This window comes from Bufo bufo, chromosome 6 (genome assembly GCF_905171765.1).
Source record: "Bufo bufo chromosome 6, aBufBuf1.1, whole genome shotgun sequence".
Taxonomy (NCBI): Eukaryota; Metazoa; Chordata; class Amphibia; order Anura; family Bufonidae; genus Bufo; species Bufo bufo.
Genome location: NC_053394.1, coordinates 110,521,864 through 111,675,296, shown reverse-complemented (window position 1 = coordinate 111,675,296; position 1,153,433 = coordinate 110,521,864). Strand labels below are relative to the sequence as shown.

General features: G+C 43.5%; 1 protein-coding gene and 2 long non-coding RNA genes across 3 annotated transcripts; 2 read left to right on the top strand and 1 right to left on the bottom strand.

Moving 5' to 3' along the window:
- Positions 1-194,172: 194,172 nt before the first annotated feature.
- Positions 194,173-1,112,436, top strand: CDH4 (cadherin 4). The gene is given in 18 exon segments (XM_040435851.1): positions 194,173-194,368; positions 201,698-201,809; positions 838,674-838,754; positions 838,757-838,799; positions 838,801-838,885; positions 909,285-909,473; positions 961,783-961,938; positions 998,145-998,289; positions 1,005,529-1,005,701; positions 1,042,991-1,043,128; positions 1,053,010-1,053,195; positions 1,062,850-1,063,103; positions 1,076,488-1,076,630; positions 1,081,719-1,081,952; positions 1,083,883-1,084,116; positions 1,106,822-1,106,961; positions 1,107,291-1,107,455; positions 1,111,704-1,112,436. Coding segments are annotated over 18 exon segments (2,733 nt in total). The 5' UTR covers positions 194,173-194,320; the 3' UTR covers positions 1,111,911-1,112,436.
- LOC121003911 lies at positions 203,831-222,850 on the bottom strand. The gene is made up of 3 exons (XR_005779621.1): positions 222,650-222,850; positions 214,488-214,491; positions 203,831-203,840 (listed from the first exon to the last, which is right to left on the bottom strand). It is a non-coding gene; the product is annotated as an uncharacterized LOC121003911 (long non-coding RNA).
- LOC121003912 lies at positions 803,642-821,948 on the top strand. Its single transcript, XR_005779622.1, has 3 exons — positions 803,642-803,773; positions 805,135-805,136; positions 821,935-821,948. It is a non-coding gene; the product is annotated as an uncharacterized LOC121003912 (long non-coding RNA).
- Positions 1,112,437-1,153,433: the final 40,997 nt, after the last annotated feature.

Here is a 1,153,433-nt window from a genome sequence, read left to right as displayed (position 1 = left end):
TTTAAAAATACCAAGCAAACATGTCATAGTGCCTATAAAGAAGGTCTTACCAGTTTATCTTATCCCCATTTTCTGCCTATTCTCAAGGGAAACCAACCTAATGGTCATGCCACATTTTCCATCTACAAGGATTAGAAAGAAGTGGGCCTTTAAACTCCAGCCCACCTATCCTGTGATTGTGGTATGATCCAGGATCAGAGGGAATCTTGTATTGGATTTTGCTGTCATGCTGCCTCTACCAGCAGACAGACCAGTCAGATTCTAGCACATTCTCCAGGCATGTACAGTACAATATCATCCTTACTTACCAAAAGCTTCCATCAAGATGTTTCCTCCATTCCTCTATTAGAATATTCCAATAACACCTATTCTAACTCCTTCATCCTAAATTCATTTTGTGCTTCAAAATACAGTTTATGATTGACTTAATATAGCAAAGGTCAGATTAGAGACCCGTCTAATGATCTATTTCTGCTAGGTTATAACCATTAAGAAGCATCATCTACCTCTAGAGGAAAGAAGGTTCCACCATCACTTTAGATGAAGTATTTTACTGTAGGAGCAGATAGTTTCAAAAAGGGACTCTGGATAGTTTTCTTGAAAGATAAGATATTGCTGGATAAGTGTACTAGAAACTAGACGATAGATATGGTTGTTGATCGAGGGATGTATTCTGATAATAATGACAACAAAGATGTTTGTTTTCCCCTTAGATGGCTCATAGGGGTTATTATATCTCATTCTGACACAGCTGGATAACAGATGAAATAGATGGAGATGATATCTTCAACCTGCTTATGTTACCATCTTATGTTAGTTATACTATCCTCTGTTGAGCCCTTCCTTATTCTTTCTACATAATGGATAAGCCCTCCTGTCATGTATTTACCCGGCCCTGTTCCCACAACGAGACTCGGCCGCGATATTACTGCACCACCGCTATTACTCTTATCACTGTGGCAACCAGCATGCTCACAGTGGAGTTAGTCAGCCTATCAGGGAGCAAGGATGCCAGGACAATCAGTGTTGTCACCAGTGTCTTTTGCTTCCTGAAGGTAGGGTATTTAAACCGTCAACTGATGATCACAGTTGCCTGTGATTTGGTCTTCTAGCCTCACATGCTTAGTTTGTGTCTCATGTGGATTTTTGGACATCTGACCTTCTGCCTGTTAGTGACTTTGCCTCTGACTGTTGGTTCTGGTTCTGACATTAACTCTTGATCTTGACCGTGTTTGGTATATTACACTGAGTTTGTTTCTTCCTTGGTTCTGATAGTTTTCTCTGGCTTTGACTCAGCCTGCCTGACTTCTCCTTCTGTCTCCCCTAAGTACGCCCTGTTCATATAGCCACGTCATTGCAAGTTAAAGGCCACTGTCTAGGGCAGATCGTCCAAGTAGATAGGGACAGTGGTGAGAGTGAAGGTCCGGTCCGCACTGTTCCCTACCTGACATGACACCCTCTACTCTTAATTTGCACCATACACATATTCCTTCATTTACTTCTCTCTAAACAAACCTGATCCATTTTTAAATCAAGGTCCTGGAATCTATCCAAAGAGAAGAGTAGGAGAGCAAAGACAAGGATGTTTTTGGCATGGAGACAAACCATTTGGACACTGACTGACCATACCTATATTTCTCATGGGAAGTATAAAACTACAGAGAACTACTTTATTGACAGCAAGCACTGGGTCATCTTGCACTGGAGTGTAAAGGCATAAGAAATTACTTTGCAGTTAATCTAAGTGGTTGTTTTCTGTTTTTGACTTTAGTCACCTGGTGTGAGCCTTTCCCATGGAAATAACTGCCAAATATCTGTTCAGGGATGCAACTATATGAGTTGAATAAGTTGCATTGATACCCTGACCCATGAATGGGCCCAATGCCTACTCTGTCACCAAAGAAGACACTAGTGTGGGATAGATGTAGCTGTTATAGATTTTGAATACGGATTCAGATATAGATCTGCATCCCTTTTACTATAAAAAAAAGGTAAAATAAATCAAATTGGAATTTGTGACAGGCTGATGAGTACACAAATAGACAAACAGTTACACAGATTAATAGAAGTACAGACATAGGGGTAGGGAGTTGGACGAAAATAAATTTCTAATATCCTGGCAAGATCTCAGTCCATACCCTGAGGCTTCTGTGCGTTGAATTTCTCATACACTTCATTAGACAGGTATCTGCCAAATGTCTTCTGATGTCATGTGACAAATGAGTTAATGCCAGGCTCCTCCATCCAAAGAAGACAAGGGATGAACTTCTGATTTTTGTCATGGCTAATAATACTCCTCATTGTTTCTCCCAAAAGGAGGAGGGATAGGCTACAAATGAGCTTCAAGAATCCATTTTTTTTCCCCCAACGTTCACAGATATTATTAAGAGTTTATCCAAAGGACAGATGTAAATCGTTCACTAAGCAGCCAGGCTTCAGAAACAAACTAAGCAGCATTACGCAACATAATAGACATAAAAAAGGGGATTCCACTAAAATAAAAAAAAACAAAATCCAAAACATCATTTGTTTTGAGTAATTAATTGCAAACTCAAACACATGCAATCCATTGTACTTATCCTTTGCAAGCTTCATATAATGGGGTGACCATACTTAGAGACTTGAACTTGTTATTGGACTGCTTCTTATGTGCATTGCAAAAGACGTACAATGGTTCTAGTAAAGTCTAATATGTAACCACAGAGAAAGTGTAGCAATTCACAATATTTATATAAGATGTTTTGAATGACAGGATCAAATCTGCTGCATTGGCAAATCACAGGGCCCCAAAGCCAAATGTAATATTTCACTATCCACTACACTTTCATAATATATCTTCATATGGGGTTGAAACTACTAATTTCACACATAGAGTTCCAATCTTCTGCTCCTCTTCTCACAGACATTGTTGAATGATGAAATTATGACCACTATGGGGAAGCTAAAAAGTAAGTGAACCCTTTGAAATTACTTGGAATTTTGCATTGATTAATCCTAAAATGTGATCCGATTGTTATCTGAGTCACAAACACAAATGTAAATTAGTAACACAAAAGAGTTGTGTTAAGGGGCTTCTCAAATAGCTAACTGGCAAAAACTGTTTCAATTAAGAAGATGATATTGAAAGTGTGGTTTCACATGTGCTTTGCTCATTAAATAAAGCACACAAAGTCTGGTCACTGACAAGTCTCTTATTTTAAATAAATATGGATTAGTCTGAATGATGCCTTGATTCAAACAACTTTCAGAAGATGTGTTATTACAGATGCATAAAACTAGAAAAGGCTAAAAAAAAGCATTGCTAAGACAAGGGTGCACATCTATCCAGAGTTAGACAATTCAGGATTGCTGCTGCCCCTTCCCACATTGTGACCATCTCCAGTTTTCCAAGACCACTTGGATGTTCCAGAATGATTCTGGGAAAATGTTATATGGACAGATGAGAGAATAGAGGAGATTTTAGCACAAATGCAAAACACTATGTTTGGAGGGAAAAGGACACTGCAGACCAACACCAATGGCTTAACCCGACTAGCATGCATGGTACAAGTAGCATCCTGGTTTGGGACTGCTTTGCTGCCTTCGGGTCTGGACTCTTTGTGATCATTGATGGAACAATTCATTCTAAGCTGTATGAAAACATTTTACAGAATAATAAAATGGCATCAGTCTGTGACCTCAAGCTGAAGGGAAGATAGGTGATGCAACAAGACAATAACCCAAAGCCTACAACTAAATCAGCTAAAGAATGTTTGAAAAAGAAGACAGTTTGTAGTTTTTGAACAGTCAAGTCGGGGTCCTGACCTTAAAGGGTTTCTATCACTTCGTTTCACCTATTTAGCTTTCAGACACTAGCGATCCGCTAGTGTCTGCTTTATCTAACCATCCTAATATAAGAGCTTATTGTCCTGCCGTTTAGCTAAAAAAATAACTTATATAGATATGCAAATGAGCCTCTAGGTGCTATGGGGGCGTGATTAGCACCTAGAGGCTCCGTCTACCTTAACAAACTGCCGCCGCCCAGCGCGTCCCTCCAGCCCGCCCATCTCCAGCTGAAGCGATCCTCTCCGTGCGCGTCTCTGTTCTGCGCATGCGCAGTGAATGTCTGATCGCTTCCCTGCTCAGACATCTCCACTGCGCCTGTTCCTCGGAGCACTATGACGTCATCGGCGCAGGCGCAGTGGAGATGTCTGAGCAGGGAAGCGATCAGATATTCACTGCGCATGCGCCGAATACGAGGAGCATCGCATTCCGGAGGAGATGGGCGGGCTGGAGGGACGCGCTGGGCGGCGGCAGTTTGTTAAGGTAGACGGAGCCTCTAGGTGCTAATCACGCCCCCATAGCACCTAGAGGCTCATTTGCATATCTATATAAGTTATTTTTTTAGCTAAACGGCAGGACAATAAGCTCTTATATTAGGATGGTTAGATAAAGCAGACACTAGCTGATCGCTAGTGTCTGAAAGCTAAATAGGTGAAACGAAGTGATAGAAACCCTTTAACCCTATCGAGATCCTGTGGCATGATCTTAAGGCCCCTTTCACACGGGCGAGAATTCCGTGCGGGTGCAGTGCATGAGGTGACCGCATTGCACCCGCACTGAATCCGGACCCATTCATTTCAATGGGGCTGTGCATATGAGCGGTGATTTTCATGCATCACTTGTGCGTTGCGTGAAAATCGCAGCAAGCTCTATATTGTGCGTTTTTCACGCAACGCAGGCCCCATAGAAATGAATGGGGCTGCGTGAAAATCGCAAGCATCGGCAAGCAATTGCGGATGCGGAGCGATTGTCACGAGTGGTTGCTAGGTGACGATCGGGATGGGGAACCGATCTTTATTATTTTCCCTTATAACATGGTTATAAGGGAAAATAATAGCATTCTTAATACAGAATGCTAAGTAAATTAGGGATGGATGGCTTAAAAAATTTGAAAAAAATATTAAACTCACCTCATTCACTTGTTTGCCCTGCCCGGCTCGTCTTCTTTCTTCTTCTTTGAGGACCTGGGAGGAAAAGGTCCTTTGGTGATGTCACTGCGCTCATCACATGGTCCATCACATGGTCCATCACCATGGTGATGGACCGTGTGATCAGTGGAGTGATGTCACCAAAGGTCCTTTTCCTCCCAGATCCTCAAAGAAGAAGAAAGAAGACGAGCCGAGCAGCGCGAACAAGTGGATGAGGTGAGTTTAAATTATTTTATTTTTTTTAACCCCTTCATCCCTAATTTACTTAGCATTCTGTATTAAGAATGCTATTATTTTCCATTATAACCATGTTATAAGGGAATACAATAAAATCTACACAACACCGATCCCAAACCCGAACTTCTATGAACAAGTTCGGATTTGGGCCTGGGTACCAAACATGCCGATTTTTCTCATGCGCGTTCAAAACGCATTTAAACACTTTGCACTCGCGCTGAAAAATTGCGCATTTTCCGACAACGCACCACCATCTTTTCCATCAATGCACCCACAACGCCTGTGTGAAAGAGGCTTAAGAGGGCTGTGCATGCAAAGCATCCCAGATATTTGATGGAATGAAACATATTTGCAAGAAGGAATGGTCCAGAATTTCTCCTCAGTGTTGTGCAAATCATTTTTTGCGGCTACATGAAAAGTTTGGTGGAGGTACGAAAAAATGAAGGTAAAAATAAACTTCTATCAGCTTCAGTGCTGCTGTCTGAGAGTGAGCTGTTCAAAAGGACATCCCTGTGTGAGATATTACCAAAAAATGCATTAACCAATAGAAGCCTGGTCACACCACCTTATAAGTCAATAGAAGCTCGCAGGCCCTTATTCTCCACATACACACAGTTTTACACCAAGTTTTCATAACAACCTAGCCATTTTTCTTCACTGCTGTAGGCCAGCTTTAAAGGGGTGGGGTACTGTAGATGTCACTGTTATAGTGGATACTGTTGATATATATTTTAATGACATACACAAACATAAAATGAAATAGATGAAATATACCGGTGTGAAGCCAGCTCCTTCTGCTAGTTAAATATATAAACGGTACCACTACCAATGATTGCATGTTATTAGTTTAATTTGATTATTTTTGTCTATAACTATGACTCAGATTACAATCAGACCACATTTTATTAATAATCAATGTAGAAATCCTGGTAATTCATAAGAGTTGACATAATTTTTCTTGAAACTATATAAAACCAATATTGAACGTAAGAGGAGCTATAAAAATGTGTATGCAGTGAACTTGATTTAGTGGTGGCTGACAGTGAAAGCCGTTAAATGGGTTTTCCAAAATGTTCAATAGATAGTCTATCCTTATGTATGATCTGTGGGAGTATGTCCACCAGGGGCCTCATGATCAGCAAGACAATGGGGCCTGTGACACTCACTTATCCAGGCACAGCGACAGCCAGATGAATGTGGCTGTCACTGGGTACTGCATCTTATCCACATCTCAACTCTATTCACTTGAAGCGGGCTAGACTAATCGTATGGATGTCATGGATAAACAATTGTAGAGCAAATAGTATCCAGATGGGGCTGCAGTCCCTTCCTTTTTTCTGCTAGTAGTGGTTGGACCCCACTGATAATACATTGATGGCCAACCCCAAAGGACAGGCCACCAAAAATCTCCATAGCTGTTATGTGTTCTGCCTCTATCAAAGCTATGCCAATGCTCTGCGGTATTGCACTGTAGGATTTTGTCACATATCACATTTTAGCATTTAGCTCCTTTAAAAGAAATCATGCCAGCATTGCACCAGAAATGTTCATCTCTGTGTGCTCAGGTTTAATGCATTTTTTTATGCAATAGCTGGGGCATTATTCAACCGCACTCAACATCCAGGGTGATCTCAGCTTAATACAGATTTTATAAAGAAGTTTGCAAGTATTATTATAGTAATCTCGTTGTCAGTTGGAGGGCAAACAGGGAGTTATTGAAACACAGAAGCAAAAATATAAACTTTCCGCAGGAGAGAGAAGCACTGCCATCGTCATTCATTACCGCTTCCTCCATACGAGTTAAACAAGGCGTCTTGCAGAGATTATGGCTGTTTTAATTGTTGTTTGAAAAATCATTGCCATTTTCATCTCTTTTATAATCACGGTGACACAGCAAACTCTTGAGAGAACAGCGTTGACTATAGATTTTGCTGATATATGAAATTGATCTTGCTATTGCTGAGCTTAGAATTACACTGTATGTGGGGTATGTAAGACAGACAAGTAGTACATTGGCTCTCACTGTGTTTTTTTTAACATTGTTCTACTTTAAATGGCGTAATGCTGTGTTAAAACAGAAATATCATTATAATATCAAGATCCATGCATGTAACAGAAACCCTGGCAGGGCCCATTAAATCCCATGATATCCAGGAAAGTTTTGCTTATTCACATATGAAGCATACAGGGTTCATCTGCTGTAGAGAATGGTTTAGGAAAATGGCTAAGTACCACCATTGCCCATCGAATCAGGTAAATCTTGGATGATGTTAGGGTCCACTGGGCTAGGAAAAATGACTGGTAAATACTTTATATTCTGCACATATTTATCTAAATGTGCCCAACGTGACACTTTAAACCAAGAGCCAAATAAACATGGAGCTGGCTCTTCAAAGAATTGAAGGTGGTTAGGGGTAGAGGGATGGTAACATAAAGCTAATAAGGGGCAGAGATACATGGGACAAAGACAGGGGTTCACCACCAATGAGGCCAGGGGAGGCGATCGCTTTAGCACCACCAGGTAGGGGCAAGAGGGGGGCAGCAGAAGGCCAGTGGGCAATGAGTGCTTTTATTGTGGCAAAGGGGTTAGGTTAAGAATTGGCCATGGGGGGGGGGGCGCCATTTCAGTTTTCGCCTCAGGCAGCAGAAAGGCTAGTGCACCCCTGGACAAAGACTACCCATATATCTATATCTGTGTCTAGTAGAACTCTACTTTTTGTATTCCTCCTGGAAATGTAGGAATAAATTGACAAAGATGGCATTGCCATTCCTCTTGTGAATATGGCGTATACCTACTATCACACTCATTTGACATATGGATAAATCACACCCAGTAGACTGCTTTATTTCCAGGTCAAATAATAGAGGAATCAAGAGTTCTAACAAAAGATTCCCCAAGTCTTCTCTATAGTTTTTTTTTTTTTACTGTTCAGGTCATTAGGTAAGTAAAGTGAAAACCTCAGTGGGATCTGCAAAAGGAGGGATTTCCTATTATTAGTATCTATACTGTTTAGAGCATTAGCTTTCTGAATGCCGTAGTTTGGATTGGCTTTTGTGCAGCTCACATAGTGAATTGCGCACAGGAATTAAATAAACTGTGCAAATGTTGAGCTGTAAGTTAGCTCCTGGCTCCGGGAGGCACCAGACGTGAACAGGCCACAAGGTGCATTTAGTCGCTGGAAAGTGCCTCAGAGCATAAGGCTCAGTTAATGTGGATGTCTTTGTTTGGATGCTGTTTCTTGTTCTTGCTGTAACTGAGCCTCACACTTTATTAGAAATCATACAGAGTTCAGATATAGGTATGAGAACATATCATATCTCACACTGCGACATAACAACAAATCAGTACGGATGCCCATCAAGATGAAAATGGAAAACTTGTAAACATGTTGGGATGAAGAAGTGTCTGGACAACTCCTGTAAATGCTGTGACACAGGGAGGGGGTTGTGTCTGGCAAGGCAGGTATTTTTCCTCCCAGCATGGGCGGCTGGGCTGGTTTTCAGCCAGGTGAGGTCAAATACCGGACCAGAGTTTAAGTGCCGGTCTGGGTTTTGGCAGCACCTGGTCTTCCTTAAATAGCAGCTGGCTCAGCAGTGAGGTCTCTGTTTTTGGGATCTGGAGCAGGGGCGTAGCTAGAACTGACTGGGCCCCACAGCAAAATTTTGTATGGGGCCCCCTCCATGACTATCGTATGTGTGCATATGTAGGAGGGTTCACATCACTTTTTTGCCTTCCGTTTGATGTATACATTGGAAAAAAGGGACACAAAAGCGCAGTGTATCCTGCAGTGTTAAAAAAAACGTATACTTAACGTTATATATATTTTTTTTACAATGGGACCTCTATGGTGACGGATGCCACGTTTATGGTGTCAGTCTGGGGCATTTGTTAACATATACATTTTACGTATACATTAGACAAATAGGAAAACGTGAGGCAGAGTAGGGAGGCTGCAATGTACTGCATGCTATAGTACAGAAGGCTGGCAGAGCGCACAGTCTGGTCCTGGTGATCAGTGGTGTGGACTGTATTCTACAAGACTCACTCCACAGTATTATGTACTGGAATCTACAGTAAATACTGTAAAGATATTAGCCCTACCCCCGAATAATAATAGATTTAGTGACTATATAATCACCAAAATACAGCATATAGTAGAGACTAAATAATACCACCATATTGGATAATAGATGATACCATGACTGGATAACAAAACACTGTAATGTTATAGCTCCATATCATGACTGGATAACACCACCATACAATGACTGAATAACCGCCATACAGTGACTTGATAACTGCCATACAATGACTGAATAACACCGCCGTACTGTAACTGGATAACAGTGCCATACAATGACTGGATAACACCATCATACAGTGATTGGATAACACCGCCATACAGTGACTGGATAACACCGCCGTACAGTGACTGGATAGAACCGCCATACAGTGACTGGATAAGACCGTCATACAGTGATTGGACAATACGGCCATACAATGACTGGATAATTCCGCCATATAGTGACTGGATAGCACCGCCATACAGTGACTGGATAATGCCGCCTACAGTGACTGGATAACAGGATATAAGGGGCACAGTATAGAGTAGAAGAGGGCACAGTACATGGTATGATTAGGGGCACTTTACAGGCTATGGTAAGGGGGCACAATGCAGGGTATGAGGGCATAGTACAGGTTAGTAGGCACAATATAGGGTATAAGAGGGCATAGTAGAGGTTAGGAGGCATAGTACAGGGGTATCCCCTTATGCTCCTGTAATGTGCCTCCTACAGGGTATTATATTGGGGCATAGAGCAGGGTATGGGGCACAGTACAGGTCAGGCGGCACAGTACAGTATAAGGGGCACAGCATAGGGGGCACAGTACAGAGCAGGCTGCAGAGTACAGAATAGGGGACACAGTACAGGGCAGGGGGCACAATACAGCATAAGCGGTACAGTATAGGGCAGGGGGCACAATGCAGCTTAGGAGGTACAGTATAGGACAGGGGTCACAATATAGCATAGGGGATACAGTACAGGGCAGGGGGGGGTCACAGTGCAGCATAGGGGGACACAGTACAAGGTAGGGGCACAGTACAGCATAGCGGGCACAGTACAGGGCAGGGGGCACACACAGTGCAGCATAGGGGGCACAGTACAGGGCAGGGGGCACAATACAGCATAGGGGGTACAGTGCAGCATAGGGGGCACAGTACAGGGCAGAGGGCACAATACAGCATAGGGGGTATGGTACAGGGGTACGGTACAGGGCAGGGGGGTGCACACATTGCAGCATAGGGAGCACAGTACAGCATAGGGGGCATAATACAGCATAGGGGACATAGTACAGGGCAGGAGGCAGAATACAGCATAGGGGGCATAGTACAGGGCAGGGGGCACAGACTCACCATTGTTGGTCAGGCTGACAGTGAGTCTGAAGGTCGGCAGCATTGGCTGGCAGGCAGGCTGCAGCGATGCTCAGAGGGCTGAGCAGGAGGTCAGCTGGCACTACAAGTGAGGAGGGTGGACAGGTAAGAGAGACAGGTGAGCAGTCCAAGCCCTGCACTTACTATTATATCTGGGTGCCGCTCCGTTCGCCCGCTGTGGCCCAATTACCGTCTCCCGTGCTGTATGATAATTACTACTATCGGAGCAGGGAGGAGACTGCCTTGTTTCTCAATGGGCGTTCCTTCTCCCTGGCTGTAGCGCTGTCCAATCGCAACGCAGAGTGTCACAGCCAGCGTCATCTGCGCTGCGATTGGACAGTGCTACAGCAGGGAGAAGGAACGCCCAATTGAGAAAAAGGGCAGTCTCTTCCTCCCTGCTCTGAAGTAATTATCATACAGCGTGGGAGACGGTAACGGGGGCCACAGCAGGCAAGTGGAGCGGCGCCCCAGATATAATAGTAAGTGCAGGAAGATACCTGGGCGCCACTCTACATGTCCTGCTACTTAGTTAACAAAGTCTGAGACCCATGAAAGGTCCTAGTCTTTAAATAATCTGACTGACATGCTGCCAGGTGCCGGGCCCCTTGTCAGCCCAGGCCCCGAAGGTAGTTATGCCACTGGATCTGAGGCTTTGTGCCGTGCTGGGGGCTGAGAGCCGCACGCTGGGGAAACAGGCCCCTAAAGTCTTCTGTGGACTACTGGAAGCAGAACTGCCAGCAAGATGACTTGTGTTATATGAACTTTCTATTGTGTGTGAATTAACACCAAACCTGCAAAGTTACGTGTTGGTGGAGGATGCGAGCATAAGCAGTTAGGCTGACAGTGAACCCCCGATATTTTTGGTTTCTGCATTTTTCAGACACGGTTTTGCCATGTCGTACATTAAACCAGCTGTATTACAAACTAGTGCCCCACGACAAAATGGAGGCTGTTGTGAAGGACCTCCTAGAGGCTAATCTGCAGCAGCGAGAGACAAACCTGCAGCAACGCGATGGCTATAAAAAGCTGCAGGAGACTAGCCAGTTTCTTCAACAACACGTGATGGCTTTGCAGACAGCAGGAGTAGCCCGAGCGTCCACGATGCCCGGAAAGCAATCCGTGCCGCGATTCCTAAGATGACCCCACACGACGACATCAAACCTACCTGGCGATGTACAAGAAAGTGGCCATCAGGGTAAAGGCTACCCCGTGACCAGTGGGCATGAGGTCGTCGCTCCATTACTGGCATCCGATTCCCAGCGGGTGTATTTCGATTTGCCGGACGATCAAGCAGCCGACTACCAAAAAGTAAAGGGTGAGATTTTGGCAAGACATCAGTGGGGGTTTAATTTGGGTTTAAGCCGGCTGAGCCTGCAAGTACCCAGTATTATGACTTACTCCACCTCTTGCAAAAGTGGCTACAGCCTGATGTGCTGAGTCTACGGCTATGCTGGATAGACTGTTGGCTGATATGTTCTGGAAGGCTCTGCACCCCCCTCTCCAGCACTGGATCGTCAAGGTGTCTCCTGGCAACGCCATAGAAATGGTGGGACCTGGTGGAGCACTACGAGGCTTACTAAGACTGTTACATGGGGTGTCTTTTGGGAAGGGCAGTCAAACCCCGTAAATATCCATCCCAGACCCAGCAACTTGTATCAACCAAACCCACCCGGGGTGTACCCTCTATGGACCTGGCTCTGATAGTCTGCTGGCGGTCTCAGGAGCCTGGCCATGTAAGAGCTGACTGTCCCCATCAGGTGGAACGCATGGATACCGTCAGTAGCTATATGCAGGAAGCTGTGTGCAGCAGGTACCCCAAAAACTCTAAACACCTGTGCCAGGTGGAGGTAGGACACACTCCAGCGGAGGCTCTGCTGGATTCAGGGAGTATTGTGTCCAAGTAAGGGCTCCCCTGGTATGGTCAGTGGAGTATACTGGACGGAAAGTCGGGGTCATGTGCATCATGGAAACTTAATGGACTATCCCACCGCCTTGGTGTCTCTAACCACAGGGGCTGGCAGATGGACTCATGAAGTGGCAGTTGTCTCAAATTTACACTAAGACGTATAATTGAGACAGACTTCCCAGGCTTCCCGGCACTGTGGCCTACTATGAGAGTGACTGATACCCATGAGACAGGGGCAACCCTAGCAGAGTGGCCCAGCTCAGAGGGGAGACCAGAACCCTGGAACCTGGGACCAAAGGGCCAGCGGTAGGGGTGACCGCCACTTCAGTGGAAGAGGAGAAGACAACCCCGCTAAGTGTGATGGTGGGAGACGTGGAGGACTTGCAACCGGGTCCTGAATTGGCAGACCTCAATGTCTCCGGGGGAAAATTTTGGTACTGCCCAATGTCGGGACCCACCCTATCTCGCGCCTGGGAAACGTGTTAATAGTAGCTGGTGAACCACAACAACCTGGGGCAGAGTCAGCTTTTCCCCATTTTGTGGTTCATCAGGATATGTTGTATCGGGTAAAACAACTACGGGATGAGCCTATTGAACATTTGGTGGTCCCTAAGACTTATTGCAAGCTGGAAGGCTGAGAGCCGCAACGCTGGGGAAACAGGCCTCTAAAGCCTGTGTGGACTACTGGAGGCAGAACTCCCAGCAAGGTGACTTGTGTTATATGAACTTTCAATTGTGTGTGAGTTAACACCAAACTGAAAAGTTACGTGTTGTTTTGTGCAATTGCCTCAAGTGTGAATAAACACTGACGTTTTGAGTTAAGAACTTGTATTTTGCCTCTGTACTGCGTCTGCTTACCCTATCTACCAGAGCGAAACCCCACAATGCTGTGAGATCGTGGTTTGCTCAAACATGCTTGCACTGTAATAATAGTCTTCCATTTTCATCAGAACTTGCAACCATATACAGTGTACAGTTGCAGATTAGTGTGGCATATATTGTACTCTAAGAGAACAAGAAAAAATAAAATATACTTCTTTGAAAAATAGAGGTTGGTGTATATATTAAGGGTGCATACCCAAAATATATAGAGTGACCGGTGCCAGGGGGTGGATAGGACACCAAGTAGAAGGCCGACGTTGACAAGGATGTGATAAGGAATGTTAGAGGAAAGGCTGCCTAGTGGTCAGGGTTATATAGCAAGGCTAACCTGCAGAAATAATAGGTATATGGCATAAGATGGATATTTGGGACTCATATAAAAAAGGTTGTGACCCACTAAAATGGCGCCATTCTTGTGTCAAAATAAATAAGCTGATGACTAATATAGTGCAAGGAAGGAATAAGTAATATTAAAATTGTTAGAAAATTCTGGAAGAGAGCACTGTATGAAAAACATAAAACATAAGTAGAACTCACTTTCCTGGGGGGGGGAGTCTGTTGGATAAAGCTCAAGACACCTTCAGACAGAGCCCCCCTGGCCGGGTTCTCTATTATGGCAGCCGAGTATCCAGCGTCTGGTCAATCTTCCTATATTCAAAACTCACGGCACTCTCATACAGAGTTCAGATATAGGTAACATATCATATCTCATACTGTGACATAAGAACAAATCAGTAAGGATGCCCCATCAAGATGAAAATGGAAAAACGTGTTGGGATAAAGAAGTGTCTGGACAACTCCTGTAAATGCTGTGAGATCGTGGTTTGCTCAGACAAGCTTGCACTGTTAATAATAGTCTTCCATTTTTATCAGAACTTTTAACCATATAGAGTATACATTTGTAGATTAGTGTGGCATATATTATACTCCTTTTCTTCACCCCACCCAAATAAAGGCAAGATCTCATGGGGTCATTCACAAGGCCTTTCATGCAGGCAGAATTTGGTGGCGATTCGGTGCTGCTTAGGTTACTTTCACAGTTGTGTTGTTAATTCCGGTATTGAGATCCGGCAGAGGATTTTTTTCCGATAATGATATCCTCTGCTGAATCTCAGTACCAGAAAACAATAACATAAGTGTGAAAGTAGCCACCAGATGGCTGCACTGAATTCGCCTGCCATTGTTTTCAATGGAAAGCAGTAGTTTATGGTCCCAACTGAGCCAAATTCTGCCTGTACAAAACGGCATGTGAACGGCCCGCTTACAGTTTCATTGTATAATCAAATGTATTCTAAATTTCCAGTACTCCTTTCTATATAAAATCCTCATGAGTTTTAAGGTCTCTGTGTGCTGTCAGTGAATGTAAACCTTTATCATTTCATTAAAATCTGTCCTGGTCATAGGATACTCACATACTGTAGGTGCAGGTGTCTGGCCTTGGAGCCTGTTCTGCAGAGAAAGCACCTAAAAGCAGAGCAGTGGTGGGACTGTGGACAGGTGAGTGGGTTTGTTTATGTTCAGGGCACATGGGAGCACCCCAGGGGTTGTTGCCTCCAAGGCTGGACAAGCCTTTCAATTCCAAAGCTCCCTGGACCCTGTAAATCTTCTCTGCACTTCTTGATGCCCCTCAACACGCAGGAAATGCCCGCTACTGGTCACAATGGTGGTTTGTCTCAGTGATTGACTTCGTCCTTGCCTTTCCCATCAATAAAGAAATCTACTGTATAATAAAAATAGTATTTACTTCATACAAGATATATAAAACTAATGGAACGTATAATTACTAAAATATAGAGAATGTAGAAAAATGTTGACTCCGATAAAATCCAAAATCACATGCTGCAAGTATGTCATAAATGTATGTATTTTATGCATGTTTTATTTATCAAACCAATACATAAGTGAAAATCAACTCTAAGTGGCTTATGAATATCGGCAGGAAAACAGAAGTCAAGGACATATGATTATTATTGGGGATTTCTACAATGACTGTGCAATCCATAATCAATAATGCTCATTCTGTATAGATTTCCCTTCTAGCTGGAAAAAAAAAAGATTTGAAGATCTTATTGCAGTGAAATCCTTCAGTTTTATCTGTAGCCATACAAAGACTAGTGAAGAACCTATTAAACATCAGAATGTGGGTCTCCTCAGGAGCTGGTTCATACCAGTGCCTCTTTCTGGACAAGAAGGTCTGTGGTTCATTTGCTGCCTTGCCTTTCTAAATCCTGTAGAAATAAGCAAGAATTTTAACTGGTTTGCTCATTAACTGGTGTTCCCTCAAAAGATGAGGATCATTGTAGGCAGGTTTTATCTACCCTTAGTACCGGTATAATACACGGCTTATGGTAGGTGATTCATATAATTGATAAATGCCCTTTGTTTTATCAGTTACATGGTTATGTCTAGCCATATTTTGTCTTTGTATCCAAGTCTATGTAATTTTTGAATTGCATCACTAGTGGCACTGGGGGTGTCGATATCATTCAAGAGTTATTCTGGTTATATCAAATTATTACTATCCACAGGATGGTGAATAACTACTAGGTTGGTGGCTGTTCTAACCCACTGCCATCTCCACCAATTACGAGAAGGGGGGCCCTGTAGATGAAGTCCCCCACCCCGAAATGAATAGAACAGCTGGTGAAGCATGTGGCCTGCCACTCTTTTCATTCTCTATGGGACCGTTGATAGCCGAGTACAGTCCCATAGAGTGAATAGAGAGGCACGGCTCATGTTTGACCATCTGCTCATGTTTGACCATCTGCTCTGGATAGGGGATAAATTGATATAATTGGAATACTCCTTTAATACATGTAATGAATTTTAAACCATGTGGGGGATTCAGTCAGCACAACCCTGTATGCAGGTGCACATCGCTATGGCGAAATACACATACAAACGCAAAAACACAAATGCAATAGCACTCTGCAACCAGCACTCTGCCCTCCCTCTATGCTGGATTTTGAATGAGGCATTGGTGTACATTTTGGCCAAAGCGTAATAAGCCACATTTTTTCTTTGTAGTATACAGTACAGACCAAAAGTTTGGACACACCTTCTCATTCAAAGAGTTTTCTTTATTTTCATGACTATGAAAATTGTAGATTCACACTGAATGCATCAAAACTATGAATTAATACATGTGGAATTATATACATAACAAACAAGTGTGAAACAACTGAAAATATGTCATATTCTAGGTTCTTCAAAGTAGCCACCTGTTGCTTGGATTACTGCTTTGCACATTCTTGGCATTCTCTTGATGAGCTTCAAGAGGTAGTCCCCTGAAATGGTTTTCACTTCACAGGTGTGCCCTGTCAGGTTTAATAAGTTGGATTTCTTGCCTTATAAATGGGGTTTGGACCATCAGTTGCGTTGAGGAGAAGTCAGGTGGATACACAGCTGATAGTCCTACTGAATAGACTGTTAGAATTGGTATTATGGCAAGAAAAAAGCAGCTAAGTAAAGAAAAATTAGTGGCCATCATTACTTTAAGAAATGAAGGTCAGTCAGTCAGCCGAAAAATTGGGAAAACTTTGAAAGTAAGGGCTATTTGACCATGAAGGAGAGTGATGGGGTGCTGCGCCAGATGACCTGGCCTCCACAGTCACCGGACCTGAACCCAATCGAGATGGTTTGGGGTGAGCTGGATCGCAGAATGAAGGCAAAAGGGCCAACAAGTGCTAAGCATCTCTGGGAACTCCTTCAAGACTGTTGGAAGACCATTTCAGGGGACTACCTCTTGAAGCTCATCAAGAGAATGCCAAGAGTGTGCAAAGCAGTAATCAAAGCAAAAGGTGGCTACTTTGAAGAACCTAGAATATGACATATTTTCAGTTGTTTCACACTTGTTTGTTATGTATATAATTCCACATGTGTTAATTCATAGTTTTGATGCCTTCATAGTCATGAAAATAAAGAAAACTCTTTGAATGAGAAGGTGTGTCCAAACTTTTGGTCTGTACTGTATATTGGAGGCGTGGCGATCTCCATGCAGTCATGCACACCTGACCAGTTAGTCTGCCCTGGAGGCTGGTTTTAAAGTCAGTATAAAACTGAGTCTACTTTTACAGCGCCTACCAGTAGCCATTTGGCTCCAGGAGAAGTATATAGTGGGCTCAGCATGCATGTTGGTACTTGCATCCCTGGATCCGATGAAAGCTGTCACGGCACGAACAATAAGAGTGTATAACAGGAAGTAAAGTGCCAGGCCTCCTCAGGTCCCTGGGGAGCTGGAGCAGAGGATGGGGTGTACTTCCATCTCTCACTGGAATCCGTGCAGTGAAGGAGGGGCACCCTGTGTTCCCTCAGGGCATTCCATGTAACTGTGGGCTCCCTGCTTGATGGTAGTTTGGGGATGCCCATTGTGTTAACATCCATGTGGGTGCTAGGGAAGGCACGTCATGGAAATGCAATGGCCAGTGTGTGTTGTTATGAGAGACAGAGACCAGGCTATATTGAAAACAAAAGTCTCTCTTTACTGTGTGAACAATAGGAGTCGTAGTACATCCAGCAATTATCTATATATAGTGCCAGTTCCTCCCATATGTCCAAGCATGAGCTACTGTAGCTTTGTTGCCGTATTGGCCCTCTAGTTAATCCTTGTCTTGCTAAAATCTCTGTCACTGAGATCTCTGGCTAGCAACTACAATTTGGCAACCGTGGCTGTAATGTTCACTTGTCTGGGGTGCATATGGTGTATTAACTTGTTTCCTCTATGCAGCAGCAGTGTCTGGAATGCTTTAAGATAGGTTACCTTGCTGACTCTCGAGCTATAGCCACAGAAATCCTCTTTCAGATTTTCATCTCTTTCATCTTCAGCTCGTGAAGGTGCTGATAGCTCCATGACCTGAAGCTGGAATCTGGAGAAGAGAAGCACCCTCCTTCTCTACAGCTAGACTGCCAGAATCTAAGCTTCAGAGATCTGGCCATGTCTGACTCATGTTTAGACATACTGGATGGAAAGTGCATTAAATCAGCATTACAAAAAAACTATATAACATTGCATTACAAACCAAACATCACAGATAAAGGTCTGAGGTATGCACTCTAACTACGCGCACATGACAGATTATTTATACTGGATGTTTGCAAAGTCCTTGATATGGAAAAAAAACGGTGGGTTAAAGGGATTTTCCAGGCTACAGATATTAATGATCCAGCCACAGGGTGGATCATAGGTCATTAATATCAGAGGTCATCAATACCCTCTGGATGGATCAATAGGTCATCAATATCAGAGGTCCAACTCAAGTGAATGTCTGGTTTTCATTTTTTACATCAATCATGGCATACTTCATTCAATATATACAGCTACTAAAGGCCAAAGACCTTCACTTAGGAGACCCAAGATCCACATGATGTTTCAAAATCACTGGTTAGGAAAGAGAGTTTTTGGAGAAACAACTGGTGTTTCTCAAATATTTGTAAGCCGAGCACATTCTACTTTAAAATAAAAACTCCACCGCTAAAGACATAGAATGATCCCCGGGCATACACATACTACAGATTAAGAATCTAGAATCTATGTTACTTTCAGTTTGGGTCTCTGGCAAGAAAAAACGGTTTCCTTTGTAAGGCTACTTTCACACTGGCGTTTTGGCTTTCTGTTTGTGAGATCCGTTCAGGGCTCTCACAAGCGGTCCAAAACGGATCAGTTTTGCCCTAATGCATTCTGAATGGAAAAGGATTCGCTCAGAATGCATCAGTTTGCCTCCGTTCCGTCTCCATTTCGCTTTGGAGGCAGGCACCAAAAAGCTGCTTGCAGCGTTTTGATGTCCGTCTGACGAAACTGAGCCAAACTGATCCGTTCTGACACACAATGTAAGTCAATGAGGACGGATCCGTTTTCTCTGATACAATCTGGCGCAATAGAAAATGGATCCGTCCTCCATTGACTTTCAATAGTGTTGAAGACGGATACGTCTTGGCTATGTTAAAGATAATACAAAAGGATCCGTTCTGAACGGATGCAGATGGTTGTATTATCTGAACGGATCCGTCTGTGTAGATCCATGACGGATCCGCACCAAACGCGAGTGTGAAAGTAGCCTAAGACCCAAGCCTGCTGAATCTCAGGGGCGGACTGACCATTCGGGCACTCGGGCATGGACCGAGGGCCAGCAGCCACTAGGGGGCCCGCCAGGCTCATACAGTTAATGATTAGTGCAGGCATAGGCAGCTCCAGCGCCGCTGCCTGCCAAGTCAATAAGCACTAGTCACACACACACTTAACTTTAGCAAGTGGCGAGATAACTTGATCACCTCGCCACTTCCCTTGCTATGGCTGTCGCAGGACTGCCCAGTGCCTCCGTTCCCCTGCTCGTTTTGCTGCTTTGGGTCCACCTTCCACCATTGTGGGCCCGCCTCCTCATACGTGCCATGCCGTGCCTGGGCTCTGCTCCGCTCTAGCTGCATCCTTACGCACGCACAGGCACAGGCTATTGTTGTATGTACAGCTGCCAAGTGCCATTTTCTGCCTGAAAGTTAAAGTGCTATGATCTGTCACTCGGAGGCACCTGCAGCCCGGGCCCTGTGTACACAGAGCAGGTACCTGTGTACGTTACTGGTAATGTGCCATAAAAAGCGTCTTTTCAGCCTCTTTGATGAGGAGATGGGAGAGTAGCGACCCTGCTTCCCCCTCCTCCTGTCATCCCACTAATTCCCCTCCTCCCCCCACTAGTGAACCTGCTCCCCCCTCCTCCTGTCACCACACTAGTGACCCTGTTCCCCCTCCTCCTGTCACCCTACTAGGAACCCTGCTCCCCCCACTAGAAACCCTACTCCCCCCCCACTAGTGACCCTGCTCTGCCCTCCCCCTGTCACCCCACTAGTGACCCTGCTCCCCCTCCTCCTGTCACCCCACTAGTAACCCTGCTCCCCCCACTAGTAACCCTGCTCCCCCCCACTAGTAACCCTGCTCCCCCTCCTCCTGTACCCCACTAGTAACCCTGCTCCCCCCTCCTCCTGTCCCCCCTAGTGAGCATGTTCCCACTCCTCCTGCCACCCCACTAGTAACCCTGCCCCCCTCCTCCTGTCCCTCCCACTAGTGACCCTGCTCCCCACTCCTCCTGTCACTCCACTGGTGACCCTGCTCCCCCTCCTCCTGTCAGCCCACTAGTGACTCTGTGCCGCACTCCTCCTGTCAGCCCACTAGTGACTCTGTGCCCGACTCCTCCTGTCACCCCACTAGTAACCCTGTTCCCCTCCTCCTGTCCCCCACTAGTGACCTGCTCCTCCCTGCTTCCCCTCCTCCGATCACCCCACTAATGACCTTGCTCCCCCTCCTCCTGTCCCCCACTGGTGACTCTGCTCCCCCCACACTAGTGACCCTGTGTGTTCCTGTACGGAGAGGAGCCTGGCTGCTGTGTGTCTGTTCCTGTGTGTGTCTGCCCCTGTGTGTCTCTCCCTGTGTGTGTCACCATCACCATGCCCACAGTGTTCCTATCTCTTGACGCAGCTGCATCAGGACGTTCTGTGCGAGGCAAGAAGAAGAAGATGGAAGAGGAGGCAGCGCCACCAGCATGGAATCCGTCGGAGAGACACAGGGAGGCACAATAAGGACATAGGTAACACTACCACATGATCTACACTAGTGTTATCTGTGGTTTTACATAGTACTGCAGGTAACACTACCACATTATCAGGACTAGTGTTATCTGTGGTTTTGCATAGGACTGCAGGTAACACTACCACATTATCAGGACTAGTGTTATCTGTGGTTTTACATAGGACTGCAGGTAACACTACCACATTATCAGCACTAGTGTTATCTGTGGTTTTACATAGGACTGCAGGTAACACTACTACATTTTCTGTACTCAGCCATCACTGTGTTATCTGTGTTGTTACATAGGACTGCAGGGGACATCTACTAAATTATCTGTACTCAGAGAGTTATCACTGTGTAAGGGGGCCCACTAAGACTTTATCGCCCAAGGGTCCACATGAGCCTGGAGTCGGCGCCGTGCGATATGTGGGTGGAGCTGTGTGTGGGTGTGGCTTGAGGGTGGGCAGGGACACATGGGCCCCATAATCTCCTAATGCCCAGGGCTCCATGAGTTGTCAGTCCGCCCCTGCTGCTGATTAACTCTACTACTGGATGTAGCTCCAAAACACCTTGAGCTGCAGTAGATATAATATAGTCTATTGTTCCCCAACTGTTGCTCTCCAGGGGTTGTGAAGCTTTAACTTGCCTCAGCTGGAAGGCCATAGGTTGAAGAACACTGCCCAAGACACGCTAGTTCTGATTCAACCATGGGGTAAGAACAGCATTATTTGTCTAGTTTAGGAGGAGACTATGATGAGAAGACAATGGTGGTCTATTAGTAGGTGATGTACCCTCTACTATTAATGTTTCAGCATTAATGCAGGAGTGCAAGGAGCCAAAGTTTGACAGGGCTGAGCAAGGAGAGCCACCAGTAGCAGCCGTGAATTGTTAGGACCATGGGCATCCCTAGGTTAAAACATTCAGGGCCTGGGCCCCAGATGTTTTGTCCCAGGCCCCGAATGTACTGCCTGCTAATGAAAAAAAGTGTGACTACTAACCAGGGACGCACTGAAGGACCTGTGATGACATCACAGTCAGGTGATCTGTGGTAGAGGCAGAGCTCAGTGGTGGAGAAGGACCTTCGATGATGTCACTGTCATGTGCTAAGTGCGGGAGGGGGCGGAGATAAGCTGTGAAGAGGAGAACTAGTGGAGAAGACCCTGACTCTGATGGCTTCTGTGACTGAGGAGAGGTAAGTGAAGGGATGGATACAGTGCGAGAGCCAGAGGAATGCTGGGAGCTGTAGTTCTACTTGCTCACACCACCTCCCTGCTTGGTTGAGAGAGTGATTATTACAAGGGACTGTATGTTAGGGCTGAAGGGGGGGGGGGGTGTTATTTACATGTGGACTGTATATTGAAGGAGCTGAAGGGAGGGGAGTAATGTTATTTACATGGGACTGTATGTTGGAGGGGCTGAAGGGAAGAGAGTGATATTATTTATATGGGACTGTATCTTGGAGGAGAGTGATGTTATTTAGGTCATGTGACAGCAGTTTAAGTAGCGTCCATATATAACCAATTATAACCAATTGCAGTCTATGTGGCTGTTCACACAGCATTTATTTTTATTTTTTTTAAAGTTCTAGTAAATAGCGGCCAACAAAAAATAGGACATGTCCTATTTTTGGCTGTGAAATCAATGGGGCCATTTTTAACAGCCGTCTAGACAGAAGCGTGCCCGTTTAACAGCTGATAAAAACAGGTACAGTGGGGATAAATGATATTTTTTAATAATTTTAAAAATACTCACCTCATCCAAAGCACAAGGACACAGACTCCTCATCGGATCCAGAAAGACCTGCGCTCCCAGCGTGATGACATCACATGATCACATCAGGTTCTGCTGCATCCAGTGAGGAGCGAGTGTCCCCGCGCGTGAAAGTGGATGAGGTATGTTTTTTTGCTGTGAGCCATATTATTAATGCTGGCGGCCACTATGAGGGCCAATATTTGGGTATTATTTACAATTTGGGCCATTATCTGGGGTTGGGATAAGCCAATGAAATTCATCAATTTTTAAACAATCAGAGGGCGAGAAAATGGACGCACAAAAGGTTAGAAAATGCTTATGACAGAGCACCTGCTTCTAAGCGCCTATTTTTTTTTATTTTTTTTTTTACATTCGTGTGCATGTAGCCTTACATGGAACTGTATGATGGTGGCGGTTTGGGAGGGAGTGATGTTTTGTACATGGGACTGTATGTTGGAGGCGCTGAAGACAGGGCATTTATGTTATTTACATAGGACTGTATGTTGAAGGAGGCAGGAGAGATGGCGTGATGTTATTTACATGGGACTGTATGGTGGAGGGAGGGAAATTATGTTATTGGGTCTGTATGTTGGAATGGCTGGGTCATTATAATTTATGAGGGCACTGCAGGGAGGATTATAACTATAGGGGGCACTGCAGGGGGGCATTATAAATACAGAGGACATTGTTGGGGTCCTGATTGCTACAGGGAGCTCTATAGGAGTGTTTGTACATCGGGGCTGTAGAGAGCTTTATTACCACTGGGGGAACAATAGGGGGGGCCTTATTTCTACTGGGGGCTGTGTGAGGGCATTATTAATACTGGAGGACTCTTCTACTAATAGAGGCACTCTTGGGGAGCATTATCATTATTGGGGGCACTGTAGGGGGCAGTATTACTAATGAGGGCATTCTAGAAGGGAATTACTATTGGTGGGACTTGGAGGAGCACTATTACTATGGAGGGACTATTTGTATGGCAGTAATTTTTCTTCAGGGTAGTATTTGGGGGTATTTGGGAGCACAGCGAGCAGCAGGATAACACTGTTGGGACTCCAGGTTGTTGGGGGTGATGTGAAATGTGAGCAGGCCGCCCTAAATAAACGGCCGCTGGGCCGCCAGTCTTTAAAAAAAAATTATTTTATTTTTTATTCTTCAGGGCCGCACCGCCGATCACCACAGGCGGCGCGGCCCTGGATGTAATTGCGGCCGTGCTGTGTGCTGTGGGGCAGGGGAGGGAGAGGCGTGTCCCTCCTCTGTTCTTCTGATAGGCCGCAGGCACTAATGCCTGCAGCCTATCAGAGGCCGGCTCAGGCAGCGCGATGACGTCATTATTATCGCGACGCCTGAGCTGGGCAGCACACAGCAGGGACACAGGCCGGAAGAGGCTTGCATCGCTGCTGATGGAGGTAAGTATTAGTGGTTTTTTTTGTTTTTTTTCTTCTTTGCGGGGGGCTGGCACTATGGGGGGGGGATCTGGCACTATTGGGGGTGGGGATCTGGCACTATGGGGGGGCTTGCACTATAGGGGGAGCTGGCACTATAGGGGGGCTGGCACTATGGGGGGGATCTGGCACTAGGGGGGCTTGCACTATAGGGGGGGCTGGCACTATGGGGAGGGAGCTGGCACTATGGGGGGGATCTGGCACTATGGGGAGATCTGGCACTATGGGTGGGATCTGGCACTATGGGGGGATCTGGCACTATGGGGGAGCTAGCACTATGGGGGGGCACTATAGGGGGGGCTGGCACTATGGGGGAGCTGGCACAATAGGGGGGGCTGGCACTATGGGGGAGCTAGCACTATGGGGGGCACTATGGGGGGGCTTGCACTATAGGGGGAGCTGGCACTATAGGGGGGGCTGGCACTATGGGGGGGCTGACACTATGGGGGTGCTGGCACTATGGGGGAGCTGGCACTATGGGGGAGCTGGCACTATAGGGGGGCTGGCACTATGGGGGAGCTGGCACTATTGGGGGAGCTAGCACTATGGGGGAGCTAGCACTATGGGGGGGCACTATGGGGGGGGCTGGCACTGTGGGGGGGGAGCTGGCACTATGGGGGGGAGCTGGCACTATGGGGGGCTGACACTATGTGGGGGAGCTGGCACTATGAGGGGAGCTGGCACTATTGGAGGAGCTGGCACTAAGGGGGCATTTCTTACTGGCACATTATGGGGGGGCACCATGGGGGAGAGGAGCACTATGGGGGTATCTGGGGGCTCTAAAGGGGCTTTTTTTTTTAATTATTGGCACATTCTGGGGGGCACTATAGGGGAGAGCAGCACTATGGGGCATCTGGTGTTACTATAGGGGCATTATTTGGGGGCACTATGGGGAAGTGGGGGCTCTAAAGGGGCCTTTTGTATTGGAACATTATGGGGGGCACTATGGCATTTGGTGGCACTAAGGGGGCATTTTTTACTGGCACATTATGGGAGGCACTATAGGGGAGAACGGCACTATGGGGCATTATTTGGGGGCACTATGGGGGAGTGGAGCACTATTGGGGCATATGGTGGCACTAAGAAGGGGCATTTCTTTACTGCCACATTGTGGGGGAGAGGAGCACTATAGGGGCATCTGCTGGGGGCACTAAGGGGCATTTTTTTACTGGCATATTATGGGGGACACTATGGAGAAGGGGGAGAGGAGCAGTATGAGGGCATTTACTGGGGCACTATATAGGGGTATTTTATACTGGCATACATTATGGGGACATTAGCTCAACTGCGGGCACTAAGCGGGGGAATTTCATGTACTGTCATATTATAGGGAAAATTAGTACTACTAGGGGGTATTATGGGGAGCTTTACTACTACTGGAGGGCTATGAGGAACATGATTACTAGGGCACTATAGGGGCAATATTACTACTAAGTGTGCTCTGGCAGAGAATTATTTCTATTGGTGGGATTTTGGGGAGCACTGTTACGTTGGGGGCACCCTGGCATAGTATCAGCTTAGCACAATTATTTTTGGGGGATATTATCTTTATACTATTAGTGTCTGGGCGCAGTTATTTTTTAGAGCACTGTGTGCCAATAATTGTTTAAGGGGGCACTATCTGTGTGGTAGTAATATTCCAAGGGGTACTGTTTCTGTAGTATAGTATTGGGGGCATAGGGGGTACAGTATTGGGGGCACTATCTGTGTGGTAGTAGTATTTCCAGGGGGACTGTTTCTGCAGTATAGTATTGGGGGTGGCAGGAAACTAATGTCTGTTTCTCAATCTCTGCAGAGACGGGAGATGGCAGAAAAATCATCATGGTGTCTGGTCTGAATGGAGAAGATGAGGAAAGAGAACGTCTACATCAAAGGTGACATCACTGGATGTAAGAGTTATGGGGCGCTATGTAGGAGAGGAGATGCTCCGGCTCCTCCCCCTGCCATTTGCAGAAGGAGGATTCAGAGCTGGGTGAGGACGACGAAAGGGGGCAGCAGGCCATGGGCGGGTGACAGATGGTGGGGGGGAACCACAAGCCTTGAGCAGGATCAGGGGAGGGAGGAGAGCGGAGGAGCTTCCTGGCTGTAGCCTGCTGTTTATTGTATAATGTGAAGCAGGCAGTGCAGCCAGGACAGGCCTCCCCTCTCCGTATGATGTATAGACAGGCCTCAACTATAGAATGTCAGCTGTACAGTGTGTGTTGGGAGTGGCCTATTATATGTAGGAGGGGCTTTTAATAATGGGCGGGGCTAAAAATGGGCCACTTGACTGGATTTGCCCCCCAGGACTAAGGCTGCCAGCCCTCCCCTGAATGTGAGGAAGCTAAGATGTCTATGTGTCACACTCTGCAGAGACGAGGGCTGGCTGGGAGAAGTTGTCCTGACCTAATGTAGAAGATGATGACGTGACGTGATGTGATGTGAGAGGTATGGGCTGCTGTATACTCCTGTATGTTTGATAGTGTCTATGCTGCAAGTAAAGCAAGTAAAATGTCTTTAGTGCTAGTGCGGGCAGGGGGCATTGACTGGGGCCATATGCATTGGGGCTTGGGCCCCGAATCTTTTGAGACCCTAGCAATGCCCCTGGTTAGGACCAAGCTCCAGCTGTCTTGAACATCGTTCTTAGGAACAGACAAATTGCTAACTTGTTACAAGCGCTTTCTTTCTTATTTCATAAATGCAAATTAAAAAATGCTTATCTGCTCCATAAAGACTTGGCGTGTTTAAATAACTATTATCCCTTAAATATATTCTAGTGATGTAGGGAATCATTATTCTAACAGATAGAATAGGCATTAAATCCACAGGGGAGTCATTAAAAGATGGCTATTTCTCTCTGTTTGACCGAAGCCGCCAATGTAATGTATTTATTCAGGATTTAGCAAATGGAATTCAATTAGACCTGAAATGGTGTTAAATTGAGTAATTCCTATTGTACTTTGTCTGACAGACAGGAGTGGCATGGCCTGAAAAATTATAAGGAGTTATTAATAAGGAGGGCATCCCACAATCCTTAGCTCATACCATATTGTGATACTAAAGCTTTGTAAGTCCATCATAAAGACGCACCATCCCTTTTCTTCTAAGTATCTAAACTTTCCCAACTATGCTTCTACCAGCTATTTAAAGGGAAAAATCTTAAAAATCCTAAAAAGAATAGTTTTTGCAGTTAAAGGGATTATTCCATCGAGCTGTACTGAATCCCTAACTCGGAAACAGCATAGCTTGCTGTGCTACGCTGTTTCCGTAACTCTTATGCAGTGCTGCGGCCAATTGTTTCCTGGCCAACTGGTGATTGGAGCTTAATACCATCTCGCCTCAAGGTGCCATTTACACAGGACAATTTACAAGCAGATTGTTGAGAAGGAAGTGTTCTTTCCTGACAATCTGCTGATCGCTAGCAGGGACACTGCTGCATTTACATGCACCGATCTCCTCCAGAGTATGGGGAGAAGTGATCGCTAATGCCATCACCATTCCTTATACAGACTCGTTTCCACAGCAGATCTGCCACTGAAAAAAAATGAATTTTTTTGTGCTGCACAAAAGAATCCAATTACCTGATGCACAGGTGTTTTGTTCGTTCAACGGGTAATCGGCAGTGCATTTGCACCACCAGATCATCGCTAACACGCATTACTATAAGCAGTCGTTAGCGATGATCTATTCTATTCTCGGCCCGAGTAACAGGCCCTTTAGTACCAAGTTTTGGCTGCTGTGGGTAATGCCTTTTTGTTGCAAGGTCCCCTGACTGTTGGCAGATCACAGCTTGTCCGAATGTTGCAGTCTCCAGCAAACAGTTTTAATTTTCAGGAGGAAATGTAGGAAGTGTGCTTAATTTTCTTGCACCACCAGAGCAGAAATGTAGAATAAAAGAGCTCTGCTTTGGTTAATAGATGAGAGCCCTCCACAGAGGAGATCCTCTTGAGGAGCAATTGGAACTATGAATGTTCTGGATCCATGTGAGATACAGGGATTGTTCTACCTTTGTTAGAGATTCTTATGCACTACAGTATATGCAGTGGCTCAGAGGACCACTGAAAGGGGTTAACATTTGCAATTTGGGTTAATGTATTTTCTGTGCTTTACTCTTATTCCAAGAGCTGAAAACGGTAGCATTATTTAGTTTATTGTGCCCTACTCAAAAGGAGGAAGGCTGGACCTGCTCCCTTTGATGGAGGAGCTGGGAAGTGTAGCTTGAACTGCCAGAGAGTGAGGGATGCATGTTGCCTGTGCAGTATGTGACCTACTCCAAATAGTCTCTATCCTTGCATTTTGAGGAAAACATACCATCCTCTGAGAAGGAAAGGACAGGATATACAGACTGTTGAGGGCCCATTTGAAGGACTGGTAAAAAGGACAGACACTAAGTGTATTTGCTTTTATACAGCAACAGGCCTTACTGGTTAGTGGAAAGGGTACATCGCCTCAGGTGCCCACCACTTTTTTTTTTAACCATGGATTAGCTACCTGTTGAAGGATCTACACCCCACTGTGGGAACTGTAGTACATATTGTGAATTGTTTGGGGTTAACAGAGAGTCAGCTATCTCACAGTTTGCAATTCCTTATTCAGCCTTGGAAATATTGTGAATGTACTCTGCCAGTGTCTTTGTTTATGAACTGCCTAAACTATGTCCGTAAAGAACACTGGATTTAATACCCCTACACTGGCCCAATTGGTCCCTTGCACACCATTGCAACTCTGCCACTATCCAGCACTGCTCCTGCCGTCCTGCCTTGTACCCTGCCAACTGTTCACCATTAAGGGCACCACTACTACCACCAGACTGGAGTCCTCAAAAGGCCCAGGGTTTGTTCTGAGAAAAGATAGGGTGCACCCTCAATACTGGTTACATTTTGTGGATACAATTTTTTTTTTTATGTACTACTCATGTTAAATAGGAAATATCAGAGAGTTACAATATTTGTCACAATGAAAAATGCAATGAAAACCAAAACAACACCATTACTTCCATCTTTGACCTCAATGAGTAGTGATGATCATAAATCGCACAGAGCTCTGGGTCTCATATTTTATGTTTATGGAAATTGTTACGGCAATTCAATTATCCTGGTTCCCTCTGTTCCCTAAACCCTTCCCTTAATCTGCCTTCCCCGTGTCCTACGTTATCCTTTTATTGCTATACAGTAGATACAACTCCTAGAAGCAAAAGCTCTTACACATAAAATCTTTCTTTTCCACTTATTTATAATGACTTTGACCGTAAAGGGTAACTTTACAGAATATGCTGTTGTATGCGTGCATGGGTTATGACATTATTTCTGATGACTATATAACTTGTATTCTGCATCATTCAATAGTTTTTCCCTCTGAAGGCGACACATACAATGATCAGTTTTCCCGGAGCTCAGAGACTAGCTGCTGTCACCCATACACAACAGAGAGAAGGAGAGATCCTGCTCCCCTATATGTTACTCACAGCATGGAGGACATTATATAGCAGTAAGGAGCAGGGTATCTATAAAACCATTACTGGGGTGAGGTAGTAGAACACTTACTAGAACCAGCAGCATCCCCTCTGTGTTTGAGTCTCTCTCTCTCTCTCTCTCTCTCTGTAAGAATGTCGCATCTCCCTCTCCCCTTTGTCTCTTCATAGACTTTTTGGGCAGCAGCCATACAATGATTGATTAGAGAAGCTGAAAGTCCCTCTTCATCAGTGCACCACCAAAGAGACTTTTTACTAGTTAAGTGAATGATCAGTGCAGGAGATTGGGTAGAGAAGGAGAGTAGCCTGATAAGTGGAAAAAAATATCTTTTTTAAACTTGTATCATAAATTAGTGGAAAAATTTAAACAATGGTTACTGTGTAAAGGAGTTTTCAGAGAGTTTTTATTTTTTCTGGACATCTATCCTCTGTTTGAGAAAACAGTGTGCTCACAGTGGTACCACAGCCTTATCTCTGCTCACCCAGCACAGCGCTGTACATTGTATAGCATCTGCGCTTGGTATCGCAGTTCAGCCCCATTTACTTCAATGGGGCTGAGCTGCGCCTAGGCCATGTGACTGATGAACGTGATGTCACATGGCCTAGACAAAGCTGAAGAAGGCCGCAGCGTTACTGCGAGCGCTGCTGACTTCTCAAACAGCTGATCAACAGGTCTCCCAGGTGTCGGTCCCACACCGATCAGATACTGATGACCTATCCAGAGGATAGGTCATCAGTAAAAAAAAGCTTTAGGAAAACCCCTTTAAAGGGTATTATTATTCATTTAGCTGATATCATATAAAGCTTCTTATTGTACTTTAGGTTTTTTCTTATGTGTCTTTGTTTTGTTAAAGGGTACTTGATCATCTCAATCCCATTTATATTACAGCTGGCACAGCAATCAGCAGCTCCACAGGTCTAGCTCCAGAAACCACTGGCAATATGCAAGGGAAGATCTGGCAGAAGATAGATTACACATACAGTGGATATAGTATTACATGCTGCCCGTTCAAATGAAAGAGCCTAAAAGCGAGTGCCATTGTTTGGTTAATAGAAGGGAGTATCATGCTGGAAAACTTTTATGATGGCCATTATGTCCTAAAAGGGTATATAGAAAGGGGTGTTTTGCTGAGATAACCCCTCTAAAGCAAAAGCAAAAAGATATATTTTAAGGAGTTTTCCAAGGTATTTTTACTCATGACCTATCCTCTTGATAGGTTATCAGTATCTGATCAGTGGTGGTCGAACACCTGGGAAGTAAATCAACTAAATGAACGGCTGTGTGCTTGGTGAGCAGAGAGAAGGCCGATGCACTACTGTGAGTGAAAGTGCCTTCTCAAACAGGTGATCAGCAGGTGTCCCGGGTATCAGCTACTGATGACCTATGCAGAGGATAGGTCATTAATAAAAATATCTTGAAAAGGCCCTTTCAATTCAATATGTGCAATTGTAGAACACTGTCTCTAACAAGATAGAAGTGTCTGCATTGCACTACATATCAGTAACCATAGAGGAACATTTTATACCAAAAACATCCATTTTGACTCATGCTTGTTTCCCTTCTTTGAAGGAGTTGCCTCATGCCAAAAACCCCATGCATATGCCCTGTGAAAGCATATGGCCTTCAAAGAGGGGGACCCACCCTCCCTGCCCACAATCAGGATCCTCTTCTTTATGCATGTATGGCAAGCTGCCAGGTAAGAGTGGCTTTCACTCTGGTAGACATGGATAGCCATTCATTTGAATGGCTGGAATGTAATGAATGCTAGATTTACACTACCTAAACAGGGCATCCTTGCTGATGAAAGTAGATGTTAGAAGCTGATGAAATTATCAGCAAATTAAAGTAAACATTTTTGTTTGGCCATTTTTCTAATGACAATCAATATAGCTGCCATTACCGTTCCTACAGGCCAGACTTTGATAAAACTGGGTAACAACCACTGAGAAATGGGGTCATATTGGTGGTCATCCTTCCTCCAAAACACAGACCCTCATTGGAGTTAAATGCATGCACTTATATCTACAGATTTTTAACTGATTTTGAATTTTGGTTTAAATTTTTGTTCCCGATATTAAACTTGGTATTCCTTTCCATCTATGGCTGAAAGAGGTCCTTCACACAAAGTCTGACAGTACAGAGGGGAGGAGAAAAGCTTTTAAGCAACAATAACTCTTGAATAATGCCTCTTTAAAACGCACATTAGGAGGATGATTCTTTTATTCATAAAACAATATATATTCTAAATATCTTTACTTAACAGTCGCCATTTGTTGAGTATGTAATGTTTCGGCATAACATTCCCTTAAATTACACAAATACTGTGGCTTTAAAGCAAGCACATTGGAATGAATATTCATTGTCATCTCCTTTCTCTGCACATTGTTACCTGTGAAGCTCAATGATGCTAGCATTTTAGTTACATTAACCTCCTTATTTCTGGAGATGACTGCAATATGTTATAAAAATATATTGGATAATGAGTACCCATAATGGGAGCTGGGTGGTTAAGAATGAGAAAGAGGGGGATAGGAAGACAAGAGACTGAACAAATCTTGCTGAAAACAGCTGGGCTGGGAAGCTGGATTAGCATTCGCAATGTGCCCCGTGGCTCCAAGTGAACGGTCTGCCCTGGAAGAGATCCGCATCAAAACCACTATAAGAGTTTTTCAGACACATAGCATATGTCAGAGTACTTTCCTGACTTCACAATAATGTATGTCTCTAGTCAGCCAGCATCTCCCAGAATGCTGAACTTTAATGGATCTTTTATACTCTTATAACCAAACTACCATCCTCCCATTTCAGATGCTCATAGATCTGTCATAAACTTGCTCTCTAGCTTCACTGCTGCTTGGTAGAGGAACAGATTTCAAAGGAAAAAGGTTCTTAGCATAAGGACAGATATGAAAGCATACTCAGAAAGCTATATAAAGATATATATAGGACACATGTACAAATGAAACTACAATTACACCTAAAAAAAATTTTGATTGCATTTTACTCATTTTGGGCTAAAAATGTTTTTTGTCAGTTGGTCTTTATTAAAAATGTTCAGCTTTTTTGAGATACAAGGGTTAAAAAAATCAATCTGTTTTCAAAGTTATCACTTCTCAGTTCCATCAGCTGATTGCTCATGTGAAGCCTTATTTCTTATCTCCTGACCTCATAAACACTCATTTAAGCCATATTCTTATCAGTTTGATAACAGTTTATCTATAATGATCATTTATAAAGTATTTATGAAAAAAGTGCTTCAAAGGTGTCCAGCTTTTAAAGTCAAATTAAATTTGAAACATGCCCTTGACTACTTTTTCATGGTTCCATATTTGGTGGCAAATTGGGTCATGATACAGTTCAGCCAAGCAATCATTCGCAACCATTTTCTACCCAAAGTAGTAGGGAATTCCTTCCCATTTACCTCTGTAATGGTGGGGAATCTACCGTATCTTTCGCCCTATAAGATGCACCAGCCCATAAGAGTCACCTAGGTTTTAGAGGAGGACAATAAGAAACAAAGACCTCAGATCAGATCAGCAATCAGACTCCAAATATTAATCAGACCTCATCTGACAGCCCCAATCAGATCCCCAATGTTAATAAGACCGCAGATAAGAGCTGAATATAAAGAAGACCCCCAATCAGACCTCAGATGAGACCCCCATGCCTCATATCAGCCCCCAGCCATTTATAATCAGCCCCCAGCCATTTATAATCAGCCCCCAGCCATTTTAAAGCAGCCCCAGCCATGTATAATCAGCCCCTAGCCATGTATAATGAGCCCCCAGCCATTTATAAGCAGCCCCCAGCCATGTATAATAAGCCCCAGGTCATTTATAAGCAGTCCCCAGCCATGAGAAATCGGCCCCTAGCCATTTATAAGCAGCTCCCAGACATTTATAAGCAGCCCCCAGTCATATATCAGCCCCCAGCAATGATATTTCAGCCCCATCAGCCTCAGATCACAAAATAAAAAGCCACTTTCCTCTCCTGCTCCTGGACGCTGCCGCTCCTCTCATCCAGCGCGATCCTCATCATCTTGCCACTGGCTGTGCTGTGAAGGCTGCGCACAGTGTGAGATCACAGCAGACTTCACAGCCGACAGCCGAGGACCAGGAAGCGGTGAGTACAGAGCCTTCACCGCTTCCTGGTCCTCCGGTACTAATGAGCGCTTCCATAATGGAAGCTCATTAGTATTCGCCCCATAAGATGCAGGGGCATTTTTCTCCCACTTTTGGGGGAAAAATTGCATCTTAGAGAAAAATATGGTATATATGTTCTCTTAACTCCTTCATGACATCCGCTGTTCATTTACGGCAGATGTCCGGTCTTTAAAGGGAGTCTGTCACCACATTGATCAAATAGCGTTATATGTGCCACCCAGAACTTAAAAACTGTACCTTTGTTGTATCTAATGGAGTTTTCTTTCAGCCAAAAATGAACTTTTAAGATTCTGTAAATGCGCCCTCTCAAGTGCCCAGGGCGGCGTCTCAATCGTCCGAGCCCCAGGCAGCACCTCCTCAACGGCTCATAACCCCGCCCTCCGTGTGCCTCTGCCCGCCCATTTACTCTCCTCCTCTCTCCTTTTCCACTGCGCTACGAATTTGACCGCGCAGCCGCAGTGGAAAAGAAGAGAGGAGGAGAGTAAACGGGCGGGCAGAGGCACACGGAGGGCGGGGTTATGAGCCGTTGAGGAGGTGCTGCCTGGGGCTCGGACGGTTGAGACGCCGCCCTGGGCACTTGAGAGGGCGCATTTACAGAATCTTAAAAGTTCATTTTTGGCTGAAAGAAAACTCCATTAGATACAACAAAGGTACCGTTTTTAAGTTCTGGGTGGCACATATAACGCTATTTGATCAGTCTAATATGCTCAATTGTGGTGACAGACTCCCTTTAAATATGGCACAGCAGAGGCCTGGGGCTAATGTCTGCGATCGACGACAATGCCGATGACAGAAATTTAACCCTGTAGATGTTGTGGTCAAAAGTGACCACGGAATCTGAGAGGTGAAAATGCAGGAGCTACATGCTCCCGCATCAACATCAGCTTCCCCTGGCTGAGATCGGGGAAGCTATTACATTGCAGTGATAGGCTGGAGCCTGATGCCTATCAATAGTATATTCCAATACAAGCTTGAAGGTGGCAGCACTGCACTGGAATACACTGAATGCTGTATTCTTTAATGGATACAAATGCATTATAGCTTACAAATGGTAATCTAATCATTGCTTGTTATAGGATGACTTACAAAAAAGTAAAAAAAAGTTTTTCAATTTTTTTTTTTATATAAAAAAAAAATTATAAAGAAAAACATAGGCATTGCTGCATCCAAAAATGTCCATACAATATTATTAAAATATTTATCCAATGGTCCATTTGCTATTTTTTTCGTGACTTCACCTTTTCACAAAATTTTTATAAAAAGTGATGAAAAAGTCATACACCCCAAAATGGAATCACTGAAAAGTATGGACTGTCCTGCAAAAAATGAGCCCTAACACAGCTCCATAGACATAAATATAAAAAAATTACGGGTGTCAGAATCTGGCCAAAAAAAAATGCTTTTTCCAACGTTTTTATTTTTTCACTATTAAAACACACGGAAAACTATACAAATTGGGTATCGTTGTCATCATACTGACCCAGAGAATAAAGGGTACAGTTTCACCGCATAGGAAATGCCATAAAAACAAAAGCCAAAAAACTGTGGCCGAATTGCAGGGATTTTGGATTATTTTTCCAGCTTGCTACTATATTGCATGCAATGTTAAATGGTGCCATTAGAAACTTGTACCGCAAAAAACAAGCCCTCATATGGCTATGTGGAAGGAAAAATAAAAAAGTTATGGCTCGGGGAAAGCAGGGAATAAAAAAGGAAAATTACCTGTTCCTGAAGGTGTTAAAGGGGTTCTCCCGGAATTAAGAAAATGAAAATACTTAAATATTACTTCATTATAAATATATTCCCAAATACCTTTCATTAGTTATAACGGCTCGTTTTCTCATCAGGAGAAACAAAATGGCCGCTGTCCTATTAGTCCACACAAAACCTGTCCTAATCACACAGCAGGACAAGTTACTTCACAACACTGAGCTAAAGAGATCCTCCTCTCTGCTTGTCAGGGATTATGATCCCGAATACAGATGATAACATCTTCAGCTGACTCTCTGTAGGAATGAAGTTCATGAGTAGAGATGAGCGAACCCGAACTGTATAGTTCGGGTTCGTACCGAATTTTGGGGTGTTCGTGACACGGACACCGAACCCGAACATTTTCGTAAAAGTCCGGGTTCGGGTTCGGTGTTCGGCGCTTTCTTGGCGCTTTTTGAAAGGCTGCAAAGCAGCCAATCAACAAGCGTCATACTACTTGCCCCAAGAGGACATCACAGCCATGCCTACTATTGGCATGGCTGTGATTGGCCAGTGCAGCATGTGACACAGCCTCTATTTAAGCTGGAGTCACGTAGCGCCGCACGTCACTCTGCTCTGATCAGTGTAGGGATAGGATGCAGCTGCTGCTGTTAGGGCCAGATTAGGCAGGGATTTACTTACTGAAGTGATCGATGTACAGCTGTGTATCATACAACCTCTGCAATTCAATTGCTCACTGTTTTAAGGCTGCCCAGAGCGTTTTTCAGTCACTTTTTTCTGGGGTGATCGGCGGCCATTTTGTGTCTTGTGGTGCGCCAGCACAAGCTGCCACCAAATCCATTTTTAACCATCAATAGTGTGTTTGGTTTTTTTGCTATATCCTACAGCAGGGGCTTTGCTGTGCTTGCTATTTTATTGAGGGGTAAAATACAATTGCCAAAATAGCAGTACCCTAAATCTGGTGTTTCAACTGTGGCTAGCCAATTGTAATACTGTCTGCTGTCTGCCGAAGCACAGTTTTTGTTCTGGGTTGAATACAATTACCAACTTAGCAATTCCCTAAATAATTGTTTTCTGCTGTATCAGGCCAAGTTTAAATCTATCCATAAAAGGGTATATTAGATTGAAGGTGTGGATAGGGTCATTCTCAATAACTTCAAACGCTTCCATGCATCACCAAGTCAAATTCTGTCCGTAAACTTATACCTGTCATCCACCGCCAAAATATTAGGCCTCCAATTTATACTCAGCTAAATCTGTGGTTACTGCTGTGCCTGGCAAAGTTATTTAGTGTCTGCCAAAGCACAGTTTTTGTTCTGGGTTGAATACAATTCCCAACTTAGCAATTCCCTAAATAATTGTTTTCTGCTGTATCAGGCCAAGTTTAAATCTATCCATAAAAGGGTATATTAGATTGAAGGTGCTGATAGGGTCATTCTCAATAACTTCAAATGCTACCGTGCATTTCCAAGTCTAATTCTGTCCGTAAACGTATACCTGTCATCCACCGCCTAATTAATAGGCCTACAATTCATATTCAGCTAAATCTGTGGTTACTGCTGTGCCTGGCAAAGTTATTTAGTGTCTGACAAGGCACAGTTTTTGTTCTGGGTTGCATACAATTCCCAACTTAGCAATTCCCTTAATAATTGTTTTCTGCTGTATCATGCCAAGTTTAAATCTATCCATAAAAGGGTATTTTACATTGAAGGTGCTGATAGGGTCATTCTCAATAACTTCAAACGCTACCGTGCATCACCAAGTCTAATTCTGTCCGTAAACGTATACCTGTCATCCACCGCCAAAATACTAGGCCTACAATTTATATTCAGCTAAATCTGTGGTTACTGCTGTGCCTGGCAAAGTTATTTAGTGTCTGCCAAAGCAGTTTTTGTTCTGTTTAAATTCTTTTTTTATTCAAATTTTTAAGGTTCAAAAAAAAGTAAATTCTGCTTTACAGTAAAATGATAATGAATATCCATATCAAAAACATAAATAAGATTGGTCTACATGGCATTAAATATCATGACATGTATTACAATGGGATTGTACAACAATCAAGTGCTAATGTAGGAAAAAAATTTCAGTTCTCAAAAGTTATTGAACCTATAACCATAGACGCTGGGGTGATAGGCAATCAAATATCAAGTTACGACCGAAGTCTTTATTAACAACATGAATTGTGATTGCCATTTGTTATATGCCTATACCACTGCAGTATTCTTAATACCTTGGAGTTTAACCAACTTCTGAATTACTGATTGTGGCAGACCTAGTCGAGTCATCCCAGCTATATCTCAAAGAGAACAGTAACTTTATACCCCCTTAAAACCATCTAACACTTCCTTTAAATATTTAGGCATCAACATTAGCAGGAACTTCCGGGAATTATATACATTGAACTTCCTTCCTCTTCTAACTAAGGTAGAATCAACCTTCAAAGATTGGGAGACACTGTACATATCCTGGTTTGGACGCATAAATGCCATTAAAATGATGATACTTCCCAAAGTTTTATATATTTTACAGGCTTTGCCTATTGACATCCCTGAATATTTCTATAACACTCTTAGGAAGACGATTTTGAAATTTATTTGGAGATCAAACAGCAATAGGATACAATATAGTACCGTTTCTATGCCTAAGGCGAGCGGTGGTCTGGGAGTACCTGACTTCCTAAAATATCATCAGTCTATACACATAGCTAAATTAATGGAGTGGTTTATTAAGCCTTCCAGAAAGAGATGGACAGATATAGAAGGGGAGTCGCTGCTCCCTGAGCACCGCTTGCTATTGTGGAAAACAGTAGAAAACCTTTATCGTCATAAAACTAAAAAAACAGGAGACCCTCTGCCAAAAATCTGGCATAAAACTAATAAAAATACGCAATTTCTGACATCTAATATGGCTGTGACCCCCGTGGGAACATTGATCCCTCCACACCTCAAAGATCTAAAAAATAAGATAATGAAGGTGGAAGAATTATTTCTTGCACCAATAAGGAATTTAATACATGATAATGTCTTCATCTCATATATAGATCTTAATAGATACTTTTCAGAACTAGATCTTTCCTTCCGGGAATATTCACTGCTTAAAGACCACATAATGAAATCAGAAAGGTATAACTCTTCTGCCAGCCCCTTAACAGCTATCTCCTCTATCTACAACATTATCAATAATTCCACCTCCCCCCCTCATACCTTGAAAAATGGACATTATTGCAAATACGAGATCTAAATCAATCAGCCCCAAAATACAGGAAACCCATTTCAAAATAGTCTCACGATGGTACAGAACCCCTATTATACTTAATCGGATGCTCCCAGACGTATCCCCGTTGTGCTGGAGATGTGAGGCGGAAAAGGGTACCATATCCCATATCTGGGTTCCCTGCAAAAAACTAGAAGCCTTTTGGAAATCCATTGCAATAATAGTCAGCAAAACTTTTAACTCGACAGCTAAAATTCCCCCAAACCTGATTTTATTTAGTATATTCGATATACAAACCTCCACTATCAGGCACCATTTAACACTACATATGTTAAACAGTTTTTGTTCTGGGTTGAATACAATTCCCAACTTAGCAATTCCATAAATAATTATTTTCTGCTGTATCAGGCCAAGTTGAAATCTATCCATAAAAGGGTATATTAGATTGAAGGTGCGGATAGGGTCATTCTCAATAACTTCAAACGCTACCGTGCATCTCCAAGTCTAATTATGTCCGTAAAATTATACCTGTCATCCACCGCTTAAATAATAGGCCTACAATTCATATTCAGCTAAATCTGTGGTTACTGCTGTGCCTGTATTAATGTAATACGGTACCTAAGTAGATAGCTAGATAGTGTTAGGTGCCTGTAAAAAAGGCCTGAATTTGAATTCAATACATTGGGCCCAAATTTTTTCTTCTTCTTGTGGTGAATGGTAACAATGAGGAAAACATATAGTAAGGGACGCGGACATGGTCGTGGTGGTGTTAGTGGACCCTCTGGTGCTGGGAGAGGACGTGGGCGTTCTGCCACAGCCACACGTCCTAGTGAACCAACTACCCCAGGTCCCAGTAGCTGCCAGAATTTACAGCGATATTTGGTGGGGCCCAATGCCGTTCTAAGGATGGTAAGGCCTGAGCAGGTACAGGCATTAGTCAATTGGGTGGCCGACAGTGGATCCAGCACGTTCACATTATCTCCCACCCAGTCTTCTGCAGAAAGCGCACAGATGGCGCCTGAAAACCAAGCCCATCAGTCTGTCACATCACCCCCATGCATATCAGGGAAACTGTCTGAGCCTCAAGTTATGCAGCAGTCTCTTATGCTGTTTGAAGACTCTGCTGGTAGGGTTTCCCAAGGGCATCCACCTAGCCCTTCCCTAGCGGTGGAAGACATAGAATGCACTGACGCACAACCACTTATGTTTCCTGATGATGAGGACATGGGAATACCACCTCAGCACGTTTCTGATGATGACGAAACACAGGTGCCAACTGCTGCGTCTTTCTGCAGTGTGCAGACTGAACAACAGGTCAGGGAGGAAGACTGGGTGGAAGACGATGCAGAGGACGATGAGGTCCTAGACCCCACATGGAATGAAGGTCGTGCCATTGACTTTCAGAGTTTGGAGGAAGAGGCAGTGGTGAGACCGAGCCAACAGCGTAGCAAAAGAGGGAGCAGTGGGCAAAAGCAGAACACCCGCCGCCAAGAGAGTCCGTCTGCTACTGGCCACCGCCATCTGGGACCGAGCACCCCAAAGGCAGCTTTAAGGAGTTCCCTGGCGTGGCAGTTCTTCAAACAATGTGCTGACGACAAGACCCGAGTGGTTTGCACGCTGTGCCATCAGAGCCTGAAGCGAGGCATTAACGTTCTGAACCTTAGCACAACCTGCATGACCAGGCACCTGCATGCAAAGCATGAACTGCAGTGGAGTAAACACCTTAAAAACAAGGAACTCACTCAGGCTCCCCCTGCTACCTCTTCTGCTGCTGCCGCCTCGGCCTCTTCCTCCGCCTCTGGAGGAACGTTGGCACCTGCCGCCCAGCAAACAGAGGATGTACCACCAACACCACCTCCGTCACCAAGCATCCCAACCATGTCACACGGCAGCGTTCAGCTCTCCATCTCACAAACATTTGAGAGAAAGCGTAAATTCCCACCTAGCCACCCTCGATCCCTGGCCCTGAATGCCAGCATTTCTAAACTACTGGCCTATGAAATGCTGTCATTTAGGCTGGTGGACACAGACAGCTTCAAACAGCTCATGTCGCTTGCTGTCCCACAGTATGTTGTTCCCAGCCGCCACTACTTCTCCAAGAGAGCCGTGCCTTCCCTGCACAACCAAGTGTAAAATCAAGTGTGCACTGCGCAACGCCATCTGTGGCAAGGTCCACCTAACCACAGATACGTGGACCAGTAAGCACGGCCAGGGACGCTATATCTCCCTAACTGCACACTGGGTAAATGTAGTGGCGGCTGGGCCCCAGGCGGAGAGCTGTTTGGCGCACGTCCTTCCGCCGCCAAGGATCGCAGGGCAACATTCTTTGCCTCCTGTTGCCTCCTCCTCCTACTCGGCTTCCTCCTCCTCTTCTTCCACCTGCTCATCCAGTCAGTCACACACCTTCACCACCAACTTCAGCACAGCCCGGGGTAAACGTCAGCAGGCCATTCTGAAACTCATATGTTTGGGGGACAGGCCCCACACCGCACAGGAGTTGTGGCGGGGTATAGAACAACAGACCGGCGAGTGGTTGCTGCCGGTGAGCCTCAAGCCCGGCCTGGTGGTGTGCGATAATGGGCGAAATCTCGTTGCAGCTCTGGGACTAGCCGGTTTGACGCACATCCCTTGCCTGGCGCATGTGCTGAATTTGGTGGTGCAGAAGTTCATTCACAACTACCCCGACATGTCACAGCTGCTGCATAAAGGGCAGGCCGTCTGTGCGCGCTTCCGGCGCTCACATCCTGCCGCTGCTCGCCTGTCTGAACTACAGCGTAACTTCGGCCTTCCCGCTCACCGCCTCATATGCGACGTGCCCACCAGGTGGAACTCCACCTTGCACATGCTGGACAGACTGTGCGAGCAGCAGCAGACCATAGTGGAGTTTCAGCTGCAGCACGCACGGGTCAGTCGCACTGCGGAACAGCACCACTTCACCACCAATGACTGGGCCTCCATGCGAGACCTGTGTGCCCTGTTGCGCTGTTTCGAGTACTCCACCAACATGGCCAGTGGCGATGACGCCGTTATCAGCATTACAATACCATTTCTATGTCTCCTTGAGAAAACACTTAGGGCGATGATGGAAGAGGAGGTGGCCCAGCAGGAGGAGGAGGAAGAGGGGTCATTTTTAGCACTTTCAGGCCAGTCTCTTCAAAGTGACTCAGAGGGAGGTTTTTTGCAACAGCAGAGGCCAGGTACAAATGTGGCCAGCCAGGGCCCACTACTGGAGGACGAGGAGGACGAGGATGAGTAGGAGGTGGAGGAGGATGAGGATGAAGCATGTTCACAGCGGGGTGGCACCCAACGCAGCTCGGGCCCATCACTGGTGCGTGGCTGGGGGGAAACGCAGGATGATGACGATACGCCTCCCACAGAGGACAGCTTGTCCTTACCTCTGGGCAGCCTGGCACACATGAGCGACTACATGCTGCAGTGCCTGCGCAACGACAGCAGAGTTGCCCACATTTTAACGTGTGCAGACTACTGGGTTGCCACCCTGCTGGATCCCCGGTACAAAGACAATGTGCCCACCTTACTTCCTGCACTGGAGCGTGATAATAAGATGAGCGAGTACAAGCGCACATTGGTAGACGCGCTACTGAGAGCATTCTCAAATGTCACAGGGGAACAAGTGGAAGCCCAAGGCGAAGGCAGAGGAGGAGCAAGAGGTCGCCAACGCAGCTGTGTCACGGCCAGCTCCTCTGAGGGCAGGGTTAGCATGGCAGAGATGTGGAAAAGTTTTGTCACCACGCCACAGCTAACTGCACCACCACCTGATACGGAACGTGTTAGCAGAAGGCAACATTTCACTAACATGGTGGAACAGTATGTGTGCACACCCCTCCACGTACTGACTGATGGTTCGGCCCCATTCAACTTCTGGGTCTCCAAATTGTCCACGTGGCCAGAGCTAGTCTTTTATGCCTTGGAGGTGCTGGCCTGCCCGGCGGCCAGCGTTTTGTCTGAACGTGTATTCAGCACGGCAGGGGGCGTCATTACAGACACACGCAGCCGCCTGTCTCCAGCCATTGTGGACAAGCTGACGTTCATAAAAATGAACCAAGCATGGATCCCACAGGACCTGTCCATCCCTTGTGCAGATTAGACATTTATAACTACCTCCCCTTAACCATATATTATTGTACTCCAGGGCACTTCCTCATTCAATCCTTTTTTTATTTTCATTTTACCATTATATTGCGGGGCAACCCAAAGTTGAATGAACCTCTCCTCTGTCTGGGTGCCGGGGCCTAAAAATATCTGACAGTGGCCTGTTCCAGTGTTAGGTGACATGAAGCCTGATTCTCTGCTATGACATGAAGCCTGAATCTCTGCTATGGGACCTCTCTCCTCTGTCTGGGTGCCGGGGCCTAAAAATATCTGACAATGGCCTGTTCCAGTGTTGGGTGACATGAAGCCTGATTCTCTGCTATGACTTGAAGCCTGATTCTCTGCTATGCCATGAAGCCTGATTCTCTGCTATAGGACCTCTCTCCTCTGTCTGGGTGCCGGGGCCTAAATATCTGACAATGGCCTGTTCCAGTGGTGGGTGACGTGAAGCCTGATTCTCTGCTATGACATGAAGCCTGATTCTCTGCTATGACTTGAAGCCTGATTCTCTGCTATGACATGAAGCCTGATTCACTTCTATGGGACCTCTCTCCTCTGTCTGGGTGCCAGGGCCTAAAAATATCTGACAGTGGCCTGTTCCAGTGGTGGGTGACGTGAAGCCTGATTCTCTGCTATGCCATGAAGCCTGATTCTCTGCTATGGGACCTCTCTCCTCTGTCTGGGTGCCGGGGCCTAAATATCTGACAATGGCCTGTTCCAGTGGTGGGTGACGTGAAGCCTGATTCTCTGCTATGACATGAAGCCTGATTCTCTGCTATGACTTGAAGCCTGATTCTCTGCTATGACATGAAGCCTGATTCACTTCTATGGGACCTCTCTCCTCCGTCTGGGTGCCGGGGCCTAAAAATATCTGACAGTGGCCTGCTACAGTGGTGGGTGACGTGAAGCCTGATTCTCTGCTATGCCATGAAGCCTGATTCTCTGCTATGGAACCTCTCTCCTCTGTCTGGGTGCCGGGGCCTAAATATCTGACAATGGCCTGTTCCAGTGGTGGGTGACGTGAAGCCTGATTCTCTGCTATGACATGAAGCCTGATTCTCTGCTATGACATGAAGCCTGATTCTCTGCTATGACTTGAAGCCTGATTCTCTGCTATGACATGAAGCCTGATTCTCTGCTATGGGACCTCTCTCCTCTGTCTGGGTGCCGGGGCCTAAAAATATCTGACAGTGGCCTGTTCCAGTGGTGGGTGACGTGATGCCTGATTCTCTGCTATGCCATGAAGCCTGATTCTCTGCTATGGGACCTCTCTCCTCTGTCTGGGTGCCGGGGCCTAAATATCTGACAATGGCCTGTTCCAGTGGTGTGTGACATGAAGCCTGATTCTGTGCTATGACATGAAGCCCTGATTCTCTGCCATGAGACCTCTCTCTCCAATTGATTATTGGTTAATTTTAATTTATTTTATTTTATTTTAATTCATTTCCCTATCCACATTTGTTTGCAGGGGATTTACCTACATTTTGCTGCCTTTTGCAGCCCTCTAGCCCTTTCCTGGGCTATTTACAGCCTTTTTAGTGCCGAAAAGTTCGGGGTCCCATTGGACTTCTAGGGGGGTTCGGGTTCGAGGCGAAGTTCGGGTCGAGGTCCGGGAAGTTCGGCCGGACTTCTCGAACCCGAACATCCAGGTGTTCGCTCAACTCTATTCATGAGCAAATGTATAATAAAAATAAGCAGCAGCACTTGTATGCAGTCTCCATTACCACACTCTGTCTTCTCTGTACTTCATATGTCCTCAAGATCTCCATTCCCACAAACATTCAGCTAAATATTTTATTAAACTTTAGTCAAGATTAGTGATGGACGAACATCGGATGGGACGTTTCGCAAACGCGTGTTCGCGGTGGGCCCTAATGACTTTAATGGCAGGCGAACTTGAAAAACCTTAAGGTCATATTTGCAGCCACCAAATACTTACTAGAAGTGCACAAATAGTCCCACAACATGGACAGTGACATACCAGAGGGGGATCATTGGCAAAAATTCCCACAAAAAATATGTATTTTAATTGGGGCCATTTTTATAAATCTTAAAGGGAACCAGTCATCAACTTTATGCTGCCCATACTAACGGCAGAATAAGGTAGAAGCAGGTGAGTGTATTTCAGCGGTTTGTCATTTATAAGTTAAAAGTAAGTGGTTGCCAAGAACCAACATCACAATCATTGCAGACTGGGCCTGGAAAAGAGTCACGGCAACCTGAGAGAGTCATGGTTATTCATAAATTCCTGCTCTCCCTGGACACCTGCTGATGATTGACAAGTCCTCTACCTAGTTTTCTCCCTTTTGTCTCTAGGAGAGATACTGCCAACCATCAGCAGATGGGCAGAGAGAGCAGGAGATTATGAATAACCATGACCCTTCTCAGGTACATTTGACTCTTTTTAAGGCTTATGCTGCAATGTATATGATGCTGGTTATCGACAACCACTGACTTATTAGCTCATGAGTGACACATTGCTGAAATCAGCATTTCTGTCACTATTTTATGCTTCCCCTCATTGAGGTCAGATAAGTTGATGACAGGTTCCCTTAAAGGGAAACTCTCAAAATGTGCCCTGCTGGAGCCTAGAAAATTTTTATTTTAGGCCACGGGAGTACAGGTCCCAAATATTAGGCATTCACCTAACAAAAAAGAACTTGTGATGATGTGGCTGGAGGTACATTAGGCGGTCACTGGAAACAAATTTTCCTGTAGGCCAGTACATGCCCCAAAAATTAGGCATTCACCTGACAGAGAAGAACTTGTGATGATGTGGCTGGAAGTACATTCAGCGGTCACTGGATACAAATTTTACTGTAGGCCACTGGAGTACAGGCCCCAAAAATTAGGCATTCACCTGACAGAAAAGAACTTGTGATTATGTGGCTGGAGGTACATTAGGCGGTCACTGGAAACAAATTTTCCTGTAGGCCAGTACAGGAGCCAAAAATTAGGCATTCACCTGACAGAAAATAACTTGTGATTATGTGGTTGGATGTACATTAGTCGGTCACTGGCTAAACATTTTACTGTCAGCCAGTACAGGCCCCGAAAATTAGGCATTTACCTGACATAAAAGGCCTTTTATGCCGCTGTATATACATAGGGGAACGACCATTCTTTGTTCTGGGTGGTGGTGGATATGTGTGGGCTGGCATGAGGAAATTCAATAACACGTGGTCGTCATAGGTGTTGAATTCCTCTGAGATCCATGCCTCATCCCCCTGCTGCGCTAAAACGTCCTATCGGACAGGACACTCGACGAGGGCAAGCCAAGAGTGCCATGGCAAATTGCGCCTGCACACCCAGTAGTCCAGGGGATCCTCGCTTCTCAGAGCGTCGACATTGGCCGTTAACCCGATCGTAGTCGGACACCTGTCGGTCTAGGCCTTCCCTGAGGCTGGATCCGTAGGGCGGCTGACGATGGGTTGGCTGCAAGAATGATCTCATATCCGAAGAGACCACACATTTTCAAACCGCCCTCCTCTTGCAGGCGCTGTAGGATTGGTACCTCCACCTGTTTCGCTGTGGGTGGAAATTCCTCTGCCAGTGGCGGCAACAGCAGAATGCAGCATCTCTCGCAGCAAGGCCTGTAAATGCTGCATTCTATCAGCCCTCTGTGATGCTGGTAACATGTCCGCCATTTTCTGTTCTGTACCAGGGGTCTAAGTACGTTGCCACCCAGTACAGGTTCTTGACCTTATGCTTTTTATACGGGGGCCCCCTCTTCAAACACTGAAGCATGAAGGCCCCCATTTGCACTAAATTGGAAGTGGTGGAGCGTCCTGGCTCCTGCTCATCGTCGAGGAGAATTTCGTCCTCGGTTTCCTCCCCCCCAGCCACGGATAACAGGGATCCCCAAAAAGTTTAAAGCCTGCTCTTCTTGCTCCTCCTCCTCATCCTCCCAGGCACCATCCTCCTCTGACTACTCTTAAGACTCCTGCTGACTTTTCTCAGATGGAGTAGCCCCCCCCCCCCGGGAATTCATTCAGCATTGCGACTTCCTCATCTTCCAGTTCCTGCTCCTCGATGGCTTGATCAATGACACAATGCAATGCACGCTCCAGAAAGAAGGCATAAGGCACGATGTCACTAATGGCACCCTGGCTGCGACTGACAAGTTTGGTGATCTCATCAAATGGCCGCAGAAGTCTGCATGCATCGTGCATGAGCAGCCACTGGCGCAGTGAAAAGAAACCAAGCTCCCCAGAACCTGTCCTGCTGCAGAGTTCGTACAGGTAGTCATTAACGGCACGTTGCTGCTGGAGAAGCCTATCAAGCATATACAAGGTGGAGTTCCAGCGCGTCGGGCAGTCACAAATCAGACGTCTGACGGGCAAGTGGTGTCTCTGCTGAACGTCAGCAAGGCGACCCATGGCCGTGTAAGATCTTTTAAAATGGCCAGAGATTTTCCTGGCCTGTTGCAAAACGTCCTGGATGCCGGGGAATTTGGCAAAGAATTGCTGCACGACTAACTTCATGCACATGTGTAATTTTGCCCTGTGTTAGCTCGCTCAGCAGATATGCACCGTTGTCGCACACCAGTTTACCAACTGTCAAATTGAGCTGGGTTAGCCACTGATTGACCTGTGACCGCAGAGCTGAAAACAGTGCAGGGCCAATGTGTCTCTTGGCTTCCAGGCACAACAGCCGCAGCACTACATGGCAACGTCTCACCTGGCATGTCGAATAGGTTCTGGGGAACTTGGGGGGTGCAGCGGAAGAGGCGGTAGCAGTGGAAAAGGAGGAGTCAGTCGAGGAGGAGACGGAGGATGGAGTAGGAGGAGAAGAATAGGCAAGCCTGCATGCAATCTGTGGCGGTAACACCAAATCCACACGGGTGCCACGGGTTACATGCTTGACGGCCGTCAGAAGGTTCACCCAGTGGGTAGTAAAAGTTATGTACCTTCCCTGCCCATGTTTGCAAGACCACTTGTCTGTGGTCAGATGCATCTTGGCACCGACACTGTGTGCCAGACATATATTGACTTGCTGCTGAACGTAGCCATATAGTTCAGGGAAGCCCTTCTGGGAGAAATATTTCCTCCCGGGGACCTTCCATTGCGGTGTGCCAATGGCCACAAATTTTCTAAAGGCCTCTGAGTCCTCCCTATTATATGGCAGTAGTTGGCGGGCTAGCAGTTCCGACAAGCCAGCGGTCAGCCGTTGGGCAATAGGATTATCCGGTGTCATCATTTTTTTATGCTCGAACATTTGAGCCATGGATGCCTGCCTTGTGCCAGATGAATGCGACGACGGCGCGGTGGAAGGTGAAATGGAGGAGAAATTGGAGGTGAGAGGAGAAGGAGAAGAGTGTTGGGCTTTCCGCGACTTATGCGTTGACAGCACAGGCTGCAGATGGCAACACTATTATCAACAGCTGACACGATAAAAAAAGCCCACACTGCGGATCCATGTGCCGGCATCGACACGTCATCATCGTCACCTTCACCATCACTGACATTAGAGATCCCGGAGTAGGCAGCAACAGCTGGGACCACACTCCTTGGGCTGATTTGGGTACTGTCGTCAGACCGCTGGGTTGCTACCTCCTCCTCTTCCTCATCCAATGTCAAGAATGGCTGCGCATCAGAAAAGGTCTGGGAATGGATGCGAAAATAATTCCTCTGACTCGAGTGGAGGGGCTATGGTGGTGGTGGTGGTGTCTTTGGGGGTGCACACAGCAGAGAGTGAGGAGGGTGCAGATACAGAGGATGAGAAGGGTGCAGAAGCAAAAGGCTGAATGAGCCACTCAATCAACTCTGGTGCGTCCTTTGAAGTTATCACACGCTGCTTCTCCAACTTCCCACTTAGGCTTCGGCCTTGTGAACCTGCCCGACCTCTACCACCTCTGCGGAACGGCCTGCCTCTTACTCTGCCTGTCATTTTCAAAATGACCCTTTGCCTAAGTCCCTAGAGAAGAGCAGTATTTGTGGAAGCAGGTAAATCCCAGGCCTCAATCAATATTTTGTGGAAGCTGGTATATCAAACCCCTTAATTAGTATTTTGTGGAACCAGGTAAATCGCAGGCCTCCATCAATATTTGGTGGAAAAAGGTATATCGAACCCCTTAATCAGTATTTTGTGGAAGCAGGTATCTCGCAGGCCTCAATCAATATTTGGTGGAAGTAGGTATATCAATGCATTTAATCAATATTTTGTGGAAGCAGGTATATCGCAGCCCTCAATCAGTATTTTGTGGAAGCTGGTATATCAATCCCCTTAATCAGTATTTTGTGGAAGCAGGTATATTGCAGGCCTCAATCAATATTTTGGGAAGCAGTTATATCAAACCCCTTAATCAGTATTTTGTAGAAGCAGGTATCTCACCGAACTCAATCAATATTTGGTTGAAGCAGGTATATCAATCCCCTTAATCAGTATTTGGTGGAAACAGGTATATCGCAGGCCTCAATCAATATTTGGTGGAAACAGGTATATTAAAACCCTTTATCAGTATTTTGTGGAAGCAGGTATATCACAGGCCTCAATCAATATTTGGTGGAAGCAGGTATATCCAACCGCTTAATCAGTATTTTGTGGAAGCAGGTATCTCACAGGCCTCAATCAATATTTGGTGAAAGCAGGTATATCAATCCTATTAATCAGTATATCGCAGGCCTCAATCAATATTTTGTGAAGCAGGTATATCAAACCCCTTAATCAGTATTTTGTGGAAGCAGGTATCTTGCAGGCCTCAATCAATATTTGGTGGAAGCAGGTATACCAAACCCCTTAAACAGTATTTTGTGCAAGCAGGTATATCGCAGGCCTCAAGCAAATAGTTTAATGGAAGCAGGTATATCAAACCCCTTAATCAGTATTTTGTGGAAGAAGATATATCAAACCGCTTAATCAGTATTTTGTGGAAGCAGGTATATCGCAGGCCTCAATCAATATTTGGTGGAAACAGTTATATCGAACCTCTTAATTGGTATTTTGTGGAAGCAGTTATATCGTAGGCCTCAATCAATATTTGGTGGAAGCAGGTATATCAAACCCCTTAATCAGTACTTTGTGGAAGCAGGTAATATTAAAACTCCTTCAGTAATCAGTATTTTATGGAAGCAGGTATCCCACAGGCCTCAATCAGTATTTGGTGGAAACAGGTATATCAATCCCCTAATCAGTACAGTGGGATGCGAAAGTTTGGGCAACCTTGTTAATCGTCATGACTTTCCTGTAATAAATAGTTGGTTGTTACGATAAAAAAATGTTCAGTTAAATATATCATATAGGAGGACACACAGTGATATTTGAGAAGTGAAATGAAGTTTATTGATTTACAGAAAGTGTGCTATAATTGTTTAAACAAATTAGGCAGGTGCATACATTTGGGCACACAAAAAAGAAATTAAAATCATTATTTAGTAAGACCCTCCTTTTGCAGAAATTACAGCCTCTAAACGCTTCCTGTAGGAGTTCCAAGTCGAGAGTCTGGATTCTGGTTGAAGGTATTTTGGAGCCCATTCCTCTTTACTAAAACATCTTTAGGTTCATTCAGGTTTGATGGCTTCCGAGCATGGACAGCTCTCTTTAAGTCACACCACAGATTTTAAATTATATTCAGGTCTGGGGACTGAGATGGCCATTCCAGAACGTTGTACTTGGTCCTCTGCATAAATGCCTTAGTGGATTTTGAGCAGTGTTTAGGGTCGTTGTCTTGTTGAAAGATCCAGCCACGGCGCAGCTTCAGCTTTGTCACTGATTCCTGGACATTGGTCTCCAGAATCTGCTGATACTGAGTGGAATCCATGCGTCCCTCAACTTTGACAAGATTCCCAGTCCCTGCACTGGCCACACAGCCCCACAGCATGATGGAACCACCACCATATTTTACTGTAGGTAGCAGGTGTTTTTCTTGGAATGCTGTGTTCTTTTTCCTCCATGCAAAACGCCCCTTGTCATGGCCAAATAACTCAATTTTAGTTTCATCAGTCCACAGCACCTTATTCCAAAATGAAGCTGGCTTGTCCAAATGTGCTTTAGCACAACTCAAGCGGCACTTTTTGTGCTGTGGGCGGAGAAAAGGCTTCCTCTGCATCACTCTCGCATACAGCATCTCCTTGTGTAAAGTGCGCCGAATGGTTGAACAAAGCACAGTGACTCCATCTGCAGCAAGATGATGTTGTAGGTCTTTGGTGCTGGTCTGTGGGTTGACTCTGACTGTTCTCACCATTCGTCGCTTCTGTCTATCCGAGATTTTTCTTGGTTTTCCACTTCGAGCCTTAACTTGAACTGAGCCTGTGGTCTTCCATTTCCTCAATATGTTCCTAACTGTGGAAACAGACAGCTGAAATCTTTGAGAGAGCTTTCTGTATCCTTCCCCTAAACCATGATGGTGAACAATCTTTGTCTTCAGGTCATTTGAGAGTTGTTTTGAGGCCCCCATGTTGCTACTCTTCAGAGAAAATTAAAAGAGGAGGGAAACTTACAAATGACCCCCTTAAATACTCTTTCTCATAATTGGATTCACCTGTGTATGTAGGTCAGGGGTCACTGAGCTTACCAAGCCAATTTGAGTTCCAATAATTAGTTCTAAAGGTTTTGGAATCAATAAAATGACAGCAGTGCCCAAATTTATGCACCTGCCTAATTTTGTTTAAACAATTATAGCACACTTTCTGTAAATCCAATAAACTTCATTTCACTTCTCAAATATCACTGTGTGTGTCTCCTATATGATATATTTTTTATCGTAACAACCAACGATTTATACAGGAAAATCATGACAATTAACAAGGTTGCCCAAACTTTCGCATCCCACTGTATTTTGTTTAAGCAGGTATCTAGCAGGCCTCAATGAATATTTTGTGGAAGCAGATATATCAAACCACTTAATCAGTATTTTGTGGAAGCAGGTATATCGCAGGCCTCAATCAGTATTTTGTAGAAGCAGGTATCTCACAGAACTCAATTAATATTTGGTGGAAGCAGGTATATCAATCCCCTTAATCAGTATTTGGTGGAAGCAGGTATATCGCAGGCCTCAATCAATATTTGGTGGAAACAGGTATATGAAAGTCCTTGATCAGTATTTTGTGGAAGCAGGTATATCGCAGGCCTCAATCAGTATTTGGTGGAAGCAGGTATATCCAACCGCTTAATCAGTATTTTGTGGAAGCAGGTATATCGCAGGCCTCAATCAATATTTTGTGGAAACAGGTATATCAAACCCCTTAATCAGTACTATGTGGAAGCATATATATCGCAGGCCTCAATCAATATTTGGTGGAAACAGGTATATCGAACCCCTTAATCAATATTTTGTGGAAGCAGGTATATTAAACTCCTTAATCAGTATTTTATGGAAGCAGGTATCTCGCAGGCCTCAATCAATATTTGGTGGAAACAGGTATATCGAACCCCTTAATCAATATTTGGTGGAAGCAGGTATATCAATCCCCTTAATCAGTATTTTGTGGAAGCAGATATATCGCAGGCCTCAATCAATATTTTGCGAAGCAGGTATATCAAACCCCTCAATCAATATTTGGTGGAAGCAGGTATACCAAACCCCTTAAACAGTATTTTGTGCAAGCAGGTATATCGCAGGCCTCAACCAATAGTTAATGGAGGCAGGTATATCAAACCCCTTAATCAGTATTTTGTGGAAGCAGATATATCAAACCGCTTAATCAGTATTTTGTGGAAGCAGGTATATCGCAGGCCTCAATCAATATTTGGTGGAAACAGTTATATCGAACCTCTTAATTGGTATTTTGTGGAAGCAGATATATTGCAGGCCTCAATCAATATTTGGTAGAAACAGGTATATCGAACCCCTTAGTAACATAGTACATAACATAGTACATAAGGCCGAAAAAAGACATTTGTCCATCCAGTTCGGCCTGTCATCCTGCAAGTTGATCCAGAGGAAGGCAAAAAAAACCTGTGAGGTAGAAGCTAATTTTCCTCACTTTAGGGGAATAAAAAATTCTTTTCCGACTCCAATCAGGCAATCAGAATAACTCCCTGGATCAACGACCCCTCTCTAGTAGCTATATCCTGTAATATTATTACACTCCAGAAATACATCCAGGCCCCTCTTGAATTCCTTTATTGTACTCACCATCACCACCTCCTCGGGCAGAAAGTTCCATAGTCTCACTGCTCTTACCGTAAAGTACCCTTTTCTATGTTTGTGTACAAACCTTCTTTCCTCCAAACGCAGAGGATGTCCCCTCGTCACAGTCACAGTCCTGGGGATAAATAGATGATGGGATAGATCTCTGTACTGCCCCCTGATATATTTATACATAGTAATTAGATCTCCCCTCAGTCGTCTTTTTTCTAACGTGAATAACCCTAATTTTGATAATCTTTCAGGGTACTGTAGTTGCCCCATTCCAGTTATTACTTTAGTTGCCCTCCTCTGGACCCTCTCCAGCTCTGCTATGTCTGCCTTGTTCACTGGAGCCCAGAACTGTACACAGTACTCCATGTGTGGTCTGACTAATGATTTGTAAAGTAGTAGGAATATGTTCTCATCACGGGCATCTATGCCCCTTTTGATGCAACCCATTATCTTATTGGCCTTGGCAGCAGTATTAATCAGTATTTTGTAGAAGCAGGTATATTAAACTCCTTAATCAGTATTTTTTGGAAGCAGGTATCTCGCAGGCCTCAATCAACATCTGGTGGAAACAGGTATATTGAACCCCTCCATCAGTATTTTGTGGAAGCAGGTATATTGCAGCCCTCAATCAATATTTGGTGGAAGCAGGTATATCAAACCCCTTAATCAGTATTTTGTGGAAGCAGGTATATCACACCCCTCAATTAGTTTTTTTGCCACAACAGTTATATCACACCACCCTGTTTATTTGGGGCAACAGGTATATCGCAGCCCTCAATCAGTTTTTTGTGGAAGAAGGTATATCACACCCCTTAATCCGTTTTTTGGGGGGCAACAGGTATATCACACCCGTTGCAAATAGTTGTTCCAATAGCACTTGTCCCTCTATATAGCTGCGGTATCGCAGCAGAGTCACACACAACTGCTGCACAATGCAAATGCACTATAATATACTTTCTATGTTAGAAAGTATATTATAGGTATATCACACCCCTCAATCAGTTTTTTTGGGGGAAACAGGTACCGTATTTTCTGGTGTATAAGACGACTGGGCGCATAAGATGACCCCCAACTTTTCCATTCAAAATATAGGGTTTGGGCTATACTCGCCGTATAAGACTACCCCTGCCTGCCCAGCCCTCCCTGTCTCCAAGACAATCTTCTCCAGTCCAGGGAACTGACCATGGCAGCCAGGGCTTCAGTAGCATCCTGGCTGCCATGGTAACCTATCTTATCTTATTTTCACATTCCCAGTTTCCCACATAGGAACTACTAGGGGCTGGGAAAATATGGTGGGTCCATTGCCATTGGGGATCTGTGCATGGCACTGATATGGAGGGGATCTGTGGATGGCACTGTTATTGGGGGGGATCTGTGGATGGCACTGTTATGGGGAGGGGGATCTGTGGATGGCACTGTTATGGGAGGGGGATCTGTGGACGGCACTGTTATGGGGAGGGGGATCAGTGGATGGCACTGTTATGGGGAGGGGGATCTGTGGATGACACTGCCATGGGAGGGGGATCTGTGGATGACACTGCTAAGGGGGGGGATCTATGGATGACACTATATAGCATCTTATGCTATATGTGTCATCCACAGATCTCCCTCATAACAGTGTCCCCCCAATACACCGGCCCCGCCGCTCACAGCAGTATAATATCTAAAGACTATTCCTTAACCGGCAGTAACTTGAACTTTAAATCAGCGCTATGATCTTTATTACCTTACAATGAAGGTCCGGTAACAGGCAGAGCGGGCGGCGGCGTAACGTCACTCACTCTTGTGATGCGCCTGCTCCGCCTGCTTCATTCAGAAAGTGAGCGGAGCAGGCGCATCACATAAGTGAGTGACGTTACGCCGCCACCCACTCTGCCTGTTACCGGAGATTAATTGTAAGGTAATAATATACCATCTGATCTGAGTTTTCACGATCTCACTGAGATCGTGAAAACTCAGATCCGATGGTATATTCTAACCCCCAGGCAAGCGTCCTCGTCACCATGGGAACATCTGGGGGTAAGAATATACCATTGGATCTGAGTTTTCACGATCTCACTGAGATCGTGAAAAACTCAGATCTGATTGTATATTCTAACCCCCAGGCAAGCGTCCCCGTCACCATGGGAATGCCTGGGGGTTAGAATATACCATTGGCGTATAAGACGACCCCCGACTTTTGAAAAGAATTTCTAGTGTTAGAAAGTCGTCCTATACGCTTGAAAATACGGTATATCACACCCCTTGCAATTAGTTGTTTCAATAGCGTTTGTCCCTCTATATAGCTGCGGTATCACAGCAGAACCACACACAACTGCTGCACAATACAAATACACTGTAATATACTTTCTATGTTAGAAAGTATATTATAAGTATATCACACCCCTCAGTATATCTCACCTATCGATAGCACACCTATACCAGTCCTTAAAAGGACTTTTGTGGTCCTATTAGCTAGAGTTTGGTGTCCTTAACAGCCTTTCCCTGCTCCACACAGCAACCTCTCCCTACATTGGCAAAACACTGAATGTAAAATGGCTGCCAGATCGGGTTCTGTGATAGGGTGGGGGTGTGTCCATGGGCTGAAACGTCTCAATTGGCTGTCCTGTCCCACCTGATGGATGTTACATGGGTCAAAGTTCGTCTTAATGCAAAAGAATATGGCACTGGCGGACATCGCCATATATTCGCATGTTTGGTGAATCACAAACGCGCAAAGTTCGCCGAGAAACGACCGCTGGGCGAACCGCAAGGCCATCTCTAGTCAGTATCATAATCCCTGACAGTCAGAGCAGATAGGAGGATGAGGCAGCTCTTTCTCTCAGTGTTGTGAAGTAACTTGTCCTGCTGTGTAATTAGGACAGTCTGTGTGTGCACTAACAGGACGGCGGCCATTTTGTTTCTTCTAATCATTGCTCCCTAGACAAATCGTGCCATTATAACTAATGAAAGGTATTTGGGAATATATTTATAATAAAGTAATATTTACATATTTTCATTTTCTTAATTCCCGGAGAACCCCTATAATATATCTTGAAATCAATTGGAGCTCTTTTCTTCTAATATGGAGCTCCAAATCCCCCTTATAATCAGAGAGTTATATTTATTGTCTGCTGCAGTTGCCAAAATTTAGAGCTTTACTGAGTTCAATATACTGTATAAGAAGTAAACTCCTAAGCTCCCTCTAGCAGTGGCTGCAGGTAACCAATATTTTGTAATTTTGCTATATGTTAACACAGAAGGTTTGACGCTCTGTACCATAAAAACAGAGCTCTAACTGCCATAAAGATATTTTAGAGAAGAACTCCTACCAAAAAAATTGTATTTTCTGACTTGTTAGAAAGGTGCATGATATAATTTGTAGTGAATGTGATCTTCTCATCGGTGACTGTATTTGTGAGCTATCTCCTCCCTTCTGATCCTCAGCTGTGTCACATGACCAACTCTTTGATCTCCAAATGACACAGGACAGGAAGTCAGTTACTAATCTATTCATTTCTATGAGATTGACATTGAGGCTCCCATAGGAATACATAGAGAAACTGGCTTCCTATCCTCATATAAGATGATGTGTTATTTGTAAAGTCTGATTGCTGGTCACATGACACAGCTGAGGATCAGAAGGGAGGGGATAGCTCACAAATACAGACATTAAATTCACTACAGATTTCATCATGTGCCTTTCTAACAGGTCAGAGAATAAAAATAATTGTGGGGGTTCTTCTTTAACCAACACAGAGTTTTGCACCTAAAGAGAAAAAAAGGTGGGGATAATCACTTTAATGGTGGGTCATTGTCCTATGTAGCCAACGGCAAATCACTATTTACTCAATTTAAGAAAAAAAATATGTTTAATGAGCTCACCACCCAAAGCCCAAGTAATGCTGTCTTACCTCTCCAGCTCCAGAATCAGATGTGTTCTCCACAGTTGAGAATTCCTATCAACGCAAATCGCTATACAGCTCTTAATCTAAAGCTGAGTAAATTAAAAAAGCAATACATAAACACACCATATTTCAATGAAATGAATTTGTCTGTGACATGTTTCCTAAATCGCTATTTTCTTTTTCTTAACACTGTGACATTTAGATTTTTTTGTTAGCTGTTTTATGCCCAAGGCTGTTACCTTCCAGAGAAATAGAAAAAGCGAGCTCCACCGTATCCACAATTTGCAATAAACCTTAAATAGACATAATTAGTGTATTATCCTGAGAACAGGAGAATTATTTATGAATATTTGATGATCACCTGCCTACTGCAGTGGAGGATGAGGAGAGACGTCAGAGGGAAACTTCAGTGCTCAGTAAATGTTGACATTTAGGAAATAACATTAAAAAAAATGCAAACCGAACAGCGAAAAACAGCCTGGAAAAGTGACAGCACCAGCTTCTGAGTTTTAGTTTTATACTGTCAGTAGAAAGAAGCCCTCTAAACATTAATGTACGCAGCTGGGAAATGCGCTGATAAGGAAGTTCTCTGTCTAATAGGAAATAATTCATTCCCTAAAAAGAACACAAATCAGCTCAGTATCTCAGTGTCTGACAGGCAAAAAGGAGAACAGGATTCTGGTGTAATAATAGGTAATAGTAATAGACTATGAGCCCAGGAGCCTAGCTGTGATCTGTGTGACCAAGTGTCAATACTACTCAGTCACTGACCCCGTGGAAATATCAGCTGATTTTTTACACATTATTGCTGTTTTGTATTGATACACACAGTCAGTGGGGTAACTAGAACTGACTGGGCCCCACAGCAAATTTTTGAATGTTCCCCCTTAATGCAGACCTCAGACTCGACCAAAAAAAAAATACTCACATCTCTTCTCCTCCTACGGGCACCTCCACTCTTCGTGCAGAACTGTGTCTAGGCACGCACTACACTGTGTCCTGACATCGCACAACATCAGGTCATAGTGCGCCCTTACACACACTGCGTCCCGTCCTGAAGCTGTGCGCTGCCAGCCTCCAGGACTTAGTGCAGTGCAGGTGCCTAGACAAGAAGACCAGGGAGCTCCATGGGCCTTGAAAGTAAATTAATTTGTCCTCCTCCTGGGCCCCTTCCTGAGTTTGGATCCCATACAGTTTCCCTGCTTCCATGGTAGCTACAGTATACCCCTGTATACAGTACATACATATTGTACATAGGCACTGCATTTATGGAGATATAATTGCTTAGGCTAGGTTCAAATCTCCATTACAGTAATCCCACAGTCTGATCCAGCAGAGTAGCAGACTACAGGAATTACTGTATCCAGCATAGCCAGACACCGTTGGGGTCCGCAAGATCCCAATTCAGAAAACCAAAATAACACCAACAGGAGCATAACCCTATCACTCATGTGTGGACACATAAAAGCCTCTCTACCAAATCACATAGACCACACGTGTAATATAACAAAACATCACTTTATTGAAACACAACGTAACAATGACACTAAACACATATAAAATCATGAGGATGATTAGTGTGATAAAGACCCCACTTGGCCAGTAAGGTGCATCCAATATTAGATAAAGGGACCAGTGCAAAATGGCAAGGACCAGGAATTACTGTAGAGAAAACAACTCAGACTACCCACTGAGTAAAAGGTTGAACCCACATTAGTTGGCCCATACAGGTATCAAAATTCAAACAGTGATCAATACACTCTGCTGGTGCAGCCATAATCAATGCATAAATACAAAAATAGACATAAATTGATGCGCCATACTAACCGGGGGGGGGGCATGGAGAGAAGCAGTTTCCCTGCCAAGCAAGGTTTTGCAGCCCATAGACTTCTATTATGACGGAATGAATAACGGAATGCCTCTAAAGGCACCATAGAATTGCGTTATGGTCAGTGGTAACAGAATCCATAACGCAATTCACCTTTTACCAACAAACGAAATGTGAACAAATTTCAAATTATGAAATTCTCTCATCTCTAATAGTAAGGCCTTATTAATATTATATTATTACATATTATTTATTATAGTATAGCCTTTTAATATGGTTTTTAAGAAAAAAGAAAAAAATATATATACCTCTCCTGGGACTTGAAACAAGGATGTCTATATTCAAGGCAGACCACTATACCACTAAGCTATAGCATTACCACAACATAGAGATGTATGGTTTTCTATGCTAATAAACTCACAGCACAGATGTCTTCATAATCATATATTGTGCCTGTAAATACAGCGATGATATGTATATCAGCTTTCTGAGCAGGTCTCAGTGTGGTGAAGCTATTGTATAGAGTGTGTATAATACACATACATATAGTAGATACAGTTGCAAGAAAAAGTATGTGAACCCTTTGGAATGATATGGATTTCTGCACAAATTGGTCATAAAATGTGATCTGATCTTCATCTAAGTCACAACAATAGACAATCACAGTATGCTTAAACTAATAACACACAAAGAATTAAATGTTACCATGTTTTTATTGAACACACCATGTAAACATTCACAGTGCAGGTAGAAAGGTATGTTAACCCTTGGATTTAATAACTGGTTGAACCTCCTTTGGCAGCAATAACTTCAACCAAACGTTTCCTGTAGTTGCAGATCAGACGTGCACAACGGTCAGGAGTAATTCTTGACCATTCCTCTTTACAGAACTGTTTCAGTTCAGCAATATTCTTAGGATGTCTGGTGTGAATAGTTTTCTTGAGGTCATGCCACAGCATCTCAATCGGGTTGAGGTCAGGACTCTGACTGGGCCACTCCAGAAGGCGTATTTTCTTCTGTTTAAGTCATTCTGTTGTTGATTTACTTCTATGCTTTGGGTCATTGTGCTGTTGCAACATCCATCTTCTGTTGAGCTTCAGCTGGTGGACAGATGGCCTTAAGTTCTCCTGCAAAATGTCTTGATAAACTTTGGAATACATTTTTCCTTTGATGATAGCAATCCGTCCAGGCCCTGACGCAGCAAAGCAGCCCCAAACCATGATGCCCCCACCACCATACTTCACAGTTGGGATGAGGTTTTGATGTTGGTGTGCTGTGCCTCTTTTTCTCCACACATAGTGTTGTGTGTTTCTTCCAAACAACTCCAATTTGTTTCATCTGTCCGCAGAATATTTTTGCCAGTACCTGCTGTGGAACATCCAGGTGCTCTTGTGCAAACTGTAAATGTGCAGCAATGTTTTTTTTGGACAGCAGTGGCTTCCTCTGTGGTATCCTCCCATGAAATCCATTCTTGTTTAGTGTTTTACGTATCATAGATTAGCTAACAGGGATATTAGCATATGCCAGAGACTTTTGCAAGTCTTTAGCTGACACTCTAGGATTGTTCTTCACCTCATTGAGCAGTCTGCGCTGTGCTCTTGCAGTCATCTTTACAGGACGGACACTCCTAGGGAGAGTAGCAGCAGTGCTGAACTTTCTCCATTTATAGACAATTTGTCTTACCATGGACTGATGAACAGCAAGGCTTTTGGAGATACATTTATAACCCTTTCCAGCTTCATGCAAGTCAACAATTCTTAATTGTAAGTCTTCTGAGAGCTCTTTTGTGCGAGGCATCATTCACATCAGGCAATGCTTCTTGTGAAAGCAAACCCAGAACTGGTGTGTGTTTTTTATAGGGCAGGGCAGCTGTAACCAACACCTCCAATCTCATCTCATTGATTGGACTCCAGTTGGCTCACACCTCACTCCAATTAGCTCTTGGATATGTCATTAGTCTAGGGGTCACATACTTTTTCCACCTGCACTGTGAATGTTTACATGGTGTGTTCAATAAAAACATGGTAACATTTAATTCTTTGTGTGTTATTAGTTTAAGCAGACTGTTATTGTCTATTGTTGTGACTTAGATGACGATCAGATCACATTTTATGACCAATTTGTGCAGAAATCCATATCATCCCAAAGGGTTCACATACTTTTTCTTGCAACTGTATGTATAAGCCAGGACACAGCTCTGCCCTCAGCCTGATATGTAGCCCTGTCAGTCAATGGCAGGGGGGCATGTGCAGAGAACAGGGGGTGTTACAGAGCAGTGCTCAGAATATTCAACCCCGCATCTGCTCATTTGCATATGAATAAAACACTATCTCTGCAGCCGTTTAACGTACAGACAAAAGAAAGGTATGGTTTTATTCAGCATGATGAGCCCTACCAGCCAGTAGCCGGGTTTAATAGGGTTGATCCTGGTGACAGAGCCGCTTTAAATAATAAAATTAGGGCTACATAACGCTGCCACTAATTTGGGAATAAAGAAAGCTCCCATTTAAGACAATAGGAGCAGAGTTTTGGAACATGCTGTCTACAATAAGCAGAAGAGATAAGCTGCTAGAAATTACAGACATGGCCCAGATCCAATGCAACAACATTCTTTACTGAGATACGACAGTACAAGTGTACAGCCCCAAACTGGGTTGCACACAGTCAACATTACTTGTGGCAGTCAGGACTCTCAGGATGCAATGGCAGCGCTCCTTTCAAGAATAACTGTCTGTAAATCTTCCCTGATGCAGAGGCATACTCTATAAGACTGGCAGAGCGTCTCCAAAGACCTGCACTGCCAGCTAGCCCTGGGTACATGCTGTCTTCCTGTTCTGATTGCAGTGAGGATCCTACCTCCACCTCTTGGATTCTTTCTCTGTCTGTAGGGAGGCTCTCACGCCACGCACTGCCATTATCAGGCAGGGAGCCCACTGTTCACTCACTTAGGGCTTCTACACTCACAACCAAGCTTTTAAACATGGGCACTCAGTCACTTACAGGTATAAGCTTTTCTCACGCTGGCAGAGGTGGACTGGCCATCAACCCATTGGGCCGATACCCAGGAGGCCGCCTGATCCCTTCCCTCAGCCACAGGCTGGGTGCATAACGATCTAATGCTCTTAGCATTAATTAATACTAGAAGGATCAGGTACTTAGGCACCTGGCTGGCATTCATAGGTGCCCTCCTAAACTCAACTGAATCACCCTCCTCAGGACAGTGATACAGTTGAATATTGCTGCGCAGGCAGCAGCATTTTGTGCCTTACTGTGGAATATGGTTCTGCTGGGGCTGTATTTTGTGCTGCACTAAGATACTGCTATCTCTTGTCTCCTTTTGTTTCCCCGCCTTCTGTGAATCTGGATGCGCCTACAACAAGGGGCCAATTTTAGACTTTTTTCCAGGGCCACTTTAAGTTCTCACTCCGCCCCAGATGCAGGCAGGCAGGCAGTTCCTTTTAACCCGTCCTAACCAGCTGACTTCCACCCAGCGCTGTACATGTACATGAGCTCTGATCAGTTGGTTCAGAACTGCATCGCTCAATCAGCGGAAGGGGGTCCGGCTGTTTCTGACTAGACGCACTCGGCGCATTAACTCCCTATATGCTTCGCTCAGCGCTGACCGTGGCATGTAGGTGGTTTTCAGAGGAAGGGGACTCCTCCCCTAATTGGGTCCCCGTGCTGCAGTGACGTGGCCCCTGATGGCTGGGAAGGCAGCTTGATGACCTTCCACAAGCATCAGGGCTTGCCTTCTCTGGAAGCCAGTGAGACCCCACCCCCTGGGTATCGCAGACAAAGACTATCAGTATATTACACTGGTACACATGTATTGTAATGCATTGTAGAGGGGATCAGATCCCCAAAAGTTGAAGTCCCACAGTGGGACTAAAATAAAAAAAATTAAAAAAGTGTTTACACAAAAATATAGTTTCAAATAAAAAAAAGCCTTTTTCACATAATTAAGGGCTTGTTCACATCACAGTTATGTATTCTGTTATGGCTTTCCATTATAACATGGTTATAACGGAAAATAACGGAATCCATAAGACGGAAATCAAAACGGAAACCTTTAGAGGCATTCCGTTTGATCCGTCATAATAGAAATGTATGGGCAAGCATAACGGATCCGTCTGGTTTCCGTTATGCTGGACGGAAAACAAAGTTCTGTTCACAGAACTTTTTTAACAGAAAGCCATAACGGAATACATAACAGTGATGTGACCAAGCCGTAAGTCATATAAAATTGTAAAAAATAGGGGGGAAAAAAAGAAATGACATATTAGGGAATTCCGAGTCCGTATCGACCAACCCTATAAAAATATCACATGATCCACCCCTCAGGTGAATTGCTGTAAAAAAAAACTAAATAAAAACTGTGCCAAAACAGCCATTTTTTGGTCAGCTTGAATCACAAAAAGTGTAATACCAAGCAATCAAAAAGTCGTATGTACCCCAAAATGGTACCAATCAAACCATCAGCTCATCCCGCTAAAAAGAGCCCCCTACTTAAGACAATTGCCCCCCAAAAAAATTTATATGGCTCTATAAAAATATTCACATGATCTACTTGTCAGGTGAATGCTGTAAAAAAAATAAAAATAAAAAACTGCCAGAACAGTCATTTTTTTCACCTCACCTTACAAAATGCGTAATATTGAGTGATCAAAAAGTCATATGTACCCCAAAATGGTACCAATGAAAAACATTACCTCATCTTGCAAAAATTGACCACCCACATAAGACAGTAAACCATCCATCAAAATCTGCACTCCAAAAGCCATATGACGGCCTCTTCCCTTATGAGTCCTTCTGTGTGCCTCTACAGCAGTTTTACGATCACTTATGGGGTGTTTCTGTATTCAGGAGAAAATGGATAACACATTATGGTGTGCTTTTTCTCCTGTTACCTAAATTTTATTGAAGAATAAAATTTTATTGGAAGAAATTAAATTTTTCATTTTTCACAACCAGTGTTTCTAAATCTCTGTAAAATGCCTGTAAGGTCAAAGTTCTCGGTCTCCCCATACTAAATTCCCTGAGGGGTGTAGCTTCCAAAAATGGGGTCACTTTTTGGGGATTCCAAAGTAGGGGTACATCAGGGTCTCTTCAAATACAACATGGTGCCCAAATACCATTTCAGGTGGAAACTAGCCTGGTGTAGGCTACTTTCACACTTCCGTTGTTAATTCCGGTATTGAGATCCAGCAAAGGATCTCAATACCGGAATTAAATGGATCTGTTTCGATTTTGCACATCAGGACGCATCCATTCCATTAGGATGCAGTTGTGTGAAATAAAAATGAAAAAAAAAAAAAATCTGTCACTAAATACAAAAAATATAAGGGCCTATTTTCCATTTAACAGTGCAGTTATATGTTCTAAAGCCCTTTTGTGTAGTGTATAAGTGGAAAAAATAAATATATATTTGCAGTTTAGCGGTGCAGTTATATATTCTAAAGCCTTTTGTGTCGTGTATAAGTGAAAAAAGAAAAATATATTTGCCTTTCAGCGGTGCAGTTATATATTCTAAAGCCTTTTGTGGAGTGTATAATTGGAAAAAAGAAAAATATATTTGCTGTTCAGCTGTGCAGTTATATGTTCTAAAGCCTTCTGTAGTGTGTATAAGTTGAAAAAAATAAGGGCCTATTTGCCATTCAGTGGTGCAGTTATATGTTCTAATGCCTTTTGTGTCGTGTTTAAGTGGAAAAAAATATGGGCCTATTTGCCATTCAGAGGTGCAGTTATATGTTCTAAAGCCTTTTTTGCCATGTATAAGTGGAAAGAAATAAGGGCCTATTTGCCGTTCAGTGGTGCAGTTATATGTTCTAAAGCCTTTTTTTGAAGAGTATAACTGGAAAAAAATAAGGGTTTATTTGCCGTTCAGCAGTGCAGTTACATGTTCTAAAGCTTTTTTTTGGAGTGTATAAGTGGAAAAAAGAAAAATATATTGCCGTTCAGCGGTGCAGTTTTATGTTATAAAGCCTTTGTGGAGTGTATAAGAGGAAAAAAGAAAAATATATTTGCTATTTAGCAGTGCCGTAATATGTTCTAAAGCCCTTTCGTGTCGTGTATAATTGAAAAAAAAAAGGGTCTATTTGCCGTTCAGCAGTGCAGTTATGTTTTAAAAGCCTTTTGTGGAGTGTATAAGAGGAAAAAAGAAAAATATATTTGTCGTTCAGCGGTGTAATTATATTTTCTAAAGCCTTTTGTGGAATGTATAAGTGGAAAAAGGAAAACTATATTTGCCGTTCAGCGGTACAGAAATATGTTCTAAAGCCTTTTGTGTCATGTATAAGTGGAAAAAAATAATGGCCTATTTGCCGTTCAGCTGTGCAGTTGTATGTTCTAAAGCCCTTTTGTGGAGTGTATAACTGGAAGAAAATAAGGGCCTATTTGCTGTTCAGAGGTGCAGTTATATGTTCTAAAGCCATTTTTGTCATGTATTAGTGCAATAGAAAAATATATTTGCCGTTCAGCGGTGCAGTTATATGTTCTAATGCCTTTTATGTCGTGTATAAGTGGAAAAAAATAAGGCTCTCGGAGTATGTCGATCACTATCTCCAGAGATATGTGGTGCAAATTCCATCGTACCTGAGGGATTCTGGAGACGTGATTCGACTGCTGGAGAACTTTGGCCCCGCGAGTGAGGATGTACTGCTGGCTACTATTGATGTGGCTTAGCTATATACCGTTATCCCTAAGACGTTGGGTCTCAGGGGAGTTGAGGAGGCTCTGGAATTAGACCACGATATGAGCCTGGCCCATAGGGCATTTATCCTGGATTGCATAAACTTTTGCCTTTGTCACAATTATTTAGTATACGAAGATACGTATTACCTCCAGTGCACCGGGATGGCGATGGGGGAGAAATTTGCCCCCAGTTTCGCCAATCTTTTTATGGCCTCCTGGGAGAGAGAGAATATTATCCCGGTACTCAATAAGAAAACAGAAAAAGGAGAATTGAGGATTTGGCATCGTTATATCGACGATTGTTTATTGGTGTGGAAAGGAAGTAGGCGGGGATTAGAGGAGTTTATTGTGGGACTAAATGTGAATTAGTCGAACCTCCAATTCACTAGTAACATAAGTGATACCTCTGTAGAATTTCTCGATTTGACAATCTATATAGAGAAGGCCTTTTTCGAAACCACTGACGTAAATGCCTATATTGACACTTCAAGTTGTCATTTTAACCCATGGCTTAAGAATATCCCAAAGGGACAATTCAAAAGAATTTGCCTTAATTGTACAGATGAGAAAGTCTTTTGTGAGCAAAGTGAGACTATAAAACAACGTTTCTTGGAAAAAGGATACAATGAAGAGGCTCTGAATAAATGTCGAAAAGAGGTGACAGAGAGTACATCAGTTAAGACTGCTGGAAATATCGAAAGGAATAGGGATTTTAGATTTTAGCTTTATAACCCAGTTTAATACTAATGCGGGGAAAATTAAAAATGCGCTTAGAAAAAATTGGGTAGTTTTGAAAAATGACCCCGTTTTGGGGAGTGTTCTCCCAAAATACCTCCCAGTCATTTGGTGCATAGCACAGATTGTAACCAGATACTAAAAAAGAAGAAATAGTTTCACTTTGTATGGTTTCTGAATGATGCAAATAGTAATATTCAAAGAAAGAACAGTCCTTCATGCGAAAATACAGGTGTTATCTATGTACTGGAATGTCCTTGTGCCCTCCAGTACGTAGGAAGAATAGCTAGGCGTGGCTTGGATCAGCTGTCCGGTCATGTGATGGAGTTTGTGATGTGACAGACATATAATAGGAGGCTTGTTGTATTTTTTCAGCGTATTTTAATTAATCTATTTTATGTATGTATTTTTAATTAAGGATGAATTACATTTTAAAACTATGTCTATTGATTTGGGGTTGGTTTGTGTTATAGTTTTTGTGTTTTTATGAAAAATCAGCGCTGATACACTATAGAGGGTTAAATCTCCCTCAAGGATGATGTCACTAATGGGTGGGATTTTATGCGCTTTATAAGGCGGGATTGCATTATGTTTTGTATCGCTCCTGAAGAAGCGTGTAAGCGAAACCCGGGTCGGGCGATTTCTGTGCATGGCACGTCTGTGACTTTTATGCTTTAACAAGTTTACGCTTATAGGTACAATAAACCCTTTGAATATATGGTGGTAGTCAGTACTTCACTATGGCTGCATCTGTTTGATTATCTACAGGAGTGTCGACCAAAAGAGGGATACTATTTTGTGAAATCTGGTTATCCCTGCCTTCGTGTCTTTTCCATTTTAACCCCTTGCTAAGGAAGGAGGTGGTGGTTGAAAGCAGCGCGATCTTCTATGCTATTTATTTATCAGAAAAAAATAAGGGCCTATTTGCCGTTCAGCGGTGCAGTTATATGTTCTAAAGCTTTTTGTGTCATGTATAAGTTGAATAAAGAAAAATATATTTGCCGTTCAGCGGTGCAGTTACATGTTCTAAAGCCTTTTGTGGAGTGTATAAGTTGAAAAAAGAAAAATATATTTGTCATTCAGGGTTAAAGTTTTATGTTCTAAATCCCTTTTCTGGAGTGTATAAGAGGAAAAAAGAAAAAAATATTTGCCGTTCAGCAGTGCAGTTATATTTTCTAAAGCTTTTTGTGGAGTGTATAAGTGGAAAAAAGATAAATATATTTACCGTTTAGCAGTGCAGTTATATGTTCTTAAAGCCTTTTGTGTTCTGTATAAGTGGAAAAAAATAAGGGCCTATTTGCCATTCAGCGGTGCAATTATATGATCGAAAACCGTTTTGTGGAGTGTATAAGTTGAAAAAAGAAAAATATATTTGCCGTTCAGCAGTGCATTCATATGTTCTAAAGCCTTTTGTGGAGTGTATAAGAGGAAAAAATATAAATATTTTTCCTTCAGCTGAGCAGTTATATTTTCTAAAGTCTTTTGTGTCGTGTATAAGTGGAAAAAAATAATGGCCTATTTGCCATTCAAAGGTGCATTTGTATGTTCTAAAGCCCTTTTGTGGAGTGTATAAAAGGAAAAATGAAAAATATATTTGCCGTTCAATGGTGCAGTTATATTTTCTAAAGACTTTGGTGGAGTGTCCAAGTGAAAAAAAGAAAAATATATTTGCCGTTCAGCAGTGCAGTTATATGTACTAAAGCCTTTTGTGTTGTGTATAAGTGGAAAAAAATAAGGCCCTATTTGCCATTCAGCAGTGCAGTTATATGCTCTAAAGCCCTTTTGTGGAGTGTATAAGTGGAAAAAAATATATATATTTGCCTTTTAGCGGTGCAGTTATATGTTCTGAAGCCTTTGGTGGAGTGTATAAGTAAAAAAAAAAGAAAACTATATTCAGTGATGCAGTTATATGTTTTAAATACTTTTATGTTGTGTATAAGTGGAAAAAATAAGGGCCTATTTGCCGTTTAGCGGTGCAGTTAAATGTTTTAAAGACTTATATGTTGTGTATAATTGGAAAAAAATAAGGGCCTATTTGCCATTGAGCGGTGCAGTTATATTTTCTAAAGCACTTTTTGTCATGTATTAGTGCAAAAGAAAAAATATTTGCTGTTCAGCGGTGCAGTTATATGTTTAAAGCCCTTTTGTGGAGTGTATAAATGGAAAAAAGAAAAATATATTTGCCGTTCAGCGGTTCATTTATATGTTCTAAAGCCTTTTGTGTCATGTATAAGTGGAAAAAAATAAGGTCCTATTTGTGTTCAGCAGTACAGTTGTATGTTCTAAAGCTTTTTTGTGGAGTCTATTAGTGAAAAAAAGAAAATATATTTGCCGTTCAGCGGTGCAGTTATATGTTCTATAGCCCTTTTTTGGAGTGTATAAGTGGAAAAAATAAATATAGATTTGCCGTTCAGCAGTGCAGTTATATGTTATATAGCCTTTTTGTGGAGTGTATAAGAGGAAAAAAGAAAAATATATTTGCCGTTCAGCGGTGCAGTTATTTATGTTCTAAAGCCTTTTGTGTCGTGTATAAGTGGAAAAAAATAAGGGCCTATTTGCCATTCAGCAGTGCAGTTAAATGTTCTAAAACCTTTAGTGGAGTGTATAAGTGGAAAAATATAAAGACCTATTTGCCATTCAGCGGTGCAGTTTTATGTTCTAAAGCCCTTTTTGTGGAGTGTATAAGTTGACAAAAGAAATATATATTTGCCATTCAACAGTGCAGTTATAAGTTTTAAAGACTTTTATGTCGTGTATAATGGGACAAAATAAGGGCCTATTTGTCGTTCAGCGGTGCAGTTATATGTTCTAAAGCCCTTTTTATCATATATTAGTGCAAAAGAAAAATATATTTGCTGTTCAGCGGTGCAGTTGTATGTTCTAAAGCCTTTTGTGGAGTGTATAAGTGGAAAAAAATAAGGGCCAATATGCCATTCAGCTGTGCAGTTGCATGTTCTAAATCCCTTTTGTGCAGTGTAAAAGAGGAAAAAAGAAAAATATATTTGTCGTTCAGCAGTGCAGTTATATGTTCTAAAGCCTTTTGTGGAGTGTAAAAGAGGAAAAAAGAAAAATATATTTGCTGTTCAGCGGTGCAGTTATATGTTCTAAAGCCCTTTTGTGTTGTGTATAAGTATAAAAAAAATAAGGGCCCATTTGCTGTTCAGCGGTGCAGATGTGTTCTAAAGCCCTTTTAGGTCATGTGTAAGTGGAAAAAATAAGGGCCTATTTGCCATTCAGCGGTGCATTTATATGTTCTAAAGCCTTTTGTGGAGTGTATAAGTGAAAAAATATATATATATTTGCCTTTCAGCAGTGCAGTTATATGTTCTAAAGCTTTTTGTGGAGTGTATAAGTAAAAAAAAGAAATATATATTTGCCGTTCAGCAGTGCAGTTATATGTTCTAAAGCCTTTTGTGGAATGTAAAAGAGGAAAAAATAAAAATATATTTGCTGTTCTGCGGTGCAGTTATGTGTTCTAAAGCCCTTTTGTGTCGTGTATAAGTGGAAAAAAATAAGGGCCTATTTTCCGTTGAGCGGTGCAGTTGTATGTTCTAAAGCCCTTTTGTGGAGTCTATAAGTGAAAAAAAGAAATATATTTGCCGTTCAGCGGTGCATTTATATGTTCTAAAGCCCTTTTGTAGAGTGTATAAATGGAAAAAAGAAAAATATATTCGCCGTTCAGCGGTGCAGTTTTATGTTTTAAAGCCCTTTTGTGGAGTGTATAAGTGGAAAAAAATAAGGGTCTATTTGCCAATCAGAGGTGCAGTTGTATGTTTTAAAGCCCTTTTGTAGAGTGCATAAATGGAAAAAAGAAAAATGTATTTGCCGTTCAGCGGTGCAGTTATATTTTCTAAAACCTTTTGTGGAGTGTATAAGTGGAAAAAATAAAAATCTTAGTGTTGAACGAACCGAACTTTAGGGTTTTTTGTACTCGGATCCGAACATTTTAGTAAAGTTTGGGATTGAGTTATTTTTGAAAGCTGCAGGGCAGCCAATCAACAAGCGTTTAACTAGTGTGCTCTTAGAAGCCATCACAGCCATGCCTACTAATGGAATGGCTGTGATTGGCCAGTGCAGCATGTGACACAGCCTCTATATAAGCTGGAGTCACTTAGCGCCGCAGGTCACTCAGCTCTTACTAGTGTAGGGATAGGATGCTGCTGCTGTGAGGGAGAGAATAGGAAAGAATCTGATCAGAACATGTTGTTAACTCTGCGATCTACAGCGATTTTTATTTTTTTTGTGGGTGCAATGCAACATTTTTGTACCCTGCCCTGAGCCCAGTGACACAGAGAAATAAGTTTTATCCGTCAGTTAGGTGGGCAGCGGCGGACATTTTGTGCAAGTGCAGTGCACCAGCACTGCATATGTGCCAGTGACAATAATTTTATCCTGTTCTTTTAGTTCAGTGGGAAACATAAACCCATTTTTTAAGTGCACCTGCACTGCATATGTGCCAGGGGAATGGAAAATAATATAGATAATCCGTCTGTGAATTCAGGGAGCCAGGGGATGACATATTCAAATTTTTTTCTGTAAAGTACCCCTGTACTGCATATGTGAGTTTAATTAATTCAGTAAATCCATCTATTAGACTCTGGCGGGACAAATACATTTTTTTTTTGCTAAAAAGTACATTTGTGCCCTGCACTGCATTTGTGAATAGTGAAAGAAAATCTGTTAAATCCATCTGTTTAATTTGTGGGTGAAAAAATCATATCTTTTTTCCATAAAGTACCTTTGCGGTCTGCACTGCAAATCTGATAGTGAAATATAATCAGTAAATCCATCTGTTTCACTGTGAGTGAAAAAAATCATATTTTTTCCCCATAAAGTACCTTTGCAGCCTGCACTGCAAATCTGATAGTGAAGTGAAATATAATCAGTAAATACAACTTGGACATTGTGGGTGAGAAAAAAAACACTTTTTTTTGGCCATAAAGTACCTTTGCAGCATGCACTGCATATCTGACAGCCAGGCAAATAAATACAGTAAATCCATCTGTAGGATTGTGGGGTGACATTTCCACGGTTATCAGGCCAGTCATTCACAAGTGGCTCGGCGGGTGGGTTCCTGCACCAACATAGGCCAGGTACACAATTGTACAGCCAGGGCACATGTGCAATACACCATTTTTACACCCCGGACACAGAAAGATAATTTATCTGTCTGTTCATTCTGTGGCTGACCTGTGGCTGACCTTTCTACAGCAATTTTTTGGTGGGCGCAATGCAACATCTAAAATAAATATTAAGAATTTAACCACCTCCCGACCTCCTAACGCAGGGATGCGTCCTGCGGGCGGCCGGGTTATTCCTCTTGGACGCATATACGCGTCATATCGCGAGACGAGAGATGACGCGCATATGCGGCCCGCACATGCGCAGTGCAGGTCGGCAGAAGGCGCACAAGGAGTTGGTCGCCAGCCTGCCAGCCAATAATCAGCGCTGGCAGGTTGGTAACTTTTAAAATAACGAACCACCAGCCATATAACACATTATATTTATAAATATAATGTGTTAAATGGCTTCTGTGCTCTCTGCTGGGTCCTTTTCGTCGGTTGGTCCCAGCAGAGAGCACAGATCACTGTGAGTACACCAAGCACTACATATTTAGCCCCAGATCACCCCTCCCCCCATCACCCCAATTAACCCCTTGTTCACCCCTGTCAATCACTAGTGAAAGGGAAAAAAGTGATCAGTGTAAACTGTCACTTTTTTTTCCCCACCAGTATTGACTGTTAGGTTTAGGTTAGTTTAGGCCCCTTTGGTAGGTAGTTAGCTTCAGTTAGCGCCCAGCCCACCGCACCGCAGTCACTGATTCGCTGATTAGCGTATCGCTAATCAGCATTGGTACTTTATAGTATCTGTAAGTGATCAGAACTGAGCACAGTCAGATCTATAATAGTATTAGTGTCACCTTAGCTCGCCCTCCACCCAAAACGCAGTGTTTGCCCGATCAGGCCTGATCGGTCGCCCACGCCCGCCCCGCCGCAATGACAAATTTTTTTTAGTTTTTTTATCACTGCACAATCACTACACAAGCGCTGCGGCGATAAAAAAAAATCTGTTTTGATATTTTTTAACAATCGCAGTGGATTCCTGTACTTCGCTAGCCTCCCATTTGTAAGACAGGCTTGCTTTGTTTCTTGGGTAGTCTCAGGGAATACCCCCTAAATTTAGTTGACCAAATGGCAAGGAAGGGGTATTCTTCTGAAGAGGCCTACAGGCTTCTGACCCAGTGATGAGGAATGGGAACCCTCATCTGACGAATCCAGCGGGTCAGAATACGAACATGTAGAAAGCAGTGGCAGTCTGACCCAAAGTTCGGACGATGAGGTTGAGGTCCCTGATACCACCAGGCGTACCCAGCCCCGTGTTGCTAGACCACAGGTTGCGCAGGATCCGCTTCAAGGGCAGCAGAGTGGGGCTGGCGCTGTCGGATTACGTGGTGAGGCATACACCAGCAGCACAGCCCATCTTGGACCTAGTACCAGCACTGCCGTAGAACATGGTGAAGTGGCGAGCACCAGAAGGGCAGTTGAAGCTGGTACGGTGGCACGTGCAGTAGTTCCCCCATCGCAGCCACCGCACAGACAGGCCCGTAGAGCTCCTAGAGTCCCTGAGGTGCTGGCAAACCCTGATTGGCAGCCCCCATCTTCAGCCGCACCAGTAGTTCCCCCTTTCACCGCCCAGTCTGGAGTTCGGGTTGAGACAGCTCAGATCGGATCGGCACTGGGGTTTTTTGAGCTGTTCTTCACTGCGGAGCTCTTTGACTTAGTCGTGGCAGAAACAAACCGGTATGCCACTCAATTTATAGCCGCCAACCCAGGAAGCTTTTATGCCCAGTCTTTCCGGTCGAAACCCGTCCAAGTTTTCGAACTTAAGACTTTTCTGGGCCTTCTCCTCAACATGGGCCTGACAAAAAAGCATGAATTGCGGTCATATTGGTCCACGAACCCAATTCATCACATGCCCATGTTCTCTGCTGCCATGTCCAGGACACGATTTGAGACCATCCTGCATTTCCTGCACTTTAGTGATAACAGCACCTCTCGTCCCAGAGGCCACCCAGCTTTTGACCGGCTCCACAAAATTCGGCCCCTCATAGTCCACTTTAACACCAAATTTGCAGATTTGTATACCCCTGAGCAAAACATCTGCATAGACGAGTCCCTGATACATTTTACCGGGCGCCTTGGCTTCAAACAATACATCCCAAGCAAGCGTGCCCGGTATGGGGTCAAATTGTATAAGCTCTGTGAAAGGGCCACAGGCTATACGCACCAATTTTGTGTCTATGAGGGTAAAGATCAGACCCTGGAGCCGGTCGGTTGCCCTGACTACCTGGGGAGCAGTGGGAAGACAGTCTGGGACTTGGTGTCACCCTTATTTGGCAAGGGGTACCACCATTATGTGGACAATTTCTACACAAGTGTGCCCCTCTTCAGGCATTTGTTTCTAGAACAGATTGGCTGCTGTGGCACCGCGCTTCCCCCAACTGCTCGTTACCACCCGTCTTGCAAGGTGGGAGAGGGCTGCCTTGTGTAAGGAAGAACTGCTCACGGTGAAATGGAGAGACAAGCGTGACGTTTACATGCTCTCCTCCATTCACGCAGACACGACAATCCAAATTGAACGGGCAACCAGTGTCATTGAAAAGCCCCTCTTGGTTCACGACTATAATTTGCTCATGGGAGGGGTGGACTTCAATGACCAGATGTTGGCTCCTTATTTACTCTCCCGCAGGACCAGACGCTGGTATAAGAAGGTGTCTGTATACCTAATTCAATTGGCTATGTACAATAGTTTTGTTCTCTACAGTAAGGCTGGGAGAACAGGATCCTTCCTCAAATTTCAGGAATAGATCATCGAGAACCTCCCGTATCCAGGAGGTTCCGTGGCCCCAACCACCAGTGTAGTGAGCCGTCTACACGAGCGACATTTCCCCAATGTCGTTGCTGATACCTCAAACCAAGCGTCACCCCGAAAAAGATGTCGTGTCTGTAGCAGGAGTGGAATAAGGCGTGACACCCGCTATTTCTGTCTTGACTGCCCTGACCACCCTGCCCTATGCTTAGGGGAGTGTTTCTGGAAGTACCACACACAGGTACACTTAGTATAGGGATTGCGTGACACAGGACAGGCACACAGGGGTCTTAGGGCCCTTTCACACAGAGCTGCTGCAAACCTCTCCTTTCACCTGGGACAAAGTGCATAATGTACTTTGCCACATCTCTGGGCGATTTGCGCTTTGCACATTGTCCCATGGGGAAGGAGAGGTTTGTCCTCTAAAGGTAAAAAATTCAAATAAAATCACAGGTAAGCAAAAAAGTTAATGTTCCAAAAGTTCAATAAAGTTTATAAAAGTTAATGTTCTGTTTCAAATGTTATATAAAGCTAATGTTAATAAATTTATTGCGTTGCTGCCTGTTTTTTTTTTGTTGTTTTTTTTTTACCTTCTAGGTGGACCAAGCGATCAACCAGCTGCAGCACTGATGTGCATTATGACAGAAGCATTGCGCTGCTGTCAGATTACACAAAAGTCGGTGTATGCGGCGCTGCAAGATGAGATTTCTCCTCTGCAGTAAAAAAGATACGTTTGCCGAGGCTTATGAGCTGAGGGGCGGTGTTCATATGCTTTGGCAAACACTTTGTATATATATATAAAAAAAAAAAAATTCCGGCAATGATTTATTTATCCACATCGATTTATGTGAATGGAGAAATCGGGTTTGCCAGGGCATACGGGCTGAGTGGGTTTGGATGTTGGGCGGAGCTCCTATGTCCTGGCAGACGCCTTTCCCCTCTTTTTTTTTGCATATTTTTTGGCAGAGATTTTTTCATCCACATTGATCGATGCGAATGAAGAAATCTGTGCCGTTAATTTTTTCTTTCAGCCCCCTCTGGGCTGAACGAAAAAAAAAAATCTCATTACCCGTATGTTCAATATAAGGCGAATAACAGAAACTCCTAATGCTGGCCATACATGTAATGATTGCGGAGACCCTCAAATGCCAGGGCAGTACAAACACCCCACAAATGACCCCATTTTGGAAAGAAGACACCCCAAGATATTCGCTGAAGGGCATATTGAGTTCATGAAAGATTGAACGTTTTGTCACAAGTTAGCGGAAAGGGAGACTTTGTGAGAAAAAAAAAAAAAAAAATTTCCGCTAACTTGGGCCAAAAAAAAAAAACTTCTATGAACTCGCCATGCCCCTCACGGAATACCTTGAGGTGTCTTCTTTTCAAAATGGGGTCACATGTGGGGTATTTATACTGCCCTGGCATTTTAGGGGCCCTAAAGCGTGAGAAGAAGTCTGGAATCCAAATGCCTAAAAATGCCCTCCTAAAAGGTACTCATTTGCGCACCTAGGCTGCAAAAAAGTGTCACACATGTGGTATTGCCGTACTCAGGAGAAGTAGGGCAATGTGGTTTGGGGTGTATTTTTACATATACCCAAGCTGGGTTAGAGAAATATCTCAGTAAATTGACAACTTTGTATAAAAAAATGTACAGCAATACCACATGAGTGACACTTTTTTGCAGCCAAGATGCGTGAAGGGGCCCAAATTCCAATGAGTACCTTTAGGATTTCACAAGGCATTTTAACGCATTTGGATTCCAAACTACTTCTCACGCTTTAGGGCCCCTAAAATGCCAGGGCAGTATAAATACCCCACAAGTGACCCCATTTTAGAAAGAAGAAACCCCAAGGTATTCCGTGAGGGGTATGGTGAGTTCATAGAAGATTTTTCTTTTTGGCACAAGTTAGCGGAAATTGATTTTTTTTTTTTGTGTGCTTTTTTTTTACAAAGTCTCATATTCCACTAACTTGTGACAAAAAATAAAATTTTACATGAACTCACCATACCCCTCACGGAATACCTTGGGGTGTCTTCTTTCTAAGACGGGGTCATTTGTGAGGTATTTATACTGCCCTGGCATTTTAGGGGCCCTAAAGCGTGAGAAGTAGTTTTTTAATCCAAATGCGTAAAAATGCCCTGTGAAATCCTAAAGGTACTCATTGGAATTTGGGCCCCTTTGCGCATCTTGGCTGCAACAACACATTGCCCTACTTCTCCTGAGTACGGCGATACCACATGAGTGACACTTTTTTGCAGCCAAGATGCGGGAAGGGGCCCAAATTCCAATGAGTACCTTTAGGATTTCACAAGGCATTTTAACGCATTTGGATTCCAAACTACTTCTCACGCTTTAGGGCCCCTAAAATGCCAGGGCAGTATAAATACCCCACAAGTGACCCCATTTTAGAAAGAAGAAACCCCAAGGTATTCCGTGAGGGGTATGGCGAGTTCATAGAAGATTTTTTTTTTTGGCACAAGTTAGCGGAAATAGATTTTTTTTTTTTTGTGTGCTTTTTTTTTACAAAGTCTCATATTCCACTAACTTGTGACAAAAAATTTTTTTTTACATGAACTCACCATACCCCTCACGGAAAACCTTGGGGTGTCTTCTTTCTAAGATGGGGTCACTTGTGAGGTATTTATACTGCCCTGGCATTTTAGGGGCCCTAAAGCGTGAGAAGTAGTTTTTTAATCCAAATGCGTAAAAATGCCCTGTGAAATCCTAAAGGTACTCATTGGAATTTGGGCCCCTTTGCGCATCTTGGCTGCAACAAAGTGTCACTCATGTGGTATCGCCATACTCAGAAGAAGTAGGGCAATGTGTTTTGGGGTGTATTTTTACATATACCCATGCTGGGTGAGAGAAATATCTCTGTAAATTGACAACTTTGTATAAAAATAAAAAAAAGTTGTCATTTACAGAGATATTTTTCACACACAGTATGGATATATGTAAAAATACACCCCAAAACACATTGCCCTACTTCTTCTGAGTACGGCGATACCACATGTGTGACACTTTTTTGCAGCCTAGGTGTGCAAAGGGGCCCAAATTCCAATAAGTACTTTTAGGATTTCACAGGGCATTTTTACGCATTTGGATTCCAAACTACTTCTCACGCTTTAGGGCCCCTAAAATGCCAGGGCAGTATAAATACCCCACAAGTGACCCCATTTTAGAAATAAGACACCCCAAGGTATTCCGTGAGGGGTATGGTGAGTTCATGTAAAATTTTATTTTTTGTCACAAGTTAGTGGAATATGAGACTTTGTAAGAAAAAAAAAATCCATTTCCGTTAACTTGTGACAAAAAATAAAAACTTCCATTAACTCACTATGCCCATCAGCGAATACCTTAGGGTGCCTACTTTCCGAAATGGGGTCATTTGTGGGGTGTTTCTACTGTCTGGGCATTGTAGAACTTTAGGAAACATGACAGGTGCTCAGAAAGTCAAAGTGCGTAAATTAATTTTTTTGCACCATAGAACATAGAACATAGAATGTGTCGGCAGATAAGAACCATTTGGCCCATCTAGTCTGCCCAATATACTGAATACTATGGATAGCCCCCGGCCCTATCTTATATGAAGGATGGCCTTGTGCCTATCCCATGCATGCTTAAACCCCTTCACTGTATTTGCAGCTACCACTTCTGCAGGAAGGCTATTCCATGCATCCACTACTCTCTCAGTAAAGTAATACTTCCTTATATTACTTTTAAACCTTTGCCCCTCTAATTTAAAACTGTGTCCTCTTGTGGTAGTTTTTCTTCTTTTAAATATGCTCTCTTCCTTTACCGAGTTGATTCCCTTTATGTATTTAAAAGTTTCTATCATATCCCCTCTGTCTCTTCTTTCTTCCAAGCTATACATATTAAGGTCCCTTAACCTTTCCTGGTAAGTTTTATCCTGCAATCCATGTACTAGTTTAGTAGCTCTTCTCTGAACTCTCTCTAGAGTATCTATATCCTTCTGGAGATATGGCCTCCAGTACTGCGCACAATACTCCAAGTGAGGTCTCACCAGTGTTCTGTACAGCGGCATAAGCACTTCACTCTTTCTACTGCTTATACCTCTCCCTATACATCCAAGCATTCTGCTGGCATTTCGTGCTGCTCTATTACATTGTCTTCCCACCTTTAAGTCTTCTGAAATAATTACTCCTAAATCCCTTTCCTCAGATACTGAGGTCAGGACTGTGTCAAATATTCTATATTCTGCCCTTGGGTTTTTACGCCCCAGGTGCATTATCTTGCACTTATCCACATTAAATTTCAGTTTCCAGAGTTCTGACCATTCTTCTAGTTTTCCTAAATCCTTTTCCATTTGGCGTTTCCCTCCAGGAACATCAACCCTGTTACCTATCTTTGTGTCATCAGCAAAAAGACAAACCTTACCAGCGAGGCCTTTTGCAATATCACTTATGAAGATATTAAACAAAATCGGTCCCAGTACAGATCCCTGTGGAACCCCACTGGTAACATGACCTTGTTTTGAATGTTCTCCATTGACTACCACCCTCTGTTGTCTGTCACTCAGCCACTGCCTAATCCACTCAACAATATGGGAGTCCATGCTCAATGACTGCAGTTTATTGATAAGTCTTCTATGTGGGACAGTGTCAAAAGCCTTACTAAAATCTAGATATGCGATGTCTACTGCACCTCCACCGTCTATTATTTTATTCACCCAGTCAAAAAAATCTATAAGATTTGTTTGACATGATCTCCCTGAAGTAAACCCATGTTGTTTTTCATCTTGCAATCCATGGGATTTTAGATGTTCCACAATCCTATCCTTTAATAGGGTTTCCATTAATTTGCCTACTATTGATGTCAGACTCACTGGTCTATAGTTGCTCGATTCCTCCCTACTACCTTTCTTGTGAATGGGCACGACATTAGCCAATTTCCAATCTTCCGGGACGACTCCTGTTACTAATGATTGGTTAAATAAATCTGTTAACGGTTTTGCCAGCTCACCACTAAGCTCTTTTAATAATTTTGGGTGTATCTCATCAGGCCCCTGTGACTTATTTGTCTTCACCTTAGACAGCAAACTTAGAACATCTTCCTCTGTAAAGATACATGCATCAAACGATTTATTAGTCATTCTTTCTAGTGGAGGTCCTTCTCCTTTTTCTTTTGTAAAAACTGAACAGAAGTATTCATTAAGGCAGTCGGCTAGCCCTTTATTCTCTTCTACATACCTTCCGTCCTTTGTTTTTAATTTAGTTATTCCTTGTGTTAATTTCCTTTTTTCATTTATATATCTGAAGAATGTCTTATCCCCTTTTTTCATAGACTGAGCTAGTTTTTCTTCTGCCTGCGCTTTAGAAGTTCTTATAACTTGCTTGGCCTCTCTCTGCCTAATCTTGTAGATTTCCTTATCTTCATTGCTCTGGGGTTTTTTATAATTACAAAATGCTAGCTTTTTATTTTTAATGATTTGGGCCACTTCTGCTGAGTACCACAGTGGTCTCCTCCTTTTTTTGCTTTTACTGACAAGTCTAATGCAATTTTCTGTTGCCTTCAATAATGCACCTTTTAAGTAGTCCCATTTCTCCTGGACTCCATGTAATCCGTTCCAGTCTGATAAGGACTCATTTATGACTAATTTCATTTTTGAAAAGTCTGTTTTTCTAAAATCTAAAACTTTTGTTTTTGTGTGGTGGGACTCTTTCACAGTTCTTATATTAAACTACACTGACTGGTGATCACTAGTTCCCAAGGTTTCGCCTACAATGACATCATATACCGAATCCCCGTTTGTGAATACCAAATCCAAAATGGCCTCCCTCCGGGTTGGCTCCTCAACCACTTGTTGTAGAGATAACCCCAGTAGGGAATTTAGAATATCTGTACTCCTGGTAGAACTTGCTATTTTGGTTTTCCAGTTTATATCTGGGAGATTGAAATCTCCCATAATGATAACTTCTCCTTTCATTGTCATTTTAGCTATTTCTTCAACTAGTAGATCATCTAGTTCTTTAACTTGACCAGGTGGTCTATATATCACACCTACACGAGTTACTGCATGGTTAGCAAACTGCAACGTAACCCAAACTGACTCTATGTTGGCCTCACCAACTTGTATTAGGTTAGATTTAATGCTATCTTTCACATACAGGGCCACTCCTCCTCCTTTCTTGCCTTCTCTGTCTCTTCTGTATAAAGAATAGTTTGTAAACGCTATAACTTTTACCCAAACCAATAAATATACACTTACTGCATTTTTTTTTAATCAAAGATATGTAGAACAATAAATTTAGAGAAAAATTTATATAGAAATGTAGTTTTATTTGAAAAATTTTACAACAGAAAGTAAAAAATGTCATTTTTTTGCACAAATTTCGGTCCTTTTCTGTTACATTGTTGGGTGACATTAACCCTTTTTTGCCGTTTAAAAACCCCTGCTCTGCATAGGTGACAGGGACCGAAATTTCTATAAATCGTCTGTTCCATTGGTGGGGGACATTAACTCATTTTTGCCATTGAAAAACCCCTGCTCTGCATAGGTGACAGGGACTTAAATTTCTAAAATTCGTCTGTTTCATTGGTGGGTGACATGAACCCATTTTTGCAGTTGAAAAACCCCTGCTCTGCATAGGTGACAGGGACTTAAATTTCAAAAATTCGTCTGTTCCATGGGTGGGTGACATTAACTAATTTTTGCCGTTGAAAAACCCCTGCTCTGCATAAGTGACAGGGACCGAAATTTCTATAAATCGCCTGTTCCATTGGTGGGTGACATTAACCCATTTTGGCCGTTGAAAAACCCCTGCTCTGCATAGGTGACAGGGACTTAAATTTCTAAAATTCGTCTGTTCCATTGGTGGGCGACATTAACCCATTTTTGCCGTTGAAAAACCCCTGCTCTGCATTGCTGACAGGGAACTAAATTTAGTAAAAACGCCTGTTACTTCGGTGAGTGACCGCAAAAAATGAGGAGAGTGTCAAATAAGGGACATGGCCCTGGTTGTGGTGCTGCTGGTGTTGGTGGAGCTCCTGTTGCAGGGAGAGGACATGGTCGATCTGTGCCAGCTACACACACAAGTGAAACACCTTCCTCAGGTGCGAGTAGGCGACAGAACCTTCAGCGTTATTTGGTAGGCCCGAATGCCGCTCTACGAATGGTGAGGCCAGAACAAGTACAGGTGATAGTAGATTGTGTGGCCGACAGCGCCTCCAGTTCCTTCACATTGTCTCCCACCCAGTCCCCTGCTGAAAGATCAGAGTTGGCACCTGCAGCCCATAGCAATCAGTCTTTCACCTCACCCCCTTGCAAATCAGCCAAGCAGTTTGAGCCCTAAGTCATGCAGCAGTCTCTTCTGCTTTTTGATGACTCTGCTAGCAGGGTTTCCCAGGGCCATCCACATAGCTCTTCCCCAGAAGTGGAAGAGATTGAGTGCACCAATGCCCAACCACTTATGTTTCAGGATGAGTACATGGGAGGACCACCGCAGCACGTCTCGGATGATGACGAAACACAGGTGCCAACTGCTGTGGGTTTCTGCAGTGTGCAGACCGACAAGGAAGGCAGAGGTGAAGACTGGGTGGAAGATGATGTGGAGGACGATGATGTCCTCGACCCCACATGGAATCAAGGTCATGCGAGTGACCTGTGTAGTTCGGAGGAAGAGGCGGTGGTCGCACAGAGCCACCAGCACAGCAAAAGAGGGAGCAGGGTGCAAAAGCGGAGCTGCCATCCCCTAGACAGTACGCCTGCTACTGCCCACCGCACCAAGGGACTGAGCACACCAAAGCCAGCTACAAGGAGTTCCCTGGCGTGGCAGTTCTTCAGACAATGTGCTGACGACAAGACACGAGTGGTTTGCACGCTGTGCAATCAGAGCCTGAAGCGAGGCATACGTAAATGTTCTAAACCTGAGCACAACCTGCATGACCAGGCATCTAAGTGCAAAGCACGAACTGCAGTGGAGTAGACACCTCAAAAAGAAAGGTTTCTGGCTCCTCCAGCTTCCTCTTCTGCTGCAGTCTCGGCCTCTTCATCCCCCTCTGGAGTGACAGTGGCAACTGCCACCCGGCAAACAAAGGATGTGCCAGAAACGCCACCACCTCGGTCACCAAGCATCTCCACAATGTCCCATGGAAGCGTTCAGCTGTCTATCTCCCAAACACTAGAGCGAAAGAGGAAGTACCCACCCCCGATCCCTGGCCCTGAATGCCAGCATTTCCAAATTCCTGGCCTTTGAAATGCTGTCATTCCGTCTGGTGGACAAGGACATTTTTAAGAATCTGATGGCGGTGGCTGTCCCACAGTACGTTGTGCCCAGCCGCCACTACTTTTGTAGGCGAACCATCCATTCCCTGCACAACCAAGTGGGGGACAAAATCAGGTGTGCACTGCGCAACGCCATCTGTGGCAAGGGCGACCTAACTACGGATACGTGGACCAGTAAGCACGATCAGGGACGTTATATCTCCCTATCAGCACACTGGGTAAATGCAGTGGCGGCTGGGCCTGAGGCAGAGAGCAGTATGGCGCATGTACTTCCACCAAAGTGGATTTCAAGGCATTTCTCTTAGCCTCCTGTTGCTTCCTCCTCCTACTCCGCTTCCTCATCCTCTACCGCCTCCTCATCCGGTCAGCGTAACACCTTCACCACCAACTTCTGCACAGCAAGGGGGAAACGACAGCAGGCAGTTTTGAAACTTATCTGTTTGGGGGACAAACCCCACCCCGCGCAGGAGCTGTGAACGGCCATGGAACAACAGACCGATGGTTGGTGCCAGTGAGCCTCAAGCCCGGCCTGGTGGTGTGTGATAATGTGCAAAATCTCGTAGCAGCTCCGGGCCTAGCCGGTTTGACAAACATCCCTTGCCTGGCGCATGTGCTGAATTTAATTTAATAACTTGTCCCACATTTCCACCCAATCAGATTTCAGCCATTGACCTCCCTTGGATGTGGTATCCCTTTCTCAGGCTACCTCCCCGGCATGGAACCCTGAATCCCCCTTACCCGTGATCACCATAGTAGGCGCATAAAAGAACATCGAAAGTTTATAGGGAAGATATCCAATTGGATTGTGGACGTCACGGGGACGTGCGATCAGGCAGAAGTTATCTAGAGTCAACAAAGCGGCAGCAGGGCCTCTCCTGTATAATGTTTCCTCATCCAAAATACCGCAGTGACATTCCCTGAAATTTTTTATTACTCATTCCAATAACAGGGCATCTTAAGAGTCCTGTATTGTTATTTATCGTCAGTACCTCCCCGAGTCGGGAGTGGGTATTTGCGCGCGCACCCTCCTTTCCTTTGATTCTTCCGCTTTAATAACTTGTCCCACATTTCCACCCGATGAGATCTCAGCCATTGACCTCCCTTGGATGTGGTATTCCTTTCTCAGGCTCCCTCTCCGGCATGGAACCCTGATTCCCCGTTACCCGTGATCACCATGGTAAGCACATAAAAAACATTGAAAGTTAAAAGAGAAAATATCCAATTGGATCGTGGACGTCACGGGGACGTGCGACATAGTGGAGCAGTATGTGTGCACACGCCTACACGTACTGACTGATGGGTCTGCCCCCTTCAACTTCTGGGTCTCCAAATTGGGCACATGGCCTGAGCTTGCCCTTTACGCCTTGGAGGTGATGGCCAACCCTGCAGCCTGTGTATTGTCTGAACGTGTGTTTAGCACGGAAGGAGGGGTTATCACAGACAAGCGCAGCCGCCTGTCCACAGCCAATGTGGACAAGCTCACGTTCATTAAAATGAACAAGGCAGGGATCCCACAGGACTTGTCCGTACCTTGTGCAGAATAGACATGTATACCGACCTCACCCAGCCATTGTTGTACTCCAGCGCACTTTCTCTTTGTTTAATTTTTCATATTTCCCAATGTTTTGGGGTCTACCCAAATTTGAACAAAAAAAAACAAAAAAAAAAAAACATTGTTGGTTACCTCCTCCTCCACCGCCGCTTCCTCCTACACCGCCACTTCCACTGCCTCCTCAACCTTCTACTCCATATGCACCTCCTCCTCCTAGATCAAGATTATTATTTTTTATTTTTACGTATTTTATGTTATTTTAAGTCATTTCCCTATTCACATTTGTTTGCAGAGCACTTGTCATGCTCTTAATCACATTTTGCTAACTTTTGCAGCCCTCTAGCCCTTTCCATGACTTTTTTAGAGCAATTTTACTGCTCCAAAGTTCGGGTCCCCATTGACTTCAGTAGGGTTCGGGGTCAAGTTCGGGTACTTTTTTGCGAAGTTCAGCTGAATCCATCGAACCCGAACTTCCAGTTGTCCGCTCAACTCTAAAAAATATATATGTTCTAAAGACTTTTGTGTCGTGTATAAGTGGAAAAACAATAAGGGCCTATTTGCCATTCAGCGGTGCAGTTATATGTTCTAAAGCCCTTTTGTGTAGTCTATAAGTGGAAAAAAATTTATATATTTGCCTTTCAGCGATGCAGTTATATATTCTAAAGCCTTTTGTGGAATGCATAAGTAAAAAAAAGAAAAATATATTTGCAGTTTAGCGGTGCAGTTATATGTTTTAAAGACTTTTATGTTGTGTATAAGTGGAAAAAAATAAGGGCCTATTTGCCATTCAGCGGTGCAGTTATATGTTCTAAAGCCCTTTTGTGTAGTCTATAAGTGGAAAAAAAATTATATATTTGCCGTTCAGCGGTGCAGTTATATGCTCTAAAGCAGGGCTTGACAAATTTCCTTGGAATCTAGGAGCCAGCTAAAAAAGTTAGGAGCCAGGCGGAGCCGCGTCATAAAGCCCCCAGTAGGTGCCTCCCCCCCACTTCTCCATAGAGCCCCCCCAATAATGCTGTATACCATGTTACATATACCGCCGCTCCGTCCCCAGACCCTATTGACTATAATGGGGACGGGGGTGGAGCTCCGGCGCAGCATGGCAGTTCACGGTGAGAGGCCGCCGGACTAAAAAGTTGGACATGCAGGACTTTTACCATGCACTGCCGTGCTGCGCCAGAGCTCTGCCCCCATTATAGTCAATGGGGACAGAGCTGCGGTCCGGCGAAACAGCGGAAGGACGGATCCGACAGGGTGAACCGCCTGCCAGATCCGTCCTGCTGCAAGTGTGAAAGTAGCCTTAGTTCTATAGCTACTGAATGAGACAGAAGAAGGGATGCCTTTAATATAGATCTCCTTGAGAAGCCAATTTGACCCTAAAGGGTTAATTCACACTGTAATCTAAACTGTGTCCTGTCACTTCTCTTATCTCTGCTCCTGTCCCTTAATCTTATCACTGCTGCAAAAGCATCAGCACAGCCTCAGTGTAACCTGTTTTAAGAGTCTGACTGACTGTTCTTTTAACTCAAAGAATAGAATGAGTCTCTAACTAATCGGATCTTTAGATTCTTTTAACCTGTGACTCATTCGATTCTTTCTTACTTAGACTCCCTGTACTTTTGTGAGTGACTCGGACTCAGAGCTGCTAGTGCTTGCAGTGCCTGAGCTCTGATTGGTTGGTGGGCGGGGAGGGGAGGGGCTGGCAGAAGCAGCTTCCACTCTAGGATCAGATTACACTCCTCTCGAGCCCCTCCCCTCCATGCTGCCAGCGTCTCTGCTATTGTGTGCTGTGACGGAGCTGTTTCAAATGGTGCTGCCTCCGGACAGAACGGCAGCTCCGCACCCATCGCCCGGGCACCTTTGAAAACGGGCTGACAAATACCCAAGCGCCAGAACTAAATTCCTGGTCGCCATGGCGACCTGGCGCCTGGGATTTGTCGAGCCCTGCTCTAAAGCCCTTTTTGTCATGTATTAGTGCAAAAGAAAACTATATTTGCTGTTCATCGGTGCAGTTATATGTTCTAAAGTCTTTTGTGTCCTGTCTAAGTTGAAAAAAATATATATATTTGCCATTCAGCGGTGCAGTTATATGTTCTAAAGCCCTTTTGTGTAGTCTATAAGTGGAAAAAAATAGATATATTTTCCTTTCAGCGGTGCAGTTATACAGTGGGATGCGAAAGTTTGGGCAACCTTGTTAATCGTCATGATTTAACTGTATAAATCGTTGGTTGTTACGATAAAAAATGTCAGTTAAATATATCATATAGGAGACACACACAGTGATATTTGAGAAGTGAAATTAAGTTTATTGGATTTACAGAAAGTGTGCTATAATTGTTTAAACAAAATTAAGCAGGTGCATAAATTTGGGCACCACAAAAAATTAATTAAATCAATATTTAGTAGATCCTCCTTTTGCAGAAATTACAGCCTCTAAATGCTTCCTGTAGGTTCCAATGAGAGTCTGGATTCTGGTTGAAGGTATTTTGGACCATTCCTCTTTACAAAACATCTTTAGTTCATTCAGGTTTGATGGCTTCCAAGCATGGACAGCCTTTAAGTCACACCACAGATTTTCAATTATATTGAGGTCTGGGGACTGAGATGGCCATTCCAGAACGTTGTACTTGTTCCTCTGCATAAATGCCTTAGTGGATTTTTAGCAGTGTTTAGGGCCGTTGTCTTGTTGAAAGATCCAGCCCCGGCGCAGCTTCAGCTTTGTCACTGATTCCTGGACATTGGTCTCCAGAATCTGCTGATACTGAGTGGAATCCATGCGTCCCTCCACTTTGACAAGATTCCCAGTCCCTGCACTGGCCACACAGCCCCACATCATGATGGAACCACCACCATATTTTACTCTAGGTAGCAGGTGTTTTTCTTGGAATGCTGTGTTCTTTTTCCTCCATGCATAACGCCCCTTGTTATGGCCAAATAACTCAATTTTAGTCTAATCAGTCCACATCACCTTATTCCAAAATGAAGCTGGCTTGTCCAAATGTGCTTTAGCCCACTTCAAGTGGCACTTTTTGTGCTGTGGGCGGAGAAAAGGCTTCCTCTGCCTCACTCTCGCATACAGCATCTCCTTGTGTAAAGTGCTCCGAATGGTTGAACGATGCACAGTGACTCCATCTGCAGCAAGATGATGTTATAGGTCTTTGGTGCTGGTCTGTGGGTTGACTCTGACTGTTCTCACCATTCGTCGCTTCTGTCTATCCGAGGTTTTTCTTGGTCTGCCACTTAGAGCCTTAACTTGAACTGAGCCTGTGGTCTTCCATTTCCTCAATATGTTCCTAACTGTGGTAACAGACAGCTGAAATCTGAGACAGCTTTCTGTATCCTTCCCCTAAAACATGATGGTGAACAATCTTTGTCTTCAGGTCATTTGAGAGTTGTTTTGAGACCCCCATGTTGCTATTCTTCAGAGAAAATTAAAAGAGGAGGGAAACTTACAATTGACCCCCTTAAATACTCGTTCTCATAATTGGATTCACCTGTGTATGTAGGTCAGGGGTCACTTAGCTTACCAAGCCAATTTGAGTTCCAATAATTAGTTCTAAAGGTTTTGGAATCAATAAAATGACAACAGTGCCCAAATTTATGCACCTGCCTAATTTTGTTTAAACAATTATAGGACACTTTCTGTAAATCCATTAAACTTCATTTAACTTCTCAAATATCACTGTGTGTGTCTCCTATATGATATATTTAACTGACATTTTTTTATCGTAACAACCAACGATTTATACAGGAAAATCATGACGATTAACAAGGTTGCCCAAACTTTCGCATCCCACTGTTCTAAAGCCTTTTGTGTTGTGTATATGTGGAAAAAATAAGGGCCTATTTGCTATTCAGCTGTGAAGTTATATGTTCTAAAGCCTTTTGTGGAGTGTATAAGTGGAAAAAAATAAGGACCTACAGCAGTCAAGGTGTGCTATGTGTGCCGATAGTTAGTCAGGTAACAAGTTGATTCGTGCGCGTATCACAGCTTATGCCTGCACATGTCTAACAAGCGGACATTTGGTTGCTTGGCAAGCTGGTAGATATGGACAGATGTTTATCAACCTGATCTTCTGGTACACATTTAGTTAGTTTTCCAAGTTGATTTGTGTTCACATCACAGCACTGCCTGTGAACATCCGATCCAGTCTGCACGCACACGTTTTTGTTGGCAGATTGTCTGACGTGAACAGATGTTTATTAACTTGAGTGAGGTGGGGGATCACATGTAGTGGGGGCAGGGACGTAGTGATTTAAGTTGTCCCTGGATACCTACCATAGGTGCTTAGTACCCATCTCTCTTTTTTAGTATTAATCTGCACCACTGTGACCGCATAGCTGGGACTTACAGCGACACAGCAGACCAGCATGCGCGCGATTATTGGTCACTGAGTGGTGCAGATTCAATCTTTGAAGGGTTTGTTTTTGGGGGGTTCTTCCTTGTTTTTGTTCATCCTTAATTTTAAGGTATATTTAATAAAGATTAGTTTTAATCATAGCGTCCCTCCAGTGAATTATAGTAATAGTGGGAGGCATACACGTTCTATTCAGTGATATCTATATGTTCTAAAGGCTTTTGTGGAGTGTATAAGTGGAAAATATATATATATATTTGCCTTTCAGCAGTGCAGTTATATGTTCTAAAGGCTTTTGTGCCGTGTATACAGTCAGGTCCATAAATATTGGGACATCGATGCAATTGTAACATTTTTGGCACTATACACCACCATAATGGATTTGAAATGAAACTAACAAGATGTGCTTTAACTGCAGACTGTCAGCTTTAATTTGAGGGTATTTACATCCAAATCAGGTGAATGGCGTAGGAATTACAACAGTTTCCATATGTGCCTCCCACTTGTTCAGGAACCAAAAGTAATGGGACAATTGGCTTCTCAGCTGTTCCATGGCCAGGTGTGTGTTATTCCCTCATTATCCCAATTACAATGAGCAGATAAAAGGTCCAGAGTTCATTTCAAGTGTGCTATTTGCATTTGGAATCTGTTGCTATCAACTTTTAAGATGAGATCCAAAGAGCTGTCACTATCAGTGAAGCAAGCCATCATTAGGCTGAAAAAAACAAAACAAACCCATCAGAGAGATAGCAAAAACATTAGGCATGGCCAAAACAACTGTTTGGAACATTCTTAAAAAGAAGGAACACATCGGTGAGCTCAGCAACACCAAAATACCCGGAAGACCACGGAAAACAACTGTGGTGAATGACCGAAGAATTCTTTCCCTGGTAAAGAAAACACCATTCACAACAGTTCGCCAGATCAAGAACACTCTCCAGGAGGTAGGTGTATGTGTGTCAAAGTCAACAATCAAGAGAAGACTTCACCAGAGTGAATACAGAGGGTTCACCACAAGATGTAAACTCTTTGTTAGCCTCAAAAACAGGAAGGCCAGATTAGAGTTTGCCAAACGACATCTAAAAAAGCCTTCACAGTTCTGGAACAGCATCCTATGGACAGATGAGACCAAGATAAACTGGTACCAAAGTGATGGGAAGAGAAGAGTATGGAGAAGGAAAGCAACTGCTCATGATCCTAAGCATACCAACTTATCAGTGAAGCATGGTGGTGGTAGTGTCATGGCGTGGGCATGTATGGCTGCCAATGGAACTGGTTCTCTTGTATTTATTGATGATGTGACTGCTGACAAAAGCAGCAGGATGAATTCTGAAGTGTTTCGGGCAATATTATCTGCTCATATTCGGCCAAATGCTTCAGAACTCATTGGACGGCACTTCACAGTGCAGATGGACAATGACCCAAAGCATCCTGCTAAAGCAACCAAAGAGTTTTTTAAGGGAAAGAAGTGGAATGTTATGCAATGGCCAAGTCAATCACCTGACCTGAATCCGATTGAGCATGCATTTCACTTGCTGAAGACAAAACTGAAGGGAAAATGCCCCAAGAACAAGCAGGAACTGAAGACAGTTGCAGTAGAGGCCTGGCAGAGCATCACCAGGGATGAAACCCAGCGTCTGGTGATGTCTATATGTTGCAGACTTCAGGATGTAATTGACTGCTAAGGATTTGCAACCAAGTATTAAAAAGTGAAAGTTTTATTTATGATTATTATTCTGTCCCATTACTTTTGGTCCCTTAACAAGTGGGAGGCACATATGCAAACTGTTGTAATTCAGTTAAAGCACATCTTGTTTGTTTCATTTCAAGTCCATTGTGGTAGTGTATAGAGCCACAAATGTTAGAATTGTGTCGATGTCCCAATATTTATGGACCTGATTGTATGTCGAAAAAAATAAGGGCCTATTTTCCATTCAGTGGTGCAGTTATAAGTTCTAAAGCCCTTTTGTGGAGTGTATAAGAGGAAAAAAGATAAATATATTTATTGTTCAGCGGTGCAGTTATATGTTATATAGCCTTTTTGTGGAGTGTATAAGAGGAAAAAAGAAAAATATATTTGCCGTTCAGCTGTGCAGTTATTTATGTTCTAAAGACTTTTGGGTCGTGTGTAAGTGGAAAAAATAAGAGCCTATTTGCCATTCAGCGGTGCAGTTATATGTTTTAAAGCCTTTTGTGGAGTGTATAAGTGAAAAAAATATATACAGTCAGGTCCACAAATATTGGGACATCAACACAATTCTAACATTTTTGGCTCTATACACCACCACAATGGATTTGAAATGAAACGAACAAGATGTACTTAAACTACAGACTGTGAGCTTTAATTTGAGGGTATTTACATCCAAATCAGGTGAACGGTGTAGGAATTACAACAGTTTGCATATTTGCCTCCCACTTTTTAAGGGACCAAAAGTAATGGGACAGAATAATAATCAAAAATCAAACTTTCACTTTTTAATACTTGGTTGCAATCCTTTGGAAAAAAGAAAAATATATTTGCAGTTCAACGGTGCAGTTATATGTTCTAAAGCCTTTTTGTGGAGTGTATAAGTGAAAAAAATATATATATTTGCCGTTCAACGGTGTAGTTATATGTTCTAAAGCCTTTTGTGGAGTGTATAAGTGGAAAAAAATAAGGGCCTATTTGCCATTCAGCAGTGCAGTTATATGTTGTAAAGCCGTTTTTGGAGTGTATAAGTGGGGAAAAATAAAGACCTTTTTACTAGAGTTGAGCGAACACCTGGATGTTCGGGTTCGAGAAGTTCGGCTGAACTTCCCGGAAATGTTCGGGTTCGGGATCCGAACCCGAACCGAACTTCGTCCCGAACCCGAACCCCATTGAAGTCAATGGGGACCCGAACTTTTGGGCACTAAAAAGGCTGTAAAACAGCCCAGGAAAGAGCTAGAGGGCTGCAAAAGGCAGCAACATGTAGGTAAATCCCCTGCAAACAAATGTGGATAGGGAAATGAATTAAAATAAAAATTAAAAAAATAAAAATGACCCAATATCAATTGGACAGAGGTCCCATAGCAGAGTATCTGGCTTCACATCAGCAGAGAATCAGTCTCTTCATGCCATAGCAAAGAATCTGGCTTCATGTCAGCAGAGAATCAGTCTCTTCATGCCATAGCAGAGAATCTGGCTTCATGTCACCCACCACTGGAACAGGCCACTGTCACATATTTAGGCCCCGGCACCCAGACAGAGGAGAGCGGTCCCGTAACAGAGAATCTGGCCTTATGTCAGCGCAGAATCTGCCTTCATGTCATAGCAGAGAATCAGGCTTCACGTCACCCACCACTGGAACAGGCCACTGTCACACATTTAGGCCCAGGCACCCAGGCAGAGGAGAGAGGTCCCATAACAGAGAATCTGGCCTTATGTCAGCGCAGAATCTGTCTTCATGTCATAGCAGAGAATCAGGCTTCACGTCACCCACCACTGGAACAGGCCACTGTCACACATTTAGGCCCAGGCACCCAGGCAGAGGAGAGAGGTCCCGTAACAGAGAATCTGGCCTTATGTCAGCGCAGAATCTGTCTTCATGTCATAGCAGAGAATCAGGCTTCACGTCACCCACCACTGGAACAGGCCACTGTCACACATTTAGGCCCAGGCACCCAGGCAGAGGAGAGAGGTCCCGTAACAGAGAATCTGGCCTTATGTCAGCGCAGAATCTGTCTTCATGTCATAGCAGAGAATCAGGCTTCACGTCACCCACCACTGGAACAGGCCACTGTCACACATTTAGGCTCAGGTACCCAGGCAGAGGAGAGAGGTCCCGTAACAGAGAATCTGGCCTTATGTCAGCGCAGAATCTGTCTTCATGTCATAGCAGAGAATCAGGCTTCACGTCACCCACCACTGGAACAGGCCACTGTCACACATTTAGGCCCAGGCACCCAGGCAGAGGAGAGAGGTCCCGTAACAGAGAATCTGGCCTTATGTCAGCACAGAATTGTCACTACCAGAGTTTTGAGACGTTCTCACAGCTCTGTTTCTCCACCCCTGTGATGATGTCACTACTAGAGCTTGGAGGAGTCCTCCCAGCTGTTCCTCCTGCATTTGATTTCCCTCCCTTTAAATCACCCCTCCTCCTTTCTAGGCTGTGGATTATAGTTCTCATTTGAGTTGTAGCTCTTGCTTGAGTATCTTCACTTGTTAGCTTTCTTTTCACTGGACCTGTGTTCTGCTGCAGCAAGCACGCCGGATATTGCCAGCTGTCTTTGGATCCGTCTTCTCTGCGGCTGCAGCCCCTTCAGCTAAGTGTGCAGACATTGTTGTGTACCTGTTTATTTTCTGACTGGATCTGAGGCGGCCACGGTTCCCTCCATATACTGAGCAGGGCACAAGTAGCCGTGCCCCTTCCACTATTGTAGGGGTTACAGTGGTCATCAGTCTTAGGTACGTGGGCATGCCCCGTTCCACCATTTGGATCCGGGCATGTGCTTTAGCAGCATAGGGAGAGCTTTGAGGGTCTGACAGGGGTCACCCTTTATCCTCTCTAGTTTGGGTCCGGTCAGTAGCTCTATTTACTGTGTATGTTCTTGTTTCTCACATACAGCCGTGACACTATAATCCACAGCCTAGAAAGGAGGAGGGGTGATTTAAAGGAAGGGAAATCAAACGCAGGAGGAACAGCTGGGAGGACTCCTCCAAGCTCTAGTAGTGACATCATCACAGGGGTGGAGAAACAGAGCTGTGAGAACGTCTCAAAACTCTGGTAGTGACAAGAATCTTTCTTCATGTCATAGCAGAGAATCAGGCTTCACGTCACCCACCACTGGAACAGGCCACTGTCACACATTTAGACCCAGGCACCCAGGCAGAGGAGAGAGGTCCCGTAACAGAGAATCTGGCCTTATGTCAGCGCAGAATCTGTCTTCATGTCATAGCAGAGAATCAGGCTTCACGTCACCCACCACTGGAACAGACCACTGTCACACATTTAGGCCCAGGCACCCAGGCAGAGGAGAGAGGTCCCGTAACAGAGAATCTGGCCTTATGTCAGCGCAGAATCTGTCTTCATGTCATAGCAGAGAATAAGGCTTCACGTCACCCACCACTGGAACAGGCCACTGTCACACATTTAGGCCCAGGCACCCAGGCAGAGGAGAGAGGTCCCGTAACAGAGAATCTGGCCTTATGTCAGCGCAGAATCTGTCTTCATGTCATAGCAGAGAATCAGGCTTCACGTCACCCACCACTGGAACAGGCCACTGTCACACATTTAGGCCCAGGCACACAGGCAGAGGAGAGAGGTCCCGTAACAGAGAATCTGGCCTTATGTCAGCGCAGAATCTGTCTTCATGTCATAGCAGAGAATCAGGCTTCACATCACCCACCACTGGAACAGGCCACTGTCACACATTTAGGCCCAGGCACCCAGGCAGAGGAGAGAGGTCCCGTAACAGAGAATCTGGCCTTATGTCAGCGCAGAATCTGTCTTCATGTCATAGCAGAGAATCAGACTTCACGTCACCCACCACTAGAACAGGCCACTGTCACACATTTAGGCCCAGGCACCCAGGCAGAGGAGAGAGGTCCCGTAACAGAGAATCTGGCCTTATGTCAGCGCAGAATCTGTCTTCATGTCATAGCAGAGAATAAGGCTTCACGTCACCCACCACTGGAACAGGCCACTGTCACACATTTAGGCCCAGGCACCCAGGCAGAGGAGAGAGGTCCCGTAACAGAGAATCTGGCCTTATGTCAGCGCAGAATCTGTCTTCATGTCATAGCAGAGAATCAGGCTTCACGTCACCCACCACTGGAACAGGCCACTGTCACACATTTAGGCCCAGGCACCCAGGCAGAGGAGAGAGGTCCCGTAACAGAGAATCTGGCCTTATGTCAGCGCAGAATCTGTCTTCATGTCATAGCAGAGAATCAGGCTTCACGTCACCCACCACTGGAACAGGCCACTGTCACACATTTAGGCCCAGGCACCCAGGCAGAGGAGAGAGGTCCCGTAACAGAGAATCTGGCCTTATGTCAGCACAGAATCTGTCTTCATGTCATAGCAGAGAATCAGGCTTCACGTCACCCACCACTGGAACAGGCCACTGTCACACATTTAGGCCCAGGCACCCAGGCAGAGGAGAGAGGTCCCGTAACAGAGAATCTGGCCTTATGTCAGCGCAGAATCTGTCTTCATGTCATAGCAGAGAATCAGGCTTCACGTCACCCACCACTGGAACAGGCCACTGTCACACATTTAGGCCCCGGCACCCAGACACAGGAGAGGTTCATTCAACTTTGGGTTGCCCCGCAATATAATGGTAAAATGAAATTAAAAATAGTATTGAATGAGGAAGTGCCCTGGAGTAGAATAATATATTGTTAAGGGGAGGTAGTTAATATCTAATCTGCACAAGGGATGGACAGGTCCTGTGGGATCCATGCCTGGTTCATTTTTACGAACGTCAGCTTGTCCACATTGGCTGTAGACAGGCGGCTGCGTTTGTCTGTAATGACGCCCCCTGCCGTGCTGAATACACGTTCAGACAAAACGCTGGCCGCCGGGCAGGCCAGCACCTCCATGGCATAAAAGGCTAGCTCTGGCCACGTGGACAATTTGGAGACCCAGAAGTTGAATGGGGCCGAACCATCAGTCAGTACGTGGAGGGGTGTGCACAGGTACTGTTCCACCATGTTAGTGAAATGTTGCCTCCTGCTAACACGTTCCGTATCAGGTGGTGGTGCAGTTAGCTGTGGCGTGTTGACAAAACTTTTCCACATCTCTGCCATGCTAACCCTGCCCTCAGAGGAGCTGGCCGTGACACAGCTGCGTTGGCGACCTCTTGCTCCTCCTCTGCCTTCGCCTTGGGCTTCCACTGGTTCCCCTGTGACATTTGGGAATGCTCTCAGTAGCGCGTCTACCAACGTGCGCTTGTACTCGCGCATCTTCCTATCACGCTCCAGTGTAGGAAGTAAGGTGGGCACATTGTCTTTGTACCGGGGATCCAGCAGGGTGGCAACCCAGTAGTCCGCACACGTTAAAATGTGGGCAACTCTGCTGTCGTTGCGCAGGCACTGCAGCATGTAGTCGCTCATGTGTGCCAGGCTGCCCAGAGGTAAGGACAAGCTGTCCTCTGTGGGAGGCGTATCGTCATCGTCCTGAGTTTCCCCCCAGCCACGCACCAGTGATGGGCCCGAGCTGCTTTGGGTGCCACCCCGCTGTGAACATGCTTCATCCTCATCCTCCTCCACCTCCTCCTCATCCTCGTCCTCCTCGTCCTCCAGTAGTGGGCCCTGTCTGGCCACATTTGTACCTGGCCTTTGGTGTTGCAAAAAACCTCCCTCTGAGTCACTTCGAAGAGACTGGCCTGAAAGTGCTAAAAATGACCCCTCTTCCTCCTCTTCCTCCTGGGCCACCTCCTCTTCCATCATCGCCCTAAGTGTTTTCTCAAGGAGACATAGAAGTGGTATTGTAACGCTGATAACGGCGTCATCGCCACTGGTCATGTTGGTGGAGTACTCGAAACAACGCAACAGGGCACACAGGTCTCGCATGGAGGCCCAGTCATTGGTGGTGAAGTGTGTCTGATCCGCAGTGCGACTGACCCGTGCGTGCTGCAGCTGAAACTCCACTATGGCCTGCTGCTGCTCACACAGTCTGTCCAGCATATGCAAGGTGGAGTTCCACCTGGTGGGCACGTCGCATATGAGGCGGTGAGCGGGAAGGCCGAAGTTACGCTGTAGCGCAGACAGGCGAGCAGCGGCAGGGTGTGAACGCCGGAAGCGCGAACAGACGGCCCGCACTTTATGCAGCAGCTCTGACATGTCGGGGTAGTTGCGAATGAACTTCTGCACCACCAAATTCAGCACATGCGCCAGGCAAGGGATGTGCGTCAAACTGGCTAGTCCCAGAGCTGCAACGAGATTTCGCCCATTATCGCACACCACCAGGACGGGCTTGAGGCTCACCGGCAGCAACCACTCGTCGGTCTGTTGTTCTATACCCCGCCACAACTCCTGTGCGGTGTGGGGCCTGTCCCCCAAACATATGAGTTTCAGAATGGCCTGCTGACGTTTACACCGGGCTGTGCTGAAGTTGGTGGTGAAGGTGTGTGGCTGACTGGATGAGCAGGTGGAAGAAGAGGAGGAGGAAGCTGAGTAGGAGGAGGAGACAGGAGGCAAAGAATGTTGCCCTGCGATCCTTGGCGGCGGAAGGACGTGCGCCAAACAGCTCTCCGCCTGGGGCCCAGCCGCCACTACATTTACCCAGTGTGCAGTTAGGGAGATATAGCGTCCCTGGCCGTGCTTACTGGTCCACGTATCTGTGGTTAGGTGGACCTTGCTACAGATGGCGTTGCGCAGTGCACACTTGATTTTATCGGACACTTGTTTGTGCAGGGAAGGCACGGCTCTCTTGGAGAAGTAGTGGCGGCTGGGAACAACATACTGTGGGACAGCAAGTGACATGAGCTGTTTGAAGCTGTGTGTGTCCACCAGCCTAAATGACAGCATTTCATAGGCCAGTAGTTTAGAAATGCTGGCATTCAGGGCCAGGGATCGAGGGTGGCTAGGTGGGAATTTACGCTTTCTCTCAAATGTTTGTGAGATGGAGAGCAGAACGCTGCCGTGTGACATGGTTGAGATGCTTGGTGACGCAGGTGGTGGTGTTGGTGGTACATCCCATGTTTGCTGGGCGGCAGGTGCCAACGTTCCTCCAGAGGCAGAGGAAGAGGCCGAGGCGGCGGCAGCAGCAGCAGAAGAGGCCGAGGCGGCGGCAGCAGCAGAAGAGGCCGAGGCGGCAGCAGCAGAAGAGGTAGCAGGGGGAGCCTGAGTGACTTCCTTGTTTTTAAGGTGTTTACTCCACTGCAGTTCATGCTTTGCATGCAGGTGCCTGGTCATGCAGGTTGTGCTAAGGTTAAGAACGTTAATGCCTCGCTTCAGGCTCTGATGGCACAGCGTGCAAACCACTCGGGTCTTGTCGTCAGCACATTGTTTGAAGAAGTGCCATGCCAGGGAACTCCTTGAAGCTGCCTTTGGGGTGCTCGGTCCCAGATGGCGGCGGTCAGTAGCAGGCGGAGTCTCTTGGCGGCGGGTGTTCTGATTTTGCCCACTGCTCCCTCTTTTGCTACGCTGTTGGCTCGGTCTCACCACTGCCTCTTCCTCCGAACTGTGAAAGTCAGTGGCACGACCTTCATTCCATGTGGGGTCTAGGACCTCATCGTCCCCTGCATCGTCTTCCACCCAGTCTTGATCCCTGACCTCCTGTTCAAAAAAATCTTCTTTATTGATCAGTTACCGCATGACACGGCATAAAAATAGCAGCAACGTTTCGGCTAAGGTTAGCCTTTGTCAAGCATATCTTACAATTAAAACAACAGGTATATAACCAACATGTCAATGCCGCCCACAAAGTCGATAGTCCAATCAACAGACGTTTCACTGTGTTACTCCCACATAGTTAATATTCACAAAGCTGTTGTGTCATATTCATTAACAATACCAACATGCATGTGCAAAGAACACGCATTTACATAGTCACCTGCGTAGCCTGTCGATGTGTACACATCCTCATGGTGGCTGGCGTCTCAGGATGGAAGGTGCGCATGTCCGCGAACGTCATCAAGGGGCGACTCACTCAGAGCAGCACCGCAACTATTGATGACGAGCTTCGCAACGTGGTGGTTGGCGTCCCAATGCGCACACTGCGCATGTCCGCAAACGTCATCAGAGGGCGGCCGGCTAGCGTCACGACGCCGCACCATCGATTGACGTGACAGGCAGTGCGTCAGGGGAGGTAACCTAGTTGTGTGGCGGTAGAGGCAACGCAGCTATAGAAATCGAGCATATCAGCGTTGCCTAGAGACCGGACGACGCGCACTGCAATGGATACAATGACACATGGCATGAACACAATGCGTCACGTGTCATCGTAAACACAGAGATCGCCCCACCAGAGGATAGATACAATACCAACACGGGTGTATACATATGTAAAACGCCAGTATATAGTATGGCAAGAATACAACGCATCACGTGTCATAGCTGGGACAAAGTTCACCTAGTGGCTGGACAGACACACAACCATCGCAGGTATATACATGCGATGATGTGTATCCACACAGCAGTATATCACAGGTGTGCCTGTATGAAGTGACATATTATAGAGAGAACATACTAGTTGATAACTTGTCCGTTCAAAAACAGTGATGTGATGGTTATCGATCATTAATTATATGGTATGGCATGGTCATGTATAGATTGGTTTTCATACATAAAGTGTAAAATCAAAGCTAAATGTACAGAGAAGAGACTAACTAATTCCAGCCACATTGAACTCAAGATTGAGCCCTAGTGGCTGCAAGGACTTCAATGTAAAGATCCATTTGAGTTCCTTTTTTCTCAGTATCGCATCCTTGTCGCCACCTCTCCGAAGGGAACCCACACTATCTATAACTCTGAAGCGAAGTTGGTTAACAGAGTGCCCAGCCTCAACAAAGTGTTTGGCAACGGGCTTATCCATGTTTTTATTGCGTATAGTGCTCTTGTGCTTATTAATGCGTTCCCTAACCTCCATGGTAGTCTCTCCCACATAGGTGAGGCTACATGGGCATTGGATCGCATATACCACATCCCGTGACCTGCAGGTATAAAAACCTTTGATTTTATATTTTTTGCCACTATATGGATGGAAAAAGTGATCTCCTTTAAGCACATTACCACAATTACAGCAAGACAAACACGGATAAGTACCATTCTTGTGGCTGGAATTAGTTAGTTAGGAAGGCCGAAGTTACGCTGTAGCGCAGACAGGCGAGCAGCGGCAGGGTGTGAACGCCGGAAGCGCGAACAGACGGCCCGCACTTTATGCAGCAGCTCTGACATGTCGGGGTAGTTGCGAATGAACTTCTGCACCACCAAATTCAGCACATGCGCCAGGCAAGGGATGTGCGTCAAACTGGCTAGTCCCAGAGCTGCAACGAGATTTCGCCCATTATCGCACACCACCAGGACGGGCTTGAGGCTCACCGGCAGCAACCACTCGTCGGTCTGTTGTTCTATACCCCGCCACAACTCCTGTGCGGTGTGGGGCCTGTCCCCCAAACATATGAGTTTCAGAATGGCCTGCTGACGTTTACACCGGGCTGTGCTGAAGTTGGTGGTGAAGGTGTGTGGCTGACTGGATGAGCAGGTGGAAGAAGAGGAGGAGGAAGCTGAGTAGGAGGAGGAGGAGACAGGAGGCAAAGAATGTTGCCCTGCGATCCTTGGCGGCGGAAGGACGTGCGCCAAACAGCTCTCCGCCTGGGGCCCAGCCGCCACTACATTTACCCAGTGTGCAGTTAGGGAGATATAGCGTCCCTGGCCGTGCTTACTGGTCCACGTATCTGTGGTTAGGTGGACCTTGCTACAGATGGCGTTGCGCAGTGCACACTTGATTTTATCGGACACTTGTTTGTGCAGGGAAGGCACGGCTCTCTTGGAGAAGTAGTGGCGGCTGGGAACAACATACTGTGGGACAGCAAGTGACATGAGCTGTTTGAAGCTGTGTGTGTCCACCAGCCTAAATGACAGCATTTCATAGGCCAGTAGTTTAGAAATGCTGGCATTCAGGGCCAGGGATCGAGGGTGGCTAGGTGGGAATTTACGCTTTCTCTCAAATGTTTGTGAGATGGAGAGCAGAACGCTGCCGTGTGACATGGTTGAGATGCTTGGTGACGCAGGTGGTGGTGTTGGTGGTACATCCCATGTTTGCTGGGCGGCAGGTGCCAACGTTCCTCCAGAGGCAGAGGAAGAGGCCGAGGCGGCGGCAGCAGCAGCAGAAGAGGCCGAGGCGGCGGCAGCAGCAGAAGAGGCCGAGGCGGCAGCAGCAGAAGAGGTAGCAGGGGGAGCCTGAGTGACTTCCTTGTTTTTAAGGTGTTTACTCCACTGCAGTTCATGCTTTGCATGCAGGTGCCTGGTCATGCAGGTTGTGCTAAGGTTAAGAACGTTAATGCCTCGCTTCAGGCTCTGATGGCACAGCGTGCAAACCACTCGGGTCTTGTCGTCAGCACATTGTTTGAAGAAGTGCCATGCCAGGGAACTCCTTGAAGCTGCCTTTGGGGTGCTCGGTCCCAGATGGCGGCGGTCAGTAGCAGGCGGAGTCTCTTGGCGGCGGGTGTTCTGATTTTGCCCACTGCTCCCTCTTTTGCTACGCTGTTGGCTCGGTCTCACCACTGCCTCTTCCTCCGAACTGTGAAAGTCAGTGGCACGACCTTCATTCCATGTGGGGTCTAGGACCTCATCGTCCCCTGCATCGTCTTCCACCCAGTCTTGATCCCTGACCTCCTGTTCAAAAAAATCTTCTTTATTGATCAGTTACCGCATGACACGGCATAAAAATAGCAGCAACGTTTCGGCTAAGGTTAGCCTTTGTCAAGCATATCTTACAATTAAAACAACAGGTATATAACCAACATGTCAATGCCGCCCACAAAGTCGATAGTCCAATCAACAGACGTTTCACTGTGTTACTCCCACATAGTTAATATTCACAAAGCTGTTGTGTCATATTCATTAACAATACCAACATGCATGTGCAAAGAACACGCATTTACATAGTCACCTGCGTAGCCTGTCGATGTGTACACATCCTCATGGTGGCTGGCGTCTCAGGATGGAAGGTGCGCATGTCCGCGAACGTCATCAAGGGGCGACTCACTCAGAGCAGCACCGCAACTATTGATGACGAGCTTCGCAACGTGGTGGTTGGCGTCCCAATGCGCACACTGCGCATGTCCGCAAACGTCATCAGAGGGCGGCCGGCTAGCGTCACGACGCCGCACCATCGATTGACGTGACAGGCAGTGCGTCAGGGGAGGTAACCTAGTTGTGTGGCGGTAGAGGCAACGCAGCTATAGAAATCGAGCATATCAGCGTTGCCTAGAGACCGGACGACGCGCACTGCAATGGATACAATGACACATGGCATGAACACAATGCGTCACGTGTCATCGTAAACACAGAGATCGCCCCACCAGAGGATAGATACAATACCAACACGGGTGTATACATATGTAAAACGCCAGTATATAGTATGGCAAGAATACAACGCATCACGTGTCATAGCTGGGACAAAGTTCACCTAGTGGCTGGACAGACACACAACCATCGCAGGTATATACATGCGATGATGTGTATCCACACAGCAGTATATCACAGGTGTGCCTGTATGAAGTGACATATTATAGAGAGAACATACTAGTTGATAACTTGTCCGTTCAAAAACAGTGATGTGATGGTTATCGATCATTAATTATATGGTATGGCATGGTCATGTATAGATTGGTTTTCATACATAAAGTGTAAAATCAAAGCTAAATGTACAGAGAAGAGACTAACTAATTCCAGCCACATTGAACTCAAGATTGAGCCCTAGTGGCTGCAAGGACTTCAATGTAAAGATCCATTTGAGTTCCTTTTTTCTCAGTATCGCATCCTTGTCGCCACCTCTCCGAAGGGAACCCACACTATCTATAACTCTGAAGCGAAGTTGGTTAACAGAGTGCCCAGCCTCAACAAAGTGTTTGGCAACGGGCTTATCCATGTTTTTATTGCGTATAGTGCTCTTGTGCTTATTAATGCGTTCCCTAACCTCCATGGTAGTCTCTCCCACATAGGTGAGGCTACATGGGCATTGGATCGCATATACCACATCCCGTGACCTGCAGGTATAAAAACCTTTGATTTTATATTTTTTGCCACTATATGGATGGAAAAAGTGATCTCCTTTAAGCACATTACCACAATTACAGCAAGACAAACACGGATAAGTACCATTCTTGTGGCTGGAATTAGTTAGTCTCTTCTCTGTACATTTAGCTTTGATTTTACACTTTATGTATGAAAACCAATCTATACATGACCATGCCATACCATATAATTAATGATCGATAACCATCACATCACTGTTTTTGAACGGACAAGTTATCAACTAGTATGTTCTCTCTATAATATGTCACTTCATACAGGCACACCTGTGATATACTGCTGTGTGGATACACATCATCGCATGTATATACCTGCGATGGTTGTGTGTCTGTCCAGCCACTAGGTGAACTTTGTCCCAGCTATGACACGTGATGCGTTGTATTCTTGCCATACTATATACTGGCGTTTTACATATGTATACACCCGTGTTGGTATTGTATCTATCCTCTGGTGGGGCGATCTCTGTGTTTACGATGACACGTGACGCATTGTGTTCATGCCATGTGTCATTGTATCCATTGCAGTGCGCGTCGTCCGGTCTCTAGGCAACGCTGATATGCTCGATTTCTATAGCTGCGTTGCCTCTACCGCCACACAACTAGGTTACCTCCCCTGACGCACTGCCTGTCACGTCAATCGATGGTGCGGCGTCGTGACGCTAGCCGGCCGCCCTCTGATGACGTTTGCGGACATGCGCAGTGTGCGCATTGGGACGCCAACCACCACGTTGCGAAGCTCGTCATCAATAGTTGCGGTGCTGCTCTGAGTGAGTCGCCCCTTGATGACGTTCGCGGACATGCGCACCTTCCATCCTGAGACGCCAGCCACCATGAGGATGTGTACACATCGACAGGCTACGCAGGTGACTATGTAAATGCGTGTTCTTTGCACATGCATGTTGGTATTGTTAATGAATATGACACAACAGCTTTGTGAATATTAACTATGTGGGAGTAACACAGTGAAACGTCTGTTGATTGGACTATCGACTTTGTGGGCGGCATTGACATGTTGGTTATATACCTGTTGTTTTAATTGTAAGATATGCTTGACAAAGGCTAACCTTAGCCGAAACGTTGCTGCTATTTTTATGCCGTGTCATGCGGTAACTGATCAATAAAGAAGATTTTTTTGGATATGCTGCTGTGGCCCTCTACTTTTTCTACACGTTCTTTGGATCACCCTGGATCTGTGGTCCCTTGCCCAGCTATTCATGATTTCCATTACCGCTCTACACTAGCCGTTTGATGTGCTGCTTCTGAACCACCCTTTTTTCTACACATTTTAATCTGGGGAGCGAGCACCGGGGAGTGGACCTGCCTTTCTACACTATATGTGAACATGGACCCCCTCTCAGGCTCCGGTAAGAGCATTGATTTGCCTAATGACACGGCTTATATGTATACAGACGAGGAGATACAGAAACTTATTGGTACAGATTCCAGTGACGTTTCCTTTCTCAGCACTCCTTCTATTGACCTGCTCAGACGCAAATGTGAGCAGGAATCAAAAAGGCTGACTACCATGGAACTGCACCTCAGTACTTTGAGAGAGTACTACCGGAATCGTCGTATTCCTAGGGGATTGCGCTCTCATTTGCGGCCGAACCTGTTCCCTAATGACACTGACTTTTGTGCCAAATTTGAGGCAGTGAGTAACAAATACTCCTTTGATCTGATCCTGCTTAATATTGACTATCTGTGCAGAGAGGTCGAGAATATCAAAGGAATTGTGACTGATATGAATGTACAAATCCAAGGCCTCAGCAGCACAGAGGATTTTACAGCGCACACTGATAAAGTTGTACAACAGGTCCAACGCCATAGAAGTGAAACCGAACGGGTTAAAAGGGAGAAATGGCACAGGGACCTTGAGGACTATCAAACTGGCAAGGTGTACAACTGGCGCTCTCAACAGTCACAAGGTAGACCCAGGAAAAGACGCAACAGAAGGTTTGACCGCAGCCACTTTGGCTTTTCCACCTTTGACTCCGACTCTACGGATGAACCCTCCACGTCAGCTCCTTTTTTAGGTCAGCAAGGCGATGGGGATGCCGCCGGGGCGGAAGGAAGCATCACCGGTCACATAAAAGGGAAACCACCAACGATACAGGCGATGCCGGGAAGACCAACCAGGCGCAACCCGAGGAGATAATACAACTCGTTGTGAATATCTCGTCAACGACACTTACACCTGTACAGATCCAAGTACTCAGTCGGGGTCTCAGCTTCTCTCCCACCACTGAGAGGGACCTTTTTTCCTTAGAGCTTGATTTACAGCGTTTCTTTAGAAATTTACGTTTAAAAAGTTTTTTGCATCCAAAAATGATGATGGCAGAGTATTGTTACCTGTTAAAGCTAGCGATACTTTGCTAACATGCAATGAGCTGCAGCTCAGGAAACTTAGCAGTTTTTCACCACCCCATTCAAACCATGTGGTGGAGTCCTACATACACATAGTGCATAGACAGATTAATGCCTTGAAAACCACTTTTCCAGATAGGAATAACCTCTCTAAATCAGAACGGGATGCTATCATATCACTTGAACGTGACACCCGCATTACCATCAAACCTGCCGATAAGGGTGGGGCGGTGGTTGTTATGGACACTGCAATGTACACCTGCGAGATAGACAGACAATTGGGTGATCTTGAAGTATACAAACGGTTGCCAGGGGACCCCAAGTGGGATATTATGCGGGACATCGGGGTGATATTAGGTGAGGCAAGACTCAATTTAATCATCGATGATGGTTTACTTCAATACCTAACGGTGCCACACCCTATCACCCCGATGTTATACATACTCCCCAAAATACATAAGCGATTGGACAACCCTCCGGGTCGACCGATTGTCTCCGGTAGGGGCTCTGTATTTAACCCATTGTCTGTCTTTCTTGACAGGTTGCTGCAGGTCCGGGCGACCTCCGCCCCATCCTATATCAAGGATACAGGGCACTTTCTTTCCAAGCTAAATGAGTTGCAGTTACCCTCCCAATTTTTATTGGTAAGCTTTGATGTAGTGTCCCTGTACACATCTATTGACCATACTTATGGTTTGGGTGTCGTCGATGTGGCCCTTACCGACATGGGACTCTCCCCGGGGGTGCGCCGGTTTGTCCTCAGCCTCTTGGAGGTGGTTCTGAGGAGGAGTTACTTCCTCTTCAGGGACACCTTCTACCAGCAACAACGGGGTGTGGCCATGGGGTCCAATATGGCCCCAACTTATGCTAACATCTTTATGGCCGAGGTTGAGGACAGACTGGTGTATCGCTCCTCCTTTGCTGGGAGGGTCCTATGTTGGTGGCGCTACATCGATGACATCTTTATGATCTGGACGGGGACATGTGATGAGTTGGACAGTTTCCACTCACATCTGAATGCGGGTGTCCCAGGACTGCAATTCACAGTTACTATCTCAGCTAGTGAATTGCAGTTCCTTGATGTACGGGTTTATGTGATGGAGGGTCTTTTAGCCATGGACCTCTATCAGAAACCCACTGATAGAAACACCCTCCTTATGCATGATAGCTATCACCCACGCAAAATGCTCGATTCCATACCCTGGAGTCAACTTTTAAGGGTTAGACGCATTGTTTCTGATGAAGATGTTTGTACACGAAGGGTGGATGCCATGTGTACACGTTTTGTGGAACGTGGCTACCCTAAACATCTTCTAGACAGAACTAGACGCAGGGTGAAGTTGGTTGACAGAGGTTCCACACTCCGACAATCTACTAAGACCAGACCCAAGGCTAGGGTTCCTTTTGTCTCCATCTTCGGCCAGGACAGTGGCGATATTGCGCATGTCCTCAGGAAGGAATGGCATATACTCCAACGGGGGTTGCCAGATATAGAGGAATTTAAGTTCCCGCCAATGATGGCATACAGGAGGAACCCTAGCCTACGCGATAGGTTGGTTAAAACTGATGTTTGTGACCAAACAATGGCTACACAGAAATTACTTGCCCCACGCAAGAATGGTACTTATCCGTGTTTGTCTTGCTGTAATTGTGGTAATGTGCTTAAAGGAGATCACTTTTTCCATCCATATAGTGGCAAAAAATATAAAATCAAAGGTTTTTATACCTGCAGGTCACGGGATGTGGTATATGCGATCCAATGCCCATGTAGCCTCACCTATGTGGGAGAGACTACCATGGAGGTTAGGGAACGCATTAATAAGCACAAGAGCACTATACGCAATAAAAACATGGATAAGCCCGTTGCCAAACACTTTGTTGAGGCTGGGCACTCTGTTAACCAACTTCGCTTCAGAGTTATAGATAGTGTGGGTTCCCTTCGGAGAGGTGGCGACAAGGATGCGATACTGAGAAAAAAGGAACTCAAATGGATCTTTACATTGAAGTCCTTGCAGCCACTAGGGCTCAATCTTGAGTTCAATGTGGCTGGAATTAGTTAGTCTCTTCTCTGTACATTTAGCTTTGATTTTACACTTTATGTATGAAAACCAATCTATACATGACCATGCCATACCATATAATTAATGATCGATAACCATCACATCACTGTTTTTGAACGGACAAGTTATCAACTAGTATGTTCTCTCTATAATATGTCACTTCATACAGGCACACCTGTGATATACTGCTGTGTGGATACACATCATCGCATGTATATACCTGCGATGGTTGTGTGTCTGTCCAGCCACTAGGTGAACTTTGTCCCAGCTATGACACGTGATGCGTTGTATTCTTGCCATACTATATACTGGCGTTTTACATATGTATACACCCGTGTTGGTATTGTATCTATCCTCTGGTGGGGCGATCTCTGTGTTTACGATGACACGTGACGCATTGTGTTCATGCCATGTGTCATTGTATCCATTGCAGTGCGCGTCGTCCGGTCTCTAGGCAACGCTGATATGCTCGATTTCTATAGCTGCGTTGCCTCTACCGCCACACAACTAGGTTACCTCCCCTGACGCACTGCCTGTCACGTCAATCGATGGTGCGGCGTCGTGACGCTAGCCGGCCGCCCTCTGATGACGTTTGCGGACATGCGCAGTGTGCGCATTGGGACGCCAACCACCACGTTGCGAAGCTCGTCATCAATAGTTGCGGTGCTGCTCTGAGTGAGTCGCCCCTTGATGACGTTCGCGGACATGCGCACCTTCCATCCTGAGACGCCAGCCACCATGAGGATGTGTACACATCGACAGGCTACGCAGGTGACTATGTAAATGCGTGTTCTTTGCACATGCATGTTGGTATTGTTAATGAATATGACACAACAGCTTTGTGAATATTAACTATGTGGGAGTAACACAGTGAAACGTCTGTTGATTGGACTATCGACTTTGTGGGCGGCATTGACATGTTGGTTATATACCTGTTGTTTTAATTGTAAGATATGCTTGACAAAGGCTAACCTTAGCCGAAACGTTGCTGCTATTTTTATGCCGTGTCATGCGGTAACTGATCAATAAAGAAGATTTTTTTGGATATGCTGCTGTGGCCCTCTACTTTTTCTACACGTTCTTTGGATCACCCTGGATCTGTGGTCCCTTGCCCAGCTATTCATGATTTCCATTACCGCTCTACACTAGCCGTTTGATGTGCTGCTTCTGAACCACCCTTTTTTCTACACATTTTAATCTGGGGAGCGAGCACCGGGGAGTGGACCTGCCTTTCTACACTATATGTGAACATGGACCCCCTCTCAGGCTCCGGTAAGAGCATTGATTTGCCTAATGACACGGCTTATATGTATACAGACGAGGAGATACAGAAACTTATTGGTACAGATTCCAGTGACGTTTCCTTTCTCAGCACTCCTTCTATTGACCTGCTCAGACGCAAATGTGAGCAGGAATCAAAAAGGCTGACTACCATGGAACTGCACCTCAGTACTTTGAGAGAGTACTACCGGAATCGTCGTATTCCTAGGGGATTGCGCTCTCATTTGCGGCCGAACCTGTTCCCTAATGACACTGACTTTTGTGCCAAATTTGAGGCAGTGAGTAACAAATACTCCTTTGATCTGATCCTGCTTAATATTGACTATCTGTGCAGAGAGGTCGAGAATATCAAAGGAATTGTGACTGATATGAATGTACAAATCCAAGGCCTCAGCAGCACAGAGGATTTTACAGCGCACACTGATAAAGTTGTACAACAGGTCCAACGCCATAGAAGTGAAACCGAACGGGTTAAAAGGGAGAAATGGCACAGGGACCTTGAGGACTATCAAACTGGCAAGGTGTACAACTGGCGCTCTCAACAGTCACAAGGTAGACCCAGGAAAAGACGCAACAGAAGGTTTGACCGCAGCCACTTTGGCTTTTCCACCTTTGACTCCGACTCTACGGATGAACCCTCCACGTCAGCTCCTTTTTTAGGTCAGCAAGGCGATGGGGATGCCGCCGGGGCGGAAGGAAGCATCACCGGTCACATAAAAGGGAAACCACCAACGATACAGGCGATGCCGGGAAGACCAACCAGGCGCAACCCGAGGAGATAATACAACTCGTTGTGAATATCTCGTCAACGACACTTACACCTGTACAGATCCAAGTACTCAGTCGGGGTCTCAGCTTCTCTCCCACCACTGAGAGGGACCTTTTTTCCTTAGAGCTTGATTTACAGCGTTTCTTTAGAAATTTACGTTTAAAAAGTTTTTTGCATCCAAAAATGATGATGGCAGAGTATTGTTACCTGTTAAAGCTAGCGATACTTTGCTAACATGCAATGAGCTGCAGCTCAGGAAACTTAGCAGTTTTTCACCACCCCATTCAAACCATGTGGTGGAGTCCTACATACACATAGTGCATAGACAGATTAATGCCTTGAAAACCACTTTTCCAGATAGGAATAACCTCTCTAAATCAGAACGGGATGCTATCATATCACTTGAACGTGACACCCGCATTACCATCAAACCTGCCGATAAGGGTGGGGCGGTGGTTGTTATGGACACTGCAATGTACACCTGCGAGATAGACAGACAATTGGGTGATCTTGAAGTATACAAACGGTTGCCAGGGGACCCCAAGTGGGATATTATGCGGGACATCGGGGTGATATTAGGTGAGGCAAGACTCAATTTAATCATCGATGATGGTTTACTTCAATACCTAACGGTGCCACACCCTATCACCCCGATGTTATACATACTCCCCAAAATACATAAGCGATTGGACAACCCTCCGGGTCGACCGATTGTCTCCGGTAGGGGCTCTGTATTTAACCCATTGTCTGTCTTTCTTGACAGGTTGCTGCAGGTCCGGGCGACCTCCGCCCCATCCTATATCAAGGATACAGGGCACTTTCTTTCCAAGCTAAATGAGTTGCAGTTACCCTCCCAATTTTTATTGGTAAGCTTTGATGTAGTGTCCCTGTACACATCTATTGACCATACTTATGGTTTGGGTGTCGTCGATGTGGCCCTTACCGACATGGGACTCTCCCCGGGGGTGCGCCGGTTTGTCCTCAGCCTCTTGGAGGTGGTTCTGAGGAGGAGTTACTTCCTCTTCAGGGACACCTTCTACCAGCAACAACGGGGTGTGGCCATGGGGTCCAATATGGCCCCAACTTATGCTAACATCTTTATGGCCGAGGTTGAGGACAGACTGGTGTATCGCTCCTCCTTTGCTGGGAGGGTCCTATGTTGGTGGCGCTACATCGATGACATCTTTATGATCTGGACGGGGACATGTGATGAGTTGGACAGTTTCCACTCACATCTGAATGCGGGTGTCCCAGGACTGCAATTCACAGTTACTATCTCAGCTAGTGAATTGCAGTTCCTTGATGTACGGGTTTATGTGATGGAGGGTCTTTTAGCCATGGACCTCTATCAGAAACCCACTGATAGAAACACCCTCCTTATGCATGATAGCTATCACCCACGCAAAATGCTCGATTCCATACCCTGGAGTCAACTTTTAAGGGTTAGACGCATTGTTTCTGATGAAGATGTTTGTACACGAAGGGTGGATGCCATGTGTACACGTTTTGTGGAACGTGGCTACCCTAAACATCTTCTAGACAGAACTAGACGCAGGGTGAAGTTGGTTGACAGAGGTTCCACACTCCGACAATCTACTAAGACCAGACCCAAGGCTAGGGTTCCTTTTGTCTCCATCTTCGGCCAGGACAGTGGCGATATTGCGCATGTCCTCAGGAAGGAATGGCATATACTCCAACGGGGGTTGCCAGATATAGAGGAATTTAAGTTCCCGCCAATGATGGCATACAGGAGGAACCCTAGCCTACGCGATAGGTTGGTTAAAACTGATGTTTGTGACCAAACAATGGCTACACAGAAATTACTTGCCCCACGCAAGAATGGTACTTATCCGTGTTTGTCTTGCTGTAATTGTGGTAATGTGCTTAAAGGAGATCACTTTTTCCATCCATATAGTGGCAAAAAATATAAAATCAAAGGTTTTTATACCTGCAGGTCACGGGATGTGGTATATGCGATCCAATGCCCATGTAGCCTCACCTATGTGGGAGAGACTACCATGGAGGTTAGGGAACGCATTAATAAGCACAAGAGCACTATACGCAATAAAAACATGGATAAGCCCGTTGCCAAACACTTTGTTGAGGCTGGGCACTCTGTTAACCAACTTCGCTTCAGAGTTATAGATAGTGTGGGTTCCCTTCGGAGAGGTGGCGACAAGGATGCGATACTGAGAAAAAAGGAACTCAAATGGATCTTTACATTGAAGTCCTTGCAGCCACTAGGGCTCAATCTTGAGTTCAATGTGGCTGGAATTAGTTAGTCTCTTCTCTGTACATTTAGCTTTGATTTTACACTTTATGTATGAAAACCAATCTATACATGACCATGCCATACCATATAATTAATGATCGATAACCATCACATCACTGTTTTTGAACGGACAAGTTATCAACTAGTATGTTCTCTCTATAATATGTCACTTCATACAGGCACACCTGTGATATACTGCTGTGTGGATACACATCATCGCATGTATATACCTGCGATGGTTGTGTGTCTGTCCAGCCACTAGGTGAACTTTGTCCCAGCTATGACACGTGATGCGTTGTATTCTTGCCATACTATATACTGGCGTTTTACATATGTATACACCCGTGTTGGTATTGTATCTATCCTCTGGTGGGGCGATCTCTGTGTTTACGATGACACGTGACGCATTGTGTTCATGCCATGTGTCATTGTATCCATTGCAGTGCGCGTCGTCCGGTCTCTAGGCAACGCTGATATGCTCGATTTCTATAGCTGCGTTGCCTCTACCGCCACACAACTAGGTTACCTCCCCTGACGCACTGCCTGTCACGTCAATCGATGGTGCGGCGTCGTGACGCTAGCCGGCCGCCCTCTGATGACGTTTGCGGACATGCGCAGTGTGCGCATTGGGACGCCAACCACCACGTTGCGAAGCTCGTCATCAATAGTTGCGGTGCTGCTCTGAGTGAGTCGCCCCTTGATGACGTTCGCGGACATGCGCACCTTCCATCCTGAGACGCCAGCCACCATGAGGATGTGTACACATCGACAGGCTACGCAGGTGACTATGTAAATGCGTGTTCTTTGCACATGCATGTTGGTATTGTTAATGAATATGACACAACAGCTTTGTGAATATTAACTATGTGGGAGTAACACAGTGAAACGTCTGTTGATTGGACTATCGACTTTGTGGGCGGCATTGACATGTTGGTTATATACCTGTTGTTTTAATTGTAAGATATGCTTGACAAAGGCTAACCTTAGCCGAAACGTTGCTGCTATTTTTATGCCGTGTCATGCGGTAACTGATCAATAAAGAAGATTTTTTTGGATATGCTGCTGTGGCCCTCTACTTTTTCTACACGTTCTTTGGATCACCCTGGATCTGTGGTCCCTTGCCCAGCTATGCATGATTTCCATTACCGCTCTACACTAGCCGTTTGATGTGCTGCTTCTGAACCACCCTTTTTTCTGACCTCCTGTTCAGTCTGCACACTGCAGAAAGACGCATCAGTTGGCACCTGTGTTTTGTCATCATCAGAGACGTGCTGAGGTGGTATTCCCATGTCCTCATCATCAGGAAAAATCATCAGTGGTTGTGCGTTAGTGCATTCTATCTCTTCCACCCCTGGGGAAGGGCTAGGTGGATGCCCTTGGGAAAGTCTGGCAGCAGAGTCTTCAAACAGCATAAGAGACTGCTGCATAACTTGAGGCTCAGACAGTTTCCCTGATATGCATGGGGGTGATGTGACAGACCGATGGGCTTGGTTTTCATGCGCCATCTGTGCGCTTTCTGCAGAAGACTGGGTGGGAGATAATGTGAACGTGCTGGATCCACTGTCGGCCACCCAATTGACTAATGCCTGTACCTGCTCAGGCCTTACCATCCTTAGAACGGCATTGGGCCCCACCAAATATCGCTGTAAATTCTGCTGGCTACTGGGACCTGAGGTAGTTGGTTCACTAGGACGTGTGGCTGTGGCAGAACGGCCACGTCCTCTCCCAGCACCAGAGGGTCCACTAACACCACCACGACCATGTCCACGTCTGCGTCCGCGTCCCTTATTAGATGTTTTCCTCATTGTTCCCGTTCACCACAATTTTGAGAATGGCAAATTTAGGAATAGTTTTTCAACCCAGAACAAAAAGTGTTCTTTTACGGTCACTACAAATAACTTGACCAGCTAAAACAGTACAGATTTGGTTGAATAGAAATGTGAGGCCTGTTTTTTTTTGCACTGTGTGACAGGTATAGGTTTAATCACAGAATTAGACTTCTATTTGCACGGTAGCGTGTGTCTTAGGTTTTTCAGAATGACACTATCAAAACCTTCAATGTAAGATATCCTTTTTGGGATAGATTTCAAGTAGGCCTCAAATACCAGAAACTAGTTATTTTGAGAATGGCAAATTTGGGAATAGTTTTTCAACCCAGAACAAAAAATGTGCTTTTACGGTCACTACAAATAACTTGACCAGCTAAAACAGTACAGATTTGGTTGAATAGAAATGTGAGGCCTGTTTTTTTTTTGCGCTGTGTGACAGGTATAGGTTTAATCACAGAATCAGACTTCTATCTGCACGGTAGCGTGTGTCTTAGGTTTTTCTGAATGACACTATCAGCACCTTCAATGTAAGATATCCTTTTTGGGATAGATTTCAAGTAGGCCTCAAATACCAGAAACTAGTTATTTTGAGAATGGCAAATTTGGGAATAGTTTTTCAACCCAGAAAAAAAAAAGTGCTTTTACGGTCACTACAAATAACTTGACCAGCTAAAACAGTACAGATTTGGTTGAATAGAAATGTGAGGCCTGTTTTTTTTTGCGCTGTGTGACAGGTATAGGTTTAATCACAGAATCAGACTTCTATCTGCACGGTAGCGTGTGTCTTAGGTTTTTCTGAATGACACTATCAGCACCTTCAATGTAAGATATCCTTTTTGGGATAGATTTCAAGTAGGCCTCAAATACCAGAAACTAGTTATTTTGAGAATGGCAAATCTGGGAATAGTTTTTCAACCCAGAACAAAAAATGTGCTTTTACGGTCACTACAAATAACTTGACCAGCTAAAACAGTACAGATTTGGCTGAATAGAAATGTGAGGCCTGTTTTTTTTTGCGCTGTGTGACAGGTATAGGTTTAATCACAGAATCAGACTTCTATCTGCACGGTAGCGTGTGTCTTAGGTTTTTCTGAATGAAACTATCAGCACCTTCAATGTAAGATATCCTTTTTGGGATAGATTTCAAGTAGGCCTCAAATACCAGAAACTAGTTATTTTGAAAATGGCAAATTTGGGAATTGTTTTTCAACCCAGAAAAAAAAAAGTGCTTTTACGGTCACTACAAATAACTTGACCAGCTAAAACAGTACATATTTGGTTGAATAGAAATGTGAGGCCTGTTTTTTTTTGCGCTGTGTGACAGGTATAGGTTTAATCACAGAATCAGACTTCTATCTGCACGGTAGCGTGTGTCTTAGGTTTTTCTGAATGACACTATCAGCACCTTCAATGTAAGATATCCTTTTTGGGATAGATTTCAAGTAGGCCTCAAATACCAGAAACTAGTTATTTTGAGAATGGCAAATTTGGGAATAGTTTTTCAACCCAGAACAAAAAATGTGCTTTTACGGTCACTACAAATAACTTGACCAGCTAAAACAGTACAGATTTGGTTGAATAGAAATGTGAGGCCTGTTTTTTTTTGCGCTGTGTGACAGGTATAGGTTTAATCACAGAATCAGACTTCTATCTGCACGGTAGCATGTGTCTTAGGTTTTTCTGAATGACACTATCAGCACCTTCAATGTAAGATATCCTTTTTGGGATAGATTTCAAGTAGGCCTCAAATACCAGAAACTAGTTATTTTGAGAATGGCAAATTTGGGAATAGATTTTCAACCCAAAACAAATAATGTGATTTTACGGTCACTACAAATAACTTGACCAGCTAAAACAGTACAGATTTGGTTGAATAGAAATGTGAGGCCTGTTTTTTTTTGCGCTGTGTGACAGGTATAGGTTTAATCACAGAATCAGACTTCTATCTGCACGGTAGCGTGTGTCTTAGGTTTTTCTGAATGACACTATCAGCACCTTCAATGTAAGATATCCTTTTTGGGATAGATTTCAAGTAGGCCTCATATACCAGAAACTAGTTATTTTGAGAATGGCAAATTTGGGAATAGTTTTTCAACCCAGAACAAAAAGTGTGCTTTTACGGTCACTACAAATAACTTGACCAGCTAAAACAGTACAGATTTGGTTGAATAGAAATGTCAGGTCTATTTTTTAGGCGCTGGGTGACAGGCTCAACTTGCCCCTGATGTAGTATATGGCCAAAAAATAACCACACTGTTGATGGTTAAATGCACTTGGGTGACACAGGCTCAGCCTGCACCAGATGTAGTATATGGCCAAAAAATAACCAGACTGTTGATGGTTAAATGCACTTCGGTGACACAGGCTCAGCCTGCAGCTGATGTAGGATATAGCACAAAATAACCACACTATTGATGGTTAAATACACTTGGTGATAGCTTGTGCTGGCGCACCACAAGTTACAAAATGGCCGCCGATCACCCCAGAAAAAAAGTGATCTAAAAACGCTCTGGGCAGCCTCAAAAAAGTGAGCAAGTCAATATTAGCACTTCAATGATCCACAGCTGCAGATCGATCACAGAATGAAGTCTTTTGGAGGAGTTAATCTGCCTAATCTCGCCCTAACGTCGCAGCTGCAACCTCTCCCTATGCTTGAATCAGCAGAGTGACGTGCAGCGCAACGTGACCCAAGCTTATATAGAGGCTGGGTCACATGCTGCACTGGCCAATCACAGCCATGCCAATAGTAGGCAAGGCTGTGATGGCCTCTTGGGGCAAGTAGTATGACGCTTGTTGATTGGCTGCTTTGCAGCCTTTCAAAAAGCGCCAAGAAAGCACCGAACCCGAACCCGGACTTTTACGAAAATGTTCGGGTTCGGGTCCGTGTCACGGACACCCCAAAATTCGGTACGAACCCGAACTATACAGTTCGGGTTCGCTCATCCCTACTTTTTACCATTCAGTTGTGCAGTTATATGTTCTAAAGCCCTTTTGTGGAGTGTATAAGTTGAAAAAAGAAAGATATATTTTTCCGTTCAGCGGTGCAGTTATATGTTCTAAAGCCTTTTGTGAAGTGTATAAGAGGAAAAAAGAAAAATATATTTGTCGTTCAGCAATGCAGTTATATTTTCTAAAGCCTTTTGTGGAGTGTATAAGTGGAAATATATATATATATTTGCCGTTCAGCGGTGCAGTTATATGTTCTAAAGCCTTTTGTGTTGTGTATAAGAGGAAAAAAAAGGGCCTATTTGCAATTCAGCATTGCAGTTATATGTTCTAAAGCCCTTTTGTTGAGTGTATAAGTTGGAAAAAGTAAAATGTATTTGCCGTTTAGCGGTGCAGTTATATGTTCTAAAGCCTTTTGTGGAGTGTATAATTGGAAAAAGAAAAATATATTTGCCGTTCAGCGGTGCAGTTATATGTCCTAAAGCCTTTTGTGGAGTGTATAAGTCGAAAAAGTATATATATATATTTGCAGTTTAGCAATGCAGTTATGTCATAAAGCCTTTTGTCTTGTGTATAAGTGGAAAAAAATAAGGGCCTATTTTCCGTTCAGTGGTGCAGTTGTATGTTCTAAAGCCCTTTTTGTGGAGTCTATACGTGAAAAAATGAAAATATATTTGCCGTTCAGCGGTAAAGTTATATGTTCTAAAGCCTTTTTGTGGAGTGTGTAAGTGGAAAAAAGAAAATATATTTGCCGTTCAACGGTGCAGTTATATGTTCTAAAGCCTTTTGTGGAGTGTATAAGTGGAAAAAAATAAGGGCCTATTTGCCGTTCAGTGGTGCAGTTATATGTTCTAAAGCCCTTTTGTGGAGTGTATAAGTTGAAAAAATATATATATATTTGCCGTTCAGCGGTGCAGTTATATGTTCTAAAGCCTTTTGTGTTGTGTATAAGAGGAAAAAAAGGGCCTATTTGCAATTCAGCATTGCAGTTATATGTTCTAAAGCCCTTTTGTTGAGTGTATAAGTTGGAAAAAGTAAAATGTATTTGCCATTCAGCGGTGCAGTTATATGTTCTAAAGCCTTTTGTGGAGTGTATAATTGGAAAAAGAAAAATATATTTGCCGTTTAGCGGTGCAGTTATATGTTCTAAAGCCTTTTGTGTCATGTATGTGGGAAAAATAAGGGCCTATTTGCTATTCAGCAATGCAGTTATATGTTCTAAAGCCACTTTGTGGAGTGTATAAGAGGAAAAAGAAAAATATATTTGCCGTTCAGCGGTGCAGTTATATGTTCTAAAGCCTTTTGTGGAGTGTATAATTGGAAAAAAGAAAAATATATTTGCCGTTCAGCGGTGCAGTTATATGTTCTAAAGACTTCTGTAGCGTGTATAAGTGCATAAAAATAAGGGCCTATTTGCCATTCAGCGGTGCAGTTATATGTTCTAAAGCCCTTTTGTGGAGTGTATAAGTTGAAAAAATAAAAATATATTTATCGTTCAGCGGTGCAGTTATATGTTCTAAAGCCTTTTGTGGAGTGTATAAGTGGAAAAAAGAAAAATATATTTGCCGTTCAGTTATATGTTCTAAAGCGTATTGTGACGTGTATAAGTAGAAACAAATAAGGGCTAATTTGCTGTTCAGCGATACAGTTAAATATTCTAAAGCCTTTTGTGGAGTGTGTAAGTGTAAAAAAGAAAAATATATTTTCCGTTTAGTCGTGCAGTTATATGTTCTAAAGCCTTTTGTGGAGTGTATAAGTGGAAAAAAATAATGGCCTATTTGTCATTCAGCGGTGCAGTTATATCTTCTAAAGCCCTTTTTGTCGTGTATTAGTGGCAAAAGAAAAATTTATTTGCCGTTCAGCTGTGCAGTTATATGTTCTAAAGCCCTTTTTTGCGTGTATTTGGGGGACAAATAAAGTTGTGGTGAAGTAAGAAAATTATAGGCCCTTTTGGCGTGTTTTAGTAGAAAAATAAGGGCTTATTATCAGTTGTCTGGTGAAGTGAGAAAATAACAGACTTTTTGGGGGTGTTTTAATTTCCTTTTTATTTATTTATTTGATCTTGTTGAAGATGCCCTCAATCAGGGCTGATTATGTTTGCTTTACTGCTCCAAATTAATAATAACCCTAGGGTTTTACGTGCACAGAAGAAGATAACTGTGACACACACACTGGGGTCAAAGCAAATTCTCATTTCGTTTAGGAAGTTCAGCAGTTTATAAAGACATCAGAGGAGCATTCCCCCTGAGTTGTGTGGCATTGTTACATTGGCTAGAATATAAAAATAAGAAAAGAGATAACACTTGGCATCTTCGTATTGTGCATTGTTTTACTAACTGTGGTATGTGAACTATGTAAATATCTAGCTGTAAGCGCCATATTGTAATAGGGTCTTCACTAACAGCAAAACAGCGTATATGATGTAGTAAGGAGGCGTGTCATCTTGGGTAGGATGGAACTTTCATGCTCTGGAGAAGATAAGGCGTTGTCTGAATGCTGGAGCTTTCTTAGCTGATTTAAAGAATGATGGCCACATCTCTATCAGTCCCCCCTTGGACCTCATTCTTTTCCTAATGAAAGCCTAGCACATATGTCCCATTGCTCCGACATCCTCTTCACTAGCTTCCATGACAACCTATCCTAATGTATAGCCTCCCATGATACTGGACTTGACCAAGGGGAAGTCAGATGTCTTTCCCTATGGTTGATAATCTCCAGGTTGTGTCGTAGGCAGGGGGGGACCAACAGAACAAAGTGGACCTTGTCTCCCATCCTCCTGTAGGTCTTCCATCTCCGGGGTAGCCTCTGCTACGACTTTGAACAAAAGCCTCCTAATGCAGGGGATGACAGAGCAAACAATTAACGCAAACAACAGAATTAAAGATAAATTCAGGAATAGGAAGTAAGCCCTTTTAGGGCATTCATGACATTCATGACCTGGCCATTGATTATTGTGAACATAAGAACTATTAATGCTGAGAATCCTTGAGCAATACTATCAATGGATCACTGGGTTAGAAGTATCGGACTGTAACAACTTTTGCACAACATTTCCCCAACCCATAAACCCATTTTTTTTAACTCAATAAGAATACATATTCTTTTAGCCAGGATCAGCAGTCACACAAGGGGGAACAAGAAACATCCTTTCAAGTCTCCCCACTTTCTTGAAATGACTCGAATTAGGCTTTCCTTGGAGCTTCCCTTATGTGCTTGTGGTCAACAACACTTTGAATGGACCATCAAACCAGGATTTGAGGACTTTTCTAAAGTGTCTTTTTACTACCACCCAATTTCCAGACACAAGTGGGTAGGTTTCTGGTACTTTATCAAGATCTGGAAGTGAAGCAAAAACTCGAGAGTGTATTTTAGTAAAATGCTTGTGCAAACTGATCACATAATCTGTCAGACAACCATGTTGCATCTGGTCAACAAAACTAAAAGTCCAGGTCCACGCTTCTAAGGAGATAGAGTTGGAAAGGCCTTGTAGAAGGAAAGCGCAATCAGTTCATATCCCACGTTGAAACTACCCCACAAGAACACGCCACACTGTCGACCGAAACTTCACAGGGCAAAGGTAACCTTTCAAAAGATCAGCAACATAGTGCAGTACCCGTGATATTAATAAAGAATAAAGGCTTTATTATACTCACAAAAAGCACCGCTAGTAATCAGCATGTAAAAAACATTAGAATTGTCGCTGCCCGACCCGGGTTTCGCCCAAAGGCTTCGTCAGGGGCTCTACGTAACTATGTGCCGGTGTCTATTTATACATCCAGGTGAATGCTTCCGTGTCAGGTATTAACCCTAACACATCCGGCAAGCCTCCTTATCAGTCCTTAATATCGGCAGTGATCCCATATTTTTTTAAAACATTTTACATAAAAAACTATTATAAATACATATATATAAAAGAAACATATATATAAAAACTATATGTAAAATTTAATTCATAATACTGCATCACTTTTATAAATAACACAAAACAAAAAATCACATATCCATAATAAAAATAGAGTATCATAATAAAGCAAAACACAAAAGAAAGATCTTATAATTAATATTCACAAGCATAAGAGAAAATACCAGTATAACTTGTCTATAGATGAAGTTACCTCTACCATATATTCTAATAGAACCGCAGGAAAATATCCTAATATATTCTAATAAAAATGCAGGACCAAAAGGAAAAAACTACATCGCTGCCCTAATATCCCATTCTATATTAAGCCCCTTAGGTTGAAGACAATCAATATCAAAAATCCATTGGGCCTCTTTTTTATTTATCTGTTTAATTGGGTCGCCTCCTCTCCAAAATCTTGTCACTTTCTCTGCACCTAAAAATTTGAGACCTGTCGGATTCTTTTGGTGAACACTTTTGAAATGTGCTGAAACACTATGTGTTTCTAAGCCTTTTTTTATATTTCTAATGTGTTCACCAATCCTAGTTTTTAATTTGCGCAGGGTCCTCCCTACATAATACAAACCGCAGGGACACTCCAAGATATATATAACCCCTGCTGTCTCACAGGACATATTCCCTTTTATGCTGAATACTTTTCTATCTATCCCCACTATAACTTTATTGACATTCCTGATCTTTTTATCAGCACTACTTCTATTCTTGCACCCGCTGCAAAAACCGCACCATGTGAATCGGTCCGTCTCAGCATTGGGTTTGGACTGTTTTCCAATATAGCTGTGCACCATTTTATTCCTCAAACTAGGTGCTTTTTTAAATATAAGGGGGGGGGGGGGCGATCGGGTACAGAATCACCAATAACTGAATCATTTTTTAGTATATCCCAATTTTTTTGTATAACTTTTTTTTATTTGTGGGCAGAATGTTGAATAGGTAGTCATGAATGCAAATTTATACTTATCTTCCTTAACCTCCGTTTTTTCTCCTTTCCTACTAACACAATTATCTTTGGTACTATTATTGACCCTGACCTCTTCTCTTTGTTTATCTAATAACCCAGAACCATAGCCCTTTTCTTTAAATCTATTCAATATTATGTTAATTTGCTCTTCATAATCATTTATATTAGTACAATTACACATTATCCTTTGAAATTGGCCCTTTGGAATGTTATTAATCCATGGATCATAATGGCAGCTGCTTTTATCTATGTAGCTGTTTCTGTCAGTGGGTTTATAATATGTGATGGTTTGGATCTTCTCTTTATTCAGGGAAATTTCAAGATCTAAAAACTGGACTTTTTCCTTACTAATGTTTTCCGTAAAAACAATATTCCAGCTATTATTATTTATATAAGATAAAAAATCCCTTATTGACAACTCATCCCCTTGCCATATACTCAGGCAATCATCTATATATCTCTTCCATAAACATTAAGTGCCTTTTGCCATAGAAATGTAAGCCTGTGAATCAATATATTTATATTCCCAGTAAGCCATGAACAGGTTTGCAAAACTAGGTGCGAATTTCGCACCCATTGCAACTTCTGAAACCTGCACATAAAAATCTTCTCCATACCAGAAATAATTATGTTCCAAAGAATAGGTTATACAATCTAGAATAAAAAACTTCTGAATCTCCTGTATCTGCTCATCCTGATCCATAAAAAACCTAACACTTTGTAGACCAATTTCAATCGGTATTATTGTGTATAGGGACGTAACGTCCACTGTCATAAGGAAGGTATTATCAGTAAGTGTGCTGAAATCCCGTAACAGGTCAAGTAACTGTCCCGTATCCCTAAGGTAGGATTTGGTCTTAGGGACATACCTTTGCAAAAAATATTCAAATATCAATCGGCCTCCCTGGCGGACTTTTTTGATCCTTGTGGATCTTAGGGAGGTAGTATATAACGAGGATCTTAGGATATTGGTTGTTCAGGTAATCAAATTCTTTTTTACTTAGAAACTGCTGCTTAGTCTGCGATTTTACACATAGAACTCTTTATTCTTATTTGCCATGTTGCATCTGGAGCTGCTGTGGGAAATACAATCCTGTCCTAGGGGCTGACCCCAAAAGGACATTATAGCGACTAAGGCCTGTCTTACGGTTAGGGGTATACCTTACTGAAAAGAGGGCTACCAGCAGGCACTCTGTTCATGGCTTTTTGAATCTTTCAGTTCAGTTCCTTTTTTCCTACCCTACCGTTGCTTTGATGATGGTACGAAGCATGTAATGTCTGTTCTACACCCAAAACCTTCATCATCTACTGCATCACTTAACCTGTGAAGTGAACACCTCTGTCACTTTCAATGGTCTCAGGTACCCCATACCTGCATACAACTTCAGCCATAATCTTCTTTGCTGTGGTCTTAGTTACCGGGTATGCTTCTGGCCATCATGAAAACAAGTCATCACACACCAATACATACTCATACATGCTCACCTTGGGTAGTTGAAGGAAGTCTGCAAGCATTGAAACAGATACAAATGGCAAGACGTGTGTTTATGGGGTACCTTAACCACCTTGCCCACGTTGTTCTGTTTTAGGCCTTCCTTATTTGCAGTCCCCCATTTTTTCATCCACTAATCCCTTTTCTCCTTTCCTGCCTGGTACTGTAAGGTCTTAAGAACTTCCAGCGAGACAAGAGGAGTTATTTAAGGGACCTGAGCTAAGGCAAGGATCTGCCCAAGCAATTTGGCAGCCATTGTTGCCTCCTGATCTGCCTTGGCTTTTCCCTTTGCCTCCTCTGAGTCTATTTTACAGTAACCTTTGTTTTTATCACCACCACCAAAGTAGGCGACATGAGGGCTTCCATCAGAGACCTCACTGCTTCCCCATTTTAATGGGTTTACCTGAAATGGTCAGGAAGTCTCTGGCTTTCAAATGGGCCTATAGTCATGGGCTATACCTGGAATCAGCATAAATGTTGGCTGCTTTTCCATCTGCATATCTGCAAGCCATCTCCAGAGCCCTTAGCTCTGCTTCTTGGGCAGACATGTGTGGTGGTAAGGACTATGCTTTTTAGTGTTATGTTTAATCACCACTGCCCAACCTGTGTATCACCTGCCATCCTGTCTATACCTCGATCCATCCACAAAGAGCACATGATCTGGATTATCTAATAGCTGATTTACCAAATCCCGCTGTCCCTTGTGACATCATCTGCAAACAGTCATGAGTAGAGTTGAGCGGACACCTGGATGTTCGGGTTTGACGGGTTCAGCCGAACTTCGGAAAAAAATTTGAGTTGGAACCCGAACTTAACCCGAACTTGACCCCGAACCCGAACCTCATTGAAGTCAATAGGGGCCCAAACTTTTGAGCACTAAAATGGCTCTAAAAATGTTATGGAAAGGGCAAGAGGGCTGCAAATGTCGTTAAAATGTGGTTAAGAGCATGGCAAGTGCTCTGCAAACAAATGTGGATAGGGAATTGACTTAAAATAACATAAAATACCTAAAAATAAAAAATAATAATCTTGATCTAGGAGGACCAGGTCCATATGGAGTAGGAGGTTGAGGAGGCGGTGGATGTGGCGGTGTAGGTGGAAGCGGCGGTGGAGGAGGAGGAGGAAGCCTACACTGCTTTTTGGTTTTAAATTTTATTTTTAAAATTAGGGTACACCCCAAAACATTGGGAAATATAACCTGTGATAACCCCCTTCAGTCGTGCTAAACACACATTCAGACAATACACTGGCTGCAGGGCAGGCCAGCCCCTCCAAGGAGTAAAGGGCAAGCTCAGGCCATGTGCCCAATTTGGAGACCCAGAAGTTGCAGGGGCTGACCCCTGTCAGTCAGTTCGTGTAGGCGTGTGCACATTTAGTGCCCCACCATGTCGCACGTCCCCGTGATGTTAACGATCCAATTTGATATCTGCTCTATCAACTTTCGATGTTCATTTATGCGCCTTCCATGGTGATCACGGGTGGCGGAGAATCAGGGCTCCAGGCCAGAGAGGGAGCTTGAGAAAGAGAGACCACATCCAAGGTAGGATTCATTTTTTCAAATTTAAAATTATAGAGTTAAAATATAGGAGAAATTATTAAAGCGTAAAAGTGTGAGAACTTTTCAAAGTTTAAGCATTGAATGAAAGGATGTGGCCCGCATTAATTACTGAATAATATATTAAATTTTATTCCCTGTCACCTATGCATAGCAGGTGTTTATTCACGTCTAAAATTGTATAATGTCAACCCAAGAATGTAACAGAAAAATTATTGAAATTTATTAAGCTGTCAACTAAGTAGAGGAGGGTTATATTACACCCATAAATTGGTGAATTTCACCCAAAAATGTAACTGACAAATTTTTTATTTTTTTTCGGTCTACTAGGTATAGGAGTGGTACATCACACTCAAAAATTGGTGAATTTCACCAGAATATAGAACTGACAAGTTTTTGGTTTAACCTGTCTACTAGGTATAGCAGTGGTACTATACACCCAAAAATTTGTTAATTTCGCCAGAAAATGTAAGTGACAATTTTTTATTTTTTTTAACCGGTCTACTAGGTATAGCAGTGGTACTATACACCCACAAATTGGTGAATTTCACCCTAAAATGTAAATGACAATTTATTTATTTTTTAACCGGCCTACTAGGTATAGCAGTGGTACTATACACCCAAAAATTGGTGAATTTCACCTGAAAATGTAAATGACAAAGTAGTGAAATGATATAAAATAAAACACGTACAAAAAAAAAAAAATGGATTTATGAGGTGGAGTTCCATATGGAGTAGGAGTTTGAGGAGGCGGTGGACGTAGCGGAGTAGGTGGAAGCGGCGGTGGAGGAGGATGAGATAACCAATACAGGTTTTTGGTTTTAATTTAATTTTGTAAAATTAAGGTACACTCCAAAAGAGTGTGAAATATCCAAAATACAAAACATGAGCAATTGCGCTGCAGTATAACAATGGCTGCTTAGTGCCGGTATACATGTCTATGCTGCACAAGGTACGGACAAGTCCTGAGGGATCCATGCCTGGTTCATTTTAATAAATGTGAGCTTGTCCACATTGGCTGTGGACAGGCGGCTGCGCTTGTCTGTTATGACGCCCCCTGCCGTGCTAAACACATGTTAAGATAATACACTGGCTGCAGGGCAAGCCAGCACCTCCAAGGCGTAAAGGGCAAGCTTAGGCCATGTGCCCAATTTGGAGACACAGAAGTTGAAGGGGGCAGACCCGTCATTCAGTACATGTAGGCGTGTGCACACATACTGCTCCACCATGTTGGTGAAATGCTGCCTCCTGCTAAGACGTTCCAAATCAGCTGGTGGTGCTGGTTGTTGTGGCATGCTGACAAAGCTTTTCCACATTTCAGCCATGCTAACCCTGCCTTCTGAGGTGCTGGCGGTGCCCCAGCTACGTTGGCGACCTCTTCCTCGTCCTCTGTCTTCGCCTTGTGCTTCCACTGTGCCCCCGCTGTCAGGTTGGAATGCCACCAGCAGCGCGTCTACCAGCGTGCGCTTGTACTTGTGCATCTTAAGATCACGCTCCAGTGATGGAATTAAGGACGGTATGTTGTTCTTGTAACGGGGATCTAGCAGCGTGGCCACCCAGTAATCAGCACGAGTTAGAATGTGGGCAACTCGCCGGTCGTTGCGGAGACACTGCCGCATGTAATCGCTCATGTGTGCCAGGCTGCCCAGAGGCAACGAAAAGCTGTCCTCTGTGGGAGGTGTATCGTCTGTGTCCTCTGTATCCCCCCATCCACGCACCAGTGATGACCATGAGCTGGTCTGGGTGCCATCCAGCTGTAAACATGGTTCCTCCTCCTGCATCTCCTCCTCCTCATCCTCCACCTCCTCATCCTCCAGAACTGTGCCCTGGCTGGACAATTGTGTACCTTGGGTTTGTGGGTGCAGGAACCCACCCTCGGAGCCACTTGGGAATGACTGGCCGGATAATCCCTACGAAATGATCCCTCTTCCTCCTCCTCCTGTGCCACATCCTCTTCGATCATCGACCAGGAGCATTTTTTCAAGGAGGCATAGAAGTGGGATAGTAACGCTAAGAACGGCATTATCGGCACTGGCCATGTTGGTGGAGTATTTGAAACAGCGCAACAAGGAACACAGGTCTCGCATGGAGGCCCAGTCATTGGTGGTGAAGTGGTGCTGTTCCGCCGAGCGACTCACCCGTGTGTGCTGCAGCTGAAACTCCACTATCGCCTGCTGCTGCTCGCACAGTCTGGCCAGCATGTGCGTCAAACCGGATAGTCCTAGAGCTGCTAGAAAATTTCGCCCATTATCGCTCACCACCAGGCCGGGCTTGAGGCTGACTGGCACAAACCACTCACAGCTCCTGCGCGGTGTGGGGTTTGTCCCCCAAACAGATAAGTTTTGAAACTGCCTGCTGTCGTTTACCCCTGGCTGTGCTGAAGTTGGTGGTGAAGGTGTTACGCTGACCGGATGAGGAGCTGCTAGAGGATGAGGAAGCAGAGTAGGAGTAGGAAGCAACAGGAGGCAAACTGAAGCGCCCTGCAATCCTCGGTGGTGGAAGGACATGCGCCAAACTGCTATCCGCCTCAGGCCCAGCCGTCACTGCATTTACCCAGTGTGCTGTTATGGAGATATAATGGCCCTGACCGTGCTTACTGGTCCATGCATCCGTAGTCATGTGCACCTTGCCACAGATGGCATTGCGCAGTGCACACCTGATTTTGTCCCCTACTTGGTTGTGAGGGGAAGGGATGGCTCGCCTGGAAAAGTAGTGGCGGCTGGGCACAACGTACTGTGGGATAGCCACCGCCATAAGGCCTTTAAAACTATCCGTCTCCACCAGACAGAATGACAGCATTTCAAAGGCCAGTAATTTAGAAATACTGGCATTCAGGGCTAGGGATCGCGGGTAGGTAGCGGGGTACTTCCTCTTCCTCTCCACGTTTGGGATATGGAGAGCTGAACGCTTCCGTGGGACATTGTGGAGATGCTTGGTGACCCAGGTGTTGGTGTTGCTGGCAGATCCTCTGTTTGCGGGGTGGCAGGTGGCACTTTCACTCCAGAGGTGGATGAAGAGGCCGCGACAGCAGCAGAAGAAGCAGGAGGAGCCAGAGACCTTTCTTGGTTTTTGAGGTGTCTACTCCACTGCAGCTCGTGCTTTGCACTTAAATGCCTTGTCATGCAGGTTGTGCTCAGGTTGAGAACGTTTATGCCTCGCTTCAGGCTCTGATTGCACAGTGTGCAAACCACTCGTGTCTTGCCGTCAGCACATTGTCTGAAGAACTGCACGCCAGGGAACTCCTTGGAGCTGGCTTTGGTGTGCTCGGTACCTTGCTGTGGTGGGCAGTAGGAGGCGTACTGTCTAGAGGACGGCCGCTCCACTTTTGCATCCTGCTCCCTCTTCTGCTGTGCTGGTGGCTCTGTGCTACCACCGCCTCTTCTTCCGAACTACATAGGTCACTCGCATGACCTTGATTCCATGTGGGTCCATCTTCCACCCAGTCTTTACCCCTGCCTTCCTTGTCGGTCTGCACACTTTCGAAAGCCCCAGCAGTTGGCACCTGTGTTTTGTCATTATCCGAGACGTGCTGCGATTTTCCTCCCATGTACTCATCTTGAAAGATAAGTGGTTGGGCATCGGTGCACTCAATCTCTTCCACCTCTGGGGCAGGGCTAGGTGGATGGCCCTGGGAAACCCTGCTAACAGAGTCATCAAAAAGCAGAAAAGACTGCTGCATGACTTGGGGCTCAGACTGCTTGGCTGATTTGCAAGGGGGTGAGGTGAAAGACTGCTAGACATCGGCTGCAGGTGCCAACTGTGGTCTTTCAGCAGGAGACTGGGTGGGAGACAATGTGAAGGAACTGGATCCACTGTCAGCAACCTAATCTACTATCGCCTGTACTTGTTCAGGCTTTACCATTCGTAGAGCAGCATTAGGCCCGACCAAATACCGCTGCAGGTTTTGTCGCCTACTCGCACCTGAGGAAGGGGTTTCACTTGTGCGTGTAGCTGGCACAGATTGACCACGTCCTCTCCCTGCAACAGGAGCTCCACCAGCAGCACCACGACCTGGGCCACCTCTTTTATTTGACGCTCTCCTCAAATTTTTCAAATTTAGGATCTTGCCCTAAATGGGTGTTTAATTAATAGTAGAATAGAATGACAGTATGTAAAGGGAGTATCTCACACGGTCTGAACCAGTGTAGGCCTAAATTAAATATTTCTTTGCACAAAATGGCTGTATTTCAAATGGCTGCATTTCAAATGTCTGATTCAAACCCCTGTATGTAGAGGGGGTATCTCACACGGTCTGAACCAGTGTAGGCCTGAAGTAAATATTTCTTTGCACAAAATGGCTGTATTTCAAATGGCTGTATTTCAAATCCCTGAATCAAACCCCTGTATGTAGAGGGAGTATCTCACACGGTCTGAACCAGTGTAGGCCTGAAGTAAATATTTCTTTGCCCAAAATGGCTGTATTTCAAATGCCTGATTCAAACCCCTGTATGTAGAGGGGGTATCTCACATGGTCTGAAACAGTGTAGGCGTGAAGTAAATATTTCTTTGCCCAAAATGGCTGCATTTCAAATGGCTGTATTTCAAATCCCTGAATCAAACCCCTGTATGTAGAGGGAGTATCTCACACGGTCTTAACCAGTGTAGGCCTGAATTCAATATTTCTTTGCCCAAAATGGCTGTATTTCAAATCCCTGATTTAAACCCCTGTATGTAGAGGGAGTACCTCACAGGGCCTGAACCAGTGTAGGCCTGAATTCAATATTGGTGCACCAAATGGCGGTATTTAAAATCTCTGAATGTAACACAAATGTATTAAGGGTGTATCTCACAATGACATCTGCATCAAAGACTGCCAACTAAATGTTTTGTGCTCAAACAAGTGTTTGTTTAACAACTGAATTTGACAGCACTATATAAGCCTATAATTTCACACGTGCTGATGCTGCAAGGCCTGAAAATAGTGTTTTTTGTAAAAAAAAAATTGTTTTTCAAACCCCAGAAAATGATCGGTGTATTTCTTGCTTAAATTGCACACTGACTAATCAAGATGTTGTAGATTTACAAAAATGAGTTTTTTTGGTAACAGAAATATGAAAGATGTATATACTGTACACTGCTCAAAAAAATAAAGGGAACACAAAAATAACACATCCTAGATCTGAATTAATTAAATATTCTTCTGAAATACTTTGTTCTTCACATAGTTGAATGTGCTGACAACAAAATCACACAAAAATAAAAAAATGGAAATCAAATTTTTCAACCCATGGAGGTCTGGATTTGGAGTCACACTCAAAATTAAAGTGGAAAAACACACTACAGGCTGATCCAACTTTGATGTAATGTCCTTAAAACAAGTCAAAATGAGGCTCAGTAGTGTGTGTGACCTCCATGTGCCTGTATGACCTCCCTACAATGCCTGTGCATGCTCCTGATGAGGTGGCGGACGGTCTCCTGAGGGATCTCCTCCCAGACCTGGACTAAAGCATCTGCCAACTCCTGGACAGTCTGTGGTGCAACGTGACGTTGGCGGATAGAGAGAGACATGATGTCCCAGATGTGCTCAATTGGATTCAGGTCTGGGGAACGAGCGGGCCAATCCATAGCATCAATGCCTTCGTCTTGCAGGAACTGCTGACACTCCAGCCACATGAGGTCTAGCATTGTCTTGCATTAGGAGGAACCCAGGGCCAACCGCACCAGCATATGGTCTCACAAGGGAGCTGAGGATCTCATCTCGGTACCTAATGGCAGTCAGGCTACCTCTGGCGAGCACATGGAGGGCTGTGCGGCCCTCCAAAGGAATGCCACCCCACATCATTACTGACCCAATGCCAAACCGATCATGCTGGAGGATGTTGCAGGCAGCAAAACGTTCTCCATGGCGTCTCAAGACTCTGTCACATCTGTCACATGTGCTCAGTGTGAACCTGCTTTCATCTGTGAAGAGCACAGGGCGCCAGTGGCGAATTTGCCAATCTTGGTGTTCTCTGGCAAATGCCAAACGTCCTGCACGGTGTTGGGCTGTAAGCACAACCCCCACCTGTGGACGTCAGGCCCTCATATCACCCTCGTGGAGTCTGTTTCTGACCGTTTGAGCAGACACATGCACATTTGTGGCCTGCTGGAGGTAATTTTGCAGGGCTCTGGCAGTGCTCCTCCTGTTCCTCCTTGCACAAAGGCGGAGGTAGCGGTCCTGCTGCTGGGTTGTTGCCCTCCTACGGCCTTCTCCACGTCTCCTGATGTACTGGCCTGTGGTAGCGCCTCCACGCTCTGGAAACTACGCTGACAGACACAGGAAACCTTCTTGCCACAGCTCGCATTGATGTGCCATCCTGGATAAGCTGCACTACCTGAGCCACTTGTGTGGGTTGTAGACTCCGTCTCATGCTACCACTAGAGTGAAAGCACCGCCAGCATTCAAAAGTGACCAAAACATCAGCCAGGAAGCATAGGAACTGAGAAGTGGTCTGTGGTCACCACCTGCAGAACCACTCCTTTATTGGGGGTGTCTTGCTAATTGCCTATAATTTCCACCTGTTGTCTATCCCATTTGCACAACAGCATGTGAAATTGATTGTCACTCAGTGTTGCTTCCTAAGTGGACAGTTTGATTTCACAGAAGTGTGATTGACTTGGAGTTACATTGTGTTGTTTAAGTGTTCCTTTTATTTTTTTGAGCAGTGTATTAAACTTGAATTTAACACTTTCAGAACAGGAAAATACTGTTTTTTGAAAATAAAAAAGTGTGTTTTTCAAACCCCAGAAAATGATGGGTGTATTTCTAGCTTAACCCCTTAGGGACGCATGACGTACCGGTATGGCATGTTTTCCGAGTCCTTAAGGAACCATGACGTACACCGGGGATCAGAAACTTTAAAATGCCCAAAATTAAGATTTCCCCCCCCCCCCGCACCCCTAAATGATTTTATGTTCGCGGGTGGTGCAGGTTGGGGGGATTGCAGGCGGTGCGGGAGACGGGCGGTGCGGCAGGCGGGATCGCGATCCCCCTCCCGCCTCCTCTTGAATATTCATTGGCATCCAGTGGGTATACCAGGGGGTCAGCACATTGCTGACACTCTGGTAGAAAAAACGTCTGACATCTGTGCTGTGATGTCACCCGTTTAACCCTTTCCATACCGCGGTCCGTACGGACCGCTGTAAGGAAAAGGTTAAAGGTCAGGGATCTCCCTCCCTCTCCCATCGAGGGGCTGCTGTGCCTTTGCAGCCCCCAGACAGGATGGGGTCACAGAGGGAGGGAGCCCCCCTCCTTCCGCTTCCCCGTCTGCTCAGTTGTGGCAGACGGGGAAGGTTCCCATCGCAACAGGACGCCTTCTCAGGCATCCTGCTGTCCATGGTGCTGAACAGATCTGGGCTAAAGGCATAGATCTGTTCAGACAAAGTTTAAGTAAAATACAGTACAATACCCTATATAGTGTACTGTACTGTATTATACAGACATCAGACCCACTGGATCTTCAAGAACCAACTGGGTCTGGGTCAAAAAAATGTTTAAAAAAAGTGAAAAAAGTAAAGATAAAAAAAACACATTTATCACTGAATAAAAATTAAAAAAATAAAATAAACTACACATATTAGGTATCGCCGTGTCCGTAACAACCTGATCTATAAAACGATCATGTTACTTTCCCCACACGGTGAACGCCTTAAAAATAAAAAAATAAAAACTATGAGGAAATTGAAATTTTGCCCACCTTACTTCCCAAAAAAGGTAATAAAAGGGATCAAAAAAGTCGCATGTATGCCAAAATAGTACCTATCAAACCGTCATCATACCCTACCCAAGATAATCGCCCAAAAACTGAAAAAACTATGCTCTTTATGGAAACACTAAAACATGATTTTTTTTGTTTCAAAAATGAAATTATTGTGTAAAACTTAAATAAAAAGTATACATATTAGGTATCGCCGAATCCGTATCGACTGGCTCTATAAAAATATCACATGACCTAACCCCTCAGGTGACCACCGTAAAATAATAAAAATAAAAACGGTGTAAAAAAAGCAATTTTTTGTCCTCTTACTTCACAAAAAGTGTAATAGCAAGCGATCAAAAATTCATATGCACCCCAAAACAGTTTCAATCAAACCGTCATCTCATCTAACAAAAAATGAGACCCTACCTAAGATAATCTCCCAAAAACTGAAAAAACTATGGCTCTCAGACTATGGAGACACTAAAACATGAATTTTTTAGTTTCAAAAATAAAATCATTGTGTAAAACCTACATAAATAAAAAAAATTGTATACATATTAGGTATCGCCGCGTCCGTTACAACCTGCTCTATAAAAATACCACATGATCTAACCTGTCAGATGAATGTGTAAATAACACAAAAAAAAAACGGTGCCAAAAAAGCTATTTCTTGTTACCTTGCCTCACAAAAAGTGTAACATAGAGCAACCAAAAATCCTATGTACCCTAAACTAGTACCAACAAAACTGCCACCCTATCCCGTAGTTTCTAAAATGGGGTCACTTTTTTGGAGTTTATACTCTAGGGGTGCATCAGGGGGGCTTCAAATGGGACATGGTGTCAAAAAAAACAGTCTAGCAAAATCTGCCTTCCAAAAACCGTATGGCATTCCTTTCCTTCTGCGCCCTGCCGTGTGCCCGTACAGCAGTTTACGACCACATATGGGGTGTTTCTGTAAACTACAGAATCAGGTCCATAAATAATGAGTTTTGTTTGGCTGTTGACCCTTGTTTTGGAACTGGAAAAAAAAATATTAAAATGGAAAATCTGCCAAAAAAGTGAAATTTTGAAATTGTATCTCTATTTTCCATTAAATCTTGTGCAACACCTAAAGGGTTAACAAAGTTTGTAAAATCAGTTTTGAATACCTTGAGGGGTGTAGTTTCTTAGATGGGATAACTTTTAAGGAGTTTCTACTCTAGGGGTGCATCAGGGGGGCTTCAAATGGGACATGGTGTAAAAAAAAACAGTCCAGCAAAATCTGCCTTCCAAAAACCATACGGCGCATCTTTCCCTCTACGCCCTACTGTGTGCCCGTACAGTAGTTTACGGCCAAATATGGGGTGTTTCTGCAAACTAAAGAATCGGGGCAATAAATATAGCATTTTGTTTGGCTGTTAACCCTTGCTTTGTTACTGGAAAAAATTTATTAAAATGGAAAATTTGCCCAAAAAATTAAATTCTTAAATTTCATCTCCATTTGCCAATAACTCTTGTGCAACACCTAAAGGGTTAACAAAGTTTGCAAAATCAGTTTTGAATACCTTAAGGGGTGTAGTTTCTTAGATGGGGTCACTTTTATGGAGTTTGTACTCTAGGGGTGCATCAGGGGGGCTTCAAATGGGACATGGTGTAAATAAACCAGTCAAGCAAAATCTGCCTTCCAAAAACCATACGGTGCACCTTTCCCTCTACGCCCTACTGTGTGCCAGTACAGTAGTTTATGGCCACATATGGGGTGTTTCTGCAAACTACAGAATCAAGGCAATAAATATAGCATTTTGTTTGGCTGTTAACCCTTGCTTTGTTACTGGAAAAAATTGATTAAAATTGAAAATTTGCCAAAAAATCTCAATTCTGAAATTTTATCACCATTTGCCATTAACTCTTGTGGAACACCTAAAGGGTTAACGACGTTTTTAAAATCAGTTTTGAATACCTTGAGGGGTGTAGTTTCTAGAATGCGGTCATTTTTGGGTGGGTTCTGTAACGGCATACAAGGGAATGCTCCAAACTCCGAACGGAACCTTACGAATAGCTGCTAGCAGACTAATAGAAAACGCACCCAAGCGGCTAACACTCCTCGCAATCAGTCTCTAACAGCATACAGTGAATCCCCCCAAGAACGAGACGAGGCTCCGTGTTGAGGGTAAAGCAGTGGTCACCCAGAGCTGTGCGTTTATTGATCTTATATAACATTGTTACACACTAGTACCACCCACAGGGTTTTGTAAAAACAACCAATAAACACGTACAATACAGTAAAACACTCCCACACAAAATCCTCCCCTCTGCCTGTGATACAATTACCTTAAACAATGGGTTGATGTAATTATCACAGGCAGAAGAATACACAATGTCTTCTGTCCTGGAGACAACCAAGGAGTAATTCAATTATCTCTCAGGACAAAGGGAAATCACCAATACACACGTGGGGACAATAGGACAGACATCACTATTTAAATATACATTGTCCCAACCATTACAGTAACATAGACATTTAACATATCCCCAGATGGCTTGGATCTGAGCGCTCAAAATATCCAAACAGCGCTCAGATGCCACAAACACAGTCTAATCGCCATGGGGTTTTAGTTTAGCATGGGCCTATGAGAGGGCCCATAATCCTGGGGCAAGAGGCTGGCAACCAGGCCCCTCCAAAACCCAGTGGCGAGGTTGGTTTCGCCACATTTCTCCCCTTTTCCAAACAGACTAACAGGGTATCTGACCTTCTGCCGGTCAGTGCCCTTGTTAGTCCAGCAGCCCACCCACAAAATAGAAACAGCAGTACAGCCCACCCACAATAAATGGTTACTACACTTGAGCAAGTGATAAATTTGTCCATGTCCAGGTGCCTCACCACGGCTGTGCGGGGGACTGGTAGACTGCCTTGGTGGGTTGCTGAGTGGGCAGAGACCAGCGGTACTCTGCCCTGGTGACAGTGCTACCACGGAAGTAGCCTGGTTGGAGCCTGGTTGTTGGAGGGGGAGACGGACTATCTCCCCTTTAGATACACCGCTCTGCTGTTGTAGGGAGAGACCGACTGTCTCCCCTTTAGATAGACCACCATGCTGCTGTGGGGGGAGACCGACTGTCTCCCCTTTGGCTAAACAGCCCTGTTGCTGGGGGAGAGGACCGACTGTCCCTACCCCCTGTGCTGTGAGTGCAGAGACCATGGTCCCATCTGCACTGTTGTGGGGCTTACTGTCTCCCCCTGGTGTGTTAAACTGCCTCTGGGGGATGGAGACTGGGCTCCCAATTCCCTGCATATCACACTGCCGCTGGGAAATGGAGACTGGGCTCCCAATTCCCTGTACATCACACTGTCGTTGGGGAATGGAGACTGGGTTCCCAATTCCCTGTAGATTACACTGCCGCTGGGGAATGGAGACTGGGCTCCCAATTCCCTGCATATCACATGGCCGCTGGGGGATGGAGACTGGGCTCCCAATTCCCTGCATATTACACTGCCGCTGGGGATGGATACTGGGCTCCCAATTCCCTGCATATCACACGGCCGCTGGGGAATGGAGACTGGGCTCCCAATTCCCTGTACATCACACGGCCGCTGGGGAATGGAGACTGGGCTCCCAATTCCCTGCATATCACATTGCCGGTGGGGGACAGGACCGACTGTCTCTGCCCCCTGAAACTCAGCCTGCCGTTGGGGAATGGAGACTGGGCTCCCAATTCCCTGCAGGACCAGTGGAGAGACCTCGGTCCCATCTCCACCGGCCACCTGGGGTTCTTCCCAGTAAACATCCACAATATCCTCCCAGCTGAAGGGCTCTGGACCTGGGTCTGTCATCTTGCTGTCCTGCTGAGCCTTCCCAATGGAGTGGAAGAGATCTTGGTAGTCCTGCTCCAGTTCCCACTCCAGGGTTGCTAGGTGAGCCAGGTCTTTCTCTACCGCATGGGGGTCATCCCAATCTTGCCTAGCCTCCCTCTCTTAGAAAATGTCCTGAAGTCTGGACTGTGCAGGGCTCCCGAAAGTCAGGCTCTGCAAAGGACTCCCATAACAATCCAAGACCATCAAACTCCTCTCCCTCTGGCTTGTCATGCTCAGCTGTCCAGGGTTTTTTATCCTTTAAGTGTATATTGTTTTGTATCTTGATGCAGTTTTCCATATTTATTTTTATTTATTATTTGTTTTTCTCTGAAGTAGTGGATACAGGGTGTATTTATTAGCTATGTTCCTATAGTGGCTGAATGTTAATACAGTATTTATATTATATATAAATTTACATATAGTATAATTAGTGTAATATTGTATAATTATTTATTCCATGATCCATATGAGGTATGGTGATTTAGATATAGTGTATTGTACAGTATAATGGATATATATACTGTAGAGATAGATAGATAGATAGATAGATAGATAGATAGATAGATAGATAGATAGATAGATAGATAGATAGATAACCTCTGTATTAAAAAATAATTGTACAATATTACACTAATTATACTACATGTAAATTGATATATGATATAAATATATAAAATATATTTATATATAATAAATCAATATAGCAGCAACGCTGTATATATTGGTCTATTTTTGCCTGTAAACTTTTGGTGTATTTTAAAACTTACCCAGCGCTGCAGCTGTTTTTATTTATTTATTTTTGTTTTTCATGTAACAATATTATTTGTTTTAATGGTGTCAGTGTTAACATTATAATTCATATTAGGTTTCCATTGCGCTATTGTCGAGAAAGAGATCCAACATTAAGAATAGCAAGAATAGGTGTGGGAATTGTCCTGGCAGAAGGGGGGGGGGGGTCGGTGGGGTGCGCCGTCAAGGAGGAAATGATCAAAAGGCTTTGCTAAATACAAATGTATCCATAGTGTATTAACATTCAGCCACTATAGGAACATAGCTAATAAATGCTCTCTGTATCCACTACATTATATATCTGTATACTGTACACTGCTCCATTACATATCTGTATAAATCACTTCATTATATATCTGTACACATCGCTCTATTATATATCTGTATGCAGTAGACCGCAAAAAATCCGGTACAATGTATCACCAGGTGTTATCCAAATCTAATCTACTTGTATCACAGATCTAAAGACATAATGGAGCGGTGTATACAGATATATTATAGAGCTGCATATGCAAATATATAGTCTAATATTCTCGATGTACTGAATGATAATTGTGATCGATACATAAATATATGAATGTACAGTTAGTCCATTGTACAGTAGTTTATTATTTTATTTTTTATTTTTAACCCCTCCAGCCCTATTTTTAACCCCTCCAGCCCCTCCTCGCCCGTGTGAAAGGGGCCTTAGATCCTAATGTAGCCATACTGAGAGTGGGGGGTAGGGTGTAAAGTAACACCATATACAGTAATATATATTTGTACTGTATGTATTTTTTTTTTTTAATTAGGCGATTAGGCTATCTTTCTATGCTTATTTCTTATTTTATTTTAACATTTTTAATTAATTAGGAGTATGTTATCTCAAAGTGCTATTTGTTAAATAAACTTAGATGCAAGACCAGCAGAAGGTGTGCACACCAAAAAGTTTTACTTTTAGATCGATAAATTGATAGATAGCTTAATAATATCATACTTGGTTTGGATTGCACCAGTATGATATTAATAAGCGCTATAGCTGGGTTATATTACTGCCTGTGTAATTTTAACATATTCTTAGGCTATGGTATATTTTAACTTGAAGCATCCCCATCACCATGGGAACGCTTCTATGTTAGAATATACAATCGGATTTGAGTTAGATCGTGAAAACTCAGATCCGACAGTATATTCTAACACAGAGGCGTTCCCATAGTGATGGGGACGCTTCAAGTTAGAATATACTAAGAACTGTGTACATAACTGCCCCCTGCTGCCTGGCAGCACCCAATCTCTTACAGGGGGCTGTGATCCGCACAATTAACCCCTCAGGTGCCGCACCTGAGGGGTTAATTGTGCGGATCTCAGCCCCCTTATCGGGTGCTGCCAGGCAGCAGGGGCCAGACCCCCCTCCTTCTCCAGTATTAAAAGCATTGGTGGCCAGTGCGGCCCCCCTCTCCCTCAGATCTGAAAAAACTGTTATGCAGATGGATCATTTGCATTTATAGGTGCGGATCCGTCTGTGCAGATACCAGACTGATCCGCAACTAGCGCAGGTGTGAAAGTAGCCTTATATGTACTGAACATATTTTTTACAGGACAGGGGTACAGGACAGAACAGTCGGGTGCAGTGGGGCATAGGACAGTACAGTCGGGTGTAGTGGGGTACAGGACCTTTTTTTTTTATGATTTAATGTTGAGGTGCCATCGCCCGACTCCTGTATAGTGTCGGGATGACTAGGGGCTGTATCAGGAGCCGGATAGCAATTTTAACTTTAACTCAACACCGCCATCTACTGGCATTGGTGTGTATTGATAGACTGGAGGAGATAAATCGTGTTTAGTTAGTAACGAATTGCGAAATAAGGGAGCGGTAGCGATGACACATCTGTACATCAAAGAGACGTCACTGGATGTAAGAGGTATGGGGCGCTGTATTACCCTGTATTTCTGTAGTGATAGGAGCAGGGGCGTAATGTTCGCGGTCATAGAGGGTGCGACCGGGACTGGGGGGTGGAGGCAGAGGTTCAGACAAACTGACGCGGTCTGACTTTGTTTCTTACACCGTTCACACAATTCTTATGTACAGGATTCGTAGGATTCGAGATTCAAAAGATTCGATATATTCGAGAACCTTTTCGGATTCGGATTTGAAAAAAATTGGATTCGTCCCACCTCTACAATATATGCACTCTGGCGCCCAAGTCTGGTCCGCCAGCCGGGACTAATCCACATGCCGCCTCCTAAGGGGAGATCACATAAGATGCCCCAGTTCAGGTCCTGCAGGTCTGCCACCTCCAAAGGGGAGATCTGTAAATATGCCCCAGTCCAGGTCCAGCAGAAATTTACCGTAGTACCCCTGGGCTACTCCCTCTGCCACCTCCTAAGGAGAGATCTGTAAAGATGCCCCAGTCCAGGTCCAGCAGAAATCAACTGTAGCCCCCCTGCCAGGGGAAATCTCTTGCTCTGCTTAACCGTTAACTGTGAAGGTGCCTGTCACAAATCACACAGACAAAACGCAAAACACAACCACAGAAGAGCAAACTCAAACTTTCCTTCTAGGATTCTAGGAACTCAGGATTTTACATCAACCAAAGTTGCCACTACGTACGTAACATCAATAGCAGAACAGCACAGTGGAACACAGCAAGAGGCAGATGAGAACCAAATTTTCTCACCTGGTCTGTGAGGCTGCAGTCCTCGTCCTCAAGTGTGGTCCATCGTGCTCTTGGAACCCCAAACTTCGGCTAGCGATGTTACTTCTCCTGAGTCCCACGTATCGGGCGCCAACTGTTGAAGATGCTCTCAATCAGGGCTGATTATGTTTGCTCTAGTGCTCCAAATTAATAGTAACCCAAAGGTTTTACGTGCACGGAAGAAAATAACTGTGACACACACACACACAGGGGTCAAAGCAAATTCTCATTTATTACAGGAAGTACAGCAGTTTATAAAGACATCAGAGGGGCGTTCCCTCTGAGGCGTGTGGCATTGTTACATTGGCTAGAATATGAAAATAAGAAAATAGATAACACTTGGCATCTGCTCATTGTTTTGCTAACTGTGGTATGTGAACTATGTAAATATCTAGCTGTAAACGCCATATTGTAATGGAGTCTTTACTAACAGCAGAACAGCATATATGACATGGTAAAGAGGCGTGTCATCTTGAGTAGGATGGAACCTTCATGCTCTGGAGAAGATAAGGCGTTGTCTGGATTATATGGGAGTTTTCTTAGCTGATTCAAAGAATGATGGCCACATCTCTATCAATCTAACAGTATGTCAGACAGAAAAGTGCCAGGCCTTGCACAGGGGAGAGGCAGAGGCCTAAATGCTTCTGGCGCAGGCACAGGTCGCAGCAGAGTAAGGGGATGTGGCAACAGGAGTCGTAGCGAGAGGCCTGAGCTCCTGGTGTCATCTAGCGGTTGTGTCTTGATCAGCAACCCAGCAGTTCTTAAATGGTTGACTCGGTCATCCACTTCATCCCAAGTGACATCAGACACCCCCATCCAAAAGTCGATGGGTTCGTCAGACACAACCCTTAGTTGGCATGGTCCAGGAGCAGGCCCTGGGCCCTCACCTGTCCTCAACCTTCCTCTGTCCTTTTCTGTTCCCTCAGCCATAGAAGTATTATATGCTGTTGGCTCAGCCCCACTATATAGCAATGGTGATGATATAGCTGATCGCACTTGGGAGCCGGGTGAATTAGGGGCTTCATCATCATTGGGAGAAGAGGGTGGCAGCTTGCCCGTAAGGCAGTGGCGGAGCCAGCAAGTCGCTAGGGTGGCCGGGAGTCAGCAGGGTGGCAGCAGTGGGAGGTCAGTAGCCAAATGTGCCCAGTAGACCATCCTCTTCGCAGGAGCCTACCTGCCCAGAAAGTAGTGGTGCACGGGTTCACGAAAGCAGCGGTGGTAGCAGTCAGTCAGTGCGTAGTGTTGTGGGTAAAAGCACCTACTCAGCGGTGTGGCAGTTTTTTGTTAAGCCGCCGGAGGAGGTAAACATGGCAATATATAGAATCTGTGGCAGAAGGTGAAGTGTGAGCAGGGTGCCAAAGTTGGCACCACGGCCTTGCATCAACATGTGCAGCATCACCAAAAAGTGGCCTGGGAGAACCGTGGCTCCGATGTAGTGGTCCAGCCTGCCGCAGCAACAGCTGCATCACTCAGTGACCTGCACCTGGTTTCAGGCAGTCAAGGCTCCACCACCTCAGCTGAAGGGAGCTGTTTGTCCTTCCCATCATCTGCTGGTCCTGATGCTCCTGCTCCTCCACCTCCTACTCCTCATCAGTCATTCTGTTAGCAATCGATCACCGAAGTGATTGCCAAGAGACAACAGTATGCATGCACTCATCCAACTGTGCAGAAGCTGAATGTGCTCCTGTCCAAATTGCTGGTGCTGCAGTCCCTCCCTTTCCAAGTGGTGGACTCGGCACCTTTCAGAGAACTGATGGCTGGTGCCGAGCTGAGGTGGAGAGTCCCAAGCTATCATTTATTTTCCAAAAAGGCAGTACCAGCCCTGCACACACATGCAGAACAGAAGGTGGGCCAGTCCTTGAGCCTGTCGGTGTCTGCCAAAGTGCACGGGAGTGCCGACGTGTGGAGCTGTAACTACGGTCAGGGACAATACATGTCCTTTACGGCCCACTTGGTGAATGTGGTTCCTGCACAGCCACTTGGCCAGGTCATGCCGCTTCCGCCTCCACGTTGTCACGCCGTTGCTCTTGTGACAATGTCCGCCTCTGCCTCCTCATCCTCCACTGTGTCCTCAACCTCCACTGAAGGGACAATTCACAGAGCCCCTCCTGCATACCACATGTGCAGGGCATGGCGGTGTCATGCTGTTCTGCACCTCGTTTGCCTGGGCGAATGGAGTCACACAGGGGAGGAACTACTCTGTGTCCTTCATCAAAAAATCTAATCCTGGCTTTCTCTTCGGAACCATGGTGACCGACAATGGGAATAAAATGGTTTCGGTGCTGCGTCAAGGAGGGCTGAGCCATGTGCCCTGCTTGGCACACGTGTTCAATCTGATTGTCAAGCGGTTATTCCACCCATCTGCAAGGCATCCTAAAAATGGACAGGAAACTTTGCATGCACTTCAGCCACTTGTACACCGCAAAGCACACCATCCTTGAGCTGCAGTGGCAGAACGGCATACCCCAACATAGGCTGATATGCGACGTTTCCACCCGTTGGAATTCCACCCTCCATATGTTGGACCGACAAAACAATGATTCTGCAGTGTGGGCCCATTGTTGGCCTAGTAGGCTTTAATGATCACCTTAGATGATCACAAAGAAAATTTATGTTTTTTCTAAGCAAAAGTATCCAGCCGATCGCTTTTGGTCTGTTCACAATGAAGCAACGACCTTATCATCTGGGGTGTGCCAACATTGCCATTGCCAACACACTCATAGAGGTGGTCACTTCATTGTGATACGCAAGCCCCTTCACCACAACAAGGTAACGATCACGAAGGGGAATTGACGCATGTATGTGCCTTTTTTTTTGTTTTGTTTTTGCAGCCACAGTGCAGCACCAGAGGCCAGAAAAATTAGGCATGTACACATGCCTGAAAAATTAGGTATTGTTGCAGCCGCAGAAAATGCCCTAAAACATTGCGTCTTGAACCCTAGTTGGTGGCGGATAAGTCATGCAAGTCATCCGGCATTCAGAGATAAAATACAGCAGCGTGTGGACCATTTCTAGCCCAAGGCCGCTCATCTCATCAGGCCTTTTTTAGTCTAATGTATCGCCCACTGTCAGTCCCTTCGGGATCCATGCCTCATTCATCTTAATAAAGGTGAGGTAATCTAGACTTTTTTGACCTAGGCGACTTCTCTTCTCAGTGACAATACCTCCTGCTGCACTGAAGGTCCTTTCTGACAGGACACTTGAAGTGGGGCAGGCAAGAAGTTCTATCGCAAATTGTGATAGCTCAGGCCACAGGTCAAGCCTACACACCCAGTAGTCAAGGGGTTCATCGCTCCTCAGAGTGTCGATATCTGCAGTTAAGGCGAGGTAGTCTGCTACCTGTCGGTCGAGTCGTTCTCTGAGGGTGGACCCCGAAGGGCTGTGGCGATGCATAGGACTTAAAAAGGTCTGCATGTCCTCCATCAACAACACGTCTGTAAAGCGTCCTGTCCTTGCCGGTGTGGTCGTGGTAGGAGGAGGATTACTTTCACCTCTTCCCCTGTTAGATTCCCGTTGTGCTGTGACATCACCCTTATACGCTGTGTAAAGCATACTTTTTAATTTATTTTGGAACTGCTGCATCCTTTCCGACTTGCGGTAATTCGGTAACATTTCAGGCACTTTCTGCTTATACCGGGGGTCTAGTAGTGTGGCCACCCAGTACAGGTCGTTCTCCTTCAGCCTTTTTATACGAGGGTCCCTCAACAGGCACGACAGCATGAAAGACCCCATTTGCACAAGGTTGGATGCCGAGCTACTCATGTCCCGTTCCTCATCCTCAGTGATCTCACTGAAGGTATGTTCTTCCTCCCAGCCACGTACAACACCACGGGTACCAGATAGGTGACAACGAGCACCCTGGGATGCCTTCTGTGGTTGGTCTTCCTCCTCCTCCTCAAATCCACATTCCTCCTCTGACTCCTCTTCCTCACACTCCTCTTCCAGCGTTGCCGCAGGTCCAGTAAGCGATGCTGATAAGGCTGTTTCTGGTGGTGATGGTGACCACAACTCTTCCTCTTCCTCTTTACGCTCATCTACAGCCTGATCCAGCACTCTTCGCAGGGCACGCTCCAGGAAGAAAACAAATGGGATGATGTCACTGATGGTGCCTTTGGTGCGACTGATTAGGTTTGTCACTTCCTCAAAAGGACGCATGAGCCTACAGGCATTGCGCAAAAGCGTCCAGTAACGTGGCAAAAAAATTCCCAGCTCCGCAGAGGCTGTCCTAGCACCTCGGTCATACAAATACTCATTGACAGCTTTTTCTTGTTGGAGCAGGCGGTTGAACATTAGGAGTGTTGAATTCCAACGTGTCTGGCTGTCGCAAATCAAGCGCCTCACTGGCATGTTGTTTCGCCGCTGGATATCTGAAAAGTGTGCCATGGCCGTGTAGGAATGCCGCCAACAAATTGCTTCTGTTGTCACACACCACTTTGCCAATCTCCAGTTGGTGCGGAGTCAGCCACTGATCCACCTGTGCGTTCAGGGCGGACAGGAGTACTGGTCCGGTGTGACTCTCTGCTTTCAGGCAAGTCAACCCCAAGACGGCGTGACACTGTCGTATCCGGGATGTGGAATAGCCCCTGGGGAGCTTGGGGGGTGCCGTTGATGTGGAGCAAGACGCAGCAGCAGAAGAGGACTCAGCCGAGGAGGTTATGGAAGAGGTTGGAGTAGGAGGAGTAAAGGAGGTGGCAGCAGGCCTGCCTGCAAGTCGTGGCGGTGTCACCAACTCCTCTGTAGAGCCATGCATTCCATGCTTGGCAGCCGTCAGCAGGTTTACCCAATGCACAGTGTAGGTGATATACCTGCCCTGACCGTGCTTGCAGACCAGGTATCAGTGGTCAGATGGACCCTTGCCCCAACACTGTGTGCCAGACATGCCATTACTTCCTTTTGCACAATCGAGTACAGATTGGGGATTGCCTTTTGTGCAAAGAAATTTCGGACGGGTACCTTCCACTGCGGTGTCCCAATAGCTACAAATTTTTGGAAGGCCTCAGACTCCACCAGCTTGTATGGTAAAAGCTGGTGGGCTAAGAGTTCCGACAAGCCAGCTGTCAGACGCCGGGCAAGGGGGTGACTTTGTGACATTGGCTTCTTACGCTCAAACATGTCCTTGACAGACACCTGACTGTGGGCAGATGAGCAGGAACTGCTCAAGGCAAGAGACGGAGTGGCGGATGGTTGAGAGGGGGCAAGGAGGACAGCAGTGGTTGATGTGGCTGAAGATGCTGGACCAGGAGGAGGATGGCGGCTTTGAGTATGTGTGCTGCTTGTACTCATGTGTTGATCCCATAGGCGTTTGTGATGTGCGATCATGTGCCTTCGCAAAGCAGTTGTACCTAGGTAGGTGTTGGACTTCCCACGACTCAGTTTCTTTTGGCACAGGTTGCAAATGGCATCGCTGTTGTCAGAGGCAGACACACAAAAAAAATGCCACACTGCTGAGCTCTGCAATGATGGCATTCTGGTGGTGGCAACAGCATGCGTTGATTGGCGTGCTGTCTGGCTGACCCCAGGTGCCGATGCATGCTGTCTGACTGTGCAACTAGCTCCTTGCGACGACCTCCCCCTGTTTCCAACTCGTCTCCTCCTCCTCTCTGTCTCCCCATCTGAACTTTCCCCCTGTTCTTCTTCTCTTCGAGCGGGCACCCACGTGATATCCACGGACACATCGTCATCATCAACCACTTCACTTGTATCTGACAACTCAGCAAAGGAAGCAGCAGCGGGTACAACATCATCATCATCACACCGTACGTCCATGTGTGTAATGCTGCCTGACTGAGATATATCCCTGTTATCTACATCCTCTGGCAATAATGGTTGCGCATCACTCATTTCTTCCAACTGATGTGTAAATAACTTCTCTGACAGATCACGTGAAGCGGCTGTGGTGCTAGTGTTGGTGGTGGCGGCAGGCGGGCGAGTGGTAACTTGAGAGGTGCCCGAAGCTGAGCTGGAGGAGGATGGTACGTCAAGGTTCCGAGCGGAAGCTGTAGAAGATTGGATGTCCTGTGTTAGCCAGTCAACTATGTCCTCAGAACTTTTCGGGTTCAGGGTATGTGGCCTCTGAACACTGGGCATTATTCTAGGGAATCACAGCACCACGACGGCCCCTGCGGGGTGGCCTGCCTCTGCCTATCATTTTTTTTTAGATTAGTTTAGTTGTACTATGCAAGCAAGCTACTGTGACACCAGATATGAGTTGCGCTGGTGACACTATGCGCTTGCAGCTGGGCCTTAAACACACAAACACGTGTGTGCAACTGACTGCTATTTATTCACTGTCAAAATTGTTGTTTTTCTTTAAATGTAATCTACTGTTACACCGGATATGAGTTGCGCTGGTGACACTGACACTATGCACTTGCAGCTGGGCCTTAAACACACAAACACGTGTGTGCAACTGACTGCTATTTATTCACAGTCAAAATAGTTTTTTTTTTCTTAATGTAATCGACTGTTACACCAGATATGAGTAGAGCTGGTCACACTATGCACTTACAGCTGGGCCTTAAACACACAAACACGTGTGTGCAACTGACTGCTATTTATTCACAGTCAAAATTGTTGTTTTTCTTTAAATGTAATCGACTGTTACACCAGATATGAGTTGCGCTGGTGACACTATGCACTTGCAGCTGGGCCTTAAACACACAAACACGTGTGCAACTGACTGCTATTTATTCACAGTCAAAATTGTTGTTTTTTTAAAAATGTAATCTACTGTGACACCAGATATGAGTTGCGCTGGTGACACTATGCACTTGCAGGGCATGAAACACACGCGCGTGCCGGCAACTGACTGCTATTATATTACAGTCAAAAAAGTTTTTGTTTTTTTTTAAATGCAAGCTACTGTGACACCAGATATGAGTGGTGGCACTGGGCAAGTGGGCACAGTATACGCTGTGAGCCTGACACACACGCTGGCAGGAAACTGCAATTAGATTACACAGGAAAAAAAAAAAAAGCCTGTTGTTCTAGCCCTAAAAAGGGCTTTTTGGGGTGCTGTCCTTACAGCAGAGATCAGATGAGTCTTTCAGGACTGTAGTGGACACTGAATACACTAGCCTAGCTATCGATTTCCCTATTAAATCAGCAGCAGCTACACTGTCCCTCCTCTCACTAAGAATGCAGCTTCCAAATGAATCTAAAATGGATGCTGTCCAGGAGGTGGGAGGGTCTGGGAGGGAGGGTATGATGCTGATTGGCTAGAATGTGTCTGCTGACTGTGAGGTACAGGGTCAAAGTTTACACAATTATGACGAATAGGGGGCGGACCGAACATCGCTTATGTTCGCCCGCCGCGGCGAACGCGAACAAGCGATGTTCGCCGGGAACTATTCGCCGGCGAATAGTTCAGGACATCTCTACTTGCCACTCTGTAGTCTCCTGATGCTGCTGCTACGACCTCCACACTCTGTCATTGTGCCACTCTGTGGCGTCCTGATGCTGCCGACACCTCCACACTCTGTCATCGTGCCATTCTGTGGACTCCTGATGCTGCCAACACCTCCACACTCTGTCATTGTGCCACTCTAAAGCCTCCTGATGCTGCCGCCACCTCCACACTCTGTCACTGTGCCATCCTGTGGCCTCCTGATGCTGCCGCCACCTCTACACTGTCATTGTGCCACTCTGTGGCCTCCTCCTCATGCTGCCGCCACCTCCAGACTCTGCCATTGGGCCACTCTGTGGTGTTCTCATGCTGCTTCCACCTTACCACTATGTCATAGGGCCACTCTGTGGACTTCTCATGCTGCTCCCACCCTCTTTGCTTCATGACTGGGCCACTATTTTGCCTTTTGGCCTGGCTGACATAATTTTTTTTTACCCTTCTTCTGATCTGTCAGAAGGAAGGAAAAATTAGACGCACAATGGATCCTGTCTGTGTAGCAGCTGTAAGGCTTGTATGGTCCCATCAGAATTGGCTTGCGATTTGGTAGCCAAAAGCAGGAGTGGGTACAAAACACAGAAGACATGCAAATATTCCATTCACATGTCATCTCTGTTTTGGATCCACTCCTGTTTTTTTTAGCATTAGCAATACTGATGGATTACTGACCATGACCAAATGCTGACCGAGTGAAAGCGAATGCTCAACAGACAAGATCCGTTTTTTGGAGGTTATTGTTCTGACGGATCAGAGGAAGGGCAAAATAATCAGTGACATCAACACAAACTTACTGCTGACACCCTCTCCACTCTGTCGGGAGGCTCTACTTGTATAAGCGTTTAATAGAACAGGTTCTGTTGACATCTATGTGGAATCAGCAGGAGATGGTGTAAAAGGAATGCGCTTCTTCTTGGCGCTAACATCGACCTGTAAGGCTGAGTTCATAATTGAGTTATTTGGTCAGTTTTGGCCCTTGACTGCCCAAATAAGTGAAGTGTGCATTGATTCTAAGAGCGACGCCTGTCATCTGTATGTCATACTGACTAATAGTATTATTTCACTACCACAGCAGACTCCCTATTACTGCAAGGCACAGTGTTCTACACCACTATAAAGGCTTTCTGCAGCCAGGAAATAGCCGTCTTTTAATGCGATTCGCCGTGAATAAATTTTGATCAAAACAAATTTTTTAAAAAAATTGGCGAACCGGCCGAATCAATTTTTTTTTAAATTTGCTCATCTCTAATTATAAGGAGAGTTAAAGGAATACAAGAGGTTTTAGTGAGTTCTTCAGGAAACCATAGACACACCTTACTAATAAGTAGTGTTACTACAACAAGGGTCATTTTAAATACTGACTTCCATCTGATTCCTTGGCATAAAGCAAATGCAGAAAAAAAATTATAGTATGGGGTTACTTTCAACTCCATTATTTGCAACTGTAGTGTTTTATTATTTTATACTGCCTGTGGGTCTTTATTTCCACTGTGCATTCCATATTGTGGAGCAGAATGTACCCCACCTTATTTTCTCAATTGCAGTCTCTGTGCACTTTACAGCAGTGGTTTAATGTTTGCCCTAAGGAAACAGCCCTGCTAAGATGCCTGCGATATTTGTGCAGAGTAGTTAGAATGAGTTCCTCTCCCACACACTGCTTTGTCTCCACTCACTGTTCACATCTGCTTCCTCCTCATCGCTGCTATGGATGGGGAGGGATGTGGTGATGTGCTTGCGAAAGAAGCAGGAGACCCTTTTAAATGCACCTGATATGATATTTAAAAACCATTTGGCTCATTGCGACACAGCATCATTAGCGTGGTAATAAAATTCACCCCGTAGACGCAGGAAAGACATAATGGACTGTGATTACATTATTTTTCTACTATGTAACAACTAAATGACATGGAAGGAGATGAGATTGCAAGGAGCATCAGAGCAATGTTTACAAGCCATTTGGCCTTTACCTTACCATACCTCATTTTTTTTTACATCAACCAAATGTTATTCCTTGCAGTAAGATCTTAGTTCCTACAAATGATATACAGATATCACTTTTTGCTACTGTACCTATTTCATTTTTTGTAGAGCAACCTCTTCAAACGAGTTGCACTTATGCTTATACTTATTCTTTCCCCATACACTATGCAGTGATGTCTCCATGCAGCCTAGTCTTTGTAACTGGCCGTTTTGTACCCACTAGGACAGTAGTGTCTAACCTGAGGTCCTGCAGCTACTGAAAACTACAACCTCCAACATGCTCAGATACATACCTCCGAAATCATATCTCACGTCTTGCCCACGAACAGACCCAAAACTTTGTAATGAAATCTAAGACTGAGCAGTTGAGTTGGGTTCTTCTTCCAAAACAGATTCTTTCTAGTAGCTCCACTTTCTGGTAATTTAGTTGTGGGTTTTCTAAACCAGGCAGACTCCTTATGTGTTTCTCTTTCTAAAGCATCTCAATTTCCGTCATTTACATAGAAATATATATATTTTTAATATTAAGGAGCTCCTTTTTAATGGAGTAGTTTTTAGAGGGCTGAAACGAAGAGCATCTCCTCTTACAAAAAAAAAAAGAGCTGTATCCTTTCCGATAAGCACTGGTCCTATAGGTTACCACTGAACCTGTTGCAGTCGTCACTCCACCGAGTCAAACTGTTGGAGTAATGTAAGAATCAGGCCTGCATAATTATGGCAATATGTTACATTGCGTTTGATACACCTCGCAACACTGGAAAGTGTTGCCTATCTTGCATAAATGTTATCTATGTATTGCACTGCTGAGGAAATGCCAGCTGGGGTGTCAAAAGGGGAGGTAAAACACCCTGTGGATACACTACACAGTGATATAAATGCATTGCACTGCACTATAAATGTTTGTATTGGAAACAACACTAAAGTTATGCTGCCACCTACTAGCCAATTGTATTGTTGCTGTTTAACTGTGATTGAACAGGATCTTTTGGCCATATGATGTAATTTATCCAGGGCCTTAAAGAGCATCTGTCAGCCTGATCAGCCATATTAAACCATGCATACTGTCTGGTAGGGTTGATCATGCTGATTAAAATGATACCTTTCTCTTGTCTGTATGTTTAACAGCTGCAGAAATATCAGAGTTTTTAGTTATATGCCAATGAGCAAGTTTGAGCACTGGTGGGCTGGCCATAGCCCTTGGAGCACTGCTCTTTTAAACAGTGCACACACTTCCTCCCCCCCCCCCCCCCGGGAAAAAAAAAAAAAAAAAAGCAGTGCTCCAAGGGCTCTGGCCGATGATTTTATGCACGGGCCTGCTCATTTGCATATAATTAAAAACACAGATATCTCTGCATCTGTTCAACATACAGAGAAAGGCATTGTTTCAATCAGCATGATCAATCCTGCCAGGTAGTATGCATGGTTTAATAGGGCTGATCATGCTGACAGATGCTCTTTAAACAGTTGTGAGAGCACATGGCTGGAAGGGGATACATATAAGTGCAGCCATGCCTCAGGGCAGACACAGAGAGGAGCAGAGAGGAGACACAGGAGTGTCTGAGAGTGTTAGCTGGAAGATGATTTACATTTCTCCTTGTAGCTATCAGTGGAGATAAATAGTTCTACATCTCAGGGTACAGATAGGGCAAATATACAGCTGGGTACCACAGAAGAGTTGTGGCCAGAGCTGAGGGGTTTAGAGAAGCCACCTAGCCTGGGCATCCTGAAAGCAGCCAAGGCCTGTATAATTGTCAGACCTGTGATAAAAAAAGTTTCGGTCATAGACCTTCCTCAGCCATATGAGCCTGGATGTGAGAGCTTGAGAGTGTGCGCTGCTGGACCGCTCACACAGAGAGCACTCAAGCTATCACATCCAGGCTCATATGGCTGAGGAACGTCCTTGAATAGCCAAGTATTGTCTGATATCACTGCTTTATCTATACTGGACCCTGTTATTGGATATATATCAATAAAGTCATTCTTGGAGCATCACAACACTGAGTGCCATGGACTTTACCTATCTATGTTGTGGTGTTTGCCTTCCACTGGCACCACCAGATATGGAGTGCAGGTGCCATCTCTGTTTCTAGTGTACAGAAAGTAGTGATGATAACTGCAGTTACCACCATCTTTATTGCTGCTACTTTGAGAATGCCAAAGCCACAGTGTTGATGTCAGGGATTTGAGTGCAAACAGTCAGAGGTGGGTTGTTACCTCTTAAAGGGAATGTGTTATGCAGTATGTGACTATTGATACTTAAAGAGACACTGCACCTGTTTAACCTGTTGCCTCTAACTAAGCCTGTTCCCTCATAGATAATCTCTAACCCCTAAAACCACAAACTTGTTGCCGCATGTAAGTCAGGTAAACTTTGGTTTGTTTAAGTTAGGACTGTGTCCACCTGATTCCTTCCAGCCACACAAATCACTGAGGGCCCAAAAGATTCTGTCTGTAAGGTCTGTTCAATGCTTGACTACTGCTCCATTCAAATTCATCCTTCCTGCTGCTTCCTGATGATAAATGCAAGAAATAATGGGGTCCGACGACAGAGTTCCCCACCAATCTAATATTTCACCCTTAGTAAGTGAAAAGGTTATAGATGTTTTGGCTGGATTATCCTTTTAAAGTTCCTATAGGAATTGTAACCCCGTTTTTCTAGGTTCCTGAGTTAATAATCTCTATAATATCTGTGCATGGCATATTAGCCATATAGTATTATTCTAGTAAATCTAGTAAATGAAAACCTCTATGGGATGTAATGGCTGCCATTATCTCTCACATTTCCCAGAATCTGTTATAATGAGTGAATATAAACAGAGTTCAAGTCAATGAATGTCAGAATTTAATTTTATTTTACAAGGTTTTTGAGAATTTTTATTTTATTTTACAAGGTTTTTTGACATTTACAAATAATAGACGTTTCGTCATCACCCATGCAATTTTCCCCATAGTATTTACCATCAAGAAGTATTATTTACAGTGGTGATACTATGGCTCTCGGATGCATCGTCTGACCCTCTAATGGCCTCCAAGGATTCCTAAACAAGCAAAATCTATATTAACATTACCAGATTGCTGTACAGTGATCACTTAAGAAGTCATTTTATTTAAAGTTCATGCAATTATGTTTTAATTCTCCGATGGTTGGGAGAAGAACTGAAATTACATTCGTCCACAGCAGGACAGAAGCACGCATCAGTGGAAAAGCTGTTAATTTATGAGGCAGACATTGCTCCGCATTAACATTCTGTGTAGTAATGAGGAACCACATCAGACAAGCACGGGAGAAATTTTATGATTAAATAATTTTAAATGCCATAAAAAGTTTGTGCAGCTCTTCAGATTTTTCAATGCAGAGTTATTTCGTTTTGTAGGCCACTATTAATCAAATGAGGAGTATTATGGTTATATCATATTCTTCTGTAGATTTTTATGGCTGGCTTAAGCAGTTTATTCAGAACATAATGGCACCTAATAGGTCAGAACTCCTCTTGAGCAAAAGTTTCTGGAAATTGACTGCAAATAGTCATTGCTCAAATATTGCACATTGTGATAGACCAGAAAGAAAAATGACAGGCTTATTTCTGGCTTCAGAAATATAAAGATTTCATACCTCCACTGATGCAGATAACAACTGGTTGTCAAAAAGCAATAAGATGTAGAATTTTTGGGTGTCCAGAAGTCAGCCCCCACCAAGCACCTTTATGAAGTATTATGCCAACTAGACCCCAATCCTAGGACATGAACATAAAAAACACTACACCTCTCAACATGATCTGTCCACGGAATATAACCATAATGCAATGGTATCATATAGTGTTGAGCAAAATAAAATAAAATAAATCATACTTACCTCATCCGTTTGAGCACGAAGAGCTGGCCTCCGCCACCTTGATTGAAGATCTTGCACAAAATCCCGTGCATGGTGACGTATGACCTCAGCACACGGGGCAACGTGATGGCATCATCACGGGCCACATGAGATTTTGCGCTAGATTTTCTATCAAGATGGGGTGGCTGGCTTTTCATGATCAAATGGATAAGGTAAGTATGATTTTTTTTAAATGTTTTATGTTACACTGTAATATTGCTGTCAGATGCCTCGATCAGCTATGTACGCGGCATCTGAGGGGCACAATGACGGGGGGCGTCACAATCGCCTCTCCCTGTCATTGCACCCACTACGTACAAAGAAATGCGCTTTGTGACAAAGTAATTTGTCACTAAACAAATTATTTGTAAAATTCTGCGAAGCAGACGAATCAAATTTTTTAAAACTTCACTCATTTCTAGTATCATACTCTAGCCATAGAACACTACAACCTAAAATATAACCTGACCACTGGACATGATTCTAATACAAATCTGTTATACTCTATACCAGGGGTACTCAACTAGTTTTATTAAAGGTCCACAAACCTCGGTCTATAGTCAGGTGAAGGTCCGAGCTGAATGACAGCAGTAAAGATGAACGCCCCCATTAGTGCCCCCAGTAAGAATACTGCCGCCATTAGTGCCCCCAGTAAGAATACTGCCCCCATTAGTGCCCCTAGTAAGAATACTGCTGCCATTAGTGCCCCCAGTAAGAATACTGCCCCCATTAGAGCCCCCAGTAAGAATAATGCTCCCATTAGTGCCCCCAGTAAGAATAATGCCCCCATCTCTGCTTTTGCAGAAAAAAAAAAAGAGCTTACCTCCTCCATTTCCTCGCGCCACGGTGAACACTGCTGACTGGAAGCTCAGGACAGGACCTGCACTCCAGTGAGATGACGTCTCGCAGGTCCTGTCCTGATCTTTTAGTCAGCAGTGAGCGTTCCCTACAGCGTGAGCAAATGGAGGAGGTAAGTTCTTTTTTTTATTTTTATTAACACAAGTGGCGGTGGAGGTGGTGTTCTGTGGTGTTTCTGTCCATGCCTCCGCAAAGAAAAAAAACAAAACGTGTTCTATTTTTTTGCGGTTCAGACGGATCACGGACCCATTCAAATTGCGGTCCCCAATGCATGGAACGGCTGCACAACGGCCGTGTGCATGAGGCCTTACAGAGAGAGGCACAGGCAAGATGGAAACACACCATTGACACTGTGGAGTCCTTTCCTGCAGTCAGTGATGCATTCCCATCCTGTCTGTACCCCTCAGTCCCTTAAGTCCCACCCAGCCCCCCAGTTGATTTTATCTTGATTTTTTATAATCCCAGTTGTCTGGTCAGTGGGAGGGCGTGGCTTAACCGATCAGGGCATGGCTTATCAGAGCCGGGGGCGGGGTTTTAAAGTACCTCTTTTAACTTTGGCCTGAGTGGCCACCCTATTCATTGGTGGCAGTAGTGATGTTCACCCCCCTTCTCCAGCAGCACGTAAGTGTCCTTTGGAGCTTGAAGCTCCCTTACGTGCTGCTGCTGCTGCAGGAGAGGAGGGACTGAGCCGCTGAGAGAGACAGCTTCCTCCATGTGCAGGCGCAGGATGAAAGCGCTAAGAGAGACAAGTCCCGGTGCCTGCTTGTGGAGGAACCTGTCTTTTTCAGCGCGCTCATCCCCTTCCATCCAGCGCCTGCATGGGGAGGAGCTTGTGCCCCAGCTCTTTCCAGCTCACTGTCAGATTAGGAAGCTGCCTAAAGTGCTGCTTCCTATGGAAGGGATAGCAGGGGTTCGGACAGCTGGCGTCCACGGACCGTATTTGGACAGCGTTCCACCAGTTGAGTAAACCTGTTCTATACATAGAACACTACACTTCTCAAAATCTCATCTTCTGGCCTGGATGATAAAACAAAACTTTGATCAGTCATTTCGATACCCTATATCAGTGATGGTAAACCTTTTAGAGACCGAGTACCCAAACTGCAACTCAAAACCTACTTATTAATCGCAAAGTGCCAACACGGCAATTTACCCTGAATCCTACAGCCCAATATACACTGCGTGCAGAATTATTAGGCAAATGAGTATTTTGACCACATCATCCTCTTTATGCATGTTGTCTTACTCCAAGCTGTATAGGCTCGAAAGCCTACTACCAATTAAGCATATTAGGTGATGTGCATCTCGGTAATGAGAAGGGGTGTGGTCTAATGACATCAACACCCTATATTAGGTGTGCATAATTATTAGGCAACTTCCTTTCCTTTGGCAAAATGGGTCAAAAGAAGGACTTGACAGGCTCAGAAAAGTCAAAAATAGTGAGATATCTTGCAGAGGGATGCAGCACTCTTAAAATTGCAAAGCTTCTGAAGCGTGATCATCGAACAATCAAGCGTTTCATTCAAAATAGTCAACAGGGTCGCAAGAAGCGTGTGGAAAAACCAAGGCGCAAAATAACTGCCCATGAACTGAGAAAAGTCAAGCGTGCAGCTGCCAAGATGCCACTTGCCACCAGTTTGGCCATATTTCAGAGCTGCAACATCACTGGAGTGCCCAAAAGCACAAGGTGTGCAATACTCAGAGACATGGCCAAGGTAAGAAAGGCTGAAAGACGACCACCACTGAACAAGACACACAAGCTGAAACGTCAAGACTGGGCCAAGAAATATCTCAAGACTGATTTTTCTAAGGTTTTATGGACTGATGAAATGAGAGTGAGTCTTGATGGGCCAGATGGATGGGCCCGTGGCTGGATTGGTAAAGGGCAGAGAGCTCCAGTCCGACTCAGACGCCAGCAAGGTGGAGGTGGAGTACTGGTTTGGGCTGGTATCCTCAAAGATGAGCTTGTGGGGCCTTTTCGGGTTGAGGATGGAGTCAAGCTCAACTCCCAGTCCTACTTCCAGTTTCTGGAAGACACCTTCTTCAAGCAGTGGTACAGGAAGAAGTCTGCATCCTTCAAGAAAAACATGATTTTCATGCAGGACAATGCTCCATCACACGCGTCCAAGTACTCCACAGCGTGGCTGGCAAGAAAGGGTATAAAAGAAGAAAATCTAATGACATGGCCTCCTTGTTCACCTGATCTGAACCCCATTGAGAACCTGTGGTCCATCATCAAATGTGAGATTTACAAGGAGGGAAAACAGTACACCTCTCTGAACAGTGTCTGGGAGGCTGTGGTTGCTGCTGCACGCAATGTTGATGGTGAACAGATCAAAACACTGACAGAATCCATGGATGGCAGGCTTTTGAGTGTCCTTGCAAAGAAAGGTGGCTATATTGGTCACTGATTTGTTTTTGTTTTGTTTTTGAATGTCAGAAATGTATATTTGTGAATGTTGAGATGTTATATTGGTTTCACTGGTAAAAATAAATAATTGAAATGGGTATATATTAGTTTTTTGTTAAGTTGCCTAATAATTATGCACAGTAATAGTCACCTGCACACACAGATATCCCCCTAAAATAGCTAAAACTAAAAACAAACTAAAAACTACTTCCAAAAATATTCAGCTTTGATATTAATGAGTTTTTTGGGTTCATTGAGAACATGGTTGTTGTTCAATAATAAAATTTAATCCTCAAAAATACAACTTGCCTAATTCTGCACTCCCTGTAGTATACCATGTACTTTATCATTTAGCTATAATAGCCTGCCTGCATGCAGTGCGCTGCCTGTGCTGTTCATAGTGCGCCCTGTGCTGATGGCAGGAAAAGTCTAAGGCATATTGGTACACCATAGACTTTTTCCAGGGTGCGGGTGCCCACAGAGAGGGCTCCGAGTGCCACCTCTGGAACCCGTGACATAGGTTCACCACCACTGCCCTATATAGACACTGTAGGGGGGAAGGTGGATCAAGGTAAAAGGCCAAATGGGTTGACTATCCCAAGTGTACTGTACAGTGTATTTTGCAATGCAAAATCATATTACTTCTGTAGAACAGTAGTTGCTTTAGTGTCAATTTACATTGAGAGTGGGGTCACTCGTGATTTACCACTAAATGTAACTTCCTGCAGGACGAGAATGGCTGCACAAGGGCATGGTGAGGTAAGTGGATGGTGTTGTATGTGGGGCTCTGGGCATGTTTTTCTGTGTAAGAAGCCCACTTTAACAAGCATGTGATAGACACTAATGGATGTCTCTGTTTCTCTAGCTTTACCATCATATAACAGTTCCCAAAACTCACTGAAATTACAAAAGGCTGCTACAGCCAGACTGAGAATACAGAAAGGTGGAAGACACAATAAAACACTGTAACATAAGGATCTGTTCTATTAACTAGACATATAAATAAATGAATCACAAAACCTACAGGGAGGACAGCTGTTTGGTCTGTGTGTTGAACTGTATTCTGTGCCTGTGCGTATCACTTTCTATCCCACTGCTGAAAATAGAATGAATGCAGGATGACAGCGATACAGCCATCAAAAATAGTTCTACTCTGCACTGCCGTCAAATGCCAGATTAGGGAAGAGAGGGTGTATATGGTCCATAAAGTGGTTCAGCATGACCTTGGTCCCAAGGATAAGAAGGTCTGAGACCTGTGAGTTCATTATTGGACAACCAAAGGTATAAGGCCGCTTTCAGACGAGCGAGTGTCTGGCTGTGGACTCGCAGAGCAGCACCCATACTGAACTTCCAGCGCTGCTGGGGTCGCATAGTATTATATTGATTTATAATGCCCTGTAACCCTTACAGTTCTGGAATGTATTGGATAACAGTGACAGCATTATGTCAGTGTTATCCAGTACATTCCAGACTTCTAAGGGTTACATAGCATCATAAATTAATATAATGCAATGCGACCCTGGCAGTGCTGGAAGTTCAGGACTGTCTGAAAGTGGCCTAAAGGGATTGTAAATAGTTCCATATTCATATGCACTGATCCCAGTCAAGGGATCACCCATCTACAGTGGTCCCTCAAGATACAATGGCCTCAATACAATACAATACAATATTTTTAACTTATACTGGTTTTCCTGGCCCATCATGTTGAAACTAGATTTAACATACTATGCCACAGATTCAGATCCAACCAATTAATGTGGCTATTTTCCTGGTATATACAGTTGTGTTAAAAATAATAGCATTCCGACATCACTGAACTGTTTTTAGTAGAAATGATATTTCTACATGCAAATTTACTAGCAGATGTAGTAGAGTAAAATAAATCCAACAGACCCAAGAGTCATGACATGCATGCTGCTGATTCTGTGTAATTCAATCACTTATTGAAAGGGGCATGTTCAAAATAATAGCAGTGTGGAGTTCAATGAGTGAGGTCATTTATTCTTTGAAAAACAGGTGGCCCTTATTTAAGGAAGGAAGGCAGCAAATGTTGTACATGCTGGTTACAGTGCATTTCTCTCTGAAATTCTGAGGAAAAGGGGTCGTTCCAGACATTGTTCAGAAGAACAGCGTACCTTGATTAAAAAGCTGATTGGAGAGGGGAAAACATATAAATAAGTGCAGAAAATAATAGGCTGCTCAGCTAAAATGATCGCTAATGATTTAAAATGGCAACCAAAACCTGAAAGATGTGGAAGAAAGCGAAAAAACTACCATTTTAATGGATAGAAGAATAGCCAAAATGACAAGGACTCAGCCAACAATCATCTCCAGGAAGATCAAAGAAGGTCTGAAGTTACCTGTGAGTACTGTTACAATTAGAAGACGGCTATGTGAAGCCAAGCTATCTGCAAGAAGCCCCCGCAAAGTCCCACTGTTGAAAAAAAGACAAGTGCTGAAGAGGTTACAATTTGCCAAAGAGCACACTGACCGGCCTAAAGAGACATTTTGTGGACTGATGAAAGTAAGATTGTTCTTTTTGGGTCTAGTGGCCGGAGACAGTTTGTCAGACGACCCCCAAACACTGAATTCAAACCACAGAACACTGTGAAGACAGTGAAGCATGGTGGCGCAAGCATCATGATATGGGGATGTTTCTCATACTACTGTGTTGGGCCTATTTATCGCACACCAGGGATCATGGATCAGTTTGAATACATCAGAATACTTGAAGAGGTCATGCTGCCTTATGCTGAAGAGGAAATGCCCTTGAAATGGGTGTTCCAACAAGACAACGACCCCAAACACACCAGTAAATATGCAACATCTTGGTTCCAGACCAACAAGATTGAGGTTATGGAGTGGCCAGCCCAATCCCTGGATCTTAATCCAATAGAAAACTTGTGGGGTGACATCAAAAATGCATTTCTGAGGCAAAACCAAGAAATAGAGAAGAACTGTGGAATGTAGTCCAATCATCCTGGGCTGGAATACCTGTTCACAGGTGCCAGAAGTCGGTTGACTCCATGCAACACAGATGTACAGCAGTTCTCAGAACCAGTGGTTATACAACTAAATATTAGTTAAGTGATTCAAAGGAAAGCAAAATCTTCAAACATTTTTCAGTTTATATAGTGAATGTTTGAGTTTGTAAAGAAGAATACAAACACTGCTATTTTTTTGAACAGTCTAATATTCACTTTTCTTCAATTTGATATATTGAACAACACAAATTTGATATATTTTTCTTCCTGTTTTGATTTGGAATAGAATGTGTAGTGTTCCCAATGCATTTGTGTGTATGGAAATAAAAGCTATTAGTAGGATTTTGAGCTTTATTCACTTTTTTAAACACACTGCTATTATTTTGAACACTGTAGTAGCGCCTCTCTACAGTACAGTGTGGTACTACATCTCCTGTACTGCCTGTGCCAGGATGAACTGCTCATTTGGATGTCAGGTGATGGTGGCTCCATTTTAATTTTCTGGTACACTGTATACTATACAGGACCATGAAGAAACTCCTGTCCTCATCATAGTAAATTACAGCTTTCAGCAGCTATTCCTGTTATACGTAAGGACTTGCTTTATTTGTCTTAGTTATCTGCTTGTTTTTCTTAAACCTTCATTTTCTCTAAGCTTGGGGTGACATTTGGGACTTTGCAACCAATAACTAGTTTTTCATAGAGTTATAGACACAGGAAACAAGGGTTTCAACTTACAATGGTCATCTAGGGAACTCATTAATAGAATTTGAAGGACCACTGTATAATGATTTTGTTCGCTGAAATTTTCATTCCATTTCAGGCTGCATAGTTTTTTTTGTTCTTTTCTATTAGGGCACAGCTATGATCAATGACTGCAGCTTATCTTTATAGCCGATTGGAAATCTACAGCCCTAGTTGTTTAGATTGGCTGCCAAGTATAAGCACAAGCCCACCCCAGGCCCAGCAGAAAACCAGTGTGCCAAGAGCTGATACTGATGGAACTCAATAAGGGTAATCCTGGAGCTTCACTTTAACCCTTCTAGCCCTGGAGGGTTTTTAATTTTTGCATTTTCGTTTTTTAAATTCCTGCCTTTCTGGGACCATAAAATTTTTATTTTTCCATTTACATAGCCATATGGGGGCTTTCATTCTGGAGGACTGAACCTGCCACAAAATGCCTCCAGCTCCCCCGATCTCCGCCGGGGTGATCCGGACCACACCACTTCCAGGTTTCAGAGCATTCAGATGCTGTGGTCTTGTTAAAGTCCACGATCGGCATTACCGCTGGTCGCGGACTTTAGCTGCGAGTGTCTTCTGCATGAGACAGAAGACACCTGGCGGCTATGACGCTCATTGAACGCGGGAGTGGGCGCCATGTTTAAAGTCCCAGCCTGTGCCGTACATGTACGATGCTGGTCAGGAAAAAGTTAAGAAAAATGGACAGGAAGGAGTAAGATATTTGTTCTCAAGATCTTTACATTGCTATGTTTTTAAATTTGTTGTAAATTTTTATAAAACCCATATGGTATTAATATTAATGTTTGTATGGGACTGAAGGCTTTGGGCAAATAGAGCAACCTACAGTTCCTTGAAAAAATATTCATACCCCTTGAATTTTTACACATTTTCTCACATAACACCCAAAAACTTAAAGGCTATGTACACCTTTGGGGTCAATTTTTTTTTATTATTGTGTTGTACTCAGTTTGAGCTAAAAATAATTGTTTAAATTTGCCTGTATTAAAAAATATGGCTTCCTTTAGTAGCCTCTAGTAGCACCTTTTGGATTTTCTGTCTTTTCAGTCAGACCAGGAGCAGACGGACTCCTTCTCTCTGCCATTATAAACACTCATTATAGCTCAGTTATTATCTTACTGATAAGAATGTGGCCTAAATAAGTCTTTATGACCTCTTAGTAGATTAGAGATAAGGTTTATTAGTGAAAGTACCAGTAACAGTTCAAAATTTGTAATAGGGTGTACATAGCCTTTATATGTAATTTATTTGGATTTTATGTGATAGATCAACACATAGTAGGACGTATGTGTGATGAGAAAAGAAAATGATACATGGTTTTCTAAATTTTTAATAAATAAAAATCTGGAAAGTGCGGTGTGTATTTGTATTCAGACTCCTGAGTCAATACTTTTAGACCGTGTTCACACACCATAGGTAGTCTTGTGGTAGGACCCATGCCACACTAAGATACCTTGACAGGGCTCCGTTGTGTTCCTGACTGGAATACATTGACTAAAGTCTCAGTTTTTAACATCAGCTTGAGGGATTAGTATTGTCAGTTGCATATCATTGTGGTGCACCTTTTGCAGTGATTTATGTATTTGTATATTTTCATCCACACACTACTCCATCTTGTGTAGGATAGCTTTGTGGTGCATGTGGGGGCATGGTGGGAGTTGTAGTTTTATAACAGCTGGAGGGTCGCAGGTTGAGCATTCCTGTAATAGACCAACAAAAAGTAACAAGTATGTGTGAAATGAAATCACTAAAATAAAGCCATGTGGGGAGAGGTGGTGTCCCCTGAGCGGGGGGTGGGGGGGGGGGTAGTAGCCCCCAGAAAACAGTCTCTGCCCACAGAAAAAAGGACAGATAGGTAATTAGCGCCATTCCTACAATTTTAGAAAAGAGTACTTAAAGTATTTGTGTTTAGGGGTGGTAGAGGTAGAGGCTGGTGGAGTATGTGAGCAAGGGGCTACTACTCCCCCCCCCCCCCCAGGGGACACCACCTCTCCCCACATTTCAGTAACCACTGGTTAGTAGGTGTTCTTAAATTCATCAAACACTCTCTTTTGAGCTGCCTTCCCTCATTCCTGCCTTCTCCTTCTTCTTCACACACTATCCCACTGTCACGTGGCGGTTCGCCGTGACGTGGTTTGTGCCCCCTCTCAGGCGGTATCATCTCCCAGTGGGTATTCAGGTCTGTTGCGCCCTTGCGTTCTGGCTGCGGTGTTCCGTGGTTGCTAGGGGCAATGTCCTGTATCGCAGCTTCTTTGCTGTGGTTTCTTGTTTACCCCTGACCTGATTAGGTACCTCCCTGCTTGGTTCTGATGGGGTTAAACTCCCTCTTCGGTTCCTGTGGTGTGTCCTTTCAGGTGCGCTCGTTATGCTGCTACTTCTGTCTTTGAGCGTGGAGGTTCAGGGCTCAGTCTGCATAGCTTGTGGTCAGTACTGTTAATTCAGGCTGTCCAGTACCCTGCTATGTTTCTGCTCTTGCTTTTCATGCCACGCCATGCCATGCCTTGAGGGTGTCTGTACCCTGCTATGTCTATGTTCATGTATGTCCTTGTCCATGCCCGGTGGGTGTCATGCCCTTTTGGCTTTGTCATGTCTGTCTATATTTTGCTTTGCCAGGTTTTGACTTTGTCCGGCCACCTATGTGTCGGTATGGGTCGCCTGGTTCTGCATTGTTGTCTTCTGTTTTGTTCCATGTCCTGTACCTCGCTATGCCTGTTTATGTTTCCATGCTATGTTCATGTCATAATGGTTGCTTTCCTTGTTCATGACATGATGGCTGCGCTCCTAGACGGTTCCAGTCGGCTCCAGGTTACATGATGTTTGCGTTCCTAGTCGGCTCCAGTCGATACCAGGTCCGCCTCCGAAAGAGGGCTCCATGAATTCCCCGGAGGGGAAATTCCCGTTCCAAGCGATGCCTTGCCCACGCCTTCCTCGCAATGCGTCTCGGAGGTTCCCCCGGGACCTCCGGCACGTGACACCCACCACTGTCGGCGCCCTTTTTACTTCATTCCCTTTGGGATTTTTTTGATCCTTGAAGGATTGGATTAACTTCATTTTTTTTCTGTTTTCAATAGCATTTTCAGTTGACAGGCGGATGCGCTTATCAGTTATTATGCCCCCAGCAGCACTAAATACCTGCTCTCACAAAATGCTGGCGGCAGGGCAGGCCAGCACCTCGAAAGCGTAGAGCACCAGTTCGTGCCACGTGTCCAGCTTGGACACCCAATAGTTGTAAGGCACAGCGGGATCACTGAGAACACTGACATGGTCTGCTACGTACTCCTTCACCATCTTCGAAAACTTTTCCCTTCTTGTGACACTAGGCCGTGCATCAGGGTGAGGGTGCTGGCGGGGTGTCATAAAACTGTCCTAGGTCTAGGAGAGTGTTGCCCTGCCTCTGTTGGAACTGCTGTGTGTTCCCCTTGTTTCCCCTCCTTGGTTGCCCAAGGAACTACGTACTCTGCCACCAGCGTTGTCAGCTGGAAATTTTTGGAGCAATTTTTCCACAAGGAACTTCTGGTATTGCACCATTTTGCTAGTCCTCTCCACCCCAGGAATGAGAGATGAGAAGTTCTCTTTGTAGCGGGGGTCGAGAAGGGTGAACAACAAGTAATCGGTGTTGGCCAAAATGAGTATAACGCGAGGGTCACGGGAAAGGCAGCATAACATAAAGTCAGCCATGTGTTCCAAAGTCCCAACAGACAAGACTTCGCTGTCCTCATCATAAGGATGACTCTCAATCTCCTCATCCTCTTTGGCCCATTCACTCTGAACAGATGGAATAAACCTGCTATGGGTACTACCCTCTGTAGCGGAGGCAACCTTCTCCTGCTTCTTCTCATCATTCAATTCACGCTGAGAAGATGAACTGAGGGTGGTCTGGCTGTCACCCTGTGTACTTCCCCCGTTTCCACCTCTTCCACATGCAAAGCGTCCGCCTTCATTGTGAGCAGCGAGAGTTTCAGTAGACACAGAAGTGGGATGGTTACGCTGATAATAGCTCATCATCTGTGTAGATTTCTCAAAGTTGAGTAAAACCTCACAGAGGTCAGACATCCATGCCCACTCATCGCTTGTGAAGAGCGGAAGCTGACTGGAAAGGCGATGACCATATTGCAGCTGGTATTCCACTACTGCCCTCTGCTGCTCACAAAGCCTGGCCAACATGTGAAACGTGGAGTTCCAGCGCGTGTTCACGTTGCACAACAGTCAGTGAGCTGGCAATCGCATTCGCTTCTGCAGCGTTGACAGACCGGCGGCAGCTGTAGATGACTTTCGGAAATGGGCACACACGGGGTTTACCCTTACCAGTAGCTCAGGCAAATTGTGGTAGGTTTTGAGAAACCACTGAACCACTAAGTTGAAGATGTGGGCTAGGCATGGGATGTGTGTGAGCTTGCCAAGCTCCAAAGCCGCCACCAGGTTACGGCCATTATCAGACAGAACCATGCCTGGTTGTAGGTTGAGTGGCGAGAGCCACAGCTCAGTCTGGTCCCTTGTACCCTGCCACAGCTCTGCGGCGGTGTGCTGTTTGTCACCTAGGCAAATTAGTTTCACAGGGCCTGTTGCCGCTTCCAGCTACTGACTGATGGCTGACTGGTGCTGCAAGATGAGAATTCAGAGGTGAAAGTGCACCACTAATGTAGGTGGTGGCGGAAATCCTGATGGAAGTAGGGCCCGCAATCCTTAGCGTCGGTAGCCCCTGTGCCATCTAAGGGTACAACTCGCTCCCAGCCTCCACAACGCTCCCCCAGTGTGCCGTCAGGGAAATGTAGCGTCCCTGGCCAAAAGCACTTGTCCATGTGTCAGTCGTTAAGTGGACCTTCCCAATAACTGCGTTGGTCAGGGCACGGGTGATGTTACAGGACACATGCTGGTGTAAGGCGGGGACGGCACACAGGTAAAAATAGTGGCGGCTGGGGACTGAGTAATGAGGGATGGCCGCCGCCATCAGGCTGCGGTAAGCCTCAGTGTCAACAAGCCTAAGGCCTCTTGCACACGACCGTATGGCTTTTTCAGTATTTTGCGGCCAAAAAAAACGGATCTACAAAAAATACGGATGGCGTCCGTGAGCATTTCGTTTTTTGCGGAACGGAACAGCTGTCCCCTGATAGAACAGTACTATCCTTGTCCGTTATGCAGACAATAATAGGACATGTTCTATCTTTGAATGGAACGGAAAAACAGAAAGGGAAGGCATACGGAGTACCTTCCGTTTTTTTTGAGGATCCATTGAAATGAATGGTTTCGTATATGGAACGCAAACGTAAAAATAAAAAAACGTTTGTGTGCAAGAGGCCTAAATGGCAACATTTCCAGGGCCAGCAATTTGGAAAGGTGCGCATTTAGTGCCATGGCCTGTGGGTGGGTAGCTAGGTATTTGCGCTTTCGTTCAAAGGCCCAGGGTATGGACATCTGTACCCTGCACTGGGACACAGAAGTGGATGTGCTAGCTGATGGTGCTTGCGAAGGTCTAGATGCAGGGCGGGAGGCATGCAGGCCTGCGTCTTGGACAGGGCATTGGCCAGCACGTAACACAGGATAAGAGGAGGCAGTGGTGTGACCTGCAGACACAGATTGTGGACCCAGGCGTTCGGCCCACCTATTAGGGTGCCTTGATGCCATGTGGCGGATCATGCTGGTGGTGGTGAGGTTGCTAGTGTTCACGACCCTGCTCATTTTGGTACGGCACAGGTTGCAAATGACAATTCTTTTATCGTCCACACTTTCCTCCAAAAAGCGCCAGATTGCAGAACACCTACCTCTTGGCAAGGGAGATTGCTGCAAGGGGGTGCTCCGGGGAACAGTTTAGGGCTAACACAAGGATACTACTGGAGACCTGCATTGTTCTCCTTTTACACTTCGGATTGTATCACATACCAAGAGGATACTATCTTAATGAAATAGGCTGATGACATGAAACTGATTGACTTGATTACGGATAGGGATGACTCATGCTATTCAGCAGAGGTTCGGTGGTTGGAGATGTGGTCTAAGGAGAACAATGTGGTCTTGAACATGAAATAGACTAGGAAAATTGTCCAGCAAACATGTCAGGAGGTACAAATTCATAGGTTGAGAATAGAGTTGAGTGGACACCTGGATGTTCGGGTTCGACGGGTTCGGCCGAACTTTGGAAAAAAGTTCGAGTTCGTGACCCGAACTTGACTCCGAACCCGAACCCCATTGAAGTCAATGGGGACCCGAACTTTTGAGCACTAAAATGGCTGTAAAAATGTCATGGAAAGGGCTAGAGGGCTGCAAATGTCGTCAAAATGTGGTTAAGACAATGGCAAGTGCTCTGCAAACAAATGTGGATAGGGAAATGACTTTAAATAACATAAAATACGTAAAAATAAAAAATAATAGATGGACGGATACTTTCTAATCCGGAATCTATAGCGAACAGATTTCAAGAGTACTACAGAGATCTGTATGAATCCAGGGCTAACTATGAGATAGAAGATATCATGCAATATCTCGAGGATTTGGAATTCCCTACTCTGTCGCAGGAGGCGGTGGAGAGTCTGGAAGCTCCTATAACTGCCCTAGAGCTACAGGAATCCATAGCACAGTTAGCTAGGGGGAAAGCTTCAGGTCCTGATGGACTTCCCCTGGAAGTTTATATTAAGTATGCTTCCCATATTAATCCGTTGCTGCTGCGTATGTATAGAGATGCATTTAAGAATGGATGTTTTCCACTGTCATTATACGATGCAACTATTGTAATACTTTTGAAACCAGGGAAGGACGCGGATGAATGTGGATCATATCGTCCGATATCCTTATTGAATATAGATTATAAGATTATAGCAAAGATCTTAGCCATTACGACTTGGTAAAGTAGCCTGCACCTTGGTGCATTCAGATCAATCCGGATTCTTACCAGGCAGGTCCACCACTGATAATATTAGGAGGGTGCAAGTGGTGACCCAGATTGGGCTCCAGAGGCAGGAGGAATGGGCCTTAGCGTCTTTAGATACAGCAAAGGCATTCGACTCTGTTGAGTGGCCCTATTTATTCCAAATTCTTAAGAAATTTGGTTTCGGCCCTAGATATTTAAAGTGGGTTGAAATGCTATATAAGCATCCAAGGGCGGACATATTGGTGAATGGGATGCTCTCAGAAAAGTTTGGATTGGGGCGAGGTACCAGGCAGGGATGTCCTCTGTCACCATTATTGTTCGCCTTAGCTATAGAGCCATTGGCTATACGAATTAGGGCAGACTCACAATTCCATGGTACCCGAGTAGGGGAGCAAGAAGATAGAGTAGGTCTATACGCTGATGACATGGTGCTCTTCATGTCACAGACGGAGTCCACACTCCCTAGGGCAATTGCTATAATAGAACAATTTAGCCAGTTTTCTGGACTAAGAATAAATTGGTCCAAATCGACCCTGTGCCCACTGTACCAGATGGATGATATCGTTGCCCGAGGGGAATTACCCATTGTAAATAGCTATAAATATCTAGGTATATACATAACAAAGGATGTCACATCCTATCACGACCTAAATATTCAGCCACTTATAACATATTGTAAAGAAAAGTGCAGGGTGTGGCAGGGATTGCCTCTATCAGTCTCTGGGAGAATAAATCTGATAAAACTGATCATATTACCGAAGTGTCTGTATATTATACAGCATGCTCCATATTTAATCCCAAAAGCAATTTTTCTGAAAATTAACTCCTTGCTTTCACCCTTTATCTGGGGAGCTAACAGACCCAAGTTGTCAATAGGGAATCTAACCCGTTTTAAAAAAGAAGGAGGTATGTCCTTGCCAGACATTCACTTGTACTACCTCGCAGGGCAATTGAGGACTATCAAGTCATGGTTATATCCAGAAGGTTCTCTCTGTAGACAGGAGAAACAGTTAGCCGAGTACCTGGGTCTCACTAACCTATGGCCGGTTCTAGAACAACCGAAATTGTTCCCACGCTAATTATTACCAATTCATAGAGTGGCAGTCCAGGTATGGACAGCTTGCAAGCGGTTACATAATATGGAGACGGATCTATTGGAAACCCCGGTTTGGGATAACCCCATGTTCCCTGATTTGTTGACACTACAGGACAAGACATTCTGGATGGAGCATGGGGTCATTACACTGGGAAACCTCTATAATAATAATGTTTTCAATGATTTTGAATCCATGAGTCGTAAATATGAGCTGCCGAGACAGGCATTTTATAGATACCTACAGTTGAGACACGCCCTACAGACACATTATCGGAACACCCCAGTCCTCTTGTCCTCTTTTCCAATGATTGGTATTGTACGCTCTCAAGGACCACGAGGCTTCATATCAGCACTATACACTCCCCTCTTAGATGTCAAGCTGAAAGGTACCCCGATGCTAGCGTTAGATAAATGCAAAGCTTTGATTCCTGACTTATCCAACGAAGATATAGAGGACGTGCTGGAATCCCCCACACTAGTGTCACCGGCCATAAATAATTAATTTATTCAAGTATGTATAATACACCAAAGTTACTTAACTCCGTCCAGACTATTTAAGATAGGCAGACGTGCTCACTCCGAATGTCATAGATGCACGTCAGAGGGAGCTGATTTCTGGCACCTCATCTGGGCATGTCCAGTTTTACAATCATTCTGGGGTAAGGTTATAAATTTGCTCTCAGATCTCATAGACAACACACTCCTACTAAATCCGAAAACTTGCATATTTGGAATATTGGATGAAGTTGTATATTCTCACCACACTAGGATATTTTTGAGAGAGACATTATTTTTAGCGCGCAAGGCAATAGCCATGAGGTGGATGGGTGACAGGGCACCTACCCTAACGCAATGGAAACAACTGGTTAACACTGTCATACCATATGAAAACATAGTGTACAAGAATAGAGGCTGCTCATCCAAATTTCAAAAAGTGTGGGGGACATGGTGTGCGTCTTCTATGACTGCTTATTCTGCTAGAAGATTAACTGAGGCTCTAAATGCAGAACAAGTTGGATAGAAGTAAAAACCTTGACAGGTGAAAAACATTAGGTACAGGTGAAAGCAATAGATTCTATGAGGGGTGTAAACACTAGAAGGCTTTATTCAGACATGCAAATACCTCTTACCTAGATAAGAAAACGCAAAAGATTGGATACAGCATAAATGTTTATTGTTTAATTTTTATTTTGCAAAGTCATGTAACTTTTATGTAATTGTCAAAATTACTGATGTACATTATGCCATAGAATGTGTACAATGATTGTCATCATAATTGGCTTTGTGTGTTCAATAAAAAGAATAAAAAAAAAAATAATAATAATAATAATCTTGATCTAGGAGGACCAGGTCCATATGGAATAGGAGGTTGAGGAGGCGGTGGATGTTGAGGAGGCGGTGGATGTGGCGGTGTAGGTGGAAATGGCGGTGGAGGAGGAGGAGGTAGCATACACTGCTTTTTGTTTTAAAATTTATTTATATTTTTTTAAATTAGGGTACACCCCAGAACATTGGGAAATATAACCCTCCAGTCGTGCTAAACAAACGGTCAGACAATACACCGGCTACAGGGCAGCCCAGCACCTCCAAGGCATAAAGGGCAAGCTCAGGCCATGTGCCCAATTTGGAGACCCAGAAGTTGCAGGGGCTGACCCCCTGCTGACCCCTGTCAGTTAGTTTGTGTAGGCGTGTGCATACTTACTGCCCCACCATGTCACACGTCCCCGTGATGTTCACGATCCAATTTGATATCTGCTCTATCAACTTTCGATGTTCTTTTAAGCGCCTACCATGGTGATTACGGGTGGCGGGGAATCAGGGTTCCAGGCCGGAGAGGGAGCATGAGAAAAAGAGACCAAATTTAAGGGAGATACATTTATAAAAAAATAAAAATAGAGAAGTCAAGCGGAATTGTGGGAAAAGCTATTGAGGCGCAAATGTTGGCCAAAAGAGTATAGCGGAAATGTGGGACATAGTATTGAAGCTTAAATGTGGTACAACTTGTTTAAGTTTAAGCATTGAATCAAAGGAGGTGGCGCGCATCAATTAAAGAAGCATTTCAGAAATTTTATTCCCTGTCACCTATGCAGAGCAGGGGTTTATTTACGTCTAAAATTGTATAATGTCAACCCAAGAATGTAACAGAAAAATTACAGAAATTAATTAACCTGTCTACTTGGTCTATGACAGAAAACAATTGTTTATGTAAAATAAAAATTATTGAAATTTATTAAGCTGTCAACTAGGTAGAGGAGGGGTATATTACACCTAAAAATTGGTGAATTTGACCATAAAATGTAACTGACAATTTTTTTTTTTTTTATTACACCGGTCTAATAGGTATAGCAGTGGTACATCACACCAAAAAATTGCTGAATTTCACCAGAAAATGTAACTGTTAATTTATTCTTTATTTTTTACCGGTCTACTAGGTATAGCAGTGGTACTTCACAACAAAAAATTGCTGAATTTCACCAGAAAATGTAATTGACAAATTTTATTTTTTTTGTTAACCGGCCTACTAGGTATAGCAGTGGTACTATACACCCAAAAATTGGTTAATTTCACCCGAAAATGTAACTGACAATTGTATTTTTTTTTAACGGCCTACTAGGTATAGCAGTGGTACATCACACCCAAAAATTGGTGAATTTCACCATAAAATGTAACAGACAAATTGTTTTATTGTTTAACCTGTCTACTAGATATAGCAGTGGTACTTCACACCCAAAAATTGTTGAATTTCAACTGAAAATGTAACTGACAAATTTTATTTTTTTTGTTAACCGGCCTACTAGGTATAGCAGTGGTACTATACACCCAAAAATTTGTGAATTTCACCCGAAAATGTTAATGACAATTTATATATTTTTTTTAACCGGTCTACTAGGTATAGCAGTAGTACTATACACCCAAAAATTGGTTACATGCGCCAGGCAAGGGATGTGCGTCAAACCGGCTAGTCCCAGAGCTGCTACGAAATTTCGCCCATTATCGCACACCACCAGGCTGGGCTTGAGGCAGACTGGCACAAATCACTCATCGGTCTGTTGTTCAAGGCCCGTCCACAGCTCCTGCGCAGTGTGGGGTTTGTCCCCCAAACAGACACGTTTTAAAACTGCCTGCTGTCATTTACTCCTGGCTGTGCTGGAGTTGGTGGTGAAGGTGTTACGCTGACCGGATGAGGAGCTGGTAGAGGATGAGGAAGCAGAGTAGGAGGAGGAAGCAACAGGAGGCAAACTGAAGCGCCCTGCAATCCTCGGTGGTGGAAGGACATGCGCCAAACTGCTATCCGCCTCAGGCCCAGCCGCCACTGCATTTACCCAGTGTGCTGTCATGGAGATATAACGGCCCTGACTGTGCTTACTGGTCCATGTATCCGTAGTCAGGTGCACCTTGCCACAGATGGCGTTGCGCAGTGCACACCTGATTTTGTCCCCTACTTGGTTGTGAAGGGATGGCTCGCCTTGAAAAGTAGTGGCGGCTAGGCACGACGTACTGTGGGACAGCCACCGCCATAAGGCCTTTAAAACTATCCGTCTCCACCAGACGGAATGACAGCATTTCAAAGGCAAGTAATTTAGAAATGCTGGCATTCAGGGCTAGGAATCGCGGGTGGGTACTTCCTCTTCCTCTCCAGCGTTTGGGATATGGAGAGCTGAACGCTTCCGTGGGACATTGTGGAGATGCTTGGTGACCCAGGTGTTGGTGTTGGTGGCAGATCCTCTGTTTGCGGGTGGCAGGTGGCACTGTCACTCCAGAGGTGGATGAGGAGGCCGCGACTGCAGCAGAAGAGGAAGCAGGAGGAGCCAGAGACCTTTCTTGGTTTATGAGGTGTCTACTCCACTGCAGCTCGTGCTTTGTACTTAAATGCCTGGTCATGCAGGTTGTGCTCAGGTTGAGAACGTTTATGCCTCGCTTCAGGCTCTGATTTCACAGCGTGCAAACCACTCGTGTCTTGTCGTCAGCACATTGTCTGAATAACTGCCACGCCAGGGAACTCCTTGGAGCTGGCTTTGGTGTGCTCAGTCCCTTGCTGCGGTGGGCAGTAGGAGGCGTACTGTCTAGAGGACGGCCGCTCCACTTTTGCATCCTGCTCCCTCTTCTGCTGTGCTGGTGGCTCTGGGCGACCACCGCCTCTTCCTCCGAACTACATAGGTCACTCGCATGACCTTGATTCCATGTGGGGTCGAGGACCTCATCGTCCTCCACATCATCTTCTACCCAGTCTTCACCCCTGCCTTCCTTGTCGGTCTGCACACTTTCGAAAGCCCCAGCAGTTGGCACCTGTGTTTTGACATCATCCGAGACATGCTGTGATGATCCTCCCATGTACTCATCTTGAAAGATAAGTGGTTGGGCATCAGTGCACTCAATCTCTTCCACTTCTGGGGCAGGGATAGGTGGATGGCCCTGGGAAACCCTGCTAACAGAGTCATCAAAAAGCAGAAGAGACTGCTGCATGACTTGGGGCTCAGACTGCTTGGCTGATTTGCAAGGGGATGAGGTGAAAGATTGATGGACATCGGCTGCAGGTGCCAACTGTGGTCTTTGAGCAGGAGACTGGGTGGGAGACAATGTGAAGGAACTGGATCCACTGTCAGCAACCCAATCTACTATCGCCTGTACTTATTCAGGCCTCACCATTCGTAGAGCAGCATTAGGCCCGACCAAATACCGCTGCAGGTTTTGTCGCCTACTCGCACCTGAGGAAGGGGTTTCACTTGTGCGTGTAGCTGGCACAGATCGACCACGTCCTCTCCCTGCAACAGGAGCTCCACCAGCAGCACCATGACCGGGGCCATGTCCCTTATTTGACGCTCTCCTCATATTTTTCGAATTTAGGATCTTGCCCTAAATGGGTGTTTAATTATTAGTAGAATAGAACGACAGTGTGTAAAGGGTGTATCTCACACGGTCTGAACCAGTGTAGGCCTGAATTAAATATTTCTTTGCCCAAAATGGCTGTATTTCAAATCCCTGAATCAAACCCCTGTATGTAGAGGGGGTATCTCACACGGTCTGAACCAGTGTAGGCCTGAAGTAAATATTTCTTTGCCCAAAATGGGTGTATTTCAAATGGCTGTATTTCAAATCCCTGAATCAAACCCCTGTATGTAGAGGGAGTATCTCAACGGGGCTGAACCAGTGTAGGTGTCACGGATCAGAGTGGGGGTAACTCTAATCCGTGGGATGTCAATATGAAAGATAGCTGCTAGGCCAGGACAGGAATCAGGGAGCAGGTCACCTCCTATCACTTCCCTAATTCTGACCCTGTCTCCTAGCCGTATGAGCCGACCCTTATGGTAGGAGGGCTCATACTCATGAACCTAAGATCCCAACTAGCCTCCAGGATGGCCCTGGACTAGGAGCAGAATAAGACGACCTGTTCCTCCACATCACGGACGAACAGGAGTCTCAGTGGCCAGGCTGCAAGGAAAGGGGCACATGTACAGCATATGGCAATGGCAGGTAAGTAAACTAGTATTACACGTACCTGCCACAGACACACAGCCTGGAACCCATGCACGAGAGCTGCCCTTCCAGAACACAAACGGACACAGCCCACACCACACATCACACAGGAAGCCAGGACCATAAGCTGCAATAAAGATAAAGACACCACTAGACATATAACAATACAAGAACAATAATGTCTAACATAACTTATGACCACAAGGGTGGCCCTCACTGGCAGATGGTATATAACCAGGAGGATGACTCCAGCTAACCATGGCTGAAGTACCCCTCAGATACAGGCATCCAGCGGAAGCTAAATAGCCCAAGTAGCCACACCCACACACAGACACACCCAGTGTTCACACACTAAGAAGGGAGTTAACCCTTCCTACACCAGGCAAGGGAAGAAAGCCACTTAAAGGGGAAGTGTACAAATAACAATTAAACTGCAGCTGTTACCACCGGCAACGACATGCGTGGCAACCATGTCCTGGGAAACTGCCAGAAGGCCGAGACACTGCCACCACATGTACACAACACCACACGTTGCCACGGACAACAGCAAGTGATGAAAAGTGTCACAATGCACACATACAGAACCTCGTGCACAACAAACCGGGAAAGTGCACACATACACACACACTGTCACGGATGGTGTACAGGAAACAAGACAATAATATAAACAATGACTCACTGGATCCACAACTAAGGAACAAAAGGGGAGACCCCTGCAAGAGACCTGCCGCTCTCCCTTATTGCTCAGCCTATGCGACCACCCCAAAGGTGGATGGGCGCATATCCACGTACCTCGACTATCTTACACCTGAAGACTCTACAATAGTGAGGGGACACGACCACCGGCTCCCTACACAGACACGGAGGGAGTCAGGGTCACCTGGATCCAGAAAACAGAAAATCATAAATACATAAACAGAACTTATCTTGCAGACGACTGGGGACTGTGCACTGGGAACAAGGAACAGCATGCACACACACGCCAGCAAGTTGTATAAGCCGCACACTACTGCATTCTGGGGAGGAACTTAAAGGGCAGCAATCAGTCCAACAGCATGACAGCTGAGATAGACTAACGAGATGAGAAACTAAACCAAAACAAAGAAATTCAAGGAGGAGGATCTGAAAGGCTCCTGTCAGAGCTTCTCAACTGTCTGGCTGTGACACACACATAGCCAGAGGCAACCGCACGCATCAACAGTGAGGCACCTAGCAACCAGCTCAGGCTGCTACACTGCCAACAAACACCTGTTGTTCGCGGCAACCGCACTTGAGGCAAACTACTAACAGCCCCCAGCTGCGGTGGACAAAACACCCAGACCGCGGGCAACTGCATGCGACTCCCAAGGAGTCACGACCATGCACATGGGAGTGACAGTAGGCCTGAATTAAATATTTCTTTGCCCAAAATGGCTGTATTTCAAATGCCTGATTCAAACCCCTGTATGTAGAGGGGGTATCTCACATGGTCTGAACCATTGTAGGCCTGAAGTAAATATTTATTTGCCCAAAATGGCTGTATTTCAAATCCCTGAATCAAACTCCTGTATGTAGAGGGAGTATCTCACAGGGCCTGAACGAGTGTAGGCCTAAATTAAATATTTATTTGCCCAAAATGGCTGTATTTCAAATGGCTGTATTTCAAATCCCTGAATCAAACCCCTGTATGTAGAGGGAGTATCTCACAGGGCCCGAACCAGTGTAGGCCTAAATTAAATATTTCTTTGCCCAAAATGGCTGTATTTCAAATGGCTGTATTTCAAATCCCTGAATCAAACCCCTGTATGTAGAGGGAGTATCTCAAAGGGCCTGAACCAGTGTAGGCCTGAATTAAATATTTCTTTGCCCAAAATGGCTGTATTTCAAATGGCTGTATTTCAAATCCCTGAATCTAATCCCTGTATGTAGAGGGAGTATCTCACAGGGCCTGAACCAGTGTAGGCCTGAAGTAAATATTTCTTTGCCCAAAATGGCTGTATTTCAAATGGGTGTATTTCAAATGCCTGATTCAAACCCCTGTATGTAGAGGGGGTATCTCACACGGTCTGAACCAGTGTAGGTCTGAAGTAAATATTTCTTTGCCCAAAATGGCTGTATTTCAAATGGCTATATTTCAAATCCCTGAATCAAACCCCTGTATGTAGAAGGGGTATCTCACACGGTCTGAACCAGTGTAGACCTGAAGTAAATATTTCTTTGCCCAAAATGGCTGTATTTCAAATCCCTGAATCAAACCCCTGTATGTAGAGGCACCAAATGGCGGTATTTAAAATCTCTGAATGTAACCTAAATGTATTAAGGGTGTATCTCACAATGACATCTGCATCAAAGGCTGCCAACTAAATTTTTTGTGCCCAAACGAGTGTTTGTTTAACAACTAAATTTGACAGCAGTATATAAGCCTGTAATTTCACACGTGCTGATGCTGCAAGGCCTGAAAATAGTGTTTTTTGTCAAAAAAGTGTGTTTTTCAAACCCCAGAAAATGATGGGTGTATTTCTAGCTTAAATTGCACACTGACTAATCAAGATGTTGTAGATTTGCAAAAAAGTGTTTTTTTGGTAACAGAATATGAAAGCTGTATATATTAAACTTGAATTTAACACTTGCAGATCTGGAAAATACTGTTTTTTGGGGGGAAAAAGTGTGATTTTCAAACCCCAGAAAATGATGGATGTATATCTAGTTTAAATTGCACACTGACTAATCAAGATGTTGAAGATTGCCAAAAAAGTGTTTTTTGGTGACAGAATATGAAAGCTGTATATATTAAACTTGAATTTAACACTTGCAGATCTGGAAAATACAGTTTTTTGAAGAAAAAAAAAGGTGTGTTTTTCAAACCCGAGAAAATCATGGGTGTATTTCTAGCTTAAATTGCACACTGACTAATCCAGATGTTGTAGATTGCCAAAAAAGTATTTTATTGGTAACAGAATATGAAAGCTGTATATATTAAACTTGAATTTAACACTTGCAGATCAGGAAAATACAGTTTTTTGGCAAAAAAAATGTGTTTTTAAAACCCCAGAAAATGATGAGTGTATTTCTACCATAAATTGCACACTGACTAATCCAGGAGTTGTAGTTTGCCAAAAAAATTGTGATTTGCAATGTCCCAAAAGCTCAGATGCAGTGCTAGTGCACTGAGCTTGCATAAAATGGCCGTCGCCGCCAACTAACAGAATTATAAAAGTTTTTTTTTTTTGGTCAATGGCCTCAGGGCAGGGTAAAACAATTGTGCCCTGCACCCACACAACTATTTCTCTGTAGATCGCTGAGTTAGATTATCTCCTATTCTCTCCCTGAAATCACAAGTCCAGCAGCATCTTCTCCCTACACTTGTAACAGCAGAGTGACATGCAGCGCTATGTGACTCAAGCTTATATAGAGCCTGGGTCACATATGCTGCTCTTTCCAATCATAGCCATGCTATTAGTAGGCATGGCTGTGATTGCTTCTAAGGTCAGACAGTTAACTGCTTGATGATTGGCTGCTCTGCAGCCTTTCAAAAAGCGCCAAGAAAGCGCCGAACACCGAACCCGAACTTTTACGGAAATGTTCGGGTTCGGGGTCCAAAAACCCTAAAGTTCGGTACGAACCCGAACTTTATAGTTCGGGTTCACTGAACCCAAGTTGAGAATCAAGAAGAGATAATGAGGGATTTCATGTTTTTGGGGCTCTTTATCTTATATGATTTAAAATGGGACGTAAAGATTAATGCTATAGTCAAGAAGACCCAACACATCTTTATTTTTTACAAACAAGTGGCATGGTATTAGTGTTTTAAAAATGTTTTATCGGGCGACTAGAGAATATTTTAACTTATGGCATCATGGTATGGCTTGGTACAGCAACTATGAGAGAGAAATGTTTGCTAAGTAAGGTAGATCTATTGCAGGTTGTGATCCTTTGGAACTACTGTGGATCTTGGAGGAAACGAGTGTTTGGGGGACAATTCTCACCCTTCGCATAGTATTTCTGCATCATTACCATCAGGTAAACTCTATTGTGTGATCAGGGCAGGTTTAGGGAGAGTTTAAAAAAAAGCATTCCTTCTAATAGCTTTTATTTCCATACACACAAACGCATTCGGAACACTATACATTCTATTCCAAATCAAAACAGGAAGAAAAATATATCAAATTTGTGTTGTTCCTCTAAAAAAAAATGAAGAAAAGTGAATATTAGACTGTTCAAAAAAATAGCAGTGTTTGTATTCTTCTTTACAAACTCAAACCTTTGAATCACTTTGCTAATATTTAGTTGTATGACCACTGTTTCTGAGAACTGCTGTACATCTGTCTTGCATGGAATCAACCGACTTCTGGCACCTGTGAACAGGTATTCCAGCCCAGGATGATTGGACTACATTCCACAGTTCTTCTCTATTTCTTGGTTTTGCCTCATAAACTGCATTTTTGATGTCACCCCACAAGTTTTCAATTGGATTAAGTTCCGGGGATTGGGCTGGCCACTCCATAACGTCAATCTTGTTGGTCTGGAACCAAGATGTTGCACATTTACTGGTGTGTTTGGGGTCGTTGTCTTGTTGGAACACCCATTTCAAGGGCATTTCCTCTTCAGCATAAGGCAGCATGACCTTTTCAAGTATTCTGATGTATTCAAACTGATCCATGATCCCTGGTGTGCGATAAATAGGCCCAACACAGTAGTATGAGAACCATCCCCATATCACGATGCTTGCGCCACCATGCTTCACTGTCTTCACAGTGTACTGTGGCTTGAATTCAGTCTTTGGAGGTCATCTGACAAATTGTCTCTGGCCACTAGACCCAAAGAGAACAATCTTAGTTTCATCAGTCCACAAAATGTTGCGCCATTTCTCCTTAGGCCAGTCAATGTGCTCTTTGGCAAATTGTAAACTTTTCAGCACCCATTTTTTTCAACAGTGGGACTTTGTGGGGGCTTCTTGCAGATAGCTTAGCTTCTCATACAGTGCTGCCCATAATTATTCATACCCCAGGCAAATTTTGACTTAGTTACTTTTATTCAACCAGCAAGTAATTTTTTGACGGAAAATGACATAGGTGTCTCCCAAAAGATAATAAGACGATGTACAAGAGGCATTATTGTGGAAAAAAAACATTTCTCAGCTTTTATTTACATTTGAGCAAAAAGTGTCCAGTCCAAAATTATTCATACCCTTCACAAACTGTCACAGTCTGTGGGAAAATCAAAAGTTCTATACCATTCCAAATAGTCCAAGCTGTTCTAAATGTCATGGGGCGCCAAAGGTGCACTCGGTCTCCCATCAGCCGCAGACCTGCTACTTAGCTTCGGGAGTGAGGATCTGTGTTTGGCCTCGTTCCCAGGGCAGCTTTGCTAGCTGGGAGGCTCCCTGCTCATAGGTCTGCCTTGAGCGCCGAGCTGATCACTCGGTGCTCAACTTGTCTGTCTGTCGGTCATGTGACGCTGGCCACGTCACATGACCCTCAGACCCCACTATAAATACAAGCAGCCTGCTGGCCACAGGTTACCTGTTAATTCTAGGTTCCTGGCTATTTGTTGAACTACTGAATACTCACCTGATCCTGTTCCCTGACGATCCTTTGCCTGCTCCTCCTGTACTGCGCATCCCTCCTGGTATTGTGACCTCGGCTCCCACCTGACTACTCTTTGCGGACTCCTCTGGTAATTCTTTACTCTCCTGGTATTTGACCCCGGCTTCTCCTAACCATTCTTTGCTTAACCCTTTGTACTGCGTAGCTCTCTTGGTTCTGACCCGGTCGGTTCACGATCCGTATTTTGTCTTGTCTGTCTTCCCTGCACATATCCTAAGGAAGGGACTGTCGTCCAGTTGTCCCCTGTCATCAGGACTCGTGAGGCAAGTAGGCAGGGCCAGGGTTGAGGGTGGAGCGCAGTGGTCACTATCCTTCCCCCTGTGTGTGTGTGGATGTGACCTAATTACCCTGATTAATTAGGAACAGCTGTTTTAATTAACTCAACAGGTGAAAAACAGCAGCTCTCTGTAGTTGGTTTGTGGACAGTCATGGCTAAGACAAAGGAGCTCAGTGAGGACATGTGGCTGCGCATTGTGGCTGCTCATAAGTCAGGAAAGGGCTACAAGGCCATTTCTAATTGTTTTCAAGTGCAAAGTATTATTAAAAAATACAAGATGTTCCGCACTGTGGAAAATCTCAGAGGACGTGGTCGGAAGCCAAAAGTGACACCTGTACTGGCCAGGAGGATAGTTAGAGAGGTGAAAAAGAATCCAAGGATCACCACCAATGCCATCCTGGTGAATCTGGGCTCTGCTGGTGGCAATGTCTCAAGGCAGACAATCCAACGGACACTGCACACTGCTGGGTTCCACTGATGCAGACCAAGGAGGACGCCTTCTCCAGATAAGGCACACAAAAGCTTGCTTGGCCTTTGCAAAAGCTCATCTGGACAAAGAAGAAGACTTCTGGTCTTCTGTGTTATGGTCAGATGAAACAAAAATGTAATTGTTTGGTCACAATGATGTTTCCTTCATTTGGCGTAAAAAAGGAGAAGCCTTCAACCCAAAGAACACCATCCCCACTGTCAAACATGGTGGTGGGAACCTAATGCTTTGGGGGTGTTTTTCAGCCAATGGACCAGGGAACCTAAACACAGTAAACGGCACCATGAAAAAAGAGCAATACATGAGGATTCTCAACGACAACATCAGGCAGTCTGCAGAGAAACTTGGCCTTGGGCACCAGTGGACATTTCAGCATGACAATGACCCAAAACACACAGCAAAAAGTGGTGAAGAAATGGTTAGCAGACAACAACATTAAAGTTTTGGAGTGGCCCAGCCAGAGTCCAGACTTGAATCCAATTGAGAATCTGTGGAGGGAGCTAAAGATCAGGGTGATGGCAAGAAGACCCTCCAACCTGAAATATTTGGAGCTCATTGCTAAAGATGAATGGGCAAAAATACCTGTGGAGACATGCAAAAAGCTGGTCTGCAATTATAGGAAGTGTTTGATTGCTGTAATAGCCAATAAAGGCTTTTCTATTGATTATTGAGAAGGGTATGAATAATTTTGGACTGGGCACTTTTTGCTCAAATGTAAATAAAAGCTGAGAAATGTTTTTTTCCCACAATAATGCCTCTTGTACATCGTCTTATTATCTTTTGGGAGACACCTATGTCATTTCCCGTCAAAAAATTACTTGCTGGTTGAATATAAGTAACTTTAAGTCAAAATTTGCCAGGGGTTTGAATAATTATGAGCAGCAATGTAGGTGTCTTCTAATTGTAACAGTACTCACAGGTAACTTTAGACCTTCTTTGATCTTCCTGGAGATGATTGTTGGCTAAGTCCTTGCCATTTTGGCTATTCTTCTATCTATTCGCATGGTAGTTTTTTCACTTTCTTCCAGGTTTTGGTTGCCATTTTAAAGCATTTGCAATCATTTTAGCTGAGCAGCCTATTATTTTCTGCACTTCTTTATATGTTTTCCCCTCTCCAATCAACTTTTTAATCAAGTTACACTGTTCTTCTGAACAATGTCTGGAACGACCTATTTTCCTCTGAATTTCAGAGAGATATGCACTGTAACCAGCGTGTACAACATTTGCTGCCTTCCTTCCTTAAATAAGGGCAATAATTGCCACTTGTTTTTCAAAGAATGAGTGACCTCACTCATTGAACTTCCACACTGCTATTATTTAGAACATGCCCCTTTCAATAAGTGATTGAATTACAGAGAATCAGCAGCATGCATGGCATGACTGTTGGGTTTCTATTACTCTACTACACCTGCTAGTAAACAGTGATTGATCAGGTTAGTGATGTCTGACTGCTATTATTTTGAACACAACTGTAACTGTACTATTGTTCATTGTATGATATGTGCCAGTCTAATGTGCTTTTCCTGCACACATTCATCCGACGTGCTTTTACATTTTGCAATATGTAAACTGCAGGTATTTATCTGAAATTGTTATACTTGGTAATAAAGTTTTCAATTCATTTCTGATAGATAGGGGTCTGCAATTTTGACTTTACATTGGGATCCAGGAGCTTAATGGCGTGCCTCTGGCCATACAGTTATAGCGCAGTTGTAAATCCCATCTACCATTACCATGGTGTAACTCTACAGACCGTCTGTCTATTTCATATCTCTTTATCTGTCTAAAAAGAAGAACAAAGCAGCGCTGTCAAAACGTTACAGCGCGAATCTCATGACCTGACCTGACTTGCCCCAATAATCTCAAGCCTTGAGAAAGGTCCACCCACCTATCTCTCTGTCTATTATCTATCTATCTATTTGACTATCCATCTCTATCTATATATACATTTTATGAAGATTGAATATTGTCATGTTCTCCTTAAATGGCTAATGTTTCCAGGCCCCCTGTAGTGGCCTCTGCAGGTTACGCCAGTAAATATAATTGACATTTTGGTATTTTCTCTTTAATGAAATAAGTTACAAAGTTTAATTATATTTACTCTGGTTACACTTTATACAGCCAGACAGCAGAACAGCAGAAAATATTGATGCTTTAAAGGCAGACCCAGATTTCCATTAGCAACTTTAACAAGGAATATTATGGTTTGGGTGAGCTTGGAACCACTTTTAATATGTAAGTCCAGAAAAATAATCTATCTGTAAAAAAGAAAATGTAAAAACATGTTATATATTCTAATTATTCATCATTATGGAGATTGAATTTTCTTTGTTTTATTTTTAGGTTTTGGGCTCTTGCCTCATAACAGAGGACACAGTCAGTACGTGACTATGCAGCCTCCATGTTCTTATGGATAGAAGAGATGTCTCAGGTTTTGGCTCGTTTCGCTCGTTCATCGGGTAATCAGCGGCACCTTTACACTGCCAGACAATCGCTAATGAGCGTTCCTAAGAATGCTTGTTAGTAATTATCTGGCGGATTCTCGGCCCGTGTAAAGGGCCCTTGAAGCTACATTATATCCACCAATTGTGCTTGTTGGCATTGAATAGGTCAGAAAGTTTTTAGACTACACACTCCTGACAATAGTGTGCATATAAGGAAGAGGACAATTTGTTTTTCTTACAATAGATTACTGTACACTTCCCATAAGCCAGCTCTGTGCAGCCAATTAGGAGACTTCAGCTCTGAAGTCTGCTGAACTATAACACAGACTGTAACTCAGAATCACTGCAAAGTTAAGTAATTTATTTCATGTACACAGTGACTTTACCACAGAATAGTGAGTGCAGCTCTGGAGTATAATACAGGATGTAACTCAGGATCAGTAGATGATAAGTAAGGTATGTACACAGTGACTTCACCAGCAGAATAGTGAGTGCAGCTCTGGGGTATAAAGTGGCACAGCTTACCAGAAAAGAGCATGACTTAAGGTGCAGCATAATGTGCCAAAATTGTGCCAACATTTTGAAGCATGGTGAGCTAACCAATAGCTAGTATAAAGTGTTTTATTACAGGCTACAGTATGTGCATGGGGCAAATTTCAAGTTCTTGCTGCCTGAGTAAGGAGGGCCACCCCAAGATCGTGTTACTTCATATACAGTACTTCATATGGAATATACTTCTGGTGGATATAACAGTTGGATGACCTCCACTAAACCAGGCCCGGCTCTCAAGAGTGAACAAATACAAAACTAAAAATCTCCTTCACTCTGTAAAAATTGCTCTTCTTCATTGGAAAATCCTTAAAAACTTCTTGCACAAAGAATAAAAACCATACCTATGCATTTTGGACATAGTATGACTTATCATTAGTCAGACCATGTCCGAAACACTTAGGCGTGGTATTTAGTCATTTTTCAAAATATTTTTATGGATTTTCCAATAAAGAAGTGATGTTTTTACAGAGTGCTGGAGATTTTTCCTTTTGTATTTGTTCATTGTTGATACATCTGTTTTCGGCTCAGGACATCTCCTAGCACCTGTTATTTGGACATCCAACAGAGACAAGGGTGAACATAATTAGTCTTATTCTCAAGAGATCTTATTATATCCCCCTTTTCATTACCAAGTTAGTCCATTCTGCAGCACCTCAAGACTGAACTGACGAGGTCACATCTTGAACCTCTAGGTATCCAAGTGTCCACTACAGCTTCTTTCTTGTCTCCATTGAGTTGTTTTTTTTACAGCCACTGAGATCAGTTGCAGCTTCCCTGGCTATGGTCTCAGCACTGCTCAGACCACCCTGGCTCCCTCCAGGCTGACATCCCTTCCACATTACCAGCAGACTCTCTCAGAGTTAGGGTACTTTCACACTTGCGACAGAGAGATCCGGCAAGCAGTTCCGTCGCCGGAACTGCCTGCCGGATCAGGCAAAACGTATGCCAACTGATGGCATTAGTAAGACTAATCAGGATCCTTATCAGTCTTAAAAATGCCTGATCAGTTGAAAAAATGCATTGAAATGCCGGATCCGTCTTTCCGGTGTCATCCAGCAAAACGGATCCGGCATTTATTTTTTTCACCTTTTTTTCAGTCTGCGCATGCGCAGACCGGAAGGACGGATCCGGCATTCCGGTATTCTGAATGCCGGATCCGGCACTAATACATTCCTATGGGAAAAAATTCCGGATCCGGCATTCAGGCAAGTCTTCAGTTTTTTTCGCCGGAGATAAAAATGTAGCATGCTGTGGTTTTATCTTTTGCCTGATCAGTCAAAACGACTGAACTGAAGACATCCTGATCGGATTACTCTCCATTCAGAATGCATGGGGATAAAACTGATCAGTTCTTTTCCGTATAGAGCCCCTGTGACGGATCTCTATGCCGGAAAAGAAAAACGCTAATGTGAAAGTAGCCTTAACCTCTGACTGAGAATGAGCTCATGACCAGACTTTCCTAACCCCAGACTATCAGGCAGTCACCCAGGCTAGCTCACAATCTGCTCCCCTTGACACCTTCTAGGCCTTTCTCAGCCAAGCTGCTAAACCACACACCATAAGAAGCTCACCCAAAAAACACTAGGCGACCACCGTTACAACTTCTCCTCATGCCCTGCATCATGGCTCCTGGTCTCCCGCCCACGGCCAATTGTACAATGGGCAGACGGCTCCAGCCTCCAATCCACTACCACCATTCTCGATGATCAAGCCTTGGTTCCGAGTTTACTGCAATTTCCCAAGTGGACAGGCCTCATACTTTACTGTCTCATAGGCCCAACTTCCGGTCTACTAGGCATCACATGGGGACTTTCTGCAATGTTCCAATTGGCACCAAAGATCTCCTTATTATCTCCTCCTAATCGCTCTTCTTATCAGCACCAGTGACACCATGTACATATCTCTATCAGCATCAGGCCCTTCCCAGGCCTGTGCTGATATTGTCATTCCTGTGTCCAGGTACAGCAACGCACCTTGGCTTCATCCACATTACCTGCAACATAAAGATATTATAAGCACTGTATAAATAGACTAGTAATGAGCTCTACATAGACTTCTGTCTGAAATATGAACCGGCATTCACGTGATCACGTATATTTTTGCCGCTGATCTAAAAGACGCTTCTAGAAGTGGCAAGCACTTGTTTGAAGCTGATTTTGCCAATCCACTTGTTTGCTACTTGGTGTGCATTTTGCAGGCTTTTAAGCAGCTGGAAATCCTGCAAAAAAAAAAAAGAAATAAACCCAAAGATTTCAGAAGCTGATTTTTCCTTAAATCAGCTCTGCATTTTTCAGCTTCAAAATAATGCTGCGTGAACATAGCGTAAGGGAGAGCAGTTTAAAGGAACTAAAGCAAAGATCTGATACATAAATCACAGAAGAAAAGTGACAAAAATGTAAACATACCCTAAATTAGACAAAATCAGGACAGGTTTGTTGTCTTTTGATGCAAACAGTGTTTCCTTTCACTGTCAGCAATCAGATATCTTGCGAAAAGAAAAAGATTTAGCCTTCGTTCACCTCTCCAGTTCACCAGATCCGGCATTTGCGGATTCTACTGTTCACCGCCAGATCCCTATACATTATAATGGGGTCTGGTGGTGATCCGTTCCACTTTATGGCATAAATGTCAGGTTTTGGCCGGACAAAAGGGCTACCGCAACAGCCTAATGGATATCAAACTGCAACTGTGAGCATAGTCTTATCAATGAACTTATGCCAACCACTTTTTCTGCCATGTATAAATGTGGCAGAAAACAAGAATGGGCATCAAGGTCGAATTCCACTTATTAAAATCTCTTAAGTCCACTCCAGAACTGTGTTTTAATGTAGGGAAGAACCAGGGGTATGGTCTGTGTGCAAAAGCTCACTGTAGCAAACCCTCAGCTGTGAGAAGTATAATGACTCTGGGCTGGAGTTGTAGCCATGCTTTTGTTCAGCAATTTGCTGCCCCAGTATACCGCCAACTTCAAAAGGAAAAGGAGGCAAACTTTGTGGCGAGCATAGTGGGCCGCAGCAGGTTTTTTGTTAGCCTCTAACCCCATCTGATTTTTCTCCATAAACCCAATCCTGCAAGTCTCCTTTTGCCCTCACTCAATAATAGTGCCCCACACACTTTAACAATGCCCTCTTTGTGTGAGTAATAGAGTAATGATAGCCCCATTTTGCCCCCACTGTAGTTATGCTGCTTTAATTCCCCTAAAGTAAGAATGCCCCTTTAATTACCCCACACAGTAATTGTACCCCTTAGTACCCCCTCAATAGGAATTCCCCCACACAGTAATGATCCATTAGTGCCCCTCACAATAGTTACATCCCCTTAGTGCCCTCTAACAAGACAAATGCCCCCTTAGTGTCCCTACACAGTAGTTATGCCCCCTTAGTGCCCCCACACAATAGCTATGCCCCCTTAGTGCCCCCACACAATAGCTATGCCCCCTTAGTGCCCCCACACAGTATTTATGCCCCCTTAGTGCCCCCACACAGTAGTTATGCCCCCTTAGTGCCCCCACACAGTAGTTATGCCCCCTTAGTGCCCCCACACAGTAGTTATGCCCCCTTAGTGCCCCACTCAGTGGATTTGCTCCCTTAGTGCCCCACTCAGTAGTTATACCCTCTTAGTGAGGGGGTCACAATAACAATATGCCTTTAGTGCCACCTCACAGTAGTCATAGCTGAAATAAGAAGGTTTGTGGTAGACCCACCACTACGTGGGTAATCCTGGGTTGTTGTCATGTTACCTCACCTTAAAATAATAAAATGGTGTTTATGGTTAGACCTTCACATTACAGGATTTGTCCAGGAAAATCATGTCTCTTTTCTTTCAAAAAGTGCCACACCTTTCCTCAGATGAGTGTGGCATTGCATGTTAGTCCCATTCTCTTCAATGGAACCAGACCCAACCCATGGACAGGTATGTCACTGTTTCTGACAAAAGGCTGCCATGTTCTTTTTTTAAATTATGGACATCCTCTTTAATCTTCTCATTTTTAATGTACCGTATATACTCGAGTATAAGCCGACCCGAATATAAGCCGAGGCCCCTAATTTTACCCCCAAAAAATGGGAAAAATTATTGACTCGAGTATAAGACTAGGGTACATATAGCATCTTATGCTGGTCCCTCTCATGGCCCTATGTGTCCCCTCATGTGTCCTAAACTGTGCACATAACTGGCTTTGTGTGTAAAGTATTTTACTAGTGTGTAAAACAAGCTCTCTCCTATTGATAACATGGCCGCCTCTGTACTCACTGTCACTATGAATGCACTTCAGCGAGTGGGAGCTAGCTGGCCGGCGGGTGACTGATGTCACTTAGTAACGCTCCTCCCACTTCAGGAAGCAGGAGCGTTACTAAGTGACGCCGGGCCGCTCGCTGCAGTGCATTCATCGTGAAAGTGAGTACAGAGGCTGGACCTGTTATCAATAGGAGAGAGATTGTTTCACACACTAGTAAAATACTTTACACACAAAGCCAGTTATGTGAGCGGGGCCCCTTCATATATAATCGCGGCATTTTCGAGTCGGCCAAATCGCTCCTACTGGGAGCTTAACAGAGGTACCGCACGGACGTGCTGGGAGCTGACCGGAGCAGCTGTAAAGGTAAGTAACAGCTTCTCCGGCCCCCAACATGTCATGGTCTGTATTATGGCAATGTAAGTTGCCATAATACAGACCTAGACTCGAGTATAAGACGAGGGGGCTTTTTGAGCACAAAAATATGTGCCAAAAAACTCGTCTTATACTCGAGTATATACGGTAATTGTAATTGCAGCCAAAGATTGTGATATTTCGATGTGTCAGAGGGGTGTACCAGCTGAATCCATCCTAGCTCAATATGCTGGAAATGCCAGGAAAGGAGTGGTCAGGAAATTATATATATTCCCTTAGTGACCCATGCATTAGATTTCTTAATCGCTCTTAAAGGGGTTGTCCACAATTCAGGGGCGTAGCTAAAGGCTCATGGGCCCTGATGCAAGAGTTCAGCTTGGGCCCCCCTTCCCTCAGTGCTCTGTGGTCAGGGAAGCACATAGCCTTTGTGCTGCCTGAGGTAAATGGAGGTGTGCAGAGAAAATGGAGGTGTGGCTTAGTGGGAGCAGGCGTGGCTTCATGCCACCCACCACATTTACTATAACTTTGGCCAGAAAGTGGCAGAAGTTATAGCTGACGCCTACGCCAACCTGCAGCTGGCATAGACTTCAGCTTCTGGCGCATGACAGGGCAGAGACGCACTTGATTTGTCAAGAGGCATCAGCGTCTTAATAAATTAGGCGCATCTCACTCCAGTGCAGGGAGTATGGATGCGCCAGTCTTGATATATCTCCCCCATAGTGCTTACTGCATACTACTTAAAGGGGTTGTTTCATCTGAGACCTCTAGGACCCCCACCGATCTCCAGAACGGGACCCCAGAAGTAAGCATACATACATGGCTATCCTGTATTCATTTCTATGGAACTGACGAAAATAAGTGAATGGACCTGTGGCCATGCTTGCGTGTTCTTCTCTCCATTCATTTCTATGGGATTTCCAAAAATCACCAAGTGAACTCGCTCCACTATTTTCGAAACGCCAATAGAAATGAATAAAGAGCACGCCGTGGAGCACTTTTCTTCACTTTTGGGGGCCTAGAGTTGGGACCTGAACCTATCTGACATTGGTGACATATCTTTTAATTATTGAGGTGAATGTATAAACAGTATGCAGTAACGTCCGCAGCTCCCCCTAGTGGTGGCTGCAGACAACAAGAATTTTATCATTCAACAGGAAATTTTGGAGCTCCATATCAGAAAAACTCTCTGACCACTATACATATTTTAGGTTATTAGCAAATTACGCCATTTTGGATTTATTTCAATAAAAAAAAATATATATACTGTTTATGGTTGGACAGTCACATTAAAGGGTTTGTCCAGGAAAAACAAGCCACACCTGTCCTCAGATTGTGTGTGGTATTGTATGTTAGACCAATTCTCTTAAAGGAACCAATACTAGACACAACCCAAAGACAGGTATCTCACTGTTTCTGACAAAAGGCTGCCATGTTTTTTTTCTAATTATGGACATTCCCTTTAAAGGGCTTCTGTCATGAGGAACATGGTTATTAAACCGTCTGACTTTGGACATGTGTTTATGTCATCTGAAGCTAACAGTCTTTGTCCCTTCTTTCAGTTTATGTGAAAAATGAACTTTTATTTTATGCAAATGAGTCTCTAGGAGCAATGGGGGTGTTGCCCCTACTCCTAGAGGCTCTGTTCTCCCTCCCATCATCCAGACAGGATGATGTGAACACTACCTGGCCCTGTCAATCAGCATGATGAGGGCGTGGCCAAAAGAGGGAGAACAGAGCCTCTAGGAGTAGGGGCAACACCCCGATTGCTCCTACACTGCGTGCAGAATTATTAGGCAAATGAGTATTTTGACCACATCATCCTCTTTATGCATGTTGTCTTACTCCAAGCTGTATAGGCTCGAAAGCCTACTACCTGTATAGGCTCGAAAGCCTACTACCAATTAAGCATATTAGGTGATGTGCATCTCTGTAATGAGAAGGGGTGTGGTCTAATGACATCAACACCCTATATTAGGTGTGCATAATTATTAGGCCTTTCCTTTGGCAAAATGGGTCAAAAGAAGGACTTGACAGGCTCAGAAAAGACAAAAATAGTGAGATATCTTGCAGAGGGATGCAGCACTCTTAAAATTGCAAAGCTTCTGAAGCGTGATCATCGAACAATCAAGCGTTTCATTCAAAATAGTCAACAGGGTCGCAAGAAGCGTGTGGAAAAACCAAGGCGCAAAATAACTGCCCATGAACTGAGAAAAGTCAAGCGTGCAGCTGCCAAGATGCCACTTGCCACCAGTTTGGCCATATTTCAGAGCTGCAACATCACTGGAGTGCCCAAAAGCACAAGGTGTGCAATACTCAGAGACATGGCCAAGGTAAGAAAGGCTGAAAGACGACCACCGCTGAACAAGACACACAAGCTGAAACGTCAAGACTGGGCCAAGAAATATCTCAAGACTGATTTTTCTAAGGTTTTATGGACTGATGAAATGAGAGTGAGTCTTGATGGGCCAGATGGATGGGCCCGTGGCTGGATTGGTAAAGGGCAGAGAGCTCCAGTCCGACTCAGACGCCAGCAAGGTGGAGGTGGAGTACTGGTTTGGGCTGGTATCATCAAAGATGAGCTTGTGGGGCCTTTTCGGGTTGAGGATGGAGTCAAGCTCAACTCCCAGTCCTACTGCCAGTTTCTGGAAGACACTTTCTTCAAGCAGTGGTACAGGAAGAAGTCTGCATCCTTCAAGAAAAACATGATTTTCATGCAGGACAATGCTCCATCACACGCGTCCAAGTACTCCACAGCGTGGCTGGCAAGAAAGGGTATAAAAGAAGAAAATCTAATGACATGGCCTCCTTGTTCACCTGATATGAACCCCATTGAGAACCTGTGGTCCATCATCAAATGTGAGATTTACAAGGAGGGAAAACAGTACACCTCTCTGAACAGTGTCTGGGAGGCTGTGGTTGCTGCTGCACGCAATGTTGATGGTGAACAGATCAAAACACTGACAGAATCCATGGATGGCAGGCTTTTGAGTGTCCTTGCAAAGAAAGGTGGCTATATTGGTCACTGATTTGTTTTTGAATGTCAGAAATGTATATTTGTGAATGTTGAGATGTTATATTGGTTTCACTGGTAAAAATAAATAATTGAAATGGGTATATATTTGTTTTTTGTTAAGTTGCCTAATAATTATGCACAGTAATAGTCACCTGCACACACAGATATCCCCCTAAAATAGCTAAAACTAAAAACAAACTAAAAACTACTTCCAAAAATATTCAGCTTTGATATTAATGAGTTTTTTGGGTTCATTGAGAACATGGTTGTTGTTCAATAATAAAATTAATCCTCAAAAATACAACTTGCCTAATAATTCTGCACTCCCTGTAGAGGCTCATCTGCATAAAATAAAAGTTCATTTTTCACATAAACAGAGGCATATAGAAAGAAGGGACAAAGACTGTTAGCTTCAGATGACATTAACACATTCATAAAGTCAGCCGGTATAATATCCATGTTCTTGATGAGAGAAGCCTTTTAATCTTCTCATTTTTATGTAATTGTATGTAGTCATAAATTGTGATATTTCGATCAAATTGTGATATTTCGTGTAAAAGGGGTGTACAAGCTGAATAAAAATTAAAGGCAGTAGACGCAGAGGGGCTAAACATAAAAGGAGATTTTTTTTTTTCTGTATACGGAACCATTCATTTCAATGGTTCCGCAAAAAAAAAGGAGTGTCCTCCATATGCATTCTGTTTCCGTATTTCCTTTCCGTTGAAAGAAAGAACATGTCCTATTATTGCCCGCAAATCACGTTCCGTGGCTCCATTCAAGTCAATGGGTCCGCAAAAAAAAAACGGAACACATACGGAAATGCATCTGTATGTCTTCCGTATCCGTTCCGTTTTTGCAGAACTATCTATTGAAAATTTTATGCCCAGCCCAATTTTTTCTATGAAATTACTGTATACTGTATATGCCATACGGAAAAACGGAACGGAAACAAACAACGGATCCGTTTAAAACGGACCGCAAAACACTGAAAAAACCATACGGTCGTGTGCAGGAGGCCTTACCCTTATGGATCCCCCGCCACTGCTGTTCTGATCCTGATCCATCCTGGCTCAAAATGCTGGAAATGGCAGGAGAGGAGTGCTCAGGAAGTCATATCTTTTCCCTCAGTGCCCCAAACATTAGATTTCTATCTATTTATCATCCTTAAAGGGGTTGTCCACAACTTTATATCCCCCCACCCACCTGCTCCCCACCACTTACTTTAAGCTTTGAGGCTTCAAGGCTTTCTTCACTGCACTTCTTGCCCCGGTATTTAAACCTCTGCAATGACACCGCTGAGGACAGCCATTGGTTGCAGTGGTACATATGACCTCATCTGTGCAGGAAGTTTACAAGTGGGGACAGGAAGTGCAGTGAAAACAGCGTGAGACCCACAGAGCCAGAAGCAAGCAGTGATGGTAGGGGCAGGTAAGAATAGATCTCTTCACAGGTCCTGCTGGGTGAGGGAACATTTAAAGAAAAAATGTGGACAACCCCTTTTAAAAGGGTTTTCTGACATTCAGAGGGTAGGTCATTAATATCAGACTGGCGGGAGTCCGAGCGGGTGTCAGACCCCCACTAATCTGATATTGATGACCTATCCTGAGGATAATTAAAGGGATTTTCTGAGATCCTCTGTATAGGTCATCAGTATCTGATCGGTGGGGACCAGTGTCGGATGGTAAAATTCCTTCTGGGGGCCCACTGTATAACAACATGCAATGTCTGCCAGCGCTTGTTGTGGCAGACAGCAGCAACACACAGGACGATGTAGGTCCCTGCAGTGACCTCCAGAGGGCAGGTCCCTGATGAAAGATGATACTGGCTGGCCTGCCTGTTTACAAACATACAAGTCTTCTCAGCCACCTGATGCATGACCAGGCTCAGACTGGCCCACAGGGGAATCCCCCGGTGGGCCCCTGATGAAGGTGGGCCCCTAGTCTCCCACCCCCTGCACAAGTGGCACATAACACAGTAGACTTACTGCACTACATACTAGGGTTGTTGCGGGTATCGAAATTTCGATACCCAATCGATACTTTTGTCCCGGTATCGATACGATACCGGGATTTCCGTTTTTTCGATACTGGGCTGCGCTTCTGCGCAGTCTAGTATCTCTGAACATGAGCGCGCTGCTATCGGCGCGCTCATGTTCTCTCTCAGCAGCACGGGGAGAAGGAAGCTGTCCTCCCTCCCCCTGTGCTGCTGCCGCTGCCGCTGCCACCAATGAGAAGAGAGGGGCGGAGGAGGGGCGGCAATGAGAAGAGAGGGGCGGAGGAGGGGCGGCAATGAGAAGAGAGGGGGTGGAGGAGGGGCGGCAATGAGAAGAGAGGGGCGGAGGAGGGGCGGGCGCACTGCGCCACCAATGATAGGATTACTATCGGAGCGATGGGAGGAGACATCAGCTTCACTAGTGGGCGTTCCTTTTCCCTGCGCTGCGATTGGACAGCGCTACAGCCAGGGAGAAGGAACGCCCACTAGTGAAGCTGATGTCTCCTCCCATCGCTCCGATAGTAATCAGCAGCATGTGGAGCAGGAGAGGAGACAGTAAGGGGGCACTGCGGGCGAACGGAGCGGCGCCCAGGACTAAATGGTGAGTGCTGAGACATCGCTGGGCGCCGCTCTGTGTGGCCTAATAGTGAAAGTCTGGACTCATATACAGTAGTCAGTCTTTAACACATACAGGAGGCGGGTGCCGGCAGCAGAATCGCATTGCCGGCACCCTGCCCCTGACAGGGAGCTGCGATCAGCGGCAGTTAACTGCCGCTGATCTGCTAGTACCCGCCTCCTGTATAAAGGGGTAAAATCATTGGTGGTGCAGTGTGCCCCCCCCTCAATCCCCCCATCCCATTAAAATCATTGGTGGCACAGTGCGCCGGCCCCTCTCAACCCTCCAGTATTAAAATCATTGGTGGCAGTGGCCACAGGGACCTCTCCACTCCCCCTCATTGGTGGTGCAGTGGCAGCTTCTGATCGGAGCCCCAGCTGTGTAAGCCTGGGGCTCCGATCGGTTACCATGGCAGCCAGGACGCTACAGAAGCCCTGGTTGCCATGGTAACATCCCTGATGCTGTGTGCACAAAGCACAGAGCAGCAGGGACAGTGTGGAGTCCTATTCACCCTGATAGAGATCTATCAGGGTGAATAGGAAAAGGGATGAAAGATCCCAGGTTCTAGCCCCTAAGGGGGGAAATAGTTATTAAATAAAAAGTGAAAAAAAACAAAACACTAAAATATGAAGTATAAATCACCCCCCTTTTCCCAATTTCACATATAAAATATATAAATAAACATATTACATCGCCACGTCAGAAAAGTCCAAACTATTAAAATATAAAAAAAAAATCTAGGTGGTGAATGCCGGAACAGAAAAAATAAAATAAAAACTGCGCGATTCGCCATTTTTAAAAATGAGGAATGCACGTGGCTTTTTTTGTTTATTTTTTTCGCGTGGTATCGAATGGTATCGAGTATCGCAATACTTTTTCATGGTATCGAAACCGAATCAAAAATTTGGTATCGCAACAACTCTACTACATACACATATTCAATGTACAGCATCTCAACCAGCCGATGTTCATATAAAAAACTTGATAGATATTTATTATATTTGAATGTATCCATATGGTGGGCCCCCAAAATAAATTTTACTGGTGGGCCCTAGGTACCCCAGTCCGACACTAGATGCATCTATCCTAATAACCTACAGTACGTGTAGTGCGGTCAGTCTACTGTGCCATGTGCCGGTTTTGGGGTCTACGGGCCCTCCTTGCTCAGGGGCCCAGCGGGGGATTCACCTGTTCCCCTGTAGGCCAGTCCAAGCCTGCACTGGACCCCACCAATCAGCTGTTTAGCAAGGCACCAGCTCCCCTGTACGCGCCACTGCCTTCGCTCCACTTTTACTAGGCCGAGTGACGTGGCCTAAGAGCAGCTCAGCCCCATAGAAGTGAATGGGGCTGAATGTGATCCCGAGCACAGCCGCTGTGTAATGTACTTCACTGTGCTTTGTGAGCTGAGACAAGACACCGGCGTTCTCAAACAGCTGATTGTCGGGGGTCCCAGGTGTCAGACCCCCACCGATCAGATACTGATGACCTACTCATAAGATAGCTCATCAGTATATAAATCTCCCCCACACTGCATCCCTCGGGCATGTTCTCCCTCACTGCACCATACTTTCATTATCACATTGCCCCAATGTCGGGGACGGCCATAGACCCTACAGGGAGCCCTCCTCTTGGCCGCCAGCCAGGTAATAAAGATCTGATGCTCTCAGCATTAACGTAGGCAGTATTTTATGCTGCATTGTGGTGTCTGGTTCTGCAGGGGCGGTATTCTGTTCTGCACTACGGTATTGCTGGCTCCGCCTACTTATGTTGCCCTGTCTTCTGTCAATTTGGACCAGCCTAAGACATGGGGCAACTTTTAGTTTATTTTCCAGGGCCACTTTAAGTTCCCAGTCCGCCCCTGCTTATACATCCGGCGAGTGGCCGCAGGTCCCTCCTCAATTCCCCTGTATTGCCGCCCTCAGTATGGTGCTAGAGCGGTATTTTATGCTGCGCTGTGGTAGGGCGGTATTTTATGCTGCAGCAAGGTACTGTTGGCTCCACCTACTTGTGTTGCTTCGCCTTCCGTTAATTCACCCATTTTAGCTTTGTTTCCAGGGCCAAGTTAAGTTCCCAGTCCGCGGCTGCCCAATGTAGTTCATCTTCCATCACCCCAGGCACTGCATCTTTGAATGTACTCTCAGTGCCCCCTGTGCCTTGGCAGCAGTGCCCACTTTACACGTCTTCCTTAGGAATCTTATCCATAATTCCTTGCAGATGCCCCCGTCAGCAGCCTCCATCACCCCATGCTGCCCTCGCCCTGTCTTTCCCCCATGTGCACGCTTCACACACTGCGTATTCCCGCCGCTTCTGCACGGCAGTCCGTGTCTCTCCTGTACGATCGCCTCTCATGAACCTCCGCTTCGCCCTCGCTCGCGCTTTCAGACTGCAATATTTTAAAACTCCATCAGGGGCGCTGTCTTGCAGTACGAGCGCGCGCTCTGTCATTCCAAGTTCTTCCAGTGGGCGGGCACGGGACTGTCAATCAGAACGCTTGACGGGGCGTGGCTACTGTCAGCGTGCTCGGCCTTCCTGTCACTCAGCGCACTCTGTGAGGGCGTGGCTCTGCTGTCGGGACCGCCGTGGTGGGTGTGGCCTTAGTGTCAGTCAGCCGGAGGAGGCGGGGTTACCGCTGCGCTCAGCTGGTGCAGCCCGTTCACCTGCAGCTCAGAGCGGGGGAGAGACGGGGCGGCAAGAGGCAGCGCTTGGGGCAGCGGAGCCTCCACACCGGCATCGGGACGTATAGGACTGGAGGGAGGACTGACATTCCAGAAAATACTGGGGGGCAAGCTGGACACTTGGCTGCTAGGATCAAGCGTCCTGTCTGGGTGCAAGATGACAGGGGTTCTGCTGCTGCTGTTAGCTCTGCCAGGGGCACTGGGGGTAAGTGGGCATCTTCCTCTTGCCATGCACCCTTGGTGTATTGGAGAGTCTTCTGCAATGTTACTCTTAAATGTGTGCCTCACACACCCTGGCACCTCTGTCACATCCCTCTCTGTGGACATGTAGAATGAGTTCTCTGCATGAATGGAAAGGGTTAACTGACGGTGAGGAATTAACCGTAGCCCGGAGGAACAAGCCTGCTCATGGAAAAGATTTGGGAAAGGCGCTGAAATGGTTAACCGCCAAGCTGTACCTGTGCACATTTCCATTTGCCCATTGGCAGTGGGTAGAAGGGGTTAACTAGATCTCTGTAGATCCCTGTGGGTGCATGTAGGCAAGACTTTGCATCATTGTCCACAACGAGCTGGAAAAACGTATATATGGACGGATGTACCTGCTCCTTACAAAGGGGTTAAAAAACAAAAAAAACGCCATAAGCTAGGGATGCTTCATTAGTGTGAATGAATGGAGCTGTCCGGGGCATAGACTGCAAGGGTTAACCGCCGTGTATATGCCAAGTGGTCACTGGGAATGGATTGAAAGGGTTAGGTCTGTGGATTGTAGATTTTGTTTTCCATACCTCGTCTGCATACATACTGTCAAAGTCATATATGGTGTCTATGCCTTCAGTGAGCGTGAAGAGTTAATTTGGCAAGGCTGGCATGGGCACTGCCGTCTCTTGTGTGAATGAAACTGCCGTCTCTTGTGTGAATGAAGGGTAACTGGGCATGTGCTGATTTATATCGCGGCGTGTCTCTTGAGGTGGAAGTTCAGTGTGGGGCACACATGGCGCTCACTGAAGTCTGTGGGCACTTCACGTCCTAGTGGTAAGAGCATGTCCCCGCAACCTGTGGACGGACGGCCCGGCCACCTGGATGCGATGCCACCTTTCCTTGGCTGGAGCACAGGGCACCTGCTGATTAAAAGATTCCAGTCACATGTTGGCACTGATCTATCTGTGTGTGGGCAGGGGTGTCAGACTCAGCATCGCACATCTCTCCCATCCCCAGTAAGAGACTCTGGAGCACTGCCCTGCTTTCGGAATAGATGATGGATGTGACTTGATAGTTGCGCTGGCTAATCAGACGACTAATAAGACGTGGCATTTATCTGTGCACCTGGGCTCTGCTGTGTGAGTGCAGAGAAGGACCGGGGATAACGAAGATAGAAATCACTACACGGCAATCTGCAGAAGTTAATAGATTGACCGGTTGCACAAATGCAGGACAATGCGAGCCAATGGCAGCGGAGAAGCGTGCTGAAGATTGTCCGCTTTCACACACTGAATGCAGGAAAATAAAGCCTGGATTGGAATCCTCTGCAGATTCCTCAGCCGGCTGAATGGGATGGCAGTGATAAAGATGCCGCTGTGCCACCAGTGACACAAACATTTCTGTGCTTTACAAAGTGTCCTGTGACCTGCACCAGTGCCTGCCAAGAACTGCGGTGAGAAGTGGGCGCTCACTGTGTGCCCTGTCACTGGGGCACAATATACAATGTATAGAATTAGGCACTTTCCTGACCGATAGGAGACACAAGAGGCGCGGTGAGAAGTGGGCGCTCACTGTGTGCCCTGTCACTGGGGCACAATATATAATGTATAGAATTAGGCACTTTCCTGACCGATAGGAGACACAAGAACTGCGGTGAGAAGTGGGCGCTCACTGTGTGCCCTGTCACTGGGGCACAATATATAATGTATAGAATTAGGCACTTTCCTGACCGATAGGAAACACAAGAGGCGCGGTGAGAAGTGGGCGCTCACTGTGTGCCCTGTCACTGGGGCACAATATACAATGTATAGAATTAGGCACTTTCCTGACCGATAGGAGACACAAGAGGCGCGGTGAGAAGTGGGCGCTCACTGTGTGCCCTGTCACTGGAGCACAATATATAATGTATAGAATTAGGCACTTTGCTGACCGATAGGAGACACAAGAGGCGCGGTGAGAAGTGGGCGCTCACTGTGTGCCCTGTCACTGGGGCACACATATAATGTATAGAATTAGGCACTTTGCTGACCAATAGGAAACACAAGAGGCGCGGTGAGAAGTGGGCGCTCACTGTGTGCCCTGTCACTGGAGCACAATATATAATGTATAGAATTAGGCACTTTGCTGACCGATAGGAGACACAAGAGGCGCGGTGAGAAGTGGGCGCTCACTGTGTGCCCTGTCACTGGGGCACACATATAATGTATAGAATTAGGCACTTTCCTGACCGATAGGAGACACAAGAGGCGCGGTGAGAAGTGGGCGCTCACTGTGTGCCCTGTCACTGGAGCACAATATATAATGTATAGAATTAGGCACTTTCCTGACCGATAGGAGACACAAGAGGCGCGGTGAGAAGTGGGCGCTCACTGTGTGCCCTGTCACTGGGGCACACATATAATGTATAGAATTAGGCACTTTCCTGACCGATAGGAGACACAAGAGGCGCGGTGAGAAGTGGGCGCTCACTGTGTGCCCTGTCACTGGGGCACAATATACAATGTATAGAATTAGGCACTTTCCTGACCGATAGGAGACACAAGAGGCGCGGTGTCCCTCTCGGCAGGCTGCACAGATTTCTCCTCATTAAGGACACTTCTCCTCTTTGCTTCTCTACTGAAATCCTTTTCTTCTCTGTTCCTCTCTGGTTCAGTGACCTGAGCCGGCTGAGCTGTGGGTACTACACAGATACTGGATAACAGCCGCCGGCCTGTCCTTTCCCCAAAAAATAATAAGAAGAAGAAAATGAATGCTTTAGAATTCTCAAATAGAATATTGTGTCATCCAGACCAAAGGATGGAGCTGGCACATCCAGCTCTGGCAACCTGTAGCTTTACCGGTAGAGGGGCAGTTCGGTCCGGTCTACATGGAGTATGGCAGCAGAGAGGTTAGAAGTAAGAAGACTGGCAGTCCTTACAGATAGGTTCATGCTCATGCTTTATTACCACTTATTGTTCCAGTAGATAGCTCCTTGGTCTACAACCTGTGCACCAGATGGTCCAAAACTACAACCCTCAGCGTGGACTGGAGGCTTGTAACATTATTGGTTGCAGTGGACTCTCATATTAGTTGTCTTTACATATGGGGCACAGTGTGTTGTCAAAATCTAGAATGAAAAGCGGTGCCCGTCTTGTGCATCTTAACCCACTCCTGGCTTTGCCTTACAAATGCTGTAGCCAAACCCGAGCCAGGTACCGCCGCGTAAAAGTGCCCAAAAGGAACATTTCTCAGGTGCAATGTCCCCCCCCCAAACTAAATTATCTTCCGTCATTGCGATTGTGGCATAAATTCATAAAACAGGGACGTAGCTGTGTACCAGGAGGGTGCCAAGAAGACGCTCAGGGTATTAAAATATGGGACTAGGGCCACACGCTGAATCCTCTTCCCCCGAGTGATGGAAAGGCTAGCTAATGGCACATTACTTTGCAATACAATTAGCTCTTTTCTTACCCATCCGCCATGCTTTGGCAGCCTGCAGCAGGTAGAATCTATCTGCCCATCCAGGATGGCACCAATGGCGTGTGATTACTCAGCAGAGACACAGTATAACTCTGCCCCACAGTTTATAGTGGCGGACAGTTGGAGACCTTTATGTTTTGCGCTATCTCTCGTATTCTGATAGAGTAGTGCTTGTCTGATTTTATTACCGGCTGACAAAATAGCCGGCGTTAGCAATACCACGGTGGGAGGCAAACTGTCGGCTTTGCATTGAATCGCAGTGCGCGAATGCGGAGAGGCTTTTTAGACACCTAATAAACAGCCGGAGTTGTAGCTTTCTGCTTTTCTGCACTTAGCGGCTCCGAGATGTACTTTTCGTGATGTGATGGAGACGTTTAATGAATTACGTCCACTTAGCTCTGCGTGCCCTTATTGCAGGGTTGTAACGCATGCTACTGCTCTCGTGTCATCACGGATTGGGGGCTAGGTTTAACCCTTCATCCAGTTTCTGTAGCGTTCAGCACTGGACAGCTACCTTTCAGCACTTTGAACAGAGGAGCACACATTACTTGTTATACAAAGGCTGAACTGAGGCCTTGTCCCTCCTGAGGGCTCAGGGCAAGATTTGTGTATTCTTTTTCTTTTTGAAACTACAACTCCTAACATACCCTGACTTGAGAGTGATGCTTTCACAACAGCTGGAAAGACAACACAACTACTGATATTGAATCCACCTAATACCAGATCCTGATTCGCTGTAATGGAGCCTATTCCACTTTATAGCATCTTACTTAGGATGTATAGAGTCCTTACTTAGGACTTTTCTACAGTTCTATATAATACGTCGTCTCTTTGAGAAATCCGATTCTTTCCTCTGCCTAGGATGACATCGGCATGCACTTTGGATCCCTCATGCTATAGTGCAAGGATGCCCAACCTGCGGCCCTCCGGCAGTTGCAAAACTACAACGTCCAGCATGCCTAGACATCCTACAGCTATTAGGGCACGCTGGGAGTTGTAGTTTTGCAACAGCTGGAGGGCCGCAGGTTGAGCATGCCTGCTATAGAGCATAGTGATACGTGAGTTAAGACAATATGCGAATAGGTTTATGTCCAGCCTTACGTAAAGCCCACAAACGGCCTGGCTTTCCTACATCTGTCAGTCTTAGCTCTGCTACATCTGCGCAGGGCATCCACTGCATGCTGTTACCTGGATTGTGGATCACATAAATCATGGACTATGCTACAATTCTGTCAGGCCTATTCAGCAACAGAGACAGTTTTCACGTCTCTAATTATGATTGCGTGTAACGACTCTGCGTCCGTAAAGCTGAAATGAGGCGATTCTCAGTCCATGAAGCACACGGTGATGCACGTTCAGCTCGCCTATCCTTTGACAATTTTTAAATTGCAGTATTTTTTTCTCCCTCAATAATAGCACAAGAGAAAGATATATATATTTTTTTGTATTGCAGTATATTTTTCCCCGTAAATAAGAGTGAGGAGGCTGTTAGAGCTAATCAGGGTCATTATGCTCTTCACTCTCCACCACTACATATTCCATCCCCAAAGGCAGATTGAGAACCGCTACCAAGGAGATAGGCTCTGAACAAATACTTGAGGTCTTCGCGAATTTCACATGAAATTTGGTGAAATCAGATCTCTGATGTCTCTCTGAGATGGGCTTGTGAATTTAACTCTCCGCTTACCGAAAGCAGGCAGATAATGTACCACTAGCTTATTGTCGCTGTATGTGCCTCTGACATATTGTGGTCTACCAGTAACCCAACCTGATCATATGGGTTAAATGTGCAATCAGTAGCCACTACTGTATCGTGTTCCGAAGATCTGTCTGTATATACTGATGTAGCAGAGCTGAACTGGTTAAATATCAGTTTTTTTGTAGCAGAGTTGAATCCTATGGCAATCCACCATATCATCACGAGTCGCCAAACTTAGCACTCCTAAATCTATATATAAAATTGTATGAGTTTGTCCATGGGCCATAGACAGTCCATTCTCAATGATGCTTGGTATGCTTCATCTGCACATTAGTACCTATTTGGTACTTAGTATTTGTTTTCCAGCTAATACATTAAAAACGAGACTCCCGTTCTTCTGGGTCTCTGCTCACAACGTCTCCTATTCTTCTGCCCTTACTACCTCTGTGCACATAGCAGCACGTATAGATCGTTGCTCACCACCACGTCCCTTCTACTCTATGCCCGACATAAAATGAACGTCCCTAGAGTTCTTATTATATCGGTATGTGTGATTATATCACGTAGGGAATTTATAAGCCTGTTTGCCATAAATTGCACCCATTTTATCAAATTTGGTGCATCTTTAAGTCTAACACTTCTGCCTTGAGATGTTACTCCACTTTCTACACCACCCCTTTACTGGAGTAAGCCTGCGACAATATTGGCGACTTTTTCAAAAGTCGCATTTGATAATTCCAGCTTAAATCAGCTTGATAGGCTGCCCATGCCCACTCCCCACCGATTTTTTGAAGCTGGAGGGAGTTCTTTTTTTCGCAATGAAGGGCAAAATAATTTTTGTGACTTTTTAAAGCCAGAATTCTGGATTGCAAGGCTTGATAAATCCCCCCCCCCCCCCCCCATTGTCTTTATTGTATGAAGATATACTAAGTTCCCTGGAATACGAGAGTAGCACTTTTTCGCCCCCCCATCAAAGATCAGCATGGTACTGGTTTGTAGGGTTCCGACCCTTTTAGTAATGTGTGACTCCCATACTGTCATTGCTGGTCAGCAGCTTTTGTAGCTCACGAGATAGTGATGAGGTAAAGCAATATATAAGATGTCTCATTGGTTATTCATTTCTAAATGTATTTCTCATAGCGTGAATGGACACCATTAATTTGTATTCGCGCTCAGATCTTGGCGTAGATGTAGCAGGGCTGAATTTAACTCTTTCTTATGCGCACTATGAGAACCGACTGAGCTGCCTTCAAAGCAAAACACTTCTGTAAGGCACTTCCATAATAGAGAGATGAGCTACGGGGCTCTTCTACAATGTCCATATGCCCTAATAGGTTGTATGGACCGGTAAAGGGTTCCCCCTAAATTCCAGATAAGGCATTGGCATATAAGAGCCAGCTCTGCTATTTGTGTATATCTATATACCGTATATATATATATATTCCAGTTCTGTGCATCGGATTAAGCTAGCAATATATCACTTTATCATGCTCTGTATGCCGCAGGTTATTATTCTATATATTATACACAAACAGAGCTTTACAAAACGTAGCTTCTTGAGTAGTAAATGCAATTCTCAATGCGGCAACATATTTTCTATGCATTTATATTCAGTGATTATTCAAAATACAGTATACCATTGTTATTCCTGTTTGCTGTAACTTTTGCAGAGCTGAACACTATAAGCGTTCTTCTTTTCCGGCGTTGAGTTCCGTCCTAGGGGCTCAATACTGGAAAAGAACTGATCAGTTTTATCCTAATGCATTCTGAATAGAGAGCAATCCGTTCATGATGCATCAGGATGTCTTCAGTCCAGTCACTCTTACGGTATTTGGCCGGGAGAAAACATCGCAGCATGCTGCGGTATTTTTTCCGTCCAAAATTCCGGATCACTTGCCGGAATGCCGGCATTATTGTCCATTGAAATGCATTAATGCTGGATCCGGCACCCAAGTGTTCTGGCAAAACGGACCTTTAAAAATGCAAAAAAAATAAAAATAAAAAAATGCCGGATCCGTTTTTTCCAGATGACACCGGTGTTTCAATGTAGACATATTGCAGTAGTGTATATGGATGATCCCGGCTTACAGTTTCATTTTTGTAGAAGCCATATTTTAATGCCAAGGTGTGACTTTTCTGCTTCGTCCACTAACACACTGTTGTGTTTTCTGGCTGTAGGCATATACTGGGAATGGAACCACACAGCACAGCTGTACTCCAGGCTTTTCTGAAGCAGGTTACACAGCTCTTGTATCGCCAAGCATCAAAGAGGGGCAAAAACTGCTGAAAGGTAAGTGAAAGACAAGCAGAAAGCATTTGATGCCACCGATCTTGTTAGCGCCGGAGCCCACCTGTTTTACCTGTCTTTTCCTGAGACTATTTTTAAGCCTGATTCACGCTGTATGTCATTATTTTTTCTAGCAGAGAATGTATTTCTTATGGGAGCAATCAGAACAGTGCTGTATACAAATCTTCCATTATAAATCTCCATTGCTACAGCATCTTCTGTCTCCTCTAGCATTTCAAGGGGTTATCTCATGATTAATGTAAAAAAATCGGACATCATATAGTACATGTAACAAGGCTAGAACCAGAGAGCTCTCCCATCCATTGCTCAGATTTATTTTAAGCTTGCAGCCTATAGGCCGTGTCTGTTTTTTTTTAAGGGGGCATGTCCTTTTTCCTGCAGCATTTCTCCCTGTAACTGTCACGGAAGATACGACTGGTTGTAGGATGGAACTGAGCATGTGTGTCCATCTCAGATTGTCACTGCCAAACAAAGAAAAGAACAAACAGCAGGTGGCGCTATACATTTACATTTTATTGAATAACTCATTGGCTATACTAGATTTTTTATTATACGCAAGTACAAAAGTATTCAGATCCAAGTGCTGGTTTGCAGGATGTGGAATATTTTTCGTGGGACTACCTCTTTAATATTTTATTCCAGAGGGAAAGGCTAGAATATAAATGACTAGAAATATACCTGTCTATATTTTACATATATGGAGAGGAGGGGTTAACATAGGGTTAATTAAAGGCCAATTCAGCAGAGATAGACTTACCCACACTGTTTGCACTTCAGCTCTGGAAAAAAAACAGACTTGTCGTACAGATATCATGGGTGTTCAGAAATAGAAAAACATACATGCTGTCCTCCAGAAATAATACCGCACCTGTCTGTATGGGTTGAGTCTGGTATTGCAACTCAGCTCCACTGAAGTGAATAAGGCTGAGCTGCAAAACCACATACAACCTGTGGTCAGGTGTGGTACTGTTTATGGAAGAAGGCAGCCATGCTTTTCTAATCTTGGGCTATTCCTTTGACTTCTTTCTGATTTTTACATTGTTTTCCCAGACAGATGGCTAAGGGGAGTGGCTTGATAAGGGGTGTGGCTTGATAAGGGGTGTGGCTTAAAAAGGGGTGTGGCTTGATATTATTTGTCTCCTGTAGCAGGCAGAGTCAGGGTAGGTTTGCACTGAGTTTTTTGGAGGAGTTTGTAAAACAGATTTTCCTGCAAGTGTTTCAGCCAAAGCCAGCGAGTGAGTTCAAGTTTAAATCCTTCCTTTACAGTATATTTCCGATTCCTGGCTTATAATTCCAATTCTGACTTTCGCTGAAAAACCTCCTCCAAAAAACTCCATTACCTACCCTAAGGCCTCATGCACACAACTCTGCTTTGCTTCAGTGCACTGTCCATGTCTAAAATGGATAGCATCCATAAAAGTCAACTGAGCTGTTGACACATCAGATCATGCGCCGATCCAAAAATCTCATTACAGGTTCTATTATTTTCCGTTTTTGCAAATGAGTATAGGCTTTTCTATTGATGAAAATTAATTGCCATTGCAAGGATTCATTTTCTTGTGGTTGTGTGCGTGAGGCCTAGTAGGAAAAGGCTCCTCCTGCAGCCAGTTGCCTAAGAGATACAGAATTGTGCAAAGAAGGAGAGAAATGGCTGATCTCCTGGGACACATAAAGAGAAATGTAAGTTTTTTTCCCATTTATTTATTCTTTTGTGTATAGTCTACATATGCTTAATGTTCCTTTAAACACTTTAAGCACCACTGCCATACATGTACAACAGGAGTTTTTAAAAACAGCAGAGATGCAGGGCTGATGTCTGAGATTGGCGATAATGTCGATTGCAGACATTTAAATTCTCAGATGTCAAGGTTGATTGTGACCACAACTGCTGAGGTGGCTTTTCCTGGGAGCGCTGGGCTCCTGTGCCCTGAACGGCTTCCCTGCGCTGTGTTCACTTAAGCCGTTAGTTTGTTGTAGTAGCCTGGGTCTCTGAAGAATTCATGTGTATTACAGCTGTAGTTCTTATGGAGGCCTGCAGATTGGCAGGGCCCCATAAGAAAATAGCCAATATGCCATAGACTGCTATGCTAATTCACTGCAGTGTAAGGGAGAAACGATCTGAAGATTGCATATTCAAGTCCCCTAGGGGGGGCCTAAAAAAGTAAAAAAAAAAAAAAGTTTAAAAAATACAAATGTAACATTTTTAAGTATTAAAACACAAGAACAATATACAAACGATACAAATGTGGTATTGTTGTAATTGTATTGATCCCAAAAATAAAGGTAACAGGTTTGTTTTACCGCATAGGCAAGCCGTAAAAAGCAAAACTCCTAAAACTATGGAAGAATTGCATTTTTTTCTAATTCCACCCCATTTGGAAATTTTTCCAGCTTCCCACTAGACTGTATACAATATTAAATAGTGCCATTAAAAAATACAACTTGTTCCACAAAAAAACAAGCCCTCGCACGGCTACTTATACAAAAAAAAAAAAAAAAGTTGTGGCTCCTTGAAAGCCAGGAGTAAAAAAATGGAAATGCCTACACAGAAAAACACCCGGGGATGAAAGGTTTATAAGAGTAGATGGCACCTGTGTTTCCTTTTGGCATCACATTAACTAAAAATTAGAAATATTAACCACAATGGGACGCATTATTTGTATTATATTGCACCACTTGTCTGATGATGGCGAATCTTCTCTTGTGTAATACAGGTCGCAATGCATGAGCGGTGAGAAGGCTGGCCCCACCCCTTACATGTATATAGTTGCATGATATTCTGATGCATATTTTGCACTTCAGAGAGTCACGTGTGCCGGTTGTATGTAACTCGGATTGGCTTTTATTATTCTTCCGTCAATGCAATGGTCTGATAACTGCATAAAGTACAAGGATCAGCTCTGAAGATTAATGGGATGTTTTTTTTATTGTTTGTCTGCCGAGAGAGAGACTGAACATATGTTTTAGCAAATGGACCAATTCTCAAAGGACCCGTATGCTGAGTTCAGTTTTTAATACACTAATCTGCCAGCATTATTATTATATATATTTTTTGCAGTGCTAAGGTGCTCATGGAAACCCATTATCTACACATAGGGGGACATTTATGAAACTGGTGTAAAGTAGAATTGGCTTGGTTGCCCAGAGCAACCAATCGGATTCGACCTTTCATTTCCCAAAGGAGCTGTGAAAGATGAAAGGTAGAACTGATTGGTTGCTATGGGCAACCAAGCCAATTCTACTTTACACCAGTTTGATAAATCTCCCCTATAATATTCAGCCATTGTGTGGGCAGAGACAGTGGGGCACATTTACTATTATGAATGTGCCAGAATTCTGACTCAGATTGAGCTACAAATCTGGTGCACATGCCTCACAAAGCATTTAGAAAGGATTTAAGCCACTTTTTCCTACCATGTTCAACACAGGGGCATGGCTTTGTGAAAAGTGGGCAAGGCGCATAGCTCAAGGTGCAATAATGTGTGCCAAAATTGTGCTAGAAAAGTAAGCCAACTAATAGGTGGTATTCACTTAGACTATACAATCTAAAGGTGTCTAAGATGGCTTGTTTCACATCTACCGTGTGAAACTTCGGCATGGCTGTTCCGGCAGACAAGCAGAGAATTGGCCAGACACAAACCGCAGCATGCCAGTTCTCCGCTTGTCTGCCGGAATGTATACGGATCTCCGCCGGACCCCATTATACATAATGGGCCAGAGGACATTCCGTAAATTCCGGCAGGTTGTTCTCTGCTGAAACACCCCAGAGGTATGAAAGTAGCCTAAGCCAGTGTTAGTAAATCTGCCCCAATGTTCATCTGATAGTTTAAATTGGTAATGACTACACCACTAAGGCATAAGGTGGTTGATATCTCAGTAGTATTGCACAAGTTCTAAATTATTTTCTAAATGTCTTTTATCCTCATTAAATTTAGACTTACTGTATCTACAAGTCCATTACAATATCTATCTATCTCATATCTATCTCATATCTATCTATCTATCTATCTCATATCTATCTATCTCATATCTATCTATCTATCTATCTATCTATCTATCTCATATCTATCTCATATCTATCTATCTATCTCATATCTATCTATTATCTATCTATCTATCTATCTATCTATCTATCTATCTCATATCTATCTATCTATCTATCTATCTCATATCTATCTATCTATCTATCTATCTATCTCATATCTATCTATCTATCTATCTATCTATCTATCTCATATCTATCTATCTATCTCATATCTATCTATCTCATATCTATCTATCTATCTATCTATCTATCTATCTATCTATCTATCTCATATCTATCTATCTATCTATCTATCTATCTATCTATCTATCTATCTATCTCATATATATCTCATATCTATCTATCTATCTATCTATCTCTCTCATATCTATCTATCTATCTATCTATCTATCTATCTCATATCTATCTATCTATCTATCTCATATATATCTCATATCTATCTATCTATCTATCTATCTCTCTCATATCTATCTATCTATCTATCCATCATTTATCATCTACCTATCTCTGCCCTGTACCCTGGATTGATTTCACAATGCCTCCATGGCCTGAGCTCCCTTGGTGACATAGAAGTACAGGCAGATCCTTTTCCCATGGTGCTCAGCTAGTGGCCAGAGTTCTGAAATATGGTTCATCTATGATTTAGTGGGAACACTTGGATTAGTGCAGACTTGCAGATTCTCTCCACGGCTGGTGTTCCAGTTCATTGCGGTGCTTCTACCTCGAAGGATTTAAAACAAAATTAAAGTGTCATATGTACAAGACAAAATTCTCAGAGAGATGACATTGTAATTATTGCCAGTAAGTTGTTGTTGCTGGAATAAAGACTTGAAGACATGGGTGAATTGGGGGGCTGCAGTAAAGTGTAACAGTCTGGTAATACAGTCTTGCCTTTACGATTCACTTGAGATTTGTCTGCCATTTATTTGCTAGCCTGTTGATGGGGCAATCTTATGTGACAGACTCTTAGCTGCTAGTCCTTTCTCAGAGAACATTATCTTGTTAATTTGGATTTGCTGCACTTTAATAATAACTCCTGATAGAATTATCTGCCTGTCTAGGGTCAAACTGCATATTTTTGCTTTTTCCTAATATCACGTTCCGTTCAGTCTTTTGACCTATCCGGCACAAGGTTGGTAACATTTTGAAAATATTTTTGATGAATATTGTCCTCTGTTTTTTATCTGTTTTAAGCTACATTTATGGGGTTGTCTAGGATCAGAAGAAAAGGTCTGTTTTTTCCAGAATCTATTCCTAACAGGGGCCATTCAGTGGCATGCAGGGGCGGATTGGCCATAGACCCTACAGGGAAATTTCCCGGTGGGCCCTTACCCAGGGGGCCACACAGACCTCCTCTCTTCAGCTGGCCGGGTACATTATGAGCTCTCAACATTAATTAATGCTGTGAGAATCAGGTACTCATGGATCTGGCCAGCGAACGCACATGCCCTCCTGAATTCAACTGCTGTGTGCATCTCACCTGAGCCCCCTGCTCCATATCATAACCAAAGACAACTGGAGGAGGAGGATAGACAATGGCATCTACTGATGACCACCATAAAGGGGTAGCTTTTGGGGCAGTATATTGTGCTGCATTACGGTATTTGGTTCTTCTGGGATGGTATTTTGCACTACGGTATTGTTGACCATGGCTACTTCTGTTGCCCCTCCTGTTAAGTTGGACCGGCCTACAACATGGGGCCACTTTTAGTTTTTTTGTTTCCAGGGCCACTTTAAGTTCCCATTCTGCCTTGGCGACATGGCATTCCACACTTGTATAGCATTGAAAACCCCTAAGCCAGTACATTATGTGGCGGACATTATATGACATTACTAGTGCTGCTCCTCATCTGTACTGACATTACGTTAGTTATATACAATTGTAAAAAGAACGGGCACAGCCTACACATGAGTCGCAACCTCTGCCTGGTGACATGATGTAACAGCGCACCTCCTATTGGCTAATCCATTTGCATAAAGGATGATATAGTATTTTATACTACTGTAGTGCTCCATGTACTGTAAGGCTGTGTATTTAATTTTTGTGCTCCATATCCCACCAAATATAGTTATGGTGCCCCTCATATTACTATTGGACTATATATGAAATGACTGGGCTTCATGATGGCACTCCAAATCTGACTGTAGAACTGCACACGAGGGTTGGGGAGCGCTGTCCTAATGCTTTAAATAGGTATTCCATTATATTTTTGCATGGTCGCCATCTGCCACCAAGGTGGCTATAGCTGATGGCTTTCCGACCCAACCTACTTGTATTGGTCCCACCAGCTGCCAATTTAGACCCCACTACAATATGAGACCACTTTTAGATGTATTTGCATTTCCTGTGATGCAGTGCTGGATGCTTCTTTTTGTAAAAGAAAAAATTATTATAAAATAAAAGGGAATCATAGCTTGTTGCTACCAATCAATCCATTTTACTCCAGCGGATGCATGCTGTCATGTTTGGAGGAGCCAGATATCAAGGTTAAGGGGGTTTGCCTGGAAATACATTGATGACCCATCCTTAGGGCCTATTATATTCGTGCATTGTGGTAATGTTACATTTTTAAAGTTAGCAGCAAAACCGCTGCATTTTTTACGTAGTTTCAGAAAATCGCTGCAAACTGCCAAATGACATTTGAAAAAACCCTTAGGTTATGTTCACATTTAGTGGATACGCAGCAGATGTGCCATCACTTATTTTCATGCAGCAGATCCACAGTGTTTTACTGTTCCAACAAAGTGGGTGAGATTTTAGGAAATCTCATCCTCATGCTGCTTAATAAAACCACAGCATAAATTGACCTGCGGCGCGGATTTGAAATCGGCAGCATGCTTTTTGTGTGAAAATGGTCTGGGTGAATAGTAATACTTGTGGGTTTTTCGGGTTTTTTCCCCACGCAGTTTTTGCCATGGAACTGTGGCAAAAAAAGCAGCAGTCTTTTATGTTGTAATTTCAGCAGACCTTTGAATGTAACCTTAGGTTATCTTTTTTGGTTCCGTGGCCAAAAACCACTACACAAAACCATGACAACTCTCTCTATCTGCCCACTGCATTTTACACCATCAGCAAAGTTTAAATCTCATCCACCGGCTGCGTAAACAAATCAGCACATACCGTAAATTGACACCCCAGATTTCTCGCTTCGCAATGCATAGGGTAAAAACCGGAGCAAAATCCATAATAAATTCAGAAGGACCTCATGCAGATTTTGACGCAGATTTGTAGCTGATTTACATATTTTATCAGTGTGTGATTGGCTGAGGTCTGACCCTCAGGACCAATCATCATAGCTAAGGTCTGCGTAAGTAACTGTAGGTCAGCCTCATTCAGTCGAAGGAGCACATAATTATTGAAGGGGCAGGACCGCTAATGGGAAAGGTCTCTTCTTTCTGATTATGGGGATCCTCGAGAGCTGTACTGTTTCTCCATTTTCCTACCAAACATTGGCTGATAATATTGCAAGCATGAATAGAGCCATTAGTTCATATTTAGCCAATTGTACAAAAAAAATTGAATTTCTTATACTGAATCCCAGTAGCCTTTCATTGAGTGCAGCTATATTGGTTGTCTTGTCTGTTGTTTAGGTCCAAAAGCTTCTCATTGGTATGCTTTTGACTTCTGTGATTGATCCATCTTGATGGTTGTGGGGTAGTCTTCCCAATTAGGGATGAGCGAATTGACTTCGGATAAAAAATCCGAAGTCAATTCGCATAAAACTTTGTTTCAATACTGTATGGGGCAAGCGCTCCGTACTGTATTAGAATGTAATCAGGGGCGTACATAGAAATCATTGGGCCCCATAGCAAGAATCTTAATGGGGCCCCACTAACTCCGTCCACTGGCCCATCCCACCACCTGCCCTGGCTTCTCCCCTGCCATACCCCCAGCAGTTGCAGCCGTGTAGACATTAGGAGCTACTTTCACACTTGCGTTTCTATTTTCCGGTATTGAGATCCGTCATAGGGTCTCAATACCGGGAAAAAACCCGCTTTTGATTGTCCCCATTCATTGTCTGAGGGCACTGTCCACTATAAGCAGCACACAGGCACAGCTCATTGGGGGTGCTATGGTGGTGCTGGCATAATAGTATACCAGTGCCACCATAGCCCCCCTTGCCTTATGAACTGTCAGAACCTCCTAATGCATACCTCAGCTGCTGCAGAACATATAAAGCTTCGTTCACATCTGTGTTGGGGCCTCATTCGTGGATCAGGTCATAAATGCTGGACACAATTTTATAGCCTGGAAGATGGAAACCTGACAGATCTCATCATAGTCAGCGGGATCCGTCAGGTGTCGTCCATGAAGTGCCAGATCCGGAACTGCGGTGATTTTCGTTGTTGTGCTCCTATGACGGCAGAACAGCGAACGTCACCAGCACAGAAGTGAACAAGTAATACACACCTCAGCTGCTGCAGAACATTATAATAGTGACAAGGGAACTACAAGTCTCATCATCACCAGATTATTATTGGAAATTAGGGAGCAACACAGGGAGAGGTGAAAGTGGAGAGAACTACAATTTCCAGCATGTCCAGGCTGTTATGATCAGATACAAGTAGATATTACACAGAGTATAAGGCCGGGTTCATATCACCGTTTAGTTTTCAGTTCTTCTGATCCGTCAGATAAACAGAAAAATAAAGGAAAAGAAATGATCCTGTATTTCAAGCATCAGTTCTGCACATTTGGCATCCGTTTATACCATTTCTGTCGGAGATCCGTTATTTTAGACAGAAAAAAGTCCTGCATGCAAAACGGAAAACTAAACTGTGATGAGAATTCAGCCTAAGAAAAGAGAACTACAACTCTCAGCATGTCCAGATTATAGGACATCATCTAGTTGTACCAGGTAAGAGCTTTAAAAAGAAATAACTATAACCCCCCGTATGGCCAGACTTATTATGGGTCATCAGTATACATTCCAAAGAGAGGGTATAAGAGGAGAGAACTACAACTCCCAGCATTACCAGCCTGTACTAGGGCATACGTTTAAATTACATTGAGAAACATATAATACGACAAAACTACAACTCCCAGCTTTTCTAGGATGTTATGTTATCCCAGAACACCACTAACCTCTCCTTCAGGCACCACACAGAAGCTCCGCCCCCTCACAGTGATATGCCACAGGTCTTTCACCAGTCCTCTGCACTGGTCACATGATGATGACATCACCAAAGGTCCTTTAGACTTCTGCTGCTCTGCTATTCATTGGCTTCCTGCACTGGTCACATGGTTGATGACATCACCAAAGGTCCTTCTCCACCTCTTACTTTCTCAGGTAGCCATACAAGTGTAATTAGTGGGCGGGGCCTATCCTCCACTGCGGGCCCCCTTCCCCCAGGGGCCCCATAGCAGCTGCGTGGTCTGCCTCTATTGGAGGTACGCCACTGAATGTAATGGCTCCAATGAGCCGAAGTTATTACTTCGCAAGGTCTCACGAGACTTTGCGTAATAACTTCATAAATTGATTTCTACTGTAAAAAAACATTTCCCAAACTCGGGTTCGGTTCCAAGTTACCACTTGGAACCGAACCCGAGTTTGGGAAATGTTTTTTACAGTAGAAATCTATTTATGAAGTTATTACGAGAAGTCTCACGAGACTTTGTGAAGTAATAACTTTGGCTCATCGGAGCCAATACATTCTAATACTGTACGAAGTGTTCGCTCTGTACAGTATGGAAACAAAGTTTTATGCGAATCGACTTCAGATGTTTCATCCGAAGCCGATTCACTCATCCCTATTCCCTTTTTTAAATCAGTTTTTTTTTCTCATTGAAATAAACATTATCACATAAATATCATCAAGGAGTCCGTAGTTTTTTGTATAGTCGGTCATAAGTCAACTTACAAAAACATTGGTGTATGCAGACACCCATGACAATTTATGGTAAATCAAGATCTATATGAATATTGCAGCATTTAGGTAGTTGAACGTTGTACCTTGTATAAAATAACACAATAACATCCTTCCCCCCCACCCTAGCCCAACTTGAGCAGAGAGACATCCGTACCAGTATGTGTATGAGTAGTTATACAATTGGACGCGAAAACAGTTCTGTCTATCTACAATAGGCCAGCCTTTTGAACATTATACAGTAACTATATGTTTCCCCTGGAGAGGGAGTGTAAGGAAGACATTTGTCCCCTTATACATTCTTGAACTAATGCCTGGGACACTAACTGTGCTGACTCAACCCACCCCTGCCATAAAGATAGAAACTTATTTGGACATTTTCGTATAGCGTATACTCCCTTTTCTAATCTCAAAATTATATTCATCCTATTAATGAACTCTTGTTTTGTGGACGGGGCCTCTCGTATCCAGTGTTTAGCTATTAGTACCCTAGCCTAGAACAGGAGTCTATGAATACAAAGGGAGTTCCTGTCTCCCAATCCTGGAGAGTCCAGTATCCCCAGTATACAAACCCTAGGGTCATCGGGTAGACGTATCTGAGTGGCCATTGTTATAATATGTCTGACATCCTCCCAGTAGGATCGCAATCGTACACAGTTCCAAATCATATGGATCAATGTCGCGTCCCCTTCCCCACATCTGGGACATTTTGAGTCTGAACGCACTCCAATTCTGAAGAGAAATTGTGGGGTTCTATATACTCGATGTATGAGATACAATTGTGATAGTCGCTGAGATTCACTAACCGTCAGAGAGGGAGTGAGGGCCAAGATACCTGTCCATTGTTCCTGGGACAATGCACCAAGATCCCTCTCCCATTGGACCCTTGCCTTAATGGTAGTAGAAGAGGAGGAGACATCTATAATATGCCTATATAGCAAAGATATAAGGCCCTTAGTGGAAGAGACTTTTAATAACTGTTTAACCACTGGGGGAAGATCAAAAATTCGTACACCCCTGAGAAATTGCGTCTGAAATGCATCTCAGTTGTAAATATTGGTAGAAAAATTTGTTAGGTAAGCTAAACTCCTCCAGCAACTGTGTAAAGGATTTGAAAACTCCTTCTGATTGAAGTTGTCCCAGGAACAATAAACCTTTTCTCCCCCATGGAGAAGAACCCTCCAGGCGAAATATCTCAGGCATTTGGGGATTACGCCATGAAGGGGTAGCATCACAAAAAACACTGATACCTATCATACTTTTAAATTTAGACCATACTTTGGTCACTAAGGATAGAGTAGGGAATGTGGTCAAGCGCAAGGGTCTCATTTCCACTGTGGCAATCAGAACCCTCTGTTTTGTTATGGATGAGATAATGGCAGCCGAAGAATCCAACTCTTCAGTCCGGAGCCATCCTTTAAAGTGTTGCATCCCTATTCCCAATCCATTGACTTGGACTTTTCAGTCCAAAATAACATAGTTATCCTGTGCGATGTCATATGTGCACCACCAGTTTCTTGTATTCGAAATTGTATTTATTAAAAGTATAACAGACATCATGCTTTGTAAATGAATATTAGTATATGGTAATACACTTTTTGTATTGTAACCACTAGGGGCACTGTTGCTTTGTAGTCAGTAGCATCTATTCATTCCACTTGACTGTAAATTTGCTTTATAGTTGCTTGGTCTTGGAATCTGTATCTACATAGATCTAAATATATTACCTATCTGTCTATCTATCTATCTATCTATCTATCTATCTATCATCTCTATTTCTATATCTGTCTAGTGATCTGTCTGTCTATGCATGTATCAATGCAACTATGGAGCGACAAATCTTTCACATTTCCACACCCTAGGAGAGTGTAGCATAGGAGACTTCCTGAATGTACATCATGCTTAACTAGGGTGGCCAGATGTCAGTTTTTAGGCCGGACAGTCCAGTTTATAGACTCATGGTCCACGGTCCGGCACAAGGCCAGGATGGACGTCCAGAAGTCCTCCTTTTTTGTTCTTAACAGGGTGACGGGGACGGCGGGTCCGCTGACTCCGCTCAGGCATGGTCACTGTAAGTAATTGGCAGGCGGCAGGGCCTGGCAGCACGTCTGGATCACACTGCACGCTGGTGTCACAACGTTATCAGCGCTGCAGCTGCACTGGACAGTTTTGGGAAGTCGGGAACAGAGGAGTGATGCGTGGGACGGGACCTCACCGGTGCGGGCCATATGTAGAGAGCCGGCATGTGCAGCCAGGAGCAGAGCAGGTTTGTTCAGGAAGGCGGATGACGAGCTGCTGGGGGCTCCCTGTGAGACTGAGTGCGGCACCTGCACAGGGTAAACTTTTCCTGGGGCCCATATTTACCCATAACTGGGGGTACCACTCTGCCCCTGAGGCCATCGCCCCCCTCCCCTCCATCCACACAGCACCCCCAGTGTCCTGGACTCCCTCCTCACCTTCCTCTTCTTAATGGAGAAAACCTGGAGAACCCCTTTAATCATGAGATTTGAATATGTCATAAAGTTCAAATAAAAAGCACACAAATATTTGTAGGTGCAAAACTGTTAAAACTTAGGACATTTAAAGTTTTACAATGACAGTGTGAAACAAGTAATATGATGGTTCTTTGTAAATGAGCTTGGTTTATTTACAGGTAACAGAAAAGCACAAGTGGCGCCACAACAACATACTAGTTACATTTACCTCGGTGTCCTTATACAGATCGCTTTGTGTAGTAGCGCGAGTACTGACCTTGGTTTATTGTTTGCCGTGTGTATATTCAGATTTATGCACGAGAGGAATGCGGCCCCTTCACTGGAGAAAGTGGCAAATCCCTATGTTACGTAGAGGCATCGGCATACACAAAGAATGTAATGTAACTGCACTGTTCATACATACAATGTCATCGCAGTGTTAGTCCGCCTACTTTCTGCATTTTCTGCCGAATCTCAGGATGCTAAGTCGTAGTCGCTTCACTGAAGTCAATCTTATAAATCCACACCGTGTCTCCTCGGTGCTCCATCGTGGAACGAGCATATTTCATGGTATGGTGCCACAAGTATATCCGAGAGAATGGTGTGTACCTAGCTGTGTCATATTGTCCGTTTTAGCACATTGGGCACAAGATATAACGAACTGAGTAATCTGATGTATGCCGCTGTGCAGATAAGCTATTTTATCCCATGCCACAGTCCAGCGGAGGCTTTATTCTTCTGCATCTGAGTGACACAAATTGGAGCTAATGAGGATTGAAACCCACTTCAGTTACAGTATAGCCATATACATCCATGTGTGAAATACCAATTTTTTATCTGAATGGCTTAAATTGTGTGGGCTCTTGGTTGCCCATACTAAAGATGTCCTAGGATGAGCCAAAATGTGTTTTACCAGTTGAAGGACCCTGTAATTCCTTAGACATGGTCCTAATCCATACTGAATTAATTCTGCACCTTTCTCGTCATAGACAACCTCTTTAATATAAGAACATGGTTTAAGAAAATATGTATTCTAGTTGTATCTAGTGCTGCTGTGCCTTTAAAGGGAACCTGTCACATTGAACATGGTATCAGTAAAACTTGTCATTTTCCCACTTACCGTACATTCCTGCTCATTCTGGGCTGTGAAGTCCAGGAGGCGGTCCTATCTGTGATTGACAGCTGTCTCTGTATACACAGTCATAGGGGGAAGGTTGTCAATCACTGATAAGACCGACTCCTGGACTTCAAAGCTCAGAAAGAGCAGGAATTTAAATTAATAAATTACAAGTTTCACTGAATCTTTTCCCATAAAACGATATATCAGTCTGCTCAGCTCCTCCTGCTCTATAACCTAGTGCATCTAGCTTGCAATGTTTTTTCATGGTAACAGGTTCTCTTTAACTTACCCAGTACTTGTCTTGAATTACCTAGATGTCACTTTTCCAGCAATGCCTGCTACACTATGATGCTATTTGCATTGGTGTTTTTAAGGGAACCTGTCACATTGAACATGGTATCAGTAAAACTTGTCATTTTTCCACTTACATTCCTGCTCATTCTGGGCTGTGAAGTCCAGGAGGCGGTCCTATCAGTGATTGACAGCTGTCTCTGTATACACAGTCATAGAGGGAAGGCTGTCAATTACTGATAGGACCGACTCCTGGACTTCAAAGTCTTACTAGATCTAGTCTTACTGCAACACTATATATCAATCTGCTCAGCTCCTCCTGCTCTATAACATGCTGCCTGCAGATTACCTTGCCTTTTCATGGTGACAGGTTCCCTTTGAGGTTTTCCAGCACTTTTCTGAACTGGAACCTGGTAATGATCAGTAGCCTGCACCATATTCCCCAAATTCTGACTGGATTATGTATGGACAGTGACTGACATAGAGAAGATTCTTGGCTCCCCATTAGATTGACAGGAAAAAGTGGGTGGCATTTGTTTTAAACCCCCACACCCTCTTGCTGACCCCTGGTTCAGTTCCATACCCTTTTGTTTGCTTATAATGCAGTTCCTCTGGATAACCTACATGGGTTCTTGCCATACGGAAGCCAATGTAATCGGAACAACTAAAACCGGGCCCCTCCCTTCAAGGGCCCCAAAGCAGCTGTCTGGTTTGCAACTGTTATTTAAATTCTTGTGTGGGGAGAGATTATTACAGAGTATCTTGGTGTGATCTGAATGTTTTTGAACAGTGAATTCGAAATGTGAAAAGTTTTTTTTCCCCTGTGTTACGTGGTATACCGCTGTGATACCATATGGTACCTTGTGATTTCTAACGTGTTAGTTCAGATTTTCCAATGAGACCCCTTCCACTACCAGTCACATTCCAGAGCTTGTGTTTCTAGTGCAGGTAAGAAAATGAATGCATTTAATTAGTTGCTTCGGGTGACATCTTTTTGGTGTTAGTTTGCACAGGTTTTCATAAATCTAAAATCAGTATTTACGGTGAATGATTCTGTACAATAGATTATTATACATTATATTTCCTTAAGAAAATAAGCAATCATGTAGCGGAATAATTTTTTTTCTAAAATTGTTTTATCTCAAAGACAAGTGTTTTGACAGAATTAGATCTCAGCTAAAGAAGATTTTGAGATGCTGTTGCATCGGTGTCAATGGAAAGTAGTTGTCACCAGCGGTGGTGAAAAGTGAAGCTGCAAGTGGCAGATGTAACTATTAATTGCAATAGGAATTAACTCTGTTACACTTTTCTATTTTACAAGATTTAAATCTCTGCGTAAACTAAATACCTCACAATCCTCATCCATTTTACTACAACAACTTTAAAGGCTACGTACACCTTTCAAAGGAATTTTTTAGGTTTTTCGTATGACCAAGAGACCGAGAGTCACAAAGTTGTACTATTCTTTCCTCTGTTTGTGTCACCGAGCACGGAAGGATTTTCTCAGATACCACGATTAGGTCTTATTACTTTAACCAATTTACTGAGAGACCCCCTTTCATGTTGTCAACAGTTCAGCTCTTGCTCATGATCCCTTTTTTCTTTCTCTCCATGGTTTCTCCAAGATCCAGAAGTACTGCTCTCTCAGCATAAATATTTCACACACGAGAAAATCTCAGTTCTAATACAAGACAGTGAGAAACTTGAAACAGAGTTGATGAACGTGAGGGTGGTGTCTGTGTAAGCAAAACCTTGAGGTTTGTCAGCTGTAGTGAAAGCTTCACGTTCACATCCTGTGGGGCACCAGGTTTGGTCTTGCTTTGTGTATATCTGGCTAATCACTTTGTGATGGTCTTGCTTTGTGTATATCTGGCTAATCACACATTCATATCTAACTTAACACTGTTAACAGCCAATTTTAACTCTGCAGTTATGTGTATCAAGCTATCGTGCATTAAAATGATCTTAGACCATGGATAGTGCATAACAATGGGCATACATTCCATTAGTGTTCCACTGCTGATTAATTCGTTTTGACTATTATCCTTATCATTAGTGTGTGCTAGGCTGCTCTGGCCAAACACATCAGTATGCTCGTGTGTTCTGCCGAGCACCCGAGCACAATGGAAGAACCCCAGGCACCCCCTGCTCAGAAGAGAAGAGGGTGTCTGGTTCATAAAAAAAGGTTAGAAATTGATGGAAACCCCATCAAAATGGTTTGGAAACAGCATTAAGAGGATAGCTGGATGCATCTTAGACTCCTATTATGTACGACATACAATAGACAACCACACAAAGGCTATATATGCCAAAAGCCTATCCATGAGACAGATAACCGCCAGCATACCTTGCAATGGCAACCTTGTGCACTATGAGATATTCCAAACCAGCTCTCATCTGACTGAGAACCAGTAAACCTCAAAGTTGTTTTTCAGCTGTCATAAGACTATGAAAACCAATAGATGGCGCTATTGAGTTATGATCAGCGCCATCTATTGGTTTCACAGTCTTATGACAAGAGTAAACTAATAGTTTTGTCAGAAGACTATGAAACTAATAGATGGCGCTGTTCATAACTGAATAGCGCCATCTATTCGTTTGATAGTCTTCTCAAAAGAATATTAGACTATGAGTCTTATGACAAGCTTATTAGTGTAGCCTTTTGCATGGAAAATTCGCAATAAAAATTCACGATTAGAATATAAAATAGAATATCAAAATTTTTCCTCAGCCATGCGGGATCATATGAACATGGAACCAACACAGATGCCATCAGCTGCCAAGCGCACATGTAACAGGTCAGCCAGTTTCAAAGGTACAAATCTGCTGACAGATGCCCTTTAAGCTAAAACACACACACAAGTCTCCTGGATATAAAAATTCTGAAAAAGCCAAAAGATAGGGAGAATGCTCTGTTACCCATGTAGTAGTAACTAAGCAGGGAGAGGGAGGAGGAGCTGAGCTGTCTCCATCACTTAAAGGATAACTGTCATGTTTTTATCAAAAAAAATCAATTTTAGCATGTGTTACTGCTGCAGCAGTATTATGCATAAAGCAATCTTTAGTTTCTTCACATACCACTGTTTTCCTTGAGTTTTTCCCTTAGTTACGGCTGTTTAAACATTTACAATATGAGGATCTTCTCAAGATGGCTTCTCTGCCAGTTCTCTGCCTAAATTTCCTTCCCTCATAAAGCAGCTTACTGAGGTGAGAAGACGTTCTTAAAACAGGTAAAACATCAACTCAAGACAAAGATGTCAAGTTGGTACTAATTTTTACAGCGCCACGGTACAAGCTCATCTCCATTACTTTGCTTGATATGGCTTGTAAAATCCAAATCTCAGTACCTTGGTTCCCTGCTAGTCTTCTTTGGCAACCCACCTCAAACTGATTTTATATTTAGTGCATCTTATTAGTTATACATAATAAAGAAATTACAATTTATTGGTCTAGGTAAAATTATAGTTATACATAATAAAGAAATTACAATTTATTGGTTTAGGTAAAATTATTTAGCTTCAGTTCCTTTGGAAGTAATTATACACACATATATAAACTCATTAGAAACCTAAAAACCGACCTCTTCAGACAAGCCTACAACCCGTGACCCTGCTGCCTCTATACCGCCATGACCAGCTTCACCAGCACCTACTGTGTCCTTCTCCCATACCTTGTAGATTGTAAGCCCTCGCGGGCAGGGCCCTCTCTCCTTCTGTACCAGTCTGTAACTCGTCTTGTTCATGCTTAGTGCTATTGTCTGTATTATGTATGTAGATCCCTTATCATATGTACAGCGCTATGGAATGAATGGCGCTTTAATAATAAATAATAATCATTATTTATTGATGAGTAATGACAAAGGACCTGTCCCGAAGTGATCAAGTGATTAGACATTGGCGCTCTGAAGATGTACCTTGGGGTTTATCATATTTTCCTGAGTCAGCTCTCTAACATCCTAAAAAACATAGAGCACTCCAGGAGGAGCCATTTACTACACAGTAATTAACTTCTGTATGATGAATTAGCAGAAAGGATCCTGTGACATTCAGCTGAGAAGAAGAGGTTTATTCTAAAAGGGACCGTGTACTAACTAAGATACACAGAGGGCTTTACCTAATACGGGTGAGGAAATGTGTTATTCATGGCGTTCTGAAAATCAAGTCAATTCACTGTGCAAAAACGGTATAGAGGTTTACGTTCCACTAATAACACATATCACTGCCAAAAAGGAACGTTGAAAATAAAATACATCTTTATTAGATATCTGATTAAAATTAAAGCGAAAAACAGGCAGGATTAACCCTTAATAAATCAAAAGGTATGTATTAAAAATGCCACTCAACACTGGGGTTTCACAGGAGGTACACGATGTCACTGGTATGTGTCTCCCCACTCACATGTGCCCCCAGCAAGCACCCCCTGTTATACTGAAACTGATCCCAGTTAGAGCAGTCACCTTATCACAGTTGATGATCATGTGCCATGTACATTGTAACCAACTACAAAGTGTTTCAACACACCAGTGAGCTGTGGTGCTATTAACCTGGTGTCTATTTAGTTGCTACAATGTGGCACAGCCTCAACTGTAACTGCTGCAGGCTTATAACACTAAACTCTCGCAGTCCGTGGTGTGCTATTGCGCCTTCTATTGCAGACCACCTCCATCTAGCTATATGTGCGTCTTCTCTATCTTAAGCTCTATGCGTTTCACCAGTTATGGCTCATCAGGAGCTATTACAATATCGGATGAAGACAAACAACAACATGCAACACCCCATGCACCTCGTGTGGTGAGGTGACAGCATCGGCGCTAGGGTGGCCGTTACGCGGCCGCCAACCTATCCTGATTATAAGGAGGAAACTCCTCCCCTAATTGCGATCCAGCCCCTGGGTCAGCCAATTAGTTGGGAGAGACAGGACTACTGTCCTTCACTGCCACCTCCCAGACCGGCTTCCTCTGTGAGACGATCGAGTACGGAGTGTCAACACACTCCAGAGCCGCAGGAACTCCAAGGCAGTATAAGAAACTAATAGGCAGCAACATTGTATTACACAGGGCTCATGAGGCAAACCTTATGTAAATTAATGCAGAACTTACAGGATATTGGCAATATAATTAAATAAGGAGTGTCTATACAGACGAGGAAACTCACAATAACTTCAAAAAGGAGCATTGCGATATAGACGTGGATAGTTATAGATGTCATGCATTAAGATCTCCAAAAATATTAGGATCTCAACATAGATTCCTGAAAGTCTCCCTTCCATATATCACATATTAAAGGGGTATTCCCATCTTCAAGATCATAGTTGCAATTTGCTTTTATTATAGTTGCAATTTGCTTTTATTATTTATAATGCACCCATTTAGAAAAATTTCCTTCCCTCTTACCCAATTATTGTTATGTAGCAACCCATAGATACGGCCACCGCTCCACGGCCGCATCTATGGGCCGCGCTTGGGCAGACCGCACTTACTTTTCGTCCAGGCGGCAGGTCATTCACACAGGAACGCGCACGCTAGCTGCGCATGTGCTCATCTGGTTTCTTCTCCGCCGCGTCGGATACAGAGCCGCGCATGCTCTGTATGCAGCACGGCCTTCCAAGCAAGTGGAGGAGAGCGGACGTGCCCATACGAGCGAGCGGCAGTACAGAGGACGTGCCCTGCTACAGCATGTAGCTGGCAGGATAACATCATCCACTAATACACCAACGATTTTATTACAGCCATCATAGGGGGTTATCTATTTAGTGCAGGGACGCTGGGGACAATTTTATTTAGTCAAGGGATGCTGGGGACAGTTTTAGCAGAGCTGTATGTAGCAGAGCTGTATATGAAGCAGTTCATCCACAGTGCTAGTGAGGGATGGGAAGACAGATGTAGCAGAGCTGTATATGAGGTGGTTCACCCACAGTGTGGGGTGAAAGATAAATAGACACATGTAGCAGTGTGGGGGGAAAGATAAATAGACACATGTAGCAGAGCTTTATATAAAGTGATTCCAACACAGTGCTGGTAGTGGAGAGCAAGACAGATGTAGCAGAGCTGTAAAAGAAGAGGTTCAGGGAAGACAGGTGTAGCAGTGCTGTTTGTGAGGTGGTTTAGCCACAGTGCTGGCGGGAGAGAGAAATAGATGTAGCAGGGCTGTATGTGAGGCAGTTCAGCCACAGTGCTAGTGAGGGAGGGGAAAGACAGATGTAGCCGAGCTGTATATGAAGCAGTTCATCCACTGTGCTAGTAGGGGAGGGGAGGATAGATGTAGTAGAGCTGTATATGAGGCAGTTCAGCCACAGTGCTGGGGGAGAGATAAATAGACATGTAGCAGAGCTGTATATGAAGTGATTACAACACAGTGCTGGTAGTCGAGAGGAAGACAGATGTAGCAGGTTGTATATTAAGCGACTCAATCACAGTGCTGGTAGTGGAGAGAAAGACAGATGTAGCAGAGCTGTATATAAAGCAGTTCAGGGAAGACTGGTGTAGAAGGGCTGTATAGGAGGAGGTTCAGGCACAGTGGTGGTGGGAGAGAGAAATACATGCAGCAGAGCTGTATCTGAAGCAGTTCAGCCACATTGATAGTGGGGAAGAGAAAGACAGATGTAGCAGAGCTGTATATGAAGTGATTCAAACACAGTGCTGTTAGTGGAGAGAAAGACAGATGTAGCAGAGGTGTATATAAAGTGATTCCAACACAGTGCTGATATTGGAGAGCAAGACAGATGTAGCAGAGCTGTAAGAGAAGAGATTCAGGGAAGAGAGATGTAGTAAAGTTGTATATGCATCTATACAAGTAAAAGGTCTAAGGTTTATACACAACTGTAGTAGAGCTGTATTTGAAAAAAAATGTGCATCAGTGCTGGTCAGTGGGGGATGATCGTGTTTTATGGGAGTCAAAAGCACAGATCATATGGCTACTGGCTAACATGCTTGTGGGCTAATGTATAGTAGTGAATTATTGTTTTGAGTTTGTAAAAGATAAGACAGGTTCTGTGTGTAAAACTGTATTAGACTGCAGGACAGAACATGTTACTGTCTACTGAGGTCACTGACCATGGCTCTCTGAGTGATGATTCCCCAGCAGAGGGAGGGGCCTCACAGACACTGCAGGCTGCCAGACTGATGACTCACACTATCCACATTAATGAGCAAGCAAGGACTGAATTCTCAGTGTAATATAATAAGGAGGCGTGGCCGGCCTTCACTCAAACTGCCTAAGCCTGCCCAGCCTTAGAAGCAGGAAACCAGGAAGTGAACAGCAGAGCTGGCTGCAGGTGAGGATGAAATAGCAAGATGGGAATAACACTTTAAGATGTCGGTGTAGATACTTTGAAATATCATGCACAAATATCCTGCACCATGTGAATGAACAGGAGAATTTTTTTGGTTAGGACACTAACAAGAGGGGATATACCCCAATAATCAGATGGGAGTCTGTGATGACATACTTAGTCTATATGGTGGACAAATGCACACGTAACACTCAAATGAAGCAAACATAGGATATATGCTCAATCAAGCCATTTGGGTATACCGTGTGCAATCTAAAAATCCACTGTGCCTCCTTTTGTAGTAGTTTCTTGTCAAAGTCACCTCCCCTAGGAGACCTTCTGACCACTTAAATGTCTTGAAATTTGACCGCGTCTGTATCTTTTTCACGCATACTGGCTCCATGACGTGCGATGGGAGTGTCCGAGCCTTTCCGTATATCATTGAGATGTTCGCCAATATGCCTACGAAACTCGCGGAAGGTCTTACCCACATATTGTTTCCCGCACTTACATGTCGCCAAATAAACAACTCCCCTAGTTCTGCAATTGATAAACGATCTAATTGTAAAGCTCCGCTGTGTCACAGTACTGACGAAACTGTTTCCAGAACCTATGACATTACAGGCTACACAATTGCCACATCTGAAAGTACCCATTAAACTAGTACTAAACCAAGTGGTTGCCTTTGGAGATTGTTGAAAGCTGTAGACCAGCCTATCTCTCAGGTTACAGCCACGGCGATATGTTATCGCTGGTCTAGCCTCAAGGAGATGTCCCACGTCAGAGTCGGACTTCAAGATGCCCCAATGCCGCGTGAGAATCTTTACTGTTTTTCACTTTATTTTTACTCAGATATCTAATAAAGATGTAGTATTTTATTTTCAACATTCCTTTTTGGCAGTGATAGGTGTTCTGAAAATCATGCAAACAGCAAGCACCTTCTTTGCTGTTGTTGGTGATTGTAGATGGGGACATGCTGCTCTACAGCCCTCTACCTTGTTCACTCAGAACTGTCAATCTGATAACCATTGTAATGTTAAAAGAACAATTTTGTGTTTTTTTTTTAACATGTTTAGTATATTTTTGGGTATGATGTTTAAAAATGCAGAAATTTCCTTCATCTGGAATAATTGTAATCATTGCATACTGCATAATGGATCCCATCACTGATGTGAAGAATTGTGGTTGAATTGATTAGGCAGAATTTCTAATTTGTATGCTAAAATAAAGTACAATGAGCTAAATAGTCACTTTGTGTCTTTAATCTAATCTTACGGAATCTGTAACCTCATGTGTTTGGTTCTCACAAGTATCTGTTTGCACCTGTAGAAACCCTTAGGCCCTTTTCCCAAAGGGGCGAGTTTTCTGCGCTGGTGCAATGCACGAGGTGAACACATTGCACCTGCACTGAATCCAGACCCATTCACTTCAATGGGGCTGGGCAGATGAGTGGTGATTTTCACTCATCAATTATGCGTTGCGTGAAAATCGCAACATGCTCTATATTCTGTGTTTTTTACGCAACGCAGGCCCTATAGAAATGAATGTGTGAAAATTGCAAGCATCCGCAAGCAAGTGCGGATGCGGTGCGATTTTCACGCATTGTTGCTAGGAGATGATAGGGATGAGCAACCCCGGACCCCATTAAAGTAAATTCACTGTATTATTTTCCCTTATAACATGGTTATAAGTGAAAATAATAGCATTCTTAATACATAATGCTTACTAAAATGTCGATTGAGGGGTTAAAAAAATAAATAAAATTAACTCACCTTATCCACCTGATCGCGCAGCCGGCATCGTCTTCTTTCAGGACCTGCAAAAGGACCTTTGATGATGTAATCTCGCTCACCACGTGGTGAGCGTGGTGACATCACCGCAGGTCCTGCTGAATGAAGATACTGTAGAAGGATCTTCTATCTTCATTCAGCAGGACCTGCGCTGACATCACCGTGCTCACCACGTGGTGAGTGCGAATACGTCATCAAAGGTACTTTTGCAGGTCCTGAAAGAAGACGATGCCGGCTGCGTGATCAACTGGATAAGGTGAGTTAATTTTATTTATTTTTTTAACCCCTCAATCTACATTTTGCTAAGCATTCTGCATTAAGAATGCAATTATTTTCGCTTATAACCAACCATGTTATAAGGGAAAATAATATCAGTGAAGAAGTCCGGGTACGGGTCTGGGTACCACATTCAGTTTTTTTTATCACGCACGTGCAAAACGCATTGCACCCGCGCGATAAAAACTGAACAACGCAATCGCAGTCAAAACTGACTGAAATTGCGTGCGCACTCGCTCGGATTTCCCGCAATGCACACGCGACGCATCCGGAGCAAATCCGGGACGCCCGTGTGAAAGAGACCTAAAAGGGGTTCTCTGGTCCCATAATAATTTTATCTGCCCAGAGTACCCCAACCTCTCCATGTGTTTGCGTCATATACCAGTTTATATGTTAGCATCACTGCATGCTTTCTGTTTTATCAGCTTCCTGCTAGGTTTGCTAAACAAGACCTGCATGCTTTGGTCTGTAATGTTTCACAAAGTTTGCTCCACCTAACTAGTATGGAATAGGGACATGACTACTGCAGAGGGAACAGTATGTCAGGAGGAGCAAGCCCTGAGAAACATTACAGAACAAAGCCTGCATGTAAATATTTTCCCTGGATGACGTGATGCTCAGAACAGGAGAACGAAAGTGCTGACATAATAAAGGTATGTAGTACTAAAAAAAATTCAGTATTTGTGGTACTCTGGGCACACTATTTTTTTTTTATTATGGTACCAGAGAACTTTGACTTATTTCACTAATCAAAAGTATATAGCAAAATATATAATTTTTCTTAGCTGGTTTTATTTGTCAGTTTGTCAATTATTACTTTAGATTTTGTACATGATTATGGGCTAGCCATTATGCCTGAGCTTCTGCTGTGCTTGGTTAACAGCAGTTCAGAGATAAGACAGTTGCCACAATGACTATAGGAGCCCGTATTATTGAAAGAGAACTACTAAGGGAAGGAGGTCAGTCATCTGCAGACTGCTTAGGATCACACAGGACATACCTCTGATAGCAGAGGTAATGCTTGTTTATGGCTATGGATTTTGCTGCTTGTGGAGAAGGTATATTGCCCCCGGCGCCCACCACACTACTGTAACGGATTGGCTGTCCTTTTGAGGATCTGCACCCCGCTATGGGAACTGCAGTACATATTGTGAGAATTATGCATGTCTGTGGTCAGTTAGAAAGATTAATAGCAGCTGTAGAGAGAAACTCAGGGACTACTACTGCCATCGTTGCCATTGCCTATGCAAAGCCATTGGGAAATGAAAGCTCAGAATTGTGCTTGATATACTGTATACTGCATCACTCATCATCTGCAGCAGAAACTGTTCTTTGTATCACAAATCTGGGCCTGGCCATTGCCTTCATTATCGTCTGGCCCCTACATATAATCTCCTACATTGTACCCTGCCAACCGTTCACCATCAAAGGCACCGCTGCACATCCATGTGCCACAAATTGCTGCCATGATCTATTGTCAATAATAGATCCTGTATTAACCCTTTCATACCAGGCCACTTTTCACCACCTACGTCCTCCGAATCTCCTCCTTTCTTCACAGCTAGATTGCCGTAATCTCGCGATGCATGAGCTCGCGCATGCGCAGTGCCGGTATAGTGTTCCTTCCTTGTGCTGGCATCAGCCTCAGGGAAGGAACTGCGCATGCGCGAGCTCGCGCATCACGAGATTACGGCAATCTAACTGTACAGAAGGGAGGAGATTCGGAGGACGCAGGCGGTGCTGGGCTCCTTCAAAGGAGGGCATCATACACCCTTGAAAAATTATGATTGATGGCCTGCTGGTGACCATCAAAAACATTAGGAGCAAGGGCCTGCTGATGACCCTCTAAAACATTACGGCCGAGGTCCTGCTGCTGATCTGAGCATCGAAAAAATTATGGGCGAGTGCCTGCTGCTGAGTTGACCATGAAAAAATTATGGGCGAGTGCCTGCTGCTTAGCTAACCATTGAAAAAATTATGGGCTAGGGCCTGCAGGTGAGCTGACCCTGTAAAACATTATGCTTGAGGGCCTGCTGGTGAGCTGACCCTCTAAAACATTACATGCGAGGGTCTGCAGGTGAGCTGACCCGCTAAAAGATTATATGCAACGGCCAGCAGTTGAGCTAAACCTCTAAAAGATTGTAGGTGAGGCCCTGCTGGTGAGCTGACCATCCAAAACATTACATGCAAAGGGCCTGCAGGTAAGCTGACCCTCTAAAAGATTTTAGGTGAGGGCCTGCTGGTCAGCTGACCATCTAAAACATTATGAGCGAGGGCCTGCAGGAGAGCTGACCCTCTAAAGATTGAAGGTAAAGGCCTGCCGGTGAGCTGACCCTCTAAAGATTGTAGATGAGGGCCTGCCGGTGAACTGACCCTCTAAAACATTACATGTGAGGGCCTGCAGTTGAGATGACCTTCTAAAAGATTGTAGGTGAGTGCCTGCTGGTGAGCTGACCCTCTAAAACATTATATATGAGGGCCTGCAAGTGAGCTGACCCTCTACAACATTAGGAGCGAGGGCAGACTAATAAGCATGTTGATATGATGGAAGAGGAGGACGAGAAAAGGAAGATTGAACCATATACCCTTTTTTGTGGTGGAAGGGGTGCATGGGAATACAGTGTATTCAGTACATTATAAAAAACACATTTAAAGTGCCTTTATGTTCATCCGCTTTCCTCTGGTGGAGTAGAGAAGTCATGGGCAATCCAGGCCTTGTTCATTTTTATAAGAGTCAACCTGTCACCTTTTTTAGTTGACTGGCGGATGCACTTATCAGTTATTATGCCCCAAGCAGCACTAAATACCCGCTCTGACAAAATGCTGGCGGCAGGGCAGGCCAGCACCTCCAAGGCGTAGGGCGCCAGTTCGTGCCACTTGTCCAGCTTGGACACCCAGTAGTTTTAAGGCACAGAGGGATCATTGAGGACGCTGACACAATCTGTTACGTACTCCTTTACCATCTTCCAAAATATTTTCTTCCTTGTGACACTAGGCCACGCATCAGAGTGAGGGTGCTGGTGGGGTGTCATGAAACTGTCCCAGGCTTTGGAGAGTGTTGCCCTGCCCCTGTTGGAACTGTTGTGTGTTCCCCTCCCCTTCTCGGTTGCTCAAGGAACTACGTACTCTGCCGCCAGCGTTGTCAGCTGGAAATTTTTGGAGCAATTTTTCCACAAGGAACTTCTGGTATTGCCCCATTTTGGTCGTCCTCTCCACCACAGGAATGAGAGATGAGAAGTTCTCTTTGTAGCGGGGGTCGAGAAGGGTGACCAACCAGTAATCGGTGTTGTCCAAAATACATAAAACGCGTGGGTCACGGGAAAGGCAGCCTACCATAAAGTCACCCATGTGTGCCAGAGTCCCAACAGGCAAGACTTTGCAGTGATCATCAGGAGGATGACTCTCAATCTCCTCATCCTCTTCTGCCCATCCACGCTGAACAGATGGAATTAAACTTCCATGGGTACTAGCCTCTGTAGCAGAGGCAACCGTCTCCTGCTCCTCCTCCTCCTCATCATCCAATTTGCGCTGAGAAGACGAACTGAGGGTGGTCTTGCTATCCCCCTGTGTAATGTCTTCCCCCATTTCCACCTCTTCCACATGCAAAGCTTCGGCCTTAATTGTGAGCAGCAAGCGTTTGAGTAGACACAGAAGTGGGATGGTGACGCTGATAATAGCGTTATCGCCGCTCACCATCTGTGTTGATTCCTCAAAGTTTCTTAAAACCTCAGAGAGGTCAGACATCCATGCCCACTCCTCGCTTGTGAAGAGTGCAAGCTAACTGGAAAGGCGATGACCATGTTGCAGCAGGTATTCCACTACTGCCCTCTGCTGCTTACAAAGCCTGGCCAACATGTGGAACGTCGAGTTCCAGCACGTGCGCAAAAGTCGGTGAGCTGACAATTGTAAGCGCTGCTGCAGCGTTGACAGACCGGCGGAAGCTGTCGATGACTTGGGAAATGGGCATAGACGCGGCGCACCTTCACCAGTAGCTCAGGCAATTTGGGGTAGGTTTTGAGAAACTGATGAACCACTAAGTTGAAGACGTGGGCTAGGCATGGGATATGTGTGAACTTGCCGAACTCCAAAGCCGCCGCCAAGTTACAGCCATTATCAGACACAACTATGCCTGGTTCTAGGTTGAGTGGCAAGAGCCACAGCTCAGTCTGGTCTCTTATCCCCTGCCATAGCTCTGCGGCGGTGTGCTGTTTGTCACCTGAGCAGATCAGCTTAAGCACGGTCTGTTGACGCTTCCCCACTGCAATGCTACACTGCTTCCAGCTACCGACTGATGGCTGACTGGTGCTGCAAGAGGATAATTCTGAGGTGGAAGTGGAGGAGGAGGCGGAGGAGGAGAAGTAGGGGTTGGAGCCACTAACGTAGGTGGTGGCGGAAACCCTGATGAAATTAGGATCCGCAATCCTTGGCGTCGGGAGCACCTGTGCCATCCCAGGGTACGACTCGCTCCTGGCCTCCACAACGTTCACCCAGTTTGCTGTCAGGGAAATGTAGCGTCCCTGGCCGAAAGCACTTGTTCATGTGTCAGTGGGTAAATGGACCTTCCCAGTAACTGCGTTGGTCAGGGCACAGGTGATGTTACGGGACACATGCTGGTGTAAGGCGGGCACGGCACACCGGGAAAAATAGTGGCGGCTGGGGACTGCGTAACGAGGGATGGCCACCAACATCAGGCTGCGTAAGGCCTCAGTGTCCACAAGACTAAATGGCAACATTTCCAGGGCCAGTAATTTGAAAAGTTGCGCATTTAGTGCTATGGCCTGTGGGTGGGTGGCTGGGTATTTGCTCTTGCGTTCAAATGCCTGGGGTAAGGACATTTGTACGCTGCGCTGGGACACGGAAGTGTATGCGGCCGCTGGTGCAGGCCGGGAGGCATCCGGGCCTGCACCTTCGACAGGGGATTGGCCAGCACATAACACAAGGGAAGAGGAGGCAGTGGTGTGACCCGCAGACACAGATTGTGGACCCAGGCGTTCGGCCCACCTATTACTGTGCTTTGATGCCATGTGGCGGATCATGCTGGTGGTGGTGAGGTTGCTAGTATTCACGCCCCTGCTCATTTTTGGATGGCACAGGTTGAAAATTACAATTCTTTTGTCGTCCGCACTTCCCTCAAAAAAGCAGCAGATTGAAGATCACCTACCTCTTGGCAAGGGAGATTTCCGCAAGGGTGTGCTCCGGGCAACAGTAGCAGGTCTGTTTTGGTGTGGCCCACCTTCTCCCTTTTGCCACCCCACTGCCTCTTCCAGCCTGTTGCGGTGCTGCGGATCCCTCCCCCTCTGTACTGCTGTCCTCGCTCGGCTTGCCACCTTCCCAGGTTGGGTCAGTGACTTCATCGTCCACCACCTCTTCCACTTCCTCACTCTGCTCATCCTCCTGACTTGTTGACCTAACAACAACCTCAGTTATTGACAACTGTGTCTCATCCTCATGATCAACCTTTTGAGACACTAATTGCCGTTGACTTATTGACAACTGTGTCTCATCATCATCATTCACCTCGTGAAACACTAATTGCCGTTCCCCACCGTCATCTTCTTGTGAATGTGGATGCTTAAGAGTTTGGGAATTAGGGCACAAGATCTCATGTCCCTCTTCAAGCGGGCTTGTCGAGAGGCCCAAATGAAGGAATGGCACTGAAAAGAGTGGGATCACTTATTTGGCAAGACTCTCCATGGTTGGAGGAAGGAGGATCAGGGTGAGGATTGTGTTGACCAGACTCTTGGCTACTGAGACTGGACTTGGTGGAAGACAGGGTGGTGCTTAACTGATTGGAAGCATTATCTGCTGCAATCCAACCGACCACCTGGTCTCACTGGTCTGAGTTTGAGAGTGTTGTCCTGCGCCACCCTGCAAACTGGGACATTAAGCTAGGTATCGTGGATAATTGTTTTTCTTGTGCTCTGGCAGCAGGCACAGTTTCAACGCATGGCCTCTGTGTGCACCATCAGCATCACGGCCACTTACCTGTCCCTTACTGCTCGCCTTTTTCATATTAAATGTTATATATGCTTGAAAGTATGTCATACGTACAGTAGCGTAGGATTTGTAAGTGTATGCGCAAAAAAAATAAAAAAGGTATTTGGGATGTGGAAACGTCACACAGGAGATATACCACAGGTAATGTCACTGATGTCAGCAGCGGCTCATATAAAATTACAGGGAATGTCACAGGTATTCGGGATGTGGAAACATAACATAGGAGAAATACTGCAGATAATGTCGCTGATGTCACCAGCGGCTAATAATATATTACAGGGAATGTCACAGGTATTTGGGATGTGGAAACGTTACACAGGAGAATTACCGCAGATAATGTCACTGATGTCACCAGCGGCTAATAAAAAATTACAGGAAATGTCACAGGTATTTGGGATGTGGAAACGTTACACAGGAGAAATATCACAGATAATGTCAATGCTGTCACCAGTGGCTAATAAAAAATTACAGGGAATGTCACAGATATTTGGGATGTGGAAACGTTACACAGGCGATGTACCCCAGGTAATGTCACTGTCCACACTGGACACCGTCTACGGAAAAAGTACACTGGATGTCACTGATATTTTTGGGATGTGCACACGTTACACTGGAGATGTAGCGCAGCTAATGTCACTGTCCGCAGCGGACACTGTCTACGGAAAAAGTACACTGGATGTCACAGATATTTTTGGGATGCGCACACGTTACACAGGAGATGTAGCGCAAAATAATGTCTTGTCTGCAGTGGCCTAACTATTGCACGCTATTTAGTGGCAGGATGTGCTAAAAATAGATATTGCTGCCACACACAATAGTCCTTAAAAGGACTTTTGGGTCCGTAAAGTTTTAGCAATTTAGCGCAGGATGCGCTAAAAATATATATTGCTGCTGCTACACACAATAGTCCTTAAAAGGACTTTTGAGTCTCTAACAAGTTTTTCTACTTAAAAAAAATATTTCATTCCCTACACTATCTTTCCCTTCTTCAGCACAGCTGTCCCTGACTAACACTGAGCCGAACTATATAGCACCCGATGACGCATTCTTGCCAACAAATCACTGTAATGCCAGTAACCAACATGGCTACGGCATTATAGTGAAGGACAGTACTTACCTGCACGTTTATTGGCTGCGTAGCAGCCAACAATCGTGAGGGGAGGAGACGTGCTGAGCATCAAGATGAGCACGCCCGATAAACACTAATCATAATGTCTGTAAAGCTCTGCAGAATATGTTAGCGCTACATTAAGCCTCATGTAGACGTCCGTGGAACACGGTCGGTGAGATACCGGACTGGCATTGCAGGAGCGCATGGCGTCATTGGTTGCTATGACGCCGTGCGCTTCTGCAATGCCAGTCCGGTATCTCACAGACCATGTTCCACAGACGCGTGCATGAGGCTTAAGTGAGTAAAAATCAAGTAGCAGAAAGGCGAGGTGCACCCCTGCTTGAAAGCCTACTATGTCTGGAGATTTTTCATAAAATCCATTCTGTTTTTTAACACAGACTACATAGCATTTCACATTAGCAACAAATGCCTTGCAGTTTCAAATCACAATAAGCACCAATTGAAGGTGGGGTCTGTATTCTTCCAGTCATGTAGTATATTTTTATTGCTACAGCGCCATGAATACACACAATATTGAATTAATTTGAAGCCATAAGGGTAACTGCACAAGTTGCGGTTATTAAAATTTTTCTGTGTGGTTTATTGTGTATAAACTGCAGCACAATAAAGTACCAGCAAAGTATATGAGATTAGATAAATCTCATGTACTCTTTTCAGTTTTTATTCCATGCGGAAATTGACCTTTTATAATCCCCAGCATGTCAACTGTTTGTGCAATTTTTGTGCGGATTTCACCTTTTGCAATGCAAGGGTGAGATCTGTGGCAAAACTTCATCAAATCCCTCCCAAAAACTGCAAGTAACACATGGAGCTCTATAGCTCAGTGGTTAAGGTTCTTCCCTTTAATGTTGATAGTTGTGAGTTCAAATCCCCACAGAAGTATTTCAAGAATAGAGTTAAAATAAAAATTATATTCTCAGGGTGTCCCCCACAGTGAAACGCTTGACTTTTTTAGCTTGGAAGAAAGACGAGACAGAGGGGACATGATAGAAACTTTTAAATACATAAAGGGAATCAACAAGGTAAAAGAGGAGAGAATATTTAAAAGAAGAAAAACTGCTACAAGAGGACATAGTTTTAAATTAGAGGGGCAAAGGTTTAAAAGTAATATCAGGAAGTATTACTTTACTGAGAGAGTAGTGGATGCATGGAATAGCCTTCCTGCAGAAGTGGTAGCTGCAAATACAGTGGAGGAGTTTAAGCATGCATGGGATAGGCATAAGGCCATCCTTCATATAAGATAGGGCCAGGGGCTATCCATAGTATTCAGTATATTAGGCAGACTAGATGGGCCAAATGGTTCTTATCTGCCGACACATTCTATGTTTCTATGTAACACGTGTGATTTTTGGTGTGAACACACATAAAATTGCACAGAAATCTGTGCAGATCTTCTGTTAGTAAACCAGCTCCCGGGTGCAGGTAGCATTAAGGGTAAGGCCTCCTGCAGACGACTGTATCCATTTTGCGGTCTGCAAATTGGGCATCTGCAAAATGTGGATACTGGCCGTGTGCATCCTGCACTCTTCTCGGCACCCACTTGACCCGAATGCCTATTCTTGGCCCCAAAATGGACGAGAATAGCACACGCTCAAGATCATTTGCGTCACGGCCGTAAACAACAGGTAATCCCCCAAAAAATGTGGATCAGACACAGACCAAAAATGCGGTCATGTGCAGGAGGCCTAAGACCGAGGAAAAAAGTTTAACCCTGTTATTGCCAGCTAATAAAGGCTTCATTAACATAAGAAAAGGTAATAAAATGCAACGAATAAACTGCGCTATTTTCACAATCCACAGGATGGAAGTGGTGTCACATTTCAAAGGACTCTTCTTTCCTGCTGGGTCCCCAGGCCATAAACCCTGTGCTTGGCTGGGCCCTGATTAATTACGTTTTATAACTTGCAATTGTGCCAATCAGTCCATCACAGAAGAGAGGAGATAAAAGCCTTTTGTGAGCTGTGAACGGTAACATGTTATTTTTGGATCTGAGGATCATCCGTCAAGGTTAGTTTTAAAGGCACAGCTGTCAGCCAAGTTCAAATCACCTGCTGATTGCAGGGATTAGAGGCAGACCCATTACCTCTCCTCACCATTTCAGTAGGGCACGGGGGAAGTGCCCGTCCCTGCTCTGATTTTCTTCCTGCACTTTTATGTCTGTGAACATTTTTATTGCAAAAACACACATTTTTTATGTAGTACATACAGTTTTATTCAATTCAAAGTGAGCCTTACAGAATTTATCTGTTAGTGACTGAATTCTGGGGAGGAAGACTTTTATCTGCAATTTCAAGGAACTGAACTGTAACCAAGACAGGTCTTTTTTTAAACTATGAGAGCAATTCAGTCAGTTTTGCAGGAGTCTGCGTTGATGTAATTTGCACCACAATTATCAAGTATCAAGGGGTGTTTCATAAATTTGGTGTATCTATAAGTCTAAGGCCTCATGCACACGAACGTATTTTCTTTCCTTGTCGGTTCCGTTCATTTTGTGGACTGTATACGGAACCATTCATTTCAATGGGTCCGCTAAAAAAACTGTTACTCCGTGTGTATTCCGTTTCTGTTTGTCCGTATTTCCCTTCCGCAAAAAAATAGAACATGTCCTATTATTGTCCCCATTGCGGACCAGGATAGGACTGTTCTATCAGGGGCCAGATGTTCCGTAAAATACGGAATGCACACGGATGTCATCTGTATTTTATGCGGACCGCAAAATACATACGGTTGTGTGCATGAGGTCTAACACTTCTGCCTTGAGGTGTTACTCCACTTTCTACTTTAGATCACTACTGGAGTAAGTGGACTTAGACATTTGTGTGACTTTTTAAGTATTTGATAAACCTGGCTTAAATGATCACTGTACTTTCAGACAATTTAGCATAAATCAATATTACAGGCAAATATAAGAAACATTGTAATATATCTTATTAGAGAACAATGATTTACTCTAGAGTCATCCGCTTTTTCTTCCCTTCCCCCATTTCCTATACTTAATTTCTCACTGGAAATTATGAGTAATATTTCTTGTGAAACCAAGACTGTCTGCTTGCTCACTGAAGGATCAGATTACATCATCCCATAGAAATCTATGGAGAGGGAGGGGGAAGGATGAGGCAGCATGAGAATAAATTAGCAGATTCAATAGCAAGTAAACAGTAAGTCTTCTGTCTCACTCTGTTTTCTTCAGATCTATAATGCTCAGTAAGGTCCTATTTGCTGCTTCTGACTGGTTCTGCATAAGTAAGAAAGTATGGAAGCAGGCATGATGCACAGCTAATCTCCCAACACCAGCTCAGGGACAACTGAGAATTATATATGCAGCATACAAAGGAAAGATGAGAAGCCAGATAAAAGTCAAGTAATGGTCAGACGTAGTTCTATAACTCATGTATCATGGCAGCTAAGTCTGAAAAGTTATCTGAAAGTGTAGGTATACTTTTAAGCGGCTTGACAGGTTAACCATGCAACTTTCCCACAGTCTTTTCAAAACTGGAGTGGGTTTTGTAAAGCAATAACTGCAAATGAGTTGCAAATCCCTATTTTGAGGAATTTTGGAGTTTAGGGCTTGAGAAATCTCCCTCTCCCCCTAATTGTTTGGGAGAAAGAGTGGACATTGATATTATTGCTCATTTGATGTAACTGGATATTGTGTACTTAAAATTCAGCATCAAGGGAATCTAATTGTCATCTACCTTTCAGGATCATTTTGTAGTTTACAGGCAATTTATGCACAAGGCAAATAAACATGACGACATTTAAAAAAAACTCTAGCCCTACAGTATTAGCGTGAACGAACTTGTGAAGCCCGTGCCTGTGCCGTGGACCGCAAATTGCAGTCCGCAATGCACAGGCACAGTCCGTGGGGCAGGCGCATGGGGATCGCAGACCCATTCACTTGAATGGGTCCGCAATCCTTCCGTTCCGCAAAAAGAGCAAGTTCTATCTTTTTGCGGTGCGGAAGCACGGAACGGAACCCCAGAAAGCACTCCGTAGTGCTTCCGTAGTGTTCCGTTCTTCCGTTCCGCATCTCCGGACTTGCGGACCCATGATGCGGAATGGCCATGGAACGGTGCCCGTGTATTGCGGATCCGCAATACGGCATCGGGCATCACTAATTCGTGTGAATGAGCCCTTATTCCCAGTTTAGAACCTGAGGTTCGTCATACTGCGATTCTCTGTCAGGCACTTCCCCCTCTGAACCTGTTAATGTTTTATATGGAGTGTTCCTGTAAATTCCCACTTTGATCAGCTAGTCCGTTTTATTTAGCTACTTATTTTTGACGTTCCATCTCCTGGTATTACAGGATAGAGGATTTTGTATGTTATCTCTATTTTTAAATGGCCTGGACTTATTGAAAGTTTGCATAGACACATGGCTGTAGTTCGCCTGATTAAAACGCTGGTTTTCTTTTGTTGATCCAAGGCTCCGTTCCTTAGTCATGATACTTTTTCTTAAAAAGCAAATTAGACATTTGGTGCAATAAGGGCATCACCTTTGCTCTTTTAGCACCCAAGCTCTGCTCCTTTCTGTGGCCAGCCCCTCCCTCTCTGCTTTGATTGCCAGGGCCAGGTAGTGGCAAAGCATCCAGGGAGGGCCAAAATAATGAGTGGAGCTTGGGTGGAACAAGAGCAATGGCAACGCACTTATTGCACCAAAACACCTAACCTCCAGATTAAGAAAAAGTGGCCTAACACAATGGAGCCTCCAATCAACAAAAGAAAAATGACTTTTTTTATCAGGTGACCCCCAGTTATGGGTCTATGTAAACAGTTAGATAGGGAGGTTGCTGGGGATAGATTCCCTTGAATATCATAAGGGTCACATTTAAATCATTTGTAATAGTTTTCCTCCAACAAACATTGTACAGATTTTATGGTGTGCATGCTATATATGCACATACTGTATCTGAACATTCGTTGATATGCTCAGTAGGTGGGAAAGAACTGTGTGCGTGCCTTCAAAAAGTTTTCTAAACATCTGAGTACTGAATCTGCAATATAAGAATGTACATTAAACCTATTTAATTTACATTCTTATATTATATTCTTCAATAGGCACTACTTCTCCATGGCCTCTGTCTTTCTTCTCGGTGTGGGTGAAGGATTAATATGGTTGGACTTTCACATTAGCGTTATTCTTTTCCGGCATTGAGTTCCGTCCCAGGGGTTCTATACCGGGAAAGAACTGATCAGTTTTATCCTAATGCATTCTGAATGGAGAGCAATCCGTTCAGGATACATCAGGATTTCTTCAGTTCAGTAGTTTTGCCTTTTCAGGACGGAGATAATACCGCAGTATGCTGCAGTTTTATCTCCGTCCAAAATTCCGGAACACTTGCCGGAATGCCGGATCTGGCATTTTTTCCCATTGAAATACATTAATGCCGGATCCGTTTTTGCGGTCTGCGCATGCTCAGACCGCAAAAAATGTAAAAAAAAAAAATGACAGATCCGTTTTTCCGGATGACACTGGAGAGACGGATCCGGCATTTCAATGCATTTGTCAGACTGATCAGGATCCTGATCTGTCTGACAAATGCCATCAGTTTGCATACGTTTTGACGGATCCGGCAGGCAGTTACGGCAACGGAACTACCTGCCGGAATCCTCTGCCGCAAGTGGTACCCTTAAGAACAGTCATCTGGAAAAAAAATGAAGATTGAACGTGTGAGATGCAAAGTAGATACAGCATTGTCCTAATCGGTGCAGTGTGGAGTCACTGAATGAGTCTGAGCCCAAGGGATTACGATAATTAATTAACCTGTAAGGTAGAAGTCACTAAGTGCTCTGGGTGTTTCAGCAGCTCCACAGGAAAATCACATTTTACATCTGGCATGTGCATTTAATAACACAGAGGCGTTACATGAAATGGAATTGTTTGGAGTGCAGGGGATCCGTCATCTAGAATCAATGTTAGCTTCAAACAGGAATCAAAAAATCCTTGGAGCCGCTGTGCCTACTGTTGGCACCTAACTTTTGGGTTTTTTATTGATTTCTAAAGAAGCTGATGTTGTTCGACTTCTGAAATAAGATCAGACTGACTTCCAAAGTCTTTTGTGGGGGAACTCAGTAACAAGTGATCACTTCAAAGTATTACACAACTTCCACTGAAATAAATTGGTTGTTCATGTTATATATGATGGTGCTAAGTTTTACAGCACAGGAGACGCACTTTAAAGCTACTCTCCAAATGAATGGAAGACCATGTAATACTCTTTGCTGCATTGGACAGTCTTCTACTGTGTCCTAAAAGGGCAAATGGAATGAGGTTGTCCAAAGAGATGCTGATATACGGCAAACTGTAAATAATTTGCAACCTCTTTGTCCTCTGTGCCCATTAATCAGCCATAGGGTACGTCCGCATATGCGTTTTGAACTCTGGCAGTCTTTTCCAGCATAGAAACAGACTGATGCAGTTCACAGTATCAGGCTTATCCAGACACTTCTGCACACCACAGGATCTCCTTTGACTATATTAGGATCCAATGGGGAACCAGACAATTTCCAGCCTGAATTCTGGCTTTTGGCTGGACAAAAAGTACTGCATGCAGAATTTTTTTTCTGGACGAAAGCCATCAATTATGATGGAAAGCAGTCAGATCCCCGTAGGATCCAATTATAGTCAATGGGGATCCAGTGGTGCGCGGCAATGTCTGGCTAACCCTGATACAGTGAACTCCGACAGTCTGTTCCTTTGCCAGAAAAGACTGCAGGAGTTCACAACGCAAATGTGAACCTAGCCTAAGTGATCATTCAGACACAACTGGAGACTACTGACTTTCTCCTGCTCTCTTTGTGGCTCCTTCTGTTAGGTGTTACTGGTGTTAGGTGATACTTAAAGGGAAGCTACCATCAAAATGTTCCTCTCATCCCATATTAACTGTCTACATGTGACTGTTCTATGTATTTTTTATTTATTTTATTTAAAAAAAATTGACGTGTGGTTTTCTGGATATAACTTTTTGAAGTCACTCCATGCATTCCACTTCCTACCCTGGCTTCTTAACTTCCTCCTTTGTTTGGACTTTTAGCATGGCAAAAGCTTGACTTTTTTAGTCAGGCCATTCACTCAGATCGGAGGGGGAGGGAAGGTAAGTGAGCCAAACAGAGCACCATATATTATTACACTAATAATACATACACTGATAAGTGCACCTTTTTTTTCTGTGGGCATCTTTATCTAGGCCTATCAAGAGAACAGTAAAGCTGCCAAGCTGTTTTCCTAATTCTACATCCACTATTATCATTCCAGATGATATCTTCCCCTCACAGCAGCAGTAAACTGGCAGTGGATTATTTATCTATATCTAAAAAAATTATTGAGTTAAAAAAAACACCTTTCTGATGGATGGGCCCTTTAAGCCAATCCAGTACTGACAGCTTGTACGTAAAAAGCTAGAAAATGATAGACATTTTTTTGCAACAACACCATATAAGATCTTCCACATTATGTTTTACAATAATAACTGGAGATTTGCTCTAAGTATGATATTCCCTAAAACATGGGAATAACTCTTCGCTCTGTATACTGTAGAAGAGTCAGGCTTGATCTTGTGGCAGCAATCATTACTTTTCGCACAAGGTTAATAAATAAAATAGGTTGTATTAGATTCATTAATTTATGACTGTGTTCTGCCGGGTAATGGATTAGTGAATCTCCAATGAATACTATTTATTCCTAGAGGTTTGCATTTGGTGAATGAATTAATACTGATCAGCTTGGTGTGGACAGATTAATAGCAGTTTGCATTCGGTGAGCATAAGTGAGTGAATTCTGATTACTCATAAGAAATATATTTATTCCTATAGATGAAGAACCAATGTATAGATATTAATTGGACTGGAAAGGAATGACTAAAAACGGAAAGGTTTTTCTAATGACCAAACTTCACTTAAGCTTATATAGATTAAAAATGAATAAGATAACTTGGTAAGAGATACATAGTCATTATTGGAGGCTCTTATATGGATTTATGTTGAGGAGTAAAATGATGGTTGAAGGAAGTAAGAATTCTGTGCTGTTATTTGTTGGGTAAATGTGATCAGGCTGGTTGCTGATTACCCACCAGCTATAACATGGTTTGGTGTTTGGTAGAAGGCAGAATGTATGGAGGGTGAAATACAGTATATGAGCTCCATTTCTGCAGCAGATGAACTACAGCTGTAATCATAAAGAAGAACTCCCGCAAAAATGTATATTCTCTGGCATGGAGATAATCTTCTTACCAGTGTCCGTATTTGTGAGTTATCACCTCCCTTCTGATCCTCAGCTGTGTCATTTGACCAACACACTGATCTCCAACTGACACAGGATAGGAAGTCAGTTACTTTTCTATTCATTCCTATTCCTGACATTGAGACTCCTATAGGAATATATAGAGAAACTGGCTTCCTGTCCACACATAAGATGCTGTGTTATTTGGTAGGTCAGAGTGCTGGTCACATGACACAGCTGAGGGTCAGAAGGGAGGGGATAGCTCGCAAATACAGACACTAAGGCCTCCTGCACACAAACACGTGCTTCCAGTTGCCGTATTGCGGACCGCATTTATGGATCCGCAATACACGGGTGCCATTCCCCGCATCACGGATGCGGACCCATTCACTTTAATAGGTCCGCAAATCCGGAATGGTGCAGAACAGAAGCACGGAACGGAACCCTACAGGAGCACTACTGAGTGCTTCCGTGGGGTTTCGTCCCGTACTTCCGTTCCGCAAAAAGATAGAACATGTCCTATCTTTTTGCGGAACGGCCGGATCCGCTGCGGCTGCCCCACAGACGATGTTTAAGCATTGCGGCACGCATTTTGCGGGCCGCAGCACGACCACGGGGCGCACACGTTTGTGTGCAGGAGGCCTATTGAGAAGATTACCTTCACTACAGTTTACATCATGTGACTTTCTAGCAGGTCACAGAATAACATTTTTTTCGGGAGTACGTCTTTTACTGATGGTTGTCTGTTTCTTTAAAGGGGTTATCCCATCAGGACATTTATGGCATATACATGGGGGCCCACACCTATCCTAAGGTTACATATAACCAGCTATCTATGTTCCGAGCTATGAGACTATAGTAGAATAAGTGTGGTTGCCTATTTTCTGAAGTATTATAACAGTGAATGTCGCGCATGTATGGCCTCCTCATCATTCCTGGGCCTTATCCTGTGGATATGCCACACAAGTCCAGATGGGACAACTGACCAGTTAGCTGAGACACTGTTGGCATTTTCCTTATGTAGTAGTAATGTAAAGCATATTCTGCATCGGAGATTCATTGTCTTCAATAGGGAACACAGCTAAAATGCTTGCTTTGAAAACAGCGCATGGTCGCGTTTTTCCCATTGGAGTTAGTGGGAAGCTGTTGCATGTTTTTTGAAAGCTGATAATGCCTCAGAAAAAGGTTGTTTTCTGCTGAGGTATCTGTGGCAAATTTAAGCCATGTGAACATAGCCTTAGAAAGCGGCAGAATTTCAGAATCCATTGCCAACACTTTCAAGGGAGACAGAAGCAGCAATGATCAGCGTACATGGACGTACTAATGCATGACCATCAGCGCTCCTTCAGTGATGAATAAGGTCCATGAATAAATATTTAATACGTGTTGTGCTGAGGGTTATAATGAAGATTCCCTTGGTTAAGTGTATATGATGAACACAATCGGCTGGTAAATATAGTAGATCAATGGCCATAAACACTTAATTATCAGGGTTTCACTCTATTCTAGAACAGGAACAGAATTTAATGGATTAAATAATCGGATTTTGCACTGGATGTATCATAGATGTATTAGTAGGATTACACACTGAGCTAATGAGTTGACTGATGACATTATACACTGCATTCACTGGATTAATTAGTGGTCGCAGCCACTGGATTCATTAACGGATGAATTACTGACTGGTTACACTGGGTGAATTAGTGGATTAATCAGTGATAGCACACTCAGTGCATTAATTCTATGAGTTACTGAAAGAATCGACTAAGCAAGTGGATAATTCAGGAGTATGAACTGGACAAATAGATAATAAGGGTATGGACTGGAGAAATTAATTAGAATATGAATGGTTGTCTGCACATGGTGAATGCGTGACAGTTTGATGAAATGACTTATTAATGCACTGGGTAAATGACTGGTATTACCCAAACAAAATATGCTTATGCTAAATCAATGGATTGTATGAATAGTATGCATTTGATGATTTATTGGTGGTATTCATCTGCACTGGTTAAATTGACCCTTTTAAGCATCATATTGTACTTGGAAATTGCGCAACTTTACATCCAAAGCGTGTCGGCACACTGTGCAAAATTCATTTGCAGAAAATCCACATGAAAACAGCATGAAAAAGGCAATAAAAACCACACATAAGTCTTCACTATTTATTGCAGGATTTTGTGCATCTTTTATACGGTTTTTGGTACAGCTTTTCGGTGTATTTTAACAACCCCATTGAAGTCTATGGGGAAACCACATTACATCATCCGCAAATCCGTACAATGAATTGACAAGCTGCCGATTTTAAAAGCTACGCCACAGGTCAATTTGGCAAATCTCTATCAGTTTGTTGTGGATTTTCATGTAATCCGCACCGTGCGCAGGTACGCTTACAGTTCTTTATTCCTTAGGATGATAATATTTGTTACCTATAATGTTGTGGAGCAGCCTGGTTCACACCCTGAACTACGCTGGTCTATAGTAGGAAACCAATATTAATGTTCAAAGAAAGATTATATAATATTAAACCAGATAGTTTCATAGAAGCAGATCTTTAAGGGATTGTCCAGCCTTTATTTATTGATGGTCTATTTTCAGGATAGGCCATCTTTAGCTGATCGGCGGGACTGACACCTTGCGCCTCCACCGATCAGCTGTTCCTACGTGGGAACAGTGCTGCAGTATCAAGCTCCCTCTACTACAAGGTTGATGGAGCTGTGTAGTTCCAGAGCTGACTTCCAGTGACAGAGCTACACGTGAACAGCTGATCGGCGGGGTTTGGAGAGTCAGACCCTCACCAATCAACCAGTCATGGGCTATCTTATCTGTCCACTGTATAGTTTCTGCCGCGGAAACAGCTTATCAGAGGTGTCAGATCTCTACCGGTATATAGAGGATCTATCCTGAGGACTCGCCATCAGTATTCAAGTACCAGAAAATCCTTTCAAGGATCTGTACAACATGAATCTATAATATGGTCAAGTGCATGAGGCCTAGTCATCATCATCATCATCTCATAGACCATAGTCTTCAAGGCCAAAGCATAACTGTTTGGAAGCCTTTTATACTCATGCCAATGAATGTGCTCAAGAATATATTATGTGGCGTCCTAGACTCGACTGAGTGGCTCATTTCCATGGTCTGGCGTATGCACTAGAAGAACAAATCAGTTTATTAATTGTGATATGATTTGGGTGAGTGAATTAGTTTCAGCAGCAGTGTGATGTGGATGAATGAATTAATAATAGCCGCCGTATGTATGAATGAATTAATTCATCGATGAAAGCCTGCACTGGTTGAACGCTTTGATTTATGATTAGAAATTTTCGCTGGGTGGACAAACCTTTATTTATTCAGGAGAATATGGGCCGTAAATAAATATATTACCGGTAATCGGAATATTAATTGAAATAGGCACCTGGTTTATTTTACATATTTGCTAATAGTAAATGGGCAAATGATCAGTTTACTGACAGCAAATTGCATTGGGCGAATTAATGAATTTATTAATGGGAATGCGGACAGGGTAGACTAACAGATTTATTAATGGCGCCATGCACTTAGTAAATTTAATTTAGCCAATCAAGCATGCATTGGATGAATGGATTCATTGATTTTGCATTTAGTTAATTATGTGAATGAAAAGAAAATGAATAAATTAATCTATTTTGCATTTTCGGTAAATGCTGCAGAAGTCAAGCGCATTCACAATACTAATTATGCGGTTCGTCTGGCAGTGGAAGGGTAAATGAAGTAATCTTGATAAAGCGCTTCTATGTGCCTGCTGGAGTTTCAGCATTTAAACAATTTGCAAATGCAGGTTGTAGGGGGTAAATATTTTTCTTTCCTGGGGCTAAAAAAACGGGTCTAGGGCACAAAATGATTGTCACGGAAGCCTGGCCAGCAATCGTTACGCCAGAAAACTGTGTAAAAATTATTCTGACCTAAGGGAATAGAGATGTAGAAGTGGTCTCATGTTTAACTGTGCTGGGATCAAACTGCTTTACTGATAACCTTTTATTGATCCACGGCGTCTCTGCATTACACACTGCCTGGAGCTCCACCAAATGAGCTGGGGATGTTTTCTTAAAACGGATACTACATCACTCGAGGTTATCAAAGTTTAATATATGAGCTGAGAGCGAACGGAATTATTGTGATTTGTAAAGATGGAAATTGGAAATATGGTTCCCTCGAGTTCTATTTTTTTCTTCTTTTTTTGGGTATTGCCAGTGAAGAGTTTTCTTCTATTATTTCGCACTGATATATCTATCTTTTCTGGAATTTAAATAGGTAACGGGCCGCTGGTGAAACTGTGTGGGAATTGTTTAATTTATAGAGCGTCCTGTGAAAGAGACTTGGGAATTCAGCATTTTAATATAGTACATTTCGTTTTGCAAAAGTCTTTTACAATTGTAGAAGCTATTTGAGGATTCTAATTTGGTAAAAGCTTGGGAAGGACGCGGGAAGGAGATGCATAATCCAAAGGAAAGGAAAGTGGATAGTGTTCTGTTTCATTGGCGCAGGAAGCCATCAGTTGGGTTTAAAACCAATCTCAAAGGGCACAGTAAATAGACAATCCTTTTATTCAGGTTCATGTGCATTAAATGAAACACCACGGGCATGTTTTTGGTTTATTTTTGGTGTGTATAGCGGAAACTAGAATACTGCACATTTTTATACCATTACTATTAAGATAATATAATTTACATTTTACAACAAGCCTCAAGAGGAAGGGGTCATCGTAAAAAATACAGTACTAAAAAATTACCTATTAACTGTCCATTCTGGAAGAGAGTATTGTGCTTACTTGTCCCCCAACTTCCATACTTTCTATCACTTGTTGGAGTAAAACCGTAACTTGACCTTAAAAGGCCACTACTAGGGATGAGTGAATCGACTTCAGATGTCGATTTGCTAAAAACGTCATTCTAATACTGTATGGAGATCCCGCTCTGTGCAGTATTAGAATGTATTGGCTCAGATGAGCCGAAGTTATTACTTTGTGAAGTTGCGCGAGACTTTGTGTAATAACTTCAGGAATTAAGTATTACTGTAAAAAACCTTGGTACCGAACTCGGATTTGGTCCTGTACGGGATCTCCGTACAGTATTAGAACAAAGTTTTTAGTGAATCGACTTCGGATGTCCCATCCAAAGTCAAATGGCTCATCCCTAGTCACTACCATCAACATTGCTATGTCACACAATAACAGCCTATATGTGAATATTCTATATATTTCCTTTTTTTTCTCAAAAGCAGGTGATGGTTTTCTGGTTATCATTTTTTGAAATCACTTCATGTATTGTATTTCCTGTCCTGGCTCTTAACCGCCTCATTGTTTGTGCCGGCCGGGCCCGTGCTGCGGACCACAATTTGCACGTGTACCCGCTGCGGGGCCGCCGCATGCGGATTGCGGACCCATTCACTTGAATGGGGTCCGCTATTCACATCCGACTGTCCGCACTGCAAAAAAGTAGTGCTTTGGATCCGTGCCTCCGTTCCACACTGCATCACCTGGATTGCGGACCCATTCAAGTGAATGGGTCCACATCAATGATGCGGGGTGCACACAGCCGGTGCCCGTGTATTGCGGACCCGCTGTTTGCGGGCCGCAATACAGCCATGGCAAGGCAACGGCCGTGTGCATGAGCTCTTAGGGTGGCAAGAAGCCTCACTTGACTTTCTCAGCCAAGCCATTCATTCTGACTACAGAAGGATGGGGAATGAGAAATTCAATTAGAGCATCACACATTACATTGATAAGTGCATTGCCTTTCTGCGGTCATGTTTATCAAAAGAATATTAGAGCTGTCATAGTGTTATCCAAATTATACTAATCTACTATTTTACTAAGGCCAGGTTCACATCTGAGTTGTGAACTGCGCCACTGTCATCCAGTCACTGTATCTAGCGTACATGCCGGCTTTCAGCCTTACAAAAAATGCTACATGCAACATTTTTGTCTGGCCGAAATCGGCATATTTGCCGGACAGCAGCCGGATTGCCACTAGATCCCATTGCAGGTAATGGGGATTAAGTGGTGCACAGTGGTATCCGGCTATGCTCCAAACTCCAGCAGTCTGTTCCTCTGTGGGATGTGAACCTAGCCTAACAGATAACATGTTTCCCTCACAGCAGTGGCAAATAACAATAGGATATATATATATATATATATATATATATATATATACAGGAGTTTTATCTCTTTGTGCTGACTACTAAAGAAGAACAATATTTTCTTTTTCATTCTTAGTGGCATAATATTGCCGAAATGAACAAGATAAAAAGGCAAAAGTTCCTTAAAAAATAGCTTTACATAGTAACATAGTACATAAGGCCGAAAAAAGACATTTGTCCATCCAGTTCGGCCTGTCATCCTGCAAGTTGAGTTTTAAAAATACCCATTTTTGACAAAACTGTCCCTTTGAGGCCAGTTTTATTTCTTCCATTTTTCGCTATTTCCCAGTTCATACCCCCTTGTAAAAAAAGAAACATAGCTGGGCCGCCCCTCCTCTCTATAGACTTCATTGCTTGCTGCATAGGCAGCCTCTATAACATTGTTCAGACTCCCCTTCCGTTTCAAAGCCTTTGAAAAAAAATAAAATCAGGAAAACCGTATGACATTGTAAAGAAAATGGTGCTCTCCCATCATTGGTGTTTGACACAGAAATGCTAAATACCATGGATGTATTGTCTTGCGTGGGCACAGGCAATTCTAAAATTTACGATTTGTAGACCTTGGGCCAGTGGTATTTATTCCCAATGCTCACCCCAACATTGGGAACATGTCTTGTTGGATGTGGATCAGTGTTGTAGGATAGCGTGAGGGATCTACAGTTTCAGTTTCATTACGATATGGCAAAATCTGGTCAAAGGAAATATGTCCATCCTTATGACTTTGACAACGATTGTAGAACCTTTTTGTAAAACAGGTTACATAGAAATGTAAACATAGTCAGATTTAGCTTTTTGGTAAAGCCTCATGTTAAGACATCTAGAACTTTTCTGCTAGATGTAAATGATGCTTTCTATCTCTGCACAGAAGTCGGATACCTGAGGCTGCCTGATGTGTGATTTTTCTGTGTAAAAAAGGCTGATAATGTTTAAGAAACTCATTTACATTCTGGCTAATGAGCTGTAAAGCTGTTTTTCTCTTATAATATACATACAATGTGCTTAGGGGGAAGTGATCTTCCCTCCGCAGCAGGAGAAGAAAGACTGTGTTTAATAAAATTCCTTTTGCCATCTGATTAAAGAATGCTTGAATACTTTCCAGAATTCTAAGAAGATATTGTCGATATTTCAAGATCTGCAACCCTGTTAATTCATTATATTGCTGTCTAGACAGGTACCAAAACACTTACCTGTGCATATATAGGGATGCCGGGAGTTGAAACCCCACCGATCAGATATTGATGACCTTTCCTGAGGATAGCACACCAATATTCAAGAATAAGACTGTATACAGTAAGCTCGCTCTAGTGGTGGCTGCAGGCACTGTGAATTGTATTATTTAACTCTATATGTATGTATAGTATTTGGAGCCCTGCATCAGAAAAACAAAGCTCCGACCGCTATAGAGATATATTTATACATACAGATCTGTTCTAAAATCAGGCAATAACAGGTAGAGGGATCCCGCCATATTGGATACTTGCTGCAAGTCATCCATCTTTTTTGGAGACTTGAATAGAATTATGAATCACACTGGTGCATTTCAATTTACTATCCACAGTATGTGTGCTGTGACTAAGGCTGCGTTCAAACGGGCGAGATTTCCGCGCGGGTGCAATGCGGTAGGTGAACGCATTGCACCCGCACTGAATCTGGACCCATTCATTTCAATGGGGCTGTTCAGATGAGCGATGATTTTCACGCATCACTTATGCGTTGCGTGAAAATCGCAGCATGCTCTATATTCTGCGTTTTTCACGCAACGCAGGCCCCATAGAAGTGAATGGGGTTGCGTGAAAATCGCATGCATCCGCAAGCAAGTGCGGATGCGGTGCGATTTTCACGCACGGTTGCTAGGTGACTGTCTATACACTGTATTATTTTCCCTTATAACATGGTTATAAGGGAAAATAATAGCATTCTGAATACAGAATGCTTAGTAGGTGATCAATTGAGGGTTAAAAAATAAAAAAAATTAACTCACCTTGTCCTCTTGTTCGCGTAGTTCTCCCGGTCTTTAGTTCTTTAAAAAGATGAACTATGGGCTAAAGGACCTTTGGTGACGTCAGATCACATGCTCCAATCACAGGGTCCATCACCGCGGTGATGTACCATGTGATTGGAGCATGTGATCTGACGTCACCAAAGGTCCTTTAGCCCATAGTTCATCTTTTTAAAGAACTAAAGACCGGGAGAACTACGCGAACAAGAGGACAAGGTGAGTTAATTTTTTTTATTTTTTAACCCTCAATTGATCACCTACTAAGCATTCTGTATTCAGAATGCTATTATTTTCCCTTATAACCATGTTATAAGGGAAAATAATAACATCTACACAACACCGAACCCAAACCTGAACTTCAGTGAAGAAGTTCGGGTCTGGGTACCACAGTCGTTTTTTTATCACGCGTGTGCAAAACACATTGCACCCGCGAGATAAAAACTGAACATCGGAACGCAATCGCAGTCAAAACTGACTGCAATTGCATTCCTACTCGCGCGGGTTTGCCGCAACACACCGGGACGCATCCGGAACTAATCCGGACACGCTCGTGTGAACGCAGCCTAAAGGTGCCTTCACACATGGCAGATTTTGTGGCAGAAAATTTTGTGACTGAAAATCAGTCCCATTCATTTGAATGGGGCATCAAACACATGGATTTCTGCAAGCCCCATTAAGGTAAATGGAACTGATTTTCAGTCACAGAATGTTCTGCCACAAAATCTGCCGTGTATGAAGGCACCCTAAGGCCTCTTTCACACGGGCGTTGCGGGAAAATGTGCGGGTGCGTTGCGATTTTTCCGCGCGAGTGCAAAACATTGTAATGCGTTTAGCACTCGCGTGAGAAAAATCACGCATGTTTGGTACCCAAACCCGAACTTCTTCAAAGAAGTTCGGGCTTGGGATCGGTGTTCTGTAGATTGTATTATTTTCCCTTATAACATGGTTATAAGGGAAAATAATAGCATTCTGAATACAGAATGCATAGTAAAACAGCGCAAGAGGGGTTAAAAAAATTATAATAATTAATTCACCTTAGTCCACTTGATCGCGGCCCGGCATCTCCTTCTGTCTCCTTTGTTGAACAGGACCTGTGGTGAGCATTAATTACAGGAACAGGACCTTTGATGACGTCACTCCGGTCATCACATGATCCATCACGATGGTAAAAGATTATGTGACGTACCATGTGATGACCGGAGTGATGTCATCAAAGGTCCTGTTCCTGTAATTAATGCTCACCACAGGTCCTATTCAGCAAAGGAGACAGAAGGAGATGCCGGGCCGCGATCAAGTGGACTAAGGTGAGTTAAATTATTATTATTATTTTTTTAACCCCTCCAGCGCTGTTTTACTATGCATTCTGTGTTCAGAATGCTATTATTTTCCCTTATAACCATGTTATAAGGGAAAATAATAATGATCGGGTCTCCATCCCGATCGTCTCCTAGCAACCGTGCGTGAAAATCGCACCGCATCTGCACTTGCTAGCGGGTGCTTGCGATTTTCACGCAACCCCATTCACTTCTATGGGGCCTGCGTTGCGTGAAAAACGCAGAATATAGAGCATGCTGCGATTTTCCCGCAACGCATAAGTGATGCGTGAAAATCACCGCTCATGTGAACAGCCCCATAGAAATGAATGGGTCGGTATTCAGTGCGGGTGCAATGCGTTCACCTCACGCATCGCATCCGCGCGGAATACTCGCCCGTGTGAAAGGGGCCTAAGAGCGGACTGTTTGAAATGTATCTGTGTATTTTATGTTCTTTTACCATTGACGTTTTCAATGCAGATAGATTTTGTGCCATAGAGCAAGTGCTGGATCGAGGAATGGTTATACTCACTTTCTAGTTCGTAGTCTTAGACTGTAAGACTTCCTGCAGCCATTCAATGTGTAAGCGGTGACTACCTCTGGGCTCCTGGTGTGTAGGAAGGATGCCACTAATCAGCCAAAACCGGATTCATGCTGATCATTAAGAACATCCCGTAATTTTAATCACTTTTGTTTTAGGGCAGTCTAGAAATATATCTCATCCTTTTATTTACTCATATTAATTTATTTTGGTCTATTAGGGTTTGAACACACCGTTTCCATGATTACGGTATGTAGGAAACATGTTTCCTCCAATCCTTTCGTTAGCTAGTGGGAACATGTACTTAAAGAGTTAAAACACTTTATTCAGGCACATTTCTCACTAGTCCTCTGGAACATACAAGCTTATTTTCTTACAATGGGCGCACAGGGCCAATTTAGTCAGAAACGAATTAACCTAGCTGTATGGCAATGGACTATGAGAAAGGGGGAATTAGAATCAAATGGAAGACAACCACCTTCACTGCAGATTAGAAGAATATATATGTCCTAAAAATCCAAATACATTAATCTTAAACGTGGTAGCCAGAAATGTTCTATATAAGCAACAAAAGAGTATAGTATAATAAGTACAATAGACAGGATTTATGCTAACGAAAATTTACGGACCAGATAACCCTTACAGAAATTGTCCGCTTTGAGAGTCCTTTCCCCCCCATAAATAAAGTGATGATGGGATGTCACATTGCTGAGCCCCCAGTGATTTCCCCCCATAAATAAACTGATGATAGGACATTCCATTGCTGACCCCCCCAATGATCAGCTGTAATCTGGATGGAAACCCTGCATCAAGTATTTATTTCCTCAAAAGTGCCACCACCCGGGGAGATGAAGCGTTACATATCTCCCATTGAAATCAATCTGCTGCCCCTGTTATGTCCTCCTCCTGGCTCCTCCAATGGTGTTCTTTGTAGCTGCTCTCTACCCTAGCGGTGATTGATTAACGGTGCTTATTGTTGAAGGAGTCTCTTCTATTAATTCTCCCTAAGAAAAACCTGAAAATAGGTTTTCCGAACCAGACAACCTCTTGTTAATTCACAGATAATACAGCATAGTTGGAGATATTTGTGGATAAAAGTAGAACATCAGGTGTAGCGTTTGGAAAGTGGCACTGTCACTGAGATGAAAGACATTCAGGAAAGAATTGGAATAAGCTTTCATCCCATGTCATAGGGAAATTGCTGTCTTGTCATGCTGAAATAATATTTGCAGTCTAAGAAACAGTTCCCCGAGTCTGATACATTTGCTTTAATATAGCTAGAGTACAGAACATGTAGAGAACACTAAAACAGAGCGTATAATGGTTCGTACTACAAGACTAACGGCACTTTACAAGAGCTAGTCTCATCGAAGGACAAATTTCCCATTATGGAATAAAGACCGCTGCCCTGGGGGTGCCCTGAAGTTCGAGACATCTGGCTTTAAGCAGTAAAGAGGAAATGGAAGCATTTAAGCCGGTTTTTTTCACTACATTGCTGGGCTGCTGTGGATACGCCTGTACGAAATTTTATTTTTAAGCCAATAGTCTGACATCACTGTGACCTTAGTGATGGACCGTAGACAACAAATTCTGAATTCTCACTTGTGCACCTTTTCATATCTTTATCTTAGTGATCTTGTGCTTTTTTCTTTTCAGTGTTTTTTCACAAAGACCATTCAGCCAGGTATAATATGGTAAGGCCTCTTTCACACATCAGTGAATTGTGTACGTGTGCTGTCTGTGGTCTCCACGGACCACTCATGTATCCATTGATTCTAATGTGTGTATTCAGACATCAGTGGTTTTCCACGGATTGTGAGTCAGTGGTGATGCAACGGAGGCATGCCTTATTGTGTCCATGATTACAGATCCCTCATGCACATTATAGTCTGTGGGTCCCTGAAAACCATGGACACAAAACGGATGCCATCCATGTTTGGTCTGGTTTTCACGGACGATTAGTAGGAGATGTTCTGGAAACTAATTTTCAGCCAAGCAGTGTTCGTGGAATACAGATGACAGAGAGCGAAAACAAACACACAGAACAAACACGGATTCTTCACAGACATCTTCACAGATGAACCACTGACCATATTTTCTTCGCAGATGTCATCACAGACATGTAAATGAGATCGAACTGTGATTTCTTTGTACCATAAACTAACATTTAGGGGTCAAGAATGTGTTGGGAAGCTGTGGGAGAGCTGTTTTTATCGAATCCCTTGTTTATCATATAACCTGACAGCTATTTACACTGGTGACTTGGATCATGGTTATTACAGGATCACATATACATTTTGCCAGTGTCAACAGAAACTGGATTGAATTGAACCATGACACCAGTGTGAACAGCTTCATCAGGGCTCTCAATACACTGCACTCTTAGGGCTCATGCAGACAAACGTATGTATTTTGCGGTATAATAATGCAAAAAATATGGATGAAGTCCATGTGACATATGTATTGCATACATTCTTTTTGTTGCAAATCCATTGTAACAATGCCTATCGTGGTCTGCAAAATGGGCAAGAGTACGATATATTTTTTGCGGAACGCCCACGCGAACATACGGAAACCGAGCGCACACAGAGCCATTTGCTTTTTTTTTGGGGACCCGTTGAAGTGAATGGTTCTGCATACGGCCCACAAAAAAAAAAAGGGACGGACGCGGGAAAAAAAATACGTTCATGTGCAAGAGCCCTTTAGTGCAGAATTCTGAGAGTAGCTGTGGATGTCATTGGAATATAACGCATGACCTAACTCAATATCAGTACATAAGTAAAAATAATAACTGAAAAGTTACTCAACATTGATATGTTGTTGTTTTTTTAAATAACATTTTTCTTTGAAGCCTAGATATTGTGAAAATCTAGCCACAAACAGAAAGGCTCACACATTATTTTTGATTTGCCACCAACCTGTGTATGGTATCTCGGTAAACTTTTGAGCCTGCACGTCAAGCACTCTTGTGTTACAATAGAAAGTGCATCTTTCTCCAATTCTCCCAGAATTAATGATTTTGAAATTGCAGCCTCTGCAGAGCAGACAAAACTGTTTTGTCACTGTTTCCAGATACGAAAATGAAAGGATTACTTCACGGGATTGTAATCCAAATGTCAATGCTACAGCTCATTAGAAGATCTAGGTTCTACTGCAGCATAGAAATCACATTGTAAAGGAAAAGCTAGTTCATGAACCTAAATGTACAAGTCAAAACGAATGCAACGATGGAGTAAGGAGGTACATTATACTTCCTGAAAGTAGGCTAACTGGCATGAAGGGTGCTGCTTTAAAGAAAGATATTGAAGGAACTGTCAGGATTTTTTGCACTAGAAATGTTCTGTCCATAGCTCATTTAGGCAGGGGTCATTTGATGTTGCCGCAACAGGGCCCTGTTGCATCCTAGATCCGTATTTTGATACAGTTTTCCATTGTTACAAAAAAACCACAGCAAATACCTCACCTCACCAATACCCAAAAAAGTACTTTATCGAATGAGCTCCTTCCCCTAGACATTGTCATGGTCTCATGTAAATATTGCAGCCACAAATGCACATACGTGCCAAATCTGTACATCGTAGGGAATGCTTTTACAGAGTCTGTTCCACTATGCTGGTGGGGGTATGGTAGGTGAGTGGGCTAAAATCTTTAAATTGAGGATAATCCTTTTAATATCATGTTCAGTGAGGTGTTACCGTTTGCCATGCAAAACACATTTGTATAATTCAAAGGAATTAAAATGAATTATCTGCACCATTAGATTCTTCTCAAAGAGCCAATAATTGGTGTACCTGGGGGCATTGTTCATCTCTATGATATGCACCCAGGGATGTCCAACCAGGGATGGACAGTGTGTTTGGTTGTGAGAGGTTTGAGTATGTGGGGAAAGTATGCCTCTAGGTGTTCATTCTGGATATTGGCATGCAGGGACGTTGCTAGGGTCTCAAAAGATCCGGGGCCCAAGCCCCAATGAATATTGCCCAATTCTCTAAGTCAACCAATCGCTGCCCCCCCCCCCCCAAAACCCTCCCCTTGCAAACACTAGCACTGAAGACATTTTACTATACTTGCTATACAACACCACGTACCTTTCACATCCAGTGCCTCCCAGGTGACATCTCCTCTGATGTAGATCTTCTCTGTCATTATCTTCTCCATTCAGTCCGGACAACTTCTCTCAGCAGTGCCTCGTCTCTGCAGAGTGTGAAACACAGACATCTTAGCTTCCTGACTTCTCTACCCCCAAATACTATCCTGAAGAAAAAAAGGATAAGTGCCCCCCATAGTAATAGTACTCCTCATAGTCCCATCAATAGTAATTCCCTTCTAAAATGCCCTCATTAGTAATACTGCCCCCTACAGTGCCCCCAACAGTGCTCCCCAAGAGTGCCTCCATTAGTAGAAGAGCCCTCCGGTATTAATAATGTCCTTACAGAGTCCCTAGTAGAAATAAGGCCCTCCTATTGTTATCCCAGTGGTAATAATGCTCTCTACAGACCCCTCAGTAGTAATAAGGCCCCTCATAATGCTCTTAATAGAAATAATGTGGATCTATAAGTCCCTCCTATAGAGCCCCCAGTAGTAATAAGAACGCTTAATGTCCCCTGGATTTAAAATGTCTCCACAGTGCCCCCAGTATTTATAATACTCCTACTGTTATAATGCTCACCCTGAAGTTCCCCAAGTATTTATATCGCCCCTACTGTTATAATGCCCACACAGTGCCCCCAGTATTTATATTGCCGCCTACTGTTATAATGCTTGCCTTGAAGAGCCCCCAGTATTTATAATGCCTCCTGCAGTGCCCCCTGTAGTTATATTTCTCCATTTACTGTTCTTTAGAAATTATAATTCCTCAGCCCCTCCACCATACAGTCCCATGTAAATAACATTATTTCCCTCCTCCGCCATAGAGTCCCATGTAAATACCATCACACCATCTCTCCATCCCCCTTCAATATACAGTCCCATGTAAATAGCATCCCTCTTTATCTACAGCCCCCTGTAAAATACAGTCCCACGTAAATACCATCACCCCTCCCCAGCCACCTTCAACATACAGTCCCATGTAAATAACATCACCCCTCTATATTCAGTCCCATGTAAATAACATCACTCCACCCCACTGTCCCATTTAAATAACTTCAGCTCTAACAAACAGTCCCAGTTAAACAACTACAACTCCCAACATTGCTCTGCCTCTCACACTGAGTAATCTACCCCTTCACTTACTTCTCTTCACTGCTGAGCCGTCCTCTCCTGCACTGGTCACATGATGGTGACATCATTGCAGGTCCTTTTCAGCTACTGCATTTAGAACTGATCATATGGACTGTGATGTCATCACAGGTCCTTCAGCTCTTGCAAGGCATTAGATTCAAAAATCCTGAGGATGGCAATACAGTTGGATCTATCTGGCAGGCAGTACATTCAGGGCCTGGAACAAAACATCAGGGGCCCAGGCCCCGAATGTTTTAACCTAGCAACGCCCCTGCTGGCATGGGTGATGGTCTTCCTTCAACTGTATGGCGCACAATATCTGGAGATACTTTACAGTAGTCCTCATGCAGATGATGAAATGTTTTTTCCATAAATGGCTTCTATTTAGTAAAAGCAGTACCTTCCCCTGATTTTCTTGGTAAATATACAGGGAGTGCAGAATTATTAGGCAATTTGTATTTTTGAGGATTAATTTTATTATTGAACAACAACCATGTTCTCAATGAACCCAAAAAACTCATTAATATCAAAGCTGAATATTTATGGAAGTAGTTCTTAGTTTGTTTTTAGTTTTAGCTATTTTAGGGGGATATCTGTGTATACAGGTGACTATTACTGTGCATAATTATTAGGCAACTTAACAAAAAACAAATATATACCCATTTCAATTATTTATTTTTACCAGTGAAACCAATATAACATCTCAACATTCACAAATATGCATTTCTGACATTCAAAAACAAAACAAAAACAAATCAGTGACCAATATAGCCACCTTTCTTTGCAAGGACACTCAAAAGCCTGCCATCCATGGATTCTGTCAGTGTTTTGATCTGTTCACCATCAACATTGCGTGCAGCAGCAACCACAGCCTCCCAGACACTGTTCAGAGAGGTGTACTGTTTTCCCTCCTTGTAAATCTCACATTTGATGATGGACCACAGGTTCTCAATGGGGTTCAGATCAGGTGAACAAGGAGGCCATGTCATTAGATTTTCTTCTTTTATACCCTTTCTTGCCAGCCACGCTGTGGAGTACTTGGACGCGTGTGATGGAGCATTGTCCTGCATGAAAATCATGTTTTTCTTGAAGGATGCAGACTTCTTCCTGTACCACTGCTTGAAGAAGGTGTCTTCCAGAAACTGGCAGTAGGACTGGGAGTTGAGCTTGACTCCATCCTCAACCCGAAAAGGCCCCACAAGCTCATCTTTGATGATACCAGCCCAAACCAGTACTCCACCTCCACCTTGCTGGCGTCTGAGTCGGACTGGAGCTCTCTGCCCTTTACCAATCCAGCCACGGGCCCATCCATCTGGCCCATCAAGACTCACTCTCATTTCATCAGTCCATAAAACCTTAGAAAAATCAGTCTTGAGATATTTCTTGGCCCAGTCTTGACGTTTCAGCTTGTGTGTCTTGTTCAGTGGTGGTCGTCTTTCAGCCTTTCTTACCTTGGCCATGTCTCTGAGTATTGCACACCTTGTGCTTTTGGGCACTCCAGTGATGTTGCAGCTCTGAAATATGGCCAAACTGGTGGCAAGTGGCATCTTGGCAGCTGCACGCTTGACTTTTCTCAGTTCATGGGCAGTTATTTTGCGCCTTGGTTTTTCCACACGCTTCTTGCGACCCTGTTGACTATTTTGAATGAAACGCTTGATTGTTCGATGATCACGCTTCAGAAGCTTTGCAATTTTAAGAGTGTTGCATCCCTCTGCAAGATATCTCACTATTTTTGACTTTTCTGAGCCTGTCAAGTCCTTCTTTTGACCCATTTTGCCAAAGGAAAGGAAGTTGCCCAAAAATTATGCACACCTAATATAGGGTGTTGATGTCATTAGACCACACCCCTTCTCATTACAGAGATGCACATCACCTAATATGCTTAATTGGTAGTAGGCTTTCGAGCCTATACAGCTTGGAGTAAGACAACATGCATAAAGAGGATGATGTGGTCAAAATACTCATCTGCCTAATAATTCTGCACTCCCTGTAAAAAGAACACTCGCCAACCCTATGAATTAATACCAGCATTTGTTTACAACCAGTAATATTATAATTATGCAGACAAAAATAAATAAATATATATATATATATATATATATATATAGCATCAAGCTATACAGTTGAGGCCCGGATTTAATCCAAAACCAGATCAAAAAAGGTTAGGAATCATTGAAACGTCTAAGAATATACTTGGCAACACCTTTCTTTCTTTTCTTCAACGTCAGTTTTAGTACAGATATATGCAGAGTCAAAGGTCTATCCATGGATCATTTCAGTTGTACGTATTGCGGTATTTTTTATTTAAAAGGTTACAGTTGAGGCTTGAGGAGTATCAAACGAGAAGACAGCTTCAGAGGCACAGAATGCTTAGAGGGAAAGGTTTGATGTGTCAGAGTTGAGATAAAAGGTTCAGGTTGCAGGAATTTTTACGCAGAACCTTAGAGACACGCTCAAGTTGTACACAGGGGCCAAGTGCTATAGGGGGTGTGTATACATTTACAGTGTGTTATATTTCTACTCAGCTACGGTATGTTTCAAGATTAAAATGTGTCCTGAAATTCTAGACTTAAATAGGGTTGTACAGGATGATAAGAGTCTACTTTTTCCCCAGGAATGGTGTTACTCCTGTCATTGGGCTGTGTCTGGTAATGTTGCAACGCCCCACTCAGGCGAAGAGGACTTAGTTGCAATGGTAACACAGCCCATGGACCACAAAGAGATAATGTTTCTGAAAAAAATAACAGATAGTCTTTTCTGTATAGATATAATCTGCCCCAAAAATTTAGTGGCTTTAAAAAATACATTGCAGTACTTACTTTGTACTGATATCTCGTAGTTGTCTGTGATATAGTCCAGAATTTAGTTACAGTTCTGTTTGTTGCCATTGGAAACAGTCAACAAGCTCAATGACAGACACACCCCTAACAACTTAGTGAGGATCCTATAATACAGTGGGAGAGTTACTGTTAACTACTGTACCATGCGAGTTATAGAGACCTCACTTGCCGTTATCAAATCACCAGTGCAAATTCTATATAGCCAGCAAGGAATGATGGGAGATTTCAGGTCCGAAGCCTGTGGTTTTGTGAATGCAGATCTGGATTAGTACAAGATTTGTAATATAATTCAATGGAGACCACCAGAGGCGGATTGGCCATAGACCCTACAGGGAAATTTCCCGGTGGGCCGATGCCCAGGGGGCCGCCGAAGCTCTCTTTATGGCCGCAAGTCAGGTACATAATGATCTGATCCTCAACGGCCACAGTTACCTTCCTGAACTAATCTGTATTACCATCCTCAGGACGATGATACAGTTGAATACTGTGGAGAGGGCGGAAGTACATTGTGATGTACTGTGGTATTTGATTCTGCTGTGGCGGTACGTTGTGCTGCACTATGGTATTGCAGGAACTGTCTACTTCTGTTGTCCCTGCCTTCTAGCAATTTAGTCCCACCTACAACATGGGGCCACTTTTAGTTTTCTTTCTAGGGCCACTTTATGTTCCCAATCCGCCCCTGGGGACCACATTACTTAGGTACGACAAATCCTGTTCATAAATTAGTATTTCCTAGTTAACAGTAATTATATGCACCCATTAGGGTCTTTGTTTCTTTTTTTTGTTTTTTTTGCACACATCTGCAGAAATGCAATAGTTAATTTTGCAGCTCTTACATTCAATCCCTCATGGTGGAAATGTGCGGCAGTGTCAGCTTTCCTTGGACTTGGTGTCAGTAGATTTACTACAGTAATTGCTCCATTCATTCAATAGTATTGAAATACCTGTGAGCTGTATATAGCTGCAGGGGATCCAGGCTCTAAAGTACAGCCTAATTAATGGACCTGCGTGCACTCAGGAGCGCATTACTTCTTCTGCTCTGCTTCCTCCCATACAGATCAGATCTTTCACTCCGTCTTTCTCCTCTTTTTCTTGCCATTGACTTGGGCAATTGTGTATTCTGCAAACAAGGCATCTGACGGGCTCACGCTGGGCATTCCGTCTCATCTTCATATTACACTGCGCAGTCTCCTGGAGGTCATTTATAGAGAATATAGCAGCGCATGGTTTATCAATATTCAGCTTGTTATATGATCCACCACACATGATTTAGTGAGGGCCAGTCAGGCTGATGATAAAGAAAAAAATGGTAGAAACAAAAATCAAAATATAGGGGGAAAAAAATCAATCTTAGTTTTTTTTTTTTCTCTTAACAACAAATAATTGTTGTTTATTGGTAAACTCCATGTTCTGTCTTGCTTCCCGCCTGACTGCATCCCTATTACCAAGTGCCAGCAATTCCCAGCTGAAAGCATCAAGCGCTTGGCACTGTTGCATGTTTATACTGCTGCAAGAACAGCCATGAATCTTACGAGCTGTGCCCAGCACTATAATGTTAAGTGGCAAGTGGCATGCTATATATTACAACCTCCAGGAGAGATATGGAGATAGCAGGCTAGAATATGTGATTATCCATGACTTACCAGAACGCAAAATGGCTGCAGAGTAACTCAAAAAGAAATGAGCACCATTTACATAAAAAAAAAGCTTACCAGCATGAGTGTAGCTATGGGGTCTGCAGAGTTAGGCCATGCTGTCTAGAGTGGCCCAAAGACACCAGTATTATACAGGAGTTGGCCCATGGTGCTGTGATCCCCAAAGGAGTGGAGGATGGGAGTGGTAGTGGCTCTGGCTGCACAGCTCGGCTAGGTCTACACGACGACATTTGTCGCGCGACTTATTGGGCACAACTACAATGGATTTTCTGCAACTGTCGCAGTTGCAGCATGTTGCAGTGCGACACCATTGACTGCCATTATAAAAAATGTCGCGCGACATTGGTGCAACAAAATGTTGCGCGACAAATGTCGTTGTGTAGACCTAGCCTTATTCACAGTGGCAATCCTCACATCAATGCTTCCTAGGACCGGTGTTCTGTCAGAAAACCTTAACTTGTCAGATTCCCTTACCCCACATGACTTCCGGGGGTGTGCGCCTCCGCACAAGCTCAGTACCACGGCACGGCGTCTCGGCGCAAGCGCAGTACCAGGGCATGAGTAAGTTAAAATTACAGTGAGCGTTGTCTCATGGACGCGCGCACGGACACCGCATGTGCGCTCTCAGGGTTTAAGGAGATATGACGGTCTTTTGTCTTGTTTAATCTCCTTACCCTCACACTGCGCACGCTCGGATTCAGCCAGCAATGAATCTTAAGCGCGCTGTGGAGTGAGGGTAAGGAGATTTTACAATCCGCGCGTGCACAGTGTGAGGTTAAGGAGATTTAACAAGACAAAAGACCGTCATATCTCCTTAACCCTGAGAGGGCACGCGCGGTGTCCGTGCATGTGTCCATGAGTCAACGCTCACTGTAATTTTACCTTACCCATGCCCTGGTACTGCGCTTGTGCGGAGGCGCTGTGCCGTGGTACTGTGCTTGCGTGGAGGCGAATACCCCCGGAAGTCACGTGGTTTAAGGGAATCTGATGAGTTAAGGTTTTCTGGCAGAACACCGGCAGTGATAGGAGGATACACCCTTTCTTCCCTCGGGGGCAAAGCCTGATGTTGGGGTGCCCCTGGTATTATGAGTTTGGTACGGGTGCAAGGCAGGATGTGTAGGTGCTGTGGACAGCGAATGGTGCTGGAGTTAGTAGCTAGCTCAGTTGTAGAAAATAGATGTCTATCTTTACTAAAGTGCAAAATGAGAGTTGTAGTACAACCAACTGTATCAAACACAGTTCAAATCAATTCACTGTGTAAATATTCCCAGATAAAGGTGTATGAAAATAAGCAAGGATGGGGGTTGTAGTACTCCTTTCCTCTATTGTTTCAAAGTCTCTCTCTCTCAGCAGAGTCTTGCAAACCTGTCTGTAATTCCCAGCCGAGGAGTACAGAATTAAGATATGGCTGGCCAAGACCAAGTCAAAGGGTGGGAGTGTATATTAGCAATGTCCCTCTCACTGCAGTAAAGTCTTTATCAGCCTTAAACAGTTAATACCTTACTTATTGACACTAATGGTCGGCCATGCAGATGCTGGACCTTCTAGTCCTCCTTTTATCTCTCCAGAGTACTGTACAGCAGAGATGGTTTTCTTGAGACAAAGCTCCAAGGAGTGAGCAGATGTAGCTCCTCTCCCTCAGCTAATAGTAGACTTAGACTGAACTAGGGGTGGACTGATCTATACAGAGCTATGCTGGGTTATACAATACAAATATAAAACAAGAAATAATTTGCAAGTACTACTGCAATAGTAGGTGGGAAGCCCAGATTTTTCATTGGGGCTCAGGTACCACCAGTAATGTTTCCCTAGAAGAGTTCTGCATAAATCACCTAGTCCAGAGGCCACATTTACTAATAAAATTGTGCCTAGACCATGTAGTAAAATGTGCCAGCATTTAATTGTAGGAAAACCCACTATGCCTAGTTCACCAGGGGGTAGTATAAAGTTATACAAAATGTCTAGCCTTTCACCAGATTTATTATCAAAATGTGTTGCATTTCTGCTGCAAAATATTGCATGAAGCTTTAGACATATTTATGAAGCAAAGGCACCACAAAAAGAGTAATCCACTGTGCCTCATTTGGCAAGGTGGCATGGTGTAGCGGGAAATGTGTGTCTTAATGGAAAAGGGCTTGTGATCTAAGCCTACCTATAGCTGATATAATGTTAAACAAAAGGGTCTAGCCCAGTAATGGCTCACCTCCAGCACTCCAACTGTGGTGAAACTACAACTCCCAGCATGCTCCATTCATTTCTGTGGCGTTCTGAGAACAGCCAAGCACAAATGGAGTGCCGGAGGTTAGACATCACAGGTATAGCCATTCTCCAAATTGGTTATCCAGTCTGAGCTACTGTGATAAATTTGGCAAATCTTTAAACTTCTTATCTAAGTTTACACTGTCTGCATTTTAGATGGAATTAGTAAATCTGCTCCGTTGAGTTGCATATACACAGAGATTTTCATGCCAAGTATATCAATAAGAGCGCATGCTCACTGTCTTCTTAGGGTTCAGAGGTTGCATGGTATTTGGTTTAAAAATAAGGATCGGACTGGATTCTGTCCTTGGCCCTAAATATGCAACACCCGATATTATGGCTATACGGAAGACAAAAAAATGTTGCAAGCAAATTATGTGCAAATTTACCAGAATTTCCTATGAAATCTTTTTGTTGCGTGCATGCTATATTACAGAGGCATTCTCCCTTGCAGAAAATTCATGTGTTTGCTTGTATTCAGACACTAAACTGTGATGGGGCATAATGCATGATGCCTTTATTGGTAACGTGGAACTTTTTCCAGTCCACTCTGGAATTTCTTGGATTGGGGGGAAATTTATCAGAACTGGTGTGAAGAAATACTGATTTAGTTGCCCATAGCAAGCAATCAGCTTCCACTTTTTATTTTCCGCAAGAGCTCTGAAAAATGAAAGGTGGAATCTGATTGGTGGAATTTTGCTTTACACCAGTTTGGATAAATCTCCCCCATAGCCTCTACAGTTCCCTTTCATAAGGAAGGCAAGGTCCGGTTCAGCACTCCAGACAGGAGCTTTATGCCGCCGCAGCTTATGAGATCAGTCTATCCTGTTCACAGAATCACCCCAGTTAATTATTTTACGGGATTACAGAAGCTGTAAGTGGATTTGAAAATATTGATCATACAATTCATTAGGCAGTTTGTATAATTGGGAGAGTCGGAGATATTACTGTTTTAATGTAATTACCGGTGCCGTTTTCCCCCAGAATAAGTATTTTCTATCCCCCGGGCTTGTTTGTGTATTAAATCGCTCTTTTCATTCATTTTAAGTTGAAAGCTAAACTCATTTGTGAAGTAAAGTCTCAAATATACTGTTTACATTTTATTTAGATTAAATCCTTTTTCAAACATGCGCTAAATGATTTTAAAGCATCTGGATTTTGCATTTTCGCTGTTGGAAATAATTTTACTATGTTGTTTTGCATTGTTCTGTTGCCTTCGGCCCCGCTAATAATGTTTTTTTTTCCCCACAATGATCTTGATTTCAGCTATTGTTAGAATATTATTGTTCAGCTAGTGAGAATAAAGTTAATGCACCCTTTCTTCTACCCTCTGCACTAATGCAGGAGGAGCTATTGTATTTTATTCATTTATTCTGGTGGGATCTGATGGCACAATGCTGCTTGTTGGTGTGGGTGGAGCCGTCGTTAGAATGCTTTCTTTAATGTAGGATTGTACTGCGTGAAAATGTGCAAGAATAGATGTAGAGGGGGTGAGCTTGTTATTTGGCATATTCACTGTCATATTATGTGTTGTTCATTGGTATCCATATAACTATGGTCAGGATCTCATATTGCTTGCTAAAATGCCACCAGATCCTGCTTTGCTCTGATGGGATTTGCTTGCATCTCCAGTATAAAATATATAGCACTAGAAAGGACTGGGCCCCACAGCAACTTTTTGAATGTGACCCCCCACAGCAACTTCTTCACAGCCCTCCCCTCCCGTGCAACCCCTACTCCTGTGGCTAGTCAAGATCGCTCTCTCAGACGAGGCCCGGCAGCTGCTCTGTCAGTTTCCTTGTGTATAATGTCATTGTATAATACTGTTGAGGGGGCCCAGACAAAATCTTTTAGTCCTCCTTCTTGGTGGGCCCCAAAGCAGCCGCTTCCTCTACTTCCCCTATAGCTACGCCCCTGAAAATACTATTAAGGGGGTTGTCCGATGGAAGACAAAACTCTTTATTGTTTGACAAATGTAAAATAGATGAACTCTACATTTTGTATCTGTTCTCTTTGATGTCTCAGACTAGACCCATGGACTGACTGATGAGACTGAATGGTTAGACTGACTAGAATATTCATACTCCTTCTCTGTATATAGAGAGGGTGACACCAGCCCCATCTAGTGGTGGCTGTGAATATTGCCTATTATTACCTTGTCCACGGAAACACATGAAAAGCATACTACTATATAAAAACATGCTTGTGAACCCCTCAGTTGAGCGCTGTCTCTCCTCTTCTGAAGACAGGAAATAAAGGGAATCTGTCAGTTCCGAAACACCCCCAAACTAGAGTGAGCAGTGTATAGTGTAAGTGACGCCACGTTCGGTTACGTAATTTTTTTCTTCATGCTCACGTGCTCCGACAAACCAGCAGTAATATGCTTTCAGAGGACTCCTTCTTGAGTCCTCTCCATTAGGTGTGTTAGCACGGGAGTCCTCTTAATGTAAGTTAATCCTGGTTTGTTGGGGTACAGCGTCAGAATGCAAGTAAATATGAACATAAAAATTACATTACTGGACTCAGTATGATTGAAACTACTCTATACGCCCCTTACTCTAGTTTGGAGTCTATTTCCTAGCTGACAAATTCCCTTTAAGATAGCCTCATCGATTGTTGTTCAGAAGTGAGGAGAAAATGAAACAAAATCATATGAATATATACCCTGCCGGTTGATATGTAGTCACTTTTTTACTAATGCTTTGTTCTCATAAGTAAGGATAATATAATGCTCCATCAGTAAGTTACCTTGGCAAAAGGCGATGTCCCAGAGTTCTCCTGCTTGGTTATTCCAGGGCAAGATAATGTCACATTGTTTTATTAGCCGGTTTGTGTAGGTGGAGATAGAGTTGTAAAGTTTTATTGTGCAGTTAACAGGGCCGGAGATAGTGTTTCACCGCTGTAATGTCAGAAACGAGATATAGTGACATGAGGTCACTTGGTCATAATGCTAAAGTTAAAAGAATTTCAAAATTGTTTAAGCTTAAAAGAGCCTCACCACCCGAATAATAATCCTTCGGTTTTATTTATCAATGTTCCCCTTTTCTTCATGTGTAAAATATTTCACAGGTTAGAGCAGTCATTTTGAAGATTATGGAGATCTTGGTCACCCAGTGGCTTACGTCCTACCAGTAGACAGGCCACACACCTCCCTTATGTCAGTACGCATCTCATGAAGACGACCCCATTTTAAACCAAAGCCAGCTCAATGGTAGGACCAGACATGGCGTCCAGCAGGATGTCAGGATACAGCTGAACATTGTGCGGCAGCGGTTTTCTGTGCATTGTTAATGGTCGCTCTGTTTTGTAAGTTTGCTTGCAAAACCGCACAGCCATTAACAATAAGCAAGCAGCTGACAATCAATTTTTATTGATGTATAAAAAGAACTGCAGCTTGCATGGCTGCACAGATTGCGGCCACATCACAGACGTGTCCTGACTGCTCATTGACCATCGTACCGTTGGGTATGTCCACATATACCACATATTGTTACGGAAAAATCATTCAGATTTTGGTGCAGATTTGCTTGCTTATTGCAGATGCAGCATTAGATTGGGGCCAGAAATAAGAAAAACAATGCTTTCCTCTCCTGGTCCATCACTGGCTCCCCTTCCTGCACCCATGCCATGTCTCTGTACAACCGGGTCTACTGCAATGTTGCCTTGTCCCTGTGCAGCCTGCCATTGTATTCATGCACATCTTTTTTTTCTCTCATGTGAATTTGATACAAAAATTATGTGAAAATGTGCTTTTTTATTTTGAGGTCGAGGTACATGCAGAGTTGAGGATTCATTTGCAGCTCCAGGTTTTCAAGCAGGCCGTCCACATAAGATATTGATCTCCACAATGCAACCAATCAGCCATCCACGGGATCATTCCTACGAATCATTCCACCGCCACATAAGGGACTAAACTGTCCAAATTGGGGGTGAAAATGGAAAATAATCGTCTGATGGCATACACAGGTAGTTTCAGCTCACCATGGCCGAAATTTCTCAATCTGGTCTAATCTCATTTTCATCCGTCAGAAGTTTGTGTTGATTTGCAAATTATCTCATGTATATGGGCAACTTTAGTCCAGCTTTTGATGGGCCCAGGTATGTGCGTATACCGGTGACATGAATAACAAGTGAAATTTGTCAGCCCGTGACCGCCACTGTCCTAGCAAGTTTAACACCTGATTGGCTTGTATTAGCTAATTTACAGGTCGGTGGGATAGTGCGGGTTGTGGTCTTTGCTCTAGTGCTGTGAGTCTGAAATCTGGAGCTACTCGCAGAGCTTCTCTTGTCTGTGACCTGAGACACATGCCTTGTAAGTTAGCATCTTCGTCTGTGAAGCGGGAGATAATAGGATTCCTTAGCAAGTTTTCCTTTCTGAGAGCCGCAGAGTGTATTCATGCCCAGTGATGTTTGTGGCCATCATTACCGAGAGAGATATCAATTAGGAGCCGTGTGTATCTTGCAAGCATCAGATTGAGGAACACAAACTTTATTGACTATTTGTCTCAAATCATCAGCATCTCCCCTAGAGATATGGCGTCTGCATAAAAACAGAGATGAATTCTGTGTTTCATTCCTCTTCAGACGGCTTATGTATATCTAGGAATTAGGATATTGTTTCATGGCACGATCTATACACAAGAGACATGAAGACCGGCAGAAGGAATTCATTACATAGAGCCAATATCTTCCCTGGAATTCTAAGCAGCTTGAGCTTGGTAATGGGACCTACGGCTGCAACAATTCTCTGCCTGTAGCATTGTGCTCTGATTTTGGGTGGGCATGTAAAAAAGAGGCGTCATTGTAGAAGACTTTAGTTGCTTGCAAAATAATTAAGAACCGTTTTAGGTGCATATACATAAGAGGGGCTCCCATGTAAGACATAGATGTCACAGTCAAACAGAATTATAAAAATTCACATGGCACAACTTTTCAGTGTGGTGCTTCTCCAGGGCTGAAGATCACAACTTCAGAAGGAGTTCCCATCAGGTTAGGTTTTATCAAAGTATCTACACTGCGTGCAGAATTATTAGGCAAATGAGTATTTTGACCACATCATCCTCTTTATTCATGTTGTCTTACTCCAAGCTGTATAGGCTCGAAAGCCTACTACCAATTAAGCATATTAGGTGATGTGCATCTCTGTAATGAGAAGGGGTGTGGTCTAATGACATCAACACCCTATATTAGGTGTGCAGAATTATTAGGCAACTTCCTTTCCTTTGGCAAAATGGGTCAAAAGAAGGACTTGACAGGCTCAGAAAAGTCAAAAATAGTGAGATATCTTGCAGAGGGATGCAGCACTCTTAAAATTGCAAAGCTTCTGAAGCGTGATCATCGAACAATCAAGCGTTTCATTCAAAATAGTCAACAGGGTCGCAAGAAGCGTGTGGAAAAACCAAGGCGCAAAATAACTGCCCATGAACTGAGAAAAGTCAAGCGTGCAGCTGCCAAGATGCCACTTGCCACCAGTTTGGCCATATTTCAGAGCTGCAACATCACTGGAGTGCCCAAAAGCACAAGGTGTGCAATACTCAGAGACATGGCCAAGGTAAGAAAGGCTGAAAGACGACCACCACTGAACAAGACACACAAGCTGAAACGTCAAGACTGGGCCAAGAAATATCTCAAGACTGATTTTTCTAAGGTTTTATGGACTGATGAAATGAGAGTGAGTCTTGATGGGCCAGATGGATGGGCCCGTGGCTGGATTGGTAAAGGGCAGAGAGCTCCAGTCCGACTCAGACGCCAGCAAGGTGGAGGTGGAGTACTGGTTTGGGCTGGTATCATCAAAGATGAGCTTGTGGGGCCTTTTCGGGTTGAGGATGGATTCAAGCTCAACTCCCAGTCCTACTGCCAGTTTCTGGAAGACACCTTCTTCAAGCAGTGGTACAGGAAGAAGTCTGCATCCTTCAAGAAAAACATGATTTTCATGCAGGACAATGCTCCATCACACGCGTCCAAGTACTCCACAGCGTGGCTGGCAAGAAAGGGTATAAAAGAAGAAGATCTAATGACATGGCCTCCTTGTTCACCTGATCTGAACCCCATTGAGAACCTGTGGTCCATCATCAAATGTGAGATTTACAAGGAGGGAAAACAGTACACCTCTCTGAACAGTGTCTGGGAGGCTGTGGTTGCTGCTGCACGCAATGTTGATGGGGAACAGATCAAAACACTGACAGAATCCATGGATGGCAGGCTTTTGAGTGTCCTTGCAAAGAAAGGTGGCTATATTGGTCACTGATTTGTTTTTGTTTTGTTTTTGAATGTCAGAAATGTATATTTGTGAATGTTGAGATGTTATATTGGTTTCACTGGTAAAAATAAATAATTGAAATGGGTATATATTTGTTTTTTGTTAAGTTGCCTAATAATTATGCACAGTAATAGTCACCTGCACACACAGATATCCCCCTAAAATAGCTAAAACTAAAAACAAACTAAAAACTACTTCCAAAAATATTCAGCTTTGATATTAATGAGTTTTTTGGGTTCATTGAGAACATGGTTGTTGTTCAATAATAAAATTAATCCTCAAAAATACAACTTGCCTAATAATTCTGCACTCCCTGTATAGGCTATGCAGCCTGCCCCTGCCCTACCATGCTGCTGTAGGTCTCTGAGAGGCTACCCACAGCTTCAGCTTGCCTCGCCTATATGCCACTTGTGGGGTTGCACTAGTTGCAACATGAAAATACTGCCATGATACAAATGCTAACTCTGCCACAGATGCTAACTTACCCCTGTCCCACACCAGCCCTTTTGCCCGAGACTCCTCAAAGGAGGTTGGCCCTACAGTCCATCCCCAAGACAGATGTATCGCTATCCAAGAGGAATCCTTCTTCTACTCTGCAGAATGATATCCTCCCTGTCCATTGACCTCAGGCACAGGAGCCTCCGTCTTGTCCTCTGGCATGTTTCACTGAGGTAGGGTCAGGCCTAATATTGTTAAAGCACTTGCAGCAGGTCCCAAGGTTTCCACATATGGTCTAAGCCTCTCCCAACAATTCCTGGGTTATGCCATGATTGATGTACAAAAATAAAATGAGACATCATATAGTACATGATTATACCTTTCTAGCAAAGCTAGAACCAGCCCTGTGCCTCACATGGGTCCAGAGATCTCCCCATTCATTGCTCCATTTGCTCTGCTAGATTATCTTTAGCTGGCAACTCAGGGGACGTGCCCTTTCTGCTAGAGCTCTCTTCTTGTAACTTCCACAGCTTCCAACAGAACCTATGGCTGGTGACAGTTGAAGATTTAAACTGAGCACGTGCGACCATGTCAGTGAGACGGACAAAAAGTTTAAAATATTGTACCCCTCTAAAGGTAGATCACCTAAAGTATCCCTAAAATCTAGTTCATGGTCTGGTCGGCTGTACGGCATGTATAGAATAGGTCTGTGAGGTCTTTGGATAGGGTGCAGACTGCCTGACAGTCTTGTCTGTCCGTTTTGTCTGTCCATCTTGTCTTGTCTGTCTGTCTGTTTACCTATGTATAATTCTTCATTTCCTCTGTTAACTGTATCCTGTAGATGTAATGGACCAAGGATGTTTCAGTTTCTTTGGCAATGGATCCGGCAGGGAGGAGAATAAGTCCTTACTTTAGATTTACCATTGTTTTTGAGTCCACTCCTGACTTTGGCAAAAATAAAAATGCATCGAAAACTGCAGTGGTGTTGTTCCAAATTGTGAGTGCCCACCCTAAGGGTACAGCCACAAGTAGCGGATTTGAAGTTGACATATTCTTAAGGAGATTTGTTGGTTTTTCATGTTGGTTAAACAGGTAGAGAAGCCTAGGCAGGAACAGACAGTTGTCCATACCACACCCTGATAAAGATAGTAGCTTGCAAATCCAAAGCTCTATAGACTCCTGTTTGTGGTACATAAGTATTGCGAAAGAGTGCAAGCTCTTGAGATCACAAGGGGGGAAGTTGGTTGTAAAGCATCATATGTTGTTTCTAAACTCTGCAGCCTGACAATCTCCACACAAACACATCTTCTGGCTGCTATAAGAGAGAGGTTCCATCTGTGACCAATGTAAGCTGAAGGCACATAGCCATCAGACGGCTCCGGGTGGCTCAATGCCATGGCTGTGTAGTGGTGCGCACTGCTGTTGGGAACAGCTGGCAAAGTTTGAGCGGTAGCATTTATTGTAGTAGGAGTTAGAGCAAATAAACACATGCAAATGGTATAGGGTGTGTGGGCAGTGAAGCCGATAGTACAAAAGGTTCCTGATTCCAATTAACTTCTTCAGTTCGGCTTGTGCATATGGGGAAGAAACTGAAATGGTGCCTGTGCCGAGTTGTATTCAAATAGAGAAGATTTGGCATTTGTTTTTTGTGATTGTTTATTGCTTTTTTTGCTTTGTAATTCTGTTCCATCTGGATTGCTTCACTGATTTCTCTTATTGCTCTATTTTTCATAAAGGAAAACTCACTTCAGAATGCAGTATATATAAAGTGTTCTATATGCAGTGATTGGCATTGGTAGTTATCTGCTGTAGTGCAGAGAGTTGGTACTCGGAATTATATCAGAGAGAGTCCCGTGGATACTAAGTCTGCAGTCCCTGGGCCACGTATGTGGTTGTTTGACCACTACTAGACTTTTAAGGGCTTTTATCTGGTCACGTTTATTGAATCCCTCATGCAGCATTACAGATGGATGGTACATCAACAAGCCACTGTAAAAAACTGTGCAAAAGGGATGATTAATGACACCACAGTCTGCATGCAAAAAAAATGGATCAGATACATATTACAAAAATGAAGAAAGACTTTATAAAACGTTCACTTCAGACCTACAGATCACACGGTTCTTCCCATTCAGACTACACTGGTAAAGCATGATTTGGATAACCATGTTGAGTGCTATGATATGCTTGAATGTCAAACAGACAAGCCAGGTCACCTTCTGCTTTGAGACACAGTCAACCTGTATGGGTTCTCCGGTATGCCATTTGCAAATGTGTAATGTAGAAATCATTTTTAGTTTTACCAAGGATATGTACTTAGTACTGTACATCATACCCGCATTGGTAATGGAGTGATAAGAAGAGCTGCTGTTCTAATGCCAATACAGGTACCTGCATATTATGTATCATCACCTTGTACACTGAGCACATGCTGAGATTCCGTTTGATATAAGGTCATAGGATTTTCCTTTATATGGTTACATTTGAAAATGAAAGCAAATATATTATTAGAAAATGATCTTTAGTTTTTATTATTATTATTTTATTTTATGGGAGCTATTTTGTACTGTTAGAGGCGTAAATAAGGAGGTAGCCACACTTTACTCCATGCACACACTCAAGGCTCTGTATGCTTCTCTCCTGCCTGGTCTCTGGGGTGGGGGCTTTACTTTATCTCTTACTGGTGTCTACATTGGGGTCAATTTACATGGCTCAATGAACTGTTCATTCTTGATCATTGCCATTTGTTAAAAGGGAAAAAATGATCACAACTGCGATTGTTCATCCCCATACAGAATTATTGGGCAATTATTGGGAACGAGTGTTGGTATGAAGTTATAAAATGATATGTAGAAATATATACAGACTCATATCTAAAATGACACATACGTAAAAATAACATAAACGTCTTTCCCATAAAACATCCCCATGTAGGCTCTCCATTTTCTTACATTGAGCCCCTGACTCGTGCTCTGCAGTGTGGTCCCCAGTTATACTTGGCATCAATTTATAGTGCAGATAAATGACTGCAAACGTGAGTAGCGATTGCAGAATAAAGGACAATTTAGAAAGATTATAACAGGACTGATTTAAGCCAGTAGAAGAGGCAGCTGGTGCTACAGCTCCTTAATCTATATCTTGTTCAATTAAAATCTAAGTGTCAGGGATTTTATTATCAATCAGGGACTTTGAATTTCATGGACTGATTCATGCATTATTTCTTTTCCTAAACACAGTGGCAGAAGTGAATTCCCAGTGCAAACTTTTAGCTAGGCTTTCTTTCACAGATGGGCAATGATTTAGGGGGACATTTATCAAACCTGCTATGCCGGTTTTGTGGTGCAAAATAAAAATGTTGTGAGAAATGTTGCCCGCCAAAACCTTGTGTGAAGATTTGAGAGATTTGGTGAATTTTTGCAACTTTCTGTGAACGGCGCTGCACTCAGAATTTCTGTGAAAAGTTGGTCAAGATTACAGATTAAAACACTTTGTGATGTGCATCAAACTTGCTCAAAACTTTATAAAACGAGCACCAACTATATAACTTTGGTGCAGATGTGCAAAGCAACTCCAGTCTTAGGCCTCTTTCACACTTGCGTTGTCCGGATCCGTCGTGTACTCTATTTGCCGGAGGTGCCCGCCGGATCCGTAACACCGCAAGTGAACTGAAAGCATTTGAAGACGGATCCGTCTTCAAAATGCGTTCAGTGTTACTATGGCACCCAGGACGCTATTAAAGTCCTGGTTGCCATAGTAGTAGTGGGGAGCGGGGGAGCAGTATACTTACCGTCCGTGCGGCTCCCGGGGCGCTCCAGAATGATCTCAGGGCGCTCCATGCTCATGGATGACGTGATCCATGCGATTACGTCATCCATGCGCGTGGGGCGCCCTGATGTCACTCTGAAGCGCCCCGAGAGCCGCACGGACGGTAAGTATACTGCTCCCCCGCTCCCCACTACACTTTACCATGGCAACCAGGACTTTAGTGTCCTGGCAGCCATGGTGACCATTCAGAAAAAGCTAAACGTCGGATCCGGTAATGCGCCAAAACGACTTTTAGCTTAAGGCCGGATCCGGATTAATGCCTTTCAATGGGCATTAATTCCGGATCCGGCCTTGCGGCAAGTGTTCAGGATTTTTGACCGGAGCAAAAAGCGCAGCATGCTGCGGTATTTTCTCCGGCCAAAAAACGTTCCGTTCCGGAACTGAAGGCATCCTGATGCATCTTGAACGGATTTCTCTCCATTCAGAATGCATTGGGATAATCCTGATCAGGATTCTTCCGGCATAGAGCCCCGACGACGGAACTCTATGCCGGAACACAACAACGCAAGTGTGAAAGAGCCCTAAATAAAAGCTTCATAAACAACTACAATGATATATTGTTGCCCTAATCTCGTGTTCTAATACCCTGTATAAGACAGGGTGGATTGCACTTGCCCCACAACTAACGATTGCTACCCTGTTGAGAAAATTGAAGATTTTTTCTGTAATTCGGTAACATTGAGTAATTTCTACAACATATACTTTAACATGTTTCCTAGGGTGCAGCCACGTGTGGCCATATGTGTGCATATTTACTGCAGTGGATTTCTCTGCGCTCAATGCTTTATGCTGCTGTTTTCCGATTCAGATTTCACCTTCTGCAAATATGCCAAATCTGCTGCAGAATCCTCATGCAACTGTTCGGGTTTGCCATGGGTATTGCCATTGATCTGTGCAAAATCCACAGCAGAATTTCTGCTACAAAATACAGTACCCTTAGGCCTTGTGTAGATCTCTGGATTCAGGATTTTAAAGGCTATGTACACTTTAGGGGGCATTTTTTTCTGATTGGATTTTACTCATTTTGGGCTAAAAATCATGTTTTTCAATTGGTCTTCAATAAAACTATTCAGCTGTTCTGTCACAAAGGTTTAACTGTTTGTCTAGCTGTGTGAATCATACTTTTCACTTTGTGCAAATCATCTAATAAATCTTAGGGGTCATTTACTCAGGTATACAACTGTTTAGGCATAGAAAATGGTCTAAATATAAGCCAGCAAGGAAGTTGGCTTACATTTAAACCAGCGGTGGATATGCCGAAGTTATGTAGAGGCTGGCGCCTCTAGATAACTTCGGCGGATCCATCGCAAGTGCAAGAGGTTATTAAGACCAGCGTCTTAAACGACATTCTTAGTAGATGACCCCCCTTATCTCTAAATTACTAAAAGATCATAAACACTTATTTAAGCCATATTCTTATCAGTAATATCAGTATTGAGCTATAATGATTGTTTAGGAGGTCAGAGATAAAGAGCTGTCAGCTGCGCAGCCTGACGGAACAGAGTTAGGCTACTTTCACACTAGCGTCGGGGCTCCGCTTGTGAGCTTCATTTGCAGGGTCTCACAAGCGGCCCTGAACGCATCCGTCCAGCTACCAATGCATTCTGAGTGGATGCGGATCCGCTCAGAATGCATCAGTCTGGCAGCGTTCAGCCTCCGCTCCGCTCAGCAGGCAGACACCCGAACGCTTCTTGCAGCGTTCGGGTGTCCGCCTGGCCGTGCGGAGGCAAACGGATCCGTCCAGACTTACAATGTAAGTCAATGGGGACGGATCCGTTTGAAGTTTACACAATATGGCTCAATTTTCAAACGGATCCGTCCCCCATTGACTTTCAATGTAAAGTCTGGACGGATCCGTCTGAACAACTTTCAGACTTAGAATTTTTTCTAAACTATAATGCAGACGGATCCGTTCAGAACGGATCCAAACGTCTGCATTATAGGAGAGGATCCGTCTGTGCAGACACCAGACGGATCCTCTCTGAACGCTAGTCTGAAAGTAGCCTTAAAATACAGATCCTGCTACTAGAGAATTTGAAGGCTGTACAGAGAAAGGGGCTCAATATTTTTAATAAATACCAATTGGAAAAGTGATTTTTAGCTCATAATGAGTGCAATGCAAAAATAAATTGTCCCCAAAGGTGTACATAGACTTTAATTTCAGAATTACATGTATGTGTAAAACAGAGATTATAGACTATAGTCATAGGCCCATTTTGATTCTGTATGTGCCTCTGATGAAGTCATAACATGATAAAAGGAGGCAGAAACACCAAACTCACTGCTATTCTATAAATTTTCATAGCTAAAATTATAGCTCATCCATAGGGACATTTTTTTCTGTTGCATTAAACTATCAGTTGACATCAAGTTGGCGCTGGAGTAGGTTATAGAAGGCATTTGCTAATGGATGAACTGTCAACCACTGGCTTTGTAAGATGCAACCTTTTCAGTTGGTATGTTTGTATGTCTTGTCTAAACCTGCCTGGCTTTCTGAATTGACAGGTTTATTTCCGTGTACCTTGTACTATACCTCAGTGATTGCTGGTGTAGTGTTGGTCTGTTTCACACTGGGGTATTATGGACATATTTTAGGGTATGTATAATGGCAACAATACCTGTTCTACTTATCTACGTTTAATTCTGTATTACCACAGGGAGTCCAGGTGTTATGGCGGTAATTCAGACCTCAAATGTGGCCATATTATGTCAATGTTAAACCGGCTTTAAAATCAAACTGTATATGCTTGGGCACCATTTTTAATTGCCCGGTTTCCATCCAAACAACACCTTGTATATGTGTTCATATCTGTACACAAATGTATCTCAAGGTGCTCTTTCTGGAAAAGTCAAGTACTGTCCCTTCAATACAGAGCCCATTTCTTTAGCATTTGCTAGGTTTAAAAGCACGGGACTAAGTGTCATTTTGGCTTTTGAAATAGGTTCATAAATCGTTGCCATCTCAAGGACTTGCCTAATACTGACTAGAGCCAATTCACGAATGACGTCCTTCCAACAGATAGTGGAGGCAATAAAAGGGAATAAACCTCATGGTGCATTCGAGCCAGCCAGCTTGATCATCCTGCACTATAGCTATAACCATCCAGACCCTGATCCATTTTGCTAAATATAATTGTAAAGAACAGACACTACCTGCCCGCTTAATTGGTAATTTTCTATAATTAATGCAGCTTTTATTCCTTTGAATTCTTCTCCAGGCATAATTATGTAATAAAATCCATTGTTCTCTGCTGTGAGCTTGTTACCTGCCTGAATCCATTGTATCATGTTTGAGTTGGAGAGTATTGTTTAGACTTGTGTACAGATATTGAGCTGAATTTTCTTGATACTTCTTTTGTTCCTACGTCTTGATCAATTATGCATGGCAAGATATGGTTTTCAGCTAGCCCACCAGTTGCAAGTGGGGTTTCGGAAATTAACATACTTATTACTAGAGACATCTGTTTCGATACCAAAGCATGAAGATGCTGCCGGGTTGAGAGCATGTACTATATTTTTGCCTTCTGTTATTATGTATGCGTTGAACTAAGCTGGCCTCTGTTGGCTTATATATACAATAGCAACACGGGCAGTAACTGTCCACCCATGAATGCCATTTTGGTTCTTTCACCTACATAGGTTCAAAAGTGTAGCAATATGTTTGTTTTTTTATTATATTGTTATAGCTGAGCTGTTTATCTGATACTAAGCTCCATATTTCCTGCACATACATATATTCTGTCTGCTTCCACCTGCCAATAGAGGGTGAATAGGAGCTAAATGCATACTGTTATACGTTAAACTAAATAATAACACAACATGCCATTTGGCTCTCAAGCTCCCTCTAGTGGCAACTGCAGCCTGCAAAAATCTTATGTTTTAAAGTGTACTCTGTCACTTAATGAGGCTCTAACTGTCAGTTTTTCAGGAACTAAACTCCAGAATGGTGATAACTAGCTACTTTAAAGTCTCCCATACACAGCCACAGAAAAGACGAATCCTGCTATCACTCTGTAGCACACCTTTATAAGCAGCAATAACAATGCAGGACATTAGACAGCTGTATTGAGCAGAGTAGCTTTAAATCCAGCACCAAGGTGTGATAAAACAGCATCAGCATTGCTGTGTGTCTCTCTCTTGCTCTCTACAGCTACTCCAGACTCCTTCCCCTCCTTGTTAAAGTATGCTCCCTGTATTCAGCCTCTTAATGTTTTGCCTCTGTATTGCATTAGAACATGGAATTAATATGGATTTTTGGGGGTATTTATCATTTCATTTATATGCTTACCATTTTGAAGGTGATTTTTTTTAAATTGTGACACAAACCATAAATTAGACAAAAAACAGAGAACTTTAAACAACCCCAGTGTAGCTTTAGCAGTTTGTTTAGGGTTATTGTCCTGCTGGAAGATGAACCTCTGTCCCTGTATCAAATCTCTGGGAGACTGAAGAAGGTTTTCCTCAAGAATGTCCCTGTGTTTACTGCTATCCATCTTTCTTGTAGTCCTGATCAGTATTCTAGTCCCTGCCAATGAAATCCATTTCCATAGCATGATGCCGCCACCAACATGTTTTACTGTGGGAATGGTGTTTTTGGGGTGATGGGAAGTGTTGGGTATGCACCACAAATAATGTTTCCTATAATAGTCTGACCAGGAAACCTTCTTCCATGTGTTTTCAAATGCTGGCACATGCTGTTTGGGAAGACAGCATAGCAAATGTCAAAGTGACATATATGGCTATGGGTTAATGCAGCATTGGACTAACCTACCAGAGTACCAGAGCATCTTTTGGTGGGGCCAGTCTCTGATACCATACTGGGCTACAAAGGTCCAGGAGAAAAGAAGCATTTGGTGCTGCCTCACCACTAGGGTCAGTTTCTTTGAATCAAAACCTATTAGACTTTATTGATGACATGGAATTTAGGCCCCAATAATCATTTCCATTGGTGGGCCTAAGGAACCCCAGTCTGACCCTGGGTAAATGAATGGTAGCAGGTGGTAACAAACAGCCTGTTTAAAAACACACAGCATTGTCGGATTTTGTTTTTAAAATAAAACATTATCCCTAACTTTTTGGTGGCAGATGCCTTTTTCTGACCTATAAGATGGTGGCCGCCAGTTTGAGAGATTCATCTCATTAGATATAAGCCAGATCCATTAACGGGATTATATTGGGCCAGAAACCAGCCTAGGTTGCATGTAACATTAAACCGAGACACAGACGTATAGATTCGTGGATCGAGATAAAAGAACAACCCAAGGTTAAATTATATATTTAAATCGCCTTAAGGGCACACTAGACAACATAATCACAAAGGATATATACAATGATCAGAGATGCAAATACAGGTGGTAGTACAATCAGAATTAGCAGATAACATGGAAGTCAGTTACTGGATAGATGTGTAGGCCTTGGTGCTGCAGTCACATGGGAGGCAGTGAATGCCAGCAGGGGTTCCTGGTCTCCTCCCAACACGATACACGTTGTGACCTCCCTCCAGAAGAAAGAACCTGGCTACTGCCTCACACGGGCAATTAAACCCTTGGTCGGTCACTCGCCTTCCACCCCCTCGGAGGGTCCCATTCCTCCTCCCTTTGGGTATGGTAGCTAAAACTCCAAAAACCCAATATGGATCATGACTCCTCACTGGAAGGTCATAGGGAGGCAGTTCTGGTGCTAATGGATCCAACCGGGTCCCTGGTACATTTGGAAACCAAACACAGTGTTGCTACTTGGCTTCTACCATGAGTTCTCCATATCTCTCCTTCCCTGGGTCCTACAAGCGAGGGATGCCGAGGGGAACGTTCGGCTTGTTCCAGGGATCTCTAATAAGTAGCCCGTATATGGCTAAGATGTAGGCTAATTTCATAAATCCTTATGAACTCACGGTTCCAGTCTGTGGGGTTTCTTTGATGCAGTTGGCCAGCTTGGGCCCCCAAGCAGTGGGTTGTCCTGTCAGAGAAACTTTCTTCCAGGCCGGTTGCTGGAGGTGTGAAATTTTATCACTTTGAGGCTGGGCCACCTGTGGAGCCTATTTCCTATGCAAGATGCCCATCACCCGTGACAGAAAACTGGCAGGCATCAAATTATATTTCCCCATATTCCTCAGAGGGGGGTCTTATTCAACTAATTATGTGAGTTTACTAAAGATAATTAGTTGGACCAGACCTTATTTAATTTCTTAGCTAAAGGGGTGAATACATATACACTCACAACTTTTAAAGAAAAGGTTGTACTTCCGCAAGGCACTTTATATTTAACATTTGGCCAATTCTACATTTTTCATGAAGATATGTGATGTAGATAGCACAAATTACCATGTACTGATACCCTAGCTATAATCTATATAAATGCTAAATCCTCTGTAGAGCAGAATCCACCTCTCTGCTGATCATCTGATATCCACATTGCCATGTGAATGTTAGTGGGAAGGTGACTGTATTGTTTGCTCTTCTCCTTATAAACTGGCAGGGTTCAGAAAAACAAATGTTTGCCATTTATTCCTCTGTAGATTTTATGAATGTGGCAATTCCTGACCTTCCAGGGCCTACATAAAATATCCCAGTGATTTGTGGAAGATCAGCACAAGTTCTGAGACATTCTAGATATATGGATGTGTGTGTGCTCTCGCCACGTAATTATATCACATCAGTAGGATCAGTTTGCTGATACCTCAAATATTTTGTGACTGTGACCACTAGACCTAAACCGTAGACCTGATACATAGGTAAATAATAAAAGAAGATGATTGTTTTGGAAATGACATAAATGACTGTTGAATGCAGTTCTCTCACTCTCCTCTTTTATGATGTTATGATACATTTAGACAGAATGAATATTTTAACCTTGTGCCTGTAGGTATGGTTAAGTGATATATTTTTTATTTTTTATTTTTTCCTTAGGATTGATTTATGGTTATCACAGGCATGTTTAAAGCATATGTTCCATTTTTGTAAACCTCCTACCACTCTCCCGTCTTCCTAGACTTCTATTGGCAGCATGTAACTATCCGTCTGTGAAGCTGAAGAGCCAAATTCTATTAGCGATTTCAGACTGAGGAGGGTGCAAGAGGGAGGAGGAAAGGAGCCTGATAAGTGTTAATAAAAGAGGCTTTCTTCTTTAATAAGATATGTTACTAGGTTTCTTTACTTCACTTGTTCTATTGATTTATGAAAAGTTGTCTTGTAATTGGAGGTGCTCTTTAAATTCACTGTTGATTATACTGATCACAACTATTGGAAGATTGTTCCAGGCACCAGAACCTTTTCAGCAAAATAATATTTTCTGACATTGTGTCTGCAAACAAGTCTACAAGTAGCAGCACTCTGCTTTTTGCACAAAGACCCATGTAAATTCTGCAAACATAAATAAAAGTAGATTGCATTACTCCCATACTTTCTATGTGGAAATTTAAATTTTGTCGGGCCCATAACATAGAATATCAGATATGGGCTGTTAATATGTGAAAATTGCAATTGATAGTAGTGCCCCTTTAACTAATAATCTCTAATATATGTTCGAATTATCCTATAATGTTTACATTCATTGGAAGTAACTGCGTCCTTTTGCTGACTAAATGCATCATGAAGCCAATTTTTATGCAGTTAAATGGTTATATCGTTCTTGATTCATTTAGGTTTTATTGTCCACTAATAGCTGTATTTTATATAGAGCCTTGTGCAGCAGACCAAATGTCTCATCCAGTTTATGTGCAGGACCTCTGACTGTGTGTTCTACAGGTTGAGACCTGTAATTGATGGATGTTCATTTCTATAGATGGAGATGAGCCTGTAAATATGTCGAATCTGGTAGATAAATGCCTGAGCATTCTCATATTTATTCATTTCATGATAATTGCCGGAAACAGTAAGGGGGGGGCTTTGTCCTTTTGTAACATTTTCGTTCCACTAGCACATTTTACCAAGTCCCCCCATGGACTCTCTCTGTCTGTCTATTCCTTTGTATGTTGGTTCGTTCCGCACCTTTGCACACACATTTTGATCTGTCTGTGATTAAGAGCAGGGAACATCTGTTTTATAATAAGTGTGGATTGGGAGCAAGAGGAAAAGAAGCTGCAGATGGCGCTCCTTCGGAGGCACTGTGAATGTCACTGATGAGACGAAGATAACATCTGTCTGCCGTAACACCTGACACAAGTAACTTCTAAAGACACATCATAAAACACCACAGGCAAAGCTCCACCATCTGACTAGGTAGATACCGGGTCTTGGTGAGCTACACCTTTCATGCAGACAGGCATATGAAATACTCATCAATTGTGCACTGGAGCTAGAGGGAATTATTGGCTCCTTTACACCGACAGGCAATTATTGGGAGCCGACCATTAGTTCCCAATAATTGCCTGCTCATTAGAGGGTATGAGAGGAGTATTTACATGTAGCACTGACCTCTGGTGTTTGATGACAAGCGATCGCCATACACATTCATTGTTTTTGGGCAGCAGATCGATTTTTAGACAGCACAATCTGCTGCCCATAAAAGATGATTTAGATGACTGCACCAGCGATGCTTTTACCCGATGAACGAGCATTTGCTTATTTGTCGAGTGATCAGTGGCACCTTTACACAGGGCAATTATCAGGAATGAGTTTTTCTTGGAGCACTCCTTCTCCATAAATGCTCCAACTATTGGCACTTGTGAAAAGGGGCCTTAACATTATTATTATTTTATTTAGAAGTTTATAATCGGGAATCAATTCATGGCAGTGAAACCATATGCACAGCTGTTGCATAGAAAAAGAGTGTTACCAGATTGGTAATTTTTTCTGCTAGCTAACCACACAAATTCATTCAGGGGCCATCTAGCAAGCTCAGCAATTTAAACACATGCTTATTAGGTAGCCTGAAGGACACCTTTAAAGAATAATCCAGGCAAAACTGATCCATTGTGTTATGCCTAGTGGAGGGCCTGAGAGGGTGGAACATGATACAGAGATTCCAAAAACACAATAGACAGAATCTTGTCTGTGTTGGCGCAGTCCCCTTCATGTCCAATACTGGGTATAACAAAGCTTATTAGGTTTTCCCCGAGTGGGTAACGCTTATTACAATGGGCAACCCTGCTTCTTACAGTAGTTTCTCCATTAAAGGGGTTGCATCATCTTAGAAATAGGTGACATATTGCTAGGATATGACACCAATGTCAGATAGGTGCCTCTAAGACCTGCACCTATCTCCAGAATGGGCCCTGAAATGTGAAGCAGAGCACATTGCACATGTGCGGCGTGCTTTCTATTAATTTCTATGGAAGTTCTGAAAGTAGTGCGCCCAGAGGTGGAACCTGCATCTATCTGACATTGTTGGCATATCCTAGCAATATGCCACCAATTTCTCAGATGGACAATTACTTTAAAAGGAGCCTGTTGGCAGCATGGTAAAGAGCAGAGAAGCTGAACAGACTGATGTATGGTTTTGTGGGAAAACATTTAGTAAAACTTGTATTTTATTCATTTTATTCTCTGCTCATTCTGGTCTTATGGCGGAACTCTCTATGCAGGGAAGGCTGTAAGTCAATAAGTGAGACAGTCCACGGGACTCCTAAGACCAGAATAAATATGACATGCAGTGGGCTGCAGAGGGAGTGCGGCAACTTGCTGAGGGCCAGAGGAAGATGAGAGTGATAGTGGATGAGAGTGGTTTGAGTCCCTCATGGTGGTTAGTTCTCTCTGGGTCACACATGCAGTGAAAGGAGGGTGCACTCTTTCTTTCCTCAGTGCACACTCTGATATTGGGTATTCTGCTTGATGGTGGCTAAGGTCTTCTTGATGTTAAATTTGAGTGGTGATGGGGTGTAAATTATTTTGAATTCTGAGATTCAGGAAAAAATAGACTTAACCCAACTTAGGTGTATAAAAGTTTACTAAACTATGATAAAAGATATGTATAAATGACTAAACTATGATATATATTGTGAGATAGTGACAGATCACACACAGGTTAGAGGCAGGAAGGAGTGGATAGTGCGGCCGACACCCCTATTCCACCACAGGTGAGACCAGCTGGAGGTACTCAGGCTGGCATTACGCACCTCCCAGGGTGTCAGTAAGGGGGGAGTGTGCAAACAGAGGCCTGGTGAGGCTCGTTGAGTGTGGTCTCAGCTGGGCAAGGCTGAGAGACCACAAGGCTGGGAGATATTCTGACTGTGCTGCAGCCTGGGGATTGGTGGACTATTGGGGTGAGAAAGCCTCACCTGAAACAGTGTGTGAACTGTGATGTATACTGTAGGTGAGTCATAGAGACACGTCTTATGTTTTATTTAGTGCCCAGACGGGCAGGCTTTTATTTTGTACTGTTTATGTTTGTGCTTTTGCAACAATAAAGCAAAGTTTGAAAATGAAAATCCGTTGTCTGTGAAGATACCTGTGAGCGGGACCCCAGTGAAAAAGAGCTACCCCTCACAATATATATATATATATATATATATATATATATATATACAGTATATATATAAACAAAAAGCGAAGAGGCAGCACTCTGGAATGCGTGGAAAAAATTGGATCCCTTTATTTCACCAAATGCAACGTTTCAACTGCTCAATTCAGTCTTTTTATATATATATATATATATATAAAAGAAAAAGAAAGAAAGCAGCACACAAAAAATGAACGGGTGCAAAAAAATCCTCCCAGGAGACCTGCGACCAAGATCCCAAATGTAGATAATGTAGCAAAAGAAGGCAGCACTCCAGTTTGCAGTAAAAAAGTGGACGGTTTATTCACTCATCAGCAACGTTTCAGCTCTCACATTGGAGCCTTTTTCCAGCTGAGTAACATGTGCAAAATTACATACATATATAGTGCAAGTAATTACCAAAATACAAATTAACCCATCATATAATAAAGTGCAAATGCATAAACATAATCATCACATTACAAATATAATCAGTGTATTGTCATAATTTGATATAGCAGCAATACAGACATAACCGTAAGAAAATTCATAATATAGTGGATGTGATATAAAATCACCAAACTGTCATAATGACCAATCAAATGTGAAGGTGAACAGGTGTGTTTAAACATGATATAACAATCAAAAAAGATTAAAAACCTTTGAATGAGTCACTTGCGGCTGACAGGGCATGGTAGGAACTGTTGGCGTCCGGAAAGGAGCATGGCGCATGCGCCGCTCCAACCACTATCGCGAGATTCACTGAGGTAATGTGTGGTAAAACAACCACATCAAAGATGGCCACTTTGGAACAATGTTTAAGGGCGCATGCGCGTACCAATGCTACCGCCCATACGAGTTTGACAGACACAGATACAGTGTCCGAGCGCCGCAGTGTACAGCAGAAACAGCTGATCTATTCATCGGGGGCCGACGGGTCAACGTGGGTCACCAGTGAGATATCTGTACATGTGGGATGATGCGGTTGTCACACCGTTAGCATCCCACTGTCCAGACTGCCAGCATATCCGCTCTATGTCCCTTATAGCCATACAGTAGACGATGTCCACTTGAAATCGGCCTGAAGGACCGCAACCTCACCATCAAGTCTGCTGACAAAGGTGGTGGGGTTGTGGTCATGGACACCAGATCCTATGTAGCCGAAATCAGACAACAACTCGCAGATACTGATGTATATGAAAGAATCTATAATGATCCTAAATTTGTGCTATTGAGGGAGCTCAAGGAGATATTAATTGCAGCTAAAGAGAAAGATATAATTGATGAAAAAATCTTTGCTTTTTTATATAGTGATAAGCCTGCCACGCCAATCCTATACACTTTGCCTAAGATACACAAGTCTTTGACTTCACCCCCGGGACGTCCTATTGTCTCGGGGATGGACTCACTGTTCTGTAAAGCAGCGATTTTTCTTGATAAAATTTTGCGTCCGTTTGCTCTATCCTCAAGATCATACATCAGAGACACTAGTGACTTCTTGACCAAGATCGGTGGTCTCTCCATCCCCAAGGGGGCACTAGTGGCCTCTTTCGATGTAGTAAGCCTCTATACTTCGATTGAACACGAATTGGGCATACAAGCTATTGAACATGTTTTACAGAAAACAAACTATAGTCAGGACTGTCAACGATTTTTGAGCACTTTGTTGAGGTTCATCCTAACCAGAAATTATTTCCTGTTTCAGGATGACTTCTTTTTACAGTTACGGGGGACCGCGATGGGGTCTAACGTGGCGCCGACCTATGCAAATCTTTACATGTCACATCTTGAGGAGTCTGTCGTCTATGTGAGCCACCACTTCAGCCATGTGCTGGGGTGGTGGCGTTACATTGATGACATTTTCCTGATTTGGGTCGGCGCCACGGAGGACCTCATCGCTTTCCATAGCTTTTTAAACACCATTGATCCCAGTGTAAAGTTTACATTGACCCATTCAGAGACATCTTTGCAATTTTTGGACACACAAGTTGGCATACAAAATGACAGGTTAGTGACGGATATATATGTGAAACCCACAGATAAAAACACCCTGTTACGTTATGAGAGCCATCATCCCAAACCTATGATTAGGTCTCTCCCTTTCAGTCAGCTTCTCAGGGTCAAAAAAATTGTTCAAGATCCAGAAACAGCGGAGAATAGATTACAAGAAATGGGGTCCAAATTTCAAACACGTGGGTATCCCAAAAAATTGATTCGAGAACAACTGAATAGAATCAATTCACTTACTAGAGAAACCATCAGAGAAGGTTTAGGTGAGCACAGGTCCACACAGGCAAGAATCCCTTTTGTATCAGAATTCAGTACCAATAGTGGTAAGATTGCTGCCATAATTAAAAAACACTGGCGAATTCTCAATAGCAATTTTGAGAAAGTACAGGAGTTCAAATCGCCACCTCTATGCTCATACCGACGTAGCCCTAATTTAGGTGATAAACTGGTGAAGTCAGATATTGGATCCACAAGGGAGACATGTGAGAGCTATTTTGGTTCCACACGCAAAGGCTGTTATCCTTGTTATAACTGCATCAATTGTAAACTAATGTTGAGAGGGGATTCTTTTTTGCACCCTACCCTGGGCCACAGGGTTAAGATCAAACAATATTTAACATGTGATTCGTCTTATGTCATCTATTTGTTGGTGTGCCCGTGTGGTCTGCTTTATATTGGTGAGACCACTTGGGACGTCAAAACCCGTCTCAACCAACACAGGTATTCAATTAGAAAACAAAAAATGGATCTCCCAGTGTCCAAACACTTCACTGAAGCTAAACATACACAAGATGACCTACGGTTTAGAATTTTGGAGCAAATATCTCTGTCAAGGCGAGGTGGGGATCGGATAAAGTTATTGAAAAAGCGTGAACTTTATTGGATCTACACACTTGGCACTTTGAGGCCACAAGGTTTAAATGTGGAGTTTAGGGTTGTCTAGTCATTGAATTTATGTGTGTTCTCTCCCAATTTGATGACTCATATGGAAAACAACATGTGCTATACATTAAATATTTTTTCTTTTTTTATAGGAAATTATTCTGAAGCATAAAAGTTCGAATGTTCACGTATGGCGAAGCCTGGAGGAACATGTTGGCGATCCCCTTTTTTCATAATCTTGTAATAAGTTCTATTAATATTTATGGTCAGTACCGGTCTGTGCCATGGTGTGACTCAAGCCCCCTTTGGGACTGGGGTGACACCTATACAGACGGGTACAATTGACCTATTCTATATACATTTATATATACTATGAGCCCCGATGCAGTTCTATCTGTGTCCTTCAGGCCGATTTCAAGTGGACATCGTCTACTGTATGGCTATAAGGGACATAGAGCGGATATGCTGGCAGTCTGGACAGTGGGATGCTAACGGTGTGACAACCGCATCATCCCACATGTACAGATATCTCACTGGTGACCCACGTTGACCCGTCGGCCCCCGATGAATAGATCAGCTGTTTCTGCTGTACACTGCGGCGCTCGGACACTGTATCTGTGTCTGTCAAACTCGTATGGGCGGTAGCATTGGTACGCGCATGCGCCCTTAAACATTGTTCCAAAGTGGCCATCTTTGATGTGGTTGTTTTACCACACATTACCTCAGTGAATCTCGCGATAGTGGTTGGAGCGGCGCATGCGCCATGCTCCTTTCCGGACGCCAACAGTTCCTACCATGCCCTGTCAGCCGCAAGTGACTCATTCAAAGGTTTTTAATCTTTTTTGATTGTTATATCATGTTTAAACACACCTGTTCACCTTCACATTTGATTGGTCATTATGACAGTTTGGTGATTTTATATCACATCCACTATATTATGAATTTTCTTACGGTTATGTCTGTATTGCTGCTATATCAAATTATGACAATACACTGATTATATTTGTAATGTGATGATTATGTTTATGCATTTGCACTTTATTATATGATGGGTTAATTTGTATTTTGGTAATTACTTGCACTATATATGTATGTAATTTTGCACATGTTACTCAGCTGGAAAAAGGCTCCAATGTGAGAGCTGAAACGTTGCTGATGAGTGAATAAACCGTCCACTTTTTTACTGCAAACTGGAGTGCTGCCTTCTTTTGCTACATTATATATATATATATATATATATATATATATGAAGGATAACATACAGAGCAAAGAATGTAACAGTCACCAAAGCAATGAACAAATAAGCGAGCTCCCCATCAACCATTTCCCAACATAGCTCCTGGCCATTGATACAAAGAGAGGGAGTGGTAGCAAGACACATCTTACCCTGATGATGTCCTCAAAGTATCTAGCTTCTTTGTTATGTAGCTAGATGTTTTCTAGCCTTCTGGCCCCTCCTAGCCCACCTAAAGGTCTTCCGTGTGCAGTACGCATGTACAGTTACTTCTGACTTCATGAATGTGGCAAGGTACCACTAACCAATTACTTTACAAGGAATTGGAGGGGTTTTCCAGGATTTTGATACTGATACTCTGGATAGGTCATCACTATCTGATCGGTGGAGATCCCACACCTGGGACGCCCGCTGATCAGCTGTTTGAGAAGGTATCGGTGCCCCTGTGAGCGCTGCGGCCTTCTAGCAGCTCACCAAGCACATACATTGTATAACGGCTGTGCTTGGTATCGCCCTCAGCCCCATAGACGTGAATGAAGCTGAGCATGATAGAAACACAGCCATGTTTGGTGAGAATAAGTCATCAGTATCAAACTCCTGGAAAACCCCTTTAAAGTGGAAAGAACCACTAAAACACCTTGCTATATAGGGTGCAAGGCAGGAGGGCAGGTGCAAGGGCCAGTAGAAGGCTTATGAAGTCAGTGACCAGGCCTGTTTGGTTGCAATAAATACAATATGTCTTTACTGAGTAGATAATGAGAGTAGTAGTTCAGCAAAGGAAACAATATGGACAATCACAATACATTAGTTAGTGGCTTGTACTAACTTTCTCTACATGATAAATGCCATTTGTTGAAGTGATACAACCCCTTTAAATGCTACACGGGAGTAATAGACCTGCCGAGCATTCTTTATATGGACATTTATTACCCTGGTGGTGTACATTCTTAGGGTCCATTCACACGTCCGCAAGTGCACATGTCCGGCACTATAATAGAAAATGCCTATTCTTGTCCGCTATTGTGGACAAGAATAGGACATGTTCTATTTTTTTGCGGAGCCGCGGAACGGAAGTTCAGGGCCGCGGAACGGAAGTGCGGATGCGGACAGCACACTGTGTGCTGTCCGAATGTTTTCCGGCCCCATTGAAAATGAATGGGTTCGCACCCGTTCCGCATAATTGCGGAACTGATCCGGACCATTCGGAGCCTTATCTTAACATTCTCTGCTTTATAACATCTCCATAGTAAATGCATAGTCATGGGGATGGATCTCAAGAGTAAGTTACAGTGAACTATGACATATCTAAAATCTATTACCTTGGACCTGTGTTGTCCTCCTTTGCCTGTTAATACCAAAGCCCTGACGTAACGGAACACTGATTTGTACGATTGGTCTTGGCAAATAATAGAGCGTTCTCCTATATTCCTACACGGAAATGCTGCATATTTATGTGTCACAGTGTATAGCAGGTGTATGACTGGCATCAGCAATGCCCACCGGTGTGCTGGCTGGGGCGAGATAGGGAATATTAGTAGAGTAATTAATGCAGCAGAGTTACTAATTATCTCTTCACGCCACAGATCTCCTGGTTTTGTCCACTGGATTGTGCCAGGAGAAACACGGAATTCATTCCCTGGTTCCCTGATCACAGCCGGCGTCAGAAGGGTTCAGCTTCTGTCACAGATAAAATTCCAATTATCCTTGTGTTTGCCCCTCCCTTCATGCTCTAGAGGCCAGAAAGGTGTGTGGTTCTGTGGGTAGTCTGCTGGCATTGTTACTGCGTGCGTACTCTGTGCCTTGTGTAGAAAATGAAGATATCCAACCTAAGATGCAGTACATTTACATAGTAGATTGTTACTGCTATGTATACCTAGAACTACCTGGGTCATTTGGGCTGGTGTACATTTTAAAGTGGTCTTATCAGCTCCATGTCCATGTCATCCCTCTGTTATTCCTCCTGGAAATGTATGAATAAATTGACAACTGGGTGTTAAAAATTCTCCTTGTCAGTAGTGATAAGTGCCACTGAAACTGTCACTGTGCACTCAGACAGGATTTAAAATATACATTTTGGTATTCTTAAAAAAAAAAAGCCACTTGTGACTATTTTTTCAAACGTAGCATTTAAAAATTCACAAACACGCTCTGCTCCCACAGTGATGAGGCCAGCCGTGCTGCGCATGCGCTGTACATACTGTGGGTCAGATGCCCTTACTATGTACTGTGCTGTGCAGGCCCAGGCAGAGGGGACCTCATAGGCAAAGCGGGAGGGCATCGGTGACGTTGCACACTGGGGAGAGACTGAACAGGGGGCTTGGGCTCATTGACTAGGCCGGCTTGTTTGAAAGTTTGGAGACTCCCTTTTGGGCTCTTTGAGGGAGACTTAGCAAAACTGGTGTATAGGAAAACTGGCTTGGTTGCCCCTAGCAACCAATCAGATTCCATTTTTCAGATCTCCTTTGAAAAATGAAAGATGGAATATGGTTGCTATGGGGAACTAAGCCAGTTTTCCTTTTACGTCAGTTTTGATAAATCTCCCCCAATGTTCCCAATTTGCATATAGAACAGACGTAATTTTCTGACGACAGCAAATGCACCAAAGAATATAAACCAGGGTATAAACCATGTCTGTGTGCACAACAGCACCGTAGCCTTACTTCTATAGGCCAAATATAGGTGACGAGCTCCTTGCATGTATTACTTGCATTGCCATTTATACGTTCCACAGTTCGCTGGGTTTACACACAGTAAAATCTCAGGAAACTCTGTAAAATGGAAACTGCACTTAATGATAGTAATAAGGGACAGGGTGACAATCTCTCATTCGTAGCTGGCAATGAAAACATGGCATAATACAGTGACACGAATGTGATGGATTTCACAAATGTCAGCTACTTATTGATAATGGCTGGTGACGAATATGAGATTGTGGAAGCAATAAGAGAAAGAATTATGTATTTTAACTACATTTATCCTAAAACAGTTTGTTCAGATACTACCATTGTAACAAATATATCTATGTACTGCCCATATATTTTTCTTACCAACCACAGATATCACGGCCGTACACAAACTCATTATTTAGTAAGAGACCTTGCTGATGATTTTATGTCTGTTATTGCTGAGAAGAACAAGGTTACCTCAGAGTTGGAGCTGAATGTGTTATGTCCCTCTAAAGTGTGCAGGTCTAGATTCATGTTGCCGCTTGTGATCAGAATTCATAAGTGGTGAGAAGATAGGGAGAAAACATGTTGGGGGTCATTTACTATCAGATATACGCCCGTTTCCTGGCAAAGGTTATTTGTTCCGCAGTCTTCAACTTTTCCCCGCTCACCCTAAAAAATTGGGTGTGGCGTGGGCGGGGAAATTAGATTTGTGACGAAGAGGGTGCACTGACAGGGAATAACGATGGCGCCACCCCCTGTCATTCAACCCCTCAGATGCCACGTTCAACACTGATCGCAGCATCTGAGTCTCAAATTCAGACTTTCAGGGGTTAAGAAAAAAATTATACTGACCTCATACACTAGATCGCAGAGAGGCCGTCCGTCCCTGTCTTGATTGAAGAAAACACATTCACAGGTCCTTTGGCGGGATGACTGATGGCGTCACCGTACGCCCAGCGCGATAAAGTGGTGACGTCATCGCGCTTGCCGAAGGTTCTTCTGCGGGTTTTCTTCAATCAATACGGGAGCGGACAGCCTCTCCGCGATCACGTCAATGAGTTTTTTTTTTAGTTTTTTTTTTAGTTTTTTTTTTACTTTCAGACACTATTTTAGGAAATAAATATTCGTTACCATGAAGCGCCAGGTAATTCGAATTTTTCCTTGAATTCAGATCGAAGTCGACTTTGGATACTTTGATTCGCTCAACACTAGTGACATGTAATCCTGATGCAACACTTACACTTTTTGTCGCATGTTTGATTGATTTTACGGCTATAGTCCAAACTAGTAATCAACTCGAGTGCAGTCTTGTGCCTGCAGCTGTCACTAGATTGTTAAAGTCCATCAAAAGCGCTACAAAAAGTCTAGGTGTAGCCCCAGCCTAAAATGTTTGGTAAGTGTTAGTTTGAGTTGCAGCGCAACACCCTACACCTGGTTATAAGGAGCAAATGTCGGTGAGAAATATTACATTTTTATAATTATATAGCACTCTAGAATGCATTCAATTCTGTCTGTGGCTTTCAAACATTTCTTTCCGTGCAGATAATTTAGTCACAAATGCAAACCAAGTCTAAAAGCCTGTCCCTTCTCCTGCTCTGGAAATGTGGCATTTCAGCATATTCGACTTGTATTCTGCTCTCAAACTGCAGAAACCATTAGCCGTAATAGCATTTCATGCTACGCTTAAGCATTACAAAGAGGAATTGAAAGGTAGTCCATATGATCATTTGCTTTTAATATACTTTAAATGCAGTGAACTTAGCAGAAGGGGGGAAAAATACCCCAACACTCCCCATTTTGATTCTAAAGAGATCTCTGTGCTCTCAGCGGAGTGCCATTGAGATGGGAATATTTTTCTTACATAGTTTTCGACTCTTTATTTCAGCTACAGGCAATAGCTTTTCACATCTCCAACGGTGTAAAGTTTCCAGATATCCTGAAGGATAACAGTTATCTCAGTTTAGAATTTAATTGCTAATTATTGCTCACATTAGGGGCAACAAGTGCTTACCTTTCTGGCAACGATTGTATCAATATGGGTAAAGATGAGAAAAATTTCCCCAAATTTATTATAGGTCTGATGTATTTGATTTGCTGTAAGATTCCATTTGGGGTCAAAAAAAATTCTGTCTGAATTGATAGTGCCACAATTGCCATATGAATGACGTAATGAATGGTTCACAATTTAAGAAATTGGATTGCATAGCTGCAGCAGCAATGGCTGCCTGTGCCTGCCTAACTAACACACTGACTAACTGAGTATATGACTCCTGCCTCTCTATAAAATCTAAATTTCATGTAAATCCGTTCACTTCTACTCACTATGAAACCCACTCAATGACTCTAATCCAGTTGAGCTGTTCTATAGTGGCTTGACTAACACAACTATAGTCCATGATTGGCTGTGCCAAAGAGAGGACTACTTGCAAGTCATTATGGGGAAGCCTGCTGGGACGAATTTGTACCGAATTTGATTTGTGCCAGATCAATCCCCTTATCTCTAGTTAGGGATATCTAATAAGGACTACCCCTTTCCAAGTGTCCGACTTGGGAACATGGACATTGTATATGGGTATCCCAACCATAGGTCCCGTAATAGCTAGAGACAGCTACTGTAAAGGGTGGTTGAGTCAGCATGACCATCTGTTACATGGTTGATGCGGCAGAATTGTATAGCTTCCCTAAATTTCTCTGGTAATAGTAGGTGATCAACACAAATTTAAACTTCCAGACTGACCCATAGTAATCAGCTGATTGCCAGCAAGTCTACAGTAGGAACATTGGTAGTCCTGATCAGTGATGGCCATATGCGGGCTGCCATCTTTTTTCACAAGTCCGGCGAGGCACAGGTAAGCCCTTACCTGTGCTCGAGCCGGTCTGCAGACAAATGCGGTCACCGGGAGCAGGCAGTTCCGAGAACAGCCCGATGAAGGCCCCCGGTGGCTTTTCTCGGAACTGCCTGCTCCCGCGGACCGCACTTGTTTTCAGACCGGCTCGCGCACAGGCACAGGTAAGGGCTTACCTGTGCCTCGCTGGACTTGTGAAAAAAGATGGCAGCCCACATATGTTCGCAGGCGAACAATGCGAACTGGCCATCACTGGTCCTGATGGGACAACCTTATTAAAGTCAATCTGGTGCCTTGTAGATTTTGCTTCAGGGCTATATAAAAATGGTTCATATCCCTGTGTAATTGCATCATAATATATGCCGATATTATTACTTACGTTTTTTAGATTTGAAGCTAAATGAGGTAAAAGCTAGCAGAGTGTGAGCCACTTCACCTTCAGATGGTTCATGCTCGCCCATGCGTTGTCTGAGCCTTTTAAATAAAATGCATTTATTGGCTGTCATGATGCAATTTTTGGGCAAAGTAGATTTCTTGCTCTTTTTGGCATCCTTTTTTGGCAGCCTATGTCATCGGCAGAGATGTTTATATCATATTACTTTGGGATTAAACTCAAGTGTTCATTCCAGTTATAGAGTTAGCTGCCCATACATATTAGTGGCTTTTTGGCAGATCCCATCTTATGTTGGAATCAGTTATTGCAACTGTGTTGTCAAACTAATGTAAAATAAGAGAAGTATGCATATTTTAGATACATACAGTAGATGTCACAAAAAATGCATAGTGGCATGAAGCAAACAATTTATCAAAATGACCTGTGGGGGCGTTTTATGATGTGATGTAGTATCTATATGTCTTTTTGGTTGTAGTAAATTGGTATCTGTGTTGTCGAGAAAGCTTTAGTTCAATGCATAGACGATCATTGCTGCAGGTTCTAATATTGAAGAAGCTTCAGTACCTGTGTGGTACTATGCATTGTATAATATTTCTTTTGCTGTATAATGTATAGTGTTTTTCATGTGTTTTTATAGCCCGTGGATAGAGAAGACCTTATTGCACCCACTGGTGCGTGTAAAAGTGTGCTGTGGAGCCCTCTAGCATATGCATTATCTGTGCACCAGAGCCTTCCATGGCCGCTATAAACAATATGCTTAGAAGCAACGTGGAAAGTGAAAACGATCCGACTCCAGAAACAGCTGGCCGGATTTATTAAGGCTGTCGTTTCATACACTAGTCTAAAAAACAGTTGGATTGTACTGCGCCAAATGTATTAAAGGGTGCACACCTCTTTAAGAAAGTTGCTAAAATGTGCATCATTTTCTGTCTTTAGCATTAATAAATCTGCTGAAAAAGTGGAGACCACACCTTCCTCCATTAAACTCTGCCTACTTTTCCTCAGCACCATTTTAAAACAGGCGAGTGCTGAGAAAGGTCACAAATTAAGAAAGAAAGATATGACATATATGCCATGATTTACACATTTTTAAGTAAAAAACAAAAATTTGGAACCAAACTGATGAAAATTTTCCTCAATGTTTTCAGAGGTATTAGTAACTGTCTGCTGAGACATCCCTATTGGGGAGCTAAGGTGCAGTCACCACATGGTCTGGTCTCAGAAGGGGATCAAAGACAAAATACAATCACTGCAACATTATAAATCCCAAGTGATCGTTAAGGTAGGGGACTATTAGAGATTTTATATCTCTGCTTGTGTAAGATACAATGGCCTCAGGATACAATATTTTCAACGTATAATGGTCTTTCCTGGGTCATCATAGGTTGAAACTAGACTCAACATATAATGCTTCAGACTCAGGTCCAACAAATCAACCTGGACATTTCTCTAGTAAAATACCTATACTGGGTATAAGGTAGCGCCTCTCTCTTTATAGTACTAAATGTCCTGTACTGTGAGGCATAGTGTGCTATGCAGAAGCTCCTGTCCTTATCATAGAAAGTGATTTACAGCTTCCAGCCATTTCTAAGGCTTTGGGACTCCAGAGAACCACAGTGAGACCTATTATCCACAAATAGAGAAAACATGGAACAGTGGTAAACATTCCCAGGAGTGGCTGGCCTACCAAAATTACTCCAAGAGCACGACTGGGCGATTCATCCGAGAGGTCACAAAAGAACCCAGAACATCATCTAACTCACTGCAGGGCTCACTTACCTCAATTAAGGTCAGTGTTCATGATTCAACAATAAGAAAGAGACTAGGCAAAAATGGTATCCATTGGAGAGTTCCATTGTGAAAACCACATTTCCCAAAAACATCTTAAAAATCCCCAAGCCTTTTGAGAAGATATTCCGTAGACTGATGAGACAAAAGTGGAACATTTTGGAAGGTGTGCGTCCCCTCACATCTGGCGTAAAACTAACACAGTATTTCAGAAAAAGAACATCATATTGACAGTCAAACATGGTGGTGGTAGTGTGATGGTCCGGAGCTGCTTTGCTGCTTCAAGACCAGGATGACTTGCCGTAATTGATGGAACCATGAATTCTGCTCTCTATCAGAAAATCCTGAAGGAGAATGTCCATCAGTTTGTGACGCTAAGCTCAATTGTACTTGGGTTCTGCAGCAGATCCGAAGCACACCAAGCAACTCCACCTCTGAATAGCTGGAAAAAACAAAATGAAGGTTGTGGAGTGGCCTAGTCAGACGTAAATCTGATTGAGAAGCTGTGTCATGACCTTAAACAGGCCATTCATGCTCGAAAACCCTCCAATGTGGCTGAATTAAAACTATTCAGCAAAGAAGAGTGGGCCAAAATTATTCCATAGAGATGTGAAACATCCATTGCCAGTTTTTGCAAAAGCTTGATTGCAGTTGTTGCTGCCGAGGGTGGCACAACCTGTTTATGGGGTAATTACGTTTTCACATGGGGCCAGGTTGGTTTGGATATCAAGTGAAGGCAGCATAAAATAACAAGGGAGACTCTATGCTTATGGATATATAGTTCTTAATTATTTTATTCGGTATTTCTATGTAAAGCACTGATTAAATTCTGCCAGAACTGAAAGAGAAGCCTGTGAGTCCTGTATTCCCTGCCCACACACAGTGATTGACATACAGGAAAAGCTGTCCATGACTCTGTGTGGGCGGGGGAGCAAGACTCACAGGCTTTCTCCGTGTCCTGGCAGAGTTTAAAGAGCTTTGTGCAAGAAAATACCAAGTTGAATAAAGATATGGAAATGCTTGTATACTCAAGCTCATTAACTCCCCTTCCTTCCTATGCTGCTCACTAACATGAAAGATCCCCTTTGTGCCACTGGACACTGTCAGGTCTCCAGTAGGTTAGAGTGGTACTAGATGCTGGCATGATATTTAATGCTGCCATTAGGGGAATACATCAAGCAACACTGAATGAATGAGAATATTTTGTGTCTTTTAAAATCTTCAAAGTTATTATGAAAGTTGACTGAAAGTTTGAATAAGATCTCATGCACATGACCGTTTTGTGTCCTGGATAACATCTTAGTTGGGGCTCATACTGTACCTCTGTATTCCCTTGATGTCATAGTTGTGGCATATACAGCAAGCCCAAAAAGAGCTGGTGTAGAGGATGGCAGTAGTAGTGACTGCAGAAAGTCTATCACGGTGGCTTTTCCTCACACCATTGCTCCCCAGGGCCAGTGCAATAAAAAGAAGGCGCAGTGTAGGAGTCAGTAACAAGGCCAGATTTGACAGAATGAACAGCGATCTTTACTGTAGGGCTAAATTAGGGTTGTAGTACATAAAACGGTTCCACCAATGTACAATTCAAATCTTTATATAGGTATAGGCCAGGTTTAAAATTTCATCTCTCTCTCTCCTTCTCCAGGAGTATTTCAATGTAAAGATGGTTCTCTCTTAGTAGAACAATCAGAGAACGTTAGTCTATGTAGCTTAAGGCTGAGTACTGAGGAGTGGAGCACATGGACTTTGACTCCTATCTCCATCCCTGCTTACACTAGACTCTCTAGCCTGAGACTGAGATAGGGGTGGAGCTAACAGTCCACACCTCAGCTTCCCTAGCGGCCGTGCCAGTGTTGGTTAACTCCCTCACTCCCATACATTACTATACTGAGGTTACAAAGCATAAATGACATGACATGTATAAACAAAACAAGTAGACCCTGCTCTGGGGTACTACACATGTTCCATCACATTCCATATTTCATATCCAGTATACTGCCACACAGAACAGGGAGTTTGTGTGCCGCTGTGAAGCCTCCTGCTATGAGCCTTTTTTAATGTGGATAAAATAAGTAATTGTATATGAATCAAGGATTTATTTTGTTGTCTGAAGTGCCTTGATTGCTTAAAGGGTAAATTGTGTAATTGTGTGAGGCTCACAGACAATAAACTTCAATGCCGCTCTGTCTATGGGCCTTTAAGTAGCTTTTAATTATTTTTGTAGATATGCGACAGAGGGAATGTGTTATGTTTATTGCATTTAGTGCGGCGGAGTAGCAGTTGTTGAAATACTTTTGTTTCACTCGAAGCAGAGCAAATCAAGTTCTTATTTAATCAGCACTTGTTCTCCGAGAGGTGAGGCTCGCTGGTAATGCTTTTCCAATTAGAGCCCATGATTTTCTCAATTTCAACATTTCCTGTCAATGTATAATATATAAACTAAGCACCGGGTTAGGAAATGTGCTAAATAAACCTGAATGCAGGAAAATAATTAATATCTGGAGATCTCATCACCACCTCTGCCAAAGAAGAGGACAAGACGTTCTTCACACGGGCAAATAAGGCCTTTTTCATATGGATGATCATGTCCCGGATGGTTAACATGGACAAGTTTTTTTCCACACAGACCACAGATTTTTCCCACAGACCCAGTTTTGCGGTAAAAATTGACAAATATAGAACATGGTGTTATTTTCTCAGTACAGAGCAATAGTCTGGGAAATTGGTCATGTGAGATACCAATTCATCTGATTTGGGTCAGTGTTCTGTCCATGTTGTGCTGTCCATTCCAAACCCAGACAGCACCTGATTGGAAATATCATGCGTCTGAAACCAATCTAAGAAGTCCAATAGATTCATCCAGCCACAAAAATCATCTTACAATAACAGGCTTGATGCGAGCAAGAAAGGTACCTAAAGGGACACGTGATATAACATGGATTAAGGATATATTTACATGGAGCGGCTGAAGTGTGGTTAAAACCGCATCAATAATGCATCAGAAAAATTTGTTTCTCCTGTAAAAGCAGTGGCAAAACCACATCTCAACTGCTGTGTGTGAACATAGTCTAAAAAGGATCTGTCAGCAGTTTTATTTCCAGGTGACCAGGAAACCAGGGTAACATACCCATGTGGACATTTAAAAGTAGGAGCATGACCAAAGATCAAGGGCGGACTGGGAACTGAAAGTGGCCCAGTTTCGTAGTTGGGTCCAAATTGATGGAAGGCAGGTCCAGCAATACCATATTGTGGCCCATTATACCACCCCAACAGAGCCAAATACCACAGTCCATCACAAAATACTGCCAGCAGAACAAAATACATCCCCAAAAACTTCCACTGGCTGGCTGTGAGGAGGTCTCAGGTGGCCCCTGGGCATCGGCCCACGGGAAATTTCCCTGTAAGGTCTATGCCAATCCACCCGTGCCAAGGATGCCGCGTGTCCTCTGGAAGTTCACCACCAGTGATGTGTCATGGATTCCCTTCAGTAAATGCTCCCCAGCGTGTCCCTTTTACATTTGAGTAATGACTCTGGTGGGTACCTGTATGGAGACTCGGCCACTCCAGTAAACCATTGCAGCGAACCAGTTGTAGTCAGTGAGGTTTCAATATCTGAGCTCATGACAATCTTCACACTTTGTGACATTTTTCCAACCCCAAATCATAAGCTCATGTAATGATATGTACACATGCACCTTGTAGTGGCTATAATGCACAATATGGCATTGTGATCTGATATAATTAAAGTGCGATGACTGTAGTGAATAAAGTCTGCATGAAGACCTTGATCCTACAGACAAACTATGGAAGTCTGTAGTATTCACTGATGCTTTCTACACGGCCAGAATGCGGAAAAGCAAGGCATTAAAAAGAAACATTTACATTAAGACTGTGAACGTGGAAAATATTACGCATTGCATTACAAGACGCTTGACTGGGGCTCTCTGCCATTGCAAGGGTACGTTCAGATGTGGGGGATACGCTGCAGATTTGCAGTCAAGGATTTTATGCAGAAAATCAGCTGCATTGTGCACTACCAGAAAAGTGGAGGAGATTTTAAGAAATCCCTTCCACCTGCTGCATAAAAAATCTACAGTGAACCAAGACATGATTTATTCATTCCAAGGACTTTTACAAAGGACCCGGGGGCATTCATTTTGTGTGAATCAAACATCAATACAGGAAAGGATTCTTTACAGTTCGAGTAGTCAAACTATGGAATGCCCCAAGAGATAGTAATGGCAGATACTGTCAGCATTGAAAAACTGGATGCATTGAGGGTTTTATTTTAAACTAACAATTAATGATGTGTAATTAATCTAGAAAAGATTGAACTTGATGGACCTGTGTCTTTTTTCAACCTGTGTAAGGGCTCATGCACACGACCGTATGTATTTTGCGGTCCGCAAAAAATATGGATGACATCCGTGTGCATAACGTATTTTGCAGAACGGAACAGCTGGTCCCTGATTAAACAGCACTATCCCTGTCCGTAATGCGGACAATAATAGGACATGTTCTATTTTTTTTTGCGGAACGGAAATACGGACATACGGAAACGGAATGCACACAGAGTAACTTTCGTTTATTTTGTGGATCGATTGAAATGAATGGTTCCATATACGGTCCGCAAAAAAAAAGTAACGGACACGGAAAGAATATACGTTCGTGTGCATAAGCCCTAACTCTTTAAAGAGGACCTTTCATGGGTTTGTAGTAAGTGAGATAAATATCTGTATCTGTTTTTTTTTTAAATAGCTCTCCTGCGCCCTGGTATGGCCCCCCGCAAATTATGTGCTCAGTATGCTAATACTAAGCATCGGAGCAATAGGGAGGAGATGCAGTCTTTCTCTGTGGGCGTCTCCTTCTCCCCTGAAATAACCTCCCTGGCTGTGACGCTCTGCGCTGTGATTGGACAGACCAGGCAGGGTCGCAGCATCAGCGGGGGGTACCCCTGAGGTACAGATATTTATCTCACTTGCTACAAACCCATGAAAGGTCCTCTTTAACTATGTAAATTGACCTGCAGTCAGGATTTGAGACATGCAGCATGTTAATTTATGCTGTGAATCTGACCCTTTAAACCCACCCTACAGCCATTTCTGCGGCTAGAACTGCATGTATGTCATGCGCTTTTGTTGCACTTTTTGCCATGCTTTTTGCTGCAGATCCACAACAAAATCGAATTCACTTTTCCATTGTATTTTACGTCGCAGCCTAAGGGTTTATTCACTTGTTGCAGTCAAGTCACTACCTTCTAAGCAGTTTTCCTGCCGCAATTTTGAAAAACAATAGATGGCAGAAAACATGCCATGACCGTAACATGTTGATAAACCCTAAGAATTAAATGATGGCAGTGCTGTTGTTGATCACTATTATTGCCAACGTTTTGGCTTCTACTTTTGGATGAAGAGGGGCAGATTTAATAATGAAAATGTGCCAGAATTCTGCCTCAGATTGTGGCAGAACTGTAGCGCACATGCTATCTGCCCCATTTACTGAGTTTCTTAGACATTTTTGTGGCTCACTGGGCAATTGCACGAAAAGGGGGCATGGCTTACGGTAAGTTTCGGCACTGTCAGCCAAAATCTTTATGCTACAAATTGAAATGAAAAAATTGAAAATGAAATCAAGCGTTGCAAATGAAGCTACGCAACTTGTAGTCGTGTAACCGACAATCGCAATGTCACACATCTACATTGCACACTATGGCCCTGATTTATCATACCTTCACTCCAGAATTATGGCATTAAAAAAGTCGCAAAATAGGGCTTTTGCGACTTTACATGCACTCCAGGGTGGAGTAGGAAAACTGGAGGAGCTTCTATAGACAGAATTGTTAGGTTTAAGGGGTTTCTGTCACCTCTCATAACACAAATTCAGATTTTAAACCAGTCATGCTCCACAGCTTACCTTGAATCGGCTGTGCTGTTCTTTATTGTAATCTGTCCAGTAGTTTTGCAGAAAAACGACTTTTATAATTATGCAAATTAACCCTGAAGGTGCCCAGAGGGGCGTTATGTTCCCCTTTGTGTGCCCAGTAACGCCCCTCTTACAGTGCCCAAAACGCCTTCCTCCAGAATCCCTAACCGCCCACAGCGTCTCATCCCTCTCCTCCCCCTCCCTGACGGCCGAGCGAAGTCTCGCGCAGACGCAGTACCCACTGAGGGCTGCGCCAGTGCGATTTGCTGGAGACTGAGGGAAGAGCGAGCATCGGACGTCACTGGGCTCGGCGCATGCCCAGTGACGACGATGAAGCTCCTGCCCTCAGTCTCCAGCAAATCGCACTGGCGCAGCCCTCAGTGGGTACTGCGTCTGCGCGAGACTTCGCTGTCAGGGAGGGGGAGGAGAGGGATGAGACGCTGTGGGCGGTTAGGGATTCTGGAGGAAGGCGTTTTGGGCACTGTAAGAGGGGCGTTACTGGGCACACAAAGGGGAACATAACGCCCCTCTGGGCGCCTTCAGGGTTAATTTGCATAATTATAAAAGTCGTTTTTTCTGCAAAACTACTGGACAGATTACAATAAAGAACTGCACAGCCGATTCAAGGTAAGCTGTGGGGCATGACTGGTTTAAAATCTGAATTTGTGTTATGAGAGGTGACAGAAACCCTTTAAGGACAAGACAAATTTATCAAACAACCTGTGACATTTGATAAATGTGGCACCAAATACTCCAAATACTCCAACACAGACTCAAGCAAAACTGACTTCAGATATTCCCCTCATGATAAATTCCGTCCTATGGCCCATATATTTTGTCAAACTGGTTGGATTTCTGAACGGTCACATTCACTGTCATCAGGTGCGACTAGCCATGTGGCATTTGCTGTTTTTTTTTAAAGGGTGTGACAGATGAACGTGATGTCATATGGAAGACACTACTGAGAGCGTCGGTACCTTCTCAGACAGCTTATCGGTGGGGGTCCTGGGTGTCGGATCCCCACCAATCAGATACTGATGACCTATCCAGAGGACAGGTCATCAGTAAAAATATCTCATAAAACCCCTTTAATGTCACATTAACCTAAGCTGTATAGCAGAAACCTTTCCCAGTGTGCACTGGTATTTGGAGGAATCCCTTTGTGACTTCAGGCCTCCTGACTGGATCAATAGATCTTTACATGAGCAGATTATACAGTAAGTGACAATTCATCTCTGTCCTCAGTTCCATATAGTAATTCCATTTTCTACTTCCCTGCTAATGAGCTCAGATGGATTATTGATACAATGAAGAACCATTTTTTAGGATTGCAGGTATAATTTGCCAATTAATAAGAACCGCTAAGCCAGCTTGACTGTAAATTAGTGCACGACATAAATCATTGGTTTTTGAATTAATTTCATGGGCATAGTCTCCTTAGGTTTTGATGCATATTTGTTGCTTTGCATTTATTGTAATAACGACAGGAAATGAAATCTTAGCATTTTTCCAAGATGGGGGATGGGTGAGATGCCCTGCAGTTTCTTTTCAGGGCGCCATAAGCCAGGGGTGTAACTAGGAAAGGCTGGGCCACATAAACTTTTGAATAGCCCACCCTTCCTCCATTGAGCATTAACATTATACACCAAAATGCACTCTATTGTGTGCCAGAGTCCTAAATCTGCTTTAAAAAGTAGTGTTGTCTGACCTGTCAGCTCTGTGGTGGAGGATGTGCTGCATACACTGTAAGTAATGCCGCACATAATCCACTCTTTTTATTAATTGTGTGGCAGGCGGGGCTCCCTAACATTGCGGGCCCCATAGCAGAGTCTAAGGCCTCATGCACACGACCATATGTATTTTGCGGTCCGTAAAAAAACATATCCGCAAAAAATAGTACCTTCCGTTTTTTTGGGCAGGCCCATTGAAATGAATGGTTCCGTATACGGTCCGCAAAAAACCCAGGATGGACACGTAATGAAAATACGTTTGTGTGCAAGAGGCCTTTTTGGTGTTGCTGAGCTCACCGGTGCAGTCCTTCTTTTTTAGAATGTTCCAAACAATGTTTTGGCCACGCCTAATGTTTTTGCTATCTCTCTGATGGGTTTGTTGTGTTTTTTCAGCCTAATGATGGCTTGCTTCACTGATAGTGACAGCTCTTTGGATCTTATCTTGAGAGTTGACAGCAACAGATTCCAAATGCAAATAGCACACTTGAAATGAACTCTGGACCTTTTATCTGCTCATTGTAATTGGGGTAATGAGGGAATAACACACACCTGGCCATGGAACAGCTGAGAAGCCAATTGTCCCATTACTTTAGTCCCCTAACAAGTGGGAGGCACATATGCAAACTGCTGTAATTCCTGCACCGTTCACCTGATTTGGATGTAAATACCCTCAAATTAAAGCTGACAGTCTGCTGTTAAAGCACATCTTGTTTGTTTCATTTCAAATCCATTGTGGTGGTGTATAGAGCCAAAAATGTTACAATTGCTTCGATGTCCCAATATTTATGGACCTGGCTGTACATACGTCCTTCTTTATATATATATATATAGATACCCACTTGGTTTTCAAATGCAATAGACATGTAGATGTCCTACTGTTTTTTCATTCATCAGTCCAAAATATTCATCACCCCATTGTGAGACTTTTCCGCGGACACCATAGGAAACATAATATTATTTTGCTTTAGTGCTGTGGTAACCAAGCACACACTGATTCACTGGAGAAAAAAGAAAAAAAAAACAGGGAAAAGGTGTCTGGCATGTAGAAGAGTCTGCTTTACTAGACGAGGGATGGGAAAGGGATGAATAGGAGCAAATAGGACATTCTGTTTCAGGGTCTAGCGTCAATGTGGGAGGCATGGGCTTCTGTAAATTCTTCTTGTTCAGTATATAATGAAGCCAGTTGTGTGTAAGGGTACATTCACACTTGTGTTAAACTTTTTCGGTATTGAGCTCCGTCCTAGGGACTCAATACCGGAAAAAAAAGATCATTTTTATCCTAATGCATTCTGAATGGAGAGCAATACGTTCAGTATGCATCAGGATGTCTTCAGGTCAGTCACTTTTACAGTATTTGGCTGGAGAAAATACCGCAGCATGTGGAACACTTGCCGGCATTATTTTCCATTGAAATGCATTAATGCCGGATATGGCACCAAGTGTTCCTGTAAAACGGATCCGGTTTTCCGGTCTGCGCATGCGCAGACCTTTAAAAATGCAGAAAAATAAATAAATACCGGATCCGTTTTTCTGGATGACACCGGAGAGATGGATCCAGTGTTTCAATGCATTTGTTAGACGGATCTGCATCCGGATCCGTCTACAAATGCTAACCGTTTGCACATGGATTTCCGGATCCGGCAGGCAGTTCCAGCGACGGAACTGGCTACCGGATCTTCACAATGCAAGTGTGAAAGTACCCTAACACAGATGTACAGAACAAAAAAAAAAATCCCTGCAGATGTTATATACATATACACTCACCTAAAGAATTATTAGGAACACCTGTTCTATTTCTCATTGGTTGACTAGATAGTTGCATTAATCTCATGGCAGTTGCTTCAATGCATTTAGGGGTGTGGTCCTGGTCAAGACAATCTCCTGAACTCCAAACTGAATGTCAGAATGGGAAAGAAAGGTGATTTAAGCTATTTTGAGCGTGGCATGGTTGTTGGTGCCAGACGGGCCGGTCTGAGTATTTCACAATCTGCTCAGTTACTGGGATTTTCACGCACAACCATTTATAAGGTTTACAAAGAATGGTGTGAAAAGGGAAAAACATCCAGTATGCGGCAGTCCTGTGGGCAAAAATGCCTTGTGGATGCTAGAGGTCAGAGGAGAATGGGCCGGCTGATTCAAGCTGATAGAAGAGCAACGTTGACTGAAATAACCACTCGTTACAGCCGAGGTATGCAGCAAAGCATTTGTGAAGCCACAACACGCACAACCTTGAGGCGGATGGGCTACAACAGCAAAAGACCCCACCGGGTACCACTCATCTCCACTACAAATAGGAAAAAGAGGCTACAATTTGCACGAGCTCACCAAAATTGGACTGTTGAAGACTGGAAAAATGTTGCCTGGTCTGATGAGTCTCGATTTCTGTTGAGACATTCAAATGGTAGAGTCCGAATTTGGCGTAAACAGAATGAGAACATGTATCCATCCTCTGATGGCTACTTCCAGCAGGATAATGCACCATGTCACAAAGCTCAAATCATTTCAAATTGGTTTCTTGAACATGACAATGAGTTAACTGTACCAAAATGGCCCCCACAGTCACCAGATCTCAACCCAATAGAGCATCTTTGGGATGTGGTGGAACGGGAGCTTCGTGCCCTGGATGTGCATCCCTCAAATCTCCATCAACTGCAAGATGCTATCCTATAAATATGGGCCAACATTTCTAAAGAATGCTATCAGCACCTTGTTGAATCAATGCCACGTAGAATTAAGGCAGTTCTGAAGGCAAAAGGGGGTCCAACACCGTATTAGTATGGTGTTCCTAATAATTCTTTAGGTGAGTGTATATACAGTGGGATGCGAAAGTTTGGGCAACCTTGTTAATCGTCATGATTTAACTGTATAAATCGTTGGTTGTTACGATAAAAAATGTCAGTTAAATATATCATATAGGAGACACACACAGTGATATTTGAGAAGTGAAATTAAGTTTATTGGATTTACAGAAAGTGTGCTATAATTGTTTAAACAAAATTAAGCAGGTGCATAAATTTGGGCACCACAAAAAATTAATTAAATCAATATTTAGTAGATCCTCCTTTTGCAGAAATTACAGCCTCTAAATGCTTCCTGTAGGTTCCAATGAGAGTCTGGATTCTGGTTGAAGGTATTTTGGACCATTCCTCTTTACAAAACATCTTTAGTTCATTCAGGTTTGATGGCTTCCAAGCATGGACAGCCTTTAAGTCACACCACAGATTTTCAATTATATTGAGGTCTGGGGACTGAGATGGCCATTCCAGAACGTTGTACTTGTTCCTCTGCATAAATGCCTTAGTGGATTTTTAGCAGTGTTTAGGGCCGTTGTCTTGTTGAAAGATCCAGCCCCGGCGCAGCTTCAGCTTTGTCACTGATTCCTGGACATTGGTCTCCAGAATCTGCTGATACTGAGTGGAATCCATGCGTCCCTCCACTTTGACAAGATTCCCAGTCCCTGCACTGGCCACACAGCCCCACATCATGATGGAACCACCACCATATTTTACTGTAGGTAGCAGGTGTTTTTCTTGGAATGCTGTGTTCTTTTTCCTCCATGCATAACGCCCCTTGTTATGGCCAAATAACTCAATTTTAGTCTAATCAGTCCACATCACCTTATTCCAAAATGAAGCTGGCTTGTCCAAATGTGCTTTAGCCCACTTCAAGTGGCACTTTTTGTGCTGTGGGCGGAGAAAAGGCTTCCTCTGCCTCACTCTCGCATACAGCATCTCCTTGTGTAAAGTGCTCCGAATGGTTGAACGATGCACAGTGACTCCATCTGCAGCAAGATGATGTTATAGGTCTTTGGTGCTGGTCTGTGGGTTGACTCTGACTGTTCTCACCATTCGTCGCTTCTGTCTATCCGAGGTTTTTCTTGGTCTGCCACTTAGAGCCTTAACTTGAACTGAGCCTGTGGTCTTCCATTTCCTCAATATGTTCCTAACTGTGGTAACAGACAGCTGAAATCTGAGACAGCTTTCTGTATCCTTCCCCTAAAACATGATGGTGAACAATCTTTGTCTTCAGGTCATTTGAGAGTTGTTTTGAGACCCCCATGTTGCTATTCTTCAGAGAAAATTAAAAGAGGAGGGAAACTTACAATTGACCCCCTTAAATACTCGTTCTCATAATTGGATTCACCTGTGTATGTAGGTCAGGGGTCACTTAGCTTACCAAGCCAATTTGAGTTCCAATAATTAGTTCTAAAGGTTTTGGAATCAATAAAATGACAACAGTGCCCAAATTTATGCACCTGCCTAATTTTGTTTAAACAATTATAGGACACTTTCTGTAAATCCATTAAACTTCATTTAACTTCTCAAATATAACTGTGTGTGTCTCCTATATGATATATTTAACTGACATTTTTTTATCGTAACAACCAACGATTTATACAGGAAAATCATGACGATTAACAAGGTTGCCCAAACTTTCGCATCCCACTGTATATATATATATATATATATATATATATACAGTGGATATAAAAAGTCTACACATCCCTGTTAAGATGTTAGGTTTTTGTAATGTAAAAAAATGAGACAAAGATAAATCATTTCAGAAATAAAATTATATGGTTGCATAAGTGTGCACACCCTTAAACTAATACTTTGTTGAAGCACCTTTTGATTTTATTACAGCACTCAGTCTTTTTGGGTATGAGTCAGCATGGCTTGGCAAGATTTGCCCACTCTTCTTTGCAAAAACACTCCAAATCTGTCAGATTGTGAGGGCATCTCCTGTGCACAGCCCTCTTCAGATCACCCCACAGATTTTCAATTGGATTCAGGTCTGGGCTCTGGCCGGGCCATTCCAAAACTTTAATCTTCTTCTGGAGAAGCCATTCCTTTGTTGATTTGGATGTATGCTTGGATGTATGCTTTGGGTCGTTGTCATGCTGAAAGATGAAGTTCTTCTTCATGTTCAGCTTTCTAGCAGAAGCCTGAAGGTTTTGTGCCAATATTGACTGGTATTTGGAACTGTTCATGATTCCCTCTAGCTTAACTAAGGCCCCAGTTCCAGCTGAAGAAAACCAGCCCCAAAGCATGATGCTGCCACCACCATGCTTCACTGTGGGTATGGTGTTCTTTTGGTCATGTGCAGTGTTGTTTTTGTGACAAACATATATTTTGGAATTATGGCCAAAAAGTTCAACCTTGGTTTCATCAGACCAGAACATCTTTTCCCACATGCTTTTGGGAGACTTCAGATGTGTTTTTGCAAAATGTAGCCTGGCTTGGATGTTTTTCTTCGTAAGAAAAGGCTTTCGTCTTGCCACTCTACCCCATAGCCCAGACATATGAAGAATACGGGAGATTGTTGTTACATGTACCACACAGCCAGTACTTGCCAGATATTCCTGCAGCTACTTTAATGTTGCTGTAGGCCTCTTGGTAGCCTCCCAGACTAGTTTTCTTCTCATCTTTTCATCAATTTTGGAGGGACATCTAGTTCTTGGTAATGTCACTGTCATGCCATATTTTCTCCACTTGATGATGACTGTCTTCACTGTGTTCCATGGTATATCTAATGCCTTGGAAATTCTTTTGTACCCTTCTCCTGACTGATACCCTTTACCAATAAGATCCCTCTGATGCTTTGGAAGCTCTCTGTGGACCATGGCTTTTGCTGTGGGATGCGACTAAGAAAATTTCAGGAAAGACCAACTAGAGCAGCTGAACTTTATTTCTGGTTAATCAGAGGCACTGTAAATGATGGCAGATATATGCTGACTCCTATTTAACATGATTTTGAATGTATAAATAGATAAGATGTCGCACTAAGTGGTATCACTGAGGAAGGGGTTGGACTTCGAAACGCGTCTGGTGCTACACCCCATCTTTGTACTGAAAGACTTACCTTACCAACAAATCGACCATAACCGAACAGAGAGCCGGCTTTAACCTCCTGATTGAATATTGCTACGAACATCAAAAGGCATATCCTGGGAGTGAGTACATCTGAAGGCTCTTGTGATTATTTCGGACGAATACTCGGTCGATATAAAGGTAATGGACTATATCCGCTTGCAAGCTATTCAGTAGCGAGTTGCCGCTACCTACGTCGCCTTGGCGGGACGCCGCCGCGACTAATTGAACAACTGTAAGGTATATGACTGTGGTCTCGATATAAAAGCAAAAAACTAATAGACTTATCGACAATAAGTTTTTTCGGATGTCCACAACCACTGGACTAAAGATAAATTATATCGGACTATCGAATATCTGTTGGTCAATCGAATATTTCTTATCTGTCGAATATTTCTTATCTGTCGAATACTTTTATCTGTCGATTACTTTTTATCTGCAATTTATTCTACTGCATTCTTGATTGTTTTATTTATCAATTATATTTATATTATTAATAAAGCTCATCATTGCTTCAACTACACGGTCACAGTTATCCTTGAGTGCCCTGTTTACTTATATATGATTTTGAATGTGATTGCTTAATTCTGAACACAGCTACATCCCCAGTTATGAGCAAATATGCAACAACATTATAATATTTTTTTTTTCTTCCCTCCACCTAAAAGATTTCAGTTTGTTTTTCAATTGAGTGGTACAGTTTATAGGTCACATTAAAGGTGGAAAAAGTTCTGAAATGATTTATCTTTGTCTCATTTTTTTTACATCACAGAAACCTGACATTTTAGCAGGTGTGTGTAGACTCTTTATATCCACTGTATATATACTGTATATATATTGTGGGGTTTCGCTCTGGTAGATAGGGTAAGTAGGTGCAGTATAGAGGCAAAATACAAGTTCTTAACTCAAAACGTCAGTGTTTATTTACACGAGGCAATTGCACAAAACAGCACTTAACTTTGCAGTCTTGGTGTTTACACACAATGGAAAGTTTCCCTGTTTCCCTAGCGTGCGGATCTCAGCCCTCCAGCACGGCCCAAAGCCTAAGATACTCAGAAAACAGAGACATCTCTACTAAGCCCAGCTGCCTATTTAAGGACAGCCAGGTGCTGCCAAAACCCGGACCGGCACTTAATCTCCGGTCCGGTATTTGACCTCACCTGGCTGGAAACCAGCCCAGCCTCACATGCTGGGAGGAAAATACCTGCCTTGCCAGACACAACCCCTCACTGTGTCACATACTGCCCCCCTTCGTTCAACCCTGAGGGGGTGGACACACGCCAGAAAATGCACCTGGGACAGGGCACCCGCGTTTCCCTGCAACCGGCCTGCTCGGTGTTCTGCAGAGACAAAAACCATCTGGTGACCCGGGCATTCCTGTCTTTGGCTTCGCTCATCCACTTGAGAGGGGAGTGGTCGGTCACCAGGCGGAACTTTCTCCCCAACAAATAGTCGGGGAGAGACGCGAGTGCCCACTTCATAGCCAGGCACTCTCTCTCCACTATACTGTACCTGGTTTCGTCTGGGGTGAGCTTGCGGCTTAGGAAGACAACGGGATGCTCCTCCCCGTTGACTTCCTGAGACAGTACAGCACCGAGGCCTACATCGGAGGCATCCGTTTGTACTACAAACTCCCTCTTGATATCGGGCGTCACCGAAACCGGTGACCCAGGGCCGATTTCAAAGCAGCAAAAGCCTCTTCCGCCCGATCATCCCAGCGAACCATCACTGATTTTTGTCCCTTCAAGAGCCCTGTCAAGGGAGCGGTTAGAGTAGAAAAGTGGGGAACAAACCTCATGTAATAGCCCACCATTCCCAGGAATGACTTTATTTGCCTAGTGGTGACAGGTCGGGCCCAATTCTGTATCGCCTGTACAGTATTTTCACTTGGGGTTTGATGACTCCACGCTCAATGACATACCCCAGGTACTTAGTCTCTTCTAACCCTATCGCACTTTTTGGGGGTTAGTGGTTAGGCCAGCTTTCCGAAGGGAGTCCACTACAGCCTGCACTTTGGGTAGGTGACTTTCCCAGTTGGTACTGTGGATGACAATATCGTCCAGGTAAGCTGAAGCGTACCGACGATGTCGAAGATGCACAATGTTCATTAGTCGCTGAAAAGTGGCGGGGACACCATGCAGACCAAAGGGTAAGACCTTATATTGATACAGACCCTCCGGCGTGATGAACGCAGTTTTCTCTTTGGCAGCCTCCATTAAGGGCACCTGCCAGTACCCTTTTGTGAGGTCCAAAACAGGAAAATACCAGGCTCATCCTAACCTCTCGATGAGCTCATCCACCCGAGGCATGGGATACGCATTTGGAAACCTCGTTAAGTTTTCGAAAGTCGTTTCAACTCTGCAACGTTCCGTCCAGCTTGGGTATAAATACTATAGGACTGGCCCACTCACTTTTTGACTCCTCAATGACGTCTAGCTGCAACATTAGCTGCACCTCCTCTGATATGGCTTGTTGCCGAGCCTCAGGTACCCGGTATGGTTTTAATCAGACTTTTCTATGAGGCTCAGTGACAATCTCATGCTGGATTATGGAAATGCATCCAGGGAGGTCCGAGAACACATCCGTGTTCCGACTGACGAATCCCCTGGCCTCCTGAGTCTGTTTAGAGGAGAGGCTATCAGCAATTTTTTACTGTGGCAGCCGCCTCTCTAGCATCAGACAAAGGGGCCAGTACCTCTTCTCCTAGAAACCTGGCCACGGTCTGTCTTCTGTACAGGTTTCCCTATCTTTCCACGGTTTGAGTAAATTCACATGGTAATGACATACCCAGGGTATTTAGTCTCCTCTAACCCTATCACACATTTCTTTGGGTTAGCTGTTAGTCCTGCCTTTCGAAGGAAGTCCACTACGGCCTGTACTTTAGGCAGGTGAATTTCCCAGTCGGTACTGTGAATGATAATATCGTCCAGGTAAGCCGAGGCGTATCGTCGATGTAGACGAAGTACAATATCCATTAGACGTTGGAAAGTGGCGGGGTGCCATGCAGGCCAAAGGATAACACCTTATATTGGTACAGCCCCTCTGGTGTAACGAAGGCAGTTTTCTCTTTGGCAGCCTCCGTCAAGGTTACCTGCCATTACCCTTTGGTGAGGTCCAAAACAGAAAAATACCTGGCTTGGCCTAACCTCTTAATAAGTTTATCTACCCGAGGCATGGGATATGCATTAAACTTAGATATTTCGTTTAATTTCCGAAAATCGTTACAAAATCTTAACGTCCCATCTGGCTTGGGAATTAAGACTATAGGACTGGCCCACTCACTTTTAGACTCCTCAATGATGTCTAGCCGCAGCATGAGCTGCACTTCCTCCGAGATGGCTTTTCGCCGAGCCTCGGGCACCCCGTATGGCTTTAACCGGACTTTTGCCTGAGGCTAAGTGACAATGTCAAGTTGGATTACGGATATGCGTCCAGGGAGGTCTGAGAACACAAATCCGTGTTCCGACTAACTAACTCCCTGGTTTCCTGAGCCTGTTAAGATGAGAGGCTGTCAGCAATTTTTATTGTGGCAACTGCTTCCTTTGCATCAGAGGAGCCAGAACCTCTTGCCCTAGAAATGGCCGCGGGCTGTCTTCCGTACAGGCTTCCCTATCCTTCCAAGGTTTTAGTAAATTAACATGGTAAACCTGCTCTGGTTTTTGCCTCCCCCGGCTGGTGTACCTTGTAATTTACCTCTCCAATTTTTTCACATACCTCGTAGGGCCCCTGCCACCTGGCTAGGAACTTACAGTCCACAGTCGGCACCAGAACCAAAACCTGATTACCCGGGTTAAATATCCGAACCCGGGCCTGCCGATTATAGATCCGACTCTGGGCTCGCTGAGCAGCCTCCATATGGTCCCTGACAAGAGGCAAAACGGTCTCTATCCACTGTCTCATCTTGTTAACATATTTAAAGGATGCTTTTATCTGGAGTGGGTTGTTGTTCCCATGCCTCTTTTGCTACGTCCAACAAACCACGAGGATGTCTTCCATATAGAAATTCGGAGGGCAAGAACCTAGTAGAGGCCTGGGGCACCTCTCGCACTGCGAACATGAGATAGGGCAGAAGAAGGTCCCAATCCTTTCCTTTTTTGGATACCACCCTTTTTAACATGGTTTTTAGAGTTTTGTTAAACCTTTCAACCAGTCCGTCCGTTTGTGGATGGTACACGGACGTCCGTAACTGTTTAATACGCAGTAACTTACAGAGTTCCCTCATGACCTTGGACATAAAAGGGGTCCCCTGGTCAGTCAGGAACTCTTTAGGTAACCCCACTCGGGAGAACATTTTCATTAGCTCTTTAGCTATAAGTCTCGTCGATGTATGTCGCAGTGGCACTGCCTCCGGGTACCGAGTGGCGTAATCAAGGACAACCAAGATGTATTGATGTCCCCTAGCGGACTTCAGTACTGGGCCTACTAGGTCTATAGCGATTCGCTCAAACGGTACCTCGATGATCGGGAGAGGCACCAAGGGACTGCAAAAAAGGTGCTGGGGGCTAGTTGCCTGGCAGGTCGGACAAGACTTACAGAACTCGTCCACCTGCTTAAACACACTGGGCCAGTAAAACCGTTGTAGTATCCGGTCCTGTGTTTTCTGCATTCCCAGATGACCCCTGAGAACATGCTGGTGGGCTAACTCTAACAGGAGATTGCAATAAGCTTGGGGCACCACCAACTGTTCAATGGATTCACCTCGCAGCTGATTTACCCGATACAGCATATCCTGATGAACCACAAAACAGGGGAACACTGACTCTGCCCCTGGTTGTTGTGATTCACCATCTACTATTAATACATTTTCCCAGGCTTGGGATAGGGTTGGGTCCCGGTGCTGGGCGGTACCAAAATTATCCCCGGAGACATTGAGGTCTGGCAGCTCAGGACCCTGTGACAAGTCCTCCATGTCTCCCACAATCACACTTAGCTGGGTTGTCTCCCCCTCTTCCACCGAAATCACGGTCACCCCTACCGCTGGCCCTTCGGACTCAGGTTCCCAGGGTTCTGGTCTCCCCCCTGAGTCGGGCCATTCTGCTAGGGTTACCCCTGTCTCATGGGTATCAGTCACTCTGGTAACCGGCCACAGTGCCGGGAAGCCCGGGAAGTCTCTCCTTATTATAAGTTCATAGTGTAGGTTGGTTGCGACAGGCACCTCGTGGGTCCACCTGCCGGAAACCGCGGACAGAGACACCATAACAGTAGGGTAGTCTTTTAAGTCCCCATGTATACACATGACTCCGACCTTACGGCCGGTGTACTCACCGGAGCGTACCAGGGAAGCCCTTACCAGGGTCACCAGACTCCCTGAGTCCAACAGAGCCTCAGCTGGAGTGTCTCCCACCTCCACCTGGCACAGGTGGTTCAGAGACTCCGGAGCACCCACGGCACACAGTTTCCTGGCATATAATGATTGACATAAGCCATAGTTCGTGTCCATGAGTTCCCCCTGCTGTGGACAGTCATGGCCAGGCTCCCAACACCACCAGCAGACAATTGGAACGGGGTCCACAGGGACCACTTCCTGGGCAGGTTTGGTGGGCACCAGTCGCCAGGCCCGGGGCGGAGGTACACGGGATTTAAGTGCCCCCCTCCCAAAAGAACCCCCCTGTAATTTCCAGGTAGCCTCATAGTGCTCCACCAGGTCGACCATCTCCAGATGGAGAGACCTGGCCAATTCATTGCTGGAGAGGGGGTGGCAGAGCCCTCCAGAACCTGTCTGCTAGCAACCGGTCCAGCATAGCAGTGGGGGCTCAGCACATCAGGTTGTAGCCACTTTTGCAACAGGTTGAGCAGGTTATAATACTGGACCCTCACGGGCTCAGCCAGGTTGAACTCCCACTGATGCACCCACTGGGCCCGGACAGCGACAGCACATTCACCCCCAGTCTTGCCAAAATCTCCCCCTTTACCTTTGGGTAGTCGGCCGGCAAATCGAAATACACGCGCTGAGACTCTGATGCCAGGAAAGGAGCAATGACCCCAGCCCACTGGTCCGGGGGCAGCCTTTCCCTGGTGGCCACTTTCTCATACATCGCCAGTTATGTTTCAACGTCATCTGTGGGTGTCATCTTAGGGATCGCTGCACGGAATTTTCTGGGCATCCTGGACGCTTGGGTTTGCTCCTGCTGTTTGCAAAGCCATCACATGTTGTAGCAGCAACTGGTTGGTCTCTTGCTGCTGCTTATTAGCCTCCATGAGGGCCTTCAAAACAGCCTCCATTTTGTCACGTGACACAGGTTTAAATCTAGCAGGTTTGATAAACGACATACACCCGTGTGCAAACCAAAAATATTTTGGCGATCACGCCAGCCTCACTGAGCTTGCCCACTCCAAGCCACCAATTGTAGGGATTTTCTCTGGTAGGCAGGGTAAGCGGACGCAATATAGAGGCAAGACCACGGTTGAAAAAACAAAAGTCCAGTGTTTTTTCACACAGAAAAAGCAGAAAAGAAAAACAATGCTTTACAGGGTCCTGGTATTAGTTCACAGAGCAAGAGTTCCCAAAATAACATAAATCACCTGGCAGACCACAGCAGGCTTTAGGACGCCTGACTCCCAGCAGGCGGCTCTCATGCAGCTGTCAGCCTTGCAGTATGGAGGATCTCCTCAGCTCCCAAAAACACAGAGCTTCCACATCTCCACTATTCACTTGGAGGATCATACCACACCCAGCTGAGCTGCTGGCTGGGTTTTTAAACCCCAGCCCAAAACCTGGCCTGGACATGGGGAACAGCTACCCACCCTGCTCTTTGGCTGCTCCCAATAATAACCGGCCCAGATTGGCTTTAGAGCCACACTAAGTAAAACAGTGTCAGCGAGCACTAGCTGCCGCTGACCCACAAAATTACCGGTTCTTATCCGACCGAGGCCAGGAACCTCGGTGACACGTACCTTCCGTCAATGACGGACCCTTGCACCTTCCTACAATATATATATATATATACATACACACATATACACTGTATATATTGTGACACAGTGAGGGGAATGGTCTGGGAAAACAGGTATTTTCCTCCCAGCGTGTGCTGCTGGGCTGATTTGCAGCCAGGTGGGGTCAAATACCGGACTGGATTTTAATTGCCGGTCTGGGTTTTTGGCAGCACCTAGCTGTCCTTAAATAGGCAGCTGGGCTCAGCAGCAGGATCTCTGTGTTGGGATCTGAGGCTTGGTGCCAGGTTGGAGGGCTGAGACCCATGGGTCGAGGAAACAGGCCCCCTAAAGCCTGCCGTGGACTGCTGGAGGCAGAACTGACATCAAGGTGACTTGTCTTATATGAACTTTCCAATTTGTGTGAAGTAACACCAAAATGTACTTTCCATTGTGTGTGAAGTAAACACCAAGACTGCAAAGTAACGCATTGTTTTGTGCATTTGCCTCAAGTGTGAATAAACACTGAAGTTTTGCGTTAAGAACGTGACTTTTGCCTCTGTACTGCATCCGCTTACCCTATCTACGAGAGGGAAACCCCTGACAGCAGAGATCGCACAATTTTTTTTCCAGAAGAGTAAAAATACTCCTCTTGACAATTTTGAGGAGTATTTTTAGCTGAGGAGGAGTACAAATTTTGCGGTAATTCATATATATAATACATAGGCCCACATAACGTTATTAGGCTGATTATTTCTGCAGGGAAACCATTGCTAGTTTTCCATGCAGAAATAAATGTAGACAATTTTACATTTATCCAACATCATACACTAAACATAAGACCACTGCTGCCATACACATCACCCACCTTCCCTCTAGAGGCTCTAGGTAAACCTCAGCCCAGGGACAACCCCTAGTGGTGGTGTCTCCTGTCCTCGTGCCTGTCCTACAAGACCCTGGAATGCCCTAAATGGTTTGGATTATTAATAACAACACCCTGACGCGGATGGGTTCCTCAGGGGGTCGGTAAGAGTTAAAAATAATCCCATCTACATTGATAATATATTTAATATGGTAAGATGCACACAAAATGCGACAGGTTAGGCAGACTTAGCAATGGGTACCAGATACATCACATGTTCCTGATGGGCTTTTGGGAGAGGATACAACCTACAAATGAAAAGACCATACATGGTCCCATTTTGCCCTCTTACCATATATGCAACGCTTTAAGCCGGGGAATATTGGGAGATCAACATACAACCTCTCGCACATGCCCCCTTCTTCCCTTCCGGGTACACGCCCCCACGAGGAAAAACCAGGTAACAGAATCGCAATATGCATCATAGAAGGTCTAACTCACATGTGAAGTGCCCCATCAGTCGCCAGACTGCCTCAGGTAGGGTGCTCGAAGAAGCAGTGAGGCATATTATTCTGGGGGGATTTTAATAGGATGCCGGAGCGCACCTCACACATACCGGAAGGGGCACTTCCGGTCGGTGGAATGCATGCCGCGCCTTTACTTGTATAACGCATGCGTCACTTTCGGTTTGGTGAAACTCATGTGTTCCAGCGTGTACCCGGAAGGGAAGAAGGGGGCATGTGCGAGAGGTTGTATGTTGATCTCCCAATATTCCCCGGCTTAAAGCGTTGCATATATGGTAAGAGGGCAAAATGGGACCATGTATGGGAATATAGGCAGCCTCAAAAGAACACACAGCCCTACAGGGGTAAAAAAGCCGATGATAGCCATAATGAAATGTGGTTTAAGTTTTTAACATATGATGATACATACAAAAATAAATAAACCAATCTGCAATTAGTGGCTATACATCCCTCATGCCGTCCCTACACCCCTATTTTTTATGTCCTCCGCACCCCATCGAATGGACCAGCATGAAACTGACAAGTTGTCTAAACTGTTAACCAGATAAGAACTGTCAGGTTAATAAATGAAGTGACAATAAATATCACACTTATAAATTTATATTCGAATGCTTTCCGCATTCATGACCAGTTGGGGCTGTCAAAAATATTGGAAGAAGAGGTCTACCTGAGAAAAGGAGAAGTTAGATTTATTTAGAGAACTGCATATAATAGGAAGACTCATCGTTGCTAGATAAAACAGGTGAAGGTCAATCTCTCATTGAGACCAGAGGGTGATTGAGATTTACATCTGTATATCCACTTCCACTCTGCCTCCTTCTGGAGAATTCTCCTATCCCAATCTCCCTTTCTAGGAGAGGGAGGGACCAACTCCAGAACAGAGAACCTCAAGACTCGGGGTTACCTGCATGGTGCTCAATCACGTGATTGGGGGTGATGTTTTTCTTGCGTATATCATTGATATGCTCGCATACCCTTTTCCTCAGCTCCCTAAAGGTCTTTCCGATATAATCCTTAGGGCAAAGACACTGAGAGATGTAGACCACGCCTTTGCTTTTACAGTTGACAAAATTATGGATGGAAAAAGTTTTATCAGTAGCAGAACATGTAACCGTTTTTGATACATAGATGAAATCACACGCCTTGCATGTCCCGCATCTAAACATGCCCAAAGGTCGACGGTCAAGCCAAGTGCCAGGTACAGCCAGGGGTATATAATGGCTATGTAACAGGCGATACCTGAGGCTCCTACCCATTTGTAGGTTGTATCCTCTCCCAAAAGCCCGTCAGAAACATGTGATGTATCTGGTACCCATTACTAAGTCTGCCTAACCTGTCGCATTTTGTGTTCATCTTACCATATTAAATATATTATCAATGTAGATGGGACTATTTTTAACTCTTACCGACCCCCTGAGGAACCCATCCAGGGAAAATGCGTCAGGCGTTTGTTATTAATAATCCAAACCATTTAGGGCATTCCAGGGTCTTGTAGGACAGGCACAAGGACAGGGAGACCCCACCACTAGGTTGTCCCTGGGCTGAGGTTTACCTAGGGCTTCTACAGGGAAAGTGATCCCCACTCTTTGTTTCCTATTCACACTGTCCAATAACCATGTCCCTTTCCCTTTTATGAATTTTTGCCATTATACTTGTCATCATTTGGACACTATATGTACAAAATTTGCTGGGCCATTTTTTTGCCCATAACTATCTATTTTCTGTGGGTTTACAAGGGGATCTTAATTTAATCCTAATAAAATTGATGTTTTAAGGGTTCTTTTTTGTAAATTTAATCATTTTCTAGTTTCCGAGGATACCACTGCTATCTTTCATATTTACATTAATTTTTTGCCCTACACAGCACCCACCTGACCTGATGCTGTCATACACAGCGCCCACCTGACCTGATGCTGTCATACACAGCACCTACCTGATGCTGCCATACACAGCGCCCACCTGACCTGACGCTGCCATACACAGCATTCATCTGATGCTGCCATACACAGCGCCCACCTGACGCTGCCATACAGCGCCCACCTGACGCTGCCATACACAGCGCCCACCTGATGCTGCCATACACAGCGCCCACCTGACGCTGCCATACACAGCGACCACCTGACTACTATAAACATATTACATACACATCTCTACCACATGCCCATTACACAGATAGTTTAGTATATACACATTGCACACACAGCTCTGCTACATGTCCATTACACAGACAGAATTACTGTGTGCACATTACACAGAGAAAACTGTAGAATAGACTGGTTACACTGACATAGCCCTGCTTTATACACACCTTCCATACATAAAGTACCTCTGCATTCTCCACCAGCACAGTCCTACACAGAGCCTGTGTTCCCCTAACTCCTCCCACACACAAGGCTGATCACATGACATCACCACAGGTCCTGTAACCACAATGTAGTCTGGAGCTGCTCCTGGTGAGAGAGATATACATGAGGGGCGGGGCTTCTCAGGAGGTGGGTGGGGCTTCATGTGTGGCAGCTTCTGATACAGCGCTTCTGACTAAGGGGGGGGGGGGGGTGGGAGGAGGGAGAGGGAGACAGTGCGCGCTCCCGTGTGCCCACAGGAGGAGTTACAGAAATACAGAAAATCTGTCAGATGACGGATTCTCTGTAAACTCACTGAGAGCATAGGAAGCACAGCAGGTTGTAGAACAAAATCGAAGAAGATAGATAAATCGAACATACAAAATAAATTAAAGATAGAATAAAGATACAAAATACAAAATAAATTAATTAGTGTAAAAATTTTTTTTTTTTTTACAAAGGTGTCCATATCCTTTAATGTAAGTCGTGTGCAACATGCGACTGGCCTGTGACTTTTCTGTGACTTGGCAGCCAGTTGCAGACAAGTCACACACTTTTTTATTGCATGACTTTTGGGAGACTTGCTGTCACATGACACATGTTGTGTGTAGCCCCAGCCTATGGGCACTTTCACACTTGCGGCAGAGGATTCAGGCAGGTAGTTCAGTCGCCATTACTACCTGACGGATCCATCAAAACGTATGCAAACTGATGGCATTTGTCAGACGGATCAGGATCCTGATCCGTCTAACAAATGCATTGAAATGCCGGATCCGTCTCTCCGGTGTCATCCGGAAAAACGGATCCGGCATTTATTTTTTTCACATTTTTTGCGGCCTGAGCATGCGCAGACCGCAAAAACTGATCCGTTTTGCCGGAACACTCGGGGCCAGATCTGGCATTAATGCATGTCAATGGGAAAAAAGCGTTTCGGAATTTTGGACGGAGATAAAACCGCAGCATGCTGCGGTATTACCTCCGTCCTGAAAAGGCAAAAAGACTGAACTGAAGACATCCTGATGCATCCTGAACGGATTGCTCTCCATTCAGAATGCATTAGGATAAAACTGATCAGTTCTTTTCCGGTATTGAGCCTCTAGGACGGAACTCTATGCTGGAAAAGAATAACACTAGTGTGAAAGTACCCTAAAAATTAATAGGGTTCAACTTCAATACCACATACAACTGTGGTGCCATTTTTGTAGGAAAGCTGCCATGTTTTAAAGGTGCAGTTGTAGGAAGCTTTGCCTAGAACTGCCTTTATGGTAAGCTAAAATTGGCCCAGTATATTTCAAAAATTGCAATGCGAAAAGAAAACATACTAGAGATATCGCTTTGGATTAGATTACCTGCCACTAAAATATTACTTTTTGCGGCATGTTTATTAAGACCGGGATTTTAGATGTCAGTCTTAATAAAGCCCTAAGCCGGCAGTGGATCCACCGTAGTTATAATAAAGCGCAGGCCTCTTGCAAGGTGCCTTGCTGCCCGTATCCTTCCCTGCCCACACCACGCCCATTTATTTAGACCTGGCGTGAGTGGGGCGAATGTCGCAGATTGTGGCGCAGCTAGCTGTTGCGCCGCAATCTGTGTCTGAACTATGCCTAATTTAAGCGTATTTCAGAATGATCAATGACCCCCTTTGTGTTGTTTCATATTCATAGCTTATGCATCCTTATTGTCCTGTGTGTGTAATGACAGCATGAGAATTTAGGATGTAATAAAAGTGGTCAGGCACACGTTTTGTACAGATGGCTCGTTTTCCCTGGTGAACTCAAGGGACATATTTATTGAAGGTTTTAAGCCACAAAAGAGACATAAAAAGTTGTAAATGATGGTTCATGCCATATGTACAGTCATTTTATTTTGTGACTTTTTGCACTTCTTGCCATTTTTCAAAGGTGGCGAGAAAAGTGGTCAGGGTGTAGCGGGAGAGACGTGGTGTCCCATGACCTGATGGACTTACTTTAATTTACTCCAAGATCTAAATTCTGCAGAAATTACACGGACTTCCAAAAAATTTACCAAGTCTATGACGAGGCCTGTGCCTCTTACTAAATTTGGTGCATCTTACTCCAGCCTGCCTTCTAAGCTCCACTGTACAGATTACACTGCGTGCAGAATTATTAGGCAAATGAGTATTTTGACCACATCATCCTCTTTATGCATGTTGTCTTACTCCAAGCTGTATAGGCTCGAAAGCCTACTACCAATTAAGCATATTAGGTGATGTGCATCTCTGTAATGAGAAGGGGTGTGGTCTAATGACATCAACACCCTATATTAGGTGTGCATAATTATTAGGCAACTTCCTTTCCTTTGGCAAAATGGGTCAAAAGAAGGACTTGACAGGCTCAGAAAAGTCAAAAATAGTGAGATATCTTGCAGAGGGATGCAGCACTCTTAAAATTGCAAAGCTTCTGAAGCGTGATCATCGAACAATCAAGCGTTTCATTCAAAATAGTCAACAGGGTCGCAAGAAGCGTGTGGAAAAACCAAGGCGCAAAATAACTGCCCATGAACTGAGAAAAGTCAAGCGTGCAGCTGCCAAGATGCCACTTGCCACCAGTTTGGTCATATTTCAGAGCTGCAACATCACTGGAGTGCCCAAAAGCACAAGGTGTGCAATACTCAGAGACATGGCCAAGGTAAGAAAGGCTGAAAGACGACCACCACTGAACAAGACACACAAGCTGAAACGTCAAGACTGGGCCAAGAAATATCTCAAGACTGATTTTTCTAAGGTTTTATGGACTGATGAAATGAGAGTGAGTCTTGATGGGCCAGATGGATGGGCCCGTGGCTGGATTGGTAAAGGGCAGAGAGCTCCAGTCCGACTCAGATGCCAGCAAGGTGGAGGTGGAGTACTGGTTTGGGCTGGTATCATCAAAGATGAGCTTGTGGGGCCTTTTCGGGTTGAGGATGGAGTCAAGCTCAACTCCCAGTCCTACTGCCAGTTTCTGGAAGACACCTTCTTCAAGCAGTGGTACAGGAAGAAGTCTGCATCCTTCAAGAAAAACATGATTTTCATGCAGGACAATGCTCCATCACACGCGTCCAAGTACTCCACAGCGTGGCTGGCAAGAAAGGGTATAAAAGAAGAAAATCTAATGACATGGCCTCCTTGTTCACCTGATCTGAACCCCATTGAGAACCTGTGGTCCATCATCAAATGTGAGATTTACAAGGAGGAAAAACAGTACACCTCTCTGAACAGTGTCTGGGAGGCTGTGGTTGCTGCTGCACGCAATGTTGATGGTGAACAGATCAAAACACTGACAGAATCCATGGATGGCAGGCTTTTGAGTGTCCTTGCAAAGAAAGGTGGCTATATTGGTCACTGATTTGTTTTTGTTTTGTTTTGAATGTCAGAAATGTATATTTGTGAATGTTGAGATGTTATATTGGTTTCACTGGTAAAAATAAATAATTGAAATGGGTATATATTTGTTTTTTTGTTAAGTTGCCTAATAATTATGCACAGTAATAGTCACCTGCACACACAGATATCCCCCTAAAATAGCTAACACTAAAAACAAACTAAAAACTACTTCCAAAAATATTCAGCTTTGATATTAATGAGTTTTTTGGGTTCATTGAGAACATGGTTGTTGTTCAATAATAAAATTAATCCTCAAAAATACAACTTGCCTAATAATTCTGCACTCCCTGTAGTTGACTGGATCACAGCCAGTAATGTCACAGTAACTTAAAGTACCTCAGTCTCAATATTTATACCGGCAATGTCCAAAATATGCACGGAGCACATCAAATATGGCACACAATGTAATATATTTGCTGTGGATGAAACATGGACGAGTAGATTTCATTTTCATGGCTGACATCTCAATGTTAGCATTCTGCAATGGTTTAAACTCATGAATAATGCATTGACTTAAATCAGGGACTCCCAACCTGCGTCCCTCCAACTGGTGCAAATCTACAAATTCCATCATGCTTGGACAGCCTACAGCTATCAGGGCTTGCCGGGAGTTTTGCAACAGCTGGAGGGACGCAGGTTGGGCATCCCTGACTTAAAAGATGTGTCACCAAAAATTATATCTCCCAGTTAAAAGCAGATAGCAACACAGCAATGTCCTTTTTTTTCTAATCTGTTCTTATTTCCTGATTGCAGATTTTTCAAATTCAATTTACTGAATATGATTAAGGGGGGCGGCCATCTCACCTGAGCTGTTTTTAACAGCATTTAGAAAGCATTAAGAAAATTGCTTTATGGCAGCTCCATAGTCACATTGGTGTGGAGGGTGCCTCATTGACTTCTATGGGAGAGTTTTCTAGGCATGCTCTGTGACCTGTGCAGAGGTCATTGTACAAGGAAAGAATAGATAAGCTTTGACAACTACCTACTGGGAATGGTGAGAATCCTGTCTTATCTGCCATTGTAATCCTTCCTGTAATGATATCACCTTTGTGTATAGATAGGTAACTGCAGTTAAGTGATCAATACAGACCAAGAAGTGGGGCCTATTATTAGGCTTAGTTGGCAAACTGCAGGATTTTATTGTTTGAGGATGAGCAAACTGGTTCAGAATTCTCAAACTCTTTGTTGAGGGGGAGAGAAGAATGGGGGGGGGGGGGGAGCGAGAGAGAGAGTTCTTTCAGGACAAAATCCCTTAATCAGAAAAAAAAAAGCAGATGAGAACCACATTTCAAGTTGCAAGGCCTTAGGGGAAACCTTGGGTGGGTACTATTTCAATTATGGAGACCCAAGAAGTTGATACACATGACAACTATTGTAGGCTAGACAATGCTCCTCTGGATCTCTGGGTAAAATATATGCAAATTATCATATCTAGCATCTGCCTGTGTGAGATAGGTTTAGGAAAGCTTATTTGAATAACATTTCCAGAGGGCTATCGCCTAGCCTAAAATACTGTGCACATGTACTCGACATGCCAGGCGCATCACCTGGACTACAATACCAAGCACACGTAATAATTTGTACCATGGGCTCTCCAGAATGAAAAAGAGTTAGAGAATGCATACTGTATATATTGTTGAGAAACATACCTTTATGTACTTCTCTCTCTCTCTCTCTTACACTGAATTTTTTTTTAAATTCAGCGAACTTCAAAGAAAATGAGTCTTGTCTGGTTTGCTCACCTGTATATTTTTGTTTAAATGTATATAGTGACATGGAAAATTTAAAATAGCACCATTAAAAATTCTTTCAAAATATGTTAAACATAAAAACAATGGGTCATTTTCTGAAGACACATTTCCTTTAAATGCTATGAATTGACCTACTGACTATAAGCAGTCAGTACACAGAATGTCCCATTCCCTTCATTCCTCTGCACCCTGAAAGAGATACAGGTTGGTACTAGAAAGCACAAACTGTTATGTCAGCATTGTAATTTATTTGTTGACAACCTGCAGCTAACTTAGTCATTTGTTATATTTAGCCAGGTATAGAGTTCTGTAGCTGGAGAACATTTGTCCAATTGTGTACTAATCTGTCACTGAGACAGATATGTGGATGAGGTTGGGTTAGAAAGGGAGCTTTGACCTTCTAGACACACCACAGACACTTATAAAAGATGGAACTACTTTCAAGGTGGGACATAGACTCATGACCTTAATGAATTACCACAAAGTAACTACTAAGGGTACAACCACATGACACGGTTTTGATCTGTTCAGGTTGCAACTGGCTACGGTGGAGAACAGCGTGGCCAGTTAGGCCACAGCTGCCTTTTATTTAACTAATGAAGACTGCACTGTATAGTCGGTCTTCACTGTTAATGGCTAGGCGGCACTTTCAATAACGTGCGGCCATTAACAATGAAGAGCAGCTTTGTAACCTTAAAGGGGTTGTCCGGGTTCAGAGCTGAACCCAGACATACCTCCATTTTCCCCCAGGCAGCCACCTGACATGAGCATCGGAGCAGTTCCTGCTCCGATGCTCTCCTCTGCCCTGCACTAAATCGTGCAGGGCAAACGCATTTTTAGGAGTTCCGGTGACATACCGGGGCTGACCATGGGGCTGCCAGGAAGCCCGGTGACGTCACCGGCACTGATGGGCGGGCCTTAGCGCTGCCCTAGCCAGTAAAATGACTAGGGCAATGCTTAAGCCCGCCCATCAGAGCCAGTGACGTCACCGAACACACTGCCGGGCGGAAGCTTCCAAGCCCTGCATAATCTAGCTCAGGGCAAGGGAGTGCATCGGAGCATGAGATGCTCCGATGCTAGCCTCAGGGGGGCTGCCTGGGTGAAAATAAGGGAATGCCCGGTTTCAGCTCTGAAACCAGACAACCCCTTTAAAGAGGTTCTCCAGGCCTGTACCTAAGAAGCATCTTTCAGCTAACCTTTGGAGAGAAGACACTTTGAGCAATACTTCCCTTCCATTGTTCAACCGATTCCACAATCCTGGCTGGGATCACCTAACCGGCTGTGGGCTCTTCCTTGTTGTTACCAGATGTGGTCTTCTTTCTTCAGCTGCATAATCTAGATGTAGCTAAAGAGCAAAATAGTGGAGCACATCTGGTCCCAACATCAGAGGAAGAGCCTGCAGACAGGTAGTCACATCATCACATGATCCGAGCTAGGACTGTGGAATCGGTGGATTGAGTGAAGGGTAAGTACTGCTCCAAGTGTCTTCTCTACACAGCTCAGCTGAAAGAGAATTTTTAGGTACAGGCCCGGAAAACTCCATTAAAGCAGGGGACATAGCAGTGCTGGAGTTTTTGCCATTCTGGGGCCGCAGTCAGAGCACTGCGTGTCACGCTGCAACGTCGTTCAGTCTCAGTCGCAGAGACCGTTGGTCACACAGCCAGAGTTGCAGTGCAGCCCCAGCCTTACTGTACTTCATCTGCATAGAGAAGATGTACACACTTTTATGGCTCTCGTTCAATATCTTGTTCCTGTACACTTCATTTTCAAATGTGCAGTTTCAGGCCTCACGCAGGGTCTATTGCCTTTGTGTAGGCCATTAGTTTACTTTTTTCATAAAGATGGCTACTTTAGTCATAAGCGTGCCGTTTTAGGTTTGCTTGGGCGTTCTTAGGGAAGCATGGCAAATGGCTTGAGTTTTAGTGTAAATTGCCTTCTTACGCGAAGAAAAGATTGGGTGTCACATGCCTCAAAGTACCTGGAGAGGAAATGAATTTGTCCAAATGGCTGTAATGATTAAACAAACAATCGGCTCTTAGTAAGTGGCTATTAAATCCATCTTCTGGTCTCATTTCATTCCATTTTGGGATTAGAAGTGTGCTGTTTGCATTTTAAGGACCCATTTTTTTTAGCAATACAGTATGTATTTAAGCATACCCCCAGCAAAAACTGAAATCATCAAAGTCTTATTCTTGTCTTTGAGAAGAGGGAAGGGGCGGCGTGAAGTTTTCTTTATTTTTCTCCTTTTCTAATCTGTGGGGGTTTAATTAGTTTAGAGTATATTTAATGAAGGGCCTCTTAACTGGGCAGGATCCCAGGGTTTGCGTCTTTGGACAAGGGGGTCTGCATGGCGAGAGTTGCCACTTCCTGCGGAGAATGGAAACTGCTTTATCATAAGACAAGAAAGAATAATATAATGCAATCTGGCTGTTTTTAGTGCACTTTAGAGTTTGCAGGATAAGGAATATTGCCTTATACAACTTAATGAAGCTGCAGAAGACTCTTGTACAGAGCGCTCCAGCCACTTGAATGAAGAAGCTTTTTCCAAAATGTTCTCTTGCCAATCCGAATCGGATTTATCTTACTGCAGTGTGTGAACAAATACATGAGAGACATTTGCTCTTCAGCTGATGCTTGTTTTAAACTGTGCCAGCAAATAATCTTATTGGCCCAGATGTATCCACTCTTTTCCAGAAAAGCTGCCATATGTAAAATGTTAAAATGCAATTTAGGTTCTAAAGTAATCAGGACTCAGACGAGATTACCAAGTACCCCAATTATTTTTGTAATGAGTTCATTCATGTTTTTTGGGGACATTTTTTGTTCTGCGCTCTAGGATGTCCTGGGGTCAACACAGAGTTCTACTGAAACACCATATACTGCTGAAGTACCAAAATGTTACATATGGGCAATTTAGTTGCAAAAATTTTTTTTTAAAACATTTCAGGTGTGTGACTGTCACACTAGAGGAGCTACTGCCCGCCCACACAAACTGAAGAGACCAGAGCTGGGAAGCAGCTTTTTTTTGCATTGATATAATTAAAATAATGGTTTCCATTACTCTAGATATATTTTTTTATTTGTGGGATAACACCTTTAAGAAGCACATTATAAAAATATCATCCTTTTGGTCATTGGCTATGAAGACATTGGTAAATGTTCCTCTTCTTCTTGGCATAAGTAATTGGGGGTGGGGGGGGGGGGTATTTATCATACCCTACACTCCAATTTCTGGTTTCAAAAAGTCACAAAATAGAAATTTCCAACTTTTTGGATTTATTGGGGCATCTGCTATTAAAAAAAACTCAATTACGGTACAAACACATTTTTTTCAATGTATTTTATGCTATGTTTTTTTCATGCATTTAAAAAAGAAAAAAAAACACAAAAGCAACATAAAAACCTGGTGCTAAGATGGAAACCACCTGAATGTATTTGGAAAGCAGATGCTGTACCAGCTCATGTGAATCTGTACTAATGCATTCTCTCTAGTTCCTTACTAATGAAATGCTCTACTTGAGAGGAAAGTACAGGCAGGGTTTCTGGAACTGCAGATGCAAACTCCAAAGTGAATAATGGCATATGTATTATACTGCTCTGTGATTAATAATGTGTCACTTGTATTTTTAATGTGCATACAACATACAAATAAAGGAATGCAGAGCCTACATTGTACAATGAAATAATATCCGGAAGCATGTACTGTACAGTACTGGTGTCATTGCATCCTGCCATACTAAAGTCTACAAACTACACTGTGCAATAAATACTGTACTCTATGTTGTAGTGGTAAGCATCTAGTGGACATAAGTGGTATTGCAGACTCTACTACGGTCCATACTACAGTATTTCTTTCCCTGAGGCTAGAGTAGAGATCTATACAATCCTAGGAAATAGTCAAATACAGACAGTTCTTCTACTATATTTCATGATCCGGGTGCATTTATTTTCTTATTTCTAGAAAATAAAACTTTCCAAATAGGATATTTCTTATCCTTGAAATCTGGGTATATGTGGAGCGCTGTTCAGAGAGCACCAACTTACATGTATTTCTTATGACTCATTATATAATTGGGTTTGTAACAATACAGATCACAGGGTCACATCCCCCTGTCTGGGGGGTTTTGATCTGTGGTCAGGACTCGCCTGGTGATGTCTGGAAATGTGCACAGATAATGAGCAAAAATGGCAGATTCTGGCCTTTTTCTGAGCAGTGATTTTCCCATGGATGCCGTTTTCCTGGCTTTGTGCTTGTACAGTGGCCTCATTATGCTGCCAGAAGGAGAAGGCAACAGAACAGCGTTTACACATCAAGCCAGAGATGCTCCTTTATTTTGTCTGACTTCTTATGACAGGCTTAAGCTCACGTCTCTGCAGCTGTGATGAGAGGATGGACGAGTCGTAACGGTGTTTGAGACAGAAAGCTCTGAGGTTTTAACACTTCAGGTCCTTGAGCTGAAGGATTTCCAGATAAATCCACATATGGAGATGCTTTGGCGCTGTTCCTCTCTCTTTATTACCTTGTTTTCTTTTTCTATTCTGGTTCCGTATTTCATTCTCATAGGGGATATGTATAGTTAGCAACATATAATCCATTACTCCCAGCTTGATAAGACATTTAAAAAATGCAAAGTCAGCAGTCAGTAGAGATACATTGACAGCTGGGATTTACTTTGTATGAGGATTATGGATTACTGCCACTCATTGCTTTCTTCTGAGTTTTGAATTTGTTACAGTACATGAGATGCCAAAAGATTAGGACACAGGCGATGTAACTGTCTTCAGAGGCCTGCAATGTCTGCTGAAGCCGGTGGCATAGGGGAATGCTCAGTCACTCACAGTGGGGTTAAAGAGGACCATCACCACTCCTGACATGCCTGTTTTAATATCTTCATGCATTCCCCATGTAATAACAATTGTGGAGCATCTATTCTTATGTCTGTATGTTGTGCCATTCCTCTATTAATTCTACTAGAAGTTATGAATGAGTTGCTAGCAGTCTGCAGGTGTGTTCGCTTTGATGGGCGGGCTTTAGCGCTGCCCTAGCCGTTTTACAGGCTAGGGCAGCGCAAAAGCCCGCCCATCAGTGCCGGTGATGTCACAGAGCTCACTGCTGGGCAGAAGCCTCTGCCTGGCAGCCCCATGGAGAGCCCGGTTCGTCACCGGAACTCCATAAAAAGTCGCGCGGGGCAAAGGAGAGCATCGGAGCATGAACTGCTCCGATGCTCAAGTCAGGGGGGCTGCCTGAGTGAAAATGGGGATATGTCCGGGTTCAGCTCTGAACCCGGACAACCCCTTCAACTCTCTCCACATGATAAATGCCATTTGCTGAGATGAGACAACCCCTTTAAGATGGGCAGCTTGTTACAAAAGCCATGTGGCTTTTCCCACACCATGTGGCTTCAGCTAGTCACTGTCTGTTCCCTACTTAAAGTCTTGTAATATGCAATAGTGAAATCTAGTGATACCCATTAAATTACTTATAAAGAGTTATGGCACAGCATGGATAGGCACATTTCAACATAATCTAGAAAAGACAGAATGAATACATAAAACATGGTGGTGACTGTCATCACTAATCTCCTTCTCGTAAAGGGACTATATCCTGAAAATAAAATAATGTGCACAACAAATACAGCAAGAAACAGCAACAAACATCACATGGGTAATGCCCTGGGCATACCCCAAGTTACGTCAGCGCATGACAAAGTGAACACCACTGTGCATAACACAGTTTATCAGCTTTAGGCTTCATACACAGCCTTCATATGCCTCAGTTATCATAGAATGGGTTTTCTTCCTCTCAGATTCAAATAGAAAAGAATTATGTTGCATGCTATAATAAAGTTTGATACAAAGGCATCCTACGTCAACACACCTGTGAGTCTATAGTATGGAACACTAGTGACTTTGTGTGCTGCGGTACAGGCTCCGTGGAAATGGTAATATGCATGTGTTCCTTTATAGGGGATATCTCAACTTGACAATCCCTTTCCCATATGCCCTATTTGGACATATTATGGGCTCCCCTGTTTGGGACCCTATCAGCCAACGGGAAGAATAGGCAACCTATTGAAACTATCTCCTAGACCCAGCTGATTTTGCTGTCGGCTGTCTATTTCACCTGCAGAACCTCTACAACGAAAATGTAATATTAAATGCAGCCATTTATATGAAAAACATCCATGTAATGGTCCACCAACACCGCTGCTCTCCACCCAGGCTCCTAGAGGGTTACCCAATGCAAGGCACCCCGCAATTTGTCATCTATATGCTTGAAAAAGCAGATATGGAAAGCGATTGTCAAATCGAGACATCCCATTTAAGTTGTACCTAAAGCATTTTTTAATATAATAATGTTTGGAATGCTTAATGAATGCTACAGACGAGGTAGAATATCCATTAAAAAGAAATATCTAGAATGCTGGAGGCTTTCATTGTGATCTAGCTAATCTGTCTGCATGATAATTGTCAAATCATAGAATATGTTCATCCATTGGTATAAATGGAAGAAAAAGACCCTTATTAATGGTCCAGAATCTGCGAGACATGAATAAAACAGAACTCATTCTGCAGAAAGCTGCAATACTAACCACATAACAAAACTTATTAGAGAAGATTTCAGGGGTATAATGAGTGAGCAAATCTTTCATCTGCATTAATATACATCAAAGCCTTTATTCTACTGAAGTAAAACTATATCCTAATTGTTCACACTTACTTATCACTCACATATTACTTATTTAGCGTGTACGGTCACTTTTTTACATTACACTGTAATTATACAGAAAAATGTTAAAAAGTTCTAACAGTCTTCTTTATTTAGTTTTGTTGTTTCCATAGCTAAGACTAGGAAAAATCTCTCCACTGGTTCTTTAGCATAACATTAGAGTTGAGCGAAGCAAGCTTCAGATGCTTAATCCGAAGTCGCTTCATTCAAAACTTCAGACTAATACTGTACGGAGATTTGTCTCCGTACAGTATTAGAATGTATGGGCTATGATGAGCCAAAGTTAGTAATTGATTTTTAAAGTGGAAAACCACTTTAAAACTTGAAACCGAACTCAACTGCTGGTACCTCGTAACCGAAGTTTTGACCGAAGCGACTTCAAATTAAGCATCCGAAACTTCGCTTCGCTCAACTCTACATACCATATATCGAAGAATTTACAATCTGGCTGGTGGTGTGATATTTTGCAGGACCTGTGCTATACACAATAGTCATAGAACAGATAGCAAAATGTAAAATGTACTAGGCCTCATTAACCCTTTCCCCCTGTATTTATTCTGGACCTTAGTTAACAAACATTTTTTGAAATTTTTTTTATTTGTTGCCTTCCAAGAGCTATAACTTTTTTTTTCCTGTCGATGCAGCTGTATGAGGGCTTGTTTTTTTTGCAGGATGAGTTTTCAATGGCACATGGTGTACACATAACCTACTAATTAACTTTTATTAACTCCTTCTGGGGTGACGCCAAAAAAAGCAATACTGAAATTGAGTTTTTAGGTTATAAAATTTGAGACGTTTATTTTTCAGCATAAATATCATGATAACTTTATTCTCTGGGTCATTATTATTACAGAGATACTAAATGCATACAGTTTTTTGATATTTTACTACTTTTACACAATAAACCCCTTTTTTAAAACAGAAAATATTTTTGCATGGTCACATCACATCAAGTCCCATAACTTTTTTTTTTTTTTTTTTTTTATATGGAGCTGTGTGACAGCTTGATTTATTGCGGTACAACTTGAACTTTTCATAAGTACCATTTTGGAAAACATAACATTTTTAATCACTTTTTATTTCTTTTTTGATGGTGAATAGGCAAAAAACAGCTATTCTGGCATTGTGTTTATATATTTATTTTTTACAGCTTTCACTGTGTGGGATAAATTACATGCTTATTGTGTAGTGCGGATCATTACGGATACTACAATATCAAATATGTGGAGTAGATTTGATTATAGAAATGTTTTCCATTGTAAAGGTTTTTTCTTTTCAATGAAAAAAGGTATACTTTTTTACTTGGAATTTTTATTACTTAATAAAACTTTTAAAAGCCCCACAAGGGGACTTTCATGGGCGATCTTTTTATCGCTTTTATAATACATTGCATTGCTTATGCAATACAATGTATTATTCTGTCAGCGTTAGGCCTCCTGCACATGACTGTTTTTTTTTTTTTTCATTTACTGGCCGTTTTTTGCGGTCGGTATACGGAACCATTTATTTCAATGGTTCCTCAAAAAAAACGGAATGTACTCCGTATGCATTCCGTTTCCGTATTTCCATTTTTCCATTCCGTAGAAAGATAGAACATGTCCTATTATTGCCCGCAAATCACGTTCCGTGGCTCCATTCAAGTCAATGGGCCCGCAAAAAAAACGGAACACATGCGGAAATGCATCCGTATGTCTTCCGTATCTGTTTAGTTTTTGTGGAACCATTTATTGAAAATGTTATGCCCAGCCCAATTTTTTCTATGTAATTACTGTATACTGTATATGCCATACAGAAAAACAGAACGGAAACAAAAAACAGAACAACGGATCCGTGAAAAATGGACCGCAAAACACTGGAAAAGCCATACGGTCGTGTGCAGGAGGCCTTATACTGACATCCATCAGCAGGCTGTGCTAGAGAGGCAAAGACTGCTAGGAATACATGAAAGGCAGGCCTGGCCATTCATTAAGGCTGCCATGCTAAGACCTCAGCACACAATGATCTCAGTTGTGGGTTGCCTATGGGATTCAGAGGGAATCCGCTTCTCTGTAACCTCTTAGATGCCACGGTTGCTGTTAACCATGGCATCTAAAGGGTTAAATGACCTCGAATGCGCTGCTTCTGCCAGTCCAGGCAGTTAGAGCAGGAGCCTGATTCTCATTGTGAGCCGAGCCCCTGCTCTCCACATGGGTCTCCTGCGAAAGCCAGTGGTCCAGGAATAAAGCCCATTAATGACCACAGTAGAATTATGTATTAGCGGTCTTTAAGAGGTTAAACTGTATGTTCACTATTTTGTTTTTTTAACCAAAGTTAAAAGCTGATTAATTTCATAAAACATCTGTATAGAGAAAGAGAAGCCCTATTTTTCTGACTTGATACATTTTATAATTCTGGCTGCATGAAACCACCACTAGGGGGGGATAGTAGCATACAGACTTATTTAGCTTGCACTGAGCTGAGCTGAGCAGTACTAGGGAGTCTTGAAACATTTTATAATTATGAAATAGGATAGAATGTGAGGTAGATGGTCGTTCCTGACCTTCTCTCTAAATACTCAGTGGTCTCAATATTAAACTCTGTTAAACTAAGTGTACCTTTGTGAAAAAAGAATACGTAACTTTTATTTTTTCTAATAAAATAAGTGAGACAATATAGGTAAAATTCTTTTGTACGCACTTCCTTTGTTGAAGGAAAGGGGGATTTTTTTGCAGTTGGCCCTGTTCACCTCTCATTGGTTTGCGGGGGGATCACTTAACAGGATTCCCTTTAATGGAGTGCTTCACAAACAGCTTACTGACCCCTACCAGCTGGTCTATGAATGGGGAAGGCTAACAGGCTGTAGTCGGAGCACTCGCCCTGAAAAGAGCGACCCCCATCCACTGGAACCTCGGGCCTGGTCTAGAAATCTCTCTTTCCTGTCATCTAAAAGCACCATCCAACGCGTTTCGCCATGATTAGTGGCTCATCAGCGAACTAATTTGTGCTTAGCAGAGCGTCTGTGCAGTGGCAGCGCTTCAGTTGTTATAAAGGCAGTGGCCATTGGTGAAGCACTCCATTAAAGGGAATCCTGTTAAGTTATCTCCCCTACTCGCAAACCGATGAGAGGTGAACAGGGCTAACTGCAAAAAAAAATCCCCCCTTTCCTTCAAAGGAAGTGCGTACAAAATAATTTTGCCTATATTGTTTCACTTATTTTAATAGAAAAAATTAAAGTTACGTGTTATTTTTTCATAAAGGTACACTTAGTTTAACAGAGGTAAATTTTATAATTATGGCTACATGAAACCACCACCAGGGGGAGATAGCGGCATATAGACCTGATCTGATCTGAATTGAGCGGTATAAGGGTATGGCCACACTGTGTTTCCACGGTGGAAATTTGCAGTAGATTTGCCATGTGCTTTGCAGACTGTTGGAAATCCTCTGCAGATCAATTATATACCATTTAGAATAGTTTTTAATAAAATTGTTCATAAGGTTAGCTTCACATTACAGTCGTTGGGTACACTGTATTCACCTTCTAGGAGGAAGGTAAGCAAAATCTCATTAGTGACATAATATAATGGGTTACAATGTCCAACCATGCTAGGGCTTGTCAAGGCAGAGGAACCTATTTATCACATATGTTAATTACACTGTGTGGCTAACAGCTCACGTGTGGCTATTTGTGGCTCCAGAACACATTCATCTCCTTCTCTGCAGCTATTAATAACTGGCACCCCTGGGTTTAGCCTCCAGTGCCTTGTGTTTAGCTGTATCTGCAACTTTTTCAGCTTCGTTTCCTTGTTATTTTCTCTCTCTATATTTTGATAGTTTCACGCACATAAATCTGCTTGAAATATGTGCACCCGGCAAGATGCCCTTCTTTCACACACTGCAAAGAGGAAACTGATGCGACTTTGGAAACAGTTTCTACCTGAAGAGACTATTATCATTATTATTTAATTTGCCACGTTTGCTGTGTGAGCAGTAATTTACTTACCTAGCTGTGAACATTTCTTCTAAGGCCTCTTCCCAAATCTGTGTCCGTGATGACATCCGTGACAAGATGGTCAATAATCATATCTTTTAAATCGGTCGGCACTGTGTGGAGCGGGTGCTCGGTCAGAGGGTCGGTTACCCTAATATCGAATAGAAGCAAAAGACCGGCACTCCAAAGTTGCTGATGCTGTTAATTTATTGGTCACACATTACATTGCAAATGTACCGTAATGTGTGACCAATAATCTCACCGCATCAGCAACTTTGGAGTGCCGGTCTTTTGCTTCTATAAGATGGTCAATAAGTCATCCGTGTCATCTGGTCTGGGTGTCCGTTTTTTGCCCCCTTTGTGTCATCCATGTTCCAAGGACGCTGCAAGGCTGGAAAAGGATTTCCACTACCAATGGCAGCGGTGTTGTGACAGGAGCATCGGAACAGTTCATGCTCCGATGCTCTCCTTTGCCCTGCGCTAAATTGCACAGGGCAAAGGCATTTTTTGGAGATCCGGTGACATACCGGGGCTCTCCATGGGGCTGCCAGGAACCCCGGTGATGTCACCGGCACTGATAGGTGGGATTTAGCGCTGCCTTAGCCAGTAAAACGGCTAGGGCAGAGCTAAAGCCCGCCCATCAGAGCCGGTGACGTCACCAAACACACTGCCCGGCCGTGTGTTATTGAAAACAAAAGAGCCCGCGCCCTGCGGGATGTAGCGCTGGGCAAGGGACCGCATCGGAGCATGAGATGCTCCAATGCTAGCCTCGGGGGGGCTGCCTGGGTGAAAATAAGGGTATATCCGGGTTCAGCTCTGAACTTGGACAACCCATTTAAAGTCAAGCACACGTCTAATTCACTGGTGTGTGCAAGAGGCTTATGGATTCTTTCTCACATTCATGTCAGTGATGATGTCTATGAAAAGACGGTCAGTGTTTTATCTGTGAAGAGTCTGAGCTTGGTCCATGTGTCTGTTTTTTGCTCTCCATGTGCATCCGTAGTCCACATGTATATAAAAAAGGAATGTGCAGAGCATCTCCCACTGTCTAAATGCCATCAGTGTTCTGTCACTAACCCATAATCCTCAATGGGTGTGTTTGTACCATGGACCAGAGTAGTGCATGCCTCCATTGTTTTTCCACTGACCCAGAAAAAAACACTGATGTGTGCATAAACGCAGACAACACACGTCCACTACACACATAGAGACATATCGAAAGTTTAGATGGAGATCTCTGGAATGAGGGGAAAAGAAGCATCTGCATAGCAATCTTTCTCTCCCCTCTGCGTGAGACGGGATCCATAGAAGTCTATGGGTCCGTGACTGTGTTGATTCTGTCCTCTGCAACGAGGAGAGAGAGCTCAATATGTGCGCGCTTTGTACCCCTCACTCTAGAGATTGCTGGGGGGCTCAGCACTTTCTATGACATATCAAAAGTTTTTTTTAAAGTTAGTGACTCTGACCTAAAGTTATTTATAAATTTATTGTATTTGTATTTATTGTAATTATTTAAAGATCAGGGACAGAATGGTCATAACCAATAAGGATAAGGCTACATGCACATGACTGTATGTGTTTTGCAGTCTGCAAATTGCGGATCCGCAAAAAAAAACTGATGACATCCGTATGTCATTTGTTTTTTTTATTTTGCAGATCCATTATAACAATGCCTAAAGCGGAAAAGAATAGGACATGTTCTATTTTTTTGTCCGGGGCTACGGAACGGACATACTGATGCGGACAGCATTTTTTGCGGACCCATGGAAATTAATGGGTCCGCATCCTATCCACCAAAAAAATGGAACAGACACGGAAACAAACAACGTTCGTTTGCATGTAGCCTTAGGATTACTCTCTTCGTACTTGCTGTCTACTCTAGGTAGTAGACGAAAGTTCAAATTGGGCACCTGCCTCTATTAACTGATCCTACGGATACCTCCTATATGCATTCCATGTTTTTCAAACTCCCATCAATAGAAGGGGTACCATTTCGTGGGAGATAAAACAAGAGAAAAGGAGAAAACTGAGAAAAGAAAAAAAATGATTAGGAATAAAAAAAATATATATATATAGGGTGTCAGAAGAAGTAGTTTTAGATTTAGGGTCCATTCACACGTCCGTTGTTTCTTTCCTGATCTGTTCCGTTTTTTTGCGGAACAGATCTGGACCAGTTCTGTACCCATTCATTTTCAATGGGTCCTGAAAAAAATCGGACAGCTCAATGTCTGATTTTTTTTCAGGACCCATTGAAAATGAATGGGTACAGAACTGGTCCAGATCTGTTCCGCAAAAAACGGAACAGATCAGGAAAGAAACAACGGACGTGTGAATGGACCCTAAAAAGGTAAAGATACTCACTGAATTCAGGACAAGGTGACCAATGGAAGCACTGCCCGATATTGCATTGGTAGTCAGTGGACGATCGTCAGCAGCACTCCAGAAAATCTCCATCTCCCGAAAAAAATTGGAAATAGTGGCCATGCATCAGAAAACAGAAAACTTTACAACTAATAAAGAGCAAATCGGTTTGTCCCGCTACTGACGAACTCAATTCGTTCATCATATTATCTTTACTGTGGCCTTTACAGCAGGTCTTTATAGCACTGTTAAAATGTATTCTTTCTAATGAGGTTAGATTAAGATCCTTTATGATTGTAGCACGCATCACAAATCCAGGGTTTGGATTCGTAGTTAAGTATAATCATGAATACACTGCTATTCACAGTAACTGCGCATGCACAAGATTAAGATGGTCTTACCGGTAGCCATCTTATTATGGCCTCATTGGAAAGAATACATTTTAACAGCACTATAAAGACAGTCCCCCGGCCACAGTAAGGCCAAGATCACATCACCGTTTTCTTTTCCATTCTTCTAATCTGTCAGGATCCTTTATTTTTAGCATCCGTTGTGCTCATTTTGGATTCGTTTTTGTCAGTTTTGTCAGAGATCAGTCCTTTTAGATGGAAGAAAAAGTCCTGCATATTGCATTGAAGTCTGTGGGGAATACTAAACACATGCACAAATAGGATTCTTTTTGTAGCAGCATATTTTTTTTTAATCACAACATACTCTGGGTGTGGGGTTTTTTCAGGCTTTTTACGATAAACTTCTCTATAGGGGAAAAACATATGAAAAGGTGACAAAAAACATAGGACAAAAAAAAAAAAACATAGGACCTAAAAAAAAATTACTGAATTGTCTGGAGTTTTTTTACAAGCCAAAAAAATGCTAGTGGCCCAGACTTACTAGAGTCTCTTTTACCTTAGAATCCTTCTAAGAAATGGAACAGTCTCTCAATTTTGTTGCACTTTGGTGTAACTAGGGATTTTTACACTTTCTTCTGACTTTCTAAATAAAAAAAGGTTTATGGCTTAGCAGGAAGGAGGTGGAGCTTTGCCGGGAGCGGCCATTTTGCACAATTCGAGCATAAAATTTAATCTCAATGTAAGCTAACCAGCAGTAGGCATAGAATTAGAAGTGCCTATCCCTGCACCACATTTTGATCCAGACAAAGCCACTGTGTAAGGCCTCATGCACGCGGCCGTTGCCCGGCCGTGGCCGTATTGCGGCCAGAAAACAGGGTCGGGAGCAGCGTCCTGCAATCTGGAGCTGCGGTGTGGAACGGATGCACGGAACCCCATGGAAGCTCTCCGTAGTGTTTCTGTCCATGCCTCTGCACCACAATTTTAACTTCTTCTATTTTTTGGCGGTGCGGACGGATCACGGATCCATTCAAGTGAATGGATCTCGATCCGTCCTGGCCGCCGCACGGACATTGCAAATTGCGGTCCCCAATGCACGGAACGGCCGCACAACGGCATTTAATAAATCTGCATTTAATAAATCTGGACCTGTGTGTGGTGGCACCCTAAGGGCATGACCACAAGGCATGGTCGTGTCACAAGCTGTGCGAGCCACAACGGGCTCTAATTACACTAATTTCATTGGTCTGTATTGTTAATGGCCATGTGACAGCCGCAGTACTGCTTTGCCATAGTGCAGACAGATTAAGGTCCTAATAAGTTTAATTAGAGCCTACTATGGCTAGTATGACCACGTGGTACTCGACCGCAGTGCGACCGTGTTACAGTCGTGACATGACCACCCCCTGTGGTCGTACCCTAAGGCCTCCTTGATTGATCTCATATGTGCATCTGTTTGACAATGTACCTACATGCCAACCGTTGTACATGCCCGTTCCAAATGACTAGAGTGCATTACAATAGAATCCCTATTATTACTTCCATCTACCAAAGGAGAATTCCTTGTAATTCCCACTATTGCAATATTAACATGTAGGTCTTCGTTATAGGTCCGTATTTCGTTAGTCATGTCCCTGATCTATTTAATGCTGAAAAATAAATGGTCTATCTTGACAGGACACTACAGGACAACATGACAAACCCACAGACAGTATTACATCGGGTTTAGTTTAAAAGGCATATCATGTATGTTCATGCTGCGCCGCTACTGACCTTCTATCCTGATGACATCATTAGATAGTAAAAGTCTTTAACCACCTGTCGTTGGCAGTAATCTGCTCTTTTCACGGTGTAATTGCGCTGGCCGTGCCCTGCAGTAATAATGTTTAGTGTCCACAGACAATGGAAATGCAATATATTTTCAGGACTATTTATAGTCCTAGCAGGGAAAAGTGATCGGTGCCAGATTCAGTAGGTGGCATGCACATGCCGTGTTTCTTCCTGGCAGTGCAAAACTAACAAAGCTGTATCACACATGCAGAATTCACAGATTCATATCTCACATTTTTTTTCCATGTACGGTATATGCATGTCTCATCCGAGGCTTCATCCAAGTACATATACACTTTTTATAGGAATATTTACATCCATAATTCCATACAATTCACACACATAAAGCCATTCATTGTCCAAATAATATTGCCAGATAATGCCTACATAAGACCGACACTGTCTGACTATTGGGCCGAGTACTACATTCTCTGGGGGAGATTTATCAGACTGGTGTAAAAGAAAACTTTCTTAGTTGCCCATAGCAACCAATCAGATTTCGACTTTCCTTTATTCAAAGTAGCTCTGAAAAATAAAAAGGTGGATTTTGGGTGGTTGCTAAGGGCAACTAAGTCTTAGTGAAAAGGTGACAAAAAACATAGGACAAAAAAAAAAAAACATAGGACCTAAAAAAAAATTACTGAATTGTCTGGAGTTTTTTTACAAGCCAAAAAAATGCTAGTGGCCCAGACTTACTAGAGTCTCTTTTACCTTAGAATCCTTCTAAGAAATGGAACAGTCTCTCAATTTTGTTGCACTTTGGTGTAACTAGGGATTTTTACACTTTCTTCTGACTTTCTAAATAAAAAAAGGTTTATGGCTTAGCAGGAAGGAGGTGGAGCTTTGCCGGGAGCGGCCATTTTGCACAATTCGAGCATAAAATTTAATCTCAATGTAAGCTAACCAGCAGTAGGCATAGAATTAGAAGTGCCTATCCCTGCACCACATTTTGATCCAGACAAAGCCACTGTGTAAGGCCTCATGCACGCGGCCGTTGCCCGGCCGTGGCCGTATTGCGGCCAGAAAACAGGGTCGGGAGCAGCGTCCTGCAATCTGGAGCTGCGGTGTGGAACGGATGCACGGAACCCCATGGAAGCTCTCCGTAGTGTTTCTGTCCATGCCTCTGCACCACAATTTTAACTTCTTCTATTTTTTGGCGGTGCGGACGGATCACGGATCCATTCAAGTGAATGGATCTCGATCCGTCCTGGCCGCCGCACGGACATTGCAAATTGCGGTCCCCAATGCACGGAACGGCCGCACAACGGCATTTAATAAATCTGCATTTAATAAATCTGGACCTGTGTGTGGTGGCACCCTAAGGGCATGACCACAAGGCATGGTCGTGTCACAAGCTGTGCGAGCCACAACGGGCTCTAATTACACTAATTTCATTGGTCTGTATTGTTAATGGCCATGTGACAGCCGCAGTACTGCTTTGCCATAGTGCAGACAGATTAAGGTCCTAATAAGTTTAATTAGAGCCTACTATGGCTAGTATGACCACGTGGTACTCGACCGCAGTGCGACCGTGTTACAGTCGTGACATGACCACCCCCTGTGGTCGTACCCTAAGGCCTCCTTGATTGATCTCATATGTGCATCTGTTTGACAATGTACCTACATGCCAACCGTTGTACATGCCCGTTCCAAATGACTAGAGTGCATTACAATAGAATCCCTATTATTACTTCCATCTACCAAAGGAGAATTCCTTGTAATTCCCACTATTGCAATATTAACATGTAGGTCTTCGTTATAGGTCCGTATTTCGTTAGTCATGTCCCTGATCTATTTAATGCTGAAAAATAAATGGTCTATCTTGACAGGACACTACAGGACAACATGACAAACCCACAGACAGTATTACATCGGGTTTAGTTTAAAAGGCATATCATGTATGTTCATGCTGCGCCGCTACTGACCTTCTATCCTGATGACATCATTAGATAGTAAAAGTCTTTAACCACCTGTCGTTGGCAGTAATCTGCTCTTTTCACGGTGTAATTGCGCTGGCCGTGCCCTGCAGTAATAATGTTTAGTGTCCACAGACAATGGAAATGCAATATATTTTCAGGACTATTTATAGTCCTAGCAGGGAAAAGTGATCGGTGCCAGATTCAGTAGGTGGCATGCACATGCCGTGTTTCTTCCTGGCAGTGCAAAACTAACAAAGCTGTATCACACATGCAGAATTCACAGATTCATATCTCACATTTTTTTTCCATGTACGGTATATGCATGTCTCATCCGAGGCTTCATCCAAGTACATATACACTTTTTATAGGAATATTTACATCCATAATTCCATACAATTCACACACATAAAGCCATTCATTGTCCAAATAATATTGCCAGATAATGCCTACATAAGACCGACACTGTCTGACTATTGGGCCGAGTACTACATTCTCTGGGGGAGATTTATCAGACTGGTGTAAAAGAAAACTTTCTTAGTTGCCCATAGCAACCAATCAGATTTCGACTTTCCTTTATTCAAAGTAGCTCTGAAAAATAAAAAGGTGGATTTTGGGTGGTTGCTAAGGGCAACTAAGTCTTTTACACCATTTTTTGATTATTTTACCCCTCTGACTGCACCTGAAAGTCTGATCCTCTTAGACGCCTAAAAAACAAGGAGCCTGAGCAGCATGGCATCCTCTAAAACAGTGATCTCCAACCTGTGGCTCTCCAGCTGTGGCAAAACTGCATGCTTGCAGGCTTTTAGAGCATGATGAGAGTTGTAGTGCTGCATCAGCTGGAGAGCCATAGGTTGCGGAACACTGCCCTAAAGCAATGGGGGTAAAGTTACTATTGGAAATAAGGCAGAATTCTGGTGCAGTGACAGCGCACAACATTTATTACGTGTCGCAAATACAGTTTTTGCCTTAGCTGACAAGGGCATAGAAATGGGTTTGACGTTAGATGCCCCAGAATTCAGGTGCACTATAGTAGCACTAAGTAAGGCATCTAACAGGTGGTAAAAACTTAGACTAAGGCCTCATGAACACGGCCGTGCCATTTTTTGTGGTCTGCAAACCACGGATACGCAAAAAACAAAAGCCGTCCGTGTTGCCTTCTGCAATTTGCGGAACGGGTGCCGGCAATATAAATGCCTATTCTTGTCCGCAAAGCGCGGACAAGAATAGGACATGCTATATTTTTTTAACGGGGCCGCGGAACGGAGCCGCGGATGCGGACAGCACACGGAGTGCTGTCCGCATCTTTTGCGGCCCCATTGAAGTGAATGGGTCCGTTTCGGAGACGCCAAAACGTTGGCTCGGATGCGGACCCAAACAACGGTCATGTACATGAGGCCTAAAGGTGCGCCAGAATCAGGGGGGGATTGGAAACTTACAGTAGCCCTAGAAAAAAACTAAAAGTGGCCCCATATTGTAGGTTGGTCCAAACTGACAGAAGTAAGCGGGGCCAGTAATACTGTACTGCTGAACACCAAATACCACAATGCAGCACCAAATACTGCCGCCCTCTCCAAAGTATGAAGCTGTATCATCATCCCAAGGACCGCAATAAAGTTGAATTCAGGAGGTCTCCAGCTGATACTGATATTACCCAAGAATTCATGTGGAACCCTCACCCGCCTCCTCCCTGAGGGTGGAGGCTGAGGGTTCCACACGCATTCTTGGGTAGTTATTTGCTTATCCTTTCCACACATAGGTCTGTTTATGCCTTACTTTTGGACTTTTATGTCTGATGTCTATTGTCTTACTGGCTTGCTTGTGTGTGGCTTCTCTCTGCAATCTATATACCCTTGTGTGTTGACCCCTCAGCCTCCTCTAGGGTTGTTTTTTCCTCACTGAAGGTTTCCCCCTTCCTTGCTGCTGTTTTTATAAAGTACATTTTTATACATGTTAAATTAATGTATGTTAAATAAAGACTCTTTCATCTTTATATATACATGTGTTTGGTGCTAATTCTTGGTGTGTTCAGTACATTGAATTGTTTGGGCTGCTCTCAGCACTATATACGGTATTCATTATAACCCGGTGATCAAATCTAGTGGGTACTAGACATTATTAGTTCATCTAGCCAAGAGGTAGTTGTTTAGGCTGTGACTATGATCTTACAATAACGTGCTGGTTTCAATTCCTGGTATTTTTACTAAAGAATTACAAAAAGTGTACAGATAAAATGAAAACTAAGGGGCACATTTATTAAGACGAGCATTTTAGACGCCGGTCTTAATAACCCTTTGCGCTGACGGTGGATCCACTGAAGTTATGAAGAGGTGCAGGCCTCTCCATAACTTTGGCGCATCCAGCACCAGTCTAAATGTAAGCCAGCTTCCTTGCTGTCTTACATTTAGACCATTTTTCTATGCCTAAAACAGGTGTAGAAAAAGACGAATGAGATGGGTCTGCCCGCCCGTCCCTGCCCATTTTTTTAGACCCAGCGTCAGCAGGAAGAAGTTGCAGATTGCGGTGCAACTAACTGTTGCGCTGCAATCTGTGCCAGAAATACGTTTTAATATATGCGTATTTCAGATTAATAAATGATACCCTAATTGTCCATTTTTCCAATATATGCCCCGTGATATCATTGGATTGTGACATATCTACTGCTTCATCCCATCCTACAGGCATGAAGCCAATAATGGACGGGAGCGTAAATGCTCAGGAGCCGACAGTTGCCCCTTATGACTGTCTCCTACTGCTCGAGGTGCTGCTGTCTTCATTTACCTGGCGTTTATCACTCACTTTGAGTAACAAAATAATGAATAACTCAAAAAAAAATGACAACCACAATATTAATCTTGAAGTCATTATGGGGCATCTTAACCACACGTTTTATCCAAAAGGAGAAGATACAAAAAGTAAATGCTAAATGTCTCTGTGTTTTCTTTGCATATGCAAACAGTATTTTAAAGATTTCGTTTTTGTTTTTTTTTAAGCAGGAAACATATTGGGATAATGTAATACTCTCCTAAATTGGCTTCTGTGCCAGGCATACACAGCTGGGCGCCAAACCTGATTACACTTGTGCTTTTAGCGAAGAGAAGACAATTTCTTTTCATTCTGCCTCTCTGAAATCCCCACAGCACAAGGTACAGACATACAGCCGGTGTCTGTGAAGAGCTCTCTACTGGACATTGTAATCTGTCACAGGCTATTGTATGGGTGATTAAGCTAACGCTGTATCTTCACTGTTGCCAAAAAAAATGAAGAATACAAAATTGATTCCATTTTGTACTGTAGACATATAGTATTTTTTTGGGGTGTTTCATGCTTCCTGGTAGACTTGTGGAACAAATGAATGCCGGTTTCCAGGTGGAAGCTTCACCTATCTTCTCCGTGAACATACACATGGGAAGATGGGACTGTGCCTCTTCATACATCCATCAAATCCAAAGGAAAGACAGCACTACTCCTGGTTCCTATTCGGTCAGTCCATGTGGTGGCGGTGCTCGCAGCGTCAGGCACTAGCCTTTTGGGCCCCAGATGATCATGAAATTTTTGGCATTAACTCGTTTGGAACACAACAACTGCTGTTGGGGAGATTGATGTTCTCCTCCATGCACATTAGATCTTCAACTGGTTTAGCCGCCTTCAGTGCTTATGGCCAGTTTTACATTGCATATGGCAGACTGAAAAATTGTATAAACTTGATATAACATGCTCATGGAAGTTTTCACTTTCCTTCTCCCATGTAAGAGAAAATAAAGGTTAGCTTAGGGCTCTTTCACACTTGCGTTGTCCGGATCCGGCGTGTACTCCATTTGCCAGAATTACACGCCGGATCCGGAAAAACGCAAGTGAACTGAAAGCATTTGAAGACGGATCCGTCTTCAAAATGCGTTCAGTGTTACTATGGCAGCCAGGACGCTATTAAAGTCCTGGTTGCCATAGTAGTAGTGGGGAGCGGGGGAGCAGTATACTTACCGTCCGTGCGGCTCCCGGGGCGCTCCAGAATGATGTCAGAGCGCCCCATGCGCATGGATGACGTGATCCATGCGACACGTCATCCATGAGCGTGGGGCGCCCTGACATCACTCTGGAGCGCCCGGGGAGCCGCACGGACGGTAAGTATACTGCTCCCCCGCTCCCCACTACACTTTACCATGGCTGCCAGGACTTTAGTGTCTTGGCAGCCATGGTAACCATTCAGAAAAAGCTAAACGTCGGATCCGGCAATGCGCCGAAACAACGTTTAGTTTAAGGCCGGATCCGGATTAATACCTTTCAATGGGCATTAATTCCGGATCCGGCCTTGCGGCAAGTGTTCAGGACTTTTGTCCAAAAAGCGCAGCATGCTGCAGTATTTTCTCCGGCCAAAAAAGGTTCCGGTCCGGAACTTAAGACATCCTGATGCATCCTGAACGGATTTCTCTCTATTCAGAATGCATTAGGATAAAACTGATCAGGATTCTTCCGGCATAGAGCCCCGACGACGGAACTCTATGCCGGAAGAATAGAACGCAAGTGTGAAAGAGCCCTTAGACTTACTAAAGCTAGGATAAGTTGCTCATTGCTACAAAGTAATATGGTCCCAAATTCCAAGACCATGAAAATGCATTTAGGGGATTTTTATAGGAATCTCATTGTGTGTCCAGAGATAGCAAGCGTCCGTTTTGGCTGTATGAATCTGGAGGATTAAAGGGGTTGTCTCACTTCAGAAAATGGTATTTATTATGTAGACAAAGTTATTACAAGGCACTTACTAATGTATTATGATTGTCCATATTGCCTCCTATGCTGGCTTAATTCATTTTTCCATCGCATTTATACACGGCTTGTTTCCAGGGGTTATGACCACCCTGTAATCCAGCAGCGGTGGTTGTGCATGCGCAGCAGCTCCCTTCCTGGCCACCTTGTATCTGCGCTGCAGCAGTGGTCATAACCCCTGGAAACGAGATATATATAATGTGATGGAAAAATGAATGAAGCAAAAGAGGAAGATGGACAATCACAATACATTAGTAAGTGCCTTGTATTAACTTTATGTACATGATAAATGCCATTGTTTGAAGTGAGACAGCCCCTTTCATGAGCTAAAGATTAGGGCTCGGTTTCCATGTTTTGTTTTGTTCTTGGTGCAGTTTATGAAGCTAAAGCCAAAAGAGGATTCAAGAAATGAAGACTCATGTGTTGTGCTCCGTTCTCCATAAACTGGATTTTAAAAAGTTACAGGGATTTTACAACTATTCAAATGCCTTTCCTAATAAATTTACTTTCAGTTTGCGTTATTATTCTGCCCTTTTCAGATTCCGAAAAGAGGGGCTGACGAGGCATGGGCAGAGCCATTGGCCCTGGCACACTTATTATCATTTAAGGCAATTTTCTGACTTAATGATGAATAAAATCTACGCCATTGTGTGTCTCGTCATAAATGCATCCTGCAGCAGCGCAGTAGGATATCAAGACTGCGGTGTTGATGACTCTACTTTTCAGTCTTTCCTTTTTATGTGTCCTCCTTTTTCAGAAACCCAGCCTTAATGTCTGCATGCAGGTAGTTCAAATCTGTCCAGTATTCATTACATGATCTCCTTGTAAGCCAATAATATTTCTGTTTATTTTTAATTAAATGTTTTTGGTGAAGGCAAAAAAAAGTCTGACCTAAGAAAAGTTGTGAACAGATGGAAATTAAAAGTAAGAATTTGTGTAGTTGTTCTCCCTCATCATATTGTACATTTTTAGCTGATCTTCCTGTATATTTCTTAAGGGATCTGAGCAGACTGGAGAATCTGAGTAGAAAATCATTGCCACCTTCTTCACAGATCTTCTTGTCTTTGAGGGGTTAGAAAGTATTTTATGAAGATGGTAAAATACCTTTGGAAGATATCCATTGATTCAACTTTAAGCCACTTCTGCCTGCTGACTTGTTCTGCCTTTAACCTGTTAATAAACCATTGAGACAATGCTTTGAAACAGGGACTTAACAAAATGCAAGTTTTATCCCTTTTTCATAACATGCTTTATAAGATGTCATAAAGGAGATCAGCATTTAACCATCTAGTACAAAGAGTTATAGCACTTTATGCCAATCTTTTACATAGAAGCAGGTGGAAGCAATACATTTTCTTAGACTATGTTAAAAAACAACTCTGACCGGGAAACAAAAAGTCCACCTAGGGTTCCTCCACTTGCCGCTATAAAACCAGAACATAGACAAAAGGATTCTTAGGCTAGTTTCACATCTGCGTTTGGGCTTTTACTATTGATGACCTATCCTCAGGATAGGTCATCAATATCAGATCGGCGTATGTGTACATAAGCACCCATATAGTAAGAATAATAAGACATACAAATGTCCTACAAGTGCCCTAATGTCATCCATATTCTCCAGGCACAGTTCCAGGTTTTAGACATTTTACCATTGAAAATCCCTTTTTATGTGTATTAGATTCATTTCCTACTATCATTTCATGTTGCATTGGCTTACAAAACAGGATTATGTAAAATGAGTCTTATAATATAACTTAGTAACCATTTTATGATGATGAGAACAGTGCTGCATAGTTCAAAGCAACAAAGTGTTCCCAGGAAATGATTTCAGGTGGCTACTGGGTCAGGACACATTTTCTCGTAATAATGACAGTCACATAAATGGGATTGAAGGCGGCTGCAAAATAAAAAGTAAAAAATGAACCTGTAATAAGACAGTGGATTGGATTCAAAAGGAATGCTTATTCTTTCACATTTACCTCCATATCCTCGGACTTGAAAAAGCAGTAAACTTTTTTTTTCACCATGTTCATATTATGAACATGTCTCTCCATGTATGCACGAGCTGGCATATCTTTACATGCATGCAGTACACACTGACATTTTTGTTCTTGGTTGAATAAAGTTAAGCACATCATACATTATCCATTTGAAGATCTGATGCAATCTTTAAAAGTGGACCTTAGCCCAAAAATTGTAGCTTTATATTAACATTCAATTTATAAAGCTGTCCACAAATGCAGATTTTGTCAATTTATATATCTAAACTGGACCAAAGAAAGTGTCCTACTGTATACGGGGCTGGATTATAGGGATGGTCAATTGAGAGGACTTCAGTGTGAGGGAGTCACATTGGAGCAAGATCAGGGTTGGATCAATCAGGCTAGTGAGTTGAACTTTTTCCATTATATAATAGTTGTACAGTAGTGCATGAAAATTTGTGAACACTTCAGAATTTTCCAGATTTCTGCATAAATTAGATTTAAAACTACATCAGATTTTCACACAAGTCCTAAAAGTAGATAAAGATAAAATAAGTAAAAAAAAATTAGGCTTGGTCATTTGTTTATTGAAGAAAATGATCCAATATCACATGTCTGTGAGTGGCAAAATTATGTAAGCCTTTAGGATTAGAAGCTCATTTGAAGGTGAAAATATAGTCAAGCATTTTTAATCAATGGGATAACAATCAGATGTGAGTGGGTGATCATTTTTATTAAAAGATCTATCAAATTCTGATCTTCACGTTTGTGGACGTGTATCATGGCATGATCAATGGGGATTTCTGAGGAACTCAGTAGAAGAGTTGTTGATGCCCATCACGCTAGAAAGGGTTACAAATCCATCTTTAAAAAGAGTTTGGACTCTACTAGTCAGACAGACTGTGTGCAAATGGAGGAAATTCAAGACCATTATTACCCTCCCCAGGAGTCATTGACTAACTGTATAATAAGCTGCACAACTAGAGTTAAAATTACTTCAAGACCACTCTGCACTGTTGCCTAGGAAGGATCTTTATGTTTTTGATTGACTTTTATAAAATTCTATAACCCTATGGATTCAACCCAGATAATATGCGCTTTAAATCACAGTAATTTTATAGAATCCCTTGAGATCTAATAAGCTGGGATACAGTGACAGATTGTATCACACTTGTCAATTCCTCTGATGGATCTGGAGTAGACGTCCCAGAGGAATGATTTGTGAGGGAGAAATAAAGAAACAGAAAAGGTTCCATGCACTGGAAATTAAACTGCATACCATTTCCTTTACTTTTCCCATCTCCATTATATTCTTCTGATTGTGCAATCTAAAGATCCTCAGAAATGAACCTTCTGGGAATTCTGTGACGAATTGAATGATTTATCGGTCAGAAAGCACTAGAAGATTCAATCAATCCCATTTGCAATTTCATCAAATTAGGAGTTCATTGGACATATGAGCCAGCTTCATCAACATATGTTTTGATATTTCTATGAAGTGGCTATACATTCAATCTGTATATTTCCCAAAATGTCATTTCTGGCACCCAACAGCAGAAAAAAACGGCCTTGCAAAAAAAAAAAAAAAGCATCTGTTTCCCGCAGAAGCTGAGACGTTGCCTCATAAGATGGATTTGACAAATCTTGCAGGATTCATACACTGCCTCCTCTTGCTTGAATTAGTGCATGTAATATTAGTTTGTAGCGGAGCTTATGTCTTTTATGTCCACATAGCTTGTCATCTTGAAGACTTTTATATTGAGCAATTGCTGCTAGGAGACGCTTTTCTTAAACACAAGAAATTTATTCCTTGCCGTTTGGGCTGCAGAAACGTCCCATTCCTCCCCATCCGTCTCTCCCCTATAGAAAAGAATTACACCACTTCATGTTCTTTCCCGATTTCCACTGTACTTTTTTCTTAAGGAGTAAAATGCAAGTGGGTTAATGGAAAGAATAATTGCCAAGGCAATACATGACAAGACAAGAATCCTGCTGGGACTGTGATTTCAGCACCATGAATCATAGAATACATATTGGCTGTCAGTCAAAATCATATCCTTTCAAATGCATTCAATCTGTCTGGGCTTTGTGGGTCACAGCCACCCCCTTATTATAAGCATGTCATAATAAGTAATCAAGTACTTATTGTATTAACTTTACAGTACCTGCAGTATTGCAGCACTGAGCACATTTTGTCCAATAGTAATAGTGATTTAATGATAGATCGCATGTGAAATGTAGGACGCAAGTTCTTAGACTACAAGTTATATACAAGGACCTCAAATATTTCTTACATTAAGTGCTCATTCATACGACCGTTGATTTTGAGGAACGGGTGCGGACCCATTCATTTCAATGGGGTCGCAAAAGATGCGGATAGCACACCGTGTGCTGACCGCATCCGTTGTTCCGTTCCGCGCCTTAGCAAAAATATAGAGCATGTCCTAATCTTGTCCGCGGGCAAGAATAGGCATTTCTATAATGGGCCGCCCGTTCCGTTCTGCAAATTGCGAAATGCACACAGACGACTGCATCCGTGATTTGCGGCCCCGCTGAATGCACCCTAAAGGGGTGTTCCAGCTTTTATTAAGTGATGGTCTGTCCTAAGGATCACTAGGCCATCACTAGCTGATCGGTGGGGGTCAGACACCCTGCACCCCTGCTGATCAGCTGTTTACTTATTGCTCTGGTGTTGATTTCTGAAACTACACAGCTCCATCAGCTGCGGAGAGGACAGAGCCCATACTGCTGCGGTGGAGTAGCACAGTGGATTGTAGGAGTGGCGTTTGCCCATTTGGGAGAGGGGGGGGAAAGGTTCCTCACCTGTCCTCTCATAGAATTATACTAGTAAGCTAGGGCTCTGTGACATGGGTAGTCTCATAGTGGTCGCTCAGCAGCCCAGAGTATTTCAGGAGAGGGTTGGGTATATTTTGTGGGAGACTTGTCCACTTGTGATAATGTAGATGAGGGCGGCATTGCAAGTAGATGAAGCGGCAGGGTCATGATATAAAGAGGGAAAAGGTTATAGGTGACAGATAAAGATTGCTAATGGCATGAGAGAGTGACCTGTACGCACTGATGGACGGTCTTGTGACTCGTGATATTTTAATAGACTTGACTGCCCCTGATTTTTTTTTTTTTTTAACAGTGTTTAGTATGTGATCACCATTGCTCCCTAATCCTCTTCCATGGCAGTGTAATCCCATTAAGTGTGTAATTTGTATTAATAATCACACTGCTGCTATCTACTTTGAACCTCATCTGCATTAAGCAAAGGACCCATGCACACAACCATGTTATAAGCCCATGTGGTACCAATCCTAAATATATTGCCTGTTGAATTCTATAGGGTCATAGTGCATTTCTGCATGCCTCTGATACTACACACAGGCATAGATGTTTTTTCTTACAGAATCTGTGACATCCTTTGAGAAAAAAATCATGACATGTTCCCCTATGGTGGACGCTGGGCGGAATGGGCCATTCAGGTGAATGGCATGCCAGGTCTGTCAAAGTGATGGCCAATAACCTTTTGATGTCCATATGATCTAATAGTTGTTAAGATAACACAAACCCAGGGTAAGAAAAAAAGACCTGCCTTCTTTCCAGAAACAGCTCCAATGGTGTCCATGTTCTCTACTTGTTATTACAGCTCATTCCAATTCAGATGAATGAGACAGAGCTGCGATACCAGACACAGCCTGTGGTCAGGAGTGGCACAGTTTAAGGGGGGGGGGGGAAGCTGAATATATATGAAAGTATATATAATATATAAAAAGTCTTCCTTCCTATACAATTGTTAGATAGACAGACTTTGATAGAAAGCTGTATCCTCCACCAAACAATTGCTTCTCTGAGTTTCTATTCTTTCTTATGTCTTTGTAGATTAAGAGAAAAAACAAACTGTGTTAACCAGAATTAAAATTTTGTCTTCATATATGAATTCATTAAACTAGCACAAGGGCGCATGTAAGAATGTTCCTCTAAGATGTCAAAGCTTTTCTGCTGCTTCATCCTCAAATATTGTTCCGGACGTATATTTCCTCCTATCATTTTCTTTCAAGCGTCTTTAATTGATCTTCTCCCTGATCTTGGACTGTTTAGATAATTACACAACAGGTGCCTTTTTAAAGAATTGGCTCATAAGAGTTAAGGATCTTTTATGTCTTTTGTGTTTTTGATCTAACATCCGCATTCAAACCAACTTTTATCCAGACATAATACATTTACTTTATGTATAACATAATATATTTATTGCAACTGGCAACTGGGCAATATATATATATATATATATATATATATACACTGAAGAGCAAAATGGTGACAGTGTTCAGAAGTACGATCAGTGGACAGTAGAAGATTGGAAACAGGTAATTTGGAGCGATGAGATGAAAGTCAATAGACTGGGCTCTGATGGGTGCAAATGGGTCTAGAAGAAATAAGGGAAAAGGGGGCTAATGGATCGAGTAACTGAAGAAACTGTCAAGTTCGGTGGAGGAAGCCTGATGATATTGGGTTGTTTCAAAGCGTGTTGGACACTTGACCAGGATCAATGATGGTCTCAATTCTGAGCTATATGTGAGCATCCTACAAGATGAGTTACTTCGTACACTCAAGTACTATGGGTATGAAAAGGACAACATACTGTTCCAGCAGGACAACGATCCGAAGCATACGTCAAGATTGGTGAAGAATTTGTTCAATGACAATGAAGTAGAGGTGTTAGATTGCCCCACAGTCCCCAGACCTCAACCTAATCAAACACTTGTGGGTAGAGTTGAAGAAAAAGCTGTATTCGTACCCAAGTGAGTTGACCAGTATGCACCAACATTGGGAACGTGTAGAAGAGACTTGGGAACAGATTTTGGTCAAGACATGCTTGAATCTGATCGAGAGCATGCCCAGAAGGATTCAGGCAGTGATGAAAGCCAAAGGTGTATTTAAAAAATACTAACAAAATAATAAAAATTTAAATTTAGAATTTTAGGAGCAAAACAGTAACAATGCAGTTACATGACAAGATTGGGCATAAATAATCATATGCTAAATGGTTGCAAGTCCAATTTATGTATGAGATAGCCAAGATGATTGTCTACAAAATGATGGTAGTCTCACGTTGAAAGCTGTAGTGAATGGTGAGATATGGAGCCTGAAAGTTAAATTTTTTTTTTACCCTTTTACTCTTCAGTATATATATATATATATATATATATATATATATACACACACACTTTATAACTTTATTTTTTTCAATTTGCAGAGTAACAGGCTTTCTGTTTAAAATGAGTCCCGTCAGCTAGGAGCTCATGTGTAGCCCTTATCTCTGAATGCCTGACAGCTTATAAACACTTAGGCTGGGATCAGACCTGAGCGTATTCGATATGCGCTGTTTACAGGCGTTTTTATTGGGCGTATTTTGGGGCGTTTTTGTATTTTGGAAACGCGCGTCGTACGCGCGTTCTTGCTATTGACCGCAGAGGCGTACAATGAAAAACAGAGGTGTTACGCGCGACAATACGCCCCAAAGAAGCTCCTGTACTTCTTGAGGCGTAGGGAGTTTTACAGCGCGTTCTTACGAGCTGTAAAACGCTCAGGTGAGAACCATGCCCATAGGGAAACATTGGTTTTTGCCTGTTGAGCGTTTTACAGCGCGTAGGAACGCGCTGTAAAACGCTCAGGTGTGAACCCAGCCTTATTATAGCTCAATTCTTATCAAACTGATAAGAATTTAGCTTAAAGGGTTTTTCCCATGATTAATGTAAAAATAATATCATAATAATAACATCATATATTACATGACAACCTCTTTCTAGCAAAGCTAGAACCAGACCTGTACCTTACATGGAACCAGAGATCTCTCAATTCATTGCTCCAATTGTTCTGCTAGATTAATTTCAAGCTGACAGTTTAGGGGGTGTTCCATTTCTCAGTGTCATTTCTGCTGCAGCTGGTGGCAGATAAAGGTTGGAAATGAGCATGTGCTTCTATATCAATGAGCAGGACAGATAAATTAGAAAAAGTGCAAATATCAGATGGTGCTATACAGATAGATTTCATTTAATAACCCAGTAAGCTATATTACATTTTTAATTACGTGCAATTACAAAAGTTCCAGGTGCTGGTTTGAAAACTAGAATATTTTTTGTGGGACAACCCCTTTGAGTAAGTGTTTATGAGCTATCATGAGTTCAGAGATAAGGGCTATATATTCAGCTTTCAGGCCTTCTATCTGGCAGGACTCACTGTGAACAGAAAGAACTCTCAAATACAGAGACTGACAACTGTACAGAAACATTTTTTCAAAGAAGATCAAGTCAAAAAAAAAATTGTAGCCCAAAAGGAGTAAAATGCTATAATAAAAAAAACACCCCCAAAGTTGTCCATAGCCTTCAACATTCAAATTTTGTTTTATGTCAATGTCTGAAGTTTTTTATTTTTACTTAATTGGTAAGATAATTCCTTTAAAGATATAATTGATAAGGTTTTACCCAGTGCCAAATTAATGCTATGATTTCAAACCTAGTACCATCTCCGAGTATTGCTTTGACATCCCTGGTACCAGCAGTTTCCAACAGCTGAGATCCCACAGAGGGCCCAAAGGTCACATGGTTCTGAGCTGCTAGTTGGGGAAGACTGAGTAAGGGCTCTTGCACACAAACATATTTTCTTTCCGCTTCCGTTCCGTTTTTTTTGCGGACCGTATGCGGAACCATTTACTTCAATGGATCCACAAAAATAATAGAAGGTACTCCGTGTGCATTCCGTTTCCGTATTTCCATTACGCAAAAAAGTAGTGCATGTCCAATTATTGTCCGCAAATCACAGTCCGAGGCCCCATTCAAGTCAATGGGTCAGCAAAAAATACGGAACGCACACGGAACACATCCGTATGTCATCTGTATTTTGCGGATCCATACTGTAGAAATGCTATGCCCAGCCCATATTGCTCATGTGTTTGGTGATTAATAAGTTACTGTTTCCGTTTCCGATCCGCGAAAAACGGATCAAATACGGAAACCATACAGATATGTTTTGTGCAATAACGGAACGGAAGAGGACTTAAATCAGAGAGAAAAAAAAGATGCGGAACAACAGATCCGTGAAAAACGGAACGCAAAACAACAACGGGCGTGTGCATGAGGCCTAAGGCCGAGTTCATACTTCAGTTATTTAGTCAGTTATTTCCATCAGTGATTGTGAGCCAAAACCAAGTGCAGGTCAAAAAACACAGAGTAGGTGCAAATCTTTCCCTCACACCTGATCTCTTAGCAGGCTTTACCACTGGTTTTGGCTCACAATAACTGATGGAAATAACGAATCAAATAACTGGAGTGTGAACGTGGCCTTAGCTCTGCCTTCTCTTTCTAACTTCTTGCAAGCAATGGTTATCCTTATAGGAATTCTTAATTAGTTCTTAATTATTAAGGTACTGTTAGGCCTCTTTCACACGACCGTATGGCTTTTTCAGTGTTTTGCGGTCCGTTTTTCACGGATCCAATGTTCAGTTTTTTGTTTCCGTTGTGTTTCCATTTCCGTTCCGTTTTTCCGTATGGCATATACAGTATACAGTAATTACATAGAAATAATTGGGCTGGGCATGACATTTTCAATAAATGGTTCCGCAAAAACTGAACACATACGGAATGTACTTCCGTATCTGTTCTGTTTTTTGCGGAACCATTTATTGAAAATGGAGTATGTGTTCAGTTTTTTTTGCGGAACCATTGACTTGAATGGATCCACGGAACGTGATTTGCGGGCAAAAATAGGACATGTTCTATCTTTCAACGGAACAGAAATACGGAATGCATACGGAGTACATTCCGTTTATTTTGCGGAACCATTGAAATGAATGGTTCCGTATGCGGAATGCAAAAAACGGTCCGTAAACGGGGGGAAAAAAACGGTCGTGTGCAGGAGGCCTAAGGCCCCTTTCACACGGGCGAGTATTCCGCGCGGATGCGATGCGTGAGGTGAACGCATTGCACCTGCACTGAATACCGACCCATTCATTTCTATGGGGCTGTTCACATGAGCGGGGATTTTCACGCATCACTTGTGCGTTGCGTGAAAATCGCAGCATGCTCTATATTCTGTGTTTTTCACGCAACGCAGGCCTCATAGAAGTGAATGGGGTTGCGTTAAAATCGCTACCGGCTAGGACCTGTGGTGACGTCAGATCACATGCTCCAATCACATGGTCCATCACCACGGTGATGGACCATGTGATTGGAGCATATGATCTGACATCACTAAAGGTCCTAGCCGGTAGTTCATCATTAAAGAAGTAAAGAAGAGACCGGGAACTACGCGAACAAGAGGAGAAGGTGAGTTAATTTATTTATTGTTTTTAACCCTCAATTGATCACCTACTAAGCATTCTGTATTCAGAATGCTATTATTTTCCCTTATAACCATGTTATAAGGGAAAATAATAACATCTACACAACACCTAACCCAAACCCGAACTTCTGTGAAGAAGTTCGGGTTTGGGTACCAAACATCCGTGATTTTTCTCACGCGAGTGCAAAACGCATAACAATGTTTTGCACTCGCGCGGAAAAATCGCAGGTGTTCCCGCAACGCACCCGCACATTTTCCCGCAACGCCCGTGTGAAAGAGGCCTTACACTGACAGATCAGCCAGGCAATTGTCAGGAGGGAAGTGTTCCATCCCGTCAATCGTCTGCTCGCTGGAGGAGGAGACCACTGCTATTACATGCAGCGATCTCCTCCTCAATATAGGGATGAGCAATTGTAAATCAAATGCTTTGATTTCTGAATCTCATACAATGTGGCATTCAGTACAATTTAGCCAAAACCTTGAAAATGATATTGCTTTCAAGCAATCACAGCTTCTTTTCTATTCGGTTCCCTCTTGTCTGTTGTAGATTTTAAAAATGTTTATATATCTCGTTCATTTTTGTAAAGATATAAAACGTAAGATCTCAGCGAGGTGTACATCTAATTAATCGTGCGCCCGACTTTGTGCCGGGAACAATTGTATTGTGTAGAGGAAATAATAAGCTGTGGGTTAGTCATTCAGAGGTCTGGAATAAATATTTAACATGCCTACTCTTTGTTAATTGTTCTTAAAAAGTGTTTAATGGTAGACATTTCTTCACAATGCGAAACAAACAATGGAGCTGTTCAACCGAGGAGCATGGAAAATTCAAAAACGACACCTGACTCTATGGCTACCAGAGGCTTATTTCATGGAAGTTTACAAAAGCCTCAGGCCTCTTGCACACGAACGTGTGCGCCCCGTGGCCGTGCACGAACACCCACCGTGGGACAGCCGCAGCAGATCGAGGACCCGTTCACTTTAATAGGTCCGCGATCCGGCTGTTCCGCAAAAAGATAGGACATGTTCTATCTTTTTGCAGAACGGAAGGATGGGACGAAACCCCATGGAAGCACTCCATAGTGCTTCCGTAGGGTTCCGTGCTTCCGTTCCACACCATTCCGCATCTCCGGATTTGCAGACCCATTGAAGTGAATGGAGCGCACACATTCGTGTGCAATAAGCCTCAGGGTTAAATGCCCAGTAGTCCCTACACATGTAGGTATCGAACTGACACCAGGGGGAATGATGTGAAGATGCCATTGGACATCATTTCTACTTTGGCGTTAAATGTAAAGCTCATTCTGGCTGAGTAAATCCCAGGGAAGCGCATAAAGTTACCTTTAGGCTACATGCACCCGAATGTTGTTTGTTTCCGTGTCCTTTCATAGGATGCAAACTCATTCATTTCAATGGGTCCACAATGGGTCTAGTTTGCGGACAAGGATAGGCATTATTGCAATGGATCTGCAAAAAAACGGATCCGCAAAAAAAAAAAACGGATGCCATACGGAACGTCAATTTGCGGTCTGCAAAACACATACGGTCATGTGCATGAGACCTTAAATGAACCAGCTTGGTTCAAAGATTGAGATGATCTGTGGCCCATGAAGATGTAGCCATCTTTATTTCGACCCCAGCTGAGAGGGGTTGGTCACTTTAATGCAATTTGTTGTATTACTGTAATGCGTTTGTGTTGCATTTACATTTTTATTTATGTATTATTTTTATGTTTTATTACAGTACATTCTAAGAGACACAATAGCACAGCAACTGAAATCAGATTTTTATTTCTACAATAAATCTTCAATACCCTAAGACAGTTGTCTCATTACTACAATCTCTTTTTAAGGCCTCATGCACACGGCCGTTGTGCAATTTGCGGTCCCCAATGCATGGGCAACGTCCCTGCGGCGGCCGGGACGAATCGAGACCCATTCAACTTGAATGGGTCAGTAATCCGTCCGTCTGCAAAAAAATAGAACATGTGGAGGCACGGACAGAAAAACCACGGAAGCACTCTGTAGTGCTTCCGTGGGGTTCCGGGCCTCCGTTTAAAATGAATGGGTCGCATATTCCGGACCCGCTGTTTGTGGGCCGCAATACGGCCACGGCTGGGTATTGGCCATGTGCTTGAGGCCTAAAGCTGTTTTCCAGGAGTTTAATATAGATGTTCTATCCTCAGAATAGGTCATTATTATCTGATTGGCGGGGGTCCTACTTCCGGCACCCCTACCAATCAGCTGTATAAAGAGACCACGGTGCTCTAGTGAACACTGCGGCCTCTTCCTAGGCTAGTGATGTCACATTCATCTGTCACACGGCCTAGGTGCAGCTTGTACCCTTTCAAATGAATGGGTCTGGGATGCAATACCAGGTACAGCACTGTGATTGGTAAGCTGTACTCACCGCAGCTGATCAGGTATTGATGACCTATCCTGAGGATAGATCATCAGTTTAAAACCCCTGTAAACGGATATGGGGTCATATAGTGTATATATGCTGTAATTAATACATTGCCCATGTTTTTTTACTTTTGCTGAGTTTTTTTTTTTTTTTTTGCACATGGGGTCTTTGATTCAGATTTTGCTGAAAAAAGAGCAGCTTCAAATTTTTGCTGAAATGCTATGGGAAAAATGAAATAATGAAATAAAGGGTATACACACATTTCGTTGCTAGTGGTGTTTTTTTTTTTTTGAATTGATGTTTTGTGGCTTTAATGAAAAAAAAGCAGCATGTTGAAGCAATGGAGTTTTTTTCCAGAAGTTGTTTCATCCCTGTTTCTGTCACCCCAATTTTTGCTATTAAACAGGCTGACATCATAGATGTGAAAATTTCACCTGAATTTATTTAACTCTGCATTTCTTTTATTTAAGTATGACCCCGTTTTCGTGTAATTTTAACTTTTATTATATGCAAATAAGCTCCGTTCGCCCACCTAATTTCCACACCCTTCTGTCTTGATTGACAGGGCCAGCCCAGCGTTGGTTCTCCTGCTGGCCCCGTCTGCCATGTAAATCTCGCGCCTGTGCCGTCCCGTTCGGTATTCGGCGCAGGCGCAGTGAGAAAGCCGGCTTTCTGCGCCTGCGCCAAATACTGAATGGGTCTGCAAATGGCCATTTCAATAGGTCCGCAAAAAAAACAGGAGTTACTCCGTGTGCATTCCGTTTCCCTATGTCCGTATTTCCGTTCCGCAAAAAATAGAACATGTCCTATTATTGTCCACATAACAGACAAGGATAGTTCTGTTCTAGTAGGGACCAGCTGTTCCGATCCACAAAATACGAAATGCACACGGACTTCATCCGTATTTTTCGTGGACCGCAAAATACATACGGTTGTGTGCATGAGCCCTAACACAGTATCAGCAAAGTGTATGAGAATTCACGAATCTCGAGTACACTTTGCTTTTTTTTGCTCTGCGCAGAAATTGACCTGCTGTGTGGATTTTGAAATTTGCAGCACATCAGTTCTTTGTGTTGTTTTCACCCTTTTCAATGCAAGGATGAGATCAAAACCACATCAAACCCACACCCAAAACCCCAAGGAACACATTTCGTTTTTGGTGCGGAAATCTGCGGTAATTAGTGTAGGATTTCTGCAAGACAGCCCGCACCCGTGTGTACAAGTAGTCTTCGGCACCTGTATGCAAGTGACTGAAAATCCAGCAGAAAAAGACTGCGTTTTTTGCTACATTTCCGCAGTAAAAACAGCAACAAAGCCGCATGTACTACATGTGGTTATTGCTGTGGAAAAATCCTCAGTGCCGCAGGTTCTCCATTGCGTTTTCCTTTTACAGAGCATGTGGTTGAGAATTCAGAAACTCTCCTCCACTCTGCTGCGGATTTGCCACACTATAGAATTTCTAAGAATTTTTGCCGTAAGTGTTATTGTGCTTTTTTTTGTTATTTTTACCACCATAAAATAAAAGTATAACGGAAAGAGAAGAAATGCACTGTGTCAATGGACAGGTAAATATCCCTGTGGTATAAATGCGTGGGTCTCTTTGGTCTTTTTTTTTCTAGTTGATCCATAATTGCTTTGGATTTGAGAGAGACACACTTGTGGTTCTGTTGCCTTAAAGCCATATTGCAATATTGAAAAAATGTCAGCACACGACCCCCTCATCTTTCCCCTGCAGTGCTCATACCTCCTAATTGCCCGGCGTTCAGTGTGTGTGGATCAGCTCCAAATGAAACCCTGACAATAGTTGCTTAGGGTTATAATCAGGGTTTTGTGCTGTGGGCTTATAACTCAATTTTCCGCTGTGCAATCCAGCCATGATTGGCTCAGGTTTCTGTGTTTTTCGCTCTGCTTTTCCGAGATATCGGCAATAAAATATATTAGTGCAAGACAGCAAAGGCAACCAAGTAAAAAGGAGCTCCTAATCTCGTTTATTACATCAACTTGATACCTGCCCTGCAGGATTTTCTGCTCTGTTTTTCAAATTACAGCCAATCAATGGATAAAAGGGTGGGGGAGTAAGAAAAAAAAAAAGCTAATTGCACCCCGTTTGTCCCACTTAGGCACTTGTCTGTTGAATCCAGCGTGTTAACATTGGTCGTGATCCTGAAATTCAGTCTTTGTAAATGGAAATAATTGATTGAGCAATAACCTTTCTACTGTATGTGCCTACAGTGTTAGGAACGTTTTCATTCACAAACCACATGAAAATTTCGAAAAAAGCCTGTGTTCTGTCGGTGGTTTTCACTGAGCCTTGGTGGGAGATGCTCTGGAAATATCTCTTCCGCCTAGCAGTGCACATGGAATATGGATGACGCACGGAGGGCAAAAACGGACACATGGACCAAACGCAGACCTTTCACAGACATTATCCCTGTCATGTCGTTGTCATGGACGTGTGAATGACGTCTTATTATTTATCTTATTATTATTTGGTTCTGCTGGGGTGGTATAATGTGCCACAATATGGTATTGCTGGCCCTGCCTTCCATTAATTTGGACCTGACTACAAATTGGGGCCACTTTTAGTATTTTTTACAGGGCCACAATTTTTCTCACGCCCATCAATACAAATGCCTGTTTTTGTTTGCAAAATGGACCAGAAAAGGACATGTTCTAGAATTTGCGGAACGGCCACAGGGATCCGCAAAAACGTGGATGTGTGCATGGCCCCATAGGAAAGAATGGGCCAGTGTGCCATCCGTAAAAAATACAGATAGCATATTGAAGAAAAATATATTTGTGTGCTTGAGCCCTAAGATTGATTACATTTATATTTGACTACTTAGGGTACCTGCACACAGTGCAGATTTGTATGCTGAAAATCTGCACGAAATCGACACCAAATCTGCATAAAAAAACACACATAAATTCGCACTTCATGTTTTTGGTTTATTCTTCGATTTTCAGGTGGTTTTTGTTGAGGATTTGGATTGCCTTTTTATGTTAACAACTCCATTGAAGTCTATGGGGAAAACCACTGTACAAAGGTGCTGAATTGCACAAACAATTGACGTGCTGCGGATTAGAAAATCCATACGCAGGTAAATTTCCACACGGAAGAAAGAAGCAAAGTGCACAGGAGATTTGTCAAATCTCACTCACTTTGCTGGTACTATAATATGAAAACCTGCATGGTAAAAACATGCGTAATCCACATCATGTACAGTTACCCTTAAAGGGCTTGTGTCACAAAACATATTCTACATTTTTCAAATCAGCACCTGGATATGACTACTGTTGTAATTGCATATAAATAAAAATTTACTATAGCCACTGAGTTTTTTACTGAAATCTATCTGTATAGCGCCACCTGCTGTTTGCCCTTTACCTTATTTTTTGGACCATCTCACTGAGCTGGCCAAACGTGCTCAGTTTAAGGCCTCTTGCCCACAAACGTTAGGGCTCTGTGCCCGTGCTGTGGACCGCAAATTTGCGATCCACAATGCACGGCCACCCGCATGCGAATTGCAGACCGATTCACTTGAAAATTTCACTGGTGGATAAGGGTTCTTCCACACTTGCCAGTAGTTTTTTAGGGGCTTTTTATTTAGCTTGTAAAAAACTGCTTTTTTAGTCACACATTTTGTTCTTGCTTTTTTTTTTTTTTTACATTTATTTTTAACAGTATTTTCCTATAGAAAAGTCTATAGTAAAATGGTTACAAAAAATGCCAAACGCATACCATGCTGGGATTTAAAAAAAAACACCAAAGGAAAAAAACCTGGTCTGTCCGCAAGCCTTTTTTTTTTTTTTTAGCCAACAAAAAAAACTTTTGAGAGAAAAAATTCATAGTGTGAAACCACCCTGAGAATACGTTCATTGTGGCGGTTCAAATCCAGCAGAGACTTTCAGTAGCCTGTTCTGGCATAAATGCTGGTTGTCGGTCAGACAAAAAACGCTGCACGCCATTTATGCTGAAAATCGTCTGGATCACCACCGTCAATTACAGTCAATGCGGATCGGTGTTGACCTTGTGAATTCGGCAATGTCGGATTCGGTGAACTCCAGGAGGCTTTTCTTTGCCGTAACACCCTGCCGGGAACATTCACCAGAGATGTGAATGCAGATTAGGTTCTTCTGCAGAGACAAGCTCAGCTCTGCTACTTATGAACATGCACAGGTTGGCTACGATTGCCTGCACAGGAATATTGAGTGAAAATAGTTAAAAGAGAATCACTGTAATTTCCCTATTAATTATTACCTCGTTAGCCTTGCCAGACCCACTTTGTTTAATTTTTCTAGTGAAATCTCTTGATAGCAGCAAAATTAGATATAAAGCAGGGCCGAGAACTTTACAGGAAGTAATGGAATTTATATAAATATGGAAGGAGTGTAGCAGGTGAAATGTACCACACTACCGTCAATGGAGGACATCGTCTACAAAGTGATCAAGCATGTAGATTTCCGTCTGTCTGTCTGCCAGTCAATTTAGACAGCCTAAGGGCTCATGCACACGACAGTATTTTGCGTTCAGTATACTGGCCGTTTTTTTAGTTCAGTATGCGGTACATATACTGAACCATTCATTTCAATGGTTCAGCAAAAAAAAACTGAAGTGTCTCCGTGTGCATTCCGGTTCAGTATTTCCGTATTTCCGTACCGTAAAAAGATAGAACATGTCCTATTCTTGTCCGCAAATCACGGTGCTTGGCTCCATTCAAGTCAATGGGTCCGCCAAAAAAAACGGAACATATACGGAAATGCATCCGTATGTCTTCCGTATCCGTTCCGTTTTTGCTGAACCACCTATTGAAAATGTTATGCCCAGCCCAATTTTTTCTATGTAATTACTTTATACTGTATATGGCATATGGAAAAACAGAATGGAAAAACGGAAAGAAAACGGAAACACAACGGAAACAAAAAACGGACCGCAAAACACTTAAAAAGCCAATACGGTCGTGTGCATGAGCCTTAGGCCTCATGCACACGACCGTTGTTGTGTTCTGTTCCGCAAAATGGGGTTCCGTTGTTCCGTGATCCGTTTCCGTTTTTGTTTCCGTGTGTCTTCCTTTATTTTTAGAGGATCACCAGACATGAAGGAAAGTAAAAAAAAATCTAAGACAGGTTTGCCATGCAAATTATAGGAAAAAAAAACGGACGCGGACGCGCATGACAATCTTGTGTGCCTCCGTGTTTTTTAGAGGTCCCATTGACTTGAATGGGTCCACGGAAATAATAGGACAGGTTATATTTTTTTGATGGACTGGAACCACGAATCACAGACGCGGATGGCAAACGGTGCATTAGCCGAGTTTTCAACTAACCCATTGAAAGTCAATGGGTCGGCAGAAAATCACGAAAAACGGCACAACGGACACGGAATAAAACAACGGTCGTGTGCAGGAGGCCTATGGCTTTTTCAGTGTTTTGCGGTCCGTTTTTCACGGATCCGTTGTTCCGTTTTTTGTTTCCGTTGTGTTTCCGATTCTATTCCGTTTTTCCGTTCTGTTTTTCTGTGTGGCATATACAGTATACAGTAATTACATTACAATTGGGCTGGGCATAACATTTTCAATAGATGGTTCCCCAAAGAACAGAAACGGAAGACATACGGATGCATTTCCGTATGTGTTCTGTTTTTTTGCAGACCCATTGACCTGAATGGAGCCACGGAACGTGATTTGTGGGCAATAATAGGACATGTTCTATCTTTAAACGGAACGGAAAAACGGAAATACGGAAACAGAATGCATACAGAGTACATTCCGTTTTTATTGCGGAACCATTGAAATGAATGGTTCCGTATACGGAATGCAAAAAACGGCCTGTTAGGCTCCATTCACACGTCCATTGTGTGTTGCGGACCCGCAAATTGCGGATCCGCAACACACCCGCCCGGCACCCCCTATAGAAATGCCTATTCTTGTCCGCAAGTTGCGGACAAGAATAGGACATGTTTTATCTTTTGCGGAGCTGCGGACCTGAAGATCGGGGCCGCAGCTCCGCAAATGCGGATGCTGACAGCACACTGTGTGCTGTCCGCATCCATTTCGTCCCCATAGAAAATGAATGGGTCCGCACCCGTTCCGCAAAATTGCGGAACGGATGCGGACCCATTTGCGGACGTGTGAATGGAGCCTAAACGGGGGGGGGGGGGGGGACGGTCGTGTGCAGGAGGCCTTAAGGCCGCGTATTTGCAATCCGTATTTGGCACGTATTTGTGTACCGGAATCTGCTGCTAATGTTACTGAATAGAGCTGTTCACATGGGCGTGTAATTTCTGACAGTATTTGAAATCAGCAGCATGTCCAAGTTTTGTGCGGATTTGTTTCCACATCTGCACATTGCAGTCTATGGAAGTGCATCAAAAATGCAGGAAGAGATGAGCAAAGTTCATAAAAATTAGTTTTGGCTGCTTTGCCGAATTTTACTAACAAATTCGATTTATGACGAATTACTTTGTCACAAAGCTAATTTCTTTGTAAGTAGCGGGCCACTGATCGCGGCATCTGAGATTAATATTAAGGCCTTTGAGAGGTTAATCATTAAAAAAATGTATTTGATTTGTGCTTACCTTATCGATTTGAGCACAAAGAGACCGGCGCGGCCATCTTGCTTGAAGATCCAGCGCGAAATCTCCCGTGGTGCGTGATGATGTCATCACTCTGTCTGGCGTGGTAATGTCCTTCTTCACCGCGCAAGAGATTTTGCGCATGATCTCCAAGCAAGATGGCCGCTGTGGCCTCTTTGCGCTCAAATGGATTATTACCGGCATTTCAGGAAATTCAGCTTCATGGCGCATGACATTTTCCCCGAAATTCGGATTGAAGTCCACTTCGGATATTTTGACCTGCTCAACACTAGTCATCAGTATTAACTCAGTATTTCATCAGGATTTATATGCATATTCTTTACTTCCTGCATTTTTTATGGTCTCCCATAAACTGTAATGGGCGTATTTGGAAACAAATACCCACAAAACTCGGACATGCTGCGGATTTCAAATTCACATGGAGATTATAAGACCATGTGAATAGCTCTATTAATTAGCATTAGCTGTAGATTCCGGTACAGAAAATCCGGGCTATATATGGATTGCAAATACGCTCGCGTGAAAGAGGCCAAAGGAAAAGTAAAGTTGTCTGATAACCAATTGTTGCTACTTACATTTTTAAAGCGCTTATTAAAATTAAATGCTACCGTAATTTATCTTTGCACCAGGTTTGACACATTCCTCCTTATCTAAGGCGCTGTTCACACTGGCGGTTTTCTCTACTGTTCAATTGTTTTTGCAGAAAATGCTAAGAAATATTTCTTATGATGAGCAAAGTTTTGAAAAATTTGATTCGGCAGCTTCATTGAACTTCGTCAAGAAATTAGATTCGTTATGAATTAATTTGTCACAAATCACTTTTCATTGAAGGAAACGAGCGCAATGATGGGGAACGGCATCTGAGACTCACATTCAGGTTTTCAGGGGTTAAAAAAAACAGTACTCATCTCATCCACTTGATAACGGAGAGGCCGTCCGCTCCCTTCACTGCGCGTGGCCTGCGTGATTACGTGGCGACGTCTTCATGGTCGCCAGAGGTTTTTTGGAGGGTTTTTTTTCAATCAAGACCAGAGCGGACGGCTCTGGTGGATGAGATTTATTTATTTTTTCAGCCACCATTTTAGGAAAAATGTATTTGTTACCACGAAGCGGGAGGAAATTCAGATTTGGGGCGAATCAAATTTTTCCTAAACTTCGGATCAAATTCCACTTTCGATTCTTCGATTTTCTCAACACTACATATCATCATTGATGTCAGAAGGATTTTCTTTTCTCTTTGGCCAGCGCAATAGCAAAGCATACATGATTCTAAAAACTGATACTCCATTGCTTTGCCGGTCGTTGGCATCCATTATGATTTACATCTCAGTCCATTAACAATAGTTCCTTTAGAAAAAGAAACTCAGTGAGAATAGAGACGGTAGGTTACATTACGTGGGGTTTCTTCAGAATCCTGTTATAGCCTTTAGAGTGCCTTCACACTCAGCAGATTTCGTTGGAGAACTTTTCTGCGACTACAAATTGGTTCCATTCATCGGAACGGGGCTTGCTGAAATCCATGTGCTTCCTACCAAAAGAACCTCATTAAGATGAATGTAACTGATCTTCTGTTGCAGAAATCTGCCACATGTGAAGTCACCCTTAGAAATCACAATTTTCAGAACTTTCGTATGGACAGGAAAAGGCTCTGTTTACATTGCTACCTTTTAGGATTTATGCCATGAAAAAAAATATCTTTCTGACTTTTTGCAGGGTGCCTTGCATAGCATACAGTGTTTATAGAAAATTTTAACTATCCTATTCAGAGTCTCCCCCTAAAAGATTACAGTGAGGTACATCAATTTTTTTTATACAAAGGGATCATAAGGTCAACTTACCTCTCTGTATGCCTATACAGCACCATGTATCAGAAGTGGTGAATGGCTCAGACACAACGTGCATGGAGCCTATATCTGTCTAATGTGAAAGAATCCCTTATGACTTAGGCCTCCTGCACACGACCGTATGGCTTTTTCAGTGTTTTGCGGTCCGTTTTTCACAGATCCGTTGTTCCGTTTTTTGTTCCTGTTGTGTTTCCGTTCCATTTTTCCGTTCCGTTTTTTCGTATGGCATATACAGTATACAGTAATTACATAGAAAAAATTGGGCTGGGCATAAAATTTTCAATAGATGGTTCTGCAAAAACGGAACGGATACGGAAGACATATGGATGCATTTCCGTATGTGTTCCGTTTTTTTTTGCGGATCAATTGACTTGAATGGAGCCACGGAACGTGATTTGCGGGCAATATAAGGACATGTTCTATCTTTCAACGGAACGGAAAAACGGAAACGGAATGCATAAGGAGTACATTCCGTTTTTTTTGAGGAACCATTGAAATAAATGGTTCCGTATACGGACCGTATACGGAACGCAAAAAACGGCCAGTAAACGAAATTACTGTATACTGTACATGGCATATGGAAAAACGGAACGGAAAAACGTAAAGGAAACGGAAACACAACGGAACTCAAAAACGGAACAACGGATCCGTGAAAAACAAACCGAAAAAAACTATAAAAGCCATACGTTTGTGTGAACTAGGCCATTCATTTCTATGGGGCCGCCGAAAATAGGCGAGCGCTGGCTCGGCTATTTCCATCGGCCTCATATAAATGAATGGGAGCCTGGGCCGCGCATGTGCGGTACGCTCCCATTCACTTCTATGGGAGCAGCGCTTGGTGGTGGACGGAACCTGGGAAATCAGGGTTTCTCCAGCCACAGCTCTTTCCGCTCCAATCTCGTTTCAGGTGCGGGTCCCAGCAGTGGGACCCGCACCTATCAGACAATGGGGGCATATCCCCATTGTCTGAGATGGGAATACCCCTTTAAGGAAAATGATTATCTATTGGTGGCTAACAACCCATACCCTTTAATCTTCCCCTGACGGAGGGGTTGTAAGACACTGCAACATGTGGCGGTATATACGCCCCTCCTAATACGTTTATTCATCTTTACGCCCCATCCAGAGATATTTAATGAATGAATTGATAAAAAAAATTCCCTTTGAAAAGCACTTTAAATGTTTGTTTATTTTCCCTTTCTTCCCTGCTCTTGGAGTGAGCACAAATTGCCACTTTACCCATATCACCTGCAGTTAATACGCGGCTGGCTCCCTCTGTTTTCCAATTACAAATGGTAGAATCCGTAGGGTGATGTTTGATTAATTGACAGTTACCTGTAGCTTGAATAGCACGGTGTGTTAATTGTAAGTAACTGGTGTTCAGAAGCACTTAGAGCCACAAACAGCTTCTTTATTCACAGCCTCTCAGTGGTAAAGTGTCCTGGTAATAAACACAAGGTGCTTTTCTGTGAGCGTTCATTCATCTGACCTTCCTTCCTGCCCAGGGAATTTTACTGACTTTTTTATTTATGGTCTTGCACAGCAACCTTCCAAAGATTAGCTTTTTCTCTACTGAATGACACAGATCAGTATTGTCTTAATTTCCTCTGTATATTTGATATATACACTGAACAAAAATATAAACGCAACACTTTCGGTTTTGCTCCCATTTTGCATGAGCTGAACTCAAAGATCTGAAACATTTTCTACATACACAAAAGACCCATTACTCTGAAATATTGTTCACAAATCTGTCTAAATCTGTGTTAGTGAGAACTTCTCCTTTGCTGAGATAATCCATCCCACCTCACAGGTGTGGCATATCAAGGTACTGATTAGACAGCATGAATATTGCACAGGTGTGCCTTAGACTGCCCACAATGAAAGGCCACTCTGAAATGTGCACAGTTTTGCCTTACTGGGGAGGGGGGGTCAGAAAACCAGTCAGTATCTGGTGTGGCCACCATTTGCCTCACGCAGTGCAACACATCTCCTTCGCATAGAGTTGATCAGGTTGTTGATTGTGGCCTGTGGAATATTGGTCCACTCCTCTTCAATAGCTGTGCGAAGTTGCAGAATATTGGCAAGAACTGGAACATGCCGATCCAGAGCATCCCAAACATGCTAAATGGGTGACATGTCCGGTGAGTATGCTGGCCATGCAAAAACTGGGATGTTTTCAGCTTCCAGGAATTGTGTACAGATCCTTGCAATATGGGGCCGTGCATTATCATGCTGCAACATGAGGTGATGGTCGTGGATGAATGGCACAACAATGGGCCTCAGGATCTTGTCACAGTATCTCTGTGCATTCAAAATGCTATCAATAAAATGCATCTGTGTTCGTTGTCCATAACATAAGCCTGCCCATATCATAACCCCACCGCCACCATGGGCCACTCGAGCCACAACGTTGATGTCAGCAAACCGCTCACCCACACGACACCACACACGCTGTCTGCCATCTGCCCTGAACAGTGAAAACCGTGACTCATCCGTGAACAGAACGCCTCTCCAACGTGCCAGACGCCATCGAATGTGAGCATTTGCCCACTCAAGTTGGTTATGACGACAAAGTGCAGTCAGGTCCAGACCCCGATGAGGTCGAGGAGCATGCAGATGAGCTTCCCTGAGGTGTTTTCTGACAGTTTGTGCAGAAATTCTTTGGGTATGCAAACCGATTGTTGCTGCAGCTGTCCAGGTGGCTGGTCTCAGACGATCATGGAGGTGAACATGCTGGATGTGGAGGTCCTGGGCTGGTGTGGTTACACGTGGTCTGCGCTTGTGAGGCCGGTTGGATGTACTGCCAAATTCTCTGAAACTCCTTTGAAGACGGCTTATGGTAGAGAAATGAACATTCATTGCACAGGCAACAGCTCTGGTAGACATTCCTACAGTCAGTATGCCAATTGCATGCTCCCTCAAACGTTGCGACATCTGTGGCATTATGCTGTGTGATCAAACTGCACATTTCGGAGTGGCCTTTTTTTGTGGGTAGTCTAAGACACACCTTTGTAATATTCATGCTGTCTAATCAGCACCTTGATATGCCACACCTGTGAGGTGAGATGGATTATCTTGGCAAAGGAGAAGTGGTCACTAACACAGATTTAGACAGATTTGTGAACAATATTTGAGAGTAATGGGTCTTTTGTGTATGTAGAAAATGTTTCAGATCTTTGCGTTCAGCTCATGCAAAATGGGAGCAAAACCGAAAGTGTTGCGTTTATATTTTTGTTCAGTGTATATATGTACACTGCCCGTCAAAAAAAGTCGCCACCAAAAATATTTCTTTGGACCGCCTTTAGCTTTGATTACGGGACACATTCACTGTGGAATTGTTTCGATAAGCTACTGCAATGTCACAAGATTTATTTCCATCCAGTGTTGCATTGATGATGGTAGAGTCTGACTGCTGCGCAAAGCCTTCTCCAGCACATCCCAAAGATTCTCAATGGGGTTAAGGTCTGGACTCTGTGGTGGCCAATCCATGTGTGAAAATGATGTCTCATGCTCCCTGAACCACTCTTTCACAATTTGAGCCCGATGAAACCCGGCATTGTCATCTTGGAATATGCCCGTGCCATCAGGGAAGATAAAATCCATTGATGGAATAGCCTGGTCATTCAGTATGTTCAGGTAGTCGGCTGACCTCATTCTTGGAGCACATACTGTTGCTGAACCTAGACCTGACCAACTGCAGCAACCCCAGATCATAGCACTGCCCCCACAGGCTTGTATAGTGGGCACTAGACATGATGGGTGTATCACTTCATCTGCCTCTCTTCTTACCCTGATGCGCCCATCACTCTGGAACAGGGTAAATCTGGACTCATCAGACCACATCACCTTCTTCCATTGCTCCAGAGTCCAATCTTTATGCTCCCTAGCAAAATGAAGCTTTTTTTTCTGGTTTGCCTCACTGATTAGTGGTTTTCTTACGGCTACACAGCTGTTCAGTCCCAATCCCTTGAGTTCTCTTCGCATTGTGCGTGTGGAAATGCTTTTACTTTCACTATAAAACATAGCCCTGAGTTCTACTGTTGTTTTTCTTCGATTTGATTTCACCAAACATTTCGCCGATCACGATCATTCAGGATTTTTTTCCCGCCACATTTCTTCCTCGAATACGATGGGTCCCCACTATCCTTCCAGTTTTTAATAATGCGTTGGACAGTTCTTAACCCAATTTTAGTAGTTTCTGCAATCTCCTTTGTTTTCTCTGCTTGATGCATGCCAATGATTTGACCCTTCTCAAACAGACTAACATCTTTTCCACGACCACGAGATGTGTCTTTCGACATGGTTGTTTAAGAAATGAGAAGCAACTCATTGCACCAGTTGGGGTTAAATAACTTGTTGCCAGCTAAAAGATAATCGCCCCTGCAGTAATTATCCAATAGGAGGCTCATAACTATTTGCTTAGTTAAAAAAAAAATTTGACAGGCAGTATATATATATATATATATATATATATATATGTAGTAAGGGATCGCTCTCTCTCAGGGGTTGGCAATTACAGACTTCTCATCAAACAGGGGGTTTTCAAGCTCAAACAGTGCTTTATTTGTCACACAGCACAATTCCAAGTTTGACGTCACTTGGCACCATGAAGTCGCAGCTTCACATCACAATGTCTTACATCAACACAAAACAACAAACTCTAGCCCGGCTAGGCACTCACTATAATGAGGTCTCCCTAACTCACCTCTAGGTCAGTGTTCACACTGAGGTATTCAGCTTCGGTCAGACAGCCTCCTAGCTGTGACCAGTGCAACCCACCAGTCCTCTTGGTGGAAGCAGCAAAATACCTTAAGGAGATATGGTCTAGCAGTCCTCCTGACTCTGACCGTGCGACGCCTCTCTTCTCCAGGCGTCACTGGGTCCCTCCACACTCAGGCTTCCTCAGCCTTGTGGCCGCCCAGCCCTCCTGGCTGGGACCACACAGAGCCTCTGCAGGTCTGTTCCCTGGGGCCTCCCTCTCCTCTTAGGCTCCCTGCATACGAATGTGTGCGCCCCGTGGTCGTGCACGAACACAGTCCGTGGGACAGCCACAGCGGATCGTTGACTCATTCACTTGAATGGGTCCGCGATCCAACCATTCCGCAAAAAGATAGGACATGTTCTATCTTTTTGCGGAACGGAAGTGCGGGACGAAACCCCACGGAAGCACTCCGTAGTGCTTCCGTAGGGTTCCGTTCCGTACCATTCGCATCTCCAGATTTGTGTTATCTCAGCATTTTGGGTCTTCCTGGTTTGCTTGTTCCACTATTTGTATATTCACACACAGAACAGCAGATTTACCAGTGCTCCCACTGGGGACAGATTTGCTAACGTAAAAATCTGTCATTTATTTGAACTGTGTTACCGACATCCTAGCATCCACTATCCAGGGGTAATTATTGTTTACACACTGATGTGGATAGACATCAATTGTTAAGTAATAAAATCCTTTCTTCCTAAAGCCAACACTAGGGGGAGTGTACTGCTTACTGTATGCTGTTTTACTATGGATCTCAAATATTTAACTAGTATGCATTGAGCTCTTAAACTCCCTCTAGTGGTGGCTGCAGGCAGCCAGCGTGCTTAATGGGATTATCGTACAATTGTTACTTATCACCTATAGCATAGGTAAAAGGTGTCTGATCCATTAACAAGGTTCCCCCGTTATAATGGAGCAGGTCCATTCAATTTCTATGGGCCTGACATAGATAGCTTAGTACAGTGTTCAGTCTTGGGACAGCCCCTATGCAAGAGATTCGAAAAATATATCTCCCAGTGGCATTGTGATTACGGATGAGCAAATCGATTCAAAACAAATCATATTCCACCCAAATGCTGTAGAAATTCGATTCGCACAGAAATCCGAATTTTAGGCCAATGGTGAATCTTGGTAGAAAGAGCGAGAGGAAAAAATTATAATAAAACATTTAAATGTGGGAAACTAGAGAGAAAATGTATGAGTCCTAGGAGACCTCATAGTGTCATACACAAATTTTCAGCCCTATTGGAGCAGGTAAAATAGATTTGTACCAGAATCGAATTTGTGGACCGATTCAAATTTTGAGCGATTTGCTCATCTTTCATTGTGATTTAGATCTTCCTGTACATTTATAGGCACTGGCAAAGACGAAAACGAATTGTATGGGGATGTCACCATAATACCCAAGTCAATGCTTGTTAAAGTACAGTGAGCTGTGTCCTGTTCACTCCTCGCCACACTATAATAGCTCCCAAGGCATAAACATTAGCTGCTGGATACAAAAGCAATGACCTGACTGAGCTGAAGCATAGCCACAGTCGTTAGCAATTCCTATGTTGTGTCATTATTTGCTTGTTTTTGCTTTCATATCCTTTGGGTCTAAACTGTGCTTTGAAAGTTTTTGTCACTTTGCTTGTAAATATCCTTCGTCAGCAGCCACACAGGAGCAGTGAGGCTTAGTCTTGAACAAAGTGGAATTGTCACATGTCAAATTTAGTGTGTCAATGGCCGCAAAGTAAATGTACAGAAACAAACGTGTCCATCAATTTGTTTTATTGTTATTTATTCCCTTTGCTGTTCTAGGGGAGCAATTTTATGTTGTCTTGCATTATCTTGCTATATGACGGATAATATTTACTATAGATGCCACCACAGGAATGCACCTGTCACATGAGATAAATGCTGCATTTTTACAGTGCAGCAATTTTAGATTTCATTGATTTTTTTTTTTCCTATCGAAGAACAATGGGAGTTGCCATGTAGCCTAAGCCTAAGGGCTCGTTTACAGGAATGTTTTTTGCTTTCCAAATACGGGCCGTTTTTTGCGTTCCGTATACGGTCCGTATACTGAACCATTCATTTCAATGGTTCCGGAAAAAAAATAAACGGAATGTAATCCGTAAGCATTCCATTTCCATATTTCCGTTTTTCCATTCCGTTCAAAGATAGAACGTGTCCTATTATTGCCCGCAAATCACGTTCCGTGGCTCCATTCAAGTCAATGGGTCCGCAAAAAAAGGAACACATACGGCTTGTACTCCGTATGTCTTTCGTATCCGATCCGTTTTTGCGGAACTATCTATTAAAAATTTATGCCCATCCCAATTTTGTAATTACTGTATACTGTATATGCCATACGAAAAAAACGGAACGGAAAACGGAACGGAACCGGAAAAACTACTGAAAAAATTGATTCGTTAAAAACGACCCACAAAAAACACTGAAAAAGCCATACGGTCGTGTGAACGAGCACTAATAAATGGGCAAGATTGTGTTGTTTAGGGTTGTTTCGGGTATCGAATTTTCGACACCCAATCGATACTTTTGTCACGGTATCGATTCGATACTGGGATTTGCCTTTTATCGATACTAGGCTGTGCTACTTCACAGCCCAGTATCAGAGAACATGGATCACGCTGCTCTCAGCACAGCCATGTTCCCTCAGCAGCACGGGAAGAAGAAAGCAGTCTCTCCCTCCCCCTGTGCTGCTGCCTCCAATGGGAACGAAGAGGAGACGAGGAGGAAAGGGCGCACTGCGCCACCAATGATAACTAATGTTTAATACATTACAAATACAGGCGGCAGAAACACATTGCCAGCATCTGACCTCTGACAGTGCGTTGCGTCCGTGGAAATTAGCCCCTCAGGTGCCGCACCTGAGGGGTTAACTGCCGCTGATCGCAGCTCCCTGTCATAAAGGTCGGGTGCCGGCAAGGTGTTTCTGCCGCCGGCTGTATTTGTATTAAACGTTAATTATCATTGGTGGCGCAGTGCGCCCCCCCCAGTATTAAAAACATTGGTGGCAGTGGCCACAGTGTCCCCTCTTCATTGGTGGCAGTGGCAGCTTCTGATCGGAGCCCCAACAGTGTAATCCTAGGGCTCCGATCGGTTACCATGGCAGCCAGGACGCTACTGAAGCCCTGCCTGCCATAGTCAGCTCCCTGCTGCTGTGTGTACTATGCACAGGGCAGCAGGGAGAGTGTAAAGTCCTATTCACCCTAATAGAGCTCTATTAGGGTGAATAGGACAAGGGATTAAAAGATCCAGGTTCTAGCCCCTAAGGGGGGAAATAGTTATTAAATAAAAAGTAAAAAAAAAAAAAAAAAAAAAATTAAAAAAAAAAAAACACCAAAATATTAAGTATAAATCACTCCTTTTTCCAATTTTACATATAAAATATATAAACAATAAATAAACATATTACATATCGCCACGTCCGAAAAGACCAAACTATTAAAATATTTTAAAAAACTCCTATGCGGTGAATGCTGTAAAAGGAAAAAAATATGAAAAAACGCGCTATTCACCATTTTTTTTTGTCACCTTGTCCCCCTAAAAAATAGGATAGAACTGTTCGATTATGGGCCGGACGTTCCATAAAATGCTGAATGCACGCGGCTTTTTATGGCGTTTTATTTATTTTTTGCATGGTATCGAATGGTATAGAGTATCGCAATACTTTTTTATGGTATCGAAACCGAATCCAAATTTTGGTATCAAAACAACCCTAGTGTTGTCCAAGAATAAACTACAGGTGAAGCCTATTATTTGTATTGACATTACTCCTGCAATGTCTCCAGCAGAGGGCCCCAGTGCAGGATACTACAGTGGATTTATGTAATTTGCTTATGTAGGAAAGGCAGGGCCTTGGGTGATGCATCAAGAATGTGGCAATGAAACTGCATGTGTCCCCTTCACAGTAGTAATGCCCACATTGTGCCTCTCACAGTAGTAATGCCCACATGTGCCCCTTTCACAAAAGCTATGGCCAGATATGTGTCCCCTTTACAGTTGCTATGGCTAGATGTGCCCCCTCACAGCAGTTAAGCCCAGGCATGTACCTGCTGACAGTAGCTATGCCCAGATGTGCCCCCTTACAGTAGTTATGCCCAGATGTACGCTCTCACAGTAGCTATGCCTAGATGTGCCCCATCACAGTAGTTATGCCAAGATATGTGCCCCCCATAGTAGTTATGCCAATATATTATCCCCCCACAGTAGGTATGCCAAAATATGTGCCCCCTCACAGTAGATGTGTCAAGATATGTGCCGCTTTCACAGAAAATATGCCACGTTTAGTTTTGATCGAACTTGCGATTTGCAAGTTCGGCGTTATCTAATTTCATAATGGATTCCGCTACCATAGACCATAACGGAATTCTATGACTGCATCACCACGGAAGCCTATAAGAGGTATTCCATATTGCATTCCATAATAGAAGTCATACCATTCCATAATAGAAGTCATAGACTATAATCAGACTATATGCATTTCGCTGCCTTTTTGTGGGCAGCTGTGCCATGTAATCCCTAGTCTGATTAACAGGACAGAGTATGGATTGTATCATCATCTATCAAACCACACCTGGCAGCTCTCAAACACATCCCACTGTGTGCTGCGTGCAGAATCTCCAGTGTATTCTACGAGAAGTAGCTTCACACAGCTCAGATCTCCCTGCCACTTGCTTGTAAGAGCTGACTGGGAGAAACCTGTCACAAGCAGAAGACAGAGGAGAGCAGTGTAAAGCTACATGACAAAGAATATACCTAGACTCTGCAGAGTGAGTTAGGGAACAGATCTTCTGTGTCACTCTTCTATCAATAGCCTTAGTATGATTAAACAGGTACAGTATACACACGTCATACACAAGAGCCTTAGAACATTATTTTTTACTAATAGCCTGTGCTGCAATATATAGGCAAAGCATTGCTGGCCTGCTCGGACTGGCCCACAGAGAAACTGGTGAATCCCACTGGTAGGCCCCTGAGCAAAGTGGGCTCTTAACCCCCAACTCCATGCAGAAGGAACATGGCACAGTAGACACTGACTGCACTACATACAGATAGGCAGCATACAGCATCTCAACCAGCCTATGATCATATAAAGAACTGGGCAGCTGTCACGGGCGTTCCCGCCACAGGTGGCAGGAGATCGGTGAGACTGGCAACACGTGGTTTGATCTGACAGGTTTCCCTGTGGATTAATAGGCATCTGTATTGTTTCTGGTATGGCCACACCCCTTGTCTAAGGTGTTGTTAATGTGGTCATTTAACCTTCCTTATTTATAGTTGCTTCTCCCACAATGCTGTACAGTTTATAGCTTCAGTTTGAGTTTTGGATTGCTGCTGTGTGGATCCCGGCGGAGTTCCTGGTGCTTCCATTGCTCCGTTAAAGTAAAGTCTTTCCTTTCCCTTTTGTATTTTGTTTGGGTTCTGTGTGTTGCATTTCCCTATTGTTTGTATTAGGCCTGAGGGAGACTCCTGTTCAACCTTCCTTTTGTTGGAACAGGTAGTCTCGTCCCTGCCATTAGTACCAGGGTCATAGGGCTAGATAGGAGTCTTGAGTCATGGTGTTAGTGCCACACTGGCCTCAAAAGGTTTTAATCCCTTACCTTGATTGAAAGTCATTTTAAACATAATATATCGGTTTGAGAAAATTAAAACACAACACTTCACATTATCTCTGTTTAGCCGATGATTCATTTTCTTTCTCTCCTGTATCACAAAGCTGCTTCTTAAAAAATATATATTAAAGTGCCAAATTGACAGCATCTTCATCCATTTTAAAATTCATTAGGTAGCTTTGGGCACAATAAATATTTATATGCACATATGTAGCGTAAACAGCCCCATTTAAAGAGTTGAGGCGTTGCAAATCATTTTCCTTTCTTTGAGTTTGGCAACAGTTGACAGATTGTTTCAGACTCTGCTGTGTCCAAACTTAATAGGGAATAAATTAACCTCTTACTGCACACAGAACACCACACTGCATAGCAAGGAAACCGTTACAACCTTAATGGTTAGACTAATAAGAAATAACATCAGGAGCGTAGATTTACAATAGTATTTTTGATAATATGTCCCCATTACTGACCCACGGACTAAGCCACTATTAGTACATTAGGGTACTTTCACACTAGCGTTTTTTTTTTCCGGTATTGAGTTCCGTCACAGGGTCTCAATACCGGAAAAAAACTGATCAGTTTTATACTAATGCATTTTGAATGGGGAGTATTCCGTTCAGTATGCATCAGGATGCATCAGTTCAGTTCCTCTTACGTTTTTTGGCCGGAGAAAATACCGCAGCACGCTGCAGTTTTCTCTCCGGACAAAAATCCTGAACACTTGCCGGAATGCCGGATCCGGCATTAATTTCCATTGAAATGCATAATGCTAGATCTGTCCCCAAGTGTTCCGGAAAAACTGAACCGGTTTTGCGGTCTGCGCATGCGCAGACCTTTAAAAATGAAAAGATACTGGATCCATTTTTCCGGATGACAAACGGAAAGACGAATCCGGTATTGCAATGCATTTGTGAGACGGATCCGCATCTGGATCCGTCTCACAAATGCATCCGTTTGCGTCCAGATTGCCGGATCCGGCAGGCAATTCCAGCGACGGAACTGCCTGCTGGAATCCTCTGCCGCAAGTGTGAAAGTACCCTTAGGGAACAAACTCAATAGTCTATGTATTAAGTAAGGAAGAGGATATTGTTAATCATGAAAATCTGCAGCATTTACCAGAACTGAAAATGGATGAGATTTCAGAAATCTCGTCCATATACTGCGGAAAAAGTCTGCAGCTTAATCTGATTTCCGCTGCGGTTTTTCCATCTGCAGCATGACAATTTATGCTGCGGCAATGCAAATGTTGAAAGCAGCAGAAGATCCGCTGAGATCTCTACAGCAATGGTGATGCACAAACCAGCCCAATTTCAGAAAAACCCGCTGCTGAATTTCCGTGATGGAAAATCAGCAGCTTAGCCGTCCTGTGCTGCCATACCCACACACACCAGTTTGGCCGAAATTTCTGCCACTGAAAATCTGTTTCATGCACAGGAATGGCATTGTTTCTGCAGCAAGCATAGGGACTTCTTCAAGCCTCATTCAGATGAATGGGACAGTCATAGCAATTTCTGCAACAAATGAATATATTCCAAAGATCGCTGTGTAGTAGTGCAGCCATTGAATAAAATAAAGTCACAGCGCTACTTGAACGTTGCCAAAACGCGACCCCAGAATCACAAAATATTACAACACTGCTGGATTTCTTTTTCTATTCTGAGGACTGTGACATCTTTCAAGCAGTAAAAAATTGGGCTGAGCACTCAAATACTGTAATACTGCATGTATAGGGTCATAAATTATTTATTCTCTGCAAAGCATACACAATAGAAACACTATAAAACTGACATATATAGCAATAACGGACATAAGATAAATTCAGCATAAAATGGATCCAAATAAATGTGACGCTATAATGCAATATAATCTCAGTTGATCGTCTCACATGAAGGGGTTAAATGCATGTAGTAGTAGAATCAGCAGGTTTGGAGTGTGTATCCACCTCAGGTTATAATGGTGAGTGTGTATCCACCTCAGGTTATAATGGCGAGTGTGTATCCACCTCAGGTTATAATGGCGAGTGTGTATCCACCTCAGGTTATAATGGTGAGTGTGTATCCACCTCAGGTTATAATGGTGAGTGTGTATCCACCTCAGGTTATAATGTGTATCCACCTCAGGTTATAATGGCGAGTGTGTATCCACCTCAGGTTATAATGGTGAGTGTGTATCCACCTCAGGTTATAATGGTGAGTGTGTATCCACCTCAGGTTATAATGGTGAGTGTGTATCCACCTCAGGTTATAATGGTGGGTGTGTATCCACCTCAGGTTATAATGGTGGGTGTGTATCCACCTCAGGTTATAATGGTGGGTGTGTATCCACCTCAGGTTATAATGGTGAGTGTGTATCCACCTCAGGTTATAATGGTGAGTGTGTATCCACCTCAGGTTATAATGGTGAGTGTGTATCCACCTTAGGTTATAATGGTGAGTGTGTATCCACCTCAGGTTATAATGGCGAGTGTGTATCCACCTTTGGTTATAATGGCGGGTGTGTATCCACCTCAGGTTATAATGGCGAGTGTGTATCCACCTCAGGTTATAATGGTGGGTGTGTATCCACCTCAGGTTATAATGGTGGGTGTGTATCCACCTCAGGTTATAATGGTGAGTGTGTATCCACCTCAGGTTATAATGGTGAGTGTGTATCCACCTCAGGTTATAATGGTGAGTGTGTATCCACCTCAGGTTATAATGGTGAGTGTGTATCCACCTCAGGTTATAATGGTGAGTGTGTATCCACCTCAGGTTATAATGGTGGGTGTGTATCCACCTCAGGTTATAATGGTGAGTGTGTATCCACCTCAGGTTATAATGGTGAGTGTGTATCCACCTCACGTTATAATGGTGAGTGTGTATCCACCTCAGGTTATAATGGTGAGTGTGTATCCACCTCAAGTTCAGTTTGCCAGCGTCATTAAATAGATGAATCGGCAGGTGTGTTCCTCCATCTGCAGGAATATACCCGCTCTATTCCAAGACAGATTGGTAACAAATGAAGCGGTCATAGGTAATCTGTAAAACAATCATAAAATAGACAATATGGCAGAAAGATTTGCGGTGTATGTGTGGCGTCCCACTATACCGCACTGCCTAAAACGCCTTTTACCTTTCCGGACGGCTTCTATTGCTGTAATTGTCCTCTGTGAACGGGCCCGTTCATATGATCCTCAATTCACCAGGTTTGTGGTGAGTATTACAGGGATCTCAAGGTGTGTAATGCAGCCAGGGTCCGGCAACACCAGGGAGTCGGTGGGGTTCCAGAGGGATATCTTTCAATCTGGATTTTTCAAAGAAGACGGTGGATAAAGGCAAATATGTTGTTGTTCATCCGTACATACAAAACGCGTTTCGGGGTTTCCACTATACCCCTTCCTCAGTGGTGACTGAATACACTTATTTAAGTGGCCTAAGCATCACAGTTTGTGTAAGGGTGCCTGCATATAGGCAGACGATTCCTTCTATATATTTGGAGGCAAATGCTGCTGTTGATCTGTAGCAGCAAAAAACGGATAAATTTTTACCCTTCATATTTAGAGGTTGAATGTGCTGTGAAAATCTGCAAAACAATTGACATGTTGATTGTTTAAAACCCTGCTTTCTTATAGGAGCCCACAAGTTAAGTATTTGGCCTCAAGATGTCGGGGACTGGTGCAATTACTGCATTTACATCCTCTCTTGCTGCTCCATTGCTTTTGATTCTGCTGCTGATTTCATGTATTCACCTTTGTTAACTGCTGAAATTAGTATGCATGTACACTTTTCGGCACACATTACGCCCCATTCCCTTGATAAAGCCTCTGCAGTATAGATGGAGCATCCTTTTTATAGCAAGAATGAATAGAGCACGTGACTCTCATTTTTTGATTTACATGGATAATTTTCCTGCTGTAACGTTGGTACTTGGTATAGTCTGTTTAGTGCTGTACTTGACTGTCTTCATCAGTCTCATGGAGATTAAAGGGTTTCTGTCACCAGAATTAACCCTATTAAACTAGCTGACATAAGCGATGTGCTAATGTCAGCTGAACCTAACTAGTCTGTTCCTACTTTTATCTATGCCCCCGTTACTCCAGAAATAGAACTTTTATAATATGCTAATTAGCCTCTAGGTGCAGGGCGGGGCGTTGTGTTCTCCCACCTCTGGCCACGCCCCCTGCTACACTAGATTGACAGGACCAGGCAGCGTTGGTCTCCTACTGCCGGCTCTGTCTGCCGTGTAAATCTCGCGCCTGCGCCGTCCCGTTCAGTATTCAGCGCAGTGAGTGAAGGGTGCTCGCTGGCTGCCGGCTTCATCACTGCGCCTGCGCCGAATACTGAGTCTTCAGAACTGTAAGTAAATTATATATAAGGGGAGATTATTGTTTCGGCGGGGGGGCCAGAGAAAGTACCCGGAATAACTGAAATATATGCCAAATGTTTGGTTAATTTCTGTGACCTGATAAACAAAGAACTGTTCCTTTCGCATATTTTTTTGTTGTGAGATTTTACACACACACTTAAAATGTAACAATATAAACAACTCGCAGTTTACTGAATAAGAATATACCCGGCGAGCAAAAATGCTGTCCCCCCAGATTTTTGGGGGTTCCTACACCCATGCAGCGTCATAATGATTTATGAGGCTGTGAATTCCTTCTGCTGAACTGTAGTGATGGCATTATGTGACTACAGTTTAGCAGACTCAAGTTCAGGAAGGAATTCACAGCCTCATAAATAAGTAACATAGTTTATAAGGCCAAAAAAAGACATTTGTCCATCCAGTTTAGCCTGTTATCCTGCAAGTTGATCCAGAGGAAGGCAAAAAAAAACCTGTGAGGTAGAAGCCAATTTTCCCCACTTAAGGGGGAAAACATTCCTTCCCGACTCCAATCAGGCAATCAGATAACTCCCTGGATCAGCGACCCCTCTGTAGTAACTATAGCCTGTAATATTATTACTCCAGAAATACATCCAGGCCCCTCTTGAATTCCTTTATTGTACTCACCATCACCACCTCCTCAGGCAGAGAGTTCCATAGTCTCACTGCTCTTACCGTAAAGAATCCTCTTCTATGTTTGTGTACAAACCTTCTTTCCTCCAGACGCAGAGGATGTCCCCTCGTCACAGTCACAGTCCTGGGTATAAATAGATGATGGGATAGATCTCTGTACTGACCCTGCTATATTTATACATAGTTATTAGATCAATAAGTCAATAACCCCAATTTTGATAATCTTTCAGGGTACTGTAGTCCATCCATTCCAGTTATTACTTGTCCCCCTCTGAACCCTCTCCAGCTCTGCTATGTCTGCCTTGTTCCCAGGAGCCCAGAACTGTACACAGTACTCCATGTGTGGTCTGACTAGTGATTTATAAAGTGGTAGGACTATGTTCTCATCACGGGCATCTATGCCCCCTTTTGATGCAACCCATTATCTTATTGGCCTTGGCAGCAGCTGCCTGACACTGGTTTCTACAGCTTAGTTTGCTGTTCACCAAAATTCCTAGGTTCTTTTCCAGGTCAGTGTTACCCAGTGTTTTACCATTTAGTATGTACGGGTGATTTGCATTATTCCTTCCCATGTGCATAACCTTACATTTGTCAGTGTTAAAGAGGACCTTTCACCTATTCTTACCCTATGAACTAAGTATACAGACATGTGGAGCGGCGCCCGGGGATCTCACTGCACTTACTATTATCCCCAGGCGCCGCTCCGTTCTGCCGCTATGCCCTCCGGTATCTCCGTTCCCTAAGTTATAGTAGGCGGAGATACCAGTCCCTAAGTTATGGTAGGCGGAGTCTGCCCTAGCGCTGGCCAATCGCAGCGCAGAGCTCACAGCCTGTGAGGTTATTTTCTCCCAGGCTGTGAGCTCTGCAATGCGATTGGCCAGCGCTAGGGCAGACTCCGCCTACCATAACTTAGGGAACGGAGATACCGGAGGGCATAGCAGGAGAACGGAGCGGCGCCTGGGGATAATAGTAAGTGCAGTGAGATCCCCGGGCGCCGCTCCACATGGCTGTATACTTAGTTCATAGAGTAAGAATAGGTGAAAGGTCCTCTTTAAACCTCATCTGCCACTTCTCTGCCCAAGCCTCCAGTCTATCCAGATCCCTCTGTAGTAGTTTACTGTCCTCTTCAGTGTTAATTACTTTACACAGTTTAGTGTCATTTGCAAAAATTGATATCTTACTGTGCAAGCCTTCTACAAGGTCATTAATAAATATATTGAAGAGAATAGGGCCCAATACTGACCCCTGAGGTACCCCACTAGTGACAGTGACCCAATCTGAGTGTGTACCGTTAATAACCACCCTCTGTTTTCTATCATTGAGCCAGTTACTTACCCACATACAGACGTTTTCTCCCAGTCTGAGCATTCTCATTTTATATACTAACATTTCATGCGGTACAGGGTCAAATGCTTTGGAGAAGTCCAGATATACGACATCTATTGATTCGCTGCTGTCAAGTCTCGAACTTACCTCCTCATAGAAACTGATTAAATTAGTTTGACATGACCGATCCCTCATGAAGCCATGCTGGCATGGCGTTATTTGCTTATTTTCATTGAGGCACTCCAAGATAGCATCTCTTAGAAAACCTTCAAACAGTTTACCCACGACAGAAAAGTCATTATGATGCTTTGAGTCCTCCTTAGAGGAGCAGTGCTCATTCCTGGAAATACTGCTCTCACATGGAGCGTGTTTCCCAGGCTGAATAGGCTCATCTGAACCTAGCTTAAGAGTGTTAGGATTTTGCAATCAAATTCTTTGCATATTGTGTCTCATTGACTCATCTACAATAGGTCATAGTTTATAAAGGTTGGAACTAAATGTGATGCATAGGTAACTGCACCTTGGCGTTGGTGTCTAGGTGGGTGAGGGGGAAGACCCACAAGTATTGTAAATGGCTAATGGTAGTTGGAGGGCCCTGTTAAATATTTAGCATTGGGAACCAAGAGATTCAAGTAATGCCTGTATTTTCATGGACCACCACCACCACCAATGAAAACCTACATGTTTGTATGTTATCAGTAGGGTTGCAACTTATTTTCTTCTCTTTTGCGTGTTTTATGTTGTATAAGCGGATCATACGATGCAAGAGTGATAGGGTTGTGCTCCGCTAGGGAGAAGTAGTCACTATTCCTCTGACTAATCATATGGTATGAATACTACAGTCAAATACCCAATGTCTTTTTCTTTCCCTGTAAATATTTGTTTAAATATCAGCCCACAATTTCACTATATGAAAGAAGCAGAATGTTATAAAAGTCTCACTAGCTCTTAATTTATATTTATTGATGGTGATCCTGCACAGGTCAATTCATCAGCCACATACTGGGAGCCTTCTAGATGTTTCCAATCTCATTACCCTATTTATTCATTGTAATAAATGAGTTTAATGCCCCGCTTTAGGGCTCTTCCACTCTGCACTGTTCTCAGATCCATCTTACTGTACATATTTTAATGTTTACGGCTAAATTAATACCTTTATTACTGCATCAATGCCTGAATGGGCACTGCTTGGACATTAATCATACTTGCTCTTGGTTCATCCCACCCAACTTGGCATGCCCGGCACAGTGATCCATGCTCTGATAACGATATTCCAGCCTACCTCGACGCCTGTAACCCATGTCTTGTATTCATAATTCTGGACCATTGTTACAGAGGAAGCCTTAGCATGTTTCCCGTGGGGAATACACTGGCATGTTGTGGGTTAACAGTCAGTATCTCCCCACAGTCCTAGAAATGGACTAATTACTGTAAAGAATCCTTAATAGATTGGAAGATTGAGGATCTGTTTACAGGAAAACAGCCGGGTGGGGATTCTGCTTCTCTCTGTGCCACACCATGTTAATGTGGATTGAATGGAGAATGAGGGACTGGCTTTCATGGGAAAGGCTGACAACTAGAAATAAAAGCTTTCCGTCTCCATAATAGATTTTTTGTTCCAATTGAATTCTTTAACTCTGGGGTCACCAGTTTTTGGGCTGCACGTCTGATATCCCTCATATGTTATTGGATTTTCCAGCCCATAAAGAAAGCATTTCTGTTTATGGGGATATATTAAAGGAGTTGTCCAGCTTATTGGATATTTTTAACTATTAATAGCAGCATGCTTTACATGTTGAAATAAAATGATACTCACCTGCTACCCACCGTTCTGCATCGGCTCTCTTTGCCCCCTGGCTCCCTTCATTAGCCTTTTATCCCCTTCTTGCAAACTTTCAGATGGATGGGGTCATGTGCGCTCCTTGACTGGCCTCAACAATGACATGTCCTCAGGTGGCACCAGTGACATGCTGCTTGGGGACACGTCACTGCTGAGGAAGTCATTGGCTGCAGCTGCGCACATGACTTTGTCTGTCCAAAAGTTTACAGAATAGGACAGCAGAACGGAGCCAGGTCTCTGTTGCGGAGCAGGTGAGTGTGATTTTTTCCTTCAATTAGGTCATCATTATCTGATTGGTAGGGGTCCAACTCCCAGGACCCCTGTCGATTAGCTGTTTGTGAATGCTTCGGCACTGGCAGTAGCACAGCAGCATTCTTGCAGCTGTGCCTATGCCACGTGGCATCACATTCATCAGTCACATGGCCTATGTGCAGCTCAGCCCTGTTGAAGTGAACGGGGCTGAGCTGTGATACCAAGCACAGCCTCTGTACAATGTACAACTCTTAGTGAGCTGAGAGAAGGCCACAGCACTACTGCGAGTGCCAGTGTCTTCTCAAACAGCTAATCAGTGAGTATCCAAGAGGATAGGTCATCAGTTAAAAAATCTCGGAAAACCTCCTTAAGGAATGCCTCTACAGTGGCATGCAAAAGTTTGGGCATCCCTGGTCAAAATTACTGTTACTGTGAACTGTTAAGCAAGTAGAAGATGGAGTGATCTCCAAAAGGCATAAAGTTAAAGATGACACATTCCCTTTGTATTTTAAATAAAACCTTTTTTTATTTTTATATCTTTTGCATTCTCAAAATAACACAAAAGGAAAAGGACCAGAAGCAAAAGTTTGGGCACCCTGCTTGGTTAGTACCTAGTACCTTTGGCAAGTATCACGGCTTGTAAACACTTTTCTATGCCAGCCAAGAGTCCTTCAATTCTTGTTTCAGGGATTTTCATCCATTCTTCCTTGCAAAAGTCTTCCAGTTCTGTGAGATTTTTTTGGCCGTCTTGCATGCACTGCTCTTTTGAGGTCTATCCACAGATTTTCAATGATGCTCAGAAGATCAGGGGATTGCAAGGGCTATAGTAAACTCTTCCGATTGCGCCTTTTGAAGGAGTTTCAGGTTGCCATTTCCTTAGTTTGAAATGTAATTAAGAAGTGGCAGTTAACAAGAACAGTGGAGGTCAAGAGAAGGTCTGGAAAACTAAGAACAATTTCAAAGACGGCTGCTCGTAGAAAAGGCAGAATGGCCTTATCCTATTTTGTTATTTTGAAAATGTATAAGATGAAAAAAATATATATATTTGTTTCAAATACAAAGGGAATGTGTCATCTTTAACGTTATGCCTTTTGGAGATCATTTCATCTCCAACTTCCTTAGCTGTTCACAGTAACAGTAATTTTGACCCTGGATGCCCAAACTTTAGTTTTGTAGTTTCCTAACAAGCATCTCATCCATGGTTGTCTGGGATTAGAAGAAAATGCCTGCTTTTGATTAGATATAGCACCACCATTGTCCGTAGATTATGTTTGTTGTTGGCTCCTCTCAACCGGACCTGATTTGTATTCCATACTTTTTATAAAATTAAAATTAAGCCCTTTTTTTCCCAACCTGGACAGCCACGTAAGGTGTAGCTCCAGCTGACAGGTGAGATGTGCGCCTGTGCTCTCCACCATTATATGCAGTGTCTGGTAAGTTCAGCTGTTTGTGCTCCAGACGTTCCTGCATTCAGTTTCTGTGACGAGGATAGCTGACACCATTGTCATTCATATAACTTCTCATGGGTCTTAGTTCTCTGTCATCCAGAGGGTCAGTCACAGTGATAAAATCCTCCCCTCCTATTTCTTTTTTGAGTTACAAGCTTGAATGAAAATGTGGCTTACTGAGCAGTGATTCACAGCCTTTTGGCACCCCTGAAAATGTCCTGATGGAACCCAAACTTCCTCCCACCTGAAAGGTGCAGATGGGGGCTCAAATATGCTTAGTATGTTCTGCCTCTATATTTGTTGACTGACTTGCATGGCCCCTCTCCATATAGCTTTATAGAGGACCTGTGACCTCCCTGACATGTCTGTTTTTTTATCTACTTGCATTCCTCATGTAATACTTTTGGAGGATCAATTCTTATAACTGTATGTCGTGCCATTCCTCTATTATTCCTGGTAGACGTTTGTAACGGAACGCCTAGCACCCCGACCGGGTACCTCCGTTGATAGTTGCTCCTAGTGCTTCCAGAGGACTCCAAGCACTCCACTTGACACCGTCAGCACTGCAGACCCCACGAACCGCCGAAGCTTGGTGGAGGTCTCGCCGTCTCTTACCCACCCTGGACCTACGACAAGGCTCCAGGCTCCAGTGGGTGAACCTCTCCTAAATGCAGAGAGCAGGAACCATGAACAAGCTCTTACAAGAGCTTATACTCAGGGGAGTATTGTGATATAGCAATCCCCAAGAGTGTAGTTATCCCATTCCCCAAACATTAGCCAAAACTTCATGGAGGTATAAAAACAGGAACTCTCTTTATTTGAACACACAAGAATTGATTTATACACATCTTCCAACAAGGTTACCACCCACAGGGTTTTGTAAAAACAGCCAATCACATGCATTTCCAGTATTCAAACCTTCCCAGCAATTGTACACAAAATCCCCTTCCCTCTGTCTGTAACGCAATCAACAAAATACAATGAGCATTGTCTGAGACGCAATTAACTAACACACTGGCATTGTCTAAGACGCAATCCACAAAATACAATTACCAAACGTAATGGGCTAACTTAATCACTCACAGACAGAAAACACACATTTTTCCCAACACACAGAAAACACCTCAAAACCCCACACATCCCCATAATGTATGCATCCATGGATAGCTCTGATCTGGGTGAACAACATATCCAAAAATCACCCAGATCCGAGCAGGGGTTCCCGAATTCCATGGAAGTCACATTTGGCCGGCCGCAAGCATGGCTTTCCTGCCCAAAACAGTTCCACAGATTTAAGTTGTGCGGCCGGTCTGTCTTCTCCTTCAAAGTTAGTATGGGCCATAATCCTGGGACAGGAGGCTGGCAAACAGCCCCCTCCAAAACACCGTGGCGAGGTTGGTTTCGCCACAACGTTTTTCAATGAATTTCTACCAAGGTCCAACTGGGTGTTACCAGTTGACAGTGTGGTCCTGCACAGTCTAATACTTTTAGCACTGATTGGATAGTGTCAGACTGTACAGGGACACACCCTCAACTGGTAACACCCATCTGGACCTTTAGACTTCAGACTGCTGACAATTCATAACTTCTATCAGAAATAAAAGAGCAATGGCACAACATGCACTTATATAAAAGGTGCTCCAGAATTGTATGGAGAATGCCAGTAGTTACTAAAACAGACATGTCAGCTGAGACGTAAGGGAGGAGGTAGCTTGCTTCTTCTCCTATTTGGGGTTTAATAGAAAGCAGCATAATAACAGTCTGGAATATAACTGTGTAAAGAGAAGTATAAACCAAGGAATAATTATTTCTAATGGTTTTATTATACATCTTAAGATGTCTGACCTCATGCGATAAATCCTGGATGTATCTGTTGCCGTTGAATTTGGAACCCTGTAAGTGTATTCCAGCGCATGCTGTAATGGAATATAATGATGGAATATAATGACGCTTGATTGATTTTACAGTGTTTTTAAACATAGACAAGCAAGATTATATTACCACTCATCTCCCATTTTGCTTGTAAAACCTCAGACCCTTCTTGATGTTCATCTTCATACACCAAACAGTGATTTCTATTACCCTGGTTCTGTGGCCTCAGCAGTCCAAACTGCGCTCGTAATGCAGACTGCTGACAAGATCTTCCTGATGGTTGTAACGGCGCAGTTATTAAAAGCTGCCATCCATAATTTCATCCACTGCTATGTCTCCCACCGCTCTTAAAGCTGCAAACACTGATGATTTATTTTTGAATAATTCAGGAAGCTGTTAGATGAAACATCAGCATCAATATAACTCTTGTATCTCATTTCCACTTGATGCTCTTGGAGGCATAAGTCAATTGTGAAACCAGTGCATTCAGATGAGAGTAGAAGATGGCTTCAGCATCATGAACGCTGTGCTGCGGTCTTGTAATGACGCTAAAGGGGGTCAAGATTTAATAGAAATGCATGTATTTTTATATTAATTAGATCATTTATTAGCAGGGTATGGTAATGAAGATTTCTACTGTAAACACTGTGGTCCAGATTTACAAATGTGTCAGCGCCTAGAATCTGTCTAAAAAGCCTCTGTGAAAGGGTGTGTGTTCATGGTGAAAGGGGTAGCTCTAATATGTGACATTTCGCTCCAAAATTGCACCACAATTCTGGGATAAAATTGTCTCGCAAAGTAAGCCGACCAATACAGGTTGGTATAGAGTCATAGAAAAGTGTCTATCCCTGCACCACATCTAAGGTTACACTGCAAATTTGTATGCGGAAAATCCGCACTAGATCCGCACAGAAATTGCAAAAAAAAATGCACACAAATCTTCGCTATTTGGCTTTTTCAGTATGGATGACGGAACAGCTGGCCCCTGATAGAACAGTACTATCCTTGTCCGTTATGCGGACAATAATAGGACATGTTCTATCTTTGAACGGAAATACGGAAACGGAAGGCATACGGAGTACCTTCCATTTTTTTGAGGATCCATTGAAATGAATGGTTCCGCATACGGAATACAAAAAACGGAATGTAAACGAAAAAAAAAAAACGTTTGTCTGCAACAGGCCTAACACAAACGTATTTTCTTTCCGTGTCCTTTCCTTTTTTTTTGCATACCGTATGCGGAACCATTCACTTCAATGGGTCCGCAAATAAAACGGAAGTTACTCCATGTGCATTTCGTTTCCGTATGTCCGTATTTTCGTTCCGCAAAAAAATAGAACATGTCCTATTATTGTCCGCATTACGGACAAGGATAGTACTGTTCTTTGAAGGGCCAGCTGTTCTGTTCCGCAAAATACAGAATGCACACGGGTGTCATCCGTATTTTTTGCGGACCACAAAATACTGAAAAAGTCATACGGTCGTGTGCAAGAGCCCTAACCTTGCTATTCAGCAGAAAAGACAGACACAGTAAAACATTCCATAATCTATTTCTCATATGTAGCAATAGTGTTAGGTCTCTTGCACACAAACTTTTTTTTTCTGTTTCCATTCCGTTTTGGAAGATTCTGTTTGAGGTCCATATGCGGAACCATTCATATCAATGGTCCGAACAAAAAACGGAATGTACTCTGTATGCATTCTGTTTCCGTATTTTCGTTCCGCTGAAAGATAGAACTTGTCCTATTACTGCCCGCAAATAACGATCTGTGGCTCCATTCAAGTCTATGGGACCACAAAAAAAAAATGGAATGAATTTGGAACACATCCGTATGTCATCTGTTTTTTGCGGATCCATGCCCACTTGGCCCATGGGTATACTGTTAAAAAACATTACTATACATTACATTAATGATTAAAAATGTTATGTTTCCATTTGCGATCTGCAAACAACAGATCGCATATGGAAACCATACAAAGATTTTATGCGGAACGGAAACAACAATGGATCCGTGAAAAACGGACCGCAAAATACTGAAAAAGCCGTATGATCATGTGCAAGAGGCCTTCAGAGTGATAATGGAGAATTCACACCAGAAATAATCCAGAAATGCTTTTACTTGTTATGTTGTTGCTGCACTCACTTCAGGCATTTAAGGCTTCACAGTAACTTTTGGTCATGGTACCGCAACCATCTACTGGATGTGTAATTCAGGTAGAGATTAAGTGGGCCAAAGGCCCGGGGCTGCTTCTCATGCTTGGGCCCCACAAGAAAAAAAGAGTATACTGCACAGTATACCCCTCCCCTCAGCAATAGTGCTAAAGACATATTTAGATGGACAATAAATTCTGCACTAGCAAACATACAGGAGATTACAGTACCACATACCTATTACGTCCAGTGATGTCTCCTCTGGTGTAAACGTTCTCTTTCCTTATCTTCTTCTTTGGGAGCATACCACTAGTGATGAGCGAAGGACTGAAAAATTCTATTCTTGAAAAGGGACATGGGGAGCTCAATGCAGGCAGATTTTAACACTGGGTTCACACCTGAGCGTTTTACAGCGCGTTCCTACGCGCTGTAAAACGCTCAACAGGCAAGAATCAATGATCCCCTATGGGCATGGTTCTCACCTGAGCGTTTTACAGCGTGTACGAACGTGCTGTAAAACGCCCTACGCCCCAAGAAGTGCAGGAGCTTCTTTGGGGCGTATGGTCGCGCGTTCCCGTACATAGACTTCCGAGAGCGCGCGACAATGGGCGTTTGCTAGTTGCCGGAGCCGCGTCTGTACGCCCGATAAAATCGCGCATACAGAGCGCTCCTTCGGTACGCTCATGTGTGAACCCAGCGTAATAGCTTAAAGTTGAAAAGGTTGGCCACTTTCTATCTACTTGTGACCAGTGTGCATGTAAGGTGACTGTATGGCACTTACTAATATAGCTTTTGGTGATATTCTTTGCCATTTGCTATATTTCATAAGCCATTCCCCCTTGTTAAGCAAATCTGTGCTGTCCACACAGGAGACCTGGTCGTAATATGGCCGCTGATGGAGGCTCATGTGACCAGACACATCACTCAGCCTCCTATATTCAAACATACTACACTTGTACTAAATTCCTAAAAGTGCAATTGGTGCAAGTGTATTGCCTGGTCACATGACCCTCCATCAGTGGCCATTTTATGGACAAGACCTCTTTGTGGACAGCACAAAAGACTTAGCAAACAAGGGGGCATACCTTATGAAAATGGTGCAGATTTTCTATAAAAGCTACAGTATATTGATAAGGCCTCATGCACACGACTGTTGTGTGCATCCGTGGCCGTTGTGCCGTTTTCCTTTTTTTTCGCGGACCCATTGACTTTCAATGGGTCCGTGGAAAAATCTGAAAATGCACCGTTTTGCAGCCGCATCCGTGATCCGTGTTTCCTGTCCGTCAAAAAAATATGACCTGTCCTATTTTTTTGACGGACAACGGTTCACGAACCCATTCAAGTCAATGGGTCCAAGAAAGAACACGGATGCACACAAGATTGGCATCCGCGTCCGTGATCCGTGGCCGTAGGTTACTTTCATACAGACGGATCCGAAGATCCGTCTGCATGAAAGCTTTTTCAGAGTTGAGTTTTCACTTCGTGAAAACTCAGAACCGACAGTATATTCTAACACAGAGGCGTTCCCACAGACGCTTCTAGTTAGAATATACTACGAACTGTGTACATGACTGTCCCCTGCTGCCTGGCAGCACCCGATCTCTTACAGGGGGCTGTGATCCGCACAATTAACCCCTCAGGTGCTGCACCTGAGGGGTTAATTATGCATATCATAGCCCCCTATAAGAGATCAGGGGCTGCCAGGCAGCAGGGGGCAGACCCCCCTCCCTCCCCAGTTTTAATTGGCCAGTGCGCCCCCCCCAGCCCCCCCTCCCTCTATTGTAATATCATTGGTGGCCAGTGTGCGGCCTCCCCCGGTCCCCCCCTCCCTCCCTCTATTGTATTATCATTGGTGGCCAGTGTGCGGCCCCCTCGGTCCCCCCCTCCCTCCCTCTATTGTATTATCATTGGTGGCCAGTGTGCGGCCCCCCCCCCCGGCCCCCCCTCCCTCCCTTTATTGTATTATCATTGGTGGCCAGTGTGCGGCCCCCCCCCCCTCCCTCTATTGTAATATCATTGGTGGCCCGTGTGCGGCCTCCCCCGGCCACCCTCCCTCCCAATTAACTGGGGTTAATTGTGCGGATCACAGCCCCCTGTAAGAGATCGGGTGCTGCCAGGCAGCAGGGGGCAGTCATGTACACAGTTCGTAGTATATTCTAACTAGAAGCGTCCCCATCACTATGGGAACGCCTCTGTGTTAGAATATACTGTCGGATATGAGTTTCACGATCTAACTCATATCCGACAGTATATTCTAACATAGAGGCGTTCCCATGATGACGGGGACGCTTCAAGTTAAAATATACCATCGGATTGGAGAAAACTCCGATCCGATGGTATAATAGGGACTCCTGACTTTACATTGAAAGTCAATGGGGGACGGATCCGTTTGAAATTGCACCATATTGTGTCAACGTCAAACGGATCCGTCCCCATTGACTTGCATTGTAATTCAGGACGGATCCGTTTGGCTCCGCACGGCCAGGCGGACACCAAAACGACTTTTTTTTCATGTCCGTGGATCCTCCAAAAATCAAGGAAGACCCACGGACGAAAAAAACGGTCACGGATCACGCACCAACGCAACCCCGTTTTGCGGACCGTGAAAAAATACGGTCGTGTGCATGAGGCCTAAGTGTCATATAATCATTTTACAAACACATTGGTCAACAGTAACTAGAAAGTGTCCAACCCTTTTAATGGTAACTGTATTTATTCCTATGCACTGAGCTCCCTCTAGTGATGGCTTCAGGTAGATGGTTTTATGGTACACTGCATGTGGGCAGCCACAGACATAGAGCTGTATGGCGAGATTTATCAGTGTGTGAATGCCAGTTGTACATTGTGAAGTATGATGTTCAGAATGATGTTCACTCCAGTGGGCGCTGCGGCCTCCTCGCAACTTAGAAAGCACAGCACGCTTCATTATTGCAGCTCAGCTCCATTCACTTGAGTGAGGCTGAGCTGCGCTTTGGCCATGTGACCAATGAACGTAATGTCTAGAGGTAGAGGCCTAAGTACCCACTGGGGTGACACAGCCTCTTTAAACAGCTGTTTGGTGTGGGTACAGGGAGTCGGATCCCCACCGATCTGAGAATAGGCCATCAATGTGAAAGTCTCAGACACCCCCTTTAAAAGGGTTGATCCTGCTGAAAGGCGCCCTTTGAACGAACAGTGCCAAGAAACTTTTAATTGACTTTTTGTAATGGCTTTCAGTGGCTTCTTTGACATGATTACATTCAAGTTTAAAACTGCTCCATCTGTTTTCTCTGTGCCTCATAAAAGAGGAGCTGGAGTCTAAACTCCAGAACCCTGTGCCAAGGTCGCCCGTTTTATGTAATCAAAGGCGCCTCTTCCAGATTCTGCCAGTATACAGCCAACTATATAATGAAGATCACTTTATAGAAACGCCTATAAATTCCCTGCTCTGCACCTGAGCAGCGTCTTCATGCTCCACAATGTGTGCCGCATTACTTAGTAGACATGGTCCTGTAATTGTTGTGGCCCTGTGAACCGTGGCACAAATTGCCTGGACGCACATTTGGGCTTCAAACCCTTAAACTTGGCTGCATCCCCAGATAAAAACAGATACGGCTCTCTAGTAATTAACCTAGAGAAAGCTATCGCAGGAAGCACACGTAGGAGGGGAGAATGGCCGCCGTGTGTGGATTGCTGTTGACTCTCAGATGGCTGGTGCAGAAATAATTGGCCTACTACAGGCGACATCTTTTCAATAATTGGGGGAAAAAAAACAACGATTTTATCATCTCATGTTGGTGCAGGAAGGCCTCGTCGCCCTGCGCTCAGCTGAAGTACAGTCTGCCCATACACGGAGCTGCAGTATCTTCTATAATACTAGTCTGCTTGAATGAATGGATGTATTTGTTTAGGGAAACGTTTTCTGTGGATCATAAAGCGCTCTGATTGCCTTCTGTCTACCTACGTTCTCTTTTTTCTTCTTCTTCTTCCTCAGTAGAGATAATCTCATCCCCTAGGGCTGCATATGTAATTTTTTATTTTTTCCCCTCCACGCAATTTTAAATACGTGATTAAATCCTATTTAAAAAGAGTAATAGAATCTTTAATATGCTACAGAATAGGTATTGAAAGATTCACCTTTTATCAGCTTCATTCTGTGTTTTTTATTTTTTTATGCGAAGCCGCAGGCGGCGTCGTACAACCGTATAACAGCGTCTGATTAACCAAAAAGGTTCATATCTCTCTTGTAAAAATTGCCTTTAATACACAATGTGGGTAGAGGCTGCAGTCCTATCACGTCAGACGGAGATACCGAGGCCGCTTCTGCCAGCGTTCTCTTAACAAGCCGTCTCGCTTAGAACAATTCCTTCCCAAACTCAAACATTTGCTTGCTAAAACAAAAACAGGAAAGCCAATTAGGTAGGGAAAATAAGCAAAATAGCATTTTGATTGCAAGTCTCTCCCCTGCTTTTCTTCCTAATCACGTTATTTAGTAAATCCCCATGTTGCAGAGCGCTGGCAAAATGCATTAAAACACACAGTTGGGATGAAAATCTAAGGCTGCAAATTGAGGTGGATGGAGAGAATAGAGCCGTTAGAATACCACAATAACTCAGGGAGCTTGTTCGCTAGGTTATTAAGTGGAGCACATATACAAATACATTCATCATTTTATGTCTCCGAGTAAAGGAATATGACAGCAGAGAATTGCACACTGGTCCGTTTTGTTTGCCCCTTGTCAAGATGGAGATGCATTGTCAGTTATCATGGTGCTACTTTTCCATCTAGACAGAAAAGATGGGAGCATCTGCTCCTCTTCCTCCTTGGTCAGATGCATATACAGCAAGCCAGCCCACAAGGTAGGTGTGGTGGTCGTTGGAGAGGATGGGAGTAGTGGTGGGTGGCAAGACACGAGGACCAGAAAGAAAAACGCGGATCGGGTAGTGAGACCATTGACCAGGCTGTCTTGATTTTAATAACTGAATGGATGATGGGGGTTACAGTACAGACAACAAGCAGTCGGCACAGTTGTCAAAGGAAGTGGCTATATATAATGGTTGTCCTTCCTGAGTCTCTCTCTCCTTAGACACAAACAATCTTCCCAATTGACCAATTGCAATTCTTCAATGTTTTGCTGCAATGCCCAACTGCAGGGTGCACTCTTAGATCAGATGGCCAGTCCGCCTGCACCAGAACCAATAAAACACAAACCACGGGCAATAAGTCTAAAGCCATATGCATGCATTTCCTTTACTGACTCGTTTCAAGCACAGCAGTTACAGTATTTCCTAGTAAAGTTGCTTTTCTGGCAGCTTTTATTCACGGGAATGGTATCTTCCTGGAGAAGGATTCTCTCTTGGCCTACTTTACAGCAGCATACACCAAAAACAGGTATTCACTGTAGCTTGTTCACTAGCATATTCACTAACCAAGGGAAAATACGACCAGCCCACTGCCCGGTAGGAACTGCCAATTAATTTTTTCCTTCTTATATTCAGCCTTTTGGAATACACAGTGCAGAACAAAGTCACATTACCCACTTGTATCACAGATGGTACATAGTTAACATTTCAGTCAATATCCTAACAACTTTGACAGTGAGCTATTGGTTTAACTTTGGCTGTGAGCCATACCATTAACCCATTAGCAGTGAAACAGCGGGTCACTGCACATACACTATAAAGAGGGTCCATGGATAGTAAGGGCCTTTCACACAAGCGAGTTTTCCATGCGGGTGCAATGTGTGACGTGAACACATAGCACCTGCACTGAATCCTGACCCATTCATTTCAATGGGTCTGTGTACATGAGCATTTTTTTTTCATGCATCACTTCTGCGTTGTTTGAAAATCGCAGCATGTTCTATATTCTGCGTTTTTAACGCAGCCCTGGCCACATAGAAGTGAAAGGGGCTGCGTGAAAAACGCTTTGCATCTGCAAACAAGTGTGGGTGCGATGCGTTTTTCACTGATGGTTGCTAAGAGATGTTGTTTGTAAACCTTCAGTTTTTTATCATGCGCGTGAAAAACGCATCAAAACGCATTGCACCCGCACAAAAAAAACTTAACAACAGAACGCAATCGCCTTAGGCCTCTTTCACACGAGCGTGACGGATTGGCTCCGGATGCGTTCAGGGTGCGTTCAGTGAAACTCGCACCATTTTGCAAGCAAGTTCAATCAGTTTTGTCTGCGATTGTGTTCAGTTGTTCATTTTTTTCCGTGCAGGTGCAATGCGTTTTGATGCGTTTTTCACGCGCTTGATAAAGCACGGAAGGTTAACAAACAACATCTCTTAGCAACCATCAGTGAAAAACCCATTGCATCCACACTTGCAAAACCCATTGCAAAAACCCATTACATCCACACTTACTGAAGCCACATTCACTTCTATGGGGCCAGGGCTGCGTGAAAAACGCTGAATATAGAACATGCTGCGTTTTTCACGCAACGCAGAACTGATGCATGAAAAACAACGCTCATGTACACAGACACATTGAATTGAATGGGTCAGGATTTAGTGCGGGTGCAATGCGTTCACGTCATGCATTGCACCCGCGCGGAAAACTCGCTCGTGTAAAAGGAGCCTAAGGCTGGGTTCACACGAGCGTGTCCGGATTAGTTCCGGATGCGTCCCGGTGTGTTGCGGCAAACCCGCGCGAGTAGGAATGCAATTGCAGTCAGTTTTGACTGCGATTGCGTTCCGATGTTCAGTTTTTATCGTGCGTGTGCAATGTGTTTTGCACGCGCGTGATAAAAAACCGACTGTGGTACCCAGACCCGAACTTCTTCACAGAAGTTCAGGTTTGGGTTCGGTGTTGTGTAGATGTTATTATTTTCCCTTATAACATGGTTATAAGGGAAAATAATAGCATTCTGAATACAGAATGCTTAGTAGGTGATCAGTTGAGGGTTAAAAAAAATAAAAAAAATTAACTCACCTTCTCCGTTTGTTCGCGTAAGTCCCAGTCTCTTCTTTACTTCTCAAAAGATGAACTATGGGCTAAAGGACCTTTGATGACGTCAGATCACATGCTCCAATCACAGGGTCCATCAGCGCGGTGATGGACCATGTGATTGAAGCATGTGATCTTACGTCATCAAAGGTCCTTTAGCCCATAGTTCATCTTTTGAGAAGTAAAGAAGAGACCGGGACTTACGCGAACAAACGGAGAAGGTGAGTTAATTTTTTTTATTTTTTTTAACCCTCAACTGATCACCTACTAAGCATTCTGTATTCAGAATGCTATTATTTTCCCTTATAACCATGTTATAAGGGAAAATAATACAGTGTATAGACAGTCACCTAGCAACCGTGCGTGAAAATCGCACCGCATCCGCACTTGCTTGCGGATGCATGCGATTTTCACGCAACCCCATTCACTTCTATGGGGCCTGCGTTGCGTGAAAAACGCAGAATATAGAGCATGCTGCGATTTTCACGCAACGCATAAGTGATGCGTGAAAATCATCGCTCATCTGAACAGCCCCATTGAAATGAATGGGTCCAGATTCAGTGCGGGTGCAATGCGTTCACCTACCGCATTGCACCCGCGCGGAAATCTCGCCCGTGTGAACGCAGCCTAAAGGTCATGCTTTTCTATCTAAAAAATAACAAGCATACATGGATGGATATACCATAGAGAAAACTGCCTCAAGACCAGAGGCTGACATACCAATTGTGCCGCCAGCACAGCTGCATAGGAGCCAGTCGGTAAATGTGCCCACTGCTTCTTTCCTTCAATGGCCCCTTTTACACAGGCGAGATTTCCACGCGGGTGCAATGCATGACGTGAACTCATTGCACCCACACTGAATCCTGACCCTTTAATTTCAATGGGGCTGTGCACATGAGCAATGTTTTTCACGCATCACTTGTGCGTTTTGTGAAAATCGCAGCATGTTCTATAATATTATGTGTTTTTCACGCAACGCAGGCCCATAGAAATGAATGGTGCTGCGTGAAAACCACATTGCATCCGCAAGCAAGTGCAAATGCAATGCGATTTTCACGGATGGTTGCTAAGAAGATGATGTTAATAAATAGGGATGAGCCCCGGGACCCCATTAAAGTCCATTTACTTTATTATTTTCCATTTTAACATGGTTATAATGAAAAATAATAGCATTCTTTAATACAGAATGCTAAGTAAAATGTTCATTGAGGATTAAAAAATAATCCAAAAATTACTCACCTCATCCTCTTGATCGCGCAGCCATTATCGTCTTCTTTCTACTTCTTGCAGGACCTGCAAAAGGACCTGCGCTGACGTCGGCACAGGTCTTGCTGAATGATGATAGAAGAATCTTTTATCTTCATTCTGCAGGTCCTGCGCTGACGTCATCGCGCTCTCCACGTGGGGAGCGCGATCACGTCAGCACAGGTCCTTTTGCAGGTCCTGCAAGAAGAAGAAAGAAGACGATTTATTAAGACCCCTATAGCTGGCGGTGGATCCGCCAAATTTATAAAGAGGCGCTGGCCTCTACATAACCTCGGCACATCCAGCTCCAGTCTAATTATAAGCCAGCTTCCTTGCTGGCTTACATTTAGACCATTTTCTACGCCTAAAACAGGCATAGAAAATGATGAATGAGACGTGCCTACTGACCTGTCCCCTTCCCCTCCCACGCAACGCCTAATGCCCTCTGGCATGAGCGAGGAGAAGTCTCAGATTGCGGGGCAAAGGGCCTTTGCGCCTTAATCTGCGCAGGAAATACACCTAATTTAGGAGTATTTCTGTTTAATAAATGACCCCCTTTGTTTCCCCAGGCGTGTGCCAACTTTGCCTACATAGTTATATATAGTCTTGACTGCACCATGTCATTCTTTTAGCAATGGGCATCACCAAATGCACTGCTCGGCGTTGTGCAATTCTTTCTCCTATGAACAATCAAATATGTTCATATATTTCATTTTTTCTGTAAAACATGCAGTATCGCATTCGATGAAACTATACAGCAGTCCAGCAGTTAGCTGGTTAATGACGTTCACGGTAAACTTTTAATGTGGCTGAGACTTGCATTCATTATTTGGGTTACGTTCCTGCTTTATATTGTGATGAGCTCCATAGATAAAAGCTATGCATCTTAAGGCAGTAGGCGATATTAATGATACAGTTACCAGCAAGGAGGTGCGTGCATGAGTAATTCTATCAGAAGTATCATTGTTTTAATTAAACATGAAATTAAAATTAATTACACAAGTCCCCTCCAGCAAGAGGAGTTGCCCCTCACTCTCTGACTCTTGGGACAAGAGAGTACACTTGGAATTGTAATGCTGCGTACCTCGGGCTGGCTCATTATAATGTACAGTATGCAAGAGGTAAGGACAAATTAATATTCATCAGAATCAGACAATTCAGTCTGTGCCTACATTGTGCACATCACACAGGCACGAACACTGCCGGACAGTAACAGGATAGTCTTCGTTAAAGGCGTTGACTGAGATTAGAAAACAGAAGCAGCACCATTCTTCTCTATGGCTGTGTCTGCATCACTCTGGTGTCTCCGATATTGCAGTATTCAAGGTAAAGGGGTTATCCCCTGGATTGGTAATAAATATCAGATGCCGGGCGTCCCACCTCAGGGACCCCCTGCAATCTGACCTCTGAGTGGAGAAGAGAAGTAGTCTGCCCCTCCATTTATTTCTATGGGACTGATATAAGGACTGCATGGAGTATTGGACCGACTAGCTCATTACTACTCCACTTGGAAAAGGGAAAGGGGACCCCTTGTTCTTGAGATCAGAGAAGGTCCCAGTGGGTGGACCCCCCACAATTTGTTTAATGGGTCAAAACTGCAATATTAGACCCAGAGTGATGCTGTTCTAGCAAAGCAACTGTTCTTACACGGGGACTAAGGCTAGGTTCACATCATCCTATTTTTTACTATTTCTCTTCCGGTCTAGCAACAGCTCCATTCATTGTATAGTGGCTGTGTTTGGTATTGCAGCCAAGGTCGATTCACCTGAATGGGGCTGAGCTGAACATAGGCCGTGTCACCAATGAACAGGACATCACTGACCTAGGAGGAGGCCGCAGTGTGCAATAGATTACTGCATTATTTTCAAACAGCTGATCAGCGGGTGTGTCGCGAGTCAGACCCCCACCGATCTGATATTGTTGTGGCATTTTATTGGCAACATAGCTCAGCATTGGAGAGAGATAAGTGGTGGTGGATGACCTGAGTGATGACGTCATCATGTTATTATCCATATTCCTTCCTTTGCTGGCTGGACTCATTTTTCCATCACATTACACACTGCTAGTTTCCATAGTTATGACCACCCTGCAATCCATCAGTGGTGGTCATGCTTGCACACTATAGGAAAAAGCACTGGCCACTCAGGTGGCTGGGACCGTGGGAGCACACATAGGCCTAGTGCTTTTTCCTGATGGATTGCAGGGTGGTCATGACCATGGAAATGAGCAGTGTGTAATGTGATGGAAACATGAATCCAGCCAGCAAAGGAAGCAATATGGACAATCACAATACATTAGTAAGTGCCTTGTATTAACTTCCTCTACACAATAAATGCTATTTTCTGAAGTGAGACAGCCCTTTAACTCAGGCCTCATTCTTCAGTACTATAATTCTACTGCACCGTGACACAGCATTTCATCAGAGTCACTACCACTCCTATCCTCTGCACCAGCTCCTCAGGGGTTCGCTGCAGAGTCACAAATAACTGATAAGACCTTGAATGAAATGTCCCATGTGTTCAATGGTAACAGCCGAGATTACGCTGTATGTAATAGTGGACAGGTACATGTTTGGTATAGATGGAGTGGGCCCTCAGAATCATCTCCTCTGGTGGTTCTAATGAACCCAAGTCTGAAGCAGTATCCTTGCCTGTTGGCTATCTCTTTATCCACGTTATTTACAGTGGTGCGGCTGTTCTTGTTTTTGCTTCTATCACCCTTGTGCATTTTACAAGGACTTTTCTTGCCATTTATCTTTCAAAGAAGAAGAGAGAAAGCGCACAGTCCATCAGATAGTTAAATGTGTGCTGGACTTGTCATAGCCTTGAATATTTATTGACTCCCTTTAAAAGTTCATTAAACCAGAGAGATTAAATATTGCCGTGAGCTATGCACTATAAAAGGGGAAATATGGTTCTATTACTTGGTGAAATGTTGTGCTGCGCTGTTAATTTAGCTCCCTCGAGTTCTCATCTTTTCAGTTAAAAGACATTTTTTCCTGCTGTTAAATTTGACATTTTCAAAGACTCTCGGACTGTTTTCACCACTTGCTTGATATCGCACTTTCATTTTAGAAAGAGGAAAAAGAAGACATTTGCACCCAGCTGTTTTACTAAAATGCCATCAGCTACATCATGTGTCAGTATTAAATAATAATCAGGAGGGCAGGTTCAATCTGCCCCGAATCTGCAAGGATAATATTACACAAGTGTCCCTGCAAGTCGTACATAAGGCTGTTCTTAGTAGGGGTTGTCTATCATAAGCAACAGTCACTGAATATATACACTCACCTAAAGAATTATTAGGAACACGTGTTCTATTTCTCATTAATGCAATTATCTAGTCAACCAATCACATGGCAGTTGCTTCAATGCATTTAGGGGTGTGCTCCTGGTCAAGACAATCTCCTGAACTCCAAACTGAATGTCAGAATGGGAAAGAAAGGTGATTTAAGCAATTTTGAGCGTGGCATGGTTGTTGGTGCCAGACGGGCCGGTCTGAGTATTTCACAATCTGCTCAGTTACTGGGATTTTCACGCACAACCATTTCTAGGGTTTACAAAGAATGGTGTGAAAAGGGAAAAACATCCAGTATGCGGCAGTCCTGTGGGCAAAAATGCCTTTTGGATGCTAGAGGTCAGAGGAGAATGGGCCGACTGATTCAAGCTGATAGAAGAGCAACGTTGACTGAAATAACCACTCGTTACAACCGAGGTATGCAGCAAAGCATTTGTGAAGCCACAACATGCACAACCTTGAGGCGGATGGGCTACAACAGCAGAAGACCCCACCGGGTACCACTCATCTCCACTACAAATAGGAAAAAGAGGCTACAATTTGCACGAGCTCACCAAAATTGGACTGTTGAAGACTGGAAAAATGTTGCCTGGTCTGATGAGTCTCGATTTCTGTTGAGACATTCAAATGGTAGAGTCCGAATTTGGCGTAAACAGAATGAGAACATGTATCCATCCTCTGATGGCTACTTCCAGCAGGATAATGCACCATGTCACAAAGCTCGAATCATTTCAAATTGGTTTCTTGAACATGACAATGAGTTCACTGTACTAAAATGGCCCCCACAGTCACCAGATCTCAACCCAATAGAGCATCTTTGGGATGTGGTGGAACGGGAGCTTCGTGCCCTGGATGTGCATCCCTCAAATCTCCATCAACTGCAAGATGCTATCCTATCAATATGGGCCAACATTTCTAAAGAATGCTATCAGCACCTTGTTGAATCAATGCCACGTAGAATTAAGGCAGTTCTGAAGGCAAAAGGGGGTCCAACACGGTATTAGTATGGTGTTCCTAATAATTCTTTAGGTGAGTGTATATATATATATACACTGTTATGTTAAAAAGGTGGACAATGGGCAGATTTACTAATCCTGTCTAACATATAGACGGTGCAAACCTAGACTAGACAATCTAACATATCATAATGGCTTTTCTCTATCTCTATACTACCTTTTGATTGACTTAGTTTGCACCAAAAGTTTGCATAGCTTTAGTTAACTTTGAAACATCTTAGGCTACCCCCTATTTCACCAAACCATGCCCTTTCCAGTAAGGCACCCTTTTGTGTACAAAGTGTCTAAAACACATAATAAGTATGGTACAAGGTACCAATGGCATAGCTTGGGCTGCCAGGGCCCAGGGCAACACCTCACAATAGACAAAGACCAACATTACAAGTAATAACACTATATAAAGGCCAAATAATACTGCTACACCATGACCACATAGAATCAGAATATAGCCACCATACTGATACTGAATATAAAAACACTATGTCAAACCCAGCATTACCAACAATCACACTAAACACTGTAAGCAACAAATAATACTGCCAGGAATATGTATTACCCTCTCATAGAGACTGCATATTACGCCATACTGATACTGGGGGTCATGTTCCTCCAATCTGATGGAGAGGTCGCTCCATTCATTCTCTATGGGACTGCTGGGCTGGAGATAGCCGAATACAGTGCTTGGATACTTCTGGCAGTCCCATAGAATCCCTGGAGCAGCAAGACCTATGCCCAACCTGCCAGTCCATCAGATCGGGGGAATGAGACCCCTGTTCCTGTTCAGTGGGTGTCCCATCGGTTGAACCTCCACTGAGCAGTAAGTTATCCCGCATCCCATGTACCCCAAAATGGCGCCAAAAATAAAACTTGTGCCATAAAAACAAGCCCTCATATGGCTACACTGATGGAAAATTTTAAAAAGTTATAGCTCCTTAAATGCAACAATTTAAAAATGAAAAAAAATTGCTTGGTCACTATATCCCTCTATGACTGTGTATACAGAGACAGCTGTCAATCACTGATAGGACCGTCTCCTGGACTTCAAAGATCAGAACGAGCAATAATGTATATTCATGGAATACAAGGTATACGGAATCATTTCCTATAAAACTATATATCAATCTGCTCAGCTCCTCCTGCTCTATAGCATCCTGTGGGCATATAACACTGCATTTTCAGTGACAGTGAACTATTGTGTTATGTTGGGTGTTACATAGGACTGCATGGAACATCTACTACATTATCTGCACAAAGAAAGTTATCACTGTTATCTGGGCTGTTACATAGGACTGCAGGTGACAAATTAAAATTTTAGTTGCCAAATTTAAAATACATATGATTATGATAAAAAAAGACTTGGAGGAGAAGATGACACACAGTTCACAGTAGTGAGCCAGCTCTACATATAGGAGAATACAGCACCACATACCTGGTACATCCAGTGACTTCTCCTGTCATGTAGATCTTCTCTTTCCTCTTCTCCTCCGTTTGACCCAGAACGCCATGACAAATTCTTTCAGCCGCATCTCGTCTCCACGGAGTTTGTTACACAGACACGTTAGATTTCTCATAATTGGGGTCATTTATCAAACTGGTGTAAAGTAGAACTGGCTTAATTGCCCATAGCAACCAATCAGATGCCGCCTTTCATTTTCCAAAGGAGCTGTGAACAATGAAAGGTGAAATCTGTTGCCGTGGGCTACTAAGCCAGTTCTACTTTTCACCACTTTGATAAATTATCCCAAAGGTCCCTATAGTGTCTACAGCAGTTATAATGTCCTCTAGAGTGCCCCCAGTAATAATAACACCCTATATTTTTCTACAGGTATTAATACCTGTATAGTGTCCCCAAAAATAATGTCCCCTAATAGCAATGCCCCCACACTGCCCCATACAGTAATTTCCCCCACACTGCCCCACATAATAATTTCCCCCACACTAATATAATTTCCCCCACATTGCTCCCATATAATAATTTCCCCCACACTGCCCCCATATAGTAATTTCCCCTACACTTCCCCCATGAAGTAATTTTCCCCCACACTGCCCTCATGAAGTAATTTTCCCCCATGAAGTAATTTACCCCCACACTGCCCCCATGAAGTAATTTGCCCCCACACTGCACCCCTATGAAGTAATTTGCCCCATGTATTAATCTGCCCCCCATGAAGTGATTTGCCCCGATGTAATTAATAAACTGCCCCCATACTGTGCCCCCTGAAGTGATTTGCCCCCACACTGCCCTCATGTCCTCCTCTGCCCCCCCAAAGTTGGCACACACAGGGGGGAAAAAAAACAACTAAAAGCTAATACTTACCTGTGTCCGGGATGGTGAGGCAGGCCACAGGCGCACAATCCTCATTGTCCTGTGTCCCGGCGCAGGCGCGTGATGATGTCATCACGCATGCCTTTGCTGGGATTATACTACCACATAGGCCTCAGGCCTAGTAGGCCTGAAGCCTATGGCGTTGATTGGCGGCGGGGCAGGGAACTATGCGCTCCCGTGCCCCGCCGCAGTATATGGACGTTCTGGTCGGCGTTGGGCCCCCCAGCGATGCCGGGCACGGGGCAGCCCACCCGAACACCCCTATGTTAATCCGCCACTGCTTATGGGATCAATTGATAGTCTTTGGCGCATAGCTGTTAAATTTGTTTATTGCAAATTAAATCAGATTTCATGTCTCTGTCCAGGATCTTGTCCTCGTGGCTCTGTGCTCGGGCAGAGATTGCCTGGCGGTACAATTTACAACATTAACACATGAACATGCCCAAGGACTAAGACAGCATGAAGCGCTGAATCCAGGCCCTTATTCACCATGATACAACTAAAGAAATTACAGATTAAATGGGAACATGATACACAGTGTACCGCCAACAAGTAGACTCTGCTAAATCTAATATAAATTAGGTTTATAATGTTGGATTATCCTATTACTTATGACAGGGATGGAGCCCTGTGACTAAGCCACGTCTGCGTTGCTGCGCTCTCCATGGGCTGATGAAGCAATTTGCAGAGACCGGAGTATTGATACATGGAATACCTGGGGTGTAAAGATTCCAGGTCAACTCCATAGAGGGCTCATGACAAACACTCTAATTTGTATTGATTTGAACAATGACTCTCTTCAGTCAGAAGAACATCTTACAATTGTAGGAAAGAATATTAATTTGTGCTGGTAAAGTCTTAGTTCAAGAGACGTTACTGCTAAGGGTGAAGGCGACTGAGCCCTTACTTTTTATCTGGGTGGGTTGTCGACTATAATCAGCATTTTTCATCTTTTTGGACACCATTTGCAGAGGTATGAAGACCTTTAATAAACCTATATAAGGTTACGTTCACAGTTGCCATTGAAATCCGGCAGGCTATTCCGCTAGCCTGTTCCTGCATAAATGCATCCAGCGGTATTTCTGAAACCCAGCATTTACTCTGGAAAGTGGCCAGATCCCATTGTATAATCAATTAGTGTACTCCCGTACGTTTTCAATCCTAGGCTGACTCAGAGTCTCACTTTGACTCAGCGTTCACAATCTTCATATACAATTCAGCCATATATCACTTAGAGCATACTTTGATACAGTAGATGAAGAGAGTATTACTCACACTTCTGAAGATCCATCGGTACTTTCATAACTTTATTCTTCAAAATGAAAAATGTTGCATGGCTCACAGGCCCATATATTCAGAGAACGCCAAGTTGTAACACATTCAAGCGCGACGTTTCGAGGTTACGCCCCTTTACTCATGCGTAGTAAGTCAATGGGGATCCGGCGATGAATGATAGAGTCGGGCAGTGATGGATCTGGTAAAACCGCAAATGTGAAGGTACTCTAAGGCCCCTTTCACACGAGCGAGTATTGCGCGCGGGTGCAATGATTGATGCGAACGTATTGCGCCCGCACTGATTCCTGACCCATTCATTTCAATGGGTCTGTGTACATGAGCGTTGTTTTTCATGCATCACTTGTGCGTTGCATGAAAATTGCAGCATGTTCTATATTCTGCATTTTTCACGCAATTCTGGCCCAATAGAAATGAATGGGGCTGCGTGAAAATCGCTTGCGGATGCGATGCGTTTTTCACGGATGGTTGCTAAGAGATGTTGTTTATAAACCCTCAGTTTTTTATCACGCGCGTAAAAAACGCATCAATGCGCATTTCACCCGCATAGGCAAAACTGAACAAATGAACGCAATCGCAGCGCGCATTTTTAACCGAATGCATCCAGAACGCATCCGGACCTAATCCATATCGCTCGGCCTTAGGCCTCTTTCACACGGGCGTTGCGGGAAAAGGTGCGGGTGCGTTGCGGGAACATGCACAATTTTTCCGCGCGAGTGCAAAACATTGTAATGCGTTTTGCACTCGTGTGAGAAAAATCGCGCATGTTTGGTAACCAAACCCGAACTTCTTCACAGAAGTTCGGGCTTGGGATCGGTGTTCTGTAGATTGTATTATTTTCTCTTATAACATGGTTATAAGGGAAAATAATAGCATTCTGAATACAGAATGCATAGTACAATTAAAAAAAAAATAATAATAATTTAACTCACCTTAATCCACCATGGTAAAAGATCATGTGACGGACCATGTGATGACCGGAGTGACGTCACCACAGATCCTTTTCCTGCACACAGCAAAAAAGAAGATATGCCGGGCTGCGCGAGCAAGTGGATTAAGGTGAGTTAAAAAAATTTTTTTTTTTTTTTAACCCCTCTAGCCCTATTGTACTAGCATTCTGTATTCAGAATGCTATTATTTTCCCTGATAACCATGTTATGAGGGAAAATAATAATGATCGGGTCCCCATCCCGATCGTCTCCTAGCAACCGTGCATGAAAATCGCACCGCATCCGCACTTGCTTGCGGATGCTTGCGATTTTCACGCAACCCCATTCATTTCTATGGGGCCTGCGTTACGTGAAAAATGCACAAAGAGGAGCATGCTGAGATTTTCACGCAACGCACAAGTGATGCGTGAAAATCACTGCTCGTGTGCACAGCCCCATAGAAATGAATGGGTCAGGATTCAGTGCGGGTAAAATGCGTTCAACTCACGCATCGCATTCGCGCGGAATACTCGCCCGTGTGAAAGGGGCCTAACAGTTATGTTGGAGATACTGCTTCCAGTGCATGCATACGATAAGTACCATTTGGCAGCATAATAGCAAAATTTTAAGAAAATAACCCATTGAAAATGAGAGGTTATGTGGACAAACTGACAAACATTGCACAATGTACTTTTGGAGCTATAGTAAGGATGACACTATGTTTATGGTCCTGAAGGCTTGGACATAATTCATGTAGACAGGACACTCGATTGAAACATTTCCACAACGGAATGGAGCTTGTGACAAGGCTAGAAGGACTACATGTAAAAAACTATTACATACTCTGAACAGTTTAGCTCAAAAGTGCTAACATTACCTCACATTAAAGTAACTGTAAACCTTTCTGGATATTATCAAGTATCCATTTCATGTTTAGAGGTAAAAAAAATATTGTATATTCAGCAATAGACTGATAGAGCTAGAACACAGTAAATCTAAACCCCTCACTTTGATGTGCTTTGGGTCTTTCTCTGAAATATTGTGTCCTTATTCCATCTGTTAAAAGGGTTGTTAAAAAAAAATAATGTTAGGAACTGTATTAACTAATATATGGTTCGAGAGGACCCGCAGCCTCTTCTGACATGTGTGTTTTAGTAACTACTTGCATCCCCCTTGTAATAACAATTCTGGAGCATTTATTCTTATGACTCTATAGAGTACCATTCCTTTATTATTCCTGCTAGAATTTATGAATGAATTACTATCAGTTTGCAATGAAGGTCCAGATGGGTGTTACCAGTTGGGGGTTTGTCCTTTGCACGGTTTGACTCTGGCAGCACTGACTGGATATTGTTATAAACGGACACTGAGAGCTGCTAAGCTATAAAAATATTATTTTATTGAATACATGATTTAAAACATACAAAAGAGATGACAGACAAATGCAAAAGGTGCAGTACAATCCTGGGAGAATTTATAGAGTACAAAAGTATAATGAAGCAAGTGACCTAAACATAAGAGCCTATAAGCAAAAAAACTGCCATATAAGATATATATTTAAAAAGGTATCCACTATCCATGAGAGTGCAAAGTATCATCAGGTGTAAAGTGCAAGTGCAAGCTGCAATATAAGCAGGAAAAAAACAATGGCAACTCTCAGGTGTACCCCCAGAGGAAGGTTTCAAATCGAAACGCGCGTCGGGGTGTGCAGTCTTCCTGTGGATTTGTTACTTTTTAAGATACTGTATGTGACCTCTGTTTCTTTCCGCTTGTTTGATGTATTTCCTTGCGGTTTGGGCCTTCTGAACAAACATTTACCATACTTTTCTGTCATCCCATGTGGCTTGCACTTGCACTTTACTATGGTATTCTGTTGCATCTGATTGAACAAGATATATATATAATCTCGACTCAGACCTGAGAGTTGCCATTGGTTTTTTCCTGCTTATATTGCAACTTGAACTTGCACTTTACACCTGATGATACTTTGCACTCTCATGGATAGTGGATACCTCTTTAAATATATATCTTATATGGCAGTTTTTTCGCTTATAGGCTCTTATGTTTAGGTCACTTGCTTCATTATACTTTTGTACTCTATAAATTCTCCCAGGATTGTACTGCACCTTTTGCATTTGTCTGTCATCTCTTTTGTATGTTTTAAATCATGTATTCAATAAAATAATATTTTTATAGCTTAGCAGCTCTCAGTGTCCGTTTATAGGTTTTCTAGTTGTTTCTGAGTTAAGCTCTTGTGAGGGGCTCTTTTGGTTATATCCTTGCTTTACGCAATTCTTCTGTAACCTATTTCTGTATTTAAAGGGAACCTGTCATCAACTTTATGCTGACCTTACTGAGGGCAGCATAAAGTAGTGACAGAAATGCTGATGTCAGCGGTGTGCCACTCATGAGCTAAAAGTAAGTGGTTACCGAGAACCAGCATCATAATCATTGCAGCCCAGGCCTTGAAAAGAGTCAAATCTACCTGAGAAGAGTCCTGGTTATTCCTAATCTCCTGCTCTCCCGCCCATCTGCTGAAGATTGGCAGTTCTCTCCTAGAGAGGAAGGGAGAAAACTAGGGAGAAGTCTGTCAATCATCAGCAGATGGGCGGGGGAGCAGGAATTCATGAATAGCCATGACTCTTCTCAGGTGGCCGTGACTCTTTTCCAGGCCCAGTCTGCAATGATTGTGATGTTGGTTCTCGGCAACCGCTTACTTTTAACTTATAAATGACAAACTGCTGAAATCAACTCACCTGTCTCTACTTTATTCTGCCGTTAGTATGGGCAGCGTAAAGTTGATGACAGGTTCCCTTTAATGTTATACACTGCAGAGACATGCCCCCAACCGCAAACACCCATGTGGACTTTCATTGCAAACTGCTAGAAATTCATTCATAAGTTCTAGCAGGACTAAATTATAAAAAGAAAAGAACTGATAGCAGGAATAATAAAGGAATGGTACAACTTGGAGTCATAAGAATAGATGTTTCAGAAAGTAGTTGCTAAAATAGACATGTCCAGAGAGGTTACAGATCCAGTTTAAGAGGGGGGATTTTGGACCCGTGTCTTGTAGCCAGAGTAGAGAATATCTACAAACATTGATCCTCGGGAGGACCAAGCACATTCTCGCTTCATATAATGTGTGGACTTCTGGCTACAGCAATATTCTCCGTTTCTGACTGTAGCAGATCATGACCTCCTATTCTGTTTATCTCTTAAAATCACCCTGTCCTGCGCGGTTCCTTTCAGACTCATATATTGCAGTGTTTATCAAGGTCAGGTCATTTCGCAGAATCCAGTTATCACAAATCCAGATCTTCCATTGTTATAGACTGTATGATGAATAGTGGTTGTCTGAGGAGTGTGAGAGGATTAGAAATGTAGTACAAGACACCTCAGTAAGGGTCCTTTTACATGGGCCGTCGATTTGAAATGAACATCATTGCCCCGTGTAAACATGACGCCAATCATCCAACAAACAAGTCAATGCTCAGCTTTGAAGAACCATTAAAAATACTTGTTTGTCGGCAGAAAATCCCCTTGTGTAAATAGAGGATGTGCTGCAGACAAAAACGGTCTTACCGATCACTCCCACCACTCCCACTGGAGATAATTGGCGGCGGTGAACCGGTGCTTGTTATTTGTGCCTGTGTCAAACACGCAAGATAGCTGTTCACCCAACAGATATCACTCTAAGTCCCTTCAAACACATGCTTGTTCAGCATGGTCGATCAAGCATGTGTTCTTAGGAGGAGGAAGTGGCCAGACTCTCCTGACAGAGGCTTATCTCCCCGAGAAAATTAAAAGATTGGCCAGTTTAAGCCCAACATGCTCAGTCCTCATCCTCCCTGACATCTGCTGTCGAGGGAGAGTAGGGAGGTCCCAATACACATTAAATAGGCATATATCTACTGTATGACCAGCTTAAGGCTCAGAAATCTCAGGTAAAAGTTTTCTCCTGTCTTTCTTAATAAGCATTTACATTGTGAGGTGCCAATTCATGGCTAAACAGTTCAATAGAGGAATATCATTATTTTACAGTCTGTCACCAATCAGAACACTGTTATTAGTTTATTGTCTATCTGACATAGTAATGTTAGACTACTATTCAGACTGGTATCTCACCGAGTATGTGTTTACCTAAAAGGGTCATTTGATGATGGATACTCACACAGAAGCATAACATAGAGGAAGGTGCACTCTTTCTTCCCTTGAGGCACACCTGAGTGTTGGGGTTGCTGCTTGATGGTAGGGGTGCCCTTGGTGTTAATGTTTTTGGTGTGGGTGCCAGGCAGGAGATGTTGATGTGGTGGCTGGCAGATGGTGTTGGAGACAATAACCAGGCCAGTTGTAGCAAAATAAACACCTCTCTTTACTGAAGTGCAATATGAGGGTTGTAGTACCTGCAACAGTATCGGTAGTACCTGCAGGAGTATCAGAACACAGTTTCAACAATACACAATGCAAATCTTCCCAGATGGCTTTGAATGGGCAATAATACTTTTGATAGAATAGCTGTAATACACTACTGCGGCGTACAGCGTTTAAGATACGACTGGCAAGGTCGTGTCCCAGTGTGGATGGTGTCTTAGTAATTTTCTACTCACAGCAGTAAAGTCTATATGCTTTTAGTCTACATGCTTTTTATAAGTTATGGTCCGTGGTAGCGGAATCCATAATGGAATTCTTACATAACCCGAACCTTGTACGCCAAACTTGAGATGCAAGTTCGCTCATCCCTACTCCCTGACACTAGCTGTCATGTTACAGCAGATTACCAGATAGAAACACACTTGTGATGTTATACCAGCAATCATCTACAATTAGTGTTTAGTAAAACGAAGCATTCGAAGCGGAATTCGGTCCGAAGTTTAGGAAAACTTTGATTCTAAATTAATCAGAATTTTTATTGCACTACGTGGTAATGAATCAGTTTTCCTAAAATGACGGCTGCACGTGTTACAAAGCCGTGCAGCCAGCTAGTCCGCAGATATCCATCCCCTATAAAACCCTCATCCCGCGTGGTCTCCACCATTGTCCTGTGAGCTGAGCATAGGGAGAGATGTGGCAAGTGCTCATGCAGTGTTGCTGAAAACGATTATTAGAAGAATATTGGAGAGGGAGAGTGCAAAACTTATTCTGTATCATTTTTATACATTTATTCCTACATTTACTTATTCCTACATATGTAATTCAATACCAATCAGATGGAAGCCTTTATTATTCCACTTTGCTCACCGCTGCCTATAATCTTCCAAGATTTTGCCTGACAGAAAGAGTTTTGATATAACAGTTGCATTACCGGACTAACACTCTTATGACATCTTAGTAGCTTACCTAAGTAAAACAAGATGTGATTGTGATGTCACACAAGCAGTGTACCTGTTGCAAACCCACTTGTGATATCACAGCATGTTACTTGTCTGAAACCAACTAGTGATGTCACAACAATTCATCTAACTGAAACCTACTTATGATGTCACAGCAGCTTACGTGATGAAACACACTTGTGATGTCATGGTAACGTACCTGAATGAAAACCACTTGTGACCTCACAGCAACTTACCTGACTGAAACCCACTTGTGTCACAAGCAGTTTACTTGATGAAAACACACTTGTGATGTCACAGAAGTTACCTGGGTGCAGACACTGACCAAGGAAGTGGAGGGACACAAGCACCAAGTCTTCCTGTCCTGGTGGATAGTGATGGGTGCTACTTTGAGAGCCCCCAACCTCTATGTACACTACTGTTTCCTTCAATAATGTAAGCAGTGATCAAGCAGCTATTTACATTTTTAAGCTGAGAATGCTTATAAAAAATGTAAACAATAATCACAACAATCTTCCATTAAAATGTTTCTCGGGCCCTGGTGGTCTCTACTCCCTGTCCCTCTCAATACAGACAGCAATTGGGTGGAGCATCATATCTCTGTGCCTAGAGGGACCAGGAAGAAGAGATCAGTGGGGACCTGGAAAAAACATTTCCCCAAATCTTCTTTGGGAAACACTTTACTAATCTAACAGAACAAGATCTGATTCCATCTTTAGCTCGAAAGCCCCTGAATACACTATGCAGAACTTGGGGGTCAATGATTGACCTGCATGTATCTCATGGGAAAACAATAGGAACAGACCAGTAAATGAGCCGACTCCATATGTTTTTCCAAAGAGACCAGATACCCTCAGTTGCCCAACAGCCTCCATAGACCTTGATTGTTAGTATGTCCTACCCAAAAGCTGTAGACTTGACCAAGAATATTCTAATGTTTCTTGATATCTTAAAGTGATCCAGTTTTAGCAATCCCCTAACTTGTCCTATACACTTGTCTGGGGATTGTAGCGCTGTCAAGAATAGCTCACAGCTGAAAAATTACCGACCCCACAATGCAATCTAATGACATGTTTATGTGTGATATTAGAAGATAGATATAACTAAGGGGTCACTTCAACGTTCAGGAGACTATTAACTTGCAACATCAATAGGTTTAAAAATTCATAAATGTGTAGATATTGTTTCCTAATTTGATTGTTAATGAACATGTATCTATAACTGAGTGCCTACACAATGCAGTAATATGTAGATGCTCCAGTTGTATAGAAGGTAGAAGGCCCTTTAAATATTACTGTACTCGTAGTATTAATTGTTCACCCTGGACATCAAACAACTTGTGTAGTGCTGTTGTCCTCAGCAGTGTTTGCCATCCACTGAACTGTTCCAAATTAATATTATCTTCTCCTGATGAGCCTGTATTATGGGCATCTGCCTGCTCACTAAAATGCTTGTCAGATAGACTGGACGGAATCTGATAAAGGATAGTTTCCTATTTCTAATGAATAGCTTTCCAGCTCAGTTCTTACATAGTATTTCTCAGGAGAGCATCATCTTTCTGCTAGTAATGCCCTGTGTATCATAGCCCTTTCTGTGGTTCTGCTGACACGTGAGCAAAGTGCTTGGGTATAATGCCCGTCTGTATATGGGCTGCTTCAGAGCATAGACGGTAGAATTTAACGCATTTGTACATTTACAGTCAGGGGTGCATAGTTTGTTATTATAGTATTTTCTACACCGGTATACATGCCCATTATTGCTGGAGCACGGGAGCCTTAAAAGCCTGTCAAAGTGTTTGAAAGTCCCCCTGGCATCTGAAAGGGTTACCACAAAACCGTTTAAACACAGTTACTAACCAAACACTAACAAAACAGCAACTGCACATTGGTATTACCTACAATTATCTCTCCCATGGCTCTCATAACCACGCTGAATGCCATCTGTTTGGAGGGAGTAAGATCTGACCTTTTCAGGGGTGGAACGGGAGCAGTTTTTAAAATAATGAGCTCGCTGAAAAACTGCGCCTTATCCAAATTGAAATGTGGAACATGAATGAAAAGAATATTCATGTTTCTAGCTCAAGCAAGACATCTGCGGGGATAACCTAAAGCACTGAGATGGAGCTTTCAGAATTTGCTGTTAATGCGCCCTAGTCAACGCTAGGGGCAGCAATGAGTTGAAAGTAAAGTGTAATAAATAGTAATAACAATATCATATTGGCCGTTTTATTAAATTAATATTCATCTGCCTATTAGAAATTGCACATTTAGTTATTTATAGATCGAATTACATTTGCGTGTGTTTACAAGATGTTAGCCTATATGGCAATTAGATCGAAGTCAATGTTACAGCACCTGTTTAGATAGTGTAACATTAAAGGGGTTATCCAACCCCTGTAACGTCCCCCCTAATGCCCAGACCCCTCATACTGGTCATACTTACCTCGCTCCCCGGAACCCGCGTCACTTCTGATGCTGGAGCGTAACATACGGTGACGGGGGAGCAGCTAATAGCAGGCAGCGATGGGACCGAGCCTACCTAGCGTCACCCGCGATGCTAGGGAGGCTCATTTCCTTTGCTGCCTGATATTGCCTGCAGAATACCCCCCCCCGGACTCCCCATCCCCCACCTCCACCACCCATCAGGCATCAAAAGTGATGCGAGTGCTGTGGAGCGAGGGGTCGGGACATAAGGGGGGGACGTTCTAGGGGTTCGATAACCCCTTTAAAGCTGAGTTCACAGTTATTTGGTCAATTATTTCCATCAGTTATTGTGAACCAAAACCAGGTGAGGGTTAGTGGGACTTCAGCTTCTTGTGGAGCTGGAGTTATGCTGCCATCCTGGACCTTACCATCTGTCCAGTTTGAGGGCCACCTTGTTGGACATAGATTGTCATCCCTTATTTATCCTTCATGTTCCCTACCTTACCTGTGTTGATGTTTGGTGTGGGTTTATGTTCAGGGTGTGGTGTACGTTGTTTCATGTCTGGTCTTTTGGTATTGTTCGTCCAGCATATATGCAAGGCGTTTCCCTGTGTGTTGTGCCTCCGGTGAGGGGGCTCCTGGGTTCCTCGGAGGGGGAACCGCATTGACCACCTGCCTGCAGAAGTGGGCTCCAGGGTTTCCCGGAGAGGGAACCACTAGTTAGAAGCAGTTGCTGTTTCATCTAGTTATTGTGGCAGGTAAGTGCTGTTGTTCCAATGTGTGTTGTTTGCGCTGGGTGCTTACCTGCCAATCTGGTTTATGCTACTGTCTGTCCCTTTCCTTGTTGCTAGGCCTGCTTGAGACTCCGGTTCATCCATGTCATGGATGAACAGGTCGTCTCCTAGCCCTGACATTATTACCAGGGATCTCTAGGGTTAGTGGGGCCCAAGGTTCTGGGTATGAGCCCTCCCACCATTAGGGTTCGTGCATACAGTTAGGAGGTCAGGGCTAGGATTTAAGGATGTGTTAAAAGGTGACCTGCTCCATTTATTCCTGTTTCCAGGCCAAGTGGCATATCCTGCCAACCTACATTGTACGGTGTGGAGTTTTACACTATTGACAACTGTCTAATGAATGTTGGACCATTGGCTTCCAGGAATTTTTCATCAATTGAGATTCATGGCACTAGGCAAACTAGTGTCACTTCAGGAAACATCTGATAAAACAAAACCTGATCTGTCTCCCCAGTATTCAATAGTCCGCTGTTGCAATGCAGTGGAGCACATTTGATGCCCACATTCTTTTTCTCCAAAGCTGGGATCCCCTTGGATCCAATCCCAGGCCTTGAATAAAGAAAGCACAGCCTAGAAACGTAGCACAGTATGCCGTGTGCAAGTCCTGCCTAACAATACATACAATATAATGATGCTCCCAGTCCTCATCCTTACATACCATAGAGTGATCAAATGATTACACAAAAGCCGCATCTAAAATAGTTTCCTTGACTGTGACTGAACATATGGCTTCCTTTCAGCTTTCGCCCCTCACAGTCTGCTTAGCACTGTTTCTATACATGCCTCTTGGGCATACAGTATCTCTGTGTTGCTTAGAGGCATATGGCCATTTCAGATTAAAGAACCCATTCTTTGTATACTGTACTCTGATGATTTATGGTTCTTGTATTTGCAGGTTTATATGTGTGAGACATGAGGATGAAGTGATAACTGCCTACATGACTGAAACTATTGTTAAGTAGATCTGAAAGTAGAAGGCCCACACAACCAGCCAACAGATCCGCCCTGTCGTCTCTTGATAAATTCTAGCCTTATGATTGCAAAGTCAATTTTCTGTTCAGGTCTGAGTATTGTAATTGAACACTAATTAGACAATAATCCTTATAAAAGATACCATTAGGCAGTGCCTACTGCCCCCTAATATGAAACCATAGGAACTCGTAGAGGCTTTGTCTACACGGCTCTTCTGTGTATATGAGATCTTAGTGATCAAGGTGCTTGACCTTGTTCAGGTCTCCATCACCAATACCCTTGACCTCTCCCTTCTTCCATCTACCATGTTTGGTAATCTAGACTTTGACACTCAACCCCACTGACTGTTATAAGATCCTCACACTTGGACTGGATCCTTAGAGTGCTGCCATACAGTTTTTTTTTTTTTTTTTTACAATTCTTTTTCTTACATTTATTGAAGCTAAAACCGGGAGTGGATTAAAAATACAGGAGACGCAATACCTGCCCATTAAACTTTTTCTCCTTTTATGATCCCCACATGATTTTGGCTTCAAAAACTGCATCAAGAAACCTGAACATGTGGCAGCACCCTCACTCTGTAGCTTCCTTTCATGCTTCCAATCTTTTTTTATTGAATCTGTATGATAATTTCTGGTATAAAAACTGGCTTCTGTATAATTCTCTTTGTTCCTATCTAGGGCTTTACGCTTTCTATATTACAGCATTGTATTCTCTACTATCTCCCTGTGATTCCATCACATTTTCTATACTGCTATATTAACTCTGTCATGATCTCTAAATCATGGAGCTTTGACTGAAGGAATGGTATGTTGTCTGTCTCGCTATGCACTGCGGCATCTCCCCATTCTCCTCCAGCCGCGTAGAGGTTAAAACATTTCATCTGTTGTCAGATCCTCTCTTTCCCTGCGCGATTCATTCCGAGTTAGACAACATTTTGATTAATTTCGCTATGTGCAGCGGCAATAATGAAGTGATATCTTGTACAAAGGGCAGTGAGCTGTAGGATTGAAGTAAATATTTCATTACTTGCTGCTTTGCTTATTTGTGGCTTCTTTGTATATTGTTCTTTCTTCTCATTTAACATGCATATTTTAAGGTCAAGCTGTGGCCCGACCTGCTTATTCCCTTATTAGAGATAGAATGATATTATATTCCACAGAGGATTGGTACAATACACTGGGTAATCGCTCTCTTAATGTTACATTTGTATGATAAATCAATACATAATTTACTGCTAATGTATCTGGTGAAATTGTTACATGTCCTTTACAGAGCGGCCAATTATCAGATTTTATTATTCTTCAGTGGAATAAACTATACTTTTTCATATATTGACTTTCTCGCCTGCCTATAGCTTATGACTACAGTGGTTTCATTACTATTATTCATCTAAAGTGTGTCATATTATAAGAAATACTAGGGAATAACTACAACATAAGTACGAAAATGTGGCGGAAATTGTAGAGATTACTTTATATTTGTGTGAATATATAGTAGCTTTGTATGGGAGGAAGGTTTGTTCAAGGATTTTTTATGACCATCGCCAGCCATGATTAGTGGTCCCAGGGATGGCTTTTTTTTTTATCTTCTTCCTAAATTAAATTTCACACTGCTTTTAGACAAAAGACAAAGGATAGGGTTTGTTAAATCCAACATGCCTGATTATTTCACCTTACGGCAAGAGCTGAGTAATTGTCAGGCCCCTCTCATACACCTAAAGCATCATGCCCGCGACCGCATGTGTTTCATGGTTAGCAAACCGCAGATCCGCAAAACACTGATACTGGCCATGTGGATGTCGCCATTTTCTTTTTCCCTTCAATGGAAACATTTTATACTTGTCTGCAAAATGGACAAGAATAGGACATGTTCTATCTTTTCTGTGGGGCCGCGGAATGGACGTAGAGCTGCAGATAGCACACGGTGTGCTGTCCGCAATTTTTGCGGCCCAAGTGAAATGAATGGGTCCTCAGTAGGTTTGGTCAACAATTCTCTGACCAAGCTTAAATGAGTTTTTGAGATTTATCAATTTCCTTTCTTTACACTAGACCATCATTGTGTGATTGCTGAGGGAACGAAGAGGCCACAAGCCTGCCCCAGCAAAAGGATGAATGTAATTTTTGGGGTGATATATTACAGATATCCTAGTGTTGCCAACCAATCGTAATTTCCTTGATAGTCCTTAAAAATAGGGGACTTTTTCCAGTGTTCACACTGCTTCTGTGATTTTTTTCTATCTGCAGGAGCTTGGACTGGTTATGTGATTGTAATTATCATCATTGTACAGGTTCCAGTGAACACTGGTAATGTGTTCATACAGCACTTTAACCAGCACCGCTCATAGACTATCAACGTCCAGGCGGTCCGCACTTAACTCTGCAAGGATTTCCTGAAAAAAAGTTGCGGCATGTACTAAAAATACAGTAATGTCCATGTCTTGCACTGGTTTAGCTTCAACGCATATTACTTATAAACGTTAATGTTTTCCAATTTGTCCATAAAACTAAAAAAAAGTTGGTTGGCTGTGAATACTTTTTAGGTTGTCCAGAAAAATAGAAAAAAAATTATGGTTGGCAACCCAGATTACTTTTATCTCTTTTGATAAAAAGCATTTAACATCACAGACGGCATGCTTCTGGCAGTATTTTTCCATCCAGCATGAAGTACTAGAGAAAAGAGCTTTCCTAGCTGTTTTGCCTCTGTGTGAAAATATGTCTCTTGTGACACTAGGCCAAGAGCTAGACTGGAGACAAGAGCAGGCAATGAATTGTTACACATTAATCTGTAGCCCTTGTACATCCACATTGTTGATAGACATAAGGTCCGTTCAAGCATATAGGTCTTAGCAGGCTTGGACTGGTCCACGGGGGACAGGTGGGCCTAGTCGCCTCACCCCTGCACAAGTGGCACATGGCATAGCTTACTGACTGCATTATATACGGTTATTCATTGTACAGTATCTCCGCTAGCCTATGCCTCTATGTAAAAAACTGGGTAGATTATTGAACAAAGTACCCAGTTCATTGATTCGAGTGACTGAGATTACTTGTAGGTACGGAGACAGGGTTTCCAGGATAGAGCAATCTTAGGCACATACCAGGCGGCAAGCTACTACTGAAAATAAACACGTATTGATGCAGTTTTGGGGATTTGCAAATGGGGGGAAGGGGGGCGGCAGATAATATTTGCACATAGCTGTCCTGTAGTCCCCCAGATTATTTTTACTGGTGGTCCCTTGGAACCCCAGTCTGACACTGGGTCTCAGTGATTGAGGCTACATGATATCTTTAGCACCTAGCATCCATGCAAGCTGTATTACCAATGGATTTGTGACCCAGTCCCAGAGGGATAGAACAAACAAGTCTATGGGGGAGATTTATCAAGACCAGAACTTTCTTGATATCCCCTGCATCAATGGAGGATGTGTTTAACTTATGAGAAGGTGCACACCTCTACATAAATTAGGCACGTCCTCCTGCAGTCCTTGTGCCTAAAAGATGAGAGATGCAATTTTTTAAAAAGTAGTCGTAAACACATAGTTTGCAACTTTTTAACTACATTTTTGAGGCGCAGGGAGATAATAAATCTGCCCTATATGCGACCTAGCAGGGTACTGCACAGAGTCCATGTGCTTCCATACAGACTCCGCTGGGTATCATGGAACAATTCTTCCAGTATACACATGTGGACAACATTGTTGGAACCCTTCCATTAAAGAATGAAAAACCCACAATGGTCACTGAAATAACTCGAAACTGACAAAAGTAATAATAAATAAAAATTTACTAAAAATCAACTATTGAAAATCAGACATTGATTTTGAATTCTTCAACAGAATAATTTATAAAAAAAAAATGAAACTGGCCTGGACAAAAATGATGGCACCCTTAATATTTTGTTGCACAACCTTTTGAGGCAACAAAGCGATTTCTGTAACTCTCAATGAGACTTCTGCACCTGTCCAGGTATTTTGGCCCACTCCTCGTGAGCTAACTGTTCCAGCTGTCTCAGGTTTGGAGGGTGCCTTCTCCAGACTGCATGTTTTAGCTCCTTCTACAGATATCTGTCTTATTTGTACAGAGTACAGTAAAAAAAAAAGTATGTTCCTGCCTAAAATATAAAGCATATAGCGATAAAGGCAGAATGCACTGAGTTATACACGTGCATAAGTCCCAGTATCTTGCATCGCCTTTTCTTATCGCATAAAATTGAAATAGTATATCTGTAGCACCATGGCAAATGTAAATGAGAGAAGACTGTGTTACTGATTGTCTTTGTAATAACTCTGTAATGGCAAACCCCATTTTACTGTGGTTATATGCTTACTTTGCCGATCAAATTTTACATGTACGTCTGATGAATTGTCAGTTTATAGTGTGTTTTATAGTGATCGTAATGAATGATTAGGTGATAAATAGTCTCAATAGAGTGTTATTTTTATAGGATTGGAAATGGCTACTGTAATAAAGAGTGGGTCGTTTTTGTGATGTGTGGATTGGACATTTCTGGTCTCTGTGCTGAACATTAAAGTATTTTATAGCAAACAATATCCCCTAGTCATATTATTTTCATTTGATCAGGCGGTTGAAGGATGGAAGATTTTATCAAATGTTTTTACTAAAAAGGTGGATACAAATGGAGAGGCAGGCAGAAATGGCATACCTGGGCAGATACATGGCTTTTAGTAATCTGGTGAACCCTCGGTGCTTGCCATGCCGAGTGTGGGCTAGTCCAGGAGCCCACTGTGACCTAATGTGTGTACAGTATGTATCTGCATGCAGAGAAGGGGTTAGGGGGCCACAGACTAAAAATAATGCTAGTTAATGCCGCTACATCCTGTGGGAATTAGAGGCCCAGCACATTTTACATCACCATCCATTACGAAGAGAATGGTGACATCATTCTGACATTGGTTCCTTCCTGATCTCCACCAACAAACCAGAGCCCCCCATTCCATGCACCCTATATCTGCAACAGATATAGCATGGATGCTATTGTTGTATATATTGCAAATGTGTTATGTAGCATTTCAATATGTGCATGTATGTCTTATGTGTGTGAATGTTGCCAGTAATAGTAGAGAACATCCATCCATCAATTCAGAAAACGTTTTCCTTTCTTTAAACCCAGGATTATATAATCTGTCTCAAAAGATTACCTAATTACATTTCACAATAATTAAATGTAAATTTATCTTCAGGATTATTATAATTGCATGGTAATGAACTAATATTGTCCCATTATAAATTCAGGTCATATGTTAATGACTGTAGATCACAGGAGATAAGTTCACCTCTTGGGCTCCTCTCATCCTCTGTCACTTTGCGTGGTTGTTGTACAAATGCTCTTTGGTAGTTGGTAGCAGTGTCATTGCTGTTTATCTTTGTATATTTTGATCCTTACGATCCCAAAGTATTAAGGATAAGCAAATCAAATCTGAAAAAACATTATTCAGTCCAATTCTAACTGTATTGTAAGGGTATTTTTAAGTATTGATTGGTTCTCCCCTTTAACTCTGTTTAATACTCTGTGTAATAGTTTATAAGTGTCCCTTGTCATGAATTGAGTTAGAGATAGTACCCATTCCCCATTGTGCTGATAAGAACACATTCCTTAGTGATCTCAGAGACATGCATGCTGCACACTGGAGGAGGGGCTAACAGTTTTAAACTATGTGACACACATTCCCTCAGGAGACTCCATTAAAGACTTCATACTAGGTAGGATGTAAGTAGGGCTGCAACGATTAATCAAAGTTATCGATAATATTTGATAACGGGATTCGTTGTCAACGAATCCCGTTATCGAATAATCGGCCGATTCGTTGCTATGCGGGGCGGGAGCGTGCAGTCAGGGTCTTTAACCAGCATTAACTTTTACTTCAATTTTAAATCAGCGCATCTTTACTAACTTACAATGAAGCCCTGGGAAGAGGCAGAGTGGGCGGCGGCGTTACGTCACTTACTCACGTGACGCGCCTGCTCCGCCTGCTTCATTCATAAAGTGGGCGGAGCAGGCGAGGCACGTAAGTGAGTGACGTTACACCGCCACCTGCTCTGCCTGTTACTGGAGCTTCATTGTATTTGTAAGGTAATAAAGATCATAGAGATGATTTCAAGTTCAAGTAAAAGTTACTGCCAGTTAAGGAATAGTCTGAATACTGATGCTATATAGTGTCATCCATAGATTCCTCCCATAGCAATGTCATCCACTGATCCCCCTCCCCATAAAAGTGCCATCCACAGATCCCCCTCCCCATAACAGTACATCCACAGATCACCCTCCCCATAACAGTACCACTGCCATCCACAAATCCCCCTCCCCATAACACTGCCATCCACAGATCCCCCTCCCCATAACAGTGCCATCCACAGATCCCCCTCCCCATAGCATTGCACAGATCCTCCTCCCCATAACAGTGCCATCCATAGATCCCCTCCATAACAGTGCCATCCACAGATCCCATCCATAACAGTGCCATCCACAGATCCCCTCCATAACAGAGCCATTCACAGATCCCCCTCCCCATAGCAGTGCACAGATCCCCCTCCCCATAACAGTGCCATCCACAGATCCACTCCATAACAGTACCATCCACAGATCCCCCCCATACCAGTGCCATCCACAGATCCCCCCATACCAGTGCCATCCACAGATACCCTCCATAACAGTGCCATCCACAGATCCCCCATAACAGTGTCATCCACAGATCCCCCATAAGTGTCATCCACAGATCCCCCATAACAGTGTGTCATCCACAGATCCCCCATAACAGTGCCATCTACAGATCACCCACATAACAGCGCCATCCACAGATCCCCCATAATAGTGTCATCCACAGATCCCCATAACAGTGTCATCCACAGATACCCCATAACTTGTCTTTTTTACATTGTAATGCAAAATTGTAATAATTATGTAACGCCTAAATTTGTTTTAATATGGCCTTTCAAGTAAAATCATATAAATCCCTTCTTTTGTCATTTTGGTGTTTTTTCCCGATTAATCAATAAAATTATTGACAACTAATTGGTTATTCAAATAATCGTTAGCTGCAGCCCTAGATGTAAGTATGACTTGCTCTATCTCTTGTATACTCTGGGGTGTCGGTCATGTGTTATAACGTGGTAGACAGCCATGGGTTATAGCATGATCGACAGAGTCTCCACCCCATTTAGGCTAGTGATGTTTATTTACTTTTTATTATTCTGTATGTGATTTGTTTGTGTTATCGTATATTTAATCACACTTAGTAACTATATATTTTTAACTATGCCTGCGTAAGCTTATTCATTCTCAAATCTTTAGAATTCACGTTACGTTACACTAACAAGCCCTAATTTTTTGTTATTCCTTTGGGAGAATTGAGAGAAAGAGGGGGAGAGAATTGAGCTTGTCCAAGGTATGGGTTTAATAATGGATGGATTTATGGATCAACATGTCCTGTAAAATTTTGTCTTCAAATTAAATAGTTTGTAGAGATGAGCGAACCTTTAGGTTTGCCAAATTATTCAAAAACGGGAGGGAGAGAGAGAAAGTGAGAGAGAACAAGATAGAGCCTAATATGCTACTCTTGGTTTCACAGCAATATATATACATTGTCGAGGGGGGGGTACTCTTTTTCATTTCAGAGAGCACCTAGTATGCATAGTATTTATGCATAGTATTGTAGGCCAGGCAATGCCCCTCTATGATGGCAGCAGATGTAACATGTGCTAATGTTTATGTATTTTTCCCAGAAACCCAGGGAAATGTTGACTAGCTTACAATACTTCTCATACATTCTCAAAGAAATAGTACCCCAACCAAGGCCTCTCAGGCATCCAAACAAAGTTTCTTTGCTTAGCTCTATTAACCCTTAGTTGCCACCAATATGCCTTTTTTTGGAGGCTGCTAGGGGCTTTAGGTTGGGCTGCCACTGCTTTATTATAGCGGCCCAGTCTAACTGCTGCAAAGGCTACCTTGCAGAGGAGAGCCTCGCTCCTGCTCTAATAGCATGGACTGGTAAAAGTGTCGATCTAGGATGTTAAACCCCTTCCATGCCATGGGCAATAGTGCCTGCGGCATGTAAGCATTTACAGAGGGAGCAGTCTCCCATCGGCACCCCATGAATGAGATTGTGGGGCATCTCCAGAATGTCCGGCACTGACATTAAAATACTTTTCTCTACATGAATAGTACAGTGTATTTTAGAAGCAATCAAAAGATCGCTTATTATAGTCAAATTGTGAGACTATTAAATTGTTATAATAGTTTCATTAAATTAAAGCATTCCAGGTAAAAAAATACACATTTTTCATTGAAAAAAATGCTTTTCAATGTAAAAAAAATTGCAAAATTAAATCTCCACATATTTGTTATTGCCACATTCATAACAACCCACGTGAAATAATTATCATTTTATTTATCCTGTATGGGGATTACCGTAAAAAAATAAAATAAAAAAAAGAGATAGAATTGCTGTTTTTTCTTATTCACCACCAAAAAAATGGAATAAAAAGTAATCAAAAAGTTTATGTACCCTAAAATTATACCAATAAAAACTACAAGGCATCCCACAAAACTCAAGCCCTCACACAGCTCCATAGAAAGAAAAATAAAAAGCATGCGTCTTGGGATGTGATACTGCAAAAACATTTTCTTCTTTATAAAATAAGGATTTTTATTGTGTAAAAGCAAAACCTAAAAAAAATGTATTCGAGTGAATAGAGCGGGGACATGTATTACACTGCACTTTCGAGACAAAGTTCAGTGTAATGAAGAGGAAACGGCGCTCTCATAGAGCGCTGCCTCCTCTTCAAACAGCTGATTGGCCAGGGTCCTGGGTGTCATATTCCCGCTGATCTGATTTTGATGACCTAACCTGATGATAGGTCATCAATATAACTCGCTGCACAACCTCTTTAATAAAAGTTAATCAGCAAGTTATGTATACCCCAAAATGACACCATTGAAAACTACTTGTCCTGCAAAAAAACAAGCCCCCATACAACTAGATCGACAGACATTATGGCCCAAAACAGACTGGTCACTAAGGGGTCAAAGGGTAGTTACCCAGAAAGAGTTGGATTCCTTTTATGAGACACTCTGTTTTCCTTTCCTTTTGGAAAGGAGACTAGCTTGCATTTCTCTTTTCCAGAGAAGCATTGTGTGGACATGCGCAAATAGCAATAGATAAAATCTTTATTATGTAAAAGCACTGATTGAACTGTTTGAGGCTACCACCAAAAACTTGGTGGATAAAAATTAGGGGAAAATGTATCTCTGAAGCACAAGGAGATATGTATGAAAGACTGAGTAATGACTGAAAGGCTATGGTGAACTTGTAAAACACTCAGCTTTTTAATCCTATTTAGAAAGAAATCAATCACAATTTTTTGGAAAATTCATTATGAATTCTGTATTGATAGAATTGATTTGCCCATCTCTAGTATGTATATTTAGACATATCTCCTTGAGCTGCAGAGATAGATGTTCTATTCTGTTATCCACTAAGTTTTAATGGTAGCCTCAAACTGTTCAGTTAGTCCATTTTTATAATAACATTTTTATCTATTGCTTTGCTGGCATCTCCAAAAGGAAAGGAAACCAGAGCAACTCATGACAGGAACCCAGCTCTTTCTGGATAACAACCTGTAACAGACAAAACTTTGCTTGGTTGCCTGAGAGGCCTTTCTTCTTATTGAGGGCATATGCCTGAGGAGCAACGTTCCTCTGGGTTTCTGGGAAAAATATATGAAAACTAGAACATTCTACTAGTGTTGAGTGAGCATGCTCAGCCAAACAGTAGTTCGGCTCGAGTATCGCTATGCTCGGCACATCACAATGTTCGGCTGAATACTGTGTATGCTCGAGCACAATTGAACATAATGAAAAGGGTGTCTGGTTCACAGAAAAAGGTTAGAAATTGACGGAAACAGCATAGGAAGGATGTCTGGATGCCCACAATTATGCAAATGAGTTTACATGAGAAAACTGTATAGACAGGTTATTGAATATTGTTAGGACAATCAGAAAACATTTTGTCACCCTAATGATAATGATCTAGGTGCGCAGGTCCACCCAAGCCATCCAACAGTTATAAAGCATTTTTATAATAACATTTTTATCTATTGCTGTGCTGGCATCTCCAAAAGGAAAGGAAACCAGAGCAACTCATGACAGGAACCCAGCTCTTTCTGGATAACAACCTGTAACAGACAAAACTTTGCTTGGTTGCCTGAGAGGCCTTTCTTCTTATGGAGGGCATATGCCTGAGGAGCAACGTTCCTCTGGGTTTCTGGGAAAAATATATGAAAACTAGAACATTCTACTAGTGTTGAGTGAGCATGCTCAGCCAAACAGTAGTTCGGCTCGAGTATCGCTATGCTCGGCACATCACAATGTTCGGCTGAATACTGTGTATGCTCGAGCACAATTGAACATAATGAAAAGGGTGTCTGGTTCACAGAAAAAGGTTAGAAATTGACGGAAACAGCATGGGAAGGATGTCTGGATGCCCACAATTATGCAAATGAGTTTACATGAGAAAACTGTATAGACAGGTTATTGAATATTATGTTAGGACAATCAGAAAACATTTTGTCACCCTAATGATAATGATCTAGGTGCGCAGGTCCACCCAAGCCATCCAACAGTTATGAAGCAACTTTGAAGCTTACTGGCTTTCAGTCAGATGAGAGCTGGTTTTGATTGTCTTATAGTGCGTAAGGCTGCCATTGTAAGGTGTGCTGACTGTATCTGTCTCATGGATAGAATGTTGACTTTTGGCATATTGCCTTTGTGTGGTTGTCTATTGTATGTCATAGGTAATGAGAGTCCAAGATGCATCCAGATGTCCTCCCCATGCTGTTTCCAAACCATTTTGGTGGTGTTTCCATAAATTTCTAGCCTTTTTCTGTAAACCAGACACCTTCTGCTCTGCAGAGCAGGGCGTGCCTGGTTTAATGCTTAGGTTTTCCCATTGACTTCCATTATACTCGGGAGCTTGGTAGAGCACCCGAACATCCTGAAGTGTTCGGCCTGAGCACTTTGGTGCTCGATCAACACTACATCCTAAATCTGCTGGCATCAGATAGTGTTAGGAAAGCTAATTTGAATATCTTTCCCAGAAACCTAGAGGAACATTGCCTCTCTCTCTCCTTACCAAGCACAGTGCTATCCATTGGATAGTGGCTGTGCTTGGTATTGCAGCTCAGCTCCATGCACAAGACCATGTGACTGATTATATCACAGGCCTAGGAAGAGACTGCAATGCTCACTTGAGAGCCATGTTCTCTTCAAACAGCTGATCGTGGGTGTGCAGGGAGTCAGACCTCCAAGGATCAGATATTGATGACCTATCCTGAATCTAGCCTATAAAAATCTCTCCAATGAGTTCCCAAAGGACTTGGTTCCAACCTATGTATTGACCTCCCACTTTATTTTTTTTGTAAAATAAAAATGACTTATTTTAATATATCAGATTAGATGTTCTTTAATAATATTAATGAATGTTATTCTGTGTAACACTCAGCAGGCTGTTGCACGCCATGAATGCATTGGAGGTTCACCTTGGGGGGGGGACACACACATTAAAAGAAGAACTTTAATTCCTACAAACTGCTTGTTTTCTCATAATTCCATTTTTTTGTTCCTGGTTTGTGTACTTGTTTCTCTTGAAATATTTTGTGAAGCCAGGAACCCCACCAAGTCTTTCCAATGCAATTTTGCAATCTGTGCCTGAAAGGTGATTTATTTATGTTTTAATCTCTCACCTAAAAACACATATACGCCTTCAATGCTGAATCTCCTCCTGAGTTGATGTGTGATGTGAATTGCTGTAAGATGGAATTTAGTTTTGCTGCCAAAATCTTTACACTGGCAAAGCGGAGGCACCAATTGGCAAGTGTGATCATGGCACTTTGAAAGGACTGGTACAGTATAAGAGAGAACTGTAGGTGATATACACTGCATAATCATAGCTCTCATGGAAAAGATGGAAATCTGACATTTAGTCCATCAGATATAACAGTATTAACAAATCCCTCCCTCTGGAACTAAGGGCAATACAATATTAAATAAGATCCTTCTTTAAAGGGGTTATCCCATGATTAATGTAAAAAATGAAACTCAGACATCATATATTACATGACAGTCTATTTCTAACAGCTAGGACCAACCCTGTACCTCACATGGATCCAGAGATTTGTTGCTCCAATTGCTCTGCTAGATTTATATCAAGCTGGTAGCTCAAAGGGCATGTTGGCGCTATACAGATACATTTTATTGAATAACTCTGTGACTACACAAAATTACATTATATTAGGACATACAAAAGAGGTTGTCTTACTACATTCGCTATTCTCCATAGCTAGATTAGTAAACTAGTAAGACGGGTAATGTTTGTATATTTACTATATCAAGATTGCAATATTAGATCCTTGGTCATCATTTCTAGCCCAAGTCATAGAAAATCGCTAAAATGTGCCTGTGCCTCTTCATAACTTCGGCAGATCCACCACCAAATATAAAGGGTTATTAAGACCGGCGTCTAAAACGCCGGTCTTAATAAATGACCCCCTATATGTATCTCAAAATGGTTCAAAAACAAACTACAACTCATCCTACAAAATTGAAAGTCTCATATAGCTAAATTGAAGAAAAAAATTAAAAAGTTATGATCTCTGGAACACAGAGGGGGAAAAAATGTTATAGGGCCTTAAAGGGGTTGTCCGGGTTCAGACCTGAGCCTGGACAAACCTCCATTTTCACCCCGGCAGCCCCCCTGACTTGAGCATCGGAACAGTTCATACTCCTTTGCCCTGCGGTAAGGCTACTTTCACACTGGCGTTTTGGCTTTCTGTCTGTGAGATCCGTTCAGGGCTCTCACAAGCGGTCCAAAATGGATCAGTTTGCATTCTAATGGATTCTGAATGGAAAAGGATCCGCTCAGGATGCATCAGTTTGCCTCAGTTCAGTCTCCATTCCGCTTTGGAGACGGACACCAAAACGCTGCTTGCAGCATTTTGGTGTCCGTCTAATGAAACTGAGCCAAACGGATCCGTCCTGGCATACAATGTAAGTCAATGGGGACTTTCAATGGTCTTCAAGATGGATCCGTCTTAGCTATGTTAAAGATAATACAAACTGATCCATTCTGAACGGATGCAGACGGTTGTATTATCTGAACGGATCTGTCCATGGCGGATCCGCACAAAACGTGAGTGTGAATGTAGCCTAAGCCAGTCAACGTTCCTCTGGGTTTCTGGGAAAAATATATGAAATCGCGCAGGGGAAAGGCTCTTTTGTTTACAATAACACACGGCTTCTGCCCAGCAGTGTGTTTGTTGACGTCACCTGCTCTGATGGTCGGGCTCTATCTCTGCCCTAGCCATTTTACTGGCTAGAGCAGCGCTAAAGCTCGCCCATCAGTGCCGGTGACGTCACCGGGCTCCCTGAGCAGCTGGAAGAGGAGGCCTCAGCTCGCCTGCAAGAGACTCGGTACGTCACCGAGTATAAGAATTTCACTTCCGGCTAAGAATTTCCTATATGAAAACGGGGCTTCATAAAAATGTGGCAAAGGTAGGACATGCATGTATGTAATATGTATGTCACTCTAGTACTATTTCACCAATGTCCCCAATCCCGGACAAACCCTTTAAGGCTAATGCCTCATTCACACGTCAGTGTTTTGGTCAGTGATTTCCATCAGTGATTTCAAGCAAAAAACCAGGAGCGTCTGCACAGAACAGGTGCAGATCTTTCCCTTATACCTTATCTCTGTTGAGGCTCCAGTCCTGGTTTTGGCTTACAATCAATGATGGAAATCACTGACGTGTGAATGAGGCATAAAACTAGTTATTCCACTAAGCTGTTAAAATGCACTTTAGTCATCCGACCTGTATGCCAACTATATTTAATTTAGATATAATTTCAAAATCTACAATAAAAAAGTGACATTTTTGAGAGGGTTTTTCCAATTTTAATATGACTGTTGGGGGTTTAAAATGGCAGAGCTGATAATTGACTGAAAACCTTGTGAATAATTGTCCTACACAATGAGCCCTGCCTTATTCCCAAGTCCAATCTACCTCTTAGTTACCTTTGTTCTATGCTGAACCATGTAGTTCAGTGGAGAGCTGCAGGTTCCTTATGAATAAGTAGGCATCGGCAGATTTGCCTGTACTGATAGCCGTGTATTTGTGTACTGGGTACACTGTGAATACACTGTGATAGACAACCCTTAAAGAGGATGACTCACAAATTACCTGCAAATTGCATCGTATTTGGGAGCCTGCATACAATTTTAATCCTCTCCTGCCACACTCCCTTATTCTGTACCCTTGTTAGAGTGCATTATTTTTTTTCCACCGCTGGCAGAAAAATGACGAATCCAATGAAAAAGGTTCATTCAGAGAGATGAGTGCAGGACCTCATCTGAAAGAATCTGCGGTGCACGATTGCAGAGGCAACATGATGTACATAACAGCCAAGGTCTGAGATCTCCTAGTAATTAACTACTAACCAGCAGGAAAGTCGCTATTATTATAATGTGCTTTGTACCTCTCCAATGTAAAAGCTTTATGCTGCTTACAGTATGGTTTCTATCTACCGTATATAGCAGCTCATAGCAGATATCTCTTTATAATATTTTCTCCTGCCAGAGCAGAAAGCCATATATCAAAGTACCTATATCTCTAGTGCTTAAATGGAATATCCATCTCTACCTACAAAAAAAAAGATGTAGATGTTACCTGTAGAAAGTACATGAAAAAGAGAATATGCTCTTCCGAGATACAGGGGGAAATATAAAATGTGCTACTATAATTGGTAAATTAGAAAAGTGGCACTTGGGGGCATGTGGAAAAGCAGAGTGCGGAATGGCAATAAGAATTTGGGAGCAGTATGTCATTGGTTTAATACCGTAAGCCAGGGATGGCCAACCTGTGGCTCTCCAGCTGTTTCAAAACTACAACTCCCAGCATGCCCAGACAGCCTACAGCTATCAGCCTATAGCAGGGCATGGTGGGAGTTGTAGTTTTACAACAGCTGGAGAGCCGCAGGTTGGCCAGCCCTGCCGTAAGCATTCAGTTCGTTACCCACAGTTCCTGTGTTTCGTCCTAGGTGTATATTATGGGAATTGGAGCTTTGAATTTTCTGTTGATGTTTCACTCTGTGTCCGCGGGGTGATTCATTGGAGTCCTCAAATGAGATTTACTGTGTATATAAAATATGTGTGCTTAAATGAAACGGAGAGAATTATGTACTGCCCGAGAGGATTAACTATGGGAGCATAATGCACAACGCTTCTGGTTCTCATAGCCCAGCAATTACTGGTAGATAATTGTCAGACGTGTATTGATTGTGTCTCTTGTACGCTTATTGGAATCTCATCAATATCAGGAAGAATATACGGTATATTATCATCAGTGAAATAAAGGTAGCTCTGCTAATGGGACATAATTCAGTTTAAGAGTTCATTCACACGACTGTATGTATTTTGCGATCTACAAAAAAAAGATCCGCAAAGTATAGATACAGTCCGTGTGACAGCTGCATTTTTTTGCAGACCCATGGTCCACATTTGCAGCCAAGAATAGGGAAGGTTCTGTCTTTTTGCAGAACGGACATACGGATGTGAAAAGCACATGGATGTCTTCTGTGTGCTTTCTACATTGGTATGTCTGTTCCACAAAATATAGAACATGTCCTGTACTTGTCCACAGATGCAGACCATGGACCCATTGAAGTCAGTAGATCCGCAAAAAATGCAGATGACACACGGTCTACAGTGGTTGTGTGAATGTACCCTAAGACCTAGAAGAAAAAAAGAGACAATGCAGCAGCACTCTGCAAATCAGACAAAGTACAACAATGCTTACAAAAATTATGGGGCTAATACTACGCTTATTTATAAAAGCGAGATGCTTGGACAATGCATTTTGTACAAAACCATCTAGGTCTTTGCCATGGCAGCGTGCACCTGCGCACTGGGAGGTGCTGACTAACCCCCTTTTTTTGCAGATTTACAATGCTGGAGATGTGGCACTCCTGATTAGCTTGTCTGCCCCATAGGCTGATTTTAATTACTTTCAGTATAAAGCTGTAGCCTGCTCTCACTACATTCATTGGAAGCTGTCTAGCACCAGGAAGGGTATAGAGTGGGCTCAGCATGCATGTTGGTACCTGCATCCCTTGTAATGGAGGCCATTTTGGCACAAAAAATGGAAAAAGGCAGAGTGGATCCAACATGCATGTGGGTCCAACACTCCCTGAATTTTATGGCGGTCATTATGGCGCATAACAGGTAGTATTTAGTGTTAGGACCCGTCTAACAGAGATAGCCTTGACGTTCGGCAGACGGGCTTAGATGGTTTTGTACAAAATGCATTGTCCAAGCATCTCGCTTTTATAAATAAGCGTAGTATTAGCCCCATAATTTTTGTAAGCATTGTTGTACTTTGTCTGATTTGCAGAGTGCTGCTGCATTGTCTCTTTTTTTCCTCTAGGTCTTTGCCATGGCAGCGTGCACCTGCGCACTGGGAGGTGCTGACTAACCCCCTTTTTTTGCAGATGTAGAAGAGTCCAACTATTGTGGAGAGCATGTAATCTATTTGAAGTAGGACAACTTTTGTCTACTATCTGACCCTAACACGAAATAACCCTCTGGTCACAAAGGGGAACCCAACCCTCCATGCAGACCTTGGCCCATTTGTTAAAAACCACTAGGTGAGGTTGGACCTCAGTGGTTGAATTCAGGCAGACATATGCTGGGTGCTAGTGGGGGCATCAATAAGCCACTCTGTCTTGACCAGGGTAATTAGATTCATAGCTGGAGAGTTGGCCACACTAACATCATACATCACATTTTGAACATTATGTACCACTTATTGAATTCAATCTAGAGGATAAAAGTTGGTGCTCATTTGTGGTGTCTCAGTGCAAATTTAAAATCTTTAATAAAATGCTTTTAAATGAACTATGGGGACTTTCCAAAACATGACTAAAAAAGAAGCATTACTCACCTCACCGATCCCTCACCACTGTCATTCCAACACTGCTCTGGTCCTTACTGTTCTGCACATTCTGCTTTCAGCTTGACACCCAGGAAATGGCTTTAAATGCACGCCGCCCAGCAAATCGCTGGCAGAGATGGGGCACGGCTGCGGGCAGTGGGCATTCTAAGCAATTGCCTATATGTTGAACAAGGACCAGGAAGTGTTGGGCAGCAGGAACAGGAGCAAGGCTGAACCTTTAGAAAATAACTACAGTTCACAAAAACTTTGATATCTCATAGTGAGACATCAAATGTTTTGATTGCGAGGGCCTTAACAATGAGAGCCCCTCCAATTGTTCAAGCAAGGAGTTAGAAGTACTTAGCTGAGCGCAGTCTCTCTTTGCTGCTAAAGACGGAACTGAAGACAGCCTGAATAGAAAGGCTAACTCCTCTTTTGAGTGATCAGAGGGGTTCTCAGCTTTCGTACCCACCACTGATCAAATCCTTTGATATGTTACAATGACAAAACATAGTAAAGTGTTGTTACTCTTTAATGGGGTTCTCTGGGCTTTTTATTAAAAATGTTCTTTCTTCTAACCTGTGGAAGAACAGCGTCAGGCTATTGTAATACTTACCCATCCCTTGCTCCGCAAACGCCGATATCCCTGCTGCACTCTTTCACTACTTTTACTCCTTTACCATTATGTAGTTGAACTGAAAAGAAGGGCATAAATTCAGTCAGGACCCAGGCAAAGGAGTCTGCAGCCGGTGTGAATGCAGCGGGGACAGCAGCATCAGCAGAGCAAGAGACGGGTAAGTATTAACCTAACTTTCTTCCACGGGTTAGAAGAAAGAACAGTTTTAATAAAAATTTTAAAAAAGGCCACAGAACCCCGTTAAAGTTCGTTTGAAGACCAAATAACAGACTTTTAAATATTGAATAGAAATGCTGCTGTAGTCTAAAGAATCATACCCAACAGGCTAAGTGGGTTGAGAAGAGACCACCAACCGCTAATCATTACAGTTTAGAAGAATGATTGACAATTGGATACAGTAGTTTTTGTACTTTTTTCCCAAGAATAAGAGCAGAGGAGTGAAATGGAACATTACCTCTATCAGTAACTTCTGTCTTTCCAGGGACCCTGTGGTGACTCTCAGCAGGTTATGGGGCAAGCTGTCTGGAAAGTGCCATGTAGATCGGCCCATCCATATGCTTAATAAGACATTTATCAACACCTGCCATATCCCGAGCATCACAAAACAAAACTCTCCACTGAAATTATGAGCAGCCGGGGAAAAAAAACATCCATCCTCATCATGTTCTGAGTGAAACGGTCGTATTCCATCAATAATTGAAGACTTAAATAGAATCAGATCGTGCAGAAATATTACTACTTTTAAATATTGTTGTAGGAGGCACAAAGCACTTTTCTCTTTAGGAGCATCAGGCTTCTGACATCCGTCTTTTCCTCTCAAGAATGCAGAAAGATTTCAACAAAATGGCTCCAGTGATTCCAGCCTGAAGAGATCAGAGACATCGGTCAACTTGTGTGACCTTCAGAGGCTTTTGACATGACAGAGGTTCAATGCCATTTTCTTGCTTTTTTGTCTTTAATACCACTCACTGACTCTATACATGCAGTCAATTTTTGTACGCATAAAGGTACAGATGAAGTTGCAAGTGATCTTCACAATTCTATTATATGAAATTACGAGTTGCTTTTATGACATCGGTATCTCTTACTTGACTGTTTTCTCATAAGAGTTCCACATAAATGTATTTATGCAGAATTATGAATAGTACAGAGGGAGATGGGAGAATGAAGTGAAGTGATGTTGCCTAGATGCCTTTGCTTGTAAAGACAAGTGCTATTGTAGGTTTGAGCTGAGCATTTACAGTATGTCATTTGGGCAAAGCCCATTCTTAAGGACACATTGCCTCAGCTACAGCCTCTTAAAGGGGTTGTTTCAGCTTGAGAAGCCCTTTCGTTATGCCCTATTATGGCATATGGACATCATAGATGCAGGTGCTGCACTCATGACTTCCCTCTATGAGTGGAGAGATGCTAAGTTGCTAACACAAATTAACTCTCACAGTGGTGGACCCAGCCTGCCCTGGTCATTTTACTGACCAGCATGTAATACCACATTTCCAGAAATGTTTGTTCATTGGCATGTTCCCTGACAATAACACTTGATTGTAAGGATTTTCTACCACTACTACTGCCACTACTAAAACAGCAGGAAATCCAAATATGAATGTCATCTAGATAGGTCATCAATACAAGATCAGCGGGGATCAGACACCCAGAACCCCCAATGATCAGCTGTTTAAAGTGGTCGCGCTGCTCATGGAAGTGCTGTGTCCTCTTCAGTATTTACCTGTATGTCGTCCTCCTTGTAGTGGTGGTGCAGTGTAAGCTGCTTGTCCCATTCAAGGACATCACACAATCCATTGAATTCAATAGGTACTGTACATTCACATGTCCTTATAGACATCCAAAAGTGAGGAATGGGCAGTTTTGATCCATTTTCCCGACCAAACCCAATCATTCAAATCTGTTGGTCAGTGAAAACCACAAATCCATGTTGGGTGCGTTTTTCACGGAACATTGCTAGATGACATATGGAGAGCAAAACATAGACATTGTCATGGATGAATGGAAAACAGACATGGCCTTATTTGTATCTCAAAGCCAAATAAACAACAGGCCTCATATGAGGAAGGTATCTGACTGATTTTTTAGCAGGGAATCATGTGACAATTAGCTGTGCATCTCTAGCCTGACTTCTTCCTAAAATATTACCCTTCCACACTCAGACTTGACTGCATAGAGCCATAGGTACATTTCCAAATACAATAACAGATTTATTTCTATATCATTCGTGCATACCCTGTAGCATATATATATATATATGAATAATGCAGAGCAGAGAATTTATTCGGATGTTAGTCTTTGCTCTCCTGGTACATGACTTGTCCACAAGCGCTTACTATATTCAGCCTCAGCTCCGTAATCTCGAGCTTAGGCTGAATTCTCTCCCCATCTCACTCCTTGCATGTTTTTCTTAATAAATCAGTGAGTTTGCTGAGTCTCAGGCATGTCTTAGAAAAAAATCGATCCCATGCAGACTGAAGGCGGACATTCAATGTTGCGTTTTATGGAATTTCAATTAGAATTTATGGAAATCTGCTTCCTTGTAGTAATACTTTTAAAAGAAGCCAGTCAGCTTTTTTTCTCTGGCTAAACTTTATCTTTATGGCTTTCGAATTGTTCTCCTTGAAGGTAGACAATAAATCAATGGGACCCACTTTGCCTTCAAAGGAATATTTCTGGTGTCTTGTGCTGGCTCATGGAATTGGTTGGTTTTATGGCAATGTGCTTGAGAGATTCATAATAGAATCATCCTTTTCCCTTTTTTAAAATTTAATCTCATACAGACTGCAGGAAACTAAATGCCTAGGTTCCTCAACAAATTATAGAACTGTATAAGAGGCACAGCAAGACTGTGCACAGTCAGAGAAGGAAAGCCAGCTAAATATCCATTCCCATTATACTATAAATGATGAAATAATTTTCAGAGACACACATTTGAGCAGAGAGAGACAGGTTTTAGTGCTCCAGTTGTAACAGAGCTACAACTGGCCGTAGGGCTAATGAAACTGCATACATAGTGTTACAGACAACGGTTGTGGACCCAATGTGCCAAATAACTGTATTGGCGTAGGTCTAAACCCTAAGGGCATTTTTCTGGAGCCTACCCAGTATTCACCCATTAACCCCTGTACAGGGACATGGACTTTGCTGCAGGTTATTAACCAGACCACTACCTCCTGGGATAATCCCTGTGTAGTTGGAAGTTGACACTAATGGATCAGAGACATACTAAGTACTAATTCAGAACCAGGTATAATACAGTCACAAGGGCACAAACAATCTCTGACAAGGCCAAACAGAGTGCACAGAATGCATAGAACAGACACAAGGTAATGGTATATGACATTAGGTCAGCATTCAAACACAGACATAACCAGAATGATACAGACACAAACATTGGAAATAAACTCCAACACAGGGCACAGACTCCAAATGGATCAAAGCAAGACATGACATGACAAGTTGCACAACCAGGGCAGGTCACAGCACTGAAGAAATATGTACAGATTGACACATGAACATACAAAGCAGACTTAGGGCTCATGCGCACGGCCATTTCCCGGCTGTGGCCGTATTGCAGCCCGCATACAGTGGGTCCGCAATACACGGCATCCGCCGTGTGCACCCCACACCACGGATGGATGAATGGGTCTGCAATCCAGGAGACAAAGACATGGATCGAAAGCCCAGAGTGCTTCCGTGGGTTTTCTGTCCATGCCTCCGCACCGCAAAAAAGTAGTGCATGCACTATTTTTTTACGGTGCGGACCGTCTCGCGATCCACATGTGGCTGCCCCAAGGTCGATGCCCGTGCATTGCGGACTGCAATTTGCGGTCCCCAGCACGGGCCCGGCCAGCACACGGTCATGAACATATTCATCGGACAAACATGTACAGTACAGACCAAAAGTTTGGACACACCTTCTCATTCAAAGAGTTTTCTTTATTTTCATGACTATGAAAATTGTAGATTCACACTGAAGGCATCAAAACTATGAATTAACACATGTGGAATTATATACATAACAAACAAGTGTGAAACAACTGAAAATATGTCATATTCTAGGTTCTTCAAAGTAGCCACCTTTTGATTTGATTACTGCTTTGCACATCTTGGCATTCTCTTGATGAGCTTCAAGAGGTAGTCCCCAGAAATGGTTTTCACTTCACAGGTGTGCCCTGTCAGGTTTAATAAGTGGGATTTCTTGCCTTATAAATGGGGTTGGGACCATCAGTGGCGTTGAGGAGAAGTCAGGTGGATACACAACTGATAGTCCTACTGAATAGACTGTTAGAATTTGTATTATGGCAAGAAAAAAGCAGCTAAGTAAAGAAAAACGAGTGGCCATCATTACTTTAAGAAATGAAGGTCAGTCAGTCAGCCGAAAAATTGGGAAAACTTTGAAAGTAAGGGCTATTTGACCATGAAGGAGAGTGATGGGGTGCTGCGCCAGATGACCTGGCCTCCACAGTCACCGGACCTGAACCCAATCGAGATGGTTTGGGGTGAGCTGGACCACAGAGTGAAGGCAAAGGGCCAACAAGTGCTAAGCATCTCTGGGAACTACTTCAAGACTGTTGGAAGACCATTTCAGGGGACTACCTCTTGAAGCTCATCAAGAGAATGCCAAGAGTGTGCAAAGCAGTAATCAAAGCAAAAGGTGGCTACTTTGAAGAACCAAGAATATGACATATTTTCAGTTGTTTCACACTTGTTTGTTATGTATATAATTCCACATGTGTTAATTCATAGTTTTGATGCCTTCATAGTCATGAAAATAAAGAAAACTCTTTGAATGAGAAGGTGTGTCCAAACTTTTGGTCTGTACTGTACTTAGACACCCAGGGAATACTTGACCCTTGCAATATAGAACTGAGGATCCTAAATGTTGAAAAGTTGAAGGATGAGCACATTTGGCTTAGGATCTTACATGTTGAAAAGTTGAAGGATGAGCACATTTGGCTTTGGAGCTTACTGCATATTGCAGTTTTATCAATGAGCTCATTGTCCAAACCGTATGCAGTAAACTCCTACACTCCCCCTATTGGCAGCTTCAGGTAGAATTTTATCAGTTAACTCTATAGGAGAAATTTACTGAGAATGGTATTTCATGCACCAGTCTTAGTCCAAACTGCACTAGAGAAGGATGTGCCAAAATGTCAATAGCTGTACTAGTGTACATTTCAGCTATAATTTCATATATCCAGGCAGCTATACTTTCATGCCCAAAAGTGGTGTGTGCAGTGAGACAATTTTGCTAAAAAAGATCTTGTGAAAAACTTGCACACAACCTTGATAGATTGCTCCAAAGGAGTTAGAGCTATGTGTCAGGAAAATTGAGCTCTGAACACTATAAGGCCCTGTGCATATGACAGATTTTGACTCCATTTCTGCCGCACTCCAGTTCCTGCCGCAGGTTGTGGTTAAGACCAACTGAGTGGAGCTAAACCGCAGGCGGACACCTGCCATGGTTTTCAGCAGCATCAGAGCAGAGACCATGCCAAGAAACGACATGTCCTTTCTTGGTGTTGTCGCAGCTATAAACTGCAGCCCTATGAAGTGCAGCATGGACTGCCATCGAAAAGAATGGGAGCCAGATTCAGCTCATCTACCAGTAGCTTTTTGGCATGGAATTGGCGCTGAATTCTGCCGACAAAACAACTCAGTATGAACTCGACCTAAAGATATATTAATTAATTAATTAGCACAGAAGGATCTAAAATGACATGATATTAAAATGGAGATCCACTATAAAGCTTCATATAACTTTACGTATTCTCCCCTTCAATTACATCAGACTTTTTCCAGTTCAACAGTGCTATGCACATTCAAATCAACAATAGCTAGACATAAGGTTTATACTTTTCTGTCTAGATTGACCCATCATCATTGTACTGAATTGCTTTTTTTTTTCTTTTACGGATGCTGAGGCTCTTGAAATGGTGCCATTACCTTATTACCTTCACTGAAAGTGTGAAATATTTGTTTAAGGAGTCGGAGGGGGACCTGTCAGAACTGGAGGTTTTATCACTATGTTAAACCGTGAAAGTGTCTTAGTGAGGTGTTTGTACTGCTGAGCTTGGAAATCTGCTAATACTGCAGGTCACTGACTGCCTTATTAATCAAATTAACAGTCACCGATTCACCAACTAACACAGACATCCATTAGAAAACTCCTGCCTCAACTTTTACATGGAGCTGCCCAAACTATGGGATGGTCCTGCAAACCTGATGGAAGATTCATGGAGACCTAACAATGGACATCATGAAATATTAACCGACTCCCTCATTACAGTGAACTACATTGTAATCTGAGAATCTGGGCTATTTCAGAGGAAACATGGTTAGAAAAAGGGCACTGGGATAAGTGTCCATTGGGAGGTTCCCCTGTAGCCTCTCCCTGCCCACCTCATCTTGATTGACAGATGTATCTCTAATTGCCTTATTTGTGTATAGGTGTGGGAGAATTTGGCGTTTCTAGGGCCTCTAGTAAAGTGATGTCTGGGGTCCCCGCTATAACACTGCTAAGCTCTGTCCCCATTGCTCTACTAAGCTCTTTTCCCGTCAGTCCGCTAAGGTCTACTGTCAGTTTAGAAGTGCAGTCTGGGCACTTCTGCTGCTGCGGTAAAGTCTGCCCCTGGGTTCAGGGGGCATGAGTCTGATGACAGATTCCCTTTTCATCATGGATCAGAACTTATGGAGTCTTTGGAGGAGTTCCACCTGGACAGTCTTAAATAAATAAATGTATGAGTTGTTTTCAATATCTATATATAAAACTGCCAGGCCAGGTTATTGCTACAGTGTCAGCTCTAAGAGCTACCAGTGGCTGCAGCAAAGAACTGCAACATCCATTCCATGCCATTGCACCAACCTCTCTTTCTTACAGCTCTTGGATATTTAGATTAATGCACTAGGAATAAATAGACTGGAAACTTGGCTGGTGTCATCCTGCGGGAAAAAGCTGACCGTCCTTGGCTGTCCCATCTGCTCTTCTTTAATAAAAGTGGAAAGAGAGGATAGGGTAATACCTAACTACAGGATCATGTTACACGCAGGGTTTGTTTGTAGTCTTTACACTTGGTAACTCTTAAGTCTGCATAGGAGCTGTATACGTTTACCAGCACTATGCAATGTTGCTTTGTTAAGCAATGAAAACAAAATGGCTTTAGAAGTGTGCATACCCTTTAAACCGATGGGAAAACCATTGCTATGGTTTTCAACAGATCATGTAGTTGCTTACATCACACACATCTTCCCCATGTTTGTTCTTTTTCAATTTGGACTCTCTTGACCCATTTTCACTCTAGTTTATGCACATTCTGTACATATATTTGATCATTTGATATGATAATCTGATAATTTATTCTAAAATAGGATACATCAAGGCCTTTTATTGCCACGATAATGGGTTGGTTTTGGTTTTCCAAGGTTTTAATAATGATGACTTATTCATTTTGGCGGGGGGGTCCGACAACTGGGACCCCTGCTGATGAGCTATTTGAGTAGTCCATGGTGGTCCCGTGAGCACTGCAGCCAACTTGCAGCTTACCAAACATAGCACTTCACTTGAATGGGACTGAGCTACGCCTAGGCTGAGTGACCGATGGGAAGAGGTTACAGCTAGGGATGAGCGAATTGACTTTGGATGAAACATCCAAAGTCAATTCGCATAAAACTTTGTTTCAATACTGTACGGAGCGAGCGCTCCATACAGTATTAGAATGTATTGGCTCAGATGAGCCGAAGTTATTGCTTCCCGAAATCTTGCGCGACTTCGCATAATAATTTCTGAATTTTTTTTATACTGTAAAAAAACATTTCACGAACTTGGGTTCGGTTCCAAGGTACCACTTACCTTGGAAGTTTTATGCAAATCGACTTCGGATGTTTCATCCAAAGTCGATTCGCTCATCCCTAGTTACAGCAGTCAGCAGAGCACCGCAGTCGCTATGTAGAGATTATAAAGGCATCCATTTGTATGTATATAATTAACAGATCAACTACAGTCACCATCTGAGACTACACTCCCAAAATACATGTGAAGAATAATGAAGGGAACCAGAGATTTGTCTTTTTAAGGACATTATATAATTCTGGTTAACATAACTACACCTGTTCTACACAATGGCCTATAATCTGAACTGGTTGTACTTGTCCCCCAAGGAGTATATGCAATGTCTCTGGGATACACTTGTACTGCCCTAATGCTGTGTTTTTTAATGTGCAACATAGTGTTTGACATAGTCCAGGAGAACTGATGTAATTTATTTAGTTTAGTTAGGAAATACTTTTCTTAAAACCAGTGAGAAACACTGCACTATGGTGAACTGATAATATAGTTGCTCCACATTGTGTGTATTTTCAATTTCTGCAGTAAAGGGCTGAATGATCTTTCATACGAGTGTTTGTTCCCAATAATTAACAAGTGTAAATGTGTCACCGACTGAGACTTTGTCAGCGGTGAAAACATAAAAATATGATTGCTTTTTGGTAGCACATCCCTCAGTATAAACAGGATGTGCCGATCGCAAATTTTGAACAATCATTCATATAAATGTTTGTTCCTAATCATGCCCCAATGTAAAAGACCCGTAAACTAGCGCTGATTGACCTGTAATTTGGTCCCTGCTGCTTTAATGATAGAATCATAATTATGGCATCTTACCTTTTTTTTTTATAACCTGTCACAATACAAGGAATCTTTCTGCGCCACCCCTCTCACAATTTGATTTTTTTTGCCTAAGGCCAAGCGTTTTTTTGGTTCATTGTCTTTGTTAAAAAGTTTTAATGAAGAGTTCACTCCTTTCTCAGGATAGATGAAGAGGTTTGTGGTTACTTTTTCTGGTTACAAATGAACATCTTATGATCTGTAGTAGAATATGCTTAGTCGTTCCCTTGGAATTCACGAAAAATTGAGACATTAACCCCATAGCATGGTCCTCAGACGAAATCAAGGAGAAATTTTTCCAAGTAAGATGTCATAAAGAAGGAATTAATCAGTCACTTTTGTTACAGGTAGAAGAAGAAGCTTTTCCAGCTGTTCGGTTATTTAAAGGGTTTCTATCACTTCGTTTCACATATTTAGCTGTCAGACACTAGCGATCCGCTAGTGTCTGCCCTGCCCAACCATCCTAATATAATTGCATTTGGTGCAGCCGTTTTGCTAAAAAAAGAACTTTTATTAATATGCTAATGAGCCTCTAGGTGCTATGGGGGCGTCATTAGCACCTAGAGGCTCCGTCTACCTTCAGAAACTGCCGCCGCCCAGCGCGTCCCTCCAGCCCGCCCATCTCCTCCTGAATGCGATCCTCCTTGTGAGCGCCTGTATTCGGCGCATGCGCAGTGAATGTCTGACAGCTTCCCTGCTCAGACATCTCCACTGCGCCTGTTCCTCGGAGCACTATGACGTCATGGCGCAGGCGCAGTGGAGATGTCTGAGCAGGGAAGCGGTCAGACATTCACTGCGCATGCGCCGAATACAGGCGCTCACAGGGAGGATCGCATTCAGGAGGAGATGGGCGGGCTGGAGTGACGCGCTGGGCGGCGGCAGTTTCTGAAGGTAGACGGAGCCTCTAGGTGCTAATGACGCCCCCATAGCACCTAGAGGCTCATTAGCATATTAATAAAAGTTCTTTTTTTAGCAAAACGGCTGCCCCAAAAGCAATTATATTAGGATGGTTGGGCAGAGCAGACACTAGCGGATCGCTAGTGTCTGACAGCTAAATATGTGCAACGAAGTGATAGAAACCCTTTAAGCCATATTTGTCATTCAGACAAACGTAGACAGTACGTGTCTACCTACTGGTTGGATGATACCACTGCCCTCTGTATGGGGCCAGTATCTCCAGAGATAATGGCAATCAGGCTGCATAATGAATGCCTCAGCTATGGATAGAACTTCTGCCTAGTCTTTTTGTGGATGAGCAATGGCATTAGTGATCACTCCTCCCCATACTGTGGAGGAGATCGCTGCATGTAAATGCAGTATTATCCTCCACTAACGAGCAGGTGGTTGTCGGGAAGGAACGCTTCCACAATCATCTGCTCAATTAAGAAGAATGTATTCAGTTAGACCTTTTTTCTAATAGCTTTCAGAAATCATTTGTAATGTATACAAGAATGATGCAGAACTTTTCATTATACCACTGATGTTTCATGAAAAATCTATTTCATATTTCTCTAAGGCTACTTTCACACTAGCGTTAATATTTTCCAGTATTGAGATCCATCATAAGGTCTCAATACCGGAAAAAAACGCTTCAGTTTTGTCCCCATTCATTGTCTATGGGGACCAAACGCAACTGAACAGAACGGAATGCTCCAAAATGCATCCCGTTCCATTCTCCTACCGGAGAGCAGCATGCTGCGGTTTGCTTTCCGTCCTGGGATGCGGAGCACGACGGATCCGTCATGACCCACAATGCAAGTCAATGGGGACGGATCAGTTTTCTCTGACACAATCGAAAACGGATCCGTCCCCCATTGACTTTCAATGGAGTTAATGGCAATGTTAAAGATAATACAACCGAATCCGTTCATAACGGATGTAGATGGTTGTATTATCAGTAACGCAAGCGTTTTTGCTGAACCCTGCCGTTTCCAGCAAAAACGCTAGTGTGAAAGTAGCCTTACTCTATGTGTCAAGAGCCAGGTTTGAAATAGCTGCAGAAAGAACCAACTCTCCAAGAATGTATATTTATTTCTTCACAAAAAATGTGTTTTCATGAAACATGTGGAATAAATGACAGTATGGGAATAACAAGTCTTAAGCTGCCAACGTCTGATCTGTCACCACAAGGTGTAATGTGACAACATGTGCCACGTTTGAGTGAGTCACAATAGTATTCCAACCGTCTGGGGTGTGAGTAAACATGATTGCATTATGTAGTTTAAATATTAGTTTGCTACAATACTAGGAAAGAATATGGTAAGGTCTTCTTTGGACCTCCTCAGGCACTGGGTCCGTTTGCATATTTGTCCGCCCTTATAGCTCTTTTCTGTTGCTTCTAATCTGAACACGTACAGTTCTGGAGCCCTTGGCGAGAACATTGGGCAGGGAACTTACCCTGTTTTTTAGCCCTCAACCCATCTTTTGGAATAAAGAAAACTGAGCATATTAAGATCAATGTGTCTCGCACGATGATGGTGCTGTTTTTTTTTTACGTCTTATTTCCCAGTGTGATGATATCCTAGCCTTGTGGCACATAGTCATGGTGCAGAAGAAAGTAAATATGGGTCAAGGTGGTGCTGCACTGTGTCCATCAAGAGACAGGATGGCAAAGATAAACTCTAGGTGCTGTCTTCGGGTGATGGCTTGTTTAAATAATTTCTTTAAACAGGACACCTTGGTGGCCCCCTACAGGCCCATAGGTGATAGTGAGCTAGGGAATTTGCCGCATTTGCTTTCTTATTACCAGCCCAGATTATAATGCAGTTCTCTAATATATACGGATCTCGAAAGCTGAAACTTTACTTTTGGGTGGTGTTTCCAAAGAAATGTCTGTATATATCAGACCTAAAAAATGAGGCTGAGAAAGATATTGTATCCACCTATACGTTGAAAAATCTAATCAATACGATTTCACCTCTGCATAGTTGTGGTCCACCTCTCACCACATGTTAAAATCCACGTTCCATTTTCAAGCAAAAAATAAAGACTCTCTAGAGGTGGTAGATCGTTTTCAAGTGACATTTCCAACCCATCGCACAAAAGCTGTTTTAAAACTCCATGGCCACCCATTGTCTTTTGTACATTTTATAATGCAGAAGTGAGACTAATCAAGCCCCCTTTGATTAGCTCTTACCTTTTGTATTGCACCTAATCAAGGAGGGTAAATATAACCTATGTTATAAATGAAATGCGCATTCTTCCCCTGTATTCATCCATTGTAATTTTGGCATGGGACTGCTCAGAGACGAAGGTTTCTAAAGTAGCGGCATGATAAAGAATGTGCCCAGCTGCTCACAATATTGCAGCAAAATCAAGGTAATCACCTACACAAATTCTCTGTTGTTTTGTAACAGGTTCCACCCCCGTCTGTAAACATCTCCATCTTTATTGAAAGAGGGAATAGATCTCCACATTCTTAATTAACTTAAAAATCATAAAGTACAAAGGTACACATTGTTATTGGTGGTCATTTATCAAGACCGGCATTCACCAAACTCAAATTTCCCCCTGCTTCGCCAGAGGGTGCGCTTAACTTATGAATTGGCACATGCCATGTCATAAATGAAGAACTTCCTCTGGTAGTCCATGTGCCTAGATGGAAATGTATGCAGCTCGTAGCTGGCATAGATTTCAGTCATCATTTACACCAGAAATGCATAAATAGTGATAAAGGATCCAGGGCCAATTGCCCTTCCCACTGTCACGGCGGACGTGCACTCAGACTAACAGATAAACCACTAACCAGGCTCTAGGCGAGAGGCAGGGGAAGGGTCACCTCCTAGCTAATCCCTGACCTCTCTCCCTGCACTGCTCAGCCCACATGCAGACCTTGGTGGTAGGTATGATGTGTCCCCGTGCCTGGGCTAAAACACCCTAAATTCCCTGAGATGGTGAATAGGGGAAATAGGAGCAGCCTGCTCGCACAGAACCTTAATGGGAGAGATGTCACAAAACAATCAAACTTGAAACCACACTTATCTTTCTGAGCTGGAACAGACAACCTTCCTTCCTAGCTTCCAAGACCAAAGTGATTCCTATAATCCGCTCAGAGCACTGGGCTGGAGTGCTATTTAAACTAATGACCCCACCCAATGCACCTGATGGGAGGCGGGTCCAGCACGGCTCCAAAACAAAACACTAAACTCGTGCTGCTATTCTGGCTGACCTCCGCACATAGTCAGGGCGGAGCATGACACCCACACCCTGTCCCGCCAAGCTCTGTTTTTGGAAAGCAGGAAGGATAGCATAGAAACACCACTTGTGCCTAAATTTAGGAGATCCTCATAGGTCCTTTTTTTTAGCTTTTTCTGGGTATAGAGCACACGTTGTGGGTCCTATTATGGCGCCCATTTTTTACAGTACTCTCTGTATTTTTTTTCTCTCCTATTAGACACATGGCACAAATGTATGTTGTTTTGGCTATTAGGAGGACCTGTAGCTGTAGCATATTGCCCTTACCAAGGGCATCATCTTAACTTGATCCACTTTAAATCAGAATTCCTAAAAGAAGATTTGAATTCTTATTTTAATTCTTACACAGGCTTAGCAGAGTGTATTACTGGGGTCCAGACCCACCCAAGGACAACATCTGTATGGAGTTTTTATGTTCTCCCCATGTTTTGAGTGGGTTTTTTCCAGTTCTCTAAAAACATACTGGTTAGACCAATGTGAGTGATGACTATCTGTGTGTCCATGCTGGCTCTATATAAATAATTTCATATTTTATTTTGTTTTCTAGTTTTAAATTTTAGCTGCTTGCCCTGTACCAGCCAGTTGTTTAAAAGATAGTTCCCTCCTTTGTGTATACTTACTGTATACTGTCTATCTTGCCATTCAGCAAAGGAAGCAATGACTCTTGTAGGAGCCTCAATGGCAGCCATATTCAAATCAATTCTAGGAAAGCTAGGTGAAAAGGGGCCTACATGTTTATGCACTGATGACAACTTACATGCATAACATGATGTACGTTGTTGCTTGCTTCTGCTCCAGTCGGAAAGAGGTCTTTAGGTCTGAGGAACCAGGAGCAGACTCTGAATCCATGTAACATTTTCCAGACTGAGGCCTTGCAATCTGGCCAGTGAGTAGAAGAATCTGATGTAACAAGTCCTCCTTGTGTTTTCTGCATTAAGAAGTATATTACAAGATGATTAGGACATGCTTCTCTGCACTTCTCCATTATTTATGGCGCAGTGCAGAGAAATAGTCCTCCATAAATACATCTCCAACAATTACAGTGCATATTTAATGCACCATTACATGAAAAGACAATGATGCTTTTGCAAGACGTTGAGATAATTAGATTTGGCATTGCTCAAGCCATAATGGTGATGAAAGGGTCACAGCCGCTTCCAAAATCTAATGATACGGGATTGTGCAGGTAGTAGGGTGATGAGGGGGAGGTGCTCACCACCATTAGATTCTGTTCCCAACAGAAGCCGCAGCAAAAGATTGAGCATTTGGTATATTGTGTTATTTCTGTGTTTGTGAGGTTGTTCACTTAACCTGCTCAACGACCCGTTAATACTCCAAGCCCGTGAGACAGAGATGGGAAACTGAAGCTTGTGACTGTGATTGAACAAGGTCCACTGCGAAATCTATTTACACGTTACCGGCTAGAGGACAGCCACACTCATGTCCCCGGTGAGCTGTGTGAGAAACAAGTGCCAGACTAGGAAATAACTTCTTCCTGCACACAGACACATCAATGTGGTGACATAAAGGAAACGTGTTCCATTTCTATTCACTTCCTCTTTCTTTCTGTCTTTTAATATTATTATTTCAGAATTGAGCTGTCAGATACTGTGCAGAATACGTAAAGGGTTTGTACAGAATTACAAAAGCATGGCTGGTTTCATCCAAAAACAGTGCCGCCTCTGTCCACAGGTCATGTCTAGCATTACAGCCGAGACCCATTCACTGCCATAGAACTGAGCTGCAATACCAAACGCAAAACATAGGGAGGAATCTCTGGAAAACTGGCTTCTGCTATATTTGCGCAAAAACCTTGTGGCTTAATGTGTCACTCTCACCACTTTTGAGAAGTGTGTGGAGAAATAGCCATGGCTAATTGGGTGTAGGCCACATTTATCAACTACAAGTTTCTAGAAAGTCCCTGAAAATGTGCAATCTCACTGTACAATATGGGGATGCAGTAAAAAAAAAAAAAACTGTAGTAACATCTCTAGATATAAGTGCCAGCACTCGACGATATAAAACAGCACTTGACGATTGTCAAATTTGGAACAAATGCAGATGCAAGAAAAACTGATTTCAAATATTGCCCTAATGATATAGTCAACCCATAGACAGGTGTGGCACTGTTTCTAGTCACGTACAACCCAACCCTCTAAGACCCCCCATGTGTCCATTTTACGGAAGGGCTTCCATGTGCTTCTGGGCCTTTGCACCACAAAAGATAGGACATGACCTATCCTTGGCAGCGTCTTGCAGATCAGGGTGAATACGGCCGATGTCTGTGTTTTTCAGATCCGCTGTTCAGATCCGATGTTTGCTGTCTGAAAATGTGATTGGGGCCTAAAGGATATTTTCAAAGAAAGCTGTGCCAGGTGGAAAATAATACCGCCATATTTGCCCTGCTAAACATCCCATTTCTTATCTATCATTTCTCCATTGCTAATTCTGATAAGTCACTTCTGGACAATTACATTTACAAATAATGTATAGCCTGTTGTTTTGGGGGGCCCAAAACGTTTTGCTGAAGACGGTGGAACTTTTATAAAGTTAAAAATATGCCTCAGACTACTTTCACACTTGCGGCAGTGTGATTCGGCGGACAGTTCCGACGCTGGATCCGCCGATCTGCATGTGACTGAAAGCATTTGTGAGACGCATCCGGATGCGGATCCGTCTCACAAATGGATGGCAAGAACGGATTCGTCTCTCCGCTTGTCATGCAGACAGACGGATCCGTCTTGTATCTTTTTTCACATTTTTACCGGAAGGACGGATCTGGCATTCCGGTATTTTGAATGCCGGATTCGGCACTAATACATTCCTATGGGAAAAAATGCCAGATCTGGCATTCCGGCAAGTCTTCAGTTTTTTTCGCCGGAGATAAAACCGTAGCATGCTGCGGTTTTATCTTTTGCCTGATCAGTCAAAATGACTGAACTGAAGACATCCTGATGCATCCTGAACAGATTACTCTCCATTCAGAATGCATGGGGATATGCCTGATCAGTTCTTTTCCGGTATAGAGCCCCTGTGACGGAACTCTATGCCGGAAAAGAAAAACCCTAGTGTGAAAGTACCCTAACTCACCTGCTTAACATCCCTCCATTCTCCTTTTCAGCAATACAATGATGGCAACTACTCCTCGTGATCACTTCCCTCAGCAGTCATGTGAGGTAGTCATGTACGTCAGCAAGACTGGCACTGCTGCTGTGAGATACCTGATTACCCCAGAGACCACGGATTGACTGCAGTGGTCACGTGGACTAGTTCAGCATACCTCAGAGACCAAGCATTGGCTTCAAAGGTCACGTGTAGTAGTTTAGCATACCCCAGAGACCAAGTATTGGCTGCAGAGGTCACGTGGAGTAGTTTAGCATACCGCAGAGACCAAGGATTGGCTGAGGAGGTCACTTGGTGTAGTTCAGCATATCCCAGAGACCAAGGATTGCCTGTAGAGATCACGTGGAGTAGTTCAGCATATCCCAGAGACCAAGGATTGCCTGTAGAGATCACGTGGAGTAGTTCAGCATATCCCAGAGACCAAGGATTGGCTGAAGAGGTCACTTGGAGTAGTTTAGCATGTCATCACTTCTGCACCAGAAACATAGATCACCAGAACAGCAGGAATTAAGCATATGAGTAAAGCTTATTTTATAACATCTTTGGGGTCCCAGAAATCCCCTTTAAGTATATTTAGTAACAAAGCTTCCTGATCATATAGTTAATTTTCACTGGATTCATTCTACTTTAAAACTACAGTGTCCCTGGTGGTTAAATGGCACTATTACACCATATTCAGGCAACTACTACCAACTCTAGTTTTCAATGTATTTATTTTGCTTTACAGACATTAACATTGCTTGTTGTCTCCAATGGATCTCCCATCCATATCAGTAGATAGGAAAAATAGCCAAGTCAGCTACCAAGCCAAGCTATTTTCCATTCCACAAGGTGGCGCTAGCTAGATGTTCTCTTTTCTTGGTAGATACCTCTTTGTATATTATTTTCCCATGACGCATTGTCTACAAGTCTCCATACACAGCTGATCTCGTTAACCCTTAGGATACCAGCACCGTACATGTACGGTGCTGGAATCTGCGACAGAAATCCCAGCGCTGTACTGCTACGGCGCTCTGACCGGGCGGATGCAGGTGCTGCGTCTGCCCGATCAGTTGCAGGGGTCCGACATTCACTGATAGCCGGACCCCTGCTGTATGCGTCGGCATCGGTGAAAACACATGTCGGCGCATTAACCCTCGCACTGTCGTGGTCAGCCATTGGGTCCCCTCGCTGCTGTGAAGGGGACCTGATGGCAGAGAAGGCAGCCCGATGCCTTCCTTAGGCATCGTGGCTGCCTTCCGTGTGAGCCTGTGAGATCCAGCCCCCTGGATCTCACAGCCAGGAAGCTGTATTACACATGTATTGATGTATTGATATGCATTGTAAAGGGGATCAGACCCCCAAAGGTTGAAGTACCAGAGTGGGAAAAAAATAAAGTGAAAAAAGAAGTAAAAAAAATTAAACATTTTAAATAATAATAAAAAGCGTCCTTTTCCCCAAATAAAGTTTTAAAAAATTGTCAAAAAAGTAGGGAAAAAAAGAAAAGTAGACATAATAGGTATCGTCGCGTCCGTATCAACTGGCTCTATAAAGATATCACATGATCCACATCAGGTGAACACCGTAAAAAAAAACAACATAAAAACAGTGTCAAAAAAGCTATTTTCTGGTTACCTTGCCTCACAAAAACTGTAATACCAAGTGATCAAAAAGTCTTATGTATCCCAAAATGGTACCAATCAAACCGTCATCTCATCCCGCAAAAAATTAGCCCCTACCTAAGACAATCGCCCCAGAAAAAAAAAAATAGGGCTTTCAAAAAATGGCAACACTAAAACAAAATTTTATTCTGTTCAACAATGCTTTCACTGTGTAAAACTTTACAAACAAAAAAATTATAAGATATATTAGGTATCGCCGCGTCCATAACAACCTGCTTTATAAAATTATCACATTATATTCCCCCTCAGATGAATGCTGTAAAAAAAAATATAATTTTAAACTATGCCAAAACAGCCATTTTTTTCACCTTGCCTCACAAAAAGTGTAATACTAAGTGATCAAAAAGTCTTATGTATACTAAAATGGTACCAATCAAACCGTCACCTCATTCCTCAAAAAATGAGTCCCCACATAAGACAATAACTTAAAAAATAAAAACAAATGGTACCAATCAATTTAAAACCAATCCATCAAAATCTGCGCTGCAAAGGCCATATGACGCTCCTTCCATTCTGAATCCTGTCATGCGCCCCCAAAGCAGTTTACTACCACATATGGGGTGTTGCCATATTCAGAAAAAACTAATTTTGGGGTGCTTTTCCCCTGTTACCCCTTGTGAAAATGAAAAATTTGAGGCTAAAGCAACACCTTATTGTAAGAAACGTAACTTTTCATTTTCATAGCCAAGTGTTTTCAACTTCCGTAAAATGCTTAGGGGGTCAAAGTGCTCAGTATCCCCTTTAATATATTGTTTGATGGGTGTAGTTTCCAAAGTGGGGTAATTTTTTTAGGGTTTCCACTGTAGGGGTACGTCAGGGTCTCTTCAAATACAGAATGATGCCTAAAAGCCATTTTAGCAAAATCTGCCTCCAAAATCCATATGGCGCTCCTTTCCTTATGACCACTGCCGCCACATATGGGGCATTTCTGTAAATTGCAGAATCAGCGTAATGTATATTGAGGTTTATTTTGCTGTTAACCCTTGCTGTGTTGAAAGAAATAATAAACATAAAAAATCTACCAAAAAAGTAAAATTTAGAAATTTCCCCTCCATTTTTCTTTAATTCTTGTGGCGCACCTCAAGGGTTAACAAAGTTTGTAACATTAGTTTCAAATAATTTGAGGAGTGTAGTTTCTAAAATGGTTTCCATTGCGCAAGCTCCTCAAAATCACTTTATAACTGAATTGGTGCTTAAAAAAATTGTTTTGAAAATTTTGTTGAAAATTAGAAAAATAGCTTCTATACTTCTAAGCCTTCTAACGTCCTAAAAAAATAAAATGACATTTACAAAATTATGCCAACATAAAGCAGACATATGGGGAATATTGATTGATAACCATTTTATGAGATATTACTATCTGTCTGAAAAGTAGAGAAATTAAAATTTAGAAAATTGTGAATTTTTCAAAATTCTTGGGAAATTTGGGATTGTTTTATAAATAAAGGTGAAATATATCGACTCAAATTTACCACTGTCGTGAAGTACAATGTGTCACGAGAAAACATTCTCAGAATGTCTTGGATAAGTAAAAGCATTTACAAAGTTATTACCACATAAAGAGACGCATGTCAGATTTGCAAAAATCGGCCTGGGATTTAAGGTGAAAAGTGGCTCGGTACTGAAAAGGTTAATGACACCTAGCACACTGCCGAAGCATTATTTACATATTCAAAGGTGATAAAGATGATATTGTTATCATTATATTTTTATATTATTTCAAAAATTGCTACAGTATCCATTTTCTAATATTAGAAATCCAGTGCCACATACTTAGCGTGTCCATATTTCTTCACAAATCTCATTGTTAGCTTTGACAAATTGGTACAGTGCACCTGACTTGGGTCACATTGCACGACCCATCACCCCAGACCCAATTATCAGCCCAGAGGGCAAAGTGTGTGTCTATGTGAGTGGCATCTGGTTTGTTGATTGCTTGTGAGAGCAGTCATTAGCGGCAAAAGAAATAACTCCTACCTTTGAATCTCTGATCTTTTCCTTGTTATAATGAGTACATGGCGATCTTGCTCCAGCAGAGCTCTTCCTGTCTTGTGGTGTCTTCTGGCCTTGCATTACTAATGATTGCTTGGTTTCCATGAAATATTTCCAGCAATAACAAATAGCAGTCTGGCTATATTTGAGTGCTCCCACACTTACAAATCTACTTTTTAAATTTTTTTCTTGTCGCTCCCCCCTCCTTCCTTCTCTTCTAGTAACACAGTAATTGCCTGAAATTCCCGAACAAGGAAATATGTCTTGCTGCTACATTCTTTTTCTTTTTCTGTAAAGAGACTTTTCACATATAAAACTAGTTTTTACACTTCCGGACGTGTTTTATAGAAAATATCTCACAAATGGGTTCAACTTTAGCTGGATATTGTGCAGTGCCATCTTTTAGACCCTTGTTAAAGAACCTACCTGGTTGCTGGTCCCTTACAAGATGACAGTTGGTAGGCAGGTGGCAGGGTCTGGACAGTCCTTCACAGAGGGCCAGCTTCCAAATGGGAGCTCCGGGCCACGGATATATGCAGAGTGGCACCTTTACTGTATTAAAAATCCAGGAAACATCCAGGCCATCAGAAGGTAAAAATACTGTTGACTTACTTTATCTTCTTAAAAGAACCACTTATGTGGTAAGACACAAAAAAGAGAATCAACTTGCCTCCTACGCATTTCAAATGCAATATGCACCCTTAGTCGTAGCTGAATGGCACAAGTCCACTCACTAGTTAACTACACATGAAATCTCATAACACCTATGCAATTAACATTATAGTGTCCAAAACAGAGCAACGGAACAAGATTGCCAGTGGTGGGTGAAAAGACATAACAAATACATTACAAATTAGCAACTAAGATGACCTAGAACCATAAGTCCCATAAAAATAGAATACATTACAATAAAGACACCTATAAGGCCTCTTTCACACGAACGTGTGTCCCCCGTGGCCATGCTGTGAGCCACAAATTATGGTCCGCAATGCACGGGCACCGACTGTGGACCAACCGCATGGGGATCGCGACCCCATTCACTTGAATGGGTTCCGCGATCCCTCTATTCCACAAAAAGCATAGAACTATCTTTTTGCTGAACGGAAGAATGGAACGGAACCCTACAGAAGCACTCCGTAGTGCTTCCGTTCCGTGGTTCTGTTCCAGTCCGCATCACATCTCCGGATTTGAGGACCCATTCAAGTGAATGCGGAATGCACATGGCAGGGGCCCCGTGTATTGCGGACCCACTGTATGCGGGCCGCAATACGGCCACGGGGCACACGGTCGTGTGAAAGAGGCCTAAGGCAGATGTCTACATAAAGAATAGGAAAAATCTAGGTTAGTAATGAAAGATTAGATCCAGTTTCCTATTTAAATCTACAGAAGCGCAGCTCTTCAAACAAAAAACCCAATATGGATCTCGATTTTAAAATGTGTGATCCAGGCTTCTGGACAAGAACACAGAGTTAAAGGGTGTGGGGATTCGCTCTGGTAGACAGGGTGTGTGGACGCAGTACAGAGGCAAATTACCAGTTCTTAAATCAAACTTTTGTGTTTATTCACACATAAAGCAAAAACAAAACGTCACTTTACAGTCTTGGTGTTAGTTCTCACACAATGGAAAGTCCACATAGCAAAAAATCACCTTGTTGGCAGTTCTGCTTCCAGCAGTCCGTAGCAGGCTTTTAGGGGTCCCATTTCCCTTACAGACAGGTCTCAGCCCTCCAGCGCGGCACAAGCCTCAGATCCCAGCACACACCTCCTGAGCTCCACTGTCAGACTGAGGTAATCCCCCTCACCTGCCAGTGCTGGTTGGTTTTTAGGCCAGGCCTAACCCGGCCAGCACTTTGACTACTCCCAGTAAGAGCCGTCTCGGATCAGCTATACAGCCATACTAACTATTAAGGTGTCAAACAGCAACTGCTACTGACACATAAAAGCTAGCTCTTACTCCACCTAGGCCAGTAACCTCGGTGACATGTACCTATCATCCACGATGATTTATTGTACCTTCTTACAAGGGGTTGTGCAGTGGCATAATTTTGATGTGCTATCCTCAGGATAGGTCATCCATGTCATATCAGTAGGGGTTCAACTCCTGGCAGCCCTGAAGACCAGCTGTTTGATTGGGTTGTCAGACCCCTTCTTGTCTGATAATGATGACCTATCTTGAGGATAGTATTATGACTCTGCACAACCCCTTTAAGTTCAGATACTGAGAGCTGCACCCAGCATACAGGATAATAAAAAGGAAAATGCCAGGAAACTGTCTACCTGGCCTTGCAATGGAATTTCTGGAGGGGTTGACCACAAGCACGGAACTGGGTCTTATTCCAGTGTGAAGCAAAGATTCATGGTTTTACCTTGGTGACGGGGCACCACAGCTACAGACATGCCAACAAGCCATCTGCCTGGCAGAAGTATTGATGGCTTATGGCAGCCTACAGTAGTTTCAATATTGTATTGTATGTATCCCTGGGAGGAATTTGTTAGAACCTACTTAGGTGCTAGAAGAAGTTATCTGTTATAAAAAGGTCCTTTATTAAGTACCCTGTTAGAGCATTGTCACTTAATAGACTTCACACGTGATCTCCATCAATTAGCCGGAGTGGAGAGTAGGTACAAATAAAAAAAATTCTGTCTCTGGAGGGTGCAGCACTTCCATACATTACATATACTGTCTATTGATTTCATTGAACACCATGGAATGGTTCATTTCCCCTGTGGTTGCACTGCAGAATAGAACACTCGCTGCAGGGTTCCCCCACAAATGAGAAGTGGGACAATTTATTTTCAGAGGTTCTTTCAAACAAAAAAGGGATCTGGAAAATCTTTGGGTACAGGACCCATGTCCTCCCTAAGGTTACGCCACTAATATAAAATCTGAGAAGCATCTATAATACAGTATACTGCAGATACTTTATAAACATTGTGGCCATCTGCAGTATAGTAGGGGTCCCTAATGTACATTGAACCCTTCTGTTGGAAGCCAATGCAATGTGCCATACTAAAATGTAGAATTTGACCTCCTGGTTCTTTTTTTGTATGGTTTATAATATAAAATATTTTAACAATGATAGAATGATTTCTTTAATATTGTCACTTTTGTAACCTGTATAGGTGAAATGAAATACTGTTTCAAAAAGCGGTAAGAACTAAAAAGCATAGCCTATTAAATGGTGAGAATATGTGGTCGGCATCTGAATTTTTAACTTTGTGCCATAGGAAATGTTCTCCCATTTGATAAATCATTTGTAATAAAGTTACAATAGATCACAGCTTCCAAATATGAAAAAATAGTGCTGATTCCAGTAGAGTTTAATGAAACCCTCGATTGGTAAAGGACAGATGACTTTATAATTGCTCATTAGCGATCATTTGCATAATCAGTGCAGAGAATAATAATAGCCATGTTACTGATTTTGCCTCTAATTGTTTTATTATAAAAAAAACACCAGCAGTTCCTTTTGTACAGTCCTTGCTTGCCGAATACAGATCAGAAAGAAAAGTTTGATGCTCTTACAATCTAGACAGCTCATGAACAAATGTGAAGGGAAACACCATATCGTATTGACAGACCTTTTTGCGGCATGCATGTGTTAAACCCTTTACATACCCAAACAGAAAGTTCGTATTTGGCTCCCATCCCCAGCCACTTTGTATTTCCTCTGGTATTAGCTCCTGTCCCTGGCCACCTCATTTCTCCTATGGTTGTGTGTATAGAACAGCTCCAGGGCCTGTGCCACATCCTTGGAGCTGTTCTAGGAGTGCACTCTCACAGCAAGAGGCACCGTCCCCATCACAGCTCAGTAAGTGCGCCTGAAGCCATGCGGAGAAGAGAAAAATCAGGAGGTTAGACAACTTCTTTAATACTGATGATCTTTCTTCAAGATATGTCATGAGTATCTGACGGTGGGGTTTATAATCCCAGTACCACCGCCTATCAGTTGTTTGAAGAGACAGTGGCGGTCTATGAGTGCCGTGGCCACTTCCTAGGCCAGTGACATCACATTCATCAGTCACATGGCCCAGGCGCAGCTCAGTCCCATTCAAATGAATGCACTTAAGCTGCGGTACCAAGCACAGCTGCTATCCAATGACCGGAGTTTTGCTTGGCAAGTTGAAAGGAAGCCGCAGCGTTCACCAGAGCACAGCAGCATCTTGAAACAGCTGGTCGGCTGGAATGCCGGGAATCAGACCCCCATTGATGACATACTGATGACACCCTCAGGATAGGTCATCAGTATTAAAGACTTGGACAACCCCTTTAACATTGTGCCCTTTACGTTTTCACTTGGGGTACTTTATGTTATTTCTCTGGGCTATAATTAAAGGAGTTTTCCAGAACTTTTATATTGATGGCCTACCGTTAAGACAGGTCATCAGTGTCTGATTGGCGGGCGTCTACACTCTATGGATAGGTCTTCAGTATAAAAGTCCTTGGCAACCCCTCTTATGTAGAAACCTCCTACTGTAAAATCATTATTACAGATGACCCAGGAGACAATAATGGCATCTTTTTAATGTCACACTGAAATTTCATTTAATTGTTTTCTTTTTTTAAGCGTACAATATCATCCTGAAAGATAATTGTTTCTTTGTGATGGGTAAATGCAGTAACAAAACTCTTCACATGTATAAATATAGACACTGCTCCTACTTTAATATCTGTAATAACATTCACTTACCCGATAAATGTCTCTTTCTGTACTTAAAATGTAGAACAAATAAGAACATGAATGCAATGTCTGACATTCTACAGCTATGAAAGGAGGTTTGATGGCAGGACAAACAATTATTCCATCTGATGTGGGCAACCTTATCATTAAAGGGAAACATCTTTTGGAAATGTTTTATTTGCTTTATTGTTTTGAGTAAGATACGCAATTACATTTTTCCTATTGTCAAAAAGTTGGTTTAAAGTGAATTTCCACCTTTTAACACCCTGTAGTGTTTAGGTCCACAGTTCTACACTGATTAGTTTCTTACTATATTGTTATAGAAGTCAGAGCTCTAATTTTCTGAGAAATCACTCATTGAGAAAGTTCTAGGTAGAGTTACCACTAGGAGGAGCTGAGGTGCATATCGCATACAGTTTCATAAGTGGATTTAATGTACTTATTGTTTTCGTTATTTTAGGTACTCTGTATTAAAAACTGAAATACTGAATTTAGACACCTATTAGACACCTATTTTAAGGTTGGTATCTGTTGCCAAAGTTTAAGACCATACCAAGGACTATTGTATGTAATCATTGGGCTTTTTCCCCTGTTAAAGACTGTCGGAAAAACTAAATTCATAGAAGAACATAGCCATCATAGTGAAGGTGTTGGAGATCTACTCTCATAAGTATACAGAGGTTTCTATAACTGCTGAGTTCCACACTTTCTCTGGTATTAACATCAGCCCAAAAACTGTGTGCCAGGAGCTTCATGGCATGGGTTTCCATGGACAAGCAGCTGCATGCAACTCTTACAAGCAAGCACAATGCCAAGTGTTGGATGGAATAGTGTAAAGCACACTGCCACTGGACTCTGGAGCAGTGGAAACATGTTCTGTGGAGTGACAAATCTAGCTATGACGAATGACAGGAGAAAATTACCTGTCTGACTGCATTGTACCAACTGTGCCAAGTTTGGTGGAGGAGGGATAATACTATGTGGTTGTTCTTAGTGGTTGACCTAGGCCCCTTAGTTCCAGTAAAGGGAAATCTCACTGCTTCAGTAGACCAAGACATTTTGGACAATTGTATGCTCTCAACCTAGTGGGATGTGATAAAAGTTTCAGTAGCTATAAAGTTTAGATGTCCCAATACTTTTGTCCACATAGTGTATGTTATTCAATTGTTCCCGTGTCCTATGAATGTCATTCCTGTATACTTAAGCCGCCATTGTATTGTTTGGCATAATAGGAATTATACAAATTGTTTTCATTTCTTAGTACTAACAAAGCAATTATCCTTGAGTTTGTAATGTGACACCACCATTTACATATTTATATTGTTAAACAAGTACAAGCTGACAATAGTGGGTGGATGCATTCAGAAACTTTTGCCGTTTCTGCTAGTAAAAGGAAATTAAATTAGCTGGCAGCCTTGTAACAAACAGAAATAGATGTGAATGAGTAAGATATGAACTTTTGACTACGTTAAGTAGAAAGCCTTTATTCATGAGCGTAATAGTGGAAGTAATTAATTCATTAGGTAAATTTATTGATATCAGTCCTGTCAGTTCTGGTTCCCTTTCCGTCCATGCTTCTGTAGCAGAATTTAAAGGCTATGTACACCTTTAGGGGCATTTTTTTAATTATTGCAATTTACTTATTTTCAGCTAAAATAATTTTTTTAAATTGCTCTTTATTAAAAATATGGTATCCTTTTTTGTGTACATAGCTGAGATGCTATGCAAAATGGTTGAATAGCTGAGATGCTGTACCAGCAGTCTGTGGATTGTCTGTATTTTTTGTCATCTGGGGAGCAGAGGGACTCCTTATAGAAACATAGAATGTGTCGGCAGATAAGAACCATTTGGCCCATCTAGTCTGCCCAATATGCTGAATACTATGGATAGCCCCTGGCCCTATCTTATATGAAGGATGGCCTTATGCCTATCCCATGCATGCTTAAACTCCTTCACTGTATTTGCAGCTACCACTTCTGCAGGAAGGCTATTCCATGCATCCACTACTCTCTCAGTAAAGTAATACTTCCTGATATTACTTTTAAACCTTTGCCCCTCTAATTTAAAACTATGTCCTCTTGTAGCAGTTTTTCTTCTTTTAAATATTCTCTCCTCTTTTACCTTGTTGATTCCCTTTATGTATTTAAAAGTTTCTATCATATCTCGTCTTTCTTCCAAGCTATACATGTTAAGGTCCTTTAATATGTCCTGTTAAGTTTTATCCTGCAATCCATGTACCAGTTTAGTAGCTCTTCTCTGAACTCTCTCCAAAGTATCAATATCCTTCTGGAGATATGGTCTCCAGTACTGAGCACAATACTCCAAATGAGGTCTCACTAGTGCTCTGTAGAGCGGCATGAGCACCTCCCTCTTTCTACTGGTAATTCCTCTCCCTATACACCCAAGCATTCTGCTAGCATTTCCTGCTGCTCTATTACATTGTCTGCCTACCTTTATGTCTTCTGAAATAATGACCCTAAATCCCTTTCCTCAGATACTGAGGTTAGTACTGTATCACTGATTTTATATTCTGCTCTTGGGTTTTTACGCCCCAGGTGGATTATCTTGCACTTATCAACATAAAATTTTAGTTGCCAGATTTTTGACCATTCCTCTAGTTTTCCTAAATCCTTTTCCATTTGGTGTATCCCTCCAGGAACATCAACCCTGTTACAAATCTTTGTGTCATCAGCAAAAAGACACACCTTACCATCGAGGCCTTCTGCAATTTTGCTGATAAAGATATTAAACAATATGGGTCCCAGAACAGACCCCTGAGGTACCCCACTGGTAACAAGACCTTGGTCTGAATATACTCCATTGACTACAACCCTCTGTTGCCTGTCCCTCAGCCACTGCCTAATCCATTCAACAATATGGGAGTCCAAGCCCAAAGACTGCAATTTATTGATAAGCCTTCTATGTGGGACAGTATCAAAAGCCTCACTAAAGTCTAGATAAGCGATGTCTACTGCACCTCCTCCATCTATTATTTTAGTCACCCAATCAAAAAAATCAATAAGATTAGTTTGACATGATCTCCCTGAAGTAAACCCATGCTGTTTTTCATCTTTCAATCCATGGGATTTTAGATGTTCCACAATCCTCTCCTTTAGTATGGTTTCCATTAATTTCCCCACTATTGATGTCAGGCTTACTGGCCTATAGTTGCCCGATTCCTCCCTACTACCTTTCTTGTGAATGGGCACATTTGCTAATTTCCAATCTTCTGGGACATCTCCTGTTGCCAGTGATTGGTTAAATAAATCTGTTAATGGTTTTGCTAGTTCACCGCTGAGCTCTTTTAATAGCTTTGGGTGTATCCCATCAGGCCCCTGTGACTTATTTGTAATAATTTTAGACAGCTGACTTAGAACCTCTTCCTCTGTAAAGACACATGCATCAAAAGATTTTTTTCCTAACTAAGGTCCTTTTCCTTAATTTTCCTTTGTAAAAACTGAACAGAAGTTTTCATTGAGGCAGTCAGCTAGTTCTTTATCTTCTTCCATATACCTTCCTTCTTTTGTTTTTAATTTGGTAATTCCTTGTTTTAGTTTCCTTTTTTCATTTATGTATCTGAAGAATGCCTTATCGCCTTTTTTCCCTGACTGAGCTAATTTCTCTTCTGCCTGTGCTTTAGAAGCTCTTATAACTTGTTTGGCCTCTCTCTGCCTAATCTTATAAATTTGCCTGTCATCCTCGTTTGTTTGTTTTTTATAATTCCTAAATGCTATCTTTTTGTTTTTAATGATTTTGGCCACTTCTGCTGAGTACCACAGTGGTCTCTTCCTTTTTTTACTTTTACTGACAAGCCTAATGCAATTTTCTGTTGCCTTCAATAGTGCCACTTTTAAGTAGTCCCATTTCTCCTGGACTCCAATGAAACTGTTCCAATCTGATAGGGACTCGTATACCACTAATCTAATTTTAGAAAAGTCCGTTTTTCTAAAATCTGAAACTTTTGTTTTTGTGTGGTGTGACTCAGTCACTGTACTTATAGTAAACCACACTGACTGGTGATCACTAGATCCCAAGCTTTCCCCTACAGTAATATCATATACCAAATTTCCATTTGTGAATACTAAATCTAAAATGGCCTCCTTCTGGTTTGGCTCCTCAACTACTTGCTGTAGAGATAATCCCAGTAGGGAATTTAGAATATCTGTGCTCCTGGCAGAACTAGCTATTTTGGTTTTCCAGTTTACATCAGGAAGATTGAGGTCTCCCATAATGATAACTTCCCCCTTCAATGCCATTTTAGCTATTTCCTCAACTAGTAGATCATCTAATTCTTTGACTTGGCTAGGTGGTCTATATTATCTCTGCTCTCTGACATTATAAACACTCATTATAGCACAGTTCTTATCTTACTGATAAAAATGTGGCTTAAATAAGTGTTTATGATATCTTAGTAGTTTAGATATAAGGTTTATTAGATGACCAGCACATACTGAAGGTGAAAGTACCAGTCACACAGTTAGAAAAACAGTTAACCCTTTGTGACAGAATGTTTTAATATTTTTAACCCCTTAGATCTATTTGACGTGTATACTCGTCATGGAGCACTGCTACTTGGCGCTCCATGACGAGTATACACATCATGGCATTAAACTGTCACCATGTCTGCAGACATGGTGACAGCGCTGAGACCCCGGCTGTTACACACATCCAGGGATCTCAGCTAACCGGCCTGGGACCAATGAGGTCATGGTAAGGGTTAACAGGGAGGGCGCTGCACTTCTGTGGCAGCGGTCCCGATGGTTACCATGGCAACCAGACGCCTTCACAGGCTTCCAGCTTGCCATGGTATAGCTAAGCCTGATCAAGCTGTGTAAAGTCACAATACACTGCAGTACACTATATACTGTACTGCAGTGTATTATAGAGGCATCAGACCCACTGGAAAAAGTGGGTCTTATAGCTGCACATTAATAATTGATTAAACATTTAAACTAAAAAATATACTACACATGTTTGACATGACCGCGTTCGTAACGACCTGATCTATGAAAAGGTCATGTTACTTTCCCCACAGGGTGAACGGCATAAAAAAAAAAAAACTATGATGGAATTAAAATTTTTGTCCACCTCACTTCCCAAAAAATAGGTATTAAAAGTGATAAAAAAAAAGTTGTATGTACCCCAAAATGGTACCAATCAAACCGTCACCTCATCCTGCAAAAAATGAGCCCCTACATGAGACAATCGCCCAAAAAATGAAAATATATGGCTTTCAGATAATGGAGACACAATAACGTGTTTTTTTTTCTTTCTAAAATGCTGTTATTGTGTTAAAGTGAAATAAAAAAAAAAAAAGTATACATATTAGATATCGCCGTGTCCATAAAAATCAGCTCTATAAAAATATCACATGACCTAACCCCTCAGGTGAACACCGCAAAAATCATGTATCATAAAAGCCATTTTTTGTAAAAAGTGTAATACCAAGCGATCAAAAAGTCATATGCACCCCCAAAATAGTACCAATCAAACCGTCATCTCATACCCAAAAAAATTAGCCCCTACATAAAAATGCTTTATTATGTAAAATTGAAACAAACAACCAAAAAAGTAGTCATATTTGGTATTGTCGCATCCATAACAACCTGCTCTATAAAAATACCACATGATCTAATGTCTGATGAACACGGTACATAACAAAAAATAAAAACGGTGCCAAAACAGCTATTTTTTGTAACCTTGCCTCACAAAAAGTGTAATATAGAGTAACCAAAATAATATGTGCCCTAAGACAGTACCAACAAAACTGCCACTTTATCCCATAGTTTCCAAAATGGTATCTTTTTTTGGAGTTTCTACTCTAGGGGTGCATCAGGGGGTCTTCAAATGTGACATGGCAACTTAAAATTATCCCAGTGAAATCTGCCCTCCAAAAACCATATGGCGTTCCTTTCCTTCTGTGCCCTGTCGTGTGCCCGTACAGCAGTTTACGACCACATATGGGGTGTTTCTGTAAACTACAGAATCAGGGCAATAAATATTGAGTTTTGTTTGGCTGTTAACCCTTGCTTTGTTACTAGAAAAATTGATTAAAATGGAAAATCTGCCAAAAAAAGTGAAATTCTGAAATTTCATCTTCATTTTCCTTTAATTCTTGAGGAACACCTAAAGGCTTAACAAAGTTTGTAAAATCAGTTTTTAATACCTTGAGATTTCCAAAGTCTGGCCTGGTCCTTAAGGTGAAAAATGTCTTTGTCATGATGGGGTTAATAAAGGCCAATTGAAAATAAGATTTTTAGCCAAAAATTGATAAAATGCAATCATAAACAAAAATTGCCACCAAAGGCGTACATAGCCTTTAAATACTGTTTAGAAATGTAGTAGATCTTGTTTGGCTTTGGAGACCACTCATTTCTTAAGAGAGTTTATGAAGTATGTATACACTGGACTCTGGGTCGAGTGGAGGGTGGACCATAGGCGCAAAACACAACCAGAGTTTGTTTCAAACCAATAGTTTTTTTTAATTATTTTTGTTATCGTGACTGATAACAAAAATAATAAAAAAAAACTATTGGTTTGAAAGAAACTCTGGTTGTGTTTTGCGCCTATGGTCCACCCTCCACTCGACCCCAGAGTCCAGTAAATACATACTTCATACACTGACCCAGACGGCGGCCTGGCCCCCGTCAAAGGTGAACACAGACGTAAACGACAGCAACAACCAGCAACACTTAAACCACTCCTACTCGCCTCCAGTACAGTTGCACCGAACATTAGGTGCAACAACAACAGGTGAGCAGTACCACTCTTCCTGTATTTGGAAGCTTGTTCTGAACCTACTCACCCTATGAGCGCCTTTTTCCTCCTTTGGCCACTTTTTTCTATTTCTCAAGAGAAGGGTTGATCAGTCACTTTATGTGGATCACCATCTAAAACCACTGTTTCTGCTGCTTGCTAAATATCTGCTAAACAGCTAAACATGAGGATAAAGTGCCATCTAATATGAATGGACAACTTGTAATGCTTCATATCTCTAAATGGAAACTGAGTATTACTTCCCTAGCACATTGCAGTTGATACTCCAGCTCCATGCAGCAGGATACCTTGTGATCAGCCCATTGTAGGAGGACCTTTGTAATGAAAAGGGAAGGTCAAAAACAATCTTCTCTATTAATGACTCGTGTTGCTCATACTGTATGTGCTCACATGCACATTTTTCATACTCTTCGTCGCTTTTCATTGACTGGCATGGCACATGAGTATATTGGGACAACCAATTCACAGCAAAAATTTCATGATAATGTAGCCCTCAATATCTATTTTTCTTTGGCCCACCAGTCTCCTTTTGGCAGGTGCATGAGGACATAGGGCATAAAGCTGTCATAGAGGGAGGAGGGCACTACTCAGAGCCCCGTTCCACTAGCATTACTCTATGTCATATATAATACTGGTGTAAAACAGATGGGCTTTGGGCAACCTCAGGCACCAAGGCCCGGGTGAGATTGCTACTGTACTTCTGCATCTCCTGCAGGGTGGATTTGATTTAAATCAAACTGATTTAAATCACGATTTAAATCACAATTTAAATCACTAGTCAGTAAGGCTTGATTTAAATCATAGTTTTCTACATAAAGACTAATTCTTGCTGGTATAACTTATAATATGCAAGTAGATGAAGATCTTTAGAATAACAACTTGTCATATTAGTTTGATTAGGTTGATTCTGCATTCATAGGTTTGTAGAAGTTAGGATTAAGGTCTTTTCCTCAACTCTGTTCATGTTATAAAATTTTTGCTGTAAAGAAGAGGCATGTGATCTCTGCTGAGTCAAATTCAGTTTTTAAGAACTGCAAAAATAAACCAAGCATCTGTGATAATATCTTGTAGGCAAAGAAACTGCCAAATAATCTTACTAAAACCTCTGGAAGAGCATGACATTGTAAATGGATTAATGGAATTTATTTACCAAAAAAATTAAACATATAGAGCCTTATTCTACATAATTAAAAAAACTAATCTTTATTTCATGATGGACTAACCTTTGGACGGTAATATATTTTCCTCAAAAAGCATTTTATGTCCAAAAATCTGATTTAAATAAAAAAAATCTGATTTAAATAAAAAAAATCCGATTTTTTATTTTATTTTTTTAAATCATTGATTTTTATCCACCCTGATCTCCTGTAACTATGCCTTTGCCCAAATTTCATTAATTTCTCAAGATTATTGAAGATTAACTGGTCAAGATACACACACATATTTTGTTTATCAGGTATAATATGTAGAAGCTCAAAATAGTCAGACCATCAACTTTTTCTTTAAAGTAGTTTCAGATCTTTAGTTTTATATCCAGTAGTAGATGCACACAACTACCATGCCAGAGGACATAAACTCTCCATATCTATAATGCATTCATCATTTAATCTACGTCTCTCTCTCTCTCTCTCTCTCTCTCTCTCTCGCAGCATGGAATATCGTTTAAGATTCTGGTTTAGGCTGGAAAAAAGTGTCCTGCGGTTAGGGGATTATCAGTGCCTCAAAAATACCCATCAGCCTGGAAAACGATCATTACTTTGATTAATGTAGCACTGATCTGTCGGCATTGTGCAGATTTGAGTCCCACTTTGGTAGAGTTTGCAGTGTAGACCTACCGTATATGCTATATGCACGTCAGTGTTCTGCAACCTGCGGTTTTCCAACTGTTATGTGACTACAACTCCCAGCTTGCTTCAGAACTGGATAGCTGCAGGTTGGAGACCACTGATTTATATTCTATAAAAGGCCCTATAGTGAACATTTTGGATGTTTGACATTTGAAATCATTTACGGCATCTTCTTTTGTTGTCTCTATGACATTACTTGTACCCTGCGAGTACTGCTTTGTTGTAGGAACCTGTCATAAATCCAGCCAGTTAAAATGTGTCAGGATATTTGATCAGTGCATCAGGTCAGATAACTCTTTGAATACATTCTTTATGCAATGCCTTACATTTTCTACGTGCGCGACGTTTGATGGATTGATAAAAAGTCTCAGCATGATTTCGAGTTAGATTGTTTTTGTAATATTGCTTATAAGGAAATTATCTATCAACTACAAATTATTAATCTGGTTATCAGCTTTTCTAGAGTGGCCGACATGGCAAGTTTTCTGCATATGCACTTCTCAAAATGTTCAGATTACTGATTAATCAGCACTTATGTGACAACATGCTGAGAATATGCCCTGCAGAGAAGATCTGTCAATACGCACATAATTCACACAGTAACTTAATTATTTCTCCGTTTTGGCTGCTTACAGCCTCCAAGCCTCCAAGGTAAGCAATGATATTCTGCGCGTCTGGGTCACACTGAACATTGATGTGTATTGGATCTAGGAGGACAATGCTATCATTCCAAAAAGTATACAGAAGAAACATAAACAATAGCATGGAGCTTCACCACATTAAGGGCTTGTTCACACGACCGTGCCGTTTTTTGCGGTCCACAAATTCCGAATTAGCAAACAAAGGATGCCGCCCGTGTGCTTTCCGCAATTTGCGGAACGGAACAGGAAGCCCATTATAGAAATGTCTATTCTTGTCCGCAAAACGGCCAAGAATAGGACAGGACTCATGATTTTTGCGGGGCCACGGAACATAGCAGCGGATGCGGACATTACACAGAGTGCTGTCCGCATCTTTTGCGGACCCATTGAAATGAATGGTTCCGTATACGGACCGTATGCCGAACGCATAAAACGGTCCGTATACGGAACGCAAAATACGTTCGTGTGAACAAGCCCTAACAGTGATGCCTGGATTTGATATATCAGAGTGCAGGAAGAGATTTGCTGGCCTTCAGAAAACGTCTACAACAAACTTGAGCTTTCATTACACCTTTGTGATAAAATCCATCCTGTCCAGAAACCTTCTGTACACTGATATTTGAGACTAGGTATCCGAATGGCCTCAAAAAGCTTGCCCAGCCTTTTTTTCAGTGATGGCATCTCTTGAGGATATAGCTGAACAGTGGTGGTCTGGCACCTTGCAACCTCACTGATCAGTTTTTGGGATGTAACTCTGTCGCCACGAGTTGGCGTCAGAACTAGACTGCGCTTGTCACTGCAGCACTCTTCTGGCAACGGAGCTACACAAAACAACTGATCAGCAAGGTGATAGGTGCTGGACCCCCACCGATCATGGCCTGCCACGAGGATAGGCCATCACTTAAAAAACTCTGTAGGCCACACATAGAAGGAAATTCCAGTTGACGGCCCATGTGCATTTCAAATATGATACAATACATGTGCGTCTCATTCACCGCCCCTGAGTTTCACCTCATCCAGCCACACCTGGGAAAGACACTAAGAGCTCCCCTAGAGGGGAAAACAGTGGGATGAGAGAGGTATCACTGCTTCTTCGTGGCATTCTAATCAGTTTTCAAAAATAATGTTCACTTGGCTGGACAACCGCTTCTTAATGCAGACCCTAAATCAGACCCCAAAATTCATACAGACCCCCAAATTGATACAGTTCCCATATCACCCCCCACATTCATACAGACCATAGATTAAACTCCAAATAAGCCCCCTTCGTGTACTACGTCGTAAAACTGTACCCTGGCTGGACATACGGCAGTGCCACCTGCAGAAGAGGACTAGAGGGAGGTAACTTATGCAAGCACAGCGCTAGTGGTGCTATACTCACCGCTCCCTGCGCCTCTAGTTTTATACTAATGAGCGCTTTCACAATGGAAGTGCTTTTTAGCTAATAGTGTGCCCCCTCTTGAGGTATCGTAGGCCCCAGAAAACTGCCTGACGGTGGACAAGTTTAAGGCCCCTGATGTAGATTATCCTTGTTTTTCTATATTCATTATGGGACGGCACAGAGTCTGAAAATGATGTGACGTTATTTACTACTATTGGTTTTACTGAGTTTCAAAATCCTCCAGTTACTCAAACCAGGCATGCTTTAGGAAAGAGCAACACGCTTGGTACGTGTAAGCAGGTCATTCATGTTTGGTGTAACAGTGGTAATGCCATGATTGATGTATAAAATGAACATCGGACATCATATAGTACATGACAATACCTTTCTAACAAAGATATAACCAGCCCTGTTCCTCACATGGGTCCAGAGATCTCACCATTCATTGCTCTGCTAGATTATCTGCAGTCTGGCAGTTCAGGGGGCATGTCCTTTCTGCTGCAGTTCTCTCCCTGTAACTGCCCCAGCTTCTTACAGAAGATAAGGCTGGTGACAGTTCATGATTTAAACTGAGCACATGCGACCAGGTCAGTGAGATGGACAAAAAATAAGGAAAAGAACAAACAGCAGGTGGCGCTGTACCGATACATTTTATTGAATAGCTCGGTAGCTATACTCAATTTTTAATTACATGCAATTGCGAAAGTTTTCAGATCCAGGTGCTGGTTTGAATAATGTAGAATATGTTTCGTGCCACAACCCCTTTAAAGGATGGATTTTATCACAGAGGTGTGGTGGAGGCTCAGATTTTGTACAGGAGAAAGTTCTGACAGAGAGATGCTCTGAGCACATTTCCTGGTTTAAAGCAAGGCTAAAGCTCCCAATGCCTGCCCTTCCATTTCTGGACATTGCCTGGTCATTAGATTACACCGCATGTGATACAGGGGGATTACCAATTTAGAGGAAAAGATTAGTCCGTCCTCGGAATGCAATATTTTACAATCAAATGGGTCTGCTGTTAGCTGCCGTCAACCTTTCACCAGAATACAATGACTGCTCTGATAGAACGATATCCCATCCCAATTACAGGGCATTGGGGCCTGTGAAAGCTATTCACATTTTTTTTAAGGCCAACTTTGACTTTATGAATTGTAATTGTAAGCTCTTCAGTATGGACAGAACACACTTTTCTCTGATTACAATTATTTCACACTCGCTTCTGTGTGACATGGCTGAAGATTTTTAATTAATCTTCTCACATTTGACACACCATTAAGCAGGGCCTTTTCCGCCTCCATGAATGGAACTGGAAATGTTAAGGAAATAAAATCAAACTACTTGGACTGAGTATTACAGAATTAACCCATGCTGGTCCTGCTTTTATTGTATACTACTAACTGCCTACATAGGGTCATTGTAGAATTAGCCCATCAACCTCATCCGAGTGGTTCAAATGTTTCCCCAGCACATGTACTATGTAATGTACATACATGCCCTTTCTTTACCCATTGCCTTTATTAGGTCCAATCTGTCTTGACTAATATAGCTTTATAAAAGTCAGAGTTCCCTTTTCCTGATACAGAGCTCCAAATCCCCTGCGCAGACATTGGATCAGAGTTATTTTAGCATTTATGCTACTTCTATGGCATAAAAAGATCACAAATTGTGGCGTGGACCATATTGGCTTTGCGTAAGGAGCGTCCCGCTAGAACCAGCCCTGGTCCTCAGTCACAGCCTGAAAAATTTACTGCAATGTATGCCAGAAACTGGTGTAAATTATAGCTGAAATCTACGCCACTTCATAGATTTTATGTTCTGGCGCTTGGACTGCCAGAAGATGCACTTAAAGGGGTATTCCAGTTGTTTAAACTTCTCCCCTATCCACAGGGTAGAGAATAACTATTAGATCGGTGGGGGTCCTTCGCTTGGGACCGCTACTGATCACAAAAACGGGGGCCCCGTACTCCTTGCAGCCCCCTGAAATGAACAGAGCGGCCGATTTTGCATGTATATGCCCACTTCATTCATTTCTATGGGAATTCCGGAGATAGCCGAGTGGGGCTGCAGGGGGTAAGGGGCCTCTGTTCTTGTTATAGGTGGGGGTCCCAGCTGTAAGACCCTCACCAATTTAGTAGTTATACTCTATCCTATGGATAGGGGATAGCTTCCAACAATCAGACTACCACTTTAATTTAGTAAGAGTCATCTTCTTGGTCGGAAATGCCAGTCTTAGTAATTCTGCCTTAGAGCCAAATGATAACATTCTATCTGCAGCCACCACTAGAGGGAGCTTACTGCATACTGTTCTATTATTGAGTTCAATCGGCAGTAAAATCCTTTTAGTTGTGGTTTTAGGAAGAAATCATTTTTAGAATTTTACTGCATACCGATGCAGGGGGATTGGGAACCTTGCATCAGAAAAATAGAAATCTGATCCACAAAGAAATGTATCTGTGCAGAGGTCTAACTTTAGATTACAGAGGTTGTCCCTCAATACATCCAAAAGTGATAAAATAATAAAAGATTGGATACTCCACACTTAGTCCCCCACTGTTTCCAGCCCCTCAGGTCCTCAGGTGTCTGTTTACATGTTACAGTGGTGACATAGCTGTATGCAGCATGTGACGACTGCAACCAGTCACTGGCTTCAGAGGGGTACGGCCATACTGTACATACAACCCCTTTAAGGCAAGCGTACAGTCTTGTGCAAACATGAAGTATTGTCATATTCACCCCGACTGACCAGGATCGGACTGGTTGTAGCTCGGTGTCGACAGAGAAACAAGTGGACAATGACTAATTGTTCAGTGCAGAGAATTATATTCCAGCATAACTGATGGTGACATTAGTACCAGCCCAGGGGGCCAGAAGCTCCTCAATTAGCCATTGCTTGTAGCACAGTATGTTCTATCTAACTTGAAATTACTTTCATGTCCTCTAATAATGACCTGTGTCGAGGGGCTTTTTACGGCACAAATATGAGCCACCATAATCATGTACATCGCCAGTAAGGATATGATGCTTTTAAAATTGCTTTCCTGCCTATGATGTCTTGTGGTTTAGTCCAGCTTTGTCAAACACATTAAAATAATTGTCGCAGCTTTTAAAATGCTACCTGTTTCGCCCTGACGCTGATTACAGTAAAATATATATCTCACACTCTCCTTTCATTGCAAGTGAAATTGTTTAGAGAAAAATGCCGGATGAATAATGTGCATTGTGCTGAATTTCATCGGCTTTTACGCAGAAAGCGATTGTGACTGCGCATCCAGCAGAGAGCGGCTGAACTCAGTAAAACAGAACCAGCTGCCAGTCAGCGACTTCCATTCATATTCAGATAGATTCTGCCGTCCCAAGTGTCCTCCAGTAAAATCATGAAAAATCATTTTCTAAGTGACTATTCTCACATGTCTTTGATGTCCCAGTTAATAGCTAGTTATTAGCTTTTGATTCCTTGCACAATGTGTGTGTTCCACTGGGGGATAATTATCAAGCAACAGAGTTAAAACAAATGACAGAGGGGGTGTGCCATGCATGCTAAGTGTGCAATTTAATGTCGCCATAAACCGATGGAAAAATATTTCTTTCCTTAATGTTGATATTAAAATAGCTTAACCTTTGTGCCTCTGGATGAATACCAGGTTTATGATGGCATATAACCATCTTCAGAGCTTCATTGTAAATCCTACGATCGGCACACATTTAATATGGTCCGAACAAACATTGGGCTCCCAGTGTTAATGCCTAAAGGTATTTGTTTATCCATTGTATACATTGGGAAACCATGCTTCTACTGAGGCTCAGAGCCTTAAAGGGCATCTGTCAGCAGATTTGTACCTATGGAACTGGCTGACCTGTTACATGTGCACTTGGCAGCTGAAGGCATCTGTGTTGGTCCCATGTTCATATGTGCCCGCATTGCTGAGAAAAATGATGTTTTAATATATGCAAGTGAGCCTCTAAGAGCAACGGGGGTGTTGCCTTTACTCCCAGAGGCTCTGCTCTCTCTGCAACTGCCGCATCCTCTGTACTTTGATTGATTGAAAGTGGAGGGGCATGACAGTTGCAGAGAGAGTAGAGCCTCTAGGTGTAATGGAAACGCCCCCATTGCTCATTTGCATATATTAAAACATAATTTTTCTCAGAAATGCGGACACATATGGACATGGGACTAACACAGATGTCTTCAGCTGCCAAGTGCACATGTAACAGGTCAGCCAGTGTCATAGGTACAAATCTGCTGACAGATGCCCTTTAAAGGGTTATTCTATTTGGGACATGTTATCCTCTATCCATGTTAACCTGTACCACTGGGACCCCCACTGATCATGAGAATGAGGACCACATGCCTCTCAGGGTCCTATGAAATAAATGGAGATGTGCAGTGTCGCTCCTTTCATCTGTATGGGAACTCCCAAAAGATTACTGTACTTGTTGACAAGATGAGAGTAGTTGTACTCACGGTGGCAGCCCTCACTCCAGTGCTCTCTGGACCGTGCAGTGATAAGAGGGAGCACTGTTTCTTCCCTCAGAGCACACTCAGACTTTGGGGCCCTCTACCTGATGGTAATAGAGGCATCCTTGATGTAAGTGTTTTTGTGGGTGCAAGGCAGGGGTCCCTCGAACGGGCTGGTATTGCATTGTGTTGGTGATGCGGATAGCAGCATGGTACAATAAGGAGGCAGGATTTTAGTGCAGCAAGTTCACTGTAGTTTGCTTGCAGCAGTTATGCAAATGGTTCACACAGGCTCTGAGTATGTCAAGCACAGTCTTTACAGTCACCATGTATAGTTTCCCAAGACTGTGTATAGGAGGCAATGGGTTAAAGGGGTTATCCCATGACTAATGTAAAAAATGAAAATCAGACATCATATAGTACATGGCAACCTCTTTCTAACAAAGCTAGAACCAGCCCTGTACCTCACATGGATCCGGAGATCTCCCCATTCATTGCTCTGCTAGATTTATATCAAGCTGACAGCTCAGGGGGAGTGTCTTTTCTGCCGCAGCTCAGGAGGCGTGTCTCAGCTCTCCCTATCACAGCTCAGGAGGCGTGTCTCAGCGCTCCCTATCACAGCTCAGGAGGCGTGTCTCAGCGCTCCCTATCACAGCTCAGGAGGCAGTTGAAGGATGAAACTGAACATGTGCGGCCTTCTTAGTGAGCAGTTCAAAGAAATAAGGAAAAAATGAATTGCAGGTGGCGCTATACAGATAGATTTTATTGAATAGCTCAGTGGCTAACTTTTTAATTACATGCAATTATAAAAGTATTCAGTTCCAGGTGCTGGTTTCAAAACAGTACAATATTTTAGTGGGACAGCCCCTTTAAGTTTCTTTGTTATAATCTGCTCAATCTAAGGGTTGCAACTTCTTCCTCTCACTCTCACTGTATTGGCATCTTGTCAATATAGCACAGTCTTTGAGCAGGTGATCAGGCTGTTCTTTTGGTATGATGGGTAACTTTAAAGTTATTAGTCCCCACCACATGCAAGGAAGTCTATAGCCAAAATGTAGTCAATATGAATAAAACCACACACTCTCAAGGTAGTATGCAAAGGTAGATTTTATTTTGATGTTCCTTAATACCATACAGGTATGTAACTCAGGAATTTAATCAAAAAAGATTACTTCAAAATAAGAAGAAAAAAAATCTAAAATATGATATTTTGTTTCTGAAGTAATCTTTTTTATTAAATTCCTGAGATACATACCTGGATGGTATTAAGGAACATCAAAATTAAATCTACCTTTGCATACTACCTTGAGAGTGAGTGGTTTCATTCATATTGACTATATTTGGGTCTCACCCTTATACAACTGCACCTCGCCCTAAAGGGGTGGATCTTCCATCTTTTCTAAACCTATAGCCAAAATGTAGGCATTTACCTTCTTTGACAGCCCCACTTGTAGAATCACCACATTCTCTGTATAATCCAGTAGCTCTTTCCCTGAGGATTGGCACATATACTGTCACTCGGCTGCTTTTTGTAATCCACAGGCTGAGAGGATTCCCTGTACAGCTTTGCTCCTCGCTGCTTGCACACTCACTGTCTCCATTAAACTGACCTTACTACCTGCAGAGAAAAGGGGTGGTGCCAGCCCATGCCTAGCAATAGTAACTAGGGACCGACTACTTTCTCTATACAGTCGTGGCCAAAAGTTTTGAGAATTACATAAATATTGGAAATTTGAAAAGTTGCTGCTTAAGTTTTTATAATAGCAATTTGCATATACTCCAGAATGTTATGAAGAGTGATCAGATGAATTGCATAGTCCTTCTTTGCCATGAAAATTAACTTAATCCCATAAAAACCTTTCCACTGCATTTCATTGCTGTCATTAAAGGACCTGCTGAGATCATTTCAGTAATCGTCTTGTTAACTCAGGTGAGAATGTTGACGAGCACAAGGCTGGAGATCATTATGTCAGGCTTATTGGGTTAAAATGGCAGACTTGACATGTTAAAAGGAGGGTGATGCTTGAAATCATTGTTCTTCCATTGTTAACCATGGTGACCTGCAAAGAAACGCGTGCAGCCATCATTGCGTTGCATAAAAATGGCTTCACAGGCAAGGATATTGTGGCTACTAAGATTGCACCTCAATCAACAATTTATAGGATCATCAAGAACTTCAAGGAAAGAGGTTCAATTGTTGTTAAGAAGGCTTCAGGGCGTCCAAGAAAGTCCAGCAAGCGCCAGGATCGTCTCCTAAAGAGGATTCAGCTGCGGGATCGGAGTGCCACCAGTGCAGAGCTTGCTCAGGAATGGCAGCAGGCAGGTGTGAGCGCATCTGCACGCACAGTGAGGCGAAGACTTTTGGAAGATGGCCTGGTGTCAAGAAGGGCAGCAAAGAAGCCACTTCTCTCCAAAAAAAACATCAGGGACAGATTGATCTTCTTCAGAAAGTATGGTGAATGGACTGCTGAGGACAGGGGCAAAGTCATATTCTCCGATGAAGCCTCTTTCCGATTGTTTGGGGCATCTGGAAAAAGGCTTGTCCGGAGAAGAAAAGGTGAGCGCTACCATCAGTCCTGTGTCATACCAACAGTAAAGCATCCTGAGACCATTCATGTGTGGGGTTGCTTCTCATCCAAGGGAGTGGGCTCACTCACAATTTTGCCCAAAAACACAGCCATGAATAAAGAATGGTACCAAAACACCCTCCAACAGCAACTTCTTCCAACAATCCAACAACAGTTTGGTTAAGAACAATGCATTTTCCAGCACGATGGAGCACCGTGCCATAAGGCAAAAGTGATAACTAAGTGGCTCGGGGACCAAAATGTTGACATTTTGGGTCCAAACTCCCCAGATCTTAATCCCATTGAGAACTTGTTGGCCCAGAAATGGATTGAGAGCATGCCCAGTCGAATTGCAGAGGTCCTGAAAAAGAAGGGCCAACACTGCAAATACTGACTCTTTGCATAAATGTCATGTAATTGTCGATAAAAGCCTTTAAAACGTATGAAGTGCGTGTAATTATATTTTACTACATCACAGAAACAACTGAAACAAAGATCTAAAAGCAGTTTAGCAGCAAACTTTGTGAAAACAAATATTTGTGTCATTCTCAAAACTTTTGGCCACGACTGTACATAGCCTAAGAGATATACAGTACATAAAATTCAATTACATTAACATTCCAGAGACTGCTGTCTGCGGAACTCCCGTAGAGATGAGTGAAGTAGCAGGACTTGCAGTGCATATAAACGTCCTGCTGCCCCATTCATTTTGGGGGACTCAAGGTGTATGTAGTCCCTATTCTCATAATCCATTGGGCTCCCAGTGGTAAAACCCTCACTGATTTAATAGTTACGTTCTATCGTGTGGACAAGGGATAGCTTGTCAAAGCCGAAATATCCTTTTAAGGTCCCTTAGGCTGAGTTCACACTTCAGTTATTTAGTCAGTTATTTCCATCAGTGATTGTGAGCCAAAACCAGTACTGAAGCCTACGCAGAGATAAGGTATAATGTAAAGTTCTGTGTTTTTGACCCGCACGTGGTTTTGGCTCACAATAAATAAATAACTGACCAAATAACTGAAGTGTGAACTCAGCCTTAGACAGGACGATATTATTTCTTTACTGAGCAGCAATCCACAATTTAGTAAGTGATTTGCATTCAAAAGAAGTTCAGTTACACGAAACAATAATCGCTAAATAGTTTTCTGCTTTTTGCTAGTTAATGCGATTATTGCTCGTTCTCCCCTAGTGTATCTACACTGCTAATGACAAATGGCAAATTTCTAATTAGAAGGGGATTTGGTGAGAATAATGTCCAGTCCATGGAAAACTAATTGTTTATCGTTCCTCGTTTGATTGCTGTACACTACTACATGCGACAATAATTTTAGAAATGTGAACGATTATACAAGAATTCAAGATATAACCGCTCCGTCTAATAGGCCTCTTAGTTTAACGATTGTACCACCATGTATGCAGCTTATAATTTTATATTTAATTAAAAATAAGCCAATCCATTTTATCAGTCCTCCCACCAAACATTGCACTACCTACAGCAATGCAGTATTTCTTGCAGGCAAGACTGTTCATACATTGAACTAAACAATAAAACACAATGTGGTTAGCTCCTAAGCGCCCCCTAGTAATGGCTGCCAGCAAACAGAGCATTAACCCCTTAAAGGGGTTGTCAAGCTATGAGACCTATTTAAGTGGTGCCAGCAGTGTGTTATACCTGTTAAAAAAAAAATCCTACTCATCTGCTCCCCACCTCTCCCCTGGCTCCCGTCATTGGTCTTCCAGTTCCCATCCTGTAAACTTCCAGACAGAGAGGGTCATGTGCACCACTGATTGGCCTGAACAGTGATGTGCCTGCAGATCAGTGCTGGCTCACATGACACTTGGAGGGCATGTCATACCTGGGTTTTTTGGGTTTTCTTTTTTTTTTTTCCTATTTTCCGTGAGCCATAACTTTTTTATATTTCCGGTCACATAGCTGTATGAGGGCTTATTTTAGCAGGACAGGATCTACTTTCTACTGCCACAATTAATTATGGCATTAAATGTAGTGGGAAGCGGTAAAAAAAATTCAAAATGGGGTGGAATTGGAAAAAAAAACGCAATTCCTCCTCCGTTTCCCGGGTTTTGTTCCCACAGTGTTTTGTTTACGGCAAAACTGACCCATGCTTTTCATTTTCTGGGTCAGTACGTTTACAATGATACCCCATATGTTTAGGTTTTTTATGTCTGAATAGTGTAAAAATAAATGTAAACTTTGATAACATTTTTTTTTATTGCATCACCATATTCTGACCCTTATAACTTTTTTATACTTATTTCTACTGAGCTGTATGGGCTTATTTTTTGCGGAACAATCTGTAGTTTTTATTGATACCATTTTGAAGTGTGCGTGACTTTTTGATCACATTTTATTGCAATTTTTGGGTAAGAGAAGCAATGAAGAAATGATAAATTGGCCATTTTGACCCGTTTTTACATTACGCCATTCGCCGTATTGGAAATTTTTAAAAATATTTTAATAGTACGGGCGTTTTCGGTCGCGATGATACCCATGATGTTTATATTTATTGTCATTTAGGTATTTATTTATTTTTTATTATACGGAAAGGGGGTGATTTAAACTTTTATATATATATTTTTTTTTAAAAATTTCATTATTTATTTTTTTCTTCATCATTTTGAAGCTCATATATGAGTCTATAAATAATGTTTTTTTATTTTGTTTTATCAGGGATTTTTAAATTGACATTTAAACCCTCATTTGTTCATTTCTTATCCTGGCCTGCCATCAGTTGGCCAAAATAAGAATTGCAGCATGAACACTTTCAGCCTCATCAGTGAGGCTGAAAGTGTTCAGCGTAACTACCGATGCCCGAATTGGCCACACAGGGCATCGTTAGGAGTTTTTTGCACATTTAGATGCCTTGATCACGGCATCTAAAGCCTTTAATTACCGTGATCAGCATTATTGACGGTCACGGTAAGTAGCTGCAGGTCTCTGCTGTATGAAACACCAGAGACCTGCCGGCCATGACGCCTGGTTCATGTGCGAGCGGGCGTCATGTTTACACATTGCTCCAGCGCCGTGCAGGTACGGCGCTGGTAGCAAAGGGGTTAAGAACGCATTCTTCCAAGAGAAATAACGTCTTTATTTTTCTGTTCACATAGTCATAATGTTTTTTGCGGGAAAAGTTGTTTTTTTAACTGGCTCCATATAGTTTACCATATGATGTATTGAAAAACGGGGATAATATTCTTTGTCAGGTGAAATTGAAAAAAAACCAATTCTGACTTTTTTGGTTTCGTTTTTATTTTATTCACTTTGCACTAAAACTGGCATGTTTCCTTTATTTTGTGAGTCAGTACGATCACACCAATAACGATTTTCTTTCTTGTGCGTAAAATAAAAAGCAAGGGTCCCTGAAAGTACGTGCATTATGAGAGTCATACAGAATTAAACATCTCTATATAGTGCATTTTTAAGTTGAACGATTTAAGGCATCTTATGGACAAAACTAAAACTCAGATCAGTATCAGATCACTAGGACATAAAGTCATTATTTAGCACATATTTTATTTATTTTATTACAACCTTCTAGGTAATTGCTAAGCTGCAGGCCCCATTCTAGCTGTTGGAAAAGTACTATCATTAGAAATGACATTTACTGTTGTAGAAGTGGCATCATTGTGAGCACGGTGCCTCCATACAGCGCATTTGGAAAGTCTTCCTCGCGGTTGCAATGAGTGATGTGAACGCTTAGCACCAGCACTGAATCGTGACCCATTCATTTCAATGGTTCTGTGTACATGAGCATTTTTTTTTCATGCATCAGTTGAAAATCGCAGCATGTTCTATATTCTGCGTTTTTCACGCAGCCCTGGCCCCATAGAAGTGAATAGGGCTCAGTGAAAAACGCACTGCATCCGCAAGCAAGTGTGGATGCAGTGTGTTTTTCACTGATGGTTGCTGAGATGTTGTTTGTAAACCTTCAGTTATTTATCACGTGCGTGAAAAATGCATCAAAACACATTGCACCTGCACCAAAAAAAAACTGAACAACGTAACGTGATCACAGACAAAACTGATTGAAGTTGCTTGCAAAATGGTGCGAGTTTCCCTGAACGCATCCCGAACGCATCCGGAACTAATCCGCTGCGCTCGTGTGAAAGAGGTCTATGGTTCAGACCTCTGTGGATAAGGTTTTCATTAGGAATATATCTTTATTTTGCTCCATTCATCCAGTCTCCCTGTCTGCTGCTTAAAAACACCCCGGCAACATGATGCTGCCATGACCATGCTTCACTGTAGGGATGGTATTGGGAAGATGATGAGCAGTGGCTGGTTTCCTCCAGTCATAATGCTTAGAATCGAGGCCAAAATGTTCAATCTTGGTTTGATCAGATCAGAGAATCTTGTTTCTCACAGTCTGAGAGTGCTTAAGAAGCTTTTTTAATGGAAACTCCATGCAGTTTTTCATGTCTTTTACGGAGGAGATGCCTCTTTCTGGCCACTCTGCCATAAAGCCCATATTAGTGATAGTTGAGACTTTATGTAGACAGGGGTGTGACTTTCCCAATCATGTCCAATCAACTGAATTTACCACAGGTGTACTCCAGCCAAGGTGTAGAAACATCTCTTAGATGATCAAGAGATCACATGTCATAGCAAAGGGTCTGAGTATTTACAGTACAGACCAAAAGATTGGACACACCTTCTCATTCAAAGAGTTTTCTTTATTTTCATGACTATGAAGGCATGAAAACTATGAATTAACACATGTGGAATTATATACATAACAAACAAGTGTGAAACAACTGAAAATATGTCATATTCTAGGTTCTTCAAAGTAGCCACCTTTTGCTTTGATTACTGCTTTGCACACTCTTGGCATTCTCTTGATGAGCTTCAAGAGGTAGTCCCCTGAAATGGTCTTCCAACAGTCTTGAAGGAGTTCTCAGAGATGCTTAGCACTTGTTGGCCCTTTTGCCTTCACTCTGCGGTCCAGCTCACCCCAAACCATCTCGATTGGGTTCAGGTCCGGTGACTGTGGAGGCTAGGTCATCTGGCGCAGCACCCCATCACTCTCCTTCATGGTCAAATAGCCCTTATTTTCAAAGTTTTCCCAATTTTTCGGCTGACTGACTGACCTTCATTTCTTAAAGTAATGATGGGCACTCGTTTTTCTTTACTTAGCTGCTTTTTCTTGCCATAATACAAATTCTAACAGTCTATTCAGTAGGACTATCAGCTGTGTATCCACCTGACTTCTCCTCAACGCCACTGATGGTCCCAACCCCATTTATAAGGCAAGAAATCCCACTTATTAAACCTGACAGGGCACACCTGTGAAGTGAAAACCATTTCAGGGGACTACCTCTTGAAGCTCATCAAGAGAATGCCAAGAGTGTGCAAAGCAGCAATCACAGCAAAAGGTGGCTACTTTGAAGAACCTAGAATATGACATATTTTCAGTTGTTTCACATAACAGTTTGTTATGTATATAATTCCACATGTGTTAATTCATAGTTTTGATGCCTTCAGTGTCAATCTACAATTTTCATAGTCATGAAAATAAAGAAAACTCTTTGAATGAGAAGGTGTGTCCAAACCTTTGGTCTGTACTGTATGTCCATCCAAAATTACAGCTTTTCTTTTTTAACAGATTGCAAAACTCTAAAATTCTGTTTTCACTCTGTCATTATGGGGTACTGAATGCAGGCTAGTGGGGGAAAACACTAGCACAAAATCGCACCATAACAAAATGTGAAAAAAGTGAAAGGGTCTGAAGACTTTCCAAATACACTGTACATACTGATGCCACCATCAAGCCTAACCATTGATTTGCAGTTTGTGTCCTGTTCCAATGAGAACAGTCTAGACCAGGGATGCTCAACCTGCGTCCCTCCAGCTGTTGCAAACTATAACTCCCAGCATTCCCTAATAGCTGTAGGTTATCCAGGCATGATGGGAGTTGTAGTTTTGCAACAGTTGGAGGGCCACAGGTTGGGCATCCCTGGTCTAGACTTTTGATGCTAAAATGACAAAGGAAAATGTTTAAATGAATAAAGTCCACCTTAAAATGGTATTCCTAAGCCAGATGCCTCCAGCCAGAGGGCTTCTCCATCCTCACATTATAAACCGACACAAAAACATGGCACAAAGTCTGTATGGCAGAGTCCTTTGGGTGCCATATCATGGCTCCAAAAACACTGTGAGTCTTATGAGGCCTCCATGAGTCACTGTATTCTTCCAAGCAGCCATATTTTTAGAGGAGAATCCCTCCGTAATACAATATGACACGGTCCAAAGGCACACGGAAATACAATATGGCCCCAGGATATTAGTGCTTTATTGCAGATAATACATCATACAGTCACACATGAGGCCATAGATTCATACTCATTTACAACAGCTAATCAAGATCCAGTTATGAACTTAGGCTTGACTTCAAGAATATTTCATAGGAAAAAGACAGCAAAATGGAGTTCAGTCCTTAAGCTGAAGCATTCCACATAAAGTCAAAGGTTAAACCAATTTCTCATCAGACATTTTGCTCTAAAAGATGCGGATTACTTGTAAAGCCGGCACATTTATCCCGCACGTGAAGCTATCCATATGTCACCTTGCCTTGTAATATCTTTGCGTCTTATGTCCACAAACGCTAATGACTATTTATTGCCTGTGTGCTCTGCATTAATGAGAAAACGGACACGACTCAATGGGGAGATATTCTTTATTCAATATTATTTTTTGTGATGCTTTTGTAGATATGTACAGCAGATTGTGTAGATTTTGCATGATTTAGCTGCAAACCTTGTTGTTAAAGAGGTTACCCCACAAAGTATTTTAGAAAAAAAAATACAGTATTTGACAGAACAGAGCTATGTAATATTAATAATCACAAAAACTTCGTTCAAAATGCATTTTATTTTTCTCATTTTTCTTCCCCTTCCCCTTTCTGCAGCAGTCCTCTTCTCCCAGTTGTTCATAGGACTCCTACACATGTAACCACACTCCCTTGAAGCCAGAGCTTTGTTCTACAGTGTAGTTTCTCACCTCCCAAGGGATTCATGGACCAAAGCAGTGCAGAGAAGAGAAATAAAGGCAGACTACTGTATAGAAACTGTAGGGGGCACTATAACTGAATTCAAAATATGCTATCTCTGTGTGCAGTGTAACTTTTTACAATCCATTTCTTTTGAAAAATGAATTGAAGTAACATGCACATTTTTCTTTCTGCATAAAATTATTTGTAGGATAATTATCTTTAAGATGAAAGTCCATTCTTTACCTGTTGTTGGTTTATCTACGGCATTTCATGTTTTAGGATCCACCAAAGTCACAGTACATATTTCATCTATTACATATAACTGTTAGGGTCCATTTACACGTCCGCAAATGGGTCCGCAATATCGGGAACGGGTGCAGACCCATTCATTCTCAATAGGGCAGAACAGGATGCGGAGAGCACACTATGTGCTCTCCGCATCCGCATTTCTGGAGCGCCGCCACGAACTTCCGGGCTTCAGCCGCAAACTTCTGGGCCGCGGCTCCGCAAAAAAATAGAACATGTCCTATTCTTGTCCGCAATTGCGGACAAGAATAGGCAGTTCTATGGGGGTTGCCGGCCGGGTGTATTGCGGATCCGCAATACACTACAGACATGTGAATGGACACTAAATGTCTTTTTTATCAGTATTAATGAGGTTGTGACAACCTCGGTGTCCAGCGTTTTAGCAGTCAGAGCCACTTCCAATTGGCATGATTGCCTACTCATGTAAGCATAATTATAATTGACTGCAGCAACTGAAGCTCCCATACTGCATAAAATAAGAAGTGTCCCCCTAATATTATGTAGACTCTCAATTACTTATTAGGGTGGATTCACATCACGTTTTTGCCATCCTATACAAAAAACATATGCATTAGGCCTCTTGCACTCGACAGTATGTATTTTGCGGTCCGCAAAAAATGGATCCACAAAAAATACGGATGACATCCGTGTGCATTCCGTATTTTGCGGAACGGAACAGCTGGCCCTTCATAGAACAGCACTATCCTTGTCCATAATGCGGACAATAATAGGACATGTTCTCATTTTTAGCAGAGCGGAAATACGAAAATACAGAAACGGAATGCACATGGAGTACCTTCCGTTTTTTTTTTGCGGACCCATTGAAATGAATGGTTCCGTATGCGGTCCGCAAAAAATACTAAACAGACATGGAATGAAAATACTTTTGTGTGCAAGAGGCCTTAAACAGATGCCTCAGACAGATGCAATATAGTGGCATCCGTTCACCATAGAGTTCCATTCTTAAAAAAAAAAAAGTATACGTTAATGTATATGTTTTTTTACCAGACTTCACAGGATAGAAAAGCGCGATGTGCTACACTTTTGTATCCTTTTCCCCAACGTACAGTATATGTTAAACGAATGGAAAAGACGTGATATAAACCCAGCCTTAATTCAACCATAACATAGCAATAATATAAACACAAAAAAAATATATATATATTAGTAAGCTATCAAATTAACTAATGCTAACACTAATTGATAAAATCTAAACTGGCTCAGCCATATTTTATACATTCTCATTATTAATGTATTTTCATGCACCATAACCTAAACCAAATATATGCAAATAAAACATAATCCTAGCTAACCAACTAACTAAAAAGAATTGTTGGCAACAAAGAGTGTATCAAAAATAATCCCCACATAATAAAGAAGCAAATAATAGGCAAAGTGGCCTATAAACAGTAGCCTACTCAGCGAAGAAAAGTTTTTTTTGTACATTTATACAGCCAATCACAGAAAACACTGAACTATTCAAGTTTCATACCCAAGCCCACAACCCAAGCCCACAATCCCCCACACAGAATAGATGGTCCCGCATCTCAGGCCCCTAGTCCTCATTTAGTGTTCATAGTCCTAAACCAGTTCATGCTAGTGCCAGTTTTTAACCCCAAAATGTCCCAAATTTCCAAGACCATAAAGAGAAAAGCCATCTAACACCTGCACTCATAGATACATTCCATATCAAACATCAACAAGCATAAAAAAATGTTTTGCTTTATAGGACGCATTCTTTTCACCCAAAAGTGGGGGAAATGGCACTGCACCTTATTATACGAATACTAGTGAGCTTTTCCATTATGGAAGTGCTCACTAGTATGCAGTAGTCACAGGGAGCAGTGAGTGATAACTTTCAAGTGCTGACTGTACTCACTGCTCCCTGGTCTTCTCCGGCCTGCGCTGTAATTTCCTGACTGCATACAGTGTCAGGACGTACTGTGCACACTATGACCTGACATACGCAGCGAGGTCGCAGTGCAGTGCTGGCCAGAGAAGATCAAGAAGTATGACTGCAGGAGAGAGTACTGGACCTGCAGAGTAACAGCAGAGCAGGAGAGGTAAGTTATTTTTTTATTTTAGCTCTGATGAGGATCTGATCTAAGGTCTGATGAGGGTCTGAGATGAAGGTCTGATATGGGGGTCTCATTTGAGATCTGATGGGGTTTGGTCTGATATGGGGGACTAACATGTAGGTCTGATGGGGGTATGATCCGAGGTTTGATATGGGGGTCTGATTTGAGGTTTGATATGGGGGTCTGATCTGAGGATCTGATATGGGGGTCTGATGTGAGGATGCATCTACACATGCTGAAATCTCCATGGAAACTGAACTGCGGTGCAGATTTTGAAATCCACAACACACATAAACTACACTAGAATGCATATGTAACCTAAAAGAAAATCACATCTGAAAAAAGAGACCCTACGTGTGCCCAGTCACCCACTATGTTCCTTGACCACCTCATTCACCTGGCATTCCACATGTCGCACCTAACCACTGGCCTACCTAGAAATAAAACCCATCAGTCCCTACCATGGAGGTTTCTGAATGGTCCTTGGGCCATTCCATATAAGAGAGACCAGCCAACCCAGGCCAGCATATTGAGGCACCACCCTGTTATACAAGTCAACGAAGAGGAAGTATTACCCCACTATTATTTCATAAGGGAAACATGGTGATGTGGATATACTCTGTGAGAAGCTGCTGTTATGTGACAACCACTCTCTTCCATTTGACCAGAAAGCCAGTTGCATCTTTCCAGCTCTCAATTAAAGGGGTTGTCCAGGTTCAGTTCATGCTCCGATTATCTCCCTTGCCCTATGCCGAATCGCACAGGGCAAGGGCTTTTTCTGCAGATACGGTGATGGTCCGGGTCTCTCCTAGGCGGACACAGAGAAGACGGATAGGGCAGGTATATGGCAGGGAGCAGAGCGTTCAGTCGTGTGATGAGACCAGTGGTTGGTGCAGACATTTGGGAACAGTTTTTTAGCTTTTCAACAAGAGGTTTTAAATGTTTTATTCTATTTTTTCAAAATGTTCTCTCTTGCCACGCTGAGATGAGAAGCCATGTTCTAAAGGAAAATGTTGCAGGCTGCACACGCCGTTCTGCTCACGCTGTTAGGAAAGATCCCTGTTTGTTTACTTGGAGTAATTTTTTTTTTAAAAGGAACATAATTATTCCTCCTTGGGTAAGAGAGAAACTTGCTTTACAGAGCCTAACACAAGAGGAAGAAGTCTAAAAGTGTATTGATCCCAGTTCTCTGGTACGATGCTCTTAACATAAAGCATTGCTGGTATGAAGCAGTTACTCACCGGTCTGCCTGGTACTTGACAACTGTTGTGCACAGGTCCCTCTACTGTTCTTCTCTTCCCAAGCTGAAATAGAGACACCACATATATACTGCAACAGCCTAATCAATACCAGGTGTGCAAACCCTGTAATGCCGGGCACTCGCTAGCATGGCACAAAGAAGAAAAATTGGATGTCTCTTTCAAATGACTTTTACCAAAGTTTAATGAAGAACAAGTGTTTGAAGCCACGGTCTCACTCTGCAATTGGTCAATACAGTTTTACTGCTGCAGAATAACAAATGTTACGCCTTAACGTACCCAAGAGCAGCATGTTTGTCCTTGATGGTGCCCCGGATTCTTTTAGAACTTTTCCTAAATCTCAGTTTCTCCTTATTAAACACCACTGGGTGATTTGATGCACCATGCAGTAGCGCTGTGCTCTGCAACCTGTAAATCTGCAAAGCCCAGCGAGACATCGTTCTTATAGAGGACCTGCCACCTCTCCTGAAATGTCTGTCAAAGCAACTACTTGCATTCCCCTTGGAATAACAATTCTGCAGCGTCTATTCTTATGACTCCATGATGTGCCATTCCTTTATTATTCCTGCTAGAACTTTGCTAGCAGTTTGCAGTGAAGGTCTAATCAGTGCTGCCAGTGTCAGACACCAAACTGGTGACACCCATCTGGACCTTTATTGCAGACCGCTGGCAATTCATTCATAAACTTGTAGTAGGAATAATACAGGAATGACACAAGATAGAGTCACAAACATAGATGCTCCAGATTTGTAATTACATGGGGAATGCAAGTACAGTAGTTAGTATAACAGACATGTCAGGAGAGGTGACAGGTCCTCTTTGACTATTTATTAACCCCCTTATGGCTAACTTCCACTTTTTGTGGTTTTCTTTTTTTCATTTTTGAAATTCTTTCCTAATTAAGAAAACTTGCTAGACGCAACCTTAAAGCAGAAGAATGAAATCCCATAGCATAGAATATGCAGTAGTCAGAAGTATTGACTGGTTCTGGAAAATGCTTACTACAAACACTGCTGTCATTATGATCTATGGGAGCCAGCAAACACTAGCGCACCATGTACCGTGCTGCTCTGGGTCTCCTTAGTCTCTTGATTCACCTACTTTTTTGCCTGTTACCACAGAGAGTATTGGGTATACTTAGTCTTAACCTAAGACTCATCTGTACACATTGGGGATGTTGTAGGGATGTTGTGGTGAAATTACATGGTCCTGTGACATGGAGTAAACCCTTTTGTGGTGAAAAGTGGAGCTTCCTCCATCTGAACATATGACTGCTAGGAGGCAACCCTAAACCCTGCCAAATACTGGATCTATACTGGTTCCGAAGTAAAATTACACAACCCATATATTACTTAATGTCCTGAAAGAGGCTGAAGGTAAGCACCCATCACCCAAGTCATGGTTTCAGAAGCAGAAAAGTGCAGCTCAGTGAATGACGATCTTCAATAGAATATGTTTAGGCCTTTGCTTAGTAGCAGATGCTGCTTTTAAGTGATACACTATTGGGTCTTTTCAGCAGAAGGGCTGGTGAATGCATCTTTTACCACTCCCAACAGTCTGGTTATGCCGGCTGTCCTGGCTTCAGCCTCCCATGGCCAACTGTTGGCTTCCTTTCTCTGCTTGCAATGCTTGGTATAACTTAGGCAGTGGTTTTGGAGTTACCTGGTGTCATGACATCTCTCCATACTCAGCAAAAAAAATAAAAGGCTCATAAGGCACCTTTACCAAATGGTTTATGCCACAAAAGTCTGGTGCACGCCATATTTATGGCATCATTTACGACTTTTCACTGCAGAGAAAAGTGTCTGGGGCTTTTCAGAGAGCCATGATCTCCTTTGGGCTGTTAGATTTACTATAATCTACACCAGAAACTGGCAGGAGTTATACTTTCAAACTACACCAGTTCATAGCTGGCCTAAATTAGAATTTATGGAGCACCTACTGCCGGGAGACGTCCCTAATGTAGAGGCCGGTACTGCCGATGGACTTCCTACTAAGACTGAAGTATGTAAAGCCAGTCTTACTATATCTGCCCTGTTGTTTTTCATTTTGAGTGGAGATATCTGGTAACCTGATGCACATTGTGAACAGACATTGCATTTCCATGTACAGTGCAAGTAGACCTGTTCCCCTGGGACTGACGTGAGGAAGGAGCAGTCAAGGGCGCTGCCAGCATGTCTATAGAAAAAGGAAAGCTATCATGAAAAAGGTAGACCCTGGAATCCGCGCTCCAGCTAGTTAAAGTTAAGGGCTAGTAGATGCCTTATGAAAGGTTACGGCACCAGCTGTGACAATGGTTCTGTGGAATCAAAGCTTGTCTGGAAGCAGACTGTGGGACGGGAATAAATGCAGCACTTGAAGCGGAAAATTAAATGGACAGAATTAATGGGACAATTGGTGTTTATCTCCACCTACAAAAAAAAAAAAGAAACACTTCAAATCCTCTCAAACAAAGCATCCAGAATTAGGAATAAAAAACAGTCATTGTTCCATCATGTCAGTAGGTAAAAAAAAGCAGATTATTTCCATTATTGCCTTCCAACATTATTATTGTATGGACACTGCACAGTCGCATCTCCTCTGTCTACTCAATATGTGGATCTATAGGTTGGGGCCTATATGTGTGTGTGAAGATACTCTGACCAGGATTTTGAGAACTCATTTCTTCAGAAATATAATGTCAATTAGGTCAACACAACTATAAAGAAGGGGAGCTTTGTTCATGGATGCAAACCCTAAGGCCAGCATAATGAACCTCTCTATAAGGGCTCGTGGACCGCAAATTGCGGTCCGCAATGCACGGGAACCTCCCGTGGGGCAGGCGCATGGGAATCGCAGACCCATTCACTTGAATGGGTCCGCGATCCTTCCGTTCCGCAAAAAGATAGAGCAAGTTCTCTCTTTTTTGCGGTGCAGAAGCACGGAACGGAACCCTAGAGAGCACTCCGTAGTGTTCCGTTCCGTTCTTCCGTTCTGCATCTCCGGATTTGCCGACCCATTGAAATGAATGGGTCCGCATCCGTGTTGCGGAATGACCAGGGAACGGTGCCTGTGAACGAGCCCTAAGAAAGAACTCCATGCCGATGTTACCCTGATGGACAGTTACCCTGTTGAATACTTGATCTTGCAGGCACGTTCTGCGTACATATGACTATTTTTTTACTTTTACTGTAATCTCTCTGACATTGGCCTTTTAGACACCTTTTATCCTGACTCTAACTATACCGTAATTATAAGAAATTAGCTGATATTTTCATTTTTCCCCTAAACATGAGAGACACTTGCAATTTGCCCCCTGGACATGTGAGAATTTTTAGAAGAGAAGTTGTATGCTGAACGCTCACGCTGACAGTCCCCGATGTTAATTAGACACTTTTTACAATGATAACAAGATGACGTCTCTGAGGATTTCATTACAGCCCCAGGGTGAAGATGCCCAGCATAGCACTTTTGTGGCGGTATTTGCTGAGGGTGCATTGTGCACACTGGTGGTACTTAAACATCTGCTGAGCAATAACATTGTCTCTGATGTGTCCTACCTGCTCTGCGTGCCATTTAATATTACAAATCACCAGCCTAGTCACCTAGCAAAGAGTAGTCACATTTTAAGGCAGGTGCATAATCAGGCCTTTCTGCTGTACAAATGCCATTAACTGTCTGGTAATAGTAGTGCAAAGCCACAGACATGTTTGCAGCTGCCGGTCATGAGCCAGGCTTCACTGTATAAAAAGCCATTCCATCTGTTCATTCCTTATACATATAAACATTAATAATACCAATACCAACAAAAACCTGCAAACATTTTCTCCAAACTGGAGGAAGAACGTCACATTCACAGCATCTTCTTATTTTATCACGGAGGAGAGGAGCAAAACATTGTGTCTGTAAGGTCAGGGCTGTTCTTATGAGTGTGTGACCTGTGCAAATGCCCTGGGTGCATCAATTTCCCTGTTGAAGGGGGCACCGCAGGCGACTAGACACTTGACTTTTGTGACCTTCACAAACGTTAATAACATCCATTGTATAGCAGTTTTATTTAGACATTGAGCACTATTGCTATTTGGTCACTACAGGTGAAACTCGAAAAATTAGAATACCGTGCAAAGTTCATTTATTTCATTAATGCAACTTAAAAGGTGAAACTAACATATGAGACTCATTACATGCAAAGCGAGATATTTCAGGCCTTTATTTGTTATAATTTGGATGATTATGGCTTATACCTTATGAAACCCCAAAGTCACAATTAGTGATGTCGCGAACATAAAATTTTCAGTTCGCGAACAGCGAACGCGAACTTCCGCAAATGTTCGCGAACTGGCGAACCGGGCGAACCGCCATAGACTTCAATAGACAGGCGAATTTTAAAACCCACAGGGACTCTTTCTGGCCACAATAGTGATGAGAAAGTTGTTTCAAGGGGTCTAACACCTGGACTGTGGCATGCCGGAGGGGGATCTATGGCAAAACTCCCATGGAAAATTACGTAGTGGACGCAGAGTCGGGTTTTAATCCATAAAGGGCATAAATCAACTAACATTCCTAAATTGTTTGGAATAACGTGCTTTAAAACATCCAGTGTGTGTATACGATCAGGTATGATGTTGTATCGATCAGGTAGTGTAAGGGTTACGCCCGCATCACAGACATTGACAGACCAAACTCCCCTTTTAATGCACCGCAAACAGTTCATTTGCACAACCGCAAACTCCCCATTTGCACAAGGTTGGATACCAAGCTAGCCACGTCCCGGTGATGTCATTGAAGGTTTCTTCCTCCACCCAGCCACGTACAACACCAAGGGTCCCCGAAAGGTCAATTGAATTGATTTTTCGAACGGGGAGATGGTTAAAAAAACGCTGGCTCCCTCCCCTTTGTTTTTATCCACGGTGACTGCGTCTGCGCCGTGCAATTTACTGTCACACCCGATATGAGTGGTATTTTCTGTAGTACTATTCTCATCAGTTTAATCCCTCTAACGTCCCCGACTCCCCAATCTGGGGGCCATTTATTAAACAGATTTTTCGGACGGGGAGATGGTTAAAAAAACGCTGGCTCCCTCCACTCTGTTTTAATCCACGGTGACTGCGTCTGCGCCGTGCAATTTACTGTCACACCCGATATGAGTGGTATTTTCTGTAGTACTATTCTCATCAGTTTAATCCCTCTAACGTCCCCAATCTGGGTGCCATTTATTGAATAGATTTTTCGAACGGGGAGATGGTTAAAAAAAACCTGGCTCCCTCCACTCTGTTTTAAACCACGGTGACTGCGTCTGCGCCGTGCAATTTACTGTCACACCCGATATGAGTGGTATTTTCTGTAGTACTATTCTCATCAGTTTAATCCCTCTAACGTCCCCAATCTGGGTGCCATTTATTGAATAGATTTTTCGAACGGGGAGATGGTTAAAAAAACGCTGGCTCCCTCCACTCTGTTTTAAACCGCGGTGACTGCATCTGCGCCGTGCAATTTACTGTCACACCCGATATGAGTGGTATTTTCTGTAGTACTATTCTCATCAGTTTAATCCCTCTAACATCCCCAATCTGGGGGCCATTTATTAAATAGATTTTTTGAACGGGGAGATGGTTAAAAAAACGCTGGCTCCCTCCACCGATATGAGTGGTATTTTCTGTAGTATTATTCTCATCAGTTTAATCCCTGTTACGTCCCATATCAGGAATTGCCTTTTATGAAAAACAGTCAGTGGAAGCGGGCCTGACACACACTGGCAGCAGGCAAGCAACTGAAATTACACTAAAGTGTAAAAATTAAATGCCTTATTTATCGGCAAGCTACTGTGCCACCCGGTATGAGTGGTTGGCACTGGCAGTGGGCACACTACAGTCAGTGGAAGAGGGCCTGACACACTGACTGGCAGCAGGCAAGCAACTGAATTTAGACTACTGTCTAAAAATTAAATGCCTTATTTATCGGCAAGCTACTGTGCCACCCGGTATCAGTGGTTGGCACTGGCAGTGGGCACACTACAGTCAGTGGAAGCGGGCCTGACACACACTGGCAGCAGGCAAGCAACTGAAATTACACTAAAGTGTAAAAATTAAATGCCTTATTTATCGGCAAGCTACTGTGCCACCCGGTATCAGTGGTTGGCACTGGCAGTGGGCACACTACAGTCAGTAGAAGCGGGCCTGACACACACTGGCAGCAGGCAAGCAACTGAAATTACACTAAAGTGTAAAAATTAAATGCCTTATTTATCGGCAAGCTACTGTGCCACCCGGTATGAGTGGTTGGCACTGGCAGTGGGCACACTACAGTCAGTGGAAGAGGGCCTGACACACTGACTGGCAGCAGGCAAGCAACTGAATTTAGACTACTGTCTAAAAATTAAATGCCTTATTTATCGGCAAGCTACTGTGCCACCCGGTATCAGTGGTTGGCACTGGCAGTGGGCACACTACAGTCAGTGGAAGCGGGCCTGACACACACTGGCAGCAGGCAAGCAACTGAAATTACACTAAAGTGTAAAAATTAAATGCCTTATTTATCGGCAAGCTACTGTGCCACCCGGTATCAGTGGTTGGCACTGGCAGTGGGCACACTACAGTCAGTGGAAGAGGGCCTGACACACACTGGCAGCAGGCAAGCAACTGAATTTAGACTACTGTCTAAAAATTAAATGCCTTATTTATCGGCAAGCTACTGTGCCACCCGGTATCAGTGGTTGGCACTGGCAGTGGGCACACTACAGTCAGTGGAAGCGGGCCTGACACACACTGGCAGCAGGCAAGCAACTGAATTTAGACTACTGTCTAAAAATTAAATGCCTTATTTATCGGCAAGCTACTGTGCCACCCGGTATCAGTGGTTGGCACTGGCAGTGGGCACACTACAGTCAGTTGAAGTCGGCCTGACACACACTAGCAGCAGGCAAGCAGCTGAAATTACACTAAAGTGTAAAAATTAAATGCCTTTTTTATGCAAAGTCCTGTGCCAGCCGGTATGAGTGGTGGGCACTGGCAGTGGGCACACTACAGTCAGTGGAAGTCAGCCTGACACACACTGGCAGGCAACTAACCTTAGATTAAAGTGTAAAAATTAAGTGCCTATTTTTTAAGCAAAGTCCTGTGCCACTCGGGATGACAGGGGTGGGCACTGGCAGTGGGCACACTACAGTCAGTTGAAGTCGGCCTGACACACACTGGCAGGCAACTAACCTTAGATTAAAGTGTAAAAATGAAGTGCCTTTTTTTTAAGCAAAGTCCTGTGCCACACGGGATGACAGGGGTGGGCACTGGCAGTGGGCACACTACAGTCAGTTGAAGTCGGCCTGACACACACTAGCAGCAGGCAAGCAGCTGAAATTACACTAAAGTGTAAAAATTAAATGCCTTTTTTATGCAAAGTCCTGTGCCAGCCGGTATGAGTGGTGGGCACTGGCAGTGGGCACACTACAGTCAGTGGAAGTCAGCCTGACACACACTGGCAGGCAACTAACCTTAGATTAAAGTGTAAAAATTAAGTGCCTATTTTTTAAGCAAAGTCCTGTGCCACTCGGGATGACAGGGGTGGGCACTGGCAGTGGGCACACTACAGTCAGTTGAAGTCGGCCTGACACACACTAGCAGCAGGCAAGCAGCTGAAATTACACTAAAGTGTAAAAATTAAATGCCTTTTTTAAGCAAAGTCCTGTGCCAGCCGGTATGAGTGGTGGGCACTGGCAGTGGGCACACTACAGTCAGTGGAAGTCAGCCTGACACACACTGGCAGGCAACTAACCTTAGATTAAAGTGTAAAAATTAAGTGCCTTTTTTTAAGCAAAGTCCTGTGCCACACGGAATGACAGGGGTGAGCACTGGCAGTGGGCACACTACAGTCTGTGGGCCTGCAGCTCCTCACACACAGGCAGGCCAGGCAACTGCAATATGTATATAAAGGAAAAAAAAAAAGCAGACTAATGTTGCAGCCCTAAAAAGGGCTTTTTGGGGTGCTGTCAGGACGCTGTCCTTACAGCAGAGATCAGATGAGTCTTTCAGGACTGGAGTGGACACTGAATTCACTAGCCTAGCTATCGATTTCCCAATTAAATCAGCAGCAGTTACAGTCTCCCTCCTCTCACTAAGACTGCAGCTTCAGAATGAATCTAAAATGGATGCTGTGCAGGAGGTGGGAGGGTCTGGGAGGGAGGGTATGCTGCTGATTGGCTGGAATGTGTCTGCTGACTGTGAGGTACAGGGTCAAAGTTTGCTCAATGATGATGTATAGGGGGCGGACCGAACATCGCATGTGTTCGCCCGGCAGAGGCGAACGCGAACAAGCTATGTTCGCCGGGAACTGTTCGCCGTCGGATAGTTCGGGCCATCTCTAGTCACAATCTCAGGTACCCTTTGCTCAGGGGGTATGGATTAATTAGCTGACTAGACTGTGACACTTTGAGCCTAGAATATTGAACCTTTTCACAAAATTCTAATTTTAAGCTGCATTTTAATGCCTTTTAATTTGCATTACTGAAATAAATGGACTATTGCGCGATATTCTAATTTTTCGAGTTTCACCTGTATATGTTGGGATTTTTGAGCACTGTATGGCAGTATTTACTTTGTGTGGCACTGCTCAGTATTCTATTCTTGCCGTGTGCGGTGATGCTGGTGGCACTTTTTTTTAGGTAACTATGTTATATGGGCAACATATGGCTCTGATTTTTGGGCACCATACTATATGGTTCTTTATACATTGTAAGACCAAAGACTTCATGGAAAGGGACAATGAGGCACGACCAGAGTGTACAGCACAGGGCATCATCCAGTGTAAGGCAACCCTGAGAGAAGGCCATTTGAGACGTGCACTAGATTTTCCTGCAGAAATTTCTGTGACTAAAAATAATTTCCTAGTAATATTAGGCCTCTTGCACACGACCGTATGGCTTTTTCAGTATTTTGCGGTCCGCAAAAAAAGGATCCGCAAAAAATACAGATGATGTCCGTGTGCATTCCATTTTTTGCGGAACGGAACAGCTGGCCCCTGATAGAACAGTACTATCCTTGTCCGTTATGCGGACAATAATAGGACATGTTCTATCTTTGAACTGAAATACAGAAACGGAAGGCATACGGAGTACCTTCTTTTTTTTTTTTGCGGATCCATTGAAATGAATGGTTCCGTATACGGAACTCAAAAAATGGAACGTAAACGGGAAAAAAAAATGTTCGTGTGCAGGAGGCCTTAAAAAGACATTAAGTCCACACCGATATTAATAAAGATTACATTTTTTACTATCTGATGGTTAATTATTATGCAATAGGGGCATACACATTTTTCTAATAGGTGGTGTAGTGTTTCATATGTGGCCCGTATAGGTCAGCTATAGGTAGGGGCGGATTGGCCATAGACCCTACAGGGAAATTTCCCGGTGGGCTGATACCCAGCGGGCCACCCAAGCTCTACTGATGGCCGCAGGCCAGGTACATAATGATCTGATGCTCAACAGCCACAGGATGATGATACAGTTGAATACTGTGGTGATGGTGGCAGTATTTTGTGCTGCACTGTGGTATTTGATTCTGCTGTGGCGGTACGTTGTGCTGCATTACGGTATTGCAGGCCCTGCCCAGGCTCGTACTGGCCCACGGGGTACAGGTGAATCCCCCAATAGGCCCCTGAGCAAGGTGGGCCCTTAGTCTCCCACCCCCCGCAGAAGTGGCACATAACACAGAAGACTTACTGCATTACAGAGATATATTCAATGTACAGCACCTCAACTAGCCTATGTTCATATAAAAAACTTGATAGACACAATCAGATACCTGAGATAACTTCTAGGTATAGAGGAAAGCTAGCCATTATTCTCTTTTCCCCAGTTCCTACCTTCTCAAAGTTGCTACAGGGGCCCCCATATTCATTCATCTGGTAGCATCTTGTGAGCAGGTAATATTTGAATGTATCCGTACGGGGGCCCCAAAATAAATTTTACTGGTGGGCCCTGGGCACCCCAATCCGACACTGGCCCTGCCTACTTATGTTGCCCCGCCTTCTATCAATTTAGTCCGGCCTACAACATGGGGCCACTTTTAGGGTTTTTTCCAGGGCCACTTAAACTTCCCAATCCGGCCCTGGCTATATGTTTTCTAAAAATCATTTCCATTCAACTGAATAAGACCTACAGAAATCCATGTGCTTGCCACCGAAGAACCACATTCAGATGAATGGAACAGATTTTCAGTTGCAGAATTTCTGCAAGCAAATTTTCCACATGTGAAGGCACTTTTACACTGGCCATGCACAGACAATTATATATAATTGGATGATTGTGAGCGGGGTTTATAGCTTCATTTTCATGCAGCAATCATTTCCTTACTACAGCAATCACTTATCCTGTGTAGACCTGCACCACATTTGTCACAGGGGCTCAGGCTGGATGATTAATCTGGTGCAGGGATCAACACTTTTCTCTGACTCTAGACCAACTATTGGTTGGCTTCCTTTGAGACAAAATCTTACACCAAAAAAGTGGTTACATTTTGGAGCAAAAGTTACTTTCACCACGCACCTTTTCCATGAATCCACACCCCCTTCCAGACTAGATGCAGAAACTTTCTGTACACCTACATGTGCCAAATTGTGCCACTTTGTGACACAATTTATGAAAGAATCTAGATGCTCAGGACAATCTGCTGCCCAGAAACAATGCACCACCAACTGATACAGAACGTCTTAGCAGGGGGCACCATTTCACCAACATGGTGGAACAGTACGTGTGCACACGCCTACACGTACTGACTGATGGGTCTGCCCCATTCAGCTTCTGGGTCTCCAAATTGGGCACATGGCCTGAGCTTGCCCTTTACGCCTTGGAGGTGCTGGCCTGCCCTGCAGCCAGTGTATTGTCCGAAAGTGTGTTTAGCACGGCAGGGGGTGATCACAGACAAGCAAATCAGCCTATCCACAGCCAACGTGGACAAGCTCAAGTTTATTAAAATGAACCAGGCATGGATACCACAGGACTTATCCGTACCTTGTGCTGAATACACAAGTTTACCGGCCGCACCAAGTCATTGTTATACTCCAGCGCACTTTCTCTTTGCATCCTCTTTTCCATTTCCCAATGTTTTGGGGCCTTCCCAAATTTATAAAAATGAATAAATAAAAAAAAAAAAAAAGTCTTGGCTATCTCCTCCTCCTCCACTGCCGCTTCCACCTACTCCACCATGTCTACCGCCTCCTCAACCTCTTACTCCACTTTGACCTCCACCTCCTAGTTCAAGATTATTATTTTTTTCTAATCTATGTTATTTTAAGTCATTTCCCTATACACATTTGTTTGCAGGGCAATGGTCCTGCTCTTACCCCCATTTTGCTTCCTTTTGCAGCCCTCTAGCCCTTACTATGACTATTTTACAGCCATTTTAGTGCACCAATGTCCGTCCCGAACCCGAACTTTGACCCGAAGTTCAGCCGAATCCGGCGAACCCGAAAATCCACGGGTCCGCTCATCCCTACTGCTGATCAAGCAGCTTCAGACTTTTTCCATCATTAGCTTTTGCTTCCTTTTTAGTGGTAACACTTGTAATTAGTTGTGTTTACTATTACATCTTTAAGGCTTACTTCTGCATGACACATTTTGTTAATTGCATTGTTGCAAGAAATATTTTTCGCATGCCTTTTTTAAAACCACTCATGAAGCAAGCTAAACGCTATAGTTGCAAATTCTATTTCTGCCACAATGGAATAATTTACCATGGTTCCCTAATCAGCAAATAAAAAGACATCATACACTGTGGCTGCTCTTTACAAGTTAATTTGCCTAAAATTTGTATAATTAGGAGTAGTATTGAGCGAAGCAAAGCATTTGAAGCGGAATTCGGTCTGACGTTTAGGAAAACTTCGATTTGTAATAAATTCAATTTTTCGTGGTAGCGAATTAGGTTTTCCTAAAATTGCGGCTGCACATCTTACTATATGAAACTATATGCAGAGGAGACAAACCCGGGAACGCGAGATCACCCAAAATTCCGTCCAGCCAGTCCACAGATAGCCATCCCCTGTGATGTCATAGCACTATAAAATCCTTATCCCACGCGGTCTCCGCCGTTGTCCTGTGAGCTAAGCACAGGGAGAGAAGTAGCAAGCGCTTCATCACACAGTGTTGCTGAAAATGATTAATAGAAGAATATTGGAGAGGGATCGTGCGGGGAGAGTACAGGGAGACTGCAGGGAGAGTAGAGGGAGACTTATGCTGTGTCAGTTTTATTTATTCCTACATTTTCTTATTCCTACATCAGCCGTAAATGTAATTCAATACCAATAAGATGGAAGCCTTTATATTTCCACTGCCAGCGTGCCAACCAATACTATCCAGTCTGCACCTCTTGGGTAGGCCAGGTCTTAATCACCATCCTCATCTTTTGCTGGTTTTACTTCTACCAAATCATCCTTCTTAGTTTCCATGTCCTAGAAAAGTCAGCAAGATGCAGAGAGAGGAGGAGCTGGATGTCCCTGATGACATATTGTCATCTATATTAGATGATGTGGAAAAGGAGGAAAAGCAGATGGCAGAAGAAGGGCTCCCACCTATAGGGCATGAGAGTGCCGAGGTAGGAGTAGTGGGTATGCCAGAGCTGATTAATATTCTGTGTTTACTGTCAAATAACCTGAAGGAGATTGCAGGCAAGAACGGAAATAATATGCATATTGTCCCCCCACCTAATCAGCCATATCAGCGACAGCCCCTGTTTAAAGGTACATTAAAGGTGCTACACGACCATTAAAAATGATGACCCACTGTACAGTGCGGTCTTCATTTTTAGATGATTGGCCATGTGGTTCTTCACCACAGCATGGCTACAACCCGCCTCCAGCACCGCTGCTCCATGTGGCCGTACCCTAAGGCCTCATGCACACGACCGTTGTGTGCATCCGTGGCCGTTGTGCCGTTTTCCGTTTTTTTTTCTCTGACCCATTGACTTTCAATGGGTCAGTGGAAAAATCGGAAAATGCACCGTTTTGCAGCCGCATCCGTGATCCGTGTTTCCTGTCCGTCAAAAAAATATGACCTGTCCTATTTTTTTGACGGACAACGGTTCACGGACCCATTCAAGTCAATGGGTCCGTGAAAGAACACGGATGCACACAAGATTGGCATCTGCGTCCGTGATCTGTGGCCGTAGGTTACTTTCATGCAGACGGATCCGAAGATCCGTCTGCATAAAAGCTTTTTCAGAGGTGAACATATCCGACAGTATATTCTAACACAGAGGCGTTCCCATGGTGATGGGGACGCTTCTAGTTAGAATATACTACAAACTGTGTACATGACTGCCCCCTTCTGCACCTGAGGGGTTAATTGTGCATATCATAGCCCCCTATAAGAGATCAGGGGCTGCCAGGCAGCAGGGGGCAGACCCCCTCCCTCCCCAGTTTTAATTTCATTGGTGGCCAGTGTGGCCCCCCCGGCCCCCCCTCCCTCTATTGTAATATCATTGGTGGCCAGTGTGCTGTAGAATTAGACCAGCCAATTTGATTCGTCTTTTGCCAAGTATTTATTAAAAGTCGCACAGCACTTCATGAATTAGACCAGGCGTATTGCTATTAGTCTGACCTCTGGTGGTTCTTTTTCAGGTTCATACTCACTTAAACTGGTCTAATTAGTATGCGCATGAAAAACGGTGCAAATGAGCTGTGAAAAGACACGCGGCTACCTGAAAGTGACCTTTAATGCAAAAAAAAGTTGCATTTCACCGCTCAAAACTCACAAAGAAAAGTACACCAGCCCTGAACTGGAGTAGAAATTAGACTGGTTTTGAGAGAACTTCAGGCGTAAAAAAGGCATAAAACATAAATAGATTGGAAAAAGTTGCAAAATTTAGAAAACTTCTGAATTAGTCTAAAACTTCAAAATATTCAAACAAGGTGCAAAAGCCTCCAAAACAGGTGCAATTTCAGTAATAAATGTGATTGAAAAAGTTAAACTATCTAAAACAGCATTTTTACACGTAAAAACAGGCACAGACACTATAGTAAAGATCCCCCATTATATAGCAAGGGTGTGCTCATGCAGCAGGTAGTATACCATGAGGTCAACAATCATGCAGCAAAATCACCTATCTTACATTTACAGCTATTTGCAGCAGTTTGACCAGGCCTGCCATGGCTGTATGCCAGTCAGGTCATGCCGAAGGCACAGCCTAATAGATTGCCTGTCAGTTTTAGGCCACATGCACACGACCGTATTTTTTTGCGGTCCGCAAAACGGGGTTCCGTTTTCCCGTGATCCGTGACCGTTTTTTCGTCCGTGGGTCTTCCTTGATTTTTGGAGGATCCACGGACATGAAAAAAAAGTCGTTTTGGTGTCCGCCTGGCCGTGCGGAGCCAAACGGATCCGTCCTGAATTACAATGCAAGTCAATGGGGACGGATCCGTTTGACGTTGACACAATATGGTGCCATTTCAAACGGATCCGTCCCCATTGACTTTCAATGTAAAGTCTGGAGTCCCTATTATACCATCGGATCGGAGTTTTCTCCAATCCGATGGTATATTTTAACTTGAAGCGTCCCCATCACCATGGGAACGCCTCTATGTTAGAATATACTGTCGGATATGAGTTAGATCGTGAAACCTCATTTCCGACAGTATATTCTAACACAGAGGCGTTCCCATGGTGATGGGGACGCTTCTAGTTAGAATATACTACAAACTGTGTACATGACTGCCCCCTGCTGCCTAGCAGCATCCGATCTCTTACAGGGGGCCGTGATCAGCACAATTAACCCCTCAGGTGCCGCACCTGAAGGGGTTAATTGTACTATCATATCCCCCTGTAAGAGATCAGGGCTGCCAGGCAGCAGGGGGCAGACCCCCCCTCCCCAGTTTGAATATCATTGGTGGCCAGTGTGCGGCCTCCCATCTCCCCCCCCCCCCCCCCGATCATTGGTGGCAGCGGGTTACTAGCAATAGTACAATAGTAAAAGATTCAAACTTACCTGGGAGCTGGTAAGTGACGTTTCATTTAGCAATGCGCCGCACAGACCTGTCACTTACCAGTAGGTGGAGCTCCCGGCCGGACACGAACATCGCAGCAGCAGGTAAGTATGAATCTTCTACTATTGTACTATTGCTAAGTAACCATGGCAACCAGGACTGTAGTAGCGTCCTGGTTGCCATGGTTACCGATCGGAGCCCCAGCGATTAAACTGGGACTCCGATCGGAACTCCGCTGCCACCAATGATGGGGGAGGGGGGGGAGATGGGAGGCCGCACACTGGCCACCAATGTTGTTAATGCTATAGAGGGAGGGGGGGCCGATGGGGGGCGCACACTGTGCCACCAAAGAATTATTACAATAGAGGGAGGGAGGGGATGGGGGCGCACACTGTGCCACCAACGAATTATTACAATAGAGGGAGGGGGGGGCCGCACTGGCCACCAACCTATTATTACAATAGAGAGGGGGGGGCCGCACTGGCCACCAATGATATTCAAACTGGGGAGGGGGGGAGGGTCTGCCCCCTGCTGCCTGGCAGCCCTGATCTCTTACAGGGGGTCGTGATCAGCACAATTAACCCCTTCAGGTGCCGCACCTGAAGGGGTTAATTGTGCTGATCACGGCCCCCTGTAAGAGATCGGGTGCTGCCAGGCAGCAGGGGGCAGTCTTGTACACAGTTTGTAGTGTATTCTAACTAGAAGCGTCCCCATCACCATGGGAACGCTTCTGTGTTAGAATATACTGTCGGTTCTGAGTTTTCACGAAGTGAAAACTCAGCTTTGAAAAAGCTTTTATGCAGACGGATGTTCGGATCCGTCTGTATAAAAAGTAACCTACGGCCACGGATGCCAATCTTGTGTGCATCCGTGTTCTTTCACGGACCCATTGACTTGAATGGGTCCGTGAACCGTTGGCCGTAAAAAAAATAGGACAGGTCATATTTTTTTAACACAGCCAGGAAACACGGATCACGGATGCGGCTGCAAAACGGTGCATTTTCCGATTATTCCACGGACCCATTGAAAGTCAATGGGTCCGCGAAAAAAAACGGAAAACCGCACAACGGCCACGGGTGCACACAACGGTCGTGTGCAGGAGGCCTTAGGCCTCCTGCACACGAACGTATTTATTTGCGGTCCGCAAAAACGGGTCCCGTTGGTCCGTGATCCGTGACCGTTTTTTCGTCCGTGGGTCTTCCTTGATTTTTGGAGGATCCACGGACATGAAAAAAAAGTCGTTTTGGTGTCCGCCTGGCCGTGCGGAGCCAAACGGATCCGTCCTGAATTACAATGCAAGTCAATGGGGACGGATCCGTTTGACGTTGACACAATATGGTGCCATTTCAAACGGATCCGTCCCCCATTGACTTTCAATGTAAAGCCAGGAGTCCCTTTTATACCATCAGATCGGAGTTTTCTCCAATCCGATGGTATATTTTAACTTGAAGCGTCCCCATCACCATGGGAACGTCTCTATGTTAGAATATACTGTCGGATATGAGTTAGATCGTGAAACCTCATTTCCGACAGTATATTCTAACACAGAGGCGTTCCCATGGTGATGGGACGGTTCTAGTTAGAATATACTACAAACTGTGTACATGACTGCCCCCTGCTGCCTAGCAGCATCCGATCTCTTACAGGGGGCCGTGATCAGCACAATTAACCCCTCAGGTGCCGCACCTGAAGGGGTTAATTGTACTATCATATCCCCCTGTAAGAGATCAGGGCTGCCAGGCAGCAAGGGGCAGACCTCCCCCCCTCCCCATTTTGAATATCATTGGTGGCCAGTGCGCCCCTTCCCCCTTCCTCCCTCTATTGTAATAATTCGTTGGTGGCACAGTGTGCGCCCCCCCCCTTCCTCCCTCTATTGTATTAATTCGTTGGTGCACAGTGTGCGCCCCCCATCGGCCCCCCCTCCCTCTATAGCATTAACAACATTGGTGGCCAGTGTGCGGCCTCCCATCTCCCCCCCCCCCCCCGATCATTCGTGGCAGCGGGTTACTAGCAGTAGTACAATAGTAAAAGATTCATACTTACCTGGGAGCTGCGATGTCTGTGTCCGGCCGGGAGCTCCTCCTACTGGTAAGTGACAGTTCATTTAGCAATGCGCCGCACAGACCTGTCACTTACTAGTAGGTGGAGCTCCCGGCCGGACACGAACATCGCAGCAGCAGCCAGCAGCAGGTAAGTATGAATCTTCTACTATTGTACTATTGCTAAGTAACCATGGCAACCAGGACTGTAGTAGCGTCCTGGTTGCCATGGTTACCGATCGGAGCCCCAGCGATTAAACTGGGACTCCGATCGGAACTCCGCTGCCACCAATGATGGGGGGGGGGAGATGGGAGGTCGCACACTGGCCACCAATGTTGTTAATGCTATAGAGGGAGGGGGGGCCGATGGGGGGCGCACACTGTGCCACCAACGACTTATTACAATAGAGGGAGGGAGGGGAGGGGGGCGCACACTGTGCCACCAACGAATAATTACAATAGAGGGAGGGGGGGGGGCCGCACTGGCCACCAACCTATTATTACAATAGGGGGGGGGGCCGCACTGGCCACCAATGATATTCAAACTGGGGAGGGGGGGAGGGTCTGCCCCCTGCTGCCTGGCAGCCCTGATCTCTTACAGGGGGATATGATAGTACAATTAACCCCTTCAGGTGCCGCACCTGAAGGGGTTAATTGTGCTGATCACGGCCCCCTGTAAGAGATCGGGTGTGCCAGGCAGCAGGGGGCAGTCTTGTACACAGTTTGTAGTGTATTCTAACTAGAAGCGTCCCCATCACCATGGGGACGCCTCTGTGTTAGAATATACTGTCGGTTCTGAGTTTTCACGAAGTGAAAACTCAGCTATGAAAAAGCTTTTATGCAGACGGATCTTCGGATCCGTCTGTATAAAAAGTAACCTACGGCCACGGATCACGGACACGGATGCCAATCTTGTGTGCATCCGTGTTCTTTCACGGACCCATTGACTTGAATGGGTCCGTGAACCGTTGGCCGTGAAAAAAATAGGACAGGTCATATTTTTTTCACGGCCAGGAAACACGGATATCGGATGCGGCTGCAAAACGGTGCATTTTCGTTTTTTCCACGGACCCATTGAAAGTCAATGGGTCCGTGAAAAAAAACGGAAAACGGCACAACGGCCACGGGTGCACACAACGGTCGTGTGCAGGAGGCCTAATACTGACAAACAATATTTGTTTGCTATGCTGAGTATACAAAAGCATTATAAAAGCGATCAAATGGTTGCATTGTAAAAATCCCCTAGTGGGAATAATACCGTTATTAAATAAATGTTAGGTATAAAAATATAAATAAAACAATTTTTTAACACAGCTTTTTATGGAAATTTTATATACAGGTTTTTTTTAGCTAAAGCCAAAAGTGTGTTAGCGAATGAGAAATGTACTTCTCCTTCCTGGTGGATCCATTTCTGGTTTTGGCTCAATAGACTGGATCATAAACTGCTACAAAAAGCTGTGTGTGACACCTCCCTGAAATGCATATAATAATAAGGCCTCATGCACACGGTGCATGGGTCCGCAATCCGGAGCTGCGGTGTGGAATGGAGACACTGAACCCCACGGAAGTACTACGGAGTGCTTCTGTGTTGTTTCTGTCTGTGCCTCTGCACCGTAGAAAAAAGAACATGTTCTATTTTTTTGCAATGCGGATAGATCACAGACCCATTCAAGTTGAATGGGTCTCAATCCGTCCTGGCCACCGCACGGATGTTGCCCGTGCATGGGGGGCCGCAATTTGCACAACGGCCGTGTGCATGAGGCCTAAGTCAGAGAAACTGTTTGTTGCTTATTTATTTATTTTAAAGATGTTTCACTAGTCATCCTTTTCACAATTAAAATGGCTTGTATGTGAAATCTCTGGCATTAACTCCTTCTGGACTAGGCCATTTTTTGTTTTCATTTTTTACTCTCAGCCTTCCTGAAGCCATAACTTTTTTATTTTTCCGTTCACATAGCCATATGAGGGCTTGTATTCTTGCTGTTTTAATTTCTAATGGCACCATTTAGGGTTGCATACAATGTAGTGGGAAGTGGAAAAAAATTCTAATGGGGTAAGTACGATTACAACAATACCAAATATGTATAGTTTTTCTTGTGTTTTAATTCTGAAAAATAAAAACGTAGAATTTTTTTTTATATTACGTCATTCTCTGTATGGGATAAATATTTTTATATTTTAATAGTATGGGTGTTTTTGCACACGACAATGCCTATGATGTTTATTTTAAACTGTATTTGTATTTTTATTTTGGGGAAAGGAGGTGATTTTAATTTTATCATTTTTTTACACTTATGAATAGTTCCTCTAGGGAACTTGAACAAGTAATTATTAGATAGCTTTTTTCTCAGACTCCAATGCATTAACAAGAATTTCACTGTGTTCCTAAGGAGCCCTGCCACAGGCAGTGTCTTCATTGGAACCCATCTGCGGCAGCTTTGGATCATTCAGGATGGCCGCGGCTGCTTCACACACTCTACAACCTCCCCCCCCCCCCCCCATTGGCTGGGAACATGTGCACCTGGTCTTTGAGCTTCCAGATGCCGTGGTTACATTTAACCATGGCATCTGAGGGGTTAAATGTGTTCAGTTGCCATTATCTTCGATAGCATACATTAGCTCCAGGCATTTGCTGTTTAAAACAGCAGGCACCCGGCAGCTATGGTGCCTGCTGCGCTTGCGAAAAGATGCCATTTTTAAATTCCCGACTGCCGACGTATATTTACGTGGTTGGGAAGGGGTTAAATACTGTTGACTTAGCAATACTGGTGCCTCTCGGAATGTGAGAGCAGAAAACTATTTTTATCATGAGGTGTTCAAAAGTAGTAAAACAAAAAAAGTATATATATTTTATTTATTTAATGCACTTATATAGCGCTATTATAATCCGCAGCGCTTTACAGACATTAGCATCCAGCTGTCCCCAACAGGGCTCACAATCTAAGATCCCTATCAGTGTGTCTTTGGAGTGTGGGAGGAAACCCACGCAAACACGGGGAGAACATTCAAACTCCATGCAGATGTTGCCCTTAGTCAGATTCAAACCCAGGACCCCAGCGCTGCTAGGCACCAATGCTAACCACTGAGCCACCGTGCTGCCCATATATATTTAGTATTAACATATTTGTACTGACCCATAGAATAAAAGTAGTTAAAAGGGTCATCAGTATCTGATCTTTGGGGGACCCCCGCTGATCAGCTGTTTGAGAAGTCACTGGCGATCCTAAGTCTCGGATAACCCCTTTAATTCTGCTGCACATTCAGAAGCGCAAAATTTAAATTGCAATCAATGGTTGTTTTTTTTTTTTCATTTTCTTCATAAAGAATGAATAAAAGCTAATCAATAAGTTATATATAGACTTGTCAGTAGTTAAGAGGTTAATGGTCGCAGTCCCAGTTTTTGTAGACATTGTCCATCCCTCTGTGTTGTATCAGTAATGGCTGCTCACTGATGGACACCGGGATTTTCCGCTTCTGTTCATGTGGGGCTCAGGAGCATACACAGTGGTGTAATAAAATGACTTACCGTACCCTAACAAATGATTGTGTGCGTGATGTTCAGGTTCTCATCCCTTCAGTCATACGGCTGGGTCCCTTCACCTATTACATCATGTGAAATTGGTCATAAAGCACCAGTCATTGTAATGAGCACCACTGAGATCAAGATCGCAGTCTTGTGCGGCTATTTGTTATAATGAAGCCATATAATCTTATCCCTAGTCAGCGGGAATAACATTTTACATCATACATCACTGTATATGGTTAATTGACCCAAGGAGAGACATTTGTGCAAAACATCACCTGTCAACAGTATATCAAAGTATGCTGGCACTCTATGATGCCGGTGAGTGGTTTAGTGAGTTATTGCATGCAGTTACTGGAGAAAAGAGTGACGGTACTTATGTGTGCTATGTCAGATTTCATGTCCCACACATCTGCCTGTCACTTTTCCTTTTTATGTGCCTGATTGCTGTGTTTTCTCCAGACACGTTTTCAGTAGAGTGTCATATAGCAACCTATTAAAGGTGTATGTTAGATGTGCAGTGTATATGATGATGCTGTCACAAGTTTTGCCGCATTTTAGCTGCATTTGCTTTCTGTAGTCTTAGAGTAGGCCACCGAATACAAACTTCTAGGGACTATAACAATGCAATTCTGCATTAAAATTTGTTTTAATTCAGATGCTGAGCAATCTGTTATCACTCCCATTCTACAGAAACTGCAATAGGCTAAGCTTCACTAGAGCCCTTCTGGCACCTTTCACACAGTGATCTCACAGTTTAAAGAGGACCTTTCACCGCTCCTGACATGTCTGTTTTAATAACTTCATGTATTCCCCACATAATAACAATTCTGGATCATCTATTCTTATGTCAGTATGTTGTGCCATTCCTTTATTATTTCTACTAGAAGTTATGAATTAATTGCTAGTAGTCTGCATCAAGGGTACAGAGGGGTGGTAACCAGTTAGGGGTGTGTCCCTGCACAGACACACTCTATCCAATCAGTGCTGCCATTTTCAGACTGTGCAGGTACCTCCCCCCCTCAACTAGTTACCTCCCCTCTGTACCCTTACTGCAGACTGCTAGCAATTCATTCATCACTTCTAATAGAAATAATAAAGGAATGGCACAACATAGAACCATAAGAATAGATGTTCCAGAATTTTTATTACATGGGGAATGCATTAAGCATGTCAGGAGTAGTGATAGGTCCTCTTTAAAAGTTAATTGGCTCTGAAATGTGACAGTCAGAAGCAAGGAAAATACAGCAAAAAAGGGCAGAATACTCCAGTAATTGGAACCATTTACCCGTATACATGTAGATATTGCTAAAACTTTTATTATAACATTGACAGCTGGTTATGGAGACAAATTGTTGCCTTTAACTTTATTTTGTCCGATTCCAGCCTATACCCAATACATCATACCCTCACATTAGATGATATAACAGTTAAATGAGCATGTAATACTGTTCCTGGGATAAATAATAGGTGTGGCGTATTTTCAGATTAATTACATTGAAAGGCTTGATCTGTGTCATGACTGCCATTCCAATTCCCAACAGAAGTTTGTGAATATTTCAGTCTATGTGACATTAAAATCCATCATTAGAAGATTGCTGCTTCAGATTTTTTACTGTGTCACTCAAATGCCATGGCTCCTTCCAAATCTAGTACAAAGTAAGTTTTTTTATCTTGTCTGCTTAAAAGTAAAGCGATTATTTGTAGGGATCTGCTGTACAGTGACCTAGATTTGTCATGTAGCTTGGAGAACCTGATGAACATGGTACCTTCAGAGTTTGATATGCTTTCAAACAGCTCATCTGCAGGTGTTGATAAAAGACTAATGAGGCATGACTTTTTTGGGGGGGATCTTCCTATGTAAGCACAATAATTCTCAGCATTCTGCCAAGGGGTCAAGGACAGTTCTAATGACCCAGCCACTTTGCTCTACAACACTTCATCAGTTCTAGAAGGATGGCCTTCTATATGGTAATTCTAGGGAAGCCACACCAGAAAGTGATGCAGACAGGGGCTGCTATGGGGCTCACAATATTAGGGGGCCCATCTGGAACACAATCAAGAGTGCAGGATGTGCAGCATTACTTACAGTGTATGCAGCACATCAGTGGCGTAATTAGAAATGACTGGGCCCCACAGCAAATTCTTAAATGCCCCCCAGCATCTTATTTTGCAACCCCTGACTCCCATGCAACTCCCAGTCTTGTGGCTAGTCATGATCGCTCTCTCAGACAAGGCCTGGCAACCGCTCAGTACGTTCCCTACAGTGTCACTGTATATAATATCATTGTATAATATTGTTGAGGGGGCCCTGACAATAAAATCTTTTAGTCTTCCTCCTAGGTGGGCCCATTCTAAGTTTGAGCCCCAAAGCAGCCACTTCCTCTATAGCTACATCCCTGCAGCACACCCTTCACAGTCCTCTTTTCGTAAGCTGCCTGGTGCTCTCAGGTCAGTGTTACTTTGTTACTTTGTAACTTTGTAAAACATATTTAGGCCTCATGCATACGACAGTTTTGCCTTTTGGTGTGTAATCAGGCTCAGACTGGCCCACAGAGGTACAGGTAAGGCTACTTTCACACTAGCGTTCGGCGCTCCGCTTGTGAGTTCCGTTTGAAGGCTTTCACAAGCGGCCCCGAACGGATCCGTCCAGCCCTAATGCATTCTGAGTGGATGCGGATCCGCTCAGAATGCATCAGTTTGGCACCGTTTGTCCTCCGCTCCGCTCAGCAGGCGGACCCCTGAACGCAGCTTGCAGCGTTCAGGTGTCCGCCTGGCCGTGCGGAGGCAAACGGATCCGTCCAGACTTACAATGTAAGTCAATGGGGACGGATCCGTTTGAAGATGACACAGTATGGCTCAATTTTCAAACGGATCCGTCCCCCATTGACTTTCAATGCAAAGTCAAAACGGATCCGTTTGCATTATCATGAACAAAAAAAACAAAAAAAACTTTTTTTTTTTTTTTTCATGGTAATGCAAACGGATCCGTTCTGAACGGATCTAAGCGTTTGCATTATAGGTGCGGATCCGTCTGTGCAGATACCAGACGGATCCGCACCTAACGCAGGTGTGAAAGTAGCCTAAATCCCCTGGTGGGCCCCTGAGCAAGGTGGGCCCCTAGTCTTTCGACCCCTGAACAAGTGGCACGTAACACCGTAGACTTACTGCACTACATACATATATTCAATGTACAGCACATCCACCAGCCTACAGTGCTGCCCATAATTATTCATACCCCAGGCAAATTTTGACTTAAAGTTACTTTTATTCAACCAGCAAGTAATTTTTTGACGGGAAATGACATAGGTGTTTCCCAAAAGATAATAAGACGATGTACAAGAGGCATTATTGTGGAAAAGAAAAACACGTCTCAGCTTTTATTTACATTTGAGAAAAAAGTGTCCAGTCCAAAATTGTTCATACCCTTCACAAACTGTCACAGTCTGTGGGAAAATCTAAAGTTCTATATCATTCCAAATAGTCCAAGCTGTATCAACGCATCCTAATTACCCTAATTAATTGGGAACAGCTGTTTTAATCAACTTAACAGGTGAAAAACAGCAGCTCTCTGCAGTTGGTTTGTGGACAGTCATGGCTAAGACAAAGGAGCTCAGTGAGGACCTGCGGCTGCGCATTGTGGCAGGAAAGGGCTACAAGGCCATTTCTAAATGTTTTCAAGTTCCAGTGGCTACAGTGCAAAGTATTATTAAAAAATACAAGATGTTCCGCACTGTGGAAAATCTCAGAGGACGTGGTCGGAAGCCAAAAGTGACACCTGTGCTGGCCAGGAGGATAGTTAGAGAGGTGAAAAAGAATCCAAGGATTAGCATCAAGGCCTTCCTGGTGAATCTGGGCTCTGCTGGTGGCAATGTCTCAAGGCAGACAATCCAACTGACACTGCACACTGCTGGGTTCCACGGATGCAGACCAAGCAGGACGCCACTTCTCCAGATAAGGCACACAAAACCTCGCTTGGCCTTTGCAAAAGCTCATCTGGACAAAGAAGAAAACTTCTGGTCTTCTGTGTTATGGTCAGATGAAACAAAAATTGAATTGTTTGGTCACAATGATGTTTCCTTCATTTGGCATATAAAAGGAGAAGCCTTTAACCCAAAGAACACTATCCCCACTGTCAAACATGGTGGTGGGAACCTTATGCTTTGGGGGTGTTTTTCAGCCAATGGACCAGGGAACCTAATCACAGTAAACGGCACCATGAAAAAAGAGCAATACATGAAGATTCTCAATGACAACATCAGGCAGTCTGCAGAGAAACTTGGCCTTGGGCACCAGTGGACATTTCAGCATGACAATGACCCAAAACACACAGCAAAAGTGGTGAAGGAATGGTTAGCAGACAACAACATTAACGTTTTGGAGTGGCCCAGCCAGAGTCGAGACTTGAATCCAATTGAGAATCTGTGAAGGGAGCTAAAGATCAGGGTGATGGCAAGAAGACCGTCCAACCTGAAAGATTTGGAGCTCATTGCTAAAGATGAATGGAAAAAAATACCTGTGGAGACATGCAAAAAGCTGGTCTGCAATTATAGGAAGCGTTTGATTGCTGTAATAGCCAATAAAGGCTTTTCTATTGATTATTGAGAAGGGTATGAATAATTTTGGACTGGACACTTTTTTCTCAAATGTAAATAAAAGCTGAGAAATGTTTTTTTCCCCCACAATAATGCCTCTTGTACATCGTCTTATTATCTTTTGGGAGACACCTATGTCATTTCCCGTCAAAAAATTACTTGCTGGTTGAATGAAAGTAACTTTAAGTCAAAATTTGCCAGGGGTATGAATAATTATGGGCAGCACTGTATGTTCAAATAATAAACCTGATAGATTATTAATGAAACTTCCCAGATTATTATTAATATAGACACCATCAGAGCTGAGAAGACTTCTGCCAGTGTCCTCAGGACCTACCTTCTCACAGTACCTGGACCCCCATATTCAATAATCTGGTAGCATCTTACTGCTGTGTGAGCAGGTAATATTTGAATGTATCCATATGGTGGGCCCCAAAATACATTTTACTGGTGTGCCCTAGGCACCCCAGTCCGACACTGTGTGCAATGTTAATGCTCAATGGAAGAAGGGTGGTTTATTCAAAAGTTAGCTGCGGGGGCCCAGCCTTTCCTAGTTATGCCCTTGAATGCACAGTCATCTGTAGAGAATTGTTTCTGTTTTTATTAAACTTTGCTGAAGAAATAAAATGGTTCTCTTCAGCAGCAGACACGACAATATCTCTCCTGGGATACACAACCTATTGTATATAGATCTTATTGATACTTCCAGCTGTAGGGTAAAAGCCATCAGAGAAAACTTATTGTGTTACTAAGAAGTTGTATTAAAAACTGTGCAACAAGATTTAGAGGGCTCTCTAGGCACATAGCCATATTATGGTTGCAAAGTACAGACCCTATAAGCTACCATGGGCCCATATTTTACCTTTGTGTACCTCTAATTTTATAACGAGTAACACAGAGATACAGTATTTGCTTGTGGAGCGTTTTAAAAATGAATTCCAGGTCCCAACGCATGCTGTATTACAGAAGCACCCTGTGACATCATATCACATGGGTCCTCACTCTTAGGCCTCATGCACATGACCGTGCTGTTTTTTGCGGACCGCAAACCGCGTATTCGCAAAAAGAGGAAGACAGGCGGCCCATTGTAGACATGCCTATTCTTGTCCGCAAAACGGACAAGAATAGGACATGCTATATTTTTTTTGCAGGGCCTCGGAACGGAGCAACGGATGTGGACAGCACACGGAGTGCTGTCCACATCTTTTGCGGCCCCATTGAAGTGAAAAACTGCGACTCGGATGCGGCCCCGAAAAACGGTCGTGTGCATGAGGCCGTAGAATCCCCTTCTGTGAGCTAGGGCAAAGTATTAGCTGCTGCCATGTGATACTTTTTTAGTTAGAGAACAGCTATAATCACTTCATTCATTCCTTCATGGAAAAAAATGTTACCTTAAGTAAAAAACAAAAGTTGCACTAAGTTTCAGGCTTCATTCATTTAGGCTGTGTTCACAATGCGGTAGGTGAACGTATTGCACCCGCACTGAATCCCGACCCATTCATTTCAATGGGGCTGTTCAGATGAGCGTTGATTTTCACGCATCACTTGTGCGTTGCGTGAAAATCGCAGCATGCTCTATATTCTGCGTTTTTCACGCAACGCAGGCCCCATAGAAGTGAATGGGGTTGCGTGAAAATCGCAAGCATCCGCAAGCAAGTGCGGATGCGGTGCGATTTTCACGCACGGTTGCTAGGAGATGATCGGGATGGAGACCCATCATGTGATGACCGGAGTGACGTCACCAAAGGTCCTTGAACTGTAATGAATGCTCACCACAGGTCCTGTTCAGCAAAGGAGACAGAAGGAGATACCGGGCTACACGATCAAGTGGACTAAGGTGAGTTAAATTATTATTTATTTTTTTAACCCCTCCAGCGCTGTTTTACTATGCATTCTGTATTCAGAATGCTATTATTTTCCCTTATAACTATGTTATAAGGGGAAATATTACAATCTACAGAACACCGATCCCAAGCCCGAACTTCTGTGAAGAAGTTCGGGTTTGGGTACCAAACATGCGCGAGAAAAATAAAACATTTGGAGCAAATTACTTGCCACTAGGGTCTATTTCTTTGAATCAAAATCTATTAGACTATTAGACTTTATAGATGACATGGGGTTTGGGCCCCAAGAATAATTTCATCTGATGGGCCCAAGTAACCCCTGTGCACCCCTGTGGGCAGGGCTTAGTGGAGGATTCATAGCAGATTTAGACTTCGTTCACATCACCTTTCAGCCTTTCCGTTCTCCTGCTCCGTTTAGGCTTGGGTGCAGCTGCTGCTTCTGTAGCATCTAGAGGTCCCCCCATGGCACCTGCCTGCTAAGTAATATGGCCAGCTGCTTTATTTTGATATACTTACTTTTTGTGTTAATTAGCTTTCATTTTTGTTTCTATGCCAATTATGTGCTTATTGAAAAGGTTCTGTTTCTGTCTGCACCTTCTGTGTCAGTGAGAGGCTTAGGTAGTTTCAAGTGTAATGTCAGTGTAATGTCTGACTGAATTACTCTGCTACATTAAGGATAAGGCCGGGAAATGCATTGTATTTTTCCAGAACAGTTCATACCAGACATGAGTCTCTGGCATAGATATCTGTCAAAAATGATGAGAGAAAAAAGTTATTGCTTGAACCTATGCCTCATTCAGACAACCGTAGTGTTTTGGGGTCTGCAAATTGCAAAACATGGATACTGGCCCGTGTGGCACATGGCCGGCACTATGATAGAAATGCCTATTCTTTTCCATAATTGCGGACAAGAATAGGACATGCTTTATCTTTTTTTGAGGGGCCACGGAACGGAACTACGGATGCGGACCGCACACGGTGTGCTGTTCTCATCTTTTGCAGCCCCATGGAAATGAAGGGGTCCGCACCTGTTCCGCAAAATTGCGGAACGGATGTGAACCCATTCATACGGTTGTCTGAATGAACCCTAAATCTATGTTATGAGGGATAGTCTACATTAATCTTCGTGCAGGAACGTAAGGACTGTGGACATAGATGGTCTGGGTTTTTGTGCCCTTCAAAACTAACCCCAGATTACAGGGAATATTCCATCAGCATCAGGAACATCTCAGGAAGATTCCATATTAACCTCTAAATTAAGCTGTTTTAGTGGTGTTATCAGCGTTTTCAGTTGCTAAAGTGGCACAATGATTCTAAAATAAAATTGTATCTCCACTATCTGGATACTGCCCTTTTCCCTGCCTGTGAAATTTCCTAGGTGCCCCTTCCCCCCACAGATAGCACTGCCAAGAGTTGTTGGCCTTAAAGAGGTTTTCTGGGAGTTTTTAACAGTTATGCTCATGTAGTTGCACATCTCCTTAATGCTTTTTTTCAGTTTGGACTCTCCTGACCAGTTTTCACCATGTATGAAAATCATCCTATATGTAGTACTTCCTGTAGCTGTATCCAACCAAACCCATGATGCACTTCTCCTTTCTCTGCCACAGCTCCAGCACCTCCCCTAACAACACCCCAGCTAGTTTATAGCTCCTCCCACCCAACTAGTTACCTAGACACTCCCCTATCACTGTCCCTGTTGCTGCTTTGACACACCCATCGACATAATATTGATAGCATTGATAGGATCATGTCACCATAGCCCAGAATGGAAGACAGGAGAAATAAAAGTAAAAAAAAAAACACATTGCAAAATGACAGCTACCTTCCTACATGATTATTGTAAAGGATGTTGATGCAAACCAGAAAACCCCTTTAATCTGCTTTTGAGTAGCAATTTTATCTTGATATGGAAACCTGAGTAATTTAAAACCGACTGGTTGCTAGGAAGGATTCACCTGACAAGCTTATTTAAGAAAGACAATGTCCATAGCAACCAGTCTTTGCATCGATAAGACCATGTAATTTCCCATCTCAGCCTCATGGGTGCACCACCAAAGAGGCCAGGTGAGGCAGCACCAGGTAGGGGCAAGAGGGGGAAGCCGAAGGGCCATGAGCTGAAGGGAAGGAGTTAGGTTAAGAAAATGGCATTGGGAAGAGGGGGCGCCATTTCAGTTTCCGTGTCAGGAGGCAGAAAGGCTAGGTGCACCCCTGCTCAGCCTGCATTGTTAGTCAGATTTTTGTGGCATTAAATGGGTTGGATTTAAATTTGAAACAGCTTGAAATACCTTATTATACAATCCGTCATTCCATATACAGAACACGCCATTCCAAAGACAGCCCGTGGGATTCATCATTTAATTCTCTTTTTCGTCCTATAAAAGGTTACTTTAAAAGTTGAAGCCGACATTGTCTCAAAGACCTTATTTGGCAACTTTTTAAAAACATGAACTTAATGTCACACAAATTTGTTATCTGCGGTCGTCTCTACCTGTCATTTTGTTCTTCATTTTGTTCTTCAAGTGTGTGCGGCGAGGTCTTCTAACTCTTTATCTTAATGAAATGTTACCGCTTTACACATCGATAAACAGAAGGAAACGAGATACAAGTTTGAACTTTTCTTCTGGGGATTGTCTGATGATCTGTGAAGAGCAACGATTGTTGGCACTGAACTTGCTGAGACTAACACAATATCAAAACAGCCCAACTCAAGAGAACTGCTTGTTCTTTGTGTGCTTTCTGGTTTTCAGAGGGAGATCCTTTGTGTGTTTTAAGCTCCCTCCAGCTTCAAACAGCTTTCCGGTGACAAACAGGGATTCGGGTATCGCGCTTCAAAGCTGCCCGTTGTACTGCTAGCATTCAGCAGTGATAAAATATTCCATAATTAAAGGCTGCCAGCTGAAATGTTGGCATAACAGATGTAGGGAACAGCACCAGGATTAGTCTGTCGATGTTCTTTATGGCTTGATCTAAATCTCAATCCACCCAGCCACATTCTTAAAACTATGGAAAGGTGGTTGTCAATACACAGTTGCGTATTGTTATTTTACAATGCTCTCGGCTGCCTTCACCCAGAGTGTAATAGGATTCATGGTGTGACAGAGCTGCAGGGCAAATTATAGGAAAAAAACACTTAATACCTAGTAGCTCTGTCATGTCTCCACCCATACCGACTAACCTACTGTTAGAAGCACGATGTAACTGTCTGGAACACCAGCAGAAGGCAAATGCGGCTGTGCTTTTTAAGCAGCAACTTTCCTGAAAGGAAGGGGAAGCAGTTATTTCCTAACAACCATGTGCCTATGGATTTATGCCCAAGTGAATACTATAACACAGTGTTGGACAGAAGTCCCTTGGGCCCACCAGAGGAGATGATTCTGAGGGCCCACCCTCTGCATATACAGGACCTTAATGGCCCTGTTTTATAAGGCTCCATTATTTCAGAGCTTGGGCCCACCAGAGGAGATGATTCTGAGGGCCCACCCTCTGCGTATACAGGCCCTGTTTTATAAGGGTCCATCATTTCAGAGCTTGGGCCCACCAGAGGATCCTCAGGTCCTCTGGTGGGCCAGTCCTGCCCTTCTATAACAGTACATTAGATTGAGATTAGAAAAAAATTGTTTTTTTCTCAGAGACAAGCCAATTGCTAATCATCAGCTGTACATGGTATTGCAGTACAGGCCCATTCACTTGGAAGGACGCAGTACCATACACAGCCAGTGGGCAAAAGGGGAGCTATTTCTGGAAAAAAATGGAAATCCTTTGTCTAATTTTGGACAATGCCTTTCAGTACATCCAGCTTTAATGTTGTATATTCTTTATCATCTTTTGATTAAAATTATATACTTTTCATGTAAAGATCATCTACATCTTCATTTGTAGGACAGATCTGGAAGAATTTTCTTCCTACTCCTACCACCATACCTGCTGCTGTCTCCATATGCACAGTACTGCTGGAGAGAATATTTCAATCTTTGCATCTGGAGACTCATTTTAGGAGGCATGGTTGGTTTAGCAGGTGGCGGCACAGTCTTTTCACCAGGACAGAACATCTTAATTTTATGTCTCTTAGCAAGTGCCAAGTGTCAGCCATTGCTTTCAACAGGATGACTTTTGAACCATCTGGATGCACTTTTTACCGGAAAGTGTTTTAAATCTATGCAAATAGCAGTGTCACTAAAAGATTAAAATATACAAATGTGACACCAGCAGTAAAGAGGGAAATTGCATCTAAGGCCTTGTTTTAGAAAAGAAAAAAGGAAGATAAATGGGTAATGAATTAGGATGGTGATAAATTTATTTATCATTTGAGATATTTCCAAAAAGTTTTATCTTTGTTGCTTCTTGATGTGCATTACCAGGGATTTAACTATAAGGTATGGAGAATGTGGACCCTGTGGCCCTGTAGGTCTCTCCTCTTCATATGAAGAGACCAGTACCATAAAAGACATATATTAGTTGGGGGCATTGAGTTGTGCCAATGGACAATAAAAAGGTACCATTAAAGCATCACTTAGCTTTCAACAAAATTAGCATTAATGAATAGTTTTGACATTGTGTTCCATTGTATGCCGTGTAGGCTATTTGCCGGATACGAGTGGATGTGTATCTAGGGCCATTTGGTAATATGGCAGTGCACATCCGTCTCTGTCTCTTGCATACTGGCTGCAGATAATTGTGGGGTACCATTGCATGCCATGTGGTTTGGTTGCCATGTTGTGCATACTGACCATGGATACCTGTAGTGTGAACATGACCATTGTGTTTGTATATCCCTCTCCATTTAGCAAGGCAGGTGTTAATTGCCTGTTGCTTGCTGGGTGTTCTGTGTGACTTTTAGAGGTTAATGCCTCTACGGAGAAGTACTGACTTGTACTTTTGTGAATGAAGCACTTGTGCTGTTCTACACTGTAACCTCTCTTTGTCTGTGCCTTTCTCCTCAGCCTCTGCTCACTCCTCCCCCCTCCCCTCTCCATAGACCTGCATTGACATGTGTAATATGATCCTCCCACAGAGATGATCTGTCCTTGATAGGAAAAAGGCATTTTTCAAAGTGAAAAGCAAATAGCAAGGCGGAGAGGATGATAGGAAAACTAGACATTTCTCAGTGATACAACATATTACAAACCTTCTTGTGGTCACTTGTATTATTGATTTATGCAAAGTTATGTGAAACGTTAGCAACCGTGTATAGTAGTTATAAGCATATGGACATAAATAAAGAGAGGTACGGCATTATGAGTGAGATATTTAATATCACTATTTGCCCTGCCCCCTCCCCCACACAGTTCTATTATATTAAACGTTGACCATCATAGGCGTCTATGTGGTCATGGCATCTGATATAGACATTTCAAATAGCTTGCACCTTTACAAATTCTACTAACCAGACTATGTCCAGCCACTGTTATCATTCTGAGGCAGATAAATGGTAAAGAGGAATGAAATCCATTTTGTCCTGTTGTGTAACAATTTAAGACTAAATATAGGTTTGATCAGTCTTGAAAAGTAGGTTCCTGAATAAGCCACAGGTACCTTGGTGGGCATTGAACAAGTTAATATGGTTCCTGCTCCTCTTAACCTCTATCAACCTGACGGCATTTTGTTTTTCTTTCAAAGCCATAATCAGATGCACGCTGTGGTAGGGGCTCCTTCTACATCCTCATTTTCTTTTCATGCAAATCATTCCTTACTTGGCAGTAGCTACAAAGCAAAAATTGCAGATAAATGAAGAACAAAAGAAACACAACAAACACCCAGCCGGAAATTGCTTCTGTCTGGAGAAATGTGAATAATCCCACAAGATTGTTTTTGATGTGAGCCCCAGGTGAATAACTGGGTTGTGTTTGCAGAATGAGATTCATAGGTGAATGTACCGCGTCATAGTATTAGGATGTTTATTATGTTTATAGAAACATTTACCTCGCAGCCATTTGTATCTCAGAAAAATAGTCTTTATATTGCTTGTATGATATTGGGAAACCGCTATTAACCGCAATCCTGTAATGAAACAAGACCTCAGTGGCGCTCAGCCTACAGATCACATTAAGAAACCATTATTAAGAAAGCCATAAACCAGGGAAACATTTTTTTTTAAAAAACATCTCGTTCGAGCATGTAAGATTTTTTGAGGAGATTGCCCTTGGGTTTTCGAACAGCTGAGCCCTATACACCTCGGTGAGTTCTGTATTGTGCTCTAGGTTTGTTCCCCCATCTATGTCCCTATTCTGTCTTAGTGGCTCCACTTTTGGCCGAGACTGCTGAAGCATTGTTTCTCTTTTGTAAGACTAAAGACAGACCCTGGGGCCCAATGTCCTGCTCATGGTTTTACTTTGTCCTGCATGTTTGCTATTTTTGATTTTGGTCTTTTGCATGTACCCTGGTTTTTATTACACTCATGGCCCCAGGTACAATTCCTGGCTTTGTTTTTTAGCGGTTTTGGTAACATACACTACTGTGCAAAAGCTTTAGGTTGTGGAACAAATGCTGCAAAGTAAGAATGCTTTAAAAAATAGAATTATTATCAGTCTATCTTTATCAATTAACAAAATGAAAAATGTATGAATAAAAGAGAAGTCAAAATAAAATGAGCATTTGGTGTGACAACCCTTTACCTTCAAAACAGCATCAGTTCCTCTAGGTACATTTGCACATAGCTTTTGGAGGAACTCAGCAGGAAGGTTGTTCTAAACATCTTGGACAACTAACCACAGATCTTCTGTGGAAATAGGCTTGCTCAAATCCTTCTGTCTTCGTGTAATCCCAGACAGACTCGATGATGTTGAGATGAGGGCTCTGTGAGGACTATAACATTTTTTCCAGGACTCCCTATTCTTCTTTTTCCCAAAGATAGCTCTTAATGACAATGGCTGTATGTTTGGGGTCAGGGGCATAGCTATAGGGGTTCAGAGGTAGCAGTCATTACCAGGCCCAGGAGCCTGAGGTGGCCCCAAGACCCTTGTGGTGCATAAGAAGACACCAGTATTATAGAAAGTGCATGCTGGTTACACCGCTGACTGGAGGGAAGGGGTTAGGTCAAGAATTTGTCATGGCGGGTGGGGGGTACCGCTTCAATTTTTGCCTCAGGCAGAAGGAAGGCTATGTGCTCCTCTGCCCCTTGCCACAAAGCACTGAGGGAAGGGGGGCCCAAGCTGAGCTCTTGCACCAGGGCCCATGAGCCTTTAGCTGCGCCGCTGTTTGGGGTCATTGTTCTGCTGCTGAATAAATGTAAATTTAAACAATTAACACTTCTATTTTTAAAAGCATCTTCACTTTGCAGCATTTATTCCACACCTGCCTAAACCTTTTGCATAGTACTGTACCTGTTTTACTTCACCTTGTAAATTGCAAACCACATTATGCTGTTTTTGCTAACTTGGACTTACTACAGTACCATGTTACCAGTCATAGGACACAATGGGAGTGGTGGACTGTAAGTGTCCCTCACTTACCCTCTTACAACATATACTGTTATGCAGGATAAAACTTACCAGGAAAGGTTAAAGGACCTTAATATGTATAGCTTGGAAGAAAGAAGAGACAGAGGGGATATGATAGAAACTTTTAAATACATAAAGGGAATCAACTCGGTAAAGGAGGAGAGCATATTTAAAAGAAGAAAAACTACCACAAGAGGACACAGTTTTAAATTAGAGGGGCAAAGGTTTAAAAGTAATATAAGGAAGTATTACTTTACTGAGAGAGTAGTGGATGCATGGAATAGCCTTCCTGCAGAAGTGGTAGCTGCAAATACAGTGAAGGGGTTTAAGCATGCATGGGATAGGCATAAGGCCATCCTTCATATAAGATAGGGCCGGGGGCTATCCATAGTATTCAGTATATTGGGCAGACTAGATGGGCCAAATGGTTCTTATCTGCCGACACATTCTATGTTTCTATGTTTTCATTGAAAACACTGTTTACTTTAGAGATGACTGTATTGCACTGTTTGATATGTCGTACCCCACAGAGTCCAGGTACCGCCTAGTGCATGCAGCAGAAGCTGGCATACCTTTGCCTCAATGGCTTCAGTATTTCCTGTGTTAGGGTACTTTGAGTTCCGTCCTAGGGGCTCAATACCGGAAAAGAACTGATCAGTTTCATCCCCATGCATTCTGAATGGAGAGAAATACGTTCAGGATGCATCAGGATGTCTTCACTGAACGGCGTTTTGGACGGAGGAAATACTGCAGCATGCTGCGGTATTATCTCCGTCTAAAATTCCAGATCAGTTGCCGGAATGCCGTATCTGGCATTAATTTACATTGAAATGTATTAGTGCCGGATCTGGCATTAAAAATACCGCAATGCCAGAGCCGTCCTTCTGGTCTACGCATGCGCAGACCTGTAAAAATTTGAAAAATATATATAACGGATTCGTTTCTCCAGATGACATCCGGAGAGACGGATCCGGTATTGCAATGCATTTGTAAGACGGATCCGCATCCGGTCTACAAATGCTGTCCGTTTTCATGCAGATTGCCGGATCCAGCAGGCAGTTCCGGCGACGGAACTGCTTGCCGGATCACTCTGCCGCAAATGTGTGAAAGTAGCCTTAGTTGATGATTCCATGAATGGCGTTCATGGCCAGACATCCTTCTTATAGGACCCAGGGTTGTGAAAGTCTGTTGCAGAAAAATCAGATTTTCCAGAAATGATGGATTGCCTCTAAAAGCTTTTAATGCCCAGTGTCTTTCCTAATGTGTATTTACCTAACACACACTAATAATTAATTTTAATAGCCATGTGATGGCGAGTCATACCATGTCAGCGTAGCGGCTAATCTCATTGTTCCATTATTGTGACCTTCTATATTAGCTGCCCATTCCTCATATCCCTGATGTGCCGACTCTGCGGAGTTCAGCTAAAATAAAAAAACAATTCAAATAGCCGACTGGATGTCTCTGTAATAAATGTTTCCAAGAGGTCAGGTGTGAGTAACAAGGAGCGATACAGGCAGGCACAGAACAATGTGCCTTGGGTCCTTTGCAAACAGAACCAAGGATACCAGACCTCTAGGTTCATTCCTGGAGATTATTTTTAATTTTCATTTTCAAGAGACTACAGGGGTCATTCTATAAAAATGGCTGTGTCAAGGTTTCAGAGATTTATACCATTTTCTAAAAGAGGTAGTATCCAACCTGTGTTTCTCCCAACTATTGCAAAACAAAAAATCCCGGCATGCCCTGACAGCTGCAATTTGTCATGACATAGTGGGACTTGTAGTTTTGCAGTAGCTGAAGTGCCACATACTAGAGATCGCTCTTGTAAAGTCTTGGGCAATTTGAAAAATGCTGATATTGATTTGCACAGTATCTTAAAGCTCATTTCACAGTTCATATCTCACATTCATCCTAAATTACATCCTGTATTATACTCCAGAGCTGCACTCGCTATTCTGCTGGTGAAGTCCCTGTGCACATACATTACATTATTTATTTTGTACTGATCCTTAGTTACAGCCTGTGTTTTACCCTAGAGTTAAAGGAGTATTCCGGTTTGTTAAAGTTATCCCCTATCCACAGGATAGGTGATAACTATCAGATCGGTGGGGGTCCTACCGCTGGAACCCTACTGATCACGATAACGGGACCCTATACCCCCTGCAGCTCCGCTGAAATGAACGGAGCAAGGGGCTCACACGTGCGCGGCCATTTCATATGGGAGTACTGGAGATAACTGTCACAAGGGTGTCAAGAGCCACGTCTGACTCCGTTATATCCGGGGTCAGGAAGTCGCAGCGGGTGGCTGCGCGCTCTATGAAGAAACATAGTGCTATTTCTTTATGGTAGCTTTCTGGGTTTGCCTTGCAACCCTTTTTGGCTCACTCAGGGATCCGTAGCTCCTTCTCCTCAGCTGTTTCTTGTCCAGCAATCCCAACCTCCTTATATTCCCCTCTCCCACTTCTCTGGTTGCCAGATATAGAGCTTCCTGCCTGGACTTCTATACTGACCCACTGGAGCTGTGTAGCTGTGTTCCCTGGTTGTTGTTCCAGAGTGTTACCCTCCGGATCTCTGTGGGCCTTGGTGGTCTGCTGTTGTCGCCCACCTGGGATTATATGTTTGTCTGTATTGTCTGTCCTCTCCTTGGTGTTTTCCTTTAGTGTCAGTGGTGCGGACTAATGATCCCACCACACTACACAGGGCTCACCCTGTTCACTACACAGGGCTCATCTTAGGGAAAGCCAGGGTTTAGGCACGTGTTCGGCGTACGGGTGAGGAACCCGTCTAGAGACGTCAGGGCAGTCAGGTGCCAGCCGCAAGGTGAGTCAGGGGTCACCATCTTTCCCTCTCCCTTGGACAGGGCCTTCTCATTTCCCTCCCTTTGCGTGACGCCGGTCAATACAATAACAAGTACAGCACTCGGCTATCTCCAGAACTCCCATAGAAATGAATGGAGTGGCCGTGCGCATGTGGGATAACGTTAACCAACCAGGATATCCCTTTAAAATAGGCAGCGTGACTAATTGTAAATGTAGAGATATAAGACTGAGAGATGGGCGCCTTCATCTGCATAGAGCTTTGAACATAAATTTTATGGCCATATAAAGGGTGCAATAGCACCTACTAATAGGAATTTGTAAGAGCATCTAAACCTCTACATACATGATGAGGTTACAGCATTTTTGCAGATCCTTATGTAGGTCAGTCTGGTGGCCGATTTATTGAAAATGACCCATTCCCTTACCTAGAGTAATTTTAGTCATGATTTTACTCTTCCCACAAGTCCTAGCAGGCCATAGCTAAAATGGCATGCTGGAAATCCAACATGAAACCAAGCTGTAAATACCTGTCTAGCTGTAACATTGCCATATGAATCCGTTCTTCTGCTGTCTGATTAGAAGAAATTGAGTTTTCATCAACAACATTTTATAGAGCCGCCTTGCACCTGCTGCTTTATGTATATTTTATTTAAAGCTTCCCCTGAATTTTTTTTTTAAAGCAAGAGGCTTAAAATAAAGGTATATTTTGGAGCACATGAATTATTTTACCAGTCTGGCAGACCGACGATACTTAAGATTTCTTTGATGACAAGTTCTATAATCTATACATATATTTGTACATATATTTTTGTGTTGTGATGGCGCTTCATTCCTGGCTTTAGAGCTATAGTGTATAACTTAAGGGGTAGTGTGCTAATACTGATGGTTTCCTGTGGAGAACATAAGAATGCTATAGGCACCTATAATGTACAGTAAGAAGCTAAGACGTCGGGGGACAAATTGTGCTAAAATAAGTGGCGTATGGGGCGAGCACTAAAATAACAGAAAGAGGTGTAGCTAAGACTAATTTCACACTTACGCTTGTATATCCGGCAAGCATTCCGGCATTGACAGAAGCTACAGCGTTGTTGTCCGGTGCCTAAAACTATAATGGGGACCAGCAGGGATCTCTACTGGTCCCCATTATAGTTAATGGGACTAGTGCGACAATGCTGTAACTGTTTCTGGCCTAAATGCAGGAAATGAAATCTGTGTCATAGATTTACCTTACACTATAATTTATACCACTTTTGAAAAGTGGAAAGAAGGGAGAAAAGTTACAAATTTGCAAGCAAATATAACCTGCACCAATGTTTCCAACTTTTTATACTACAAAAATGATAAAGCCTTTGTGTTACATTGATCAATTTGACGAGAGTGTGCTGTCTTGAATATTATGCATGATGTTACCGCACTGTATGTGTAATGGTAATGCAATTTCTAGCTCTCTTTGATACTGACGTCTTATTTTCTTTGTTTTTGTTTTTATAGGTAAGTGATTCTTGGATTTTTGAAAATTCCTGAAGTTTTTTCCTGCAGGAGCTGATCTGTCCCAGGCACACAAGATAAGTAATGGAAATAAATTATATTCATCCCAGTGATATAGGCAGAATGATGTCCTAATAGCAAAGTCTGGTCTGGGTTGCATTCGGGCATTTAGGCAAGCACCAATACAGTGGCTTGTGGCCATTCATCAAATTCAAGGTAAAGCAGAAGTGAGGAGACAATTGAGTACTTGGGGTTCCTGGTGTAATTGGAGACTGTCAGGCCAAAAGGAAGATTTAGTTAAGTGTTATACAATACAGGTTTGGAAACGTTACATCTGGCATCAAGTATCAGTATCTTACATTTGCAGCTTGGTTCCCACCCTCAATTTTCACAAATCTAAAACATCGCCAGCTCACACAGTTCCTGGAGACTTCTGGTGACCAATGTCCGAGACAGGGGAGGTACCTTACAATCAGTATTGGAGCACACCTTGAAGCTAATAAGTGACTTCTATTCATTTTCTACTGGAGCTCTCATGCCAACTCTTTGCTGGCATATTGTTGCTTTGGGTGCCAAAGAACTTATGGTACCTCTCAATAATGGTGAAATTTTGAATATCATTTTAACAACATGGTGAAAATCCTGCCCTACCCGAACCTAAAGTCAATGGAGTTTTAAGTACTTAGTAAAATTAATATTCTTACTAAGACGCCAAGAAATGAAGATGTAAAATTAATAATTTACATATGATTGTCCTCACTTCTTTCAAAGAATTGATTATTTTATAAATAAATTATTTTTTTTATCATTAGACCTTTCCCCACACAACCACATTCGGCTACAGTCACACTGCGCTTTCCCTTTCTGCTATTGAGATCCGGCAGAGAATCTCAATACTGAAGGAAAACAGATCAGTTTTGTCCTGATTCATTGTCAATGGGAGCAAACGGAACGGAGGGCATCAGAATGCATTCCGTCCCCTTTCATTGCATTCCCATGACTCACACAAAAGTGCTGCAAGCCGTGTTTTTGAGTGTGTCATGGGATGTGGAGCAAAGCGGATCCAGCATAAAACACAATGGGCCGGATACGTTTTCTCGGACACAAAAGAAAACTGATCCGGCACCCATTGACTTACAATGGTTTTAGTGTCGGATCCATCATGGGTATTTTAGAGATAATACAACCGGATCTGTTCATAACGGATTCAGCCAGTTGTATTATCCTAACGGAAGTGTTTTTGTTGATCCATGATGGATCCAGCAAAAAACGCAGATGTGAAAGTAGCCTTCTCCAGCCTTCCAACCATAAAGGGGTTGTATGGCATTGGAGCCGACAATCCTTGTGGACCTCATCTGTGCCCATGAACATAAAGAAACCCACTTACCTTTCTGCGGTCCTGCTGCTGCTCCTTTTCCGGCTGCTTCCGGTCCCCGGTTCCAAAGAACTGCAGTTGTATTTAGAAAAGTATGGACATGTCAACAGGTCCTCCAGACATTCATTCATTGGATACATGGTCTCATCTTACAATAGTTATAACCACCATATTCTGTACATTCAACCACAATCTGATCACCTGTGTAAAGAAAGCCCTTAGTAAAGTCATTGCTCTCTTGACCACCAAAAAACTGACCTGCATGCCTTGGGCCAGATTTATTAAGTGATTTGGGCACTTTTTGTCTCTTATTAGGCAGTCTCAAAAAGTATCTAGAAAGTTGGTGCAGCTCAGAAAAAAGGATTGTGGGTTAAATTGCGCCAAAATTGCACCAAATTTTTTCACAATATATTGACTTAAAGTAAGCCAACAAAGAGGTGGCATAAGGAAAAGTGTCTAACATGCCAAAATGCATCAAATTTATCTCACAGCGTGACCCACTGTGATGAATTTGGCACATCTTCTGCCTGCCTGCTCTAGTTTTACTGTCTAATTTTGAGGCAGTAATAATAAATCTCCCCCAATGTGCTTTCTGTTGAACAGTGAAGATCTACATTTCAGCTAAATTCAGCATTAGGTTAAATAATGAAATTTTCACCAATTTTGCGCAATAGTATTGATTATTATAATGACTTTCTCTCTGACCCTGTTAACACTCTGGGTATACTTGCAGAACAAGGAAGATGGAGAAATGATAGCTTTCACCAGTGAATATCATTCCTCTTTTCATTTCCTCATACATTTTATCGAATGTCTCAAAATGATGCATTTTATGTCAGGCTTTCAATTCCCCAAATCAAGGGCAACATTTAATCTTTGGAAAAGGCTGTAACCACCGGAGTGCCTAGAAATAACTGGGCCCCAGCAAATTTTTTAACGCCCTTCCCTCAGCAACTTCTTCGCAACCTCCTCCTCCCATGCAACCCCCACTTCCTGTGGCTAGTCAAGATCGCTTTCTCAGATGAGGCCCATCAGCCGCTCTGTTCGTTTCCTACAGTGACGCTTATTGTCATTGTATAATACTGTTGAGAGGGCCCTAACAATAACATCTTTAAGTCCTCCTCCTGGGTGGGAACCTTCTCGGTTTGTCCCCAAAGCAGCCGCCTCCCCTGCTTCCCCTATAGCTACGCCCCTGCCTGTAACATATTACTTTGAGACATTCAATGAAGCTGATATCTGAATAAATGGATGAATAATCTTCAGTGGTAATGCGGTCAGTTGTCCATTTATTTTCTTCCACATTCATTTTTTCTGTGAGATTTGAAAATTAAAATGTATCTCTGGTTGCAATTCGTAAGAAGAGCAGATTGAATAAGGTCCATGTAGCTGCAACTAATATATATTGTAGCAGATTAAAACCCCTAGTGTTTTGAGAATGTAAAATACTAATTATGTTTTTAATATGCATATATACATATATATAATATGGTTAATGAAGCCAGCCACAACTTGGCAACCACTATGTGCTGACAGGCCTAACTCCATTCATAGAATATAGGCTACTGTTAAAAAGTGCTGTAGAAGCCAAAGAGAGTTTGATTTTCCTCCATGGTGTTAACTGGGTCATAGAGAAAGCAATTATATTAATCAATACTATTACGGAATTGCTGAAAATAAAATTCTTTAATCTAATGCGGAACGTAGCTGAAAGGTAGAGCTTGACTGTTCAACAGAAAACTCACTGGGGGAAATTTATTATTACTGTCTTAAAATTAGACAGCGTAAAACTAGAGCAAGCAGGCAGAAGATGCGCCAAATCTATCTGAAATAAATTTATGCACCTTGATAGACATGTTAGACACTTCTCTCTTCCTTATGCCACCTCTTCGTTGGCTCAATTTAAACCAATATATTGAGGCAAAATTTGGTGCAATTTTGGCACGATTTAACTCGCGTCCCCCCTTACCGTTTTCTAAGCCAAGCCAAATTCATTTTCTATCCAAGGATGTCTAATGAGGCACAAAAATGGTCTAAAATACTTAAATCTGGCGTAAGGCACATATCTCAATTTTTGGTGTGCAATTTAAGCCATAATTCTGGCCCATCTAGAATGTTAATTTCTCCTTATTGTTTATGAATTCTGATTTATGGCCTGTGCAACTTTTTGGCTTTATTTCTCCAATTCAGGCTACTTTCACACTTGCGTTGTTCTTTTCCGGCATAGAGTTCCGTCACAGGGGCTCTATACCGGAAAAGAACTGATCAGTTTTATCCCCATGCATTCTGAATGGAGAGTAATCTGTTCAGTTTGCATCAGGATGTCTTCAGTTCAGTCGTTTTGACTGATCAGGCAAAAGAGAAAACCGTAGCATGCTACGGTTTTAAATCCGGCTAAAAAAACTGAAGACTTGCCTGAATGCCGGATCCAGCATTTTTTCCCATAGGAATGTATTAGTGCTGGATCCGGCATTCAGAATACCGGAATGCCGGATCCGTCCTTCCGGTCTGCGCATGCACAGACTGAAAAAAAGGTGAAAAAATAAATGCCGGATCCGTTTTTGTCGGATGACACCGGAAAGAAGGATCCGGCATTTCAATGCATTTTTTCGACTGATCAGGCATTTTTAAGACTGATCAGGATCCTGATCAGTCTTACTAATGCCATCAGTTAGCATACATTTTGCCTGATCCGGCAGGCAGTTCCGGCGACGGAACTGCTTGCCGGATCTCTCTGCCGCAAGTGTGAAAGTAGCCTCATTTATGGTAAAAAAAATAAAGACACTTTGCAGTCAATTGAAAAGTCTCCTTCCATTTTATCTTTATAAAACCTAAACCTGAACCTAGACCACAAACTTTTTATAAGTTGATCTTGCTTTCATACCCTTGAATGGTAAAGTGTACCTCTCATTTTTGTAAAGATTGTGACATGTCATAAGTAACATGTCATACGTTGTGATTCGGGAGGGTCCAGATGGTTGCTAAAATGAAGGGTCAGGAGTGCTTAGCTGACCTCTTTGCTCCTCATTGGCTCCATTGAGAGCAGAACGGAGCTGATTAGAAATGAAAGGGACATATCGCTCAGCTGATTGCTTCTGACATTTTCTTTTAGCGACCAGTGGGAGTCTCGGCGCCAGGACCCATTTCAATTAAAGCTTCAAAGTTCTAACATATCATGACAACATTTTGAAAGTATTGGCTTGGCTTGTATGTAACCACGGAGACATATAGATATGCACAGATGCTGCATATGCAAGTGCTTAGATATTTTCAATTGAGCCTATTTGCTAAGATGTTTCACTTGTGTTCAGGATGCATTGGAGCAGTACAGAAGAGGAGGCAGCATTTAAAGCAACTGTTCAGTAAGGAGCTCAGAAATGACTAATATAAGTCAGTACCTACAGGAAATACCTGCTGTTAATTTTCCTCATATCTTGCTCCTTGGCTGTTTTTTTTGCGCAGTTCTATTAGGACAGAGCTGTGCTCTGTGACTACAGTTTCTCTAAAGCAGGGATGCTCAACCTGCGTCCCTCCAGCTGTTGCAAAACTACAACTCCCAGCATTCCCAGACAGCCTACCGCTATCAGCAAATGGCAGGGCAAGATGGGAGTTGTAGTTTTACAACAGCTGGAGGGTCGCAGGTTGAGCATGCCTGCTCTAAAGGGAGTCTGAGACACACCCTCTGCCTCGTCATTGGTTCAGACTGCCGCTCTCTCCTCCCCCTGCAGCTCTATGATCTCAGATTGGCTGTTGCACACAAGTCTATGACAAGCTCAGCAGGAAACGGGAGACGATTTACATTGTCAAATTCCAATGAAATCACTGTAAAGTACAGATACAAAACCCCCAGTGGAAAATAGATGATTATCAGGTAAAAGCTGCACATAGACTGAGGGGAATGAGTCTTAGTAAGGGTTCGCCCGGAGAGTCGTTTAAAGGGAACCTGTCATCGGGATTTTGGGTATAGAGCTGAGGACATGGGCAGCTAGATCACCGCTAGCACATCCGTAATATCCAGTCCCCGCAGCTCTCTGTGCTTTTATTGTGTCCAAAAAAATTCTGAGCCCAGCACCGCCCCGCATACTCCAAACCTCCTCCTTGCTTCACAAAGCTAGAGCGCCGTAATCTCACAATGTGCGAGCTAGCGCATGCGCAGTTCGTTCCGTGAGGCTGATGCCAGCACCGGGGAGGAACACTATGCCGACACTAGCTCGCACATCTCGAGATTACGGCGCTCTAGCTTTGTGACGTCGGGGAGCAAGGAGGAGATTTGGAGTATGCGGGGCGGTGCTGGGCTCCTTCACAGTGGGTGTGGCTGGGCTCAGAGTCAAAGAATGCTGGACTCATCTCTCAAGCCTGGAGGAGACAGGACTCATCTAAGGTTCATTTACATATCTATAAAATCATTTTTTTGACACAATAAAAGCACAGAGAGCTATGGGGAATGGATATTGCGGATGTGCTAGCGGAGATCTGTCCCTGCATGTCCTCAGCTCTATACCCAAAATCCAGGTGACAGGTTCCCTTTAAAGGGAATCTGTCACCTAGTTTTACCCTATAGAGCTGCGGACATGCAGGGACAGATCTCCGCTAGCATGTTGACAATATACCTGTCCCATAGCTCTGTGTGGTTTTATTTAGTTTAAAAAATGATTTTATAGATATGTAAATTAGCCACGTAAGGTGCCCAAGGCGTGGCTACTTACGGTTAAGGAGCCCGGCCACGCCCCCTGTGAAGGAGCCCAGCACCGCCTGCATCCAGGAATCTCCTCCTTGCTCACAAAGTTACAGTGCCGTAATCTCGTGATGCGCGAGCTAGCGCATGCACAATGCCGGCAAAGTGTTCGTTCCCTTTGCGGGCATTAGTCTCAGTGAACGAACTGCGCATGCGCTAGCTCGCGCATTGCGAGATTACGGCATTGTAGCTTTGTGAGCAAGGAGGAGATTCCTGGATGCAGGCGGTGCTGGGCTCCTTCACAGGGGGCGTGGCCAGGCTCCTTAACCATAAGTAGCCACGCCTTGGGCACCTTACGTGGCTAATTTACATATCTATAAAATCATTTTTTAAACTAAATAAAACCACACAGCCTTATGGCACAGGTATATTGTGGACATGCTAGTGGAGATCTATCCGTGCATGTTCGCAGCTCTATAGGGTAAAACTAGGTGACAGATTCCCTTTAGGTAGCCATTTGGATTGCACTGGCTATACAGTTCTCTACCACACCTCACTGGTTTCAGGGTGTAATGACATTTATTTTAATGAAACTAGGTTATTGTTTGTTAAAATGCTTAAGGCGAAAAATGTTTTTTGTTTAAATATGTCACATGGGTCACTGCATTATACCCCTTATAGGATCACCCCCTCCGAGTGTGGCCTTCAGACCGATCTGGGCTGCAGGTCACTTCAGAATGTAGTCTCTGTTCTGCTGAACATACTGTAGACTGTTTACGTTATGAAGCTCAGAATCAAAGGACACATTAAGTATTTTTGAATTTGAGTGTTCACAAATGGAGGGCAATTACATGCAAATGTACTGTAGGAGTAGAGCAGGCGACAGCATTTCAGAAAGGATTGAATCAGCAATGCCCACATTCTGTATTGGATCAGAATACATTATCAATATGCACATTTATTTGAGATTGCACGGTCGTGGCAATGTGTTGGTTAAGGGATTTACGCTTCCATTGTGACCCTGCGGCCATAAACTGGAGTGGAGAGGGAGCTTTATGCCCCCCTTTCTACTGTGGCTTAGCTAGAACAGTCAGACGGATTGACTGGCGTTCTTTTAGCTGCTGGCATTCCGTGTGTGACATAAGTCGTGCCCTGAGTGCAGCAAGACAATTCCGTCAATGCTGCCAATTGCAGAATCGAGGCCCTACTACAAGTGACTGTCGTCCCAGATTACTCTAAAGTGTGAGCTTGATTAAGAGCTGTCACAGTGGATAAGCTTTCACATAGGCTAAATGCAAAGAGAGGGTCCCAGCACCAAGTGCACTTTAGTAGCAAGACCTCGTCTGTTTGAATAGATTTCAACAAGCCCCATGTTCCTTTGCTTTCCCACTTTTTCCCAGCTGGAACGATTTTCTCCATTTTTTATATTAAAGGGGTTGTCTCACTTCAGCAAATGGCATTTATCAATTAAGCAAATTTTAATACAAGGCACTTACTAATGTATTGTGATTGTCCATATTGCACACTATAGGAAAAAAGCACCTTTTCCCACCACTGATGGATTGCAGGGTGGTCATAACTCCTGGCGAGCAGTGTATAATGTGCTGGAAAAAGGAACCAAACCAGCAAAGGAGGCAATATGGACAATCACAATACATTAGTAAGTGCCTGGTATTAACTTTGTCTACATATATGCAAATGAGCCTCTAGTAACGGGGGCATTGACGTTACACCTAGAGGCTTTGCTCTCTCTGTAACTGCTGCACCCTCTCCACTTTGATTGACAGGGTCAAGTCAAAATATCATTACACCTGGCCTGTCAATCAAAGGGGAGAGGGTGCAGCAGTTACAGAGAGAGCTGAGCCTCTAGGTGTAATGGCAATAACTGCGTTCCTCCTAGTGGCCCATTTGCATGTATTAAAGGTGTTATCCAAATTCTAAAACATACCCCCCAATGCCCGGGCCCCTAATATAGATTATGCTTACCCCGCTCTGTGGCACCCGTATCGCTCCTAATCCCTGCACGGCCGCTGCTGCATCTCCTAGGGAGGCTCATCCCCGTCACTTCATGCTATTGGCTGCTCCCCCCATCTCCGGATGTTTTGAATCATGCAACGGGAAGATGAAACGGTGGCCAGGTGCATGAGCGATGCGGGTGCCGCGGGGTAAATATAATCTATATGAGGGGCCCGGGCATTGGGGGACATGTTTCAGACTTTGGATAACCCCTTTAGAATATAATTTTATGCCAGCAATGCAGGAACATATGAACATGGGGCTAACACAGATGCCTTCAGCTGCCAAGTGCACATGGAACAGGTCAGCCAGTTTCATTGGTACAAATCTGCTGACAGAAGCCCTTTAAATGTATGCAGTAAGCCTCTAAACTCCCTCTAGTGGTGGCTGCGGGCAGACCGAATGCCTGTGCAGGGGATTTGGATCTCTGTATCAGAAAAACAGATCTTCTGCCACTATGAAGTTATATTAAAAAAAATAATCAGCACAGAACTTTGGGTTTATTTAGAGCTGAAAAAATAAAAAGTAAACATTTGGGGATAGTTTTAAATAAACTCATCTGCTGTATTGACATAGGAGCCCATTTTGCCTTTCTCTATAAAGGCGGTGGGGACAGAAGCGCAGTTTATGGAAGTTCATGGCAGTTTAACACAAATTACAATTTACTGCAGCATCAAACGTTCAGAATACCCCGCTATAGACAACTCTATAAAAGTAATGTCTTATTGTTTCCCCCCAACCCTTGATTTATGACCGAGTAAAAAAAAGATATTCCCCTGTACAGACTGGCTGCCTCAGCAGTAGTATCCATTATACTGAGACTTGTGCCGTAGCCCAGGCAAGACGCCTGCGCCCTTTTTCTATACTGTAGCTTTCACACAATACTTACAGAAATTGTAATTGCAGTCCTTGAGTTGTATGCGTTAGAATAATGACCTCAATTGATGCTACAGACATAATTACATTGATACATTCCTGATGGCTATAAGCCCTGACACTTCCCTTGATCTCTGAATAGTTTTACTTTGCAAACACATGCTCCACTTTTCCTGTTCACACGTGCTATTCTCATCACTTCTCCCAGAAGGCTTGATTTAGAACAAGTGTCTGATTTAATGGGGAGAGTAGCAGATGAAACAGCAAGGCAGGAGCTCCAGCGCATCGCTCTCGAAGGTGCTCCTCTTCTGATTGCACATTGTGTTACATTTTAATATTTTGCTCAAGATCCGTAACCCAGGGCTATTTCAATTGCTTAAATTATTTTCACATTTTCATGTCTGTTCTCTGTTGCCGCTCCTCGCGAACGATGGTGACACATGGCATATTGGGGGTGATTGTGTCTGATTTATCGCGCTGATAATGTGTCATTTGTAATCTATAGTTGACAGAGCGTGCAGGCAGCTGCGTAAAAAAAAAAGCTACCTTCTTCTGTATCCAGCGCTTCTCTGCGATACATTAACCTAATGTGAGGAGATCAGGATATTAATGTGCTGCAGTTGCAAGAGAACGGAGTGGAATTTAAACAAATTGAGATCAAGAAAACTCTGTCTCCTGCGGGGGAAGTTGTTAGGACTAGAATTCCCAGCATGCCCTAGAACAGGGATAAGCAACCTTCAACACTCCAGCTGTTGTGAAACTACAACTCCCAGCATGCATACTTACTATGCTATTCTTGTAACATCCATAGAAATGAAAGGAGGTTTCTGGGAGTTGTAGTTTCAGAACAGCTGGAGTGCCAAAGCTTGTTGAAGTTTACCAATAGCCAGAAAAGTTTTTGTGTGCTTTCTAGAGTTAATCAAAGCTGCAGTCCCAAGATCAGGGAGTAGGTCCATTCTCCCTATAGTATCTAAAGCATACATTTCTAAAATTTGGGTCCGCATTGGGTGTTCCTAAGTAGAGGCTAGTTCACAAACAGTCACTTCTCCGGAGGTCGTTTTCCCTAATCCCCGGCTTCAGCCTCCTCGATCTCTGAACCGACCGGCAGCAGAAACACTTGTTATCCAAAGTCTTATCTTTCAACATCGCACATAAAAAGGTAATACTCCTGCCCATTACCTTTTTATGTTCGATGTTTAAAAATAAGACTTTGGATAACAAGTGTTTCTGCTGCCGGTCGGTTCAGAGATCGAGGAGGCTGAAGCCAGGGATTAGGGAAAACGGCCTCCGGAGAAGTGACTGTTTGTGAACTAGCCTCTACTTAGGAACACCCAGCGCGGACCCAAATTTTATAAATTTATGCTGAAGTTTAGCAGTTCACCTACTTGCTCCTGGGTAACTATTGGGTCTGTGATAAGACTGGTAAAATTCATATAGTGCTGTAAGATGGACATACTGTCATTATATACTTATTGGCACTACATGTATGTATGTATGTAGTATGTATGTATACCCCCTTTTTATTACAGTGCCCTGCAATTAATGGTTTTCAAAATAAATATAAATAATGATGATATTGTCCTTCAGTCTAGAAATCGGCAATGATAACCTCATGAGCATTCACTGCAGACTACAGAATTTTTTGACTAACAGGTTCTTATCTCTTCATAGGGAACATTTCTTTCTGCTACCAATAATTTACATGGTTAATAAAATAGAAGAAACTTTGAAAATAATCTGCCATTTTATGTATACAGGTCTTTTGCAGACCTATGTGTATTTATGGGTACAGACTGTAAACAAACCCAGTGTAGTCTGATCTTGCAATCATGAGTAATACATACCATCTACCATCCACCCCTTCTGTTAGGTTCTCTTTCACATGTCAGTGTTATCCATGGACAGCACATGTACCCATTGACTGTAATGTGTGTATTCGTGTCGGCATCATGGAGGTATGCCCTATTTTTGTCTGCCATTCGTCTTTGGTCCGTGATTTTCGCAGATCATTTCTAAGAGATGCTTTGGAAACTATTTTTCAGCCTAGAAGTATCCGGGGAATACGGATGACACACGGGGGGGTGGACACATAGAAACATAGAATGTGCCGGCAGATAAGAACCATTTGGCCCATCTAGTCTGCCCAATATACTGAATAGCCCCTGGCCCTATCTTATATGAAGGATGGCCTTATGCCTATCCCATGCATGCTTAAACTCCTTCACTGTATTTGCAGCTACCACTTCTGCAGGAAGGCTATTCCATGCATCCACTACTCTCTCAGTAAAGTAATACTTCCTGATATTACTTTTAAACCTTTGCCCCTCTAATTTAAAACTATGTCCTCTTGTAGCAGTTTTCCTTCTTTTAAATATTCTCTCCTCTTTTACTTTGTTAATTCTCTTTATGTATTTAAAAGTTTCTATCATATCCCCTCTGTCTCGTCTTTCTTCCAAGCTATACATGTTAAGGTCCTTTAATCTTTTCTGGTAAGTTTTATCCTGCAATCCATGTACTAGTTTAGTAGCTCTTCTCTGAACTCTCTCCAAAGTATCAATATCCTTCTGGAGATATGGTCTCCAGTACTGAGCACAATACTCCAAATGAGGTCTCACTAGTGCTCTGTAGAGCGGCATGAGCACCTCCCTCTTTCTACTGGTAATGCCTCTCCCTATACACCCAAGCATTCTGCTAGCATTTCCTGCTGCTCTATGACATTGTCTGCCTACCTTTAAGTCTTCTGAAATAATGATCCCTAAATCCCTTTCCTCAGATACTGAGGTTAGGACTGTATCGCTGATTTTATATTCTGCTCCTTGGGTTTTTACGCCCCAGGTGCATTATCTTGCACTTATCAACATTACATTTTAGTTGCCAGATTGTTGACCATTCCTCTAGTTTTCCTAAATCCTTTTCCATTTGGTGTATCCCTCCAGGAACATCATCCCTGTTACAAATCTTTGTGTCATCAGCAAAAAGACACACCTTACCATCGAGGCCTTCTGCAATTTCGTTGATAAAGATATTAAACAATATGGGTCCCAGAACAGATCCCTGAGGTACCCCACTGGTAACAAGACCTTGGTCTGAATATACTTTATTGACTACAACCCTCTGTTGTCTGTCCGTCAGCCACTGCCTAATCCATTCAACAATATGGGAGTCCAAGCCCAAAGACTGCAATTTATTGATAAGCCTTCTATGTGGGACAGTATCAAAAGCCTTACTTAAGTCTAGGTAAGCGATGTCTACTGCACCTCCGCCATCTATTATTTTAGTCACCCAATCAACACATGGACCAAATACAGATTCTTCACAGACAAACCGCTAACCATCTTATCACTGATGTCATCATGGAAATGAACGTCTGCAAAAGGCCTAATTGACAGGGAGGAGGGGAGTAAGGCTACATTTTCAATACACCCCCGCCCACTACCAGCACCCCTGACGATCAGCTGTTTGAAGAGAAGGCAGCGACTCCTTCCTATTGTCTTGAACAGACGGGAGCCATCCCATAAAAGTCAATGGGGATGCCATAGTAGCAATCACACTGCTCGCAAATACAGTTGTGACAGCTAGCAGTTAAACAGAGAAGAGAAGGCAGCTCTCATACGAGCACTGCTTTCTCTTCAAACAGGTTATAGGCAGGGTTGCCAGGAACCCCCACCGATCTGATATTAATGACCTATCCTGAGGATAAGTCATCAATAGAAAAAAGTGAACAATCCCTTTTCACTATCCCTTATGAGATGTACTGGGAATTAACAAATACAGACAAGTTTTTCTTTGTTTCATTCCTCATCGCAGCATGGAAGTGGGCATCGCTCTGCAGTTCAGGAAGGAGTCCAGGGCTCGGCTCACCCTAGCATTGCAGTGCCTCCGCGTGATGTCACGGCGTACACAAAGGGCAGGGGAGGTCGGGAGGAGGAGCAAGCAAGTACCATATTTTTCGCCCCATAAGACGCACTTAGGTTTTAAAGGAGGAAAATAAGAAAAACTTTTTTTTCATTACTCCTCAGGTCAGACCACCAATCAGACCCACTAATCAGACTTCAGGTCACAGTCCCAATCAGATCCCCAATGTTAATAAGACCTCAGATCAGACCTCAGATCAGAGCCCAATATAAAAAACACCCACAATCAGACCTCAGATCAGACCCTCATGCCTCATATCAGTCCTCCATGCCTCATATCAGCCCCAAGCCATATGTGATCAGCCCCCAGCCATATGTAATCAGCCCCCAGCCATATGTAATCATCCACCAGCCATATGTAATCAGCCCCCAGACATATGTAATCAGCCCCCAGACATATGTAATCAGCCCCCAGACATAATTTAGCCCCCAGACATAATTCAGCAGCCCCCAGCCTCAGATCACAAAAAAAATAAAGCACTTACCTCTCCTGCTCCTGGACGTTGCTGCTCCTCACCGCCCGCGATCATCTTCCTCCTGCTGTGGGCTGTGCTGTGAATTGGCGCAAACAGTGTGAGGTCACAGAGTCCCCTTACGCTGTGCGCAGCCTTCACAGCAGACAGCGGAGGACCAGGAAGTGGTGAGTACAGAGCCTTCACGGCTTCCCGGTCTTCCGGTACTAATGAGCGCTTCCATAATGGAAGCGTTCATTAGTATTTGCCCCATAAGACACAGGGGCCTTTTCCCCCCACTTTGGGGGGGGGGGAGTGCGTCTTATGGGGCAGTGGCTAGCAGAGCTCAAGAGGCAGCTGCCTTGGGCCCCTTTTGTCCTGTGTTAAAGACGGCCCTGGGCTGAGTGGCTGTCTTGCCTTCTAACTCCTTAATCCCTTTGTTACCAGAAACATTAAAAGGAACAGGAAGATTTCTGTCTGGGTAAACTAAGGGGCTTCATGTGTAAGCAAGAACCTTATTAAATCAGACCTTTTGGTCCTTGGGAATATGCAGTCTACTTGTCAGTAGACAGGTAGTAGACCTGTCAAGTAGGCCATCAGCACGTGGTATTATGAGAATTGCGCTCTGCTGGACAAAAAATCCTTGTCTGAAATGTCGGTTAGCTGTACCTCTCTCTATTGTACACATATCAGTGTGAAATAGCATTCTACCAAATAATATATAACACTAGCAAGATCAAGAAATGTTTAAATGGCGATTCTAGTGGGCCCTGTGGAGTGGACACGCAGCTTTCCTGAGCATTGTCTCATGCAATAGTGGTTCAAAATTTTTCTATTTTTCCTACAGTTCCATGCACAGATGTATTTCAATGGCTAGGCAAGACCTCCATCTTTTTACACCCAAATTTAGTCCTCTAGTTCATATCTTTCTTCTACTGCCCTGCCTGGTTCTGGAATTCTATTCACGAATCAGACAGATTAGGCTGAACTGGGTTAAGAAGAAATTGTTAGCATAAAAATGTGTAGGCATTATGTTACAGAGCAGGAGGAGCTGAGCAGATATGGTTTGTGGGAAAAAATTCAAAAAAACCTGTCATTTTTACATTTCTGCTCTTTCTGAGCTCAGTTCTACACGGTATGAATGACTATGCTATCAATCACTGCTAAGATGACCCTGTGTACAACTGGAGTCAGAAAAAGCATAGATTTAAATTAATAAATTAGAAGATTTACAGAATCTTTTCCCACAAAACTACTGATATATATCAATCTGCTCAGCATCTCCTGCTCTATGACATAATGCCAGCAGATTGCACGTAATTTCATGGTGACAATTTCTCCTTAACCCTGTTCAGCCTAATCTGTCTGGATTCTGGAATCAGGCAGGACGGTAGAAGAAAGATACAAATTGGAGGACTAAATTTGGGTGTAAAATGCTGGATGATTAGCCCTCCATTAGTATGTAGTAGCCCTTTAGGAGATCAAAAAAAGAATCAAATATGATTTGGATGGATTGGCTAAGTTTTAACTACCTATTTTCACTTAGTATATGCACTTAGATAGACATAGCAGTTGTGTTACTTTGTTGTTGGGACATGTTTGTGTTAAAGGTTGTTTTACACAAAATAATTTTTTATAAAGCAATTCACATTCACTGACCCTCTAAAATTGTCACGAGCATTGGATAGATGTTTAGTCTGTTTCAACTATTGATCAGATTAGCAGCATTTTTTTTATTGTTAGTAATTGCGTAATAGTAGCAGCAACACAAGCTTACGTCTTAGGCTACTTTCACACAAGTGTTTTTTGCAGATCCGTCATGGATCTGCAAAAACGCTTCCGTTACAATAATACAACCGCATGCATCCGTCATGAACGGATCCTGTTGTATTATGTCTTCTATAACCATGACGGATTCGTCATGAACTCCATTGAAAGTCAATGGGGGACGGATCCGTTTTCTATTGTGCCAGATTGTGTCAGAGAAAATTAATCCGTCCCCATTGACTCACATTGTGTGCCATTGCGGATCCGTTTGGCTCCGCTTCGTCAGGCGGACAGCGAAACGCTGCAGGCAGTGTTTCGGTGTCCGCCTCCAGAGCGGAATGGTGACTGAACGGAGGCAAACTGATGCATTCTGAGGGGATCCTTTTCCATTCAGAATGCATTAGGGCAAAGTGTAAAAGTAGCCTTAGTTATTGGAGAACATTATCATAAGGGGAATGTTTGAAGTTGGTTTTGCTTCAAGTCTGTGTTAATGTAATTTGTGCCAAATTTATCAAAGAACACATGTTGCTTGATAAATGTGGTGCAGCTTTGAACATTCAATAGCGGCTGCCAGTTATCTGTCCGGACTCCCCTCCGACTCCCCCTTACACATATATGTTCAGTTTGGCCAAGCGTGCATGTGCTGTAAATGGAGAGAGAGGGAGAAAGCCACTTCCAGTAGCCTAAGGTAACAGATTATCTCCTGGAAAAACATAAAGATTGGGCGAAATGATTCATCATCTGTCAGGAGAGAGTTGGGAGCTCACCATATACTTTAGACCAGGCATGCTCAACCTGTGGCCCTCTAGCTGTTGCAAAACTACAACTCCCAGCATGCCCAAATAGCCTACAGCTATCAGCCTACAGCAGGGCATTGTGGGAGTTGTAGTTTTACAACAGCTGGAGGGCCGCAGGTTGAGCATGCCTGCTTTATTTAGACTGTTGGTCAATTAATATGTATAGGAGGATTAAAGGGGTTGTCTCACTTCATCTAATGTCAAGTAGACAAAGTTAATACAAGGCACCTACTAATGTATTGTCATTGTCCACATTACCTTCTTTGCTGGCTTGATTCATTTTCCTATCACATTCTACGCTGCTCGTGTCCGGTGCTCTCCCGTGAGGCAGGCACTTATTCCTATATTGTGCAAGTATGACCACCGCTGATGGATTGCAGGGTGGTCGTAAACCCTGGATACGAGCAGTGTATGATTTGATGGAGAAATTAATCAATCCAGCAAAGGAGGCAATTTGGACAATCACAATACATTAGTAAGTGCCTTGTATTAACATTGTCTACATGATAAATGCCATTTGCTAAAGTGAGACAACCCCTTTAGGAATGTGCATTTTTGCCGCTTTTTAAAAAGTCGCCGTTGAAAAATCTGGTGGGCACATAGTTGACATAGCTAACCATGCCCACATTTCTACACACTTCTCAAAAGTGCCAAGGAGGCATAAAATCTTCGCAATCGGCTGTGTGAGTTTTACAGCCGAAATCCGCTTTTTTCAGATGAGGTTTTGCCTGCACCTCAGCCGCTATATGCGAACATACTTTAACACAGACTTATGGTTGTATTTCTGCTCCTTCTTACCTTTATCTGCATTTTAAAGAATAAATCAGATTTTATAAATGAAATTTATTTCCCTAGGTTTATTTTTAAACATCTTTTGTATGTAAGGTAAATTTAGTCCTGCAAATTATATCTTATGTGATGTCTGTCACAGTTTGTAGCACTAATATTGCATACGTTTTAGGCTTAAACAAAATGTGTTAATTATGTATTTATAATATATTATGTATTTATATATATATAGTTACCTTTATAATATTCAACTGTAATGGCAAACAATGTCATACTACCTCCTGTCATTCTTATCAACCATGCTTCAGTGTCACTGGAAACTAGACCTGTGATTTTTAATCCATGACCATTCATTAGCTTGATGGCAGGAGCACTTACTGGACCAGAATGCATTGCACTCTTTGAGTTTGCTGTATTACAAGATGGCTCTAGGGCTAGCCACAGGCTCAGATAGCTACCAAATTGCTGGCTGAATATTGCATGAACTGTGTTATCAGCATCCATAATACAAGAAAGGATTAGATTTAGCAAAATATTTGTAAACCGTGCCCAAATCATTACAGTAATAGGAGAAAGGCACTATAGAGGCGAGCAGGCAGGCATGTGTGCCCATAATAAGACATCAGTGCGAGTCCTTCCACCCCATCAGTTTGAGTTTTTGTATATAAAAAGCCTTCTCCCATCCCGGTCTTGAAATCTTTCTAGCCTTTCGCATTAATTGTTCTACACTAGGTACTCTGGGGGGTTCCTGCAGTGGTACGTGAACACCACACAAAACATGACCTTGGGCCAGTGGACTGGAAGGTGTTATTCACCTATTATCTCCACATTTGTGATATGATGAGCATGTGGAATTTATCTTCACTGCTGATAAGGTGCCTGCAGCCATGTGAAAATGGCTCTTTCTTTAGTGCTAACGCTTCTCTACTGGGATGGCCAAATTTAACAAGAAAATCAAATAACTTTCCTTCACGTGTAACATCTAGTTCCCAAATTATTCATGAGAACATTAGAAAGCAGAAGCTGAGACAAGGTCTGGTGGAGGTTAGATCTATCAAACAGTTCTGATTGCGATATCTAACAAAATGTGTAAGCTGCCCATGCACCTAAGATCACTCCTGATTCTCTCATACCCAAGCCTGCTTGGCCGTGCAAGCATGCCTTCTAAGTAGGAAGAAGGGGAGGAAGCCTCTGAAAGTGGCTTATCTTCCGGGAACAATAGGATCAGGCAGTTCAAACCCAAAATGTCCAATCTTTATCTTTCTACCATCGAGGGAGAGTCAGCAGACATCCATACACATTAAATAGTCAGCAGGTTTGACTGACAGACATCCAATGTGTATGGCCAGCTTTAGCCAGGATCAATCTGGCCCTCCAAAGTACCAATTGAGCTTCCAGAGAAGCCAGGCCCTGACACTATTGAAAAACTTTGCACTGTCAAAGATTTCATGCATAGTTGTGTTATTCAAAGGAACATTTGAGTAATAGGACCTTTGTCAGACTTAGGCTCCATTCACACATCCGCAATTTCGTTCCACATTTTGCAGAATGGAATTGTGGACCCATTAATTTCTATGGGGCCCCCCCCGGCTCCGGAAATGCGGACCCGCACTTCTGGGTCCAAATTTCCGTTCCCGAAAAAAATAGAACATGTCCGATTCTTGTCCGCAACTGCGGACAAGAATAGGCATATTCTATTAGTGCCGGCGATGTGCGGTCTGCAAAATGTGGAACGCACATTGCCGGTGTCCGTGTTTTGCGGATCCGCAGATCCATGGATCCGCAAAACACACTACAGACGTGTGAATGGAGCATAAGACAAATAGGCACACCATTATTTTACATATTTAAGAGCGTAACATATATGGATGACTTCCCTTTCCAGACTTCAAATAGGGGGTGGAGTGTTGGATGACTCAAATAAAACTGCATAACAGATTTAGTGATACTTTAAAACAAAATTCAAAAATTCAACTTTTTTTTATTTGGAGGGAGTGGGAAACCTTCTAGTGTCATAGTTTCTAAGATAGTAGACCATTTTAATTTGAGTAAATCAGGTTATATATTTTTAGATTGTGTACATCCTAGATAAAACCATTTTCTTAAAAACTTTTCTTAACTACTGTGTATAGGGAGGAGCAAATCGACTTCGGATGAAACATAAACTTTTGCATAAAACTTCTTTCGCAAGAGCTCCGTACAGTATTAGAATGTATTGGCTCAGATGTTATTACGAGACTTTGCATAATAATTTCATAAATCTATTTCTACTGTAAAAAAACATTTCCCGAACTCGGGTTCGGTTCCAAGTGGTACCTTGGAACGGAACCCGAATTCGGGAAATGCTTTTTTACAGTAGAAATTGATTTAAGAAGTTATTATGCGAAGTCTCGCGAGACTTCTCAAAGTAATAACTTCAGCTCATAGAAGCCAATACATTATAATACTATGCGGAGTGCTCGCTCCGTACAGTATTAGAATTAAGTTTTATGCAAATCGACTTTGGATGTTTCATCCGAAGTCGATTCGCTCATACCTTTTGTTCTTTATATTACTGGGTAAATATTTTTACTCCTCTGTGGCAGAACAGAAGTGCGTATTTTGCAAGAGTTGGCTGCAATCATCTCCAAAATATATTAATTTCCTCCAAGATTTCTTATCAGCCTATGTGTTGTGGCTAAGGACACCTGAGCTTTAAGCATCAATGCTTATATGCTCCTAATCCTCTTAGCAATCACTTAGCACACAGATATACAATTCCCCAAATACATTTATCCTAATTATGCATTTAGAAAGCCATTAACTTTCTGTACATTATGGGTCTTCTGTGTAATCGCTGGTCACAATATGTCAAACCATCTCTACCATGTCTGTTTCAGGTTAATGCACAGCAATGGACTAATAGATGATATACGAGCTGTGGTGATACACTGAAAACAGTGGTCCTAAATATGAATGTTTGCATTTAGTTTCTTTTTTTATCTAAATATTTCCCAATTCATTTCTTATTATTCAACCCCAATTCCCAAAAAGTTGACACTGCATAAAATGTAAATAAACAATGTAATGATTTGCAGACATATTTTATTCACAACAGATCATGGAACAGATATCATATGTTGAAAGTGAGACATTTTATCATTTCATGAAAAAAAAATCTACTCATTAAGAACTTGATGGCAGCAACACATTTCAAAAAAGTTGGGGCAGGGCCATGTGTACCATTTTGTAGCATCCCCTCTTTTTTAACACCAGTCTGTAAATGTCTGTGAAGTGAGGAGATCAATTGCTGCATTTTTGGAGAGAAATGGTGTCCATAAATCACTGAAAAAAGGTGCACCACAATAATATGCAATTGACCATACTGGCTAGACCCTCACACTGATGTTAAAATCTGAGACTTTAGCCAATATATTCCAGTCAGGAACATATTGGAGCCCTGCGCACTCCGTCAAGGTGTCTCAGTGTGGCGTGCGTCCTACCGTTAAACTACCTATCGTGTGTGAACACAGTCTGTTAGATGCTATGGACCGACTCACAGCCAAACTCCTACATACCTCCATAGTAAGATCACTAATACAATGGGAGGGAGAAGGAGTCCCATTCTTGCCTGGTGTAGGATTCTAGCTACTCAACAGTTCTGGGTCTTCTTTGGTGGTTAGCATTGATTATGCCTTTCCAGATGTGTAAGCTGGCTATGCCATAGGCAGGGGCGTAGCTAAAGTCTCATGGGCCCTGGTGCAAGAGTTCAGCTTGGGCGCCCCTTCTATCAGTGCTTTCTGGTCAGAGGCAGGGAAGCACATAACCTTCGTGCTGCCTATGGCAAAAATTGATACGTCCCCCCCCCATGCCAAATTCTTGACCTAACTCCTTGCCTCCAGCCATAGGTGTAACTTGACCAGCATGCACTTTCTATAATACAGGTATATTAGGCGACACAAGGGTCTTTGGGCCCCCTCAGGCTCCTGGCCCCGGTAGCGACCGCTACCTCTGCACCCCCTATAGCTACGCCCCTGGCCATAGGCAATAATGCAACCTCATGCCATCAGACATGCAGGGTTTTGAACTGTGTGCTGATAACATACTGGATGGTTCCTCTCCTTAGGACATGGCATCTGTGGGTTCCAGAGAGAATTTCACATTTTATTGGGAATGTCTGTTCCTGCGAACAGTCATTCCCGACTATCTGGCCAGGTAAATCTGCTGCCAACCACCTGATGAATGAGCGTTTCGCTTGTTCTTTGGGTGATCCGGTCGTTCATGCAGGCACCACTGATCATGGCTTCCCGATCAGGGCTGGTCTAAACAGGGATCTGCTTCTCAGAAACCATGGTCTGTATGAGGACGATAAATGCATGTAAATGCAGCGTTCCCCCTCACTAAATGAGCAGCCGACTGTCGAGAAGGCCTGTGTAAATCCAGCTAAAGTAGCAAATTGATCCTGCAGCTGTTTTTTATTAGTACCATTTACTTTTCCAACCTTTTGTTGCCCATGCCCCAACTTTTTTTGGAATTGGGTTTGTATCTTTAGAATTTATTTTTCCAGATACAGTGCTCTACATCACCAGCAGTGGTAGAAAACAATAACATTCTGAAGGCATCCAACTACCACAAGGGGGAGCTTATGAACATTCTGCATGCATATTAAACATTGAATGCAGTAATAAACCAGTAATCTTTTAAGCTACCCGCTTTGGTGACTGTAGGTGACAAATATATTATCATTTTAGCCACTAAACTGCCCATACACATTAGATTAATGTGATGTGAAAGGTTTGGCCGACCATCTAATGTGTATGGGGATGTCCTGAATTTCCCCTTACAGCAGATGTCAGGGAAAATAAATATAGAACTTTTAGATTTCAATATGTCAGATTCTTCTTATCTCAGTGAAGATAAGCCATTGCCAGAAGTATCTTGCAGAGGCTTTCTCCCCTCTCGCCATTCAGAACACATGTACTCTCGGCCAGAATGAGCATACATGTGCAAAAGTAAAAGGGTTGAGAAGGTAGCTACCAGACAGGAGCCTAAAGTGCATGGCCAGAGGAGGCCTAAGGGTAAACGTCAAAATAACTCTTTTTTGCCATTTCATGTATGGCAACTCTACAGTTCTCCCCAGACACACTTTTATGAATAAAAATAAAATTTTATGAATACCAGTTACAGTAGTTTATGATCAACAATTTTTTTTAATGATGTTTTATTGTTAGTAATGGTTCATCAATTCTTGTCCTTAGTGGTGTCATTTTTTTCTAGCAATTTCTACTGGATACATTCTGTTTCACTATATCACTGGGATTTCACAAACTCCAAGAAAATTGATAGATTCACAACAGAAGAACCAGTAAAAAGTCTAAATTCTCCCATGGTTGCTCCTGCTGGATTTAATTTTACTGCTGCATGTGCAAAGCCATCGTGGCGTTCATTCCTACAGTGTCACCCTGGACCATTCTGTAGCCTGTGTAAGGTCTTTGGGGGCAGAATGAGGCCAGATCAATTAAATTGACCGACCTGTCATGATTTTTTTCAGAGCCCAATTCATGTAATAGCCTTCATTGTGTCCATGGCGCTCTACTATGAAAGGTTAAGTAAAACAGAGTCCATTAAAAGACATTATCACAGAGCAGCTCGCAGGGTGACCCAGATCTGCCACCGCCTGTCTTTCAAGAGACAGAAAGTAGGACGTAAGATGGAGATAAATGGACTAAATAGGAAAGACAAGCGTGTTTTGTAATCTTCTGATTGCTTAATATATACCACAGAAGATTCATTAAAGACGCTAAAGTCCCCTTTCAAGAGGAGCTGTGTAAGAAGCGAGAGAGGGGAGAGGCGGCTGCCTGTTTCCAGCTTATTAAGGACACTGGATGGTCTTTACTATGTGAAAGATGAAAGGGGTTATTAGCAACAAAGCACTAGAGGTGCCCGGGGAGATTGATCCTAATTGTGGATCCCTCTTTAGAGGTTGGGAGGTTGAAAAGCGGAGTGGGTTGCAAGACTTCTAACACTCTGCTTACTCCCAAGAAATATCAAGGCTGCATTAGACTAAAAGCTCTCGTCTAATAAACACCTTCCCAATTGGAGTTCAAAGGACTAATCAGCAAAGTGACATTAAGAGGAGGAATGCCAGGCTTAACTCTTAAAACACCCCTCATGCTTGGTGGCTGCTGCTGTTGTGGCACCAGGAGGGTGTTTGCATTTCCTGCCAGCCAAAATATATACAGAATTTCAGTCTTAAGAAATACTGGCTATATTCACATCAGACATCTATTCCATTGGATGTTCTGTTAGGAGCCTCCGTGGCATTTTCCATAACATTTTCCATAAAAAAAAACATGGTGCAGTGTTTTTTCTCTTAAAATGCCAGACACCATGAAGATCTCAACAGAACACATTATAAGTTAGTGTGGTCTGTCAAGTATCACAGGTTTTCTATCATAGGACGAATCCATAACAGCATTGAATTCCGTTTTTCTGCTCCTATGACCGAACAGGAAATTAATTCTCAATATGTTCCTAAAGGTCATAAGCCTAAAGGTCGCTTTACACGGGCCAATGATCAGAGCAATTATCGGGAATGAGCATTCCTGAGATAATTGGCCCAAGTAAAGGTGTTGCCGATCACCCAATAAATGAGCAAACACTTGTTCATTGGGTGTTCATTTATCCTGCAGAGAAATAATGGATATGTATGGGAATAAACAATCAGTAAAAATCGTTCAACCCCATACAGAGGGAATGAATGCTTCATATAAATACAGCAAATGAACTGGCAATGATCAGGAATAAAATTCCACATTCTTAATCAGTGTCCACTGTGTCAGCCAGAGTAAAATAGCCCTTTCTCTGACACTGCCCAATTAGTGCTAACAGAGTCATACTGTGGGGGAATATTAAAGCATCACTGAGCTTTCAACAAACTTTGCATTAATCAATAGTACGTTGTGTGTTCTTAGGGAATAACACTATTTCTGGACATTATATCACTTGCATTTCTTAGCAGTTTCCCTCTCTGCATAGTGAATGTCTAGTGTGCAGCTCTCCGATATGGAGACTAGCTGCCATCCATTGCACATGCAGAAAGTATTGGATAATCTCCTTCCTAACTGTCTCACAGTCACTCAGAAGCAGCCCCAAGATAAGAGAACATTACAGAGAAGTACTGACCTGTAAGGTTGTGAATGAAGCACTTGTGCAGAGCTATAAGGCCCCTTTCACATGAGCGAGTATTCCGCACGGATGCGATGTGGGAGGTGAACGCATTGCACCCGCACTGATAACCGACCCATTCATTTCTATGGGGCTGTTCACATGAGCGGGGATTTTCACGCATCACTTGTGCGTTGCGTGAAAATCGCAGCATGCTCCTCTTTGTGCGTTTTTCACGTAACGCAGCCCCCATAGAAATTAATGGGGTTGCGTGAAAATCGCAAGCATCCGCAAGCAAGTGCGGATGCGGTGCGATTTTCACGCACGGTTGATAGGAGACGATCGGGATGGAGACCCGATCATTATTATTTTCCCTTATAACATGGTTATAAGGGAAAATAATAGCATTGTGAATACAGAATGCATAATAAAACATCGCTGGTGGGGGATAACCTGCATCTCCTTCTGTCTTCATCTGATCTCTGTGCAGCAACAGGACCTTTGGTGACGTCATTCCGGTCATCACATGATCTTTTACCATGGTGATGGATCATGTGATGACCGGAGTGACGTCATCAAAGGTCCTGTTCCTGTAATTAATGCTCACCACAGGTCCTGTTCAGCAAAGGAGACAGAAGGAGATGCCGGGCCGCGATCAAGTGGACTAAGGTCAGTTAAATTATTTTTTATTTTATTTTTTAACCCCTCCAGCGCTGTTTTACTATGCATTCTGTATTCAGAATGCTATTATTTTCTCTTATAACCATGTTATAAGGGAAAATAATACAATCTACAGAACACCGATCCCAAGCCCGAACTTCTGTGAAGAAGTTCGGGTTTGGGTACCAAACATGCGCGATTTTTCTCACGCGAGTGCAAAACACATTACAATGTTTTGCACTCGCGCGGAAAAATCGCGGGTGTTCCCGTAACGCACCCGCATATTTTCCCGCAACGCCCGTGTGAAGAAGGCCTAACTTTACTGTGCAGCTGTGCAGTCTGCTCAGCCCCTACACATTCCCCCCTCATCTCTCCATAGACTTACATGTGTAATATAATCCTCCTGATGATAATATAATTTAACAACTAGCTTTTCTCACTGATAAAATATATTTTATTTTACTCACTTATACAACACTGACAAATTCCACAGCTCTTTACAGACATTAACATCACACTGTCCCCAATGGGGCTCACAATCTAAGTGACCTATCAGTATGTCTTTGGAGTGTGGGAGGAAACTCATGCAAAGATGGAGAAAACATACAAACTCCATGCAAATGTTGTCATTGGTCAGATTCAAACCTAGGATCCCAGCCCTGCAAGGCACCAGTGCTAACCACTGAGCCACCGTGCATATTACAAACATTCTTATTGTCACTTGTACTATATATTTATGCATACTTGTTTGAAAAGTTAGTGACTATTTAAAGTTGCACAATGTGTATTCATACATTTCCAGGGGGATAGCATGTTCTAAATCAGACATGTCAGGAGAGCAAATAGGTTGTTGTGAGAAGAAAACAAATAGTTAAATTTGGACAAGCTCTGGACACTGCCTGATCCTTCTCCTGGTTCTGTTCATATTTTTCTAGACATCTGTAAATGCATTACCTTCTAACTCTCATATTCGCCATCATGTTGGGCGTTTGCCATGGGACATGCCTCAAGCGTCCTCTTGTCTGAGCATAGGTGAGGACCCCCGTCTCCTCTGTGCAAACGTATCTCAAACAATTGATTTGATTGCAAGCCAAGGTGCAGCCCCAGCCTGCCACAGGTCACTGAGCTTCCGTTCTCTGTCACCAGAGTGAGAAAAAAAAAAATCATTACAAGCAATTACTAGTAAATGGGACATAATTGGGTTTGACTTTTTGCTGGAAAGCAACTCATGTAATGACCTATTTTTTTTAACTGCTATGTTTTCAAAATACCTTTTTCCCTAGTATTCAAACTAAGCAATTAAAATACTTGCCATCTCCTGGATAGCCTCCCCACTCTTGTAGTAAGTAGACTATGGACTCAGGACATCATTGTCTGCCGTCATACAGATACTTATAAAGTCCTATATTATAATTAGAGATGAGCGAATTTCATATTTTAAAATTAGTTCACGCTTCGTTTGGTGGTAAAAGCAGAAGTGCCCTATGGATTCCGTTACCACGGACCATAACGCAATTCTTTGACAGAATGCATAACAGAATGCCTTTAGAGGCTTTCCGTTATTCATTTCATCATAATAGAAGTCTATGGGCTGCAAAACGGATTCATCCCATTTCCGTTACGCAGGGGAGTCCTCTCCTGCGTAACAGAAACAGGACGGATCCGTTATGCAGGGCATAGACTTCTATTATGACAGAATGAATAACTGAATGCCTCTAAAGGCATTCCGTTATGCATTCCGTAATAGAATTGCGTTATAGTCTGTGGTAACGGAATCCATAGGGCACTTCTGCTTTTACCACCTGTGGGGTTTCACTCTGGTAGATAGGGTTGTGGTGTCTCACAGGGTGAAGTAATTGAGGGTATATATGTGTCTCCCAGGTTCTTAGCATATGCTGAAGAAAGTTATTTAGGAAAGGGTTAAAAAACCTAAGCCTGGGTCCTGATGAGCTGCACCTGGGGAGTTGCTAGATAACTGGGCTGACAACACACTTGCTCAGAACTTCCTGGGAGTGAGAGAAGCCACATCTCACTGAGGGACCCTGAAGGTCCAGAGCCTGCAAACTGCAAGTATCACAGGTTGCTGTTCAGACAGCGTGCTTATTTTGGGTGGACTGAGGATAGCTCATCCACGTCCTAGAGAGGGACCTATTGTTTAGTTAGAGCCTGGACAAGGCTAGGTGTTTTGTTTATGTTTTGGTGTTTTAATGCAACCTGTGAAATAAAAGCTGGCAGGACGCCAGATGAAATGCACTTCTGTCTCCTGAGGTCTCCTTCTGCGAAATAATCTGACTAATCCCCCTACCTTTTCACCTCTGGAAAGGTGAGCTAAATAACGGACTGTCACAGGGTAAGCGGGCGCAGTACAGAGGCAAAATACAAGTTCTTAACTCAAAACGTCAGTGTTTATTCACACTTGAGGAAATTGCACAAAACAGCACGGAACTTTTCAGTCTTGGTGTTAATTCACACACAATGGAAAGTTCATATAACACAAGTCACCTTGCTGGCAGTTCTGCCTCCAGTAGTCCACAGCAGGCTTTAGGGGGCCTGTTTCCCCAGCATGCGGCTCTCAGCCCTCCAGCACGGCACAAACCCTCAGATCCCAAAAACAGAGTCATCTTTGCTGAGCCCAGCTGCCTATTTAAGGACAGCCAGGTGCTGCCAAAACCCAGACCGGCACTTAAACTCCGGCCCGGTATTTGACCTCATCTGGCTGGAAACCAGCCCAGCCGCACATGCTGGGAGGAAAATACCTGCCTTGCCAGACACAACCCCTCACTGTGTCACACACCAAACGAAGCGTGAACGAATTTCATAACATGAAATTCGCTCATCTCTAATTATAATGCTAGGGATATATTAAATATGCCATTAGAAAATCTGTGTATTACTAGCAATGGACTCCATACTATTACAAGAAAACCAGCCTCCATATTCTACCCTTCTTCTGCCAGTGATGCTTCTATCATCAGCTTCTATTCTACAGATGAAGCAGAGCTCCGTTTATCCATACTGCAGTCATTACATTCTAATATACACAGCCGTAATACAGTGTATGTCATGGCAAATGGCATAACAACCAAGTGGATTTTTGGCATTGCTAAAAGAAGACGAAAAATAATTGCACAAATCAGTTTTGCTAGCCTTATCTAAAGACCGAAGTCACCAAATAATTGCCATGCCTCTCCCTTTTTTGATTTATTACATTGTATGAATTGAGCTGTGAGATACAATTCTTCTTTGTACACGTTAAAAAGGATGGACATACAATAGAATGTATCATCCAATACAGTGATGTCAGGAAAAAAGAGTAACGTGTAACCCTGTGTTGAAAACCAGGGTCATGATGTTCTACATGCAAGGAGGAAAAACGCTTGGATTGTGCAGAAAAGCAGTTTAATTGACAGCGGTTAGAAGATGTTAACCCTCCCACACAGAGACAATGGTCTAATCCTTCACATCCTACGGGTCACTAGATCATGCCACTGCCCCTGCTTTATTAGTAATTTATCTGTAATCAGGTGAAAGCGACTATCCTTGCCATACACCCACACAGTAGCTATCTATCAATATCTTAACTGCTCATTACACCTTCATTTCATTAAGTTTTCTTTTCTTAATATGATATTAAAGTGTTCCATCCTACATGAGACAGCACTGTTTAGCATAAATCTGCAATGCACACGGCTATCTCCCATTTATTAGCTTTTATTTCACTTTGCAAAGGGTAATTTATTTGTATTAACTGAAACATTTGCTCCTTTAGTCATTTGTATATAGAAATCACCCTACTCTGTTTACACCTGAAAACTTCTGCTTCCAATTCTAAATTAGTATCTCAATACCAGGGGTGAACTGGGAACTTAAAGTGGCCCAGGAAAAAAAATTATAAGTGGCCTCAGGGGTGCACCTAACCTTTCTGCTGCCAAAAAACTGAAACAGCGCCCCAACCCCCCCAATGCCAATTTCTTAACCTAACCCCTCCCCTCCAGCCCTACTGTTAAAGACTTACTTGGAAAACATTACATACAGAGATACAAAAAGATACAAAACATACAGGGTAATACAGCGCCACATACTGTGTCCACTGTGCTTCTCAATACTATACTGCAGAAACAGATAATCCCCATTCTGCTGCCCTCCTCTTGCCCCTACCTGGTGCTGCCTGAGGCAATCACCTCACCTCGCCTCATTGGTGGTGCACCCCTGAGTGTTCCCAAGTTGTAGGTGTATCCAAATTTAAAGAAGGTGGGGCAACACAAGTAGGTAGGACCAACACAAACCACAAGTAGGTAGGGACAACAGAAGTAGGCGGCGGCAGCAATACTACGTACAGCACAAAATACCGCCCAAGCAAATCCAAATACCACATTGCAGTATAAAATACACATACACTATAAAATACACTATCACCATACTAAGGACAGTGATACAGTTGAATTCAGGAAGGCACCTGTAGCCGCCGTCCAGGTGCATAAATACCTGATGCTCCTAGCATTAATTGATAGGGTGGCCTACCAGGAAATTTCCCTGTTGGTATCAGCCCACCAGGAAATTTCCCTGTGGGTATATGACCAGTTCGCTCCTACTCAACACTATCTGTTATGGTTACATACCAGCTGCAGTCCTTTTGACAGAGGCTAGACTGAGGTACAGAGTTTAAGGAATCCCATGGTCTCCACTCAAAACCTCCCTAAGAAGGTGTGAACTTTGCAGCAGGATCATTTCTAGGCTGTGGTCCCCAGAATAGACACAGATTGGCTGTGGCAGTGTTGTTGATGGAGCAATTGTGTAGTCAGCAATAGAGCCAAGGTTCATCATCAGGAAATTAGTCACAATGTAATACCGTAGGTCAGAGAACAGACATGGAAGTAGTTATGGGATAACCGGAGGTTGGAATCAGGAGTAATACAACAGGAAAGAAAGGCTGAATTCCGGATTAAAGCTAGTAATGAGCCACAGTAGCAATACTATAAGCCAAATCTAGGATGGAATGTACTTTAAAGGGATCATCCGAATTCTAAAAGATCCCCTCCTATGCCTGGGCCCTTCGTATACATGATACTTACCCGCATCGCTGCACGGCTGCTGCTGTATCTCCCTGGATCCAAACATCTGGCGATGGGGGGGAGCAACTAATAGCAGACCGCAACGGTGCCAAGCCCCTTGAGGCTGGTCACCATCACAGCCTGCTATTAGCTGCTCCCGCCCATCATCGGAAGTTTTGATCTGCGTAATGGGGAGATGCAGCAGCGGCCAGGCAGGGATGCGGAGCAACACTAGTGCCGTGGAGCAGGTAAGTATAATGTATACAAGGAGCCCGGGCATTGGGGAGGATCTTTCAGAACTTGGATAACCCCTTTAATCACCAAGTAGTGTTCTGCAGCAGATTTCCCTTTCAAATTGGTCACCATCCCTGTTGTAATTTGGGGGTGTTGGCACCTGAGGAGACCCCATGTGAATAGCTAGGAGGAGAAGTGCAACCTGGAACTATAGGAGTGAAGCTGACAGGAAGAGCAGCACTGGGGAGGAGAACAGGAACATCAGGTTTCTTAGCAACCCACACAACCTGGACCACGACTGGCAGCAGAAACCTCGTACTGGAAAGGGAAGCAGTGAGTAAAACTATGTCTTACATTTAGATGTGGCGCTGGATGCGGCAATGTTGTAAAGAGGCCTGTGCCTCTTAATCACTCCGGCGGATCCACCACCAGCTTAGGGGTTTATTAAGACCAGAGTCTAAAACGCCGTTCTCAATAAATGTACCCTATCATTTTTTGCTAATTGGACACTTACTGAAGTGCACTCATATAACTTATCTCAGCCTTCTCGCCCTCTATTGAACTATATCACTTCTCCTCTCTCAGCTTCAGTTTTAAAAGTTTGATTAAAAGAGTTATCCACGAATTTGATATTGATTATGTATCCTCTGGATAGGTCATCAATATCAGATTTGCAGGGGTCCAACGCCTGGCAGCCGCACTGATCAGCTGTTTGACAAGGCCGCTGCATTCACCGGATCTCTGGTGAGCACTGTGGTCTCTTCACACCTTATCAAGCAGAGTGCCATAAATTGCACAGTGGCTGTGCTTGGTATTGCGGCTCAACCCTAATGCGAATGAGCCTAGGCCACTTGACCGATAAATGAGATGTCACCTCAACGCCACTGCAGCCTCTTCCAACAGCTGATCCCGGGTCATCAATATCAAATTCCCAGATACATCAAATTCTTGACATTTTTCCATGATACATCCACCAGAACATGATACATCAGAAGAACATGATTTTTCCACTTTTTTTCTTTGAATTGTTTTCAAAGTCTGTGCAATAATTTCCTAAGAATGCGCTGACATAAAATGAGCAAGTGGAATATTTATGAGACTGTTTAGTTCTCCCATGCTGTCCTCAAACATGGTTCTATCGACTCTGGTCTTCATGTGTACACTTTTTTTTTCACCGCTAAAAAAATATTACTATTTCATGGCTTTCATCCCTCTTGTGTTTAGACAGAAGCAGCTGTTTGTTAACTAAATACCGTCTGTATTCCAAAAGGCAGCAGGATCCTCTCCGGCTGCCTGTGAAATTCAAATGAATCCTAACCTTAGAAACTGCAACATTAGCCATTGACGAGTTTTTAGCCCAATTACTCATCTCAGGAAGCAGAACCAATCTTGCGCCCAGAGAGTACATACGCTTTTGCTTTGGTTGCTGGGTATGAATTTTTTATGGAAAAACACTGCAGCTTTCAAAGAGCTGTCAGTCTCTGCATCGCTTACTGTACAGGTTATTCCTGACAGCTGGCCCTGAAGCCCTCATTAGTTGAAAAAAACTTATTTTTTTCCCTGTATTTTTTAAGAAATATATGGCAAGAAGGCAAATAACACTTTATGTCCCAGACATATATTTTATAATCGTAATGGAAGTCAGATCGACTTAGCACAGAGGGGGAATTTTAACGGTAGGAGACCCAAGCAAAATAGATCATTCATTCTAAGAACAATTAAGAACTGAATGCAGAAAGTTAAAGTTAATGAGTTTAGGGGTCTCACAACGTCAAAAAATTACCCTGAAGTAGTCTCAATAATATTATATTTAAATGTACCTGAATTAAAAATAATAATCTGAGTTAATACATAGGGTTCCAACGTTGATTAAATTAATTGATTTGTCAGAAAGGAGAGTGACCACAAAGAGCTCATTCCCACTGGAGGACTCAGAAAGTCTGTGCAGCCCATTCATTTAAATGATTTCCCTTGTTTTGCTGCAGGGAAATTGAATCAGTAGTGGGCCATCCTGTGATCAACATGTTGTCCAGGGACCCTTCTAACATCTGTTTCTGTTTGACAGTTTCTTAAATCTGCCCCAAGTTAGAACTTACACGAAGGTTAGTTTCACACCTGCATTAAAGCTATCTGGCAGGATGTTCCGGCAGAGGAACAGTATGCCAGAGTTCACCATATTTGGGTTAGCCAGAAACTGCCGTGCACCGACAGACCCTATTGACTATAATGGAATCTGGCAGGGATTTGGCCGGTATGAGCGCTGGCTTTCGGCCAGACAAAAACCGGCGCGTGCACCATTTTTTTGTCCAGCTGAAACCCAGTGCCAGAAACCTGCTGGATACCATTATAATCAATGGGATCTGAAGGTGTATGGCAGTATCCGGCTAGGCCAGATACAGCAGGTGTGAAACTAGCCTTACACGTATGCATAATTTTGCTGTTTGCTTAAAATGTTTTGAGTGTATGGAGTTGGTGGACAGAGCTGGTAACTGCTGCATTGCCCACATTCACTTTAGGGGTAAGTTGGAACAGGAGTTACAAGGAAACACCTGATCAGCGGGAGTGTGGAATGTCAGACCCCTGCCGTTCTGACTGTGATGGCCATCTGGATGATAGGCCATCAATATCAAAATCCTCTAAACCCCTTAAATTAATATTGGCTCATCCTGTAATTGCTTCCACCACTGTATATGGATTGCCAACAATGCAAGGCTGTATTCTCATGTTTCTGTTTCTCAAAATTCTTCTCATATTTTTAATATTCTGCAATATTTTTTTGTATTAAATCCCATCCCAACTGAATAGCCTATTTTTAATTTTAGCTGCTTACTTGGGCAATATGTTACCATTTTGTGGGTCTGAGCTCAGCTGCCGTCAGTGACCCGTAAACCCGTAACTCTCCAGTATCTGTTTTTTGCTCCCAAGAATAGAAATAATATAACCCATGAAGACCACTTCTGCTTTTTCCAGTCACAAGACAAGCCCTTGTGTATTCGGTACTGAACTGATTGCTGGAACCTCAGGTGTCCTTTCTAATTTGGGTTTGTGTCAGGCAGCCGAGGTGCTGATTGACTTTTACTGTGTTAATCTCTAGCCAAGCAGGAAGTCATTTTGGCTTGTTATCCAGTCCCAGAGGCTCAAGTCTTGCTCCTGCGTTGTCCTACATTGTTATAATTTCCCAGCATCCTCATTGTGCATCGTCTGTGACTCTATGCAGAGCACTGCAGCACATGTGTTAGACAGAACCTATCCACATGGGAGTGAAGACTTTCAGTCAACGCCAAGATCTGTTCCCCTCTCTGAAGATCTATAACATCTAACATTGTTGCTTATTAAGCTACCTACACACACTTTATGACTTTATTGAGGCTTTGTCAGCCTGCATTGCATTACTTTTACTTAAAGAGATAGAAATGAACTTGGAAATGGTATGTTCATTGCAAAAGTGTCTACTCTTCATCTTCATGAAGAAGAGACATGAGTGACACTTTGAAAACCCTACACCTTAGGTAGTAATTTATTGATGATAGAGTATTTCTTGTTTAAACAGAACTAATGCTTTGCCGCAGTTTACCATTAGAACACATTCATTACAGCAAATTCATCTTCCTTCTTCGTGGTAATATGAACAGGGGAAGCTGGTTAAGTCCTTAAAGGGGTTGTCAATTTTGGGCAATGGTCAGATTTACTATATGTTAGACAAGATAAACATCTAGAATATTTAAATGTGCCAGAATTATCTCAGTAGCTTAGATTGTATGATTAATCTGGTGTATCTACAGACTGCCCTTCCAAAAGTTTGAGATAACTTTTAGTGGTCTTACTTTCTTTCAGATTTTTATGCCAAGCATTCTCGAGCCTTATGGCGCATTATTTGCCACGCCTTTTTTGTTGCTAAGCCACACCTCTTTGAGGCAGGAAAAAACTGTCTAAAACACTAGATGGGACTTCTTGTGCTGAAACGCAACAAAATGTAACAAAATATAGAAAAAGGTGAGGTGCAGAGTCAGTAGTGACTCTAAGCCAATTTCTTTTGTTAGAATGTTTCTTCAATGATACGTGTAATGTTTTGGAGAACTTGACAGCAAGTATTCCGTTTCACTGTAGCACCTTCATAGCGAAATTGAAGAATTACACAATTCTCATTGAAATCAATGGTCTGTCCATGTAATGCATTGACAAACTGGGTTCTCATAAGAGATAGAGAGGCTTTCTTTGAAGGAGCCTTCCACTCTGGCTAATAAATGAGGGCCCTTAATAGCATAACTCAAACTGTAAACTAAAAATGGGTTTTCTAAACCATAACTCCCTTTAATAATAAATCTCAATATTTGTTAACCATCCCTTGTATCCAGCTAACAGTTTACAGGGAACATGTCATCAGATTTTGGCTAAGTAATTAGTTACATGCGCTTGCTGTTCGCCTCAAAAAGTTGCTGACTTAACCGAAATGCATAAATTGAAGTCCCCGTGTGTCTCCTTGCAATAGCCAAGCCATGGAGTCACTGCTGCAAGTCCACCCCTTCAGCTCTGATTGACGTCCCCCTAGCTTGTCCATGTCGTCACCCTGACAGATTCCCTTTAAATAGCCTTTACACTGCTTTTGGGGTTTTAGAAGCAGGAGTATACAACTATTGGAAGTGTTCTATTAAGAAATGTTCCACTGATGGCAGCCTGTGTTTTCTGAAAGGGGTTGATCTGGAGCTGAACTCTTGGTCTTTCTGGACTTTTTGACATGGGACTTTTTAATGTAATTTGAAACAAAAAAGGATAATATTATAGTAAATATTGCTACTTTTTTCTATTTTCCTTTTTTTAATCATTTTTATTTTATTAAAAGTGAAAAAAACTTTTATTGATAACAAAGTTTATGGAAAATACAAGGGACACAATTGTATCAGCCATAATACTTGACCACTTACATAAAGGTTTGGTTGGTAATCCAATGAGTAAGCTGATTTCTAGATGCACAATTAAACTTTCAAATACAGGAGTAACAGAAAAGCCTAATAGACAAAAAGTCAAGAACTTTCACAGTGACATAATTAAGGGGATATGAGCATGTCTTAAAGAACTGGGCTGCAGTATATCAAAATAATTGACCCTTCTGTTCTTATACAGAGTTCTTCTACAACTCTTAATATGTTTGCATATATGAAAGAAAATTTATGTTTAACCATTGAACAGACTTACTATTAAAGTTTTCAGTACCATGTGTACTTAATCCATTTTCCCCTATAAAAATAGTGCCATCTGACCCAGTCTCTTTAGTTAGACATTGCCCAATATGTATATAACCTTTCTTCAAAAATATTGATTTATTAGACAACAACGGGAAGTTGTACAGTAGGTCCAAGAGACCAAATGGATATGAAAATGTGGTGTGCATACAGCATGCAGTTCCAGGAGCATTCTCCAGCAAGGCCTCTAGTCTTGCAGCTATCAAACAGGTTTTCTGACAGTCAGAGCAAACTATGGGTTAGGGCAGGGGACCAGTAGGTAAAAATAGAGATCAGTACTTCAGGACAGAACAGCAGCATGACCTGTGAAGATGGAAGCACAAAGATCATGCTTTAGGCCAGTTGACTGTATGACCTAACACTGTCATAGCCATACTCCTTTATAGTGTTTATAATCACTCCTGAAAAGCATGTCTAAAATCTGAAGCTTACATTGTGTGGTCCCTAGTTCCCCACCCTTTGGCCTCAGAATGAATTGTATTGGTGAGCTCTAGGCACCCCAGTCCAAAACTGCCTGCATACATTTGGCAGTTCTTTCAGCTCTGCAGCTTACCTGTTTATTTGGCATCTATCAAGTAAATGCCTACCCATTTTATTTTAATCTAAATAGATTCAACACCTTCAACTAATTAATTTCTGGATAAACCTTTATAGGTCAGAGTCGAAGTTTTATTTTTGGGATACAAAGCTCCAACTCCTCTAAATCAGTGTTACCCAACTTGTGACTCTCCAGCTGTTGCAAAACTTTAACTCCCATCATGCCCTGACAGCTTGCAGTTATCAGGGCATGATGGGAGTGGTAGTTTTGCAACAGCTGGAGGGCCACAGGTTGGAGATCACTCCCCTATGTAGACATAGTTAAGTGGTAATATTCTGCCAGTCTTCAGCCACCTCTAGGGGGAGCATACTGTTGATAAATTTAACTTATTAAAAGTGTATGCGTTAAAGTGGTTGCCAGAGGCAGGGAGGACTGTATAAGGGTCCATTCACACATCCGTAGTGTATAGCATATCTGCAAATTGCGTATCCGCAATACACCCGGCCGGCACCCCCATAGAACTGCCTATTCTTGTCCGCAATTGCGGAAAAGAATAGAACATGTTCAATTTTTTTTTGGGCAAGCCACGGACCGGAGGATCGGGGCCGCGTTCCGGAAATGCGGATGCAGACAGCACATTGTGTGCTGTCCGCATCTCTTCCGGCCCCATAGAGAATGAATGGGTCCGGATTCGTTCCGCAACATTGTGGAATGGATCGGACCCATTCTACGGATGTGTGAATGGACCCTTAATGTAATAAAGAACACCTTTTAAAACCTCAGTTTCAGCCCTGTGGCTCCTGGTGGTCCATGTCGAACTAGAAGTTACAGCCACCCATTTATGGGCAACAAACTGCTTCAGCCACTCACGTGTGCAAGAATTATAAATCTGGCTGCACTGTCCACAGTTGACATAGACAAACTACTGGTGATAGATAACACCCTTCATATATTCATGACATAGATCTAAGATTTTTTTTATCAGGAATCAGAAATGCCCGAAATTAGGAGGGAAAATGTACACTTTTCAAATGCAAGAGAACTAGGGTCCTCCTGCTACCTGTCCTTGAAATACTGACAAGTTGGCAGGGGCAGCAATGGAGACCCCTGGTTTGACTTAATGTGACATGCATAGCAGGGACTCATCATCATCCCCTTAATTGTTTATGATCTGTCTAATCAAATTAATTTCCCTGTTAATTGATCATTTCACAGCACGCTCATTAACCGATTAAATGTTATCATCTCTAATAAACCATCCGGGACACCCCAGTTTCTGAGTTTAATTAATCTATTGGTTATTAATGAAACCTGACAGTTTGAAACCATTTACTAGCCATCATAACCCTCTATGTTCCCTAGAGGCAGCCAAACAAAAGAGTTTAGAAATTAGTCTAAGCAGGTCCAGATACATAAGGATGGCAAATGTTCCTCAGGCCTAGGTCACCTACGAGCCTCCAGAACACTCCTCAGGATGATTCACAGCAGGGGCCAACTGCTAGTCTTTAATGCTCTGTTCTCGAAAACCCAACAACTAAACACTGTTATCTGGGCATTGTATAGGACTGTTGCCTAGGCGGCATATGGCAAGATTATTAGGGCAATGTATGGAAACTATTATTTTTATATAGCTTGGTCTTTCTTAGCTAGTTTCCTTTCCAAAAGATGGAGTTGGGTCCCCTCAGACCTTGAACCAATGATTCCAGTCATATTGTAAGTTTGGAGTATACTTGCAAACTTTAAAGGGAATCTGTCACCTAGTTTTACCCTATAGAGCTGCGAACATGCACGGATAGATCTCTGCTAGCATGTTGGCAATATACCTGTGCCATAGGGCTGTGTGGTTTTATTTAGTTTAAAAAATGATTTTATAGATATGTAAATTAACCAAGTAAGGTGCCCAAGGCGTGGCTACTTACGGTTAAGGAGCCCGGCCATGCCCCCTGTGAAGGAGCCCAGCACCGCCTGCATCCAGGAATCTCCTCCTTGCTCACAAAGTTACAGTGCCGTAATCTCGCGGTACGCGAGCTAGCGCATGCGCAGTTCGTTCACTGAGGCTGATGCCAGCAAAGGGAACGAACACTTTGCCGGCACTGTGCATGCGCTAGCTCGCGCAACGCGAGATTACGGCACTGTAACTTTGTGAGCAAGGAGGAGATTCCTGGATGCAGGCGGTGCTGGGCTCCTTCACTGGGGGCGTGGCCGGGCTCCTTAACCGTAAGTAGCCACGCCTTGGGCACCTTACTTGGCTAATTTACATATCTATAAAATAATTTTTTAAATGAAATAAAACCACACAGAGCTATGGGACAGGTATATTGCGGACATGCTAGCGGAGATCTATCCGTGCATGTCCGCAGCTTTATAGGGTAAAACTAGGTTTAGTTGCCCAATCCTCTACTTCACCACCGGATCCCCATTGACTGCACTGAGGTCCAGCAGTAATCCAGCCATTAAATGCCGGGTTTCTGCCAGACAAAAAAAAATGACAGCCGGCTGTCATTTTTTTTTGTCTGGCAGAAACCCGCCATTTAATGGCTGGATTACTGCTGGACCTCAGGCAGGCAGATCTCCTAAACACAGATGTGAGCATAACCCTAGCCAGTATTCCTTTGCACCAGTTTTGATAAATCTCTCCCATTGGTTTACTCCAGATCATTATCACCATGGTAGGGGGGTATCAGAGCTGTACCTTTCTCCTAACCCTGGTTCTCTCCCTTGTTAATGTTGCATTGCTTATGAAAAGGAAAAGCCCTGTGCAGGTTCACCACCCATGGTAAACTAAGCTGGAGTCCAATCTATTGATGGGCCCCATAATGGTACTTACAATGCAAATAAATGCCTGCGCCCAATTACTTTGTGGTAAAATGTGAACCTGATAAAATACAAAAAAAACAAAAAACACTTTGCAGCGACATTTCATTCCTGATATCAAATCAAACATGTTTTCAGATAAGACCTAAAAGAGCAACCATTTTATTACAGGAAATGTCCCATTCAGTACAAGTGGCCAAATGATAGTTCTTGTGCCAAACAAAACTTTTTATCACTAGAAAGTCAGAGCTACTTCCAGGAGGTAGCCGGAAATCATCACACTGTAGATTAAGTAAAGTAAGATCAGTCTTCAGTTCACCGCTTTTGATTTATAAGGAATGAACTGAGCCAAAAAATTGTATAAAATTTAGGGGTGGGTCAAATACTGCTGAATATCCAGCTAGAGTGAGCAAAAATACAACCAAAGTCACATAAATCTTAGTATGAAAGACTGCATTTTAAATCATGCTGCAATTTTACAAGCAATATCCATCGTGTACTCTGACCTTTTTAAATATTCATTTAAACAATACTCGATGGAGACACATTTCTGTGCTAAATCTCACATTCTCACTCTCTCTGCTAAGAATTCATAAAAAATGGAACTAGGAACTGAATTTTTTTTAAACTATATTAAGAGGAATCTTAGTGGCCACACACCAATGATCAGGCAAGGTAGAAGAAAGCCTCCATTCAGTGCACAACATATCAACATGTTTAGTCATGGGTAATGGGTAGGAGAGAGGCAGAAGTGTAACGGGGCCTACCACCTAGCATGTTTCAGTTATAATACTGGTGTGACAGGGGGAGCTTTTCACCCATTCATTTACCAGGGCTTGGGTTGAGAATTCTGCTCATGCATCCCTACAGCTACTTCTTTGTCGAAGTATAAATTTGCCCCTTCTGTATAAAACTGTGGTATTCATATTGCGTTCAGGAAGAGGAAAAGATTTATGCATTTAAACTGGCTTAGGCCAGGTTCATATCTGCAGTTGAAGTTCCATTAGGGGTCCATTGGAGGTTCCAGCAAAAAAAAGTAGGACAAGAGCCTGCTGCATACAGTGGTATTTTGTCCGGCAGAATGATGAAAGCTATAACAGAAAGTTGAACCCAATGAAGCACATTATAGTCAATGGGGTCTGCCCTGTGCCGAATCCTGTGCTTTCATTTATTTATTTTTACAGAAAAAGTGGAAATAGCTGTACTAAATCCATTTGCTAAAGGGACTTGTAGGATTAGAAAAATTGTCTATTTATTCACCCAAAATAGGACCACTCCTTAGGATCTGTGAGGTGTTGCAGCTCATATTCGTTCCCTTTAAGGGGAACCTGTCATCAACTTTATGCTGCCCATACTAACGGCAGAATAAAGTAGAGACAGGTGAGTTGATTTCAGCGGTCTTTCATTTATAAGTTAAAAGTAAGTGGTTGCCGAGAACCAACATCACAGTCATTGCAGACTAGGCCTGGAAAAGAGTCACGGCCACCTGAGAAGAGTCATGGCTATTCATGAATTCCTGCTCCCCCGCCCGTCTGCTGATGACTGACAGACTTCTCCCTAGTTTTCTCCCTTTCTCTCTAGGAGATAACTGCCAATCATCAGCAGATGGACGGGGAGAGCAGGAGATTAGGAATAACCATGACTCTTCTCAGGTAGATTTGACTCTTTTGAAGGCCTGGGCTGCAATGATTATGATGCTGGTTCTCGGTAACCACTTACTTTTAGCTGATGAGTGGCACCCCGATGACATTAGCATTTCTGTCACTATTTTAAGCTGCCCTCAGTGAGGTCAGCATAAAGTTGATGACAGGTTCCCTTTAAGCTGCAATACCAGACATAGCCCATGGACAAGAGTCTAAGTCAATTAAAACTAATTATTCTTGAGGGTAACAAGTTCACTTAGAAGACCTACAGATGGCGCAAAAATGAGTTTGTCAGGTGCAGGAGAACCAAGTTTGTCATGTGTCAGGATGGAGAATTTGTCAGGTTAGGTAATCAGTATCTGATTGGGGTCTGATTCCCGGCACCCTTGCCCATCAGCTGTTTGAAGAGGCTGCAGTACTGCAGTGATTTGCGGGCTCCTCACAGTATACCAAGCACAGCGCCATACATTGTATAGTGGCTGTACTTGGTATTGCAGTTCAGGCCTATTCAATTGAATGGGACTGAGCCACACGTACACCATGCAACTGATGAAAATGACGTCACTGGCCTACGAAGACGCCACGGCTGAGGGGAGTCAGACGCTCACAGATCAGATATTGATGAGCTATCCTGAGAATAGGTCATTAATATTTTACTCTCAGAAGACCTCTTTAATCTTTCATTAGGGGGTTTAGTACTCTTTATGATAATTTTAGGTTAGGCATCAATCTGCTTGTGTAACATCTATATACACAGGTGTTTTGCATGTAGATTTAACAGCACTTTCTGTCATGGAAAACCTTCTCTATCCATGCATCACGTGGGCCACATTTTAACCCTTTCAGATGTACTGTTCATTGCATTGTGTTGGACCGTTATATCATAGTGGGTATTTTCATACTGGCATTGTTGCATTCCAGTTCCCTGAAAGAGACTTTACGTTTTTTCTCATACATGTTCCCGCCTCATGCATACATTGGCTTGTCTCTTGCAGTTCTCACTCATCACTGTAGCAGTACATTAGCATTTAAAAAAGCTTGACTGTGTGGCACTGCGCCCCTGACACTGTCTGACTCCTGCGGGATGCTCCAGAGTCGGCACTGATTAATTGGGTTTTAAATGCAGACAATGGAGGGATTTTGCTTGCAATAATTACCCAGCAGCAGTACTTATCTTCACAGCAAGGCACCTGAATACAGTAGAATGCACTAGTAGCTAACGTGCTGCCACGTTGGGGTTACATAGAGGAAGGCTGCTGTAATAGGGTCAGTAAGAGATCACAGTGTGTGCAGTTATGTGAGAATGTCCTTCATACACAAAGCCTCCTTTATCCTACAAGGAACATGCTGCATAGTTGTACGCTGGCATCTTTTCAGACATTCCTGGAGAAGACTATTCACAGCTTGGTGCCCCAGATCTTCCTCAAATTTTTAGTGAAGGGAAAAGTATTAGGCTGACCCTTCGAGTTACTCCTCCTACAGAAGCTTTAGTGTGATTATTAAATTTATATATAGTACATGCTTTTCCAATAGACGGCTTTGGCTTCATCTCTCTTGGCACAAAAAATACATGAGAAACAGCTTTCTTTACTATTCAGTTTATGTGGCATTCATTACAGGATCCAAATGTTGTTGGGAAAGAGATCAATAATCCCTCAGTTATTGTTTCCGTGCCCTGAATATGTTGATATTGACCATATAAATAAATTCATTTATTTAAAATGTATTCAAATTCTAAAGCGAGCTCTAACCCATGTTAAAGGAAGAGTCCAATCAACTGCATCTTCTGATAAGTGATGGTGAAATCTGTGATCTTGGACCATCACTGATTTCTAGAATACAAGTAAGGCTCCTTTAACATCACCGTTTCTCCTTTCCGTTCTCCGGCTCCGTTGAGGAGCAGGAGAACGGAAAGGGCGGATTCTGCAGATAACAGAGACCTAACTGAGCGTAACGGAGCCTAAAGACCCCATAGACTTTAACCACCTCAGCCCCCAGTGCTTAAACACCCTGAAAGACCAGGCCACTTTTTACACTTCTGACCTATACTACTTTCACCGTTTATTGCTCGGTCATGCAACTTACCACCCAAATGAATTTTACCTCCTTTTCTTCTCACTAATAGAGCTTTCATTTGGTGGTATTTCATTGCTGCTGACATTTTTACTTTTTTTGTTATTAATCGAAATTTAACGATTTTTTTGCAAAAAAATGACATTTTTCACTTTCAGTTGTAAAATTTTGCAAAAAAAACGACATCCCTATAGAAATTTTGCTCTAAATTTATAGTTCTACATGTCTTTGATAAAAAAAAAATGTTTGGGTAAAAAAAAAATGGTTTGGGTAAAAGTTATAGCGTTTACAAACTATGGTACAAAAATGTGAATTTCCGCTTTTTGAAGCAGCTCTGACTTTCTGAGCACCTGTCATGTTTCCTGAGGTTCTACAATGCCCAGACAGTACAAACACCCCACAAATGACCCCATTTCTGAAAGTACACACCCTAAGGTATTCGCTGATGGGCATAGTGAGTTCATAGAACTTTTTATTTTTTGTCACAAGTTAGCGGAAAATGATGATTTTTTTTTCTTTTTTTTTTTTTCTTACAAAGTCTCATATTCCACTAACTTGTGACAAAAAATAAAAAGTTCTATGAACTCACTATGCCCATCAGCGAATACCTTGGGGTCTCTTCTTTCCAAAATGGGGTCACTTGTGGGGTAGTTATACTGCCCTGGCATTCTAGGGGCCCAAATGTGTGGTAAGGAGTTTGAAATCAAATTCAGTGAAAAATGACCTGTGAAATCCGAAAGGTGCTCTTTGGAATATGGGCCCCTTTGCCCACCTAGGCTGCAAAAAAGTGTCACACATCTGGTATCCCCGTACTCAGGAGAAGTTGAGGAATGTGTTTTGGGGCGTCTTTTTACATATACCCATGCTGGGTGAGATAAATATCTTGGTCAAATGACAACTTTGTATAAAAAAATGGGAAAAGTTGTCTTTTGCCAAGATATTTCTCTCACCCAGCATGGGTATATATAAAATGACACCCCAAAACACATTCCCCACCTTCTCCTGAGTACGGAGATACCAGATGTGTGACACTTTTTTGCAGCCTAGGTGGGCAAAGGGGCCCATATTCCAAAGAGCACCTTTCGGATTTCACTCGTCATTTTTTACTGAATTTGATTTCAAACTCCTTACCACACATTTTGGCCCCTAGAATGCCAGGGCAGTATAACTACCCCACAAGTGACCCCATTTTGGAAAGAAGACACCCCAAGGTATTCCGTGAGGGGCATGGCGAGTTCCTAGAATTTTTTATTTTTTGTCACAAGTTAGCGGAAAATGATGATTTTTTTTTTTTTTTTTTTTTCATACAAAGTCTCATATTCCACTAACTTGTGACAAAAAATAAAAACTTCCATGAACTCACTATGCCCATCAGCGAATACCTTGGGGTCTCTTCTTTCCAAAATGGGGTCACTTGTGGGGTAGTTATACTGCCCTGGCATTCTAGGGGCCCAAATGTGTGGTAAGGAGTTTGAAATCAAATTCAGTGAAAAATGACCTGTGAAATCCGAAAGGTGCTCTTTGGAATATGGGCCCCTTTGCCCACCTAGGCTGCAAAAAAGTGTCACACATCTGGTATCCCCGTACTCAGGAGAAGTTGAGGAATGTGTTTTGGGGTGTCTTTTTACATATACCCATGCTGGGTGAGATAAATATCTTGGTCAAATGACAACTTTGTATAAAAAAATGGGAAAAGTTGTCTTTTGCCAAGATATTTCTCTCACCCAGCATGGGTATATATAAAATGACACCCCAAAACACATTCCCCACCTTCTCCTGAGTACGGAGATACCAGATGTGTGACACTTTTTTGCAGCCTAGGTGGGCAAAGGGGCCCATATTCCAAAGAGCACCTTTCGGATTTCACTCGTCATTTTTTACTGAATTTGATTTCAAACTCCTTACCACACATTTGGGCCCCTAGAATGCCAGGGCAGTATAACTACCCCACAAGTGACCCCATTTTGGAAAGAAGAGACCCCAAGGTATTCGCTGATGGGCATAGTGAGTTCATGGAAATTTTTTTTTTTTGTCACAAGTTAGTGGAATAGGAGACTTTGTATGAAAAAAAAAAATAATAAAAAAAATCATCATTTTCCACTAACTTGTGACAAAAAATAAAAAATTCTAGGAACTTGCCATGCCCCTCACGGAATACCTTGGGGTGTCTTCTTTCCAAAATGGGGTCACTTGTGGGGTAGTTATACTGCCCTGGCATTTTCCAGGGGCCCTAATGTCTGGTAAGTAGGTAAATGACCTGTGAAATCTGAAAGGTGCTCTTTGGAATGTGGGCCCCTTTGCCCACCTAGGCTGCAAAAAAGTGTCACACATCTGGTATCTCCGTACTCAGGAGAAGGTGGGGAATGTGTTTTGGGGTGTCATTTTACATATAACCATGCTGGGTGAGAGAAATATCTTGGCAAAAGACAACTTTTCCCATTTTTTTTATACAAAGTTGGCATTTGACCAAGATATTTATCTCACCCAGCATGTGTATATGTAAAATGACACCCCAAAACATATTCCCCAACTTCTGCTGAATACGGAGATACCACATGTGTGACACTTTTTTGCAGCCTAGGTGGGCAAAGGGGCCCAAATTCCTTTTAGGAGGGCATTTTTAGACATTTGGATACCAGACTTCTTCTCACGCTTTGGGGCCCCTAAAATGCCAGGGCAGTATAAATACCCCACATGTGACCCCATTTTGGAAAGAAGACACCCCAAGGTATTCAATGAGGGGCATGGCGAGTTCATTGAAAAAAAAAATTTTTGGCACAAGTTAGCGGAAATTGATTTTTTGGATTTTGTTCTCACAAAGTCTCCCTTTCCGCTAACTTGGGACAAAAATTTCAATCTTTCATGGACTCAATATGCCCCTCAGCGAATACCTTGGGGTGTCTTCTTTCCAAAATGGTGTTATTTGTGGGGTGTTTGTACTGCCCTGGCATTTGAGGGTCTCCGCAATCATTACATGTATGCCCAGCATTAGGAGTTTCTGCTATTCTCCTTATATTGAGCATACGGGTAATGAGATTTTTTTTTTCCGTTCAGCCTCTGGGCTGAAAGAAAAAAATGAACGGCACAGATTTCTTCATTCGCATCGATCAATGTGGATGAAAAAATCTCTGCCAAAAAAAGAAAAAGGAGGGGAAAGGCGTCTGCCAGGACATAGGAGCTCCGCCCAACATCCATACCCACTTCAGCTCGTATGCCCTGGCAAACCAGATTTCTCCATTCACATCAATCGATGTGGATGAATAAATCATTGCCGGGATTTTTTTTTTTTATATATACAAAGTGTTTGCCAAAGTATATGAACACCGCCACCTCCTCAGCTCATATGCCTCGGCAAACATATCTTTTACTGCAGAGGAGAAATCTCGTCTTGCAGCGCCGCATACACCGACTTGCGTGTAATCTGACAGCAGCGCAATGCTTCTGTCCGAATGCACATCAGTGCTGCAGCTAGTCGATCGGTTGGTCCACCTGGAAGGTAAAAAAAACAAAACAAAAAAGAAAAAACCAGGCCGCAAAGCAATAACTTTATTAACTTTAGAACAGAACATATTAACTTTTTTAAACTTTTTTAACTTTTTTACTTACCGGTAATTTTTTTTTTGTTTAGTTTTTTTTACCTTTATAGAACAAACCTCTCCTTCCCCATGGGACAATGTGCAAAGCGCAAATCGCCCAAAGATGTGGCGAAGTACGTTATGCACTTTATCCCAGGTGAAAGGAGAGGTTTGCAGCAGCTGTGAGTGAATGGGCCCTAATAGCCCTGTGTGCCTGTCCTGTGAGATGCAATCCCTATGCTAGGTGTACCTGTGTGTGGTACTTCCGGAAACACTCTCCATAGCATAGGGCAGGGTGGTCAGCACAGTCAGGACAGAAATAGCGGGTGTCACGCCTTATTCCACTCCTGCTACAGACACGACATCTTTTTCGGGGTGACGGTTGGGTTGAGGTACCAGGAACGACACTGGGGAAATGTCGCTCGTGTAGACGGCTAACTACACTGGGGGATGGGGCCACGGAACCTCCTGGGTAAAGGAGGTTCTCGATGATCTCTTCCTGGAATTTGAGGAAGGATCGTGTTCTCCCAGCCTTACTGTAGAGAACAAAACTATTGTACAGCGCCAATTGAATTAAATATACAGACACCTTCTTATACCAGCGTCTGGTTCTGCGGGAAACTAAATACGGAGACAACATCTGGTCATTGAAGTCCACCCCTCCCATGAGCGCATTATAGTCGTGGACACAGAGGGGCTTTTCAATGACACGGGTTGCTCGCTCAATTTGGATTGTCGTGTCTGCGTGAATGGAGGAGAGCATGTAAACGTCACGCTTGTCTCTCCATTTCACCGCGAGCAGTTCTTCGTTACACAAGGCAGCCCTCTCCCCCCTTGCAAGACGGGTGGTTACAAGCCGTTGGGGGAAGCCCACGCGACTAGTTCGCGCGGTGCCACAGGCGCAAATCCGTTCTAGAAACAAATGCCTAAAGAGGGCCACACTTGTGTAAAAATTGTCCACATAAAGATGGTACCCCTTGCCGAATAAGGGTGACACCAAGTCCCAGACTGTCTTCCCACTGCTCCCCAGGTAGTCAGGGCAACCGACCGGCTCCAGGGTCTGATCTTTTCCCTCATAGACACGAAATTTGTGGGTATAGCCTGTGGCCCTTTCACAGAGCTTATACAATTTGACCCCATACCGGGCACGCTTGCTTGGGATGTACTGTTTGAAGCCAAGGCGCCCGGTAAAATGTATTAGGGACTCGTCTACGCAGATGTTTTGCTCGGGGGTATACAAATCTGCAAATTTCTGGTTGAAATGGTCTATGAGGGGCCAAATTTTGTGGAGCCGGTCAAAAGCTGGGTGGCCTCTGGGACGGGAGGTGGTGTTGTCGCTAAAATGCAGGAAACGGAGGATGGCCTCAAATCGTGCCCTGGACATAGCAGCAGAGAACATGGGCATGTGATGAATTGGGTGCGTTGACCAATATGACCGCAATTCATGCTTTTTTGTCAGGCCCATGTTGAGGAGAAGGCCCAAAAAAATTTTAATTTCGGAAACTTGGACTGGTTTCCACCGGAAAGGCTGGGCATAAAAGCTTCCCGGGTTGGCGGATATAAATTGTGTGGCATACTGGTTGGTCTCTGCCACGACTAAGTCCAAGAGCTCCGCAGTCAAGAACAGCTCAAAAAATCCCAGGGCCGAACCGATTTGAGCCGTCTCAACCCGAACTCCAGACTGGGCGGTGAAAGGGGGAACTACAGGTGCGGCTGAAGTTGGTGACTGCCAATCAGGGTTTGCCAGCACCTCAGGGACTCTAGGGGCTCTACGGGCCTGTCTGTGCGGTGGCTGCGACGGGGTAACTAGTGCACGTGCCACCGTACCAGCTTCAACTGCCCTTCTGGTGCTCGCCACGTCACCATGTTGTACGGCAGTGCTGGTACTAGGTCCAGGGAGGGCTGCGCTGCTGGTGTATGCCTCACCACGTGATCCGGCAGCGACAGCCCCACTCTGCTGCTCTTGAAGCGGATCCTGCGTAACCTGTGGTCTAGCGACACGGGGCCTGGTACGCCTGGTGCTATCAGGGACCTCCACCTCCTCGTCCGAACTTTGGGTCAGAGAGCCACTGCTTTCCACAGGTTCATATTCTGACCCGCTAGATTCGTCAGATGAGGGTTCCCACTCCTCATCCGACTGGGTCAGAATCCTGTAGGCCTCTTCAGAAGAATACCCCCTGTTTGACATTTTGGACTACTAAATTTAGGGGTATTCCCTGAGACTACCCAAGAAAAAAAGCAAACCTGTCTTACAAAGGGGAGGCTAGCGAAGTACCGGAGGCCGCTGCGGTTGATAAAAAATATCAAAACTGATTTTTTTATCGCCGCAGTGCGTGTAAAATGAATGTGCAGTGATCAAAAAAATATATATTTTTTGTCACTGCGGTGGGGCTGGCGTGGGTGAACGCACGTGTGGGCGACCGATCAGGCCTGATCGGGCAAACACTGCGTTTTGGGTGGAGGGCGAACTAAGGTGACACTAATACTATTATAGATCTGACCGTGATCAGTTTTGATCACTTACAGATACTATAAAAGTACAAATGCTGATTAGCGATACGCTAAACAGCGAATAAAAGTGACTGCGGTGCGGTGGGGTGGGCGCTAACTGACGCTAACTACCTAACCAAGGGGCCTAAACTATCCCTAAAACCTAACAGCCAATACTAGTGAAAAAAAAAAAGTGACAGTTTACACTGATCACTTTTTTTCCTTTCACTGGTGATTGACAAGGGCGATCAAAGGGGTGATCAAAGGGTTAATTGGGGTGCAGGGGGGTGATCAGGGGCTACAGTGTAGTGTTGGTGCTACTCACAGTGATGTCTGCTTCTCTGCTGGATCCAACCGACGAAAAGGACCAGCAGAGGAGCAGAGAAGCCATATAACAGATCATATTTACTAATATGATCTGTTATATGGCTTGTGATTGGATTTTTTAAAAATCGCCAGCCTGCCAGCCAATGATCGTTGCTGGCAGGCTGGTGACGAACTTGTTCTTTAACTTTTGCCGGCCCGCGATGCGCATGCGCGGGCCGGCTTGGAGCGAAATCTCGCGTCTCGCGAGATGACGCGTATATGCGTGACTGTGCGCAGCGCTGCCACCTCCGGAACGCGAATCTGCGTTAGGCGGTCCGGAGGTGGTTAATGGGGCCCGTTCGGTGTCCGCTCAGAATATGATTTTTGAGCGGAGACGAAAGTCCTGTCTGGCACTTCTCAGAGATTTCTCTTACTCTGCCTCAAGGTGGCCATACAATATATAGAATTTGATTGCTGGTTGAACACCAGTTGAACAAACAATCATCTGGTGAACAATCATATCACAGACATGGCCATATACATTTTAGTTGATGTCGGCCGTAACAGTTGTTCATTACATGTGTAATGGTGAGCGATGGATGAGAGATCTTTCTAGAAACATGCATAGTTACATATTTTGAAAAAAGACACAGGTCGGTCAAGTAAAACCTTTCTCAGATGAACTATACCTCATTAATCATTAATTATAACCCTTGGTCCAGCCTTTTTTAAACGCTAATATGGTATCTGCCATTACTATCTCATGGGGTAGGGCATTACACAGTCTGACTACTCTAACTGTATTGATGTGTAAATACCTCCACACGCAATGTCCCCCGGTCCTTTGTAAAGTCCTTGAAAAGAGTAAATCATGTGTCAGTTCTTTGTACTGACCACACATGTATTTATACATGTAAATAACTTCACCTCTAAGGTGTCATTTAAAGCTGAACAAGCCCAATTTTACAGGGCTTCAGCAGTTTATTTAAACTGATGATCTATCCTCTGGATAGATCATCAGCATCTGATCGGTGGGGGTCTGACAACCGGGACCCCTTCCGATCAGCTGTTTGAGAAGGCAGAGGCGCTGGCAGTAGTGCCGCGGCCTTCTCGCTGTTTACCCCAAACCCAGTGACGTCACTACTAGTATCAACTCACCTGGGCGTGGCTAAGCTCCATTCAAATGAACAGAGCTTAGCCCTGCCCAGGTCATTGATACTAGTCGTGACGTCACTGGGCCTGCGGTAAACAGCGAGAAGGCCGCTGCGCTACTGCCTTCTCAAACAGCTGATCGGCAGGGGTCCCTGGTGTCGGACCCCCGCCGATCAGATGCTGATGATCTATCCAGAGGATTGATCATCAGTTTAAAAAAACTTCAGAACCCCTTAAAGCCTCTCATTATAAGAGAGACCTTCCATCCTATGTAATGATCTGATTGCCCATCTCTGAGCCTTTTATGCTCTCCTATATCCTTTGTAGCAGGGATGCCCAGCCTGCGGCCTTCCATCTGTTGCAAAACTACAACTCCCAGTATGCCTGGACAGCCTACAGCTATTAGTGCATGCTGGGAATTGTAGTTTTGAAACAGCTGGAGGGCCGGAGGTTGAGCATCCCTGCTTTATAGTATATGGAACCCAAAAGTGAATCACATATTCAAGATGGGGCCTCACTAGGAATATATAAAGAGGTAATATAACATTGGAATCATGTTTTTTTTATCTGTGTTTATACACTCTAAAATCTTACTTGCTTGTGCAGTTTCTGCCTGACATTGAGTACTGCTGCTTAGCTTACAGTACTTGTTCTGTCGTCCTCAATTTTATTCCAGTTAATATGTATTCAGCCATACGATTACTGTAGCCTAGGTGCATTACTTTACATTTATATGCATAACATTTCACCTACCGCATTCTTGGTCATGCTGCCAGCTTATCAAGTTCTTTCAGACAAAAATTTCAAACATGGCCGACTTCAATGGAGGACAATAGAGGTCTGTCATTGAATGGCTCAAACGATCGTTCATTGTTAAATTTCATTTAGCGAACTATCGTTTTCGTTGAGATCGTCTGTTTTGATCAAATTCTATCGAACAAGTATGGCCACCTTTACAGCTTTTAGTATGAAGAAACCATTGCTCAAAAAGGTTTCAAGTGACAAGGAGAAATCTCTGGGCGGTGGCAAAGGGGTTGGACTGTTCTTTAGACCCTCTGAAAATCTGCAGCAGTAAAGGAACATCTATTCCACCAAGGAGGCTGTCTTAGGTATATATCACAAGATCGTCTTGACTGGATTTCTCCAATAAGCAGGCAGTCGTGGGATTTGTATACTTCACAATCCATTGAATATTAAAGGGTCTCGTCAGCAAAACTAGCCCTGTCCATAACCCATAATAGGGCACATGGACATCAAGAAGGAAGATCCTCTGCTGGAGTCCTCCTCTGTGAGCCGGCTCATGTGACACATGCTTCATCCCTTATATCTGTTGACCATCCCTATATCCATGTAACTGTGCACCTGTGGTCTACATATAGATTTCAGATAGTCAAGCTGTTATTGCAATTTTTTTTTTCTTATTAGAAAAAAAAAACATTTCGCCTCAAAGGGGCGATTGCTGAGCCGGTGTCAGGAAGGCTGAGAATTTGCTCGGTCTGCGTTTGAATGTCATTCTCCATTGTCAGAAGACTTGGGGGACTGACGGTTGCATCAGGTTCCTGACACCGCTTTTGTGGATTTGCCATGTCTCAGGCTCTGCACACAAAAGCTCTGACACATCTCCTGAATGAAGGTTCAATTTTTATTTTTTTTGCGGGAAGGTGTGACTGACACAGTAATCTTGCCTTCCCAGTCTTGATTACCTGCCCATATCTGCCTTCCCCAACTGTTACATTCTAGTGTCTCTTCCTCCCATCACATTTCACACTCTTGTTCTCTGAAATTAGAAACTGTCCTCTCCAGTGTTATCAGCTCTGTCCAGAGCACTGCGCTGCCCTCCTGCCTGGCAGGGAAGTGGTTAAGAGCGAGCGCAGTCCAGCCAAGCTCTCACCCTTCTTTGATTGGAGCCTTTTACAGCTAATTGAACATTTTCGCTGTGCTATGACTGAGAAAAGAAAAGTTATTACGTGTATGGGATGTGATCTGGGAAGCTGATTTACTCCCCGCTGGCTGCCAAGCCTTGAATATGATAAGTTACCCTGTCTGAAATATCGAGCTGAAGGAGAGCTGCAGAACAGGGCGCATGACTGGAGATATATCTGTACTCGTGGCATTCAGAGAGGGCCTTATAGGAGAGTCTCTTGCTTTTGAAGGCACTGCAGATTCCCTGTGTGAAATCATTAAAGAAGACAAAAAGAGGCAGCCTCTGAGAACTCCAGGAGGAATGATGCCTGGTGACAAAATCCCCAGGCGTCAGCTCAGTGCCACAAAGATCAATAGACATAGCAGCATTAGGCGTCGATTATTGTAGGTTATTTCAATAGAATAGGCATTTGCTATAGGCCTCTGCACTTTAAATGACACTTATGTGCCCAGTTATGAAAGAACAAAGTGGCATCTCTGCAACGTTTTACAGTAAGACGCCCTTTTTCTGTCACTTGCCTAGTTACAAATGAAATCCACCCACCCGGCTATGGGGTCTCAGCTGGATGTAACACCTTAGTGCTGCACAGAACCTCTCCGTTGAATCTTCTAACTATATATAAGTGTGAAATAAAACAGCAGGGTGCCAATATAGATTTCCCAGTGCTTTTCGAAAGAAACTGTAGAAGTCAGTTTACCTGAAATTCAGTCTCAGATGTTTCAATCTTTAACATCGTGATTAGAAGTCAGAGGAGCAGGTACAGCAGGATGTATAGCGTGCTTGGAATTCATGTCTTCAGGACACACTCTGGCTTATAAGACGAATCAGATTGGCCTCATTCCTGTAATTATTATAATGCCAATTAGGGTACTTTCATACTTGCGGAAGAGGATTCCGGCAAGCAGTTCCGTCACTGGAACTGCCAGCCGGATCCGGCAATCTGGATGCAAACGGATGGCATTTGTCAGACGGATCCGGATGAGCATTAATGCATTCCAATGGAAATCAATGCTGGATCCGGCATTTCGGCAAGTGTTCAGGATTTTTGGCCGGAGAGAAAACTGCAGCATGCTGCGTTATTTTCTCCGGCCAAAAAAACGTAAGAGCGACTGAACTGATGCATCCTGAACGAATTGCTTTCCTTAAAGAATGCATTAGGATAAAACAGTTTTTTTTCGGTATTGAGCCCCTAGGACGGAACTCAATACCGGAAAACAAAAACGCTAGTGTGAAAGTACCGTTAGAACATCCACAGTTTATTCCAGTTAGAAATGTACAAGGCCAAACCTATGAACTTGTAATGCCACAATTATACAAGTTACAATGGTTTCACCAGCAATGTGTTAGCTGTGCAGGCATGATATATGAAAGGCAAAGTCATGGTATAGCCTGCTTGGCCCTATTGCCCATAATGGCAATAAAAAATTGGGGAGAACTTATCCTTTGCCCACAATTCCAATATCTGGCTTTTTGTGACAGTGTAAACTTTGAAACATGTGGGTCCTGTTGACCATTATAGCAATATAACCTTGTGTGGGGCTTGGCTTATCTATAGGCAACACAGCTTTAGTGAGTATGGTAGGTATGAAGAGTCATGTCAACCCATGCTGCCCCCAGTGATAGGAAGGGTACGTTCGAGGTCAGGGTACTTTTATACTATCTGACATTCATGTTCCAGTGTTTTACACCAATGGAAAAACATCCCTGCACAAAACGTGGAACATCTTACTTGCTTTGTACCAAACCACATGTGATGCTTCCTAAATAGGCATAATGACGTTCAGAGTTTACCGGATAGCAAACAGAGAGGTCAATAAACAAGATCTGTTTTTTAACAGAGTATGTTGATAGTTTGTGCTGTGGATCCAATGGTATTGTCTCACTTCTTTCCTCCTAGCTGGTTTTGTTTTTACCTTTTTCTTGCCTCGTGTATGATCTCATTCTTGTAGGTAATCTTTCAGGTTCTACAGATTTGGTAACTTGATATTATCTACACCAGGGATCAGCAACCTTCGGCACTCCAGCTGTTGTGAAACTACAACTCCCAGCATGCTCCATTCATTTCTATGAGAGTTCTGAGAAGAGCAGAGCAAGTATGCATGCTGGGAGTTGTAGTTTCACAACACCTGGAGTGCCGGAGGTTGCCTACCCCTGATCTGCACTATGCAGAGGTGCACCACCAAGGAGGCCAGGTGAGGGGATCACCTCAGGCAGCACCAGGTAGGGGCAAGAGAGGGGCAGCCGAAGGCCCATGGGCTGAAAGAAGGGGTTAGGTTAAGAAATTGGTATTTGGGAGGGAGGGGCACTATTTCAGTTTTCTCCTCAGGCAGCAGAAAGGCTAGGTGCACCCCTGACACTATGCAACAATTTCTAGGACTTTCAGTGGACTGAGAAGTTAGGATGTCTTATAAGGTATTACAGCTTTCTTAGTCACATCGTTGTTTTAACAGATTATTGTGCCTTTGGGTTATATAGGATGTATGTGGTGCAACAACTACTCACCATGTATTTGATGTTATCCAGTGCATTATAAAGCCTGATACACAATTTTCACTCTGTGACAATTTTTAACAGTACACACCAGGCAAACACTGTGTTATGCCTAGTGCAGAACCTAAAGGAGCGGAGCTTGACAGAGTGACATTCTGGCTTGGGACTCTTTGAATACTTACGTCATTTATCAGCCTCTCAAGCCCTGCTCCTCATGACACAAAGCACTTTGATGGCAGACTTATTTCCTTGCTTTTCAGAACCATGGACAGTTTCCTGCATATATCAGTGTGGATGGCTTTCTGGATACAATTGTTTGATGTTACCCCAGGTATTCTACTTTGTGTCCTGGATCTTTCACTTTCTCTTCAGTCAGACCATCACTGCATCCAGAGAATTCTACACCTACCATTATAATGAAGATTACTTTAATATCTTTCCCTCACAGCAGCAGTAAACAAACAAAATTTTACCTATTTATATAGGAAGTATTATCATTTGTGTTGACTGCTACAGAAATTTTCAGTGGAACAGAACTGGCAAAAAAAAAATAATGCAGCCAAAAATGTAAAAAAATATTTTCCATGAATATGGTATTTAATAAACAAAGTGCCACTTTCTGATGGAATTGTACTTTTTAACATCATTAATGCATTCTGGTAAAAGTAAAATACACACAAGTTGCTGGTTTAGAAATGAATCAGCAATGTAGACAGTATCATAATTGATGAACTCAGACTCTGATTTTCATTATTTGCAAGCAGGTCAGTAGATATCATAGAGTGCCGTGGTCTTTTGATTAAATTTATTTCCGATTACTTCTACCACTGAGCACTGACCAATCTACCCAGGGTGCCAACCAGCTTTTGCATAGTCGAAGTACATTTTATTACATCATAAACCTTATCTCCTCTTAAATTGAATATATGAGTCTATCCTAACAGTCTTCACGTCTGTGATGTGTATATGGTATTTCTGCCCCACATATTCAGGCTTTAGTTCACCATGTGCTTCTATGACATTTTGTGCATCATTAATGTATTCATGGGTTTACTGGCCAACTAATGATGCTTCAACCTATAGCGCCAGTTTTCACGCTACAGGAGAGATTCTGTGCCCTGAAATCACGCATCTGAGGCGCTGGGTCAAGTCCCTTCAATCTACCAAATGAGTGAGAGGGCACAATACAATTTCTACTCCTAAATTAGACAAAGTGTTCCAGTTCTTCTTGATGTGGCATCAACATGATAGCTTATCAGTTGAGATCTACATACGTGTAGTATCAATGATGTAGGACTATAGGATTGATTCTAAACATTGCTTCAGTACTTTATTACACAAGTAATCTGTAATGCCTGATTGGCTGATTAGTTTGGTTCTAGATGGAATTACAATATGCTGGGTATGTTCTAGATATTTCCATTACATAAGATATTAGACCTTTTCTAGATTATCAACAAGATGCATCAACAAGACATTAGTATTGAGTCATTTCAAGATATTGCTTCAGTATCAGTGGACTGAGTGTGCAATAAGTTTTGGTTCTGTCATAGATATGACTTTAAAATCACATAGATCACGTCAAGATATTTCTTCACCATCACAGTGTATTGGTTCTGTTGTAAATAAAATAGGGAATGGCAAATATGTCCTAGATACTGAATCAATGACACTGTGTCTATTCTAGGTATTGCTCTCATCACCCAGTGTACTAGTATGTTCGAGAAATGGCTTTGATCACACATACATTTAGTTTGTTATAATTATTTGTTCCAAGTATCAGTGTAAGATCTATTCTATGTATAAGGTCTATATTAGGTCTGGTCTACAGTAGATATCACAACTTAGGCTCAGTTCACACTACTGCTATTGATTTTCATTGCTTTGGTCTATTATAGGAGCAGAGAAATAATGGAAGTGTCAGAGGGGACACATAAATTATCCAAATAAAGCCAAACACATCCTGTTGACTAAAATGGGGACCATTTGGCTTCCATTCAGGAGTTCACTTTATTAGCAAACTTTTCTCACTGCTGTTTTTGACGGAAGTCCTTAGTTTAGAGGGTCTGCTTTAGAAATGGCTTCAGTTATACTGTGTGCAGCCTGTTGTAGATATAACTTCAATAGCATGATATACTGTTTTAGGTGTTACTTCTATATTTAATAGAGTACTGGATCGGTACATGGTGTCTGTGACTTATTCTACCTGAGAACTATTTGAAGCCGGGATCAGTGTTTTCTATGCTGCTTAACAAGAATAAAAAATTACTCAGAAGTGCCTCCGCCCTGTATGTATACGCCACAAATGTGTGCTACCGTTTTGTTCCAGCAGCTGCGTCTGTTTGACATATGGAACATTTTTATATGTAACATCAATTGGAAGGTCTTTGGTGGGTGCACAAAAGGCAGAGATACTGTGGTGTATTCAGAGCAAGGTCTTGCTACATTTCAATAGAGACACAAAACAAAGCTCGTGTAATTAGAGTCAAAACTTTTCTACAAATGGTATGCAAGAGGTTTTGTGAGTTCACAGAAGTTCTCACCAACCTTGAAAATAGAAGCAATAATAAATCCCAAAAGCAGATGCTTACCTAACAAGTCAACATTTTAGTTTTAAGGAGGTTTCAAGAGAATCATAAAGCACAAATATATCTGATTGACATTTACTCACAATGTCTGGTTTCCAATTTATTTAAAATGTCATTTTGTAATATGGTGATTTAGAGGAAGTTGCAGCAGTAATGGGCACCATAGCCTGTAGCCCATTTTAATTATGCTGTCACTCTTCATTTGCCAAGAAGGTCTGTAAACTACTTGAGGGCTACACATAGCCTCTGGCTTCAGACTGGATATCAGGGAATTGTATTCTATGCATTCAGCTCACAGAGCTTCCTATTATTGCTTAGTATTCTATGACTGTACTGTGAGGAAAGCTAATCTGACAGCATCTGACCACCTTCACAGAAGTCTTCAGAACTAAGTGGCTATGTACATTGGTTGCCAAAAATGTATCACAGCCGATGAAGGAAGTTGGACAGACCAAGATTAAAGGTCCCTTTAGATGTGACGATACAGCCTGCAATTGTCAGGAAGAAAGCATTCCCATGCATCGAACCCCTCCACAGTATAGTGAGGAGTGATTGCTAAAGTCATTGCTCATCCCCATAAAGACTCATTGTTTGGCAGCAGAGAGGGTGTTTACACAGCATGATCTGCTGCCGGCAAATGGCGATTTCTGTACAAAATCATAAAAAAAAAAAAAGTATTTTAAAAGTATTTGGGCAAAAAGGCAGTTTCGGTTTTTGGTCAAGGGCATCCTGAATTTTGGTGTACCAATATGGTGTACCAATATGCCTTTTACTTTCCCTGCCATTCATCAGCGCAGGGTGCGCTATGAACAGCACAAGTAGTGCATTGAATGCTGGCAGGCTATTATAGCTAAAATGATAAAGTACATGGACGATATACTATATTGATATTCAGGGTAAATTGCCATGTTGGCACTTAGCGATAAATATGTGGGTTTTGGGTTACAATGTGGGCACTCGGTCTGTAAAAAGTTTACCACCACTGCCCTAGACTATCATTACAAAAAATTTCATGTGACTTTACTGTGACAAATTTCGTTGTGTATCCCTAGCCTGAAAGTTGCAGCTTGAACTACACTGCACCATCAACATTGTACTTGTAACGGAAAGTGGGTGTGGACTCACTGTGCCAATTAACCAGTTTGACTTTGGGCTAAACCTAAGGGCGTTGTCCTGTAATCCCTGTGAAGGGATCTGGACTTCGTCGTAGGGAACCAACCAGGCCACTACCTCCTGGAGTTGTATTGGTGTAGATGGCAGCTGACACACGGGAGTCAGAGACACTAGTGCAAAACACCAAGGGATCAGGCAAAAAGCATAGTCTAAACACAGTCCAAGATCAGGGCAAGGTTGAGACAGGCGGCAAGGAACAGAATCAATAATCAGGCAAGGTATGGTGCACACCTTCGCTGGTTACTAGAGACTAGAAAACCTCAAAGTTCAGGCCAGGAAGTAAAACCATAGCACAGCTAAATAGGGAGGCTGATTAGTACCTTAATCTGCAGTTGGCCAGGGAGCAAGAGGAAAGGAATAACTCTATCAATGCTGTAAGGCAGTTCACTGAACACTAGTCCCAATACACACAGGGTGAGTGTAGCTACACCTTCCCCGGAAAGTAGGACCACAGCAGACATGTGCCGCCAGCGTAAAAGTACTGGACAGCACTGCAGTAACAAGCACTCTCCACTCCAATGTTGACAGTGTGTTGTAACTCTGGCACCAACTTCCGGCATCGGAGCTACACAGAACAGCTGATCGTCAAGAGTGTAGGGTGCCAGACCACCGCCAGTCAGCTAGTGATGGCCTATTTGAGGAAAGGCTAGACAAACCTGCAGTCGGTCTGGGAGGTATGACCGAAAAAGGGACTTTAGATTTGTGAATTGGATCTAATACTCACACAAGGTCAGTCACATATTATTGATACAGTATTCCCAATATGGCACCCACAGCCTTGAATGGGCCCATACTGTACCCCTGTGTGCCTCTGATTTTATATGGAGGCACACTAAGGTTTTGCAATAATATGAAGCTATTCTTCCGAGTAATGCTGCTAAGGGTGAATAGAGTGCCTTATGTTGACATCATGTAGAGGCATACAGAGTAGCTATGGTTCTGTAATACAGACCTTTCAAGGACCTGTGTGCATGGTCTCTGTACACAGCATTGCGCATGAGCTTTTATGCAAGGATTTTACATTGCAGATTGTGACCTTTAAAATGAAGCAAATGAATAGTGATGACTCTGTATGGGAGCGTACACTAATACTAATAGCCTCCAGGACTAAGATTTAGTTTATACTCACACTGAGTCACCATGTCAATGCGCTGGCCGATGTGATGTCATCATGTTGCCGCGTGATATTTCATGTGGTTTCTTCAATCAAGATAGTTGTGATGCCCTCTCCGTGAGCAAATGGATAATGTGAGTATGTATTTTTCTTTAATCCCTGAATAACCCCTGAAAGGCCCCCATTTTAACATCAGATGCCGCTAGCATCTGAGGGGTTTAATGACGGGGGGCGGTACGATCACCATTTCCCGTCATTGCTCCCGCTACTTACAAAGGAATGAGATTCATGACGAAGTAATTCTTTATGAATCTAAAGCAGCCAAATCGAATTTTTCATAACTTCACTCATCACTAGCTAGCACTAGCTACAGCACGGGGGTTCTGAGGTCATATCCAACCATGGGCAACAAATGCTTGGAGTTTGTATGTTCTCCCTGTGCTTCTGAGGGTTTCGTCTGGGTTCATTAAGATCCTTATTACATTGGCTACAATGTGTGTAAGAAAATGTGATGGTTACAGTCTCTGTGCAGGAGCATGGGATATGTGGGCGCTATGTAAGCAACAGGGAAAAAAAAACAAATGACTAAACCGAGGACTTCTGTAATGTCAAAAAATGTCAGGCTATTTTTATTTGCTTTTTACTATATTATAGAAACTTAAAAACACACAAAAGAACATGTAATGCAGGCAATCTTCTCAAATTGCATTTCAAGTGGAAGCAGAAGAAAATTATTTTTTTATGCTCACTATATGTTCTGGTATTACTTAATAGAGAAGCAGGCTTTAGTGCACCAATAGATTGACATTTTGCATCCATCTTTTATCTAAATGAACCTTTCTATATTCTTGTTAATAATAGGGATCATTTGTGAAAGAATACTGGAAAAAATACAAGGAGGAACACAATTTTTTGGGTTACACAACTTTCTGTTTTCTGTGTTCTTTTATTTTGCTGAGCAGTCATTTTATTTGAATTATATCTAGATGGGAGATATGCATTAAGTTGCAGTTTTGCTTATACCTACATACTTTAATTTTTACTTGGAGACTGTTATATGTGCAAAAAGGCGTCAGGACATTGAAAAAAAAGAAGATCGCAACTTTTCTTTCTAGTGCCTAGCAAAAACTGTTTTACTCGTTCACAATCTTTATTCATATCATTATTGCTCAGTACTAATAGAGTTAGAGAGTTAGGCCTCTTTCCCATTTCCATGTCTGTGATGACATTCGTGACAAGATGATCAATGGTTCATCCATGAAGATGGCTATAAAGTATCTGTGTTTGGCCCCTGTGACGTTTTTCGCCCTCCGTGTGGGCATATTCTAGAAACCAGACGTGAAAACAATGGACCAAACATGGATGGCATCCTTGTTGTGACCATGGTTTTCCCTGACCCATAGACTAAAATGTGCATGAGGGATCCGTAAATATAGACAAGCATAGGGCATACTTCAGTGGTGTCACTACGGACCCACACTTTGTGGAAAATTCACACAATAAAGTAAATGGATGTGTGCTGTCCATGTAGACCATGGACAGCACACCTCTATGATTTAATAACGTGTGAAAGAGGTCTTAGAGGGCAGAATCTCCTGTGTTCGCCATGTGACAACTGTGTGAGACATCAGAGCAGATAGTCTTTAACTACTAGCTAAAGGAGAACTCTGAGGGTAAAACAGGTAAAAAAAATTCCATAGAAAAGTCATATATGTTGGACTGATATAGTCTACTGCTTATGTACACCACAGCCTACCCTCAAAAGTCACCTGAATGCATAGATAAACTCTAAGTATAGGCATAAAATTGGATCTTCTGGGGCCCATATTTGATGTTACAAGATGCATTTGCAAAAATGCCAAAACAATTAGAAACCGATTAACAAGCATGCAAATGGTTATGTCTGCTGCCTTTGGTAATACATTACCAGCTTCTGGATGATAACGAGAAGCTGTGAATGTAATTTCTGAATTATCACCTTGGACAGCAGGATTGTTAGCTCTCTAACAATTTACTAATACAGTAAATACGTGCTGCTGCAGTCAGCCTTTAGATAAAGCCAAACTATTTTAGTTAACTTTCAGAAAAAACGCCTCATTGTATAGTATGATAAAGAGGTTTGCACATTATATAAAACAAAATGGACCAGCAAATTTACATGCCAATTCTAATTTTACCTCTCGGAGTGGAATTCCCACTAGTTCTTACTAACCAGAGTATCAACAATCTCTTCTTTAGTGTACTGAGCTGTTGCAGTGCAACTCTGATTGTGAGCTCTTTGTCTCAGATGTGCATACTTTGCCAGTGCAGTTCCCCAGTCCTAGATCATTCTTATACCATTGTACTGAAAGCCTGGGGACACTCTAGCTTGGCAGTCACATTAACCAGTCACAGACACCCGCTCTAATTGCAGATCAAAATCCATCTGCTCTTCGCAACTCCGTCGACAGTCGGTACTTCTTTGTGTCCCAGGAGCGTCCTGGTAAAATCCAACAGGGAGATGAAAACCCATCAGCCACTGATTGGAATGCTGATAGGAGGCAAGGTACAGCAAGACAGCCAAATTATCCTCATAGTCTCCTAGCGCCCAGAGACGGTCAATTTCATGTAAAATTGCCCTTGCCATTATGCAGAAGTGGCTGCAGGTAATCAGAGGAACTAATTGTGTTTATAAGGAACTATTGGATGGGGAAATGCGCTGGTGGATATATGATGTATTGTAACATTTTCACCTTATAAAGTTTTCTTTTAGAGTTGCACTCTGGGATTGAGCTGATAAATAGTTTTATTTTTACCCATGTTCTTCAAACAGATTTTCTTTAAAGTGGCAAAAATGCCTGTAATGGGCTTAATATGGATGTATATTTATGGCTTAAAGTGCTGTCTCATAACTGACAACTCCTTTAACATCGGAATTGCCTGGCTCCCCAGCAGAAAGCTGATTTTGCTAATGAAATTTGTATCAAGTTATACATTTCTACTAATTGTGAAAATTGTAGTATTACATGAGGCCATTCAAATAAATGGCCATCTATGTAATAGCGTCTTAGCGTCTCTCTGCTGTGGCTTAGAGAGAGAAGTCCCTAAAAAGGCATGAGAAATAACCAAAATATACCAAAATACAGTAACATTGACATTTCAGCCCGGATGTATAGCTAAAAGTATGGTAAAAGCCACATATACTCATTCGTGAGCATTTGTCAGATGATGATTGACATCTTGGCATGCTTGTATTATAAAAGTGTGTTTTAAGAGTGGTTTTATATTCGATGGGGAGGGAGGTCTATGCCTTAGAATATAAAGGTCATTCAGAGATTCTCAGAGTATGAAGCTTAGAATTAAAATGGTCACACTTTTCCATGGTTTACCTTATTCTTCCCAGTATGAGCCATGCGTAAATCCAACAGAATAACGGCATTGTCCTTGTTTCATTCACTGATCCTATAGAATGTAATTGTAAAGATTAATCTACATTTGACTTCCCTGGTAGAGAGAAGATCAGTACATACAAATAATACATGTTCTGCTGTTCATCTACATACACTCACCTAAAGAATTATTAGGAACACCTGTTCTATTTCTCATTAATGCAATTATCTACTCAACCAATCACATGGCAGTTGCTTCAATGCATTTAGGGGGGGTGGTCCTGGTCAAGACAATCTCCTGAACTCCAAACTGAATGTCAGAATGGGAAAGAAAGGTGATTTAAACTATTTTGAGCGTGGCATGGTTGTTGGTGCCAGACGGGCCGATCTGAGTATTTCACAATCTGCTCAGTTACTGGGATTTTCACGCACAACCATTTCTAGGGTTTACAAAGAATGGTGTGAAAAGGGAAAAACATGCAGTATGTGGCAGTCCTGTGGGCGAAAATGCCTTGTGGATGCTAGAGGTCAGAGGAGAATGGGCCGACTGATTCAAGCTGATAGAAGAGCAACGTTGACTGAAATAACCACTTGTTACAACCGAGGTATGCAGCAAAGCATTTGTGAAGCCACAACACGCACAACCTTGAGGTGGATGGGCTACAACAGCAGAAGACCCCACCGGGTACCACTCATCTCCACTACAAATAGGAAAAAGAGGCTACAATTTGCACGAGCTCACCAAAATTGGACTGTTGAGGACTGGAAAAATGTTGCCTGGTCTGATGAGTCTCGATTTCTGTTGAGACATTCAAATGGTAGAGTCCGAATTTGGCGTAAACAGAATGAGAACATGTATCCATCCTCTGATGGCTACTTCCAGCAGGATAATGCACCATGTCACAAAGCTCGAATCATTTCAAATTGGTTTCTTGAACATGACAATGAGTTCACTGTACTAAAATGGCCCCCACAGTCACCAGATCTCAACCCAATAGAGCATCTTTGGGATGTGGCGGAACGGGAGCTTCGTGCCCTGGATGTGCATCCCTCAAATCTCCATCAACTGCAAGATGCTATCCTATCAATATGGGCCAACATTTCTAAAGAATGCTATCAGCACCTTGTTGAATCAATGCCACGTAGAATTAAGGCAGTTCTGAAGGCAAAAGGGGGTCCAATACCGTATTAGTATGGTGTTCCTAATAATTCTTTAGGTGAGTGTATATTGCTAATTCACTCACATAAAGGATAAAGTATCACTCCGTCACCCTATAGAGAGTCCTCTCATACCATGGAAGGGTTTGGCGTTTACTGTAAAAATGCAGGTATAAGTTATTAAATAGGTAGAATTTATGTGAAAACATCTATTATATTCCTGTCCATTATAGGTGATATTAGGCTATCGTATTCAAATGACCAAGGGGCTGTCCATTTTGGATGGTTTCTTTCTGTTAGAAGCTGTGTGGGAGCCTAGAAGAACATATTCAATTTTCCTGCAGATGAAATTAAGTATTATATCGTTTTTATTGAAATGAATAGATTGGCCATGTATGGTACGGACATGCCACATCCTCCAGAGGGAGTGATGAGCTTTGTAGCTTGTTTCTGCTCTGGCTAATAGAGGAGAGTTCTGGAAGGGGGGGGCCGCTTCTATGACAGGAAAATGCGCTAATAGGATATTTGAAAATGTGTTTACCAGATCAGACAAGCCTTTTCATTCCTTGTATTCTAGTAGTTGATCTAGAGATGAGAGAATTTCTAAAATTCTATTCAAATGCTTTCGAACTTTTGAACTTTTTGGAGATCGATTCGCTGATCTCTAGTTATCGTTTGACGCCCTTTCATGAAATCAATCTACTCTTGATGTCATCTCAGGATATGTAATGGACACATGGAGATGGAGCATCCACAGATGGCAAGCTTTCCTGCATGAGATATTACTGTGACTAAGTAATTACACTAAGGCTAAGTTCACATTTGCATTGTGAACTCTGTGGCATTCTGTTCCGGAAGAGGAACAAACTGCCTGAGTTCACCATATCTGACATAGCTGATACCACTGTGCACACCGGATCCCCATTCACTGCAATGGCATCCGGCGGTAATTCAGCCACTTTCTACTTTTAGCCAGAAAAAAATGTTGCATGTACGCCGGATACAGTGACCAGATTACAGTGCCGGAGTTCACAGCGCAGATGTAAACCTGGCCTAAATATTTGTAGACTGTGAGCAATGTCATGGTTTATTTTATAGCAATGTCAGGGAGATTTATGCTTTAAAGGTGATGGAATGATCTCTTTGTTGCGTTATGTTTCATTGCTATATCGGACTACGCAGTTTTCGCTATTTATCCTTAGCAGTGTATTTAATCTGTAATTTTTCATATCTAACATTTCTCAAACACATGAGAAAAAAATCTGTGGGGAAAACAATCATATTGGATTTGTTTTTAATATCATTTCTCATATATTAGAGATAATGTATTGATATATCTTTTTAACTTACATGTTATAAAGAAAAGGAAACAATATAACTATGGCCACAGGGGGCAGTGTTGAATTGCACAATATGTTGGTCAGTTTTCTCCTGTTCTCTCTTTAATTGTGAAAATCCTTTTTAGAAATTTTTTATTATTAAACCTTTATTTGCCATGATAAAATTTACATATACAAAAAACTGAATTTATCAATCTTGAACATGATTATTTTTCTCCGTCCTTCCCCCCTCCCCTTGTGCCTCATGAGTGAAGCAAGACCAAAAAAAAACCACAAGAATACTTATAATAATCATTCTTTATTGTCTATCCCTATTTCCCTTCCAAAGGTTTGAGTTCACTCCTCCATCCACCATCTAGCCGCCCCTGCCAGCCAACCCAAACCAAATGGATATTACCACTACCCAACTGGCTGACATATATTCTCATATCTTTTTCCAAAATCTCTGTGCACATCAAACATCTCATTTGTATCCCAATACTGCATTGATGGATTCTTTACCCATCAAACAATTCATTTGTCTGTCCCAATGCTGCATCAGTGGAGAGAGAGACAATTTCCAATTCATCATGATTACTTTTCTTGCCTTTATCAGTCCTCTAACGGCCATTAATCTGGCTTAATAGATTGTGAAAATCTAATAATAACTATTTATATATTATCAGGAGTTTCTATTAGAAAATAGTATTATTCCTTTAATACGCACCCCTGTGGGAAGACCAGGCTGTAAATGCTTTAGATAAGACACTTAGGGAGGAATTTATAATTTGCAGTGGTTTTGGTGTCCGTTTTAAGTCTGTAAAAATACACCAAGGGGTTGCCTGGTGGGGAGATGCAACTTTTTTTTAAAGTCGCACATCAAAAATGAGACTTAAACATGTCTTAAATTGAAACGCTCACCTACTTTTCACTCCACTTCTAAAAGTAGTGAGGCTCATCAAATGTGCCAGAATTATGCACTACTTGCAATATTTTTACACCACACAACTGGCATAGGAGATAAAAGTCCTCCTTAGTGTGAGATTTAGGCGTTTATGATGAACCCATGTAGCTTCTTGTCTTAGAATTTTCTTAGAGACTGAAGCCCTGAAGGAAATCTCCTAAATGGAAGTGTTTTATCAGCCTCACAATTGCATTCTAGTGCAGAAAAAAAGCAAACCTTTACCAGACTATGGCAAATTACTAAGGGTACATTCACACGGATTGTATCTGTATTTTGCAGATCTGCGTTTTGCGGACCACAAAATGTATTCTGCCTCGTGGATGTACCTGAAGGGTATGATTCCTCAAAACAGTTTGTAGATTAAAGCGTAGAGTTTTCTGCAGAGCACTGTCATTGCATACCAATGAAATGTCTAAAGTAATGAAGGATAAACCATTTCCTTGTGCTGATACAATGCTACATAGTGTGAATCTAACGCTTAGTTTCATTAAAAGCTGCTGATGGTTAAAAATAAAAGAAAACATTACTCACCTCACCGGTCTCCCGCTGCTGCCATTCCAACGCCGATCCAGCCCTTGCTGTTCTCAACTGCCTGTTCCCAGCTAGATGCATAAGAAATAGCTGGAGATGCCTGCTCAACCAGTCACTGAACCTATTCTGCCCCATTTAAAAAAAATCCCCACCAGTAAATGTTATAGTCGTCAACATTATATATAAATTACTTTTTTTGCAATACATGTGTATGGTGTATCAAACCCCTACACATTTTTGCATGCATACTTTTTCTCGCATACCTTTAAGTCTTCATGTTTTACATCGTCTACAGTTTTTTGCTTTTGCAGGGTTTTAGCTATCTGACTTGTATCACTCCTGTGATCACTAGTGGACCAGTGGATCTTCATTTAGAGAAGGGATTGATCATATAGAACAACCTCTTACCAGACACAAGAAAAGAGAGTTTTCTTTTCCCATAAGCAACTCCACTCTTGTCCATGGGCAATGCCAATTATTGCAGCTCAGTCCCATTCCATTAAAAGGAGACTGGATGCAGTACTATGGTAAAAAGACGTGCTGTTTCTGGAAAGATTTTAAAAAATGTGTAGCTCCTCAAAATTGTTGAGTAAATTCAAGATGATTGATGGGTATAAAGTCCCAGTCAAACCATTTGTATATATAGCCAATAAACAAGCAGAACAGCCCATGCTTAACAAAAAAAGAAAAAAAAAAGCTGTTCTGCTTGTTTTCTGTGAATCTTGATCACCAGCAAGAGATGGCAGTCATGGTGACATCTTTCTCCATATTGTTGCCCAACTTCCCTCTGGCATCAATCACTGCTGCTCTTCCATAATACTACCACATGCAGTCATCATCCCTGGAGGGATGGAAGCTAGCGTGGAGGAGACGTGGATCTTATCTCCAAAGACTTGATGCCAAGTCTCCCATGTGCTGCATATGTTCTATTGCTAAGTGGCACTTTGCAATATGCATCTTCCCATCTGCTGTTGCTCCTTGGCTCCCTCCATGTGCACTTTAACATTTTAAAGTGTGGCAACGAGTGACATTGCTTTATCTATAATGTTTGTGCCAAGAACATCAGAGTTGATTATTGGAGAGAGCAAACATTATGCCTAAAATCCCTATTACATTCACCAGCATGTGGGGGTTCATGTGATTTGCTGCTGGATGTCAGCTGGATGTAAGCTCCTTGAAAGAGCATTAGATTGAAGTTTAGTGCTAATTACTGAAGGGACGTTGTCAGACGCTTTGCCAGTAAACCAATAAAGCATTTGAGAATTATGGCTTGAAGCCTACTGCATTATGGGAAAAAAGAAGAAGCAAACTTTTAGTCTTTTTTTAACTCGTTCGTAGTTAAATTGGCTACTACCACTCTTAAGCCAAGCAATAGGAAGTATGTAATAGCTTATACTATATTTCAATTATGTTCTCAAAAACTACTCCTGACCACCCATGGCTACATACATACAGTGCGTATGCCACACACACTATAGAGCAGTTTTTGGCCATGGTGTGGCAAATACAATTTGAATCCAAAGTCTATTAGAAGGATTAACAGTGACCACCTCTGCCGGAACACCACTTAATGTCAACTTGAACAGGAACCATTGGGTGCCATCCACACAATTTCCACTTGCAAGAAGTAGGTTGCTACAGACTCTCGGTAACAATACAGAATCCTTCTGGTATGGCTACCCATATATACAACTAGCTTCTCCAACCTCAGTCCGTCTCAATCAGTTGCCAGTCCGTCTCAATCAGTTCTTTGACTGTTAGGCAAATTTATGTTTATTTATGTGCAGTGTTTTTCCTATGGTGGAGGCTGATGATGGATGTGTCTAGTCACATACCCTTTCCTCTGAAGCCATGTTCAGGACAGGAAATGGTGCAGTCCGAGGAGAAAACTATAACAAACAGGTGGGTTTCACAAAGAAAAAACTCAATCTTCTAATAGCTGTATATTAATAATTTGTACATAATCTTATTCCAAAAATCTTAAATAAACATAAAGGGGGTAGTTTACGAGCAGATATACACCACTTTTTGTGGCATAGGTCTAAAAATTGGGGCGTGGTGTGAGCGGGGAAGGGGACAAGGGGACCAGCCATCTCAGTCATTATTTTCTATGCGTGGTTTAGGCATAGAGAGTGGTCTAAATGTAAGACAGCAAGGAAGCTATCTTACATTTAGAATTGGCGATGGGTATGCCGAAGAGAAGCTGGCACCTCTACATAACTTTGCGATCCACCACCAGTGCAGGAGCGATTTAGATGCTGGTTTGGGGGTAATAATATGCTTTGGTCACTTTAGGCAGTCACTGAATCCCTTGCACAACAGTCTCTCTCAGGCTCTCTATACAGTCTCCAGGACCCATCATGGACTCCACTCTTACTCAGGTTTCATTCACTCTTTGCCTCTGGATCAGCCTATTGATTTGCTTCTCGATGGCATACTAGGCCCTGGCCTCAGCTTATTCTCTCAACAGGTCTCATGCACTTGGCATGCACACACATTCTCACACACAATCACTTTTATGGACACATCCCCATTCACACCCAGAGACACTGTGGCACAACTCTGGTGTCGCAACATCCACCGACAAGTCAGCACCAGTCGCCAGGACAAGGTCTCCTGTCAGGATGACATTCAGGTATGCTGTTCTCGGCGTCATCAACTAACACAGGAAATTGGGAAAAAATGAGGCAGTGTTTTGCCATCTTCCATTGCTCACACTAAGTTGTGCGCAGAATCTATTGGGTACTTGAGTTGAAACAGTGCCATATGGTAACAGTGCAGCATCTTCACATGTAGTGCATTTCAACATTCCTATTCAATGTTTCACAGTTTTATAAAAGGTAAGTGAGGGACACATAGGGTACACCACAGGGGCATAGCTAAAGGCTCATGGGCCCTGGTGCAAGATTTCAGCTTGGCCCCCCCTTCCCTCAGTGCTTTGTGGCCATGGGGCAGGGGAGCACATAACCTTTGTGCTGCCTGAGGCAAAAATCAAAACAGCAACCCCTCCTCCCATGCCAAATTCCTGACCTAACCCCCTCCCTCCAGTCAGAGGTGTAACTTGACCAGCATGCACTTTCTATTGTACTGGTGTCTTCTTATGCACCACAAGGGTCTTTGGGCCCCCTTAGGCTCTTGGGCCCGGTAGCGCCTGCTACCTCTGCACCCCCTATAGTTACGCCCACGCCCCTGGTACATCCATTTGGGAGTGAAATGATGCAGTTTTGCTGCTGTGGACTTGTTTGCCCCAATCCTCAGTTTGTACAGTACTGGCAAGGGGGCTGAGATTTTAAGAAATTTCATCTGCACAGTGTAAAAAAAATCAGCAGCATAAATTGACCTTCAGAAGGGATTTTTACTCCGCAGCATGTGAGTTCATGCTGCGAATTTGTAGTAGTTTACCCTTTGCAATGAAAATGTAAATCATTCAATTTTGCTGTGAATTTGTAGCAAATTTGTTGCCACAAATTTCAACCTGTGTGGAAGTACCCTAAGGGCCTGTTCACACAGTGGATAATAAGAATTTTGGCGTGAACGCCATGCAAAAATTCCAGCAGTGGCAGCGTGGTGTGTGCCTCCCATTGTTTTCAGTGGCAGTCAGCGCTGCAGTCCTGTTTATAGCCGCGGCCCCACCAAGAAGGGACTTGTCCTTTCTGGGTACATTGTGCAGACAGCCTCCCCCTTACATCATGACAATGGACAGATCAAACATACTCATCATGTGGAAATAGAAGGCCTTTAGCCTAGTATCCTTGAGAGTACAATACTTTGTCATCCACCAGCCACCGTATAGTCTAAAATCTTTGTATATTTCCAGAGAGCTGACGTTGACAAAGACAGGCCTTCACATAGAAGAAATGAACTTAATGTGCATTGTATGTTCAAAATGCAGCACTTCAGCACTTAAACTTTTGTATTTTATTGGAAAAAAAAATCTTGAATAGTTTGTTGAAGGATCCACTTCAGTATAGCAATATTGACACATCTACTTCAATATACTTTGTGCATCAGTGTCTTTGTCACATTCAGCCCTGCTCCTTCCTTATGGCTTCCCAGTGGTCCCTCTACACATGGTATTATGACACAGCACTGTCAAGAGCAGCTAGGCCAGGACTGACAACCTGCCCAGCAGATTCCTAGTGGGCCGCTCAGACACTTCGCCACGCCCCATGGGCACCCTGTCTACAACCCCGAAGGCTGTGAGCAGATCACTGGCACCATCCCCTTTCTTTTCTTGCAGCCTGAGGAAGCTGCTGCTGGTTGCCCCCGTGCACTGGTGAGTCCATCCATACAGAGTGAGGGACTTATCAAACCAACACTAGGGAGGCAGCAGTCAGCTTGCAGATACAATGCCCTGCACAGACATAGGATTGCTGTGGTCAGGTGAGGAGACAGTAGAAGCAGGAGCTGACATTGTCTGCACACAGGCCCAGGGGAAGGTAGAGAGCAATGCAAGACAGTCCAAGCAGTACTGCTAACCTGAGGAGTAAAAGATGAAGGGATTGGTTTAAAAATGTGTTCCAGTCATGGTATAAGGGGCGAGCCTTCTTCAGTAGATAGGCAGAGCTAATCACTGTCAAGGCCTGCTACCTACAAAGATGTCAGTCTGTGTCTTACCTGCAAAAGAAAAGCTAGTATATATAACAATATGAGTGATGATGGATGTACAGTATGTACAGTCCTTGTAATGAGTGACGTGTACAGTGTTAAAGGGATTCTGTCACCTCGTTTTAGGTTATAGAGATGCGGACATGCACGGCTAGATCGCCGCTAGCATGTCCGCAATATACCTGTCCTATAGGGCTGTGTGCTTTACATGTGTTTAAAAAATTATTTTAGAGATATGTAAATGAGCCTTGTAAGGTGCCCAAGGGGCTGTACTAACCTTCTTCGTGCCCAGTCACGCCCCCCTGTGAAGGAGCCCAGCGCCGCCTGCCGGTATAGTGGTTCTTCCCTGTGCTGGCATCAGCCTCAGGGAAAGAACTGCGCATGCGCGAGCTCGCGCATCGCGAGATTACAGCAATCTAACTGTGAAGAAAGGAGGAGATTTGGAGGACGCAGGCGGTGCTGGGCTCCTTCACAGGGGGCATGGCTGGGCACCAGGAAGGTTAGTGCAGCCCCTTGGGCACCTTACAAGGCTCATTTACATATCTCTAAAATAATTTTTTAAACACAATAAAAGGACACAGCCCTATAGGACCAGTATATTGCGGACATGCTAGCGGCAATCTAGCCGTGCATGTCCGCAGCTCTATAACCTAAAGCGAGGTGACAGAATCCCTTTAAAGTATTTGTCCAGTTTTTCAATTTTGATGACCTATCATCAGGACAGGTCATCAATATCAGATTAGTGGTGGTTCAACACCCCACCGATCAGCTGTTTGAAGTAGTCATGGTGCTCGTGCGAGCACTCCATTCTCTTCAGTATTTAACCGCACGCTGTCTTTTTTGTAGTAGCGGTGCAGTATAAGGGTTTAGCTACATGTGCGACAGTAAGACACGGAAAAGTCACACGACATAAAAATTTGGGTGATTTGTCAACAACTTTCGCAACTTCCTTTTAAGTCAATGGAGGAAAAGTCACACGCAGCTTGAGACTTACAACACGAAATCCACCATGTCGCTTTTTCAATTGCAATGTCACTGACAAACATTATATGAAACATTGTGCGACTGACGCTGAACCTTAAGGCCCACACACACGAACGTGTGCCGCCTGTGCCATGAATTGGGGATTGCAAATTGCGGTTCCCAATGCACGTGCACCGTTCGTGTGGCCGGTGCAGATGGGTGCAGACCTATTCAACTTTAAAAAAAATAGAGCATCTTCTATCATTTTGTGGTGCATAGGCACAGACCGAAATACCACAGAAGCACTCCGTAGTGCTTCCGTGTGGCCTCCCGCTCCATGCCTTGGCATCGTATCTACCAGATTGTGGACCCATTCAAGTGAATGGGTCTGCATCTGTGAAATCGTACACACACAGCCGATGCCCGTATATTACAGGCTCGCTGTTTGCGGGCCGCAATACAGGCACGGCCGGCGCACATTTGTGTGCATGGACCCTTAGTGCAGCTTCCTCTCTCATTCAAGTGAACAGGACGAGCAGTTGTAATTACACTGCACTGCCGCTATAATCTCGAATGTATTCAGATAAATATTGATGACAAAGGCGAGTTCTCACAAGCGCAGCTAGCAGTTCAAATGGCTAATCATCAGCAGTGTAAGGTATCGATCTGATGACCTATCCATTCCACAACCCCTTTAATATAGGTCCAGTGTATGAATAATGCGCAGAACACTCTGCTGGATTTGACGCTTGGTGAATACGAATGGCTGACTGAGGGAAGTAAGATCTTCCCAGACCCTTCACACCACCCGCAACTCCCCTCTACCCCATTAACACACGTAGTCCAAAATTCTTGGTGGAAAGGCCATAGCAGCCGTTTATTAAACTGCAATAATACTCCAACATCATTTTAAAGTATACATTAATAAATATCAACAAATAAATACAAACATATAAATACAATGTAATAACATTCACTTTGCGGAAGGATCCTAGAAGACAACCCTAGCAAGCTGCGATCTTCACTCCACACATTTTCATCCTTACCCTCGGCCGCACTCGCCGACCCAAGGGCACCAAATCCTCCAAAATTCCATATATTCCTCTACCCCTGTAGGCCTTTTAGCCCAACAGGAGCCCCCAGCTTTCAGCTTACCGAACCACATAAGATGCACGTTCCAACGTGTCATGCACCTACTAAACATAGTATTGCCTTCCAGGACCCCCGTTAACCTGCCACCGACGCACATAGGAGACAACTCACCTATGGACGTCCTGCCACACCTTAAACGCTGTCTCCAAACCCTCCTGAAGCCCCAGTGCCCACAAATCAATACCAATCTCATTAAGATGCACCCCATCTGCCCTGAGGAATTGAGGCAAAGCCACCTCCAACTCCCTGTGGCGAACCACAAAACCGCCTTGCCGCCGCACAAAGCGCCCCACCTCCTTATTCAACTTCGCCCGAGCCTTGTTGATGCGGTCCACTGACCTCGCAAAACGCCATGAACTCCTCGCTACCACTTCCGACCACACAACCAACAAATCCGGGAACTCCTCCATTAAACGCAACAGATCCAACTTGATGTCCCGGATGACGTCCCTCGAGCGGCGAACACCTAAGTCATTCCCACCCACATGCAAAACCACAATGTCAGGGCACCTGTCCAAGGAGGCAAAAGCATGGAATTCAGGTAACACGCGCCCCCACAACATACCCCGCAAACCAATCCACCGGACCTGCAACTCATCCGGCTGGAAACCTAACTGTCGCCCACTTCTCCACACGTCAGCTCTTAACGCTCCCCAGTACACATAAGAATAGCCGAAAATCCACGCCAAACATGGATGCGAACCTGCAAACAAAAAAAATAAACAGTGACCCAAACATGCAATAGCAATTTAACTAACAGACAACGCTCCCCATCCACAAACCGACCTTACAACATGTGAGGACGAATATACGAACGAAAACACGCAGACTCCCAATCCGCATAATGACATCCTCACCCAAACCACATCTAGCGGCCTCCGTTGCCGCGGCAATACGAAAGGAATGAGACGCAAACTCATTTGCCACATAACCCGCCGCTGTCAAACACTTCCAAAAAACCGCCACAAACTGGTAGCGAGACAAAGCTGAACCATCCATATGTACCAACAACCAGGCCCCCCACGCGGCCGCAGAGCCAGAAAAACCCCCAAACATCGAACTGGGCACACCATCGATCCCAGCAGAGGCCGCAACAAGATGCATGCCCCCCTGCCCACCTGGTCCGTTTTTGACCTACGCAAAACACACCGCAATCCATCTTCGCAAATACTCACATCCTCCCGCAATAAACCACCACCACACACTCGACTAGCAGCCACCAGCTCAGAAACCCCAAAGGCCCCAAAGAAAGCCAAAGAAAAGGCTGCTCTAAACAGACACACCTCGTACCATGACTTGCACACACTCCCCGCCCGATCCCACAATAACTGCAGAACCTGAAAAGAAACCGGACGTCGGGAATCCTTCTTCACTGCAACGATACCCCTTCAACGCTTGTCTCACCAAAAAACTTCTGGACACATCGGCCAAACCCCGCATTCGCAACCAAAAGGCCACAGCCGCCACCCTTTTAGCAGCAACAGAGAAAGACAAACCTGCGCTAAACTGCATCATCCATCCGGCCCTCGGTCTCCCAAACCTCCTGGCTGACTTCTCCATCCTCGAACGCCTGATCCTCCACGAAACCTCCGCCAAGTTCCACTTGGCGTGGTTGCAATGCGACCACATCCCTGCAAGCAGGCCCACCTCCAGGCAGCCGCCGACCACGTTCGCCTCTGGCTTCAGGATCGACAAACCCCAGCTCCACGGCCGTCCCACCGTGAGCCGCCACCGGACCCCTCACAGTTAAATTGCCCTCCAGCTGCACTGGAGGCGGAGCAAAGTCCAGGCCCCCAGCCAACGAATCCCTCTGCAGATCCCTGCCTGGCACCTCAGATGGACCAGCAGGTGGCGACACTCCCGACACAGCACCTCGCTGCTGCGCCTCAGACACCCGCCGCCGGCTTGCAGACAGAGACCGCGACGCTGCCCGCAGCCTCCTGAATGAGTCACCCGCAGCTGAGCCCACGCTAGCAGAACGCAAGGCCCCAACCTCTGGTCTCCTGTCCTCCCCACTATCGCCAGCCGCACGTGCCGACCGCGATGTTGCCTGCCGCATCGTCTAGCAAGTAGCAGCCGTCTGGCCCTCACCGGAGGTAAGTGAGGCCGCGTCCCCCCGACCGCCCCCAACACTATCACCGCCGGTCACCTGAACCCCGCCACTACGGCCTACCACGCGCGCCAGGCCCCGACTCACCGCCCCACTGCGCGCCCTCCCCGGCATCCGACTCAGCCACCACACCTCACCTCATCCGCAAGCGCGCGACGCTGCGCCGGATTCCTCCCGCTGCGCCGTTGGCAGAAGCACTTGCCGCCCCGGCCGGTGCCAGCGTAGGGTTCCTAGGGGGGCTCCTAAGCCGACGCCGCACCCGAGGGGTCGCCTCCGGGCTCAAGCGCTCGGGCGGCATGGATCTCCTGGCCCTCACTCTCCCCCCCGAAGCTGTCGGAGGCACGCTAGGCGCCCCCACAGCCGCCTGCAAACTACTCACCAGCCAGTCAGAACCATGCTGTTCTGCTGCTGCCCGCACCGCCACCAGCAATTCCTCAAACGACGCCATATTCCTACACTCGCCTGCGCTCCCCAACTCTCCAGAACGATAACGGCCTCTAGTGCCGCCCCCCACCTCTACCCAGAATATAAATGGCCCGCGAAACTGCCGCGCCGCCCCCTATCTCCTCCCCTACAACACTCCTCCCCCCAACTACATTAACCCCATCCTGGTCTTCCTACTTCCCCCCCCCAGTCACCTCTCACTGCGGTACACCTAAGCCTCGCTCCATTGTCCTGATTCTGACAGTTCCTATTACATTACAATGGAGTCCATCAGGTTCCTCCAAAATGTACATCATCTTGATGAAAAAATTGTTCTACATTCCATACAATTTTTTTCTGCTGAATATGATGGAATTTGCGAAAGTGGTGTGTGTGCCGCATGAGTCAAATATACCCAGTGTGTGAGGACCGTCTGTACATGTGAGTTTTTGTGTGCACCATATATGCATGTATGCATCATGTTTCTAATGTGCAAGTGGCATATATGTAGTGTGTGACTAATGGATGTAAGGAATGTGTCTAATGTCTAAGTGTCATATGTATGGCATGTATATAATGTGTATGTTGAAAGGTAAAAGGTCGTTTTACCTTTCAACATACAGTATAAAAACTAGAACAGAGTATAAGACGTCATTGGCACTATATCCTGAAAGACAAAATTATTGGCCCTTGGATGACTACTACCCCGCAGATGACCAATACGAAGGCCCCAAATTTAGGTTTGAAAATAGCTCCATCCATTAAGACAAATAAGAGGGGAACATTCTATACAAAATTGGCTCAATCTAAAAGGCTTCTATAAATGTGAAAGATGCAGCAATTGTAAAAGTATTACATTCCCAAGAAGACAAGCAAGGTCAGTTCTACATAAAATTATTTTTCTTATGAAATAAATACATTTTTAACATGCAGTACAACTGATGTCATATACATTATCGAATGCCCCTGTAAGAAGCCGTGTATCTGAACATATAACAAATATAAAAAATGGTTATGAAACAGTTTTATAATCAAGATCCAACAGACCTAAAATTTTCAGCCTTCGAGAAGGTCACAAAACATTGGAGAGGGGGAAATCACATTGCCAGGATGTCACGACAGGAATCAAGAAAAATATTTGATTTTGACACAATGCAGAATTAGAATTCTTTGGTTTTAGGTAGAATTGGGATGGGTGCCCTTCGCTGACGGGAGATTGTAGTCAGGCTGTTATACCAGCACTCCGATCTCCCCTTGGCGGGAGGCCCCCACCCCACACGTCTAGATATGTAAAGCTTTAAGAAAGAATTCATAAAAGGATTATGGAAATATAGAGTGAGTGAAATGACAAAAATATTGCACAAGAAAATGACTCAGGATGAATTATGGGATGTGTATAGACATTAGTAGATTATGATAAAACATTAATATCTAAACAGTTTGATATTTGTGTCTCCACGTTATTCTTTTTTTTATTTATTTTACTATTTTTAGTTTTATTTGTATTTTTATTCATTTTTACACATTTTTAATTAGTTTTATATGATTATTGTATGTTACACATCTTGTATCAGGAAAATAACTACGGTATATACCACCATCAATTGAGATGGGAAGCAATCATGCCCCAAAAAAACGCACTAATAGATGAAAAAACGCATTGGAAACGCTTTGAAACCACAATGCGTTTTTTTGGAAGATATAAGGAAATATGTGAACAATAGATAAGAAGAAAAGCCGATTATGTGAGGATTGGAAGCTATATGATAAACAGGATATATATGGCCACAAAGATGAAAACTGAACTATATGGAGTAATGGTGGAAATGGAAAGTTTATTTTGGGTTTTAACTGAGACCTGAACTATGGGTATATAAGTGGGTTGAATCTCCTGGGCTAATATGGCCACTGAAGAAGGAGTTGGATTAACTCTGAAACGCGTTTGGTTTTAATCAGGATATCTTTTAAAATTTAGAACACACTTAAAAAGATTGATTGATTGCTTATGCTGGAAAAATAAGGAGATATGTGGAGCGCTCTACTGACAATACCAGTACAACCGGTAATTTGTTTAGGAACGTATAATATTAAATATCTTAATAGACCTTTATGCTTCTGGGTGGTTCCTAATGAAGAGTGCCTATCTATAATAATTATTTTCCTATGTGTATAATGTATGAGTGTCAGGTGTGTGGCATGTATATAATGTGTGAGTGGCGGGTATGTGGCATGTCTATAATGTGTGAGTGACGGGTATGTGGCATGTGTATAATGTGTGAGTGGCAGGTATGTGGCATCTATATAATGTGTGAGTGGCGGGTATGTGGCATCTATATAATGTGTGAGTGGCGGGTATGTGGCATGTATACAATGTGTGAGTGGTGGGTATGTGGCATGTATACAATGTGTGAGTGGTGGGTATGTGGCATGTATATAATGTGTGAGTGGCAGGTATGTGGCATGTATATAATGTGTGAGTGGCGGGTATGTGGCATGTATATAATGTGTGAGTGGCGGGTATGTGGCATGTATATAATGTGTGAGTGGCGGGTATGTGGCATGTATATAATGTGTGAGTGGCAGGTATGTGGCATGTATATAATGTGTGAGTGGCGGGTATGTGGCATGTATATAATGTGTGAGTGGCGGGTATGTGGCATGTATATAATGTGTGAGTGGGAGTGTGCCAGGGCTGCTTTTCAGTCCCAGTGCACTGCATTTCCCAAGATCTGCATAATTCTCTCCTGAAATACTGTGTTTCTGGAGAACCCTGCTTCTTACATTATAGGATCTCTCAGCTAACCGAGCACTTGTCCCCACTCCCCTCCTCACTATATAATGCTGCCATGTCACACACAGCTCTGTCCTTACAAGATCTGCCCACACCTCTCCTGAAATACACTTTGCTGCTCTGTAGATCATGCTCAGTTTTTAGGTGTATGACCTTGTTCTTGCCTCCATTGCTCTTCTCAGATTGGCTACGTGTCACATATCCACCTATATAATCCTTTACATGGACAGATCATTTTGCCGGCAGCGAGGACTGGATACAATAACCTGCTCCGACCTTAGTCAAGCGCACTGTAATTCTTAACAAGAAGAATAAAATCACTTACTGGCCTAATATGAGAATGTTTTTTCCTCTATGGCAGCCTATTACGGTGAGCTCCAGCTTGATGTACATCAGCATAGTCTGCTCATTCTGCTGTGCACCATTTGGTCATAACTTCTACTTTTCTCCAGAATGAAACTTCTCTTCCTCGGTATGCAAGTTCTGGATGGATCGCCCCTGTCTTATTTCATAGGTAATGTACATGCTAATAGTATGGCTTTATCTGAAGCAGCTTAGAAGAACGAATAGTTTAGGTTTATCTTGTCAGAGCTCTGAACTGAAGCAAGGGCTTCTCAAGTGCTTTGACAATCTTCAGGCTAGATGTGATCTTAGTGCATGGAAGGAAAAAGCAGCACAATAATTTGAAGAGGGCAAATTTTTTTCATTTCATGTCTTTCCACTTTTTCTTTTACTAGCTGAACACTAGAAGAAAAGCGATGGTCTCGAGACCAGGGAATACCCTTAGTTTATGTCTGCTTTATATCATCACCTTCTTGGCAGATATTGCCCCAGCATATTGCTTGGTAATTACTATTGTCCCATTGAAAAAAGTGCCCTAAACGGGTGAAAATGCTCCAAACCCATACACTGTGGCGTGTATATAATCGGGGGAGCAATTCCTCCGCATGCATGAGGGGCTCCGATATGTTCCTGACTGGAAGATATTGGCAAAGTTCTCAGCTTTTAACATCGGCTTGATGAATTAGCTAGTATTGTCAGTTGCGTATCATTTTGGTGCATTTTTTGCAGTGAATTGTTTACTATTGTCCCATGACAGCAAAATTCAGGGTGTGTATACGATAGAGGAAGGCTTTACGGCTGCTTTAGGGCACGTGGAAATTTAGGGGGGTCATTTACTATCCAGAAATACGCCTATATTAGGCGTATTTCTGGTGCAGATTGTGGTACAAAAGGTTATTTGCACTGCAATCTGTGACTTTTCTCTGCTCACACCAGGTCTAACAAAGTAGAAGAGAAAGGGGACAGGCCGCCATGCCCGTCTCATTCATCATGTCGGATTTTGCATCACACACCGCAGGTAACTTTTACTCCATTGACTTTAATATAAGTTGTGCGTGACTCTCAACTCACCTGGGACATGGCTGTGTTTCCACAGCAAAATCACAGCTCTAAAATAGCTGCGCATCGCATGTCGCCAGGTAGCCAAACCCTAAAGGACAGATACTACTCTTTTTTATAATTCGCTCCTGGTTTTGGCTTGCAGTGTGGCAACATCCTAATGCTAAATTTGTAAGAGAGCCACACAACTAACCTGCATCATTTATGGTACAGAGAGACCTTTTAGGCCCTGGGTGCAGTTGCTACTGAAGGACATTTATATGCACCACGTGGGCCACTTTTATACAGCAGAATCTTGGCCGGTTAGCCCAAACCAGGAGTGGACCCAAAGCACAGAAGATGCACAAATCTTTCCATAATACTTTTTTTTTATAGGTTCCACTCCTGATTTTGGGTTACAAATACTGACCAGAGTGCTGTCATCTGAAATTGGCCTTCTTACGACTTCTTACTTACCGGTATATTAATTCTCCCTAGAAAGGTTTTCTTGTGCATAAAATGGATTATTCTGTATTCCAGGCAGATTCTTAAGTAGATGCACTATGACATTTCTTTACACTGTTCCACCCTAGTAAGTAAAACCAGGCAAGAGATCTCCCCTTAATTTGTCCTCTACGGCAAGCTGGAGTTCTGTTAATTGCTGCTGCCCCAGGGGTCGCCTGCCTCGTGGGCTATTGATTGATCGAGTCCTGAAGCCAGTGCCAAAATGAACACACGAGAGTCAGCGGGACTAAACTCCGGCCAATTAGTTTCCAGCTGCTATCGACATTGTTAGAAGTCACACCATAGTCTGCACAAATGGCCTGCCTATTAACCACAGTGGTTATTTTTAATTAATTATTCATTTAATCATTAACAACATAAAATGCATCCGTGGACCGATAATGATGACTGTGGCTATTGTTTATGAATTATTCACGTCATTAGTCATACCTGCCTTGGTTTGCCAATATTTCACTTTGCATTGTTTATCAGTTGTACACAATGTAGACCCAATGTAGATCAGTTGTACACTGTAGCTGAAAATATACCATATAATAATGGTAGAAAACTTCATAGTTGAACCAAGGAGCAAGGTTTATAGCTGTAAATAAATTTACTGTGTGTGTGGCAATATCTAAGCAGAGTCTGTATCCATCTACAGTATATATATGGTACATTAGGGCAGATTTAGGCCTCTTGCACACAAATGTGTGCTGGCCGTGCCCATGCTGCGGAACGCAAATTGCGGTCCACAATGCACAGGCACCGACCGTAGGGATACCGCATGCGGATCGCGGCCCCTATTCACTTGACTGAGGTCCGCGATCCATCCGTTCCGCAAAAAGATAGGACAAGTTCTATCTTTTTGCGGAACAGAAGCACGGAACGGAGCACCACGAAAGAACTCCGTAGTGCTTCCGTAGGGTTCCTTGTCGTGCTTCCGTTCCGCATCTCCGGATTTGCGGACCCATTCAAGTGAATGGGTCTGCATCCATGATGCGGAATGCACACGACAATGTGCAAGAGGCCTTACTCATGAAAATGTGGCAGGATTCTGTCTCAAATTCTGTCTCGATTTCTTTTGCATATGCCGAGTGCCACGTTTATTAAATGTCTCCTGATCCAAAGTAAGCCAACTAATAGGTGGTATAAACTTACACCGGACAGTCTAACAATGCACCAAACTGATCATGCAGCATCAGCCACTGTGATAAATTGGCGCATCTTTAGACCTCATGCACATAATCGTATCTGTATTGTGGTCTGCAAACTGCGGATCTGCAAAATACAGATACCATCCGTGCGCCATCTGCATTTTTTTGTAGGGCCATTGTCCTAAATAGGTCCATGGACTGCTTTTTGCAGACCAGAATAGGACATGTTCAATAATTTGCGGAACGGACATTGGATGCAGAAAGCACATGGGTGTTATTTTGTAGCTTTTTGCGCTTTAAAATACTGAGCTGACTTTCTTCTGTCTACATTTTTGAAGAGTTCTTCCTTGTACTTAAGGCCAGTTATACACTCACCTAAAGAATTATTAGGAATACCATACTAATACGGTGTTGGACCCCCTTTTGCCTTCAGAACTGCCTTAATTCTACGTGGCATTGATTCAACAAGGTGCCGATAGCATTCTTTAGAAATGTTGGCCCATATTGATAGGATAGCATCTTGCAGTTGATGGAGATTTGAGGGATGCACTTCCAGGGCACGAAGCTCCCGTTCCACCACATCCCAAAGATGCTCTATTGGGTTGAGATCTGGTGACTGTGGGGGCCATTTTAGTACAGTGAACTCATTGTCATGTTCAAGAAACCAATTTGAAATGATTCGAGCTTTGTGACATGGTGCATTATCCTGCTGGAAGTAGCCATCAGAGGATGGATACATGTTCTCATTCTGTTTACGCCAAATTCGGACTCTACCATTTGAATGTCTCAACAGAAATCGAGACTCATCAGACCAGGCAACATTTTTCCAGTCTTCAACAGTCCAATTTTGGTTAGCTTGTGCAAATTGTAGCCTCGTTTTCCTATTTGTAGTGGAGATGAGTGGTACCCGGTGGGGTCTTCTGCTGTTGTAGCCCATCCGCCTCAAGGTTGTGCGTGTTGTGGCTTCACAAATGCTTTGCTGCATACCTCGGTTGTAACGAGTGGTTATTTCAGTCAACGTTGCTCTTCTATCAGCTTGAATCAGTCGGCCCATTCTCCTCTGACCTCTAGCATCCACAAGGCATTTTTGCCCACAGGACCGCCATATACTGGATGTTTTTCCCTTTTCACACCATTCTTTGTAAACCCTAGAAATGGTTGTGCGTGAAAATCCCAGTAACTGAGCAGATTGTGAAATACTCAGACCGGCCCGCCTGGCACCAACAACCATGCCACGCTCAAAATTGCTTAAATCACCTTTCTTTCCCATTCTGACATTCAGTTTGGAGTTCAGGAGATTGTCTTGACCAGGACCACACCCCTAAATGCATTGAAGCAACTGCCATGTGATTGGTTGACTAGATAATTGCATTAATGAGAAATAGAACAGGTGTTCCTAATAATTCTTTAGGTGAGTGTATGACAATACTGTTTATCATTAGGCTCTGTTCACATCTCATTGTTCAAGCACTTCTACTTATACCTTTAACTTTTGCCCTTGCATGGCATACAGTAGCATACAAAAGCTTCCATTGAATGTATACCATTACTGTGCTCTAATGCTTAGGAAAGAGTGGGAGATGCACACCGGTCATTGTATTCCACAAGTACCCTCATTTGGTATAAGCTGGGGGTATGGACACCTATGGGCACGCCAGAGTATACTTGAGAGAATACTCCTGGCTTACACCTCCAACATTTTTGAAAAACAAGATATGAACAGTGTCTGAGATTGCTGTTCAAGTTCACATAATTTTCAGTTTCTACGTTTGATGTAAAGAAACGTAGAAGAAAGTATGTAATTTTGACTTCCGTCTACATTTATTGACTTATATGCAGCATCCCACTGAAATGCAGTGGTACACTGCAAAAGGATTTAAAAGGTGTATTCTTGTGTGGTATATGCATTTACTGTATTAATTGCATGCAAGGTGTTAATAGGCCATATTCAAATCCACCATTAGATGGGGCTAGTGTTATCCTCTCTATATAGAGAGGAGGGGTTTGATCAGTCTAGTTCTGTCCAGTCCTGTGATCTGTTTCAGTGAGTGAGCCTAAGTCTAGTCAGAGGAGTGAACACATGCCAAGTGTGAGAGCCGAAGTCGGTCCTGGATTAGGTACTGACCAAAGCAAGGCCAGAAAAAGAACTTTATATACTTGAGAAAATATGCCAGATGTAAAAGAGGAGGTGTAGAGAAAAGTTCTTTGGAGAATTGCTGTCCAAAAAGGACCACTAAGTCTCCATAGCCACGCGTCGAAGAGTCTAAAGACTTGTGCCTGGACACACACTTGAGGATCACATTGGCCATCTGCATGAGAGTTTATCCACATCGCGCAGAGGACATTGTGGAATCGTACATTGTACAAGTACAGCAACCCATAAAAAAAGGTGCAGAGCATAGTCTGTCCCGTGGTTGCATTACACCCCATTCCTGGATGCTTGTACAAGATTCAGCTAGAGAAGTTCAGTGTGAGGAAAATTGCTTTAAAGAGAAATCTTGGCCTATTAACTACCTCTGTAACTGTGTAACATGTAAGATCTGTGGAGAGTGCACTTGTGAAACATGTGCCAGTCCATGAATGCTGAGAACTGTAATTGATGTGCTTAAACTTGAATTTTCAGTAGAGAATTGTTCTACCACAAAACTGTCTTATTATTGTCTCCTCCAACGCTGTATGGGGCCCTGCCTTGCACCTCACAATTCGTCACCATCAAGGACATCCCGAACCAATGTCAGGCAGGAGAACCCGAAGGCCAGGTGTGCCCCAAAGAGAAGAAAGTTGCACCTTTCCCATCACTGCATGGCCAAGGAGGGGAACAGAGTGAATACTAACTACAACCACTATTCTTGTTGCTATCATTCCGACCTTGTCCTCTGCTCTCCTCTCCTGGGCTCACTGCATATACGTTTAACATATGGGTATAATTTTTGTTAACATAGAAGTTATGTACTTTTTATATAAGTGAAATACCAGAAGTCTTAAAGGGTTAAAACTGTTTTTCTTTTCCCCTGAAAAAAAAAAAAGAATAAAAACGTAGGCGTTTAATGTAAGCATTACATTTTCATGTATCACTCATTCACTTTAATGTAAAAAAAAAATGGTCATGCCATAAAAACTGTTGTATTGGAGGACAGAATAACGCAATAGATTATGCTTGTCTGTCTTACTAAAAGGTATACTGACATGCTTTTGTAGTAAAAGTACTCTGTTTTGGAATGTTTGACCAAAGTGTCTAGATATACGACGATGAATATGTTTGAATACCTTTTTTCATGTTCAAATGTATATGCTTAGCATAGAACAAACAGGTGATGTGAACAGGACCTAAAATCAGTTCTAGTGCTGTTTCTATTACTATAGTTTATGGGCATATTGTATATATTGTACAATGGTAGGTAGATAGAAGTCTCACTCTAGCAGCCAAACATGTTCATCTATTTTGCTGATGCCCCCAGCTCCATTTCGTCATTCCCTTTCCTCACAGAGGGAAATCCTTTGGTGGACATATCTACTCCTAGTAAAGACCATATTCTCCTTCTTTAGTCTCCAGCCCTTTACAAAACCCGTTTGTGCTGGTTACTTTATATGTGCTTTTTACTCTTTTCTATAACATAGAGATCTTCCATCCAACAGTTAAATATAGTGCCGAGATCATTCCATAGCACTATGAAGATCTCTGTGATGCTTATAGAGATGAGTGAAATTCAAAAATTAGATTTGGACGCTTTGGCGAATCTTTCCCAAAAATTTGCTTTGTTCCGAATTAATTTCTCTCAAAGCACGTTATATCAGCTATATTGCAGGGATATTGTACCTCGTTGTAGATCACTGTGTATTGCAGCAACATGCATAGATAGGTAAAGAAACAGTTATGGTGGCATTTAGGTGGACACCCCAATAACAGTAGAATTAGACAGCTTATTCAATCCAATTTGAGAATCCAGTCCTAATAGAATTGCTTATATAATAAACAAGGTGGACACCCCAATAACAGTAGAACAAGACAGGTTATTCACCTCAATTTGAGATTTAAGGTGTAATAGAATTGCTTATCTATTTAACAAGGTGGACACTGTTCAATTAGATAGCTCTGTGCCCTACCCAGGGATTGATGCAAACTGCGCCGTCTCTAGGATCCTTTCAGCTTCAGATTACAGTCTCGACATTGTCACTGCAGTCTCCCTATGCTCTCCCTATGCTCTCTCTACAGTATGTACAAACTCTCTTTACGATCTTCATACACTTTCACTAGCCAATATTCCACAATTCAAATCTTTTAGCGCTACTGTCCCTAGCTCTTGCCACCTCTCTCCCTTTGCTCAGCTCCCAGTGAAATGGCGGAGACCACGCGGGATGAGGCTTTTAAAGGGCTGTGGCATCACAGGGGCTGGCTAGCTGCCGATTGGATGTCTGCAGGGCATTATGGGTGATCTTGCATTCAAGCTTCTTACTTTCACTTTGTAAAACGTGCAGCTGCCATTTTAGGAAACAAATGACTCGTTACCACTAAACGCGAGGACATTTGCATTGATTGCGAATTAAATTTTTCCTAAACTTCGGATCGTATTCCCCTTCGGATGCTTCAATTCGCTTGACTACTGTCGAGAGCAGCTTATGGACTTCAGTGGAAAGGTATGCCCAGCTGGATTGGTAGCAAGTGTGCTAAGCACTGTGCAGTTTTCTTTTTTTGTTAGAAAACTTTTCTCAGATATGAAAATAGTAATGTTTTATTCCAATAGAACCGTGGTTACTTGACGTCTCGCTGCCTTGGGTGGCCTGGCTCATTTCATATAGTCTCTGGTAGACAGACATTTTTCTGATTAAAAGGTTTCTTAAAAATGTAGTGTTCAGTGTGAGATCCCATGTTTGACTTGTCAATAACAGCTTATTTTGTGAATATTTATCACCTTGATAGCATCCTTCATGCTAAACATAGCTGTAGATCAAGAATGCTCGACAGGCAGCGGTTTATTCACCGTGCAATTTGCTTGCAAAGCTAAAATTATGATGTTTTTCACAGTACGGTATATTCATTGGTTATAGAAATAGCTATTTAAGCTGCTTTTATACACTACCGTGCCCTACAACTGCTTCCATAAACTCCCCCAGAATCCTTCACTTTGAGGTTTTTCTTATTTAAATTTTTTTTTTTTAAATTACAGGAGCAGAAAAAAAGTAAATGATGAGGAAATAAAAGAGAAAAATGAAAAGGTGTGAAAGACAGAAAGAGGAAAATACTGTGGGGGAAAGTATCAAGGACACATGGGTCTGTACTAAGACCTACTGTCCGATTGTCATATACAGCTGTGTGCAATGAATTAATGCTATGTAGAATCCATGCTTGCATGGACTCCAAGCAAGTATTAATTCACTATAATGCCTATAGTTAAATGTCCCTACTTGTTCCCAGAATCAAAAGACAATGTACATTTTTTTGTTATCCTTAAAGGGTTTCTGTCATCAAAAAATCGTTTTGTAGCTGGCTGACATTAGCGATGTGCTAATGTCAGCAGTACATAACTTTATGACTGATATCTCCCTGCCTGCCGCCGTTAGCGCTAAATAATTACAATATTTAGTAATATGCTAATGAGCCTCTAGGTGCTAGTGGGGCGTTGCTGCAGCACCTAGATGCTCCGTCCTCTCACCTTTTGGCACGCCTTTGTATCGGTGATTGACATCTTCTTTCTCCTCTGTGCCCGCAAAATCCTGCGTCTGCATTGTCACCTTTAGTATTCGGCGCAGGCGCAGTGAGTGAAGGAAGCTCACCTGCTGCCGGCCTCCTCATTGCGCCTGTGCCAAATTCTAAACTGGATGGCGCAGGCGCAGGATTTTACGGGCACAGAGGAGAAAGAGGATGTCAATCACCAATACAAGGGTTCATTAGCATATTACAAAATTCATTATTTAGCGTTAACGGCGGCAGGCAGGGAGTTATAAGTCATACAGTTATGTTCTGCTGACATTAGCACATCTCTAACGTCAGCCAGCTACATAACGATTTTTTGTTGACAGAAGCCCTTTAATATTCTAAATTTTGCAAACCAGCACCTGGATCTGAATAATTTTGTAATTACATGTAATTAAAAATTTAGCATAGCCAGTGAGCTATTCAATACAATGTATCTGTACAGCGCCACCTGCTGTTTGTTCTTTCCCTTATTTTTCTGTCCATCTCACTGAGCTGGTCGAACGTGCTCAGTTTAAATTCTCAAATGCCACAAGCCATATGTTCTGTTAAAAGCTGTGGCAGTTACAGGGAGAGAGCTGAAGTAGAAAGGACACATACCCTGTGCTGACAGACTGAAGAAAATACAGCAGAATAACTGGAGCAATGAATGCGGAGATCTCTGGAACCATGTGCAATACAAGACTGGCTCTAGCTTTGTTAGAAGGGTATAGTCATGTACTGTATGATGTCTGATTTTAATTTTTTACATCAATCATGGCATAACCCCATCTTTTTATACTGATTATCTTAGGAGACACTGAGGTAGTATAAACTTCAGCTGCTCTGGACCCCTATACTTTACAGTGTAGCTCAGTTTGGCTAGCCAGGGTTGCCAACCAGAATTATTCTCTTTTCTGGACAACTTATCCCAAAATCATGGACAGCCAACATTTTTTACGAACAAATTGAAAAACCATAATGAAGAATGAAGATTATAAGTAATTCATGTCTATAGCTCAATATACTGATAAGAACTCATTACCCGCATTTATTGTGAGCTGTAAGGCTACTTTCACACTAGCGTTTTAGTTTTCCGGTATTGAGATCTGTCATAGGGGCTCAATACCAGAAAAAAAAACGCTTCAGTTTTGTCCCCATTCATTGTCAATTGGGACTGAACTGAACAGAATGGAATGCTCCAAAATGCATTCCGTTCCGTTTAGTTGCGTTCCCAGACCGGAGAGCAAACCGCAACATGTTGTAGTTTTCTTTCCATCCTGGGATGTGGAGCAAGACGGATCCGGCATGACCCCCCAATGCAAGTCAATGAGGACACAATCTGTCACAATAGAAAATGGATCCATCCTCTATTGACTTTCAATGGAGTTCCTGACTGATCTGTTTTGAAAGATAATACAACTGGATGCGTTCATAATGGATGCAGATGGTTGTATTATCAGTTTAGCATGGTTTTCAGAGGATCGCTATATATACATATATATATTGTAGGAAGGAACAAGGGGCCGTCATTGATGATCGGTATGTTTCAGAGGTAAGAGCAGTTTTTTCTGAAATGTCATGATTGCAGTCTGACACTTCAGCCGTTTAGTATGGCTGTAAAGCCGATCTGGGACGGCTCTTACTGTGAGTAGCCAAAGAGCTGGGTGGGTGGCTACTCCCCACGTTCCAGGCCAGGCCTTAAGAGGCTTATAAAAAGCAGTCAGCATTATCAGGTGGGGTGAATTATTCTCCATCTGACAGCAAAGCTGTGGAGTACTCTGTGCTGAGGACTGCAAACAGGTGTGCAGGCCGCCTGGAAGCCTGCCAGTGAACTTGTCTGTGGCTGAGCATATAGCCGGGTGTGAACTGACACCTAGGATTCCAGATGACGATTGTTTTGTTTTGCTGTGAACAATCACAAAGGCTATTATGTTTTGCTGTGTGTGAACAAGCACCAAGACTGTTATGTTTTTGCTGAGTGTGAATAAAACACTGAAGTTGATTTACAACCTGGTTCCTTGCCTCTATACTGCGTCCGCTAACCTGTCTACCAGAGCAAAACCCCACAATATATATTTATATATAATGAGTCAAATGACCCTTATAATTGTGAAGGCAGCCCAATATTAGACCCTGTCTGTATGTTTTGTGATACAATCTCCACAGAAAAAAGTGGCCCCAGGTACCACAGTGCTATCCACTGAGCTATACAAAAAAAACAAGGATCAGAGGCTAGATTAAAGAATGGCTTATATTTTATACTAATAATAAATCCATGGCCATAAAACTTGATTACACGATCTGTTCTAGCCATTTGGGATTGGTGTGGCTGTAGAGATGTGTGACAGTAACCAGCGCCTTCATTTACACATCCACCCACAGCATTCTGCTATCACAATCACACTTCACCGCCTCTCCTACATTCATTATACAACTGGTATTATTAGGAGAGTGTGCAATTTGGAGGAGTTAGTATATTTCCAGGCCCATTCATGCTATTAAAAAAAAAACCATTAAAGCACAAGACATGTCCTATATGCAATGCTTTGAATGAATCTACACATTTTGGGCACTGCAGCAGCCCAACTGGGCTATTGTTTAATCTATGTAGGACTCATCTGTACAATTTTTTTTTTATGTATGTCCACTCTATAGAGAAACCTTATGAACTAGGAAAAAATACGTTAATGGGATATTCCCATCTTATACATGGAGCATCCACAGGCTATGTTAAATGCTAGATAGAGGAAGTTCCCATATCTTGGACCGTCACCTATCAAGGGAACAGAGGTCCCATAACCCTCCTTTATGGTGTTCACAATTGCTACCTGTCCATGTAACCGCCCTTGTAATAAAGAGTGGCCACAAGTCCATTGAATTTAATAGCAAATAGGTTCAAGGAACCCCAATCCTCAGTTAGCCATGTTTTGTATAATTTGTGACTATGTCATGAATAATTAAGATAGGAATATCCCTTTACAAGGTCATAATGGTTTCCATACAATCTAGTTGCAGTTCCCACTTGGGACCATATTTTAGAGAGGAGCGTACTTTAAAGAGGACCTTTCATGGGTCCAGACATTATAAAATTAGCAGGGCCGTTTGAAGGAATTTGGGGGCCCCAAGCAAAATAGACATGGAGGCCCCCCCCCTCCACGTCCTCCCCACCTTACGCACGCAAAGCCTACAGGAACCACAGTATAGCCATACAGTTTAAGTTCACCCACACTTTATATAAATAAAAAAGGAGGTTTACAGTGCAAATACTGCTGTTGCATTTAATGTGCATGAAATTTGAACATTTTCAACAAATGTCCTACTTACTCTCCCCCTCCCTGTTTTTTATTTTCTTTACTCCCTACCCTACCTTAGATAAGTTCCTAAGTTAATTCAGTCCTCCGGCTCCTTCCCTGGACCCTGTAGCGTGGCCGAGCTCCTCGCTCTCTACCTCCAGTCCTGGCTGTCACTCAGTGCGGCCGGGAACCGCGTGGTACAGGTCAGGAGATTCAGTTTCCTGTTCCCGGCCGCGGCCGGACTAAAAGGAAGTGAGCACTCAGTGTACACTTCCTGTCAGTCCGGCCGGGAACAGGAAACTGAATCCCCTGTTCCTGTACCGCGCGGTACCCGGCCGGACTGAGTGACAGCCAGGAGGTAGAGGAGGAGAGCTCGGCCACGCTACAGAGCAGCAGTCAGCAGAGGAGGAACTCGGGAGGTAACCAGGAGTGCTGCAGCCGCCTGAGCAGGGGCGTAGCTAGAAATGCATGGGCCCCATAGCAAAAAAATTTATGGGCCCCCCCGTGCCATCCACAGATCCCCCTCCCCTAAACAGTGCCATCCACAGATCTCCCCCCTAAACAGTGCCATCCACAGATCCCCCCTAAACAGTGCCATCCACAGATCCCCCCTCCCCTAAACAGTGCCATCCACAGATCTCCCCCCTAAACAGTGCCATCCACAGATCCCCCCTAAACAGTGCCATCCACAGATCCCCCCTCCCCTAAACAGTGCCATCCACAGATCTCCCCTAAACAGTGCCATCCACAGATCCCCCCTAAACAGTGCCATCCACAGATCCCCCCTAAACAGTGCCATCCACAGATCCCCCCTAAACAGTGCCATCCACAGATCCCCTCTACACAGTGCCATCCACAGATCCCCCCTACACAGTGCCATCCACAAATCCCCCCTCCCCTAAACAGTGCCATGATGGCACTGTTTAGGGGAGGGGGGATCTGTGGATGGCACTGTTTAGGGGGGGATCTGTGGATGGCACTGTTTAGGGGGGAGATCTGTGGATGGCACTGTTTAGGGGAGGGGGGATCTGTTGATGGCACTGTAGGGATTGCACTGCCATCCACAGATCCCCCTACAGTGCCATCTACAGATCCCCCCCCCCCCCCCCCCCGACGCTCACAGCAGTATATTTATAAACTAATTAGTAACTACTTTAACTTTAATCATTGCTCATTGCTGAGCTCTTTACTTGGATTATTTGGATATCTTACTTTGTCTTAGCTCCGGTAATAGCAGGCAGTGCGGGGGGGCGGCGCTCACTCACTGACGTCACGCGCCTGCGCCGCCTAGTGGGATGAGCAGGCGCGTGACGTCAGTGAGTGAGCGCCGCCCCCCGCACTGCCTGCTATTACCAGAGCTAAGACAAAGTAAGATATCCAAATAATCCAAGTAAAGAGCTCAGCAATGAGCAATGATTAAAGTTAAAGTAGTTACTGATTAGTTTATAAATATACTGCTGTGAGCGGCGTGGCCCTGTATATTCTAACCCCCAGGCAAGCGTCCCTGTCACCATGGGAACGCCTGGGGGTTAGAATATACCATCGGATTTGAGTTTTTACGATCTCACTGAGCTCGTAAAACTCAGATCCAATGGTATATTCTAACCCCCAGGCAAGCGTCCCCGTCACCAAGGGAACGCCTGGGGGTTAGAATATACCATCGGATCTTCTGAGTTACTCAGCCTTAAAGGAAGCAAAACAAGCACCGGCTCTGCTTGGCCCCGGGCCAGCTCGGGGCCCCAAGCAATTGCTTGTTTTGCCTGTCTGTTAGCGACGGGCCTGGAAATTAGTAGGGGGCGTCTCCTTCTCCCTGGCTGTAGCGCGGTCCAATCACAGCAGAGAGCGTCACAGCCAGGGAGAAAAAAAAGCTCACCTTCTCCCTCACTCTCCACTGTGATTGGACCGTGCTACATCCAGGCAGAAGGAGACGCCCATTGAGAAACAGGGCAGTCTCCTCCTCCCTGTACCGATGATATTCATTTCCATACCAGGCGGGTAAAGTAAAAGGGAGGCACAGAAGGGGGAACGGAGCGCCGGACAGATAAGCTAGTAAGTGATCTTACATGCCTGCACTATGCCCTACACAACCCCCTACTTATTTCATAATGTCTTCACGCATGAAAGGTCCTCTTTAAGGCAGTAGTCTCCAACCTGTAACTGTATCATTTATGCAGCTAAAAAGTTGGAAACCACTGCATTTGGGATTACAAGCATGTCTATTTCTGTATTGCCTGTTAGTAGAGTAATAATTGTAGAACATGGCATAAGAGCCTTTTGGCCGACTGGACAACAAGTCCCTTGCACCAACTATAGCTGCACATCTGGCATTCTCCATATGAAATTTATGTTCCTAAGTATGTAAGTTTCTTTTTTTTTACATATGTTCGGAAGGCAGTTTGGCAGAAAGCTCAGGTACATGAATGGGAGCTATCAATATGTATCCTATCCTTCATATTTAATGAAGAGTTGGTTAGGAACAAATCAATCAGTGTCAGAAGTGGACTATATTCAAACATTTACCCTCCTGTTCAATACTAACGTTGTTTACTTGGCTCACAGTGAGATCAGAGAAAGCCCTGTGGTTATTGCTGTGTTGAATTGTGTACACATAGCTGTCAATCATGCACCAACAATCAGCCCTCATGTAGTCGTGCTGAGAGGAACGTGATGAAACAGGGTAAGTTAAAGGTTTTTCACCCTGAATTTCAACCACAGGCTGCGAGTTTGACATGTAGAATCAGAGATCTTTCAGTCTTTAAGGAAGTCTGTCGGCATTTTTGAACATGCTAAACTACTGTCAGCACTAGGTAGGGGCCGGGGAGAGCAGTATAAACATACTTTTTATGGATATTGGCAAAAATTGGCAGAATAACTTCATATTACACTACACCACTCCTGATAATAAAAGCTCACCAAAAGATATACTGTATTTGTACTGCTCTCCCCAGCCCTTATCTAGGACTGTCAGCAGCTTAGCATGGTCAAAACTGCCTGCAGAAAACCCTTCCCGACATCCAGCGTACATGTACAGTGGATGTGAAGTCTTAAAAGATGCTGCCCTTTCAGGAGCTGAGCGAGCGCCATTGCTGCTGGGTGCGTGCTGTTTTTTGTTTGATAAGAGACAATTCCAATTATGGACTTTTAACTCATCAGATGCCATGGTCATCTGTAACCACAGCATCAGAGCAGTTATTTATGGGAAGTGCTGCACTCCAGGTGATCAAACAGCTCCCCTGTGACAAGATTGCAGGAGCTATTTGGTTGCTGTAGCAGCCTGGGGCATTCAGATAGGAACACACTGATTCTACCTTATACTGCTACAGGAAGTGGGGTACAGAAAAATGGCAGTTTTGGAGGTGATGATATAGTCCTCACAGAGCCCCGATCTCAACATCATCAAGTCTGTCTGGGATTACAGGAAGAGACAGAAAGATATGAACAAGCCTACATCCACAGTTCTGTGGTTAGTTCTCTAAAATGTTTGGAACAGCCTTCCTTCCTTCAAAAACTGTGTAGACATGTGCCTAGAAGAATTGATGCTTGATTTGATTTAGATTTATGTTTTGTTGATTCACTTTCCATTTTGTTAATTGATAATAATAAACCATTAATACTTTGACTTTGCTATTTTTCTTTCACTTTTGCACAGTACTGTAATTTTTATATATATATATATATATACTGTATATATATATATATATATATAGTGGGGATTCGCTCTGGTAGTTAGGATTAGCGGGTGCAGCACAGAGGCAAAGTACAAGTTTTTGGTTCAAAACATCGGTGTTTATTCACACGTGAAAGCAAAACAAAAATGAAAGTTGCTTGGTGATCGTTCACACACATGAAAAGTTAATATACAAAACAGTCACCTTTTCTCCTGGGTGTTACTTCACACCCTGTTGGAAGGTCTGCTTTGTCAAGTCCACAGGTAGGCGTTAGGCGGACTGTTTGCCCTCACATGGGTCTGAGCCCTCCAGCCCGGCTCAAGCTGCGGATCCCAACACAGCCCTCAGGTCACAGCACAGAGACCTTCTGAGCTGTGTCAGATGGAGGTAATCCTCCCCACCTGGCAGTGCTGGCTGGTTTTTATGCCTGGCAAAACCCAGCCTGGAACATGGGGAGTAGTCAGCCACCCAGCACTTTGACTGCTCCCAGTAAGAGCCGTCCCGTATCAGCTATTACAGCCATACTAAATATCAAGGTGTGACACAGCAACTGCTGCTGACACATAAAAAACGGCTCTTACTCCACCGAAGCCAGGAACCTCGGTGACACGTCCCTATCATCCACGATCATTCTTTGTACCTTCTTACTATATATATATATATATATATATATAGAAAAAAGGCAACAGGAGCCGCACTGCGAAAAACGATGTCAGCGGAGTGCAAGCGGCTATGAAGGCGGTCCCCCTCCAAAGCATATAACAAAAAGAAATTCCGCAGCACTTCCAAGGCGTAAAATGAAAAAAATAGTTCTTTATTTACCAGACAACAACGTTTCGATCCTTCTCTCTGGGATCTTTCTCAAGCAGAGAAAGATCCCAGAGAGAAGGATCGAAACGTTGTTGTCTGGTAAATAAAGAACTATTTTTTTCATTTTACGCCTTGGAAGTGCTGCGGAATTTCTTTTTGTTATATATATATATATATATATATATATATACACACACAGTACAGACCAAAAGATTGGACACACCTTCTCATTCAAAGAGTTTTCTTTATTTTCATGACTATGAAAATTGTAGATTCACACTGAAGGCATCAAAACTATGAATTAACACATGTGGAATTATATACATAACAAACAAGTGTGAAACAACTGAAAATATGTCATATTCTAGGTTCTTCAAAGTCGCCACCTTTTGCTTTGATTACTGCTTTGCACACTGTTGGCATTCTCTTGATGAGCTTCAAGAGGTAGTCCCCTGAAATGGTTTTCACTTCACAGGTGTGCCCTGTCAGGTTCAATAAGTGGGATTTCTTGCCTTATAAATGGGGTTGGGACCATCAGTTGCATTGAGGAGAAGTCAGGTGGATACACAGCTGATAGCCCTACTGAATAGACTGTTAGAATTTGTATTATGGCAAGAAAAAAGCAGCTAAGTAAAGAAAAACGAGTGGCCATCATTACTTTAAGAAATTAAGGTCAGTCAGTCAGCCGAAAAATTGGGAAAACTTTGAAAGTAAGGGCTATTTGACCATGAAGGAGAGTGATGGGTGCTGCGCCAGATGACCTGGCCTCCACAGTCAGCGGACCTGAACCCAATCGAGATGGTTTGGGGTGAGCTGGACCGCAGAGTGAAGGCAAAAGGGCCAACAAGTGCTAAGCATCTCTGGGAACTGCTTCAAGACTGTTGGAAGACCATTTCAGGTGACTACCTCTTGAAGCTCATCAAGAGAATGCCAAGGGTGTGCAAAACAGTAATCAAAAGAAAAAGGTGGCTACTTTGAAGAACCTAGAATATGACATATTTTCAGTTGTTTCACACTTGTTTGTTATGTATATAATTCCACATGTGTTAATTCATAGTTTTGATGCCTTCATAGTCATGAAAATAAAGAAAACTCTTTGAATGAGAAGGTGTGTCCAAACTTTTGGTCTGTACTGTATTAACATATAGTGGGGATTCGCTCTGTTAGGCAGGGTGAGTGGATGCAGAACAGAGGCACCAAAAACAGTTCTTGATCAAACTGCAGTGTTTTATTCACACAAGCAGGTTTAACAGCTCAGCAAACAACTTCACCTTAGTTGAAAGTCCTGGTGTTCAGTTCACACCATGCTGCAGGTCCCGCATAAAGAGTCCAAGCATGTGTTCACACTGTGCAAACAGGCCCACAGTTTAAGTCCAGGATTTAGTTGACCTGTCTTCCCCAAACAGGTCTCAAGCATTCATCCAGGCACAAGCCTCATACCTTAACACAGACAGCCATATCCCACACTCTAGCTGCCTTTAATGAGAGTTGGGCGTCCTTAAAGCCCGAACCGGCAATATATATATTATTATTTTTTTGTCTTTAATGTTTTTTATTGTATCAATATTAGTTATTTACAGCAGTTACAATGAATATACACACATAAATAAACTCATTGACAAACATGCAGTTATATCTTTGATCAGAAGATGGGTCTTGCCACAGGAGGGCATAAAAGTGCTTCCCCCACTTCCCTATAAAAAGGCTTGCAGAGGTTACTTTTGGGTAGTATTCCCTCTTGATGACAGATCGTTAACTTTTAGACATGCCTGTACAACGCACTTGAAGACATTTTGTCTAGTTGACAGAATTTAAGAGGGGACACATCATTGGAGTCAGAGATGATGGATCGTTGTTTCAACGAATTGCCCACCATCTAGGCTGTTCTGATCTAGCTGTATGGACACATTGGGAGCAGTGGTTACGTATGGACACGCACTCCCTTGAACAGGTTCCGGACAGACCACCAGTAGATTTATTTGATTTGCCGACAAGCATGAGCAGCTCCCACATTTTCCACTATTAAGACACAGGTGGCACCTTCATTACACACCCTATGCCTGGACCATTTTCAGGTGTTTTGCAGAAGAAAATTTGGTGTCATGGTGCCCATTACTTGTCCTGCCATTGACAGCCTGTCCCCATCACCTTTGTTTGCAGTGGTATAGTGAACAAGAGACCTTGACTGCTATGGATTGGACCCGTATCATCTTTAGCAAAGAATCCTGGTTCTGTTTCAGATACCACTGCAGTGAGGTTTGAGTATGGCAGACTTGTGGTGAGTGCTTCAATCCTGCCTTTATTGTAGAGCAACACACGTCCCCAACTGCTGGTGTTACGATCTGGTGAGCCATCTCAAATGACAGTCAGTCCACCCTAGTGATATGAGGGACACTAACAGCTCAGCTATATGTGCAGGCCATCCTGAGGCCACAGATGTTGATTCTCATAGCAGGGCTTCCAACTAGTTTTTTCAGTAGAATAATGCTCACCACACACATAGCAAGAGTTTCCCAGGAATGTCTCTGCCAGATTACAACATTTTCTTTGCTTGCCTAGTCATCAGATTTCTATGGGATCAGCTGGGGCACCAGCTTCGGCAAACTACAAGTGTGCAGGATCTAGCAGTCCAGCTGCAGAATCTGTGGGCAAATGTGTTGCATAACCTATGGGACCTGTATTTCTCCATGCCCAACCGTGTCTCATCTTGTATCAAGTTTAGAGACAGCTCAACAGGGTACTAGAGCCTCCTTTCAGTTGTATTGTTTTGCCCAATAAACATCCTTTTTATCTAATATTGTAAACACTTGCAGTACATATATCATAATTACGTTTGCACACAAAGTTTCATTCCATTCCAACATTGTATTGTATATACACTGCTCAAAAAAATAAAGGGAACACTTAAACAACACAATGTAACTCCAAGTCAATCACACTTCTGTGAAATCAAACTGTCCACTTAGGAAGCAACACTGAGTGACAATCAATTTCACATGCTGTTGTGCAAATGGGATAGACAACAGCTGGAAATTATAGGCAATTAGCAAGACATCCCCAATAAAGGAGTGGTTCTGCAGGTGGTGACCTGACCACTTCTCAGTTCCTATGCTTCCTGGCTGATGTTTTGGTCACTTTTGAATGCTGCCGGTGCTTTCACTCTAGTGGTAGCATGAGACGGAGTCTACAACCCACACAAGTGGCTCAGGTAGTGCAGCTTATCCAGGATGGCACATCAATGCGAGCTGTGGCAAGAAGGTTTGCTGTGTCTGTCAGCGTAGTGTCCAGAGCATGGAGGCGCTACCAGGAGACAGGCCAGTACATCGGGAGATGTTGAGGAGGCCGTAGGAGGGCAACAACCCAGCAGCAGGACCGCTACCTCCGCCTTTGTGCAAGGAGGAACAGGAGGAGCACTGCCAGAGCCCTGCAAAATGACCTCCAGCAGGCAACAAATGGGCATGTGTCTGCTCAAATGGTCAGAAACAGACTCCATGAGGGTGATATGAGGGCCCGACGTCCACAGGTGGGGGTTTTGCTTACAGCCCAACACCATGCAGGACGTTTGGCATTTGCCAGAAAACACCAAGATTGGTAAATTCGCCACTGGCGCCCTGTGCTCTTCACAGATGAAAGCAGGTTCACACTGAGCACATGTGACAGACGTGACAGAGGCTGGAGACGCCGTGGAGAACGTTCTGCTGCCTGCAACATCCTCCAGCATGACCGGTTTGGCACTGGGTCAGTAATGGTGTGGGGTGGCATTTCTTTGGAGGGCCGCACAGCCCTCCATGTGCTCGCCAGAGGTAGCCTGACTGCCATTAGGTACCGAGATGAGATCCTCAGACCCCTTGTGAGACCATATGCTGATGCGGTTGGCCCTGGGTTCCTCCTAATGCAAGACAATGCTAGACCTCATGTGGCTGGAGTGTGTCAGCAGTTCCTGCAAGACGAAGGCATTGATGCTATGGACTGGTCCGCCCGTTCCCCAGACCTGAATCCAATTGAGCACATCTGGGGCATCACGTCTCGCTCTATCCAGGAGTTGGCAGATGCTTTAGTCTAGGTCTGGGAGGAGATCCCTCAGGAGACCGACCGCCACCTCATCAGGAGCATGCATAGGCGTTGTAGGGAGTTCATACAGGCCCGTGGAGGCCACACACACTACTGAGCCTCATTTTGACTTGTTTTAAGGACATTACATCAAAGTTGGATCAGCCTGTAGTGTGTTTTTCCACTTTAATTTTGAGGGTGACTCCAAATCCAGACCTCCAAGGGTTAAAAAATTTGATTTCCATTTTTTTTTTTTTGTGTGTGATTTTGTTGTCAGCACATTCAACTATGTAAAGAACAAAGTATTTCAGAAGAATATTTAATTAATTCAGATCTAGGATGTGTTATTTTTGTGTTCCCTTTATTTTTTTGAGCAGTGTATATTCTTTGTCAAAGAGTATACAGTTGAAACCAGAAGTTTACATACACTATATAAAAATACACATTAAATCAGAATAAACCTTTCCTGTTTTTGGTCAAGTTAGGCTTACCATGATTATTATTATTTGCCAAATGCCAGAATAATGAGAGAGAGAATGTTTTAAGGCATTTTTATTACTTTCTGCAAAATCAAAAGTTTACATACATTTCATTAATATTTGGTACCATTGCCCTTAAACTGTATGACTTGGGTCAAACATTTTGGATATCCTTCCACAAGCTTCTCACAATAGTTGGTCGGAATTCGGGCCCATTCCTCCTGACAAAACTGGTGTAACCGAGTCATGTTTATTGGCCGCCTTGCTCGCACCTGCCTTTTCAGCTTTGCCCATACATTTTTAATAGGATTGAGATCAGGGCTTTGTGATGGCCACTCCAAAACATTGACTTTGTTATCCTTAAGCCACTTTGTAACCAGTTTGGCAGTATGCTTCGGTCATTGTCCATTTGGAAGACCCATTTCCGCCCAAGCTTTAACTTCCTGGCTGATGTCTTGAGATGTTGCTTCAGTATTTCCACATAATCTTTTTTCCTCATGATTCCATCTATTTTGTAAAGTGCACCAGTCCCTCCTGCAGCAAAACAACCCCACGACATGATGCTGCCACCCCCGTGTTTCACAGTTGGGATGGTGTTCTTAGGTCTCCAAGCTTCTCCCTTTTTCCTCCAAACGTAACAATGGTTATTATGGCCAAAAAGTTAAATTTTAGTTTCGTCAGACCACAGGACATGTCTCCAAAAATGTAGGTCTTTGTTCCTGTGGGCATTTGAAAACATTAACCACTTCCCATCTGGGCCCTTTGCCCCCTTCCTGACCAGGCCAAATTTTGCAAAACTGACATATCTCACTTTATGTGGTAATAACTTTGGAACGCCTTTATTTATCCAAGTCATTCAGAGATTGTTTTCTCGTGACACATTGTACTTCATGATAGTCATAAATTTGAGTCAAAATATTTCACCTTTATTTATGAAAAAATCCCAAATTTACCCAAAAATTTGAAAAATTCGCAATTTTCTAAATTTCAGTTTCTCTGCTTTTAAAACAGAAAGTGATACCTCATAAAATATCTATTATTTAACATTCCACATATGTCTACTTTATGTTGGCATCATTTTGGAAATGTCATTTTATTTTTTTAGGACGTTAGAAGGCTTAGAAGTTTAGAAGGAATTCTTCAAATTTTTAAGAAAATTGCCAAAATCCACTTTATAAGGACCAGTTCAGGTCTGAAGTCACTTTGTGGGGCCTACATAGTGGATACCCCCATAAATGACCCCATTGTAGAAACTACACCCCTCAAGGTATTCAAAACCGATTTTACAAACTTTGTTAACTCTTTAGGCGTTCCACAAGAATTAAAGGAAAATGGAGATCAAATTTTTAAATTTCACTTTTTTGGCAGATTTTCCATTTGAATCAATTTTTTTCTTTAACACATCGATGGTTAACAGCCAAACAAAACTCAATATTGATTTTTTGATCATTCATTATAACACTTTATGGGGCAAGGTGACCAAAAAACTGGTTGTTTTAGCACAGTTTCTATTTATTTATTTTTACAGCGTTCACCTGAGGGGTTCAGTCAAGTGACATTTTTATAGAGCAGATTGTTACGGACGTGGCGATACCTAATATGTATACTATTTCTCATTTATTAAAGTTTTACACAATAATAGCATTTTTGAAACAAAAAAATTATGTTTTAATGTGTCCATGTTCTGAGAGCTATAGTTTTTTTATTTTTTGAGAGATTTTCTTATGTAGGGGCTCATTTTTTGCGGGATGAGGTGACGGTTTTATTGGTACTATTTTGTGGGACATACGCGTTTTTGATCACTTGGTGTTGCACCTTTTGTGATGCAAGGTGACAAAAATTGCTTGTTTTGACACAGTTTTTTTTTAGTTTTTTTTACGGTGTTCACCCGAGGGGTTAGGTCATGTGATATTTTTATAGAGCTGGTTTTTACGGACGCGGCAATACCTAATATGTATACTTTTTTTTATTTTTTCTATTTTTAACTTTTTTTTTTCATTCCTTACTTGGGGACTTTTTTTTTTTTTTACATGTGAAACTTTTTTTATTTTTTTATTTTCAACCTTTTATTTTTTTTATTTTACACTTTTCGTCCCCCATAAGGTCATACAAGACCTCTGGGGGACATTTACTTCACTTTTTCTTTTTTTTTTCACTGTTGATTTCTCCTGTAACTGGGGCTGACATAGTAGCCCCAGTTACAGGACAAATGCACCCCTATAGAGGCTGTACAGCAGCAATCCAGCGCTGTACAGCCTCAGAGCAGGGCTGATCGAGGTCTCTGAGAGACCTCACACAGCTCCTGCACACTCCGTTCACGGCGGTCACATGACCGCCGGGCCGGAACAGGAAGCGCACAGCGCTTCCTTCTCTGCAGACACAGCGCTCGGTGAGCGCTGTGTCTGCAGCGATCGTGAAGGCAGGGACACCTGGGCACTGTCCCTGCCTTGTCTTAGGGTTGCCCTGCTGTCACTGACAGCGGGCAACCCGATCAGCAGCTGCACGATTAGCGTGCAGCTGCTATTTCTGACAGGACGTTTTAAAACGTGCTGTCAGAAATAGACGTCCACCCATAGGACGTTTATAGTCTATGGGCGGACGTGAGGCGGTTAATCTGGCTATTTTATGTTTCTTTTGGAGTAATGGCTTCTTCCTGGCAGAGTGGCTTTTCAGCCCATGTTGATACACTACCCGTTTCACTGTGGATATTGATGCAATCTTACCAGCTTCCACCATCATCTTCACAAGGTCTTTTGCTTTTTTTCTTGGGTTGATATGCACATGTTGGACCAAAGCACGTTCATCTCTGGGACACAGAACCCATCTCCTTCCTGAGCGGTATGATGGCTGGACATTCCCATCTTCTTTGTACTTGCGTATAATTGTTTTAAGAGATGAACGAGGCACCTTCAGGTATCTTGAAATTGCACCCAAGGTTGAGCAAGACTTGTGCAAGTCCACAATTCTCTTCCTGATATCTTGGCTGATTTCTTTAGACTTTCTCATGATGCTACACAAAGAAGCAGTATTTTCAGGTGTGCATTTAAATACATCCACAGGTGTGTCTCTAATTAACTCAGATGTTGCCAACAAACCTAACAGAAGCTTCCAAACACATGACATCATCATATGGGCAGTCCAGAATTGTTTAAGGCATAGTAATCTTACTGTGTGTAAACTTTTGACTTTGCAGAAAATAAAATTCTTTAAAACATTCTCTCTCTCATTATTCTGGCATTTGGCAAATAATAATAATTATGGTAATCCTAATTGACCAAAAACAGGAAAGGTTTATTCTGATTTCATGTCAGATATTGAGAAAAATATTCAGATGTGTATTTTTTTATAGTGTATGTAAACTTCTGGTTTCAACTGTATATACAATGTATTTGGAAAGTCTTCAGATCCTTACCCTTTTTCACATTTTGTTATGTTGCTGCCTTCTAAAATAAAAATAAAATAAAACATTTACCCATCATTTTGCACTCAATACCCCAAAATGACAAGTGAAAACAGAATGCTGGAAATCTTTGTTCATTTATTGAAAAGGAAAAATAATGCATTGACAGGTATTCATACACTTTACTTATTACTTAGTTGAAGCACCTTTGGCAGTGATTACAGCCTCCAGTGTTCTTTGGTATGATGCCACAAAGTTTGCACACCTGGATTTGGGATTTTTTGCTATTCTTCTCTGCAGATCCTCTCAAGCTCTGTCAGACCAGATAGGGACCGTTGGTGGAGAGCTATTTTCTAGTCTTTCCAGAGATGTCAAATTATGCTCAAGTAACGGATCTAGCTGGCCACTCAAGGGCATTCACAGAGTTGTCCCTGTGTCACTCCTTTGTCATCTTGGCTGTGTGCTTAGGCTTGTTGTCTTTAGGAAGGTGAACCTTTGACCCAGTCTAAGGTCCAAAGCACACTGGATCAGATTTTCATTACCAATATCTCTGTACTTTGCTCCATTCAGCTTTCCCTTAACCCTGACCAGTCTCCCTTTCCCAGCCACTAAAAAAACATCCCCGCCACCATGCTTCATTGTAGGGATGATATTCGCAAGGTGATCAGCAGTGTTTTCTCTAGACATGACACTTAGATTTGAGGCCAAAAAGTTCAATGTTGGTTTCAGCAGATCATACAATCTTGCAAACTTCAGGCAGGCTTTAATGTGTCTTCTGAGGAGAGGTTTCTTTTTGGCCACTCTGCCATAAAGCCCAGATTGGTATAATGCTGCAGTGATGGCTGACCTTCTGGAAGTTTTTCCCATATGCACATAGAGTCTTTGGAGCTCAGCCAAAGTAACCATTGAGTTCTTGGTCACATCTCTTGCCAAGGCCCTTCTCCATTACTTAGTTTGTTGAGGTGGCAAGACTCTTCTTTCATTTAAGAATTATGTAGGCCACTATGCCCTTGGCAACTTTCAGTGCAAAATAAATGTTTTGTACTCTTCTCCAGATCTGTGTCTCCACACAATCCTGTCTCTGAGCTCCACAGGCAGTTCTTTCCTCCTCATGGCTTGGGTTTTCCTTTGATATATGTTGTCAGCTGTGAGAACCTATATACACAGTAATGTGTCTTTCCAAATCATGTCCAATCAACTGAAATTACAACAGGTGGACTCCAATCAAGGTGTAGAAACATCTCTTGAGAAATGGGAGGCCCCCAGAGCTTAATATCATATGTCATAGCAAAGGATATGTGTCTGTGCAAAATTTTTGTTTTTCCTTTTTAATAAATTAGCAAAAAATGTTAAATTCTGTTTTAGCACAGGGCTGCAACATAAAAAAAACATGAAAAAAGTGAATGGGTCTGAAATGCACTGTATGTATGTATGTATGTATGTATGTATGTATGTATAAGAACAGGTTACTGTTCTGAAAATCCAGATTTATTTAAAGAGCCTCTGTCAGCATGATCAACCCTATTAAACCAGAAATATTAAAGGGGAGAGGAGGAGTGTATTGAGCACCGAGGGGGCATAGCTGTAGTGGGGATTACGCCAGCTCCTTGGTGCTCAAACTGGCATAAATATAAAAGTCCACATATCTCTGCAGCTGTACAAGCTAAAAAAAAAAGAAATGTATCATTTTAATCAGCATGTTCAAACCTACCAGGGAATATGCCTGGTTTAATAGGTTTGCTCATGCTGACGGAGGTTCTTTAAGCTATCCTACATGAGCTGCTCTGACAGTAGGCTACAATTTGTATTCTCACAATGCATTAGCACCTTTGTTTAGACAGATTAATAGCAAGGAAGGCATTGGAAATAGGATTTGTAATATGGAGACAAGCTTCTGCACTGACCTCACACCAGTCCCTGTCGATGTCAGGGAACGAGGCGCTGAAATAATTAGGGTTTACGATCATTCTGTAATATATTAATACGGGTCACTTGTCTATATAATAGAGGCCATAAAACACCAACAAGGAAAATAAATATCTCTGTGATCCCTTTAACTGAATAGCTTGCAATGGAGTCCATTAAACCTCCCTGTCTACTCACAAACATAAAGAGCCCTGGAGCATTAAACCAATTAGATTTCCCGATTGCCTTAATGTCTTGAAATGAGTATATTAAGGGCCCAGAAGTTGAAATTCATGCATAAAAGAGATAAAACAAATTAATGATGTTCTGTCTGGAGGACACCAATACAACAGCAGATTGCGGCATACGTTTGATGTTTAGTGATTTCTATCCCGTGGAAAGATAGAATTTTTGTTGTACATGGGACGCCAGACAAAGCGTTATACTGAACCACAGAAATTATATATATATATATATACACACACACACACACACACACACAGTGGATATAAAAAGTTTACACACCCCTGTTAAAATGTCAGGTTTCTGTGCTGTAAAAAAATTAGACAAAGGTAAATCATTTTAGAACTTTTCCCACTTTTAATGTGACCTATAAACTGTACGACTCAATTGAAAAACAAACTGAAATCTTAGGTGGAGGGAATTTTTTTTAAAATAATGTGGTTGCATAAGTGTGCACACCCTCTTATAACTGGGGATGTAGCTGTGTTCAGAATTAGGCAATCACATTCAAAATCATGTTAAATAGGAGTCAGCATACACCTGCCATCATTTAAAGTGCCTCTGATTAACCCCAAATAAAGTTCAGCTGCTCTAATTGGTCTTTCCTGAAATTTTCTTAGTCGCATCCTACAGCAAAAGCCATGGTCCACAGAGAGCTTCCAAAGCAACAGAGGGATCTCATTGTTAAATGGTATCAGTCAGGAGAAGGGTACAAAAGAATTTCCAAGCCATTTGATATACCATCGAACACAGTGAAGACAGTCATCATCAAGTGGAGAAAATATTACCAAGAACTGGACGTCCCTCCAAAATTGATGAAAAGACGATAAGAAAACTGGTCTGGGAGGCTACCAAGAGGCCTACAGCAACATTAAAGGAGCTGCAGGAATATCTGGTAAGTACTGGCTGTGTGGTACATGTGACAACAATCTCCGGTATTCTTCATATGTCTGGGCTATGGGGTAGAGTGGCAAGACGAAAGCCTTTTCTTACGAAGAAAAACATCCAAGCCAGGCTACATTTTGCAAAAACACATCTGAAGTCTCCCAAAAGCATGTGGGAAAAGGTGTTATGGTCTGATGAAACCAAGGTTGAACTTTTTGGCCATAATTCCAAAAGATATGTTTGGCCCAAAAACAACACTGCACATCACCAAAAGAACACCATACCCACAGTGAAGCATGGTGATGGCAGCATCATGCCAAGGGGCTGTTTTTCTTCTGCTGGAACTGGGGCCTTAGTTAAGCTAGACGGAATAATGAACAGTTCCAAATACCAGTCAATATTGGCACAAAACCTTCAGGCTTCTGCTAGAAAGCTGAACATGAAGAGGAACTTCATCTTTCAGCATGACAACGACCCAAAGCATACATCCAAATCAACAAAGGAATGGCTTTACTGGAAGAAGATTAAAGTTTTAGAATGGCCCAGACAGAGCCCAGATCTGAATCCAATTGAAAATCTGTGGGGTGCTCTAAAGAGGGCTGTGCACAGGAGATGCCCTCACAATCTGACAGATTTGGAATGTTTTTGCAAAGAAGAGTTAACAAATCTTGCCGAATCAAAATGTGCCATGCTGATAGACTCATACCCAAAAAGACTGAGTGCTGTAATAAAATCAAAAGGTGCTTCAACAAAGTATTAGTTTACACAAGGGTCTTCCCTCTACCTAAATGATTTCAGTTTGTTTTTTAATTGAGTTGTACAGTTTATAGGTCACATTAAAGGTGGAAAAAGTTCAGAAATGATTTATCTTTGTCCCTTTTTTTTTACATCACAGAAACCTGACATTTTAACAGGGATGTGTAGACTTTTTATATCCACTGTATATCTATAGATGAGCGAACATACAGTACAGACCAAAAGTTTGGACACACCTCATTCAAAGAGTTTTCTTTATTTTCATGACTATGAAAATTGTAGATTCACACTGAAGGTATCAAAACTATGAATTAACACATGTGGAATTATATACATAACAAACAAGTGTGAAACAACTGAAAATATGTCATATTCTAGGTTCTTCAAAGTAGCCACCTTTTGCTTTGATTACTGCTTTGCACACTCTTGGCATTCTCTTGATGAGCTTCAAGAGGTAGACCCCTGAAATGGTTTTCACTTCACAGGTGTGCCCTGTCAGATTTAATAAGTGGGATTTCTTGCCTTATAAATGGGGTTGGGACCATCAGTTGCGTTGAGGAGAAGTCAGGTGGATACACAGCTGATAGTCCTACTGAATAGACTGTTAGAATTTGTATTATGGCAAGAAAAAAGCAGCTAAGTAAAGAAAAACGAGTGGCCATCATTACTTTTAGAAATGAAGGTCAGTCAGTCAGCCGAAAAATTGGGAAAACTTTGAAAGTAAGGGCTATTTGACCATGAAGGAGAGTGATGGGATGCTGCGCCAGATGACCTGGCCTCCACAGTCATCGGACCTGAACCTAATCGAGATGGTTTGGGGTGAGCTGGACTGCCGAGTGAAGGCAAAAGGGCCAACAAGTGCTAAGCATCTCTGGGAACTCCTTCAAGACTGTTGGAAGACCATTTCAGGGGACTACCTCTTGAAGCTCATCAAAAGAATGCCAAGAGTGTGCAAAGCAGTAATCAAAGCAAAAGGTGGTTACTTTGAAGAACCTAGAATATGACATATTTTCAGTTGTTTCACACTTGTTTGTTATGTATATAATTCCACATGTGTTAATTCATAGTTTTAATGCCTTTATAGTCATGAAAATAAAGAAAACTCTTTGAATGAGAAGGTGTGTCCAAACTTTTGGTCTGTACTGTATGTTGGCTGCATAACTATTCTCAGGCAGGATCTGTTCAGTCATTGGTTTCTGTAATGTACCTCGGGAAGTTATTCCATTAGATATTCTTGGGTGGTTTTATTTCTACTAAATATATACGAAAAATATAGTGAAATTATTTTAATATGGCATTTGATAATCCAGACAATCTGTTAACCTACTACTTGCTTTCAGCAAGAATCGAAGAAGAATCAGTTAGGAAATTATTTGCTTGCTTTACCTTACCCTTAGACTGCTTTCACATTAGTGCTATCTATTTCAGTTCTGCTCCAAGACAGGAGCAGAAGAACGAAAATAACAGAAGTGCTGGATTCAACACATGACGGATAGGAACGGAGCCTAACTGATTCTTTTATCTGTAATGGGATCCATTAGGTTTCCATTCGGGTGAACTTTTTTTTTAGCCTACAGGACTTCTTTCTCTGCTATTTTTGAAGAACTCTATGACAAAATTCCCATTTCAGGCTCTGACGCAGATGTCACTGTAGCCTTAGCGAGTTTTATCTTCTGTGACTTAATAAAAGTTATTTGATAACCCTGCATTTATCAGGTGCCTTTGGTGCTGGATTACAACAATTTTACTGTGCTATAAAGTGAATGGAGACCTGTTAACACCATGTTGTTTTGCGCTGATTAACTTTGTATCATTACATGGTCCGATCTCCATTCGTCTGATATAGAGCTCCAAATTACTGTCTTCCCTTTGCCTAGAAGCAAAGTAAAATGAAAAACTTCTAGCTGCTTTCAGCAGTTAGCTCCCCCTGGTGGTAAATTCCAGCAGTCACAATTCATTTTACTTTGTGCAGGATACACTGGAGCTCTGTATCAGAAATGCATCCTTGAACACTGTAAAGATGTATTAAGAAATGAGTCAGATAATTGAGTCTAAGTGTCATTAGGCCACAGACCATAAAAATAGAAGTGCTTTCTTCTATACAACAGGTAATGTTAGTGGAGATAAAAGCCAGTATCTTATAGGTATTCTTTACAGAGGTTGATGCTGTACAAGGGGCCTGGTGTATAAAGTAGTGTCAATGGCCAGTGTACAAGTGATGGTATGAGTGCAATAAATACACAATAGTATGGTCATATTAATCATAGCTGTCTTACTATACCAGAGTCAGGCATGCAACCTGAAATGTATGACTGTTTACTGAATAAATGGACGGACATAGAAGTTGACGGAAAGAGTGGATAGATGAGTGGCAGTGCATTGAAAGCTAAATAATAGGACAGCCGCATTCGAGTGATTTCATTCATTCTTACCACTCAGCTGTTTCTTAAATTCAATCTCTTGTAACCACTTATACTGAAAAAGGAATAAGAGTGTTCTGTGCTTAATCATAAGGCAGCATTCCTAGTGCTGGGTCTGTCTCTGTAGGTCCTTATGTACACAAGCAGTGAACATAAAAGTGCTTATACCTTGGTAATAATATCTTGACCAAACTTTACAAATTCACATGTACACAAGAGAAATATGAACTTGTCAGTCAACAGAAAGCAACGTGACTATTTAAAGGGATTGTCTAATCATAGAGATTGGTGGCGTATTGCTAGGAAATGCATCTCTATCCAAAATGCAGGGTTGGTTCACTGAGACTTTCTCTGCTTGCCAGAACAAAGTGGCAATGGTGCTAGGAAAGCCCCCTGCCACCTTTTGTTCTGATGGCTCCATCTGATTTTTCTCTGATCAGCTTTAATGTCAATGACCAACCACGTACCTGCCTGTAAAAAGAGAAGCGGAGGTGTCAGCACGACATTTTTGCATTTCCCATCAGCATTCTGCAACATAAGACACTGCCATTGGTAAATAAGCAGAACTCTACTTCATGGAAAGAGAGCAGACAGAAAAACCGAGAAAATCTAGAGGTTTTAGTCTGATATCTCAATAGTCGCAAAGAATCAGAATGTCATTGATTTTAAAGGATGGCACCTGATCAACATGAAGGAGGAATGACACAGATACAGACAGTCCTGAGTGAGGGGTACATGTCACAGAGAAGTGTTTTAAAGGGAAGGATTGAGATGGTTTAGTGTGAACATGTCAGTCTGAATGACAGGGACAAGTGACACTGACAAGAAGAAGAGGAGGAAAGGCAGAAACTGATCTCCCGCACATCGGGGGTCCACCATTTCAGAGCTCAAGTGCTGAGATTGTAAGGTTGAGTCATAGAAACACTGCAAGACTTTTGCATTTCCATATGCAAAACTCGATACAAACATAGATACAAATGACCATATTATATGTAAGCTATGAAAGAAAACCAGGTGTCTTCCAGCTGTAGAAATTAAAGGCTTGAGCTTGAGGATGTCTTCATCTAGAAGTCATTTCACTCCAGTTCTTCCTTCTAGTTCCAGTTCTTAATGTGATTTGGAGTCTGAAGTCATCACACTGGAAGTGCAGTACAGCATTAATAATGGATTGTACAGAAAACACACAGCTCTTAGAACTGTTTACTTAAGAAGCCGTTTTCCTTGCATCTCAAACATGAGTCTCAGAGGTCCCAAAGGACAAGTGAATAGCAAATGAGAGAGGGTGGTGAGAACACAGGAGTTCATGATGACAACATATATGAGGAATTGGCTCGATACTAATATATTGATCAGATGAAGTTTTGTAAAGAGACATTATCATCTTTCTCTTGACTCTCACTCTCCATTTGTGATGATAGCATGATGAATCCAAGCCTCCCGATGGCTCACTTTAATAATGGCTTCTTTGGACAAGTGACAACAGGCACATCTGTTTCATCTTCCGATTAATACTCCTTGGATGCTTTGAATGTTACCAGATAGCACTGTTATATTCCTTTGCTTTGGAGGATTAGATATTGGGTTATTATATGGTGACTAGGGAATATAGTTCTGTAATTTCTCAGTATCTTACATTTCCAACATTGGGTTATATGCAATCAGTGCGAACACTATGGGATTACCGCGTTCTGTGTTGTTGGCACATCCCAATAGGCAATGATAGTGACAGCCAATAAAGCCACATATGGTTTGGAACATTGAAGCTGTCTTCCTTTCTTTTGCCATGCAAAATGGCAGATCTCATGCCCTCACAGCATTGATGTTATACAGGAAGCAAAGAACATACATGGAGGAGAGGGATCACATAAAATAGTGTCCACCGCACTGATTTATACTACACAAGGACAGGAGAGAGAAGTGCTTGATGACAACTGATTTTTTTCTGGTAAAATGTGACTGGATCTATCTCATTCCTAAAAAAAAATATAATGCCTGTGTCGCATTGGGCCAGCCAAGTGTCAGCATCACATAGGAACAGCACCATTTACATTAGTCTTAGTGGAGCCATAGGTAATGTCTCCTTGTGGGGAAACCATGCTAGATCTTATTACACAATGTGCTCCCCTCACTGTGACGATTATGACATATTTAGAGCATAGGTTTTCACGTCGTTTTCCATTACTCTAATATTGATAGTAGGGATGAGCGAATAGATTTGCATAACACTTTGCTCTAATACTGTACGGAGCAGGAGCTCCGTACAGTATTAGAATGTATTGGCTCTTTTGCAGTACAGGGAGTGCAGAATTATTAGGCAAGTTGTATTTTTGAGGATTAATTTTATTATTGAACAACAACCATGTTCTCAATGAACCCAAAAAACTCATTAATATTAAAGCTGAATATTTTTGGAAGTAGTTTTTAGTTTGTTTTTAGTTTTAGCTATTTTAGGGGGATATCTGTGTGTGCAGGTGACTATTACTGTGCATAATTATTAGGCAACTTAACAAAAAACAAATATATACCCATTTCAATTATTTATTTTTACCAGTGAAACCAATATAACATCTCAACATTCACAAATATACATTTCTGACATTCAAAAACAAAACAAAAACAAATCAGTGACCAATATAGCCACCTTTCTTTGCAAGGACACTCAAAAGCCTGCCATCCATGGATTCTGTCAGTGTTTTGATCTGTTCACCATCAACATTGCGTGCAGCAGCAACCACAGCCTCCCAGACACTGTTCAGAGAGGTGTACTGTTTTCCCTCCTTGTAAATCTCACATTTGATGATGGACCACAGGTTCTCAATGGGGTTCAGATCAGGTGAACAAGGAGGCCATGTCATTAGATTTTCTTCTTTTATACCCTTTCTTGCCAGCCACGCTGTGGAGTACTTGGACGCGTGTGATGGAGCATTGTCCTGCATGAAAATCATGTTTTTCTTGAAGGATGCAGACTTCTTCCTGTACCACTGCTTGAAGAAGGTGTCTTCCAGAAACTGGCAGTAGGACTGGGGGTTGAGCTTGACTCCATCCTCAACCCGAAAAGGCCCCACAAGCTCATCTTTGATGATACCAGCCCAAACCAGTACTCCACCTCCACCTTGCTGGCGTCTGAGTCGGACTAGAGCTCTCTGCCCTTTACCAATCCAGCCACGGGCCCATCCATCTGGCCCATCAAGACTCACTCTCATTTCATCAGTCCATAAAACCTTAGAAAAATTAGTCTTGAGATATTTCTTGGCCCAGTCTTGACGTTTCAGCTTGTGTGTCTTGTTCAGTGGTGGTCGTCTTTCAGCCTTTCTTACCTTGGCCATGTCTCTGAGTATTGCACACCTTGTGCTTTTGGGCACTCCAGTGATGTTGCAGCTCTGAAATATGGCCAAACTGGTGGCAAGTGGCATCTTGGCAGCTGCACGCTTGACTTTTCTCAGTTCATGGGCAGTTATTTTGCGCCTTGGTTTTTCCACACGCTTCTTGCGACCCTGTTGACTATTTTGAATGAAACGCTTGATTGTTCGATGATCACGCTTCAGAAGCTTTGCAATTTTAAGAGTGCTGCATCCCTCTGCAAGATATCTCACTATTTTTGACTTTTCTGAGCCTGTCAAGTCCTTCTTTTGACCCATTTTGCCAAAGGAAAGGAAGTTGCCTAATAATTATGCACACCTGATATAGGGTGTTGATGTCATTAGACCACACCCCTTCTCATTACAGAGATGCACATCACCTAATATGCTTAATTGGTAGTAGGCTTTCGAGCCTATACAGCTTGGAGTAAAACAACATGCATAAAGAGGATGATGTGGTCAAAATACTCATTTGCCTAATAATTCTGCACGTAGTGTATAAATCAATTTCTGAAGTTATTATGCGAAGTCTCACGAGACTTCGTGAAGTAGTAACTTCGGCTCATCAGAGCCAATACATTCTAATACTGTACAGAGCTTCTGTTCCATACAGTATTAGAACAACATTTTATGCGAATCGACTTCGGATGTTCCATCCGAAGTCAATTCGCTCATCCCTAATTGATAGCCTATATTTAAGATAGACCATCAATATCAGATTGGTGGGGAATCTCTGATCCCTGGCACCCCTCCTCGATAAATTTACTGAAGGGGCTGCAGATTAATTGTATACCAGACACAGCTCCATACATTTTGTAGTGGCTATGTATTGTACTGCAGCTCTCTGCAGCTCAGTCCTATTCAAGTCAATAAGACTACACTACCAAGTACTGCCACTACAAAATGTTTAGAGCTGTGCCTGGTAAACAATCAAGGGGGTGTGGCACATTTTTAAGGGCACCATGGACCATCAATTACCTGATTGGAGTTTTTTTGGGAGTCAGACCCTTATCTGATATTGATGGTCTATCCCAAGGCTAAGCCATTAATCACAAAGTGCCAGAAAACTCCCTTTAAAGGAGTGTTAGTCTCAAAATGTATGGCATATCAGTAGAATATGTCACAAATGTCAGTTAGGTGCAGTTCCCACCCTGGAACATGCTCCTATCTCCTTAAAGGCCCTCCCCCAACCCCACCCCCGGAGTGAAGGGAGAGCAGCTCTACCATTTGCCACTATGGGAGTTCTGAAAACAGCCAAACACTGGCTTGGCTATTTCTGGCAGTCCCATAGTGGTGAATGGAGAGGGCACTGCTTATGCACACTGTTCTCTCCTTCACTTCGGGGGCCCTATTTTGGAGATAGGGGTGGATAAGATTCTAAGGATATGCCACAAGTGTTGAGATTGGAAAACCTCTCTAAGGCTCCTAGTAGCAACCTGATTCATGTTAAGGAAAAATATGTCACTCTAACGCACCTGTGTTTATGAGACCTCCTAGCTGTTTTGAGCCATAATACAGCCCCACAGTCTTTGGGCCCTACTGTACCTCTGTATGCCTATGTCATGTGCATGTGTCATGCTTCGTTGTTGGAAGGAAACACCACACGAGCATAGGGGGGGAACAGGGAATCAGGCCTGATAACTAGGGAAGGAAAATGGACACCTCCTAGTGAAAACCCTAACCAAAATCCTGACTGACTACCAGTATGAACAGACCCCAAAGGTAGGGGAGTTCATACGCAGGAATACCTAGAGTCCTATCTAGCCCTTTAGGACCGTGGTACTTATGGCAGGGATGAGACTACCTGTTCCTCCAAAAGGAAGGACGAACAGGCCTAATACAATCAATAGGAAAATGCAACACACAGAACCCAAACAAAATACAAAAGGGAAAGGAAAGACTTAACTTCAAAGGAGCAATGTAAGCACCAGGAACTCAGCCGAGATCCAACCACAATCTATCCAAAGGTCAAAATAGAAGCTATAAACTGCACAGCATTGTGGGAGAAGCAACTATAAATAGAGACGGTTAAATGACCCTAATAGCCACACCTGGGGAAAGAAGGTGTGGCAAGCACCAGAAACAACACAGACGTCATTTGATCCAAACGGAAAACATGTCAGATCAAACCACGTGTTGCCAGTCTTACCGATCTCCTTCCATCTGTCGCAGAAACGTCTGTGACAGCATGAGGCCAAAAGTATATGAATTTATTGGTAAAGGAACAAGTTCTTTTGCCTGTCTCTGTGTCATCATGATTATCCATCCAGATGTATAGCAAGCATAGCACAATGTTGGAGGAACTTTGTAAAGTTTTTCATAATTGGCAGTTGTTTTTGATCTTTATTTTCCTGTTGTAGTTTTTTCTAGATCTCAGTTTCTGTAAGTGTACCTTCATCCACCTCAGCACATGAAAACACAGTCTGGTTGTGTTAAATTTAAGTGAGATGGCAACAGCCAAGATTAAGATGGTCATTAAAAACATAACTACAACTGTTTGCAGGCTAAAATAAAAGAGTCTTTGATATCCTGGGTAATGCTAAGGGCCAAATAGAACTTTTTTCAAATAAATTTATATATGCCGACATGGCAATCATAACCAAGTGTGAAATAATGGAGATCCCGTCTATCCTTGTTTAGGTTATACAGTAAAATGCTAACATGAATCGAGTTTTGTGAGGGAGACGGTGACAACCTTCAATAAAGTCCTATACAAATTCCAGAAATCTCATCGTATATTCTTGTCAATGTTGTTTGTAGCACTTTCAAGTAAAGCATCTTGTATTTTTAGTGTTACTTTAATCTACCATTTTTCATTAGTAAGCTGCCTGTATCACAAAAGGAAAAATGATTCATCTCTTGAAAGAAGGATTCAATTTTTAGCCTAAATTCTCTTACCTTGCGTCTTTCTTCATCTTAAAGGGAAATGCATGACTGCTTCATTTTACCCTTGGTGTGAGACATAATTATCTTTATCCAAGCAGCTAATTGGTAAATACATGTTAACAATTTGTTCAATTCCAAAGCAATGTAAAAATGCGATTTTCGAACCAAATTAAAAGAAACTCAAAAACAGTAAAAGATAAAGACTGGAAAGATATAATTTAGTTTCTATTTATATAAATCCCCTCAGCTTTGTTAACCCCTTGTGAACCCCCATAGGTAATTAATAGACCATGAGGGCAGGTTACCACTAGGGATGAGCGAATCGACTTCGGATGCTTCATCCGAAGTCAATTCGCATAGTATGAAATTGTAATACTGCTCCGATGAGCCAAAGTTATTACTTTGCAAAGTCTCGCGAATTATTACTGTAAAAACCTTGATACTGAACTCGGGTGGTGACTTCGGCTCATTGGAGTCAATACATTCTAATACTGTATGGAGCTCCCGCTCTGTAGAGTATTACAATGAAGTTTTAATGCGAATTGACTTCGGATGAAGCATCTAAAGTTGATTCGCTCATCCCTAGTTACCACTTTGTGGCTGCCAAAACCTTGCCCATGTGCATTGGATAAGATTTTTAAAAAGCATGTCAATTGGTCACATGATTTCACCAATAATGCCACAGTTTTACCCACAACACATTACCACAATTAACAGTCATGTTAGGCTAGTTTCACCTCTGCAGCACAACTCTCTGGCAGGCAGTTCCAGCAGAGAACACCCTGCCGGAGTTCTCCGGATCCGGCATTGTTGGATAGTGCTGCCTTCCCAACAGAACCCATTGACTATAACGGAAAGGGGCGAAGATCTGGACGCACGTAACGGATTTGTGACTAGCCGATTCTTGGCATTATTTGCCAGAACAGCCTGCCAGATTGCTGTGCCACACATGTGAAAGTAGACTTTTTGGATATGCTGTTTTGCAGGTAAAATTGCAGTATTAACAGCAAAATCGTGAGCGTGGTGTCAGTGCTTTTCAGCAGCCTGCAGCTGCTGCTACATGTGTCCCTACACTAATTAGTTGGCACAATTTTATTTCACTGGGTCAAAGATTGTTAGCACTCTCTCGCTCCAGTTCATCTGGAATGTAAAAAAAAAAGCAACTTTGTAATTTTGTATTTATTAAAATGGGTTTTCCAGTTTTACAATATTAATGGGCAAACCATCAATATCAAACTCTAAGGGCTCGTTCACATCACCGTCTGGATTTCCGTTCTATTTATCCGTTCAGAGGATGAATAAAACGCAAATAAACGGATCCATTGTAAATCCCATTCACTTCTATGGAGGTGATAAAGTGTCAGTTACACCAGCTCCTTTCCGTCAGATTCACGTTATTTTAGACGGAAAAAAAAATCCCACATGCAGGACTTTTGCTCCCGTCTAAAATAACGGATTTGTGACGGATTGTTTTGTTTTGCCTTAAAGTCAATGAGTGACAGATTGTAACGGATTGCTTTGTATGTGATCCGTTATGCAATCCGTTTTTCTGTTCCGTTTTTCTGTTCCGTTTTTTTTGTGAGCATTCCTTAAATGAAATAAAAAAAAAAAAAACTGATCCATTTAAAAACAATGAATATTGGAACATAACGAAAGCACACGGACGCGTTGTGTGTGTTTTTTAAACTGATCTGTTTTGTCACTCAGACAATAAAAATAGGCTTTCTGTTAGTGTCTGTTGGCTTTCTGTTATTTATTTAATTTCCATTATTTTGAACGGATTACAAATATAACGGAAATCCTAGCGGTGATGTAAACGAAGTCTAAGACCTCTTGCACACGAACGTATTTTCATTCCGTTTCCGTTCCATTTTTTGGGCGGACTGTATACAGAACCATTCATTTCAATGGGTCTGCAAAAAAAAACGGAAGGGACTCCATGTGCATTTCGTTTCCGTATTTCCGGTCTGCAAAAAAATTGAAATGTCCTATTATTGTCCGCATTACGGACAAGGATAGTGCTTTTCTATTAGGGGCCAGCAAAATACGGAATGCACACGGATGTCATCCATATTTTTTGCGGACCGCAAAATACATATGGTCGTCTGCAAGAGGCCTAACTCAAACTGCGACTCTCGACTACCCTGTTGATTATCTTTTTGTAGGGGCTGCGACTCTGAAGCCAGTCTATCTTGATTCTTTACACTGTACACAGTTTACTTAGTAGTGGTTATGCAGGGTACTGCAGGTCTGTCTCATTCCCATGAATACCAGCAATACAGCAATAACCTGCACAGCTACTACTAAATGTGCCAAGAGTGATCTTATATGGAAGGCCAATTATAAGGATTGGCAATAGCTATTGTGAGCCCAGAGAATCCCTTTAAAATGTCTCCTACTATTTTATGTATACAGCTCCTATTCATACCTACAGTATGTCTCCATGGTTGCAACCTACAAACAAACCTTACATTCATGTGTTAATCCATTCATGTGGTTTTGTTAGTCTATAGAGCTCGTTCTATCACTGACAGCTCAGAAACACAATTTCTTTTACAAAGTTGCAGAATTTTTTATTAAGAAGTGAAGGGATTGTCCAACTTTCTGAACGTTTTTAACTTTTGATATAGAGTCCGTTGAATATGTTGGAAAAATCATACTCACCCACATCCTGCTGCTCTGTTCCAGCTCCGTTGGGACATGTCACCACTGAGGCCAGTCATTGGCTGCAGAGGAGCACATGATCCCATTTACAGGATGGAGACTCCTGAATGGTGCTGGAATGGAGTGACAGGGAGCAGGTGAATGTGACTTTTGAACAGGTACAACTGGCTCCTATCGAAAGTTAAACAAGTCCAGAAAGCTGGATAACCATAAATCATTCTTTAACAGCTAGTAGATGGAAAATGCCTCTAGGACTTAGGATATTCCTAGTGACACCAAATAAAATTAGGAAAGGTTTTTATTCATTGATAAAGTTCAGTATATTTCGCTCTTCACTGACTTTCTTCCAACATGAGAGTATTGAAAAACTACGAAACAAGAAATTCAAAGACAAAATCCTCACACAAGAAGGAAAAAAAGAGACTTTAAAACTTGAAAATGAGAAGATGGCCGGGGAAACATCATTTGACAAAATTGATTTTGTGTGGCAGACATTTACTTCCCAAAATATGACATCCAGTAGCGGAGAAGTAGTCCCTTGTTGTCCCCTGCACAGTACGATGAGGAGGGAACTCGTGAGCGTACCCTGTCATGCGATAGTGCAGGCTGCCTGTCACCACATCCACAAGGCCTAGTGGAACAGAGAGCCCTTTCTGTCATCGATTTTTCTCTCGTGCAGCCGGATGTCAGAGGCAGACAGTTCTTTCCATATTGTGGAGATTTCAAGAGACGGATCGGGAACCGAGGCTTATTTAAATTCTATACACATCTCTGGTCTGTGTAACCAGCTTGTTATTATTGTACTCTGTAGAATTGTTCAGCATGGATTAATTTCGCCGGCTAAACTCGGAGAGAACGCATTTGGCAGAAAAGATTGAACTTTGGCGGGTCTGTCCCCTTTTTTTACAGGAAAAAAATAGGATAAAAAATGCAATGAATTGTGGAGCAGGACAGCAAATGTGTTACTTTAAGAATGCCATGTCTTTTGGCTGAGGGCAGAGAGAGGGCAACGCTTGCTAAGTCTGCCATTCCTGGGTGCCACAACTAACATCTGTCCTACGCAGATAACGGAGTACAACCATCCTCTTAACACTGCATTCATTTTAAAAATAATACTCTGGAGCGACGTTCAGAGGCCCCTGAAAACTTTACCGAGGTCCATCATACAGAAAGGCAGAACTTGGCTTGTTATTGAGTTCAGCTATGTGTAAACTGGAACACAACATATCTTTAAAAAAGTTTTTGGTTATTTTGAAAATGTCATTTTTAAAAATACATTTTATATCATTGCTTAGAGTTACCGGTATTTGCCTTCATCTTCCACAGGTTATAAATTTATACAAAACTGTAATAGTAAAGCAGGGCCACATCCAGAATGGTGGATGCCTTTGGCAAAATTTGTATTGGGTCACCATTTTGGAATCATAATCATCAACTTAAAGGGTATGCAAGTACGGCCACCACTGATGGATTGCAGAGTGGTCATAACCATGGAAATGAGCATTGTATAGTGTGATGGAAAAGTGAATCCAGCCAGCAAAGGAAGCAATATGGATAATAACAATACATTAGTGGCTTGTATTAACTTTCTCTACATTATAAATGCTATTTGCTGAAGTGAAACAACCCCTTTAACATAAGCACAGAGGATGGTGTAGACTGAATGGTGGAGGTGGCAGTCACCCTTTTGCCCATGTTAGGCCTCATGCACACGGCCGTTGTTGACCAGTGCCTGAATTGCAGCCCGCAAACAGCGGGTCTTCAGTATACGGGTATCGGACGTTTGTGCACCGCATCACGGACACTGACCCTGACCCATTGAATGGGTCCACAATCCATAAGGTGCGGTGTGGAACAGAGGCATGGATCGGAAGCCCATGGAAGCACTATAGAGTGCTTCTGTGGATTTTCTGTCAGTGCCTCCGCACCACAAAAAAGTAGTACATGCACTACTTTTTTGCTGTGCGGACTGTCCGATGCAGATTGCAGACCCCATTTCAAGTGAATGGGTCCACGTCTGCATACGCCTGGCACATAGTCAGTACCAGTGCATTGCAGTCCACAATTTGTGGTCCGCTGTACAGGCACCGGCCAACAATGACCATGTGGATTAGGCTTTATAAGGCATGGAGAAAATTGGTGCTGATAATAAAGATAAAAAATTCTTGGAACTATTGCCCAGTATTAATTTTTCACTCCCTCACCAGACAGACTGCTGTGTAATATAGAAACCAGAGATAGACTCCAGGCTGTGCATATGAAAGGTTGTTGTTGGCTGGAATAAGCAGATGACGCAGTCCTAGACTGACGCCTTGTCTTTGCTTAATGATCTGTGCCTCTGTGATAGGGAACCAGTGAACAGCCATGTCTCTTTTATATGACGGCAGCTGCCTTTATGGTAACACAGAAATGTATGTCAGTAACCTGTCAGCATAATTGACTCACTTACTATGACTCTATCTACTTACAGTAAATATGGTCTCTAGTGAGACTGAGAGATATGAACAGCACAAAGCACTCTGTCACGTAATCTGCTGCATATAACATATATACAGTGTCTTGCAAAAGTATTCACCCCCTTGACTTTTTTCATATTTTAGTACATTACAGCCTTAAGTTCAAAGTTTTGGTTATCTGAAATTTATGTAATGGATCAGCACACAATAGTCTAAGTTGGTGAAGTGAAATGAGAAAAATATATAAATAAAACTGTTTAGAAATAGAAAACAGAAAATTGGCATGTGCGTATGTATTCACCCCCTTTGTTAGGAAGCCCATAAAAAGCTCTGGTGCAACCAATTACCTTCAGAAGTCACATAATTAGTGAAATGATGTCCACCTGTGTGCAATCTAAGTGTCACATGATCTGTCATTACATATACACACCTTTTTTGAAAGGCCCCAGAGGCTGCAACACCTAAGCAAGAGGCATCACTAACCAAACACTGCCATGAAGACCAAGGAACTCTCCAAACAAGTAAGGGACAATGTTGTTGAGAAGTACAAGTCAGGGTTAGGTTATACAAAAATATCCAAATCTTTGATGATCCCCGGGGGCACCATCAAATCTATTATAGCCAAATGGAAAAAACATGGCACAACAGCAAACCTGCCAAGCGACGGCCGCCAACCAAAACTCAAGGAGGCAAGGAGGGCATTAGTCAGAGACACAGCACAGAGACCTAAGGTAACCCTGGAGAAGCTGCAGAGTTCCACAGCAGAGACTGGAGTATCTGTACATAGGACGACAATAAGCCGTACGCTCCATAGAGTTGGGCTTTATGGCAGAGTGGCCAGAAGCAAGCCATTACTTTCAGCTAAAAACAAAGGCACGTTGTGAGTTTGCGAAAAAGGCATGTGGGAGACTCCCAAAATGTATGGAGGAAGGTGCTCTGGTCGGATGAGACTAAAATTGAAATTTTCGTCCATCAAAGAAAACGCTATGTCTGGCGCAAACCCAACATAGCATATCACCCAAAGAACACCATCCGGGACTGGGAAACTGGTCAGAGTTGAGGGAAAGATGGATGGTGCTAAATACAGAGATATTCTTGAGCAAAACCTGTACCACTCTGTGCGTGATCTGAGGCTAGGATGGAGGTTCACCCTACAGCAGGGCAATGACCCCAAACACACTGCTAAAGCAACACTTGAGTGGTTTAAGGGGAAACAAGTAAATGTGTTGGAATGGCCTAGTCAAAGCCCAGATCTCAATCCAAAAGAAAATCTGTGGTCAGACTTAAAGATTGCTGTTCACAAGTGCAAACATCCAACTTGAAGGAGCTGGAGCAATTTTGCAAGGAGGAATGGGCAAAAATCCCAGTGGTAAAATGTGGCAAGCTCATAGAGACTTATGCAAAGTGACTTGGAGCTGTGATTGCCGAAAAAAGGTGGCTCTACCAAAGTATTGACTTTAGGGGGGTGAATAGTTATGCACATTGACTTTTTCTGTTATTTTGTCCTATTTGTTGTTTGCTTCACAATAAAAAAAAAATTATATATATATATATATATATATATATATATATAGTCAAAGTTGTGGGCATGTTCTGTAAATTACATGATGCAAATCCTCAAACCATCCATGTTAATTCCAGGTTGTGAGGCACCAAAATACGAAAAAAGTCAAGGGGGGTGAATACTTTTTCAAGGCACTGTGTATATATATATATATATATATATATATATATATATACACACACACACGGTCATGGAAAATGTATTTCCTTATATAATAGAAAACTTGGTATTGTCTCCTACCTGTGACAAAACTATAATTACTCCTAGCATGTCATTAGGATGTTTTGAGTTGTACTTTTGCAACAGCTGAAATGTTACAGGTTGGCTCACCACACTATACTTTAAAGCCTAATGCACATGGGCATGAAGCTATATGGTGGCACATGCTGGCTATATGGCACCAACTTATGTAAAAAGCTCCTCTTAAATCTTTGCCTCTAGAGAGAAATATCCAACAGAAAAAAGTCTCTGTATAAAATCAGAGGCATACCTAGGTGAAATAAGGCCCCATGCGCCATAGAACATCTCCTGCAATGTGGCCATGCTCATAAAGCCTAAGCATCGGGCATCCCACCCAATTAGTACGTAGCAGCCATTTTAATTGGAAAGATGTCTGTATTTTATTTTTATTTTTATTTTTGAGGGGTGTCACATATTTTTGTTGCAGCTTGAGTCATTATTCTGAGTTCCAGAAAACAGAATATATTGTTGGGTGTTTGGATGAGACCTGAGGCTATTTCTCCATTAATCGCTTTAGTGGCTCATATAAAGATGTTTTTTGTAACCTCACTGTCATGCATGAGATACTCCCAGGCAATATGAGATCTTGGTATTGTAAGTATTGTGTAATCAGGTTATCTGTTCTCACGATGCTCTTTCTCTTCATCTATACAGAGGCTCTGGCTGCCTCTTGCTCATAAGAGGTTTGCAGCTCAGAAACCCATGGCTCCCCATCTCGCTTACTTTGCTCCTGGGCCTGTGATTAGATAAGTTAGTCAGTTGCACAGAGGTGATTAGCTTGGCTAAAATTAGACACCCAGAAGAACTGCGATGATCCTCTGACAAATGTTGGTTATTATTCCCCCCACTCCAATTCTTTTGTAGAGAAATCTATAAAAATAAGATTAACACCAGCTTGGTAGCAAAAAATGAATTTCTTCATACTCTGGTCCCTATTTTATAGAATTATAAAAATTTGCACAGGATTGAAGACTTTGGCTAATAACATATCAACCTTGACAAAAAAAAAATTGTTCTTGTAAAAAGGGAAGAAACCTTTTCTACACTTTAAATTTTCTTCTATTACATAAAAAGAACTATTAATATTGAGAACGAGGTTGACATTTCTTGAAAGATGTCTGCTCATTTTGGGTCAGAAGAACGCTCAAGTTCATTGTAACACACAACCCATTATAAAGCAACTTTTCACAGGAAAATCTTTAAGATTATTTCAAGAAAAATCTATGATCTTGAATAAGATTTAGATTTTTCTAATCTAAAAGGGGCTTTTAATATATTCTATAGATTTCAGAGCTCAAAATCCCCTTTATAGACAAAGGGCCAGATTTATCATTACTCTGACAGCTCACTCCACTTTCACATATGGCTAAAGTCAGTTTTAGCCAAGTCAGATTTATGATTGGCCCTTTAAGACTGTAATAAATGTGGTTTGACGGTAGCAGTTTATCCGTCAGTAAGCAGCTTTACAAAAGTCGCACATCTTTACGAAAAAGTCGCACGTTTCTACGAAAAAGTCGCATGTTCTATTAAAAAGTCTCATAAGATAAGCATGGTCCTCACTGGAGTGAAATTGCGCATTTTTTTTGCGACTTTTTTGCGACTTTTTAAATAGTCCCAATAGTAAATCTGTCTAGAGATTCATTTACATAAGAAAACACGCCCACTTTCAGAAAACTGGCGAGCATAGTGCAGAGCAGAAAAAAGTCGCAAATTTGTGCGCAGTTTTAGCGTTTGCGCATTTTGTTTGCGACTTTTTCACTCTATTATTCTGACTTGAGCTAATGATAAATCTGGCCCAAAGAGTTTAATGATAAACTTCTCCCTGCCTGCAGCCTCCAATTGGGGAGCGTAGAAGCTTTAGACATACTGTTTATACAACATGTTTATACTAGCCCCCCTAGTGGTGGCTGTAGGCCTTCAAAATTGTATTTTTTCAAGGGCTTAAGGGAGTTGTCAAATTGTCCAGAGACATGTTTATTTCCCTCTCACTGTCTGAACCGGGGAACAGAGTTAGCACAGTTTTTAGGTTCTGCCCAAAACAGGAGTGACAGAACCTCTACATCTCACATAAGTTTTATGGTTTGTATCAACATCCATTAAAATAAAGCTGTAATTTTTTTTATGTATTTATCTGTATAAATATTATCTCCATAAGTGTGTCAATGCAACAGGGACAGTGATAGAGGAGTGTCTATGTAACTAGCTGGGTGGATCTATAAATAAGTTGACAATTATTAGGGGCAGTGCTGGAGTTGTGGTAGAGAAAGGAGAAATGCATCATGGGTTTGGTTGGATACAGCACCAAGAAGTGCTACATTCACATGGTGAAAAGAGGTCAGTAAAGTCTAAATAAAAAAAAACACATGGGAAAGATGTACATGAGTGTCACGGCTGTATGTGAGCAACAATAGTATACACAGTAAAAGAGCTACTGACCGGACCCAAACTAGGGAGGATAAAGGGTGACCCCTGTCAGACCCTCAAAGCTCTCCCTATTCTGCTAAAGCCATGCCCGGATCCAAATGGCGGAACGAGGCATGCCCACGTCCCTAAGACTGATGACCACTGTTACCCCTACAATAGTGGAACGGGCACGGCCACCGGTGCCCTACTCACTGAAAACCATGCATGGCTATAAATTGAGTGTCAATAAGATTGACGGCCGCTCCACTATCGACAAAAATCTCACAAGAAATTACTTTGCTCTCTAGCGCCACCCTGGCAGACAGGAGAAAACGGGAACTGCAGGTCAGAGGAAAAGCATCAATTCCTACATCAACTTTGCCCAAAGTAGCAGATGAAGCAGAATTTGATGATTTACCTTTTGAGGTTTTTCTCTTATTATCGCTCTTAGTACAGTTCAAGAATCTCCTAGAGGGACAAACATTTGCCAAATGACCTATGCCCCCACAACAAAAACACACCATACTCTGAGGACTAAATCCTCTTTTATCAGGGGCAAGTCGACCTAGCTGCATGGGCTCCTCCTCAGAGGGGAGCGAGACAGGATGAGGCCCCTGCACACTGAATGAGTCCGCACCACTGCCCCTAGACTGACAATGGCTGGACAGAGAGGTCTCATTTCTTTCTCTTAGACGCCTGTCAAGGCGTACCGCCAATGACATGGCAGACTCTAAGGACGTTGGTCTCTCATGGAAAGCAAACACATCTTTCAATCTCTCTGAGATACCATGACAGAACTGACTCCGGAGTGCAGCATCATTCCAACCCGAATCAGCTGCCCATCTCCGAAATTCAGAACAATAAAGCTCCGCAGACAGTTTGTTCTGGCATAAAACACGTAAGTTAGATTCGGCCAGAGCAACACGATCCGGGTCATCATAAATCTGCCCCAGGGCCACAAAAAATCTTTCCACGGATCGAAGGGAGGGATCCCCTGATGGCAGCGAAAAAGCCCAAGTCTGAGCATTACCCCTGAGCAGGGAGATGACAATCCTCACCCTCTGCTCCTCCTTACCAGAGGAGTGGGGACACAAGCAAAAATGGAGTTTGCATGCCTCTCTGAAGCGAACAAAATTCTCACTGCCCCCGGAGAACGTTTCCGGAAGCGAGACATTTGGCTCGCAACAGACTCCATGAGCCGGAGCAGAGCCCAATGCTTGAAGCTGAGTCATAGATTGACGGAGATCCGCTACTTCCAAAGAAAGACCCTGCATGCGGTCAACCAGGCCAGAAAGCGGATCCATGTCAAAAAAGGACGGTTTTGGTGGATTATAATGTCACGGCTGTATGTGAGCAACAATAGTATACACAGTAAAAGAGCTACTGACCGGACCCAAACTAGGGAGGATAAAGGGTGACCCCTGTCAGACCCTCAAAGCTCTCCCTATTCTGCTAAAGCACATGCCCGGATCCAAATGGCGGAACGAGGCATGCCCACGTGCCTAAGACTGATGACCACTGTAACCCCTACAATAGTGGAAGGGGCACGGCCACCGGTGCCCTACTCAGTATATGGAGGGAACCGTGGCCACCTCAGATCCAGTCAGAAAATAATCAGGTACACAACAATGTCTATACACTTAGCTGAAGGTGTTGCAGCCGCAGAGAAGACGGATCCAAGGACAGCTGGCAATATCCGGAGTGCTTGCTGCAGCAGAACACAGGTCCAGTGAACTGATAGCTACAAGTGAAGATACTAAAGCAAGAGCTACAACTGAAATGAGAACTATAATCCACGCCCTACAATAGGAGGAGGGGTGATATAAAGAGAGGGAAATCAAACGCATGAGGAACAGCTGGGAGGAAGGAAACCAAAAGTAAACAGAGCAGTGAGAACGTCCCAAAGCTCTGGTAGTGACAATGAGATAACCATCTACATGAGCATATCTATAAAAATAAAAACATAGAAAGTTTTGGCACATACGACCTAAGCAGCAAGCATAACGTGAATTTTAGGAACAGGTCTATATTTATACCAGATCAGTTCTCAAGTTTTTACTTTTAATAAACTTTGTGCCTCTAAAGATTTGTGCCTTATGATCTGGTAGCATCATACATATTGGTGATCCCAATGACAAGGCGTGCCGTTGCTTTCTTATTATTTGGCACTCTCAACTTTGTACCTTGAATTTAACCCACAAGGTGGTTTCTTCCAAAAAATTACTTATTGGACCAGTGTCTGAAGCCTTATGTAATAATAAACGGTAACTATATAAGCTTTGTCATCCATGTAAGTCTCATCTTACGTAATATGTTGCCACAAACAAAATGTGAGCCTAAAATACATTGATATAAAAACTGGCAAATCAAACCAGTAAAACCCAAAAAACTGATACAGGAATGTGCAACTTTGTCATAAAGTTTAATGTTACATAAACAAAAATATACAGTATATTTCCCTGATAGATTCATTGCAGCAGCGTCTTTTCCGGCTGTCAGCAGATATATTTTTCACAGAGTGACAGAGTTAATGTATTATCTTCATGAAATACCAGTCTATGCAAATACGTCTCTCCCTCCGCTATTTTTCTACCCATCATGCTTTAGTCCCAGACATAAAAGACAGTGACTATATTTGATGTCTCTTTGTTTAGCAATCCTGTGTATTGAATTAAAGACATGGTTTTATCCAAGGGTTATAGTAATGAAACAAGACTTGCGGTGCCCAGCGAGCAAAGAACGTGTGTGAATTGTTTAGCATTTGATGTCTGGCATTTATTGGACTGTAAAGTTCTTTGGTGAAACAAACCGGTTTGATATTTTACGTTGGATCTTTTGCTAAGTACATATCTACCGGTGGTCCTTTCTTCAGACAGCAGCAGATCTTTGTTTGCATTGGGGATAATTTGCACATTCCTCCCCTGATAGGAGTTAAAGATGATAGATTTTTTTCTTTTTTTACTTTTCGTCACCCTCAATCAGGATCAACCAACTCTCTGTCTACTATCAAATAAAGAAGCCAAGGAGAATTAATGTAAGAAGACAGAAGGAACTCTGTGCAAATTCTGTCAGGCTGAGAACAAGCAGAAAGCAGGCGTATGTGAAGATCCTTCACTGCTTAAAAAATTAATAATATTGCTGTTTTAGGGAATTAAAAAAAAAATCTAACTCTTCATTTCAGCAATTTATTTGTATCTCATGATATCTTGCAGACAAGAAACACACTTGGGTAAATTTATTAATATTGATGCACAGTACAAACAGTGCTCCAGTATCTCTCCCCTTTACCGCATGTTTTAAGCCAATGTAGGGGACACTTGGTGTTGTTTTTAACCACTTTTCTATGTAGAAAAGTGGTGGTGGAAAATGTTGATGACTTGTGCTTAGTGGAATTCTGAAACCCCAGCTGCTTTTCCATTCCTCTACACATATTCAGTAGGTTAGCTAAAAGTAGGGAGTGAAAAAAAGCAGACTGCTGGAGCAGACTACACAGGTTTGTTTGTTGTCTGTAACCATGGGGACACTTTGCCCTGCATAGAAGCAAGGTCATAAGGATCTCAGGATCAGGAAATCAGGACCTATGTTTTTATTTACAGACCATGCATTGTGAAATACTGCACCTACTATGCTCAGCATTATTTACTAAAATATTATACAACCCCTTTAAAAATGTATTAGGGTCTAATGATCTAAGAGCACGTGATATCACTAAGGCACAAGGTGCTCTGTAGAATATCACTTGGACATATGAAAAAATACCCAGTGAATTGACTAACTCAATACTGGTTCAAGCCCATAACTGGGCACCTACACTGCTGAGGTATGCATACTTTTTACCACCAGGTTAAGCAGCTGTGTTTCCAGAAAGGGCTTTATTGATGTTCTGTGGGTTAAAGGAGCACATTATAATGATGATCACAGCATGATACAAGTGACATCTGTCATTGTAAATACTTCAATTTGCAGCAAAAATCCTACTCGCCTGAGAATGTCAAGATATTAGTTTAAATCAGGACAACTTAATTCATGCACAGCACTGGGATAAGAGCCCACAATCTTATACAGGATTGACGGTCTCTGTTATTAGACACCCTCATTCTCATAAGAGGATGGAAAAAGAGGGTGAAGCCTTGGATTAATCTTGGGTTCATTTCTGCATTCTTACATTGTATCATAAAAGATTTTTGATACATTTCTTGCACATCTGCTAAAACTTGGCGCATCCTGACGTAGTTAGTTTGATTATTAGTAAAACTTGGGAGAATGCCAAAAACATACTGAGGAAAGATGTACAGCAAAATGCAGCATACATACTTGCACACTATATCTCACTAAGAATATGCTGTCTTCTTAACCCCTTAAGGACCTAGGACGTACCGGTACGCCCTATTTCCCGAGTCCTTAAGGACCTAGGACGTACCGGTACGCCCTATTTCCCGAGTCCTTAAGGACCGAGGACGTACCGGTACGTCCTGACTTAAAATCGGAACTCCGGCGCCGCAGGGGTTAATCGGAACGGGATTTCGGCTGAAATCATTCAGCCGGCATCCCGTAACAATGCAGGGGGGGGTCATTTGACCCCCCCGTATCGGCGATCGCAGAAAACCGCAGGTCAATTCAGACCTGCGGTTTTCTGCGTTTCCGGTCCATTCGGGTGTCCTGTGACCCGATGAACCGGAAAAAGACTGCGATCGGTGGCGTAATTATACACCACCTATCGCAGTCCGAGGATTTGGAGAGGCGGTGCTGGCCCTGGTGCTGAATGCCGCTGTCCAGGGTGCTGATTGGTGCAGGGGAGAGAGGCGCGAGATTCAAACTTCCTGCGCTCCTCTCTCCCCTCCTCTTCCTGTCCAGCACCCTGACCGTGCAGCATCGTCCAGCACCAGCTCCTGTGTCCCCCTAATCGGAATCCATCACCCTCCTGCACCCATCGCCACCCAGGTAGGTTAGGGTCAGTGAGGGAGAGGCACCGTTAGGCAGGGAAAGAAGGGAAAAGTAAGTTAGAAAAAAAAAAAAAAAAGTACTTTTATTCCAAACTTCCAAACTTCCATCTAACCCTAACCCAGACCCCTCCTGCCACTTGCCCCCCCACCCACCCCCCACCAGCCACTTCCCCCCCCCCCCACCTGCCTCCCCCCCCCACCCACCCCCCACCAGCACCCCCCACCCCCCACTCACCACCACTTTTTTTTTTCTGCGTGCGCTGACTGGCCGGCACTTTTTAGCGTCCGTCCACTGTTAGCGCATCGCCCGCCCCACCACCCCACCGACCGCTGATCAGCGTTGTACCGCTGATCAGCAAGTTTTAACTTTTTTTTTTTCTAACACTTGCCCATTTTTTTGCCTGGACTTTTTAGTACGCGAACACCCGTTGCCCCCACACACACGCACATATAATAAAGTTTGCCACACACGCACACCTACACGCACACACACCCATGGCCCACCGGATGTTCTCGGCCGAGGAGGCATACGCCCAGATTGCCTCCGACTCTGAGAGCCCCAGTGAGGATGAGGATGACCCCACATTCCTTTTGTCATCCGCATCCTCCTCATCATCATCTGATGACGATGAGCCACCAAGGCGGCGGAGACGCCGCCAGGCGGAGCCAGGGGCCCCACATGCTAGGGATCCTGTGGCCCACCCTAGTACGAGCCGCCCTGGGGTTCGTACTGGTTTCCCCGGCCCACCAAATAAGTCCACCGGAGCCCCCTGCCGATGAACTTAGCTGGTGTCCCCCAGTGGACTTTGAGCCTGAGATTCCGGATTTTGCTGGCAATCCTGGAATCCAGATTCCCACAGTGGGGTTTACTGAAATAGACTATTTTAGTTTTTTTTTCAGTAACTCACTGGTGAATTTGATGGTGGAGCAGACGAATCTGTACGCCCAACAGTTCGTCGCTCAAAACCCAGGCTCAGTTTTGGCTAGACCCGGTGGCTGGACGCCGGTCAGTGCAGCCGAAATGAGGACATTTTGGGGCCTCGTGCTGCATATGGGTCTAGTCCAAAAACCCAGTGTCAGGCAATACTGGAGTGGGGACGTCCTATACCAGACCCCACTGTACAGTATGGTCATGATACGTCACCGGTTTGAGGCCATCCGGAAATGTCTGCATTATTCCGATAATGCAGCATGTCCCCCCCGAAGTGATCCTGCCTATGACCGGCTGTATAAGATACGGCCGGTCATCGATCACTTTGGGGCCACATTTCAGCAGGCCTACGTACCTGGAAGGGAGGTCGCGGTTGATGAGTCTCTCGTTGCGTTCAAGGGGAGACTCAGTTTCCGCCAATACATTCCCACAAAGCGGGCGAGGTATGGCGTGAAGCTATACAAAATTTGTGAGAGTGCCTCAGGGTACACTTACAAATTTCGTGTGTACGAGGGGCGAGATTCCCGTATTGAACCCCCAGAATGTCCCCCCACTCTGGGTGTTAGCGGGAAACTCGTGTGGGACCTTATGTACCCACTGCTGGATAATGGTTACCACTTGTACGTGGATAACTTTTATACCAGCATTCCCTTGTTCAGGTCCCTTGCCGCCAGATCCACGTTCGCTTGTGGGACCGTGCGGAAAAATCAACGCGGCCTCCCTGCCTACCCCCTCCAGGTACCTATCCCCAGGGGTGAGACCCGTGCCCTTACCAGTGGAAACCTGTTGCTGGTCAGGTATAAGGACAAGAGGGATGTCCTTATGCTGTCCACAATCCACGGTAACGGCACCACCCCTGTCCCTGTGCGAGGTACCGCGGCAACGGTCCTCAAGCCCGATTGTATCGTCGACTACAATCGGTATATGGGAGGAGTTGATCTCTCTGATCAAGTCCTCACGCCATATAACGCCATGCGCAAAACCCGGGCATGGTACAAAAAAGTTGCGGTCTACTTGGTACAGGTTGCCATGTACAACTCTTTTGTACTATCCCGAAGCGCTGGCAGCACAGGGACATTCCTCCAGTTCTATGAGGCAGTCCTCAAAGACCTGATCTTTTCGGACCGGGAAAGAGCAGGCCGGAGTACCTCGGGAATTGGAGGCGCCCGGATCGTCCCTGGCCAACACTTTCCAGGTGTGGTCCCCCATACTGGAAAGAAAGGACGAACCCAAAAAAAGTGCAGAGTGTGTCACAAGAGGGGGATACGGAAGGACACCACTACTCAATGTGACACTTGCCCCGATCATCCGGGCCTCTGCATTATCAATTGCTTCAGGGAGTATCACACTTCCATGGAGTACTAAATTTTTATAATCCTCAACAGTCCACTAGAGAACATAAAACACTATGGCTCTCAGACTTTGGAGACACGGAAACAATTTTTCTTTCCCCAAAAAATATTAGTTTTAGAGCAGGCATCCTCAAACTGCGGCCCTCCAGATGTTGTAAAACTATAACTCCCAGCATGCCCAGACAACCTACAGCCATCAGCAGGGCATGGTGGGAATTGTAGTTTTACAATATCTGGAGGGCCGCAGTTTTAGGATGCCTGCTTAGTGTCTCCAAAGTCTGAGAGCCATACATATTGGGCATCGTCGCGTGCGTAAAAGTCGTCGCTATAAAAATAACTTTTGACCAAACGCCTCGGATGAACGGTGTTAAAAATATAAAATAAAAACTGTGCCAAAACACCAATTTTTGGGCAAAATTTCAATTTGAATCCATTTTGCCGGTAATAAAGCAAGGGTTAACAGCCAAACAAAACTAAATATTTATTGCCCCGATTCTGTAGTTTGCAGAAACACCCCATATGTGGTCGTAAATGGTTATATAGCCGCACGGCAGGGCATAGAACGAAGGGAACTCCATATGGTTTCTGGAAGGCAGATTTTGATGGACAGTTTTTTTTTTGACACCATGTCCCATTAGAAGCCCCCCCTGATGTAGCCTAGACTAGAAACTCCAAAAAAGTGACCCCATCTAAGAAACTACACCCCTCAAGGTATTCAAAAGTTACTTTACAAACTATGTTAACCCTTTAGGTGTTCCACAAAACCAAATAGTGAATGTAGAAACAATTTTAGAATTACATTTTTTTGTTACATTGCCTCAAAAAAGACTAATATAGAGCAACCAAAAATCAAATTTACCCCAAAAATAGTCCCAAAACAACAACCACCTTATCCCGTAGTTTCCTAGATGGGGTCACTTTTATGGAGTTTCTACTCTAGGGGTGCATCAGGGGGCTTGAAAGGGTACATGGTGTCAATAAACCAGTCCAGCAAAATCTGCCTTCCAAAAATGACGTTCCCCTTCTTCTATGTCCTGCCGTTTAGCCAAATAGTAGTTTACGACCACATATGGGGTGTTTTTGCAAACTACAGAATCAGGGCAACCCATTTTGAGTGTTGTTTGGCAGTTAACCCTTGTTTTACTCCTGGAAAAAATTGATTATATTGGAAAATTTTCCAAAAAATAGAAATTTCAAAATTGTTTCTCCATCTGCCATTAACTCTTGTGGAACACCTAAAGGGTTAACAAAGTTTGTAAACCCAGTTTTGAATACCTTGAGGGGTGTACTTTCTTAGATGGAGTCACTTTTTTGAAATTTCTATTCTAGGGGTGCAACAGGGGGCTTCAAATGGGACATGGTATAAACAAAACCAGTCCTGCCAAATCTGCCTTCCAAAACCCATATGGTGTTCCCCTCCTTCTATGTGCTACCGTTCGGCCAAACAGTAGTTTACAACCACATATGGGGTGTTTATGAAAACTACAGAATCAGGGCAACCCATTTTGAGTGTTGTTTGGCAGTTAACCCTTGTTTTACTCCTGGAAAAAATTGATTATATTGGAAAATTTTCCAAAAAATATAAATTTCAAAATTGTTTCTCCATCTGCCATTAACTCTTGTGGAACACCTAAAGGGTTAACAAAGTTTGTAAACCCAGTTTTGAATACCTTGAGGGGTGTACTTTCTTAGATGGAGTCACTTTTTTGAAATTTCTATTCTAGGGGTGCAACAGGGGGCTTCAAATGGGACATGGTATAAACAAAACCAGTCCTGCCAAATCTGCCTTCCAAAACCCATATGGTGTTCCCCTCCTTCTATGTGCTACCGTTCGGCCAAACAGTAGTTTACGACCACATATGGGGTGTTTTTGCAAACTACAGAATCAGGGCAACCCATTTTGAGTGTTGTTTGGCAGTTAACCCTTGTTTTACTCCTGGAAAAAATTTATTATATTGGAAAATTTTCCAAAAAATAGAAATTTCAAAATTGTTTCTCCATCTGCCATTAACTCTTGTGGAACACCTAAAGGGTTAACAAAGTTTGTAAACCCAGTTTTGAATACCTTGAGGGGTGTACTTTCTTAGATGGAGTCACTTTTTTGAAATTTCTATTCTAGGGGTGCAACAGGGGGCTTCAAATGGGACATGGTATAAACAAAACCAGTCCTGCCAAATCTGCCTTCCAAAACCCATATGGTGTTCCCCTCCTTCTATGTGCTACCGTTCGGCCAAACAGTAGTTTACGACCACATATGGGGTGTTTTTGCAAACTACAGAATCAGGGCAACCCATTTTGAGTGTTGTTTGGCAGTTAACCCTTGTTTTACTCCTGGAAAAAATTGATTATATTGGAAAATTTTCCAAAAAATAGAAATTTCAAAATTGTTTCTCCATCTGCCATTAACTCTTGTGGAACACCTAAAGGGTTAACAAAGTTTGTAAACCCAGTTTTGAATACCTTGAGGGGTGTACTTTCTTAGATGGAGTCACTTTTTTGAAATTTCTATTCTAGGGGTGCAACAGGGGGCTTCAAATGGGACATGGTATAAACAAAACCAGTCCTACCAAATCTGCCTTCCAAAACCCATATGGTGTTCCCCTCCTTCTATGTGCTACCGTTCGGCCAAACAGTAGTTTACGACCACATATGGGGTGTTTTTGCAAACTACAGAATCAGGGCAACCCATTTTGAGTGTTGTTTGGCAGTTAACCCTTGTTTTACTCCTGGAAAAAATTGATTATATTGGAAAATTTTCCAAAAAATAGAAATTTCAAAATTGTTTCTCCATCTGCCATTAACTCTTGTGGAACACCTAAAGGGTTAACAAAGTTTGTAAACCCAGTTTTGAATACCTTGAGGGGTGTACTTTCTTAGATGGAGTCACTTTTTTGAAATTTCTATTCTAGGGGTGCAACAGGGGGCTTCAAATGGGACATGGTATAAACAAAACCAGTCCTGCCAAATCTGCCTTCCAAAACCCATATGGTGTTCCCCTCCTTCTATGTGCTACCGTTCGGCCAAACAGTAGTTTACGACCACATATGGGGTGTTTTTGCAAACTACAGAATCAGGGCAACCCATTTTGAGTGTTGTTTGGCAGTTAACCCTTGTTTTACTCCTGGAAAAAATTGATTATATTGGAAAATTTTCCAAAAAATATAAATTTCAAAATTGTTTCTCCATCTGCCATTAACTCTTGTGGAACACCTAAAGGGTTAACAAAGTTTGAAAAAACAGTTTTGAATACCTTGAGGGGTGTAGTTTCTAGAATGGGGTCATTTTTGGGAGGTTTCTATTATCTAAGCCTCACAATATGACTTCAAACCTGAACTGGTCCATAAAAAGTGGGATTTTGAAGATTTCTGAAAATTTCAAAATTTGCTTCTAAACTTCTAAGCCTTGTAACATCCCCAAAAAATAAAATATCATTCCCAAAACAATTCAAGCATGAAGTAGACATATGGGGAATGTAAAGTCATCACAATTTTTGGGGGTATTACTATGTATTACAGAGGTAGAGAAACTGAAAATTTGAAATTTGCTAATTTTTCAAAATTTACGGTAAAAATTGTATTTTTTTATGCAAAAAAATTAACTTTTTTGACCCAATTTTAGCAGTGTCATGAAGTACAATATGTGATGAAAAAACAATCTCAGAACGGCCTGGGTAAGTCAAAGCGTTTTAAAGTTATGAGCACTTAAAGTGACACTGGTCAGATTTGCAAAAAATGGCCTGGTCCTTAAGGTGAAAATGAGCCTGGTCCTTAAGGTGAAAATGAGCCCGGTCCTTAAGGGGTTAAAAGAGTATTCCCATCTCAGATATTAGTGCCACCAATGTCAGATACTGTAGGTGCAGGGACCACCTTATCTCAAGAACCCACTCCTGTCTCTGGAATGGGCCCCAAAAAGTGAAGGAAAGGACACCGTGCAAACGTGGCCACCTTCTGTTCACCAAAATAGCCAAGCGATGGCTCAGCTATTTCTGGCAGTCCCATAGCAGTGTAAAGGTGGCTGTGCATGCACGGTACGTTCTCCACTCACTTTTATGGGATTTCAAATATATCCATGCGTGCCAATGTGGCTTTTTTCGGAACTCCCATGGAAGTGAATGCAGTGAACACGCATATGCTGGTCTCTTTTCTGAAGATAGAAGAAGTCTAGACCAGCACCTTTCTGACATTGGACATCCTAGCGATATGCCACTAATGTATGTTGGGTATAGTCCTTTAAGAAGAATTCTAGTTTCTCAAGAATGCCCCATATTCTCTGCCATGGTACAATACCTAAAGTACCCCTCCCATCTTGCTATGTGTCTCTTTAAAGGCTAGGAACACTGTTGGGGACAATTTTTTTTATCATTACATTGTACTCATTTTGGGCAAAAAAAAATATTTTATTTCTTCATTTTTATTTTATTTTTCAAATAAATTTCAAAAATTTTTGTTCTGCAGACATATACCTGCAGATTGTCTTGCTTCTGTTTTACGCTGAATTCATCAGACAGCAGCTCCTAATTCCTGACAGCTCATAAACACTAATTTAAGCCATGGATCGCACATCCACATGCTAAGCATTGATCTATTGCCTCCTGGCATTATTTACATTACATCGAGTAGGTACTCACTTGAAAAAGGCAACCTTGACACGGTATGTGGAATTATGCAACAGAGGCGCGATCCGCAAGGGGTCTCTTTAAGATGAGATAAGAGTTTAGTGCTGCCAGTTGCAATTAAGCAACAACGGGACAGAGTCCCTTTAAGAAATGGTGTTGATACCCAGGTGTAGGAATGGCCGAATGGTACAGGGTGGCCTATAATGTCCCTTAATGTTGTGAGTACGTGTCACGGTGCTCCTACCTGGATACGCTGGAACCCCAGGTGTTGGCTCTAAAGCAGACAAAGGGTGTTGTTGATGAAGGGGATGAAGTAATAAATTGAGTCCAGGCCTTGTGAGGAAGTTCAATAACAGCTTTACATAAATAAACGTTTCTCCAACCGTTTCAGGCTTTGTCTTGGTTCCCAGCAGGCTTTAGCATTTACTCTGGCAGGCAAACATACTCAACTCTGCTACATCAGTTGCTCTCTGGCTCTGCTGTACTGACAGGCTGGCTATATAACTGTATGCTGCACTTTCCTTTTGTAGTCTGTATCTTAAGTTATGCCAGGGAACTTTCTTCCTGGCTTCTGAGGTTTCAAGCTTCTGCCTCCATGTTCAGCTGAGCTTAGGGTCCTCTGGCTGGCTTAGTTTGGGCTTGGGTACGTCCCGAAGAGACGTGTCCCTGCACACCTTTACCTAGCTTGGGGTAAGCTAGGACTAAAGCTGGACTTATGCCCCACCCTTCCTACAGGAAGTAAGACTTGCCCACTTCTCTCCAGAGGGGAAGTTAAAATGGAATGGAAGGTTCCATTCTAAGTATAGTTCTACTGTGCTTGCTGCCACCTTCTGGTGGACCAGGTACATTACCTTATAAAATAGTTACAAAATAGGAAATGCACATTGTTTAGACCTGCAATAATTACACAAGATGACACAAGGTTAACCATAGGAGACAGTAGTGAGGTGCAGTAGTGGTAATGGCACTCTGGGTCATTACAATTATACATTTTGATCAAAACATATACAAATATTTTGTGTACAGTATGTGAATTATGGAATTGTATACTAATAATCATGCTGAGAAGAAATGTAAATTATGAAAGACGGCATTAGATCAATGCATAGAATGTGGATTTGCAATCCATGTATTCATTATTTTCTTTAGTAATTGCAGAACAACAATTGTTGAAAATGTTTAATTAAGAAATGATTTTTAGCCCAAAATGAGTACATTGCAAGGACAAAAATCCATGGGAATTTAATCAAGTATCCACTTTTGAACACCATTTTGTTTTTTATCTAAATAGATCCAAGTTGCTGATTAATTTTATAATCTTTCAGTTATTCTGATGCAGAGCTCACAATTCCTTCATAGACACAGAAGTAAATGATCAAATTATGGCTCTCTGCAGTCACCACCAGGAGGCAGCGTAACTGCTTACTGCATACTGTTTATATATTGGTTAATCCCTAGTTCACACTTCAGTGATTTGCATCAGTGAATGTGAGCCAAAAACAGTAGTGGCGTCTTCACAGAGATAAGGTATAATGGAAAGGTTTGCACCTGGTCTGTGCTTTTGATCTATGCCAGCTTTTGGCACATAATCAGTGATGCAAAACACTGACCAAAAGTATTTGGAGCATTGCTATAGAAATATATTAAGAAGTGTGTCTGCACAGGATTTTGGACCTATGTCTCCTTTCTCCATATAACACTAAAGCAGATCTGAGATTTTCTGCAGTGACCCAACATGCCATCTAGCTTGATGTATGAGTCGTCACAAAGCTCCTTGATTAAAAATTCCAAGGAAGTTTAACTGTTTTAAACATCTGCTACATATGTAGGTAGATAGCTAGATAGACAGACTGTTAGAGACAGAGATACATGATAGATAGATAGATAGATAGATAGATAGATAGATAGATAGATAGATAGATAGATATTAAGGATGTATTAGAGTGCCAGATTTTTTGGCAGTTGATCTCTAATGAACGTTCTTATGAACACTCGTCATCTGGCAGTCTAATACTGCCTCCAAATGCCCGATGAACTAGCAAATGCTCATTCATTGGGCAATTGTGTTTTTTCTGCCTGCTTATGTATATATATATATATATATTTATTTAAAAAAATCACAGCGGTGCCGACGGCAGATCCTGCTCTGTAATACCGATTATGCTGCCGGCACACTGCTGCCTTGCATGGGGATGAGTGACGGCATAGCGAACGCCCCTCCCTATGCCACGGAGGACATGTAATTGCAGCGGTGTCCTCTGCTAGCTATCTGACAATTGCCAAGAGGGAACGCTTCCCTCCCAACAGTTGTCTGCGGCATGGGGGTATCTAAGGCTTCTTTTACACTAGCGTTAGGATTGTCCGCCTCTTGGCATGTTTGCCATGCTGCGGCCACATCTCCGACCCCTCCCCATTATAGTGAATAGGGCCGGGCGGACTTCCGGCAGCACACGAGTGCAAATGTTAGTACGGATCCAGCAGGCTGTTCCTAATACACCCTTTAGAGACAGAGACATATGACAATAATCAGACACAATCATGAGTTTATTTTCAAAGAAATTCAAGTTTGTCACATTATTAATGTTAACGTGGGTGGAACGAGTTGATACAAAATGTCATCTGCAGGGGTTACGAAGCTAAAGCAATGCAAAGGAAAATAATGTACATTGAGCTGTTAATCTGCATTATTGCCGTGAATCAAAACTATCTGGGTATAACAGCTAAAACCTTGACATTTGACTGTCACTGTATAAAACTAGTTCTCTTCAAAAAGAATGGTGAATATGTTTCCTGTGACAAAGAAAGTTATAAAGATACAGCTCACTCACCTAACTGCAAGCACTTCTTTTGATACAGCATGCAGATATTGAAGGAGCGTCCACAAACACTTCTGGACCCTGAAGCTTGATAGTTAATCCTCAAGGTAACTAGGCAAAAATCCAGTACTCCGCTATGCACTTCAGTCTCCCGTGCAGCAGTACAGGGCAGCAGCTTGCAGTACAGAGGAGAACTGCCAGTGAGCCTCTTTCCTGTACTGTGCCTGATACTGAAGCGCACCGTGCAGCACAAGACTTTAGGCGAAATCAGGGCCAGAGATGGTCACATTTAAAATGTTACATATCCAGCTTACCTTGTGTGGAAACTCCGTGTGCACGGAAGGAACGGTTATCAACATAGGCGTGCGCAGCCTATTGCATTAGGGTGTGCACCCTAAAGCACACACGCCCCCGCGCACGTGTGTATGTGTATATATATATATATATATATATATATATTATATACATACACACACAGGACGGGCCTCACCCTAGCGTTGGCGTGACTCCGCCTCTGCGCCTAGAAACAATATATAGGGGGGCACATAAGATACCACAGTCAAAAATGGGGGGGGCACTAATAATTTTCACCACTTAATCATACTACTGAAAAAAATGAAATAAGTATATATAAATAAGATTACAAAATATGAGAGTATTGTGGTATGCAGGGATACCTTTTTATTGTACTATCCTAATACTTAAAAGACAAGCTTTCAAGAGTTTTCCTTTCTTCCCCGGTATTGCTTGAGACCTAAGAAAGAGAGAAACACTCTCCAAAACTTTTCTTTAGAGTTTAAAACAGTTTCAGCACTATAATAAAATAATTTACTTACAAAATAAGCTATTCAGTCGCCTGCTATGCCGTCCTCTGCTTGCTTCCGCGGATCTTCCCCACCTTTCAGTCTCTCCTCAGTGCACAGGTGCACTGTTATGGGGGATCTGTGGATGACACACCGTTATGGGGAATCTGTGGATGACACACTGTTATGGGGGATCTGTGGATGACACACTGTTATGGGCATCAGTGGATGACACACGGTTATGGGGGATCTGTGGATGACACAGTGTTATGGGGGATCTGTGGATGACACACTGTTATGGGCATCAGTGGATGACACACGGTTATGGGGGATCTGTGGATGACACACTGTTATGGGGGATCTGTGGATGACACACTGTTATGGGGGATCTGTGGAAGACACACTGTTATGGGCATCAGTGGATGACACACGGTTATGGGGGATCTGTGGATGACACACTGTTATGGGGGATCTGTGGATGACACACGGTTATGGGGGATCTGTGGATGACACAGTGTTATGGGGGATCTGTGGATAACACACTGTTATGGGGAATCTGTGGATGACACACTATTATGGGGGATCTGTGGATGACACAGTGTTATGGGGGATCTGTGGATAACACACTGTTATGGGGAATCTGTGGATGACACACTGTTATGGGGGATCTGTGGATGACACACGGTTATGGGAGATCTGTGGATGACACACTGTTATGGGCATCAGTGGATGACACACGGTTATGGGGGCATCTGTGGATGATGCACTGTTATGGGGCATCTGTGGAGGACACACTGTTATATGGGATCTGTGGATGACACACTGTTATGGGGGATCTGTGGATGACACATTGTTATGGGGGATCTGTGCATGACACATTGTTATGGGGGATCTGTGGATGACACACTGTTAGGCCTCATGCACACGACAGTTGTTTTTTGCGTCCACCCAAAAAACGGATTCGGCAGCCGTTTTTTGGGGAGAATCAGTTTTTTTCCACAGATCCCTTGTAATAAATGCCTATCCTTGTCCGCAAATGTGAAAAAAGTAGGACATGCACTATTTTTTTTGCTGAAGGGAAACACTGACAACGGACGCGGAACACAAACGGATGAACTATCAGCATTTTTTTGCTGACCCATTGAAATGAATGGGTCCCCATCCTATCCGCAAAAAGAACGGAACGGAGGCCGAGAAAAACAACTGTCGTGTGCATGAGGCCTTATGGGGATCTGTGGATGACATACTGTTATGGGGGACCTGTGGATGACATATGACTATGAGGAGGGCTATCAGGGGATATTATACAGGGGGTAAAATAACTAAGGGGTATCAAGGGACATTATTATACAGGGGGTAATATAACCAAGGAGTATCAGACTACATTATACAGGGGTAATATAACTGAGGAGGGCTATCAAGTACATTATAGAGGGGTAATATAAGTTATATTACCCCTGTATAATGTCCCCTGATAGCCCTCCTCAGTTATGTTACCCCTGTATAATAATGTCCTCTGATACCCCTTAGTTATATTACCCCTGTATAATAATGTCCCTTGATACCCCTTAGTTATATTACCCTGTATAATAATGTTCACTGATACCCCTTAGTCATATTACCCCGACCTGTATAATTTAACCTGATACCCCTCAGTTATATTATATAACTGAGGGGCATCGGGGTACATTATACAGGGGTAATAAAACTGAGGAGGGCTATCAGGGGACATTATACAGGGGGTAATATAACTAAGGGGTATCTATCAGGGTACATTATACAGGGGTAATATAACTGAGGAGGGCTATCAGGGACATAATACAGGGGTGAGGGGTAAGATACGTTATATTACCCCTGTATAATGTCTGATAGTATCCTAGCCCTCCTCAGTTATATTACCCCTCATGTACCCTGATACCCCTAGGTATATTACCCCCTGTATCATTTACCCTGATACCCCTCAGATATATTATATAACTGAGGGGTATCAGGGTAATACAGGGGACAACAGAGGAGGCGTAGCACTGTTGGACAGGGGGGTTACAAAGGTACATACTTCTTTTTTTTATATGCTCTCAGCCCTCACCTCACCAACTTGAAGGCGCGCGAGGCACACACACATGCAGCGTGATGTGACGTCAACTCAGTCTGCGCCGCACAGCACGCACTGTACGGCTCCCTCTCTGCTTCTGCTGGGTCCAGGACTCCACCCCCTATGTAAATACTAGCCACCGCCCGCCCACAGCCAGGTATTGTAAACTAATTTACAGTGCGGCGGCAGCCAGCATAACAGACAGGGGAATCAGCGGGGGGCAGTGAGCACGGAGGTGACTATTAGGGTGTGCCCAGGAACACCCTTCACACCCCGTGCACACGCCTATGGTTATCCAGGTAATATGAAGAAAGGAAAAATATCCGGCACTGGGATGATATTCAGTAAAAAACTTCCTCTTTATTGAACGTATCATAAATCCAAGTATCAAAATCACAAGAGGACCCTGTCCGGGAAGGGTGTATTATTATTTTTAGCAAAACACTACTGCCTAACCGGCTACTAATCACTCTTGTCCCAGGCAGTAAAACTTAACTTTTACTTCTTTTTTAAAACAATTGAGAAAAGTTAACTTATGTGAGCTACCTGAAGGATTAAAACTAGCTATACCTCACTAAATGCTATTCCAGACTGATATACACTGTAGGAGCGCAGGCGGGGGTGCACTAACCCGCACTGCTTTCCTTAGCTTCCTGCTATAATAGCTGAAGTATTACTCTGTACCTAGTTATTCCTAACCCCCACTATTTGAGGCGTATGTTGACAGGCAAGGGCCTGTTCACATTGAACAGTTTGCACTAAGCACATAGAATTTGGTCTGGCATCGGTGAGGTACAACACTGTAAAACCTAATTCCTGCCCCCCTGTACAAGTACAAACAGATCCTCCCACAAAGCGGTTGTTGACGCGTTTCGGACAGATGTCCTTAGTCTTAACCATTAATCGTTAAGACTAAAGACATCTGTCCGAAATGCGTCAACAACCGCTTTGTGTCAGGATCTGTTTGTACTTGGATTTATGTTACGTTCAATAAAGAGGATGTTTTTTACTGAATATCATTCCAGTGCCGGATATTTTTCCTTTCTTCATGGTCACATTTACACTGTCTAGCCATTTTAAACTGGAGAGGGCACGGCAGTTGCAGAGAGAGCAGAGCCTCTAGGTGTAATGGCAATGCTCCTAGAAGCTCGTATGAAATATTAAAATATTTTTCTCAGCAAAAAAATCTGACCAATCTCAACTGGACATGGAGATTTTTGCCATTGCTGCCGGTTGCTATTGTTAACAACATTTGCTAAGTCACCCATGCCAGACAATTGATGTGCACCTTGGGGCAAGTTCAGATACAGTGGCTGGGATGGGTCTACAAACCACTTCTTTACCTCCTCAATAGAAGCCCAGACCTGGCAGATGTTGATCTATAAGTTTTTGCAATTTATTTTTTAAGGCCTCATCCACATTGCCATATTACAGATGTTTCCCACTTCAATATGTCAGCCATAGCCTTGTGCCTCTGATGTCATACAGAGGTTTTATCTGTCAAATACTTTAAAAATCCATTGCCTCTTTATTAAAAAACTTTTTATTTGTCCCTTTATCCTTTTTCTCTTTATTATTTGACTGTCTCAATTATTGTGTTTGGTATTCTATTATATACATTGGGCCAGATTTACTAATCCTGTAGACCACATAAGCTTAGACAGGCTGTCTAGACCTGCACCATATTTATCAAAGTGGCTCAGTCTGGATGATAAATCTGGTGCAGGGATAGACGCTTTTCTCTCACACTATACCAACTATTGGCTGGCTTACTTTAAGACAGAGTTTTACGCCATAATTGTAGTATAATTATGGAGCCAGTGTATCTAAGGCAACACCTTTTCATATGATGTCATGCCCATTCCTGCTAAGCTCCACGCACTTTTGAACAAGTCCCAAACAAAATGGAGAAACCTTAGTTGTGCCAAGATTCTGATGGGCAAGTCCTCTAGGTTTATTTTGCACTAGTTTGGATACTTTATATCTCCCATAGGGTGTTAAAAAAAATGAAAATAACAAACCTGAAAAATGGCATTCTACGCACATTGTATTGTAAGACATTGTGACCCGTGATTTCTGGGAAAATCAGTATTCACAGATCAATTCTCAGTACTTGCAGGATTCCCAGCAATGTCCCCTCCCCATGAGAACTCTTTCATGGAAGAGGCCTGTCCAAAGTGGACAACCTCACAACCTCTTTAGTTTCTTTTATTATTGCTCACAGGGTGGATTGACAATAATAGCTTGTCAACCCTTCGCATTTTCTGCTATAAATGGTTTGAATCTTCTAGAGGAACATTTCTCAGTTGGGCTTTTTCCTCTCTTCTTTTTTTTTCTTTTTCTCTACCTCTGTGGATGTTCCCACAAATTATCCCAGCAATAAGTAACCGGATCACGCTGGGACCAGAGCTTTAAATATTTAATGACGCTCTTCTGAGTTTCAACATCATTGCAGGCTATGGAGTAAGTCTTAATCTCCTAATGATACAGCGTGGCACAATAATGCACAGATGTGACATGATCACATTTAGGTTCTTTATATATATCTAAGACAGGCACTCCTCAATTAAAGGGCTTCTGTCACCCCACTAAACTCTTTTTTTTTTTTGGGGTACTGATAATCCCTATAATGCGATATATCTATACATTATGTTATTAATCATTTTCGTTCTGTAGATAAGGCAAAAAACGTACTTTCATGATATGCTAATTACCTGTCTACCAGCAAGTAGGGCGTCTACTTGCTGGTAGCAGCCGCAAAAAACCGCCCCCTCCTCCTGTTGATTGACAGGGCCAGCTGCGATCTCCTCCTCCGGCTGGCCCTGTCTGCATTTCAAAAATCGCGCGCCTGTCTTGATTCGGCGCAGGCGCTCTGAGAGAAGGAGGCTCGCCTCCTCAGCACTCTCTCAGTGCACCTGCGCCGATGACGTCACCGAAAGAGAAGACGTCATCGGCGCAGGCGCACTGAGGGAGTGCTGAGGAGGCGAGCCTCCTTCTCTCAGAGCGCCTGCACCGAATCAAGACAGGCACGCGATTTATGAAATGCAGACAGGGCCAGCCGGAGGAGGAGATCGCGGCTGGCCCTGTCAATCAACAGGAGGAGGGGGTGGTTTTTTGCGACTGCTACCAGCAAGTAGACGCCCTACTTGCTGGTAGACAGGTAATTAGCATATCATAAAAGTACGTTTTTTGCCTTATCTACAGAACGAAAATGATTAATAACATAATGTATAGATATATCATTAAAAAAAATGAGTTTAGTGGGGTGACCGAAGCCCTTTAAAGCCATCCAAAGAAAATGTATCCTTTATACAAATATTTATTATACAACAGTTTACATCACAGGATGCTAATGGAGATGAGTCTGATAATGGAGCAGAGCTGAGATCCAAGGTTTGTTACTAGGGACAATTGATTGTGACATAATGTTGAGTCGTCAGTAGGTCTCCATTCTCTTAAGCCAATGAATCATCACAGCGCAAGAACAATCAATGACAAATCATTCAGTGCTCCATCCGTAGCTCGCACCATTCATTTTCTCGTTAATGTATACATTGTTACTATAGAGCACTTCTCATATTATAAGTAGGATCATTTGGGGAAGTCTGAACTACAGCAAGATTATCCAGGGAAATGGTGAATATTCTACATTACATTTGCACCACCATAAATTCAACATTTTTATGACAAGAACCTAAATGTACTGTTAAAGTAAATTATAGCGACTTACCTCCTTGTGGCTATGGATATGGTGCTCTGTCAAATTGATTCACCCCGTCAAAAATAGAGAATTATATATATCTAAGACAGGCACTCCTCAATTGAAGCCATCCAAAGAAAATGTATCCAAATATTTATTATACAACAGTTTACATAAAGCTTCTTTAAAACTTTAAAAACAAAGAAATATATATAAAAACAAATTGCCCCAAACGACAAATATTAGAATATTATTAGCAGATATATCAATTAGATGTCGGTGTTACATGTGTATTAGATCCGCTATTAGGCTCACTGTACATACAATACACCTATGAGTGCAATCAAATATGTATCATGTCTAATATACCCACAATGATATGCCACACTCAATTTCAATGGCTCAATTTTGGGCTGTCCGTGCACTAGAACCACTCGTTAATTATAAGGTATATGTGCAAAATTGGTTGGCTGTAAGTTGGTATCTATCACACATGCAGCTCACACTAGTTTTGGTGTTATGAGCCACAACTATGTCTTATTATTACTGATCTCTCACTAGATTCTTAATTGATAAAACATACAGTATTTTTGCCATATCAATAATCCACACTTCTCATATTAATAATTCCACCGTTTGTTCATATAGTGGTGATCTAATGCTTTCCAATAGTAATTATATAATGTCCGCTGTAATATGGCACATACAAATGGTGGATAAATAATGTCCGCCGTTAGTAGTTATATGCCACTCTTACATAGTAAGTGTGCGGTGTCAGCAGTAAATAGTTATATGCCACATTCACATGGTAAGTATAAAATGTCCACTGTTAGATCATATTGTGCATAGGTTGATCTTTTCCTTTTGTTTGTATAGGTGCTAGCTATAGTCTAGCAGTAAAAATCAAGCAGGGGTTGTTGTCACGTACTCACTGTTAGTAGAGGTTATTCGCTAACCGTGGCGTCCCACGTGGTGGTTAGTAAGCTGACCACTTGTCTGTAGTTAGCGCGGGTGATATTACCTATGTCACAGTAATGATCGCACAGTCTCACAGCGGAACTATACTCTGATCTTGGCGTCCCACGTGATCCTCGCGTGCCATGTGATCAAGCGCGCTGGTTTCAATCGACTCGGGTTTCCACAAAGTGCATGTATGTAATGTCTTTGGAGCGCTCCACATTACTTTTAGAAAAATATTATCTTGCGTGGGTCTTGGATTCTGTAAACATGCCTGTAAGTCACAGACGCGTTTCGGAGTCAACCTAACTCCTTCCTCAGCCATGTTTACTCAGATCTCCTACCCACTTATATATTCATCCCAGAGGTTCCCACAAAAACAGATACGCAGATACATTGATGACATTATTTTTATATGACAAAAAAGTGAAACAGAACTTAAGGAATTTTTGGAAGAAATAAATAACAATTAAAATAACTTACACTTCTCCTCAAATATAAATAAGTCTGAGATTGAATTTTTGGATTTGCAGATTACAGTAAAGAATGATAAACTAATCTGCAGTACATATCACAAACCAGTAACAAAAAACAGTTATATTTTACACTCGAGCTGCCATCTACCAAGATGGCTTCTAAATATACCAATGGGACAGTTTTGACGCATAAAACGTAACTGTACAGAAAATTATAAATTGGAGGAGAAGGCAAAAAAAATGAGAGAACATAAGCAAAGAATACTCATTGAATGTTATTGACACGTCCCTGTCAAAAATAAGAGATATGGAGCGAGAAACTTTTTTCTCAACCAAGACCATTAACATAGTAAAAGAACAAAAAGAAAAACTATACGGATAATACTGCCCTTTAATATACAACACAAGAAAGTAGAACAGAGTATAAAGAGACATTGGCTTTATATTTTGAAAGACAAACTTCTAGGCCCTTTAATTACGACTGTTCCCCAAATTACTCATACAAAGGTCCTCAATTTGGGATTAAAAATAGAATTAAACCAAAAAAGAGAGGAGAACGGACTATACATAAATCGTGTACTAAAAAAGATTTTTACAGGTGCGAAAAATGTATTAACTGCACAAATGTTACGTTTCCAAAAAAGACAGTAAAGTTAAGCTCTACACAGAATACCTTTACTCATGAAATAAGGGAATTCCTGACACGCAGTTCCTATAATGTCATCTATATCATTCAGTGCACTTGTCAGAAACAATACATAGGCAGAACTAAGAGAACCTTAAAAAAAAGAATATCTGAACACATAACAAATATAAGGAATGGGTGTGAAAATCCCTCTGTATCCAAGCATTTTAAACAGGTTCATAACAAAAATCCAACAGGTTTGACCTTCGCAGCCCTTAAGAGGGTAGAAAAACATTGGAGAGGAGGTAAAAACATTGCTAGAATGTCACGCCTAGAATCCAGAAAATTTTTTGACTTTGATACACTCTTACCTGGGGGACTCAACGCTGACTTAGAACTGTTCGGTTTCTTGTAGAAAAAGGGGTGGGTGCCCTTCGCTGACAGGAAATCGGAGACCGGCTGTGTTACCAGCACTCCGATCTCCCCTTGGCAGGAGGCTCCCATGCCATTCGCCTGTTCGTCCACAGTCATTTCTTCAATGAAGAATATGAAAGGAACCTATTAAGACAGAATAACTAGCAAATAAAAAAAGATAAAATACAAAATAAAATAAAGCAATGCATAAAATACAATAAATAAATATTGATAGCTACCGTCCAGTTATACATATCAATAGTATATACGATTGAATTATACAAATAGAAAGTGCAGAATTAACTCTAGATGTTCTAGTATTCTACGAAATAGAATTATATTTGTTAGAAATATGATTATATGGAATGTATCCTATTATTTTTATTTTTAATTTAATTTAGTTTTTATTTTTTTATTCTTAATTCATGTAATTTTTAAGATTGTCAAAGCTTTGTCGCACACTGTGCAAGTATTGCTGTGCAAAAGGTTCCCACCCCAGTTTACAGTTAATTATGAATCACAGCAGGTAATCTTCAATTGGAATGCTTTTATTTGCTGAGTACATTTGGAAGACATGTGGCAGTTCGTGTGTACACACGAACTGCCACATGTCTTCCAATGTACTCCGCAAATAAAAGCATTCCAATTGAAAATTACCTGCTGTGATTCATGTTATTATTACTCATTTTTATGTTTTATACATATAAAAATAGATTATGCAGAGTCTTTTTCAAAAAATAAATATGGAATGCCACTACTAAAGACTAAAGGCAATTGTAGGCAAAAACAACGCATGAATAAATAAAAAACGCATGGGAAACGCATTTCAATTGCAAGACATTGAAGACATTCTTTTTCCCATTATTCTCTTTCAGAAACGCATTGCAATTGCAATGCGTTTCCCATGCGTTTCTGAAGGAGAATAATGGGAAAAAGAATGTCTTCAATGATGAGGAGAAAGAATCCAGAGCGGGTTTTCGTGGGAACCACTGGGATGGATATATAAGTGGATAGGAGATCTGAGTAAACCGCCACTGAGGAAGGAGTTAGGTTGACTCTGAAACGTGTCTGTGACTTACGGGCTTGTTTATAGAATCCAAGACCCACGCAAGAAAATATTTTTCTAAAAGTAATGTGGAGCGCTCCATAGACATTACATACAGTTGCAAGAAAAAGTATTTTAACCCTTTGGAATGATATACTGGTCCTTCTCAAAAAATTAGCATATTGTGATAAAGTTCATTATTTTCTGTAATGTACTGATAAACATTAGACTTTCATATATTTTAGATTCATTACACACAACTGAAGTAGTTCAAGCCTTTTCTTGTTTTAATATTGATGATTTTGGCATACAGCTCATGAAAACCCAAAATTCCTATCTCAAAAAATTAGCATATTTCATCCGACCAATAAAAGAAAAGTGTTTTTAATACAAAAAAAGTCAACCTTCAAATAATTAAGTTCAGTTATGCACTCAATACTTGGTCGGGAATCCTTTTGCAGAAATGACTGCTTCAATGCGGCGTGGCATGGAGGCAATCAGCCTGTGGCACTGCTGAGGTGTTATGGAGGCCCAGGATACTTCGACAGCGGCCTTAAGCTCATCCAGAGTGTTGGGTCTTGCGTCTCTCAACTTTCTCTTCCCAATATCCCACAGATTCTCTATGGGGTTCAGGTCAGGAGAGTTGGCAGGCCAATTGAGCACAGTAATACCATGGTCAGTAAACCATTTACCAGTGGTTTTGGCACTGTGAGCAGGTGCCAGGTCGTGCTGAAAAATGAAATCTTCATCTCCATAAAGCTTTTCAGCAGATGGAAGCATGAAGTGCTCCAAAATCTCCTGATAGCTAGCTGCATTGACCCTGCCCTTGATAAAACACAGCTGACATGGCACCCAGACCATCACTGACTGTGGGTACTTGACACTGGACTTCAGGCATTTTGGCATTTCCCTCTCCCCAGTCTTCCTCCAGACTCTGACACCTTGATTTCCGAATGACATGCAAAATTTGCTTTCATCCGAAAAAAGCTTCTCTGTAGCCCAGGTCAGGCGCTTCTGCCGCTGTTTCTGGTTCAAAAGTGGCTTGACCTGGGGAATGCGGCACCTGTAGCCCATTTCCTGCACACGCCTGTACACGGTGGCTCTGGATGTTTCTACTCCAGACTCAGTCCACTGCTTCCGCAGTTCCCCCAAGGTCTGGAATCGGTCCTTCTCCACAATCTTCCTCAGGGTCCGGTCACCTCTTCTCGTTGTGCAGCGTTTTCTGCCACACTTTTTCCTTCCCACAGACTTCCCACTGAGGTGCCTTGATACAGCACTCTGGGAACAGCCTATTCGTTCAGAAATTTCTTTCTGTGTCTTACCCTCTTGCTTGAGGGTGTCAATGATGGCCTTCTGGACAGCAGTCAGGTCGGCAGTCTTACCCATGATTGTGGTTTTGAGTAATGAACCAGGCTGGGAGTTTTTAAAAGCCTCAGGAATCTTTTGCAGGTGTTTAGAGTTAATTAGTTGATTCAGATGATTAGGTTAATAGCTCGTTTAGAGAACCTTTTCATGATATGCTAATTTTTTGAGATAGGAATTTTGGGTTTTCATGAGCTGCATGCCAAAATCATCAATATTAAAACAAGAAAACTACTTGAACTACTTCAGTTGTGTGTAATGAATCTAAAATATATGAAAGTCTAATGTTTATCAGTACATTACAGAAAATAATGAACTTTATCACAATATGCTTATTTTTTGAGATGGACCTGTAGATTTATGCACAAATTGGTCATAAAATGTGAAGTCACAACAATAGACAATCACAGTCTGCTTAAACTAATAACACACATAGAACTAAATGTTACCATGTTTTTATTGAACACACCATGTAAACATTCACAGTGCAGGTGGAAAAAGTATGTGAACCCTTGGATTTAATAACTGGTTGAACCTCTTTTGGCAGCAATAATTTCAACCAAACGTTTCCTGTAGTTGCAGATCAGACGTGCACAACGGTCAGGAGTAATTCTTGACCATTCCTCTTTAAAGAACTGTTTCAGTTCAGCAATATTCTTGGGATGTCTGGTGTGAATCGCTTTCTTGAGGTCATGCCACAGCATCTCAATCGGGTGGAGGTCAGGACTCTGACTGGGCCACACCAGAAGGCGTATCTTCTTCTGTTTAAGCCATTCTGTTGTTGATTTACTTCTATGCTTTGGGTTGTTGTCCTGTTGCAGCACCCATCTTCTGTTGAGCTTCAGCTGGTGGACAGATGGCCTTAAGTTCTCCTGCAAAATGTCTTGATAAACTTGGGAATTCATTTTTCCTTCGATGATAGCAATCTGTCCAGGCACTGACGCAGCACAGCAGCCCCAAACCATGATGCCCCCACCACCTTACTTCACAGTTGGGATGAGGTTTTGATTTGGTGTGTTGTGCCTCTTATTCTCCACACATAGTGTTGTGTGTTTCTTCCAAACAATTCAACTTTGGTTTCATCTGTCCACAGAATATTTTGCCAGTACTGCTGTGGAACATCCAGGTGCTCTTGTGCAAACTGTAAACGTGCAGCAATGTTTTTTTTGAACAGCAGTGGCTTCCTCTCTGGTATCCTCCCATGAAATCCATTCTTGTTTAGTGTTTTACGTATCGTAGATTCGCTAACAGGGATGTTAGCATATGCCAGAGACTTTTGTAAGTCGTTAGCTGACACTCTAGGATTCTTCTTCACCTCATTGAGCAGTCTGCGCTGTGCTCTTGCAGTCATCTTTACAGGACGGACACTCCTAGGGAGAGTAGCAGCAGTGCTGAACCTTCTCCATTTATAGACAATTTGTCTTACCGTGGACTGATGAACAGCAAGGCTTTTGGACATACTTTTATAACCCTTCCCAGCTTTATGCAAGTCAGCAATTCTTAATCGTAGGTCTTCTGAGAGCTCTTTTGTGCGGGGCATCATTCACATCAGGCAATGCTTCTTGTGAAAAGCAAACCCAGAACTGGTGTGTGTTTTTTATAGGGCAGGGCAGCTGTAACCAACACCTCCAATCTCATCTCATTGATTAGACTCCAGTTGGCTGACACCTCACTCCAATTAGCTCTTGGAGATGTCATTAGTCTAGGGGTTCACATACTTTTTCCACCTGCACTGTGAATGTTTACATGGTGTGTTCAATAAAAACATGGTAACATTTAATTCTTTGTGTTATTAGTTTAAGCAGACTGTGATTGTCTATTATTGTGACTTAGATGAAGATCAGATCACATTTTATGACCAATTTGTGCAGAAATCCATATAATTCCAAAGGGTTCACATACTTTTTCTTGCAACTGTACTTGCACTTTGTGGAAACCCAAATCAATTGAAACCAGCGCGCTTGATCACATGGCACGCTAGGATCACGTGGGACGCCAAGATAAAAGGCTAGTTCCGCTGTGAGACTGTGCGATCATTACTATGAGAAAGGTAATATCAACCGCTCTAACTACAGACAAGCGGTCAGCTTCCTAACCACCACGTGGGAAGCCACGGTTAGCGAATAACCTTTACTAACAGTGAGTACGTGACAACAACCACTGCTTGATTTATACTGCTAGACTATAGCTAGCACTTATACAAACAAAAGGAAAAGATCAACCTATGCACAATATGATCTAACAGTGGACATTTTATACTTACCATGTGAATGTGGCATAGATATAACTATTTACTGCGGACATCACACACTTACTAGGTATGTGAGAGTGGCATATAACTACTAATGGCGGACATTATATATCCACCATTTGTAAGTGCCATATTACAACTAACAGCGGACATTATATACCTACTATTGGAATGCATTATATCATGACTACATGAACAAACGGTGGAATTATTAATATGAGAAGTGTGGATTATTGATATGGCAAAAATACAGTATGTTTTATCAATTAAGAATCTAGTGAGAGATTACTAATATTAAGACATAGTTGTGGCTCATAACACCAAAACTAGTGTGAGCTGCATGTGTGATAGATACCAACTTACAGCCAACCAATTTTGCACATATACCTTATAATTAACGAGTGGTTCTAGTGCATGGACAGCCCAAAATTGAGCCATTGAAATTGAGTCTGGCATATCATTGTGGGTATATTAGACATGATACATATTTGATTGCACTCATAGGTGTATTGGATGTATAGTGAGCCTAATAGCGGATCTAATACACATGTAACACCGACATCTAATTGATATATCTGCTAATAATATTCTAATATTTGACGTTTGGGGCAATTTGTTTTTATATATATTTCTTTGTTTTTAAAGTTTTAAAGAAGCTTTATGTAAACTGTTGTATAATAAATATTTGTATAAAGGATACATTTTCTTTGGATGGCTTCAATTGAGGAGTGCCTGTCTTAGATATATATAATTCTCTATTTTTGACGGGGTGAATCAATTTGACAGAGCACCATATCCATAGCCACAAGGAGGTGAGTCGCTATAATTTACTTTAACAGTACATTTAGGTTCTTGTCATAAAAATGTTGAATTTATGGTGGTGCAAATGTAATGTAGAATATTCACCATTTCCCTGGATAATCCTGCTGTAGTTCAGACTTCCCCAAATTATCCTACTTATAATATGAGAAGTGCTCTATAGTAACAATGTATACATTAACGAGAAAATGAATGGTGCGAGCTACGGATGGAGCACTGAATGATTTGTCATTGATTGTTCTTGCGCTGTGATGATTCATTGGCTTAAGAGAATGGAGACCTACTGACGACTCAACATTATGTCACAATCAATTGTCCCTAGTAACAAACCTTGGATCTCAGCTCTGCTCCATTATCAGACTCATCTCCATTAGCATCCTGTGTTTTGTATCTCATTTCTTTCATTCCAGCCGGGGCACTGTTTCATTTTAGCTGCCTACAGTACCAAATGATAGGAGGCTGGTAATGTGCTGCTTCATAGATGTCAGCCATGACCCTTTAAAGGTTAGGGACATCTTTGGAGGATTTTTTTTTTTTATTATTGTATTTTAATCATTTTGGGCTAAAAATAATTTTTTCATTTGGTCTTTATAAAAAAAAATTGCCACTTTTGAGAACATTTGCAGTGTACCACTTCTCAGTCCTGTCAGCTGATGTGAGGCCTTATCTCTGAGCTCTTGACCTCATAAACACTCATTATCACGAAACTCTTATCAAACTGATAAGAATATTTGACCAACCACTCCAAGCTCTTATATTTAGGCATGCTCAGCTATCGTCCTGCCCCCTCCTCCCCATATATGCTCAGCTCAGCCGAATATGCATTTTTTCTGAATGCAGAGAGGGGAGTAAACTTCTGCCAGACACTTCTGGAAGTGGGTTATTTCCCATGAGAAAAAAAGGACCAGGCATATATTGAAATTTAACTGCGTGAATATTGTCTCTTCTGACATTTGCAGTCAAGAGGGAGTCGGGGGACCGCTGATGCACTTTAGAGGTTGGTATGTTCAGGCAATAATGTATGGACATCTAAAGTCCTCAGTACTTGGCTGTCATGGTAGTGAGCTCCTGGTCTTTCTGATGGCTTTGTACATTACTGTACTTTCTCCATATGCAGCAAATACATCTACCAGGTAAAGCATGAGGAATTACAGACCAAATTGTGCACATCCATTAAAATATAATGTTTGTTATAAAGTATAAATTTGTTTCCTGTGAGTTCAATTCTGCTCCATGCAACATGACCCATCTTTATTTTTCATTATTTCCATACCTGCCTTTTAGTGCGTGTTATCTGCACCTGCCCCAATTTGCTTGTTAGACATGCTTGGAGCAATGTGAGTCTTGATGGTACAAGATAACAAGTGCAGCATTAGCGGTTAATATTTCATTACAACGCATCAAGCTGTTTAGAGAACAGGGGTATAAGCAGCGTAAGGGCTTTTTTGTCACTACATTTATTCATCCTCAGCTGGGAGCCTTGCTTACACACATGTCATGTTGTGACCCTGCAGAAACTTAGTAAAAGCTTTGAAAGGCCTGCGTCTATGTGTTATAGCTGTGTGATAGAGATAAAACTGTATACACTACAAGTAACAAGCAGTAATACAGGTAACTATCACTTATATTGCCCTTACACATTAGATGTTAGAAGAATCTGCCGATTTCAGTGGGACTGACCTTGTATTTTGCTGGGATGTCCTGAGTCTCCCCTCAATGGCAGATGCTGCCAAATAGAGGGATAGAGCTTGTTGGCTTTCAGTATGCCAGATCCTTTAATCCCACCAGAGGGGTCTGGCGACATCTTATTCCCTCTCTTCATTGAAAATAAGTGTATGTATGGCCAAATTGAGATTTCTGTTAGGAAATTACATTACTTGGCTGTCAAGTTTCTAAAACCCACTTTTGTAAATCTTATTAGGAAATTCTTAGTTAAAGGGGGGTGCACTGTTCAGGATCCTCATGTCTTGGCCAGATTGGAGAATGGTTAGAAAGAGTGTCTCTGCCTGTGGAGGATCTGTCCTGTCCTGCATTACAGACAGTCCATTGGTATGAATGGACATTGTGCAATGCTTAGTGTGCCCTGTGGTGACACTGCAGGGAATTTGAACACTAAAGCTCAGTATACACTTGAGACAGTGATCGGCCACATCCCATCAGTCAACATGCCAGACTAAACTGGCCGACCAGGGATTCAGGGCTCATGCACACAACCGTATATATTTTGGGGTCCTCAAAACACAAATCCCCAAAAAATACAGATGACAAGTTGCATCCGTATGGCATCAGTTTTTTTTGCAAATCTATTGTAGCAATACCTATCCTTTTCTGCAAAATGGAGAAGAATAGGACATGTGCTATTTTTTTTGTGGGACGGTCATGTTGTTTTTTTTGTGGACCCATTTAAGTAAATAGTTCGGCATACGGGCCGCAAATAAATAGAACGGACACGGACAAAAAATATGTTTGTGTGCATAAGCCCTCAGTTTGTAAAAAAAAAAAAAAACGGACTTGCTAGTCTTTGATCACAATTAGGGATGAGCGAATCTACTTTGGATGAAACATCCGAAGTTGATTCGCATAAAACTTAATTCCAATACTGTACGGAGCAGGAGCTATTTTCACTTGGAACCGAAACCAAGTTCGGGAAATGTTTTTTGACAGTACAAATTAATTTATGACGTTATTACCCGAAGTCTCACGAGACTTCGCGAAGCAATAACTTTGGCTCATCGGAGCCAATACATTCTAATACTGTATGGAGCTCCTGCTCCGTACAGTATTGGACCGAAGTTTTATGCAAATCGACTTTGGATGTTTCATCCGAAGTCGATTCGCTCATCCCTAATCACAATGGCAAATGGCCAGCCGAACTTGTTCGTTCATGCAATTTTACCAATTACATTTTTGAGTCTGCTGTCAGCCATCATGTACAGTCAGGTCCATAAATCTTGGGACATCAACACAATTCTAACATTTTTGGCTCTATTCACCACCACAATGGATTTGAAATGAAACGAACAAGATGTGCTTTACCTGCAGACTGTCAGCTTTAATTTGAGGGTATTTACATCCAAATCAGGTGAACGGTGTAGGAATTACAACAGTTTGCATATGTGCCTCCCACTTGTTAAGGGACCAAAAGTAATAATCATTGTTAAGGGACAGAATAATAATCATAAATCAAACTTTCACTTTTTAATACTTGGTTGCAAATCCTTTGCAGTCAATTACAGCCTGAAGTCTGGAACACATAGACATCACCAGACGCTGGGTTTCATCCCTGGTGATGCTCTGCCAGGCCTCTACTGCAACTGTCTTCAGTTCCTGCTTGTTCTTGGGGAATTTTCCCTTCAGTTTTGTCTTCAGCAAGTGAAATGCATGCTCAATCGGATTCAGGTCAGGTGATTGACTTGGCCATTGCATAACATTCCACTTCTTTCCCTTAAAAAACTCTTTGGTTGCTTTTGCAGGATGCTTTGGGTCATTGTCCATCTGCACTGTGAAGCGCCGTCCAATGAGTTCTGAAGCATTTGGCTGAATATGAGCAGATAATATTGCCCGAAACACTTCCGAATTCACCCTGCTGCTTTTGTCAGCAGTCACATCATCAATAAATACAAGAGAACCAGTTCCATTGGCAGCCATACATGCCCACACCATGTCACTACCACCTCCATGCTTCACTGAGGAGGTGGTATGCTTAGGATCATGAGCAGCTCATTTCCTTCTCCATACTCTTCTCTTCCCATCACTCTGGTACAAGTTGATCTTGGTCTCATCTGTCCATAGGATGTTGTTCCAGAACTGTGAAGGCTTTTTTAGATATCGTTTGGCAAACTCTAATCTGGCCTTCCTGTTTTTGAGGCTTACCAATGGTTTACATCTTGTGGTGAACCCTCTGTATTCACTCTGGTGAAGTCTTCTTTTGATTGTTGACTTTGACACACATACACCTACCTCCTGGAGAGTGTTTTTGATCTGGCCAACTGTTGTGAAGGGTGTTTTCTTTACCAGGGAAAGAATTCTTTGGTCATCCACCATAGTTGTTTTCCGTGGTCTTCTAGGTCTTTTGGTGTTGCTGAGCTCACCGGTGCGTTCCTTCTTTTTAAGAATGTTCCAAACAGTTGTTTTGGCCACGCTAAATGTTTTTGCTATCTCTCTGATGGGTTTGTTGTGTTTTTTTCAGCCTAATGATGGCTTGCTTCACTGATAGTGGCAGCTCTTTGGATCTCATCTTGAGAGTTGACAGAAACAGATTCCAAATGCAAATAGCAGACGTGAAATGAACTCTGGACCTTTTATCTGCTCATTGTAATTGGGATAATGAGGGAATAACACACACCTGGCCATGGAACAGCTGAGAAGCCAATTGTCCCATTACTTTTGGTCCTTTAACAAGTGGGATGCACATATGCAAACTGTTGTAATTCCTACACCGTTCACCTGATTTGGATGTTAATACCCCCAAATTAAAGCTGACAGTCTGCAGTTAAAGCACATCTTGTTCGTTTCATTTCAAATCTATTTTGGTGGTGTATAGAGCCAAAAATGTTAGAAATGTGTTGATGTCCCAATATTTATGGACCTGACTGTATGTTTGCTAGTTTTTCAAATCGGTTGAAATGGACAAAATCAGACATTGACTGTAGTCTCAAATGTATGGCCAGTTATACTGCCAGGCTTCCCCACTGGTTGCAAATGATTCCTGGGGTTCCCAGCAGCCGGGACCCTTTGTTATAAGCTTATTCTCAAGAGACCATTTTAACAAGTAGGGACTGCAGAGAGCGGAAAACATATCTAATGTAAAATTGCTACATGTAGGACCAGGACATGCTCTATTTATATGCTGTAATTAATGACGACCTTTCCCCACTCCTTACGTGCCTGTTTTAATAGCTTCATGCATTCCCCCCGTAATAATTCTGGAACATCTATTCTTATGGCTCTGTGTTGTACCATTCCTTTATTATTTCTACTAGAAGTTATGAATGAATTGCTAGCAGTCTGCAGTAAGGGTACAGAGGGGAGGTAACAAGTTGGGGGGGGTACCTGCACAGTCTGAAAATGGCAGCACTGATTGGATAGAGTCAGTCTGTGCAGGTACACCCCCCCCCCCCAACTGGTTACCTCCCCTCTTTACCCTTACTGCAGACTGCTAGCAATTCATTCATAACTTCTAGTAGAAATAATAAAGGAATGGCACAACATAGAGTCATAAGAATAGATGCTCCAGAATTGTTTCTACATGGGCAATGCATGAAGCTATTAAAACAGTCATGTCAGGAGTGGTGATGGTCCTCTTTAAATGCCATTTTAGTCTACTTTAGACCATGCTGTGTTTTTAAAACCACAGTAATGGAGGCTGTAGGTTGGTTGCATTTCTGTTCATTTTTATTTCTTTTTTCTATTTCTACTCTGCATTTAAACGAGTGTCCCACATAGCCACTGTTGTACCCCCTGTGCACAGCATTCACATAGAGCATTGTTCACTGCACAGTTCTCTCCGCTAGAACATATACAATATGTTTCATGTTTTAATTATGTCTATGAGAATTGCATAGCTCTGCTATTTGCATCAGACTCAAGGATGATTTTAAGACATGGTCTTAGAACTGGTAAGTGTTTCATATTAGTATCATGTCTATCATGTCTATCCCTTTAGAATGCAATAGTCATCACTGGGAGCAAACTATGTAAAATATTGCCATTCATAAAACTTTATGTATTTATTTCATAATATATTCCCTTTTCATTTTTTAATGTCATGGTGTTTAATTCCTCTGTTTCCAGTGCCGTGGTATAAAACTGGTTAAAGGGAACTGGATAGTGTTAATGGATGTGATGTGCGGTTTCCCATATACATCTGCATACATTACCAGACAAAGATGCCCTGTGTCTGAGCAGCACAATCTAACACTGTCCAAGCCACAAGTTGCGGGGTGAGCTGCAGGTCAATGACTGCGTGCAGATACCTGAAGCATCCTCCTGCCTAGCGCTGAACTAAGCAAAGACATGACAAGTAATTAGTAAAATATGTCTATTTCTCTGTATATTGAGTATTTTTAAAATCACAACGTTCCTCCCTTTCTGCTAAATTTGCAACATGCTGCTTATGACATACAGCTGAATTGCCGACAGCTACCTCAGCTGACTCGCCCCCGTACACTTAGGCCCCTTTCACACGGGCGAGTTTTCTGCACGGGTGCAATGCATGAGGTGAACGCATTGCACCCGCACTGAATCCGGACCCATTCATTTCTATGGGGCTGTGCACATGAGCGGTGATTTTCACGCATCACTGGTGCGTTGCATGAAAATCGCAGCATGCTCTATATTCTGCGGTTATCACGCAACGCAGGCCCCATAGAAGTGAATGGGGCTGCGTGAAAACCGCAAGCATCCGCAAGCAAGTGCGGATGCGGTGTGATTTTCACGCACGGTTGCTAGGAGACGATCGGGATTGAGACCCGATCATTATTATTTTCCCTTATAACATGGTTATAAGGGAAAATAAGAGCATTCTTAATACAGAATGCATAGTACAATAGCGCTGGAGGGGTTAAAAAAAAATAATAAAAATTTAACTCACTTTAATCCACTTGCTCGTTCAGCCCGGCTTCTCTTCTGTCTTCTTTTTTTGCTGTGCAGTAGGAAAAGGACCTGTGGTGACGTCACATGTGATGGACCATGTGATGACCGAAGTGACGTCACCACAGGTCCTTTTCCTGCACACAGCAAAAAAGAAGACAGAAGAGAAGCCGGGCTGCGCAAGCAAGTGGATTAAGGTGAGTTAATTTTTTTTGGTTATTTTTTTAACCCCTCCAGCGCTATTGTACTATGCATTCTGTGTTAAGAATGCTATTATTTTCCCTTATAACCATGCTATAAGGGAAAATAATACAATCTACCCAGCACCTAACCCAAACCCGAACTTCTGTGAAGAAGTCCAGGTTCGGTTCTGGGTACCAAACATGCAGATTTTTCTCACGCGAGTGCAAAACGCATTGCAATGTTTTGCACTCGCGAGGAAAAATCACGCATTTTCCGGCAACGCACCCGCCTCTCACCCGGGCAAAAAACATGACGCCCGTGTGAAAGAGGCCTTACACGGGTCAGCGTTTTTAGTGGGGAGCGAGGAGAAAGCTGATGCCACCTGTGGCGGTGGCTGATCTGCCTGGAAAATAAAATGGTCGGCCATTAAAATTCAAGGCATCATCTGTTAGAGGAGAGTCAGGAGCATCCCGTACACACTAGATTGTCAGCTGGTCCTGTCCAGAACAATAGGTTTGGCCGACAATAGCCTAATGTGTATGGGAGCCTTTAGACATATATTTCCATGCCTCCAGGTGGTGATCATTATATTTCTTCAAGCTCTTTTAGAGATCCAGAGTCACTCTGTACTAGACAGAAGGGGCAGCCGCATGCCGATCGCGTCCGCAATATGCCCGTTCCGCAAAAAGATAAGAGTTCTATCTTTTTGCAGAACGGAAGCACGGAACGGAACCCCACGAAAGCACTCCATAGTGCTTCCGTGGGGTTCCGATCCGTGCTTCCGCACTGCAAATCCAGAATTGCGGACCCATTCAAATGCCATTGGACCCTACACGATTTCACTGCGGCAGCTCTGATCGGAAGGCAGAGGGAGCGATCGCTGTTGGTCGCAGCATGAATGGTTAAATCACAGGGTTCAGCGTAATCATCATTTCCCATCATTGCGGCCGGGTACCTTCTGTATTATACAGCCGGCACCCGCCGCATATGGAGCAGGTTCACCGCAGCAGCCCGCTCCATACAAATGTGGGCGCATAATGCCGTACATGTATGGCATTATGCATTATGGGGTTAAGATAGTTGTACGGCTGGGTGTTTTTAGCTTAAATTTTAGCTTTAGGACAATTATACATTTTAATATCAGTTTTGTTGTTTTTTTTCCTGACCATCACTTTTTTTTCGATTTAGCTGTTTGAAGGCTACTTTTTTGTATGACAAATGAATTTTTTGTGACACTATTTTGGAATATATATAACTGATTGATTAACAATTATTAACTTTTTGGGGGATAATTTTTGCCCTTTAAACTTATGACGTTGCATGTTAGGTTTATTCTATGGGTCAGTACGATTACCGTGACACCAAATATATTTAGCTGTTTTTTTAATACTTCTGCACAATAATAGCGCGTCTTATGGGAAAAAAGATGTTTTTTATGTTGCTGCATTCCAAGTGCCATGAATTACTCATTTTTTTGCGGCACAACATGTAGTTTACACTGGTATCATTTTGGTTGACTTATTAACATTATTTTTTTGGGAGGGAGTAGGAAAAACAATATTTTTTATGGGTGTGTGTTTTGACCACTTTTACAAACTAGAACCAATTTGTATGGATGTTTACTTTTATGAACCTTTAATTATTATTATATATATATTTCAGTGCCCCTATGCATTGGTATACAATGCAATGGTAATAGCTAATTAGGTCATACTTATAAGCCAGCCTAATAGGCATATACAGTAGGCATAGTCCCCAGATGCCATCAGCACCCCATGATGACATTTGGGGAAGGAGGGGTCACTGGAGCAGAGGGAGTTGCTCCGTTCCGTGGCCCCACAAAAATTATGAGGCATGTCCTATTCTTGTTCATTTTGCGGACAAGAATAGGCATTTCTACAATGTGCCGCCCGTTCCGTTCCACAAATTGCGGAAGGCACACGGGCGGCTTTTGTGCATCCACAATTTACGGACAGCAAAAAACGGCACGGTCGTGTGCATGAGCCCTATGAGTGCACCTTGTGTGGGGTCTGTTCAGATCCTGCCACCCGCACAAGGATTAATCTTCTACACAGGGTGCACTGATAAACTGCTCCAGACCAGAAATTGAATTATGCCATTTCCTAAAAACTACATTGATTGGAACAAAAATGGCAAGTTAATCTAATTATTTTGATTACTTGCCCAACCCTAGACAGTTGTCCAACGCTTTGCACTTGAAATCGTTAGCAAATATCCAGAGAACCATGTTGTAGTCATCTAGTCTGTCCATAGTATACTGCATTTAAGTGCATATATGCTCTGTTACTCCTGTCGATATAATAGACTTTATGAGACAAGTGGGAGTTTAGTTCAATCAGGATCAATCTGCAGTGAACCCTTGGGTGGATAAAGGACATTCTTTCTCAATAATTTTTTTTTTTTTGTGGTGCTGCTTTTTTTTTTTTTTGTATTTTGATTTTGGGCAATTGCCTATTCCCTTTGGGCTTGCACCCACCTTTTGTAAGGTTCTGCTATTATTGCCAGTGCTGCCATTTTTTTGTTTTATATATATATATTTATATATATTATCCCTATGAGCCATTTAGCGGAAAAAATAAGAGTTATGACACAGCTTCCTGCAGTGTTTAATCTTTGTAAGGGCTCATGCACATGACCGTATGTGTTTTGCGGTCCGCGGAACGGAAGAGCTGGCTTCTAATAGAACAGTGCTATCCTTGTCCGTAATGCGGACAATAATAGGACATGTTCTAATTTTTTGCGGAACGGAAATACGGACATACAGAAACAGAATGCACACGGAGTAACTTCCGTTTTTTTTTGCGGACCCATTGTAATTAATAGTTCTGCGTACAGTCTGCAAAAAATACGGAACGGACACGGAAAGAAAATACATTCGTGTGCATGAGCCCTAATAGAAAGGTAGAGACCTTGTCTTCTGTTGGTTCTCTGATTAGCATTTTAGGGAACATTTAGGAGGTACAATGTCCGTGAACCCAGAGGGCCTTTGATTGTCGGAGCATGTTAGGAGTTGTAGCTCCACACCAGCCTGAGAGCCATAGGTTGAAGACTTGTCTTGGTCATACTTTTTTAACACAATTCTAATCAAAGGGATCTCTGCTGCATCAACCTATCAGAGTATAAAAAAACCTGCACATGACCGTATGGCTTTTTCAGTATTTTGCGGTCCGCAAAAAAATCAACCCGCAGAAAATATGGATGACGTCCGTGTGCATTCCATTTTTTGCGAAACTTAACAGTTGGCCCCTGATAGAAGAGTACTATCCTTGTCCGTTATGCGGACAATAATAGGACATGTTCTATCTTGGAACGGAACGGAGATACGGAAGGCATACGGTGTACCTTCAGTTTTTTTTTGTGGGCCCATTGAAATTAATGGTTCCGTATATGGTCCGTATACGGAACGCAAAAAATGGAACGTAAACGTAAAAAAAAAATGCTCGTGTGCAAGAGGCCAAAATGTGTAGCCCAGTGTTGGAACAAAAATGCAAAGCAATGTAACCAGCTAACGAGGCTCTTTATCTACTAGCCAGCACACTGCTTTCCATTGACAGACATACCACCAAAAATGTAATTAAAGCAGTCACACAATATGTAGGACTGATGAGATTTTTCAGAACCATTAACGTTCATCTGTTTTCCTTTGTTTTTCTCTTTGTGCATTTTTTTTTTGCCTTTTTTGCCGACTTACAGTTTACATTATTAAAACATGCATAATTTATAATTAGCCAAGTGTCTTGGACAAACAATTAAAATCTGAAAATGAAAGCGATCTGTTTGAGGAGCTGTTCAGTTCCCGCAGCATGACACTTTTTTTTTTATCATTTATTTTTTTTAAACCAATGGAGTAATGAGCCAGCGAGGCACACAGGAGCTCTGACAATATATAATATTTCACCAGAAACTGACAAGTGGGATAAATCTTCCAAGGCTTGAAAGGTGATCGTAGCAAAAATAAATAATACATAAAAAATGAAATCATTTCATTGTCGGTGTAAATGTTTTTCTCTCTCCCAGCTAGAATCTGAACAACACTGTAACTAGTAGAGTGTAACTTTTATATATTTGTTTGGAAGACTTCAGTCTTAAAAGTTTTAGGATAAAAAGGATTCTAGCTTTTGTCTCAGGCCTCTTGCACACGAACATTATATGCCCGTGGCCGTATTGCGTATTACACAGGCAGTGGCCCGTGTGCACTCCGCCTCACGGATGCGGACCCAGTCACTTGAATGGGTCCGCAATCACGGAGATGCGGAACGGAGGCATAGATCGGCAACCCCAAGGAAACACTATGGAGTGCTTCCGTGGTGTTTCTGTTCGTGCCTCCGCACCGCAAAAAAATAGAACTTGTATTTTATTGCAGTGCGGACGGATTACGGACCCATTCAAGTTGAATGGGTCTCGATCTGTCCCGGCCACCGCATGGATGTTGTCAGTGCATTGGGGACCGCAAGTTGCATGGAGCGGATGCACAACGACCGTGTGCATGAGGCCTCACAAAGACTCTCCAGTTTCTCATACCTTATTAGGCTGGGTTCAGACCTGAGCGTCTTTGATATGCGCGTTTAACGCGCGTTTTTGACGCGCGTTTTTGACGCGCGTTTTTTGCAATAGTAAACGCGCGTTTGACGCGCGTTTGTGTGATTGACTGCAATGTCCTATGGCCACAAACGCGCTGTAAAACGCCCCAAAGAAGCTCAAGTACTTGTTTGAGCGTAGGGCGTTTTACAGCGCGTTTTTCAGCGCTGTAAAACGCTCAAGTGAGAACCAGGGCCATAGGGAAGCATTGGTTTTCATGTGTTGAGCGTTTTACAGCGCGTTTGAACGCGCTGTAAAACGCTCAAGTGTGAACCCAGCCTTAAGGCTTCATGCACACAACTGTATTTTTCATCCATGTAGTGGATCCATTCATTTCTATCAGACCATGCACACATCTGTACATTTTGTGGATCCATGTGGCCATTCCACAAATTTTAGAACATGCCCTTTTATTGTTTGTAGTGCAGACAGGAATGGCCCTTTTTATTGAGGGAAATGTGGAAAACATGGAAGCTATCTGTATTTTGTGAATCATCAGTTGCAGACTGAAATACGGACATGGCCATGTGCATGAAGCCTTAGGCCCCTTTCACACGGGTGAGAATTCTGTGCGGGTGCAATGCGTGAGGTGAACGCATTGCACCCGCACTGAATCCGGACCCACACACGAGCGGTGATTTTCACACATCACTTGTGCGTTGCGTGAAAATCGCAGCAAGCTCTATATTGTGCATTTTTCACGCAACGCAGGCCCCATAGAAGTGAATGGGGCTGCGTGAAAATCGCAAGCATCCGCAAGGAATTGCGGATGCGGTGCGATTTTCACGCATGGGTGCTAGGAGACGATCAGGATAGGGACCCGATCTTTATTATTTTCCCTTATAACATGGTTATAAGGTAAAATAATAGCATTCTTAATACAGAATTTTTAGTAAAATGTCCATTGAGGGGTTAAAAATAATGAACACATTTAACTCACTTCATCCACTTGGTCGCGTAGCGGATCTCCTCTTCTTTCTACTTTCTTCAGGACCTGGCTAAAGGACCTTTGATGACGTCACTGCTATTATTTTGAATACATTAAGTCTGGACAAAAAAAAAAATAATACTTGGCCTCCTAGCATTATCTTGATCAATATGAGCAGGAATATAAGGCCGGCCACACACATTAGACAACAGACACATTGTCAGCTATTTCCCCCGACGCCTTCATACACAGGCATGTTCAGGTCAGCCAAGCATGCATGTGTTCTCATGGGGAAGAGTGGTGTAACCAATGCCAGACTCCTCTGGTGGCTTATATACAATAGCATTGTGCATGTTGAACTATAACAGCCTGATCCTTATCTCATAATCCTTACCGATATCTGCCGTCAGTAGACCCCCCCCATTAGATGGCCGGCTGTTCTTGATAAAACTGGGAGTGGCGGTAAGCCAGGTAGTAAGCCTGAAAGGCCTACACTTCTTTGCAAAAATACAAAGTTTTATCATTCTCTAAATTGTAATGTTGATAAAATAAGAGTGAGGGGTCAGGTGTCGTGTAGCGTTCCGTCGCACCACCGACACTGGATGCAATCCTGGACAGATAGCCGCTTAGTAGAAGTGTTCCATGTAACATTTTGCAGACGTTTGCGGGTTCAGCCGGTCTGTGTTCTCACTCTGGGCACGATGCATCATTTCCTTGAGCAGTATTTATGTATAAATGCAGCACATTATGGTCCTGGGGACGTCTTGTACTTCACAGCTCTAATTACTGGCGGTTTCCAGCTCTAATTAGACTCACCTGTTCCGTGCTTTCTCAAGGCTGCGGCTGGCGCATCGCAAGAGATAACTAGCCAGGATTTATTCTGCAGCGCAGCTATATTTAGCATTACATGGCTCCCTCTATACGTCCTTAACTGACCTTGTCACTAAAGTGGCGGCATTAGCGTCATCCCTTTCCTATTACACATTGCTTAGTGAGATTCATTGTTCAAAAATGGATACAGATCCTTCCTAACCTGTTGTAATGGGAATTCAACACAGATTTGTTGAGTTGGCACACAGTGTAAATGATAGAAGAGTTTTGCAGTAGATAGCATCTTTGCTTGAGGTGCTATGTCAGATAGGTGTGGGCCCCCCTCTGAGACTTGCTCCTACCTCAAGAAATGAACGTAGAACAGTCATGCATGTGTGGCCGCCCTCCATTAATTTCTATGGGAGTTCTGAAAATAGTCGAGCGCTGACTCAGCAATTTCTGGCAGTCCCATAGTGGTGAATGGAGCGGTGGCCACACTTGCACGGTGTGCTCTCCATTCATTTCTATGGGACTTTAAGAATATAGCCGAGTGTGCTCTTGTTCATTTTTGGGGCCCCATTCTAGACATAGGTGTGGGTCTCACCTCTAGGACCTACAACTATCTGACAATGGTAGCATATCCTAATGATGTGCCACCAATGTCTGAGCTGACGCAACCCCTTTAAACGCCTTTACCAACTTTACAGTTGGTAAAGGAGTCCTGTTGAATATGACATCACCCCAAGTCATATAACCCTGATATCCTGCAAATATGGATTGCATATGTAATTGTGGCGAAACCAACCTCGCCACTGGGTTTTGGAGAGGCCTGTTTATCAGCCTCTTGCCTCAGGATTATAGCCCATACTAACTTTAAAGGAGCAGACAGATCGGCCACACAGCTTAAATCTGTCTTTGCAATTGTATTTTGTTATGTGAGGGTACCCAGATAGCTAAATGTATTGTATTTGTGTATTCTGAGTGCCATTCACCTAATGATATGCACTCAGACTTGAGCTATCTGGGAATATGTTAAATGTCTGTGTTTGCTGTGGGGGTGTGACATTGTGTGTTTGGGTGGTGATTTCTGTCCGGTTGTCCCCACATGTGTATTGGCGATTTCCCTTTGTCTTGAGAGATAATTGGATTACTCCTCGGGTGTCTCCAGGGCAGAGAGGAGGAAACCATGATGCATTGTGGGGATGTGTTGTGTCTGTGTATCCTGAGTTGCTGCATATCTGTCCTGTGTCGCAGTCTTCCTTCTGGTCCACTAGGGGCGTGTCCACCAGATGGGGACCTGCATAAATACGGGTGGGTAGCCCTCAATAAAGGTGTTCCTGTTTTATACCTTCATGAAGTCTTGGCTCATGTTTGGGGGATGGAATAACTACACTCTTGGGGATTGCTATATCACAATACTCCCCTGAGTATAAGCTCTTGTAAGAGCTTGCTCCTGGTTCCTGTCTCTGGATTTAGGAGAGGTTCACCCACTGGAGCCTGGAGCCTTGTCGTAGGTCCAGGGTAGTTAGGAGACGGCGAGACCTCCACCAAGCTTCGGCGGTTTGTGGGGTCTGCAGTGCTGACGGTGTCAAGTGGAGTGCTTGGAGTCCTCTGGAAGCACTAAGAGCATCTATTGACGGAGGTACCCGGTCGGGGTGCTAGGCGTTCCGTTACAGTAATACAGTACAGCAGTTGACTTCTAGCAGTCTAATATTTCTTACGGCAATATGAGCAATGTATTCAACCCCTGCAGTAAGGAAGACAGCCAGTGACGGCTGCATGCTGGTGAGCTGTCCATGGTGCTGAAATGCCTGACCGGAGACAGAGCTGTCAGTGTATAACTGTTACCGGCTGTACACTAAATACGTATACTGTCTTCTACTTGTAGCTTCATCTATTTACCAGATGGAAGCAACAGATTTAGCAACCTGGTCGCCTAAAATTACTATGAATCAACACTGAAATCAATTCTGTCATTTTCTGATAGTTTTTCTATTCAGTACTTATTTTCCTCAGTGTTAAATGTACACATAGTTCCCTTTTTAACATTTTAAAGCTATAATGTCTCTTAATAAGTTTTTCCTGTACTGATTTTGTAGGACATCAAATCTTTTTTCAAAATCTTGATGATTGCCCTTGGAAACAGACAATGACTTGCTGTCAGTCATGATCTGTGTCATATATCTAAGTTTCTATTGGATGCCGATTGTGTTCAAAATGATTGCATACTAACCCATCTTAAGGATAGGTCATAAGTATCTGGTGAGGGTCAAACCCATCGATCAGAGTCTGAAGGGGGCAGCAGTATACCAAGCACATCACATTACATTGTATAGGTTTTAGAGGAGGACAATAAGGAAAAACTATTTTTCATTAGACTTCAGATCAGACCCCCAATCAGACCTCAGATCAGACCCCCAATGTTAATAAGTCCCCAATAAGACCTCAGATCAGACCCCCAATCAGACCTCAGCTCAGACTCCAATGCGAATGACCCCCAATCAGACCCCTAATGTTAATAAGTCCCCAATAAGACCAAAGATCAGAGATCAGACCCCCAATCAGACCTCAGACTCCAATGTGAATGACCCCCAATCAGACCTCAGATAAGAGTCCCAATATAAATAAGACCCTCCATTCATATCTCAGATCATCCCCCCATGCCTCCAGCCAAAGATCATTCCCCCGTGCCTCCAGCCATAGATCAGCCCCCATGCCTCAGAACACATAAACAAAAATAAAAATCAACTCACCTCTCCTGCTCCAGACGCCACCGCTCCCCACCTCTAGTGCTCTCTCTTCTTCCTGTGCTGTGACCGGCCGTGCACAGTGTGAAGTTACAGAGCGCCCTCACGCTGTGTGCAGCCACAGCACAGCCAACAGCAGAGGACCAGGACGCGGGGAGTACAGAGCCCGTGCAGTGCTGCATTCACTGCTTCCCTGTCCTCCGGTACTAACGAGCGCTTCCATAATGAATGCGCTTATTAGTATTCGCCCCATAAGATGCAATGACATTTTCCCCCCACTTTGGTGGAAAAAAATGCGTCTTATGGGGTGAAAAATACGGTATGTCCTATACTTGGCTACAAAATGCAGACCACATACCCATTGAAGTCAGTGGATCTGCAAAAAGTGCAGATGAAACACAGATGGTATCTGTATTTAGCAGATCCGCAAGTTATGGATCCATAATTTGCAGACTGCAAAATACATATAGTTGAGTGCATAAAGCCTTAAGGTGAGAAAGTCTTAATATGAAGTATAACTTATGTGGGATAATAGATTTACTTTAACAATGGTACTGGTCTTTACTGTATACTTTGTTCCCTTAAATGTCTGTCATCTTGTAGAATACATTCCATTGTTGGGCTGATAACCTTTAGTTGCACCATTTACTTGCTTTTACGACACATATGCACGCTCAGCAAATTACTACATGCATTTAAATAAATGTCAAGTAAGGCGTTTTCCCAGTTTCATTGTGTTCATAATTCATCACCATCAATGCTATATCTGGGGTCTATAAGTACTGCAAAATAGCGGCATCATTATGCCAAGCTGTTAATCGATTATTGGTCACCAATGGAGGTCAACTTCTGCAAATAACTGAGCCAAATAACAACCCAAAGGTGAAAATGAACAAAAGTGATAAAAATTGTAGCTATATCCTCTCTTTGTGCTTAATGAAAAAGAACATAAAGAGGCTGTCTAGGATTAGAAAAACACCGCCATACTTAACCAGGGGACGTGTCTTGCAGCTTGAAACATAGGAATAAGCTGCTATACCAGACATGGCCCAGAGACATTAGTGGAGATATTTTGCAGGAAATAAAAATAGACACTTTTTTCCTTAATACAGACAACCTCTTATGAGAAAAAGGTAATATCAGCTTTTGTGTAACAACTTGTTACAGACTGGCAGACCCAGCATCCGATATACCCTGAATGTCATACATAGATGCATTGCTGTGTAGATTTCAGTGCAAAAGTCTGAAGTATGTGGAGTAAGAACCATTTGTGGGTACTGCAATGGGCTCTGAATCTGTTGGATGTAGGAGACCACCAGGATGGTTCAAACATAAATAAGAGAATATTTAAATAGCATCTGTCCGCATGATTACCCTATTAAACCAGGCATGCTGCCTGGTGGGGTTGATCATGCTGAGTGCAGCGACCCTTGTCTTGCAGCAATCCATTGTGTAATTTTGGCGAAAATCAAAAATGACTTTTACGCTAATGAGGTGTTCAGAGCACCAAGGGACAGGTCTAGCCCCTCGGAGCACCGCTTAACCGCCTCTTTTCTGCCTTAGGCACTCCCTCTCCCCTAGTGATTGACAGAGCTAGGCGTCATCACTGTTCTGATGCCTGGCCATGAAATCTCTGTAAATGAATTCAGTCAGCGCTTGCCGAGTTCAGATCACAGGAACCGGGACAGACAAATGATATCTACTGCGCATGCACCAATTGAACTCTAACTGGTGCAAGATATCATGGCCAGGCATTGAAACAGTAGTGATGAGCTGGCCCTGTCAATCACTGGGAAAGGGGAAGTTGCTAAGGCAAAAAGGCAGAGGTTAAGCGGTACTTCGAGGGACTAGGCCTGCCCCTCAGTGCTCACAACACCTCATTGCCATGAAAATAAACAAATACACAATGAATTGCTGCAAGACAAGGGTGCCCTACCAGGCACTATGCCAGGTGTACTAGGGTTCATCATGCTGACAGATGCTCTTTAAAGACATCATACCGCGGGATGACCTATTGTAGTCTGTTAATACTATTTTCTAGTATCTAACATTAGGCTGGTGTTACGTGATGACTTTGGCTGCAACACAGTATAACGCTGCTGTATCACTACATAGTGAAAATGAATGGGGTCATCTTGCATTTGAGACCACAAATCGACAGTCACAGGAAATGCAGCAGGTAGGAGAGATTGAGTGACTTCTGTAGACAGAATGCTTTGCTCATGGGCTTGAGGCAAGTTTTAAAAGCAGAACATCTAAACTCATTTACTTACTAAATTAATCCCAGTTGACTAGATTGAGATGTGAATTGAATGCTGTAAATTGCAATATTTTTTCAAGTTAGTTCTTTTAGTCCATATTAATTAATCTGTGTTACCTTCAGCAAGTTCCATGTATGTGCCTTTGATTTTGAAGATATCCAGGTCTACACAGTTTTTTTTTGTTTTTTTTTTGCAGAGTCTCACCTAAAAGCACAGATTATGATATCCATTTGTTTCCTTACCAGGGTTGCTGCTCTAGTTCATTAGACACACAAAACTTTTGCCTTAATGTGTGCTTTAATGCGGCCAGATTTAAACTTCCATCTGGGTGTGAGTGCAGCAATAATAGTGATTGTTTTGGACAAGTTTTGGTGCCCAGAAAATAGCCTGCCAGTCAGGGTAGCAAAGTTCTTGATGGGAGCATCTGTCATGCTCTCTCCATCCTTTTCTGAAAGACGGCAGTCCTTGGCAGGCTCCAACTGGCAGATAGACCGCAAACCATGGCAGCAGCTGGCCTAATGTAATGCAGCCTGGTGATTAGCTGCAAACAGCTGGGAGTTCCTTTGGCAACAGTGGGCGACTAGTTCATTCTTTACTCGTGAAAATCACATTCGGTAATCTGGACAAGATGTTATGTTGCGAAACAATAAATGACTGAGTCCGTTTCAGTGTTTGGAGCTTTGGCTTGAGAATCGCAAATCAGAGGTCGTGAATCGTGACCAGTTGGATCCTTAAATGTTTAACTTGCTTTTCAATAATGACTCCAGGCAAATAATTAAAAAAAATATATAGTGCAGGCAATTCAAATAAAAGATCCTCATCTCTTGGCACTTGTGGAAATGGTTCTCCTCTTTTTGATTATATTTGGGCTTCATGCACCTGTTGAATTACTGATGCGTGTGGTACATATACGTCATTTTATATATAATTTGTAAAATTTCCACATTCCACATTATGGAGGTATTGTCTCCTAGAAGCATTACAGGAAATTTATTAACACTGGTGTTAATTTTAGAGTTGTAAGATGCACGAGAATTTTGGAACATCTTGGCAGGAGCCGGTGGAGACGTAAAACATGACTTAAGCCGGAAAACTGGCTTAAGTCATCTCACAAAAAGTTGCAAAATGGTCAATCAAATTGATGACAGTGGGCTTCATAAATCTGCCCACTGTCTATAAGGGAGAATAGTTCAATACAATACTGTAATATACTAACAAAGCTTGAAAGGTTGCAATTCATGACTTAACCTCTGGGTGGACACTAATAGACATCTATATATAGGATAGACATCTTGTGGCAGAATATCACATGTTGTTTTGAAAAGAGATGTCCAGGCAAGTGGAGAGGTAAGGAAGGACACATCTGTATGTGTGCTGATGTGCCAAAGTGGCTGGTATTAGATTTTGTAGCTAGCTAATACTAAGGTCACAGTGGTAGCCTGTAGTTTTTTGGATGCAGCTGTGAAGGAGAAAAGGTTGTAATACCTTCTGTCAGAAGAGAAAAGCAATAGATTTGTTCTAATTTTTATGTATATTATCTGCCAAATTGTGTTCAGAATTGAGCCTCCGCCTTTAATAAAGTTGCAAACAGCTATTGAATTCAATCTCATTTGTGGACAGTTTGGCACATCAATCAGGATGTCATTGATTGGCTGCAGAGCGTCCCTCTTGTTCCCTTTTGCTAAATAGCATTCCTCCTTGTTGGAAAACAATTCATCATTTCATCATTATTATAGACTCATCAATATCACACTTGTCACATTAACATCTCAGAGCTGGACCCGACCTGTTCATAAATGTAAATGTACTGTAAGGGTACTTTCACACTAGCGTTAAAGTTTTCCAGTATTGAGTTCCATCATAGGGGCTCAATACCAGAAAAAAAACGCTTCTGTTTTGTCCCCATTCATTGTCAATAGGGACAAAACTGAACTGAACAGAACGGAATGCTCCAAAATGCATTTCGTTCCGTTTAGTTTCGTTCCCATACCAGAGAGCAAATCGCAACATGTTGTATTTTGCTTTCTGTCCTGGGAAAAACGGAAAAACGCAATGCAAGTCAATGGGGATGGATCCGTTTTCTCTGCCACAATAGAAAACAGTTCCGTCCTCCATTGACTTTCAATGGAGTTCAAAACGGATCTGTTTTGGCAATGTTAAATAAATGTTAAAAATAATACAACCGGATCCGTTCATAACGGATGCAGATGGTTGTATTATCAGCAGTGATGGCAAGTTGGCCGTGTTCGCCCGCGAACACATGGGAGCTGCCATCTTTACTGACAAGTCCGGCGAGGCACAGGTAAATCCTTACCTGTGCCGGGAGCCGGTCTGAAATGAAATGCGGTAAACGGGAGCAGGCAGTTCCGAGAACAGCCTCCGGGGCCTTCATCGGGCTGTTCTCAGAACTGCCTGCACCCGGAGACCGCATTTCATTTCAGACCGGCTCCCGGCACAGGTAAGGACTTACCTGTGCCTCGCCGGACTTGTCAGTAAAGATAGCAGCTCACATATGTTCGCGGGCGAACACGGCCAACTGGCCATCACTGATTATCAGTAACGGAAGCGTTTTTGCTGGACCCTGCGGGATCCAGCAAAAACACTAGTGTGAAAGTAGTTTAAGTTGTCATCATGGCTACAAATGGTGGAATCATTAAGGGGACAACATAATTCAACCATAGGGCTGCTTAGGTCAATTGGGGGGTTATAGGATGTCCCAATCAATGTCTAATTCAGTTTTTAGTTGACAGTACATGTGTCACTTTTTCTTTGTTTTGTGAGCTCAAGTGGAGTTTAACTTAAAGGGGTTGTCTGGGTTCAGAGCTGAACCCAGACATAACCTCATCTTCACTCATTGAGTATGTATGAGTGGAGGATCAAAGCATTTCTTGCCTCTATTCTCCCCCTTGCCCTGCATTGCATCACGCAGGGCAAGGTCTGTTTTGTTTACTTCCTCACTATTCTAGGCATACGCTTTTGCCTAGCAGTGATCCCATTGATGTCACCGGCACAAATGGGAGGTCTATATCACTGCCCTAGGCTCTAAAACAGCATAGGGCAGCGCTATAAGACCACCCATTTGTGACAATGATGTAAGCGCGATCACTGCTAGGTGGAAGTGTCCACCTAGCATTCTCATGTTAAGCCCGGTATGTCACTAGTAGTAAAGAAAAAGCCCTTGCCCTGCACAATGCAGCACAAGGCAAGGGGGAGCATCGGAGCAATAAATGCACCGATGCTCCACTCAGACATGCTAAATGAGTGAAGATGAGGTTATGTCCGGGTTCATATCTGAATCCGGACACACGGCAAAGACATTATAAACTAGAATCAAAGAGATTTGGAGCCAATGGCTACCCCAGGAGAGTATAGTGTAGACAATTGATATCCAAGACTTATCACTTCAGCACAATGCATAACTGATGACGTCACCGCGCCCCGGCCAGCGCGGTGACGTGGTGATGTTACACGTCACCCCGCGCTGTATCTTTAATGAAGATGACCGCAACGGGCTCTCCATGAGCAAATGGATGAGGTGAATATGTTGGGTTTTTTTGCCACCATTTCAGGAAAAATTGATTTCTGACCCCAAAGCTTGGCTTCGATTCGCTCCACACTAGGGGCATCATGCATCATTACTGTGAAGAGGACACTAAGGGGAAAAACAACTATGTGGAGCACTAAGGGGATGCACAGGTCAGCATGCTGTAAAATAAACTGTTGGCGTTTTATTTTCATTGTTTTTACATGATTCAGAGGGTGGTCTTAACTAGCCGGAGGAGGAGGGGTTGCTGGCCTGTTTCCTATGGGGCCCCAGCCTTTTTTAGTTATGCCCCTGACCATGACCATGCACTCTGGTACATGTTTTTCCACCAACTTGTAGACCCAGTGTACATCTGAAAATAAAAAAAAAATCTCCTAAGTGTTGTCTGCAAACTTGATATAAGGGCTTGTGCACATGGCTGTCTGTCCTAAAGACATATATATGTGGTGCTAAGGGCAGTATCAGATCCCGTCCCTTGAGATCAAATGAGCCCTTTCCACAGCTCACACAGTGTAATACGCCATGTGCACAGAGCCTATGGCCTCATCTACACACCAAAGCCTAGTGCATAGACCCTGGAATACACACACATTTTAGAATAGGTCATTCACATAGTATTCTTCATAGGTTAATGAATGTGAGAGGTTGGTGGTATTTAATTTATTGTTCAGCCATAGATTAATCTACTGTTTAAGCACCTAATGATGGTGTCGTATGACCTACTGTATCACATGGCCTGATACGTCACACAGCCCTAACCTTCACATAAAATACCATATTACCCACTTTATATAGCTATTAACTAGAATTCATCCAGTGTTGGCAAAACTGGAGCCATGTTCTGGATGAATGAAAGCAATTTTGTCCTGCATCCTGATCAACGTAATGTTAAGCTCATTCTTGTACAATTTGCCCTAGAAGCTCCATGCTCCACAGAACAACCTCAATTTAAATTATTATGCCTGAATAATAAAAATAATATTCTAGACAAATGGTTTGAATGAACAAAGGAACCTTGAATATCTGTTTTAAAGAAAGTATTAATTAAATTTCATTTTGGACAAGTATGACAGGCCTGACAGGTGCAAAAACCTACAATAGGAAATGTCTATTTCGGGGGGGAAGGTTGTAAGGTAGTTAATTAGTATCCAGACTGTGTAGGTGTTATGTACAAGCTCTGGGATTTGGTTTTTAGCAATTCTACTTCTGTTTTGAGGTGTGATAAAATTAGTTTGCAGCATGAAAGAAGCACATGCTTTTACAGATTAGTATATGAGCGTGTAGATTGAATGCTATTACTTACTGAACTGTAACAGTGTTTTACAGGTTGTGGAAGTGGCCATTATGTGCCCTGAACACCAATTCTGCCCCTCAGTTCTTAAGTGAGGCCTCATGCACTTAAAGGAATTGTGTGGCGGTGCTCCAAGTCCCGATTCCTCTATAATCCTGATCTTTAAAATCAGTACTTCTATTGGCAAATACTTCCATTATACAGTATTTGCTAAAGCATGCTCCTTTTTCTCCTGTACGATGGGAGAGTTTTACATTGTGATAATATTGTCGTGTGCATGAGCCCTAAAAGGTTGCATCCCCATCACTTTTATTATACATCTGCCTTATTTAGGCTTCCTTTCTGATTTTGGATAAGATTTGGTGGCCAATCAGCTTCTAGCTTTCAGAAGTATTTCAGGGTATAAAAATATGCAGTTCTGTTTAGTTTAATGTAAAGCTTTATCTGATAATCTTATAATTGTGGTTCAATTCCTCACTATTTCTGAAATCACTGCTTTCTGTTAGTGTTAAGCGAATCAAAGGATCTGAAGCGGAATTCACTCCAAAGTTTAGGAAAAATTTGATTTGCCACAAAGCCGAATTTCCTTGCATTTAGTGGTAATTAATGGGATTTTTTCTAAAATGGCTGCTGCACGTGTTACAAAGTGAAAGTGAGAAGCCCGGGAACGCGATATGACTCATAATGTCGTGCAGCTAGCCAATCAGCAGATAGCCATCCCCTGTGATGTCACCGCCCTATAAAAATCTAAATTATTGTTACTGTGAAACCATCTCCAAAAGGCATAATGGTAAAGATACACATTACCTGTATTTTAAGCAAAAACTAATTTTTATTTTCATCATTAATATTTTCAAATTAACAAAAAAGGACCCAAAGCAAAAGTTTGTCCGCTCTGCATGGTAAGTAACTGGCAAACGCTTGCAAACGTTTTTTGTAGCCAGTCAAAAGTCTTTTCTGCCTTCCAGTTCTGTGAGATTCCTTGGCCGTCTTGCATGCACTGCACTTTTGAGGTCTATCCACAGATTTCCAATGATGTTCAGAAGAGGGGACTGTGAAGTGGTAAAACCTTCAGCTTGCACCTTTTGTAGTAATTCTTCCCTCTACACGTGAAATGTTCCTTGTCCCATTGGCTGCAACAGAACCCCAAAGCATGATTGATTTATCCCCATGCTTAATGGTTAGAGAGGTGTTCTTTTCATAAAATTCTGTGCCCTTTTTTCTCCAAACATACCTTTGCTCATTGTCCAAAGAGTTCTATTTTAACCTCATTGGTCCAAAGGACTTGTTTCCAAAATTAATCAAAGGCTTGTTTAGATGTTCTTTTGCAAATTTCTGTTGCTGAATTTTTTGGTGAGCAGGAGAGGTTTTCTCATGATGACTGTTTCATGAAGGCACTATTTGTGCAGGTTTTGCTGAACAATAGAACAGTGTACCACAACTCCAGTGTCTGCTAAATCTTCCTGAAGGTCTTTTACAGTCAAGCAGTGGTTCTGATTTGCCTTTCTACCAATCCTACGAGCAGCTGTCTCTGAAATTTTTCTTAGTTTTCCAAATCTGCTCTTGACCTCCACTATTCCTGTTAACTGCCATTTCTTAATTACAGATGCAGCCGAGCTAAAGTTGATTATTAACGCGTTAAGTAAAGAATGGCACGAAAAAGATAAACTTTTCAATTGCTTTTGTCATGAGATAACCAAGATAACACTGTGCCATTTTAGCTTAGCTACATCTGTACATTTCGAGCTGAGGAAAATGGAAATCTGGTAATTCTTTGCATCTTCTTATAGTCTTCTCCTACTTTATTGGCCTCAACAATTTTCATTCTCATAGTGTTAGGCAGCTGTTTAGACAAACCCATGGCTTCTGTTTTCTGGGATAAGGTTAGAGGAGTCTGGGTATTTATAAAGATTTGAAATTTGCATCACCTGGCCTTTCCTAACAATGATTGTGAACAAGCCTTAACCCTAACAGGCTATTTAAAGGGGTATTATCAACACGCCGTTTCATACTTACCTGCTCCCGGCGCGCTGTCCACTTCCTGGTTTCGGCACTCGGCAGGGGGCCGGCTCCATCTTGATTGAAGTCTTCTCCCGGCCGCGCCGCGCACTGGACTGAACGCGCACGCCGAGTCCGCGCATGCGCCCTGGTGACTTCTTCCTGGCAATTATATTATACTGGCCAGGAAGAAATTACCATAGCGCATGTGCGGCCTCGGCGTGCGCTTTCGGGACTGCGCGTGGCCAGCTGGGAGAAGAGAAGAAGTCGTCTGCGCAAGTGCGGCCACCGCAATTCCTGAGAAGAGCGGTGGCCGTAACCAGGGGAGATGGAAGACAACAGTCAGGTAAGTATATGTTTATTTTTTTCTAAAGGGTGGGAATTAGTTAATTAAATATATTTAGAAAAATTATCACTGTTAAATCATTAACAGATTTAACAGTGATCATTAAGATGAGAATACCCCTTTAAGGTCTGAGACCCCATTCAGAGTTATCTGAGCACCAGGGGCGTAGCTAAAGGCTCTTGGGCCCTGGTGCAGAAGTTCAGCTTGGGCCCTTCCCCCTTCCCCAACCCACCTTCCCTCAGTGCTTTATGGCAAGGGGCAGGGGTGCACCTAGCCTTTCTGGTGCCTGAAGCAAAAATTGAAACGTCCCCGTGCCAAATTCTCAACCTAACGCATTCCCTCCAGTCCTACTGTTAAAGGGGTTGTCCTCTTTTTACTACTGACGACCTATCCTAAAGATAGGTCAGCAATATCAGACCAGGAAAGAGAATATCTACATCAGCGGGGGTGTCAGGAGTGCCAGATCACCTGTTTGAAGAGAGGGCAGCGCTCATATGAGAGCTGCTTTCTCTGCTCTGTTCACCTGCTCACTGCAGAAATTGCAATGGTGAGCAGGTAAACAGAGCAGAGAAGGCAGCGCTCGTCCGAAAAATGTGGACAACCCCTTTAAAGACATACTTGGAAAACATTACATACAGCGCTACAGAACATACAGTGTAATACAGCCCCACATATGTACCTCTTAAATCCAGTGATGTCTCCTCTGATGTAGATATTCTCTTTCCTCCTCTTCTCCTTTAGACCAGATCGCCATGTTGACCTACTTTTCCATCATCCTTCTCACCTTTTCAACACCCCATCCTGCCCTCCCCCCAATTCCCAATACTATACTGTAGAAACAGTCCCCCTGAAAATACTGGTACCACACAGGTAGTGTGCCAGTACAAAAAAATACCCCCTTACCTTTCAGATCAGACCCCCATATCAAGCCCCAGATGAGACCCCCCATCTCAGACCATACCCCCTTTAGACCTTTGTCAGACCCCATATCAGACCCCCATTAGACCTCAATGTCAGACCCCGCCCCAATATCAGACCTCAGATAAGACCCCCATCAGACATCCGTATAAGACCCTCATTAGACCTCCAGACCTCCATTAGATCTCAGACCAGACCTCCAGACCCCCATTTGACCTCCAAACTCCTATATCTGACCCCTATTAGACCTCCAGGCCCCCAATCAGACCCCCATTAGACTTCCAAACACCCATTCAGACCCCCAATAGACCTCCAGACCTCCAATCAGACCCCTATTAGACCTCCAGACCCCCATTAGACTTCTCTAGACCCCCAGTCAGACCCTTCAGACCCCCAGACCTCTAATCAGACCCCCAATCAGACCCCTCAGGCCCCCAATCAGACCCTTCAGACCCCCAATCAGACCCTTCAGATACCTAATCAGACCCTTTAGACCCCCAAGCAGACCCTTTAGACCCCTAATCAGACCCTTCAAACCCCCAATCAAACCCTTCAGGCCCCCAATCAGACCCTTCAGGCCTCTAATCAGACCCTTCAGACCCCTAATCAGACCCCCAATCAGATCCTTCAGACCCCCATATCAGATCTTAGATCAGACTATAAAATAAATAAGCAAACTTACCTCTCCTGATGTGCCGTTCCTCTCCCAGTCAGGCTGTCTTCCCGGCTTTCATCTTTTCTCAGGGCCCATGCTGCAGTCACCTGACCTCCTGCAGCGTCAGGTCAGAGTGCGCTATGTACGTCCTGACGCTGCAGGCAGCTAGGACACAGCAGCGCGGGCCCTGGGAAGAGTGAGCAGGAAGAGGGATAAGTACTGTACAGCGCTCACAGCACTTCTCTCCCCCTCCTCCTGCAGACTAGTAAAATCTTTTGTCATGGAAGCGCTTACTAGTATTCCCTTTATAAGATGCAGTGCATCTTGTAAAGGGAAATATACAGCACGACTGGCAAGGGGGGCAACTGCGACCGCTGCGACCCCTATAGTTATGCCAGTGCTGAGCGCTTAAGTCTCCTTGGGTTCCCATACTTTTGCAAGGTACATCGTTCCTTATTTCACTCTAAAATTGTACAAAACCAAAATATACTGATATTGCTTAAAATGTTGAAAGGTGTGTTTCATCTTTTACTTTATGCCTTTTCGAGATCATTTCATCTTCAACTTGCTTAACTGTTCATAGTAATTTTGGCTGGGGTCTCCAAACTTTTGCATGCCACTGTACAGTGTTATTCTAGGCAGTCCTCTGTGAAATAAACATCAGCACACAACTCTTTCCTGATAGTTCAAAACCCATTAGCTGTGTCATCAGCAGTAGGACAGATGCTTTGGATGTCCACCTCCACAGCCAGTAACCAAGCAGGGACACTGAAAATGGGGAGAGAATTAAAGAGCTGCCCAACTATTCATTGTATGTTCATTAAAGGGAACCTGTCACTTAAAAAAATGCCTCCCAAACCACTAGCATTACCTTAAAGTAGCCAGCAGTATGTTCCTAAAGATACTTTTCTTGCTCCGGGCCAGATGCCCCAAAATCTTGAAAAACGAACTTTAATCCCCTGCACGCTCTATATAACAGCAGAGTTTGAAGTCATGGGGGCAGCAGCCTCCTCGCTTCAAGTCAAGTTAACCACACACCCTTTCCATGCCCCTTCGCTTTTGATTGACAGCCGATAGCTTTCGGTTATTCAGCAAAACCGGCCGAATGTGAGTGTGCGTCAGACGTTCATGTGCGCGGCTGTCAATCAGAGGTGAAGGGGCAGGGAAAGGAGGTGTGGTTATCCTGACTTGAATCGAGGAGGCTGCTGCCCCTTGACTTCAAATTCTGCTGTTACATAGCGCGTGCAGGGGGTTAAAGTTCGTTTTTCAAGATTTTGGTTCATCTGGCCAGAGGAAGAAAAGGATCTTTAGGAACATACTGCTGGCTACTTTAAGGTACTGCTGGTGGTTTGGGAGGCGTTTTTGAGGTGACCGGTTCCCTTTAAGCTTAATTTATATAAAGCTGGGAAAACCCTTTATATACTGGATAATGGGTTCATTATACTAATAAGAAGATGATATTATTGGTGTGTTGTATTTAACTGTAATTAAAAGGGTTGTTCCATCTTGACATTTATGGCATATCCAAAGGATGGGACAAGCCCTTTAAGTAATAAGTTAATGTATATATCCATAGTACACTGCTCAAAAAAATAAAGGGAACACAAAAATAACACATCCTAGATCTGAATTAATTAAATATTCTTCTGAAATGCTTTGTTCTTTACATAGTTGAATGTGCTGACAACAAAATCACACAAAAATAAAAAAATGGAAATCAAAATTTTCAACCCATGGAGGTCTGGATTTGGAGTCACACTCAAAATTAAAGTGGAAAAACACACTACAGGCTGATCCAACTTTGATGTAATGTCCTTAAAACAAGTCAAAATGAGGCTCAGTAGTGTGTGTGGCCTCCACGTGCCTGTATGACATCCCTACAACGCCTGTGCATGCTCCTGATGAGGTGGCGGACGGTCTCCTGAGGGATCTCCTCCCAGACCTGGACTAAAGCATCTGCCAACTCCTGGACAGTCTGTGGTGCAACGTGACGTTGGTGGATAGAGCGAGACATGATGTCCCAGATGTGCTCAATTGGATTCAGGTCTGGGGAACGGGCGGGCCAGTCCATAGCATCAATGCCTTCGTCTTGCAGGAACTTCTGACACACTTTAGCCACATGAGGTCTAGCATTGTCTTGCATTAGGAGGAACCAAGGGCCAACCGCACCAGCATATGGTCTCACAAGGGGTCTGAGGATCTCATCTCGGTACCTAATGGCAGTCAGGCTACCTCTGGCGAGCACATGGAGGGCTGTGCGGCCCTCCAAAGAAATGCCACCCCACACCATTACTGACCCAATGCCAAACCGGTCATGCTGGAGGATGTTGCAGGCAGCAGAACTTTCTCCACGGCATCTCCAGACTCTGTCACGTCTGTCACATGTGCTCAGTGTGAACCTGCTTTCATCTGTGAAGAGCACAGGGCGCCAGTGGCGAATTTGCCAATCTTGGGGTTCTCTGGCAAATGCCAAACGTCCTGCACGGTGTTGGGCTGTCACCTGTGGACGTCGGGCCCTCATATCACCCTCATGGAGTCTGTTTCTGACCGTTTGAGCAGACACATGCACATTTGTGGCCTGCTGGAGGTCATTTTGCAGGGCTCTGGCAGTGCTCCTCCTGTTCCTCCTTGCACAAAGGCGGAGGTAGCGGTCCTGCTGCTGGGTTGTTGCCCTCCTACGGCCTCCTCCACGTCTCCTGATGTACTGGCCTGTCTCCTGGTAGCGCCTCTATGCTCTGGACACTACACTGACAGACACAGCAAACCTTCTTGCCACAGCTCGCATTGATGTGCCATCCTGGATAATCTGCACTACCTGAGCCACTTGTGTGGGTTGTAGACTCCGTCTCATGCTACCACTAGAGTGAAAGCACCGCCAGCATTCAAAAGTGACCAAAACATCAGCCAGGAAGCATAGGAACTGAGAAGTGGTCTGTGGTTACCACCTGCAGAACCACCCCTTTATTGGGGGTGTTTTGCTGATTAGCTATAATTTCCACCTGTTGTCTATCCCATTTGCACAACAGCATGTGAAATTGATTGTCACTCAGTGTTGCTTCCTAAGTGGACAGTTTGATTTCACCGAAGTGTGATTGACTTGGAGTTACATTGTGTTGTTTAAGTGTTCCCTTTTTTTTTTGAGCAGTGTATATTAAAATAGCTGTACAATAACAGAATATTCACAAATCCCCTGCTGCTCCCATACTAAAGTTACTAACATTTCCCATGTCTCCTACTGGCCTATGTCGATACAGCATTAGCAATGACATGTCGGTCCGACATGTGATCACAGTATTCACTGGCCCCAGATGTGACCTCAGTGGTGTTGATTTGTCACCAATGTGGTCAGCAAATGGCCGTGGCAGTCACATGTCAACACATTGTCACTGGGGCTGTATGAACAGATAGCTGTGTGTGTGTGGGGGGGGGGGTCATGGAAGCATCTTCACAGGATGAGCATTTGATAAAGTGCTGCAGACTCTACATCCTACCTACTGACAATGAAACCACCAACCTATTGCACTGACCCCGCTCCCGCTATAGTCAATGGGTACGGAGCAGCAGTCCGGGGGCACACGTGAACTAGCAGCAGGACGAATCCGACAGGCAGTTCACCTGCTGGAACAGCCTGCCGCTAAGTACCCTTACAATGGCAGCCTTGTGCACTATGAGACAACTAGCAATAATCACACCTCAGATAAACCTCATGGGCTATGACACTGCCAGAACCAGCTCTCATCTGACTGAGAGCCAGTAAGCTTCAAAGTAGTTTGATTTAAGTTGGATGGCTTGGGGGGACCTGCGCACCTAGATCATTATCATTAGGGTGACAAAAATTGTAAATATTATTTTTTGGATGCCAGCTAACTCTTCTCTTACTGCGGGCTACATAAAAAGTTTCAGTTTTCTAATTGTCCTAATATATTCAATAACCTTTCTATACTGTTTTGTCATGTAAACTCATTTGCATAAACTTGAATATGGGAAAGATATGCAAACAGTGTTTCAGCTGAAAAACAAGGCAGATTCTGCTAATTTGCATGTCTTTCCCATATTCTAGTTCATGCAAATGAGTTTACATGACAAAACAGTATAGAAAGGTTATTGAATATAATATTAGGATAATTAGAAAACTGAAACTTTTTATGCAGCCCTCCTAAGCAGTGAGAGAAGAGTTAGCTGTCATCCCAAAAATTATAATTTACAATTTTTGTCACCCTGATGATAATGATCTAGGTGCGCAGGTCCCCCCAAGCCATCCAACTTAAATCAAACAACTTTGATGCTTACTGGCTCTCAGTCAGATGAGAGTTGTATTTGAATGTCTCATAGTGCACAAGGCTGCCATTGTAAGGTATGCTGACTGTACCTGGCTTTTGGCATACAGCCTCTGTGTAATTGTCTGTTTATTATATGTTATAGGTAATGAAACTGCGCGTGTAATATGCGTGTATTTCATTACTGATTTTCGCAAACATGACTTCTCAAATTTGCTAACTTATGGCGAATATGTGGCCGAAATATTGCAAATTCTAATATTTCCTATGCCGCTTATCACTAGTCCCTATGACTTGACTAGTGTTTAGAAAGTCATTGTCCCGCTCTATAATGCTCAGTACGGCACCATATTACAATTTTATTGTGCCCTAGAAGCAGTGCATGATACTGTCTCTCCCTACGCCTCCGTATGTAATCGGAAGCATATTGAGGCACAGTAGAGGCCCATAAAATTCCAATTTCAGCCACAGAGCTGTACTGTATTTGCGTGCATGAGGCCCTAAGAAGTGACCTCGGACCATGCTACATTTAATTCACTACTGGAGTCCCTGAGCTCCAGTTACATAGAGGTTCTTGCAGACAGATATATGATTTATCTCTGGAGAAGCGGTGAAAAATATAACAGCGCAGTTACCGAGTGTCATTGTTTTCTGGAAATTTATATCTCCAGGTATGTGTGTTCCCTGCCTGGACATTTTACCGATGTCCTGAATCTCTGGTGCTACTGATTGACTGCACCACGCAGAGAACTGAGATCATAATTCACATCCTCCTCATCCTTATCTCCCGCTTACCCCAAGCAAAATGCTCTCCATCCGCTAACTTGTTTAAGCATTTTGCTCAAAAGTGGTCTGCTGGAAGTCAGGTGATAATGCTGGATTTATGTTTAAGCCTCGTATTATCAAAACTATATATAGGCAACGCGGTAAGCGAAGGTGAGAAGAAGCATATTTCATCTTTTAAATGCCCTCTGCTCTTTTGGTGTTTTAGCCAAAATCCTTGTCTTTGGTTTATATCCGACATTAACCTTGTCACTGCCTCTTGTCTGCCCCATCGTGGCCAGGACCTATTGTACTTATTTGAAGGAGCACCAAGCTAATCTCTCCTTATGATGACAGCATTGAGGACAGTACAACCTGAAGCGAACATACCGTAGGAGACTGCACGGGTCAGAAGAGCATCGTTGATGCAGATATTGTGTAGACAACGACATTTTGAAGCAAGGATGACAAGTTTTTTTTGCCAACCGCTGAAGAAGATTTGCATTGGTTGGTATGTTATGTGGAAAGGTTATCATTAATTTCTAAATGACAGCGATGATAATAGTTATATCTAAGGCCAGCTCAAAGGGTAGGTCCTTTATGGCAGCAGTCCAATATTCTAAGAGGATTGCTATCTTTTATCGAGGTGCATGTTCTTTTTATAGAGCTCTTCAAATCCCCTGGATAGAGTTAAAAGATAAAAATTCTGGCTGCCTAGAGCCACCACTAGAAGGAGATTAGGAGATTACGGTATAATGGGTTATTATCGTGTTGATTGTACAGTTTGCAGAAAGCAACTAAGCGCCCTCTAGTGGCCACATCATGTGACACTATGATTATGCAAATGAATTGGAGCTCTTTAAAAATATAGAACCCCAACAGCTGTAATGATACATTTACATTTAATTAAACAACTCAAAATGTAAGACCTCTTTATAGTAAAATAAAAAACGGTTAAGGGCGGGTGCTCATTTTAACCCCCTTCCCAACATCCACTGTGTATGAAAGGAGCAGAGCAGTCATCCTCCATATGCAGTGTTTTACAGCTGTGTTAGACTTGCAATGACAGGGATTGGAGATAACTCTGATCCCAGTTTAACCCCTTAGATTTTGCTTTCAATAACAACCGGGTGTAATAGGATTATGCTGACAGGCATAATACACCGCAGTGCAGAAGACTTTGAGAGATTACATGTAATAGGGCCCCCTAATGGAATTAAGAATCAAAATGGAAAAAAAAAAAAAAAAGATTAATTCAGCTTTTTAAACTATTTAAAAAAAATTACCTATTAAATATAGTAGGTCAAAAAAGTTTTTCCATTTATCAAATAAAATAAAACCAATAAAATAAACAGCGCTGCATCTATAAAAAAAAATATCTTTACAATATCTTGTTTATCCTACACAGTGAACAGTAAATATGTAATGCCAAACTTACTGGTGTTTTTTTTCCCCAAAAAAATATTAGAATAAAAAAGTGATGGTACCAATAAAAAGTAATGGTAACCCCACAAAAGCACAGCTCCATCGACAGTAAGGCAATTTGGTACATCTAGGTTTAGAGAACATTTCTGTGCATACTCCAAAATGGAGATGTGTCTTAAGGTACTTTCACACTAGCGTTGTTTGAATACGGCGTGCAATTCCGTCGCCGGAACTGCCCACCGGATCCGGAAAAATGTGTGAAAACGGATTACATTTGAATCCTGATCAGGATTTTGATCACAATGAAAAAATGCATTGGAAAAAACGGATCCGCCCATTTATGGACTTTAACTTTTTTGCACATTTTTCGGGTTTATCATGCAAAAGCCGGATCCGGTTTGACGGAACACACGGCGCCGGATCCGGCATTAATGCAAGTCAATGGGAAAAAGGCCGGATCCGGCGTTCAGTCAAAGTGTTCCGGATTTTTTGCCGGAGGTAAATGACAACATGCTACGGTTTTCTGAAAAGCCTGATCAGTCAAAAAGACTGAACTGAAGACATCCTGATGCATCCTGAACGGATTACTCTCCATTCAGAATGCATGGGGATAAAACTGATCAGTTCTTTTCCGGATTTGAGCCCCTAGGACGGAACTCAGCGCCGGAAAAGAAAAACGCTAGTGTGAAAGTACCCTTACCTGAAAGGGACGCACATTTGCAGAAAAGGTCTTGGCCTAAGTTGCAACATATTATACCACAATTCTGGTGTAAAATTCTTAGACAAAAGACTATCCATACACATTTAACATCCAGATGGAGCCACTGTGATAAATCTGTTGCAGGTCTAGACAGCCGGTCTAAGGGAGAACTCGCGCAAACCATATTTTCGGTCTGTGTCTGATCCACATTTTTTGTGGATTGCACACAAACCCATTAATTTCTATGGGGCCGCAAAAAATGCTGACAGCACACGTATGTCATCATGTGCTTCCTCATCTGTGCAGCTGAGCCACAGATTATTGAACATTTCCTATTCTTGTTCGTTCTGAAGAGGCACTTTTTCAACAGGAACCATAAAAAGCGCTGGATGCACACAGACTGCATCCGTAAAACGGATACGGTCAAGTGAATGAATCCTAAATTTGTGCCATCTAAAGCCTTAGAAAATCTGCCCCAGTACATGATATAATAAAAGAGTTAGGCCTCTTTCACACGGGCGTTGCGGGAAAAGGTGCGGGTGCGTTGCGGGAACATGCACGATTTTTCCGTGCGAGTGCAAAACATTGTAATGCGTTTTGCACGCGCGTGAGAAAAATCGGCATGTATTAGATCTGTAGATCTGTATTATTTTCGCTTATAACATGGTTATAAGGGAAAATAATAGCATTCTGAATACAGAATGCATAGTACAATAGGGCTGAAGGGGTTAAAAAATAAATAAATAATAATTTAACTCACCTTAATCCATTTGCTCGCGCAGCCCGACTTCTCTTCTGTCTTCACCATGGTAAAAGATCATGTGACAGACCATGTGATGACCGGAGTGACGTCACCACAGGTCCTTTTCCTGCACGCAGCAAAGAAGAAGACAGAAGAGAAGCCGAGCTGCGCGAGCAAGTGGATTAAGGTGAGTTAAATTATTTTTATTTATTTTTTTAACCCCTCCAGCGCTATTTTACTATGCATTCTGTATTCAGAATGCTATTATTTTCCCTTATAACCATGTTATAACGGAAAATAATAATGATCGGGTCTCCATCCTGATCGTCTCCTAGCAACCATGTGTGAAAATCGCACCGCATCCGCAATTGCTTGCGGATGCCTGCGATTTTCAAGCAGCCCCATTAATTTCTATGGGGCCTGCGTTGTGTGGAAAACGCACAATGTAGAGCATGCTGCGATTTTCACGCAACGCATAAGTGATACGTGAAAATCACCGCTCATGTGCACAGCCCCATAGAAATGAATGGGTCCAGATTCAGTGCGGGTGCAATGCGTTCACCTCCCGCATCGCATCCGTGCGGAATACTCGCGAGTGTGAACTCAGCCTTATGGCTTTTAAAAGGCTGGGATTAAAAAGACCAAAAAATGTTGCTTCCAAACCTGAGATGGAAAGGGGACAAATTTGATTTAAAAGGCCATTGTCGTCATGTGTGATATGAAAATTTGACCTAGGTGTCTTCAAAGCAGGATAGCATAGAAACAGTGAGGTTTAAAAGCTATTCCCCAACATTTATTTTTAGAAGAGGTACCTTTACATGTGACATATTACATGTGCGTCTGTACATATGTGAGTATACGGCTACTTTCACACTGGCGTTTTGGTTTTCGTTTGTGAGATCCGTTCAGGGCTCTCACAAGCGGTCCAAAACGGATCAGTTTTTCCCTTAATGCATTTTGAATGGATAAGGATCCGCTCAGAATGCATCAGTTTGGCTCCGTTCTGTCTCCACTCCGCTTTGGAGGTGGACACCAAAACGCTACTTGCAGCGTTTTGTTATTCGTCTGAAGAAATTGAGCCAAACGTTTTCACTGACACAATCTGCCACAATAGAAAACGGATCCGTCCCCCATTGACTTTCAATGGTGTTCAAGACGTTTTGGCTATGTTAAAGATAATACAAACGGAACCGTTCTGAATGGATGCAGACGGTTGTATTATCTGAACGGATGCGTTTGTGCAGATCCATGACGGAGCCGCACCAAACGCGAGTGTGAAAGTAGCCTAATATGTAGGAGATGCTTACGAGCTTACTGAAGACAGAGTGGTTGTTGAGTTCAATGACAGTTATAAAAACCCATATACAGTGTGCTCCCCCTAGTGGTGGCTGCAGGGAACCAGAAGTGAATGGCTGTGTGAAGCGAAGAAGATTCTGAGCTCTGTATCAGGAAAAACAGCGCTCATTGTAAAATACCTTTTTAGTTAGAGAAACAATCATTGCAGGTTTTTTCTATTATCTGACTCAAACCAGTGTGTGTATGATACAGGCAGGCACGCTTAATATACTGTTCTGTTCCTTATAATCATATAGTATTGTGATGTTTTTGGGTAAAAAGAATGAACACAGACTTCTAGATCTTTCATTATCTCATCTCTCATCTTTGGACATTAGATCAATTCACAGAGCTGAAAAGATTGCTGTGCTGTGAGGGGAGGCCTAGCAGGCAGGCGAGGGGTTAATGACCGCTGAATCTGTATACAACACTCAGTGGAAGAGTAGTCAGAATTATTGACCACACTCCGTGGACATTTTAAACCGCCGACAGTTAAATTGATGCCCAAATAGGGGATTAAAAAAAAAAGGAGAATAAGCAAAAATAGATTTTTCACTGAGAACATTAAATGTCTTGTCCATAATTTTTGATGAAGAACCCAAACTGATAATTGTACAAAAAGTTTCTAAACATCTGCGCCTATGGTACAGAAAACAGTGACCACTTACTATAAATTGCAGGTTGTTATGAATTCAGCTGTATCTATGTCCTCAGGATATGGTGGCAAAGCATGGGAGCTACCGTGTTTCCCCAAAAATAAGACAGGGTCTTATATTAACTTTAGCTCCAAAAGATGTGTTAGGACTTATTTTCAGGGGATGTCTTATTTTTTTCCATGCATAACAATCTACATTTATTCTTGAAGAAAAAAAAAAGTACATTTATTCAAATATAATCACAATCACTTGACCCCCATAGACCCAAAACAATTAGAATTGGCAAGTGCCAATGGTGGATAGAATCCGGGTTCTCACACACATCTGCGTCACTCCTGTCAAAAGTGTGTCACTGTCAGGTCCCTTGCCATTGCAGCTGCTTTCCACTGCAGCCAAGTGTACCTGTTGACTCCCCCTGGTGACTGGAAGCAGCCACAACGATCAGGCTTGGGAGTGAAAGGTGGAGACTACCCGATCTGGGTGTGAGAGCCTGGCACTAGCCAACCGTTATTGTTGTCGGTCTCATGGGATCTTTTGAGTGCAATTCTTTTGGGGGTGTCTGCTTCCCTTGATAAAGGGTCTACTCTATCTGTCCTGTCCTGCTAAAGATGAAGTTTTTTCTTTTTCTCCAGGGCCATTTTAAGTACCCAGTCGGACCTTTGCATGAGGCCCTAACCAGGATTATCTGAGATGTGTTTTAGGAGGAGGGGGAGCTAAATCTAATTGTCCTCTAGTGTTAATTGTAGTTGAGTTTAGGCTGCAGATGGAATAACTTACCCAGTCCTACAGTCAGTGAAACTCCAGTGGACTGTTTGCAGCAGAAAGCCAATGCAAAGTTATAGTCAGAGAACACCCTTGGCTACTGGGCTTTAAAGCACTTGACAGGTTTTTTCGGCTTCTGGCAGCCCAATCGTATTAATCTACAGTTTGTATTGCTACTTGTGACTCTGCATCACAGAGGGAACTTCAGAGAAAACTTTGGGTTTGTTGCGTACCCCTCAACTGGAACTGTAAGGAATTGGTATTTAAAAAATGATATCTCAGAGGACACTGGAAAACCTTGCTTCAGCCAAGCCACTTTGTGCCTTTATTCTGCGTGGAAGTGTGTTGCATCTTTATACTCAGTAAAGACTGCAAGTTAACTGTTCTACTTTACATTGGTGTCCTGCCTTTCATTCTCACCTAAGCATCAATGGCATCCCACCTTTCAACTGCCAGGAGACATCACATAGAGTGTGTCCAAGGGGAACTACTACTTCTAACTGTTGTTACAGTGAGCTCCCTCCAAAAAAGTTCTATTGGATTTAGGTCTGGAGACTGACTAGGCCACTCCAGAACCTTGATATGCTTCTTACGGAGCCACTCCGTGGTTATCCTGGCTGTGTGCTTCCGGGCGTTGTCATGTTGGAAGACCCAGCCACGACCCATCTTCAATGCTCTGACTGAGGGAAGGAGGTTGTTGCTCAAAATCTCACAATAAATGGCCCCATTTATCCTCTCCTTAATACAGTGCAGTCGTCCTGTCCCCTTCACAGAAAAGCACCCAAAAAGCATGATGTTACCACCATGCTTCACAGTAGGGATGGTGTTCTTGGGATGCAACTCATCCTTCTTTTTCCTCAAAACACGATGAGTGAAGTTTAGACCAAAAGGTTCTACTTTGGTCTCATCTGATCACATGACTTTCTCCCATGCCTCCTCTGGATCATCCAGATGGTCATTGGCAAACTTCAGACAGGCCTGGACATGTAATGACTTGAGCAGGGGAACCTTCTGCATGATTTATACTATGATGGCGTAGTGTTGTACTGACAGTGACCTTTGAAACTGTGGTCCCAGCTCTCTTCATGTCATTGACCAGCTCCTCCCTTGTAGTTCTGGGCTGATTCCTCACCTTTCTTATCATCAGTGATACCCCACGAGGTGAGATCTTGCATGGAGCCCCAGTCCGAGGGAGACTGACAGTCGTCTTTAGCCTCTTCCATTTTCTAACAATTGCTCCAACAGTTGATCTATTTTCACCAAGCTGCTTGGCAATTGCCCCGTAGCCCTTTCCAACCTTGTGGAGGTCCACAATTTTGTCTCTGGTGTCTTTTGACAGCTCTTTGGTATTGCCCATGGTAGTAGTTGGCGTCTGACTGACTGTGAGGTGGACAGGGGTCTTTAAAGAGCTCAGACAGGTGCTACTAAGTTAGATTAATAAGTGGAGTAGAGGTGGACTTTTTAAAGGCACAGTAATAGGTCTTTGAGAGCCAGAATTCTTGCTGTTTCTCAGGTGTTCTAAGACTTAGGTTCAGCAGTGCAAGACAAAAATTCTTTAAAAATCATACAACGTGATTTCCTGATTTTTTTTTTTTATTCTGTCTCTCAGAGTGGGAATGCACCTACAATGTAAATTTCAGACCCCTCAATGATTTCTAAGTGGGAGAACCTGCAAAATCGCAGGGTGTTCAAATACTTCTGTTCCTCACTGTAAGTGTCTAACCCTCCTTTCTTTGTTGTCCAAGTTCTCATTTACTCTCCCCTTCCATCATTCAGACAGGAAATACATCCTGCCCTGGCTGTTGGGCAACATAATAAATGTTTTACTTGTTACCCTGAAAGTTACGCCCATGACCATCCTTATTAACAGGCTTTGGTTTATAGTCATTGATGTACTGGTTTATAGTCATTGACTAGTTTGCGCCTTTCGTGAACTTTCTCTTATAATGAACATGAGTAGGTGGTATATGAAGGATAGGGAAGGCTTCATAGATTATGGTCACATTTAGGATTTACTTGATGTCACCATATTTTCTACCAAATGCAACAAGGAGTCCCAGGGCCCCAGCACGTTTCCACTTCTATGACTGCAAACACATTGTGGAAACCACCCATTAAAAATGAGTGACTAACCAGTAATGGAAACTAGAATGGGCCTCCTCTCTCCATGGGTAGCACAGTAGGTTTATGGTCTGCCTCTATGTTATGAATGGTCTTTGTCATGAGTCCTCCAGTTCTAATCTAATCAGGAATTAATCTCCAAAATACCAACACTCTACAACCCACAAACCAGTTGTAGTACCTGCAGTTTATACATAAAAAACTCATACTAATACATAGGAATAACCATTTTATGGAATTAAACACAAGAAAATCTACCCTATTCTACCTACCCAACTCACATTTGTCTACGTGGCTGAGACTTGGAAACATTGTCAAGATAATTGATCTGGTCTTGAGACTTTGTGGAAACAGGTACCCATAAAACAGTGTAGCATGGTCTGCTGTAAATCCAGGGGTAATATAGAAAACCTACATCATGTAGGTGGACACATCATTTTCAAAATGGTTTATTACTCATTGACTTTACCATGATAACATGGGAGCGGCTGCAACACAAAATGTTTTTTAATGAAGTCTAGAGGGATGAAGCATTATTCTGTCTGTAACAATGGCCTATGCCTCTTTTCTATTCATACATATGGACGCTCAATGAATCAGATCTAGTTTTCCAAAGGTGAAAATTACCATAGGAAAGATGGACGAAGTGTTTTATTCTTGCAGATCAATAAGAACTTGTGATTAACCTTGGATCTTCTTATTCTATCCATCCTCATCAGGTCATTGATATCCCTAAGGTAGACGGTGAATGCTGCTCTGTTTATCAAATTTTCCAACTGTCTGTGTTTTTAGTACAGCTCAGTCCCTTTTATTCAGCTGTGTTTGCAGCTATCTCTTCAGTAAGCACCATTTAAGCCTTCATCATTCACATATTGTCTAAAGTAACAAAATTAAAGGGAAACTGTCACCAGGAAATTCACTGTTAAACACTGTCTTGTAAGGCTAGCTTAGCTGAATGTAATGATACCTTTAGGGCTACTTTCACACTCGCGTTTGGTGCGGATCCGTCATGGATCTTAAAAGACGGATCTGTTCAGATAATACAACCGCATGCATCCATTCAGAACAGATCCATTTGTATTATCTTTAACATAGCCAAGACGGATCGGTCTTGAACACCATTGAAAGTCGATAGAGGACGGATCCGTTTTCTATTGTGCCAGATTGTGTCACAGAAAACGGATCCGTCCCCATTGACTTACATCATGTGCCAGGCCGGATCCGTTTGGCTCCGTTTCGTCAGACGGACACCAAAACGCTGCAAGCCTCCAGAGCGGAATGGAGACGGAACGCAGGCAAACTGATGCATTCTGAGCCGATCCTTTTCCATTCAGAATGCATTAGGGCAAAGCTGATCCGTTTTGGACCGCTTGTGAGAGCCCTGAAAGAATCTCACAAACGGAAAGCCAAAACGCCAGTGTGAAAGTTGGTGATCTGTTGCTTCATTCTGGAGAAAAAGTACTTTTAATCCATAGGAATAAGACCAGTTAAGTGCACTTGCCCAAGCCACTCTGTGCACCCTCGCTCCTCCTGTTTCCTCTGCCAGCCCCTTCCTCACCTTCTTTACTGACAGGAACAGGTTTCTGCGAAGTTATCTTGCCTGGCCCTGTAAATCAAAAGGAAGAGCAATGGGCTGGCAGAGGAAGCAGGATTAAAAGTATTATTTCTCCATAATAAGGCCACAAGGTAAAGTATAGGACATGTTCCATCTTTGCGGAACGGACATATGGATTCGTATGTTTTACACATCTGTATGTCTGTTCGGCAAAAGACAGAACATGTCCTTTTCTTGGCTGCAAAATGAGGTACACAGACCCATTGAAGTCAATGGGCAGGGGCATTGCTAGGGTCTTCTCAAAAGATCCGGGGCCCAAGCACCAATGCATATGGCCCAATTCTCTAAGTTGAACAACCTCATCCCCCCCCCCCCCCCCTGCAAACACTAGCACTGAAGACATTTTACTGTACTCGCTATACCTGTCACATCCAGGGCCTCCCAGGTGACGTCTTCTTCTTTGTCATCATCTTTTCCATTCGTTCCAGACAACTTCTCTCAGCCGCCTCATCTCTGCAGAGTGTGACGCACAGACATCTTAGGCTCCTTACTTTTCTGGAACCCCAAATACTATCCTGAAAAAAAAATTGTGGCCCCCATAGTTACAGTACTCCTCATAGTCCCACCAATAGTAATTCCCTTCTAGAATGCTCACATTAGTAATACTGCCCCCTACTGGACCCAACAGTGATAATGCTCCACAAGAGTGCCTCCATTAGTAGAAGAGCCCTCCAGTATTAATCATGCCCTCACAGAGCCCCCAGTAGAAATAAGGCCCCCCTATTGTTCCCCCAGTGGTAATAATGCTCTCTACAGACCCCTCAGTAGTAATAAGGTCCCCATAGTGCTCTTAGTATAAATAATGCGGATCCCTCCTATAGAGCCCCCAGTAGTAATAAGAACACCTAATGTCCCCTGGATTTAAAATGCCCCCACAGTGCCCCCAGTATTTATACTGCCCCCTACTGTTATAGTGCTCACCCTGAAGCGACCCAAGTATTTATAATGCCGCCTGCAGTGCCCCCTGTACTTATATTCCTCCGTTTAGTGTCCTCAGAAATTATAATTTCTCAACACCTCCGCCATACAGTCCCATGTAAATAACAGTATTTCCCTCCTTCTGCCATAGAGTCCCATATAAATACCATCACACCATCTCTCCAGCCCCCTCCAATATACAGTCCCATGTAAATAACATCCCTCTCTATCTACAGCCCCTTCCAAAATACAGTCTCATGTAAATAACCTCACACCATCTCTCCTGCCCTTTCCAACATACAGTCCCATGTAAATAACATCACCCCCTCCCCAGCCACCTTTAACATACAGTCCCATGTAAATAATATCACCTCCTCAATATGCAGTCCCATATAAATAACATCACTCCCCCCAGACACCTTTAACATACAGTCCCATGTAAATAAAATCACCCCCTCCCCAGCCACCTCCAACATGCAGTCTCATGTTAATAACATTACCCCTTAACATTCAATCCCATGTAAATAATATCACTCCTTCCCGCAGCTGCCTTCAACATGCAGTCCCATATAAATAACATTACCCCTCAACATACAGTCCCATGTAAATAACATCACTCTACCCCAGCCACTTCCAAATTTCAGTCCCATGTAATTAACATCACTCCACCTCACTGTCCCATGTAAATAACTTCCCTCCTTTCAGCCCTTACAGTCCCAGTTAAATAACTACAACTCCCAACATTGCTCTGCCTCATGTAGCAGATCTCACCTCAGCCTCTTCCCAGGGCTTCTCTTCATAGCTGAGCCGTCCTCTCCTGCACTGGTCACATGATGGTGACATCATCCCAGGTCCTTTACAGCTACTGCATTTAGAATTGATCACATGACCTGTGAGGTCATCACAGGTCCTTCAGCTCTTGCAGTGCATTAGATTCAATAGTATTGCCATCCTGAGGACGGCAATACAGTTATATCTAACAGACAGGCAGGACATTCGGGGCCATGGACCAAACATCAGGGGCCTAGGCCCCGAATATTTTGACCTAGCAACGTCCCTGTCAATGGGTCTACAAAAAAAGATGGATGCAACACAGACGTCACACAGGCTGCATCCATATTTTGCGGATCCACGTTTTGCAGACCGCAAAATACATACAGTCGTGTACATTAGGCCTAAAGTAATGGATTGCTAAGTGAAAGGAACAAACTAGTCCTACAAGTCATTGTGCCTGGGTTATACCCTGGTTTATACTATACCCTGACAGCTGGCAGTGTCCTCATATGTCGACAAGACTCTATGTCAGTCAAACATTTTTGGAAAATAAAATTAATTAAGGACATAAAAACTGTGTATCAGGTATTACCAAAGATATGAGTTCATGCCATGAGCTTAAAGGGGTTGTCCTGCTTCAGAGCTGAACCCGGACATATCCTCATTTTCACCCATGCAGCACCTCTGAGATGAGCATTGGAGTACTTCATGCTCTGATGTTCCCCCTTGTCCCATGTTGTACCGTGCAGGGCAAGGGTTTTTTTTGTTTACATTTTTACACTGCTAGGCGAAGGCTTCCACCTAGCAGTGTTGACATCACCTGCACTACTGGACAGGGCCGGCGCTCCCATAGAGGCAAGGGGGGCAATTGCCCCCGGGCCCCCGACTCCTTAGTGGCCCCCAGCGCCGGCCTGCAACTACTATTCTATAATTCTATTCTGTGTGGGACGGACAGGACAGTGTGGCGGCGCTGCAGACAGTGCTAATAATAACCCCGCAGGAGTCCCGGGCGGTCCAGTCTGGAGACTGCAGTAATGTAATTAAACTGGAGGGGCCCCCCGCCGGCGCCGGCGGCCGCTCTGCCTGCGCTGCGCTGCCTGTCTCTTTAAGAGATTCGAGACTGGAGTGGCATGCACGGCACAGGCAGGAGCTTGAACAGTCTGACTCTGCCAGCGCCCGGGAAGGCCCGCAGCCCGCCGCCCACAGAAGACAGGCAGCCAGCCAAGTTCCACTTCCAAGTACAGTCTACAGAACAGACCAGTTACTGTCTGGTAGGTTGGTTATTGTTAATAAAACTGGATCAGATCTATCCATTCCCAGTTTCCCACTCACTTAGTCCCAGGCACCATCTCACCCGTCCCAGTGTACTAGCCCGCCCTGCGGCCCTGGTTCTGTTTGGAGTCAGTTGGACTGGAGAAATGTGCATTTGGGGGGGGAGGGGGACAGTTACTGGTACTACCATTAACTCCCCCCCCCCCTTCCCCCCAAATGCACATTTCTCCAGTCCAACTGTCCAAACCGAACTGGGGCGGGCTGGTAATAAGCTGGCACTGGGACGGGTGAGATGGTGCCTGGGATGGATCCCAATCCAGTTTAATCAACCAATCTACCAGTCTGGTAGGTTGGTTGATTAAACTGGATCGGTATCCATCCCAGTCTGGTAGGTTGGTTGATTAAACTGGATCGGGTTCCATCCCAGGCACCATCTCACCCGTCCCAGTGCCAGTGTACTAGCCCACCCTGGTTCTGTTTGGAGTCAGTGTGACTGGAGAAATGTGCATTTGTGGGGGAAGGGGGCCCGTTACTGGTAGGTTGGTTGATTAAACTGGATCGGATCCATCCCAGGCCCCATCTCACCCGTGCCAGTGTACTAGCCTGCCCTGGTTCTGTTTGGAGTCAGTGTGACTGGAGAAATGTGCATTTGGGGGGGAGGGGGCCCCTTATTGTTTTTGCCCCAGGGCCCCATTTCACCTAGAACCGTCCCTGCTACTGGACGGGATTTAGTGCCGGTGCTCATTTCAGAGGGTCTGCCTGGGTGAAGAAGGGGATATGTCCAGGTTCAGCTCTGAACCCAGACAACCCCTTTAATGTAGGTCTGGTTGATTTGGACAGACCATGAAATATGGGTGAATATACCATAAATACATCCAGTGGCTAATATGGAGGCCAGGTGAGAATGGGGCATATCCTTTTGCTGGCTGCATGCCTTGTTTCAATGGGTGTTTAGAACCTGTACAGGCCCTACACTTGTGGGGAATTAACAATGGAGATGGGGCAAGCAACCATCATGTTTCCATAATAAATGGGCAATTGATATCCGCATCATAGTGGCTTTTTCCATCTTCTGGATCAAAACAGTAGGATTATCCCAGTGTCTTGTCCCAATGCAACCATGTAGGGCCTTACTGTACCTCCATACGCCTCTAAAGTCATTTGCAATATTATAGAATTATTCTTTAATAAAAGAAGTGAGAAAAATTCCACAATATGGTGCTTTACTTAGCACCATATGGCAACACACAGAGTGCCTATAGCTCCACAGCACAGAGCTACATGCACACCATGTGCCAAGGCTCTGTTTGCAGGGATTTAACATGGGAAAAACAAAAATTCCACATAAATTCATTCTCTCGGCACTTGACTTATTGAAACATTTATGTTTTGCTTTCATTTTTCATGCAGAAGTTAAATTTTATGTTCCAGTCTTTCCGCTCATTCTCATGAATGATTTCAGACATTTTAAACCTTTCACTTTCCTCCTGAAATATGTTGGAGTTTAGTTTAATTTATTACTTTAATTGCAGGTTAGAGTGAGCGGATATCAGCACTGACAATTTAAGGCCTCTTGAATGGAGGAAAAAAGTTGAACTCCCCTCGAAAAGGCATGCAGCCAAATGTGTGATCTAGAAGTTTTTCTTTTCTGTGACTTTTGCTGTCCTAATTATTTCTAATAGAACACAATTCATGGCTGAAACCTTAAAACTTAGAAGTTGACTTTTGGAAATAATTGACTAAACATGTTCTCTACACAGACCCTTCTTCAGCTTAATGTGTTGTTTTCTTAAACCTCGGCGCAGTCACAGTGACGTTGATTAATATGAATGGCAGATATCCATCTGGCTATGCCCAGAAAATAAGCTTTTCTGCGGGGACTGAGTGCGGCCTCAATATTCGCCAGCGCAAATTAAAACTGTGAAACAACTCTGGTGTTTGTCGCAGATGTAGATCTTCTGCAAGGTGATATTGACTCATGTCGCCAGTTAAAACTAATTTGTTTTGGCGTCCTATTTTTCTACACCATATAATTGGCTTATGTGCCTGCGCTCAGACAAGTCCCATTATTTTTACTAAGAGACAATTACCCTGAGTGTTTTGCTTTGAACAGGAAAAAAAACTAAGACCTCAGAATCACTGACCATCCAAAGCACCCTAAAGCTTTAAAGTCAGAATAGTGAAGTGAAGTGTATCAGAACATATGTTGCTATCATTAATTAAAGATGGAATAAGCACGATTTAAGCATACTAGACCCCCCTCCTTCTGTATGTAAACCTGGACGCTTAGGATATATACACACAAAAAAGATTTGTTGCAGTAATTTCTTCAACTGTCCCAATAATATCAATGGGGCTCCCAAAATTCCATGTGCTTGCCACCAAAAGAACCCCATGAAGGAACTGATTTTCACTCGTATAAATTTCTGCAACAAATCTCCTGCATGTGAACAAACTGAAAGTTTGCAGTAAAAGACAAACCTGCAAAGCTCAATCAATATGGATAAAGTTGACTGATGATACAGTATATATAATGTGCATAAGTAGATGTCCAAAGTCCCATGATTCTCTAAGCCTGACCATACACATCAGATATCTGTTGCCTAAAATCTTCTTCGCCCAACAGCTATCTCTCCTGATCCCTTCATTCAAGTGCCTGCTGGGCCGAGCGTGTATGTGTTGTGAATAGGGAGGAGGGAATAAGCATCTTCTAGACACTTCTGGCAATGGCTTATCTGCCCAAGAAAAAAACTGCCAACTGCCTGATCCTTGTCACCCAGAAGGCCATCTTACACATTAAATGGTTGGCCGGTCCAACTGAAATTGGCGGGTTTGGTCTTCATTCCTCTAATATGCATTGACTACAGAACAGACAAATGCCAGTGCCAGAGTTGTCTTCAGCAGGGTCATAGCTAGGGGGAACAGAGCATAAGGTGGCACCAACAAACTATTCTGCCTTAGCCAAGGTACATAGATACAGGGCTAGCATAGCTATGACTTTAAATGGTAGTGGAATGGAAGCTGGAAGCCTTTGGGCTCTGCTGCAAAAACTTTGCCTAATCTCTTAACTTGATGTACAGTGTATGTGCAGCAACCCAGAGGGAGCATGAAGATGGGGATAGATGTGGTAGTGGTCACTGTACTCTTGGTAGTTGGATCCTCCTTCACTTCCAGGGCTGGCACAGTGATAGGGGGATCTCAAGATGTTAGTATTGGTATATTACATATTTTAATATATGTATTATATACGATATTGACATGGATCTAACATTGGAGGACATTTAATCAGCCAATAATCATAGTTACACTCAGGGGCTATTTACAACTGCTAGGTGATGTCTAGCGGTGAGATAAGATCCTTTTGTTTAAATCAAAGGCACAAATGTAGACTAGAGGTTTTCTAGGCTAGCTGAGACCAGTGGCATACCGCCCATAGAGGCAGACCACGCCATTGCTATGGGGCCCGCAGCACTGGGGGGCCCGGAGCGCAGAGAAGGCCCCGCCCACACTATTTGGCCCCACCCACTCATGGCAGCCTATAGCGCTATGCGGCTGCTCTGCTTTTATGAGCCAACTATTCTTCCGCAACGGAACCCCCCCCGGCGCCGAAGTTTGACCAGATCCTGACCTCCTCCTGACCTGCTGATCCTGACTGCTGTCTGCTGCAGAATCAGACAGGATCAAACCAGCCTGCAACCAGCCTGGCCAATCAGCACAAGGCAATTCTGTTGAGGCAGCTGCTGATTGGCCAGTGGCAGTGTGCGCAAGGGAGGCGGGAGAATTGGTTCGCCGTCGGCCGTCGCCAGTGTGCCTGAGAGGAGACGAAGAAGGAAGAAGCACCCTGTCCCTGGCTGGCCTGAAGAACCGTTCATCCGTCCTGACTCCTGCCTGAAGGCTGCCGTGTCACTGCCTGGCTCTGGCTGCCTGAGACGAGTGAGACAGAGAGAGAGAGAGAGCAGACTGACAGTCAGCATTCAGCCCTGCAGAGACTAGGTATGATCGAGTCGATGTCTTGATAATGTCAGATACTCAGGGGACAGCCAGGACAGGGTGGGACATGCTTCAATCCCACTCCAGTGAGTCCTGTTGTCCTCTATGAGCCCCAAAATGCCCATGGGGGAGAAGTAGGAAGAAAGCACACTGTCCTGGGATTTTTTGGGGGGCATTAGGGGTTGGGGGGGCTCATAGAGGACAGTGTGATTTCCTCCTACACCTACCTACTCCTTCCTAACAATTCTTCCCCCCCCCCCCCCCCCCCCGGCATTTTGGAGGGCATTAGGCAGGGTTGGATGGATATTAACCCCTCTAACTCCTTGCTGCTAATGCTGAATGTGCACACTCAGCATCAGCAGCAAAGAGTTAAAGGGGTTTAAAAGAGTTAAGGAGTTTAAAGAGTTAAGTTTTAAGGAGTTAAAGGGGTAAAAATACATGTACATTTTATATGTTACTGCAACAAAGTTGGTTAATAATAAAATAAAAATGTTTATCCCTAACAGTTTCAGTAGGTCATGTATAAATTTATTTAATGGGGGTGTGGCATGGGAGGAGACAGGTCAGGAAGTGGCAGGGGCCATGGTGGGTAGTGGGCGGGGTTAAGGGGCCCAATTCAGATTTTTGCTATGGGGCCCAGTGATTTCTATGTACGCCCCTGGCTGAGACTCTCTGGCTGTGAGAACAATGTATAACGGTTTCTGTCCAGAGCAGTTTCCAATTACGGTAAAGGTGACTATTGTCTGTCACCTAAGGTGTAAACAGAAGTGGCCGGACAAGAATTTTCCCTCCACATTTTAAGTTATACAACTGCCACCACTAAAACAGGATTAGACAATTAACCTATCAAAATATCAGTTTAGTTTAAAACGGCCAATAGACTTATGATTATTGTTGGAATTTTGTACTAGCCAATTAGATGTCCTCCACATGTTAGTCAATGGGTAAAAATGGTATAACAAGGAATGCTGAAGGAAGTTTATGGGGAATGAAATGAGGAGAATGGACTGAGAGGCATGAACTGTGATGGATGAACTGAGGTAACATCATTCTGGGTAGAAGTAGGTTCATTCATCTTAAGAGCTATAACCTTGCTATATCTGGGCCTGATAATCGGAATAAGGGTCCATTCACACGTCAGTATATTGTGATCCGCATCCTTTCCGCAACTTTGCGGAACAGAATGCGGACCCATTCATTTTAAAGGCCCAGCAAAAAATGCGGACAGCACTCGGCGTGTTGTTCTGTTCTGCTATGCGGATCCGCAAAAAAAAATAGAGCTTGTCCTACTATTGTTCGCAAGATACGGTCAGTGGCCCTATTGTAGTCAATGGGTCCGCAAAAATGCAGATGACATGCGGAATGCATCAATATGTCATCTGTAATTGCGGATCCGTTTCCAGGAAAAAGAAAAAAAAATTTTTTTAGTCCTCTAGCAACATATATTCCTCCTTCCGTTTTTTGGTGGAAAAACAGAACGGATGAAGATGTACAAGTGGTAAGAACGGAAGGTGTTTGCGGAAACACGGATCCGCAAAATGGAACGGAAATTTGGAAAAGAGAAATATTGACGTGTGAATGGACTTTCACACTTGCATTGTGAGGTTCCGGCAGGCAGTTCCGGAAATCCGTATGCAAACGGATATCATTTCTAGACGGATCCGAATGCGGATCAGTCTGGCAAATGCATAGAAATTCCGGATCCGTCTCTCCAGTGTCATCCGGAAAAACTCATTTATTTTGTTTGCATTTTTAGAGATCTGCGCATGCGCAGACCGGGAAATCAGATCCGTTTTGCCGACACACTAGGTACCGATTTCGACATTAATACATTTCAATGGCAAGTGCTCCGGAATTTTGGCCTGAGAAAATACCGCAGCATGCTGCGGTATTTTCTCCGGCCAAATACCATAAGAGGGACTGAACTGAAGACATCCTGATGCATACTGAGCGCAATGCTTTCCATTCAGAATGCATTAGGATAAAACGTAAGCGTTTTTCTCCGGTATTTTGCCCCAGGATGGAACTCAATACTGGAAAAGAATAACGCTAGTGTGAAAGTACCCTTAGGGTCTATTCACACGTCCGCAGATCCGCAAAACACCGGGCCAGCACCCCAATAGAAATGCCTATTCTTATCAGCAGCTGCGGACAAGAATAGGACATGTTCTATTTTTTTTGCGGAGCTGCGGACCGGGAAGTTCGGGGCCGCGGACCAGAAATACATATGCGAACAGCACACTGTGTGCTGTACGCATCTTTTCTGTCCCCATTGAAAATGAATGGGTCCGCACCTGTTCCACATAATTGCGGAACCGATCTGGACCCAAAGTACAGATGTCTTAATGGAGCCTTAAGCTTCATCTCTGGAAAAGAACCGAGGATTGCTGCCATCATCATTCATCATTTTTCATCATAACTGAGTCATATAGTGAGGAACAGAAGTATTTGAACACCCTGCGATTTTGCTAGTTCTCCCACTTAGAAATGATTGAGGGGTCTGAAATTCACATTGTAGGTGCATTCCCACTCTGAGAGACAGAATAAAAAATAAATTAATAAGGAAATCACTTTGTATGATTTCTAAAGAATTTATTTGTCTTGCACATAAGTCTTTGAACACCTGAGAAACAGCAAGAATTCTAGCTCTCAAAGACCTGTTACTGTGCCTTAAAAAAAGTCCACCTCTACTCCACTCATTAATCTAGCTCAGTAGCACCTGTCTGAGCTCTTTAAAGACCCCTGTCCACCCCATAGTCAGTCAGACGCCAACTACAACCATAGGCAAGACCAAAGAGCTGTCAAAAGGCACCAGAGACAAAATTGTGGACCTCCACAAGGCTGGAAAGGGCTACGGGGCAATTGCCAAGCAGCTTGGTGAAAATAGATCAACTGTTGGAGCAATTGTTAGAATATGGTAGAGGCTAAAGACGACTGTCAGTCTCCCTCGGACTGGGGCTCCATGCAAGATCTCACCTCGTGGGGTATCACTGATGATAAGAAAGGTGAGGAATCAGCCCAGAACTACAAGTGAGGAGCTGGTCAATGAGATGAAGAGAGCTGGGGCCACAGTTTCAAAGGTCACTGTCAGTAGAACACTACGCCGTCATGGTTTCAAATCATGCATTGCACTGAAGGTCCCCCTGTTTAAGTCATTACATGTCCAGGCCCGTCTAAAGTTTGCCAATGGCCATCTGGATGATCCAGAGGAGGCATGGGAGAAAGTCATGTGGTCAGATGAGACCAAAGTAGAACTTTTTGGTCTAAACTTCACTCATCGTGTTTGGAGGAAAAAGAAGGATGAGTTGCATCCCAAGAACACCATCCCTACTGTGAAGCATGGGGGTAACATCATGCTTTGGGGTGCTTTTCTGTGAAGGTGACAGGACGACTGCACTGTATTAAGGAGAGGATGAATGGGGCCATTTATTGTGAGATTTTGAGCAACAACCTGCTTCCCTCAGTCAGAGTATTGAAGATGGGTCGTGGCTGGGTCTTCCAACATGACAACAACCCGAAGTACAAAGCCAGGATAACCAAGGAGTGGCTCCGTAAGAAGCATATTAAGGTTCTGGAGTGGCCTAGTCAGTCTCCCGACCTAAATCCAATAGAACATCTTTGGAGGGAGCTGAAACTCCGTGTTGCTCAGCGATAGCCCCGAAACCTGACAGATCTAGAGGAGATCTGTGTGGAGAAGTGGGCCAAAATCCCTGTTGCAGTGTGTGCAAACCTGGTCAAGAACTACAGGAAATGTTTGACCTCTGTAATTGCAAACAAAGGCTTCTGTACCAAAAATTAACACTGATTTTCTCAGGCGTTCAAATACTTATGTTCAGCAGTGCAAGACAAATACATTTTTAAATTTTTATTCTGTTTCTCAGAGTGGGAATGCACCTACAATGTGAATTACAGACCCCTCCATGATTTCTAAGTGGTAGAACTTGCAAAATCACAGGGTGTTCAAATACTTCTGTTCCTCACTGTAGGTAGTTACGGTCTTTGTAAAGCTGGGCCTTTCCATAGATTTTAGTGCAGCAAAGGATAGAATGTTATTTAAATCCTAGCTTCTAATCTAAGAACGGGTTGAGGATATGACTTCCAAAATCCATGTAATTACAAACCTGAGATCACCCGTGTAATTTACTGTAATAACCAATGAAATAACATAGAGATTATAGAACGACTCAGTTTACTTTTAATGTCTGCAGTATAATATGTACAGAGTAGTCCCAGCATTGTGATATATGCCTGGATGACACATCTCTGTGCCATGCTGTGACCTATGTGAGGATTTATTTATTAAAAATTGACCTTTATGGTTAATTAAATCTCACTTTTTCCATATTTCTCAGGAGCCTGGAGGAATATGGAAATAACTTTAATTCTACTCTTTGGTAGGTCATAAATCAAGTCCTATCCCTCATTACTGGAATGTAATATGAGAGTTTATAATGAGAACGATCGGTCACATGGACAGTGATATCATTTTAGAGGGCTCTTATTTTTTTTCACCATGCCATTCTGTTTGTATAGACCGTTTTCTTGGTATTTAAAGAAAACTCACAATAATTATATTTTAATGGATTGTAAATCTATTGGATTTACAACTATAAGTAAATTTTGCTTATGACTTTGCAAGGAAAGAGATGATGCAAGTTATGTAAATGCAAGTAAGTCTCCTTGAATTGGTAATAGAAAATTGAGACTTACTTATCCCTCTTGCATTAATTGGATTTTTACTTTTGTTACATCTGAATTAAATATAAAATATATATATAAATATATATTTTAGGTCATTGGGGCTTCATTATTTTAGTACTGCAAAATAATGCAAAGTAATAACTAGAGACCTTTTGCATCACTTACAGCCAACGACAAATCTATGATAGGGTAGATATATAAGAACAGAGATATGATTGCTAGCTAGCTGGACAACTATATATATATATACACTCACCTAAAGAATTATTAGGAACACCTGTTCTATTTCTCATTAATGCAATTATCTAGTCAACCAATCACATGGCAGTTGCTTCAATGCATTTAGGGGTGTGGTCCTGGTCAAGACAATCTCCTGAACTCCAAACTGAATGTCAGAATGGGAAAGAAAGGTGATTTAAGCAATTTTGAGCGTGGCATGGTTGTTGGTGCCAGACGGGCCGGTCTGAGTATTTCACAATCTGCTCAGTTACTGGAATTTTCACGCACAACCATTTCTAGGGTTTACAAAGAATGGTGTGAAAAGGGAAAAACATCCAGTATGCGGCAGTCCTGTGGGCAAAAATGCCTTGTGGATGCTAGAGGTCAGAGGAGAATGGGCCGACTGATTCAAGCTGATAGAAGAGCAACGTTGACTGAAATAACCACTCGTTACAACCGAGGTATGCAGCAAAGCATTTGTGAAGCCACAACATGCACAACCTTGAGGCGGATGGGCTACAACAGAAGAAGACCCCACCGGGTACCACTCATCTCCACTACAAATAGGAAAAAGAGGCTACAATTTACACGAGCTCACCAAAATTGGACTGTTGAAGACTGGAAAAATGTTGCCTGGTCTGATGAGTCTCGATTTGTGTTGAGACATTCAAATGGTAGAGTCCGAATTTGGCGTAAACAGAATGAGAACATGTATCCATCCTCTGATGGCTACTTCCAGCAGGATAATGCACCATGTCACAAAGCTCGAATCATTTCAAATTGGTTTCTTGAACATGACAATGAGTTCACTGTACTAAAATGGCCCCCACAGTCACCAGATCTCAACCCAATAGAGCATCTTTGGGATGTGGTGGAACGGGAGCTTCGTGCCCTGGATGTGCATCCCTCAAATCTCCATCAACTGCAAGATGCTATCCTATCAATATGGGCCAACATTTCTAAAGAATGCTATCAGCACCTTGTTGAATCAATACCACGTAGAATTAAGGCAGTTCTGAAGGCAAAAGGGGGTCCAACACCGTATTAGTATGGTGTTCCTAATAATTCTTTAGGTGAGTGTATATATATATATATAAACATTCTATACTGCTTCCTATACACCATTTATAATACTATAAAAATGCAATGCCACCCTACAGTGAGACACTAAATGATAGTACATTGTATTTTAATTACACAACCATATGTCAGCTTGCATTTTAAGAAAACACGGGTGTGATAATTGGCTTCTAAATCAATTCATCCTAGCGTTTGCTTACCTGTAATTGGTGAATTAGATGGTAAGATCCACTGGGACATAGACTGATGCAACAGGATGAAAATCTCTGTACCATACTGCATATTGTGTTAGTGTGGTAAGTAACTCAAAAGTAATAATAAGTGAACAGCAACAAATCTATACATAACAGACAGAATCCCTCTCCCTGGAGGTCACGGCATACCCATGCACTTTTCTTACAACCCATTGATTACAATGGAAACCATATAATGCTTAATTTCCCCTGTGGTGGGACTGCAGGGGAACTGAGCAATTTCTGCTAGGTCCACCCATGAATTACAGCTAATCACTGGGGGTCCCAACAGCAGAACTCCTTGTGAACAATTTACCATCACGGGACACTTTTAATAAAAAGTGGACAACCTCCCCGGATTTTTTAGGTCATTGCCCTGCCCACTTTAACAACCCCTGCCCATTTCATATAGTACCCGTCTCCTTTCATACAGTGTCTCGTCTCCTTTTGTATGGCCCTGCCCATTTTAACAACCCTTGCCCATTTCATATGGTACTTGCTCCCTTTCATACAGTGCCCCGTCCCCTTTTGTTTGACGGACTACCCCTGTGTGCACGTTTGGATGAAGCATCTCGGAGCCACATACCATTAATATTCATTCAGGAGAAAGCAGCTCTCCATGCCCTGTGTGGGAGAGTTGCAAGCTCTTCTGAGCAAATTGTATATACCTTACTGAGTAACTGACTGATTATGATTTTCACTAGGGGAAGGGTGGCATCCCTGTCAAAAAGGCAATCACCACACTTTCCGAGCCCATTTTTTTAGCTACTGTGATACTGCTCCCTATGGGTCTGAATAGGTATGAGCATTTTCATATCTGAGCATTTGGACACCTGCAATTGTGCTGGTACCAGAGAATGAAGCCGACAACTTAAATCTCTTACTATAGAGATGCCTTACTTTACCAAAGTAATTTCTTCATTTCTGTCTCAGAACAGAGCAGATTGCAAACTTGTATCAAAAAGTCTTTGTTGTGCAGTGTTCAGAGAGAGAGAATTAAATTAGACGTGTACAGTAAAGTTCTAATCCTTATTTCATGTACTCGTCTCCCCAGATGTTGAATTGTTTTTTACCTGTGGAGTTGTAATCAAGAGACGGCTTTTATTTTTCTCTTATTTGAAAAAAAAAATTGGGAAAAGCGGTAATCTGTAATTGTGACTAATCTTTTAAATGCTGGTATCAAACCGAAGCAGCGGGATGGACTGTTCTCTTATTACCTCGAACAAAGGAAATTAGAGGCGAGGAGAATGAAAGATCAGATGTCAGGAACCTAACAATTCATTTTCAATTGCCGCACATGCTGGTTCTTTGGTTCAATATTCACAGGTAATATTGGTAAATTGCAGAGGTGGACCATTCTTGCACACAAGTGCTAAATGGTTTGTGCTTGGTGGTTTTCGCACATTGAAGAATTATAAATTCTGCAGCAGCCGCCAATGTGAAGTCTAACTAGTAGTAATAAATACCCTGCAAAATGTTTCTGTGTGCATGCCTTCCACGGACAGTGGTTTTATTGAAATCTCCTACAAACAGTACCAAAAACAGGCAGCAATTTTGGAGGGGGTGTTTATGGATTGTTTGAGGCATGTTCCCAGTAGGATGTAGTGGAAATTAATTTTACACAATTTAGAATTGAAATGTTGGACTGCATTTTGTATGTTCTGATTGCCCCTTCTCAACAAGCTGCACCTGAATCCTTCCCTACCCCTCCTCTCTGAACATGTACTTTGGGGGTTATTTATTAACATTCTTACGTCAGTTTTTTGGGGTAATATAAAGACCCCTTACTTTGCCACATGGCCGTTTTTACGCTGTCCTCGGCGCTTAGGAGTGACAAGTGAATGACAGGGCCATGGCAGGGGTCAGGACCAGAACATCAGCCCTGGCAAATTTACTAACATTTACATCTGAAAACGGCAAAAAACTACTCTACTCAGGAAGTGGAATAGTTTTTCACTCCAGGGATAATGTCATAATTTAGGTATATCCTCCTGCAACGCAGCAGGAAATCACTGGGGATCATTCACAAACATTTTAAAGTTTTTAGCATAAAAACTGTTGCAAGACCCCTTTTTGTGACTTTTTAAATGCCTGCGTGACAATATTTTGTTGCACAGGTGTTTTTACACATTGTTGGCCACTTAGGAGTGGTGAGGGCCAGGGCTGGGACTTCAGCTCCTGCAAATTTACAGGAAAACAGGTGTAAAAGAGGAGTGAAAACTTCACCAGTGAGGCGCTGGAGTAGTTTATATTCAGGAGCACAGGCTGCGGGAGGCATGCCTAATTTATGGTGAAGTGAACGCCTCATCATAAATTAGGCAAATCCTCCAGTAGCGCAGGGGAGAAACAAAGATTGGCGTAAAAGGCCAGTCTTTGTAAATGGACCGTCATTGAGTCTGCTACATGGATAGGGAAGCTACTGGCTACTAGAAGGCACAGAAGATGTAATTTTAAGGTCCCATTGACACAATTTTTTTCTGCTGGTGAATTTGGCAAGGATTCCACACCAAAAATCCACCAATCATTCTGCTCTTCATGCGGCCACGGTTTATAACTATGACTACACCAAAAAAGGACAGGTCCTTGCATATCAGTGTCTGAATGGACGCCTCTGGAAACTGTTTAGCTTTATTCCATAGGGCTACACCGAGAGCATTTCTGCAGGATTCACATTAAAAAGCCGCGGCAGAAAACGGATAGGTTTTTGCTGTGGAATAGGTGGATTTTGCCTTTGGGTGAACAGGGCCTAAGGGTAGGTCCATATGCCGCAGGCATTCTGGCATGCAGTGTTTTTGTCAGTCATGTCGGAAATCCCACATATAGTAAATGGGGATCCGTCGGACCCTGGCAGCGTCCAGTCATTCCAGATACAGCAATTCCAGTACCCTGTTCCTCTGCTGGAGACAGATATATATAGCCTTAGATATATCATGTATTTACATGTACTTATGACTAATGCAAACGTAAATTATAGGTATCCTTTAAAAAGGACCCTTTACCACTATATTTCTCAGAAAATTTGTAGTATTTCCAGTGAAATAACAATATTGGAGCATCTATTCTTTGAATTGTACCATTCTTCCTGGAAATGTATGAATAAATTGACAAATGGGTGTTTCCATTCCCTTTATCTAAGGTGTCTCACTGGAATGTCAGAGCATGTAGGCACACCCTTAACTGGTAACACCTGTGGGGATTCGCTCTGGTAGACAGGACAAGCGGACGCAGTATAGAGGCAAAGACCAGTTTATAACTCAAAAACTTCAGTGTTTTATTCACACTTATGGCAACAAAACAGTATGACAGTCCATTTGCAGTTTTGGTGTTCGTTCACACCTAGACAGTTCATACAGCAAAAGAGTCACCTGTTATCCTAGGTGTTAGTTCACACCCGATCGGCATTTTTCAGGACAGAGCAGACCTCCCAAACTCAGGCCTCCAACCTAGCACACGGCTCCGATCCCAATCCAGTGATTGCCATGCTCCTCTGTCAGATAGAGAGGTAATTACCACCAGCTGACACTGCTGGCTGGGTTTTTTATATAGGCCAGTCAAGACCCAGCCTGGAACGTGGGGAGTAGTCACCCACCCAGCACTTTGACTACTCCCAGTAAGAGCCATCCCGGATTAGCTATTACAGCTATACTAATAGCAAGGTGTCAAGCAGCAACTGCTGCTGACACATGAAAACTGACTCTTACTCCACCGAGGCCAGGAACCTCGGTGACACAAACTTTCCGTCAACGACAGTCCCTTGCGCCTTCCTACACACCCAGTTTGAATTTATTCTCACATTTGTAGGAGAAATAACAGAAGAACGGCTGTAAAAAAAATGCCAAAATTGTTATTTCATGAAAAATAAATGCATAAACTAATCCAGTCTTGTCGGGTTCTTTACATTTGCTATATTGATGACTTATACTCAGGATGGGTCATTAATATCAGTTTGGCGGGAACATGATTTGGAGAGAGCGGTCCCATTGAAGTGAATGGGACGGCAGAGCTGTAATTACACTGCTCGACGCTGCAATGTCAACGGCGAACAGGTAAACGGAGAAGAGAACACAGCACTCACACAAGCTCACACACCACCTTATATTGATGAGGATAGGTCATCAATATAGCAAAGCCGATAAACCCTTTAAAACTGGTAAGCCAGTAAAACTGTCATAATAAGTAATCTATCTCACCTACTATAGGTAGTTTTTTCTGTTCCATTCACATTAGATTAGCTGCATGGTATTAGAAAAACATGGCTGCATTTTTCCAGAAACGGTGCAACTGCCTTGTCCGTGGGCTGTGTCTAATATTGCAGTTCGAACTCAGATACACACTCGACTCAACTGACTTGAAAATCAGACATAGTGTTGCGCCTGTAGGCAGGAACAGATATGGACAGTGAACCCTAACCTAGAACCCAGCCCACTTTCCCTATCTACTTGCAGCGCAAACCCTAGGTAGCAAGACCGCAACTGGTCAACAATCCCTATGCTACTAAGGTGCAGAGACAGACAGACAACTAGAGACAAATGACACAAAGAGTCATACATAAATGGGTCAGAAGCAGGAGGACAACACAGTACAAAAACAAGAGACTGAGAGTGGTCAAAAGGCTAGCCGAGGTCAAAACCAGACGGGATGCATAGTACAAATCATGAGAGACAGAGAGTGGTCAAAAGGACAAGCCAGCATCAAAAAACACGGGCAATCCAAATCAGCATGGGAACAAAAAAACAGGAATCTAACTAGTGAGCCCAAACAAGACTATCAGTGGCACTGAAGTATGGGCAGCAAGGGATTCAAATAGAGTGCAGAGTCCCTGGATCAGCACCTCATAGGCGCTCCGGTAGTCAGAAACACTAGCACAGAGGAATAGAGCAGCTGAGCACTGCTAATCTCCTCCAGCACACGCGCAATGTGGGGAGAAACAGAGAATTGCATCCTGTCGTATCACCAGGGGGCGTGGGTCAGCAGTGCATCTCTCTCAGTACTAGGAATCCGGAGAGCATACAGTAAACACTTATAAAAATAGCATCTGGGAGAGGTGTAGCATGGAAACTCGAGAGCCAGGACAACCTTTGGTTAAGGGCCTTAGTTCTGGATTGTAGGTCAGGTAAGTACAGTCGAGTACAATCTTTAAAAACAAGATCCACTGCACAGGGAAGATATGACTGCTGTCTTTTGATGCAGTCAAATCCATTTGCAAATGGTTTTGATTTTCCTAAAACTATTAACACCACTAGAGATCTATTATTCATTAAAAATCCGGAAATTAGCTGTATTCCTTTTAAGCTTATTAACATTCCTATCTGCTCAAGTGAATAGAAGCCGGTGATTGTCTAGGTTGAATTAATAGCCTGTAGAGAAAAAGACAATCATACAGTGTGGGTCTCATACAAACACCGAAAAAATATACAGTAATCCCTCAACATACAATATTAATTGGTTCTGCGACGACCATTGTATGTTGAAACCATTAAAGTCTATGGAAAATGGGTAATTGGTTCCAAACCTCAAAAATGTCAACCCAGAATAAGAAAAAATGGAGGATTGAGGCACATTAAGCACAAAATTTATAGAAATAAAGCAGGTTCTTACCTTTAGCAGTCAAAAGAAGCTTCTGGATCTTTCTCTACATGTATGGGAGCATCTTCAAGGTCTTTTCTTGGCCTTTTGGTACTGCTGAAAAAAAGGTCCAACGTAACTTGTTGAAGTAGCTCAGCACCTTATCTTCATAATCACAGGTTTTAAGCTCAGCAAGAGCAATCTCTGGGTGTTTTCGGACAACACTCTTCACAAGTGGAAGAAAACAGATTCTTCATCTCTTGAGCTGTGATAACATGGTCATCTTCAAAACACTCCTCTTCTCCACTGTCATGCTCTGTTGACTTGTCAAGCTCAAGTAACTCTTCTGTAGTCAGTTCGCTCTCATGGTCTTGAATGAGCTCTTCTACATTATCTTTATCAACTTCCAGACCCATAGACTGGGCTAAATTGACAATCTCCATCTCAATCTCATTTTCTGTATCAACCACAGAAACATTGGCTTTATGCACGACTGAGGGCCATAAAGGTCTCTAAGCAGAATTAAGGACATGAATAGAAACGTCATTCCATGCACTAACAATTAGCCTCACACAGTCCAAGATGTTAAACTTGTTTTCCAAAACTCTTTCAATGTCAAGTTTTTGTCTGCCTCAGTCGCTTCAAAGGATTTCGCAATCATCTTCTTGGTGTGCAGTTTCTTGAAGTTTGAGATGACCTGTTGATCCATAGGTTGAAGAAGAGGAGTGGTGTTTGGAGGTAGAAATTTAATTTGTGATGAAATTAAATTGGGCCTCCAATGATTCTGCAAGTGCTGGGTCATTGCCCAACAGCAGCAGTGCTTTTAGCGGCAATCTGTTTTTCTCCATGTATGATTTCACTAAAGGACAAAAGACTTCTGTTGCCCATTCATTAAGCACATGTCTGGTCACTCAGGCGTTCCTATTGCAGCGCCAGAACACTCCTAAATTGGCTTTAATGACTTTCTTCTGTTTGAAAACTCTAGGGCAGTGATGGCGAACCTATGGCACAGGTGCCAGAATCTGCACTTAGAGCCCTCTCTGTGGGCACCCACACCCTGGAAAACGTCTATGTTGTACCAATATGCCTTAGACTTCTCCTGTCAGTCATTAGCGCAGGGCGCACCATGAACAGCACAGGCAGCGCAGTGAATGTAGGCAGGCTATTGTAGATAAATGATAAAGTACATGGAAGATATTCTATATTGGACTGGTATTGGACTAGTATTCAAGGTAAATTGCTGTGTTGGCACTTTGCGATAAATAAGTGGGTTTATGTTGCAGTTTGGGCACTCGGTCTGTAAAAGGTTCGCCATCACTTCTCTAGGGGTATCAGAATGATAAACCAACATTGGTTTTAACTTAAAATCAAAATGATGCATTAGAACCCAGAAGGATGGTTAGTCGGTCTTTCATAGGCTTATGTCCAGGAAGACTAGCTTCTTCTCTGGTGATGTATGTTCACTTGGGCATTTTCTTCCAGAATAAGCCAGTTTCATCACAATTGAAAACTTGTTGTGGAAGGTAGCCTTCATCATCCATAAATCGCTGAAATTCCAGCTTAAAAGAATCAGCTGCTTCACGGTTTGAGCTAGCTGCCTCTCCATGTTGTATCACACTCTTCACCTCACATCTTTTCTTGAAACGTTCAAACCAACCTTTTCTAGCTCCACACTCTTCATAATGACTTGTACCAGCGGCATCACCACTTGACTCTGCCTTTGCTTTCAGTCCTTCAAAAATGCATTTTGCAGGTTCACAGATAAAGTTTCCTGGAACAGTGTCCCCTCTCATTTGCTTTTCCTTAATCCATAAATACAGCAACCTCTCCATCTCAACAATAAGATCTCTGCCTTTGTGCACTGTGGTTGATTTGTCAATCACTTTAAGGCCTCATGCACACGACCGTTGTGTGTTTTGCGGTCCACAAATTGCGGATCCGCAAAACACGGATGGCGTCCGTGTGCGTTCCGCAATTTGCGGAACCGTGCGGACAGCCATTAATCATGTAATCAAAGAAGATAGGGGCACATCCAACAATATAAAAGGGGGAGTGCCGGCCCACGGTATAAATTGTACAATGTATCAAAGAAGAAAAAGAATACCGCAACAGGAGCCGCACATCTACAAAATTACAATTTATTTAGAAAACAGACACAACATAAAAAGAATTAAAATCGTTGTATACAACAGGTCTGGGCCATGTAAGCCGTGTATCGGCACATGCCCATCTGAATCACCACAAATTCATGTATGAACCCCCACATACATCAGCATATAATAATATAAAGTGCATGAAATCCATCAACAATGAATAAGAATAAGAGTACTTATCATAAAAATGGCATGATGGGGGGTGTCTGTGGCGATCAGAACAGAAGCCCAACGCGTATCGCCAGACTTGCTGGCTTCCTCAGGAGTGCCTGATTTCTAATGGCCAATGATCAAATATATATATATACAAAGTAATCATATAATAATATGTTGTACCTGTGAACTGATCCCAGGTGGGGAGAGGGGGCGGTGACCACCTCATCGTCCTAGAGAGACAGAGGGGCGCATGGGGAAATCTCCCACGATGCACATATGAAATAATTGTAGAGAGCGGACGGCGTCCGGATGTGCCGTCCGCGCATGCGCCCGTCCAAGCCTGCCCGTGCTGCGTTCCAAAGACCGGATGTAGCAGCACGCGCCGGCTCACAGGGCTCCCACTGCGTGTCAGCAGTCGGAAGTGACGTAGACCACAGGGTATGCCGCGGCGGGGAGGGCTGCAGATGCACACAGAGCAAATGAAAGAAGAGAGAGAGAAAAGACAAACTTACTAGGATGAATGCAACATATAAGTTACAATAGACAGTGGATCAGAGAAAAGAAATCGGGAGATATGGCCAAAACCACAAAGATGGGAACAAAAGAGAGAAGACAACTGTCAATCCAGAGAAAGACATGGTGTAAGCACAGAATGTAAAAAGAAATAATTTAAAACCCAAAATAAAGTATAATATTTTTGATTATATTTCTTGATACCTATAGTTTGTTGTGTTTATTCATTTTTTATTTTTTATATTTTTATCTTTATTTTTTATATTATTTTTTATTATTGATTTTTATTTATTATTTTTTATTTTTTATATAGATTTTAATTTTATTGTATTGATAAGTGCATAAAGGGGCAATATAGATGCCCTAAAGTGGAACCCATATCAAATGTGCACAATTAGATCATGTGCAAAATTAACCACCTGTCAGAAAGACTTGGCCTGTTAATTCGGCTACATGATACCACACCAAAAAGTGTCTAGATAGACATTTTATCATTTTTATCCCTCAATTTTTATTTTCAATCGTCCCCTATTTTTATCTACTTTAGAAATTTTTTGATGTATAATATATACCCATTAGTATCCCCAATATTGGTTTCAGATATACGTATTGAAATATTTGATTATTAGTTTATTATTTATAATAAAAAAAAAAAAAAGGGAAAGAAAGATAGAGTATCTATATAAAAAGAAAAAGAATGAAAATTTGCTCCGTGCCGTAATACACAACACCCCACGCCGAGGTCCCAGAGTCAAAAAGGTCATTCAATTAAATGACATTGCAGGGGGTTCCAGCATCCAGCAACTATCCACATCAGATAATCATGGGACATACGAAAAATAGTCATCACAAGTCCAAGACAAATGAAGAAATCCTCAAGGAAAATCCTCTTGAAAGGTGGTCCGATAAAATTCCATTCGGTGAAGGATGATCAGGTGATTCCCCAAACGAAGTGCAGAGAAAGATAACCCGATCCAGAGTAGAAAATCAAGTGATCACATATAAGTGAACAGCATATATATCCCCATGGTGGTCCAAGAAGTGTGAGGCCACAGAAGTAAGAGTCTTCTCCTCGTCAGCCCGGTCCCGGGCGGCCAGGTTAATGTTGGACATGTGTTGCTGGATCCGTTTTCTCAATTCCTGTGAGGTCTGCCCCACATATATTTGCCTACATGGACAGATGATCCCGTACACCACATTTTTCGTGCGACAGTTGATGTAATGCTTTAGGCGTATATGTTCCTCACCATTCATGAAATTATCTTTCCCCAACATGTACGGGCAAACATTACACTGGCCACAGGGATGTGTGCCTTTGAGCTTGATGCCTCTGTTCAATCCCCGTGTAGGGCGCTGGAAATGGCTAAAAACGAGCTTGTCTTTGAGTGACGGTGCCTTCCGGACAGCCATTAATATAACTGCTGATTCTTGTCCGCAAAACGGACAATAATAGGACAGGTTATATTTTTTGGGCAAACTACGGAACGGAGCAACGGATGCGGACAGCACACGGAGTGCTGTCCGCATCTTTTGCGGCCCCATTGAAGTGAATGGGTCCACATTCGAGCCGCAGTATAAAACAACGGTCGTGTGCATGAGGCCTAATGCTGTTAAGTGTGTCTCTCTTCTTCAGAATTGTAGAAATGGTTGATTGTGAGAAACCACACTGTTGCATTAAGTTACTTATCTTCATACCTTTGTCGTGTTTTTTTTTATAATTTCCTGTTTTGTTTTTATAGGAATTAAATTTTTTGCCTGTTTGGGAGGCATAATGTCCCTTCACTTTAGGTGCTCTATAGAAAAAAATATTTGCCACTGTAAAAAGAATCCTCTATGGTGCTAATTTCACAAAATGTGTGTGTATGAGGGGAGGGGGGGGATGGGGGCTTTACTGTTCAGCCTGATCCTGGGGTATTTTATAGTAAAATATATGTACAGTGTGCTTGTGTACTGTATAGTACTCTACAGTATGCATAGAGGCTCACCGTTTTACTGTAGATTAACTGTTGCTCACGACGCAGTCCTACAGCCCACACTGCATTCAGCCAATCAGCGTTCACAGAACTTCACACTGTAAAGCGCGCTGATTGGGTGAAGTAACAGTATAGGGGTGGTACTGTACTGTTATGAAATGCATTCACCGATTGGCTGAACTCCAGCCTATCGGCGTGTGCCTGTGATTGCCACAGACTGCAAGTGATGCCTGGAGACATGCAATTGGTAACCTTAAGCTGAAACACCGATTGGCTGACTATTACAGCCAATCAGCATGTACAAGTGTTCTCTATTGTTGTGCGCCGTTTTCCGAAGGCGTTCAAGCGCTGCTGCTCAATCACACTACTGCTCTAAGGTATCGTATGTTGAGTCTGTATTCAACTTACAATGGCCTAGAAGAGGCCATCGTAAGTTGAAACCATCGCATGTCGAGTACATCGTAAGTCGAGGGATCACTGTATAAAAAGATCGGCACTGCACTAACTGGTATACGGATAGTTAAAAAAATTCAACAGGAACTGAGTCTGATCTAAACTAATGGTGGTGCCCAGCAAAGCCAAACTGAAATTTATTTAAAGGACTGTAATTTATTTAAAGGATATTTCGAGAGACTGTTTTTGGCTTTGCTGGGGACCACCATAATTTTAGTGCAGACTCATGTTCCTGTTGAATGATTTTTTTATTGTCCGTATAGTGCTTTCTGTAGCAGCAGTGCCGATCTTTTTTTCGGTGATTGTGGGAATTTCAATTTGAGCACCATGCATAAAGTTTTAAAAAGATGCATCACAAAATCAAGATGATGTCAACTTTATGGGACCAGGCCATTTTTTGCAAATCTGACCAGTGTCACTTTAAGTGCTGATAACTTTAAAACGCTTTGACTTATCCAGGCCATTCTGAGATTGTTTTTTCTTCACATATTGTACTTCATGACACTGGTAAAATAAAGTAAAAAAAAATCATTTTTATTTAAAAAAAAAATACCAAATTTACCCCCAAAAATTAAAAAATTTACAAGTTTAAATTTCTCTACTTCTATTATACATGGTAATACCTCCAAAAATAGTTATTACTTTACATTCCCCATATGTCTACTTCATGTTTGGATCATTTTGGGAATGATATTTTATTTTTTGGGGATGTTACAAGGCTTAGAAGTTTAGAAGTAAATCTTGAAATTTTTCCTAAATTTTCAAAAACCAGTTCAGGTCTGAAGTCACTTTGCGAGGCTTACATAATAGAAACCACCCAAAAATGACCCCATTCTATAAACTAAACCCCTTAAGGTATTCAAAACTGATTTTTACAAACATCGTTAACCCTTTAGGTGTTCCACAAGAATTCATGGAAAATAGAGATACAATTTCAAAATTTCACTTTTTTGGCAGATTTTCTATTTTAATAATTTTTTTCCAGTTACAAAGCAAGGGTTAACAGCCAAACCAAACTCAATATTTATGGCCCTGATTCTGTAGTTTACAGAAACACCCCATATGTGGTCGTAAACCACTGTACGGGCACACGGCAGGGCGCAGAAGGAAAGGAATGCCATACGGTTTTTGTAAGGCAGGTTTTGCTGGACTGTTTTTTTTTATACCATGTCCCATTTGAAGCCCCCCTGATGCAACCCTAGAGTAGAAACTCCATAAAAGTGACCCCATCTAAGAAACTACACCCCTCAAGGTATTCTAAACAGATTTTACAAACGTCGTTAACCCTTTAGGTGTTCCACAAGAGTTATTGGCAAATGGAGATGAAATTTCAGAATTTACATTTTTGGGCAAATTTTCCATTTTAATCCATTTTTCCCAGTAGCAAAGCAAGGGTTAACAGCCAAACAAAACTCAATATTTATGGCCCTGATTCTGTAGTTTAAAGAAACACCCCATATGTGGTCATAAACAGCTGTACGGGCACACGGCAGGGCGTAGAAGGAAAGGAATGCCATACGGTTTTTGGAAGGCAGATTTTGCTGGACTGTTTTTTTTGACACCATGTCCCATTTGAAGCCCTCCTGATGCACCCCTAGAGTAGAAACTCCAAAAAAGTGGCCCCATTTTAGAAATTACGGGATAGGGTGGCAGTATTGTTGGTACTAGTTTAGGGTACATATGATTTTTGGTTGCTCTATATTACACTTTTTGTGAGGCAAGATAACAAGAAATAGCTGTTTTGGCACCGTTTTTTATTTTTTGTTATTTACAACATTCATCTGACAGGTTAGATCATGTGATATTTTTATAGACCAGGTTGTCACGGATACCTAATATGTATACTTTTTATTTATTTATGTAAGTTTTACACTATGATTTGAAGCAAAAAAAATCATGTTTTAGTGTTTCCATAGTCTGAGAGCCATAATTTTTTCAGTTTTTGGGCGATAACCTTGGGTAGGGTATTGGGTAGGGTATGATTTTTGCGGGATGAGATGACGGTTTTATTGGCACTATTTTGGGGTGCGTGTGACTTTTTGATCGCTTGCTATTACACTTTTTGTGATGTAAGGTGACAAAAAATGGTTTATTTAGCACAGTTTTTATTTTAAACTTTTTACGGTGTTCATTTGAGGGGTTAGGTTATGTGATATTTTTATAGAGCCGGTCGATACGGACGCGGCGATATCTAATATGTATACTTTTTTTTTTATTTATGTAAGTTTTACACAATGATTTCATTATTTATTTATTTTTTTAATTTAACATCTTTATTACTATGAAAAGCAAATACACTGTAAAGGTCACGTCCACACACACACAGGGGGAAGGATAGTGACCACTGCGCTCCACCCTCACCCCTGGCCCTGCCTACTTGCCTCACGAGTCCTGATGACAGGGGACAACTGGACGACAGTCCCTAACTTAGGATATGTGCAGGGAAGACAGACAAGACAAAATACGGAACATGAACGGACCGGGTCAGAACCAAGAGAGCTACGCAGTACAAAAGATTAAGCAAAGAATGGTCAGGAGAAGCCGGGGTCAAATACCAGGAGAGCAGAGAAGTACAAGAGGAGTCCTAAGAGAGTAGTCAGGTGGGAGCCGAGGTCACAATACCAGGACGGAGGAGAAGTACAGGAGGAGCAGGCAAAAGGATGGTCAGGGAACAGGATCAGGTAAGTATTCAGCAGTCCAACAAATAGCCAGGAACCTAGAAATTAACAGGCAACATATAGCCAGCAGGCTGCCTGTATTTATAGTGGGGAGTGAGGGTCATGTGACGTGGCCAGCGTCACATGACCAACAGACCAACCAGTCGAGCACCGAGTGATCAGCTCGGCGCTCAAGGCAGACTAGGAGCAGGGAGCCACCCAGCTAGTAAAGCCGCCCTGGCAATGAGGTCAAACACAGATCCTCATTCCCAAAGCTAAACAACAGGTCTGCGGGCAATGGGGGACCGAGTGCACCTTCGGAACCCCGTGGCATACACAACGTGCAGTTAAAGCTTATTAAAAATTTTCTCAACATTTTTCCCGCTTAACCCTATTATCCCCCCCCCCTCCCTGCGATGCGTCCACCCCCGCCCCCCCGCGAAAAGAAATAGGAAGAAGGGAAGGGGGAAGCGCGAGAGAAAAAAAATAATATATATATATATATATATATATATATATATTCCAGATACGGTCCTATCAGAACTACCAGCCGTCCCATATCTTAACCCATTTCTCTAATCCACCTCTCTGCTTATAAAGAGTCAGTTCGTAGTTTTTCACCTTATTAACAAGGTTTATCCAATTGTTTACCTCTGGGGCATGGCGTGCAAACCAGTTCCGACTAATCAGGAGCCTGGCCAATAGTAATGTTCTGCCTAGTAGAATCTTTTGGGGTTTATGGCTACTTAATGTGGAAAGATCGTTCAGTAAAAACAATTTTTGCTCAAGAGAAATCTGTACTTTTAATTTGTGAGTGAGAAGATTATTAATACCACTCCAGTATGCCCCGAGTTCTGGGCATGCCCAGATCATATATAGATAATCCGCACCATCAGTGTCACAACTAGGACACTTGGAGGTATCTCTTATTCCACACTTGTTTAACCAAACAGGGGTAACATATAATCTGTGATAAATGTTAAACTGTACTAGAACATGATTAAAGTTATAAGAAAGTGCATCAGGATTAGTGAAAATGCTCCCCCACCCTACCATTTGTATATTTGGGCAGTCCCTTTCCCAGGCCTTCTGCCCTGGTGATTGTGACTTAATTAATAATTTGTATATGTTTGACATCTTCATTCTTAATGGTATCTTCCCAAACCTCTCATTTAACGGAGAAGAATTATCTATTTCTAAAAGTGATTTATCCTCCAAACTAAAAAGTGCCGAGCGAAGCTGAAAATACCTAAACCAAGATAGATTCTCTACACTATGTGATAATTCCACAAACGACTTAATTTCTCCGTTCTTAACCACCTGTGCCGTATAGAGAATCCCATTATTTTGCCAGAATTGATCCCTTGCTATACCATCTAATGTCTGTAAGTGAGTATTGTGCCAGAGAGGCGTGAATATGAGTGATCCCCTTACCCCCAACCATCCTCTAGTAGTAGCCCACATTTTCAATAGTAATTTTTTAGTCCCTTTATGGCCCCAGTCCCTATTATTCAATAGCCCAGATTCCAAGAGCGTGAATATATTATTATGTACAGAGCTTCTTACTAGGCTGCTTAAGGAAGTACTATTTGGCCATTCATTGCACATCCATAGCTGAGCAGCGATGAAATATCCTTTGAAGCATGGGAGATTTAAACCCCCCTGCTCCACCGGCTTATATAAATATTCTAATTTGAGTCTCACTCGTTTTCTTCCCCAAATCAAATCATTGATTATTCTTTCCATTAGTTTGAAGTATTTATCCTCTACCCAAATAGGTATATTCCTAAGGACATAGAGGAATTGGGGTAGAATTACCATTTTAACCAGTGACACTCGGTCAGCTCTGGATAAGGGAAGCCTCAACCAAATCCCTATTTTTGCCCTAGTTTTTGTTATCAATGGGGTCAGATTAAGATGTACAGAGTTTTCAACCTTGGGAGATATCATCATACCTAAGTATTGAAAAGTATCAACAACATCTAACTGGGTTATCAAGGACTCCTCTTGAGACACCAGGTCTATTGGCATCAGGATAGTCTTTGACCAGTTTATATCCAGGCCTGATACCTCACCAAATAGTTTAACCATCCGAATAATTCTTGGGACAGTTATCTCTGTATTATCTGCAAAAAAAAGGACATCATCCGCGTATAGAGAAATACGATCTTCCTCTCCCAGTGTCCCAAATCCTTTAATTTGAACATCCTGCTTAATAGCCAAGGCCAGGGGCTCAATATAAATATCAAATAGGAGTGGGGCTAATGGGCAACCCTGCCGAGTACCTCTATTTAGATCAATACTAGCAGTAAGGCTCCCATTGATACTCAACTTGGCTGTAGGGGATCTGTAAAGTGTTTTAATCATTTTGAAGCAAAACAAATCATGTTTTAGTGTTTCCATAGTCTGAGAGCCATAATCTTTTCAGTTTTTGGGCGATTACCTTGGGTAGGGTATGATTTTTGTAGGATGAGATGACGGTTTTATTGGCACTATTTTGGGGTGCGTGTGACTTTTTGATTGCTTGCTATTACACTTTTTGTGATGTAAGGTGACAAAAAATGGTTTATTTAGCACAGTTTTTATTAAAAAAAAAATTACAGTGTTCATCTGAGGGGTTAGGTCATGTGATATTTTTATAGAGCCAGTCGATACGGACACGGCGATACCTAATATGTATACTTTTTTTTTATTTATGTAAATTTTACACAATAACAGCTTTTTTCAAACAAAAAAAATTATGTTTTTGTGTCTCCATATTCTGAGCCATAGTTTTTTTTATTTTTTGGGCGATTGTCTCAGGTAGGGGCTCATTTTTTGCGGGATGAGGTGACGGTTAGATTGGTACTATTTTGGTGGGCAAACGCCTTTTTGATCGATTGCTGTTGTACTTTTTGTGATGTAAGGTGACAAAAATTTCTTTTTATTTAGCACAGTTTTTATTTTTTTGTTTTTACGGTGTTTATCTGAGGGGTTAGGTCATGTGATATGTTTATAGAGCCGGTCGATACGGACGCGGCGATATCTAATATGTATACTTTTTTTTTCTCCCTATATTTTACCAATTTTTTTTTACTTTATTTGGGGAAAATGACGTTTTTGTTTATTTTTACTTGAAACTTAATTTTTTGGGGGGAAAACTTTATTTTTTGTCCTACTTTGGGACTTGAACTTTTTGGGGTATATTCCTTTACAATGCATTCCAATACTTCTGTATTGGAATGCATTGGCTGTATGAGTAATACTGTGTGTATTACTCATACAGCTTCCGGGGCCTGTGAGATCCAGGGGGCTGGATCTCACAGGCTCTTCACCGGAAGGCAGAGCAGATGCCTCAGGAAGGCATCGCGCTGCCTTCCATGCCATCGGGTCCCCCCCACAGTCCCATGGGGACCCTATGGCACCACCGCCGCACCAGGTAAAAGCCGCAAACCGCATGTCTGAATTGGTCACGGGACCCCCCCCGCGCATTTAGCCGAGGTGCTTGCTCAATGATATGAGCAGGCACCTTGTTCCGATCACCACCCACCGGGCGGCGGTGATCGGAGCAACACATGACGTACCAGTACGTCATGTGTCCTTAAGGACTCGGGAAACATGCCGTACCGGTACGTCATGTGTCCGTAAGGGGTTAAAAAATAATGAGTAGTGATGAGCGGCAGGGGCAATATTCAAATTTGTGGGTCACTGTTGCTACATTTTTCAAGCTGCTAGAAGTTTCCTTAGACTGGAGACAATGGTTGTCACGGCAGAACATTACAAAAGCTTTATATGCAGATAGAGTGCTCCAATATATTCGCTATTGCGCAAATCGTCAATTAATGATGCGCATATTTCTGCACAATACGTGCAACTTCCCATTTTAGCAGGTCTCACTACATATTACTGATTGGTGCACTAAGTATTGTTGTGAACTTGTGACATCACAGCACTATGTCTGTAGCATGTATGTATGGACAGCAGAACCTATCAGCTACACTATATCAGGATATAACCTACACTGACTATTTCCCACTAACGATCTGTATTATATACAGTGCTGCCCATAATTATTCATACCCCTGGCAAATTTTAACTTAAAGTTACTTTTATTCAACCAGCAAGTAATTTTTTGACGGGAAATGACATAGGTGTCTCCTAAAAGATAATAAGACGACGTACAAGAGGCATTATTGTGGAGAAAAAACATTTCTCAGATTTTATTTACATTTGAGCAAAAAGTGTCCAGTCCAAAATTATTCATACCCTTCTCAATAATCAATAGAAAAGCCTTTATTGGCTATTACAGCAATCAAACGCTTCCTATAATTGCAGACCAGCTTTTTGCATGTCTCCACAGGTATTTTTGCTCATTCATCTTTAGCAATGAGCTCCAAATCTTTCAGGTTGAAGGGTCTTCTTGCCATCACCCTGATCTTTAGCTCCTCTCACAGATTCTCAATTGGATTCAAGTCTGGACTCTGGCTGGGCCACTCCAAAACGTTAATGTTGTTGTCTGCTAACTATTTCTTCACCACTTTTTCCTGTGTGTTTTGGGTCATTGTCATGCTGAAATGTCCACTGGTGCCCAAGGCCTAGTTTCTCTGCAGACTACCTGATGTTGTCATTGAGAATCCTCATGTATTGCTCTTTTTTCATGGTGCCGTTAAGGCCTCATGCACACGACCGGGTTTTTATTTGCGGTCCGCAAAACGGATTTCCGTTGTTCTGTTATCCGTGACCGTTTTTTCTTCCGTGGGTCTTCCTTGGTTTTTGGAGGATCCACGGACATGAAAAATGAAAAAAAAATCTAAGTCAAGTTTGCCATTGAAATGATAGGAAAAAACCGACACGGATCACGGACGCGGATGACAATCTTGTGTGCATCCGTGATTTTTCACGGACCCATTGACTTGAATGGGTCCGCGAACCGTTGACCGTGAAAAAATTAGGACAGGTCATATTTTTTTCACGGCCAGGAAACACGGATCACGGATGCAGCTGCCAAACGCTGCATTTTCCGATTTTTCCACGGACCCATTGAAAGTCAATGGGTCAGCGGAAAAAAACTGAAAACGGAAACACGGACGCGGATGCACACAACGGTCGTGTGCATGAGGCCTTACTGTGATTAGGTTCCCTGGTCCATTGGCTGAAAAACACCCCCAAAGCATTAGGTTCTCACCACCATGTTTGACAGTGGGGATAGTGTTCTTTGGGTTGAAGGCTTCTCCTTTTTTGCTCCAAATGAAGGAAACATCATTGTGAACAAACAATTCAATTTTTGTTTCATCTGACCATAACACAGAAGACCAAAAGTCTTCTTCTTTGTCCAGATGAGCTTTTGCAAAGGCCAAGCGAGCTTTTGTGTGCCTTATCTGGAGAAGTGGCGTCCTCTTTAGTCTGCATCCGTGGAACCCAGCAGTGTGCAGTGTCCGTTGGATTGTCTGCCTTGAGACATTGCCACCAGCAGAGCCCAGATTCACCAGGATGGCCTTGGTGGTGATCCTTGGATTCTTTTTCACCTCTCTAACTATCCTCCTGGCCAGCACAGGTGTCACTTTTGGCTCCCAACCACGTCCTCTGAGATTTTCCACAGTGGGGAACATCTTGTATTTTTTTTATAATACTTTGCACTGTAGCCACTGGAACTTGAAAACATTTAGAAATGGCCTTGTAGCCCTTTCCTGACTTGTGAGCAGCCACAATGCGCAGCCGCAGGTCCTCACTGAGCTCCTTTGTCTTAGCCATGACTGTGCACAAACCAACTGCAGAGAGCTGCTGTTTTTCACCTGTTGAGTTGATTAAAACAGCTGTTCCCAATTAATCAGGATAATTAGGATGCTTTAGAACAGCTTGGACTATTTGAAATGGTATAGAACTTTTGATTTTCCCACAGACTTGTGACAGTTTGTGAATGGTATGAATAATTTTGGAAAAGACAGGACACTTTTTTCTCAAATGTAAATAAAAGCTGAGAAATGTATTTTTTTTCCACAATAATGCCTCTTGTACATCGTCTTATTATCTTTTGGGAGACAGCTATGTCATTTCCCGTCAAAAAATTACTTGCTGGTTGAATAAAAGTTACTTTAAGTCAAAATTTGCCAGGGGTATGAATAATTATGGGCAGCACTGTATGTATGAACAGCAGAACCTATCAGCTACACTATATCACAATCTAACCTACACTGACTATCTCCCCCTAACTATCTGTATTATATATATAAGCTCAGTAACTATCTAATGTAATTAAACAGTAAAGCACAGAGCACAGCAAGGACACTGCGCTCTCTCAGAACTGCAAAAAACTACAGAAAATGGCTGCTGGGGAGTTTCTTCTATAGTAAAGGGGTAGGCAACTTTCCTATTGGTTGCTAGGGATGTTGCTATGCTCAGACAAATATATTGCAGCCTTCTCATTAGCCCACAAGCAAGAAGGGAGGTCACTGATGAAAAAAAATCTAGAATATTCGAGAATACAAATATATAGCACTACATTCTAAATCTTCGCAAATTCTCGAAGTGGCGATATTCGCGATTCAAATTTGCGATTCGAATATTCGTGCCCAACACTAGTAATGAGGAAGAGTATGAATGTATCACCATGAAATTGTGTAGCGCAAAAACAGAGTTAAAAGGGTTTCTCTCACTTCAGCAATTGTCATTTATCATGTAGAGGAAGTTAATACAAGGCACTTACTAATGTATTGTGATTGTCCATATTACCTCCTTTGCTGGCTGGATTCATTTTTCCATCACATTATACACTGCTTGTTTCCATGGTTATGACCACCCTGCAGTCCATCAGTGATGATCGTGTTTGCACACTATAGGAAAAAGTGACGGCCTCTCTGGTGGCCGGGACCATGGCAGCGCACAAAGGCTAGACGACAGTTATTCAACTACTGCAACACATACAGTACTATGGAGAACAGACCTACTGGAGAAACTAGGGAGGTCCTTTTAGGAGACATATCCAGCAGGGAAGACAAAAGGTTTGGTAACTGTTCATACTGTCAGTAGAATTGCGGTTTCAGGAACTTCTCGTTAGGCGGTATAGATTGGGTAGTTAAGGATTTTCTTACATGAAGGACAAAATTTGCTGTATCTGTTTATGTTATATTCTTCCTTTGTAATTGTTATTACATTACCCATCTGATGTTTTGAGAGGTTCAGAGAACATTACAGGTCAGTTACTACATGCCATAGAGCAATGTGGTTAACTGACCACGTGAAAGAGAACCATAAGGTAAGTGTGTTGCATTTTGCAGGTCTTTTGAAAGTTTGTCACCTGGCTGCAGGAGGGGACAGCCCTAAAGAATTGCTTTGCAAGGAAGTTAGAATGATTATGGAAATTAACACTATGGGCCCTTTGGGACTCAGTGATAAAATTGACAGAAGCTTCTTTTTGTAATTCAATTTTCGGATACAATTTAGGTCTATTTCCGCCACAATCTATGGATTCATATAGCGGATACAAGTTCAAAATAGCTGCAGTTGTTTTATTTTGGATGTATTTCCAATCCAGGAACCTGATGATCTGCATTTATGATTGGGAGGGATCCTGTGGGACAAGGAACTATATGGCATTGCCGATGGCATTAACATCATTATTTCAAATATAACCCTCTCTCTATGTAAAATATAATTTGTTAATAGTAAAACTCATCGGTTGTGCTGCGCTGATAGGTTTATTAGAGTAATGAAGGACATGAGTTGCGAGTTTTCCGCAGTGTCTCACTAACTTCCTCAGGCTATTCAGGGAAGAGGAGGATTCATTAGCTGCAAAAAGTTAGATTTTTCTACCTATTTCTATTATTCTTTTATTGTCTTTCTTTTCCTAAACCGAATGGCCTGGAAAATTTAGCCCAGGCTCTTAAGTCATCTCTTGCTATTTTTACCTATTGAATATTCACCAAGGCAGACTGGGAACTTAAAGGGCTTCTGTCACCCCCCAAAAGTCATTTTTGGGCTAATTAAAATCCTTATAGTGCGATTATTCAATATATAGTGCTCTTACCTTTTTCTGTGGCTTAATTACTTTAAAAACCCACTTTTATAATATGTTAATTACCTCGCTACCAGCAAGTAGGGCGGTTACTTGTTGGTAGCCGCCGCATGCTCCTTTAAAAAAAACGCCCCCTCCTCCAGTTGATTGACAGGGCCAGTGATCGCTCTCCTCCTCCGGCTGGCCCTGTCAGCATTTCAAATCCCGCGCCTGCGCCTTACGTGTCTTCATTCGGCGCTGGCGCTCTGAGAGACGGACGCTCGCTTCCTCAGCACTCCCTCAGTGAGCCTGCGCCGATAACGTCACCTCTAAACCCGAAGGAGAAGACGTCATCGGCGCAGGCGCACTGAGGAAGTGCTGAGGAAGCCTTCTCTCAGAGCGCCTGCGCCGAATGAAGACACGTAAGGCGCAGGCACGGGATTTGAATTGCAGACAGGGCCAGCCGGAGGAGGAGAGTGATCGCTGGCCCTGTCAATCAACAGGAGGAGGGGGCGTTTTTTTTTAAAGGAGGATGCGGCGGCTACCAGCAAGTAACCGCCCTACTTACTGGTAGCGAGGTAATTAACATATTATAAAAGTGCGGTTTTTAAAGAAACTAAGCCACAGAAAAAGGTAAGAGCACTATATATTGAATAATCGCACTATAAGGATTTTAATTAGCCCAAAAATGAAAAAAAAAACTTTTGGGGGGTGACAGAAGCCCTTTAAAGAGGACCTGGAAAAAACTAAAAGTGGCCCCGTGTTGTAGATGGGTCCAAATTGACAGAAGTTAGGGCCAACAGAAGTAGGCAGAGACACGGGCGTAGCAGTCACTACCGGGCCTAGGAGCCTGAGGGGGCCCAAAGACCCTTGTGCCACATAGAAGACACTGGTATTATAGAAAGCGCACGCTGGTCAAGTTACACCTCTGGCTGGAGGGAAGGGGTTAGGTCAAGAATTTGGCAATGGGGTGTAGGGGGTGCTGTTTCAATTTTTGCCTCAGGCAGCACAATGTGCTTTCCTGCCCCTGGTCACAAAGCACTGAGGGAAGGGGGCCCAAGCTGAACTCTTGCACCAGGGCCCATGAGCCTTTAGCTACGCCCCTGGGCAGAGACAACATAAATAGGCAGGGCCAGAAATACCACCGTGCAGAATAAGATACTGCGCCAGCAGAATGAAATACCACATTGCAGCACAAAATACTGCCACCCCTGCCACAGTATTCAACTGTATCACCGTCCTGAGGAAAGTGATACAGCTGAATGCAGCCTGGTGCATAAGTCCTAATGCTCCTAGCATTTTGTAATGCTGACAGCATCAGATACCTGGCCAGCGGCTGTGAGGAGGGCTTGTGTAGCCCCCTGGGCATTGGCATATTCAGGCAGTTTAAACTCGAAGACTGATTTGAGTTGTCTCCAACCTGTAACCATTAAACCATGGCCGCTATTCTATCTCCACTGGTTTCCAGTTTCAGAAAACGTACATAGCCATGAAACAAAGCGACTGTATAAGAGGTGCTCTATAAGAACGTCCCGTATTCATTTACCTCCCAAACATATAGATATTGATGAATCCCACCTCCCTCTAGTACGATGAGATTCAAAAGACATGCCACATTGATGTGGCTTCCCTTGCCTTCTCAGTGTGGCCTTAAAGGGGTTGTCTCACTTCAGCAAGTGGCATTTATCATGTAGACAAACTTAATACAAGCCACTTACAAATGTATTGTGATTGTCCATATTGCCTCCTTGGCTGGCTTGATTCATTTTTCCATCACATTATACACTGCACGTTTCCATGGTTACGACCACCCTGCAATCCATCAGCAGTGGTCGTGCTTGCACACTGTAGGAAAAAGCGCCAGCCTCTCTGGTGGCCAAGACCGTGGGAGTGTATATAGGCCGGTGATTTATTCCTATAGCGTGAAGCATGGCCACCACTGCTGGGTTGCAGGGTGGTCATAACCATGGAATCAAGCAGTGTGTAATGAAATGGAAAATATGGATCCAGCCGGCAAAGGAGATATTAAGGATTATTTTAGTATGTAGATAGTGACACGGGTAATTAAAAATAACACAACCAAAAATTCTACAAAAATATGTTTAACATAAAAACATGATTTAAACAATAGTTCATTTTCTAAAGACACATTCCCTTTAAGCACTACACAGTTCCCATTAAAATCAATGATCTGATCATGCAATGCACTAAGTTTTCAAGTTCTGCAGAAAGTATGAAGTGGGCCTTGTTCTGGTTGGACGAGGGACATGTGTGCCTGTGCTCTCTCTGTAAACCTATGCACAGGACGTGGAGCTGTAGTGTCTGGTGATGGCGCCCCATCCACATGTATGTATATGGTGTAGTGAGAATACAGTACATGATTGCTTGTGGTTTGCATGATACATGAAATACCGCAACTTAGTAAGGTTTTACACCGTATATGTATTCATACCGATAGACTGCCAAGTGAACCCTGAACAGCAGCGGCCGCCTCTCCTGCTCCTCAGGGGCCCACAGACGTTCAGATTTATCATCAACCTCTCCCTTTGTAATGTGAACACGGGGCTAATTCAGTTTGCAAAGGTTAAACAAGCTACTGTCAGTCACAGTCTGTAAAGCAGCAGTCGTGAGCAGAGGACGAGCTGCTGGTGTGCGCGCCCAATGCTGTGAATCGGGTTTGTAGGGCATCTCTCTGGCGGTATGCAGGCGGGGAATTTTCTGCACTTTTTTTTTTTTTTTCATTTTAATCAGATGTCCTAGCACAGATGAGGCCAAGCTAGCTAGTAAGAAATACACAAGGCAAATTCTAAACATACTGTATATACAGCAGAGTATATTCTGGGTATATAGCTTTATGACTCTAAAGTGTTGGTATCATAGGCCTACCGAGGCTTAGTTGAAAAATCGAATTAATATTGTTGGAGCATGTTTTTCTAGAACTCTGTATGCCTCTGTTATTCCTCCTGGAAATGTATATATAAACTGAAAACTGGGTGTTATCATTTCCCACGTCAACTGAGCCTGTACCACCTACAATCAGTGCGCCAGTGTCATTGTACGAACCCATGGGGTGGCTAGCCGCATCAGACCAAGCCACGCTCTCCCAGGGTAGCCAATTTTGCGCTAAAATTGCACGGCCATTGGCAGCCATGGATTTTTTATGTATTCATACATTTACATGAGAGAGAACAGAGGAATGGTACAATGTGAAGTTCTAAAAAGATGCAAAAAATGCTCAAGAATTATCTTATGGGTAAGACAGGATATTAGTTTTTTGTGACATTTTTTCCCTACTTTTCTTTTTTTTTTACGTGTATTTGCACATACGTTTATTTGGTGCATCATCTCCAAGTTAGATGGGAGTTTTGAAATGCAGGACACACTAGCATTTTTTGAAGCAGTGACATATTCTTAGGCATTTTTTTCATCCCCTTCTCTGTACGGTTGAAAAAAACACCTGAAAAAAATTCTAATCCAAACATATATTAAGACTCTCCACCCATCCCTGCCTTCCTATGCTTACACTCTCATTTGGGGTTCAGGCCTCATGCACACGGACGTTTTTTTACACGGTCCGCAAAAACGGGGTCCGTAGGTCCGTGATCCGTGACCGTTTTTTCGTCCGTGGGTCTTCCTTGATTTTTGGAGGATCCACGGACATGAAAAAAAAGTTGTTTTGGTGTCCGCCTGGCCGTGCGGAGCCAAACGGATCCGTCCTGAATTACAATGCAAGTCAATGGGGACGGATCCGTTTGACGTTGACACAATATGGTGCCATTTCAAACGGATCCGTCCCCATTGACTTTCAATGTAAAGTCTGGAGTCCCTTTTATACCATCGGATCAGAGTTTTCTCCAATCCGATGGTATATTTTAACTTGAAGCGTCCCCATCACCATGGGAACGCCTCTATGTTAGAATTTACTGTCGGATATGAGTTAGATCGTGAAACCTCATTTCCGACAGTATATTCTAACACAGAGGCGTTCCCATGGTGATGGGGATGCTTCTAGTTAGAATATACTACAAACTGTGTACATGACTGCCCCCTGCTGCCTAGCAGCATCCGATCTCTTACAGGGGGCCGTGATCAGCACAATTAACCCCTCAGGTGCCGCACCTGAAGGGGTTAATTGTACTATCATATCCCCCTGTAAGAGATCAGGGCTGCCAGGCAGCAGGGGGCAGACCCCCCCCCTCCCCAGTTTGAATATCATTGGTGGCCAGTGGGCTTCCCCCCCCTTCCTCCCTCTATTGTAATAATTCGTTGGTGGCACAGTGTGCCCCCCCCCGCCCCCCCCCTTCCTCCCTCTATTGTAATAATTTGTTGGTGGCACAGTGTGCGCCCCCCCCTTCCTCCCTCTATTGTAATAAATCGTTGGTGGCACAGTGTGCGACCCCCATTGGCCCCCCTCCCTCTATAGCATTAACAACATTGGTGGCCAGTGTGCGGCTTCCCCCCCCCGATCATTGGTGGCAGCGGGTTACTAGCAATAGTACAATAGTAAAAGATTCATACTTACCTGGGAGCTGCGATGTCTGTGTCCGGCCGGGAGCTCCTCCTACTGCTAAGTGACAGTTCATTTAGCAATGCGCCGCACAGACCTGTCACTTACCAGTAGGTGGAGCTCCCGGCCGGACACGAACATCGCAGCAGCCGGTAAGTATGAATCTTCTACTATTGTACTATTGCTAAGTAACCATGGCAACCAGGACTGTAGTAGCGTCCTGGTTGCCATGGTTACCGATCGGAGCCCCAGCGATTAAACTGGGACTCCGATCGGAACTCCGCTGCCACCAATGATGGGGGGGGGGGGGGAGATGGGAGGCCGCACACTGGCCACCAAAGTTGTTAATGCTATAGAGGGAGGGGGGGGCCGATGGGGGGCGCACACTGTGCCACCAATGAATTATTACAATAGAGGGAGGGAGGGGGGGGGGCGCACACTGTGCCACCAACGAATTATTACAATAGAGGGAGGGGGGGGCCGCACTGGCCACCAACCTATTATTACAATAGAGGGGGGGGGGGGGCCGCACTGGCCACCAACCTATTATTACAATAGAGGGGGGGGGGGGCCGCACTGGCCACCAATGATATTCAAACTGGGGAGGGGGGGGAGGGTCTGCCCCCTGCTGCCTGGCAGCCCTGATCTCTTACAGGGGGCCGTGATCAGCACAATTAACCCCTTCAGGTGCCGCACCTGAAGGGGTTAATTGTGCTGATCACGGCCCCCTGTAAGAGATCGGGTGCTGCCAGGCAGCAGGGGGCAGTCTTGTACACAGTTTGTAGTGTATTCTAACTAGAAGCGTCCCCATCACCATGGGAACGCTTCTGTGTTAGAATATACTGTCGGTTCTGAGTTTTCACGAAGTGAAAACTCAGCTTTGAAAAAGCTTTTATGCAGACGGATCTTCGGATCCGTCTGTATAAAAACTAACCTACGGCCACGGATCACGGACACGGATGCCAATCTTGTGTGCATCCGTGTTCTTTCATGGACCAATTGACTTGAATGGGTCCGTGAACCGTTGGCCGTGAAAAAAATAGGACAGGTCATATTTTTTTCACGGCCAGGAAACACAGATCACGGATGCGGCTGCAAAACGGTGCATTTTCCGATTTTTCCACGGACCCATTGAAAGTCAATGGGTCCGCGAAAAAAAATGGAAAACGGCACAACGGCCACGGGTGCACACAACGGTCATGTGCATGAGGCCTCATACACACGACCGTAGTTTCTCTCTGTATCGGATACTCATATTTAGCGGATCGGATGCGGACCCATTTCAGCGGGGCCCCAAAAGATGGGTACAGCACGCCTTATGCTGTCCGCGTCTGCACGTACGTTCCGCGGCCCCGTAAAAAAAATAGAACATGTCCTATTCTTGTCCATTTTGCCTACAAGGATAGGACATTTCTTCAGAAGTAAAAAAAATAAATAGCAGCATTCACCCGGCCGGGTGCAGGAGTCCTTAGATATAAGACTAGGGCTACGCTGCAGCTTTATGTAGCGCTGACGATTGATTGTAACTATCAAGCTACATCTGCAGCCCAAAAGAATGCACGCCTCCATATGTCTGTTCCGTTGCACACACAAAAAAACAGAACATGTCCTATTCTTGTCTGACGTTCCATTGTGCAAAAGGCAATTTGCGGAGCGCAAAACAGGCCACGGTCATGTGCATTAGCCCTTAGGTTGTACGCAATCTGCTGGACGCAGTAGTTAAAATCAATCAGCAGTGCTAGAAAAAGTAGCAAAAGACTTCATATACAGAAGTACAGACATGCAGTCAATTAGCATATATCTGTGTAGGGGGCAAAGGGGTAAAAAAAAAACTGTCGCCTGAAATGAGAGAAAATAGAAAATATTTCATAAAACCTAGCATCCCGCTGAGCTCCGATTTATTAAAGGCAGAACAGCCTAATGCTTTACTTGGCAAGACCTGCCTCTGCCTGTCTCCCATTTTATTTCAATCTGTTTACAATAGTCACGCTTTGACAGCGAGTCTCTTTCTAAACACTACTAACGAGTCTTGTCTAATTATTTCCAAAATTGGCAGTTACGCATTGTATGGTGTAATTAGAGTTCATTAGAACAGGAGCTGTGAGTTTATACTTAGTAGTGACTGGTTCTTTACGCTAGAAATGCCTGGTTATGTACAATGTAATGTGTAATTAATGCAGCTTGTTTTCTACCTTTACTTACGCTAATCATGAACTACGTGGTTGTACGGTTAGAGGGTGCGAGCAGGATTTTAGAAAACACTGTTCTCTGGGTGGGTACACATGGATCCGTTGTATCTAGACAATTGTTTTATGCCAGGAGCCAGACACAACTCATATATGTGCACTTTCGTGCATTGGTCCTGAAAGCTCTGGACGGAATAAGGCCGCATGCACGCGACTTTATGCATTTGGCGGTCCGCAAATAACAGATCCGCAAAACATGGATACCGGCCATGTGCGTGCCATGGCCATTTTATTTTCACCTCCTGTCTGCAAAGCAGACAAGGATAGGACATGTTTTATGTTTTTTGAGGGGCCGCAGAAAGGACATACGGAGGTAGACAGAACACAGTGTTGTTGTCCACAATTTTTGCGGCTTCATGGAAATTAATGGATCCACATGCGATCTGCAAACAAAAAAACACTGGACTGAATGTGGACTGAAAATACGGTTGTGTTGGGCCTAATGCTCCGTTTTTCTCCCAGCATCAAAAGTAATGCACCAGATGCCAGAAACTATCCCATAATCATGCGTTCAATTCTGGCATCAGTTTCCATCCCACAGTAGAGGGAAATTACAGCGGATGGCCATATACAGTCGTGGCCAAAAGTTTTGAGAATTAGATAAATATTGGAAATTGGAAAAGTTGCTGCGTAAGTTTTTATAATAGCAATTTGCATATACACCAGAATGCCATGAAAATTAACTTAATCCCCAAAAAACCTTTCCACTGCATTTCATTGCTGTCATTAAAGGACCTGCTGAGATCATTTCAGTAATCGTCTTGTTAACTCAGGTGAGAATGTTGACGAGTACAAGGCTGGAGATCATTATGTCAGGCTGATTGGGTTAAAATGGCAGACTTGACATGTTAAAAGGAGGGTGATGCTTGAAATCATTGTTCTTCCATTGTTAACCATGGTGACCTGCAAAGAAATGCGTACAGCCATCATTGCGTTGCATAAAAATGGCTTCACAGGCAAGGATATTGTGGCTACTAAGATTGCACCTCAATCAACAATTTATAGGATCATCAAGAACTTCAAGGAAAGAGGTTAAATTCTTGTTAAGAAGGCTTCAGGGCATCCAAGAAAGTCCAGCAAGCGCCAGGATCGTCTCCTAAAGAGAATTCAGCTGCGGGATCGGAGTGCCACCAGTGCAGAGCTTGCTCAGGAATGGCAGCAGGCAGGTGTGATCGCATCTGCACGCACAGTGAGGCGAAGACTTTTGGAAGATGGCCTGGTGTCAAGAAGGCCAGCAAAGAAGCCACTTCTCTCCAAAAAAAACCATCAGGGACAGATTCATCTTCTGCAGAAAGTATGGTGAATAGACTGCTGAGGACTGGGGCAAAGTCATATTCTCTGATGAAGCCTCTTTCCGATTGTTTGGGGCATCTGGAAAAAGGCTTGTCCGGAGAAGAAAAGGTGAGCGCTACCATCAGTCCTGTGTCATGCCAACAGTAAAGCATCCTGAAACCATTCATGCTTCTCACAATTTTGCCCAAAAACACGGCCATGAATAAAGAATGGTACCAAAACACCCTCCAACAGCAACTTCTTCCAACAATCCAACAACAGTTTGATGAAGAACAATGCATTTTCCAGCACGATGGAGCACCGTGCCATAAGGCAAAAGTGATAACTAAGTGGCTCGGGGACCAAAACGTTGACATTTTGGGTCCATGTCCTGGAAACTCCCCAGATCTTAATCCCATTGAGAACTTGTGGTCAATCCTCAAGAGGTGGGTGGACAAACAAAAACCCACTAATTCTGACAAACTCCAAGAAGTGATTATGAAAGAATGGGTTGCTATCAGTCAGGAATTGGCCCAGAAGTTGATTGAGAGCATGCCCAGTCGAATTGCAGAGGTCCTGAAAAAGAAGGGACAACACTGCAAATACTGACTCTTTGCATAAATGTCATGTAATTGTCGATAAAAGCCTTTGAAACGTATGAAGTGCGTGTAATTATATTTCACTACATCACAGAAACAACTGAAACAAAGATCTAAAAGCAGTTTAGCAGCAAACTTTGTGAAAACTAATATTTGTGTCATTCTCAAAACTTTTGGCCACGACTGTACATTGCAACTCACCCTATCTCTTGAGTTGTTTTTCTGCTTTCTGTATAAATTCATTTTCAAAATCTCTGCTTGCTGTCATTGAGTGAAAACAGGCACACTTGTACATCTGTTATGGCTCATCACCTGTCACAACTGAAAGTGGACCCCATTCGTCGTAAGAGCCTAAACCTAATTTTTCTAGTTTATTGATTAGAGTAGTGTTTAGTGTGATTAGTGTTATTTGGGCACATTACCAGCATTGTAGTTGTTAAGCCTCCTTGAACAAACCCATTGGGACCACTTTCAGTTGGGACTAATGTGCCCTTTACACGGGCCCAAAATTGAACGGATCATCACTAACCAGCATTACTAGTAACACTCGTTAGCGATGATCTTGCGGTGTAAGTGCACTGCCGATTACCCGATAAATCAGTAAAACACTCATTCATCGGGTAATTTTATCTTTTGTGGATCCCAAAAGATCATCGCTTCCCAGTGGCTGATGGTGCTGTGTAAACACGATCTGCTGCTGGGAAACAACGAGACAATATGGGGAAGAGCAATGGCATTAGTGATCGCTCCTCCCCAAACTCTGAGAAGATCGCTGCATGTAAATACACCGATCTGATCTAGCGATCAGCAGATTGTCGGAAAGTAATGCTTCCTTCTCGACAATCTGCTAGACAGAGGCGGACTGGGAACTTAAAGTGGCCCTGGAAAAAAATACTAAAAGTGGCTCGTTTTGTAGTTGGGTCCAAATTGATGGAAGGCAGGGCCAGCAATACCATATTGTGGTACATTATACCACCCCAGCAGAGCCAAATACCAAAGTCCATCACAAAATACTGCCAGCAGCACAAAATACATCCCCAAAAACTTCCGCTGGCCGACCGTGAGAAGGGCCAAGGCGCCCCCCTGGGCATCGGCCCACCGGGAAATTTTCCTGTAAGGTCTATGGCCAATCTGCCCCTGCCGCTAGATCGTCGTCCTGTGTAAAGGGACCTTTACTGTACATGAGCCCCAGCCATTTTTATCCGTGGCAGCCCGAATTTACAGCGATTGTCCCCAGCAAATTTGTGACTGTTGGCAACTACATTACTCCAATGTTAATTCTGCACTGTAGTGTATAACTTGGGCACTGTATGGTCTACCATAAGGAGAGGCATTAATAGGAGCACAATCCACCCTAGGGCTGGCCATGGTGGTCTCCATTGCAAATTGTATTTCATGGTGACTTACAGGAAAGCCACAATGCTGATCCTTACTCTGCCCAAGCATATAATCAGAAATCAGTGCTTGGGTACAGGGGTGTAGCTATATGGGGTGCAGAGTTTGCAGTCACATACAAGCCCATAAGAAGAGACCAGCATGGTAAATAGTACAAGGTGGGTGAAGGGCCTGTCTCACATTTTGCAAAGCTTTAAAGGGGTTCTCCAGGATTAATAACATTTTAGCAATTGCCAGCCGCCTGCCTCTCTAAATTGAAGATCCATACTTACCTCCTCTGTGCCGCTCAGTCCTCCTCGCTGCCTCCAGTGTGTCCACCATCCGGTCCCCGCAGTGTTTACATCCAGCGCAGCATGGCATGGTGCTTCCCCTCCTTCCTGATACTGAATGTGTCATGGTTTACCCCTATGCCTCCATTATTATATTTGCTGCAGGGGGAACATAAAATATGATGTAACTGCTTTAAACTACACCTGGTTCAGGCAGGTAAACCCCTAATGTGTACTTATACGGCAGAAAATAAAAATTCTTTTGATCCTGGTGTGGCACAGATATTCCCAGTGCTTAATCCTTGTAGATTTTATTTTAAAGCACCATGTATTTGCAGTGTATCAAATGTCATTTTTGTTCAAGACCCCGTCCCCCAAGTATCATTAATTTACTTGATTAGAAATTATCCCTGTGCTAATGGACTGTTTCAACGAGTTGGTCGCTCTTAGCGGTACATTAGAGCGTTAGTAAGCTGAAACCACTTCACCGTTACGGATATTAAAAGTAATGGTAAAAATGTTCAATGTATATTTCAAAGGTCTTCAGTCCAAAATGTTCAAACCCTGCGTAGGCTGGATGAAATATGTGAGCAGTTTTCATTAGGATGGTTTTTGGGTTATTTGACTTCTGGCCCTATAGCATTATGCTCCAAGAAGAGTCACAAGAGTGTATGTACCAAGGAGGCAGCCTGTTTAGGGGATATCGAGTTGCTACTACCTTTTTCTTTAAAAAGCGGACATGGCTTCAAAAAAATATTTTTTTTATTACCTAATGTGCCTGGTATATAGAGTTTTGAAAAGGTTACACTTACAGCATCTTTGGTGCTGTAGGGCAGTGAAGTGGCTATTGTAAGCATCCCCAGCAGTTGAAGGATAAATATCAGAATCCTTGGTGGTCTAGGGCATTAATGGGTTAAGCTTTGCAGCCCCTGGTGTTGTAGTGTGTTAAAGAATCAGGTTCTCTCCTGACCTGCCTTGTTAGGGACATCCAGGTGGAGAAAGACTGGAAAGGTGGCCAGGTATGTTTGCAGCTCTCCCCATTAACTTCTATAGGAGTTATGGAAAGAGCTGAACTAGGTGACTTGGCTGTATCTTATATAACAGAATGGAGAGAGCCTCTGTGGCAGGATAGTGGTCAGGGAACTGCAAGATCCCAGAGGTGGAACCTATCTCTCTCACACATTTATGGCATATTCTGTGGATGTGCCATAAATGTCTCAGCTGGGAATATACCTTCAATGTACAGTACATATAATACATAGCAATATACATGTTGCTTCTACAGTGGTCATTCATGGTATTTATTATTAACATCCAGCACTTACTATAGAAAATTCGTTGACATGCATTTCTAACATGCAGGGTCTATATGTTGACATTTTTATGTATTTTAGACTCGCCTTTTCTTATAGATCAGTGAAGTGTGGTCAAACCTCCCTTCATCCTAAAATATCATGCAGATTCCCTCCACCTCCTAGTCTCCATAGCAATGACATGGCCAGCTTTTATGGGAGGAACACTAAATTAGGCTTTTGTGGTAGACATAATGCTTATGTTGGTCATTTGTCAGTCCATGTGTAAGGTTTAGGAGGCCCCTTAGATATTGTAATGCTTAGTAGACAGAAGCAGGCTTGTGGAGGTCCCTTGGCAAATCATCTTTACACATTCTACCGTAACATGTGCAAATTATGCCGTCATACAGTGTCCAAATAACAGTGTTATAGTCCCATAGTGATATATGTGAGTAATTAGTGCTTGGCTGTTTAACCATGGAGCAAAAAACATCAGCTACGTAGTGGGCCATCACTGGCCATCAAGGATCTTGCCACAGAAAGGAGTGTACGGTAGGAATGACACAGTGGAAGCTTATTTTCCTTTCTTTCATCTGTTCCATTCCATTCCACATCCTACTCTTAAAACATCAGCCTCCTAGGGAGCCAGGAGGGTAGAATTTGATGTTTTAGGAGAAGTTCTCGTTATGCATGGTTGATAGAACAATGGAGAACTATTAAAGGGGTTATCTAGGAGTTAGGCTGGGTTCAGACCTGAGCGTATTTGATATGCGCTTTTTACAGGCGTTTTTATCGGGCGTTTGTATTGGGCGTTTTTAATGGGCGGAAACAAGCAAACGCCCATTTAGGCGCGTTCCCGCTGAAGTCTATGGGTGGGAACACGCAACAATACACCCCCAAAGAAGCTCCTGTACTTCTTGAGGCGTTTTACAGCGCGTTCGTATGCGCTGTAAAACGCTCAGGTGAGAACCATGCCCATAGGGAAACATTGGTTTTTGCCTGTTGAGCGTTTTACAGCGCGTAGGAACGCGCTGTAAAACGCTCAGGTGTGAACCTAGCCTTACTGATACAATCCCCCACTGCTACAGCGCTGATGTTCCGGTAGCCCCTGCTGTTTTTGCCATGCACACGTGACCACTGAAGTCAGTCACTGAGCATGAGACCACTTGTTCCAGCTAATAGTTTTCCTTTTATATTAAACTGGTTGTGTCACTTCAACAAATGGCATTTATTGTGTAGACAGAGTTAAAACAAGACACTTACTGATGTATTGTTATTATCTATATTGCTTTCTTTGCCGGCTGGATTCGTTTTTTCATCACATTATACACTTCTTGTTTCCACGGTTATGACCACCGTGCAATCCAGCATTGGTGGCCGTGTTTGCACACCATAGGAAAAAGCACTGGCCTATGTGTGCTCCCACAGGCCCGGCCACCATAGAGGCTGGGGCTTTTTTCTATAGTGTGCAAGCACGGCCACTGCTGCTGGCTTACAGAGTGGTCATAACCATAGGAATAAGAAATGTATAATGTGATAGAAAAAGTGGCAATATGGACAATCACAATACATTACTAAGTGCCTTGTATTAACATTTTTTTCGTGATAAATGCTATTTGCTGAAGTGAAACAACCCCTATAAGCCATGTCCTCCCTTTAGCCTAATTATTTACCATCCCAGAAAACCCCTTTAACGTTGGCGCATCATAAGATTGTTTTCTGTGATTAGGGAAGAAAATGTTAATTTCTTGATGCTACTGTGAACCACTCACATATATGACGCATGCTTTATCTATTCATATATGTCAAGAAAAAGTGGCACAGAGGGTTCATAAATCTGCCCCAGTGTGTCCTGCCAGTGTGCAGTGACACCAATTTTTCTGATTCACAAGGCAATTTGTCCTGCTGACATCCTGCAGCCCTCGCTTGTCCTTGATGTACATGATTTATTTTAGAACCAATGCCCGATCGTTTACTTAGAAGACTTTCCGTGTCTCTATTTTGTCCCTGATCTCACAGCTTTTAATAATGATGCAAATTCCTCCATAACTCCAGTAGATTTACAGACTGTTAGCGATTTGTGCGACAGTCCGAACTCCTGCTGGCATTTCCGCATGTCTGCTAATATTTGCAGCCTCCACTACATCTGCTTTCCGAGCAGGATCTCAATGTCTTCCATTTGAGTAGAACCTAAGTAAGAAGTATCTATTTTTGGACTCATCTTCTTAGAGAGCACTTATGCTCTGTTCTGCCTCAGATTGAAATGTGGAAAAAGTTGATAAACTTTGTAAAAGTATGAAATATTTCTGCTGCTGAGCGTTTTCGGCTGTAGTGATGTATTTATAGAATGTCGACTGTCAGGGCCATAACTTTCACCATTGTGCAAAAAAATGAATTAAAACCGTTGCATGCTTCAGCTTTATTTTATGCCACACTGCTTCCACCGCAGGGACATGAAAACCAACTAAATTCTGCATATCTTATCTCCAAATACAATGCAGCTCAGTGCAATCTATTGTTGTCTGTTATCAGGCATTTCAGGCTGGATAGAAGCTGACTGTAGTGTTTTTTCAATGAGATTAACGAATAAAAAAAAATTGTGGCCTGTAATCACTACAATCTCACCTATCTTTTATACTTCAAACCTCTGGAAACATTTGCACACTTGCATGGATTGCATTAACAGCTCTTAAAATATATTTTTTTGCTTTTATGACCAGTGAGGGTCATTGTCTACAGTCTGCATGATTTTAAATGGTTTTCTGAGATTTTAATACTGATAGATCATCATTATCTGGTCAGTGGGGTGCGACACTGCAGCCTTCTCACAGCTTACCAAGTACAGCGCCGTACATTGTATAGCGGCTGTGCTTGGTATTGCGCTCAGCCCTATTCACTTCTATCTCCTAGAAAAGCTGAGAGAAGGCCACGGCACTACTGCAAGCACGCTGCCTTCTCAAACAGCTGATCGGCAGGGGGCCTATGTGTCGGACCCCCACCAATCAAATACTGACGACCTATCCAGAGGATAGGTCATCAGTATTAAAATCTCGGAAAACCCTTTTAAAGGTACGGGAGGAGTGATCACTAATGCCATCGCTCGTCCCTATACAGACTCATTGTTTGCTGGCAGAAGAGCATGTTTACACAGCAGAATCTGCTGCCGACAAATTATGATTTTTATGCCTGCACAAATGATCTATTACCCGATGAATGAGCATTTCAGGTAATCAGCAGCACCTTTAAACCGCCAGATAATCGTTGTGAATGCTTGTCAGCGATTATCTGACAGATTCTTGGCCCGTGTAAAGGGTACCAAGACATCATATGATGCAATGCTCCTAGGCAAAAATACCACTGTAATACAGCATCCATCTCATTTGGATGGCAGGCCAAGGGTGCTATATTACAGATTCATACAACACGCAAAGGATGGGAGTGGTAGTTGATGTCACAGTCTATCACAGTGTCTTTCCTGACACTGTTTCTCCCTAGGGCCATGCGGTGAAAGGTGGGTGCACCCATTCTTCCCTGGGGGCACACCCCGGTTCTGGGGCTCCTTCTTGGAGGTAGTTGGGGTATCTGTGATGTTAAGTGTTTGTATGGGTACAAGACAGGTAGTGGAGAGTGCAATGGCGTATGGTGTAGGAGTCAGTAAACAGGGCGATGTAGCAGATTAAACGACTGTTTTAACTGTGAAAAATAGGAGTTGTACTACATCCAATGAAAGCAAAACATAGTTCCTACTGTACACATGACGGGGTATTGGTTATTACCCGCTCGCCCCTCATGATCAGTCACCTACTAACCCTTGACTCACTTACCACAAGCCCCAACCTTCTAAACTGGCCCCGTCAGAACCCCAATAAGACACGGACACCAAGTTGGATTATATCGGCCACAGCAGCCGTTTATTGAAAACATATACATGAATAATTAACCTTTTATTTCCCACAAAACATCCCCATAAGATATAACCAACTTAATTCACCTGAGTAACACGGGGGAGGTCCTGGAAGCCCCAAACCTCGGAATTTTCCCAGTATCCTTTTTGAGCCGACTTGCCCCCAGCCGTTAAGCACCAGCTCAGAGGCACCACTGACGGCTCGCCCAAATTCCGCCACAACCGACCACCAGCCATAGGAGTCCAGCCCCAACCGTGGGGCCCTCCCATCCTCGTCACCTGAATCTCTCCAACTTCAAGGACCTCCCACCGCCATGAACGCCCATGCTTGACACCTTAAGCATGTGCGTCCCTCCACATCCGCAAAGCTGTCTCAATGCCTTCCTGTATTGCCAGACACCACATGTCAATCCCCACTGCGTTCAAATGAACGCCGTCAGACCGCCAAAAAGCTCCAACCCCTTTTTCCAGCTCGGTATGCCGCACTACCACTGCCCCATTCCTTGCCATAAACCGCCCTATTGCCCGGTTAGCTTTTATCCTAGCCTTGTTTATCCCTTCCACTGAACGCGCCCCCCTCCACACCTTGCGGGGAACAATGTCCGACCAAACGGAAATAAGACCCGGGAACAGCGCCCACAACCGGAGTAGATCGAATTTAACGTCCTTCACCAACTCCCGCAACGGCCGCGCCCCCAAATCGTTGCCCCCCACGTGTAACACCAACACATCCGGCACCCTATCCAACCTCACAAACTTGTGGACCTCAGGTAGCACGCCCCCCCACACCATACCCCTACGCCCCAACCATCTTACCACCGCCACCGACCGGTCAATCCCCAACTGTTGTCCATCCGGCCGAACCGCTGCCCGGATGGCTCCCCAGAAAACATAGGAGTGACCCATTATCCAGATCAGCGCTGGGTCCGAACCTGCAACGAAATAACAATAACAAAAGCATACCGTGCGGGATGAGACAGAATACAATGCAATATCACAACCGATCTAGACGAATATATGATCTAAAGCGAATCGATTCCCACCTTCCTATCCGCATGATCACATCCTGCCCCAATCCGCGTCTGGCCGCCTCCGTCGCAGCCCCAATTCTGAAAGAATGGCTAGAGTAACCCCCAAGCGCTAAGCCCAACTGCCCTAGACACCGCTTGAAGACCGCCGTGAACTGGAAACGGGAAAGGAAAGACCCGTCCGCATGCACTAAGAGAGGGGAATTCATCCCCACCACCGCGACCCCGTACTCCCTCAAGCAACATACCGGACACATTGCGCAACCCGGGACCGCAAACAAAACAACCTTCCGACCTCTCCCTTCCACATCAGTTTTTGACCGCCTAATACGAAACTCCACCCTGTCCTGAAAAAGGTCTACATCATCCCTAAACAAACCACCCTGTTTCTTAACCGACGGAGAAACCAACTCGCCCAAACGCAAGGCCCCAAAAAATGCCAGCGAAAAAGCCAACCGAAACAAACGTAACTCCCACGGCGAGGCACAAACGTCGACTAGTTGATCCCCCAGCCTCAACAGCAAAGCAAAAGACACCGGCCTACGGTCATCCTGCACTGACTGAGAACGCCGCCAACCCTTCAAAGCCCTCACCACCAGAAAAGACTTGGTGACGTCTGGCAGATTCCTAAGACGAAAACCGAAAGCCAATCCTGAAACACAACTATTAATCCTAGCGACAGACCACCCCTCCTCTCTACAATGCCCAATGAACAATAGCAAGGGAATCTCAAAGTCATCCGACACAACAGCCAACCTGGCCTTCCAATCCTCCCAGCATTGCCATGCCCTATCATATGTGTCCCACGTACCGGGTGCAAGTGAAGCCCGTATGAGACCCGCTACGGTGTCTCCAGAAGTTCCCACAGGCCACTCGGGCAGTCCAGCCCGCGCTCCTCTGCCCCCGGGGCCAGCTGGCGGAAACGCTCCCACTGTGAACGAGAGAGAGCATCAGCAATACAGTTATCAACCCCTGGTACATGTACTGCTACCACCCAAGCATTGAGTGACAAGCACTCCAGCACCAGCCTCTGTAACAGACGCACCACCAACGGTGAAGAAGCTGACAACCCGTTAATCGCTTGCACCACCCCCAAGTTGTCACAATGGAAACGAACCTTCTTGTTCCTAAACTCCTCCCCCCATAACATTACTGCCACCACAATGGGGAACAATTCCAGCAACGCTAAATTCTTGACCCAGCCTCTCTCCACCCAGGTATCAGGCCAACCCCCCGCACACCACTGCCCCCCACAATAGACCCCGAAACCGCCTCCCCCTGCCGCGTCAGAGAAAAGGTCAAAATCAAATGAGTCTACCGCCTCACCCATAAACAGACCTCTGCCATTATAACACTCCAGAAACGATGCCCAAACTTGCAAATCCGCCCTAAGCTCCTTCCCCAATCTAATAAAATGGTGCGGCGCCGCCACCCCCGCCGTTGCCGCCGCCAAACGCCTACTAAATACCCTACCCATGGGGATAATCCTACAGGCGAAATTCAGCTTCCCCAGGAGTGACTGTAGGCTCCGCAATTGGATTTTCTGCAGTCGCCTCGCCCTGTCGACCTCCATTTTCAAGTCCTCAACCTTGTCCAAGGGCAGCCTACATTCCATCCTCACTGAGTCAATCACTATGCCTAGGAAGCTCAATTCCGTGGTCGGCCCCACCGTTTTCCCTGCCGCCAAGGGAACCCCAAAAGAATCAAACAACGCCTCCATCGTGTGCAACAGCAAAGAGCACACCCTGGATCCCGGGGGGCCAATACATAAGAAATCATCCAGATAGTGAATAAGTGATTCACATCCGGAGGAATCCACTACCGCCCATTCTAGAAAAGAACTGAACTTCTCAAAATACGCGCAGGACAACGAACACCCCATTGGCAAACAACGATCAACAAAAAACTTACCCTCCCAAAAACATCCCAACAAATGCAGGCTCTCTGGGTGCACCGGCAACAACCTAAAAGCTGACTCAATATCTGTTTTCGCCATCAACGCACCCCTCCCAAACTTCCTAACCCACTTCACTGCCGCATCAAACGAGGTATAGACTACCGAGCACAGCGTCGGGTCAATACCATCGTTGACCGACGATCCCTTAGGAAAGGATAGATGTTGAATCAGGCGAAACGTATTCGCCTCCTTCTTTGGGACCACCCCCAGAGGCGACACACGCAGGTTCTGCAAAGGTGGTTCCAAAAACGGGCCAGCCATCCTTCCAAGTCTAACTTCCTTCTCTAACTTTTTTGTCACCACATCAGGGTGCTCCCTAGCCGACTGCAAATTCTTCTTAAGCAACACAGGCCCCGAAGGAACAAACGGAATTTTAAACCCCCCCAAAAAACCTTCCCGCAACAATTGCGCAGCCTCCCTATCCGGATATCTAGCGAGAAACCGGTCCATCTCTCCCAGCCGCACTGGCGTCTCCCCCTTTTCCAGAACTCTCACCCCCCTTCTGTCTTGCCCCTCTAAAACAGCGCGTGGCTCCGTGAGACCCACCACAGGTGGAGCATTCGTGCTTAAATTTGCACTTGGCTCCAAATTTACACCCCCCTTCATTGAATAAAAAACACAACCCCTTCGCAGATGCTGCCGCGAATCCGGATTGTCCCCCTGCCCCTGATTCACTCCGAAAGGGCTGACCCGACCGAACCGGCGCCGTCACTTTGAGCCACAAAGCGATATCCTTGTGGTCCCATTTGATGCTAGGGCGTACCGCCTTCCGCTGCCTAAACTGTTCGTCGTAACGCAGCCAGGCCATACCCCCATACACCCGGTAAGCTTCCCCAATAGCATCGAGGTAACAAAAAAGCGCGGAGCAGCACTCCGGCGCCTTCTCCCCTATCACACTGGCCAATATCGCGAACGCCTGCAACCAGTTTGGGAACGTCCGCGGTATCAGGCGGTGCCTACGCTTCTCCTCGTCCTCCCTCTTACCCTCATCCTTCCGCGCCCTATCCAAATTGAACCTGTCCAAAGGGAGTAAGGAAAATATATCCACATACTCCCCTTTCCAAATGCGCTCCCTAACCTCCTGCTTCAAATGTGCCCCCAACGGGCCTTCGAAACAAACATAAACTTCCCCCTTAGCCCTATCGTCTAACCGCATTCCATCCTCCTGATCAGACCCACCTACCTGCGTCTGAACGGACGCCGAAGTCCCACATGAAACCACCGTGGGTGCACTCGAAGCTGGCGGCCCCCCAGCGACCGCCCCCACACCCCACGCCGGCAATGGCCCTGACGCTACCGCCCCGCCGACGCCACCCCCCAAGCCCCCCACCGGTAACACGGGATTCCCTGCCGCCCCCAAATTTGCTAACAACCCCACCAAACCCCCCAAGAGCTGGCCCAGTCCCTTACTCAAATCCGACTGAGACCCCCCAGCCCCCCCAGACACTAACTGACATAAAGGTCCCCAAGGTGCCTCACCTGGCTGCCTGGGTGCTGTGACCCCATCAGCCGAAGGTCCTGACTCCCGCCGCTCGGTCCTCTGAGACGGTCCTGGCACAGCGAGCTCCCACGGATGTCCCCTGGCCGGGCTGGGGCCAGGGACGCGATCTTCCGGATCTTCTCTGGAAACGACTTGCCCAGCGACGACCTCCTCCTCGACTTGCCTGGCCGCCGAGGGCCTGCTGCCAAGGTCCGCAGCAGCCCCGCGCCCTCTGGAACACTGCTCTGGCTGAGGGGCCTCATCCACATCAGGATCCTGGAGAGAGCCCGCCGTTCCTGGTCCCGACCACAAGGTGGCGCTGCTGCGCTGCTGAAGAGGCCTACTGAGGCCTGCCTGAGGGCTCCGCCTCCTGGCTGGATTCCTTCCACGTCTGGACGCCCGGGAAGGAGCTGCACCCGGCGCCTGCAGGCGTGAAGGGTCCTGAAAAGCAGGGCTCCGTCTGCGGCGCTGAGCCCTAGGGGAGGCCATATCTGGGCTGAGGCGCGCCGGCGGCCGGGCCCGCCGCGGCCGGGATGCCCGTGGCTGAGGCGAAGCGGGAGCCTCAGCCGCCCCTCTGAGCAGCTGCTGGACCTGCTCCTGGAGCCAGCCGGGTCCCCGAGCAGCTGCTGCCGACCTGAGATCCGACAGGAGTGATTCCACGTCCATGATAAATGTAAGTGCGCACGGAGTGTAGGTGTATACAGCTCCGTTCTATCCACAAAATGGCCTCCTTCATCCCGGGCCCTCACCTATTTAACCCCTCGTTCCACCGCCCCCATAACTTAAACTGACCAATCCCTCCCCAGGGGCTCCCTCAAACCAGCCCCCCGTCATGGTCGCCTCCCCCCAAGGCTGCGCCCCCAGTCCGGCTCTGTCTGTACAATTCTTCCCAGACAATGATGTATGGATTTAGGCATGGATGGGAGCTATGGCCTTCTCTTCCGCCTCTATCTGTTTCAAGTCTCTTCCAGTAGAATGTATGGTGTGCAATAGTACTCTTTATATGGTGGCTGTAATCTCAATTGAGGTATACAGGGTTTTAGAAATACGTCCAGGTGTGAACGGTGTCCTTCACAGCAGTAAAGTCTTAACAGCTTTTGGTAGCAGGTTACCTTACTGACTCCAATGCTTAGCCATGCAGACTATTTTTCTCTTCTTTTGCTTACTCCTTCTCTCATTCTGTAGATCATGCAGAGATCAGTGAGTATCTAGCTTTTTGGGATCTATGAAAAGGGAGCACAAGTCACAGCTTCCCCCTCTGTACAAACTCCAGCCTAGACTCAGACTAACTAAGCTGGAGGCCGATCCTGGATCGCCACCAAACCTCCTGCAAGGGCTGGGCCAGGGTTATTAACCCTTGCTGTTCCATGCACACCTGGTTATACTGGGTAGTGGGTACAATAGATAGCATGACATAACATAATGAAATAAACAATTTTCAGATACCCCCTTTTCTCTGGAGTTCTGCTATTGCAGTTGTACTATGGCTCTGGTGCCCAAGATGTCTGTTATACAAGAGGACAGCAGCACTAAAAACGGCAAGTGGTTAGAAACTCTAGTTAAAGGGGTTCTCTGGGGATTAAGACAATTAAAATACCTTTCATTAGTTATAATGGCCTGTTTTGTCTAGGGAGCAATCATTAAGAGAAATAAAATGGCCGCCTTTCTATTAGTACACACAAAACCTGTCCTAATCACATAGGAGGACAAGTTACTTCACAACACTAAGCTAAAGAGCTGCCTCATCCTCCTCCTCCTCTCCTACTTGTCAGGGATTATAATCCTGAATACAGCTGATAAGATCTTCAGCTGAATCTCTGTGGGAATGGAGTTCATGAGGAGACATGAAATACAGAGAGGATGGACAGGACAGACTGTGGTAATGTGAGGCTGGGGTAATGAAGACTGCATATTAGTGCTGCTGATCATTATCCATATCCCCACTGTACTTCATGTCTCCTCATGAATGCCATTCCTACAGAGCTTCAGCTGAAGATTTTATAATCTGTATTCAGGATCATGATCCCTGACGAATAAAGCAGAGAGGAGGATGAGGCAGGGCTTTAGCTCAGAGTTCTGACCTAACTTGTCCTCCTAGGTGATTAGGACAGGTTTTGTGTGTACTAATAGGACAGCGGCCATTTTATTTCTCCTAATGATTGCTCCCCAGACAAAATGAGACATTATAACTAACGAAAGGTATTTTGGAATATATTTATAATAAACTAATACTGAAGTATTTTCATTTTCTCAATTCCCAGAGAACCCCTTTAATTGAGGTTTAAATGGAATGGCATTAAATGAGTGACCTGAATGAGAAATCACAAGTCGTCCACCCCCTTTAAATAAACTTGACAACATTGCTAGATACGCTGTTTAGCATTGGATTTCTATTGATATTTTATTTGCAGAGCTCCAGCTCTTGTGAATGTCAGCATAATCCTATTTCCAAATAGCTACAGATTATGTTGTTCTCATTGCTATCAAACCTGATTGCCGACCTCTTGTATGAGTCTGTTTTACATTATAATCCTGTCCTCCAGCATTTTCATGGCTGTTATAGTTTTTATTACTTGTTTGTGTAAATATACAGCTGTATTTCCATGTAATACCTGCTGTCAGAATTTCCAATCTAACCAACCGCAACAGGGTGATTACAAGAAGAAGTAACAAGACTGGCAAGAAAGTGAGGTGGGTGGGAAAATAACACTTTTCTATGGAGTTGATGACCAGAAATCTCTAATATGTGTTCTCAGTATATCCATCCTGTGCACTCGAAAGGCTTGCGAACTAAGACTTGAAAACGTTCCCTGGGGATGCACTTCCAAGCAGAACCAGAGTTGCATTTTGCCACTGTAGCCCTGTCCCTATATGCAGCCCTTGAAGAAAGGCTGGGTTCACATACTTTATATCATTTGCATCCAGCCAGTTATTTTTTTGTCTCATCCACAATCGGACAGAAAAATGCTGTATTCTGCAATTTTCTGTCCAGAACAGGGAAACATCTGGCATCACAACTGACACCCTGGAGACCAAAAATAATCCCATAGAAAACCAGGGGATCAGTTCTTGCATCAGCCTTGCTTCTGTGTTTTGGGACCACATCGGAAGACAACTACAAGATGGCTGGATAGATGAGAAGTGAACCTAGTCTTTACGTGGTGCTCTCTCCTTACTACTGTAGGTTGAAGTGATGATGTCACATCAACTAGAAGCGACCTCTGCAGCCAATTCTGGCCTCAGTAGTGTACTGCTGTACAGCATCTTTTATTACCGTATTTATATATTATTTTCTACAACCCCCTTCCCCCGGCAATTAAAAGAACAAAAAATCAAAACCCATTTAAAGTGAAGGAATAAATTAACAAATGTTTACATCAAGTTTTCATATCTAACATATCTTTAAAGAATGAATTTATGGTTGTGGTTTTAATTTTCCATATCACTATTTATATTTAAAAAAATTCCTTTCACTGGTCACTAGGCCTAATAATAGGTTCCACTTCTTGGTCTATACAGATCACTTTCCTGCATAGGTCTGATAGCACCTCTATATATAGATAACACCGGATCCACCATTCACAATAGGTGATATCACAGCTTATCTACTCCCTCTTGATATCTGCACAGGTCACACAATATGTCTAGAAAAATCTCCCATAGAAATCAATAAGTCGCCGGTAGACTATTGTGTGTATGGCCCATGGTGGCTGCTGTAAAGCATATCTCTAAATGCTGTTAACAACAGTTCAAGCAAGATAGCAGCTCCCATAATCATGTTCAGAAAATAGAATAAAAAAAAAAAATATATATATATATACAATCAAAAAATAAAAACAGGTTTAAAGAAAAGAAAATAAATGTGTCGCTTTAACTGGCAGAAAAAATGATAGGTGGCACATTCCTTTTAAAGAGGACCTGTCACATCCTCACAGAAGTGCATACCCTTGCAGCTGTATCATTACTGACTGCTGCACAGTTTTTTCTTCTAGTCTCTCCCATTCAGCCGCTATCGGCGCGGTTAGTTTCAGCACTGAATAACAATGAATTGTTAGGTAGGTGGTCCCCATCGCTCAGCGTCAATCGAACATCACCTCAGGCATTGACACTGAGTGCTGGGGACTATCCACCTGACAATTCACTGCTAACAGGTGCTGAAACTAATGGCACCAATAGCTGCTGAACAGGGGTGTCCAGAATAAAAAAAAAAAAAACAGAGCAGGAGTCAGCAAAGATACAGTTTCAAAGGTGCAGTATATAGCCAGTTGAACTTATATGAGGACGTGATAGGTCCTCATTAAGGGCTCATGCACACGCAAAAAAACGGATCCACAAAAAATACGGATGACATCCATGTGCATTCCGTATTTTGGGGAACAGAACAGCTGGCCCCTAATAGAACAGTACTATCCTTGTCCGTTATGTGGACAAAAATAGAACATGTTCAATCCCTTTGCAAAACGGACATACGGAAACAGAATGCACACGTAGTAACTTCCTTTTTTTTTTGCGGACCTATTGAAATGAATGGTTCCACATACGGTCTTAAAAAAAAAAAATGAACGAACACGGAAAGAAAATACGTTTGTGTGCATGAGCCCTTAAACTGTTTTCCCACTGTCCTATACTGATGATGGGGATCCACCACTGAGGAAGGGGATATTTTAACCCCGAAACGCGTCTGGTCAGACCCCCCACTTCTTGAAAGGTAGTGCACTACAAGAATAAAAAAAGACCGGTGCCGAATATTCGTTTGAAGCTCCGCGTGAAAGGTGGCACTACACTGAGTCCGTAGCCAAACCGGCGGGCTCATGCGCATAGATCCACCGACGCGGCATACAAACAGCCTGCTGGAGACAAGGAGAACACTCTACCGAGGTCCGCAGGACGGCCGTGGCCGCAGCTTCTGGTAAGATCGTTCCGACACTGAAGTCGGCGCAACCATTACAAATCCGAATACTTACCTTTAGCGGGAGACCGCTAAGCTAGGTATACAGCGGGACGCCGCTAAGCTAGGTATACAGCGGGACGCCACTGCACATCAGTTTGGTCTACACTGTTATTCGACTAAGTGTTTCTGCTCCAAAGACATTTTGTGATCCACAGGGGTGATAGACTCGGTTACCCGGCTGCTGCTAATTAGAACCGTTATACAAATCTGAACTCTTTTGCTGCTTCTTATCGCAAACATTGCTGCTATACATTGTTGCTATACCTGATCAACATTATTTTTTAGAGAATCACGCTGCTACGAACAATTAATTCATTCTATTTATTCTGTCCCAACTTTTATGAATTTTTATAGCGCATCTTTTATATATCCGAGTTTATCATTGAGCTGATTTCTTGTTTCTTTTATAGGTGACTTTTTGATTTTATCTATTATTGATTATATCCATTATTGATTGTAGTACAAGAGTGAGCATCTTTTAGCCGTATGTGATTTTAGACGTTGTCCCATTATTGTATTATATCCGATTAAAATCTAGTGGCCCAATATTCTTAGGTGTGCCCGGTCTTTTATATACCATTCTATACTGATGATGACCTATGACTGTCAGTCGGCAATATCTTCATTCTTCTTTTCCCGCTTCCTAAAACTCAACATGGAGAAAACAGAATTCATTGTCTTTCCCCCATGTCACTCTGCGACCCCTTCCTGATCTGTCCATTACAGTTAATAGCACAACACTTTCTCCATCTTGCAGGTCCGCTGCCCTGGAGGTAACATTGGATTGTGCCCTGCCCTTTAAGCCACACATCCAAACCCTCACCTCCACCTGTGCATGCTCTCCTCATCTCCCGCCTGGACTACTGCAACATCCTCCTGTGTTAGCTCCCATCTAGCACTCTCGCTCCCTCAAATCTAGTCTTAACTCTGTTGCCCAGTTAATCCACCTCTCCCCTCGTTTCTCCTATGATTCCCCCCCTTCCAATACTTACAACTATATATAAGGCCGTCCACAACCTGTCCCCTCCATACATCTCTGCTCTGCTTTCTCGATACATCCCCACACGTAATCCCAGATCCTCACAGGACCTTCTCCTCCTCTGTTCTCATCTATTCTTCACACAGTCGACTACAAGATTTCTCACGTGCCTCTCCCCTACTCTGGAACTCACTACCCCAAAGACATCAGGCTCTCCCCCAACATCCAAACTTTCAAGAATAACCTGAAAACCCACCTTTTCAGGAAAGCCTACCACCTGCTGGGAACATGCTGCAACCAGGGGGTTCCCAATTCCAATGTGATGAGGGGGTCAAGATAGTTCTTAGGAAGTAAGTGGATGATTTTAAAGATGGGTTGTAAAACGTAGACCCTTTCATAATGAATTTCCATATATCCATCTCTAGAACTATACGATATATATCGTGGTTGTCAGTGGTTGTCTGAAAGCAAAAATTGCCAGGGGGTTAGTAAGGTTCTGTCATTCGCATCTTACCCTAATAAATAGCATATTTCCTTGCTCTCAGCATGCTACAAATTCATTTGCAATTTAAATCCAGCAAATGACAGGTTAAAAGCACTCATATCCAAATCACAGCAGCTGCAAGCTTTCCACACAGGCGGGGGGATAAGAAAAAAAACTTGAAACTTGTACGTTTTTATCGGCACCTTTCCGAACAAAATTTATCTTTCACACCATGCTTGATGCCATATGCCCAGGATTTGTAAGAAAGAAATATTTCACTGTCAGTCTTCGATCCTAGCACCAACAGAGCCTGTGCCAGCAGGATGGAGCGTAGGATCATGAGAAGTGGCAAATCGCTTTGACCAGGAGCATGCTTGACTGCTTGTATTTATACTGTATATCATTTGCGTCCAGCCAAATGATGCATGTATGTAGACGATATATACCAGCATCAAGTAAAAACCCCAGATATACCTAAAGACATGGTATGTATTACTATCTATGGGGCAAACAAGGATTTTGTCTGGGGGGTTTCCAAACACAAAGTTTTAACCCTGTCTCACTTGGTACCGCACTTTTACAGGATTGATTTATGACTATTGATTTGAGGCTATGGGCCAGTTACCTGTGGAGCACCACAAGGAATCGGCCACATGGTACCACGATTTGCAGCTTATACACCATCTGCCACCTCTGTCTGCTTTGAGAGTCCCTGCCTCCAAAGACATAACGACACTGTAAGCGGCTCTTACGTCATTGTACCACACCCCAGTTTCTCCACCCGTTCACTCAGCATGCTCCCGCTCCTCTCCAGCTAGCAGCAATGCAGCTGTACAGGCCGCTTCCCCACTCTTTGCTATGTTGAAGAGAAGAGGGCAGGCCCCTACACTGCAGCATTGCTAGGAAGTGAGAGGGGTTGGGAGGACACTGAATCAGGGGGCATGGAGGCCTCTCTAAGTCACAATGACTCTGAACGGCCTCCCTAGACTCTGACTCAGCGTCCTCCTGCACATTGCTGTACTGGCCTTCTCCCTGCTTATCTCCAATGTAGTAACAGAGAGGAACGGGGAGGTAGCCTGTACAGCAGAATTGTTACTACAGTACAGTAGGAATAAGTTGGGACCTCTACTGGCCACCGTACTGTGTTTTGCGCGTTCACTGGGCAATCGGTGGCACTTTTACACCAGTAGATCATCAATAAGGAGCGTTCCTACGAACGCTCGTTAGCGATAATCTGCCCGAACATCAGGCAGTGTAAAGGGGCCTTTACTCCTATGTAATCCTTCCCTTTCTGATATGGAAAGGTAATAGTCAAAGTACAGAGATCTTGAAACTCTTTTACAGTCTGAGGTGCTTGATGCCCGTATTTTGGCCATTTGACATTTTAGGCTGTATATGACCAGATCAAAGCATTAATAAAGTGGGAAGCTCTATTTGGGAATATGTCCTTGTTAAAGATTAGATTGGAGGCTTGGGCACAGAAGGAGCCAATTAAGTTTACCACTGATAAATGTAAGGTTATGCACATGGGAAGAGAAAATACAAGTCACCCGTACATACTAAATGGTAAAACACTGGGTAACACTGACATGGAAAAGGATCTAGGAATTTTTATACAGCAAACTTAAAGGGATTCTGTCACCAGGTTTCACCCCTGTCAGCTAAAAATATGCTGATGTTCAGGGCCTCATCAGGATTCCTAATGTGGGCTTCTAAATGTGATCCGTAGCCTTATTTTGCTAAAAAACAGGTTTTACTAACCTGTCACTCAAAGAAATAAGGTGCCCAAGGGGATGTCAAGGGATGCAAGGTGCCGGCCGCACCCACCGCCGTTCGTGCCCAGCGCCGCCTTTCCAGACTTCTGCGCCGCCTCCTAATCCTCTGTGCCGCCTCTCGCTCTCCCTCCCTCCTCCTGCTGTAAGATCTCGTGCGTGCGTACAGCGCTCTGCCTGATGCGCCCGTGCGAACTTCTCGATTTGGCTTCTTAAAGCGAAGTGTGCATGCGCCGGCACTTCGCTCAACCCAGGTATGACCTGCACTCTGGCGCAAGCCTCTCAGAGCCCTGTGCGCACGCCCAATATCTTACAGCAGGAGGAGGGGGGAGGGAGGGAGAGCGAGAGGCGGCACAGAGGATTAGGAGGCGGTGCAGAAGTCTGGAAAGGCGGCGCTGGGCACGAACAGCGGTGGGTGCGGCGGGCACCTTGCATCCCCTGACATCCCCTTGGGCACCTTATTTCTTTGAGTGACAGGTTAGTAAAACCTGTTTTTTAGCAAAATAAGGCTACGGATCACATTTAGAAACCCACATTAGGAATCCTGATAAGGCCCTGAACATCAGCATATGTTTAGCTGACAGGGGGGAAACCTGGTGACAGAATTCCTTTAACTGTAGAAACCAGTGTCAGACAGCTGCTGCCAAAGCCAATAAGATTATGGGGTTCATTAAAAGGGGCATAGATGCCTGTGATGAGAACAAAGCAGCTATTCAAAAGATGGACATAACAGCTTGAGAGGGTTCAGAGGTGAACAACTAAAATAATAAATGGAATGTGTGGACTACACTACAAAGAAAGATTAGGATTGTTTAGTTCAGAATAAAATGGCTGAGGAGAGATCTATAAACTATGTATAAATGTTCCACGCAGTGGAGAGGATGGGAGTAGTAGTGGCCCTAATGAGATGCTGTTGTGTCACAGTGTCCTACCTCAGGCTGTTGCCCTCTGGGGTTTGGTGCAGTAGATGATGATGGAGAACTGAAGTAGTGCAAAACACAAATAGCAGCACATCCAGCAGCAGTTCATACAAAGAACAATTCTCTCCTCCCAGATAATGGGGTATGATGGCTGGCAATGTGGCAGAAGATGACACTCAGAAATTTGCTAGCTGACAATGTCTCTTTCTGGATTCCCTTCCCTACAGCTTTACTGTGGCACCTGTGGCTGTAGGTGTCCACTGTATGATGCTGGCTTTTAGCTATGCCTGTCCTGAACTGTGGTGATGGTGCCTTAAGGTATTTTCCACAACTTTACAGCTGAGTCTTGATAGCTTGATTTCTTGATCACTCTGGTGACACAAATAATCCGTAATTTAGACATTTTCTGTAGCCTAGGACCCTGCAGTTTCTCTGGGGCAATGATGTCATCCTAGATGAGTCACCTCTCTGGTTCACATGGCCTGGAGATGCAGGAGAGGGATTGCATGCTCCCCCACTCCTCACTTTCTGTTATGGACAGTCGGTGTGGACCCACTGTGCCAAGTAACCAATTTGGTTTTGGGCTAAACCTAAGGACGTTGTCCTGGCTGTTCACTGGTATTCACCTTTTAACCCCTGTGCAAAGATCTGGACTTCACCGCAAGGAACCAACCAGACCGCTACCTCCTGGAATAGTCCTGGTGTAGTTGGCCACTGATGCACAGGGACAGAGGCACCGGTGCAAAGCACCAAGGACACAGGGCAAAGCATAATCTGAACACAGTCCAGTAGTCAGGACAGGCTGAGTACTTCCCTATTCCAAATAGCAGTTCCAAGGTCAAGGCAGGCTGAGTATGTGAGTAATCCCGTTAACAGTTCCAAGATCGGGGCAGGCAGCAAGGAACAGAATTGGAAAACAAATAAGGTTCGGTACATGAATATCCAGATGAGATCACCTTCACTGGTTACTAGGGTGGCCACTGGATTCACCCCAGAAAGCCGGACCTCACCGTCCACGCCCCCAAATAGATAAACCATGACCCCGACTCTGTGAAGCCACTCCCCCATCGTCGACTAGAAAAAAACGGGGGGAGGAGAGGGAAGAAATTTCCTAATGGAAGGTGAGCTGGGGGCATCCGGGGCGCTTCTCCCCCCCTCAGTCAGCCACTGGGAGTCATGTCTGCGGGCTCTAGTGACTGACTGGGGGTGAGAGAAGCCTCAGTCAGTTGCTGCAGCTCACGCTCAGACAGCGCAGTGCTACTGTCTGAGTGTGAGCTACTGAAAAGGTAGACATCCCTTCCTGCGCCGGACGGAGGACAGGGAGCCTGAAAACCAGACTGTCCGGCTTAAAACCGTACGTCTGGCGACCCGAGGAGGTGGAACCACAACCCAGCTAAATAGGAAGACTGATCAGCAACTTAACAAGCACCCTGGACAGGGGCAGGGGGAAGAATTAACTTTCTCAGTGCTGAAGGAAAGTTCATAGAGCTCTAATCCCAATTCACACAGGGAGAGCAGAGCGACGTTCACACCTGTGCCCTCTATCGCGTCCCAGGTGTAGAAGGAATGCAGAGTGGTGTAGTGTGGCCTAAATGTCTCTTTATGTGTGTCACAGTGCTCCTACCTGGATACTGCTGGAACCCAGGCTTTGGCTCCAAAGCAATAAATAGGGAGAATAATTGAGGGATTTGAAAGAAAAACTTGTGTCCAGACCTTGAGATGAAGTTCAATGGCAGCTTTACTTTGAATAAACATTTCTTCAAACAGTTTACAGGCTTTGTCTCGGTTCCAGCAGGCTTTAGCATGAACTGGCAGGCAAACTCGATTCTGCTATATCTTTCTCTCATTCTGTTTTACTGACAAGCTGACTGGATAACTTGGCTTCTTCTTTACGTTGCACTTTACATCTTAGTCGGACTTATCTTCAGCCAAGGAATAGGTTAGAATCCTGGCAGCTCCAACATGGAATCTCTACAGCACAAACCAGAACTGCCCACCTCCTTCTGGTAGCAAGCTGGACTGGCCCACTTCTGACCAAAGGGGGGGGGGGGGGGGGGAATGAAATGGTGAGTTCCATTCTATTTAACTATAGCTCTGCCATGTTTGCTTCCACCTGCTGGTGAACCAGGCACATTACATGAACAGTTACATAACATTGATATAAATGCACAGTGTTGAGGGACCTGGAAATAAATATATAGGTGACATACAGGCTAGACCATAAAAGATAGTAGCAAGATGCAGAAGGGGTAACACCACTCTGGGGTGTTACACCTGCCCGGGACAGGAAGACCATAGCGGGCATGGACCACCAGCATGACACTTTCCTTTCTACTCTGCTTACTCTAACTAGCTCTGCCCCTCCCATGGCAGGAAGTTGGACCTGCCCTGTTGCCAAACACTGCCAACCATTCACCATCTGCTGGTGAACATAGTGTCGAGCATGATGTTACATTACATTGCATTACAAACCATTTACAAATGTGGAACCCCGAGGTCTGGGGTACTACATAAATATGATGGTTCAGTACAGAGGGGCACAATTTAGTGCATCTAGGGTTTATACATCTTTTTCCGACTTGGCCGAAAAGCGGTGGGGCTGCATGGGAAACAGGTGTGGTCCAAGATGCATTGTTTTGCTCCAAAACTGTGCAACAATTGTGGCATAAAAGTCTGTCTCAGAGTAAGCCAACCAATAGTTGGTCTGGAGTCAGAGAAAAGCCTATTCCTGCTCCAGATTTATCATGTGATAAAGCTGCTGCAGGTCTCGACAGCCGGTCCAAGCTTAGCCCATCTATAGGTTTAGTAAATCTGCCCCTTTGTGTTTGCCTTTTTCATGCAGTTTCTCAGCTTTTGCTCTGTATAACTAAGGTCAGGGAGATTTCTTCTGCTTAATAATTGTGCATTAGAGAGAAGTCATTTTGTGAGCGCTGTCTGCAGTGTACATCCTCACTTGAATGTGAATGTCCTTCTGGTCACTTCAGATGTGAGGATCTCACTGCTTTGTTGAATCCTAAAGGAGTAGAAAGAAGAACCCCCTGCTTTTCTCAGATGTCTCTTTTTACAACTGCCTGAGGGGAACGCTCCTGTATCTGCACCTCCTGGCCGCCTTGCAACATTTATTTGTGCTGAGAAAGGTTGTTGTTTTTTTGCTTTGCTTTTTTTTTTGTGATTTATGCAAACCTGAATCCTTAGAAACACAGCCAGGAAACAAGCGCATAAGCAAGCCAATTACGGTACATTCCGTACATACAGCCAAAATGAAATGAGTTTTAGAAGAAGTGTTATATAGCCCAGTAGCTTAGTACTGATAGAAGAGCGCCTGCATTAGTGATAGAGGATCGAAACGAGACGATTTCTCCATTCACTTAGAGTCTTTCACACATATTTTTTTTTTTCTCGTTCAACGCCAAGAACTTGTTGGTTGCCCCAGTAGCGGTCCTAGCGCTGTAGTCATGTGGTTGGTCCGGGGATAGGTTGCCTTGGCGACACAAAGATGCTGAAGTCTGAGGACGACAGATAGCAAAGTGCAATTTGTTTAATGGACACCAGATAAGATGCTTATTGTCCTGAGCTGCACCCTGTGGTTGTGTAGAGACGTTCCCCTCGTAATTCTGCATGTCACCCTTTTAGATTTGTGACTCTCTGTCCTGGAGAGATACCAGCGTTCAGTGAAAGCTAGAACAGGAACATGCTGCATTCATAGTCATTCCCTGCTGCAGGAGAAGATAGAGAAAGGAGGGGAATAGCTGTATTATGCAAGGACAAAACACATCCGTTAACCTGGAGGAAAAGCAATTGTCTCACTAATGGAAAGGAAGGCAAATATTCAATGAGTAAAATGTTAATAATTTGGAAATTTAACATTTCTAAATTAAGGGGAGTAATTATCAAGTCTGCTATGCCAGTTTTGTACTGTAAAAATGTCACAAGTCATGTCTGGGTGCGCTCTTGGTGCCTATTTTTGTGACATTTGGTCACATTTCGTGACATTTGCTGAGCCTCGTCACTTTTAATAGTGGAGTAAAAAGAACATCAGGATTTTAGATTAGAACACCTTTAAAGGGGTTATCTGGGAATTTATATTGATGATCTATCCTCTGTATAGGTCATCAGATCGGTGGGGGTCCGACACCTGGGTTTAGCTGTTAGAAGAGGCTGGCACTCCATGAGCACCATGGCCAGGTGACATCACCACACATCGTTCAAATGCAGGGGGGAAGCACAGGAAGCTCCTGCTTTGGGGCTCGAACTCAGAAGGGCCCCACCCAGGAGGAGGACTAAAAGATGTTATTGTCAGAGCCCCCTCAACAGCATTTTTCAATGACACTGTAGGAAATGGACGGAGTCTGAAAGAGCGATCTTGACTAGCCAGAGGAATTGGGGTTACACGGGTGGAGAGGGTTGGGAAGAGGTTTCGGGCACATGACCCATTCATAAATTTGCTATGGGGCCCAGTCATTTCTAGTTACACTACTGGTCACATGGCCTAGTTGCAGCCCAGCCCCATTCAAGTCGATGGGGCTGAGCTGCAATACCAAGCACTGCCGCTATACAATGTACAGTGTGGAAAGCTGCTGGGAGCGGGCTGCGAGCTCCCTGAAACAGCTGATGGGCAGGGGTGCCGGGACAAGGACCCCCGCTGATGTGAGGAAAGGTCATCATTATCCATTCCTAGATAATACCTTTAAGTCTCATTTATGATGTGCAGCGTTAACAGTTGCAAAAAAGTCACATCTCACTGTGCACCATTTCATAAATTTGGTGCAACCCCACAAAGCAAAGAGATACTTAAAATTGACACTAAAACCATCGCAAGTGATAAATGCCATCCTGATTGTTTTATTGGTGAGAAATATTAAGAACCAGAAATGGCGGTAATAACTTTTAGAGCATCATACAAAAAACTATTAAAGACCAATGAAAATCACTACTGATTATTGGCCTATGAGCATGAACAGCAGGGACAGAAGACAATGCCCTTAAGACACTGATACAGTTGTCCACAGAAGATCAAAGGTGCTCTGTACTGCTGTTAGCGACTGTACTGCTGTTAGCGACTGTACTGCTGTTAGCGACTGTACTGCTGTTAGCGACTGTACTGCTGTTGGCGACTGTACTGCTGTTGGTGACTGTACTGCTGTTGGTGACTGACAGCACTGTAGAGCACCAGGACGTGATTTAAGCCAGCAAATGGTTCTTGAATTTTTACATGTGAATTGGGAGAACCAGCCCGAACTGGCTAAATCCCACACCTGGCTATCGGACTACCAATTACCTTTAATATGGTCGGGCAGAAGTGGTTGTACACCATTGTTTATAGTCTTAATCATTTGTCCAGATAATTTGGACACTGGTTAAAAGCTTTAGGCCTCTTTACGGATTGTGTCAAGATCTGTTCAGGGAAAACGAATGGTTTTGCACAAGTTCAGTCAGTTTTTTCTGTGAAAGTGTTTAAATTTTTTTCGTCCACATAGTATCCAGATTACATGCTTTTTTGACTCGTGTGAAGAAAAAACTTCTCCTAGCAACCGTCAGAAAAAAACACATTGCATCCGGATGCCTTCCATTCTTCACACAAGCCCCTTTAATTTCTGTGGGGCCAGAGCTGCAATGTAGAACATGCTGCAATCTTTCCTGAATGCAAAAATGATGCATGAAAAATGACGCTCATGTGCACAGACCCATTGGATTGAATGGGTCATGATTCAGTCCGGATGCTATGGGTTCACAACACACAACGGAACCAGATGGAAAACTCACTGGTTAGAAATAGGCCTTACCCTAAATCATCTTACAGTGTTTGTGATATTTAACCCTCGGTGGGAAATCTTTGGTTGGGTGGGCATATCACAGTATACAGTAGCTGTACTATGGGGAGTATAAAGCTGACACTGTGTGGCCGCAGAGGCCAAGTCATTTAGCAGTTTTGGAAACAGCCACATCCTGCACCCAGTAGGTTATTCCTGGGGAAGCTAACTTTCAAATTGATTGGGTGGAAGCATGTATATGCAAGTAAGACAAGGTGCAATGTTTCTTTTAAGTATGGCATAGCTTTATTGAAATACTGGCAATCAGAATACAGGACAAGATGAGGCAACATCTCCCTCTAATGACACGGTATTTGGAAAGAGAATCGACAGGTGACGAGTGTCATTCCTTTCTGCAGTTGGTGGTGGGGCCTGTTGGCACTTTATCTTGGACAGTAGGTGGGCTGAATCTCTACGACAGCAATTGTTATTTTTGTTATTCTTTTATGCAATTTTTTTCTTTCATTACAGTTATTTCTATTGTCAGTGTGCGATGTGAAACAAAAAACGGAACGGATCCGTGAAAAACGGACCGCAAAACACTGAAAAAGCCATACGGTCTTGTGAAAGAGACCTTAGACTAAGTCCTCCTGCACACAAACATGTGCGCCCCGTGGCCGTGCTGCAGCCTGCAAATTGCGGCCACAATGCACGAACACCCAACGTGGGGCAGCCGAGAGCATCGCGGACCCATTCACTTCGCAATCCGCCCATTCCGTAAAAAAAATGGGACATGTTCTATCTTTTTGCGGAACGGAAGTACGGGACGAAACAGAAGCTTCCGTGAGCTTCTGTTCCGCACCATTCCCCACTCATTGAAGTGAATGGGTCTGCATTTGTAATGCGGAATGTGCACGGAACGGCGCCTGTGTATTGCGGATCCGCAAATGCGGCCTAAGGCCAAATGCACACGTGAAAAAAAAAGTCAGTTACTTAGACGGCCGTCACACGGCTTACCTGTGCCTCGCCGGACTTGTAAAAAGGTGGCAGCCCGCATATGTTCGTGGGCGAACAATGCGAACTGGCCATCACTGCCTGTCAGTACTGCACATGTGACATCGACTGGACCAACTAATTGTCATGTTTATTTGAAATTTATTTTTAAAACACAAGTTCTTAAAAAAAAATAAAAAAATGAAAGCAACATACGGATTCAAACCTTTCTATCATGTGATTAACCACTGGGAACATTAAAATATCCAGTGTCTGAAATAGTTAAGGTGCCTTAGGCAGCATTCCAGAATCCGGATATCCTCATACTCAATTCATTTGCACAGAAGACAAATTTTTAAAAATGCCCAAAGTTGGGCAGTCCTAATGTGTCCAGTAACAAGGCAGGTGTCGAGCAAATGGCCGTATATCTTTCTTTATGGTGCCTGGAAGCCCATCAGTCCTGCACGAGGATTGTTCTTGCTGCCATCACAATGATGTATCTAGATTTTAATGGAAATTAATGCAGAAAAGGTCTGTGCATTAACCAGGCTACAATTTTATGTGTTAACCCTTTACACAACACCTTCACTCAGCTTACAACTTTTTTTCTATATGCAAAAGAGCAACGAATATGGGAAATTTAGGGCGAAAATCCATAACCAGAGGCAGGGGAGTGGCTTGAGGGTGTGACCACAGTTGGAGGGTTTCAAGAGTTTGTGGGTTATTAGTAATGGTGCCTTAGATTAGGTTATTGCACCATGGCACTGGGTAGGGCTGAGGGGGCATAGGTAGGGGGCTGATTTTCTGTAGCCAGAGAAGCCTGCAACTGCCTTTTCCCTATATGAGAAGAACATTACTATAAGAGCTTATGCACACAAACAGTGATGGCCAGTTCGCATTGTTCGCCCGCGAACATATGCGAGCTGCCATCTTTTTTCGCAAGTCCGGCGAGGCACAGGTAAGCCCTTACCTGTGTCCGTGCCGCGATCCGGTCTGAAAACAAATGTGGTCAACGGGAGCAGGCAGTTCCGAGAACAGCCCGATGAAGGCCCCCCGGTGGCTGTTCTCAGAACTGCCTGCTCCCGCTGACCGCACTTGTTTTCAGACCGGCTCGCGCACAGGCACAGGTAAGGGCTTACCTGTGCCTCGCCGGACTTGTGAAAAAAGATGGCAGCCCGCATATGTTCACGGGCGAACAATGCACATGCACCGACCATGTGCCCACCGTCTGTGGACACGGACCCATTCACTCAAATGGAGTCTGTGATCCGCATTTGACGGTCCACAACCACAAAACAATTTGTGCATGCGCTCATTTTTTTGCTGTGCAGAGGTGAATGGGTGCTAATGCCCGTATATTGTGGACCTGCTGTTTGTGGGCCGCAATGCGGGCACCGGCCAACACCATTGTGTGCATGAGCCTTTATATGGGGTGTCTAATTTGACGGGCGAGTGTCCTGGTTTGACAGGGTTAGGTATGGTTTTATGGCATATTTTTGTGGTGTCTTTTTTACAAAACAGAAGTGTGGATGGAATTTTTTTGTTCAGGCATTTTTTTCCCTCTAGAGAATGCAGATGAAAAACAACAAAAAGTTTCAACTTCTACAAAATAGAAAAAGACACTGCTAGGCAAAAAAAACTGTTTGTGTGCACTGCATTTCATATTTGTCACAGACTTCCAGTTAAAAAACTTTAGCTGTTGTTTTTAACGCGAAAAACGCCACTAAAACCGTAATGTGTGTTTTCAGCCCTAGGCTACCTGGATACGTTGCGAATTCAATGCGAATCAGATTCTTAGCATATTTGCCGGGTTGCGGCTGGATAGTTAATGGGGACGGACGGTGACGCTTTAGCTTCCATCAATACCGGAATGCAGAGAGATACTGCCAGATACTAAGTGCCAGTGTGAAACTAGCCTAAGTGTTGTGGTTGGCTGTTCAGTAAAGCTGTACTGGCATCCAGTGATGGTCAGTTCGCAGTGTTCGCCAGCGAACACATGCGGACTGCCATCTTTAGTAAGGTAGGTAGGCTAGTTTATCATTCTCAATAAACTTTAGCTATCTTTTTGTACTAAGGGTTTCGTTGCTGGACTTGCTCTATGATGTAATTATTACCCTCTAATATCTATTATTATAACTCCTGCTGGACTTACATCTTTAGTAAGGTAGACTCACCCGTCCGGCGATGCACAGGTAAGCCCTTACCTGTGCCGGGAGCCGGTCTGAAATCAAATGCAGTCACCGGGAGCAGGCAGTTCCGAGAACAGCCACCGGGGGCCTTCATCGGGTTGTTCTCAGAACTGCCTGCTCCCGGTGACTGCATTTGATTTCAGACCGGCTCCAGGCACAGGTAAGGGCTTACCTGTGCATCGCCGGACGGGTGAGTCTCCCTTACTAAAGATGGCAGCCCGCATGTGTTCGCTGGCGAACACTGCGAACTGACCATCACTGATTGGCATGTGTTAGGCTGTGTACACGTGTCCGGTATGCCTGATCCAGCACAAATGCCAGCTATCAGCAGGGAAAAAAAACATTGCATGCAGCTTTGTTTTTTTTTGGGCCAATACCTGCCATTTATGCCGGAAAAGCAGAAGGATCACCGCCTCACCCCATTATAGTCAATAGGGATCCGGTGGTGAACTGTAGAATCCAGCAATGCCGGTGAAATCCAGTTGGCTGCACTCTGCCAGAATAGTCTGCCTGATCCGCTTCCCCAGATGTGAACATACTCCTATTTGGGGTATAGTGCTGTAGAGATGGGAGAATAGCACAATCATACTTTATATGAATTAAGCCAAGGAGGACCGCAAAGGGTTACTTCCAAATTTAAGGTTTCTTAATTACGGACGTGCCTTTCCCTGTATCAACAACAAATCCTTTGTGAATGCATATCAGTGCAGGTGTCACCGCTTCACGTCTCCAAACATCTCCTTGTTGCAATTAATTATTTTGCTGCAAATGAAAGTCGTGGCCGGCATTGATTTAGCAATGTAGCAATTAACCAGTGGGGTAAAACAACAGTTTGTAATTACACAGCTCGGATGTCTCTGTGTCCGCGTCACTGGGACAGCGAAAAACTTTCGTCCTGTTCGCTTAGGGGAATAGCTGACCGTGCTCATGAAAATCTCATTACAGATTCACAGTTTGCAAATGTGACTTATGTTTGAGGTAGGTACTTGTGGTACTGGAGTCTTCACAATATAAGGGCTCATGCACACGGCCGTGCCCCACATTACAGTTGCGGACGGAGGCAAGGAACCCCACAGAAGCACTACTTCCGTGGGGTTTCTGTCCGTGCCTCTGCACTGCAAAAAAGTAGCACTACTTTTTTGCAATGTGGACCGTCAGGTGCGGATCACGGACCCCATTTAAGTGACTGGGTTCTGCCTCCGCATATGGCAGCCCTATGGTTGGTGCCCGTGTATTGCGGACTGCAATGGGCCCGGCAGGCATACAAAGTGATGTCACTAATGTAACTAAGTGATGGCGGCTAATCAATCATATTATCCATCAAAAGCTTTATGTTTCCCTCTCTTCTTCTGACCGATCAGAAGAACGGAAAGCTCAACGGTGTTGTGAATGCACCCTTGGACCTCGTTCACATTTCCGTTTTTCACTGACGTGTGCTGTCCGCATTTTCTGCGGACAGCACACGTACCCGTTGATTTAAATGTGTCTGTTCACATTTCAGTATTTTTTTTACTGACGGTGGGTGATGCGAACCAAGCACGCCCATTGAAGTCTATGAGTCTATGTTGTGTCCGTATTTCGTCCGTTTTTCATTGAAGCCTATTAGATTCTTTGGAAATTAAATTACGGATAACACACGGATGGTAAAAACGGACACACGGACCAACCACGGATCCTTCACGGACATCTTCATGGATGAAACACGTATGCTTTTTTTCACGGGCTTGACACTGACACTGAAATATGAACGAGGCCTTATGGAACACAATCACTGAAGGAAATCACTGAACAAACACTAACATGTGAATTAGGCCTTAGGGTCGCTTAAAGGGAATGTGTCATCAGAAAATTACCTTTACTTTAAACCACAGTTATATGTTAAACAGATTTATTTTTTGGGTTGATTTTTGCAGCTTTTGCACTGGCCACTAGGCCTAACAATATGTTGAGACTTCCTGCTCTGTAACTTTTCAGTAGCCATTTCATTATTATCACAGGAGCTAATAGCAAAAGCAGAGGAGAGTCGGGTGTATAGGATCAGGGTATCGGGGGGGTCACAGGGAGACGGAGAGCCTTATACCTGGAAGTGTTGTGCTTAACAACTAAAATCACATGTAGTGTGGCAGACACTTGCTGCTGCAGGCCTTCCTGCCAGTGCTCGGGGTTCCGGTGATCACACAGGATGTAGAAAAAGAAAAAAAGGAGATCCCTGTATCGGAGTCCTTGTATCGGCGGCTCTGCAAAGAAGAGTATCCGGGAGTCCTTGTATGAAGAACTCTGCTTTAGGCCTCATGCACATGACCGTTGTTGTGTTCCGTTCCGCAAAATGGGGTTCAGTTTTTCCGTGATCCTTTTTTGTTTCCGTGTGCCTTCCTTTATTTTTGGAGGATCACCAGACATAAAGGAAAGTAAAAAAAGTCTAAGTCAAGTTTGCCACGCAAATGATAGGAAAAAAACGGACGCGGACGCGGATGACAATCTTGTGTGCCTCCGCGTTTTTTCACGATCCCATTGACTTCAATGGGTCCGCAAACCGTTTTCTGTGAAAAAAATAGGACAGGTTGTATTTTTTTGACGGACTGGAACCACGGATCACAGACGCGGATGACAAACGGTGCATTAGCCGAGTTTTCAACGGACCCCTTGAAAGTCAATGGGTCTGCAGAAAGTCACGAAAAACGGAACAACGGACACGGAATAAAACAACGGTCGTGTGCATGAGGCCTTATTGATGATAAACGGCAAGTTCTTCTTCCCTGATACTCTTCTTGTGGCTGATACAAGGACTCCTGGATACTTCTCTTCGCAGCGCCGCCGATACAAGAACTCCCGGATACTCTTCTTTGCAGCGCCGCCGATACAAGGACTCCTGGATACTCTTCTTTGCAGCGCCGCCGATACAAGGACTCCCGGATACTCTTCTTTGCAGCGCGCCGATACAAGGACTCCCTGGTACTCTTCTTTGCAGCGTGGCAGATACAAGGACTCCCGGACACTCTTCTTTGCAGCGTGGCCGATACAAGGACTCCTGGATACTCTTCTTTCCAGCGTGGCCGATACAAGGACTCCTGGATACTCTTCTTTCCAGCGTGGCCGATACAAGGACTCCTGGATACTCTTCTTTGCAGCACCGCTGATACAAGGACTCCTGGATACTCTTCTTTGCAGTGTGGCCAATACAAAAACTCCCAGATAATCTTCTTTGCAGCACCGCCGATACAAGGACTCCTGGATACTCTTCTTTGCAGTGTGGCCAATACAAAAACTCCCGGTTAATCTTCTTTGCAGCGCCGCCAATACAAGGACTTCCGGATACTCTTCTTTGCAGCGTGGCCGATACAAGGACTCCCGGATACTCTTCTTTGCAGCGTGGCCGATACAAGGACTCCCGGATACTCTTCTTTGCAGCGTGGCCGATGCAAAGACTCCCGGATACTCTTCTTTGCAGTGTGGCCAATACAAAAATTCCCGGATACTCTTCTTTGCAGCGCCGGCGATGCAAGGACTTCCGGATACTCTTCTTTGCAGGGTGGCCGATACAAGGACTCCCGGATACTCTTCTTTGCAGCGTGGCCGATGCAAGAACTCCCGGATACTCTTCTTTGCAATGTGGCCGATGCAAGGACTCCCGGATACTCTTCTTTGCAGCGTCGCCTATACAAGGACTCCCAGATACTCTTCTTTGCAGCGCCAACGATACAAGGACTTCCGGATACTCTTCTTTGCAGTGTGGCCGATACAAGGACTCCTGGATACTCTTCTTTGCAGCGTAGCCGATACAAGGACTCCCGGATACTCTTCTTTGCAGCGCCCCCGATACAAGGACTCCTCAAGGACTCCTCATTATTATCACTGGCAGAATTAAAATAACAGATATGACCCCTGTATAGATAACACAGAATCTTCTATTCACAATAGGTGATATGACAGCTTATCTACTTCCTCCTGACTTCAGGCACAGGTCACAGAGTACGCCTTAAAAACTCTCCTATAGAAGTCCCCTCCTATCAATTGTGTCTATGGCATATGTGGTTTTCTAAGAACAGGAAGTCTTGACATATTTTAGGCCTAGTGGCCAGTACAAGAACTACAGGGTTTTAGGATTCTTTTTAAATATAGATAGGGATGTGGGTTTTCTTTTTAAATAATCAAAAATTCAAAAAAAAAACTGTAACATTAAACAATATCATTTTCTGATGACAAATTCCCTTTTATGTGTGCCTTCACACACAGCAGATTTTGTTGCAGACATTTTCTGATTAAAAGTCAGTTCCATTTCTGTGACCAACGCTGCCAAGTGTGAAGGCACCCTACAACTACTGTGTTGATTGAACAATAATAAAAGAGAAATAACATTTTGTCCAGCCTAGATGCAGTGTGCTCTCATGATTGTTCAAGGTTTATTTTTATAAATCTTCTAAAAAAAATAAAAAATTAAACCAGGAACATATCTTACAGAATTAGCATTTTGGTATTTTGATCATTGCATTTACTTTGTTAGTATTTAGTCATAGTTTTTGACAATGGCCTAACTAACTACAACCCCTCACATTAAGGCCTCATGCACACAAACATGTGCCGGCCGTTCCGTACATTGGGGACTGCAATTTGTGGTCCCTAATGTATGGATGCCATCCGCGCGGTTGCCGCAGACGGATCCAGACCTATTCAACTTGAATGGGTCCGAGATCCATCCGCACCGCAAAAAAATAGAACATGTTCTTTTGTGGGGTGGAGGCACTGAGAGAAACTCCTCGGAAGCACTCTGTAGTGCTTCCATGAGTTTCCGTGCCTCCGTTCCACACTGCTCCTTCCGGATTGCTGATCCATTCAAGTAAATGTGTCCGCATCCGTGAAACGGTGTGCACACGACCGGTGATCGTATATTGCGGTCCCGCTGTTCGCTGGCGCAATATGGGCCCGGCCGGGCAAAAGCCGTGTGCATGAGGCCTAATGGTTGCTTGCAGTATACGTTTGGGTCGCACAGATTTTTTTGAATATTGAGCCTTGGACAACAAGCTAGTTACCCATCTGCTAGCCAGTGTTTCATTTAATTTCAGGCCATATAATGTCACCACACAGTGGCAAGATAATGCTGTCATATATAGTCTGCATAGCACTACCATATAGTCCAAGGCTAAAAAAGCAGTATCCACACAATATTGTACATCTTTAAAAGGGTTGTTTGGGTTCCGAGCTGAATCCGTACATACCCTTATTTTCACCCAGGCAGCCCCCCTGATGTTGGCATTGGAGCATCTCATGCTCCGATGCGCACCCTTGCCCTGTGCAGGGCAAGGTCTCTTTTGTTTTCAATAACACACTGCCGGGCGGAAACTTCCGACTGGCAGTGTGTTCGGTGACGTCACCGGCTCTGATGGGCGTGCTTTAGCGCTGCCCTAGCCGTTTTGATGGCTAGGGCAGCGCTAAAGCTCGCCGACCAGTGCTGATGATGTCACCAGGCTTCCTGGCAGCCCCATGGAGAGCCCCGGTACATCACCGGATCTCCAAAAAATGCCTTTGCCCTGCGCGATTTAGCGCAGGGCAAAGGAGAGCATCGGAGCATGAACTGCTCTGATGCTCAAGTCAGGTGGGCTGCCGAGGTGAAAATGGAGGGATGTCCGGGTTCAGCTCTGAACCCGGACAACCCCTTTAACATGCCCAAATATTACAGTAGTGCATAGTACTGCCATTCCCAAATAATACTGCCATACACTGCATAATCATGGCAGAGAGATGAAAGATTATGCTGGAGAATGAAGAAAATTTCCTCTCTTATTAATCCTGTCTTATTCTTCACATATAAATAGTCCTATTTTTCTCTGCACATCACACCAATACTGAGAACCATCTGCAATCTGATTATCACCACTTATTAAACATTACAGTAACTCATTCTCATATGGGCTGTGATAACATTCACTTAATGAAATGTATGACTGCACCATTGATTGGATTGTGATTTGCACAGGTTAACGGTATTCCTCTACGTTGCCAAGCCATGTGATATGTCGGGGCTGTAAATAGCTGATGGAAATCACATATTTATATTAGCATATTTATGGGCTCCATGCATTCAGAATGTTAGGCTCTTATCACATGTCCACCTTCCATTGCTTCTACAAGGATCATGGGTAATTGCTTGACATCATTGATCCATATGTGGTGCTATATCTTCTTGCAGTTTATTTTTAGACTCAAATTGTAATTGTAATTTGAAGCTCCTGGGCCCCAGTGCAAAACCTATAACATGGCCCCTCATCCACCATGTGCCATTTATAATGTTGACAGAGGAAAATACATTTATCTTACTCCCTTCACCAGAATTGTGGTGCTAAAAAGTAGCAAATTTTTGTGCAAGAACCTTTTTGCCCCTGCTCCACCATGCTCGGCAATTTTGTCAAAAGTGAGTGTTGCATGTGAGGGGCCTTAGGGTCCCAAGACATTTACATGTCTTACAATATTTTTTATGACATTTGCCACGATTGATTTAAAAAAAACATGAAAATCAGACAACAATTTCTTTCTAAGGCCTCCTGCACACGAACGTGTGCACCCCGTGGTCATGCTGTGGGCCGAAATGCACGAACACAGTCCGTGGGGCAGCCTCAGCGGACCGCAAAAAGATAGGACATGTTTTATCTTTTTGCGGAGCGGAAGTACGGGACGAAACCCCACGGAAGCACTCCGTTGTGCTTCCGTAGGGTTCCGTCCCGTGCTTCCGTTCCGCACCATTCCGCATCTCCGGATTTGCAGACCCATTCAAGTGAATGGGTCCGCATCCGTGATGCGTAATGCCCACAGAACGGCACCCGTGTATTGCGGATCTGCAAGTGCGGTCCGAAATACGGCGACGGGAAGCACACGTTTGTGTGCAGGGGGCCTTACAAAGCTAGAACCAGTCCTGTACCTCACATGGATCCAAAGAGTTCCCCATTTATTGTTACAATTGTTTTGCTAGATTTATTTCAGGCCTGCAGCTCAGGGGTCTGTCATTTATCAGGGGTCGTGTCTTTTCTGCTGCTTGAAGATTTAAACTGAGCGCGTGCGACCACCTCTGTAAGGTGGACAGAGAGAAAAGGAAAAGAACAAACAGCAGGTGGCACTATACAGACACATTTTATTGATTAGCTCAGTGACTATTAGGGCTGTCGAATATAATCGATGCAGCGATGCATCGCAATTCGACCCCCGGCGATTCTGCATCGATGCGGTTGCTTTAAATAATCGATGCATGTTGATGACGTCAGCGTCGCGTCCGCCGTGCAGAGCCGAGTCGGAAAAAAAAGTTTTTGGGCGCCTTCTTTCCCGCCTCCCGCTGACGTGACGACAGTGACACCCCCCTCCCCCTCTGTAAATCTTTATTGGATCACACGAACCAACAAAAAAAAAAAAAAAAACACACCTACCTGACCTCATGTTGTCTGTGGCTGTGCCACATTGCCCGCTTGTCTGTCTGACCTGCTGTGGCCTGCCCTTTACCAATCATTATCCAGTGTCATGTGTGTGTTTTCTTTTTTTTTTTGTATTCTGTGGTGACTGTTTGTGATCCCATAAAGATTTGTCCAAGGTTTTCAGATTCAGTTGCCAATTTTTTCGGTCAAGGATTTTCCAGCTTCCTCTAATGGTGGCGTGGCTTGGCTTCAGTTGGTGTATGCGACTATGCGTGGTAGAGTGCAGGTAAAATTTTCTGTTAAGTCACTGTGTGACGACAAGCTTTTCAATTTCTAGCACTGGGGAGAATGGTATTATTTTTTAAGATTGTGTCGGACACAATCTTCAAAAATGTGTCCATTCCATTGAATTTTCTAACTTGATGTACTGTCTATCTTTTGAATGTCAATTTTTAGGGGGGCTCAACTTAAAACCTCAGCCAAATATTCTAAAAGTGTATTTATTTGATTAAAGACAACTGACGCCCGCCAAGCCACCAGAGGAAGGCAAATCATTGAAAGAATAAATTGAAACTTAAAACCTGGAGTAAATCTTTATTGGATCACACAAATACACATTCACACAAACCAAAAAAACACACACGACCTTCTGACATCATGTCTGACTATGGTGGCTGTGCCACATTGCCCGTCCTGTGGCCTGCCCTTTACCATTATGATTCAGTGAGGAGGATGTGTGTTTATTTTTTTTCTGGTATTCTGTGGTGTGTGTTTGTGATCCCATAAAGATTTGTCCAAGGTTTTCAGATTCAGTTGAAAATGTATTCTGTCAAGGATTTTCCAGCTTCCTCTAATGGTGGCATGGCTTGGCTTCAGTTGATGTATCGTGGTAGAGTGCTTGCTGAGTGCTCAGTGCAGGTAACGTTTTCTGTAAAGTGACAACTCTGAGAGCTTATAGCACTGATCTAGACGTACTACCCATCTGGTGCTGGTGGTGGTGCTGGTGGTGGTGCTGGTGGTGGTGCTGGTGGTGGTGCTGGTGGTGCCAAAACAATCACGGTGAACCAGGAAGTTCTGCAACACAGACAACTTGAACACACTGTGTGACAGACAGTTCCTGACTGGCAAACATCACAGTGAGTGAACCTATAACACAGTCACTGACTGTGTTATAGGTTCACTGACTCACTGTGATGTTTTACAGTCAGGAACTGAAGTGCTCCTTTTTTGTAGGTACTGTTTAATATTATATAATATATAATATATATTATATGGTAAAACTATTGTAAAACTTATAAACTAACTGCACCAGCCAGGCCAGCACAACAGTTTAATGTTACAGAGACACTGACAGTACTGTTTTAAATAAATACTGTTGTCTGCTGCACTGTTTTGTTCATTCAGACTTTGCTATATGATATGCAGGGAACTTGGTATGATTTGTTTAAATAGCAGATACAAATAAATATTTTTGTGCAATTTCTGATTGAATTAATTTTTTGATGTAAAATTGAAAAACAAGGGGACTTGGGTAATAATCTTGATGCATCGTGATGCATCGCCGAATCGAATCGAATCGTGGACTTGATAATCGTAATCGCATCGAATCGTGAGACGAGTGAAGATGCGCAGCCCTAGTGACTATACACATTTTTTATTACATTTAATTACAAGAGCATTTAGGTGCTGGTTTGAAAAACTGAGAATATTTTTTGTGGAACAACCCCTTTAAATTGCATTGGAAATACAGGATTTAATAGCGCATAAAGGGGACAATTTAGGGCCCTATTAGACTTCCCTGTATTCAGGCCGGAAGAGCTGGAACAAGAATAAACGCATCCATAGGAGCTTGTTTGTATAGCCTTATCACATAGGCTGATGCAAAGTGAACCTGGAAGGAATGATTGCTGCCACAGTCATTCCTCTCTCATTCAGTTCTGTTGATTATCTGCAGCACATCCCTAATGACAGATGCAGATCACCATTCCTATGAATGCTTGTTTTTGATAATTAGTTCAAAAATCGCTTGGTCTAATAGGGCCCTTACTGCAATATCACATTGGCCTGAAGTAAACTCAGTGATCACAGTGCGCAAAAGAAATAATTATAGGGATTGTGCTTCATTGTGATCACATTAACCACTTACAGTCCCCAATGCCGTTCCATGCATTGGGGACTGCAATTTGAGGTCCCTAATGGATAAGCATCATCCATGCGGCTGCCGCAGAAGGATCCAGACCCATTCAACTTGAGCTTCCGTGGGGTTCTGTGTCTCCGTTCCGCACCACACCTTCCGGTTTGCAGAGCCATTCAAGGGATACGGTGTGTGCACGGCCGTGGGCATGAGCCCTAAGGCTGAGTTCACATCACCGTTTAGCTTTCCCTTCTTCTGATTCATCAGAAAAAGAAAGATTAGGCCTCCTTTTAAATCTCTGTTTGTGGATCCGGCACAGAGCAGCCTGATGGATCACACGGATCTGGAAATGCCGGATTCTCTACTTCACCGCCAGATGCCCATTGACTGCAATGGGTTCTGGGGGTGATCCAGCCAATTTCCAGCAAAAGTAACAGGTTTCGGGTAGAAGAAAATTGTTGCATACAGCGGTTTATGTTTGGCCGAAACCCGGTATTTTGACTGTAAATCGGCCGGATCACCCCCAGAACCCATTGCAGTCAATGGGGGATCCAGCGGTGAAGTATCCAGCGGATCCATCTTTTTTTGAGCATCAGTTATGTTCACTTTGCATCAGTTTGTGTCAGTTCGGTCAGAGATCAGTTATTTTTGACGGTAGAAAAAGTCCTGTATGCAGTGCTTTTTCTCCCGTCGAAAAATAACCGATCTCTGATGGAAGAGACACAAACTGATCCTCAAAACAAAAGACGGATCAGTTATTTTTAGTACAAAGTGATGCTAACTGAGCGTAACTGATGCTCCAAATAACTGATCTGTTGTCTTAACTGAACTGAAAGCTAAACGATGATGAGAACTCAACCTAAGCTGTGTCATTTTTAGTGCAGGGCACAGGGAGCATCATTGTGCGATGGCCACCCTGCACTAGACACTACACAATGCGACAGACTTACTATTGAAAAAGTGCTCGAGTTCTGGCAAAAAACTGGTGTACACGTCTTGCACCACACTTTTTAACTGGGTTTTCCAGGATGTAACAATTGAAGTATATTCATAGTATAGGTCATCAATATCAGACCCCGCAGTCAGCTGTTCAAGAGTAGCTCCAGCACCAGAAATAGGCGGCCTAACTACACAGCTCCATCCATTGTGTAGTGGACAGAGCTAGGCAGGGGCGTAACTAGAAGTGACTGGGCCCCACAGCAAATATTTGTAAGGGCCCCTCCAGCACGCTTCGCACCTCCTTCCTCCTGTGTAAACCCCACTCCTTTGGCACAGTGTAGCGGTATACTGTATATTGTGTGGCACAGTGGATGCTATATGTGTATAACATAAACATATTTCATATGAAAACTTACAGTTACTTGACCCTTGGGGATCTCGGACACCACTTCAACACTTGGCCGGGGGCTTGGCGGAGCTGATGTTGTGCTTTATCCTAATGAGAAAGATTTCATAATAAGGATTTGGAGAAGGGGCAGAGGGATAGCAGAGCAGGGAGAGGCTGGTGCTGCTACTAGGGGGTCATACCATGGGGGAGTAATAAAGCCCACTATAATGCCCCCCCCCCCTAGTAGTAATAATTCTCCTTATAATGTGACAGTGCAAAAATACCCCCTTGTAATGCCCCCAATTGAGCTAATGTCCCCATAGTGCCCCCATAGTGCCCCCATAATGTCCCAGTATAAAATACCCCTATATAGTGCCCCCAATAAAATCCCCCATAGTGCTCCTCTCCCCCTTCCTGCTAGTGCCCCCCATAATGTACCAGTATAAAATGCCCCATATATAGTGCCCCAGTAGATGCCCCTCAGTGTCCGGCCTCTGATAGGCTGCCGGCCTAGTGTCCCCCATAATGCCCCCCAATAATGTGCCAGTAAGTGTCCCCATAGATGCCCCCCCATCATGTGCCAGTATCAAGTGCCTCTCTCCTCCCCCCCCCCCACATGTCCCAGTATCATAGTGCCATCTCCCCCACCAATGTGCCAGTATCAAGTGCCTCTCTCCTTCCCACCCCCATGTGCCAGTATCATAGTGCCAAACCCCCCCATGTGCCAGTATCAAGTGCCTATCTCTTCCCCCCATGTCCCAGTATCATAGTGCCATCTCCCCCCCAAAAAAGTGCCAGTATCAAGTGCCTCTCTCCCCCCCATGTGCCAGTATCATAGTGCCAAACCCATGTGCCAGTATCAAGTGCCTCTCTCCTCCCCCCCATGTCCCAGTATCATAGTTCCATCTCCCCCCCCCACAAAAAAAGTGCCAGTATCAAGTGCCTCTCTCCCTCCCCCCCCCATGTGCCAGTATCAGGTGCCAACCCTCCCCCCTATGTGCCAGTATCAGGTGCCTCTCTCCCCCCCAGGTGCCAGTATCAGGTGCCAACCCCCCTCCCCCCCCCAGGTGCCAGTATCAGGTGCCTCTCCCCCCCCCCCATGTGCCAGTATCAGGTGACAACCCCCCCCTCCCCCCCAGGTGTCAGTATCAAGTGCCTCTCTCCTCCCCCAGGTGCCATCTCCCCCCCACAAAAAAAAGTGCCAGTATCAAGTGCCTCTCTCCCTCCCCCCCCATGTGCCAGTATCAGGTGCCTCTCTTCCCCCCCATGTGCCAGTATCAGGTGCCACCCCCCCCCCCCCCCCCAGGTGCCAGTATCAGGTGCCAACCCCTCTCCCCCCCATGTTCCAGTATCAGGTGCCTCTCTCCCCCCCCCCCATGTGCCAGTATCAGGTGCCAACCCCCCCCAGGTGCCAGTATCAGGTGCCAACCCCCCTCCCCCCATGTGCCAGTATCACGTGCCCTCCGCTCCCCCATGGCAGTAACAGTCAGGTATTAAAAAATAATAATAAACACTTCTACTTACCTCCATGTCAGCGATGCGATGCAGCCTCTTCCTGTGTCCCGCCCTGTATTGTGTCCTGCCCTGTATGTCCATATATGGAGTCAGTGCTTGTATTTCAGAAAAGTTATTGCTGGGATCCAAACCCACGACCTTCTGTATCAGAGGCAAAGCACTTAAAGGGTTTCTGTCACCCCGCAAAACTCTTTTTTTTTTTTTGGGATAGTTAGATTCCTCATAGTGCGATATATAGCAGAATATAATGCTCTTACTTACTTTCATGCAGCCGATTCTTTATAAAACGAACTTTTATAATATGTAAATGAGGGCTCTACCAGCAAGTAGGGCGTCTACTTGCTGGTAGCTGCTGCAGAAATCCGCCCCCCTCGCCGTGTTGATTGACAGGGCCAGCCGGGATCTCCTCCTCCGGCCGGCCCTGTCAGTAATTCAAAAATCGCGCGCCTTGCGTCATTCGGCGCAGGCGCTCTGAGATGAGGAGGCTCGTATCCTCAGCACTCCCTCAGTGCGCCTGCGCCAAAAAAAAAATAATGAGTTTTGCGGGGTGACAGAAACCCTTTAACCACAAGACCATAAGAGCTGCCTTGCGGCTGACTGAAAAAATATGAGACTTCTACTGTTATAGCTGGCTAAGTGTACATCTATACACATGACAGCTGCTCATATATAGAGATATAGCAGAGCTGAGTGTGCTGGGACAGCTGTCATATAGAGATATAGCAGTGCTGGGTGTGTTGGGGTAGCTGTCATGTGTATAGATGTACACTTAGCCAGCTATAACAGTAGAAGTCTCATATTTTTTCAATCAGTTGCAATGCAGCCTTTATGGCTGTGTGGGTAAATGCTTTGCCTCTGATACATTGGAGGTTGTGGGTTCGAATCCCAGACACATCAGGAGACTTTAGGAGACAGTAAGATTAGATCACATTAGCGAGGGGGCCTGGTCAGCCGCTGCTGCTGTGAAGGGGCCCTGAACATTAAGACAAAAATCGATATTTAACTAACTTGAAAATAAACTGTCACACGCCCCCTTGGCTGCCCGGGCCCCAAAGCAGCTGCTTCCCCGGTAGTTACGCCACTGGAGCTAGGTACATAGCAAATAACAAAAAGAGCATGGCAAGCAAATCTGCTAAATGTTCCTTTTATTTTCAATGAATGATCAACATATAGCAGCATAATAACAATTCATCGCAGCCAACATTGATCCATAAAGTGCATGTCCAAACAAGTGGTGCATAATAAAGTCTCTACTATCCAACCTACCTGGAAAGGTTGCCTGGAGGGGATACGTATAGATGCTGCACTCTGACCAGCCATAACATTCAGTCATTTAACAATTTGGCCCTTGTCAAAGCCTCTCTCACCCCGACTCTTGTCGTTTATTCATTACTATCTAATATATTCTACCCCGCGTCAGGTGCCGTTGTCACAAGAATCAGTCTTATCATAATCATTCCATTCAATGTTATCATCCAGTGGATTTAATGTTATTGTTCATCGTTGTATGGTTTCCACTGCGGCGTGGGGTTCTGGGTAGAAAAAATTTGCTTGAAAATGCAGCAGGCAGTGTAGGAGTGAGTATGATAGAGACTCTTTAACAATCCCGCTAGCACAGGGTCTTGTTTATAAATGGGGGAAAACATGTAATTAAGAGACAATTAAAAACCAGGGAGAACAACAATAATTTCCATTATCTCGTTTTCGACCACAGAGCACCAGAATTACAGCTGTCACAGAGTGCGTGACTGTCGCGGGGACATTTCCATATACATGTCAGTCATTCTCAGCACCTCCCCCCTTCTCTCTATTCAAAGTGCAAGCAGTGTTCAGCACTATACCCAGGGGCCCCTGCTGTGCGAGCTGACAGCCGCCATAATGGAGTCGCTGGTTCTCCCCATTTATAACTTCCTGTTTTTGTATGTGCATTTACAGAACATAAAGCTGCCAGAATTATATAGCATTAGAGGGAATATTAACGCCTCCTTGTTCCCCAGATAGCAGACACAGTAAATGCACTAAGTGAGCTTAAGTTATAATCAAGAAATGGCACTTTGAGTTTGCCACCAGGCAATAATAACAGCAAGCCTCATACTAGGTTATTTTAATAGTTATTTCAGCTTGTTGTTTTGTCTGGTTATTGTAGGTTTTGTTATTAGACAGTTGCCTTATGTTAGTGATACTGCTATCATTGCTTTATCCCACAGAGCTGTGCACATTTCTGCAATGACTAAGAAGCAACTACTACTCTTAGGCCCCTTGCAGACGAGCGTTCCTCCTGCAGCGAGTCCGCAACGCAGCTCCAGGCCTGACCTGGGGAAGGGGGGGGTCACATAGCATTATATTGATTTATGATGCTATGCTATATAACCCTTACAGTTCTGGAATGTATTAAATAAACCTGCCAGCATTATGCCAGTGTTATCCAATACATTCCAGAACTGTAAGGGTTACATAGCATCATAAATCAATATAATGCTATGTGAATCCCGTCAGTGCTGGGAGGTCAGGCCGGGTGCTGCGATGCGGACTCGCTGCGGGAGGAACGCTCGTCTGCAAAAGGCCTTACTGTTCTTGGCCATAGAGCAGGGATCAGCAACCTAGTGTACTCCAGCTGCTGTGAAACTACAACTCCCAACATGCACACTTACTTACTTGGCTGTTCTTGTAACTCCCACCGAAGTGAAACAAGGCCTCTGGGAGTTGTAGTTTCAGAACAGCTGGAGTGCCGGAGGTTGGTGATCCCTGCCATACAGTACAAAGCAGTGAATCTCACACACAACCACGCATACCTATCCACAACTGCAGCAGGTCCTTACAAGCAAGCCCCTTTAGCAATCCTCAGGAGACATGTTTTTCATTAGCTTAGTCCTTTACATGCAGTCTAAGGGCTCACACGACTGTATGTTTGGTTCGCATCCAATCCGCATTTTTTGCGGTTTGGATGTGGACCCATTCATTTCAATGGGGTCTCAACAAATGTGGACAGCACACAACGGGACATACTATTGACTGGTCCCCTGTGCAGGTGCACAAGTTGCTGTAAGCCTTGTACCGGGGTGGGCTCCCCAGGATACAGCGAAGTCACAAACGAGGAAAGCAACTCGGACACCAGCTTTTGCCAAAACGGAATTTTACTAACGCGGTGCCCTCTGATGGATGCAGGAGAAAATTGTGCAGTAATTTACCTACTGATGTGCACAACTAAAACTGCCTCGTCGTACCTATTATTACCCTGAAGCAAACACGAACAATTGTTTGGGTGCTTAGTACGGGCTAGCCTGCAGTGCAACACAACAGTTCACAATCTTACCGTGCTCTATAGTATTCCCCCTCCCATAACTAGTTCGGTAGCACGTGCCTGTGTATTACTCCTGAGCAAAACGCTGAACTGGATTGAGTTCATGGGGGTGTTTATCAACTCTCGAATGTGCAATGTCCCTTTAAGTAATGGAGTCCTTGTAGTAACAGTAGCAACACTTTAGGCCTGACACAAAGCAGAGACCTTAACTAGCTAACTACAGGCCTGGTCTCAGTCTCTAGGCGCCAACACTGCAATGAGGTGCGTGCACGAACTTACCAACCCAGGTCTGATGGCTGCTGCTTCTTCTAGCAAGTTCTAAAACCCCACCTCATTTGAAAATTCAAATATCTGCAGTTTAGTAGCTGTGTTTAAGAAACAGCGGCATCTTGTGGCCAAACAGCAGAATATCAGTCCTGATGATTTAACTTAATCCACACACTAACAGTGTTCAAACAATGAGAGCTGTTTCTCAATCTCACATTGCCCCTATGGTTTGTCTGCTTTCACTATAGTACTCCAACATCACAGATGCACACAAATACACCTCTCATGATATAGAAAAATTGCCTGAATCACCAGCAGACTGACTTTTATTAGTTGGTCAGAAGGGCCTTCTTGTGGCTTTAGGCACTGGGATGGCTAGGGAGTTGTCTGAGGACGTTGTTTTGTGAGATGGGGAAACAGCTTTCCTTGTCTGAACACTGTTTGTGTAGATTCAATTAAATTATCTGGACTGACTTTCTGCTGTTTGGCCACAAGATGCCGCTGTTTCCTAAACACAGCTACAGACTGCATATATTTCCATATTCAAGAGAGGTGAGATTACACAAAGCCTGGAGAGGAAGAGAAAGGGAGCATCCATCGTAGAGGGAGCTGAGACTGAGGAACTGTGTCAGCTGAGGATCCGACGGCATCCAGGTGTGAGAGCATCCCTCAGTGACCAGAGCGGCAGCTAAGTGAAGCTGATCATGTCCAAGACCCTGATCCTGACCAGAGGAATGAGGACTGATTCCAGGAACGCTGAGGAGAGCTGAGGAGCAAAGCTACATACACTGCAGGACCACATGCTTGTTGGAGAGGCATTTGTTCCGTTCAGAGTCACCAGTGGATGCAGAGCAGACCCGGATCGGTAAGATCATTACAGTGTTGGCGCCTAGAGACTGAGACCAGGCCTGTAATTAGTTAGATAGGATTTCTGTTTGTGTCAGGCCACAAGTGTTGCTATTGTTCATTGTAAGGACTCCATAACTTAAAGTGACATTTTACACTGGAGAGCTGATAAACTTCCCACAAACTCAAGCCAGGCTGGCGGTTTGGCTCAGAAGGAAAACCTAGACACGTGCTACAGGACCAGTTATGGGAGGTGGAATACTGTAGAGCTTTGTAAGATTGTAAGCTGTTGTGCTGCAGCACAGGCTAACCATGCACCCGAACAGTTATTCTTGTTCTTTAGGGTAATAACAGGTAAGGTGTGGCAGTTTAGTTGAGCCCGCCAGTAGGTAAATTACCATGCTTTCCTCCTGCATCCATTGGAGGGCTCCATGCTGTGCCAAAATACAGCAGCCAATCTAAACATGCAGAGCTGCAGCAAGGAAATAGAGATGGGGGCACAGAAACAGTTTGGAAAAAATGTACGTTTCTTAGATGCCCCTTTTTATTTTTTCTAGGGGTCCTAAGGAACATGTATGAGGATGTCATGTAGTTTGTGTAGCTAACGTGGGCATTGCATGCCAGTATACTAATACAGGCCCCCAGTGTGACTCTACCTTCACCATTCTATCCCTGTATAATTGAGCCATGAAATATGTATGGTAATACCCTTCTAAAAGAAAGACATAAATTGTATAATGTCTCATTTCATGTTATTTGTGTTTTTCGTACACCACTCTGAAAACTGCCTGTGCATATGGTTGTAGTGCCATATTATATATGAGGGCAGGTTAGAAACATTACCCAGAATTCCCACTAATGACTCTCCTGCACACACAGGGCTGAACTGTTCTGCATTGTACGGAGTTAGGGAATTTGTCGGTGCGTTATAAATAATTAATTTTAATTCTAGTCACTGGAGGGAGATATGTTTATTATTCAGCTCCCAGCTGCAAAATCAGCATTATCGCCATCAAACCCAAAGCAGCAGGAGAGAAAAAATAATAGAAAAATGTGGGATTTTTCAACTAAAAAGCAGGGACTTTTCATAGTTTTGTGGGGATAAAAATAATTGGGGCTGTTATGAAAAATTAATATGACTTTAGTTACACGTTATTGTGGAACATGTCATGTATTCACCGAAGCTCTGCATTTTAATACATATTTTATACGGTGGATTAATTGAGCAAAAAAAAGTAATTAAATCCATAATAATAATAGACTTCACTTTTTATACTCTGAGTAGGGAGTATTAATTCAGAAGTATGACGTTGATAAATGACTACTTGTCCCTTGAGTAAAGCAGTTTTCTTGTTTTTGTCATCTGAAAGCTGACCTTAAAAAGTAGGCAGGTGCAGGAGAGGTTTAGCTTGAACTCCTGAGCTCAAGTGCAAAATCACTAGCAGGGCCCTTCAACCATGAGTTTGCCATGTAGAGTACTGTTGTGCTGTCCTCTTGTGTGGCCAATGGGTCATTACTTTCCAATAGGCTGGGGTACAACTGCAATCTCTGCACCCCGATAGCTACAATACTAATAGGCTGTGCTTATTTTACTTGGTGCCAACCAGAAGGTAGGAAGAAGGGATGCAAATAAGCTCTTAGCACGCTTTGCTTCTGATACCAGATGTAAGGCAGCTATCCTATAAGTCAATGTTCAACCCTTTAAATAGGCATTGAAACATGACTTGGATAATAAATAAGCCAGCACCCCATCTGCAGACAGCTGTTTCAGGGTGATTGCCACTCATCAGTGCAGAGCAGAGAGTACTGGCTAAACTGGGTGAGAAGCTTAGGTCAGGATTTGGGGGGTACAATCTCTCCTTACGGAGAGCACCTTGTTTTAATTAGTAAAATAAATGTAGGTGATACATTCTGAGAAACTTCACAAAATTTGGGTAAAGCCTTACAGGGAATCTATAAAAAGCAATCAAATTCCATTTGCTCCATGGAATTCATCCGTGGGCAATCGCTGGGGGTCTGACTGCTTTGATTAGTTGACTTGACAGTTCCTGTTGGCTTTCTCTAGAGGCTGTATGGTTGACCCATTATAGCCAAGCTGAAGAAAAAACCTGTATATATATATATACTACATTGACAAAAGTATTGGGACACCTACACATTCCATCCTATTCTAAATTCATAGACATTAAAGGGGTTGTCGCACCTCAGAAAGTGGCATTTATCATGTAGAGAAAGTTAATACAAGCGACTTACTAATATATTATATAGTGTGCAAGCACGGCCACCACTGATGGATTGCAGGGTGGTCTGTAACCATGGAAACGAGCAGTGTTTAATGTGATGGAAAAATGAATCCAGCCAGCAAAGGAGACAATATGGATACTTACAACACATTAGTAGGTGGCTTGTATTAACTTTCTCTAAATGATAAATGCAATCTACTGAAGTGAGACAACCCCTTTAATAAGGAGTTGGGTCCCCCTCTAAAGCGAAAACAGCTTCCACTCTTCTGGGAAGCAAATATGGCGAAAGAAGATGAGAAGGCGCTCATAGGGTAGTATGATTGTTAAAAAATGTATGGAAGTTAGACATCAATGGTTGTGCTCACCTTTTGGTGTTGTGCATACGTAGGCACAACACTCCTGAGAACAGGGGGTCGGTGCAGCCGGTATCTCTCAGTCCTCGTAGGTGGAGTAGCCAATTCTCCAGAGGAATGATATGGAAAACAATAGGGGGAGTTTTGTGTACTGTAACAGTACACCAAAAATGATACCTTCTGGCGCAAGGGCACGACCTCAGTAGATAAATATAGGATCTTTTATCTACAAGCTCCAGCACGGACCCCACAGACTTGAAAAAAGGAGTACATTGACCCCGAAACACGTTGTCACTCACTAATAAAAGATCCTATATTTATCTACTGAGGTCGTGCCCTTGCGCCAGAAGGTATCATTTTTGGTGTACTGTTACAGTACACAAAACTCCCCCTATTGTACTCTTCTGGGAAGACATTTTACAAGATTTTGGAGTGTGTCTGTGGGATTTTTCGCCCATTGATCTAGAAGAGTATTTGTGAGATCAGATACTGATGTTGGATGAAAGGGCTTGACTTGCAATCTCCATTGTAGTTCATCACACAGGTGTTTAATTGAGTTAAGGTCAGGGCTGTTTTTGGATCCGTCAATTTCTTCCACATAAAACTCACCCAGCCATGCCTTTATGGCCTTTACTTTGTGCACTAAGGCACTGCCATGCTGGAACAGAAAAGGGCCTCCCCAAACTGTTCCCACAAAGTTGGTAGCATTCAATTATAAAAAATGTCTTGTTTCTCTTCATTGGAACTAAGGGGCCTAGGCAAACCCCTGAAAAAACAACCCTATCGCATTATCCCTCCTCCAACAAACTTTACAGTTGGCACAGTGCAGTCAGGCAGGTAATGTTCTCCTGGCATTCGTCAAAGGTAGACTTGTCCATCAGACCGCCAGATGGAGAAACGTGGTTAATCAATCCATTGAACACCTTTCCACTGCTCCAGAGTCCACTGGCAGTGTGCTTTACAACACTGCATCTGCCACTTGGCATTGTGCTTGGTGATGTAGAGCCTATATGTAGCTGCTCGGTTATGGAAACCTGCACAATTTTCGTGCTGATGTTAATGCCAGAGGAGGTTTGGAGTCAGCAGTATGGTGAGGACTTCTATGCACTATGCGCCGCAGCACTGAGTGACCTCACGCTGTAAGTCTACATGGTCTACCACTCAGTGTCCAAGTTGCCGTGGTTCCTAATACCACTCAGTTAATTGTGGCATATCTAGGAGTGAAGAAATGTATCTAACTGACTTGATGCAATGGTGGCATCCTATCATAGTGGCACAATCAAACTCACTGAGCTCTTTAGCGCAACTCATTCTTTCACAAATGTTTGTAAAGGCAGATTGCATGGCTAGGGGCTGGATTGCCACATCCTTGGCAATTGGACTGAATTCAATGATTAAGAGGTGCATCTCAATACTTTTGTCCATATAGTGGCCCACATTTAGTAATCAGGCTGTCTAGACCTGCCCTAGATTTATCACAGGGACACTTATCTTACTGTAGACCAACTATTGGTTGACTTATTTTGAGACTGAGATTATGAGATCTTTATGCCAGAATTGTGTCCCCTCCCCTTTCCACTACGCCTCCCTGCCCCCGGTGAGCATGTCGGAAAAAAGTGTTGAAATCTTATATGTGGCAAATTTCCTCACTTTTTGCTAAATTTTTGACACAGGCACATTAGTAAATCTGGGCCAGTGTGTGTAGATTATAAAATATCTTTTGTCTTTAGGTTTTGTAAGCTACAGTATTTCTCTATTGTGTGATGGGCCCCACTGTATGAAACACCTGCAAGTTTGTCAAGACAACTTATTTGTAATAAGATACTTTACTGCGTGTTAATTATCAGGTGAGATGAGGTACAACCATAGCTCGACCAACACTGGCAACATCAGAAGTAAATTAGGAGAGAAGATCATTATAAATTAAAGAAAAATTGTTAACAAGTTGCCCAGCTTTACCAAGAGTTCAGAATTTAATGGGATACAGTGCAGGAATGGAGGGATTGTTTTCATTTTCACAGACGGTCTATGCTGGCTAATTATGCTGAATGCTTCAAACACCTTTAACCTCTGCCCCTTCTAGGTCAGGCTTCTAAGGACACAAACTTTAAAAATGTCTCCTTTTTCTCTGTTTTGCTCACAATTATGAGGCCTTATGGCTTGTATATCCTAAATCTGATGTCAAAGTACTTAGTTTTCAAAGAAACATAATCAGTTACTTTCTGGTAAAAGCCAATAACAACTTAAAGTATCATTGGCCGCACTCTTGACCTGCATTGTGGCCTGTTCATATTTGTGCTGTGTATGCAGTCAACCACAAGCATCCATGAACACGTCTATATAATACTTTGTATTATAGCAGAGAAAACAAAAAAGTAGTCAGCACACAGCAGAAGTCCAACCTCACAAGTAGTATATTGGAGCTCTGTCTCACTGGATACCACGGACTGGACAACTACAACAGCGGCCTAACTATATAGGTGCAGACTTTTCTGATGCACCTGTAGCATCCTGCTCCTAAAGTTGCATAATACTGCAAAGTGCACAAGTATATTGTCATCATGTCATGTATTTATTAACTGTGTATTCCTGTAAGCACATGATAATTGTAGACCACATCTCATACCCACCAATAGATAAGGCTGGTTTTACCCTCTATATAAGGAGAGGAGTGAGTCAGCACAGTTCAGTGTGAGTAATCCAGTCTAGTTGGAACCAGTCTGAGTCACTATAGTCAGAGACAGTGCAGTGTTAGAAGAAGCAACAAGATGTGAAGCTGACACTCTAGCCACTCCTGGATCCAGGTACCATCCGGGGGGGAGGGGGGACTGAAGGAGAAAAGAACAACTACCAAAAGCAGGCCAGATGTAACAGACAGGTGTAGAGCAAGTCCAGTAGAGGTAACGTGTCTAAAAGGACTTATAGACCCTACGGCACCCATGTTCAGGAGTTGGTTCTGGTGCCTGAGCATACCAAATTACAGTTTGGCCCACTGTGAGAATCTTCACATCCCAAGGTGGATCCTGTTGAAGTGTTCTGTACAGCAACCTGTTCAAACAATGGAGCAAAGAAGTTTACCTGTCATTAAGGAGAACCACCCTGTTGGTTGCCAGAAGTAAAGTCTACAACCAGTGGCTGGATGCTTGTGTGTTCAAGTCAGTAAGTAAAGTACAGGATAAGGAAGATTTCTTAAAGCATCTAAGAGCACTGGTTTGGCCTATAGTTATCTGTGCAGTTGTGAGGACCATCTGAGAAGACTGCATTTCTGTGTAACATCACTTGGTCCATAACCAGTAAGACCTGTCCTGAACTTTCTGCATCTGAAGTTTCAGTAAAGAATTGTTTGCTGTTTAACCTGGACTCATTATTTCTATTCTACATTTGCACTTCAAGGTACTGGCATAATGACAACAGGAACCCTGCTTTGCACTGTAAAATGTCAACATCAATGGCACCTCAACCGCCATAAGGCAGGAGAACCCCAGAATGAGAGTGTGTCCCAAAGGGAATAACCATCAAAAGCACCATCTCCTTGATTATATGGCCAAAGATCAATGTCTAAAAAAAGCAAACAGCACTCCTGAAGAAAGCCTATGAGTGCCATCCTGTATGAGTTTGTATAGATGTACACTACAGATGAGCAGTTGATTCTAAACTACTTGATTTCCCCAAATATTTGGATTCTAGTGAATCTGAATCTTTATGAATTCTTTCAAAGAGCTTGAAATGGGTTGGATACAGTCCAAGTTGGAGAGTACAGAGTATAATACACAACTTTTTAGGGCAATTTGGGCACTTTCAATTCTGGTTAATTTTATTCAGACCTTAATCAAATCTGACATCTGACTCATGCTAAACGTATTTCAAGATATTTGCTCTCTCTAATGTAGATTTGTCCATTATTTCATGTGTTCAGGGAGGAGCAGGACTCTATGAATGGGTGGAGGAATGCAGGAACCGTATATCCTCAAGCTCAGTGTCTTCCTCTCTTTTGTGCCTTCAGATAGGGCACCTAAATGCAAGTCATACCCTTTAAGATGTTAAAGGGGTTCTACAGTTTGTTTTAACTGATGATCTATCCTCTGGATAGATCATCAGCATCTGATCGGCGGGGGTCCGACACCCGGGACCCCCACCGATCAGCTGTTTGAGAAAGCAGTGGCACTCCAGCAACGCCGCGGCCTTCTCGCTGTTTACCGCTGGCCCAGTGACGTCACGACTAGTATCAACTGGCCTGGGCGGGGCTAAGCTCCATTCAAGTGAACGGAGCTTAGCCGCGTCCAGGCCAGTTGAAACTAGTCGTGACGTCACTGGGCCAGCGGTAAACAGCGAGAAGTCCGCAGCGCCGCTGCCTTCTCAAACAGCTGATCGGCGGGGGTCCCGGGCGTCGGACGCCTGCCGATTAGATGCTGATGATCTATCCAGAGAATAGATCATCAGTTAAAACAAACTGTAGAACCCCTTTAAAAATACATTTTCAACTTTAACTGCTAATATTTGCTTTTTTATAATTACAAAAGATCCCAAATTGCAATAACACATTTTCAAATATAAGCAGCTGATTTTCTGTATCCGCCACATGAGAAGCGATTATGTTTGCATTTTGCTGTTCTGTAGTCTTGTTCAATAAGCCTGTTGATGTCAGAATTGGCAGACAAGGATGGAATAGAGCGTACACATAAAACAGCTTCCTCTGTGGTTCAAGGAAGCAGAAGCTAGGGATTGGAGTTCACCGCTCTGTTTTTTAGAGAGTTCAAATCAATATGGATCTCATTGATTATATTTTTCTACTGTAATTAATATCCTCCTTCAAGCTGCCACTTTTTCTCATTAGACCTTCCTTCTCTCTTCTCATTTTTCTTTCAAGCAGTTGTCATCGCCAGCCACTCCCCATGAAACCTCTTCTGCCACCTTTTTCCTTGCATGATCCCACAAAATGTTGATTTCTGGCAAATCAATTCTGAAAGCTTAATGAAAAGCCTGAGCATTTCCTCTTAATTATCCATATGCCATTTGTTGGGAGCAGTTTTGCCTCTGAGCAGTGTAAAGGCGGGAGAGGTGCGTTGAGGTTCTGCAATTAGTAATGCCTTCCGGCAGACCGTGCCTTGTGCACTGGGGGATGCTTATTGATGGGGGGTCTTAATCCTTTTTCAGAGTGAATGAATAAGTGTTGTAAAACGTCAGTATGTTTTAGCCTGGGTAGCTTAATCACATGTACTTTCTAGTAAACAGACTATATATATATATCTTCGGTTCTGCAGTTCACTGTGTGATTTTCACTTCTATAGAAACACAAGTCCAGCTGCACCGCGAGGTGGCAGGGGGGAGATTAGCTGAGGAAAAGGCAGACACTATAGCTACATGGTACTATTGAATGCTTGGATGGTGGATTTGCACGATAACTTGTAGAGAGTAATGTACCAAGAAAAATTACATGGCATTTGGAAAATTATCATTATTTGTAAAAAGAAAGAAAAATACCTAAAACAGAAAAATCCTATTTTGCTTTATTATTATACCTATGGAAGAAAGTACCTCTCCAAAAGTTAGCTCTGAGACTGTTATGTTCAGATAGATTTAGTCAAACCATAGGGTAGCTATGGTTTTTAAACCAGAAGCTTAGCTTTAGGAGATACAGCAGTAGCATTCAAATCTAGGTGGAGCCTGAGGGAGTACAAAGGTCCCACTGCCACATCAGAAGACACCAGTGTTGTAAATGGTACATGGTAGGAGGGGGCCCTGTTGCAAATATTGTAGTTACAGCTCTTGGGACCACGGATGGTAGGCTACCAAGACTAATATTGCCATAGTGTCCTGAGATCACAATCCAGATGACAAAAAAAAAGGAATATACCATTTGTAAATTATATAGTAGACTAGCAGAAGGACCCGGCTTCGCACGGGTATATTTAATATATTTCATTTAATGTTTGTGTGTGTCATTAAAAGATATCGACAGTATCCACTATAACAAGAATGATCTATAGCGCCCCGTCCCCTTAACAGGGACCTCCACAGCCCCCCACCCTTTAACACTGACCAACCCCCACAGTGCCCCGTCTCCTTAAAATGGGACCTCCACAGCAGCCCACCCCCTTAACTTTGACCTTTAAAGCAGCCTGTTCTTTAAAGGGAGTCTGTCACCACAATTTGCCCATATAGACCACTTGCATAGCACTATAGCATAACTATAGATCAGTCAAATGGTACCTTTGTCTTTTTGTTTGGATGTTCACCAGGGGCAAAAACTGAGTTTTATTCATATGTAAATGAGGGCTCGCAAGTGCCCAGGGGCGGCGTTCGGGCTGTAAGTGCCCAGGCCGCTCTTCCTTCTTCTCACATAACCCCGCCCAGTGACCTCACAGTACCCCGCTGCCCCTTTAATAATGGTCTCCACAGTCCCCTCCTCCCTTAACAGTGACCTCCCCAGCAATCCGCCCCCTTAACAGTAACATCCACAGTACCCTCCCCTTTAACAGTGACCTCCACAGCAGCTGCCCCTTTATTAGTGACCTCCAAATTACCCCGTCTCGTTAACATTGATTTCCACAATAACCCACCCCTTTAACAATGACCTCCACAGAGCTCCGTTCCCTTAAAATGTGACTTCCACAACACCCCATCCCTTTAACAGTGACCTCTACAGCACCCCACCCCTTAACACTGACCTCCATAGCGGACCGTCCCCTTAACTGTGACCTACACCATTCCATGCCCCCTTAACAGAGACCTCCACAGTGCTCGCTCCTTTAACGGTGACCTCCACAGAATCCTGCCCCCTTAACAGTGACCTCCACAGCGGCCGCCCCTTAATTAGTGACCTCCATAGTACCCCATCTCCTTAACAGTGATTTCCACAACATCCCGCCCCCTTAACAGTGGCCTCTACCGCAATCTGCCCCTTAACACTGACCTCCATTGCGGACCGTCCCCTTAAATGTGACCTCCACAGCAGCCTGCCCCTAGGGTAGCCAGAGGTCTGGTTTTAGGCTCCCTGTCCTCCGTTCGGTGCAGGGCCTGGACGTACACAGGGATGTCCTTTTGAACAGCTCACTCTCAGACAGCAGCACTGTGCTGTCTGTGAGCTGCAGGAAGAAAGTCACCCTCCCTCCCACCCCCTGCAGCTGACAGAAGTTGATTTTTACCTTCCTTTTTTAAATCCCCGCTGGCTGCGGAGTGGGAGGGGTGTGGCTTAACAGAATTGGGGCTGAACCTGGGGGCGGGGTTTAAGTCCGTCTTTTGAGGTTGGCCTGAATGGCCCCCATACCTGCCCCCTGAACTGTGACCTGTGACCTCCACAGCACTCCGCTCCCTTAACAGTGTCATCCACAGCGCCCTGCCCCTTTAAAGCTGACCTACAGCAGTGAAGAAAAATGGCTGGGTTGTTATGGAAACCTGGTGTAAAACTGTTTGTATGTGGAGACGAAGGACCTGCAAGCTTCTATTGGTTGATAAGGGACATGTGACCATATGTATGGTAGTTGGGATATAAAGAGAAAGACCTGCAGGCTTCTATTGGTTAATGTAGGTCATGTGATGTGCCATATTTGCATTTTTTGGGAATATCTCAGGAACGGTACGTGCTAGAGAGCTGTGACCCTGTCTAAAACCTCCCCGAACACCTGATGTACCTGTGTGCTAAATTTCGTGATTGTAAATGCCACAGTGTGGATTTCTTTAGCGGACATACATACACACACACACATACATACATACATACATACATACATACACTCAGCTTTATATATTAGACTAGACATTAAGCCCGTTACAATAACGGGCGCTAGAACAGTAGTGCATAAACATTAGTAGGAACAGTCTATATTAAATGGCAAGGGAACTTGACCACATTGGCTGAGACTGCTGGCACTGAGTGCTGGCTGTGGCTGAGAATGCTGGCACTGACTGGTGGCTGAGACTGCTGGCACTGAGTGCTGGCTGAGAGTGCTGGCTGCGGCTGGTGGTTGAGACTGCTGGCACTGAGTGCTGGCTATGGCTGAGACTGCGGCTGGTGGATGAGACTGCTGGCACTGAGCGTTGACTGTGGCTGAGACGGCTGGCACTGGCTGGTGGCTGAGACTGCTGGCACTGTGACTGGTGGCTGGTGGCACTGACTGGCTGAGACGGCTGGCACTGGCTGGTGGCTGAGACTGCTGGCACTGTGACTGGTGGCTGGTGGCACTGACTGATGGCTCAGACTTCTGGCACTGTGATTGGTGGCATTGACTGATGGCTGAGATGGCTGGCACTGACTGGTGGTGAGATGGCTGGCACTGACTGGTGGCTGAGACTGCTGGCACTGTGATTGGTGGCTGTGGCTGGTGGCACTGACTGATGGCTGAGACAGCTGGCACTGACGGGTGGCTGAGACTGCTGGCACTGTGGCTGGTGGCACTGACTGATGGCTGAAATGTCTGGCACTGACTGGTGGTGCTGAGACTGCTGGCAGCGACTGGTGGCTAATACTGCTGGCAGTAACTGCTGTCTGTGGCTAACAGTACTGGGACTGTGAGGCTTTGTGATGCACTTAATGGCAGCGCTTCGACGTGGAGAGCAAACCATAGGAGGCGGCGATTGGCCGGCGCGTAGGTGTGGACGACGTGGTTGCATGTGGGGCAGCTGTGATTGGACGGCACGCTAGTGTGGGAGGTGCAGGTGGCGTGTGTAGTGCCGTGTGTTGATTGACCGGCCCGCGCGCACTTCAGTTATTGGCACACACGTGCGGAAACGCAACACGTACACAGGGCTTTTATTAGTATAGAAGATAGATGCTACCTTGGTTATGCCCTCTTATATATCATACCACCTTGTCTGTGCCCACTTATATATGATGCTACTTTGTCTATGCCCCTTATATATATAATGTTACTTTGTCTATGCCCCTTATATACACTGCTCAAAAAAATAAAGGGAACACAAAAATAACACATCCTAGATCTGAATTAATTAAATATTCTTCTGAAATACTTTGTTCTTTACATAGTTCAATGTGCTGACAACAAAATCACACAAAAATAAAAAAATGGAAATCAAATTTTTCAACCCATGGAGGTCTGGATTTGGAGTCACACTCAAAATTAAAGTGGAAAAACACACTACAGGCTGATCCAACTTTGATGTAATGTCCTTAAAACAAGTCAAAATGAGGCTCAGTAGTGTGTGTGGCCTCCACGTGCAACGTGACGTTGGTGGATAGAGCGAGACATGATGTCCCAGATGTGCTCAATTGGATTCAGGTCTGGGGAACGGGCGGGCCAGTCCATAGCATCAATGCCTTCGTCTTGCAGGAACTGCTGACACACTCCAGCCACATGAGGTCTAGCATTGTCTTGCATTAGGAGGAACCCAGGGCTAACCGCACCAGCATATGGTCTCACAAGGGGTCTGAGGATCTCATCTCGGTACCTAATGGCAGTCAGGCTACCTCTGGCGAGCACATGGAGGGCTGTGCGGCCCTCCAAAGAAATGCCACCCCACACCATTAATGACCCAATGCCAAACCGGTCATGCTGGAGGATGTTGCAGGCAGCAGAACATTCTCCACGGCATCTCCAGACTCTGTCACGTCTGTCACATGTGCTCAGTGTGAACCTGCTTTCATTTGTGAAGAGCACAGGGCGCCAGTGGCAAATTTGCCAATCTTGGTGTTCTCTGCCAAATGCCAAATGTCCTGCACGGTGTTGGGCTGTAAGCACAACCCCCACCTGTGGACGTCGGGCCCTCATATCACCCTCATGGAGTCTGTTTCTGACCATTTCAGCAGGCACATGCACATTTGTGGCCTGCTGGAGGTCATTTTGCAGGGCTCTGGCAGTGCTCCTCCTGTTCCTACTTGCACAAAGGTGGAGGTAGTGGTCCTGCTGCTGGGTTGTTGCCCTCCTACGGCCTCCTCCACGTCTCCTGATGTACTGGCCTGTCTCCTGGTAGCGCCTCCATGCTCTGGACACTACGCTGACAGACACAGCAAACCTTCTTGCCACAGCTCACATTGATGTGCCATCCTGGATAAGCTGCACTCCCTGAGCCACTTGTGTGGGTTGTAGACTCCGTCTCATGCTACCACTAGAGTGAAAGCACCGCCAGCATTCAAAAGTAACCAAAACATCAGCCAGGAAGCATAGGAACTGAGAAGTGGTCTGTGATCACCACCTGCAGAACCACTTCTTTATTGGGGGTGTCTTGCTAATTGCCTATAATTTCCACCTGTTGTCTATCCCATTTACACAACAGCATGTGAAATTGATTGTCACTCAGTGTTGCTTCCTAAGTGGACAGTTTGATTTCACAGAAGTGTGATTGACTTGGAGTTACATTGTGTTGTTTAAGTGTTCCCTTTATTTTTTTGTGCAGTGTATATAATGCAACCTTGTCTGTGTCCCCTTATATATAATGCCACCTTGTCTGTGTCCCCGTATATACACTCACCTAAAGAATTATTAGGAACACCATACTAATACGGTGTTGGACCCCCTTTTGCCTTCAGAACTGCCTTAATTCTACGTGGCATTGATTCAACAAGGTGCTGATAGCATTCTTTAGAAATGTTGGCCCATATTGATAGGATAGCATCTTGCAGTTGATGGAGATTTGAGGGATGCACATCCAGGGCACGAAGCTCCCGTTCCACCACATCCCAAAGATGCTCTATTGGGTTGAGATCTGGTGACTGTGGGGGCCATTTTAGTACAGTGAACTCATTGTCATGTTCAAGAAACCAATTTGAAATGATTCGAACTTTGTGCCATGGTGCATTATCCTGCTGGAAGTAGCCATCAGAGGATGGGTACATGGTGGTCATGAAGGGATGGACATGGTCAGAAACAATGCTCAGGTAGCCCGTGGCATTTAAACGATGCCCAATTGGCACTAAGGGGCCTAAAGTGTGCCCACAAAACATCCCCCACACCATTACACCACCACCACCAGCCTGCACAGTGGTAACAAGGCATGATGGATACATGTTCTCATTCTGTTTACGCCAAATTCGGACTCTACCATTTGAATGTCTCAACAGAAATCGAGACTCATCAGACCAGGCAACGTTTTTCCAGTCTTCAACAGTCCAATTTTGGTGAGCTCGTGCAAATTGTAGCCTCTTTTTCCTATTTGTAGTGGAGATGAGTGGTACCCGGTGGGGTCTTCTGCTGTTGTAGCCCATCCGCCTCAAGGTTGTGCGTGTTGTGGCTTCACAAATGCTTTGCTGCAGACCTCGGTTGTAACGAGTGGTTATTTCAGTCAACGTTGCTCTTCTATCAGCTTGAATCAGTCGGCCCATTCTCCTCTGACCTCTGGCATCCACAAGGCATGTTCGCCCACAGGACTGCCGCATACTGGATGTTTTTCCCCTTTCACACCATTCTTTGTAAACCCTAGAAATGGTTGTGCGTGAAAATCCCAGTAACTGAGCAGATTGTGAAATACTCAGACGGCCCGTCTGGCACCAACAACCATGCCACGATGAAAATTGCTTAAATCACCTTTCTTTCCCATTCTGACATTCAGTTTGGAGTTCAGGAGATTGTGTTGACCAGGACCACCCCCCTAAATGCATTGAAGCAACTGCCATGTGATTGGTTGACTAGATAATTGCATTAATGAGAAATAGAACAGGTGTTCCTAATAATTCTTTAGGTGAGTGTATAATGCCACTTTGTCTATGCCCCTTATATATAATGCTACCTTGTCTATGCCCCCTTATATATAATGCCACCTTGTCTGTGTCCCTGTATATATAATGCCACTTTGTCTATGCCCCTTATATATAATACTACCTTGTCTATGCCCCCTTATATATAATGCCACCTTGTCTATACCCCCTTATATAAATGCCACCTTGTCTATACTTATATATATGTCCACCTTTATTATATATAATGCCACCTTTTCTATACCCCCTTATATATAATACCACCTTGTCTATACCCCCTTATATATAATGCCACCATGTCTATGCCCCCTTATATATAATGCTACCTTGTCTATGCCCTCCTTTATCTAATACCACCTTGTCTATGCCCCTTATATATAATACCACCTTGTCTATGCCCCTTATACTGTATATAATACCACCTTGTCTATGCCCCTTATAATGTATATAATGCCACCTTATCTATGCCCCCTTATATATAATGCCATCTTGTCTGTGCCCCCTGAGTGTAGTGGCTCTTCTTTGAGCCCCCCATTTAGTGCAGTCAGCATACTCACATAGATATACTCACCTGCTGTCAGTCCCACGATGCAGCAATGTCACCCTGGCCTCTTCTGAACGGTCTGCTTGTGTGGAACGTCACAGGAGGCGGGATGATATAATAGCGCTGCCTACATCATAGAAACGTGCTGGTGCAGTACCCCAGATACCCCCATTTTTGTTATTGCATTGTTAAGGTAATGTGACGCAGCATGGAGGGTCCTGAGCAGGGAAGCGTCAGCCAGGGCCGGGAGAGCGCTGAGCATTGAGGTGCACGCTCGTGATGTACAGTGCTCAGAGCTGTGTGTCCGTGCGTGTGTGCCGATAATTGAACTGGGCATGTGCGGCGGCCGACCAATCAACACACGGCGCTCCACATGCCGCCCGCACCGCCCACACCTGCGCTCCAGCCAATCGTCGGCCACTCGCAGGTTATGGTGTGCTCTCCACGTCGGACCACCGCCATTACTGTCCCTGCATCACACAGCCGCACAGTCCCAGCTCAGACAGCAGCTACTGCCAGCAGTCTCAGCCACCAGTCGATGCCAGCAGTCTCAGCACCACCAGTCAGTGACAGCCGTCTCAGCCATCAGTCAGTGCCACCAGCCACATCCACCAGTCACAGTGCAAGCAGTCTAGCCAGCAGTCAGTGCCAACCGTCTCAGCCATCAGTCAGTGCCACCAGTCACAGTGCCAGCAGTCTCAGCCAGCAGTCAGTGCCAGCCGTCTCAGCCTTCAGTCAGTGCCACCAGTCACAGTGCCAGCCGTTTCAGCCATCAGTCAGTGCCATCAGTCACAGTGCCAGCAGTCTCAGCCACCAGTCAGTGTCAGCAGTCTCAGCCACCAGCTGCAGTCAGCAATCTCAGTCACAGCCAGCACTCAGTGCCAGCAGTCTCAGCCAGCAGTCAGCGCCAGCCGTCTCAGCCTTCAGTCAGTGCCACTAGTCACAGCCATCAGTCACAGTGCCAGCAGTCTCAGCACCACCAGTCAGTGCCAGCCGTCTCAGCCATCAGTCAGTGCCACTAGTCACAGCCACCAGTCACAGTGCCAGCAGTCTCAGCCATACAATGTGGTCAAGTTCCCTTGCCATTTAATATAGACTGTTCCTACTAATGTTTATGCACTACTGTTCTAGCGCCCGTTATTGTAACGGGCTTAATGTTTAATATATAATTTTGGATCTCCCCTTTAAAGTAAAGGGTTATTCCAGTTTCAGCAAAAAGTATTCACCATGTAATGAAACTTCATACAATTTTCTAATGCATTTTCTGTTTCAATTTCTCACCATTTTCATGAACTCTGCTTGCAATCATAGCATGGAAACCTTCGCGATTTACTTCCTGGGGCTAAAAATCTAGCCTGGTCGTGTGCTGCTCGCACAGATGCACAGCAGGCAGAGCTCTGATAACTGTACTCTATGTGCTACGATTCATGCACCTATTCCATGACAGATTTTTTATCTCCTGAAGGTTTCCATTATAGCACTGCAAGCAGAGATTTAGAAAATTGTTACTACAGGAAGTACATTTGGAGATGTTATTACTTTTTATTATACATTGAATAAGCTGCTTATTTGCTGAAATCTCAATACCCCTTTAAGGGTGTTGACGAATAAATATAGTATCTACCTTGGTCAGTTCTATATAATGAGCTTTATTCTGTGGACCTGTATCGAGCAATCACAATTTTTCCTTGTGGTGCTCTTGGTGCCCAGCCAGATGCTCGCAACAAAAGCCTATCACTTATTACCCACAATGCCCCTCTCATGCTGTTGATAATCCAAGATCTCAACATGCTGCTCATTTTTACGAATTTTAATTTTATGTAAATGTCCATAATGGGTCCATTTGGAAATTATTCCCTTGTTGCAGAAGCAATTTGCAGTAAATTGGTTGCTGTTTTACATGGTAACGTCTTGATTTAGGGATCTGTCGCTGCGAGCTCGTAAATAAGTGACTAAAAGGGGACTTTTTTTTTTTCTGCAGCCTCTTCAGCAAATGAAGAGTTAATTCTATAAATGGGGTGAATTGCCTGGGTAAAATATTAATGGCCAGGCCCCTCCTGAAGATTATAATGACTCCATTGTGCCGTATTTCGGTTCTGCCCTTCTCCCCCATGCTCCTCAACGGCCTCCATCCTTTCCAGTTTGTTCCTTTCAGCTAAACGCAGGGACCCTGCAAGTTTCCTGACCTTTTCGAGAGGTTTAATTTTACACGCAAAGTAAAATGCCATCAAAATTTTATGGCATTTGGTACGTGAGGTGAAATTCATCACCGCTCAGCGCTGCTGATGGGCGCACCATCCGAGAAGTTAATTAGGTCCCTCCAAAACATTTCATTTGACCAGGAGACCCCAGTAACACATTTCGCCTCATGAACAAATAGATGGTGGAGGAAAATATTTTGCCTGCTAATTCACATAGCGTTTTGGGATTATTCAGCGGCTTCTGTGATATTTATGTTCCAGGATGAGAGCTTCTTTAATGCGTCTGTATTTCATGGTTAAAAATAACTAGTTATTAAAAATCCAATTGCTCTCGCCACAAAAGTACATTTTCACTTTATTATCTTATTTATAAGCGCTGTGTAATGCAGCATAGTCTAGGAACATGGAAAAATCCCAGTACTGAGTCTAGTATGGAGCAGAAGTGCACTTGTCTGAGGAGCTTGCAGCTTGTCTTCTATAATGTACCCAATTATGAGCCTAATGAATATATGGGCTGAAGAGTAGTTATTGCTCACATCATTCATTCATATTAAAGTACCTTCACTTGCAACACTGGAACCTGGACCTCCAAATAATGAGTTGTATGCAAGTGAAAAAGACTTCATTCCTTTAGAGTTAGGACCGGGTGGTAGACAGGGGCGAACATAGAAATCACTGGGCCCCATAGCAAGAATCTGAATTGGGCCCCCTAACCCCGCCCACTACCCACTCCTGGCCCATCCCACTTCCTGTCCTGGCTCCTCCCATTCCACACTCCCAATTGCCAATAAAGAAATGTATACATGACCTACTGAAACCGTTAGGGATAAATCATTATTTTTTTATTAACTCTCATACACCGCTGATATGACAGTGCTGTATGGGAGTAAGGATCTCACTGGGGCTGCAGCGAGTGATCTACAGCACACATTACTGCTCCTGCCTGTCTGCTTTGGTAAAGCCAGGCAGAGCGGGCACAGGGCGCGATATGTATGCGAGCACAGCTGAACGAGTGCAGGGCAGGAGCCCGCATACATATCGCTCCTCCTGCCTGTGTTCACTATGCTAAAGCCTGACATAGCCCATCCCACACAACTTAACCCCTTTGCTACCAGCCCCCTTTTTGTCATCACTTCTCTAACCCCAAAAAATTTAAGAAAATGTGATCAAAAAGTCACACACATTCCAAAATGGTATCAATAACAACTATAGTTCATCACGTAAAAAATGAGCCCCCACACAGATCAGTAGATATAACTATAAAAAAAGTTATGGGGGTCAGAATATGGTGATGTAAAAAGGTAAATACATTTTTTTTTCAAAGTTTTAATTTATTTTTACACTATTTACACATAAAGGTCAGTTTTGCCGCAAAGGGAACACCGTAGGAACAAAACTCATAAAATGGTGGAGAAATTGTTTTTCTTTTTTTTTCTTTTTATTCCAGGGAAGTACAACTTCTCCTGCTAACATTAAGCCCTCATACATCCTATGTGAATGGAAAAATAGAAAAGTTATGGCAAAAGGAAGATAGGGAAGAAAGAAGAAAATGCAAAAACGAAAAAACAAAATCCGGTATCCTAAGGGGTAAAGAGGCTATCTAACCCCTATTATGCCCCCCAAAATTCCCAGGCACCGTATACAGATAATACTTGTGCCCAGTAGGGGGGGACAGCCAGTAGCAGGCCGCGTCAGAAATGAGCCTCCCTAGCCTCACCCTCCTCCTGAGTTCTCCCCCTCCAAAAAAAAAAAACACTGCTTGCTGCTGCCCTCCCCCCATCAAGAATACACATCCAACCATATATGAACTTTAACTTTTTATTAAGTCTGACTGCTGTCCTCTTACTGTGGCAGGCACACTACGGAGCGGTCCTTCAGTCTGGACCGGGGCCCTGGGGGTGCTGCATCACTGGCTGATGGACGGATGGCGCATAAGCGCAGAGCGGAGGAAAACTACAACACTGAGTGCACTCTGTGTGTGATTGTTGAGCCTGCTCCTGCTGCGATACACTGGCCAATCAGCAGAAGGATCTTTGTGCTGCTAAATGCTGATTGGCCAGTGTGAAATGCAGCATACGCAGTGCCAGGAGCCCGCAGCTGGAGCCTGTCGCCAGGTCAGATAGTGAGCGAGCGCATGAATCAAAGGGGGGGACCAGGAATAACACAAGTGGGCGGGCCATGGCCGCCTGAGCGCCTCAATTAACTATGAATAAAAACTGTCTTGTGCAGAGTAGATGTAGGGGCAGGGCCTTCCATGCGCTCCGGGCCCCCCTGTGCTGCGGGCCCCATAGCAACTGCGTGGTCTGCCTATATTGGCAGTATGCCACTGGTGGTAGAGGAACCCTTACAAATCAGTACAGGAGAAGGAGGAGACCTCATGCAGTGTCCTCCTAACCAAACACTTCCAAGCATGTTGGCCAATTCCACATAATTATAGATAGTGGCTAGAATCTATAGAAAATATTGGATGTATTCAGTTAACAAACAAAAGAACACATGGTAGTGGGCCAGGACAGGACATTAGATGATATAGAGTCAGTATCAGCACCAGGTAATCCATAACAGATGCCAGGACCCACTGGCCTGGAAGGGCTTAAAGTAATCTGGACAGAAATGCTCTACTGAGCAGATGGTTGAGTAGATGATAGGCCCACTGTGACTTTTTTGCCAGAGGGCCCTCATTGGCCCTCATGGGTCCGTTTCAACAAGTTTGGCCAAAAGCCACAAAGACAGCCAACTCATTTTGAACGAAGCAGATCTTTTTTTTTTTAAAGTCACCTTATTTCAAAATATTCAACAATTACAGTAAAGAAAATACTGCAACAAAAAAATGTTACAACAGACACCATACATCTACATTCTAAAAACATGAGATCCTAAGAGACACATTGCCAACGATGTGTGCAAATTGGTGCAAAGTCAAAGTAATCTTTGTGAAGAAACTACCAAGGGCATAGGTTTTTTTCAGACTATCCATTTAACACCCAGCCTGCTCATCAGGGAGTAGAAAGGCACCCAAGGAACACCATGGGTTCCAGATTTTATTAAACTTTAGGAGACAATCGTGATTTTGATATACCACCTTCTCAAATGGTAGCGCATTGTTTATCAGCTTCTTTCTTAGGGCAACAGTGGGAAATGACGGGCCATCTCAAGCAGAGTGATAGCTTTATCCACCATAAACAATGACCTCCTAATGAAAATGTGCAGCCCAATTTTTATCAAACTGCTATTTTTCCTCTAAGAAACTTTCCGAATGACCTTCCGGTACATGGACATAAAGATAACATCCAGACATTAATGATAGGAATGTCCAGCTACCACGCAATATACAGAACTACCTTATGTATACGAGCAGCTATTTCTTGCCCTAGAGCCAGTGATACTCCTCCTCAAAAATGTTGATTTGCTGTAAGTAGTATTCTATTATAACTTTTTTATTGGCAACACAGGCAACAAAGACTTCATGTACTGTTTATAATCTCTAAGCCAAATCAATAGATAAGTATTCCTCTTACAGGATGATACATACCTTATTATTAGAGATGAGTGAATCGACTTCGGATGAGAGAAGTCGATTCTCTCATACCTACATATTATGTATTTTCCAAACCTATGTAACTGTGGAATACATTGCTTAACGAAGAATGGTAATAATAACTTGCATCTTGGCCTTGTGCTGATGTTCACCACATTCATACATGCTCATGAAAGTTCAGAAAGACACAAATCACTGGGCCATAGATTGGTTTCTCTAAGAAATAACGTTCTTTATGGTGGTATCGCCTCCATTTTCATACTTCATGGGAAGACTTCTCCCTCCTTCCCCTCATATGAATGGTTCCTCAACTTCTTTCGTTACACCTCATGACCACATTTTAAAGAGGCTTTTGTCTTTCATTTTACACCTGCCAGCATGCTATGTGGTTGTCTTTTTCCTCTTGCTTATCTTTAGAAATGTGGTTTTCTAAGTAATTAAAAATGAAGAGGTTAAGGGTTTAAGCCCAACAGTCTACTAATGAGGCCTTCAGCAGCTACCTTGTCTACTCTTCACCAGTTTTCGGGCACACTCCGTGCCTTGCAGAATCTGTTTACTTAGGTTGTGAAAGTCTTTTCCTAGTGTTCGCTTCTAAAATAAAATGTAGATATGGGGTGTGGCTATTTATGTGGCATGCTAATTACCGTAAGGCCGTGAGCCAAATGCAAATTTCACCTGGGATTTGGTGCAATTTAAATAGGTCTCAGAGCCGTTTATCTAAGGAGATTTGACAGAGTGTTACATGCTGAAACAGTTTATTTTAATGGCTCCACATTTCCCAGAATTCAGAATGAGCAAGGTTTGGAGAGCGCAGATAAAGAAAGTAAATGGATGAATGGAATATATTTGAAAGATATATTAAATCGGGCAAGACTTCCTCCAAGGCATCGATACGGATGTCTGAATTTCAAGGACAATGATACCGTAAATCAACTGATTTTCATTCTCTGTAAACAAAAAAGCTTCATAGGATTGGACACAGGCTGAGTACAAAGTTATAGGGTGGCGGTTCACCTTCAGGTGACTTTGTGATGCCATGTCACCGGAGTTACTAAATACATTGCTTTATTTGATCACTTCATTTAGGTGGGCAGAATTTATTTTTGTTTCCGGTGGATATTTCATGTTTCCCAGGACAATACAATAAAGCATTTTACTGTGTGATACACGTTTCTGCGTGAAAATCATAGATGGAAAAGGTGCATGGTATAGAAGATTGTTGGAGTATGTAATGAAATTTGTGAGGTGGAAAGCCACTAACCTTCTACAGCAGGAAGCAAAGGACATAAACCTACTGACAACACACAGAGAAATTCCTGTAGGTAGGATTAAGACGGCTGTTCCGATTTTCATCTGTCCATATGGTGTATGGGTGCATCTGTTTTATTCCTCCTGACAAATTCACCTAAATGAATGAGTCTTAGATGGAAAACTCAGCACCGACCACCTGGAAAAATTGACACATAAATTGCACTATTTACTTTAATGGGGTCTTTGTGCTATGTGGTTCCAGTCTGGACAGCATATGGACAGAAAATACGGTCATGTGAATCAGGCCTCTGGTATTCCAGCACTTGTTTTCAGCATTGAGCTGTAATGTAATGTGGAACTGCAGTAGACTGAACAGAGAGAACCTATAAGGATATTTCTGATTCCAAATTGTATCTTCACTCCCCCTATTTCTGTGCTGAATTGCTGTGGGTCCAGCTCGAGAAAAATGTCATACATGGGTGCACCAGCATGAGAGTGAATGTTAACTCATTGACTGTTTATCCATAGGCTGTGTGAGTGGTTGTGTAGAAGAGTTTAAAAAATATATATATATATTGATTGGTTCTTTCCCTTTTAATAATTATATTACATTCTGTATTCCTTGTAATTAAGTGAGTCAGGGATACTTAGTTAAGATATTCAAAGCCATTGTTCTGGGTCACCAGGCCACATTCCAGAGTTGTTAACTCACAGGACATGCATAGTCCACCTTGGACATCCTTAGGAGGAGGGGCTGATGGGTATAAACCTTTGTGCATAAAGACAAAGAACTCAGCTCCAATGAGACCATCATCCAGGTAGGATGTTGTAGGTCACTATCTCTCTTGTACTGGTGAAACTCGAAAAATGTTAATATCGTGCAAAGTTCATGTATTTCAGTAATGCAACTTAAAAGATGAAACTAACATATGAGATAGACTCATTACATGCAAAGCGAGATATTTCAAGCCTTTATTTGTTATAATTTGGATGATTATGGCTTACAGCTTATGAAACCCCAAAGTCACAATCTCAGGTACCCTTTGCTCAGGGGATATGAATTAATTAGCTGACTAGAGTGTGACACTTTGAGCCTAGAATATTGAACCTTTTCACAATATTCTAATTTTACAGGGAACCTGTTACTGGGATTTTGTGTATAGAGCTGAGGACATGGGTTGCTAGATGGCCGCTAGCACATCCGCAATACCCAGTCCCCATAGCTCTGTGTGCTTTTATTGTGTAAAAAAAACGATTTGATACATATGCAAATTAACCTGAGATGAGTCCTGTACTAGAGATGAGTCAGGGACAGAACTCATCTCAGGTTAATTTGCATATGTATCAAATCGTTTTTTTTACACAATAAAAGCACACAGAGCTATGGGGACTGGGTATTGCGGATGTGCTAGCGGCCATCTAGCAACCCATGTCCTCAGCTCTATACACAAAATCCGGGTGACAGGTTCTCTTAAAGTTGCATTACTGTTGCATTACTGAAATAAATTAACTTTTACACGATATTCTAATTTTTCGAGTTTCACCTGAATTACCATAAGGTGTCAACCATATGGTACGTGGGTAGTGTGGCGACAGGAGCTCCATTGTGTTGCAGGTCAGGTGATTTATTGTTATATACCTTTACTACTCTGTATGTGATTTGTCTATTTATATATATATTTTATCACACTTAGTAACTATTTTTATCACTTAGCCTGCGTAAGCCTATTTTTTCTTAAATCTTCGAATTCAAGTTAAAACAGTGGTATTGCAGCATTTAGGTGAATGTGACTGAGCTGTACTATCAGACAAAGCCACAGACAAGAGTGGCACTTTATTTTTATTCCAATTTTATTCAAACCCTTTAATTATCATAGATCTGGTGATTATTTGCACCAGTAGTTTCCCACCTATAACTTGCAAGCAGAACTACAACTACCAGCATGTTACAACAGCCTGCTGATATTGATTCATAAAAAAAAAAAATTGATACAGTATTACTATGATCTCTGGAGGTGTCTCTTTAATGTTTTTTGTGGGTGGCACTGGTATGAGGGCACAGCTGCAATATTCAACCAGTCTCCCTCTCCCCTTCAGGAGCTGGCAGTTTAATTGCAGAGGTGGAAATGGTACAGACCTGGGGTACGATGCCTGGGAAGCTGTGTATTACAAAGCTAGCCAGAAATAAAGGTGATTGTGGAATGAATAGAGGATCAGAGAAGTCTGCCGTTTGGTTGGCTTTCTTCTGAATAAATAGTAATTAAATCATACGAGTCTTGACAGAGCAATTGCAGAGAATGAATCCTGCTAACATAATTGCTTCCATTCCCCTATTTTCCTAAATGCTGGGTAACTTTCCCTATGGGTTTCTGCAGCAGAGGATGTCACTTCTTCTCACTGGTGGGTGATTTAGTGCTGCATTTGCTGACACTTCCATCCGCACATGCAGATAGCGTCCTAATGTGGGTTTAATAAATATTCATTTACAGCCCACCATTCCCCCACCCTGAAAGATGCTACCACTTCTACAGGCTAATTGCAGGTCTCTGGAAGCTAGTTCAGCTCGTCAAGTAGTAGACTGCAGAACATTGCACCTCTGTAAGAAGTCGGTACCTAGCCAATTGCAGAGCTTTTTTAGACAACATTACGCTGCACTGCCAACACCCATATTGATTTAAAATATTATGTGTTAGAACTTAATTGTTATAACACAAAGCATCCTGCAATTATTGAGTGCTGTAGCCAAATTTGGAAGTGGTCCACAGTTTCAAGTATCATGTACAGCATTATGCGTTAAGGGGTTAATGTTCATGATTATGGCATACAGCTAAGTCAGTATCTCAAAAAATTTGAATATTGTGAAAAGGTTCAATATTGTAGACTCATGATGTCACACTCTAATCAGATAATCGACACAAAATACCTGCAAAGGTTTCCTAAGCCTTTAAATGGCCCCTGAGTCTGGTTCAGTAGGATACACAATCATGGTGAAAACTGCTGACAAAAGTTGTCCAGAAGACAGTCATTGACACCCTCCACAAGGACCCAACAATGCAACCAAGCTGAAGTCCGCTATCTAAGCAACCTGGGCTTTCATAACACCACAGGCTGATCGCCTCATTGCCACGTTGCATTGATGCAGTAATTCATGCAAAAGGAGCCCAAAGTATTGAGTGCATATACTGTACATACTTTTCAGTAGGCCAACATTTCTGCATTAAAAATAATGTTTTAATTGGTCTTATATAATGTTCTGATTTTCTGAGTTGCGAACTTTTGGGTTTCCATTAGCTGTAAGCCATAATCATCAGCATTAAAAGAAATAAATGCTTGAAATAGATCTCTTTGTGTAATTCATCTATATAATATATGAGTTTCACTTTTGAATAGAATGACTAAAATAAATAAACTTTTCAATGATCTTCAAATTTATTGAGATACACCTCTAAGGCCTCTTTCACACGCGCATCATGGTTTTGGGACGGATAAGATGTGGGTGCGTCGTGGGAAAATGCGCAATTTTTTTGCGAGAGTGCAAAACATTTTAATGCGTTTTGCACGCGCGTGAGAAAAATCGGGTTTGGGTTAGGTGTTGTGTAGATTGTATTATTTTCCCTTATAACATGGTTATAAGGGAAAATAATACCATTCTTCATACAGAATGTTTAGTACAATAGGGCTGGAGGGGTTAAAAAAAAATTAAAAATTATTTAACTCACCTTAATCCACTTGTTCGCGCAGCCCGGCTTCTCTTCTTTCTTCAGGACCTGGGTAAAGGACCTTTGATGACATTACTGCGCTGACATTACTGCGCTCATCACATGGTCCATCACATGATCCATCACCATGGTGATGGATCATGTGATAGACTATGTGATGAGCACAGTGACGTCACCACAGGTCATTTTCCTACTGCACAGCAAAGATGAAGACAGAAGCGAAGCCGGGCTGCGCGAACAAGTGGATTAAGGTAAGTTAAATTTTTGTAAATTTTTTTTTAACCCCTCCAGCCCTATTTTACTAAGCATTCTGTATTAGGAATGATATTATTTCCCCTTATAACCATGTTATAAGGGAAAATAATAATGATCGGGTCCCCATCCCGATCGTCTCTAGCAACCGTGTGTGAAAATCGTACCGCTTCCGCACTTGCTTGTGGATGCTTGCGATTTTCACTTCTATGGGGCCTGCGTTGTGTGAAAAACGCACAAAGTAGAGCATCACCGCTCATGTGCACAGCCCCATAGAAATGAATGGGTCCGGATTCAGTGCGGGTGCAATGCGTTCACCTCATGCATTGCACCCGCGCGGAAATCTCACTCGTGTGAAAGAGGCCTAAGTGTTACAGGGTAAAATAGAAAAGGACTAATTTCTGAGAGCAGATCAAGGCACTGAATATTCAGACTCCTCCCCCTTGACAATGCAGTATATGAAAGATCAACATTGTTTATAGCAGTTATCACCCAAGTGTCAATTGGCTGGGAGGATGTCATCTCTCCTGACATGTCTTTTTAGTAATATTTCACATGAAATAACAATTCCAAAGCATCTTTTCTTAGAAATCAGTGTTATGCCGTTCTTTTATTTTTCCACCTAGAAATGTATCAGTAAATTGACAACTGGGCGGTAACACCTCTGTCAGTGGTGTGGGTTTCTATGCCTTCTGACACTGTCCAATCTGTGCTGACAGTGCAGGCTTGTGTATAGACACAAGCTTTTAACGTTGATTCTTACTTATGAGAAATAGCAGAGGAACAAACAATGCTTCAGAATTGATCATTTATGGGGAATACAAATATTTACTAAAACAGACATGTCAGTGTGCAAACACATTGGAATTAACCTCTTTAGTGGCATCGTTGCTTCCTATTTGGAGGCTACCTTCTTGCAAAACTTTTTATTTCCATACTGCTTTAAAAAATATACTACACTACTATCATAATTTATAAAATGGTGGTCAATTAATTGCCAAAATTACACATGTGCCCACTGGTGCCACCAGAAATGGATCGTCTCTCTGCTGACCTTGGTTATATCATGCTGTATTGTTTGCTTGTTGCCCCATTGTTTGGGTTCTTATGGTGGAGATTAGCATAAGGTCCCTCTTGGCGTTGGTGGGTGGAGAAGAGAAGGGACCAATTTGACTCTGTTGCCCTATAGCCCACATACACCTGGAACCAGACTTGTCATTTTTCTCGAGGTTTGCTGGTTTCCTCCCAGAGTTCAAAACATATTGATCATTTCCTTCCTAGAGGTGTGCCTTGGACCTCCAGTGCCCCAATTTAAAATCTGTTAAAGTGTGAGGTTATAATGCAACTGTATTTTCTGTTTCATGCATACCAATAACTGATCTCCCTCATTTTTTTTCAGTAAAATTTAATGGGTGCACTACAGGAACACGGGGAATATGGTATGAAACCAGCAATCCAGATTTCAAAGTGGGAACAGATGGAGATGTTACACAGCCCGCAAGGTTCAGATCCCTTCCAAACAAGCATATTTGTAGTGGCAGCCTGGACCACCAAACTCCAGAGAAATGGGAAGCTGCTATCCGACTGCTAGTAGAAGACCAGCCATTCAACGTAGCCAGCACCAGTACTGTGAAAATCTTACATTAAGGTGGTAGATATATGCAGTATTTAAGACAGATAGATTAGAATGACATACAAGAAACATAGATGCGAGCTAGAGTGTATAGATAATGACATGAAATAGATATCTATCTTTCTATCCTCTATATGTCTGTCTGCATGTCCATTTATTATGTTTCATATGTATTCTACCTTGCATATCTACAACCAAGAGTGATGCGTCATGGAGATGACTGTAATTGTTTTAAGCATCCCTGTTTTACCAGATCATCTTATAATTATTCAGATACCTTTCTGTATTTAAGTGTGAAGGTGGCTTTACCCTCAGGGCACAATTACATTCATGTTTGCAAAATTTTGACAAATTGAATTTTAATTGAGATGTGACTTTTTTGTTAAATACTAAGTAGTGGTATTATTATGGCGAAGGAAATCCTGCAGTTAGACATTTTAAAGAAATGTACACTAGTATCTAGTGCATGTTTATAATAAAGTAGATGGTGAAAGGTTTCACCAAATATTTGCGGTGCCAGTGGTCCATGCCCAACGCCATATCTCCCTTGGGCACAGCCACCAGAGCGTTAACCTGGTGTTCTTCTCTGCTTCTCCAGTGGCCCGTGCTCCCCGTCATCCTCTGCTTCTTCACCCACTTGGGTCATGCTGCTTGTCTTCCACTCTCAGGCTGCGTCTGATTTTTACCTTTTCTGCCTCTCTCTGCCTGCAGGGTGGGTTCTCTTTCTCGCTCTCTCTCTCCAACTATTAAAGGGCCAGCACACACACTCTAACCTTCCTCAGACTATAGCTGGCCACCCTGGGGTACTTAAATGGGTTATGCAGGCAGTATATATACTGCATGCACAACCTCTTTAAGGTACTTTCCCCAATTTGAGAAAGCCTGAGCAATAGGTTCTACAGGTGCTGTAGTTTTCTAGTTTCCTGCACTTGGCTTGTACGTTTCCTGTGTACTGACTCTTCCCTGACTCCGGATTTCACCCTGCCTTACCTGACCTCTGCCTGATCTCCATACTAACCCTGAGCTGCCTGCCCTGACCTTGGCTTGATGAAAAGAAAAAATAAGGAGGTAGAAAAATGTGATGAAGGAAAGAATAGTAGGTACAAGGTGATTTGAGTACCATTCCCGAGGCCGCACCCAAAAAAAATATTTGTGAAGCAGTACACACAAGTATACTGCATAGTTTGTGCAAGAATGGGAAAAAGATAGGTGCATGTGTTCCCCTTGAAAGCTCAGACGGTATCAGAGGGGAAAAAAGGAAAAAAGAGGATGCAGGCACGCCAGGATAGCGGTGTAAACAAAGAGGTGCATTATATTGAGTCAGAATGATACAAATGAATCAACAAAAAATATACCTGATAAATGATAATAAAAAACCTTATTATGATAACTTTTAGGACATATAGTCAATTATGAGATATTAAGACAAGTAAATAATGATGGTGTGGAAATGGAATATTAAAAAATAAATAAATTTAAAGATATAGCAATGATACATCGAGTGGGGGACTTACTTCACCAGGGAGGGAGGTATAGGATAAGCATAATACACCTATACTTTCTCCTCCCCCGCCGAGATCACACGACAGATGGTATAAAATTGCCTCAACATCCCAAAAGAATGGTGACCAGGGTCCCCGTTACTTACCATATAGACACAAATGACTTATTTTATTCTTTGATGGATCTATAATATAATAAGGTTTTTTATTATCATTTATCAGGTATATTTCTATATATAATTATTTATCGCATTATTGTATTCTTACCCCTCTGACTCATCTTATTTTATTCTTTTATTCTTTGATGGATCCATAATATAATAAGGTTTTCTATTATCATTTATCAGGTATATTCATATATTTATTGCATTATTGTATTCTTATACCAATTCATTTTCTCATAATAAGGTTTTTTAGTATCATTTATCAGGTATATTTATATTTATTGCATGATTGTATTTTCAGACCAATTCATTTATTTGTATATTATCCTCACCCAACCATTTAACTAATGAATTTTTATTTTATTTCACTGGGATATTTTTTATGAATATAAACCTACAGTGTTGTTAATCGACAAACAACAACAAAAAATGCCCAAAGTAATCAAAAATATAATTCATTTTATTGTAATAAATATATAACTTATTGTGATGTACATAAAAATAAAGATAACAGAGAAAAGAGCCAGCAGAAAGGCTCATGCCGCAATCCACTGGCCTATACCGCTGTCACCCACCAAAAGATGTAAAGCATGTCAGGTATACAAATTGTATATATATAAATAATCCAGTCGCTGAAAAATAATAATAATAATACTACTACTATAGCTCAGTATAGGACATTAAATCATCACCTAAATGCATAACCGTCAGAAGGGACACAGCTCTAGAGTGAGATCTCAATAAGGATAATAGGACGGATGACAAAGCTGAGGCGAAACGTGCGTCGAGGTTACTATCCTGACCTGGCAATCTACAAAATCTGTATTAGTCAGTGTGCAATTTAAGGTAGAAATACACCCATCATTTTCTGTGGTTTGAAAAACACACTTTTTAAAAAAAAAAAAAATGTATTTTCCAGATCTGCAAGTGTTAAATTCAAGTTTAATATATACAGCTTTCATATTCTGTTACCAAAAAAAGACTTTTTTGGCAATCTACAACATCTGGATTAGTCAGTGTGCAATTTAAGGTAGAAATACACCCATCATTTTCTGGGGTTTTAAAAACACACTATTTTTTTCGAAAAACTGTATTTTCCAGATCTGCAAGTGTTAAATTCAAGTTTAATATATACAGCTTTCATATTCTGTTACCAAAAAAAGACTTTTTTGGCAATCTACAACATCTGTATTAGGCCTCATGCACACGACAGAATTTTTTCACGGTCCGCAAAACGGGGTTCCGTTGTTCCGTGATCCGTTTCCGTTTTTGTTTCCGTGTGTCTTCCTTGATTTTTGGAGGATCACCAGACATGAAAAGTGAAAAAAATATCTAAGTCAAGTTTGCCTTGCAAATGATAGGAAAAAAACGGACACGGATCACGGACGCAGATGACAATCTTGTGTGCCTCCGTGTTTTTTCACGGACCCATTGACTTGAATGGGTCCGCGAACCGTTGTCCGTGAAAAAAATAGGACAGGTCTTATTTTTTTCACGGACTTGAAACACGGATCACGCACGCGGATGACAAACGGTGCATTATCCGAGATTTCAACGGACCCATTGAAAGTCAATGGGTCCGCAGAAAATCACGGAAAATGGAACAACGGACGCGGAACACAACAATGGTCGTGCGCATGAGGCCTAAGTCAGTGTGCAATTGAAGCTAGAAATACACCCATCATTTTCTGGGGTTTGAAAAACACACTTTTTTGACAAAAAACACTATTTTCAGGCCTTGCAGCATCAGCATGTGTGAAATTACAGGCTTATATACTGCTGTCAAATTCAGTTGTTAAACAAACACTCGTCTGGGCACAAAATTTTTTGTTGGCAGCCTTTGATGCAGATGTCATTGTGAGATACACCCTTAATACATTTGGGTTACATTCAGAGATTTTAAATACCGCCATTTGGTGCACCAATTTTGAATTCAGGCCTACACTAGTTTAGACCGTGTGAGATACCCCCTCTACATACAGGGGTTTGAATCAGCATTAGAAATACAGCCATTCGAAATACAGCCATTTTGGGCAAAGAAATATTGAATTCAGGCCTACAGTGGTTCAGACCGTGTGAGATATCCCCTCTACATACAGGGGTTTGATTCAGGGATTTGAAATACAGCCATTTGAAATACAGCCATTTTGGGCAAAGATATATTTACTTCAGGCCTACAGTGGTTCAGACCGTGTGAGATACTCCCTCTACATACAGAGGTTTGATTCAGGGATTTGAAATACAGCCATTTGAAATACAGCCATTTTGTGCAAAGATATATTTACTTCAGGCCTACACTGGTTCAGGCCCTGTGAGATACCCCCTCTACATACAGGGGTTTGATTCAGGGATTTTAAATACAGCCATTTGAAAGACAGCCATTTTGGGCAAAGATATATTTACTTCAGGCCTACAGTGGTTCAGACCGTGTGAGATACTCCCTTTACATACAGAGGTTTGATTCAGGGATTTGAAATACAGCCATTTGAAATACAGCCATTTTGTGCAAAGATATATTTACTTCAGGCCTACAGTGGTTCAGGCCCTGTGAGATACCCCCTCTACATACAGGGGTTTGAATCAGGCATTTGAAATACAGCCATTTGAAATACAGCCATTTTGTGCAAAGATATATTTACTTCAGGCCTACAGTGGTTCAGGCCCTGTGAGATACTCCCTTTACATACTGTAGTTCTATTCTACTATTAATTAAACACCCATTTAGGGCAAGATCCTAAATTCGAAAAATATGAGGAGAGTGTCAATCAAGGGCCGTGGCCCAGGTCGTGGTGCTGCTGGTGGAGCTCCTGTTGCAGGGAGAGGACGTGGTCGATCTGTGCCAGCTACACGCACAAGTGAAACCCCTTCCTCAGGTGCGAGTAGGCGACAAAACCTGCAGCAGTATTTGGTCGGGCCTAATGCTGCTCTACGAATGGTGAGGCCTGAACCAGTACAGGCGATAGTAGATTGAGTTGCTGACAGTGGATCCAGTTCCTTCACATTGTCTCCCACCCAGTCTCCTGCTGAAAGACCACAGTTGGCACCTGCAGCTGATGTCCATCAGTCTTTCACCTCACCCCCTCGCAAATCAGCCAAGCAGTCTGAGCCCCAAGTCATGCAGCAGTCTCTGCTGCTTTTTGATGACTCTGTTAGCAGGGTTTCCCAGGGCCATCCACCTAGCCCTGCCCCAGAAGTGGAAGAGATTGAGTGCACTGATGCCCAACCACTTATCTTTCAAGATGAGTACATGGGAGGACCATCGCAGCACGTCTTGGATGATGACGAAGCACAGGTGCCAACTGCTGGGACTTTCGAAAGTGTGAATAATAACAAACTGGATAATTATTGGAGACCACCTGAGTCAAACAGAAAATGTAGAGTAAGTGGTCAATTATTAAAACTTAACATTTAATGATATACTTAGAAAATAAGTCCCAAGATAATTAGATACATTACATAGACAAAAGGAAGCAACGCGGCGGTTCACCATACAGGTAATAGTGGTGCTAACAACCAAAACACATTAAAGAAGCAAGAGGTGCTCGGCGGCACCAGAAAATAACCAGGTGGTCCTACCGCTCTGATGAAATGCTCCTTGGTACAACAGATGCCTAGCCGGTGTTAATGGATGAACACACCGTTGCTAAAGGCAGTTGTAAGACGCAGGGTTGTGGATGCTAGGCTAGTTGGCCCTAGTAATACCCTAGGGACCTACAATGACCTAAGTGACCTGACCACGGATCCCCGTGACCAGTCACAAGCAGGAACCCTCACCCTGGAATTAGTGCCTAGATCCCTACACGCATGTTTCGCTGAAAGGATGAGTAAAAAGCTCATCAGGGGAAACACGGGAGCTTGGGCTGAAGCTGTGCAGGGTACACTGACGATAATGTCAGATGTGTGCTCTGCACAGAGGCAAAGTGTGACCACGATCCTGATGTGGATACAAGTGGGCAGACTAGCTATAGCGTAATAGGGGAAAACTGATACAAACCCCTCTCCTACTAACAACTCTTGGCGCATGGGCTGATGTAGCCTGAGGTAGCGCAAAAACCGCTACCTTTTAAAGAAGAAGCCGGCCTCAGAGCGAGGCTTGGCTGGGACACTCCTACCTCACTCAGAAATGCGGTGCACGCCTGCGCATGCGCGAAAAGACGGATCACATGAAGAGAAGGGGAGGTCACTGGGCGGACGCATGTGATGAAGATGACGTCACCGCGTCCAATCTCGTTTGTTCACACGAGATGACGCGACAGTTGCCAGGCAATCGGGACGCTGTTTCCAGGCACTGTCGGACAGCGCAGCTCCTGATATGCAGCTGTGCTTTTATATATATGGCATTAATGGCAATAAGGGAATAATAGAATCATGAATATGTTGGCGGTATACGACACATATGACAAGGGAGAGGGGTAGAATAGAGTAACAATCAAAGAAGGGGGGGAATGCAGAGAGAGGGAACGGGAGAGGACAAAGGCAGAGAAGTAGATATATAGATTAGAAAGCTAAAAATGAAGTATACAGAATTATGAAGTATACACATAAATACAGGCTACCTAGATGAAACAGCTATAATTGAGCTGCTCATTAAGGCCCGTAGGTTAGACTGTGCCTAGTGTGTAAATCCAGCGGGACTCTCTCTGGAGTAACACACGATCCCAGTCTCCACCACGGATTGAACACCCAACCTTTTCGATTCCCATTGCCTTTAAGCAGCTTGGGTTACCCTGATGACAGTCATGGACATGCCTGGACACTACTGTGTCCCTCTTGTTGGCAATGTCGCCGAGATGCTCACCCAGATGCCTGCGCAATTCACGTCTGGTCTTTCCCACGTATTCTAAATTGCAATCACAGGTAATCTTATAAATTACGCCCTGCGTTTTGCAATTGATGAAGTCCTTGATGGGAAATGTTCTTTTCAAGTAGGAGCTAAAGAAAGTTTTACCTGACTGGACAATACTACAGGCTACACAGCCACTACACCTGAAACAGCCTGTGGGCCTACGATCAAGCCAAGTGCCCTGCCTGGGCACAGGTGTAAAGTGGCTGTGCACGAGGAGATCCTTAAGATTGCTACCCCTTCTGAAAGATATCTGGAGGTAGTCATGTATGACTTCCTTGATATCCGGATCCATCATTAAGATAGGCCAGTGCTTACCGAGGATCCCTCGCATTCTATCAGCACAGCCATCAAAGGTGGCTAGCAGTCGGATATTCTGGTCCTCAATTGTTCTCACCCTGGGCACCACAAGATCCGAGCGGGCCGTGTCGGCCGCCCTGTGGTAGGCCTGCCTGAGTACATTGTCTGGGTACCCCCTGTTGAGGAACCTAGTCCTCAGATCGTTCGCCCTCTTCCTAAATTCTAGTCCCTCGGAGCAGTTACGCCTAAGGTGTAGGTATTGGCCACAAGGAATACCCCTCTTGAGGGGGGTAGGGTGACTACTGCTCCAATGAAGGACCGAATTAGTAGAAGTGGGCTTCCTGAAGATAGTGGTTGAAAGTTCATCAATACCTTTTCTAGAGATGGAAAGAGAGACTGTTTGGATCAGATTCATGTGTGAATCTGAGTCCTATGTCGTTACAATTCACTTTATCGACAAAGTCAGAGAATGATGATTTGGAATCGTTCCAAATGATGAAGATGTCGTCGATGTAACGGGCCCACAGTCCTATAGGCCCGGTACTCAACGACATCTCCTCAGAGAAGACACTAGTTGCCTCCCACCAGCCCAGGAGCAGGTTAGCGTAGGCCGGTGCACAAGAACAGCCCATCGCCGTGCCCCTGAGCTAATGGTAAAGCTTTGTCCCAAAATAAAAAAAGTTGTGTGTCAACAGATACTCAAGGAGTCTCAACACAAAATCATTGTGCTGAGAAAATTGACAGCCCCTCATACTGAGGAAGTGACCTACTGCCTTAAGACCAGCTGTATGGGGAATGGACGAGTATAGCGCCTCTACGTCAATACTGCCCAAAATGGCCTGGGGTTCAATACTGACACCATCAAGTCTTTTGAGTAAGTCCATAGTGTCCCTGACATATGATGGCAGGGACACTACGAAGGGCATTAGGACCTTGTCAATGTACACACCCAGATTCTGACTAATGCAACCAACCCCCGAAACGATAGGCCTCCCTTTCAGGGGAGTTGTCCCCTTATGGACCTTCGGCAGGCTGTAAAACGGGGCATTTACCGGGTGTTTTGCATACAGGAAGTCCAGTTCCTCTTCAGAAATTAGCTTTTTAGTTTTAGCATCCTGAAGGATGTCCCTGAGTTCTAATAGGTATGAGTCTGTTGGGTTAGATGACAGGACTTCATAGCTATTTTTATCCCGAAGGATCTGTTCAACATATCCTTTGTAGTCGGCCGTATCCAAGATCACCGTGTTGCCCCCTTTGTCCGAGGGCTTCACAGTGATCGAGGAGTCGCTTTTAAGGGCAGTAATGGCTTCCCATTCTTCCCTGGTACAATTATTGCACAGGGGAAGTGGTGCTACTTGTTTAAGGTCTGCTGTCACAAGTTGGAGGAAAATGTCCAAGCACGATACGTCACTGGAGGGGGGCATCTTAGTGCTTTTTTTCCTTAGGGTCGTGAACGGACCCAGACCAGTTAGGCCACCGTCTGATTCCTCCAAACTGTGCAGCAACCTGACATCAGATAAAATGCTTAAAGGGATCCTGACACTGCCGCTCATCCTTATGTTTAAAAAATTTGCGCCACCTCAGTTTCCTGATGAACAGGTGCAAATCTTTGGTCCAGGTAAAGGCGTCAAAGCGGCGTGTAGGAACAAAAGATAGACCTTTGCTAAGGACAGCCATTTCAGTACTACTAAGTGTTCTCTGGGATAAATTTTACTTCGGGGCCTGTTGGTCCCCTGTCCTCGATCTGTTTCTCAACGATATGGATAGCCTGGTCTAAAAAACTCTGGGGTTGTCCTCTACCTCTACCTCCTCTTCCCCTACCCCTTATATACGGATTTTTCCTCCTAGTTGATGTGCTTGCTTGCTCGCGTTCACTATCTGAGAGGTCGGTCTCAGTGGTAGACAATTCAGAGGCCACCTCCCTGATAGTGACTTTATCTTTGAGAACAGAATATGCCTTATTCTCTTTGAATTCAGCAAGATCTTTAGTAAACTGCCGATGCTTCCGTTCCCTGAGGTAGAATTGATATTTCTCTATGGAAGCCTGCAGCTGTTTTTCTTTATTATTGAAGTCGGGGTCCTGGGTGAAGGTTTTGGTGACTTCAATCTGGGTTTTAATCTCTCCCCAAGACTCTCAAGATTAATCTTCTCCTCCTCCAGCAATAGGGCCATAAATTGAAGGGAGCTGGCAGTGGCTAGTTGTTCCCAGCGGTTACCAAAACCGGGGCTCCTCTGTCTATTGACAGGGGTGAGTGAAATCCTTAAGCCCCTGGGAACAATGCCATGTTTTATATAATTATCGAGGCTCTGCACCTCCCACCAGCTTGATAGATGTTCCTTATATAATTTATTTAACTCCTTAAACACAGTTTTGAAGGAGGGAATAAACTTCTTTTGCACATTGTCCAAAAAAAACTCCCTCGCCTCATCAAACCATGCGTCCGTATTAAGGCCAACAGTCAAGAAACCTGCCATGCCAGGGGAAATCAATGAATAATAACAAACTGGATAATTATTGGAGACCACCTGAGTCAAACAGAAAATGTAGAGTAAGTGGTCAATTATTAAAACTTAACATTTAATATGATATACTTAGAAAATAAGTCCCACGATAATTAGATACATTACATAGACAAAAGGAAGCTACACGGCGGTTCACCATACAGGTAATAGTGGTGCTAACAACCAAAACACATTAAAGAAGCAAGAGGTGCTCGGCGGCACCAGAAAATAACCAGGTGGTCCTACCGCTCTGATGAAATGCTCCTTGGTACAACAGATGCCTAGCCGGTGTTAATGGATGAACACACCGTTGCTAAAGGCAGTTGTAAGACGCAGGGTTGTGGATGCTAGGCTAGTTGGCCCTAGTAATACCCTAGGGACCTACAATGACCTAAGTGACCTGACCACGGATCCCCGTGACCAGTCACAAGCAGGAACCTCACCCTGGAATTAGTGCGCCCTAGCAGTTTGGAGCATGTCCTTCCACCACCGAGGATTGTAGGGCGCTTCAGTTTGCCTCCTGTTGCTTCCTCCTCCTACTCTGCTTCCTCATCCTCTACCAGCTTCTCATCCGGTCAGCGTCACCACCAACTTCAGCACAGCCAGGGGTAAACGACAGCAGGCAGTTTTAAAACGTATCTGTTTGGGGGACAAACCCCACACCGCGCAGGAGCTGTGGACGGGCCTTGAACAACAGACCGATGAGTGGTTGGTGCCACTCAGCCTCAAGCCCGGCCTGGTGGTGTGCGATAATGGGCGAAATCTCGTAGCAGCTCTGGGACAGCCGGTTTGACGCACATCCTTGCCTGGCGCATGTGCTGAATTTGGTGATGCAGAGATTCCTTAAAAATTACCCCGACATGTCAGAGCTGCTGCATAAAGTGCGGGCCGTATGTGCGCGCTTTCAGCGTTCTCACCCTGCTGCTGCTCGCCTGTCAGCGCTGCAGCGTAACTTCGGCCTTCCCGCTCACCGCCTCCTATGCGACGTGCCCACAAGGTGGAACTCCACCTTGCAACATGCTGGCCAGACTATGCGAGCAGCAGCAGGCGATAGTGGAGTTTCAGCTGCAGCACGCACGGGTTGAGTCGCTCAGCGGAACAGCACCACTTCACCACCAATGACTGGGCCTCCATGCGAGAACCTGTGTTCCTTGTTGCGCTGTTTCGATTACTCCACCAACATGGCCAGTGCCGATAACGTCGTTCTCAGCGTTACTATCCCACTTCTATGCATCTTGAAAAAACGCTTCTGGCGATGATGGAAGAGGATGTGGCACAGGAGAGGAAGAGGGATCATTTCGTAGGGTTTTCCGGACAGTCATTCCCAAGTGGCTCCGAGGGTGGGTTCTTGCACCCACAAACCCAAGGTACACAATGTCCAGCCCAGGGCACGGTCAGGGAGGATGACAAGGTGGAGGATGAGGAGGAGGAGATGGAGGAGGAGGAACCATGTTCCCAGCAGGGTGGCACCCAGACCAGCTCATGGCATCACTGGTGTGTGGATGGATGGATACAGAGGACACAGACGATTACACCTCCCACAGAGAAACAGCTTTTCGCTGCCTCTGGGCAGCCTGGCCACACATGAGCGATTACATGCTGCAGTGTCTCCGCAACGACCCGCTGAGTTGCCCACATTCTACTTTTGTTGCTGATTACTGGGTGGCCACGCTGCTGGATCCCCGTTACAAGGACAACGTTACCGTCCTTAATTCCGTCACTGGAGCGTGATCGTAAGATGCGCAAGTACAAGCGCACGCTGTAGACACGCTGCTGGTGGCATTCCCACCTGACAGCGGGGGCACAGTGGAAGCACAAGCGACGGCAGAGGATGAGGAAGAGGTCGCCAACGCAGCTGGGGCACCGCCAGCACCTCAGAAGGCAGGGTTAGCATGGCCAGAATGTGGGAAAAGCTTTGTCAGCATGCCACAACAACCCAGCACCACCAGCTGATATGGAACGTTCTTAGCAGGAGGCAGCATTTCACCAACATGGTGGGTGAAATTCACCATTTTTGGTGTGTATAGTACCACTGCTATACCTAGTGGACCGGTTTCTAAAAAAATAAAAATAAATTGTCAGTTACATTTTATGGTGAAATTCACCAATTTTTGCGTGTATAGTACTACTGCTATACCTAGTAGGCCGGTTAAAAAATAAATAAATTCTCATTTACATTTTAGGGTGAAATTCACCAATTTTCGTGTATAGTACCGCTGCTATAACCCTAGTGGACCGGTAAAAATAAAAATTGTCAGTTACATTTTATGGTGAAATTAACAAATTTTTGGGTATATATACCCCTCCCTCTACCTAGTTGACAGCTTATATAAATTTCAATAATTTTTCTGTACATTCTTGGGTTGACATTATACAATTTTAGATGTGAATAAACACCTGCTATGCATAGGTGACAGGAATAAAATATTATAAATTATTCAGTTAATTAATGCGCACCACATCCTTTCATTCAATGCTTAACTTTGAAAAGTTGTCACACTTTTATGCTTTAATAATTTCTCCCATATTTCAACTCTAATTTTAAATTTGAAAAAATGTATCCTCCCTTGGATGTGGTCTCTCTTTCTCACGCTCCCTCTCTGGCCTGGAACCCCTGATTCCCTGCCACCTGTGATCACCATGGTAGGCGCATAAAAGAACATCGAAAGTTGGTAGAGCAGTTATCAAATTGGATCGTAAACATCACGGGGACGTGCGACATGGTGGGCAGGTAAGTGTGCACACGCCTACACGAACTGACTGACAGGGGTCAGCCCCTGCAACTTCTGGAGTCTCCAAATTGGGCACATGGCCTGAGCTTGCCCTTTACCCCTTGGAGGGGCTGGCCTGCCCTGCAGCCAGTGTAATGTCTGAACGTGTGTTTAGCATGACTGGAGGGGGTTATCACAGGTTATATTTCCCAATGTTTTGGGGTGTACCCTAATTAAAAAAAAAAAATTTAAAACCAGTGTCGGCTACCTCCTCCTCCACCGCCGCTTCCACCTACACCGCCACATCCACCGCCTCCTCAACCTCCTACTCCATATGGACCTGGTCCTCCTAAATCAAGATTATTATTTTTTATTTTTACGTATGTTATGTTATTTAAAGTAATTTCCCTATCCACATTTGTTTGCAGAGCACTTGCCATGCACTTAACCACATTTTGACGCCATTTGCAGCCCTCTAGCCCTTTCCATTAAATTTTTACAGCCATTTTAGTGCTCAAAAGTTCGGCTCCCCATTGACTTCAATGGGGTTCGGGTTTGGGGCCAAGTTCGGGTCCCGAACTCGAACTTTTTTCCGAAGTTCGGCCGAACCTGTCGAACCCGAACATCCAGGTGTCCGCTCAACTCTAGTTATTACCAAACACAACACTGAAAGAAAAAAACAGACCGTCAGATACCCTCACGTGCCACCAGTCTCTCCGATCTTCTCACCTCTGTCATGGGAGAGACCGTGACAAGATGTTTCTCAATAGGTCTATAGGTATTCCTTGCTTGATTGAAGTGGTTCCCATCAGCTTCCCACTCTCTCTGACATTCTTTTGATGTTTACATCACATATTTCTAATGTCTGGGGTTACTTGTTTCTATTTCTAAGATAAAACATAATTTTAGTTTTTTCTTATTAGATTATTTTGTGGCCTTCATAAATAATCCTTTATCATGACGATATGGGGGAAGATGTTTAGGCAAAATAGCTAATTTAAGGTTTATTGTCGCAGTGCAGTAAATGGGTAAATGGTAGCTGTAATTATAGCCCAGCATGTAAAAGAAATGTTAAAGCAATGTGATCCATCAGCTACTTATGTCACAATGAATCACTTCTACAGGTCTATTATGTAGCAATGACACATTAGTACTGAGAAACAGTCAGCAACTAAACACCTATTAGACTGGTGATCTATTTCCTGTCAAAATGGATCAGGGTTACTAGTGGGATCACTGACAAGTGTGGGAGCTCAAACACTCTACACAACAACATTCCTCTTGTTGCCCCCACCAGGGGCAGAGTGTGAGGCTGTAATTCAGTTCAGTACAATCCAGTACAGTGTGCTTATTGGCTCCCTAGTGGTGGCAATGGACAGCAAAGTTGTTGACCATTTATTTTTTACAATGTGAGTGTGAGGAGAAGAGGAAGGCTGTGCTGTATTAAAAACCCATTTCCAAATACCTTACATGCCAAATCCTTAACTACAGGATATGTGTCTAATCAGCTGGAATCCAACCTCTAGGACCACTGCTGATCACTAGAATGGGGGCCCATGCATATGTGTGTTGCTACTCCATTCAACTCCATGGGATTGTGGGAGTTAGCCATGTGCTTGGCTAGCTGCAACCACTTTGTAGAGCGCACACGCATGTTTGCCACTCTGTTCAAATGTAGGAACAAATTCTAGTGATCAGCAAAGGCCCCAGTGTTTGGACCCTTGCCATTCAGCTGCTTATCCTCTATCCTGTGGATAGTGGTTGTAATTTGACAACTCCTTTAATTCTATGTGCGAACATGTTACTTTCTTGGGTCACAGCATGTTCTTTGGAGTTTTTATAGTCTTTTCAAATTTACACATTTTTCACATTTACTGAACATTGGCATCTCATACTACAGTCTTAGTAAAACGTTTCATGGAATAAGATGCGCATGTCACTTAATAATATGGTATCTATTGTATTGCACCTGAGCTGTCCATGAGTCAGATTCAAGGGGTTGTGCAATGCTTAGATATTGACGACTTATCCACATCAATATCAGATTGATGGGGGTCCAACACCCGGTACCCCCACTGATCAGCTGTTTGAAGAGGCCACGGCACGTGTCAAGAGCAGCATCCTCTTAACTGTTAACCTGCCCGCCGTCTAGATTCCAGCGGCAGTGCAGTGTGATTACTCCTTCTTATTCAAGGAACGGGAGAGGAAGATGTAATTACACAGTGCCGCCATTACGATCTAAAGCAGGTTAACCCTGAAGAGGATACGAGACTTGCCGAGCACCATGGCCTCTTTGAACAGCTGATCTGCTGCTGATCTGATACTGATGACCTATCAATATCCAAGCTCTGTGCAAGCCTTTAAGTTACCCTTTAAGTTAAATTTGTTGAGCTGTGGAATCCCCATCCACTTTTTAAAAAGGTCCATGAGCTATAGTAACTAGTGTTACTGCGTTCGGGTTATCTAAGAGTTCTGTAATGGATTCCGTTACCACTGACCATAACGGAATTCTTTGACGGCATGCACCACTGAAGTCTATAAGAGGCATTCCATATTGTATTCTGTCATAATAGAAGTCTATGACCAGCATAGACTTCTATTATGACAGAATGCCTCTTATAGGCTTCCATGGTGCATGCCGTCAAAGAATTTATAGTCCATGGTAATGGAATCCATTACGGAATTCTTAGATAAACCGAACCTGAACGCCGAACTTGCAAATCGCAAGTTCGCTCAACTGTGTCTCACTGACTTTATTGGGAGAAACAACACATGAGAGTGGTACAAGTGGTACTGAAGATGGAAAATGCAATAGAATATAATTATAGGATGCATTAAAGTCCACATGCTTTCACTTTTTTATCCCAGAGAACCAGTAGCATTATAAGGGGCTGAGCAAATTGATATATAGTTTTTTCATTTAATTGCAGCTCAGTCTGGGTTTAGGAGTCCAGTTGTAGACAAATTCAGTGACTCCAATCTTCTCTGTATAAGTATGCACTGTTACCTATCAATCCCTAAGCAGGACAGCCTACTGGACTACTAAGTCCAGAATGATCAGAAATTGCAATGAAAAAATAAATTACATTGCCCAGCTCCTCCTGCTTGATAAAATGTTGACTGGACATCAGGTACCATGTTCAGCCTGACATGTTCCTTTTAACAATTTGAAGGATTTTCTTAAAAATTCTTACACTACACAACAACATTCCTCTTGTTGCCCCCACCAGGGGCAGAGTGTGAGGCTGTAATTCAGTTCAGTACAAGCCAGTACAGTTTCCTTTTTGGCTCCCTAGTGGTGGCAATGGACAGCAAAGTTGTTGACCATTTATTTTTTACAATGTGGGTGTGAGGAGAAGAGGAAGGCTGTGCTGTACTACAGAACAAGAACACCACAGCCAGGTAGTCTACTAGGAAAACAAATCACATCTGGTGATAAGTTCTTACAATTTAACCCCTTCCCAACATCCACCATGCATGTACAGCCAAAGTCTGTTCTATAAACATGGCATTTGCTCACGAGCTAAGAAGGCATCAGCATCTGTGACCATAGAAAACTCAATTATCGACATTTAACCCCACAGATTCCATGGCCAATTGCAAACACAACATCTGAGAGGTCATTTAGAGGGGGGGCTGCTTCCAATTTTCAAACGCCTCTCCCCATTCGCAATATGGTCATGGGAACGGTTCAGGTACTTGGCAGCCTGACGCCCTTTGAAGGCTCCCAGGCCTGCCAATGTAAAGTGCTACTACCATAGACTGCAATACTATTTGATTGCAGTGTATTGTATAAGCGATCCAGTAGACTCACATGCTCAAAAAAGGTTTAAAAAAGTACTGTAAAAATATATATGTTTTTATCCTTAATAACAGAGAAAATATCAAGATGCCCAAATGCTCTGCCTCCTAAAAAATTTAAAAGTGATCAAAAAGACATATGTACCTCAAAATGGTGTCAATAAAAACTACAGATTGCCCTGAAAAATAAAGGCCTCACACAGCTCCGCAGACAGAAATTTGAAAAAGTTATCGGCCTCAGAATATGGCAATGCAAAGAAATTTTTTGTTTATTTTTTTAAGTATTAAACTGTAAGAAAATCTGTATAATTTTGATATCATTGTAATCAAACTGACCAATAGAATAAAGATAAGGTGTCATTTTTACCACCCAGTGAACACCGTAAAACCATGGTGTAATCGCAGTTTTTTTTCCAATTCCACCTAATTAATACTTTTTTCCAGCTCCCAATACATCATATAGAATATTAAATGGTGCCATTAGAAAGTATAGCTTGTCCTGCAAGAAAACAAGCCTTCATACTATATGAATGGCAAAATAAAAAGATTATGACTTTTGGAAGGCACACAAGAAAAAAAAATATATAAAATTGACCATGGCGAGAATGGGTTAAAATAAAGTCAAATTGATTTATTAAAAAGCTGCTTGCACAGTCATGTGGCTTTTACTGCCTGTTTGTTGCAGTCACAAGGTGGTTATAAGAACAAAGAAGCTTTGGAACAGTAGTTATTTTTGGAGGATTTGCCATGAACATCAGTTACTTGAGGTATATTCCATTGTAAAGATATACTGTTGTCATCAAGAACTACGAGGTAGTGATATATTTCACAGCATTTTACACCCATATTAAGATCACTCATGTATCATAGATTTGTTACAAAGATCATGTTTCTATGGAATATAAGCATGTACACCCACAACTAATGCTGACAGTGTTTTTACTCACTGGAAAAAATATCTCCCTTCACGCGTTTCAGAAATGAAAGGGAGAAACTCGCTGAGAAATTGAGAGCCAAATTGTAAACTGGGTTAGGTTTTGATTGTGTATTCATCAGTGTTACATGGCTGAGCGCTTTCCATTTAGTGCGGCCTGGGGATATTCTGCACACCTCCTCCTCTTGCCGAGTAAACTTTGCCCACTGCACACACTTTTGCCTTTGAATCAGCAGAAACTTTGCCTGCGTTGTTCATTCTTGCGGTAAACCTGAAAGCATTTCAATTAGAATATGCAGATGAGGCTGAATGTTCCCCACAGGAGCACATCATATCCCCAGAGGCATCTTGGATCCATCTTGTCGAGAACAGATCCCCCTACTTCATCTTCATTCATGATACGCTCTTCCTCTCTCCGATACATTTAGTAAATGGTTGACTACATATAGAGTATATAAAACTGACTATAATGTTAGTATAAGAAAGGAAAAAAATACACACAAAATGTTTAAAGATATATTTTCTTTCGCATAACTTAGAACATGAGAATAACTTGTCTTATACTTTCCGACAGTCTACACATTCAGTAGTCAAAATATCCCTGTAGTGTAAAACAGTCATAGAAGGCAGGGAAGAGGGGGATGCAGCTGCAGCTTCTCATTCAATATTTCAGTGAGGAAGAGCAGATTTTTTTTATTGAAAACACCTTTATTACAATCAATTGTTATACATACATACTTTAGTACTGTGACGCAGCACAGGCCACGAGGCAGCACTTAATAAATTACTTACAGTTTTTTTGTGAGCATGGCATTGTTATGTAAAGCACAGGCTAACCTACACTATACATCACAATGCATGCTAGGAGAGGGGTTTAGTCCTCTTCTTCGTCGTCAATGTCCAAGATGTTGTAATCCCGCAGCAGACTATGGATAAGTCCAGGACGGACATGTTCTCTCTCCTGAGAATGAGCCGGTTCTTGGCTAGTCATATAGCATCCTTAAAACAGTTTATAAGGCGCCAGGCCTCCTGGATGTCCTCAACAGTATAAATCCCAGGAAATAGTCCGTACGGCACCGAAGTGTATTGCAGTCTTTTCCTGAGCACAGAGTCTATTAGTTCATTTTCCAGGCCCTGCACAAAGGGGCACCCCCAAAACAGGTGGTATGATGTTTCCTCCATGAAAGGACACCTGGGGCAGTACTGGGTTTTGCACAGGTTGCGGGCCTGCATGAATGACCGAATTGGCAGTCCTCCCTGAATGGCCGTCCATGACAAGTCCTTGCGCCCGTTGGTTAACCTGTCTGACAACACATTAGTCCAAACTGTCTCTACGGTGTCGTCTTAGATCCCTGGAATTGACTCCACCACATTCTTTGCTCTGATGAGCTTGGGGATAGTCTTTGGTTTCCACAACTAGAGGGCTTGAGGCCCTCTAGTTGGTGTTCCCTGATCAACTTGACGACATCTCCTTAATACCAGAGAGCGTGCGAGTTGCAAGGGATGGAGCTGTCCCACTTGTCCCAGCCCAGACCCCTCCAGAGGGGCACGAGGAAAAAGCAAGACATAGCCTTGCCCACAGAGCCGTTACCTGTTCTCAGAGTCCAAACGCTGTCACAAACAAAGGCAATCCACAGTAAAGTGGGCAGGTCCGGAATGCCCTTTCCACCCTTGCGGGGCTCTTTGTACATGATGGCTCGCTTCACTCTATCCATCTTGGATCCCCAAACAAAGCGAAACACTGTCCTGGTGATGGCCCTGGAAACGGTGGCCTGAGGGGGCCATGCCTGTGCGGTGTACTGTAGCACAGGCAGAACTTTGTTACGCAGGGCGAGTGCTTTGCCCTCAATCGTGAGTTGTCTGAGGCTCCACAGTCCAATTCTTTGGTTGACTTTGGCCAAGTGTTCTTCCCAAAACTTGAGGGCTGCTCCTTCCTTTCCAAACCAGACTCCCAAAACCTTGATGAAGTCTGATTTGATGGTAAATAGGATGGGGGCAGAAGAAGCCGGCTGCCAGTCCCCGAAGAGCATGGCTTCCGACTTCCCACAGTTGACTTTGGCCCCTTAAACTTGTCTGAACTCCTCGCAGGCCTAGACAAGTGCAGTCACCGAACGCCGATCAGCGCAGAAGATGGTCACGTCGTCCATGTACAGCGAGCACTTGACCTCGTAGTGTCCTGGTGCAGTGATCCCTCTGATCTCTCCATTCTGCCGGATAGACTCTGCGAAGAGTTCTATAACACAAACAAAAAGGAGCGGTGATAGAGGGCAGCCTTGTCTGACCCCAGAGCGCACCGAAAAGGGGTCAGTCTTCCAGCCGTTCACCAGCACCGTGCTGCAAAAGCCAATGTAACAAACGAGTAGAACCTCCTGCCTAGACCCAGCCTGCGCAAAGCCTCTCCTGATCAAGGCTGACCAGGGCCGCTTGTACACGGCGGTCTTTGATGTATTGTACCGTGTATCTCATGAGAGCGAGGCTGTCTGTGATCCTGCTGCCAGGAATGCCGCAGATCTGATCCATGTGGATGATTCTGCCGATGACAACCTTCAGCCGGTTGGCTAGCACCTTGGTGAGGATCTTGTAGTCCACGTTCAGGAGAGAGATGGGACGCCAGTTTTTTAAGTCACATCTCTCCCCCTTCCGCTTATACAAGATTGTGATCATTTCTTCCCTCAACGATGGGGGCATTCTACCCACCACCACCATCTCCTCATAGAGTTCCAGCAGGTCCAGACAGATCAGATCCCTCAGCGCTACATAGAGTTCCGCTGGGAGGCCATCACTGCCCGGGGTCCTGCCGAACCTAAAGGATCTAGCGGCAGAGAGCACCTCTCCCACCATCAGAGCGTCATCCATGGCCTCCGCACCTGCAGGCTTAAGATGGTTAGTGATACCTGACAGGAATTTATCGGCGGCTTACGGGTCTGTGTTCTTCAGGGAGTAGAGGTCGCGGAAGTAGTCTGTGATGACTCCTATCACTTCCTCCTTCCCTGATCGTCTGTTGCCATCCTTGTCTCGAAGTTTGTTCAGGGGCGTGTGTCCGGCGTGGAGTTTCCTGAAAAAGAACGAGTTACACTTCTCATCCTTCTCCAGGTTCTCCACTTGAGGAAGAGCAGATGGGTCATCTGATTGACTAAGAGCAAATAGCGCAGCCAGAGGACATTCTCTCCTATAAGGGATGGGAAGGGGGCAGCAGAGGTCAACAAGCTGAGGGCTGTCCATTTCTGGGGCAGTGGAGTGTGATTGTATTTACCATGACCAACAGGGGTCCCACATTTTGCTAGGTGGACCTCTCCAATTTCTATATGCCCATGAAGATAGATATGTATGTTCACCCAAAAATTTATTCGCACACAGTGGTGCAATTGAAAGGGTAATTAGCTTTTGTGTTACATCGGTTATAGGGAACATCAGACAATTAGAATATCCAGAGAGGCCCATTTGTAGGTTCTGGATTCTCAATCACTCTCTACTGTTGTGCAATGATTATCCTGACTTTTGTAATCTATATGCTTAAAGGGGTTGTCCCCAATGCTTCTAAACTATGCCCCACCTTGTTGCTCCATTTCTGTGACTGCTGCAGCCAGTAACTGACCTTACTGGTGATGTGCTTAAACAGGACTTCACTAGCAGTATCTTCGAATAAGTCATACATTTCAGATCAACAGGGATCTCGCTTCCGCTTTTTTTACTGGTTAAAGCACTGGAACCAGGCACCCGAACTAGAGAACTAAAGTAACCAGGCAGCCCATCTACATACATTGTATAGTTCCTGTGCCTAGTTACACAGCTGCTTGTTTTGGGTGCTTGTAGTTTGAACTCCACCGATCTGATATTGGTGACCTATCCAAAAGACAGGTCATTAATAAGTAAGTCCTGGAAGACCCCTTTAATTATTATTAACGTTTTGAAATGTCCTTCAAAAATCTTCTACTGTAGGCCATGTCCTTTATCGTCAGGCAGTGATGGATGGATTTAGAATGTAAAATACTACACACATAAGGCCAAAGTTAGATACCTACTTGATGCTGCATCCCGTAGGAATGCACTAAGTTGCACAAAGGTTGTAAATCGATTCTCACTTAATGCAGCAGTCACAGAGGACTCCATAAGGTTGCAACCTGGATTCCGCACCCCACAGAATTCAATGAGTGTGACTTGCATCACTCAAAAGTTACGTTAGGCAAATTAAGTTGTACGAAACAATTTTAGTCACTCTCTGAAACAGACCCAGGCTCTGATGTTTTTTGCCATGCAACTGATTAAAAGTGACATGTTTTTTCACCTGTGTTCTATTGACCTAATTTAAAAAATTTATAGGATAATAATTTTTTTGTACTAAAAATGCTGTAGCCGTTGACTGACTCCCACGGTCATATGCTCATGTATATTTTTGTTTAATAATGACAGATCTTCTTTATTTCTATGGGAATGGTTTCTATCAGTCTTCATCAGTTCCTGCATAATCTGCTTTTCAAGCTCTATCCATGAGAGCATTCTGAGTTTTCATCAAGGTTTCCAGTTATTTTTGATGTCAGGAGCAACTCACTTTGCTAAAATACTGAAAACAAGACAGACACCTTTAAAACTAATGGGGGCTGTCAGTGCATTTAGGGATTTGTCAGAAACCTGATCCATCACAGCGTCATAGCTGACATTATAAATGGAAACCATGACATTAGTGTGAACAAAGCCTGCAGGATCCTGCAGACCAGTTTTAAACCTTATAGCAGCTTGTTTAGGTCTATTTTATGGCAGCCGGACTTCCCTGTAGTTCTTAATTTAAGGGGATCTTCCAGGATTTATATTGATGTCCTATTCTAAGAAGGGGGTTGTCTCCCAGCACCTCTATGATCAGCTGAATTAATGGGACATGCTGCCATCAGCAGTGCCACTTTGTAGTGGCTGTGACTGGTATTGCTGCTCAGTCAAGTTCTAGAGGGGGAGTGAGCTGCAGTACCAGACACAGCCAATTCATAAGATATGGAGCTGTGCCTGGTAGACAACAAGGAGAACATCACTCAGATAACCCTAGGAGTGCCAGAAGGCAGACCCCTACCAGTCTGGCCATCAGTATCAAAGCCATGAAAACCCAGTTTAAGGTTCTTTGGTGATCTAAGTTCAGTTCAACAGACCAGTCAGACATCTTCTGGCCTACAGCGTACATGAGTTTTCAAAAAAAGTTTGCATCATGGATGTGCTTCTTTGTAGAATTATAACTGTAAAGGTGCAGTTATGTTTGGGCTTCCCTATTGTTTTTTCAGCCATATCATTCCCTGTTTCAGCTGCACAGCTAGATGCATTTTACTCACAAGCAGGGGGCATATCCATTCTATGGATGTCTGCCAGCACTGTACTGCTGTGATGTCCTTTCCCTTACTTTCCACTTTCTTGTTTGTTTACAGCTCCAGAGCTCACAGAGCAGATAAGGTAAATCACCCTTACAGACACACAAGAGGCTACTGTGATGTTCAGAAGTTTAGAAGCAGTTTTATCAGGCTCAGGATCTTAGCTTGCTCTGACATCCCCCCTCTTCCTCTCATGCCTCTCAGCCCTGAGTCTCTGTTAACAGGGACAGATCTTGTCTGACAACAGGCAGTGGACCGCAAATGTGGTGGAATGAGACTCCTAGTGGCCATGACTTTACAGCTTTTTTAAGATGGATGCAGACATATTTTTTTAATATAGTGATTTAGAAATTTGCTTGTTACACCATTCTCTATTAAGTGAAATAGTGTGAAAGTACAGCGACTCTCCAAATAAACAGTCCAGGCAAATGATGTCTGATCTGAGTGCAGGGCATGAGGAGGTGGAGCATGACACAGGTCTCCATCAGCATTCTGCACTAGGTAGGACTCATTTTTGCCTGGAGTGTTTAACTATGGAGAACTGTCAATGTCAACTTTAGATTTCAGTACCATTTGTTTTTAGCCGTACTATCTTCATTCATTCATTGTATAGTAGTGATTTTGATTAATCTTTTATCCAACTGCTACTTAATTCATCATGAATGTAAATAACTTACATTATCGGCCTCCAGCCAAAGAGTTATGTAAATTAAGTTGTATATTACAGATCCGTGCAGAGATAGTGCGCGCCATAAATAAAGACGTTTCCTGAGTCCTATCAGTCACAGTGCATACAGGTCTCATTTCAAAAGGTCCCTCAGGATGTGGATCTTTCATTCTTTTTAATTAGGACCACATTTGAAATGAAAGAAAATCTGCACATTCTGTAAGTTTCCTTTATGGACATTTGAATATCCTGCAGCCATGTCTGGCAGCCCATCTCCACATGACTGTGCATGCACCACTAATCTCCACGGTGCTCCTGTGCACAGTACTAACATAGTGGCACTGTGGAGAAGCAAATGCACAGCCTTCAAAAGATTTGTGGGTGGACAATTCTTTTTACAGAAACTACATATGTCCCCATCCTATTTTACAATCCTAGCAAATTGAAAGATGGCAAACAACGGCCCCCACTGGATTAAAAAAGCAGCAAAACCCCACCCCTACCACCAAAAAGATGTATGAGCAATTCTTTTTTATCCACGTTGTTATAAATCCTTTTTAGCATTTTTCCTAGTTATACTACTTTCTGGGAATGATGGATGACAACTAATCGGACAGCCAGTACAGCCGGTCTTGGGGTTGTCGGACAGTTGTTCTGATGAATTGTAGAAATGTCTAGCTGTGCCTGACTGCATAGTTCTGCATTAGTAGATTAACATGCTGGTATGAAATTGGGGGAAAAATGGGTGACAGCAGATGCCATATTAGCTGCTAGCCAGCTTTAAAGAGGACCTTTCACCACTCCTGACATGCCTGTTTTAACCCCTTAGTGGCCACACACATTTTTTAGAAATTGCATTCCAAGAGCTATAACTTTTTTGTTTTTTCATCAATGTACTTATATGAGGTGTTATTTTTTGCAGGACAAGTTATAGTTTTTAATGCACCATTTTGGGTACATGTAATGATTGATTAAAGCCATACTAGCTAAAACCCCCTTTCTTTACGTCAGTAAAAAGGTGTATTAGTGGTCGTTAAGGGGTTATTCTTAACATCTATTCTTATGGCTGTATGTTGTGCCTTTCCTTTATTATTTCTACTAGAAGTTATGAATGAACTGCTAGCATTCTGCAGTAAGGGTACAGAGGGGAGGTAACCAGTTGGGGGGGGGGGGGTGTACCTGCACAGTCTGAAAATGGCAGCACTGATTGGATAGAGTGTGTCTGTGCAGGGACACACCCCCAACTGGTTACCACCCCTCTGTACCCTTACTGCAGACTGCTAGCAATTCATTCATAACTTCTAGTAGAAATAATAAAGGAATAGCAGAACATAGAGCCATAAGAATAGATGCTCCAGAATTGTTATTACATAGGAAATGCATAAAGTTATTAAAATAGGCATGTCTGGAGTGGCGAAAGGTCCTCTTTAACAAAAATAGACATTTTGATAGGAGAGGGACACTGAGCTTGTATTTGTCCCATGTGAGAAGATCAGCTGATCGCTGCAGGACAAGCAGTCAAAAGCTAAAATGATTATCGCAAAGGAAAACGGAGTGTGACCAAAGTGGTATTGCATTAGTAAATGGGCAGCCATATAATACATTGTCATGAGGAGTCCTCCATAGCAGGAGCTACCTTTTGCAGCGGCTCTCAACTCTGGCTGCTAAAGTAGGATTCCAAGCTGACCTATAGATATGGGATCTGGCATACAGACAGGACAACTCCTATAAAGAGGACCTGTCACTCTCACCTTGTAATAATCACCTTGTAGGAATAATTTTGGAGCATCTATTATTATGACCCAGGGAACGCAAGTACTTACACAGACTTGTCAGGTTAGAGATCTTCTTTAAGATGGCACTTTCAGACAGCGTCCGTGTTTTTAGGTCACAATTATCTATGAAACGCAAATTCCTAGATGAACATAGGTAAGGTGCTTAATATTGGGTGATCGCTCCATAGCAGTGACAGAGTGCCTTTTTCTGATGAGCTGAGGAAAATAGGAAGTACTGTAAAAAGCACAACTGAGCTGATGCATAACTAAAAGCTTTTGGGCGCTAATGTCAAATCTATAAAGTGCCAATATATAGGACCATTTTCTCTTGTAGAAGAAGGTCCTTTGGGCCTTTTGAAGCACTAGGCCCAGGTGCGACTGCAACCTCTGCACCCCATGTTGGATGACTGCTATATCATCCTAAATTGGAGCAAAACCAATACATTTAGTTCTTGCAGTGTCTATGGAGAAATATGTGAGTATGTGCCTGGAACCATGGGCATGAGTTATCGTCCCACACTTGTGCTGATAGATCTTTGTGACACTGTGGTCAGTGACCAGTGTTTGTGTGCTGGGAATGATCCATGTATAAATACTATAGGATGACGTGCAGCGCACTGTGTTCTATGGCACGAAATATTTCCTGGTGACGACCGGAGAGGAGGATGTATGAGGCTGATTGTGTTTACTGACATTTAATAAAGTAGCAATCTATCGCTCCTTAATTCTCCAGCTACATCTGGCACATCCTGTACGCTCATAATCCACTAAACTAAAAGGAATGTACAGTATTTTACCTCGATTTGCTGATTTAATTACACAATTGCTCCATTGTGTAATTGTATTGTTTCTGTAAAGGGAGCAGTAATTTTATTTAATGGCCTGTTAATCAAAGCCCGTATTTCTGGATGTGGAGAGCCAGATAAAGGTCACACAGCTTCTCTGTGTGATGCAGATTCAGCAAATGTGGAAGACATGACAGGAAGAAACTGCGCACTTACTGGAGCCAGCAGTCAGTGGTAGCTTAAAGCGACCCTGTTGTTTTGTAAATCGGTCCACATTTCATACATACCTTTTTACAGGGACAATAGTACTATATTTTTAATACAGAAAATAATGCCATTGCTTCCCTTAAGACAATTATAGAGTAATATGATAAAATTATAGCTGCCTGAAGCCACCACTAGGTGGAGCTCACTACATATAGATTTGCACATCTCCCTTTAAAGTCAATAATCATTCAATCCTCAGTAAGCGCCTAAGTATTTCCTTATGTCATATTTTTTTTCATGTAATTGGTAAGAAAAAGGACCTGATCTATTTATAAATGAAGTTTTCCTTTAACCGCTTGTACGTTTTTCTACCGCGGTCATTATGGGGCTTTATTCCTGGACTGCCAGCTTTCTATTGCAGCCTAGAATAAGCGGAGAGTGAAGGCTCAGCTCTAAAGGCCTGGATCGGCAGAAGTACTGAACTTAACCCCTTAGATGCTGATGTCAATAGTGATGGCGGCATCTAAGTGGTTACAAAAAAAATTCAGTTTTTTGCTGATTCAACACAAAAAAGGATTTAAAAAAGTGTTAAGTACCCCAAAAAGACACTAATAAAAACTATAAGTCCTCCCACAAAAATCAAGCCTTCACATTGTTCCGTAAAAAGAAAAAAACTTACGGGTCTTGGGATGCCATGATAAAAAGGCTTTTTATTGTGCAGAAGTAGTAAAACCTCAAAAAACAATATTTATTTGGTAATGGTATGAGGTCTTGAGCCGTAATGGTATTGACCCAGAGAATAAAGGTATCGAAAAATGAACACCACAAAATTTATGATAGTTAATAAAAGTTAATCAGTAAGTTATGTGCACCCCAAAATGGTGCCATTAACAACTACAACTTGTCCGGCAAAAAACAAGCTCCTCATACGGCTGCATCAATAGAAAAATAAAAAGGTTATAGCTTTTGGAAGGTGACAATGAAACAATGAAAAAAATTGCTTGATCACTAACGTCCAAAATGCATACGGGGAAGGGGTTAAGATCCGTGCTTCACTGCATTATCAGTCTGTTATCAAATCCGATCTTTTTTGGGTGAAATGGTTGATGGACTGAATAACTAATGCACCAAATGCATCAGTTTTACAATATGTTTTTCAGTCTGTTTCCCTGCTGTCATTATTGGGAAAAAATGGAAAGTAGATTGAAAAACTGATGCATTTTGATTTATCTACCATGTACAACTGGAGGTCCGCATGCTGCAGAGTGTCACATCCAATGTGAATGTGTTGTTACTCTGCTTTGGCTCATCATTATAATATCTGATCAAAAATTGAAATCTTATTTTGGATGAATACACTATATGTGCAGTGGTTACCATTAGTTCACTCCAAGCAAGGCAAAAACTGCTCAATATATGATTATCGGTAGGTTTACGAACTCACTGGCCATATTGCATGTCATTAAAGTGGAAACAGAAGACCTCATCCTCATTGCACGAAGGGTGACCCCCCCTTCCCTTTCCCTCATTGCTGTAGAATGTGTTGGATATATATTATGGGGTTTCGCTATGGTAAACAGGATTAGCGGACGCTGTATAGAGGCAACAACAAAGTTCTTTGGATCAAACAGGCAGGGCCGGCTCCAGGTTCATGTGGGCCCTTGGGCGATAAATCCCAGTGGGCCCCCATGAGGCATTTTTTTACATTGACATGTCCCCCTGTGGCTCCTACACGGTATAATGACCCCCAGTGGCCCCTATACAGTATAATGACTACTAGTGGCCCTTCACACAATATAATGAACCCCCAATCCCCCCCCACTGTATAATGACCACCTGTGGCCCTGCATTCAGAATAACCCCCAGTCGCCCCCATTTAGAATAATGACCCCCCAGTAGCCCCCACACTGGGGGAACACTGTATGGAGGGGGCTCTGGGGGTGATTATACTGAATGTAGGGTCATTGGTGATAATTATACTAAATGGGGGACACTGGGGGTCATTATACTATGTAAAGGGCCCTCACAGTATAATGACCCCACAGTGACCCTCCATTCAGAAAAATGACCCCCGGTCGCCCCCACACTGGGGGTTATACTGTATGGAGGGGGCACAAGGGGTTATTATATTTAATGGGGGCTCTGGTGGTCATTATGCTAAATGGAGGGTCAATGGGGATCATTATACTAAATGGGGGGCACTGGGAGTCATTATACTGTGTAAGGGGCCCTCACAGTGTGATGAATGACCCCCCAGTGGCCCCCTCACATACCTATCATTGCAGGGGAGCTGGTGGTCCTGTCATTCACTAACCGCAGCTCCCTGCGCTCCTTCTCTCCTCCGGCCCGCTGCAGCAGTGAGCCAGGCCTGGAGGAGAGAAGGAGATGTGCAGTGATGTAGCTAGAACTGACTGGGCCCCACAGCGAAATTTAGTACGCCCCCCTCCCCCCCAATGTGTGTTCACATTACGTTTTTCCTATCGGTTTGATGTATACAAATGTGCAGCACTCCACGTTTTTGTATCCTGCAGAGTCAAGTAAAAAATGCATACGTCAACGTATATCAACGTATATGTTTTTTTACCATGGACACCACTGTACGGCATCAGTCTGAGGCATCTGTTAACGCATACATTTTTGGTATGCATTAAATGGATGGAAAAAATAGGATGTGAACCCAGCCCTAGTGTCAGAATAAGGCTACTTTCACACTTCCGTCGCCGGAACTGGCTGCCGGATCAGGCAAAATGTATGCTAACTGATAGCATTAGTAAGACTGATCAGGATCCTGATCAGTCTTAAAAATGCATTGAAATGCCGGATCCGTCTTTCCGGTGTCATCCGGCAAAAACGGATCCGGCATTTATTTTTTCACCTTCATGCACATACCGGAAGGATGGATCCGGCATTCCGGTATTCTGAATGCCGGATCCGGCACTAATACATTCCTATGGGAAAAAATGCTGGATCCGGCATTCAGGCAAGTCTTCAGTTTTTTTAGCCGGAGATAAAACTGTAGCATGCTATTAATCCGTTCAGTTTGCATCAGGATGTCTTCAGTTCAGTCGTTTTGACTGATCAAGTCAAAACGACTGAACTGAAGACATCCTGATGCAAACTGAACGGATTAATCTCCATTCAGAATGCATGGGGACATACCTGATCAGTTCTTTTCCGGTATAACTCTATGCCGGAAAAGAAAAACGCAAGTGTGAAAGTACCCTAAGCACCAGTACACAGCGGAGCAGCGTGGCGGAGAGGGGAGGCCGCCATGTACTGACAGAGCACTAACAGGTCCTGGTGGTCAGGGATGAGGACTGTGCTTCCCAAGGATCATTTTCTACTGGGAAATACAGGGCACAGTATAATACACTAGAATCTATATAATATAAAGATATTAGCCCTACCCCCGAATAATAATACAATTAGGGGGTCATTTATTATATAGAAATACGTCTATATTAGGCGTATTTCTGACACAGATGTGGCGCAAAGGTCCTTAGCCCCGCAATCTGTATCTTTTCTCGCTCATGCCAGGTCTAAAAAAAGTGGTGTGGGCAGGGAAGGGATACAGTTATGGCCATGCAGTTATTGGATACCACCGCCATATAGTGATAAAACCACCATACAGTGACCGGATAAAAGGGTATAAGAGGGCACAGTACATGGAATGACTATGGGCACTGCACAGGGTGTGGTAGGAGGGCACAATGCAGGGTATAAAGGGGCACAGTACGGGGTGGGGGGCACAGTACGGGGTGGGGGGCACAGTCACATGACCCTGTGACGTTAGAAGGTCCTTATGGTGAATGCGGTTCAGATGCCACCATAATTAGAGGAAGAGGAGTGAGACAGGGGCCCTGGATGGACAGGAGGGGTGGACACAGCAAGTAGGTGGAAGGGGCTCTGAGGGGGATTCATACAAGTAGTAGGGGCAGGAGGTCTGTGCAGGGCAGCAATAGGAGATAGGAGGGTGGAACAGGAGCTCTGGATACATGAGGGAGGAAAGGAGACAGCAGGGGCTCCATGAGGATGAGATAGGACAGGATATGGGGGGGGGGCAGGTGTCATGGAGACAAACTGCTTAAAGGGTTTCTGTCACCCTGCAAAACTCTTCTTTTTTTTTTTGGGATAGTTAGATTGCTCATAGTGCGATATAGCAGAATATAATGGTATTACTTACTTTCATGCGGCCGATTCTTTATAAAACGAACTTTTATAATATGTTAATGAGGGCGCCTCGCGTCATTCGGCGCAGGCGCTCTGAGATGAGGAGGCTCGTCTCCTCAGCACTCCCTCAGTGCGCTTGCGCCGATGACGTCTTCTCTTTCGGTGATGTCATCGGCGCAGGCGCACTGAGGGAGTGCTGAGGATACGAGCCTCCTCATCTCAGAGCGCCTGCGCCGAATGACGCGAGGCGCGCGATTTTTGAATTACTGACAGGGCCAGCCGGAGGAGGAGATCACGGCTGGCCCTGTCAATCAACACGGCGAGGGGGCGGATTTCTGCAGCAGCTACCAGCAAGTAGCCGCCCTACTTGCTGGTAGAGCCCTCATTAACATATTATAAAAGTTCGTTTTATAAAGAATCGGCTGCATGAAAGTAAGTAATACCATTATATTCTGCTATATCGCACTATGAGCAATCTAACTAGCCCAAAAAAAAAAATGAGTTTTGCAGGGTGACAGAAACCCTTTAATGAAACAGTAAAACCACTAAATAGAATGAAGCAGCCAAGACAAGAGCCAGTCACAGTGCAGACTCACTCACAGACTGTGTTCACACTTCTCTGCTCCAGCTCCAGCCGTGCGGTCTCTCTCCAGTCTCCTCAGGCAGCGTGTGTCCTGTGTAGAGGGGGCGTGTCCTGAGTAGAGGGGGCGTGTCCTGAGTCTCTGCAGCTCAGGGGGCCCACCAGAGGGTTACTGCGTATGTGAAAGGACAGCAGTGAGAGCTCCCATCTGTATTGATGGAAGTGCTCATAGCAGCTCAGTGGGCCCCCCCAGGAGCATTGGGCCCCGGCACTTGCCCGGGGATGCCGGGTTATGACCTGGCCCTGCAAACAAGTCAGTGTTTTATTCACACTTTAGGCAAATGACAAAACAAGCAGTCATAGGGCTCTTTCACACCTGCGTTATTGTCTTCCGGCATAGAGTTCCGTCGTCGGGGCTCTATGCCGGAAGAATCCTGATCAGGATTATCCTAATGCATTCTGAATGGAGAGTAATCCGTTCAGGATGCACCAGGATGTCTTCAGTTCCGGTACGGAACGTTTGTTGGCCGGAGAAAATACCGCAGCATGCTGCGCTTTTTGCTCCGGCCAAAAATCCGGAACACTTGCCGCAAGGCCGGATCCGGAATTAATGCCCATTGGAAGGCATTGATCCGGATCCGGCCTTAAGCTAAACGTCGTTTCGGCGCATTGCCGGAGCCGACATTTAGCTTTTTCAGAGTGGTTACCATGGCTGCCGGGACGCTAAAGTCCTGACAGCCATGGTAAGTGTAGTGGGGAGCGGGGGAGCAGTGTACTCACCGTCCGTGCGGCTCCCCGGGCGCTCCAGAGTGACGTCAGGGCGCCCCAAGCGCATGGATCACGTGATCCATGTGATCACGTCATCCATGCGCATGGGGCGCTCTGACGTCATTCTGGAGCGCCCCGGGAGCCGCACGGACTGTAAGTATACCGCTCCCCCGCTCCCCGCTCCTACTATGGCAACCAGGACTTTAATAGCGTCCTGGGTGCCATAGTAACACTGAAAGCATTTGGAAGACGGTTCCGTCTTCAAATGCTTTCAGTACACTTGCGTTTTTCCGGATCCGGCAGGCACCTCCGGCAACGGAAGTGCATGCCGGATCCCAACAACGCAAGTGTGAAAGAGGCCATAAACAAGCAAAAAGTCACCTTGCGGTATTGGTGGTAATTCACACCATGCGGCAATTCTGCCTCAAAGAGTCCTGGAGCATAGCAGCACCAACCTGTTTTTACGCCAAACAGGTAGCAAGCCTTCATCCAGACACAAGACTCCCAGATCCCAACACAGAGACATGGCTTCTGAGCCCAGCTGCCTATTAAAGGACAGCCAGGTGCTGCCAAAACCCAGATCGGCACTTAAAATCCGGTCCGGTATTTGACCTCACCTGGCTGTAAATTATCCCAGCAGCACATGCTGGGAGGAAAATACCTGTTTTCCCAGGACCCAGACAAACCTCTCACTGTGTCACATACATAAATGAATATACGTAATAAATACATGCAGAAACCTTTGTCTTACCTACCCCATTGACAGATGCAATGGGCTATGCTAGTTCAATTCTCAGTAAATCACAGCCTAAGGCCTCATGCACACGACCGTTTTTTTTTGCGGTCCGCAAAACGGATTTCCGTTGTTCCGTGACCGTTTTTTCTTCCGTGGGTCTTCCTTGATTTTTGGAGGATCCACGGACATGAAAAGAGAAAAAAAAAACTAAGTCAAGTTTGCATTGAAAATGATAGGAAAAACGGACACGGATCACGGACGCGGATGACTATCTCTTGTGCATCCGTGATTTTTCACGGACCCATTGAAAGGGTCCGTGAACCGTTGTCCGTGAAAAAAATAGGACAGGTCATATTTTTTTCACGGACTGGAAAAACGGATCACGGACGCGGAAGCCAAACGGTGCATTTTACGATTTTTCCACGGACCCATTGAAAGTCAATGGGTCCGCGAAACAAAACGGAACAACGGCCGCGGATGCATACAACGGTCGTGTGCATGAGGCCCTATCTGCATGAAATGGGTCCACCATAACTGAACTGCTGAGAATAGCATCAATATACTCAAATAATAATGGTCTCAAACACAAAAGTGAATGGACTTTACTATGTTACCTCACTGTGCCACTAGTTCACAATTCCTTATAAATGTATTGGTGTGACTTTATGTACCCACTGTGCCACTAGTACACAAATCCATGTAAATGCACTGGTGTGGAGTTATGTACCCACTGTGCCACTAGTACACAAATCCATGGAAATGCACTGATATGGAGTTATGTACCCACTGTGCCACTAGTTCACAAATCCATGGAAATGCACTGGTGTGGAGTTATGTACCCACTGTGCCACTAGTACACAAATCTATGTAAATGCACTGGTGTGGAGTTATGTACCCACTGTGCCACTAGTACACAAATCCATGGAAGTGCACTGGTGTGACTATGTAATGGTGTGATTTATACTCCTGAGACTGTTTAGTGTTTGTGCTCTTATAGTTGTATAACATGTGATGTCCTCGCTGTGCTGCTATAGAAACCAGCGAGCATCACTGCCGACAGAACCCTCATTAACCAGTTTAAATATACATGACGCTGGCAGGCAAGACACAAAACCGTTTTTCAAAGGTGCACTGATGAGGCCTGAGAAAGCACTTTATTTCGCAATATTGTTTAAAGACACAATGTAATTATTCTCCGTAAGAAAGCAGATCAGGACTGACAGCAGGGAGACAATGGATATTATGTGTTCCTTAAACGATTATTTAATCCAGGGCCATATGTATCCAAAAAACAGCCCAAAAAGGAGGTGGTAGTCTGCAAACCTGTACTGCCACCAGGTTATCGTATCAGACTTTTTGTACTGACGCCTCACTGGTCAGAATATGGTGACATCCGGGCCTAACCATCCGTGGTCAAAATCTCTGGAAAAATTAAAAATGTATTTTGTCTCCGGAACCCAGAATAATCCAAGTAGAGACTCGGCAGCGTGCAATCATTAATGTAAAACTGACCCCCCAGCTGCCACTCACCAGCTAGTGGCCCCTCACTGGGGAAGCCACCTCACAGTCTGAGAAGCCCTGATTTAGAGGGTGCACACGGCAGATCGCATTTGTTGCGTATTCACACATCAGAACCATGTCCTATTTTTGTCACTGTTTATGGATCCATCAAGCCCATTATAGTCTATGAAAAACACGGACCCAACACAGACGCCATCCATGTTTTATGAACCATGTTCTGTTTTTTTTGCGGAACAGACATAAAGAAATAATGCACCTTCACAGATTTTTTGGCGGACCCGTTGAAATGAATGGTTCCACATACAGTCTGCAAAAAAAATGGGACGGACACGGAAAGAAAATACGTTTGTGTGCATGAGCCCTAAGGCCTAGTATAGAGCTGGGTAAAGAATGCATGGAGAGAGATGTGATCAGGGCTAGTCTTGCCTGAGGATCCTCCACCGACATGTGTGTTCAATTATAGCAATCATTTTTACAATGCAATTACAATCCGTAGAGCAAGTTCAGTATATACCGTATGTACAGGACCCCTCACATCTCCTCTGGTGGGCCCAAGAAACTCCATTCTGATACTATACATGATGATAGTTTTAGAGGCCTCTAGTTTTCAATCATTCAGTTTTGTGTTAGCAGCACAGAAAGATCCATCATTTTCTATCTGAAGGGAGGGGAGGTTTTTTCGTTTTTAATTCCTAGGTGGATTCATTCTTGTCCTGGTCATTCCATCCAGATGATTACTGATCACTTAAACTTGTCTTTCACAATTAATTATCTACGCAAATAAATTACCTAGAAGACAAAAAAAACTAAAGACAACTATTTTCTCCCATTTGTTTTGATCATCAGGCATCCGTCTGTAAAGTAAGGGTGGTATCATACTGCCAGATGTACGGCAGTGTGAGTGCCGATACATGATAAAACATTACACAGGCCAGTGCAAACTAAATGCGGGAGGAATGATTGCTACCACGATCTTTCCTCCCTTAGGCCCCTTTCACACGGGCGAGTATTCCGCGCGGATGCGATGCGTGAGTTGAACGCATTGCACCCGCACTGAATACCGACCCATTCATTTCTATGGGGCTGTTCACATGAGCAGTGATTTTCACGCATCACTTGTGCGTTGCGTGAAAATAGCAGCATGATCTATATTCTGTGTTTTTCCCCATAGAAGTGAATGGGGTTGTGTGAAAATCGCAAGCATCCGCAAGCAAGTGCGGATGCGGTGCGACTTTCACGCACGGTTGCTAGGAGACGATCGGGATGGAGACCTGATCATTATTATTTCCCCTTATAACATGGTTATAAGGTAAAATAATAGCATTCTGAATACAGAATGCAAAGTACAATAGGGCTGGAGGGGTTAAAAAATAATAATAATAATTTAACTCACCTTAATCCACTTGCTCGCGCAGCCAGCATCTCTTCTGTCTCCTTTTTCCTGTTCAGCAAAGGAGACAGAAGGAGATGCCGGGCTGCGCGATCAAGTGGACTAAGGTGAGTTAAATTATTTTTAACTTTTTTTTAACCCCTCCAGCGCTATTTTACTATGCATTCTGTATTCAGAATGCTATTATTTTCCCTTATAACCATGTTATAAGGGAAAATAATACAATCTACAGAACATCGATCCCAAGCCCGAACTTCTGTGAAGAAGTTCGGGTTTGGGTATCAAACATGTGTGATTTTTCTCAGACGAGTGCAAAACGCATTACAATGTTTTGCACTCACGCGGACCCGCACCCACACATTTTCCCGCAACGCCTGTGTGAAAGAGGCCTAATTGATTTCTATTCCTTGTCGGCAGCAAATCTCTGCTCACACAAGGAGATGTGCTGGCGATGATCGGGCATCTTTCATCCTGATGAAAGATGCCCATCAGCCAACTAAACAAGCATTTGCTCGTACATCGGCTCATTGACTGCTTGATTATATAACACAATTATTGGGAACGAGCCGTTCCTATAAACACTTGTCCCTGATGATTGGCCTGATTATCGTGCTACCTAATAGATTATGGATTAAGGATTATACACTCACCTAAAGAATTATTAGGAACACCTGTTCTATTTCTCATTAATGCAATTATCTAGTCGACCAATCACATGGCAGTTGCTTCAATGCATTTAGGGGGGTGGTCCTGGTCAAGACAATCTCCTGAACTCCAAACTGAATGTCAGAATGGGAAAGAAAGGTGATTTAAGCAATTTTGAGCGTGGCATGGTTGTTGGGGCCAGACGGGCCGGTCTGAGTATTTCACAATCTCCTCAGTTACTGGGATTTTCACGCACAACCAATTCTAGGGTTTACAAAGAATGGTGTGAAAAGGGAAAAAAACATCCAGTATGCGGCAGTCCTGTGGGCAAAAATGCCTTGTGGATGCTAGAGGTCAGAGGAGAATGGGCCGACTGATTCAAGCTGATAGAAGAGCAACCTTGACTGAAATAACCACTCGTTACAACCGAGGTATGCAGCAAAGCATTTGTGAAGCCACAACACGCACAACCTTGAGGCGGATGGGCTACAACAGCAGAAGACCCCACTGGGTACCACTCATCTCCACTACAAATAGGAAAAAGAGGCAACAATTTGCATGAGCTCACCAAAATTGGACTGTTGAAGACTGGAAAAATGTTGCCTGGTCTGATGAGTCTCGATTTCTGTTGAGACATTCAAATGGTAGAGTCCGAATTTGGCGTAAACAGAATGAGAACATGTATCCATCCTCTGATGGCTACTTTCAGCAGGATAATGCACCATGTCACAAAGCTCCAATCATTTCAAATTGGTTTCTTGAACATGACAATGAGTTCACTGTACTAAAATGGCCCCCACAGTGACCAGATCTCAACCCAATAGAGCATCTTTGGGATGTGGTTGAACGGGAGCTTCGTGCCCTGGATGTGCATCCCTCAAATCTCCATCAACTGCAAGATGCTATCCTATCAATATGAGCCAACATTTCTAAAGAATGCTATCAGCACCTTGTGGAATCAATGCCACGTAGAATTAAGGCAGTTCTGAAGGCAAAAGGGGGTCCAATACCGTATTAGTATGGTGTTCCTAATAATTCTTTAGGTGAGTGTATAAGCTACAGAGACCAAGGAGCTGGACTAGCTTAGGCTATACCTAAACCCTCGGAAGGGTAGTGTGTATCTCCCTACCTCATAGGCTGCGGGAGCTGGAGCGGATGGGAGTGTTGACGTTGGCAATGAGGGTGGCAGTAGTGGGTCATGGTGGCTAGTCCCTCTCCCTTTAGTGGTCCAATGACCAGACCTGTTTCATTATAGTAAATAAAGTCTTCATTACTGAGCAGGGGATGGGAATTGTAGAACGGATGCAAGCACCAGGCACAGTTCTGAGGTATATGACAAAGCAAGTCTCTCCCAAAAGTTATATATAGGAGGTGGCAATGATGGTAGTAATCTTCCGTGATTCTCTCCATCTCAGAAGTGTGGTGAGAAACAGAGGAATCTAACCCTTTCCACAAGTAGAAAAGTCTGTTGCCATGAATGTGTGTTTACCTTACTGTTTCAGTTCAGTATGGCCTTTAGTTGTGGTTCTCAATCATCTGCAAATGTCTGTTCTCTTACTCTCAGGGGTAGTCTCTCAGTCCAGTTGCTTCTCTGGCAGCTTTCAGTCTCAGGGATGAAGGTTCCCCGGACTAAGCCTAGTTATGTGCAGCTCACACATGTAAGTGCTTCCTGTAGGCCTGCTCAGCAAAAGACTTCTACCCAGGGGGGTGGGGCCAGCCCATCTCCTAATAACCTACCCAAAAATCCCATTTGGGATTCACAATGCACAAATATCTCAGTAAACATTTCAAAGCTGTGAACCTTAGTTTTAAACTTTTAACAGTAAATTGCAATATTAACCCTTTGGCAGTGATCCACTGGGTTACTTCACTCGTAGGTTTCAGAAGCTGACATCCCATGTGGTTCCATAAGTGCTCAATTGGTAATAAATGCTTGCCTATGCCATGTAGCACACTACTTTACTTCTATTGGCACATCTGCTGTGCAGGGAGAAGTAGGCACAGAAAAGAGTTAATTAATCTAGCTCCCAGCAAAATGCTGACCACAGCCATTGCCTTTGAATCTGAATAAACCTTGTGCACAGCCAGGGGTCCTCCTCATTAAATTGGCTGACATTTTTTTATGGCTTCTGTTTAACAACATTTTCTCTCTTTCTGCGCTGTGATAAAAATCTCTGCATGTTTTAAACTTTGCTTTGGATTTGTTTATCCCCTGATAATTAGAACTGGTTTTGGAGTTTAGACATCAATTATTTTTCCCCTGAAACCAACGGCCGGCCTTAATTTACATTTTATGGAGACAAGTAAAACCCACTAGGGGTCAGACCTAGAGTAACAGCAAAGTACAAAAAGTACAGCAAATACCAATGTAAGATGCACAGCTCATTTTATTGCATCCAAGACTTATGCTTAGGCAGAAGAGAAATGTGTCTATCTAGACATCTTAGGGGCATAAGTCCAACACTATTTGATTTTCTTTTTTCATAATATTTCAGTAAGACAGGTTTGTCTTCCCTGTGCAGAGTTTCACATACAGTACTAACCGTCAGCAGGGTAGAACTGTCCCTTGAAAATGAATATGTTCTTACAGGCTGGGATTACTAGGAAACAATTCGGGAGAATGTAAATGATTTGACAGTGTTTTAAGTTCCATGGGGGACGGGAAACAAAGTGGCCAGTGGTAAGCAAAACCACTGAAGCCTGCAATCAGGGTAGTAAATAGGCAGGAGCAATGACAGCGCCTGAATTTTCATGAAGAGGACAGTACGTGACATAATTAAAAGGTGAAATGCCATAGTTGTCACTGCAGTGTTATACGTAAACTAGGATCAGATACACAAACAGATGGAATGAAAAGAATAGTTTAGAGCAATGGTGGGTGCATATATGACTACATAAAGGAAAACTCAGCTCCATGTATTAACATCATTACATTGATTTGTATGATGACAAAAAGCAGGTAATAGTGAGAGAAGACATTACAGAACAGTATATGATGTCACAGAGCAAGTGACAGTGGACATTACAGAACAGTGTATGATGTCACAGAGCAGGTTATAGTGACAGAGGACATTACAGAACAGTGTGTGATGTCACAGAGCAGGTTATAGTGACAGAGGACATTACAGAACAGTTAATAATGTCATAGAGCAAGTAGTAGTGACAGAGGACATTACAGAACAGTGTGTGATGTCACAGAGCAGGTAATAGTGATAAGACGAGCAGTTCATGATGTCACAGGGCAAGTAGTGACAGAGGACATTACAGAACAGTGGATTGTGTCAGGTAATAATGACAGAGGACATTGCAGAACAGCATATGATGTCACAGAGCAAGTGACAGTGGACATTACAGAACAGTATATGATGTCACAGAGCAGGTTATAGTGACAGAGGACATTACAGAACAGTTCATGATGTCACAGAGCAGGTTATAGTGACAGAGGACATTACAGAACAGTGTATGATGTCACAGAGCAGGTAATAGTGACAGAGGACATTACAGAACAGTTAATAATGTCATAGAGCAGGGGTGTCAAACTCAAATTCATCGGGGGCCGCATCAGCAGTTTGGTCACCCTCAAAGGGCCGGAAAACTTACAGTTACTTGGCTTGGCCCTTGGGGATCTCGGACGCCACTTCCACACTTTGGCCGGGGGCTCGGTGGAGCTGATGAGGTGTTTTATCCTAATGAGAAAGATTTCATAATAAGTATTTGGAGAAGGTGCAGAGGGATAGCAGAGCAGGGAGAGGCTGGTGCTGCTACTAGGGGGTCATACCATGGGGGAGTAATAAAGCCCACCATAATGCCCCCCCCCCCCCCAGTAGTAATAATTCTCCTTATAATGTGACAGTGCAAAAAATACCCCCTTGTAATGCCCCCATTTGAGCTAATGTCCTCATAGTGCCCCCATAATGTGCCAGTATAAAATACCCCTATATAGTGCCCCTAGTAAATGACCCCATAGGGCTCCACACCCTCCTTCCTCCTAGTGCCCCCCATAATGTACCAGTATAAAATGCTCCAGTAGATGCCCTCAGTGTCCCCCATAATTTGCAAGTATAAAATACCTCTTCTTAGTGTCCCCCGTAGATGACCCCATAGTACTCCTCTCCCCCCTTCCCCATAGTACCCACCATGTGTCCCAGTATAAAATTGTACTGTACAGAGAGCTCATATAAAATACCCCTTCTTTGTGGCCTCAGTAGATGCCCCTATAGTGCCCCCAATCATGTGCCAGTATTAACAGGCCCCCCTGTGCCAGTAATAATAGCCCCCTATGCCAGTAATAGCAGCCCCCCTGTGCCAGTAATAGCAGCCCCCAGTAATAACAGCCCCCAGTAATAAGAGCCCCTCTGTGCCAGTAATAACAGTCCCCAGTAATAAGAGCCCCTCTGTGCCAGTAATAACAGTCCCCAGTAATAGGAGCCCCTCTGTGTCAGTAATAACAGCCCCCAGTAATAAGAGCCCCTCTGTGCCAGTAATAACAGCCCCCAGTAATAAGAGCCCCTCTGTGCCAGTAATAACAGCCTCCAGTAATAAGAGCCCCTCTGTGCCAGTAATAACAGCCCCCAGTAATAAGAGCCCCTCTGTGCCAGTAATAACAGCCCCCAGTAATAAGAGCCCCTCTGTGTCAGTAACAACAGCCCCCAGTAATAAGAGCCCCTCTGTGTCAGTAATAACAGCCCCCAGTAATAAGAGCCCCTCTGTGCCAGTAATAACAGCCCCCAGTAATAAGAGCCCCTCTGTGTCAGTAATAACAGCCCCCAGTAATAAGAGCCCCTCTGTGTCAGTAATAACAGCCCCTCTGTGCCAGTAATAACAACCCCCCCTTTGCCAGTAATAACAGCCCCCACCTGTAATAACAGCCCCCCCTTTGCCAGTAATAACAAACAGCCCCCCCTTTGCCAGTAATAACAGCCCCCGCCAGTAATAACAGCCCCCCCTTTGCCAGTAATAACAAACAGCCCCCCCTTTGCCAGTAATAACAGCCCCCGCCAGTAATAACAGCCCCCCCTTTGCCAGTAATAACAGCCCCCCCTTTGCCAGTAATAACAAACAGCCCCCCCCCCTTTGCCAGTAATAACAGCCCCCGCCAGTAAAAGTATTGTACATAATAAAAAAATTAAAAAAAACACATACTTACCTCCATGTCAGTAATGCGATGCAGGCCTCTTCTGGCCTGTGTCCCACGCTGTATGGCTCAGGCAGCGCGATGACGTCATTGCGCCGCCTGCCCCGGCCTCTGATAGGCTGCAGGCACTAGGCCGGCAGCCTATCAGAGGAAGGGAAAGGGACACGCCTCTCCCTCCCCTACCGTAGCACAGGCAGGCATCTGTATCGCTGTCCTGAGGACGGCGATACAGATGACTGCAGATGAGCGCTTCCACAATGGAAGCGGTCATCTCCCTGTGCCCAGCCGCAGCCGCCAGCTCGCTCGCTGCGCGGGCCACATGACGAGGTCTGGCGGGCCGGATTCGGCCCGCGGGCCTTGTGTTTGACACCCGTGTCATAGAGCAAGTAGTAGTGACAGAGGACATTACAGAACAGTGTATGATGTCACAGAGCAGGTGATAGTGATAAGACGAGCAGTTCATGATATCACAGGGCAAGTAGTGACAGAGGACATTACAGAACAGTGGATTGTGTCAGGTAATAATGACAGAGGACATTGCAGAACAGCATATGATGTCACAAGGTAAGTGAAAGTGACATAGTCCATTACAGAACAGAATATGATGTCACAGAGCAGGTAATAGTGACAGAGGACATTACAGAACAGTGTATGATGTCACAGAGCAGGTGATAGTGACAGGATGAGCAGTTTAATGACAGAGGACATTGCAGAACAGCATATGATATCACAAAGCAAGTGACAGTGACAGAGGACATTGCAGAATAGAACAGAGGTCAGCAACCTTAGGCACTCCAGCTGTTGTGAAACTATAATTTTTATGGGAGGTCTGAGAAGAGCAGAGCAAGTATGCATGCTGGGAGTTGTAGTTTCACAACAGCTGGAGTGCCGGAGGTTGCCTACCCCTGGAATAGAATATGATGTCATAGAGCAAGTGACACTGACAAAGGAAATTACAGAACAAATATGATGTCACAGAGCAGGTTATAGTGACAGAGGACATTACAGAACAGTTCATGATGTCACAGTGCAGGTTATAGTGACAGAGGACATTACAGAACAGTTCATGATGTCACAGAGCAGGTTATAGTGACAGAGGACATTACAGAACAGTTCATGATGTCACAGAGCAGGAAATAGTGACAGAGGACATTACAGAACAGTGTATGATGTCACAGAGAAGGTTATAGTGACAGAGGACATTACAGAACAGTATATGATGTCACAGTGCAGGTTATAGTGACAGAGGACATTACAGAACAATTCATGATGTCACAGAGCAGGTTATAGTGACAGAGGACATTACAGAACAGTTCATGATGTCACAGAGCAGGTTATAGTGACAGAGGACATTACAGAACAGTTCATGATGTCACAGAGAAGGTTATAGTGACAGAGGACATTACAGAACAGTGTATGATGTCACAGAGCAGGTTATAGTGACAGAGGACATTACAGAACAGTTCATGATGTCACAGTGCAGGTTATAGTGACAGAGGACATTACAGAACAGTGTATGATGTCACAGAGCAGGTGATAGTGATAAGACGAGCAGTTCATGATATCACAGGGCAAGTAGTGACAGAGGACATTACAGAACAGTGGATTGTGTCAGGTAATAATGACAGAGGACATTGCAGAACAGCATATGATGTCACAAGGTAAGTGAAAGTGACATAGTCCATTACAGAACAGAATATGATGTCACAGAGCAGGTAATAGTGACAGAGGACATTACAGAACAGTTAATAATGTCATAGAGCAAGTAGTAGTGACAGTGGACATTACAGAACAGTGTATGATGTCACAGAGCAGGTGATAGTGACAGGATGAGCAGTTTAATGACAGAGGACATTGCAGAACAGCATATGATATCACAAAGCAAGTGACAGTGACAGGGGACATTGCAGAATAGAACAGAGGTCAGCAACCTTCGGCACTCCAGCTGTTGTGAAACTATAATTTTTATGGGAGGTCTGAGAAGAGCAGAGCAAGTATGCATGCTGGGAGTTGTAGTTTCACAACAGCTGGAGTGCCGGAGGTTGCCTACCCCTGGAATAGAATATGATGTCATAGAGCAAGTGACACTGACAAAGGAAATTACAGAACAAATATGATGTCACAGAGCAGGTTATAGTGACAGAGGACATTACAGAACAGTTCATGATGTCACAGAGCAGGAAATAGTGACAGAGGACATTACAGAACAGTTCATGATGTCACAGTGCAGGTTATAGTGACAGAGGACATTACAGAACAATTCATGATGTCACAGAGCAGGTTATAGTGACAGAGGACATTACAGAACAGTTCATGATGTCACAGAGAAGGTTATAGTGACAGAGGACATTACAGAACAATTCATGATGTCACAGAGCAGGTTATAGTGACAGAGGACATTACAGAACAGTTCATGATGTCACAGAGCAGGTTATAGTGACAGAGGACATTACAGAACAGTTCATGATGTCACAGAGAAGGTTATAGTGACAGAGGACATTACAGAACAGTGTATGATGTCACAGAGCAGGTTATAGTGACAGAGGACATTACAGAACAGTTCATGATGTCACAGGGCAGGTTATAGTGACAGAGGACATTACAGAACAGTTCATGATGTCACAGTGCAGGTTATAGTGACAGAGGACATTACAGAACAGTGTATGATGTCACAGAGAAGGTTATAGTGACAGAGGACATTACAGAACAGTTCATGATATCACAGAGAAGGTTATAGTGACAGAGGACATTACAGAACAGTGTATGATGTCACAGAGCAGGTTATAGTGACAGAGGACATTACAGAACAGTGTATGATGTCACAGAGCAGGTTATAGTGACAGAGGACATTACAGAACAGTGTATGATGTCACAGAGCAGGTTATAGTGACAGAGGACATTACAGAACAGTTCATGATGTCACAGTGCAGGTTATAGTAACAGAGGACATTACAGAACAGTTCATGATGTCACAGAGAAGGTTATAGTGACAGAGGACATTACAGAACAGTGTATGATGTCACAGAGCAGGTTATAGTGACAGAGGACATTACAGAACAGTGTATGATGTCACAGAGAAGGTTATAGTGACAGAGGACATTACAGAACAGTATATGATGTCACAGAGCAGGTTATAGTGACAGAGGACATTACAGAACAGTTCATGATGTCACAGAGCAGGTTATAGTGACAGATGACATTACAGAACAGTTCATAATGTCACAGAGCAGGTTATAGTGACAGAGGACATTACAGAACAGTTCATGATGTCACAGAGCAGGTTATAGTGACAGAGGACATTACAGAACAGTGTATGATGTCACAGAGCAGGTTATAGTGACAGAGGACATTACAGAGCAGTTCATGATGTCACAGAGCAGGTTATAGTGACAGAGGACATTACAGAACAGTTCATGATGTCACAGAGCAGGTTATAGTGACAGAGGACATTACAGAACAGTGTATGATGTCACAGAGCAGGTTATAGTGACAGAGGACATTACAGAGCAGTTCATGATGTCACAGAGCAGGTTATAGTGACAGAGGACATTACAGAACAGTTCATGATGTCACAGTGCAGGTTATAGTAACAGAGGACATTACAGAACAGTTCATGATGTCACAGAGAAGGTTATATTGACAGAGGACATTACAGAACCATTCATGATGTCACAGAGCAGGTTATAGTGACAGAGGACATTACAGAACCATTCATGATGTCACAGAGCAGGTTATAGTGACAAAGGACATTACAGAACAGTTCATGATGTCACAGAGCAGGTTATAGTGACAAAGGACATTACAGAACAGTTCATGATGTCACAGAGAAGGTTATAGTGACAGAGGACATTACAGAACAGTTCATGATGTCACAGTGCAGGTTATAGTGACAGAGGACATTACAGAACAGTTCATGATGTCACAGAGAAGGTTATAGTGACAGAGGACATTACAGAACAGTTCATGATGTCACAGAGCAGGTTATAGTGACAGAGGACATTACAGAACAGTTCATGATGTCACAGAGAAGGTTATAGTGACAGAGGACATTACAGAACAGTTCATGATGTCACAGAGCAGGTTATATTGACAGAGGACATTACAGAACAGTTCATGATGTCATAGAGCAGGTTATAGTGACAGAGGACATTACAGAACCATTCATGATGTCATAGAGCAGGTTATAGTGACAGAGGACATTACAGAACAATATATGATGTCACAGAGCAGGTTATAGTGACAGAGGACATTACAGAACAGTGTATGATGGAAGCAGGAAAAAAACCGTGCACTGCACCAGGGAACTTCAGGTAGGTATAAATTTATTTTAAAAAACTAAATACAAGCAATGCATTTCAATGGCGGTCCGCCACCTTCATCAGGCAAGTTCACATAGGAAATACAGGCATAGAATAACAGGATATAGTCATTGAACCCAGCTGGGCCAAGGGGGAGCAGAAGAGTAAGTTACCCCTTAATGGGCTAATAGAGAGTGAAGATTAACCCTATGTAAGCATTATAGGGTAGATATCCTTGTGTATCAAGTGCAAAGTACAAAACATACAGTACCAAAAGGTTAAAGTGGCAGTGCTAGCATAACATAGGTTTCACATGATCTGATGAAGTCCCATCAATCCAAAAGATGTAAAGAACCAGAAATGTAGATATTGTGCGAAAATCAATAAGAGTGAAAGGCATATACATTAGTGTACATGATCAATAATACACATTATAGTTTACAGTGCAATACTGCATTACTCATTACGAAAACAAGGAGGGATAGGAGCACAAAAAGTATATGGGCCATTTCATTTAACCCATCTGGGGACAGGCCAAAAGGATTCCCTATTGACAAGTGCCGTGAACCTCGATGAGCGCAACTCTGGGATAAAATAAATAACTATCAGTCGCTAGTCGCTAGAATCCTTGTCAAGCGCCAGGGCAAAGTGTCGGGATATGCTGTGGGAGGTGAGCCCCTTACGGATGTTGTAACGATGTTTATTAGGACGGGTATGGATAGACTGGGTAGTCTGACCCACATATTGGAGCTGACAGCTACAGGATAGGACATAGATGACATAGCTGCTGGGGCATGACAAGTTGAACCTAATAGTGAACGACTCTCCGATGGAAACAGAGGAATATGTCGTAGTCCCTTCCACAATGGTTGCACAAGTCTTAAACATCGTAACAACATCACAGTTTTAGTTCATGGCTGTCATATGCATAGTGATAGAGGATATTACAGAACCATGTATGATGTCACGGAGAAGATAATGGTGACAAAGGGACACTACAGAACAGTATATGATGTTACAGAGAAATTCCTAATAACCGAGGACATTACAGAACAATATATGATGTCACAGAGCAGGTAATAGTGACAGAGGACATTACAGCACAGAATATGATATCACAGAGCAGGTAATAGTGACAGAGGACAGTACAGAACAGTTCATGTCACAAAGCAAGTAGTAGTGACAGAGGACATTACAGCACAGAATATGATGTCACAGAGCAGGTAATAGTGACATCAGAGAGCAGGACATGATGTCACAGAGCAGATAATAGCGAGCAGGATATTACATCACATTTCAGTTCTAGGCTACTTTCACACTAGCGTTTTTTGTGGATCGTCATGGAAAAACGCTTCCATTACGATAATACAACCGCATGCATCCGTCATGAACGGATCCGGTTGTATTATGCAGTGGCGGACATAGAGAAGTAAGGGCCCCATAGCAAGGATCCAACAAGGGTTTCTACCTTTAGGCCACTTTCACACGGGCGAATATTCCGCGCGGGTGCAATGCGTGAGGTGAACGCATTGCACCCGCACTGAATCCGGACCCATTCATTTCTATGGGGCCGTGCACATGAGCGTTGGTTTTCACGCATCACTTCTGCGTTGCGTGTAAATCGCAGCATGCTCTATATTGTGCGATTTCCACGCAACGCAGGCCCCATAGAAGTGAATGGGGCTGCGTGAAAATCGCAAGCATCCGCAAGCAAGTGCGGATGCGGTGCGATTTTCACGCAGGGTTGCTAGGAGACGATCGGAATGGGGACCCGATCATTTTATTATTTTCCCTTATAACATGGTTATAAGGGAAAATAATAGCATTCTGAATGCAGAATGCATAGTACAATAGGGCTGGAGGGGTTAAAAAAATAAAAAATAATTTAACTCACCTTAATTCACTTGCTCGCGCAGCCAGCATCTCTTCTGTCTTCTTCTTTGCTGATTGCAGGAAAAGGACCTGTGGTGACGTCACTCCGGTCATCACATGATCCATCACCATGGTAAAAGATCATGTGACGGACCAGGTGATGACCAGAGTGACGTCACCACAGGTCCTTTTCCTGCAATCAGCAAAGAAGAAGACAGAAGAGAAGCCGGGCTGCGCGAGCAAGTGGATTAAGGTGAGTTAAATATTATTATTTTTTTATTAACCCCTCCAGCCCTATTGTACTATGCATTCTGTATTCAGAATGCTATTATTTTCCCTTATAACCATGTTATAAGGGAAAATAATACAATCTACACAACCCCAATCCCAAACCCGAACTTCTGTGAAGAAGTTCGGGTTTGGGTACCAAACATGCCGATTTTTCTCACGCGCGTGCAAAACGCATTACAATGTTTTGCACTCGCGCAGAAAAATCGTGCATTTTCCCGCAACGCACCCACCTCTTATTCGAGCCAAAAATATGACGCCCATGTGAAAGAGGCCTAACCCTTTTCAATGACCCTTGGGACATTTTCCACTGCCTCATTTGCTAAAATTTGTTCCTTTACACTAGAGGGTAAAGTCCTAACCAAGTTTTTACCTCTAGTAGAAAAGGAGATCATCCCAACTAAGACTGGGCCCCCTCTTTCCCTGGGCACCATAGCAGTCGTATGGTCTGCCGCTATGGTAGTTACGCCCCTGGTATTATGTCTTCTATAGCCATGACGGATCTGTCTTGAACACCATTGAAAGTCAATGGGGGATGGATCCATTTTCTATTGTGCCAAAGAAAACGGATCCGTCCCTATTGACTTACATTGTGTGCCAGGACGGATCCATTTGGCTCCGCTGCCTGCAGCGTTTTGGTGTTTGCCTCCAGAGCGGAATGGAGACTGAACGGAGGCAAACTGATGCATTCTGAGAGGATCCTTTTCCATTCAGAATGCATTAGGGCAAAACTGATCCGTTTTGGACCGCTTGTGAGAGCCCAGGACGTATCTCAGAAACAGAAAGCCAAAACGCTAGTGTGAAAGTAGCCTAAGTTGGTGGCTGTCAGGTTTCATGTGTATGGAATATAAATATAGACACTTTAAGAAATATTTGTTTTCTGTGAATATATCTTGTAGATGTGAGCAGAGTCATTCTGTGGAATAAATACATATAATTAAGGAGAATCTGTCATCTCTTCTGCTGTGATGCTTTACTTTTAAAGGCCTCACAGATGAAAAGACTGGGATACATTTGTAGCAATTATTTGCAGCAGGTATTTTAATGACATTAAAATATAAGAATATTTCCAGGCTCGGTAAGGCTGAGCTGTGTTTCCATTTTCAGATGACTTTAATGGTCACCCCCTGCAACTTCTCATGTTATTACAGAGTGCTGTTTAGTTTTTGTTGTGGTGGAACTGAACATGATGCATGTAGTTACATAGGATACATTTTATCGGATACATTTATCATTTTGTTATATAAGTAGAGACATGAATACATGGGAAAAGAGTCATAGTCCAGGTTAAAAAATGTTTAAAGGGCATCTATAATATTGCAGCTGTTCTTATTGCCTCACTAAATTTTAAATAGGGCGGTGGGAAATCCAGCCCGAACATTGGGCATTACTGTCGCAAAGACAACAGTAAGACATCCTAAGCCTCTCCTGCATGGGAGCTTCTTCAGACGTCACACAGCTGTCACCTCATCTGCGCGTTGAGTTTGTTGTCTACATGCAAGAACATTAGGGGAACCTTTGAAATAGAGGGTATTTTTTTACGGAAACAGCACTACTCTTGTTAATGTGTTGTGTTTGCAGCTATGCCCAATTCAAGTGAATTAGGCATGAATGCAGACACGTGGAAATGAGTGGCACTATTTATGGTAAACAAAAGAGGACCTTTTTGGTATTAGCCCCTTTAAGAATTAAGAATTTTTCTGTATTTAACCTCCTGGAAGATGACACCATCCTATTGCAAGAAGTCAGCTAAGAAGTAAAGCTCTAAGTTAGAGATGAGTGAATCGATTCTACCAATTTGAAATTCATCCCAGATATCTTGTGATTTGTCTTGGGCACGTGAGTGAACCATGTAATACTCCACAGGAAAAGAGATGTCAGTTCTCCGTCCAAAAGGACAAGGGTACCGAATGTCTCTATATTACACTTCTCTGAAGGAGACCTACAAATCTGTTCTCCTTCCAAAAGGACAAAAGTACTGAGCATCTCAAGAGAAAACTGCCCTGGTTATTTGTGTGGCCTTTGTTGAGTTCTTGAGTTTGCTCTCTTTCATTAGGGAGACCACCTATTATACATGCGGACTATTATATTCTACAGAACATATGTCCATATTTATATATTGCTGTGCTCATAACCAACTCAATCAATTAATAGAAAATAAAACCTTGAATATTTCAAGTTCCCCATTAAAAACATAATTTTATTAAATCAATTAAAAAATTAACAATCCAATATATTTGGGATCCAATATTATGCCGACCATACAAAACCAGCAGAAAGGCCGTACAGAAATGCAATAAATTGCACAATGCCCAGTAAAGTATAAGATAAATAAAAAATCTATTTCGTTATCACAACAGTATAATATAGGTTGAATACAAATATGCACAGTGGAGAAAAATACCATATACAAGTAACAAACAGTGGTGTGCTATTCAGAACCGTCCATACTAATACTAGAAAATACTTCCTATCTACATACTGTAGGTACAGTGCTAACCATCAATAATCATTAGAATGGCAGCCCCCTCTAATATATTAGATTGTTAATTAAATGCGGGCTATTGCAGTCCAGCCAATTAGACAATCTGGTGGTAGCCTTGACCTGTTCAATCCGTGCTTTTTCATAATAATATTTTCCCCTGGTGGTAGCTTCAAGCTGTTCAATCAATCATTTTTCTTAATAAGACGTTCCCCTAGTGCTGTGATGGCTAATCTCTGGCATTCCAGCTGTGGTAAAACTACAATTCCAAAGATGCACACATGCTTGGCTGTTCTCAGAACTCCATAGAAATGAATGAAGCATGCTGGGAGCTCTAGTTTCACAACATCTGTAGTGTCGGAGGTTAGCCATCACTGCTCTAGTGGTAATCTTGAATTGTTCAATCAGCATTTTTTCATAAAGGAAAGCTAATTTGCATACCTGTAAGTTTCTGGGAAAGATATTCAAATTAGCTTTGCTTTCAAAAAGTAAAGAACACTAAGCCTATCTGATGCCTGTAAAAGTAAGATATTTTAATTTGCATATATTTTTCCAAGAAACGCAGAGGAACGTTGACTGGACTACAATACTCCTCATGCATACTAGGTAGTCTCCCTAATGAGAGAGCACCCTCAAGACCCTGACAAAGGCCATTTAGCTAAACAGGGCAATTTTCTCTGCTCACTTTTTTGTCCTTTTGGAAGAAGAATTGGCTTGCATTTCTCATTCAGAGAAGCATAGTGTGGGGACATTCAGTACTCTTGTCCTTTTTTTTTTAAGAGAACTGACTTCCACAGCTCTTTTCCAGTGGAGTGTTACATCTCTCTCTTTCTTTCTTTCTTTCTTTCTTTATCATCTCTCTTCAATCATACTTTGGATTTTGGTAAAAATCTAATTTTTAAAAAAATATGTGCACCTGAAACAAACTTAAAAAAAATTGCTCATCTCTAATTTAGGTTTTTTAAGGAAGAAAATTAGAAAATGGTTCATCCTCTCCATATTCACAGACATCTGCTGCTGACATCCCATTTCCTTTGCCATTTTTTTTTTTAACGATTGTACCCCCTTATACCTGTGCCTTGCTGACTAATCACTTACAGGTCTTCCCGGATCCTGGTGCGTGCGAGCCTGGCAGCCTTGGCCTTGTCAACCTGACCAAGAGGTGATATGCAGTGTCATTTTATACAGGTTCATTTTATCGGCTAAGGAATATAAAAAGGCATGCTGCTGACCCGGCACTTCATGGCTCAAAAATGGTCATTGTTGCTTTATATGAGGCCATTACCTGCTAATTGCTTTATGAGACATGAGTGAGACTTTCACAGAATGGGACTGTGCCCCAGACCAAGCTAATTTGATGGATCACAGAGCAACAATAGCTGAACAGCATGCTGGCAGGAGTAAGTGAATAGCCCTAGGCTGACTAACTCTGTCCAAGAGGACACTAAGCATCCTCAAGGGCAAGTGGAGGCACAAAGACACTCACATGTATGCATAGTCAAAGGTAAGAATGTTGTACACACACACACACCTGAAGGACAGACAAAGGATAATGACATAACTGATCTCCCCCTTCCTCTGCTTTCTTACACGTTACCTTTAAATTGACCATGTACTGTTACTGCATCTTTCTGAATCCATGTGTAATATTTGTACTATACCATTCTAATAATTTCTTGCCAACTGAAGATGTTAGTAAATTATAAGTTATATAGGAGGCTCAGATCCTGCATTTAGTCAAGGAAACCTTAATCCAATCATCCAACATCTTAGATGATGCAAACCTGTCTTCACAGCTTACTTCCATAATCCTGTCCTGCAAAATTAAATTTTCCAACACTACAACACTAAAACTAAATAATCTTTTCTACTTAATCCACTTGTGTCAGGGAACACCAAAGCTACCCACCTCAACCCAGCTCAAACTGCAGGTGTTCGAGGCGTAAGCATTACCTTACTTATATTCAAATTTGGGGATGTGTGTGCAAAATTAGGTACATGCCATCACATGTCAGCACAGTCCAAAACTTTAATCAGCCAATCTGCTAGGCACATTTCCCCCCCCCCAGAAAGGTCTCGACTGGCTGCAGAGGGCCTTATCTGATAGAGAGCTGTTCATTACATGGTGTTGGCATGTACGCTAACCTGTTTAACGGTTCTTACAAATAGATGATTACTACTCTTACCTTATCTGTAGTGTCTACCTTCGAAAAAGCAGATAATTACTAAATTACTATTTATTTCAGGAAATGAAATAACTACAAGCCCTATTACACAGGCAGATTATTGTTAAGATGATCGCTAACGAGCGTTCATATGAATGCTCGTTAACAATCATCTGGCAGTGTAAGGCCCCTTTCACACAAGCGAGAATTCCGCACGGGGGCAATGCGTAATGCGAATGCATTGCGCCCGCACGGAATCCGGACCCATTTATTTAAATGGGTCTGTGTACATGAGCGGTGGTTTTCACGCATCACTTTTGCATTGTGTGAAAATCGCAGCATGTTCTATATTCAGCGATTTTCACGCAACGCTGGCCCCATAGAAGTGAATGGGGCTGTGTAAAAATCACATCAAATCCGCAAGCAAGTGCGGATGCGATGTAATGCGATTTTCACGGATGGTTGCTAAGAGATGTTGTTTGTAAACATTCAGTTTTTTTATCCTGCCTGGGATGCTAATTAATAGCATCGGAACATGGAGGAGGAGACGCCAGGGTTTCTCAATAGGCGTCTCCTTCTCCCTGGCTGTAGCGCGGTCCAATCACAAAGGAGAGCGTCACAGCCAGGGAGAAGGTGATTTTTTTTTCCTCTCTGGCTGTGACGCTCTCCTTTGTGATTGGACCGCGCTACAGCCAGGGAGAAGGAGACGCCTATTGAGAATCCCTGGTGTCTCCTCCCTGTTCCGATGCTATTAATTAGCATACCGGGTAGGAGAATTTAACAGGGGCACAGCGGGCGAATGGAGCAGCGCCCAGGAAAAATAGTAAGCGCTATTAGATCCCTGCTTTATGCCCTACATAACATGCTACTTATTTTATAATGTCTGGACCCATGAAAGGTCCTCTTTAACAATGATCTGGCAGTGTAATACTGCCGCCAATTTCCTGATGAATGCGCAAACTCTCATTCATCAGGTAATCAGGATCTTTTAACATGTTAAAAAATCCTCGTTTGCCGGCAGCAGATCATGTAATAAACACTCTTCTGACGGCAAACAAGTATAGGGACAGTATAGGGACAAGTGATGCATTAGCGCTCACTCTTCCCTATACTGCGGAGGAGATCGCTGCATGTAATATCAGTGGTCTCCTCATCTAGCGAGCAGGCGATTGACGGCAGGGAACGCATCCCTCCCGACAATCGTCTGCTCTATCTGCCAGTGTAATAGGGCCTTTTATTCACTTTATAGAGCCAGATGGTTGATTTCAGTAATTTACTGTAAGGTCTAATCTTGCTTTGACAAGAACACTGCTTTAGGCCGCATGCACATTTCATAGTATACAGAGCCCATATGGTGACCTGTCTTTAATGGAGATATACCATACAACTGCTACAGGGCCCAGGGGAGGGACGACTGAACTCCTCTTTCCAATGTTAAAACACTGCCAGTTCACGCAGCCGGCATTAGGGAGAGCTCAGTGCAAACATATCATTACAGAATCTAGTTCAGTCAATTGTAACTGCATTCATTACTAAACGCTGAGGCAGCCAGCTTTGTAATAGAAGGTGGTGGCTGCAGACAGCCAGCTTTGTAATATAAGGTAAGCAGGAGATTTAGCTATGTATTTATGCAAGTTTTTTCAGTGTAAAATACATGGCAAAATATGGTGGCCCTGTGGCCACTTATTTTTTTTTTTTTACATAAATGTTGGATAAAGTGGTTGAGGCCAGGTGTGACTTTTTTTATTCCAATTTTTTCATAAAAATTACTTCTGCTTAATAAAACTACAAAAGAAAACCTTAAATTCCTCATAAATTATGCAATTCCTGGGAGTGATTGATGTCCGTGTACTGGGAAACTGGGTGGTTCAGGGGGGCCCATAATAAGTTTTGCTGTGGGGCCCTATGAGATCTGTCTATGCTCCTGATGGTGACAAATGTAGTCCCTGTAACTCTGTACTATGGCACTATGAGCATTCTAATGTGCTGCTATTTGAAATATTGCTGCTTGCCTCTAAAAAAGAATGTAATTAAGTGTAGGATAGCCATGAGGTCACATAGGTGTGTTAGTATGAGAGATGTGGAGTCAGAGTCGAAGCTAGTTTTTGGTGGCATAGAAAGAAATGTACCAATTGTAGCTTAAAAAAATCTTATCCGTTATTAATATTGTGTAATTAATTTATTAACTTTCATATCAATTTAGAAAAGTTTAGAAATGTTAATCATACATATATTTTATGTTCTATTAACCTAAGGTATTTATTTATGAAAAATAGTAATAAGCAGGGTGTTCTAGTGGTGATGAATAATCAGACTCACCTATACTGTGTTCTTTTCTGCCCTTATACTATAAACAGTGATAGGGCAGGGGGTTCTAGTGGTGATAGATAATCAGTTCTCACCTCTCCTGTGTTCTCTCGTGTCCTTATACTATAAACAGGGGGTTCTAGTGGTGATAGATAATCAGTTCTCACCTCTCCTGTGTTCTCTCGTGTCCTTATACTATAAACAGTGATACGCAGGGAGTTCTAGTGGTGATAGATAATCAGTCTTCACCTCTCCTGTGTTCTCTCCTGCTCTTATACTATAAACAGTGATAAGCAGGGTGTTCTAGTGGTGATAGATAATCAGTTCTCACCTCTCCTGTGTTCTTTCCTGCCCTTATACTATAAACAGTGTGACAATGCGTCATGTGAGCTCACCTTTCCAGGGGTGAAAGTCTAACCAAATAAATACACATTCTGTACAGCAACCTGTGATACTTGTGGTTTCCTTGCATAGGACATTCATGGTCTTTCAGAGAGATGTGGCCTCTCCCTCTCCTCAGGCTGAGAGAGCAAGTGAACTGGACAGCCTGGTTAAATAGCACCTTGCCAGGTGCACCTCATCAGAACCCAGGCTAGAGATTTTAACCCTTTCTTAAATAGCTTTCCTCAGCATATGTTAGGAACCTGGGAGACACATATACACGCTCAATTACTTCACTTTGTGAAATACCATATACCTTACCATGTGAGATACCACAACAGTGATAAGCAGGGTGTTCTAGTAGTGATAGATAATCAGTTCCCACCTCTCCTGTGTTCTCTCCTGTGTTTATACTATAAACCTTGATAAGCAGGGTGTTCTAGTAGTGATAGATAATCAATTATCACCTCTCCTGTCCTTATACTATAAACAGTGATAAGCAAGGTATTCTAGTAGTGATAGAAAATCAGTCCTTGCCTCTCCTGTGTTCTCCCGTGTCCCTTATGCTATAAACAGTGATCAGCAGGGTGTTCTAGTAGTGATAGATAATCAGTTCTCACCTCTCCTGTGTTCTCTCCTGTCCTTATACTATAAACAGTGATACGCAGGGTTTTCTAGTGGTGATAGAAAATCAGTTCTCACCTCTCCTGTATTCTCTCCTGTCCCTTATACTAGTTATATTCATGCTGCTTCAATGCCCTTAGTTAGAATACCTGCTGTACATGCTCTGTAAGTAAGTTCCTTCTCTAAAGACCAGAGGAGGAAGTTCAGTACTCGGCACTCCTGCAGTCATCTCAGAACTGCTAGACAAATCAGGAAGACAGCATTAAAAGGGTTGTCCAGGAATAAGTAACTTTTCACAGGTGCCCTCAGCCTGTCTCCACTATGGAAAGAATCATGCATACCTACTCCCCACCGCTCTGATCCTGCATGCCGACTCCTGTGTGTGTTCATCTTCCAGTCCACAGCCTGTTTAATTTGCCCCCAGCATGAGCATAATCATCTGCCCAGCTGCAGCCAATAACTGGCTTCAGAGGTGATGTGCCTCTTGGACACGTCACAGCTGAATCTAGTCATTGGCTGCAGTGGAGCAGATGATCATATCGGAGAGGAAGTAAACAAGCCAAAGACTGGAAAACAGACACACTGGAACCAGTGCTCAGCTGCAGATAGCAGGTATGAATCTTTCCATCCGGAGGACAGGCTGCTGGCACCTGTGAAAAGTTATTTATTCCCAGACAACCCTTCTATGGCCTGCACTGAATATAGTAGCTCCACTTTTTAAAGGATTCTTCTATTCCCATTTAGACTTGCAGATGATTCTCTGCATTTCAAGGACATTTATGAGTTTTACCGTTATTAAATGCATAGTGCATTGTATATTTACTTACAGGAATTTAGAAAATTTCAGGAAATGGTCAAATATAGTCGCCCAGTCTAGAAAAGATATTCAGCCTGACATTGGTAGCACTGATTGGATAGTGTCAAACTGTGCAAGGACACACGCCCATTTGATAACACCCATCTTGACCCTTATTGCAAATATTATTTATAGCTTCTAGCAGGAATAATAAAGGCACTATACATCATAGAGTAATTAGAATAGATGCTGTAGAATTATTACATGGGAAAGCAAGTCGTTACAAAGAGACATGACAGGAGTGGATCCAGGTCCTCTTTAACCTCTGTATGCAACTCCCCTGCCAATACTTTTTTTTTGAAAGGGGCAGTATTCCACCACTTCTTAGAGAGTGCATTAGACCATGGGCACTTTTCTGTTTACCAACTTCTATTGATTACATAAAGCTACCATTAGGGGGGTACTATCTCTCCTTAGGAAGAGAGCGCCTTAATCAGCATGAGGAGACTTATAAGCCATACATGCTCCTCTGGAATTCTGGAAGGAAAGGGATGCAAATGAGCTCTTAACAAACTCTGCCTCTAATGCCACCAGATGTAAGGCAGCTATCCTATAAGTCAATGTTCAGCTCTTTAACTAAGCCTTGAGACTTGACTTGGATATTAAATAAGCCAGCACCTCATCTGCAGACAGCTGTTTCAGGGTGATTGCCCCTCATCAGTGAAGAGCAGAGAGTACTGGCTTGACTGGGTGAGAGGCCTGTCAGGGTTAGGCCTCATGCACACGACCGTTTTTTTTTACGGTCCACAAAAACGGGGTCCATAGGTCCGTGATCCGTGACCGTTTTTTCGTCCGTGGGTCTTCCTTGATTTTTGGAGGATCCACGGACATGAAAAAAAAAGTCGTTTTGGTGTCCACCAGGCCTTGCGGAGCCAAACGGATCCGTCCTGAATTACAATGCAAGTCAATGGGGACGGATCCGTTTGACGTTGACACAATATGGTGCAATTGCAAACGGATCCGTCCCCCATTGACTTTAAATGTAAAGTCAGGAGTCCCTTTTATACCATCGGATCGGAGTTTTCTCCAATCCGATGGTATATTTTAACTTGAAGCGTCCCCATCACCATGGGAATGCCTCTATGTTAGAATATACTGTCGGATATGAGTTAGATCGTGAAACTCAAATCCGACAGTATATTCTAACACAGAGGCGTTCCCATGGTGATGGGGACGCTTCAAGTTAAAATATACCATCGGATTGGAGAAAACTCCGATCCGATGGTATAAAAGGGACTCCTGACTTTACATTGAAAGTCAATGGGGGACGGATCCGTTTGCAATTGCACCATATTGTGTCAACGTCAAACGGATCCGTCCCCATTGACTTGCATTGTTAGAATATACTAAAAGAACTGTGTACATGACTGCCCCCTGCTGCCTGGCAGGTGCTGCCAGGCAGCAGGGGGCAGACCCCCCCCATTTTTAACTCATTGGTGGCCAGTGCGGCCGGCCCCCCCTCCCCCCTGTAGTTAACTCATTGGTGGCCAGTTGGCCCCCCCTCCCTCCCCTGTAGTTAACTCTTTGTTGTCCAGTGGGCCCTCCCCCCTCCCTCCCCCTCCTAATTAAAATCTCCCCTCCTATCATTGGTGGCAGCGGAGAGTACCGATCGGAGTCCCAGTTTAATCGCTGGGGCTCCGATCGGTAACCATGGCATCCAGGACGCTATTGCAGTCCCGGTTGCCATGGTTACTTAGCAATTTGTAGAAGCATTATACTTACCTGCTAGCTGCGATGTCTGCGTCCGGCCGGGAGCTCCTCCTACTGGTAAGTGACAGGTCATTAAGCAATGCGCCGCACAGACCTGTCACTTACCAGTAGGAGGAGCTCCCGGCCAGACACAGACATCGCAGCTCGCAGGTAAGTATAATGCTTCTACAAATTGCTAAGTATCCATGGCAACCGGGACTACAGTAGCGTCCTGGTTGCCATGGTTACCGATCGGAGCCCCAGCGATTAAACTGGGACTCCGATCGGTACTCTCCGCTGCCACCAATGATAGGGGGGGAGATTTTAATTAGGAGGGGGAGGGAGGGGGGAGGGCCCACTGGCCACCAACGAGTTAACTACAGGGGAGGGAGGGGGGGCCGGCCGCACTGGACAACAAAGAGTTAACTACAGGGGAGGGAGGGGGGCCCACTGGCCACCAACGAGTTAACTACAGGGGAGGGAGGGGGGCCCACTGGCCACCAATGTGTTAACTACAGGGGGGGGGGGCCTGCCCCCTGCTGCCCCCTGCTGCCTGGAAGCACCTGCCAGGCAGCAGGGGCAGTCATGTACACAGTTCTTTTAGTATATTCTAACCTGAAGCGTCCCCATCACCATGGGAACGCCTCTGTGTTAGAATATACTGTCGGATCTGAGTTTTCAGGAAGTGAAAACTCAGCTCTGAAAAAGCTTTTATGCAGACGGATCCGTCTGTATGAAAGTAACCTACGGCCATGGATCACGGACACGGATGCCAATCTTGTGTGCATCCGTGTTCTTTCACGGACCCATTGACTTGAAAGGGTCCGTGAACCGTTGTCCGTCAAAAAAAAAAAGACAGGTCATATTTTTTTGACGGACAGGATACACGGATCACGGTCTCGGCTGCAAAACGGTGCATTTTCAGATTTTTCCACGGACCCATTGAAAGTCAATGGGTCCGCGAAAAAAAACGGAAAACGGCACAACGGCCACGGATGCACACAACGGTCGTGTGCATGAGGCCTTAGGGGGGAACTATCTCTCCTTAGGGAGAGAGCGCCTTAATAAAGCTACCATAAAACGCACACTCCCTGATGGTCTCTCTATACAGACAATTTAGGAAGGAAGTTTGTACTTCCAATATGGCCGAGCCCCAGGGATGTTAACAGAAAATAATAATAATAAGTAAATTGTCAGCCGCATCCCGATCCGGAAACAAATGCTATCCGTTTGCATACGGATTTCCGGATCCGGCAGGCAGTTCCGTTGCCGGAATCCAACAACGTAAGTGAAAGTACCCTAAAATGAAATAGATGATGTTCCCATTAACCCACAGGTACATAGCAGGTATTTGTCCCAAATCCACCCATTTGCAGCCAGACTGTGGTTGTGATGCAAGATGTGTAATCATACTCGGCTTTCCAGTATGCATTATACTCCCTCCTCCCCATCGTTCTTCTTCCAGATTATCAGAAATGTGGATGTGAAAAGAAAATAAGAGTGTCGGGGGTTTCATTTTCTCCATGAAATCCTTTATTTATCTCTTTTGTGTCTGTAGCTGTAGAATTTCTTGTTCCCAGAGAGATTGTGTGATTCGCTGACATGCCCTATGAATGATCATCAAACCCTCTGTGTACAAACAGGGACCTTGCGGAGAGTCCATTAAACAATAATTACCAATTTGCAGATCATTAGCACTACGTGAGTGACCCGATAAACAGTTATTCAAAAGGAGCTTTTGTAACGGCTGGCGCCCAACCAGCTACTTTACCTGGCTAGTAAACTTCCACAAACAGATCATTAACGCTGCTTCAAACCTGCTAATTACAACAGGAAAAGAACGGATTTGCAGTTAATAGTTATTATACAGGTTAGTGTGCGTGTAACAAATGGCGCAGTCATTGTCAATGCCATTATCTCTGTATTAATGTACATGACAGCTCGTCTCGTGTGCAGGGATATTGCTTACTTGAGAGCAATTTACAGCTGAAATACCGTATATATGCACATATGTAATCCAAAAAAACAGAGAAGATTCCAGCTCCACATGCAATTTCTTTTTCTTTTATTAAGCTTCCTTAAAATCAGACATCAATGGCAGACAAAGCACTGTGACGCGTTTCGGGCTACTTCCTATTTCGCCCTTCATCAAGCATATGCACATATATACATGTACTCCAGAAAAGAGCATAATTTCTAAGCTGGGCAGTGGTATCGTGTACGTTTATACAGCATGTCCTCCCATCACACCTCAGGATAAAGCAGAGATTTTATATTTTCTTTAATTAACGGCTTTCTCCTGTGCTCCTGTCGCCCCCTGCTGACCAATGTGCTTTGTATCTGCTACCAAAAGGAGTGGGGGAAGGGGACTGACAAATATATTGTCCATATTTCTAGATCAAGTCCACTCATCTATTCATTTGACATCTGCTTCATAATTTACTATTCTGCCCCCTGAAGGAGAATATGTATGCATATGAGTAAAATTTAAATCTGACTTTAGGAATATATGTATTTTTTTTGCGTGTCCGTTCCGTTTTTTTTGCGGACCGTATACGGAACCATTCATTTCAATGGGTCCTCAAAAAATACAGAAGTTACTCCGTGTGTATTCCGTTTCCGTATGTCCGTTCCATCAAAAAGTAGAACATGTCCTATTATTGTCCGCATTACGGACAAGGGACAAGGATTAAACTGTTCTATTAGGAGCCAGCTGTTCCATTCGGAAAATACATAAAGCACAAGGACGTCATCCATGTTTTTTTGCGGGTCCGTTTTTTGCGGACCGCAAAATACATATGGTCGTGTGTATGAGGCCTTAAAGTGCATCAGCAAATTCGTACCTATGAAACTGGCTGACCTGTTGCAGATGCGCTTGGAAGCTAAAGGCATCTATGTTGGTCCCGTGATCACATCTGCTCGCATTTGCCCATTGCAAATAATCCTTTACTTTAAGGGGGTTGTCCCGCAAAAATTTTTCTACAGTTTTCGAACCAGCACCTGGTTCTGAATACTTTTGTAATTGCTAGTAATTAAACATTTTCTATAGCCAAGTTATTCAATAAAATGTATCTGTTTAGCATCACCAGCGCTTTGTTCTTTTTCTTATTTCTTTGACCAGCTCACTGAGATGGCCGCACATGCTGAGAGAGCTGCAGGTGAGCTTAGACACGCCTCCTGAGCTGTGATAGGGAGAGCTGAGACACGCCTCCTGAGCTGTGATAGGGAGAGCTGAGACACGCCTCCTGAGCTGTGATAGGGAGAGCTGAGACACGCCTCCTTAGCTGCAGCAGAAAAGACACTCCCCTTGAGCTGTCAGCTTGATATAAATCTAGCAGAGCAATGAATGGGGAGATCTCCGGATCCATGTGAAGTACACGGCTGGTTCTAGCTTTGTTAGAAAGAGGTTGTCATGTACTGTATGATTTTTATTTCTTACATTATTCATGGGATAACCCTTTTAATAGACAGGGCCTGGCAGTGTAAACATCATGATGCCTGGCACGGTCAGTCAAAGTGGAGAGGGCGCAGCAGTTTCAGAGAGAGCAGAGCCTCTATGAGTAACAGCAACACCCTAATTTCTTCCAGAGGCTCATTTGCAATGCGCAAATGCAGGAACATAGGTTCATCTCTACCCCAGCTGCCAGAACATCCTCTACCATCCCCAAGCATAAGAATTGAAAGTTTTCTTGGACTTAGTTTGCCACTTAGACTGCTTTCACACAGTCAGCGTTTGATCAGTGATTGTGAGCCAAAACCAGGAGTAGAGGCTACACAGAGCTAAGGTATATTGGAAAGATTTGCACTTGTTCTGTGCTTTTGACCTGGTTTTGGCTCACAATCAATGATGGATATCACTGATCAAACCCTGACTAAATCACTAATGCTCAGTTAAAACACCAAATCATAAAATAAGACGTATGCGAAAAAGGAAATAGATTTTCTCCGGCCTATTTCGGATGATAAAGTATGAGTGTTCTCCAAAGTTAAGCCAAAGCCCTTCCAGTATGTGGCACAGCGCACAACTGTCATGCTTAATATCACTATCTGACTGGGAAGCATAGGAATTCGTCTCATCAACAGTGACAAGTGAACAGGACAAGATCCAGCCACCTGCCAGACGCTATTTCTTAGACACCGAAAGCAAGATCTGCTTGTTCTGAGCTGACATTAATTTGCCTGTTTGCAGAAAGCTGGGGGCCACAATCTTTCCTTCCTCCCTCAAGTCTTACACACTGCTCTCCGTAAACCTAATTCGAATAGAAGGCTCTTACCACTCTAAACTATTGCCCTATCTTCTCATTTCCACTTAAATGGACTTAAGAAACCACCGACAATCTGATTTGTTTGCCGATTCTCAGTGGGCAGGATGGATTACCATAATTAAATTGACTTCTTTCTGACTACCCATACCAGCAGCATTGTGTCCACATAGGATTAGACCCCCATTTAATAATCTTTATGGGGGGTGCTGAGTCTTAATGTGTCTCATTACACTAGTCCCCTGAAATTTCATCATCTGTTAGAAGTCTACTCTCATTTTTGTAATTAGTCATAGGATCCTCAATGTACATCTCTGTACCATGCACTGTTGTCTCTGACTCCTGTGGGTCAGTTGTCAACCACACAGAGACTACTCCAAGAGGTATTGGCCCGGTGGCTCCACTACAGCGAAGACCTGATTCCTGTATAGGGGTTAACGGGGGGAAATCAGAGGACTTCCAGGATAATTCCCTTCGGATTAGCACAAAGTCAAACTTGTTGGTTTCCCCAGTGGCTCCACACCCACTGCTCATAACAAGGCTGAGCTGCAATACCAATAACAGCCACCATAGAATGTATAGCACTGTGCTTTGAAAGCTGTGAGGAGGCTGCAGTGCTCACCAGAGCATTGTGCCCTCTTTGAACAGCTGATCAGCAGGAGTGCTGGGTGTCTGGCCCTATCAGTCTGATACTGATGATCGATCCTGAGGATAGATCATGAGTGTATGAATCCCAGAAACCCCTTTAACTTGTGCTTGTAATCTTTTAATGTCATAATAATCTTTATCATTGCTCAAACAGGACATATCATCAGTAAGGTCCAATAGGTAATGTTAGAGTCCATAAGTCTGAGTGGGGTTGGCGATGACAGATTTCACAGGCTCCAGCAATTAAAAAGTCCAAAACAATTTAATTTTTCATCCAACAACACATTGGCATCCAAGTTCAAAAGTCACATGTATAGTTTCACGGCAACATAAACACCTACAGCAAAAATAAAGCACTTGCCCGTTTAGGCGCTAACTAAACAGAAGGTTTCCTCACCTATCTTTCAGCATAAACACAAAATCAGGCTTTGCACTAGGGTTGTCACGATACCAAAATTTTGATTTGATTTCAATACCATAAAAAAATCTTTCGATACTATTCGATACCACGCAAAAAAAATAAAAAGCTGCGTGAATTACGCATTTTATGGAACGTCCGGCCCATAATAGAACAGTCCTATCCTATTTTTTGGAGCGACAAGGTGACAAAAAAATGGCGAATTGCGCATTTTATTTAATTTTTTTCTGTTACAGCGTTCACCGCATAAGAGATATTTTTTATATATTTTAATAGTTTGGACTTTTCGGACGTGGCGATATGTAATATGTTTATTTATTTATACTTTATATATTTTAGATGTAAAATTAGGAAAGGGGTGATTTATACTTTTTATTTAATAACTATTTCACCCCTTAGGGGCTAGAACCTGGGATCTTTTAATCCCTTGTCCTATTCACTCTAAGGGTCCATTTACACGTCCGTGGTGTGTTGCGGACCCGCAAATTGCGGATCCGCAACACACCCGGCCAGCACCCCCTATAGAAATGCCTATTCTTGTCCGCAGCTGCGGACAAGAATAGGACATGTTCTATCTTTTGCGGAGCTGCGGACAAGAAGTTCAGGGCCGCACTCCGCAAATGCGGGAGCGGAGAACACATAGTGTGCTCTCTGCTTCACGTCCGGGCCCATAGAGAATGAATAGGTCCGCACCCTTTCCGCAAAATTGCGGAACAGCTGCGGACCCTTTTGCGGACGTGTGAATGGGGCCTAATAGAGCTCTCTTAGGGTGAATAGGATCTTACACTCTCCCTGCTGCCCTGTGCAAAGTGCACACAGCCGCAGGGAGATTGGCAGCCAGAGCTTCAGTAGCGCCTTGGCTGCCATGGTAACCGATCAGAGCCCTGCGATTACACTGCTGGGGCAACGGAACCAATGAGGAGGAGGGGAGGGGACCCTGTGGCCACTGTCACCAATGACTTTAATGCTGGTGGGATTGAGGGGAGGGGGCGCACTGCGACACCAATTACTTTAATACTGGGGTTGTGGGGGAGGGCACACTGCGCCACCAATGTTTTTAATACTGGGGTTGGGGGGGAGGGCGCCACTAATAAAGATAACTAAAGTTTAATACAAATACAGGCGGCGGGTGCCAGCAGCATAATCATATAGCCGGCACCTGGCCTCTATGACAAGGTGCTATGATCCGTGGCAGTTAACCCCTTAGGTGCGGCACCTGAGGGGTTAATTGCTGCAGATAGCGGCGCCCTGTCATAGAGGTTGGGCGCTGGCTATGTGATTCTGTACCCGGCACTTGCCGCCTGTATTTGTATTATTGGGTTAGTTATCTTCATTGGTGGCGCAGTGGCCGCAGCCCCTCCTCCTCCGCCCCTTTCTCCTGTTATTGGTGGCAGCGGCAGAGGCTGCACAGTGGAGAGGGAGAGACTCCTTCTCCACCATGCTGCTGAGGAGAACATGGCACGCTCTGAGAGCAGCACATGCCATGTTCTCTGATACTAGGCTGCGCAAATCCCGGTATCGAATCGATACTGCTACAAAAGTTCTTACATCACTGCCACTGACCCTGAATGTGAATGATGGTTATGTATAGTATGGCGCTTACTTGTTACCTAGGAGACTGCCAGACCGTATTCATTCCCTCCAAAGAGATTCAATTAGAAAAACGCCAACTCACAAGATTATTTTTGTTTTTAAGATGGAAAGGGCCAGATGACCTCCTAGACTTATTTCCAGCACTACTATTTATTGGACAAGAGGCTTTGTTACAGAGCTACAGTGCAGCCATTACTTAGTTTACAAGCTCTGTCAATGGCGTAAACAACAGTGCTGGCTTACATAAAGTGGTGCCTCTGTCATAGAGACCTACTCCTCCCGGCTCAAAAAGAAAATCAATGAGCAAATAAAACAAGTCACCGAGTCTGTGGCCAGTAGAGGTTTCTTCCAGGATTGAGGATTGATTGCCATCTGCAGAAAACAGATTGTGTAACTTTTTAGGTCCTTTAGAAAAATACCACCGCCCCCGGCTGCAGGATGGTAATAGTTTTTTTCAGCTGTATCTATAGACAAGGAAAGAAAATTCTCTTTTACCTTAAATGATTATATATTTTTTTTTTCTTAAAGAAACGCCAAATTATATGCTAGGAACAATGAATGGCGAGCGTCGTCTTTTTGTTTGTTATTGACAAGTCGAAATCTTCAAAAGGCGAGAGGCTCCTTTGCTGCATTTGTTTGGTTAACCCTGTTCACCACTGAAACGAGAAAAAGCATTTTAGACTGGAAAGAAATGTTACGCTGTAAGCTGCCGTCCGTGCCTGGGGTGCAGTGATACAGAGCATGTGGTCTGCAACTTTTTCAGCTGTAACAAAACGACAACTCTCATTACGATCTGACATGATTATGGCATCGAGACCGAAATTTTCATTGACATTCACCTACATTCTCTTTGTTTAAAAAATCCAGTAGTCCAAAAAAACAATAGTTCCAAGTATTCAAATATCTGTAATAAAAAAAAGGCATCTCTCCATCATTTACTTATTTGGAAGGACGTTGCCCAAACTTTTTGTAATGTTTTTTTATTAAAAGGGTCCACTGAAAATTAAGCTGAACATAGACCGGCAAGACACTGTGATGTGTAGGAGAATCTGCCAAGGATTTTCATGGAGCACCCTCACAGATGAAATGAAGCATGGCCTGGTGCCCATGAAAAAACAATGGCTAGACATATGACATGGTGGGTCCCCCAGTGAGATTCTGCTTCCTTATTAAAGGGCATCTGTCAGAAGATTTGTAGACCTATGACACTGGCTGACCTGTTTCATGTGCACTTGGAAGCTGTAGGCATCTGTGATGGTCCCATGTTCATATGATGCCGTTACACCTAGAGGCTCTGCTCTCTCTGCAACTAGTGCGCCCTCTCCTATTTAGTCAATTAAAAAATATATATATTTTCCACAATTCCTTATTTATATCTGTTTCTAGGACAGGTGGGTAACAAGTAATATAGTAGACATTATGCCTCAAACAGAGGTTGTCACCCAAATTTTTCAGACACCTGAAAGGCAAAAATGACACTTTATGTAGCGGTAGATATACTAGGGATGTATTGCAACGATCCAGACATGATGAGGGACAACGCTACTGAATATAGTTTTCCAGTGTATTCATGATGTTTGTGTTATGTTTTGGCTTCAGTTCTAAAATCCCCTGCTTCCATTGTTAATGGCTGCATTTTTGCTCCAGGCATGTGAATACCAGATCATTAGGTTCGTGTGACATGTTTTATATCCAGTAGGCTGAATACTGTATATACAGTACATAAAGAGCTTGGGGGAACTTAGCAGTGGGGCTGTCAGTTATTAAGATGTATGTTTCCAGTATATACCGCTATTCAAGAATTTGGGAACCTTCAACCTTGACATTTAAAAAAAAAAATCAGCTTGAATATTCCATGTGGCTGTAACAAGACAGGATCAGGGCTTCTAGGTAGCACAGAGTATTTAAGGAGATGCGTGCGCTGATACTGTGAGTGGCAGTAACTTGTTTAATCATGTCGCTATAGCAGTAGACAGGGTTGCCTGTGACTAGAATAGTGGAAGACACAGGCATAGTCTTGGAGGCACGCCCTACCACCCATATGAAGCGCAGAAATTGCAGGGTCCTTTCTCCTTCTACCGGTCTCTCATTTAGCTTATGTTTATTTTATTTGTTCATATATTATAATATATGTAAACCTTAAAATGAATGGTGCTTTAAAATACACAGTATTAGGTGGAGGCTGAGGGCTGAAGCAACGTGTTTTGGGCTCCATTTTGATTTTGGGTTTTTCTTTTTTAGAATAGAAGGAAGCCACCCACTGATTTGTACAGTTGTGTTCAAAATTATAGCAGACTTCACTAACCTGATCAATCACTGTTTTTGGTAGAAATGATATTTCTACATGGCAAAAAATTTACTAGCAGGTGTAGTAGAGTAGTAGAAATCCAACAGACCCAACAGTCATGCCATGCATGCTGCTGATTCTCTGTAATTCAATCACTTATTGAAAGGGGCATGTTCAAAATAATAGCAGTGTGGAGTTCAATGAGTGAGGTCATTCATTCTTTGAAAAACAAGTGTCAATTATTGCCCTTATTTAAGGAAGGAAGGAAGCAAATGTTGTACACGCTGGTTACAGTGCATATCTCTCTGAAATTCTCTCTGAGGTAAATGGGTCGTTCCAGACATTGTTCAGAAAAACAGCGTACCTTGATTAAAAAGTTGATTGGAGAGGGGAAAACATATAAAGAAGTGCAGAAAATGATAGGCTGCACAGCTAAAATGATCGGAAATGCTTTAAAATGGCAACCAAAACCTGAAAGATGTGGAAGAAAGCGAAAAAACTACCATTCGAATGGATAGAAGAATAGCCAAATGGCAAGGACTCAGCCAACAATCGTCTCCAGGAAGATCAAAGAAGGTCTGAAGTTACCTGTGAGTACTGTTACAATTAGAAGACACCTATGTGAAGCCAAGCTATCTGCAAGAAGCCCCAGCAAAGTCCCACTGTTGAAAAAAAGACATGTGCTGAAGAGGTTACAGTTTGCCAAAGAGCACATTGACTGGCCTAAGGAGAAATGGCGCAACATTTTGTGGACTGATGAAAGTAATATTGGGGATGTTTCTCATAATACGGTGTTGGGCCTATTTATCGCATACCAGGGATCATGGATCAGTTTGAATACATCACAATACTTGAAGAGGTCATGCTGCCTTATGCTGAAGAGGAAATGCCCTTGAAATGGGTGTTCCAACAAGACAACGACCCCAAACACACCAGTAAACGTGCAACATCTTGGTTCCAGACCAACAAGATTGACGTTATGGAGTGGCCAGCCCAATTCCCGGATCTTAATCCAATAGAAAACTTGTGGGGTCAAAAATGCATTTTCTGAGGCAAAACCAAGAAATAGAGAAGAACTGTGGAATGTAGTCCAATCATCCTGGGCTGGAAAACCTGTTCACAGGAGCCAGAAGTCGGTTGACTCCATGCAACACAGATGTACAGCAGTTCTCAGAACCAGTGGTTATACAACTAAATATTAGTTAAGTGATTCAAAGGAAAGCAAAATCTTCAAACATTTTTCAGTTTATATAGTGAATGTTTGAGTTTGTAAAGAAGAATACAAACGCTGCTATTTTTTTGAACAGTCTAATATTCACTTTTCTTCAATTTTTTTAGAGGAACAACGAAAATTAGATATTTTTTTCTTCATGTTTTGATTTGGACTAGAATGTGTAGTGTTCCCAATGCATTTGTGTGTATGGAAATAAAAGCTATTAGAAGGATTTTGAGCTTTATTTACTTTTTTAAACACACTGCTATTATTTTGAACACAACTGTACATTAGTTGTCTACTAATAGGCTAGTGATATAAAGGTTATATGTTTTCCAAATAAATTGTAAAAGTTTTTGTCTGGTTTAGTAACCCCATTTTCATGTTTTATGAGCATACTGCATTAATAGAGGGGGTCCTCTATTTGGGGCCTCCACTAATCAGGTGGAATATATGGTGGCTACAATAAATGTTTGTCTCTCTAGGAAGACGCGGCACATCTGTGCAAAGGGGTTCTCCAAGATTTTCACATTGATGGCATATACTCTAGATCATCATACTCTATATTCTAGGTCATCAATATGAGATCACAGGGGCCCGTGTTACGGCACAATCAGCTCTTTGAAGAAGTCACAGCACTTACTGAAGCTCTGGTGAGTGCCCTGGCCTCCTAACAGCTTACCAAGCACGCTGCTGTCCATTGTATGTCGGCTGTGCTTGGTATTGGAGCCAGGGGCGTTGCTAGGGTCTCAAAAGATATGGGGCCTAAGTCCCAATGCATATGGCCCAATTCGCTAAGTCGACCGATGCCCCCCCCCCCCTGCAAACACTAGCACTGAAGACATTTTACTGTACTTGCAGCACGTACCTCTTACATCCAGTGCCTCCAGGCGACGTCTCCTCTGATGTAGATCTTCTCTGTCATCATCTTCTCCATTTGGTCCGGACAACTTCTTTCAGCCACCTCATCTCTGCAGAGTGTGACACACAGACATCTTAGGTTCCTCACTTTTATATCATCATCCCCCAACCTGGAGTCCCCACAGTGTTATTCTGCTGCTCGCTGTGCTCCCCAATACCCCAAAATACGATCCTAAAGAAAAATGTGTGCCCCCCCCATAGTAATAGTGCTTCTCATAGTCCCACCAATAGTAATTCCCTTCTAGAATGCCCTGATTAGTAATACTGCCCCCTACAGTGCCCCCAACAGTGATAATGCTCCACAAGAATGCCCCCAATACTGCCCCCTACAGTGCCCCCAAATGTGATAATGCTCCCCAAGAGTGCCCCATTAGTAGAAGAGCCCTCCAGTATTAATAATACCCTTACATAGCCCCCAGTAGAAATAAGGCTCTCTACAGACCCCTCAGTAGTAGTAATGCCCCCATAGTGCTCTTAGTAGAAATAGGGCGGATCTATAAGTCCCTCCTATAGAGCCCCCAGTAGTAATAAGAACGCCTAATGTCCCCATGATTTATAAAAACCCTACAGTGCCCCCAGTATTTATAATGCCCCCTACTGTTATAATGCTCACCCTGAGGTGCCCCCAGTATTTATAATGTCTCTGCAGTGCCCCCTGTAGTTATATTTCTCCATTTAGTGTCCTCAGAAATTATAATTCCTCAGCCCCTCCACCATACAGTCCCATGTAAATCCCATCACACCATCTCTCCAGCCCCCTGCAATATACAGTCCCATGTAAATAACATCACACCCTCCCTAGCCGCCTTCAACATACAGTCCCATGTAAATAACATCACCCCCTCCCCATCCACCTCCAACATGCAGTCCCATGTAAATAACATTACCCCTCAACATATAGTCCCATGTAAATATCAACCTGCCCCAGCCATCTCCAACATGCATTCCATTTTAAATAACATCATCCCCTCAACATTTAGTCCCATGTAAATAACTGCATTTAGAACTGGTCACATGAACTGTGATGTCATCGCAGGTCCTTTAGCTCTTGCAGGGCATTAGATTCAATTGCATTGCTGTCCTGATGATGGCAATACAGTTGTATCTAGCTGGCAGGCAGTACATTCGGGGCCTGGGACAAAACATCAGGGGCCCAGCAACACCCCTGATTGGAGCTCAGCCCCATTCACTTCAATGGGACTGAGCTGCGCCTGGGCCATGAGACGAATGAACATGACATGTCGCAAAGGTCACATAGCCTGGCAAGGGGCCTAAGCACTAACGGAGGGCCAAGGCCACTTCATACATTGATCGGCGGGGGTGCCAGAAGTCGGACCACCGCTGATCTGATATTGATGATCCTATCCCTTATTATCAGGGGACCCTTTTGACAAAAAAGAACTGTCTGAAGCAGAAAAGCAATTAATAAGAGAGCTGTGGTGTGTTCAAGTAGGAGTCATTCTGAATAAGTTTATTCCGTTTGTTTATCAGTTGATGCATTTATTTTCCTATATTTAGTTCTATATTAGCTCTAATTTTATATACTTTCTTTCCCCTTTTCTCTCTCCCAAATGGACACGAAATGCACAGTCCCATCAACAGCAGCAAGTCAAACGGGACCGTCCATCCGAGTATCCTCCGACCCAGAGTAGTACTCTGTTACCATGGCGACAACATCGTGATGCTAATGGTCTGAGAAGACAGAAGAGAGACTGGGTGATTCCTCCAGTCAATGTACCAGAGAATTCGAGGGGGCCATTTCCTGAACAGCTGGTGCGAGTAAGTGTCACCAAACTCCCAGCAAATGCTGGATCATTAAGTGTCTCAATACAGTAGGACCCAAGCCAGGAATATTCTCCTCCATGTAATAGGGCCCTTGATTATCGGTGTAAATGAACAAATTAGCACAGATCTCCATTAAGAAATGTCCCTAAAGTAAAAGATAGCAGGTATACCCCTGCCAGATCTTACCGCAGGGGTCAGGTTAACTTTTTCACAGTTATAAAATGCCAGTATACCACATAGCAACAGTGAAATATAACTTCAGCACAGCGTATGCTATGAAACATAACTTTTACAAAATACCAAAGCCCAAGTGAGACCACACAAACCAATAATGTAAAGTGCTATACAAAAGTACCAAAAGTGAAAATAGTAGCATCCAACAACTCATGATACTTCAAGCCGCATGAATTAAGGCCAATTTCACATGCGCAACTTTTCCGTCCGGAGGCATTCATTTTGCTAATGGATGTCATCTGCACTGAATCCTGACCTATTCATGTCAATGGTTATATGCACATGAGCAATGTCTGCAGCGACCTGCAGGGAGAGTGCTGGGAGAAGAAAGGGAGTGGTAGTTGTGGCACTGATAGGAGTTGTAGTGGTTGATAGTAGCTGTCCTTACTCTGGCACTCCCTGGGGCTGTGCTGTAAATGGAGGATGCACCCTTTCTTGTATCAAGACACTCCCAGAGTTCTGGTGTTCCTGCCTGGTGGTAGTGTCATACCCCAGAGTTGGGGCGATACTGTTGTTACACTGACTTATTGCATTTCACATAATTTGTGATGTAATTTTAATGTATGAAATGCTGTGTACCTGGTTTACCAGCAGGTGGAGTATGGCTGGCAGTGCTCTTCCCCAGGCATTCCTCCCCCCTGGGTTAGTCAAGGGTGGGGGCTGAGAATGTTAGTGAGTTGAGAGGAGAGTGAGGCGGAGAGGGGATGCATTTCCCCCCTCTCCAGCTTTAGGGGTTAGGAAGCAGCTCGTAGAGCACCCACTCCCTGCATATACAGAGAGGGAAAATGGGCCAAGGACACCCTCATCGTCATCAAGCCATTTGCAGGCCACTGTTAGCTAAGTGCAGAAATCATCACCAAGTCAGCCTGCCACCATACCTCCTCTGCTGGTGCCAGAAGGAATGTGCATTAAAGTCTGCTGAAACCCTTTGTGTGTTAAAGTCCAAGTTGCATTTAGTTCAGGTTTGGTCTTATTCGTCTTTATCAACCTTTTCATTGCATCGGACCCTGTGGAGCTATGGCCTGAGGTAGGACACTGTGACACAGCTACAACACTACATCAGGGCCACTACCACTCCCATCATCTAAACCAGCTCCCACGGGGGCTCATTAGGTGGGGTGCCCTCGATGTTGTAATGCTTAGAGGTGAAAGCAGGCCTCCATTATGATTTAGGCCGTGCAATGGTGGTGCATAATAACTAGTGATGAGCGACGCAAGCTTCAGATGTTACATCCGAAGTTGCTTTGTTCAAAACTTTGGAATAATACCGTACGAAGATCCGTCTCCGTATGAGCCGAAGTTAGTTATTCACAAAGTCGTGCGTGACTTCATTGAATAACTTTGGTAGTTGATTTTCAAAGTGGAAAACCACTTTAAAACTTGAAACCGAACTCGGCTTTGGTTCCAAGGTACCAGTAGTTGATTTTTAAAGTGGAAAACCAGAACTTGGCTTCGGTTCCGGCTGGTACCTCAGAACTGAAGCCAAGTTAGCAGGGGCGGACACAGACAGCAGAGGGCCCCTGTGCAAAGAATGTGCCTGGGAATTGGCCGGACACAAACTTAGACATGCAGCGGTTTGTGTCCCGCTGATTCTCTGCATTTTTGCCAGATTGTGGCCGATCTCTGCCAGACCCCATTATAGTTAATGGGGCCGGCGGACATTCTGTCTGCATCCAGCAGTGCTGGAGCATTCCGGCAGGCAGCTGTTCTCTGACAGAATCACTAACTCAGATGTGAAGGTAGCCTAATACAGGTCCACATACCTCTTACATCCAGGGACGTCTTCTTTGATGTAGATGTTCTCTGTCCTCATCTTCTCCTTTCAGACCAGACCGCCATGATGATTTCTTTCAGCCATCTCTTCTCTCTGCAGGGTTTGACAGACAGACATCTTAGTTTCCTAGTTTTCCATCATCCTCCCACCTAATCAACACCCCTCCAATACTGTGCCCTCTGTGCTCCCTATACAGGTTACACACAGATAGTTCCCCTTCAATAATTACTGGCACACAGTGTCCTAAAAAATAACTGCGCCCAAGAAACAGTGTCCCTGACACTAATAGTGTAAACATAATGTTCCCCAAAAATAATTGTGCTAAGCTGATACCGTGCCAGGGTGCCCCCCACAGTAACAGTGCTCCCCAAAGTCCCACCAATAGAAATAATTATCAACCAGACAACATGTAGTAGTAATAGTGCCCACTGTAAGACCCCACTGTGTCCCAGAAGTAATAATGCTCCCATAGTGCTCATACTAGTATTCAAGTTCCTCATAGTCCCTCAACTGTAATAAAGCCCACCATAATGTCCCCAGTAGTAATAATTCTCTTTATAATGTGTAACAGTAGAAAAATGCCCCCTTATAATGTGCGCCAGTACATAAAAGTGCCCTGCTGTGTGGCAGTATAAAAAAAATACCTCTTCTTAGTGCCCCCTGTAGAGTCAATGTCCCCATAGTACCCTCATCATGTGTGCCAATGCCCCCTACTGTGTGCCCAAAAAACCCTCTTAGTGCCCCCAGTTAAGCCAAGGTCCCCATAGTGCCCTATAATTTGTGCCTGTATAAAATACTCCTATATCGTGCGCCTCCCCTTGTCCCTATGGTGCCTGACAATGTGCCAGTATAAAATGCCCCCATAATGTGTGCCAGTATATAAAATAGGGTCACCAGTAGATGCCCCCATACTGCTCCCCCCTTCTCCATAGTGCCCATGTGTGCTAGCATATAAGATAGGGCCCCCATAGTGCTATTACCCCTCCATAGTGTCCCCCATGTGTGCCAATATATAAGATAGAGCCCCAGAAGATGCCCCCATAGTGCTCCTCTCCCCCATTCTCCATAGTGCCCCCATGTGTGCCAGTATATAACATAAGTTCCCATAGTGCTCCTCCCCCTCCATAGTGCCCCCATGTGTGCCAGTATATAACATAATGTCCCCATAGTGCTCCTCCCCCTCCATAGTGCCCCCCATGTGTGCCAGTATATAAAATAGGGCCCCAATAGTACTCCCCCTCCATAGTGCCCCCATGTGTGGCAGTATTTAAAATAGGGCCCCCCATAGTGCTCCTCCCCCTCCATAGTGCCCCCCTTGTGTGCCAGTATATAAAATAGGACCCCAATAGTACTCCCCCCCTCCATAGTGCCCCCATGTGTGTCAGTATTTAAAATAGGGCCCCTCATAGTGCTCCTCCCCCTCCATAGTGCCACCCTTGTGTGCCAGTATATAAAATAGGACCCCAATAGTACTCCCCCCCTCCACAGTGCCCCCAATGTGTGTTAGTATTTAAAATAGGGCCCCTCATAGTGCTCCTCTTCCTCCATAGTGCCACCCATGTGTGCCAGTACATAAGATAGGGCCCCCAGTAGATGCCCCCATGAGTGCCAGATAGTGCCCCTAGTAAAGTGTAAATAAAAATAAAAAATAAACTCACATACGTACCTCCTTGCCGCTTTCAGCGATGCGATGCAGGCCTCTTCCGGCCTGTGTCCCACGCTGTATAGCTCAGGCAGCGTGATGACGTCATCGTGCCGCCTGCGCCGTCCTCTAATAGGTTGCAGGCCTAGTGCCTGTAGCCTATGAGAGGACTGGGGAAGGGAGATGCGGCGATGCCTCTCCCCTGCCCCGTCGCAGCATCCATCCGTATTGCTGTCCTAAGGACAGCGATACAAATGAATAGAGATGAGCGCTTCCACAATGGAAGCGCTCATCTTCCCCTGCTGCTGGTAGGAAGGGGCCCCCTCCTGCTCTGGGCCCCTGTGCAGCCGCACCAGTTGCACATGCGGTATGTCCGCCCCTGCGAGTTAGGTTTCAAGTCACGCGCGACTTTGCGAATAACTGACTTCAGCTCATCAGAGCCCATGCATTTTAATACTGTACAGAGACAGATCTCTGTATTAGTATTAATTCGAAGTTTTGAACAAAGTGACTTCGGATGTAGCATCCGAAGCTTGCTTCGCTCATCACTAGTGCCTAGGTTCCACCTTAGGAGTCCAGAAGTAGGAATAAGTTGCAGATGTGATCTCCTCTCCCTTGAGTTCCCTGAAGAGTCCTTTACATTGCCAAAGAAACACATAGGAACATATGAAAGGCCTACCAGGGTGAGGTTTCCGGCATGGGTTTCTCTTCTCCGGGCAACTGCCCCATTTGTTTAGCAGAGATGATAAGGTTCTCCTGTCGATCAGCTTAGGGAGATCACCCACATCTGCAACTTATTGAGTAGATTTATCAAAATTACTGTAAAAAAAAAAAATAATAATGTACTTACAACATTTTATAGCCCTTATCTGCCTCGTGCTTTCTCTCTTGAGCTTTAGGATTTTGTTACATGATTTCATGCTACTGTCACAAGTTACATTTATAGCTTGCTGTCAGCGCATGTGAACATTCTTGTTTATATTCAGTGTGCTAGTGCTGCTTATACAGCTGAGGGTTTGTTTCACTGTTGCAACAGATACACAACTCTGCCTCTGGAGGGTTTGTTGCAATGTAACAGTACAGGTAATGACTATCAGAGTCTAGATGCTGTTTTAGGAAGGTGTGATCTTGCGGCCTCTAGTGGCAGTAAATGAATATAGCAACGCAATATATGAGATCTGTTGCTTCCCATTAAACTTTAAAAGGGTTTTCAATATCTGTATCTGTGGGGGTCCGACACCCGGGACCCCCACCGATCAGCTGTTTTAGAAGGCACCGGCGCTCCTTTGATGCAATGAAAATGCATCAAGTTAGACTAGAAAGTGAAAATCAGTTTAAGGTCTATAAATGGGTTGTCCTGCCAGTAAATTTGTTTAGAAAAAGGGTCAGAATGGCATAAAACAACAAAAGAAGTGATGCTCACCTCACTGAACCACCAAGCAGTAAGTGGGTATCATGTGCCATTCTAGACCCAATAAAAAAAATACTGGGTGGGCAACCCCTTTAACCCATCACAGCCCCGTCCTAGCGTTGAGCTGCACACTAATGATATCATAGGTCTCAAGTCTTCTGATAGTCTTCAGCAGTGTCAAGTTTCCATATTGTGCCAGCTATGAGGAGTCCTGCCATACCTATTGTAACAAACCCTCACCATGAATTACTAATGAAATATACCAGGCCCACAGTAATTCTTACTGTTGTTATAGTCCTTCATGAACATGTCCATCACTTTCGTGATATCTTCTATGAAATGAGGTCCCAGGTACAGGAAAGAAACCTAGCATTACTGGCATGGGGGGAGGAGAAAGTTCTGACATTGACTAAGTAAGATAATCAGGCAGATGTGTAGAAGAGCACGTTAATGGAAGCAACACAAGAAAACAGTTAGTGATTTTCCTGCTCGATCAGTGAAGGGATGATAAGTTGACAGGATCTGACAGAATCACACCCCAGACATTGCGCAAGTGACTCTGTTCATTACATGCAATAAGCCTTTTAATAGTCCAGAACAGGCCGTGATAGAGCTCTGATTTTCTGTCATTATCAACCTGCACTTCCTTGCATCAGCAACAAGACCATGACAGTGACACCGAGAAGAGCTGCAGATCAACCCACCAGCCCTGCCTACCTGTTAGTGCCTGGAGCCCCTATTGCTAAAGGAACATATTAAGCGGCCAGCTATGGAAACCACCTGCAGCGTCTTAACTCTGATGTTTTCTTGGCCCTGGCTTATTTGTCACCAGCCTCATCAGGTCTTTGACCCACATGTGGCCTCCCGAGGTGAGGTCAGGAAGAAGAGCTCTGTGTGAGGCGAGATCTAATCAGTTCACGGGCTGCTCTTTAATGATCTGGAAAGGGAAGGAAGACAAGAAAATCTGTCAATTCCCCAACACCAAATTTTAAACCTAGATTCCAGCGACTGACATATGGAAGGGCAGGAAGAGGATCTGATATGGTCAGCGGCTGACAGCGGAGTGTCAGATGGGAGTATGGCTAAAGTATCAGATCTGAAAAAATATACACTGTGAAAAAGGCTACACTATAAAGGGGTTCACTCAATCACCACTAAAAGACGACTATATTGCCCTGCAGCCATGTCAAAAAATTATATTATGGACTACAAGATACAGTGCACTTAAAAAGTTTTCATACTCTTTCATTTTTATTTTTCACATTTTGTCATGATATGGCCTGGTGCTAAAGTAAAAAAAAAATAAGTTTTTCCCCCCACCAGCCTGCACTCCATACTCAATAAGGAGGAAGTGAAAACAGAATTTAAAAATATTTTGATAATTTATGAAAAAACAAAAAATAGGCATGAACATCAGTATCCTATGACACTTGAAGTTTAGCTCTGGAGGGCCTTCCAATTCTCCTGGCCGTCTTTGAGATGTTTCTACACATTGATTGGAGTCCAAATTCAGCTGATTAGACATGATTTGGAAAGACACAGCCCTGTCTATAGAAGGCCTAACAGCTGACAATGCATATCAGAGCAAAAAACCAAACCATGAGGTGGAAAGAGCTCCCTGTAGAGCTCAGAGACAGGATTTTGTGGAGGCACAGATCTAGAAAAGGATACAAAGATCCTGTGTGCAGATGGGAGAAACTTCCAGGAGATCAACCATCATTCCACGAATCTGGCCTTTATGGCAGAGTGGCCAGAAAGAAGCCCCTCCTCAATACACATGAAAGCCTGCCTGGAGTTTGCTAAAAAAATTTATAAAAATTAAAAAAAGCAACTAAAAGACTCTCAGACTGTGAGAAACAAGATTATCTAGTCTGAATAAACCAAGATTCAAATTTTGGCCTAAATTCTAACGGTGAAGTCTGGAGGAAACTAGACACTACTCATCACCTGCCCAATACCATCCTACAGTGAAGCATGGTGTTGGCAGCATCATGCAGTGAGGGTTTTTTTCAGCAGGTGGGACAAGGAGACTGGTCAAGGTTGAGGGAAAGCTGAATGGAGTAATATATACAGAGATATTCTAAATGAAAACCAGATCCAGAGTGCTCTGGACCTCAGATTGGGCTGAAGGTTTACCTTCCAACAAGACAATGACTCTAAACACACAGCCAAGACAACACAGGAGCGGCTTAGTGACAACTCTGTGAATGTCATTGAGTGGCCCAACCAGAGTCCTGACTTGAACCCAATCAAACATCTCTGGAAAGACTTGAACATGGCTGTCCAACGTTGGTCCACATCCAACCTGACGAAGCTTGAGAGGATATGAAGAATGTCATAAAATCCAAAATTGTGCAAAATTTGTGGCATGATACCCAAGAAGACTGGAGGCTGGAATTGCTGTAAAGGTGCTTCAACTGAATACTACGTAAAGGATCTTGTAATTCAAGATTTGTCAATGCAACTTTTTATTTTCAATAAATTAGCAAAGATTTTAAACATTCTGTTTTGACTTTGTCATTATGGGGTATTGAGTGCAGAATGATAGGGAAAAGCTGGATTTTTTTAAATTTTAGCACAAGGCCACAATGTAATAAAATGTGAAAAAAGTGAAATAGTCTGAAGACTTTCCGAATGCACAGTATTGATAAGAAAACTCTAAATTCCTGGAAGAGTAGTTATAGCTATGTTCACATCACATTTTGTTTGAAGTTATGTATGTGCCAGGAATATACAGCAAATGTATACATATGAATCTATTCATCTGACTGAGACCAAATGAGTGCCTGCACTACCCTCCGTCAGGCTGGTGTATACAGTAGACTGTGCTGTTCCATGCAAATGTATATATAAAAAAACACACTACTATATATGTTTTACAATGTGAGCCTATTAGCAATGTATCCTACTGTATGTCTGTGCAGCCTTCCACCAAAATATACAGGTACGTAAATGTGAACAGAGCCTTAGGGTGCTTTCACACTTGTATTGCTGGATTCCGGCAGGCAGCTCCGTCACCGGAACGGCCTGCCGGATCCGGCAATCTGTATGCAAACGGATACCATTTGTAGACTGATCCCGGATGCGGATCCGTCTCACAAATGCATTGCAATATCGGATCCGTCTCTCCGGTGTCATCCGGAAAAAACGGATCTGGTATTTATATTTTTAAAATTTTTAAGGGTCTGGGCATGCGCAGACCGGAAGACCGGATCAGTCAATGCGGCACTAAGGGTACTTTCACACTTGAGTCAAAGTTTTCCGGTATTGAGTTTCGTCACAGGGGCTCAATACAGGAAAAAAACAGATTCGTTTTATCCTAATGCATTCTGAATGGAGAGAAATCCGTTCAGGATGCATCAGGATGTCTTCAGTTCAGTCACTGTACAGTATTTGAATGGAGAAAAAACTGCAGCATGCTGCATTTTTCTCTCCGACCAAAAGTCCTGAACACTTGCCGGAATGCCGGCATTTTTTACCATTGGAGCATATAAGGTTAATTTTTCATGCAGCAGAAATTTCATTGCCTGAAAATCGATTCAATTTTCATCATCAAAATTCATCATTCAGATGACTGGGACAGCTGCGAAGATTTCTGCAAAAAATCTTCCCTCTGTATAAATCCACCTACATAGTGCTCCCAGTGCAAAGATATTACAAAAATGGTCGCAGAGACATCACTTTTGTTATAAAACTTTCAGTCCTTGAAGATACTGCATCAGAAAAAGTAGCAGAGCCTTACACTTTAGAGCCCATTTCCATGGCCCGATCATTGTCCAATTGTTCTGTTGCAGTACAGCTATATGCAGCAATCATCCAATCTGTATGGGGATGAATGATCCCTAATGCGATTGTTCCTCCCCATACAGATTCATGGTTTGCTGGCAGCACATCCCTCTCTGCTGCCGTTTTGTCGGTGGTGATGACGACACCTTTAAAAGGGGGCAATTATTGGGAACGAGTGTTTGTAAGACCATTCGTCCCAATCCTTAGCTCATGTAAAGGGGGCCATAGACTCTCTCCATTTGCATGAGTTGTGAAATGGATGACACGCCATTGTTTTCTGTTATCAGCCATGTCAGGCAGGCTATAGCGGTGATGACTGCCAGCATGTCCAGAATCCTCTCTGCTGTATGTCACATACACAGGGGTGAACTACGGTATAATAGCAGCTTGTCTTATAACGCTGCATGTTTGGAAGCCGATGACTTCAGGCTGCAATTACAGATACAAGAGTTAACCCTTGTGGCTGCAGGCCCCTGTTCTGAGAAATGTCTTCTCATTACCCCCCACACCCCAATTACTATTCCTCCCTGTCATTGCCGTCTGCAGGCCCGTGTAGTGCACAATGTAAACTGCAGTCACAGCATCATTTCTGATTCCTTTCCTCGCTGCAGCGAGGCCTTCCCAGTAATTATACATATCGTATTGAAAGCGAATCCTGCCCCGGGGGATATATATACTGTCCTTGCCGGTGCCTGGAGGACTGGAGGAAATCAGTCATTTAATGCCCCGGCTGTCGAATGCTATGCGATTAAATCAGTCAGAGGATATGTGGAAACTTTTATTGCTAAGATCGACCATTTCCTTTCTCTTCATCTTGGTCTTACTTATAGGGATTATTTTATTCTAATGTCAGAGACAATTCCACTGCCGTCTCTGCTGCAGCCGTTCCCTCCGGCAGATTCCCCCCTCCTCATTTATGTATTAATGCAGCGGGGTAGTTCTCTCTCCGACTCGCTGTAGAATGCCTAGATAATTTGCTGGAGAACATTCAATTAGAATATATTAATATTTTAGATTTCCCTCACTAATTTGATATCTGGAGATTGAGTTTAGTCCTGGGGTCTGCAGCCAAGGGTTGTGTGGGCAGCATGCTGTTTGATGTGCCTACCTGTCCTTCACCTAGGAGCAGAATGGGGGTGAGGACATTAACCTCTTCATCGGTGTGCCAGTGCCATGGCTTTATGTGGGTACAATAAATATCGTCTCTAATGGATCCATGTATAATTCATTGTATAATGTTAGAATTTTGTGTTTTAATTCCGCTCTGTTTTTGAGAACTCTGCTTGCTGTCACTTAAGGAAAAACATTCTCTTTTACATGCAGAGGCTGAGTACGGTCAAGTGACATAGAGACGGCTGTGATACATTGTAATAAAGCCTGCACCTCTGTAAATGGGAAAACCTGTCCTCATCATGTCCAATGGACAAACAGAAAGCAGAGATCTTGGAAATAGCGAGGGATTCAAACACAGGGGGAGAAAAAAGGGGTAGATATTATGGGTCAATTTGTGCCAAAAAACGGTCATACGTGCCGTTTATTATGTGTTTTAGACACTTTTCGCGCCTTTGGTTTGGGGGGAAATGAAATGGCCTAGAGGAAGGGGCAGGACTTAAAATGCTGCAACATGCAAAGGTGGTGTAAGGTTAGACCAAAGTATCTGTCTTGTTGACCACATTTAGCATCCATCCTGTAATAAATTCGGCACCTCCTTAGATTGTTTAGTCTAAGTTTACACTGTCAACATATCAGACAGGATTAGTAAATCTGCCCCAAAGTATATAAGAGCATTGCAAAACTTTTATTAACTTGAGCTTAAATGTTGTCCACTCCCTTTATATTGATGGCGTATCCTCAAGGTAGGCCATGGCTATCTGATGGATGGGGTTCTAACGCCCCCTCCCCTGCTGATCAGCTGTTCGGGAGTAGCTGCAGCACTGGAACTCTACAGCTCCATCGATTGTGTAGTGGATGGAGCTGGTTACTGCAGCACTGCTCCCATTGGAATGAATGGGAGCAGCGCTGCAGCAACCAGTTCTGTCTACTACACAATGGATGGAGCAGGCAAGGGTGCGGGTCTCAGACACCCGTCAACCAGATATTGATGGCCTACACTCAACATAGGCCATCAATATAAAGGGAGTGTACAACCCCTTTAAGGCTATGGCTATGGGTTTTATTTTTGCGGATCAGATGCAGACCCATTTATCTCTATGGGGACTAAAAAAATGCAGACAGCACACTGTGTGCTGTGCACATACGTAAGTCCATTCTGCGGCCTGACAATTTTTAAAAAAAATAGAAAATGTCCTATTCTTGTCCATTTTGAGGACAAGGATAGGACATTTCTGCAGGAGTAAAGAAAATGGCTCAGCACACTCAGCTAGTATCCGTGTTTAGTGAACAGCCGTGTACATGAGCCCTTATGCTGCTTTCACTTAGCAGCAGTGATGGCCAGTTCGCATTGTTCGCCCGCGAACATATGCGGGCTGCCATCTTTTTTCACAAGTCCGGCGAGGCACAGGTAAGCCCTTACCTGTGCCTGTGCCGCCAGCCGGTCTGAAAACAAGTGCGGTCACCGAGAGCAGGCAGTTCCGAGAACAGCCCGATGAAGGCCCCTGGTGGCTATTCTCAGAACTGCCTGCTCCCGCTGACCGCACTTGTTTTCAGACCGGCTCGTGCACAGGCACAGGTAAGGGCTTACCTGTGCATCGCCGGACTTGTGAAAAAAGATGGCAGCCCGCATGTGTTCGCGGGCAAACAATGCGAAATGGCCATCACTGCTTAGCAGTGTGCGGTTAATGAAATACAGTCCATGTGATGGCCACTTTTCTCAGACCGATCACAAGGGCCGCATTTCACGGACTACACATGGTCATGTGAAAGCAGACTTAGTGGCAGATTTTTTTTATGACTTTTAAGAGGTAAAAAAAAAATCACAAGTTATGGCACACACCATATTTGCACTGTAATTTATGACTTTTCACACTTGCTACTTTTAAAAAGTGGTGAGAAAAGGGAGCAAGGCTTATTGGGAGGGGTTTGACCTCCCACAGCCTGAATGATTGACTATAATTTACACCAGCTCATAGCTTACATAGATTTGATTTTGTGGCACATGTCATGGCAGCCAATGCACCAAATTCAACAAGTAGCCTTAATAAATTTCTGCTGCACCAATGGGCTCAGTGAGTGGTGTATGACACGCCAGTCTTAATGACTCTGCTCCGGTTTATCTATTAGGCTACTTTCACACTTACGGCAGAGTGATCCGGCAAGCAGTTCCCGATCACTGACTGATCAGGCATTTTTAAGACTGATCAGGATCCTGATCAGTCTTACTAATGCCATCAGTTGGCATACGTTTTGCCGGATCCGGCGACGGAACTGCTTGCCGGATCACTCTGCCGCAAGTGTGAAAGTAGCCTTAGATAACTTATCTTGCTCTAGAATTTTGTGCCAATTTCCCACTTTCCACTAAACCATGACACTTTTCAGGCGTGGAGAAAAAAAAAAGTGTTTAGAACCCTTAATAATAATGGTGTAAGGCATGTGCAGCGTGCCGCAGCGGAGGAGAGCGAAGAAGGAGGAAAGGAGTCATAGTAGCAAGCATGGTAGGGGTAGTACTCATGTATTCTATTCCTTTCCTGGACACACTCTGATTCTGGGGTCCTCCTGCCTCGTGACGGTTGAGGTGCCCTTCATGTTAAAGGTTTTGAGATTGGTGCAGCTGTAGATGTTGGTGCAGTGTGTCGGTGCAGGAAGCAATGATGAGGCAATTGTGCAGCAGAACAGTTCTTTATGAGAATTCAAATGCAAACACATCAGGACAGTTCTCAGTATGCAGTTGGTACGCAAAATGCACTTTCTACAGATTTTACTGGTTTCCACAGATGATTAATAGGCCAAAGTGTCGTTATTTCAGAAATCTTACTCAGACTCCTCTAGCTGACCTGTACCTAAGCATCCAGACATGGGATGTGATACTTCTTGTAAAGCAATGCAACCAACATCAGAATCTGCACCTTTTTTGAACAGGTTTCCAGTCGACACTTTCACTGTGGGATATGGACAATGTACTCAGGCAGGAGATCAAACTGCGGTGTGTGTCCAGGCAGTGGAGGTAAACTCCAGGATACATGACAATGGAGACTTGGTGGTCCTTGTACGACAGCAATCCTCCAGTGAGTTTGACTCTGCACTCCCTTCTTCCATCTGGCCTGCTTCTCCAATGGATCATGTTCTTTTTCGGACCTAACTCTGGCTGGTTCCTTTTCCAAGCTAGCTCCCATGTCAGCTGCATTTGTACTCTTCTACACTCTGCATTACATTTGAACCTGTTTCTAGAATGTTCCTTCTCTCTATATAGAGGGGGTGCCACCAGCCCCATCTAGTGGTGGCTGTGGATATGGCCCATTAATACCTAGTGCATACAAAGTACTTATAAATGTATTATATATTTTGCACTTTGTTCTGCATTGTGATGCTGCACATATTCTGCATTGTGATGCTGCACATATGCGTCAGAATTCTGGCTAAATCTGAGCCTGAACTGTGACCCATTTGCAATAGTAAATCTGCCCCATAGTGTCTTCAGCGGGGTATTCATTATATGATCACCAGAGGGTATTGTGTTTGCAATTATTATGCAGGATTTGCTTGGAAATAATATATTTACCTCTAAATATCAAGAAAAATCTGCACACTTTTATTCTGTGAAATACTTTAAGGGTGTTTTCACATGTAGGTTTTTAGTTTTAGATGCCGGTCTTAATAAAGGCCCATAGCACCAGCCTCTCCATAACTTCGGCGCATCCAGCACCAGTTCTAATTGTAAGGCAGCTTTCTAGCTGTTTTACATTTAGACCATTTTCTACGCCTAGAAAATGATGAATGAATCGGGCCTACCCGCCTGTCCCCTTCCCGCCCTCAACACGCCCACAATTTTAGATCTGGCGTGAGCGGGGCGAAGCCTGCGCCTGAAATACGCCTAATTTAAGCGTATTTCAGATTAGTAAATGACTCTCACTATCTCTTTTATTTGCTACTGGTATTTTTCTTAATTATGTTCCCTTTTTTGTCTTTCTGCCTCCTTTCCACAATACGCAGCATGCTGGAGCTCTTGGCATTTTCAGGCAACTTAACACATCTATAGGGGAAAAATATCATGAAGAAAACACTACAAGTGACACACGGCAGGGGGCAAAAAAATGCTTGTGCTGATGTTTTATTTTTTACTGGTAAATACCAATACCAGGCGTGTAAAAACCATAAAAGCAACAGTCAGTAGTGAAATAATGACGCCATGCTTGCTGTCCAGCGTTGGGTAATTGCACATCTCCCCAACACTCAGTGCCATGCTCAGCACTGGCTACAGAGAACTGCTACAAATCCAATTTTTTTGTATTAACTCCCGTTGGGTGTCTGTGCATTTAATTTCCTGCTTAGCTTGGCGTTGATTGGATGAGGTGCAGATAAGTCGCTCTCCTCCGGCTGCCTGGAACAACAGGATGTGCTTGCACATCTCTCTTTCATTTTATTACTACATTTAATGTTTTAAAGACGCCTCTCGCATCTGCCCCCGTGTTTAATCGTCCTGTCAGCTCACTTTGCTGATGAGCGATTTTCTAGATCTGGGATTTGATACTAAGCGGGTTGGACGATTTATTTACAGAAAGAAGCTGTTTTGCCTGTTCACCAAATGTTATGTTAACGGCATCTGGTGTTGTCATTTTTTTGTTGTTTTTTTAAGGCAGAAAATTTGCTCATTTGGAAAAACATTTAAGAGTTTGTGTAGCTGTCAAGCGGTAGAAATTGGACCTGAGTTAAAGAAATGTGCACCAGCCTGCACCCTGAGACTCTAGCTTAGGTTGAGCGATGTTTATAGGTCGGTTCCTCCTATGATGGAGAAGTGTATTTAATGCTATGTGCAATAAGTATGGCAACAAGTAAAAAATATATTGCACTGTGTAACATAGATTAGTAACTATCACAACTGATTGGTTATGTTAGCAGATGACATAGGTACTCAGCAGGGGTGCACCTAGCCTTTCTGCTGCCTGAGGCGAAAACTGAAACGGCGCCCCCGCCCTCCATGCCAATTTCTTAACCTAACTCCTTTGCCACAATGAAAGCGCTCATTGACCATGGCCCCTCCGCTGCCCCCTCTTGCCCCTAACTGGTGCTGCCTGAGGCGATTGCCTCACCTGGCCTCATTGGTGGTGCATCGCTGGTATTCAGTGCTCATGCACACTGTCTGGTATGGACGGATGCTGCACCTCTAGTTTATACATGTATTACAGACAGTCCCAGCATCAGAGCACTACACTCTCCTGTAGGCTGACACCATTGTTTAATAGGGCCCGTCCTCTTATGGAGCCTTTGGAGTCCCTCAGGCACCAGGTGCAACTGCTATCTCTGCAATCCATATAGCTATGCCCTTGATAAACCCAACTATGCTCCTATCACAAGTTCTGTAATAGAGCAGCAATTTGGGGTATTGCAAATGTTTATCCTAGCATTTTAGGGATCATGTATGGTGCTCAAGCTTCATCATTATACACTCGCCTGAAGAATTATTAGGAACACCTGTTCTATTTCTCATTAATGCAATTATCTAGTCGACCAATCACATGGCAGTTGCTTCAATGCATTTAGGGGTGTGGTCCTGGTCAAGACAATCTCCTGAACTCCAAACTGAATGTCAGAATGGGAAAGAAAGGTGATTTAAGCAATTTTGAGCGTGACATGGTTGTTGGTGCCAGACGGGCTGGTCTGAGTATTTCACAATCTGCTCAGTTACTGGGATTTTCACGCACAACCATTTCTAGGGTTTACAAAGAATGGTGTGAAAAGGGATAAACATCCAGAATGCGGCAGTCCTGTGGGCAAAAATGCCTTGTGGATGCTAGAGGTCAGAGGAGAATGGGCCGACTGATTCAAGCTGATAGAAGAGCAACGTTGACTGAAATAACCACTCGTTACAACCGAGGTATGCAACAAAGCATTTGTGAAGCCACAACATGCACAACCTTGAGGTGGATGGGCTACAACAGCAGAAGACCCCACCTCGTACCACTCATCTCCACTACAAATAGGAAAAAGAGGCTACAATTTGCACGAGCTCACCAAAATTGGACTGTTGAAGACTGGAAAAATGTTGCCTGGTCTGATGAGTCTCGATTTCTGTTGAGACATTCAAATGGTAGAGTCCGAATTTGGCGTAAACAGAATGAGAACATGTATCCATCCTCTGATGGCTACTTCCAGCAGGATAATGCACCATGTCACAAAGCTCGAATCATTTCAAATTGGTTTCTTGAACATGACAATGAGTTCACTGTACTAAAATGGCCCCCACAGTCACCAGATCTCAACCCAATAGAGCATCTTTGGGCTGTGGTGGAACGGGAGCTTCGTGCCCTGGATGTGCATCCCTCAAATCTCCATCAACTGCAAGATGCTATCCTATCAATATGGGCCAACATTTCTAAAGAATGCTATCAGCACCTTGTTGAATAAATGCCACGTAGAATTAAGGCAGTTCTGAAGGCAAAAGGAGGTCCAACACTGTATTAGTATGGTGTTCCTAATAATTCTTTAGGTGAGTGTATATGATAGTCATTTTTGATTCAGGTAGCTGTCTTAAAGGGGTATTCCCATCTGAGACAATGGGGGCATATCGCAGATACACTGAGAACGGAGCGGGGAAGGTGGTGGCTAGAGGACCTCAGGTTTCCCCAGGTCTGGCCACCACCAAGCCCTCTCCTCATAATAGTGAATGGGAGAGCACCGCGCTTGCGCGGCCACAGCTCCCATTCATTTGCATGGGGCCTATCGGCTGTTTTCGGCAGCTCCATAGAAATGAATGGAGGGCGGCTGCACATGCACAGTACGCCCTTCACAACTTTCGGGGCTCAGTTCTCGATGTAGGTCTGGGTCCCAGAGGTGGGACCTGCACCTATCAGACATGTCCTATGCCCCCATTGTCTGAGATGGGAATACCCCTTTAAGCTGATCTCATACATTGTGTTTTTGCATGAAGATTAACCTCTTGCCGCAACTGTAACGCCGAAAGGCGTCATCGCGGCGGCTCCCTCAGGCTACGCTAACGCCGATTGGCGTCATCTCGCGTGAGCCGAGATTTCCTGTGAACGCGCGCACACAGGCGCGCGCGCTCACAGGAACGGAAGGTAAGAGAGTGGATCTCCAGCCTGCCAGCGGCGATCGTTCGCTGGCAGGCTGGAGATGTGATTTTTTTAATCCCTAACAGGTATATTAGACGCTGTTTTGATAACAGCGTCTAATATACCTGCTACCTGGTCCTCTGGTGGTCCCTTTTGTTTGGATCGACCACCAGAGGACACAGGTAGCTCAGTAATATGTTGCACCAAACACCACTACACTACACCCCCCCCCGTCACTTATTAACCCCTTATTAGCCCCTGATCACCCCATATAGACTCCCTGATCACCCCCTGTAGACTCCCTGATCACCCCCTGTCATTGATTACCCCCCTGTCATTGATCACCCCCCTGTAAAGCTCCATTCAGATGTCCGCATGATTTTTACGGATCCACTGATACATGGATCGGATCCGCAAAACGCATGCGGACGTCTGAATGGAGCCTTACAGGGGCGTGATCAATGACTGTGGTGATCACCCCATATAGACTCCCTGATCACCCCCTGTCATTGATTACCCCCCTGTCATTGATCACCCCCCTGTAAAGCTCCATTCAGATGTCCACATGATTTTTACGGATCCACTGATAGATGGATCGGATCCGCAAAACACATACAGGCGTCTCCCTGGAGCCTTCCAGGGGGGGTGATCACCCCATATAGACTCCCTGATCACCCCCCTGTCATTGATCACCCCCCTGTCATTGATTACCCCCCCTGTCATTGATCACCCCCCCTGTCAGGCTGCATTCAGAGGTCCGTATGATTTTTACGGATCCACGGATACATGGATCGGATCCGCAAAACACATACGGACATCTGAATGGAGCCTTATAGGGGGGTGATCAATGACAGGGGGGTGATCACCCCATATAGACTCCCTGATCACCCCCCTGTCATTGATCACCCCCCTGTCATTGATCACCCCTCTGTAAGGCTCCATTCAGACATTTTTTTGGCCCAAGTTAGCGGAAATTATTATTTTTTTCTTACAAAGTCTCATATTCCACTAACTTGTGTCAAAAAATGTAATCTCACATGAACTCACCATACCCCTCACGGAATCCAAATGCGTAAAAATTTTTAGACATTTATATTCCAGACTTCTTCTCACGCTTTAGGGCCCCTAGAATGCCAGGGCAGTATAAATACCCCACATGTGATCCCATTTCGGAAAGAAGACACCCCCAGGTATTCCGTGAGGGGCATATTGAGTCCATGAAAGATTGAAATTTTTGTCCCAAGTTAGCGGAAAGGGAGACTTTGTGAGAAAAAAATAAATAAAATCAATTTCCGCTAACTTGTGCCAAAAAAAAAAAAATTCTATGAACTTGCCATGCCCCTCATTGAATACCTTGGGGTGTCTTCTTTCCAAAATGGGGTCACATGTGGGGTATTTATACTGCCCTGGCATTTTAGGGGCCCTAAAGCGTGAGAAGAAGTCTGGGATCCAAATGTCTAAAAATGCCCTCATAAAAGGAATGTGGGCCCCTTTGCGCATCTAGGCTGCAAAAAAGTGTCACACATCTGGTATCACCGTACTCAGGAGAAGTTGGGCAATGTGTTTTGGGGTGTCATTTTACATATACCCATGCTGGGTGAGATAAATATCTTGGTCAAATGCCAACTTTGTATAAAAAAATGGGAAAAGTTGTCTTTTGCCGAGATATTTCTCTCACCCAGCATGAGTATATGTAAAAAGACACCCCAAAACACATTGCCCAACTTCTCCTGAATACGGCGATACCACATGTGTGACACTTTTTTGCAGCCTAGGTGGGCAAAGGGGCCCACATTCCAAAGAGCACCTTTAGGATTTCACAGGTCATTTACCTACTTACCACACATTAGGGCCCCTGGAAAATGCCAGGGCAGTATAACTACCCCACAAGTGACCCTATTTTGGAAAGAAGACACCCCAAGGTATTCCGTGAGGGGCATGGCGAGTTCCTAGAATTTTATATTTTTTGTCACAAGTTAGCGGAAAATGCTGATTTTTATTATTTATTTTTTTTCCTTACAAAGTCTCATATTCCACTAACTTGTGACAAAAAATAAAAACTTCCATGAACTCACTATGCCCATCACGAAATACCTGGGGGTGTCTTCTTTCCAAAATGGGGTCACTTGTGGGGTAGTTATACTGCCCTGGCATTCTAGTGGCCCAAATGTGTGGTAAGAAGTTTGAAATCAAAATGTGTAAAGAATGACCGGTGAAATCCGAAAGGTGCTCTTTGGAATATGGGCCCCTTTGCCCACCTAGGCTGCAAAAAAGTGTCACACATGTGGTATCACACATTCCAAAGAGCACCTTTCGGATTTCACCGGTCATTTTTTACACATTTTGATTTCAAACTACTTACCACACATTTGGGCCCCTAGAATGCCAGGGCAGTATAACTGCCCCACAAGTGACCCCATTTTGGAAAGAAGACATCCCAAGGTATTCGCTGATGGGCATAGTGAGTTCATAGAAGTTTTTATTTTTTGTCACAAGTTAGTGGAATATGAGACTTTGTAAGAAAAAAATAAATAAAAAAAAATCATCATTTTCCACTAACTTGTGACAAAAAATAAAAAGTTCTATGAACTCACTATGCCAATCAGCGAATACATTAGGGTGTCTACTTTCCGAAATGGGGTCATTTGTGGGGTGTTTGTACTGTCTGGCCATTGTAGAACCTCAGGAAACATGACAGGTGCTCAGAAAGTCAGAGCTGCTTCAAAAAGATTTTTTTTTATCAAAGACATGTAGAACAATAAATTTAGAGAAAAATTTATATATGGATGTTGTTTTTTTTGCAAAATTTTGCAACTGAAAGTGAAAAATGTCATTTTTTTGCAAAAAAAATCGTTAAATTTCGATTAATAACAGAAAAAGTAAAAATGTCAGCAGCAATGAAATACCACCAAATGAAAGCTCTATTAGTGAGAAGAAAAGGAGGTAAAATTCATTTGGGTGGTAAGTTGCATGACCGAGCAATAAACCGCTAAAGTTGTGAAGTGCCGATTTGTAAAAAAGGGCCTGGTCACTAGGGGGGTATAAACCTGTGGTCCTTAAGTGGTTAATGAATCAGTTGTTTCCTGTGTAGCTGCCCCTATCACTAATTAATAATGGCTCCTAAAGGGAATTTGTCATCAGGATCATGGTACCCTGAGTCCAGCATTAACTAGGGACTGACGTTGATTTTAGCAATGTCTGTTATTTGTGAAGATGCTGTAGTTTTGTTAACCTCACAGTTTAAAAGATGCAACGCAATGCCAGAACCAGGTGTTCGATGCAGTCATGATCTGTGGGCTCCCCCTTTGCTGAATGACAGTTTTCTCCATATTACTACTTATAAAATACATTTTGGACACCCATAATCGGGGACATACCCTGATCTCTATGTTCCCTGTGAGATTTCTGGTAAATTTCCATTTTTTAAATTACGTCGAAGGAAAAAGAAAGTCATGCACAGCTTCACCAACATTACCCAACTTGTATGTTGGGAAAAGTGGAACAGTTGCATCATAAATAAGTTACTCGACTGGCATGCACTGATAGATCTCCTCCATACATGCGTATGTCTCCTTCAGTATGTGAATAAATGGTCTCCCTGCATCCACCAATAGAGGGAGCTCTGTGTATAGGAGTTTGTACAGTTACCATTGAAATGAAAGGAAGCTGTAAAAATGTCTTTGCACTGAGCTTCCTCTAGTGGTGGCTGCTGGGAATAGCCGTAGTTGTATGTCAGGAGCTGAAGAAGGAGTTCAGCACCAGGCCTCCTGGTAGTTTGATGGTCTGCCTCCATGATAGGTACACCACAGACTTCTGAAATCAGGGTGTCCACCACTACTTCCCATTGTTCAAATAGGGTGGCATAAACATGGAGACAGACTCCCTTTTAATAACACTTCCAGCTGGAATACATTTATATAGAGAAGTATAGTAGTAGTATCCCTCTATGTGTTGGACACCAGTGCATTTTCCATGGTCAGGGTTATATCCTAATCCTATCCTGAAATTAAACGTCTAGTCCAGGGATGGCCAATCTGTTGTAAAACTACAACTCCTACAAGGCCCTGCTGTAGGCAGTGTGGGGAGTTGTAGTTTTTCAACAGCTGGAGAGCCTCAGGTTGGCCATCCCTGGTCTAATCTGTCTTGTTTACTGCTAGGAGAGATGCCTCGCCTGTTTCTTCTCTGTGGATGATGGAAGGAGTACCTCCCAGAGTGGTACAACATGGCATCTAGAAGGGATTTCTTTTCCCCCTGGACCATTTAACTGAGAGGTGCATTTTCAAACCGTTATGTTTATCATCAGTAATAGGATGTATTACTTTTGTAAAGGCCCTTAGCACCGGCCAATTATCAGGCACAAACATTCATGTAAACGCTTATTAAACAGCTCATTCCCAATAATTGCCTGCTGAGTCAGCCCATGTAAAGAGGCCATTGTTAATCTCCATCTTTTCTTCCTATACCATACACACAGTAGAGTGAATTTTACAGGAAATAATATCAGTATGTTTTTTGATGTGTGGGAGGAAACACAGAGAGACCATACAAGCTCTATGCAGATGTTGCCTCTGGTCAGATTCAAACCCAGGGTCCCAGGGCTGCAAGGGAACAGCGCTAACCACTGAGCCACCTGCTAGTTCAGCATTTCTCTTCTTGAACACTGAAGAGTGGTGATGAGCTTACACCTTCATAATTATCTGCGCTATAAAGAATACATTGCAGATCCATCAGGCCCGGGGTGGTAGATGAGATACAGCGCTGCTGTTAACCCCTTTTCCTGCTATGTGCAGATGGGTTGCCCCCTCCCCGCCTGTGCTGACAGCAGGGAGATTACAGTGGACTGCTGAGAAGGAAAGAAGCAGCAGACAGAATCCCAGACAGTCAGGCTCATGCCGCAAGATCTGTAACTTCACACACATCACTGCCGTCTCCTGCAGCTTCCCACATGATGACTAGCAAGACAAGTTGTTCTGGCGGATTGCTCCAGCGCCATATGCTGCTACTTCAACAAACTCCTATCAGATGTAGACACAAGTCCAGGATGTTTATTCAGTAATGTATAATGCCAGCAATGGCGGCAATTCTGGGGCCATCCACTGTCAGGTGATATTAGTGAAAAGCATGCAGTAATCTGCATAAGTCACTTACATGTACTACATCAGATTTTACAGGGACCATGTTTCACCATCTGAATGGAGCTGAAGACACGCGTGCATGTCTGCCATTCAATTCAGCTCTATGAGACTGCTGGAGATAGCCTAAGACAAGCATCTGGCTATCTCCAGCAGCCCCGTTGGGTAGACTGGAACAGCAGTTCGCACGCCTGTCTGTCATTCCATTCAAATCGGGGAACATTGGCCTCATTCTCATGATCAGCAGTGGTCCACACAATCGCCTTCCTCCACCCCTCCATCCCCACCGATCAGTCAATTATTCCCTACTTCGTGGATAGAGAATAAGTTGTAAAAGGGACAGCCCTTTTAAAAATATTCTCTAGTTTTCAAACCAGCACCTGGATCTGGATACTTTTGTAATTGCATGCAGTTAAAAATTTAGTAGAACGACTGAGTTATTCAATAAAATCGATCTGTATAGCACCACCTGTTGTTTGCTCTTTTTCTAATTTCTCTGTCCACCTCACTGAGGTGGACGCACATGCTCAATTCCATCTTTCAACTGACGCCAGCTGCAGCAGACAGGACACGTCCCTTGAGCTGCCAGTTTGAAATTAATCTAGCAAAGCAATTGCAGCAATAAATGTGGAGATCTCTGGGTCCATGTGAGGTACAGGTTCTAGCTTTATTAGACAAAGGTTGTCTATGTACTATGATGTCTGATTTTCATTTTTTACATTAGTCATGGGATAACCTCTTTAAAAGGGTTTTCTGATATTTTTATTACTTATGATCTATCCTTTGGATAGGTCATTAGTATCTGATTGGGGGGGTCCGACACCCAGACCTCCGCCGATCAGCTGTTTTGAGAAGGCAGCAGTGCTCCTGTGCAGGAGACCTAAATCTATTTTTAAACCCTTAAACCATCTAGTCAGTGTTGCTGTTGAGGATGCAGCAATTTATTTTATTTTTTTTCAGCACTATCATTTTAAGATACATATACATTACATTATTATTATTTTTATTAACAGAGGATTTTGTTTTTGATGTTTTTGTACCGTGTTCACCAGGTGGCGCATTTTATTGCACAGGGCTCTACATATGCAGCAATACCAGATGAATGTATTCAATAAAAACAATGTTTTCATTTGAAATATTTTTTATAATGTAACTTTTGTACATTCGTACTTAAAACTTTATTGAACTTTTTGTAAAAAAAAAACTATTAGAACACTCTGTATGCCAATGAATTATTGTGTTAACCTGGCAGGTGCATATTAGCTGTTAGTTACAGCCGATCTCCATGAGAGATAACACAAACATATCTCCCAACTCGGCTCTATCACTGTGCTGCGAGTGAAGGGTGCAGGAAGGAGTTACAAGGGAACCTATAAAACTATGGGGGTTATTTACTAAGCTGAAATACACCTAAATTAGGCATATTTCAGGTGCAGATGCCTGAGCAACGGTGAATGTGTTCCTGCGTCCACCTCCATCCTTACCTGCACATCGATGATGAAGAGGAGTTAGTATGGAGCACTGGTTGGGAGTTATGGAAATAGATGAGCTCTCTTATGTATGAACTTGTATGCAGCCCTTGGATTTTGTGGAATGAGTAGTAGTTTTAGGCTAAATCTGGGGCATACTGTATATATTGTTTCTTTTAAATTGTTGCTATGGACAGAATGCTATTTTTGCTGCTACCTGAGTGCATACATCCCGTAACCTGCTCTGCAGTGTCCGGTTTTAGGCCACTAGAGGCAGCAGTGTTGAGATCGCAAGTTGGGTGAAGATGTGGCAGATGCAAGCAATGCAGCTTTTAAATTGTCACATAGATAGATGGTTTCAGCTGTTTGTTGATGTGGAAAACAGCACGACCAAATGATTTTGCTCCTTTCTGGCAAAACCATGAGGTCATTTAATAATCAATTCTAAAATATGCAATGATTGCATTCTGTCACAGTTTTCGGTCATATGGTCACTTGCTCACTTGCACTCATGTGGCCTCATGGTCATGGGATAAAATATACACAGTATGCACTGACATTAGTGCTGTTCTTTAATCTGAGTTCATTTATTTTCACTCAAGAACTGCATGTGGAAGAATATGTACTTTTCATCCTTCTCCTGGCTGGTTCTTTATGGATTCGGCTCTATTGTTTTGGAAAACTCTGTACGCTTTGAATTATCCCCTTTATGATAACAGGTTTTGGAGAATTGTATCTATATGGAAATAAAGTAGAACACTCGGCACTCAATCACTATGGCTTCTTGTCTTTAGAACAATTTGGGCTGTAGTTTTTTTTCTATTTTCCATTAAAGGAGCCTTTAATTTGGAGGTAATTGCCTATTTGAACAGGCAAAAGGTGTTGTGAATGCAAGTCATTTCAGCTTCTGATTAGCATGTCTCTACAGCTGGCGGGATGTCTGCAAGTGAGAGCGAGAGCTCTGGAGTATTTCATTAAAACTGCAAAGAGAGTCTATGAACGTAGTAGAGGAGGAGTGGTCACATCTGCAGGGAAGGTAGAGGCCCCATACATGAACATCGGCTGGGGTGGAAGTCACAACAAAGGAAAAATGGATTCTACAGACTGAGGAAGTAGAATCATACCTGTACAGATGACTGAGGAGGAGAGAAGGAAGGAGTTAGGATCATATATAGATAGTGGAGGGATCATAACTGTACAAAAGAAGGTAGAGGGATCATACGTATACAGAGGAGGGAGGAGAAAGGATCAGACCTGTACAGAAAATAGGGAGAAGTAATACCTATAAAGAAGAAAGGGGTCCACATCCATACAGAGAAGGAGGAATCATACCTGTACAGATTGGAAAGGGGGATCACACCTGTACAAAAGGAGGAATCATACCTGCAGAGCAGGAAGGAGAAGGGACTGTGACTGCACAGAAAAGAGGGAAGGGTAATGCCTACACAGAAGAAAGCGGACCACACCCATACAGAGAAGGAGGAGAGATCATACCTATACAGATGGGAAAGGTGGATTACACCTGTACAAACCTGGAATCATACCTACACAGAGGAGGAAGGAGAAGGGATTGTGCCTTCACAGAAAAGAGGGAAAGATCACACCTTTACAGATGGGAAAGTGGGATCACACCTGTACAAAGGAAGAAACATACCTGCAGAATCGGGAGGAGAAGAGACTGTGCCTGTTCAAAAAAGAGGGAGAGATCATACCAGGGAGGAGAAGGGATCACGCCTGCACAGAAAAGAGGGAGAGATCATACCTGTACAGAAGAAAGGGGACCACACACATACAGAGAAGGAGAGGTCATACCTAAGCAGATGGGAAAGTGAAGGAAGAGAGATCCTACTACACAGTAGGGAATGGGGAACACACCTGTGCAGAGATGGGATGCTATCAATACAAAGGGAAAGCATGATACATGTACAGAGAAGCAAAAAAGGTATCATACAAAAGAGGGTATGCAAATGAGCTCTTAGCAAGCTCTGCCTTTAATGCTACCAGATGTAAGGCAGTTTTCCTATAAGTCAATGTTCGACCTTTTGAAAGGCGTTGAGACATGACTTGGATAATAATCCAGCATCTCATCTGCAAACCACTGTTTCAGGGTGGTTGCCCCTCATCAGTGTAGAGCAGAAAGTACCGGCTTAACTGGGTCAGAAGCCTAGGTCAGGATTTGGAGAATACAATATATTTGTACAGAGAAATATTCCCCAAATACTTGTACAGAGAAAGGAATAGGGATTAAACCTGTAGACAGGAAGGAGGAGGAGGACACCTGTACAGAAAGAAATGTATTATACCTGCAGAATAAAGGTCCCATTCACATGGCGAATTTTGGGTGGTTTCTGCCGCGGTTGTGCACTTTAGATGTTGCAGACCCACTTGTGGCTTAGCTCAATTGAATGGAGTTAAGCCGTAAGTGGATAGCCGCACGCCTTCATGTCAAGAAGGGCCACAGTGCCAACATCTCAGGAAGGGACATGTTCCTTCTTGGCACTGTCGCTGCTTTAAACCGCCTGCCCATGAAATTCAGTGCTGCCTCCCATTGAAAACAACTTAGACACCAGCCAAAATTCCGCCGTGTGTATGGGCTAAAAAATTCACAGAGCAAGAAGGAAAAGGATCAAACCTGCCATGGAAAAGAGTAGGAAAGAACTGCACTGTCTGCACAGATAGAGTTGGAGAAATGACACCTATGCAGAGGGAAGAGGATCTGATCTGCATAGTTAAAGAGGCTCTGTCAGCATGATCAACCTTATTAAACCAGGCATACTCCCTGGTAGGGCTCATCATGCAGATTAAGAAAATACCTTTCTTTTCTCTGTATGCTAAACAGCTGCAAAGATATTTTACTTTATTCACTTATATAGCACTGACATATTCTGCACCGCTTTACAGATATTAGCCTGCTGTCCCCAATGACGCTCACAATCTAAGTTCCCTATCAGTAGATCTTTGGAGTGTGGGAGGAAACTGATTCGAACTCAGGATCTCAGCGCTGCAAAGAACTAGTGCTAACCACTGAGCCACTGTGTTTTTATTCATATGTAAATTAGCAAGTTTGAGCACCAGGGGTGGGGCTGAATCCTTGGAGCACTGCTTTTGGAACACACCCTGTGCTCTGCACACTTCCATCTCCCCTTGATTGACAGGGCTAGATATAAGCATGCTGAGGGCAGAGCTGTGTCCTAGACCTGTGTCCTAGCATGTACATATTGTAATCACCACTTACTGTAGCCTTACCACATTGAGAAGAGTGTATTTATATACTTAGAAAGCTAATATACATATTACTGCTTTATTCACAGACATAATATATGATTATAATGAAACCAGTAATATGTATTAGCTTTCTAAGTATAGAAAAAACTTCTTCTCTATGTGATAAGGCTATAGCTTGGACATAAGTGCACAGCCTTGCATGTAGAGATGCTAAGTTCAAGTTGCAGAAGAGACACATGTTTTTTTTCCCTATTGTTATCTATTTTATATTAAGAATAGTGTTTTTTATCCTTAGAAACTTAAAAAAAATTACTAGTTTAATAGCAGGCACAATATATGATTATAAAGAAACCAGCAATATGCATTAGCTTTCCAAGATTAAAAACATTATCCTTAATATGATAAATCTATAACCTTTTATTACAAACATACTGTATCTGAAAGCCTCTCCTAAGATTCAAACCTGGGATCTCTACATGCAAGGCTGACCACTTACCTCCAGGCTATAAGCCTTATCATATTGAGAACTGTGTTTTTTCTATCCTTAGAAAGCTAACACATACACTATTACTAGCTTCATTATAATCATATATTGTGCCTGTGAATAAAGTAGTAATATGTATATTAGCTTTCTAAGCATTGAAATCCACTCTTGTCAATGTGGTAAGGCTACGGGACACAACTTTGCCCTCAGCATGCTGATGTCTAGCCCTGTTGATCACGGGAAGGTGGGGAGTGTGCAGAGTCCAGGGGGTGTTATAAAAGCAGTGCTTCAAGGACTCAGCCCTGGTGCTCCAATATGCTTATTTGCATATGAATGAAAATGCAGAAATCTCTGCAGCTGTTTAGCATACAGACAAAAGAACAGTATCATTTTAATCAGCCTGATGAGCCCTACCAGGCTTGCCTGGCTTAATAGGGTTGATCATACTGACAAAGCCTCTTTAAGAAGTGTACTGAGAGAACTAATCCCCATGCAGACTATAATAATATTAAAGGATGGAGTTAGAACATAGACCCCACAAACTCTGTTGCTTATGAGGAAAGGATGATATTGTAAGGAGTCTACCGCTGCACCACCTGATTGTAAACTCCTGCCTGTGATGTACAAGCTGTGAATGTTTTCGTCCTGAGGCTTTGGTCTTCCTCAGTTGATAATCTCTGCCCTGAGAGAATATCATGTTACTAGCCCCCATTGCTTTCTGATCCATGACCAGTTTTGACACTCTAATCACTAATCGTTTATAATGACAGAGCAGAATTATAACTGGCTGGATGCAACTCAAATTATCCATTCTCTGGCCAGTGTCAAAGTGTCAGAGATCTGTGCCCTTACCTACCGAGCCTTTCATCTTGAAAGCATCATCCAGGCAGCTACATACTGTGTACACACATAATGCTACATTTCAATTATTGTAAATGATGTTGGTGGACTCTTCAGGGCCCTCGTGCCTCTCTAGTCACTTATTCTGATCTTTTGAGGCTTGTTGTAATAAGCAGCTGACATTCAGTATTGAGCCACCATGTGAATGTATTGAGATGATTACAGGATCTCCGTGATGTAACTTTCAGGATAATTCCATCTACCAATATCATCTGTAAGAACACTAATATCTGTCCAAGAAATGTGTCTGCTGTTTTTGCTTCATTATCATGACCTTGAAATATGTTTGCAGAGCTTCTGGCTTTGTATCTTGTCAAATAACTGTTCTGGGGGGAAAATGGCAACGAAAATATAGGTCTGTGCAGCTATTCTAAGTGCAGAACTACAATTCATTTTAAATAAAATGCATTTAATAGTAGTGGAAATTGTTCCTTACATTGTCAAGGTCTTCTTGCCTCCTTGTCATCAGCTAGTGTTTATATCCTGCATAGAGGAAACAACTAAACAATAAGGGGGTGAGGGAAGTATAGCAGTGTCTCCTCCTCATGATTAGCTGCTCATTTTCTGTAGGATCTGCCACTTGGCTTGGATTTTACCAGGCCTGTTTCTATAATTGCCATTGAGATAACCAGGTCACTGACTGCCACATGGGGAAGCTTTTTATTTACCCCATTCCTTGCTCATTTAGCCCAGTTCCATCAGTGAAGAGCTGTGATCTGTGACTAAGCTTAGCTGCAGTGCCTAAAGGGAGTGTGAGGTAGTCTGAAACACACCCCATCTCATTTTTGGACAAGGCTGTGTGGGGTTTTGCTCTGGTAGATAGGGTAAGCAGACGCAGTACAGAGGCAAAAGACAAGTTCTTAACGCAAAACTTCAGTGTTTATTCCCACTTGAGGCAAATGCACAAAACAATGCGTTACTTTGCAGTCTTGGTGTTTACTTCACACACAATGTAAAGTACATCTTGGTATTACTTCACACAAATTGGAAAGTTCATATAAAACAAGTCACCTTGATGTGACTTCGGCCTCCAGCAGTCCATGGCAGGCTTCAGGCGGCCTGTTTCCTCGGCCCATGGGTCTCAGACCTCCAACCTGGCACCAAGCCTTAGATCCCAACACAAAGACCCTGCTGCTGAGCCCAGCTGCCTATTTAAGGACAGCCAGGTGCTGCCAAAAACCCGGACGGGCAATTAAAATCCAGTCCGGTGTTTGACCCCATCTGGCTGCAAATCAGCCCAGCAGCACACGCTGGGAGGAAAATACCTGTTTTCCCAGACCATTCCCCTTACTGTGTCACAGCTGCTGATCTCTGCAATTCTGCCTCCTCAGATCAGCTTCTATGTATAACCAAAAGTCTTAGAATCCTATAAGATGTTCAGGCAGGACGAGCACCGATGAACAATAAACACATCCATCGGTGCTCATTTGCACCGGCCTATTACACAAGCCGATGCAAAGTGGAGGTAGGAGTGCAACAACCGGGCCGCAGGGGCAACACATGAGCTACGGTGGGCCGATGGGGGTAGTAGTGGTTTTACTCACAGTTAGAAGAGCCTCCATGGAGTGCAGTGATGGGAAGGACAGGTTCAGTTCCTTCTGGGCACACTCTGTTGTCCAGGAATTCCCACCAGATGGTGGTTGAGGTGCCCTGGTGGTATGGTTTTAAAGTGCCTTGGAGGCAGGGTCCCTGGTGTTCATAATGCCAGCACCGTTAGGTGCAAAGGTTGGTGGTGAAAAAGATGAGGAGTCGGTTGTAGTAAAACAGTTGAACTTTTTCTTAAATCACTTGTCTCCAGGTAGTCAGTACAGTTCATTTATATGGCATAAAGATATGACTCAGATATTGGTTTAGATGTAATCCTTCTAACAGGCTGGACAGTTGTCAGTTAAGGAGTTTTCATAAGACTTTTACTTTAACAGGCAAGAAAAAGGCTCTTTCTTATATAAGTCTGCGCTAAGTCCATTCTCTAGCACTCAGGTACTGAATATAATAAACTTCTTACTGGTCAGTAGCAATCCACAGGGCGGTCTCCCTAATGGCAGGCATCAGTCTTCTGCTCCATTCTTTGGAAAGGATGGTCACTGAAGAACTACGGTCCACTATGTCCATAGAGGCATGTGGTAAAGGATAATTTTGCGCATTAATCATCTGGCTGTGTACAGGTACTTTTAGGTTTCTCCTGGTCACTGGTGCTTGTGAAGTCCATTGGCTAATTTAGCTCTAATCTCCACTAGACTTTCTCGATATCCAGACATAGATTCACTAGTCTGTGCTATGCTACAGTAATACTGTTCTCTATACTCCCTTAGCCTGGCCAGAGCCAAGGGGCTAAAATGGCAGCTACATTGTGGACTAGGCCTGTTCTGCTCCTCCATTAACTTCCCACCTTCCCCTCTCAACAAACAACAACAACCAACTTTATTAGCAAACCCCAGACTATATATATGTGAGTGGTGCCAGTACCACCTAGGTGTGAATAGATGTAATGACACTCTCCTCTAAAACAGCCTGTAAGGGTCCATTCACACGTCCGTATGTGTTTTGCGGATCCGCAAATTGCAAAACACGGACACTGGCAATGTGCGCCGGCACTCTCATAGAAAATGCCTTTTCTTGTCCGCAATTGCTATTTTTTTGCGGAACGGAAGTGCGGATCCGGAAGTACGGATCCGCAAATGCGGATGCGGACAGCACATTCCAGCCCTATTGAAAATGAATAGGTCCGCACCTGTTCCGCAAAATTGCGGAACGGATGCGGTCCCATTTTGCGGACGTGTAAATGGACCCTTATAAGGAATTTACAGTTATATACAGAAATACATTAGATAGGCATATACAGAAGTTTGAAGTGCCACGACCATCACTGAGTTGGACACTGCAGGAGCAATGATCGCTATCACAGTCATTCTTCCCTCATTCAACTCTAATGATTATCGGCAGAACATCCCTGATTACACACAGAGATGTGCTGACGATAATCAGACATCTTTCATCCAGATGAAAGATGCAATTCTTTTATCGCCTGATCGGAAGTACGATTGTGCAGGCCAGTTATCAGGAACAAGCTAATTGGTCTGAAAATCGTTCAGTCTGATAGGGCCCTAAGACATGCTAAACAGGAAGTCATTGCATGGAGAGATGATTTCCAGTACAGCAAGGGCAAAATTATTATAATTATTAGGTAATTGCCACACATATATTAAGGGGAATGAGGTTTAGTAAGTGGGGGACTTTATTAATAGACCCAGACCTTACTCCATTCATTTGTTGGTAAGCCATAGAAATATACTGGAGTGCCCTTTACAGGGAATCCGACACCAGTTTTATGGTGCTGGATCTGAGGGCAGCAAAATTGTTGACAGATGCCCTCAGCAGAACGCTGAGTCACTTATTTGGCCGAGATGTTGGCCATAGTCTGTATTGAATATCTCCAGTATGAGCTGAATGTTGGAGCTATTAATGCACAGTGTGTTCTAAGGCTACTTTCACACTAGCGTCGGGGTTCCGCTTGTGAGCTCCGTTTGAAGAGTCTCACAAGCGGCCCCGAACGCATCCGTCCAGCTACCAATGCATTCTGAGTGGATGCGGATCCGCTCAGAATGCATCAGTCTGGCAGCGTTCAGCCTCCGCTCCGCTCAGCAAGCGGACACCCGAACGCTGCTTGCAGCGTTCGGGTGTCCGCCTGGCCGTGCGGAGACAAAAAGGATCCGTCCAGACTTACAATGTAAGTCAATGGGGACGGATCCGTTTGAATTTGACACTATATGGCTCAATTTTCAAATGGATCCGACCCCCATTGACTTTCAATGTAAAGTCTGGACGGATTCGTCTGAAGCTACTTTCACACTTAGAATTTTTTCTACAAAATAATGCAGACGGATCCGTTCTGAACGGATCCAAAGTCTGCATTATATGAGCGGATCCGTCTGGGCAGACCCCAGACGGATCCGCTCTGAACGCAAGTGTGAAAGTAGCCTAAGAAGTCCTCATATGTATTTGGCTCCCGACTCTCCCCACTCATGATTGCAATATTAAAAAAAGAGATGCCAACCAGTACTGGGGAGAGCCAGGAACTCCTGACTATGAGGACCTCCTTTCTTGCATTGAGTATTGAACAGCTCGCCTTGTGGTGGACAATTTCTAATCATATTTTGTCACAACTGTTGGGTCAAATCAAGTAAGTGACCCAATATTTTCTGCTAAAAGTATGTGACACCAGTTTATGATGGCCTTTAAAACTTAAAACGGGCAAATACGGAGTACAATTCAGGTGGACCAGTTACAGTCCAATCTTCAGTTTCCCATTGTAAATTATTTGTTAGGGATTTTATAAGACTCCCTCTTATCTGAGGTGTGCGGAATATTAATATTTATTACCAGCATGCAGAGCAGGATATGCAAAAAAAAGTGAAGTGTGAAGCAACTCCACCAAGTTGTGCAGCTTCATGTGCAGTGGAGTCACCAGCCTAAAGATGGACATACGCATTAGATAGAAGTTGGTTGATGGTTGAACAATCAAACATCATTTAGCAGACAGGGCCATATACATTTTAGTCTATATTGGCCTTTACAGATATTCCAATTGCCCATAAACATTTAATTAATCTGGGCGATAGATGAAAGATCTTTCTCGGAACATTCTTTCAAAGAAAGATCGTTGGTCCACAAACAGTCTTTCAGACGAAAATATTAAACATGGCCAACTTTTTTTCCGATGATAATGGTTTGTCACCCGTTTTGGTTGAAATCATCCATTTTGATCAACTTTAGACTAATGTGTATCGTCACCTTAAAGGACAAACCTTTGAAATTCTTCCACTGCTGCTTGGAATTTCTGCAGGCATTCCACATTGTTACATGAAGTGAGAAGCAGCCGCTATTGGATACAAGATCTGAGTATGAAATTAGTATATGCCTTCCCGAGTGCAATCAAATGAGTGCAATTAAGGAAATTCATTATATAGCTTACATTTTTCAAGGTGTCAATTTCCACTGCTGAGGCCTCCCTCGAGGCAATTCTTTCTGAAATGATGGAAAAATAGAAGTAATTAATTAATCTTTTTAATTGCGCTGACCTACTGCTGTTCTGTCACTTCTGCAGCTCTAGAGCCCCTGGTTCAGGGGGGTGTTCTGTTTTGCTTGCTCTACACTGACACTTGGTTACATCTAATAAATGAATGTTCCTTCTTGTAGTGGGGTGGTAGTGCAGGCATGTGCTAGTCCTTATGTTATCTTGTGTTATATAAAACCTCAGCATGAGGCCTGGGGGCTTCCAGAGAGCTGTTATACAAATGTTAATAAATCGGTAGTTGAAGCAATAAATTAAAGGAGGAAATTTACCAAAAAAAAATCCTTTTGCAAAGGGTGTAGGTGGCTAAAATGAATTTTATAGTCACACATGTAGGTGTTATCATTTTTGAAGCCAAGATCAGGGGTGGACAAAGTATAAAGGACAGAAACTATTTCCCTAATTCTCCTCTTTTTTGAATCCCCTTCTGGTTTTGGCTTAAAAAACGGAAGAAGAAAAAATCTGAACAAAACCTGTACGTGTGAATATATTCTTAAAATGTCCTTGTCTTGTGATATTCGCACAGGAGCACAATTATAGTGCTACATATACACAAGTTGTTACAGTACGGTTATCAGAACCACGTCTTATAAGGAGTCATGCACCTGTATGATCTTCACCTGACCAGGACTGTTTTTTCATCTTCTGTATGGAAACAATGAAGCTTCCTAGTGAATGACAGCAAGCAGAGATCTGAAAAAAGTGGGAGAAATTGATAGACAAAGTATATTAGAAATCTGTTAACTGTTCATTAAAGGGGTTGTCTTACTTCAGCAAGTGGCATTTATCATGTAAAGTAGGTTAATACAAGACACTTACTATTGTATTGTTATTATCCATATTGCTTCCTTTGCTGGCTGGATTTATTTTTCCATTACATTATACACTGCTCGTTTACATGGTTATTACCACCCTGCAATCCAGCAGCGGTGGCCGTGCTTGCACACTGTAGGAAAAAGCACTAGCCTATGTGCGCATCCACGGTCCCGGCCACCAGAGAGGTAAGCACAACCACCACTGATTGATTGCATCACAATAGAATCATGGGGAAGAATTCCCTTTATTTCAGAAAAGTCACATCAAAAAGTCGCAGATTTTGCAACAGGCCATTTTTCTACAAAACTTTGTGACTTTTTGTGATCTATTACCACTTTTGCCACTTTTGAAAGGTGGGTGGAAATGTGAGCTTGGTTAGCTTGGCAAGTAGTTATATGCCAGATTTATCAAATGTGAGTTTTTAAAGTTGCAAACACATTCTAGTAAGGGGCGATGTGAAGACTGTAGTAAAATCTCTAGGCAAAAGTGTTATTTTAAGGATGTGCCAAATTTTACAAACATCACGCAATTTTTGAAAATTTGGCAAAAAGTACAGCAATGCAGATTCAAGAAAGACGATCTCGAAATAATCCTCTTGTGATAAAGTTACCCACATGGCCTCCAATTATAAAAGAGCCATAATAGCTATGGCGAATCTGTTTTGCTAAAATGTACTGGCAAATCCATAAGGACCCGCTGAGTTTGATGGGGCCGTCAAGCTTATGGAATTTTAGCTGGCAAGAAAAGCATGAAACTATAACAGAAACCCCAATGGAGGCTCTGAATGTAAATGTGAACAGAACCTTACACTCAACCATGCACTAGAAGGAAAACTGTTAGTTATCGCTTCATTAGTAGTTTTAAAATACTGTATCATATAATATACCATATTGTTCTTTCCCTGTTATAACAGTAAAGAAAACATTAAACTCATCTTTATTGATTGTCTCCATAGCATCTTAGTGCTACAATTATAATGGTAGGATATGGACAATGAAGTACTGAACATTGTCTTCCAGCAATGTCTACTTCCTGACATTGTCTAAAAATCGGTATAGAGCGTATGGAGATCCGATGTACAGTGTTACAGTGCATGCTACATACAAGTGGACAAGCTTCATGGATATGAATGCCAGGGTCAATGCCAAGTTCCTGGGAGACCTGTGCTCAGACAGCTGTAAAGCTGAATACGCAAGCATCCATTGCAGAGAATAAGCCCTGTACAAAGTATATTCATGGTTTGGCAGTGGGGTACCACCTGGGGAGATGGAAAAGCAGCCTTGTGTTTCCTGCTAGAAGAATAACATTAACATTAGACACACTGTATATGCTCAGTATGTGGATGTGTCAGGCTGTGCACATACGGAATGTAAGCCCAGAATTCCTCACCAAACCATACACCAAGTCAGGTCTTTGGAAACCCAAAACATTTTTTTTTTTTATCATAGCTGTCAAATGTTGCAGGAATTGGGGTTAGTAAAAAAGCATTGCAATCGGGCCCCCAACACCTGGGGCTCAAACCAAGACTTGTAGTGTCATTAGTAGTAGAGAGGGGTTGACTTACAGTATATTGCTGACTGCACAATGCTGTAATAATGCACTATAGAACTATGTCATAGGGTGTGAGGCCAAGGCTGCCATCTTGAACTTCAGGGTCCCATTCAGGCAAACCATGTGCTTCCCTCCTTCTCACATTCATAGCCATCAAAGTCATTACTTTTTTGGTGTGTCAGGCCATTTTGCCATACACATACAGTCAGGTCCATAAATATTGGGACATCGACACAATTCTAACATTTTTGGCTCTATACACCACCACAATGGATTTGAAATGAAACGGACAAGATGTCCTTTAACTGCAGACTTTCAGCTTTAATTTGAGGGTATTTACATCCAAATCAGGTGAACAGTGTAGGAATAACAACAGTTTGCATATGTGTCTCCCACTTGTTAGGGGGCCAAAAGTAATGGGACAATTGGCTTCTCAGCTGTTCCATGGCCAGGTGTGTGTTATTCCCTCATTATCGCAATTACAATGAGCAGATAAAAAGGTCCAGAGTTAATTTCAAGTGTGCTATTGGCATTTGGAATCTGTTGCTGTCAACTCTCAAGATGAGATCCAAAGAGCTGTCACTATCAGTGAAGCAAGCCATCATTAGGCTGAAAAAACACAACAAACCCATCAGAGAGATAGCAAAAACATTAGGCGTGGCCAAAACAACTGTTTGGAACATTCTTAAAAAGAAGGAACGCACTGGTGAGCTCAGCAAAACCAAAAGACTTGGAAGACCACGGAAAACAACTGTGGTGGATGACCAAATAATTATTTCACTGGTGAAGAAAACACCCTTCACAACAGTTGGCCAGATCAACAACACTCTCCAGGAGGTAGGTGTATGTGTGTCAAAGTCAACAATCCAGAGAAGACTTCACCAGAGTGAATACAGAGGGTTCTCCACAAGATGTAAACCATTGGTGAGCCTCAAAAATAGGAAGGCCAGATTAGAGTTTGCCGAACGACATCTAAAAAAGCCTTCACAGTTCTGGAACAACATCCTATGGACAGATGAGACGAAGATGAATTGTACCAGAGTGATGGGAAGAGAAGAGTATGGAGAAGGAAAGGAACTGCTCAGGATCCTAAGCATACCACCTCATCAGTGAAGCATGGTGGTGGTAAGTGTCATGGCGTGGACATGTATGGCTGCCAATGGAACTGGTTCTCTTGTATTTATTGATGATGTGACTGCTGACAAAAGCAGCAGGATGAATTATGATGTGTTTCGGGCAATATTATCTCCTCATATTCAGCCAAATGCTTCAGAACTCATTGGACGGCGCTTCACAGTGCAGATGGACAATGACCCAAAGCATACTGCAAAAGCAACCAAAGAGTTTTTTAAGGGAAAGAAGTGGAATGTTATGCAATGGCCAAGTCAATCACCTGACCTGAATCCGATTGAGCATGCATTTCACTTGCTGAAGACAAAACTGAAGGGAAAATGCCCCAAGAACAAGCAGGATCTGAAGACAGTTGCAGTAGAGGCCTGGCAGAGCATCACCAGGGATGAAACCCAGCGTCTGGTGATGTCTATGCGTTCCAGACTTCAGGCTGTAATTGACTGCAAAGTACTTGCAACCAAGTATTAAAAAGCAAAAGTTAGATTTATGATGATTATTCTGTCCCATTACTTTTGGTCCCTTAAGAAGTGGGAGGCACATATGCAAACTGTTGTAATTCCTACACCGTTCACCTGATTTGGATGTAAATACCCTCAAATTAAAGCTGACAGTCTGCAGTTAAAGCACATCTTTCCATTGTGGTGGTGTATAGAGCCCAAAATGTTAGAATTGTGTCGATGTCCCAATATTTATGGACCTGACTGTAAGTAAGATTTTATTTCTGGCAACTTTTATTTTGTGCCATTTTTTACTCTGTTTACTGAACACCATAAATAATGTGTTACTATTTTATGAGTTGCTATGATTACTAAATACTTTAAAATACTTTTTCATGATATTTAATAGTAAGTATGTTACAAAAAGCATTTATTGTAATGGTTTTGCTCCATTATTTTTTTTAGTAATGTAAATGTTGCAGAACAATGTAACTTTTACTTTCCAACTTTTCTTTTATCAATAAAGGAATAGCTGGAATGTAAAAGTTACATTTTTTCGCCATAACATTTATTATTTTATTATTTTAACTCAATAGAGGACGGATCCGTTTCCTATTGTGTCCGTCCCCATTGACTTACATTGTGTGTCTTGCTCCGCACCACATCGCCAACAGAAAAAGGCTGCTTGCAGCGTTTTTCTGTCCGCGATGGGAGCGCAACCGAATGGAACGCATTTTGGTGCATTCCGTTTCGTTCAGTTCAGTTTTGTCCCCATTGAAAATGAATGGGGACAAAACTGATGTGTTTTCTTCTGCTATTGAGATCCTATGACTGATCTCAATAGCGGAATAGAAAACGCTAATGTGAAAGTAGCCTTATCTAGACAGAAGAGGAGGGAGAAAGAAGATAGTAATACGTGAGTGTGGGATGAGACTACCGATGGATTGTGTGTAGATTTTTGACCATGGAGTCACATATGTCTGCATAGGAGCTGTGAACACAAAAGTAGGAGATTTTAAATCAATATATTTTGCCTCATTAATAACTTTAGATGCATTGCAGTATTGCAATGTTATATAGTGATATACTGTATGTTTGGTATGTGTGTGTGTGTTAGGGGTTGTACTATTATTGTCCCGTCTGAACTCCTCCAGTTCATATAATTTTGCTACAAGTTAGTTTGTAGCTACTTATTTCGGCCATCAATACAACCATGCGGTGAAGAATTCTCTACTAGTTCACAGATAATCCGAACTCCCTGCAGCCTGTTTCCACTCTAAATTCATGGGCAGGGATTAGTGGTCAGCTATTCATCAGCTAGCTACCAAAGGAATATTTATGTGACTGCACCACACATGTAGTCTTCATCACACCATAGGGACACAGTACATCTTATACTTGAAGAATCAATTTTGGGAACGATAGGAGGGAAACATCAAACCACATTTAAGCCATGAAAATGCACAGTCCCCACCACTAATTTGAGAAATAAGTTCTTGACATCTATGCATTTTCTGAATCAATGCACTAGACAACCATGTTTTTGGCAACTCCATATACTGGAAATGTGTTTGCTGTTTATGGCCTTTAGAAGACCATCGAACGTGATTCATATACCACATAATACAATGCAAATGAATTTTTGTTACATTGTGTGGTGTAAAGGATAGGCAATCATTTTATTGTTTGACTAAAATTCTCCTACAATTCTGTGTATACAGTCCCTATGCAGCTAGTCTCTGTGGTTCACAGGAAGTCATCCACACAGGAGAGTCCGATCTTCTGTGCAAGCTCTAGACACATATGCCTGTAATTAAAGGGTTCAACATGTTCAGATGCAACTGAACTAAGATGAATCAGATTTATAGTGCAAGGATATTGCTAATGAATCAGCAATATATGATCAAAAACAATCCCAGAGTGCTTCATTAAGGTAAATTCCTCTACTGTTGGCAGACGATAGGGCGCCATCTAGCAATTACCAGTGACATTAGAACAAGTCAAAGTTTCCCGTTCTGAATCCTCCAGGAAGCCCTTAGACATCTATAAACTTCTCTTATTCCAAAACAAGTCTTTGAACAATGTAAGCACAGAAGGGAAAGTTCTTTTATCCATTTTAATTAGGAATTATTAATATAATATGAATTCACATTAAAACTAAATGAAGCCTATTTAAATAAGTTCCTGCTGTTTTGAGACTGCAAATCCTTGATTTGTGCTTTTATAACATCATACAAAACTCAGAGGTGCATCAGCTACATCAAACGGTTAAATGTTCATTTCTTTACACTCTCTTGCTCTGTGATGTGCCATTTTTACGAGTGCGTGCTGTAGAATATGCCAGTCTTGAAATGCCAGGGAACACTGCTGTCAAATACAGTGGCAGAATTTTTAACAAGCTGCTAGAGTTTGTGCAGTGCATACAGCTGCCGGAGCAGTCAGAGGAGGCTGAGCAAGGCCAGATTAAAGGGAGGGCACTACACCACTACAGATCTGCAGGTTCAGACTGATCCTCCTTCTGTGGACAGACTCACCACAGTGTTAAAGGCCCCTTTTCTCCGCCTAATTTTGGGGAAGAGTATCACTAACGAGCGTTCAAATGAACGCTCGTCAGTGAAAATCTGCCGATGTAAAGATGCCACCCATTGCTCAATAAACAAGCGAAACACTCATTCATCGGGTAATAGGATAGTCAGTGTCGACACCTGGCAGTAGATTGTACCATCTCAACACACCCTGCTGCAGGCAAACAGCGATTCTGTATGGGGATGAGCGATGGCATTAGAGATCACTCCTCCCTATACTGTGGAGGAAATCGCTGCATGTAAATGCAGCAGTCTCCTCCACTGAAGAGCAGGCAATTGTCAGGAAGGAATGCTTCCTTCCCAACGTTCGTATTCTCAGTTGAGCAGTTTAAAGGAGCATATACACTAGACTATGGACTGACTGATCCCAGCATTTCCATCAGGCCACAGACTGAATGACCACAGCATTTACACTAGTCTGTAGACTGACCACAGCATTTACACTAGTCTGTAGACTGACCACAGCGTTTACACTTGTCTGTAGACTGACCACAGCGTTTACACTAGTCTGTAGACTGACCACAGCATTTACACTAGTCTGTAGACTGACCACAGCATTTACACTAGTCTGTAGACTGACCACAGCATTTACACTTGTCTGTAGACTGACCACAGCATTTACACTAGTCTGTAGACTGACCACAGCATTTACACTAGTCTGTAGACTGACCACAGCGTTTACACTAGTCTGTAGACTGACCACAGCATTTACACTAGTCTGTAGACTGACCACAGCATTTACACTTGTCTGTAGACTGACCACAGCATTTACACTAGTCTGTAGACTGACCACAGCATTTACACTAGTCTGTAGACTGACCACAGCGTTTACACTTGTCTGTAGACTGACCACAGCATTTACACTAGTCTGTAGACTGACCACAGCGTTTACACTAGTCTGTAGACTGACCACAGCGTTTACACTTGTCTGTAGACTGACCACAGCATTTACACTAGTCTGTAGACTGACCACAGCGTTTACACTAGTCTGTAGACTGACCACAGCATTTACACTAGTCTGTAGACTGACCACAGTGTTTACACTAGTCTGTAGACTGACCACAGCATTTTCACTTGTCTGTAGACTGACCACAGCATTTACACTAGTCTGTAGACTGACCACAGTGTTTACACTAGTCTGTAAACTGACCACAGCATTTACACTTGTCTGTAGACAGACCACAACATTTACACTAGTCTGTAGACTGACCACAGCATTTACACATGACAATGGAAAGATCGACCGCAGTTTACACAAGACTATGGACTGACCGCAGCATTTATACTAGACTATGCACTGAGTGTGTGTAGCATTTACACTAGACTATGGCTTACTGACCAGTGTTTACACTAGACTATGGACTGACTGCAGAGTTTTCACTAGGCTATAGACTGACCACAGCATTTACACTAGTCTGTAGACTGACCACAGCGTTTACACTAGTCCGTAGACTGACCACAGCGTTTACACTAGTCTGTAGACGGATCACAGCATTTACACTAGTCTGTAGACTGACCACAGCATTTACACTAGTCTGTAGACTGACCACAGCATTTACACTAGTCTGTAGACTGACCACAGCATTTACACTAGTCTGTAGACTGACCACAGCATTTACACTAGTCTGTAGACTGACCACAGCATTTGCACTTGTCTGTAGACTGACCACAGCATTTGCACTTGTCTGTAGACTGACCACAGCGTTTACACTAGTCTGTAGACTGACCACAGTGTTTACACTAGTCTGTAGACTGACCACAGTGTTTACACTAGTCTGTAGACGGACCACAGCATTTACACTAGTTTGTAGACTGACCACAGCATTTACACTAGTCTGTAAACTGACCACAGCATTTACACTAGTCAGTAAGGTGACCACAGCATTTACACTAGTCTGTAAACTGACCACAGCATTTACACTTGTCTGTAGACAGACCACAGCATTTACACTAGTCTGTAGACTGACCACAGCATTTACACATGACAATGGAAAGATCGACCGCAGTTTACACAAGACTATGGACTGACCGCAGCATTTATACTAGACTATGCACTGAGTGTGTGTAGCATTTACACTAGACTATGGCTTACTGACCAGTGTTTACACTAGACTATGGACTGACTGCAGAGTTTTCACTAGGCTATAGACTGACCACAGCATTTACACTAGTCTGTAGACTGACCACAGCATTTACACTAGTCTGTAGACTGACCACAGAGTTTACACTAGTCTGTAGACTGACCACAGCGTTTACACTAGTCTGTAGACTGACCACAGCGTTTACACTAGTCTGTAGACTGACCACAGCGTTTACACTAGTCTGTAGACTGACCACAGCATTTACACTAGTCTGTAGACTGACCACAGAGTTTACACTAGTCTGTAGACTGACCACAGCATTTACACTAGTCTGTAGGCTGACCACAGCGTTTACACTAGTCTGTAGACTGACCACAGCGTTTACACTAGTCTGTAGACTGACCACAGCGTTTACACTAGTCTGTAAACTGACCACAGCATTTACACTAGTCTGTAGACTGACCACAGCATTTACACTAGTCTGTAGACAGACCACAGCATTTACACTAGTCTGTAGACTGACCACACTGTTTACACTAATCTGTAGACTGACCACAGCATTTACACTAATCTGTAGACTGACCACAGCATTTACACTAGTCTGTGGACTGACCACAGCATTTACACTAGTCTGTAGACTGACCACACTGTTTACACTAGTCTGTAGACTGACCACAGCATTTACACTAATCTGTAGACTGACCACAGCATTTACACTAGTCTGTGGACTGACCACACTGTTTACACTAATCTGTAGACTGACCACAGCATTTACACTAATCTGTAGACTGACCACAGCATTTACACTAGTTAATGTACTGACTGACCACAGCATTTACAATAGTTTATGGACTGACTGACTACAGCATTTACATATGACAATGGAAAGACCGACCGCAGTTTACACAAGACTATGGACTGACCGCAGCATTTATACTAGACTATGGACTGACTCAGCGCAGCATTTATGCAGCGTACTCAAGTTAGGTTTAAAAATGTTCCTGGGGGTTGTAGTGCAATCGTGACTCTAACCTGAGACAGCTGACTCTCTGCAAGGGCAGGTAATGATAATTAATGTTCGTGACGCCAGTGCCAATTAAACGGTGGCACGCCGTTTGCTGATAGCAGGAATAACTGAGGAACCACGTGATGTTAAAACAGAACTCAAACTTTAGTAGTCATCATACATGGACACAGATGGAAGCGCAGTTCCTTTGAAGACAGTTGGTTTCAATACATTTGATGCAGGCAATATATAGCAAGGTGACTTCAGAGTGTTAAACACAGGACTTACAGTACAGGCGGCTTGCACTCTATTCCTGACTGATCCTGGAACTTAGAAACTCTTCTCCAAGGCCCGATGCCCTAGCTCTGGCTTATATCCTTGGTTTTATAATGATCAAGTACCTCCTCTGTTGTCTTTAGTACCTCTTGCTTTTCGGGACTTGCCTCTGTCTCTCTCTGTTTCCTCAGGCTGATTAACGGTGGTGTTCCTGCTTCTGCATATATAAACTCAGGAGGGGAACCTTCTCCTTGGATCTGGAACCCGGTTACAGGGACTGCAATACCCTCTCCTGGTCTGCAGGCTTCAGGCCTGGACTTAACTCAGACATGGCCTAATCTCCAACCTCAGCTCCCACTTCAACTCTTCTAACTCTCCTTCCTTTCTCTGACCGGGCCTTATATAAACTAGGGCTCCCTAACTCCCTCTTGTGACTAAGAGCTGGAATGACACCCCTAGCAGGCCTGTACATGCACATTTTACAGTAACAGGAAAGTACATAGCATTACATTACATTACACTTTATGAAGATGACTTATACCAACCTCCCCATAAATAAGGGGAAACGACAGCACACAAGTGACCCTTCTGTAGTGACGGGCATTACAGCTCCCGTACACTACATTTATACTACACTATGGACTTACTCAGCGCAGCATTTACACTAGACTATGGACTGACTGCAGAGTTTTCTCTAGGCTATATAGACTGACTGCAGCATTTACAACAGACTATGGACTGACTGACAGCAGTATTAGGCTACATGCACACGAACGTTGTTTGTTTCCGTGTTGGTTCCTTTTTTTAGCGAATAGGATGCGGACCCATTCATTTCAATGGGTCCGTAAAAAAAAAGGCGGACAGCACACAGTGGCCAATTGTAGACATGCCTATTCTTGTCCGCAAAACGGACAAGAATAGGACATGCTATATTTTTTTTGTGTGGCCTTGGAACGGACAACGGATGCGGACAGCACACGGAGTGCTGTCCGCATCTTTTGCAGCCCCATTGAAGTGAATGGGTCCGCACCCGAGCCGCAAAAACTGCGGCTCGGATGCGGACCCGAAAAACGGTTGTGTGCATGAGGCCTTAACATGAGAATATGGACTCAGTGACCGCAGAGTTTACACTGGACTATGGACTGACTGCAGAGTTTAGACTAGGCTATAGTCTGACTGCAGCATTTACACCACACTATGGAGTGACTGACAGCAGCATTAACACGAGACTATGGACTGAGTGACCGCAGAGTTTACACTAGACTATGAACTGACTGATTGACAGCAGCATTAACACGAGACTATAGACTGAGTGACCACAGAGTTTACACTAGACTATGAACTGACTGATTGACAGCAGCATTAACACGAGACTATAGACTGAGTGACCACAGAGTTTACACTAGACTATGGATTGACTGACCACAGAATTAACACGAGACTCTGGACTGACTACAGTGTTTAAAGGGGTTACATAGTAACATAGTACATAAGGCCCAAAAAAGACATTTGTCCATCCAGTTCAGCCTGTCATCCTGCCAGTTGATTCTCTGGGCTTTTAATATTGGTGACCTATCCTCAGGATAGGTCATCAATATCAGATCGGTGGGGGTCTGACACCTGGCTCCCCCTAAAGATCAGCTGTATGAGGAGACGGCGCGCGCAGTATGCACGTGCCATCTCCCGTGTCTCTTCCTGCTTTGCGCTGCTACATCTATGGCAAAGCAGTGGTGAGCAGGAAGAGAGACAGGAGACTGCACGTGCATACTGCACATGCCGTCTCCTCATACAGCTGATCGGCGGGCGTCCCGGGTGTCCTGAGGATAGGTTATCAAATTAAAAGCCCAGAAAACCCATTTAAACTAGATTATGGACTGAATTACCGCAGCATTTACACTAGACTATATACTGACTGCAGCAATTACACCAGACTATGGACTGACAGCAGCATAAACACAAGACCATGGACTGACTGCCCACAGCATTTACACTAGATTATGGACTGACTGCAGAATTTACACCAGACTATATACTGAATGAAAGCAGCACTAACCGCATATTATGGATGGCCTGACCACAGTATTTACACTAGATTATGGACTGACTGATCACAGAGTTTATAGCAGACTATAGAGTGAATGACCACAATGTTTACACTAGACCAGGGATCAGCAACCTTCGGCAGTCCAGTTGCTGTGAAGCTACAACTACCAGCATGCAAACTTGGCTTTTCTTCTAACTCCCATAGAAGCGAATGGAGCATTCTGGGAGTTGTAGTTTCAGAACAGCTGGAGTACCAAAGGTTGCTGATCCTTTCACTAGACTATGGACTGGCCGACAAGTTGTACAAAAGACAACTGTTTCAGGTGAACGCTAGAGGACTTTGGCAGCAGCAGATGGCATGCAGTTCAAGGATACCCTCCTTATCAATGTTAAAACTTTAAAATTATAGGGGGCTCCCATAAGACTTTTGTGCTTAGGGGCCACCAAGCTAAATTCAGCCCTGAGACTGAGGACCTCCAAAATGTCATACACAACATCACACTGGAGTTTCGCTGAAGAACATACTAGCAAATTGCCAAAATATCAATTCCCTACCATCTGGAAAGCTTAAAGGGTTTCTATCACTTCATATCACATATTTAGGTGTCAGACACTAGCGATCCGCTAGTGTCTGCTCTACCGAACCATCCTAATATAATAGGTTTTGGGGCAGCCGTTTTGCTAAAATAAGAACTTATATCTATATGCTAATGAGCCTCTAGGTGCTATGGGGGCGTCATTAGCACCTAGAGGCTCCGTCTACCTTCCTAAACTGTCGCCGCCCAGCGCGTCCCTCCAGCCCGCCCATCTCCTGCTGAATGCGATCCTCTCCGTGCGCGTCTCTGTTCTGCGCATGCGCAGTGAATGTCTGACCGCTTCCCTGCTCAGACATCTCCACTGCGCCTGCGCCGATGACATCATAGTACTCCGAGGAACAGGCGCAGTGGAGCTGTCTGAGCAGGGAAGCGGTCAGGCATTCACTGCGCATGCGCAGAACAGAGACGCGCACGGAGAGGATCGCAGATCATCGCATTCAGCAGGAGATGGGCGGGCTGGAGGGACGCGCTGGGCGGCGACAGTTTAGGAAGGTAGACGGAGCCTCTAGGTGCTAATGACGCCCCCATAGCACCTAGAGGCTCATTAGCATATAGATATAAGTTGTTATTTTAGCAAAACGGCTGCCCCAAAACCTATCATATTAGGATGGTTTGTTAGAGCAGACACTAGCGGATCGCTAGTGTCTGACACCTAAATATGTGATATGAAGTGATAGAAACCCTTTAACTGCACTGTAATTGGTTGCTGTGCAGCACACGGTCTCATTATGATACTGTATTACCGGCAATAAAGCATCTTCTGCCCTGCCCTATAGTGCTTATAGGGAAAAATACTCATACTATTACATGTGATGGGGAGGCCAATTTTTCTTTCCTGAAATCTAATGGAATTAATGAGGGTAAAAACCTTCATATGTCATCACATATACTCTGATGTCAACAATGGTATGGTCTGCACCCCATGTTATCTGAGTACTAAAGAAGTTTAAATAAATTGGGTCCAATAGTGAATAGGGTTTAAAAGGGTTGCCCAGAATTAGAAAACAAAACTTTTTTTTTTTTTTTTACAAATTTAGGCCTGTGGCTGTACAGTTACTTGACATAATACAAGTTGTCGATTTCTACCATAAATTGTAGCTTTTTCTGGTTTGCAGAAATTCGGAAACCGTTTCATGCTGGAATGCTTTGTATTATAAAAGCCACAAAGTGCTAAAGACCAGCAGAGGTTCCAAGGTCAACAACAAATGAGATAAGCTTCATGGGCTCTCTGCCATATAAAACCTTTATCTTTTGACAGTCTTATGTGCATGAGACCAATCCCTGCCATATATAAGCATCCCTAATGGGGACATGTCTGGTAAGCCAATGACTAATGTTCTTATTACCCGGGGCATCAGCTATGGAACTTTTATATGGTTTTAATGAGAAACCTTCATTAATCTATGTTCCTGTGAAGAGATAACACTGGATTTAGCTGTTATTTAAGGTTGTCACACGTGTTTTTTGTATTATGGGTTCAATTATCTCTCTTTTCCAATAATGACCTATGCTTGCTGAGTCTGTCCGTTCTTGAGACAGATGGCTCCCTCCATGCTGTGACCTTCAGGTCTGAGAGTGAGAGGTCCACCAGGAATCGATGAGAAAGCTTAGAAATGATAGCTAGGATAACAGGAGAACAAGACTATTATGAGAAAGAAGCATAGCACCCACTGTGATTACCGGTGGATGTGCTTATTATCTCCTAGGATGTGTCAGAAAAATTAAAGCAGGTGGAATCTACATTTCCACATTTGACAAAGTGACTTTTATATATATATATTTCTACTGGATTAAGGTCAGGACTTTACCTTGGCCATTCCAAATCTTTAACCGTATTCATCTTTAACCATTCTTAGGTGGAGCGACTTGTGCGCTTATGGTCGTTGTTTTGCTACACCCACGATCTCTTGAGATTTAGCTCATGGACAGATGTCCTGACATTTTCCTTTAGAATTTGCTGCCATGATTCAGAATTCTTTGTTCCATCAATGATGGCAAGCTGTCCTGGCCCTGATGCAGCAAAACAGGCCCAAACCATGATACTACCACCACTGTGTTTTCCAGATGAGATGAGGTTTTATGCTAGAATGCAGTGTTTTCATTCCTCCAAAGAGAATGCTTCTCATTTAAACCAGAAAGTTCTATTTTGGCCTCATCTGTTCACAAAATATTGATCCAATAGTCTTCTGGCTTGTCCAGGCGATCTTTAGCAAACTGCAGACGGGCAGCAATGTTATTTTTGGAGAGCAGCGGCTTTCTCCTTGCAAATCTGCCATGCACACCATTGTTTTTCAATGTCCTCCTGATGGTGAACACATGAATATTAACATTAGCTAATGTGAGAAAGGTCTTAAGTTGCTTAGAGGTTGAGTTCCTTTTTGACCTTGCAGACTATTACACACCTTGCTTTTGGCGTAATCTTTGTTGGTCAGTCACTCTTGGGGAGGGTAGTAATGGTCACAATCTATCTGACTGTGGATTGGTGGAATCGAAACTCTTTATAGATGGTTTTATAACCTTTTCAAGTCTGATGAGCATCAACGTCTCTTCTTCTGAGGTCTTCAGAAATCTTCTTTGCTAATGCCATGATACACTCCCAAAAACATGTATTGTGATTATTAGGCTTTCATAGATCCCTGTTCTTAAAATAAAAAAAACTGCTTGCCTGCTCACACCCGATTGTCACCCCATTGACTGAAAACGCCTGACTCTAATTTCACCTTCAAATTATCTGCTAATCCTAAAGTTTCAAATACTGTTGCCATTCACAGACACATGACACATGACACATGACCAAATGTAATATTTTTGATTAATTTGTTTGATTTGGTGATCTTTACTTTTAGGACTTGTGTGAAAATCTGATGTAATTTTAGGTCAAATTTTGCAGAAATATAGAAAATTCTGAAGGCTTCACAAACTTTTAAGTACCACTGTGTGTGTTTATATACAGTGCTGTGAAAAAGTATTTGCCCCCAGATTTCTTTTGTTTTTACACATTTGTCGCACTTAAATGTTTCAGATTATCAAGCAAATTTAAATATCATAAAAAGATATTGTCAGCGGAGAAACAGACTGCCAGAGTTCACTGTATCCGGCATAGCTGGATACCAATGTGCACCACCTGATCCCCATTCACTGTAATGGGATCCGGCGGTAATCCATCCGCGTTCCGGCATATATGCCAACTTTTAGCCGGACATAAAATGTTGCATGTACACCGGATACAGTGACCAGATTACAGTGTTGGAGTTCACAACGCAGATGTGAACCTGGCCTTTAATAGAACCCATTTCTAAAGCTTTAGGACTCCAGTGAATAACAGGGAGAGCTATTATCCACAAATGGAGAAAACATGGAACAGTGGTAAACTTTCTCAGGAGTGGCTGGCCTACCAAAATTACTCCAAGAGCACAACTGGACAACTCTTCCAGGAGGTCACAAAATAATCCAGAACAACATCTAAAGCACAGCAGGCCTCACTTGCCCCAGTGTTCATGATGATTCAACAATAAGAAAGAGACTGGGGAAAAAACGGTATCCATGGGAGAGTTCCAAGGCAAAAACCATTGTAACCAAAAAGAACCCAAAGGCCCATCTCACATTTGCCAAAAAACATCTTGATGATCCCCCAGCCTTTTGGGAAAATATTCTGTGGACTGACGAGACAAAAAGAACATCATACTGAAAATCAAACATGGTGGTGGTAGTGTGATGGTCTGGGGCTGCTGTAATTGATGGAACCATGAATTCTGCTCTCTACCAGAAAATCCTGAAGTAGAATGTCCAGCCATCAGTTCATGACCTTAAGCTCAAGCGTACTTGGGTTCTGCAGCAGGACAATGATCTGAAGCACGCCAGCAAGTCCACCTCTGAATGGCTGGAAAAAAAACAAAGTGAAGGTTGTGGAATGGGTTAGTCAAAGTCCAGACTTTAATCTGATTGCGATGCTGTGGCATGACCTTAAAGGGGTTCTCCAGGAATTAAAAAAAATGAAAATATTTAAATATTATTTTATTCACAAATACCTTTCATTACTTAGAATGGCTTGTTTTGTCTAGGGAGCAATCATTGGGAGAAATAAAATGTCCGCCGTCCTATTACTACTACACACAAAACCTATCCTAATCACACAGGAGGACAAGTTACTTCACCACAAAGAGCCATAGTGCTGCCTCATCCTCCTCTCTGCTTGTCAGGAATCATGATCCTGAATACAGATGAATCTCTGTGGGAATGGAGATGATGAGGAGACATGAGAGAAGGGTGAGGTGTGGATGATGAGCAGCAGCACTAGTATGCAGTCTCCATTACCAAAGCCTGTCCTGTCCGTCCCCACTGTACTTCATGTTTCCTCATGAGTTAAAGGAGGAGGATAAGGCAGCTCTTTACCTCAGTGTTGTAAAGTAACTTGTCTTCATGTGTAATCAGGACAGGTTTTGTGTGAACTAATGGAACAGCGGCCATTTTGTTTCCCATGATAATTGCTTCCCAGACAAAACGAGCCATTATAAATAATGAAAGGTATTTGAGAATATATTTATAATAAAGTAATATGTAAGTATTTAAATTTACTTAATTCCCAGAAAAACCCTTTAAACAGGTCATTCATGCTTAAACACCCTCTGTTCTGCCTAGCAGGGTTAGAAAAGTATTCTAGTTCATTCTGCCAGACAATATAACAAAAAGAAAGGAGTGAGCACTCACACTATCTGGACCATGGGGAATGAATGGTATTTAATAATTCGTATCAACACTCAATTACAGTAAAATCACATAAAATAATAATAATAAATGGTACCAACATAAAATCACACTGGCGAGTAATAGTTGTGCAAACCTTGTGTAATGATTGGTCATTGGTGACCAATCATTACACAAGGTTTGCACAACTATTACCCGCCAGTGTGATTTTATGTTGGTACCATTTATTATTATTATTTTATGTGATTTTACTGTAATTGAGTGTTGATACGAATTATTAAATACCATTCATTCCCCATGGTCCAGATAGTGTGAGTGCTCACTCCTTTCTTTTTGTTATATTGTCTACCATTTTTTGGGTTCGGGCACCCAAGTTGTGAGTTTGCAGCACCTGCCCGTAATCACCTGAGTGTGAGCCAACCACCAATCTACTTTATTCATTCTGCCAGAGCCTTGGTAATTCTGAAGTGTTTAATGTGGATATAGCACTATTTAGCGGTGTTAAGTTGTATTACACTTTGTTTTTCCTGTTACAAAGACTACTGCATTGTGGGTGGTGCACTGCATTGTGGGAGTGCAAAGTATCCTGGGAGAGAGAAGCCTCCAGTCTCCAGGACACATCAGCAGAGCTGTCCTTTGCATATCTCCTTCTCAAACTTTACCATCCTCGTAAAAGCATGTCTGGTGAGAGATCTATCTTTGTTTCAGGGACAATATGTTATGCAGAGCTGTTCAGCTAGTTGTAACTGTTACACAGGGAGTTGTTACTACTGTTTGATGTTAGACATGTAATCCTAAGAACAGGAAGCCATTTTAGCATGTGCTTCAGTGTTAATGCAAATGTTCTATTACATGCTATCTATACTTTATACTTATACTTGCTATTTGTATTCTTGTAGTTTTACCAAACAATCCTGTTTTGCCATTCAACAATCCTGTTTTACCAATAAAGAAGTTAGACTACATAGAACAGTCCTCTCATTTGGAAGACAGGAATGGTTTATGCTGAATGTCAGACTGCACACTGTGTGATGTACATGTGTATGAAGACAGAACACCCTCCGGTGTGGCTGAATTAAAACAATTCTGCAAAGAAGAACAGGCCAAAAATCTTCCATAGAGATGTGAAAGACTCATTGCCAGTTATTGCAAACACTTGATTGCAATTGTTGCCACCAAGGATGGCACAACCAGTTATTAGGTTTAGGGGGCAATTACTTTTTCACATAAGGCCAGGTTGGTTTGGATAGCTTTTTTCCATTAATAAATGAAATCATCATTTAAAAGCTGCATTTTTTGTATTTACTCAGGTTATCTTTGCTATTCAAATTTATTTGATAATCTGAGACCTGTGTGACAAATGTGCAAAAACAAAAGAAATCTGTAAAGAGGCAAATGCTTTTTCACAGCACTTGTGTGTGTGTGTGTATATATATATATATATATATAATCTTTCTGTCACAAGCAAAAAACATTCCTGAAATGTTACTCTCAAGAGCTGTTTGGACCAACCACCTGGTTTTCAGGTTGGATTTTATATAAAGACAATAAGTTTAACTTGGGTGGTGTATTACAGAGATATTAATGCAGTGGTTCCATATGCCTATAAGCCCGTGTACTGATTCTGATTGTGAGCTTGAATGCTACTGTCTCTGTTAGTATTAAATTAGTATCCTAAACTAAAGCTACAAACATACACACAGGGCTAAATTTTATGTAACGTTAAATAAGTCGGTAACCACGTGATTTATTTGTATCTATTTCAGATCCGCTCAGACAAGGACAGAGACAGTATGATTCGTTACAGCATTACTGGTGTCGGTGCTGATCAGCCGCCAATGGAAATCTTTACCATAGATCCCATCAAAGGTCGTTTGCATGTAACAAGACCACTGGACAGAGAAGAGAGATCTTCATATCATGTGAGTATACACAATGTGGATTTTTTGGACTTATTTATATAGTGCCAATATATTCGGCTGTCCATAGTGAAGCTCACATTCTAAATTCACAAGGAAACCCTTTAGAACAAAGGGCGGATTGGCCATAGACCTTACAAGGAATGTATAAAGGCCACCCTAGCCCACCTCTCTGCCGCAATCCATATGACTTCCTGAATTCAACTACTCTGGTCCACATCCCAGTCCCTGCTTCATACCTTAATCAGAAAGAACTGGAGGAGGAGGACAGAAAAATTGCATCTATTGATGGCCACCACAGAGGGACAGCTTTTGGAGCAATATATTGTGGTGCTCTGTGGTAAATGGTGCTGATGGAACGGTATTTTGCGCTATGGTATTGCTGACCCCGCCTTTTTGAGTTCCCTGCCTTCTGTCATTTTTAGGATTTTTTCCAGGGTCACTTAAGTTACCAGTCCGCACCAGGCACAGGGAGAACATACAAACTCCATGCAGATATTGTCCTTAGCACTACAAAGCACCAGTGCTAACTACTGAGCCACCATGCCACCCTGTGGATTCCACTGTAACATACCATTCTGTATGCAAACCACTTCCTGCACAGTTACAGGTTTTCTACTAATGGTCAGTGCTCACGGCTGATTTTCAAAATACATGTGTAAAAAATCTATGTTGGATCCAAGCACATTTTTACGCCTCAAAATTCTGCACGTATTATGTGTTTTTGTAAAGTGTTTTTCAGGCAGATTTCAGACTTTTTTAACTTCTATACCAAGTTTCCCACAGGCGTTTTTTTGGCGCGATTACGTACTAAAAACCATGTGTATGTACACATAACAAATTAGGCGTTTTTTGCTGCTTTCCACTAATCTGAATGGGAAAATTGGCGCAGATTTTGCCCCAAGATAGGACATGCTGCTTCTTTTTTACATGCTTTTTTTTTCAATGGGAAGGTGTTGCTTCCCATTGAAATGAATAGGAGGCTGTTTTGAGGCAGATTTGGAGCTGATTTTGAGGCAAAAAACTATGTGTGAACTGACCCTAAACAACATATAGTTATAAGAAAAGATGCTCCAGAATTGTTTTTAAATAAAGAATAAGATTATTTGGTAAAACAGACATGTCTGGAATGGCGACTGGTCCTCTTTAAGTATAAACTGGGTGAGGGCTACCATCAGCAAGGAACTTCTTGTGTACAGGAATACATTTTCTTCAGAATCTTTGTCTTTATCAGTCACTATTAAAAGTATACAGAAGGTACAGTTGTTAGGTACTGTCCATGAACTTCTACTGTACAAATGACTTATTTGTGGAGTACTCAAAAACGCCATTTAGGGCTCCACCAGCTGTAGATATGACCCTGGACTTGGATGTCTTGTGGGGGGATGTGTGAGACGGAGCTGAGCATGTGATGCTCTCACAGACGATTAGCCATTCACGCGTTTCGAGGATGATTGCAAGGAATATTCATAACATCGTTGAAGCTACAGAGGCCCATTACAAAGCCTGGGAATTGTGTGATAGGCACATCCTGAGGGAAAGATAAATACTCTGCCTCTCAGAACAGAGCAGCCATCTCCGAAATTACCTCATTCACAAACAAAAGTTTTTCCTTTGGAATCCGCAGCTGTAGTGTTTGTGCTTGGACACGACTCAAACAGGCTTCTGTCTGCAGAACTGCAACTGGGTGCATCTTGTACATAAATCATTGGAATTGCATGGTACTGATACACAATTAGGAGCAAGGACAGCGTAAGCTGATGGAGCCCCCCCTGGTGAGGAGTAGCAAGTGATGGTGACATCAAGATAAGGCTTCCACTGCACCCAATAATACAAGATGATCAACCATAGAGACACATACACAGTTCACTTCCGTCTAATATCAAAAAACAATGAGGTAAATCATCATTCTTTCAAATTTCTTTTTATTGAACAGCAAAGTTATACAGTTGAAATGATAACATACATTGCATTACAATAATAGTTCAAGGGGTTTGGAAAATAATAGAGGCATCATATCTGACCACTGAGAGGATGTTATCATTGTCCTAAGTACACAAGTCAGATCTTTATCCCTGAGTTCAGTTTTATAGATCATGGTAATAATTATGAACTTATATAAACCATTTATAATGAATCAGAAAATAAACGAGGGTATCGGGGGAGGAATGAGTAGGGAAAGGAGGGTAGGGAGAGGGGGGAGAAAACGGACTTGCGGTCAACAATTCTCCTTTAATTAGTGTTAACTATTAGTGACAGAAGCTGGGTAGACAGCTCTTGTTGCTACTTGCGAAGATTGTTACCTTGTACCGTTAGTAATAATGGATGAATGTATTTATCCTGATGGGGACAGCTAGTTAAGGCTGAGGCGATTATCATTTTGCACCAAGTCATGTGGCACGGTATTGTTCCAGGGGCCCCAGAGTTTCATGTAACCCCGGTGATTCCTGTTTTCCCATCCCGCTAACTCTTCAAGACGACATAAAAGGTCTACTTTCTCTACCCATTGATCTAGTGTGGAGGATTCACAACTAAGCCATTTGAGTGGGATTAATAGCCTTGCTGCTTGTATTAGATGAGTGGCTAGGTCCTTTTTGGCTGGTCGCCAGGTATCATTCGGAAGCCAAAGCAGTATAGTCTCAGGAGTTAGCCTAATAGTATTCGTGGTGATTCTGTTGACCTCTGTTATTACTCTTTCCCAATAACATAATATCTTTGGGTAATACCAAAAGATGTGTCTCAGTGAGCATTTGCCATCTCCACATCTTCAGCATCTGTCTGATGGTTGCAAACCTAATAGATACATTTGTTTGGGAGTTTTATACCAGTGTGTCATCACTTTATATGAATGCTCTTGAATTCTCACACACCTGGAGAAACCATGAGAACATAGGTGTATGCGTAACCTTTCAGTTTCTGAAAAGGTCCTGCCAAGGTTGTCTGACCATTTGGAGATATATGCTGGTGTGACTCTGTTCTGATTGGTTAGGAGAGAGTTATATAGTATCGATATCAATTTATGAGGAAGTTTATCCTGAGTAAGTGTTTTTTGAACCACGTATGTTTTCCTACTCCCACTTTATTCTGTGTTAGTTCCTTGCAATTAGTAACTCTGCTTTATCAAGAACGTTATTTGTTATAGATGCAAAAGTTTTAGGTTGTGGTATCCCATTGGGTGCTATCAGGTCTTCCAAAAAGGTTGCTAAGGTCTGACCTTTGAACTTGTTCCATATTGGGGGTGGTTGTCTGGTTGAGGGGCACATGAGGAATGGGATCAGCTGAGCTGGTAAGAGAGGAGATAGAGAGCCCAAAGTGTCCTGATCTCCTGTAATAGCTCGAATCACTGCTAAAGTCCCCTTAAGAAGAGGATTGTATGGAAAAGCTGGTGCTCCCAGTCCCCACAATCCCGCCAGTTGCTGGGGTTATGGATTGTAGCTCAAGTTCAGTGCCCAAGGCCTGTTTGCTTCTGGTATTTAACTGTAGCCATCTTCCTAGATGCACCGCTCTATAATAGGTTAATGGGTCAGGTAAGCCAAAGCCACCATGTTCCCTCCTCAAAATTAGTCTATTATATGCTAGGCGTGCGTTCCTTTTGTTCCACAAGAAGTTTGAAAAGGTAGTCCTAATCTGTCTAAAGTAGTACATGGGCACATGTATCAGGAGCATCTGAAGAACAAAGGTCTTAACTAAGTTCTTGCAGCCCATCCAGGAGACATAGGGGACCAAAAGAGATTTCAGGTAAGTTTGGATCTCCCTTATTAGTGGCGGGTAGTTGATATGAAAAATCCTCGTGAGGTCCGAGGGGATTTTGACACCCAGGTAGGAGAGGTGTGAGGACGGCCATTTGAAGGGGGTAGCTACTTTCAGTTTAGATATCACCAAGGTATGGGGCTGTCACATTGAGCGCATCTGACTTGGGGTGGTTGATTTTAAAATTGGAGAGAGAGATCCAAAGGTCTCAAAGAGTTTCATCCGGAGGGGGAAGCCTCTAAGGGGTTAGTGATAAGGATCAGTAAATCATCTGCAAAGGCGATAATGTGATAATCAGTTAATTGACTTGGTAGAAGTCGTCCCTGAATTTGGGGATGTTCTCTAATGGCTTGTAATAGCATCTCCATTAGAAGGACAAAAAGAGATGGGGATAAGGGGCTTCCCTGCCTCATCCCATTTTTAATAGGAAAAGCATTAAAGAGGACACCATTCACTTTGACTCTTGCACTGGGGGATTTATACAGTGACATTATGGCCTTGACAAAGGCAGCCGGGATGCCAAATTTTGAGAGGGCCTTTTGCATAAAAATCCAGCTGACTCTATCGAAGGCCTTCTCTGCGTCAATGCTCAGGAGAACTAACGACTGTCCAGATTTCTTGGCATATGATATGGCAGTGAGAATTCTACATGAGTTGTGGTTACCTTCTCTTCCCGGGACAAATCCCGATTAATCAGGATTAATTAGCTTAGGTAATAGCTGACTCAGTCTAGAGGCCAATAGTTTTGCCCAGATTTTTACGTCTACATTTAAGAGCGATATCGGTCTATAACTCCCACACTGGATCTTTCCCCTCCTTGGGTAAAATTGTGACCACTGCTTCTAGGGTTTGGAGGTGTAAGGTGGCACCTCTCATTAGGACTCTACACCAATCTGTTATTTGAGGGAGGAGTATGGGCAGAAAGTTCCTATAATAACCTACTGGGAGGCCATCAGGTCCTGGGCTTTTGCCTAAAGGCATTGACTTTATTATCTTAGCTACTTCATCCTCTGTGACGGGCTGAAGCAAGAGTGCGCAATCCTCTGGAATGATCATCTTAAGAGGCAGCAAGTCAAGAAAGCCATCAATGGCCCTACAAGGCTCCCTCTCTGTTGCGATCTTATCTTCTCTTAAGTTATAAAGTTGGGCATAGAACTCCTAAAAAGCTGCTGCAATATCCTTAGTTTTCGTGACCTTGCCTCCATGTATTTGTCTGATTGCCTGGATAAAAGTGCCATCATGATGTTGTTTTATAAGGCGAGACATAAGTTTAGTGCCCCTATCCCCATGCGCGTAAAATCAAAATTTGGCGTAATTGGTAGGCTTTAGCAGATTGGGCATTAAGTAAGTCCCTCAATTGTTTCCTTAGGCTACTTTCACACTCGCGTTTTGTGCGGATCCATCATTGACGGATCCGTTCAGATAATACAACGGTCTGCATCCATTCAGAACGGATTCATTTGTATTATCTTTAACATAGCCAAGACGGATCCGTCTTGAACACCATTGAAAGTCAATGGAGGACGGATCCATTTTCTATTGTGCCAGATTAACATAGAAACATAGAATATGTCGGCAGATAAGAACCATTTAACCCATCTAGTCTACCCAATATACTGAATACTATGAATAGCCCCTGGCCCTATCTTATATGAAGGATGGCCTTATGCCTATCCCATGCATGCTTAAACTCCTTCACTGTATTTGCAGCTACCACTTCTGCAGGAAGGCTATTCCATGCATCCACTACTCTCTCAGTAAAGTAATACTTCCTGATATTACTTTTAAACCTTTGCCCCTCTAATTTAAAACTATGTCCTCTTGTAGCAGTTTTTCTTCTTTTAAATATTCTCTCCTCTTTTACCTTGTTGATTCCCTTTATGTATTTAAAAGTTTCTATCATATCCCCTCTGTCTCGTCTTTCTTCCAAGCTATACATGTTAAGGTCCTTTTAATCTTTACTGGTAAGTTTTATCCTGCAATCCATGTACTAGTTTAGTAGCTCTTCTCTGAACTCTCTCCAAAGTATCAATATCCTTCTGGAGATATGGTCTCCAGTACTGAGCACAATACTCCAAATGAGGTCTCACTAGTGCTCTGTAGAGCGGCATGACCACCTCCCTCTTTCTACTGGTAATGCCTCTCCCTATACACCCAAGCATTCTGCTAGCATTTCCTGCTCTATGACATTGTCTGCCTATCTTTAAGTCTTCTGAAATAATGACCCCTAAATCCCTTTCCTCAGATACTGAGGTTAGGACTGTATCACTGATTTTATATTCTGCTCCTTGGGTTTTTACGCCCCAGGTGCATTATCTTGCACTTATCAACATTAACTTTTAGTTGCCAGATTTTTGACCATTCCTCTAGTTTTCCTAAATCCTTTTCCATTTGGTGTGTCCCTCCAGGAACATCAACCCTGTTGCAAATCTTTGTGTCATCAGCAAAAAGACACCTTACCATCGAGGCCTTCTGCAATTTCGCTGATAAAGATATTAAACAATATGGGTCCCAGAACAGATCCCTGAGGTACCCCACTGGTAACAAGACCATGGTCTGAATATACTCCATTGACTACAACCCTCTGTTGTCTGTCCCTCAGTCACTGCCTAATCCATTCAAAAATATGGGAGTCCAAGCACAAAGACTGCAATTTATTGATAAGCCTTCTATGTGGGACAGTATCAAAAGCGTTACTAAAGTCTAGATAAGCGATGTCTACTGCACCTCCACCATCTATTATTTTAGTCACCCAATCAAAAAAATCAATAAGATTAGTTGGACATGATCTCCCTGAAGTAAACCCATGCTGTTTTTCATCTTTCAATCCATGAGATTTTAGATATTCCACAATCCTCTCCTTAAGTATGGTTTCCATTAATTTTCCATTAATTATTGATGTCAGGTTTACTGGCCTATAGTTGCCTGATTCCTCCCTACTATCTTTCTTGTGAATGGGCACAACATTTACTAATCATCTTCTGGGACGACTCCTGTTACCAGTGATTAATTAAATAAATCTGCTATTTTAATAGCTTTGGGTGTATCCCATCAGGCCCCTGTGACTTATTTGTATTAATTTTAGACAGCTGACTTAGATCCTCTTCCTCTGTAAATACACATGCATCAAAAGATTCATTAGTCTTCCTTCCTAACTGAGGTCCTTTTCCTTCATTTTCCTTTGTAAAAACTGAACAGAAGTATTCATTGAGGCAGTCAGCTAGTTCTTTATCTTCTTCCATATACCTTAATTCTTTTGTTTTTAATTTGGTAATTCCTTGTTTTAGTTTCCTTTTTTCATTTATGTATCTGAAGAATGTCTTAATGCCTCTTTTCACTGACTGAGCTAATTTCTCTTCTACCTGTGCTTTAGAAGCTCTTATAACTTGTTTGGCCTCTCTCTGCCTAATCTTATAAATTTGCCTGTCATCCTCGTTTTTTTTTTTATAATTACAAAATGCTATCTTTTTGTTTTTAATGATTTTGGCCACTTCTGCTGAGTACCACAGTGGTCTCTTCCTTTTTTTGCTTTTACTGACAAGCCTAATGCAATTTTCTGTTGCCTTCAATAGTGCCACTTTTAAGTAGTCCCATTTCTCCTGGACTCCATTGAAACTGTTCCAATCTGATAGGGACTCGTATACCACTAATCTAATTTTAGAAAAGTCCATTTTTCTAAAATCTAAAACTTTTGTTTTTGTGTGGTGTGACTCAGTCACTGTACTTATAGTAAACCACACTGACTGGTGATCACTATATCCCAAGCTTTCCCCTACAGTAATATCAGATACCAAATTCCCATTTGTCCCATACTAAATCTAAAATGGCCTCCTTCCAGGTTGGCTCCTCAACTACTTGCTGTAGAGATAATCCCAGTAGGGAATTTAGAATATCTGTACTCCTGGCAGAACTAGCTACTTTGGTGTCAATTATTAGTGACAGGGCCACATTAATGTCCCCTCCTATTATGCGTATACTTTCTGCAAACTGGTGTAGTTTAGATAGCGTGTTTTTGAGCCATTGTTGTTGGCTCCGATTCGGTGCGTATAGACTTGCAAGCGTGACAGCATCCACCCCTATCTTCCCCTTAACAAAAATAAAGTGACATGGTCTGACTGTGTGAGGGTATGTGTGAAAGGCACATTCCTGGATGTGGCCACACTCACTCCTCTCGAGGCGTTGACATAGGAGCTATGGAACCACATTTTAAAGTGTGTTTGCGGAAAAGACGGTATGCGTCCCACTTTAAAATGAGTTTCCTGGAAGAAACATATGTCCGTCTTAGACTTACGTAATAGGCGACGCAACTGAGATCTTTTTTGTGGCATGTTCATGCCTCTCGCGTTATAAGTGGTACAATTAATCTGAGCCATCCGGAACAATCATCAGTGGGCATCCAGTGCAACTAATCTGGAGAAAAGCCGAATGAGGGAGGCAGGGAAGGAAAGAATAAGGCAAGAGGGGGGGGAGGTAAGAGAAAAAGAACATATGAACAAAATGCTAAATTTTAGATGTTAAGTACTGGTTTGCATGATGACATGAAGCATCTCTTGTGCAGTATGGCCTGCAATAATGAAAATGCTATAAGGTACACCATGTCACCCGTTCGTAAGATTGCTTGTCTAAATAAAGGGGTTGATAGACAAGCACTATTTCTAGTAAACATGTGGGCCTGACATATACTCACAGGGCCTGTGCTGATAACAGTGAGCAAAATTGAGGTTTTTGCTGACTTTGTACATAACTTACATTGTTGACAGTCAACATAAAAGACTGCAAAGTCACTGCTAAAGGATTAAGCAACTCTAATGAAAAGTATTCAACAAACTTATGGATGGTGAGAGTCGATACGTAGCTGATAGCCTCCAACCCTTAGAATAATAGGGCATCTGGAGGTCTATTAGGAAAAGTCCTGTGCAGCTAAGATGGCGGTAATATAATAGCGGTATACATTACCACTCCTTGGCAGGTTCAGTACACCATGTGTAACACCCCAGAGTTGTGTTATGAAACTCTTCTACCCCGCTACAATCTGTTAAGAGCCTTAATCTTGTCATCTCATATGATTTTACATTATGTCTTCACAGCTGTGCATTATAAACCATGTTAAATGTACCGGTATATTGTTGCAATTTCCATGTTCACCAGCAGGTGGCAGCAATGTGTTAGTAAGGACTTAGGTTCAGTTTAGTATTTATAACCTTGAATAGATCATTCCAGCTTAGCTGTGAGCAGAGTGGGCTGTGCCCACATCCTGCAGTTTAGGTGGAGAAGGAAGTTAGAGGGAGTGTGCCAGCAACCCCTGTTGGGGAAGGCTGTGTGTGTTAGGATCTCCCAGATATAGGGAAGAAAGCCAGGATCTAGTCTCGTGCTGAGACAGTGATCAAATCCCCAGCCTGAGCCCTGCAGCCTCAGCTGGATGAAACAGCAGACAACCTCCAGTTCCAGGAAGAAAGCATACCCTGAGTAGATAACTGTGAGTAAAGTCCAGAGACCCAGGAAAAGTCATATTTCTCCTCAGCTAGTCAGTCCCCATACAGCAGAAGATAGAAAGTGCAGAAGCCAAATTCCTGTCACATGTTTAGCGCTACCAAGCAGACGTCCTTTCCTGCAAGCTCCAGGTTGATAGAGCAGAAGATAAATTCCTTCCAACCATTGCTGAAAACCTGCTGGGACCTAAGACTAAAGCTGTACCTTGTTTGGATGAAAGTTTGAACTTTATCTAAAGGTCTGGATCTCAATTTCTGCAGTAAAAATCCCTCTATTACTCCTCCTATCACTACACTTATTTTATTGCAAGTGAGCCAAGAGCCAGGAGTCCAGCCGTACCCAGGTAGAAGACACCGTTGACACCATTACCATCACCATACAGAGACATTATAGGCAATTACACCACTCTGGCATTCCTAACCTGGGACGTGAGCTATAACACCTTTGAAGGGCCCTGTGATGGTACCCTGCGCACGCTGCAATTGGCGTCACGAACAAACATAGACTATCATCTACACCTGACCCAGACATTGCATATATTAGTGTCAGTGTGTATAGGACCAGGATCTGGTAGGGCTGGAAGTGGATCTTGCGAAATGGTTACAGATAGCCAGAATACTATATCTAGCAGTGGAATTTGCAGTATAGACCATGCTGCTGGCAGATCTGATGGCATTCTGAGTGCACAGCTTCCCGTTTCTGGGAGTCCAGATTGAAAGAGCCACCTAAAGGCCACATGGTTAGCGTTCAAATAATCCGTGAGAGGACGCAACAGCCTCCTTTTGTACAATGTTGTGGGGGCTATGTCTTGGAATAGGAGGACAGGCTCCCCTTCAAGTTGAAGGTCTTCCTTTTCTCTAGCCGCCTTCAACAGTACAGCCGTGTCAAGGTAGCTGAGCAAGCCACACACTATGTCCCGAGGAGGTTCATTTTGCTTTGGGACTGGCCTTAATGACCTGTGGATCTGTTCAACCACTACTGCTGCAGCTCTCTCCTCTCCTAGCAGGGTGGCAAAGATAGCTGCTGCGGCGTCCGGAGTTGGTCGTGTGTTGTGGTTTCAGGAACTCTGCGTATCCGGATATTCTTTCTTCTGCCGCGATTTTCCTGATCCTTAATTAGGGGAAATGCAGTGTTTAGAGAGTCCAATTGTATGGTGCTTCTCTTTCCAATTTCAGCATTGAAAGATATTATGGCTACCTTTAGGCGCCATTTGTGCGCGCAAGCTCCCGGTGAGCCTGCAGCTTTGTTGAGGAATCTCTCCATATCTGTACCTCTGCGGTCCGATCTTGTGGGTTCCCTTTGGTCCCTGGCTTTATCCCTTCCAATCTTTACCATTTTGGAGCGAGATGAGCGATATTTAAGGCGTTAGCACAGGTCCGTGGTGCTGGAGCGCTCTAACAAGCGTCCACCATGCAGCAGTCAGGCTCCACCCCCGTCAATCCTCATTCTGAGACAGTGGGAACAGACATGGAAAGCCAACATTTGCAGTAATGATCAAGGGGCAGTAGGTGGTCCCACTGCTATGTCCATCAGATAACAAGGTATGTGGACAGGGCCTCTTCATATCTAAATTTGGTTTTAATGAACAGATTGTAAAGCCATGTTAAAGATGCAAGCCTTCTGGTCTGTTTCAAACCCTTTTCTCATTACCTTGCTGACAACAAGTTTCAATAAATTTAAATTTTCATGCCTCATAGTCTGGAAGGATCTCCTATATTTTTTTTAATTCCTTTTATACTAGCTTCAGAAGCACCAAACATTCATTACCCTCATTAAAAATGTAAAGATGAAGATAGAAACCCTGTCAGAGTTTCTGATTGTTTGTGGCTGGGACACCGAATGTACTTTAGACTATATTCTAAAGGGCAAAAAAAAGTTGGGCCAATCTAAGGCACGGAATGGAAACTTAAAGTGGCCCTGGAAAAAACTAAAAGTGGCCCTTGTGTCGTAAGCAGATCCAAATTGACAGAAGGTGGGGCAACACAAATAGGGAGAGAGAAAAGAAGTAGGTAGGGTCAGCAATACCTTAGTGCAGCACAACATACTGCTCCAGCATACAACGGCACAGCACAAAATGCTGCCCCAACAGAACCAAATACCACAGTGCAGCACAAAATACTTCCACCCCCGCTGCAGTATTCAACTGTCCCATCTGTGATACAGTTGTGTCCAGAAAATCACCTCTGCATAATGCATGCATAATTAGCCATGAGGTGGGCTCACGGCATCGACCCACCAGGAAATTTCCCTGTAGGGTCTATGGTCTGCCACCACCCCCCCCCCCCCCCCCAAAGTCCCCCAATCGCTTCTCCCCCCCCACATTCAGTGAGTAACTACCAAGTGTAAAAAGCTGCCTGCATGCTATTAGTACTGCTACAATGCAAACCTGTGCAAAAGATAAGCAGTTACATTAATTTCCTATTAATGTTAATTGACCATATGGAATTATTGAATATGTAGACTAGATACAAAGATGTCTCCTAGGCTACTCCTACATGGAGCTGGCCTCTGTTCCCCTTGACAAATGCAGACAAGCTTCCTCTTTTCTTTGGATTACCCTCCATAAGAACTGTGTGTCTCTGCATTGCAGTAATGACTTTCAATCGCTCCGTAATTTTTCGTTATCTGTCTTCGCGATGCAAGGACGACGTACTACAACATCTGTCTCTCAGCCAGAGGTGAAGAATGCGCCATATTTAGGAGGCTGTCAATCCATTTCAGTCAGCAGAACATATGTTTCTCCAGCTCCCTGTTCTGTGCTTGTCTGCGGAGAATAAAACACAAATAGTGATATAGAATAATAATAAAAATACTCACAGTTGTTTTCCTCCTTCCATCACTGTGTTGGCATGCACATCCTGCTCCATACGCACTTCCATTATGTCAGAGTGATGTAGATATCGGTAAAAACACCTATAAATAAGATCTGGCTTACATTAAGATATTTTGTGCATTAAAAGCTATAATCCATCCCCTGCTCACCTCAGTTTTACTTTTTTACCTCCTACCAAAAGGATACAATCAAGAAGTTAAAGGGGTTGTCCGGGTTCAGAGCTGAACGCGGACATACCCTTATTTTCACCCAGGCAGCCCCCCTGAGGCTAGCATAGGAGCATCTCATGCTCCGACGTGCTCCCTTGCCCTGCGCTAGATTGCGCAGGGCAAGGGATCTTTTGTTTATCATAATACACTGCCGGGCGGAAGCTTCCCCCCGGCAGTGTGTTTGGTGACGTCACCGGCTCTGATGAGCGGGCTTTAGCACTGCCCTAGCCGTTTTACTGGCTAGGGCACCACTAAAGCCCGCCCATCAGTGCCGGTGACGTCACCGGGCTTCCTGGAAGCCCCATGGAGAGTCCCGGTGCGTCACCGGAACTCCTAAAAATGCCTTTGCCCTGCGCGATTTAGCTCAGGGCAAAGGAGAGCATCGGAGCATGAACTGCTCCGATGCTCTTGTCAGGGGGATTGCCTGGGTGAAAATGGAGGGATGTCTGGGTTTAGCTCTGAACCCGGACAATGCCTTTAAGGGGGTTATCCCATGACTAATGTAAAAAATTATCCTTATATAGAACACAACAACCTCTTTCTAACAAAGCTAGAACCAGCCGTGTACCTCACATGGATCCAGAGATCTCCCCATGCATTGCTCTGCTAGATTTATATCAAGCTGACAACTTAAGGCCTCATGCACACGACCATATGTATTTTGCGTTTCGCGAAAGAAAATACAGGGACACAGAAAAAAAATACGTTTGTCACTAAGGAGGCGTGTCCATGCTCTCCCTATCACAGCTCAGGAGGCTGGATGAGGATGAAACTGAGCATGTGCAGCCATTTCAGCAGGTGGCACTATACAGATAGATTTTATTGAATAGTTCAGTTCATTAATTACATGCAATTACAAAATAATTCAGATCCAGGTACTGGTTTTAAAACTGTAGAATATTTTTCATGGGACAAACCCTTTAGCCCGCACCTAGATCTTGGACTATTATCTGAAGTTGTATTACAGATGAGTACAGATCACCATTTGTTATTTTCCTACTGCCCCCAGTTCCCCCGCTGTCAGCATTTAAAGCTGAGCTGAAATACATATTCAGGACTGCCATGCATGTGCACATGAGTCCTCTCCATTATGTTAGGACAGGACAGTAGTCCTGACTGTGCATTTCAGCACAGCTTTGAGCACAGTCAGTGGTGGAACGGGGGGCAGTAGGACACAAAAAAATAGCGATCTGGACTTCTTTTGTGCAGTAATACTACAGGTATAACAGGATAATAGTCCAGAATCATGGTGACAGTTTTCCTTTAACACAAAGGCTACAAAATACATTCTAATTAAATAAATATTTTAAAAAAATAATATTTTTTAAAATAAATAATTTTTAAAATAAATAAATGAATTATTATGTTATATGAATTACCCCAGGGAGGCGTTTAATTTGAGCCACCGCACTTGCACTATACATAAGTGACCCAAAGGGGTAATTCAATAACAGTAATAAAAAAAAGCACTTCAATTTTTTTTTTTTTTTTTTTTACATTTATTGCTAATTCAAAATCACAGTTTTTAAATAGCAAGTTTATGCAAATCACTGAACTGAATAAATACCCCTATTAATATATAACTTTTACTTGTTACCTTTAAAACCCCACATTACTGATACTTGTTATATTAATACACATACCGTATGTCTGGTATCAGTGTTTCAATATAGATTACTTTTGGTGTCAGGAACTCAGGTGGGGCATGGGTATGGTTTACACCCAGGCCATCATTACTCACGATTCAACCTTCACAACGTTCCTAGGATTCCTATTTCTCCATTTAAAATCCCATAATCCTTTTCAGGGTGCCTCCCGAGAGATGGGGTGTATCAATTATACTTGGAGCCAGGTCACCTGTCCCTACCTCTAACTACAAGCGGAGAACTCGCCCCAAAAGGGGCGACCCTACTTCTCGGTGGCTGAACCCTTAAAAATCCCTATAATGACCCTAAATTCAATACCAGGCCTCCAATGTCGTCGTCCTGTACCAATGTGTTTCTCCAGTGCCTATGATGTCTGGTTCATCAAGGGAACTTGGATGGTATAGGCTACACACAGACAATGCTAAAAATTTTGTTGTGGCTTCCAGGGATGTCAGATGATATGACAAATTCACCAATATTCTAGTAGTGTAATTTGTTACATCCTAACTTAGTTAAGGACTTACATTCTGAACCTTTTTATTATGGGAATATTGAAACCGAAAAAATCACGGAAAAAAAATGCACAATAGATGCAAACATTATATATGGATTAAGCCCTCATTTTGGAATGATAAAATCTGAGACTCTGTTAAGGGAAATATTAATTTTTGATATTTTGGATAATGACAATAATTAATATTCATAAATACCTTAAATACTGAATACAATTTGCTCAATTACCCCCTGATTGCCTTACTCTACAGTCGTGACCAAAAGTTTTGAGAATTAGATAAATATTGGAAATTGGAAAAGTTGCTGCTTAAGTTTTTATAATAGCAATTTGCATATACTCCAGAATGTTATGAAGAGTGATCAGATGAATTGCATAGTCCTTCTTTGCCATGAAAATTAACTTAATCCCAAAAAAACCTTTCCACTGCATTTCATTGCTGTCATTAAAGGACCTGCTGAGATCATTTCAGTAATCGTCTTGTTAACTCAGGTGAGAATGTTGACGAGCACAAGGCTGGAGATCATTATGTCAGGCTGATTGGGTTAAAATGGCAGACTTGACATGTTAAAAAGAGGGTGATGCTTGAAATCATTGTTCTTCCATTGTTAACCATGGTGACCTGCAAAGAAACGCGTGCAGCCATCATTGCGTTGCATAAAAATGGCTTCACAGGCAAGGATATTGTGGCTACTAAGATTGCACCTCAATCAACAATTTATAGGATCATCAAGAACTTCAAGGAAAGAGGTTCAATTCTTGTTAAGAAGGCTTCAGGGCGTCCAAGAAAGTCCAGCAAGCGCAAGGATCGTCTCCTAAAGAGGATTCAGCTACGGGATCAGAGTGCCACCAGTGCAGAGCTTGCTCAGAAATGGCAGCAGGCAGGTGTGAGCGCATCTGCACGCACAGTGAGGCGAAGACTTTTGGAAGATGGCCTGGTGTCAAGAAGGGCAGCAAAGAAGCCACTTCTCTCCAAAAAAATTATCAGGGACAGATTGATCTTCTGCAGAAAGTATGGTGAATGGACTGCTGAGGACTGGGGCAAAGTCATATTCTCCGATAAAGCCTCTTTCCGATTGTTTGGGGCATCTGGAAAAAGGCTTGTCCGGAGAAGAAAAGGTGAGCGCTACCATCAGTCCTGTGTAATGCCAACAGTAAAGCATCCTGAGACCATTCATGTGTGGGGTTGCTTCTCATCCAAGGGAGTGGGCTCACTCACAATTTTGCCCCAAAACACAGCCATGAATAAAGAATGGTACCAAAACACCCTCCAACAGCAACTTCTTCCAACAATCCAACAACAGTTTGGTGAAGAACAATGCATTTTCCAGCACGATGGAGCACTGTGCCATAAGGCAAAAGTGATAACTAAGTGGCTCGGGGACCAAAACGTTGACATTTTGGGTCCATGGCCTGGAAACTCCCCAGATCTTAATCCCATTGAGAACTTGTGGTCAATCCTCAAGAGGCGGGTGGACAAACAAAAACCCACTAACAAACTCCAAGAAGTGATTATGAAAGAATGGGTTGCTATCAGTCAGGAATTGGCCCAGAAGTTGATTGAGAGCATGCCCAGTCGAATTGCAGAGGTCCTGAAAAAGAAGGGCCAACACTGCAAATACTGACTCTTTGCATAAATGTCATGTAATTGTAGATAAAAGCCTTTGAAACGTATGAAGTGCATGTAATTATTGTTTATAAATATATATATCTATATCAATGGGAATAGATATATATATATTTATAACAGCACACAGTAATATAATATAATTACACTATAACACAACACTAATATGGTCCTAACTACACTAACACAATCCCAAGTCCTCCCCAGAATCTAACTATAATTACACACACATAACATCAGCCCACCCAACCTGGCAATATACTATACCTATGGGGAATACAGGTTAAATACAATACTGGGCAGCAGGGGAAGGGTTAACTGAGGGTTAGCACTGCAAAGATCAGGACAATGCAGTGCAGGGGTAATACAGATAGGGAGGGAATGCAGGGGTTATGCAGGGGTAAAGGCGTTGGTGGTATAGGGAAATGCAGGGGTAATGTAGGGGTTAATGCAGGGGTAAAGGCGTTGGTGGTATAATGGAGAGGGAGGTAAGGGTTAATTATCGTTGGTGGTATAGGGATTGATGATACTTAGCAACCCAGGGGTTAATGCTCATTTCCAGGGGTATTGCTCGTTGTAGGGGATGATCCTCGCTATGATGCTCATCTCGCAGGGGTTGATTCTCATATCGGGAGGCTGGATCGCATTGCTGAGCGTCGCTAGGCCAGGGTATTTAAACCCAGCCTCGCTCGCTCCCGTCTTCCCGCACTTCAGCCCAGTCCACAAGGGCTGGCGCAGTGATATGACATCACCGCGCCAGCCCACGCATCCTGGAATGCGCTTCCAGGTGGGGGATCCTTTGGTCCTACCACCTGTGAAGATAATACATACCTCTGGCACTGTAATTACAGCGCTGGAAGTAAGCGGCACACAGGGGCATGGGAACTCTTTGTTCCCATGTCCCTGTCAGGCATACCATTTCCGGCGCTGCCGGAGATGTTAACAAAGGGCAGAGGATCTTTATTGATCCTCTGTCCTTTGAAGAGGCCGAAACCGGACATGATGTGCCAGTTGTCGGTCTCTCCCTCCTGCAGGCACATTCCAGAGGGGGGAGGGGCAACCATGGGGGATCTTCTGGCCATATTTTAACCATATATATATATATATATATTTATGTAACCCTGTGAAGTTACACAGGTTGCATTATCTGAAATGCCCAGTAGATGGCAGATGGACTCAGTATGCTGTTAATAAAACATTTAGCATTGATCACATGACCTGCTGAAATCAGTGACATGGTTGGTGACATCATCGCAGGTCCTGAAAGGACACTTCCTGCAATGCTCTGAGGAGGGAGGTCCTGGAAGATTTCTAGAAGTTACGATTTGCTCAGCCAGAGAGAGGACATGTGTCTGGCATTGAGAGACTGCAGCACAGAGATAGAACCTTGCTGAAGAGAACTTGCTTCACCCAAGATCACACCCGCTGAGAGAGGGACCGCTGGCAAAGACAAGCATTGAGTCCAGACGTCTGGTGAATCCAGTGAAAGGAGATTGCTGCAGACTGGCCTGGTTAATGGTGTTGTGAGGGTAAGTCAAAGCTCTCCCTGCATCACCACAGGGCACCTGTCTCCTCACTCACAGTAAAGACTCTGAGGTCCAGTGACGGACATTACACAGCTCAGGCTGCTTCAGTGACCCTGTGGAGCAGGACTTATAAGGGCCCCAACTCTCCTATGTGCACCAACGGCCACTAGGGCGAAGATAAGGGGGTGGGACGCAGGTGTGCTGGTGGGTGGGTGAGGAAACATCCACATTACATTGTTATCTGTGTTACTCTATTGTATTTTCCTATGTATGTTGCTTCATTTGTTACGCACTATATAAAGTTAGTTCCAGTTAGGCTGTGTCAGTCTCATTGCACCAAGTATGTTCCCAGTGGGACCCCACATCCCTACCCCGGATGTTCCACTGGGTGGAGGCACTGCCGCAGACATGTACCCCAGTTCCCAGATAGCGGAGGCTCAGGATCCGCCTGTGAGGCATAGTGAGTTAACTAGGTTTAGGGACCGCAAAGACACTAGGGGGCGCCCTCAAACCCCCGTTACATATGGAGGCACTGCTGAGATTCATTGGGTTACAACTAGTGAGAATAGGTTAAATCCTCGGGCCACTCCCTCCTTTGCAAAAGAGTGGGCCCAGCAAAGAAATGTACCATTACAGCAAGCTGTGATGTTATGCAGAGTCCCATCCTGCTGTGAGATGAATCACGTCATCTTGTGTATAGAAATTCGACTGGGAATAAAAATGGCGACCATCAGGGATATCCTGCAGGATTTTGAAGGCCAAACTTACATGTTAATATATTGTCATACGGACTTGGGAGACCATGAGATGTCTACCAACATTCATTTATATGGAGCCCCGGATGAAGGATGCTCTTTAGTGTACGCTCTCCTTGATAAGAAAGAAAGGGTCTCACTGCAACAACCCTTTAAATTAGAACAGAGAGATTATGTCACAGAAAATTATTCTAAGCTCCTGACTTCCATCTCCGGAAAGGCCGGAGCCATTCCTAAACAAGCTGCCCATCCTCCTAGAGGACAGGGGATGATTACTCCTAAAGCAGAATCTCATCCATCTACAGCATTACTGAAATCAGACAACCCTGAAGTACGCACCCTGCCTACAGGAGGTAGTGATGTATCGGACATACTACAGAAACTCTCAGAAGCCATAGTGACGGCAAACCACACCCATAGTTACCGCAAACTAAAGGGGTTTTCTGGGAATCAGCCTGTTCCTTCAGGAGAAGAGCCTTTTGAGGTCTGGAAGGATAATGCTATGCAGTTGTTGGAGGAATGGTCTTGTACGGATACCATAAAGAAACAGCGGTTGGTGGAGAGTCTTCGTTTTCCCGCTACAGACATGATAAGACTGTACAAGGGAGTAAATGGGCAAGCTACTGTGCACGACTATCTACAAGTTTTACAGGATGCTTATGGGAAATCAGAAGATTTGGATGATCTGTTGGTTAAGTTCCTAGCCACTAAGCAGAAGGAGCATGAAAAAGCCACTGACTATATCAACCGGTTACAGCTATCGCTTGGAAAGTTATCCCATAAAGGAGCAGTCACTGCCTCTGAGTTGGATGCTCGGCTATCTAAGCAAATTCAGAGAGGTGGTTTGACCAATAATCCAGTTATGTTTCTGTTGAGAGTCAAGTTGGATGATAAAGTTCTGCCTTATTCCACATTAATAAATACAGCTAGGAGATTGGAAGACCAGACGTGTCCACCCTTACAGAAGGAGAAAGAGGATACAGAACTGTCAGCTCTTAGGAAGAAGGTGGCTGAATTGGAGCTCTTATGCAAATCACCATCAGAGAGAGCAGATCCTCCCCCTGGAAGTGGGGGGCAACACAGGAAGACTCAGAAAAAACTGTTTCCTGAGGATTCACCCCGCCGAGGGGACTGCTTTAAATGTGGAAAGTCAGGGCATTTTCAGCGGGAGTGCCCTGCGAATTCCGTGGATGTGGAGGTGCTGGCAACCGAGCTCGGGGAGACTCAAATGATTAGGTCTTACAAGCGAAGGAAAACCCGGGTTACGTATAGTTTATCTGTAGGGGCCAAGATTGGGCCTAAATCTTTGATACAAGTGCAAGTAGAAGGAATTCATGCTTCAGCATTGCTAGATACAGGTTCTCAAGTCACCATTATCTACAGAGACTTCTATGAACGTCATTTGAAACACATTCCTATGGAACCTGCAGGAGAGTTTCAGCTATGGGGCGTTGGGTCTCAAGCTCAACCTGTGGAGGGATGCATAAAAGTGACCATAACTATTCCCCAGTTAAACACCGGGATGATATGTCCTATGGAGCTGGAAGCTTTGATATGCCCTGCAGCCAAGAAAGTGTGTGCCCCAATAATATTGGGTACTAATGCAAAGATGGCACAGGATGTATTCAAGGCCTATCTGACAGAAGTGGGAGATGTCTCCTTAGACCGACTGATGGAGGTCAGCCCTGTCCTAGGAAAAGAGTGTAGACGACTAGCCCTTGAAACAAAACCAGGGTCGTGCCACTATTCAGGAACAGAACCTGTATTTGTGAAGCCTGGTGAGACCAAAACCTTACGATCCATAGCCTCAATGCACCATGAAATGTTGGGGGGAACTGGACAATACCTTATTGAGTCTCTGCCTTTAGAGGATCAGAAGAAGGGGTGGACTCTCATACCTGAGGTAAAAGATTGGCAAAAAAGGTTGTGTCGGAGCTTTCCTGTGATGGTACAGAATTTAACCCCCACAGAAATCCGGATTGATCGTCATCAGAAGATTGGTGTGATACACCTTTTAGATCAAGTTTCGTCCATCATGTCTGTGAGTGCAGAGAAGAAGGATCATGTGAAAGCACCTTTAGATTTTGATCTAGAAGATTCTCCTCTACCACAGGAGTGGAAAGACAGCCTTCGTTCAAAACTGGCCACCCGAGAGGGAGTGTTCTCCAGAGCAGAGATGGACGTGGGGTGTTCTAGGAGTGCCACCCATGCTATAAGACTTGCTGATCCTACTCCTTTCAGGGAAAGGTCAAGAAGAATACCCCCTCGAGATGTGGAAGATGTCCGGGACATACTCCAGCAGATGGAAGGAGCAGGCATCATCACAGAGTCCAGGAGCCCCTATGCCTCACCTATTGTGGTAGTGAGGAAAAAGAATGGTTCAGTTTGGCTATGTGTGGACTACCGTACTCTGAACAAGAGGACTGTGCCAGATCAGTACACTTTGCCCCGGATAGAGGATCTTCTGAACGCCCTATCTGGCAGCCAGTGGTTCAGTGTGCTTGACTTGAGGTCTGGATATTATCAGGTACCCATGAAGAAGGAGGATCAGGAAAAGACAGCTTTCATCTGCCCTTTGGGGTTCTTCCAGTTTACCAGAATGCCACAGGGAGTCACAGGAGCTCCTGCTACTTTTCAGAGACTGATGGAGAAAACTGTGGGGGATATGAATCCCAAAGAGTGTCTAGTGTATCTAGATGACCTAATTGTTTTCGGGAAGACACCAGAGGAGCATGAACAAAGATTGCTAAAGGTGTTGGATCGACTTCAAGCTGAAGGCCTGAAGCTATCAGTGGACAAATGCCGATTTGCCCAGAACTCTGTCACTTATGTGGGGCACATAGTCTCCGCTGAAGGAGTAGCCACAGATCCTGCTAAAATTGAAGCAGTGTTGAATTGGCCAAGACCAAATAACATCAGTGAGTTGCGGTCCTTTCTCGGATTCTGTGGTTACTACCGAAGGTTCGTGAAAGACTACTCAAAGATTGCTCGAGAGTTACATGACCTACTGAAGATTACCTCGGACGTAAAGGGTGCTAAGGCACCATATCCTAAAGACCCCTTTGGAGAGAAATGGACTTCAGGATGTGAAGATGCCTTTCTGACATTGAAGAAGAGACTTACAGAAGCTCCTGTCTTAGCCTATGCAGACCCTGAGAAACCATATATCCTCCATGTGGATGCCAGTATGGAAGGCCTAGGGGGTGTACTGCACCAAAGTTATCCAGAAGGATTGAGGCCGGTGGCTTACATAAGTAGAAGTCTTACAGGTGCAGAGAAGAACTATCCAGTCCATAAATTGGAATTTCTGGCACTCAAGTGGACCATCGTGGATAAGCTGCATGACTATTTGTATGGAGCAACATTCGAAGTAAGGACTGACAACAATCCACTTACCTACATCCAGACTACAGCTAAGCTGGATGCCACAGGACATAGGTGGTTGGCTGCCTTGTCAAGCTACAGTTTCAGCCTGAAGTACAAGCCTGGGCCCAAGAATGTCAGCGCAGATGCCCTGTCCCGCAGACCTAGACTCCCTCCTCACCAAGAAGAAGAAGAGTGGGCAGAGATCCCTGGGCCGGGGGTAGGAGCCTTTTGTCAGATGTATGTGGTGGCCGAGGGTCAAGAAGAATTTGCCGAGCTAAGAGGGATAGACTCCATTAGCCACTCTCCAGAAGCCATGCCTGAGGTGTTCCATGCTCCAGTCATGCTTCAACAGTGGTCCAGTATAACCACAGAAGACAAGAAGAAGGCTCAAGCGCAGGACTGGTATATTGGGATAGTTATCAGAGCAATAAAGACTAAGAATCCTAAATTGCTGACTTCTCTACCTGTGAGTCAAAGAGAATTATACCGAAGAGAATGGAGCCGACTATATCTCGATGATGGAGTACTCTATAGGGTCGTGAAGTATCATGATCACCCTGACAGAAAACAATTGGTACTACCGCATAGATACCGTGGCATGGTCCTGAGAGCTCTCCACGATCAACATGGGCATCTCGGGGTGGACAAGACCTATGGCCTAGTACAAGATCGGTTCTATTGGCCTCGCATGAGGGAACATGTCGAGCAACATGTAAAGACATGCAGGAGGTGTATCCAGAGGAAGACCCTGCCTGTGAGCGCTGCCCCTATGGGTCATCTGAAAAGTACGGGACCCATGGATCTTGTGTGTATGGACTATCTTGGCATTGAGAGCGATACAGCGGGAATTGGAAATGTGCTGGTGGTAACGGACCATTTCACCAGATATGCTCAAGCCTTCCCCACTAAAGATCAAAAGGCTGTGACTGTAGCCAAAGTCCTTTGGCAGAAGTATTTTATTCACTATGGACTACCCAATCGGATACACTCTGATCAAGGTAGAGACTTTGAGAGTAAGTTGATCAAGGAGCTGTTGGACATGTTGCAGGTGCAGAAGTCCAGAACCATGCCTTATCATCCGGAGGGTGATGCACAGCCAGAACGGTTCAATAGGACCCTCTTAGATATGCTAGGGACTCTCAAACAAGTCTAGAAGCGGTCTTGGAGTAAACATGTGGAAGCCATGGTCCACGCATACAACTGCACAAGGCATGAATCTACAGGGTTCTCACCCTATTTCCTAATGTTCGGAAGAGAAGCTCGATTGCCGATAGATGTCCGTTTGGGAGTGTCTCCTGATGGAACAGATTCAACTTCACACTTTCAATATGTGAGGAAACTCAAACAAAACCTTCATTGGGCCTATGAGTTGGCCACCCAAGCTGCTGCAAAAATGGAAGAACGGAACAAAAGAAGGTATGATTCTAAGGTGAGATATCGGGAGATTCAAGCAGGGGATAAAGTTCTTCTCCGGAATCTAGGTGTGCCTGGAAAACACAAACTGGCTGACAGATGGAAAGATACCCTGTTTGAGGTTGTGTCCAAACTGGAAGGACTGCCAGTGTACAACATTAGGGGCCCGGAGGGCCGAATAAAGGCTTGGCATAGAAACCATCTGCTTCCAGTTGTGTATGCTGATGAAGAGGAAGAGAGTAGTGAAGAACTGGAGGAAAACCCAGCAGAGAGTCCTGGAAATGGGGCAGAGGACACCCCGGGAACTCCCAATGCAGAGGATCAGTGGTGGTCATCACCCGCAGAAGAAACACAGCAATTGCCTCCTTTAACTCCTGTGGTTTCACAAAGTCCCGGAACCTCTCCTGGGTCACAAAGTTCTCCAAGGTTGAATCCAGAAAGTCCATGTTTTGTGCCTGGAACTTCCCTTAGAGACTCTACTTCGAGGGCAGGAGTCGAAGTTCCACAGTTGAAGTCCCAAGATCCTCTCCCACAGCGAGAACTGAGACACAGCACTAGAGTGCGGCAACCCCCTAGGGCCCTAGTTTATGATAATATAGGAGAGCCCAGTTATGCCCCACTGACACAAGCAGCATCTAAAATGGCCACTTTCCTACATGCACTAGCTGAAGTGGTAAATGTTAGTGACTCTTTACCCTAGATAACTAGCTAGCTAGGATGTTACTGTGCTAACTGTACTGTATGTATGTTAAACATTTTTCTGTTGAATATTGTTAAGCCCCTGGCTAGGACTTGCCAGTGGAAGGCAAGTATTTTCAAGGGGGAGCATGTAACCCTGTGAAGTTACACAGGTTGCATTATCTGAAATGCCCAGTAGATGGCAGATGGACTCAGTATGCTGTTAATAAAACATTTAGCATTGATCACATGACCTGCTGAAATCAGTGACATGGTTGGTGACATCATCGCAGGTCCTGAAAGGACACTTCCTGCAATGCTCTGAGGAGGGAGGTCCTGGAAGATTTCTAGAAGTTACGATTTGCTCAGCCAGAGAGAGGACATGTGTCTGGCATTGAGAGACTGCAGCACAGAGATAGAACCTTGCTGAAGAGAACTTGCTTCACCCAAGATCACACCTGCTGAGAGAGGGACCGCTGGCAAAGACAAGCATTGAGTCCAGACGTCTGGTGAATCCAGTGAAAGGAGATTGCTGCAGACTGGCCTGGTTAATGGTGTTGTGAGGGTAAGTCAAAGCTCTCCCTGCATCACCACAGGGCACCTGTCTCCTCACTCACAGTAAAGACTCTGAGGTCCAGTGACGGACATTACACAGCTCAGGCTGCTTCAGTGACCCTGCGGAGCAGGACTTATAAGGGCCCCAACTCTCCTATGTGCACCAACGGCCACTAGGGCGAAGATAAGGGGGTGGGACGCAGGTGTGCTGGTGGGTGGGTGAGGAAACATCCACATTACATTGTTATCTGTGTTACTCTATTGTATTTTCCTATGTATGTTGCTTCATTTGTTACGCACTATATAAAGTTAGTTCCAGTTAGGCTGTGTCAGTCTCATTGCACCAAGTATGTTCCCAGTGGGACCCCACATCCCTACCCCGGATGTTCCACTGGGTGGAGGCACTGCCGCAGACATGTACCCCAGTTCCCAGATAGCGGAGGCTCAGGATCCGCCTGTCAGGCATAGTGAGTTAACTAGGTTTAGGGACCCCAAAGACACTAGGGGGCGCCCTCAAACCCCCGTTCCATTTATATACAGTATACTTATAGATGCTTGTGGCACATCCATAAATATATATATATATATATATATATATACTGGGGGTCTGAATGGGCAGCAATAAGCCCACTTACACATATATATTATATACATAGAGATGTATGCTGACAATGGGGCATACATACATCTCTATGTATAAACATACACCACCTGGACAGGCCTATGCAAAAGGATTAATATATATGCATATATATGGGGGCATATATACATATATATTTAAATCTCACACTTCCCTCAACAGACTCTCAGCAATATATTTGGATCAAAACACACCTGTGCCCACCTACCCACGATAAGGTGGTCTCAGTCAGACAGGTCCTACTCTAAACCTACCTATGCCATTGGGCATCTATATTCAGGAGAGCAGACCCTGCACATATAGTGTGCTGCTCCTAGTTACCTCTGTGTGCATCAAGCAACCAATGAGGGGAGGAGCACACACAGTTACATGTACCACCTAATCAAGGTTGCCTGCTGCTCCTAGTTACCTCTGTGTGCATCATGCAACCAATGAGTAGTCAGTCACAGGCATAAGCGCGGTCAGTCACAGGAGAAGGGGCAGGGAAGGGGGCGCAGTTACCTTGACTTGAAGCAAAGAGGCTGTGCCCCCTTGACTTCAAGCCTGACTGCAAAATAGCACGGACGGAGGATAAAAGAACGTTTTTCATACTTCTGCCTCATGAGAATGCAGTAAGAAAATAATAATTCGAAACTCATTGCCGGCTACTTGAAGGTACTGCTGGCGGTTTGGGATGGGTTTTGCGGCTGACAGATTCCCTTTAAAGCAGGGATCTCAAACTGCGGCCCTCCAGCTGTTGCAAAACTACAACTCCCACAATGCCCGGACAGCCTACAGGTATCAGCCTACAGCAGGGCATTGTGGGAGTTGTAGTTTTGCAACAGCTGGAGGGCCGGAGTTTGAGATGCCTGCTTTAAAGGAAAATGGAGATCAAGTTTCTAAATTTCACTTTTTTGGCAGATTTTCCATTTTAATAAATTTTTTTCTTTAACACATCGAGGGTTAACAGCCAAACAAAACTCAATATTTATTACCCTGATTCTGCGGTTTACAAAAACACCCCACATGTGGTTGTAAACTGATGCAAGGGCACATGGCAGGGCGCAGAAGAAAAGGAGCGCCATATGGTTTTTTTGAAGGCAGTTTTTAGATGCCATGTCTCATTTGAAGCCCCCCTGGTGAACCCTTACAGTAGAAACTCCCAAAAAGTAACCCCATTTTAAAAACTAGGGGATAAGGTGCCAGTTTTATTGGTACTATTTTGGGGAACATATGATATTTAATAGCGCTACATTACAAGGCAAGGTAACCAAAAAATTGCTGTTTAGGGACTGTTTTTATTTTTTATTTTTTACAACATTCATCTGACATGGTAGATCATGTGCTATTTTTTATAGAGCAGGTTGTTACGGATGTGATAATATCAAATATGTCTACTTTGTTTCAGTTCTACATAATTTTTTTTTTTTTTTTATTATGTTTCTGCGTCTCCATTTTCTGAACCCCATATTTTTTATTTTTCTGCCAATTGTCTTGTGCAGGGGCTCGTTTTTTGCAGGAAGAGTTGATGTTTTTATTGATACCATTTTTGGGTACATATGATTTTTTGATCATTCATTATTACACTTTATGGGCAAGGTGACCAAAAAATTGGTTGTTTTAGCACATTTTTTTATAATTTATTTTTACAGCGTTTACCTAAGGGGATAGGTCATGTGACATTTTTATAGAGAAGATTGTTACGGATGTGGCAATACCTAATATGTATACTTTTTCTTATTTATTAAAGTTTTACACAATACATGATGTTAGGTGACAAAAAATGGCTTTTTTGGCACTGTTTTTATTTTTTACGGTGTTCACCTGAGGGGTTATGTCATGTGATATTTTTTTAGAGCAGGTTGTTACGGATGCGGCAATACCCTATATGTCAACTTTTTAATTTTATTTCACTTTAACACAATAACAGCAGTTTTCAAGCAAAAAAAACAATATTTTAGTGTCTCCATTGTCTGAGTCATTTTTTTTTTTTTTTTGGACAGATTGTCTTAGGTATGGTCTAATTTTTTGCGGGATGAGGTGATGATTTGATTAGTACTATTTGATCGCTTGGTGTTGCAATTTTTGTGATGTAAATTTGGGGTTTTTATTTTTAAAAAAAATTACGGTGTTCACCTGAGGGGTTAGATCATGTGATATTATTATAGATCTGGTTGTTACGGACGCAGCGATACTTAATATGTATACTTTTTTATTTTTTTTATTTCACTTTAACACAATAATAGCATTTATGAAACAAAAAAATTATGTTTTAATGTCTCCATGTTCTGAGAGCTATAGTTTTTTTTGAGCGATTTTCTTATGTAGGTGCTAATTTTTTGAGGGATGAGATGACGGTTTTATTGGTACCATTTTGTGGGACATATGCCTTTTTGATCACTTGGTGTTGCACTTTTTGTGATGTAAGCTGACAAAAATGGCTTTTTTTGACACAGTTTTTATTTATTTATTTTTATGGTGTTTATCGGACAGGGTGGATCATGTGATATATTTATAGAGCCGGCCGTCACGGACTCGGCAATACGAAATATGTCTATTTTATTTTATTTTGTATTCTTTTTTTTTTTTACAAGTGAAACCTTTTTTTTTATAAAATACTTTATTTTTTATTAAACACTTTGCGTGCCCCATAAGGTCATACAAGACCTCTGGGGAACATTTAACTTCAATTTTTTTTTTTCCACTATTTATTTCTTCTGTAACTGGGGCTGACATAGTAGCCCCAGTTACAGGGAAAAAACACCCCCCAGAGAGGCTGTACAGCATAATACTGCGCAGTACAGCCTCAGTGCAGGGCTGATCGAGGTCTGTGGAAGATCCGACAGCTCCTGCACTCTCCCCACCCCGGCAGTCACATGAGCACCAGGCCAGGACAGGAACTGCATAGTTTTTCCGGCACCAAGTGTTCCGGAAAAACGGATCCGGTTTCCCGGTCTGCGCTTGTGCAGACCTTTAAAAATGTGAAAAAAAAAATCTGTATCCTTTTTTCCGGATGACACCAGAAAAGTAAAAAGTAATATAAAGAGAATCATATAGTGAAAAAAGAATTACAGCATCAGCACAAAGTGCATACTCAAATAACAGAAATGCAATAAAAAGCAATGTGCCGAGGTACAAAACTAACTACATACAGTGTTACAATATTCAAGAAAATGATACTCACAGATAATACACATCTAAAAGTGATTAACTATGTAAGCCAATATTAGTAAGAACATAACTAGAACCAATGGAGCTAGAGTATGCGATGAAATTGATTAGAAATAATACCTGTCTAAGGGTACTTTCACACTAGAGTTATTCTTTTCCGTTATTGAGTTCCGTCCTAGGGGCTCAATACCAGAAAAAAAATGATCAGTTTTATCCTAATGCATTCTGAATGGAGAGCAATCCGTTCAGTATGTATCAGGATGTCATCAGTTCAGTCACTCTTACATGATGGGGGTATTGGTTATCCGTGTTCGCCTCTTCCATTTTCCTTCATATCCTTCTTTTACCCCTTTACCACCATTACACCTCCCCACCACAAAGCCCCAATCCCAATAACAACTCGGACCACCAACTGGAAATGTAATGGCCACAGCAGCCGTTTATTAAATAACAATTACAACAATAACATAACATAATACTGTAAACCCCAATGGAGGAAGGTCCTTGAACCCCCAAAAACATCAAGCTGTCGAACCGGGGTGAGCCATTCTTGCCTCCAGCCGTAACGCCCAGCTCAAAGGCACCACCGAATGACCCCCCCTCGATTCACCACAACCGCTCGGTCCACCTGGGAGTCCAGCCCCCACCGTGGGGCCCCCCCAGTTGTCCTCAAATTTCACCGTGCCCAACTCCAAGGACCACCGCCACCAACCACCAGACTTGGCCACCTCCATAACCTTAGGGCCACCTCAATGCCATCCTGCAACGCCAAACTCCACATATCCAGCCCCACCGCATTCAAATGCACTCCGTCCGATCTCCAAAAAACCCCCGTTCCAGCCTCCAAATCCCTATGCCTGACTACCACCGCCCCGTTCCTAGCCATAAAACGCCCGATTGCCCTATTCACCTTTACCCTCGCCTTATTCACCGCATCCACAGACCGAGCCTCCCTCCACACCTGCCGGGGAACAATATCAGACCATACGGTCACCATACCCGGAAATAACGACCACAACCGTAAGAAATCCCACTTGACCTCCTTAATCAGCTCCCGAATAGGCTTCGCCGCCAAATCGTTGCCCCCCGCATGTACCACCAACACATCCAGTGCCCTATCCATTCTTACGAACCTATGAATTTCAGGCAGCACCCCCTTCCAAACCATACCCCGCATCCCAATCCACCTTACCACCGCAGACTACCTGTCAAATCCTAGCTGTTGACCGTCCGGCCGATCCGCTGCTCGGACAGCCCCCCAGAAGACATAAGAATGCCCCAAAATCCACACCAGAGCGGGCGCCGCATCTGCAATGAGAGAAACAAAAGAACAATACCGCAGCTTTGCACCAACACAACAAACCTAAACACCAACCCCCCCCCCTTTTCTCTATAGGCGATCCAAACGAACATAAGACTTAAACCTCGCCGACTCCCAACGACCAATCCTCTTAATAACATCGTCACCAAGCCCCCATCTAGCCGCTTCTGTCGCTGCCCCAATCCTAAAGGAGTGGCTAGAATACCCCACCTTATCCACCCCCACCCGGCTCAAACACCTTGAAAAAATAGCAGAAAACTGGAAGCGAGACAAAAAGGTGCCATCCGCATGAACCAACAACGGGGACCCTTCCCCTCCACCTATCCCATAATCCCGCAAACATTGAACCGGGCACATATCACAACCCTCCACCCGGAAAAGCACCACCTTCCGCCCTCTATCCAACGTATCCGTCTTCGACCGCCGGATAACAAACTCCACCCTATCTTCAAACAACTCAACATCCCTTCTCAAAAGTCCCCCTACCCGATTCACCGACGGACACACCAACTCCCCCACACGCATTGCCCCAAAAAACGCCAGCGAGAAAGCCAACCAAAACAACCGCGTTTCCCCTTCCGAACGACAAACCGTCCGCAACTGCCCCCACCAACTTAAGCAACAACCCAAACGAGACTGGCCTCCTCCCATCCACCCCAGCACCCTCCTCCACCCTTTCAATGACTGCACCACCAAAAAGGACTTCGTAACATCCACCATCCGCCGAGCCTTAAAACCAAAAGCCAACCCAGCCATGTAACTGTTAACCTTGCTAACCGACCAACCCTGCTCCCTACCATGACCCAAAAACATTAACAAAGCCAACTCCGGCTCCTCCAGCCCCCCTCCCAAAACGGCACACCAATCCTCCTAGGCCCTCCAAGCCCTCATATACGTATCCCACGTACCCGGAGAGCCAATGACGCCCGAATAAGCCCCATCAATGCTCCTCCAACAGCTCCCACAGGCAAGCCGGACACTCCAAACCAACCGCATCCGCCTCCGGAGCCAACTGCCGAAAACGATTCCACTGCGAACGAGAAAGGGCGTCAGCAATACAATTGTCCACCCCTGGCACATGTACCGCTACAACCCAAGCACATGTACCGCTACAACCCAAGCATTAAGCGACAAGCACTCTAACACTAACCGCTGCAGCAGCCGCACCACCAATGGCGACGATGCCGACAGACCATTTATCGCTTGAACTACGCCCATATTGTCGCAGTGAAAACGAACCTTCCTGTCCCGGAACCGCTCTCCTCACAACGCAACCGCCATAATAATAGGGAACAACTCCAACAAAGCTAAATTCCTCACCCAGCCCCGTTCCACCCAAACCGCTGGCCAAACCCCAGCGCACCATTGACCTCCACAAAACGCCCCAAAACCTCCGGCCGCATCAGTGAATAACTCAAAATCAAAAGCCTCAACCACTCCCACCATAAACAGCGAGCGACCGTTGTACTGGTCCAGAAAAGAACTCCAAACCTGTAAGTCCGCCCGCAGCTCCCTCCCTAACCGAATATAATGATGCGGAACCACCACCCCCCTGGTCGCCTGCGCCAACCGCCTACAGAACACTCGCCCCATGGGCATTATCCGGCAAGCGAAATTAAGCTTCCCCAACAGCGACTGAAGCTCCCTCAACTGCAGCTTTTTCGCCCAAATCGCCCTAGCCACCAAACCTTTCAGATCTTCCAGCTTATCACCCGGCAACCGGCACTCCATCCTCACCGAATCAATCACTATGCCAAGGAAACTCAATTCCGTTACCGGCCCCACCGTCTTGCCCTCCGCCAACGGGACCCCAAACTTCCCAAAAATCGAGCTCAACGTCTCCAACAACAACGCGCAAACTGGCGACCCCGGGGGACCAATACACAAAAAATCATCCAGGTAATGAATCAGCGATTCACAACCTGACGAGTCCACAACCGCCCACTCCAAAAACGAGCTAAAAGTTTCGAAGTAGGCGCAAGACAGCGAATGCCCCATGGGTAAACAACGATCCACAAAGAACCCCCCATCCCAAAAACACCCCAACAAATGCTGACACTCCGGATGAACCGGCAACAACCTGAACGCCGCCTCAATGTCCGTCTTTGCCATTAATGCCCCCGCCCCAAAACGCCTCACCCAACTCACCGCTGCGTCGAACGATGTATATACTACAGAACAAACCGCCGGGTCAATACTATCGTTGACCGAGGAGCCCCTCGGGAACGACAGATGATGGATCAGGCGAAACTTATTCGCCTCCTTCTTAGGTACAACCCCCAACGGTGACACCCGCAAATTGCAAACAGGTGGCTCCAAAAACGGACCCGCCATCCACCCAAGAATCACCTCCTTCCCCAACTTCTCCCCCACCACCTCAGGATGCTCCCTAGCAGACCGCAAATTCTTCCTGAGCAACACCGCATCCCCCGGCACGAACGGAATTCGAAACCCTTTCGCCAAACCCAAAACTAACAAACCCGCCGCCTCCCTATTGGGGTACCTATCTAAGTACGGTTGCATCTTTTCCACCCGAACCGGCGTCACCCCCTTTTCCAAAACCATCCCCCCCTCTCTGCTTGCCCCCCTTAAAACACCTCGCTGCCCCATGATTCCCTCCACAGCCTGAGCATTCGTGCTTAAATTTACATTTAGCCCCGAACCTACAGTTGCCTTCATTGAAGGCAAAACACAGTCCCCTCGCTGAGGCAACCGCTGTATTGCCCGTCCTCCCACTACTACCTTCCCCACGAAAGGGCTGCCCCGAACGCACTGGGGCCGTAACCTTTAACCACAAGGCAATATCCTTATGGTCCCACCGCATCTCAGGGCGAACCGCCTTCCGCTGCCGAAACTGCTCATCGTAACGCAACCACGCCACCCCCCCATACACCCGATACGCTTCACCGATTGCGTCCAAATAACAAAACAACCCCGAACAAGCCTCCGGCGTCTTCTCCCCAATCACACTCGCCAATATCGCGAACGCCTGCAACCAGTTCGCGAACGTCCGCGGTATTAACCTATAACGGCGCTTCTCCTCCTCCTCCCGCTTACCATCCTCCCTTCGCACCCTATCCAAATTGAAGCACTCCAAAGGAAACAGGGAAAATATCTCCACATATTCCCCCTTCCAAATCCTCTCCCTCACCTCCGACTTCAAATGCGCCCCCAACGGGCCCTCAAAGCAAACATAAACCTCCCCCTTCGCCTTATCATCCACCCGAACAGAATCCTCCTCCCCTTCCGCTCCCGCCTGCGTCTGCACTGACACCCCCTCACCCGGCAACCGCCGTTGCTGCTCCCCCGATGACCCTGCACTCGCAGCCAACCTGTGCACGCCCCAGGCCTGTAACGGCATCCCCCCACTCAACCCCCAACTAGCAACCAACCCTGCCAAACCCCCCAACAATTGCCCCAGGCCCTTACTCAACTCTAACTGGGAGACACCCCCCACCCCAGCCCCCACACCCTGCACTACCTGCGCAAGTGGTCCCCATGCAATCTCACCTGGCTGCCTGGGCGCTGTGTTCCCATCAGCCGCAAGTCCTGACTCCTGAAGATCTCTCCTCTGCGTCACGCCGTCGCCGTCCCGCTGTCCCCTGGACCCGCTGGGACCAGGGACGTCCTCTCCAGGATAGACCATGAAGCTGGAACCCTCATCTTCACCTTGCCTCCTGGCAAGGCAGGAACGTGCGGTGCAGCAGGACCCCTCCACGGCCCGGACCTCTTGACATCTCCTGGGACTGGCCGACTCCTGTCCCCTGGCCCCACGCAGACCAGGGACGCCGGGGTTAACGGTCGCTTCTGAACTGCTCCTGGGGGCCGCCTCTGTGCCTGGAGTTACAGAGGCGCCCGCAGTACCCGGTCCCGCTCCCACGACGTCACCGCTTGCAGGAGTAGATGGCCGGGCCCGGCCACCAACCAGGCTCCGCCTACATTGAGGATTCCTCCCACGTCGGGGCCTGGAGGAAGCTGGTGTCGGCGGCACCCGACGTGGAGGGTCCCGCGAGGGGCTCCTAATATGGCGCTGAGCCTGAGGGGGGGAAGCCGATGGTGAAAGGCACGCCGGCGGCCTGGCCCGCCGCGGCCGTAAAACAGGTGGGTGAGGCAAAACGGACACCTCACCCGGCCCCCTCAGCAGCAGCTGAATCTGCTCTTGAGCCCACGCTGGGCCCCTCACCTCCGCCGCTGCCCGCAATTCCCCGATCATGGCCTCCAGTTGCTGCATCCTTCCGGTAAGCTAGCTCTCAGCTTTTTCTCTTTCCCAAAATGGCCCCTGCCTTCCTCTTCCCTGCCTATTTAACCCCTTAACTCCACCCCCTCACTCAACCTAACCTATCCTAACCTTTCTCCCTGCCATAGCCCCCTCCTCTCCCCTAGCCCGACCACTCCCCCCCCAGCTCACTAAACCAAACCCCCGTCATGGGGGCCTCCCCTAAAGGGGGCTCCACCCCACCTCAGTCCGGCCATTGCTGTATTTGGACTGAGAAAATACTGCAGCATGCATTCCGGAACATGCATTAATGCCGGATCCGGCACCATGTGTTCTGGAAAAACGGATCCGGTTTCCCAGTCTGCGCTTGTGCAAACCTTTAAAAATGTGAAACAAATTAATTCTGTATCCTTTTTTCCGGATGACACCAGAAAAGTTAAAAGTAATATTTTCTAAGTCTTTAACGGCAAAGAGTTTCCACGGCAAGCATCTCCCGTCTACCGTATATATGATTGTGCCATCAACGATTAAAATAAGGTAATGCTCGGTGCACCCAACTGTGCGAAGATTTGGTTGCGGAAAGAGTTAATGTTATCTGGTTTATTCTTCCTCATTCACATAACACTCTCTAGTAAGTCCCCAGCGAGAGCTCTGCATAATATGACAGCATCATTTCAGTGTCAGATCAGTGAACCCACACAATCATCACATCTGGTGAAGAACCAGCCACTCGCACCTCAACAACGTAACAACTGCCAGCTGGATTGATTTGTTAAAGACAATCTACATCCAGGAAAATAAAAGCAGATTTGTTTAATGTGAGTAAAGATTTACATTAAAGGGACCCTAACACAGGACAAACATGGAAAGAGGTTTACATTTCCAGACCTCCTGGATGCTTGTGGTTTAGAATCAGAGGGTCATGGAAAATAGTCTACTTGCAAGGAAGACTGCCCAAAACAAAATGGTAACCAACCAAAGGAGTCTTATGACTGGTCATTTCTGGCTTCTTGTCTTGTAAGATTTCAAATAAAGTTGTAGATTGGCGCTGAAATATGGACTATTTCATTTTAATATCAGCCTACTGGATGTGCTGTGGTGGATATGAACGAGTCAATCATCGAAGGAATTAATATGATCTACACTATTCACAATCCTCTTGATGGACAGAATGGTAACTGGACTCCTCATATTTGGCAGCATGTCAGCAGATAGCTGGCTGTGCACTCCACAATATTGCAGCTGAATGGGCAGTGTTGTAGCAATTATTTGCTCAGAATGGCTCAGAGTCCTATATTAATCCTCTCCAAATGAGGAGGATCATCATCAGCTGTGCTGGTAAATGTGGTGGGACCACCGACTGCCTGGGGTACGTGGAAGTCTGCAAGAGCTTGTCCAGCTTGGCCTCATAAGAGTGACCAGATGTTTTACATGCCTAGATTTCCCAATATATAACCTAAGTGCTTTGTAGGCTTTACTCTGGACTAGAAAATATCAAGCAGTTTTTTATGTATAAAGGCACCTGCAGGATACACCTGATTTTGTATTATATATATGTACATTTCACTTGTTTATCTACAGGGCTGTATAACAACTATCCTCCTCACATCATGGCACTACTCATTACTAAATTTACTGCACTTCTCTCCTGCTGATTTAACCATTCTCACGATCTGAGCCTACAAAATAGAGTGAGTCAAAAGTCTTAGGACACCCTTTTATTTCAGAAACGAACGGGAAAATGAAATATCTGAATACCCCAGCAAGTAATAGGTGAGGGGGGCCGATCTTTTAGGCTATGTCTACAACGTGGCTGCCATCTTAAAAGCCGAAATATTGGATCAAGGGCAAATTTTTCCAATGAGAAAGAGGTCATGTATCATATCTCAGAAATCGATTGCCGCAATCAGATTTGAAAAATCTCTTGTGGTTCAAAAGTTTGCAACACAGAAAGTTACAACAACAATCAGGAATGTTCCCTGTGATGTACAGCTAATTGACGTGTTCAATGGTGCTGAACAAAGAACTTGAACTTTGAATTTTTGAAGTTTCTGTGTTGATAACTCTTGAACCACAAGAAATATTGCAACTCTGATTGCTGCAATCTATTTCTGAGAAAATTCTGGTCTTATTTCATATGCTACATGACTGCCTTTCCATTGGAAAAATTTTCCCTTGAACCAATATGGCAGCTTTCAAGATGGTGGCCATGTTCTGGACATAGCCTAAAATATAGTCGCCCTCATCCATTACTTGCTGGGGTATTCAGATATTTTATGTTCCCCTTTTTTCTGAAATAAAAGGGTGTCCTGAGACTTTTGACTCACCCTGTATATATACAGTAGACAAACAGCGCATCAAAGGGCTGCCAGAAATAAGCATTCTCCATTGACATAGTCACCACCAATCTCCCCTTCCACATTCCCAAGTTGTATCTACATTGGCTTATCCACTCTGTACCCAGTCCAATAAACTAAACATGTACAGATGATATATAATCAGCAATGCTCTTCTTATTTTCAGCTCAGGGCTCATGCTGTGGATATGAATGGGAACAAAGTGGAGAATCCCATTGACCTGTCAATCTATGTTATCGACATGAATGACAACCGGCCAGAATTCTCCAGCCCAGTGTTCAATGGCTCTGTGGATGAAGCTTCAAAACCAGGTACAGATTTCAATACACTGTACTAACCTCTGTCCTCACATGTCCCCACATTAATGGTTAATATATGAATGTTCCTTATCCTCTATTGTGAATAAAGGACATTGAACTGCCCTTACCAAGGAACAGGAAAGTAGTGTAGTGTCAGGTTCAGAAACGGGGGCATTAAACCCTGCTAAGCCCCTCGAAACGAATGGAGCTGCCGGTCAGGCATGCATGCAGCACTCCATTCATTTCTGTGGGAGTCCCAGAGATATCCGAGTACAGTTCTGTCATGAGTAAGGATCAGTGTGTATAGATCCGAAACGCGTAGACGTTTTGTTTGTCCTGTCTTTCCTGGTTTTTAGGTTGTTTCAATAAATTTCTTTGTTCCATTGATGCTGGATTTCCCTTTCTGCTGTATATTGTCTGTGCGTGACCACCATATGCATCGTATAGGGTAGAGCAGGTGATTTGGACTGTACACATCACCATAGCAATCTATGGGCCCTTACTGTACCAATCTCATACAGATATTTTTCCATTGGATTCCACATTTATCTTAAAAAAAATAGGAGAATACCTTTGTGATGCAGTGCCATGTGGAGGCACCAAACAAAGACACATGGATGCAGCAAGGGCACATGAGGAGTCTTGTGGAGACTCTTTGGGGCATCATCCTGTTGCCTCAGCAACTGTACCACCCACTTTGCGACCTGAACCTCTGCCTGATTTCAGGTTGAGTTTTTGTAGCTTTTGGTGTGTTGTGTTTGGACTGAGTCTTCTGTCCCCCCCCCCCCCCCCCCCCATATTTAATAGCAGCACACGAAGAACAGGTACTCTGCATGCACAATAACCATGCTGTCAGTGGAATGAATGCACAGCACCAGCTCTGCCTACTCACACAACTTTTTCTGCTGATGCATCATTATAAAACACTGCTTTATATAATAATAATAATAATAATAATAATAATAATAGAAACAATAATTTTCGGATGTTTGTACGAGACAAAGATGGGAGTCTCACAGGATTTCCTTGATGTTTAGCGAGCATGCCCCCATACCCTTCTCTGCAGCCCTGAATGTATATAGTGGCTTCAATGTTCCTAATAAGAGTCTGCAATTTTTCTCACTGCAGTGAATAATGTTCAGGAGCTTTGAAGCCAATCTCTCTGGGAATATTGCCGGTTTTAAGGAACCGGCTCACAGTTGATATCACTATTCCCCTGACTGACCAGGCTGCCTTAATCAGCAGAGCTACGTGTCACATGGTGCGACTCGGGAGCCGAGCTCAGACGCAAATGCAGAATTTCATTCAGAAGCCGGCTGCAAACGGCTCAAGTGTCAGCGTCTGAGCTAATGAATTTATTAATTAATGAACCGTTTCTATGACTCCGTTCTCTGCAAGGACTTTGAGTGAATAAATATGTAACAATTAAAGCTGTACACTAGGGTTTAAAATTTACGGGCTTGGTGCTGCTCCTCGTCCTAAAGTGCACCTGTAGCCCAATACACCACACTGCACCGTCATTCAACCACTATCAGTTCAGCTGGACCATCTTTATTGCACTCAACCTGCATCCAATACAGTGTGCATCTCTAGCAATTATGTCAAGTAGTCCAAATTTTCTGTGGACATTGTGTAATACCTTATTTCCCCTGTGGAGGTGCTGCAGGGAAATCTGCCAGGTTTCTTGACAGGTGACAGCTGCCTGGAGGGTCGGGAGGCACATCAACAGCATACTTTATGATCAGTGCGAGCACACCTCTGAAAAAAAGGATTGACATAGTGGTGTACATATGTATTTCTACCCGTACAGATAACTTTCATGTCACCCTATAAGTAAAGGTCATTTCATAAAAAAAAGTGCACATAATAGTCCTATACCTAAAAAAGATATGCAATTATGGCAGCCATACATATGAATATAAATTGGTCAAGACTAAGGAGAATTCTAGCTGGCCCCTAGTTCTAAGAGGGTGCAGGAGAAAGAGATAAATAGCAACGTTTTTAGAGATATTTTTACTGATCACCTATCCTCTTGATAGGTCATCAGTATATGATCGGTGGGAGTCCAACACCTGGGACCCCCGCCGATCAGCTGTTTGAGAAGGAATTGGCAATTGCAGTAGCGCTGTCCATTGTATAGCGGCTGTGCTTGGTATTGCAGCTCAGCCCCATTCACTTCTATGGGGTTGAGCTGCGCCTAGGCCACGTGACCAGTGAATGTGATGTCACATGGCCTAGGAAAAGCGGGAGAAGGCCGTGGCATGACTGCTAGTGCTGGGTCGACCCCCAGTCGGAACCGAAGCGGAGTTCGGTTTCAAGTTTTAAAGTGGTTTTCCACTTTAAAAATCAACTACAGAAGTTATTCAACAAAGTCACGCGCGACTTCGTGAATAACTAACTTTGGCTCATCGGAGCCCATACATTCTAATACTGTACGGAGAAGTACAGTATTAATCCGAAATTTTGAACGAAGCGACTTCGGATGTAGCATCCGAAGCTTGCTTCGCTCAACACTACTCACAATCACTGAATGAAATCACTGACCAAACACTGACCATGTTTCATTCTAAATAAACCACAGCTACCATTATATGAGAGAGGGGTCCACGTGGATTTTTGCTTTTTTCTGGGCCAGTGAACTTATTTGAGTAAAAGGATGTCCATGTACAAATCTGCAGTCCTCTGGTAAGTATATGCTTACACTGTGTAGTATTCTATAGCATTACAGTCTTTATGCCCCTCGTGGACGATGTCCTGCCCTACTTGTTTTTTTCCTACACAAGGAACAATATTTTTGGTATAAAAGAAGCCAAATTTTAGCAGGCAGTTTTTGCATTGGCCATAACATTGTAAGATAAATTAGCGGTCTGGTAGACGTGGGACTACAAGCATCAGCGTGCACTAGCAGGCGATATGGAGTCTGTTTCTGTGGACTTGTGACTGTCAGTGTGCTCGGCTGCTCCTGTGTTCAAGGACCAGCTCTTTCTGCTTCACTTGACTCTCCCCCTGGGAGATGAATGCCAGTGATCGCAGCACAGATGGGGCCTGATACTTGAAAGTCATCTGCATATGAAGAATTTAAATCTTTAGCCTTGGTGATTTGAACAGAAAGCCAATTATGGGGCTGAGTTCGTTTTGAAATGAAGCTGTAATTTGAGGCTTGTGAAATTAATCCTTTAAAGCGCACAGTGGCAAACACGCGGAGGCTTGTATCAAGTGCTGGCATCCTGAGTCCCTTCATTTGCTCCTTCACTGTTGATACAATTAATGAAGAGGCGTTGAACCGTCTCACCCTGGGAGAAGGATTTAAAGTTGATCTCTGATTACATGACCGGACTTCCAGGGGCTGTACAAATGCGAGGCCAGTCTACAGGTGGAAGACATGAAATATCTCTCCCAGCCTGAGGGGAAATGACTTGCTGCATGATTATTAGGGTACAACCACACGGTGACGGCTGTGCTGCAGCCATGAGCTGCCTTTCACTTAACTAATGAAGACTGTACCGTATAGTAGCTCTTCATTGTTAATGGCCGCGCGGCAACTTCAATACCGCAAGGCCATTAACAATGAAGACCGACTATACAGTGCAGTCTTCATTAGTTAAATGAAAGGCAGCTGCAGACTAATTGGCCATGCGGTTCCTGACCGCAGCGCGACCTCAACCTGACCACAGCACGAGCATGCCATGTGGTCGTATCCTTATAGAGCACAATTGGACCTCCACTGGCTGGCAAAGGTTTGCCTTCTCCGATGAGTCACATTTTCTGCTTCATTTTTGGTGTGTCAGGTGAGAAACATCAGAGAATAAACACCTTGCAACCATTGTTGGAAGAACACAAGCTGGTGGTGACAGCGTTACAGTCTGGGGAATGCATATGTGGTGTTCTCTGGGTCCATACATCCATGTGGAAGGCATTCTCAACCAATTTGGGTATGAATCCATCTTTGCAGATCATGTACACCCAACATCCTGATTGTCCACCCCTGGGGTGGATGGGTTCTTCCAGCAAGACAATGCAACATGTCACACGGCTAGAAATGTCTGACATTGGAAGAGCATGACCAAGACTTTCAAATACTACCGTGGCCCCTTAATTCCCTAGACTTAAACCCAATTGAGCATCTGTGGGACCACCTCGATCATAGTGTTTGCTCTATGGGTCCTCCCTCACGCACCCTCCAGCAGCTGTGGGATGCACTGTAGTCAGAATGGCTCCAGATACCTGTGACAACCTACTGGGACCTTATTGAGTCACTCCCAGTCTATTCTGTACACAGTGGTTGCTCTGGATAATATCTGGTGGTCATAATAATGTAACTCAACTGTGTGCATATATATATGAAACATAGAGAGGAAATGCACCAACCAGAAATGCTACTGACTATACTGGGAAGTCATAAATGCAGGTATTAAAAGCTGAGACTTTCGCCAATATGTTCCAGTCAGGAAAATATCGGAGCCCATCATTGCACCACGTCACGGTCACTCAGCATGGCAGAGGGTCCTAGCCGCTGCTCTAACTATGGTGTGAACACGGTCTGGGGGTGATATAATTCAGCTCACAGCCAAGCCTCCACACAAAAGCCCAGCATGAATACTGTGGTAGTACAATGTGAATGAGGCCAGGCTGTGAGCCACACCTATGCCAGACCATGTGATGGAGGTTACCAGGTGCAACAGAGTGTTTGAACACACCCAAATCTAACAAGACAGAAACACAGAAATGAAGTGGCAATTCTGGAGTAGCTGCTCAGCCCCTGACACTGTGGCGTGTCTTTTTATTGGAGGAGCAGCCCAACCGCATGTGGACCGCAATAATCGACTAACCCCAGCAAAATATGCATACAATGGAGGATGTCGACGCGGTCCACATGCACCACAAGAGGCAAACTACACAGAATGTAGCAAATAAACATATGAAACATAGAGAGGAAATGCACCAACCAGAAATGCTACTGACTATACTGGGAAGTCATAAATGCATATATGTATATATATGTGTGCATATATATACACATGTGTATATACACTCACCTAAAGAATTATTAGGAACACCATACTAATACGGTGTTGGACCCCCTTTTGCCTTCAGAACTGCCTTAATTCTACGTGGCATTGATTCAACAAGGTGCTGATAGCATTCTTTAGAAATGTTGGCCCATATTGATAGGATAGCATCTTGCAGTTGATGGAGATTTGAGGGATGCACATCCAGGGCACGAAGCTCCCGTTCCACCACATCCCAAAGATGCTCTATTGGGTTGAGATCTGGTGACTGTGGGGGCCATTTTAGTACAGTGAACTCATTGTCATGTTCAAGAAACCAATTTGAAATGATTCGAGCTTTGTGACATGGTGCATTATCCTGCTGGAAGTAGCCATCAGAGGATGGATACATGTTCTCATTCTGTTTACGCCAAATTCGGACTCTACCATTCGAATGTCTCAACAGAAATCGAGACTCATCAGACCAGGCAACATTTTTCCAGTCTTCAACAGTCTAATTTTGGTGAGCTCGTGCAAATTGTAGCCTCTTTTTCCTATTTGTAGTGAAGATGAGTGGTACCCGGTGGGGTCTTCTGCTGTTGTAGCCCATCCGCCTCAAGATTGTGCGTGTTGTGGCTTCACAAATGCTTTGCTGCATACCTCGGTTGTAACGAGTGGTTATTTCAGTCAACGTTGCTCTTCTATCAGCTTGAATCAGTCGGCCCATTCTCCTCTGACCTCTAGCATCCACAAGGCATTTTTGCCCACAGGACTGCCGCATACTGGATGTTTTTCCCTTTTCACACCATTCTTTGTAAACCCTAGAAATGGTTGTGCTTGAAAATCCCAGTAACTGAGCAGATTGTGAAATACTCAGACCGGCCCGTCTGGCACCAACAACCATGCCACGCTCAAAATTGCTTAAATCACCTTTCTTTCCCATTCTGACATTCAGTTTGGAGTTCAGGAGATTGTCTTGACCAGGACCACACCCCTAAATGCATTGAAGCAACTGCCATGTGATTGGTTGACTAGATAATTGCATTAATGAGAAATAGAACAGGTGTTCCTAATAATTCTTTAGGTGAGTGTATATCTGTGGACAGAAAAAAGACACTGTGGTGCTGGGTTGATGCAGCACAGAGGGAAGTAGTAAGCAAAAATGCTCACCTGGAGCTATTGTGCTTGCTGGGCACAAAACCATGGACAGTGCTGTATGTGGGGAAAAAGAAAGCAGTGGCCAGCTCCAGGGACCGGTAGGTGGCGCGCATCCCTGTGTAGTTATGGAGAGGTTGAGTAGAAAGGACTTGCCCCAAGACTGTGGTGAAGATGTTGCACATGGATGGTAGTGATACAAATTGCTTATTAGACTAGGCAACGTGTTTTATCACCATAACATTTCATACTTACAAGAGTAGGGTCATTGATTCATTTCTCCATCGCATTATACACAGCTTGTTTCCAGGGGTTATGACCACCCTGCAATACAGCAGCGGTGGTCGGGCTTGCACACTATAAAAAAAAAGTACCGCCCTCTCTGGTGACTGGGACCGTGGGAGCACAGGTAGGCCACCTCGTATCTTCGCTGCAGAGATGGCTGTAATCCCTGGATACGAACAGTGTACAGTATAATGTGATGGAAAAAATGAGTGAAGCCAGCAAAGGAAGCAATATGGATAATAACAATACATTAGTAAGTGTCTTGTATTAACTTTCTCTACATGATAAAGGCCATTTGCTGAAGTGAGACAACCCCTTTAATACTGTAAAGAATTGATTGGCAGAATATAACAGGACTTACCATAGTGACACAATTAGTGCTGAGCAAATCAAAGTCAAACGAATTGACTTTGATCCAAATTTCAGGAAAAAATGTATTTGCCACAAAGCCGAATTTCCCCGCGCTTTGTGGTAATCTATATTCCTGAAATGGTGGTTAAAAAAAAACATACTAGCCTCATCTATTTGCTTGCGGAGTGGGCGTTGCGGCCATCTTGATTGAAGAAACCACGAGTGAGGTCACCACGTCAGCGCTCTGGCCGGGAGCAGTGAAGTCATTAATGATGATGTCACTGCACCCAGCCAGCGTGATGACATCACCAAATCACTCTGTGAGATTTCCTGCAGTTTCTTCAATCAAGATGGCTGGGACGCTTCCCTCTCCACGAGCAAATGGATAAGGTTTTAATGTCAGATGCACGATCAGCGATGATTTCCTTACTGCATTGGTGATTTATAAAATGTCTTTCCCCTTGCCCCCCAGGCACCTATGTGATGACGGTGACCGCACACGATGCAGATGACATCACCACATCAAACGGAATTGTAATGTATCGGATCATGACGCAGAGTCCGCAGAGCCCATCCCAGGACATGTTTGTGATTCACAGCGAGACAGGAGCCATTAATACAGTGGCTGCAGGTCTGGATCGAGAAGTGAGTAGATCTATTCCAGATACAAGGGTCTGAATTTTGGATGGTAACGTTTGTTATGAATTTTTGGAAAGGATCATGGGACACGCACCCCTCCCATGATTGTGGCTGACTGGCTGAAAAGCCTCATGTGACACCTCAGGATCAGTAAGTGCCCATTTTTCTTCCCTGTCTGGCACTTTGGAAGCCGTTTAGTGCGGTTCTCAGAGTTTTATGTCCTTTTTGATAGGCCATCCATAGTGACAGGTTCTGTTTAATCTGAATCTCCATTCTGGGCTCCATTACTGCCTGCAAACTCCTGGCTGCTTGTAGCTGCCACTAGAAGGAGCATACTGCATACTATTACTGCATACAGAATTATACTTTGTATACTTTATATCAATGTATACAGAGTGTACAGTAATATGCTCCCTCTAGTGGCGACAGTAGACTGCAGGCATTTTACATCTATGACTAAATGGAATTCAGACTTCTATATTGTTGAAGAAAATCACTTTAAATTAAGTTAAACAGCTGATAATGGTATAAAATACCAGACTCTACACTCAATCCTCGGCAGCTGCTGCGCCAATGCTCGCAGGATCTCCAGCCGGTTTCTGTTTACCTGGCTCCATCAAAGTTGAGTCCTGATCACTGCTGGCAGTGGTGTCAATACATCACAGCAATAGTGACCACATATCGACATCCGATGTCAGCTTAGTAAATGGAGCTGGGAAGGGTCGGCACAGCAGGGGATTGGTAAGGTATCTTTTGTTGTTTTATACTATTGGCAGCTGTTTGTAAAAAAAAAACATTCATGGATCTGGAAAAGCCCTTTAAATTCTGTCTGTTTTGAGTCTCATTATCTAGGATTTCTTAATATTACGTAACTTTGAGCCGGCAGTGTTGATGCGTCCTGACAGACCTGCCTTTTTCTTGCGAAGAGCTGCTAGGACTGTCATAAAACCAAGCAGAACAATGAAGCTTTATCTATAGTTGAAATGATCTCCAGTGAAATCCCTGCCTCTGAGCCCAGATAATGTTGATCTTGCATCCACATTGCATAAATGAATCCTAAAGCGTGATCCAAGTGATATCCTCTCTATCTTGTACATTAGGATTTTCCTCTTTTTAATTCTTATTTCCATCTCCCCAGAAATCTACCCAGATACCTTACCCATACTCGCTAGTAATCAGCATTTACAAATTACCTGTGTAATGTATGCAAAGCTCATTAGTTTATAAGCCGTGTGGCAAATCTGGAGGGAATGTGTGCAGTGTACCGGGATTGATAAATCCAAGCCAAGTGCAGATCCAGGCGCTGCCACCGCTGCGACAATTGGCACCAACAGAATCATAAATTTCAAAAAGCCAAAAACAAAAGCAACTCTCTGGTTTCTACTGATATAATTGGTCTCTGAACAAGAAGCTCTCACGTTTAACAATCTGCATTATGTTTGCGGGCCACCTGGAAGGGGTTAACTATGTGGGTTAATGACATCTTTTTACAAGGCTTGTTGGACAGAGGACGTGGACACTGGACACAATAAGAGCGGTGATTCTCCCTGTTGTCCGTACTTGTAGCTGTCATCTGTTGTGTGGACAAACTGCATCCAACCAATCAAGTCGCTGCATCTATCATGTAACCTGAAGTGTAATAGAGATTACATACTGTGTCACTTTGTAAAAAAAAAAGGTCCCCTGGCATACTAGTATATTCTAGATCTGCATTTGTCAGAGCAGAAATCTTCCAGCATTCCCTGCTTGTTATAATTTGCATTTTTTTTAACCTTTACAATGAAAACTGCATTAATCAAATTTGCTGACTGTTTCCAATGACAATTGAAGGGGTTTGATGACCTATCCTTAGGTTATAACACCCAGCCCCCCCACCGATCAGCTCTTTTGGGTAGCTGCTGGAAACGATACAGTGTATGGAAGACTCCATTCTCTGTATGGTGTCTGCAGCTCAGTTACTAATGGGAGCAAAGCCACTACATCTTATTCCAGCGTCTTCTGCATTGGCAGCTGCCTGAAAGAGCCGATTGGTGGGGGTTCAGGGTCTCTGACCCCATGCATCTGATATTGGTGAATCTGAGGAAACCCCTTTAACAGAATGTGGAAATCAGCTCTGAAGTGTATTGCAGACCCCATTGCTGACAGTTCTGGGTTTAAAAAAGCTAAGTTGTCCAAATGAGACATAAACAACTTTTTTAGTCTATTCTTTCCATCACAAAATTCATTCCAGGCATCCCATACAATAATAACCATCCTGAGCAGCTGTTGCTTGCACAATTGGGAACCATATACACCACAATTTATTTAAAACTGTACAGTACTTGTTTTTACAGTTTTTCATTAGCAATTAACTTCTGTATGGGAAATTGGCATCCATGTGGAAACCTCCCGTGGATAATGTTATCGATGTATTACAGCTATTTCCTATTGGACAGGACTTCCCTAAACAGCTGAGAGCAGAACAAACAGGGGCGGACTGGCCATATACCCTACAGGGAAAGTTCCCAGTGGGCTGGTGCCCAGGGGGCTACCTAAGCCCTCCTCACAGCCGCCAGTCGGGTACATGCTTTCAGCATTAATTATTACTAGGAGCTTCTGGTACTTATACACTTGGCTGGCAGAAGAAAGTACCCTCCTGCATTCAACCTTATTGCCTTCCTCAGAATGGTGATAGAGTTAAATGCTGTGGTGGGGGTGGCATTATTTTGTGCTGCACTGTGTATTTGGTACTACTAGGGCAGAATTTTGTGCTGCACTACAGTATTGCTGGCCCCGACTACTTTTATTGGTTCTGTCTTCTGTCAATCTGCACCTGTCTACAACATGGAGCCACTCTTAGGTTTTTTCCAGGGCCACTTAAAGTTCCCAGTCCACCTCGGAGAACAAACATAACTGTTGTGGAGCTTCTGTTATCAGGAGCAGTGTGAATATGAAGTTTATTCTGCCAGATTACACTCCTTTAACCCCTTAGTGACCACCCATACGTGTTTTTACGGCGGTGACTAAGGGGCCTTGGGCTGGAGCGCCGCCTTTTTTACGGCGGCACTTCAGCCCAAGTTAGCGCTAAAATCAATCGCTGTAGCTCCGGTAGCTGAGGGCTCGGGGCAGTGATCAGAGACCGTGACAAGCGGTCTCTGATCACGTGATCGCCGTGACACACTTTATCACGCGATCACCGAAAATGCCGGCAGAGGAGATGCCTGCACTAAAGTTTCTCCCTCCTCTCATGTAAGAGAGGAGGGAGAAAGTCTCCGCTGCTAGGATCGGGTCCCCCAGCGCTTCAGGTCCTAAGCTGGGTCCCGATCCTCACCCCCCCTTACCCTCAAGGAAGATGGCGGCGGCGGCCCAGCGCATGCGCAGACTTAAAGCCGGCCGCCGCCGCTGACTGTAAGGTCTCTCTCCTCAGGAGAGGAGAGAGAAGTTCAAATTATGCCCTGATCTGGTCCCCCAGCACCCCAATCGGGGCAATATGGCCCACAGATATATTTCAATATAGTTATTAGGGCACCCCCCCATCTAATAAAAAAAAAAATGCCGCAGACATGCGCACTGGTTACTGTGCTGAAGATCTGCCTTCAGCACAGTAAACATCAGGGACCAATAATAATGGTCCCTGATCATGTGGTCTCCATGATAAACCTATCATGGAGATCACCTCCATTATATTTACAAAACAGAGCCAGGACAGGGGCTGTGCTTCTCTCTCCCCTCAGCGCAGTTGTTCTGTGAGGAGAGAGAGATCAGACTTCTGTCCTGGCTCTGTGAATACATACTGTGAAAAAAAAATGAAAAAAAATCAAATTATAAACTGTCCGTCAGTAACTGGCGGTCAGTGGGTGTCCGTGATTAGGCGTCCGTCATTAGACGTCTATTAGTTACGGTCAATTATCTTCATTAGGGAGTGTCAGTCAGTCGGTGGGTGTCAGTGAGTTGTTGGGTGTCACTCCGTCAGTCGGTGGGTGTCACTCCGTCAGTTGGTGGGTGTCAGTCATTTTTAGGGACGGTCAGTTATTTAAATTTCTTTCTGAGCTGTACAGAAAAAAAAAATGGCTCGGAGATTGTTAAGTGCGGAGCAGGCATACGAATTTCTCTGCTCTGACCACTCTGAATCTGGCACCGCTTCAGAGGCGGAAATATTTTCAGATAGCGGGGACTCCGATTCCATCCCCAGACCCCATAGCCCTATGGTGGTAGAAGTCACCACCTCCTCTCATTCTCCACCCAGCGGTCCCGTCCCTTCTGCTACGTGGGTTCCTGCCACTTCATTTTCCCCCCAAGTACCCCAATTTTTATCCACTCCCCAAATTAATGTGGATGTCGGCAATTTTACCCCTTATGATTTTTTTCATTTATTTGTGGATGATAACGTCCTTGAGTTAATTATGCAGCAAACTAATTTGTACGCCACACAGTTTGCTGTACAAAAGCCCACGAATATTTATGTAAGACGGTGGACCCCCACAAGTGTCCCTGAAATAAAAAAAAATTTGGGGCTTACCCTGGACATGGGCATTGTAAAAAAAAACTCTGTCCGATCCTATTGGGCTGCGAGTACTGTCCACTCAACCCCTGTGTTTGCAGCAGTTATGTCCCGTAAACGCTATGAAGTCCTAATGCGGTTCATGCATTTTTCTGACAATTCCCAAGTCCCCCCCAGAACTGACCCAGCCTTCGACCGCCTAAATAAATTGAGACACCTTATTTCCGTCCTTACAGATTTATTCTTGAAATTATATACCCCTGAGAAAAAATTATCCGTTGACGAGTCCCTTTTTAGTTTTAAAGGCCACCTTTCCTTCCATCAATATATTCCCTCCAAGCGTGCCAGATATGGGGTAAAATTGTATAAGGTGTGCGAGAGCACAACCGGCTACACATAGAAACATAGAAACATAGAATGTGTCGGCAGATAAGAACCATTTGGCCCATCTAGTCTGCCCAATATACTGAATACTATGGATAACCCCTGGCCCTATCTTATATGAAGGATGGCCTTATGCCTATCCCATGCATGCTTAAACTCCTTCACTGTATTTGCAGCTACCACTTCTGCAGGAAGGCTATTCCATGCATCCACTACTCTCTCAGTAAAGTAATACTTCCTTATATTACTTTTAAACCTTTGCCCCTCTAATTTAAAACTGTGTCCTCTTGTGGTAGTTTTTGTTCTTTTAAATATTCTCTCCTCTTTTACCGAGTTGATTCCCTTTATGTATTTAAAAGTTTCTATCATATCCCCTCTGTCTCTTCTTTCTTCCAAGCTATACATATTAAGGTCCTTTAACCTTTCCTGGTAAGTTTTATCCTGCAATCCATGTACTAGTTTAGTAGCTCTTCTCTGATCTCTCTCTAGAGTATCTATATCCTTCTGGAGATATGGCCTCCAGTACTGCGCACAATACTCCAAGTGAGGTCTCACCAGTGTTCTGTACAGCGGCATAAGCACTTTACTCTTTCTACTGCTTATACCTCTCCCTATACATCCAAGCATTCTGCTGGCATTTCGTGCTGCCATATTACATTGTCTTCCCACCTTTAAGTCTTCTGAAATAATTACTCCTAAATCCCTTTCCTCAGATACTGAGGTCAGGACTGTGTCAAATATTCTATATTCTGCCTTTGGGTTTTTACGCCCCAGGTGCATTATCTTGCACTTATCCACATTAAATTTCAGTTGCCAGAGTTCTGACCATTCTTCTAGTTTTCCTAAATCCTTTTCCATTTGGCGTTTCCCTCCAGGAACATCAACCCTGTTACATATCTTTGTGTCATCAGCAAAAAGACAAACCTTACCATCGAGGCCTTTTGCAATATCACTTATGAAGATATTAAACAAAATTGGTCCCAGTACAGATCCCTGTGGAACCCCACTGGTAACATGACCTTGTTTTGAATGTTCTCCATTGACTACAACCCTCTGTTGTCTGTCACTCAGCCACTGCCTAATCCACTCAACAATATGGGAGTCCATGCTCAATGACTGCAGTTTATTGATAAGTCTTCTATGTGGGACAGTGTCAAAAGCCTTACTAAAGTCTAGATATGCGATGTCTACTGCACCTCCACCGTCTATTATTTTAGTCACCCAGTCAAAAAAATCTATAAGATTTGTTTGACATCTGCGGTCTGTCTGTATATGAGGGCAGAGACTCCCAACTTATGAGGGCAGAGACTCCCAACTTAACCCCCCAGGGTGCCCCGAAAATATTGGAACATCAGGAAAAATTGTGTGGGATTTATTGGTGCCATTCCTGCACAAAGGGTACCATGTGTACTAGGGATCGACCGATTATCGGTTTGACCGATATTATCGGCCGATATTGAGGATTTTGAACGTTATCGGTATCGGCATCTATTTTGCCGATATACCGATAACGTATTGGGAACACAGAACGCGCTGCTCTCAGCGCTCTCTGTGTTCCCTCCGCAGCACAGGGGAGAAGGAAGCAGTGTCTCCCCCCCCCTGTGCTGCTGCTGCCGCTGCCGCCAATGAGAGGAGAGAAGATAAGAGGAGGGGAGGGGCTGTGGCCACCGCACCACCAATGAAGATAAGCCTTTCATTAATTCATACACAGGAGGCTGGAGCTGGGAGCTGGCTGCAGAATCACATAGCCGGCTCCCGACCTCTATGAGCAATAGCTGCGGTCCGCGGTAGTTAACCCCTCAGGTGCCGCGGATCGCAGCTACCGCTCATAGAGGTCGGGATCCAGCTATGTGATTCTGCAGCCAGCTCCCGCCTCCTGTATATGAATGATTGAGAGACTTATCTTCATTGGTGGCGCAGTGCGCCCCCCTCCCCCAAGCCCCCCAGTATTAATCATTGGTGGCGCAGTGCGCCCCCCACCCCATCCCAATCGTAAAAACATTGGTGGCGCTGTGCGGCCCCCCCAGTATTAATTATTGGTGGCAGTGGCCACAGGATCCCCTCTCCCCTGCTCCTCCGATCGGAGCCCCAGCTGTGTAATCCTGGGGCTCCGATCGGTTACCATGGCAGCCAGGACGCTATTGAAGCCCTGGCTGCCATAGTAATCTCCTTGCTGCTGTGTGCACAAAGCACAGAGCAGCAGGGACAGTGCGAGCTCCTATTCACCCTGATAGAGATCTATCAGGGTGAATGGGACAAGGGTTCTAGTCCCTAAGGGGGCTAAAAGTTAGTAAAAAAAAAAAAAAACAACAAAAAAACCCACAAAAATATTAAGTATAAATGAAAAAGATTTACAAAAAATATAAAAAATACACATTAACAATAAACATTAATTTTCAGCAGATTTTGTGTTCTCAAAACAACTGGGTGTTCCTTTATGTTCCTTTATGTTTGGGCCTTGCCGTTTGTCAAGACATAAGATTGTCAAGACATAAGATTAGGGCCACAATGGGGGTATTTCTGAAGACAGGAGAAACGGGGTGATACATTTTGGATTGTACATCTTCATTTTCATGTGCTCTGTGGAAAAAAAATCTGTCTTTAAATTGACACTTTTGTGTAAAAAATGAAAATTACATTTTTTTCACCTTCTTAGCATTAATTTCTTTAAAAAACTAGTGGGTCAAAAAACTCATTGCACCCATAGATAAATACGTTATTACTATTACTAATATACTATTATTCTGACACTTATAAGCCTCTGCAAACTTGGCTTGTTGCAGGAAAAAATATGTACTTCAAAAATGTTAAAATTTATGTTAAAATGTAGTCTCCTAAATAAAAAAATAAAAAGTAAAATTTTTTGTGAGTGCAGCCAAAATAAAGTAAAGATGTGGAACTATATTTCTGATAAAAAAAATATTGAATAGTATTTATGTATGTATATGAAATATTGCAGTTGAAAATAGGAAAATGTGCAATTTTTTTTTACAAATTTTCATAAATTTTCACTTTTTTTTAATAAAGATACGCATATTTTATCGGTAGAATTTTACCACCTAAGTAAGGTACAATATGTGACGAGAAAACAATGTCAGAATTACTTTGATGTGCAAAACCGTTACAAAGTTATTCTAAGCTAAAATGACACATGTCAGATTTCCAAAATTTGGCTTGGTCATTAAGGCCCAAACAGGCTTGGTCACTAAGGGGTTAAGTGCCCATGGGGCAGGCCTTCAATGAGAAGTGCTCTGCGTGTTCAGCTGCTCCACAGGCGCTCCCCCTCTGCTCTGAGTGACCACTACTGAAACAAAACAAGAGACACCTTTAAGAACCTAATAAAATGTATGAAAAGTCAACTATAAAATGTAAAACACAACTGTAACAAGGTGCTGATCACAGAAAAGAAAAATATCAGCATGAACAATAAATAGTTTTCCTGCGTGATTGAGCAAAATAATGTATTGTTCCCTGATAACTGTTTCATCACGGATCAATATGTGCTTATTAGTACCAGAATATTGCAGACCGTTGCTTGGTGCCACCAAACAATGGAACATATTACCGTTATGAGCTCTTATAGAGGATTACGCTTTCCTCCAGGATGTCTTTCTGATCAGATCATTGTATGTAGCACTGTCAGGAGAATGTGAAGAGAGCTCTTGTCAAAGACTTCAGCAAGATGACAGCGGGAGGAAAGACCAATGGGACAGTGGCTTGCACATCCCAATCTCCAAATTATATCATGCACAGGAGACTGCAAAAGAAAGGGGGCCTGTTCAAGCAGAGAGGATTGCAAACTGTCACTTTCAACAAAGAATCGTGCTCATTCAGCTGGGAATGTGGTGCGTGTGAGACAGAATGTCTATTATAGTCTGTGCCCCCAGCTGATAACCAGCTCGCTGCTTTGGGAAGTAGGCATCTACCTTATTGATCAGAGTGGCACCTCTTTCTGTTCAGCTACAGCCTGCCACTCACGACACCTGTCTGGTGGTCATTTCATGCTACCCAAGGTCATCCCGCAACACGGCAAGGTCACAGAAAACTTCTTATTCCTTGTGTGTCTACTGTATTTATTAAAATATCCCAACAGCAAAGATGCAACATTTTTTTTTTTACAATGATAGAATCATTTTACATTGCTTTTATAATCTTTAACTATTATAGCAAACTATGGTCTAGAGCGGGGATCAGCAACCTCCGCCACTCCCGCTGTTCTGAAACTACAACTCCCAGAATGCGCCATTCACTTCTATGAGAGTTAGAATAACAGGTCAGCATGTTGCATGCTGGGATTTGTAGTTTCACAGCAGCTGGAGTGCCGAAGTTTACTGATCCCTGGTCTAGAGGCATATATGGAATGGACGGAGGTGCTGATGCCAACAGCTTAAAGCCTTTGTTCACTTGTGCAACCAATTTTCTATTGTTGCACAGCGTGTAAAGAAAAGTGCCAATAGTTACTAATATTTTACTGTTTTGTGTACACAATGCTTAAGCAGCTTTTGTGTATCTATAGCTTCAGACTTCTGAGAAACCTTAGGTAGTCTGATCCAGCAATCATACTCCCGTATTTCCCCTACTTCTAGCACAACACAGATGGAAGGGAATATGACTCCATGATCAGACTACACGCAAGTGTTGTAGTATGTAACATGTGTCACATAGGTTTACATAAAAGCTATATACTTAAAAGGAGAATTTTAATCAAGCCTGCTGTATTTGCAAACTTTATTATTAAAAGGGTACTTCCATCCTCTAAAGTGATATACTTCATACATATTGGCAGGATATATTCATCACTGCTTTCCTTTCAGAAATGGGCTGGTTGCAAATCTCTGCACAGGTAGGTGGCCAGAAACACACTGTGCAGAGCATATTCAGAAGGGGGGTGCAGCACCATAGCTCCTTCATCCGCAAGAATGCTGGAGGCCCCAGAGGTTAGTCCCCCAAGAACAAAAAGGGCGATAGTGATATGCCATCATTTTACAAGATGAGAATACCCCTTTAATGTTTTAATGCATTGGAGTAATTATATTACATACACAGTATACATAAACATTTTGTGAACATATAAAATGTTATATGGAACACAATGGTCTTGCAGGTGCAGTATCTGGTGTGCACAGCTTATGTAATCCATATTTTTCAGCTTTTCTCTACATCAGGGTGCAGCAGCAGCACAGTAGATTTCCGTCAGAGCCTTTAAACATTTATCACCTGTATTTTGCCAAAAGTGTCGTATTCTTGCATAATTCATTGGCACAGATACTGTAAATTTACATTTTCTGAATAATGACGCATCAAAACAAATTACTGTTTCCTGAGTAAATGATATATCGCATATAAAATTCTGCTCGTGGTTTCCAGAAATATCTATTTTATATTATCACCATCGTCTGTGTTGCTTGCAAATTCTGCATAGGCAGCATTTTATGCAAAGCACACATAAAGGCATATTAAGTTAGTATATATATATATATATATATATATATATATATTGTAGGAAGGCGCAAGGGTCCATCATTGACGGAAGGTATGTGTCACAGAGGTTCCTGGCCTCCGTGAGATAGGAACCAGTAATTTTGTGTGTCAGCGGCAGCTAGTGCTCGCTGACACTGTTTTTACTTAGTGTGGCTGTAAAGCCGATCCGGGCCGGTTCTTATTGGGAGCAGCCAAAGAGCAGGGTGGGTGGCTGTTCCCCAAGTTCCAGGCCAGGTTTTGGGCTGGGATTTAAAAACCCAGCAAGCAGCTCAGCTGGGTGTGGAATGATCCTCCAGGTTATAGTGGAGCTGTGGAAGCTCTGTGTTTGAGAGCTGAGGAGTTCCGCCATGCTGCAAGGCTGAGAGCCGCATAAGAGCTGCCTGCTGGGAGTCAGGTGCCCGAAAGCCTGCTGTGGACTGCCAGGTGACATGTTTTGTTCTGTGGACTCCTGCTGTGTGAATTAACACCAGGACTCTTGCTGTGTGAATTAACACCAGGACCCTGCAAAGTATTGTTTTTCTTTTCTGCCTTTTTGTGTGAATAAACACTGAACTTTTGCTTTTTAACCGTGGTCTTGCCTCTGTATTGCGTCCGCTTACCCTGCCTACCAGAGCAAATACCTACTATATATATATATATATATACAGTACAGACCAAAAGTTTGGACACACCTTCTCATTCAAAGAGTTTTCTTTATTTTCATGACTGTGAAAATTGTAGATTCACACTGAAGGCATCAAAACTATGAATTAACACATGTGGAATTATATACGTAACAAACAAGTGTGAAACAACTGAAAATATGTCATATTCTAGGTTCTTCAAAGTAGCCACCTTTTTCTTTGATTACTGCTTTGAACACTCTTGGCATTCTCTTGATGAGCTTCAAGAGGTAGTCCCCTGAAATGGTTTTCACTTCACAGGTGTGCCCTGTCAGGTTTAATAAGTGGGATTTCTTGCCTTATAAATGGGGTTGGGACCATCAGTGGCGTTGAGGAGAAGTCAGGTGGATACACAGCTGATAGTCCTACTGAATAGACTGTTAGAATTTGTATTATGGCAAGAAAAAAGCAGCTAAGTAAAGAAAAACGAGTGGTCATCATTACTTTAAGAAATGAAGGTCAGTTAGTCAGCTGAAAAATTGGGAAAACTTTGAAAGTAAGGGCTATTTGACCATGAAGGAGAGTGATGGGGTGCTGCGCCAGATGACCTGGCCTCCACAGTCACCGGACCTGAACCCAATCGAGATGGTTTGGGGTGAGCTGGACCGCAGAGTGAAGGCAAAAGGGCCAACAAGTGCTAAGCATCTCTGGGAACTCCTTCAAGACTGTTGGAAGACCATTTCAGGGGACTACCTCTTGAAGCTCATCAAGAGAATGCCAAGAGTGTGCAAAGCAGTAATCAAAGCAAAAGGTGGCTACTTTGAAGAACCTAGAATATGACATATTTTCAGTTGTTTCACACTTGTTTGTTATGTATATAATTCCACATGTTAATTCATAGTTTTGATGCCTTCATAGTCATGAAAATAAAGAAAACTCTTTGAATGAGAAGGTGTGTCCAAACTTTTGGTCTGTACTGTATATATATATAGTAGGGATTTGCTCTGGTAGGCAGGGTAAGCGGACGCAATACAAAGGCAAGACCATGGTTAAAAAGCAAAAGTTCAGTGTATATATATATATATATATATATATATATATATTTGTGGTCCTGGCTGCGGCGCGAAGCCTGTGGAGTGTGACTGAACCTAATCTAGCTACAGTGGCTGGTGGTGTGCCTGTTGCCACGTGACGAGGGTAGGCCAAATAAAGGGGGCATACCCTATGGGAGATGTAAAGAGAAGGGTCGGGAGGGAGGGGCGAGAGAGGACGTGCACCCGGTGAGCTGGGCGGCTTGGGCTTAAGAAGCCCCCTACGCCCCTCCCACAAAAGCAGGCTGGATTCAGCCTGCTGCATTTGTGGTCCTGGCTGCGGCGCGAAGCCTGTGGAGTGTGACTGAACCTAATCTAGCTACAGTGGCTGGTGGTGTGCCTGTTGCCACGTGACGAGGGTAGGCCAAATAAAGGGGGCAAAATACGAGTAGGAAAGGTGTAAGGAGCGACTCTTTATTGTGAAAGATGGTACTACAGAACTAAGTCAGAGAAAGCCGCAGCGATTTCGGCTTTCGGGTGCGGGATGTATCGTGAGAAGCAAGAGGACTTCCAGCGGCCCATCTTACGGATGATATGGGCCGGGACCCCATGTTTGGAGGCGGCGGAGGCGGCTCCGATCCGGAATGAATGGCCCGTGATGGCCTGGGGGTTGAACCCAAACCCGGACGCGAGGCTGCGAATGTGTTTGACAAACTGCGAGGACGTGAGAGGTCGTGACGGGAAAGGAAGGAGAGGGCTGGCGGGAGCCCGATTGCCCAGTGTGGTGAGTAACCCGTTGAGGACGGCCACGGGACACCAGGAGTTGGAAGTCGGGAAGTATTCTATGTGCACTGGGGGCCCGATTTGTGAGGTTTTGGAGACTGGCAAGGTGAAGGTGAAACGCTCGCGACTACGGGTGAGTTGGTTTAGCGCCGGGCCTGAGTTGTGAGGAGAGGTGCCAGTGAATTCCCCGGGCTGGAGAAAGCCGTAGAAGCTTAGGTAGAGGGCGGCTTTGAGAATGCAGCTTCTGAAAGGGCCAAAAGGACTGCCGTCTAGGGAGGATGAGAGTTTCCTGAACAGGTCCCCTGAGACGGGTTGCCTGGCGGGTCCGGATTTGTGAGAGCATTTTTGAATACCCCGCAGTGTGGCTTTGATGGCGTGGGAAGAAAAGATAGGGTTGCTGTCTGGCTGACGGATCATGAGGTGATGCTGGACTCCTGACAGATACGATCTGATGGTGCTGAAGGAGAGGTGTAGGTCCTTGTGGCAGTATGCCAGGAAAGCCATGATGAAAGCGGTTTCGCTTACGTTGCCCCTGGGGTGAAGGTGACGAAATACCTCGAAAGCTTTGCAACCCGACTGGTAGTTTCTTGTGGAGTTTTCGGACAGGGACTTGCGGATGAGAGTATGAGCCATGACTAGGTGCCTGTCTAGTCCAGGATCAGAGAGCCGAAGTCCGGGGGTGGAATCCCGATTCTGTCGGCTTGAGGCATGACCTGGAAGAAGAGAGTCAGGTTTAAGCGAGACAAGGCATCTGCTGCGACGTTCCTGATACCCTGGATGTGGGTGCAAGAAACATGGAAATTGAACTTGAGGGCAAGCCAGGTGAGTTTGCGTAGGAAGCGCATGACTTTGGGTGAACTGGATCTGCCTTTGGAGATGATGTCGACGACCGTGTGGTTGTCGGTGAAAAAACGCACGGGCATGTTGCTCCATACTTTGCCCCAGACTTGAGCTGCTGCCACGATGGGGTACAATTCAAGGAGAGGAGAGGACTGGATGGCTTGAGGGTCTGAGAGGATCTGGGAGGGCCAGGAATCAGCGAACCACTGGTGGCCGAATAAGGCGCCGAACCCGACGGATGCTGCTGCGTCAGAGTACACGGTCGGGCAGGTGGGGCTCCAGTGAGGGACGAACATGGAGATGCCATTCCATGCTGACAGAAAGACCCTCCACATGTCCAGGTCGGCCAGGGCTTCCCGGTCCAGTTGGATCAGCGAGTCCTGGGTTGAGGCTGTGGGTAACAACTGGAGGAGTCTTGCTGTGAAGGATCGTCCCTGCGGCATGATGCGGGTTGCAAAGTTGAGAGAACCCATCAGTGACTGCAGGTCGCCCTTGGACATGGTTCTGGAACCGATGTGAGCAGAAATGAATGACTGGAGCCTGACTAGTTTGTCCTCTGGGAGTCTGGCTTCCATTCTGCAGGTATCGAGCGTGATACCCAAGAAGGTGAGGACCGTGCTAGGGCCGTCAACCTTTGATGGCGCCACTGGGACCTGTAAGGCGGAAAAAATGCAGAGGAGGCTTTCCAACCTGTCGGGCACATGGTTTGGGTTCTCGACCAGTAAGAAATCGTCCAGGTAGTGTATGACTCTGGGACAGTTGCCGTGGTTTACCAGGATCCAATGGAGGGCCTGGGCGAACTGATCAAAGAGCCAGGGGCTGCTCTTTGACCCGAACGTGAGGCGGGTGGCAAAGTAATACTGGTCCCTCCATTTGATCCCGTGAAACCTCCAGAGGTGGGGCTGGATTGGTAGGAGCTTGAAAGCGTCCGAAATGTCCGCTTTTGAGAGCCAAGCCCCTGCCCCTACCTGTAGGATGAGTTGGATGGCTTCGTCCAGGGAAGAATAGCGCATGGAGTATTCTTCTGATGGTATCAACGAGTTGAGGCTCGGGGTGCTGGATGCATGAGGCGCTGACAAATCATATATTAGTCGGTTTTTATTGGAATTTTTGCTGCGGACCAACCCAATGGGGCTCACCCTGTAGACTTGGAAGGGAGGGGTGGGAAAAGGCCCTATGATGAAACCCTTCTGCAGCTCGACCTGCAGAAGGGAATCCACCGAGGCCGGGTCCGTCATGGCTGACATGAGATTGGGGGTCTCCCAGGAATCCCGAGGCAGGGTGACCAGGCCGGTGTGGAAGCCTGATGAAAAACCGGAATGCAGGAATTGGACGAAGGCGGGATCGTGGTGGGTATTGAGGAGGGAGATGAGAAGGGGGACATTAATGTCGGCCAGTCAGCTTTTGGCCGAGCGCTGGGAGCAGGTGGACTGGGGGTGGGCCCGGAAGCAGGTGGAACAAATGTGGAGCGCCTTACATTTGCTATAGTTGCAGAAGCTGGAGTTGAAGTTGTTGCACAACTGGTTTTTTCCCAGGTACACGATGGGGCGACCCAATTTGTCCAGGAGCGGACCCGGTTTCTGGGGGGCCGAAGTGCTCGGCTGCTGTTTTGGCAGGGGGGAGGCGTGGGAGCTTGGGCACCAATCGGAGGCGTGCAGGACTGACTGGCAGAAGGAGCAAAAAGGAGACCTGAGACCTGCAAAGTGTCTGCAGAATAGCTCCATGTCGAGGGAGGCCCAGTTGGTGATATGCTGGAACTGGGCGAGGGCTGCAGCTGCCTTCGCCGAAAATGACCGATGATAGTCGTAATATGCAAATCCTCCGTATTTGTGCCCAAGCTCCGTGACCCTGTATAAATATGCGTCCAGCTCCTCTCTGCTGGCTGGGTGTGCTGCGCAGATGATGTCGCGGTAGAGGCTGAACGCAAGCACGAACTCTGGGATGGAGAGTTTTTTGTTCAACCTCGCGTCTTTGGCCTTCAGGACTACGGACACGTCCCCGCAAGCGATGGTCCGGTTTTCCACCGTGTCGTGCGTGGAGATGAGGACCGCAGCCAGGTTCACGTCCTTGCCTGCGAGAATGTCCCTGCGCAGGTTTTCGGGGACGAAAAAGGAGGGGGCTATTTCGGGCGGCCCAGACAACCTACCTGAGGAAGATGGCTGGGAAGTGGAAGGACCAGGGGCGGGACTGGAGGGTGCGGCAGGTGAAGCGTCCCTGCTTTCGACTGCCTGGAGCCTGGTGTTCATGTCACAGATGGAACTGGACAAATTGTTTATCGTGGCGTGTAGCTGCGTTAGTGACAGCTGTATGGTCGACATGGGGATCTGCTCCGTGGACCCTGTGGATGGCTCAGGAAACAATAGGTGATATAATTCGGCCTTTCGGGCTGTGGCCGAATGGCGGATTCCTCGCTTGTCCAGCTCGGCAATCATCTTGGGGATGGTCCAAGTCCGGTAAGAAGAGCGACTTGCCCGTTCCGATACCGCAGACTCCACGATCGATAGAGCGTCCTCGATGTCGGACACGTGGGACATGTTGGAGCTGAAACGAAGAGGGGAAAGGAAAGCTGGAGGGGGAAGCGAGGTGGGTGCGGGTGGTATTACAGAGAGAAGCGCGTGGCGGGACGGAGGTGCCCAGCGTCGGGGCGAGGCCGGAGGACGCGAGGTCCCCTTACTGGGCGTGGTTTATAACCTTACCTTAAGATGCTGGAGCTGTTAATGCCGTGAACAGAGGGGACGGAAGCGACCTGGCGAAGCCGAGATTATCCCTGGTTCACCTGAAAAGAACAGTATATGATGCCACGATTGGCTGTGCCGGGCGGCCGGAATAGTGAATCGTGGTCGCTACTTACCTGGACGACCAAAAAAAAAAGGGGGGCCAAAGGATTCCAAGGGAGCACTCACGGAGTAGCTTAGTCACCTGAAAGGACAAGACCGAACGTGTTGATTTAAGGAAAGCGCAACTGGTGCGAGACCAGAGGTTTCCTGGCATTTGACCGGGCCGGAGCCGGGGGATGGCGCGTGACTGCTGCAGCGGCGAGCCAAGGAGTGGAAAAACACGTGGGTAGGATTGCGTCCTTGCGGAACCGATGGGGTTGTAGCGAGGGGACGCTGAGAGAATTGTGAGCCCGGCGATCCTGGGTGGACGGGTTGAGGGGCGGTTCAGGGCGTACCTGTGAAGAAGACTGTTGGGACAAAGTGGGGCCTGGGCGTACCCGGCCCGGGGGTAGGTGTGGGAATGCGAGGTGGGCGTACCACCTTGAAGACACCTGGGTTGCGTGACCCGAGCGGAAAACAAAGAGAGAGATAGGACACGGCCAGGCGATGTCGGATGGAAACAGGCCTTGCCTGTGAACTTTTTTTTTTTTTTTTTAAGAGAGCGGAAAGAGATGAGAAGAGAGCAGGGCGTTCCTGCGGACAAAAAAGTAGTGGAGGGTGGACGGGTTGGGAAACATGAAATTTTTTTTATTTTTTTTTATTTTTTTTGGTTACCCGGACGTGACCACCCGAAGAAGGATGACGCTGGTCACCTGGCGGGTGCTGGGCTGGTGGACCCCCCGAGCCGCCGGCCCCCCCCCCCCCCCCCCCGGCCGCGGGCGACGCTCGGCGGGGAGGGGACCGGACCAGCGCAAAGGGGAAGGCCAGCCCGCGCGGGGAAATGCCCCAGTGGTGGTGGGTGTGCGAACCGGTGTTTAGGGAAGGGGGGGGGGGCAAAAGTGGGAGGGACAGATGCCGAGCGAAGACCGTACTGTCCCTCCCCCGATGCGGGTGCCAGGGATGATGGAAGGTGGATAGTGGGGGGGGGGTTGTGCGTTTTTTAGACATGGATGGCCATGTGAAGGCGGTGTTTGGTGATGTACTGTTTTTTTTTTTTTTTTTTTTTCCTTCCTCCCTGGCCCCCTGCCGCGGCCGGGAGCGGGGTACCGGCCTGGGCAGGGTGACAGGAGGAAGTGGGGGTGGCGGGGGCCTGGGCAGGGGCACGCCAGGCAGCAAGCTGGGCTGTCTTCCAGGCCCCCCCCCCTTTTCCCCCCCAGACGCTCGTGGATATCCGTGCATCCCCGAGCGGTGGGAGCGAGAGGAGGACGAGCCGGGGCCAGAGAAGGAAGCGCCTGCTCCTGCCGACTTCCGGGACGCCGCGCCGCGGTCACGTGATGCGCTCCAGGTTGGAGCGCAAGCCGGCGAGACGGAAGCGGCAGGAGAGGAGGCAAGTGACCGGGCGGGGTGCGGAGGAGACTGGCGGCGGGGCGACGGGCGGGAGCTGAGGAGGCAGTGCTATCCATATCCTCCCCCCCCCACGACCAACGGCACCGGCAGCGGTCCGGCTGGGTCCGGGGGGGGGGGGAGTGCCGCTGAAGCTAGGCGAATCCCCCGACGCTCGTGGATATCCGTGCATCCACGAGCGCTGGGAGCGAGAGGAGGACGAGCCGGGGCCAGAGACGGGAGCGCCCGCTCCTGCCGACTTCCGGGACGCCGAGCCGCGGTCACGTGATGCGCTCCAGGTTGGAGCGCAAGCCGGCGAGACGGAAGCGGAAGGAGAGGAGGCAAGTGACCGGGCGGGGTGCGGAGGAGACTGGTGGCGGGGGGACGGGCGGGAGCTGAGGAGGGTGGGGGACGGGGATGAGGTTACCGGAGGGGGGATTTACCTTGGAGTTGGCGGTTCTGGCGTGCAGAAACCGCTGCACGTGCAGGCAGCTTTCGGGCCGTAAATGCAAGTGACGGGTGCAGCTCCTCCTACCAGCGTCAGGCGAGAGAGGACGTGCACCCGGTGAGCTGGGCGGCTTGGGCTTAAGAAGCCCCCTACGCCCCTCCCACAAAAGCAGGCTGGATTCAGCCTGCTGCATATATATTTATATATGAGTATATAATTCTGTCACCCTCCGAGGTGATATTTATAATAAGATATAAACTAGGTGTGAATAAAAATAGATAAAAATATTTCCCTTTCAGTGCAAAGAACTACAAAAAGAGAGAATATATGTGCCATACCAGGTCACCTCCTGCTCTGCTCTAGGTATAACACATTGTATCCAATTTACCTGGAGAATTTCTTTAAAGTGTACCTAACATTAAAACAAACTTGTCAATCAATAGTACAATGTGTGTACATGAGGAATTTCACTATTTATGGCCATTATATGACTTGTATCTGGCATGTTAGCAGTTTTATCCTTTGTATGTTAGATCTCTAGTTTGCAGCTCTCTTACACATGGTGGGTGGAGACTAGCTGGCATCTTCTGTACACAGAAAGTAGAGGAGAATCTGCTTCCTAAGTTTCTCTCACATACTTAGAAGCAGCCCAAGGATCATAGAAGACATTACAGAGCAGTACTTGCCTGTATGGATGTGAACAAAGCACTTTGGCTGAGATAAAACTTCTTATTTAGCTGCAGCAGTCTCTTTAAAGTCTCTGGTGGAGACCTGTCTCACTCAAAACTTCCCCCCACCCCTTTTCCATAGACTTGTATGGGATGATTTAATCTGATCATTCAGTGAGCAGACAGCAGTCCTGATGTTACCAACATGACAGATTTCTCATAAAGTTCAGAGACAATAAGGCAGATTTACTAGTAAGTGTTGCACTTTACACTATTTAAAGTGTAACTGCCATTTCACTACGAAAAATTTAATTCCTAACATGTGTGATGCTGAGGGCAGATATTCATGAAGCTGTATTTTTCAGTTAATTTTACCTTTCTGGTGTCTGTATTCAGCCCCTAGCAACCCTATTTCTCAGTGCCTCTATTTCACCATCTTCCTAATATGGCCTCTGCTGTACTTCCTGTGGTGATCTTTGCCATGCCCTTGAGGCCATCCTGTATTTCCCTCACTTCCCATAAGCCCTTGCTGTCCTCACATGAACTAGCAGGAAAAATCAGAATGCAGATAACCTCCCTCACTACCCCAGAGCAGTGTGTATCCTCTCACATACAGCTAACCAGAAACAAGCCCTGTAATTACATGAAATCAGAAAGCATTTGTTTTAGCCTCTTACTAGTCACCTGTCAGCTCTGCAGATGCTCCCTTATTCTCCTCCACACTGACAGGGAGGGGGGCTGATTTAGCTGCTCATATCTCTGGTTTGGTACCAGCTAGCTTCGTATTGTTTGAAAGCTGACATTCCAAACTTTCAGACAATACCAGAATGACAGCAATATGTTTAGTACAGGGGAAGAGATCACTGATAGAAATCTGAATGTTGTGAATGCAGCTGAAAGTGAAAATAAAAGCAGATTTACCCGCGATTATTCACGGCTCGATTTCTAACAGTGATTTCTCCTCTGTTGCTTGGATTTTAGCTGTCATTCTGGACTTGTATGAAAGTCTGGAATGTCAGCTTACCATTCAGGAGATATCACTATCTAAAGCCGCCCTCCCCCCTCCACTTTCTGTCCAAGCCCAGGCACTCAGGGCTGTGCTCCTCCTTCCAGTGCTCTCCCCATCTCTTGTTTATAATACAGAGGCGACTACCTGCACATAACAACGCTGTGAGAAGAGGCTGCAGAATAGGAAAGTAGCACACATTTCTGGGAGTTATTATCAGGTAAAACTAAAAACGATTGCATGTTAAAGCACAAAAGCATTTATACAGCAGGGTGTACTATACCGTAGGGTATAAAAAATGAAACCGCAGTTACACTTTCAGCATATGAATCACAGTAATAATATCAGACAAATTACTATTCTGGTGCATGGACCTTTATAAACTTGGAATATCATAAATCCTGTGGCAGGTTTACACTAGAATTCTGTCTGTGCACCTGCCAAAAAAATGTGTCCCTCCACTAAAAAAAATGTCTAGTACAAGTTAACACCACATATAAGTTGGTGTAGTTTTACTCTAAAAGTGGGCCAAAATTTTGTCACACTCCATTCTCGGGCAACACCTAAAAAAGTTGCAAAAATGTGAAACAGTTAGTAAATGTGAAGCAAAGCATGCAAGCCAGTTTTTTGGAGCAAAATGTGAAACATCTGCAATAGTAAATTTGGCCCAATGTCTATACAAAAGATGGGAGCTGATAACGCTAGAACAAGGTATTTTTCTATGATGAAATATATTACAAAATTTCTTACAGTCGCTTGTACTACTGATTTATACAAAGTTGTGAGAAAAAGTTAGTGACCATTTAATGTAATTTTGTCTGAATAAAACTGTTCCATTCACAAATAACAAATCAGTGTGTGTCTGGTACAATATAATCCTCTAAAATGTTTTGCAATGGAAGAGTGCTCCTAGTGGCCCTGCATATACAAATAGGCACCTGCAGTGCCCAAAATATAGTGGAACATGGCAGAGAATTGACTAGCATTTTCCAAGCTGGATTTTGTAATACTCCAGTGTAGCGACAGGTTTAGACATGTCGTACTTTTATTCCAGCGGACTCTTGACATGCGCTACAGTGCCGCTGCCGGAACTCCACCCCGCTCCATTATAGTCAATGGGGTCGGAGCGGTAGTCCGGGGGCACGCGTTCACTAGCGGCAGGACGGATCCGTCAGGCTGTTCACCCGCCGGAACAGCCTTCCAGAGGTCCATGCCGCTAGTGTGAAAGTACCCTTAGACTTTTGTACAATAGAAGCAATGTAAATTTACACATGAAACATTGAAAATGCAACAGCAAGATGGAAAAGTCGTGCAACTAAAGAAATCAGAAGATTGATAGACATGTTAATTATATGTATAAGCTGGCTCACCATCACTTCACTAGGTCCTACCTGAATACAGAGTGCTAGACCAATTCTCCCGAAACTACAGAGCCCACAGATATTACACACACACACACACACACATATACAGGTTCTTCTAAAAAAAATTAGCATATTGTGATAAAGTTCATTATTTTCTGTAATGTACTGATAAACATTAGACTTTCAGGAATTTGGGGTTTTCATGAGCTGTATGCTAAAATCATCAATATTAAAACAAGAAAAGGCTTGAACTACTTCAGTTGTGTGTAATGAATCTAAAATATATGAAAGTCTAATGTTTATCAGTACATTACAGAAAATAATGAACTTTATCACAATATGCAAATTTTTTTAGAAGAACCTGTATATATTAGTATTTTCCGCGTTTAGAAGATGCACTTTTTCTCCCAAAAGTTGGGGGGAAATGGCAGTGCGTTTTATAATGCAAATACTAGTGAGTACTTCCATTATGGAATTGTTCACTAGTATGTGGAAGTTGTGGAGAGCGGGGAATGAAGAGCTGCCTGTACTCACCTCTCCCTGGTCTTCTCCAGGCCCGCTTTGCACCTTCCTGACTGCGTACAGTGTCAGGACATAGTGCGTGCAATATGACCAGACGCTGCACACAGTCAGGTCACAGTGCAACGAAGGCCTAGAGAATATGAGAGAGCACAACTGCAGAAGAGACCGCTGGACCTGGAATAAGAGAATTTATTTCTTTTATTTCTGATGAGCATCTGATCATTAGGTCTGACATTGGGGATTTAATGTTCTTATGGGGGCCTGGTCTAATATGGGGATCTGATCTAAAGTCAGACATGGGGGTCTGATCTGAGGTCTGACATGGGGGTCTGTGGTGATATGTGGGTCAGATCTAATATGGGGGTCTGATCTGAGGTCGGACATGGGGGTCTGATCTGATATAGGGGTCTGATCTGATTTGGAAATCTGATCTGAGTTGGGATGTGGATATCTGATCTGAAGTCTGATGAAGATTGAGGGTCTTGTTTGGGGGGTCTGTGAATATTGGGGGGGGGGTCTGTTCTGATGAAACTTTTTTTTTTCTTATTTTCCTCCTCTAAAACCTAGATGTGTCTTACCAGGTGCGTCTCATAAAGTGAAAAATATGGTGTGTGTGTATGTATATATATATATATATATATATATATATAAAATATATATATAAGTTTTATATAAGACAAAAACTGGACTGCACTCCAAAAGACTTTCCAAAGAGTCAATGAACTTTATTCAACCATAAAGTGCCACAGAGCGACGTTTCAGCTCATACATGAATATATATATATATATATATATATATATATACAATACAGACCAAAAGTTTGGACACACCTTCTCATTCAAAGAGTTTTCTTTATTTTCATGACTATGAAGGCATCAAAACTATGAATTAACACATGTGGAATTATATACATAACAAACAAGTGTGAAACAACTGAAAATATGTCATATTCTAGGTTCTTCAAAGTAGCCACCTTTTGCTTTGATTACTGCTTTGCACACTCTTGGCATTCTCTTGATGAGCTTCAAGAGGTAGTCCCCTGAAATGGTCTTCCAACAGTCTTGAAGTAGTGGCCCTTTTGCCTTCACTCTGTGGTCCAGCTCACCCCAAACCATCTCGATTGGGTTCAGGTCCGGTGACTGTGGAGGCCAGGTCATCTGGCGCAGCACCCCATCACTCTCCTTCATGGTCAAATAGCCCTTACTTTCAAAGTTTTCCCAATTTTTCGGCTGACTGACTGACCTTCATTTCTAGTAATGATGGCCACTCTTTTTTCTTTACTTAGCTGCTTTTTTCTTGCCATAATACAAATTCTAACAGTCTATTCAGTAGGACTATCAGCTGTGTATCCACCTGACTTCTCCTCAACGCAACTGATGGTCCCAACCCCGTTTATAAGGCAAGAAATCCCACTTATTAAACCTGACAGGGCACACCTGTGAAGTGAAAACCATTTCAGGGGACTACCTCTTGAAGCTCATCAAGAGAATGCCAAGAGTGTTCAAAGCAGTAATCAAAGCAAAAGGTGGCTACTTTGAAGAACCTAGAATATGACATATTTTCAGTTGTTTCACACTTGTTTGTTATGTATATAATTCCACATGTGTTAATTCATAGTTTTGATGCCTTCAGTGTAAATCTACAATTTTCATAGTCATGAAAATAAAGAAAACTGTTCTTTAACTGTTCTTCAAGGTGTGTCCAAACTTTTGGTCTGTACTGTATATATACACACACACACACACACACACACACACACACACACCAGTATATACTGTATATATATATATATATATATATATATATATATATATATATATATATATAATGCAGTAAGCAGTCAAGGTGGAAAGGTATCAGAAAATGTTTTAAATAATAATAAATCCAGTGGTTAATAAAATGAAATATAAAATACAGCTATTGATATAATATAGTACCTTACACTCCATTAATTACTTTGAAATAATCACATGTCGACATATTCAGATAACCAGACAGTGATACTCATCACCAATATAATATAATGCAATAAAATAATCTGGCAATGCACTATTGCATAAAACTCATATGATCTGCTTATGATGGACTAATATTTGCATAGTTAAAAAATTGTTGGTTATAAGTTGGCTAATAACACAGTGCAAGAACAGTCCACACTGTGTGGATAACAGTCTTATAACTCATTGTCCCTTCATATGGTTATCACACCAAGCACTTGCGGTCTTTGTCTTTGGTGTTCAGTAGTGAGTACTGCGCCTGTACCTCCCCCCCCCCCCCCCCCCCACATGCAGCAGGGGGTGTTGAATTCAGGAGGGCATGTGTTGTCGCTGGCCGGGTACATGAGTACCTGATTCTCAAAGAGTTCATTACTGCTGAGATCTCATTATGTACCCGGTCAGCAGCAGAGAGGAGGGCTTGGGCGGCCACATGGGCATCGGCCCACCGGGAAATTTCCCTGTATGGTCTATGGCTAATCCGCCCCTGGCGGATTTGTACGGAGATCATCAGTACTGCTATACAAGTTAATCCATCCATATAGAGGAAAAATTTTATGTCTACAGAGTTGTGTGAGGGCTCATTTTTTGTAGAACGATCCTTAGTTGATACCGTTTTGGAGTGGATGGAACTTCTTAATCACGTTTTATTCAATTTTTTGGGGGAGGTGAAGTGACAAAGAATGGCAAATTAGCGATTTTGCTGTTTTTTCTTTCGCCGTAAGGGATAAATATTTTTATATTTTAATAGTATGGGTGTTTTCGCAGCGATGCCTATGAAGTTTATTTTTTTTATTTTTATATAATTTTGTTTTCATTTTAGGGAAAGAGGGTGATTTGAATTTTTATATATTTTTTTATATTCTGTTTTTTCAAAACGTTTTATTTCCTTCTTTTTTTTTTTTTTACACTTTTTAATAGTTCCCTTAGGTAACTTAAACAAGCAATCATTAGATTGGCTCTCTCATAGACTCCAATGCATTAGCTTTGTTCTTACTGATCAGAAGTACAGAAAGCTCAACAGGGCAGTTGTATAGCATTTGTTATAGAAGCCTGCTGCTAAGAAGCAACTGAAAAAAAAACTGTAAATGACATACATCAAAAATTCCAGGAAGACTTGCTTTAAAGGGAACCTGTCACCTCCAAAAACTATCCCAAGCCGCCAGCAGTACCTGACAGTAGTCAGCAGCGTTTTCTTCCTGAAGGCCTATGCGGCTAAAGCTCAGAAAACGTTCTTTTATCCCCTGCCGGCGCGCTTCTCTAGTCATGCTTGAAGTCAAGGGGGGCAGCGGCCTCCTTGCTTCAAGTCAAGATAACCACGCCCACTTCCCTGCCCCTTCGCTGTGACTGACAGCCCTTATACAGAGAGTTCGGCAAAGCCAGCCGAACTGCCGGCTGTCAGTCACAGGGAAGGGGCAGCGAAGGGGGCATGGTTATCTTGACTTGAAGCAAAGTCCTGTTTTGCACCAAAATGTGTGACTTCTTGACATTTTCACCACTGTAACCACTTTTGAAAAGAAGATTGGAAAGTGGATGTGGGTAGGTATGTTAATTTGTTTCACACCAGGTTTATCACTGCGACCTTAAAAAAAAAGGATGCATCAAATTTAACTAATGTGCAATGCTTGATAAATTTGGTGCAAAGTGAAAAACTGACTTCAAAAATTTATAATGAGAGGAATTTTTGAATTTCGTTTTGGAGGAGTCTTCATTTCTGTAACTCAAGCTAAATTTTTCAAATGTAGCACAATATTTCATAAATCTCCGCCTTGAGATGATACGTTACTTTCTATACCACCCCTTCACTGGAGTAAATCTAAGACAATTTTTTTGACTTTTTTAAAAAGTTGCAGTTGATAGATCAGCTGAACAAGCTAACCATGGCCACTTTCCAAAACAGGAGTGGATTAAAAATGTAAAAAGTCACAAAGCCCTATTTTGCAATTACGGCTACTTTCACCCATCTGGCACAGCAATCCAGCAGGAGACAGCCTGCCAGAGATTTCTGTATCTGGTATAGCTGGATAGTGCTGTGTGCCTGCTGGACCCCATTGACTATAATGGGAACAGACGGGGATCTGGCTGCTCCCTGGCATAAATGGTGGGATTCAGCCAGTCAAAAATTGCTGAACGCAACAGTTTTTGTCCAGCCAAATTCCGCCATTTATGTTGGGCGGCAGCTTGATCCCTGATGGTTCCCATTTCGGTCAGTGAGACACAGTGGGCAAGCTATGCCAGATCCAGGGAACTCTGTCAGGTTGTTCTCTGCAGGAACAGTCTGCCATATTACTGTGCCGCAAGGAGCCTTACTGAAGCGAGAATTCTGAAGCTCAGGGCTTTATAAATCCCTTCCTATTGGATGTGTTACAATAAATGGTTTGCCCCATTTTATTCACCTGTGACAGGTGAGAAGACCCAAAACAGGCAGCCTCAGCCCTGCGGCAACATCACTTACCATTAAGAAGTAGTCTTGTGCCCCCAATTGTCCCCACCTATCCTCTGCCTCACTCTGCGGGAATAGCGTTGTTCTATTCCACAAAATGAATTCTACACTCAGGCAGCATCTTGATCTTTTTTACTTTGATAGATTTTCATATAAAAGTGGCATCTTCTGTAACTGAATTCCCAAAAAAGACGGAAGTCTTGCAGATTTGTCTTGTCACTGTCGTTAAAGGTGTTGAGAAGCATGGGAAGGTGACAGGTTCAGGGCTGACTGTGATGTGGTTTAATGAATTATCATACAGGGTGAGAGGAATCGGTTCAGAAACTTATTATAGTGTACAAGCTTCTCTTCAACCGTCTGTCCGCAGGACAATAGTCTACGCGGCTGACACCACATTATACAGGTCTCTCTGCTTCTTGTCTGGACACTTCCTCTTATTACAGTGGATCAAAGATACTAATGTCCCCATGAAGTTTTCTCGTTGTGATTTATTTTTCAAAACACCTCTATGCCCCCAGAGTCCCATAGATGACACTTCTATTCAGCAATGGCAAGCTGTATGTCAGATCCTAATCATCACAAAGGTACAGAGGACTAGGACTTGCTTCTCCTGCTAATGAAAATCATTATCGACCATTATCTGCTTTAATTAATTTATTCATCAAATTCTGATTTGGGTGGCAGTGTTCCTGCTGTGAACACCACGAAGACACGTCTTTGTTTTCGTAGCTGCAGAGCGGGTATTTAGTTTGATTGGAACCGCATACCATTATAAGCTGGTGTAACCTTTTGTGGGCTCAGATGGCACGTCAAGTAAATAAGAGGAGATTGGAAGCATTATGTGTGCATCAGACTATATTTACCCTCTTCTGTTAACCATAGTGACGTTGAAGAGATGTATCCTTCACTAAAGCTTCCATAGGCATAGGAGGCACTTTCTCTGTGCTCTGGATTACCTTGTGAGCTTGAGCAAAGGTAAAATGTATTTTTCTCCATCTGTGAAACTACACGGCTCAGCACAACTTGAAAAAGTGGGTGAGGAGGTTCATAGCCTCCCATGGCCCAACAGACTTACTATCATTTATGGCAGGAACCGCCATGAATTATAGCAATGCAAATCTCCTCCATCTCATGGCTGCCATGGACTTTCATTTATGGAGCATGGGCAGGCAAAGATGAGACAAACTTATTAAGAGGACTCTGCCCCTTACTCCAGCGCACTTTTGACGAAGAACGGCATATGACATGTCATTCTTGGTAAATCCCTACCCCCATAGAAATTATTAATGTGAAGTCAATGGCAAATGCATAAAGAAAAGGAGCAGAGATAGTTTATAGATAATAGATTCATAAATCAGGTGAACGCTCTGATGTGATTCAAAGGAGTTTGTCACCAGGAAATTCACTGTTAAACCAGGCACAGTAGGGCTAGCTCAGCTGAATGTAATGAAACCTGTCACTTAGTGATCCATTCCTTCATTCTGGAGAAAAATAACTTTTAATCCATATGCAGATGAGCAGTTGAGTGCACTGAGGGCGGGCCCAAGCCACTCTGTGCACCTGTGCTTCTTCTGCCAGCCTCTCCCTTTCCTTTTTGACAGTACCACGTTTCTGCCTAATCATCTTCCCTGGACCTATCAATCAAGAAGGAGAGCGAGGGACTGGCAGAGGAAGCAGGAGGAAGAAGGGTGCACAGAGTGGTGTGGGTCCTCCCTCCGTGCACTTAAATGCTCATTTGCATATGGATTAAAATGTATTTTTCTCCAGAATGGATCGCTGACAGGTATCATTACATTCCGCTAACCAAGTCCTACAAGACATTATGCCTGGTTTACCACTGAATTTCCTGGTAACAGATTCCCTTTCACATTCAAAGGGACTTTGAGCTTTAAGATGAAAAATCCTGAAGTGTAAAAATGCATTCGTTTTCGCTTAATAATGAATGCCTTCATCGTTAAATGTCATCTTGCCATATGGTGGTACAATGCTGCTATTATCTGCCAGGGAAGATCTGCTTGCCCAGTTGTATAAGTTCTCCATCCCGACTACTCTTCACTATTTATGATCCAGATCATACACTAAACTTTAAAAGGGTATTCCAGTTTTTATTTGTTTCATTTATTTGCTTATATCATAGGAAATCATATAATTTTCTAATATACATGTATTTAATATTCTGCATACATCCCTTTCTTATATCAGGCAGTTGACCCCAATCTACAATAGAATGGTATATAGCCCATGTATCAGTCTTGTGTAATGTATCCATTGCCTTACTCAAATATGGCATTCGTTATGTGACACTATTCACATCATATAATCCCTGACATTCAGTAAACAGCAGTATTACATGACATACATGTGCTGGGTAAGCACACAGGACACATTCAATGATTAATAAATACGACTAGTGGTGGAATGATGATATTTTCTGTGGTTATTACAGTAACTACATTACTGTGTGTATTTACATGGTTGCCTGCCTCTAGGTGATGTTGTAAAATGGTTGCTTATCTCTAGGTGATGTCATGTTGTTAATGAAGTTTAGTGTTAAAAAAAACAGACACAGATCTGCTTCTACACAGACACTGACAGACATGATGTTCAGGTGCTGCTGCAGGCAGTTATACTGTATATACTGTACATGTTCTGTTCCCTAATACATTACTATTAGTGTTGATTGAGCATGCTTGGCCGAACACCAGTTCAGCTTGAGCATCGTGATGCTTGGCACATCGCAGTGTTCGGCCGAATATTGTGTGTGCGTGATGCTCAAGTCAGTGTATTTAAATCTAATTTAGCCTCTATTTCTGAAAAGTTTCTGGTGGGATTCGAACTCACAACCTTCTACATTACAGCTAAGAATGTTAACCACTACACTATAGAGCTGCATGGCCAGTTACTAAAAAAACCAAAAAAAATATATATGAGATTTCTGCTGTATAGGAATACTTACTAGTAGTAAGTATTCCTATACAGCAGAAGTCTCATATATATTTTTTTTTAGTAACTGGTCATGCAGCTCTACAGTGTAGTGGGTTAAGGTTATTGGCTGTAATGTAGAAGGTTGTGGACATAGCTATATATGGAGTCAGAGCAGGGACTCCTAAGCCGAACTAGAGTCCCGACACCCTCCCCTTTTCAGAGCAGGGGGTGCCTGGTTTAATGCTCAGGTTCTCCCATTGACTTCCACGGTGCATCGGGAAGTGTTCTACACGAGCACTTTGGTGCTCGATCAACACTAATTACTATGCATGTGTTACTATTCACCTGGGCAGTTAACTGAAATCCAGGTCACATAATACATGTGAATGTCCCATAATGGCTTACATGACTGACACCATGTTTAGTATTATCCAGATCTCCTATGGCTGCCATTTTTTTTTTTCTTTAGGTGGAGGCTACTGTATGGATATAATAAAGGTCTGCAAGCAAAATTTTAAATAGATGTATATAACAAAATAGTTCAACATCCTATTCTCTAAATAAATAAATAAATAAATAAAGGTAATTATTAAAACTGGAATACCTCTTTAAGTACTGGGTATAATTCCTTCTGCTGGACACCCTTTAGGATGACTATTAGGCCTCATGCACACGACCGTGGTGTGTTTTGCGGTCCGCAATTTGCAGAACGGCATGGACAGCCTTCAATATAAATGCCTATTCTTGTCTGCAAAGAGTGGACAAGAATAGGACATGTTATATTTTTTTAGCGGGGCCATGGAACGGAGCAACGGATGCGGACAGCACACAGTTCTGTCCGCATCTTTTGCGGCCCCATTGCAGTGAATGGGTCCGCGTCCTAGCTGCCAAAACGGCGGCTCGGATGCGGACCAAAACAAGGCTGCATTCAGATGGACGTAATATGGGTGCTTTCTTTCCAATGGCTGAAAAATCCAACATAGCAGACATTATTTGTGTATAATTCTGAAACTATTGTATGGGCAGCTTTACTATAACATCGCAGGTTACGATGTGCACATACTCTTCTGTATAGTTGAATTATGATGCATTATTCTTGCCATTATATATAGTATTCCCTGCATTCCACTTTGGAAGGTGTTGGGTTTTGATACGATACACACAGTGTTGAAGGAGCTGCTCCTTACATGAGTGACTTGGTGTTGGTCCTTTATATGCATAGCTCCAAAAATTCCACAGGTTGTTTTTTTTCTCTACAGTTTGGCCCCCAGAGAGAACAGTGGTGCTCATGTCAATCCCCCATAACAGATCCTCTTTGATATGGTGCATTTGCATTTTACTAGTTTTCCCAGCAAAAATTGTGGATGTGATTACGTGCGGATATGTGATTACTTGCGGATATGCAGAGGTTAGATTATCCGTGTGTAGTATTATATGCTGTACTCTTCATAGCAGTCAGGGCACAAGGTGCCCACGCTGATGTGAAAGACCAGTCTAGCGCCAATGAGTTGTTTGTGCCGCAATCCTCAGACACTCGGACTGAACTCTCTCCCCTATGCACAGAAGCATCACACAGTTCACGTACAGTTCATCCATGCAGACAGCGAAGGAAAGTCAGCTCGGATTAGGAGCATCGATTTAAACTGGATTCTGCCCAGCTATGGATTTTCTCCCGCCGCTTCCATAAATCTGTTCTGATTTAGAAGGCTGGCATTTCAGGGGTGTCACAACACGAGCTGACAGTACATTGTCCTCTAATGGTGTTGTCACGTGGAAATTCCAGTCATGAAAAAGCAGGTTCAGAGGATACTGGGATTTTTTCCTTATCTCTGCAGCTCTATGGGAATATAGTCTTTGGAGTGAACAGGGGATATTTCCGGATCCATATCGACACAGATAACGTCTCCTATTCACTGTACAGTACGTGCACACATATACAAATGTGCTATCTCTGTACTACAGTATGTCCAGTCGATAAGCTTGAGCAGTTCTGCATAGAGAGCAGTTGGGCTGGTGTTGGGTATTAAAGGGATTCTGGTTAGAACAAGTTATCCTTTATTCACTGAATCTGTGGGGGGTCAACTGCTAGGACTCCCACCAATCTTGGCTATCTGCAGCAGTCCCATAGACGTGGTGGTTGGGGACATGAGTTCCTCATTCTTGTGATCAGTTCGGGTCCTAGCAGTTGTACCCCCACAATGTATCTAGTGGATAGAGGATAACTTGCTGTAACTGGAATACCCCTTTAAATAATATATAACTCTTGTAGCTCTAAAACTTCCTTCACATGGGCCCACATGCCGTCATTTTTCACAGTTTAGCGGAGGCCCCATTCATTTCTATGGAGCTGTGAAAAAAAACTGATAGTCCTCAGTTTTTTCTCCGCGTCCGTGATCTGTGATTCCAGTCCGTCAAAAAAATATAACCTGTCCTATTCTTGTCAGTGGAAAATGGAGGACGGACCCATTCAAGTCAATGGGTCAGTCAAAAAAAAACGGTATGTCGTCCGTGTCCGTTTTTTTCTTCAAGACCTTGGTGCAATAAAATTACACTTTTCATTAACCTTCCTTTTTTTCCCCCTGTCAGCCAAAAAAAAAGGAAGTAACAAGGAAACACAACTGAAGCAAAATCGGACACGGACCACTGAAGCCAAATCACTGTCGTGTGCATGAGGCCTAAGGGAAATAAATTCCTTTTCGACTCCAATCAGGCAATCAGAATAACTCCCTGGATCAACGACCCCTCTCTAGTAGCTATAACCTGTAATATTATTACACTCCAGAAATACATCCAGGCCCCTCTTGAATTCCTTTATTGTACTCCCCATCACCACCTCCTCAGGCAGAGAGTTCCATAGTCTCACTGCTCTTACCGTAAAGAATCCTCTTCTATGTTTGTGTACAAACCTTCTTTCCTCCAGACGCAGAGGATGTCCCCTCGTCACAGTCACAGTCCTGGGGATAAATAGATGATGGGATAGATCTCTGTACTGACCCTGATATATTTATACATAGTAATTAGATCTCCCCTCAGTCGTCTTTTTTTCTAAAGTGAATAACCCTAATGTTGATAATCTTTCAGGGTACTGTAGTCCACCCATTCTAGTTATTACTTTAGTTGCCCCCCTCTGAACCCTCTCCAGCTCTGCTATGTCTGCCTTGTTCACAGGAGCCCAGAACTGTACACAGTACTCCATGCAGGGCCGGTTTTAGACAAAATGTGGCCCTGGGTGGAATTAAAAGTAGGGCCCCAAATTTTGAAGTACTGTCACATTTATTCTTTTGGCGCAAGGGGACAAGTCACCGCCGTGGCCCACAATTGGTTGCAGGCAGCGTCAAAATGGATGATGACATCCAGGGACCTGAGCAGAGGTCAGAGAGCATCGGAGCAGAGAGCCAGTGTCAGGAAGCAGGTAAGGCCCAGTTCACACTTCAGTTGTTTGGTCAGTTATTTCCATCAGTTATTGTGAGCCCAAACCAGTAGTGAAGGCTACTCAGAGATAAGGTATAAGGGTCCATTCAGACGTCCGTAGATTGGGTCCGGATCCATTCCGCAATTATGCGGAACGAGTGTGGACCCATTCATTTTCAATGGGGCCGGCAAAGATGCAGACAGCACACAATTTCCGCATCTGCATTTCAGATCCGTGGCCCTGAACTTCCGGTCCGCTGCTCTGCAAAAAAATAGAGCATGCGGACAAGAATAGGAATCCTCTATTAAGTGCCGGCGATGTGAGGCATCAGTGTTTTGCGGTCCACAATTTGCGGACCGCAAAACCCTACGGACGTCTGAATGGACTCTAATGGAAAGATTTCCTCCTGTTCTGTGTTTTTGACCCACACCTGGTTTTGGCTCACAATAATTGATGGAAATAACTGAAGTGTGTACTCAGCCTAAGGGCTCATGTAGACGGCCGCTGCCCGTCTGCAATATATGGGCACTTACCGTGTGCTCACCATATCACGCATGCAGACCCATTCACTTGAATGGGTCCGCAATTCAGAAGGAGCAGTGTGGAACAGAGGCAAGGAACCCCACGGAAGCACTGTGGAGTACTTCCAAGGGGTTTTTCTCTGTGCCTCCGCACCGCAAAAAAATAGAACATGTTCTATTTTTTTTTTTGCGGTACGGACAGATCACGACCCATTCAAGTTGCGGTCCCCAATGCACTGAACGGCCGGGGCACGTTTGTGTGCATGAGCCCTAAGTGTGCTTCCCTTAGGAAGTTTGCCAGGAGACCTGCTTAAGGGTCCATTCACACGTCCGCAAATAGGTCCGCATCCGTTCCGCAATATCGGGAACGGGTGCAGACCCATTAATTCTCTATGGGGCCAGAAGAGATGCGGAGAGCACACTATGTGCTCTCCGCATCCGCATTTCCGGAGCGCGGTCCCGAACTTCCGGGCAGCAGATCCGCAAAAAAATAGAACATGTCCTATTCTTGTCCGCAATTGCGGACAAGAATAGGCAGTTCTATGGGGGGTGCCGGCCAGGTGTATTGCGGATCCGCAATAGACTATGGACATGTGAATGGAACCTTACCTTGTTAAATAATCAGAAAACACCTGAAAATAGTCACTATTACCATTGCTCTGTATATAGAGACAGCAAGCAAACGGACATATGTGTTCACTGCATTCAAAGTAAAAAAGTAAATAACGAATAGAAAGAAATCTGAAAGAAAAAGAAAAATGCAAGTAAAAATGAAAAAAAAAAAAAAAAACTATGGAGTGTTGGGTGAATAAAGGAATCCACTTGTTTCACTGAAGTCAGAATGCTGCCTTTCTTCCATAATGTTGATAGATAGATAGATAGAGAGATAGAGAGATAGATATGAGATAGATAGATATGAGATAGATAGATAGATAGAGAGATAGATATGAGATAGATAGATAGATAGATAGATAGATAGATAGATAGATAGATAGATAGATAGATAGATAGATAGATAGATATGAGATAGATCACATTATATTTAGACAACTGTGTTCCAGGCAGCAAATAGTAAAAAAAAAAAATAGCTACAGTGGGGGGGGAGGGGGTGCAGAGGACAGGTCCTGTATATTATCTGCAGGTTGTCTCCCCTCCTGTTAGTCCAGGGTCTGGACCTATCAGGGCACATCAGCTAACAAGCAGCCCTTGCATTTTTTGTGCAAGACAGATAGAGGAGAGAGGGGCAGCAAATATGTCAGGTCATTAGAGGGTGACATTCTGAACTCGTCGGTAAACCACAGGAGCAGAGGAGGCCATTACATTCCCAGTGCAGGGCCTCCGGTGAGAGAGAAGAAAGGGGCTCCAGCTCCTCACTACAGCATAAGGACCCTGCGGGCTACAGTGGGTGGGAGACCAGGGACATCTGTCTGGGCAGCTCAGCAGGGGGCCCTATTTAGGGATGTGGGCCCTGGGCAATTGCCCTGTTTGCCCCCCCCCCCCCTAATGCCGGCCCTGACTCAATGTGTGGTCTGACTAGTGATTTGTAAAGTGTTAGGACTATGCCCCTTTTGATGCAACCCATTATCTTATTGGCCTTGGCAGCAGCTGCCTGACACTGGTTTTTGCAGCTTAGTTTGCTGTTCACTAAAATTCCTAGATCCTTTTCCAGGTCAGTGTTACCGAGTGTTTTACCATTTAGTATGTACGGGTGACTTGTATTATTCCTTCCCATGTGCATAACCTTACATTTGTCAGTGTTAAACCTCATCTGCCACTTCTCTGCCCAAGCCTCCAATCTATCCAGATCCCTCTGTAGTAGTATACTGTCCTCTTCAGTGTTAATCACTTTACACAGTTTAGTGTCATCTGCGAAAATTGATATTTTACTATGCAAGCCTTCTACAAGATCATTAATAAATATATTGAAGAGAATAGGGCCCAATACTGACCCCTGAGGTACTCCACTAGTGACAGTAACCCAATCTGAGTGTGCACCGTTAATAACCACCCTCTGTTTTCTATCATTGAGCCAGTTACTTACCCACATACAGACGTTTTCTCCCAGTCCGAGCATTCTCATTTTATATACTAACATTTCATGCGGTACAGTGTCAAGTGCTTTGGAGAAGTCCAGATATACGACATCCATTGATTCACCGCTGTCAAGTCTCGAACTTACCTCCTCATAGAAACTGATCAAATTAGTTTGACATGACCGATCCCTCATGAAGCCATGCTGACATGGCGTTATTTGCTTGTTTTCATTGAGGTGCTCTAAGATAGCATCTCTCAGAAAACCTTCAAACAGTTTATGATGTTAACAGATGTTAAACGTACCGGCCTATAGTTTCAGGGCTCTGTTTTTGGACCCTTTTTGAATATCGCACTCCTATCCATGACTATGAGTACAGTTTAGTGTCTATAAACACAAGACAGATAGCGATCTTCCACCATGGAACTGCTGGTGTAAAATTTGCAATGTCTACAATAGCAGCAAAGTGATTTTTTTATGAAATATTATCTATACACCGCCGGGTGGGGGTAGAAACATGCAGTACCGACCTGGAAATTTACCTGACTTATGGATCTTAAATTCACAGCTTGTCAATTTAAGTGGCGGATTTTCATCGTGGACTTCATCTGTGCAATACACTGGGTGAAATCCTTGGCAAAAACCTGCCTTTAACACACAGATTTTGCTACGGATTTCACCACAAAATTCTGCGGCAAATCTGCAATGGATATTTACAACTGGACAGCAACATATGAACATGTTTGTAGAAAACAAGGTGCTGAAGGACAATGAAGGTTAGGGTCAGTGATTGCAAGCTCTTTGGCTATGTAACCTTCTTTCCTAATGGATTTCTAATACATGCATGCTGTACACTGATTATAAAATGTAATTACCAATGTACTTACAGGCAGTCAAGGGGCTAAGACCTCCCCCAAGTGACACCAGTTTTGGAATTTCAAACATCTTAACTTCCTAATGTCATCAGCACGTCCCAAATCTCTCCCTTCAGTAAACAGCAATTCAAGATTCATTTGCAGCGAGTGCAATCCTACAATAAGCACTATTAGAGGCTAATTCTGGGCCCTAGAGATTCCTTCTCTTGGTAATCCAAGTGCAGACTAATTATTTAGAGTCTTCTGTCTGTTTCCTCAGACTGCTCCAGCATAAATATCCATCCACACTGACTTTCCAATCTAATCCTTAATTACATTATTGAAGGAATTCTACAGAGGATGATGTACGTCTTCACTGGACAATTATACACATGATATGGATGCACTGGTGATTAAAAACTACTGCTCCTGGGTCCCATCCTTCACTTTACAGCTAAAACACTCATTACTTCTTTTAACAGATGTGGTGCAGCTGCAAAACATATCGGCAAGAACAGATAGATCTAAATGTAATGTTGTACTTGCTATTTTCAGTATTATAGCCAACTAAAATAATGGGTCATCATTAGGAACACCTATTTGTCTTTGAAAATTCCAGCTGTTTTAAAAAGCTAATAATTCTGATCTCCGATATAAAATGCCTAAATATCTAAAAAAAATATTTGATGTACTTGGGTAAAAATTCACATCATATTTCATGATAACAATGATTCTCCACCTGGAAATGACATTTGTCTCAGCTGGTGGAATGGGGGGTCAGGGGGACCACAGTTCTCTACCACCAGACAACCCATTATCAGATTATAACTAGCCATCGATCAGCTGACCACCTTGCGTCTGACTTCAGAAACTCCCAGCAATCAGCTGGTCTCAACAGGGTAAGCTGCAGCCAGCCATACGAAAATGTAGTATTACATGAGGACCATGCAGATGAGAAGACCATGCAGTACAGATGCAGTAATCGTCATCTTAATTCGTAACATGTTAAGCAAACAATAATAAGAAACCTTTAAATGACTTTTTTCAATAGCTTTCAGTGGCCTTTATGATATCATAACCTATCGTTATTCCCTCAGTGAATTTCAATCTGTTTTCTATATTTCCTTATTAATTACTCAGTAACATAATATCATACTGAGGTAAATTAATGGAGTTGGTACTCTATGAAGGAATTGCTTTCATGAGTTAGGGTTGCCTCTCCTCCTACTATGATAAGATGGCCATTTGTCTCAATATTTGTATCTTCATTGCCTATAACCTATGTTCCTACATCTATTCTTACAGAAAGTCCAGCAGTACACCGTGGTAATCCAAGCCACAGACATGGAAGGCAACTTAAATCATGGATTATCAAACACAGCCACCGCTATCATAACTGTTAAAGATGTCAACGACAATCCGCCTGAGTTCACCTTAAAAATGGTGAGTTACATGTGTACTTGTCATACTGGTTAGACTGCAATATACAGAAAGTATCGGGGACGGGGGGATTTACATTGAAGAAGGTCTGAAAAATTACACCCAACCAACCAAATCCATTTTTGGACTGGTACTGACACAATTATTACTTACAGACCTGATTTCAAACCATTAAGAATATACTGTAATACAATTCTGCTACACAATAAACTACAGAAAAAGTCCTCAGATTTTCCACCTGGTAAAATTGAAAAATCTGCATTAGTAGAGCAATTGAGGTTTTTGGATGGAAACTCCATTTCCTACAAGGTCTATTCCCTCAGTGAATTTCAATCTGTTTTCTATATTTCCTTATTAATTACTCAGTGACAGGACTTAGCTGGTATACATGGCAGGGACCCAGCCAGTGACTAAATGGGAACCACACAGCACTCCGGCGATCTTTGGCGTTTCTTTCTGTAGTCATTCCCACATGCAAATATTGGAGTCTAGAGATGGCAAATATGTACTAGCAAATGTACTGTGTCCAGAATTGAGGGGATAAACTGGCTCTAAACTTCAGCTGCCTAAGAAATGTATGATTTGTTTAAAATTAAGTTTTCTTATTCAAAAAGTAGTCATTAGCAATAAAATAGCTGTTACTTTCACTAGAAAACTTTGTGATACAGAGATCGTGTCTTCCCTGATAATCTGCACTGTTAGATAAACATTATAACAAATATACCAACAGTCAAATTAAAAAGCAAATATTAAAAAAGTAAAACTAAATAAAAACAACTTATCGTCTGCCCAGCTCCGTTTTACCTCTTAACTGGAAAATTTTGCACACTTGCACAGGACAAGAGTGGGCCACCAGTGGGTCAACAGGAAGGCCCAGGTTCTGACATAATAATGGGGTCAAAGCTAGGGACATCGATTTACATAAGCTCAAATAAAAGTCCTCTGAAGGACATCAACAAGGAGAAATCAATTAACAAATTGTTGCATTCTTTAAATCTCAGGATACAAGTTTCTGATCTCTTATATTTAGCCATCACACATCAATGGCTGACATCTTGTAGAAACAGTAATCCTATATACATTGATGATTTTTAATTATCACAATCTCCCTATTGCTAATTAGTAGCCAGAATCATGAAATGGTTACGTTGCAGTTGTACTTCTAACTGGGTCATTTTCATAGCTGCTGTGACTGTTAGTCCTCCTTGTATTGATTTGACATTTCTACTTTATACATTTCATACTCCAGTAAATTAGGATTACATGATATACCTGAAGATGTTCATGTCATTGAAAGGTGATATTGTTTTATATTTTATTTCTGAATTCATATTGTATTTGTGTTTAGTTGAACTTCGGCAGGGAGACATCAGGTTCCCAAAATTGCACTGTATATATATCATACAAGCAAATGTGTATTGAGATATTCTCAATCGGGGGCTGGAGACAGGTGGCCATCTTGCCTCATTTTTAGGCCCATGTTTTTGTGCATTGCAAAGTAAACAGTAGGGTAAATTATATTTTATTTCAGAGCTTGATGAACTTCCTAATGAGTAAATTGTATTAAAAACTTAGCCACTTGGGGACACAACACCACTGAGGCCAGTCATTGGCTGCAGTGGCGCACATGACCCTATCTGAAAAGAGGTTCACAGGCCAGGGACTGGAAGATCAGTGGATGAAGCCACAACGGAGTTGCAGGGTACAACGCTTTGCCGCTTTGCTGGGGACTGTTAAAAAAAAGTCCCAAAGGCTGGACAAACCCTTTAAGGTCAAAATCAGCTATATCATTAACCCCTTAAGGACTCAGCCCTATTTCACCTTAAGGACTTGGCCATTTTTTGCAAATCTGACCAGTGTCACTTTAAGTGCTGATAACTTTAAAACGCTTTGACTTATCCAGGCCGTTCTGAGATTGTTTTTTCGTCACATATTGTACTTCATGACACTGCTAAAATTGGGTCAAAAAAGTTAATTTTTTTGCATAAAAAAATACCATATTTACCAAAAATTTTGAAAAATTTGCAAATTTCAAAGTTTCAGTTTCTCTACTTCTGTAATACATAGTAATACCCCCAAAAATTTTGATGACTTTACATTCCCCATATGTCTACTTCATGTTTGTAGCATTTTGGGATTGATATTTTATTTTTTGGGGATGTTATAAGGCTTAGAAGTTTAGAAGCAAATCTTGAAATTTTTCAGAAATTTACAAAAACCAAATTTTTAGGGACCACTACAGGTCTGAAGTCACTTTGCGAGGCTTACATAATAGAAACCGCCCAAAAATGACCCCATTCTATAAACTACACCCCTCAAGGTATTCAAAACTGATTTTACAAGCTTTGTTAACCCTTTAGGTATTGCACAAGAGTTATTGGCAAATGGGGATGAAATTTGAGAATTTCATTTTTTTGCCTAATTTTCCATTTTAACCCATTTTTTCCACTAACAAAGCAAGGGTTAACAGCTAAACAAGACTGTATCTTTATTGCCCTGACTCTGCCGTTTACAGAAACACCCCATATGTGGCCGTAAACTACTGTACGGGCACACAGTAGGGCGTAGAGTGAAAGGTGCGCCGTTTGGTTTTTGGAGGGCTGATTTTGCTGGACTGTTTTTTTGACACCATGTCCCATTTGAAGCCCCCTGATGCACCCCTAGAGTAGAAACTCCATAAAAGTGACCCCATCTAAGAAACTACACCCCTCAAGGTATTCAAAACTGATTTTACAAACTTTGTTAACCCTTTAGGTGTTGCACAAGAGTTATTGGCAAATGGGGATGAAATTTGAGAATTTCATTTTTTTGCCTAATTTTCCATTTTAACCCATTTTTTCCACTAACAAAGCAAGGGTTAACAGCCAAACAAGACTGTATCTTTATTGCCCTGACTCTGCCGTTTACAGAAACACCCCATATGTGGCCGTAAACTACTGTACGGCCACACAGCGGGGCGTAGAGTGAAAGGTGCGCCGTATGGTTTTTGGAAGCCAGATTTTGCTGGACTGTTTTTTTGACACCATGTCCCATTTGAAGCCCCCCTGATGCACCCCTAGAGTAGAAACTCCATAAAAGTGACCCCATCTAAGAAACTACACCCCTCAAGGTATTCAAAACAGATTTTACAAACTTTGTTAACCCTTTAGGTGTTGCACAAGATTTAATGGAAAATAGAGATACAATTTCAAAATTTCACTTTTTTGGCAGATTTTCCATTTTAATATTTTTTTTCCAGTAACAAAGCAAGGGTTAACAGCCAAACAAAACTCATTATTTATGGACCTGATTCTATAGTTTACAGAAACACCCCATATGTGGTCGTAAACCGCTGTACGGGCACACGGCAGGGCGCAGAAGGAAAGGAATGCCATACGGTTTTTGGAAGGCAGGTTTTGCTGGACTGGTTTTTTTTGACACCATGTCCCATTTGAAGCCCCCCTGATGCACCCCTAGAGTAGAAACTCCAAAAAAGTGACCCCATTTTAGAAAGTACGGAATAAGGTGGCAGCTTTGTTGGTACTAGTTTAGGGTACATATGATTTTTGGTTGCTCTATATTACACTTTTTGTGCGGCAAGGTAACAAGAAATAGCTTTTTTGGCACGTTTTTTTTTTTTTTGTTATTTACAACATTCATCTGACAGGTTAGATCATGTGGTAATTTTATAGAGCAGGTTGTCACGGACGCGGTGATACCTAATATGTATACCTTTTTTTTATTTATGTAAGTTTTATACAATAACTTCATTTTTAAAACCAAAAAAAGTTTTAGTGTCTCCATAGTCTAAGAGCCATAGTTTTTTCAGTTTTTGGGCGATTATCTTGAGTAGGGTCTAATTTTTGCGGGATGAGATGACGGTTTAATTGGCACTATTTTGGGGTGCATATGACTTTTTGATCGCTTGTTATTACACTTTTTGTGACGTAAGATGACAAAAAATTGCTTTTTTTACACCGTTTTTATTTTTTATTTTTTACGGTGGTCACCTGAGGGGTTAGATCATGTGATATTCTTATAGAGCCGGTCGATACGGACGCGGCGATACCTAATATGTATACTTTATTTTTATTTATGTAAGTTTTACACAATGATTTCATTTTTGAAACAAATAAAATCATGTTTTAGTGTTTCTTTAGTCTGAGAGCCATAGTTTTTTCAGTTTTTGGGCGATTATCTTGGGTAAGGTATGATTTTTGCGGGATGAGATGACGGTTTGATTGGTACTATTTTGGCGTACATGTGACTTTTTTGATCACTTTTATTACCTTTTTTGGGAAGTAAGGTGGGCAAAATTTCAATTTTCTCATAGTTTTTATTTTTTTATTTTTATGGTGTTCACCGTGCGGGGAAAGTAACATGACCGTTTTATAGATCAGGTCGTTACGGACGCGGCGATACCTAATATGTGTAGTGTATTTTTTTTTTTTTTTTTTTTATTCAGTGATGAATGTTTTTTTTTTTATCTTAACTTTTTTCACTTTTTTTAACTTTTTTTTTGACCCAGACCCACTTGGTTCTGGAAGATCCAGTGGGTCTGATGTCTGTATAATACAGTACAGTACAATATATATTGTTCTATACTGTATTTTACTTACACTGAACAGATCTATGCTTTCAGCATAGATCTGTTCAGCACCATGGACAGCAGGACGCCTGAGCAGGCGTCCTGTTGCCATGGGAACCTTCCCCGTCTGCTCAGAACTTCGCAGACGGGGAAGGGTAAGCACAGGGCTGAGGGGGGCTCTCTGGGGGCTCTCTCCCTCTCCATCGGGGGGCTGCAAAGGCACAGCAGCCCCCCGATGGAGAGGGAGGGAGCTCCCTGACCGACGACAGTTAACTTTTTCCATACAGCGGTCCGTACGGACCGCGGTATGGAAAGGGTTAAACGGCTGACATCTTCACAGATGTCAGCCGTTTATACCAGGGTGCCAGCAATGTGCTGGCACCCTGGTATAACCACTAGAAGCCAACGATCATTCATGGGGAGGCGGGCGGGGGATCGCGATCCCGCCTGCCGCACCGCCCGCCTCCCGCACCGCCCCCACCGCATGCGACACCCCCCCCCCGCACCACCCGCCGGCATAAAATCGTGCAGGGGTGCAGGGGGGGGTGAAAAATATTGATTATAGGCACTCAAAAGTTTCTGATCCCCGCGGTCAGGGACCGCGGGCATCAGAAACTGCAAAAAGCGCAGCAAACCGCAGGTCTGAATTGACCTGCGGTTTGCTGCGATCGCCGACACGGGGGGGTCACATGACCCCCCCTGGCGTTGTCACAGGATGCCGGCTGAAGGATTTCAGCCGAAATCCCGTTCCGTTTAACCCCTCGGGCGCCGGAATACTGAGTTCAAGCTAGGACGTACCGGTACGCCCTGAGTCCTTAAGGACTCGGGAAATAGGGCGTACCGATACGCCCTGCGTCCTTAAGGGGTTAAAGGGGTTCTCCTGGAATTATTTAAAATGGCTGCCAGAAACCTGTCCTAGAATGTGTTCCGGACTGGTTGCCTCCGCATGCAGAGCTGCCTAGTGGTGAGGGGTTGGGGCCTCATTACACACTGCTCTCTGGCACTTGCATTAACTACCCATTGTTGGGCCTTCCTGTCAGACTCCTCAGCCATCATTACCCTCTATAGAGCAGTGTAGTGACGCGCAGCTCTGCAAGTGAGGGAAACTAGTCCTGCTCATATTGTAGAACAGGTTGCTTGTGGCCATTTTGAATCATTACCAGAGAACCCCTTTAAGGTGTTTATATACACTAGGGAGACCCAAAAATGTGTGCCAACTATATTTAAATATGGCATAAGTTCAATATCTACAATAAAAAAAATGGGCATTTTGAGGACTTTAGTTTCCAGTATTAATGTAACTGTTAGGGACTCCATCAACTTACATTTAGAGATCATAAGCAAACCAGCCCAACAAATGAAAAATCACCACATCTCTAAGATACGACCAGACATTTCAAAACTGGCGGTATACGTGTAGCCCAGTGAGCTTGCATTCAGGTTATTTTCTTTGACCAGTACACTTGCAGATAGATTTAGGACGTTGAGCTCTGCAGTGCTTAAACTGCTAATCCACTCTTGCTGTGGCGCAGGAAATGTTGAGAGTAGCGTGGAGAGCGGAGAGAATAATCACACACCCCAGGCAGAACGTAACGAGTTCTTCTTTTCTTATCGCTTGCGGCTCCTATGTGATACGATCAGGTATTGTGAAGCACAACAGATGTTAAAGGTCAGTTCGACGCTGGCTACATCAGTCACAGGGGAACGTGGCAGATCCAATTCTGGATAAATTCCCAATTTGTCTTCCTAACAAGGTGATGGTATCAGGGATTTCAGTGTACGAGAGGAGCAGGGAACTGATTAAAGATTTTTGTGCTGTCAGAGCTGGATTCAATTCTGCAATCACTCAGCTGGCTTTCAAGTTTTCAAAGTCAAGTTCTTCTTTTTTATTCTATCAAGTGCTTCCTATTTACATCTGACCTCCATAACACATAATTTGCTAAGATGAGATCACATTACTATGAGTAGGACAAGGCTCCTGCTTTATACCAGGCTGACTCTGAGCTCCATGTTGGTTTTTACATTTTAAGTTTGCTGTATATGCACAACCATATTTGTAAATGGTATAGCAGAACAATTTTAATATATGCAATAATACATATTCAAAGCCACTTTTATATGTGCACTGCTGCCTGTCTACTATGGCAGAAGCTTAGATTATGTATGACCACAAGTGATGTCATGGTTTCATCAGACAGACAGTGACTAACTACCAGGCAGACTTTCTTCTCCAAAGACCAACCGTGTGACAGAAACCATGATAGGTGGCTGTCACCACCAGACATCTGAGAAGCTCTGACAGACGTTCTCCAGAACCTCCCACTTGAGGTTTCTTTTGTTTTGCTTTAGATTCCTCATCTCGTTAGCCTCTCTCAGCTGTCATGTAGTTGCACTGATTGCATCCCTTTAAATCCCTTCCCATACTGCATCACTTTGCGGTTTATACAACTTCCTGGAGTGTATGCATGCTGGATGCTACTACTGAGTCTTCTACAGATAAGTTTTGTTCATTCATTTGTATTTTCCTGTTTGCTGGATCTCAGGTGACCCTGACTCCCTCCGTATCAAGTGTAGGGAGCCGGTGGTCGTGTCCCCTCACTATTATAGGGTGTTCAAGGGTTTATACAGTTGAGGTACGAGGATATGCGATCTTCTACCATTGAGAATTTTGCATAGGCTGAGCAGTTAGGGAGAGAGCCAGGTCTGTTGCAGGGCTATCCCTTTGGTTCCTTAGTTTTGGATCCAGTCAGTCGGATCTTCCTTTTGTGTCTTCTAGTTTGCTCTACACCTTCCGTGACAGTGGCAAAGATTTTTTTCTTGTAGAAGTAGTTTTAGGAAATGTGGACAGGTAGTGACATAGCCCTAGATAGTCCATGTGACTTTCAAATATCTAAACGTGACTTTCTAAACTATTTGATTTTGTGTACGCAAATTTAGTCTAAATCCCATATTATTTTAGAGGATTTTGCAAAGTTGCAGCAACACCATTTTCTAATCACTGTCTTTTTCTATTACAACCTCTAAATCAGATATGTTACGAAGGGAATGCTCCCCCGTCTCTGAACAGGGAAAGGGGAGTTGAGGCACTGCCAGACGCCTCCGGGAGCGGCTTATGTCCGAGACAATAAACGGACTGGGCAGTTGAAATCCAACTGCTTGATCGTTATCTCCCCTGCCAGACATCTGGCGTCAGGTGAGAGTTGGGAGGACTCCATGCACATGAGATGTTTAGCTGGTCCAGCTGAATTCAGTGGGTTTGCCCAAAATCTAGTGTGTGTCACCAGTTTAACTTCTTCCTGGCCTCTGCCATGCATGTATGGCGAAAGTCTGGACTTTAAACATTGCGCTTGCTCAGAAGCTAAGTGTCCACCATAGCAGCTGGATGCCTACTGTTTTACCCGGAGGCAATGTCTGTGATTGGTGATAACACTAATCACGGACATTTAACCCCTCAGATGCCATGAGAAGGATTTCCCGCCTGGAGATCAAGGGGGAGATATTTAGTTGCTGTGGCAGCCTCATGCCTTCTAAATGCTCTGAGGCCTGCCACAGCTATGTTCCTATGGAGCTTTTCCTGTGGAGGGAGTTCATAGAAGCAAAATGAATCCTCCATGGACTGCAATGGTAATTCGTTGGCTAACCTACGAAAAAAAAATTAATAAAAAGGATCAAAAAGGTACAGACTCCAAATGTTATCAATAAAAACTACCAATCACCCTGCAAAAAATGAGCCCTGACACAGCCATGTAGACATAAATCTAAAAAAGTTTTGAGGTTCAGAATATGGTGAGGCCAAGAAAAAAAGTTTTTTTTTAAGTACTAGAAAAACTATAAAAATGTGGTATCACTGTAATCATACTGACCCGGAGAATGACAGGAACAAGTCAGTTTTAGTGCATAAGTAACACTGTTAAAACGAAACCCATAAAACTGTGGTGAAATTGCATTTCAGATTTATTTCAGGCTGGCAGCTCAGGGGGTATGTCCTTTCTGCTGCAGCTCTTTCCCCATAACTACCACAGCTTTTAACAGAAAATATAGCTGGTGGCAGTTGAAGATTTAAACTGAGCATGTGCGACCACCTCACTGAGGTGGATGGAGAAATAAGGAAATGAACAAACAGCAGGTGGCACTATACAGATACATATGATTGAATAACTCAGTGGCTATACCACATTTTTTATTACATGCAAGTATAAAGTATTCAGATCCAAGTGCTGGTTTGAAAAATGTAGAATATTTTTCACTGCACAACCCCTTTACGTTCGGTGGAGGTCAGACCTCTAAGGGTCTCTTATTCTTGGCTGGAGAAGGAGGATGGCAAGCATAAGATTTCAATCTCCATAGAGTTGAATTGGGAAGTCTGAAACAACAGAGTGAATTTGACTGTTTCTAAACCCCATCCAAAGATGGCTTAGGGGTTACAATAGGTGAAATCAAAATGTTGACCAGGATGACATCCTGAATTGGATTTTGCAGCAAGATACTAAATAATCATAATAATTATTGTTAATATCTGTATTAAATGGAGTCTTTCACTTCCAAAATCCGTTTCAAAGTAAGCACACCACCATGTAGGGTAGGTGGCGGTGCCCCAAAACATAACCACAGCTTTGTTGTTAAAATCTAGTCCATAAGAAATACCTTTATTTATATGCAAATAAGGTTTTAGGTACACCATGGCCCTGTGCACCTGGCTTACCCTGATTCGTCACAATTAGGTCTGATATCTCAGGGACTGTCAATCAATCAAAAGGGGGAGACTTGTGCGGTGTTGCTGGTGGAGTGACAGTGCACCAAATATAGCAGCCCTGTCTACATAAAATGAAGCATTTCTTAGAAGACTGGATTTTCACAATAAAGCTATGGTAACTGTTAGATCGATGAGTGTTCTTTTGCTTGGACCATTGCTCATGAGAATAGGTATACCTCTATACCCCTCAGAGCTCCCTGAAATGAATATAGTGGCAGGTCAGGCATGCAAACTGCTCCATTCCTCTCTGTAGGATTTCTTGAGCGCTATAGTCGGCTATCTCCAGAACTCCCAATGAGATGAATGGAGCGGCTGCACGTATGCCCAACCGGTCGGTCTGTCCATTTCAGGGGGGCTGCAGGGGGTACGGGGCCCATGTTCTCGTGATCGGTGGAGGTCCCAATCGTAGGACCCCCATCGATCTGATAGTTATCCCCTATCCTGTGGCTTAATCTACCCGGAATTCCCCTCTAAGAAACATTGAGAAATACTGGTCTACACCATTCATTATACAAATCGGCTTCTTATTCATAGATCATTCTTTCTTTTTTTTTCTCCTCACAGTTCACTGGTGAGATACCGGAAAACAGAATTGATGTCATTGTGACCAATCTCACAGTGGTGGATCGAGACCAACCATACACTCCCAACTGGAATGCCATTTATAAGATCATCAGTGGCGATCCAGCCGGTCACTTCACTGTGAAAACAGACCCAGCCACCAATGAAGGCATTGTCACTGTGGTAAAGGTGAGGAGGTGTTCTACCTACATGAACAATAATATACAGTAGAATGGTTATGTGCTGGGTTACACATTTTAAAGGGGGTATTTCATTTTACAAAACTTGACTGGAAAGATGGAGTACAAAACAAAAACAGGCGGGCTACGGGCATTAAATGAAAAGTGATTATTACCCCCAAAAAACTTAAATATATAGTAATCCCTTACCACTTACAGGTCCAATTTATGATGTTTCTAGTCTGCTGCCTAGGGTTATGATCTGCAGTTCAGTTTGCTGGTCGAGCATGCTCAGTTCTGGCAGTAGGAGCTATAGGCGGCTATAGCTGGGAACTAATTTGACAGGTTCAGCAGTGATGGAGCACAATTTTGACGCACAAGAGGGGGGGAGAATTGCAGCCAAGTGAATACAGGAGTATGAGAACAGCTTGGAATGTATGTTAGCAATGCAAGATGGGATCTGTAGTCTACTAGCCACTTGGACTGCAGCTAAAGCCAAGCCCACTCTTGCTGAACCAAAAAGGACCACAAAGACACAAACAGTGTGACACAAAAAGTACTGTGCCTTGTGATAATATTCACCCCCTTGGCGTTTCCTGTTTTGTTCCCTCGCAACCATGAAATAAAACTGATTTTAATTAAAATTTTATTTAATGACTTGACAAAATAGTCCAACTGTGTCCAACTGCTATGAAACCCCTAAATAAGGTCTGGCCCAACTATTTAACTTCAAAAGTCACATAATTAAATGAATAAGGTCAATCAAAGTATCACATGATTTCAGTAAAATGCCCCTGAGTCTTCACCAACACTACTAAAGGTCCCTTTACATGGGACGACAGAGCAGCAGATTGTCACCTGCTTGTAGCAGAGGAGAGTGCTGCATTTACATGCAGAGATCTCCTCCAGAGTATGAGGAGTAGTAATCGATGATGCCATCGCTGGCAGTGGTGGAGCCGCTGGAGTTATGAAAGGGCGTCGGCCTCAACATAACTTCAGCGCATCCTCCGCCATTTCTTCCTAGCTGTCTTACATTCCCCTTCCTCTGCCATGCCCACTTTTTTAGACCTAGCGTGAGTGGGGAGAAATCTCAGATTGCGGCACAAAGAACCTTTGCGCTGAATTTTGCACCAGAAATAGGCCTTATTTGATAAATGACTCCCTATGTGTGACTCACATCCAACACTTTCCATGACTCCAAAAACACCATTCTCTCAGTGAAGCATGGAGGTGGCAGCATCATGCTGTGGGGAATCGTTTCATGAGCAGGGGCTGGAAAATTGGTAAAGACTGAAGGAAAGATGGATTGCAATAAATATGTAACACTCTAGAGTAGTGTTACCTCTCCTGCACCCTGCTACTATCTCTAATGGTCTAACCTGTATGTCATCTTATGTATTTTGCTCCAGGTCCTCATATTGTACATCTATAATATTGTTATGCAACTGTTATACGTGCAATATGCCTGTTTCACCAACAGGTGGCAGTGAAAATGGCAGAGCTATAGTTACAGAGAATGGAACTTACCATTCCATTTTCCCCCCTTTGGGCAGAAGTGGCACAGTCCTGCTTCCTGCCGGAAGGGTGGGGCAGAAGTTTCCAGTTAGTTCCAGTTTTCCCTAGACAGGGGAAGGGTGTACAGAGGCATGTCTCTGCTGGACATGCTTATGCCAGCCAGAGCACCTTAAGCTCTGCTGGTCATGGAGGCAGAAGCTTGGAAGCCTAAGGAGCCAGTAGATTAGTTCCTTGGCTGAAACTAAGTAAGACTAAAGAGTGGAGTGCAGCATAAAGAAGAAATCAAAGTTACTAAGCTAGTCTGTCAGTACAGCAGAGAGAAAGAGATAAAGGAGAGTTGAGTTTGCCTGCTAGTTTATGCTAAAGCCTGCTGGAACCAAGAGAAAGCGTGAAAACTGTTTGAAGAAACGTTTATTCAAGTAAAGCTGCCATTAAACTTCATCTCAAGGTCTGGACTCAAGTTATTCTTTTAAATCCCTCAATTATTCCCCCTTTTTATTGTGCGGTATCCAGGTAGAAGCACCATGACACACATAAAGAGACATTGAGGCTGCACTACACCACTCGGCTTTCCTACACCTGGAATGCGATAGAGGGGCCCTGGGGGGAGGCGTCCTGTTGCAAATACAGGGAAATTCTTGAGAAAAACCTGTATCTGCCAGAGATTTAGGACTTTCCAGCAGGACAGTGACCCTGAACATACTGCTAAAGCTACACTGGAGGAAATATTTACATGTCATGAAATGGCCTAGTTAAAGCCCCGACTTCAATCCAAATGAGAATCTGTGACATGACTTGAACACTGCTGTACACCAACCAGGGGCGGACTGAGAACCCTCAGGGCCCCCGGGCAAAATAAATCAAGGGCCCCCTTCCAGGCCCCACCCATGTTCCACCTTCAGCCACGCCCATGCCCCACCTCCAGTCATGCCCCTATCCCGCCTCCAGCCACGCACTACACTGGTTTCCTATTGGGAGATCTAATGCGTGCATGTCATTTGGCAAGCATTAGCACCTGCTCGTTGTGGGACGTCGGAGGGTGCGAAGCATCAACCCAGTGCTGAGGGATATTGGTGCAGGGATCAGTTAAATAAATAAAGGGTCTTTATTTAACAGGGAGGGGGGTACGAGGCAGAGGCAATGATCGTGGGCCATCGAGGGCGGCCTTTCTGGCAGAGGCTATCTCAGTGTCCTTTAGAGAGTGTGTTAGAAAGAATCCCCTCCAGGCCCCATTACAATGGAGTCAGTCTAATAGACTTGGATGGGGGTATTTCTAACAGAGGCCATCTCAGTGTCCATTAGAAAGAATCCCCTCCAGCCCCCATTAGAGACTACAACGGAGGGGACTCTTTCTAATGGGCCATCAAGGGCGGCCTTTCTGGCAGAGGACATCTCAGAGAGTGTTTTAGAAAGAGTCCTCCCCAGGTCACATTAGAGACTACAATGGCGTCTAATGGGTCCTGAAGGGGGGTCTATCCAACACTATGGTTCCTATTCACAATATAACAACACAACATAGCTCACTGCTACCTAGGCCAAGTTGGCTTCTACCTTAATTACGGTTGGTGGATGGCAGGCTGTGGCTTCCTGATTGGTAGGCTCTGGGCTTGCTGGCTGTGGGCTCGCTGGTTGGCAGGCTGTGGGCTTGCTGGCTGGAGACCTGTGGCTGGATGGCTCTGGGCCTGGCTGGCTCTGACTGGGCCTGAGGCCTGGCTGGCTCTGGAGCTGACTGGCTCTGGGGCTGGGGCTGGCTATAATTAAAAATATAAATACCTAAATAACAATAAAATATAAATATCATGGGTATCACCCCGACTGAAAATGCCCATACTATTAAAATAGAACAAAAAAAATGGAACTTGGTCTAGGGTCTTCACTCACAGAGGTCAGCAGGGAGACCATGACCGGTCTGTGGGCTATATAGCCCCATCTACAGCAAGTCATGATGCCTTGTGTGTTCTTAGGTGGCCGTGGCCTAAGAAGAACACATCACAAGGCAATAAGACATCATGACTTGCTGTATGGGGCTGTATAGCCCACAGACCAGTCATGGTCTCCCTACTGACCTCTGTCCCCAGCAAAAAGCCCCTCCAATGACCTAAGTTGGCCCATAACCAACATTAACTTTGTTTTTCTTTTAAGCAATTTACGCTGCCTGCCTGCAGTAGCTTGTGCCAGAATGGAACTTGGTCTAGTGGGTCTTCACTAGTCACCAGGTCCATACACATCAATCAGCCATGGCACACCATTCACCCCCCCCCCGGCCGACCCTTCCTGGCGGCCTGGCCCCATTCCCATGTCACATACAGTGACATACTCAGGCTACTTTCACACTAGCGTTCGGAGCGGGTCTGTCTGATGTTTCATCAGACGGATCCGCTCCTATAATGCAGACGTTTGCATCCGTTCAGAACGGATCCGTCTGCATTATAACTTAGAAAAATTTCTAAGTCTGAAAGTAGCCTGAACGGATCCGTCCAGACTTTACATTGAAAGTCAATGGGGGACGGATCCGTTTGAAGATTGAGCCATATAGTGTCATCTTCAAACGGATCCATCCCCATTGACTTACATTGTAAGTCTGGACGGATCCGCTCGCCTCCGCACGGCCAGGCGGACACCCGAACGCTGCAAGCAGCGTTCAGGTGTCCGCTCGCTGAGCGGAGCGGAGGCTGAACGCTGCCAGACTGATGCATTCTGAGCGGATCCGCGTCCACTCAGAATGCATTAGGCTGGGTTCACACTTGAGCGTTTTACAGCGCGTTCAAACGCGCTGTAAAACGCTCAACACATGAAAACCAATGCTTCCCTATGGCCCTGGTTCTCACTTGAGCGTTTTACAGCGCGTTTGAACGCGCTGAAAAACGCCATACGCTCAAACAAGTTCTTGAGCTTCTTTGGGGCGTTTTGACGCGCGTTTGTGGCCATAGGACACTGCAGTCAATCACACAAACGCGTGTCAAACGCGCGTTTACTATTGCAAAAAATGTGCATAAAAACGCGCAACAAAAACGCGCGTTAAACGCGCATATCAAATACGCTCAGGTCTGAACCCAGCCTTAGGGCTGGACGGCTGCGTTCGGGGCTGCTTGTGAGACCCTTCAAACGGAGCTCACGAGCGGACACCCGAACGCAGGTGTGAAAGTAGCCTTAGAGTACAGATATTTACATTGTCCCCCCGGCCCTCCCTCCAGGCTCCATCATGTCAGTGTCCTGGTCACACAAACTAGCGCCAGAGCAGAGGCGCTCAGGATTAGCAATAGCACGGCATCACCCCCCCCATAAAAAAATGTAAACACATCATTGATGCTGTGCAGTGCTAATCCTGAGCGCCTATGCTCTGGCGCTAGTCAGTGTGTGCGATAGGCTAGCTAGCCTAGCGCTTTGCGCTCAGATGGCCCCTGGGCGCTCATCTCATCATTTAGAATTAATTTTAAATCATTAAAATGATCATATTAATTATTATAAAATAACATTTAAAAATTCTATTGGGACCTACCCTAAGTAACAAGTCCTGACCAAGTCTGCCGAGTGCTGTTGTCTCCTGAGCTGCTGCTGATGCTGCTGGCTGCCGTCTCTGCCAGAGTGCCAGTGACAGTGTGCGTCTGTCACCTGTCAGATGGTCTAACTCTGCTGAATTTATATGACTGACTACTGAATGGATCAGGTCTGATTCTGATCTAATCTGATAATTCTCACACAGCCAGCAGCCACGGCCCGCACCCGCCAGGGCCGGCCTTAGGTGTCCAGGCGCCCTGTGCGAGCTAACCTTGTGGCGCCCCCCCCCCCCCAAAAAAACAAACAAACACTGCTTGTTGCTGGCATCATGGCATAGGCTGGCTGACTATCCAACCAAGTAGTTACCAGCCCACACACCCCAAAGGCCGGTGTAATGTCATACTTCCCTACTTCGTGAGATTTCCCTACCCTCGTCACTTCCGGTCGCACCGGACATGACGTGAGGAGGTGTTCAGCGCCGCGCAGGCGCACAACGACAGGTTAGGGAAGTTTCACAGCAGAGTGCGCATGCGCCAGGAGTCTCGCCGGCGGTTAGGGTAGGGAAAAACTATGGGCCAGTGTGCAGGCGCAGTGATCGGATGGATGTTCTCAGCTGAACACCGGCCGACACTGCGCATGCACCGGGAGCCTCACCAGCGGTTAGGGAAGGGAAAAATTACGTACGGGCCAGTGCTTTTTCCCTACCCTAACCGCTGGTGAGGCTCCCAGCGCATGCGCAGTGTCGGCCGGTGTCCTGCTGAGAACATCCATCCGATCACCGCACCTGTGCACTGGCCCATAATTTTTCCCTACCCTAACCGCCGGCGAGGCTCCCAGCGCATGCGCACTCTGCTGTGAAATTTCCCTAACCCATCGTTGTGCGCAGTGCGCCCCCCCAATATAATAAACATTGGTGGCACAGTGCGCCCCCCCCCCCCCAACACCCCAGTATAATAAACATTGGTGGCGCAGTGTGCCCCCCCTCAATATAATAAACATTGGTGGCGCAGTGCGCCCCCCCTCAATATAATAAACATTGGTGGCGCAGTGCGCCCCCCTCAATATAATAAACATTGGTGGCGCAGTGCGCCCCCCCCTCAATAAAATAAACATTGGTGGCGCAGTGCGCCCCCCTCAATATAATAAACATTGGTGGCGCAGTGCGCTCCCCCCTCAATATAATAAACATTGGTGGCGCAGTGGGCAGTGCCAATGAGGGTTAAAAAATAAAAAAATAATTAACTCACCTCCTCCAATTGATCGTCTTCTGTTCTTTCTTCATGACCTGTCAAAGGACCTGTGGTGACATCACTGGGCTCATCACATGATCCATCACCATGGTAATGGGTCATGTGATCAGCTCAGTGACGTCACCAAAGGTCCTGAAGAAAGACCGGCAGCTACGCGATCAACTGGAGGAGGTGAGTTAATTTTTTTAAATTATTTTTTAACCCTCATTGGCACTTCCCACTGTGCCACCAACGTTTCTTATACTAGGGGGGGGCGCACTGAGCCACCAATTATGATTCTTATACTGGGGTGTTTGGGGGGGGTGCCCGCCATTTAATTGAATCAGAATTATCAGATTAGATCAGATGATTCATTAAGTCACTGACTTAATGAATCATCTGATCTAATCTGATAATTCTGATTCAATTAATTCGGGCGCGGGCCGCGGCTGCTGGCTGTGTGTGTCTACTCACGACTCCCGAGTCACGTCCCCTGTGCAGAGGCAGCCTAAACGCGGCGCGCTGAGCGCCAATGAATGAATCTCAGACAGACTCTGCCTCAGACGCACACGCAGGCTGGGGGGGCGGGTGGAAGGTAGCCCTGACTGTTGTCCTGACTAAGTGACGTGACGTCTACGATGAGCGCCGGAGGGTGGCGGGTTCAAGTAGGTGACAGTGACAGGTCATCACAGGTCACACTCACAGGTGAAAAAAAAAAAAAGGCATTTCTTTTTTTGCGGCCAGCGGCCGCGGGCCCCCTTCCCTGCCGGGCCCTCGGACCACGTCCGAAGTGCCCGACCGCTCAGTCCGCCCCTGACACCAACATAAGCCATGTCATGTGAAGGAGTTTAAGCCTGTAACATAGGCAAAAATCCCGGTATCTGGATGTGCTAAGCTAATAGAGACCTATGCTAAGAGGCTTGGACTTGCTGCAAGAGGTGACTCCACAAAGTACAAAATATTTTGCTTCTTCAAAGTGGTAGACGTGTGTAAATCAAATAGTGCAAACCCCTCAAAAATCCATTGTAATTCCAGGTTCTAATGCAACAAACACACCAAAGGGGTGAATACTTTTGCAAGGCACTGTAATGATATATGTTTGGGATGTCATATTACTGTTGCTGTGTATGTGGCTCTAAAGCCCTTTTTTAAGTTTCTCATTTAAATGCTGCAATGCCCCTTTTGGCTGGGACCCCTTTCTGTGGGACCTGAACAGAGTCTACCCAGAAAGGTATTTGCCCCCCTCCCCAGCCCTGTTTTGATTAGGAGTCCACCTTTCCACCTTTCATTTTTCACAGCTCCTTTGAAAAATAAAGGGTGGAATGAGATTGGTTGCTTTGGGAAACTTAGTCAGTTCTACTTTATACCAATTTGATAAACCTCCCCCATTGTGTACCAACCATAGAACATTCAGCTTCTGTGGAAATGGTTCACGCTTCTCGTCTATTTATTGTATATTTGTGCATGTTCAGCTCCTTTTGAAATAAATGAGGATTTATTGATGGCTTTCAGTGAAGACTGTCCACTTTATTGGGAATCCTATTACTAGCATCCAGAGGAGTCATTAGAAAGACGATTCTAGTCAATTCGCCCTGTGTGTCAATATGGCCTCTGCTGTTTGCATTGCGCGCTGTTCAGTCAATAGCATCCTGTATAGAAGAGCACTAAATGATGCTGTGATGTAACGTCATCCTCATAGCTGCTTTTTATTCTGTGCTGAGCTTGTGCAGCAATTCAGTGGAGGCTGCTGTCTAATGAGCAGCAGAAGTCTAGGCCGGTATTTCAACCCTGTCTGCGGCATCTCGGGAGTGGAAATAACTCTCATGTGAAAAGTCGCTTTATAGTATTCTGCTGTTCCACCGACTCCCATCACACAGAGCGCCCTTATAACAGACTGTAAACAATGAGGAAAGGCTGCGCTTACACGGGACCCGCACCTATCTCCAGAATGCGACCCCCAAAATAAAAGAGTGCATACCACATATGTGCAGCGTGCTCTCTATTCACTTCTATGAGAGTTCTGACGTGAGCGTGCTCCGCTATTTCTCAACCAGATGATCGGTGGGGGTGTCAGACCCCCACCAATCTGATATTGATGACCTATGAGGATAGTTCACCAATATTAAAATCCCAGAAAACCCCATTAAACTATCGGAAGGCTCTGCAAATATGACTGCCGATGAAGAGTTCTGTTTATCAGCTGCCTCAATTCACTCATACTGGGGACAGATTGCGCATGCGCTCGTTCCCCTGTCCGTCCCAAGCGAATGGAGGCCGCTGATGGACGAAACTCTCCATCAGTGACCATGTTCCCAGTGCCAGCACATAGGTCAGGGGACCTCCATGTAAACATGAATTAGTCATATTAAACTATTGGTCATCAGGGCTGATATGCATGCGCTGTTACCAGAAAATATGCAATGCTCAATTAGAATGGCATAAAAAGTCAGAGCATTCTTTAAGAATGCATAGGACTGATCGTGGTACACATCATTATTCTGGACAATAATTGTCATAATAGAGCTGATTAGCAATCACAGCCTAGAAGGTCCCAGGCTTTCTGCTTTGGGACCTAGCCTGGTGAATTCCAGGTGCAGCAAGGTAACTTCATTAGGAGGCAATGGTGTACTGGATTTGGTTAAAGGGGTATTCCCTTCTCAGACATTTTGCGGCCCCCAAAATAAAAGAGTGCACACCACACATGTGCGGTGTGCTCTCCATTCACTTCTATGGGAGTTCTGAAGCGAGCGTGCTCGGCTATTTCTGTAGTCTCACAGCAGTGAACAGAGGGGTTGCTGTGCATGCGCCATGTCCTCTCCATTCACCATTATGTCCTCATAATAGCCATAGAAGTGAATGGAGAGCACTCCACATCTGCCCGCACTCCTTCACTTCAGGGGCCCTGTTCTGGAGACAGGAGTGGGGCCCAGAGGTGGGACTATCACTAGGATATGCCATCAATGTCTGAGATGGGTATAACCCTTTAAGCACTGCACTCCATACAAAGGTGTAACACACTAGTAAAGCTTAAGAACTTAAATGGGCTTTCTTCACACTGGCATCAGGGTTTCTGTTATTTTTATTTTTTAAAGGATTCATCATGATAGAAAATGATAAATCCATTTTATAATCGATTCCATTGACTTTTTTTCCGGGTAGAACAGTGCAGCAGACTATGTTAGTTTTCCCTTCAAGGGTGACAGAAACCTAGAAGAACCAAACTTAAAAGCCAGCGTGAGGAGAGCGACAGACTGTATTATTGTTCATTAGCGGAGTGAAGTGCTAAATTACTTATAACACCTAACATCACCCAAATCAATCCAATTCATTACCGCACACCCGGCACCTCCAATGGTGCATGGCTTTTCCTGTAAGCAACCAACACCCTGGACTGCTGGTAACTCATGTCCCTTCCTTTCCAGCCGGTGGATTATGAAATGAACAAGGCCTTTTTATTAAACGTTATGGTGACTAATCAAGCACCTTTGGCCAGCGGCATCCAGATGTCCCTACAGTCCACCTCTGCAGTGACCATTTCCATCATGGATGTAAATGAAGCCCCCTATTTTCCAAACAGAAATGACCCCATCAGGCAGCTGGAGGGGGACCCTGCAGGCCGACTGCTGACTACATTCTCTGCTGTGGACCCAGATCGCTCACTGCAACAAGCCCTGAGGTGGGTGACCTATTTAACTGTACGACTAAGGTAAATGCACTGTATTCCTAAATGTGAGAAGTATCTATACACCTTGAGTTCTGTGGAGCTCATCTGTGATCCAGGGCATTCCATGTTAGAAAATTGGGAAATTCCTACTATGACCAATATATATCATGAGCTGAAAGAATGCTCTGCAAATGTTGCATGGTGCAAATTGCTTTACTGCCCATTGGGAGGCACTGCTCCTGGGGCACTGTCACTGTGATGGTGAGTAACTGTAAGGCCTCGTACACATTTCCGTGTCAGTGACATGCCCGTGAAAAAAAGCATATGCGTTTCAACTGTGCAGATGTCGGTAAAGGATCCGTGGTTGGTCCGTGTGTCCGTTTTTACCATCCGTGTGTCATCCGTAATTCAATGACATTGCTCAGCTGAAAATTAATTTCCAAAGAATCTCCTATCAGTCATCAGTGAAAAACAGATGCGCCATCCGTGGTGTGTCTGTGATTTTCACGGACCCATAGACTTCTATGGATATGCTTGGTCTGCATCACGGATCAAAGTGGTGCATGTCTCCGGTCAGTAAAAAAATACTGAAATGTGAACAGGCACATTTAAATCAATGGGTACGTGTGCTGTCCGTGGAAAATGTGGACAGCACACGTCAGTGAAAAACGGAAATGTGGACTAGGCCAAAGACAGACACCAACTGTCAGGAAAGATCTGACATGACATGAATCGGCTCTTTCTTTTGCAAAAAGAGACTCTGCTGCAGCTCAGTCGTGTATTGTAGGGAAGAATACTATGAATTGTGCAGAATGTCACCTCGCAGTTCTGTCACCTGTCTGGCGATGCAAGACCTTAGTAACCATTTCATATATTAACGCGTACACATTATTATATTGATATTTTCTGATTTCCACCCGAGGCTGCAGGGTATTTGGTCTGTGCATTACTACATTTATTGGCGGACTGTGTCCCAGTGTCTCTTTGTTCTAATGAAATCCGCTGGGTTTTTAAAGTGACGACCTTTATGTCACAACTACAAGTAGGAGCAGCCAGGCTGCCGGCGTCTTAGATTTCAGAACGTTGTTAAATTGTGTCAGGGTGCAGATGCGATCAGAAAGCTTCTTATATACCCTGCTGCTTGCTGTAATAAAGTCTCCAGGAGGTGATAGAGATAAAAGGGGGTCAACTGCAGGAAGACACAAGGGGAAAGTTGATGCTATCCCAGAATTCTCTTCTATGATGACTGTTTGTACCTTTTTTTTCTGTTTCATACTATGGCTGAGGGAGAAAGCAGAGTCCAGCCGGTGTGAGCCCAATTACCCACACTTCACTTGTGACATTTTTATAATCATTATATGGTTCAGACACTTCACTCGGGGGCCTGGCCGGCTGACAGAGAAAATGATTATATTGACTCATGGAGGCTCCTTCCTATCGTTTCTGGACATATAATGAAGCTTTTAGAAAGACATTCCCAGTTAACGAGGCAATTTTTTCTTATTTGTTCTAGGTTGTATCGTGGAAGCTGTCACAAGGTGTTTTGTTTCGCCTTGTGGTTATTATATTTTTTTAAGGTTTGAAACCTGCCCCTTTCCTTATGGTTTATTTTTGTGAAACTGACAGCTGGAAATTGTTTTCTTGAAAATGAAATTCTTTAAAAAAAAATCCTAACTTTGAGAAGGATTTTGGGAGTACCGTAATTCAGCAAGTGGCAATATTAAGCTAAGGGCCCTATACATTTTAAGCCCTTTAAGGGGTTCGCCATTTTGTAAAAATATTTGCCCTTAGGCCTCATGCACACGGCCGTTGCCGTATTGTGGCCCGCAAACAGCTTGAATGGGTCCGCAATCCGGAGCTGCAGGGCAGAACGGAGGCATAGAACCTCACGGAAGCACTAAGTAGTGCTTCCCTGGTGTTTCTGTCCGTGCCTCCATACCGCAAAAAAATAGAACATGTTCTATTTTTTTACAGTGCGGATGGATCAGGAACCATTCAAGTTGAATGGGTCATGATCGGTCCCAGCCACTGCACGGATGTTGCCTGTGCATTGGGGACCGCAAATTGCGGTCCCCAATGCATGGAACGGCCGCACAAATGCCGTGTGCATGAGGCCTTATTCTCTTTTTGATGTGACATATATTTCTATGTCACATCATAACTTAATGCCGCCGGGCAACATAACATCCTGATCTTGAGGTGCCGTGTCCATAGCAGACACAAGATGGCAGCGATGACATTATTCATGAAGGGCACAACTTCCCTGGACAGATTCTCTTCTGCGCATGCACTAAACGGTACATGAACAGCGAACAACCCTTTAAGGATGTGTCCCCTTTAGCTGCAGTTTTCTTTCTTTTTCAGTTGATGAATGTTGCCATCAGGGGTGTACATAGAAATCATGAGGCCCCATAGCAAAACTCAAATATATAGTACAATTTCTGTAACTAATAAAAAATATATTTTATATATATAAAATGGTTCATGCTGTCATATTACTATTAGTGCAGGGCAATTGTTTAGTAGTGTTAAGGCTGATTCTAGCCTTTCTGCTGCCTGAGGCGAAAACTGAAATGGCGTTGCCCACCCCCTGCCTAATTCTTAATCTAACCCCTCCCCCCATCCCTACTGTCAAGCACATATGTGGATGGACATTACATTCAATTCTGTAACACATACAGGAGAACACAGCACCATGTACCTCTCAAATTCAATGATGTCTCCTTTGATGTAGATGGTCTCTTTTCTCATCTCCTCCATTTGGACCAGACCGCCATGACGAATTATTTCAGCCACGTCTTGTCTCTGCAGAGTTTGACACACAGACATCCAATACTGTGCTCGCTGTGCTCTCCAATGCCTCCAAATTTTATACTGAAGAAATACTGCCGTACAGATAGTCCCCCAACAGTAATCGTGCTCCTACACTTCTCCTAATTTTAATAGTGCTCCTATAGCGCCCCTAGTAGAAATTAAGCCACCTATAGTGGCCCCAGCAGGTATCCCTTTAAAGCCACCAGTAGTAATAAGCCCTATGAGGCACCCCTACAGAGCACATAGTAGTAATAAAGCCCCCTATAGTGTCCCCAGTAGTTATAATGCCTCCTATAGTGGCCCCAGCATTTATAAAGCCCCACTGCAGTGCCCCTGTAGTTATAATGACCCCCTGTAGTAGCCCGAGTATTTATAAAGCCCCGCTACAGTGCCCCCTGTAGTTATAATGACCCCCTGTAGTACCACTTCATATAATGCAGCCCTCTGTAGTGGCCATATGTCTAATGCCATCTGTATTATAATGCCCCTGTAGTCCTAGCAAGTATAATGCTCTTACCCGCCCCATAGTATAATGTCCAGTTTGTATTCATAGTACATCTAATGGGCCCTTCTGTAGTATATATAATTCCCCCCTGTAGAATATATAATGGCTCCCTCTGCAGTATATGTAATGCCCCCTTCTGTATTGGTAGTGTATATATGTGTGTGTGTGTGTGTGTGTATATATATATATATATAAGAAAAATGGCACACTGTCCGCTATATAATGGCACCCCTATGAACTCTGCTTGCTGCTTATCAAGAGGATAGTGTGCCCCAGGCAGCAACCCCCTCGAATGAACTGTGCTTGCTGATGATACTTATATAGAGGATAATGTACACTAGACAGCTCCCCCTTCCCCCATGAAATCTGAAGAGGGTTGCCTGGGGCACACTAAGCATCAGCAGCAAGTGGAGTTCTGGGGGTCTGCTTGGGGCACACACTGTCACACTGTCCTCTATATAAGCATCAGTGTATGTGTGTATATGTATATATATATATATATATATATATATATATATATATATATATATATAATTATAGAAGACAATGGCAGCACAGACAAAAGGATCGGGCAACAAATCCAGGACAACATAAGAAGAAAATGGCAGCACTCACAAAAATATTTGTGGAAAGAAAAATACTTTATTCCCCCATGTGCTTGCAATGTTTCAGCTTACCCATAGAGCCTTTCTCATTCATGCTGAATGTCTAGTTTGCAGTTCTCCCAGATCAGAGGCTAGCTGCCATCCACAGCACACAGACAGTAGAAGATAATCTGCTTTCTAACTTTATCTTACTCACTCAGAAGCAGCTCCAGGATCATTGAGAACATTACAGGGAAGTACTGAGATGTATGGTTGGGAATGAAGCACCTGGGCTGAGATATAAACTTCCTATTTAGCTACACCAGTCTCTTTGTCTGTGCCAGTCGCTTCTGTCTCACGTGGCTCCTGCTCACTCCTCCCCTTTCCATAGACTTGTATTGACATGTGTAACCTGATCCTTCTGTGAGCTGCTCTCATCCTGGATGGAGTCAAAGAATATTTCAAAAAGAGAAGCATTTAGCAAAGGGCGGGAGGTAAACAGCGGATAGCATCAGAAATAGTCAAAGTTTCTTATGGCCGCTTGTACTATTGATTTATGGAAAGTGGTGTGAAAAGTTAGGGCTCATGCAAACGACCGTATGGCTTTTTCAGTGTTTTGCGGTCCGTTTTTTACAGATCCGTTGTTCCGTTTTTTGTTTCTGTTGTGTTTCCATTTCCTTTCCGTTTTTCCGTTCCGTTTTTCCGAATGCCATGTACAGTATATAGTAATTACATAAAAAAAATTGGGCTGGGCATAACATTTTCAATAGATGGTTTAGCAAAAACGGAATGGATACGGAAGACATACGGATTTCCGTATGTGTTCCGTTTTTTTGGCGGACCCATTGACTTGAATGGAGCCAAGCACCGTGATTTGCGGACAAGGATAGGACATGTTCTATCTTTTCACGGTACGGAAATACTGAAATACTGAAACGGAATGCACACGGAGACACTTCAGTATTTTTTGCTGAGCCATTGAAATGAATGGTTCAGTATATGTACAGCATACTGAACTAAAAAAACGGCCAGTATACTGAACACAAAATACTGTCGTGTGCATGAGCCCTTAGTGGCCATTTAATGTTTTTACATTATATTAGTCCCCTCTCTTTGTCTACTTTGATGTGTCATGGCTATTGACTGCAGCATTTGAACAGTCAGGACGGCATCTCTCTGAACCAAGCTGTTGCAGCAGGTATGTTAGGCTACTTTCACACTTACGGCAGAGTGATCCGGCAAGCAGTTCCGTCGCCAGAACTGCCTGCTGGATCCAGCAAAACGTATGCCAACTGATGAAGCAAACAAAAGGCAGCTCTCACCTGTATATCCTTGTCTTGAGCCAGGACATAGTGTCTGGATGCGCTATAAGTGAGACTTGAGAAAAAACTTTGAGGTCCAGCTCCAAATGATCAACTGATGGCATTAGTAAGACTGATAAGGATTCTGATCAGTCTTAAAAATGCCTGATCAGTCAAAAAAATGCAATGAAATGGCAGATCCGTCTTTCCGGTATCATCCTGCAAAACGGAGGACAGATCCGGCATTCCGGTATTTTGAATGCTGGATCCGGCACTAATACATTTTTTTCGCCGGAGATAAAACCGTAGCATGCTACGGTTTTCTCTTTTGCCTGATCAGTCAAAATGACTGATCGGAAGACATCCTTATGCATCCTGAACAGATTACTATCCATTCAGAATGCATGCGGATATGCCTGATCAGTTCTTTTCCGGCATTGAGCCCTTTTGACGGAACTCAGTGCCGGAAAAGAAAAACACTAGTGTGAAAGTACCCTTACATGCATGTTAGATCTGATACCTTCTGCCTAGCTCCAAGGCAGATGTTGTGAAAGGATTAATTGAAATCTGATTAGAACTTTTGCATCATGCACACATGTATGAAAGTACAAGAGTCTCTGAGGTTCTGAACTACAGAAGTTCTAAAGTTGAATTGCTATATAATACACTGCTCAAAAAAATAAAGGGAACACAAAAATAACACATCCTAGATCTGAGTTAATTACATATTCTTCTGAAATACTTTGTTCTTTACATAGTTGAATGTGCTGACAACAAAATCACACAAAAATAAAAAAATGGAAATCAAAATTTTCAACCCATGGAGGTCTGGATTTGGAGTCACACTCAAAATTTAAGTGGAAAAACACACTACAGGCTGATCCAACTTTGATGTAATGTCCTTAAAACAAGTCAAAATGAGGCTCAGTAGTGTGTGTGGCCTCCACGTGCCTGTATGACCTCCCTACAACGCCTGTGCATGCTCCTGATGAGGTGGCGGACGGTCTCCTGAGGGATCTCCTCCCAGACCTGGACTAAAGCATCTGCCAACTCCTGGACAGTCTGTGGTGCAACGTGACGTTGGTGGATAGAGCAAGACATGATGTCCCAGATGTGCTCAATTGGATTCAGGTCTGGGGAACGGGCAGGCCAGTCCATAGCATCAATGCCTTCGTCTTGCAGGAACTGCTGACACACTCCAGCCACATGAGGTCTAGCATTGTCTTGCATTAGGAGGAACCCAGGGCCAACCGCACCAGCATATGGTCTCACAAGGGGTCTGAGGATCTCATCTTGGTACCTAATGGCAGTCAGGCTACCTCTGGCGAGCACATGGAGGGCTGTGCGGCCCTCCAAAGAAATGCCACCCCACACCATTACTGACCCAATGCTAAACCGGTCATGCTGGAGGATGTTGCAGGCAGCAGAACGTTCTCCACGGCGTCTCCAGACTCTGTCACGTCTGTCACATGTGCTCAGTGTGAACCTGCTTTCATCTGTGAAGAGCACAGGGCGCCAGTGGCGAATTTGCCAATATTGGTGTTCTCTGGCAAATGCCAAACGTCCTGCACGGTGTTGGGCTGTAAAGGATGTTGCAGGCAGCAGAACGTTCTCCACGGCGTCTCCAGACTCTGTCACGTCTGTCACATGTGCTCAGTGTGAACCTGCTTTCATCTGTGAAGAGCACAGGGCGCCAGTGGCGAATTTGACAATATTGGTGTTCTCTGGCAAATGCCAAACGTCCTGCATGGTGTTGGGCTGTAAGCACAACCCCCACCTGTGGACGTCGGGCCCTCATATCACCCTCATGGAGTCTGTTTCTGACCGTTTGAGCAGACACATGCACATTTGTGGCCTGCTGGAGGTCATTTTGCAGGGCTCTGGCAGTGCTCCTCCTGTTCCTCCTTGCACAAAGGCGGAGGTAGATGTCCTGCTGCTGGGTTGTTGCCCTCCTACGGCCTCCTCCACGTCTCCTGATGTACTGGCCTGTCTCCTGGTAGCGCCTCCATGCTCTGGACACTACGCTGACAGACACAGCAAACCTTCTTGCCACAGCTCGCATTGATGTGCCATCCTGGATAAGCTGCACTACCTGAGCCACTTGTGTGGGTTGTAGACTCTGTCTCATGCTATCACTAGAGTGAAAGCACCGCCAGCATTCAAAAGTGACCAAAACATCAGCCAGGAAGCATAGGAACTGAGAAGTGGTCCTGTGGTCACCACCTGCAGAACCACTCCTTTATTGGGGGTGTCTTGCTAATTGCCTATAATTTCCACCTGTTGTCTATCCCATTTGCACAACAGCATGTGAAATTGATTGTCACTCAGTGTTGCTTCCTAAGTGGACAGTTTGATTTCACAGAAGTGTGATTGACTTGGAGTTACATTGTGTTGTTTAAGTGTTCCCTTTATTTTTTTGAGCAGTGTATAAAGATAAAGGAAGTCTGTTAGCAGTTTACTGTTGACAGCACTAGGTAAGGGCTGAGGACAGCAGTACAAAGATACAATTTACCATGGAGCTTTTCTCATCAGGAGTAGTGTGAACACGCGTGGAGCTTCATTGTGATGTGCGCTCTGCTTTGAGCATCCTCACAACCTCTCCCCTTTGCTCTGAGTGGTGACTGTAGTGACATGGAGGGTTGTAAAGCAGGTCGAAGCAGACAGCAGAATGCATTTCCTACTGAAGCCTTCTACCCAGGGCATTTCAGGAGGAGAATAAAGTAGAATAGAAGTTCATAATATCAGTACTTTTGATGAGAAAATCTCCACAAAAGCCATGTTCGAAAGTGCTGACATACATGGACCTGTTCCAATTTCCCTTTCTTATACTGTCTGTGTCACTGCCTCTCCTACAAAGACACATACCAATTTTGTCTTGAGAAAAATCCAATATTTGCATTATCCGTACTGTGAGCAGCTAACATGCAAACCTTTTTTTTGGTGAGCTATTTCTTTAGGAAATCAACCATTAAAATAATAAGCTCATTTACACACCAAAACTGAGGCTCCGCCACAATTCACACCATGATGACTTTTCAATTTCGATTTTTTTCATCTCGCTTTTCTCAGTTACATGGAGAAATTATTACTACACTACAAAATAAATCTTTCCTGTATTAGGGCCTTATGGCCCCGCCATTTACACATTCAGTACCCCTTTTTTTTTTTTTATGGAGCATTTAAGCCAGTTACAAAACCAAGACAAACAGAATCCATCCACAATTAACAGATAATTTTCTGTTGTCTCCAGAGTTCGGATGCAAAAACATGCGGACGTGTCAAGACTTCCTGATCCGGAATCTCATCAGTCCCACATCTCCCCCGGTTACGAAACTTTTATCTTCATACTCACTTGCAATCCGACGCTGAGCTCCGACAAACCAGCAGTAAAATGCATTGCGAGGACTCCTGAGCTCACGCACATAAATAAAAGCACTCAAAGAGGAGTCCTCTCAATGTATTTTACTGCCGGTTTGTAGCAGCACAGTGTCAAAATGCAAGTGAGTATGAAGATACATAACCAGACTCAGAACCACTTACACTATACACTGCTTACTCTACTTTGGGGGGTGTTTTGGAGCTGACAGATTCCCTTTAAGGTCATATCTCTATGAGACCTTGCTGTTCGTTCCACTGGCTTCTACCACAAATGCAGCTCTGTTACAATTACTTGACAACAAAATAGGAGTCCATGCGCTGATTTATTAGATTTTTCACTAAACTGAAGGTTATTACAAGCCTCTGTAGAATCCACAATGATCAGGTCTTTTTTTCAGTGCAGTTTTTGATCACTTTTGTAGTCAAAACAGGGGTTGGATCCAAAAAAAAGAGTGGAATACATTTGCAACAAAAAAAGATAAGCAAACCTTTTGTAATTGCCTGGATTACAGCATGGATCACAAATAAAATGTGGTCTGATAGTTATCTAAGTTAGGCCTCATGCACACAGCTGTTGCGTGCATTGGGCCCAAATACACGGGCACTATCCGTGCGGCTGCCGCGACAGATCCAGACACATTCAACTTGAATGGATCAATGATCCATCTGCACTGCAAAAAAATAGAACACACCTTCCGGATTGCGGACCCATTCAAGTAGATGAGTCCGCACCCGTGATGCGGTGAGCACACGGCCTGTGCCCGCCGTGCATGAGGTCTTATTCTAAGGTGTAGCAAAACATTTTACACGGGAATGTAAGGTCAGACATTGAGTGACCCAAAGCACAGTTAAATCATCTGAAGAATGGTGGAAAAAAAGAGTTGTGTTTTGAGACGGCCAAGTCACAGTCCTGAGGAGGGCTCTCATGACATGGCATCCCAGAAATATTTATTGAAGTGAATAACATTTGCATCTATGGGAAACTTTGGTGGAGGTGACTGCTGCTATGGGAGATCTACAGGTTATTAAATTCAAGGGGCACATTTTCTTCCTGCAGTGTTTAATTTATGTACTCAATAAGGCTCAATTCACACCTGAGCGTTTTACAGCGCGTTCCTACGCGCTGTAAAACGCTCAACAAGGAGAAACCAATGCTTCCCTATGGGAATAGTTCTCACCTGGGCGTTTTACAGCGCGTACGATCGCGCTGTAAAACGCCCGACGCTCACACAAGTACAGGAGCGTTTTTTTGGGCGCTTGTCGCGCGTTCCCGTACATAGACTTTCGGGAACGCGCGACACTGTGTGCACACTTGTCTCTGTATGCGCGCTTGTAAACGTCCGTACAATCGCGCATACAGAGCGCTCCTTTCAGAACGCTCAGGTGTGAATTGAGCCTAAGAGATGTGTGTGTTATTTAGTTAGTTAGTGTTTTTCTACACTTGTGACTGAGATGGCAATCAGACCATATTTTAACAGTATTCAGTGCAGAAATCCAGGTCATTCCAAAGGGTTCACTTAGGCTGGGTTCACACTTGAGCGTTTTACAGCGCGTTTGAACGCGCTGTAAAACGCTCAACACATGAAAACCAATGCTTCCCTATGGCCCTGGTTCTCACTTGAGCGTTTTACAGCGCGTTTGAACGCGCTGAAAAACGCCCTACGCTCAAACAAGTTCTTGAGCTTCTTGTGGGCGTTTTGACGCGCGTTTGTGGCCATAGGACACTGCAGTCAATCACACAAACGCGCGTCAAACGCGCGTTTACTATTGTAAAAAACGCGCATAAAAACGCGCGACAAAAACGCACGTTAGACGCGCATATCAAAGACGCTCAGGTCTGAACCCAGCCTTATGTTTTCTTGCAGCTGTAACTTTTTCCTTTGCTTCCTTTTTCCGATGCTTTGTGCCTGTTCCACTCAATCAGAAACACCACTAAACTCTGCTGTGTGATCCTGGTCTTATAAGGCTGGGTTCACACTTGAGCGTTTTACAGCGCGTTCAAACACGCTGTAAAACGCTCAACACATGAAAACCAATGCTTCCCTATGGCCCTGGTTCTCACTTGAGCGTTTTACAGCGCGTTTGAACGCGCTGAAAAACGCCCTACGCTCAAACAAGTTCTTGAGCTTCTTTGGGGCGTTTTGACGCGCGTTTGTGGCCATAGGACACTGCTGTTAATCACACAAACGCGCGTCAAACGCGCGTTTACTATTGCAAAAAACGCGCATAAAAACGCGTGACAAAAACGCGCGTGAATCGCGCATATCAAATACTCTCAGGTCTGAACCCACCCTAAGTGTATAGAAAGGTGTTTTCCAGGACTCATGCACACGACCGTTGGATGCTTTGTGATCTGCAAATTGTGGATCCGCAAAACACGGACATGTTCTATTTTTTTGAAGAAAGACCATGTGGACATATGGACAATAAATGCACATGTAGTCATTTCCCGTTTTTTCTGCGGCCCCATTGAAGTGAATGGTTTCACATATGGACCGCAAGAAAAACGGAACGGACACGGGAAATAAATATATTCATGTGCATGAAGTCATCAGTATAAGGCCTCTTTCACACGACCATTTTTTTTTCCATTTACGGGCTGTTTTTTGTGTTCCGTATACAGAACCATTCATTTCAATGGTTCCGCACAAAAAGGAATGTACTCCGTATGCATTCCCTTTCCGTATTTCCGTTCCGTTGAAAGATAGAACATGTCCTATTATTGCCCGCAAATCACGTTCCGTGGCTCTATTCAAGTCAATGGGCCGCAAAAAAAACGGAACACATATGGAATGTACTCCGTATGTCTTCCGTATCCGTTCCGTTTTTGCGGAACCATCTATTGAAAATGTTATGCCCAGCCCAATTTTTTTCTATGTAATTACTCTATACTGTAAATGCCATGCGGAGAAACGTAACGGAAACAAAAAACTGAACAACTGAAAAAGCCATACGGTCATATGAAAGAGGCCTAAGATCGACGGGGATCTGACAACTGGCACACCCTCCCCCTAAGCCCTCTTTCACACAACCTTATTGCTTTTTCAGTGTTTTGCGGGTCATTTTTTCCGGATTCGTTTTTTTTTCCGTTGTGTTTCCGCTTCGGTCCCATTTTTCCATATGGCATATACAGTAATAACATAGAAAAAAAATTGGGCTGGGCATAACATTTTCAATAGATGGTTCCGCAAAACGGATACGGAAGACATACGGATGGATGCATTTCCGTATGTGTTCTGTTTATTTTGCGGACCCATTGACTTGAATGGAGCCATGGAACTTGATTTGCGGGCAATAATAGGACTTGTTCTATCTTTTAAGGGTCCATTCACATATCCGTATGTGTTTTGCGGATCCGAAAATTGCGGATCCGCAAAACACGGACATCGGCAATGTGCGTTCCACATTTTGAGGACCGTACATCGCCGGCACTCTCATAGAAAATGCCTTTTCTTGTCCGCAATTGTGGACAAGAATAAGACATGTTCTATTTTTTTTTGCGGAACGGAATTGCGGATCAGGAAGTGCGGATCCGCAAATGCGGATGCCGACAGCACATTCCGGCCCCATTGAAAATGAATAGGTCCACACCTGTTCCGCAAAATTGCGAAACTGATGCGGACCCATTTTGCGGACGTGTGAATGGACCCTAACAGAACGGAAATACGGAAACGGAATTCATACGGAGTACATTCAGTTTTTTTTGCGAAACCATTAAAATAAATGGTTCCGTATACGGACCGGAAAAACGGCCCGCAAACGGAAAAAAAACGGTTAAAAGAGGCCTCAATCGGCTGTTTTATGCTGCGTGCAGCAGGCTCCATCCACTATAGTGGCCCCACCAGGCATTCAAGTGGAAGGGAATATACTTTATCCACTGCATAGTTTCCAGCACCTGCCCAAAACAACTGATCATGGGGGTGCTGATTATCAAACCCTCAGCAATCTGATATTGGCAGAAAACTCCTATAAGGTGGCCACAGACAAAGATTGGGAATAATCTAAACCAGCTGTTTGCAGTATTCGTTATGTCTGTGGCACTAAAAGTCGGTATAATTTGTACCACTTTCACTAAATACAGGCGTCCCACGACACGGTTTATACATCTTTCTCCTCACATGTGGGCAGTACAAGATGATATTTCACACAATGACAAAAAAACTATTGAGAGCAGGTAGGAAGGAGACTTCATATCTATGGCCCTAATGGAATCTACTTGGTATAGAGAAATAGAAACTCCAGCTGAACCGTATTGTCATGTCCCATAGAGAAGCAGATGATATACTGTGCAATTTCCTAGGAGAATCAGGTAATGTAATTGTGGAAAACATGGATAAAAAGCTCATCCTTTATCTTCCACCGTTTTCTTTCCTTTTTTACCCTCCATGCCAGGTTATGAAAACTGCACGTTGCTCCTGGGCCGATTTATGCTGAATCTTAGGATTTAAGTGTACCTGTTCAGGTCAATCTTCAAAGAAAATTGGTTCCATCTGTAACCACGGGTTGTTTTAATGAGTTTGGGAGACTGCTATAGTGAAACTGTCTTAAGTTTTAAAAGCTGAGCCGTTTGGGCTGGCTCCATCTCAATATAAAATCTTGGGCACCATCCAACCATACTCAGATTCAATTGTAGCAGGAGAAAAACCACTTTGCATTGACCAATGTCTTTCCCTAGGGGCACAGCGGCAGAATGCATGACTGGCAGCCAAACTAGTTTTAAGTGGAGCCTTTTGAATTGATGACAGTAGACCTGCAGACTGCAGAAGTAAACTGTATACTCCTCTTTATTGTGCGTTATCATATTTCCTCTTCAGATACACCAAACTGCACGACCCTGCAAACTGGCTCACAATCAATACCACCAATGGGCAGGTCTTTACCACAGCCGTTTTGGATCGAGAATCCCCCTTCGTTAAAGACGATATCTATGAGGCCAAATTCCTGGCCACTGACAATGGTGAGTTCTCCAGATCAAATTGCATGAGCTCGATTTATTGCATCGTTTGTATGTCTGCTCCAAATGTTTGTATGTCTGCTACATGTAGTGATACAGCATCATCATGAATGTCGTTAGTCCAGAGCTGATGGGTCTCCGTATTTGCCTCGTTAATAATGATTACTATGTCAGAATATTTACCATCATGGATATTCAGAAGTTTCCAGTTACAAAATCATAAAATGTCTAGTAGCTGCAGAGGTGACTGCCAGTACACTGCTAGAGCAAGTACAGATATGGGGGGTGGTGATAACATCCAGAATATGCAACTTAGGCCTCATGCACACGACCGTTGTGTGCATCCGTGTCCGTTGTTCCATTTTCCGTGATTTTCTGCGGACCCATTGACTTTCAATGGGTCCGTTGAAAACTCGTAAAATGCACCGTTGTTCATCCGCGTCCGTGATCCGTGTTTCCTGTCCATAAAAAAAATAAGACCTGTCCTATTTTTTTGACGGACAACGGTTCACGGACCCATTCAAGTCAATGGGTCCGTGAAAAAACACGGCTGCACACAAGATTGTCATCCACGTCCGTGATCCGTGTCTGTAGGCTACTTTCACACAGACGGATCCGCAGATCAGTCTGCATAAAAGCTTTTTTAGATCTGAGTTTTCACTTCGTGAAAACTCAGATCCGACAGTATATTCTAACACAGAGGCGTTCCCATAGTGATGGGGACGCTTCAAGTTAGAATATACTAAGAACTGTGTACATGACTGCCCCCTGCTGCCTGGCAGCACCCGATCTCTTACAGGGTGCTGTCATCCGCACAATTAACCCCTCAGCTGCCGCACCTGAGTGGTTAATTGTGCGTATCATAGCCCCCTGTAAGGGATCAGGTGCTGCCAGGCAGGAGGGGGCAGACCCCCCTCCCTCCCCAGTTTTAAATTCATTGGTGGCCAGTGCGGCTCCCCCTCCCTCCCCTGTATTACATTCATTGGTGGCCAGTGCGGCCCCCCCTCGCTCCCTCCCCTGTATTACATTCATTGGTGGCCAGTGCGGCCTCCCCTCTCCCCCCCCTAATTAAAATCCCCCCCCATCATTGGTGGCAGCGGAGAGTTCCGATCGGAGTCCCAGTTTAATCGCTGGGGCTCCGATCGGTAACCATGGCAACCAGGACGCTACTGCAGTCCTGGCTGCCATGGTTACTTAGCTATTTTAGAAGCATTATACTTACCTGCGCTGTCTGTGACCGGTCGGGCGCTCCTCCTACTGGTAAGTGACAGGTCTGTGCTATAAGCAATGCGCAGCACAGACCTTTCACTTACCAGTAGGAGGAGCGCCCGGCCGGTCACAGACATCGCAGGTAAGTATAATGGTTCTAAAATTGCTAAGTAACCATGGCAGCCAGGACTGCAGTAGCGTCCTGGTTGCCATGGTTACCGATCGGAGCCCCAGCGATTAAACTGGGACTCCGATCGGAACTCTCCGCTGCCACCAATGATGGGGGGGTGATTTTAATTAGGGGGGGGGAGAGGGGAGGCCGCACTGACCATCAATGAATGTAATACAGGGGAGGGAGGGGGGCCGCACTGGCCACCAATGAATATAATACAGGGGAGGGAGGGAGGGGGAGCCGCACTGGCCACCAATGAATCTAATACAGGGGAGGGAGGGGGGTCTGCCCCCTCCTGCCTGGCAGCACCTGATCTCTTACAGGGGGCTATGATACGCACAATTAACCCCTCAGGTGCGGCACCTGAGGGGTTAATTGTGCTGATCACAGCCCCCTGTAAGAGATCGGGTGCTGCCAGGCAGCAGGGGGCAGTCATGTACACAGTGCTTAGTATATTCTAACTTGAAGCATCCCCATCACTATGGGAACGCCTCTGTGTTAGAATATACTGTCGGATATGAGTTTTCACGATATAACTCAAATCCGATGGTATATTCTAACATAGAGGCGTTCCCATGGTGATGGGGACGCTTCAAGTTAAAATATACCATCAGATTGGAGAAAACTCTGATCCGATGGTATAATAGGGACTCCTGACTTTACATTGAAAGTCAATGGGGGACGGATCCGTTTGCAATTGCACCATATTGTGTCAACGTCAAACGGATCCCTCCCCATTGACTTGCATTGTAAGTCAGAACGGATCCGTTTGGCTCCGCACGGCCAGGTGGACACCAAAACAACTTTTTTTTTTTACTTTCCTTCATGTCCGTGGATCCTCCAAAAATCAAGGAAGACCCACGGAAGAAAAAATGAACACGGATCACGGAACTACGGAACCCGTTTTTGCGGACCGCAAAAAAAAACGGGCATGAGGCCTTAAAATGATCCCACTGAAATCTGCCTTCCAAAAAATATATATGGCGTTCCTTTCCTTCTGCGCCCTGCCATGTGCCCGTACAGCAGTTTACGACCACATATGGGGTGTTTCTGTAAACTACAGAATCAGGGCAATACATATTGAGTTTTGTTTGGCTGTTAACCCTTGCTTTGTTACTGGGAAAAAATGGATTAAAATGGAAAATCTGCCAAAATCTACTTTTTCCTTTAATTCTTGTGGAACACCTAAAGGGTTAAGAAAGTTTAGTAAAATCCGTTTTGAATACCTTGAGGGGTGTAGTTTCTAATATGGGATTATTTATGGGTGGTTTCAATTATATAAGCCTCACAAAGTGACTTCAGACCTGAACTGGTCCTTAAAGGGCTTCTGTCACCCCACTAAACTCATTATTTTTTTTGTGTACTTATAATCCCTATCCTGCCATATTGCCATACATTATGTTATTGATAATTTTCAGTCAGTAGATTTAGCAAAAAACGTACTTTTATGAAATGCTAATTACCTGTCTACCAGCAAGTAGGGCGTCTACTTGCTGGTAGCAGCCGCAGAAAACCGCCCCCTCCTTCTGTTAATTGACAGGGCCAGCCGCAATATCCTCCTCCGGCCAGCCCTGTCAGCATTTCAAAAATCGCGTGCCTGTGTTGATTCGGCGCAGGCGCTCTGAGATAAGGAGGCTCGCCTCCTCAGCACTCCCTCAGTGCGCCTGCGCCGATGATGTCTTCTCTTTCGGTGACGTCATCGGCGCAGGCGCACTGAGGGAGTGCTGAGGAGGCGTAGAAAGGTAATTAGCATATCATAAAAGTACGTTTTTTGCTAAATCTACGGAACAAAAATTATTAATAACATAATGTATGGCAATATGGCAGGAAAGGGATTATAAGTACACAAAAAAAAAATAATTGTTTAGTGGGGTGACAGAAGCCCTTTAAAAAGTGGGTTTTGGAAATTTTCTGAAAAATGTCAAGATTTGCTTCTAAACTTCTAAGGCCCCTTTCACACGGGCGAGATTTCCGCGCGGGTGCAATGCGTGAGGTGAACGCATTGCACCTGCACTGAATCCGGACCCATTCATTTCTATGAGGCTGTGCACATGAGCGGTGATTTTCACGCATCACTTGTGCGTCTCGTGAAAATCGCAGCATGCTCTATTTTGTGCGTTTTTCACGCAACGCAGGCCCCATAGAAGTGAATGGGACTGCGTGAAAATTGCAAGCATCCGCAAGCAAGTGCGGATGCGGTGCGATTTTCACGCACGGTTGCTAGGAGACGATCGGGATGGGGACCCGATCATTATTATTTTCCCTTATAACATGGTTATAAGGGAAAATAATAGCATTCTTAATACAGAATGCATAGTACAATAGGGCTGGAGGGGTTAAAAAAAAATTAAAAAAAATTTAACTCACCTTAATCCACTTCTTCACGCAGCCTGGCTTCTCTTCTGTCTTCATCTTTGCTGTGCACAGGAAAAGGACCTGTGGTGACGTCACTGCACTCACCACATGGTCCGTCACATGATCCATCACCATAGTGATGGATCATGTGATGGACCATGTGATGAGTGCAGTGACGTCATCAAAGGTCCTATTCCTCAAAGAAGAAGACAGAAGAGAAGCCGGGCTGCGCGAACAAGTGGATTAGTTAAATTATTAGTTAAATTATTATTTTTAACCCCTCCAGCCCTATTGTACTATGCATTCTGTATTAAGAATGATATTATTCTCCCTTATAACCATGTTATAAGGGAAAATAATACAATCTACACAACACCTAACCCAAACCCGAACTTCTGTGAAGAAGTTCGGGTTTGGGTACCAAACATGGCGATTTTTCTCACGCGCTTGCAAAACGCATTACAATGTTTTGCACTCGCGCAGAAAAATCGCACATTTTCCCACAACGCACTCTCATCTTATCCGGGCCAAAAACATGACGCCCGTGTGAAAGAGGCCTAAGCCTTCTGACGTCCCAAAAAAAGAAAATGTCATTTACAAAATGATCCAAACATGAAGTAGACATATTGGAAATGTAAAGTAATAACTATTTTAGGAGGTATCACTATCTGTTTTAAAAGCAGAGAAATTGAAATTTTGAAAATTGCGAATTTTTATAAATTTTTGGTAAATTTGGTATTTTTTTTATAAATAAAAATGAAATATTTTGACTCATATTTACCACTGTCATGAAGTACAATATGTGACGAGAAAACAATCTCACAATGCCTTTCATAAGTAAAAGCGTTTTAAAGTTATCACCACATAAAGTGACACGTCAGATTTGCAAAAATCGGCCTGGGATTTAAGGTAAAAAGTGGCTCGGCACTGAAGGGGTTAATAGATATTTACAGAAGGCAGACCTGGGGCTTTCATTAGACCTCTGGTTACCATGCAAAGGCATTTACACCCCACGATCACATTTGCGGGGGTAACACAGGGAGCCCCTAGCCCTTTAGCCACTAGGAAGCCACAGTTTTTATTGACTGTGGAATATAAGGGGTTAAACAGCCATGACCATATATTTCTCTGATCCTGGCTGTTAGAGCAGATGCCAGGCTGTCACTAGACATGCATGCTTGGCTAAACCTGCACGGTCATAAAAAGGTGTATGTGCAGGTGTAAAGCCCATTGGTGACCGCTGTAAAACACATATGCATTGGATGAAAAATAAGTTATTTGAGTTTAAAATGTACAGCAAAGCAGTTCCAATTACCTGGTCTATGTTGTTTAGCTTTTATGTTTACTGCTCACAGGAGTCCCCCCTGCTAGCGGTACTGGCACATTGCAGATACAGCTCATTGATATTAATGACAACGCCCCTGAGCTGCTCCCTAAAGAGGCCCAGATCTGCGAAAGGCTCAACTCCAATGGTATAAACATCACTGCTACAGATGTGGATCGCAAGCCCAGTGGGGACCCCTTTGTGTTTGAGCTTCCCACTTTTCCATCCACCATTAGGAGGAACTGGACTATTGCCAGGATAAACGGTGAGTTATACAAGTTAGCACAGAGATTACTTTTCATTTGCTCACGTTACACACATTTAATAAGGTTATACAGCCTTGTACACATAGGGCTCATGCACATGACCGTTGTTGTTTTACGATCCGCAAAATACGGATACCAGCCATAATAGAACAGTCCTATCCTTATCTGTAATGCGGACAATCATAGGACATTTTTTATTTTTTTTGTGGAATGGACATGTGTACATACGGACACGGAATGCATACTGAGTCATTTCCGTTTTTTTTGCAGCCCCATTGGAGTGAATGGTTCTGTATACGGGCCACAAAAAAAACAAAAAAAAACAGGACAGACAGGGGAAAAAAAAGAAATTTGTGTGCATGAGCCCATAGTATATTTGCTACTTACTTAGCATCTGTTAGGCTACATTCACACAAACCTATTTTTTTTCTGTGTCCGTTTGCGCATTGGATGAGGATCCATTCATTTCAATGGGTCCGCAAAAAATGCAGACAGCACATCGTGTGCTATCTGCATGTCCGGTCCGTAGCCCCGCAAAAAATATAGAGCATGTCCTATTCTTGTCCTTATAGGCATTGTTACACTGGATCCGCAAAAAAAAAAAGGATGCAATACGGATGCCAAAAGGACGTCATCCGCACTTTTTGCGAATCAGTGTTTACGGATCGCAAAACACATACGGTTGTGTGAATGTAGCCTTACTGAAATGTTTCTGCAATAGTCACAACCAATATGCCTACAGATGCAAAAATGGCAACAGGATAAGAAATGTTTATCCTATTTCTGGTGTATGACCATTAGGCCTCATGCACACGGCCGTTGATCGTCCGTTCCGTGCATTGGGGACCACAATTTGTGGTCCCCAATGCACGGGCAACATCCGTGCAGATTCTGCAGACGTATCCAGACCCATTCAGCTTGAATGGCTCCCTGGTCCGTCCGCACCACAAAAAAAGTAGTTCATGCACTACTTTTTTGCGGTGCGGCGGCATGGACAGAAACCCCACAGAAGTACTCCATAGTGCTTCCGTGGGGTTCCATTCCACCGTTCCACACCGCACCTTCCGGATTGTGGACCCATTCAAGTGAATTGCGGGCCGCAATACGGGCACGGACGTGTGCATTATTCCTTATTTTGTTTGAGATGGAATTGTTTTTTGGCGAACTATTTTGGTATTTTTGGATTCTCTTCTAAATTATACAGTAGTAAAGACAGTAACTGGGACATAGATGGCATATCGTTAGGATATGCCATCAACGTCGGGTAGCTGCATCACCTCTGGGACTTGCTCCAATCTCCAGAATGGGACCCCTAAAGTGAACAGAGAGCAGCCTTGCATACATAGCTTGCAAGGGGAGTTACAAAAATAGCTGAGCAAGTGCTCCCCACTGCTCAGTGTGCTGTCCTTCACTTTGGGGGCCCCATGCTGTAGATAACAGTGAGTCCCAGAGGTGGGACCGCACCTATCTGACATTGATGGCATATCCTATCAATATGTCATCAATGTCCCAGATGGGAAGACCCCTTTAAATGTAGAGAGCTAGCAGCATGCTACCTTTAGGCTAGGGCTACACGGCGATCTTAGATGTAACAGGTGTAGCGCGACCTAGGATCGCAGTGTAGCAGGGCAACCATAGAAATAAATGGCTTCGCAGCATGACTCACATATTTGCCGTCACCCCAGAATTGCAAAAAATCCAGCTGGATTGGATTTCTTTTAGATTTGGGGTCATGGTTGTGGCGAACATGTGAGTTGCACTGCCACATCATTCATTTCTATGGCTGCCCTGCTATACTGTAATCCTAGGTTATGCAACACCTGTCATGCTCAAAATTGTCCTAAAGCCCTAGAAGAAAATCTCTTGCAAAAAGAATTTCACTTCTAATGTCTTCTGTGTCGCCTTGCTACCACCTTGTGGTCATTTCAGGTAACTACGCACGTCTCAGTCTGCAGATTGGTTATTTGGAATCAGGAGTGTATGAGGTCCCTGTCATTGTGACAGACTCTGGGAACCCTCCCTTATATAACACGTCCATTATCAGGGTGAAGGTCTGTCCCTGCGACGAGAATGGAGACTGTACGACCATCGGAGCCGTGGCGGCAGCCAGACTGGGCACAGGAGCAATTATTGCCATACTCATCTGTATTATTATCTTACTATGTAAGTGGAGATAACTTCTTCTAAAGTATAACCCATTAAATGCTCTAGTCACTATAACAGGAGATAATCTTTAATTTTCTCTGAGAAAGTAAAATCTAAGGCCTCGTTCACATCACAGTTTCTCCTTTCCGCTCTCCGGGTCCGTTGATGGAAAGAAAGATCATGGACTATAACGGGGTTCGTTCGGTGTCCGCTCAGAACATGATTTGCAGGACTTTCGTCTCTGCTCAAAAATCATGTTCTGAGTGGACACCGAACTGACCCCATTATAGTCTATGGGGTCTTTAGCCTCCGTTACGCTCAGTTAGGTGTCAGTTATCTGCAGAATCCATCCTTTCCGTTTTCCTGCTCCTCAACGGAGCCGCAAAACGGAAAGGAGAAACGGTGATGTGAACGAGGCCTTAGTGACCAGAATATCAGAAAGTAAGATCATATAGGATGGTCACAATATCAGAAAGTAAGATCATAGGATTATTTAAGAATAGTCTTGTAAAGTAAGATCTTGAGAACCAGGTTTGAAGTTAAGTATATCCTCAGATGAAAAAAACTAAGGGTTATTTGGGTTAGGGAAGAGTTTTGGATATGTTTTTGTTACATAATTATGCTAAAACCATTCTCGATTTGCTTTGCGCACCTGCGCCAAATTTATGAAGATGGTGCTCAGTTTTATTACATTTGGTGCAAGTCTGATGTGGTCTCGCCACTGTCAGTAAAAGTGCACCTGGGGGTTGTCTAGCAATGCAAGTCGCATGTCACAAATGAGACATAAAAGTGCTCTAATATGTAATCCAAACCAACTTTTCACTCCACTTTTAAAAATGGCGACGCTTATTAAAAGTTGCAAAATTTCTTTTTTTTAATTCTTTTTTATTGAGAAAAAAAAGCATACAAAACTATACAGTTTAGTCTTTATTATTACATTTCTCATTTTAACCTCAATCCCCCCCCCCCCCCCCCCCCCATTTCTTGTGATGCATCTCCCATCCCGTCCGTCACCGAAGACAGAGAAAGGATAACGGTGGGGTGGAGGCAGAAAAACTCAGTTTCATATCCCCAATACTGTATCTTATTCCAATTCTCCTCAATATTTCTTTGTTTATATAGGATTCTCTCATATTTCTTAATCTCATTGACCAGATTTAACCACGTATACACACTAGGAGTATTTGGTGAGAACCAGCCTCGCGTGATTAAAAGTCTTGCCAAAAAGAGTATTTTAATCAATAGGAATCTTCTATACTTATCACAAATAATTTGGGACAGATCTCCCAAGATCCAACATTCCACTGTATGTTGAATCACTATTTTCAGTTTTTGGGTAATAATTTTAGCTATTGCCTCCCAATATTCTATTAATTGTGTACAAAAACAAAAAATGTGTAAAAAATCAGCCCCCAGTGAATCACACCGTGGGCAATTAGCCGTACTTCTCAATCCACATTTGTTATGTGACACTAACCTTAAATTAGTCATTATTCTCCCCCAATCATCTGGTTCGATCCGTAAAACAGATTCCCAAGCAGGGGCGTAGATAGAAATCATTGGGCCCCATAGCAAGAATCTGAATTGGGCACCCCTAAATCCACCCACTACCCACCCAGGCCCATCCCACCACCTGCCCTGGATCCTTCCCTGCCACACCCCCGATGTATTCCTACTGACCCAGAGAATGAAGGGCACAGGTCAGTTTTGCCACAAAGGGAACACCTGTAGGAACAAAACCCGTAAACCGGTGGAGGAATAGTTATTTTTTTCAATTCCACCCCATTTGGAATTTTTTTGCCTGCTTCCCACTACATTGTATGCCATATTAATGTACAATTTATACCTCAAAAAATATGCCCTCATTAGGATATGTGAACGGAAAAATGTGAACGGCTCAAGGAAAATGAGGAAGAAAAATTAAAATGCAAAAATGAAAAAACCTCCGGTATCTTAATGGTTAAAAGGTTTATCCAACCCCTATTATGCCCCCCAAAATGCAACAGTTCTTCACCCCTATGGCCCCAGAATACGCCACATGCCCCCTCCCCTCACAGCAATGAGTTCCCCTCACTCACGGCATCTGAGGGTGTTAAAAATCTGAATTGTGGAATTCCTCTTTAGGCGTGCTTTACCTCAGTGGAGATAGGGAAAAGCACCATGTTGTATAAACAAGCCACAGCCTGTACTAGGCTTCCAGGCTCATTGTTAGTATATCACAGTTTAGGCCACTAGGTGGCAGCACTGAACTGTGATATAGTGATTTCTATACAAACTAATGGAGCAATTTACATCTGATGATTGTAAGTTGTGGTCCACTTGGGGAAAGTAAAAAAAATGTTTTAAAAAAATGTAAAAATTTAAATCACTTTTTTATGAAGTGAGTCCTGTGTATTTAAGTTTTATTTAGACTCTATTTTTAAAATGTTTCTGTGGGGATTTGAACTCACAACCATCTACATTAAAAGTAAGAATCTTAACCACTGGGCTATAGAGCTTAGAAAACACAAGAGAAACTTCTATGAGGTTTTTCAGTAATGACTTGGCACTGAGCTCTATAGCCCAGTGGTTAAGATTCTTGTCTTTAATGTAGATGGTTGTGAGTTGTGATTTCAAAAATAGAGTCTAAATTAGACTTGTACAGGGAGTGCAGAATTATTAGGCAAGTTGTATTTTTGAGGATTAATTTTATTATTGAACAACAACCATGTTCTCAATGAACCCAAAAAACTCATTAATATCAAAGCTGAATATTTTTGGAAGTAGCTTTTAGTTTGTTTTTAGTTTTAGCTATTTTAGGGGGATATCTGTGTGTGCAGGTGACTATTACTGTGCATAATTATTAGGCAACTTAACAAAAAACAAATATATACCCATTTCAATTATTTATTTTTACCAGTGAAACCAATATAACATCTCAACATTCACAAATATACATTTCTGACATTCAAAAACAAAACAAAAACAAATCAGTGACCAATATAGCCACCTTTCTTTGCAAGGACACTCAAAAGCCTGCCATCCATGGATTCTGTCAGTGTTTTGATCTGTTCACCATCAGCATTGCGTGCAGCAGCAACCACAGACTCCCAGACACTGTTCAGAGAGGTGTACTGTTTTCCCTCCTTGTAAATCTCACATTTGATGATGGACCACAGGTTCTCAATGGGGTTCAGATCAGGTGAACAAGGAGGCCATGTCATTAGATTTTCTTCTTTTATACCCTTTCTTGCCAGCCACGCTGTGGAGTACTTGGACGCGTGTGATGGAGCATTGTCCTGCATAAAAAATCATGTTTTTCTTGAAGGATGCAGACTTCTTCCTGTACCACTGCTTGAAGAAGGTGTCTTCCAGAAACTGGCAGTAGGACTGTGAGTTGAGCTTGACTCCATCCTCAACCCGAAAAGGCCCCACAAGCTCATCTTTGATGATACCAGCCCAAACCAGTACTCCACCTCCACCTTGCTGGCGTCTGAGTCGGACTGGAGCTCTCTGCCCTTTACCAATCCAGCCACGGGCCCATCTATCTGGCCCATCAAGACTCACTCTCATTTCATCAGTCCATAAAACCTTAGAAAAATCAGTCTTGAGATATTTCTTGGCCCAGTCTTGACGTTTCAGCTTGTGTGTCTTGTTCAGTGGTGGTCGTCTTTCAGCCTTTCTTACCTTGGCCATGTCTCTGAGTATTGCACACCTTGTGCTTTTGGGCACTCCAGTGATGTTGCAGCTCTGAAATATGGCCAAACTGGTGGCAAGTGGCATCTTGGCAGCTGCACGCTTGACTTTTCTCAGTTCATGGGCAGTTATTTTGCGCCTTGGTTTTTCCACACGCTTCTTGCGACCCTGTTGACTATTTTGAATGAAACGCTTGATTGTTCGATGATCACGCTTCAGAAGCTTTGCAATTTTAAGAGTGCTGCATCCCTCTGCAAGATATCTCACTATTTTTGACTTTTCTGAGCCTGTCAAGTCCTTCTTTTGACCCATTTTGCCAAAGGAAAGGAAGTTGCCTAATAATTATGCACACCTAATATAGGGTGTTGATGTCATTAGACCACACCCCTTCTCATTACAGAGATGCACATCACCAAATATGCTTAATTGGTAGTAGGCTTTCGAGCCTATACAGCTTGGAGTAAGACAACATGCATAAAGAGGATGATGTGGTCAAAATACTCATTTGCCTAATAATTCTGCACGCAGTGTATACACAGCGTGAGGCCAAGCATAGTGACCATGCTTGGGAATACCCCTTTCAGGTTCATAACACTGACTCCATATATGGAGTCAGAGCAGGGACTCCTAAGCTGGGAAATTCCCCACTCTGGGGCCTTGACTGAGCATTGGGAAAGCAAGCAGGGCCCAGAACAGAAGAAAAGTGGGCGGGGCGGGCCCCCTTTGCCACAGGCCCCATAGCAGCTGCGTGGTCTGCCTATATTGGCAGTACGCCACAGTTCCCAAGCCTTTTGTCCGGGAAAACGTATACAATTAAATAGTGTTCAAAGAAGCAATTTATAAAGTTGAGAAATTTTAAACTTCTGTCCCAACTTCCCCATTAAATCATTCAAAGGTGTAACCATATCTATTTGTAACAGAAATCCCCCCTTTACACTAGAAAGTGCCGAACGTAACTGTAAGTACCTAAACCAAGATAAATTATTTATATGCTCCCTTTGTGTCAGCTCCAAAAAAGGAAGCATATCTCCATTAATCACCACTTATACAACATACAGAATATTGTTTTTCTGCCAATATTTATCTTTAGCTAAATCATCCAAATCCTGTAACATAGTAGCATAGTCTATAAGGCCGAAAAAAGTCATCTGTCCATCCAGTTCGGCTTGTTATCCTGCAAGTTGATCCAGAGGAAGGCAAAATTCAGATTCTTGCTATGGGGCCCAGTGATTTCTATGTACGCCCCTGAGGTACTCCACTAGTGACAGTGACCCAATCCGAGTGTGTACCATTAATAACCACCCTCTGTTTTCTATTACTGAGCCAGTTACTTACCCACATACAGACATTTTCTCCCAGTCCAAGCATTCTCATTTTATATACTAACCTTTTATGTGGTACAGTGTCAAGTGCTTTAGAGAAGTCCAGATATACGACATCCATTGATTCGCCACTGTCATGTCTAGAACCTACCTCCTCATAGAAACTGATTAAATTTGTTTGACAGACCAATCCCTCATGAAGCCATGCTGATTTGCTTATTTTCATTGAGGTACTCCAAGATAGCATCTCTTATAAAACCTTCAAACAGTTTACCCACGACAGATGTTAAACTTACCGGCCTATAGTTTCCAGGCTCTGAGCTGAGGTCTGATTGGGGGTATGATCTGAGGTCTTATTGGGGTCTTATTAACATTGGGGGTCTGATTGGTGGACTGACCTGAGGGGTCATGAAAAATATTGTTTTCATATTGTCCCCCTCTAAAACCTATATTAAGGGACACTATAGTCACCAGAACCACAACAGGTAAACGTAGTAGTTATGGTGGCTATAGCATGTCTCTGTTTTTGGACATTTTTTGAATATTGGCACATTTGCTATGCGCCAATCCTGTGGAACACTCCCTGTCAGTATAGAGTCCTTAAATATCAGAGATAAGGGTCTGGCTATGACATTAATTAATTCTCTTAGGATAAGGGGGGGTATGCCATCTGGTCCTGGCGATTTGTCTATTTTAATCTTTTTAAGATGCTGCTGTACTTCTTCCTGGGCACTTTTAATGGGGAATTTACTTTTACATTCTCAATTTCATCTGACAGTTTATTTTCCTCAGTAAATACAGAGGAGAAAAAAATATTTTATAGCTTTGCTTTCTCCTCATCGCTCTCTGCAACTCCCCCCTCATTACTCTGTAGAGGGCCAACACCTTCAGATTTATGCTTTTTACCATTTATATAATTGTAGAACATTTTAGGGTTAGTTTTTTAATATAATAATTATGTCAAAGAGGTGTACATTGAAAAGATCCTTTTATTCCCATCCAACCTCTAATAGTGCTCCACGTCTTACTACATAATTTTCTAGATTCCCTATAATCCTGTTGAACTCTAGATAATGGCCCAGACTCTAGTAATGTAAACATATTATCATATATAGATCTACTCACCAAATTCCTACATAGTGGACTTTCCTCCCAGTGGTTATAAAACCACAACTGTGAAGCTATAAAATAACCCTTAAAATGGGGAAGTTTCAGCCCTCCCTGTTCAATTGGTTTATAGAGGTATTCCAGTTTAAGCCTCACCCGCTTTCTTCCCCACAGTAGATCATTAAGAATTCTCTCAATTAGCTTAAAGAACTTATCCTCAATCCACACTGAGGAGTTCCTAAGAATATAGAGGAGTTGGGGTAATATCACTATCTTAACGAGGGATTTTCTGTCAGCTCTAGAAGCCATATCGATTTAGATGTAAATAATCTTCAACTTTAGGGGATATAATCATGCCCAAATATTCAAATGAATCAGAAATCTTAAGTAAACTCAAGGGCCCCTCAATAGAATAGTCAAGTCTGTCCACAGGCATAAATGTGGTCTTTAACCAATTAATATCAAAACCCGAAACTGCACCAAAGGCATTAACTATATAAATAAGTTCGGGAAGTGAGGTACTAATGTGGTTTATAAAAAACATGTCATCTGCGTATAAAGAAATATGGTCCTCTCCTAATATCCAAAACCCCTCAATCCCGGGGTCCTGCCTAACTCTAGCAGCAAGGGGCTCCATGTAAATATCGAATAACAATGGGAAGAGTGGACATCCCTGACGGGTGCCTCTACTCAGAGAGAAGCTGTCCGTCAAGCTCCCATTGATATTCAATCTAGCAGTAGGGGACAAGAGATTTATAAATTTAGTGCCAAATCCCATCCTTCCCAAAACCTTCCAAAGGAATCCCCATTCCACCCTGTCGAATGCCTTAGAGGCGTCTAAAGACAGAATGGAGCGAGAGACCCCCCCAGAGGACTGTATATTAGCAAAAAGATTATGTAAAATATGAGTACCCTTATTGGAAATAAATCCATTTTGATTAGGATGTACAATTGATGTAATAACCTTGGATAGCCATGTAGCCAGAATTCTTGAGAGAAGCTTCATATCTGTATTAAGTAAGGAAATAGGCCTATATGACCCCATATCTAAAGGGTCCTTTCCAGGGCTGTCTTTAACGCGGGGCAAAAGGGGAAGCTGCCCCAGGCCCAGTTGCTCCTGGAGGGCCCAAGGCAGCTGCCTCTTGAGCCCCGCTGGCCACTGCCCACAATTGCCGGCTCAGTGTCCCGATGCTATCCTTCACTATGCGAGCAGCATGGCTCGCATAGTGAAGGACTTACCGGGAGGACCGGGAAGCAGTGAAGGCTCTATACTCGCCTCTTCCTGGTCCTTGGCTCTCCGCTGTGAAGGCTGTGCAGATGTGAGGTCGCTCTGTGACCTCACGCTGTGCGCACTAGTTCACAGCACAGCAGACTGAAGAGGAGAAAGACCGAGCGTGGGCGGTGAGGAGCGGCGGCGTCCGAAGCAGGAAAGGTAAGTGATTTTTTTTATTTTACTTTTATATGGGGGCTGAAGAGAGGCATATGGGGGCTGATATGAGGCATATGGGGGATGATATGAGGCATATGGGGGCTGATATGAGGCATATGGGGGCTGATATGAGGCATATGGGGGCTGATGAGAGGCATGGGCTCTTATCTGTGTTCTGATTGGGGGTCATTCACATTGGGGTCTGAGCTGAGGTCTGATTGGGGGTATGATCTAAGGTCTTATTGGGGTCTTATTAACATTGGGGGTCTGATTGGTGGACTGACCTGAGGGGTCATGAAAAATATTGTTTTCATATTGTCCCCCTCTAAAACCTATATTAAGGGACACTATAGTCACCAGAACCACAACAGGTAAACGTAGTAGTTATGGTGGCTATAGCATGTCTCTGCAAGCTTTTTAATGTAAACACTGCCTTTTCAGAAAAAAGGCAGTATTTACATTACTGGCAAGGAACACCTCTACTGGCCACTCATCAGAGGGCCACTAGCGGTGCTTCCTAGTCCAGTGTTACACGTTTTGTGCAACACTGGCATTCACGCTAAACAATCCTCATAGAAATGCATTGATTCAAAGCATCTCTATGAAGCCACGCATGCGCAATAGCCTCCAAATGCTTACCTATGGGAAAGCAGTGGGTTGGCTATGATATACTCACACACTGCACATTTCTTGTGTGTGTGTGTTGTGGTGGAGGGCGTGATTGCATGCTAGGGTGTGGGAGGCGAAATCCAAGGGGCCCAAGTAAATTCTTGCCCATGGTCCAATCAATATTAAAGACGGCCCTGGTCCATTCCTTTTTTCAATATTAATGTTATTACAGCCTCTGTCATTGATTCTGGAAGGCTACCCTCCTCAAATGAGCCTAAAAACACCCTCAACAAACAATGAAGAATATTCTCCCCATATTTACGATAGAATTCATATAGGAGTCCATCTGACCCGGGGGAAGAATTCCCCGAACATGCCTTCAATGCAGCCTCTAGCTCCTCCAAAGAGGGATCCAGATCCAAAAATTACCTCTGAATATCAGTAAAAACTAAAAGAGAGAGAGAATCTAAATATACAGTTGAAACCAGAAGTTTACGTACACTATATAAAAAGACACATATGCATGTTTTTCTCAATATCTGACATGAAATCAGAATCAACCTTTCCTGTGTTTGGCCAATTAGGATTACCATAATTATTATTATTATTTGCCAAATGCCAGAATAATGAGAGAGAGAATGTTTTAAGGCATTTTTGTTACTTTCTGCAAAGTCAAAAGTTTACATACATTTCATTAATATTTTGTACCATTGCACTTAAACTGTATGACTTGGGTCAAACGTTTTGGATATCCTTCCACAAGCTTCTCACAATAGTTGGTCGGAATTTGGGCCCATTCCTCCTGACAAAACTGGTGTAACTGAGTCATGTTTGTTGGTCGCCTTGCTCGCACCTGCCTTTTCAGCTTTGCCCATACATTTTCAATAGGATTGAGATCAGAGCTTTGTGATGGCCACTCCAAAACATTCACTTTGTTATCCTTAAGCCACTTTGTAACCAGTTTGGCAGTATGCTTCGGGTCACTGTCCATTTGGAAGACCCGTTTCCGCCCAAGCTTTTACTTCCTGGCTGATGTCTTGAGATGTTGCTTCAGTATTTCCACATAATCTTCTTTCCTCACGATGCCATCTATTTTTTGAAGTGCACCAGTCCATCCTGCAGCAAAACAACCCCACGACATGATGCTGCCATTCCCGTGTTTCACAGTTGGGATGGTGTTCTTAGGTCTCCAAGCTTCTCCCTTTTTCCTCCAAACATAACGATGGTCATTATGGCCAAAAAGTTCAATTTTAGTTTTGTCAGACCACAGGACATGTCTCCAAAAATGTAGGTCTTTGTTCCTGTGGGCATTTGCAAACATTAATCTGGCTTTTTTATGTTTCTTTTGGCGTAATGGCTCTGGCAGAGTGGCTTTTCAGCCCATGTTGATACACTTCTTGTTTCACTGTGGATATTGACACAATCTTACCACCTTCCACCATCATCTTCACAAGGTCTTTTGCTTTTGTTCTTGGGTTGATATGCACATGTCAGATCAAAGCACGTTCATCTTTAGGACACAGAACCCGTCTCCTTCCTGAGTGGTATGATGGCTGGACATTCCCATCGTGTTTGTGCTTGCGTATAATTGTTTGTACAGATGAACGAGGCGCCTTCAGGTATCTTGAAATTGCACCCAAGGTTGAGCTAGACTTGTGCAAGACCACAAGCTTTTCCTGATATCTTGGCTGATTTCTTTAGACTTCCCCATGATGCTACACAAAGAAGCAGTGTGTTTCAGGTGTGCATTTAAATACATCCACAGGTGTGTCTCTAATTAACTCAGATGTGGCCAACAAACCGAACAGAAGCTTCCAAACACATGACATGATCATATGGACAGTCCAGAATTGTTTAAAGGCATAGTAATTTTAGTGTGTGAAAACTTTTGACATTGCAGAAAGTAATAAAAATGCCTTAAAACATTATCTCTCTCATTATTCTGGCATTTGGCAAATAATAATTATGAAAATCTTAATTGACCAAAAACAGGAAAGGTTTATTCTGATTTCATGTCAGATATTGAGAAAAACATGCATATGCATCTTTTTATATAGTGTATGTAAACTTCTGGTTTCAAGTGTAAGTCCACCTCTTCATCTAATATGACCTTATCTGAGTTATATAATAAAAAAAAAATGCTTCAAAAAAGTTCCCTTTATGCACTCTTGTTCTTCAATAATTATGCCCTCAGATGACCGAATATTAACTATCTCTTTTTTTCTGTTCTTGATTAGAAATCACCCTTGCCAAAAGTTTCCCTGGTCTCCCCGCCTCAGAAAAATATTTTTGTCCCTTAACCACCTCCGGACCGCCTAACGCAGATTCGCGTTCCGGAGGTGGCAGCGCTGCGCACAGTCACGCATATACGCGTCATCTCGTGAGACGCGAGATTTCGCTCCAAGCCGGCCCGCGCATGCGCATCGCGGGCCGGCAAAAGTTAAAGAACAAGTTCGTCACCAGCCTGCCAGCAACGATCATTGGCTGGCAGGCTGGCGATTTTTAAAAAATCCAATCACAAGCCATATAACAGATCATATTAGTAAATATGATCTGTTATATGGCTTCTCTGCTCCTGTGCTGGTCCTTTTCGTCGGTTGGATCCAGCACAGGAGCAGACTGAACTGTGAGTAGCACCAACACTACACCTTAGCCCCAGATCACCCCCCTGCACCCCAATTAACCCTTTGATCACCCCTTTGATCGCCCCTGTCAATCACCAGTGAAAGGAAAAAAAGTGATCAGTGTAAACTGTCACTTTTTTTTTTTCACTAGTATTGGCTGTTAGGTTTTAGGGATAGTTTAGGCCCCTTGGTTAGGTAGTTAGCGTCAGTTAGCGCCCACCCCACCGCACCGCAGTCACTTTTATTCGCTGAATAGCGTATCGCTAATCAGCATTTGTACTTTTATAGTATCTGTAAGTGATCAAAACTGATCACGGTCAGATCTATAATAGTATTAGTGTCACTTTAGTTCGCCCTCCACCCAAAACGCAGTGTTTGCCCGATCAGGCCTGATCGGTCGCCCACACGTGCGTTCACCCACGCCCGCCCCACCGCAGTGACAAAAAAAATATATTTTTTGATCACTGCACATTCATTTTACACGCACTGCGGCGATAAAAAAATCAGTTTTGATATTTTTTATCAACCGCAGCGGCCTCCGGTACTTCGCTAGCCTCCCCTTTGTAAGACAGGTTTGCTTTTTTTCTTGGGTAGTCTCAGGGAATACCCCTAAATTTAGTAGTCCAAAATGTCAAACAGGGGGTATTCTTCTGAAGAGGCCTACAGGATTCTGACCCAGTCGGATGAGGAGTGGGAACCCTCATCTGATGAATCTAGCGGGTCAGAATATGAACCTGTGGAAAGCAGTGGCTCTCTGACCCAAAGTTCGGACGAGGAGGTGGAGGTCCCTGGCAGCACCAGGCGTACCCGGCCCCATGTCGCTAGACCACAGGTTATGCAGGATCCGCTTCAAGAGCAGCAGAGTGGGGCTGTCGCTGCCGGATCACGTGGTGAGGCATACACCAGCAGCGCAGCCCTCCCTGGACCTAGTACCAGCACTGCCGTACAACATGGTGACGTGGCGAGCACCAGAAGGGCAGTTGAAGCTGGTACGGTGGCACGTGCACTAGTTACCCCGTCGCAGCCACCGCAAAGACAGGCCCGTAGAGCCCCTAGAATCCCTGAGGTGCTGGCAAACCCTGAGTGGCAGTCACCAACTTCAGCCGCACCTGTAGTTCCCCCTTTCACCGCCCAGTCTGGAGTTCGGGTTGAGACGGCTCAAATCGGTTCGGCCCTGGGATTTTTTGAGCTGTTCTTGACTGCGGAGCTCTTGGACTTAGTCGTGGCAGAGACCAACCAGTATGCCACACAATTTATATCCGCCAACCCGGGAAGCTTTTATGCCCAGCCTTTCCGGTGGAAACCAGTCCAAGTTTCCGAAATTAAAATTTTTTTGGGCCTTCTCCTCAACATGGGCCTGACAAAAAAGCATGAATTGCGGTCATATTGGTCAACGCACCCGATTCATCACATGCCCATGTTCTCTGCTGCTATGTCCAGGGCACGATTTGAGGCCATCCTCCGTTTCCTGCATTTTAGCGACAACACCACCTCCCGTCCCAGAGGCCACCCAGCTTTTGACCGGCTCCACAAAATTCGGCCCCTCATAGACCATTTCAACCAGAAATTTGCAGATTTGTATACCCCCGAGCAAAACATCTGCGTAGACGAGTCCCTAATACATTTTACCGGGCGCCTTGGCTTCAAACAGTACATCCCAAGCAAGCGTGCCCGGTATGGGGTCAAATTGTATAAGCTCTGTGAAAGGGCCACAGGCTATACCCACAAATTTCGTGTCTATGAGGGAAAAGATCAGACCCTGGAGCCGGTCGGTTGCCCTGACTACCTGGGGAGCAGTGGGAAGACAGTCTGGGACTTGGTGTCACCCTTATTCGGCAAGGGGTACCATCTTTATGTGGACAATTTTTACACAAGTGTGGCCCTCTTTAGGCATTTGTTTCTAGAACGGATTTGCGCCTGTGGCACCGCGCGAACTAGTCGCGTGGGCTTCCCCCAACGGCTTGTAACCACCCGTCTTGCAAGGGGGGAGAGGGCTGCCTTGTGTAACGAAGAACTGCTCGCGGTGAAATGGAGAGACAAGCGTGACGTTTACATGCTCTCCTCCATTCACGCAGACACGACAATCCAAATTGAGCGAGCAACCCGTGTCATTGAAAAGCCCCTCTGTGTCCACGACTATAATGCGCTCATGGGAGGGGTGGACTTCAATGACCAGATGTTGTCTCCGTATTTAGTTTCCCGCAGAACCAGACGCTGGTATAAGAAGGTGTCTGTATATTTAATTCAATTGGCGCTGTACAATAGTTTTGTTCTCTACAGTAAGGCTGGGAGAACACGATCTTTCCTCAAATTCCAGGAAGAGATCATCGAGAACCTCCTTTACCCAGGAGGTTCCGTGGCCCCATCCCCCAGTGTAGTTAGCCGTCTACACGAGCGACATTTCCCCAGTGTCGTTCCTGGTACCTCAACCCAACCGTCACCCCGAAAAAGATGTCGTGTCTGTAGCAGGAGTGGAATAAGGCGTGACACCCGCTATTTCTGTCCTGACTGTGCTGACCACCCTGCCCTATGCTATGGAGAGTGTTTCCGGAAGTACCACACACAGGTACACCTAGCATAGGGATTGCATCTCACAGGACAGGCACACAGGGCTATTAGGGCCCTTTTACTCTCAGCTGCTGCAAACCTCTCCTTTCACCTGGGATAAAGTGCATAACGTACTTCGCCACATCTTTGGGCGATTTGCGCTTTGCACATTGTCCCATGGGGAAGGAGAGGTTTGTTCTATAAAGGTAAAAAAAACTAAACAAAAAAAAAATTACCGGTAAGTAAAAAAGTTAAAAAAGTTTAAAAAAGTTTAAAAAAGTTAATATGTTCTGTTCTAAAGTTAATACAGTTATTGCTTTGCGGCCTGGTTTTTTCTTTTTTGTTTTGTTTTTTTTACCTTCCAGGTGGACCAACCGATCGACCAGCTGCAGCACTGATGTGCATTCGGACAGAAGCATTGTGCTGCTGTCAGATTACACGCAAGTCGGTGTATGCGGCGCTGCAAGACGAGATTTCTCCTCAGCAGTAAAAGATATGTTTGCCGAGGCATATGAGCTGAGGAGGTGGCGGTGTTCATATACTTTGGCAAACACTTTGTATATATAAAAAAAAAAATCCCGGCAATGATTTATTCATCCACATCGATTGATGTGAATGGAGAAATCTGGTTTGCCAGGGCATACGAGCTGAAGTGGGTATGGATGTTGGGCGGAGCTCCTATGTCCTGGCAGACGCCTTTCCCCTCCTTTTTCTTTTTTTGGCAGAGATTTTTTCATCCACATTGATCGATGCGAATGAAGAAATCTGTGCCGTTCTTTTTTTTCTTTCAGCCCAGAGGCTGAACGGAAAAAAAAAATCTCATTACCCGTATGCTCAATATAAGGAGAATAGCAGAAACTCCTAATGCTGGGCATACATGTAATGATTGCGGAGACCCTCAAATGCCAGGGCAGTACAAACACCCCACAAATAACACCATTTCGGAAAGAAGACACCCCAAGGTATTCGCTGAGGGGCATATTGAGTCCATGAAAGATTGAAATTTTTGTCCCAAGTTAGCGGAAAGGGAGACTTTGTGAGAACAAAATCCAAAAAATCAATTTCCGCTAACTTGTGCCAAAATTTTTTTTTTTCAATGAACTCGCCATGCCCCTCATTGAATACCTTGGGGTGTCTTCTTTCCAAAATGGGGTCACATGTGGGGTATTTATACTGCCCTGGCATTTTAGGGGCCCCAAAGCGTGAGAAGAAGTCTGGTATCCAAATGTCTAAAAATGCCCTCCTAAAAGGAATTTGGGCCCCTTTGCCCACCTAGGCTGCAAAAAAGTGTCACACATGTGGTATCTCCGTATTCAGCAGAAGTTGGGGAATATGTTTTGGGGTGTCATTTTACATATACCCATGCTGGGTGAGATAAATATCTTGGTCAAATGCCAACTTTGTATAAAAAAAATGGGAAAAGTTGTCTTTTGCCAAGATATTTCTCTCACCCAGCATGGGTATATGTAAAATGACACCCCAAAACACATTCCTTACCTTCTCCTGAGTACGGAGATACCAGATGTGTGACACTTTTTTGCAGCCTAGCTGGGCAAAGGGGCCCACATTCCAAAGAGCACCTTTCAGATTTCACAGGTCATTTACCTACTTACCAGACATTAGGGCCCCTGGAAAATGCCAGGGCAGTATAACTGCCCCACAAGTGACCCCATTTTGGAAAGAAGACACCCCAATGTATTCCGTGAGGGGCATGGCAAGTTCCTAGAATTTTTTATTTTTTGTCACAAGTTAGTGGAAAATGATGATTTTTTTTTTTTTTTTTTTTCATACAAAGTCTCCTATTCCACTAACTTGTGACAAAAAAAAAAAATTTCCATGAACTCACTATGCCCATCAGCGAATACCTTGGGGTCTCTTCTTTCCAAAATGGGGTCACTTGTGGGGTAGTTATACTGCCCTGGCATTCTAGGGGCCCAAATGTGTGGTAAGGAGTTTGAAATCAAATTCAGCAAAAAATGACCTGTGAAATCCGAAAGGTGCTCTTTGGAATATGGGCCCCTTTGCCCACCTAGGCTGCAAAAAAGTGTCACACATCTGGTATCTCCGTACTCAGGAGAAGGTGGGGAATGTGTTTTGGGGTGTCATTTTACATATACCCATGCTGGGTGAGAGAAATATCTTGGCAAAAGACAACTTTTCCCATTTTTTTATACAAAGTTGTCATTTGACCAAGATATTTATCTCACCCAGCATGGGTATATGTAAAAAGACACCCCAAAACACATTCCTCAACTTCTCCTGAGTACGGGGATACCAGATGTGTGACACTTTTTTGCAGCCTAGGTGGGCAAAGGGGCCCATATTCCAAAGAGCACCTTTCGGATTTCACTCGTCATTTTTTACAGAATTTGATTTCAAACTCCTTACCACACATTTGGGCCCCTAGAATGCCAGGGCAGTATAACTACCCCACAAGTGACCCCATTTTGGAAAGAAGAGACCCCAAGGTATTCGCTGATGGGCATAGTGAGTTCATGGAAGTTTTTATTTTTTGTCACAAGTTAGTGGAATATGAGACTTTGTATGAAAAAAAAAAAAAAAAAAAAAAAATCATCATTTTCCACTAACTTGTGACAAAAAATAAAAAATTCTAGGAACTCGCCATGCCCCTCACGGAATAGCTTGGGGTGTCTTCTTTCCAAAATGGGGTCACTTGTGGGGTAGTTATACTGCCCTGGCATTCTAGGGGCCCAAATGTGTGGTAAGGAGTTAGAAATCAAATTCTGTAAAAAATGATGAGTGAAATCCGAAAGGTGCTCTTTGGAATATGGGCCCCTTTGCCCACCTAGGCTGCAAAAAAGTGTCACACATCTGGTATCTCCGTACTCAGGAGAAGGTGGGGAATGTGTTTTGGGGTGTCATTTTATATATACCCATGCTGGGTGAGAGAAATATCTTGGCAAAAGACAACTTTTCCCATTTTTTTATACAAAGTTGTCATTTGACCAAGATATTTATCTCACCCAGCATGGGTATATGTAAAAAGACACCCCAAAACACATTCCTCAACTTCTCCTGAGTACGGGGATACCAGATGTGTGACACTTTTTTGCAGCCTAGGTGGGCAAAGGGGCCCATATTCCAAAGAGCACCTTTCGGATTTCACAGGTCATTTTTTACTGAATTTGATTTCAAACTCTTTACCACACATTTGGGCCCCTAGAATGCCAGGGCAGTATAACTACCCCACAAGTGACCCCATTTTGGAAAGAAGAGACCCCAAGGTATTCGCTGATGGGCATAGTGAGTTCATAGAACTTTTTATTTTTTGTCACAAGTTAGTGGAATATGAGACTTTGTAAGAAAAAAAAAATCAAAAAAAAAAATCATCATTTTCCGCTAACTTGTGACAAAAAATAAAAAGTTCTATGAACTCACTATGCCCATCAGCGAATACCTTAGGGTGTGTACTTTCAGAAATGGGGTCATTTGTGGGGTGTTTGTACTGTCTGGGCATTGTAGAACCTCAGGAAACATGACAGGTGCTCAGAAAGTCAGAGCTGCTTCAAAAAGCGGAAATTCACATTTTTGTACCATAGTTTGTAAACGCTATAACTTTTACCCAAACCATTTTTTTTTTTACCCAAACATTTTTTTTTTTATCAAAGACATGTAGAACTATAAATTTAGAGCAAAATTTCTATATGGATGTCGTTTTTTTTGCAAAATTTTACAACTGAAAGTGAAAAATGTCATTTTTTTGCAAAAAAATCGTTAAATTTCGATTAATAACAAAAAAAGTAAAAATGTCAGCAGCAATGAAATACCACCAAATGAAAGCTCTATTAGTGAGAAGAAAAGGAGGTAAAATTCATTTGGGTGGTAAGTTGCATGACCGAGCAATAAACGGTGAAAGTAGTGTAGGTCAGAAGTGTAAAAAGTGGCCTGGTCTTTCAGGGTGTTTAAGCACTGGGGGCTGAGGTGGTTAAAGAAAAGTCTCTGCTGGGCCTTTTCCAAGAATAAATCAGCATACACCTGGCTTGCCTTCTGTATACTTTCCCTATTTCCTGGAGTTTTATTCCTAGAGAACTCATTCATGGCAGCTAGCACTACTTCTTTCAGCTCTCCCTCCTTCTTGCCATATCCCTTTTTTAAATTGGAAATATTACTAATAAACATTTTCCTCATAAAGGCCTTAAATGTGTCCCATACCAGTTGTGGTCTAGCCGTATTCTCACTACTTTCCCAAAAGAACCCCATCTCCTGTCTAACCCGATCATGGATATCTTTATCCATTATGGAAATCCAATGGGGGTTCAACCTAAATAAAGGTCTTACTTTATAATCATTACCCCTCATGGTTAATTGAAGAGATAGGGGTACATGGTCTGATAATGACCTGGCCTTGTATTTCATTGATTTAATAAATCTAAGATAGTTTTTATTATTCAAGGCCAGGTCTATCCTAGACATGGAATTTCCAGCTTTACTCATACATAATTAAGCTCTTTTCCCTTTTCCAGCCCCTTCCCAGCCCCTTCCCATACATACATCCACGTAGCCTGCTTCTAAACAAAAGCGTGCCAGAGGGGACCCTTGGGCTGGAGTATAAGTATCTCCCCCCACAGAGATCCTATCTATTTCTGGATTCATAACACAGTTGAAGTCCCCAATAATCAGCGAGGGACATTCAGGGCACTGATCTGCAAAAGTTAATAGGCAATTGAGTACATATAAACGGGATATAAACAAAGGCCAGAATACACAATCTTTCAGAAAGTTTCCCAGAAAGACAAACCTCCCTTGGTTTTTGATAGAGGATGCCTGGTAGACAAAATCAATCCCCCTATGGATCAGAACTGTAATACCTCTAGAATAACTAGTAAACGTACAATGATCAGTCTGCGCAGCCCATCCCCTACCGCATCGCAGAACCAACTCCTCGTTAGCATGCGTCTCAATCAAGCAAACGATTGCTGGTAGATGTCTCTGGACCTGGTCAAAAAAACCCTGTCTTTTAAATCTTATCCCCAAAGCCTCGCACATTCCACGTAAAAACTCTATCATCTAGACCAGTCAGCAGATTCCCTTAATATATGTATTCCAAGTCCCTGCCCCCAACCCCACCATATTAGGAGACACATCGCAAATTGAATTGCCCCCAGCTGCGTTGAGAAGTTCTGTATTAGATCTCCATTTTTTTTTTACCGCGGTCAGAATTAGTTTTAATGGGGCAAGCTCCTCAATAGATGAATCATTTAGCTCTTCCCTCCTCATTCTTAAAATCCTCCTCCATTACTCACCCACTTTAAATCCAGCATTTCTTTTTTACCATTCAGATGAATTATCCTTTTTTGTCCTGCTCTTGTAATTACATTTGGGGACTTTAAGAACTGGTCTATTTTTACAGATTCCAGTGTTTTCTGCCCCGTATTTTGCTTAGGGGCCATTTCCTTTCCCCTTACCCTTTCCTCTCTTTTTATATACACTGAACAAAAATATAAACACAACACTTTCGGTTTTGCTCCCATTTTGCATGAGCTGAACTCAAAGATCTGAAACATTTTCTATGTACACAAAAGACCCATTACTCTCAAATATTCACAAATCTGTCTAAATCTGTGTTAGTGAGCACTTCTCCTTTGCCGAGATAATCCATCCCACCTCACAGGTGTGGCATATCAAGGTGCTGATTAGACAGCATGAATATTGCACAGGTGTGCCTTAGACTGCCCACTATAAAAGGCCACTCGGAAATGTGCAGTTTGATCACACAGCACAATGCCACAGATGTCGCAAGGTTTGAGGGAGCGTGCAATTGGCATGCTGACTGCAGGAATGTCTACCAGAGCTGTTGCCTGTGCAATGAAAGTTCATTTCTCTACTATAAGCCGTCTTCAAAGGCGTTTCAGAGAATTTGGCAGTACATCCAACCGGCCTCACAACTGCAGACCACGTGTAACCACACCAGCCCAGGACCTCCACATCCAGCTTGTTCACCTCCATGATCGTCTGAGACCAGCCACCCAGACAGCTGCAGCAACAATTTCTGCACAAACTGTCAGAAACCGTCTCAGGGAAGCTCATCTGCATGCTCGTCGTCCTCATCGGGGTCTGGACCACCTGACTGCAGTTCGTCGTTGTACCCAACTTGAGTTGGCAAATGCTCACATTCGATGGCTTCTGGCACGTTGGAGAGGCGTTCTGTTCATGGATGAGTCCCGGTTTTCACTGTTCAGGGCAGATGGCAGACAGCGTGTGTGGCGTCGTGTGGGTGAGCAGTTTGCTGACGTCAACGTTGTGGATCGAGTGGCCCATGATGGCGGTGGGGTTATGGTATGGGCAGGCATATGTTATGGACAACAAACACAGGTGCAATTTGAATGCACAGAGATACCGTGATGAAATCCCGAGGCCCATTGTTGTGCCATTCATCCACTACCATCACCTCATGTTGCAGCATCTGTACAAGGATCTGTACACAATTCCTGGAAGTTGAAAACATCCCAGTTCTTGAATGGCCAGCATACTCACCGGACATGTCACCCATTGAGCATGTTTGGGACGCTCTGGATCGGCGTATACGACAGCATGTTCCAGTTCCTGCCAATATTCTGCATCTTCGCACAGCTATTGAAGAGGAGTGAACCAACATTCCACAGGCCACAATCAACAACCTGATCAACTCTATGCGACGGAGATGTATTGCACTGCGTGAGGCAAATGGTGACCACACCAAATACTGACTGGTTTTGTGACCCCCCCCATTTCAGTGTTCTTTTATTGTGGGAAGTCTAAAGCACACCTGTGCAATATTCATGCTGTCTAGTCAGCACTTTGATATGCCACACCTGTGAGGTGGAATGGATTATCTCGGCAAAGCTACAGGGCGAAAACAGCTAGAGACGTGCGGTAATAGAATGGATGAAACGGAAGAAATCAGAGCCCAAAAGCTCCCAAGTCCAGGGAGCACCTCCACTAGGCTCAGTCACAGGGCGGACTTCAGCGTTGCATGCGGACGCCAAAGTTCATCACAGCGCGGCAGGAGGAGAGGGGGGGGGGGCGCGACACAGCTCCACCCTCTGTCATCTTGTCATCCGGCAAAATTTCATTAAGTTGCAAAACAAATGCACAAAATATTGTGTGCAACATTTTTACGCCACTAATCTTGCGCATCAGATTTGATTAATGTCCCCTTTAGATCCCATAACTCTACTAGCTTTGATGGCTACTGTGTGGCACTGTGCTATACCTCTGCAGACATGTTCCCTGAAAGCACATTTGTCCTTGCTAGCGCTCACAATGTCACCATGCTGCTGTTTACACCCAAAATTATTCCAATCACTCAGCCCTGCGAGCAAGGTGACCATAATCAAGCGGGATCATTAGCATGGAGTGCAACAGAGAACAATCACGGAGCCTGCATTTGTTACTTCTGCATGTGTTTAACTTTCATGTTTGTGTAAAATACAGTAGCCAAGCATCATATGAAGTTAATTCTGTTTGAAGGGTAATTGAGAGCGCTTCTTTCATTATCAGCTGATGTTCAGTTCCTTTGAAAGATTTTACTGATTCAGTCTTTTTTCTACTTTAGGGATTTATGTTTGTTTAAAAAAAAGTTTTCTGATCACAGAATCACTTCCAATTTATTTCCCTTTACTATGGGTATGGTATTGAATATCCATATTCAGGCTTTTACGGTAGATTTAGTACCTGTTGTAGCCTCTACATTCAGTATTATTGTATTTGGGCCTCCTGCACACAAATAATTAAATGTTACCATGTTTTTATTGAACACACCATGTAAACATTCACAGTGCAGGTGGAAAAAGTATGTGAACCCTTGGATTTAATAACTGGTTGAACCTCCTTTGGCAGCAATAACTTCAACCAAACGCTTCCTGTACTTGCAGATCAGACGTGCACAACGGTCAGGAGTAATTTTCGACCATTCCTCTTTACAGAACAGTTTCAGTTCAGCAATATTCTTGGGATGTCTAGTGTGAATCGCTTTCTTAAGGTCATGCCACAGCATCTCAATCGGGTTGAGGTCAGGACTCTGACTGGGCCACACCAGAAGGCGTATTTTCTTCTGTTTAAGCCATTCTGTTGTTGATTTACTTCTATGCTTTGGGTCATTGTGCTGTTGCAACATCCATCTTCTGTTGAGCTTCAGCTGGTGGACAGAGGGCCTTAAGTTCTCCTGCAAAATGTCTTGATAAACTTTGAAATAAATTTTTCCTTCGATGATAGCAATCTGTCCAGGCACTGACGCAGCAAAGCAGCCCCAAACCATGATGCCCCCACCACCATACTTCACAGTTGGGATGAGGTTTTGATGTTGGTGAGCTGTGTCTCTTTTTCTCCACACATAGTGTTGTGTGTTTCTTCCAAACAACTCAACTTTGGTTTCATCTGTCCACAGAATATTTTGCCAGTACTGCTGTGGAACATCCAGGTGCTCTTGTGCAAACTGTAAACGTGCAGCAATGTTTTTTTTTTGGACAGCAGTGGCTTCCTCTGTGGTATCCTCCCATGAAATCCATTCTTGTTAAGTGTTTTACGTATCGTAGATTCGCTAACAGGGATGTTAGCATATGCAACAGACTTTTGTAAGTCTTTAGCTGACACTCTAGGATTCTTCTTCACCTCATTGAGCAGTCTGCGCTGTGCTCTTGCAGTCATCTTTACAGGACGTCCACTCCTAGGGAGAGTAGCAGCAGTACTGAACTTTCTCCATTTATAGACAATTTGTCCTACTGTGGACTGATGAACAGCAAGGCTTTTGGAGATATTTTTATAACCTTTTCCAGCTTTATACAAGTCAACGATTCTTAATCGTAGGTCTTTTGAGAGCTCTTTTGTGCGAGGCATCATTCACATCAGGCAATGCTTCTTGTGAAAAGCAAACCCAGAACTGGTGTGTGTTTTTTATACGGCAGGGCAGCTGTAACCAACACCTCCAATCTCATCTCATTGATTGGACGCCAGTTGGCTGACACCTCACTCCAATTAGCTCTTGGAGATGTCATTAGTCTAGGGGTTCACAAACTTTTTCCACCTGCACTGTGAATATTTACATGGTGTGTTCAATAAAAACATGGTAACATTTCATTCTTTGTGTGTTATTAGTTTAAGCAGACTGTGATTGTCTATTGTTGTGACTTAGATGAAGATCAGATCACATTTTATGACCAATTTGTGCAGAAATCCATATCATTCCAAAGGGTTCACATAGTTTTTCTTGCAACTGTGTGTATATATATATATATATATATATATATATATATATATATTACACACACACACACATATATAAATTCTAAAATGGCAACCAGTGTTACTCCAGAGTGTGGATGACTTTCTCCTCTTTCCTATAAAATAATTGCAATACCGTAAATGAGAGTCACAGAACAGTATGGTGGGACCAATTGTCACTATTTTTTCAGCTATGGTTCTCCTGTTTGTCATGTGGATGAAGCGCAGAGAAAAGGAAAGACATACAAAACAGCTGCTGATTGATCCGGAGGACGATGTCAGAGACAACATACTGAAGTATGACGAGGAGGGAGGTGGTGAGGAGGACCAGGTAATGCCAATATAGATAAATACAGATATGTGATTATTGCCACCTCTTAAAATTAAGTGCCGGCAAGTCACAGGTGTCAAGTCAATGGAATACCAGCAATGTGCAACACAAAATCCAGCATCTCTGGATTTTTTGTGACTTTCACATTACAGTCTCAGCGTAACGCATTGCAATATCACTGACAAACATTGAATAAACTGTTGCATGTTTTTCTTGTCACACGATACATGTTGCAGTGTAATCATAACCTAAAATTGTACATTTTAGCCACCAGGTACTATGATAACTGTTGCTTTCCACCATAACAAAACTTTCTGTTTTCCCACCAGGACTATGACTTAAGTCAGTTGCAGCAGCCTGAGACGCTCGATCACGTCTTGAACAAGGTGGCAGGTGTCAGACGGGTGGACGAGAGGCCTGTAGGCGCTGAGCCACAATACCCAATAAGACCTGTAATCCCACACCCAGGTGATATTGGAGATTTCATCACTGAGGTAACTATTATTATAGCCCTTATTAAACAGCCCAATAAAAGCAAAGTTCAGTCATGAGAACGGTATGAATAAAAAATCCTACACAAACTTTTTTTACTTCTAAAAATAATAATGGCTAAAACGGATGCAAATTGTACATAACTGAGCATGACGATACTTAAAATACAAGATTCAATTTTTTTGTTGTTTTCTGTTCTTCTGACAGATCAGAAGAATGGAAAAGAAACAGTGATGTGAACCCAGCCTTAGGGCTCATGCACACAACTGTTGTTGTTTTGCGGTCCGTTTTTCACCGATCTGTTCCGTAGCTGAGGTTTTTTTCTCTGATTTAAGTCCTCTTCCATTCCGTTATTCCACAAAACATATTCGTATGGTTTCCGTATGCGATCCGTTTTTTGCGGATCGGAAACGGAAACAGTAGCTTATTAATCACCAAACACATGAGCAATATGGGCTGGGCATAGTATATCTACAGTATGGATCCACAAAATATGCATGAAACACAGATGACATACGGATGTGTTCCGTGTGCGTTCCGTATTTTTTGCGGACCCATTGACTTGAATTGGGCCTCGCACTGTGTTTTGCGGAAAATAATAGGACATGCACTACTTTTTTGCGAAACGGAAATACGGAAACGAAATGCACATAGAGTACCTTCCGTTGTTTTTGCGGGACCCATTGAAGTGCATAGTTCCGCATACGGTCCGCAAATAAAACGAAATGGAAGCGGAAAGAAAATACGTTCGTGTGCAGGAGCCCTTAGTCTCAAGTTTCTTCAATAAGATTCTTCAATATGGACAAGAATAGCACATGTTCTCTAACTTGGAGAACAGACATACAGATATGGGCAGCAGAAGAATGACATCTCGGTGCTCTCCGCTTTTTTTTTTTTTTTTTTTTCAGACCCATTGAAATGAATGAGTCTGTGCGTAATTGCCCAAAAACTGCGGATCGGATATGGATGCAAAATACATTTGTGTGCATGAGGTATTCTGGTTGTTTCACGTTATCTCCTATCCACAGGGGATAACTATTAGATTGATGGGGGTCCTACCTCTGGGACCCCTACAGATCATGAGAACGGGGGCCCCGTACCCCCTGCAGCCCCCCTGAAATGAACAGAGCGGCCGGTTGGGCATGCGCTCCATTCATCTCTATGGGAGTTCAAGAGATAATGGAGCGCTGTATTTGGCTATCTCTGGAACTCCCATAGAAATGAATGGAGTGGCTGCACAGATGTGCAACCGGCCACTCCACTCATTCAGGAGGAGGGGGGGTACGAGGCCCCGTTCTCGTGATGGGTGTGGGTCCCTGCGGTAGGACCCCCACCCATCTAGGGGATAATTTGAAACAACCGGAATACCCCTTTAGCCTCATAGTTTTTTACCCGAATCCATCCTGCATCTCAGTGGAATTTGGAAACTAGTAATTATGGCTCTGAATGGTGGCTGTACGAGGCTTCTTTCCTCTTTGAGGACACTATTATCATTTTAGTTATAATGTGACTTCTGACTCATTGGAGAAAAAGCTATTTATTTGGTCCAGTCTATACAATAAGCGTTTGAAGAATAATAGATCTGTAATTCTAGACACAAAAAGCTCCGCAAATCATAGTATTTTTTAATCAGTTATATAGGAGGCTGTATGTTCCTTTGTGAGCACAGTCTCTTTTATTAAAGAAAGTGCTTTCCTAATTTCTAATCAAATCGAGATTTTATTTCCTCTGAGACAGTTGGCAGAAGTCAGGAATATTAAATGCAGCCATGTTTTAATTAGAATAACATATTGTTCTGGCTTTTTATCTGTCAGTGTTTTGCTCTTCAGGCCCACACAGCTTTGTCGAGTCAGTAAATTACTACATATCGGTATTTGGGTTTTGCAATGCTGGATTTTTAAAATGTCCGACAGTATTACAATCAGCTTCCTAATTAAATGACCACTAATCCAAGGTTTATCTTGAGATGTAAGAGATGTCTAATATTAAGGCCTCATGCACACGGCCGTTGCCTGGCCGTGGCCGTATTGCAGCCCGCAAACAGTGGATCCGCAATATGCGGGCAGCGGCCGTGTGCTCCCCACATCACGGATGCGGACCCATTCACTTGAATGGGTCCGCAATCTGGAGCTGCAGTGCGGAACGGAGGCACGGAACCCCACGTAAGCACTATGTAGTGCTTCCGCAGTGTTTCTGTCCGTGCCTCCGCACCGGGAAAAAAATAGAAAATTGTCTATTTTTTTGCAGTGCGGACGGATCACGGACCCATTCAAGTTGAATGGGTCTCGATCCGTCCCGGCCGCTGCACAGACATTGCCCGTGCATTGGGGAGCACAAATTGCGGTTCCCAATGCACGGAACGGCCGCACAAGTGCCGTGTGCTCAGGCTCAGGCCTAGTGGCATTGCCAATATTGCATTTGAGATGCCCAGGCAGTGGTGCAACATCGACCTTTGCTGTCTAAACAGGTCAAGAGAAAAGCGGCACCCTTCAGATGTTGGACCCAAAGGCACTGGTATCTGCCTAACCACATAGCTGCAGATTTATTAAGACAGGCGTTTTAGACGCCAGTCTCAGTAAAGCCCTGCATTGGCAGTGGATCCGCTGAAGTTATAAAGAGGAGTCGACCTCTACCTAACTTTGGCAGATCCACCGCTGCTTCTATAAATGTAAGACAGCTTCATTTAGACCATTTTCTACGTCTAAACCAGGCGCCCATTTTTTTTTAGACCTGATGTGAGCATGGAAAAGTTGCAGATTGTGGCGCAATCTGAAGCAAAAACACGCCTAATATAGGTGTATTTCTGTTTAATAAATGACCCCCATAGTCTGTCCTTGTTGTTGGTTATGGTATACATACTACAGTTAGTAATAGATTCCATATCACTGTGTGCATGCCCAAGAGCTAAAAACAAATCTTCAGCAATTAAATGTAAAAGCCCATAAAGTAAAAATAAGTAATATATAATATATATATATATAAAGAGTATGGGGGTAATTTATTAAGGGCTCATGCACACGACAGTATTTTGCTTTTCGTATACGGACCGTATTTTGATTCCGTATACAGTCCATATACGGAACCATTCATTTCAATGGGTCCGCAAAAGATGCGGACAGCACTCTGTGTGCTGTCCGCATCTGTTGCTCCGTTCCGTGACCCCGCAAAAATTATGAGACATGTCCTATTCTTGTCCGTTTTGCGGACAAGAATAGGCATATCTATAATTGGCCTCCTGTTCCGTTCCGCAATTTGCGGACCGCAAAAAACGGCACAGGCGTGTGCATGAGCCCTAAGACCGTTTTTTTTTTACACTGGTCTTAGATTTCCTTCTACTCTGCTGTAAGATTTGGCTGATTTATGACGAGGTTTGTGCCTGTAGTAGTACAAGCATAAATGTTGGTAAATCTGTCCTGTCCCCTGACACACCCTCGCTGATAACCCATCACCCCCCACCCCCTGTTCTACTCAGCTGTCATACACAGCCTAATTCCAGACATGCGATTAAGTATGGTCACACAGCCGGTCAAAAAAATGACTTTTACGACTAAAAAAGTCGCAAGTCCCTTGATAAATGACCCCCGATGAGTGTACAGACTTGAATTGTCGTAATGTTATCATTACAAGGAAATGCAAGAGCTATTATGGGGCCTAAATTCCCACACTGTCCTTTCTGCAGGCTACTAACACAGACAAGCTTGTGGGCCCCAAACCTACCGTGTTTCATTTATATTACAGGTGTCATATGTGGCATAAGAGCCTTTGGGCTCCCTCATGCCAAGGACCTGTGTATGAATGCCACACCTGCACCCCTACAACTATGCCCAACCTTTCAGGGAAATGGGAATTTTCACGAGAGTGAAAGATATTGGTTTTCTTATAGTCTTTTATACTCATTGCTTGGCACAAATGTAGCCATCAGATGTCCTTGCTTTTCTCAGTCACTACGTGAGGGATGAGCACGTGATACATGCCACTTGCAATTTCAGATAAAGAAAGAGGATCCTACGTGTTTCCGTGGAGAATGGACAGAATGTGGGCACTGATATTCACTACTGGAGTCCTTCTTTACTGTAGTCATCCTTCATTGCCTCCTTAGAGTCCACAGGTTGTTGCAGATCAGGAGGCTGGTCCTCAATTCAAGTAGAAAATGTCCAGTGTGAGAAAATGCCCTGTTTTAGCTCTGACATCACTGATCCGCCTCATCCTTCTCCAGCGTCTAATGCCTTCTTTTTCCAATTCTCTCACAGGGACTGCGAGCAGCAGACAATGATCCGACAGCTCCACCTTATGACTCTCTCCTGGTTTTCGACTATGAAGGCAGCGGCTCCACCGCCGGCTCTGTTAGTTCTCTCAATTCCTCTAGCTCTGAGGATCAGGACTTTGAGTACTTGAATGACTGGGGCCCTCGTTTCAAAAAACTGGCTGATTTGTACGGTGGTGGAGAGGAGGATTGACGGGACATCTGCATCTTATCAGAACACAACCTCCTCAGTTGTACAGTGGCAGCTTTCATTTTTTTATTATTAAACTCCCGACTCCCATTCCCCTTCCTGACTGCATTCTTTTTAGTCCTAAATTAGGCAAACTTTCTTTCTCGGCTTCATTCCAGTTCAGCTTGGCAGATGTGTAAAGCAAAATACCTTTTATCTTCATTTTTATATTTCACTCTGCACCAATTAAAAAGGATTTCATTTGCCTTCTGGTATGCCATAGATACAACATTTTGGAAAGCTGGCAGTCATAGTGTAACATAGGAAGATGCATGGGATTAGTCAGTGTGGTTAGGACGTGTCCTGTGGCACATATGATGCTAGTGAACTGGGGAGCTGCCCCGTATTAAGTGATACGTTACATTCTGGTCAGATCTGAAATCTGAAAATGATCATGAAGGGCAAATAATGAATACTGCTTTCCTGCTGGCTTTAACAGAAATGTCCCCATTCCAGGTCATCAGCTGGGAAGAAGTTTTTCCCCGACTGGGATGAAGCATTTCTGTCACAATTTTTGTGAACGTACTAGAAATCCGGCATGTCTGCGTTCCATTACTGCTGCTTTCCGCCCTTTATTTTATATGTGTGTGTGTGTGTGTGTAATGTATATAAATATATGTATATTATAGACACCCACACACATACATCTGTACATAGGTGAGCAGGGAGGTTTCCTGAAGACTTGAGTGATATGCCACTCTATCGTCTTAACTTGAAAAAAAAAAACTTTTATAAAAAGCACTGTTTTTACAAATGAAAACAAAATGACCAAAAAAATGTAAAAATATGAAGAAAAAAAAAAGCATTAAAAAATATTGCGTTTTTTAAAAAGTGCCTTTTCGGTACATTATGTAAGGTGATATGTCTCAGGAGAAGTCGGCGGAGGGAAGAGGGATTGAACAGTGCCAGAACGGACTGATAGCCAGGCGCTGCTGCAGGAATCCAACGGATACGCTGGTGAATTGGGGATTTGATTTTTAGAGCTTTGCTGTTAGTACCTCCAATGGTTTCTCTGGCAGTGAAGGGGTTAAGACTGCAGATTTTCTTGTGTATTATTTAATTAATGTACTTCATTATGTGTAAGGAGCTTCACCTATCACGTTTGATAATTAGCACTGAACACCATGTGAAGCAATGATACATCGATTATATTACATTACACCAGAATAATGCATATAGAGCTTATAGAGACTGTCTGACATTAGACAAAAAGGTCGGCTGTGCCTGCTATTGCAGTTAACCATTATTAGGGCTCATGCACACGTCCGTATGTATTTTGTGGTCCGCAAAAAACGGATCTGCAAAAAATATGGATGAAGTACAGTACAGACCAAAAGTTTGGACACACCTCATTCAAAAAGTTTTCTTTATTTTCATGACTATGAAGGCATCAAAACTATGAATTAACACATGTGGAATTATATACATTGCTTTGCACACTCTGAAGTGAAAACCATTTCAGGGGACTACCTCTTGAAGCTCATCAAGAGAATGCCAAGAGTGTGCAAAGCAGTAATCAAAGCAAAAGGTGGCTACTTTGAAGAACCTAGAATATGACATATTTTCAGTTGTTTCACACTTGTTTGTTATGTATATAATTCCACATGTGATAATTCATAGTTTTGATGCCTTCACTGTGCATCTACAATTTTCATAGTCATGAAAATAAAGAAAACTCTTTGAATGAGAAGGTGTGTCCAAACTTTTGGTCTGTACTGTATGTGTGCATTCCGTATTTTGCAGAACAGAACAGCTGGCCCCTAATAGAACAGTCCTATCCTTATCAGTAATGAGGACAATAGTAGGACATGCTTTATTCTTTTGCGGAAACGGACATACGGAAATAGAATGCACACAGAGTCATTTCCAGTTTTTTTTTCAGCCCCATTGAAGTGAATTGTTCCGCCTACGGGCTGCAAAAAAAAACACGCAAAGAACACGGGAACAAAATACGTTTATGTGCATGAGCCCTTTTAAGTGAAAAGCTACAATAAAAGACCCAGCCACTAGAAGAAGGGCACCGCTTCTGGAAAAGCAAGCTCCTGCCTGTCCCTCCGGAGCTGGTAATGTCACTGACAATCTCAGTCATGCTGTCCATTAACATTAGGGATGTCCCGATACCATGTTTTTTAAGACCGAGTACGAGTACCGATACTTTTATTTAAGTACTCACCGATACCAATTATAACAGTTTTATGTCGTTTTGCAACAGCTGGAGGCACACTGGTTGGGAAACACTGGCATATAAAGAGGGGAATGGGCATATAACAGTGTTTCCCAATCAGTGTGCCTCCAGCTGTTGCAAAACTACAACTCCCAGCATGCCCGGACAGGTGTAGTTTTGCAACAGCTGGAGGCACACTGGTTGGTAATCACTATTATATGCCCATTCCCCCCCACCTTATTTTATATTCACTGCTTGAACATGAAATGGAGAGAAATTAACTGAATTTCTCCTCCATTTCATACATCATACCCACCTGGCCTGCTGTAATCCTTCCCATGCTTTAACTTCCTCCCTGTGGTAGGCAACTGCATGGGACTTGGGAGCCGCGGCACAGAAGTCCCGCCCCCCACGCCGATCAGCTACACCTGTTCCGTGAAATTTTCCTACATTCGTCACTTCCTGTTGTGACGCGGCTGCATCGGACATGACGTTCCTAGCTTTGGAAGGAGGTGTGCTGTGCCGCGCAGGCGCAAAACGACTGGCTAGGGAAATTTTACACCAGAGTTGGGGACAAGGGGCCACCTAATGCGCTTGCGCCTTACCTCTCAGCTGGCTCCAGATGATTAGACACCGCGCGTGCGCAGTGAGTGGTAGGGAGATTTAACAGAACAAATGGCCATCAGATCTCCCTAACCCCACACTGCGCAGGCGCGGTGATCGGATGGATGTTCGGTATATGAGATCTCCCTGTCAGCTGGTGCGCACACGCGGTGTATCATGATGAGAGTAGTTAGCCACGCTTGCGCACTGGCACGTAATTTTTCCCTACCCTCTAACCGCTGCTGAGGCTCCCAGTGCATGCGCACTGTTGGCAGGTGTCCAGCTGAATGGTAAGGTGCAAGCGCATTAGGTGGCCCCTTCTCCCCAACTCTGGTGTGAAATTTCTCTACCCCATCGTTGTGCGGCACACCTCCTTCCAAAGCTGGGAACGTCATGTCCAGTGCGGCTGCGTCACAACAGGAAGTGACGAAGGTAGGGAAATTTCTCGGAACACAGCCACCACCGCAGCGGGACCTGCCGCCGCAGTCGCCGTCCCCACCGCTGATCAAATGGGACACGGCACCCACTGTTCCACGGTCATCAGGTATCGGCAGTGGTATCGGCGACATTTGCACGAGTACTCGTGCAAATGTCCGGTATCGGTCCCGGTACCGATACTGGTATCGGGACATCCCTAATAAACATTACCCTTTTTGCTGTAAATTCCACTATATGTAGAAAGGACAATGTATATCTTCAGAGTGAAGGAGGCTTGGCGGTGTTGGATTTTTTTTTATAACAGAACCTCTATCAGTTTCCCCTGAAATGAGCACAAGCACCAGAGGTACCTATCATGTGTTCAACTACCTGCATGTTTCACTGAACTGCAGAGGTGTAGGGTATGTGATACTGATAAGCTACATCCTCAGTGTATAGATGCTGCTGCTCTGTGTTGATGATGCATTTCAATAAAGGTGCTGACCTATTGACATATAAAGGTGTATGTTGCAAGACGTAATATATCAGCAGCAGGGAGAATACACAGTAGGGAAAGTATTAAAACAAAATTTCATGCGTAACAGAACCGCTAATATAAAGGTCAATAAGGCTAGAAACTGCAGCCTGTTCTTTAGGCCTCATGCACACGGCCATATGCGTTTTGTTGTCTGCAAACCGCGGATCCGCAAAATACAGTTACCGGCCGTGTGCATCCCGCACTTTCCGCAGACTCAATTGTCGAAATACCTATTCTTGTCCACAAAGCGTACAAGAACAGGGCATGTTCTATAATTTGCGGCAAGGACGCACAGATGCAGGCAGCACATGGGTGACATCAGTGTACTATCTGCATTTTGTTTACGGCTCTATAGAAATGAGTCGGACCACGCACGATCCGCGAAACGTGATCGGATCAAGACCAAAAATACAATCGTGTGCATGAGGCCCCACACCGCATGTTTGTTCATAGGGCCAGATTTATCATTAGCTCAAGTCAAAATAATGGAGTGAAAAAGTTGCAAATTTTTGTGCAATCGCTAAAACTGCGCAAAAAAATTTGCAACTTTTATTGTCTCTGCACTATGCTCGTTTTCTGAAAGTGGGCCTGCTTTCTTATGTAAATGAATCTCTAGACATATTTACTATTGCGACAATTTAAAAAGTTGTGCAATTTCACTCCAGTGAGGACCATGCTTATCTTATGCGACTTTTTAATAGAACATGCGACTTTTTTTGTAAAGCCGCTTACTGAAGGATAAACTGCTACCGTCAAACCACATTTATCACAGTATTAAAAAACCATTAATAAATCTGACTTAGCCAAAAGTGACTTTGGACGTATGGAAAAGTGGTGTAAGATGCAAGTGTAATGATAAATCTGGCCCATAGTATTTTTGTGAAGCAGGGGCTAAAGGCATGTCTGCTCCTTACATTTTTTTTATGTGTTCCTCACTATAAATTGATTTTCTGCAACTACGTTACAGCTGAGATGCTTCAGCGTTCTGGCTAAAACCATGCCAACATGCAGACTGGCACTGCTTTCTACAGCTAAGAACAGTTTGATTGTAGCGGGCCATGCGGTGCCTGTCGTTTTGCTGGCCATTTTGCTGCAACATCTGACAATCCTCTGTAAACTCCTGCGGTCTCCACCCTGATACATGTAGCTAACTATCAGAACAAGAGACACAATTGTTGCAAAACTTACCTGTTAGTAATAGCTTAGGACATTTTTTCTCTGACAGAAAACAGAGATCTGGAAAGTAGTAAGGTATTAAAAATAAAAAGAATTCTACTAGTTTAGCCTTTGCATAATTTGGCGTAGAGCACACACATAATCTATTTAGTTTGCCAGGTCAGTGGCTGAATGAACTTTTAAAAGTGACACCACTTTCCTGAGTCACAAATCTGCTCAGAGAAGTCATCATTACCCACTGCTAAAGGCTGGCGATGCATAGTACGTTATACAGCAGGGGGCAGCAATGAGCACAGGAGAAACCCCGGGGTAACGCGAATATAAATATCTGCACTCTTTTCTGAATTGTGAAGTTATTGTATGTTTTATGAAGATCAATATCTTCTTAATATCCACATGTGAAACATTTCTGTACTGTAGACGTTAATCAATGTTTCACTGGAACGGCCCTTATATGAATATCTTTTATCTGCACAATTCTGCCCAATGACTAGGACCATGTTAACAATTACCCCGCAATCAGTTAGCTGAATAACATAATGAACACGCTGTGGATTTCAAAATCCACAATAAGATAATTTTTCCACTACATGTGGATGACATTATAAAAAGCCCATCCACATTTATTGCACTGCAGAAACCGCACACAAATCACTTTGCGGATGACAGTGAAGATCTGCAGCAGGATGACGTCGCTTTATCCACGGCATGCTTGTTTTTCATGTGGAATTTTTTTACAATTTCTACCACTTACGGGAACTGTAATCCGCAAATCTGCAGCAAACCCACCACATCTGAATTCGCCCTTAGGTTTAATTCATATGCAGCAAATCTGTTGCATGTATTGTTGTGACTGTAAATGGACCTAATTTTCAGTATGTGAAAGGTTATTTTGGCAGGAATCACATGGATTTCTGCAAGTCCCATTTAGATAAATGACAATTTGTGTTGCTTGTTTACGCCTTGTTTAAAAGGACGTTCCTCCAATCCACTGCCCCTGCCGGCTGTACTACAGAATTCTCTCCCAGAGTCCGAGCCATGAGCATCCTTCATCATCGGAGATCTGGAGGGCTGAAATGAACAACAGCACAGGAGTAGTATAGCGGGCAGTGGACTGGAAGAATGCCCAATTAGGAGTACATAGGCCATTTCCAAAGTCTCCTAAAGCGATTTGGGGAGCAATAGGTTTTGTGCGATGAAGGATTGCAGTGTACCATAGAAATGAATGGGTGAAATGCAATGCTCCAGCAGAGTTGCTCTGCAATCCCATACATTTCCATGGATACACTGCAATCCTTGGTCACGCGACAACTGTTGTGGCCAAGACCACCATGTAGTTCCAGACTAAAGGATAGCTAGACCTTTGTGAAACATACGAAGGTGCAGAGTGCTCGCCACCTTTGGCTTTCACTGGCTCGGCTCAGCTTTCCTTTGTGTGGAGTACGCATCCACAGAACACCACACTCTACGGTTACTTATATCTATAGCAGAATATGATAGACCTCAAATATGGAATTTTAGAAGATTATAGAACATATGCCATAGTAAATATAAACAGGATTTATAGAGTCATGTAAGATTTACCATCAACCTGGACAGAAGGCAAAGGTTTGACAATAACCTGCCATTCATGTGACCAACACTCAGAATTTCCAAATAACACAACATCTTATGTGTGGACAGGAAGGCAGTTTCTCTGTGTATTCCTATGGGAGCCTTAAAGGGAACCTGTCACTGGGATTTTGTGTATAGAGCTGAGGACATAGGTTGCTAGATGGCCGCTAGCACATCTGCAATATCCAGTCCCCATAGCTCTGTGTGCTTTTATTGTGTAAAAAAAAAACAATTTTATACATATGCAAATTAACCTGAGATGAGTCCTGTCCCTGACTCATCTCACATACAGGACTCATCTCTGGTTAATTTTCATATGTATCAAATCGTTTTTTTTACACAATAAAAGCACACAGAGCTACGGGGACTGGGTATTGCTGATGTGCTAGCGGCCATCTAGCAACCCATGTCCTTAGCTCTATACCCAAAATCCCGGTGACAGGTTCCCTTTAATGTCAGTCTCATAGGAATGAATAGAGAGGTAACTGACTTCCTGTCCTGTGTCAGTTGGAGATCAGAACGTAGGTCACCTGATACAGCTGAGGTTGAGAAAGGAGGAGATATCTCACAAATACAGTCACTGTCGAGAAGATTACCTTATTAAATTATGAAGCTTTCTAACAAGTCAGAGAATAAACATTTTTGTGGGAGTGCTTCTTTAAGTGCATCGCCTTACTGGATAAAAGCGTCAGCATTGCATTCCATCCTGACTTCTTGTTAAACACGGACTCCATTCTTCTCACCCATTTGTAAGCATGTTTAAGCTGCAAGGACATACAGGGTCTTCAGATTACTCCACACTTTGTATCATCCATCAGACTGTCGACGTGTTTTCACGTGTATCCGGACGAGAGTAGAAAAGAATAGTTCAAACGCTGCTGGAGAAGCGTGTGACGTTCTACCTGTAACCAATAATGTAGACAACTTGGTGATCTTGTTTTTCTGTTATACAGTTATGTAATAGTTGACATGCTTTACAAGTGGACTTTCTGAGAGATCCAGTCCTTGGCCAGAGCCAGGAGAACAGGAGAATGACTAGATAACCATCTCCGAGAGGTCAGCTGGGTCCTCAGTGTACTATGCAATAAAAAGAAGATTGGATATTGGAATGTAATTCTGTCTTAAAAAGGAAGTTAGAGGGATATATATATATATATATATATATATATATATATATATATATATATATATATATTGATAGCGATAGCCATCTCCTGGGAAATTGCATCTCCAAAGGAAACATGACATTAAAGCAATTTCCAGGCATTAAATTCAGTTCATTCAATGTAGAACTATTGAATATAGCATATTAAACTTACCGTACAGAAACAGGTAAATAAAAGGCAGATTGAATATGTAGAGCTGTATTGATGTTTAGTTGTTCAGTACATTACGGCATATACACTTCATGCTGCACAGTAATTCCCCCCTTCACTGCCACAGAGTGATGTCACCATGTTAGCCATGACCTGTCACTCCAGAGAGACACGGCCCAGAACACTGATCACTGCACCATGTGGATAGAATTCATACATGTGTCAATTTATATGTGCACTGCTAACTAAGCAAAAGCTGCTTGTTGTATTTTGGGTGCGTGATCCAGGGCCCCACAAATCAGCCTTTATATCCATGTATGGTTTTCAAATCTGCCCAGGGAATTGGCTTATCTGTGCTAGCGGACACCGCCAGCAAATCTACTGCCATTCTATAGGTTAGTCCAATTCCCGTCATGGCTAGAACAGGCGAGCCTCAACTTCACTCTGGCTGGCATCATTTTACTTACTGCCTCCCTGCATGATTTTGATTTGACGATGCTACACCACCGCCTTCACCCTTCTCCCCGCATGCAACGTTTTGCAGTCCCCCAAATAAAATATTCGTTCCTGCCCATAAGTGCAATCCAGGCACACAACCACGGCAACAGTCTAAAAAGAGAATGACAAAATCTGTCTGAAAAACCTTCTTTTGTAAAAACTATCAACAGCACAAAACTTTTTTTATATATTGTTGTTTGTAGTTTTTTTTTTTGTACTGAAAGAAAACATAAAAAAGAAAAAAAAAAATAATTGAGAAAAAAAGGGTGAAGAGGACCATAAACCCGTACATGTGTCTGTGTGTTTGCCTAATATTACAATTTCTTAAATGACTCTGGTTAATTGTGTGTTTATGCTGAATTGGATCCATGCCCCATCTTGCTCTGGTGTAAGACAAAAAAAAAAAAAAAGAAATAAAAAAAGAATAAAAAATAAACAAGTGAAATAAAGATCCAAGATGTTCCCTTGTGGATTTGTTTTTGTTCCACTTTGTTTTGCTTCTTATAATAAAATCTTTCAGGTTTGCTACCTGTTTCCACTCATTCATATAGCATACTAGTGTTAAAGGGGTTTTCCAGACCTCTCTGGACCAGGCCCAAAACCCGGAGTCCACCTCATCTGCACATGTGCCAGGGAGACAAATATTTGTGGCCCTGTCCACAGCACCTCCCCTGTCCGGGACTGCAAAAGTGGCGTCCCTGTCCATAGACCAGAGCAGACACCTGGTAAGAGACTTGATGACGATGAATGTAGGATTTTCCAAAAAAGGAGCGTCACCTGATCAGGTTCCAGATGCAACTTTGAGATGCTAAGTATATTGGAATCCTTCTTTTGCTGATACGATATGATTACATAAGGTGGGTTGCTGGGTCCTGGAAAACCCCTTTACTTAAAGGGAACCTGTCACGTTGAACATGGTGTCTGAGCTGCAGGCATCCCCCTATGACTGTGTATACAGAGACAGCTGTCAATCACTGATAGGACAGCCTCCTGGACTTCACAGCCCAGAATGAGCAGGAATGTAAATGAGTTAAGTATAATTTATACTGAATCTTTTCCCATAAACCTATATATCAATCTGCTCGGCTCCTTCTCTATAACATGCTGCTGACAGGTCAGACACCATGTTCAATATGGCAGGTTCCCTTCAAAGGTTCAATACTGGACCTGGACAGAAAAAGACAGAAGCTTAAATGTATTGTATGTGACCGATGTGCCGATTGTGTGAACTGGCAATACAGTGCATTATTGGGGTTGTCTCATCAAATTCCAGTATGTATAGTCTAGACTATTTTAAAGTTTACATAAAATTCATCTACCTAAAAAGTTGATTTCTTTTTGTAAATAAAATACATATCTTCTAAGGCTACTTTCACACTGGCGTTTCTGGGTCCGCTTGTGAGATCCGTTTCAGGGCTCTTACAAGCGTCCCAAAACGGATCAGTTCAACTTCAGCCCCAATGCATTCTAAATGGATAAGGATGCGTTTGGTCTCCGTTGCGTTTTTTAGACGGTCACTAAAACACAGCTTGCAGCGTTTTGGTGACCGTCTGACTATGTGAAGTCAAACGGATCCGTCCGGACTTATAATGTAAGTCAATGGGGACAGATCCGTTTTTCACTGACACAATATGGCACAATAGAAAACTGATCCGTCCCCCATTGACTTTCAATGTAAGTCAAGACGGATCCGTTTTGACTTAGACTTTTTTGTGAATGAATAATGCAAACGGATCCGTTATGAACGGATACAAGCGTTTGCATTATTGGTGCGGATCCGTTTGTGCAGATACAAGACGGATCCGAACCAAACGCGAGTGTGAAAGTAGCCTAAGCCACAAATGTATGACTGGTGGGGTCCAACCCCTAGGCTCACCAGCTTCAGCCCTAGTCAGACCAAAGGAGTACGCTAATAGCTGAAAGCCGTGTTAAAGGGCCTGCCCAATCAATATTATATAGTATGCTATTAATAAATATATGTGGAGTCATTTATCAAACTGGTGTAAAGTAGAACTGGCTTAGTTGTCCATAGCAACCAATCAGATTCCTCCTTTCATTTTTGACAGCTCCTTTGGAAAATGAAAGGTGGAAACTGATTGGTTGCTATGGGCAACTAAGCCAGTTATACTTTACACCCGATAGTTTCCAGAATGAAAGGGCTCTATAGAGTGCTCCCCCTTGGCACCAGATTCTTAATGATGCGGAGTTCACACGGCTGGTGCCTGTGTTTTGTGGACCGCTATTTGGTCATGGCGACCATACGGTTGTATGAATGGGCCCTTAGTTTCTTTTTCATTTACTAAACTTTACAGGGACAGATGGATTTGCTATGGGCAAGTTTGTGAACCTAAACCCCAGCTGCACAGGTGTCTGCCAGCGGCTCTCTCCCTACTGCCCACTGAGAGCACCTACATGCTCGGCTGTACCAGGCAGGTATGAGTAACCTGGAATCGGAAGAGATAGGTGTTGGCAGAGTGAACGATGTACAGTATGACCACTTAGCCTTTAGTAATGTATAGGCAAACATTTAGGCCTCTTGCACAAGACCGTATGTATTTTGCGGTCCGCAAAAAATACGGATGACATCTGTGTGCATTACTTATTTTGTGGAACGGAACAGCTGGCCCCTAATAGAACAGTACTATCCTTGTCCGTGATGCGGACAATAATAGGACATGTTTTTTTTTTTGCGAAACGGAAATACGGACATAAGGAAATGGAATGCACACGAAGTAACTTCCGTTTTTTTTGCGGACCCATTGAAATGAATGGTTCTGCATACGGTCCGCAAAAAAAACAGAACGGACACTGAAAGAAAATACATTCGTGTACAAGAGGACTTAGAATCCATTCATGCGTCAGTATATTTCTTTTCTAGATTTCCGTTAAGTTTTTTACAGATCCGTGTTTATGCAAAAAACTTCAGTTTTTATTAATTGAACATCCGCATCTGTTCCGGAGGAATATATTTTGCTAGGGTACAAAAAAAATTTAAATTTTCCATTTCCTGGAAACGGATCCACAATTGCCGATGACATATTGATGCATTTCCGCATGTCCTCCACATTTTTGTGGACCCATTGAGTACAATGGGACCACGGACTGTATTTTGCGGACAATAGTAGGACAAGCTCTATATTTTTTTGCGGATCCGCATAACGGAACGGAACAATGGATGCGGACAGCACACTGAGTGTTGTCCGCATTTTTTGCAGGGCCATTGAAATGAATGGGTCTGCATTCCGTTCCCGAAATGTGCGGAACAGATGCGGATTACAAAATACTGACGTGTGAATGGACCCTAAGGCCTCTTGCACATGAACGTTTTTTTTTTTTTTTTTTCGTTGCACACGTACTCATGCACACGACCGTATGACTTTTTCAGTGTTTTACGGGCCGTTTTTCCGTATGGCATATACAGTATACAGTAATTACATAGAAAAAATTGGGCTGGGCATAAAATTTCCAATGGATGGTTCCGCAAAAATGGAGCGGATGTGTTCTGTTTTTTTGCGGACCCATTGACTTGAATGAAGCCACGGAACATGATTTGCGGGCAACAATAGGACATGTTCTATCTTTGAACGGAAAAAAAATACGGAAATGCAATGCACATGGAGACACTTCAGGTTTTATTGCTGACCCATTAAAATTAATGGTTCAGTATAAGTAACGCATACTAAACTAAAAAAAAACAGCCAGTATACTGAACGCAAAAAAAGTTTGTGTGCATGAGCCCTTAGAAGGTATAACTACTGCAAACTTTATGCTGCAGACGAAATGGGTAGGTAGTCAGAGTATGGTACTTACTATTGCTGAGGCTTGATCAATGTGGGGACAATAAATGATGTAAGGACAAGGAGCGTGACGTTTCTGGCAGGGTACAATGTGGCTCAGTGTGTCTGAGCTTACTGGTGGAGGAGACAATGGCGTCATTCTATGGAAAGAGACACATGTAAGTAGGTAAGGCAGAGTAAATACCTATCTACATGGGGCTGGACTTTAGTACTGTAAAAAATAACACAGTGAGTTAAACAGACGTTAAAGGGGTATTCTGGTAGGTAAAAGTTATCCGGTAACTATCAGACCGGTGGGGGTCCTACCACTGGGATCTCCACCAATCACGAGAACGGGGGCCACGTATCCCCTGCTGTTGCTCTAAAATGACCGTAAGAGCCGGTTGCACATGTGCGTGGCCGCTCTATTAATTTCTATGGGTGTGCTCTACTCGGCTCCCACCAATCTTATAGTTAACTTTTACCTACTGGAATATCCCTTTAATTACCAAAAAATAGATATTTCAATGGCAATGATCTACCTGTAGAAAAAGCCTCTATATCACCGCTGGAGGGAACCCCTGAGGATTTAAGAGGAGCATGTGAAGTGACAAGTGCGTATCTGACAGACTGGTATCACATCTGCGGCAAGCTATGGTTTTTGTCTGGCCGAAACCCAGCAATTATACCAGAAAGCAGCCGGATCACCGCTGGACCTCATTAGAGTCAGTGGGGATCTGGCGGTGGACTATATAATCCAGCACTGCCAGATGTGGCGAAATCTGGCAGGCTGCTCTCTGCCAGAAGAGCCTGCAGCCGGAGATGTGGATGAAGGTTTAGGGTGCATTCAGACGACCGTATTTCTGGGACCGCATCTATTCCACAAAAGTGCGGACCCATTGATTTCAAGGGCCCTGTTCCGCTGCAACGCAAAAAACATGGAGCATAGGCTATTCTTGTCCACAATCGTGGACAAAAATAGGCATTCCTATATTGGGCTGGCCATGTTCCTTCTGCAAAATGTGGAGTGCACACGGCCGGTATCTGTTTTGCAGATCCACAATTTGCAGACCGCAAAACACTGAATGTAGCCTTAGGCTACATGCACACGACCATATGTGTTTTGCGGTCCGCAAAAAAAAGAAACGGATGATGTTCGTATGTCATCCGTTTTTTTCCGTATCCATTGTAACAATGCCTATCCTTGTCCGCAAAACGGATAAGAATAGGACATGTTGTATTTTTTTTGCGAGGCTATGGAACGGACATATGGATGCAGATAGCACATGGTGTGCTGTCGGCATTTTTTGCGGACCCATTGAAAAGAATGGGTCCGCATGCTATCTGCAAAAATATAAAACGGAACAGACACGAAAACAAAATACGTTTGTGTGCATGAGGCCTTAGAGTGTATTCAGACATTGTGGTTGACTACAGCTAAAACCATTTGTAGTCGGGTTGGCTCAGGATATATACGCCTACCTACCTACTATGCTAAGCAGTAGAGATATGCCAAGACTGCTGTACGGAGGGTAGGCTAAAGGGGCCCACCCCATTGAGTAGTTAGAATAAAAGGGGACTTGGGAGGGTGGGGCAGAAACGAGCCGCCGGTAAGGTGAGGGGGAGGCTGCGGCTTATAAGCAGTATAGCCCCGCCTCCCCTCACACAAATGCGGCAATTAGCCATTTGCCTATAACTTGTATTCGGGTTGGCTCAGGATATGTACGCCTACCTACCTACCTACTATGCTAAGCAGTAGAGGTATGCCGAGACTGCTGTACGGAGGGTAGGCTAAAGGGGCCAAAAATAACAAACATAGCTCAGGGCAATAGTGTTATGAACAAAATTACAATACCAGATTCCTGAAAGCATTAAACATTTCACACTGCGGATTTGGTATATATCGTGCATGACAAGCCGACTGCCATGTGCCCAACTTCTTAATAACATGCACTGAGACGTTGTGCTTGGAGGCGGCGAAGCCGCACCAGTGCGGAAGGAATGCCCTGTGATGGAACTGGGACTGACCCCAACATTCCTCGATAATATTCGGATGAATTTGAGAAAGCTCTGACAACCTAAAGGCGCAGAGCCCAGCCTTAGCAGAAGAGTCATCCCCTGGGGTTGCTTCGGTAAAGCGCGTCCAATCCTGCACTGCCATAACTGGGCACCACTTATTACCAGTGGGGAAGTATTTAACCTCTGTGAGCTGACCCGCTCGGGCCGTCTTTGTGGACGTTAACGTAAGAACTTAGCATGACCCGTCCCATGACAGGTGATCCTTCCTCAGATAGCTCTTGCATGTTGTGGCGCAGGTAAAGTCGCCTGGTATGAGGAAGCCGTAGAAGGCTAGGTACATGGTGTCTTGATCAATAAACTAGTGTGCTTACTGAAGGGGTTTTGCGTAGCTTATCTAAAAGCAATCTGAACATTGACCCTGTCAATGGCTGTCGTGTAAGGTGGGCCACAGCGGACCCCTTCTGGATACCCTTCAGTAGCATTCTAATTGGATGGGCTGAAAACAAGGAGGGTTGATTAGGATGCCATAGATACGAATGATGTTGAACCCCAGCCGGGTAACTTAATAGTGCTAAATGACAGCTTGTGGTTAGATTGGCCAAAAAATGTGGCAGTAGGTGAGAGATAATAAATAAATTATAGTGAGCACTCAATACCTGTTGTCATATACCGGGTCTATTGCATTATATCTCATTTATTTCATAAAATTATACATACATTATATTAGATTAGGATAAAAATAGACAATATGTAATATATATATATATGGTGCCTTGGTCTATAAAAATCACAATATATGAAAAAATTGCAGTTTAGTATTACTGATAAATCAATTTATAAAAACCAATATAAACACATTTGTATTAAGAACATTTATATTAGGAGCAATAATATGTCATAAAAACAAATTGTTGCTAAAATATGTCCTCATGAGCGTTGCAACTTTGTTCCTTGCGCTATTAAGTCCCAATTGTGTCTTGCGTTAAATAAGAAGGGGAGAAGAGGCTATTTCACAGATTTGTGCGGTATGTTCATAAGTATATGGATCCAGTGGTACTCACTGTTAGAAGTCCGGCTTGTGTAAAACTGTCCCTGGTGGCGTCCCACCACAGGTCAGTACACTCACCCGGTTCGCTTATGGCACTGTGGAGTATCTCCTGATACTCGGTATCCGCGGTATCGTTACGGTTGTTTGCAGATCTGCTCCCAAGTGGCCGCTGTGCGTCCCACGTGCAGCTGGCGTCCTGCGCTTTTTGCCGGCACTGCACGTAGTCAGGGCGCTGGTGAAGTCTTTACCTATAGGTTGCTTCAAGACTCCTTTGAAATGCCAGGGATAATCTCAATCACCGTCTGTGCGGTCGGGTCCGTAACTGCGCGTGCTGATCAGCTCCAATGTGTTTCAGGTGTCTTGTCCACTATAAGGGTCCCATCCGCTATACGCGTTTCATGGTCTCTGACCTCTTCCTCAGTAGCTGGTAATGGGATCCAAAGATACTTCCTTATATACCCTAAACGGGTTACACCTTATTTGCTTGATTAGGGATCATTCCAAAATCTGGTTTGGGATTTGAGTAACTTTGAAGTCCCTCCTTGTGTTTTTAAATAAGAGTGTTCAACATTATATGCATATATTTGTTACTTCCTATACATTGATATTAAATAGACCTAAATTAAGATTCGTTCTATATTTCTATAAAAGTTCATTATCTCCAATATATTTGCATAAATACAATACATGTTAAAAATAAAAAAATATATAAATATATAAAATCATACAACTAGATTAAAATATTAATTTAATTAAAAATCAGTATAAATTCATCTGTCATTTCTTGTATATGGTGATGTATAGGAGGTGGGGGCTCCCAACTAAGGGGAGATCGGGGTGCTGGTATTACAGCTAAAACACCGATGTCCCGTCCGTCGAGAGCACCCACCCCATAAATCTACAGAAATCCAAATATTTCAAAGTCTGCGTTAAGACCCTCAGGTAATAAAGTATTAAAATCATATATGCGCCTTGCCTCCTGTCTTGACATATTGGAGATATGATCGCCTCCTCTCCAATGTATATCTATTTTTTCAAATGCTAAAAACTTTAATAGGGAGGGGTCCTGATTGTGGTGATATTTAAAATGCTTGGATAGTGAATGTTTCTCATATCCTGTTCTAATCTTAGTCATATGTTCTGCAATCCTGACTTTTAGTAACCTTTTCGTTCGCCCTATGTACTGTTTTTTACAGGGACACTCAATCATATATAAAACATTTGCTGTATTGCATGATAAAAATGTGTCGATGACATACGAAAATGAATTGGATGTGGAAGAAATTAAACTTGTTTTTTTCGGAAATTTTGTATTTTTGCAATTACTACAAGTATTACACCTATAAAATCCCTTCAGGTTAAAATAATTTTTGTATACCTTATCCTTTTTATTTTTCACAGTCGGTGCTACTTTAATGGCCAGATTAGGTGCTTTTGTGTATACTATTTGTGGGCCATTGGTCAAATATGGTCCTATTAGTTTGTCATTTGTGATATGATGCCAATGGTTCCGAATAATGGCTTCAATCTTCCTATATTGGGCACTATAGGGTAAGACAATCCTAATTTGATCCCCCGTTTTAGAGTCAGTTTTTATTCCGGTCCTTGTTTTTTCTTCAAAGAAGATTTTCCTATCCATGTTTTTTACTTCTACTAGGGCTTTCTCGATCTGTTGTGAGGGATATTTTTTTGTCAAGAATTGTCCCTTCATGGATATAGCTTCTTTAATATAATCCTCTTCCTTTGTACAATTACGTCGTAGCCTCCTAAATTGTCCCTTAGGGATATTTAGCAGCCATCTAGGTAGATGACAGCTTGTATAGAGAATATAGCTATTTTTAGCTATCTCCTTTTGATATGTTTGGCAAATTAATTTATTATCTTCCACCCTAATAGTCAGATCCAAAAATTCTATCTGTTCTTTGTGTATCTTTGAACTAAATTTTATATTATTTTCATTCTGATTTATATAATTTAAAAACAATATCAAATCTTCCTCCGTTCCCCTCCAGATAAAAATCACATCATCAATGAACCTTCGCCAGAGCACCAGGCTCGTCCCCAGTGTGGGTGCTATGAATTGTTCCTCCCACTGTGCCATAAAAAGGTTGGCAACCCCTGGGGTTGCTTCGGTAAAGCGCGTCCAATCCTGCACTGCCATAACTGGGCACCACTTATTACCAGTGGGGAAGTATTTAACCTCTGTGAGCTGACCCGCTCGGGCCGTCTTTGTGGACGTTAACGTAAGAACTTAGCATGACCCGTCCCATGACAGGTGATCCTTCCTCAGATAGCTCTTGCATGTTGTGGCGCAGGTAAAGTCGCCTGGTATGAGGAAGCCGTAGAAGGCTAGGTACATGGTGTCTTGATCAATAAACTAGTGTGCTTACTGAAGGGGTTTTGCGTAGCTTATCTAAAAGCAATCTGAACATTGACCCTGTCAATGGCTGTCGTGTAAGGTGGGCCACAGCAGACCCCTTCTGGATACCCTTCAGTAGCATTCTAATTGGATGGGCTGAAAACAAGGAGGGTTGATTAGGATGCCATAGATACGAATGATGTTGAACCCCAGCCGGGTAACTTAATAGTGCTAAATGACAGCTTGTGGTTAGATTGGCCAAAAAATGTGGCAGTAGGTGAGAGATGTTGCCCACTCCTACCGAAGAATCGGTTCTCTTAAAATTACAGAACGAGGTCCATGCCTTCTTATATATCCTCAGGGTGTTACAGGACAGAGCTTTAGTCATAACATGTGCTAACCTGTGAACTGTCTCCTTAACTCTAATCAATTTGACCTGAGGAAGGCTAGCTTCCATATTGATAGTGTCTAAACGAATACCGAGAAACGTAATGATCGTATCAGGACCCTCTACCTTGTGGGGCAACAGGGACGCTGAAATCTGCAAACACCGCTTGCAGCACCTGCAGGTCCTGGGGCACATGCTTCGGGGATATCTATTAACAAAAATCATCCAAATAGTGAATGACGTGGTGGACCCGGAACAGGTCTTGGAATATCCAATGCAGGGCTATGGCAAACTGGTCAAAAATACAAGGATTAGATCAGGAACCAAAGGTCAATTTGTTAGCAAAGTAATACTTATTCGACCACTTAAGCCCGTACCATTGCCACAACTCTGGTTGGACAGGGAACAGCTTAAAGGCATCAGTAACGTCAGCCTTGGATAGCCAAGCTCCCCTACCCTGACTGAGAATCACCTGAATAGCTTCATCAATAGAGGTATATTTCATTGCAAATTCCTCTAAAGGAATTAACTAATTAAATACCGGTAAAGAATGTGGAGCTTACAGGTCGTAAATTAGCCTCTTTTTATTGCTGAATTTGCCCTTTTTTTAAATTTTATTCTTTTCTCGTACCTGTCGTCGTGACAAGCTTTGTGACATCGTGCCTGTAGATGTGACAGACTTTGTAATATCGTGCCTGTAGTCGTGACAGGCTTCGTAACATTATGTCTGTAGACGTGACAGGATTTGTAACATTGTGCCTGTAGTCGTGACAGGACTTGGAACCTGGCTGGAACGAAGTGGAACGGTGCTATAGGGGGTACAGAACCTGAGCCACCAGCAACACTAGCCTGGAGGCTAAAAAAACCTGCCGGACTTTGGCACACCAAACGGGCAGCTGTATCGCCTGCCTCGACCGACTCTAGCCTGGCCTATAAGTTCAACATTGATGACGCCATGGAGTTGATGGCCACGTGCAGTTGCGTAAGAGAGGTCTGAATAGTGTCCATGGACACCACCTGCAGATTTTGGACCTCCGGAACTAAAGACTGTAACACCACGCTCCCACGGGATGTTGATGTATCGCCCATCAATGATTCTTGAGACATCCTACTAAAACACAACATGATTAATGCAGAAGATGAATACCCAAGACCAGTTTGTGCCATTCACCAGTATCACGGACCACCGATGTGCCAAGAACCGCCGTACCAGCACGCGAGATGCTGTCCAGCATGCGGAGCACAACTTCACCGAAGTGACTGAATATGGGAAGATATGTATATAGCAGAATAGAATGAGAGCTAAGTAGCCTTGCAAGCCCCAAACGAGTGTAGACTGAGACAAGAGAGTGGACGAGGCATACAGTGTAGGACCGTATCCTGTGGTCGTGACAGGACTTAACGTGACTGTAGACGTGACGGACGTATCGAATTGATGCCTGTAGACGTGACAGGGCTTAAACCTGTCTGTAGACGTGACAGACGTATCGAATTGATGCCTGTAGTCGTGACAGGACTTAAACGTGTCTGTGGACGTGACAGACGTATCGAATTCATGCCTGTAGTCGTAACAGGACTTAAACGTGTCTGTGGACGTGACAGACGTATCGAATTCATGCCTGTAGTCGTAACAGGACTTAAACGTGTCTGTGGACGTGACAGACGTATCGAATTCATGCCTGTAGTCGTAACAGGACTTAAACGTGTCTGTGGACGTGACAGACGTATCGAATTTATGCCTGTAGACTTGACATGGTTTAAACGTGTCTGTAGACGTGACAGACGTATCGAATTCATGCCTGTAAACGCGACATGACTTAAGGTTTTTTTTTTGTTTGTTTTTTGCAACTGCTACCTTGCTGATGAAATGACTGAATGTAGCTGAACATGTTAAAAACTGAGTATTAGCAACTGTACCAACCCCCTAGTCTTAAATCTACTCCCGTGATGCACAACAGCTTACTTTGACCCTGATGCTAAATGTGTCTACTAAGAATAGCTACGTCTGCTGGTACGAAGCCGTGCATCGGGTGGATAGAAGGAGCCACGAACCTATGGACGCATATATGAAAGAAAAACCTGTAGACAATTGACCCAATAATTGATAAGTAACACACTGCTTGAGATGACCCCACTAGAGAAGATGATGGCAATCAACTTGCGACACACGCTGCGGAACCTTAAAGAGTCCCCTTGTATATGATTTTTATTTTTATTTTTTAATTCAAACTGCCCCTTTTTTTTTTTTTTAATCCACACCCAAATATTATTATTTTTTTGAACCACTATCACCTGGTTTCTGGAGGCTCCAGCAGACCAGATGAATCAAGAGCCTACCAGAAGCAAAACAGCCTTGCATGCACCCCTGCCTCACTACGAGCACGGCGGCCCGTGCTATACATTACAATGTGTCGAGAGCGGAGTCGCGCTGACTCCCGCAACCTGAGGGCCTCATGCACACGACCGTTGTGTGCATCCGCGGCCGTTGTTCCGTTTTTTTTTGCGGACCCATTGACTTTCAATGGGTCAGTGGAAAAATCGGAAAATGCACCGTTTTGCAGCCGCATCCGTGATCCGTGTTTCCTGTCCGTCAAAAAAATATGACCTGTCCTATTTTTTTTAAATCAAATCGTTTTTATTAAATCAATAAATGCAGAATTCTATAAAAACAATACATTGTCTTTTCTTGCTTTATCCACCTTGTGGAATCAGTGTACAACAATATCTGTAGAAATATCAGCATACAATTATATCGTGTAACCAAACATATTAAGTACACTTGTAGAAACGAATATTGAGACAAGGAATTGCTTAAGACCTAACAATCTCAAAACCCCTCCCCTCCCCCCACCCTACCCTACCACCTCCCCACCCTGTAAACTAGTCTTGAACCAACTCGAGCCTATATAACCACATGAGTATGAGATAACCAATCACTCCACAATTTGTCAAACTTCTGAGGACACCCTCTCTTCACATACACCCCTTTTTCCAATATCAGCATGTCATGCACCTTCCGTTCAAACTCACCCAATGTAGGCGGACTTCCCTGGATCCACCTCATAGCCACCAGCTTCCTGGCCACATACAACAACCTCCCCACAGCCACCTTGACCGATTCAGTCCCTCCAATCTCAGACACATACCCCAATACACACACCTTAGGATCTTTTTGAATTTTCAACGTCATTTTACTATTAATCATATTCCTTACCTCCTCCCAATAATTACCAATTACTGGACAAGACCAAAGCATATGTAACAAATCCGCACCATCTTCCATACACTTTGGACACTTGTCATCCATTCTTACTCCAATCTTTTTTAGGAACACCGGTGTTTTGTACACTCTATGTATGATAAATAGTTGGGACAGTTTGCCCTGTTAGCTCAAGGACACCTTGGGGACTCCTTCCAATATATCATCCCACTTATCCTTAGACATTTCCCCCAAGTCAGCCTCCCATTTCTTCATTCTTGAGAGCGGAAACCCCTCTAAGAATTTATCAAGTAAAAGAGCGTACACCTGTGATATCAGCCCTCTTCCCCCCCCCCCCCCCCAGTCGGGAGAACAAGCTTATGAACCACCTCCATTTGGGCTATCACACATCCTTTCCGCAGCGTGACCTCAAGGGCATGCCTTATTTGAAGATATTTATAGAACCATCCCCTAGGGATATTGAATTCCTGCTGCAGGTTCTGAAATGACTTACATATCTTACCCTCCATTAATTGGCCAATTCTCGTCACTCCATAAGTTTCCCAGTTCCGAAGTCCTGACATGGCAAGAAATTCAGGCAACAGGTGATTATCTCTAATAGGAGAAAGTTCACTGATTCCACCTACACCTCTCAGCTGCTTCACCTTTGCCCAAACTTTTTTCATAAGTTCAATAAGAGGGAGTTTTTCCCTCGCAGCGTGCATACCTGACCCTTCCAGAATACCCATGAGATCACGACTGCCCAACCAATGCTGCAATATCTGTCCAGTCATATCCGGCACTTGGGAACCAATCCACCCCTTGAAATGCTGACATTGGGAAGCCAAAAAATAAATCCATGCATTAGGAACAGCCAAGCCCCCTTCCGACTTAGGGTACTGCAATGTCTCCAGTTTAATCCTAGCCTGACCATATTTCCAGATAAGATCCCTAAATATTGAGTGAATTTTCTTAAATCTATCAAGGGGGATCCATACGGGAGCATTGTTCAATACATAGAGCAACTGGGGCATCATAACCATTTTTAAGAGGTTCACTCTACCTACCACTGAAAGGAAGAGCCTACACCATGACCTCACCTTTAGCCTGAAAGTAGCCAGCAACGGAAACAAATTAAGGTCCTCAAATTCCGACAATCTAGGTGTTATATACAATCCCAAGTATTTAAATTTATCCACCCAAGGAACCCGACTATCTACTTGTCTGCCTGACAGGGCCTGCCCATCAATTGGCATCAAAGAGGATTTTTGCCAATTTATCTGAAGCCCAGAGAAGCCACCAAATCTGTCAATCAATGCCATGGCCGCATCCAGGGACGCACCAGTATCGCCCATAAAAAGCAGAGTGTCATCAGCGTACATAGCCACTTTGTTGTGCAGCCCTCCGTATCTGAACCCCTCTATATTTGTTGATAAGCGGATATATGCCGCAAGCGGCTCTATTGCAAGAGCAAACAATAAGGGCGACAATGGGCATCCCTGTCTGGTGCCCCTGGCAAGGGCAAAACAATCTGACAACCCTCCATTAGCTCTAATTCTCGCCTTAGGACTAGAATACAGGACCTTTACCCACTGAATGAACCGCGCTCCAAAGCCCAGGATTCTCAAGACCCCCCACAAGTAACTCCACTCCACACTATCAAACGCCTTAGCGGCGTCGAGAGTAAGCAAGGCCCTGTCTCCACAATTATCCGCCGGAATATTTAAACTAGCATATAGCCTACGGAGATTAATAGCCGTCGATTTCCCAGGCATAAAACCCGTCTGGTCCGGGTGTACTATGGTCAGCATCACCTTGGACAGCCTGTTCGCCAACACCTTCGCCAGGAGCTTAACATCAGCCGTGAGAAGCGAAATTGGTCTGTAGGAATCCGGTATTTTAGGATCCTTTCCAGGTTTAGGTATAACCACAATTATAGCTTCCTGCATCGAATGTGGTAGCGAACCTGCCTCCAATGAGTGCTCAAGCACCTTAAGTAACTCAGGAAGTAATATCCTCTGCAGCTTTTTATACACCTCTACTGGGAGGCCATCAGCTCTAGGCGCCTTACCATTTGCCATATCCCCAAGCGCAGCTTCCAGTTCTTCAATTGAAATCGGCTCCTCCAGCCTTTCTCTATCCTCCTCTGACAACGCCGATAACTGTGCCTCCACTAGGAAATCATTCAGAGCCTCCTCAGAACTAGAGCCGGTTGAAGCATATAGTGATACATAAAAACTTTTTAGAATATCTAATATTCCTTTCGTGTCCTGACTACTATTCCCCATGACATCTCTCAGCTCCTGAATACAAGAGGAGCCTCTCTGGGCCTGTGAGACCACAGACAACAGATGACCCACCTTCTCGCCTTCTTCAAAGGATCTCTGACGATAAAAACTTCTCTTTCTTTCTGCGGCCTGCACTAAATAACACCTCAGCTGCTCCTGAGCTACCGCCAGTGCCTCACTATTAATCAGGGTGGGGGATCTACTAAACTCTCTCTCAGCCTCAGCCACTAGGACATGCGCCTTAACATCCGCCTCCCTAGACCTAGATTTGTGCTTGCTGATTTCTTTCATCAAGACTCCCCTCAGGAATGCTTTCATGGCGTCCCAGACACCCGGTATCGAAGCCGTCCCTGTATTAATAGCAAAGAATTCCTTAATCTCCAGCGAGATCCCAGATAGGTCACCCAACACATTCAGCCAATGTGAGTTACATTTCCACAGCCTAGGTCCCTGTCTGAGCACCCCCAGGCACAAGTCAATCTGCACCAGAGAGTGGTCAGACAACGACCGAGGATGATGGACAACATCCCTAACCAGTGGCAGCATTTTATCATTCACAAGGGCCAAATCAATACGCGATAACGAGTGATGCGTGGCTGATCTGCACGAGTACTCACGCTTATCAGGGTTACGCAGTCTCCATACATCATATACACCGATTTCACACATAATATTCCTGAGAGCCGCACTCCCAGGTAGACCACATGCTCCTTCCACCCGGCATCTATCTAGGGAGTCATTCAGCGTGCAATTGAAGTCTCCAACCAATAGCCACGGCAACCCAGGGAAGTCCGCCACAAAGTCCATAATCTCTCTTATCAATGGGGAAGCAAATGGTGGGGGCACGTACACGGACACCAGCACCACCTGGATTCCATCCACCTTACACACAACACACACATACCTACCATCCGCGTCCACACGTTCCTGCATATGTTCATACCTAATGCTACTATGCACAATCATACTTACACCTCTAGAGTGAGAGGAATAAGTTGAATGTAACGCATGGATCACCCAATTTTTACTCATCCAGTGTAAATTATCTCCAATCAGAGGCGTTTCCTGAAGACAACATATAGCCGGCTGAAACCGCCCCAAGTATTCAAAAACACACTGTCTCTTCCGTGCATCCGCCAGACCTCTCACATTCCAGCTTAAAACTCTAATCACCTGTGACATGGTAAAACGTCAAACCATACTTGAATCTCACAACCCCCTCAGACTCCTTCTGCTCATAGTTCAAGACCTTATCCCAACCCCCCAACTTTCTCCCTACCCCCCCACCCCCCTCCCTCCCTCCCACAATCAAATTACTGTAACTTGGGATCACTGTCCCTTTGGTATCAACCTCACTCATTAAAACAGGGCAATCCGAGAGCACCTTGCCCCCCAACATATAACAATCATAACAGATTATAACACATTTCCTCAGGTAGAGAATCCTCCCCACATCTGAGAAATACATTTTACTCTCTCGACCACCTACTCCCTCCTCAGGATCTACCATGTGGTAGCATTACATAGTACACTCCTTAACTGGTGCAACATTTAAAGCAACCCTAGAGTGCGAATGCATATATAAAGTGAACATAAGAAACCGTATCTTGTCTCCTTCAATTGTCCAGGGCTCCACTTCTCAATTGTCGCTCGTGGACGTCCAGCCACTGCGCCGCCTCCTCCGGATCTTCAAAAAATCTGGTGGATCCCAATGCCACCACACGCAGTTTAGCAGGAAACAGCATAGCGTACTGGACTTGTAGACCTCTCAGCCTTTTCTTTATATCCATAAATCTACTTCTCCTCCGCTGCACTTCGTTGGAATAATCCGGAAATATGGACACTTTAACCCCATTCAGGACCATCTCCTCATTGTCCCTTGATTGCCGCAGGATAGTGTCCCGGTCTTTAAAATGCAGGATCTTCGCCTGTATAGGACGGGGAGGTCTGCCAGGCGGAAGCGGCCGCATGGGGACTCTGTGCGCCCGCTCCACCGCATATAGGGAAGATAGACCTTTCTCATGAAATAGCTGATGCAACCATTTTTCCACAAACTCTGTGGCATTATCCCCCTCCGTCTTTTCTGGCATACCCACAATCCGCAGGTTATTCTTTCTGGACCTGTTCTCCAGATCATCTGTTTTGGCATATAAAGCAGCTATGTCTTTAGCAGTTGTTTTTGCAGCCATTTGCAAAGGCTGAATATCGTCCTCTATGGTGGACACCCTCTTCTCCAATTCAGAGGTGCGCTCAGAAAGTTTGTGTAGGTCATGCCTAATTATAGACACATCCGACCTCAGGCTACCAACTTGCACTGTAAGCACCTTCAGTGTGCTGTTACAACTGGCCACAGCGGCCATGATATCTTTTAAAGTAGGCTCTTCATTGGCCACAGCTTTAGGGCCTACCGCGTTTTTTGCCGGCCGTGCAGGGGTTAATGGCGGCCAGTTCACCGAATCCAGGGCCTCCCCATCGATGGATCCATCCTCCTGTTCAGAGGAGGTATGAACGTCCGTCTCCTTTCCCTCGGCCCAATCTCCCACATCGCTATCTGTGCGAGCAAACTTGCTCAGCTTTGCGGCCGCACTATGGCTCAGCTTTGGCTGTAAGGCCGGCCCCTCTTCTTCCTCGGCGCCATGCCGGCTCACCTCAGGCCTGTCGGATCGCGGCCCTTTACCGGACTTCCTCGGCATGTCGGAACTCAGAAATTTACCACCGCACCCTCCGGTCACTTCTCAACCACCAGGTAAGGAAGGATCTGCGATTCAGGGGGTTGCTACCACTCAAAATTCAGGATATCTGCAGGAGCTATGTGCGGTGCGACCTACTCCATGCGCTCTCAGGCCACGCCCCCTGTCCTATTTTTTTGACGGACAACGGTTCACGGACCCATTCAAGTCAATGGGTCTGTGAAAAAACACGGATGCACACAAGATTGGCATCCGCGTCCGTGGTCCATGGCCGTAGGCCATCCGCAGATCCGTCTGCATAAAAGCTTTTTCAGAGCTGAGTCTTCACTTCGTGAAAACTCAGATCCGACAGTATATTCTAACACAGAGGCGTTCCCATAGTGATGGGGACGCTTCTAGTTAGAATATACTTTGAACTGTGTACATGACTGCCCCCTGCTGCCTGGTGCTGCACCTGAGGGGTTAATTGTGCGTATCATAGCCCCCTGTAAGAGATCATGTGCTGCCAGGCAGGAGGGGGCACCCCCCCTCCCTCCCCAGTTTTAAATTCATTGGTGGCACAGACCTTTCACTTACCAGTAGGAGGAACGCCCGGCCGGTCACAGACATCGCAGCTCGCAGGTAAGTATAATGCTTCTAAAAATTTATAAGTAACTATGGCAACCAGGACTGCAGTAGCGTCCTGGTTGCTATGGTTACCGATCGGAGCCCCATCGATTAAACTGGGACTCCGATCGGAACCCTCCGCTGCCACCAATGATAGGGGGGGGATTTTAATTAGGAGGGGGAGGGAGGGGGGGCCCACTGGCCACCAATGAATCTACAGTACTACAGGGGAGGGAGGGGGGCCCACTGGCCACCAATGAATCTACAGTACTACAGGGGAGGGAGGGGGGGCCCACTGGCCACCAATGAATCTACAGTACTACAGGGGAGGGAGGGGGGGCCCACTGGCCACCAATGAATCTACAGTAATACAGGGGAGGGAGGGGGGCCCACTGGCCACCAATAAATTTAAAACTGGGGAGGGAGGGGGGTCTGCCCCCTCCTGCCTGGCAGCACATGATCTCTTACAGGGGGCTATGATACGCACAATTAACCCCTCAGGACCTGAGGGGTTAATTGTGCGTATCATAGCCCCCTGTAAGAGATCAGGTGCTGCCAGGCAGCAGGGGGCAGTCATGTACACAGTTCAAAGTATATTCTAACTTGAAGCGTCCCCATCACTATGGGAACGCCTCTGTGTTAGAACATACTGTCGGATATGAGTTTTCATGATCTAACTCAAATCCGATGGTATATTCTAACATAGAGGCGTTCCCATGGTGATGGGGACGCTTCAAGTTAAAATATACCATTGGATTGGAGAAAACTCCGATCCGATGGTATAATAGGGACTCCTGACTTTACATTGAAAGTCAATGGGGGACGGATCCGTTTGCAATTGCACCATATTGTGTCAACGTCAAACGGATCCGTCCCCATTGACTTGCATTGTAATTCAGGATGGATCCGTTTGGCTCCGCACAGCCAGGCGGACACCAAAACGACTTTTTTTTCATGTCCGTGGATCCTCCAAAAATCAAGGAAGACCCACGGACGAAAAAACGGTCACGGATCACGGACCTACGGACCCCGTTTTTGTGGACCTTAAAAAAAAACGGTCGTGTGCATGAGGCCTAATACTACACAACCATAACCAGAATGTATCAAGACTTGACAGGCAAATGTTAGCTGTAATAACACCACCGACCAGCAGATGGCATGCTGGGACAACCTAAGGCAGCAGAGCGCGGCTCTGAACACATGAAAGCCAGCTCTGCCGCCCGCCGAGACGTGCAGGTAACAACGTGCGGCGTGTCGGTGCCGATCCCTCTCCACCTGCCCAGGAATGAAGCCGCAAGGCCCCGATCTTACCGCTGGAAGACGTGAAAGCTGGGATGTAGACGTCGATGCCGATGAGAGGCAAAGACCGTATTCTCACATGCGTACAGGCGCCTGGAAGTGAGGCAGAAACTAGCCGCCGGTAAGGTGAGGAGAAGGCTGCGGCTTATAAGCAGTATAGCCCCGCCTCCCCTCACACAAATGCGGCAATTAGCAATTTGCCTATAACTAAACTGCATAAAACACAATGTGCAGCTGAACAGAGCCTGCATACAAATACTGTACATGTATGGCAATTTGCATTAAAGGACACCTGTCAGCAGATTTGTACCTATGACACTGGCTGACCTGTTGAATGTGTGCTTGGCAGCTGAAGGCATCTGTGTTGGTCCCATGTTCGTATGTGCCTGTTTTGCTGAGAAAATGAAGTTTAAATATATACAAATGGGTCTCTGGGAGCAACGGGGGCGTTGTCATTACTCCCAGAGGCTCTGCTCTCTCTACATCTGCCACTCGCTCTGTACTTTGATTGAAAGTGGAGAGAGCGTGGCAGACAGAGCAGAGCCTCTAGGTGTAATGGCTACACCCCCATTGCTCCTAGAGGCTCATTTGCATATATTAAAACATTATATTTCTCAGCAATTCGGGCACATATGAACATGGGACCAACACAGATGCCAAGCGCACATGAAATAGGTTAGGCTACTTTCACACTAGCAACAGCCTGCCGGATCCGTGCTGCGGATCGCAAAATACTGAATAAGCCATACGGTCGTGTGCAAGAGGCCTTAGTCAGTGTCATAGGTAGAAGTCTGCTGACAGATGCCCTTAACATCTGGCTGCAGCATTTTTGGCGGGCATCTGGTGTTTTTTCCCCCTATAAAGATGTCTCAAGCTGCCAGAAAAAAAAAATCCAAAATCTTCCGCATGCCGTGTTTTTCATAAATGCACTAGAACCAAAAAATACCATTAAAATAACAAAACCAAGTCTTGTGTGTCCTGCGCTTCACATTTCCCATGTACCTGCAGCTGCAGTTTTTAGGAACCAAAAAGGCAAGTGCAAAACTACCACTAAAACTTCAAAAGTACAGCACATAAAACATTTTTTTTTTGAATATAGGTTGTTGGCAGCTGCCAATAAAACAACTAATTGGGGCATTCATGAGGTAATTTTTTCTCCTCACCTGTCAGTCCTTCTGAGTCACCTAAATTCATGACAGAAGCTCCTCATCCTCCTCCATTACCAGTCCCCTCTCCCTTATTCTTTTCTCCTATTTCCCCTCAGCTGCACTTGCAGCACGCCAGACCTGCAGGGTATTGCGATTGTGAGGTCACGGTTAACGGCAAGCGAGGGTTACTCACAGTTCTGTAGGGAAACCCTGGGCAGGCGTACAGCAGTGAAGGAGAGGCTGGCACAGGAGTCCTCTGGGGCACGCTCTGTATTTAGGGACCAGGCCTGGTGGTGGATGAGGTGCCCTGGATGTTGCAGGTGTTTTATGTGCCTGGGGCAAGGTCCCTTTAAGGTTCGTGACGCCAGTGCCTGTAACGGTGGCACACCGATTGGTAGTATTAATAAGTGAGGTACACAGATGGTATGGTGAACCAAACTTTGCTTTACTGTAATCAGTTCAACTTTATACAGTTGGATGTCAATTCAGTTCCACATATCAGATACACTTCACAAGCAGGCTTTCACAATTATGGCAGGTATACTGTTTCCTTGCAAGATACTCAGAGGGTAAATAACAACACACTCAGAATCAGGCTGTACCTTCTCCTCGGAGAACGTGTACACTGTTCCTTAGAACTCCTGTCTGGTTTTTATCCCAAGGCCCGGATACCTCAATGCTGGCTTTTATCCTTGGTAACAATCTTCCTCAGGTACTCATCCTTGCTTTACATTACTACTCCTTCTGCCCTTCAGCTTACTTGTACTAGCTGGAAACACTGGCTCTGCTTGACTTGGTGGGAACTGCAGGTTTTCTCCCAGGAGGCAAACTCTTCCCCTGGGGTGAATCTTCTGAGCTAACCAAGGCTCTCTTGATCAGCAGGTAGGCTAGGATCCCTCTACTAGCCTCCTGGTAACAACTAGGAGCCTGGGCTGTCTAGCTGCATGTCAGGAGAAGGCCCTCAGCTCGTCCCTGGCTGGTGCCTTCTAACTTGTCTCTGCAGACTCCTGACTCTGAACTCCCTCTCCCTGTCTGGGCCTGGATATTTATACTAGGGGTTCTCTAACTCCCTCTAGTGTCTGGGATGTCTAACTGCACCCCACTAGGCCTGCTATTGTACCATACAGGGGAACACGGCATATAAAAAAACACATTAGAAAATACATTGATTGCACAATTACATATGACATTCCTGTCCCTTGTGAGTAGGAGGAACGCACACACCAATTGACCCTTGTGTAGTGCCCACGCCTATCTAGTGGGACACTACATACCACCACGCTATAACGTTGCCCGACCTCTGCGCAACATGGAGGGGCCCTGCCCAGCTGGATACTGCATCTGAAAAAGAGAAAATAACGCAAAGCAGGAAAATTTTCATCTACATTTGCAAGAATACTTTATATGCATAAATCAGGCAGTTCCACTGGCTTAGGAACAAGTGACGGTGAAAAGGGGCGTCGTTCTCTTCTCTCAGGATAGTGTGAGGGAACAGGGGCGCTGACCTGGCACAGCGTAGCATTATTACCAGGATAGTCCATAAGTGCAAATTGTCTTTAATAGAACAGCAGAAAAATGTAAACAATTTAAAAGTTCTTGGAGGCTCAAGGAACAAATATGAGTCCGTACCCAGGTTCCTTTCTTATTAAGGCCTCCTGCACACAAACGTATTTTTTTGCAGTCCGCAAAAAACGGTCCCGTTTTTCCGTGATCCGTGACCGTTTTTTCGTCCGTGGGTCTTCCTTGATTTTTGGAGGATCCACGGACATGAAAAAAAAGTCGTTTTGGTGTCCGCCTGGCCGTGCGGAGCCAAACGGATCCGTCCTGAATTACAATGCAAGTCAATGGGGACGGATCCGTTTGACATTGACACAATATGGTGCCATTTCAAACGGATCCGTCCCTATTGACTTTCAATGTAAAGTCTGGAGTCCCTTTTATACCATCGGATCGGAGTTTTCTCCAATCCGATGGTATATTTTAACTTGAAGCGTCCCCATCACCATGGGAACGCCCCTATGTTAGAATATACTGTCGGATATGAGTTAGATCGTGAAACCTCATTTCCGACAGTATATTCTAACACAGAGGCGTTCCCATGGTGATGGGGACGCTTCTAGTTAGAATATACTACAAACTGTGTACATGATTGCCCCCTGCTGCCTAGCAGCATCCGATCTCTTACAGGGGGCCGTGATCAGCACAATTAACCCCTCAAGTGCCGCACCTGAAGGGGTTAATTGTACTATCATATCCCCCTGTAAGAGATCAGGGCTGCCAGGCAGCAGGGGGCACCCCCCCCCCCTCCCCAGTTTGAATATCATTGGTGGCCAGTGCGCCCCCCCCCCTTCCTCCCTCTATTGTAATAATTCGTTGGTGGCACAGTGTGCGCCCCCCCCTTCCTCCCTCTATTGTAATAAATCGTTGGTGGCACAGTGTGCTCCCCCATCGGCCCCCCCCCTCCCTCTATAGCATTAACAACATTGGTGGCCAGTGTGCGGCCTCCCATCTCTTCCCCCCCCCCCCGATCATTGGTGGCAGCGGGTTACTAGCAATAGTACAATAGTAAAAGATTCATACTTACCTGGGAGCTGCGATGTTCGTGTCCGGCCGGGAGCTCCTCCTACTGGTAAGTGACAGTTCATTTAGCAATGCGCCGCACAGACCTGAGGCTGTCATTTACCAGTAGGTGGAGCTCCCGGCCGGACACGAACATCGCAGCAGCCGGTAAGTATGAATCTTCTACTATTGTACTATTGCTATGTAACCATGGCAACCAGGACTGTAGTAGCGTCCTGGTTGCCATGGTTACCGATCGGAGCCCCAGCGATTAAACTGGGACTCCGATCGGAACTCCGCTGCCACCAATGATGATGGGGGGGGGGGGGGAGGCCGCACACTGGCCACCAATGTTGTTAATGCTATAGAGGGAGGGGGGGCCGATGGGGGGCGCACACTGTGCCACCAACGAATTATTACAATAGAGGGAGGGAGGGGGGCCGCACACTGTGCCACCAACGAATAATTACAATAGAGGGGGGGGGCCGCACTGGCCATCAATGATATTCAAACTGGGGAGGGGGGGGGGGGGGGGTCTGCCCCCTGCTGCCTGGCAGCCCTGATCTCTTACAGGGGGATATGATAGTACAATTAACCCTTTCAGGTGCCGCACCTGAAGGGGTTAATTGTGCTGATCACGGCCCCCTGTAAGAGATCGGGTGCTGCCAGGCAGCAGGGGGCAGTCTTGTACACAGTTTGTAGTGTACAGGGAGTGCAGAATTATTAGGCAAGTTGTATTTTTGAGGATTAATTTTATTATTGAACAACAACCATGTTCTCAATGAACCCAAAAAACTCATTAATATCAAAGCTGAATATTTTTGGAAGTAGTTTTTAGTTTGTTTTTAGTTTTAGCTATTTTAGGGGGATATCTGTGTGTGCAGGTGACTATTACTGTGCATAATTATTAGGCAACTTTAACAAAAAACAAATATATACCCATTTCAATTATTTATTTTTACCAGTGAAACCAATATAACATCTCAACATTCACAAATATACATTTCTGACATTCAAAAACAAAACAAAAACAAATCAGTGACCAATATAGCCACCTTTCTTTGCAAGGACACTCAAAAGCCTGCCATCCATGGATTCTGTCAGTGTTTTGATCTGTTCACCATCAACATTGCGTGCAGCAGCAACCACAGCCTCCCAGACACTGTTCAGAGAGGTGTACTGTTTTCCCTCCTTGTAAATCTCACATTTGATGATGGACCACAGGTTCTCAATGGGGTTCAGATCAGGTGAACAAGGAGGCCATGTCATTAGATTTTCTTCCTTTATACCCTTTCTTGCCAGCCACGCTGTGGAGTACTTGGACGCGTGTGATGGAGCATTGTCCTGCATGAAAATCATGTTTTTCTTGAAGGATGCAGACTTCTTCCTGTACCACTGCTTGAAGAAGGTGTCTTCCAGAAACTGGCAGTAGGACTGAGAGTTGAGCTTGACTCCATCCTCAACCCGAAAAGGCCCCACAAGCTCATCTTTGATGATACCAGCCCAAACCAGTACTCCACCTCCACCTTGCTGGCGTCTGAGTCGGACTGGAGCTCTGTGCCCTTTACCAATCCAGCCACGGGCCCATCCATCTGGCCCATCAAGACTCACTCTCATTTCATCAGTCCATAAAACCTTAGAAAAATCAGTCTTGAGATATTTCTTGGCCCAGTCTTGACGTTTCAGCTTGTGTGTCTTGTTCAGTGGTGGTCGTCTTTCAGCCTTTCTTACCTTGGCCATGTCTCTGAGTATTGCACACCTTGTGCTTTTGGGCACTCCAGTGATGTTGCAGCTCTGAAATATGGCCAAACTGGTGGCAAGTGGCATCTTGGCAGCTGCACGCTTGACTTTTCTCAGTTCATGGGCAGTTATTTTGCGCCTTGGTTTTTCCACACGCTTCTTGCGACCCTGTTGACTATTTTGAATGAAACGCTTGATTGTTCGATGATCACGCTTCAGAAGCTTTGCAATTTTAAGAGTGCTGCATCCCTCTGCAAGATATCTCACTATTTTTGACTTTTCTGAGCCTGTCAAGTCCTTCTTTTGACCCATTTTGCCAAAGGAAAGGAAGTTGCCTAATAATTATGCACACCTAATATAGGGTGTTGATGTCATTAGACCACACCCCTTCACATTACAGAGATGCACATCACCTAATATGCTTAATTGGTAGTAGGCTTTCGAGCCTATACAGCTTGGAGTAAGACAACATGCATGAAGAGGATGATGTGGTCAAAATACTCATTTGCCTAATAATTCTGCACGCAGTGTATTCTAACTAGAAGCGTCCCCATCACTATGGGAACGCTTCTGTGTTAGAATATACTGTCGGTTCTGAGTTTTCACGAAGTGAAAACTCAGCTTTGAAAAAGCTTTATGCAGACGGATCTTCGGATCAGTCTGTATAAAAACTAACCTACGGCCACGGATCACGGACACGGATGCCAATCTTGTGTGCATCCGTGTTCTTTCACAGACCCATTGACTTGAATGGGTCCGTGAACCGTTGGCCGTGAAAAAAATAGGACAGGTCATATTTTTTTCACGGCCATGAAACACGGATCACGGATGCGGCTGCAAAACGGTGCATTTTCCGTTTTTTCCACGGACCCATTGAAAGTCAATGGGTCCGCGAAAAAAAACTGAAAACGGCACAACGGCCACGGGTGCACACAACGGTCGTGTGCAGGAGGCCTTAGAGTGAGTGTCTTTCACCAGCAAGGCAAGGTAGCAAATCACAGAGGCTCGCTTACAGTGGAGTCCATCTCTGGGCACATTTCTTTAAAAGAGCAAAAATCTCAGAGGCTCAAGTACTTTTGAGTCTATCACTGGGCACGTTTCCTTAGAATTAGGTTGCACAATAAAATGACAGCACATAAAAGATAGCCCACCTTTTCAAATGGCATAATATAAAAACAAGTGCTGTAATACCCTTGATCAACCTGAAAAGGGGGTTAAAGGGTTAAAGGTGCAACAAAAATAGGCACAACTTGGTGTGAGATCGTAGAAGCAGGCAGGAGGTCCTGTAAACAAGATGGTTTTGCTGACATTTTTATTTCAGTGGGTGACCACTACCACTGAGCCGTGGGTAACTGGCAGCAGCAACAAAGGACCAAAACGAAGGACTCCTGTCCTGGAAGGGTTAAATTCTCAGAAGTAATCCCTTGGCAAAGCAAACAAATCAAGGGCCTAGCAGGCTAATTCACAGGGGCTTATCATAGTCACCTGGCTCTGCTGGCGAATGAGGCCGGTAATAATCCTCCACAGGCGGATGTGCCCCCAACACAGTATTAGGGGGCAGCTGCAGCATGAAGGGACCCCTAATAGGTATTTGCGCCATAGGCCTAGGGGTGATGACAGTTGCTGACCGCACCGGTGCAGGGATAGCAATCGCAGGTTGTGCTTGCCTAGGTACCGCCGCCGCAAGCGGTCCGGTGGGCTCTGCGCAGCAAGTCACAGGGTGAGAGGGCCTTCTTTGGGGCCTCGACGCAGCTGTGGTAGCAGAAGGTGGCCGGCGGGTAGGGACAGGCACCCTTACCTCTTCCTTCTTAGGCGGCGTCTGGATCCTGGCGGTGGCAATCTTGCGTAACTCCCGCAACTTCTCCTCCAGACGGACGATCTGGTCGTCGAGGCTCTCGGTCTCAAGATCGCTGTCCTCCGCTGTCGCCGCCGGCACAGGTACAGTAGATGGTGCATCGGACGCAGCCTCTGCAGGCTCCGGTGGCGCATCAGGTCTCTTACCCTTCCGGATATTCTCCAGGGTAACGCGGAGTCCTCTCAGATTCTCCATTTCTTGAATTGTTTTCTCCCGGCGAGGCAGCTCAGGGGACGGATAGGGGCTCACCCATTTCTCCAACACTGTGGGCTGCCAGAAAACATTCGGGCCAATGAAAGAGCCCCGCTCTTGGAATGCATGATGGGCTGGTTCTGGAGAGCGCGCTGGTTTGCGCTCGCAGCCAGAGTAGTCCTCATCTGCCTCCCAGTCCTCTGGTTCTTTCTTGGGACGGGTCACGGCAGTAGCATATGGGCCTCGCAGGCTCTCGGCTGGGGTGAATTCCACTTCCTCTCCCTCGCGGAGGTTATGCATATGCTCGGGGAGGTAACCCCGCTTGACGGATCTCCGGTTTACGTATAAGTCTCTGCCGGTAGTATAGTCTTGTATGAACCCGTAGCCACGGTTCTTGTCGAAGGCCACAACCAACCCCTTTCTCCTTTCCAGGCGGGGTTGGGTGTCAGTGTGGCGCTCGTGAACGGTCTTTGCCAGTTCTTCGTAGTATATCTTGGTCTTGGTATTTTTCTTTATGGCGGCCTCCCGGATCTCTGCCATTAGCGCTGACCACTTGAACGAGGGCTGAAAGAAGTCCCTCCAGGAGCCATAGTAGTTCTCCGGTTGCGTCCCCAGTGGCGGGCAGGCGGGCTTCTCCGGTCCCGGAGAGTAGGCCGGTGGAGCGTCCTCTGGCTCTACACCAATATCATCCATTTCCAGCAAATCAGGCGCAGATATCCCAGCAGAGCAGTCTTCACTCTGCAACATGCTCGATCCTTCTCTGGAGAGCGACAGGGTGGCGCCAATAAGTTCAGACAGATCCTCAGGTACTCCAGTATGGGGGAGGCGGAGTCCATTTCTGCAGACATGCAAATGTCCAGACAGGGCGGTTGCACCGACATTGAGCATTTTCCCGCTCTTCTCAGCAAAAAGGCGCCAACTTTTACCGCCAATTCAGGATGAAAATGACACAGCAGTAAATTCAAGCAAGCTCAGCGGCCATCTTTAGCAAAACGCTGTCTATTCACTGACAGCAAGCGGTGGCTTAAACAAGCAGCAAACAGTCCAGAAAACACTATTTTCACACCGCTACTTAGGACAGTCCTTTGGGCCCAGCAATTTTCAATAAAACAATTAGGGCTTGTCACTTTAAGGCAGTCTTTAGCACACAGTTTTATATCCGCAATGGCGCAGGAATGTTCCGTAAATCCTGTTCGTGACGCCAATTTATGCAGCACGCCAGACCTGCAGGGTATTGCGATTGTGAGGTCACGGTTAACGGCAAGCGAGGGTTACTCACAGTTCTGTAGGGAAACCCTGGGCAGGCGTACAGCAGTGAAGGAGAGGCTGGCACAGGAGTCCTCTGGGGCACGCTCTGTATTTAGGGACCAGGCCTGGTGGTGGATGAGGTGCCCTGGATGTTGCAGGTGTTTTATGTGCCTGGGGCAAGGTCCCTTTAAGGTTCGTGACGCCAGTGCCTGTAACGGTGGCACACCGATTGGTAGTATTAATAAGTGAGGTACACAGATGGTATGGTGAACCAAACTTTGCTTTACTGTAATCAGTTCAACTTTATACAGTTGGATGTCAATTCAGTTCCACATATCAGATACACTTCACAAGCAGGCTTTCACAATTATGGCAGGTATACTGTTTCCTTGCAAGATACTCAGAGGGTAAATAACAACACACTCAGAATCAGGCTGTACCTTCTCCTCGGAGAACGTGTACACTGTTCCTTAGAACTCCTGTCTGGTTTTTATCCCAAGGCCCGGATACCTCAATGCTGGCTTTTATCCTTGGTAACAATCTTCCTCAGGTACTCATCCTTGCTTTACATTACTACTCCTTCTGCCCTTCAGCTTACTTGTACTAGCTGGAAACACTGGCTCTGCTTGACTTGGTGGGAACTGCAGGTTTTCTCCCAGGAGGCAAACTCTTCCCCTGGGGTGAATCTTCTGAGCTAACCAAGGCTCTCTTGATCAGCAGGTATGCTAGGATCCCTCTACTAGCCTCCTGGTAACAACTAGGAGCCTGGGCTGTCTAGCTGCATGTCAGGAGAAGGCCCTCAGCTCGTCCCTGGCTGGTGCCTTCTAACTTGTCTCTGCAGACTCCTGACTCTGAACTCCCTCTCCCTGTCTGGGCCTAGATATTTATACTAGGGGTTCTCTAACTCCCTCTAGTGTCTGGGATGTCTAACTGCACCCCACTAGGCCTGCTATTGTACCATACAGGGGAACACGGCATATAAAAAAACACATTAGAAAATACATTGATTGCACAATTACATATGACATTCCTGTCCCTTGTGAGTAGGAGGAACGCACACACCAATTGACCCTTGTGTAGTGCCCACGCCTATCTAGTGGGACACTACACACTCTCTATTCACCTCAGGACCTTCTTCCCGGACATTGCCCTGTAATGCCGCACTCTCCCTCCCTCCATTCAGTACTTCTCCCCCTCCCCTGCGATGCCGCAGCACATCGCCTCAGAGCGCGGGAAGCCAGCGCCCCAGTAGGAGGCAGCTCTTCCAGAGAGACAGGAGGGGGCGCTAGTCATTGCAATAAATAGTGTTTGGGAGACCCGGCTGTGCGCTGGGGGCAACGTGGAGGACGTGTAATAATTGAGAGCGGAATATGGCGTGGTATACTGGTAATTACTCCTTCAGTCATCCATACTCTGGTGTAACTTCATATCTAGGCGGCTCTGGAGAAGACAGGTGACACATCTGCTGGAGGGTTTTGGCGCATCGCCTTCCCCATGTAGAGAGAACCTGTCACTATCCTTGGCTCCAGTCACCAAACCTTTCCCCCAATTGTAGTCAATCCCACCTCTCTGTGCTCTTCACTGGAGGGTTCAGCCACAGATATACGGCAGAATTCATGACAGATCCGCATGGATTTTGGCACAGATTTGCCCTGGATTCACACTATGCGTTACAAACATGCAGATTCAGTGAGGATTTTTATGCAGCTTGTGGAGATTTGCTTCGTTCTCATGTACCTTGCTGCTACTGTGAAACTGCGGATTTTCCAGCGGAAATTTGGCAGCAGAAAATCCACAGCATATACGCTCCTTGTCAGGGCCGGTGCAAGGATTTTTGCCAACACAAGCGAAGCCACATTTTGGTGCCCCCCCCCTCCTAGCAGCTCACCTGGCCCTGGTCCCATCTGCAGCAGCTGGCTTCTCCTCTGTGTGGTCCTGGTATCTTCTCTCTGCTTCAGAGAATCGCTGGTTTGAGGACCGTATTTTTCGCCCTCTAAGACGCACCAGCCCATAAGACGCACCTAGGTTTTAGAGGAGGATAATAAGATAATATTTTCCATTGCACCTCAGGTCAGACCAGCAATCAGACCCCTAATGTTAATCAGACCTCAGATCAGACCGCAAATGCCTCAGATCATCCCCCCATGTCAGCCGTCATGCCCCCCCCATGTCAGCAATCATGCCCCCCATGTCAGCGGTCATGCCCCCCCATGTCAGCAGTCATGCGCCCCCATGTCAGCAGTCATGCCCCCCTATGTCAGCAGTCATGCCCCCCCATGTCAGCAGTCATGCCCCCCCATGTCAGCCATCAACGCAAATAAAATTAAAATAACTTACCTCTCCTGCTCCTGGACGCCGCCGCTCCTCACCAACAGTGCTCTCTCTCTCTTCTTCCTGGTTCTCGGCTGTCAGCGAAGCCCTTTAAAGCAGACAGCCGAGCGGAGGACCAGGAAGCGGCGAGTACAGATCCTTCACCGCTTCCCGGTCCTCCGGTACTAATGAAGCACTTCCAAAATGGAAGTGCTTCATTAGTATTTGCCCCATAAGACCCAGGGGCGAAAAATACAGGGTATTTAAAAAAAAAAGCTTCATTCCCCCTCCCCCCGTGCCCTAAGGCAGCCGCTTGGTCTGCCTTATTATAGCACCGGCCCTGCTCCTTGTGTCACGTTTGTTTGTGTTTGTTATATTCCCTGTTGTTTGTATCTGGGCCTGAGACAGAGACTTCTATTCGTCCATCTGGGGAGGAAAGGGTTGTCTGTAGTGTACGGGAACTGTAATACCCGTCACTACCAAAGTGTCACTTGGTGTGCTGTCGTCCCTCCTTAATTATGGAGAAGTCGGTATATGTCAGTTTTATAAAATGTCATGTAATGTAATGTTATGTATTTCCCTGTTACTGTGAAACTTGCATGTACAGGCCTGCAGGGGTGTCATTCCAGCTTCTAGTCGCTAGAGGGAGCTAGAGAGCCCTAGTTTATATAAGGCCCAGTCAGGGAAGTGCAAGGCAGACGGAGTCTAGTGTCTGTAATCTACAGTTGGAGATTAGACAATGTCTGAGACAAGTCCAGGCCTGAAGCCTGCTGTCCAGGAGAAGATTCCCTCCTGAATTCCCATATGCAGAAACAGGAATATGTTAGATCAAGAACCTGAGGAAGTTTCCAGCAGCTGAGAGAGACAGAGGCAAAGATCAGGAAAGCCAGAGGTACTCAGAAAGACAGAGGAGGTACTTATAGAAGCCATAGCCAAGGATATAAAGCCAGAATTAGGTTAATGGGCCTTGGTGAAGAATTGCTGTATTCCAGGATCAGACAGAATTAGAGTGCAAGCTCCTCTGCTGCAAGTCCTGTGTTCAACACTCTGTAATTACCCTGCTATAACTGAATTGCCTGCATCGACCGAATTGCAAAATCGACTGTATGCTTAGGAACTGCATTTCCAATATTGTCTCTGCTTGCAAAACTACTAAAGTTGGAGTTCTGTTTTAAGACCACGTTTCCTCGATTTATTCCTGCATCCGCAAACGGCGTGCCACCGTTTACTTGGCACTGGCGTCACGAACTATCTTTACCTATACCTGCCCTTGCAGAGAGTCAGCTGTACCAGGTTAGTGTATATTGCACTACATCACCCAGAAACACCTATTGCACACAACTTGAGTACGCTGCATGTCTCTGGTCCTATACTTATTCCAGGGCCTTATAGGGAAATCAGGGCCTAGGTATCCAGCTTATGAATATTCCTACCTTCAAGGTCTATTCATATTGATAGGTAGTTAGGGCCCGGATTAGGGTTGTTTAGGAGGTGACCTGTTTCTTCCCTAGTTTCCAGGCCCAGTTACTGTTCCTCTTCCCTCCTGTGTTCAGTATGGAGTTTCCCCCCTCACACTGATCGTGACATCGTCTAAACCAACAGCATGTCTTTATACAGGTGGAGTGCAGCTTTCTGAAGATGTCACATCTTCAGCATTATGTAGTAAAAAAACAAATCTGTTAACGGAGAGCAGTCCTCCTCTGCATAACGGAAACGGGACGGATCCGTTTTGCAGCCCATAAACTTCTATTATGACGGAATGAATAACGGAATGCCTCTAAAGGCATTCCGTCATAGAATTGCGTTATGGTCCGTGGTAACGGAATCCATAACGCAACTCACCTTTTAACAACAGACGAAGTGTGAACGAATTTCATAAGCAGAAATTTGCTCATCTCTAGTTATATAGACCCATTCCCAGTTCAGAGGTGGCTACACATTATCACTCCATTAGGATAAATAGATCTGTGGGATCTCTTGGGAGGGCTGGGACTGCATATCCAAAAGATTTTCTGTAAATACCTGTAGTGGGGAAAAACATTAGGGTGTATTAACGTAGTGGTTAAAGGGAGTCTGTCAGTGCTTTTGACCATGGTAAATAGCTGACAGCACTACATAGTGGCTGGGGAGAGCAGAACAAACATTTTGTGGTGCATTTATTATCAGGAGTAGTGTGCATATGAAGTTTTATTCTATCAGTTTATGTTCAGGAACTTCATTCCTAATTTATCATTGAGACTTTTTTTCTAAAAAAAAGTTGCAATCTCAGTACAGTAAGAAGGTAAAGTGGGAAAACTGGAGCAGCTTTTAAGAATAAGACAAATTTATCAAACAACATGAGATATTTGATAAATGTGTGAAAAAGTACTCCAACTCTGACTCCCATCTTCAAATATTCTCTTCATGATAAATCCTCCCCTATATTTGTACTGCTCTC